The sequence below is a fragment of the Aedes aegypti genome, chromosome 2 (assembly GCF_002204515.2).
Source record: "Aedes aegypti strain LVP_AGWG chromosome 2, AaegL5.0 Primary Assembly, whole genome shotgun sequence".
NCBI classification, from domain to species: Eukaryota; Metazoa; Arthropoda; class Insecta; order Diptera; family Culicidae; genus Aedes; species Aedes aegypti.
In genome coordinates this window covers 314506542-315659974 of record NC_035108.1, presented here as the reverse complement: position 1 = coordinate 315659974, position 1153433 = coordinate 314506542, and the positions used below count along the sequence as shown (strand labels likewise).

The following is a 1153433-nucleotide window of genomic DNA, read 5'->3' as shown; positions in this document are numbered from 1 at the left end:
GCGACTCGCACGCTTTCTTTATGCAGTGGGGCTTAAATGTAAGTGTCTGATCCAGGGTAATGCCTAAGATTCTCAGACGATTGGTCCTCGGAACGGCTGTTCGATCGAAAGTTATCTCTTTTGCCGGTTCTCGACGCGCATTCGGACTGCAATAAAAGCAATTCGACCTTGTCGCAGATATACCGAAACCTACGCTCTTTGCCCACTTGTCAACCGCTTTCACAGCGGCCTGTAGTTTTCGGTGCAATTCTTCGGTTTTCGCTCCGCGTACAACGAGGAGAATGTCGTCAGCATACAAAAGAACTTCTACACCCACCGGTATGATTCGGAAAATGGGTTGCATCGCGACGAGGAACAGTGTTACGGATAACACGGAACCCTGTGGTACCCCATTCTCAAGCTGGTGTTGGGGGGACAAATGTCCTCCTACAGACACCTGAAACGTCCGCTCAGAGAGAAAACTTTTAAGGATGTTTATCATTCGACCACGTATTCGCCATGACTTTAAAGTGCGAACAATCCCGTGCCGCCAGGTCGTATCATACGCCTTCGACAGATCTAAGGAGGCTATGAGGCAGTGTTCGTCGATATTTGGAAGCGATCTCTCCAGCTCGGCAAAGTAGGTGTCGGTGCCACGTCCTGTATGAAAGGCGTGCTGGCGCTTGTCAAGTCGACCGCTCGACTCTAACTCTGTAATTAAACAACGATTGATTATACGCTCGAAAAGCTTCGCCATGCAGCTGGTGAGCGATATTGGCCGGAAGGCAGCCGGTCCGGAATCCTGGCAGTTAGGTTTCGGGATGGGAACGACGATAGCATTCCGCCAGCTGGCAAGGAACTCGCCACTTCGCCAGATTCCATTGAAGACCTCAAGAAGCGTCATCTTCACAGACAGAGGGAGACGTTGAAGAAGAGGGTACCCTATAGAATCATCCCCTGTTGAGGAGCCTCGCCCTTTGTCGAGAGCCCACAGAAGTTCGGCTAGGGTGATGTCGATGTTATACACATCGCCGGTGTTGGGCGAAAAATCCATGGACTCCCGTTCAGCTGCCGATTTCGCCATCTGGAACGATGGAGGATAGCTTGAAATCGCCGATCTCTCGCTGTAATACTTCGCCAGTTCTTCCGCTGCTTCTTCAGGATTGTCTGTAAATCCGTTCGACCTCTTAAGTACCACCGGTCGCTGTCGTCGGTTGCCACAATAGAAATATTAGTAGTAGAACGCTAATGGCACTGTTCTCACAAAACTGAATTAGTTTATTATCACCTTTAATTGTATCTTTTCATTGTTTGTTCGATGCCATGTTGTAGTGGATGATATTAAATTTATTTGACACTTTGAGGACCGGTACTCAAGCAGTCAGCGCGTGGCAAACTAGATGTTGATTACACGAACAGTAGCGACATTAGCATTCTAAGGTTAATGCTTCTACTGTTGCCACGCAATGTATTAACTGTATTCCACAGTTCGGTCGTCGTGCTGTTGGGTGATATTTTTGCCACGAAATCTCCCCACGATTGCTGCTTTGCTTGGGTAACCGCTTTTTTCGCCTCTGCTTTAGCTTCCTGGAAGCTCTCCAATGCTTCGGGCTGATTTGGATCGCGCTGTTGAAGGCGTCGAAGGGATCGCAAACATTTTCTCCGCTGGAGAATTGCCGCTTTTACCTCAGGGCACCAACAAGGTACCGCTTTCGGTCCAACACGGCCACTGGAACGAGGGATAGACTTTTTTGCTGCTGCAATTATCTTCTCAGTGAAGCTTTCTACGTCCCACTCGACATCTGGGCGAATGGTTTCCGCTATGAGGCGTTCGTATAACGGCAAATCAGCTTGGTCGTACAGCCACTTCTGTCGTGCTGTTCGACGATTGGACCATCCGGGGATGCACACCGTTATCGGAAAGTGGTCGCTGTTGTGTGTGTCGGACAAGGTCCGCCACGTGAACTTTCGCGCCAGACTCTCAGAACAGATGGACACGTCAATTGCTGAGGTTTTACCCGTTGCCGGGTCGATACGAGTGGAGGAGCCGTCATTCAGGATCACCAGTTGTTTGTCCAACGTTGTTTCGGCAACGAATCGGCCAAGCGCGTTTGACTGGTGAGAGCCCCACGCGAGATGGTGCGCGTTGAAATCCCCGAGAAGAAGAACCGGACCCTCTAGATACTCTAACAGATCTCCCAATGCGGTCTGACAATGGACTGCACTCGGTGGGATGTACACCGAGACCACGGTCATTTGGATAGGTGCGAAGATGCGTGCAGCGACGAGGTGCAAGGTGGTGTCGATTTGTAAACGCTCGAAAGGTATGCCTTCCCGGATAGCAAGGCCTACACCATGTTGCCAGTCGTTAGCATTCCTCGACTGTAACAGCAACGTATAGTTTCTACCGACGAAGTCTGGCGGAACAACAGTCTGGTTCACCTTGGTCTCCTGCAAAGCTACAACACACGGTTCGAGGTCGGAGATGAGAAGCTTTAGCTCGCTGATGTTGGCGCGTAGACCACGGATATTCCACTGGAGGGCGAAGCAGTACCCGGAACGGCTATCCGTGGTTGATCGTGTGGTGGATGACGAGGTTGATGTTCTTCGGATCGGTGGGTCTGTTGTGGGAGAAAGAGGGAGTGCGGTAACCTCTGACGACGAAAGAACCAAACTGTCACTTGCCTGTGGGACGCTTTGTCCCACAGTACCAGCTGCTGTCGAAACCATTACACTAGTTCTGCCAATACCGACAACAGCCGGCACTGGGGAAGCGCTTTGTATAATGTTTCTGCGATGAACACTCGAAGGGCCTTCTCCGGGAGATGGTGGTGATGCGGTGTACCCTGAAAGATAATCAGGCGCAGCAGCAACCGTTTGCGATGGGAATTTAGATAGACTGACCTGTGGGACGTCTTGCCCCACAGTGCAGCCATTGCCGAAACTACTACACGACTGCTTCCAGAAACACCGGCAATAGCCGGCACTGGGGAAATACTTTGTGTTGTGGTGTTCTCGTTGTTGGTTTCGATGCTGTTGCTTGATGTTGGTACAGAGTGAATGGTACCTCGGTGGTTCTGCAATATCGTGGTGTCGTGTGGGATTCCATCGGCTACGGAGGGAAACTCATCATCAACGGGTTGGGGTAAGACGTCCCGGATGACTCCTTCAGCCTGCCGTACTTGCGTCGGAAGAGGTACTACACTTTCCCTACTTCCGAACCGAAAAGTCTCGTTGTCCGTTTTTGCGCGAGGGTCGTCGTTGTATTCCGAGCGTTGTTCGAGAGTGGGGTTATCGAAGACGCTGGTTAGGGGGTGTCTCCGATACCTCAGACTTTTCGCCGGAATAATCCATCTGAGTTAGGTCATGAGTAGTGGGTGCGGTCTTCTTCGGAGGCGGGCTGGTGTCTGGCGAGGTGGCTGATTTGGGGTAGACGAATTTTGAAGCTCTTCCGCACTTGGCTCCTGAACGGCCGGGGAGTTGTTTCTTGACCGTGTCATTGGACCAGCCGTTGACTGGACCACTCGTTGCTCTCGGCTGTGGCGGGGCTTCTCAACGACGACGGTTTCACTCACGTGGTGGGTTCTCTCTTGGCTCGATTGTTGTTTGACTTGTTTGATGAAAGCCATCATCTGCTCGATCCTTTCATCCTTCCGTTTACCTTCCTCGTGCAGCTTCGCCATCTTCTTATCCTTCGCCAACATAGCCACTTCCAACTCCTTTAGCTTTTTTTCAAAGACGTTTTGTTGTGCAGCTACCTGGGCGTAACTACCTCCTTGCTGTTCCACGCGTTTTCTGGCCTCCGGGAAACTCAAGTTTTCGCTCACTTTTAGTTTGATCATTTCCACTTCTTTCTTATACACCGAACATTGACGACTTGTTGAACGATGGTCACCTTTGCAGTTTCGGCACGACGGAGCTTCACTGCATTCTTCCCCATGGAAGTTCTGCGAGCAATTCGCACAGCGTTGTGGGCCAGGACAACGAACGCGAGTGTGACCGTAGCTGAAGCAGCCGTAGCACAACATTGGGTTAGGACAATAGGGACGGGTGGGAACGCGTAGTAAGCCGACTTTCAGATATTCCGGATACGTTGTCTTACAGAAAGTAAGGATCAACGCCGGAGTATTCACCCTTTTGCCTCCTTCGTTACGGGTGATCCGTTGCACACGGATGACCTTCTCGCTAATCATTTCCTGTAGGATGTCCTTTTCCTCCATTTGGATCAAATCGATGCAGGAGATGACACACCTACTGACATTTAAATTCGGATGAGGGATAACTTCCACCTCGGTTCCGTCAATTAGCTTTGTTAGCTTAAGCAGCTTGGCGACTTGAGCTGGGTCTCGAACTCGCAGAGTGTATTTCGAACCCTGCGCTTCGGACTTCGCGCTCTCAATTGAACCACCTGCGCATGCCTCTACCGATTTTCCGGTAATGAACGGATTGTTCGGAAGTGGAATTCCGTTCTTTCCGGACAGCTGGAGGAACGCCAACTCACCAAATTGGTTCGTTGGGTCCATATATTCCGGAAGTCTGCGTTTAACGGACCCACCTGGGTCGCCGCTACTAGCGGCCGCCATGTTTCCTCACGTCGGAACTTACTCCCACTGACAACGGTCACCCGTTACCTACCCCAAATGAGCAAAAAAGATAAAAAGAGGAGAGATCCTACCTTCTTTACTCCTTCAACGTGGGAAAATAATTGGGCGTTCAGATAATTATGTGCCGCACTGTAAGCACACTCACACGATACGCACTGTAATTCGCTCAAGCTACCAATTAACCACTTTCAATAATTTCAAAAAACCCCCAAAACTTTTCCGCACTTTGTTTTATTTTTCGAAACGACTGCCTTCTGGCACACCGTGTTCCACGTCCCACACTACTAAGACGTTGAATGAAATCAGCCGGGGAGCCGGCTGACGGCGATTTGTTTTGCCGTTCGAGACACGTGGATTGCGGCCGTTTCACCACCGATTTCCACCAAACCTTCACTGCACAATTTGTCTTTATCACCGGAACAACCGATTCACACACGTTTTGTTCGCGGAAACCGCGGAAAACTTGGAAAATTCACCGAGTTAACTAGAGAGCGCACACGAAGAGATGCGGTCAACACGGTGTGTCCACGAACCTGTGTCATTCTGAATGCATATATAATTTTTCATATAATCGAAAGTCGGTTTTCTGTAAGGGTATGCGATATGGATTTTTCCATGTCGATACGAAACGAAACGATACGCGGAATATCTTGCGCTGATAATGACGAAACGAAACGAAATTAAAAAATGTTTCGTGTAACTCGATACGAAATCAAATATCTCACGGAATTTTTCGAAACGAAACGAAATTTTTGAATTTGTTTCGCGGAATACACGTTTAAGTTTTTTTTTCTTGTCAAAAGCTGGAAATTTGACAATCGGCATAAAAAATGTCTTTTTAAATCCTCTACCATATGGAAACCTTAGGGTTGCTCAGCGGAATCCTTACATGTTTTGGTAAGACTCTTTTATGTTTGTTTGAAATCTTCTTAATAACTTTATAAGGTTTCATTTCAACATATCTGACATTCACACAAGGCAATGAGTGGGTTTAATTTAAATGTTACAACTTAGAATCAGGTCGAAAAGCAGTTATATAAATTTAAAACAATCTCAAAAATATTGAGAGGAGCCCAAAATTAATTTGATTTTTAGAAATACCTTACAATTTTTTTAATCATGTGGATGTGATGTTATGCTAATACATACCATAAAACATGGAATAATGATATTCATTTTTTTTTTGCTGTACTTTATGCTTTGTGGCTTGAATGAATGTGATTGGGGACACAAGTCGATAAGTGATCATGAAAATACTAAACTGAGATGCAGACTCTGTCCCAATTGGAATATAACGCCAGAAAGAAGAAGAAAAATAAGTAGAACAGAGGAATCACTGGAATATTTGCTTTAGTATTTGCTGAAGTAATGAATTCAATTAAATTTGAAAGAATTCATCAACACATACCTAAGAAATCAATCAAGATAAATTTAAAAGAACTGCAAAAGTAATAAACTCCAAGAGATATTGCGGCAGCAACTTAACCAGGATTGTCTGTTATGGTTAATTTAGAAGATCCAAATAAATTTTCTGGAAAAACCTTGGATAAACTGTGAATCAATTCTTGGAGGGATCAAATCTGGACGAATGCAAACTTTTAGAGTAAACCTTGTAGAAAATACTGAAGGTTTTTCTATTATTTTGTAGAGCAAATACTGAAGAAATGACCCTATTCCAAAATCTGTGAAGGAATTTTTGGACGATTTCTGGAACAATTGTTGATATTATCTCATTTTCAGATTCTTTGTTTAAAACTGACTACAAAATCACATTTTCACTAAATTTTGAGCCTCGAGAGTATTTTAAAAAATATTTGAAAATTTCGAATAAAAAAAGTTTTGAACCTGGACTACATAGCATAGAGGAACCGAAAATTAGATTGACAAGTTCACCCATGTTCGTTTAGACAATGCGTCTTTCAATTCAATTTTTTCTTTCAATTGGTGGTCGTGAGGAAATTATGTCACGTTATGAGAGGAGAGTGGATTTGGTGGTGTACTACAGCGTGAATAAACCTAGATTCATTTTTTGATAGAAAATAATGTATGCATCTTCCTTGTTTAAGGTGAATATAAATCGAAGGAATACCTCAGAATTTCAAGAGCACAAATCTAACAAACCCGACAGCGGTTCAAGCTGAACACTTGATCGATTGGCCATCGAGTAACCAATCGATAGAGTTTTCAGCTTGAATGGACGTCTGGTTATTTAGATTTGTGCTCTTGAAGATTTGAGGTGTGGCTTTGGATCACCCAAATCAACGCGATTTTTCATGGCGACAGCGACAAACAATCGCTGCAATTTCGCTGCTACATGTAGATTTTTATGGCACAATAACAAAATCGCGGCGATTTTTCGTCGCCATCGCGGAAAAAATCGCGTTGATTCGGGAGAGCCTTTAGTCATTGATGTGGGCTATTAGTCTTCTCTTCTATTCTCCCGCCGTTATTATGCAGAGTTAAAAGTGACGTAATAGCGGGGAAGCAAGAGAGAGAACTAATGCGCGCATCAATAATCTGCACCACCTGAGCAAATCCAGAACATCAGGGACTCACGCTCCGCAGCTTTTTTTGACATTTGTGTAAAAACAATTTTTGCGATATATTAACGGATTTGCTCAAAAGGACACGCGATGTTCCCCGGAGGAAACCGTGGTTTTGCTCTCTTCATTCTTATGGAAGAATGAAGATAACATTGCGGTAGTTCATCAAACGCAGCTGTTCCTTTCCTGGGCTATTCGCAGCGAGGAATTTAGGGCAAATGGGCGTTTTTGGAAACTTTACAACGGCAGTGCAGTTTATCATATTATCCTGCGGACAAGTCCATACTACAGTCATCCAACAGTTATGTATAACACACGGATATGGATCAAAGTTGGATTAAACGGAGAATATCTCACCAAATAGAGTAGCAATAACGCAGAACCCATTTTACCTACGCGAATCATAAATCTATACAGCATCACAATCAACAAAAACATGCTTAAACACATTTGTTCCATTCGTAGGATATAAAATGTCATACATATGCCTAGAAGCGTTGATTCATATTTGTGGGGCATTGAAACCCATACTACAGTTATGAATCTAAGATAAGACGATTCCTAAAGAAACGCCAAAACGTATGCTTCCACTAGCACACCATTCGTTTGCCTCGCAGATAATTTGCTGTTATAGTGTTCTGATCCATGATATGAGTCGATTTGATCCATAATACGGATTCATTTTTGACTTAGTAGAAGCGAACGCTTTGCCTTTTTTTTTGTTCGAAATTAAACTCGAGTTTCGCGAAATTCCGTTTTATTCCGTTTGTTTTCTATTTTCCGTGGAAATATTTTAACAATTTGGCGAAACGAAACGAAATAGCAAAATACAAATTTCGCCTGTGCGAGTTCCGTGGAATTCCGCGGAATTTCGTTTCGAAGCGTATTTGACGGAATCATTCGGTATTTCGCATACCCTTAGTTTTCTGTTCTAGGGTAACTTTGATAATGGAGTATAAATCGAACACAATTGAATGAATTACATAACATTTACAGGACATTGCATACCTCTAGGCGTTTAACGTTATATGGAAATTTCTAATTTAGATTGCAAAAATGGTCCCAGTTTGTGAAAATGGTTTTCGCTAAGAGATATGCGACCATATTCAAGTTCTCTGATAACTAGGCTGTCAAAGGAAAGTGACCAACTATTCAAAACTACATCAAATAGTGGTCGTAGAACAGATTGGTTGTAAGCGTTTCGAAAATGCTAAAATCGTATCAATTTTTAATAGTCGGATATAAAGCCTCAAATGTTCTCGATTCAAATGAAAACAGATCTTAAATGAAGTGCCATACTAATATTCTTTAGTTTTGCATTCGGTTTGCTTAACCGCTTAACAGAAATTATGATATTTCGTTTAGTATGTGGTGGGTAACGCACTATCGAAGTTACCTGCATTATCAAAGATACTCCATTTTACGGTAATTGTTAAAAAAGATAAAATGTTTAATTTTTTTATCTCTATTTACTTTTGTTATTTTTGAAATACGCATTTAGAGTTTAACAAAGCTTAGATGAAATATGAGATAAAACACAAGAACGATTATTTTATTAATTTATTTTGTTATATTTGTTACTTTTACTCAATTTACAAGTCGCGGAAAACAATCCACCACTTGAAGTGGTATTCTACCACGCATAACATTATTAACAATTACAGTAGTTATTGAAAATTTACGTGCTACATAATGCTCACTATGCAATAATATAATAAAACGAACTGAATATTTGATAAAAATTTCTGCAAATCGGTAGATTTTTGACGTTGAAATAACTATTACGACATCCAAAATTGCTGCTCTTCCTGGTTAAGAACACGATGGGATGCGTGCTACTCGACTAATTAAAAGAACGACATAAACTCAACTTCACCATGTACCTATTATTTTTTTTTTTCTCTCATCATCATCGTGAATAAGTAAATTTTTAACGGCGATATGCTAGCTTGTGTACATGCTAGCATGAAGTTTATGTTAGTGATGAAGGTACTACTAACCGGCGCCCTTTGACTGCCAAAGTAAAAAAAGGGTTTGTTCATACTACATGACAAAATTGAATCAGTCTCACGCAATTACATGACGGAAAGTTGATGTTATAATAAAGTGCCGCAACGCAATGCTGCTTCGCTTTGCTTTAAACCATTCTAGCCCTTCATGTGACTTTGGTCCTGAAAGGCAGAAGCGAAACTACAAACTTGCTTTTTTCATAGTAATTACAGTAAGCATCCATTCACTGCAATAAGTTAACGTTGCCATTAACAAATGCACTTTGTTAATTAAAACGCATCTGCAGAGTCAAAGTTGCAGTGAAGTGGATTTGACGAAAAAGACGGAGAATTGCCTTTTAATTACAATATGTTGCAATTAGCAAATTTGCATTCAAAGAGTATAGCAATAAACGAAACTGCAATGAGCGCTTGTTCACTGCATATTTTGTTTACCCTATCAATGTTAGTTGTAGACTTAATTTAACTACACTTCGTTCCTGTATCCTGCAAGCCATCAAACACCTCAATCCGACTGTTGTTTCACTTCCTAGTTCTGCAAACTTGCAAACCATCGAAAGAGACGCCGTCGTCCTTGATCTATTCTTCCTCATTAGTGCAACCCACTTTGAGGGAGCTATCCATCACCGAACTTGGCTAATTTGTCATGTCTAAGCACCCCCACCAAGTCATCACTACTGTTCTAAGTATCGTTTTCGCTTGCATCCATCCAGCCGCACTTGTACACAAGGTAAAGTAGCGTTTCCGTGGTTCTGGAGCCGACGACTTAGAGGTAAGATGTTCAAAAAGAATTGTCGGGGTGAAATGGATAAAGTGGAAACAATTCATTTACAGATTTTTGTCTAATGTTTCTTCGATGTTTGTAGTATCTTATGTGGTAATCGCAAGAGCATTTAAATGTCCTTCTCCTCATGTTTTTAAGATGGATCAAGAGTTTGAAGCAAATTAACTTGCTGCATTGAAAAGACAAATAGGCAGCTATGAAAGTATATTTACCAAGCTGTGTTTCAACAGAAACACCCAAATTTTTAAAAACTATGTTTCAAATGACGAAAATAGATACAGGTTTCAAATAAGTTTCAGTAATAATGGCTATATGTTTGCTATTAGCTGTTACAAAAATAAACAGCTCGTCCTCTTAACCACGGTTCAAATCTAATCTGAGCTCATGGATTTATTTTTAAATTGCACACTTGTGGAAACGCATGGTTGTTCATTACTGTTCTTCACTGGGCGCATTGAATCACTCTCCCCTGCATTCGCCGTTCACCAGGAAGTTCGCCTGTTTCCCCTAAACCACGGTCATCTCTTATTCCATTTCCTGCTTATTTTTCCATTTTCATTTCTGATCCGGTACATGAAACAGCTGGCTTCCCTGCGGGAGGTATCCATTCTCCATTCCACATTCGTTGTTGCTACGATGCACGGTTTGATAATGAACCAATTAGGTGAAAAAGCTTCGTGCGCAAGGAGCCTGGAAGCAGCAGCAGAAGCGGCATAAAAATCTCTACAAGATGCTTTTAATTAAAAGCCGGTGTGTGTTACCGAGGAAGAACACAGACGCCTTTGGAACGGTGATGGCTGTGAGGCTTGTTAACTGGCGAACCATTGCGGGTTTACCTACCATCACACCGTCCGTAGCCTTTCTGCATGGAGAATCCCATGGAGGATTTCTAGGAGAACAAAGAAATTTTCACCAAAGGATTCTTCAATGTGTGCGGTTTGCATGATGGTGGCGTTGCTACGAAGGAATTTGACCGTCTACCGTAGTGGTGTCAGAAGTGATGAATTATTAATTGAGAGAACGAAGTGGTATCTCACTCTGGTCACCGGATTAATTAGTGGGATTATGCTTTGTTCAAAACGTTTCAAGCTTAGGAAAAGATTTTTCTGGGAGGATCAATTTTCGCTTAAAATGGTTCTGTAGCTTGTGGAAATATTTAAGCTTTTTGAATGGTCGAAAATACATTCAACACAAATCAGCTGTTAACAAGCGTCTAAAATTAGCGTTTGGTATCATTAAAGAGAATCTGCAGTGATAGCTTAGTCTACATCGGTTTACGATTCGGTTGGAAAACTAATTGTCGTGACCCTTGTTGTTTTAGTAATGTTATAGTTGAAAATTGTTTTATTCGTTTAACAAAAATAAAGATTCATTTACTATGTTTACCAAAGTTAATATTGGAAGTGCCCAAATAGTTCTTTATCCTTATCAAATTTATTATATTTGTTTCTACATATTTCGTCTATAAATATCTCTATAATCAATAACTCGATATTTTCTATAACTAGGTCAAATTTGTGATAAAATTTCATACAGATAAAAAAACTGATTGTCAAGAAGAAGAATTTGATTTTTCAAGTAAAAAAGTTTGAAAAAGCTCGCGAAAAACAAGAATAAAGTATTTCAGCAATTTTATTATATATTGTATGGGAACCAAAATATAAGCATTCCTCTATGAATTGAGTAATATTTAACACTTCAGTCGTCGCGCTGTTGTATTTTGTACGACACTGCTGGAAAATACCTCGCTTTTCGTTTACCACAGCAGCGCGGTGGTTCTACGGTGGCAAACCGAGCGACGACTAAAAGGTTAATGTACGACGGAAAAATCACGGAAAATTCCGTTGGAAAGCAAAGGAGCTGTATGTTGTTACACTGTAGCCTCTATTTACGAACTGTATCGGGGTTTCGTAAATTGAATGGTTCGTTAATTGAATCAGTGCGAAAAACGAGGGAGCTTAGTTCGTAAATAGTAGTTTACGGAACAAGTTGCAGAATGATTATTTTTACAGCACGAGTCGTAAATTTATCCTACGAGGCTTGCCGAGTAGGATAATTACGACGAGTGCTGTAAAAATCGAGTTCTGCAACGAGTTACGTACATTTTTTGCAATCTCGTAAAAGACCACTCGAGGGTATCAGAAATTATAGCGCAATGCATTCACAATTATTTTACAATTTCTGAGAAATTGTTGTGTTATGATTCATTACGCAACTCAAAACAGTTGCGTAATGAGAAAGCGTTGCGTAATGAATCATTACAGCACTGGTTTCAGTTAGGTAATGACTATTCCCGCACTGCATACTTCAGTGCAGGAAAGTAGGCCGTTTCATGACAGATTGGCATGATGTAAAACAGCCTATTACGATGAGAAATTGCAAAAACTAGGTTTTGCTTTTTGGAGTCTACTTGTAAGAAATTTTTTTTTATGTATATATTTTTATATCTTTTAGTATTTTTAGCATATTTTTGATATATTTGGTTCTTAATCAGGCTAGGAGGTGTGCAAGTTAAGGTCTTTCAAGAACTTTATAGAGTTTGGGCAAATGGTACTACATGAGTTAATGGAGATCAATTTATCATTTCTATGTAGAAGAATATCTCACAATAATGGACCTTAGAAGATTGTTATATTTTGAAGAATCGTTTGTATTGTCAGATCCGTGATTTGGTAACGAAGTGAGCATTGGAAATCAGGAGAGGATTCTAATGAGAAGCAGAAGACGATTCTGATAAGAATTAGGAAAAGATTTTTCTGAAAATCAGGAAAGGATTCTGATGAGAATAAGGATAGGATTCTGATTGAAATCAGGAGAGGATTCTTATAAGAATTATGAGATGATTGCGGTGACAATCAGGAGAAGATTCTGGTGAAAATCAGGAGAGGATTCCGATGAGAATCAAGAGAGGATCCTGATAAGAAACAAAAGAGGATTCTGGTGACAATTAGGATAGTATTCTGATGCGAAGAGGATTCCAAAGAGAATCAGGAGAGAGTTCTTATGAGAATCACAGGAGGATTTTGATGCGAATCAGGAGAGGATTCTCATGAGAATTAGGAGAAGATTTTGATGAAAATCAGGAAAGAATTCTGATGAGAATCCAGGAAGGATTCAGATTTGAATCAGGAGAGGATCCTGATAAGAACCATGATATGATCCTTATGTGAATCAGGAGAGGATTCAGATGAGAATCAGGAAAGAATTATGATGAGAATCAGGAGAGGATAAGGATTAAAATCACGAAAGGAATCTAATGGAAATCCTGAGAGGATTCTGATGAAAATTTGTATAGGGCTTTGATGAGAATCAGGAGAGGATTAGGAGAATTAGGAGAGGATTCTGATGAGGATCATGAGAAGACTTTGATGAGAATCATGGGAGTATTCTGATGCGAATCAGAAGAGGATTCCGATGAGAATCAGGAGAGGATTCTGATGAGAATCAGAGGAGGATTCTGATAAGAATCAGAGGAGGATTCTGATGAGAATCCAGGGAGCATACAGATTTAAATCAGGAGAGGATCCTGATAAGAATCAGGAGATGATTCTAATGAAAATCATGAGAAGATTCTGATGAGAATCAGGAGACGATAAGGAAGGAATCTGATGAGAATCCTGAGAGGATTCTGATGAGAATTTTGATAGGACTTTGATAAGAATCAGGAAAGAATTTTGATGAGAATAAGGAGACGATTCTGATGAAAATCAGGAAATGATTCTGATAAGGATTAGGAGATCCTCTTCTAATTATGAAATTCAGGAGAAGATTCCGATGAGAATCAGGAGAGGATTGTGTAGACAATCAGATAAGGATTCTGATGAAAGTCAGGAGAGGATTCCGATGAGAATCAGGAGAGGATCCTGATTAGAATAAAGAGGATCCTGATAAGAATAAAGAGGATTCTGGTGAGAAAATGGAGGATTCTGATGAGAATCCGGATAGGATTCTGATGCGAATCAGAAGAGGATTCTCAAGAGAATCAAGCTAAGATTCTGATGAGAATTAGGAGAAGATTTTGATGAAAATCAGAAAAGGATTCTGATGCGAATCCAGGGAGGATTCAGATTTGAATCAGAAGAGGATTCTATCAGGACAATCAGGAGATGATCCTAATGTGAATCAGGAGAGGATTCTGATGAGAATCAGGAGAGGATAAGGATGAACATCACGGAAGGAATCTAATGAGAATCCTGAGAGGATTCTGATGAGAATTTTGACAGGATTTTGATGAGAATAAAGAAAGTATTCTGATGCGAATGAGGAGAGTATTCCGATAGAAGTCAGGAAAGGATTCTGAAGAGAATCATGAGAGTTTTCTTATGCGAATCAAAGGAGGATAAAGATGTAAATCAAGAGAGGACACTGATAAAAATCAAGAGAAGATTCTGATGAGCATCAGGAGAGGATTCCGATGTGAATAAGGAAAGTAATCTGATAAGAAGTAGGAGAGTATCCTGATGAGAATCAGGAGAGGATTTCGATGAGAATTGGGAGAGGATTCTGATGCGAATCAGGAAAGGATTCTGATTTGAATTAAGAGAGGTTTCTGATGAAAATCAGGAGCGGATTCTAACAAGAATTAGGAGATGATCCTAATGTGAATCAGGAGAGGATTTTGATGAGAATCAGGAGAGGATTCGAATGTAAATCACGGGAGGAATCTGATGAGAATCAGTAGAGTTTTCTTAATCGAATCAGGAGAGTGTTTCGATTTAAATCATAGAGGATTTTGATAAGAATCAGAAGAGAATTCTGATGAGAATCAAAAGAGGATTCTGATGAGAATCGTTAGAGGATTCTGATAAAAATTCTGACAGGATTCTGAGGAGAATCAGGAGAGGATTCTGATGAAAATCAGAATAGGATTCCGATGAGAAGCACGAGAGGATTCTGATGAGAATCAGGCAAGGATTTCGTTGAGAATCAGGAGAGTATTCTGATAAGAATCAGGAGAGGATACTGATGTAAATTAAGGGATCGTGATGAGAAACAGGAGAGGATTCTGATGAGAATCAGGAAAGGTTTCTGATGAGTATCAAGGGAGAATTCTGATGAGAATCAGGAGAGGATTTTGATGATAATCAGTAGAGGATTCTGATGCAAATCAGGCAAGTATTCCAATGAGAATCAGGGAAGGGTTTTGATGAGAATTAGAAGAAGATTCTGATGAGAATCAGGAGAGGATTTCGATGAGAATCAGGAGAGGGTTCATATTCCAATGTAATTTAGGAGAGATTTTGATGAAAATCTTGAAAGGAATCTGATTAGAATCCTTAATAGTTTTTGAAGGAAATCTTCGAATTTTAAAGACAATTTCTAAAGAATTATAATAAAAAACTCGAGTAAGTCTGATGTGGATTTTAAGGGGATGTTTATGAAGTACTTTAGAGGATTTTAAGAGAATATTTAAATATTTCTGATAAAAATCCTTGAAGAATTCTGATGAGAATCCTCAAAGGATTCTGATGAGGATCCTAAGATGACCCTAATGCAAATCCCAAGAGGATTCTGATGTGATTTTTTACAGGATTCTGATTAGAATTCTGTGAGCAATATGGTGCAAATCCTGCAAAGAATCTTATGTGTATCCTGCGATGATTGTGATGAGTATACTGTGAGAATTCGTATTAGGCTCATGTATAGATTGTGATGAGAATCCTGAAAGGAATTTGATGGTAAACTTGCAATGAATCTTATTTGAATCCTGAGAGGAATTCAATGAGAATCCTGATAGGATACTGATGAGAGGATTCTGTGAGCATTCTGAAAGATCCCTGATCCTTCCTTTTTGAATGGAATCTAAATTTCGAAAATAAAGTTTTGGTTCTTTAATACTTTGTTACCTATGTATCAGAACAGTGATCAAATATATCCAAAATACTCAACTTTAGCTTAGTTTTACCTCAACGAAACAGTAGGATTTTATATTTCTCGTGATCAAAATTTCCTTCAAGTTTTATGTGCCACGAGATTTTTTTTTTTTCCTAAACATGTTTATTTAATCCTGGAACCAAATACAGGGGCCACGGGACAAAACCCAAAGTGGCCCCTATACGACTATAATGTCCCAACTTTACCTTTAAAAATTTCAATTTGCTAAAACTGCTGGACTCAAAATGGTTACCTGTATTTAAAATTACCAAAAAGGTTTCCAATAATCTAGTTTTTTATCGAGTAAACATGATATAGTATGCCACAGTATGAAAACCAACCCAGGTAACCAATAAGTATTTGAATAAGCTGTAAATCAGTCTTCTAATTGCATTCCATATGCTAACTGCCATAATACAGCAGACTGATTGCTTAGCTGCCTTAAAACAGCAAATGAACTACCATTCAAAAGTTGGTGACTGTTAATCAGCATTTCAAATGCACAACATGTTTCGATTTCCGAACATTTCAATAGGGCGATATTCAAAACTGAAAAGGCAATAGATGGGTCTTTTTCAGTGGTAGTAAAATCGAAATCCTGAAGCAAAGAAAGCACCGCGGAAGATGAACTAAACACAAAAAGTTATGTATTCACTTTACACTTGATTTCTAATCACTACTTTTTTGATCCAGTTTCCTAATTGCAAGTAATTTACGTTTTTCATTATTTTCCATACGTTTTGACAGTTCTCCGACTACCATTCTTCCATGCGCTTGTGTTGAAAGTTTGAGAAATTTGAGAATCCAGCGTAGCGCGATCAGTGGGTGGAATACAAACAACAGGGTCGTCGCTCGGCGGCCAGTGAAAGAAACTGAATGTTCGAAAGGTTGTTGTCTGTACTTTTTGTCGCTGGCGCCAACTGTTAGTGGATATGAACGAAATAAACAGTCTTTACCCTATATACAGCCATGAAACTGCTAAAAGAGGCGAATGCTTTCGTAAGCTACCAAACTGTCATCTCTCTCGTTGGCCAACAGGACAGCCTTTCCCATCTTTTTGGAGGAATCATGAAAACATAACTTTATGATTAATGATTAAATAACATTTGAATAGTTAAAAAGGATATTATTATCACTGGAATCACTTTCAAATCTAATACATGTGTTTGTGTAAACTATTAATCACGCATAGAGAATTGTTGAAACGATTTTAATTTCTTTGAAATAAAAGAAGGGAAAACCCCAGTATGCAGTGTATTTATGTGAGATTCATTGTAATTTATTCAAATTATTTTTCTACATTTGTTACATTTGTGTTCTTATTTCTGCAGCTTGTTTAAATTGTATACAAGATCAAGAAAATATGCGTAACTTTTTCTACGTTCATTTTTTAAATTTGTTATGGAATGAAAATGATATGGTTTATTTGAACATACTGCGAAAAAACCATAAAAATGCTATGTTTATTGGATATAGTTGAACATACAACATTGTTAAATACGGGGTGAAGTATGACAAAATGATAGTAAAATAAGATAATGCGAGCAGCTCTTTTCATTTTGGGTATTTTTTCGGTAGTTTATAGGACCTCCGTGGAATCGGTCCTAAATAGGCCAATAGTAGTTTTCTTCTAAACTGTCAAAATTTGGGTGCCAAACTATATAATTTTCAAAATAAAACTCAGATACAGTCTTGGGAATAAATTTGAAGGATATTGGCCACCTATATAACAGGTTCAGTGACTTAGTTGTGAACCTGTTTTTTTATCAAATGGAAAAAAATCCAGACTGGGGAATATTTTCAACTATCCTTCTATTTTTTGGTGGTAAATCCCCTCAAACATCGATCAGGTCTGAAATGCTTTTTCAGAATGCTAATGTTTCATACTCAAACTCGCTAGTCCAAAAAAAAAAAGGTCCATTTGGAGTCGGTTCCACAAAAGTCCCATAAATAACCGAAAAAATACTCAAAGAAAAGAGTTCCATCGTCTAATTTAATCATCAAATGACGTCCATAGTCGAAATTATAAAAAAATGTAAATGAATTTTTATCAATTAGTTGGGTTAAACTTGATTGAAAAGGAAGTTGGGGTCTTTTTTATCCAACTTGACCCAGTGACACATCGGAATACAGTCGGGTCTCCTATTAAACGCATTCCTATAACGTGCACTCCTATTACGCTCACTCCTATAAGACACACCAGGACGTTATAGGAGACCCAGGGCTTATGGGATTTCATCACTTTGGGGGTGTCGTTGAATATCTCGTATGCCAAAAGAGATAGTACAGTACTGTCTTCGGCGAAGTTTCAGTACTAAGTACGATCTACCTTTAGGAGTTGAGGATCATCCTTTTAGTTGAGAACTTGGCCGGTAGGGGCGCTTTTTCTGATTTGCACTATATGAACCATGAGGGATAAGAATGCAAAATTTTGTAACATATGATATCTCTGAATCCTGATGTTTTGGAAGGTTGGTGTCTTCGGAAGAGTTGTTCAGTAGCTCAAGGGCTGACATGTGGTGGCCATTCTAATACGGAATTACACCACCAGGCGGCGCTAGTGGGCAAACAATTTTTGTTTCGTGGATAGCTCAGTAGCCTGACCACTTAGAAAGATGGCGTCTTCGACAAAGTTGATCAGTATCACAAGAGCTAACATTATTTGAGCCGAAAGTTTCGAAATTTTGCCACTAGGCGGCGCTAGTGAGCAAAGAATTTTTGTTTTGCGCATAGCTCAGTAGCCTGACCACTTAGAAAGATGGCGTCTTCGGCAAAGTTGCTCAGTATCACAAGGGCTAACATTATTTGAGCGGAAAGTTTCGAAATTTTGCCACTAGGCGGCGCTAGTGAGCCAAGAATTTTTGTTTTGCGCATAGCTCAGTAGCCTGACCACTTAGAAAGATGGCGTCTTCGGCAAAGTTGCTCAGTATCACAAGCGCTAACATTATTTGAGCCAAAAGTTTCGAAATTTTGCCACTAGGCGCCGCTAGTGAGCAAACAATTTTTGTTTCGTGGATAGCTCAGTAGCCTGACCACTTAGAAAGATGGCGTCTTCGACAAAGTTGATCAGTATCACAAGAGCTAACATTATTTGAGCCGAAAGTTTCGAAATTTTGCCACTAGGCGGCGCTAGTGAGCCAAGAATTTTTGTTTTGCGCATAGCTCAGTAGCCTGACTACTTAGAACGATGGCGTCTTCGGCAAAGTTGCTCTGTATCACAAGATCGAACATTAATTGAGCCGAAAGTTTCGTAATTTTGCCACTAGGCGGCGCTAGTGAGCATGGAATTTTTGTTTTGCGGATAGCTCAGTAGTCTGACCACTTAGAAAGATGGCGTCTTCGACAAAGTTGATCAGTATCACAAGGGCTAACATTATTTGAGCCGAAAAATTCGAAATTTTGCCACTAGGCGGCGCTAGTGAGCAAGTAATTTTTGTTTTGAAAGATGGCGTCTTCGGCAAAGTTGCTCAGTATCACAAGGGCTAACATTATTTGAGCCGACAGTTTCGAAATTTTGCCACTAGGCGGCGCTAGTGAGCCAAGAATTTTTGTTTTGCGCATAGCTCAGTAGCCCGACCACTTAGAAAGATGGCGTCTTCGACAAAGTTGATCAGTATCACAAGGGCTAACATTATTTGAGCCGAAAGTTTCGAGATTTTATATATACGTAGAAATCGGGAGAAAAAGTTTTTTTTTATGAGATTGAATTATCGTTATGAAAAAGAAGGTTTATATTTTAAAAATAATCAAACAAGAGTGTCGTGTAACTAAAGAGATAAAGCCAGTCATAGTTATCTCATTAAGATTGTTAGCGAATGGAATTCCCAATTTATTAGTAATGACTGACATTCCAACCTAACTTCATTTCTTTTCAATCCATACCTTGGAAAATGTTCAAGAAATGAAGTTCATGCAATGACGAAATAAAAATAAACATACATATTTTTTTCGCTGATTCATATGAAAAGCTAACGATCACATATTTGAGTAGTTAACGGATCCTCACTCATTCTCATATCAAATAATTGATTAAAAATTCTCCCAATCCGTCGAAAATACTAGGATACTAGCCATACTTTTATCCGATTGTTAAAAGTAATGTATATATTTTTCTCCAGGCACTTTTACTTAAACGTGACAATGCGAGGATAATCGATAGCTTAGAGTCATATTGAACAACTTTGGTCAGGCTACTGAGCTATCCGCAAAACAAAAATTCTTCGCTCACTAGCGCCGCCTAGTGGCAAAATTTCGAAACTTTCGGCTCAAATAATGTTAGCCCTTGTGATACTGAGCAACTTTGCCGAAGACGCCATCTTTCTAAGTGGTCGGGCTACTGAGCTATCCACGAAATAAAAATTTCTTGCTCACTAGCGCCGCCTAGTGGCAAAATTTCGAATTTTTCGGCTCAAATAATGTTAGCCCTTGTGATACTGAGCAACTTTACCGAAGACGCCACCTTTCTAAGTGGTCGGGCTACTGAGCTATGCGCAAAACAAAAATTCTTTGCTCACTAGCGCCGCCTAGTGGCAAAATTTCGAAACTTTCTTCTCACATAATGTTAGCCCTTGAGATACTGAGCAACTTTGCCGAAGACGCCATCTTTCTAAGTGGTCGGGCAACTGAGCTATGCGCAAAACAAAAATTCCATGCCCACTAGCGCCGCCTGGTGGCGTAATTCCGTATCACAATGACCACCACATGTCAGCCCTTGAGCTACTTAACAACTCTTCCGAAGACACCAACCTTCCAAAACATCAGGATTCAGAGATATCATATGTTACAAAATTTTGCATTCTTATCCCTCATGGTTCATATAGTGCAAATCAGAAAAAGCGCCCCTACCGGCCAAGTTCTCAACTAAAAGGATGATCCTCAACTCCTAAAGGTAGATCGTACTTAGTACTGAAACTTCGCCGAAGACAGTACTGTACTATCTCTTTTGGCATACGAGATATTCAACGACACCCCCAAAGTGATGAAATCCCATAAGCCCTGGGTCTCCTATAACGTAGATTCCTATTACGCCCCCCAACCATGTGTCTAATAGGAGACCTGACTATAGCTCTAAACCGATGGATATTTCCAAAAATTCCAATGATGATCAAAAAACATAACAACCAGGTGATCCCATTCGAACTAAAACAAAGGTATTCCGTCAAATATTTCCAAAATGACGGTAATTGAGCTTTTCCCCTTTTTCTGGGCGAATACGGGTTAAAAATAGTTCTGCCGAAGTGATTCAAAAGTCTTCTAAAGATCATACAATTTGAAGGTAGAAAAATTCAGCCACATTTTTTGAACCTTTGACAACCTAATGACACTTTCGGCCAAACTTTAATTTTCTTTAATTGCCTTCGGGCTCACGGTTCTTTCTATAAAACCATATTTTCGGACTAATGACATTTATCCGTTTACGATTTCGCAACTCTCCTAATCTAACGACTATTTCAGCGTAATAATCCTATCGGTTAAACAGCCCTAACAGTAAAACGAAAAACAACCTAACTAATCTAGTCGGTTCAGTCTGGACTAATTGCCAGCTCTCAAATGAAACATGACGATTAAAACTCCCATGTTATGTCAATCACGGTAGATTGCACAACTCGTTACTTAACACTGCAATTATAAATACAGGTGGTAGGTCATTTGGCATAAAGTCGTTTGGCATAAAGCCGTTTGGCATAAAGTCGTTTGGCATAACGGTCGTTTGGCATAATGGTCGTTTGGCATAATGAGTCTAAAACCAAGAATTTCTCATTTTTTAGTTTTTACCTTTCTATTGAATCTTTCTGATGACATCAGGCTTGTTTTAGAGTCAATTGATACAAAATGACACTTTATTCAACAATCTTTCGCTCCTGAATAAATTTAAGCATATTAGGAAAGTTATTGACAATAGTATTTTATTATTTATTTTTTTCACGAGTTCGGCTGTGCGAATCTCAGTTTCCCGATTTTAACCGAGACTCAGCTAACAAATTGTCCGGTTGCATGATTTACTGAACTCGGCTCTTATTTGCTGAGATCCCAGGAAATTTGTTTGCCGATTACTCGGTTGTGCAGATCTCGGTTAAAATTAGACGAGATTCGGCATTTTAAACTATGTTTGTTCTTTTGAGTTTCGCTATTGGAACAAATTTTTGCACTGAAGATTTTTATATATTAAGCACAAATTTACCCATCTTTTTTTTCTAAATATGATGCAACTATAATTATAGGTATGAAAATTGTTGATTTTAAATTTCAATAAATTTCTCCTTCTTTTATGTATAGGCTGTTCTTTGGAGCTATATTTTTTTGTTCCAACTGACAGAAGGGCGGCAATCGATAATATTGATCTGCTCAAATTATCAGCGAAAAGAGAAATCGATTACTGCAATTACTTCGATGGGTTGTGCTACTTTTCCCCAAATGTCGATTCCCCGAATGCCAGTTCTCCTAATATCCCGTTTCCCCGACTAGCCCACTTCCCCGAAAAGTTTTTAGCTCTCATAAGTGTCGTAACATTATACATTTCATGGTGGTGAACGAACTGACCATCTAATATGCACCCTTCTTCATTTAATTGGCGCTTCTTTCGAGTTTTACCGTCCTCAGCATTTTTACCAACATGTGTATAACCGAGAATAACAGATTTTTTTTTTTTAAATTTCTTTATTCAAACATTACATTCATTTCTTATATCTAGGTGTTCTGTGTTATTTGACAACACTATCATCCTAATTTGGTAAAACAAATTTAAGATTTAATTAACAATTTGTTAACAACATATTACATTTCATTTGCCATAGCAGTTCAGTTTTTTTTTTTTACAGGTGAGTTGATTTCACCTGCTTATAAGAGAAAAAAAAACGTTTTTAATATACTTAACCTAACTTAACCTAAACATATAACGCATTAATCGTGGCAATAGAAGATTGTAACGATTTTTGCCTGAAATTATTAATGATTGTATTTGACATTTGTTCCAATGTTTCAACATTGGATATTCTATGTAACTCATTGGTACTATACAAGGGAGGAAGTCTCAGAATCATTTTCAAAATTTTATTTTGAATTCTCTGCAGAGCTTTCTTCCTGGTATTACAACAGCTAGTCCATATTGGTACAGCATATAACATGGCTGGCCTGAAAATTTGTTTGAATATCAAAAGCTTGTTCTTAAGACAAAGTTTTGATTTTCTATTAATAAGGGGATAGAGACATTTTACATATTTATTACATTTGGCTTGAATGCCCTCAATGTGATTTTTGAAAGTTAAATTCTTATCTAGCATGAGCCCTAGATACTTAACTTCATCTGACCAATTTATTGGAACCCCTCTCATCGTGACAACATGTCTACTTGAAGGTTTCAAATAAAGAGCTTTTGGTTTATGTGGGAATATTATAAGTTGAGTTTTGGAAGCATTAGGAGAAATCTTCCATTTTTGCAAGTATGAAGAAAAAATATCCAAACTTTTTTGCAATCGACTACAGATGACACGCAGGCTTCGTCCTTTGGCGGAAAAGCCTGTGTCATCCGCAAACAAAGATTTTTGACATCCCTGAGGTAACTCAGGTAAGTCAGATGTGAAAATATTGTATAATATTGGTCCCAAAATGCTGCCTTGAGGAACACCAGCTCTTACAGGAAGTCTTTCAGATCTGGAGTTCTGATAATTAACCTGAAGTGTACGATTTGACAGATAACTTTGAATTATTCTAACAATGTATGTTGGAAAATTAAAGTTTTTTAATTTTACAATCAAACCTTCATGCCAAACACTGTCGAATGCTTTTTCTATGTCTAGAAGAGCAAGACCAGTAGAATAGCCTTCAGATTTGTTGGAACGGATCAAATTTGTTACACGTAAAAGTTGATGAGTGGTCGAATGTCCATGGCGGAATCCGAACTGTTCATTGGCAAAAATTGAATTTTCGTTGATGTGGGCCATCATTCTGTTCAAAATAACCTTTTCAAAAAGTTTACTGATGGAGGAAAGCAAACTGATTGGACGATAGCTAGAAGCTTCTGCAGGATTTTTGTCTGGTTTTAAAATTGGAACAACCTTAGCATTTTTCCATTTGTCAGGAAAATATGCTAATTGAAAACATTTGTTAAATATATCAACTAAAAATGATAAGCTACTTTCTGGAAGTTTCTTGATGAGGATGTAGAAAATTCCATCATCGCCAGGAGCTTTCATGTTTTTGAATTTTTTAATAATAGTTCTCACCTCTTCCAAATCAGTCTCCCAGGCATTTTCGAAAACGTTCTCTTGACTGAGAATATTTTCGAACTCCTGAGTAACTTCATTTTCAATTGGACTAGTAAGTCCTAAATTAAAATTGTGCGCACTTTCAAACTGCATAGCAAGTTTTTGAGCTTTTTCGCAATTAGTTAGTAATAATTTGTTTTCCTCTTTCAATGCCGGTATTGGCTTCTGAGGTTTTTTCAAGATTTTCGATAATTTCCAAAAGGGCTTAGAGCCAGGGTCCAATTGAGAAATTTTATTTTCAAAATTTTTGTTTCTTAATTGAGCAAAACGTTTCTTGATTTCTTTCTGCAAATCCTGCCATATAATTTTCATAGCAGGATCGCGAGTGCGTTGAAATTGCCTTCTCCTCACGTTTTTAAGACGGATCAAGAGTTTAAGATCATCGTCTATAATCACGGATTCAAATTTTACTTCACATTTTGGAATTGCAATGCTCCGGGCTTCAACAATGGAATTTGTTAAGGTTTCAAGAGCATTGTCAATATCAAGTTTAGTTTCTAAAGAAATGTTAACATCAAGATTGGAGTCAACATACGTTTTATATATATTCCAGTCGGCTCGTAAATAATTGAAAGTGGAGCTGAGAGGATTGAGAATCGCTTCTTGGGATATTTGAAATGTAACAGGGACATGATCAGAATCAAAATCAGCATGAGTAATCAGTTGGCTACAAAGATGACTAGTGTCGGTTAAGACCAAATCAATCGTAGATGGATTTCTAGAAGAGGAAAAACATGTGGGGCTATCAGGGTATTGAATTGAGAAATATCCTGAAGAGCACTCATCAAATAAAATTCTGCCGTTGGAATTACTTTGAGAATTATTCCATGACCGATGTTTGGCATTAAAGTCACCAATGACAAAAAAATTTGACTTATTGCGAGTCAATTTACGCAAGTCAGTTTGGAGCAAATTAACTTGCTGCCCAGAGCATTGGAAAGGCAAATAGGCAGCTATGAAAGTATATTTACCAAACTGTGTTTCAACAGAAACACCTAAAGTTTCAAAAACTTTAGTTTCAAATGATGAAAACAGTTGATGTTTTATACGCCTATGAATGATGATTGCAACTCCCCCACATGCCCCATCAAGTCGATCATTACGATAAACAAAAAAGTTAGGATCTCTTTTGAGTTTAGATCCAGGTTTTAAATACGTTTCGGTAATAACTGCTATATGCACGTTATTAACCGTAAGAAAATTAAACAGCTCGTCCTCTTTACCATTCAGAGAACGAGCATTCCAATTTAAAATATTTAAATTATTATTTGGATCCATTAGAAAAACGTAATCCAATAACAATTTGATTTGTAAATTTTACACCTACTTGGACAGCTTCAGTCATAGTGGTGGCTTTGAACATTGCATCAATCATTAGATTCAATTGTTCAGTTAGAAAATTAAAATCAGAGGCAGACATGTCATGTGATTTCCCATTGGAATTTCCGGTAGACGAAGAAGCGGAATTACCTGTGGCGGTAGGGTTTTTCCATTTGATTTGAAACAAGTAGAATGGGTACCCATGGATCGAACAGGGGAGGAGTTCGAATTTCCTGCTACGATATCGGCAAAGGATTTACCGTGGGTAGATACATTCGAAATAGAAAGATTCGAACGGCTACCCGACGGATTAAAATTAGTTTGTGAATGAGCATGATTATGATCTTCCTGATGGGTATGATTCATGATCAAGCGATCGTTAACTGAAAAATGAGCATTGTTCAATACTCTACCAGGCAAATTCCGGAAACGACCGTTATCGTAACGGATATTATCTTTCATCTGCCTGGCACGAGCCTCAATGACCTTTTTGCGTGAAGGACAATTCCAAAAATTGGACTTATGGTTAGCCCCGCAATTACAACATATGAATTTGGTGGTATCTTCCTTCACTGGACAGACGTCTTTGGCGTGAGAAGAACCTCCGCAAATCATGCATTTAGCATCCATGCGACAATTTTTTGTACCATGACTCCACTTTTGGCACCGACGGCACTGAGTGGGGTTCTGGTAATTTCCTCCAGGTTTCTGGAAATGTTCCCATGTCACACGGACATCAAACAAAAGTTTTGCTTTTTCTAAAGCTTTAATATTATTTAGTTCTTTTTTGTTAAAGTGAACTAAATAAAATTCTTGAGAAAGCCTTTTCCGAACAATGCCAGATTGGGTTCTCTTTTTCATAATGATTACTTGGACTGGGGAAAATCCAAGTAAATCATTTATTCCATTTTTGATCTCTTCAGGTGATTTATAGTCACTTGAGAGACCTTTCAAGACAACTTTGAACAAACGTTCAGTTTTGTCGTCATAAGTAAAAAATTTGTGCTTCTTCTTTTCAAGATGTTTGAGAAGAAGCTCACGATCTTTAAGAGTTTCCGGCAAAACGCGACAGTCTCCTTTCTTTGCGATTTGGAAGGAAACCTTGATTCCCCTAATGGAGTTCAAGATCTCCTGCCTAAATCCCCCAAATTCGGAACAACTGACCACGATAGGCGGCACTCTTTGCTTCCTCACTTGAATCAAAGAGCCTGGGCTAGAGGCTGCTTCGATTTGGTGTTCGGAAAATTTGTCTAGAGCATCGAACTGATTGCTCATTTCGATACAATTATTAATTTCACCCTTGGAAGAAACTTCGCATTCCGGGGAAGCGTCCTTTCTTCCATTCTTGCCACGTGTAGTGACAGTTTTAAAACCCACTTTTTTTGGAAGGAAGTAGTGAATTCAGAGATTCACCCTTCCTTTTGTTTGTTGTTGATACCATGTTTAATTAATAAACGAAAGAAGACGTGACCTTCGAAAGGTTTTTTCCCAAGACGGTGTCCAAGAAGGATTACCACCGCTAGCTTTCGCCAACGGGTCCAACGAAAAATCGAAGGCACGGGTCCAAACAAGGATCGTAAAGGGATCAATAGTAGAAAAAATAGTACTGAAAAGTACTGTTTTAGTAGCACTGAAAAGTACCGTTTTAAATTTAAGCACTGAAAAGTACTGTTTTTGTAGCACTGAAAAGTACTGTTTTATTGCTTTAGGTAGTTTTTAAGAAAACTTCCAAGAGCAGAGAGAATTCGTGTACGCACAGCACGAAGGTACGATGCGCACTGAGAATAACAGAATACTTCCTTCTTTTGAATGTTTATCGTTCTTTCTTGTCACCACTTTTCGGGGAAACCTGTCGTTCGAGGAAATGGTATTCGGGGAAAAGTAGCACAACCACTTCGATGATTCTGTACGCACTTTTTTATGTCTTTTCGTTTTATTATGCCGAAATATTTTGTTTTGCGTCCATTCTTTTAATGGTTTATTATAAATTTTGCCTTCTTTAAAAAATAGGCTGTTCTTTATATTTATACTGTTTTAAATTTTATTATTTAGTAAACCTGAATGTTAACTATTTTATCAATTTTTGCCAGATGTGTTGTTAGAATGATTATTACTTTAGAACCTGCCAATTTTCGACACATTTTTTTTTTTGGGGCAAACGTGTTATCTCCTTCCGAGGTATGCCGGAAAAAATATTGTTTCAATCACGAATTTTCCCTCCTCTCGATAATAGACGGTGTTTTTGATGTACACTTTCAAAATTAGAATTTACAATGAACCGTTGAAAAGTTTCGCCACAAATATTTTCTTTTAAAGATGTGCTGTTCATTTGACCTATGCAGTGAACAAACTTTTTTTGCGTTGGAGCCTTAAACATTTTATACGAAAAATAATCTGCTCTCGTAGATATGCAATTTTTGCATCAAGTCGCATTGATAGATCTTTGGACTATAGCTTTAGATATTTTGCAAAGAAAATCCATTCTTTTATCAAGTAATTTCATCGAGTGTTACGTCCAAACTAGGACAGAGCTTGATCTGCAGCGAAATATTCTATGAACGTTCCCTTGATGAATAACTGCGAATTTTCATTGCCAATTTACTGTTTCAAATTTGTTTATCGCAACAAGCTCAAAGATACTCTATGTTCTGAGATGTAGAGACCCGTCACGAGTTTAATTTAGTAATGCTCTCTTATGTCACAATAATTTTTGAAATTCTTAGCTTGGAAAATCTCTGAATGAACACCACGCTTGTTTAGAACCTACCAACATTTTTTGCTATGGGCTCGGTGGTGTTGATCTTGGTAAGAGCTTAAACAATGCCGATATTTATTTTAAGTCAATCATTATGCCAAACGACCATTATGCCAAATGACCATTATGCCAAACGGCCATTATGCCAAACGACCATTATGCCAAACAACTTTATGCCAAACGGCTTTATGCCAAACGACCTTATGCCAAATGACTTTATGCCAAACGGGGTACAATCATAAATACAATAGGTTAACACGACTAGCTATTTGCTATAACTTTTCTCGCATTACCACTTTTTGTTTGGATAATGTCTCTATCATAAAACACGTGTGCATGTGCTTCTTGGAATCGGAGGTTTTATCTGAAAACCCATCAAAAGTCAAAAATGACCAGCAGAAATTTTATCCCAACCAGATCTCAAAGCTCCATCCAGAGCAAATTATTTCTACATTTCCTTCCGCACCAGAACATATTCACTTGGCCAATTCAATAAATACATTTTCAACCGGTTTCTTGCCTTTTCGTTCGCTCGATTAACCTGAACCAATATGATTTGAAATATAAGCCAGTGGGACTTTATCCCACTTCCAAAGAGCGTGTCTGTTTGACCCTTTTCCGAAAATCCTGTTATTCTGGAAATGTATGTTGGCTTGTTTTTGGTCAGTTGCCTCATTGTCAGATTATCGACTTTTGGATGGGCTCACGGAAGATCGGAAGGAATTTATCAAGGGTGAAGCGAGAACAATCTTTGAAGTATGGCGTGGTCAGGTCATTGGTACAAAATTCATTCTGAAAATCAATTGTGGTTCGTATTATAGCATCAATACGGATGGCAGTGATTGTTTAAAAAAACAGATTAGGAGTTACTCGAATTCAATCAAAACTCATTTCTAATGCAAAACTCTTTTCAAACTCAAAACAAATATCCCCAACGATTAGATTGCGATTGATCCCAAAAGTTTACTGACATTATCCTAAATTGCCATCGAACTTTTCCAGCTCGTTCCGAATCCATTACACCTCGAGACGTGAGATGACATCCCGTAATCCCTTGGTATTTACACATGTCGTTTTAAGCTTGCTTGACACTTTTCCTAAAAGCATCACCTCTCCTTTCCAACGCCCGAGAAGTGTCGGAATACCGATGTGCCGTTTTTCAACCTTTACTCTGGTATAATACTTCTCGCTTTGGCAAACTTTTCCAATAGCTAATAAATGGCTACTCGTAATCGGATTAAATTTTTAATAGCACAAAGCCGACAGCCTGCGTCGCCTTTTAACCTTTTGTTTTTATTTGCGACACCCTACCGATCCGGGTGAGTCGTAAGGGTATGTGATATGAAATGATTTCATGTCGATACGAAACGAAACAATATATGCAGTTCCATGCATTGGTTATGACGCAACAAAATCAAATATTAAAATGTTTCGTGAATCTCGATACAAAATCCAATGTTGTACGGGTTTATTTTTTTTTGGAACGCAACGAAATTTGGATTTTATGCCACGGAATATATTGCATGAACCGTATCAGAAACCTCTATTATTTCAAAGGATATTTAAACCTTATGTGGGCTTTCACAGTTTCTGACTGACGCCTATACCCGATATATTATTTTGAAATTTTGCGGGGTGGAAGCACCAGTTTTGTCCATACCACCAATTGTAGCCATAGTGGATTGTACACCATTTCATACAGCAAATTAACATGGAACATGTTATGTTGAGTAGAACACATTCACATGATAGATCTACATTCACTTATTCGTCTGAATTATCAGGTATCAGAAGATTGGCTTCAAAGGCGCATTCCCTAACAGTTGGGAGATTTGTGCCATTGCCATATTTGAGACTATTTCATCATCTGCACACTTAGATTAAATCACAGAATTCGGTAATCCATTTACCGAAATCTCAACAGCTGAACGGTCGGTAATCGGTTCGGTAAACGAATAAATTACGGACCTTTCGGTAATTCGCATTTTCGATCCCAGTTGTCAAAACAACCGATTGATCGGTAATCGTTTACCGAAAAACTGTAAACACGGTGAACCGATTTTCGTTCCTCGAAATCCAATTTTTAGACATAAAAATATATAAATATTGAGCAATATGTTCCTGGATCTAGCATAAGATGTGAGAAAAAATGACGTCGGATGTGATGTCATATTTTCAGTTTCCACATATAGTTCGATGCGCCGGGAACAACGAGAGAGCAGCGGATGCTAATGGCTGGACTGCAAATAATGATGTTAGATGATAGATAAAACATTCAGTTCATATTACTCACCTTAATTATAACCAAGTGTCCCTTAAATCTATCGGATGCTGAGAACAATCGTTTAGATACTTCACAGAGATTCGTTGCAACGGGGAAACAAAACTATACAAGATGAATTCATACTGTCATTCAGCCAAATTATAGAAATCGGTAACCTAATAGTCCGAGTCCGTTTACCGAAACTTCAGTAAAATGTTTTACAGTTTTCGGTAATATCAACGATTCACAGATCTTTCGGTAATTTTTTGACAGATCTTTAACAGTTCACCGTAGTTCGGTAATTTTGTTTTTGATACGCTGTCAAAAACTGATTGATTATCGAAACATGGGTAATATCGTGAATTACCGAATTGTTTCGGTGATTTTATTTACCAATCTCGCATACTCTGTTTAAGTGTGTACCCGTTTGAAAAGAAAAAAAAAAGAGAAAGATGGGAGGAAATAGGAGTGGGCAGTGTTGATAGACTCACACTCAAAATCTCAATCAATACGCTCTCCTGTGAGAGCAAACTCATTAGAGATTTGCTTCGTAAATCCCACGCTTGAGATTTTGATGCAAAATCAACTCAATCAACTCAAACCGTAAAAAATGATTCAGTCGCAAATCCCGGCAAGAACTCTTGAAATCCGAATCTTGTTGTTTACGTTAGAAAGGATTACTATAATTTTACTAGACTAACAAGAAATTATTGCCGTGTGTGAGTAAACTGTGTAAATATGAGAAAATGAGTCGAAAAGGTGAGCCAACTCATCCATGATTTTTTGACTACTGAGTTGCATGATTGACAACTCACGCATGAAAAATATCAAGCGTGAGTTGTGAGAAATTGAGTTTTTCACAACACTGGGAGTGGGGTCCCTTTTTTTGGGGAAATCTGCAAACAGATCCCCTGAGAAGGTAACTCAAGGAATGCGGGGATGACGCACCAACGACGACCCGCTAAAACGGCCCACTGTACTTGAGCAATTCTTTTTGAATCGTGAGTGATCAGATGCGATCCACATCTACCGCAGGTAGAGTTGTCTTGTTTTGCTGCACGCATATGGTCAGTCTGTCCCTCTTGTTCGCGTGTTGTTTCTGTGTTACAATGTTACACGGAGAGGCGAAACTACCTAAAATTAACTCTTTTGTACTCATCTTGACAGCTAAGTGGAATGAGTCAAAATTGAGTGTTTCACAAGGTATTCAATTTTGAATCATTCCACGAAGACGACGTTTTAAGTAAAAACTAACTATTTCGGGAAGAGTGAGGTTTGGGGTAAAACTATGGAACTATGGGGTATTCGCTATGGAAAAATTGGTCGAAATTTTGATCGTTTCCTTTAAATAATTAATGCTGCACAAAATAACTCAAATAACTTACAATATATTTTCCACTATTAACATCACATTTTATATTACATAATTATTAACACACATTCCTGTTGAAAATTCATAATATCCATATTCCGTGTTCCGGCGATGAATGTGTGGGGTGCGAGTATTCCTCCTGCTCCTGTAACGCAGCTGCAAGGTGAGGGTGTCCTGCTAACACGATACATGCTTAAGCCTTGTGTTTTTAATAGAGTATTAAACCAGTTCTTGTCGTGATTTGATGTTTTATGAATTAGGAATCCGTTCTAATTACGGAAAGCATTTTCGTGTCGTCTTTCTGGACTTTCAATCCATTTTCATGTAGCAGCTATATGAAAAATGAGAGTTCATAAAAAATGACTGCAATGTTATAAAAAAACATTTAAACTTTCCGAAATAATTCAATAAAATGTCTCACTTAACCTCGCACTAAACTAACTAATTGGCGCTGATCAAATTTTTCATCCGAAATTGAGTTTGGTTTCAACACTTAATTTTGGATACTTTCATAGAACAAGATGACAAACAAATTGAATCATCAAAAACAATAACTTTGAAATAAGTCATTCTCGTAGTACTCTGAGAATAAGTTGAAAGTACCTAAAACCGAGAATAGAAAAGTACTTATTTCAAAAGTGTTGACAGAGTTCTTAATTTTAGGTACTTTTTATCTCAGCTTTGAGTTGTTTCGCCTCGCTTCTCGATCGCCAGCCAGCCAGCAATCAGCTGGCAGTTGAAAATAAACCGTCGCGATGTATACATCACCGTTCGGCCGTATAAGACGGCAATAAATTACTGTTTAGTGTTCGCGTGAAATAAAGTGTAGTTCTGTTTTTCCGTCTAAATAAACTGTTTGTGTGTTTAAATGTTAAAGACGATTTTTAGTGCAGTGTCCGAAAGTCCGTTTAAATGCGCGCAAACACATCTACTTATAGGTATTCCACTTAAAAACTCAAAGATTTATTATTATTATAAAATTAAAGTTAAATTGTATTTCCTCCCAAAAGAAAAGGATTCGGTTGACTGTATTTATACTTATAAAACAGTTGGGTATTGTCAGAAAGAACTTTAATCGTTTCAACCTTGCTAACATATTATTTAGTAATTCATAAATAAATTAATTTATCAATTAAAGACTCTATTGTACACCATAGGTTTTGTAGTGCTTGAACTATCTCAAATATTAAATTATTTGTAATTTTTTATTCAGTCATTTATAAAACATTTTTTCTCACAATAGAGCGAAGCTACACAAAATTGAATATTATTCGCTCAAAATTGAATTCTTCTGGACCAACACATCATGTGTGCAAAATTAACATGTGTTGAAAAAGATACTACTGGGTTGATTTCTTCTTCTTTTTTGCCAAAGTACTGCCTACTTTTCCTGATTCGATATCTTATTAGAGAACCACAGACGAAATTCAATGTCAAATCGGTTTGTCACAGAACTCGATCATCTTCGATTTGCTGTAAGTTCTGCACATGTTTTCGATATGGTAAAATAATTGTTTTCCATAGATAAGTTGATAGTTTTGACTCAAAAATAACTTGTGAAAATGACCTATGTGTCTTTGCATGCAATTTATTTGAATAATTCTAACTCCGAAACTGTTGATTTAAGAGAAAAGTGTTCTACGAAACAGTTATAGTGAATCGTTTGGACAACAAGAAAAAAAAAATACTTTATTTATACAAAGCACATACACACACATACATTTATCTGGTAGCAGACTGATAAAACTTTTTTTTTCATGAAATTTTCTGAAATTTTCATGAACTATAAATGACACAAAACCTTATATTAAACATTTTTCAATTTTTCTCCATAGAATCTTGATAGGGAACAGATGTTTGAGATAATATTTCAAGATAGAGATATCCTGATTAAAATTGTTTTTCTTAGAACAAGTTTCGGTCGATATAATTTTTTTTGGTTTAAAATAATTTCAAGATATTTATTGTATCATCACAATGTATTTATTCTGATTTAAAACTAAACACTAAACGCTAACACCGCATTCATATATAACATCTACCACAGCGGTGGAGAAAAAGCTGAACACGGAGTCGGCTTCATAGTGATCGGGAAGCAGATGAAGCGCGTTATTAGGTGGAAGCCGATCAACGAAAGGGATGTGCGTGCTTTGCATTCGGGGCTAGTTCTTCAACTACAGCCTGATCAACGAACAACAAACCCGATGACGTGAAGGAAGTTTTTACGAATGTCTCGACAAGACCTATGCTCAAAATACGACGTGTAAATTGCCATCGGCGACACTAATACGCATGTCAGAAAAGAGGACTTGTTCCGCCCTATCATTGGTACGGAGAGCCTTCACTTCGTTACCAACGACAACGGCCTACGTTTGGTGAATTTTGCTGCCATCACGGGGATGGCCAAGCACACTTGGCGACCCTCAAATGGCGAACTTTGCAATCAAATCGACCAGGGACGAAAATACTCAATCTACCCTCGCCTAAATTGATACTTGCTGGATAGAATCTTCGTTGATTTTTATTTGTTTTTATCCTCACCTTGACAACACAACAAAAATTGGCAAAGCGCTTGCGCAAGATTGTCAGTTTCCTTTCAACCTGCTGCTACTCATTCTAAGCAGCTTGACTTTTTAACATTCCGCTTTGGGAAGTTGTAGTTTTTGCACGAGACACACTAAAGACGCGTCAATGTAATCCATTCCGTGCATTGGATGCTTCATTACCCGTTTAGCAGCATATTTTTTAATTAATTTGAACCTCATTGATAATCAATATGCTAAAACTGACACTCTTCTGCTTCTGATAATCAAAAACACCAACGACATACGGGCATCGTTGTTTGTTTTGCCCATCTACTTTTGTGCCATCTTCATTGGTACAATCATATTGGTGGTGGTGCGGTTACTTTGATGGTGGCATAAATTCAGTGAATTGAGTATAGTGAGCATGATTTTTTTCGTCCCTGAAATCGACCATGTTCTGGTAGACGGCCAAAGATTTTCCGATGTCTTCTTCTTCATGACATTAACGTCCTCACTAGGACAGAGCCTACTTCTCAGCTTAGTGTTCTTATGAGCACTTCCACAGTTATTACCTGAGAGCTTTCTTTGCCAAAGTTGCCATTTTCGCATACGTATATCGTGTGGCAGGTACGATGATACTTTATGTCCTGGGAAGTCAAGAAAATTTCCATTACGAGAAGATCATGGACCGAACGGGAATCGAACCCAGACACCTTCAGCATGGCTTTGCTTTGTAGCCGCGGACTCTAACCACTCGGCTAAGGAAAGCCCCAATTTTCCGATGTCATCGATGTTATAACATTCAGGGGTCTTAATATCGACTCAGACCACTATATCATTGTAAGCAAAATTCGAGAGCGGTTATCAACCATTTCTAACTCTAGAAATCGACAATCGGTGCATTTCAATATACAAAGCCTGTCAGCAGTTGGCGTAGCAGCGGACTACCATCAAAAGCTCGACGAGCGGATTAACGAAATCAACTAGAACATCAACCTCAGCGATCTGTGGTAGTCAGTCCCAGGAGCGGTGAGCACAGTAGCGCGAGAAGTGGTTGGTACTGCTCAACGAAGACCAAGGAATGATTGGTTCGACGAGGAGTGCCAGAGAATGACGAATGAGAAGAACGCGGCTAGAAGCCGGTTATTGGTATCTAGTACCCGTCAAAGCAGATAGCGGTACAAGGAAGCAAGGGCAGCCGAACAACGGATCCATCGCAGAAATAAATCGGAGCATGAAGAGGCCTAATTTCCCAGGCGCAAGAAGTTATGTAACAAAACGACATGCGACGGTTCTACGAACCTATGAGTGGTGTGCGGAGAAAACCGCACCGTCTCCTATCATGTGCATCGACCGCGAAGGAAACTTGATGACGGATAAAACAATGGTGACCGCCAAGTGGAAAGACTACTTCGAGTCATTGTTGAATGGAGGTAAAAGAAGTGGATCTGGTAGCAGAATTTAAATCGACAATGAAAGGCTGTGCAACCTCCAACGCTAGACGAGGTAAAGAAAGCTATTAAAGGGCTGAAGAACAACAAGGTTGCTGGGAACTACGAACTACCGGCCGAACTTCTCAAACACGGAAGTGAGAAGCTACACAAACTCCTTCACCGTATCATTTTGAGGATATGGGAGGAAGAACAATGCCTACTAGGGTAAATGTGCCAATAGTGGAGGTACCAAGCACGATTTAACTTCTTTTAACCGCCTAAATTCAAGATACGCAATTAATGTACATATTAATGTTGTAACGGGAAATAACTACCATTGACTTAATGAGAAAATTATTTCATCGCAAAAATGTTACCTACATGATTGGTACAATGTTTCTTTAGATGCGGTTTATTTTCAATTTGGGTTCAAATAGTTGCGGTATTCGTTGTCTTCTTATGGGATCCTCCACTATAGGAACACTTTACCGCATTTATTGGTACAAGTAAGAAAAGGCTTAGGGGGAGATCCCCCAGTACCGGACAGCACCCAATACCGGACAAAGTCGAAAAATTGAGATATCATGGTCCAATCAAGATGGTGTATTAGTAGAAAAGAAAGCTATTGTGGAGACTAATGTTTGCGTAGAATAACACATCCTTGAAATATGCATGCTTTTTTTAAAAAGTAGAAAAGTTTGGAAATCTTAAAAAAAATTGACGTATCTCCTTAGTTTTGAGCCTATTTAGTAATAATTTTTAATATGATAAAATACTTTGGATCACGCAAGCATGATCAAACATAATCCTCATTTGATAGTATGAATTTATTTTGTACCATAATTGAACTAAATAGGGACAAATTACAATTTTGGTTAAGCACCTCCTGTCCCCCAGTTTCGGACAGCTTGATTTGTTATATGATATCTTTGTAATTACTGCACCAGTGCACACTGTAGCCGTCGCTGAAAAAACGTGATCGAAATTGTTTTGACCTTGAAAACATGATTTTAGTACTATAGTGTCTTCGGGAAAGTTTTTCCATAAAATAATCGCTATTTTATGAAAGTGTCAGTTTGGTGATTAATCCACCTATAAGTGAGAACGAAATTTTATTTTTCGTATTTATGAATTTAAAAATAAACTTTATTCGGGAAAGTTGTAGGTAATATTAGAAGAAACAACTTTGCTGAAGACACCGTATGCATATTTTTTGATTTTCATGTACATTTGTGGAGTTTTTTGTGGAACACCCCTAAAAATCACTTTTTTCATCATAACTTGGTTGGATGATTTTGTACAATTTTCAATTGTTCTAGTGTTATTTGTTACTTGCAAAAACGCATAACTTTCTCCAGAAGAGCATATTTTTATCTCTCATACTTTTCGAGTTATTGAAGGTTTTATATAAAATTTTGCACCTTTTTGACACTAAAAATCATTTGGACGCGCACATTTCCGCAGTCTGAGACATGTTCATCCAATGGTTTGAAACTAATACTTTGAAATGCAGAGAAAGCCGCTTTTAGCCTGCTTTAGCCTGACGGTCAAAAGAAAGTTTGAAAAATTGTTTACTTACATGCAGATATAATTTACACTTATTCACTACACCCTATATTGGCTTAACTTGAATATCTGGCATCACTGTATCGAATTTTAGCGTTAGCGTTAGCGTTAGCGTAGTTACGGTATACTTCGTAGATTGGATACTAGCAACATTCATGTTTCTTTTTAATAATCTCATCCTGACTACTTTCAAGAACAAGGCAGGGGAGTATACCTTGTTCAAATCATAAACAAGAATACTAAAAGCATGAATATCGCTATTCCCGGCCACGCCCATCTTTACCGTAACTTGGGATAGGGGAAGGAAATGTTGATGTAGCACTTACTTAATGAGAGGCCACCGACTCAGCGACACCCTCATAAGTGCTACGGAGTTGGAGGTTGGGGAAGGTATATTGTCAGGATTCGCCTAGAAAGCTGGCGATAGACCATAAACATTTGTTGTTTAAGCGTTTTCAAATTAATCTTTTGAATGCCGGCAATCAAAAGAGAAAACAATAGCTTATTTATAGTATAAATAGTATTTCGCGAAATGCTTGTCGATTGTGCAGTAATATTTTTGCTCAATAACCAGTAAAAAGCAAAACCGATCCCTCCAGGGTTATCGGATTGTATAAAATACGCGTAAAAAAAAAAAAAAAAAAAACACGCCTATTGAAAAACTGTACTGTGCCCATTGAAAAACTGTACTGGGTGGTACTGTATTTTTAGATAATCGAAAAACGAAAGGAAGCGCGTTCAAACTAAACACCCTAGGATACCACAGTCGGTTTTTCTGCTCAAAATTATACGAAAAGCAGAATCGATCCCTCCAGGGTCATCGAACGGTTAAAAAGCATCCACAACCGATTGTTAGTTGCGTAACACCCGCCCGGACAGAATGCTCAATCTGAACATAATTATCAAACTCCGAAAATAACATTTTCCGTTCAAGAAACGATCAGAAGTTCCACGACGCGGACAAAAACGATCCGGAAGGCTCACAAAAGAAAAAGTATCATACTGGAACAAACTCACCGGATTGATTCTCTAAATTTATGTGCTGCCTGTCACCTCCGGATGGTTCGGTGAACTTAGGGCAGCCAAAAACCAACAGTACTGAGGGCACAAATCAAACAAATCACTTTTTCATTTTTCACTTTTCACTATACTCCACTGAACTGTGACGTCACGCATCAATTTTGACAGGTACTGGTCCTGTTGTTTACAGTTTGGACTTAGTACTTTTTTCGAATCATTCTTAATTTCGTGAAAGTTTGCTGCGAGGAGAGGTCAAATCCACTGCAGATACCCACGGATCGTATTATTCTATCTTCCTACCGTGGAAAATCGTCACCATCAGCATGCTGGTGACAGAAATGCGAAGATGAAAAAATGATGGAAAAAACGACTAAGTCCGAAACGTAAACAACAGGACCAGCAGCTGTCAAATAAGTGAGGTTAGGCTCGTCATATGCAGCGCTCTATTCCATTTCTGAATGTAAAAACTGTCCTGCTTGGGCTTCACGAAGCACTACCCAGCAAGACGCTCCAAAACAGAAAAAAAAAATGTCCAGCGACGAAAACACGCGCGAAACCGTGAGCTAAATCTATCGGACGACGCAAAACCGAACTGTCCTGCTTGGGCTTTACGAAGCACTACCCAGCAAGACGCTCCAAAACAGGAAACAAAAAATCTCCGTCGACGAAAACATGCGCGAAAACGTGAGCTAAATCTATCGGACGACGCAAAACCGAACTGTCCTGCTTGGGCTTCCAGCTTTCACTCCTGGCATCACTGTATCGAATTTTATGCAATAAAGTCAACAATATAATCAATCAACAAAAGGTCGGAATAATCTATTCAGACAAGTTTATCAAAGACAAACAGACAACATATCCAACACACTTATCGTCGTTCACTTTTCTAACGTTAGTTTCATTTATGAAGTAGGTGGTCAATTAGGGATTCCGGCTCCGACTACTTTTGCTGAATACCGATTCAACGGTACTACATCGATCAGAATCGGTAGGGTTCATGGACAAAAGGTCGAAAGGACAAAAGGTCGAAAGGACAAAAGGTCGAAAGGACAAAAGGTCGAAAGACAAAAAGTCGAAAGGACAAAAGGTCGAAAATGATTTGCTTGGTGAGAAATTTTTCCTTCTATGAAAAAAGATTTTCGACCTTTTGTCCCTTCTCTTTTGTTCTTCGACCTTTTGTCCTTTCGACCTTTTCTCCTTTCGACCTTTTGTCTTTCGACCTTTTGTCATAGATTCATCGGTAGTACTAGTAAAATACCGATAATGAAATTTTTTCCCACTTAACCAATAAAAAATGTTATAGTTTTCGTTTGTTCATAAGAAATCCCTATATTTTAGTTTTATTCACAATTATAACATTTATGCATTTTACAATAAATAGTTGATAATTTGTGGAGAATGAAAAAATATACATTTGTTGAAATATTTTAGAAAATTAGTAATAGTTATCGTGTCATGTGATTTGCCATCACCAGAACCGCTTGATTGATGATACGATTGGCGAAGGTTATTTATCAGCATCATACAAAATAAAACAGCGGAATTACTGAAATCTTAAGATGATCATATTAAAGATCATGTAACAAAATTTGTTCATACATTTTTCCATGATAACATTTTGTTGAATTTGTTCATTTGTGGTGATCGAACCCATGTATAAAAGGGACCATTAATAAATTACAACCTGCTTACACTGCTCATCTACACCTACTTGTCCCATTTTCTATGTAAACCTTATGAGCTGCGAGCCAAATATGCGTAGAACGGCAGTACACGAAGGCGATTGTGGATTGTTTCTTCATAATTGTGTAAATATGTTTTAATGCGAGAAAATCGGTAAGTATGCATTTCAAACTGTTTAATTGCTTCTTGGTTTATATGAGTGGCACCCAATATCAGCATCCGTACTAGCTATGGCTGAGTTTAAATTGATATTTCGAATATTTAAGTTGTCATTACGATTAATCGATATTTTGAATCGATGTTTGGAGCATCTAGAATCGAATGAATTGATTTTTTTAATTCGAGTTTTTGATTCGATTTATTTTGTAGAAATCGATAAATGTTTCTTAATGAATTGATGGGAGAGAAACCAAATTTTTAATTAGTGAATTTGTTGTATCGAATATGAAAACTGATTTTATTGAAAGATGTTGGTGTCGACTGCTAATTCATTTGATCCCATCCCAAACTTCATAAATTTCAATTCAAATATATAGATGCAAAGGATTCGATTAAATCGATAAATAGATTCGACAGTTCAAATGTGAATCGATTCAGTAACATCGATGCAATGGAGAAATTTGCTCAACGCTTTGTACACTGAATCCTTATACGAGGATGTGAGGTAATTGTTGTTGTTGTTGTTTGAGAGGGACTTTAACCCGAAGGTCATTCGTCCCTTTAATACTAGTGAGGTAATTTCTTTCTTGGTCTCTATTGGACAGTTGACCGAAGAGGCTCAAGAGGATGTAACAAGGATACTAAGAATTGCAGGGAGGATCTCCAGAATTGATACTGACTAAGAATTATTACACTGTTTGTTGGCGACATCAAATCCTGTGATTACATCTATTAGAGCATTCCCGAGAAAAAAGTGTTTCCTTTTCAGGATGGGAAAATCTTTTGGTTAAAAAAGATAACGAACAAACCAGTGATAGCGGAGCTAAATATAATGATCATAATCTTAAACATTAATATTTACTGATTTATGGATTGCATATGAATTTTAAAGGAAAAAATAAATGTTTTCTAGTTATATTATACATTTTAGTTTTTGCTGCGAGCTCCGAAAAATTCTCAAGAAAGGACTGAGATTTCCTGCAGAAAAAATAGCAATAAGTGTTTTTCTGCACAAAATAAACAGCTAACGTTGGAAAGGTGAACGACGATAAGTGTGTTGGATATGTTGTCTGTTTGTCTTTGATAAACTTGTCTGAATAGATTATTCCGACCTTTTGTTGATTGATTATATTGTTGACTTTATTGCATAAAATTCGATACAGTGATGCCAGATATTCAAGTTAAGCCAATATAGGGTGTAGTGAATAAGTGTAAATTATATCTGCATGTAAGTAAACAATTTTTCAAACTTTCTTTTGACCGTCAGGCTAAAGCAGGCTAAAAGCGGCTTTCTCTGCATTTCAAAGTATTAGTTTCAAACCATTGGATGAACATGTCTCAGACTGCGGAAATGTGCGCGTCCAAATGATTTTTAGTGTCAAAAAGGTGCAAAATTTTATATAAAACCTTCAATAACTCGAAAAGTATGAGAGATAAAAATATGCTCTTCTGGAGAAAGTTATGCGTTTTTGCAAGTAACAAATAACACTAGAACAATTGAAAATTGTACAAAATCATCCAACCAAGTTATGATGAAAAAAGTGATTTTTAGGGGTGTTCCACAAAAAACTCCACAAATGTACATGAAAATCAAAAAATATGCATACGGTGTCTTCAGCAAAGTTGTTTCTTCTAATATTACCTACAACTTTCCCGAATAAAGTTTATTTTTAAATTCATAAATACGAAAAATAAAATTTCGTTCTCACTTATAGGTGGATTAATCACCAAACTGACACTTTCATAAAATAGCGATTATTTTATGGAAAAACTTTCCCGAAGACACTATAGTACTAAAATCATGTTTTCAAGGTCAAAACAATTTCGATCACGTTTTTTCAGCGACGGCTACAGTGTGCAGTGTTTCAAAATACATTCATTTTTCATGGATTCCGTCGATCATGGTATCAAACATGCAATAAAATTAAGAAGAATGAACATTCAGAACAACATCGTAAAATGTGCTATTTTTCATCATATATGAATGAGGTTTTTGATGGACATCTTGCAAACTAAGAAAAACTCAAATTGTTCTTGTAAATGTTGCAAATGCTTTGAATTAGCAATTATATACTATTCCTATTGTAAAAACATTCAATGATGTTCAAATTTTTAGAATTCGAGGCATTTCCAGATTGTGTCCGGTATTGGGTGCCACCTTTCAAGATCGATCAATTTGGTACTAAAATACATCATCAAAATGCAATGTCAAAATTCATATTTATATATTCAAATTTATTTTTGTACACTATCAAAATGATAATATTTATCATAAATGAGTAACAGGAACACATAAAACCAATATTTTTCGAATTATGAATTTAATGGCTTAAGTGTCCGGTACTGGGGGATCTCCCCCTACCAATTAAAGTGATATTTTATCAGTTTCAAAGCAATTTGAACGCTGTTTTCAACTATTTCGTGTATCAACAATCCAATACGTCGAACAAACTCAACTAATGGATCATTTCCTTTGTACAAGGAAGGGAATGATGAGTCCTTTGTCGGCGAATAACAAGCTGGTTTTCCAGATGGTCGATCAACGACGGATCAAATGTTAACCCTGTGTCAACTTGCAGACTCATAATCTATTCGTGCACTTAACGTTCAGGACAGCCGAACCTAGTGGAAAAGATTCATTCATTCGGCGCAGATTCATCGTAGCGAATCGTAGCCCATCAAGTATAAGTAAGTTTTCTCCTTAGATAAACAGCCTAAGATTGCAAAAAATGTTTTGCATTTAGAAACTTCGTGAAATTCCGTTATTGGAAAATATTGGCGATTCATTTTCATTTTCATTTTTCTAAAATTTTCGTTCCGTAAGCTATTTGACGGAATCATTTGAAATATCGCATACCCTTAGTGAATCGAAGGTTATGGGGTGAAAACTCTGGCGTTGATAAAAATTTGCCCCACATTTTTGGCGATGGTTGTTCGCCATCGTTCGTTGCAGCAAAATGATGAGACGGTCTCCTCCAATACATGTAGGTATCACACTGCAGGTGCGGCAGTGCACTTGGAGGACCTGCTCACTCGACACGTGCAACTTACTTTCAAGAGGACCGCATCAAGAACCCAACCACCCAACCATCGAAACAGGCAAAGGCTCGTTAGTGGTCTACGGCAAGTTAAGTGTTGTTCTCGTACCTGTCTAAAAATCACACCGTTCGCTTTTATAGGCAAGATGGTGAGGACGACGACGATGACGAAGGTTCGTTTTACTCCAATGCAGAACAAGCACCACTTTGCACTTTGCATGGATGCTTCTTCAAAAGAGCTACAACTACTGCGGGTGAACAAGAAGACGACTACTAACGACTAAAACAAGGGTTGGTTACTGTATTTGTTAGTAAGGATCGTGAGGATGTTTTCTTTTAATCACACGAACCATTTGGGTCAGCTGTATTATTAGTCGCAGAAAGAGCATGTTTGTCTCCTGGTTCTGATGCTATCATAAGAAGATACACAGATAATATGGTGTCTGCATGTTGCGATATTTATGTCCTAAATACTAACTTTTTAATTTCAGTGCTACATCAGGCAAGATAGATATGTCTGTTTTTTTATACACAAATCTTATTAACTATGTCATCATCTTCTTCTTCTTCTTCTTCTTGGCATTACGTCCTCATTGGGGCAGAGTCTGCTTCTCAGCTTAGTGTTCTTATGTGCACTTCCACAGTTATTAACTGAGAGCAGTATAATTTATGAACAAATCTTTTGCAGTAGTTTTTTTTTGTGGAGATTTTTTTTTCTTTTTGTTTTGAAAACAGAGAAAATGGACTTCTCATGCTTGAATGCCATATTTCTAAATAATGTATGCGACCTAAGGACGAAAAAAACTTAATTAAATACATTAGACTTTTCATAAGTAGAAAAGATGCATTAGAATGTTTGTGAATAAGTGTTATGTTTGATAAACAAGCTCTTTTAGTAGAGGTCTCAGAAATTGCTACCATCATTCCGTTCAAATATCAGACGAACTCCTCCAGATCGTACTTGTTTCCTTCTAAAAATAATACTAACTCAAGAGCCTCGAATTCCCCCCTCCCCTTCTGTATGCTCTCAGCGAAAAGCATCACCGAAGCTCTCACTCAACATATTCTGCATCCACTCACTTGATGGACCTTCATCTCCAAGGCGATATGCTTGGCTCAATGATTGCCTTCCATCATGCTGGTTCCGAAACGACACGGGGTAGCCCAATCTCGTTCAAGATGCTTTTTACTTCATTTCATTCAAATAATTGGAAAAGGGGGAGGCACTCAAACCTAACTGGATTATACCTGACTTAATAAAGACACAAACACACACATTCGAATACCGCTCTCCGCCTCCATAAGATGGATGGGAACAACGAACGTGTTCTTGACTCTGGAAAAACATGACAATTTCCGGCAGCGATGATTACGACGACGACGACGACGACAACGATGATGGCTTTCCGAAAATGTTAAGACAAGAACAAGATGTGACGTTCTAAGATTTACGAGTACTGTGATTATGGGTAACACTGATCACTTTTTTGGGATACTTTTTAAATATTTCATTCGAAAATTCTAATGTCGCAAGTTTTTTATTTTAAAACAAATACTGGTACCCATCGCTAGTGACCATATAGTGCATGTTGAAAGATTGAGGCATGTTTGGATGTTTGAATTATGTTTGGATTTAGCTGATATGGGCTATTATTGATCACCCATGTTTACAACGTTCGGGATTATTGAAAATGTCGTTACTTGCTTAACGATCAACGCTCCGAGTGCTTCGTGAAGCCCAAGCAGGACAGTTCGGTTTTGCGTCGTCAGATAGGTTTTGCTCACGGTTTCGCGCGTGGTTTCGTCGCCGAAGATTTTTTTCTGTTTTGGAGCGTCTTGCTGGGTAGGTATTTGGAAAGGCACAAGCAAGACGGTCTGTTTTCGGGACGCCAAGAAGTTTTGCTGTCATTTTTGTGTTCAGTCGAGGATGGATTACCAACTGGAAAACTACCCCTACCAGCTGATGAGGACGTGTAAAATTTTCATTCCCGTCAAAATTGTCTTTTCTTAGTTTCTTCAACTAGCAAATAAATTTAGCTTTTGAACTCATTTAAGTGTATGTGATTAGTGGTGTAAAAGGAAAATGTGTGGCATTGTGCCTTCCGTGCTGTAATCAAAGATGAGTTTCGGCCGTTGGGATAAGGATGACGAGAAGATTGCGGATGTTGCAGGCAATTTGGTGAGTTTATTCCATTTTACCATGGCAAAAATTCCGCGGGCGGTTTTTTCGCGTTTTTTTTTATTACGGAATGCATTTGCATGGTCAGAATTCATTTTTATTCAGTGTTTCGGCCGGACGGTTGGAAAAAAATCGGCTGAGAGTCATTCGATTGTGTTACTTGCTCCTACGGGAAGGCAAGAGCTGGAATCGTGATCAATCGTGTTCGTTTTTTTTTGCGTTGTACGGATACGGAAAATTATCGCGTGGTGCGTAGTAGTGTTTGTCATTCGATTGTGTTGCTTGCTCCTACGGGGGCGAGAAACGTAATCAATGATGAATCACTCGCTTGTCCCCTTTTTTTTGATACCTGCTCGTTTCTTGTGATTTAGATACAATTTTTTTTTCGCATGTTTCCGATGACCCTGGAGGGATCGGTTCTGCTTTTTACCGAGCAGAATGTCACAACTGTCGAACGCGCGATCATTCCTTTTTTTTCACGGGAAAGAATATTGTGAATCCTGTAAATAAAGAATTGTTTCTCTCTTTTGATTGCCGGCATTTGAAAGATTAAATTTAAAACAATTAAACATCAAATACTCTGTGTCTATCGCCAACTTTTCAGGCGAATCCTGACCAAATACCTTTCCCAATCCTCAACTCCGTAGCACTTATGAGGGTGTCGCTGAGTCGGTGGCCTCTCATTAAGTAAGTGCTACATCAACATTTCCTCCCCCTATCCCAAGTTACGGTAAAGATGGGCGTGGCCAGGAATAGCAATATTCATGGTTTTGGTATTCTTCATTAAGATTGGATCAAGGAATACTCCCCTGCCTTGTTCTTGAAAGCAGTCTGAATGAGATTATCAAAAAGAAACATGAATGTTACTAGTATCCAATCTACGAAATATACCGTAACTACGCTAACGCTAACGCTAACTTGCTTAACGATCAACGCTCCGTCATCGTAACCATCGTCTTCATCGAAACTTGAAAAGCAGTTTTTCTGTTTAAAACTAAAAATTATTCGATGAAAATGTGTTCACTGTGTTTCGGTAGGGGAACAGAATACAGTGAACACATTTTCCTGTAAATTTTCTTGATTTTGAACGAAAAAACTGCTTTTGAAAATTCCGAAATCAATGACGGATCCTGCCCCCTTAAATCTCTGAAGCCAGATATGAAGGCCAAACTCTTACAAATCATTTACTTCTTGAATTATTTTTTAATTCAAAACACATACAAACACGGAGTACGCCTAAATGTAGGAAATTTCGTAAGGGAACTCTGAATGCCTTAGTTTAATTTGTTGATGTTGCCTAATGGAACATACTTATGAGTGTTCTAACAACGGATTCGTTTTCGTAACGAGAGCATTTCACTTGCTCATGCCGTTTGCAAGAGCCATGTGGGACATAATCTATGGTAGTGTCATCCATAATAATAGAAATCATTGTCTAGAACATTGAAAATATTCATAAATCGATAAATGTTGATTCGAACATCTCACTCGTAGAGACATTCCGATCAATGCTATCCCGCTGATCAATATCACCCCGTTTTACAGTAACTGACCTTATGTACATACATTATCTACATAAAATGCATGTTAACGAAAGTTAGGTGCAAAACGTTGTTTTCGTCTTTGAGCAGGAGCTGGGAAGTGTAGGAAGAGTGGCAATTTGCAGTAAATGGTCGTAGGATGATGTTATTTGGTACTTGGAGAAAATTTCCTTCATCGGAAGCATTAATCGATTGCAGTCACGAATAATAAAGTCAAGCTAACACAGTTGGAGTAGAGTATGAAACAAAATGCATAATAAATTGATACTATGTTAAATGTATGAAACATCCTGTTTACAACTGAGAACATATTTCCAATGAACTTTGTTATGAGAATTATTTATCTCCCTGTAGTCCATAAAAATGCAAAAGAGACAATTGCTGTGACCTTCCGTCAGCGCAAGTTATGCAATAATGATGCCATCGGAAACTGTGTGGAAATCGATACATCGCTTGCAAAGTTTATTCGCCATTCCAGTGAAAGTCCATCCCATGCAAATGTGAACTCCGCCGTTTGAATGTTGCTGTCAATTCTGATGAAGTGGTTGGTCATCAAGTCATAGCCGTGGCACAACAATGATGTCACTCATCTGGACTGGTAACAGGCAGGGGAGAATGGTCTAAGTCGAGTCTCCTAGGAGCTGCACCGTAATTCAAGATACAGAAATCTTCAGAAGTCTACGCAGCTCCCCAATTAAGTCTGAACTGAAATTATGTCAGCGGAAGTCTTAAAAAAAACCAGCTCGGAAGTCTTCGCAAAAGTATCCAAAGTGGTTATTTATGCTTAAATATCTTCACAGAGATTTACTCAAAAGTCTACACAATATTCCATCTACGCAAAAGTCTTCAAAAAGTCTCTGAAAAGACTATCAACAAAAAATCCTCAAAAGTTCCTTAAAGCATAGCGAAGAGGTCTCCCAAGTAGTCTCTGCAAAAATCTCCACCAACTTTACAATAGTGGAGTCCACAAAAGTCGGCTCCATGAACTGCAAAGTGTTCTTCACAGATGTTATTAAACAAGACCCTAAATAATGTTCACTGTGGTCCTGAAAAACTTCCCAATAAGACCCTGTAGAAGTCTGAGCAAAGTTCCATAAAAGCCTCAATTTAAGCATCTATTGGATTCTACGCTGTGGTCTTAAGGTGAAACAGTTCGGAACCAACTTCTAAGATTGCACTCAAACTTCAAAGGCACAAATCTCACAAAGAAAGCATCCAACAACAGTGCACTTTTTATTTTGGCTTTGTGCATTAGCAGAAAGCTTAAAATAAGAAGATCAGAAACGTTTACCAACTATTCCTCCAGTTTAGTGCCTTTGAAAAAGTGAGTAGGGACACAGGTCGGCCATTGTGGTGGCCATCTTTGGATTCCGAAATATTCACCTTGAGATTAAAGTATCCAAAAATATCCAAGGTGATGTACACAAAAGGCTCCCAAAAATTCTGCATGGAGGTAACCACAGAAATCTTTAATAAAATTTCATAGAAGTCTCCATAGTATTCTTCATATAAGTTTCTACAGAAATCTGCATTGAATGAGTTTTATTACAGAGTGTGAAAAGCAAAAGTACGTTTCAATTTGTGAAGATATACCAGTTTGTGTAATGATCTGTACTAATGGCTAGATTTAGCAAAGAGGTCATGGCGATATTCAAAATATTTTTAAGCACATCAATATTCTCTTATAAAGTGCTCTAGTCTGCTCTATTTTATCAGGCAAATACTTTCGTAAACTTCAAATTATATCAGGAATATTCCAAGAATTTCTCGAATAATTTATAAAAGAATTTAAAAGTATATTTCTGCTATTTTTACAGAATACTTCAAAAATTCCTCAAGAAATTTCTCCTGTTATACATTTAGAGATATTCTCTGGAATTCCTCAAAAATTTAGTTGTTTAATGTCAATTTGGATTTTTTCATTAATAACTCCAATGATTCTACAGTATGGTCCATAAAAATATGTTTGAACGTGAATTTAGCATTACCAAGCGTTATTCTCAGTGAGTGAATGTTATTTCTAATTACTGCAGTATATTCTGACATAACTTCGCTGTCCTGGACAATTTTTGTCATATTTTTCTTACTGTCCACAATAATATAATAAAGAAAAGAAGTTGAAAAGTTTTGTCCACTCAAAGTTAGAAACAGCGTCTGATTGTCGTATACTCTGGTGATACAGTTTCCATCTTCAAAAATCACACTTTATTGTTGAAAATATCAATTTGTTTGGTATCAGAAGATGGATGAGTTCTTAGAGAACGTGTTTTTCATGGTCACAGTAAAATATTTTGCCTTGGTCTTATTTTTGAGGGAATTTCCGTGTTAAAGTTTTGACATGCCTTTATTTTTTGTTCAAGTTACTAAAAACTGAACACAGAGGTCTATAACAGTTTTTTGAGGAATAAATTTATTCCTTCGTTTAGAGACAACTTATATCAATACTAGCCACGGCGTGTCTGGTAGAACAATATTATCACAAAAAAATAGGCATCGCTAAATCTTTCAGCATTCGAAAATATAGGTTTTTAGCTTACATTTGACGGGTTCCCCAAAAAAATCCACCGAGGGATTCCGAACATTTTTTTTATTTTAATTTTTGTTCCTTGATGTACAATATATTCAAATATAATCATGGTAAAGGACAGTTTTTTATTCTCTCAAGCTCGATGGTAGCCCAAATTTCAAATGAAAGTTGATATAACATAGATATATAAGATTACATATTGTAATAGACATAACTGACCTATGTGATCTTGGGGATACGACACTTACTTGTACAGTGGAGGACACACTCAGTTGATTTCAACTAATTTTCATTCTCTTACCAAGATCCGCACAGCTGAGCGGTAAGCAAATTAATTTTAACTGATATGTCAGCCTTACATCAAGTTTACTTAAAATAGCACTTTTGGGTGCCGTTACCAAACGTCACTTTTACTAAGATGTCAACAAACGACCTTTTACCGAGATTTGCACAGCTGAGATCGGCATTCGGGTGTGTATTTGATTCTAGTGTATAACTGTTTCTGTACATATTTAGAAAAGATTAATTTTATTTTTCTTCTTTCTGGAATTACACCCCTATCGAGACAAAGCCAAGTTCTCAAATAAGAGTTCTTCGGTTACTCATTAACTGAGAATTTGATTCGCCTATCATGATTGTTTCATTTTTTTTTATATTGTGTGTAAGAAAAATATACTCGACCGATGAGATCTAATCAACCATCCTGAAAATTCCACAAACTACGTGACGCTCTAGGGGGAGGAGGGGATAGCGTTTAATTTTTCCATACCAAAAACGTTACGGAGGGGGATGGGGTGAGGTGGTCAAAAATTTTGGTCAATATTGTCATGTTTTCCACTATTAATCTATATAAATAAAAATGGAGTGGTGTTTGTATGTCAGGAAATAATTTGAAAACGGATCAACGGATTGAGATAAGTTTTTCACTGTTGTACTCGACAAGGGATGCGACGTGTTCGTGCAAGGAAAAAGTTTGGGAAAGTCTCCGGAATAATCGGGAAAACGGGAGAAGACTCAGGTGTCATTTTGTATGAGGGATTACATGACGTTTTGCAACAGCCTACTTGATGGCAAGACGAAGTTTGCCGGGACCACTAGTATGATATAAAAAAAACAACATGCCAAAATAGTGACTCTTTGAATTGAAAATAGTTTTGCAGTTGTGTTAACTCATCTGTTAAATCCTAGAAAATATCGTGGTCAACAGGCACAATCTGGCTTCATAAATAAGCAAAAATGTAGGGGAAGGGGTGGTAAAATGAACACCTTAAGGAAATCATCTTGTTTCTGATAGAAAAACGAGGAATTTGTATAGTTCAACCGCACAACATCAAAAATAGGGATGTAATCTATAGTAGCAACATGGATTCAGACTAAAATAGCTAAATTTTCACATATTTTCATCGCTACCAAAAAGCGATGCAAATGTTCATTTTACCTGCACTATGTGGGTAAAATGAACAGCGGTTGGTGGTAAAATGAACACCATGCAAAAAACGTGATCAAAACAAATATTTCTGAAAATTTTCATTGCTCCACCAAAAATACACGCAATAATGATTGTAACCCATTCAAAAAGAATTCTAAAGGTATCAAATTTGACATCATATCATAACGATATTCACCTCACTGAAAAACCCCAAGTCTTCCGAGCTAAAAGTTACGTCAGTTCTAATTTTCAAACGTGGTTTTCTAAAATCTTAGTTTTTGTTGACATTTTCACTTCAATTTACCTCCGTATCAATTCGAACACTCAGATTTATGCTCTAAATCGTCCATGCGTGATAAAAATTCATCGTAATTTGTTTTTACTCGATAAAAGGCACGGTGTTCATATTACCACCCCTGTTCATTTTACCACCACTTCCCCTAATGTAAAAGGTAATGTAAAATACATGCTGTATGGAGCTCATTTTGCTACGACCAATAAATGCAGCCACTTGATAGATGTTGCTTTCATGAAACAGCCCAAAAAATTGCAAAAGTTTCACCCTGTATTCGCTGATGTCCGCACGAATGGGAAGGTATCTTTTCGAGATATTGAAACCCTTATAATAAAGTCATAAAAATCTATTGTAAATTGCAGTTACTCAACTCTACGGGGCAAGTGAGCACATGAAATTTAACTTTTTATTCTTCCTCATAACACTTACCGTTGCACACTGGGGCAGATCGCTGTTTTCGACGGCCAAAACCTCTAGTACTCTGGATATGCACCCTAGAGGTTTGGTGTCTTCGACAAAGTGTTTTGGAATAACTTGTACTATATTTTGACACATTCAGATTTGATCTAGATCAGTTTAATCTTTTGATAGGAGCGTCCTAGCAAAAAACTCTTCTGCAAAGTTGTTCAATGACACATTTTTGACATTTCTTCGGAAGACACTTACACTCTATCACTGACGTGGATTACGATATATGACAATTTAGTAAAAACAGTCAAAAAATCGATTTTGGCCTTATTTTCATACAAAAACAAAATGTTAAAAAATATTTTTTCATATCAAGTATTAGAAGCTTAACCATAACAAAGTAAATTTACATCATTTACTAGTAAAATTTTCGGATTTAATTATATTTTTGGTAGAAAAAGTAAAAAAATAGTGTTTTACAAAATCCAGGATTACTCATGAAGCGGCAGATGGCGGCAGCTAATTTTTTGTATACGACTAGTCAAGAACAAGCTGTCTTTTGCAATGATACTTTTAAAAATAATGTACTCTAAAGAACAAAAAATTTAAATAAAAAAAAAAAATGTTCGGGATCCCTCGGTGGCTTTTTTTGGGGAACACGTCAAATGAAAGCTAAAAACCTATATTTTCGAATGGTGAAAAATTTAGCGATGCCTATTTTTTTGTGATAAACCTTTCCCATATACACGCCGTGCTAGCTCACAGGTTTGGAGAAAAACAGAGCTGCTTATTACACCTACATGAAAGCTCAACCATGGCTCTTCATAATAAGCGGTTTATTCAAAAATATGTTGACGTCTTCAATCATCCAGGTATGGACCCATTCTATCATTTGATATGGGCGAATGCTGGAGACAACGCCTGTGAAGAACCTTATCGTGGATGTTTTAGAAGCTATCATCACAAAGATATTGAACTCGATGACTGCATGATAAAATTTGATGGTATACTTCCAATTCCTTTCTGTTAAGGTACGCAGCAGGATAGACCAAAGTGTGGCCAGTAAAGAAGAGAAATTGCACCACTGCTAGTACAAGCTGTGTTGATAAGATAATTATTTTTGCTAAGTCATGTACCCAAAATATCCCGACCTGACAGTTAAAGTTAAACAAAACATTAGACTACAAACGACAACAATATTTACCCCCTGAGGAAGACACAATTCCCGTGTCGAAACGTCGGACAAATAAAAAAGCCGTTGTACAAATTAAGACTGCGTAGCCGAAAAGCATAATTGATTACAACCATACAGTCGATTCCCCACCAGTAAAAATGAACCTTAAAGGTCGCCCTTAAACCACGTAATTATTTTTTCTGGCTTTTCACACCCTTATCCCTCGTGGCTCTGTGTGGTATTGGCCAATTACCCCCACAACCCTTCCATAGATGGAACAAAAATTGGAAACGGGTGTAGGTCGTTAGGCCGAGTGCCGTTAGGCCGAATGTCGTTAGGCCGAAAGGGTTGTCCTGTCGAAAGGGTCATTAGGCCGAAATAATATTTGATCATTTACCACTTTTCCAAATGGCTAACACATTTATCAGTGTTTTTACCTTTTCTAGTTAAAGGCTGTTCTTTCTAGTTACATATCACAGCGGATATTGTGGGCTTCTTGGTAATGCAAATTATCCTGATCTAACAAATGACTAAACATTCGACCTGAAAATTTATAACGTGGCTTCTACGAAATGCAAACTGTTCTGACCTATCCCTTTTAGTTACCCATTCGACATTACGGTTCATTAGAACTATCGGCCATTTTCGGCCTAATGGCCCTTTCGGCCTAACGGCATTCGGCCTAATGGCCTTCGGCCTAACGACATTCGGTCTAAAGGCATTTGACCTAACGGGATAGCACCACTTATTTAATGTATCTACACATTGGACTATTGAATTCTTTCAAAATTGTTAGCAAAATGGGATTTTTTATGAACATGTGAAAATTGTTATATCCTTCTTTCAATTAAAGAAATGCTAGTCAATATGGAAACAGAATAATTAGACTAAATAGAACAGTGTGAAAATAACTAGAATTGCACGGATTTAATAGAATATATGTATCAGGAAAAAAAAATTCTTTCTGATATGAAAAATCTTTGGAAAATTTGCATGCAGCAGCATAATTTTTTTGCCACAAAATAATATCACGGTGTCTCTGGTAGAACAACATTAATATAAAAAAATCAGTATCGCTAAAACATCCACCAAATGAAAGCTTAGGCTTTCCCCTTTCATTTGAGACCTGTTTGGAAATGTTCTATCGGGGGGTCCTGAACATTTTTTTCAAAACAGTACAATGCCGTTTTTTCTGTACTGTTTTCTAAATTATGGTTCACACAGGCATTTTCTTTCATGTTTATCTAGGTAGCCATGAGACATTTTACTACGAATAGTTAAACAATTAATTAAAAGGATTTAGCATTATACCATTCTATTTAAACCAATTACAAACACGACATATCGATAAAGTAAATACGGTTATTACGGCTTACAAATGCTCACTATTGTACATTACTACAGCTCAAAGAAGCTGTCGATCATATGCTTCGGAGTTCTCCGGAACCTTAACATGATTCCAAGTAACTTGAAGATCAAAATGCACGGTTTACAGGTTTGTTTCTCGTATTCGCTCAAACTGTTACCTCTAAAAACCCCTTAACTGATTAGTTAAGTCTAATGATTTTGAAAGCGATGTTTGGGGCGATTGCAACATCCAAACTCCTTAGACAGCTGCTCAACTGCAACGTTCATCTAGTGCTCAAATCACATTTTTTTGTTTTTAATCAAAAACAAGTAATCAGCGAACAAATGTTTTTTTTTTGTGTTGCACTTTGGGTGGTAAACCGTGTAGATTCGCCAACTAACCAATTCAATTGGCATTTACTTTTTGCATTACTGTGTCTACCACGTTTTCCCTTCAGTTTTGGTGAGATTGTTATTCTCATATCATTACATGCTTCGAGTGCTAGGTTTTAATTTGTATTTATATTTATACAGTGCTATATTCAAAAGTTTAAATTGGTAACTGAACGAATAAACGTGCAAGCTCGACATATTTTTGTAGGACAATACCAGACTTTAATCCTGATGTCGTAAAGAATGTGCTGTTCACTAATATCAACCACTATTGCTGATAACGGTTGCAGACACAAATTATTTAAACACAATACGCAAATCTTCGAACGATTGTCTTCGTGGCTTTTCAGTTTCAGGTTCCAGGTCTTCTGACAGAGTGTAGTGTACATATATATTTATTTATAGGTGTGAAATTGGGATATATTTATTGTAATTATTAACAGGCATACCTCTAATCAGCAAACCAAAATGTTGACCCAAAACAATGAATTTAATAGTAGTTTACGGAACAAGTTGCAGAATGATGATTTTTACAGCACGAGTCGTAAAATTATCCTACGAGGCTTGCCGAGTAGGATAATTACGACGAGTGCTGTAAAAATCGAGTTCTGCAACGAGTTACGTACAACATTTTTTGCAATTTCGTAGAAGACCACTTGAGGGTATCAGAAATTATATCGGAATGCATCCACCATTATTTTACAATTTCTGAGAAATGGTTGTGTTATGATTCATTATGCAACTGAAAACAGTTGCGTAATGAGAAAGCGTTGCGTAATGAATCATTACAGCACTGGTTTCAGTTAGGTAATGACTATTCCCGCACTGCATACTTCAGTGCAGGAAAGTAGGCCGTTTCATGACAGATTGGCGTGATGAAAAACAGCCTATTACGATGAGAAATTGCAAAAAAAACTTATTACGCGACCAAGCACGCGACCCAAGCACAAATTTTTCGCTATACCACCTTAAAAGGCGACAACTTAAGCAATGCAGCGTTATAACGCAGCGCCGATTTCCCTACCATTGATGCCAATTTAGTTGTTTGTGCAATCTGTGAAACCATTTGTAATGTAATGATCCATTAGTAAATGTTTTCTCAAACGCTTTGTTCATTACTAATCGTAAAAAGCAATATCTTATGAAAATATATTTGAATTTTAAGACAATAGCATACAACTAAATCTAAATAAGGATTATTTATTGAAAATCTTTTAAATCTCTAAACATTTTTTTTTTTTATTTAAAGTTCTTTCTTCTTTCATCTTGGCATTACGTCCTCACTGGGACAGAGCCTGCTTCTCAGCGTAGTGTTCTTATGAGCACTTCCACAGTTATTAAATGAGAGCTTTCATTGCCAAAGTTGCCATTTTTGCATTCGTATATCGTGTGGCAGGTACGATTATACTCTATGCCCAGGGAAGTTAAGGAAATTTCCTTTACGAAAAGATCCTAGACCGACCGGGTCCATACAACCGGGTTACCGGGACCGGGTTATTTATACAAAACTGGTTGGTTGTAAATAGTATTAATAACTTTATTTAAAGTTATTTATACTATTTACAACCAACCAGTTTGTATAAATAAATAAATTTTGATAAAAAAATATACAATTTTACTATTTACTGAATTTAAAATCAACTGAAAAGCAACACTGCCAAAACAAAAAGAAGCTTGTTCTATGGAATTCTGAACAAACATTTAAAAGGGCACATCGACATTGGTAAACAATGGCTTTGTAAGATGCTGTTGAGCCCAATTCAACTCGATCACGCTCACCAATACTACTATCAGGAAGAGCTAACACTAATCTTTCCGATAGTGGTGTTAGTTTGCATGGGCGAGCTAAAAAGGGCTGAACAGCAACGTTTCTGAAAAAAGGCTCAAGACCTCTCCAGCCCTTTTCAAATGTTTGTTCAGAAATATTTGTCATGGCCTTCTACGGTTCGATTGAGTTGTCATATGGTACAAGGGATTCATTGTATCATACTATTGGTGGAAGAAGATCACCTATGGTACGTGTCTCTTACTAAAATAAAAAAAAATGTTCAGGACCCCCCGATAGAACATTTTCAAACCGGTCTCAAATGAAAGGGGAAAGCCTAAGCTTTCATTTGGTGGGTGTTTCAGCGATACTGATTTTTTTTATATTAATGTTTTCTACCAGAGACACCGTGCAACCACGTGGTTTTATCGGGTTGAAGAGGGAGCTGATTTGGCACATACAGTCGCCTCTCCACATCTCGATATCGAAGGGACCATCGAGATAGGGAGAGATCGAGACAAAGAACACACTTCGAAAAAATCATGCGATTTTACGTCTTTTGGATGCACATAAAAAAAGCGAGCCAAATGACGTGAATTTGTGTCACATTTTAAATACGATGGTGTATGATTCGGGAAATGTCAATCATAGCGGCATCGTTTTCATGTCCTTCATCATGTAAAATTATATTTTTCTTTCAATACATCTTTCAGAACCCATTTTTGCTTCATTTTATCACTTACATCATGTGTCATTCAGTCATAATGTGAATTACGTCCGGAGTGATTTTCATTATTTTTAAGAGTGAACATTAATTTAATGAACACTAGATTGAAAATCTCTCCGTTACTAGGAAAATAATCAACAAACTGCATTTCGAGTTTTCAAATTGTTCTGAATCACTTAAATCTGGTCTAGATTCTTTTGATAATGTTCATATCGACATATGGAGAGAAAATTGGGAACAAACAATCAACAGGAGCACATCGAGATATGGAGATATCGAGAAAAAAAAGGATATCGAGATATGGAGAGAGAAATCGTATGCATAATGAAGGGACCGAAGCAATCATCGACATAAGGAGAGATATCGAGATGTAGAACATCGAGATGTGAAGAGTCGACTGTAATAGTGTTTTGGGTTATGTGTTTTTAAGTCGTGATTATCCCCCTGTCCATTTTATTCAAATATTCTTATCGAAATTCTAACCATAGATTCATAATTAAATTATAACTGATCTTAAAACTTCTCATATAACTCAACAATCCCATTTTTTATGTGAAAATTTATTGGCTTCTCTCGTTGAAAAACGAGCACAGCAGCTTAATTATCGTTCCGTATTTCGGCCTACTACTCTTCGGTTATCTTCAGACGTATCTAGTTGGCTCCTAAGCTTCTATAGTCATTTTTCATCAAGAAAAGCCAATAAGTTTTCACATTGTACCTACGTTGCACGGTGATCAACCCCCAATAATGGTAATCTTAATTTTGCCAGAAAAACTAAGCATTCACAAAAAATCATTGAAAATTTTCCTTATTATGCCAACTGTCTGGTTTCGATTATCATTATTTCCCTATAATCATCAGAACAATATTTGAATCATCAAATAATCCTCATAAAAGGAGAAATATAAAAGAACTTCTAGGTGGTGTGACTCCAACATTACATTAACATTTATCAGATAACTTCAAGAAAGATGTCTTTACAATTCTCTCTTAATATCTTGGTAATATGTTGGTCGCTAGCTGTAGAATAGAGTGAGTAAAGCTATATTTTTCTTTCGTTAAAACCTATGTATTTATCGCAATTCAGCGCAGTTCTCAGAGAACTTTTTGGAAAGAAGTGAGTAAACCTCGAAAAGACTCCAATGGTGGATATTAGTGGATAAATTATTGAAAAATTGTGGGGAAATGTAGGTTACTTTTTTCTAAAAAAAATCCCATTGGGAGAATGCATCATTCATCATTTGTTCTACTTTATATTTCTACTTTATATTTTCTACTTTATATTTCTTCTTTACTTCTACTTCTAATTCTAATTTCGATCATTGATCGTTTGGATCCGAACATATTCTAAAATTCTTCGAAATTCGGTAGTATTGCTGTCAAAAACTGCTCCATTACCGAAACATCAGTAATTTATCATTTTACAGTTCGAATTCGGTATTTTTATTTAAATCGGAATATAAAGAACATACTGTGTCCAAAAATTTAATACCTCAAATATATTTGAAGCACATCTGAAAAAAATTGCAGACCACGTTTGTTTTGAAATAAAATGTCGTTTAGATTTCCTGATGTAATTGAAAACAGAAAATGGACTTTTTCTGCTTGGAGTCGATTCCCGGTGGCCACTCCGGATTGATGTGGACCACTTTAGCATTAGCATTAAGCATTTTGCACAAATTCGTAGGTGGTACAATTCTAGACCATTGTATGAGGGTTGCCTCCTTTCCGTCCGTTACCAAAGTCAGAGATTTGGGATTACCCGACTAAGGGTACATAACAAAATTATATCAGCATATGTTATTATGTTATAAGTTTTTTTTTCGAACATAGGTTGTTAGAAACTTGATGCAGGATGTTGTTAAAATAACTAAAATTATAACAAAAAGTGCATGAATAGTAACATAAACATAACAAAATGTTTTTTAATTGTATCAAAAACATATCAAACCAAGTTATAATGTTTGATACAAAGTATCAAAATTATAATACTGTTCGATATACGATAATATTGTATATTATTGAAATGCATAACTATCTATTTATTTTGTTATAAAGTTGTTAAAAATGAACAAAAAAATATCTTGAAGGGAAATAAAACACATTATGTTATATTTCTGTTTTATTATGTTCTATGGATAACGGAGCCTAACAATATTATATCATAATATGATATGCATATCATATTCTGATAAAATTTTATAATAGTTTTGTTACAAGCCTCTAGTTGGGTAACCTCTAACTCTTAGACAAGATTGACGCATCCTCCAATAATCGAGAGCTGTCCTGGCCACGTCCTTGGGAAAGCTGGGGAATGGGAAAGGATGATTGATTGAACACCTACTTAAGAAAGATGCAGAGAACTCTACGACCTCTCATAGGTGTTACGGGATGTTGTGGAATGTTGATGGAAAGGGTAGTGCGTTTGGTAGACGTTGGCAGGCAAATATATTATTTACGCATTGCGATCATGCGCTGCTGATCAGAACAAACTCACCAAATTCCTTTTTCGAAAATCTGCGCAATCTGTCGCTCCTCTAATAATGAACAATAGTGTGAGCCGTAACATAGCACTCGAGCATTCACGAACCAATTTTTGACTCAACACGCACGAGAGATTAAAAAAAACATGTCACGCGAAACGAATTCAATTGATGGTGCCATTACAGAGCACTCTCGAGCAAAACGCAATAAATAAATATAATAAAAGTAAATAAACAAAACTTTACAAAGCAACTTCAGATATAATCTCCGATAAAAAAACATATCTATCACTTCGAAAAACATGTTTCCACCTCCGGATTGATGTGGACCACTTTGAACAAAAATCAAACTAGGTAAGTATAGCTTTCATTTACAACTGATTTCACGGAAATCAAAGAAGAATTGGATTTTTGATAAGCAAAACAAAACAGGTGTCACCTAGAGGTGACACTGGGCGTTGGGGGGTTAAAAACTAACACATTAGATACAAGTGGAAGTTAGAATGAAACTAAAGACAATGATTGATTGGGTCCTACCTGGTCTATCCTAGACCATTGGAGGGAATGGCGGAACCTTCGGTTGAAGGTGGCCTCGATGGGTGATAGCTCAACCTCGGAAGAATTATTCCAAACAACTCTTTGGTCTTGAAAAAGACCGTTTGGTTCGGCTGGAGAAGGAAAGTCACGAGTAAACTACTTAACTTCGATTTATTCGCGATGTTAACTATTCAAAATGTGGACTGTAACTAAAATTGCATTGGGAAACACATCGATATTTATAGCAAAATTGAATGATCTAGAATTTTCTATCTCTCCTGTGGTGGGGTACACTGCTTGTCGCGTCAACCGTCAGCTCGCTGCTGCAGCGACGATGATGATGATGACGATGATCGCTCCGACTCGGCGAGGATATTCTGGAAGCTTCGCTGTCGCAACACGCATCGCCGGTCGGTCGACTGGTAAGGATGATCGATGCGCACACACACCTTCACACTTGCACATGATTTTTACAATGTGATTACATACATAAGACGGGTGGGAAATGAGCGTCGGGAAACAGGGTTGAATTCACAGGCCCGGTTCATTTTCGCAGCTATAGTTGCGAACATTCACCCCCCGGGCAAAGCTCAGAAGTATGACTTGATTGTGGGATTTGGACTCAAATGGGAGTGGGCCAACTTGAATACTAAACAACAATACATACTGGCGGTCGATGGTACACTTACTACTTGCACAGTGGAATCAATAATTGTCATGGTCATGAATGGGAGTATCTCAGGTTAAACATCAGGCGGAAAATTGAAGATGGCTTCAACTCTGGCTATCTTCTAGATATTAACGCTTAGATTCGAGTTCGGCGGGGTTTCCGGTGTTCTTCATGCTATCGTTGATGAATACAGGTGGCTGATGATTCATTGGAAAGGTACCACTCATATTCAATGGTTTTTTATCCATCATGTGGATATCGGGATGTATCAGAACCTGTTCGGGTACCCTCAGGACTCTGGTTGATGTCGAACACTTGGTTTGCGTATTGGATGTCGGATTGATTGCGCATGGAATCAAGAATGATTCGGATACCGTTAGGGTTTCAGCTACATCAGGAGGCTTGTCCAGTACCGCATGAGAATCCATAGCAACTGGAAACTGCTTCAACATCGGATCCAACTCAGACTCGTGGAGCGACTGCTTCAATAGAAAATGAAATCTGTCCGCATACTGCTCATGAAACGGAGGTTCTTTCTTCTCACGTTGTAATCTCTTCGCCATGGTATGGGGTCCGGCGAAACAAGAGATATGCTTCGGTACCGGATGGCATCCAATCACATACGGAAATTGCTGTGGCACTGGGCGGAATCTAGTAAAACACGATGGTAACTTCGAGACCGGGTAAAATCCGGTCCTACAAGGGAAACGCTTCATGATCATCGCATTCTAGAATCGGTTATTCATCGTACGAAATTCACTTGAGAAATGCTGAGGCCTTGGACGATAGCTGGGAATAGTCTGGATTACCTGGGGCACCGGTTGAGCCTCGGATTTTATTAGGGTTGGATCAAACATTGGATGAGATTCGAGTGGTTTTGGGAACAACTTCAGCATCGGATCAACTCCGGTAGGAGTCGGCAACAGCATTGGACTAACTTCAACTTGATGGAATCGAGCTGGATACGTATTTGCGACTTGATCATCTACTTGACTCGACAAATTTTCGGGTGGTGTCAACTCAGTAGCGACAAACTCAACATTATCACGGATGGGAAATGGTTCACTTGGTTGTACATTGGACTTGCTGTCAACTAATTGGACTGGCTCTTCGTCAATAATTGCTGCAGAAGATTCAACAACTTCGAGACAAGCTTCTGAAGATTCAATACGCGGTTTCAGCGTAACAACGTTACAATGCTGCTGAGTGGAGAAGGGATCCACATCACCAACAGCACCGGCTATTATCCATCCTAAACGAGTTTCTTGAAGAACTGGATGTTCGTCGGAGATTCTCAGCCTACTAGGCAACAACAGCTCGAAGAAGAGTTTGATTTCAATCAAAAGATCTATTTTACCTGGAGTGTGGAACGTTGGATCGGCAAGCGGGAGGCCTGATGGTAGAAGCCATGACTGGGTATCAAATTTACGAGACGGTGTCATGCCTGTTATCTCATCAGTAACGAGACACTCCAACTGTGATTCGAAATCAGAATGCCTGGAACGGATTTGTACCTTGACCATTTCAGAGAGAATAGACTTCTTACCGTTGGCTCCAATGATTTCAACATTGGCGGGGGTACGAGGTAAACGCAATGAATCGACCAGTTCTCTGGACACCATATGAGCCTGGGACCCACAATCCAAGAAAGCACGACAAGGTTGGAATTTGCCACTGCTATCCAGAACATTTAGGGGGAGATCCCCCAGTGCCGGACAGCACCCAATACCGGACAAAGTCGAAACAATGAGAAATCATGGTCCAATCAAGATGATGTATTAGTAGAAAAGAAAGCTCTTATGTAGACCAATGTTTGTGTAGAATAACACATCCTTGAAATATGCATGCCTTTTATATAAAGTAGAAAAGTTTGAAAATCTTAAAAAAATTGACGTATTTTCTTAATTTTGAGCCTATTTAGTAATTATTTTGAATATGAAGAAATACTTTGTATCCCGCAAGCATGATCGAACATAATCCTAATTTGATAGTATGAATGTATTTTGTAGCATAATTGAAGTAAATATGGACAAATTACAATTTTGGTTTAGTACCTCCTGTTCCTCAGTTTCGGACAGCTTGATTTGTTATATGAAATCTTTGTAATTATTGCATCAGTGTCTCAAAATACTTTCATTTTTCATGGGTTCCGTCGATCATGGCATCAAACATGCAATAAAATTAAGAAGAATGAACATTCAGAACAACATCGTAAAATGTGCTATTTTTCATCATATATGAAAGAGGTTTTTGATAGGCATCTTGCAAACTAAGAAAAACTCACATTATTATTGTAAATGTTGCAAATGCATTGAATTGGTAATTATAAACTATTCCTATAGTGTTCACATTCAATGATGTTCAAATTTATAGAATTCGAGGCATTTCTAGATCGTGTCCGGTATTGGGTGCCACCTTTCAAGATCGATCAATTTGGTACTAAAATATATCATCAAAACGCAATGTCAAAATTCATATTTCTATTTTCAAATTTATTTTTGTACACTACAAAAATGATAATATTTATCATAAATGGGTAACACGAGCCCATAAAATCAATATTTTTCGAATTATGAATTTAGTGGCTTAAGTGTCCGGTACTGGGGGATCTCCCCCTACAACAGCGGTCATCAAGAGACTGTTATCAAGACGAGGAGCTTGGCTTACTGAGCAAGTCGTACTAATAGACGGAATAGGTTTGACTTCAGGGGGTGCAGTAACTTGTGGAGTTGAAGACATGGTTCTCGTAGGAGTTTCACAGGCTTGGATATTCGCATTTGATTGGGTTTCAATGTGCAAGAGTGTGTGGTGCTTACCTTGGCATTTCTGGCAGGTGCGCGGCGAACTGCAGGAACTGCTTGGATGGCCCTTTCGTAAGCAGTTGTAGCACAATTTCAGCTCTCGTACCTTCGCTTGGCGTTGAGAAACAGACATTGCACGGAAAGCTTCACACTTGAAGTTGGGATGAACACCAGAACACAGTTCACAGGCTGCTTCGGAACTCCCAGTGATAGCACACGTCTTGGGTTGTGCGCCTCTCACCAGGTTGTACGGGGTTTTTGCTGCAACACTCGGTTTTAGGTTGGATGGAGAGTTAGAAGCACCTTCACAGCGTTCGAGGATGGCACATCGCTTCTTCAAAAACGTAATCGTGTCGCTGTACGTTGGTATTTCCTTATGTGGGATTGAAGCTTCCCACTCTTTCCGGGTTTGCTTATCCAGGGAACCAGCAATAAGATTCACCACAAACCTTTCGGAGACTGTATCCAACTCGTCCTCGATCAGCGCCAATCCATCTACGTGTCGGGTCACTTCATCGATCAGCTCTCGCAGGTCCTTTGGATTTTCACGACTCATTTTCGGCAGATTAAGCAATCCTTGGATATGAGTATCCACGATTACACGCTTGTTCTCGAAACGGTCCTCAAGTATTTCCCAAGCGTGGGTGTAGTTGTTGTCGTTGAGAGTGCGGGCGTCGATAATGCCAACAGCTGCTCCTACTAGGGAACGCTCGAGGTGGTAAAGTTTGATGCAATCCGAGTCGGTGGAATGTTGCATCACATCCAAAAACATAGCCTTAAAGCGAGGCCAGTTTTCAGGCTTGCCATCGAATGAAGGGATGGGTGCCTTCAATGGCTGCTGCTGGACTACAATCCGGGGACACTCGTTGGTTGACACTTGTGGTTGCATCACGGGAATATTACGGTTTGCTTGAATCACTCGTTCCACTAGCACACACGTTTCGTTGTAGTGAGTTTCAAAATTCAAGTAGCCTTGATCCTGTTCCTCGATTCGTTCGGGAGGGCACACTGACATCACTTGATGATGGAGATTTAAATACTCCTGGAAATGATTTTCCAGATTTCGGGCAAACACTTTCAGCTGTGCGGCATCATACTGGGCACCAGCCGCGGCAGCTTCTTCAATCGCCTTCCGGATCCGTGTCACTTTCGCCTTTGCTTGGCCACGCAGGTGGATGATCGTCTTCAAGTCCTGCATCTTCACTTTTTCACTCACTTTCACTGGCGTGTGTTCAATTGGCATCAGGAAACAGTTCACTCACACGCATTAACTGGAGTTCTTCACACTCAAACGCGATGCACTATGGGCGGTTCAGTTTTTGCACTTTATTACCACTATTCTTTCTTCTAGGAACTTCACTTACAGGAACTCACTTCTTCACGGACACGGCTGTGTCGCTTTCACTTTTGTTCGACCGCGATACTTTACTTAAACGACGGACCGAATTCACACACGACTTCACGGGCACGCACTTACTTGGAAGGATACTTCTCGCGACGATTTCCTTTCTCCACAATTGCCGAGGAATATTTTTTCTAACAACTCGGCACAAGGTTGAGCTTGATCACGGCTTGAATTCCGACGATCGGGTGATCGTCCACCAAATGTTGCCGGGAGCAACAGTGGAAGGGTGCTCGGATGAGCGGAATTGGACCAATCGGCTGATTGTCCACCAAATTGTTGCCGGGAGCAACGAGGAAAGGACTCGGAACGGACCGATCGGTTGATCGTTCACCACGGGTGTGGTTTTCCTATCCGGTTCGACACGGACCAAAAAATGGTCTATCCTAGACCATTGGAGTGAATGGCGGAACCTTCGGTTGAAGGTGGCCTCGATGGGTGATAGCTCAACCTCGGAAGAATTATTCCAAACAACTCTTTGGTCTTGAAAAAGACCGTTTGGTTCGGCTGGAGAAGGAAAGTCACGAGTAAACTACTTAACTTCGATTTATTCGCGATGTTAACTATTCAAAATGTGGACTGTAACTAAAATTGCATTGGGAAACACATCGATATTTATAGCAAAATTGAATGATCTAGAATTTTCTATCTCTCCTGTGGTGGGGTACACTGCTTGTCGCGTCAACCGTCAGCTCGCTGCTGCAGCGACGATGATGATGATGACGATGATCGCTCCGACTCGGCGAGGATATTCTGGAAGCTTCGCTGTCGCAACGCGCATCGCCGGTCGGTCGACTGGTAAGGATGATCGATGCGCACACACACCTTCACACTTGCACATGATTTTTACACTGTGATTACATACATAAGACGGGTGGGAAATGAGCGTCGGGAAACAGGGTTGAATTCACAGGCCCGGTTCATTTTCGCAGCTATAGTTGCGAAAAGGGTAGTGTATATATAGTACAGAATGGAATACAATGTTCAGGTTCTTGGTACTGCATTTGGTTTCCACCGCTGGTCCGCTAATCAGTGTTTGGGTTTACTAACGAACTGCTGGCTTTCTGAAGGTTAACACAGATGTTATGATTCCAATTATGACTGCGCGCATGACTCGTTAATTAGCCATGACCAAGTGTCGGCTAGCATCTGACAGGTCTGATCGTAACTAACGGCACGGGAAATAATTGGCACTAGTCAACGACGAAGACGAAAAGACTGATTCAATGAAGAGTGCCTGAGAGTGACAGACATGAAGAATGCCGCTAGAAGCCGTAAGCTTGTGCCCGGTACACAACAGAACAGAGAGCAGTACAGGGCTGCGAGAGTCGAAGAAAAGCGAATCCATCACAGAAAGAAAAGGCAGCATGAAGAAAGTGTGGTAGCTGAAGCTCAGGATAGAATGAACCGGAACGATATGCGGAGATTTTATGCAACGGTCAATGGTGCGCGTACTAATGCCCGCCATGTGCAATGACCGAGAACGAAATTTGCAGACCTAGTGGTGGCTGCAAGGTGGAAGGAACACTTTTAGCAATTGTTGAACGGTGAAAATAGAAATGTAGCGAGAAACAGGATGAACATTGATAATGACGATCAAGCTTAACAGGTGAAAAGACCATCAGCGAGCGGAAGAACTTTAAGGCTGCTGGGAAGGATGAGCTCCCGGTCGAGTTTCTCAAACACGGAAGAAAGCAGCTTTATCAATCGATCCACCGAGTACTTCTGAAGGTATGGGAGGACGAAGAAATGCCCACGACTGGCTGGATGGCCTCATACGCTCAATTTACAAAAAGGGCACAGACTGGAGTGTGCCGAGTACAGAGGAAATACCCTGCTGGCGTATAAAATATCCTGTGTAACAAACTGAGGCCGCTCGAGGTGTCCTTCGTCGGTAAATAGGGGCGGTCCATTAATTACGTAAGGATTTATGGGGGGTGGGGGGGTCTGAGATTTCTTACGCGCCATATAAATTATTTTGAATTTTCATACAAAAAAAACTTACCATGGGGGGAGGGAGGGTTGAAAAACCGCGAAAAATGTTTTATGTAATAAATGGACAGCCCCATACCAAGCTGGTATCATATGTTTACCATGCGAATGGTCCCGGGAGTATAACTTGCAGACCCACCATCTGTTAATTGATTTGAAGCCAGCGTGCGTTTCAGTGAAAAGAAATGAGCTGTGGCAGATAATGGTTTTCTGGCGAAACTAATAAGGCTGATGTGTTATACAATGTATAGTTCAAAATCAAGTGCTTCGTTGCTAAGCAACCAGACAAATTGTTAGCTGAGTCTCGGTTAAAATCGGGAAACCGAGATTCGCACAGCCGAGCTCGTGAAAAAATTCTAAGTGTGTATATTGACCCTATTGGAATCGATCGCAGGTCAGTGGAGGAAGCCTTCGTGCTTCTAAAGAGCGAGACAGCAAGAATAGGCTAGACCAAAACGAAGTGTATGGTTGCAGATAGATTGCAGATATAGAGGCAGGTCTGGTGGAGTAGGTGCTGAGGTACTATTTGATGGGAATGTGTTTAAATTTGTTGAAGAATTTGTTTACCGTGGAGCACTTGCGAATAGGGCCTTTTACGGATTACGTAACCAGCTTAGGTCCCGCAACTTGCAAACCGAAAGAAAAATCGCCTTGTATGAAAAATTGATTCTTTCGGTGACTCTCTAGGGACTCGAAGCCTTCGGTGTTCTCGAGAATAAAGTGTTGCGGACAAAACTCGGTGGGAATCTCGTAAAAAGTGTTTGGCGCAGACGTATGAATGAGGAGTTGTATCAAGTGTATAAAGATGCGAATATTATTAAGCGAGTGAAATATGGCAGACTTCAAAAGGTTGGTTTTTTAGTGCGAATGTCGGAAGTAAGAATTGCGAAAAAAATATTCCGCAGAAAATCAGGCAGAGGATTTATGAACAAAAGGTTGAATGACAAAAGGTCGAAAATAATTTGCTTGATGGGAAATGTTTCTTTCTTTGAAAAAATGTATTCGACGTTGTGTCCCTTATTTTTTGTTTTTCGACCTTTTGTCTTTTCGACCGTTTGTTTGCAATGATAATATATTAAAAATTTTCACCTAGAGCCATTTTACCTCGTTGATTCATTTTGTTGCATTCTCCCCTACCGCTCCAGGAAAAAATATCCCACCAGCAAACGGGATGCATTGCGGCATTGTTCGGATCGTGGGCCAGGAAGGGGGATGATTTGAATGCCTTCGACTCGGTTTCGAAGTTATTCGAATGGAACGCAATGAAGTGCCAGCCAGCAGTGATGAGGTGTCGGTGGCAATCTGCAATGCAATTGGGGTAGTTGTGGTCCACAGGTGGTGACAGAGCGGTTTCAATGCTATTGAGGACTGTACGGAAAGTAATGAACCACATGGTGTCCATCATGTCCTTAAATCCCCACATGTTAAGTAACAAAACAAAATATTCAACCCCCGAGAAAACAAACCAACACATTTTCAATGTGTTTTCCGGAAGCCTCTGTTGGTGTTTTGAAATCTTTTTTTAGAGCTTTAATAAGTAAACCCTATTGATATTTTTCCATGTTTTTTTTTTGTATAAATTCTGTTTGATTGGATTGCTCAACAATGCTACAAAATTCACGTTTTGTGCAAATTTTAATCTTTTTCATCACAACGAATCATTTACATTTTAAATTTACATTTACATCATTTTACAAAAATTCTTGCGCTTCCTGAAATTATATATAATATTGAAGGTTTGCCAGAAAATTCAACACGAAAATATGTATTAGGTTTGTAGAATAAGCATAATGAATGTTCTCTTTTCGATACAGTCCTTCTAGGTGGGATACTATCGCTCACCGAATTAAATGAGTGGAAAAATATGATAATGGTAAATGCTTCAGATAACGATTGCGGTTGCAAAGGATGGTCAGGACTGATGGTGGAACTTGGTGAGATATGATGAGGTGGTCATTCGGTAGGCTTCCTATTCATTAGATTTTTATACAATTCCACTAATGGACCACCGGGAAAAGTCTATCTGACGCCTATGGAGCATGCTCCACAAGTCAATTGACAAGGCCAAAGAAAGTGGATTGCGAAAATTGCGGGGAAAAGCAAGGAAAATTCTTTTCCAAGTAGACTATAGGTGTCATTCCTCGAGTTCAGATGAATGTCGTTGAGTAATGATCCGAAAATAACTCTTTATCACTAGCGTTTGGCCTTAGCGTGTCTGTAGACTATGAACGATGACCTTTGAAAACATAAAAATGGTTTCTCTGAACAATTTAGCATTAACATTCGCATTAAACCAGTCTGAAGCGTTGGTTGGTTGTTGACCGTCCTACACAATTGTATGAAAGGTGCCTTTTCCTGGTCTTTTATCGAAATACAGCACAGCAGGGGCTAGTGTATGGATTGTAATAATAAGGGGTGAGGCTGGAATAGAACTCATGACCTTTCGTACAGCAGGCAGATGTGGTAACTTAAACCATCGCTCTCGTTCAATTTCAGTAAATTGTATATATGTACCTATTGGGCTTGGGAAAAATGTAATGTTTCCTTAAAAAAAGGATATCCACCATGAAAGATTTGAAACACATTCAATAAAAACTATAGAAACGACTGAGTTTCTCTGAATGTATAAAAGTATGAGTAACTCATTAATAATAAGTTTCCCGATTGAAGTCAACTTTGTCCATTCACTTGTGTTTTTCGTAATTCCTATATAAGTACGTTCCTTTCTTCCTCCTCATCCTTCAACAATCGCCCATGTACTCATAAAAATGAACTCATCAATAATTAATGGCACACCCACTAACATGCTCGGAATCAATCAACAGATGGAGTTATTTCTCCACATCGGAGTTGCACCGGAAAGTCAGCGGATTCTGAGTCTGGCTGGAAATGACAGTCATGATGTCGGGTAGAATGGAAAACTCATTATCCGGTGATTGCCGCCCCATAGCTGCCTGTTTTCCGGATGTACAAATAATAAATTAGTCTTGTTTGAACGCGAAAATAATTCATGGTGCCACTCGTTTTTAGTTGCTGTTCCTTTCATGGAGTTTGGTGCCGGATCAATTTTTGTTCCACGTCAAAAAGCTATCTAGTGACAAAAGAGCTATTTCGATAAATTGCAGCAATTATTCTACCCGATTCTCCAGCATCGTCAAAGAATGCATACTGCAAATCTGAATTTATTTTATTTCCCTCCAAATTTTGGAGGTAGTGGACCTTACATTCAATTTTGGAACATGTCTTGGATAATGAGTTAAACTAATCTGCAAATTATTTGTTTTATAGAGTTTAAGGCTTTAATTGATTGCGTTTCTCATCAACTACATAAGAATCAAGCGAAAAGCATCCCATCATTTAAAGTTTTCGACAGTTCACTGCTCTAATTGATTGCAAACGGAAGTTTTTCTGAGGAAGACAGAAGAGAGCGCCCACGGAAGCTATTTTTAATTAAACCGTTCGCAAATTCGATGGGCGCCGACGAACGACAAGAGTGGTAAATAATTTAGCTTGCTGCAGCATACCACAGCACGATAACGATTTGTTTAAAGGATCTTGAGATGGGACATTAGTTACTGTTTTGATGTAGAATTTTGATCAATTTGGCGCCTCAAATATTTAATCCGTATAGACCTGAGTGAAAGCAAAAAATCTAAAACCCCCACCGCTCATCAAATTCTTAATGGATAAAACAAATAATTCTTGTCGGTATACTGGCACACATATCTAGTTTCTAGAAGTGTACAGAGGAGCTTGGAAATATTCCCGTGGCTGGAGTTATTCCGGTGGATCACTGGGTCAGGTCGGGTGAGAAGGGTACTGTGCGTTTGTGCCCCTGAAGGTAGGCAAATTGCAAGTCACGGATAATTTCTGGAATCGGCTATAATGTGGCCACTACATGACGGAATTTTAAGAAAATTGCATCAGTGTTAACCTTTTGAGAAAAGATTGAGTTGGATAACTATGAGTTTTGCATTCGATTACTCCTACATATGACCATTTTCGGGTCCCGTGACGACTCAAACTTACAATAAAGTGGCCAATCTGTATCTGAATATCTGTGCCAAGCTCATGGGAACGCATTTTAGTGCACAATTATGTTTGATTTCTACTTGTCGAGAATTGAAACGGTTTAGTATCCAACAAATCTGCAGCCGGTTCATCCGGGCATTACGTCCGAAAGGCCACATCCAGTATATTTTAAACGGTGCAAAACTCTTCATTTATAATGTGGAATAACAGATATTAATGATTTATGCAAATTTAAATGATTGTCATTGCAAATAAATAAAGGTAACTTGGCATGTCCCAAAAAATAGCCCATTTTTACCCGACTTGACCCAGTGACCCACTGGAATAACTCCGGCCAAAGGAATATTTCCAAGTTCCTCTGGCCATTTCTATGTGGGCCAGTGAACTGGCAAAAAATCATTTGAATCCGTTATGAATTCGCTGAGTGGTGAGAGTTTCAGTACTTTGCCTATACGGGTTAAGAGCACATACATGTGCGGCCCAATGTTCGATTGATTGGTAATCACAAGCCAAAATCAACGTTAAAAATTTCAGCCTTCAATGTTGTTTGGTTCTTCAAGTACACCAATGGAAAAGCCATGCCCACACAGTTACGGATCACCCACAGTAACGGATCACTTTGGCGTTCAACATCGGATAACTCGCTCAAAACATAAACGTTGACGTAAAACATATTTTTCCCATGTTAAACTAATTGTCTTCAACCGCTAAATAACGGTGTATTTGACAAATATTTAGTTGGTACCACACAGCTATCACTATATGGTCGTTTTCCGTAAGAAGTGCCGTCAGCATTCATAAGCTCCCACAGGTGCTTAAATTTAAATATTATAGAAGAAAAAATGCTTGTTCGCTTAGATTTAGTATGAATTCATCTTTGGAAAACATTTTCCTTGATTGTTGATTGTAAATACCGAGTATTAGCAGTTCTAACTAGTGATCCATAATATGGGCCAGGAAATGATTGTTTACCACGGTTATGGGTCACTTCCAGAATGTAGATTTCTGCCATTTTAAACATTGGATTCGACATTTTCAGACAATAGCACTAAGGATAAAACTAATAAATTATCAAGCTTTGAAAATTTAATATTTTAGCAGACAAAAATGGGTGGAAAACTTGGCGTGGAGCGAAAACAGTACATGCCTCAGTTACTACAATGCAGTATCACAAAAAAATGGCATTTTACTCTTGTTTCCAGCTCTATCACTGCTATTTTTTGCAGTAATATGTGACACATTGTTAACTTTCGCTCTGATCTGTATTATGTCACAATTTGATCCATAATATGAAAAGTGATCCATAATATGGTTCTCAGAAACCGATACAATTTTTAATTTTTATGCAATCCTATGTAAATATTACACTGAAAACAGTTTACTAACCGAAGTTCCAATTTAAAACGATTTAATTCGTACTTTTAAATTACAATTTTACGTTGACCATGTCGTTTTATTGAGTTTTATAGGTTGGGCTCCACACTATTTGATCCATAACTGTGGGATCATGGTAAAAAATCAAAACTCTAGTGGTTTTCGAACGCCGAGTACTAAGGACGATCTTTGGTGGCGTGCATGAAAACGGTGTGTGGCGGCGAAGGATGAACCACGAGCTCGCTCAACTCTACGGCGAACCCAGTATCCTGTAGGTGGCTAAAGCTGGAAGGATACGCTGGCAGGGCATGTTTCAAGAATGCCGGACTACAGCCCTGTAAGATGGTGCTCGCCACGAATCCGGTCGGAACAAAAAGGCGTGTGTTGCAGCGAGCTAGGTGGATTAAGCAGGTGCACCAGGACTTGAAGAGCGTAAGACGAGGTCGAGGATGGGGAGAAGCGGCCATGAACCGATGTAATAAGCGAAATATTGTTGGTGTAGCATTGCAGTTAATTTTGAAATACGATGAAAGCAAGCGAAGAAAAATATCTTATCTGTATCTGCACATGGACGGCAAAGTTTCGCAAGTTGTAACAAGCTTGACAAATTACAGCAGCGAACGAGAGCCCCAAAGAGAGAGTGGTGATAAAACTCATTTTCTCACTTGTTTCTCATTAGGGGTAGGTGCTTTATTTTTCTGGCATGATAATCAATCCTCAAACATCTGATAGCAATAGTGCCTAACAAGTTTGGAACTTGTAAAGATAGTTGTTATCATACATTCTCATTCCTCCGATCTAACTGTAGCAGAAGATGATAAACAGGTTATCATGGTGTATTGTGCATCATGATTGTTACAGAGAGCGATAGGTGAGAGATACTTTCAACTTTCTTAGAATTCAACTCCTGGTCTCAGGATCCATATGTTTAAGCAGTAGTCTCATTTCATTACATTTATTTAGTTAACATCTAAACAGATGACACTGAATCAACAATTTCACGTCATAATACTCGGTTTGTTGCCGCATCTCTCTTTCCTCGGTTCTGCACCACGCTCGCCAAATCACTGTGAACTTGATTCGCCCACCTTGCTCGCTGCACTCCACGGCTTCTTGTTCCAACCGAATTTGCAGGATTGCTGTTCGGCATTCTTGCAACATGTCCTGCCCATCGTATCCTTCCAGCTTTGGCCACCTTCTGGGTACTGGTTTCGCTGTAGAGTTGGGCGTTCGAAGACCATGTGCTTGCAAGTACTTCTCGAGCATCGTCCACGTTTCATGCCTGTAGAGGACTACCGGACTTATGAGCGTTTTGTTCATGGTACATTTGGTGCGGGTGTGAATCTTTTTTGACCGCAACTTCTTGTGGAGGCCAAAGTAAGCCCGATTTGCACTGATGATGTGCCTCCGTATTTCACGGCTAACAATATTGTCAGCTTTCAGCAAAGATCCAAGGTAGTCGAACTCGTTGACCATCTTGAACGTATCCCCGTCTATCGTAACACTGCTACCTAGGCGAGCCCTATCGCGCTCGGCTCCACCAGCTAGCATGTACTTTGTGTTGGTTGTGAAATGTTGAAGCCTGAAGGCGGGTGTTAAAATATTCGGCCAAGAATGTCCATGTCATCCGCGAAGCAAACAAATTGACTGGATCTCGTTAAAATCGTACCCCGACAGTTTTGCTCGGCTCTCCGCATAACACCTACTAGCGCAATATTGAACAACATGCACAAAAGTCCATGACCTTGTCATTAGCGTAGCTAGGATTATTTTTTCTGGAGGGGACCTAGAAAATTCATGGTTTACAGAAGTTATTTCTGTCGCGGTAATCACGATTTTCAAAAATTGCGTAGTTTGCATAGACTTGTATTGATTATAATTGTAAATATCAATTTTCACTACGGAAAATATTCATTCTCTGTCTGATCCAGTAAAATCAAACCTTCAAGAGTTCTTCCAATGAACTCACGAGGAATATCTCTTGGTAATTCTTCCACAATTTTTTTAGATACCGGGGATTTCTTCATGAATTATATCCATACTTTACCAAGAGTTCTTTTACTAGTTTTCACTGAGTTCCTCCTGGGATTCCCACGAAAAATCATTTCCAATTAATCCTGGAAAAAATCTCTTGTAGAATTCCGAAATTCAATCATTTTCCATGAAGGCCAAGGATTGCTTAAATTCACAGCAAAAATTATCCAGGAATGATTCTTCCAGGTTACTCCAAGGATTTCTTCTAATATTTCACAAGATTGTTTAAACAATTAAATAAGAATTATTTGGGGAAATGTTCTTTAGGAATTCTAAGAGAACTTCTCCAAAAATCTTTTTGCATTTTTATCAAATGAAACTACCCGCATTCTTCAAAAATTCTCTTTCGAAAATAATATTTTTAGTTAATAAATCTTCAAGCTGTTTAGTAGAATACCTATAAGTAGATGAAACAACCGAATTTAATACTATACCATTTAATTCCACTAGAATTTGTATCCTTTGACAGATACGCGTATTTCGACCTCAACTGTAAGGCCGTCTTCAGTGTCGTGTACTAGGCTCGAATATTCTTAGATTTCTCCAAAAAAAGAACCCATTTTTTTTTTCAAATTCAGACATAGACAGAATAATTCCTGAACAATTTGCTAGAGAAATTTTTGAGTTTTTTCACGGAAGAGGTAATGAAAGAACACATTAACTCTTCCGCGAAAAAAACTCAATAATTTCCTCAACAATTTGTACAGGAACTATTCCGGAGAATTATATTATTGTTTCCCTGGAATGTCCTTGGATACTTCCGAAAAATCACCACAGCCTAGCATGTTCCAGATTTTTTTTTTACTTTAAGCAGTATTAGCAAATCTTCTGAAGATTTTTCAGAAATGCCGTCAAGTATCAAGGGATTCTTCCATGTATAATATTTAGAAATTTATCACTCTCCATATTTGGTTCGAAACCTACTCCAAGAATAATTCTTTTTTTTTTGGGATTTCATCACAAACTACTCTACGAATCACTTCAATCACTATTCGATTTATAGAGTGCTGGAGAAACTTTTTTTTCTTTATAATTTCAGCATAATTTTAATATGGAAATTGTACTCAATTCTTGTTGAAAAATTCAAGAGTCCGTAGAATTTCTGGAATTTTTTGACAAAATTCCTGACGTTGTAGCTTACAGAATAGCTTGGGAGTAGGATTCACCACAAAAAAAAAATCTTGTTTATATTTATTCGTATTTTATAATGGACAATTATTTACGTTAAAACGGATGGAATTTTTACTGAAAATTTTTGTGTCTTACATACTAGAAAATGTTTTACATGAACTCCGAAGTTTTATAATACGAAAAAAATAATGAAGAAAAAAGACAATGATTTCTATAAATATATATATATCATAAAATTCCCAACAAACTTTTTTGGAGGGACTATTTCCAACTATTGTGTCAGATCTACAAAAATTTATCGATAAAACTTTGGCAGTATTTGTCAAGAACATTGCCAAAGAGCGACACTTTTAAAGATAGGTGATTATTTATATTTTTTCCATAGAAATGGATACATGCAGGATAATTGAAACAACTCCAATTGAACTTCAAAATAAAAATAAATTTCTCAAGAAGCTCCACCAGAATCTTCTTTAAAATAATCCTTGAAATCTAACAGAATTTCTCCTTCGATTTCTGGATTCCCCAGAATTCTCCGTATTGAAATTGAACATGAATTCAATCCCAGAAAATTAAAAAAAAAATATGTTTTAAGGTGAAGATAAAACGAAGCCATACCTCAAATCTTCAAGTGTAGAAATCTAGTGAACCAGAAAACGCCTTGTAATAAAAACTTGATCGATTGTTCACCTTTTCATATCATTATTAACGAGATTTTTAACCCTGGGCTTGTTCATCTCGGGCCCAACAGCTTCACTTCCTTTCCGAAGGAAGTCATCACTGATTTTTTTTAGTGACTATATCGGGGATGGGATAAGATCGGTGAGTGAGGTGGCGTGAGAGACGTGTGTTCTATCCACCAACGAATAACCAACTGATCAAGTGTTCAGCTTGAACGGCTGTCTGGTTGTGGTCAGAATTGTGCTCTTAAAGATTTGAGGTGTGGCTTCGATTCATCGTCACCTTAATAAATTCCTTTCTAGTTATTTTGCTAAATGTTGCTCAGCAGGTCCCTCCACCACTATGCTTATTTTTGAAGCAAAAATATGCCTAGGGTTTTCCAACAAATTTTCTCAGCAGATTAGAAGGCAACATAAATACTTTCCGTAAATAATTCCTGTACAATGCGAGGATTTGAAATATTATTTACAGATAAAAAACATGGCAGAATTTAAGATGTATTTTGGAAATAATTATTAAGTTCTTTTAATAAACTTCACAAAAAATTGTAATATATTTTTTGGGGAACTCTATGAAAGAATTAAGGCCTTCCTTAGCCGAGTGGTTAGAGTCCGCGGCTGTAAAGCAAAGCCATGCTGAAGGTGTCTGGGTTCGATTCCCGGCCGGTCCAGGATCTTTTCGTAATGGAAATTCCCTTGATTTCTCTGGACATAGAGTATCATCGTATCTGCCTGGGCTGGATGGTTCTGGAGGGGGCCTGACCTCCCCTCCTCACCCCCTTGATCCTACGCCAATGCACGTTGTCGTAGTCCCCAGTGGGATCCAAACGAACTGGAATATTCGCCTGTAACCTTCACACAATTTTGCACACCTTCCATCGTCGCTCTTATCAGTCTCGTGAACTTCCCGGGATAGTTGTTGAGCTATATATGCGGTGGTCGTTGGGACCTGGTATTAACTACATTTTTGGAGGATTTGCCGTACAGTAAAGGTCAGGTCCATTGTTGATCGGCCGTCAACGAAACTGGCTTAATAATTTCCCACGAACTCGTTTACTACAGGTGACAGAGCACGGTAGATGACCTGGGATAACACTTTGTTGGTCGCGTTGAGAATGGTGATCGCTCGGAAGTTCTCACAATCTATCTTGTCACCTTTCTTGTAGATGGGGCGTAAAAGGCCTTCCATCAACTCCTCCGGTAGCTGTTCTGTTTCCCAGATTGTGCCAATCAGCCTGTGCTGACGGAAGGCCAGTCTCCGGGCCCATTTTTATGAGTTCAGCTCCGATACCATCCTTACCTGCAACTTTATTGTTCTTGAGCTGGTGAATGGCATCCTTAACCTCCCTCAAAGTGGGTTGATTTCCATCGCCCGCAGTACTGACGAAGGCATTTCCTCCGTGGCCTCGTCCTTCATTGGCTATGCTCTCAGTGCCATTCAGGTGTTCGTCGAAGTGCTGCTTCCACCTTTCAATCTCCTCACGTCACTCGTTCGTTAAAATGCTCCCATCCTTATTCCTGCACATCTCGGCTCGCGGCACGAAGCACGTGTTTCTTGAGACCGGAACAGCTGTTCCATCTCCTCGCTCTCCGTCTCCTCCAGGCAGCGTTTTTTCTCCCGAAAGAGGCGAGTCTGCTGTCGCCGTTTCCGTCTATAACTTTCCACGTTCTGTTGGGTCCCTTGCTGCAGCATGACCGCCCGCGCTGCGTTCTTATCCTCCAGAATCTGCCTACATTCCTCGTCGAACCATTCGTTCCGTCGACTCCGTCTTACGTACCCGACGTTGCTCTCAGCTGCATTGTTGATGGCTGCTTTTACTGTTCTCCAGCAGTCCTCAAGGGGGGCTTCATCCAGCTTACCCTCTTCCGGTAGTGCAGCCTAGAAGTGCTGGTCGTACGAAGTTACGACATCCGGTTGCTGAACCACATACCGGGGCGGACGTCGGTACCGTACGTTGTTAACAACGGAGAGTTTTGGGCGCAGTTTCACCATCACCAGGTAGTGGTCAGAGTCGATGTTAGAGCCACGATAGGTGCTGACGTCGATATTGTCGGAGAAGTGCTGTCCATAAATCAGAACGTGGTCTATTTTTTAATTCTGTCTGCTGTGGTGATATCCCGGTTTATTGGATCCCGTTGCTGGAAGTAGGTACTACCAATTACCGTATTCTTGGAGGCGCTCCGCATTCCTCCTCCTGGCAAACCTGAGCGTTTAGAACTCCAATGATGATTTTGCCGTCGTGAATTGGGCAACTGTTCGAGCTGCGCTTTAAAAGCGCCTTTATCATCATCAGTGCTTCCAGAGTGAGGGCTGTGCACGTTTATTATGCTGAAGTTGAAGAAACGGCCTTTGAGTCTTAACTTGCACATTCTCTCATTGATCGGCAACCACCCGATCACGTGCTTCTGCATATCACCCATCACTATGAAAGCTGTTCCCAGATCGTGGGTGTTGTCGCAGGTTGGCTCTAAACGTTCGCACTATTGATCCCTTCCAACACACCCTGCAGCGCTACCATATCGAAGTCACGGTTCTTCAGCATGTGAGCGTGATTTCCGGAGGACCATTCCTCCTAAATGTTCGGAGGACCATAGAGCGCAGATTAGCGTAGAGTCCTACTCTGGCACTTGGACGATGATCAGCTGCCCCTGACATGGGGAACATACGCTGTTGTGAGCCGTTCCTAACATGAAGTACAGACGCTCCAGGTTTGCAGAAGCACAAGCCAAAGCAAACCTCAATTAGATTTTTCAACACCAGAAATACTCCTTGATTTGATGAACAGCTTTGAGGAGAACAACAACATTCTAACTTATCTACTCTTGAGTTGCAGAAGAATAATGAAATTTCGTTACTAGCGTCACCTTCCGGCTGAACTTCCAATCATATTTTCCACCACCAAAGGGCCCTAGTGCGCTGAACAACTTTGCCGAAGGCACCAACCTTCTAGCGCATCGAGATCTTGAGATATCCGTTGAATGGATAATGAAGCTAATACTGGCCAGAACCACTTGGCCCATTTTGCCAAATTCTTAAAACCTTATCCTAGAAGAGTTTTCCGGGGAAGTAGAGTTTTTCGGGATGTTTCACCCTAGAATTGTAAGACCAACTAATCGCATTGATTTTCAAGTTTATCGCATATTAATTGGTCTTCAAATTGTTACCAACTGAATATTCGATGTTCGTCCCCGAGCCCTAAGGGATTAAAGAGTAACAGTTTCCTTCAACACCAGAAGAAGTGAATTTTAGGTCAAGGACATTTAATAGCTACACCTATTTAAACAGCAGTAAACAAACACCGACCAGCGACATCACAACGCTGCTTCGTTTCATATTTTCCCCGATAACGAAGCCTTCCATAACAAGGAAGAGTCCATCCCGAAGTCGTTAAATTCCCGATATAAAAATACTCATAAATTATGGGATTTAATGCTTTCTTAGCCTTGCCTACTCAGTGACTACATACTTCGGCTGGATGGGAAGCTCGGTCCTTCTTCAATGAAAGCGAACTCTACTGAGGATATGTATCACATCAGTCTGATTCCAGAATGTATACTTCTGGGAGATTGCCAATAGGGAGTCATAAATGTATACATTCACCATCCTTTTGGATCCTATTTATAGCTACAAATAGTGCGCTCCTGAAGATGAACACACTCAAACTGGAAGCGGCGTCTTTCGTTATGAGGTTGGTTGTCTTAGGCACGCTTGTTCCAACCAATCAAACCGAAAAAGAGAACGTTCTACGCACATCCTGACACATTTCACCGGAAGTAACGACCAACAAGGTCACCACCGTAACATGTTTGTCTTCGCTTTCCCGTTGTCCTCGGGAGGTTCCTTCCTAATTTTCTCCAGCAGAAACAGCCACCCCCTGTCATGAAGTCAGAACTAGGCCCAACCATGACAGCGCACAGTCCGTATCCTCTAAATAGCAATTATTGTTCGGTTTTCCTTCGCACCACCTCATCCAAGAAGAAGTCTCTATTAGGGTGACTCAGAACAAAAAAAATCAAAATCCCTAGAGTGAAATAAAAAATCTAATCCTAATGATATCCTATCAATATAAAAAAACGAGTGACCCTACTTAAACATAAAATTGCTTTAGGCAAATTATAAAATAAAAAATTATGGATGCTTACACGGATCAAAAGAGATGCTTGAATATCTTTCTGACAAAACACGTTACTCATTGAATTATAAATGTTTACATCCGTATACGTGACGAAATTTTGATAAGAAGAGAAATTGAAAAAATAGCAAATACCTCTGCCATTTAACAATATTTTTCTTCAACTTTTTTCCACAAAAATATTTGTTATAAATTAAGCTATTGGATTCAGGTTTCAGATTTGGAAATTTAGAAAAAAGGTGCATATATTTTGAATAATTCAGTGACCTTAAAAAGATTTTAAGTGGTTTTAAATCGATTTTAAGAAAATAAAACTGAATATAAATTGATCAAGTGGAATCTTTTAGCAGTTTTTGCCGAAAGTTGATTTGTTCTACAAAAATGTTTCAAAAAACTTATATTTCATTCTAGGTTTCAGCACCACATCGAATTCTGCGACACCCTATCTTCCATATTAATAAATATGAATGGAAGCAAATGGCATACGCGGTTGGGACAGTCGGAACAGTCACGTCGCCGTTTCCCGCCAATACAAGCTTAATCTTCTCGGGAGGAAACAACCATCATGGCGTTCCGTTCCGTTCCCTCCTCGACTGTTGTTGACTGTTGGCATTGTCCTTTATTCCAGTTATTACCGGCCCAGGTAACGATCCGGAATGAACGGGAGCATAAATTATGGTCCTGGCATTGAACTCGCCCAACAATATGGGGTTTGGTCGGCGTGACGACGACATTCCTGCACTGCTGGCATCCTAAGGACTGTCCTCGGAAAAAATGCTACACTTTCTTTTGTTCATAGGTTTTTATTACTTGAGTAAACATTTGGCTGAAACTTGTTTAGAGTGTATTGTTTACATGCGAATAATTTTGTTACAATCTGTCAAAGTGTTATAAAGATGGCTTTCAAGCAAGAAGTGCTTCGACAAAACATTTTTAACGCTTTCATGGAAAATCAAGATCGATCCCACAGGTAGAACCGACATTCCTATCCGTGTCCTGTGTGGTAAAATTGTTTAAGGAGACCTAGACGACCAAAAGGCGACCAGACGGCGAAAGAAAAGCAAAAACATAGGCAAGGAAGGCGAGAGATTACTTCTAGCGTAATCTAAACCTTTCGATTTGGGACGTAAGTAAGAAGGTTCGTCAAGCTGACAACAACGAGGGCTTCAGACTTCATCTCTTTAGGATAAGGAGGACTAACCGAATCAATGCACAGAAAACGGTGGCCAAATCACGCGCCGTAAAGTGGATGCTTTGCAGATCTCCGGCCTGGAGATTTCGCCGGCATGATCCTGAAAAAAAAAAGTTGACGGATTTGTCAAGAAGTACTGTGGAAAAGCTTGGCTCCCCGAGGTTGCTACTCAAGTATTGCCTGATCAACTGGACTTACACAAGGAACCAACCAGATGGCTGTTGGGACTAACAATCATCCTCAGTATATAAGTGCTGGTGATATTTTAATTTTAGGCAACAATGACCGCTGCAGACCAATGGAAGGAAGGGGAAGGAATTGGTTTTAAAATTTATAACTGGTCTACTATTAGACCACAAACTCCGTCATGTGGCAGGCGATCTGTGGGTGCGAATAATATTTTTCGAGTACAGTCCTCACTACTCCACGATAATTGGTTCGGACCCAACAGCTGCTGCTGCTGCCGGGGGCCGTTATCACATTATTGAGTTTATTGCTGCGGGAAATTGTCGATGGCCCTGAGTGGTATGCTAACAGTCCGAAATCGTATTAGTGGTGTGATTCAGTGAAAACGATGGTTGCGGTAAAAGCGGCATTTCCAACTAATTACCGAGAAGTACCGACTGCTGATCCGGTGGTTGAGCCGATGGTTGACTTCAATGCTCCTGGTGTGGGTCTGAAAGGCGGTGAACAAAATTTTATTTTCAATTTTTGCCAGGTACTTTCGATGAACGTGCCAAAGGAAAACCAGCTGAGGTTCTTCCTCTAATTCTCTGACGCTATGTCTCAACTGTGACAGAGCCTGCTTCTCAGCCTAATCAAGATTCTACGAGGCATGTGCGCTTGCAAGAATCTGTCAACCTAGAGTGTCTTTGAATAAAAGTGAAGTCAATGCCCAAATTACAACAGCTGTGAACTGTCAATTCCAATCCACGTTACATGAGTTTGTTAATCCAAACAAACAGGAGATCCGCTCTAGTGGGTTTTTCAGCCATCAGTTTTTTTCCGCTCTAATGGGTATTTCAACCATGAGTTCTGCTAGCACTTAAATATAAATAGCCTCGGAAAACTACTGCTTCTTGCCACCTTAAACTTAGATATTGTTGCAAGGAACCAGCCTCGACAGGGCTGTTCCACTATATCCGGCTGTTGGTCAGCGCAGTTCCAGCAAAATCTGAGTGACATCCATAGATACTGCATTTCAATACTTTGCATCTTTTGGATTATATTGTCCAGACGGATACGCGTCCCCTCCGTATTGAGCGATCTTCCACAAGCGCAGGCTATCGAATTCGGCACGCTACGCTGTTTCATTAAGATCAGCACAGGTATTTCTGCGTTAGGTAGAGTTCCACTACATTTTATTTTCATTGAACTCGTCTAACGCATTTGGTACGCGCAGATGGGTCCATCTGCCGTTAGTGGAGTTCTACCATCCCTGAAGAAGTTCTGACCAAGAGTTGGCTGCAGAGGATTAGCCCTTCCGAGGCTGGTCCCTTGTAGCATTGTTTAAGTCGGCTAGGAGATGCAGTTTGCCTAGGCTACTACTGCCACATGTGTTGTGCTATATGCACTGGCCCCTCCCCAAAGAAATACCGTAAGGTGGTTTCGGAGAGATACACGGAAAAAATCCGTTCTCGCATCCGTGAACAGCTGTCGAGAACAAACAAAAATACACCATGAACTAGATCATGTTTAGATGAATGTGTTGCCTGGTTCCGAGAACGTTCACGATAACGCTACGGTAGTTCACGGTGTATTTTTGAAAGTTCACGTTTTCTGGAATTCTTTTTCGAGCGTGTTAGAGTCTGAGACCAAGGGTCATGTCGATGCACTGTACACCACTTGACAGTGGCGCCACCAAGGGGGGGTTTTGGGGGTCAAAACCCCCCCCCCCAACCGAAAAAATATATGGCTTGCCAAGTACATTTTTTAAATGCAACACTACTTATCATACAACTACAGAGCAGTAACTTAGTTTGATTCGTATTAACACTGGGAATGTTAGTGGTTTTCACAGTTATATAATTCTATGTTGTGTTTATTTGAATTATTGAACTCTTCAGGAAGTTTTATAATAACAAAATCATCTGTGAATTATTACTACAATAAGCTGATAAATAACAAAATTCTCTAGCCTGTTTTGAAAACAAACGGATCAGAAGGTGGGTTCCAAAGGCACGTTCCCCACCATTCTTCCCAACCAATGCCTCAGCATTTTGCCAAATTTGGCGACCTTCAGAGCATACGGATTCTTTGATTTGAAGAAACATCTGTATTTAGCTGGCAGTTGAAGCATTTGGCACCTTTGAAAATTTCGACAATTATTAGATTTTGTTAGTGTGGATAATTAATATTTTTGTTTATTTTTTTAATAAATCGTGAAAATAGGATGTTAAAAACTTTTGGAACAATGTGACTCGGATTTGTCCATAAGAAATATGAATGCATTAGCGTCCTACTCAATATCAAATCAATCGGATTACAAAATCATCCAAAACAAAGTTTGTAAGATGTGGCAATTAGTTTTCCACCGCAGTTTTAGTTTTGCAATGTTGATCTACTTTCGACCTACTGCAACAATAATGTGAATGATTTCTATTGCAAATTACTGCGCTTAAAGATTGTTCTCGAAGTCATTATCATTGTTGCAAAACTCGAAAACATATAAAAAACAACAAAGTAGAGACATATAATGAACAGCACAGAAAAAGAGCGAATCAATAGCATCACGATAATTTACTAAAATAATTCTTAAATCATTTTACCATGCAAAAACATAAAACTTACTTAAATGCTTCAACTCGATTTTTTATATCAAAAATATCTTCTCAAAAAGTATTTTAGAATTTGCAAAACCCCCCCTGGAACCAAATCCTGGTTGCGCTACTGCCACTTGAGCAATTCTTTTCGACAGTGCATGGGCTGGTTTTAGCGGGTCGTCGTTGGTGCGTCATCCCCGCATTCCCTGAGTTACCTTCTTAGAGGATCTGTTTGCAGATTTCCCCTTTGTAAAAAAAATACCACTTCAATTAATTCACGGTAGTCATCGTGAATTGTGGGACCACTTAGTTTGAGTATCAAAACTAGACATGCCACTTAAAAGGGTAGCCATTTAAAAGGGAGACAATGTGAATTAGGCTCATTATAAATACCACGAAGACAAAGTACATGGTCGCCGGTAGACATCGTGGGCCCATAGGTGATGTTGGTAATAAGGTGGTGATAGGTGGTGATATTTTTAAAGTAGTTGAAGAATTTGTGTACCTTGGAACTTACGATAATGATGTTACCCGCGAGGTTAAAAGGCGTATTGCAGCTGCAAGTCGGGGTTTTTACGGACTTCGTAACCAGCCAAAGTCCCGCAGCTTACAGACGAAGACCAAACTCGCGTTGTACAAGACTCTAATTCTACCGGTAGCTCTGTACGGTCACGAATCTTGGACATTGAAAGAGGTCGACCGGAGAGCTTTTGGGGTCTTTGAACGTAAAGTGCTGCGAACAATACTCGGCGGTTAATTGGACAATGGCATCTGGCGGCGTCGCATGAATCCACGAGTTATACCAAGTCTATAATGAAATGGATATTGTTAAGCGTATAAAACACGGCAGGCTGCGGTGGGCTGGGCATGTAGCTCGCATGTCGGAGGAACGTCAAGCTAAACAAATATTCAGCAGGGAACCAGGGAGAGGCCGTCGCCTCCGGGGAAGACCACGCACCAGATGGCTTTTTGTAGTTGAGGAGGATTTAAGGTCGCTTAAAGTTCAGGGCGATTGGCCCAGGACCGGGTCCAATGGAGAAGGCTTCTTCATTCGGCGTAGATTCAACGCAATAGCAAGGAAATGTTACCCATCAAGTATCAAATAAGTACGTGGTTCACTGGGAATTTATTTCCAAAATTCAGTGAGAATATTAACCTATGATTCAGTGAAATTATGTATGAAAATTAAGCCTTTTGTCCATACGTTTTGTTCAGGCTGCATTTGTTTTAGTGTTGACGGAAGTCTGGTAGAAACATAGTCGAAACAACCAGAATTTGAGATTAAGAATTTGAATCATCAATAAACTTAAGTATCATAAAACTTTCAAAAAACAAGCAATTTAAATAATTACTAAGCTAAAATATTAGGCTGAAACTAAATTGAAAATTAAATAGACTTATTATGTTCTAAACTTGGATTGGTACAATAGTCAACGGGCCAAATACAGGGTGTCCGCAAATTATCCGTACAAATGTTAAAGGCATGGCTCTATGCAATTAAGCGGAATAATTTCAGTATTCGTGCATGGTATAATAATTTGACTTATTATTTTCTTTAGCAGTAAGTTTCACACATTTCCAATTTCACATATTTGTTATACCAAGACAAAAGTGTTGGAAGGTCGTAGTGAGAGCCGTTTTTCGAGCTTTTTGACGGAAGATAAAAGTCCATAGAACTCACAGGATTTGAACTGATTCATTTTATATCTCCAGCCGTACTTGAAGCCAAGAAACTGTAGATTACTTCCAACAGTAATAGAAAATTTGGAATAATCTATTTCAGATTTTAGGGAGAAAACATCTCTAAAATGACTAGCGGCCCTCAGGAATAACGTCTCCAAAAAATTAAAATTTGCCTATCTCAGAAAGAAGCAATTATTTCTAAATTATTTGAAATTCTATTTTGTGTCAACATATGGAAGTATTAAAAAAGGTACACGGTCATTGATTTTTTATCGTTTTAAATGTGAGATCATCTTTCCCATATTTTGTTGTTCGGATAATTTACGAACACCCTGTATGAGAAGAATTCTTGAACCCTCCGCGGGCCATACGTTGGGCAGTCTTGATTTAGAAGGATGGTGTTCGGCAAAGTTGTTGAGTGGATTAAGAACAATTATTGTTCGAGTCTGTTGATTCAAAATTTTGCCACCACGCGGCGCTAGTGAGAATGAAGTTCAGTAGCTCAAGGGCTATCATTATTTTTAACATTAAATCCGAAATTTTGCCAGCTAATATTTCAGGATCCTGAACTGTAGGGTTAAGGGTCATGTCATCTCTGGTTCAAGGGCTGTCATTATTTTAACTAATCTCGAACTTCAAAGATTATTCAAAGAAAGCAATTGAGCTACTGAACAACTTGGCCGAAACGCCATATTTCTAAGTGGTCACGCTCGGGAGATATCCGCAAAACAAAAGTTTCATGCTCACTAGTGCCGCCTAGTGGCAACATTTTGAATCAACTCACTTGAACAATGATAGTTCTTGAATTACTGAACAATTTTGCCGAAGACGCCATCTTTCCAAGTGGTTAGGCGCCTGGGATATTCGCAAAACTAAGGGTGTTGTACAAAATACAACACGCGAATATTCGCGTTACAAAAATTCTCGCGACAACCGAAAGGTTAAATTGTTATGGAAATGTAAATGTTATTTGGAATATTTATTATGCTATTTCATTTTCGTCTCTTTGCAGGTGAGCTGTTTGTAAACATCTATTTGAACTAATTGTTTGTAAGTATTTCATAGCAAACTATCTCGAATTACAAATAAAAATGATTTGAGAGCAACGAAATCCAATATTTCTAGCTTTTTCGAATTTAAGAAAAGTATAAACGTTCAGTAATGCGACTGGCAGCAAAGCACTGCGCAACAACTGCGCCATGTTTTCTCAGTTAATATATCGCAACCATTAGGCGTCTGAGTATCCATCTAATAATATTTAATTCCCCATCATGGAATGAAATCTCAAATCCACTTCCCCAGCATTTAATTACCCAAATGGCATAACAACTTCCATTATCAAAAACCTCCGAGGCATCTCTCACAACAGTACACTAATTCCGGAAACGTTATTATCCACGCTCGATCGATTAATTATGCCTCAGCCATAACGATATTAGGAAGAGAGAGAGGCGAAGCCTACCTCAGAGCACAGGTTCACATTCAACAGCTAGCTGAGACTACACCATGCCATCCCAATATAGCCAGTATAGGCGCTTTCCATGGACGATAAAATGGTAACTCCCTCTTTCAGGATCACATTTCCTTCACCTTGTAGACAACCAAACAACCAACGAACGAGATCCTTTCAAACGGCAGCGAAGGCTCGACTGATTATCATGCTTCCCTCGAGGGAATACATTTATATGTAAAGCCAAGTAGACGGTACTGCCGAAATAAACTCACGCTTTCCGCGTGCTTCCGTCAGTATCAGCTGTGGAAAATTTGTTTTTTTTTTTCTTTGAAAATGTGCCTTTAAAAGCTGATTGGAAGAGCATTTTGAGCAATGTCATTACAAGAAGTGCTAAAGTCAGAAAAGTAAAAAAAACTTGAATTGAGAAACACTGCAATAGAATACTTGGAGTTGGAATGGTCGCTCGTCATTACAGGTGAAAGTACGATTTCACCTCATCCGTGTGGCCTGAATGTTGAAACATGCTCAAGCCCACCCATGTGAGGTGCCTCAACTCAACCCACAAAACTGGCTGTTACGAGTACCCATGCCCATCTAGAACACAACGTTAACATCATCGTTCTAGCTCTACTAGCTATAACATCTCCAATTTCGGTACACGGACAGTAGACTGGCACAAATCTTTTCAAACCCTTCAATCCAAAAGGGTTTTTAGAAGAAAAAATAGGTAAGGCTATTTAGATATTTAATTCAAAAATACCCTGAAGAGCACTCATCAAATAAATAATAAATTATTCCATGAGCAATGTTTTACATTAAATGACAAAAAATTTAAGTCAATTTGATGCAAATTACTTGCTGCCCAGTTCATTGAAAAGGAAAATAGGCAGCTATGAAAGTATATACCGTCGGACGGGGCTACTTTTGATTCCAGGGGCTACTTTGGACACTCACCTTTTGTATTTATTAGCAGCGTAAATATTAATCTGAGCTATTTTGTGTCTTTAGCACTTTTATTAACCAATATATGCTCTCCCACTAGGCATGATTTTTTCTTGGAACAACATCAACAATAACAGGATAAACAAGAAAACATTTCAAAAAAGCCCGAATAAATATTCACAAGGTATAAAATACTGGCTATACAAACATTGTTTGAATTTTACCCATGTCTTGCAAACTTATTGGGAGCATCACAAAACTATCGAATCGTCATGTTTCATGAAAGTCTTGTGATTTGTTTTGCTTAAAATTGTTGTTTTATTTAAATACTTGATCGAAGGTCTTATTTTTGCGACTTTCATTTTATTATAATGTTTTGGTTTGTGTATTTTACAACTTAAAAAAAAAAAATAAAATAAATGTTTGTAAAAGTGAACAGCCATAAAACGCATATATTTCAATACGTACCAATGCCAAATTCACAACATAATCTCTAAAAAACATTTTTTTTGTCATAATTTACATGAATTTGTAGTACAGAACAGTTGCATCCTTCAAATGCCTAAATTAAACTACTCTTAAGCCAGCTCTAAACTGCTTAGAAGCTAAAAACATATTACAAAAGCAAACTTACTTCTTTACGATTATGCTAAACTTTACTTCATAGATTGCGTTTTTAATGAAAATTACTTACTGGTATTAAATTAGTTACCGGTTTCAATGTGATACTTCAACATATCGTTCATATAACAGTAAAAATAGAAAAAAAAGAGTTTTTGTACATAACTCGTTTATCATCGCAGTACCTAGTAGTTACGTCGTTTATGTCAACTTGAAAATCGAGCATTCGTAACTGATAGTTCCATTTAAGAGGAAGTTGAAAATTTAAGTTTCATACTGCAAACTGAGAATAGTGAATGGAATGTTTCGTTGAAATTTGTTGTATATGTGTAATTGATTCTAGCTTTGCAATTTTCTACATTAAGTTTATCAATGAAAAACGTTTCATAACATCACAGTGGACGACAATTTATTGAATCAGTTTTAAAGTTATAAAAAAAAATCATTTCATTAGCAAATTGTGAAAATGTCCAAAGTAGCCCCTTTTTTGTCTTGAAGGACACGTTTTTTTCGCTATTCAAGCATTTTTGTTATTTCTTGATGGATTTGCCTCATATTTTGCACATTTGTTACGTACATATACAACTTAAATATAGGCAAAAATTATCAACATCTATCCATAATTCTAAGAGTTACAAATCCTCAAAGTTAAAGAATGTGGAAATAATGTCAAAAGAAGCCCCGTTTGACGGTATACCAAACTGTGGTTCGACAGAAACACCAAAAGTTTAAAAAACTATGGTTTCAAATGAAAAAAGTTGATGTTTTATACGCCTATGAATGATGATGGCAACTTCATCACATGCTTCATCCAGTCGCTCATTACGATAAACAAAAAAAAAAATGATCCAGGTTTCAAAAATGTTTCATAAATTATTACAATATGTAGGGTAAGTGTACCAGTTATGGCCATAGTGGTTCCCTATTTCGCCATACGTGATAACTTGAATGTCTCCACATTTTGAAAAGTTTTGTGTGTTTTAGCAGTAAGATATAGGATATATCTTGATGTTAAAACATTCAAAATAATTGAAAATGTGAAAGTTATCGAAATAATGCATATGGCCAAATAGGGAACCACTATGGCTATAACTGGTACACTTTCCCTATATTATTAGCTGTTAGAAAATTACACAGTTCATCCTATTTAGCACTCATCAAACAGGCATTCCAATCAAAAATATAAAAAAATGGGTCCATTAGAAAAATGCATCCCGATAACAATTTGGTTATTAAATTTTACACCAATTTAGAATGCTTTAGCCATTATGGAGGTTTTAAACATCATATCAATCATTTGATTCAATTGTTCAGTTAAAAAAAATCAAAATCATAGGAAGACATTTCACTAGAAGTAAATGCATTTTCTGATGATTTTTGTTGGGATTATCCATTGATGAAGAGACGGAATAGGAGCTGCAGTTATCTGTAAGAAGACAATTTAAAGGGGAGGAGCTGAAACTGCCTACTACGATATCGGCATTGGAGTTTCCTTGGGTAAATCTATCCGAAATAAAAAGATTCGAACGGCTTCCCGACGGAAAAAATTGGCTTGTGCATGACCATAATTATAATTTCCCTCATGGGTATGATTTTTAACAAAATGATCGTTAACTGGAAAATGAGCATTGTTGGAGACTCTGCTTGGGATTTCGGCTACAAAAAAACGCTGCCTTGCATCTTCCTGGTACGAGCCTCAACTGTTCGTTTGTGAGAAGGGGAAATCCCAAAAGTTGGACTTATGGTTGCCCCCACAATTTGCTCATACAAACTTGTTGGTACCATCCTTCACAGGACAGGTGTTCTTAGCACCGGGGGATTTTTCAGCTTTCAGTCTAGTGAAAGCGATTAAAACGTAATGTTTTTTTCTACGCCCGACGTTTCAATGAACTATGCCATCTTTTTCAAGAGTTCTAAAGACTGAAAGCCGAAAAATCTCCCGGTGTTAAATATAATCAGTCGAAAGCATCAACATAGGGGTTCTTAGCGTGAGAAGAAACTCCGCAAATCATGCATTAAGCATGAACAAACAAAAGAATAAACCAAATTTACTTAGAATTTTTAAATATGCTCTTATTCAATTTCGGATACAATCCTTACTTTTGATTAGAGACGCTGTATTTGGACAGCATTTTGTAAATTTTAGAAAATTAAGTAATTCTACATCAAAATGTTTTTTTTTAAGACTAGTCTAACATAACGTGTGTACCACCTCTGCTGCGAGCTTTGAATCCTCTGGGAGTGAACATGCAGCCCACACCGCCAAGTAGCTCCACTCGTATCCACCTTCGCGCGTGCACACCCACATCTCACGATATGTATTGCCCACAACAACGTCGTTCTTAAAATAGTATTCCCACAGGGCGTTCCAAAAAATTACCATAATCAGAAATCATAACAAGAAGTGACGCTCGGACCCGAATACCTTTTTGGTGGACGAGAGAGAAAGAGAACGTGACCATCGGGGAAGAGAGCCATCAACGGAGAGCGTAGAGTTCGGCTGGAGTTCATCGGGTGTTTGTGTTTCTATGTTTACTGCCGCTGGAAGAGCTGGTTGCTGGTCTATACACAGCATACATTAATATGCCTTTTGTTTGTTAATTGCTTTTCAATTTTTTTCGAATTATAAAAATTGAAGCGCTACTCAACATTAGTCAGTTTATGGTAACGTTCTATGATCAAAATTAATAAATCAAAGGTTACTGCAGCTTTGTCGTTTGAATTTACTTGATTTTATGGAGAAGCATGGTTACTCAAGATCTCCCAATAAACGAAATCAAATCCTCCAAAATTTTCTCAAACGAAATTCCGCTGAAATCGATGAAAGATATATTGAACATTGATTTCAACCAATTGCTCTTTACAATCGTCGACAAATCTATACAATAAATTTGTATCTACTTGCCCCATATTCTCCAAGGACTGAAAAAAATAATCCAAATATATCACACCCCCATCGTTACTTCCCCACATTAACCACATGCAGCAGCTGACTGTGAAACGTGGATATCGACCGACCGACATAACCGAATGATTATCGAAATCGTGAGCGAAGAGCCAAAACACGACCACCAAATGCACTGTGTCCTGTTCGTTTCATCCTTCCGTCGTCGTTGTCGTCGATTCTGCTGTCTGTTCCAGTGGGAGGTTGTTTTCCCACCTTTTAGAAAGCGATTGTTTTCACTCTACATTACGATGCAGCAGCAGCTCTCACAACAACGTTGGCCTATTCCTACGAACAACAGTCAGTGTTATACGTTCCTAATGGACGTGAACACATTGGTTCGTTCTATCCACTAACTTTCGCTCACAAGCTCTGGTGGAGAGCGAACGAATTCTATGTTCAACGATATAGGTATCGGTCCTGAAGCACAGAGGTCTGTGTGCGACTGACAGTTAAACAAAAATTGTTAGACAAAATAATATCTGATTCGAAAATTGTGTAAATTAGATATCGATACCATTTGACGCAATTTGCATTGACATTTTATTTGTGTTTCACTTCACATTTAAACGAGTGAAGCTGAAAGTGGATTGTTGCTGCTCAAGGATGACGAATCAATTGGTGAGCTCGTTTCATGCTACTATTTCTAATCTATAAAATATGTATGACTGCCCCTTTAATCGTTACAACGGTGAGACGTAAATATGATTTTTCAACAAACTTTGAAAGGTTTGTCACCTCAAGTGTTTTTTTCTACATAGATATTGTTCATATCAAATGAAAATATTATATTTACATGTAAGTGTGTTTATATCTCACAAATAATTATTTATCATGGTCTAATCGCTTATCAAAGTGAATCCTGTGACCCAACGATCCTCCCCATTAACAAACATCCCTCCCAGTAACCTTTGTGGAGATGCAGAGGCAAACACGGTCTCCAAATAGCAAAGGTTACACACTAACATTCCTTCCCCCAATCCCACCTGACTGTAAGGACGTGGCCGGCGCCGTTATTGACCATTTATAAATAGAGGCACTGAATTATGCACACTGAAGCAGATTATGGCCAATCCCAGCCGAACTTCTAGTTGATTCTTTGTGCATTTTCACTGACTTCGGTCAATCACGGAATAGCAATCATTGATATGTGTAGTCAGTCTAAGCTAAGCTGAGTATTAGTAACCCACTTTATATTTTCTAGGGTGATTCAGGAACGACTTCACCGCACTGTATCTTTAAACATTCGTTTTTTGCAGGCATTGCAGGATTCGCTCTCATTTGAGTATGGAGCACGATCAAAGCAAGCAAAGAAAAACATCCCATCTGTTGCGAACCACGATCGTCATTGTATCGCAAGGTGTAACAAGTCTGATAAATGGAAGCAGCGAGCGAGAGCCCCAAAGAGAGAGCGATGATAAAATCCATTTTTTTTCGCTTGTTTACCGTTGGGGATAGGTGTTTTTCTTTACTTGCACGATAAAAAATCCACGAACTTCCAATAGCAATAGTGTCCCCCAGGCTTGAAGCATGTTTAGAGGAGTTTTATCATGCACTACTATCCCCCCAATCTGATCAAAATTGTAGCAGTATACGATAAACAGTCTCTCATAATGTGCAGCATATTATGAAAAGTAAAGAGAGCGATACGTGAGAGATTCTCTCAATTTTCTCAGGATTCAATCCCTGGTTTTTTGTCATGTGCTATCGAATTCATGAAAATTGAGATGTTACACGGTTTGTTTTGAGAGGCCTTCCTTAGCCGAGTTAGAGTCCGCGGCTACAAAGCAAAGCCATGCTGAAGGTGTCTGGGTTCGGTTCCCGGTTGGTCCAGGATCTTTTCGTAATGGAAATTTCCTAGACTTTCCTGGGCATAGAGTACCATCATACCTGCCACATGATATACGAATGCGAAAATGGCAGCTTAAGCAAAGAAAGCTATTCGTTAATAACTGTGAAAGTGCTCTGAATAGCCGGCTTTGTCCCAGTGGGAACGTTAATGCCAAGAATAAGAACAGTTTGTTTTGGACAAGAAACTGAAATTTCTCCCAGGAAGCTCTCGTGGAATCTGTGCCAGGAGCTGAGGAGTGGTAACAATTGTTCGTACCGAGTTTAGGGGAACACGGGGCAGTATGAACACCCTAAGGAATTTACCTATTTTGGCTGTAAAGACATGAATGTTATACTGTTTTTTATGTGCAGTATGCTTTTTAGAGTTCTTAAGCATTTGTTAAACATTGTTGCATAATTTGGAAAAAAGTATTTTGTTTCCAAAAAAAGGATTAAAAAAAGCTTACATTTGGTAGTCACTATCAAGCTAGCGGGGCAAAGTGGACACCCCTATGGGGCAGTATGTACACCTTAACTTTTATAGGAAAATTGTCCCGCGATCATTCCCAGAACCTCGAAAAATGAATTACATATCCAGGAAACCATAGTGGCAGGTCACTTTGTCATTGATAATATGAATTAAACCAATTTACGACATTTTTAGTAGAGATGCTTTCAATATTGACTCCAGGTCAGTTTTTATCCAGAAATGACGGTTTTCATCCAATTTGTGGTTCCGCATCATAATCATTGCATTAAATGCTAAATATTTTGGATAATTTTGTGTTTGAAGTTATATTACTCTCTCTTTAAAGTGTCAGCTTTACTTTGTCACCCGGTGTCCATAATTCATCCATATTTCATATAAGTTTTTTTATGTCTTAAAGTAGCAGAAAAAAATCTGCTTTATTTATGATTATAGCATAAATAATTCAATCAAGAGCTACATTATCGGTCAATTTGCAGTCACTTGCGTCTGAAACCTTATTTGGTGAGGAGTGAATGTTATAATTTTCGAACCCAATAAAATTATGCTCAATATTTCGGTTCAAAATCAATGTTTAAAACATTTTTTTCTGAAATTTCAGTGGATGATTCACTCTTCCGACAGGCAACTGAAATATTGTTTGCATCTAAAGTGTAAAATTATTTGCATATGCACAGATACAGGGGGTGTCCATTCTGCCCCGGGTGTTCATACTGCCACCGGTACCCCTATTCCTCATTTGTTAACAGATTCTATCAAATTCTGAAAGATTGAGACGTCGCAAGGTATGTTTTGGATATGAAACGGAAATGACCCCAAAGGGGGCCCTGGCGGAACCGGCAATGGTGTTCCGGAATGGACAACTAATTTAAATTATGTTTTAATGATGACAATCGATCATCATCAGATTTAATCATAAAAACTTTGATGTTGTTACTGCAATAAATAAAAAAAAATCATATTTTTCAAATTTGGCAACACGTGGCTCCAGGACATATAGAATAGAATATCTTTAGCGTGGGTTCGAATACACCATTGCACATTCATGACAAAAAACTGGTACTTTTTAAAAGTCAGCTGATGGTGGAAATTGACGATATGCCAGCTGTTTCAAAATGCCTTGTCGGGGGTTAGGGACGTAAAAATTAATCAACAGAAAGTTTTTTATTTTGCAATTGCATGAACTGGTATATTGTATGTCAAATATAGTGATATATTCCCAGTGAATAAAAAAAATACGATACCGAATATGGGTAAAGAGGCGGAGGTGACGTTCGTGACTTTAGGACACTTGGTTGAACGACATTTTGTCACGTTAGTGACGTTTGGTCCGATTTCGAAAGTACATTTAGCCGAAAGGAAGATTTGGTCGAATATCTGGGCCGATAATCTTCAGCATATTTCGTCGAAATTTTTTTTTTTCGAATAATGATTGGTAAAACAGATATTTGGTTATATTTTTTTTAAAGAAATCATTTAAAACATCATGTTAATACGTTAACATTTCAATCCATGTCCAACAGGAGCCATATAAAAACTAGTCTGAAATTTTGTTTTGTATTGAAAATTGGGGTGAGGAATACTTGAACACTTCGACCAGTACTCGCCATGTTTTTAATTTCTGTTCCTGCTTTTTTTCTTATGAATAGCCATCCCATCTACGTTGATTTTATATGGAGCATAGCGAATCAAAAACACAAAGGTGAAATAAGGTGCAAAGGAGCAAACTAGTTGAAGAAAATGATTTTTGTTTATTATTTTTCCTTCACAATGATGGAGACGAACCAGTCACAGGCTGAAAGTCTCGGTAATAAAGATAATAAGAATGAAGTATTATTTTTCAAAAAAAAAAATTGTAGACCGATTGTGTACCGTAAACCAGCAAAAAAAAATTTTAAGTTAATTACTCTTTCAGAATGTCATCGATCCTTATAATGAACTGCTAAACTTCATGTGATGAAAACATTTAGAAAGAGTGCTCAGCATTTTTTTTCCTGGTTTTGAAACTTATAGACGTGAAAAGATTTTGTAATGATTTTTTTTTTTTTTAACTGAGTTTTAACCATTATGGTCATTCGCCCAACAAAAGGAAATTTTATTTATTCTAAGGCTTTATGGTGACAATTTTAAATTTTCTTAATTAGTTCCGTTTTTTTAATAAATTTCAGTAGTTTCTTCTCTTCTTGTTCATTGTACCTTAAAATTTCCCCTATTGTATTTGCTAATTCACAGTCTCTTCTCTGATTTTCATATGCTCTACAATCTAGGAGTATATGTAAAACAGTTAACTGTTCACCACAAGTTTCACACATATTGCTACTTCTGCTAAAAGGATGTTCATGTGTAATGCGGGTATGTCCTATTCGGAGCCGACTAAGTGCCCTTCTTTCTGTTGGTGAGTATCGATCAGGCCAGGCTGATGTAGTTGGCTTCAAAATTCTCAGGAATGCAGAACTATTTCGCCATTGATTCTCCCATTGGTCTCTTAATATTTGTTTGCAGCAACGCACTGCATCATTACCGGGAACGTTACAGGATAACTCCTCAGTATTGGCCACTCCTTTGGCTAAACGGTCTGCTAGCTCGTTACCAACAATGCCCACATTTTGGAATGATGGAATCACACTTAAACGCCATGAAGGATTTGCTATTAGGAAACTCTTTATGGCAAAGTGTCTGCAACAGGACAAGTTTCTCTACTATTAGTCAATCTGTTACTTTCAGATTAACCTTCGGGCTGTGATTTAGATTCTACACCATTACCCCTTATGTCATTACCCCGAATTCCATAACCCCGAATTCTGTTTCCTCAAATGTACCTTGCATGTCATTACTCCGTGATTTCAGAATTCGAGGTAATGTCATTCGGGGTAATGGGTCGTTCGGAAATATGGAATTCGGGGTAGTGGCATTCGGGAAATGACATTATGATAGTATCGTGATTTATATACTATCATTTTACAACAAAGATTGACTTGATGTATTCCTCAAGAAGCTTGTTAAGAACTATACTTAATAGTTTTTGTTTACTGTCTGGCCCTTTACAATGCGATAAAACAACATATGTATGTAGCAGTCGCATAATATTTTAACACGTCGACAAAAAATTGTATCTCTCAGTCAAAATTCATAACAGAAAAACATCCTTATTTTATTTGGTTGGTTAATTCATATGTTTAAAGGAAAAAATGTTCGTTTATTATTTTTTTCCATTAAATTTTGCACAGTGGTTTAGTGGACCTTATTCGCCGCCGAACGCCAGTTTGACTTAAATTGCTTCTTGTTTACCATGAATTTATTTGTTTTTCTTTTTTTTTTTAATTCCATCTGACCATTCTAGGTTGTTGGGAGGGTCGTAGTCTTTGGGTACCAAAACCACGTTGTTCGCATCGTACCACTCGATTGGCTTTTTCTCATAGTGACAGCTCTCCAAGTCTGGCCAGAATAGCACAGGTCTGTTAGGTTGCTTCAGGAATGGTAGCAGCCGTTTTTCGAGGCACTCCTAGACGTAGATCTCTTCATTGGTGGTTTCCGTAGTGATTAAAATATCATTTTTCAAACCAAATGCGCATATGGCATGCCGGACGAGGTAGTTTGATGGTTTTGAAAACTTTGACCACCTTCCCTTTTCCTGATGTGGTATAACACTCGTGTTCTGGAAGCTGCTTGAAATCCGTCTTGACATAGGTTTCATGCGACAATGTCGGATTATCTTGCTGTGCGAGCAAAATTTTGACACACTGCTCTTTTTACTTGGACGACATTTTGAAAACTGGAGAGTGAAAAGTGAAAACTCATTATAAGGCTATCGCACCCGTCTTTTTCCAGCAACAAGATCAAATGGGATTTTTTGTTTGTTGTTTTCATACGGAAACGGTTATCTGTATGAGAACAATCCATAAGCGTGCGTGTCCAGGAAAGAGGAAGGTGATTAAACGTCAGATTGCCTCATAGCAACGATTGTATATACCGTTTTGATTCATATTACGGACACTTAAGGACTAAGGGAAATATAACCCAGTATAGAGCATACAAAATAAATCATTCTGTATGATTCCTTAGCGCTATCGAGCGTTGGAAGCCCTTTACTTTCGAACGGTGGGTGAAGAATACGCTTCTGCAACTTCAATAATTTTAAATAAATGAAAATGTGTGGCCTTTTCATGATTCTTATTCCGGACGCTTCCTCACTTTTGCCTCATATTCCGGACACTTTGAATCGAATTCCGGACAGCTCTTGATAATCGTTAATGGAACAGTCAAATCATCAATCGAAATTGTTAAACCACTAAAGAGACATCTAAGGTAGTTGGGCATTATAAATTTTCAAAGATATTTATGGAAAAAGTTTACTAAATCGAGCCTTGAAATCGAGAACTTTTGAACAGCAAAAATTGAAACATTTCGCGTGAAATGTTTCCCATACAAAGTAGAGTGTCCGGAATTTGAAGCTGTCCGTAATATGAATCAAAACGGTACACTCAAATTTCAAATGCAGCATTTTTGTTTTTTTTTTAAATGCATTTTCAATAGAAACACTTCAATTTTTGCGATTTCCAGTCTTTAGCATTCACTATATACGGTATATCGAGGGGCCTTTCTTAGCCGAGTGGTTAGAGTCCGCGGCTACAAAGCAAAGCCATGCTGAAGGTGTCTGGGTTCGATTCCCGCTTGGTGCAGGATCTCTCCGTAATATAAATTTCCTTGACTTCCCTGGGCATAGAGTATCATCGTACCTGCCACATGATATACGAATGTGGAAATGGCTACTTTGGCAAAGAAAGCTCTCAGTCAATAACTGTAAAAGTGATCACTGAACACAAAACTTAGAAGCAGGCTTTGTCCCAGTGAGGACGTAATGCCAGTGGCGACTCGTAACCTCACTTTCTACCTGTTCTACGACTCTAAAAATGACTATTTCGGCAAATTTAGATTATAAATCAAAAAGATAATTATTGAAATCGTCCTTTCTAACAAATCTCTATTCATTACATGCAAATTTGTTGCTGCAATTCAAGAATTTCTATTCGTGGAACAGGTAGATTTGAGGTTAAGGAATCGCCACTGGTAATGCCAATAAGAAGAATAAGCGGTTCTAGTAGACCACAGAATTGATGATTATCCGACATTTCCCCGAAAACCATTTCCCCGAATGCAATTTTCTCGAATGACGTTTTCCCTAATGAACTATTTCCCCGAAAACTATTTTCCCAAATACACCACTTCCCCGGAAAATTCGTAATGATCGTATTCATGACCCTGTTGCAAAAAAAAAAAATTACCGTGCTGATGAAAGTTTAGATGAAAATTGATTTGTTTGTTATAAAATCCATGTTTTTAAAGTAGCAGATGTTCAAATTAATAGGCCACGTGTATTTGGCTTTGTTTTTTTTCTAATACCCTGAGCATAGCATAGCATAGCATAGACTGACTGTACATGTCAATGGTTGCTACTCCGTGATTGATCGGAACTGGTAAGAATTGCACTAAGATCCAAATGAATAAGGGATGGGAGTGTCCGCTTATTCTCGAAAAAACTTCTCAGCGTCCCGAAAACGAACTGTCTTGTTTGGGCTCTCTGAAGCACTGCCGCTTTGTTTTTTTTTTGTGATACCCTGATGAGAAAAACGAGCACATGATAGGCAGTTTCATTGGATTGGCGGTATTTTTGGAGTATAGATATTTGGCTTATGGACATTTGGCCGAATGAACATTCGGGTTAGTTTTGCCTTCTTAGAATAATAGGCTGTTCTTCATAATTATATTGTTCCAATATTTGGTGACACTTGGCTGATTATACTTGAATTTGAATTTTCCCTTCTTTAATAATAGGCTGTTCCTTCACATTGTTTCGCATTATTACGCAGAGATACCCTATTCGGTCGAACATCCTCATACCATATGCCCAATAGGTTCAACGTAATTTCATTATAATTAATGACAGTTAGCTTTGTGACAGTCATTATACTTAGCTACAGCGAGTCCATTGATCCTTAGAATCTATTATATCTTGCACTAAATAATTAAACCTTGAGTCTTCTTTCTAGACAACATGCTTCTTTGTTGATTTTCGGACAATCAACTTTCGAGATGCAAAATCTTTTTTATGTCTTGAATAGAAATAATTTTGCCGAACGTAAATTTTACTGGTTCGTTAGTAAATCTAGTCGTAAACGTCAAATACAGTTAGAGTTCTATTATTGAATACTGAATATTCTAATAATCATTAATGAAATAGAAAAAAATGCTTGTTTAAAAATTAATCGTGATCAGAAGCATTGAAAATGTTGGATCAAAATATTAGAATCAGTAGTATTCGTTCTTACAATGACAAATAGTATATAATTACCAAAAAAAAATCTGATTAAAGTTTCAGTACCTCTTGTAATTGTTATTGATGTATTTATCTATATATCTTTATATCTTTATCATTTATTTATAAAGAACAGCCTTCAAATAACAAGGCAAATTTCTGATGAAACCAGTAGCAGCTGCAAGCAGCACAATATTACCACAGCAATGCTTCAAAGATTCCCAAATCCACTTGGTGACTCATTTATTCTATCTAAGTTTTCAGGCAGGAAAGATCTAATTTGGGTCACGTTTTAGAATCCTACAAACTGTTTTCAACCAGTCAAACTTTATTTTATAATTCTACTGGTGCCCGTTCAGCCAAATGTCATTAAGATGAATTATGTTCAGACAAACAACATTGTTCAACTCTTGAATATTTTTTCAAAACTTATATTCTACATTTTATGCATTTTTATTGCAATACATAGCGGAATATAATTTCAATAATTGTTTTAACATATTTTTGAAAACAGACCTGCCAGTAAAAACTGTCATTGATTTCCAATCCAAATATTCTTTCGCTTTTCGATTCAAATCATTCATAAGAGAATGAATCGTTTGAAGCGATTATCAAACTTGCTTACAAAAGTCTATTTCATCGATAATTAAAAAATAAATAAGAAATGTCTCTAAAAAAAGCTTTCGGGAAAACAGTATATTCGGGGAAACAGTTCATTCGGAGAAATGGTTTTCGGGAGAAAATCCGCACTAGTAAGCACTAGTTGCACTAGTAAGCATGAAACTTTAGGTTTGCAGATATCCCAGGAGCCTGACAACTCATGGCTTCTTCGAAAAAGGACTCTACGACACTACCTCGTATGCCACTACCCCGATTTGGTCACTACCTCAAACGCCATTACCCCGAATGCATAACATTTTGAGATTAATTTAGATTAGAAGGTGGGAAGATAATTGTAGGGTTTTTTTTTTTTTAAATTTAAATTTTTTTATTAGTATCATTCCAAACATTACATTCATTATTTCTTATATCTAGGTGTTCTGTGTTATTAGACAACACTATCATCCTAATTTGGTAAAACAAATCTAAATAATTGTAGGGTTCCTCATGAGCATCGAAGGGGAATAAATGTACATATGTTTATTTGGTAGTTTTTAGTGTCGTAGAACTTTTAAAGAACGGAAATGTCATAAATAGTCATTTTAATAAAGATGGAAGAAAAGTGAAAATTCCCCGTGTTAGTTTTTATATTCGCAAGAACCCTCTGATTACCCAGTAGCTAGCCGACCCTGGGATTGATTGAGAGAGATCTTGCGTCTTGAATTTCGAATTCATTGTATGTTGTACTTAAGTTGTATGTTACAGATGGTGATGTATCGCTGTAGGCATCAAGATATTATAATCAAAAATAAAAGAACGAAATGCGTATCGATACCCAGACATTTCAGCGCGTGTTGGACTGCATCTTATAGTTACAATCAAGTGAGAGACGCGATTTTGCCATAAATTTCTTTACCTTTCTGGTAGCTTTAGAGTTATTCACGACTAGAAACTTTTGTGATTACGTGAAGTGAACTGGTCAAAATCCTAAAATTTGGATGTGATGAGTTGATGTTTTTACCAAATATGCAACAATTTCGTCAAAAAGAAGTGTACAAAATTCGAAGCAAAAGTGTTCGGATTTCGAATCAACCTTATATTAGTGTCCAGATTTCAAAGCAAGACACATGTCTAGTTTTTGCATATTTAAACATTTTTCGCATAAATAATCGCCATTTTTATTACACTATGCCAAATAATAAAAATTTAACAACTTAAAAATTCACAGTACCTTATTAGAATAAAATGAATTATTATACAAATGATGTTTGAAGATAATCCGGTGCTCAAGCGTGTGGATTTCAAGTCAAAACGGTATGTCTATCAGTTTGTGTAATTGATTTTTCTTGGATTACCATTCAACATTTCATGAAACAAGCTCAAAACATTCAAAGCTAAAAATGACACATTGGGCGGTATGAATAAAAACGCTGAGCTTTACTGCATGTCGCATCTACATCAATTCATCCTGAAATTCTTCTGTGGAAGTTTAGTTGAATATTTTTCAGTTTTAATCGGGAATCTTTCAATGATCCGAAAAAATGACATATATGTGAATTTTGCGAAAAAGTTACACGTCTTCTCGGTCAGAATCGAACTCACGACTCCCTGTTCACTAGATAGGATGCGTTACCCCTACACCACGAGAGGACTCAAGGACACAAAAGTTAACCTGGATTAGATTTCAACTCAATAATTTCGCGAAGCACACCTCTTTCGGAATAATTAGATGCCTATCCAAGCACAAAGCTTCCTATTGTATATGCAATGCCAAGCCACTCGGCTAGTTAGCCATAAACCACGAATCATGATTAAAAAGTATTTCAATGATCCGTCCACTTTTCCTAAAATATATCCATAAAATTCCACATCTTCCTATAGTAGTTCATCCAACGATTTCTTTAAATACATATCTAACCTGGGATACTCTCAGATTATTTCAAGATTGTTCTTTTACGATTCCCTGAAATTCCCTCACTGTTTATAGAATTCTACAAGAAAAAGGAGAAATTGTTTAGGTTTTTCTAGTGGAAATCTAGGAAGACATATATGGATAAATGAATCGATCTATGGGTGAATATAAATATCTACAAAATAATCGTCAGGTATTCGAATCCTTAATGAAATCTCTGTGGTGATTCTTGCAGAAATCCCTGAAGCTGTTCAAAATTTGAACGAAAACCTGATGAGCAAATTTCTGGTCTCACACTTGAAAAAAAAAAAACTTAATTCTGGAAATCTCAAACTTTTTGAGTATGAATCAGAAACTTATTATGAATAATGCACATGTGGAGCAAAATATCTACATGCTCTAGTTGTTTCCCTATTTTTGGACCACTCTGTCCAAGTTTCAGCTGTTCTTTCCAGCCACAGAGAACTTCCATACTGCTGATTGCTACTCAAACATCCAGTCGCGCCGTCAGTCCACTGTCCACGTCCTATACGTTACACTCTCGGCTTGAAAGCTTGTCCGTTCTGTTGATGCTCGGGAAAACATCCCGAAGTGGAAACACAGCGTGGAAAACTCGACACGACGCCGCCGACTCGCCGAGGACGCTCAGTTTCGACTAAGCCGGCATCCAGACTGGATCGTTTCTTCGTGTGCTCTTCGGATTGCGTTTGGCGGAGTAAATTTTCCGAGTGTTGTTTCACGTGCTGCTGAAGCTCCTAGCTAGGAAGAGAGCAAGTGTGTATGTGTACGTGTATGTATGTGGTTTATTGGAGCTTTTTCCTATGGCAACGCGGGATCACCGGATGTTAATGATGGCGATGATGATAATAATAATGATGGCGAAAGTGTTTGTTTAGCTCAGCAGGAATTGTTGTCGTCGGATTCCGGGATCTAACTTTGGAGTCGGAGTATATTATGTGTTTTTTTTGTGAGAAAAGAATCAATGTGGAGAAGAAACTCAATTTGGTGACAGAAACCTAGAAACAACATTAAGAGAAATAAAAATCAGCAGTTCAACGATATTGTGTCGTGAGGATAAAATCGGCGCCGCCAGCTAAAGGTGAAATATATTCTCGAAAGTTGCGATTTTCCTTCCTGTTTTCGACGAGTCGTTGTTTTCCATTTGGGCTTCATTTCCTTCCGGTTTGGGACAAAAAATAGCAATGCAAGGCATATAACTGGAGACAACGAGGAATCAAAATGAAAACATTTGCCTTTTAGGTTGCTCCAGGCACAGGTAGCTCGGCCGCGTAATTATTCATTGAGTAGGAGAGCCTGGGGTTTTCATTCATCAAATTGTGAGAAGACACAAGGCAAGGCTTCTTTTCAAGGAGGAGAGGAAACCTGAAAAGATGTTTGAAGTATTTGACGCTAAAACTGTCATTATACTCCCTGGAAGGAGATCGCTTGTTTGATTTATATATGTTATCTTCACGAAAGGAAGCAGTCTTGGTTCAATTCATCCTGATTTATACGTTAGTTAAACACGTAAAAATTTTCATACAAATCCTTCAAGAATTATTTAAGTTAAGATCAACCCGCATGGATTTGAAGAATAACAGCAGATTCTCCTTAGGCTTCCTTAAAAAATTAAATGAAGTATTCTTTCAAGAAATCTAATAGCTAGGACTAGTGTGAAATGTATCTCGAAATTCAAATAGATTTCTGTAGTAAATGTTTTGGTTTCTCCGGATATTTGGGATAACTAAGGCATTTAACTTTGTCAGAAAAATTGGGTGCTCACCTCCAAACAGTTGCGAAGGAAATTACAATCAATGATTTTTTTAGAGAACTCTGAGAAACAACATGTAGAGGTAACCCCGTTGAGGTTTATGAAAAAGGTCCGATATTCGTAAGTAATAGCTAATAATATGTATAGGTCAGCAGAACTATCTGAAAAAAAAATAACTGTTTGTTTTGAACGAGAATTGTGGAAACTGATTTTTTGAATGTATGAGAACTATGCTTCTTTTAGCTTGAGTTTGAGCTTGATTGGTCGCCCGTGGTTGCTACTCCAGTATCGCCAGATCAGCTGCACTAACACAAAGAACCAGCTAGATGCCTGCTTGGGATTAACAGACACCCTCTGTGTATAAGTGCTGGTGAACTTCTATTTATAGGCAACAATGGCGCCTGCCACGTCAGAATGGGGACCAATGAGGGGAAGGGGAGGAATTGATGATGCATTAAACTGGATCCTACAGTAGACCGGATATACCTCTGCATCTACGCCAGTTCATGCGGGAAGGCCTAGGGGTGGTAAATTTATGTCAGAGAGACTTGTTGTTTGGTTAGCAGACTGCCTATGTATCAGGAGTGCTATATTGATGGAATAATGAAAACGTAGGGAAACGGTTATTTTTTGTCCGTTTCTAGTTCTAGCGAATGCTATGAACTGTGATAGTGATATATTAAGAGCAGAAAATAGATGCAAGTGAAACAACCAACTTCAAAGTACGAGGAAAGGGAAAGGGATGGGGCTAGGATTGAAGCCATGGCCTTCTGCTTATGAATCAGAAACGGTAGTCATTAGACCCTGTCCTGTATGGAAACTATGCTCCTTTAGTACATTGTTATATTATATTGTAAACGGTATCAAACTTAACGCTAATATTATCCATTACCTATGAAAATATGGGAATTTTTGCAGTGAAAAACTTTGCCGAAGACATCATAGCGCCCTGATTTTGTGCGTTTTAGCGTTGTTGGAGATTTACATGAGAAATGTGACTTTCATTGTATCATTAAAGCTTGATACAATTTACTTCTAGTGAGTGCAATGAGTAAGGGAAAAAAGATCCAAAATACTAAAATCTGTCCATCAAATAATAATCATCTGTCAAATATGATGATTTCAAACATGTTTTCATAAAATTTCATCGAGAGCTTCTGCTGTAAATTAATTAAAAAAAAACAAACTTCAATATTACGATTTAAACATTGAATAGTAAATTTGGTTAGGACATTGTGAAAAAAAAAGTTTTTTATGACATTTTTTCATGAAGAGTAATACAGTCAAACCTCGATACAACGTAACATTTTTCAAACGTTACTCGGTTTAACGCTATTTTTACCTCGATAATATGTAAGTCTTATTGTCCCCACTTTTTTTGCGGTTTATTTAAAACATCATTTTTTACCAAAAAAATGTTCCAAAACCAGGTTACAACAATACAAGCATTTACTATCTCTGAATGCAGTCATGAATCAATATTGAGCTATATACAGTTGTGTTCAGAATAATAGTAGTGAAAGCCGATTTTCATGCTGCAACTTTGTTTCCTTATGAGCAATCGGCATGATATTTTGGCAGTTAACTAAAAATATACTCAATTTTATTATCACAATATTTGAAAAATTTTCCATAACCCGCTTAAAAGGTAAAATCTCTCAAAATAATAGTAGTTTTTCTTTTGTAAATTTTTGTTTAGCGACAATTTTACAAAAAATTGGCTTGTTTATAAATTTATAGCTTGGGTGGAAATGGTTGAAATGATGAATAAAGAGAAATTCAAAAACTCAAAATACAGCAGATATTTAAGTTATTAAAACTACTATTATTTTGAGCGATTTCACCTGGTGCTTAACTTTTTAGCCGGTAGTGTGAAAATTTTCAAATCTTGTGATAATAAAATTGAGTATATTTGTAGTTCACTGCCAAAATTTCATGCCGATTGCTAAAATGAAAACAAAGTTACAGCATGCCAAAGTTGTATGGTAATATATGGTGAATTTTTCCTTCAAGCAACACAAATTCATTTCAATCATAAACTGTTCCGGCTACGCCGCTATTAAAACGCTACTTGCTATGTTTTATACTTATTTTTTGTCAATTTTTATTCAGCATAAAACATGCTCTGACAATAAAGTAGAACTTAAGATTCCCAAGTTGTTTAAGGCTCTTAGTTCCAGCAGTGTCGTCCATGAGCATATGAAACATGGTTTAGAACTTTGTTTTTTTTTTTTTCACAACAACATTTTTTCGTCTATTGTACAAAAATAATAAACTGTGTGGGAAAAAAGCAAAAAATAACAATAGGTACGAAAAATAGTACATTTTCAGGTAGCAGGTCTCTTAATGCATGTCTCTAAAAAGTATATTCATGATGCAAGGCCTCTAAAGTCTATTTAAATTTAAATAGTCTCTTAATCACTGATAATAAATCTTCGAGCTGTTTAGTAGAATACCTATAAGTAGATGAAAAAACCGAATTTAGTACTATACCATTTAATTCCACTAGAGTTTGTATCCTTTGACAGATACGCGTATTTCGACCTCAACTGTAAGGCCGTCTTCAGTGTCGTGTACTAGACTCGACTTAAGTCGAGTCTAGTACACGACACTGAAGACGGCCTTACAGTTGAGGTCGAAATACGCGTATCTGTCAAAGGATACAAACTCTAGTGGAATTAAATGGTATAGTACTAAATTCGGTTTTTTCATCTACTTACTCTTAATCACTTTTTGTCTTAATCTGCTTGCAGTGAATCCTGATGAAAAATTCTAAGAGCTTCCAGGATTATTCCACAATTTCTGAATTATATTCTTCCCAGATTTCGATGAATATTTTAAATATTCTAGTGATTTCTCCTGAGATTACTTCTGGAATACTTTCAGGTACTTCCTTAGGGATGCTACCTGCGATTTCTCAAGGTATGCTTAGAGGTACTTCTTCAGAATTGAAAGATTGTACTGAAGAAATCCTAACGATTATTCGAAGATTTCTTCCAGATGTTTTTATTTTTCGCTGGTTCTTTCAGCAATTTTCTAGTTGTTACTTCTAAGAGATTTCTAGAAGATTCTACATACGTTTTTCAATAAAAGTTTTTGATATAAAAAAACGATGCCAAATTTTTCTAAGAAACCCTACTACGCCTTTTTTCATTTATTCCAGAATTATTTAAAAAATAATCTACATCTACTCTTAGGATTTGCACCAGTAATTTCTTTAGGCAATTCCTTCGATGGAAACTATTATAAATTGTTCCAAAGGTTCCTCAATAAATTTGACCTGGTATTTCTTCAGCATAACATCAAACTACTATTGCTGCGGTACAAATTCTCCAATATTTTTTTCAACAAGATTGATAAATCTCCTTGGGTTCCTCACAACTTCATTCAAGTTTCCACACCAGTTAATATTACAGCAATTATTACATTTATGGTCGAAACCATTTACATATAAAATTTTTCAGGCATTTTGTCCGAATTTCTTCAACAGACTTCTTCAAAATCCATCAAGAATCCAGCAGTTGTATCTGAGATCATCGTAGGAATTCATTAATGCCTACTTGGAACTAAGACAAATTTTTCCATACATTACTCCTGAATTTTCTTTAGAAAATCCTTGCAGATTTATTCATAATTTTCTCCCAAAAATCTTAACAAATTCCTCGACATTTCCCTAGAGTCATCTCATGATAAATTAATAGAAAAAATCGTTGAAGACTTCAATGGCAAAAAAAATGGAGGATCTACTGAAGAAATTTTTAATTATCGAATATGCTCCAATCGAAAATGTTGCAGAAAGTCATAGGAAAATAAATGGAAGAATCGATGGATAAATTTTGGAGGACTTGGAACTTCCTTGTAAAAAGAAATGGAGGAATTCCCGATCCTAAGAAAAAAACAGATTGAATTCTTGAAAGCATCTAGAAAAAAATATTCTTGGAAGAATATATCAGAATGTTTGTTAACAATCATAAATCAAACACCTGAGGTTTGTTTGTTTGTTTGTTTTATTAACGACACTTTACACCAAACAGGTGCATTCGTGTCAAAATAATAATAATAAAAAAAAAATTTGCTTTACAATTCAATTTCAAACATTATTTACAATATTTAGCAATGAACTTATCTTGCCGTTCTGACCGCTTGTCAAATTTGATCTTCGGTGTTATATGTGAAAGAAATCATCAGCAAAACGAGCTGGTATATTTGTCGCAATGTTACGAGGAGTTCCAAAAAGGAAATATGTTTATAGAAATGGCTGTTTAAATGAAGAATCTTACTCTCATGACATGGTTGACTTGATGTTAGAAAGCACTTTCAGATCATTTGCTTAGCATTCTGGGTTTTCGTGGAAGTTAAAACAAAATCACCATTTTTTTCCTTAAGTTGTTTAGACATTGCGAACAAACAGATATTGTTTTTTTTTTAATTAAATGAAAAATACTTCGCAATTAGACCGAAATAATCGTTAGATTTTTTTGTTTAAAGTGTTTCGAAGTCAAGCTTCTATCTTTGAAAATAAATGTTAAGTCAACTCAAATGAAAAAAATCATTTGAAGGATTCCTTGAACCTGGAATTATTTTTAAAACCTGGAGGAACCTTGAAATATCAGAAAATTAAATTTCTATAAATGAGTAGACATCCAGAAAAACTTCCGAGAATTGCTTCAGAAATTTTTCCAGGCATTTCATCATTTTTTACAAGAGTTCATATAAACATTTAAACAGTATTGACCCAACAGTTTCCCGTCTTCAGGATTCCTTGAGCAATTCCATTAGAAAATTCTCTTGGAGTTTCACTAAGAAATTTCTCCGGGAGTTTAAACAATAAACAAAATGCGCAGAATATATTTTGAAAATATAATAAAAAATTTTGAATTCAAGGATTTTGAATTTCTCGAATAGTGCCTTAAAAGCCCCAAGAATATCATCATGTAATTTCTCCTCTTCAATCAATTCTGTCTACGATACTTTGAAATTGTTTCCGATGTTCCTGCAGGAACTCTTCCAAAGATTCCTCCACAAATAAAACAGCGGTCCTTTTTCTATTCCACGAATTTGTGCAGGTATTCGTTTAAAAACCTGAGAAACAATCTTCTCAATTGTATTATGTATTTCTTCAGGAGTTTATACAATAATCATGTACAAATTAACATACTACCACATACTTCCATACTTCTTAAGAAAGCTCTCAATGAGTTCTTCCAGTTTTTCAATAAATTATTAAAATGTTCGTCCAGAGATTCTTTCATGGGTTTTTCTAATACAAAAATTCATGCAGTTTAAATTTACCACTACAAATATTCATCGACTGCTCAACTTTAACTCATTTTAAGATTCCTGAAAAATCTCATCCTGGTACCGTAAAACGAGGTAACTTTGATAGTTTTTTCGAAGAAAACTTGAATATTTATGCATGCTGTTTCAAAGAATTATAATTTATATTTTTATAACAAGTACTGGCATCTTATCGATTGCAGTTGATTGATTGCCAAAAGATTTATTTTGAATTGATATATGATTTTGCATATAATCGAAAGTCAGTTTTCTGTTTTAAGGTTACTTTGATAATGAATTATAAATCGAACAAAATTGAATGAATTACGTAACATTTATTCCGCATTGCATAACTCTAGGCGTTAAACGTTATATGGAAATTTCTGACTTAGATTACAAAAATGATTCCATTTTGCGAAAATGCTTTTTGCTAAGAGATTTAGGCTGTCAAATGTAACTGACCAACTATTCAAAACAATATGGAATAGTGACTCTAGAATAGATTGTTTGTAAGCGCTTCGAAAATGTTAAAACTCTAAATATTCGTATATAAAGCCCCAAATATTCTCGATTCAAATGAAAATAGCTCTTACATGAAGTGTCGTACTAATGTACTTTAGTTTTGTATTCGTTTTGCTTAACCGATCAACAAAAATAATGATATATCGTTAAGTATGCGTTGGGCAACGCACTATCAAAGTTACCCGCATATTCAAAGATTTCCTGTTTCCTTGTTTTGTTTTCTCCGGATATTCCGCCCAGGATTTTTTCTCCGAAGAATTTTGATTAATTTCTTGTAGGACTACTTAGGAATCTCTAGCTTACTTAGAACAGAGCCCTAGAAGGGACGTTAACAATTCAAAAGATCAAACATTGAAAAACTAAACAGGGAAAATATGTCATAAAATACAAAATATGTTGTGAAGTTAACACGCACACGACGAACACGTGTCACATGTATAAATTGAAATAAAAATTAGAAGATAAACCACGTATTCCGGTGGGGATCGAACCCACGACTACCAATTCGTTAGATTGGCGCTCCAAAGTACAAACTACGGAGCCCCTTTAAGCTTTATAAATATATAAATAACTAGTCTGCCCTTCTACGCCTACTTTTCCCATGTTCTATGTAAACCTTATGGACTGCGGGACAAATATGCGTAGAACAGCAGTAGTGGTCCCGGCAAACTTCGTCTTGCCATCAAATAGGGTGTTGAAAAATGATATGCAATCTCCCATACCAAATGACACATTAGTTTTCTCCCTTTGTAATGACTATTCCGAAGACTTTCCATATTTTTTTCTACGCACGAACACGACGCATCCCTTGTTGTATGCGAGCGGTTCCACGCGAAATCGTCCATAAAATGCTGAAATCTGACATGTACCATTCCGATTTGGATGAAACTGCGCAGATATATTATGTATATTTTCACAAAATTCTCTCGACCACAAATACTACCACCATCTAGTGAGCTTATTGAACGAAATAACTTTTTGTGCCACATGTCCAACAGATGGCGGTAGTGTGAAATGTCAAACACGAAGGAAAGCGACGCGCGCGCCTCTGGTTGTGAACTTGACAACTGTTGTATTTTAAACTGATCGTTAAATTCGTGGGCGATGGAAATTTATCCAGTGTTACGTCTGTTTGTCTGTGGTAAAACTTATATTAATTCTCAACTATATTCCAACAATTATCCTGTATCTTTCGAACAGTTCATCCAACCGTCTAAATGTCAAAGAAAAAGTAGATGGGATATTAACGTGGGAAGAGATTAACGTAACATTGTTGATGGAGCATCTGGAATAATGCAAGTAACGGGCGTATTTTCTTAAGTTTTATGATATTAATATAATTCAATCCCAAATACCTTGAAGCGGTTACTTCTTGGAAGATCATTGGTATTAGAATTTTGAATTGTTTTTGGATAAAAAATCATATTGCAGCATCAAAACGTCTTTTCTATAACCAGAAATTGAATTTTCAGAAATACACCAAAAGTTGCCCTTAGAAAAAAAAATTATTTTAAATTGCACCATGTTGAAACTGCCCTTAAAACATGGGATATTAATGTGGAAAGAGATAAACGTAACATTGTTGGTGGAGCATCTGGAGTAACTTATGAAACGGGCGTATTTTCTTAAGTTGTATGATATTAATATAATTGAATCCTAAATATCTAGGAAGATCATTGTTATCAGCATTTTGAATTGTTTTTGGATGAAGAATCATATTACAGCATCAAACGTCTTTTCTACGGCCAGAAATTGAATTTTCAGAAATGCACCATTTTTATTTTAGATTGCACCATGTTGAAACTGTGCTTAAAACATCTGGTTTTACATTGAAATTTTACAGAAAAAATTTGAAAAAAAATCGAAGTTACCTATTTTTGAAATTTGTGTTTTAAGGTTTAATTTCGATTTTTTCATGAAAATAAAAGTTTTTTTCTCAGTGTATATTTTTTTTTACAAAGCCTATTTGATTGTCTACCATCCCTCCTCAGACACTTTTTCTCTATAACAAACGGTTGCCGAGGTACAATTTTTTTTAAATGGTGGTGCCAAAAATACTTACGCCCTTATCAGAAGCTACTCTTGATTTTAAATGGTCTCTCCACCAGTGGAAAGAACTTATTCTATTATATCTAAACTATGTGCAAAACTCCATTTGAATCCAAGGTAGTCGAGTTTCATCGTTTACCGATTTGGCATGGAACCGCTCATGCAACAATAAAAGAATTGTGAAAATCCGTTGACCCGTTCTCAAGTTATCTCGTGACATACAAACACCATTCCATTTTTATTTATATAGATAAACAACTGGCCGTGCATAGCAGCTTCATGCCCTTTAAATTCAGATTTTTTTTAAAACTTAAATGACTGTTCAATAAAAGTTTACTTTAGTTTCAGAATAACCAACTTACCCTGCAATACATTCTGAATTAAATAACATGTTCTTAGAAAACATGCAGAAGCCAATGAAAAAAAAAACATTTTACGTATATTAACATGGCTAAATTAAAAGACCACTTATTTTGATATGTTAGAAATATTACACAAATATGGCCTTTGATCAAGATTTTTACATGGAACTTTTTCCAGTTATAATTAATTAGGGGGCGAGAATCTTAAGAATTTCTCAGATCACTAAAATTTATTCAAACATTCATTCCAAAAAATCTTGGGAATTCAGATTTTTTGGAAACTTTTACAAACTACTTGGTCATTAGATGCATGACTTTAAGCATTCCTGAATTTAGATATTTAAGGGTAGTTTCTTAAAAAAATATAGGAGGCACTAATGCAGAGATTTGTCTATGAATTCTTAAAATAATATTGTAAACATGTTGGATCCATTCTGTTGTTGGATCGTACATGTTGTTTTTAATTCTGTAGCAATTAGATACACTTCTTCAAGGGGATCGAAAATTAGGAATCAGGAGAAGGGCTGGAAAGCGTCAATGTAAATAAAGAGTGTCGTGCGACTTTTACATAGATACTTGCCTCCCTTTCATCGGACAGCGAGACAATGACAGAGATTTTTTTTTCCAAATTCTCTTTCATTCTTCCGTCGCTAAGGGTTATGGTGGAATCGTTAACTTGATAATTTTTGGTTAATTATCTGGCATGATTGTTATTTATATTGCAGCAATCATGGAAGGATATCCATTTAACTTATCAAACACATTAACTTCCCAAAATTCTCTAAAATAAGATAGAAATTTTAGTAGCAAAACGTCTAGTGACAGTGAGAAGACTCGTTTTGACAGTGCCGTAAGTCGGTCATGATACTTTATAAATTTAATTTAATTTCGTTTCTTGAAGAAACGTTGTTGGTGAATAAACTACGTTGTTAGTGTTGTGCGCACTCATTTGTAAGGGTATTCAAATCCTAATTTCAATAAAAGCTGTACAAAATTGAAAGAAAATGGCTAAAATTTTGACGTTTACTACGTCTTGCGACAAAATACTGGGTGTTAATTGAAAATCTTAAATTTTGCGACCGCTACGAAATTATGTTAGATTTTAGACACTAATAACTCAGCCATGTATCGATAGATTTCCAATATTTTCCCGCCAATCGGTTGGAAATTTATACAACATTTCACTCAAAACTCAAAAAAAAAAAAAAACAATTGATTTTTGACGAAAAACTAATGAAAATTGGGTGTTACTCGAATCTAACAGTTACATTGGCCCTTTTCATGACAATACGGCTAATTGAAATTTACGGTGGCGATAACGATATCGATGACTGGGCGACTTCTCCGAACGAAGAGCACCCCACTGTTCTTAAATGCACAAACATTCTAAATTATAACTAAAGAAAGGTTGCAATTATGACAATTGACTAAAATTCAAATGTAGCAAATCACATGGCGTGATTAACGTCGTGCGGTCGTGTCTTGTACACAACCCTCTCTAATTTTTTTTGTTAAAATCGTTATAGAATATTTGAGTTGACTGTATTGTCCAAGCCATAACTAAATATAAAGTAGGTCAAGCATGACATAACAATAAATCCAACATAATCCAATAATTTCATGCCTTTACCGTGCAGGTAATAAGAACCATACATATTGAAAAGGGTGCATTCACCGTGTATTTGTATTTCGACTAAAATACAATAAGAAATTTTAATTTGCATAAAATCTTACGATTCATACGATTAAATACATTTAACAAGAAATATCAGCAAAAACTTGTTAAAATTATTAAAAAGTTGAAACTCTAATGCTAAAATGAAAAATGTGAATTTTGGGCGCTTCTACTAATAGTGTTAAAAAATCTCACTTCTTCTTCTTTCTGGCGTTACGTCCCAACTGGGACAAAGCCTGCTTCTCAGATTAGTGTTCTTATGAGCACTTCCACAGTTATTAACTGAGAGCTTTCTTTGCCGATTGACCATTTTTGCATGTGTATATCGTGTGGCAGGTACGAAGATACTCTATGCCCTGGGAATCGAGAAAATTTCCTTTACGAAAAGATCCTCGACCAGCGGGATTCGAACCCACGACCCTCAGCATGGTCATGCTGAATAGCTGCGCGTTTACCGCTACGGCTATCTGGGCCCTCACTATCTCACTATCAAGCAGAATTCACATGACTTTGACTTCATAAACATAGTTTTTTTCAAAATGCATTGTAACAAGAACTAATCCATTTCATCAGTTCAATATTATTTTGCTGACAAAACAATTTGTGAAAATTGTATGAATATTCTGCAACAAATATGACCTGATTTAAGTAGCTTTAAAATATGCGTTAAGCCTTATGATTCCTGTTGGGTAGAGAATAGACGAATTGTTGACCATATACCAAATAAGGGGCAACCAACGATGGCCAATATCAAGAGAATGTACCACTGAGAAAATACACTACGATGATACCGTTTTGATTCATATTACGGACAGCTTCTAATTCCGGACACTCTATATTGTATGGGAAACATTTCACACGAAATGTTTCAATTTTTGCCGTTCAAAAGTTCACTATTTTGTGGCTTGTTTTAATAAACTATTTTCATAAATATGTATGCAAATTCATAATGCCCAACTGCCTTGAACGTCTCTTTAGCGGTTTAACGATTTCAATTGATGATTTGACTTTTCTATTAATGATTTTCATGAGATGTCCGGAATCCGAATCAAAGTGTCCGGAATATGAGGCAAAAGTGAGGAAGCGTCCGGAATAAGAACCATCAAAAGGCCATACATTTCAATTTATTTAAAATTATTCAAGTTGCGGAAGCGTATTCTTTACCCATCACTCGAAAGTTAAGGATTTCCGGCGCTCGATAACGCTGAGCAATCCTACATAATGATTTATTTTGTATGCTCTACGCTGTGTTAAACTTCCCTGAGGCCTTAAGTGTCCGTAATACGAATCAAAACGGTATATACGTACAGAAACCAACTGGGTAGGATTGTGTCAAAATCAATCTAGCTATATTTTGATTCTCACTTCGAAATTCAAGTGTAAACAGTGTCAAAAAAATCAATCGCCATATCTTCTTCTATATATAAATAAAAATGGAATGGTGTTTGTATGTCACGAAATGGCTTGAAAACGGGCTATCGGATTTTGAAAATTCTTCCATAGTTATGTTCCTGAGGTGTTCCGACGTGTTTGTGGATATAAAAAGTAGAGGATATTTAACGGAAAAGTTGAAAAAACTAGAGTGAACAAAACTTCCATTTTGCACGGGACGTTTCATGGCGTTTTTCAACAGCCTACTTGATGGCAAGAAGAAGTTTGCCGGGACCACTTGTTACATAAATAAAAGTATTTCTCCAATCACGCCATAATTGATTAATTAGACACAACCTATCACTCGTCGACCAGTTTCTACTTTTTTTTCCAAATTGTTTTCTAATCTTTCAAAGTACCTGTCGATGGGAATTGCGAACGATCGAAGATGATGAAAAACCCCGTTCTCCATTAGTACCAGCAGCTAACTTGAGTAATGAAGGAGGAAACCACCACCCCTCTCATCTTGCCCGAGACACTTTCTACCTTTTCCTCGAAGGAAACGAGTTGGTGCGGTGCGTGGCGGCTTGTTGTGACGCCGCCCAGCAGTAGCGGTAGGGTTGGTTTTATAATTAGCTTAAATTCATTTCTATTTATCATTCATTTTGTGTTGTCTTTTGCTTTCCGCACTTGTGCATCGCTCAACCGGCTGCTAACTGGTGTGGTGGGCTGACCTACTGCGAATCACTTTTCCCGGCTCACAGAGGTTCAGTTTTCTTAAAAACCCCAATCATCAAACATGTTTTTGAGTTGCTACTTCGCAGTTGCTACTCCGTTATTGCAAAAATAGCTGTACTTACTCAGGGAACCAACAGACACTACTCAGGATCAGAAGAATCCTCAATGTGTAAATACTGGTGCTCTCATTATTATAAGATCCGAATGCAGGTCAATTTGGGAATGAGAAGGAAATGTTGACGTGTTACTTGCTTTATAGAAGCCGAGGAGTCCTCTGCACTTCCGCAAGAAACACTGGGAGTTTGGATATGGGAAAGGATTTGTTTTGATAAACGATAGAGATATAATTTGAAATGAATAAGTGAGCATAAGGGTGATTCAAAATTTAAAAATGTTTGAAAATTTAATTTTCCATATCTTCTATGCCATCCTTACTATAAAATTAGTATTCTGTGAAAAGTTTAGCTTTTCCGGTGGTGATTTAAAGGTGGCCCAAAGTTAAAGTAGGTTTATATGGAAATAACTATGGAGAAATTTTTAAAAATGTTCTAAGCACATTAGAATTGTAATATAAGTACAAACTTACCATCCCACAGTGAAAACTCTTACTTCAAACCTTAATGAAGGATGTTGCTGAAAATGTATAATTTTTTTCCATGATTATTTAAATCTGCACCACTGTTACGGCGGTGGAGTGATGGGGTACGGCGGCAACTGCAAAAAGGTATATAAATTATTGTTGTTTTAGCGCGAAAGTCACAGCGGAATGAAGCCGGGGCATGCGTCGGTGAGGAACGGTGTTATGTTTTGGTGCGGAATATTTGTCTGGATTTGTGAAACGCTCTCTGTTTGGAAGGGCTGAACTGCAGTAATGAGTGTTGATTTATGGACTACAGGGAGTCTTCAGGTTTATGATTAAACGACATTTCTCGCATAACTTATGATTTCGCCCCAAAAGCCATTATCGGACACCGAATTTGAAACTCGTTGTTTTCAAGCAAAGAAATGGATCAAAATAAAAACTATCACCACTAGGAGAGAGAGAATGATCTTCTTTTCATTGTGCAACTCCATTCGTTTGCTTAGTAGTAACAAGCTACACACTCGGTTACCAATACAATATCATAGATTAAGCTAGATTTGCATCAAATGAGAGATAAAAATTTTCAATTTTTTGGGTGTTTCCTAGTCAGACTCTGATTGATGATAGAGAGAATGATAAAAACGTGGTTTTTTGTCTGGTTTTGCGTCAATGTACGAACAAAGACTGCTTCTGAGAGAGTTTTAAAAAATTATGATCTTTATTTCTGTTCATCTGTACTTCTATTACGCTCTTGATGTCTTCCCGGCAGCTTTTTCGCAAGAAAGACGTTGAATCCACCACCATATTGTTCGCCAGATTCCTAAGGCTACTCTCATAGCCATGAGTCAGAACGTGCTGTTGAGCTTGTCCCGATTACCCTTGGTTTGCAGTGCTGCACCCAGGCCGGAATTCCGTATCTCAGTATCAACGATGATACGCTAGCTAAAAGACGCCTCCTACTGCTTCTCGGACCATGCGCGTTCGTCATGGTTCTTGTAAGTTCGTTGGTCGCCTCTGCCGCCTTCTCACATGCATAGCCGACGTGGCTGTTAAAGTTTAGCCGATCGTTTATCTTCACGCCCAGGTGTCTGAGCGACCGCTGTGAGCCTATGACATGTCCACCGACGGCAATCTCAGCGTGTTGAACCGCTTTGCGATTGCTGACTAGTGGCACCATCATTTTGTGGTGGGCTATCTTCAGCACTTCAGCACGACTCCATTCATCCAGTTCTCGACCGCGCCCATTGCCTCCGTGGCAAACACTTTTATTTTCTCCAGCCTTTCGCCTATTACTGTTAGGACGACGTCATCAGCATAGTCAACGATCTCGATGTCCATGGTTAACTCCAATAGTCAGGAACTCCCAACCCGAAACCCGCTATTGAACGCGTTCCTATCGTCTATCGTAACTACGGCGCAGTAACGATTTCATCTTCCTTTTTGCTACCCTGTCTTCTCGACCCTCTCCAGGACCGTCCGAATTGCATCTACCGTCGACCCTCCCTTCCGGAATGCGAACTGCCTTTCTGAAAATCCATTCTCGTTCTCCGTAGATTTAGCCACCCTGTTTAGGATGACTAAATCCAAGAGATTGCCCAGTGTATCCAGCAAGTATATGGGCCTGTATGATGGTGGATCACTAGGTGATTTTCCTGGCTTCGTTAGCAGCACCAGCTTCGGAATCTGATGATCAGGGAAGTGACCTTCTTCCAGTAATGTCTGCAACACTTTCCGGAACATATCCAACTACGCTAGGATCACTGCTTTAAGTGCCACATTGGGTATTCCATCCGGTCTGTGGTCGTTTTTCACCTTCAATACTTTCGCCGCTGATACAAACTCGTTATTGGAGACCTGACGATCTTCAGCGTTTGCTTTGTTCTCGATGACATACGATGTGGGTGTCCACAGTGTCAGATCATGCGTTGAAAAGAGACCCTCGACAATAACTCTCAGCTTTTCAGTACACGTTTCAACCGGCATTGATGGACCCTTGGTTTTCGCCATGACCACTCGATTAGTGTCCCCCCAGAAGGCTACTAGACACAGCTCCTTGTGGCACTCATACTTGCTTAGCAGCTCTGGCTGCTTGGAATACGACCTTTCGCTCTTCTTTGATTTCTACGTTCCTTGCACTCTGGTTACGCATACTGGCTTTAAGACAAGCAGCGGGGAAGGCGTTAAGTGTCTCGTTCAGGGTTGTTAACGTTAATCAACGATTAACGCCGTTTCGTTATTTCGTTGACGTTAACCTGTAACGTTTAACGAAGCTTGCGTTGATTGCGTTGAAAAACAATTTAACGATAACGTTAACGTACAGCGTTGATTCAACGTCAACGACTTCGTTATTTCTAACGTTAAAGATTTGATTCCAAAATCTAAAAAAAAATAATTACTGGCTGTCATATTCGATTGATTTATAAATAAGTAAGTGTAGAAACCCAGAAAATGATGCAGTTTAGATAATAATAAATAACGAGTGAACATTTTATTACTAACATAAGAACAAGATAATTGCGAATTGTGTGGACAGTTTCAACTTAGACACTGAAACATGCCATGTTCAGAAACAATTATTTAGCAGAAGAAAAGCTTGTTCTCATTGCAGGTTTTTTGGAATGTTAACTGATTTTCTCTTAGTTAGTAATGCCGTTTATATTAGAGCTCCACAATATCGGAAGTGGGAAAATCTGCTCTACGACCATTGCCACTTCCGATTGCAATGAGAACTTTTGTCTGCTATGGTATGTTAGGGTATTATGGCAACTTGTATTCGGAAATGAGAAGTCGGGTCATCCTGGGGGCCGGCAAGTCAGAAACATTTGATTGCTGGATGGGTAAAAAAAGGACGCCGTGTGCTGGCTGGAGGTAAAGGAAGCCGCTCTCAGCGGTTTGCGTTCAGCTAATTGTTGTGGGTTGCTGGAACGGCGAGAGGTCATAGGACGGATACAATATTGCTAGGAAAATCTATGCAATTTGAAAAAGTTCTTCCAACCAATCTCAAACTGACGTTCAAAGAGGCTGACTGTTGTGTGCCTACACTGTGAACTTTGATTTTTTTTAATCAATTTTCCATGGATACGGGGTATCAGCATAGAAACGAGCTGTTTATTGATTTTTCGAAACATTCTCTGAGAACCTTTTCGAGATATAAAATCAACGCTTGGGTTAGCGGTGATCGTTGACGTTGATTCAACGCAAACACGTTAACGTTGACGTTAATAGCCATGAAAATTAACGCAACGCCGTTGACGTTGATCCAGTGCACAATCAACGTTAAAGGCGTTTATCGTTGATTAACGTTAACAACCCTGGTCTCGTTCAACTAATACGCAGGACGTCGGTCGTTGCGGGGCTCCTATTTTTGCGGCATCGTTGTATCACATGCCCTTCCCATTGCTGTTGTCAGCCCTATCGCATTCAAGTGGTCGCACATTGTGGTCCTCTGCACTGTCGCAGTGTTCTGCTGGCCAATCCTGTAGCGTATCGTCTGCTGATCGCTATGGGTGTACACTTCACTAACCCTCCAGTTCATGTTGCTCGCCAGTGATGGGCTACAAAATGTTAGGTCGATGATCGACTCCCGTCCGTCTTTCCGAAATGTGCTAACGGTGCCTTTGTTGCATAATGAGCCTCCAGTAGGTTATAATCTCTCTTATTGGTTACCCTGCTACCCCACTCCACGGCCCATGCATTGAAGTCACTTCCAATCCGCACTGGTTTTCGATCAATTAGCTCGTCGTTCAACTCCTCCAGCATTCGACTAAATTTTTCGAACGTCCATATTGGAGGCACGTGGCAGCTGTAAATGTATATTCCGTTGATTTTAGCGATCACGAACCCCGCGATTGGGCTGGCAATCACTTTCTGGGTAGGAAACCTACCTGTCACTTGTCACGCTGCGCCTGTGCTATCCGCCACCCAATTGGCGCTATTGAGTAGTAGTTTCTGTTGTCGACTGCCACAAAGTTGCTTTATGGTGTCACCTGTCACGCTGCGCCTGTGCTATCCGCCACCCAATTGGCGCTATTGAGTAGTAGTTTCTGTTGTCGACTGCCACAAAGTTGCTTTATGGTGTCGCAGTGGTTCAGGTAGATCTGCGTTACCTCCGTTACTGTTGTGCTACGATCGCTTTTCGGTACGTATGGCATTTGAAGCTGCCTTTCGAATGGGTGCTTCCTTCCTCCGGTGAGCAGAGCAAGCCCCTTGGTCGATTATTGCAGTCTTTCCCAAAGTGACCTCTTTCTCCACATTTCCTGAACAGTTCGGGTTTGTCCGGACCTTTACAGCTAGCCGCCGGTTGTCCGAAGTCCATGCACTTGAAGCGATGCAATGGCCCGTCTGCTCGTGTGACGAGTCTCAGTGAGCACATCGAACAGCCAATTCTCATCTTGCCTATCTGTACCAGTTTGTTCGCCGCGTCAACTGATAGCCGAATCGTCACTGTCAGTGTGCCGTCGTACGACTTCCTCAGACGGATTTCTTTGGCTTCCTCTGTAAGGCAGCATTGCTTACGCAGCTCCTCACACACCTCGTCCACGATTGTTGTCTCGTTCAGATATCTGCGCTCAACAACTGCTTCCTGAGAGTTCGTGACTAGCTCCGGATAGGCCGAGCTCTTGATCGCTAGGTCGCTCTTCAGTTCAAACAGCATCTCTCCTTTCTGGGTGCGCCGCGTTCTAACCACGTTTTCTCCGAGGTTCTTCAGGTTCGGATCACCCTTTACTGTTCGAAGGATCGAATATCTATGTACGGCGTTTGGTCGTTTGCTTTATCAAGTATAGCATCCCCTTTCGACCACACACGTGAGTCGAGCGTCTCTTCGCTTTCTGCTTTCCGTCTTTTTTTCTACACCTTCTCCTTCTGTTTCTTTTTTTATCTTTGGCGTTGACGACGGTTTGCCATCCGTCATCATTTCCGTCCTTTTCCAGCACACATTCTCCGTACTCGTTGCGCTGCTTTTTTGGGACTTCATCTTCTCCTGGTGACTCTCTGTCTCGTTTCTTCGTCTTGGGTCTATCACCTCGTACCTTCGGAGTCAGCCGCTGCAATAAGGATAACAAAAAGGACAATCCTAAAATCCACTTTTTTCACTTCATGATTTTGAAGTCAAATGATTTTATATTGGAAATTTAGAATCTCCACTTCAAATATTCTTCTTCTTCTTGGAATTACGTCCTCACAAGGACAAAACCTGCTTCTCATCTTCTTCTGAGCAATTCCTCAGTTATTAACTGAGAACTTTCTTTGCAAAGTTGCCATTTTCGCATTCGTATATCTTATGGCAGGTACGATGAAACTTTATGCCCAGGGAAGTCAAGGAAATTTCCATTGCGAAAAGATCTTGGACCGACCGGGAATCGAACCCAGACACCTTCAGCTTTGCTTTGTAGCCGCGGACTCTAACCACTCGGCTTAGGAAGGCTCCATACTTCAAATATATGTGGATTGGATAATATCAGCTTGCCGACGAAAAAACTGATAGACAGTATTGAATTAAAACAAATACTCATTCGATGGACAACCTTTTTAAAGTTCTAGCATTGAAAATAAGTGTATTTGGCAACACTGTATTTTACTTCACTCTTGCTTAAAAATACTGAAAATAATGTTCTGTTTGTCTAATAATTTTAACACTATACATTTAACAGGATTTATGGTTAAATATACATAAAAGAAGGTTTTTATCAAACTTGCAATAATTGGCCCAATAAGCACAAAAAAAAATAGATTTTTTCTTCGTGTTTCAAGTAAATGAACATTTCATAAATATGTGGTAGAAATGCACATGCGTTTTTCTTAATAATGGTTGAACAAATCTTTTTTCCGGAACAATCCTTGAATGATTTTATTTAAAAACTCTAGGACAAACCTCTTATAAAAATTTAAAGGGAACCTCTGCACGAATACTTCTATTTTTTTTGTAAAATCTGTGGGTATAAACTTAAAAGCATTTTTTTTTGTTGCTATTCAGAATCATTGACGAAATTTCTTGACTCTCCGGAATATATTGATGATTTTTGTAAACATTCTCACAGATGCTTAATTCTCACAGATATTTTCATTAGGAACTCTAGGAATAACAAATTGATTGCTTTCTTAATGCACTACTGGAAGAATCGTCGAACTAATTAAAGAAAGGAAAATTCCCACAACAAGGAAAAATCCCAAATATAATTTAAAGTTGATTTTATTTTAAACAATGATAAGTAAACAACATGCCATGGATAATTTTCTGAAGCAATATTTGGGGGAAACTTTGAACGAACCACTGAAGGAAATCTTGCAGGAAACCTTGTACGTATTTGCGAAAAATTTTTATTGGGTATTGTCGAATTCCATCCAGGATGAGTCGAAGAAAATAAAAATCGTGCTTCATAATCTTCGATTCGGATAAAATTTTGCACATGTTTTGAGTATGGTAGAAAAAGTGTTTTCCGTAGAAAAATCGATAATTTTGACTCAAGAATAACTTTTGAAAATGACCTTTAAAATTTTACAAGCAACTTATTCAAAAAGTTCTTACTCCGAAACTGTTGATTTTAGCGAAAAATGATCTATGAAGAAGCTGTAGTAAATCGTTTGGACTATACGGAAAAAATATACACTGAAAAAAAATTTTTTTTTCATTAAAAAATCGAAAATAAAATGTAAATTCTAAATTATACACTTATAATTACAATTCAATAATTTCTAAATTTTCACTGAAGATTCTCGATACTAAACAGATGTTTGGGACAGAGTTTCATAATGGAAAATTTTTTTAGTAAAAAAGTTTTCTTAAGAACAAGTTTTGGTGGATTTTCGAAATTTTGTTTTTTGTCTAAATAAATACGTTCTGATGATACAATAAGAATCTTGAAATTATTCTGAATCATAAAGATTATCTTGATCACTTCTCTGGAAGTATTTATTTTCGAATTATCTAAAGTTTAGTGCAATAGTTTTTTGCAATAAGATAAAAAAATGAGTCATTTTAATTAGTTATTTGAGATTCTCCATCAAGAAAAATAAGTAAGTGGAAAGAAATATAGTCTTTACTCTCGTAAACGTTTTGTTATTGATGGAGAATCACGAATAACTAATAAAAATGGCCTATTTTGATATTGAAATAATATTTTTTGCATTAAACTTGATATAATTAAAAATAACTCCTTCTAGAGAAGTTGTCCAGATAATAATTATGGTTTAGAATCATTTCAAGATTCTCATTGTATCATCAAAACGCATTTATTAAAAAAAAATCAAAATCGACCAAAAGTTGTTCTTAGAAAAACTTTTTATTGAAAATTTCTCCATTTTCAAACTTTGTTCCAAACATCTGTTTACTGTCAAGATTGTATGGTGAAAATTCAAAAAAAAATTTATTAAAAATGAGGTACTTGTGTAATTTTATTTTTGTTTTTTTTTTACGAAAAAACATAAAATATTTTTTCAATGTATATATTTTTTTATAGCCCAAACGGTTCACTACAAATTTTTCATAGAATATTTTTCTCTAAATTCAACAGTTTCGTGATTTATAGGCCATTTTCAAAAGTTTTTCTCGAGTCAAAATGGTCGTTTTGTCTATGGAATTTACTTATTCTACCACACCAAAACCATGTGCAAAATTTACTGCAAATCTAAGATGGTCGAGTTCTGTGACTGAACGATTTGACATGGAATACGTCTATTGGATGAACCAGAAGAACTTTCTTTAAAATACGTTTGACGAATTGACGTATGTCAGCCTCTACCACAGACAGAACTTTATACCATAAGTAAAAAGTTTGTTCTATTTATGAAATTGACGAAAAAATCGTATTAATTTCGAAATTGCTCACATAAAGCCATCTGTCAACGTTAAGAATGATTAACATGTGAATTCAAAACTTATATTTCCATCATCAAAAGTGAAGCAAAATTCAGAAATGTCTTTCTCCTACCGGCGCCACGAGCTAATTCCTGATGAATTGCAACAATCAAGAAACTTTTCTCGTACTCTTGGCTTCCGAAATGAAACCATTCGCCACACAAATTAATCGTTCCCAATAAGTCACAAAACAGGCGAAGTCAGTCGCGGAACCATCAAAAGAGCTCACTAAATTTTAATTTTCCATCCACCCATCATGAAACGCTCGTGCGAAGCGCACGTTTCTCCGAAGAGACACACCCTGGCCTCGTCCTACGCAAACTTCTACACCCTTGGAACCGCTAGCACTGCGAGCAGGGCCGTTTTTACGGGGGCTTTGGCCACTCCAAAACCGAAGACGCCAACATTTGTTTGAATATCACAAAAAGATTTGAAAGTTTCAAGGTGATTCCAAAATTAAAAAAATCCTTAACAACAAAATTACATAAACAAACTTTAGAATTTCAAAATATAATTAAATTGTCATGGATGAAGGCAAAATAATAAGATTGTCAATTATTATTAAAATTGACTCCATGACGTTCAAAACAGATTTGGAAAGACTCAAGAATTATTTAAATAAAAAAAAAATAAAATGCAAAACAAGGCACTTAGAGAAATATTCACTTCTTCAAAAAGCCTAGTAATATTTTTGTGGACAAGAAAAATTTAAAATTGTAATATGCTGTACACCAAATGTGAATAAAAGCTAAATTTAGTTTTTATTTAGTATTGTCTAACACAGAACACCTAGATATAACATATAAATAAAATGTTTGCAATTATACTATTAAAGGAACTAAAAACAATGATTTGAATTAGTTAAAAAGTTGACCTTGGGTTATTCAAACCTTTCCCAGATGTATGGTCAAAATTTATCATAATAATCAGTTTTTAGTTCATTTCACAGAATTAATTCCTCTACAGGTAGCTTAATTTTTCACCCCAAAAAAATTCAAATCGCTTTAACTTTTTTGTTTCTTTGTATATTTGCACCAGTTTGCACAAGCTCTCAAAAAACTCTGCTAGTTTTAGAATATGTGTCGATCTTGATTATTGGTCATCTGGAACCAGAGTTATTCCAAAATTTCTTGGGGGACCGACGCGTAGCCATAACCCACGAGAATATCTAAGGCTACATAATTTTTATCGCAGTCGGATATTTACCCCTTGGAACAATACATTAATGAGAGTATGTTGTGAAAAAATGAAGCAATTTGGTGGAACCGTCTTTGAGTAATGAGCATTTATGTTTCTGGTACCACGCTGACCAAATAAAGGTCTGGAAAACTTAAACAAATCTCATACCGTAATTTTCGGATTTCTCCAAGAATACTGAAACGATTTGCATTGTTTTTTCAGAGTAGCTCCTTATTACTTTACAATGTATAGCCCACATTGAATTTTTTTGATAAATTCACCAAAAACAAAATGGCCGCCAAAGAAATTTTGTATGGAGAATGTCGGTCCCCAAGGAACATTGGAATATCTTCAAAACCAGATCACCAATGATTAATATCGATATGGATTTTTCAACAACAAGAGTTTTTTGAGAAAGTGTTAACAAATGGTGCAAAAATAGCAAGAAACAAAAAAGTTATCGCGATTTGAATATTTTGTTTGCAGTAAAAAATGGAGCTGTCGGTATAGGTGTTAAGAAACGTTTTATGAGGTCCCCGAGCTCCCAGATTTGTGAATCCAGCCCTGCACTGGAGACTACGAAGCGCGTAAGAATGTTTATATTTTCTCCATTTTACCGCCACAACCACCGACTGCTGTGCTGCTTTCTGCCACCACCAATCAGTCAACCAACCAGTCAGGGCCAGGGCGCCACACATAAATAGTAGCTGCTAAAGGAATGGCGCCTCTTACCTGATGCTGCCCACACCAATCCCTGAAGACGACCTACGCTGTTTCCGGACGGTTTTCAAAGTCGCTTGCAGATTCCCCCAAGAGTGTCACACTTTAACTACCGTTTGCATAGGTAGATGCAATTTTTCCTGATTGCGGTTCAACGAGCAGGAAGGAAGGAAAATGCTGTAAACTTTGCAAAGTGTCGCAATGTTCTAGCAGAGTTTTTACCATAGAGAACTCTGGGGAATATTTGGGCAGGAAAAAGTTGATATCTTGTGTATTTGACCGATTTGTTTTTTTTAATAACCGTTGGAGTTTCTTAGCCGAGTGCTTAGAGTCATCGGTTACAAAGCAAAACCATGCTGTAGGTATCTGGGTTCGATTCTCGATCAGTCCAGGATCTTTTCGTAATGGAAACTTCTTTGACTCCCCTGGGCATAAAGTAACATCGTACCTGCCATGAGATATACGAATGCGAAAATGACAACTTTGGCAAAGAAAGCTCTCAGTTAATAACTGTGAAAGTGCTCATAAGAACACTAAGCTGATAAAGCAGGCTCTGTCCCAGTGAGGACGTAATGCCAAGAAGAATAAGAAAATGTGTGCTTAAAAATGTGACTACTTGAAGCATTAACGTATAGTTTAAAGCATACTTACTATGTTCTCTCTCTGTCTCTCTTAGTTACATGACCATTATAATGCCACTTGATTCTTTCGTACCGTTCCAAAAAACTCCCCTGACCAACATTCAGACCAAAAGAAAACGGCGAAGGAAAATCCATCATTTTCCCACACACAAAAAGACACCCCACTAACCGATTCCCATTAGCACAGGTTTCCGTCGGATGGCAAGCAGCAGCTCGTTGATCGCGCAACACACATTCGGAAAATGATTTATTGACTTGAACGGCACAAGTCCACGAGAGTGGAGCACATCAACAGTCGTCGCCTCGCTGCTTCTTCATCACCGCCATACCCGTGGCACCGAATTTCGGGCGTCAGCTGATACAGTATGATTGGGAGAAGAGAAGATTGTATTTTAGTTTGGCGTGTTTCCGAATCAATCAAAAACTTTTTGGAAAATTGAATTGTTTGACGTGGGCAAACAATCAGCGACTCTCTGCAGTGAAGTGGATAATTTTGCGATATTGGTTGGAGGAACAAACAAGCGGTAGCAGCGATAAAGAACAGTGACATAAAGGTAAATATTTCGGAGTTTGATGCGAATTTTTTGCAGTCGCTGTCTTAGGGGCGCAATGAGAGTTATGATATTGAAAAATTGTCATTTCTTAGAAAAAAATGGAAGTATAATAATAATACCTACCACTCAACTCTACTACATTACCGTTTATCGAGGGCAAATTGCTTACATTTCATATTTTTTTGTTACATTTTCCTTAAGGATTAAAAGATGGTCATTTATTTATTTATTTGATTTCAATAATTAAAAATTGAAAATGACATCCGGGCGAAATTGATTACCATACAAAAGTGACAAAAGTTAGTAATCAAATGCTTTTTTATTTATTTAGAAGTATCATTCCAAACATTACATTTATTTCTTATATCCACGTGTTCTGTGTTAGACAACATAATCATTCTAATCTGGTAAAACAAAATTAAGCTTTAATTCACATTTAGTTAACAACATATTACATTCCATTTGCCGTAGCGGTGCATAACTTTTACAGATGAGTTGATTTCACCTGTTTATAGAAGAAGAAAAAAACATTTCATTTACCTAACCTAACATAAAATAAATATATAACGCATTAATCGTGGCAATAGAAGATTGCAACGAACTTTGTCTAAAATTATTAATTATTTAGTTGGACATTTGTTGCAATGCTTCAACATTGGATAATCAATGTTACATTGAATTGTTACATTACATAAATTGTCATTGATAATATACCAGGCAGGAAGCTTCAGAATCCTCTGCATAGCTTTCTTCTCGCTATTGCAACAGCTAGTCCATATTGGTAGAGCAGATAACATGGCTGACCTGAACTTTTTTTTTGAAGATCAAAAGCTTGTTCTTCAGACAAAGTTTTGATTTTCTATTAATAAGGGGATAGAGACATTTTACATATTTATTACATTTAGCTTGAATGCCCTCAATATGATTTTTAAAAGTTAAATTCTTATCTAGCATGAGCCCTAGATACTTAACTTCATCTGACCAATTTATTGGAACCCCTCTCATCGTGACAATATGTCTACCTAAAAGTTTCGAATAAAGAGCTTTCGGTTTATGTGGGAATATTATTAGTTGAGTTTTGGAAGCATTAGGAGAAATCTTCCATTTTTGCAAGTATGAAGAAAAAATATCCAAACTTTTTTGCAATCGACTACAGATGACACGCAGGCTTCGACCTTTGACGGAGAGGCCTGTGTCATCCGCAAACAAGTATTTTTGACATCCCTGAGGTAATTCAGCTAAGTCAGATGTGAAAATATTGTATAAAATTGGTCCCAAAATACTGCCTTGAGGAACACCAGCTTTTACAGGAAGTCTTTGAGACCTGGAGTTCTGATAATAAACCTGAAGTGTACGATATGACAGACAACTTTGGAATATCCTAACAATGTATGTTGGAAAATTGATTTTTTTTTTAATTTTACAATCAAGCCTTTATGCCAAACACTGTCGAATGCTTTTTCCATATCTAGAAGAGTAAGACCAGTACAATAGCCTTCAGATTTTTTTTGGAATAAATCAAATATGTTACTCGTAAAAGTTGATGAGTGGTCGAATGTCCATGGCGGAATCCGAACTGTTCATTGGCAAAAATTGAATTTTCGTTGATGTGGACCATCATTCTGTTCAAAATTACCTTTTCAAAAAGTTCACGGATGAAGTTGAAAGCAAACTGATTGGACGATAGCTAGGAGCTTCTGCAGGATTTTTTTTTTTGGTTTTAAAATTGGTGCAATCCTAGCGTTTTTCCATTTGTCAGGGAAATGTGCCAACTGAAAACATTTGCTGAATATGTCAACTTTCTGCTACTTTCAGGAAGTTTCTTGATGAGGATATAGAAAATTCCATCATTGCCATGGGCTTTCAAATTTTTTAATTATTTTCAATAATATATTCTTCCCAATCAGTCTCCCAGGAATTTTTGAAAACTTTCTGCTATACGATATACGAATGCGTACCTGCTATACGATATACGAATGCGAAAACGGCAACTTTGGCAAAGAACGCTCTCAGTTAATGACTGTGGAAGTGCTCATAAGAACACTAAGCTGAGAAGCCGGCTCTGTCCCAGTGGGGACGTTAATGCCAAGAAGAAGATGTAATGTTTAGCTTTCCGGTAGTTGTTAGTAATAATTTGTTTTCCTCTTTCAATGCCGGTATTGGCTTCTGAGGTTTCTTTCAAAACTTTTGATAATTTCCAAAAAGACTTAGAGCCAGGGTCCAATTGAGTAATTTGATTTTCAAAATTTTTGTTTCTGAATCGTGTAAACCGTTTTTTAATTTCTTTAAGCAGATCGTGCTTTAAAATTTTCATAGGAGGATCGCGAGTGTGTGGAAATTGCCTTCTCCTCATGTTTTTAAGACAAATCAAGATCATTTTTAATCACGTATATTATCGTCTATAATTCACATATTACTTCATATGTTGGTATTGCAATCAGAGCCTTAGCGTGACCGCATGGCACCTTTGGCGAATCTCGATATGAGTGCCCCTGCTATTATGAGAATTATCACCTAACCTTTCTAATGCATGAGGAAAATGTTACACATTATGTATTAAGGGTAAAAAATGCTCCATGATTTTGAAACGCTTTCAAAAATCCATTTTTGGACTGATTTTCGTACTCTTAGCTTTATATGAAAGATATGGAACTCTAGAATGGATTTTTTTGTGAGTATGGCCATTCTGGGCACAAAGGAACCTGGAACCTGTTTCAGAAGGAACTGGCGTTTATCATATTCAGCAGTTCACACACATGTATATAACGACAGTTCAAATTTCATGGTGTTGCATTCCGATTTACAAGAGCACCACGAGGACTAACATTTAGATTTGGCGAGATTTGGTGGGAGTGTTCCAGAACCGATTCCGCTAGGGTGTGATGTGGACAAATACACGGATTTTCATCCAGATGTAAATGGACACCATGCCAAACACCTGGCGTTACGTCCCTACTGGAACAAAACCTACTTTTCAGTTAAGTGATCTTATGAGCACCTCCACATTTATTAACTGACAGCTTTCTTTGCCAAAGTTGCCATTTTCGCATTCGTTCACTTCGTTGTCACATGTCACAAGTGTTCCAAGGTAAACAAATTCTTCAACAACTTTAAACACATTCCCATCAAACACTACCTCAGCACCTACACCACCAAGCCTGACTCTAACTCTACCTGTAATCATGTACTTCGTTTTGGTAGAATTAATGGTCAGGCTTATCCTTACTGTCTCCCTCTTCAGAGGTCCGCAAAGCCAAGGAGCATTTGCGACTTTGTGATAATAGTGCCATTTCTCTGCACGTGGCATCTCGGCAGCAGCCTTACATTTCTTCAGCTCGCTGATAGCCTTTCCTCTCCTATGGTCGGTGGGTCCACAGTTTGATCGTCATCATCTATGTCCATCCTGTTCCTCGCTACATTTCCATTTTTACCGTTCAACAATTGCTGGCAGTGCTCCTTCCACCTGGCAGCCCTCGCCGTTTTATCGGGCAGCAAATTCTCTTCTCGATCATTGCATATAGCGGGCACTGGTACGGTATTGTGCCGCGCACTATTGGCCGTTGCATAGAATCTCCGTATATCATTCCGGTTCATGCTTTCTCGAGCTTCAGCTACCACACTTTCTTCTTGCTGCCTTTTCTTTCTGCGGTGGATTCGCTTTTCTTCGGCTCTCGCTCGTTCTCTGTTCTGTCGGGTACCGGCCACAAGCGTACGGCTTCTGGCGACATTGTTCATGTCTGTCACTCTCTGGCACTCTTCATCGAACCAGTCGTTTCGTCTTCGTCGTTGACCCACAGGCTGTCGACGTCTCCAACAACGTTGATTCTTCACAACTGCTCGTCTAGTTGCTGACGGTAATGTGCAGCTACCCCATCAGTCGACAAGCGTTGTATATTAAAGCGCAGCGTTCTGTTTGTTGTGGAACACGTGACGGTGGATAATCGCGTACGAATTTTGGCTACAACGAGATAATGATCTGAGTAGATATTAGGGCCTCGGAAGGTCCTGGCATCCATGACATCTGAGAAATGTCGCCCATCAACCAGCACGTGGTCTATTCGGGAGCAGGCAGCGCTACTAGGGTGTCACCAGGTGTGTTTGCGGATATTCTTTCGTGCGAAGTAGGTACTGCTGATTGCCATTCCTCTAGCAACAGCGAAGGGTACTAGTCGCAGGCCATTATCATTGGTAACGGAATGATGGCTTTTCGTTCCAAAGACGTGTCGGAAGAAATCTTCTTTCCCGATCTGCGCATATACGTCGCCGATGACTATCTTGTTTTGGGCACTCTCCGTAGGCCTTATCCAGGCTCTCATAGAACTCATCCTTCATGTCATCGGGCTTATCGTTCGTTGGCGCATATATGCTGATCAGGCTGTAGTTGAAGAACTTGCCCTTAATTCTCAACATACAGATTCGGTCGCTTACCGGTTTCCAACGAATAAGTCACTTCTTTTTGTATTTGTATTTGTATTTTGACTATAGGCTATAAGCACGTTACCCTTACTTAAAATTAACAAACAAATTTAGTCTCTTAAAAATATTCTTAATCTACTACGAATTTCATCACTTGTCATATTAATAGAAATAACATCCTGTTGTCAGTCTGTTGAAGTCATTCATAAATCTAGCTGTAGACTCATGCTGGGTGTAGTTTCTCGACCTCAATGGGGGATCAAACACCCTTCTGCGGCGAAGTGAAACTGGACTGGTGTTAAAACTAAGCCGATCGTACAAAAGTGTACTCCTTATGCGTCCACTCAAAATATTGCAGAAAAATACAATGTCTGCGATCTGATGTCTGTGGCTTATGCTGTCGATATCTACAAGACGGCAAAGTTCATCGTAGTCAGGCATTTGCTCCCTAGTTCATCCTATGTTTCTCATCGCAAATTTCACGAACTTTCTCTGGATTACTTCAAGTCTTTGCACATGTATATCATATTGGGGACGCCACACAACGCTCGCAAAGCTTAGTCCTTACTAGGTTGGTGTAGATTGTTAAAATAGCATGAGGATCATCGAAATCTCGGCCAAAACGTCGAGTCAGCGCGATAGTTGAAGTGATTCCTTAACAACTGTGTTGATGTGGTCGTTAAACGTTAAGCACTGATCTATCGTCACACCTAGATCTCGAACAGTTTCTACGCGCCGCAAGATCGTGTGTCCCAAGCTGTAGTCAAACATAATTGGTTGAACTCTTCTTGCGTATGTTATTACAGAGCATTTGCTTGGATTAATGCTCAGCATATTCACGTCGACGAATCTTTCAAAGTTGCGAAGGTCATGCTGAAGCAAAAGACAATCATCGATGATCTTCACTGGCAGGAATATTTTTACATCGTCAGCATAGATCAGCACAATTGCCTTTGTCATGAACGAGGGTAGACCATTCATAACCATAACGAAAAGCAGTGGACCAAGATGGCTACCTTGTGGAACTCCAGAATGTACACAAAACGATTCAGACGTATTATTGAGCACTCTAACGAACTGTGTTCTGCCTTATAAGTATGTCCTTATCTATTCGAACAGCATTCCGCTGATCCCGAAGTTGGTCACAGCGCGCATAATACTGTCTATTCCCACGACGTCAAAAGCCTTGCTCATATCTGTATATACACAGTCAACTTGATATCCCTTGGAGACAAAGTCGGTGACCATGGAACTGAACTCACACAGGTTCGTCACAACTGACTTACCTTTGAGAAAGCCATGCTGTACAGCAGAAACACGTTTGAACAATTTTGGTGTCGCGGACTGAATTGCTATCCACCGGTAGTTCTCAGTGTCTGAACGCGAGCGCTTTTTATGAACCGGAGTTATGTGAGATATTTCCAGAGATGTGGAAAATAGCCAGATGAGAGCGATGAGTTGAACAGAATGGATAGTGGTTCACAAAGTTCGTCCTTGAATTCTTTGAGAATCTCTGCTGGCAATTTGTCTGGACCTGCTGTTTTGCTTGAATCAAGATCTGCCAAACCTTGATTCACTTCATCTTGAGATAATTGCATTACATCACCATGCGCGGTCATTGGAGGATTATAGTCGTTTGGAATATCGTCGCGATAAACACTCTTAAAGTATTCGGCGAAAAGTTGAGCTGTGTCTTATCCATTTGAAGAGGATCTGTTACCATACTTAATGACCTGTGGAACTCCTGTGTTCTTACGCCTACCATTTACGAATTTCCCGAATGATTTAGGATTTGCTTTGATCCCATTTTGAATCTTAGAGATGTAAACTTGATACTTCATCTGCTTCCCAATCACTATGAAGCCAACTCCACGTTCTGCTCTGTCCCCGAGCAGAAGAAAATAACTACTGAATACCAAATTGAGGTATTCCATACCAGATAATTTCCAATACTACATACCTGAATGAGGTATAAATTAGCCCTGCATAAGAGGTAAAATACCTCAAATAATATCTCAAGCATATTCTACGAACACCAAACTGATAACTAGATCAGGTATTGTAATACCTCAATAATACTTGATGGATTTTCATATAAAAATGAAATTTTTCAATTGTAGTTCAATACCTCCAGCAGACCTCAATAGCTGTTCAATACCTCAATGAAGTATTTTTAATTGTTTTAAAGATTTTTTTCAATACCATTATAATACCAAATTGAGGTATTGACAACTGAACAATACCTAATTTTGGTATGATACCAAAAAATGGTATGCATAAGTTATTGGGGAGTTATTTGTTCCTCCTCGGGTCGCCACCACTGTAGTAGATGTGGTACTTGATTGATGGGGTCCACCGCTCGGAATTCGCGTTCTTCGGTTCTTGGCCAGCGTATTTCCTGGATAGCTACTACGTTCACGCCGACATTCCGCAGTTCACGAGCCACGAGTCCAACATGCGCGTCAATCCGTTTGCTCTACTTTTGTCTTTCTTGGTTGGTGAAAAGTCTTCGATAGGCCACCTAGCCAGGGTTGCGCTACCTACATCATGCTAGAGGGGCTGCCTCCTCGGTACTGACATGATACAGCATTGTTCTTTACATGATGACCATGGTCATAGCCATCACACCTTTATCAGGGCTTTGGACCTGTAGCTCTGGTTCTCAATAGTTTCAAGTTCTTTCGGACATGCTACTATGGTGAGCCGTCATGCGCTAGCGGTGTTCCTCAGTAGTTACACTAGGACAATTTCTTCAAGGATTACTCATGATATTAATCTAGTGATTTCTTCAGAAGATTCCTCTACGGAAACATACAAAGGTATCTCCAAGTAGTCCTCTCAAGATTCTTCCAGGAATTATTTCGGAGATTTCCTCCGGGATTCCCCCACTGATTTTCAAAAAAAATATTTTTGTCAAAATTGATACGTTCTGATGATACAATAAGAATCTTGAAATGATTCTGAACCATAATGATTATATGGACAATTTCTCAAGAAGTAGTTATTTTCGAATTATATGGAGTTAAATGCAAAAAAAATAATATTTAAATATTAAAATAGGCCATTTTTATTAGTTATTCGTGATTCGATTCGAAAAGTATAAACTTCAATGTATCTCTTAAGATGTGTGGAATACTTTGTTGAAAGCCTTTTGCAGTTTTTAGAAGTTTCTATTATTATGACTACGAATTTCTTCGCCCTCATTTAAAATGTATTTTCCAATATTTTACCAAATGAGTCACGCATTTGGCGCCCTCTTAGGGCTGGTGCATTTGGCAAGGGCCGACCTGGCCAACTGCAGGCTACGGCGCTGATTGCAATGCCCCTGGATTCAACAATGGAAATTGTTAAAGCTTCACGAGCATTGTAAATATCAAGTTTTGCTAACAAAGAAATGTTAACATCAAGATTTATATCGATGTATGTTTCCTATTTATTCCAGTTGGCTCAAAAATAATTGAAAGTGGAGATGATAAGATTGACAATCGTTTCATGGAATATTTGAAATATAACAGCGACATGATCAGAATCAAAAAGTAGCATGAGTAACCAGTTAGCTACAAAGGTGATTAGAATCGGTTAATACCAAATCAATCGTAGATGGGTTTCTAGAAGAGGAGAAACATGTAGGACTATCAGGGTATTGAATTGAAAAATATCTTGAAGAGCACTTATCAAATAAAATTCTGCCATTGGAATTACTTTGTGAAATTCCATGAGCAATGTTTGGCATGAAAGTCACCAGAATTCGACTTCATTTTTTTCCTTGTCTCAAGATCTTTACTCCATATTGCACCTCGTAAGGGTGAACTACCTAATCTTAAGACCTTCAAATTCTACATAGAGTAAGGAGTCATTCAAAAATGACATCCATCATTTGTGGGATGGAGGGTGGTTTAGAAATCCTGAAAAACCGATTAACGTCATTTTGAATCTTCCCTAGTCTGTATTTGTTTTTTTTTGTTTCTAAAGAAATGATCATTTACTACATTTCACCATCTCATTTGACTCATTGCTCCCTCAAAAGACAGCATTGTCAAAAAGTTCGTTTTCCCACAGCAGAACAACTCAATCATCTAGGTGCCGTTTACATTTTGAACTCAATCTGTACGCCCGATCGTAAAACCGTTCCAGTTTGGAGGAGGAAAATTATCTGCAAACTGTTTGGCGTTTCAGTTCTGGGGGCGAAAATCAGTGCAAAGCAGCAAAACAGAACCGAAGAGAAGTTTCTTTTTAGTGTAAACATAAGATCCAGACTCTCCGCCTCGCGCGAAAGGAAGCATCCAGTGGGAGCAGTGAGTGGAGTGGAAAGTGCTCGTCAAGACGAGGAGCCAAGTCGCAGTGGCATAAAAATTACAAATTGAATCGTTCCCGCGTGCACTAGCATGTGAATTTGATTTGTGTATACATAACGGCGAGGTGCTGCGTGGGAGAAGCTAGGAAAACCCGTCACTGAGTGCGCACCCAGGTCTTGGTGAAACGAGCGAGAAGAAGTACTCTTCATTACTACGGCCCCGTCAGAAGCGCGGGAAAAGAATACATAGCATCGTAAGTTGAAGGATGTTAATTCTAGGGAAAAATATTAGCATGTCCAACGAAAAGGAAAACCTTTTCTAGTTTATGCAAAAACAGCCAGCAAAATAATTTGGAACAAGCAATAATTGGGTATAAATTGGCAAATTAAATTTCCAAAATAGCATTTATGAATAATTTTGCACAACAATTTAAGAAACATCTATCTATATAAATAAAAATGGAATGGTGTTTGTATGTCACGAAATGGCTTCCGAACGGGTTAGCGGATTCGGATGATTCTTTCTCCATTTTGTTCGTCAAGGGTTCCGACGTGTTTGTGTGTTTAAAAGTTCCAGGACTTTCACCGGGAAAGCCGGAAAAACGACAGTGAACGGAACTGTAATTTTGTATGGGACGATTTGTAGCGGTTTTCATCAGCCTACTTTATGGCAAGACGAAGTTTGCCGGGACCACTAGTTTCATATAAAAATTAAAAATAGCGCTTTAAGTCTTCTATATACCAATATTTGTATTGGCCCTTTTTTGATAATATATTTTTACATTCTCTTTTCCAATTTATCAATGCTTAGTTTTAATGTATCATTCGTTTTTTTGTAATTGTATAGTTTTATATTTTCATTTTTTAAACATTATTAGTTTTCTTATGTTAATTTCAGTTTATAATTACTTATTTACAGTTTTTTTTATACAAGAATAGCATTTGACTAAGTATTGCTATTTTTCAATTTATCATTGCTTGATTTGAACGACTATATTTCAAAGTGCTATCTTGAACTTTATTATTGCTAAAAGTGTTCAATCTATTGCTTGTGTCTAACTATTTTATTGACTAGTTTTTGATGAACCACAGAGTGCTCCCCTTCTCTAAAAGCTTGCTTCTTAAGCTGCCGTTACTGTACTGCGAGCGGTGCAAGTAGTGTCGAGAGGAAGCAGAATTCAGTGAACTGTGCTCGAATGGTGTTGGGAAGCCCCGTTGAATGATATTCTACAGTCTATGTGGGGAAACTATAAAAAAGAGGGCGTCAAAGGAAGGGAAAGCGCCAAGAAAGCGGTTTAAATAGAGATATCATTAGTGTAAGTTGTGATTTCAATGGCGTTTGCGTGTTCGCCGAGATGAAGCTGGGAAAGTCATGCTATGGTGCATTTGTGTGTCGTTTTTGCAGGACTTGCAGACTCGTCGAGGGATATTGATTGCCGGTTGGGAGAGGATTTCGACTGTTGAAATCGATATCGATTGACTGTTCAAGGTGAGTAATGTTTACAAAGGTTAAAATATATGCCATTATTATAGAATGTTCAATATCGACACTCACTTTTGTACATTTGATCAATGAAACATTTAGGTTATACTCATGAAGATTCTGAGCTATGGCTATAGCTGTGTCAACTAGAGAAGCTATTTTATAGTAAAGCAGATATTGATGGGTCTAAATATTTTTTTGTTTTTTTTTTTTTAATTCGAAAGCAAGAAAAACGACGAGCTGTTAAATTTTCAAACAGTTTATATCATCAATCAATAATAGCCCTATAAGCTCAAAAAGGCAAATTATCGGGTTTAAACCTGAATAGAGTCCTGAAATGTTGAACTCAAATGTTGAGTGTATTTTGTTTACCGTGCCCCATTCGAAATGTCAGATAGGAACAACCCCAGTGTTGAAACTAAAACCACTGTGGCGTTTTTGTTTATTTAGTGTACGACAAACATGATCAAAAGTGTCAAGATTCATATCTTCTTTCTGGCATTACGTCCCCACTGGGACAGAGCCTGCTTCTCAGCTTAGTGTTCTTATGAGCACTTCCACAGTTATTAACCTTTACGTTACCGGCCTCTGACAAGGCATTTTCAAATGGCTGCCATTTCGTCAATTCCCATTCGATTTTTTTGAAACCACTGTCAGTTTACTTTAAAAAGGTTTCAGTTATTTGTCATAAATGGAGAATGCTGAATTCGGAACCATGCCGGAGATATTCCGGATTGTACTGGGGTTACGAGGGTGCCAAATTCGGGAAATGTGATTATTTTTTTATTTATTTCAGCTACAACACTAAAGTTTTTATGTAAAACGTGAGATAATGGTAGATTGTCATCAATTCAACATAATTTGAATAAGTGGACCGTTCCAGAACATCGTAGCCGGTTCCGCCAGGGCCAGTTTGGGGACATTTCCGTTTCATGTCCAAAACATACCGTGCGACGTCTCAATCTTCATGAATTCGGGAGAACATGTCAATAAAGGAAGAAAAAACTAAATTTCAATAGATTTGGCCACTCCAGAGCACCTGACACAGGTTCCGCCAGGGCCTCTTTGAGGACATTTCCGTTTTTTTGTCGAAAACATACCGTGCGACGTATCAATCTTCGTGAATTCGAGAGAACATGTCAATAAAAGAAGAAAAACTCCGGAAAAAACAGATATGGCCACTCCAGATCCTGGCACAGGTTCCACGAGGGCCTATTTGGGGACATTTCCGTTTTATGTCCAAAACATACCGTGCGACATCTCAATCTTCTTGAATTCAAGAGAACATGTCAATAAAGGAAGAATAAACTAAATATCCATAGATTTGGCTACTCCAGAGCACCTGACACAGGTTCCGCCAGGGCCTCTTTGAGGACATTTCCGTTTTATGTCCAAAACATACCGTGCGACGTCTCAATCTTCTTGAATTCAAGAGAACATGTCAATAAAGGAAGAAAAAACTAAATTTCAATAGATTTGGCCACTCCAGAGCACCTGACACAGGTTCCGCCAGGGCCTCTTTGAGGACATTTCCGTTTTTTGTCGGAAACATACCGTGCGTCTCCCTGCTTCAATCCGTCTAACGTCACGAACGAGGTTGACACCTCGTCTGCGATCCGAACACTTGATTTCGAACCATCCAGCGTAGCACGTATCAGCCTAATTAGTTTCGCCGGAAAACCATTTTCAGACATTATCTGCCACAGCTCATTTCTTTTCACTGAGTCGTACGCCGCCTTGAAATCAATAAACAGATGGTGAGTCTGCAAGTTATACTCCCGGAATTTGTCTAGGATCATTCGCAAGCTAAACATCTGGTCCGTTGTCGAACGGCCCTCACGAAAACCAGCTTGGTATTCGCCGACGAAGGACTCCTCGAGCGGTCTCAGTCTGTTAAACAGGATGCGCGACAGAATTTTGTACGCCGAATTCAGCAGGGTAATTCCTCTGTAATTGGCACACTCCAGTCTGTGCCCTTTCTTGTAGATAGGGCGGATGAGGCCATCCAACCAGCCAGTGGGCAATTCTTCGTCCTCCCATACCTTCAGAAGTACTCGGTGGATCGACTGGTAAAGCTGCTTGCTTCCGTGCTTGAGAAGCTCAACCGGTATCTCGTCCTTTCCAGCAGCCTTACAGTTCTTCAGCTCGCTGATAGCCTTTTTAACCTCTCCTATGGTCGGTGGGTCCACAGCTTGATCGTCATCATCTATGTTCATCCTGTTCCTCGCTACATTTCCATTCTCACCGTTCAACAATTGTTGAAAGTGCTCCTTCCACCTGGCAGCCACCGCCGTTTTATCGGTCAGCAAATTCCCTTCTCGGTCATTGCACATGGCGGGCACTGGTACGGTATTGTGCCGCGCACCATTGACCGTTGCATAAAATCTCCGCATATCATTCCGGTTCATGCTTTCTTGTGCATCAGCTACCACACTTTCTTCGTGCTGCCTTTTCTTTCTGCGGTGGATTCGCTTTTCTTCGGCTCTCGCTGCCCTGTACCGCTCTCTGTTCTGTCGGGTACCGGCCACAAGCATACGGCTTCTGGCGACATTCTTCATGTCTGTCACCCTCTGGCACTCTTCATCGAACCAGTCGTTCCGTCTTCGTCGTTGACCAGTGCCGATCACTTCCCGCGCCGTTGTTGTCACAGCTTCGTGGATAGGGTCCCACAGGCTTCCGACGTCTCCAGCAACGTTGACTCTTCCCAACTTCTCGTCTAGTTGCTGACGGTACTGCGCAGCTACCCCATCAGTCGACAAGCGTTGTATATTGAAGCGTAGCGTTCTGTGTGTTGCGGAACTCGTGACACTGGATAACCGCGCCCGAATTTTAGCTACAACGAGATAATGATCCGAGTCGATATTAGGGCCTCGGAAGGTCCTGACATCAATGACATCTGAGAAATGTCGCCCATCAACCAGCACGTGGTCTATTTGGGAGCAGGCATCGCCACTCGGGTGTCGCCAGGTGTGTTTGCGGATATTCTTTCGCGCGAAGTATGTACTGCTGATTGCCATCCCTCTAGCAACAGCGAAGGTTACTAGCCGCAGGCCATTATCATTGGTAACGGAATGAAGGCTTTCCGTTCCAATGACGGGTCGTTCACTATTATGTTTTCCTAATTTACCACGAAACCTATATCTACTACAGGTTCTTCTACAAATTATTCAGGATTTCGTCATCTTATTCCATCAAAGATCAATCCAAAAAATTCCTTAAGGAATTCCTTCAGGTATTTTTTTGAGTTTCTTGGATGCAGCCTTGGAGTGCTGCATCCAAGAACTTCTACAGAGATTGCTATGACAAATTCTTGGAAGATTCCTCTAGAAGTTAGTTACAAGGATTCCATCACGCGTTACCCAGGAATAACATCACGAATTCTTTTAGATAAGCACTTTTCAAGGGATTCCTCAAGGAATTCATCCTCAGAAATTCTCCCAATAATTTCACCAGGACTTTTTTCAGGGCATCCTCCTAATATTTATTTCTCCTTAAATTCCACAATGAGTTGTTTAAGAACTTCTATCAGGAATTTCTCCAGCGATTTTTGCAATAATGTTCTTACATTTCTCCAAGCATCCACCAAGGAGTTCCTTCAGGGATTCCACCAAGAATTCCAACAAGGATTTCACTAGGAAGCCTTCATAGATTCTACGAGAAATATTAAAAAGAAGTTCATCAAAACTTCCTACACGAGATATCACCAGCAAATCCTTTAGAGATTCCGCTTGCAAATTCTTGAAAGTTTTAAAAAAGACACCGACACGTTAGTAAGACGACGATTTGTCCTTTGAAGGAAGCACCACACTAGACAACTGACTAGCAGTTTCCTTCAGGTTATCCTTCAGTATTTTTCTAGGGAATCTTTAATGAATTATTTTACAACTTCCATCAATGTTTCCTTCAAAAATGATTCCAAAAATCTCTGAAGGGACCCTATAAGGCATTCGTCCTAGCATTTTTGCAGGAATTACTTCAAAAACCTACCGAAAATTTGTCCGTGATTTCCTAAGCAAATTTATCCATAAATTTCCTTCAGAATTTCTTGAAGGATTTTTTTTTCAAGGAATCTACCAGAAATTAGACCTTAGATAATCCTTTAGAAACTTCTTCAGGAATCCCTGAAGAAACTGCTGTTTTGATTCCTAGGAGGAACTCCTTAGAGTGTCACTGAATGAAGCTGCTTGAAGAATTCCTGAAAACTCTCAAGAATCGCTGGAGTAATTCCGCGAGAAATTCTTTGAAAAAACTCGGATGAATCTTTTGACGATTTCCGGGGTTGATTTCCAAAGAAATTCCCGGAGGAATCCCTTGATGAATTTCGCAAAGAATCCTTCGAGAAATTTTGGAAGGAGTCTCATAAGTAATAAAATCCTTATAATAAATTTCTGGTTAAATCCTTGGAGGAATTCCTGATAACCCTAGATAATCCTTGGAGATATTCCGGGAGAAATTTTTTAAGCATTAATACCTTGAGAATTTTCGAGGCATCCCTTGATAAATTCCGGGAGAATGGCTTGAAGAATTTTTTAAGCATTAATACCTTGAGAATTTTCGGGCAGCCCTTGATAAATTCCGGGAGAATGGCTTGAAGTATCCTGTACAGTAACCCGTGGAAGAAAATTCTGGTAGAATTCCTTAATTAATTCTAGGCGAAATCCAAATAACTCAAGAGGAATTTCAGAAGGAATCTTTAGAAGAATTCCTGATAGAATCCCTGAAATCATAGAAGTATTTCTAATGGAATCCATGCAAGAACTACTGATGGAATCCTTGCAAAAACTCTCAGTGAAATGTGTTAAACAACTCCTGATGAAATCCCTATAGAAATTTCTGATGTAATCTCTGGAGGAACTTCCGATGCAAGCATTAGAGAAACTCTGGATAGATTTTCTGTAGGAATGCTAGGTAGAATCTCAGAAGGAACTCCTAATGGAAACCCTGGAGGAATTCGTGATAAAGTCACTAGAAGAACTTCTGATCGAATCCCTGGAATCTAATGGAATATTTAAAGGAACTCCTTATGGGATCCCTATAGGAACTCCTGATGAAATCCCTGGAGGGATTACTGATAATATGCCTGGTGAAACTCTGTAAAAATCCTGATGGGATTCCTTGAGGAATATCTGATGCAATATCTAGAGGCATTCTAGGTGCAATCTCCGAAGAAACTCCTGATGGAATCCCTAGAAAAACTTCTATTGTTATCCCAGTAGGCATTTCTAATTGAATCCCTTTGGAAATTCCTGATAAAATTCGAATAAGAACTCCTGTTGAAAAACTCAGGGGAACTCCTGATGGAATCCCTACAAAAACTTTTATTAGGATCCCCGGAGGAATTCCAGGTGGAACATCCAATGAAATCCCTGAAGGAAATCCAAATGTAATCCCTAAAAGAACTCCTGTAGTTATCCTCAGGATAACTTCTGACATAATCCCCTGAAGAACTTCTGGTGTAATCCCTGGAGTTCCAGGTGGCATCACTGAAGAAAAACTTCCGATTTAATATCTGGAGTAATTCATGATGGAATCTTTGCAGGAACTCCTATTGAAATTTCTGAAAAAATTACTGACAAGGTTCCTGATGACGCTCCTGATAGAATCTCCAGAGTAACTCCTTATAATATACCTTCACGAAATTCTGATGGAACTCCTCGAAGAACACCTGATATAATCTCTGGAGGAACTCCTGATAGAATCTCTGGAACAATTCCAGATAGAATCTCTGAAGAACCTCTTGATACAATTCCTGATGATATCCCCAGAAGAACTCAAAAGTTACTAGTGATAGAATCCCTATAGAAACTCCTGATGGAATCCCTGGAGGAAATCCTGGATTTCTTGGAGGAATTCCTAAAGATATTCTTGAGGGAATTATTGGGAAACTTCTGATAATATTCCTAGAAGAACTGATGGAATTGCTAGAGGTACTCCTGATGGAATCCATTGAGAAGTTTCAGGTGCAATCCCTGAAGGAACTCCTCATGGAATCCCTGGAGGAACTCCTGATGAAATCCTCAGAAGAACTTCTGTTATTATCCCAGTAGGAGTTTCCAATTGAATCGCTATAAGAGTTCCTAATGGAATACCTTGGAACTCCTGATGAAATCCCAATAAGAACTCCTGATGGAATCACTATCTTCAGAATAACTCCTGATGATATCCCTTGAACAAGTTCTGGTGTAATTCCTGGAAGAGTTCCAGGTAGAATCTCCGAAGAAAAACTTCTGATGTAATCTCTAAAGGAGCTCCTGATAGAATTTTAATAGTTATTTGTATTGAAATTTCTGAAGAAATTACTGACAAGATTCCTGATGGCACTCCTGATAGAATCTCTAGAGTAACTCCTTATGATATCCCTACAAGAAATCCCGATGGAATTCCTCGAGGAATTCCTGATATAATCTCTGGAAGATTTCCAGGAGGAATCTTCGAGAAAACTCATGATGCAATACCAGGAGTAACTCCTGATAAAATCCCCAAAATAACTCTGATGGAAGCTCTAAAAGATAAGATCCCTATAGGAACTCCTGAAGAACTGAAAGATTTTCTAGAGGTACTTCTGATGAAATCCCTTGAGGAGTTTCAGGTGCAATCCGTGAAGGAACTCCTGATAGAATCCCTGGATGAACTCCTGATGAAACCCCTGCTGCTGATAGAATCCCTATAGGAAGTCCTGATGGAATCCTTGGAGGAACAACTGATGTAATCTCTAGAAGAACTTCTGTTATTATCCTAGTAGGAGTTCCCAATTGAATCGCTATAGGAGTTCCTGATGGAATCCCTTGGGAACTCCTGATGAAATCCCAATAAGAACTGCTATTGAAACACTCAGGGGAACTCCTGATGGAATCAGTATCCTCAGAATAACTCATGATGACATCCCTTGTAGAACTTCTGGTGTAATTCCTGGAGGAGTTCCAGGTGGAATCTCTGAAATTTAACTACTCATGTAATCTCTAGGGGATCCTGATGAAATCTTTATAGGAACTCGTATTGAAATTACTGACAAGATTCTTGATGGCACTCCTGATGGAATCTCCAGAGAAACTCCTTATGATATCCCTACAAGAAATCCTAATGGAATTCCTCGAGAGACTCCTGATATAATCTCTGGAGAAACTCCTGATAGAATCACTGGAGGAATTCCAGGTGGAATCTCTGAGAAAACTCTTAATGCAATCCCTGGAGGAACTCCTGACGAAGTCCCCAGAAGAACTATGATGAAAGCCCTGAAGGTGCTGCTGATAGAATCCCTATAGGAACTCATGATGGCATCCCTGGAGGAACTCCTGCTGGAATCCTTGAAGAAATTCCTTAAGATATTCTTGAAAGAACTCTTGAGGGAATCATTGGAAGAACTCGTGATAATATCCCTAGAAGAACTTATGGAATTGCTTGAGGTACTCCTGATGGAATAACTTTGAGGGGTTCCAGGTACAATCCCTGAAGGAACTCCTAATGGAATTTATAGAGAAATTCCTAAAGATGTTCTTGAAGGAACTCCTGATGGAATCCCTGGAGGAACTGCTGATGGAATCCCCAGAAGAACTCTGATGGAAGCCCTAAAGGTACTCCTGATAGAATCCTTAAAGGAATTCCTTCCAATATCCCTTGAAGGAATCCCTATGGAATCCTCTAGGGGCTCCTGATACAATTTCTGGAGAAACTCCTGACAGAATCTCTAGAGGAATTCCAGGTGGAACCTCTGAAGAAACTCTTGAAGCAATCCCTGGAGGAACTCCTGATGAATTCCCCAGAAAAATTCTAAAGGTACTGCTGAAAGAATCCATATAGGAACTCCTGATGGAATCCTTGGAGGAATTCTCAAAGATATTCTTGAAGGAACTCTTGATGGAATCATTGGAAGAACTCCTGATAATATCCCTAGAAGAACTTATGGAATTGCTTGAGATACTCCTGATGGAATCTCTTTGAGGAGTTCCAGGTGCAATCCCTGAAGGAACTTCTGTTGGATTTTTTAGAGGTATTCTTAAAGATGTTCTTGAAGGAACTCCTGATGGAATCATTGGAGGAACTCCTGATGAAATTCCCGGAAGAACTCTGATGGAAGCCCCTAAAGGTATTTCTGATAGAATTCCTAGATAAACTCATAAACTCCTGATGGAACCCTTGTAAAAATTTCTAAAGACATTCTTGAAGGAACTCCAAATGAAATCAATGGAGGAACTTCTGACGAAATCCCTTGAAGAATTCATGATGGAATTCCTAAAATAGCTCCTGATGAAATCCTTGGAGCAATTCCTGATAAGACTCCTAATTTAACTCCTGGTAGAATCCCTATAGGAATTCCTTATAATATCCCTAGAAGGAATTCCAAGAGGAACTCCTGATGTAATCACGCTGTGTCAGAAATCGTTATTAACACAACAAAAAAGTCCAAGTATTAGGCACCTACCATTCGAAAGATGTAGTATTCAAGCATCTTCTCCGTGGATATGAAAAATATTTTATTCTCGGAGCTATTTTGGAAGTGATATTCAAATGCTTCAAAATATTCCCCGACGGTGCATCATTATTAATTTGTAAATCAACCAAGTAATTATCAGCTTTGCATTAAGCATTCAAAACCTTTGCATTAAGCATTCAAATTTGAAATTATTTCTTGGATAAAATCAGAGGTTAGAGTGATATATATATTTAACATTATTTATAAGAAGTTTAAACTAGAGCTTATCTATATGGTATTACTATATTCAGCCATTCCATGAAAAACCGATCTATTGGGTCACCAAATTCCGTGAAAATTTGCTATTTGGTTCCTTATCTGATATAAGGATACACGTGTTTTTGGATTGTTTTTATTAGGGTGACCATTTCTGAAATAAAGTGTCCAAAAAAATATCACGACTTTGCAAAATTTTCAGCTTTTAAATAATTATAACTTTTGAACCGCTTGACCGATTGTCAATTTTCCAGCTGAAGATTTTGACTTTTCAAGAAAAATATAAAAATTCACAAAAATTGTTTTTTTTTAACATGAAAAATAAATAAAAAAAACCGTTTTTTCGTGTTTTGAAGGCCTTGGGATCAAAGGGGCTATTGTCGTTGTATATATTTTTGAAAATAAAAAATCAGTCATATATGAGTAAATGTAGGTCTCAGCGCATTAGATTATTTATTTAAAAAAAAAATCATAACTTTTAAACAGCTCAACCGATTTCCAATCTTTTTTATGCATAGCTTAAGATTTCAACTTTACAAAAAAAAATATATATATATATATAAAACTCTGATTTTTTTTACATGAAGAAATATAAAAATTCCCTGAAAAACTAGAATTTTTTTTATATTTTTCCATGTGAATCATGTGCTCTCGAGAAGTTTCGGTGTAAATAAAGGGTCCTAAACATCACTATTCAATATCTTAGTGAATTTATGCTATAGATCTAGGGCACACTACATTATCCTTTAAAGAAGACAAAGCTCGACTGCATTTCCGCGAACATTCGTAACATTCTGGATTTATCGTAAGAGCACATTCACTATCAGCATGAGAATACAATATTCCCTGTCCGTGCATCGTCGTATCTACTGCAGCGAGACAAGGACTGAGCAAGTAAATGGTTCTGACAGCACCGAGCAGAATAAATAGAAATCGATGCTGATCTTGGCTCTGGAATCACATCAGCAGCCAGCACGAGACTCCTGCAGGGGTCCCAGAGCGACCCATGCTGAACATACTGAAGACGGTGGTGCCCTATTTATTTATGTGTAGTAATACATTTCTAACCTATTGATACAACTGTGCGCTGGGCATGCTGAGAAACACAGATATTTACCGACGGGGGAGCAAAGAAAAGGACAATATGTAGCCCGGCATGAAGGCGGTTTTCCACCGTGGAATTAATGGTGGGTGGTGACATGTGCAATTTTTTATCCCATCGATGCGACTATGTCGTGTGCACTGCACCGTTCGTTTCCCAGATTTTTACCCTGATAAAACGTATTATTGAAATACAATTTGCTTTATTGTAACAGCATTAGTATATTTTACAACATGTTTACCATTAAACGAAATCTCGCGTTCAGTATCATACAGGCGTATCTACAGTGATCGATTTCTCTTCGTCGACTTTCTCTTTTGATTAGCTCACAAAATCCAAACGATTTCCGAAATATTTTACGATGCAGGATGACGAAGGACGATGAGTACTTTCTACTGAATCGAAAATAACAGCTGGAAATGTTCACCAGGCCAAGTAATAAGCGGAAAAGAAAATCGATGAAGAGAAATCGATCACTGCAGTTAGGTCCTTATGATACTGAACGCGAGAAATGTATTTTTTTTAAATTGGTTTTAAATTTTGTATTTTGTTTCTCATCGTAATAGGCTGTTTTTCATCACGTCAATCTGTCATGAAACGGCCTACTTTCCTGCACTGAAGTATGCAGTGCGGGAATAGTCATTACCTAACTAAAACCAGTGCTGTGATGATTCATTACGCAACTTTTTCTCATTACGCAACTGTTTTCAGTTGCGTAATGAATCATAACACAAGCATTGCTCAGAAATTGTAAAATAAAGGTGGATGCATTCCGATATAATTTTTTGTTGTACGTAACTCGTTGCAGAACTCGATTTTTACAGCATGAGTCGTAAAACTATCCTACGAGGCTTGCCGAGAAAAAATCATCATTCTGCAACTTGTTCCGTAAACTACTATTAAACAATTTAATACGGGGGTCGTTAAGTATTTTTACAATTGAATTTTATAAAATTTTCTATACAAAACTCAACTTATTGAAACATTTAACAATAAATAAATTATAACCTTCATTGTACATCAAAGGTTTTATGGTGGTTGAATAGGTTAAACTATTAAATGAATTGTAAATTCTTATTCGGGCAGCCCGATTGGAACAGATTCGGTGTCGTCAGACACCATGAGAGCGTAACAACGGCGAATAGTCAAGCAGCTGACGAAGCAGCCAGCCGTGATTATCACTGCAAATGAGGTTGGATAAGAGGATCGGTTGCCGGTGCTGACTTTTAGATTTCATCGACGGTAAACAGTGAGCAAGGATGAGCTGGCGTTTTTTACTGTCGAGTATCGATGAATATTCAATATTGTCGTCGTATACTGTTCTAGTAGTTCTTCATAGAGGGGTACAGAAAATCCATTTCATGTACTTACCGTTTAGTAAGAATCTAAACAGTGTATAGTGTTTCATATAGGCGCATTCATACGATTTAAATAAAATCTATAAATTTTGTTCTAATTTTCGGACCAGTTATTGGACCGAAAATAATTGTATCGATATCGGAAAACTTAGGGTCACGTTCTTGCGTGTATTCTAACCAGTACACTAGGTCCGTTGGTTTTCACGAGTAAAAAACACGAAAAATATGTTTTTATAAACTCTACGCGAACATAAGGAAAGGAGAAGGGGATAGTATTTTTCAATTAATTTGAAAATTCTAGAAAATAAATATGGTGGAAGAGCAGCAAAATAACATATTTTGATATTCATGATTAACGAACGAGCCCCAAGAGAATCGGATTTTTATTTTTGCAGAAATTTTACGATTCCAATATCAAATTTTAGAAATGCTTATCCTTCCCCATACCAGCGTAACATAAATATTTTCATCGAATTCGTGATTGTTGTTTAATCAGACTAATAAAACATGAGCCTCGTCCTTGCCTTCGTGACCAGAAGCAGCGTTCGCTTCCTGCCGTCGTCATTGTCGTGCCTTTCTTTCGAACGAGTGTTCACAATTGGTATTGATTACAAACGCTTTTACCGGGGCTGCTTCCTTCCGCACGTTCAATCAAACCCACAACACCGTCTAAGCTTAGCTAGACTGGCTCGACATTCAACCGGGGGACGGTCAGCCAATCAACTTCGTATAGAAGATCGATACGGTGCTCCATCGGACTTGTAATCAAAAAGGGACCAAATAAAAATAAAGTCTCCCCAAATTTTACGATTCGAATAATGTACGATGGACGCCGGTTATAAAATAAACAGTTTAATGTGGTTTGGATGCACAAGTTAAACGGATGAATTGAAGAATACTTAAACGGTTATTTGTAAAGGTGAAGATTGGTGATTTTTTTTATAACTCTGTACATATGTGGTATTGTTTCTAAAAGCTTGCAATCAGACAGATCAGATTGATTTATGATCTCCTAATGCTTCCAAAACTCAACTAATAATATTCCCACATAAACCAAAAGCTCTTTATTTGAAACCTTCAAGTAGACATGTTGTCACGAAAATTGGTCAGATGAACTTAAGTATCTAGGGCTCAGGCTAGATAAGAATTTGACTTTCAAAAATCACATGCATTCAAGCCAAATGTAATAAATATGTAAAATGTCTCTATTCCCTTATTAACAGAAAATCAAAACTTAGTCTTAAGAACAAGCTTTTGATATTCAAACAAATTTTCAGGCCAGCCATGTTGTATGCTGTACTAATATGGACTAGCTGTTGTAATACCAGGAAAAAAGCTCTGCAGAGAATTCAAAATAATTTTTTTTTCAAATGATTCTGAAGCTTCCTCCCTAGTATAGTACCAATGAGTTACATAGAATGTCCAATGTTGAAAAATTGGAACAAATGTCAAATAAAAAACAAAAAACGATACAATCTTTTATTGCCACGATTTATGCGTTACATGTTTAGGTTAAGTTAGGTTAAGTAAATTAAAAACGTTATTTTTTTCTCTTATAAGCAGGTGAAATCAACTCACCCGTAAAAAATCTGAAATGCTACGGCAAATGAAATGTAATATGTTGTTAACAAAATGTTAATAATATCTTATTTTTTTTTAACCAAATTAGGATGATAGTGTTTCCTAATAACACGAAACACCTAGATATAAGAAATTAATGTATTGTTTGGAATGATACTAATAAAGAAATTAAAAAAAAAACAACAAAGGTATACCGTGCTGCGTCAATAATCGGACGCTTAAGCAGGGACCAATGTTCAAATTCTATTTTGAATAGATTGTTTCTAGAAATAGATAATGTTCTGTGCTGCTACACATTCATTTATATATTATATAAGTGACGATTATGAGTGTTTGATGGAAAATGAATATTTTTAAATAGCCAAATTAATTATGCTTGTCTTGTCCTCAAATCCGGACACTTGGAACAAGCCTTGTCTTGAAATCCGGACACTTCTGAATCGAAATCTGGACAGCAGAATAACATAATGAAATATTTGTGTAAAAAAGGTAATTTGCTTACCATAATCCAATCAAACTCCACATTGTTACGCTTTTGATGCACTCATTTACTCTACGTTGCGCAAAAAATGTTAAATGTATGTAAAATAGGGTTTTCAGAACCTCAATCGAAGTCATAGATATCCGGTTAGACGCTTGTGTCTTTGAACTGCGGAAATACATGAATCTCACATTTTATCTTCTATATAAATAAAAATGGAGTGGTGTTTGTATGTCACGAAATGGCTTGAAAACGGCCTAGCGGATTTTGAAAATTCTTCCATTGTTATGTTCCTTAAGTGTTCCGACGTGTTTGAGTAAATGGAAAGCCCAGGATATTGAACGCAAAAGTCGGAAAAACGAGAGTGAACGGAACTGTCATTTTGTACGGGACGTTTAATGGCGTTTTTCAACAGCCTACTTGATAGCAAGACGAAGTTTGCTGGGTCCACTAGTTTTAAATAAAAATGAAGCGAATGACCACATAACACTTTAATTAAATAAGCTTCAATTTTTCTCTTCATGTTACTTCAAAAATGTTCTTTAGCAAATGCAAATTGCGGAATATTTCATCTCGTCCGGATTTCGTACCTTGTTTGCACTTTTTTTATAAACTCCATTGAAATAATTGAAATTAATCACAATATTATCAATAAAAACTTGATGGAGCTGCCATTGACGCTTAAGCAAAAAGACTTGCACTGCGAAGAAAAAATGTCTGACTGGAACAACCTACTTCTTTACACACCAATAAATCAAATTTCCAACATATAAAACAACAATGTTGCCACAAAACTATCAAAATATATCTTCTTCGACATTTGTGGAAAAAAATTCTCAAGTTAGAAATATATTTCACAAACTTTTTGTTCAAACAAACATTGTTCGCGCGTTCGTCGATCGTTCAACTTAATTTGGAGTTGGACCGTTAGGAAACGACGTCCAGGATAAACGAATTGTTTGTTTTTATTTTCATTTATTATTTTACAGTGGCTACAAGATTAAAAATGAATGTAAAATTATGAACATTATCAATAAGAAAGCGTAAAAACTAAAATCACACATATAAGAACTTTATTTTAACTCTAATCAATCAATATAATCAGAGTGTCCGGATATCGGTACCGTCCGGATTTTTAACCCCCACGGTATAACTGGAGTGATATTATCAAAACATAGAATTGTATTTTTTCTGTTTCGCATCAGTTTTTTACCAAAATTCCGTAAAATTTTCGGTGTCGAGCTAAACATTCTTCTAGTATTGGAATCAAGGCTATCATTTCGTTAATTACTTTAAATTGCTGGGAGTTTTAAGTTCCCTCCTTTCAAGATTCAGATTTAATTACTTTTGCGTGTAGTATTCCTCACAAAGGCCTTCTTTAAGTTGTGCACGTTCGATTCCCGGTTGGTCCATGATTCGTTATTAAAATTTGATTCTTTAGTAGGCCTTTGCAAATATCGATATTATTGATAATACGGTATTATCGTATCAATTTTATCGATACAATATTTCGCCGATACCGATATTTGAACAATATGATATCGCCGATAATTTTCGTGGAAAAATAAAAAAAAACTAGACATTTTATATTTTTCATGTAATTTTTTTTCAGAGTTCCATCTTTTTCTTCTTATTTCTGGCGTTACGTCTCCACTGGCACAGAGCCTGCTTCTCAGCTTAGTGTTCTTATGAGCAATTCCACAGTTATTAACTGAGAGCTTACTATGCCAATGACCATTTTTGTATGTGTATATCGTGTGGCAGGTACAAAGATACTCTATGCCCTGGGAAGTCGAGAAAATTTCCAACCCGAAAAGATCCTCGACCGGTGGGATTCGAACCCACGACCCTCAGCTTGGTCATGCTGAATAGCTGCGCGTTTACCGCTACGGCTATCTGGGCCCCCATATTTTATCTGAAAAGTTGACATCTTAAGCTTTCATTCCTTAAAAAAGGATTAGAAATTGGTTGAGATGTTCAGAATTTATGTTTTTTTTAATAAAAAAATCTAATGCGCTGAGACCTACAGTGTGGGCCGATAAGAAATGACTGATTTTTTATTTTCAAAATATATGTATCTCAAAAGCTAAAAAACAAACATTGCTGAAAATTTTACGGTAAGCGTAAATTTTTTTGTACTTTCAAGAAAAAAATGAGAACAGCCATAGCCCATTATTTCCCAAGGCCTTCAAAACACGAAAAAATGTTTTTTTTGCATGTAAAAAACAAGTTTTGTGAAGTTTAATATTTCTCTTTGAAATTCAAAATTTTCAGCTCTCATTTCGTCCAAGAAAGTTGAAAATCGGTCAAGCGGTTCAAAAGTTGTAATTATTTAAAAAAAAATAAAAATTTTGCAAAATCGCGTTTATTTTTGGTTTTTTAATCTAGGAAATGGTCATCCTAAACAAAAAAAAATCCAAAAATACGTGTATCCTTGTTTCGGAAAAGGAACAAAATAGCAAATTTTCATGGAAATCAGTGACCCACTAGATTAGTTTTTCGTTGATTTTCTGTTGAATTTCTTGGTGTACTACATAACTGCCCATAACTGCATGTTTGTCACATTTATACCGTGGGGAGAGACCAAATGATAAACACTTTCGACCTACTTACTGAAATCTGTGAGATTGCTCTAGAAAACTCGGAAAAAAAAACCAAGTTGTTTTGACACATTGACAATTGTAACCGCATAACAGTAACATTGAGATTTTACATGAGTCTCGCAATGTACTCGCATTGAAATTTCTATCAGAATTACTTTCTGACTATTCATCCAACATGCAATATGTGCTATACAAAATTTCGGCCTCAAATAAGCACGTTTGAGTTCTTGGTAATTTTTCGAAATTGCTGTTTCTTTTCATACTGCCATGAAATGCATACTAGGTACTCCATTTACTTAATGCCTACTTTTGTCGAATGTTAAAAATATAAGAACGCCAGTTATGATGAACAAAACACAGATCACATAATAAACAATAAAATGATAGCATAAGGGGGAAATTGGGGATCAGCTTGAATCTATGAGAAGCATTTAGAGATAACAAAAAAAAACAGATATAAAAATTTTGAAATATTGATAGTAACCTGGATAATTGAAAAAGGCGAATGAACTGGCTAATTAACACTTGTTTTTAATTATAAATCGTGGTTTACGGCTAACCAGCCGAGTGGAAGTTTAACAACTACCGAAAAGCTAAACATGTTTAGCTTTTCGGTAGTTGTGGCTAATTAAGTTTAAAGTCTCACAAATAAAAAAGGATGGGTTTTTTGTAGGAAAAACCCTTGCGGATAATAGATGAAATCTCGAATGGATTCCAGATTACATGCTTGATGAATTCCTGGCTAGATTATTGTTTTATCTAAACAAATTGTATGGAAAATTTTAATTTGTTTCACTTGGAATTCCCCATTTGTAGGGGGATTTGGGGCAAAATGGACACCACTTTATTCTCTGAGAATATGCATATTTTATACACTGCATGAAATCTGTAATCGATATGAACGGAATAAACGGTTATAAAGTTTAAGGTTTGCTTTAGCTATCCTCTGAAATATGGTTTAATTTTTTTCCACAGCATCAAATTGATTTATAAGTAAGCCGGTGGAAGTTTCTAGTTTTTGAGCAACCTTGAGGAGTTTTTTCTTGCAAAATATTATAGAGGAGGATCATTTTTAGCTATGAGATCGTTTGACACCCATTATTAATACAGTTTTAACTAAATTCCACGAAAGTGTTCGTTTTGCACCGACACTTTTTTACCAGCTACTTTTCGATACAAATTTCTATCTTTTTTCTGACATTTTATATGATTTTCTCCCCATGAATAAATGCAGCATATCGTTCCGATAACGATCTAGGAAACCAGCCAAGAATAACTGAAAAATATTGCCATTTTATGATCATAGAACAAACATTTGCATGATGTGTCCATTATGCCCCTGATCCCTCTAAATAAATTGTACGATTGACGGAATGGACGTTTGGTCTAATTTCCTCTTTAAATGATTAAGATGTTGTTCTCATTATTTATTCTGTGTAAATAATTCTTGGAAATAAATATGCCAAAGGTCCGAATGCCAAAGAGACAATTTACATCGTCTTCAGCCAACGGACAACACGGAACACTCAGTAGCCCAGTGATGAATTTTTCGTTTGACGAAAAGTTTCCATCGACCGGAGCGGGAATCGAACCCACGCCCCGTGACACAATACGCCTCAACGAATGACGCTGCTAACCGCACGGCCACTCATAAGAGTGAGTTTTTATGGTGTATTAATAGGGAGCTCCATTAAGGATTCGTTTTAAGTTTTTTTTAACAAGTTTATTGAGAAACCCTGAGTGGTTGATAGAGAAATGTTTTGATGATATTAATAAATTCTTCGAAGTTCACAACAGATTCTTGGTAAAATGGAAAGGTTTTTGGCGTACTCCTGAAGGGGTATGGGACATTTCGCATGAAGAAGTTTCTCATACGGACGTTTGGCATAATTGTCATTTGGCATAATCAGAATTATATTCCTTCTTCAAAATGCCACCTGTTCGTGTATGAAACAGCTTTGTGCGAATCGTCCATCATGCCAAACTTCCGTATGCGAAACGTCTCTATGTGAAATGGGTCACCCCCTCATGAAGATGTGCATAAGAGATTTTCCAAAAATCGTGGAAACCATCTGTTCTTAGAGATCCTACCTTTTAGACTGCACCAGTTAAGAGAAGTGACATCAGTTTGTACGCTTTTCATCATAGTTTTATTTCGAATACTTTTCATAATTCATTATACTTAACCCGTGGCACATCATGTTATGTGCGTATAATGGAAAAGTTTCAATAGCATTTTTGGCGAAACCTGTTTCTTGTGCTCTGGAGTGGTCAGATCTGTGGATAGCGAGTTCATTCTTCATATATTGACATACCGTGCTGCATCAATACCCGGACGCTTAAGGGGGGAACAATGTTCGAATTCTATTTTAAATAGATTATTGCTAGAATTCTATGATGTTCTGTGCTGCTACACATAGATTCATATCTAATGTAGGTAATGATAATGAGTTTTTGATGAAAAATGAAAAATTTATCATTTTTATAGTCAAATCAATTATTCTTGTCTTGTCCTTAAATCCGGACACTTGGAGCAAGCCTTGTCTTGAAATCCGGACACATGTGCTTAAAAATCTGGACAGCTGAATTACATCATGAAACATTTGTGTAAAATAGGTAAAAAGATAACCTTAATCTTATAAAACTCCACATTGTTATTCTTTTGATGCTCTCATTTACTTTACGTTGGTAAAAAAAAGTGTGAAATGCAATTTAATTGGTGTTTCCACTACCTCAATTGAAGCCATAGATACCCGGTTGGACACTTGTGTCTTAAACTGCGGCAATACATGAATCGCACTTTTTATTTTGGAGAAAAACGTAGTAAGTAATCACATAACACTTTTATAAGATTATTTTCAAGTTTTCTCTTCATTTTTTTTCAATTTTTTGTTCACCTATGCCAAATTTAGGAGTATTTTATCTCGTCCGGATTTCGAGCCACTCGTCTTCAATCCCGGACAGTCTATTTCATCACTTATAAAATTTCGTTTTATCCATATTTATCATTTTTGTTGTCACTGTATTGTTAATTTTTAGTCCCGTACGCACTTATGTTGAAAACACTGTTGAAAATATTGAAATCGAACACAATACTATCGATCCGAACTTGATGGAGCTTCCATCGACGCTTAACCGAGAAGAACTTGCACTGCGATGAAAAATAATCTGACTGGAACAACTTTTCTGTTTTTATTGTTATCAATTGTTTATCAATGGTTACTAGATCACAAGTTTGAGTAAAATGATAAACGATATTATAGGTAAAAGTGATGCATAAAATTAAACATATTAACATATAATTTTTCCTTTATTTAATCAATATTATCAGAGTATCCGGATATTGGTACCGTCCGGATTTTGATTCATCACGGTATATTTCTCCTTTATACAACGGAAATGTCGCAACATAGGCCCTCTTGGAATCTGAGAGATGTGCTCAGGAATGGCAACATATATTTACACAGAGCCTATTCCTCATTTATGGTGGTCATGTTCTGTCGAATTTACGAAGATTGAGACGTTGCGCAATAGATTTTGGGCATGGAGCTGAAAGCTGAAAGCTCCCCTGAAAAGCCAAAGCGGAACCAGTACCAAGTGCCTAGGAGTGGCCTTATTGGTTGGCACCTAGTTCATTCTTCATTATTTGACATATTCTTTCGAATTCATGAAGATAGACCCGTCACACGGTATGTTTTGGACATAAAACAGAAATGTCCTCAAAGAAGCTCTCGTGAAACCTATGCCAAGAGCTCAGGAATGTCTATTAGGGTAGGACAAAATTTAGATTATCGCTCCAGTCCACTTTTCGGATTGCATTTGAGTAACATAGCAACTGTGCAAAATTTCAGCTCGATTGGTGAAACTATATTTTAGCGCCAGCCGTTCAAAGTTTGTATGGGATTTACTAAGGTACCGCGGGGCAAGTGAGAATACGGGGTAACTGGGGCGTTTCTTCATAGCTCAACTAGGAAAAGTTTTTCATGGGGGTATTCTTCTAGAAAGTTGAAGATACAATGACAAGGAATGTATTTAGTACTAAAAATATTGTTATTTTTATTACCATGTGGTTTATGTAACAGTTGTCAGTTCAGCGCCATTTTCAACTTGCATGACAAATTGTGACACGTTCCACGTCTTACATTGGCTCGCAAAAAATAAATGTGTTTTAAATCGAATTTCCATCAGTATGCTATAATTTTGAGTATTATTACAAGCTGCTAACAATAAACCAGTATTTTGTTTTCATTTCATATAAAATTTTCGATGGTCTATCTTACCCCAGAATATATTTGTACCTGGGGTAAGTGGGACCTATCAAAACAAAAACCAGAATCAAAACTTTTCGTACACGTTTCATGCATTCTCCTAGAGAGTAGCACTAAAACATTCAAACAAATGATTTTTATCAAAAGAGATCAACCTCAAATTACGTAATTGCATAGGAGGGAGAAGAAAAGTGTTATTATTCTTTATTTTTAAATTTATTTTTTATTTTTGAAATACGACTTCAAAATTGAACAAACACAGCTGAAATTTGAAATGTATCATGAGAACGATTACTTTTCTATTACTTTTCTATTTTATTTGAATTTGTTATTTCTCCCAAATTAAGTAGAGATGGAAAACAATTCCATCCCATAAGGTGGTTTTCTGCCATGCATATAAATAATAACAAAACATTTTTATAATTTCGTCAATTATTGATTGTTTATGTTAATTAAAAACAACTTATAAATGATAAATTTTGAACATGTTTAATTCCTCTTTACGCTTTTATTGAGGAATTTTCAGTTAATATTAAATGTGAGGTGACATACTATTAAATAAAGGGTTTCTTCCTAAAACGTAACGTATTTTATGGTTGATCCCTTATGTACATCAAATATGTACTTAAAATTAAAAATCTATGAATTATCAATCCTATTATTGTAATGGTTGACTTACTGATGTGGATTGACGCATGAAACTGGATGTGTCCCACTTGCCCCGTTTAGTGAAGTAACTGCGTCCAATGGCTCATTCTAAAACTTTCTTCCAAGGCTTTCACAATTTTGAAATTATTCGATTAGTTTCATGCACACACCAGCAAATATGTTGCCAAAACGTGATTGTGTTGTTGGACTTGAAAAATATTGACATTTGAAAATTTGATTGAACAATTTGTTTGAACTATCGTTTTTTTCGTTCCCACTTGCCCCGCGGTACCTTATGGGAAAACTAACTTTTGTAAAGAAAAATCACCAGAGGTCACCCATTGACCTCTATAAAAATTCTGAACACAGACCTCGATAGGTATTTTTACCATGAAGAATATTGCCCAAGACCGCGAAACAATCCGATGCTTGTGAAAAAAGTTATTCAATGAAAACCTATTGGCAAGGCGACGTTGATTAACACGTAAAAGAATAACAATAATAACAAAATCGGGCAAATTTTCCGAATAATCTATGCTTAATAACTTTTTTCACAAGCATCGGATTGGTTTGCAGTCTTCGACAATGTTGTTCATCGTAAAAATACCTATCGAGATACACGTTAGGAATTTTTATAGAATACAATGGGCGATCTCTGGTGATTTTTCTTTGCAAACGTAAGTTTTCCCACAGTAAATCCCTTACAAACCTAAATGCAATCCAAAAAGTGGACTGGAGCGAGAATCTAAATTTTTCATATAACCATGTCCCAGGCTAATGTCTATATCTGTTCGTACCGAGTTATTTTTCTTCTTTTACTGACATGTTCTCCCGAGTTCATGAAGATTGAGACTCTATACACTACATGCACAGTATGGTTTGGACATGAAACGGAAACGTCTCCAATGGAGCTCTGGTGGAGACGGCTATGGTGTTTCGGAACGGTCCACTAATTTAAATTATTTTTAAATGTTGACAATCGATCATTGTGTTTCATTTTTACCTTCAAACGCATGAAAAGGTCGTAACGAAGGTTATGGGATTCTTCTACAAAAAAGTAAAGTGTAAATTGTGAAAATTCCGTAATAAGTTGTAATAATGTGAAAATTTCGAATAAGAAGAGATATAACCTATATCATTAACCCTATAGAAATAAGCCATTTTTGCATTACATAATCAATGGAGTTCTTAATTATTCCATAATAGTAAATCGCATCCGATAAACATGAACACATATATTTAGATACTAATCCACAGGAGACTCAGATTGTCAATTAGTGAATATTTCCAACAATTTTGCTTAGGAGTGCCATAACAGTATTTTTGGCAATGAAAATAATAGATAGGCAGGAGACAAAGTTCATACACACCTGCAAACAACAGCTCTTATTGAACCTGTCAACGGCACTAGCACCGAAATATTGCGCTCACAGCGTGCAGAAGCAAATTGAATTATTTTCCCGGGAATTTTGCACGAAAACTGAACGCTCAGACAAAATCTGCCAATATTACGCATCGAATCCAAATGGAAAACACCTTCTCCTGGAAATGCCTCCACCCTTGGTCGACAGTCGACACCTTTTGCAGATGGCCCATCCCGGTGACGATGAGAATCATGCTGTTCGCTGGCAGGCAAACCAGGCACTACCCGATCAGTGGATTACAACTGAATTGTAACAGAGTTTGTTAATTAGGTAGCACGTTTTTTTTAACATAATATGTTTATAGTTTTGGCTGGTTAATAGTAAAAAAGTTTAAACAAAATTCCCTTCGTTAAACAAAAAATGTTATAATTTAAAGTAAAATATAACTCATTCAAATGTTTTATATATAAATTATGTTTCATAGCTGAATGTTAAATCAATGAAACAAAACTTATTATGTCTCAAATTGATGTTCTCAGATTCTTCATGACAAATTGTGTTATAATTATGTTTTTAATTGAAACAACTATCGTTATTATAACTGATTATGTCATGATTGTATTACAATATACTAAACCCATTAAAAGAGCTTCTAACAAAAATGGAACAACATTTATTGTTTGTAACGAATTCGGATAAAATTGTGATATAATTTTGTTGCAATAAACTGATCGGGTAGGCAGACAGGGCCAATCACCCGAACGGTTCAACGAAGCGCGTCAGCAAAGCGTCAGAGCCGAACTGATGTAAACAATGATGAAAACGATCCCCGCCTTGCCCTTCGATACCCTTCCATTTGTACGAGGGAGATATTTATGAGCAAACACCATCGATCGCCATGGAAAAAAAGTAGGTAGCTCCGCTTACATCCTGGCTGCTTCGATTCGGGGAGCAACCTCCATGCCAATGAGTTTTATTTCAGCACGGGAATAGCTTTACGGGAGCAAAGCGTGCCAAATGCGTCACTGTGGGGTCAGATGGCCTAATTAACTCGCATCTGCCGTCATTTGATTAACATTGATCGAAAGAACACCAAACCAGCATACATTATTGACATAAACCAGTTGGACTTTTTGCAGAATTTGAACGAATATTATGCTCCATACACATTAAGACGAATATGTTGCAGAACAAATAAGACGTTTAATTTGACACATTGAACTCCGAAAATTCAAATTAAGCAATAAAAGGATGATTTGCTCCCTTTTCCCTTACTTAAACGAAGCACAACGCTTAATCGAATCGAACGAAACATAAAATTTGAATAAACATAGGCTTAGAATTTCATCTACCTTCTACTTGTAAACATTGAATGAAACGCCTTTCGGCCCCACCAAAGTTCAACCTACCCCACTCCGGATCAAAATCAACGCAGAACGGGAGTTCCCTTCGAACGTCAGCGTCATCAATAGAATTACAAGCCAGAGAAAAAAATACACAACTGGCTGGTAGTGGGTGGATTTTGGGATGCCTGGCAGAGGGTAATCATTCTCCGAGTGTTACGCACCGGTTTTATTCGCTATTTATGGATATGCACTTAAAAATAGCACCGTTTTCCATCGCAGACGAATCCAGCGTAAATTCTTTCTCGTCAAAATTACGACCTTGAACCGAGTGGAACAACACTTGCGCTTCTGGAGTTGGCTGAACATCACCGAATCGATTGCGATTGAAGTCGAGTGAATTTTTGGGTTGCCGTTGAAAAATAATTCAGAATCAAAGTCTACGCCGGATATTGAACGACCTTTTATTCGATTTTTGTAATCGAATATATTTAATACTAACACAACAAGACGGGGTTGGTGGTCTAAAGGCTAGCGCTTCTGCTTCTTAAGCAGAAGATAATGGGTTCAATCTCTGGCCCATCCCTTTCTTCGCCCTTTGCAGTTATTTCTTTCACTTGCTTCTATATTACATTCTTAATTTATCACACTTAAATTATTCGTTCATAGCAATCGCTAGAACCAGAGACGGACAAGAAATCGTTTCCCTACGTTTCCATTCTTCCAACATAATAGCATGCTTTCCATTACGCCTGATACATAGGCAGTCTGCTTACCAAAAGCAGACCTCTCTGCTAAAAAAAAATATTTTACCCATATACCTTCCCGCATAAACTGGCGTAGATGCAGGGATATAGCCGGTCTACAGTAGGCCAGTTTCAAACGCAAAATCAATCCCTCCCCCTTCCCCTCATTGGTCTACATTTTGGTAGGCGCCAATATTGTCTAAAAAATGAAGATCATAAGCAAGTATACATTGAGGGTGCCTGTTAGTCCCAAGCAGTCATCAGGTTCGTTTCTGGAGTAAGTATAACTGATCTGGAAATATACTTGAGTAGCAACCACAGGCGGTCAATCAAGCTCAAACTCGAATATGTTTACTAACAGCAATAACAAGAGCCCAAAGAAGTTTGAAATAAAGAAAATACGTCAAATTGATTTGATTCCAAACTTGTTCCAAAACCTAGTTGTTGAACTATTTCAATGCTTAAAGACAAATTTCAAATCAGTAGAAATTACAGTTAAATAGACACATTGAAGTGAAATTTTCGAAAAAGTTTCACACCTTCTCGGTGAGAATCGAACTTACGACCCATAGTGAGTTGTACTAGACTCGACACTGAAGACGGCCTTACAGTTGAGGTCAAAATACGCATGTCTTTCAAAAAATACAAACTCTAGCGCAATTAAATAGTATGGTTTTCTAGGATTATACAGGAACTCCTCCAAAACTAGGTCTACAGATCAACGAACCTAACCAGTAAGCTTTTGACGATAAATCAACAAGGTTCACACTCATGTGTATGTGCCAATTATGTTAAACAAAGTTTAACGTTGTTTGGGTTATTATTCGAATTGACCTTACCTTATCAGTCAGGTATAAGGCCTGGGTGGCCTCTGCTGCAAGTAGGAGACGTCTCCATTCGACTCGGTCCATGGCTGCCCGTCGCCAGCCACGCATTCTGCGAAGGGTCCGCAGATCGTCCTCTACTTGATGGACTCATCTTGCTCGCTGCGCACCACGTCGTCTTGTGCCGGTCGAATTGTTTTCAAGAACCATTTTCACCGGGTTGTTATCCGACATTCTGATGACATGCCCTGCCCACCACAACCTCCCAATTTTTGCGAGGTCGACGATGGTTGGTTCTCCCAACAGCTGGTGCAATTCATGGTTCATTCGCCTTCTCCACGTTCCGCCTTCCATCTGCACTCCGCCGTAGATGGTCCGAAGCATCTTCTGTTCGAAAACACCAAGGGCGGGTTGATCTTATGCCCGGTCTGTAAGGTCCATGTTTCGTGCCCACAGAGGAGTACCGGTCTAATCATCGTCTTGTAGATGATTAACTTCGTGCGACGGCGAACTTTGCTCGATCGGAGCGTTATGCGGAGTCCAAAGTAGGCACGATTTCCAACAACGATGCGTCTCTGGATTTCTCTGCTGGTGTCGTTGTCGGCGGTCACCAGTGCACTATGGTCCAGGAATCAGTTTTACGCGGAAAGATGCATTTTGAGCTCTAGAATGAAACATTAGACAAAAACGGTCTTCTACAAAGTTGTTTGTATTAGTTGAGCCCTTTGTTTGGTGTTATTAAAAATTAGGGTGGACCACATTTTCATAGAAATTGTGTAACTAACTTTCTGATTTGTAGAAATTATATTATACATGCTTCAGCAAAGTTGTAGACCATTCAATTTCAAGCAACTTCGCCATAAAAAATTTTTTTGTATCTCTTAAACTGATCGATTTAGAGCTTTTTTCCTACGGTGACATAGGGTGGTCCGAACAAAACTGGTTTTCTGGCTCTAGAGTTTTCAATTCAAATTTCTCATCATAGTAGTCTATGAAACACTTTTAGAGCTTTAAAAAATGCGCAATTTGGTGAGTGAAGAAACTCGCTATCTCCTTCCGTTTAGGAGTTATTGTTGTTTTTCTCTCCAAAACATGCCTACTTTGATTATGTATTTCTCTGATTGGGGCAAACATAAAAAATATCTTTTGACGGTGTTCAAAAGACAAAATGAAATAGTATATTATATCAAAAAATTACAGATGTGTTATTTTTGTAACTCGTATAAAACGTCTTGAAATTCAAATATTTTTCGTCACAAAAACTTTAATAAATTTTGAATTAAAATAGATATCAACAATCTTTTTGCATGAAAATTTGGGTTTTGTTAAGTTCTGAAAGTTGTTTATAGACGACTTTGACGAGAAAATAATATTAAAAAAGCTAGAGTTGAAAAACTTATTTTTGTTGGACAACCCTGCTATGATAAGGAAAAAATGCTCTAGATTGGTCAAATTTTGAGCTACAGAAAAACTTTTTTGGCAAAATTGATCAAAATTTCAAGTTCTACCGCTTTGTCTAAGAGCATATACCAGTATTTTTGCAAATAAAAAAAAAATGATTACAGGTATGTTCCGTTTTTATCAACACGATCGGCCATTTTCAGTTGACAAAAACGGAACCGTGACAAAAACGGAATAATTTTCTTAGACAAAATATTTTACAAATTTGAAATGACAATAGCAATTTCGTCAGGATAACACATATTTTTATCATATATGTACAGTATTGATGTTAAGGAGCTATGAGGAGCATTTAGATTGTTCATTAGAATGCGGCTTATTTTTCGAAAGTTCTCAAAACCAAAAATTCGTGTGCTGTTCTGATTTCAAATCACATAAAAAGGAAAACCTCAAATTTCGAGCCAAAAATATTGAGATTTAGAGGTGGTGCAAGCGATTTGAGGGTGAATTTTCAAGGTATGAAATATGACCTTCAGTGAAGTCTTCATAACTTTGTTGTTTTCTTACCAATTTCAAAGCTTTTAGCATCGTTCTTTTCGAAATTAAATTTCTAAAAGTTTGTGGAACATTAAATTTGTCTAAAAACAAAACTAGTACTAGTTAAAAGTAAATTTCTCCAATTTTTTCCTCTTTTACTAGAAAATTATTGTTTTTTTTTTTTGACCAGAACTTCATTAATACTCATCCGATTCCAGATCTTTTGACATCCTTTTGAGCTAATTTAGTTGTTCTCAAACTGTGTATACAAACCAATTAATTAAAAAAAATTTTACCTTGTTAGTTCACAAAAACTACCCAAAAAATGATTTTTCAATAAGAAAACATATTTCTTCGAATTACTTTTTTTTTCGCCGAAAATTACACTTTTACTGTTTAATTGAAGCTTATAATGTATCTTGTTATAATTATGAGTTGAATAGTGTATACTTTGAAAAAAAAAACAAAAATATATTTATTAATACACAGGTTGGACTCGATTATCCGTAGACTCGATAATCAGGTGATTCGACTATCCGGAATTCGACTATCCGGAATTTTAGACTCGATTATTCGGAATATGTTTTTTAATATTCTTGTTTTTCAGTTTCCATGAATCAATTTGAGATAATTTAGTATTGCAATATACATTATGAATGGCTTAACAGTTTTGGAAGTAGGTAAGAAAAAGGGGAGTTTAAAAAAGGGGTTTTTGTGTTACCGGACATTTTTTTTTCTCGAGGCCCCTAATGTTTCTAGAAATAACTATTTTCAAACTATTTAAAAAAATGTGTTGTACCCACAGTTTGAAAACTACTAAAAATGCTTCAAAAGCATGTAAAAAGATTTGAAATCGATTAAGGATCCTTGAAGTTATGGTCAAACAATGATTCCGTTTTCAGTGAAAAGAGGGAACATTTGGAGAAAACTACTTTTAATTAAGACTAGTTTTGATTTTAGAGAAATTTGATGTTCTACAAACTTTTCATAAATTTAATTTTGAAGAGAATGATGCAATTGGTTAGGAAATAACAAAGTTATGAAGACTTCACTGAAGGTTGTGTTTATTTACTTGAAAATTCACCTTCAAGTCGCTTGTGCCACCTCTAAATCTTAATATTTTGGCTCAAAATTTAAGGTTTCCATTTTATGTGATTTGAATTCAAAGAGCACAGGTTTTGAGAACTGTGGAAAAAAAGCCTATTGTTCATTCGTATAGGTTCGTAATGAAAGTTGATTGCAGACTCTAATCAATCAATATGATTCTGTGATAAATCAATAATTGTTTTAGTTTTCTTGGACAAAATTTCAATAAATGGAATATGGAATATTCAAACGATACCACATATATTTGCTTTGTATCATGAGATGGGTCGTATTTGTAAAAATAGTTACAAGGAAGTGGATCAAGCTGATCATTGTTCTATTTTTCAAGAAACAACTTTATTTTCTTCGCTATATCCTTATCCTTCTGCTTCTTCTAACTATTTTTATGAGATTACACCCCAACTGAGAATGAGCCTTCTTCTCAGCTTAGTGGTCTTATAAACACTTCCGCTGATATCAACTGAGAGCTTTTCTGCCTAGTTACAATTTTTGCATTATTGGCCACACCCGATTGGCGATTAAATGTGGGTTTATGTTGCGAAAGTTTTGCAAACTCAAATGAATATTCACGGTTTCCTGTGCTTTGAATTGCTAAAACCAATCAGTAAAATGCTTGTGAGGATATCCCTTCTAATGTTATCACTATCATCTTCGACTGGGATTGCACAAAACGCCATTCTGGAACCTTCACCTTTTAACTTTGCGTTTTCGCCTGACGAGCCTATTCGCTACTAAAGTTCTAGTTTTTTTTTGTAAAATAACACTATTTAATATAAGTTCATCAATATCATATAAGTGTACAAACTCCACAACAAGCATCAATAAATTAAAACTTTTTGATAAGAAACTCTTGTTAAGTTTCATGAACAAGCGTATGGCAATTTGTAAAAGCCTCTGGTCTGCGTGGGGAGAAATAGGGACGTTCCGATATATCGAATCATTTTGACTAACCGACGAACTCTTTCTGCTGTTCGTGAACGTCCAATTCAATGTTTTTGCGTCATATAACACTTTTTACCAATAATTCATTATACAAGGTTTATCATAGAGATAAAATAATATCGTAAAACTTTGTTTCACCTATGGTTTTTGTATGACTTCCTTACAATATTTTTTGTTTCGATGTATCAAAAGAGTAAAATATCGAAAGGGTAACCAAAAATAAACTAAGTTCTTTATTGTTACGCTGGTGTTAATTATTTTGATATCTTTTAACGTCTATGATGATAATTATTTATCACTTGATCGAATAGAAATATAAGTTCAGGGTAACATTTCGATTTGAGAAGTCACGAGCAGAAATAAGGAACTTATTGATGAAAATGAGTATGTCCAAAATATCATGGGGTGGACAGTCTTGCCAAACATTCTTGAGTTAATTTCCAGGCGCATCCCTTATAACAAAGAACTTAACATATATGTCTATTACTTTCATATCGAAAATTCTATAATGCCATGTGATATAAGCAGAGGTCTATACAGTACGTCACAAATTCCAATTGTTGCTAGGATGTGGCGGATTAGCGGATAGGAGGGTGTCAAACCTTATTGAATCGTATATGACATGACACCTACCATGTACGGTTGGTGCTTAACACTATCAGAATGTCAAAAATTCAACCCTGAAGCTATTGAAAAACATTTGAATTGCTTCAAAATAAGTTTTATGTTTATAGTCTAAGCATTTAAAAAAAACATTTTTTGTGTGTTGATAAAAACGGAATAATTTGTTGACGAAATCGGAACGTGATAAAAACGGAACATACCTGTATATGATATGTGTGATATTGTGGACCACCCTAGTTTCAAATGACACAGTATGAAAGATTACATTTTGAGAAACCATTTTGTAGAAGATCATTATTGTCTAAAATTTCATTTTCAGGCTCAAAATGCAAAATAAAGAAATACATACTATGAAAATCTTCAAAATAGTTTTAGAGCCCTATCTTTCTTATTTCAGATTCCTCGTCAAAGCGTTCTATGAACAACTTTTAGAACTTAACAAAAACTTAGCAAATTTTCATGCAAAAATATTGATGATATCTATTTTAGTTCAAAAGTTATTAAAGTTTTTCTGCTTGAAATCCTTTGTTTTTCAAGGCATTTTATTAGAGTTACAAAAATAACACATCTTTAATTTTTTGATTTAATATACAATTTCATTTTGTCTTTTGAATGCCGTCAAAAGATATTTTTATGTTTGCCCCAATCAGAGATATTCACAATCAAAGTAGGCATGTTTTTGAGAGAAAAACAACAATAACTCCTAAACGGAAGGAGATAGCGAGTTTCTTCACTCACCAAATTACGCATTTTTTAAAGCTCTAAGAGTGTCTCATAGACCACTTTGATGAGAAATTTGAATTGAAAACTCTAGAGCCAGAAAACCAGTTTTGTTCGGACCACCCTATGTCACTGCTGGAAAAAAGCTCTAAATCGATCAATTCAAGAGATACAAAAAAACTTTTTAAGGCAAAGTTGCTTGAAATTGAATGGTTTACAACTTTGCTGAAGCATGTATAATATAATTCCTACAAATCAGAAAGTTAGTTACACAATTTCTATGAAAATGTGGTCCACCCTAATTTTTAATAACACCAAACAAAGGGCTTAACTTAAACAAACAACTTTGTAGAAGACCGTTTTTGTATAATGTTTCTAGAGCTCAAAATGCATCTTTCCACGTAAAACTGATTCCTGGACCACTGTGCAGTGAGCCCAAGTACACGAATTATTCGACAACCTCGATTTTATCACCGACAATATGCCCTCGAGGTGGAGGGCGTGCCGTGTCTTTTGTCAAAATTTCGTTATGTAGTAGCCACATTATAGCTGATTTCGGAAATCCCAACCTGACCCAGTGATCCACCGGAATAACTCCGGCCACATGAATATTTCCGCGTTCCTCTGACCACTTCTAGAAACTAGATATGTGTGCTAGTATACTGACAAAAAATCATTTGAATCCATTGAATCCATCCATACGGGTTAAAATAGACATATTATCACGATGAGAGGGGTCATATGTGCCTAACATATTGGAGCAAGTGATATTACGTACATTTTAGTTACTAATGGCGTAACTTTCTATCACATTGGACTTAGTATTGTTCGAATCCACATATACTTTTAGTCACATTGGACATATTTTTTCGAGAATGACGCATTTTCTATCGGCAAATTTTATCAAATTAACATTAAGTTTTTATATCGAGTATTTTGCGCAGTATGAATTTATGTCATGTGCAATATTATTATTTTTTCATATTGTGAATCTTGAACACATGCTAGACAAAAAAAAATTTCATAAATAACCAAGCCCACGCAAGGGTTCTCTCCATGTTAATATGGTTTATGCCTCATTTATTGTATTGACAAACATGATGTTAATAAAATTATGTTCGATTGTAACCTCAGTTGTGCGTTATGGGTTCAAAGCCAATCACTGAAAATGTTTGACTTGTCCAACTCATTCCTCCCTTCCGAATAAAAGTAGGTACATACCTGCGAGCAAACACGGGTTCGTTACGATACCCCAATCGAAGAGCAAACACCGGGTCCGCCAGACAGACGAATGAAATTTGACCCGACGCGGAACATGTTGTTGTTATTTCTTCGGCGATTTCACTTGTATCAATTGTCTGTTTATTTGCCAAACAGTTTCCCATTCTCATTTCGATCGTCATGAAACTCAAGCTGTGATTAAAACCAGAACACCGTTTTCACCGGCTTTGGAACGCACGAAAGGGTTAACAGCTGGCTGCAGTGGTGGTATTCGATACGATACATGACGTTGGTTGCGTTTGAAAATTGGAGACTTAAATAGATGAAGGAAATTGTTTTACTTTGATCTCGTAACAACTGACTGTATGTGACGTATAACGACGTTGGACATTAATTAGATGACTTGCATGATGAGTATCGCACCAAATTAGAAATACTACGGTCAGTATTGATCATACTCATACAGTTTAAGAGTAACGACGCTTCCATGAAACAGTTTAACAACATTTTCTACGAAAACAGCATGTTTCTGTCTTTAACACAAGTAGGTTACGAAAGGGAGCCAGCCAGTATTAGCTCTATTTCGAACGCACAACTGACTATTGAATAGAAAGCGGTACTACTAACTGTGCTGTGCTTTATCTTTCGTCACGAATTGCGCTTCATAATATTTTTACGATGTTTGCCATAATAATGTTCGATAATTGGCCAATTATACGATGTATACAAAGTGGTTGTTTACACGCTTCAGCATTCTACGTTTGGCAATGTGCGCTTCTTTATTCAGGTAGCTGGTATTATTTCAATATTTAGATAAGGATTCGTATTACAATGGTCAAATTTAATTACCTTCAAAAAATATTATATTCTTGCCGCATTTTTTTTCTCTAATTCCTGTATTAGTATCATTTCAGGGGGCCCAGATAGCCGTAGCGGTAAACGCGCAGCTATTCAGCAAGACCAAGCTGAGGGTCGTGGGTTCGATTCCCACCGGTCGAGGATCTTTTCGGGTTGGAAATTTTCTCGACTTCCCAGGGCATAGAGTATCTTCGTACCTGCCACACGATATACGCATGCAAAAATGGTCCATAGAAAAATTGATCATTTTGATTCAAGTGTAACTTTTGAAAATGGCCTATAAATTTTTGCATGCAACTTATTTGAAAAATTCTAACTACGAAACTGTTGTTTTTAGAGAGAAATGTTCTATGAAGAAGTTGTAGTAAACCGTTTGGACTATAAGAAAAAAACATGCACTGAAAAAATATTTGATTTATTTTCATAGAAAAATCAAAAATAAAACATGAATTTTAAATTACACAAAAACCTCATTTTTAATATTTTTCATATTTTCGCCATAGAATCTTGATAGTAAAATAATGTTTAGGATAAAGTTTCATGATGGAGAAATTTTTAATAGAAAAGTTTTTCAAAGAACAACTTTTTCTCGATTTTCAAAATTTTGATTTTTTGTCAAAATTAATACGTTCTGATGATACAGTAGGCATCTTGAAATGATTCTAAGCCATAATGACTATATGAATAATTTCTCTAGAAGTAGCCATTTTCGAATTTTATATAGTTTAATACAAACAATGTTGTTTAAATATTAAAATAGGCCCTTTTGCATTAGTTATTCGCGTTTCTCCATTAATAATAATACGTTTTCGAGAGTGAAGACCATATTTCTTTCCACTTTCTTATTTTCCTTGATGGAGAATCAATGATGAACTAATGAAAATTGCCTATTTTAATATTTAAACAATATATTTTGCATTAAACTCGATGGTAATGTGAAAATGGCTACTTCTAGAGAAATTATTCATATAATCATTATGGCTTAGAATCATTTGAGGATGCTTACTGTATCATCAGAACGTATTTATTTTGACAAAAAATAAAAAAAATTGAAAATCGACTCAAAGTTGTTCTTTGAAAAACTTTTTTATTAAAAATTTCTCCTTCATGAAACTTTGTCCCAAACATCTTTTTACTATTAAGATTCTATGGTGAAAATTTGAAAATTATTAAAAATGGGGTTTTGTGTAATTTAAAATTTAAATTTTATTTTTGATTTTTTTATGAAAATAAATAAAATATTTTTTCAGTGTATATTTTTTTCTTATAGTCTAAATGGTTCACTACAACTTCTTCATAGAACATTTTTCTCTAAAAACAACAGTATTAGACTTAGAATTTTTCAAATAAGTTGAATGCAAAAATTTATAGGCCATTTTCAAAAGTTACACTTGAGTCAAAAAGATCAATTTTTCTATGGAAAACACTTATTCTACCATACCAAAAACATGTGCAAAATTTAATCCAAATCGAAGACTTTCGAGCACGATTTCTATGTTTTTCGACTCACTCTGGATGGAATTCGTCTGCTGTAGCAGTTCAGAATTTTTACAGTTGGTTCCACCTGTCATAAGAGAGAGAAAAACGCATTAATCGTGGCAATAGAAGATTGCAACGTTTTTGGCCTGAAATTATTAATTTAATTATTTCATATGACATTTGTTCCAATGTTTCAACATTGGAAATTCTTTGTAACTCATTGGTACTATACCAGGGAGGAAGCTTCAGAATCATTTTCAAAATTTTATTATGAATCTTCTGCAGAGTTTTTTCCTGGTATTACAACAGCTAGTCCATATTGGAACAGCATGCAACATGGTTGGCCTTCAAAATTGTTTGAAGATCAAAAGTTTGTTCTTAAGACAAAGTTTTGATTTTCTGTTAATAATACAGACATTTTATAAAATAATAATGATTTTTGAAAGTTAAGTTTTAGTCTAGTATAAGTTTATAATGTTTATAAATATAAATTAAGCTTTGGAAACATTAGGAGAAATCTTCCAGTTTTGCAAAAATGAAGAAAAGATATCCAAACTTTTTTACAATCTATTGCAGATGACACACAGGCTTCGTCCTTTGGCGGAGAGGCCTGTGTCATCCGCAAACAAGGATTTTTGACATCCCTAAGGTAACTCAGGTAAGTCAGATGTGAAAATATTGTATAATATTGGTCCCAAAATGCTGCCACGAAGAACACCAGCTTTTACAGGAATTCTTTCAGACTTTGTGTTCTGATAATTAACCTGAAGTGTATGATTTGACAGAAAGCATTGAATTATTTTTACAATGTGTGTTGTATTTATTTTTAATTTTACAATCAGGCCTTCATGACTAAAATGCCCCCTAGGTTTAGAAGAGCAAGACTAGTAAAATAGCCTTCAGATTTGTCGGGACGAAACAGATTTGTTACAAGTAATAGTTAATGAGTGGTCGAATGTCGGAATCCGAGTGTCAAATGTTGCAACCCGAACTGTTCATTGGCAAATTAATCTTTTATTAATGTAGGCCATCATTCTGTTCAATATTACCTTTCCAAAAAGTTTACATATGCTGTTGTTTAAGATTGATTTCAAGTGTAGCACAATGCAAATATTTACTCTATAATCTCGAGTATAAGCCATGGTACCGAAGTCTGACACAACCAGAAGAAGCTTATTAAATTTCATTCGACAGCACGTAATCCCCTCAGCTCTGCATAAGCAATTCTTCATCAACATACTCCACATCTTCCTCCTACTGGTAGCGATGGTAACTTTTTGCCGGATATCGATTAAATCTTCTTTGATCTGCTCTGTTATGTTTATCTTCTGTTGGAAAATGATATCTTTTGCTTACACCTTCGATATGTCATCTGCAAGGTCGTCTCTCTAATGTATTCATATGGTAAAGCCTTAAGGAGTAGAAAGTGGCAGACGATTCGCATTATAAATAGTATATGAAATTTCTCTACAGGCGTCTCTAGAAAAATCGAAAACGGTTGTCCTTGACTTGATTCCAATTGCAATTGAAACTACAAGATCAGATACAGTGTATCAGATACTTCATTTCTTGATAAAAACTACAACAGAATCTTCAGGTATGCTTCCAGTTGCTAAATAGCTGATATAATCTTATGAAAGCTTCAAAGAAAACTTAACAAGAAAATACGTTTGTTAATAGTGTACTCTCAGATGCTTTTTGCTTCAAACAAAATTATAGCTCTGTTCCTCCCATACTACTTCCAAAGACCATTCTATCATAAGGACTGTTCATTTTATAAAGTGGACACCTTGTTTATGCTATATCTTTTTTATTTATTGATGAAATCGTAAACGGTTTTCTGTGTATCGTTCAACTATTATTCTACAATGTTATGAAAATACAGAAACTTACAAAATGCTTTCGGTTGAAGAACTAAATAGTTTTTGCAAAAACTCCTAAGAAAAACTGTTCGTCAAGTTTAAGCATTATTTCTCGCATGAAAAAAATCTTAAATTTAATGAACAAATTGTATGTTGGTATCCTTTACTATTCAACTTAAGGTAGAGCTTTTAAAAACATCAATAATATTCCATCAGTTCTTGACGCTGAGTCACTTTAGTGATCTCTTCCTTATGGTCAAATTTGCTGATACACCATCTTTTTACTACCAGCAAAAAAGTAAAGTAATAAGCGTGTTCAAAACTGGTTTAGATTACTAAAGAAACTATATATGTATAAAAAAAGCAAAATCTTGAGTTTTAACCGCATTCTTGGGTACCAAATTTACTCTTTATGGTCGTTTTATTGAAAAATCCCATACTTTTAAAATTATATACGCATGTTTATCGATCTAGAGCAAACTGTAAGCGTTTTTCTCAAAATATTTTGATAGGTAGTCTCAGAATAACACATTCTGAAAATAATACATGCAAAATAAATTTGATTTAATTCAAGCAGTGTTCCTAATCTTGATGATTGTCATTGTGCTTTGAGTGGTCTTCTGAAAATAAATTATTTGTTTTTCTATTGTGCATAAAATATGACGTGGGGACTAAATCAGCAACTCTATGAAGACGTAAGTTATTTTTATTATAAATACTATTTTATTACTTCCGTCTGGACGTACTTTAAACCTTAAAATTCTACTCATATCAGTTCCATTTAAATTTAAGATACTTTTCTTTAAAAAAAATTGATAAAAAACGATTTTATGATATCTGCAAAATTGCTTCTCCAAAAATAACTTGATATTTTTTAGCAAGCTTCTAATTGATGATGCTTTCTAAGTACAACCATTTTTTGAAAATAAAAAATATAAATTGTCGAATTTTCCTGCCGATTTTTAATAATCCTTGATTTTGATAACCTCCAAAAATCGACCGTTCTAAACGTTGTGCCTTACTAGTGTGAAATCATATTATTTTGGTAACTTTTTTATTACCACAGCATTGTACAATATTAGTCGAACGATGTACAGAAAACCGATTTCGATTTCATTGATAAATTAAAAAGATATTGCATGTCCAAAGTGTCCACTTTATAAAATGAACAGTCCTTATCTGAAATGGGACTTTTTTGGCGTGGTTTTCATCACATACTTTTTATGTCTATGTTCTGAATGGAACAACAATTTCACATTTTACAGCCTCGTCAGCAAAGCGAAAAAACACGGAAGTCTTGTCGTGCGTTCGTGTGGAAATCCTCCCGACTGCACATTGGGCCAGATCGTGAAATTAGAAGCAAAAAAACGTGTTGATTTTTACAGTTTTTGTACACCCCAACCTCTTTTTACGACCGTTATCGGGAGGTCGTAAATAGAATAGGTCGCAAAAAAAAATCAGGGTTATAATCATGTTCTTGAAAATGCATCGTCTAGATGTGGAATCACTGATTTGAAATATTTGGCAAAGTTGAAGCATGGGTTGAGAACTTTCCAAAATGGCCGTTCAAGTTTTCATATTGTGGTAACAGATGACAACACTGCTCGATTGTTACCAAAAGAGCCAATTATATGGGGGTGTGACATGCGAATACCAATAAATTTGAAAAAATAAACAATACCGAATGTTCACCAAATTGTAGGAAGTGTTGCGTGCCATATAGTTGGCCGTAGCACAAATGTTCATGTGGCTGGCAACTCTGTTTGAGAAGAATAAAGAAAAGATAAAAACCATATAACATGGGCAGAACAGAAAAATAAAATGCTTAGCACCATAGCAATACTCTTCAACAGTAATCCAGCTTTTCATGAAGGGTTCAAAATTTTGTCGTAGCTGGCAACACTGCTCAAGTCAAATTGCGCCACCCGGTAGTAATAGTGTGCATGAAACTTTTGTTTTGCGGATATCTCAGGATCCTGACCACTTAGAAAGATGGCGTCTTCGGTAAAGTTGTTGAGTAGCTCAAGAGCCATCATTATAAATGATATGAGATTCAAAATGTTGGTACCGTAATTCGGGGACAAATTGATCACAGTGGTGTATTTGATCAGGTCGGTATCTAAAAACATTTCCTCCCAAGGATATTGAATGTTTCGATTGCAGACTTTCCATGTTTTCTAGTTTATAGTCTGATGATGATATTGAACTATTTCATTTTTAACAGTTTTAGTTTTACATAGAAATATTCACACTTTTTGAAGGTAAGCAATACAGTTGGAAATGTCGGTGCAAAACAATCCATTGGTACTATGCCATGTTAACTTTGAGTGTTTAAAATGTTGTGTAAGCTTGAGTATGAACTATATAACTCATTTTTGATATCATACAGCATAGCAAGCATAGTTTTTGCTGTCAAAACACCAAGGCCTCGTTGGAGTGTTGCGCTGAGCGCTCAGATCATTCTTCCGCTGTAGACGATGGACGTGTCATCTGTGTACAGAGACAGCGCGCCGCTTCCTGAGAGTGCGGGCATATCGGAGGTGAACAGGTTGAATAGCATTGGCTCGAGGATACTGCCCTTGGGAACGCCTGCGATGATGTCGTGCGCATCGGAAATTGCTCCGTTTAGCGAGACCCGGAATGTCCTCGCTGACAGATAGTTACGCACTATTTTCAACAGGTAGCTGGGAAAATTTTACTGGTGAAGCTTGAACGCCAGGCCATCATGCCAGACATTGTCGAATGCTTTTTCAACATTCAACAGAGCCATGGCAGAGGTTTTGGATAAGGACTTGTTCCGTCTGAGGATGTCGGTGAATCTGAACAATTGGTGCACGGTTGATAGACCGCGTCGAAAACCAAACTGTTCCTCAAGCAAGATGTTGTTTTCCCAACAAAAAGTAAGAAGTCGGCGATAAACTGCCCTTTCAAAAAGCTTTGATAACGCTGAGAGAAGGCTGATGGGGCGATAGCTTTTAGGAGATGAAAGATCTTTACCAGGTTTCCTAATGGGGATGTCTTTAGCTGACTTCCAGGACGTTGGGAAGTAGCTAAGACGGAGACACTGGTTGAAGATCACCGCGAGGTGATCATAGAACTTGACACTCAAGTGCTTGAGTTCCAAGTTCATGATGTTATCGAAATCTGGGGCCTTCATGGTTTTGGAGAATTTTAAATAGGTTGAGAGTTTGTCAGCTGTGAACTCCTCCGAGAAGTCGTTGGGAAATTGATGGAGGTTGTTTGCATGCTCATTAACGGCAGCTTCATGCGGACTGATGTTGTTGCGTCCAAGATTATGTGAGCTGACGAAATGTCGACCTATTTCGGTTGCCTTCTCAGCAGGCGTTAAGATTTTTGTTGTCTTACAAAATGGCTGAGCAAAGTCTGAGCGTGGATCTTATTAGCTAAATTTTGGCGTGTGAGATCCAACATTCTGGCCTTGATAATTTTGTTTATCCGATTGACATTTAAGGGCAGGCAGCCCAGTTCACTGGTACTGCCTGTGAATGGTGTTACGAAGTTGGATCAAATATGGGAGATCGCCTCTTCAATGACCTGCAGCTGCCAATTGATGTTATCAGCTGTCTGGGTCACACCTCGTAGTCGACGTGGGTGTCGACACACTGCCGGAACTGGTCCCAGTTGACACGATGATAGTTGCGCCGAGTCGTGAGATGCCGGTTGACCGAGGACCCAACTTCAGCCACCACCGGATAGTGATCCGAGCTGAGCTCCTGGTAAACGACCCGTTGGGAGATGCTTACCATGTTGGTGATGAACAAGTCGATGATGGCATGGTCCCCGGATTTGTTCATCCGGGTGGGAGCATCCGGGTCCAAGATGTTGAATTTAACTTTCTCCAAGCCTTGCTGCAGGATGACTCCGTTTCGGTTTCTTCGGGGGTTCCCCCAGGCTTCGCGTTGAGGTCACCAGCGATGATGTACCGCCCACGCCGCCGAGTTAGCTTGGTGATGTCCTGCGCGTAGGGCCGTTGCCGACCCGTCGTTGTGGTTTGCTTGCGTTTGGTAGTGTGCAGCGAAGATGGTAATCAGGCCATCAGAAGCTTGCACTTCTACTCCTACGGCCTCGATGAATTTGAGCTGCAGGCGACAGCAGGGCGGTTGATCATAACATCAACCCTTCAGAGCTGGTCCGATCTAGCCGCACAAGTCGATGGTTGGGGATGGAGACGCTCAGCTCAGACGCGTCTACGTGATGATGGCGATGTCGATGCTTTTCTCTTCGAGAAAGTCGACGAACTCGATGGCTTTGTTCCGGAGGGAACAAGCGTTCCAGTTTGCGATCCTGGTGATGGCCTCACGAGCCATACATGGAGAGGAAAGCAAATTCCACCAAGTTGGCGGCGTCAATTTGTTCCGACTTGGAATGGCAGGCGCGCAGCCGTTGGAACAAGTCCCTGGTATATTCCAACATTTGCTCCGGTGTGTACAGGAAGCCGTCGTCGGAGAGAGGAGTGCCGGGGACACTGGGTGCAGGATTCCCCCATCCAGGAAGGGGGGCTCTCTGCACCGGTGGAGCAGCGGCGGCGGCCGCAAAGCGATGCTGAACGGAGGGGGCCGACTGATGGGATGCCTGCCGGTGGTTTGGTGGAAGCGGTGGCTGATTTGGCACCTGGTAGTGGGGAGTTGGCAAGTGCTCCTCAGTCAGCGGTTGGGGTGGCCAGTGCTGTCGTCCCTGCTTCTTGGCGGATGCTTGCTGGCGATCGTCAGGAACTCCGCTCGTTTGAGGCAATCACGGCTGCTGCCCTCGTGGTTGGAACCGCAGTTGGCACACTTCGATTCAAAGCCCTCCTCCATCGGCTGGCATGTCGTCGTTGCGTGCGCAAATGCGCCGGCCACAGCGGGGCTTCATGTGGCAGTTCTTCGTCCCTTGACCGAACGCGAGGCAGTTGCCGCACTGCGTCACGTCCTTCTTCTTCGGGCGGTAGCGCTCCCATTCAACCACGATGTTGAAGAGCGCTCTCACCTTCGTCAGACCCGCCATGGTGATGGAACCCTTCTCCAGGTGGGCTAGGTACAGGTTGTCTCGATGCCTTTCTCCTCGCACTCGATAGATGGGGAACACGATCATCGGCTTAAGTCTGGTCTTCGCCATCTCCTCAATGATTGCCTCCAGGATGTATTCCGGCAGCCCTCGGATGAGTACCTTCAACGGCTTGTTACCGGGGGCATCGTGGGTGTAAAATTCCAGCCCCTTTGCCTTCAGTAGCTTGCCGGCCTTCTCGTAGTCACTGCGGGAGTTGCACATGACCTTCATGCCGGCTTGATCTGGTGGGCCGCTACTTCCGACCGCAGTGCCGAGATGTCCGTCGGAGAACAGGGCGGCAACCTTCGCCTTCTGGGGGATTTGGTCCACTGGCCGGGAGGTAAATTGGTTATTTGCCAGCAACCTTTTGTTGTAAGCCGCCGGCTTGGCATCTTCGTTTTGTGCGCGCTTTGGTGCACTCGTTTGTCCGTTGTCGGCCAGTGGGGCAGAGTTCGAGGCGGGGTCCGCCTTCTGCTTTCGGTTGCGACCCATCGCCGTTTGCAGAGAAGCTTTTTGGCTAGCCACCACAAGGAGGTAAGTTAGCGCCGGGCTTGGCACAGTCGCGGGAACGCGAAATCGCGAAAAAACGGAAAGTGCACTTCGCACACGAGAAAAGAACTACGGAAAAAAAGAGCGATTTGAAAAAACGTCCGAATCACACGACAGTCCGATACAAAATGATGAGAGAAGAAGCAGGTACCGGTGCGCTTTTATAGTGCGAAGCGGAACCCAAAAATGTGCTTGTACGTGATTTGTTAGATAGGAAACGGGTTGACATTTTACGATTTTTCAATAGTTCGTTGCTAAAAATCAATAGTGTTCTCCATTTGAATCGACGCGTAGTTAAATTTCCGATCGATTGGTAAATATTGAAAATCTATCGATTAAGGGCTGAGCTATTAGCGGTTAAAACCTGACCATTTTTCATTACATGCCCATTTTTTCGTTTTTTGAATTGTACTCCCATATGTTGCCGTAGGACGTTATTCAACGTCAAAATCACATTGAGGACATTCATGCCAAATGTAACATATATATAAAATGTCTGTATTCACTTATTAACAGTCTTAAAATAAGTTATTGATCTTCAAACAAATTTTCAGACCAGCCAGGTTGTATGCATTACCATTATGGACAAGCTGTTTTAATACCAAGAAGAAAGCTTTGCAGAAGGGATAAAAAACGTGCAAGTTTGGCATTCCATTCCACAGAATCAAGAAAAATTCTGTAGCTAACATGGATAAAGTGCTTGTCTAGCGTATACGGCATCATTAGTCTTACTAGAACATGCATTTTCCCGCAAATTCATGTTTCAACTGATTGAATAATTATATACAATGTGCCTTTTGATTGCAAGTTTCAAAGTAGGGGAAGGGGTGGTAAAATGAACATCTTGAGGATATCATCTTGTTTCTGATAGAAAAACGAGAAATTTGTATAGCTCTATTGCACAACATCAAAAATAGCAGCGACACGAATGCAGATTAAAATAGCTAAATTTTCACATATTCTTATCGCTAGCAAAACACGATGCAAATGTTCATTTTACCTGCACTTCTTTCTTCATTCTGGCGTTACGTCCCCACTGGGACAGAGCCCCCTTCTCGGCTTAGTGTTCTTATGAGCACTTCCACAGTTACTATGCCAATGACCATTTTTACATGTGTATATCGTGTGGCAGGTACGAAGATACTCTATGCCCTGGGAAGTCGAGAAAATTTTCAACTCGAAAAGATCCTCGACCGGTGAGATTCGAACAGACGACCCTCAGTTTGGTCATGCTGAATAGCTGCGCGTTTACCGCTACGGCTATCTGTGCCACATACCTGCACTATGTGGGTAAAATGAACCGCTGTTGGTGGAAAAATGAACATCATGCAAAAACGTGAACAAAACAAATATTTCTGAATTTTTTTATTGCATAACCGAAAATATATCCATTAATGATTGCAACTCATTCAAAAATAATTATCATAGAATCAGATTTTACATCATATCATAACGATATTCATCTCACTGAAAAACCTCAACACTTCCTAGCTAAAAGTTACGTCAGTTCTAACTTTCGAACGTGATTTTATAAAATCTTTATTTTCGTTGATATTTTCACTTGAAATGACTTCCGTATGAACCCGAACACTCCGATTTATGGTCTAAATCGTCCATGCGTAATAAAAATTCATCAACATTTGTTTTTTCTTGATAAAAGGCACGGTGTTCCAAAATGTTTTCCTCCTAATTTAGTGATCTGACCCAATGTGGTCTGTGGCAAGTTCGTCACACAAGTGGATAACCTACATTTCGTGCAGGTAAAACAAAACTCGCTTGAAGCGATGGGATGGCAAGTGCGCTTCAACGAATACGGATTGACATTCCAGACTTGAAACATATGTGTAGCACTTTTTACAAGGGACTACAAAGAACCGAGAGCCGGCACAGTACACAGTAACATAACATCAGTTTGACCCGATTTCGTAACACCTTCGGGTGATTCACGCGATAGACAATGGGAAGTGAGGCAAAATTGATGTTTCCGGAACTACCTACTAGATTTTGAAAAGATACGTTTTCGATTGCATTCTCCAGTCGTAGCTGAAAGGACGAACCTGGAAAAAATCCGTCGAAACTTTTTCCACGGAATTGAGACAAGAAAACCAATCAAAGTGGACATGATTCGCTCTGATCCAACCAACTAGAGTACGGTTTCGTTTTCCAAAGAGAGTAAAAAAGCATAAAAGAAACAAGATATAACAGTCAATTCTTTAGATCTCTACCCCAGGACATCTCCTTCATCTCATCGCAACATTTAGCTAACTAGAAACATTAGTAATAAGGTTTTTATGTGCAAACATCACTAATATAATTCAGATCTATAGAGAACTTACTGTCTATCCTCTACAATAAGTACTTCAAGTTGGTATGTGTCTAAGCCAAGTAACAACGACCGGTGACCTAAGAATGGGAGCTGGAAGAAGCACCGCTCGGGTAATACTTTTGCTGCGTTTCCTACGACCGGCAGTGGGAAATGTAGGTACGTTGTAGCGAAGTTGAACAGCAGTTTTGATGCGACGTGCCTTTCGGATACCGGGAAATGGATGGAAAAACATGAAAAAATAAAACCGGCACCTGTTGATTCTGGCGCATGGATTGAGGGAGGCATCGATTTTTTGCCCGAGAAAAACTTCCATGGTCCTGCGGAATCTACGGACAAAGCGAAGAAAAAGAAAATTACGGAACCGTAATTGAACGGCGGTGTTCTGGATTGTGTTATTTTGTTGTTGTGTGGTTTCCCTGGCGGTTCGGGCATGGGCAACAGTGCTGGGATTTATAATCAACTTCACGTGGATCTTTTTTGGACTTAGATATTGCTGGAGAATTTCGAGTTTTAAAGACATTCTTGTTAGAATTATTATCAATTTTTCTTATTGTTTTGATAATTTTCATTAAGGTGATTATAGAACGAAGCCACACCTCAAATTTTCAAGAGCACAAGACATGAGAACCAAACAGCGCTCCGCGTTGATAATCTATCCCAGTGGTCACCATCAGCAAGCAAGCATTTTGATTGGTTTTCACCGCGAACTGTTTACAGATTCTCCAGTCTTGTGCACCAGAAAATTCAAAGTTTGGCTTCGTTTTATAATCACCTTAAGCCTTAATTTTCAGAATCGAAAAAGATAGCATCATCAAACGTGCCTAAAGAACACATTTTTGAATGTTTCAAAAAAGAAAGCGTATAACAGCCATTCACAGGAGGGGTCCGTGGCCGTGAGGTTACGCATTTCGCTGCATAAGCGGAAGGTTATGGGTTCGATTCCCAGCTCCTCCGCAAAAAACCCGTCCAGCCACCAGAAGACGCCGCACGGAGGGTCGTGCTTTGGGGAGCACATCCATCCTCCGTCAGTATCAGATGGTGACTGAGCCAAACTGACCCTCTTCAAAGGCGGCTAGCCTCAAACGACTCAGGAACACGGCAAAATGAACCACCGCAAGATCAATGGACTATGGATTATATGGAAATTGATTGGACCAACAGCAGAGCACTCTCCTACCTGCTCGGTGTGAGAGTAAAAGAGTAGAAAAGAGTGATGTAAATATAGAATAGTTAAAAATAGAATCTATATCGATAAAGAAGAGCTACACAGTGGCGGCCATGAGCACAGAGTGCCTTTCATATATACATAAGGAATATAAACAGCCATTCACAATCATGTCAGGTTTTGTTTCGACGTGAAACTGCTTTGATAATCTCTAGTGTCCATTAAAATTCCAGACTTTAAAAAAAATCCACTTGAATTATTTTACAGGCATTATTAGAAATCGGCCAAAAATTCTTATGGGAATCCTCTGAAAATACCTCAAATATCTTTCCAGTTTTCCATCACGAAATTTACCAGCTAGATTACTAATAACATTATACAGCAATCACAGTTATAACTGTCAAGAGTTTATCCAGAACTTTTCATATATTTTCAAGAATGCATACGCAGATTTTTTCAGCTACCTCCACTTCACAGATACTCTTCTGAGAATTCTTCCAGGGATGGTATCCCAAGTAACAATTTCACTGCAACTTGGCTTTTGTGTGGATTTATTAATGTTTTATGATAGTTACTTCTTCTTGGCTTACTTCCTCACTGGGACAGAGCCTGCTTCTCAGCTTAGTGTTCTTATGAGCACTTCCACAGTTATTAACTGAGAGCTTCTTTGCCAAAGTTGCCATTTTTTGCATTCGTATATCGTGTGGCAGGTACGGTGATACTTTATGCCCAGGGAAGTCAAGGAAATTTCTATAAGGAAAAGATCCTGGATTGACCGGGAATCGAACCCAGACACTTTCAGCATGGCTTTGCTTTGTAGCCGCGGACTCTAACCACTCGGCTAAGGAAGGCCCATGATAGTTACATGATTGCTATAATACTTAGAGGCGACATTTAACGTTGCCAAAAGCTGATGTTTTGTAATTCGGTTCTAGGCTGTTTTCAAAACCTTTTAGAGCCAAAACATAAAGTCAAAATTTTGTGGCTACAAAACCAGCTTCATTGCAGCAAACAATACCTTATTTCAACTGCTTGCCGTGGCTGAATTACTCTTATTTGTTACGGCTATGATAAAAGACTCATATAATACAGCTGTTGTCATAATAGCTTTTTATAAGCTACATGACTTTCACTTGGTTTCAGATGACTTACCTTATTTATACCTCCCAAATCAATATGTGGGCTCATAAGATGCGAAAACACCATTAACATTGCAAATTTAACACATATTCGTTTTCATTTATTGCGTATTTTCTTCAAAACAGCACGACCGAACTGTCAAGCTTTGTTAAATGCTACTTAGTTACCATAAAAAGCGAAAAAAAGCTGAATCATCTTCAATCAGCATTTATTATGGCATTTTTACATCCACAAATGCCGAATAATAACAGTGTGCACGGTGCCCGGACAGACCGTTATTATGCAAAAAAATGTCCATCAAATCTGAGCATAGGGCTCGATTCCTGGGGTCATTCTCTACCTCTGGGCCAATTTTTAAAGAAATCTCTAGGAGGAATCTCGAGAAATCCCGATTTGAAGTTTTTGACTAAAATTTTCAATATTATCCATATTACAATTTTGCAATAGCACTGAAAAGGCCTACAAAAACGCTCAAATAGTTGGACAAACTGTTCTCAACTAGTATAACATTGTTAACGTTGTTATAATTAAAGATATTTTCAGCTTTTCCGGTATTCGCACTAAATGACCAGCTCACTGAAGTTTGCCTATTTCATTCGCTCAATAGTTTTCGCTCCTATTCTTAAATAAATGTGCTTAGAAAGCCAAGAATAAGCATTTTATACAGGGAAAATTGACAATGTTGTCATTTAAGCAAGCTTGCAATAATTGTTGCTCTCTCTGCATTATTATTAAAAAACTGCTTCACTTTTCGAAACACTTTTCAGTTTTGCACGATAAAGGATCGCGAGGTGTTTTGGCGAAGTTGTTGACGAAATAATGAATCTTTGAAGTCAGATAAGCCAAGCAACAGTGTAGAAATGTCGTCTCCATTTGCAAGTTGTGGGTCCCTAAGCTGGTTACGCAATCCATAAAAGGAGATATTCGCAGCTTGAACACGTGTTTCTACTACACGGGAAACATTATTATCATACGTCACACGTATATGGCTCTTCAATAACTTTAATTACATCTTCATCAAGAACTGCCTCAGCACCAACATATATTTTTTTCTCTATATACGACCATATACGTTTGGGTAGAGTAAATGGCATCACAAGCTTATCTTAGTTGTCCATCTTTAAAATGGTGAAACCCTGCTTTACTGCACTGCGATCGATTCCAATAAAGTTATCGTCTGCAAAATCAAGGAGTAATAAGCAGGGCAGACAATCATCAGATTCGTCACCGACGAAATAAAAAAACATCGTCATCCAGTATAATAGCTCTGACAGGTCGTCGTCTCGTCATCGACGAATGAATGCACGCTAACTTCAACCCAAAATCGTCAACGAGCAAATGTTTCTTCATTCCGCTTGCTACCCTTACTTACATACATTAAGAAAGCTTTTACTGTATATTCGATTGCTACGCACCAAACAACGAATGCCATCACATAATTGCTTGTATTGGCAAGTGAACCCGTTCTTCTCATGATTCTACAATAGTTCTGTTGGTGAGCGCGTGGAGTTGACGATTGCGATATCGTTTGTTCGATTCCAGATGCGTTTTGTTGGTTTGTTTTATTTTTGCAAAAAATACTCATAATCTTTCGAAGACACGATTGATATTTTTAGTCGGTTTGGTGCTCCCGAAAGAAGATTGGCCCATAACGAAGGAATCGTATTTGATCGGCATGACGCCGAGCCTATGTGACTGGATCTCGGCGGCAAATCGTCATCCAACGCTGGTTGAGTGACGATGACAACGCTTCTTTTAGTTTCGTCGCCGACTTTTTCCATTTGACGGCGACGATTGTCTACCCTGAGTATAAGCGACAAAACGCAATATTGAACAGTAAATTCGGAAACACATCTCTTTTCACTCAATGTAATTTTACAAAAAAAGGCTCCTAGTCTACAATCCTTACAGTTGATTGTATTTGTCAGCTTAATCAGCTTTAAGTCTTTGACATTACCTGCAACAGCTATATTTTTGTTACTGAGCCGAACGCGACCTAGAAATCAATAAACAGGTTGACGATAAATTACGAAAAAAAAAAATAAAACGAAGTTAATGGTTGCAGGTATATAGAGTGGAAGTTCTAGTGAAGTTGATACTTAAGTAGTACTTAATGGGGATTTTTTTAAAGTTGTTAATGACTTTGTTAATCTTCGAACACTTGTGATATATGACAATAGGGTCCTAAAGCCCTGTCCCAATTTTAGTGCTAAATGCTTAAGTTTAGGCCAAAACACATGTTTACTCAATTTTTTAATGTTCTCCGTTGGTTTAAGCCAGAAAACCGTTTTTCATGTTTCTTTAGATTTTGTCACACCCCTTGGCTTAAACTCAAATTTTTGGGTATATTTTGTTTTCCGTGTCCCTGCCGAAATGTCAGATAGGAACAACCCCAGTGTTAAAACTAAAAGCCCTGTGGTGTTTTTGACGACTAAGCGAACGTCAAACATGATCAAAAGTGTCAAGGTTCATTCATGGACCAAATGTTTATATAAAAGTTTAAACATTATAAAGTCCTTATTTGAGCGGGAAAAATTGCTAAAGGAGTTGCAGTAATATGCTCTTCCGTGTTATTAAATAAAAGCAAGATTTCATCAAAAAATTTAGGACCCAATTATGTTTCCCGTGTAGTTATTATCCTGTTGAGGCTGAGAATGTTGTTTTTTACGTCAGCACGGCAATACTCAGTGGAAAACTAGACGTAAACATCAAGAGTAGTACCAGATGAACAAACAAGAAAATTTGATTAGGCAAAATAAATACGGCAGACTTTGGTGGGCTGGTCACATAGTGTGAAGGTTGAAAAATAAGCTGTTAATTAATAATATTCAGCATTGAATATTTCACGTTTATCGAACGTTACATCAATAGTATATTGAAATTTACTTCTTTGATTTTATTGTGTTAAACTAAGCTTTCTGGTTTACGCCATGTAAAAACATACTTATGCCACTCTGGTAAGTTAAGTCAGTTGTAAATATTTGTAATTATAACAACGGTAACAGTTATATAGTAGTTGAGAACAGTTTGGTTTTTGTGCGTTTATGTAGGTTTTTTTCAATGCTATTGAATATTTTTAATATGGATTATATTGAATTTTCAAGTCAAAAACTTCAAATCGAGATTTCTTGAGATTCCTCCTGAGGATTTTTTTTTTAAATTGGCCCAGAGGTTCAGAATGATCTTAGGAATCGAGCCCTGTGCTCAGATGTGATGGACAATTTTTTTGCATAATAACGGTCAGTCGGGGCACCGTGGTGTGCCCTTATTTATGTATTTATGATAACAAAACAGCATTTGTCGATCACAATCATTCAATTATGGTTCCGCCATATTAATTTTACTCCGGTTGCCACAATTTCACAATTTTCAAATCAAATTGTCTCCATGAAATCGCTCATAAGATGCTAAATGCTAAATAACTTGAAATATACCACTTTCAGAGGAGGGACACGCAATTCAACTTCTTTTTCATCACATTTCACAGTAAATCTCACTCGGCACTAAAGATTTGAACACTATATCAAAATAAATCACTTCAGCACTACGAAACAAACTGTCATAGACGTGTTTTCATTTTATTTTATTTTGTATACGTTGGAATAAATCCGGTAAAATCGACGTTATTAAATGACAAATCATTTACAAGATGAAGCGACATTTATCCAGAACAGGTGGCCTCAAAATAGCTACCGTAATCCGGGGTAACATTGATCAGCGGGGTAACATTGATCGGGAAGACTCATCTTGTTAAACGTTCAAATATAGATTTATTGATGAAGCATTTTCGAACCATGAATAGTGCCTCTCTTTCGTATATTCATAAGCTAATGATAATTAAGGTTTTTGCCAAAATTGCGTTTAGTTCATGCGCAAATTTGTCAACTTTTTGAAACAATGATTTCTATCATTTTCACTGACACTACCGAAAATTCATGTCTCACATGAGTTCTGCAGACGATGTGATCAAGGAAAATGCGGGTGTTACTAAAAATGGCATCGCCGAAAACGATTCCGTTGTCAAATCTTTCATATGTGTATTCATTTAGGCAACATTAACTAAATACTATTACGAATGTAGAATTTCCTGAGGAAATTGCCTACTTTTAGGCGTACTACGCGGTTCAAGGTGTTTTTAATTTAGAAATAACTCAAAAAGTAAATGACTTGTAAGAGTTTGGTCTTCATATTCGGCTTCAGGGGCCCTGATTTTAGTAAGTAACGACATTTCCAATATTAGCGAACTTTGTTTACTTGGGTGATCAATGTTACCCCATATCAGCTTAATCAAAAAATCACTTAAAACATTTATTTAAACATGTTTAAATCTTTCGAAAAACAAAATAAAGTACATAGCTAGGAGCGGTGGGTGCCAGTACTTGTTTTAAAAATATGAAACTTGTAACATTTGTATTGTGAAATGAAAATTTTAAGAAAAACTAAAAAAAATGATCAATGTTACCCCGCATTACGGTACCATAAATAAGGGTATGCGATATGGATTTTTTCCATGTCGATACGAAACGAAACGATACGCGGAATATCTTGCGCTGATAATGACTAAACGAAACGAAATTTAAAAATGTTTCGTGCAACTCGATACGAAATCAAATATCTCACGGAATTTTTCGAAACGAAATGAAATTTTTTTCGCGGAATACACGTTTAATTTTTTATTTCTTATCAAAAGCTGGAAATTTGACCATAGGCATAAAACGTATTTTTAAATCCTCTACCATACGGAAACCTTAGTGTTGCTCAGCGGAATCCTTACATGTTTTGATAAGACTCTTTTCTGTTTGTTTGAAATTTTCTTAATAACTCTATAAGGTTCCATTTCAACATATCTGACATTCACACAAGGCAATGAGTGGGTTTAATTTAAATGTTACAACTAAGAAGTGGGTCGAAAAGCAGTTACATTTAAAACAATCTCAAAAATATTTAGAGGAGCCCAAAATTAATTTGATTTTTAGAAATGCCTTACAATTTTTTAATCATGTGGGTGTGATGTTATGCTAATATATGCCATAAAACATGGAATAATGATATTCATTTTTTTACTGTACTGTATGCTTTGTGACATGAATGAATGAGATAGGGGACACAAGTCGATAAGTGATGATGAAAACACTAAACTGAAAAGCAGACTCTATCCCAGTTGGAACATAACGCCAGAAAGAAGAAGAAAAATAAGTAGAACAGAGGAATCACTGGAATATTTGCTGTAGTATTTGCTGGAGTATTGAATTAAATTAAATTTTAAAGAATCCATCAACACATACCTAAGAAATCAATCAAGATAAGTTTAAAAGAACTGCAAAAGTAATAAACACTAAGAGATATTGCGGCAGCAACTTAACCAGAATTGCCTGTTGGTGTTAATTTAGAAGTTCCTAATAAATTTTCTGTAAAAGCCTTGAATAAACTGTGAATTAATTCTTGGAGGGATCAAATTTGGACGAAAGCAAACTTTTAGAGTAAACCATGTAGAAAATACTGAAAGTATTTCTATTATTTTGAAGAGCAAATACTGGAGAAATGATCCTATCCCAAAATCTGTGAAGGAATTTCTGGACGATTTCTGGAAGAATTAAGGATTGTTGATATTATCTCATTTTCAGATTTTTTGTTTAAAACTGACTACCAAATCACATTTTCACTAAATTTTGAGTCTCTAGGCTAAAAAATATTTGAAAATTTCGAAAAAAAAAAGTTTTGAACCAGGACTACATAGCATAGAGGAACCGCAAATAAGGCTGACAAGTTCACCCATGTTCGTTCAGACAATCCGTCTTTCAATGAGCTAAATTTAATGTTTGGCTCATTTTTTTCTCGGGATTTAGATGTGCGAAAATCGAAAAAAAAATGTTGCGCTTTTCCATTGTGAATTACGCTAGGTACCCCACCAAACTTGAATCTATATCCGGAACCAATTTTGATAATGCATGCAATGCATGAATCAAATTTATAATTGATTTGGCGAAACTAGAGAATTTTGAAACTTGATGTCGGTATTGAAAAGGTTAAGACTTTTGCCTTGCGGCATTTGGCTTCTGATACTTGTAATGATATATTATCAATATTCGCATTTTTTTTTTAATTGGGGGCCGTGAGGAAATTATGTCACGTTATAAGAGAAGAGAGGAGTTGGTGGTGTGGTACAGCGTGAATAAACCTAGATTCACTTTTCGATAAAAAATACTGTATGCATCTTCCTTGTTTAAGGTGAATATAAATCGAAGGCATACCTCAGAATTTCAAGAGCACAAATCTAACGAACTCGACAGCGGTTCAAGCTGAACACTTGATCGATTGGCCATCGAGTAACCAAACGATAGAGTTTTCAGCTTGTATGGACGTCTGGTTCTTTAGATTTGTGCTCTTGAAGATTTGAGGTGTGGCTTTGGATCATCCGCGATGGCGACAAAAAATCGCCGCGATTTCGTTGTTGTGTCATAAAACTCTACATATAGCAGCGAAATCGCAGCGATTGTTTGTCGCTGTTGCCGTAAAAAATCGCGTTGATTTGGGAGAGCTGTTCTTATGCTGTGTTAAAAGTGACGTCATAGCGGGAAAGCAAGAGAGAGAACTAATGCGCGCGCATCAATAATCTGCACCACCTGAGCAAATCCAGAACATCAGGGACTCACGCTCCGCAGCTTTTTTTACATTTCTGTACAAACAGTTTTTGCGGTATATTAACGGATTTGCTCAACAGTACACGCGATGTTTCCCGGAGGAAACCGTGGTTTTGCTTTCTTCATTCTTATGGAAGATAACATTGCGGTAGTTCATCAAACGCAGTTGTTCCTTTCCTGGGCTATTCGCCGCGAGGAATTTAGGGCAAATGGGAGTTTTTGGAAACTTCACAACGGCAGTGCAGTTTATCATATCCTGCGGACCAGTCAATACTACTGTCATCCAACAGTTATGGATAGCACACAGATATGGATCAGAGTTGGATTAAACTGAGAATATCTCATCAAATAGAGAAGCAATTATGCAGAACCTATTTTACCTACGCGAACCATAAATCTATACAGCATCGCAATCAACAATAACATGCTTAAACACTTTTGTTCCATTCGTAGGATATAAAATTGCATACATATGCCTAGAAGCGTCGATTCATATTTGTGGGGCATTGAAACCCATACCACAGTTGGTCGGTGTTCAGACAGACCGGACTAGATGATATTTTGGCGTTCTAAAGATACGTTAAGGACTCAATCAAATGTGCTTTTTCTTATGCTATTTTTATACAGATGTATTATCAAATAGATAAGTTCCATTATTACAGCAAATAACACAAATATTTGGATATTTAGCATGCCTGGGAAACGTTTTTCTGGAACCATGAAAAAACACTTGGTTCAGTCTGTCTGAACACCGACCAGTTATGAATCTAAAATACGACGATTCCTAAAGAAACGCCAAAACGTATGCTTTCACTAGCACACCATTCGTTTGCCTCGCAGATAATTTGCTGTTATAATGTTCTGATCCATGATATGAGTCGATTTGATCCGTAATACGGACCCATTTTTGACTGTACAGTGAGAGGCAAAATAAAGTGCCCACCTTACCAGTTTTCGAATTTCTCTCATTGATTTGGTTCAAATTAAAGTTAACACACCTAAATCTTTTGTGATATTTTATTTTTGATGTTCTTTTAAAGTTGCACTTACGAAATTTTGATAAAAAAAAGAATTTTACTTAAAGAAAAAGAAAATCAATTTGTATTGAAAAAAAAGTAGTGACAAAAATAAGTGCCCACTTCCTTCTTGGCCCCAGAAAAGATGATTTAAGAAAAATAAAAAGCAATTTAATAGTTAATGTGTCCTCCTTTGGCCTTAAGGACTTGCTGGAGGCTCTTCGGCATGCTTTTCACCAGGTTTTGTAGGTGTTGTGGATCTAGTTCTTCCCAGGCGCGCTCCAAGGCTTCAAAATAATTATTTTTGTTGGTAACACCAGTTTTTTCAACCCTGGCATCGAGAATCGCCCACAAATTCTCGATGGGGTTGAGGTCTGGGCTTTGTGGAGGCCATTCCAGCGGTTTAATCCGACAAGACCGGAAAAAAGACTTGGTCTTCTTTCCAGTATGCTTCGGGTCGTTGTTCTAGAGAAATATGAATTTCTCTTCAAGGCCCGTCTGGATCAGCGAAACCTCCAGATTTTCCAGCAAGATGTTAATGTAGGAATCTGCCATCATTATTCCGTCGATTTTCACGAGGTTTTCTACTCCACTCCATGAAAAACACCCCCAGACCATCACATTTCCTCCTCCATGCTTCACCGTTCCTTGGATGTGGTGCTCTGCATCACACACGAGCCCGCCGCTCTCGGTTAGACAGCTCGAGCTTCAGGAGCGCCACATCCAAGGAACGGTGACGCATGGAAGTGTGATGTGATGAAATGTGATGGTCTGGGGGTGTTTTTCATGGAGTGGAGTAGGAAGCGTCGTGAAAATCGACGGAATAATGACGGCAGATTCCTACATTAACATCTTGCTGGAAAATCTGGAGGTTTCGCTGATCCAGACGGGCCTTGAAGAGAAATTCATATTTCTCTAGAACAACGACCCGAAGCATACTGGAAAGAAGACCAAGTCTTTCTTCCGGTCTTGTCGGATTAAACCGCTGGAATGGCCTCCACAAAGCCCAGACCTCAACCCCATCGAGAATTTGTGGGCGATTCTCGATGCTAGGGTTGAAAAAACTGGTGTTACCAACAAAAATAATTATTTTGAAGCCTTGGAGCGCGCCTGGGAAGAACTAGATCCACAACACCTACAAAACCTGGTGAAAAGCATGCCGAAGAGCCTCCAGCAAGTCCTTAAGGCCAAAGGAGGACACATTAACTATTAAATTGCTTTTTATTTTTCTTAAATCATCTTTTCTGGGGCCAAGAAGGAAGTGGGCACTTATTTTTGTCACTACTTTTTTTTCAATACAAATTGATTTTCTTTTTCTTTAAGTAAAATTCTTTTTTTAATCAAAATTTCGTAAGTGCAACTTTAAAAGAACATCAAAAATAAAATATCACAAAAGATTTAGGTGTGTTAACTTTAATTTGAACCAAATCAATGAGAGAAATTCGAAAACTGGTAAGGTGGGCACTTTATTTTGCCTCTCACTGTAGCTAGGAGTAGAAGCGAACGCTTTGCCTTTTTTTTGTTTGAAATTAAACTAGAATTTCGCGAAATTCCGTTTTATTCCGTTTGTTTTCAATTTTCCGTGGAAATATTTTAACAATTTGGCGAAACGAAACGAAATAGCAAAATACAAATTTCGCCTGCGCGAGTTCCGTGGAATTCCGCGGAATTTCGTTTCGAAGCGTATTTGACGGAATCATTCGGTATTTCGCATACCCTTAACCATAAATGCTATTTTGCTTTATTCGTGTGACATAATTATACACTTCATAGCCAGTGTTGCCACATTTTTTTCCGAATCTCATCTGTGTTTTCGGCTGAAAAAATCTTTTTTATCTTAAGTCAACCTCCAAAAATCTTGGTAAAAATCTGTGTCGCAAAAAATCCAAACTTTTAATATTTTAGACAGAGTGTCGTCTTTCTCATGTATACCTAAATGAGCTAGTGTGCCATGCGATATCCCATATCGCAGCTCACAGATTATGTGAGACACGAGATGCAGATACGTACAAAATATATCTTAGTGAGCGAGTCTCATGAGACATCTCGTGAGGCTCGTCGCATGCGCTTTCTTGGAGTACTTTTTTGCAGTTATGTTTGCCTAGTACAACAGCTCCACGGAAGCATACGGCTTCGGTCTATGCCTATGCTTCTTTGGTGGCCAGCACAAGTTTTTCAATTCAAATGCTAGAATCTTAACCGCGTTGAACCGCGTCAGTGCTTACAGGCAGTTTAATACATGATTTGAACCTTTTCCCTTGCTTTTGGAACCTTTGGCAGCGAGTCTCAAATGCACTGTCACATTGAGATTTTCTCGTGAGACGGCACATGAGCCAGTGCAGATGTGATCGTTTGAGCTAGTACATTGCTACATGAGATCTAAAAAAATGTGTCTCACCATAGCACGTGCTCAAGCGCGCGATTATTTTTGTGCGCTCATGGCAAGCTGATCTCAAGCTCTTGATGTGAAGCGCGTATACATGATGTCTGATTTTAGATCAAAAAGAACCTTTGCAAACATATTTTTGCTGTTCTTGGCATGTCAAAGATTTTTAATTTTAACTTATTGTACAAAAAGTAAATTGAAGATACTTAATTGTTTCTAAATAAATCGAAATACTTGAGAAACTAAACAGAATAATGGCATTTCTGATTTGTATCTTCCAAAACCTAAGGACATGGTTAAAATTTTCTAAAATCTTAAAAAACTTTTTTTTATCTCAAAAATCTGTGGCATTACGGAGCCAATTTCATCATGTAACCAAATTAGTTTTTACACAACATGGATTGTTTGGTAAAGTAAAGATCTCACGATTCAGATTGTTTAACATGCACTTCTTGTTGCATATCGAAGCGCGAATTGATGCAAAGAATACTTTCGGAATTGAGTTTTCGGTTATGAGAAGCAGGGTATGGAATAAAAAGAAATTAACGATGTAGAAGGCAACGATACAAAACGGAAAAAAATAATGCAAAGTATGGAACATCCGTTATTACTGCGTTTAATAGAATCTAAAATCGTAGTACTTACAGAACATAATTTTAGATGTTTGTCTTTGACACCCATGAAAGGTTTGTTAAGAGAAGTATGGTTTATTTTCGTTTGCCTTCACTAATTATAGCTGCGGGTGAGACTTTACTTCACATGCACAGTTTGCGATTCAAGGTAAATTTAAATTCGGGACAATAGCATTCAGCATAATGGTGGTGACTCTCGGCTTAATCTTTTCAAGAGGTGGAATTTTTTTAAGGGAGGTTTGATTTGAGTATTGATTTTACGGAAGACACGTGAAACTAGGATCTGCAAGTGTAATGATTTTAAAATCAATAAATCCAAACAATACCGAATATTTCTTAGTTTTCTTTCACGTTTTTCAAGTATTGATGCTTACTTTTCATGAGTTGTCTTGAGAACAGGTTGATTGATATATACATTTCTATCACTATTGTATTCATCCAGGACTTTTAAGTGTTTGTGAGATCGAAAAGACCGGGTATTTATAGATCTGTGAGAAATCTAATTATTGTAATATATGCTACAAATGATCACAAAAGTTTTGATAGTCATCTTGAGTGCCACAGTTTGGCCAATGGTGTATTACTCAGCTATTGAGGTTTAGTTCTGGGGCACTACAAAGTTAGCCAGAAAAGCCGGGGTACCTAGTTGGGTTAACAATAACAATAAATAACAATATTTTATGTCTAATAATAACAATATAAAATTGGCTCCGCAAGCGATATAATCCTATGAAAAATTAGTCCATAGTGAAAGACTTGACGGCATGTAAGTGCGATGTGTCATTGAAATCAATAGAACATGCTTACCGGTATTAGAATACCTAATTAATATATTTAAAATTGGTGATGTTAAGTATCTTCGGAAAAGTTTTTTGTAACAACGAGAAGCATCTACATAAACGGAATGTTTGAAAAAAATCGTCATAACTTTTTTACTGTGTCCCTCTAAAAACTTGGCACGTGTGGTAAAACAAAAAATTCTCTCGAATACGTCAAAATTCTACAGCCTACTGTTTTCGTGTTGTAAAATAAAATTTTGGAGCAAAGTAAAATCAAATATTCGAAAAAACGAGTTTGACAGTGTCTTAACCCGTATAGGCCAGAGTGAAAGCAAAAATGCTAAAACCCTCACCACTCAGCGAAAACTTAAAGGATTCAAATGATTTTTTGTCAGTATACTGGCCCATATATCTTGTCTCTAGAAGTGGCTGAAGGAATTCGGGAATACTTCTGTATCCGGAGTTATTGCGATGGGTCACTGGGTCAAGTCGGGTAGAAAAAGGCGATTTTTTGGGACATGCCAAGTTATCTTTATTTATTCCCAATGGTATTCATTTTATTTTGCATAAATCATGAAGATCTAATATTCATCATTATAAATGAATAGTTTTGCACCGTTTAGAGTGTACCAGATGCGGCCACTCGGACTTAATGCCCTGAAGAACCGACTCTAAATTTGTTGGGAACTAAACCGTTTCAAATCTCTAAAAGTATAGATCGAACGTGATAGTTCACTAAAATGCATTCCCTTAAGCTTGACACAAAAGCGAAGATACAAATTGTGCACTTTATCATAAATTTGAGGCATCCGGGGACCCAAAAATGGTCATTTGTAGGATCAATCAAAAGCAGTTGACATAATTATTCAATTTAATCAGTTATCAGAAGGTTTACGCTGATGCATTTTTCTTAAAACTCCTTGATAAAGTAGCCGCAATAACTTCGGCCACAGGAACATTCCCAAGATTCTTCGACCACTTTCAGAAACTAGATATATGTACGAGTATACTGACAAAAAATAATTGAAATCCGTTAAGTATTCGCTGAGTGGTGAAAGTTTTAATAATTTTTCTTTCACTCAGGCCTATACGGGTTAAGCATCATGCCATTTTTTTTTTGATAAAAAATAACAAAAAGTAAATTCAATGGAGAAATTTTAACAATATAACGCGTGACCTTCAGAATTTAGGTAATATAGAACATTGGTACAGACAGTGTTGACCAGACTCATTTCCCCGAAATTCGAATTGTGAAGCCATGAACTGTTATAACTGTGCGTTGTATTCCTGAGATGGAGGGGGAGGTGGTTGGGCTTGAGTGTTGCACATGGGATCCGACAGTTTCGATCTCGGTTGGCCGCAATTCAAGTTTCGGTGAAATGATTCGCACTCATTCACCCACTCATTTCATTTCACCGAAACTTGAATTGTGGCTCTCTGGGATCAAAATTGATCGATCTTGTGAGCAGTACTCAAGCTTAACCATCTGCTTTTCTATCTTAGGAGGATAGAGCATGGTTGTAGTAGTTCGTGGCTTCGTAGTTCGGAAAATGTTATTTTCGGGGAAATGAGTCTGAACAACACTGGGTACAGATGGCACGGATGTCAAAATTTCAGAAAGGTATATTTGATTATATTATAGCAATGCAGCTAAATTTGCTTCAGAAGGCACCGTCGACTTGTTTAAATAACAAGTCATTGAACAGAAACTTAGAAAAAATAAACTGTTTAGAAGAGCCATCATAGAAACCATTTTGAGGCGTGCAACTAGGTTATGCTTGGATGAGGACTAATAGCTCCACTTAAGTGGGAACTATATAATTCTTGTCTTACAAAAAAGGCTGTTGTGATTGATGCAGAAAAAATCGATTTACTTTCTTATACTTAACTGCTATATTATCTCGTGTGGACTGTATACTGATTGGAATAATACTGATGTTAACGGATTGATGATTCAAAGAAAACTGATAAATTGGATGCGTTTGCTTATTGCCTAAATAATAGATAATTTGATTTTCTGTATCAGAATATAACACCCATAAATTAAATTACTCACCTTCGGATGGAATGTGACGAGCATCTTTGCTGAATCGAAACAAAATACTCGCGAGTATCTGAGTGCTGATTTTGTGCTTTTAAGTCAACGTAGCAAAAATGATTCGTGAACATGTTTGGTAAAAAATAAGCTATTTCCGCTCAAAGGTTTTTTGGTTTTCGGGAGTTTTTATCTATGAACTGGTAGTTTTTTGTCGATTTTTGATGGATGTACTATGGATTTGTCTGTCAAAACCATAATGAATCACATTTCTTTCGGTCACTCGCGAGTAAATGTTCACGAATTTTTTGCTTTTTCTTTTGGTATGTTGTCCCAAGCAGGTGGGCTCTTACTTACTCAAATCAAGCCTGTTCGTGAGTCTGTCATGTTTGCTTCATGATGCGAACCTTTTCACCACTACTAACCTTGAACCTTGATAAAGAAATCTGAATATCTGCAAAAGGAATAGCTGGAAGGATCTTTGGAGATTTTTTTTAGGTCTAAAGAGAGGAATTCCTGTAAAACCATTACAAGAATGTTAAACAACATCCCCAAAGAAGTTCAAGACGAACCTGGAAAAAACTTCAACAGAAATATATACAAACAACTCTTAAAGCCTTCCTGGAAATATCATCAGCCCAACATAAATCTCAGAGGTATCCCAGAAAAGAAAACAACAGAAGAAAATCATAGTAAAACTTTTGTTAACATTATTGTGATTATTACCGGATGAGATCCAAGATAACTGCTTAGAGCATACCTTGTTGCGGATTCCTTGGGGATTTTTTTGGAAGAATCCCTGAATCAACGCAAAGAGCAATTCTTGGAAAAACCTGATTCCAATGATTCATGATTCATGAAATTCCTAAATATCCTCGGAAATTTCGTTAAGGAATCATCAGAAAAGTGGACTCTGTTAGATTTTTTGGACAAACATTTATAAAGAAGACTTTTTGCGAAATTTTTACAAGAATAAATGTAATGTAAAATTCTTTAAAATATTCAAAAAAGAGTGCCTGAAGGAATTATCGGAGTAACTAAAATCAAGGAGAAACTCCTAAAGAAATCCTTAAAAAATCTAGAACAATCCTTAAAACCTCTATCGACAGCTTCATTTTTTACCGCAAAAACATTCAAATCGTGATAACTTTTTTGTTTCGCACCATTTTTTCACAAGTCCTACAAAAACCCTTCTTGTTTATTAACCCGAGTCGGTATTAATAATTGGTGATCTTATTTTTCAAGATATTCGGATGTTCCTTGAGGGATTGTCATCCTCCATATGAAATGTCTTTGCCGGACATTTTGTTTTCGGTCAATTTCTAAAAAAATAAAATGCGGGCTATACAATGCTTGGTAATAAAAAGCTACTCTACCCAGACAACTAGAATGTACGTATAATGAAATCACCTTTTGCGTTATGCGATGCTTATATGCGCAAAGTTTCACCTATAAGATGTTGCGAAAAGGCCTTATACGTACAAAAGTGGAGGCGATATACGTGTATATTTTATAAGATGAAAAATAACATATAATGCGAATATGTAAATTTTATTGCGAACTAGTCTGTACTCTTATGCGACTTAATGTATGATAACAAAGTTGATTTGACAGCTGCTACGGATTGATCCGACTTCCTTTGTACGAGTATACGGAACGAAACGGAAAATACGTATGAACTCATAAAATAGCGTTTTATGCGAGGAAACTCATCGATCAAACGATATTAACCACCATGTAGTGCGGGTGTGATGAAATTTGTGTAAATAAACGACTTTGTTCGTAAACTGTTATGCGACTTCTGGTTGTCTGGGTAAAAAATCACACGAAACGGTGAAGTATTCTTGAGGATACATGAAAATTATGATATAATGTTTTTTGAAGTTTTCAAGATCTTTATTTTACCCATGTGGTAAAATTTACGTGGATTGGAGGAATTTTGGAATATCTCGAACTCCAAATGACCAATGATCAAATCCGATAAAGATGGTAGTAGAAGAGGTAGGTAGAAGAGTTTTTTGAAAATTTCAGAAAAATGGGCGCATATGTTGAGAAACAAAAAAGTTATCTTGTTTTTAATATACCGCCGTGCGGAGTGACCTTGGTCATAAGAGGTGAATTTGACCGCCCTTTTCGATGCATCTCTTGACTAGCACGGAAGGCAAAAAAAACTAATCCATGACCATCCAGTGGCTATTTATAAGACCTACATGCAAACTCTTGGCAAAATCACAAGCAAGGTTTCTAGACAACTCTCAGATAGGTTTTCTAAAGATTCCCTAGAATAAGTTTCGGATGAGTACATTAAAAAACGTATGGAACTCATATATGTTCACATATATTTTAGGATTTTTGAAGAACACTCGTAGTAGGAATTATTGAAGAAATTTATTAAGAAAGACTTATATCAAGAATGTTTTCTGATGGAAACTTTTTTTTTGCCCGCCGCTTACCCCCACACCAAAAAGCTCTGTTAATGAGTCCCCTGGTAGTGGACTCATCTAGACTTAAATTCTAAAAAAATAACATGAAACCATTGGATGAATATTCAAAAAATCTTTGGAAAATACTGCAGAAATTCTTCGAAGAAATTTCTGTGCTTATGAAGACATCACTGGAGGAAAAAAACATGGCGGAGAAATCCTAAGAGATAACTCCTTGACAAAAGTTGTTGAACAGTTTTCATTTTCTTGATATTGCGTCCTCACTGTGAGAGATTATTTTCTTCAGCTAAGTGTTCTACGAGAACTTCTAACCATGTTAACTGAAAGCTTTCTGCGTCAAATTTGGATTTTTTTGAATTTATGTATTATGTGGCAGGCAACATTATATCTCATACCAATTATTATCAGAGAGTGGATACGAGTAACTGACACTGAAGAAGACTGCAAGTGGTAGTCGAAATACGCGTATCTGTCAAAGATAAGCATTTAGGAGCGGAATTAAAAGGTACACGGTACTCCATCTACTTTAAAGTTTCTCTATTTGAGATTCTGCTCAGAGGATTCGAACATTCATTAAAGAATTATTATCAGCTCATACATTTTTTTTTATTAATTTTCACATTGAATTTAAGCTATGGTTTATGAATCTTTTAAATGATCTTATCCATCAATCATGCAGAAATGGATTTAAACTTTTATGTGAGATGGCAACATACAACACTTTCTATACCCTCAATAAATAAATTCTGAACATCGGTATTGGGTGATCATTAGTATCGTTTTAACGGAATAGTGCCGTTTCCAAGATCTTAATAGACTAAAAATTTCCAACTAGTCCCGTATTTTCGGTACCGTAATTTCGGGTGAAATTGATCACTTTTCACGGTTTTCCATGTCTGTTTTCTATGATGTTGGCAATTCCAAACAACTTAATGCAGGAAAACAAGTACGACGTTGAGCCTCATTGGTTTATATACTCAAATTTTCATGCAGTTGTGATTTTAGTGCTGAAAATCGTCTCTAAAATAAAAAATCAAGGAATTCCATTTTGGGGTGAAATTGATCAACCTGTCAAAACAATTACTGTTAGTTTTGAAAACAACTTTACTTATTTAATTCGGGCCTCCTGAATCCAAATATGCTTGCCAAATTCTAAACAATGCAAAATTTGTGGAAGTAATAAACAATTAATTTTCAACAATACCGCAGAAAACGCCTAAATGTAGGCAATTTCCGAAGGAATCTTCTGATGTCTATATAAAAATCAATTATTACAACAAAATGGTACAAAATTTGAAAATAAAATTCATTTAGGGGATATATTTTGAACATCCTTACAAATTTTCAGGTTGACACCATGTCCAAATCCTTGTTTAAAACTATAAGTTAATTGATGTCTGCCAATACCACACAGAACACGATAATGGAATTTTCTATTATTTTCATAGAAATAAACTTTCTTTAACACAAAAAGCTTCACAACATGCAATTCGACAATAGTTTAGACAAACAACGTTCATTTACATAGGTTGCATTGATTTCTGTGCTCTATTAGAGGGAAATAAAATCGTGTGACACAGTGATCAATTTCACCCTACTGATCAATTTCACCCGAATTCACTGTACCCATGAGATATCATGGACTTTTTAATAATAGGGTTTGACGAAATCTGTTCCTCAAAAATCTGCTTTGTGTAAGTTTTCCAAATTGTGACGATAATTTTAAAATGAAAATACTCTAAAAGCTGTTCAGAAAATGAGTTTTTAAATTTGTATAGGTATATTTCATAAATATCTTTTATTTTCTCAGATAGATTAAATTATTTGTGGGCTTCGTGGCCTTGCGGTTAGCGGCGTCAGTCGTCTAGGCGTATTGTGCCTCGGGGTGTGGGTTCGATTCCCGCTCCAGTCGGTGAAAACTTTTCGTCAAACGAAAAATTCATCGCTGGGCTACTGGGTGTTTCGTGTTGTCCGTTGCCTAATGTAAGTGATCGTTCAGTCTGTGCAGCCTATGTGCTGAAAACGGTGTAAATTGTTTTTTTTTTTAATTTCAATAAAATTTATAATAAGAAAGACAAGTTCGTAAGGGACCTAGAAGCCAAACACAAAGACACTTGGGTCACAGTTGGTAAACAAAATTGCACTCATTTTGTAATTTTTTAAAGATGGCAGTGGTTTACATAAAAGCACTGATTTGGAAAAAAAAAAATCTTGCAATCAAGATTATCGAATTACTTGTTCGTTGAGATTTTTCAGGAATCTGTTAAATGATAGAAAACAGTTTGAATTTTTAAGGACATTGTTCACACCTTTTCCTAATTAAAATTCCTAATTAATTTTCAAACTTTACGTATATTATAAAGAAATAAACAAAAAATCATGTTTATTTGTAAATCATTTATTTAAAACTTTAATTTGTTTTCACTGACTTACAGAATCGATTCGTACAGGTCACTGAAGATGGCCTTACAGTTGAGGTCGAAATACGCGTGTCTTTAAAAAGACACAAGTTCGAATTGGAGTTATTCCACTATACACGGCTAAGGACGCCTTTTTCAAGATGGTCTCAAAAATATATTGATCTAACATCTCAGAATCACAAGGTAATATTCGTTTCAGTTGATGCTTTTCAAGGTGGAGGTTGATGGGTTGTGTATATAAAAGGAGTTACAAAGTTTGTCCAGAGTGGGGTCTATAAAACTTTAGTCTCGCAATGGCATAGAGGACCGATGACTCTATTTAATAATAATGCTTTTCGGCCACTCATATGACGCATCAGAATTGTTGTTCACCAATAAACCAAATGGCCTTTGGTATAGTTGTTAAAGTGATTGGGCGTTCAGCGTGGGCCGTTGCTGGTAGGTGACGGTGATCTACAGGTGACGGAATAAGCCCAGAAGCCAGAAGTCACGTAACACCGCGTCCAGCACACGCCATCATCGGATAAATTTCCACATTCGTACCTCTCTCTCGGCTACACACTTCTGGATGGAAAACAATTTACTGCCCACATTTCCATGTGGCATGCGGCGTATTCATATATTTTGGTAATGTGCGTGTGGAGCATACCGACACCGCACAACGGATATAAGCGGACTTTTGGGGCCGTGTTCTGTACGGCGGTATCCATGGAGAGTACTTTGGCTTCCACAGAGAGGCCACAGAGCAGGCAATCGGTAGGTGTGACTAACGGTAGGCCACATTTGTTGGCATGTCGAGAAAATATGACCGCATCTTTCCAATTTATTGCAATTAGCCATATCCCCTCGGGGGTGACAGAGTTGAAACGTGAACACTATTGGCTTTTGATGGATTCAATGGAATTGATTTTCCTCTTAGAGCATTGCTGATCAGTTCAATTATTATAAACAATATAGTTTTACACTTAAATGTTTTAATACACATCTGAATAACTGAATTTAGTATGTAATGGTTTATATGAGATACAGTCATTATTGTCAAATGTGTTACATGTATAAGATTTTTCCATTTATTAAAAAAAAAAAAAGACACGGACACCTTCTTCAGTCATTTAGCTGCACACACTGTAACTTAACACTAGACAACGGACAAGCATGCTCCAGTGGCACAGCCACAAAACATTCTTGACGACAAGTTTCAATGGCTGAAGCGGGAATCGAACCCATACCCCATGGCACGATGCGCTTAAATGCCTGACGACACTAACCGCACGGCCACGAGGCCCACATTATTACATTATTTATTATTTGAAAGCCGTTCAAAGTCTTTCCCCATATAAAATATTTAACGATATTGTTTAGTTCTGCGTTGATCAGTTACCCTTTTGTGATAAAATTCTAATAATTAATTTATTTATTATCTTCTTTCTGTTACAGGTGAGCACCAGTTTAGACTGTAGAATACATATCGTTATAGTTATGGTAAGCTATGAATCTCTTCACTCTAAACATGTAATGTTGAATCGCTGTTTTGGACAATTACTGTGTAATTCCATTCATCCTTGTTCATAACGTCAGTATAGGCCCTTTTAATTTAAGGACCAAGCCGAATGAACTGCCTTAGACAGTATCATCTTCTCGATGATTATTTTTGTTCAGGTAATTTTAAAAAAGTGATCATTTCACTTCAATTTGTGGTAAGACTTTAAAATTGATAATAAAGGCTAGGTTCATTCGTTTCGGTAGCCATTTTGGTTTGGCAACACGTATTTCAAAACAATAAAACATAGACGCCATAGTTTGTATTGATTCAGAAAAGTATCACTATATTCACTTACATGGAGAAAGAATGCTGATACTTTTTCAGCCGTACCAATGCAAAACCAATTGATTTTCTTTGATTTGAAAACGTGAGATGAATTAGCAACAATCATCAACAGCGCGTACAACTTTCAATGGCGGCCTACTTCGCCTTAATAGTGAACAGTAAGGTAAAATTTTATTTTTTGAAAGTACTGAAAACCAAAAGTTTGTGTGCTCTTCTGAATTCAAATGGCATGATAAGGAAATTCTCATAGTTTGAGCCAAATATTATAAAATGCAGAGTGAGGTGAGGCTGAAGCTTGACATTAGTGAAATAATCATGGGCGTAAATAGCCATCAGACTTGAGGGGGGCCACGGCGCCTTCTCATGAGAGATAAAATAATTTAGATAACTTTACAATGCTTATTTCGATAATATTTGTGAACCGATTATAATGGCGCACTTTCGTAAAGAGGTAGATCAAAACCTAAAAATCGTCCAAAATCGATTGATCAACTTTCTCAGATTCTCAATTGCGCCCAATTGAGTTTAAGCGATGGTGGCAACTTGCTGACCAGCTATTGGAGCAACGTAACGTTGTACAAGTACTCCTACAATACACACGCGTCTATGGTGGCACAGAAGTTTTGAACGTGTACAGCGAATTCAACCAGAGAGTCCAGTTTGTTTTCCCCAATGACTTGTAGAGAGCTGACTTTCCGATCAGCGACTGTACGATGACCTCAGGTTGCCTTAAAGCATTCTCAGTGTGGAAATGCTTCCGTCTGATATGCTTCCGGGGAATTTCAGATGACTTTCAACTGATTCATAGGCCTTGTCTCTGAGGCTTTTCTGCAGCCCGCACAACGTAGTCGTACGATTGACCATCGACAGAAATATAGGCCACTCTTCTGGATTTCCGGAAAATGTTGGCAAAATGGACTACTTGTCTTGCAGCCAGCTGTGACCGGGAAAGCTGGGATTCATCCTGGGACCCCACTCAAAACGATCCTTGGGATGCACAGATACCACTTTGAAGATTCGTTCGGTAGAACAGGCCTGAGGAGCTAGGACTTGTCCATCAAAGGCAGTGGCATGGAGGCCTATTCAATGATGCGAATGGATTGCTGACGGGATTTGTTAGCAGTACTCTCTGACGGAAGTGATTGGACAAACCGGTCTGCGATGATTGTCCTGTAGCTGCGATCGTTGCTGCTGCTGAGTAAAACGATTGTTTGAATCGTTGACTATTTTCTGCATAACTGCGAAGACCAATTTGGGCTCTTGGTTCGAAGCGAATTCGTTGCAGTCCAAGCCGACTAGTGTTGTGGCTAGGCTCCGTGCCACCTACGGGGAATTCTGGATTATCATTGCGAAGCACATCCACTTCTGGTTTGATCTGCTGCTCCTGACTGGCCCTGTGCGATCATTCGCTCATTCGGCTTGACACATCAGTGCGGCTCTTTGATTCTCTTGCACTCCTTCGTGATCCTTTTTCGCTCAACGCCTCTTCAATCAACCGGTACTTCTCCTCCAGATACTTTCGATGCTCTTCCATCACATTATCTTTGTTAGTTTTTACGCTCATCTTGCTGCTGCTGGAAATCCCGGTCTTCCTGTAGTCGCATCAGCCGTAACTTTGCGCGGCGATCAGTTGACTTCTGCGACGGAAAAAAATAAATCTCTAATAAGCTTTCGCGACAACTACAACCGAATGATCAGCAATTTGATTGTCCCTGCCCTACTTCCTCTGCTGTTTCTGCTATCATCCTTGATTTCACCGGTCGCTGCTTTTCTTGAGGGGTTTCTGCGCACTGTTGACGGGGTTTTGAGTCAGGGAGTTTGGTGAACTTCTGAAGGAATCACCAGATTGGCGCGCGAACTCATTGCGATGCTCCCGATTGGCTGACTTATAGTTGACTTGCGATCTAAGTTGTCGTCCCGTTTTGTGTCGTTTTCCAAAGCTGCTTTAGTTCGCTGGACCCATGCCACATTGAACCATATCCTTGGTGTCCGATCTTCTGCATGTCTTGCACGAATGTCCTTCCAATGTTTCATGATAATTAACACCTCTTGAATTTGACCAGTATCAGCACTTTGTTTCTATCCTTCATTCAAAAATGACGTTCATCATCTGGAACAGTTTTACAAATTTTCATAAACTCAATCATAAACTAAGGATCTAAATGATTTATAATTAGTTGCAAACTACCAAATGTAAATTATTGTTCAACCCATTATCACCTCTTCATCCATCTATCGACGGTGCTCTCAAAATATTTCTAATTTAATATATGATTGGTTCTCTATAAGGCCATGGCAATATGATTTTTATAACTATAAAATAGTTCAAACTATAGAATTGTTGCTCGCAATTCCAATTATTTCAATTAATTCCAATAAAGTTGTCATATGGAAATAAGTTGTTTAAATTTACTCACCCATCATCTGCAATCGATATCCCATAAAAGAAAAAGAAAGGACCTACACCACAATGATTCCTACCTTTTCCCAACATCACACTGATCTCATTAGTGGTGGACCATTAATGGAGGCATTTTCCCCATCCAAACTCCGTCCACCTCTAGCTCTGGTACTTGCTTTCCATTCCACAAAACAATCACCGTTACCTGCCTATTTCGTCGATAAATTCAAGGACGCCAATGACATCGAAGCTTGATTACCATTTGCTCCTGTTCGTGGCCCGAGTGGTGGTTGTGGTTCGAAACAGGTCGATGCTGTTGATTGACACCTTCCACGGTGCCGCACAGTGGTCCGGGCTTTTAAAATTATGGCAAAAATTCCGCCTACTCAATATTTTACTATTTTCAGCTTGGAAGCACGATTTTGTTCTGAAGACCCAGTTTTGGGCAGAGTTACATTTATTTTGTAGAACAATTTTCTAAATTTCGATATTTCATGTTTTATGAGCATCTCAACTTTTTCTAAATTAAAATTCTAAATTAAAGCGGGATTTCATTAAGATCAAATAGTTGAGTTTTGATGCCTAAATTAAGTTTTTATTTTTCTTTCCAAAATTTCTTCTATGTTCTTAACTATTTAATATATATTGTGTACAAATATTGTAACTTTTTTTTGCCAGCTTTTCGGAAGACTGAACCTCTGTGCACCGGTTGTAACGGCACGTACGTCATATACTTTGCAGAGTAACTCCCAGCTGAGGAAACTATTCCGGACGACCAACACTTTGGTATTTTCTGGCAAACGCTCGTTCAATTGTGCTTGTGGGGGTATGGCCAGTGAGAAAGAATAGCGATGACTTACTTCGACAAATGGCCAACGGTCATGAATAATGATATCGGAAAAGTTTTCCCATTCCAGGAACACCAATCTTCGTTCGGTGGTTCGACACATTAATGATGAATTAATGTTAATTCCGCAGTCGGTTTACGTGTTTAGGCTTCGATGTAATCCATATTCCGTGGTAGGCAGTGTTTGATTGAGTCTAGCAAAGAATTACTGTTCAATACTTCCTGGATTATGAGACTTACCAAGATTAATATGAAATAAATTGATACCGAAAGCACTGGTCTACAAAGCGAGGTCATGTTGCAACAGCTTAACTGTAGAATTTCAAGGCCTGAACCTATCTGTAGACTCCGGATAACATTCCTAAATGGAAGCATAATCTTGGATTGAATTTCAAATATATTTATATTTTGATTTGGATTGGATTTGGGATTGGATTTGGATTGGATTTGGATTGGATTTGGATTGGATTTGGATTGGATTTGGATTGGATTTGGATTGGATTTGGATTGGATTTGGATTGGATTTGGATTGGATTTGGATTGGATTTGGATTGGATTTGGATTGGATTTGGATTGGATTTGGATTGGATTTGGATTGATTGGATTGGATTTGGATTGGATTTGGATTGGATTTGGATTGGATTTGGATTGGATTTGGATTGGATTTGGATTGGATTTGGATTGGATTTGGATTGGATTTGGATTGGATTTGGATTGGATTTGGATTGGATTTGGATTGGATTTTGGATTGGATTTGGATTGGATTTGGATTGGATTTGGATTGGATTTGGATTGGATTTGGATTGGATTTGGATTGGATTTGGATTGGATTTGGATTGGATTTGGATTGGATTTGGATTGGATTTGGATTGGATTTGGATTGGATTTGGATTGGATTTGGATTGGATTTGGATTGGATTTGGATTGGATTTGGATTGGATTTGGATTGGATTTGGATTGGATTTGGATTGGATTTGGATTGGATTGGATTGGATTTGGATTGGATTTGGATTGGATTTGGATTGGATTTGGATTGGATTTGGATTGGATTTGGATTGGATTTGGATTGGATTTGGATTGGATTTTGGATTGGATTTGGATTGGATTTGGATTGGATTTGGATTGGATTTGGATTGGATTTGGATTGGATTTGGATTGGATTTGGATTGGATTTGGATTGGATTTGGATTGGATTTGGATTGGATTTGGATTGGATTTGGATTGGATTTGGATTGGATTTGGATTGGATTTGGATTGGATTTGGATTGGATTTGGATTGGATTTGGATTGGATTGGATTGGATTTGGATTGGATTTGGATTGGATTTGGATTGGATTTGGATTGGATTTGGATTGGATTTGGATTGGATTTGGATTGGATTTGGATTGGATTTGGATTGGATTTGGATTGATTTGGATTGGATTTGGATTGGATTTGGATTGGATTTGGATTGGATTGGATTGGATTGGATTGGATTTGGATTGGATTTGGATTGGATTTGGATTGGATTTGGATTGGATTTGGATTGGATTTGGATTGGATTTGGATTGGATTTGGATTGGATTTGGATTGGATTTGGATTGGATTTGGATTGGATTTGGATTGGATTTGGATTGGATTTGGATTGGATTTGGATTGGATTTGGATTGGATTTGGATTGGATTTGGATTGGATTGGATTTGGATTGGATTTGGATTGGATTTGGATTGGATTTGGATTGGATTTGGATTGGATTTGGATTGGATTTGGATTGGATTTGGATTGGATTTGGATTGGATTGGATTTGGATTGGATTTGGATTGGATTTGGATTGGATTTGGATTGGATTTGGATTGGATTTGGATTGGATTTGGATTGGATTTGGATTGGATTTGGATTGGATTTGGATTGGATTTGGATTGGATTTGGATTGGATTGGATTTGGATTGGATTTGGATTGGATTTGGATTGGATTGGATTTGGATTGGATTTGGATTGGATTTGGATTGGATTTGGATTGGATTTGGATTGGATTTGGATTGGATTTGGATTGGATTTGGATTGGATTTGGATTGGATTTGGATTGGATTTGGATTGGATTTGGATTGGATTTGGATTGGATTTGGATTGGATTTGGATTGGATTTGGATTGGATTTGGATTGGATTTGGATTGGATTTGGATTGGATTTGGATTGGATTTGGATTGGATTTGGATTGGATTTGGATTGGATTTGGATTGGATTTGGATTGGATTTGGATTGGATTTGGATTGGATTTGGATTGGATTTGGATTGGATTTGGATTGGATTTGGATTGGATTTGGATTGGATTTGGATTGGATTTGGATTGGATTTGGATTGGATTTGGATTGGATTTGGATTGGATTTGGATTGGATTTGGATTGGATTTGGATTGGATTTGGATTGGATTTGGATTGGATTTGGATTGGATTTGGATTGGATTTGGATTGGATTTGGATTGGATTTGGATTGGATTTGGATTGGATTTGGATTGGATTTGGATTGGATTTGGATTGGATTTGGATTGGATTTGGATTGGATTTGGATTGGATTTGGATTGGATTTGGATTGGATTTGGATTGGATTTGGATTGGATTTGGATTGGATTTGGATTGGATTTGGATTGGATTTGGATTGGATTTGGATTGGATTTGGATTGGATTTGGATTGGATTTGGATTGGATTTGGATTGGATTTGGATTGGATTTGGATTGGATTTGGATTGGATTTGGATTGGATTTGGATTGGATTTGGATTGGATTTGGATTGGATTTGGATTGGATTTGGATTGGATTTGGATTGGATTTGGATTGGATTTGGATTGGATTTGGATTGGATTTGGATTGGATTTGGATTGGATTTGGATTGGATTTGGATTGGATTTGGATTGGATTTGGATTGGATTTGGATTGGATTTGGATTGGATTTGGATTGGATTTGGATTGGATTTGGATTGGATTTGGATTGGATTTGGATTGGATTTGGATTGGATTTGGATTGGATTTGGATTGGATTTGGATTGGATTTGGATTGGATTTGGATTGGATTTGGATTGGATTTGGATTGGATTTGGATTGGATTTGGATTGGATTTGGATTGGATTTGGATTGGATTTGGATTGGATTTGGATTGGATTTGGATTGGATTTGGATTGGATTTGGATTGGATTTGGATTGGATTTGGATTGGATTTGGATTGGATTTGGATTGGATTTGGATTGGATTTGGATTGGATTTGGATTGGATTTGGATTGATTGGATTTGGATTGGATTTGGATTGGATTTGGATTGGATTTGGATTGGATTTGGATTGGATTTGGATTGGATTTGGATTGGATTTGGATTGGATTTGGATTGGATTTGGATTGGATTTGGATTGGATTTGGATTGGATTTGGATTGGTGTTTATTTTAAATTTCAAAAAATTGTGAGATTTATGCATAATCCAAAAAATTATGCTTTGCAAATTTTTTCAAATTCGTTTTACTAATATATATTGACTCTGGAAATATTGTAAATGTTTTAATTATTGTAAATTAACAAATTGAAATATTAAAATTTCTAAAGTTTAGTATTGTATTTTTTTTTTCAAATCTATGAGCATTGAAAGTTTTAAATACTTTGTTTATTAGTTTGAAATTTTAAACACAGACTGTCTGTGTTTTCAATGTTGTTACTTATCGATTTCATCAACCGAAACCAATGAATAGAGTTGATATTTCTCTTTTTTATAATAAATCAGTTGTCTCAAAAGACTTCTTTTAACCAACGGATTTTTTTTTGGTTTCATGCATTTGATTTCTAAAATATCGTCATTTATTGCGATTTTCTGACTTACTCGCTATTCAGCAAATGGTCTGACTCAGTGTTCGGACTTTCAATTTCTTCACAGTACCGTTCTGATGGCTGATAATATGATCCGTCAGGTGATCCTTCCTGTCGAATGGCTTCCCACAAATTGGACATTTGTGTAGGCACTCCCGATGATGCAGATTAACGTGTCGCGCCAGGTCCGAGTATCGTATGAACTGTTTCGGACACTCTTCGCACTTGTAAGGCTTATCTTTCATCAGATGCCGTTGGGTGTGTTGCTGCATGGTGTCAAAATCACGAAATCGCTTTCCGCAGATGCGACAGCCATGCGGTGTTGGTCCGGAATGGCGCTGTTGGTTATGCTGGGATAGTCCACCTTTTGACTTGAACGATTTTCCACATGGTTCGCAGTTCCATTCGCTGCTGTACTTCTCCAAACAACTTTTTCTTTTGCGAGTTTTCTTCTTCGGTGCTGGTAATGGCTTGAGGACCTCCGTGTTCACATATCCCGTTATCTCGAATGTTATAGGGAAGGTGACTTCTGCAGGAGCTGGGGCTTGTTCTTGTGGTTCCGATTGAGTTTGAGGCTCCGCAGAACAAGCCGCCGGTTGAACAGGATAGTCTTCAACAGTGTAGTAAGGAACTTCTGTCATGACTGGCTCATTTTGAACTGGATAGCTGTCTGACGACGCTGTGTCAACAGAATAGTCTTCAACAGGGTAGTAAGGCACTTCTGTCAAGACTGATTCATTTTGAACTAGATAACAGTCTGCCAACGCTGCGTCAATCTCCGATGTGGTCAAGTCTATATAGTTGTTCGTCGTTGAAAACTCCTCGTAGGCTTCCAGCGAAGAGTAAATGGGCATTCCATACTCACTAAATGTGTATGATTGTGGTATTGACACTGCGTCACATTGATTCGATTCGAAGAAGCTCAAATGAGTCTGATCATCTTCTAGCACAGGAGTAGGAGTGTGTTCCGCTTTGGCAGTGTCTTGTTGATTGTCAAAGAAAGGCGGGAATTCAAATACATCTTGCCATGCGAAATCCATAGTACAAGTTGATATTTAATCACGGATTGGTGAGTACAACAGGCAGCAATTTTCTAAAATAAAAATTGAAGAAAATAAAAAAAACTAATATTTGCTATTTAATAATATATAGTGCAAAAACTTGCAGAATGTTCTGATTAGGTAATGGTACAGTCATCTCTCCCTTACTAGATATTGAAGGGACCATCGAGTTAGGGAGGTATCGAGTTACAGAACACAAAAGCAGTGCAACTGCGTTCCAAGGGACCATCGAGTTAGTCATGAAAATCAACTTTTACTATGGTTCTTTAACTCGATATCGAGATACGGAATATCGAGTAAGGGAGAGTTAACTGTATTTAAAAAAAATTTAAGAACCTCTTATTTAGCGGGGGATTTCAGAATGTTCGGCTTTCAAAGCACTTTATAATTTAAGTTGGTAATTCTTCTAGAAATCCTTCTACGATTGATTTGGTCTTACCCGACTCTAGTCATCTTTGTAGTTAATTAGTTACTCATGCTGATTTTGATTCTGATTATGTCCCTGTTACATTTCAAATATCCTGTGAAGAAATTCTCAATCCTATCAGCTCCACTTTCAATTATTTTCGAGCTGACTGGAATACTTATGAAACATTTTATTGATATTAATCTTGATGTTAACACTTCTTACATACAAAACTTGATATTGACAATGCTCTTGAAATTGAGGAGGAGGCAATTTCAACGCACTTGCGATCCAGCTTTGAAAATTATATGGCAGGATCTGCATAAAGAAATTAAAAAAACGAATTTCACAATTAAGATGTACAAATTTTGCAAATAAAATTTCTCAATTGGACCCTGGCTCTAAGCGCTTTTGGAAATTATCTAAAATTTCAAAGACCGTTTTCCAAAAATTCCTGGGAGACTGATTTGGACGAAGTGAAAACTATTATTAAAAATTAAAAACAAATGAAAGCCTCGGGCGATGATGAAATTTTCTACATCCTCATCAAGAAACTTCCAGAAAGTAGCTTATTATTCTGAGTTGATATATTTAACAAATGTTTTCAGCTGCAATTTTTTCCTAACAAAGAGAAAAATGCTAAAGTTATAACAAATTTAAAACCAGACAAAAATCCTGCAGAAGCTTCTAGCTATCGTCCAATCAGTTTGCTTTGTTCCATCAGTAAAGTATTTGAAAAGGTCACTTTGAACAGAATGATGGTCCACATCAATGAAAATTCAATTTTTGCCAATGAACAGTTCGGGTTCCGCCATGGACATTCGACCACTCATAATGTTTTACGTTTAACAAATTTGATTCCTTCCAACAAATTTGAAGGCTATTCTACTGCTCTTGCTCTTCTTGACATAGAAAATGCATTCGACAGTGTTTGGCATAAAGGTTTGATCGAAAATTTGAAAAACTTTATTTTTCCAACATACATTGTTAGAATGATTAGACTTCCTGTAAGAGCTGGTGTTCCCCAAGGCAGCATTTTGAGATCAATATTATACTATATTCTCACATCTGACTTACCTGGGTCACCTCAGGGATGTCAAAAATCTTTGTTTGCTGATGACACAGGCCTCTTTGCCAAAGGATGAAGCCTGCGTGTCATCTGTAGGCGATTGCAAAGAAGTTTGGATATTTTTTCTTCATACTTGCAAAAATGGATTATTTTGCCTAATGCTTCCAAAACACAACTAATAATATTCCCACATAAACCAAAAGCTCTTTGTTTGAAACCTTCAAGTAGACATGTTGTCACGATGAGAGGGGTTCCAATAAATTGGTCAGATGAAGTTAAGTATCTAGGGCTCATGCTAGATAAGAATTTAACTTTCAAAAATCACATTGAGGGCATTCAAGCCAAATGTAATAAATATGTAAAATGTCTCTATCCCCTTATTAACAGAAAATCAAAACATTGTCTAAAGAACAAGCTTTTGATCTTCAAATAAATTTTCAGGCCAACCATGTTGTATGCTGTACCAATATGGACTAGCTGTTGTAATACCAGGAAGAGAGCTCTGCAGAGGACGAGTTACATAGAATATCCAATGTTGAAACATTGGAACAAATGTCAAATAAAATAATAAATAATTTTTGATGGAACTCGTTGCAATCTTCTATTTATTTATTTCGTCAATCAATTGTAGACTTTATATGTTTGCTTAATACTATGTTGTATTATATCTCAGGGAATTAAAATATTGCCTAAGCTTCGTTCGCGACATGGTCAAATCAATTTCTGTGTAATGCTGGTTATAAAGAGACATCATTTGATTTATTGGGCCGAACTTGGCATAATTAGTTCGATGATTGTTTGATGTGAACAAATTCCGATTTCTCAACTGTCTGGCGGGCGTGTAGAAATTCAAACTAGATAAGAGATTGGTGGAATCAATACGATGCGATACTATATCATTGACAAATGAAATCATGGCTAATTCGCGACGCTCCCTTAAAGTCTGGATGTCAATAAGCATGCATCGAGCCTCGTATGATGGCAGTGGAAACGTTGTCCAGCCTAATTTGCGTAAGGCATATAAAAGAAATTGCTTCTGTACTGATTCGATTCTATCCTCATGTGTTTTCATATGTGGGGACCACACAATACTACAATATTCTAAAACTGATCTTACATAAGCAATGTACAAGGTTTTAATCGTATATGGGTCCCGAAAATTGGAGCTAAAACGCTTAATAAAGCTTAGCATATTGGTTGCTTTATGGACAATAGTATTATAATGGTCAGTAAATGTAAGTTTAGAATCTAATATAACACCTAAATCTCTAATCTTATCGCACCTTTGAACATCTTGATTTTCTAAAGAGACAGTAATCTGTGGTGTATTACGTTTTCTGCTATATGTGATTAGATTACATTTTTTGACGTTTAATTTAAGTAAACTTTTACTACACCATTTATCAAATATACTTATTTCATTCAGATAAATGTCGCTCTCTTTTTTGCTATTGATTTCCATAAAAAGTTTCATATCGTCAGCATAAATAAGAATTTTAACATGTTTTATCACATATGAAATATCATTAACAAACAATATGAATAACAATGGGCCTAAATGTGAACCTTGGGGAACTCTTGATGTAACATGAACAGTTTTAGATAGTTTTCCCTCAAATCTTACTATTTGTTGGCGATCTGTTAAATACGATTCAATCCAGTTGAGGAGTCTCATTGCAATTCCCATTTTATTTAGCTTGAAAATCAACATAGGAATATCTAATCTGTCAAATGCTTTACTAAAGTCGGTGTAAAGTGATTCGACGTGGTTACCTCTATCCATTGCATTTAAAGTGTAATTTACAAATTCCAAAAGGTTTGTTGTAGTAGAACGACCTTTAAAGAAACCATGTTGAACATTAGTTATTCTATGTTTTATTTGGCTAAATACTTTTTTATTAATGATTGATTCAAATAGTTTTGGAATGGATGAAATAATAGTAATTCCACGATAATTTCGAATATCAGATTTTTTACCAGACTTGTAAATGGGTATAAGAAATGACCTTTTCCATTCTTTTGGAAATCTGCCCTTTTCAAGTGACATGTTGAACAGCCAGAATAATGGTGCTGTAAATTCATTGGCTAAGTTTTTCAGTAAAGCAGGTGGGATTCCGTCAGGCCCTGATCCTTTGGAGGAATCTAAATTCTTCAGTCCTGTTAAAATGTCTTGTACCTGTATTTGACTAACGCCTACATCGGTTGTAAAATCAGGAAAACTAGAAAAGTGCTCAAAATCACGGTCATTATCCGAGAAGTTTGTATAAGTCTCTTGGAAAAAATCAGCAAAGAGATTGCAAATGTCATCTTTATTATCTGCTACTTTATCATCCAATGTCATTTTAGATGGAAAGTTGTTAGACTTCATCTTAGTTTTAACATAATTGAAGAAATTCCTATTTTAAATCATTTTAAATTTTTGTGTTGTACTCTTCAAGTGCAGTGGATATGGCTTGATTAAGTTGGTTGACAATATACAAATAATTTTCTAAACTTTCTTGAGTTTTTTGTTGTCTGTAAATTTTATGAGCCTTTTGCTTACGATTTTTCAAATTTTTTATTTGCTTATTGATACAAACAGGATTTTTTGACCCATTCCTACGACGTCTCCGCAAGAGTGGAACTTCCATCTGAATAATTTCCGACAAAATTGAATAAAAACCCGTCACTGCATACTCCAAATCTTCCTGATTTTTCAAAACGGATTGCCAATCTATTCTATTCAATTTCTGTTTGATGCCGTTATAATTGGCGTTTTTATAATCAAAGAAATTCTCAAAGTCATAGTAGTCGGAATTATGATAATTATGAACAAAGATTGAGTACTCGATAGCGATTTCCACGATTATGCGTTATACAGAGGCATCTCCACGTTCGAAACCATGGGTATGACAAACGTTAGCAAATATTTTGTGCACAGGGAAGCTAAGAACCTTATGGATTACTAAACTTGAAATTAAAGGTTACCATATTTAAGGGCCTCAAACGCAAAAAGTACAAGTCGTTACAACAAGACAAAGATAGCTTTCCATCTTAAGAAGGCTGATAGCAACTATGTACCTTAGAAATAGGATATTAAAGACCTGTTGTCTGAAAAAAAGAGATTTTTTCGGAAATAAAAAAAAAATTGTCCATAAATTTTGTGAGAAATTTTTCAAGAGAGTTCTTATTCCTCCGAGATTTTATCCAGTAATTCATCCATAGACTTTCCTGGAACATACTCCAAGTTTCCTGGTTAAAACGTCCTCTAAAATTTAATCAATAACTTCTCCTAAAATGCCTCCAGGAATTTCCAGGGATTTCCCTTTAAATTGTCTTTCAGGATTTATCTAAGATTTTAACTAGAAATTTATCTGAATATACCTTCAGCAATCGCTCCAGAGATTCCTTCTCAGATTCATACAAAAATTCCTACACTAATTCTACGAGATTTTCTAAAGTAAGCCTCGAAAGATTTTTTTTTTGCAAAATCTTCCAGGAATGTCTCAAAGGAACGGCCAAGAGAATTTTGCCGAAAAATATATCCGTGAGGTTTTTCAGAAAAAAAAAATCTCTGAGAGACTTTCGAGGAAGTTTTGGTACATTTCATAGATAATTATTTCATAGATAATTTGATGAGATAATCGAGAATAAAAATCAATCATATCTCTGGACAATACTTTGCAGAATTTTGTACAGGAAATTCTAGAAAAACTTAAATAGACATTTTAAGATTTCATGGGAATGTTTTGAAAAACATATTAAAAAATATTCGGAAAATTTGCAGCGGTAATATTTGTATTGAACGCTGAAGAAATTTCTAGAAAAAAATGGGTTCGATTAACCTCTCAAGAAATTCCTGGGTTCCAAGGAGGAAACGTTTATGAATTCTTGAAGAAATCCACATGAACAGGCGGAGGAATTCTCGCAGGGTTTTTCGAACAACCTCTAAAGCTATTTATTCAAAAACTCTGAAATTTTTTGGGAGAAATTCTGTGGAAAGCTTTAGAAGATCTCCTACAGTAACAACTGGAGAATTCGGTTGAAAGATTAGTGAAATTCTGGGAAATTGGCAGAGAAATCTCTAAAGGATTTTAGGAGAATTCCTTCTCACAGACCCTGAAAGAATTCTTAAAAAAATCACCATGATAATTTCTGAAGCTTTTCCTCGGGGAGACGAAATTCTTGAAGATAAGTGCAAGCAAAATAGGGAAAAAATCTTTAGAGACCATTTTGGTTAAAACAGTGACTTTAGATACCTTCCAATAAAGTAGAAACTTCTTAGAGACTTGAATTGAGGCGAAGTAGGCCTTCATTGAAATGTATATGCGCCATGATTGCTGCTCATTCATCTCAAGGTTTCGAATTATTGAAAAGCAGTTGGTTTTACATTCACATAGCTGACAAGTATCAGCATACTTTCGAGCTGTAGGGTAGATGTACCAATAGTGGAGGTACTAAGCATGATTGGACCTCATTTAATCACCTAAATTCAAGAAGCGCAATTAATGTACATGTTAATGTTGTAACGGGAAGTAACAACCATTGACTTAATTAGAAAAATTAATACATCGCAGTAATCCAAAAGTAAGTTATTTAATGAAAAATAATACCTCCACTATTGGTACACTGTTCCTTTAGTTGTGGTATATTTTTAATTTGTGTTCCTATAGTTGCGGTATTCGTTGTTTTCTTATGGGATCCTCCACAATAGGAACACTTTACCGCATTTATTGGTACAAGGAAGAAAACTTTTAGCAATTTTAGTGATATTTCATCAGTTTTGAAGTAATTTGAACGCTCTTTCCAACTTTTCCGTGTATCAACAAGCCAATACGTCGATTGGCAGTGTCGGTTCGGTAGCTAATATGATAAAATCAGTGAAAACAGCACTACCGCAACTATAGGAACACCCACAACTAAGGGAACACTTGCACTATGTATATTTAATGATACTTTGTCGAATCGAAATGAACTATGAGGACTAAGATTTATTACTTTGAAATTGGGAACTACAATTCCACATCATGGCTCTTAAAACGAACGACCAGCTACAGTTAAGTCACCAGTCACCGTGCGGCCTCCATTCACCGTGCACATATACAAATTCCTACAGAATATTCATTCAATTTTCACAAACTATTCTTTTGTCAGCAAAATAAGATAAAACTGATGAAATAAAGTAGTTTATGTCACAAAGCATTTTGAAAAGCCTAGTTTATGTAGTCAAAATCTTGTGAATTCTGTTTGATAATGAGATTTTCCAACACTGTTAGTAGAAACGCCAAAAATTCACTTTTTTCATTTTAAGTTAGAATACGAAATTTTTCAAAATTTCAACTAGTTTTTGCTGTGGATACTATTAGTAAGATGTATTTCATCGTATGAGCAATGAGATTTTATGCAAATTAGAATTTTTTATTGTGTTTCAATCGAAACCCAAATGCACGGTGAATGGACCCTCTTCAATATATATGGTTCCTATTACCGTGCATTAGTGAAAAAGGCATGAAATTATTCGGTAATACTAGATTTATTGTTATATCGTGATTAAATTATTTTATATTTAGTTTTTTAGTGAATATGGAATGGCTTTGACAATACAGTCAAACCTCCTTTAACGATTTTGGTGAAAAAATAATTATTTAGCCATTTTTTAAACTTCTTAAGGTTTTTAATGTAGATGTAGATTTGAATACTCTTAAAAATGAGTGCGCACACTACTAGCAACAAAGTTGCTCCATCAACAACGTTTTTTCAAGATATGAAATAAAATCACGACGAAAACTATACGCACGGTAAATGGTGACAGAACGGTACGAGGTGACCTTAGCATGACATTTTCAAACATAATTTTTGAGTAATTTTTTGTTATGCATCACTAGTTTTAGATTTTTTCCTGAATTATGATATAATTGCATGCTACGTAGTGGTATTCTAGTACGCTCCAAATTATTTGGAAAAGTTGTATAATTTTTTGAAGTACATTTTTTTCTTAAATGCACGGTGAATGGTAGCTTGACGGTACTTAAGCCAAGTATGCTGTTCAGCTCAAGAAAAGCAAAAATTTCTGCGGAAAAAATGGTCATGAAATTTTCTACAGTGAGCTCCATTTTTTTGAGTGGTCTTAGAAAGAGCAATTTTTCGAGCTTTATGGCGGGAGAGAAATATCCATAGAATTCACTGGATTTGAATCATATAATTTTCTTTTACCAGCCTAACATGAAGCCAATGACCTGTTGGTTACTTCAAATAATAATGGGCATTTGGATTCATCTATTTTTAATTTTAGGGATAAAATATCGCAAATATGACTCGCGACCCTCAAGAAAAACGTCTCCGAAATGTTTAAATTTGCCAATCTCAATAAGAAACGATTATTTCGAAATGATTCTGAATTCTATTTTGTGTTAACATTTAGATGTATTAAAAAAGGCACACGGACATTGATTTTTCTATTGTTTTTAATAAGAGTTCATCTCTCGCATATTTTGCTGTTATGATAATTTACGGACGCCCTGTATGGAGACTGCAAGCATGTTGGAAAAATCGATTTATTCTAAATTTAATCGTGTTATTTCAACCCAAATAAATTTGAAATGAAAGTTAAAGTCATATATTGCATGCTTGGTGGATTACATTACAAAACACTTTGGTAAATCATACTTTCATGTAAACATCAAAGAAAACAGTGTTTTATACAACTTTAGCGACCAGTAGCTAAAAATTGTGATCTTCTGAGACATTTCTGAAAACGGGATCAGATACAACAACCCCAAATCTACTAGAGACCCATAATTTGATCCTTGAGACAAGCAAAAATATCATTTTTGTTACGCTGTGTAATAAAACCAGAAACATCATAGTTTCATACTGGAATGTTAATGGTATTCAGGGCAAATCACATGACCGATTTCTCATCAACAATTCGATTGATGTTGTTCTTATCTGCGAACCCTTTCTCAAACCAACTATCATACTTGTTCATTCCAATTTTAAAATTTGCCGCTTGTACAGATCTGGCCATCATAATGGCGGAGTTGCAAACATCGATCATTTTAATGTTGCGCATACTTTACTGCCTTCTTTCACCCTTGAAATTGTCGAGGCAATAGGTATTGAGATTGTTACATCTACGGGTCCAATTTTGTTAGTTTCAGCTACACTACTGGCGCAAACAGATATAATCACCTTTTTGTGCAAGATATTCATAAGCTCACTACAATTCGAAATAGTTTCTTCATTTGTGAAGATCTAAACGACCACTACCGTCTGTGGAACTATATTCGCGCTACCACTGCTGGCAATTTGCTTTTCAATGAGCTTCAATATGATACTTTTGTTATAAAACATCCTCCATTATCTATGTATATTCCTACTGATCCAAACCTGCTCTTCTCTTGATTTAGTGCTTACAAATGGTTTGCGCTCAATTTTAAACATACGAACAGTTCATGATCTAACATCTGACCATTTACCAGTGCTATTTGAAATTGATTCCACTACGGCAAACTAAGCTCATATTAGATCTGCTCCAGATTTTTCCCATGCCAACTGGATAGGATTAAAATCTTTTCTCAATTATAACTTTGATCTACAACAACTTTATTTGAATACAATTCACGAAACCTATCAAATTGATAACCATATTGAATATTTTACCACTTTAAATTTATTTCGCTATTTGTTCCAGATAGATACAAGCTTATTTCACCTGATGATATTCTTAGTTTGATTAGGTTAAGAAATAGTCGCCGGAGACAATGACAACGAAATCGGGAAGACCACTCTGACCCACGAAACTACCGTCCAATAGGACCGCGAAATCAAGAAGTCTATTGGACTGTTTTAGGCAATGAAAATGCATTCAATCCGGTTTGGCACAAAGGTTTAATTTTCAAAACGATCAATTTGAATTTTCCTACTTATCTGGTAAAATTTATTCACTCCTACATATCAGATCGTTACTTTGTAGTAACGATAGGTTCTGAAACCTCTCAGTTTTATCTCCCGTGTTGTATATCGTCTATACACAGAATATTACAGATTTGAAGGATGTGTACGATATCAATCTGCTGATTATGTAGCCATTAGCCTGGGACACGGTTATATGAAAAATTTAGATTCTCGCTCCAGTCCACTTTTTGGATTGCATTTAGGTCCCATAACAACTGTGCAAAATTTCAGCTCGATCGGTGAAACTATATTTTTGCGCCAGCCGTTCAAAGTTTGTATGGGAATTACTATGGGAAAACTTACTTTCGCAAAGAAAAATCGCCATAGGTCGCCCATCGACCTCTATAAAAATTCTGAATACAGACCTCTATAGGTATTTCTACAATGAACAACATTGCCGGAGACCGCAAAGCAATCCGATGCTTGTGAAAAAAGTTATTAAGCATAAACTATTCGGAAATTTTGCCCGATTTTGTTATTATTGTTATTCTTTCACGTGTTAATCAACGTCGCCTTGCCAATAAGTTTTCATTGAATAACTTTTTTCACAAGTGTCAGTTTGTTCCGCGGTCTTCGGCAATATTCTTTATCGTAAAAATACCTATCGAGGTCTGTGTTCAGAATTTTTATAGAGGTCAATAGGCGACCTCTGGTAATTTTTCTTTGCGAAAGTAAGTTTTCCCATAGTAATTCCCATACAAACTTTGAACGGCTGGCGCTAAAATATAGTTTCTCCGATCAAGCTGAAATTTTGCACAGTTGTTATGGAACCTAAATGCAATCCAAAAAGTGGACTGGAGTGAGAATCTAAATTTTGTCACACACTAGTAGCCATAGCATCGTTATCTAGCATTCCCGTTGAGGTGATTATCAGTCTCAATGCGAGTCTAATTCAGCATTCCAATTATTGCAAGAAATGGAAAATTAACGTCAATGAAAAAAAAAACTGAGGCTGTTTTTGTCTTTACAAGATTCAGAAGTCCAAGACAACTTCCTAACAGATGTCTGAATTTGAATGGATTTGATATGCCGTAGAAAGATTGAGCGTTAATCAAGTAGGTTTAATTTTAGATAAAAAAAACTGACATTGTAAAACATTCTCAGGGTATGCTTGAGAGATGTGAGATATTGATTAGAGTTATGGATCGTTTTATTACAACTCTAGCCTACGCTTCGCCTGTATGGTCTGAGTGTGCCATGTCTCGTAGAAAAAATCTACAAGTTTTTCAAAACAAATGTTTAAAAATGGTTCATAGTTTACCTTCTTGGTTCAGCACCAGAGAACTACATGGAATTAGTCATATATGAACCTAGTTTTAAAGTTTTTAATTGTTTCAAGATAGAAGTTTGTTATTTGAAAAGATTGTTTTTCTTTAAAACAAATTCAATATTATCACTTTATTGTAAAGATACTTAAAAAATCAGTTTTATTTGTAGAATAAGGAATTAATTATACAATACTCTTTTATGATGAATAAACCGCCGATTGATTGTGGAAGAGAAAATTTTTTGGATAATTTCGAACACATATGCTGCAAATATAAATTAATTTAAAATATTGTTTTGAAAAAAAAAATATTGCAGAATTTTTCTAGATATTGCAGGATTTTCCAAAGAAATACTTGAACAAGTTCCCTGCAAAATATAATAGAGCTCTGGTACCTCTGGTATCTTACGACAATTTTGTTGTTTCTAGATTATCCTTTTTTTTTTGAGAAATTAATCGATATGTCATCAGAACATAACTTTAATGACATCTGAGAAAAATCCTTGGAAAATCCTTTTGGTTATCCAGAAAAAATACCAAAATAGTTTGATTCCTTATTGGATTTCTAAAGAAAAATTTAAGTACTTGGGAGAAATATAACAAACAATTACTTCAGATGCTTCTTAAAAATATGTTTGAAGCGAGCCTCAAAGAAACTGGTTTTTAATTATTCATACAAATGCAATCACTTTTCATGCAAAATTTTTAACGGTTTCTGAAGAACTTCAGGAGAAAATTACTGAATACAATTTAGTAGTTTTTGGAGAAATTTCAGAAGGCAGCCAAAATAAAATGCTCAAATTCAATAAAGGATTTAAAACGAATTTCAGGAGGCGTCCTGTGAAAAATTACTGATAGATTTATCTCAGGACATTTTTAATATACCTTTTTGATGTACCCTTGATAAAAAGTTGCTGACAATTTAACTCTATATAGTTTACTCACAAGGGAAGGTCACGATGGTGTTACACGGGGTTTTCAACCGGACTATTTTTGTTAGATTCTACATGTCAAAATATGAAAAACCCCAAAGCCTTTCGGGTGATGGACCAGTGGTGTAGCCAGGAGGGGCTTTGAAAGGGGCAATTTTGTACGTATATTATATTATTAAGCTAATTGGCAATTTGACAAAAATATTTTTTTAGTATCTATTGTGATGGCAGAGAACAGAATTGACATTAATGTATGTTTAAAATGTATTTTCCATGCCATTGGCGTAACTAACATGGACTATGGACACCAAAACAAATTTGGTTTTATTAGAATAGTATACAAATACTAAACCCATCCCGATTGCGCCTATGGCATGGGAAATACATTTCAAACATACATTAATGTCAATTCTGTTCTCTGCCATCACAATAGATACTAAAAAAATATTTTTGTCAAATTTCCAATTAGCTTAATAATACAATATACGTACAAAATTGCCCCTTTCAGAGCCCCTGGCTACACCACTGGTCCATCACCCGAAAGGCTTTGGGGTTTTTCTTATTTCGGCATGTAGAATCTAACAAAAATGGTCCGGTTGGAAACCCCGTGTAACACCATCGTGACCTTCCCTTGTCAGTTTATCAGGAGAGTTTCTTGATGATTTCAATAGTACCGTTTTGTTTCGAATTCCGAACACTCGGTTTTTGTATGGCGATTTGGTTGAAAACATATGTAATCAAACTGCCTGAAAATTGCAGTCGATTGCAATTCAATTTTACGTCTTCCTATTAATTTTATACCTCGGAAGGTGTGTTGATTCTCTAGTTCGAGATAAGTGAAACTAGCTCAGATTAAATTGTTTGCGAAATTATCCATTTTAGTACGATTTATTCATGGTGTTCGGAATTCGAATCAAGGTGTTCGGAATATGAGACAGAATGAACACTGTGTTCGGCATTTGAATCAAAATATTGTTCCAAACTTTTGCGTAAAAACTATACTAAACATGTTCAAATGAACAGTCTTCTCGGCACACCTGAAGCCAACAATTATATTTTTCGGAGAAATATAAATGATCAAAAATATCAGCCTATCAGATGCATTTGAAGTCACTTTTGGCCTTAAGGCTATGTAGCCCGTCATTCGTGTTGGCAACAATGATGACTTTTCAGCTTGCATTTCAAAGTGATAAAACTCAGTCTTGATAATTTATATTGACTTGAAAAAGTATCACTGTACGCGTTAACATGCATAAAGTATGCTGATACTTTTACAGGTGTGTCAGTGCAAAACCAACTGATTTTCTTTGATTCGAAATCGTGAGATGAATTAGCAACAATCATCAACGACGCGTACAAATTTCAATGACGGCCTACTTCGCCTTAAGTGTTCGGAATATGAGTCAAAACGGTATCTATATCCCTTTGGATTGTCACGCGAGATTTAGTAGATTTTGATTGAATTTTTCAGCACAGTACAAAAAGGACGATAAAAACTTTATAAATTCAACAGGACAGAATATTCACCTGGCCAAATTATTAGCAAACTAGAAAATCTACGAAGAGGTATGGATCACTATCGGATTAGTCGTTATGATTCCTTATACGAGAAATGCAAAATTGTTCAAATGGTAATGGAAGCTTTCAGTTAGGATAAATGTTATTGGAAACCTTATCTCAAAACGTTAGAAGTAAATTCTTAGAGAACCAGAAAACCACTCAACCATTCACTAGCTGTGAGCAGGTTCTGTCCCGTAATGAATGTAATGGCCGACATAAGAAATATATGACGGTTTCCCAATGATGTTGTTTTTTTCTACACAGTACAGACTAGTATCCAACATATTATATTTTTCTCCTAGATAATGCACATTCGACTATAAATAGAATAAAGATTTAGGTACTTTAACACTTACTCTTTTGTTTATAAAATTGGTGACTATTCGACGATGCAGAACAGATTTTTTTTTCTTTTTAATACTGTTTTCATTCACAACTTTTACATCACGACAAATTAAAATCTCACTGCGCGGAATTACACTAAGTTAACATGGACACTATAGAAACTTGAATATCTTCTGAAATTGAAGATTTATTGGTACAAATAAACACACTTCTTCGAGTGCAGCTATTATCATTCGGACTTCAAATCAAGCGTGTGCTAGAATAAGGGCGTAAGTCGCATGATCGATTTCGCTTCATCGATCCTCTCTTCTTTGAATAAAGGTGACAAGATGCGGATTTGTCAGCATTTTGTCACCTTTATTCAAAGAAAAGAGGATCGAAGAAGAGAAATCAATCATGCGACTAACGCCCTTATTCTAGCACACGCTTGAAATGACGGTATTGTGCCACTTGATTAGTATTTATTTACGCTTGAGACCTTTTCTGTCAAGGCGATCCGATGAATAGCGAACCTATACTGGCAAGCGAATAACCCTCTCCGGTCGCTTTAAATAAAGAGTAGAGCCACGAAAATTTAAAATGGGAATGAACAAGTATGAGGGTGGTTCAAAAAATCTGAAAGCTGAGACTTCACAAGCCGTTCAAAGTTTGTATGGACATTACTATGGAAAAAGCAAGCAATCGGTCATAGTGTTTGTCCATGTGCTCTTGAGGATTAGAACCATGCTCTAAATGTTAGATACATTCGTTAGCTACAACTTTGCCGAAGACCGTTTTCAAATAGGACCGATCAGAAAATATTTATTGATTTTTGTATTATCTGAATATCTTTGGCTATACCTGAGAGCTGTTCTATGATTGGATATAAATCGATAACTAATTAATGAGGCGTGGTCTTAAAGTATCTAAGTGGCAGCACCTGTGAAGAAAGTGTGTTCGTTTTGACAATTATTGTTCGTCATTATTTCATACCATGATGAATTTTATTGCCTGTACTAATCGGTTTGTGTATTGAAATTTAATGCTAACCTTAATTCCCTTTCATTTCAAATTGAGTAAAGTTATAATAAATCTTCGAGTTTTTAGTGGAATTCCCATAAATAAATGAAAACCCGAATTCAGTTCAGTACCATTTATTTAATGAGTCGAGTCTAGTACACGACACTGAATACGGCCTTACAGTTGAGGTCGAAATACGCGTAACTGTCAAAGAAGGCAAACTTTAGTGGAATGGTACAGTACCAAATTCACTTTTGCATTTATTTATGAGTAAAATTACTATGATGCATTCCCTTCTTTTAGTTTTTTTCCTGTTTCACTTTCGCAAGGATTTCATTTTGTCTCCATTGATAATTGCAAAATCATCATCCAATAACTTCAAATGGCATCTACACTAAGAACATTAGGCTCTCTGAAAGAATCATTTGGTCCTCTATCAAATTGAAACTGTTCGGATGACACTGACTGTCTACAGAAAAAGAGTATATGTATGGTATGTGTATCGAAGAATCGATTGACCACAGTTTTCTGGTGGTGCTCTAACATATCCGTTGGCGTCTGGCCAAGTTCTGCTGCTGTTGCTTCCTGGCGATGATTTGCGATAGTGTCAAAGAGGCAGTCCAAACTTCTTTTCCTCTGTATAGCCAGCAGCAGCTTGCTCTCTTGCCCCGACAAACAACACATCCGAGCACACAAACACATAATTGCAGTTTTGTCGTTGACACAACAATGGCAAGATGTACGATCGTACGGAAACCTCTATCGAGCGTTTCTTGTTTCAGTCGAGAGAGCTTGTACTCTGCTAGGGGAATGTGGTACAAGATGATCCCAACGGAAACTCATAGAATTTTGAAAAGTAAACGTAATGAGCACTTCTCGGATAGTAATACAGTAAGATGGGGCGAAAACTAACACTTAATGGAATAATCAATATTTCTAAAAACAAAAATAACCGCTGAAATTATAGACACCGCATAGTTAACCTTCAACATATTAGCTTCAGTTTTGATGAACAAACTTGGGACAAAAATGATGCTCATTATAAGTAATTGCAATTTTAGAATTTATTGTCTTAAACGAAATTTTGCCCCACCCGGCAACAGTTCTTAAATTGTGTGGTGCTAAAGTTTGCTAACTGTAATAAATATATAATACTGATACTTTCTACCAGCCATAAACTATTGTTTGCATCAAAACACTCACTAAATTGTTATCATAAATTTGGCCACATAAAATTCGATCACAGTTCCATCGTTTTCGTGATCTTTAACATATGAAATTACATTTTGTGTCCAATACATCTACAAGGATACGTTTTTGTGTCGTTGCGTCACTTACATTTTATGTCATTCAGTCATAACCAGAATTTTTTTCACAGTAATTTTCATTATTTTTAAGAGTTTATAAGTGTATTTTTGAAAAAAATGGTTGTTACTACATATGTATTTAAAATGGTTTGGCACATTAAGCATCTACGAATTGTACGGTCATCTATGCTCATGCTCATCGGTCATCATTGCCCACCGTTTTTATGGCTGAAACAGTGAAAAGTATTGTGTTCAAAGTAAACTGTTATTAAAAACCTTAATCGGTGGAGCAGTTTTTTCCAAAGTTGCTGATAAATCTAAGCAGTAGATTAATTATTTCTAATGTCTGCTACGCTTGCTGGCATGAAATTTCACTCAAACGGCTATTTATGATTCGATGTGATGCAAACTCAATCATTTTTTGCTGAGAGCTTCATGTGAGGGTTTGAACGGCTTGCGCATAATTGGTATAAACACAAAGTGGAATAAGAAACAACTCAGCAATCACAGAAAAAGAAGACCGTCTTCGCGAGTCTCGTCTCAGGTATAAACATCATCAATAGATCGCCTCTGACCAAAAGTTCGAAGCGTCATTTGAAAGTAAAAAAATAGCCCTTTCAGAATCACAAATTGCTATGTGCGTCAATCTGCGTCAAAACTAATGCTATTAGTCCGAAGAAGCCCCATAAAAATCGACAATTTGAAAATAAATATTTTACCATAAGAGATAGCAAGTTGAAATGTTCAGCAATAAATTGTAGTTAGGGTAGTCAAACAACTTTGTGGAAGACACAGAAAATGTCATAAATGGTAGAAAAAAGTTATACTAAACTTTTTATTGTTAAGGGTCATTTTAAAATAAAATTGCATATCTTGTACCGTTTTGACTCATATTCCGATCGCTTAAGGCCAACAGTGACTTCAAATGCATATGATAACCATAAAATAGTTGACATTTGTGGAAATTTTAATTTCTTCACAAAGTCTAACTGTTAGCTATTGGGTTTGCTGATAAAATTGTTTATTAGAACTTGTTTAGTATTGTTTTTACCTAAAAGTAAAGAACAACATTTTGATTCAAATGCCGAACACTGTGTTCATTCTGTCTCATATTCCGAACACCTTGATTCAAATTCCGAACAGTACAAATAAATCATATTCAAATGAATAATTTAGCAAATAAATTAATCTATAAACAAATTATAGAAACATCACTACTCCCGAGGTAAAAAATAGATTGGAAGACGTTTGAATTGAATTGTAATTGACTGCCATTTCCTGGTAATTTGATGATATATTTCAGCGAAACATTTCAACCAAATCGTCATACAAAAACCGAGTGTTCGGAATTTAAGACAAAACGGTAATGAACAGATAGAAATTTGATGACTTATACAAAGTGTCTTGAAGTAACATGTGCTTCAACTTTGCTGGTGTCTTTGACCGTCTATCTCAAACAGGTGAAAACAATATTTTTTATCTCACTTTTAGGTGATTTAATCACCTGGCTGCTAGTGTCAAAAGAAACGTTTTTACAAATCAAGAAACTTTTCTCTGAACAAACTTTCTCAATAAAACCAACGGTATAGACGCTATTCTATTTCGATCACAAAATCGACAAAAAAAAACCACTGTGCACTGCTGTTATTAGGTCAAACTTATTTTCTGAACATTATTTTCATAATTTGTTATTCTGTGATTACCAATCTAAGTATTTAGAGAACAACGTACACAAATTGCTGTAGATTGGTAAATATCTGTACATGTTTTTAAAATTAGGAGGTTTGTAAATAAAATTACCATGAAGAGTAAAATTCATACTTTGGTATGCAGTTAAAACTCACGATTTGACTTTCTGTTGTACAATTATTGTTTCATTAGTTATCTAAACCAATTTTGTAAACCGTTTCTACTTTACTTATTTTTGCTGGGAATACAAGAATGGTATAACAGCCATATTGGCCATAAATGAATAAATCACTTGAGTGACCTAGTGTCAGAGTTAGGTGGAATATTATTGACAGTTTTTAAACCTTACCTTCAGTAAAATAGTAACGGGTACCAACATTCCACATGTTCATATAAATATGGGTTTTAGTTCTTCAAGCGAAGTATGCACTTCAACAGAAAAGTAATCGCCTTTCTCGATGCGTGGGAAATTTCTTGCAAGAAATGCTCATTTTTCTTTGATCGCAGTACGCAGTTGAAAAGAAATGTAAATTCAAATGGAGCTTACTGTACGAAATTTCTTGACCATTTCTTGAGCAGAAATTTTTAATTTTCTTGAGGGGAACAGCAAACTTAGCTTTGAACAGAAGCATTTTGTTAGTTATATTCTGGGAGGGTGCGAAATGGATATCAACAAGCAGCCAGGCTGCTGTCAAGCTAAATTTTTCATGAAAATGATCCGAGTATGCCTTGGAGTGTGCGTTCATTACTTAGTCACGCTGAAATATGTTATGCATTTGCATTTTTGACACAAAAACTTCCAACTTTTGGAAAATCGTTATACTTGGACTAATTTATGCATAAGTTTATCAAAAGTCTGGTAAAATATATTTCTTATTAGGGTACGGTCAGGAACTATGTAGATTTATTGGACTTATTACCAGCATCAATCTGCAGTAGTTTTATGTGAAGCATGCTATGTGTGTATCTTGAAAATAGGAAACCATAATAGGCGAGACAAGCAAACAAGCAACGGTTAGCACTGGTGGAAAAAATTTTGTTAAAATTGAAAGGCCAACTATGTACTCAAACATTCGCACTCCTTAGGTTATAATATTTTTCTAACATCGTAGAATTGTGGGTGAACAATGCGCAGAATACCGATTACGATTTCATTAATACATAAAAATATAGCATAAACCCTGTGTCCAATTCATAAAATAAACAGTTCTTAAGGTGAATTCCAAGTCATAGCTAAAATGTTCATGATCTCAAATCTTTAAAAATAAACATAGTTCTCCTTCGAAAATTCAATCGATAAGTTACCGTTTTGCATCGAATTGCCAGACGCTTCGAAAGCCAGATACCTTGAAAGTTTCATGATTTATGCAATGTTTAAGTAATCATTAATGTTATACTAATTAACAGATCGATACCAACAAGTTCATTGTAAATGTTAATGCATCGTAGTAGGCTATTAAAAACTCAAAACAAAAATAAAAATTAAGTGCGTGTCTAATTGTCTGTTGATTAAAATCTCTAGTAATCAAATTATTAGGATTAATGACTGGTCGGTATACCATTAGATTTAATATCCAAAATGTGTTTCTCTTCTATTGAACGCAATAAACAGCATAATAAAAGTGTATTCGCGTCGGCAGTCAGTGAAATTCACCGAATTATGTGATGAAATAATGTTTAATACGGTTAAATGTTTGCGTCTGGAATACGAATCAAGATTCTCAGCTGCTTCAAAAGTCGGACATCGTTGGATAAGGAGTAAAATGTGCCTTTCAAAACATTCAAAAATGTTTGGAAACAGCTTTTCATTGTGGTTTCAGAAATTTTCATGAAAGTCGCAGCTGAAAACATTGTGTGTGTGTGTTTTTTTTGTTCTGGTTAAATAATTTTCTAAAAATGTGACGAGTTAAATTCTAGATGATGCATATTGCTGAACCAAAGGCGGCAATAGGAAAAAGTTTTTCAAGTTATTCTTAACTTTCACCTCATTTTTGAATGATTATTAACAAATGTAAATGGAGCTTGTACGGAAAATTGGTGAATATACCTATAGTGCACAAAATTAATTATTTCAATTTGATTTGAATGAAGTAATTCAAAAACCTTCGAATAAACTAGATAAATAAAAATGTCCGGAGTTCGAGACAAATGTATCCGGAATTTGAATCAGCTCTTGCTGTCCGGATTTCGAAGCAAGAGTCACCATTGAATTATTAAAAATTTATAAAAAATATTTTAGTGGTTTTTGCTTTATATATTGTATTTTTTTGTTCATTATTATAATAGCAAATAAGAATCTACAAACGTTTGGAAAATACATTATGGCTCGAGTATATTTCAATTTGCTACATATATTCAAGTTTCAAAATACACTTATTCTTAGGTGTCCGGATTTTGAAGCAAAACGGTATAAAAAAAACTCATAGTGGCGCATTTTTTGTATTCCTTTAGTTACAGGAGCACAAGTTACGTATGAATTATAAAGATAAATTTCAATTAGCAAAAACATCGAAAATTGCATTTTGAACCACCATCCCCTACATTGGACATCAACAGTCAACCGAAGCGAAAGTTAGTTGATCAAACCAAAATAACGTTCGACCATTTGCTGGTTCGCAGTTTACATTTGTGCCCTAGTTCATGAATTTCTTCTAAATCTGTCAGTATCAACATCAACCTGCTAGCAACATGTCGCTCTGTGTTCAATTCTGACCTAACCTCGTTTCCCGCTTCATTCGGCTCTATTATTGGATAATCTATATTTTGGACAGTCGAATGGCACTTTCCCCCCGGAGGAAACGAAGGCAAACCGAGATAGTTTAGTATTTTTTGTTCGGTAGTGCTTTCTAGTCGGGCAAGAGTCAGAGAGTGTTGGTGGTTAGGTTGCTGTCGTCATACGATTCTTTTTTTCTTTGCAGTGCATTATAGGTCGCTTTAATCGTTTGGCTGCAAGGATGTGGCAAGGGAGCAAAAATTTCAATGAAAATTCCTGTTGCTCAATAAATAGTTCACATGAAGCTAAAGGATCCCTTTAGATGCACAAAGAAACGTGGAGTTAAGAGTAGACTGGTATGAACGAGTGGAATTCAGTTTGATGATCCATTTCAGTTATGCTTTTGAAGCACATATATTGGAAGGAAGCTTATATCCCCCTGTAAAGCTTTAATGAGAAATGCAATCCCTTTACTACATCACTACACTCGACCTTTTTTTAGTTCCTTTGCTAGTATGATCGCAAACACATTTATACTTATATCCAGGTATTATGTTCTAAGCAACACTAAGAAACTATTTTATTCCTTATGGCATGTTCAACACACAGCGAGCATTTTGACCGTTCAACAATTGGCGATTTGCCCTACAGAAAAGTAAATGTAATAACACAGACAAACAGACGTCACACTCTCATCGATGTCCATCGACCACCTTTTTAACCGTCGATTTAAATATATGGTAGGTGGCCAACCCACCGCCCACATCGCTGGCATCGTTTTTGTTCGTATTTGACGTTTACACACTACCGCCACCTGTTGGCTCATCGGCCAAACACAGCCATTTTAGCATTGGGCGTATATGTTCTCACGACTATGATTTTAATCGCGATTTGTTCTAAGTGTTACGTCTGTTTGTCTTTGCTAATAAGCTTGTAATTGTTTGATTTAGTTTTACAAATGAAACAATTACAAGCTTATTACATTTAAATTTCTGTAGGGCAAATCGCCAATTGTTGAACGGTCAAAATGCTCACTATGTGTTGAACATGCCATAACCCTTTCGGGACGGACCATATTTGAGTGATTATTTCAAAATTTACCTTATAAACTCATTATCTCGTAGAACAAAACATTCTTTATTTTGGCTATTCTATCACTACATGAACTTTTTAGGGTCAAATTCAGACCAGCACAATTGTGCTGGTCCGTCCCCAAGGCGGTCGATGTTCGAAAAAAAAAAATTTATATTTAATTTTTTTTTTTAGAAAATTGTTCAAGTTATGCCTTTTTTTAAAATTTTGGACCCGTATATTTTTATTTCGTCATTAGGGTGCTCTTTCGTGAGATAGGGTGACCCAAAAATTCAGAAATAATTATGTTTTTTTAAATGTACATTGAAATTAAAAGAAAAATATTATACTTCAATTTATATGTTTTTTTTATAAAGGAAACGAAAACAATGTACGAGAGATAAAAATACTTCATATTCTCTCTAAGATTCAAAGCATCACGTAACGATGACGTTTATCGAGATTATTCAAGAACTAGTCTACGTCGTATAAAAATGGGTAAACATACATGTGTGAATAACTTGAAAACTAATTGTCTCAATCAAAACGTCTTGGTTTTGCTATGTTTGTTTATATCCTCCTAAATTATGTGGGATTTTTCCTCAAAAATAATTATACAATAAAAATTAAAATTGAAAATAATAATAAACCTTCGAATTGTTTAGTGGAATACCAATAAATAAATGAAAACCGAATTGAGAACTATATCATTTTAATCCACTACAGTTTCTATCCTTTGACAGTTACGCATAATTCGACCTCCACTATAAGGCCGTTGTCAGAGTCGTGTACTAAACTCGATAATTAAATTATTTTTTTAGAAACTCCCTCCACTCTCTTTCACTCACTTTACCTAACATATACACTATCACTTTTGAAATCATATAGCCCTCCTTCAAATGATGCTTGAACGATGTTTTTGTTAAGGATGATAACATGGAACTAATTTATTTTAAATAACTGGAATCATTCATTTTATTCCTAGAGCTAAAATGAAAACGTCAAAATATTCAGTCTGCGTAAGCAGCTTCCCTAAAAACTCATGTAAATTTACGTCATATGTGAGCGACAGCTTGGACGTTAATGAACAAGAATGGCGCATTTTTAAGTGCAAATAATTACCAAAAAAATTCTTCTTCTTCTTTATGACGCTAAAGAAGCCTGCTTCTCAACTTCTCATGAGCACTTCCACAGATATTAACTAACAGTTCTCTTTGTCAATCGACCAATGTTGCATGTGTATATCGAGTGGCAGGTACGATCATACTCTACGCTCAGGGAAGTTGAGAAAATTCCCTTTACAAAAAGATGCTCGACCGGCTGGACTCTAACCTACGACCCTCAGCATGATCTTGCTTAGTATCTGCGCGTTTACCGTTATGACTATCTGGCTCCCAATATCAAATTAACTTTATTTTATTTTTTACATCGAGTCTATTTGCTTAAAATGGAATTTAAGTCATTGTAATACAGTAGAGACCCGATTGTGTCAGCCACCGATGAATTTTAGGTTGACAAAATGGGGAACCTGACAAAATCGGGACATATTTTTTGTTTCTGTTTTTCAAATTTAAACGTGTTAATATTTGCTTATGAACTACGTTTACGACCTACATAGCCTTTAAAGGGGGCGAGGAACATGGGCGAAGTCAGGTGTTTTTTGTTTATCAGGGGAAGAAAAGCGGCCCTCACAATTTCATTCTCAAATTTCGCGCCAAAGGATCCCTTTGATCGGCAATTTTGCTCTGGCCTGTAAGACAACCGGCATCAATCTGAATCTTAGTTCTATCTAACCGTTGAATTATCTAAGAATTTTTCTTACGACACCGGAATTCCTAAGAAAAAACAAACGAAATTTTTTTTAGTTTTTTTTCCAGAATTTCTTTTAAAATGGCATCAGTAATTGCCTCGAAGCTCGTCTTGCAATTCCTTTAAGTATAATTCATAGAATATTTCAACTGGAGATTTCTACGCAAATTTTAAAATATTTTTGAATTCATCCAGAACAGTTTTTAAGATTTTTATAGAATTGTTTTAAAAATTTCGCAGGAATTTCATCAAGAATTTGACCTGGAATTGTTGTAAAAAAATTGTTTCCAGTATGAAAATTAAAAAAATAATATCTTTAGAAACTTTCTTTAGTTTGCGATTTTTTTTGTGTTCAGAGGTATTCATAAATGATATTCGATAAAGTCGTGAATAAATATCTGAAATTATTTTTATACCTATGGGATGATTAAATGCTTGAAAAAGATCATCGTGAAATTCTTGGTCGAATTATTGAAATGTACATTTTTAGCTGGCAGTCCTACCGTGGAAAGTTTTCTAGAAAGCATTATGTACGATTATGGCCTTTAAAGGGAGCATCACACGAATCAACGGACTAGCATGCAACGCCAAATGGCACAATTGTAATACGTATCTGACGAAAAAAATACTGCAGCGGGAATTGAACCTAAACTTCTTTGATCGATACTGCTAGTTACTTTGCAACATTATACGCACGGCAAAAAAGTACAGTTTTTTATTTTTAATATATCAGCTTATCTAAGTCTCAAAATTAAAGATTTGGACAATATAATTTTAAACGTAAAAGAAATGAAACGATATTTTTTATATAAGCGGATAATCTAGACTCCATAACTTCATTCATTGTTTAATAGTTAAGTAGAGTATTTCAAACGCATTTCAAACATCATAAACAACATATTTGCGAGTAATACCAGCAGGGGCCTTCCTTAGCCGAGTGGTTAGAGTCCACGACTGAAATGCAAAGCCATGCTGAAGGTGTCTGGGTTCGATCCCCGGTCAGTCCAGGATCTTTTCGTAATGGAAATTTCTTTGACTTCCCTGGGCATAGAGTTTCATCGTACTTGCCACAATATGTACGAATGTGAAAACGGCAACTTTGGCAATGCAAGCTCTTAGGTAATAACTATGGAAGTTTTCATTGAACAATAAGCTGAGAAGCAGGCTCTGTCCCAGTGAGGATGTAATGCCAAAAAGACTAGCATGGGCTGCATACATCAATAGTATGCCATTTAAAGGACTCTGTGGTTCGGAAGCAAATTGTAAGTAAAGGTTGTCAGGTGTAAAGGTTTCAGTTGTCAAATTTCATAAATATTATGGCAGATATTGAACCGGCATACATTGTAGAACACCAAAATTGATTATCGCGTCAACATGGTATTGATCGATTATTAAAGCAAGGGGAAATTCAAAAATTACGTCCATTGTTTTTAAGTCAATCTAAATCCTCCTCATGTCCACTATCACGCTTTTTCCCACATGCACTGTCGCACTTTCATACACCTCCACTCCCCCTGATTGACGTAATTTTTGAACGTTCCCCTAAATTTTTACTTTGTCTTAAACTTTTCTATAGGAGATTTAAAACATTAAATGTGATTCCCAATCTTTTTCAAATATGGACGTGAAAAAAATTAAGTTTTTAAACCAAAGCTATGAGTTTCTGTTACATAGTTTTCGAACGGTACATCATCCTTATGATTCGTATGAAATCACTCATTCATGTTTTAATGCAATATTATGCACTATTGTGGACATTAGAACCAGATTCAGCCACTTAATTCGATCAAAATACTGAAAATGAAAATTTGTAGTCCACAACGAACATCGACCGGGTAAGTGCCGGCACCAGCACAATTGTGCTGGTCCCACTTTGTCCCTCCAGAAATCTTTGCTGGTTGAATCAATTTTCATTTGGTCTTCACCATTTCAAAGAATAACTCTTTCACTCTCGATTCGTATCTTTGCATACCTAGAAAAAACGAATAGTTGAAAAGTTGCGACAGATAAAACTTTTTCAATTCTTACGGTGTTTGTTTACTTTTTGTTTACCCTGAGCTGGTGTTTTCTAAACACGATGTAAACAAAAGCTGTTGTGCTTGATTACAAGTATCAATGATAATTCAATAATCGAAATCGAAAAAGTTTAGTAAAACAATGATTTAATGGCTGAAATAATCATTCAATGTCAAGGGTGCCGAATAGCACAATTGTGCTGGTTCGTCCCGAAAGGGATAAGGAATACTTGGAATGTTTAACAATAGGCACGGTTTTTATCCGTTCAACATTGGGCGAATTGCCCCATCAGTTCAAAATGCTTGCGGATTCATAAACTTAGATTTTTTATAACCCTAAATAATCCTGAACTTAAAAAGTACTTCCTCTTCTTGGCATTAACGCCCTCACTGGGACAGAGCCTACTTCTCAGCTATTCATCGCACTGATTTTAAAATCAGTTTATCACCCTCTAGATCCCTCATCATTGAACCTCATTCGGGCAATGCATCGTATAAGGTGCACCGTTTCTAACCGGAAAGAATGCAATGAAGCCGAATAGTTGGATGAATAAAGAGCACTTTTTTCACAGCTCTGAAGGACACAGTACGGCACAATGAAGATGAAGAGATTCTTCGGTTCCCATCGTCGTTGGTCGCTATTCGTTGATCTAGCTAGTGCCGTTTTTTTTAACGTCACAGGACTGAATATTGTAATCTTCATTCTCTACAAATTCACCGGGCTCTGGCCATGTCCATAGTGAAAGCATTAATCGATAGTCATATGGAAGGATAGTCCATCTGGCCGTCCGTAGTCGGTCTCCTGTGTACTGTGTTCTACCTCTATGCTCCGAACCAGTGCACATAGGAGTTAAAGGGCAAATTTCATGGCCAAAATAATTAAAAAATGTTTGTATTTCACAAATGGAGATTGACGACCTTATTCCATACGTGTCAATCCATAGCAAATTCAACCAAATTTTAGTCGAATGTTCATTCACTTGAAACATGTAAAAAGCCAGATGTCTATGCCACCCTCGGTCTATGGGACCACCCCTGTGATTTCACATTAGACAAAAAAACATGTTTTTGCTTACATTATTCATTTTATTTCATCAAAACTATTAGACATAGAAAGAATACCTTATTTTTCAGAAAACAGTGTTTTGAAATGAGCTCATTTTCATTTATGAGCCTTTTTTTTATTTCAAAAACTTTGATTTCATTGTTTTTATCAGAAATTTTCCAGTCGATAACACTTAACTTCCCGATGTGTTTTTCGCTAATCCTGAAACATAGCGTTTTTTAAGTCCAAATATTTCAAATAAAATTCCAATCAGTCATTGTTTTCTGTTAAAAAATCATTGCTAATGCAAATTTTAGATATTATTGGCTGTTTAAATACTTACCGAACTTAAGGAGTTTTAAAAAAGTTCACGACAGTGTTGCCAGTTCATCAATTTAAAAAAAAGTTTTACAATTTAATCATTATACAGTTAACTCTCCCTTACTCGATATTCTGTATCTCGATATTTCCCTAACTCGATCGAATGTGCGGTCCCTTCAATCTAGCAATGAAATTTAGAGAGGTATCGACTTACAGAGGTATCAAAGCATGCTAGATTGGGGCGGTTCAAAATTTAAAAATGTTCGAGAATCTAATCTCCCATTTTTTCCTTACCATCTTTACCATAAAAATAGTGGTCTGTGAAATTTTCAGCTTTCTAAGTGGTGATTTAAAAGTGGCCCAAAGACAATGTAGGTTTATATGGAAATGACCATGGTGAAATTTTGAGATATGTTACAAACACGCTAGTACTGTAATGCAAGTACAAACTTATTATCCCATAGTACAAACTCATTCTTAAAACCAAAAGAAGAAATTTACTGAAGAGAGAAATTCAATCCGACGGATAGCAGAAGAGATATTCATGAGTTAGTTTGCTATTATTTAGCTTAATATGGTATTATAGCCCAGCAAACATGTACAAAAATCCCAAACAAAATTAGCTCAAAAGGGATTTGATTCTTCAGCAACATCCTTCATTAAGGTTTGATGAATGAGTTTTCAATATGGGATGATAAGTTTCTACTTAAATTACAGTACTAGTGTGTTAGGAACATTTCTCAAAATTTCTCCATAGTAATTTCCATATAAACCTACATTGTCTTTGGGCCACCTTCAAATCATCACCTAGAAAGCCGAAAATTTCACAGACCACTATTTTTATGGTAAGGGTGGTAAAGAGCATTTGGGAGATTGGATTTTCAAACATTTTTAAAATTTGAGTCGCCCTAATCTAGCATGCTTTGATACCTCTGTAAGTCGATACCTCTCTAAATTTCATGCATTTGAATACAATGATTGAATTGATAGAAAAAATAAGATTAACTGTCCATTTCTGGATGATAAAAATTTTAATTTTTGCGGATTGGTGTAAAAATGTCACATAGGTAAATGTGGTAAAATTGTATTATTTTTTACGTTAAAAATACTATTTTGAATGAGCGAAAGTTCAAATCACTGTATTATTTTTGGGACCTTCTTATAACCGGCCCAGGATAGGTCGATTTTATTTTTCCTCTAAACTATCAAATTTAAGTGTTAAACTTCATAATTTTATTAGCTTATTCAGACATGGTCGTAGACAATAATTTGAAGGGTATTAGCCTTCTTGATGACAAGTCCAGTGACCTAATTGTGAACCAGTTTTTTTTAATGAGGAATTTTCAAACTTATATATTGTCCAATATTGTCCAATATATTTTAATTTCTTGGTGATCAATACCCTTTCAATAATCTCGTTCGATTACGTCTAAGCTGGTTTTCGAAAATGATGATGTTTAATACCAAAACTTACCAGTTTAGTAAAATAAATGAATTTGACCTATTTGGGGACAGCGAGCACATAAATGACCGAAAAAATATCCAAAACCAGAGCTGGTCCCATTACACTGCGAAACACTGCTTTTTCTCTAGCACCAAAATACTGTTAAATACTTAGTTTAGGGTTGCTGTATCCATTGCCTTTTTCTTAAATAGCAAGTCTAGTTTATGAGATATTGGCTGTTTGAAATGAAGGATTTGACGATGTCAGTCAACTTGCATGCAAGTTTTATAGCTTGTATAGCAAATGAATTTGTATTCGGCACAGAAATAAAATTCAAATGTCAAATAACATTTAACAACAAAGTTCATTATAATTTCGATGCTCAAAAGTTATTTTTTAAAGGTTCAGAATAGTATTGTATTTTGCCATTTAAGAGAAACGAAGAATTTTGTATGGACATTGCAAGCTGGTTGAAAATATGGGTTTGATCCTAATATAATCGTGTGATTTTAACAAAATTACACTCAAAACGAAAGTTGAAGTCCTATTATGTATGCTTGGTGGATCAGATCTCTAAAAAGTTTGATATATTTTACTTTAAATTATATGTAAACATAAATGAAATTGGTGATTTATACAACTTTGGCGACCACTGCATCATTATCGGCGACCCCAAATCTACTAGAGACACACAATTTGATCCTTGAGACACGCAAAAATGTCATTTTTGTTACGTAGTGTTATCTAATTAGTTCTTACATAATGTCCGTATTTGAAACCATGAAAACTAGTTCATTTGGAGTAAAATTTATACCAATTAATTGTCTATTATTAGAAGAGAAGATTGTGGGATCAGTTTTACCCGATCTGACCCAGTGGCCCACCAAATCGATGGAAATTTGAAAACATTCCGAAAATTTTCCGATTCTCGAAAAACTACTTAGGTAACAAAGGTAAGTGATTAGCTACCAATATTACTTGGTTAGACATCCTGACGGTTTCATTCGAGCTAAAACGAGGGCAATTTGTCAAAATCTACTTATAAAATGGTAGCAATCTGAACTATTTTCCATTTGCTGGGTGGATACGGGTTAATAGACAAAAGATCTGCTTTAACCAATCATGCTGTGGAGCAGTGTTGCCAGATTGCTTATTTTGAAAATAATAGAAAAAAATAGAGTTATATTTCATGTACCAAATTATCTCGCCCACAAAGCCATTAGTAATCGAGTGTGTAGCTTGTTGATATTAGGCAAAAAATGGACCAAGATAAAAACATTCACCACTGGGATAGATAAATAAAGTTCATCTCTTCATTGTAGCATTGTTGTAACAACACACTAGGATTTTAGGGTAAGATCATAAGTAATGTGAGATATATTCAAATTTCGGTTGAACTTCGATTTTCGAAACATGTTTATTAAGCTAGATGCATTCTAATATATTATGAAATTATAAGAGATATCAATTTACTCCATGCTTATTTGGTTTGATATTATTTTCAACGATTCATATGAAACAAGGTTATCTGGCAGCACTGTTGTTGGTTATTCTATTGCTTATTGTATGTTAAATTTCCAGTGAGTCCACAATACCTTAATTGTTGTCGAGCAATAAAATTTTCGTTAAAATTCAAGATTGTTTGAGACTTTACATGGAAAATTCGGACTTTTCAACTTAAACTGGCAATTTCTTAAAATTTGATCGAAACGACTGATAAATGTTCAACATATCAAATGATCAAATAAAAAAAAACATAGAAACATGCACACAACGAAGAGTCAATTAAGTTCAAAAGTTGAATATACAGTATTGGACAATACATTTCACACTCGTATGAATCGACAATTTAGTACGAAAAAGGTATTTTTTTCTTTTACGGCTTCAGAGAAGTTATTCATAAATGAATAATTTATTATTATTTACTTTTTTTGTTTTTGGGGAGGCTCTGCAAACTTTTAGAAACCGCTACGAAGTTGATAATTTGTCGAAGACACTTTAGATCTCAGTCTTCATTTGGGCTAAGTGATTCTGGAAGTTTTTTTTTCTTAGGGTTCACCTGATAAATCACTTTTTTTTGCCTTACTATTTTGTTTGCAATGTTGCGTATATATGGTCTTCAGAAGAGCTGTACAAAAAGTAATTATTCACATAACTGCTAAACGTCGCAAGTTTGCAATTATTGTGATTTTCAAGTTATAAACATATTTAGGTTCAAAACCATGATTTTTTTTTTGTCGCCCATAACTCATGAAGTTGGTTCGAAATTTGTTTTTTATTGCGGCATTCTAAATGTCATTCAATAGACAACTTTGGATGCAAAAACTGTGAGAACGTCATTTTTGTTAATTGAGAAAATTCACTTCAAAACAGCACTTTAAACACTTGGAATTCCTGTTACTTGCAAGAATTAAAAGTCAACGACATGCTGCCTCTAACAGAAGTTGTAGTTTTGAACTAGATTACATTTTTTTTTATATGAAACTTTATGGGGAAATGTGAAACAAAAAATATTGAATTGATACGAATCAGATAAAAACCACCTTGTATTTATTACTTTGAACAAAAGGTTTTAAAGTAATTCATTATCCGCAGCACGCTAATTAATTTCAAATCTTTTAAGCTACAGGCTAATTTCGAGTTTTTTTTTTTTAAATTCATGTTTGTCTTATGGTTTTAACAGCAAAAAATGCCTAATGCATGGACTTCCAAATGACGCAAAAAAAAAAATTATAATCTTCTTTTTCCAAACGGTTAGGCAAACTCAAATGCGGATAACCTGGAGCACAATGGTGACTCGGCTTTTTGGTTTTCGGGATTTTTGCATTGTTGCTCGGTAAATCATCATAAAATTGAACTTTTTATATGTGTATTGCAACGGAATAATTGTACTTATGCTGTTTGCGCTAATAGATTTACATTAATTACACAGCAAAAAATCTTAAAATTACATGGCACGTAAACTTCTATGGTAATCATGTTGAACGAGTTATAACTGAATATTCAACGATAAATAACATTAGGTGTCTCATTGCATTCGAAAATGCTTGCAATGTTGAGTAAAACTGAAACATTTCATGATCTTACATCTAACATCCGCCAATATTGCATACTTTCTTGCATCTTGAAAGGGAAATTGCGAACAACAATGCTCGGTTCACGTGATTCTACGTTGAATATTCTGCCAAAAATAATGCTCATGGATGGATCGACGGCTTGTCATTCCATGTGCATTATTCATGATTGAATTTTCAGCGGGAAAATCATGTAAACCGAGTCGTTTTGCATGCAATATTCTTTGAGAGAAGACGTTTCGTGTTCAATATTAAGGAATTTGGTAACAATGCTGGATATAATAGATGTGTTTATAGGTTTTATCATTGAATAATACATGAGAAATGGTTTTGCATGATTGAAACTAAAATAACGTTACGTGTAAATCTAAGATTTTTTTGGTGTGTAGAAACACAAGCGATTGAATTCGTTTAGATTCTTTCTATATGCTTCTTCTCAGGATGGTTACCCGATTTCGCCATTTCGTCGATCATTGTGGAGAAAAACAAATCAAGAAGTTCGTGAACCGTGGGCAGTGTAGCCATCACTGCTGTCACTGCATTGAGTTTTGATTGACTGTTAGAATCGATCAGCAGTGGTAGAATGGTAGAATGTGTTAACAGTTATCATACCTACGTGCTGTGAACACTTGGTATGGAATAACTCATATATTCATTCAAACGTCTCTTACCCCTCTTTAAAAATATTTTGAAATTAATTTTCATTTTGTGACATTATCTTTATGTTATTCTAATCAAATATTGTTTCTGATAGAATAAAAGAAAAAACGTGTTGAGACCACCAACAAACTGCTGGGGTGTTTTCATCAATCACAACGCGCCGGCAGACGAACATGCCTCATGCTGGGGCCTCAAAACGCATATACCGTATCCGCACTTTTCCAAACCACACTGTACTTACCTTCAACATCATGTCCACATACCGTAAATACCGCTGATGAACACAAATCCATACAATTCGGGACTACGAAGCTGCTGATGTTTTCTTCGGTTTTCTGTGAGAAAAACAAGGAGAGATATATTTTTTGCTTTTTTTTTTCACGCACACGATGACAGTTCCTTACGAGGTTTTCCATAAGTGCGAGTGTTTTGTAAATCTCTTTTTGTTTCGTAGTCGCGAAGTGGTTGAACTTCTTTGACCCTCTCTCTCTCGCATCAATATTGTTATGTATTCAATATTATTATTTACACAGTCTATTATTGACATTTCTAGAAAATCGGTCATTGGCATACAATAGATCGCTTCAACAATATTGCATACAATAAGTAGCGAGCAAGAACATAATTTGTTATCATGAATAGGATAGAGGAGTATAAAAAGGGCACAGTGAAATGTTTCATATTAGTTAGGAAAAAAAGTGAAGTAAAACGTACCTCTCTCGTGTTAATTATTACCTACCGTTTCGTATCCGTGGGAACACAACGTTTCAAACCTTTTTTTCACTCTTAATTATCTCTGAGTATTGTGGCTGGAAAACCTGCTTTCATTACATTTGATAAGGAAAGCCGTTTATTTGAAATTCATTAGGCTGATACAAATATTAAATTTCTTTTATGTCCGAGACCACTTGGAAGGTACGAGGGGGGGGATAAAAATAAATAAGGAACAAAAAATAAAAATGAAAAAAAAGTTATTTTTTCGAAATTTTATTTTTGACGACAATTGTTAAACTTTTTTCAAACGTTTTCTGGATCATTATTTTACTTGTTTTTACTTTAAAAATTGAAAAAACCTAACTGATGTCAAAAAAATGATGATTTTTTTTTTCTCCCCTTTTAAATTTTCGGATTTTCGAAGGGGGGGGTGACATAAAAGAAAATTAATATTTGTATCAGCCTTATCAAAATAAATTCTTCAGCATTATCGAGGTATGTAATATATTGTTTTCTTTTATTCATATTCATTAACCAGAATGTGGAATGTTGCATAATGACCGAACTTTTTCACACGTATTATATCCGGTGAGAAATACTGTATTACAAGGTGGTTATTTTTTATAATTTGTTTCGTCTTCCTTGTAATTCATGATTCAGCAAATGCAATAATATGTGAAAAAAACAGTCCGTTTAAATTGTATTCATAATATCGAAGGTAGCATAGTTTCAAGTATCTCAAAGAAATGAAAGGCATGTATAAATCTAAAAAAAAATAAATCGACTTTTAGCCAGCAATTCGATTCAGTTACTCCCATGTGCAGCGCACCGGTGTGGTGGAACATTGGACACATTCGCCCATGTAGTGGCATACGGGTGGGTCCTCCGGAAATAGGTTTTTGTGAGCCTATATTTATACGGTTTATTTTAGCCTTTTACAACGCTGTTGTCGCTGAACGGGATAAGCTTTGTGTCTCCACCGTTGCTGTTGTAGAACGGACCCAGCCGTAGCTGGGAGCCAGGCTTGATGAGCTTTATGCGAGATGAATTAGGGCACGGTTGAATGGTTCTTCAGAGATTGGACCGGCTCATCGGTGGGAGGAGAATTGTACGTTCAAAAGGCTTTAATTGCTAGATGGAGCGGCAGAGATTATTCGAGCTAGCCCCTTTGATGATGTAGTTCTCGTTTTTATTGCTTTGGATTAAATAGCAATTTGAAACTATCAGATATATGACATATGGGAAGTTGTACAAGAAGCTTAAATTATTTCTCATTGTCATTTGCTGTGCTTTCCTTTGAATTTCAACCAACGGCATTCTCCACCATAACGTTTTCGAAAATTCCTGGGAGACTTATTTTTTAAGGAGTGGGAACAATTTAAAAAAATAAAAAAATATTAAAGTCCCTGGTGATGATGGAACACATGCCTTTCCGACGAAGGACGAAGCCTGCTTATCATCTAGTAAATTTCATAAATCTTGTGTATAGATTTTGATACTTACAACTATGAGAGATTTCTTTAATGACACATATTTTTATAATCCTACATTAACCAAATGTTTTTTTTATTTTTAACTCATGTCATTATAGAGTTCTGAAATCTTGAACAAATCAAGATGACGATGCTTCAGAGCCATTCCTCAAATTTTCATGAGTACAAATCTCGCAAAGCAGGTGACGGTTTAAGCCTGATCAATTGATCACCACCAGCGAGTGACAAATCGATCTCATTTTAAGCTTTAACGCCTTTCTGGTTCTCCAAATTTAAGCTCTTGAAAATTTCTGGTTCCAATATTGGAATATCTCATGATTATCAATAAAGCTCAATCAAAAATCATTTTTAATGGTAATTTCCGACAACACCGGAAGTAAGTTTTCATCACAGTTGTATTTTAGTAGTTGGCACCAACCACAGAGTGCAACCAACCGTTCAATATCAAATGTGGGTTTCTCGCAATCTATGTAACCGATGTCAGAGTGCAAGTGTTAGCAATGACAGCTTGTGGGTGGTGTAAAAAATGTCCAGACTTTTATGTCACGCCCGACAAAAGATGCAAATTAATTCTTTGTAGCAGTTACAGCTCATAAAACTGGCTGTGGTCATCATGTTGTTTCCGATGTTTTTCATTTCTCCTGCTTTCTCGGGGTTTTGTCGTCCATAGTTCTTGGACTTTGTATCGGACAGTGTTGGGTTTATTGTTGAAATTGTTTTATGGGTCGTGTTGAAAATTTTAGCACCGAAAAGCCATGAAATGAATGTGTGGATGTTGCTGCAGGAAGGAAGCCATTCTTGGCTCTGGTATTCATACAATATTTTATAGAGAATGCTTACTTTCTACTGTGTATGTTTTTTATTCGCAAAATGGCAATACGTGTATGAAAAAAACTGTTCATAGTAATTTTTAGAAGGTGTTGATGAGAAGTTATACAGCATGGCCCATAAAAAAGTAAAATGGATATGAAAATTGTTTGAACGTGTAATAAGCATACTTAAGCGTTGTTTTCAATGTTTTCGTGAATGAATGTATTTTTTATTAGTGTATTATATTTTGACATAACTTTGCTGTATTGAAAAACTTGTGGATTCTTTTTTACTTACCTAAACAATGTATTTAAGCAAATAGCTTTAATACTTAAAAAGCTCAAGTCTAAAGGTCAGAAAAAGCGTATGATCGTCAAATACTCTGATAATAAATTTTCCACCTTCAAAAACCGAAAATTAGTGCTAGGTCGAAAATTGGTGCTTTTCCCCTAGTGGTTAATTTGATGAATAAAAGCAACAGCAGTGCGCATCGTACCTTCGTGCTGTGCGTACACGAATTCTCTCTGCTCTTGGAAGTTTTCCTAAAAACTACCTAAAGCAATAAAACAGTACTTTTCAGTGCTACAAAAACAGTACTTTTCAGTGCTAAAATTAAAAACGGTACTTTTCAGTGCTACTAAAACAGTACTTTTCAGTACTAATTTCTACTATTGATCCCTTTACGATCCTTGTTTGGACCCGTGCCTTCGATTTTTCGTTGGACCCGTTGGCGAAAGCTAGCGGTGGTAATCCTTCTTGGACACCGTCTAGGGAAAAAACCTCTCGAAGGTCACGTCTTTCTCGTTTATTAATTAAACATGGTATCAACAACTAACAAAAGGAAGGGTGAATCTCTGAATTCACTACTTCCTTCCAAAAAAGTGGGTTTTAAAACTGTCACTACACGTGGCAAGAATGGAAGAAAGGACGCTTCCCCGGAATGCGAAGTTTCTTCCAAGGGTGAAATGAATAATTGTATCGAAATGAGCAATCAGTTCGATGCTCTAGACAAATTTTCCGAACACCAAATCGAAGCAGCCTCTAGCCCAGGCTCTTTGATTCAAGTGAGGAAGCAAAGAGTGCCGCCTATCGTGGTCAGTTGTTCCGAATTTGGGGGATTTAGGCAGGAGATCTTGAACTCCATTAAGGGTATCAAGGTCTCCTTCCAAATCGCCACGAAAGGAGACTGTCGTGTTTTGCCGGAAACTCTTAAAGATCGTGAGCTTCTTCTCAAACATCTTGAAGAGAAGAAGCACAAATTTTTTACTTATGACGACAAAACTGAACGTTTGTTCAAAGTTGTCTTGAAAGGTCTCTCAAGTGACTATAAATCACCTGAAGAGATCAAAAATGGAATAAATGATTTACTTGGATTTTCCCCAGTCCAAGTAATCATTATGAAAAAGAGAACCCAATCTGGCATTGTTCGGAAAGGGCTTTCTCAAGAATTTTATTTAGTTCACTTTAACAAAAAAGAACTAAATAATATTAAAGCTTTAGAAAAAGCAAAACTTTTGTTTGATGTCCGTGTGACGTGGGAACATTTCCAGAAACCTGGAGGAAATTACCAGAACCCCACTCAGTGCCGTCGGTGCCAAAAGTGAGGTCATGGTACAAAAAATTGTCGCATGGATGCTAAATGCATGATTTGCGGAGGTTCTTCTCACGCCAAAGACGTCTGTCCAGTGAAGGAAGATACCACCAAATTCATATGCTGTAATTGCGGGGCTAACCATAAGTCCAATTTTTGGAATTGTCCTTCACGCAAAAGGGTCATTGAGGCTCGTGCCAGGCAGATGAAAGATAATATCCGTTTCGATAACGGTCGTTTCCGGAATTTGCCTGGTAGAGTATCGAACAATGCTCATTTTTCAGTTAACAATCGCTTGATTAGGAATCCTACCCACCAGGAAGATCATAATCATGCTCATTCACAAACAAATTTTAATCCGTCGGGTAGCCGTTCGAATCTTTCAATTTCGAATGTATCTACCCACGGTAAATCCTTTGCCGATATCGTAGCAGGAAATTCGAACTCCTCCCCTGTTCGATCCATGGGTACCCATTCTACTTGTTTCAAATCAAATGGAAAAAAACTCTACCGCCACAGGTAACTCCGCTTCTTCGTCCACCGGAAATTCCAATGGGAAATCACATGACATGTCTGCCTCTGATTTTAATTTTCTAACTGAACAATTGAATCTAATGATTGATGCAATGTTCAAAGCCACCACTATGACTGAAGCAGTCCAAGTAGGTGTAAAATTTACAAATCAAATTGTTATTGGATTACGTTTTTCTAATGGATCCAAATAATAATTTAAATATTTTAAATTGGAATGCTCGTTCTCTGAATGGTAAAGAGGACGAGCTGTTTAATTTTCTTACGGTTAATAACGTGCATATAGCAGTTATTACCGAAACGTATTTAAAACCTGGATCTAAACTCAAAAGAGATCCTAACTTTTTTGTTTATCGTAATGATCGACTTGATGGGGCATGTGGGGGAGTTGCAATCATCATTCATGGGCGTATAAAACATCAACTGTTTTCATCATTTGAAACTAAAGTTTTTGAAACTTTAGGTGTTTCTGTTGAAACACAGTTTGGTAAATATACTTTCATAGCTGCCTATTTGCCTTTTCAATGCTCTGGACAGCAAGTTAATTTGCTCCAAACTGACTTGCGAAAATTGACTCGCAATAAGTCACATTTTTTTGTCATTGGTGACTTTAATGCCAAACATCGGTCATGGAATAATTCTCAAAGTAATTCCAACGGCAGAATTTTATTTGATGAGTGCTCTTCAGGATATTTCTCAATTCAATACCCTGATAGCCCCACATGTTTTTCCTCTTCTAGAAATCCATCTACGATTGATTTGGTCTTAACCGACTCTAGTCATGTTTGTAGCCAACTGATTACTCATGCTGATTTTGATTCTGATCATGTCCCTGTTACATTTCAAATATCCCAAGAAGCGATTCTCAATCCTATCATGTCCACTTTCAATTATTTACGAGCTGACTGGAATATATATACAACGTATGTTGACTCTAATCTTGATGTTAACATTTCTTTAGAAACTAAACTTGATATTGACAATGCTCTTGAAACTTTAACAAATTCCATTGTTGAAGCCCGGAGCATTGCAATTCCAAAATGTGAAGTAAAATTTGAATCCGTGATTATAGACGATGATCTTAAACTTTTGATCCGTCTTAAAAACGTGAGGAGAAGGCAATTTCAACGCACTCGCGATCCTACTATGAAAATTATATGGCAGGATTTGCAGAAAGAAATCAAGAAACGTTTTGCTCAATTAAGAAACAAAAATTTTGAAAATAAAATTTCTCAATTGGACCCTGGCTCTAAGCCCTTTTGGAAATTATCTAAAATCTTGAAAAAACCTCAGAAGCCAATACCGGCATTGAAAGAGGAAAACAAATTATTACTAACTAATTGCGAAAAAGCTCAAAAACTTGCTATGCAGTTTGAAAGTGCGCACAATTTTAATTTAGGACTTACTAGTCCAATTGAAAATGAAGTTACTCAGGAGTTCGAAAATATTCTCAATCAAGAGAACGTTTTCGAAAATGCCTGGGAGACTGATTTGGAAGAAGTGAGAACTATTATTAAAAAATTCAAAAACATGAAATCTCCTGGCGATGATGGAATTTTCTACATCCTCATCAAGAAACTTCCAGAAAGTAGCTTATCATTTTAAGTTGATATATTTAACAAATGTTTTCAATTAGCATATTTTCCTGACAAATGGAAAAATGCTAAGGTTGTTCCAATTTTAAAACCAGACAAAAATCCTGCAGAAGCTTCTAGCTATCGTCCAATCAGTTTGCTTTCCTCCATCAGTAAACTTTTTGAAAAGGTTGTTTTGAACAGAATGATGGCCCACATCAACGAAAATTCAATTTTTGCCAATGAACAGTTCGGATTCCGCCATGGACATTCGACCACTCATCAACTTTTACGTGTAACAAATTTGATCCGTTCCAACAAATCTGAAGGCTATTCTACTGGTCTTGCTCTTCTAGACATAGAAAAAGCATTCGACAGTGTTTGGCATGAAGGTTTGATTGTAAAATTAAAAAACTTTAATTTTCCAACATACATTGTTAGAATAATTCAAAGTTATCTGTCAAATCGTACACTTCAGGTTAATTATCAGAACTCCAGATCTGAAAGACTTCCTGTAAGAGCTGGTGTTCCTCAAGGCAGCATTTTGGGACCAATATTATACAATATTTTCACATGTGACTAACCTGAGTTACCTCAAGGATGTCAAAAATCTTTGTTTGCGGATGACACAGGCCTCTCCGCCAAAGGTCGAAGCCTGCGTGTCATCTGTAGTCGATTGCAAAAAAGTTTGGATATTTTTTCTTCATACTTGCAAAAATGGAAGATTTCTCCTAATGCTTCCAAAATTCAACTAATAATATTCCCACATAAACCAAAAGCTCTTTATTTGAAACCTTCAAGTAGACATGTTGTCACGATGAGAGGGGTTCCAATCAATTGGTCAGATGAAGTTAAGTATCTAGGGCTCATGCTAGATAAGAATTTAACTTTCAAAAATCACATTGAGGGCATTCAAGCCAAATGTAATAAATATGTAAAATGTCTCTATCCCCTTATTAATAGAAAATCAAAACTTTGTCTTAAGAACAAGCTTTTGATATTCAAACAAATTTTCAGGCCAGCCATGTTGTATGGTGTACCAATATGGACTAGCTGTTGTAATACCAGGAAGAAAGCTCTGCAGAGAATTCAAAATAAAATTTTGAAAATGATTCTGAGGCTTCCTCCCTGGTATAGTACCAATGAGTTACATAGAATATCCAATGTTGAAACATTGGAACAAATGTCAAATAAAATAATAAATAATTTTAGATGGAACTCGTTGCAATCTTCTATTTCCACGATTATGCGTTATACAGAGGCATCTCTACGTTCGAAACCATGGGTACGACAAACGTTAGCAAATATTTTGTGCACAGTGAAGCTAAGAACCCTATGGATTACTAAACTTGAAATTAAAGGTTATCATATTTAAGGGCCTCAAACGCAAAAAGTACAAGTCGTTACAACAAGACAAAGATAGCTTTCCATCTTAACAAGGCTGATAGCAACCATGTACCTTAGAAATAGGATATTAAAGACCTGTTGTCTGAAAAAAAGATTTTTTTTCGGAAATAAAAAAAAAAATTGTCCAAAAATTTTGTGAGAAATTTTTCAAGAGAGTTCTTATTCCTCCAAGATTTTATCCAGTAATTCATCCATAGACTTTCCTGGAACATACTCCAAGTTTCCTGGTTAAAACGTCTTTTAAAATTTAATCAATAACTTCTCCTAAAATGCCTGCAGGAATTTCCAGGGATTTCCTTTCAAATTGTCTTTCAGGATTTATCTAAGATTTTAACTAGAAATTAATCTGAATATACCTTCAGCAATCGCTCCAGAGGGCCCAGATAGCCGTAGCGGTAAACGCGCAGCTATTCAGCAAGACCATGCTGAGGGTCGTGGGTTCGAATCCCACCGGTCGAGGATCTTTTCGGGCTGGAAATTTTCTCGGCTTCCAAGGGCATAGAGTACACTGCGGAACACGTTTTTGTCTCCAGCACCAAAATACCGCTATTGACTTAATAAAGGGTTGCTGAATCCATTTCCGTTTTCAAAAATATCATAGCACGTCTAGTTTTTGAGATATCGACTGTTGAAAATGCAAAAAATGACTATTTCAGCCAACTTGCATGCAAGTTTGCCAGCTTGTAAGGTAATATATTGGCTTAATTTGCCACAGAATTCAAACTTTATGTGTATAACAATACTTATCATTAAAGTTTGTAATAATTTCGATACGGAAAAGTTATTTTTTGATGGTTTAGAGAATTGTTGTATTTTGCCATATAGAAGAAACTAAGAATTTTGTATGGAGACTGCAAGCATGTAAAAAAAATCGATTTAATCGAAATTTAATCGCGCAATTCAATCAAATTATGTCTGAAATGAAAGTTCAAGTTCTATTTTGCATGTTTGGTGGATTAGATTACAAAAAAGTTTGATAAATTGTACTTTAAATTTCATGTAAAAATTAATAAAACCAGTGTTTTATACAACTTTGTCGACCTGTAGCTAAAAATTGTGACGTGCTGGAACAGTGACAACAGTGTGTTTGCGTCGTCTCGGCCCGATCGTTGCTCACCGATCAATCAGTCATCGTGGAGTGGCTTACAAAGAAAGACGTGTTTTCCCTTCCTAAGCGGGTGTCTGCGTGATGGGTGAATTCCCAGTTACAGTTTGATGTTACACAGATTGAATTTTGAATAAGGTCTCAAACGGTTTTTTCAATTCCCTAAAGACAGCTTAGCCAACACTTGGTACACTTGTAACATAATTTCTAATTTAATTTTGATAACTGTCAAAATACAACTTAATAACCTAAAATTGTATTTTTGTAAATTTTTACATCTTGTTGAGATTTTACTTCGATTTCCTGCTATTTTATCTCTTTCTATCCATTTTAACTTGCACCGGTGTGCCTCACACTCATTCTGGTCAAACATGCCTACGGCTGTCGTCCGCCAATCCTTCAAAAGGCATGAAAATTAAATATGACACAATGAATGTGAATAAGTTGCATGACTGATAATAAAAGTTGATTTTGACAGCTTTCTCGGCAAAATTTGAGAGTGATTAGTATCACGAATTCTGTACGCATCACGATTGAAACTTATTCAAAATTCACTATAAAAAATATACATTAAAAATGTATTACAGGTCGGACTCGATTATCCGGAGACTCGATTATCCGGGGACTCGATTATCCGGGATTCGATTATCCGGAATTTTGGACTCGATTATTCGGAATTTGTTTTTTGATGCTCTTGTTTTTCAATTTTTATGCATAGATCTGAGATAATTTGGTATTGCAATATACAATATGAATGGTTTTGCAGTTTTGAACGTATTTAAGAAAAGGGGGGTTTGAAAAAGTGATTTTTTGTGTATGCTGGCCAAAATTGTTTTTTCTTGTAAAGGCTCCTACTGTTCCTAGAAATAATTTCTGGCTACACCACCGCATCATATAAATAAAACAACAAAAAAAAAAGATAATATTTAAGTTCTTTTATCGAAGATTTCAATTTTTTCTTAGTGATTCGATTATCCGGAGGATTCGATTATCCGGAGTGAAAAAAAAAAATCGATACTCTGGATAATCGAGTCCGACCTGTATAACACAAATATACACTATAAAAAATATACATTATTGATATTGATCATTGTAATTTAAATTCAACTTTACTTTAGAAAGCAGGCTCGGTTCTGCTCTATGAACTAAACTTAGCTTTAAAATCTGCTCTGGGCACTGTATACTCGTTTTAGCAAATTTAGATCACGTGATTGAATTTAATTTTGAATTGAAACACGGGATTGAAAAATAAAATCCCGAATCATAGGAAACAAGACTCTCTTTGGCAGTACATCCCTTTTGAATAATATCTTGATTTCAACTTGTTTTCTATTCTTAAAATTATGAGCCCAAAGGAGTTATTCGAGACACACACAAAGCTGAAAGTGATAATTCTTGCTTGAACACTAGGGGTGTTCAAATTTTTCTTGCTTGAACACTAGGGTGTTCAAATAGTATACTTGACGTATACTACATATAATACTATAATTTATTATGTTGTTTGATCTTTTCGGAAATTCTTGGATGACTAAGAACTTGTGGTGTGTTCTTGTAGAATCGGACTAAACTTTTGGATTACCCAGATTTTTAACAATTTGTTTTTCCTATGCACACTATTTTGATTACACAACTTAGTTCAGTTTGTTTCACACTACAGAGCACTTACCGTATCATTATTCATCACTATATCACTTATCAGGTATCTAAATTTAGATACTTATATTGCAGAAAGTTCTTGGATGGCTCAGATGCATATTGTTGCCAAAAATGAGCTTAGAAGCTTACGAAAAACCCCACTGCCAAAGAGAATCAAAAGTTTCAAGAATAGGATCCTCCCATCCAGAATAACAAAATATTGGGATTTTTGCCGTTATTTTGGAGCTTATCTATTTGATAGAACATCTGTACCAGAATTGATTAGCAATAAATTCTGATCATTGAAATCATTGACAATGTTAATGATAAACAAAACAATACTAATCAAATTTTTGCATATGAGTCACTTCTACGATTAACAATATGTTGGCCATTTATGTGCATGGCAGAAACAAAAATTCTCGATAACATTTTCAAATCAACGTAAGCAATTTTCGTACGGTATTGAGAAAATTATTAAGGAAGAATAAAAACCTTTCTTCTGGAACTGTCCAAAATAAAGGATTTCTCTTATTTTCCCACAGAAATTTGATACACCGTTTAATTCATCTATTTACGATGGTTTTGTGACAGAGTCAGATCGACTCAAGTAGTGTATTGTTCTGATTCGTGTCTACATCGTTTTGTGTTTTCATATAACAGAGCGGTGAAAGCAACGGTTAGGTTGCGAAAGTAAAAAATCTTACTTACGTCGTTTTGTAAATCAGGACAATAAACATTCTAAAAGTGGAACCCAAGTAAGTTCAGAGTGGAATGTATAAAATCTTGTCAATGGAATACGATGAATCGATAATTCGTTACTATTCGTAGGTAATGCTTGAATATTTTTGAGGTAATGGTTTAAATACTTTATCGATAATTCAAAAAAAAAAGTTCAGAATGTTCGCAACATTTTGTGCTACTCGTCGTTTTTGATGGTTCTTATAGGCTTATGTTATTTCTCAAGTAAATGAAATTGTTCGAATTGGTGTAGCTAGGGGTAATGGGTCTTTCGGGGCAATTGAATTCAGAGTAATGGGTCATTTGGGGTAATGTCATTCATTCGAGGTAATGGAATTCGAAATACTGTCCTAAAGCTTCAAACAGGTTTCAAGAACTTACATTCTCTGAAATTTTAGGGCAACGTGTATTATTTCCCAAACATCTCTGAACTACCAAAACGTGATAATCGTTTAAAATGTAACTTGTTTGGTTTCTCAAACAAATGATTCAAGTGTTGTCTAAGGGTGAAACTTTATTATCCAAAATGCAGTGGCTTTGTTCATTGTCATTATTGAACACAAATATCATACAGACATATGCAATGTATACAGCTACATTATATTGCTGTTTGCAAATTTAAGCACCCTTATGAAAATGTTCTAACGATCGTAGTGTCAGTCGAACATTCAAAACTCATTATCTATGTATCTGCTCCCTCCCAAACTCCCACCATATCTGGAGCAATTTTCCACCAGAACAACTTTCCCAGGTCTGCCAACCAAAGTCCATCGTACTCGTAGTCGACGCCGTCATCATCATCATCTTGAGATCTACTCTTTCAGCCATCAGCCACCCACCTTGTGGCAATATAATCGATCTTTGCCAAAGATAATCTCGGTGAGAACAGACGCAACAGTTTCGCTCACATCCATCCAATCAAGAAGACAAGTGCGCCCGAGTGTGAACGAAATCCCATAGACACCAACCCACATCGTCCCGCAGAGAGGTCCAGTTTCTTAAAAAGATGGCAAAAACGCAATTTCCAAACATCTTTTCAAAGTTAAAATGATTTTTATCGAATTTTTATAATTTTATCCGACATTTGTTTCAATCTTTCAACATTGGATATTCTATGTAACTCATTAGTACTATACCAGGGAGGAAGCTTTGAAACATTTTTAAAATTTTATGCAGATTCCTCTGCTGAGCTTTCTTCCTGGTATTACAACAGCTGGTCCATATTGGTACAGCACACAGCATGGCTGGCATGAAAATTTATTGAAAGATTAAAAGTTTGTACTCAAAACAAAGTTTTAATTTTATTTAATTCGTGGATAAAAACAATTGACTTCTGAGGGTTTTTTTTTTCAAAATTTTAAAAAATTTCCAAAAGTAATTGAGAAAAACGTTTTTTAATTTATCTTTGCAGATCCTGCCGTATAGCTTTCAAAGCAGGATCAGAGATGCGTTCGAATTACCTTCTCCTTGCGTTTTTATATCGGATCAAGAGTTTAAGATCATTGTTTATAGCCACGGATTGTAATTTTACTTCACATTTTGGAATTGCATTGCCCTTTGGTTCCACATTGGAATTTGTTTAAGTTTCGAAAACATTTCCAATATGTATCAAATTTTCCCATTAAAACATAATTCATCAAAACATAATTCATCTACTCCAGAAACCGTACAAATTCAATTTTCGTCATCAAAAATACACAATTTTTGCCATGATTTATTGAATCTGGCCCACTGTGCCCGTGCCGTTCAGGACCAGCTTCGTCGGGCAAACTTCTTCGGCAGCCAATTTGGACTTGTTGTATCAATATTATAGGCGGTGGTAAGCCGTTATGGAACTTTGTCTTTCGCAGAATGGCTGGATTGGAAAGTTTCCGATGGCTGCTCCGGACAACCGACAGAAGGCCGGGAAAGTGTCCGAAGAAGTTAATCTTTCAACTACGCAACACACTAAGTCTTTACCTAAATGGGATGCTTAAGCTAGTGTCGTTTGCAGATGAGCTAAAGTTCCACAGTCCAAAAGACCAAACGAAATATAACTCTTCGTGGCTTGTGCTGGCAAGGCAGATGAAAGAGCATTCCGAGTTGGGAAGTTAAAATTTTAATTAAAGCTTTTGCGGAAATATGCAGGTGATATTGCCATTTAAGTTTTTTTGGACCATCAAAGGGGTTGCAGTTCTCTCAACGGGTTTCTTTTCCTTTGATGTTAAGCTTATTTTTTGCCCAGCAGAGGAAAACGCAGTTGGTCAAAATCTGAAAATAAGATTTTGATCCAATTTCGCAACCGGAATGCTTCGAATCCCAGATGTAACAATAATTCGATTTCGACCGAGAGTTTAACATGCACAATCGAACTCTTTTTTCCACAATTCAACCAGAAATAAAACCCGAAAATCGTCTTCAACTTGGTTTGGAATGACCAACACAACACAAGCATCACGTTTCATTGAATGGATCGGAGAAATAAGTCCGAAAATCCGCTTGGCAGCCGAGACAATCTCGTAAAATTGATGGTATTTGTGAAAAAAATGTTGTTTCGAAAAAAAATCGTAACTTCAATGATGAAAAATAAAAATTCTCCACAAATAATAAGACTTCTCCTAGACACCATAACGATCCTAATGATTTTGCAATTTTTTTTTTTTTGAAATCATAAATAGGAATACTGTTTTGCATGTTTTTGTGAGAGATTGTTATGAATTGTAAAAAAAAAAACCCAAGAATATGTGGGATTGAACTATGAATAAATCACAACGTCTGGCATAGGTATCTGGATTGGCAATCCAACAAGGATAAGTGCACTCGCGACAGGTAAAAACTTTCAAATGCTACATCCAATTTTACACTGGAGTGAACGTTCTCCGTTCGTTGCAGATGCTGCAATGTCATGTGTTGTGTTTCTACTTGTCTCTGCTTGAATAGGGATGAGGTTGGGATTTTTTCGGTTCAATATTGCAAATCCCACCAACAAGTTTGGGCGAACAATCGTGCACTTGCAGCATGATGTACATGTAGACAGAAGCGAAATTGAAAAACAAAGAAGTTTTGATGTTTACACGGGAAACAAGTTTGCTATTTTTAGGCCGTCTTAATACAGAATGGAAACAATTATAAAATTAAGATCCATCTATCTGTTACAGTATTTATCAAAATTTCACTTTTGCTTGTAGTTTTAATACAAATCGAACCGGCTTCCCATGCAGTTGTTGCTCAAGTAAACCGAGGTGTAGCCTGGACTAACGACAAGAGAGCAACATATAGGCCGTCAATATTATTGTTTCGATATAAATAAACGAATTGTCTGTATTAAATCAAACACAATATTGAGTTTAGTTGGAAAATCAAAAAACATATTCAAACATAATCTTGTTTAGGTAGTTTGAAGGCCCCAAAATTTTACAATTCCAGTTTTGAGTCATTTTATACGTTGATTAATATTATTGTCGTCGGAGGTCAGAATGGGTCAAAAGCGCTTATGTCGAACTTGATTCTCAGTTAACTATTGTATTTGCCTTGATTTTTTTTTTCAAGCATGGTATTATTAGTTTTATGTTGAGGATCGCAGCAAGCCATGCGCGCGGGCGGCTGCGTTTTGAATTTTGTGTCTCGTTTACCTCGTTCGCGTTTTTGTTTTTTTTTTTCTCAATTCGGCAGGTGAAAATTAGATTCGGTGGATGGTGCTATGCCACGTGCAAATGTTCTGTGGAAACATGTTTTCAAAGTGATAAAAGTGTTTTTTTTTTTCGGAGATCATATCTGAAGATGGCTTGTGGAGTAGGTGTTCAATGAATTATCCTTTTCCATTCCTCAGCTTTCGCAAGGACGTGGCCAGGACAGCTCTCGACTATTGAAGGATGCGTCAATCTTGTTAGAGTTAGAGGTTATTCCAAAATTTCTGACTTTGGTAACGGACGGGAGGGAGGCATCCCTCATACAATGGTCTAGGACTGTACCACCTACGAATTTGTGCGAAATGCTTAATGCTAATGCTAATGGTGTTATTAGTTTTATGTTTTTTGAATGGGGTAGTATGTTTTATTCATTCATAAATGCAAGGCCTCACAGTGGTACTGGCCACAGGCCAAAAATCGAAAAACAAGTTATTTTGTTTTTCGTTTCCCTGCCTTTGGGGTCGTTTGTATGCCACGTGGTCACTTCTTGCGGACTTTTCAAACCAAAAACCCCCCTCTGCCTTCGTAATTTTGCGTATTTTTTTAATATGAAAATTGTTTGATATGCGAAATCTACGAACAATTTCTTGATGGTTGGAACTGTTTGAAAGTTTTTTTTTACCCATAAAAAATCGAGTTTTTTTCCGAACAAATCTCGAGTAACTAAAGCTACTAAAGCTTTTGAAAAGTGTTTCACTATAGATCGAAATACAGTGTCTTAGGCTAGTGCTTCATACATAAAAACGTAATAGCAGATGTGAACTTGGATGGAATAACCCTTCACACGATACACGCACAACTTACCCAGGCAAGCGCCAGTTCACTAATGGGGCAGCATGAATGCAAGTGTACAGGTGATAGTTGCTCTTTACTCAGAAAACCGATTACTGTGATCAATCCTGTTGCCATACTTCAGTGCAGTGGATTATATTGCTGTGTGCATTTGAAATGCAAATATCAAATGCGGGAACACCAAACGCGGTAAGATTTTTTACAAGAAATGCGATGTCAAAAATCGATTTATCTTGCTAGGGCGGCGGTGATTTATTTAATCGTTGCTAGGTGTCCTTTGATTATTTTGTGTTACCGCATTTGGAGGACGTTTAGTCAAGATTTGCTCCTCAAATGCAAACAGCAATATATCTCAGCTATTGATTGAAGAGAAAGTAAACAAAGAGAGCCTCTCAACTTTTGAAAAGTATCGCGATAAATTATAAATGATGGTGTTCGATCTCGCACCACAGTAGGCTTCTCCCAAAGCAATACAGTAGCGTCACCTGGAATCCCGTCGGGCTAAAATCACAATGCAGGGCTCGTATCAATTTTTCCAGAGGGTTTTTTTTTCAGAACAACCTATGTTAACAAAATGTTTATAAATGCTTAATTTCGTTTTATTGAATTAGGATTATTAGTCGACTCTCCACATCTCGATGTTCTTTATCTTGATATCTCTCTCTATGTCGATGTTTGCTTCGGTTCTTTTATTCTGCATACGATTTCACTCTCCATATCTCGATATCCTCCTTATCTCGATATCTCCATACCTCGATATGTTCTTGTTGATTTTCTGTTACCAATTTTCATATGAGAATGTCGATATCACCAATATTGAAGGTTACTGGACCAGATTTAAATGATTCAGGACAATTTGGAAACTCGAAATAAAGTTTGTTTGTGTACTATTTTCCTAGTCACTGAGTGATTTTCAGTCTAGTGCTCATTAAATTAATGTTCTTTGTCTCCATCTCTCTCTCTCTCTCGAAAGTCCCTTCGATATCGATATGAGAGGCGACTGTAGTGTTTTCTAACATGTGTAAGTTTATAAGAAATAAGTGTAATGTTTGGAATGATACTATTAAAGGACAAAAAAATGGCGCCTGCCAAGTCAAAATGCAGACCAATAAAAGAAGGGGAGGAACTGATGATGCATTTAAAAATGACTCCCACATTAGACCGCATATACCTCTGCATCTATACCAGTTCATGCGGGAAGTTATAGGGTGGTCATTTTATGGCAAAGAGGTTTGCTCGTTGGTTGGAACAAATAGATCAACTGTGCTTGATCAAGAGTGAAAGATAAATGCAAGTAAAAGATACAACTAATAAGTACGAAGAAAGGGACGGGGATTGAATCCATGACTGAACCATAGGGAACCACTATGTCCATAACTGGTACACTTACCCTATATTAAGTCTCAAATGTTCTCGATTCAAATGAGAATAGCTCTGACATGAAGTGTCATACTAATAGTCTTTACTTTTGCATTCGTTTTGCAATCTCATTTAATTTTGTATGTGGTGGGTCCGCACTATCAAAATTACCCTGTTTTACGGTATCATTTTAGTTGTAATGGTCGACTGGTACTTGGTGTTACTAGTTTATTCGGCTATCTCAGCCTTAATTTTATACACGATTTCATTTAATTCTGCCCGACGTTTCGGCCACGAATTTTGGCCCTTTTCAAGGGTGAAATATCATATACGAAATACAATTAGTATATAGCTTAGTTAATATAGTCTAGTTTGTCTTACATTGTCTATCGTTTTGTCCTGGTTGAAATCGTCATTTCTTCTGTCATTTTTTTTTGTAGTCATTGCTACTGTAGAATATTCGTAAAATGGGAAGGTTCATTTTCTGGCATGCACTATTTTAAATCTTATTTTTGCATTATTTGTCTGAAAAGCAACTTCATTAGTTTTATGGTCACAGTAAAGCGTGACATGGTATGTGCATGACCCTCTAATGACATTTCTGAAAAAATCAACGGATTGTTTCTTAAAAATATCTACGGTCAACAACGTATATGTGCTGGAAAATTTCTGGAAGTAATTATTGAGAAGTTTCTGGAACATCCATTGAGAATTATCAGGAAATTATTGAAGAACCTTAAGATGAAGTAATGGATTATTCTAATGCCAGTTGAACCGTTTTACACACAGCACGTGTGTGATGGTGCTAGCGATTTCCAAACGGGCGATAACTCTTGATATAGTCTATCACAGCATTGCTGAATGTCTTGACGATTTTCAGCGCAATTCCTATAGAACTTTCATAACATATACTCTAGAAGTTCTTGGCTGGTTCAGAATTGCCACAGAAATTTCTGGAAGAAGTTCTTAGTTAATTCCTGAAAAATGACTTGATCAAATTCCTACTGATATTTTGTGGCATAATTCATGAAAATTTTTAAAGCAGATTATGTCTATTTTTTTAAAAAAATGTTGAAGAAATTCTTGCGAATTATTTGATAAAGTTTCCACGTTAGATCGCGTTTTTTCAAGCATCTAAAGTTTCTTATGAAAACTTTTGCGGGGTCACAACGGTGCAAAAAAAAGTGCCAGCAGTTTGATCTATTTTGTCAAATTTGTTAAAAAGTATTGATTCACAGACACTACTCGGGATCAGTAGCATCCTAAATGTGTAAGTACTGGTGCTCTTATTATTATAATCGGATTCACGATATTACTCGATAAACGCATTGAACGCTGAATAAATGTTCGTCGCTCGCCCCACAGGATCACGCGATAGGATCAAACGATCAAACACTACTAACGCGATCCGCGATACTATTCAACCGTGCTACGCGAACGACGCGTGACATGTTCGAACCTGCCCTGATCGCCCGCCTCCGCAGGAGCAAGGATGAAGGTCGATCATATGATTCAATATTATTGACAACAAAAGTAGATCCAATGAATGATCATAAAGATAGGACTTTCTATTTAGAGACTTGGTCTCTATTTTAATGGAAGTCCCTTAAAAGTCTATATTTTTCATGAAGGTTTCTAAAGTATCTATTTTAACAAACATGGTTTCTACAGTCCCTTTTTTCTTGTACTGCTTGCATTATTTCTGATATACAGGCTCAAAATAAAAAAACTTTTAGAGACTATCACGGGTCCAACAGGCTCCTCAAGAAGCTTCAAGAATTATCGTAGTGATCTTACATATAATACTTTTGAGACCTACAGTGATCTCTCTAGAAATTCTTCTTGAGATTTATCTACCAATTCTCCCAGTAATTCTTTCAGTGATTTTTCAAAAGATGTTTAAAAGAATTTCTCCACAATTTGCTTCAGAAAATCCTGAACAACTAATACCTCATGTTATTTCCTCAGATATTACTTTGATTTTCTTTTCTGAACTATCCTAGAATATCCATCAGCTATTGAGAGTGTATTTCGGTGGCTTCGTTCGTTTGCCCAGTCCTTTGTGAAGACCCAAGCAGTCCGATTCATTTTTCGCGCGCTCGGAGTGTGTTTTCGGTGGCTTCGTTCGTTTGACCGATGCTTTACAGAGGCCAGTGCGTGGTCTTTTGATTTGGTTGCGTGTTCCGATGGAACGCACGACGGAATCAAAACAAAGCGTGTTCGGTTCGCGTAATTCGAGTGCGGACAAAAAAAACGACAATAGTGCGTGGTCTTTTGATTCGGTTGCATGTTCCGGTGGGACGCGCAACGGAGTCAAGACCAATCGTGTTCGGTTCGTGTTGATCAAGTGCGAAAAGCTTCGTGTTCAGCCGAGGACGAAGTACTGGTGAGATCGTTTCATGCTTATGAGAATTTATTTTTATCGTTGCTATAAGTAGCTTTTATTTTATTTTTCAAACAAGCTATGAATGGTTCGTCATTACAAGTGCCGACTTTTTCGGGTTTCATTCAAACTTAATATACCATTATGTTTTCGTCATTGATCAAAATAACCTTTGAATAGTTCGACATTATGAATGTCGACGTAAGACATTTTTTTGTTGCAACGTAAATTTTTTTTTAATTTTATTTTAATTTTCAAACATACTTTGAATGGTTCGTCATTACATATGTCGACAATATCCTTATTTCTGTTACATACACATACAATCTTTTTGTCTTCGTCATTACTAAAAATAACCTCTGAATAGTTCGATATTATGAATGTCGACTTTTTTATAATTTCTCTCAATATATTTTTACTGCGATACAAAAATGCAACACTAGTTTTAAGTTTCGTATATTCCCTCCTAATCCATGAATCGCATCACCGACCAAAGGTGACTCCCAGATCTTTTTCCTTCCTCACTAATCAACCTGTCCCGTGATGATTGTGGAGATGCAGAGGTATTCTCGGTCCTTAGGAGCAACGAACATTACACAATAACGTTCCTTAGCCTTCCCAACTGACTGTAAGGACTTGGCCGGCGCCGTTATTGATCAACAATATGAGAGCTGCTAAAATTGCACTTCGAGAATATGCGGAAAATCCCATCCCTTATTCATTTGGATCGAAGTGCAATTCTTACCGGTTCGGATCAATCACGGAGTAGCAACCATTGACATGTACAGTCAGTCTATGCTATGCTTTGCTATGCTATGCTATCCTAGAATATCCATCAGTTATTTTTTCATTATTCCTTTAACCGATTTCTGCTTGAAATAAATAGTTTGAGTGTTTTTGTTTTTTAAGAAACACTGCAAGAATATCTCTAACTGTTCATGTCATGTTCAAGTCGTCCCTTATTTTTGAAAAAAAAAAAATGTGAAATGTTATAAGCTCGTCATTGTAAAATGTTCGTTTTGGTACGAAAACAATCAGGTAAAAATGTGAAGTCCGTACGTGGACGTTAAGTGATTCCCCAACGGCTTTGAAAGTATCAGGTGTAGATGATCCTGTGCGCAAAATCGAGCTCGCTGCTCTAGTGAAGAAAACAAACTTCTATGCTGAATACCAAGGAAATCTTCTAAAACTTCATTACGGGTGACTTAAAAACCTACTTAAGGTTTATCAGAGGTTACCCTAGGATTATTCTTAGAAATATCTCACGGATTTATTTTTCCGAAAAATATCCTTGACATTTCCGTAGAGATATTCCTGAACGACATACTTAAGAAAATCTAAAAAAAATATACTGGAGGAATTTCTACAGAAATCTTAGAAGGAACCTCTGGAGCAATTGCAGAAGGTATTTTTAGATTCCCTAGTTGAAATTTTATGTAAATAATTAGAGGCCTTTTTTATGGAAATCCCCAGAAATTGCTGTAGAAGTTATTGATTGAATTTTATTTCTGTGGTTGTCCTTGGGAAAATCAAGGTTGAGATCCTGAAGTATCCTAAATATTTTTTTTTTGGAAAATTTCTTGGGAAATAACCACTCAATGGACTCCTTTAGAAATTTACGGAGTAAAGTTGGAAATACCAAAATAATTTAAAAAAAAATCTACTCTGAAGTTTTCTCAGCAAGCTGTCATTCTATACAAATTATTTGGGAGTCAAACAAAACAAGCCAGTCTTTTAAGAATTATGTTATTTTTTCTGTTGAGCGGAAAAAATACTTCAATATGTCGTTAGATCGCTTGGAAACAAATTTTCTCAACTCAACTCAAATAAAAAACTATAGAAATGTCATCAATACCCCTTTGCGTTTGAGCCAATAAAATATAGTAACTTTCAATTTCCAATCAAGGGTTAAATAACTTAGCTTCACTGTGCCAACGTTTACCCTACCCATGGTTTCGAACGTTGACGCTCCACTGGATATTATCACAATTTTTAAATGTAGAGAACTTGAATCATAGAAGAATTGTTCATCCTGTAATGAAATTTGAGTGGTTTTCTCGAAATATCGTTAGGAAAAGTTGTATTTTTGGAATTTGAGGCAAAACGGTATAAACGTCATTAATTCCTCGTTGAACTTTATATTGCCAACCCGACAACAGACTAAGGTGACGAATGTTTGATTGGAATTATTATACCTTCACGAAAACCCCAAAAAAATGTTTTCTGTATTCGGCCCATTAGCCGGTCGCAGTCTTTTAATTTAATATTAACCACTTAACAGAGTCTAGTAGATAGTTAAAAGAAACTTGGAGCCCAGTCAAGACAAACTTGACACAAAAGATAAAAATGGGTTGAGGATTTCTAAATTGATGGTATTCTGATCATGGCTTAGTATCTGTACTAATGCTTGTTTCTTCTAGAATTTAATCAATTATGATTGTTAAGGGACACGCTTTCGTTGAGAAGTAATGAAGTAAGAGGGAGCAAAACATAAATCTTCTCACTACCACAATCTTAGATTTTATGGCGGGGCAAAGTGGTGGTTTAAATTGGTCTCTTATCTCTACAATAATATTCATCTTCTGAAAACTGCAATAGTGTTGCACATATTGGATTTGTAGCTTGAAAGAAAGCAGATAGTAACATGGTATTTCGCTTATCGATTTTTTACTGCACAAAAGTATCTTCAACATAGTGCCTTGAAAATCGATGAAACAAAGTGAAGTTAAATAAGTGGATAGCTCGACTTGAAGCTATATATATATTGGAAGATTTTTTTTTTGTTCATTTTCTAAAAGAGGCCAATTTCCATAACGACTCTCGTTGTTAAAACTTTGTGTGCCTCACTCTGTCGAAGGATAAGCGAGAAGTTTTCAACGGCGCTTAAAGCGGAAAAAAAGTTTGAACAATGCTTCGAAGAAATTGCGTCCATGTGAACAATTTACATCGTCTAGAAACGTAAAGACTCATCCAAAATTGATGAAGTCGAGGAATCGCGTTAAACATCACTTCTGGCAAGTTTCAAGCCGAAACAAAAGCTCATTTGTGTGGATTATTTATTCACATGCTCGAACGAGTCATTCAAATGCTTAAGTTATAAACGAGTATGAAGGAGCGAATTTTCAACTGAAGATTATTGTAGCACAGTGGCGCATAGTCCAGCAAAATTTCGAATATTGAAGATCTCATGATATGAACAGGTTAAATTCTTATCCGCAATCAAAGATTTTTGACATTCCTGAGGTAACTCAGATGAGTCAGATGTCAATATTGATCCCAGAATACTACTTTGAGAAAACCAGCTCTTACAGGAAGTCTTTTAGATTTGGAGTTCTGATAATTTCAGAAGTGTACGATTTGACAGATAACTTTGAATTATTCTAACAATATATGTTGGAAAATTAAAGTTTTTTAATTTTACGATCAAACCCTCATGCCAAACACTGTCGAATGCTTTTTCGATGTCTAGAAGAGCAAGACCAGTAGAATAGCCTTCAGATTTGTTGAAACGGATCAAATTTGTTACACATGAAAGTTGATGAGTGGTCGAAACCCCATGGCGGAATCCGAACTGCACATTGGCAAAAATTGAATTTTCGTTGATGTGGACCATCATTCTGTTCAAAATGATCTTTTCAAAAAGTTTACTGATGGAGGAAAGCAAACTGATTGGACGAGAGCTAGAAGTTTCTGCAGGATTTTTGTCTGGTTTCAATTGGTACAACCTTAGCATTTTTCCATTTGTCAGGAAAATATGCTAAATGGAAACATTTGTTAAATATATCAACTAGGAATGATAAGCTACTTTTCGAATTTTTTTTGATGAGGATGTAGAAAATTCCATCATCGCCAGGAGCTTTCATATTTTTGAATTTTTTATATAATAGTTCTCACTTTTTCCAAATCAGTCTCCCATGAATTTTCGAAAACGTTCGTTGATTGAGAATATTTTCGAAGTCCTAAGTGACTGGATTTTCAATTGGACTAGATAGTCCAAAATTGAAATTGTGCGCGCTTTCAAACTGCATAGCAAGTTTTTGAGCTTTTTCGCAATAAGTTAGTAATAATTTGTTTTCCTCTGTTAAAAGGCGGTATTGGTTTCTAAGGTTTTTTTTCAAGATTTTAGATAATTTCCAAAATGGCTTAGAGCCAGGGTCCAATTCAGACATTTAATTTTCATTTTGTTTTTATTTTTTAACGTTTCTTGATTTCTTTCTGCAAATCCTGCCATATAATTTTCAAAGCAGGACCACGAGTGCGTTGAAATTGCCTTCTCCTCACGTTTTTAAGACGGATCAAGAGTTTAAGATCATCGTCTATAATCACGGATTCAAATTTTACTTCACATTTTGGAATTGCAATGCTCCTGGCTTCAACAATGGAACTTGTTAAAGTTTCAAGAGCATTGTCAAGTTTCTAAAGAAATGTTAACATCAAGATTAGAGTCAATATATGTTTCATATATATTCCAGTCGGAAATAACTGAAAGTGGAGCTGAGAGGATTGAGAATCGTTTCATGGGATATTTGAAATGTAACAGGGACATGATCAGAATCAAAATCAGCATGAGTAACTAATTGGCTACAAAGATGACTAGAATCGATTAAGACCAAGTCAATCGTAGATGGATTTCTAGAAAAGGAAAAACATGTAGGGCTATCAGGGTATTGAACTGAGAAATATCCTGAAGAGCACTCATCAAATAAAATTCTGCCGTTGGAATTTCTTTGACAATTATTCCATGACCGATGTTTGGCATTAACGTCACCAATGACAAAAAAAATTGACTTATTGCGAGTCAATTTTCATAAGTCAGTTTGGAGCAATTTAACTTGTTGTCCAGATCATTTAAAAGGAAATAGGCAGCTATGAAAGTATATTTATCAAGCTGTGTTTCAACAAAAACACCTAAAGTTTCAAAAACTTTAGTTTCAAATGACGAAAACAGTTGATGTTTTATACGCTTATGTATGATGATTGCAACTCCCCCACATGCCCCATCAAGTTGATCATAACGATAAACAAAAAAGTTAGGATTTCTTATTAATTTGGATTCAGTTTTTAAATAGGTTTTAGTAGCTACTGCTTTATGCACGTTATTAGCTGTAAGAAGATTAAACAGCTCGTCCTTTTTACCACTCAGATATCGAGCATTCCAATTTAAAATTTTTAAATTATTATTTCTTGCACCAATTAGAAAAACATAATCCAATAACAATTTGATTAGTAAATTTTACACCGACTTGGATTGCTTCAGTCATAGTGGTGACTTTGAACATTGCATCAATCATTAGATTCAATTGTTCAGTTAGAAAATTACAATCAGAGGCAGACATATCACTTGAAGTGGGTGCATTATCTGATGATTTTCCGTTAGAATTTTCGGTAGACGAAGAGACGGAGTAGAAGTTTTCTGTGACGGCATGTTTTTTTTTTATTTGATTTGAAACAATTAGAAAGGGGACTCATAGTATGAATAGGAGAGGAGTTCAAATTACCGGCTAAGTACGATATCGGCAAAGGATTTGCCTTGGGTAGGTACATTCGAAATTAAAAGATTCGAACGACTACCCGACGGATTAAAATGAGTTTGTGTATTAGAAAGATTATAATCTTCCTGATGGTTATGATTCCCAAGCAAGCGATCGTTAACTGAAAAATGAGCATTGTTCGAAACTCTACCAGGACAATTCCGGGAACGACCATTATCGTAACAGATATTATCTTCCATTTGCCTGGCACGAGCCTCGGCAATTCCCCTACGCGAAAGGCAGGCCCAAAAATTGACTTATGATTGCCCTCACAATTGGCGCATATGAACTTATCGGTGTCTTCCCTCACTGGACATACGTTCTTAGCGTGGGAAGAACCTCCGCAAATCATGCATTTAGCATCCATACGGCAATTTTTTTTGCACCATGACCCCACTTTTGCCACCGACGGCACTGAGTGTGGTTCTGCTAATTTTCTTCAGGTTTCTGGAAATGTTCCCATGTCACACGGACATCGAACATAAGTCTTGCTTTTTCTAAAGCTTTAATATTATTAAGTTGTTGTTTGTTAAAGTGAACTAAATAATATTTTTGAGAAAAACCTTTCCGAACAATGTCAGATTGGGTTCTCTTTTTCAAAATTATTGTTTGGACTGGGGAAAAATCCAAGTAAATCATTTATTCCATTATTGATCTCTTCAGGTGACTTATTTATTTATTTATTTCGTCTCCGAATGAATCGTACAGACTACCAAAAAAAACTTATAATCTAGGATACTACAAAATTTCATACATACAGCAAAAAGGGAACATATACAGCAATCATAAAACAATCAATTAATAGGTAACAATTACAAATCAGACTGAATTGTTCGTTGTCCGATACGAAGGTCTCCACACGGGATTGGAGTAGTCTCGAAACTCGCGGCATTTTACACCAATCGGCCAATTACATGTTGTGAAGACGGAATTTCGATATTTTGCATCAAGTACGACTTTGAACGACACATAATCGTACGTGGAAAGATCTTTCCACGATGAAACCAAGCATTTCACGTTCAAAACTTGATCGGCTCCAATCGTTTCGCAAACCATTTGCTCGACTTCATCCACCGTGACGTCATTCGCTATGTTGGAGATAAACAGTTGTAGATTCGAATTGATCGTTGCATCAGGAGTGTGGTCGATGATTTTTGTTGAAGTAAGCGGTGATTTCGATGTAGGCGAAGAACTAGAAGCTAGGTCAAACTTGAAATCGTTCGGTGCTGTGGTATGTGTAGAAATCGACGGCAGATCAGAGATCACCTTGCTGATACGTTCTACCTCCAATTTCAAACACTGGACGTCTTCCTTCGTTGCATAGTTGCTTTCTTCATTCCTAGTTGTCGAACTTTTGTAGCGACCGTTCTCTATCGAATGCTTACAGCAATCACACATCCAAAAAATGTTGCTATGTAGACATGCACAACCTTCGTCATACGTTAATCCTACACATTTTGCGTGGAAAGAGTGCCGATTTTCGCAAAATGCTTCACAGGAAACGACAATATCTTCGACACGGAATTCCATTTTGCAAGAGTAGCAGTGATCCATTCTTGCGGTATTGTAAATCCTATCCTGTTGTCGACTGTTGTTGCTTCTCAAAAACAGATGGCACGGTAGGTCCGATTACGATTGATGTCACACCAAACAAATGAAGACGGTTAAGCTGGATCGATTGTTGTTTTACGTTCGATGAAATTGTTTTCGGTCGCGAAAAAACAGTTATTGGTAATACTTTGAGCTTCGGTTTTCTATTGCATTAAAATCAAAAACACAGTGTGCATCAGAAAACAACTGGAATGGCGCCGTATAAGTAGAAAAAAAGGCCCAGATAGCCGTAGCGGTAAACGCGCAGCTATTCAGCAAGACCATGCTGAGGGTCGTGGGTTCGAATCCCGCTGGTCGAGGATCTTTTCGTAAAGGAAATTTTCTCGATTCCCAGGGCATAGAGTATCTTCGTACCTGCCACACGATATATACATGCAAAAATGGTCAATCGGCAAAGAAAGCTCTCAGTTAATAACTGTGGAAGTGCTCATAAGAACACTAATCTGAGAAGCAGGCTCTGTCCCAGTGGGGACGTAACGCCAGAAAGAAGAAGAAGAAGAAGTAGAAAAACAACGTAAATTATCGATTAAGAAACTGCACAAATCTTCAACGAAACGCACGGTAGGAGCACAACAACAACAACAATAGTCACTTGAGAGACCTTTCAAGACGACTTTAAACAAACGTTCAGTTTTGTCGTCATAAGTAAAAAATGTGTGCTTCTTCTCTTCAAGATGTTTGAGAAGAAGTTCGCGATCTTTAAGAGTATCCGGCAAAACACGACAGTCTCCTTTCTTGGCGATTTGGAAGGAGACCTTGATACCCTTAATGGAGTTCAAGATCTCCTGCCTAAATCCCCCAAATTCGGAACAACTGGCCACGATAGGCGGCACTCTTTGCTTCCTCATTTAAATCAAAGAGCTGCTTTGATATGGTGTTCGAAAAATTTGTCTAGAGCATCGAACTGATTGCTCATTTCGATGCAATTATCAACATTATCCATTTCACCCTTGGATGAAAGTTCGCATTCCGGGGAATCGTCCTTTCTTCCATTCTTGCCGAGTTTAGTGACTATTTGAAATCCCACTTTTTGGAACTTGTGAATTCAGAGATTCACCCTTCGTTTTATTTGTAGTTGCAACCGTGTTAAGTGAATAAACGAAAGAAGACGTGACCTCCTAAGAGGTTTTTTTTTTCCAAGACGGTGTCCAAGAGGGATTACCACCGCTAGCTTTCGCCAACGGGTCCAACGAAAAATCGAAGGGTCCAAACAAGGATCGTAAAGGGATCAATAGTAGAAAAAATAGAACTGAAAAGTACTGTTTTAGTAGCACTGAAAAGTATCGGTTTTAATTTTAGCACTGAAAAGTACTGTTTTTGTAGCACTGGAAAGTACTGTTTTATTGCTTTAGGTAGTTTTTAAAAAAATACTTCCAAGAGCAAAGAGAATTCGTGTACGCACAGCACGAAGGTACGATGCGCTCCGACTTATTGCTAGTTAATTTCCGCAAGTCAGTTCGAAGCAAATTACTCTTGTTGAAAGTATATAAACCAACCTGTGCTTCAACAGAAACACCCAAAGTTTCAAAAACTTTGACTTCAAATGACGAAAAAAAATTGATATACTTTTGAGGTTTTGTCCTATTTTTGCACGGAAGTATGCTACTGCGCGCAATTTCAAATGTCTTGTCAGCATTACTATTCTGGAGGATTTCTGTTAGTCAAATTATTAATAATTAAGCTTTGTTTGCCAGTAAAACCTCTGTCGAATGTCTATTACTATGTTGTATTTGCATCACTATTCTCAGGTTTAACGCTACTGTTGATTGCTGTTTGAGCGATTTATTGCAACGGACGCACAATACCTTCTCCATTGGGTTCATTCAGTATTACGATGTTGATTGCGTTATACACATTTGACTGCCGCTTGTCGGTTTGCACCGTTGTTGGGCAAACGATTGTGATTTACGAGATAAATGTAAATATTGATTTGATGATGGTGGGTCGTAAATTGTGCGGGGATCGAAATCGTGTGCTTGTTTTGCTGGGAATAGTCCATGCAGCTTTGAGCAGTCATTCATTTGGGGTGTCGTTTTGAGCTCTATGCACGATTGATCATTATGGGTGGAATTCACTTCCTGTTTGGGCAAGGCGGTGTATCAATATCGTCTTAGGGGCCCAGATAGCCGTAGCGGTAAACGCGCAGCTATTCAGCAAGACCAAGCTGAGGGTCGTGGGTTCGAATCCCACCGGTCGAGGATCTTTTCGGGTTGGAAATTTTCTCGACTTCCCAGGGCATAGAGTATCTTCGTACCTGCCACACGATATACGCATGCAAAAATGGTCATTGGCACGGTAAGCTCTCAGTTAATAACTGTGGAAGTGCTCATAAGAACACTAAGCTGAGAAGCAGGCTCTGTCCCAGTGGGGACGTAATGCCAGAAGAAGAAGAAGAAGTGTATCAATAGCGATGGGAAATTCATGGGCAGATATTGCATTTAATAGTAGATTGTTTAGATTGTTTGGCATCTGGGCTGGGCATTGACGTAGGACAACCTAATCTTGTTTGCAGTTTTGTGAAGAAAATTTATGATACGTAATGCTGGGGCCTTCCTTATCCGAGTGGTTAGCTTCCACGGCTACAAAGCAAAGCCATGCTGAAGGTGTCTGGGTTCGATTCCCGGGGGTCCAGGATCTTTTCGTAATGGAAATTTCCTTGACTTCCCTTGACATAGAGTATCTTCGTACCTGCCACACGATATACGAATGCGAAAATGGCAACTTTGGCAAAGAAAGCTCTCAGTTAATATCCGTGGAAGTGCTCATAAGAACACTAAGCTGAGATGCAGGCTTTGTCCTAGTGAGGACGTGATGCCAAGAAGAAGAAGAAGAAGTTCATGGCTCAAAACAGAGACAGTTTAAAGTTGTGAATTGGTTAATAATTTATTTTAATTTGTGTAATACATAAAATTCTTATGTGGCTGTTCAAAGATATCACTGATTAACAGCTATACAGATAATATGTTTTTTGAAGATATAAACCTTGTCGAAATGTGACGAAAATGGCTGGTTGCATTTGGAATTACTTATTGATACAAATATCACACCTCCAAAATCGTATAAAAATGGCCATCATTCAATAATGCCCAAAGCACTCGTCATTGTTCACCTCACTTTCATTAGCAATCCCATTTGCGGTTTTCGATTATATTATGACCGCTGTCATCTCGTGTGTCGTTAGTTAATATAACTGATGACCAGTAAAACGATTTCCTCACCTGGCTCCCGAGAGAGCCACCATCCAATAGGGCTGTTCAGTTGCAATGTCGTGGTCATGCCGATGAATATCCTTTATGAGTGATTTGTAGCTATAAATCACCCAGCCACTCCGTTTAAGCCGTAATTGTTGGCTTGCGTGTCGGGAATTACACGACAAATATCTGCGTAGACCAGAAAGTGCTTACCGGCAGTCTAAATTGAAAACAATACCGTTGCGTAGTAAAATTCCACTTATATTCTGTCAAACTTTAAATTTGGGTCACCCCAAATTAAGCTGTCACTCCTGCATAATTAATAGCGGTGCGTTTCCTTTTCGTGTGCATGCCGCCGGACGGCAAACATTGACGCAAGTATACGACGGTCAGGAAGTGGTGGAATCCGTTTTAATGGAAATTAATTTAGCTTCGTCCCTCGCGTGCCTGTCCCGTTCGGTTTGTACAGCTATCAAATTGTCGTCGCGATTGCTTAATGGGAAACTTCTCTTCTTGAGCTCTTCTTGAGCTGGAAAGAAACTATTGATAGATACTGTCAGTTACAAATACGACATGGCTGCTTCTGTATAGTTTCATACAGACAGTGGATGTAGATAGAGTTTACATCAGGGATATTTCTTTCAACATTACTCCTGGTAGCTTTTCTGGGACTCGAAAATAAAGTTTCCATGAATTCTATCAAGATTTAAGAAGAAGAAATGTTTGTGGAGTCCTTAAGAGTTCTTTCAGATATATCTTCTTATTAACATTATTTCAAAATTAACGCCAACGAAATTCTGCAAAATGGGCACTACATACTTGAAATTCTGTGCAGCAGAAATTTAAAAAATCCTAGAAATTCAACATTCTTTTTTTTTATAAATTCATTAAAAATTAATTCAGATATATGTTTTATACGGGTCAGGGATAAAATGTCGAACGACAAATTGTAGAATTCCGAAACTCCGAATCCTGAAACGTCCTAAACTCCAGAACATTCAGAAACTCTTCTAAGCATGTGCCATAACTTCTCACTAAAAATATTTTTTTTTTGTAAAATTTTGTGAAAATCAAAATATATTATTTTGAGAATTCTTTTTTATTTGGATTCATAGAAATCTGAAATAAGCAATAGGTAAAAGTATTGAAATCATTTATTATGGGGCCTTGGAAGAATTCCTGTTTGAACATCTTGAGAAATTATTGAAGACTAGTGGTCCCGGCAAACTTCGTCTTGCCATCAAGTAGGCTGTTGAAAAACGCTATGGATCGTCTCATACAAAATGACAGTTCCGTTCAAGCTTGTTTTTTTCGACTTTCCCGGTGATTATCCTGGGATTTTTATACACACAAACACGTCGGAACACTTGACGAACAAAACGGAAAAATAATCATTCAAATCGGTTGACCCGTTCAGAAGTCATTTCGTGACATACAAACACCACTCCATTTTTATTTATATAGATAGATAGATAGTGTTCAATGCAACGGTAGCAACAATCAGTGAGTCTACCCTAACAACAGTCACGAGCGTCGAGATATATAATCGTACACCGCAGTAACGAACGCAAGAGTATCGACCGTCATCAGCATCATCGCCGTCATCGTATTCGTGTTTCGAACACCCGTCGGCAGTCATCGAGCGTCGGATGTGATCGAGCTAGCTAGCGTTATATGTATACGAAGACGAAACCGGTTAAAAGTAAATACTTATGTACTTTGTCTCTCATACTTGACACAAGCAATGCTTTGTGAATCCCCATGTATAAATTTGTGCGCACAAAACCAAATACATGATCAGTTTAGTATAGTTCGTCGTGGAATCAACTGCGTTTTATTTTCCGTCCGAGTCGAAAGAAGTTTCTTGTCGGTCGCTGAGTGAATTCTAGTTTCGAGAACAGTGAAGTGCCCAATTGGCCTAATTTTCCTAGTTTTGGAGAAATTGTGTATCGAACTTTGGACATTGTGACGAACTTTAGTGCGATTAGAAACTCCCGTGAGCACGATCGAGTGCTCTGGAGATTTCTGGAAGAAATTAGTGTCGAAACAAAAGAACAAGGACTGTGACGAATCAGTACGAAAGTTTAGTAAAGTGAATTGCCTACTTGGCCAGTGTGAATCAGTGCAAATAGGCCCCACCAATTTCGAGGAGCCGGACAGTGACGACGTCTTGTACATTAAAAAGGTCCTTCGAACCGGATCTGGCTGAGGCGGCATCCGTCGGAAAAGGAGAGCTAAGGTAGGTGGATCGTTTTGAGCCAGAGCAAGCGCGTTGAATATATCATCCGAATAGAATCGTGTGCCATTTTGTGCTACTGACCTTGAATGCGATAGCGTCGTTTCTTTTGTCTTTAATACACAACCAATTGCTATTTCAAAATGGCTGCTGAGCGAAAAGCTTCCATTTTGTCGTTCCAAAGAACGCTTCAAGCACTGAAACAACGTGCTAACAAAATTTTGACCTTTGTTGCCTCCTTCAAGGACGGTGACGACCCACTGCAACTTGAAATTCGCAGAACTGGTTTAGAAGACATGCGTGAATCCTTTTTCGAAACCGAGACCAAATTGTACGGTTTAATTAAAGATGATGAAGTTTCGGCAGTTGAATTAGCTGCAGAAGAATATTATGACCTCTTGGGGGAAATCACGTATCAGATCGCTGCAAAATTGAAACCTCTCTCGAACCCCTCAGAAGCAAAGCCTCATCTCGATACAAGCGTTTCCCAAAAGCCCTTCCCTGATTCGTCCATCAAACTACCGGATATTACGTTGCCACGTTTCAGTGGCCATTATGAAGAGTGGATTTATTTCCGAAGCCAGTTTAACCTCTTGATCCGCCGAAATGAATCCCTCAACGATCAACAACGATTGCACTATCTGCGGTCTTGTCTCACCGGTGAAGCTGCGGGAATCGAAACTCCGGAAGAATCGTTTTCGTCTCTATGGAAGGCGTTGGAAACAAGGTACGAGAATCGCCGCTGGTTGGTAGACCGCCATCTTGCCGAAATCTTTCAATTAAAGTCCATCCCATGTGAATCTTCTACCGCTCTGCGTGATCTGGTGAACGTCGTACAGAAAAATCTTCGAGCCTTGTCCTCCTTGAAACTGAATCTCGACACGCTTTCGGAATCAATGGTAGTCCACATCGTCGCTTCCAAACTCGACAAGCAGACCCACAAAGACTTCCAATCTCAAATTGTCGGTACCAATCTTGTCAAATGGCAAGAAATGGTTGAGTTTCTGCAAAATCGGTGCCGCATATTAGAAAATCTGGAACAGGACAATAAATTAGCTTCTCGTGTGGTCAGTAAATCTGTGGGCACCAAACAGTTTCCGAAGGTTTTTGTCAGCTCAAAGGAGGATGATTCGAAAAGGAGGTTTGCTTGTTTCCATTGTTCTGGTGGCCATTACATCAACGAGTGTCGTTCTTTCCTTGCAAAGTCTCCATCGCAACGTTTCCAACGAGTAAAAGAGCTTCGATTGTGTGTCAATTGTTTTAGCAACCGCCATGTTGTTGCTGATTGCAAGAGTAGCTCGTGTAAGGATTGCGGTCAACGACACAATACCCTTCTCCATTTTGAACCGAAAGCGTCGTCCAACCTGAGCGGCAGACCAAAGATCAACCAGAATACGAGATCCGATAACGGAGGTAATGAATCGGCGCCAGAACCTGGACCAAGCCGTGTCGAACTGTGTGCGGTAACGGAAGTCGTCGATGTGATCGAGTCCACCAATATGGTCGAAACAATTGTGCCTGAGCCAGATGCGTTTCGTACCCCAAGCAGCTTGAGTTCGACTAGGGCGACGAAAAGAGTTCAATTAATTACCGCTACTGATCAAGCGCTTCTGCATACAGCGATCGTGAATGTTCGTGGTGAGGATGGTGAATTGCAAGAGTGCAGGGCTGTGCTGGATTCCTGTGCGATGTCTACGTTCATGACAAGTGCTTGTGTTCAAAAACTACGTCTCAAGGCTTTTCCATCTGATGTTTCTGTGGTTGGTTTTGGAGGTGCAGGTCGGAAAATTGCTGAGGCTGTCGTCGCACATGTGAGTTCGAAATGCTCCTACTTCGATTCCATCTCGGAGTTCCTAGTAACACCAAACATTACGACCAAGCTGCCATTGAGACCTTTCAAATACTCGCATTGGAATATTCCGGAGTGGATCGATCTCGCAGATCCAAACTTCAACCAACCTGCTCGTGTGGAAATTCTCTTCGGGATTCTGGATTGGGACAAAATGATGCTAAGTCGAAGCTATAAATTGGCAGACAGTCTGCCCACCCTTCGACAAACAGTTTTTGGTTGGGTAGCTGGAGGCCCAGTCATGGAAAGAAGTTCCTACCCCATCGTGCAAGCGCTCCCGATAACGAATGAACAGCTGGACGATCAACTTTCCAAGTTTTGGGAGCTAGAAGCCTACGGACAAGAGCGAATCTACTGTAGCGATGAACAGAAGGCTGAAGAACATTTCTCCTCGACTCATTATCGAGACGAATCTGGTCGTTACGTCCTCGCTTTGCCGTTCAAGGACACTGATGTTAAACTTGGCGATTCCAAGCACATGGCTCATCGAAGGTTTCTTCTTCTCGAAAAAAGACTGGAAAAAGACGAGCACTTATACTCCGAGTACCGCAAATTTATGCAGGAGTATCTCGACATGGAACACATGGAGAAGGTGGGAACGTTTAGTCCCGTCGAACAATCCACCGAAGAATGCTATTTCATCCCCCACCATGCGATACAACGGCCAGATAGTAGTACTACAAAGGTTCGTGTAGTTTTTGACGCGTCCGCAAAGAGCAGCAATGGAGTGTCTTTGAACGATCTGCTGCTAGTGGGACCGACACTACAGCCGCATCTGGTCAACATTTTGCTCGCTTTCCGTGTACACAAGGTTGTCGCAACCACTGACGTTTCGAAAATGTTTCGACAAATCAGTATTCGAGAAGAAGATCGTCGTTTTTTGCACATTTTGTGGAGGTCCAGTCCCGAGGAAGAAATCAGCGTCTATCGACTCACCACTGTGACGTATGGTACAGCTTGCGCTCCTTTTCAAGCCACCCGCACGCTGCTCCAAATTTGCGATGACGAAGCCGAAAAATTCCCTCTGGCGGCACAGTTTGGGAAGAAATCCGTCTACGTAGATGATGCATTGTTCGGTGCAGAAACGGTCGAAGAAGTCCAGAAAATGCGGAAACAATTCGAAGCCATGTTGGCTACAGCTGGCCTTGAACTGCACAAATGGTGTTCGAATCGAGAAGAAGTTTTGGCGGATCTACCTACCGAAAAACTGGAGCAGAAAGTTTTGTTCAGCGAAGAAGGTCGTACGAAAACCCTTGGGTTAACTTGGCAACCCACTCAAGACATCTTTAGCTTCCAAATTCCATCGGCAGCGTTTAGTGAAGGAGTCCCCTCAAAGCGGAAGGTATTATCGGACATATCCAAGTTGTTCGACCCGCTAGGCTTCGCCGGACCGGTAGTGATGACAGGGAAGTTGCTGATGCAAGAGTTATGGAAGCAGAAACAATCTTGGGATGGAGCACTAGACGCTAAGCAAGAAAAACTGTGGTACGAGTATCGACGTCAACTACAAGAAATGGAAACCATCAAGATCAGTCGTTGTGTGTTACCTCTGTCGAATACGATAAGTGTCGATCTTTTGGGCTTCAGTGATGCATCCGAAAAGGGCTATGGGGCTTGCTTGTATCTAAGGTCACGAAATATTCAAGGTCAAATTTCAATTCGGTTGTTGTGTTCAAAATCGCATGTAGCACCTCTCAAGGCAAACCGTGCCACGATTCCGCGCTTAGAACTTTGCGGAGCCGTATTGCTCGCTCAATTAGTCGACCAAGTTATACGATCCCTACCAGTTGACATCGATCAAATCAAACTTTGGAGCGATTCAACAATTGCTCTCAGCTGGATTAACACCTGTCCCAGCAAACTTGACGTTTTTGTTGCCAATCGGGTCACCAAAATATTGCGGATCACAAAGCCAACAAACTGGTATCACGTCAGTGGTCACGAAAATCCCGCCGACTTAGTATCACGCGGAATCATGCCAAACGAACTCGAATCCGCAAGGCTCTGGTGGCGAGGTCCTCTGTTCCTGAAAGATCCCGAAACAACCTGGTGCAAGAACGTGAATTTGATCACCGAAGACGAACTTCCCGAGCTTACTACGATCACTACAAGGCCTGTGGTGACAGAAAGGTTCCAGTTGTTTGACAACAGCAGCAAATACAACACCATGGTTCGAGTTGTTGCTCGGATCAAGCGCCTGTTCCAGAATCGTAAGAGAGGTCCTGATCACCAGTTTCGAGGGGAGTACACCATGCAGGAGCTTCGGCTAGCCAAGCTGACACTAGTGCGTCTCGTCCAGAAGGAAGCTTACCCGGAAGTATTCGACCAATTGCAGAATCAGGTAACGACAAGGAACAATTCGCTCATCCCGCTCTCCCCCTTCGTAGACAACCATGGCATCCTCAGGGTCGGTGGACGCCTATCGAAGTCATCCTGCTCCTATGACCAAAAACACCAGATGATCCTTCCTTCAAGTCACCCTTTCACCGAGGCAGTCATCCGTTCAGTGCATACGTCCAACATGCACGTGGGCGCCCAAACAACTCTGAACGCCATTCGAAGGGAGTACTGGATTGTCCGTGGAAAAAGCGCCGTGAAAAGGGTCATCCGAGGATGCGTCCGATGCTTCAAAACCAGCGCTCGCCCGATTCATCAATACATGGGAGATTTGCCATCTTGCCGTCTCGAAGCAGAATATCCGTTCTATCGGGTTGGCATCGATTTGTGTGGACCAATTCCCATCAAACAACGAAACAAACGATCGACCGTGGAGTACAAGGGCTGGATCGTACTCTTTGTCTGTCTAGAAACCAAAGCGATCCACCTCGAAATCGTCAGCGAGCTATCAACCGGCGCATTCATGGCAGCATTTGACCGATTCATCAGTCGGCGAGGCAAACCAGCGACTGTGTGGACCGATAACGGTACCAACTTTGTCGGTACATCGAACGTTCTGAAGGAATGGAAGGAGTTCTTCGAGAGCAGCGAAACTCAGGAAGGCATCCAACAAGCAAGTGACTCCGAAATCGAGTGGTGTTTCAACCCTCCAGAGGCACCACATTTCGGAGGAATCTGGGAGGCGAACATTCGACAGACCAAGTCCCTGCTAATCAAGTACACTGCTGGAGCAACTCTGTGTTTCGAGGAATTATCGACAGTATTGGCTCGTATCGAAGCCGTGCTAAACTCAAGACCCATAACTTCGCTGTCAGACGATCCAGAAGATTTCGAGCCATTGACACCGGGTCACTTTTTGATCTTTAGACCTCTAACCGCAATTCCCCGACCGGAGGTCAGTCTTGGTTCCAAACATCCAAGGTCACGTTTCGAGCATATCAACCACATCGTCAAACACTTTTGGGACCGATGGAGCTCGGAATATTTATCGTCGCTGCAGCAAAGATACAAGTGGCACAAGAAGGTCGAAGTAAAGCAAGGACAACTGGTGCTTATCAAGAAGGACAACTTGCCAATTCAAAAATGGTTGCTTGGTCGCATTGTTGAACTGTTCCCAGGTACCGATGGAGTAACAAGAGTGGTCAACGTGAAAACGAAAAATGGTTTATTGCGACGATCTGTTTCGAAGTTATGCTTCCTCCAGTCGACCCCGAGCAAACAGTTGGAAGAGACGTCTTCCAACGGGGGGAGGATGTTCAATGCAACGGTAGCAACAATCAGTGAGTCTACCCTAACAACAGTCACGAGCGTCGAGATATATAATCGTACACCGCAGTAACGAACGCAAGAGTATCGACCGTCATCAGCATCATCGCCGTCATCGTATTCGTGTTTCGAACACCCGTCGGCAGTCATCGAGCGTCGGATGTGATCGAGCTAGCTAGCGTTATATGTATACGAAGACGAAACCGGTTAAAAGTAAATACTTATGTACTTTGTCTCTCATACTTGACACAAGCAATGCTTTGTGAATCCCCATGTATAAATTTGTGCGCACAAAACCAAATACATGATCAGTTTAGTATAGTTCGTCGTGGAATCAACTGCGTTTTATTTTCCGTCCGAGTCGAAAGAAGTTTCTTGTCGGTCGCTGAGTGAATTCTAGTTTCGAGAACAGTGAAGTGCCCCAATTGGCCTAATTTTCCTAGTTTTGGAGAAATTGTGTATCGAACTTTGGACATTGTGACGAACTTTAGTGCGATTAGAAACTCCCGTGAGCACGATCGAGTGCTCTGGAGATTTCTGGAAGAAATTAGTGTCGAAACAAAAGAACAAGGACTGTGACGAATCAGTACGAAAGTTTAGTAAAGTGAATTGCCTACTTGGCCAGTGTGAATCAGTGCAAATAGGCCCCACCAATTTCGAGGAGCCGGACAGTGACGACGTCTTGTACAGATAGATATCTGAAGAAAAAAAAACTTGATGAATTTCACAAGGCATTGAAAAAACAATCTGTTAAAAATATTCAACTGTTAAATGCATGAATAAATTTCTTCAAACGTATGCAAAGGATTCCTGAAGATGTCATTTCATTCGAATACTTGGAGGAAGTTCTATACATTTTCCAGTACCGTAAAACGGAGTAAATTGAAAAGTTTTTGAAAAAAAATGATTGTTTCTGTTTTTTTGTTTCAAAGGTTTTTATTTTATATTTTTAAAGCAAGTACTAATACATTGGTTCTCGATTGCAGTTGAAAGATTGCATAACGATTTATTTTGAATGCTGGTAGAATTTTTCCTATATTCAAAATTTGATTTTTTGTTTTGATGTAACTTTGATAATGGGTATGTCAACATATGGAAATCCACAACCAAACTTCTGTTTGGCATTATTGGAAATAAATTCAAGAAAGTGAGTAGAGAGCGTAGGCTAAATTGTACACATAAGAAAACAGAGTTTGAAGAAGAAATACATAAAAGTGTTCAGTTTCAAAAACACATGATCAAGACCATTCTAAGTCTGTAAGAATGTGTATAAAATTACATTTCTAATAAATCGAACGAATAACGACAAGTTTATTTCTTCTTGCATACGTTTTGGCGTTTCACGGTATATGGAAAGTCCTAAATTACAAAAATGGCTCTAATTTGTTAAAAATTTAACCGTGTAAACGAAGTCAAAATTATCAAGTATATTCAGCAAAGTTGTTGAAAATAAATAGAACTAAAACTTTTTTTTTTTTATTACTCGGGATGGTAATTCATAACAATGTCCCAAAGACGTTTATTGATTGCAATGTGAGCATATAAAGGTCAAACATTTATTTAAAATCGAAATTCCAAGCTCGACAAAAAATGGTTGAAATCAATGTGCCCTGCGAGACCCGATCAATCTATTGCCATGGGGCTTTAACTAATATAATAAGGCATCAAAGTATACTAAATATGGCTGCCGAAAAATACCGATTCAAGAGAAACTTGCCTAGAAAAATGATTGAAAATTATAAAAAAATTGACATAAATTCAATATATTTTTCGATGTGGCGATTTTACGGTTTTGGTATATATGGCAAATTTGTGTATTTTTATAATATATAAAATTTTGTTGAACATGTCATGTTCATAAATTGCACATTGAGCATAGAAATGGTCAAAAATTGGTATTTACACACTAAGCTCATACGGTGAATTTCACCGTAATCTCAGCAGTAATTCCGTCGAAATTTTACGGATTCCGGTGATTTTCACGGAATACTGTAAAAGTTTACCGTACTCCGTTAATTTATTTCACCGAACTGTTCAGCTGTTGAGATTTTACAGGAATCCGTAAAATAATTTAAGTGTGTATGGTAAAATAGGTTAAATTTAAAAATTTAACCGTGAAAACGAGGTCAAAAATATCAAGTATGTTCAGCAAAGTTGTTGAAAATAAATAGATCTAAAACTTTGCTGATGTGATGATCGCACAAAATTTTTTTTTCGGGTGCTCTATTGAGTATATTTTAAAAATTATTTTTTATTATTACTCGGGATGCTAATTCAAAAGAATGTCCCGAAGACACCTATGGCCTAAAACGCCTCTAAGATTGAGGTCGAAATACGCGTATCTGTCAAAAGGATACAAACTCTAGTGGAATTAAATGGTATAGTACTAAATTCGTTTTTTTGAATCTACTAAGCTTCATGTTTTTTTTTCCTTGTAAAACTGTTTTTGAACAAACATTCTTGATTTGCGACATGTTATTTTGACTTTTATTATGTAGCACAAAAGAAATCCTTATATGCAGTGAAACTATTCCACTATTGTGCTCCGTTGACGGCTCTTCAAGATTCCCTGAACAAAAGATGTAGCTCTTCAGCAGAACCTTCCGACATTACCACAAGCAAACAATTTCAATAAACCGAACAAGCATTCCAATTCCAGACTCATCATTCGCACAAATGAAGTGCTCTTTTGTGGGTAATCATGATGACTCTTTTTATCGGCGTTGGCATAAAAGAAATTGCTATTCAACCCACATTGCAGCGCAAATCGACCATTGGCTGGTTGGCTGGCTGGCTCTAGTGTCAGAAGTCATTCACTCAATAAACGACAGTCGAGAACACTTGAGTCACCATCCCGATCGAACCGTTTATCAAATGAGTGCAAGACGAGTGGAAATGAACGAAGGATATCTTGGAAGAAACTGAACGCGATGGTATCTGTTGAACAAGCGAGGAAGACAACAGAGTAACGATGAAAGTGAAAATGCTGGGAGAGCGGAAAAGTTTTATCGGTTGCTTGGACGAATGGCTCCGATAGCCAAAATGTGGGCACTTTCTCAATCTCTCGCTCTGTGTTCTATTTTGCTGAAGAAGGGGGAGGGAAAGTTAGTTTAATCAGCTGGTGAAGCTTTCTCCGTAGGTTTGATTCCACTAGTGGTCGATAGATGGTGCAGAAGATTTTGAAATATCCTATAGAAAATGTATATAAATATAGTATGATCCAGATGTTTCATTTATTCAGATGCGCAAACGAGTTGGAGTTTGCAACTGGTATATGAAATGTTGAATTAATGAACCAAATAATTTAACATTGCATTTAGATTTTAAATGTTTTTTTTTTGTATTGGATTGGATTTGGATTGGAAAAACATGTATATTAAAATAAATGAATTGTATTTATTTTTAATTTCCATTTTACTTCTTGTTTTTCAGGTATGGATATTATCATCAAATAAGGCGTCTAAGGTATAACATAGCAAATGTGAAATAAATCCGAAAACCTAATGAATGAACTAACTCAATGGAAACATTAACTTAATGCTCGATATGGCCTCAGCCTATCCCTTCCATTTAATCCTCGAAACATATTTTCTGAGAGCGAGGAAACTGACAAATAATATACACTTGTTCTCAATATACTATGTAGTTCAAATCTATAATAATCAGTCCTAAAAATAGGGTCGAAAAAATAAAAGACAAACATGAAATTACGGTTAAAACAATAGTAAAATTGTTGTGTAACTAAAAGTCCAAACTCCAACTGAACAGAGAGAATATTTCCGTTCAAACATTTTTTTTTGCAATAGATTATAATTGTAGTTCCTGTATAAGAAAAATAGTTCAGCAAAGTAAAATTTTTCGACTTCACAGTTCAATCACGATTTGAATGCACTCCACGCGAATGACCACCGAATGCCAAATCGGAAGTCAAATAAGCGCCTAAAGAGAAATCGAATCATGCAATCAAGTGGAACTTTCCCGGTACGCAAAAAAACTGTCCACCTGATTCCAGTCGCATTCAGTTCTATTTGTGTCTCTATTAAATTTCCATATCAATGTCGATTCGTCACCGATTTCATTATCACCACCAACCAACAGGAGGAGGAAGAGGAGGAAGAGGAGGAAGAGGAGGAGGAGGAGGGCCACCTTTGCGTTGTAACGTTCGAATGGAAAGAGCATCGTTTTCCAACCGTTGACTGATAAGAAAATAATGGAAGTAAGGGTATGCGATATGGATTTTTTCCATGTCGATACGAAACGAAACGATACGCGGAATATCTTGCGCTGATAATGACGAAACGAAACGAAATTTAAAAATGTTTCGTGTAACCCGATACGAAATCAAATATCTCACGGAATTTTTCGAAACGAAACGAAATTTTTGAATTTATTTCGCGGAATACACGTTAAAGTTTTTTTTTTCTTATCGAAAGCTGGAAATTTGACAATAGGCCTATTATGCGTTGCAAAAAAAAAAAATGATTCCTGGAAAATCGAACGACTTCGAATGGTAAATTTTCCAGGCTTCTGATCAAAGTCACCTCTGTGCGTCGTTAGGTGCAATAGCTTGTTTGGAATGATTTGACGTCTCCCCTTGTGCTCAATATCACTGATGTTTTTATATCTTCTTATTTGATTCATAGTTCTTTTGCTACAAAAACGTACTATTCTGGATGAAAATAATTACAAACTTCATGTCGGTCCAACTACAGCAGGCCTGCCCAACCTTTTTGAACCGCGAGCCACATTGCAGGAATAATTTTGTGCCGGGGGCCACATTTTTAAACGTACAAATATTCCCATGAAGTTTGACGAAAGTCAGTAAATGAAGTTCATAAAATCTGACGAAAATCAGTGAATCGAGTAAATTTTATTTGAAGAAATGGATAAGAAGATAATTGCTGCTAAGCATTCTGCTGGACATTGTGAGAGTCCCTTTCAAAATTATATAATGTACTAGTCCAGAATATTTTGAAAAATTTACTTCAGAAATTGTGAATCCTGTAAGAATAAAATCAAACATTTTTTTTAGAATCGTACTCGAAATTCTGTCAGAATCCGACCTAATGTTATTAGCATAATCTAGAATGTGCTAGAATCCTGTTCAAGCTTTTGCGAAAATTTTAGTCAGTATGTCCAAGATTTTACAACTTTCGTGCCTACACGCAAAAAAAATGTGCGGTAAAAACTACTATTTTAGGGGGTTAACTTAAGCGCTCGCACCGGCAATTTTCAGCAGACCAGAAATGCGCTTGATTTTACCATGTATGTACACTGAGAACAGCGTTGCGGTTGAAAATACTATATCAGAGGGTTAAATTAAATACACAACGCCACTTGATTTGTGCAGACTAAATTCGCATTTATTTAGAATATTTTGTGCATTCAATTTTACCATGGCACCATTTGTATAGTAAAAATTACTATATCATGGTTAAAAACGCAGCAGACTAGAATCGAACCGAGGATCTGGCGATTGTCAAGCGCGAACGCTAGCCGCTCGGCTATCGATGCGGTTGGATTGAGAGTGAACAAAACGCAAATAAAAAGCGTTCATGATAGCTCAATCGTGGTTGGAATAGTAAATTTAAAAACACGTTCATGGTTCTCATTACTGCAACGCTTGTTTCAGTGTAGTCGAAATCAGATTGTTGTAAATTATTTCTGTCAAATGTACCAGTAATGTGGTGGGATGTACCGTAAACATAGTAAATTGGTCTGAAATTGTATGGTAGTTTCAAGAATGGGCGTAGTCAGCTATAATAGTAATTTTTGCCACAGAATTTTTTCCCGTGTAGGATTCCTTAGGAATCTCAATAATCATTTTGAAATGCCATTTAGAAATATTGAAAAATGCTTATTTTTTCGAAAACAAACCTGCTCATAATTTTATTATATATTCGTTTAGTTTTCTGTCATATGTTACATAACGTAATGTTGTAATCTTGTCCCGGATTTTACAAAATTATGAATTGAATTCGTTGAAAATTTTGGCTATGGAATCCTGGTAAAAATTCTGTGAGAATCCAGTCAATGTTATTCGCTAAAATCGTGCACGGGAAAAAAATCTGGGGTAAAAACTACTATTATAGTTGACTACGCCCATTCTTGAAACTACCATGCAATTTCAGGCCAATTTACTATGTTTACGATACATCCCACCACATTACTGGTACATTTGACAGAAATAATTTACAATCTGATTTCGACTACATACACGCTAAGAAAATAAGATACTAGATTGCTTAAATATCATTCTAAAACCATATTCGGTCTATTCACTCATTGCGCTGCATGTTAATGTATTAAGCTTTGGCTAGTATAAACGTATTTTATATCTGAGAATGATTTTTTTGAAAATTATGCATTTAAGGCATAAAATTCTAAAATCCTATATGATGAATAAAATAAGCCATTTTCTTTAGTAACAGTAAACAAAGGCAGGAAAAAAGGAAAAAATGGGAAAAGCGCATGTATTTCTTTGTATTTGAATCATATCTTGGTGTATCTTCCAATCTTTTTAACTTTGGTCACAATCAATTTCCCACACTTGTCGCAGCTGTTGCCGACTTGCTCGCGAAGGTCGGAATGGAGCTCTCCCATAAAATAATCTGGAAAATGTTTAACAGAATGATCACAAAATGTCGATACGGATACGGTAATAAAACTTACCATCATATTCGTAATTATCGGTTTCTCATTTTACTCTCAAATGCTGAGCTTTTAATGGCTTTCTGTGGCAACTTTCCAAATGTCTCTGATGATAGCTGAACACGACACAATGGCGAAACTGGATGCAGACTGGTAGTGCTGGTAATAAACGGCTAGGCATCTACTTCAAGCATTTTGCCCACGTATCCGTTTTCCTTTCCGAGATTCATTCGAGAAACAGCATGAAAAAGCACTCGTATTGAAAAATAACTAAAACGCGTATTATTTGTAAGAATGCTGGAAAACGCGATGTTGTGTTGATACCGTACCGAACAAATGAAATTATATATTGAACAAGTCCCAAGATTAGCAAAATTCACTTCATAAGCACAACAAAAAATAAATCGTGGATAAGCATGGTAAAGTATTAAATTTAATCATTCAGTGAATAATTTCCAATCTTCTCAATGATTAAAAGAGCTTTATATTGAAAAAATAATATATCGTACACTAACTAGTATTTTCGTTTTTCTCCGTGCAGGCTTTTTACAATTTCCAGATTATTTTATGGGAGAGCTCCATTCCGACCTTCGCGAGCAAGTCGGCAACAGCTGCGACAAGTGTGGGAAATTGATTGTGACCAAAGTTAAAAAGATTGGAAGATACACCAAGATATGATTCAAATACAAAGAAATACATGCGCTTTTCCCATTTTTCCTTTTTTCCTGCCTTTGTTTACTGTTACTAAAGAAAATGGCTTATTTTTATTCATCATATAGGATTTTAGAATTTTATGCCTTAAATGCATAATTTTCAAAAAATCATTCTCAGATATAAAATACGTTTATACTAGCCAAAGCTTAATACATTAACATGCAGCGCAATGAGTGAATAGACCGAATATGGTTTTAGAATGATATTTAAGCAATCTAGTATCTTATTTTCTTAGCGTGTGCCTTTCTCATAATCCTGTCAAAGATGAATGTCGGAAAAAGTCATGGTAGAAACATTGTTGAAACATCCATAATTTGAAATTGAGAATTTGAATGAATTAAGTATCTAGGTTTACAACAAAGATGGTTAGATGGAAAAAGATAACCGACTCTGGTCTTTTCCAGGCGACATGAACAGCTCTGGTGAGTCAAAAGCCAACTAAAACGTAACGTTCTCCTAGTCCAGATGTCGAAATGTTCGTTTATGACATTTACACTTAAAAAAAGATACACAGCTCACACGGGGTTGTTCGATATTCCCAATTATCTCTGAATGCCATAAAAAGTAAGAAAAAAAAGAAACCAGCACAGGAGTGATTTTTTAGCATTACACAAATTTTGTGTTGGTTTAGAAGAGCCAGATTTTGTGTGGGTCGCACTCATTTCTGTGTATCTTTCTTTTAAGCGTGTTTGTTTTGATTTCATCCTCTTGCTCATCGTTTTTCAATTGCACAATGATTTGCATTAAGCCGAAAATAAAGTTTACGCGCTTTTCACTCAACAGATGGCATTAGTGTTACTTGAATAGTGTGTCGTCAGCAAAATGTATGGAAAAATAAAGAGTCGGTCATCTTATTCCCTTTAACCATCTTTGTTAACAACCAAACAATTCAAATAATTACTTTGCTAAAATTTCAGATTTAAAATAAATTGAAAATTAAATAGGCTTAGTATGTTCTAGAATGGTAGAATATTCAACGGGCCAAATATGAGAAGAGTCTTCGAACCCTCCGCGGGCCGCAGAAAATGAAGTCGCGGGCCGGATGCGGCCCGCGGGCCGTACGTTGGGCAGCCCTGAACTACAGCGTCCCGATGAACAATACAATTGGTAGAAGACTAGCTGCGAAAGTTGGCAATTGGGCACGGTTGTATAACTGCTATTAAAGATCTCTGCCTATAGCAATACCGTTTTGCTTCGAATTGCCGGACGCTTCGAAAGCCGGACACTATGACTGTTTTTACATTTTTAATAATATAAATTCAAATTTTTCTATGTTCATTATGTACAAAACTGTTCTTCAACTTTAATTGTATGTTATAGTTGTTAATATATCGCAGTAGGCTGCAATATATTAAAAATGGAAATAAAAAACAAAATGCGTATCGATACTCCACACATTTCAGTCCTTGCTAGATTGCATCTTACAATTGCCGTTGAAGGAAGATTCGATATAAATTGAATTGAAAACAGTGTTATTGTGCAAAATCGCGTTTTGAGTGAAGAGCTAACTATTGTGCCTTATTGCTGTGAAGTGGAAATGAACAAAAATGCTCGGATTAATAGTTTCATGTGAAAAATTCTCAGTGTCCGGATTAAGCAGCATATTATTTGACTGCTTCGAAAGCCGGACGCACACGAATATTTGAAGAAAACTAAGTTTAATTCAGTTCATTGGGAGCTGTTGTGTCTAGTTAACCAACGAACATTAATTTTTGAACATTACAAAGAAGAAATTGTGTTACTTTTGTATCTGATGCATTAAATCAAGAGTGTGACCATGAATCAAACTATAGGTGGAGTAATGCATTGTGAATACAGGCGCTAGCATAAGGAGAGTGAAGTAATTTTTGCCAAAACTTTGTGTACCTTTCTGGCAGCTTCTGCGTTTTTCCGACTCGAGACTTTTGTGATTACATATAATAAACTGTTCAAAATTATGGAACATAGAGTTGGTGTATTGAATTTTATACAAAATATACAAAAATTTAGTCAAAAAGAGGTGTCCGGGATTCGAAGCAAAAGTGTCCGGATTTCGAAGCAACCAATTATTAGTGTCCGGATTTCGAATCAAGACACATCTCATGTTTTAGCATATTTATACGTTTTTTGTGCAACAAATCACTATTTTTATTACATCATGCAATAGAATAAACATTTAACTTCATGATAAACCACAGAAAATAAAGGAAATATAAATTATGAATTATAAAAATGGTGCATGAAGTTAACCCGGTGCTTAAGTGTCCGGATTTCGAGTCAAAACGGTACAATGCCTTCAGATTTAAATTTTGAATCACCGTTAAGAAAGGAAGCTTTCAATGTTGTGTTTAAATTAATAACTCGAAATCCCATAAATTACTAGTCTCTATGTGCCGTCTCGGATCCTTTTTTACGGAACCATTTTGGTTCCCAGCTGAATAGGATTGGAAAACTTTTCTCCAAAAACATGATCAGTCTTAGGCGTGACATGAAGATGTGTAGTGGAGGAATGACGATGTTTTAATGAAACTGGATTCAACGCACACTGCGTGACTTTTGTTCTGTGCGGAGATAGCTCGTTGCGCGTTATTTCCGCGAGCCTGTCCAAATTTTTAAATATACCCGCAATAATAACGTCTTTTTAAATCCTCTACCATATGGAAACCTTAGCGTTGCTCAGCGGAATCCTTACATGTTTTGGTAAAACTCTTTTCTGTTTGTTTGAAATCTTCTTAATAACTTTATAAGGTTTCATTTCAACATAGCTGACACTCACACAATGTCAATGAGTGGGTTTAATTTAAATGTAGCAACTAAGAAGTGGGTCGAAAAGCAGTTACAGTGGATCCACAATTAAGAATCGTCCGCAATTTATGAATCAGATGACTTTAAATGACAAAATAACAACAAAATCAACACAAAACATCACGTAAACAATTTTACTCAAAATAAATTAAGGTACCCCGGGGCAAGTGGGACATAAAAAAACGATAGTTCAAACAAATTGTTCAATAACATTTTGAAAATCCATATTTCTCAAATCCAACAACACCATCACTTTTTGGCAACACATTTGCTGGTGTGTGCATGAATTTGGTCAAATAAGTTCGAAATTGTGAAAACTTTTGAAGAAAGTTTTAGAATGAGCCATTGGACGCAGTTACCTCGCCAAACGGGGCAAGTGGGACACATCCAGTTTCATGCGTCAATCCACATCAGTAAGACAACCATTACAATAATAGGATTGTTAAATCATAGATATATAATTTTGAGTAAATTTTTGATGTACATAAGGGATCAATCATAAAATACGTAACGCTTTAGGAAGAAAACGTGTGTTTAATAGTATGTCCCGTCACACTTAATATTAACTGAAAAATCCTAAATAAAAGTGTTAAAAGGAATAAAACTCGTTCAAAATATATCATTTATAAGTTATTAATTAAAAGTAGCGCATAAACTTTCAATAATTTACGAAATTGTAATATGTTCTGTTATTATTTATATACATGGCAGAAAACCACTTAATGGGGAGGAATTGTTTTCCGTTACTACTAAATTTGGTAGAAATAACTAATAAAGTTCAATTAAAACAAAAAAGTAATCGTTCTCATGATGCATTTCAAATTTCATCCCAGTCTTTGTTCAATTTCGAATTCGTATTTCAAAAATTTAAAAATAAATAAAACATATATATGTAGAAGAATTACACATTTCTTCTCCCTCTTACGCAATTACGTAAGTTGAGATTGATCTTTTTTGATAAAAATCATTTGTTTGAATGTTTTAATGCTACTCTATGAGAAAATGTTTGAAACATGTAGGAAAAGTTTTGATTATGGTGCTAGTTTTGATAGGTCCCACTTATCCCAGGTATGAACATATTTTAGGGTAAGTTAGACCATCAAACATTTCATATGAAATGAAAACAAAATACCGGTTTATCGTTAGCAGCTTGTAAAAATACTTAAAATTGTAGCTTACTGATGGATATTCGATTTATAACACATTTATTTTTTGCGAGCCAATGCAAAACGTAAAACGTGTCACAATTTATCAAGCAAGTTGAAAATGGCGCTGAATTGACAACTGTTACATGAAAGACATGGTAATAAAAATAAGATTTTTTTTTTGTACTTAATACATACCTTGTCATTGTATCTTCAACTTTCTAGACGAATACCCCCATGAAAAACTTTTCCTAAGTGAGCTATGACGGAACGTCCCACTTACCCCGGATTCTCACTTGCCCCGCGGTACCTTATAAGCGAAAATGTTTCCGTGATGTTTTGTGCTATTTTTTACTGTTATTTTGTCCTTTAAAGGCATCTGATTCATAAATTGTGGGTGATTTTTAATTATGGATTCACTGTACTAACATTTAAAACAATCTCAAAAATATTGAGAGGAGTCCAAAATTAATTTGATTTTTAGAAACGCCTTACACATTTTTTAATCATGTGGATATGCTAATATATACCATAAAACACGGAATAATGATATTAATTTTTTTTTGCTGTACTTTATGCTTTGTGGCTTGAATGAATGTGATTGGGGACACAAGTCGATAAGTGATCATGAAAACACTAAACTGAGAAGCAGACTCTTTCCCAGTTGGAACACAACGCAAGAAAAAAGAAGAAAATTAAGTATAACAGAGGAATCACTGGAATATTTGCTTTAGTATTTGCTGGAGTGTTGAATTAAATTAAATTTTAAAAAATCCATCAACACATACCTAAGAAATCAATCAAGAAAAATTCAAAAGAACTGCAAAAGTAATAAACTCCAAGAGATATTGCGACAGCAACTTAACCAGGATTGCCTGTTGGGGTAATTTAGAAGTTCCTAATAAATTTTCTGGAAAAGCCTTGCATAAACTGTGAATTAATTCTTGGAGGGATCAAATCTGGATGAATGCAAACTTTTAGAGTAAAAATTGTAGAAAATACTGAAAGTATTTCTATTATTTAGTAGAGCAAATACTGGAGAAATGAACCTATTCCAAAATCTGTGAAGGAATTTCTGGACGATTTCTGGAAGAAATAAAGATTGTTGATATTATCTCATTTTCAGATTCTTTGTTTAAAACTGACTACAAATTTTTTTTCACTGAATTTTGAGCCTCGTGAGTATTTTAAAAAATATTTTAAAAATTCGAAAAAAAAAGTTTTGAACCTGGACTGCATAGCATAGAGGAAACGCAAATAAGATTGACAAGTTCACCCATGTTCGTTCAGACAATCCGTCTTTCAATGAGCTAAATTTAATGTTTGGCTTATTTTTTTTTCTCGAGATCTAGATGTGCGAAAATTGAAAAATAAAAATTGTTGCGCTTTTCTATTGTGAAATACCCTAGATACCCCACCAAACTTAAATCTAGATCCGGAACCAATTTTGATGGTGCTTGCAATGCATGAATCAAATTAATAACTGATTTGTGATTTTTACTAAAACAAATCATCAAAATCGATCGAAAGATGGCAAAACTGGAGGGTTTTGAAACTTGATGTCGGTATTGAAAAGGTTAAGACCTTTGCCTTGCGTCATTTGGTTTCCAATACTTGTAATGATATATTATCAATATTCGTATTTTTTTTAATAGGGGGTCGTGAGGAAATTATGTAACGTTATAAGAGGAGAGAGTAGTTGGTGGTGTGGTACAGCGTGAATAAACCTAGATTTATTTTTCTATATAAAATAATGTATGTATCTTCCTTGTTTAAGGTGAATATAAATCGAAGGCATACCTCAGAATTTCAAGAGCACAAATCTAACGAACCCTACAGCGATTCAAGCTGAACACTTGATCGATTGGCCATCGAGTAACCAATCAATAGATTTTTCAGCTTGAATGGACGTCTGGTTCTTTAGATTTGTGCTCTTGAAGATTTGAGGTGTGGCTTTGGATCACCCAATTCATCGCGATTTTTTACGGTGACAGCGACAAACAATCTCTGCGATTTCACTGCTACATGTAGAGTTTTATGAGACAACAACGAAATCGCGGAGAGCCTTAACTCATTGATGCGTGCTAGTAGTTTTCTCTTCTATTCTCCCGCTGTTCTTATGCAGAGTTAAAAGTGACGTCATAGCGGGAAAGCAAGAGAGAGAACTAATGCGCGCATCAATAATCTGCACCACCTGAGCAAAAACCAGAACATCAGAGACTCACGCTTCGCAGCTTTTTTTGACATTTGTGTACAAACAATTTTTGCGATATTTTAACGGATTTGCTCAAAAGGACACGCGATGTTCCCCGGAGGAAACCGTGGTTGCGGTTGTTCATCAAACGCAGTTGTTCCTTTCCCGGGCTATTCGCCGCGTGGAATTTCGGGCAAATGGGCGTGTTTGGAAACTTCACAACGGCAGTGCAGTTTATCATATCCTGCGGACCAGTCAATACTACAGTCATCCCACAGTTATGGATAGCACACAGATATGGATCAAAGTTGGATTAAACGGAGAATACCTCATCAAATAGAGTACACAGCTAAAAATATGTTGTAAATTTAAGTTTATTTTCATGCACATATTTGGAGCATCAAAATCAACCTAAATTTCAACGACCAATCAATTATTTTTTAATCGAATTTACTTTAAATTTACACGATCATGTAATATTCAACCATTTCTAGTTGAAAATTGAATGTATATTCATTTAAATTTACATTATGCTGTAACAACACACGAATTTGATTTATTTTTACAGTAGGCTTCAGTTTACATTACATTTAAAATTAAATATGTTTTTCTGTGTAGCAATTACGCAGAACCCATTTTACCTACGCGAACCATAAATATATACAGCATCGCAATCAACAATAACATGCTTAAACACATTTGTTCCATTCGTAGGAAATAAAATGTCATACATATGCCTAGAAGCGTCGATTCATATTTGTGGGGCATTGAAACCCATACCACAGTTATGAATCTAAGATAAGACGATTCCTAAAGAAACGCTAAAACGTATGCTTCCACTAGCACACCATTCGTTTGCCTCGCAGATAATTTGCTGTTATAGTTTTCTGATCCATGATGTGAGTCGATTTGATCCATACTACGGACCCATTTTTGACTGGTAGCTGCTAGGAGTAGAAGCGAACGCTTTGCTTTTTTTTGTTAGAAATTAAACTCGAATTTCGCGAAATTCCGTTTTATTCCGTTTGTTTTCAATTTTCCGTGGAAATATTTTAACAATTTGGCGAAACGAAACGAAATAGCAAAATACTAATTTCGCCAGTGCGAGTTCCGTGGAATTCCGCGGAATTTCGTTTCGAAGCGTATTTGACGGAATCATTCGGTATTTCGCATACCCTTAAATGGAAGGATATTCTTGTCACGTTCAGTTGGTGGATGGTCTCCTCACTACTGGTTGCACACGTGCGAGACATCATGTGGGTCTGCGATAGGTTGTATGCCGATTAGGGTGTCCCAAATTTGTTTATTTATCAGAAAACGTGAAGGTTCAACCACAGAACGATAGCAAAAGATGTTACAAACAATCTCTAGTAAAGGAGGAACACTGTAATAGAAGTTTACGGAACAAATTGCTGAATGATGATTTTTACAGCACGAGTCATTAATTACGACGAGTGCTGTAAAAATCGAGTTTTCCAACAAGTTACGTACAACGGATTGGCGTGATGAAAAACAGCCTATTACGATAAGAAATCGCAAAAAAAAAATATATTCAGAGATTGGCCAGTTTAAGTTTGTTTATAAAAAGTCCAATTTTGTGACAATTTTGTTGGTCTCTCGCTGCATGCTGTTTTGAGGAACACCTCTTACAGGAAGTCTTTCAGACTGGGAGTTCTAATAATTAGCCTGAAGTGTACGATTTGACAGATAACTTTGGATCATTCTAGCAATGTATGTTGGAAAATTAAAGTTTTTTAATTTTACAATCAAGCCTTCATGCCAAGCACTGTCGAATGCTTTTTCTATGTCTAGAAGAGCAAGACCAGTAGAGTAGCCTTCAGATTTGTTGAAACGGATCAAATTTGTTACACGTAAAAGTTGATGAGTGGTCGAATGTCTATGGTGGAATCCGAATTGTTCATTGGCAAAAATTGAATTTTCGTTGATGTGGACCATCATTCTGTTCAAAATGATCTTTTCAAAAAGTTAACTGATGGAGGAAAGCAAACTGATTGGACGATAGCTAGAAGCTTCTGCAGGATTTTTGTCTGGTTTTAAAATTGGAACAACCTTAGCATTTTTCCATTTGTCAGGAAAATATGCTAATTGAAAACATTTGTTGAATATATCAACTAAAAATGATAAGCTACTTTCTGGAAGTTTCTTGATAAGGATGTAGAAAATTGCATCATCGCCAGGAGCTTTCATGTTTTTGAATTTTTAAATAATAGTTCTCTCTTCTTCCAAATCAGTCTCTCAGGAATTCTCGAAAACATTCTCTTGATTGAGAATATTTTCGAAGTCCTGAGTAACTTGATTTTTAATTGGACTAGTTAGTCCTAAATTAAAATTGTGCGCGCTTTCAAACTGCACAGCAAGTTTTTGAGCTTTTTCGCAATTTGTTAGTAATAATTTGTTTTCCTCTTTAAATGCCGGTGTTAGCTTCTGAGGATTTTTCAAGATTTTAGATAATTTCCAAAAGAATTTAGAGCCAGGGCCCAATTGAGAAATTTAATTTTCAAAATTTTTGTTTCTTAAATGTGAGAAACGTTTCTTGATTTCTTTCTGCAAATCCTGCCATATAATTTTCATAGCAGGACCACGAGTGCGTTGAAATTGCCTTCTCCTCACGTTTTTAAGACGGATCAAGAGTTTAAGATCATCGTCTATAATCACGGATTCAAATTTTATCCAATCACATTTTGGAATTGCAATGCTCCTGACTTCAACAATGGGATTTGTTAAAGTTTCAAGAGCATTTTTTTCAACTTTAGTTTCTAAAGAAATGTTAACATCAAGATTAGAGTCAACATACGTTTCATATATATTCCAGTCGGCTTGTAAATAATTGAAAGTGGAGCTGATAGGATTGAGAATCGCTTCATGCGATATTTGAAATGTAACAGGGGCATGATCATAATCAAAATCAGCATGAGTAACTAATTGGCTACAAAGATGACTAGAGTCGGTAGAGACCAAATCAATCGTAGAAGGATTTCTAGAAGAGGAAAAACATGTAGGGCTATCACGGTATTGAATTGAGAAATATCCTGAAGAACACTTATCAAATAAAATTCCGCCGTTGGAATTACTTTGAGAATTATTCCATGACCGATGTTTGGCATTAAAGTCACCAATGACAAAAAATGTTGACTTATTACGAGTCAATTTTCGCAAGTCAGTTTGGAGCAAATTAACTTGCTGTCCAGTGCATTGAAAAGGCAAATAGGTAGTTATGAAAGCATATTTACCAAGCTGTGTTTCAATAGAAACACCTAAAGTTTCAAAAACTTTAGTTTCAAATGACGCAAACAGTTGATGTTTTACACGCCTATGAATGATGATTGCAACTCCCCCACAAGCCCCATCAAGTCGATTATTACGATAAACAAAAAAGTTAGGATCTCTTTTGAGTTTTGATCCAGGTTTTAAATACGTTTCGGTAATAACTGCTATATGCACGTTATTAGCTGTAAGAAAATTAAACAGCTCGTCCTCTTTACCATTCAGAGAACGAGCGTTCCAATTTAAAATATTTAAATTATTATTTGGATCCATTAGAAAAACGTAATACAATAACAATTTGATTTGTAAATTTAACACCTACTTGGACTGCTTTAGTCATAGTGGTGGCATTGAATATTGCATCAATCATTAGATTCAATTCTTCAGTTAGAAACTTAAAATCAGAGGCAACATATCACTTGAAGTGGGTACATTATCTGATGATTTCCCATTAGAATTTTCGGTAGACGAAGAAGCCGAGTAGGAGTTACCTGTGGCGGTAGGGTTTTTTCCATTTGATTTGAAACAAGTAGAATGGGTACTCATAGAACGAATAGGGGAGGACTTCAAATAACCTGCTACGATATCGGCAAAGGATTTACCGTGGGTACATACATTCGAAATTGAAAGATTCGATCGGTTACCCGTCGGATCAAAATTATGTTGTGAATGAGCATGTTTATGATCTTCCTGATTGGTATGACTCCGAATCAAGCGATCGTTAACTAAAAAATGAGTATTGCTACTGATTGCTCATTTCGATACAATTATTCATTTCACCCTTGGAAGAAAGTTCGCATTCCAAGAAAGCGTATTTTCTTCCATTCTTGCCACGTTTAGTGACAGTTTTAAAACTAACTTTTTTAGAAGGAAGTTGTGAATTCAGAGATTCATCCTTCCTTTTGTTTGTAGTTGCAACCATGTTTAGTGACTAAACGAAAGAAGAAGTGACCTGAGAGTTTTTTTTTCAGGACGGTGTCCAAGAAGGATAACCACCGCTACCTTTCACCAACGGGTCCAACGAAAAATCGAAGGCACGGGTTCAAACAAGGATTGTAAAGGGATTAATAGTAGAAAAAATAGTACTGAAAAGTATTGTTTTTGTAGCACTGAAAAGTACTGTTTTATTGCTTTAGATAGTTTTAAGTTAATTATCAGAACTCCAGATCTGAAAGACTTTCTGTAAGAGCTGCTGTTCCCCAAGGCAGCATTTTGGGACCAATATTATACAATATTTTCACATCTGACTTACCTAAGGTACCTCAGGGATGTCAAAAATCCTTATTTGCTGATGACACTGGTCTCTCCGCCAAAGGACGAAGCCTGCGTTTCATCTAAAGTCGATTACAAAATAGTTTGGATATTTGTGCTTCTTATTTGCAAAAATGGAAGATTTCTCCTAATGCTTCCAAAACTCAACTAATAATATTCCCACATAAACCAAAAGCTATTTATTTGGAAGCTTTGAGTAGACATGTTGTCACGATGATAGGGGTTCCAATAAATTGGTCAGATGAAGTTAAGTATCTAGGGCTCATGCTAGATAAGAATTTAACTTTCAAAAAATCACATTAAGGGCATTCAAGCCAAATGTAATAAATATGTAAAATGTCTCTATCCCCTTATTAATAGAAAATCAAAACTTTGTCTTAAGAACAAGCTTTTGATATTCAAACAAATTTTCAGGCCAGCCATGTTGTATGTTGTACCAATATGGACTAGCTGTTGTAATACCAGGAAGAAAGCTCTGCAGAGAATTCAAAATAAAATTTTGAAAATGATTCTGAGGCTTCCTCCCTGGTATAGTACCAATGAGTTACATAGAATATCCAATGTTGAAACATTGGAACAAATGTCAAATAAAATCAATAATAAATTCAGGCAAAAATCGCTACAATCTTCTATTGCCACGATCAATGCGTTATATGTTTAGGTTAAGTTATGTTGAGTAAATTGAAAACGTTATTTTTTTTTCTCTTTTAAGCAGTTTTAATCAACTCACCTGTTAAAAATCTGAACTGCTACGGCAAATGAAATGTAATATGTTGTTTACAAAATGTTATTAAAATCTTAAATTTGTTTTACCAAATTAGGATGACAGTGTTTTTTAATAACACAGAACACCTAGATATAAGAAGAGAATGTAATGTTTAAAATGATACTAATAAAGAAATTAAAAAAAAAAGATTTTGATAGCTTTAGACTTCAAAATATTCTAAGGCTTTTTTGCGGATGATATTGCATTGTTTTACCCGCAGGCCAAAGTTCAACTAATTGTCAATAATATCGGAAAATATCTTGAGAATCTCATAGAATACTTCAACGGCAACCGTCTTTCGTTAAATCTGGCAAAGACAAAGTATATGGTTTTTCATTCTTCCCGTAAATCCATACCGCAACATCCTGATCCATGGGTCAGAAATGTTCATCTTGAAAAAGTTTCATCTTTCAAATATTTAGGTTTGCATTTGGATCCTTGCCTTTCGAGGAATTGCCACATAAGAAATGTGTCAGGTAAAGTGGCGTCGTTATGTGGACTAGTGAAAAGAGTTCGTTCTTTTGAACACAAAGATGTACTAATGCAACTTTATTATTCTTGTATCCATTTAATTCTTCAGTATCTCTGGGGTCACATTTGTTTTCCATTTAGAGTAAATATCCATAATACAAGACATGCATTTGAGCTTTCGAGAAGCTGAACATACACGAATCTGGGGCTAGAACGCATCACCAATTACGGGCCTTTAAAATTTAATTCATTTCCAGATGATCGAAGAAACATGATTAACAACATTCATTTCAAAAGCAAGCTCAAGCAACATTTACTGAGGAATGTAAATGATTACTTACTGTAACTTTTCTGGCTCATGCTAGTTTTTATCTGCATAATTTTCTTACTCGTAGTTATTCACTATTGCTATATTTAGCCCCAATCGTTATCACTATAGTCTGTAATATGTTTATCAATCTGTTATATAACCCTTATGTCTGTGAATCCCTTTAAAGGAACAATGTTCCACTGAGAATCACACTGTTGTCATTCAAACCTCCGCGTATTAGATAAAAATATGTTTTATCTAAGTAAGTGTCCACTATCAGAGGGCTCTCTGTGTGAGTTCTTTATATTCAAAAAACACCCAAGCAGCATTGCGAATGTTTTCTCGATATCGTATACAACTTTGTGTAAAAGAGTCACAGTGGCATGTTGATTCACATGAAGCGGCATGTTTGCCCAATAAACATCACAGATGAACAGATGAACAGATCGATAATGCATTTCAGACAAGATAGAACTGTGCTATCTTTTACCGCATAAGAGATATTCAACAACACCTCTAAATTGATGAACTCCACTAAGCCCTGGGTCTCATATAATGCAGACTCCTTTAACGCCCCTCAGCCATTTGTCTAGTAGGCGACCTGACTGTACTGTTTTATCAGTATTGCCAGCATAAAAAATATTATGTTTCGTTTTTCCGAACGCAATGTGTAACATAACATGCATACTTTAATTTTGCTCAAGGTTCGTCTTAAGTAGTGTGTAGAAAATATGATATATAACGTATTATTGATTTTACTTGAGCAGTGTTGCCAGGTACGACATAATGTTGAGCCTTTCATGAAAAACTGGATTAAGTACAGTTGAAGAGTATTCCCATCTTGTCGAGCATTCTATTTTTACTATTCTATTCAAATTGAATTATTTTGAACTTTGTTTAATTATCCCTAAACAGTGTTGCCAACCACATCAACATTTGTGCTTCTGCCGACTTATGGTATGAAACACTTCCTTCAACTTTGGTGAACATTCGGTATCGCTATCTATCTATCATATAACACCTGGCTCTTTTGATAACAAACACTCCTATTATCCATTATCAGAATATAAATGTTCAATGGCCATTTTGGAAAGTTCTCAGTTCATGCTTCATCTTTGCCGAATATTTCGGATCAGTATTCCCACATCTAGGGGAACTGGGGGTAAAATGAACACCCTAAGCAATTTTCATGTTTTCTTGCTTTTGAAGCTGTCAGATTCTTTTTCAATAGCTTAGAATTGAAGAAAGATGTTTATGCAATGTAACAAGTTGAAATATTGTGATGGAAATAGAATTTTATCAACATTATTTTAATTTTGAAAATTTCTTTCCATAGAGTCAATGTTCCAAACATGTGGGTAAAATGTACATGCAACGGGGGGTAATATGAACATACACTTGGGGGTAAAATGAACATACAATGGGGGTAATATGAACATATACTAGAGGTAATATGAACACATGCTGGGGGTAAAATGAACATGCAGTGGGGGTAAAATGAACACCATTCAAATTGAACGGGTTCGCCATGATTCTCGGCATCTGGTACATAATCAATGCATATCTCACAGGCATTCTGGAATCTATGGAACGTTTAGCTGCAACCATTTGGATGATTGTCGGTTTCTGTCTTTGTATTTTCTTCGGAAAACTCTCGGCATCTGAAAAAAATTCAGTAGTATTCGCCCTACCATGGTGTTCATATTACCCCCATCTAGAGTGGTTCATTTTACCCCAAAGAATCAAAATAATCAAATCGTTTGTTCTAAGAATTTATAAGATAAAAATACTTTCAATTTCCGTCTACTTATCATAAATACCTTAAAGATATGATGTGCTTCGCAGTTCAATAGATTTTTGATGATTTTAGTAATAAAAACCTTAAATTCCACGAGTGAAAATTTACATCATATGAGAAAACGGAGAGGCGTACTTTGGTTTTGTTTATTTTTCCAGGTTTTGACAGTTCTAGATCGCGCTAGAGTTGTCCAAATAGTTTCTTAGTCTGAGATTTAAGGATGGTGCTATGTTTTGCATAGATTTATAGCATAATTACCGTAAAACACAAACCTGTTCATTTTACCCCCCTGTTCATTTTACCCACAGTTCCCCTACACATAAATCTAACCCTGATTTTTGTTGACCCCCGATAACGGTCGTAAAAAGAGGTTGGGGTGTATTTAAATAATTACTTGGATCCGTACGAGAAATGTAATCCGATAACAATTTAATAAGTAAATTTTTCAACTTGGACTGCTTCAGTCATTGTGGTGATTTTTAACATTGCATAATCATTTGATTCAACTGTTAAGTTACAAAATTACAATAAGAGGGAGACATTTTACTTGAATTAGGTGCGTTTTTTGATGATTTATTTGATGGGATTATCCATTGATGAAGAGACGGAAAAGGAGTTGCCTGCAGCGGCAGGAGTTTTTCATATGATTCGAAACAAATAGAGCGGTTATCCGCCCGAATGACATTTTGAAGGGGATGAACTCAAACTGCTTGCAGAAATATTGGCATATGAGATTCCTTGGGTAAATCCATTCGAAATTAAAAGTTTTGAACGGCTACCCGGCGGAAGAAAATGAGCATGATAGCAATTTACCTAATGGGTACGATTCTTGAGCAAGCGATCGTTAACTGAAAATGAGCATTGCTGGAGATTCTGCCTGGGGAATTCTGGGAACGAAAAACGTTACCGTTCATCAGCCCGCTACGATCCTTGACTACTCGTTTACGTAAAAGGCAATCTATAAAGTAGGATTTATGGTTGCGCATACAAACTTTTTAGTATCTTCCTTCACAGGAAAGACGTCCTTTGCGTGAGACGGACCTTCACAAATCATGCATTTTGCATGCAATGTTTTGTACCTTGACCCCATTTTTGGCACTGAGGGCACTGAGTTGGGTTCTGGAAATGTCCTTCACATTCCTGGAAATGTTCCCATGTCACACGGACATCGATTATGTGTCTTGCTTTTTCTAAAGCTTTAATATTATTAAGATCTTTTTTGTCAAAGTGAACTTAATAATATTCTTGAGAAAGCTCTTTCCCAAAAATTCCAGAATGAATTCTTTTTTCATAATGATTACTTGTACTGGGGAAAAACCAAGTAAATAATTTATTCCATTGTTGATCTCTTCAGGTGACTTAAAAAAGTAAAAAATGTGTACTTCTTCTCTTCAAGATGTTTGAGAAGAAGTTCGCGATCTTTAAGAGTTTCCGAAAAAACGCGACAGTCTCATTTCTTTGCGATTTGTAAGGAAACCTTGAATCCCCTAATGGAGTTCAAGATCTCCTGCCTAAATCCCCCAAATTTGGAACTACTGACTACGATAGGCGGCACTCTTTGCTTCCTCACTTGAATCAAAGGCCTGGGCTAGAGATTGCTTCGATCTGGTGTTCGAGAAATTTGTCTAGAGCATCGAACTGATCGCTCATTTCGATGCAATTATCATAATGTTTTCACCCTTTAAAGGAAGCGCGCATTCCAGTTTTAAAAATTACTGTTTTGGAACGAAGTTGTGAATTTGGATATTCACCCTTCCTTTTGTTCGTGTTTGCAAGCATTTTCAGTGAATAATCGAGATAAGACGTGACCTTCAAAGAGGTTTCCTTTCTAAGACGGTGCTTTCGCTTGCGGGTCCACAAAAAAATCAAAGGCACAAGTCCAAACAAGGATCGAAAAGAGATAAAAAAAAAACAAAACACAATCAGTACTGAAAAATATTGCTTTTGTAACACAAACTGTCACTACAACTTCTACAAAGAATAATTTTCTCTAAAATCAACAATTTCAAAACTATGATTATTCTAATAAATTGCATGCAAAACCCCTAGGCTATTCTTAAAAGTTATTCTTGAGTCAAAATGATCGATTTATCTATGAATACACTTATTCTGCCATGCCGGAGACATCCCAGACAACCAGAAGTCGCATAAAACTTCACGTAATAACTAGTAAAATTATACAAATTACATCAAACCCGCAAACCATGGTGGATAAAATCATCAGATTGATGAGTTTCCTCGCATAATGCGCTTTTCTGAGTTCATTTGTACATTTTGTTTCGTCCCGTACACTCGTACATAGTAAGTCGAATCAATCCGTAACAGCTGTCAAATCAACATTTGTTATCATAAGATAAGTCGCACAAGATCACAGGTTAGTTCGGTAGAAAATTCATACACTCGCAAACTATGCTATTTTTCATCACATTATATATGCACGTATATCGACTCCACTTTTGTACGTAGAAGGCTTCTTGTAAGTTCCTTACTGCAAACGATGATGGTCGAGTTTTGTGTACAAATATTCTCGTTAGTATACAAATATTCGAAAAACTTTGGAATTTTGGGACACCCTAACCTTGATGCTGGTGCTATCAAACGTACGGTAAAATTCAGCGAAACCGTACAGAGAGCCGTTGGACATGATGCCATGTGTGCGAATCTCTACCTAAGTGTGTGTAGGTGTGCGAGCGTTACAGGAGATAACAAAGTTTGGTAAATTGAATATTTACGACCGTGATTGGGGATTTGCGATGGTACTGAATTTCAATCGATATTTAAATCAATTCCGAATTTCCGGGAATGCTTCGAAAGAGTTGAATTGAAAAGCTAGATTTATTGTTGGAACAACACGCTCAGCTGGGCAGTAGTGTATTTAAATTCTCATCGCCTCCACCAATCCCGCATATTCGGCTCAATTGGCCCCATTCTAATAATAGCTTTTTCCATTTGATCCGACGGGAGTCATCAAATCGCTGTAAGAACGAACTGGCCCATTACTCCCGGCCGGCCAGAAAATCCATCAATTTTCGTCCAAATGGGCCTCCGAGGCAATTCTATATCGCCAATCACCATCACTGGACATGGTCGGTAATTGCCCTGACAGTCCTTTGGTCGGTACACTGTCACACGTTTCCATATACTCGGGTATCACGTTCAAATAATCCTACCGCCAAAGAGGCCGAGTAATAGTGGCGAGAAGCATGATTGGAGTGTCAAGCGTCAAACGAATTTCGGTGACCCTTCCGGGGGATTGACTTCAGTAGATGACAAACGAACGGACGGAGGATTTTGTTGATATTGGCTTGATTGTATGCGGGGTATATCGAGAGATGTCGGAAGATCATCAAACCGATTTTCTGTACGAGAAATTCATTTATCACCAAAAATTCCAATATTCCATTTCTGCTTGAGGCTAAGCAAGCATACAGAATGGCAAGATTGCCTGATACAAGCCCTCCATGATTGATAACTCGTTGACAGTTTACATAATCTCTCTTATAGAAGGTCTGTAGACTTCGTTTGTTGGCTTGAATTTTTGATTTTTTTTTCCTAATGCTAGTTTTATTTTGTCAAAATTTGACTCATATAGAAAACTGTCATGCGAAGGCTCAGAGTAAATGACTTATAAACTCTCATAAAATAATAATCGTCCCATATGGAAGAAGCAGGCATTTCTTCTTCTTGGTAATACATCCTGGAACAGAGCCTGCTTCTCAGCTTAGTGTTCAAAGAGCACTTCCACAGTTATTAACTGAGAGGTTTCTCTGCCAATTTTGCAATTTTCACATTCGTATATCGTGTGATATGATGATACTCTATGCTCAGGGGAGACAAGGAAATTTTAATAACAAGATGATTTTGGACCGGCCGGGAATCGAACCCTGACAACTTCAGCATGGCTTTGGTTTGTAACCGAGGACTCTAACCACTCGGCTAAGGAAGACCCTCGGCAAGCAGGCATAACAAATATAATAAATTTAAAATGGGGGTTTAAGGACCATATAGCGTGTGATTTGCATTTATTTATCAATATGGGCCTGCACTAACATCAGATTTAAAAAAAGGCAGTTTTACGCTTTGAATGAAATATTAGACGAAAATGATCTTTCACAAAGTTTTTAGGCATTTTGTTTGGTGTTTTTGAAAATTGGGGTGGTCCATATTTTCATAGAAATGGTGTAACTTTTTGTTTTTGAAGAAATTATAGCATACATGCTTCAACAAAGTTGTGAGCAAATTCAAGCAACTTTGCCAAAAAAATGCTTTTTTGTATCTCTTAAATTGACCGATATAGAGTTTTTTTTCTAGGGTAACATAGGGTGGTCCAAACAAAACTGGTTTTCTAGCTCTAGCGTTTCCAATTCAAGTATCTCATCAAAGTATGTAGTCTGCGAAACACTTTTACAACATAATTCAGTGAGTGAAGAAACTGGCTATCTTCTTCCGTTTAGGAGTAAATGTTGTTTTTCTCACAAAAACATGCCTACTTTGATTGGTAATATCTCTGATTGGGGCAATAATACAAAAATATCCTTTGACGACATTCAAAAGATAAAATGAAATTGTACATTATATCAAAAATTACAGATGCGTTAATTTTGTAACTGCAATAAAATTACTTGAAGAACAATGGATTTTTATCACAAAAACATTAATAACTTTGGAATCAAAATAGATATAAATAATCTCGTTGCATGAAAATTGGCGTTTTCTTAAGTTTTAAAAGACTATTTTGGCGAGAAATCTGAAAAAAGAAAGATAAAGCAATAAAACTATTTTGAAGATATTCATCGCATGTTTTTTTTTATTATTATTTTGCGTTTTGAGCAAAATTAAATTTTAGACAAAAATGGTCTTCTGTAAATTTGTTGTTTGAAATGTAAGATTTTATTCGATGTAATCAAAAACTAGGGTGGTCCAAAATATCACATAAATAATTTAAACAACTTTCTTTTTGTGAAGAATATGGGATATACTCTTAGAAAAAGTCGTAAAACTTCAAATTTTGATCAACTTTGCCAAAAAAGTTTTTCAGTAGCTCAAAATTTTACCAATCTAGAGCATTTTTCCACAATCATCGTAGGGTGTTTCAAGAAAAATAAGTTTTTCAATTTTAGTGGTCCCAGTTTGTGAAAATGGTTTTCGCTAAGAGATTTGAGACCGAATTCATGTTCTACTACAACTAGGCTGTCAAGAATAAGTGACGAATTCATTATGACTTCATCAAATAGTGATCGTAGAACAGATTGTTTGTGAGCGTTTCAAAAATGCTAAAATCTTATAATTTTTTATATTTGCATGTAAATCCTCAAATGTACCTGATTCCAACGTTAATTGCTTTGACATGAAGTGTCATACTAATACTCTTAACTTTTGCATTCGTTTTGCTTACCTGATTAACAGAAACTTTGTTATTTCGTTTAGTATGTTGTGTGTCTCGCACTATCAAAGTTACCCCGTTATACGGTATAAAATTTCTTGCGAACAAATCTGTAATCTTATGCGATTTCTTTTTTGATGACAAATGTTGATTTGACAGCTGCTGCGGTATGATTTACCTTACATTGTACGATTATACGGGATGAAACCGAAATGATAAACGAGTTCTAAAAGTATCATTTTATGCTAGGAAACTCATCAATCGGACGATTTCATCGGCCGTGTAGTGCGTATGTGATGAAATTTGTATGAATAAACGAGTTCTTTAGTAAACTGTAATGCGACTTCTGGTTGTCTGCGTTATATCCTAATAGACTAATTGTTCTCTTAATTATTGAATTTGCAGCTTATACGTTAATCAAGAGTCAAACTTTCGGCCAAACGGCCTTTCGGCCAAACGATATTCGGCCAAATGATCCGGAACCTAGTTGGGGTTGTTAGGAAATTAAACATCGGTAAAAATCATTCATTTTTCTTCAATATATCCACCTTTAATCTTGTTCTTACAAATGCTACTTTAACTCTCGGGCTGTCGCACTGTTGTACTTTTTACAACAGTTGTGATTTATATGCTATCATTTTGCAACAAAGATATCTATCGACACCAAACCAAAATGTATTCCTCAAAAATTTACAGTACGACCCTTTATAATACAGTAAAATCAACAAATGTACATGGAAGTCGCATAATAATGAACGCACTATATACGGTTCGAGTAAACCACAGTTTGAAATCGATATATCTAAAAATCCAGATAATATAGTAACTTGGGGTCTTTAGTAAAGTTTTTCTGGGGGTTAAGCGCTATCTGATGGTACCTCATTTAATTCGGAATATAACCACTAGGTGGCACTAGTGGGCTTGAAAGTTATGCTTTTGTTCTGCAGATATTTCAAGATCCTGATTATTTGGAAGTATGGCGTTTTCGGCAAAGTTGTTTAGTAAGTGAAGGACTATCATTGTTCGAGCTAGTTGTTTCAAAATTATGCCACTAGGCGGCGCTAGTGAGCATGAATCTTTTGTTTGCAGATATTACTGGAGCCTGACCACTTAGAAAGACAGTTTTTCGGCAAAGTAGTTCAGTAGCTCAAGGGCTATCATTATTTGAGCAGAGAAATAGGATATTTTACCACCAGCGGCGCTAGTGAGCACGAAATTTCTGTTTTGCGGATACTGCAGGATCTTGACTTTTTAGACAGGCACCATCGACAAAGCTTCTGAACCCATAGATCATTATTTTATACTATTATTTACATCATTATTTTACAAAATCTCAAACTTTAAGGTTTAAACAAAGACATAATTTGAGCTACTGAACAACTCTGTCGAGGGGCCCAGATAGCCGTAGCGGTAAACGCGCAGCTATTCAGCATGACTATGCTGAGGGTCGTGGGTTCGAATCCCACTGGTCGAGGATCTTTTCGTAAAGGAAATTTTCTCGATTCCCAGGGCATAGAGTATCTTCGTACTTGCCACACGATATACACATGCAAAAATGGTCAATCGGCAAAGAAAGCTCTCAGTTAATAACTGTGTAAATGCTCATAAGAACACTAATCTGAGAAGCAGGCTTTGTCCCAGTTGGGACGTAACGCCAGAAAGAAGAAGAAGAACAACTCTGTCGAAGACGCCATATTTCTAAGTGGTCAGGCTGTTGAGATATTTGCGAAACAAATGTTTTATGCTCACTAGCGCCGCCCAGTGACAAAATTTTGAATCAAATAGCTCGAACAATGATAGTCCTTGAGTTACCGAACAACTTTGCCGAATACGTTATCTTTCTGAGTGGTCAGGATCCTGTGATCTGCGAAACAAAAGTTCCACACTCACTAGCGCCGCCTAGTGGCAAAACTCCGAATTTCTTGCAAAAACAATGGTAGCCCTTGAGCTACTGAACAATTTTGCCGAAGACTTCATCTTTCTCAAACTCCTGGGATATTCGCAAAAACAAGGGTGTTGTACAAAAAACAACGCGCGACTACTCGCGTTACTAAAATTCGCGCGACGAACGAAAGGTTAAGCAGAATATTTAAAAATTTTCAAGAACGCATTTCCACGTTTAAAGTTTACTAGTGCCAAAGTTCTACAAGTGCAAACAAATTGTTTCAGAATATTCAGAAATCCATGCCAAAGCTGAAAGCAACATTATGCGTCTTTTTTGTGACATGAAATTTTCTAGTATATTATAACTATTGATAACTAGTTTGGAAGTTTATAAACTTAATTGGTATGAGAAAGAATCTGTTCAAACGAGACAATTAACAACAAGATTTGTCTTAAGAAATGTGTTCCTAAGAAAATAATCTGGAATATTTCAAATTTATGAAAATATAGAATGAATAAGTAATGAAGAACAGTCGACTCCCCACATCTCGATATCCAAGGAACCATCGAGATAGGGAGAGATCAAGACAAGGATTTTTTTCATGATAGCAGATTGAAAATCACTCCGTTATCAAGAAAATAATGAACAAACGGACGTCATTTCATGTTCGCAAATTGACCACTTAAATCTATTCTAGTAACAATTGATAATAGGCATATCGACAAACGGGGAGAAAATCGGAAATAAAAATCACATCGAGGTAGGAAATATCGAGATAACAAGTATATTGAGATATGAAGTGTGAATATGTATGCAGAATGAAGAGACCGAAGAAATCATAGACAAAGGGAGAGATGTTGAACATCGAGATGTGAAGAGTCGACTGTATCTCCAATTTCTGCTCCAAATCTCAATAAGTGCAAATTTAGGTATTCCGGAAAACTTAAAAGCTGAAAAATATTGTTTTACCAGTGCAAATTGAAATCTGATAAGTTGCAATAGGGTTTTAAATGTTTGATAAAACCTTGGTTTTGATCAATACCACGATATGGCGTGTTCTTGCTACTACTTTGGCTATTTTTCCGCTCAAATAACGGCTTTATCATATTTAAATTTTCATTTAAAAATGGATCCAAATTTAATCCACGACATTTAAGATCAAGACGTTTAGTAAGTCTACAAAAATGCAACAGTGGTTTTACTTTTTGAAATTCCTATCTGACATTTCGCAAAGGACACGGAAGACCAAATGCATCCAAAACATGATTTCAAGCCAAGGAGTGTGACAGAATCTTAAAACTCTGATACTTATTGTTGACTATTTTGCTGGCCACAAAAAAAAAAAACAGAAAATTGAGCCATCGCATGCATGCTAAACATTTAATTTAGCAATTTTCAAAAAAAAAAAATTCTAGAAATTTTCGCTGGATTTTTTGGTTAAATGCTTACGGAATATTAGGAAACTGATTTGGATGTACCTGAAGAAATTTTAATAAGCATTTTTGAAGAAAAAATTGGTAGACCAATTCATAGTAAATCTAATTTTCAAAGAAATCAGAAAAAGATTTCTGCTGGATGTCTAGACTGTTCCAATAGAAATCTCTTATTGAATTTCAAAAGAAATTTTCTGGGATACTTCAGAGAACTCTTGATAGAGGAGATTTCAATACGAATCTCGGGGAAGCTTTCCCATGAGAATTGTTTGATCAGTACCTCCTGGTGGACTCCTTAGAAAAATTAGTATAGGAAAAATGAATTCAGAAATTCTGCAGTATGGGCTTTTTGGAAGATAATTCAAAACATTTCGTAGCCAAATATCTTAAGATAGGTCTAGAGCCTAGGTTCACAATACACGCTTTACTTCGGTTGCGCATTACACATGTAAGTAGCGCATTATACACAAAAAAGTATTTGTCTTTGTCTTTCTACGCAATTTTGGGTTAGGGTAGTGAGTAGTGTGTGGCCTTTTGATTCTGTTGCATGCTCATTCGGGCGGGCAAAAGAATCAAGTTCAACCGTGTCCGGGGGTGCGTAGAGATATCCGTGTTCGGTCGAGAATGCGTTACTAATTGGTGAGCTGATTTCATGCTAATGATAATACAGGCAACATTGCGTTTATGTAATTTTAAAACAAACAATAGATGATTCGTCACTTCAAGTGTCGGTTGAAGCCTTATTCCTGTTTTATGTAGTTTAGCTTACACATATTTTCCTTTTCTTTGCCTGTACTAAGAATAACCTTTGCATAGTACGTCATCATGAAAGTCGATGTACTTTTTAAATATCCTACAAGATTTTGTTTCTCCCTCACTAATGAACATTATTCTTGTTGTGGTTATGGAGATGCAGGAGTATTCTCGGTCTCTAGAGCAACAATCACACACTAACATTCTTTGCCTTGATCAGTAATATGAGAACTGCTGAGATGTGCACTTCGAACGTAAGCGGAAAGTCCCATCCCTTATTAATTTGAATCTAAGTGCAATTATTACCAGTTCCAATGAATCACGGAGTAGCAAGTAGTCAATCTATGTTATGCTACGCTATGTTTACGCAATGTTGTGTTAGGGTTGATCTACTAAGCAAAATTCTGTAATAAGATAAAAGAATTTTTGGGCATCGTAAGAGACATACACATCTAATGCTTAACCGGAGTTAAGCGTGTGGCACAATTCAGTTACAAACAATCGCTCTGATGTGCTGTTATAGTTTTCTTGAACTATATGGAACTATTAAATTCTCCCAAAGTGGCATTTTTTAGTACAACATAAACGCATCCTTGTTCTATTTACCATGATTTTATGTCAACAAGCTGTAATACGATACAGGCCTCTTAAAATATAAATCCTTTAGTAACTAATAGAACTCACACAGTCACTCCCTGTAAAATGCCGGTTTACTTCCTCGTAGTCCTCTGTTAGTAACTCTCGAAAGCTTTCTCTTCCATCCTACACAAAGATCTTACATTTCGCAGAAACAAAGTCAACATCACTACACTGTAAAAATATTTTAAACATTGAATGTGGAAGCTTCGCATAGCAGTCGGTATTTCTTACGTGTTTTCGTATATTTCGAGAACAAAAATGTAGATTTCCAGAAAAACATAAGAATTTTTGAATCCCTCAAAATTTATACACACCCTCTGTGTAAATTATTCCACGCGTGCACCCAACTCGTGGATATGGTGGAGAGCTTTTGGCGAGCTCTCACGGTCGTCATGGTGAGTGCCGAGAATAATCGAAACGATGGTATTTTCCCTTTCAATTTCCTTCTTCCCCCTTTGGCACCCGCACAATTCCGCAATCGGGAGGCTCGTTATGATGATGGCACTGGGAAAACGAGGGGAGGGGAAACGTTTGTGTTTCATCGTTCGTTTTTACGACCACCACAATCAATGCTTTTACTGTTGCAAAAATGTGCGCCAACCAATGTTTCGAATCGAACGTTGAGCTTTAACGGAAGAGGTTGGTGTTTGTGCCACAATGACGAAGCCGGTTGATTGGGGGTTGCTCAATGGTGTGGGAGTATTTGGAGTAGTTCCCAAAGATTACATAGACGCGTTTCTTTGAGTGACAATTCTTGTGAACTACAATAAAAATACATTTTTATGGTGCACACTAGCGATCCCAATATCTTTTTCTAAAAGTTCCACAAATAATGAAGTATTAAATTTAAGTAGTAGTTTTCATTCTTCTCAACGTAAATTTATTTTAAAAACGATCTAGCTCCATTTTTCTATAACTATATCCATTAAAAAAAATCTACAGAATTGTTTATAAAAATCCTTAATAAGTTTATTCAGAACTTTATCATCTTTTTAAGGCTCAGAAAAGATTTCTCAGGGTTAATGATGGATTGGACACTAATGAAGACTACAAGTGGTAGTCCAAATATGCGTTTCTGTTAAAAGATAAGTAATTAGAGCGAAATCAAAACGTACAATATTCTAAATAATCTAATTTGTTGATTCTCTTCCATAAGAACCTGCTTAGGATTGCCAGAATTATTTAAGGATTCTCACCAGAATCTTATCAGGATCCTAATCAGTATCCTTTTAAGATTCACAACGAGTCAGGATTCTCAACGAATTCCTCTCATCATTTTAAAAAGAATCAAGCATGGAAAATTTACAGAAACGGCAACCTCGCTCTTGACTGTGTGTGGAAGTGAGTGAGGGATACGTAAAAATCTGGTGAGTGTTTCCCATGCTTGATTAGAATCCTCTCATTTTTTTGCATCAGAATCCTCCCAACATTCTCATCACAATCCACACATAATTCTCATCAGAATCTTCTCAGGATTCTCATTAGACTCCTCTGAAGTTTATCATCGGACTTATCTCAAAGTTCTCTTCAGAATCCTCTCATTAGTAGTCAGGATTCTCATCAGGATCTCTGAGGATTCTAATCAGATTTATTTAAGGACTCTTATCAGACTCATCACTCTCCTTCCAGAATTTTCATCAGGATGGCCTTACCTGGATTCTCTTTGGATTCTCATTATAATCTTTCATCAAAACTTTTATTATAATACGCTCAGGATTCCTATTTAAATCTTTTATGAAAACTCACCAAAACACTCAAGATTCTCGTCAGACTTCTTGCAGGATTCTAATGGAAGTTGTGATGAGATTCCTGGTAGGGTGAACAGCAGGCACGAAAGTCCATCACCTTGTCGTAGTCCCCGGCGGGATCCAAACGAACTGCAGTGTTCGCCTGAAACCTTCACACAATTTTGCACATCTTCCTTTGTCGCTCTTATCAGTCTCGTGAGCTTTCCGGGAAAGCTTTTCTCGTCCATAATTGTCCATAGCTCTACGCGGTTGATACTATCGTATGCCACGACATTTTTGGAGGATTTGCCGTACAGTAAAGATCTGGTCCGTTGTCAATCAGCCGTCAACGAAGCCGGCTTGTACTGACGAATCGATCAACTCACGAAGGTACGTCAAAATGCTCCCATCCTTATCCCTGCACATCTCGGCTCGCGGCACGAAGCCGTTGCGGGATGCGTTGAACTTCTGACAGAACCTGCGTGTTTCTTGAGACCGGCACAGCTGTTCCTCTCCTTGCACATCGTTGCTCAGCGGAATCCTTATATGTTTTGGTAAAACTCTTTTCTGTTCGTTTGAAATCTTCTTAATAACTTTATAAGGTTTCATTTCAACATAACTGACACTCACACAAGGCAATGAGTGGGTTTAATTTAAATGTAACAATTAAGAAGTGGGTCGAAAAGCAGTTATAAACATTTAAAACAATCTCAAAAATATTGAGAGGAGTCCAAAATTAATTTGATTTTTAGAAACGCCTTACAATTTGTTTAATCATGTGGATGTGATGTTATGTTAATATATACCATGAAACATGGAATAATGATATTCATTTTTTTTGCTGTACTTTATGCTTTGTGGCTTGAATGAATGTGATTGGGGACATAAGTCGATAAGTGATCATGAAAACACTAAACTGAGAAGCAGACTCTGTCCCAGTTTGAACACAACACAAGAAAGAAGCAGAAACATAAGTAAAACAGAGGAATCACTGGAATATTTGCTATAGTATTTGCTGGATTATAGAATTAAATTAAATTTTAAAAAATCAATCAAAACATACCTAAGAAATCAATCAAGATAAATTCAAAAGAACTGCAATAGTAATAAACTCTAAGAGATATTGCGACAGCAACTTAATCAGGATTGCCTGTTGGGATTAATTTAGAAGTTCCTAATAAATTTTTTGGAAAAGCCTTGCATAAACTGTGAATTAATTTTCGGAGGGATCAAATCTGGATGGATGCAAACTTTTAGAGTAAACCTTGTAGAAAATACTGAAGGTATTTCAATTATTTTGTAAAGCAAATACTGGAGAAATGATCCTATTACAAAATCTGTGAAGGAATTTCTGGACGATTTCTGGAAGATTTAAGGATTGTTGATATTATCTCATTTTCAGATTCTTTGTTAAAAACTGACTACAAAATCACATTTGCACTGAATTTTGAACCTCGAGAGTATTTTAAAAAATATTTGAAAATTTCGAAAAAAAAGTTTTGAACCTGGACTACATAGCATGGAGGAACCGCAAATAAGATTGACAAGTTCACCCATGTTCGTTCAGACAATCCGTCTTTCAATGAGCTAAATTTAATGTTTGGCTTATTTTTTTTTCTCGAGATCTAGATGTGCGAAAATCGAAAAAAAAAACTTGTTGCGCTTTTCTATTGTGAAATACCCTAGGTACCCCACCAAACTTGAATCTAAATCCGGAACCAATTTTGATGGTGCTTGCAATGCATGAATCAAATTTATAACTGATTTGTGATTTTTACTAAAATATATCATCAAAATCGATCGAAAGATGGCGAAACTAGAGAATTTTGAAACATGATTTCGGTATTGAAAAGGTTAAGACCTTTGCCTTGCGGCATTTGGTTTCCAATACTTGTAATGATATACTATCAATATTCGCATTTTTTTTTAATTGGGGGTCGTATGGAAATTCTGTCACGTTATAAGAGGAGAGAGGAGTTGGTGGTGTGGTACAGCGTGAATAAACCTAGATTCATTTTTCGATATAAAATAATGTATGCATCTTCCTTGTTTAACCCGTATAAGCCTGAGTGAAAGCAAAAATTCTAAAACCCTCACCGCTCAGCGAATTCTTAATGGATTCAAATGATTTTTTGTCAGTATACTGGCACACATATCTAGTTTCTAGAAATGGACCTTCCAGAATAACTCTGGCCACAGAAATATTTCCGAGTTCCTCTGGCCACTTCCAGATACTAGATATGTGGGCCAGTGAACTGACAAAAAATCATTTGAATCCGTTAAGAATTCGCTGAGCGGTGAGGGTTTCAGTTATTTTTTCATTCACTCAGGCCTATACGGGTTAAGGTGAATATAAATCGAAGGCATACCTCAGAATTTCAAGAGCACAAATCTAACGAACCCGACAGTGGTTCAAGCTGAACACTTGATCGATTGGCCATCGAGTAACCAATCGATAGAGTTTTCAGCTTGAATGGACGTCAGGTTCATTAGATTTGTGCTCTTGAAGATTTGAGGTGTAGCTTTGGATCATCCAAATCAAAGCGATTTTTTACGGCGACAGCGACAAACAATCGCTGCGATTTCGCTGCTACATGTAGAGTTTTATGACACAACAACGAAATCGCGGAGAACCTGAACTCATTGATGCGTGCTAGGGTCAGGCGGGGCAAGATGAGCACCCTAAGGATAAGCGCGATTTAAGCCTACTTAAACGTTATTATTTTGGTAAAATTGGTAACCATCCTTATCTTTTACATTATTACTTTGACCTCCAACCATTAAAAGTTTTAAAAAGTGATAAATAGTTTTCCAAATAACGCTTTAAAAATAGCTTTTTTATCATCGGTCAAAAAAACTGCGGGGCAAGATGGGCACCCCCATAAAAACATGCAATTTACTAAAGAAAACTATTATTTTTCAATGCTTGCAATATCCCAAGATATCATCTTTAATATCTGATAATATTTATCTTCAACTAGCTTAGTTTTCGAAACTTTTATCAGAAAATAAATAACTTTTCATAAATTGCTAAGATTGTACTTAAAAATGATTAAATTTGTTGTTTTTTTGTATATTTTTTAGATAAATTGTTTTGTGCAAAGAAGATACCGTAAGTCAAGCTCACAGCTAAATGTGGTTCTATAATTTCACACTTTTACTTAATTTAGAACACGGTGCTCATCTTGCCCCAAGGGTGTCAATTTATTAACCCGTATAGGCCTGAGTGAAAGCAAAAATACAAAAACCCTTACCACTCAGCGAATACTTAATGGTTTCAAATATTTATTTGTCTGCATACTGGCCCACATATCTAGTTTCTAGAAGTGGCCAGAGGAACTCGGGAATACTCCTGTAGCCGGAGTTATTGCGGTGGGTTGCTGGGTCAAGTCGGGTAGAAAAAGGCGATTTTTTGGGACATGCCAAGTTATCTTTATTTAATTCCAATGGCAATCATTCTAATTTGCATAAATCATTAAGATCTGATATTCAACATTATAAATTAATAGTTTTGCACCGTTTAGAGTGTACCAGATGCTGCCACTCGGATTTAATGCCCTGAAGAACCGGCTCTAGATTTGTTAGGTACTAAACCGTTTCAAATCTCTAAAAGTATAGATTGAACATAATAGTTCACTAAAATACATTCCTCTAAGCTTGACACAGATGTTAAGATAAAAATTGTGCACTTTATCATAACTTTGAGGCTTTCTGGGGACCCGAAAATGATCATTTGTAGGATAAATCAAATGCAGTTGATATAATTATTCAATTTAATCGATTATCAGAAGGCTTACGCTGATGCTTTTTTCTTAAAACTCCTTAATATAGTGGCCACATTATAGCCGATTCTGGAAATTATCTGTGACTTGAAATTTGCCTACCTCCAGGGGCCCAGAAGCACAGAACCCTTGTCACCCGACCTGACCCAGTGATCCACCGCAATAACTCCGGCCACGTGAACATTCCCGAGATCCTTTAACCACTTTTAGAAACTAGATATGTGTACGAGTATACTGACAAAAATTATTGAAATCCGTTAAGTATTCGCTAAGCGGTGAGAGTTTTAGTATTTTTTCTTTCACTCAGGGCCTATACGGGTTAATATAATCAAAACAATTGAAATGTTTTTTTTTTAATTTGATAAAAGTTTTGCTCCTGATTATCTACAGAAGATTAATTTATAGCTATACGGCAAAAACGTATGAATTAATTTGTTAACGCAACAAAAATATCACTTTTAAATAACAAATCTTATATGAAAAGGTAAATTTTTGGACTTCTATGTATTTTGGACAATATTTACGTTGTGCTGTTGATTTTTAGCTGAAATTTATGGCCATCATATCAATTTAATGATATTCATCAGAACCCCAAATAATGTACCGTTTTGACTCGAAATCCGGACACTTAAGCACCGGGTTAACTTCAAGCACCATTTTATAATTCATAATTTATATTTCCTTTATTTTTGTGGTTCATCATGAAGTTAAAATGTTTATTCTATTGCATGATGTAATAAAAATAGTGATTTTTTACGCAAAAAAACGTTTAAATATGCGAAAACATGAGATGTGTCTTGATTCGAAATCCGGACACTAATAATAGGTTGCTTCAAAATCCGGACCTTGCTTCGAATCCCGGACACCTCTTTTTGACTAAATATTCGCATATTTTGTATAAAATTCAATACACCAACTCTAATTTCCATTATTTCGAACAGTTTACTATATGTAATCACAAAAGTCTCGAGTCCGAAAAACGCTGAAGCTGCCAGAAAGGTACACATAGTTTTGGCAAAAATTACTTCACTCATTTTATGCTAACGCCTGGATTCACAATGCATTACCCCACCTATAGTTTGATTCATGGTAACAATCTTGATTGAATGCATCAGATACAAAAGTAATACAATTTCTTCTTTGTAATGTTCAAAAGTTAATGTTCGTTGGTTAACTAGATACAACAGCTCCCAATGAACTGGATTAAAATTATTTTTCTTCAAATATTCGTGTGCGTCCGGCTTTCGAAGCAGTCAAATAATATGCTTCTTAATCCGGACACTGAGAATTTTTCACATAAAACCATCAATCCGAGTATTTTTGGTCATTTCCACTTCACAGCAATAAGACACAATAGTTAGCTTTTCATTTAAAACTTGATTTCGCACAATAACACTGTTTTCAATTCAATTTATATCGAATCTTCCTTCAACGGCAACCGTAAGATACAATCTAGCAAGGACTGAAATGTGTGGAGTATCGATACGCATTTTGTTTTTTATTTTTGTTTTTATATATTGCAGCCTACTGCGATATATTAACAACTATGACATACAATTAAAGTTGAAGAAGAGTTTTGTACATAATGAACATAGATAAATTTGAATTTATATTAATCAAAAAGTAAAAACAGTCATAGTGTCCGGCTTTCGATGCGTCCGGCAATTCGAAGCAAAACGGTATTGAAAAAAAATCGGTAGGAACGACACAAACTAGGGGTGCCCATCTTGCCCCGGGTGCTCATCTTGCCCCACATTCCCCTATTATTTTTCTCTTCTATTCTCCCGCTGTTCTTATGCAGAGATAAAAGTGACGTCATAGCGGGAAAGCACGAGAGAGAACTAATGCGCGCATCAATAATCTGTACCACCTGAGCAAATCCAGCACATCAGGGACTCACGCTCCGCAGCTTTTTTGACATTTGTGTACAAACAATGTTTGCGATATATTAACGGATTTCCTCAAAAGGACACGCGATGTTCCCCGATGGAAACTGTGGTTTTGCTCTCTTCATTCTTATGGAAGATAACATTGCGGTAGTTCATCAAACGCAGTTGTTTCTTTCCTGGGCTATTCGCCGCGAGGAATTTAGGGCAAATGGGCGTTTTTGGAAACTTTACAACGGCAGTGCAGTTTATCATATTATCCTGCGGACAAGTCAATACTACAGTCATCCCACAGTTATGGATAGCACACAGATATGGTTCAAAGTTGGATTAAACGGAGAATATCTCATCAAATAGAGTAGCAATTACGCAGAACTCATTTTACCTACGCTAACCATAAATCTATACAGCATCGCAATCAACAATAACATGCTTAAACACATTTGTTCCATTCGTAGGAAATAAAATGTCATACATATGCCTAGAAGCGTTGATTCATATTTGTGGGGCATTGAAACCCATACCACAGTTATGAATCTAAGATAAGACGATTCCTCAAGAAACGCCAAAACGTATGCTTTCACTAGCACACCATTCATTTGCCTCGCTGATAATTTGATGTTATAGTATTCTGAGTCGATTTGATCCATAATACGGACCCATGTTTGACTGTAGCTGCTAGGAGTAGAAGCGAACGCTTTGCTTTTTTTTTTTCGAAAAAAAAACTCGAATTTCGCGAAACTCCGTTTTATTTCGTTTGTTTTCAATTTTCCTTGGAAATATTTTAACAATTTGGCGAAACGAAACGAAATAGCAAAATACAAATTTTGCCTATGCGAGTTCCGTGGAATTCCGCGGAATTTCGTTTCGAAGCGTATTTGACGGAATCATTCGGTATTTCGCATACCCTTACTACATTCCTCGTTGAACCAATCGTTCCGTCGACTCCGTCCCACGTATCCAACGTTGCTCTCAGCTGCTTTGTTGATGGCTGCTTCCACTGTTCTCCAACAGTTTTCAAGGTGGGCTTCATCCAGCTCACCCTCTTCCGGTAATGCAGCCTCGAGGTGCTGCGCGTATGCAGCTGCGACATCTGGATGCTTAAGCCGCTCTAGGTATACCGGAGCGGCCGTCGGTACCGTACGTTGTTAACGACGGAGAGTTTTGGGCGCAGTTTAACCATCACCAGATAGTGGTCAGAGCCGATTTTACCGCCACGATAGGTCCTGACGTCGATAATGTCGGAGAAGTGCCGTCCATCAACCATAACGTGGTCGATTTGTGATTCTGTCTGCTGTGGTGATCTCCGATGTGTGTATCGGTATCGAAGGCTGTGCTGGAAGTAGGTGCTAGAAAGACCATATTCTTGGTGTCGGCGAAATTAATTAGTCGTAGGCCGTTTTCGTTCGTCAGCCGGTGAGTGCTGAACTTTCCAATAGTCGAGCTGTAATCCTCCACCTGACCAACCTGAGCGTTTCGATCTTCTATGATAATTTTGACGTCGTGGCTTGAGCCTCAACTTGCTTATTCTCTCATTGATCAGCCATCACCCGATTACGCACTTCTGCATATCACCCATTACTATAAAAGCTGTTACCAGCTCGTGTGTGTTTTTGCAGCTCTGGTAGATGGTATGGTTACCTCTAAACGTTCGCACCATTGGACCCTTCCAACACACTTCCGAATCCGCGGTCCTTCAGCACATCGGCGAGTATACGTGCGCTCCCTATGAAGTTGAGGAATTTACAATTCCACTACTTCCAATCGCTGGTCCCTTTACGTCACTGTGGTCTTCGCCGATTGTCCCGGTTCGTATTCTCTTGTTGTTTATTCGTTGCTTGATTTTTTTACGACTGGCTTGCAGGGCCTGACACCAGTCACCTAGATTTCCGGAGGGCCATAGTGCACAGTTTGGCTTAGAGTCCTTCTCTGGCACTCGGGCGATGATCAGCCGCAGATGGGAACAGATGCTGTTGTGAGCCGCTCCTAACATGAAGTACAGACGCTTCAGGTTTGCAGCAGCAAACCCCCCCTTCCCTGCCCAGCTTTTTACCGTACCAAATTTGAGTGATTTTCTTACATAATCGCAGATAGCTTGTTACATCATCAACTTGCAAGTGATTTCTTTTGCGCTTTTTCTATGAAACTACCAGGAACATCTATCTTACATTCTGAACGGTAAAATTATTGGTACGGAATTTTAAAATTTCACAATTTGACGATATTGGGGTTTCCACGTAATTGTTCAAAATTCTCTTGCGCCTTTCGCATTCCAGTTTCGATAACTATTGCAAATATTTATAAATATTCATGATTTTTTACATTGTGAACCTTGTCTATTATAGACACTCGGAGGACCTTCACTGATCTTTTTGTAAATCCTCCATTAAAAATATGTAGCAATGTTACAATCTGTAGTTTTTCTTGATAAGTATATTTTTGTGAGGGACACGTCAATTATTTCCACATTTCTAAGCCCAGACGCTCGATCGTAGAGCTTGTTACTTGCTTAAAATGTTGTCCACTCGAATAACTATATCCAACAATTTGAGAAACACTGTCCCTTGACGCACCGGTTTCACCGTCCATCCTGAGCACGCTCCTGTCGAAAGCGTCCGTCAGCTGCTGCAGTGGTTGTAAGTTACAGCACAGTGGCAACAACGGCAGCCCGATTGCAGTCGGTGAGGGAGGCAATCACAGCCTTTCATCCATCCATCCGTCCGTCCGGCTTCTTTCGGGTGGTGGAGGTTTGTTGTGGCACTTTTCGAGAGCGAAGGTTGGCCGACTAGTCCAGGCACTTGCAAAGTTTAGTCCTGCTCGAGAAAACACGTGCTCCAGATGGGATTTTCCGAGGGCGAGCCTTCACTGCGTCCACTTACGGTTACGGTTGCTCGTCGGTTGATTAGAAACGCTCCGTGGTGTAGAGCTGAGCGAATCGTTGCACTAATAGAAGCATAGTGTGAAGCGTACCTATACGCTGTTCGTGCAGTTTTGTGTGGTTTGTGGTGTGAAATACTTGGGGTTCGCTCGAAGCGGTACAGATTTATACCGCAAGACGTGAGGAAGCAGCTCAAGTGCAGCATAGTTAACGACTTCAGGTGTGCCAAGGCGAAGTGCACTGTGAAACAGATGTTTCCTTTTTTCCAATCAGTCTAGTGATTTCAATCCAATCTCGGGCGGCGGAGAATAGATAAGTGATACCTGCATTCATTAGTGGCGTCTACGGATGGGTGGCCGTTGGTCCTTAATGAAAGAAGCGCACTTCTGATCGGGTTGGCCGTTGTCCCGCCCCAATATCCGGCAATCGCTGGAGCGCATACATATGTTATCGAGTGCGCCGATGAAAAGTCGCACCTGTACTCTCGGTGGTGGGAGAGATTGCGTCTACGTGGGTTGCTTTACTTTCCCGATTGGAAGCGGGAACTTTTTGGATGGTGGGAGTGTACACGTGGTCGATAGTGTGTAAAAATAGATTTGGGCCTAGATCGGTTTGTGTTAGATAGTGTGTGCACAGCAGCGTATTGGAAACATGCAAGCTAACCGGGAGCTTGATGGCTGAACCGGATGGCACATTGAAACGCAGTGTTATTATTTTTTCCAGGTCTGTGTTCGGAGAAAATCGGGAAGTGGAAAAACCGGGGAGAAACAGGTGAAAAGCGATATAAAGGATATTTAATTAATTGTGAGTTGATTCCCGGATGAACCACTGTTGGGACGGTTGAAAAGGATATTCATCAGTATTTGTGGTGGCAGTGCTTCAAAATATAATCAGAAGACAGAGGACGACACAGCTGGGATCGTGGTTTGTTGAAGGTATCTATCTTAATACGAAAAATATAACGAAATGCTCTTCGGTGATGGTTTTCATGAATATATCAATCTACTGAAATATTTTCCAATATGATTGTGGGTATGTTTTTCGCTACAATTTGAGCAGGACGTTCTCTTCATCCTAAAAGTTCTATAAAATCTGAAACATAGCTCTCTCAAAATAAAAAAAATGCAGCTTAATGCGGAATTCTGAGATATCTTACGCGCCATATATTTTATTTTATAATTTCATAAAAAAATCATATCATTGGGGAGGGGGGTTGCAACAATTCAAAGAATTTTCTTATGAATTAATGGACAGCCCCATTAGGGGTCTTCGTTCGTGATAATTCTGGACAGCCGTCGATATGGGAATGGCTATGGAAATTTCTCCAAACATTCTGTCTTATAAGTGATTTCCTCTAGTTGTTATTCTCTGGAGTTTTTCTAGGGATCCATAGGTTAAACCAGGTATTTCCACCAGAAATTCTTCTTGGGATTCCACCAAGAATTTTATCAATTTTTCTCTAGAATTTTATCCACAGATTTATTCAGGATACATTCGGATACATTTTTCCAAGCATACCTTCAGGAATTCAAAGGCATATTTTCTGAGATTTCCTCAAATTTATTCAGGATTTCCTCCCCTGATTCCTTCAAAGATCAATGAAACAAAAAAATCCTCAAGTAATTTCTTCAATATTTTTCAGGTCTTACTTAAAGAATTGCTCCATACATTTCTATATCAATTTCTTAAAATATTATTTTAGAAATACCTTTAAGTGTTCCAAGGATTATATCACGAATTACTTTAGTAATTTAGTAAAATTCCACAAATACTTATAGGATTTTTTTTCAGCGATTCTTTCTAATAAGTTTTCTACCGATTCCTCCGATAGTTAAGTCTTCACAAAGGTTATTCATTCTTCAATTACTACTTTCAAAAATTGCACAATCAGAGATAATTTAAGAATTCCTATAGTGAAACTTCAAAAATTCCTAAAAAAAATTCTTTCAGGATTCTTTTCCAGCGATTTCACCAGGAAATCCTCTAGAAATTCCAAAAAAGTTTGCTCAAGGAATTCCTTCCAAGAAATTACTTTAGGGATTCCATAGAAAATTTCACCAGGAAATCCATCCTGTCGAAATTTTCCCACTGATTCTTCTAGCAATTCCCTTAGGAATTCCTCCACGGATTGCTCCAGAATTTTTTTCAGTGCTTAATCCTTGCTTCAGAAATTCCTATACGGTTTTGTCAAGAAATTCCTAAAGAAATACCCGTAGAGATTTACTCCAGGAATTCTTACAGAGATTCTACCCAGAATTTCTCCAAGGATTCCAGGAATTCCTTCAGGGATTCCATCAAGATTTCCTCCAAGGATTTTTCTAGAAAGCCTTCAGGGATTCCTCAAGAAATACTACAAAAGAATTCACCAAAACTTCCTCAACATTATTCCACCAGTAATTCCTCTAGAGATTCCAATTGCAATTTTTTTTAAAGATTCCTCCAGGAAATTCTCCGGAGACTGTTCTAGGGAATTTTCATTATGTTATAATCTCTTCCAGTGTTGCCTTCAAAGATTCCTCCTGGTATCCCTAAGGACTACAGGACAATCTTCCTAGTATTCTTCGGGAATTACTTCAAAAATATACCAGAAATACCTTTAGAATTTATCCATCAATTATTTCAGGAATTCCTTTCAGTATTTTTTGCAGGAATTTTTCCAAGTAATCCATTAAGAATTACCTTAGAGAATTCTCTAGGAACTCCTTCAGGGAATGTTTTAAAAGCTTTTCAAGAGATATATTTCGGAGTTTCTCCAGAAAAATCTCTGGGAACGTCTCCAGCAAATTCTTTGGTGATTCCTCCAAGGATTTCTTAGGAAATTAATCCGTGGATTTTTTTTCAGAAATTATCCCAAAAATTCTTTCCAGAATCATTCCAAAAGGTGTTGCAGGCAGACATATAGAGAAATGCTTTACTCAAACCTCTGAGTATATATCAGTGAAATCTCTGGAGAAAATTTTGGAATTTTATAAAAGCTTTCTGATGCAATAATTTGAGTAGGAAAAGAAAGACTTTCCAATTGGAACCTTCGTGAAATTCCTGGTAGATTCTCTCGCGGAACTATTGGTGTTTTTTTTTCTAACAAAACATCTTGCGGATATATTGGATTTCTTTTGTGAATTCCCTGAATAAATTCTAAGAAGGGAAATCCTGATTAAACCTTCGAAGGTGGAACTTCTGGCTCAACCCCCAGTGTTAATTCTAGAAGAAATCCTGGTAAAATATCCTCTAAAAACTGGCCCCTGAAAAATTCCTGGTAAAATTATTTGCAAAAATACTGATAAAGTCTCGGCTCTAATCATCATAGGAAATTTTCTATGAAAATCAACCCATTGGCCGGATCCAGTGGATTTTTTTTTATTGAAAAGACTCTGTTCTGCTACAGATTTTATTTCAACTGTTATGTTTTTCTGGTTTTGTTTTGATTCTTAGTGTATAATGTATATCGATAACATATGAGTGTGCTTGACTTGTATAACTCCCTCCTGTGCTACCCTCTATGTTCAATGTGAATACAATTTTAGCTCGGTTCCGACTAGCTGTTATACTGAGAAATCAAAATTCAACTATTTAAATTTTTCTTAATCTAGAAGCGACTAAACATACCGGCCGTCTGAATTTTGACCTAATTATACTAAATAAATAAACTAAAACTGCCTAATTCAACTTGATTTGTGTAATGAAATCTTGTTATTTCTTCCTCTAATGCTTTCCAATCAAATTTCTTCTACTCTCTGAATGACCCTTACATGAATGTTTTTGCTCCTTACAGTTCATTTATCTATTTTTCTGTTTTGTTTGTCCCTCGTTACCTTTTGCCCAATCACTTGTCTTCTTCGTTGTTTGACTCTCCACTTATTCGTTAACGAAGCACTTATTGGTATCTACAAAGCACTTTAAAGTGTGTTTTACCCAAAAGAACGTTTAGCTCTTTTCAATGCTTTGTTAAATCTGTTAAGAATGAATGCATCTCTAATAAAACCTCCATAAATAACATCTAAGATCAAAAAGCACTGAAATTGTTACTTGGGTTGTCTCTTCCTCGTTGCTTGTATTGTCATTCATTGATGTGTTATTGCTAACGCTGGCCGCAGTGTAACACATAGGACTCAGTAGTACTTGTATAGTTGACTGTGGACAGTAAAACCATTCCATATCCTTGAAGAAAACTGGACATATCACTGTATTTCGGCAGTTGCTAATCCCCATCTCTGACGAATGGATACCGTAATCTTTTGTATCAATCGCATTACAGTGACGATCCTATTCCATCTTAGTGTTGAAATGCAACCGAATATACCAATTATAACCAGACTGGAACTCCATTGTTCAACTGGTTCGCCGAGCTTCCTTAAGCCAGAATCATAAAGACTCTTCAAATGACTCAACATTAACCGCCGTTTGCTTTCATACCGCTGACACAACACCTTCCATGCTCTTGCAAATCCTTCGTTGCTTAGCTAAATATGACCGACCAACCTTGCCGCATCTCCGACCATCAATCATCCCTTGAGATTTTGTAGTTTATCAATTTTCTCGATTTCTTGTCGATTGATAACCGCTACAGTGAAGCTTTCACTAAATCAACTCAATCTTCTTCAACGACCACTTAAACCTCACTAATGGCTCCGGATAGCGGATGTGAGAGCTAGAGAGCGATGATGCTGAAGGTTGTGGCGCACCGGTAGAAACAACAGATTCAGCACTTGGGCACATCTTAAGCAGTACAGTCTACACAGTATAATACCGATTCTCAAAGCAATGTCAGTCCCTTTTCATTGGAATGGGAGCAGCTTCAGTGGAAGGTTTCAGTTCATGGCGAACTCTTCTAGAAGAGTCAATGACTCCATGAAATTAACAACGTGATGCTGCAACTTCGCGATCAACAGCTCCCGATCTTGAGAAATTTCGTGAGGAATATTTTGAGCAATTCCAAGTTCAATTCCTTAAGGAATTAATCAAGGGATGCCTTGATTAATTCCGGAAGGAATCTTTTGAGAAATTTTGGAAGGACTTCCTGGCAAAAAATCCCCAGAGAAATTTTTGGAGGAACCCCTGGAATACAATTCGAGTAGCATTCTGTAATAAATTCCAGGAGGTGTCCATAGTAAATAATCTGAACGAAACCTAGAGGCATTCCCGAAGGAATCTTTAGAAGCATTTGTCATAGAATCCCAGACAGAACTTCTGATGGAATTCCAGAAGATACTCCCAGGAGGATTTCCTGAGAAATCTTAGAATTATTCCTAATAGAATGCATGGAAGAACTTCTAATGAAATCCCTAGAGAAACTCCTGGTGGAATCCCCAGGAAAGAAACTCTTGATAGAATTCCAAGCAGAGTCTCTGAAGGAACTCCTAATGAAATCCCTAACACAAATTCTAATGGAATTCCTATAGGAATGCTTGCTGTAATCCGTAGAACATGTAATCTCTGGAGGAACTCTTAAAATAATCTCTGAAGGAACTCCTGACGGGATCCCTAGAGAAACTCATATTGAAATTACTCGAAGTGCAGTCTCTGAAGGAACTCCTGATAGAGTCCCTGATTGAATTTCTGAAAGAGCCCCTGTTGGAATTCCAGGTGGATTTTCGAAGGAACTCTTTATGTAATCCCTGGAGGAACACCTTATGGAATCTCTGGAGGAATTCCTAATTGAATCCCTGGATTCCCGATAGAATCTCTAGAGGAACTATTATGTAATCCCTAGAAGAACACCTATTGAAGACTAAGAGGAACTCCTCATGGGATTCCATCAAGAAAAATCCCTGGAGAAATTCCAAGTGGAGCAACGCCTAATGGAATCCCTGGAAGAACCTCGGTTGAAATCCCCAGAAGAACTCCTAATGTAATCCCTGAAGAACTTCCGATGTAATTCCCTGGAGGGATTCCTGATAACACGTCTAGAAGATCTCCTTATAAAATTCCTAGAAGAAACCCTGATGGAATTCCTTGAGTAACTCCTGATATTATATCTAGAGGAATTCCTAGTGCAATCTCTGAAGGAACACCTGATGGAATCCCTTGAGGAATATCTGAAAGAGCCCTTGTTGGATTCTCTGAAAAAACTCCTGATATAATGCCTGAAGGAACTCCTGTGTAACCCCTGGAATGGTTTCTTGTGTAATCCTTGGAGGAACACATAATGGAATACTTGGAGAAACTCCTGATGGAATTCCTGGAGAAACGATTGATATAATCCCTATAAGAACTCCTGTTGAAGACTAATGGAATACCTAAAGAAACTCTTGATGGAAATTTCCAAGTGGAATATCTCTAAGCGAATCCTAATTTAATCCCTGAAGAACTTCCGATGCAATCCCTGGAGGAGTTCCTGGTGTAATCTCTGAAAGAACTCTTAACGATCAACGCTCCGTCATCGTAATTATCGTCATCATCGAAACTTGAAAAGCAGTTTTTCTGTTTGAAACTAAAAACTATTCGATGAAAATGTGTTCACTGTGTTTCTGTAGGGGAACAGAATACAGTGAACACATTTTCCTGTAAATTTTCTTGATGTTGAACGGAAAAACTGCTTTTGAAAAATCCGAAATCAATGACGGATCCAGCCCCCTTAATGGAATGGAATCCTAGGAAGAACTCCTCACGCAGCGAACTGGACTATCGAATTTCATACATTTTGCCTTATGAAAGGTGGAACGATTATTACAATACGAACGTCTTATGTATCGTTTCAGCATCATTCCACATCAAGGCGTCGATAGGCGCGTAGTGTACGCTCAGGCCTAGCGATTGCAAGGTTCTTGGTTCGATTCCAGGTTTCCGCGAAAAAGTTTTTTGTTTTCAAATTCTGGTTTCATAAGACAAATTTATGAATTTCAATCCGATTTCTTGTGGCGAATTTTCATATTCTATGTTTATCGATAGTCCGTTTGCCTATGTACTGATGAAAATCGTAGAAGAACTTTTGATGTAATAGATGGAGAAGTTCCAGGTAGAATCTTTGAAGGAACTTCAGATGAAATCTCTAGACTCTAGTTTTCTGCTGGCAGAAAACTAGAATAGAGTCTAAATGAACTTTCGATGGAATTCCTAAAGAAACTCTTAATGACATCCTTGGAGGAATGGAAAAGACGTTTTTTTTATTCCAGACTAGTGATCCCGGCAAACTTCGTCTTGCCATCAAGTAGGCTGTTGAAAAACGCTTTTGATCGTCTCATATAAAATGACAGTTTCGTTCGCGCTCGTTTTTTCAACTTTCCCGGTGAATATTCTGGCATTTTTATACCCACAAACACGTCGGAACCCTTGACGAACAAAACTGAGAAATAATCATTCAAATCCGTTGACCTGTTCGTAAGCCATTTCGTGACATACAAACACCATCCTATTTTTATTTATATATAGAAGAAGATAAGTTATGATAATTTTTTTCCAGAAACTCATCCGTAAATTTCAACAGCTTTCCTCCAGCCATTCTTTCAATGGTCTCTCTAGGAATTCTACATAAATTGGTTTAACTATTACACACATTTTCCGTACTTTTTCAATTAGAGATTTTCCCAGAAATTTTCCATTATATTGACGGTTCTATTGGCGGTCTATCAAACTCCATGTATTTGCAATTCATGTATACTTGAGTCTAAAGAAGAATAGTTCAAGAGGTTTTGGATACATACTGGGTTATTCCGTAGAACTGGTTCCCCGGTGCAAGTGGCGAAGCTAAAACTTAGTATGTGACGTATCATCATAATTTTGCAAATTAAGTCCTAAGAAAGATCCGATCGTGCGAAGAATCGTGGGACGGAGTCGACGGAACGATTGGTTCGACGAGGAATGTAGGCAGATTCTGGAGGAGAAGAATGCAGCGCGGGCGGTCATGCTGCAGCAAGGGACCTGGCAGAACGTGGAACGTTATAGATGGAAACTTCAACATCTATAGGCCCGCATCTTTCGGGAGAAAAAAAAGGTCTCCTGGAAGAGACAGAGCGCGAAGAGATGGAACAGCTGTGCCGGTTTCAGAAGCTATCAGAAGTTCAACGCATCCCGCAACGGTTTCGTGCCACGAGCTGAGATGTGCAGGGATACGGATGGGAGCATTTTGACGGACGAGAGGGAGGTGATCGAAAGATTGAAGCAGCACTTCGACGAACACCTGAATGGCGCTGAGAGCACAGGCAATGAAAGTCGAGACAACGGACGAAATGCCTTCACCAGTACTGCGGACGATGGAAACCAACCAGCACCCACTTTGATGGAGATTAAGGATGCCATTCATCAGCTGAAGAACAATAAAGCTGCTGGTAAGGATTATATCGGTGCTGAACGCATAAAGATGGGCCGGGAAAAGCGGGCCATTTGTCTGCATTGATTGATAGGCACAATCTGGGAAACAGAACAGCTACCGGAGGAGTGGAATGAAGGGGTAATATGCCCCATCTACAAGAAAGGCGACAAGTTAGATTGTGAGAACTTTCAAGCCACCATTCTAAAGTATTATCCCAGGTCATCTTCCGTCGTCTGTTACTTATAGTATCCAATCCGGCTTCGTTGACGGCCGATCGACAACGGACCAGATCTTTAATGTACGGCAAATCCTCCAAAAATTTCGTGAATGCCAGGTGCCAACACATCACCTTTTCATCAATTTCAAGGCGGCATACGACTATCATAAGTCTGATAAAGCAATGACGGAAGGAGTGCAAAATTGAGTGAAGGTTTCAGACGAACATTCCAGTTCGTTTGGATCCTGCTGGGGACTACGACAAGATGATGAACTTTCATGCCTGTTGTTGAATATTGCGCTAAAAGATGTTATGCGGAGATCCAGGCTTAACAGCCCGGGTGCGATTTTTACGAGTCAATTTGTTTGCTTTGTAGATGAGATGGACATTATCGGCCGAACATTTGAAAAGGTGGCAGTCTTGTACACCCGCCTGAGGCAGCAAAAATTGGACTGGTGGTGAATGCGTCTAGGACAAAGTACATGCTAGCTGGTGGAGCCGAACGCGACAGGACTTGCCTAGTTGCAGTGTTACGATAGATGGGAATACGTCCGAGGTGGCCAACGAGTTCGTCTACCTTGGATCCTTGCTGACGGCTGCCAATAACTTTAGCCGTGAAATACGGAGGCGCATCATCAGTGGAAGTTGGGCCTACTATGGCCTCCACAAAAAGCTGCGGTCTAAAAAGATTCACACTCGCACAAAACGCTCATAAGGCCGGCAGTCCTCTAAGGGCATAAAACGTGGAGGATACTCGAGGAGGACTTGCAAGCACTTGTAGTCTTCGAACGGGTGCTTAGGACGATCTTTGGCGGTGTACAGAAAAAACGGTGTGTGGCAGCGAAGAATGAACCACGAACTCGTGCAACTCTGCGGCGATCCCAGTGTCCATGAGGTGACCAAAGCTGGAAGGATATGATGGGCAGGACATGTTGCAAGAATCCTGGACAGCATACCAGCAAAGATGGTGTTCGCTTTAAATCCGGTTGGTACAAGAAGGTGTGGAGTGCAGCGAGCTAGATGAGTGGATCAAGTGCGTATCGATTTGGCGAGTGTGGGGCAGAACCGAGGGTGGAGAGATGCGGCCACGAACCGAGTATTGTGTCGTGAAATTGTTGATTCAGTGTTATCTGTTTAGATGTTAACCTTAATAGATAGCAACCTTAATTGGTGAGGAGGCAGGTTTAGGCTCATATGCTTGAGAGTAAGTTCTGCTTGGGTAGGAGGAACACAAATTTAATAATAAACATAAACATTTATGGCTAAGAACCGCTCACCCATTGTCTGTACTAACCACAGACATTACTATTTTAAAATCTATTCATCCTCGGCGAAATCACCGAATCAAAAGTTCTGCCCGGAACACTGCGATTTAGTGCCCTGCAACTTTTTTCCAATCCATTAACTCATTTACGCAAATATAATGAAATGCTGGCAGCGACTCAAATTGCGGTTCACCCGGAAAAGCTTTCGTCACCAAACAGTTTTGATTCACGGTTCAACTTTTTTTTCTTTCGCAACCAGCACAAATCAAAAACTGAAACTACACCCCCGTGGTGGCGTGGTATGAAAATTGAATGCATATCATCGTTCAAGGCTATTTTCTCCAGCAGCGGTTCCGAGGCAAATGTCTATGGCACTTGAAAACTTTGCCTCCCAGTTAAGCGCACACAAAAAAAAGCTCTGCACGTTAGCGAATTTCACTTTTGGCATATTTGCGTGCAGTCCCGCAATCTGTGCCATCGGGGAACAGAATCGACAAAAAAGCGCCTCGAATCCTCCTGAAAGATTCAACAGCTGCACCATGTCTCGGATTGCGGCAGCGCAGTCAAGCGTCCCTGAAGGGGGCGCTGTTGGTGGGTCGGATAAAACCATGGAAGAACTTTTTCTTCGGGGCAGTCAGAATCCCTTGCAGCGGCGATGGTCCCAAAGTGCAGTTTGAGCAAGTTTTCCGCTTAAATGACGATAATTGGATCGGGCAGAGTCTTCCTCCTTGGAGTGGTGGTGAGGAGGGCAAGCGGAAATAGATGAGGAAGTTCTCTTCCGTTTCGTGGAGTGTCGGAGAAGTTGTGTGGTTAGAGATAAGCTATTGTTTTTTAGGGGTTTTGTAGTTACTTGAAAGAAAACTGCATAGTGGTAAAACAGCTGGGCGGATGTCATTTTAATAGCGATGAAACTCTGTCGAACTTTCTTGCGTTGTAGATGAGACGAACAATCGATTTTATATTACAAATTTGCGCAACTGTGAGATAGGAAACTAGAGCAAATTAGGGCAAAAACAGTAGTGAAGTGTGAACGACTAACAAGCTGTTGAGTAATAAAAAAGTTCGTCAACACCTTAAAAATCTTTTATTGGATAACCGAAATGTAGTGACGATACAAAATTATTGCTTGGTAAGAGATAATAAGGACTGTTCATTTTATAAAGTGGACACTTTGTACATGCTGTATCTTTCTTATTTATTGATGAAATCGTAATCGGTTTTCTGTACATCGTTGAACTATTATTCTACAATGTTATGAAAACATAAAATCTTACAAAATGCTTTTGGTTGAAGAATTAAATAGTTTTTCTAAAAACTCCTAAGAAAAACTGTTCGTCAAAGTTACGCATTATTTTTCGCATGATAAAAATCCTCATTTTTATGACCAATTTGTATGTTGCTATCCTTTACTGTTCTACTTAAGGTAGAGCTTTAAAATAGTCAATAATATTCCACCATTTTTTGACAGTAGGTCACTCTAGTGATTTATCCTTTAGAGCAAAATTTGCTTAAACACCGTCTTTTTACTCCTAGCAAAAAAGTAAAATTAAATTCGTATTAAAATCTGGTTTGGATTACTAAAGAAACCCTATTTGTATAAGAGAGAGCGAAATCTTGAACATATAACGCATTCTTAGGTTTATTTTTTTCTCTTTATGGTCGTTTTATTAAAAAATCTCATACTTTAAAAATCTTGTACGCATATTTATCGATCTACAGCAAATTATAAGCATTTTTCTGCGAATTTGTTTTATAGCTAATATCAGAACAACATATTATGAACATAATACATGGAAAATAAATTCGATTTCATTACAGCAGTGTTCCCAACTTTGATAATTGTCATTGTGGCTCCATCCCATTACCCCGAACGTCATTACCCCGAATGCCACTACCCCGAATGGGTCACTACCCCGGAAGCCATTACCCCAATGGGTCGTTACACCGAACGCCACTACCCCGAATGAGTCATTATTCCGAATAGTATGAGATACAGTACAGTATCTTGTTTTGCGTGCAAAAATGCGTCTCCAATGAAGGCTGGTAATTAATGGCACATAAAATTCGTCGGTAAAATGTTCATCATATATTTATTCTTTCGAAATATCTTGATGGCAACTATATTCTTCTCATTCTTTCTGAGACAGTGCCTGTTTATCAGCTCAGTAGGCACCTTCGCAATTCAAGGGTTCATTCACGAATTTTATTTCGCTAACAATTGCCATTTTTAACACCTACCCACCCCCTCGTACTTTTTTTGTATGGAAATTCTACATATTGTGAATGGGCTGTAACATTTTGAGGACAACCACCCACAAACTTTTTTGCTCCCTTCAGCGTTACGAAATTTGTGAATGGGCTTTAATAAAATAAGCCTTTTATTGGCTGAAAGGAATTCGAATCCATAACCCTCAATATGGTGTTGCTTAACAGATGCGTAATCACCGGTATTTGGACTTGTTGGTGGTGTTCATATTTCAATTTTGTTTTTGAATAAATATTTTTCTTTCTTATGAATATAGGTTGTGTCATAGCATCACGTTGTTACAGTGATCATTCACGTCATAGCTGCAAACATTTCACCAGAAATTTGCCCTTCTTTTTTAAATAGGCTGTTCTTTCACGTTTTTGTTGGATAAGCTAGTCACTAATATTTCCATATAGAACAGCTTTTTATAAAGGAATATATCTTAAAGGCATTCACTAAAGTGATTCCTGCTATAATTCGGAAATTTTCCCTTTCTTTTATCTTCTTTTATTAAAACAGACAAGCCTCTTATGGATTTACTCACCACTTTTCTGCCATCATCATTTCTTCATTATCTTGAATCAAAAAAATATTTTTTTGTGGTTATCTCACAGAAATTCAAATTAATGATCCCACAAGTCAACAAAAGTTCTTAATGTAGTGTCAATCAGAGGCCGCTGATTTTTCTAACATGTACAAGTGTACAAATGCGATAACGGAACGGTCGTCTATTAGGTTGGTTTTTAGGCGGGTTCCATAGAACAACTTTTGCAGCGACTATCTCAGGGTGAAGTTCCATTACCATCGTTTACGAAACAAAATCTTTAAGAAGATCTTAATCTTAATGCCCGACACCTATAAAATGAGTAAAGGAAGTGGCTACCGACGTCCAATAAGAGACTTTACTACATCCTAATTTTGTACATATTATAGCTATCCTTCTCATAATAAATTCACCCTTCTTTTCGAAACAGGCTGTTCTTCAGAGCATTGCAATGTGGCTGTGCGAATCTTCCCAAAATTAGAGGACAAAACTTAGTGTGTAAAAATTATTTGCTGAACAACTAGCTGCTTTTTTATCTTCTAATGTTTGAAAAATACATTTGTTCGCGCCAACGCGAAGTTTCTTATGAGTTTGCCTATGAGTCCTTCCCACCCCTGTCCCTACTAATCTCGACGCGCCGCGAGTATATCGGCCTCCAATACCAAGCTAACAACCACCCCAATTTGCCCACACACACCACTTCGATAGTCTTGCTTGTTTCCCATTCCGATCCTTCCGAGCGACATGATTGAGCGTGTACGCAATCCAGCCGACCCGCCACCCAGTTATGTACAACGTGAACTTCGGCCATGAAGTTTAATCCTGTGTGTGGGCCAGCCCTGGTCCGTCCCGAGGGTGATCTCGCCGAGGTCACCAAGTGCAAGTCGGCAGCCCTGCCGATTGTACCGCCTTCTGATGTTCCAACACCACAGAAGTTCCCCTGTGAAGAGAGAGTGCCAATCCAACGAGAAGAAGTGCCTACCAATAATGTGCAATCCGCCCATTGTGAAGAAGATTCCACCCACCGTGGAAAAGTGCCAATGAGGTGTGAAAAGGTGACAACCGTTGCCTACCAAGACGAGTCGAGCCCTCCGTGCAAGCAGAGAGAGCATTCTGCTAATCCAACAGAGACGAACCCAAAGGAATTCCACGTCGGCAATGACTCAACCCAATTTGTCGACAGCCTAAGCAACATTCCATCCTGTGAAGCGACGAACCCGATTCCAGTTCCAATCAACCTGGTTGGAATCCATCCGAAGTCGACGCCGTTCCAGAGAGCTACCGGATGTGGTGCGTTACCGAAGTCATTCCTAATGCCACCCGGTTTCCATCCACCGCCCAGGTTGGCATCGAAGCCAATTGACGGGCCCAAGATACTCCAGAATCCAGCAGCAAGTTCCCAGTCGTTCCAGTGCGCAACCGGTTGCCGTCCGGTGCTCCAGCGGTTCCCTTGTGTGGCTGGATTCCGCACAATTCCCATCAAGTTCCCGAGTGCGATCGGATTGTGTCTGGTCGCGAAACGATTACCTTGTTGGACCAGATTCCGTCCAGCGATTCCATCCCGGTTGGTCGGATTCCATCCATCGCCGCAGCGATTCCCGTGTGTGGCCGGATCCATTCCGGCATTGACGCATTCCTCCAACTTGACCGAATCCAATTCGGTAGTGAAGCCTTTCCAGCGTGTGGCAAGATTCCGTCCAGCTTCGAAGCAGCTATCCCGTTTGACCGGATTCCGTCGAACGCCCCAGCGATTCCCGTGTATGGCCGGATCCATTTCGGCATTGAAGTATTCCTCCAGCTTGACCGGATCCTATTCGGTAGAGAAGTCTTTCCAACTTGTGTTCCCGGATGTGGCCGGATTCCTTTCGGTAATGAAGCAGCCGTCCAGTGTGATAGGATACCAGCCGGTGTCCCAGAGATTTCCATCTGCAAGCGTGTTCCATTTGGTGGCCAAGAAGTTTCAGTGTGTGGCCAGAATCCATCCGATTCGTGAGCAGCAATCTTGTGCGACCGGACCTCGTTCGGTTATGAAAAGATTCCCGCCTAGTGTCGGATCCCATCCGGCACCAAAAAAGCCTCCAGATGTTACCGGTATCCCTCCTCCGGTTCCAAAACCACCAGATGTGCCCGGTATTCCTTCTCCGGTTCCTAATTCGTTTCGGTTGCCAATCGAGATGAATCCAGTGCTGATTTTCCTGCTGCCGACAGGTATTCAAGCTAGCCCTGCCGTCTACCGAAATGTCTGCGAGATTCAAGCCGATTCGGATGTCAGCTGGCATACCGCCGATCAGCAAGCCTATCCTGAAGATGTACGAGATGTGTCCAGAGAAGCCGTGTCCAGTGTCAACCGGAAGCCATCCGGTATCCAAGTTGTTGCGGTGTTCAAGCACGATTCCCCCGATAGCGATGTCAATTCTAACGACAGCCGGAATCCATCCGATGAGAGAGCCAACCGTGATGCCCACCGGATTTCGTCCGGTATTCAGAGAAGCCCCGAACCAGAGATTGACGAAGAAGATGATGCCGCCGGTCAACCCGACTGGTGATTTCAAGCAACCCAATACAAAGTCCAGGCTGAAGAAACTACCAGATGGAGCCCCCATGCGACGTCGAGCCAGCGAAGCCATCCCGGAGTGCGTGTCCCGTACGCATCCGCCCGAAGATGTTCATCAAGTGGTAAGCAAGCTTTCGATTTGTGGTGTGTGCCTAATCCCTATCCTGGCTCAAAGTTGTTTCCCCAGTCCACCATTGAAGAGTCCCACTCGAAACGATATTGCTTTTGATGAGTTTTCCGTCCTTCCTGTCGTCAATGTTTTCCTTATCGCCAATTTCCTTTTCTCTGAGATTTGAATCCATATGAGTTTACCACCGATTGAATCCCATAATACAGTCCGCCATTGATGAGTCCTACAAGAAATGATAATTCCATCAAACGATCTTTCAAGTTTTGTGCCTTACCGAGTTTGTTTCCCTAATGTTGATTCCTTATCCTAATGTGAGAACATAGTATTGCAACTAGTAGCATACGAATCTCTGTGAAATGTTTGCCCATTAATTCCAAATTCCAAGTTTGATATGATATTGTTGTGATCCGTGAGTCCATGTGAATTTTCCTCCCATTGAGTTTTTGATTGTTGAATCCTTCCCTACCAAGTTGTATGATGTATGATACCGTGCCCACTAAGAGAGTGTAGCCGATTCCCTCAAGTTACTAGTGTTCCATTTCGTGACAGTTAGATAGCGTTGTAACCAACCTTTTATCCAACCTTGAATTTTTCATCTGAAAGTTGTGTCCTCCTTATTTTGCCTCGATTCCTTATCCATTGTTTGTTTCGCCCTTTCTCCGAGTCAAGATAGTTCGTCAATCCTTATTGCAGCTTATGTGCCCACAATGCCTAATAGTATCCAGTTATCCAAATACAGTCCACAAGTATTGATACATCCGTGTAAATCCCAATATTTGAGTTAGTATTGCAGTCTACCATAAACTGCCCAGCAATGTTTTCTGTAACACCTGTGCCCTTTGTGTAATGAAATTCAAAGTTCCTTGCAGTGCCTTAAGTAGAACTCCCTTTTATATCGATTATTTCCCTTTGTGACATACAGCCACCAAAGTTGACCTATTCCAGAAGTGTGTAATAAGTTTCTTCTGCCTCAATTGTGTCGCCAGTTGATGATTCCGTTTTGTAATTTCCTGTGAAACAAGCAGTTCCCTCCGCAAGTCAGTCCGAAGTTCCTTCCATCCCTTTGAGATTATCCATAGCCATAGTAAGTTAATGTTTCCACTCTACCAGTCCTAGAGTTGACTTGCTGAGTTCCGCCTCTCCGAGCATGTTTGTCGTAATAAGCCAGTCTTGAATTCACCAACCTTTTCCTTTCCGGCCAGAGTCCATAAGTTTTTAAGAAATGGAAGCCTTTGTGAATAATCGTTGAGTCATAGATTATTCTGCCTTTGAAATGTTATCTTTCCACCCTGACAGTCCTTATGAGTCGAGTCCCTGAGTTTCCCATCAACGTGAATTTTTGTAGTCATACCAAGTCCTCCATTGAATCCATCCCTTTACCTCTTTTGGCCGGGGAGTATGTTCGCGCCAACGCGAAGTTTCTTATGAGTTTGCCTTTGAGTCCTTCCCACCCCTGTCCCTACTAATCTCGAGCCGCCGCGAGTATATCGGCCTCCAATACCAAGCTAACAACCACCCCAATTTGCCCACACACACCACTTCGATAGTCTTGCTTGATCGAGCGTGTACACAATCCAGCCGACCCGCCACCCAGTTATGTACAACGTGAACGAGAAAGCTAGGAAGAACGCACTACCACCGCTTCGTCCAGCATCGGGGTTTGTTCCAGCATCATCGAGCGATACATAGTAGCCAATGGAAGTTTCCATCGCAACCCCACCGCTGCGCATGCAATGTTTTTGACTACCTGTCGCCTATAAAAGAAGCTTGAATGCGCAAGAATGTCATTCAGTTTTCATTCAACCTTTGTAAAGTTAAGACAATATAGAAGTTTAGTTCAGTTACCAAACCGCCTTTCCCTCCACCAGTGAAAACCAAACAGCCTTTTCCAAGGCTAGAGTTGCTAAGTCCCCCCTCCAGTCGAGCTATCGGTCCTGTGCCCTGTTGCTCCCGACAACAGGTTGGCGGACGATTAACCGATCGTGCCGTTCCCGCTCACCCGAGCAAAAGTCACAGTTGCACGCCGCAACAACATTTTTGAGCCAAACTCGTGAAATACTCAAAAGGAATCGTACAATTATCTCCCCACTCTCTAACTAGAATATGTCTCAAAATGTTATCCATTCGGGGTAATGGCGTTCGGGGTAGTGACCCATTCGGGGTAGTTCGGGGTAGTGGCATTCGGGGTAGTGGCGTTCGGGGTAGTGTCATAGAATCGTCATTGTGCTTGGGGAGGTCGTCTGGAAATAAATCATTTGTTTTTCTATTGTGCTTTAAATGTGTCGTGGGGACTGAATTAGCAACTTTATGGAGGCGTAGGTTATTTTTCATATGAAAACTATATTAGTACTTCCGCCAAGACGTACTTTAAACCTAAGAATTCTACTCATATCAGTTCCATTGTAGTTAAAAATATTTTTCTCTAAAAAAATCTATTAAAAATGATTTCCTGATAGGATTTCCTATCTGGAAAACTGCTGCTCCAAAATGATCTTTATATTTTTCGGCAGGTGTCTGATTGATGATGCTATCGAGGAACAAGCCTTATTTGAAAATAAAAAATATAGGTTGTCGATTTTTCCAGTTAATGTCTAAAAATCATTGTATTTGATAACCTCCAAAAATCGTTTGTTAAAAACGTTCTGCATTATTAGAGTGGAATTCAATTATTTTGGTGGCTTTTTTATTATCACAATGTTGTATAATATTAGTCGAACGATGTACAGAAAACCGATTGCGATTTGATTAATAAATTAAAAAGATATTGCTTAGCTTAGCTTAGCTTAGCTTAGACTGACTACACATATCAATGGTTGCTATTCCGTGATTGACCGAAGTCAGTGAAAATGCACAAAGAATCAACTAGAAGTTCAGCTGGGATTGGCCATAATCTTCTTCAGTGTGCATAATTCAGTGCCTCTATTTATACAAGGTCAATAACGGCGCCGGCCACGTCCTTGCAGTCAGGTGGGATTGAGGGAAGGAATGTTAGTGTGTAACCTTTGCTATTTGGAGATCGTGTTTGCCTCTGCATCTCCACAAAGGTTACTAGGAGGGATGTTTGTTAATGGGGAGGATCGTTGGGTCAAAGGATTCACTTTGATAAGCGATTAGACCATGATAAACAATGATTTGTGAGATATATACATGCTTATACGTAAATATAATTGTTCATATAATTTCTATGTAGAGGAAAATTATGCCGACACTTGAGGTGACGAACCATTCAAAGTTTGTTGAACAAATACCTAAATGTAACATTCCTACAGCTGTCAGTACGAAAGCATGTGTTATTATATTTTACTCATTTGAAAAGAAACAAAAGACTCAATTGGTTGGGACATCATAGAACACTCTTATTCTTATGCCGACACTTACAGTGGCGAACCATCCAAAGTTTGTTGAATAAAGTGAACCTTTCGCAAGTCTACACTTGTAGTGTCGAACCATTCAAAGTTTTTTTAATTACAAAAATAAAGGTATATAAGGGGTGTTCTGAAAAAAAAAAATGTTAAACATAAATAAATCATGAATCAGAGTTTGTGTCGACACTCACAGTGACGAACCATCCATAGTTTGTTGAAACATCTTATTTACATCCTACCATTGCACACTGGTCCAGGAAGCTAATTTAGGCGGACATGAGGTTTTCGTCAAGATTTATTGATTTTAGAGCCATAGTTTCTTCTGAGAATATGTTCAGAATTTTTAGTACAACAAAATGTACGGATCAAATTTTTTTTACGGTGATCGCAAGAGTGACGTATACGCCAACTTTTTTATTTTAACGAATCGTAAGTTGGTATGTTCAGCAAAGTTGTAGCAAATGACCATAGAAACAACTTTGCCGATCAAACTTTTTCTCGATTTCGCTTCAGAGCCGAGATAATTAAGTATTTTTAATAAAAAATCGTTTTTTGCTCTTAAGTGTTTTATTTTAAAGTTTTATTGGCCTACTATGTTCTACAAAGTTTTTATACTTATCATTTGTAACAACTTTGCTGAACTTCAAAAAAATATATCTTCCCACCAAATGATATTGCATACATAGTAATATAAAATACATCGTTTTTCAGTTGTTTTCGATTAACTTGGAAGCTTCTGCAAGAAATTCATCGTCTTTTCCTCTACCAGTATTAAATCTATTCCTAAGCAAGATCACTGGGTTGGAAATCAACTTAAGCCGTGTAAAATACATATACAAAATTTACAGTCCGATTGACTTCTGAGGCATGATTTTCCCAGAATCTTCTGATGGATTCCACGTTTCATGTTTTTCTTTGGTAATGCGGCATGCCAGACAACACCACTGCCGTGCAATAGTTGTAGACGTACAGCGGAGATTCGCTGGTTGGAACACGATTGCCTTCCATCTAACGAATCCGACTCGATTGACAGCTGTTGAAAATGCTCCAGACTAACGCATCTGGAGAGCAAATCGTCACGAAACGCACATACATACACATACACATTTGTTCTATATATGGAGACTTCAATGTGACGGTAGTTAGACGTCAAAGTCAGATTGACATCCTCTCCTGACATTCGTGCGCTTTTAGTTGGCATTTTTTTTTTTTCAACCATCGAACATCCAACCATCGAGTCATTCCATGTAGCGGACCCCCAACGAGCGAATCCCCACTGTATCAGTAAGTGTAACAGCATTCTAAAGGATCGCCACGAAAAGCCCTCAAAGGAAGGTTGGTTGGTTTGACTTTATTAACGAGATTTTTAGCCCTGGGCTAGTTCATCTCGGGACCAACGGCTTTACTTCCTTTCCGAAGGAAGTCGTCACTATAACTTTTTACGTCATAAGTGACTATGTCGGGGATAGGATTCGATCCCAGGTCCTCGGCGTGAGAGGCGAGTGTTCTAACCACTACACCAGGTCCGTCCCCCTCAAAGGAAGGTTGAAACTGAGACTGTACGAACCTGTTCCAGCTGGTAGGAACTCAAATGGTCGTAAAACGGCACGCCGCTTTTTACGGGAAGTAGATATTGTGTATTTCTTTCACTACTGGACTGCGAAGTGCGGCCTCATAAGTGCGAAAGTGTGAATAAAAGTGAGGGATTTTTTGAATCCTGTTGGTGTCTTCAGAGCACTTATTCTTCGATTTACGAAGACACCTACCCGATTTAATTCAATTGCGCACTTCTGTTAGCGTTTCCGCACTTGTAATAACTTCTTTTTACGGATCTCAATCATTTTAAAAGTAGTCAACTTTAATCGGAAGACTAACGAGGAGGCATTTGAACAGTTTTTGTCAGAAACGTACTGTTAGTATCGCCAATTCTACGATTGGTACGAGCTCTCTCCACCGATGCAAAAAATACTTTCGCATTGAGTGATGTTGTCCGGCATGCCGCCGAAGAAGCATAAAAAATGCGGAATAAATCCATCAGAAGATTCTGGGAAAATCATGCCAGAGAATTCAATCGGACTGTAAATTTTGTATATGTATTTAATACGGCTTATGTTGACTTCCAACCCGGTGATCTTGCTTAGGAATAGATTTAATACTGGTAGAGGAAAAGACGATGAATTTCTTGCAGAAGTTTCCTAGTTAAGGCCGGTTTACTACTGACAAGAAAAGGAATCGCCTATCTCGATGCGTGGAAAATTTCTCCCAAGAAATGGTCAAGAAAATCACTTTTTTCTGATCGCAGTACGCAGTTGAGAAGAAATGTCACTTCAAAGGGGGCTCTCTGTAGGAAATTTCTTGACCCTTTCAGTCAAGGAATTTCTTTACTTTTCTTAAGCGAAACAGCATACTTAGCTTCAATCGAAACAACTGAAAAACGATGTACTTTATATTCCTATATAAATACACGTGTTACTTTTGGTGCGATATGCTTAGGTAGCCATGACTTTTGTGAGTTGAACATGTATGAATATTCAATAAATATGGATTTATCTCATATCGTCTATTAGCAAAATCGATTTTAAACGAGATAGAAAAATATCATCTTCTCCAAATTTTGCACACAGGTACTTGAAAGACTGCAAAATCATTTGGTGAAAATATATATTTTTTGAGGTGCTCATAGTTAAGATACAAGGCATACAAAATGGCTAATTTTAAGATGGAAAACTCAAATAACATGACAACCATAAGAAATACATCTTTGGTATAGTCAGCAAAGTTGTAGCAAATGATAAGTATAAAAACTTTGTAGAACATAGTAGGCCAATAAAACTAAAAAATAAAACACTTAAGAACAAAAAACGATTTTTTATTAAAAATACTTAATTATCTCGGCTCTGAAGTAAAATCAAGAAAAAGTTTGTTCGGCAAAGTTGTTTCTATGATCATTTGCTACAACTTTGCTGAACATACCAACTTCCGATTCTTTAAAATAAAAAAAGTTGGCGTATACGTCACTCTTGCGATCACCGTAAAATTTTTTTTTGATCCGTACATTTTGTAGTACTGAAAATTCTAAACATATTCTCAGAAGAAACTATGGCTCTAAAATCAATAAATCTTGACGAAAACCTCATGTCCGCCTAAATTAGCTTCCTGGACCAGTGTGCATTGTAACGATTAAATGTGCAGTCATACATATTTTATAGATTAGAAATAGTAGCATGAAACGAGCTCACCAATTGATCCGTTATCCTTGACTGAGCAGCAACAATCCACTTTCAGCTTCACTCGTTTGCTCGGCTAGCACTCAGAAAAAAAAAAAATAGGCGCGCGACCCAAAAAAAACACGGACGACAGCTCGGGCTTTCTTGACGCACTGCCCAGGAGCAAGCGTCAAGGACGTCGAAAGATAAAAAAAAACGAACCGATCGCGGCACTTTTTAACTTACTCCAACCGAACTCCCCGATCACGCCACTTTTTCACTAACGAGATCGACGCGCGACATGTTTGATCCTGCCCTCGTCGCTCGCTCCGGCAAAAGCAAGCGTCAAGGTCGAAAGATCAAACAGAACTCTTAATAAATTAAAAAGATATTGCGTGCACAAAGTGTCCACTTTATTAAATGAACAGTCCTTAAGCGTTCTAGGAATATTTGCATTTATGTGCTTCCACGCTTTTTTGATTTTGTATTTTTTATTTCACATGATTTATGTTGGAAGTGTTCTTCAAGTGCAGTGCTATAACTGAACTGTGTTCGAAAAGAAGAAGTATACTAATCTTACATTATCCTCGAAGGGTCACAATTCGTTACGTTGAATCTACGTCGAATCCATTCTAGGAAATGTTTTGAACCAATCGATTTCAGTCACCCTGAACCTAGGCTTACCAGAAAAATATTTCAGAAAGGAGGACATTTTGCTTTACTGGTTTTAAAAAAGGAGGACATTTCAAAGTTTTGCCATGCCCAAAAAAAATCAAGGTTTATCAAGTAAACAAGATTTTTTTAAATACTGAAGCCTGATTCGCTGCCTGATCATAACGGCTTGCAATATTCGACTTTTCTTTATCGTTCCACTCTTTGCATTATTATAGAAAACCGATTCACTTTCCAAAGCATAGTCATCAAATCTTGTTCCATAAGCCAAAAAACACATTGTGGACTCAATTATTTTGTTGAAGTTTATTCAAACTAGACGATTGATGAAGAGAAATCGATCATTTCAGATTAGCCTATGGAACGAAATAGTGTCGATTTGTTAAAAACTATATAAATCAATGAGGAAAGTTTAGGGGAAGCAACATAAATGCTTAATAGTGAAGAACGAAAAGCCACATTAATAAAGATAATAATAACAATTAAAAAAACGTAATTTTCGACACAGGTTAAAAGCATCCAAAGATGCTTCAGGATATTTTCGTATTAACTGGTTCGTATTGAACTGTTTTGTTCATAGAAGTGCAAAGAATTTCGATCTACGGTATCTTGAACGAACGAAAAAAAATAATCAAACAAATTATTTTTTTATCTATATCTACCTTCTTGAAAGAAAGTAAAATTGATTCAACAAGTTTTTTTCTAAGAATTCTATATTTGTCTATAGTTTTCTCATCTTGATGAATAAATAGACTCATGTCTTTTAGAAAAATATTCTCAATTATATTGAACGTTTGAATATTTTCTCAAGTTAAATTGAAGAGTGTAAGTTTGGTTGATAAATTTGTTTTAATTTAGACCCAAAACTACAGTCGTAATATATGATTTGTGCGATAACAATAATAATTGATAAACCCAAAAGCAATTCAACCCATAAATGGTCCCAGACAGCATGCAAAAGGTCGTTGACGTTGCATGGTGACGAAACCGAGGCCATGAAGGTATCCTCTATCTTATTTTGGGCCAATCGAACATTATCTAGAAAATAAACCAATTATACTGTTCAATATTGATTCAAAAGTTTAAACAAATATGCAAACCGAATGTCTGAAAATTTCAAAACTGAAAACTCACAAACATGTATTAAAAATGTATAACACTTGCTAAAACTAACGTTAGTTTGTAGCAAAACTACTTCATCATCACATTTCAATCACACGCCGTAAAAGTTCTGTAATTCACGAAATTTTATGAAATTTCCTCAATTTTTTTTTTTTTTTTTTTATTAAGGCACTCTGTGCTCGTGGCCACTACTGTGCCGAAATCAGTTGATCTGTAGCTTCTTTATCGATACAGATCTATTTTTAACTTATCTATGTTTACATCAACTTTCACTCTCTCATACTCTTTCACTCTCACACCGAGCAGGTAGGAGAGAGCTCTGCTGTTAGTGAGGCTAGCTGCCTGCGAAGAGGGTCAGTTTGTCTCAGTCACCATCTGATACTGACGGAGGATGAATGTGCTCCCCAAAGCACGCTCCTCCGTGCGGTGTCTTCTGGTGGCTGGACGGGTTTTTTTTGTGGAGGGGCTGGGAATTGAATCCATGACCTTCCGCTTATGAAGCGAAAGCGTAACCTCAAAGCTACGGACCCCCCTAAAATTTCCACAATGATCGCGAAAAAAATGAGAATGTAAACAAAGTTTAATCCGTCGTACTGAAAAAAAAAGCATGTGCGCATCAATGTGTGTGCGTGCGATGCTCGGCGTAAAAATACGGTACCTTTGATTGTGTTGTTTGCGCTGCGCTGTGAGCAAATGCCATAATTGGTCGGTCAAAAGGAATTGTGCTTATATGTTTGGGCTTAATTTGAATAACGAACAATGAATTTTAAAGGAAATTAGTATATTCCATCATGCTGAAGAAATGGAGGGAGATGCCCGTAGATCTATATATTCTAATGAACTATTTTATTATAGCGGTGATATGTTGTGTTTTGACCACTCACTATATCACAGTGAGCCGTAAGTTGTGAGACGAATCTGGAAACTGTTGCGACAAAATGAAAACAATACGACGGATTAAGAATACGGCAAGATGCATTTTTTTGCATTATTTCCAAAAATAGATCAAGATTCATCAAAATCTAATTTAACAATGATAAAGCCGTTTTGAGGAAGGAATGTTTGTCATTGGTTTGTACAGTCGCCTCTCCACATCTCGATATCGAAGGGATCATCGAGATAGGGAAAGATCGAGACAAAGAACAAATTTTTGATGAATACTAGATTGAAAAACACTCCGTTGCCAAGAAAGTAATACACAAACAGACGTCATATTGCGCTCCTAATTTATTTTGAATCCCAAAACTTTGGTCTAGTAACCTTCGATATTGGTCATATCGACATACGGAGAGCAAATTGAGAACAAACAATCAACAGAAACACATCGAGATATGGAGATATCGAGATAAGGAGGATATCGAGATATGAAGAGTAAAAATGTATGCAGACTGAAGGGACTCATGAAATCATCGACATAGGGAGAGATATCGAGATGTAGAACATCGAGATGTGGAGAGTCGACTGTATCAGCAGCATTCACTGCAATACTGGGAAAATTGCAGTTCTCACTAATCATGCTTAATACGATGGATACTAGCACATCACTCTAATCATACAATCGTCAAACTTATTCTTCCCAGGATACAGGCCAGCTTGTAAGCCATTTTCTTCAGTTATATAGAAACTCGCCGAAGTACTTAGGAATCAGTCGTTGTATCATATGTATATATACATATTTTTCAGCAGATTACCCGAAAAATTACTAACTGTTGTTCATTCGTCTTTGCTGAATACAAAAACGAAGAAAAACTCCAGTCCCGTCTCTCGGACGGCACACAATGTCGAGCAGCTTTTGGTAGAACAAACAAACAAACTATCCACGGGAGAGCTCGTTTACATTACGAAACACAACCAAACGACAACGCAGCCAAACCATCGCTCGTTGCTGAGGCAAATGTTGTCATAGTGGCTGCTCCCCCTCGAGGGCCATTATGCGATTCTCCGTCGGAAGGATAATAAAAAGGGCACAAATTGCCCTTTTCGCCGAACTGTGTGCGCTAATTATAGCAACTAAATCCGATTCCCGTACCACGTTGAGTGTGCGTTGTTTAGACAAGGCTAAAAGCTCTTCCACTCTCAGCTCAACCAATTTGGAGGATTCCCGTAAGCGGAATAAGCATCCCGAATCATGGTCTTCCAGTTGTGAGCTCGGGAAATTTTCTCTTTTCTGCGAAAAGATTAAAAAAGACTCCTTCAAAGAAGGTTTGCTCAATTTTTACGTTTTGTTTAGGCATTTTGTAAATTACTCTATTTCATGGAACAAATTTCACGCTCCAAAAAAAAAAGGGAAATTTACACATTTGAAAATGGTGTAAATTGATTGGTTATTAGCGGCAAAAAACATTTCAAACAATGCATTATTACATGCATATAGAGTTTGAGAAATTTCAACTATTATTACAGGATATTAACCACTGCAAAGAGTATACATATCAAAAAAAAAATTGAAGCAATCATAAAAAATAATGAAATTTAAAAGCATTACAAACACAGTGATAACAACAATTTTTTCAGAGTGGTGAGTTTCAGGCCATACATTGTAAACTTTCTTAACATCACCTTCGTGTCGTTAAGAATGCTGAGGTTGTTGCACAAGTAATCCATGTTGCAGCATTACTCCATTCCATTGCGGCACAGCAGCGCACAAAGTGTGGAACAAGAGTCCTGAATAGAACCGAAGGTAGCAAAACACAAGCATGTGAATAATTTATTACGTGATCATGTGCTGTTTCGTTTTTTGCCACCGGCATTTGCGAAGTGAATCGGCACCAGTTTCCGCAGAGTTTGGCCGCATGGTTCAAATCCAAGTCCCCAAAAGCACTCTGTCTCTCGGGAGGGATAAAAACAACAAACTTTTCACGACAAATACCTATATGAGCTGCCTTTTGTCGGTGCCATGTTACTTTCGCCAGCTGGTGTTGTCTGTTGTTGCGGTGGAATATGTGGTTTCAAGTGGTTGTACCGAAGTTGGTTTGTTCTTGAAGTAGGTATATATGTTTTCAATTTGGCGATTGTTCAAATTGAAAAGATTTTGGAAGAAAAGGAATGAGAAACTTTTTTTCAAAAGAACAGTACTTTGAACTGAAATCATTCGGTAATTGTGAAACCAACAAATTCACTTTATTTTTCTATCTTTATTAACGAAATTTTTAGCCCTGAGCTAGTTTATCTCGGGAGCAACGGCTTTACTTTTTCTTTCGAAGGAAGTCGTCGCTGTAATCTTTTTTTTTTGTCATAAGTGACTATCTCGGGGATCTCGACCCCAGCTCCTCGGATTGAGAAGCGCATTTTATAACTACAACTACCTGGTCCCATCAACAAATTCTCGTTGAGAAATCATTTCCAATGATTTTTTTTAAATTTATTTCATCCATAAATATGAATCCCTTTAAGTTTTTCTTTCGATGTAAAAATAACATCATCCAGATATTTGAGGATTCTTCAAACATTTATCTGAAATACAAAGGGAAATTAAAAATTTATTCGGAATTTGTTTATGCTTTCGTCTGAAAATATCTCCAAGAATTCCCTCTAAAGCTCCTTTAGGCATTCTGCCAAGGATTGTTCCAGAACACCAGCAACTAAAGCATTGCCCACATAGAGCACTCATGGATTACGTTTTTTTTAGTGCGACGCGCTCAATGACTGCTGCAACTTTTTAAGGCTAGTTGATAAAGATGTACGTTCTCAGTTACTTGAATTTTCTCCTATAAAGGAAATACCGCAATCCGGGGTAACATTGATCATTTTTTTGAATATTTCTTAAATATTTCGTATGAAAATGCAAATGTTGCAAATTTTATATTTTTAAAGCAAGTACTGCCAACCATAGCTCGTGACTATATACTGCATTTTCTTCTTTGAAAGATTTAAGCATGTTTAAAAAAATGTTTTAAGTGATTTTTTGATTTAGCTGATATGGGGTAACATTGATCACCTATGTAAACAACGTTTGTGGTATAACAATACCATTCAGTTAATCTCATTTCAAAACATAACACTTACACAGCACAGCAAAGCCTCACTTTGCAACATCCATAAATTATCAACTTCCTTATGACACCCTTCTGATAGTTAAACATCACCCAAATTCTTTAACATGCTGACAGAGTTATTTGATACCCAACATTCAAGTGTGACAAGGCCTTCTGCCTTGCCTTTTCCATTTCCCTGTTTAATGTTATTCACACATGCATTCCAGATGTTTTGTAAGCAATGTAAAACCAGAACTGACTTTGAAACTGAAATGAATAAAGTAAGACATTGGATAACCAACCACCAATCGTGTAACAACTGATTCCTATTCGAAGTCCGGTACACCTCACGTTCGGTAATAATGAAAATATCGTTACTTACTTAAGTCATGGCCCCTGAAGCCGAATATGAAGGCCAAACGCTTACAAGTCATTTACTTATTGAGTTATTTTAAAATTAAAAACACCTCGAACCACGGAATACGCCTAAAGGTAGGCAATTTCCTAAGGGAAATTTACATTCTTAACAGTAATTCGGTAATGTTGCCTAATTGAACATACTTATGGAAGTTTTGACAACGGAAACGTTTTCGGCGATGTCGTTTTTAGTAAGAATCGCATTTTCTTTGCTCATATCGTTTACAGAACTTATGTGAGACATGAATGTTTGGTAGTGTCATCCTTAACCATTAACATTGTTGTTTCGAAAAGTTGAAAAATTTACGCATAAGGTACAAGCAATTTTCGCAAAAATCTTCACTTTTATTAGCTTATGAATATAAGATAGAGAAGCACCATTCATGATTTGGAATTGTTCCATCAATAAATGACAATGGGAACTTTTCACGAGATGAGTCATTCCGATCAATGTTACCCCGCTGATCAATGATACCCCGGATTACGGTACTATGATGAATCGAAAGTCTTTAGTTTAACAACACAAAAATTATACACAGAGAAACTAAATTCAATCGTTCAGCCGAATAGAACATGAAGTGTAATTCAATTTTGGAACCACAGAAAAATAAACATGTACAGCTTTTCGTCAAAATCCATTATTTTAAAATGATGATTCGACTCTCAAAATTTGAAGGAACTCGGAGTTCCTTTAAAATATAACCTATTTCTGTGGAGCTATCCGTTCCGCCCCGACAAGAATCGAATATTAGTTTCCGTAGATATAACTTATGTGTTTTTTAATAAAAAAAAAGGTTACCGGTTTGTTGCAGTCTCATCTCTATTGATAGCAGAATCAAGCCACTATGAATAGATTTTCATCGACGACAGTGCACACTGTTGTTGTTTTCACATTTGAATTGTCACAAAGTTCACAATGAATTTTGAGGCATGTTGTTCCACATCATCTATAGAATCGTTTTATAAACATTCAGATCTGTTTGTATGCAAGTAGCGTTCAAATAATTGATAACAACCTACCTTGTACCTAGTACCTTGATGGCTACAGCGTTGCGTCACGCCATTGCAGAGCTCCATCTTTGTCGGTCTTGGACGATACTTCTTCAGTTGCCCCGAACGTTTAGGGTCGCCAGGTCTTCGTCCAATTTATACAATCAGCTCATTCGTGGTCTTCTACGAAGTCGATCACCTCTACCTAGTTCCCACTTTTCCTAATTCTTTCTTTCGACATTCGCGATATGCGGCTAGCCCACTGAAGTTAATGATATTTTATACACTTAATAATATTCACATCTCTATACTTCTGATAAAACTCTTGATTCATGCGTCTGCACGACGCACAATTTTCTATTTTCCCACCGAGTATTGTTCACAGAATTTAACGCTAGAAAAAAACCGCGAAGAATTTTACGCTCGAAAAAAAAAAACTGTTCACTTCGTGGGAAAAGTCGTTATAACATGCCACAAGGGTACCAAGGTTAACAAATTCAAACAAATCGCCATCAAATTCTACCTCAGCACTTACACCATCAAGCCTACCTCTATCTCTACCTGCAATCATGTACATTGTTTTGGTAAAACTAATGCTCAGGCCTATCCTCACTTTCTCCCTCTTCAGAAAAGCATGAAGACCTTCACCACTAACCTGCGATCGGTGCCAATAAGGTCCATATCGTCCGCAAAGCCAAGGAGCATGTTCGGCCGTTTCTCTGCACCAAATCTCCTAATAACACTCTCAAGTGCAATGTTGAACATTAAATTCGAAAAGGCGTCTCCCTGCTTCAATATGTCCAACGTCACAAACAAATTTGGTACCGTCGTTGGGGGTGAGAATGGGTCAAAAAGGGATATGTACGATTTATTTATTGAATAACTATCGCAATTTAACGCCAATAAACTTCAAATTTGGTGTATATGTACTTTGATGGTGCATTAACAACTGTCCAAAAAATAAAAGAAACATATTTATTCACAGCGGCACCACAAATGAATGAAAAATGACCCAATCTCACCCCATAGAGGGGGTGACATTGGGTCACTGTAATTGAAATAACTTGTTTTTGAGAATATGATTGCAAAACCATTCACAGCTGAAAAATATTGATAAAATACGATGCAAACATGACGAAAAGATATCTAAGATGTTTCACAGCTATGCTAAACCCACTTAAAAGAACGATTATACCAAAAAAAAATGAAGAGCTATGAGAAAAATATGTAAATCCAACATTCATCGTCAAGTTTACATAAATTTTCTGGTTTTTCCCTCAAATTGTTTTCGAAGTCTCATCCTCATTGCCATAAAGCCTATTCAGTTTCCCCAAAGGTGTACTGAAACAGTGATTATTTTAAACCTTCGCAAATAGTTAAATTTCGGTGCGATATTCCACGATCAATACATTTCAGGCAGATGTTGACGTCATAATCCCAGTATTTCAGCGATCCAACTCATTTGTACTTCCGTGAGATGTTTCTATAATATGAAAACACTGATAATAATTTAATTAAAAAAAATCCATCTGCTAAAATTTTACGATGTTGCTGCGCACGAAACACAGTTGCTGGTTTTTATGAAGTTGTCAAAATGCGTTGCATTGTTATTCAATGCACGGAATACTCAAGTAGACTTGTTTGATGTTTCAGAGATGCTGTATTTAGAAAGAATAAACACATCTTAATGAAAAAAGAGAACACCCGGAACCGTAAAATGCCAAAAAAGTGAACTTACAATTTCATTTACTATCGTTCTTGCTTGACCCAATCTCACCCCCATATTTGATGTTTTAGACACCGTACCGCAAAAAAAATAAATTTTTGTGGAAAAATAAAATAGATTTCGGAAAATACGTGTAAAGTGTAATGAAAAGACTTTAAACCTTCTACTAATATAACGATGGAGGTTAAGGTAAATGCGTGATACTTTGCACAGGAGAAATTCAATGTTGTAAATTTTATCTAGTTTTAACATACAAGTTTATTGATATAGCAAACAAAAACTACTATTTCTTAAAATGTATATTATGATGAATTACGTGGAATAATATGTTCCCTAACATATGAAATATTAATTTTAGTAATATCAGCGTTATTAGCTGAAATATTTCATAAATCATATTTTTCCCTTTTGACCCAATCTCACCCCCTAGACCCATTGTCACCCCCATCGACGGTACCTCATATGCAATCCGATCACTTGATTACGAACCATCCTGCGTAGCACGTATCAGCCTAATTAGTTACGTCGGAAAACCATGTACAGACATTACGGCACGGCTCATTTCTTTTCACTGAATCTTACGCCACCTTAAAATCAATAAACAGATGGTGAGTCTGCAGGTACGGCAAATGGCCAGGCATGGCGTACCATTGGTGCCTCCCGTATCTGCAGGAGCAAAAAAGACCCTTTTATGTGGTCATTAGCCTCTTACCCAGCAACTTCTATCCCTACCCCCTCGTGGTACTGGCCGGAGTACGAGTAACCTTAGGGAAGATCGGGTAACCAACCCTGGTGGGAACTCTGGGCGTATTCTGACAGGGAAGGGGGGGTTTTCTTCTGCAAACCAGGAGCGTCTGTACTCCATGTTATGAGCGGCTCACTACAGCGTCTGTTCCCCATGTCAGGGGCGGCTGATCATCGTCCGAGAGCCAAAGGAGGACTCTAAGATAAGCTGTGCACTATGGCCCTCCAAACATTTAGGGGTAATTGTTCTCCGGAATCCTAGGGAATTAGTGTCAGGCCCTGCAAGCCAGCCGTAAAAAAATCAAGCAACGAATAATCAACGTGATAATACGGACCGGAATAATCGACAAAGACCACAGCGACGTAAAGGGACTAGCGATTGGAAGCTCATTACGTGGATCTGTAAATCTCTCAACTTCATCGTGAGTACACGCATACTCGCCGACGTGGTGAAGGACCGCGGATTCGGCATCGTAGCAGAAAGTGTGTTGGGAGGGATCAATGGTTCGAACGTTTAGAGGTAAGCATACCATCTACCAGAGCTGCGGCAACACACACACGAACAGTTTTTATTGTGATGGGTGATATGTAGAGGCACGTGATCGGGTGGTGGCCAATCAATGAGAGAATGTGCAAGTTGAGGCTCAAAGGCCGGTTCTTCAACTTCAGCAAAATAATAGAGACGCTTTTTACGAGCAGTTTGAAAGCCACGACGACAGCTGCCCAAGCCACGACGTCAAAATCGTCAAAAGACACCGTCGTCAGACCGACTATTGGAAAGTTCAGCGCCCACCGGCTGACAAACGAAAACGACTAATTGATTTCACCGCCTTCAAGAATATGGCCATTCTTAGCACCAACACAGCCTTGCATACCGATACACCTGGAGATCACGGCAGCAGACAGACTCACAAATCGACCACGTGCTGTTTGATGGACGGCACTTCTCTGACATTATAGACGTCAGGACCTATCGTGGCGCTAACATCGACTCTGACCACTATCTGGTGATGGCTTAACTGCGCCCAAAACTAACTGTCGTTAAAAACGTACGGTACCGACGGCCGCTCTGGTATGACCTAGAGCGACTTAAGTAACCGGATGTCGCAACTGCATACGCGCAGCACCGCGAGGCTGCATTACCGGAAGAGAGTGAGTTGGATGAAGCCCCTCCTGAGAACTGCTGAAGAACAGTAAAATCGGCCATCAACAAAGCAGCTGAGAGCAACTTCCGAGGATGGAGAGATGCGGCCACGAATCAAGTATTGTGGCGTGAAATTGTTGATTCAGTGTTATCTGTTTAGATGTTAACTAAATAAATAAATAGTGCAGTAGTTAGTCAACAAGCTGCCGTCAAGCTACAAGCTGGATTAGTTCCGGTACAAGCGGGGCAGAGTGGACAGTCCGCTGAGGATGATCACAAACTTCACGACCGACATAGTTTCCGACGTCTCCGAAGTGGTGGAATTCACCACACTGTCGATGAAAGACTGGATGCGGCCTGGAAAGGAGAACAATCAGAAGAAGGAGTTCGTACATGTTCACAAGTGTGAGCCAAAGCGAGTGAAGCTACTCGTAGCGAGGTGGCCAGCCGGCCTTGCTGGATTTGCAAGTGGGTCGATCATCTGATCCGGAACTGCAAGGAATTCAGGCGAATGAACATCGCAGAGCGGCTACGAGAAGTCGAGAGGAAGAAACTCTGTGGAGTCTGCCTCAACAAGCACAATGGAAATGGCTGCCCTTCCAAAATTCGGTGTTTGATGCGAAATTGTCAGGGAGCTCATCATCCTCTGCTGCACCGGGTAGAAGAATCAGTGCAGCTGCAGAGAGCGAAATCGGACTGCACGATACCGTCGCATTCCGTGACAAAGGATCGTCGGCGACTTTGGTGGATGATGTGGTTGCAAAACGGCTGAAGGCAGAAGGTACACTCGAGCCATTGGTCGACTCGTGGAACGGAAACATCATCCGGTTGGAGAACGAGTCTCGGAGTGTCGAAATTAGATGTCGGTGAAGGATTCGAGGGGGAAATTTTCACTGTTTAACACGCGCAGAAGTGGTGCAGTGATACAAGCATCTCACAGGGGAGATTGTTGAAGCATCTGTCGACTTTCCATCTGGTGTGCCAACGATTCTCATAGGGTTTGACAATCTTCATTTGTTCGTGCCGTTGGATTCACGTGTCGGGAAACCGAACAAACCAATCGCCGCGCGATCAAAGGTGGGCTGCACGATCTATGGTTCCGAGAAGCGAAAGCCCACGGTGCAGACGTATTTGAATCTGTACACCTAGAGAGATCCTTGAAACGACGACAAAGCGGGTAGGCAATCGTTTCAATGCGGGATTGCTGTGGCGCCAGGGTGAGAGAGGATTTACCGACAGCTACGCAATGGCCGTTCGACGGATGAAAGCCCTCTTACGATTGAGGAACACAGGAACACAGTCCAGCGCTGAAGGAGAACATGTATCGGCAAATAGAAGAATACCAGATGAAGGGGTACACACACAAAGCAACCGACGCCGAGTTAACCGAGACACTACAAGCAGCTGTGTGGTATCTACCGCTGAATGTATAGGTTGATCCACGAAAACCGTACAAGGCACGCCTGGTCTGGGACGCTGCAGCGTCGATGAATGTGATCTCCCTGAATTAGGAGTTGCTGGATATCCTGCCGCGGTTAATATGCCATTTCCGTGAGCGTCCATCGCTTTCGGTTTGGTCATACAGGAAATGTACTATCAAATCCGCAGAGGATGTGCAGGCGCATCGGTAAATTTTCCGGGTGATGAGGCTCCGCAGGTTTACGTTACGGACGTAGCGACTTTCGGTTCTACGAGTCCGCCCAGTTCAACGCAGTTCGTAAAGAACCTGAACGCCGAGCAGTTTTCGGATCAGTACCCGGAGGCCTTCCTTAGCCGAGTGGTTAGAGTCCGCGGCTACAAAGCAAAGCCATGCTGAAGGTGTCTGGGTTCAAATTTCATAAGTAGCGCATAAATAAGAAAAAGACAATGTTCATTTTTTCTACAAACATCTTGAGTCCAAAAGTTAAAAGTTCCTGGAACATTGATTGTAACGCTACCCTACATCAATGCCATTTTACCTTAAGCATTTCATTTGGCAAATACAATTATTTCTCGAAATACACCCGAACCGTACATTCTTCGTTACATTGCGCCAGTCGGCACCACTCACTCAGCCAAACTGCATATGAAACAGTGCATTTTTAACAACTTCCTGTCCTACTTTTCACGATATGACAGCCCACTTTACTGGTAACCGAGCTGTTGAAAGTTCATTTTTCACGCGTGAAAAATTAATACCCACTGGCACACCAACATGATTCAATTCCAGGGCACTCGTCGTCCGCGGCTCTTACCTCCTGACCTGGTTCATCCCTTCTAGGAGAGGACTTGCTGCCGCACATTCAGGCAACTCTTTTTTTCCGGTCGTTGCACACGCTCAACTTTTTTCCCAACCCTGCTGTAGGCAGACGGCCGTTGTCATGCGTCGAGAGGGGGTGTAGGGGAAGATGGTTCAAAGTGCCAACTGAGGCTGAACAGCATTTGAAAGATATATTAGCATATTTTTTCTAAAAACTTGTAACGGAACATACTAGTGTACAAATCATGTTTGCTAATTTAATATTTAACAAGAAAAACAAATTATTTGAATAAAATATTGATTGTTAAGAAGCATTAAAAAACAGTATTTGTTAAAAAATGCTAAATGAACACGATATAATGTTCCCAAACATTGGGAGAAGATGCACCAAAGCAATAAGGTAGTATTTAAAAACAGTTAAAAACATTTCGATTCGATTGGTTTTGATAGAACAAAAAAAAGATGTATCCTATTATCATACGACAAAAACATCATAGAACACAATTAACGTTTGAAACGTGAGTTAAATGATTTTGCATGTCTTTACTGGAAACTGGTATGACTCTCACTGAAGAATTTTTCAAACTGACCTGAACATCTGTTTTAGTCCTCCTAAAAACCCCCTGGACATGAGGAGTCGTGAGCAGATTTGTGAGAATATATCAAATATTATTTTAATGAACTGTGAACTGGATGATTTTACCCCATGAGTGCATTTTGTACCACTTTGCCCTAGTCCCTTTTACGGTGCTTAATAATCTCGCTTCTAATGTGCCATCCAGGACCAAGACCAGGACGGTCCGAAAAGGGAAGAGTCTGTAACTGTCAAAGCTCCTCTTCTGCTCTGTGTACACACACTCGGTTGACTTGGCTTCAAAAGACACTCGCCTTGGAGCAACGCGCGATGAATGGCATTTTTCAATCAAATAAATTTTCCATCTCATTCTGCTAAAGCGGATGGGAAAATGTGTGATTGTGTGCCGTTGTCGTCGTCGTCATCGCCGCCTGAGAGGAAGGATTCAGCTGATCCACGGTCCACGCTAGGGATGCACGATTTACCATTATTAAAAAGATTTAATCGCCGAGTATGGTGTCTGTCCCGAAGCACCACCATTTGGACTAGCTGCTGTGAGCAGGGCTGGTAGCGGGTAACTTTTTAGTGACTTGGTGACTATTTTCGACCTGGTTATTTAAAAATCACTTCGTCACTTTTTTTTTCCAGAAAATTGGTTTCTAAAGACACTTTTTTTGTTATTTGATGATAAAGCATTTATAGCTTCTGAAACTCAAACAGCAAAGCAACAGTGTTTTAAATATAGATTTTTTGCATATAATGCTGCCTGGCGGGTACCAGCTCTGCTGTGAAGGATAGCTCTTCCAGCTCTTCGGGTAGGCGTTGAAGCTATGGCCACATTCCATGCGAACGGGTAAAGCATTTCATCATAGTCACGTAATCACATCGTGCGGGAAGCAAACAGCTCAGCTCTCAACTTGGACGGTGGTTTCTTCATCGTCCGACCTTATTGGGGGTAAAAAAAATTAGACGGATAGTCGAGGATGAAAATAACTGCCTATATCTATGCTAGCCAGCTTAGTTGGAAGGGGTTGCACCGGAGGATGAAAACTTTAACGATTCGACCGACAGCCCAGAGAGGCTGAGTTGCTATCGACGACGCTGCACTGAGCCATGCCGAAGAGTGATAGAGTGCTTTACTGTGGGAATATGTACAAGACCAACCGAGAGAAGCTTGTTGAATAATAAATATTCGAAGTCATCGTTAGTGGCATGACAAGGAATCTTTGAGGATGCGAAAAATGTTGTGACAAACAGCTGCTGCAGAAATATAATTATTAAACTATAATTTAAGAAAGATGTAAATCATGCTTGAATCATGCAATGACCAAAAAGTTTTTCCTTTACAATTAAATCAGGAAGAAGACTCCAGGAACTCTGTTTGGAGAAGACAAATTCAACCCAAATTGTTGAATATCCTAAATTACAATTAATGTGTTTCCACATTAAAAGCTTAACACAGTGTTTTCTGTTCTTTTCCACCTTTGGAACTTTTTAAATGATATGGATCTGGTTTATTCACTGCTGCTCTTTGTCGTGATGTGATTGCATATAAGTATCATCCTTCCATGATTGGGTAATCGCTACAGCTGGTAGATTTGAAATCGATCCTCAGCATATTAAACGGCAATAATTAATCTTCGAAAACTCATGCAAAAAAGTAGGGTAAATTTGGTACATTTGTTCCCCGGGGAGATTTTATCCCTCCTTATTTCCTCGGAATTTAAAATAGGTACTTTATTGGTGTGGACATCTTGTATATGCTATATTTTTTTAATTTATCAATGAAATTGCAATTGTACATCGCTCGAATAATATTGTACAATGTTGTGATATTAAAAAAAAAACACCAAAACATTATTATATTTCACGCGAAAAAAGAACAGTGATTAGAAAGTTTGATTTTTTGAGGTTATCAATACCGTAATTTCGGGTGAAATTGATCATTTTTCATGGTTTTCCTTTCCTGTTTTCTATAATGTTGCCAATGCCAAACAACTAAGTGCAGGGAAACAAGTACGACGGTGAGCCTCATAGACTCATGAACCGAAATTTTCTAACAAATGTGATTTTAGTGTTCAAAATCATATCCAAAATAAAAAATCTGGGGATTCCATTTCGGGCTGAAATTGATCACTTGTCAATGCAATCATTGTTAGCTCTTAAAACAATTCTACATACTGAATTAGAGGTCCCTGAATCCGAATATGCTTGCCAAATTCTTAACAATATAATATTCATAGAAATAATGAATAATTAAATTTAAAGAATTACGCGGAAAACGCCTAAATGTAGGCAATTTTCTAAGGAATTTCCTGATATCAAAAAGAAATTCAATTATTTCAGCCGAATGAGCAAATTTTTACAAGCTTTGATGATGAAATCTGGTTTGGGGATATATTTTAAGCATCCTTACAAACTTTCAGGTTTATACCATGTTCCAATCTTTGCTTAGAACAAGAAGTTTATGGATGTTAATCGATACTGCACCGAACATGATTTTGATATTTTACATTATTTTCATAGATATAAACATTATTTGGCGCAAAAAACTTCACAACACACAATTCGACAATTGTTACGACTAACAACGTTCATTCACTGAAGGTTACATTGATATTTGTGCACCATTGGGAAGAAATAAAATCGTGTGACACTGTGATCAATTTCACCCTACTGATCAATTTCACCCGAATTTACGGTATAAATGGTTGTTAGAAATGGGGTGGAATTTCAGAAATTTATATTTTTTATTTCCGAAAAGGGATTGTTTCTCAAAAGCATCATCAATCAAAAGCCTGCTGAAACATATCAAGTCATTTTAGGAGCAACAATTTTTCGGATATCATAAAATCATTTCTCACCTATTTTTTTAAATTTAATTATTTTAAATTTAGAGGGAACTGATATGAATAAAATTTTAAGGTTTATAGTACGCCCTTAAGGAAATACTAATAAAGTATTAATACGAAAAATATCCTACACCTTCATAGAATTGCTTATTTAGTCCCCACGTCAAATTCGAAGCACAATAGAGAAACAAATGCTTCATTTTCAGAAGACCTCCCAAAGCATAATGACAATCATCAACATTGGCAACACTGCGGAAAATAAATCGATTTTATTTTCCATGTAGGGAGACTTAAGGCTTCGGCACCATTCGACTATTATCGGCAACCAAATTTCAAACGCCAAGTACACAGAATTTTTCTTTAAAAACACATCAATGAATACATTCAAAAGATTCTTTGTTCTGTCCGCTTCCCGTTGACGAGATTTCCGAGATTGTACAAACAATATCGCCAGAGATGTTTAGTTAGTATTTAATTCTTCAACCAAAAGCATTTTGTAAGATCTTATATTTTCATAATATTGCAGAGTAATAGTTGAACGATGCACAGACAACCGATTATGATTTTATCAATAAATAAGAAGTATACAATATAAAGAAAGTGTCCACTTTATCGAATGAACAGTCCTAAAATTGTTACCATACTACAATGTCACCAAATGCATCTACACGATAAACATTTCAAATGAGCAGAGGAGAGGTTTATAACGTAATACCTTCTCTGTTCATTCTGTATACATGAACTGCTCCGAAATTTATTAGGGTAGAAGCACCGGTTTTGGCCATACGCCAGTTGTAGCCATAGGGGATTATACACCGTTTTACATAGCCAATCAGCATGAAACCTCTAGTGTTCAGTAGATCACATTCACATGATAGAGCCACATTCATTTACTCGTCCAAATTGATTCAAAACGTGAGAAAAACAATTCATTTTTCTTTTAATTTTAACTCCCATACACCTAATTTGGCCACTCTCATGAGAAATCAATGCGATTGGCCAATTTAAGAACCGAAGTTAAATCTCTGGCCGAAACTGATTCCGTTGGCCTATATTGATCAACGGGATTTTCAAAGCGAAAAAATAATGATTGCTCAGTTTTGATATTTTACGCACATAATATGGATTGAAAGCAAGCATTTGACATATTTGTAGTATGAATACGGTTTCCCATTTAATTTTTATTGACATTTTCTCTCGGACTTTCTAAAACCGGTGCTTTTACCCTACCACAAATGCTACTAACCCGAATTTACAATTACCTTGAATTTCATTATCCCGAATGCTGTGTCCACGATATTAGCCCGTGTTTTTGTATTTTAGGGTTTGTTTTTGTAACTTCTTTGGAGGCGTCATTTTGATCAAATGCACCATTGAGCTTGAAACTTTTAAATCTTAAAAATCCTACACTTGATAGGCCCTTTTGAAAACGAAACAAACAAATATAATACATTAGATACAAGCATATATTGGATAGCTTTTAATAAATGAGATAAGTTTTATTTGCACTAGAAATAGTCGTCTCAATTGCCATTTTTATTTGAGTTTCAAACTGGAAATGCTCTATAGCCAGGTTACCAGTAAGAACTAGAAAAAGCATTTATTAAGCAGTATATGTGATATTACTGCAGGTCATTGAATGCAAGCAAGCCGTATATGCGCCGTAAATGCAGGTTTTGGCCCGTTATACAGCAGCTTGGACGCAAGCCCTACAGAAATTTCGTATCCGGCTGTCAAAAATAATAACATCTGGAACGTAACGTGGTGTAAAACAATTGTTTTCCCTTTCTTTTTCTATCTCTTCGTCTTTCGTACCTTCTCTCTTATCCTTAATTTTTTTTGTCTTCAACTCACATCCTATTTTAACATGTTTTGTTGATACTCGTCTTGTTGACAATCTACTGCGATTCGAACAAAGGATGCTTGTTAAGTGGTGATTGGCGGTGTGCCACGCTACAGAATGATTTATTAGATGAAGTGATAATATGCAAAGATTTTACGCAACACTTAAACTTTGCTTCTACATGACCCATTTCTGCTTTGCAAGCATTTGCGGTTGGGGCAAACGAATGAATTTGGTATTGAAAAAGAAATTCACTTAAGGTAAAGACGAATCAAAGCTTTATCTCAATATTTCAAGAGCGAAAGTGTAGAAAAATATCTAGCGGTTTGAGCTGAATGAAAACTTTATCGTAAAACTTACTTAGAATTGAACTCTTCGACATCTCGGTCAATTTTGATATCGAAACGAATAACACATGGGGGGTAAAATCAAGCAAAATGGTAATTGAAATTTTTTTTGGAAAGTAAGAATATTTGGAAGATTGTATTTGCAAAAATTAAATACATAAACACACGCATGAAAACGTTTGGTCTTAACGATGATTTTCAGTATATTAGAGGAATGAAACAGCATGCTTTGAATGTGTGAGTTTTGCTGCTCGGAACACGTATTTTATACTTATTTAAAACACCATTTAAACTTGACACAACACATTTGTTGTCTATTCCTAACACAGCACCGATCAGAAAAAAAATAAATGTTATATTTCCCCAGCAGGAGAATGTTTTTATCAATGCAAATACCGTAATCCGGGGTAACATTGATCATTTTTTTTAAATATTTCTAAAATATTTCGTGTGAAAAAAACAAATGTTGCAAATTTTATATTTTTTAAACAAGTACTGCATCCCATAGCTCGTGACTATATACTGTATTTTGTTTTTTGAAAGATTTAAGAATGTGTTAACAAATGTTTTAGGCAATTTTTTGATTTAGCTGATATGGGGTAACATTGATCACCTATGTAAACAACGTTCGGTAATATTGAAAATATCGTTACTTACTTAAATCGTGGCCTCTGAAGCCGAATATGAAGACCAAATGCTTACAAGTAAGGGTATGCGATATGGATTTTTTCCATGTCGATACGAAACGAAACGATACGCGGAATATCTTGCGCTGATAATGACGAAACGAAACGAAATTTAAAAATGTTTCGTGTAACTCGATACGAAATCAAATATCTCACGGAATTTTTCGAAACGAAACGAAATTTTTGAATTTGTTTCGCGGAATACACGTTTAAGTTTTTTTTCTTGTCAAAAGCTGGAAATTTGACCATAGGCATAAAAAACGTATTTTTAAATCCTCTACCATATGGAAACCTTAGTGTTGCTCAGCGGAATCCTTACATGTTTTGGTAAGACTCTTTTCTGTTTGTTTGAAATTTTCTTAATAACTTTATAGGGTTTCATTTCAACATATCTGACATTAATTTAAGGCGAAGTAGGCCGTCATTGAAATTTGTACGCGTCGTTGATGATTGTTGCTGATTCATCACACGATTTCGAATCAAAGAAAACCAGTTGGTTTTGAACTGACACAGCTGAAAAAGTATCAGAATACTTTATAAATGTTAGCGCGTACAGTGATAGTTTTTCAAGTCGATATAAACTATCAAGACTTAGTTATATCACTTTAAAAGGCAAGCTGAAAAGGCATCATTGTTGCCAAAACGAATGACGGGCAACTAAGAAGTGGGTCGAAAAGCAGTTACAAACATTTAAAACAATCTCAAAAATATTGAGAGGAGCCCAAAGTTAATTTGATTTTTAGAAATGCCTTACAATTTTTTTAATCATGTGGATGTGATGTTATGCTAATATATACCATAAAACATGGAATAATGGTTTTCCTTTTTTTTCCTGTACTTTATGCTTTGTGGCATGAATGAATGAGATTGGGGACACAAGTCGGTAAGTGATCATGAAAACACTAAACTGAGAAGCAGACTCTGTCCCAGTTAGAACATAACGCCAGAAAGAAGAAGAAAAATAAGTAGAAAAGAGGCATAACTGGAATATTTGCTTTAGTATTTGCTGGAGTATTGAATTTAATTAAATTTTAAAGCATCCATCAACACATACCTAAGAAATCAATCAAGATAAATTTAAAAGAACTGCAAAAGTAATAAACTCCAAGAGATATTGCGGCTGCAACTTAACCAGGATTGCCTGTTGGGGTTAATTTAGAAGTTCCTAATAAATTTTCCGGAAAAGCCTTGCATAAACTGTGAATTAATTCTTAGAGGGATCAAATCTGGACGAAAGCAAACTTTTAGAGTGAACCTTGTAGAAAATACTGAAGGTATTTCTATTATTTTGAAGAGCAAATACTGGAGAAATGATCCTATTCCAAAATCTGTGAAGGAATTTCTGGACGATTTCTGGAAGAATTAAGGATTGTTGATATTGTCTCATTTTCAGATTCTTTGTTTAAAACTGACTACAAAATCACATTTTCACTAAATTTTGAGCCTCGAGAGTATTTTAAAAATATTTGAAAATTTCGAAAAAAAAGTTTTGAACCTGGACTTCATAGCACAGAGGAACCGCAAATAAGACTGACAAGTTCACCCATGTTCGTTCAGACAATACGTCTTTCAATGAGCTAAATTTAATGTTTGGCTCATTTTTTTTTCTCGGGATTTAGATGTCGAAAATCGAAAAAGAAGTTGCGCTTTTCCATTGTGAAATACCCTAGGTACCCCACCAAACTTGAATCTATATCCGGAACCAATTTTGATGCAATGCATGAATCAAATTTATAACTGATTTGTGATTTTTCCCGGAATAAATCATCAAAATCGATCGACAGATGGCGAAACTAGAAAATTTTGAAACTTGATGTCGGTATTGAAAAGGTTAACAATTTTGCTTTGCGGCATTTGGCTTCTAATACTTGTAATGATATATTATCAATATTCGCATTTTTTTTAATTGGGGGTCGTGAGGAAATTATGTCACGTTATAAGTGGAGAGAGGAGTTGGTGGTGTGGTACAGCGTGAATAAACCTAGATTCACTTATCGATAAAAAATAATGTATGCATCTTCCTTGTTTAAGGTGAATATAAATCGAAGGCATACCGTAAAATCGGGTGTAATTGATCAGAAGGGTGAAATTGATCATCGTATCACACGATTTTATTTATTCGTAATGGAGCACAAATATCAATGTAAGCTGCAGTAAATGAACGTTGTTTGTCGTAACTATTGTCGAATTGTGTGTTGTGAAGTTTTTTGCGTTAAAGAATGTTTATTACCGTAATCCGGGGTATCATTGATCAGCGGGGTAACATTGATCGGAATGACTCATCTCGTAAAAAGTCCGTATCATCATTTATTGAGGAAACATTTCCAAATCACGAACGGTGCTTCTCTTTCTTATATACATAAACTTATGTAAGGGAGGATTTTTGCGAAAATTGCGTTTACATTATGCGTAAATTTGACAAGTTTTCGAAACAATGATTTCAATGGGTAAGGATGATACTACCGAAGATTCATGTCTCACATAAGTTCTGCAAACGATATGAGCAAGGAAAATGCGGTTCTTACTAAAAAGGCATCGCCGAAAACGATTCCGTTGTCAAAACTTTCATAAGTATGCTCAATTAGGCAACATTAACGAATTACTGTAAAGAATATAGAATTCCCTTAGGAAATTGCCTACCTTTAGGCTTATTCCGTGGTTCGAGGTGTTTTAAATTTTAAGATAACTCAAAAAATAAATGACTTGTAAGCGTTTGGCCTTCATATTCGGCTTCGGGGGCCATGATTTAAGTAAGTAATGACATTTTCAATATTACCAAACATTGTTTACACAGGTGATCAATGTTACCCCATATCAGCTAAATAAAAAAATCACTTAAAACATTTTTTAAACATGCTTAAATCTTTCAAAAAACAAAATGCAGTATATAGTCACGAGCTATGGGTGGCAGTACTTGTTTAAAAAATATAAAATTTGCAACATTTTCATTTTCAAACGAAATATTTAAGAAATATTCAAAAATATGATCAATGTTACCCCGGATTACGGTACTATGAAAATAATGTAAAATTTTAAAATCGTGCACGGTGCAGTATTAACAAACACCTCAGAACTTCTATTTCTAAGCAAGGATTTGAACATGGTATAAACCTGAAAGTTTGTGAGGATGCTTGAGATATATCCCCAAACCAGATTTCATCTTCTAAACTCGTACCAATTAGCTCATATGGTTGAAATAATTGAATTTCTGTTAGATATCATTGAATTCCTTAGGAAATTGCATACATTTAGGCGTTTTCCGCGTAATTCTTGGAATTTATATATTCGTTATTTATATAAATATTGCATTGTTAAGAATTTGTCAAGCATATTCGGATTCAGGGAGCTCAAATTTATCATGTAGATTTGTTTTGAAAACTAACAATGATGGCATTCACAAGTGATCAATTTCACCCCGAAATGAGATCCCCTGATTTTTTATTTTAGAGATATTTGTTAACTCTAAAATGACATTTGTTAGAAAATTTCGGTACATAAGTCGATGAGGCTCACCTTCGTACTTGTTTTCCTGCATTTAGTTGTTTGGCTTTGTTAACATTATAGAAAACAGACTAGAAAAAACGTGAAAAATGATCAATTTCACCCGAAATTACGGTACCTCAGAATTTCAAGAGCACAAATCTAACGAACCCGACAGCGGTTCAAGCTGAACACTTCTCGCATAACTTCTGTTCTCGCCCTAAAAGCCATTGGTAACCATGTGTGTAGCTCGTTGTTTCTGAGCATTTGAATGGATTTTATTGCTATTTAACAACGATATGGGGAAGAAAGGATCATTATCTACCTGCCCGTGATGTTGGTTTGGATCACCCAAATCAACGCGATTTTTTACGGCGACAGCGACAAACAATCGCTGTCATTTCGCTGCTACATGTAGAGTTTTATGACACAACAACGAAATCATGGCGATTTTTTGTAGCCATCGCGGAAAAAATCGCGTTGATTTGGGAGAGCTGCTCTTATGCTGTGTTAAAAGTGACGTCATAGCGGGAAAGCAAGAGAGAGAACTAATGCGCGCATCAATAATCTGCACCAACTGAGCAAATCCAGAACATCAGGGACTCACGCTCCGCAGCTTTTTTACATTTTTGTACAAACAGTTTTTGCGATATATTAACGGATTTGCTCAACAGGACACGCGATGTTTCCCGGAGGAAACCATGGTTTTGCTTTCTTCATTCTTATGGAAGATAACATTGCGGTAGTTCATCAAATGCAGTTGTTCCTTTCCTGGGCTATTCGCCGCGAGGAATTTAGGGCAAATGGGCGTTTTTGGAAACTTTACAACGGCAGTGCAGTTTATCACATCCTGCGGACCAGTCAATACTACAGTCATCCAACAGTTATGGATAGCACACAGATATGGATCAAAGTTGGATTAAACGGGGAATATCTCATCAAATAGAGTAGCAATTACGCAGAACCTGATTTACCTACGCGAACCATAAATCTATACAGCATCGCAATCAATAATAACATGCTTAAACACTTTTGTTCCATTCGTAGGATATAAAATGTCATACATATGCCTAGAAGCGTTCATTCATATTTGTGGGGCATTGAAACCCATACTAAAGTTGGTCGGTGTTCAGACAGACCGGACTAGATGATATTTTGGCGTTCTAAAGATACGTTAAGGACTCAATCAAATGTGATTTTTCCTATGCTATTTTTATACAGATGTATCATCAAATAGATAAGTTCCATTATTACAGCAAATAACACAAATATTTGGATATTTCGCATGCCTGGGGAACGTTTTTCTGGAACCATGAAAAAACACTTGGTTCAGTCTGTCTGAACACCGACCAGTTATGAATCTAAGATAAGACGATTCCTAAAGAAACGCCAAAACTTATGCATTCACTAGCACACCATTCGTTTGCCTCGCAGATAATTTGCTGTAATAGTGTTTTGATCCATGATATGAGTCGATTTGATCCGTAATACCAGGCTATCGACATGATGGAGACACCATCTTCTATGGTGACAGAGGGCTCGATTGGCTTGTCAGATAGATCGGGCCCGGGACATCCTGTCTACTGCAAATCGCTGCAGTTGATATAGGGCATGTCCATTGCCTGCGTAATACGGACCCATTTTTGACAGTAGCAGGAGTAGAAGCGAACGCTTTGCCTTTTTTTCGTTCGAAATTAAACTCGAATTTCGCGAAATTCCGTTTTATTCCGTTGGTTTTCAATTTTCCGTGGAAATATTTTAACAATTTGACGAAACGAAACGAAATAGCAAAATACAAATTTCGCCTGTGCGAGTTCCGTGGAATTCCGCGGAATTTCGTTTCGAAGCGTATTTGGCGGAATCATTCGGTATTTCGCATACCCTTACTTACAAGTCATTAATTTTTTGAGTTATTTTAAAATTAAAAACACCTCGAACCACGGAATACGCCTAAAGGTAGGCAATTACCAAACGGAATTCAACATTTTAAACAGTAATTCGTTAATGTTGCCTATTTGAGCATACTTATTAAAATTTTGACAACTTAATCGTTTCCGGCGATGCCATTTTTAGTAAGAACCGCATTTTTCTTGCTCATATCGTTTGCAGAATTTATGTGAGACATGAATCTTTGGTAGTGTCATCCTTAACCATTAAAATCATTATTTCGAAAAGTTCACAAATTTATGCGTGAGGTAAACGCAATTTTCGTAAAAATCTTCACTTTTCTTAGTTTATGAATATAAGAAAGAGAAGGACCATTCGTGGTTTGGAAATGCTCCATCAATAAATGACGATACGATTTTTTTACGAGCTGAGTCATTCCGATCAATGTTACCCCCCGGATTACGGTACTTACAATTTACAGCAAGCCATGTGCGACCTAATGATCAGGTTTGATCATGGGTTTGATGTTCGTATTTTGTTTTGTGTACCGAATTCATCTAAACTTAAAATACTAATCAATTGTATCGCCACAGATATAAAATAACTATTTCAAACACTTTTAATTCGCACTGCACCGTATTGGTTGCATTCGCCATGCTTCATGTTTGATCGTTCAGACGAAATTCTGATTCAAATTACATCGATTCTATTAGAACACGGGTTAAAGTCACGCAACATAAATTATCACTAAAAACAACTATCAGTTTCACCATACATCCCACTCGGCACAAACAATCACACGAACTCGATAAACAAAAGTCGCTGTATATTTTCTAATTAAAAAGATAATGGAAAATTGAGTTTGCTGCACGGTATTTATTTTTTGAGGAATGTACTTTCAATTCAATGATACAATTGTTTTCATTTTGCTTTTATGAGCTGTCAAAATATCTCAACAAAACACAATGTGTGTTGGTTTTTTCACATGCAAATTTACGTCTTGACAACTTGATTATATCTTACTAGTATCAACGATGTATGGTATACTTTAATATAACCAATCGGACAGTTTTGAGTTGCATTAAATAAGTATTGAAAAACATCCGATACGCCTCTGAAGATGTTTTAAATGCCTTCAGTTTCTGCGCTGTTTTGGTTATAAAAGTGTGTGAAATTAAGTCTTGTCCATTCGAGCCAAAACAGCGGCGATGTACGAAAGGTGCACTTTCAATTCAGTTATGACAAGACTCCTGCCAGAATCCACGTACGCAAGTCATGTTTCTCAAATGGAAGATGGTTCCAAAATACTATGACCTGAACAAATACTGTATACATACCTATAATGAGACGTGCAGAACCGTGGAAGGGGAAAATTGCGATTACGACTGTTCCGAAACGGGCATAGCTTGATGTGCAAATACTTAGGAGATCTTTCAATATTTAGTTTTAATTAATAACCTAAAATATGTGGTTCACAGAAAAAAAAATATGTGTAATATAACGATGTTCAGCTAATCAGCCCCGTCGCAAAGATGGTGTACAATGACATCAATTAAACCGTACAATACCAGCCGGTTCCCACTGAAAATCGAGGTCAGCAATCGAAAGAAGCGGTTTTAGAAATAACAAAGAAAGATTTTAAAATTTGCTCGGGATTCGAACTCTGATCGTAAGATTCAAAGTTACGCACGATACCTCAAGGATATCTCACCATGCTGGAGGAAGCGAGTTCAACTTGCTACAAGTTTTGTGTTGCTGCTCATCCATCCCACTTACAACTGATTACTCAGACAATGCCAAGTATTACGTCGACCGACATTAATTAATATTTTGCTGTGTTGTAAATGGGAAACTCTTGAGAATCTGGAAAGATTAAAACATTAAAAAGCATCTGGACAGATTAAACGCATGAGTTTAAAACTCTACGTAAACGATCCATACCCATGGCAGAAGCGTTCATCAGAAGAACATCTCAATAGATGAAGTGTGGCAAAATCAATGATGTAAAAGTAGTTTACGCAACGTAAACTAAATTTATAATTTCGACGGGTACTGTAAACATCGAGTTCTGCATCGAGTTGCGTATAACATTTTTTGCAATTCCGTAGAAGATCTCTTGAGAGCATCAGAAATCATATTGGTATGCATTAACCATTATTTTAATATTTCTGAAAAATGCATCATTGAAGGTAGTTTTTGTCAGTGCTCACCGTATCAAAACAAAGGCGCCACTTTATATGGAATTTAACATTGTAACAGCATTGCTGTTCTGTCAAACACACAAGGCTACGGTGGCGCTATCTATGATTCCCATAGCGGCCGTTTTGGTTATTTTAATAATCCGTTGTTGTGTTGAGAAAGCGTTTTTTGCAATTTCTCATCGTAATAGGCTGTTTTTCATCATGCCAATCTGTCATGAAATGGCCTACTTTCCTGCACGAAATCATGCAATGCGGTCCATGGATCAATGCACGTACGCAAATGAAACCCCAGGACGGATTCTGCTCAAAATTTCACGGGTTCAAATGAATACAATTGGGAGTGTAACTCTATTTTTTTGTAGTTTGATCATTATTGTCTCATAATGATCAAACCACAAAAAATGATTAGATATTAAGGAAAAAACAGAAAAGAACATCCGTTTATTCTGTAAGATACGATTGTTCCACCATCCTGAACTTCACTTCTTCCTGTCGGAAGAAAGCAATTTGCTGCTTTTTCCTTTGCTTACATTGTTTCTTTGAACTACATTTCGCTTCCAATAAGGATAAGGCCATCAAAGTTCTCCGCGCTCTTTATCAATCAAATCGCTCAGCATCACGATATTTATAAAACAAAAAAAAAATCAATAACGATAATTTCACTTCGATGCTTTTAAGGATACGGCTCACTGCTACCACTGAGCCGTTAATAATCCCTTATTATTCCAGAAACCAGACAATTCATAACTTATAAAATAATAATTCATTCCTGCCCGTCGTTTCAAACGCCGAAAGATGAAGACTGGAACTCGATATGACTGTGGTGATAAAATCCGTTTATCCACCTACTCTCAAGACAAGTCGACTGATCTGGGCGCTCCGAACAACAGCCATAAATTATCGTCGTCGTCGTTCCCACCAGTAGTAAAGGGCCCTTTATACTCAACACCACAACCGATCGTCCTTCCGCCCTCCTCTTTTGCAAGAGAAGATGAATAGATTCCAATAATTTTCCGATTTTCCATCCTGTTCACATCTTCGGTCTGCCGGTTGGTCTTGATTATTTCCAGATAGGAGCGTTTCCAGTTTGAAACGCAAATAGAAATGACATTTTTATAGTGACTTTTTTCAATGCGAACGACAAGCTAGCCAAAATTCCTTTATCAATCAAAATTTTAATAATTTTCTTGACAAAAAGGCTTATAGAAATGGTAACAATAAAGAAAACGAGGTTTGTAATTTGAAGTTCAATAACATAAACACTTTGCACTTAAGCAAAATGATGTCTTCAAAGAAGTTTCAGCAAATAAATGGGATTATAAAAAAAATCTGTTCCAAGTCAAATACTAAAAAATAGTTTATTTTACTATTTTCTAATGTTCGACGATTTTTGAAACAAGTTGAAACAGCTTTCCTTTTCTTTAAGAGGCCCTTTTCAAAACGAAGTCCAGGAAAGCTTTCAAGATTTCGATGGAAAACGTGGATACCCAATTCGATAAAGATAGCATCTTCTCGATTTGCGTTTCGACCTGGAAATGGTAATAGATGCCATCGTCTTGCGGTGGCGCTTACATTTTTTCTCTATTTCAATTTTGTCGGCCAAGGTTTCCTTCGTCGCCGCCGTTCCGGATATTGAAGATGGCCTCGCTATTCATCTAGCACGTCTTTCCCATTGTGTCTATCAAAATGCTGCACACCCCGTTCTGATTTTTCGAGATGAATTCGAAGCGACCCAGAATTTGTTTCTTCGCCTTCCATTTTACGAGGAAAAGATGAGATTCGATAAAGTGTGAGAGATATTGAATAATTTTGAACGCGACGACGGCTAACAAATACGTGTCTTATCAAGTTTTCGTTTGAGTAACGAGGCATGACAATATGGACGAATCGTCCATTGGCTTTTTGTTGGCTTCTCAACAATTTTTTTTCTCGTGGGAAAAGTAGACCGCCAACCATCTTCTCTTGTCTGAAAGTCATTTATTAAAACAGCTGAATAGATTATCATGAGTGGAGGTTCTGTAATTCTCATATGGCATAGACTTAGTTCAAAATGTTCCTATGCATCTTCAGTACCAAGATGGCTTTGCTGCTATCCTCCGGTCTTGACTCTTCCTATCGTTCAGTAGTAGATATTCCAACAGCATGTAAGGAGAGTAGCCACAAATTGCTACCTTCCGCTTTGCAATTAAACATCAGTCCACCGGTCTCCGTGGCTCCGGATCCATTTATAGTTGCTGCTGGACATGAACTTCTCGTTATTGTGAAAGCTCTTATGTTTTCGTAATGGGTTCCACAATTGTTGTTCCGCACTGGGATGCTTACTCATCTGATCAACGAACCACGTCACCAGAAGAGTGACTGGCGCTTCCATTTCAGCATCAACAAGCTTCATCGTAGGGACCTATATCTGTCTAGGCTCGTTTCATTTCGCTGGATGCTTGCCAAGAAGGGGGTGGGCTATGCGACGCCGAGGACGAAGCCTACTCACTCACTGAGGGAGTCATATTCCGGTTTTCTGAAAAAATTGAAATATCAAACCTATTAGTCTGGCAGCGCCAGGAAGCCTTGCTTGTGGCAGAAGCAACATATAGCGTTTTAGCAATGTTAGACAATAGGGCATTCTTTAGGTGGAACGAATGCGATACAAGACTCTGTTTGGGATTTTTGCTCGGAATAGTTTCAGAAATACCTAAGGACTGTTCATTTTATAAAGTGCACACTCTGTTTATGCTATATCTTTTTTATTTATTGATAAAATCGAAATCGGTTTTCTGTGCATCGTTCAACTATTATTCTACAATGCTATGAAAATATAAGATCTTAGAAAATTCTTTTGGTTGAAAAGCTAAAAAGTTTTTCCAAAAACTCCTAAGAAAAGCTGTTTGTCGAAGTTCAACATTATTTTTCGTAAAACAAAAACCCTTATTTTTAAGGACAAATTGTATGTTTGTATTCTTTACTATTCTACTAAAGGTATAGCTTTGAAAAAATCTATTATATTCCACCATTCTCTGACATGAGGTAACTTTAGTGATTTACCCATTTATGGCCAAATTTGCTGATACACCATTTTTTCACTCCCAGCAAAAGAAAAAAGTAAAAAGCGTGTTCAAAACTAGTTTGGTTTACTAAAGAAACTATATTTGTATAAACGAGAGCTAAATCGTGCGTTAAAACCATAGACTTAAGTACATATTTTACTGTTTATGGTAGTTTTACTAAAAAGTCTCATACTTTTGAAATCTTCTACGCATATTTATCGATCTACAGCAAATTGTAAATGGTTTTCTCCGAATATTTCAATTGGTAATCTCAAAATAGCATATTATGAAACTAATATGTGAAAAATTAAATCCATTTTATTACAGCAGTGTTGCCAATTTTGATGATTGTCAATGTACTTTGAAAGGTCTTCTAAGAATAAAGCAGTTGTGTTTCTATTATGCTTTAAATGTGACTTAGGGACTTAATAACTAACTCTATGAAGGCGTTAGTTATTTTTCATTATAAAACTATATTAGGACTTCCGTCAGGACATACTTTTAACCAAAAAAATCTACTCATATCAGTTCCCTTCAAATTTAAAATAGTTTTGTCTAAAAAATATAGGGGAAAAACGATATTATTATATCTGTAAAATTTTTGTTACAAAAATAACTTGATTTTTTCCATCAGGCTTCTGATTGATTATGCTTTCGAAGAACAAGCCTTTTTTTGAAAATAAAAGTATAAATTGTCGAATTTTCCAGCCAATTTCTAAGAATCATTGATTTTGATAACCTCCAAAAATCGACCGTTCTAATCGTTGTTCCATATTCGTGTGAAATTTAATTATTTTGGAGATTTTTTATTATCACAACAATGTACAATACTAGTCGAACGATGTGCAGAAAACAGATTGAAATTTCATTAATGAATAAAAAAGATACAGCATGCACAAAGTGTCCACTTTATAAAATGAACAGTCCTTAGTTGAATATGTTGATGACAGCTTTGTAAGCACTAGATGATCCAATCGGTCGAGAGTCTGTTACAGCTACACTCCCGTGCAAAAGTTTGGGTTCACCCCCTTAAAAAACATACAAAAATGTTCTGTCCGTATCGCTTAAACGTACAATTGAAACTCTTTAAGCCCCACTCGAAAGGCAAAGCGTTATTCTTACATCGTATGTATTTTTCCAAAAACAATTTTTTGAATTTTATATACTAAATTTCAACTTAAAGTTGTGGAGTTGTCTTTGATCCTTCTACCTTCACGCTTGCTCCTGCGGGGGCGGGTGATGAACACTTGTTCGGCGTAAAATGCGATAATCAAATTATTTCGTGATACCGATTAGGCGTGCATGTATCATGGATCACATCACCAACCATTGGTGACTCCCATATCTTTACCTTATCCCACTAACCAAATATCCTTTCCATGACAACTGTCGAGATGCAGAGGTATACTCGGTCTCTAGAAACAACGGTTGTCTAACTAATATTCCCCTCCTTCCCCGATGACCGTAAGGACGTGGCCGGCGCCGTTATTGACTTTTAATGATTGAGCTCTCGATTTGTACACATTGAAGAATGGTTAGCTAGTCCCAAACCCCATTCATTAATTCCCTGTGCAACTTCCATTGTGCTGGTTAATCACGGAGTAGCAACTACGAATTGTACGGTCATCTATGCTCATGCTCATGCTCATAAATTTTAAATTAAAGTTGTAACATTTTTCAAAAAACACACTGAAAAATCATATCTAACTTCCTCAGCATAGGATCAACCAAAATTTTAAATCAAAGTGTCATTAGAATCGTAATCTTATATTCTTTGAAGAGACCCCACGAAATAATGGCGGAAAAATCTGAAAAGCATTCAAAACCAGTGGAACAGTCATTCAAGTCATCGTGCAAAAGTTTGGGTTCACCCCTCAGTATGATGCAAATTGTGCAAAAGTTTGGGATCACCTGAGCCACACGCAAATCATTTTTGTCAATATCTCTGCCATTTTTCAACCAATTTGATAAATCATAGCTTTTTCCAACGCAAATAATGTCGCGTACATGATTGGTTTAAGATTTCTTAGAATTTTCCTTTTTCAAGTAAGTTCAGGTAAGCACGATACCGATACAAATTTTGCACGATGACTTGAATGATTGTTGCATTGATTTTGAATAGTTTTCAAATTTTTCCGCAAAAAATTCATGAGTGCTCTTCAAAGAATATAAGATTACGATTCTTGTTAGAGATGGTCGGTTCTCGGGTTTTCAAACCCGAAACCCGAACCGAAACCGAACCCGACGGGTTCGGGTCGGGTTCGGGTTTGAAAATTTAAAATTCGGGTTCGGGTTCGGGTCGGGTTTAAAGGCTACAAAATTGTCGGGTACGGGTCGGGTTCGGGCTTGAAAAAAAGTCGGGTTTAGTCGGGTTTGGGTCGGGTTTGGTGAGAATGGTGAACAGAGTAACAACCTAAAAGCTTCCCCATGCATCAGAAACGATGACTTTGCCATCTTTTCAAACTCGGTTTCTATTCGGGTTTTTCTTAGAAATTTTTTTCGGGTTTCGGGTCGGGTTCGGGTTTGAACAACGAAAATTATTCGGGTTCGGGTCGGGTACGGGTCGGGTTCGGGTTTGTATGGGATTTACTATGGGAAAACTTACTCTTGCAAAGAAAAATCGACAGAGGTCGCCCATTGACCTCTATAAAAATTCTGAACATAGAGCTCGATAGGTATTTCTACGATGAAAAATAATGCCAAAGACCGCGAAACAATCCGACACTTGTTAAATAGTAGTTTATTGTTCCGTAAACTCCATTGCAGCATGATAAGCAGCACGAGTCGTAAAATTATCGTACGAGGCTTGCCGAGTAGGATAATCACGACGTGTTCTGTAAAAATCGAGCTCTGCAATGAGTAACGTACAACAATTTTTGCAATTTTTTAGAAGACCACTTGAGGGTATCAGAAATTATATCGGAAAGCATTCACCATTATTTTACAATTTCTGAAAAATTGTTGTGTTATGATTCATTACGCAACTGAAAACAGTTGCGTAATGAGAAAGCACTGTGTTCAGAATTTTTATAGAGGTCGATGGGCGGCCTCTGGCGATTTTTCTTTGCAAAAGTAAGTTTTCCCATAGTAAATCCCACACAAACTTTGAACGGCTGGCGTTGTTCTATATAACCGTGTCCCGAGCTAATGGCTATACACTACATGTTTGTTTAGTTCAGTTCTTAGGCTACTTGGGCACGTCAGGAGTTAATCATCAATATTAACCTCCTTTTCCCGAGCAGCCTAGATAGCCGCGTAGTGTCGGTAGCGGTTGTTTCAACTGGCTAAGAATTAACACTACGGACTGCCTGTTCCGGTGGTAAAAGTCCACCTCACAGGTGACCCCTAATTTATGGTGTGATGCGTACCGTGCCTAAGAATGAATGGTTAGGGGGGTCTAAATAAAACCTAACCGCTAACGGAGCCTGTGGGGTACCAGGGCGCCCTCCACAGTATTGAGTCCTTCCTGTGCTACCCGGAGCAATGGTGCAGGTGACCTTGTGTTTCTCCGAGATAATCGGCTGCCCTTCTTCAGTCTCTATCCTGAGGCTTAATAAGGGTGGGATTATGAATATGTTGACATTTTATTTAAATTATCACCTATATGGATTCGCAATATGCGTTTTACACAGTGTATTCTGTGCTCTTTCGCCTTTGGCGACTTTAAATAGATACCGATCTGGTTTTTTCGTTGCTGGTCTTTTTCGTGCTGAGATTGCAAAAAGCTTAATCCTGCCTAGTTTGGGTAGTGGCTACGGTTAGGTTAGCTCAGATCAATCTTCAGCATAAAAGAACAGCAACGATCAATCTTTGCAGACTCATGCAAAATGGTGCAGCCCAAGTGGCGCTAGTTCAAGAACCCTACTTTCGTAGAGGGAACTTCTATCTAGGTAACCTTGTGGACCCAGTTTTTGCTACTTTTAGCAAGCTTGAAATGGCAAACTCGCACTCCATGCCCCGCGCATGCGTGCTCGTTAATAAAGCAATCGTTGCTACACTCATTTCTGAGTTAACTACCAGAGATGTATGTGCTGTCACAATCGATGTTTCTGTTGGTGACCTCAACAGGAAGTACGTCTATTGTTCGGTATATTTACCACATGATGAACCATCCCCAACGGATGACTTCAAACGAGTTGTCGTACACTGCGTAACAAAAGGCCTTCCGCTGATTGTGGGCAGTGATGCCAATGCTCATCACATCATCTGGGGCAGCTCGGATATCAATTTGAGAGGCTCCAGTCTGATGGAATACTTAAGTAGTACAGACCTTGGATTACTTAACATAGGCAATCGCCCAACCTTCATGGTTTCTAATAGAGAAGAAGTGTTAGACATAACGCTCTGCTCGAATAGAATCAGTCACGAGTTGACGAATTGGCATGTATCAGATGAGGAATCATTATCTGATCATCGCTACATTTTCTTTGAACATTCAAATGTAACTGCGCAGACTTTGCGTTTTAGGAATCCCCGGTCAACAAACTGGGAACTCTACATTGAATTGGTTGCGACCAAATTTCATGGATATTCTCCGTCCATTGAAAATCCAAGTGATCTGGATGATGCCGTTGATACTACAACATCCTACATTATGGAAGCTTTTGAAGAAGCATGTCCTCTGCGGTCTGTAAAGACTATAAGAGGGACCCCATGGTGGAATTCCGATCTGACTAGACTCAGGAAACAATGTAGAAGGAGTTGGAACAGACGCCGTTCAGCTGGATCAGAGTCGTTCAAGTCAGCTCGCAAGGCTTACAAGAAGGCTCTTCGTTCTGCTGAACGATCCGGCTGGAAAAACCTTTGTACAAATGTTTCCAGTTTGAGTGAAGTCAGTCGGTTGAACAAAATTCTTGCAAAATCTAAGGATTTCCAAGTGAACGAAATTCGCTTACCTAATGGTGACTTTACTTCTTCCGATGAAGAAGTTTTAGAATGTTTATTCAATACACACTTCCCCGGATGTGTGGACATAGCATCTACGGATGAACCAAATGTCTTTTCATGTAGTTACGAGTCTCTGGCCTCGGCTCGCAGTATCGTAACTACTGAATCGATTCAATGGGCACTTAATAGTTTTGCCCCTTTCAAATCTCCAGGAGCGGATGGGATTTATCCTGTTCTGCTCCAAAAGGGATTTGAGTCTATCAAACATGTTTTGAAAAAGCTACTTGTAAGCAGTTTTGCTACCGGGTACATTCCCAAATCCTGGCGTGATATTACTGTAAAGTTTATCCCAAAAGGAGGACGTGCGTCGTATGAGGAAGCGAAGAGTTTTAGACCAATCAGTCTGACCTCTTTTCTTCTGAAATGTCTGGAACGCATTATCGATCATCACATCCGTGATGTTTATTTGGCAAACATGCCTCTTCATGTGAATCAACATGCTTACCAATCTGAAAAGTCCACTGTGACTCTTTTACACAAAGTTGTATACGATATCGAGAAAGCATTCGCTCAGAAGCAATCGTGCTTGGGTGTTTTCTTGGATATTGAGGGTGCCTTTGATAACGTGTCTTTCGATGCCATATTGGAAGCCGCACGAAACCATGGGCTACCTACAATGATTACCAATTGGATTCATCAAATGCTCAAAAACCGACATCCCTTCTCGACATTGCGTCAAGCAGCGATTCGAAAATTGAGTGTTTGCGGATGCCCCCAAGGGGGAGTCTTGTCACCACTTTTGTGGAATCTCGTAGCAGATACGCTATTGAGGCAACTCAATAATTGCGGTTTTCCAACTTATGGATTTGCCGACGACTATCTAGCTCTGATAGTTGGTATGTGCATAAGCACCCTATTCGACCTGATGCAAAGTGCTCTTCAGGTAGTCGAGAGTTGGTGTCGCCAATATGGCCTTTCGGTTAACCCGAATAAAACATCTATTGTTCTTTTTACGGAAAGACGAAACCGCGATGGAATTCGACCTTTACGTCTTTTTGGCACTGAGATTAATGTGACTGATCAAGTAAAGTATGTCGGAGTCATTCTAGATTCCAAACTTTTATGGACAGCTCACATTGATTTCAGAGTCAAAAAAGCTTGTATGGCCTTCGGTCAATGCCGGCGAACCTTTGGTAAAACTTGGAGCCTCAAACCCAAATATATCAAATGGATTTACACAACAGTTGTTCGACCAATATTGGCATATGGATGTCTTGTGTGGTGGCAAAAGGGCGAAGTGAGAACAATCCAATCAAAATTGGGCCATCTCCAAAGGATGTGCTTGATGGCGATGTCTGGTGCGTTCTCTACAACTCCCACAGCAGCGCTTGAGGCCCTTTTCGACGTTGCGCCACTACACATATATCTTAAACAAGAAGCACTTTCTTGCTCTTACCGTTTATGGGTACTGGATCTACTGGAGAAAAATCCAGTGAATCGTAGATCTACACACACTTCGTTGTTTCCACTTTTGGTGAATTGGGACAAAATTGTCCTTGCTCCAAGTGATCTCACAATTGCTTGTCACTTTCCTTACAGGACATTTACCACACAATTCCCTTCACGGGAAGAGTGGACGTCTGGCTATTTGGAAAGAAGTATATCAAACAATATAGTATGTTACACTGATGGCTCCCTTCTTGAAGGTAGAGCTGGTGCAGGAGTATATTCTCGTGAGCTAAGGCTGAATCAGTTTTACTCACTTGGTAGAAAATGCACCGTTTTTCAGGCGGAAATATTTGCTCTTATGTGTGGAGTGCAATCAGCACTTCAACAGCGCGTAATGGGTAAAGTCATATACTTCTGTTCAGATAGTCAGGCTGCTATAAAAGCTCTCGCTTCGGCCAACTCAAGGTCGAAGCTTGTTATCGCATGTCGAACTCAAATTGAGGAACTGAATTCAGTCAACTCTGTAAACCTTGTATGGGTACCTGGCCATTCTTCCATCGCTGGAAATGAATTGGCTGATGAGCTAGCTCGCGATGGAGCATCGCATGACTTCATTGGCCCTGAGCCGGCTATTCCAATTTCGAAGTGCTGGGTGAAGCTTCAGATAAACTCTTGGGCGGCAACTCAGCACAAGCAATATTGGAATAGTTTGGAGTCGTGTCGTCAAACAAAATTGTATATTACTGAGCCATCTCCAAAGGTGGCGAAGTATTTAACAAATCTGTCAAAGCAGAATTGCAGTCTCTTGGTCAGAGCGTTGACAGGCCACTGCCGACTCAACTATCACATGGCAAATATTCAGCGTGCTGACTCATTTGTGTGTGATAGTTGTGACTCCGATTATGGAACTTCGTATCACCTGATATGTAACTGTCCAGTTTTTGCGCAAATGCGATTCCAATTACTTGGTAAACACTTATTAAGTGAAACTGAATACAGAAGCCTGAATCTTCAGGACATTCTGTTATTCTTAACCCGCTGTGGTAATGAGCTATAGGCTCTTTTTACGCTCATGCGTTTTGCAGTGCCCTTTTTAGGGCGCTGTTCGAACCCATAGTGGTATGGAGCTACATGCTCTCATTTCGCTTATGCGATCTTCCCTCTTCAAGGGACCCCACTCCTATTTCCTCCCATCTTTCCCTTCCCTTTCCTCTCCCATCGGGTAGATGATGAAATAGGCTCAAATATGGCGATGGCACAAATCTCCCAACTGGTGGGGAACGTGCCTTTGGAGCCGGCCTTCTGATACCTGATACCCGAGCTAATGGCTATACACTACATGTTTGTTTAGTTCAACATTTTATAACTAGGAGCCGCTGTTTGTTAGCTGCAAAGGTTTCAAACTCACATATCTCACAATGTAGAACAGCTAGAAAGTCAGCACTTTCCTCAAAGTTGTTTGTTAGGCTTAGGACTATGTGCCTCACGCTTGGTTGGTTCGAAATTCTATAACTAGGAGAAGGGTTGGGAAAAAATCTGAAATTCACTCTACAGTAGCCAAGCAAAGCCAATCACAGTCAGCGAAGCCAGTGAAACTCACGCCGATTACTACTGTAGGCAAAAAAATTGAAAATTGCAAAACACCCGTTGCTAAGGGCAACCCAAAATTACTGTAGAAAAATGTTCTATTTCCCGCTGCATTTCCCGCATTTAAAGCCTTCAATGACACTAACGATTTAGAAAATTCATTCACCCAACATAGGCTACTTGATGAGATTCACGTTTTTGAACTACTGTACAATGGTCGGAAAAAAACGAAGTTTGGCCAAAACTAGTTTTATCGCCTTGAAATATGTAATCTGAATATGTTATTTGGCGTTTTTATTGTTTCAGAAGGGGTTATTCACATATTACGTAACTTTTTTTTAAAAAGTTTTTTTTATTAGAAATGCAATCAAATTTGGCTGAAAGCACAAATTTTGTTTGTATTTTAACGAGTTTGATCAAAATATGTATGAAGAGTGATCAAATATAAATTATATCAACTTTGTATGAAAAATATCGTCAAAATGTATGAAAATATTGAATTATTCAAAAAACTCTAACTTGCAAATCAGCAAATTTCTGCAAAAAATTTAAACGTTTTTTGAAAGATCTAAGGATGCATTTTAATGTGCAATATTCGAAATGGCGGCGACATGACGCGACAAGAGTTGTTTTCCATGTTCAAAATCATCAAAATTACTAAAGTGTAATATTGAACAGTATTATAGCTTCAACCAAATGTTTTTTTTCCATCCTCATGCTCAATAAAAGTGTTGAACCATAAGCTTTCAGATAGTGCGTAACTTTGGGAAAATATTGCATTCCTTAAAAATGAATTTTGTGCTTTATTTTATTGTTACATTTTTCAATGTTTCGACTTTGGTCAGTTTGACGTCATAAAAGTCAAAGAAATTTAAATTTTAGTTCAATTTCAATTAAGAATCATAATAATTTATTACATGAGGTATATTTTAAAATGATAAAAACCATAAAAATCTCAAAAAAGTGTTTTAGTAGTTTTGGCCGCTCCTTTATATGGAGCCTGACCATTGTGTACTGTAATGGGAAGAGCCACGTGATTTTCGCGAAATTCAAGCCTACTACTATTACCATTCCCAGCACTGACTAGGAGGCACTAGTGAGCATTGGAAATTTAAAATTGAATATTGGCTAATGTAGCTTCGATGGACGGCTATTGTTTTCGGTTTACCGCTTGGAGGTGCTAGTGAGCATCAATTTTTTTCAGCCCATATCTCACAATTCAAAACAGCTTTTAAGCTAATCTTTTCAGCAAAATTGTTTGTTAGGTTCAGGACTATGTGTTATAACGATATTCTGTCTCATAGTTTTGAACTTAACATGGTTGTGGTGAAAGTGAGCTTTGAAATTTTTAAACGTTTATATCTGCCGATGCAGATCAGTAAGATGGTTGATGTTTTCGGTAAAGTTGTTTGATAAGTTGCCCTGGCGGTAACTGTCTGATTAGTTCGATTTTTGTCAACTGAGGGGAACTAGTGAGCTGAATATTTCAAAACTTTGTGCATAGAAACAGTGCCGTAGCGTGCGGTTGGCCAGGTTGGCACTCGCCAAGGGCGCCAGCCTATAGGGGGCGCCAAACTGCCTGACATACTTGGTAATGTTTCGAAAGATGCATATTAGATATGGGCGCTTCTAAAAAAAATAAACTAAAAGTTTAAACCCACCGGTCGGCTTTTCGATTTACCTCTAAATTGTTTATAACAAAATATATTGGAAGGATTTTAGAAGATGCTGATAAATTAGTTAGGTGCTTTAAATCTCCTGTCAGAAATCAATACTTACTTTTCAAAAGTAACTTACTAAACAATATGAATAATTAAAACTGTCTAATGCTAGAACTGATTTGTAGTTTAATTTCCATAAAAATCATTATCTAGAAAACACAAAGGATAGGGATCACCATTTCGAATTTGAGGTGGAGCAGCTTAGAATATAAATTAAATATTGGATCAAAACTTTGAAAGTACAAATCTTCAATGATATGCTACAAACAATAGTGAAATTTAAATTTTAGCGCTTTATGCACTATTTCCACTATTTCGTCCGTTAAATTCGTTTTAAATGGTGATTTATAGATTTCGTCCATTTATTCTTCGATTCCCGGGCGGTCCAGAATCTTTTCGCAATTGAAACTTCCTTGGCTTCCCTGAGCATAAAGTATGCCACTCGATACACGAATGCGAAAATGGCAACTTTGGCAAAGAAAGCTTTCAGTTAATAACTGCGGAAGTTTTCATAAGAACACTTAGCTGAGAAGCAGGGTCTGTCCCAGTGATGACGTTAATACCAAGAAGAAGAAGATGATTTTCATTAAAAGAGCAGAATTCTACTAAGTTACAAATATTATTCTCACATAAACCGGGGATTTATTTCTACTAGAAAATCTTGGTTAAAATTTCCACATAGTTATACCAGATAATTTTAAAGAGGATTCTTTGTCAATTCTGAACCGTTTATCAAGTAGCTTTGGACGATGTCTTCACTTGGAGAATTTTCATTGAATCTTATAAAAGATTCTGATATACCGTTTTGACTCATATTCCGAACACTTAAGGTCAACAGTGACTTCAAATGCATCTGATAGGCATAAATTGACTGATATTAGTGAAAATTTCAATTTCGTCGCTAAGTCTAACTGTTAGCTGTTGGCTGTTTTGATTCAAATGCCGAACACTGTGTTCCTTCTGTCTCAAATTCCGAACACCTTGATTCAAATTCCGAACAGCACGAATAAATCGTATTCGGATGAATAATTTCGCAAACAAATTTACCTGAGCTAGTTCTACTGGTCTCAAACTAGAGAATCATCACTACTCCAGAGGTAAAAAATAGATTGGACAGCGTTAAAATTGAATTGAATTGAATTGACTGCCATTTCCTTGTAATTTGATGACATATTTCAACGAAACATTTCAACCACATCGCCATACAAAAACCGAATGTTCGGAATATGAGTCTGTTCGGAATTTGAGACAAAACGGTAATCAATTGAACAATTCTCACAAAATTCATTGTTACGTTATTGTAGCCTATTGTTATTGTTTAACATTGCCACATATTCTTCACATTGTTATAAGAGAAACATCTAATAACAAAGGCGAAAGTATTTTGAAAAATTTAAGTTTTTTTTAAGGAATTGTGATGGTATTAATTAAAATTATCTTCAGTTGTGTTCGCATTTTTGATCAAGATATGGTTATTGATTGAATTTATTTGAAAATCTAAACAATTGTCTAGCATTTCCTTAAAAATATGTACTACACTGATATATCAAACACAAAAATTTGATAGCTCTCAGTACCTTCTGCAGATTGATCTCTGGTCATATAAACAAGAAATGTTTTAGAAAATTTAGTGACCTCCATGCTATCAGACAGTCCTCCCAGAATAAAATTTGATATGAGTATCACTGTATGTATCACTTTTTACAGAAATTTATCCTTAAATTCAATGTTCCTATCAAAGTTTCAATAAATTGCGTTATCATGATCCTTGAAGATTTTCAACAATTTTCACAGGAATTTTGCAATAATCAATAATTTCGATAATAATAATTCATATAATGTATCCTTACCATAATAAACAATAACATTAAGCTATAGAGGGGCGCTCAAATGTCGGTTCGCCAAGGGCGCCATGAGGCCACGCTACGGCTCTGCATAGAAATGCTGATAACCTAGTAGTAGATATTGTCAACAAAAATATTCGTTGCTACTATTTTGGGAACCATTGAATTTTGTGTTTCTGGTTTTAGGAACCTTTGGTATTCGTTTGCTTTACCATATTTTCTTAATTCCAGACTATGGAGAAACCACAAATCAACTCGATTTAATTCAATAACGGCGAATGAAAGTACACATTTTTCGAGAGCACCACTTTTCAAGATTGAAGTAAGAAATTGGAGGCATATGGGATTGAAATATTTCATGCTCGTAAATGCCACCTAGTGACCCTGTTCCATACTAATCAGGTATGCTAATCATTGCTCTTGGCTTAACTAGCAACTTTACCATGTTTTTTCAGTGTATTTTTTGGAAAATTCTCGAATTTAAGTTAAAATTAAGAGAACAAAATTCGGAAAACACTTCTTCTGAGTTACCTTTCGAATGCGCCATAGAGAGATTCAATTAGATGTGTAATCAGAGAGATATGGACAACACACTTTTGTATGTTTTTAGGGGATGACCACAAATGGGTATGTACCATGAAAAACGTAAATTCGGAACAAACTTGAACAAAGACTTCATATTGTCGAAAACTGGTAGTTATGTGGAAACGGTTCCAGGTTAAATTCTGCTGGGAATTGAGCCAAGACAAACACTAAGCTAGAAACCAGTTAGTAAACAAACTTATCAATTTATATCTTTATTTATTTCCCTGCATGCGAACCATGAAAAATGAGCAATTTTAATATAACAGCAAAATGTCCCGTGACACTTATTTTACTTCCCATTATGCCGCCCTACTTGACGCCCCACAAGAGCTTTCCATGTCGGTTAATCATCCTCCACCGACCGTAGGATCTCAAGTATCTGCCCGAAAATTAACTGTCCTTATGAATTTGTAAATTCATCGCTCCGTCGTCAGACTTGTTTTCCGCTAATTAAATTAGACCGTTTCGGGTGCACTCTACTTACAGTCCCCGCGACAGACACATATAACGCTGTGTGTAGGGCAAAGTAGTTCAAAATTATTCCATGGGGTAAAATGACCCAGTTTACATTTTAATCTTCTTCTTCTTCGCATTTCGTCCTCACTGGGACAAAGCATGTTCCTCAGCTTAGTGTTCAATGAGCACTTTTACAGTTATTAACTGAGAGAGTTTTGCCCATGTTGCCATTTTCGTATTAGTGTATCGTGTGGCAGATACGATGATACTCTATGCCCAGGGAAGTCAAGAAAATTTCAATTACGGAAAGATGCTGGACCAACCGGGAATCGAATCCAGACACCTTCAGCATTGCTTTGCTTTGTAGCCGCGGACTTTAACCACTTGGCTAATTACCCTTTTTTTTTTGGAAAATATTGGATTCGGCTATATAAAATGTTGTAAACTATTTTAATAGGTTACAAGTTTCTTGGAAAACTTTGATATATTATAGTAAAATGCGATTGAGCTTAGATGCTGGCATTTTGAACCATATCCCCCTAAACCTACTACTATTGCTACCGGCAAGTGGCCGTCTCCTTCCCCGTTCCCACCAACCACGAGATATGGAAACGAGCGAAAAATAAAAATAAATTACGACAATAGCTGGTGGAAGCTGCTGCTGGCAATTCGCAAGAAAAGCAAAAGAATGAAAAGGAAAAATCTGCCTGGCAAAGAGCGCAGAAATAAATTCAAATTACGTGGGTTCGCTGATGGAAAACCACTCAGCGGCGTGCTCTCTCTATCATTCTCTGTCGCTTATTTATTCTGGAATTAAGTCACCGCCACTCTCGAGCTGCCTTGTCTGGCACCGACGACGAAACACAAACCTGTACTGTGATGAGTGGGGACGCTCCTCTCAGAAGCGCACAGTTCCGTTTCGGAGATGGAACTCCGGATGGAATGGCGTGAAACAGCGCACCCGGGAAGTGTTGTCATCAGCCATCTCCTACAAGCAATTTGGTAACAATGGCGACGTCGCCCATTGTTTTAAGGCTGAGGGCTCGTCTAATGAGAGCTACCTACTCGCAAATGGCTTGATAAAGACAGAAATTTGAAAATTTTCCATTCAATATACAATAACAGAAATGTGGGTGAAGAAAATTCATTTCAGATTGATTATTTTGGTAGACATTTAGCAGGAATCAAACCATAACAGTTTTCTTACGAAATAAAGCTATGGATCGATGCACGAGTTCATTATCTGACGTTTGAGCGGTGCCGTGTTATTTACGTGACCATTGCAATGAGTGAATTCGGCACCGATCAAACGTCAAATTAGATAACCCGTGCATAGGTCCATAAGCAGACTGACACGTTTGGACACGTGCCTTCGATTTTTCATTGGACCCGTTGGCAAAAGCTAGCGGTGGTAATCCTTCTTGGACACCATCTTGGGAGAAAAACCTCTCGAAGTCCACGTCTTCTTCCGTTTATTCACTAAATATGGTTGCAACTACGAACAAGAGGAAGGATTTATCTCTGAATTCATAACTTTCTTCCAAAAAAATGGGATTTAAAACTGTCACTAAACGTAGCAAGAATGGAAGAAAGGAAGTTTCTTCGGAATGCAAACATTCTTCCAAGGAACCAAAGAGTTCCGCCTATTGTGGTCAGTTGTTTCGAATTCGGGGGATTGAGACAGAAGATTTTGTACTCCATTAGAGGAATCTAGGTCTCCTTCCAAATCGCAAAGTAAGGAGACTGTCACGTTTTGCTGAAAACTCTTAAAGATCGCGAACTTCTTCTCAAACATCTTAAAGAAAGGAAGCACAATTTTTCTACTTATGACAACAAAATTGAACGTTTGCTCAAAGTTGTCTTGAAAGGTCTCTCAGTGACTAAAAGTCACCTGAAGAGATCAAAAATAGAATAAATTATTTACTTGGTTTTCCCCCGTCCAAGTAATCATTATGAAGAAGAGAACCAAATCTGGCATTTTTCGGAAAGAGCTTTCTCAAGAACATTATTTTGTTCACTTAACAAAAATAGATCTAAATGATATTGAAGCTTAAGTAAAAGCAAGACTTATGTTCGAAGTCCGTGTGAATTAGGAACATTTCCAGAAACCTGGAGGAAATTACCAGAACCTCACTCAGTGCCGTCGGTGCCAAAAGGGGGGTCATGGTACAAAACATTGTCGCATGGATGCTAAATGCATGATTTGCGGAGGTTCTTCTCACGCTAAGAACGTCTGTCCAGTGAAGGAAGATAGGATGAGTTCATATGCACAAACTGCGGGGGCAATCATTAGTCAAAATTTTGGGCTTGCCCTTCACGTAGGCGAGTCGTTGAGGCTCGTACCAGGCAAATGAAAGATAATGTCCGTTACCATAACGGTCGTTTCCGGAATTTCCCTGATAGAGTATCGAACAATACTCATTTTTCGGTTAACGATCGCTTGATTAGGAATCATACCCATCAGGAAGATTACAATCCTGCTCATTCACAAACTAATTTTAATCCGTCGGGTAGGCCACAGGTAACATCTACTCCGCCTCTTCATCTACCGAAAATTCTAACGAAAAATCATCAAATGTACCCTCTTCAAGTGATATGTCTGCCTCTGATTTTAATTTTCTAACTGAACAATTGAATCAAATGATTGATGCAATGTTCAAAGCTACCACTATGACTGAATCAGTCCAAGTAGGTGTGAAATTTACTAATCAAATTGTTGTTGGATTACTTTTTTCTAATGAATCCAAATAATAATTTAAATATTTTAAATTGGAATGCTCGTTCTCTGAATGGTAAAGAGGACGAGCTGTTTAATTTTCTTGCAGCTAATAACGTGCATATAACAGTTATAACTGAAAAGTATTTGAAACCTGGATCTTACTTAAAAGAGATCCAAACCTTTTTGTTTATCGTAATGATCGACTTGATGGGGCATGTGGGGGTGTTGCAATCATCATTCATAGGCGTATCAACTGTTTTCGTCATTTGAAACTAAAGTTTTTGAAACTTTAGGTGTTTCTATTGAAACACAGCTTGGTAAATATACTTTCATAGCTGCCTATTTGCCTTTTCAATGTTCTGGACAGCAAGTTAATTTGCTCCAAACTGACTTGCGAAAATTGACTCGCAATCAGTATTTTTTTTTATCATTGGTGAGTGTAATGCCAAACATAGATCATGGAATAATTTTCAAAGTTATTCCAACGGCAGAATTTTATTTGATGAGTGCTCTTCAGGATATTTCTCAATTCAATACCCTGATAGCCCCACATGTTTTTCCTCTTCTAGAAATCCATCTACGATTGATTTGGTCTTAATCGACTCTAGTCATCTTTGTAGCCAACTGATTACTCATGCTGATTTTGATTCTGATCATGTCCCTGTTACATTTCAAATATCCCATGAAGCGATTCTGAATCCTATCAGCTCCTCTTTGAATTATTTTCGAGCTGACTGGAATATATATGAAACATATATTGACTCTAATCTTGATGTTAACATTTCTTTACAAACAAAAGTTAGATATTTACCTCTAGAGAAAAGATTATTAATAATAACTTATCTTTAGTTGTTCCATTATCCATCTGTTGTTTCTACCTCCTTCATCATTTTATTATTTCTCTTTCGTTTACATGACGCTTTCTTGAGCAACTTTGCACATTTTTTTTCATGCTCCAACTTTATTTATATTCATATTTACAGTCGACTCTCCACATCTTGATGTTCTACATCTCGATATCTCACCCTATGTCGATGATTTTATAAGTCCCTTCAGTCTGCATACATTTTCACTCTCCATATCTCGATATCCTCCTTATCTCGATATCTCCCTATCTCGATGTGATTTTCGTTCCCAATTTTCTTAGAGATTCAAAACAATTTGCGAAAACAAAATTACATCTGTTTGTTTTTGATTTTCCTGGCAACGGAGTGATTTTCAATCTAGTATTCGTTAAAAATTTGTTCTATGTCTCGATCTCTCCCTATCTCGATGGCCCCTTCGATATCGAGATGTGGAGAGGCGACTGTATATCAATATTTCTGGGAATCTAATCCGATAGACCGTTTTCAAGCCATTTCGTGTCATACAAACACTATTCCATTTTTATTTAGATAGATTATAAAAGAGGAATGAAAAAAAAAAACAAGATTTTTGTAGTAAATCCTTCAAAAACCACTTTAATTTTTCTGAGAGGTTATTGTTAGGCATTTTGTCAAAAAGTGTCAGAAATTCCACCGTCATTTTTTTTAAATTTTCGACAAGAATTTAGTAAATGTTTCCAAATTGAATGTAAGCTGAAATTATAAAATTTATTTAGAAGTTTTTTCCAAAACTCTATAAATTTGATACAAAACGGATATTGATAAGGAGTGGTTCATAGAGTAGTTTGTAAAGAAATACTTTAAAAAATGTTAAGGTATTTCTTGAGTAGTTTTCGAACGATATATGAAATGTGGATAGGTTTATAGGTATTATTTATAGAAAAATCCCGAAATTGATATTTTGAAAAGGAAATATTGAGTAGTTTTTTGAACCTTAAAGAATACTTTAATGGTATTTCTGAACATTTTGTTATCGAGAAACTTTAAAGTAGATGGAGTACCGTGTACCTTTTAATTCCGCTCCTAAATGCTTATCTTTGACAGATACGCGTATTTCGACTACCACTTGCAGTCTTCTTCAGTGTCAGTTACTCGTATCCACTGAAGAAATCGTCGCATCTCTCTACCTTAAATACTAACACCAGATAAGTACCTACACAATCAAACTACCTAGGAAAAAATTTCGACAGGAGTATACCTGTCATGTCTTGGTCAAAAATTGAAAAGGGGATAATAATAATTATACAAATCCCTAACTATCTACCTATGTATTCAAGTTCGTTTATATTTCTTAGGTACAAACTTAAATAGCCTTGATTGTCCGTTTCCTTGATCCCTATTAAGAAGTAGTGAAGGCTTTTGTTTGTAAATTTCTAAACTTTCAGCGACGTCTAGTTTCCAAGATGAAGATACGCTTCGTACGATGTCTATGTTATCGCTTGTCATTTGATGTCCATCCTGGAAAACATGTTCAGCCACTTTTGATTTAAAATCATACGCTAATCCCTTTTCTAATTCCTTGTCCGCTTTTTTTACCTCAGCAATATGTTCTTTGAATCTTATTTCTAGAGTTCGTTTTGTTTGTCCTATATAGATTTTATTACAATGGGGGCATGAAATTTTATATACTCCTGCTCTATTCAGTTTATTAATTTTATCCTTTGTTGATCCTAATCTAGATTTAAGCTGACTACTCCTACTGCTGAAAACCAAATCTACTCCATATTTTCGAAATTTCTTAGCCAAAGGCTGTGTAATCTTGGTATCAAAATTCACCGCTACTCTTTTTAAATCCTCTTTTTCGGCAGTAAGTGTTGTCATACTTTTCCTATATTTATCCCTTGCCCTCTTATCTACTACTGCTTGTATTGTACTATTCCTATATCCGTTAAGCCTAGCCGTCTCAAAAATATAATCCAGTTCATTTGATTTTCCAGTTTCACTTAAAGGAAGGGTTTGCATTCTATGTATCATATGATGAAAAGCCGCCATTTTATGCTGATAAGTGTGGTTGGAAGTACTCGGAATAACTCGCATAGTATTAGTTGGTTTCCGGTAAATTTCAAATTCAAAGTGAGACGATTCCCTCGTAATTAGCAAATCCAAAAAAGGTAGTTTATTATCCTTTTCCTCTTCATGAGTAAATTTAATATCTTTGTGGATACTGTTAATTGCTTCTAAAATTTTTGGCAAATAATCCTTTTTGATAATGCTAAACACATCATATACATATCTCCACCATCGCTGTGGTAACAAATCTTTCTTTTTCAAAATGCTTTCAAAATTGGCCATAAACAACTCGCTCAAAAACGGAGACAATGGATTACCCATAGGTGCACCTTTTGTCTGTTTATAAAAATTACCACGGAAGCTAAAATAGTTCTCTTCCATACAAAGTCGGGTTAATTTGATGTAATACTGAACTTTGTTTTTCCAATTTGACTCATTGTGTTGGTTAAGTAGCCATTCTTCCAAAAGGTTTATGGCTTCTTTAACTGGCACACTAGGAAATAATGCTTTAACATCAAAAGAAACCATAATTTCATCGTCTTGAATATACCCAGAAGCCTGAAGTTGGCTTGCAAACTCCTGAGTATTGTTAACCGAACGGCTTTCAAAAGGTTTGGGCATGGATTGGAATTCCTTAACCAGCCACTTTGCAAGTTTGTGTGTAGGAGACCCTTCTGCTGATATAATTTCTCTCATTTCATTGCCAGGTTTGTGAATTTTTGGCAATCCTTTAATTCTTGGTAGAACTGGATTAGAAGCTTTGAGGCGGCTAGTGTTATCTCCAAGAAGTGGCTTACATTCTTTTAAAGTTTTTTCTACATGTCTCACCATTGTGGGAAGTGGATCGACTCTAAAATGCCTATAGGGACCAGTGGTTATTTTTTCGTTCATTTGATTATCATAATCATCTTTATCCAAAATAACCACTGCATTGCCCTTGTCCGCTTTTACATAGTATACCGACTTATCCCGAAGTTCACTCAAAACTTTATCCTCGTCACTATTTTGACCTCTTAATTGAAATTTGTTACCTTTTAATGACTCTTCAGTGTCATTTATTTTTATTTTATTTCAGTGTCATTTATTTTGTCAATCTTAACTATCTTATTTTTAAAAGTAGATGGAGTACAGTGTACCGTTAAACTCCGCTCCTAAATGCTTATCTTTGACAGACACGCGTATTTTGACCTCCACTGGATACGAGTAACTGACACTGAAGAAGACTGCAAGTGGTAGTCGAGATACGCGTATCTGTCAAAGATAAGCATTTAGGAGCGGAATTAAAAGGTACACGGTACTCCATCTACTTTAAAGTTTCTCTATTTGAGATTCTGCTCAGAGGATTCGAACATTCATTATAGAATTTTGTTATCGATAATTTTGAGAATGAATAACAAAATCCTTTAATAGGTGTGTTGATTTTTGTTTAAATCCTCAGGAGAATCGCTAATGATATTTAATGTTATATATCTTTGGAAAATACTAGGGTGGAAACCTTGTGAATTTATCGGAAAAATCCTAGGACGACATCTCAGGGAAAACAGTAATATAATTCTCCGAAGAAATCCATAAACAATTAGCTGTGGAAATTTTTAATTGCTTTCGTAGAAGAGTTTATGGAATCACAGTTGAACATATTCTGCAAAAAACTTTATAGAAATGTCTGTTTTTTTTTTAATTTTCTCTGGTTGTCTGGTGGTTTGAGAGAGTTTTGAAGGAATGTTATAATACCTAATTGATTTTCAGATAAATTTAAAGCATTTTATGTATAAAAAGGCAGTTTATTCTGTGGAGAACTTCTCTAAAGATTCGCTATGAAAATTTTCCTTATTAAATCTTGTTCAGTTGTTTATGGTAATTCTGTGGAATATTAGGGCGAATATGGAGTAACTGGAGTAAGATTCGCTATGAAAATTTTCCTTATTAAATCTTGTTCAGTTGTTTATGGTAATTCTGTGGAATATTAGGGCGAATCTGGAGTAACATTGAAGATCATTCAATGTTTTTTTTTTTGCAGGAAGTTTTATAAGATAGGAAGATAATTTTTACTGTGAATTTTTCAAGCAATCGAAAATTTTTTGAAGGACTTGTTGAAGGAATCTGAAGGAAAACTTTAGGAAGAGTCTCAAGAGCAAAGTGGGAAAAACTATTCGTGCACTCTCTGAAGAATTTATGGAAAGAATCCTTGCTTGATGACCTTGAAGAAGATTTTTATGATTATTAAGGTGATTATAAAACGAAGCCACACATCAAATTTTCAAGAGCACAAGACTTGAGAACCAAACAGCGCTCCGCGTTGAAAATCTATCCCATTTGTCACCACCGCAAGCAAGCAATTTGATTGGTTTTCAACGCGAACTGTTGTCAGATTCTCTCGTCTTGTGCACTTGAAAATTAAAAGTTTGGCTTCGTTTTATAATCACCTTAAATCATCAATCAATAATAGGATAATATTTCAAACTAACGTTTACATTTGGTCGAACGGAATTTTCGTTGAATGTACATTTGGTCGTAAAGGTTTAGTTGCAACAGAAAGCATATGATATTTGGCCGAACCGACATTTCGTAGAAAGGATAGTGGATGAATCTAAATAGTATGAAAACAAAATTTTACGTTTAGTCTGACTAGGTATCGTCGAGAGTAGCATTCTGTCGCTAATACAAGAGTGATTGAATAATTGAAAAATACTCAGCCATTTTACTAACAATCTATGCGCGACTACTGAAGTTTTGTTATTCAATTTGATGGACGCTCTCCCAACATATTGATCAACCTCTTGCGTTTCTGACGTTTCATGATGCTTTTCCATTCAGGCATGTTCTGCGAGTCGAGATAAGCTAATCTTAAATGAAAGCAACTTTTGTCGCCTCAGCAAATCGTCTTCCCTTTCCCGATACATAGATTTAGCACAATTTGCACTTTTAATAATTCAATGCAAACTCTGTTATTCACCCGAGGTCATCAACACTGTCAGCAAAGCCATTTATTTGGTTGAGCAATGTTATTAAGCTGAAGGCACAATAAGCCAATTGGTTATAAGTAGACACCTAACATTCACTTCGCCATAAAGGTTTTCCTGCTTTTTAAATTCTGATTTCCGCATTTAAAAATCTTACAAACGTCCGTAAGCTGCAAGACCCGAAATTCAAAGAAATATCCCGACCACATTCTCCGAATGCTTCCAACGGATGAAGATCAGCAGCTCACTACGAAGAACGATGACATTTCAAAACAATATTAAATAATAAAAACATTATGTTCACATCGTTGAGTATTAAAATGACTTGTTGAGCAGTTTTTCAAAGAATGATAATATTTTCAAAGAATAAAATATCTTAGAATATCTTACGAACTTTAAAAAACACAAAATGATCTTTCAATGAACCATTTAAAAATAAACTTACAACCAAATTTCCGTTCAACTAAACGTAATTCTAACAAAATAAATGTTCCATCGCAATTCGACCAAATGTCCTTTCGACCAAATGTCATTCGACTAAACGTCAGTGCTTATTACCATAACAGTGAAAATGATCAACGCGCTGAGGAATGCGAGGAAATGAAAGACCTTTAACGGATTTGTCAGATTTTTCGACATCAAATGATTCTCCTACTCATCCATCAATAGAAATTTATAAATATTACTTAATTCGATGCATTTTATTTTGATTTTTGACCATGTTTCATATAATGATGGGTGGTCAGAAATTGTAACAATTTCTGTGCAGACAGAGCGGACCAAGTGTCAAAAAGCAATGAACTGATTGATTATTGCATATTTTGAGTCTATTTCAGGGTCCTATAAAAGTTTATGATCGTTCTATGGTGTATGTATGAAATGTCCTAGAACCCGCTTATAGGACCAGTATATTTTGGTCGGTACTCCAGTCTTTCACTTGGTCCACTCTGACCGAACGCATATTTCTGGTCTTCAATGCCCTGGCTCTGCAAAACCTTAATTTTCAAGCTATCGTAATGCCACTGATTTCGGGAATGAAGACATGGATTACTGAAGAATTTACGATACTGATGTCAAAGGGTCTTGATAATCTGCTTATCTTAGAGATATGCACGTAGTTCGGTTGTTATTTTCCTAGAAATTGTTCAGTCAGAGTGAACCAACTCACTGAACGGTGGTTTTCAGTTAAGTCAGAGTGGCCAAGTGCATATAGTCCATCAAAAAATCGTTCTATTATAGGTTTGCATTATGATGTAATGTTTGGAATTATACTAAAAAAGAATTGAAAAAATCAGTGGGGGTTGTGTACCAGACACGACCGCATGACGTTAACTACGCCATTTAATTTGCTGCATTTGTATTATAGTCAAATGTCATAATTGCAACCTTCCTTTAGTTATAATCCAGAATGTAATGGTTTGTAAATTTAGAAAAGATATATGTTTAAAATAAAATTTTGCGTAATATTTGAATCATTCCTTAACAATAGAAAATATATTGCATCCCAACGGCACAGCAGCAGCGTCCTCGGAAACATCCTCAAATTGCCGTATTGTCAATAAATCGTAATAAATCAATTGTTGTATGCTGCTATGAGATGAATTAAGAAATTATAGCAAGTATGTGGTAAACACATTAGGGAATATTACACAATTAACTCTTTAAAATACATTTGTTGGCTCTGGAAAGTGCCGATTGAATTGTTGAATTTGCGTAACACGGACACATTTTGACGGCGCACTGGTTGCAATCTTCCTCGCCCGGTGAGATTTTCGGTGCTGATGACGATGCGTGCTTCAACAAGCGGCTTTGGTAGATTTTCTTCAGCCATCTCGTACAAACAGCTTGCCTCTGGTAGCGAGGAGCTGAGCAGGTTTGGAGGAGCTCTTACCAGCTCGAAAGCGAAAACAGAATGAAACCGAATTCAATGAAGAAGGGATGCTTTATACCCTTAGAATAGCAGGTGATGCTCCTCCTTTCAAATTCTTCGTTTTCTTATCTGGGAAATAGGCTATATGAAACTGATGTCTGGGTAAGGGAATTACAAGATTAGCATTATGCTGTTATTGCATCCCAACGGCACTGCAGCAGCGTCTTCGGAAACATCCTCAAATTGCCGTATTGTCAATTATTCGTAATAAATCAATTATTGTATGCTGCTATGAGATGAATTAAGAAATTATAGCAAGTATGTGGTAAACACATTAGGGGATATTATACAATTAACTCTTTAAAACACATTTGTTGGCTCTGAAAAGTGCCGATTGAATTGTTGAATTTGCGTAACACGGACACATTTTGACGGCGCACTGGTTGCAATCTTCCTCGCCCGGTGAGATTTTCGGTGCTGATGACGATGCGTGCTTCAACAAGCGGCTTTGGTAGATTTTCTTCAGCCATCTCGAACAAATTAAGGAATATTACACAATCAACTCTTTAAAACACATTTGTTGGCTCTGAAAAGGGCCGATTGAGTTGTTGAATTTGCGTAACACGGACACACTTTGACGGCGCACTGGTTGCAATCCTCCTCGCCCGATGAGATTTGCAGTGCGGATGACGATGTGCGCTTCAACAAGCGGCTTTGGTCGATTTTCTTCAGCCATCTCGAACAAATTAAGGAATATTACACAATCAACTCTTTAAAACACATTTGTTGGCTCTGGAAAGGGCCGATTGAAATGTTGAATTTGCGTAACACGGACACATTTTGACGGCGCACTGGTTGCAATCTTCCTCGCCCGGTGAGATTTTCGGTGCTGATGACGATGCGTGCTTCAACAAGCGGCTTTGGTAGATTTTCTTCAGCCATCTCGTACAAACAGCTTGCCTCTGGTAGCGAGGAGCTGAGCAGGTTTGGAGGAGCTCTTACCAGCTCGAAAGCGAAAACAGAATGAAACCGAATTCATTTGATTTAAATTCATATTTATTTCTGATTATTTTTACATTTTTGTATGGTTTACATTTCAAGTGATACTGTTTACAACATTTCAGCTTTGACCTTTTTGTTTTTGATTTGTTTCATTTTGAGTTAAACATTTGTTTTGTTGCTCTTAGCAAATAATTCATTTAAAATTACCTTAAATCTACTTATAAACTAATTTTCCTACCTATATCTAATTTTGCTCAAAGAGCGTTCTTATTAGTACAAACTCGGATTGTACCGCTTTCTCTTTGAATTTTTGAAATATTTGTTCTATCTTTTGATCTATAGTTTGCACTCCTGCCATCTCATGTACTTCTGTAGTTCTAGTATTGAACGGTACATTCATAATCATTCTCAATGTTTTACTCTGTAATCTTTGGAGTGATTTCCTGTGTGACATAGCAGTGGTTTGCCAAACTGGCATAGCATACTGTATCACAGGTGCTATTATTTGATTGTATACTGCTAATTTGTTCTTTAAACACAATCTAGACCTACGATTTATTAGCGGATACAGAGCACGCACAACTTTGTTACATTTTGTTTTGGTTTTCTCAACATGAGATTTGAACAGTAGTTTCTGGTCTAAAGTCAGCCCCAGGTACACCACTTCAACCGACCAATCGAGTGGTGTTCCATCCATAACAATTCTTTGGTCTTCTGAAGGAATCAGTCTAGCAGAACGATTGTAGGGAAAGATGATAACTTGCGTTTTTGCTGAATTGATTTTGATCTTCCAAGTTCCAGCGTATAGCTGGAATGAATCCAAGCATTCTTGGAGCTTGCGGATCCCGGTGGACGTGTTTCGAGCCTTGACCATGATACCAGTGTCATCAGCGAATAGCGACAAATAGCAACCATCTGGGAGTTGAGGAACATCCGACGTGTATATGCTGTAGAGTATGGGGCCGAGCAAACTCCCTTGTGGGACGCCGGCTGGGATTTGCTGGCTGTCTGAGATAGCGCCGCTTAGGGATACCTTGAACTGCCTATCTTGAAGGTAGTTTTGAATAATTTTGATGACGTAGTTCGGAAAGTTATACCGGTACAGTTTATGTATCAATCCATCATGCCACACATTGTCAAAGGCCTTCTCAACGTCGAGAAGGCCCATGAATGTGGACTTGGCAACGGATTTATTTCGGTTGATTATTTCCCTTACTCGGTACAACTGGTGGGTCGTCGAGTGACCCTTGCGGAACCCGAATTGCTCTTGAAGCAGTATGTTGTTGTTCAGAACATGGTCCTGAACGCGATCAAGTACCAACTTCTCGAAAAGTTTGCTTAGGGCGGAAAGCAAGCTAATCGGTCTGTAGCTTTTCGGGCTAGTTGGATCTTTCCCGGGCTTCAAAATGGGCACTATTTTCGCCAATTTCCAAGAGGAAGGGAAATAGTGCAAATCGAGACACTTGTTGCAAATGTTGGCTATGTGGGACAATGCAGTCATGCTTAGCTTTTTGAGGACCAGGTTGAATATGCAGTCAAAGCCTGGGGCTTTCATACTCTTGGAGCCTTTGAGTGCCGTAGCCACTTGTTCAGCAGTTATACGCTTGTTCGCTGGGACATAGCAGGGAGTGTTGCGCAAGGTAGACAGGGTATCTGCGACCGTTTGTTCTACGGGGCTGACCAAAGCTCTCCCTAATAGATGCGATTCTGCAAACTGAGAAGCGATGGCATTTGCTTTCTCCAATGGTGACACAAGAAGGTTGTTGTTACACTTTAGAGGAGGAATTTGCTGAGGTTTCGACTTGAGCACTTTAGCTACTTTCCAGAAGGGCCTATCATATGGATTCATCTTACTAATATCTTGGCTGAACCTATCATTTTTCAATGCTTGGACTCGAGAAGCGATCACTTTTGTTAGGTATCTAGCTTTGTTCTTTTTGTCTTCGTCACCTGTGCGTTGGAACTGGCGCCGAAAGACATTCCTAGCTCGAATGACACTCTTTGTGAATGGATCTAGTTGGTGTTGTGTACTTACAAGCGAAATTTGAGGGACGCAAGCACTCTCCGCTGAAGTGATGGCCGATTGCAGATGGGCCACTGCGCGATCGACGTCCTCCTTGGTCTGTATCTCTGTTTCGGTGTCGATCTCGGCATCCACTCTGCGCTGAAACTCGACCCAGTTCACTCGTTGGTAGTCCTTTCGCGTTCGTCGCTGCCGCCTCTCCGCTGTACCACCGACCCGAATGGTAACGGGCAAGTGGTCCGAGCTCAGATCGTTGATTGATGATGGGGGCGACACATCCGTGTTGGTGAGGAAAATATCGATGTAGGCCGGTGCACCCGCCGGCGATGTGTACGTTGGTTCACAGGGAGCTTGAACGGAGAAGTACCCAAGCTGCGATTCTCCGAACAGGAGCTTACCATTCTGGTTCCGACGATGATTACCCCAGGACTCATGCTTGGCGTTGAGGTCACATGCCACGATGAACTTCCTGTTGTCAAGGTCGTTCTTGAACTGCTTAGCTTTCCCTTGGCGTTCGAAGCACTGCTGGGGGCAGTACGCGGCGATCACAAGGAGTGGACCATTGGACGTGGCCAGCTCAACACCGATGGCCTCTATTATCGTTGTTTTGCAGTGAGGAAGCACTGGGCCCAGATAGCCGTAGCGGTAAACGCGCAGCTATTCAGCTTGACCATGCTGAGGGTCGTGGGTTCGAATCCCGCTGGTCGAGGATCTTTTCGTAAAGGAAATTTTCTCGATTCCCAGGGCATAGAGTATCTTCGTACCTGCCACACGATATACACATGCAAAAATGGTCAATCGGCAAAGAAAGCTCTCAGTTAATAACTGTGGAAGTGCTCATAAGAACACTAATCTGAGAAGCAGGCTTTGTCCCAGTTGGGACGTGACGCCAGAAAGAAGAAGAAGAAGCACTGTAAACTTGATTGGTTGCTTGATAGCGATGGCGACTCCTCCTCCTCGGGCTGATGTTCGATCCATTCTTACCGTAGTGTATCCGGACAGGCTAAAGTTGACTCCCGGTTTCAAGTGTGTTTCCGTGATGACGATAACCTCGACGTCTTCTCTTGTTGCTAGGTCCAAAAGCTCGACGCCCTTCGCTTTGACGGCGTGGGCATTCCATTGCAGGATTTTCAGACTGTTAGTAGCCATGTCTGATGATGAATTCCCCCAAGCAGAGGATTTGGTCCGCACGGGTGCGACACTGTTGCATTTGTTGCCACATATCGTGGAAGATGGGCAGTAATTGCTCAGGCGTAAGCAATGGAGCCGAGTTGTCGTGCGGCGCGGCATTGCTCTGCTGAGGCTGGAAGCCAGATGTTCCACGCTGGCAGAGTCGATCCCGATAGGACCAACCCGGTGGTGGGGCGCTTGCTTGGCGGTCGGATGGCTTGACTCCGGCTTGCGATGGCATTTGAGGAAAATTCTCCACGTTGAACTGCGGTGCCTCCTTCATCCGGCGTCTAGGCTGGTATTGGCTTGCTGCTTGAGTTCGAATCCGCTTGTATTCCGCTCGTTTTTCACAGGTGCGATCGGTCGCTCGATGGTTGCCGCCACAATTGGCACATTTGTAGTCGACTACCTCTTCGATGGGGCAGTCCCTGGTCTCGTGTTGCTGAGTGCAGACACCGCACCTCGGTTTCACATTGCAATTTCTTGCTCCGTGACCGAAATGCAGGCATCGCATACACTGGGTAACATCTCGGTTTGCTCCACGGTATGCCTCCCAAGTGATGATGACGTCGTTGATTGCTCTAGCTGCCTTCAGAGCTCCAAGAGTCACGGTTCCTTTCCTAAAATGCACGAGGTACAGGGCGTCTCGGTACACTTTATTCTTGTCGTGACGGTTCATTGGAAACACCGCTAATGGCTTGAGTTTGTAGCGATTTTCCAATTCCATCTTGATGGCCTCTGGTTCCATGTTATCGAGGCCACGGATGACAGCCTTGAATGGCTTTTCCGACGGCATGTCGAAACTGTAGAACTCGGCTTTGCTCCTGACCAGGTAGGCCTTGGCCTTTTGGTAGTCTTCCTTGCAGTTGAGGATCACTTTGACTCCAATGCGACATAGCTTGTACATCGCGCTGATGTTGAGCGCCTTCATGGTGGCTTGCAGTTTGCTGAGGCCGACGGACTTTACCATCAGCGGAGGGATTTTTCCAGGCGGATCGCGCTGCTGTTGTTGTTGCTGCTGCTCATCCGGCACGTCGCCAAAGTCGCCAAGGTCGCTATCGTTGACAGCCGTTCCGCCAGTGCTGTACCGATTTCGCGACAGGATTGTCTCCTGAAGAGAGATTTCGTCAACTTGACGCTTCTTCTTCATGTTGGACTGCTCCGGTGTGCTGGCCGTGATGTCGGCCGGCTTTCCGTTCCGAACCTTTCGCTTGCGTCCCATACTGGGTTGCAAGCCGCGAACTAACTACGATATTAAACCGCGCTCTCGAAAAACGTCCGATACCCTCAAGGGGTGAAAGTAAACTGAATGAAACCGAATTCAATGAAGAAGGGATGCTTTATACCCTTAGAATAGCAGGTGATGCTCCTCCTTTCAAATTCTTCGTTTTCTTATCTGGGAAATAGGCTATATGAAACTGATGTCTGGGTAAGGGAATTACAAGATTAGCATTATGCTGTTATTGCATCCCAACGGCACTGCAGCAGCGTCTTCGGAAACATCCTCAAATTGCCGTATTGTCAATTATTCGTAATAAATCAATTATTGTATGCTGCTATGAGATGAATTAAGAAATTATAGCAAGTATGTGGTAAACACATTAGGGGATATTACACAATTAACTCTTTAAAACACATTTGTTGGCTCTGAAAAGTGCCGATTGAATTGTTGAATTTGCGTAACACGGACACATTTTGACGGCGCACTGGTTGCAATCTTCCTCGCCCGGTGAGATTTTCGGTGCTGATGACGATGCGTGCTTCAACAAGCGGCTTTGGTAGATTTTCTTCAGCCATCTCGAACAAATTAAGGAATATTACACAATTAACTCTTTAAAACACATTTGTTGGCTCTGAAAAGTGCCGATTGAATTGTTGAATTTGCGTAACACGGACACATTTTGACGGCGCACTGGTTGCAATCTTCCTCGCCCGGTGAGATTTTCGGTGCTGATGACGATGTGCGCTTCAACAAGCGGCTTTGGTCGATTTTCTTCAGCCATCTCGAACAAATTAAGGAATATTACACAATCAACTCTTTAAAACACATTTGTTGGCTCTGGAAAGTGCCGATTGAATTGTTGAATTTGCGTAACACGGACACATTTTGACGGCGCACTGGTTGCAATCTTCCTCGCCCGGTGAGATTTTCGGTGCTGATGACGATGCGTGCTTCAACAAGCGGCTTTGGTAGATTTTCTTCAGCCATCTCGTACAAACAGCTTGCCTCTGGTAGCGAGGAGCTGAGCAGGTTTGGAGGAGCTCTTACCAGCTCGAAAGCGAAAACAGAATGAAACCGAATTCAATGAAGAAGGGATGCTTTATACCCTTAGAATAGCAGGTGATGCTCCTCCTTTCAAATTCTTCGTTTTCTTATCTGGGAAATAGGCTATATGAAACTGATGTCTGGGTAAGGGAATTACAAGATTAGCATTATGCTGTTATTGCATCCCAACGGCACTGCAGCAGCGTCTTCGGAAACATCCTCAAATTGCCGTATTGTCAATTATTCGTAATAAATCAATTATTGTATGCTGCTATGAGATGAATTAAGAAATTATAGCAAGTATGTGGTAAACACATTAGGGGATATTACACAATTAACTCTTTAAAACACATTTGTTGGCTCTGAAAAGTGCCGATTGAATTGTTGAATTTGCGTAACACGGACACATTTTGACGGCGCACTGGTTGCAATCTTCCTCGCCCGGTGAGATTTTCGGTGCTGATGACGATGCGTGCTTCAACAAGCGGCTTTGGTAGATTTTCTTCAGCCATCTCGAACAAATTAAGGAATATTACACAATTAACTCTTTAAAACACATTTGTTGGCTCTGAAAAGTGCCGATTGAATTGTTGAATTTGCGTAACACGGACACATTTTGACGGCGCACTGGTTGCAATCTTCCTCGCCCGGTGAGATTTTCGGTGCTGATGACGATGTGCGCTTCAACAAGCGGCTTTGGTCGATTTTCTTCAGCCATCTCGAACAAATTAAGGAATATTACACAATCAACTCTTTAAAACACATTTGTTGGCTCTGGAAAGTGCCGATTGAATTGTTGAATTTGCGTAACACGGACACATTTTGACGGCGCACTGGTTGCAATCTTCCTCGCCCGGTGAGATTTTCGGTGCTGATGACGATGCGTGCTTCAACAAGCGGCTTTGGTAGATTTTCTTCAGCCATCTCGAACAAATTAAGGAATATTACACAATTAACTCTTTAAAACACATTTGTTGGCTCTGAAAAGTGCCGATTGAATTGTTGAATTTGCGTAACACGGACACATTTTGACGGCGCACTGGTTGCAATCTTCCTCGCCCGGTGAGATTTTCGGTGCTGATGACGATGCGTGCTTCAACAAGCGGCTTTGGTAGATTTTCTTCAGCCATCTCGAACAAATTAAGGAATATTACACAATTAACTCTTTAAAACACATTTGTTGGCTCTGAAAAGTGCCGATTGAATTGTTGAATTTGCGTAACACGGACACATTTTGACGGCGCACTGGTTGCAATCTTCCTCGCCCGGTGAGATTTTCGGTGCTGATGACGATGTGCGCTTCAACAAGCGGCTTTGGTAGATTTTCTTCAGCCATCTCGTACAAACAGCTTGCCTCTGGTAGCGAGGAGCTGAGCAGGTTTGGAGGAGCTCTTACCAGCTCGAAAGCGAAAACAGAATGAAACCGAATTCAATGAAGAAGGGATGCTTTATACCCTTAGAATAGCAGGTGATGCTCCTCCTTTCAAATTCTTCGTTTTCTTATCTGGGAAATAGGCTATATGAAACTGATGTCTGGGTAAGGGAATTACAAGATTAGCATTATGCTGTTATTGCATCCCAACGGCACTGCAGCAGCGTCTTCGGAAACATCCTCAAATTGCCGTATTGTCAATTATTCGTAATAAATCAATTATTGTATGCTGCTATGAGATGAATTAAGAAATTATAGCAAGTATGTGGTAAACACATTAGGGGATATTACACAATTAACTCTTTAAAACACATTTGTTGGCTCTGAAAAGTGCCGATTGAATTGTTGAATTTGCGTAACACGGACACATTTTGACGGCGCACTGGTTGCAATCTTCCTCGCCCGGTGAGATTTTCGGTGCTGATGACGATGCGTGCTTCAACAAGCGGCTTTGGTAGATTTTCTTCAGCCATCTCGAACAAATTAAGGAATATTACACAATCAACTCTTTAAAACACATTTGTTGGCTCTGAAAAGGGCCGATTGAGTTGTTGAATTTGCGTAACACGGACACACTTTGACGGCGCACTGGTTGCAATCCTCCTCGCCCGATGAGATTTGCAGTGCGGATGACGATGTGCGCTTCAACAAGCGGCTTTGGTCGATTTTCTTCAGCCATCTCGAACAAATTAAGGAATATTACACAATCAACTCTTTAAAACACATTTGTTGGCTCTGGAAAGGGCCGATTGAAATGTTGAATTTGCGTAACACGGACACATTTTGACGGCGCACTGGTTGCAATCTTCCTCGCCCGGTGAGATTTTCGGTGCTGATGACGATGCGTGCTTCAACAAGCGGCTTTGGTAGATTTTCTTCAGCCATCTCGAACAAATTAAGGAATATTACACAATTAACTCTTTAAAACACATTTGTTGGCTCTGAAAAGTGCCGATTGAATTGTTGAATTTGCGTAACACGGACACATTTTGACGGCGCACTGGTTGCAATCTTCCTCGCCCGGTGAGATTTTCGGTGCTGATGACGATGTGCGCTTCAACAAGCGGCTTTGGTCGATTTTCTTCAGCCATCTCGAACAAATTAAGGAATATTACACAATCAACTCTTTAAAACACATTTGTTGGCTCTGGAAAGTGCCGATTGAATTGTTGAATTTGCGTAACACGGACACATTTTGACGGCGCACTGGTTGCAATCTTCCTCGCCCGGTGAGATTTTCGGTGCTGATGACGATGTGCGCTTCAACAAGCGGCTTTGGTCGATTTTCTTCAGCCATCTCGAACAAATTAAGGAATATTACACAATCAACTCTTTAAAACACATTTGTTGGCTCTGGAAAGGGCCGATTGAAATGTTGAATTTGCGTAACACGGACACATTTTGACGGCGCACTGGTAGAAATCCTCCTCGCCCGATGAGGTTTGCGGTGGCGATGACGATGGGCGCTTCAACAAGCGGCTTTGGTAGATTTTCTTCAGCCATCTCGTACAAACAGCTTGCCTCTGGTAGCGAGGAGCTGAGCAGGTTTGGAGGAGCTCTTACCAGCTCGAAAGCGAAAACAGAATGAAACCGAATTCAATGAAGAAGGGATGCTTTATACCCTTAGAATAGCAGGTGATGCTCCTCCTTTCAAATTCTTCGTTTTCTTATCTGGGAAATAGGCTATATGAAACTGATGTCTGGGTAAGGGAATTACAAGATTAGCATTATGCTGTTATTGCATCCCAACGGCACTGCAGCAGCGTCTTCGGAAACATCCTCAAATTGCCGTATTGTCAATTATTCGTAATAAATCAATTATTGTATGCTGCTATGAGATGAATTAAGAAATTATAGCAAGTATGTGGTAAACACATTAGGGGATATTACACAATTAACTCTTTAAAACACATTTGTTGGCTCTGAAAAGTGCCGATTGAATTGTTGAATTTGCGTAACACGGACACATTTTGACGGCGCACTGGTTGCAATCTTCCTCGCCCGGTGAGATTTTCGGTGCTGATGACGATGTGCGCTTCAACAAGCGGCTTTGGTCGATTTTCTTCAGCCATCTCGAACAAATTAAGGAATATTACACAATCAACTCTTTAAAACACATTTGTTGGCTCTGGAAAGGGCCGATTGAAATGTTGAATTTGCGTAACACGGACACATTTTGACGGCGCACTGGTAGAAATCCTCCTCGCCCGATGAGGTTTGCGGTGGCGATGACGATGGGCGCTTCAACAAGCGGCTTCAGTCGTGGCGGCGTGTTGTTGTTCCATTCGCGTTCCATTGAAAACTGAGCTGAGAATGCGCAAGGCACTCGAGACTTGCTCGCCGACCATGTTCACAGTCTGACGGCAAAAAGAAGAATGAGCGAAGAAGCAGGAATCGGTCTGCTTTTATAGTGCGAAGCGGAACGCAAAAGAAGCGTGGAAAACTGCTTGCACGTGATTGGTTGCGTAAGAAAGGGGTCGACATTTTCCCAATTTTCAATAGTTTATTGTCGATATTCAATAGTTTTCTTCATTCGAGAAAATTGCTGTATACATTTCCGACCGATTGGTGGGAAAATTTTTAAAATCTATAGATAAATGACTGAATTATTAGCGTTCAAAATCTTTCATAATTTCGTGACGGTCGCAAAATTTTAGATTTTCAATTGACACCCAGTATATTGGCGTAAGACGTAGTTAACGTCAAAAAAAGATTGATGTTATTAAGGCGAATGAACATGTTTATTACACATTCTCCAGAAATGTTCTCTAAGGATCATCATAGTAGTGCTGTATGATTCCTTTGTTTGTTATCGATTGACTTTATCCGTATCGTGAATCCATCACCGAGAAACATCTACCCCGACTCTAATATTTTATAAACAAACAGAACGGTTAACCTCTTTTCAGATTCATCACGCAGCATGTAACCTGTTCGGAACGAAAAAGTAACACAAGATTGTGAAATCAGTGAAAAAAGGTTAATAAAATGGAGAAGTAATGTAATCCTGTAGAACGTGGGATTAAGTGAGTAAGATAAGTGTTTCAAATCGAAAGTTTCATCCATAACCGTAATAATCGGGCACCGAAAATCGATTCGCATGGCTTCAGTTCTATCGGTTACAACCATATGGGCTCCTCGAAAAGATAAGTAAGCTCAGGGTGCGTTCGGTTCAGCGCTAAGTGGAAAAAGTTTAGAAGCAAATATTTGCAGGAATACTTTATCCTTTCCCTGTCCCGTCACAGCTTCGCAAGGAAATTACTTTGCACAGTAAAGAGTATCGAGTTGGATCGGCAAAAAAAAGAAAATGGCAAACCAAACCAATCAATCATTGAAAAGTAATAACCCACCATCGACAACGTCAGCAGCATCGTCGTTAATCCCCGACAGTGTCAGTGGCAACATCAGCACACCGGCCTCCTCTACCTCACTGGAAGGCAGTAGTTACAGTGCTGCTATAGTGGCTAACCATATCGGTTTGGGGGGAGGTGGTGGAGGTCCCAAGCCAACGGTTGCGGCGAGACCTTCAACACTGCCAACGGGAAAACCGCCTCCATTGGGACGCACCTCCAGAAGTGCCACTCGTGCAGCCTCCGGAACGTCCGGTGGAGCGGGATTTTCCTCGCAGCTAGCTGGGATGAGAGTGTTCAAGAAGTGCAAAAGCGCAACGTTCCAGATCGATGGCCATACGTACACAATAGGTGAGTTGATACGGGGATTTGTATTTTTTTATTAGCAGACAAATGTTTGTACCGACTCAGAAGTGATGGAAAAACGAAAAGTCGTATCTTGAAATAAACTAGATTGTGGTCGAACTTCAGAATTGAAAATTCAAATTGTGTTGGTTTAATATGGTAACGGATTCGGCAAGTCGTAGAGGGTACTCAAAAAGCTAGAAATTTGTAAAAAATGATTTCATAAATTAGTTTTATAAACAGTTTAGATTCATATTTCACTAAAATCTAGAAAACTGCTCTTACGCCCGAAAATTCTCATTTTTTCACAGGGTGTTATTTTGAGACCGATGATCATTTTCTACTTTGTAAATTTCAACTACAAAAGATTTTGGGAAAACAGCCTCATTCTAATCCTGGAAGCCAGTGTGGATTCTGGGATTCCAGTGTAAATTTTGCGATTCCTGAGGGAATCCTAGGATTTCAGGATGGATTCAGAATTCCAGTGCGAATCTTAGGATTGTAGTGCAGATCACGGGATTCCAGTGTAGATCTTGGGATTCTAGTGTGAATCCTAGAATTTCAGTGAAGATCCTTGGTCTCTAATGTGGGTCCTTGGATTCCAGAGTGTGGATCCTAGGATTGTAGTGTGGATCGTAGCATTTAAGTGTGAATCCTGGTATTTATGTGTGATATTTTGACTAAGATGTGGGTGGTATGGATCGTAGAATTTCAGTGAAGATCCAGAAATTGTAGTGATTCGCAGGATTTTAATGTGAATCTTGGGGTACTAGAGTGGATCCCCGTACTCCAGCATTCTGTTATTAAAGTGACAACATGTTCCAGCGTTTCCACTCTCTCACTACACACCTGACCTGACCTGACAGAAATTGTGTCAGGCGGAAGTCACTTCGCCATGCTCCCTGTTTACCCAGATCGACACATTCGGGATGAGTCTGTTGGTCTACCTACCTTTCTTAGAGGCATTCCATTCTAGCTGCCACTTAACCAGTTAGTTGATCCCTGTCCATTTCCTCACTTGCTCAGTGCCTCTCCTCTGATAGCACTCAATGTATTCTCCAAGAGTGATGCAAATTTGAATCATCCCGGTGATCACACATACTGCCTCCTACGATACTGTACGCGCTTGCTACTCTCATGGCCTTGAGCAGGAACTTGCTGTTGAGCATATCCGAGTACGTGAGGATTACCGCTTTAAGTACCACATTCGGTATTCCATCAAGTCCGGGGGCCTTTTACACCTTCAATGCTTTCGTCACTGCTACTAGCTCGTCATTGAAGACTTGATGATCATCGGCGTTTGGTTATTCCTCGTCGACATTCGGTGTGGGTGGTCACGGTGTCAGATCACATGCGCTGGGAAGAGACCCCTCAGGTTTTCAGCACACGTTTCAACCAGCATTGATGGGCCATTGAATTTCACCATGACCATTCGATAAGCGGCCAGAGGTTGGCGTCGGCTGCTCGGCACAGCTCCTTGTGGCTCTGCAGCTCTGGCTGCTCGTAATACGACCTTTCGTTCCTCTTTGACTTCTACGTTCCTAGCTCTCTGGTAACGGATCCTGGCGTTAAAGTAAGACGCGCGGAGGGCGTTGAGTGCCTCGTTCCACCAGTCGATCGTTACGGGGCTTCCGTTTTTGTGGCATCGTTGTTGTCAGCCCTACTGCATCCAAGTTCAGGGCATCGCTGTTGGTACGAAGTGCCTCAACGAAGAGAACTTTGAGCGGTTCCACGCCGTTTCGCAAACCCGATTATTTTTGTATTTTTTGAATCGCCTGAAAATTTGCATACAGATTCTTTATGACCAAAAATGCCATTATGCACTTTCAGACCGCCATTTGAGATCTTCTACAAAGTTGTAGGTATTGCTTAGGACTATATGGAGAAAAATATGCACGGTAAAAAAAGTTACAGATTATTTTTTATTTCATAAACAAAATTTTAAAATCGATTTTCTCCAGAAACGCAGTTTCGATTTTTTTTTGGATATGTTTTAGGGGAGAACTTTTGTTATTTATTGCACAATGTTTCAAAATGGAAGAATTATGGACAAAAAAGTTATGATATTTTAAAATATTACAGGTTTTGAGAAAAAATCGAAATAGAGGAAAACAATATTTTTTTATGTGATTATTTGAAAGTACAGAAAAATTGCAATCGAAAACTACTGAAGTAAATTTTTTCTAGGTTGCATCAATTTCGAGATATACTCATATTTATATAAAATTTTCAAATAAAAAAAGAAAAATAGGCCCTTTTCAAGCATATTTTGTGATTCCATTTCATAAAAAAATATTTTGATTGAGCGAATCGTAGCTAAATCGTTTATCGTTTGATCAAAACATTTATGCTTAAGTATTGAAAAACGAGTGCACGGTAAAATATATAAACGATATTTTCAAATGAAAATTTGAAGCTAATAGTTCTTAAAAACCGCAACATTGATGTTTTAATTTTTGGATATATTTTGGGGTTGTTTTAGGAATTGTTTAGAACTATTTGGAAAAAAATATGCACGGTAAAAAATAATGACAGATTTTTTTAATAAAAAAAATTACAATCGATTTTCTATGAAAATGCATCTGTGATTTTTATTATTTTTAGACATGTTTTAGGGGACAACTTATGTGATTTATTGGACAATGTTTCATAATGGAAGAGTTATGGACAAAAAAGTTATAATTTTAAAAAATATTTAATCGTTTAAAACTGTCTAATTGAACTCAACTATCTAGTAGCGATAACTCATCGATTAGTGATGAACATGTAACTTCTGATACTGAAATGAATGTTCAAAGTCAGGAGTCTTTGGTAACTGTACCGTCAATGACCTCGGTCAATACGACTGATTCTGAAATAGGTGAATGTTCACAAAGAGTAAATATTTAAATTTTTTTACAAATCAATTTCCAGTATTTTAACATCTCCAATTGATCGTAAAAAAATTAATTCAATAAATTATGTAAAGCGAAAATATGAAGAAGTTAATAAAAAACTAAGAAGAGAAATATTCAAGTTAAATACAATTGATGAAATTGACAGAGATAAGGTTAACGAGTTTGATGAAATGATTGCACAAATTAAAGATAAATTTTCTAAAGACGGTATCACCAGGAACGAAAAACTCCAACTACTTTCAATATTGCCGAGGTCATGGACGGTTCAGAAAATAATGGATACATTTAATACATCCAGGTATTTGGCAACACAAGCTAAACAGTCATTAGAAGGAACAAGTAAATCTCGTACATATTAGGCTAAGTAATGTAGCAAATGAAATTGTAGTAAACTTTTACGAAGATGATGAAACTAGCCGAGTGATGCCTGGCCAATGTGATTATGTTTCTGTAATGAGAGACGGAAAGCGGCTGACAATTCAAAAAAGGTTAATGATGACTACATTAAGAAAGTCGTTTAATCGATTTACTGAATTACATAGTGGTGTTCAAATAGGATTCTCATCTTTTGCAAAATTGAGACCGAAGAATTTTAAATTGTTAACTAGCTCTGGAAACATAATGTGTGCGTATGTACTATTCACGAAAATGTTAATTTGATAATCCATAGTTTAAAGAAATATAATTTACTGCATGATTTAAATTTTTTTACTGAAAGTTTATTATGTGAAACAAAATCAGTGGATTGCACCTTAAGTTGTTGTAAAAAATGCTCAGATTCTACTACCTTTGAAGAGAATGGCATTGACGAATTACAATTTGAACAGTGGGTCACAACTGACAGGTGTGATATTGAAACTTTTTTAAAGCAATCATTAATTAATTTGCATCATATTTTACTCGTAAATTGGAGAAACTAATACCTCATGATTTCATCAAAAAAGAGCAAGCTACATTTTTAAATAACACAAAAAACAATTTGATAGAAGGTGAACCTGTGGTAATTTGTAATTTTTCGGAAAACTACACATTTATTCTTCAAGATGAAGTTCAAAGCCATCATTGGAATGCTCAGCAAGCTACTTTGCATCCGTTTGTAATATATTATCGTCAAGATGGCAAAGTCAATCATTTAAGTTTTGTTGTAATTTCAGAAGATTTGCGCCACGATTCTGTATCTGTCAACTTATTCATATCTAAAATGATAGATTTTTTGCGATTGGATCACAAAATAACTGTCAACAAGATATATTTTATGTCTGACGGAGCTGCATCACAGTATAAAAATAGGAAGAACTTTTGAACTCTTTGGCAATTTAAAATCAAATATGATATAGAAGTTGAATGGCATTTTTTTGCAACATCACATGGAAAAGGGCCATGCGATGCCATAGGAGGGACACTTAAACGTATGGCTACCAGAGCCAGTCTTGCCAAAAAAGGTGAACATCCGATAAAAAATGCTAAGGAACTATATGATTGGGCTCAAAATCGGAAAGAAGAGCAGCTTACACAAATCTACTGAGGAATATGATATCATTGCACAACAAATTGAAGTTAGACAATTTTCGAGTTGTGACGATAACAAGAAAGTAGTTGGTATAATTAATATATATATATATATATATATATATATATATATATATATATATATATATATATATATATATATATATATATATATATATATATATATATATATATATATATATATATATATATATATATATATATATATATATATATATATATATATATATATATATATATATATATATATATACATATATATATATATATATATATATATATATATATATATATATATATATATATATATATATATATATATATATATAAAAACAAACTCCTTCTCCATGGTTGTACGATCTTGCCGCGATGAGAGGGCTTTACCCATTAGCCGGGCTTAGCCCTGAGGACCAAAGGTATACCGTTGTAATAGAATCACATTTTTAATGCCACGTTTAGATTTACCGTGTAAATCTCGGAAGTGATGCATCTCAGCTAAATTTTACTTGAGTATTTTTCGATAGAAATTTTTCATATTTCAAAATATATAGTTTTTTTTCTGTACTCGAAAAAACGCACCAAAAATATCGTTTTACGTAAATTCGTTTTATTTATTTTTTTAAATAATTTATTTTTTATCCAAAAATTTTCCGTTTTGAGGAATTGTGTAAGAAATTATAAACAATATGCTGCAGAACATATCCAAAAATTAAAAACATCAATTTTGCGGTTTTTAAGAACAATGAACTTCAAATTTTCATATGAAAATTTCGTTTACATTTTTTTTACCGTGTATACTTTTTTAAATACTTTAGTATATAGGTTTCGATCAAACAATAAACAATTCAGCTACGATTAATTCAATCAAAATAAAATATTTCTGGAATGGAAAAACACGAAATATGTTTGAAAAGGGCCTATTTTACTTTTTTTATTTGAAAATTTTATATAAACATGAGTATATCTCGAAATTGATGCAACCTAGAAAAAATTTACCTAAGTACTTTTCGATTGCAATTCTTCTATACTTTCAAATAATCACATAAAAAATTATTGTTTTCCTCTATTTAGATATTTTTTCAAAATCTGTAATTTAAAAAAAATCATAACTTTTTTGTCCATAATTCTTCCATATTGAAACATTGTGCAATAAATCACATAAGTTGTCCCCTAAAACATATCCAAAAATAATAAAATCAAAACTGCGTTTCTGGCGAAAATCGATTTTAAAATTTTGTTTTTGAAATAAAAAATAATCTGTAACTTTTTTTTACCGTGCATATTTTTCTCCATATAGTCCTAAGCAATACCTACAACTTTGTAGAAGATCTCAAATCGATCGGACAAACCGTTTTCGAGTTACAGTTTTTTAAAGATTTGCTATGCATTTTCCGATATGCCCTTCTCAAAAATAAGGTGAGGTTCAAAATGGCGGTCTGAAGGTGCAAAATGGCATTTTTTATCATAAAGAATCTGTATGCAAATTTTCAGGCGATTCAAAATATACAAAAATTAAATTTAAAAAAAAAGTCGTCATGTTCGGTGGAATTGCTCCTTTGTCAAAAGCCTTCGTTTTCCACTGCCGGTCGCCAATTGTGCTCCTTTGCACTGCCGCAGTGTTTCCACTGGCCAATCCTGTAGCGTATCACCTGGTGAACCCTATAGATATTCACTTCGCTTACCGTCTGTGATGGGCTACGAAGTGTTAGGTCGATGATCGACTCCCGTCAGTCTTTCCGAAATGTGCTAACGGTGCCTTCGTTGCACAATCGTATATCTAGCATTCTTAGAACTTCCAGTAAGTTGTAACCCCTGGCATTGGTTACCCTGCTACCCCACTCCACGGCCCATGGATTGAAGTTACCTCCAATCAGCACTGGTTTTCGACTAACTAGCTCGTCGGTCAACTCCTCCAACATCCGACTAAATTCTTCGATCGTCCATCTTGGGTGCGCATAGCAGCTGCAAAAGTAGAGTCCGTTGATTTTGGCGATAACGAACTCCGCGTTTGTGCTGGCAACCTTTTCCTGTTGCTATCTGTTCGTGTGACGAGTCTCAGTGGGCATATCGACCAGCCATTTCCGATCTTACCTTTCTCCACCAGTTTGTTCGCCGTGTCAACTGGTGTTGTTGTTTGAGGGGGATTTCAACCGAAAGTTCATCCGTCCCTGGTAGCCTGAATCGTCGCTGACAGTGTGCCGTCGTACGACTTCCTCAGACGGATTGCTATGGCCTCCTCTCCAAGCCTGCATTTCTTACGCAGCTCCTCACTCACCTCGTCCACGGTTGTTATCTTGTCCAGATATCTGCACTCTACGACTGCTTCCTGAGTAATGCTTTTCAGTTCCACCTCATTCGCCAAATATTTTGCGACTAGTTGCTGACAGGCCGAACTTTTGATCGCTGGGTCGCTTTTCTCCCAGGTCCTGCAGGTTCGGATCGTCCTTAACTTTTCGAAGGATATCTGCGTACGTTGTTTGGTCACGTTGCCTTAACAAGTTTGGCATTCCCTCTCGACTGCTCACGCTGCGGGCGTCTCTTCGCTTTTTTCTTCCCGTCCTTTTTCTTCTTCACTTTATGCCATCCGTCTTCGTTCCCGTCCTTTTCCTGCACACCTTTTCCTTGCTCGTTGCGTTGCTTTTTGGGACTTCCGTTTCTCCTGATGGCTCTCTGTCTCGCTTCTTCGAAGGTTTGTCACCTCGTACCTTCGGGGACCTAAGCTTGTCCGCCGCTGTTCCGTTATTTTTTCGGTGCCTTTTCGACAAGCTTTGCTCTCATCTTCAGCGCATTCTGCTCGTTCATGACAGCGTTGACAGAGAATTTGATGCTCGTCAACTTGCTCTCGACCGTGGTATGCGCATTGTGCTGGTCCTCGACAAACTGGTTAAGTTTATAGATCTTATTCTTCACCTCTGTCAACCTCGAGTTTTTAGGTTGCTTCCCTTCTTGAGCAGCGTTATTGCTCGATTTCGGTGTGTACACTGGACTTTAAATAGCTAATCCTCCTTGATGTCTTTGTGTCTCACATTGCTTCGAGCTACTGCTATACGTTGGTAGATTCTGCGTGATATGCACCGGCGATCGTGGCACATTACCGCTTTTCTGGCAAGCGCTCGCGTCCTCGACTGCTGCTGTGTTGAACTCCATTGTATTGGCATTGTTTTAGAAACTCTCCATTTTAGTGGGTCCCCACCTCCTAGCCACTATCCTCACCCGTCGTAAGTAGTCGCCTACGTGATCCCATGGTGATGTATGCAAACAGTGACGTCATGCTAGGGTACACCCGACCCCTATGGGGTGCCAAGTTCAGCAGCTAAGGTAGCAAACGTACTTGGAGGCCTAACAAGATTTTAACGGCACGAAGGTAACCATACCATTAACCCACCCACCGTTTGAGGAAGGTGTCATCCATCCTTACTAAGGGAGTAGAATAGCACTGCTGTCAGCTCTGTAGTGTGGTTCCTATGAATAGCTAAAGTACTTTGAAAGCAGTACAGGTCGCTTGTACGGAGATTGGCTTGTGGACCTATGCTCCCACCGCTTAAATCCTTTGACATTGGGATTGGGACTGTGAAGTAAATCGTAGAGTGACAGTGTGAAACTTAATATTCCAGTGTCGATCTTGGCATGCCAGTGTGGATCCTAGAATTCTAGTGAAACCCGACTAGAGGCTTGTAACAAAAATATAATAAAATTTTATCAGAATATGATATGCATATCATATTATGATACAATTTTGTTAGGCTCCGTTATCCATAGAACATAATAAAACAGAAATATAACATAATGTGTTTCATTTCCCTTTAAGATATTTTTTTGTTCATTTTTAACAACTTTATAACAAAATAAATAGATAGTTATGCATTTCAATTATATAGAATATTATCGTATATCGAACAGTATTATAATTTTGATACTTTGTATCAAACATTATAACTTGTTTTGATATGTTTTTGATAGAATTGAAACACATTTTGTTATGTTTATGTTACTAGTCATACAATTTTTGTTATAATTTTAGTTATTTTAACAACATCCTGCATCAAGTTTGTAACAACCTATGTTCGAAAAAACCTTATAACATAATAACATATGCTGATATAATTTTGTTATATACCCTTAGTCGGGAAGTCCTAGAATTCCAGTGTGGATCTTTGGGGTAAAGTGTGGATCCAGAGATTTCAGTCTGGATTCTGGTATTCCAGTGTAGATCCTGTGGTAAATGACTGGACAATGCGTACCATTGATACTTCGCGTACCTGCAGGTATAAAAAAGACCCCATTTGTGGTCCTAAGCCTCTTGTTCAGTAACTTCTATCCCTACCTCCCCGTGGTGCAGCCTGGGGTGTGAGTAACCGTAGGGAAGATCTGGTAACCAACCCTGGTGGGACCTTGGTCGTATGCTGACAGGGAAGGGAAGCTCCTCTTTTTTGAGGGTGTAGCTTATCAGAGCGTCTGTTCTCCATGTTAGGAGCGGCTCAAAACAGCGTCTGTTCTCCATGTTAGGAGCGGCTGATCATCGTCCTAGTGCCAGCGTGGGACTCTAAACAGTGCTGTGCACGATGATCCTCCGGCGAGACAGGGGGTTGGTGCAGGCCTTACAAGCCAGCCGTAAAAATCATCAGTATAGGAAGCATACAATGTAAATTTGCACCGGAACAATTGGCATAGACCCAGGCATCGAAAACGGACTAACGATTGGAAACTCGGATCATGGAACTGTAAGTCTCTCAAACTCTTGGGAAGAACCCGCATTCTTTCCGAATTATTGAGGGTCCGCAAGTTCGACATCGTAGCGCTGCAGGAGGTTTGAGATGGTTATACCATCTACCAGAGCTGCGGCAACAGACATGAGCTGGGCACAGCTTTTATCGTGATAGGCGAAATGCAGAGGCGCGTAATTGTGATGGGCGAAATGCAGAGGCGCGCAATCGACAACAGAATGTTCAAGTTGAGGATCAAAGGCCGTTTCTTCAATATCAGCATAATCAACGTGCACAGCCCTCAGCAAGTGACGATAACGATAAGGACGCTTTCTACGCGCAGCTGGAACGTGAATACGATGGCTGCCCAAGCCATGATGTCAAAATCGTTATCGGAGATCTTAACGCTCAGGTTGGCCAGGAGGAGGAATTAAGATCGATTATAGGGAAGTTCAGCGCTCACCAGCTTACGAACTAAAACGGCCTTAGACTGATTGATTTCGCCGCCACCAAAAACATGGCCATACGTAGTACCTACTTCCAGCACAGCCTCCCGTATCGGTACACCTGGAGATTACCCCAATAGACTGAATCGCAAATCGAACACGTTTTCATTGATGGAAGGTACTTCTCGGACATTATCGACGTCACCTATCACGACGCAAACATCGATTCGGACCACTACCTTGTGACGATTAAAGTGCGCCAACGACTCTCCGTTGTGAACAACATTTGGTACCGACGCCCGCCCCGGTACAATCTGGAACGACTCAAGCAACTCGAAGTCGCAACTGAATACGCGCAAAGCCTTGAGGCAGCGTTGCCGGAAGAGGGAGAGCTCACTAAAGCCCCTCTTGATGACTGCTGGAGTAGTCTCAAAGCAGCCATTAACAACGCAGCGGAAGGTGCCATTGGGTTCGTGGAAGGAAATCGACGGAACGGTTGGTTCGACGAGGAGTGTCAGACGGTTTTGGACGAGAAGAATGCAGTGCGGGCGATTGTGCTGCAGTAAGGCACCCGTCAAAACGTGGAACGATACAAACAGAAGCAAAGACAGCAAACCCATCTATTCCGGGATAAAAAGCGCCACCTTCAAGAGTTGGAGTGCGAAGAGATAGAGCAGCCGTATATTCTCAAGAAACATGTAAGTTCTTTGTGCCACAAGCCGAAATGTGCCGGGATAAGGATGGAGGCATCTTGACAGACGAACGTGAGGTGATCGAAAGGTGGAAGCAGCACTACGATGAACACCTAAACGGCGCAGAGGAGGAAGATCAGGACAGCAGGAGGAATGGCTTCATCAGTACGGCGGATGAGGGAGACGTGCCAACTCCCACAATAGGTGAAGGATGCTATCAAACAGCTCAAGAACAACAAAGCAGCTGGAAAGGATGGTATTGGAGCGGAACTTATTAAAATGGGCCCAGACAGGTTTGCCATTTGTCTGCACCGATTGATAGCCAGGATCTGGGATACAGAACAGCTACCGGAGGAGTGGAAGGAGGGAATAATATACCCAATGTGAGAATGTGTTTTGTGGACGGGCGATCGACGACAGACCAAATCTTTATGTTGCGGCAGATCCTCTAAAAGTGTCGCGAATATCAAGTCCCTACGCACCTCCTATTCAACGATTTCAAAGCGGCCTATGATACCATCGACCGCGAAGAGCTATGGAAGATTATGGACGAGAACGGTTTTCCCGGGAAACTGACTAGACTGCTCAAAGCAACGATGGATAGTGTACACCCAAGTAACCAATTAGCATTTTAAATCGCCCTCCGTGCCAATGTAGCGCTATTATACAGCTGACATGCCCTATATTAGCCGTATAATGTCCCTATAAGGCCAAAAAGGCGAATTAGCGGGCTAGTGGTTACTTGAGCAGTGCTGTGTGAAGATATCGGGTGCATTATCGGACCCGTTTGAAACACACAAAGGACTTCGACAAGATGATGGTCTTTCCTGCCTCCTGTTCAATATTGCGCTAGAAGGTGTTATGAAACGGGCGGGCTTCAACATGCGGGGCACGATCTTCAATAAATTCAGCCAGTTCATCTGCTTTGCTGACTACGTGGACATTGTCGGACGAACGTTCCAGGTGGTTTCTGCACAGTATATCAGGCTGAAACGTGAAGCAGATCGGGTTGGATTGAAAGTAAATACGTTGAAGACGAAATATCTGCTGGCTGGAGGAACCGAGCGCGATAGAGCTCGCATTGGCAGACGCGCGATGATCGACGGGGAGGAGTTCGAGGTGGTGGACGAATTTGTCTACCTCTGATCATTGATAACGTTGGATAACAACTGCAGCAGAGAAATTCGAAGACGTATCATCGCCGGAAGTCGTGCTTACTACGGACTCCACAAGACCTTGCGGTCTGGTAAACTTCACTTCCGTACTAAGTGTACCATGTACAAGACGCTGATAAGACCGGTAGTCCTCAACGGTCATGAGACGTGGACAATGCTCGAAGAGGACCTGCAAGCGCTAGGGGTTTTTGAACAACGTGTGTTTAGGACGATCTTCGGTGGAGTATGTGAGAACGGCGTATGGAGGAGAAGAATTAACCACAAGCTTGCGCAACTCTACGGTGAACCCAGTATCCTGAAAGTCGTTAAAGCTGGAAGGGTACGATGGGCGGGACACGTTGTGAGAATGCCGGACAACAATCCCGCAAAAATGGTGTTCACCTCAAATCCGGCCGGTACAAGACGAAGGGGAGCGCAACGAGCTAGGTGGTTTGACCAAATGGAGCAGGATCTTGGAAGTGTGGGGTGATCGAGAAATTGGAGGATAGTAGCCATAGACCGAGTTAGTTGGCGTAACATTGTGGCGCAGGTCATGTCTTGAAGGACGTAGAGCCAGCAAAAGTAAAGTTAAGTATCCTGTGGTAACATTGGAAAGGTAAGGATTGAATTGTTGATCTCAGAATTTCAGTGTGGATCTTGGTATTACAGCGTGAAGCCTGGATTTCCAGTGTGCATCCTGGGATTCCAGTGTACATCCAGGACAGGAATATTAGATTTCCAGTGTGGATCCTCAGATTCCCATGTGTACCCTAGTAATCAGGTGTGGATTTTGAGATTCCAGTGGAAATTCTCGTGTTCCAATGTAAAACCTGGTTTTCCAGTATGAACCATGAGATTTCAGTATAGGACAAAGTCTGCTTCTCAGCTTAGTGTTCTCATGATCACTTCCGCAGTTATTAGCTAAAATATTTTTTGCCAAAGATTCATTTTTCGCATTCGTACTAATATCGTGTGGAAGTTTCGATGATACTCTATGCCCACTGAAGTCAAGTAAATTTCTATTACGAAAAGATCCTTGACCATCCGGGAATCGAACCCAGACACCTTCAGCATGGCTTTTCTTTGTAGCCGCGGACTCTAACCACTCGGCTAAGGAAGGCCTCGATATTCTAGTCTGGATTCTGGTATTTCAGTGTGGATGCTTTGGTAACATTATAAATGTTAAGATTAAAATCTTGGAATTTCAGTGTGGATCTTGGTATTACAGTGTGAAGCCTAGATTTTCAGTGTGCATTGTGGGATTCCTAAGTGAATTTAGAGAATATAATGTGAAACAATTAATTTCGGCAGGAATTCTAGCTTTCCAGTGTGGATTCTTAGATTCCCATGTGTACACTAGTATTCCAGTGTGGATCCGGAGATTTCAGTGGGAATCCCCGTGTTCCAGCGTAAAACTTTGGTTTCCAATGTGGATCACGAGATTTCAGTATGGAACCTTGGAATCCAGTGTGGATGTTGGGAATCCAGTGGAGATCCTTCGATTTCAGTTTGTATACTGATGTTCGAGTGTGGGTCCTAGAAAATCCAGTGTGGATTCCGAGATTCCTGTGTGGATGCTGGAACTCCAGTGTGGATCCTGTGTTTCCAGTGTAGGTTTTGGTATTCCAGTATGGATCCTGGGCTTCCAGTGTGGACCTTGGCGTTACAGTACGGATCCTGGTATTTCTATATGGATTCACAGATTGTAGCGTTGATCGTAGAATTCCAGTGTGGATCCCGGGATTTCAGTGTGGGTCCTAGAATTCCAGTATTGATTTTGGTATTCTATAGCGGATTCTGGGATTTCAGTGTGGACCCTTGTGTTTTAGTGTGAATCCTGGTATCCTAGTGTGGATCTTAGGACTTCAGTATTGAGCCTGGCATTTCAGTGTGAATCCTAGGATTTCAGTGAGGATTCTGATATTCCAGTGTATATCCTAGGTTTTCATAGTGATCACAGGGATTCCAGTGTAGATACTGGGATTTCTTTGTGGATCTTAGAATTTCAGTAAGGATCCTAGGAATCCATTGTGGATTCTGGGATTTCATTTTGGATTCTGGGTTTCCAGTGCGGAATTTAAGATTGTAGTATAGATCATAGGATTCCATTATAGATACTATAATTCTTGTATGAATTCGGGGTATCCATTGTGCATCCTGGGACTCCAGTGTGGATTCTAAGACGCCAGAGGGATTTCTGGAAATCCAGTTTGGTCCTGGAACTCCAGTGTGAATCCTAGGACTCCAGTGAATAACATGAGATTCCAGTGTAAATCCTGGGATTCCCGTGAAGATCCTTGGATTCCATTGTGGATTCTGGTATTGCAGCGTGCATTTTGGTCCAATGTGAATGTTAAGATTCTAGTGTTAATCTTGGGATTCCAGCGTGAATCCTGGGCTTCCAGTGTGAATCGGGAATTTCCAGTGTGAATACTTGGCTTCCAGCCCGGATCCCGGGATTTCAGTATATATCTTGGTTATGTTAGATTCGATTCTGAGAATCCGGTGTCGATACTGGAAATTCAGTGTGGCCATAGGATTGCAATATGGATCCTGGTGTTTCAGTCTAGATCCTAGAGTTTCAGTATGGATCCTAAGCTTCTAGTGTGGACTGTGTTACTTTATTGTGGTTCCTTATCTGCTAAATTGGTTATTAGGATTCCAATATATTTAGTTGTATTTCAGTGTAGATCCTGGGATAACATGGGTCGGGGAATTTTTGAATATGTCAATTATTGAAATATTTCATTCAAATCGGTCCATAAATAACTCAGGTCTAACGCTTAAAAACTGGATTACAACCAAACCTCTTTTTATGCTCAGTTTTTTGTGTCCTCTCTTTTTACGCTCCAAATTCCAACTTACGCTACCTCTTTTTACGCTTCAAAAATTCAAACTTACGCTCCTGCTTGATGACGACCTACGAAAACCTGTGTAATAATATTGTAATAACACATTGTAATATGGGTATTTCTGGAACGGGACCGATGAGTAGATGACGGAAACCATAGTCTGACGCCATTTTGGAATCCAAGTCTTCATCTTCAGGAACGGGACCAATGAATGCATGATGGAAATCGATGTCTGACAACACAGTAAAATCCAAGATGGCGATTTCCAGTTTGTGAAAATTCCAAAAAAATATCCATATTGCTTGGGTTTCAAGTGATTTTTACAAATTGAAAGTCGCCATCTTGAATTCCAAAATGGCGTCAGGCATAGACTTTCGCCTTCTACTCATCAATCCCGTTCGAAAAATATACATATTGCATGATTTTCAAGTGATTTCCATAAACCGGAAGTCGTCATCATGGATTCCAAAATGTCGTTAGACAATGGTTTCCGTCATCCATATTGATACTCTTGAGAAGAACCGTCCACTTTCGCAAAACTCCTTGCGAACAGACGAAAAGCATTTTCTCGCTTCTAATTCTTTATACGCTCCAAATTCCGAATCTATGACAAAAGGTCGCAAGGGCAGAAGGTCGAAAGATAAAAGGTCGAAGAACAAAAACGAAGGAACAAAAGGCCGAAAACCTTTTTTCAAAGAAGGAAAAATTTTCCACCCAGCAAATCACTTTCAACTTTTTGTCTTTCGACCTTTTGTCCTTTCGACGTTTTGTCCTTCGAACTTTTGCCCATAAACCCAAAATTCCAACTAACTTATGCTCCCTCTTTCAACGCACCAATTCTTTTTACGCTCCCTCAGCTAGGGGCGTAAAAATATGTTTGGCTGTATCGGTATTCGGTATCAAAAATCGAAAAAAGTTGTAAAGGATTTTCATTTTCTTTTGACTTAATATTCGGTCGATAGAGCATTCAATTTCTTTGCTTGAGCTTCTCAAATACTAGGAAAGCTTTAGAGGTCGTGTCAACTCCTTTTCTCTTATTCTCTCTGGCATTACGTCCCAACTTGGAGAGAGCTTACATCCCAGTTGAGTGTTTTTAAGAGCACTTCCTTACTGAAGTGTATAGTTTCAAGGGTTTCTCACAAGAAGGAATAATAAAGGAATTTTAAAGCTTCCAAAGTTTTTTTATGGGCTTAGTGGTCGTGCGGTGAGTGTCGTCAGGCAGTTAAGCGTATCGTGTCAGGGGGTATGGGTTCGATTCTCGCTGCAGTAATTAAAACTTTTCATCAGGAATGTTTCTCGGCTGTACCATTGGAGCATACTTGTCTAGTGTTAAGTAACAGTCTCTGCAGCCATTTACTGAAGACGGTGTTTGTGTATTTTAAGTTTCCAAGAAGTATGAGAGATTTCTAAAAAATTCTCAAAGCTTTCCAAGTGACTTCCAAGTTGCCCGAACAGGACCAAAATGGGATTTCAGAAATTTGCACATGGGTTCAGAGGTTTCTCAATCTCACCCAAACATTTTAAGGTTTTCCTTGAGATTTTCAAAAAAGGTCACAGAAATGACTGTTACAAAAATCTAAGAGATTTCCAAGGGTTTCCAAGTAGTTCATTAACACGTCACAAGTGTTTTCAGAATGCACATAAAGAGCACGAACATAACCCGAGTAACACACATGTTATAATTGATGCATATTAATTCTTATATGACAAAATCTAGTCATATAAGAGTTAATATGCATCAATTACAACATGTGTGTTCCTTGGGAAGCGTTGATGAATGGAGCTTGGAGTCTGTGTAAGCAGAATAAGGTAAGAATCTGGAATACATGTTTGGTTGGTGATGAGATGCACGATCTGTTCACAAAGAATCAAACACTACTGACACAATCCGCGTAACTTTTCCACCAACACAAATCCTTGGTTGATCCTTATTCAGTGCTTGCCCCCGTAGGAGCAAGCAACATGATCGAAGGATCGAACTCTACAAAACAGAGGAACCTAGGAAAATGATTCTTAGGAGTTTATACAGAAGGTCTTAAGCATTTCCAAATGGGTTCCAGGGAGTCTCTATAGATGATCCCGAAGGTTTTACAAGAGTTACCAAATATATTTAAGATCCATAATAATTCATAAGGATTTTTGAGTATGGCAGAAGTTCTTAAGGATACCAAATCCTTTTTAATTCCATTGGAAATCACTTAAATCTCCATTAGAAACCTCTGGGAATCATATGTATTCCCTGGGGCCCAGATAGCCGTAGCGGTAAACGCGCAGCTATTCAGCAAGACCAAGCTGAGGGTCGTGAGTTCAAATCCCACCGGTCAAGGATCTTTTCACCCCTCACGGAGTGATGGGAACAGGGGGTTGCGACCTTTGAGAGGTCCTCCATCACCACAGGTCAGGGCGGAGCAGGGGGGGGACGCCCCCTGGACAACCGTAGTGAGGAAGAAGAAGAAGAAGAAACAGGAGAATCAGGAGCGCAGGGATACCAGACCTAAGAAAGGTAGGAGGGTAGGTGCCAAGCGCGAAAAGGGTGATGCGATCATCATCAAGACGGAAGAGTCCAAGTACTCGGAAGTCCTGAAGGCGATGCGCAGTGACGCGAAGCTTGCGGATCTAGGAGCCGACGTACGCAGTGTAAGACGCACTCGTACAGGTGAAATGATCCTCGAGCTCAAGCGCGACAAGGAGCGCAAGGGCGCCGCCTACAAAAGTTTGGCGGAAGAGGTCCTTGGCGCTGGTGTTGAAGTGAGGGCTCTGACGCAGTCAGTGACTCTGAAGGTGATGAACCTTGACGAGATCACTAACGCAGAAGAGCTCGTCACGGCACTGCGGCAACAGTGCGAAGTGCAGGTGCCCACCACCGCCGTTCAGCTACGGAAAGGTCCGGCAGGTACTCAGGTGGCCTTAGTACACCTACCTGTGGCAGACGCAAATAAGTCCGCTAAGGTAGGTAAGATCAAGGTTGGTTGGTCAGCATGTTCACTGAACATACATGAGCAACCAGTGATCTGCTTTAGGTGCAGGGAACCTGGACACAAGTCCTGGGGCTGTAAAGGCCCTGATAGGACTAAGTTGTGCAGGCGTTGTGGTGAGGAAGGTCATAAGGCACTAGGCTGCAAGAACCCTCCCAAGTGCTTGATTTGTTCCGGCAAGTCCGTGAACAACAATCACCCAACGGGAGGCTCAAGGTGCCCGACCTTCAAACGAGCCATCAACGAAAAATCACAGTGCAGGTAACGCAGCTGAACCTGAACCACTGTGACGCAGCTCAGCAACTGCTGTACCAGTCAGTTGCTGAGTGGGGGACGGACATCGCCATCATATCGGACCCATACCGAGTACCCGCCGGCAACGGCAACTGGGTCGTGGATGGATCCGGAAAAATGGCGGCGATATGGACAACGGGTAAATACCCTGTCCAGCAGTTGGTGTCTACTACCTACGAGGGCTTCGTGATCGCCAAAGTAAACGGGGTCCTCTTCTGTAGCTGCTATGCGCCTCCGAGTTGGTCGACCGAGCGGTTCACGCAGATGCTGGACTGCATGACGACCGCGCTGACAGGGCGAAGGCCAGTTGTAATAGCGGGCGACTTCAATGCCTGGGCCGTGGAATGGGGAAGCCGTAACACGAATCAGCGAGGTCAAATCCTGCTAGAGGCACTGGCCGTGCTAGATGTCGATCTGGCTAATGTTGGTGCCAAAAGTACCTTCAGCCGTAACGGAGCGGAGTCGATTATCGACGTTACTTTTTGTAGTCCTGGCCTAACGAGTAGTTCGAACTGGAGGGTAGACGATGGCTACACTCACAGCGACCACCTGGCGGTTCGCTACAGTATCGACTACAACAACAGCAGGCAGCGGGTTGAGGAAGCGGCTAGGTCAAGGCCAAGCCCTCGTAGGTGGAAGACATCGTACTTCAATGATGAAGTACTTAGGGAGGCGCTCCGCCGTGAGCGTAACCTACTCGGCCTAAGCGGGGACGAACTGGTAGCGGTGCTTACGCGTGCATGCGATGCGACCATGCCTAGAAAAGTCCACCCTAGGAATGGGAGACCACCGACATACTGGTGGACTCAAGCTATTGCGAACCTGCGCCGTGCCTGCCTACGGGCCAGGAGACGGATGCAGCGAGCACGTACCGAGCAGGAGCGTGAAGAACGACGGGCGGTGTTCACCGCTGCCAAAGTCGCGCTGAAGTCTGAGATAAGGGCAAGCAAAAAGGCCTGCTTCGAGGGACTCTGACAGAGTGCCAACGCGAACCCGTGGGGTGATGCCTACAGGATCGTAATGGCGAAGACAAGAGGTGCAATTGCTCCTACGGAGCAGTCTCCACAGATGCTGGAGGGGATCATCGAGGGGCTCTTCCCGCGCCACAACCCTAGCCCATGGCCTCCTTTTGTAGGACAGCCGGGGATTGGGGCTGGTGATGAGGATAGAGTAACTGATGAGGAACTTGTAGGGATTGCAAAATCCCTAAGCATGGGGAAGGCACCAGGCCCGGACGGAGTTCCAAACCTGGCCCTCAAAGTCGCAATCTTGGAGGCTCCCGGTATGTTCAGATCTGCTATGCAGATATGCCTGGACGAGGGAGTATTTCCAGATGCGTGGAAGAGGCAGAGCCTGGTACTATTGCCAAAGGCGGGGAAACCACCCGGTGACCCGTCGGCGTATAGACCAATTTGCTTGATTGACACGGTGGGGAAAGTGCTCGAGAAGATCATCCTCAACAGACTGTCGAGGTACACCGAGGGTGTAAATGGTCTCTCAGGCAACCAGTTCGGCTTCCGGAAAGGGAGGTCCACTGTAGACGCTATTCTGGCGGTTAAGAAAACCGCTGAGATAGCACTCCAGCGTAAGAGGAGGGGTATTCGCTACTGCGCAGTAGTGACTCTGGATGTAAGGAATGCATTTAATAGTGCCAGTTGGGCGGCTATTGCTGATGCGCTCCTGCGTCTGGGGATACCCGAGTACCTGTACAAGATTCTCGGAAGTTACTTCCAGAATCGGGTATTAGTCTATGACACAGAGGTGGGTCGGAAGTGCTTTCACATAACCTCAGGAGTCCCGCAAGGTTCCATCCTGGGTCCGGTGTTATGGAATGTCATGTACGACGAGGTGTTGAGATTGAAATTCCCGGCGGGTGTGGTCATCGTTGGCTTTGCCGACGATATTACGCTGGAGGTCTACGGTGAATCGATCGAAGAAGTGGAATTGACTGCAGCCCACTCGATCGCAATTGTGGAGGAGTGGATGAGCTCCAGGAAACTGGAATTGGCTCACCACAAAACGGAGGCTGTTGTTGTCAACAACCGAAAGTCGGCGCAGCAAGCGGTGATCAGTGTAGGCGACTGCACAATCACTTCGAAGCGCTCCGTCAAACACTTGGGGGTGATGATCGACGACAAGCTTACCTTCGGTAGCCATGTCGATTATGCCTGCAAGAGAACCTCCACAGCTATTGTGGCACTGTCCCGGATGATGTCCAATAGCTCTGCGGTGTACGCCAGCAAGCGTAAGCTTCTGGCCAGTGTCGCCTCGTCCATACTGAGGTATGGTGGCCCGGCTTGGGGCACGGCTTTGAGTACCGATAGCTACCGTAGCAAGCTAGAGAGTACTTATAGGCTAATGTGCCTGAGGGTTGCGAGCGCGTACCGTACCGTGTCACACGATGCACTTTGTGTCATCACCGGTATGATGCCTATTGGTATCCTTATCATGGAAGACATAGAGTGCTTCGAAATGCGCGGCACAAGAGGCATACGCAGGACTGCCAGACTGGCCTCCATGGTCAAATGGCAGCGTGCGTGGGACAGTTCCACCAAGGGAGTGTGGACTCACAGGTTGATTCCGAGGTTAGATATCTGGGTCAATAGGCGCCATGGGGAACTAACATTCCACCTAACACAGGTCCTTTCGGGTCATGGATGCTTTAGACAATATCTACACCGTTTCGGTCATGCGGGTTCTCCCGAATGTCCAGTTTGTGCAGGTTTAGAGGAAACGGCGGAACACGTTTTGTTCGTGTGCCCGCGTTTCCGCACAATGCGTGACCGCATGTTTGCCACATGCGGTCGGGACACGACTCCGGACAATTTGGTCCAGAGGATGTGTGCAGACGAGTTTGGCTGGAATGCCGTTTCATCGGCTATCACCCACATCGTCTCGGAACTCCAAAGGAGGTGGCGTGTGGACTCGAGGAGTGACTAGTGCAGACGCTAATCAACAGGTGGTCCAAGGGTTCGCAGTCGGCTACGTAGGTCATACCGGTGCCCTACGGTCGAAATCGACCCTTACAGCGATTAAGTGGCCGCGGGGAGAACATCCTGGTAGCGCTGCTGTCGTGGCGCCGGCCTACTGGGTGGATACGAGCCTCTGGTTGTTCGGGGCAGGTGGAGGCCCCTTCGTCAGCAATCCCAGCTCGTGCTAGCTGATAGGGCCTGAGCCTTCAGTAGGTCAAATTGCGAAGCCCGCAGTATCAGTTCTTGATACCTGCGGTGCAGCTGGGCGCGGGCTTAGTGGTCGACCCTGCCCGCCTTCAGCGGACAACGGGAGGTGAGGACCACCCGGGAAGCTGGCAATGCGCCAGCATGCTACCTTGGTGGACCCCCATAAGCGTGTCATCGATGTTCGTTGCTGCATGGCTACGCAGCTAACCTGGAGGATGCGATGTGCAATAGCCCCTCTCCGAAGCAATGCCTTCTTGGTGGTCCCGGAGAGACGAAGGGTTTGGCGGCAATGGAAATGGTTTAGTGGGTCGGGGGTGTAGTCCTGTTTACTGCTTGTACGTAGTAAATGGTCCCCAACCCCACACTCCCGGACCTCGGTCCGGAGTCTGTTGAGCAGATTATCCCCCCATTGCTTAGAAGGAAAAAAAAAAAAAAAAAAAAAAAAGGATCTTTTCAGGTTGGAAATTTTCTCGACTTCCCAGGGCATAGTGTATCATCGTACCTGCCACACGATATACGCATGCAAAAATGGTCATTGGCATAGTAACCTCTCAGTTAATAACTGTGGAAGTGCTCATAAGAACACCAAGCTGAGAAGCAGGCTCTGTCCCAGTGGAGACGTAACGTCAGAAAGAAGAAGACCGTCCTGTATTCCCTTGAGAACCACTGAAAGCCTGAAAACCTACTGGAAACAACCGTTGATCCCTTCTTGAGAATTCCTGAAAGGTTGTATGCTGTTCAAATATGGAATAGCTATTGTGATCCCAAGAATAAGGAAATCTCCCCATAAATGATTTGATGTAAAATGTATAGTCAGAAATAATCAGTTGTGTTCCTATTTCTGTTACTGCCAGCGATAATGTACCCTTCTCATTGCCACAGTAAGTCGCAGTTGATGTATATTTTCACTTAACACCTGAGGCACCTACCGACACATTTTTATTCAATTCCCGGTGGCCTTGCTTGTTCTGCTCTCTCTCCAGAGGACGTGCTTTGCATACCCATACATCATCGCATCCTTCCACCGGCGCGCGCGTTGTTGGTGATGTAATCATTATGCTACACGTTCAACTCTGCTGTTGCATACCCAAGTATTATCTCAGAAGTCCGGGATGCTTCCGAGGAAAAACTGTTGCGTGAACTTGAGTCTGGTTCCATATCAGCGCAGAATGTTTAATGCATATGAGCAAAGATTTTCAAAGCGTCAAACATCAAACCACAAAACATCCACAAGAGGGTGGTTCTAGATTGAGAAGATTCCGCAGACGAAGCAAAAGTTCCCAAGAAAGCGGTGCAAATTATGCTCAAATTAGCGAATATTTAATAAGATTGCGTTCGGGTGGATATTTGAGCAAGATTACGAGTTTCGTGTCGTGCCCTTTTTCAAGAGGGTGGCATTGAAGCGACCGAGAAGGGATGGATATTTGCATAATTGGACACATCTGTTGCCGCAAGTGCCAGACTTTGACATTCGAAAGAACCAAGAGAAGAACTGTTTGATGGAATTTGTGTCACGTGATGACAGCTAAATTGATTTAACTTACCACATACAACGAATGTTGGAAATCAGAGTCAACGAATTTTACATTGAGTATTTATTATTTCAACATTTTTAAGACGCACGTCAGATTTTCCTGCGCTATGTAAAGCGGAGTAAACCGCTGTAACTTATAATGAAGTTTGTCAAAGTTCGTTAGCTTTACAAGACGACGATTGAAGCATGAGATGGAGTTTAGAAAGGGCTTGTTTCTCTGCTTTGGGATTCCCAAAGGCTCGTTGTCTTGTTGGCGGGTGTACTGTGATGGATGGGAGCATGTATTTTTGGGGTCGCATTTCAACGATGGAAGAAAAAAGTGGTCGAAAGATATGCTTCTCAAGTACAACGAGAACGAGAAGAGTCAAAAATCAACGTTGTGCGATTGACATGGCAGGACAGATGTCACAACAGCAAGCTTGTCTAATCTTGATTAATGATGTTGCCAAAAGCATCACTTCGGCAGAAATATTGGCTGTAAAATTTGACCTGGTAAGCAGAATGAACAATTTTAGGATGAGAGTCAACCAGAACTGGGCTATTTCGAACCATCTTGCATTCCTAGCAAGCAAGCTAGGAATCCATATTCTTTGTTTACGTGTTTGGAAAAGTCAATTTGGTGAGTTCGTTTCATATTATTTTGTTTGTTTTGACAAATTCTATCTATATCTATAATTCCTATTATCAGTAATCGTTCCCGAAAACCGTCTAAATGGATTTTTTTTGTTCTGTTTCTGTTCGGGATGAACCACTGTGACCAGTTTTCTTTGATCTTTTGTGGTATACCCGTGTCCTTTGTTTAGTGCATGTCGTTCTACTCCATTACTATTGAGAAATAATGAAGTAGTCGTTTTTTATACAATTATCATTCTTTACCATTTTGCATAGAGCCTCTTTAGAAATAGATACCGCTATTTATACCTTTCGGAGAAAACAGTTTGTCATCATTAAACTCTCAAAAGCACCCCTTAATCAGGTACGGCCTCTAAGCTGGTTGAATGATACTGATTTTGACCATGCATCGGTACTCTAGCGTATCAAATTATTGCTTCTACTTGTAAGCTTCAAAGTCGTTTTTTGAAACTGTGAACAGGTTCCATCGCATGAGACATTTAGATTCCTTGAAACAAAAAGCTTATTTTAGAAGTTAAGAGGTCTGCTACTTCACTGATCCGGAATCGTTTCCCTCCTAGATATCGAAAAATAAACTCTTAAACTTGGAAAGAAATTGTTTCATGCGTTGAATCGACCTCCTCATCATCTAGGACAAATAGATGGGTCTTAGTGACTTGTTACTCTCTTATACTCTTCCGACCGTAACTTATAACAATTCACAAGAACAGATACAGCAAGAGTACAATTTGGTAGATCTTACCCCGTAACGCACCTCGAAAAGGTGATCTACCCGCGTTACGGGTAAAATACGGGTAAAATATGGATTTAATTTCACTCATGTTTTCGGTGTGATTAAATTATTGTTTTCCATATGTAAAGCAGCCATTCAAGTAATTTCCGAAAAAGCCTATGAGTTTTGGCAAACTTTTTGTTTGAATAATTCTTGTTAAATTATTAGTTTTAGAGAAAAACTTTCCATCGTGTATTTTCTACAAAACGATGTTTAAATAAAATCTGTCCCACTAAGAATTCGGCCGCACTTAATATGTAATTTCTCAATGAGGGAAAACTCACAAAAAACAAATCACATCATTTTTATTCAGCTTCAAGGAAAAATACATAAATGAATATTTCTAATTATTTCAGTTGAGTTTTCAAACTTTTTTCTACATTCACCCCATCAGTTCTTGTACAGCACCATTGTCTACTTTATCTTTCATTTTCTTAAGGAAATGTCTAAACCAGGTGGTGTTTCCATTAAATTGACTTAGTTCTAAGATTTATGCTTGGTTATTGCTCATAATGTTTCGATCTGTTGGATGGTGGATTCAATTATTGGGAAAAATCTATTCTAAAGACAGTTTTCTTTGCAAACATATCCATTTTTTTGTTCCAGTGATAATAACCAATGGTGTTTTCTTACATAACCCAGATCCTGGCTATCAATCGATACAGACAAGTGGCCAACCTGACCGGGCCCATTTTAATAAGTTCCGCTCCAATACCATCCTTTCCAGCTGCTTTGTTGTTCTTGAGCTGTTTGATAGCATCCTTAACTTCACAAAATGATCTCGGATCGACCAGGAATCGAACCCAGAACCCTTCAGCATGGCTTTATCTTGTAGCCGTGGACTCTAACCACTCGGCTCAGGAATGCCCCATATCTCACGTATGATGCGTGGGTTAACCATTGTCAACCACGCAACTCACCAGTCAAGAAACCCTGGATGACTCATCTGTTTGATTCAATGTCTCGTATTTCCACAGTTTTATCGCACAAAGCAATAATATCGTGTATGTCTGGTAGAATTATAATAATTCAGGCCAGACCTGGACAACAACATTCAGTTTTCAAAAGTTTTCGACGGGTTTTATGACTTAATCACACGGCTTAAGTGTGATTGAGATATTTTGCTTAAAAATCTCAAGCGTAAGATATGCGATGAGTCTGCTCTCGAGGGAGAGCTCATTGATTGAGATTTAAATTCGAGTCTTTCAACACTGCAGTTGATATAATCGTTATATCATATTACAGTCGACTCTCCACACCTCGACATCAAAGGGACCATCGAGATAGGGAGAGATCGAGACACATTTTTGATGAATACTTGATGAAAATCACTCCGTTACCAGGAAAATCAAAAACAAACAGACGTCATTTCGTTTTTGCAAATTGTTTTAAATCCCTGAAATCTAGTCTAGTAACCTCTGATAATGGGCACATCAACATACGGAGAGGAAATTGAGAATGAAAATCACATCGAGATAAGGAGGATATCAAGGTATGGAGAGTGAAAATGTCTGCAGAATGAAAGGAACGAAAAAATCATCGACATAGAGAGAGATGTAGAGAGTCGACTGTATATTATTATCATTATATTTGAATGTGTAATAAAATCTAGTTTGATATACGGACAAGTGTTGTCCGTCTGAGCTAAACTCATCTCATTTCATCATATCAAAATTATCCCATTTTGTTTCATGTGATAGAATTCTAACGAAGTTTCCATTTTATCTATTTACAGGTAAGCGATTGCAACGAGTTCTGATGGAAGATTTGGTATTGTGACGCAAGGATAAGTACAACATTTTAAGTTTTGGGATCCATGGTAATAGTTTTGGTTTGGTTTTAAGAATCAATTTCGGGTTTTGTCTTAAACTTTGACAAAACGTAAAGTGGATTGGGATTAATCAAGCGAGTTCGTTCTTCGTTTCGTTTCGGAATAAGATGACGTGCATTCAAGCGTTTTTCTGGGCAGTGAATTGTAAGTGGACTTTTGATTCTGTTGCATGCTCTTGTGAAGCGAAAGACGGAATCAAGATTAATCCTGTCTGGTTCGTGTTCTGCGAGAGTGAAAGGATATTCGTGTTCAGTCGGGGATGGATTACCAACTGGTGAGCTCGTTTCATGCTTATGATAACACTTTTTTTTATCGTGGCAGCGTTACGTTTATGTAATTTTCAAACAAACTATGGCTGAAACGTCATAACAGGTGTCGACATAATATTACTGTTTTATTGAATTTGAATGTACACAAACCTTTGTTCCATTAATAAAAACAACCTTTGAAAAGTTTGGTATTATGAATGTTGACGTACTTTAATTTTCTACCAATATCTACTATTTAAAAAAATTACCAAAATCTTACCGCTAGAAGAATCGAAACTAGTATTCAGTAAGAGCCGTATTTTTCTTCCATATCCATGAATCGTTTCACCGACTAAAGGTGACTCCCAGATGTTTTTCTTCCCTCACCAATAAATACTGAAGCAAATATGGCCATCTATCAACCAATCAGGGCCCTTCCAACTATATTTCAGTTAAATCCCCTAGTAATTGGGGAGTTCATGGGGGTATTCTTCTAGAATGTTAAAGATACAATGACAAGGAATGTATTTAGTACTAAACATATTGTTATTTTTATTACCATATGGTTCATGTAACAGTTGTCAGTTCAGCACCATTTTCAACTTGCATTACAAATTGTGACACGTTTACGTCTTGCATTGACTCGCAAAAAATAAATGTGTTTTCAATCGAATTTCCATCAGTAAGCTACAATATTTAGTATTATTACAAGCTGCTAACGATAAACCAGTATTTTGTTTTCATTTCATATGAAATTTTCGATGGTCTATCTTACCTCAAAATATATTTGTACCTGGGGTAAGTGGGACCTATCAAAACAAAAACCAGAATCAAAACTTTTCGTACACGTTTCATACATTTTGCTAGAGAGAAGCACTAAAACATTCAAACAAATGATTTTTGTCAAAAAAGATCAACCTCAAATTACGTAATTGCATAAGAGGGAGAAGAAAAATGTTATTATTCTTTATTTTTTAATTATTTTTTTTTTATTTTTGAAATACGACTTCATAATTGAACAAGCACACAGCTGAAATTTGAAATGCATCATGAGAACGATTACTTTTCTATGTTATTTGAACTTTATTTGTTATTTCTACCAAATTAAGTAGTGATGGAAAACAATTCCATCCCATAAGGTGGTTTTATGCCATGCATATAAATAATAACAAAACATATTTATAATTTCGTCAATTATTGATTGTTTATGTGCTACATTTTAATTAACAACTTATAAATGATATATTTTGAACATGTTTAATTCCTCTTTACGCTTTTATTGAGGAATTTTCAGTTAATATTAAATGTGAGGTGACATACTATTAAATAAAGGGTTTATTCCTAAAACGTAACGTATTTTATGGTTGATCCCTTATATACATCAAACATCTACTTAAAATTTAAAATCTATTACTTATCAATCCTATTATTGTAATGGTTGACCTACTGATGTGGATTGACGCATGAAACTGGATGTGTCCCACTTGCCCCGCTTAGCAAGGTAACTGCGTCCATTGGCTCATTCTAAAACTTTCTTCCAAGGTTTCCACAATTTCGAAATTATTCGATTAGTTTCATGCACACACCAGCAAATATGTTGCCAAAACGTGATTGTGTTGTTGGATTTGAAAAATATTGACATTTGAAAATTTTATTGAACAATTTGTTTGAACTATCGTATTTTTTTCGTTCCCACTTGCCCCGCGGTACCTTATGCAACTTTGGCGACCTGTAGCTCTGAATTGTGACGTGCTGGAAAACTTCTTAGAACGAAATTAGATTCAGCAATCCTAAATCTACTAGAGACACATAATTTGATCCTTGAGATACGCAAAAATATCATTTTTGTTACGCTGTGTTTCACACTAACATTCCTTTCCCATTCCAACTGACTGTGAATACTTGGCCGGCACATTAATGGATCAATGATATGTGTTCTGCTGAAATGTTCACTTCGAGGAAATAAATAAATAAAGGAAAACCCCATACTTATTTATTCATTTGGATCGAAGTAGAACTGTACAGTCAGTCTATGCTATGATGACAAAACGTTAAGTGTTACTTGACATGGCACTGACTTTTAATTATTGATGCAAGCTAACAAAATAATGTATTGTTTTTTTTTATGTTTCGGTCCTTCCTGAAACATCTCTATGTGAATAATCTTTCAGTAAAATGGCCCAAGATCTGAATATACAGCACAAATATCAATTAAACGTTTGGGCAAATATTTTGCTGAATCAATCTATTTACTTTGCATAAATCAATACTGTTTGAGTTTTGCTATAATGTAGGCAAAAGTTACAAATGTTTCTCAATAAACACAATCGATGATAAAGACATCTCAACCAAGTGTAAGTAATGTGAGGTATGATTAAGGGTATGCGAAATACCGAATGATTCCGTCAAATACGCTTCGAAACGAAATTCCGCGGAATTCCACGGAACTCGCACTGGCGAAATTAGTATTTTGCTATTTCGTTTCGTTTCGCCAAATTGTTAAAATATTTCCACGGAAAATTGAAAACAAACGGAATAAAACGGAATTTCGCGAAATTCGAGTTTAATTTCTAACAAAAAAAAGCAAAGCGTTCGCTTCTACTCCTAGCAGCTACCAGTCAAAAATGGGTCCGTAGTATGGATCAAATCGACTCACATCATGGATCAGAAAACTATAACAGCAAATTATCTGCGAGGCAAACGAATGGTGTGCTAGTGGAAGCATACGTTTTAGCGTTTCTTTAGGAATCGTCTTATCTTAGATTCATAACTGTGGTATGGGTTTCAATGCCCCACAAATATGAATCGACGCTTCTAGGCATATGTATGACATTTTATTTCCTACGAATGGAACAAATGTGTTTAAGCATGTTATTGTTGATTGCGATGCTGTATAGATTTATGGTTCGCGTAGGTAAAATGGGTTCTGCGTAATTGCTACACAGAAAAACATATTTAATTTTAAATGTAATGTAAACTGAAGCCTACTGTAAAAATAAATCAAATTCGTGTGTTGTTACAGCATAATGTAAATTTAAATGAATATACATTCAATTTTCAACTAGAAATGGTTGAATATTACATGATCGTGTAAATTTAAAGTAAATTCGATTAAAAAATAATTGATTGGTCGTTGAAATTTAGGTTGATTTTGATGCTCCAAATATGTGCATGAAAATAAACTTAAATTTACAACATATTTTTAGCTGTGTACTCTATTTGATGAGGTATTCTCCGTTTAATCCAACTTTGATCCATATCTGTGTGCTATCCATAACTGTGGGATGACTGTAGTATTGACTGGTCCGCAGGATATGATAAACTGCACTGCCGTTGTGAAGTTTCCAAACACGCCCATTTGCCCGAAATTCCACGCGGCGAATAGCCCGGGAAAGGAACAACTGCGTTTGATGAACAACCGCAACCACGGTTTCCTCCGGGGAACATCGCGTGTCCTTTTGAGCAAATCCGTTAAAATATCGCAAAAATTGTTTGTACACAAATGTCAAAAAAAGCTGCGAAGCGTGAGTCTCTGATGTTCTGGTTTTTGCTCAGGTGGTGCAGATTATTGATGCGCGCATTAGTTCTCTCTCTTGCTTTCCCGCTATGACGTCACTTTTAACTCTGCATAAGAACAGCGGGAGAATAGAAGAGAAAACTACTAGCACGCATCAATGAGTTAAGGCTCTCCGCGATTTCGTTGTTGTCTCATAAAACTCTACATGTAGCAGTGAAATCGCAGAGATTGTTTGTCGCTGTCACCGTAAAAAATCGCGATGAATTGGGTGATCCAAAGCCACACCTCAAATCTTCAAGAGCACAAATCTAAAGAACCAGACGTCCATTCAAGCTGAAAAATCTATTGATTGGTTACTCGATGGCCAATCGATCAAGTGTTCAGCTTGAATCGCTGTAGGGTTCGTTAGATTTGTGCTCTTGAAATTCTGAGGTATGCCTTCGATTTATATTCACCTTAAACAAGGAAGATACATACATTATTTTATATAGAAAAATAAATCTAGGTTTATTCACGCTGTACCACACCACCAACTACTCTCTCCTCTTATAACGTTACATAATTTCCTCACGACCCCCTATTAAAAAAAATACGAATATTGATAATATATCATTACAAGTATTGGAAACCAAATGACGCAAGGCAAAGGTCTTAACCTTTTCAATACCGACATCAAGTTTCAAAACCCTCCAGTTTTGCCATCTTTCGATCGATTTTGATGATTTGTTTTAGTAAAAATCACAAATCAGTTATTAATTTGATTCATGCATTGCAAGCACCATCAAAATTGGTTCCGGATCTAGATTTAAGTTTGGTGGGGTATCTAGGGTATTTCACAATAGAAAAGCGCAACAATTTTTATTTTTCAATTTTCGCACATCTAGATCTCGAGAAAAAAAAATAAGCCAAACATTAAATTTAGCTCATTGAAAGACGGATTGTCTGAACGAACATGGGTGAACTTGTCAATCTTATTTGCGTTTCCTCTATGCTATGCAGTCCAGGTTCAAAACTTTTTTTTTCGAATTTTTAAAATATTTTTTAAAATACTCACGAGGCTCAAAATTCAGTGAAAAAAAATTTGTAGTCAGTTTTAAACAAAGAATCTGAAAATGAGATAATATCAACAATCTTTATTTCTTCCAGAAATCGTCCAGAAATTCCTTCACAGATTTTGGAATAGGTTCATTTCTCCAGTATTTGCTCTACTAAATAATAGAAATACTTTCAGTATTTTCTACAATTTTTACTCTAAAAGTTTGCATTCATCCAGATTTGATCCCTCCAAGAATTAATTCACAGTTTATGCAAGGCTTTTCCAGAAAATTTATTAGGAACTTCTAAATTACCCCAACAGGCAATCCTGGTTAAGTTGCTGTCGCAATATCTCTTGGAGTTTATTACTTTTGCAGTTCTTTTGAATTTTTCTTGATTGATTTCTTAGGTATGTGTTGATGGATTTTTTAAAATTTAATTTAATTCAACACTCCAGCAAATACTAAAGCAAATATTCCAGTGATTCCTCTGTTATACTTAATTTTCTTCTTTTTTCTTGCGTTGTGTTCCAACTGGGAAAGAGTCTGCTTCTCAGTTTAGTGTTTTCATGATCACTTATCGACTTGTGTCCCCAATCACATTCATTCAAGCCACAAAGCATAAAGTACAGCAAAAAAAAATTAATATCATTATTCCGTGTTTTATGGTATATATTAGCATATCCACATGATTAAAAAATGTGTAAGGCGTTTCTAAAAATCAAATTAATTTTGGACTCCTCTCAATATTTTTGAGATTGTTTTAAATGTTAGTACAGTGAATCCATAATTAAAAATCACCCACAATTTATGAATCAGATGCCTTTAAAGGACAAAATAACAGTAAAAAATAGCACAAAACATCACGGAAACATTTTCGCTTATAAGGTACCGCGGGGCAAGTGAGAATCCGGGGTAAGTGGGACGTTCCGTCATAGCTCACTTAGGAAAAGTTTTTCATGGGGGTATTCGTCTAGAAAGTTGAAGATACAATGACAAGGTATGTATTAAGTACAAAAAAAAAATCTTATTTTTATTACCATGTCTTTCATGTAACAGTTGTCAATTCAGCGCCATTTTCAACTTGCTTGATAAATTGTGACACGTTTTACGTTTTGCATTGGCTCGCAAAAAATAAATGTGTTATAAATCGAATATCCATCAGTAAGCTACAATTTTAAGTATTTTTACAAGCTGCTAACGATAAACCGGTATTTTGTTTTCATTTCATATGAAATGTTTGATGGTCTAACTTACCCTAAAATATGTTCATACCTGGGATAAGTGGGACCTATCAAAACTAGCACCATAATCAAAACTTTTCCTACATGTTTCAAACATTTTCTCATAGAGTAGCATTAAAACATTCAAACAAATGATTTTTATCAAAAAAGATCAATCTCAACTTACGTAATTGCGTAAGAGGGAGAAGAAATGTGTAATTCTTCTACATATATATGTTTTATTTATTTTTAAATTTTTGAAATACGAATTCGAAATTGAACAAAGACTGGGATGAAATTTGAAATGCATCATGAGAACGATTACTTTTTTGTTTTAATTGAACTTTATTAGTTATTTCTACCAAATTTAGTAGTAACGGAAAACAATTCCTCCCCATTAAGTGGTTTTCTGCCATGTATATAAATAATAACAGAACATATTACAATTTCGTAAATTATTGAAAGTTTATGCGCTACTTTTAATTAATAACTTATAAATGATATATTTTGAACGAGTTTTATTCCTTTTAACACTTTTATTTAGGATTTTTCAGTTAATATTAAGTGTGACGGGACATACTATTAAACACACGTTTTCTTCCTAAAGCGTTACGTATTTTATGATTGATCCCTTATGTACATCAAAAATTTACTCAAAATTATATATCTATGATTTAACAATCCTATTATTGTAATGGTTGTCTTACTGATGTGGATTGACGCATGAAACTGGATGTGTCCCACTTGCCCCGTTTGGCGAGGTAACTGCGTCCAATGGCTCATTCTAAAACTTTCTTCAAAAGTTTTCACAATTTCGAACTTATTTGACCAAATTCATGCACACACCAGCAAATGTGTTGCCAAAAAGTGATGGTGTTGTTGGATTTGAGAAATATGGATTTTCAAAATGTTATTGAACAATTTGTTTGAACTATCGTTTTTTTATGTCCCACTTGCCCCGGGGTACCTTAATTTATTTTGAGTAAAATTGTTTACGTGATGTTTTGTGTTGATTTTTGTTGTTATTTTGTCATTTAAAGTCATCTGATTCATAAATTGCGGACGATTCTTAATTGTGGATCCACTGTAACTGCTTTTCGACCCACTTCTTAGTTGCTACATTTAAATTAAACCCACTCATTGACATTGTGTGAGTGTCAGCTATGTTGAAATGAAACCTTATAAAGTTATTAAGAAGATTTCAAACAAACAGAAAAGAGTTTTACCAAAACATGTAAGGATTCCGCTGAGCAACGCTAAGGTTTCCATATGGTAGAGGATTTAAAAAGACGTTATTATTGCGGGTATATTTAAAAATTTGGACAGGCTCGCGGAAATAACGCGCAACGAGCTATCTCCGCACAGAACAAAAGTCACGCAGTGTGCGTTGAATCCAGTTTCATTAAAACATCGTCATTCCTCCACTACACATCTTCATGTCACGCCTAAGACTGATCATGTTTTTGGAGAAAAGTTTTCCAATCCTATTCAGCTGGGAACCAAAATGGTTCCGTAAAAAAGGATCCGAGACGGCACATAGAGACTAGTAATTTATGGGATTTCGAGTTATTAATTTAAACACAACATTGAAAGCTTCCTTTCTTAACGGTGATTCAAAATTTAAATCTGAAGGCATTGTACCGTTTTGACTCGAAATCCGGACACTTAAGCACCGGGTTAACTTCATGCACCATTTTTATAATTCATAATTTATATTTCCTTTATTTTCTGTGGTTTATCATGAAGTTAAATGTTTATTCTATTGCATGATGTAATAAAAATAGTGATTTGTTGCACAAAAAACGTATAAATATGCTAAAACATGAGATGTGTCTTGATTCGAAATCCGGACACTAATAATTGGTTGCTTCGAAATCCGGACACTTTTGCTTCGAATCCCGGACACCTCTTTTTGACTAAATTTTTGTATATTTTGTATAAAATTCAATACACCAACTCTATGTTCCATAATTTTGAACAGTTTATTATATGTAATCACAAAAGTCTCGAGTCGGAAAAACGCAGAAGCTGCCAGAAAGGTACACAAAGTTTTGGCAAAAATTACTTCACTCTCCTTATGCTAGCGCCTGTATTCACAATGCATTACTCCACCTATAGTTTGATTCATGGTCACACTCTTGATTTAATGCATCAGATACAAAAGTAACACAATTTCTTCTTTGTAATGTTCAAAAATTAATGTTCGTTGGTTAACTAGACACAACAGCTCCCAATGAACTGAATTAAACTTAGTTTTCTTCAAATATTCGTGTGCGTCCGGCTTTCGAAGCAGTCAAATAATATGCTGCTTAATCCGGACACTGAGAATTTTTCACATGAAACTATTAATCCGAGCATTTTTGTTCATTTCCACTTCACAGCAATAAGGCACAATAGTTAGCTCTTCACTCAAAACGCGATTTTGCACAATAACACTGTTTTCAATTCAATTTATATCGAATCTTCCTTCAACGGCAATTGTAAGATGCAATCTAGCAAGGACTGAAATGTGTGGAGTATCGATACGCATTTTGTTTTTTATTTCCATTTTTAATATATTGCAGCCTACTGCGATATATTAACAACTATAACATACAATTAAAGTTGAAGAACAGTTTTGTACATAATGAACATAGAAAAATTTGAATTTATATTATTAAAAATGTAAAAACAGTCATAGTGTCCGGCTTTCGAAGCGTCCGGCAATTCGAAGCAAAACGGTATTGCTATAGGCAGAGATCTTTAATAGCAGTTATACAACCGTGCCCAATTGCCAACTTTCGCAGCTAGTCTTCTACCAATTGTATTGTTCATCGGGACGCTGTAGTTCAGGGCTGCCCAACGTACGGCCCGCGGGCCGCATCCGGCCCGCGACTTCATTTTCTGCGGCCCGCGGAGGGTTCGAAGACTCTTCTCATATTTGGCCCGTTGAATATTCTACCATTCTAGAACATACTAAGCCTATTTAATTTTCAATTTATTTTAAATCTGAAATTTTAGCAAAGTAATTATTTGAATTGTTTGGTTGTTAACAAAGATGGTTAAAGGGAATAAGATGACCGACTCTTTATTTTTCCATACATTTTGCTGACGACACACTATTCAAGTAACACTAATGCCATCTGTTGAGTGAAAAGCGCGTAAACTTTATTTTCGGCTTAATGCAAATCATTGTGCAATTGAAAAACGATGAGCAAGAGGATGAAATCAAAACAAACACGCTTAAAAGAAAGATACACAGAAATGAGTGCGACCCACACAAAATCTGGCTCTTCTAAACCAACACAAAATTTGTGTAATGCTAAAAAATCACTCCTGTGCTGGTTTCTTTTTTTTCTTACTTTTTATGGCATTCAGAGATAATTGGGAATATCGAACAACCCCGTGTGAGCTGTGTATCTTTTTTTAAGTGTAAATGTCATAAACGAACATTTCGACATCTGGACTAGGAGAACGTTACGTTTTAGTTGGCTTTTGACTCACCAGAGCTGTTCATGTCGCCTGGAAAAGACCAGAGTCGGTTATCTTTTTCCATCTAACCATCTTTGTTGTAAACCTAGATACTTAATTCATTCAAATTCTCAATTTCAAATTATGGATGTTTCAACAATGTTTCTACCATGACTTTTTCCGACATTCATCTTTGACAGGATTATGAGAAAGGCACACGCTAAGAAAATAAGATACTAGATTGCTTAAATATCATTCTAAAACCATATTCGGTCTATTCACTCATTGCGCTGCATGTTAATGTATTAAGCTTTGGCTAGTATAAACGTATTTTATATCTGAGAATGATTTTTTGAAAATTATGCATTTAAGGCATAAAATTCTAAAATCCTATATGATGAATAAAAATAAGCCATTTTCTTTAGTAACAGTAAACAAAGGCAGGAAAAAAGGAAAAATGGGAAAAGCGCATGTATTTCTTTGTATTTGAATCATATCTTGGTGTATCTTCCAATCTTTTTAACTTTGGTCACAATCAATTTCCCACACTTGTCGCAGCTGTTGCCGACTTGCTCGCGAAGGTCGGAATGGAGCTCTCCCATAAAATAATCTGGAAATTGTAAAAAGCCTGCACGGAGAAAAACGAAAATACTAGTTAGTGTACGATATATTATTTTTTCAATATAAAGCTCTTTTAATCATTGAGAAGATTGGAAATTATTCACTGAATGATTAAATTTAATACTTTACCATGCTTATCCACGATTTATTTTTTGTTGTGCTTATGAAGTGAATTTTGCTAATCTTGGGACTTGTTCAATATATAATTTCATTTGTTCGGTACGGTATCAACACAACATCGCGTTTTCCAGCATTCTTACAAATAATACGCGTTTTAGTTATTTTTCAATACGAGTGCTTTTTCATGCTGTTTCTCGAATGAATCTCGGAAAGGAAAACGGATACGTGGGCAAAATGCTTGAAGTAGATGCCTAGCCGTTTATTACCAGCACTACCAGTCTGCATCCAGTTTCGCCATTGTGTCGTGTTCAGCTATCATCAGAGACATTTGGAAAGTTGCCACAGAAAGCCATTAAAAGCTCAGCATTTGAGAGTAAAATGAGAAACCGATAATTACGAATATGATGGTAAGTTTTATTACCGTATCCGTATCGACATTTTGTGATCATTCTGTTAAACATTTTCCAGATTATTTTATGGGAGAGCTCCATTCCGACCTTCGCGAGCAAGTCGGCAACAGCTGCGACAAGTGTGGGAAATTGATTGTGACCAAAGTTAAAAAGATTGGAAGATACACCAAGATATGATTCAAATACAAAGAAATACATGCGCTTTTCCCATTTTTTCCTTTTTTCCTGCCTTTGTTTACTGTTACTAAAGAAAATGGCTTATTTTTATTCATCATATAGGATTTTAGAATTTTATGCCTTAAATGCATAATTTTCAAAAAATCATTCTCAGATATAAAATACGTTTATACTAGCCAAAGCTTAATACATTAACATGCAGCGCAATGAGTGAATAGACCGAATATGGTTTTAGAATGATATTTAAGCAATCTAGTATCTTATTTTCTTAGCGTGTATGTAGTCGAAATCAGATTGTAAATTATTTCTGTCAAATGTACCAGTAATGTGGTGGGATGTATCGTAAACATAGTAAATTGGCCTGAAATTGCATGGTAGTTTCAAGAATGGGCGTAGTCAACTATAATAGTAGTTTTTACCCCAGATTTTTTTCCCGTGCACGATTTTAGCGAATAACATTGACTGGATTCTCACAGAATTTTTACCAGGATTCCATAGCCAAAATTTTCAACGAATTCAATTCATAATTTTGTAAAATCCGGGACAAGATTACAACATTACGTTATGTAACATATGACAGAAAACTAAACGAATATATAATAAAATTATGAGCAGGTTTGTTTCGAAAAAATAAGCATTTTTCAATATTTCTAAATGGCATTTCAAAATGATTATTGAGATTCCTAAGGAATCCTACACGGGAAAAAATTCTGTGGCAAAAATTACTATTATAGCTGACTACGCCCATTCTTGAAACTACCATACAATTTCAGACCAATTTACTATGTTTACGGTACATCCCACCACATTACTGGTACATTTGACAGAAATAATTTACAACAATCTGATTTCGACTACACTGAAACAAGCGTTGCAGTAATGAGAACCATGAACGTGTTTTTAAATTTACTATTCCAACCACGATTGAGCTATCATGAACGCTTTTTATTTGCGTTTTGTTCACTCTCAATCCAACCGCATCGATAGCCGAGCGGCTAGCGTTCGCGCTTGACAATCGCCAGATCCTCGGTTCGATTCTAGTCTGCTGCGTTTTTAACCATGATATAGTAATTTTTACTATACAAATGGTGCCATGGTAAAATTGAATGCACAAAATATTCTAAATAAATGCGAATTTAGTCTGCACAAATCAAGTGGCGTTGTGTATTTAATTTAACCCTCTGATATAGTATTTTCAACCGCAACGCTGTTCTCAGTGTACATACATGGTAAAATCAAGCGCATTTCTGGTCTGCTGAAAATTGCCGGTGCGAGCGCTTAAGTTAACCCCCTAAAATAGTAGTTTTTACCGCACATTTTTTTTGCGTGTAGGCACGAAAGTTGTAAAATCTTGGACATACTGACTAAAATTTTCGCAAAAGCTTGAACAGGATTCTAGCACATTCTAGATTATGCTAATAACATTAGGTCGGATTCTGACAGAATTTCGAGTACGATTCTAAAAAAAATGTTTGATTTTATTCTTACAGGATTCACAATTTCTGAAGTAAATTTTTCAAAATATTCTGGACTAGTACATTATATAATTTTGAAAGGGACTCTCACAATGTCCAGCAGAATGCTTAGCAGCAATTATCTTCTTATCCATTTCTTCAAATAAAATTTACTCGATTCACTGATTTTCGTCAGATTTTATGAACTTCATTTACTGACTTTCGTCAAACTTCATGGGAATATTTGTACGTTTAAAAATGTGGCCCCCGGCACAAAATTATTCCTGCAATGTGGCTCGCGGTTCAAAAAGGTTGGGCAGGCCTGCTGTAGTTGGACCGACATGAAGTTTGTAATTATTTTCATCCAGAATAGTACGTTTTTGTAGCAAAAGAACTATGAATCAAATAAGAAGATATAAAAACATCAGTGATATTGAGCACAAGGGGAGACGTCAAATCATTCCAAACAAGCTATTGCACCTAACGACGCACAGAGGTGACTTTGATCAGAAGCCTGGAAAATTTACCATTCGAAGTCGTTCGATTTTCCAGGAATCATTTTTTTTTTTGCAACGCATAATAGGCCTATTGTCAAATTTCCAGCTTTCGATAAGAAAAAAAAAACTTTAACGTGTATTCCGCGAAATAAATTCAAAAATTTCGTTTCGTTTCGAAAAATTCCGTGAGATATTTGATTTCGTATCGGGTTACACGAAACATTTTTAAATTTCGTTTCGTTTCGTCATTATCAGCGCAAGATATTCCGCGTATCGTTTCGTTTCGTATCGACATGGAAAAAATCCATATCGCATACCCTTAGGTATGATACACTTTTCGGATTGAAATTTAATTGCATCTTTTCTTAAAAAGTCCTATTCTGTCAATTTACATAAACTAACTTCTGTTGATCTCGTAGATTATCTCACTTCTTGTACGAATCTCGATGAAACGATGACTCCCTAACAAAGGAAGTCAAGCAAATTTAGAGAGCTAATTGACTCGTCACAGTGTTTCCCACGCAAACGGCACACCAAAACGAGTAAACATTATTAAGTTCATCATGCTCACAGCAGGAAAATTCAATAACCAGAGACGATGCCGTGAAAATTGGATGTGTAGTTTGCTTTTCATGGCTCTCAAGACGACATGTTGATACAAAATGGGGCAAAAAGCGAAGAAGAAGCCGGTGCTTGCTTGATACATACACAGATTGAGCGCTTGCTGCCTTAGTTTACCTTCTAATTGAATGTGGAAAATTACCAACTCTGGAGAATCCATCTCAGTGCCATTGATTCATACGGAGGGGTGTGTTGTTGGAAGGCGTGGTATCAATGTTTAAGTTGGTTGCACTGAGCATGATTTACTGTACTTTTCTAGTTGCTATTACACTATTGGCTTAAATCAACTTTATTTCATTTTAATCTGAGTGAAATTGCAATCGAGAAAACTTTTTTGTCGTTGTGGAATGTGGATAATTGAACACAGTTTCTATTTTCTGTTAATAAGTGGATACAGACATTATAAATGTTTGTTGCATTTGGCTTGAAAGCCCTCAATGTGATTTTTGAAAGTTAAATTTTTATCTTGCATATTGCGATTTTTTTCACCACTTAGACTTTAGTGATCTAAATTTCGTCTTTCTCGGATTTCGCCATCGATTTCGCTGCCCCTTTTCGATCACCGCCGCCCATGCAATTAACCTGATGTTCATGACAGTTTTTTCCGACCGGCTCGATGTTTACCATTTTTTCTTTGTTCTCGATTCACCAGCTGGTCTTGTGTACACAACAACACCAGCTGGTCCTTCGATGTTTACAGTCATCGTCATTGTTCTCATGTTCCAGCTGATCGTGTTTTCGTGTCAAAACCAGCTGGTAGTGACTAAAATCAAGGATGAAAGGTCGATGGTGTTTGAAAATGTACCATGAGTACATTATTGGCAGCTTCTCAAATTCGTCATGAAAGTCTAATCATTCGTGAAAATTACAATAATCCCAAAATACTTAACTTCATCTGACCAATTTAAAAAAAACTCTTATCATGACAACATGTCTAATAAAGAGCTTTTTGGTACATGTGCAAAAATTAAAAGTTGAACGTTTTTAGCTGTGGTCTCCGGCAAGGTATGATTATGCTATTTCCGCGAATATGCTGTCATTCGATTTGCATAACCTTTCCATTCCCCACTCGATTTTCTAACTGCTCAATTGACAAAACACCCCTGTGTGAGTCCCCTCGTAAAACCATAGGTACTTAGTATAAATATGAGAGCATCACGAACGAAGATTATATGGTGATGATGCCTGTGGGAAATGGAGTTACTGGCTGCCTGGTTGGTTGATGGTATAGCACTGAATTTTCCCGATGGTGTGAAAGCTCCCATTGACGATGGCCGTTGGCTGCGTCCGATGTGAACTAATATCATTAGAAAGTGGTAATTTAATTCCTGCTTGCTTGAGGCAATCATGTAAGTGTTATCACTCCCGGATGGGGTATAATTTTAACGGTTTAAAAGCACTGATTAGAGATGTTTTATGTCTGTACTGAAGTTGAATCTGAGTTTTATTACTCCTATTTACCTCACTTTACATAAATCAGGTAAACTTATGTACTTCTATTCGATATGGTACACGATTTTGCGTTAAAAAGGCCTTAGAATCATCCTGAAGCTCCACCATTTGCGCTTTAACGCCCCCGAGCAGTTCCACTTCGGTTCCTAAATCGATTTCTCTCCTAATGAACATGGCTACTTTGTACTAAGTGCCTCCGACCCCTTTGTTACACCCCCTCCATAAAAGTCCTAACGAACCGGAGATTAAAGTTCCAAATCATCAGACCATTTCCATGGCCGACCGGTAGCATACATGATCACAAACACAGTCCACACCCACACAGTCAACGCTGATGATGTGCTAGAGAGAATGCTTTTCCTTCCCCAATGACGACAACGTCGTTCCAAAGCTTGCCAACAATTGGTCGACCGGGTATTTGGTAATCAGATATCGAGAAAAAAGAGGACCAAATAGCCATAGTGGTTAACTCGCAGCAAGACCAAGCTGAGGGTCATAGGTTCGAATCCTACTAGTCAGAGAACTTTTCGTAAAGAATTTAGAATGTCTTCGTGCTTGCCACACGATCCATGAATGCAAAAATGGTCAATTGCCAAAGAAAGCACTCAGTTAGTAACTGTGGAAGTGCTCATAAGAACACCTAGCTGAGAAGCAGGCTCTGTCCCAGTTGGATCGTAACGCCAGATAGAACAAGAAGATGAAGATATCGAGAAAATGAAACCCAAGAGAATCGCACCGAACTGGTTAGTGGCTGATTCGTTTCAATTTGGATGTTCGCCTGATTTGAAGAGCACCCAAATGTTGATGTCATTGTTAATAGGTTCATGGAGCAATGTCTTCCATTTCCAGCACGAGTTTCTTCGAAGAATGAACTCGATACTGTGGAGTGCCCTTTCGGGATGGTTGTCGTTTGCAACGGATACGAATATTTATTTATTTCCTTGATTGAAAAAAGCATGATTTTTCTTGCTAGCGGAAAAATTGCAGTGCTGAACAAAATAAAACAATTGCTCCATCACATAGACCTTTATTTTTACTTTTCGTCTATGGACTTCGACTTAAATATGCTTGCAATATGGATTAATTAAACCTCTAATACCCAAATTTTTATTTTCGATCTAAATATCATTTTTCGTTATCTAAAATCGTTCTAAACACTTTGGGCAATAATTTATTTTTATTCGCAAATTTGTGAATGTTGGTTTTTGATTTTTATAATTTTTATTTTTGAACATCCCTGTTCTTTTTCATTTTTTCTTGGAGCCTCTTCTGGTTACTGATTTTTGGCAATAATAAAAATTCAAGTTTTCACGGTACTTTTAAAAATATTAAATTTTATTTTTTTTTCTGGAATTATTTTTATTTTCCGTGTAATTAACGGAAATACAGGTTTGAAATTATTTTAATTCCACCAAGCCCTTCTTCTGTGATAGGTTGATCGTAGAAAAATATAAAAGCTTCGATTTTTCATATTACACATTATATGAACCCCAGGCCTTTGTAGGTTAGATAGGAATACAATTTTTCAAACAATTTTCAAAAATACAAAAATGTTTCAAAAGTCATAAAAAAACCTTTCTTATATGCATGTTATAAGTCAAGGTTAAATCCAAAAATAAAATCATTTTGATTTCCGAGCTACGAAAAAATACACAAAATTCCAAAGTGTATCCCGTCTAAAGGCGGGGTTGGGTATTAGAGGGTTAACAGAATCGCAAAAAAATATAATGTTTTAGAATTAATCCACACCAAGATGTTAACTGTATTATCCACGATATAAGGAAAAGTTGAAGAATGGTTTCAAAACTCTCTAAAATAGACATTTTGGCTTTTAAGTTTTATTTTTTGATGACAACACTGTTCGGTTATCATGAAATGAGCCAATCATATTAGTGTAAAGATAACGATATCGAATGTTCACTAGGGCGGTTCAAGATTAAAAAAGTTTGAAAATCTAGCCTACCATATCTTCCAAATCATCCTAACTATCGAAATAGTGTTCTGCGAAATCTTGAGCTTTTTCGGTGGTGATTTAAAGGTGGCCCACAGACAAATTAGATGTATGTGGAGATTACTATATAGAAATTAAAAAAAATTTACCGAACACATAACACTATTTTTATAGTAAGAATGGTAGGGAGATATGAGAGACTGGATTTTTAGTATTTTTTAAATTTTGTGTCGCTCTAATGTTCAACCAAGTTGAAGTAAGTATTGCATGTAATACAGTCTACCGAGACATAAATAACGTAGCTGACAAAGCTGCTTAAAAAGAATGAAGTAAAGCTTTCCTTTTTTTATTGTTGATAGCACAATAGATAGGATGGTAACACTGGCCACTGAACAATGCGTACCATTGGTACTTCGCATACCTGCAGGATTCATTTGTGGTACTTAGCCTCTTGTCCAGTAGCTCCTATGCCTACCTCCTCGTGGTGCCGCCTGGGATACGTTAACCTTAGGGAAGACCGCTTTACCAACCCCGGTGGCACCTTTGTCGTATGCTGACAGGGAAGGGGGGCTCCTCTCTTCTGAGGATGTAGCTTATCAGAGCGTCTGTTCTCCATATTAGGAGCGGCTCAGAACTGCGTCTGTTCTCCATGTTAGGAGCGGCTGATCATCGTCCTAGTGCCAGCGTGGGACTCTAAACAGTGCTGTGCACGATGGTCCTCCGGCGAAACAGGGGGTTGGTGAAGGACCTAAAAGCCAATAGTAACAATCATCAGTACAGGAAGCATACAATGTAAATTCGCACCGGAACAATCGACACTTTAAACTAATTTGAAGCGCTGCAGGAGATTTGCTGGAAAGCGTCAACCCTTTCCATTCGTACATACGTATAGGGATGGTTATACCATCCACCAGAGCTGCAGCAACAGACATGAGCTGGGCACAGCTTTTATCGTGATGGGCGAAATGCAGAGGCGCGTGATTGAGTGGTGGCCAATCAACAACAGAATGTGCAAGTTGAGGATTAAAGGCCGTTTCTTCAATATCATCATAATCAACGTGCACAGCCCTTACCTGGCAAGTGACGATGGCAATAAGGGCGCTTTCTACACGCAGCTGGAACGTGAATATGACAGCTGACCAAGCCATGTTGTCGAAATTGTTATCGGAGATCTCAACGCTCAGGTTGGCCAGGAGGAGGTATTCAGACCGATTATAGGGAAGTTCAGCTTTCACCAGCTTAAGAACTAAAACGGCTTTAGACTGATAGATTTCGCCGCCTCCAAGAACATGGCCATACGTAGTACCTACTTTCAGTGCAGCCTCCCGTATCGGTACACCTGGAGATCACCCCAATAGACTGAATCGCAAATCGACCACGTTTAGAATGATGGAAGATACTTCTCGGACATTATCGACGTCAGAACCTATCACGACGCAAACATCGATTTGGACCACTGTGAACAACATTCGGTACCTACGGCCTCCGCGGTACAATCTGGAGCGACTCAAGCTACCCGAAGTCGCAACTGACTACGCGGAGAGCTCATCGAAGCCCCTTTTGAGGACTGCTGGAGTTGTGTCAAAGCAGCCATTGAAAACGCAGTGGAAGGTGCCATTGGGTTCGTGGAAGGAAATCGACGGAACGGTTGGTTCGACGAGGAGTGTCAGACCATTTTGCAGCGCGGGCGATTATGATGCAGCAAGGCACCCGTTATAAAAAGCGCTGCCTGGAAGAGTTGGAGTGCGAAGAGATGGAGCAGCTGTATCGTTCTCAAGAAACGCGTAAGTTCTACAAGAAACTCAATGCGTCCCGCAAAGGCTTTGTGCCGCGAGCCGAATTGTGCCGGGAGAAAAATGAAGGTATCTTGACGGACAAACTTGAGGTGATTGAAAGGTGGAAGCAGCACTACGATGAACATATTAATGGTGCAGAGGAGGAAGACCAAGGCAGCAGGAGGAATGGCTTCATCAGTACGGCGGATGAGGGAGATGTGCCAACTCCCACTATAGGTGAAGTTAAGGATGCTATCAAACAGCTCAAGGACAACAAAGCAGCTGGAAAAGATGGTATTGGAGTGTAACTTATTAAAATGGACTCGGACTGGTTGGGCACTTGTCTGCACCGATTAATAGCCAGGATCTGGGTATAGAACAGCTACCGGAGGAGTGGAAGGAGGGAAATATATACCCAATATACAAAAAGGGTGACAAGTTAGAATGTGAGAACTATCGAGCGATCACCATTCTTAACGCATCCTATAAAGTATTTTCCCAGATCATCTTCCGCCGTCTATTTCCACTGATAAGCAGATTCGTGGAAAGTTATCGAACCGGTTTTGTGGACGAGCGATAAACTACAGAACAAATCTTTATGTTGCGACAGATCCTTCAAAAGTGTCGCGAATATCAAGTCCCTACGCACCACCTATTCATCGATTTCAAAGCAGCCTATGATACCATTGACCGCGAAGAGCTATGGAAGATTATGGACGAGAATGGTTTTCCCGGGAAACTTATTTGACTGACAAATGGCAACGATGGATAGTGTACAGTGCTGTGTGAAGATATCGGGTGCATTATCGGACCCATTTGAAACACGCAAAGGACTTCGACAAGGCGATGGTCTTTCCTGCCTCCTGTTCAATATTGCGCTAGAAGGTGTTATGAAACGGGCGGGCTTCAGCATGTTGGGCACGATCTTCAATAAATTCATCCATTTCATCTGTTTCTCTGACGACGTCCGAAGAACGTTCCAGGTAATTTCTAAATAGTATACCAGGCAGAAACGTGAGGCAGACCAGGTTGGATTAAAGGTAAATACGTCGAAGACGAAATATCTGCTGGCTGGAGGAACCGAGCGGGATAGAGCTCGCATTGGCAGACGCGTGATGATCGACGGGGATGAGTTCGAGGTGGTGGACGAATTTGTCTACCTCGGATCATTGATAACGTCGGATAACAACTGCAGCAGAGAGATTCGAAGACGTATCATTGCCGGAAGTCGTGCATACTAAGGGACTCCACAAGATCTTGCGGTCTGGTAAACTTCAATTCGGTACTAAGTGTACCATGTACAAGACGCTGATAAGACCGGTAGTCCTCAACGGTCATGAGACGTGGACAATGCTCGAAGAGTACCTGCAAGTGCTAGGAGTTTTTGAGTGACGTGTGCTTAGGACGATATTATGTGGAGTATGTGAGAACGGCGTATGGAGGAGAAAAATGAACCCCAATTTTGCGCAACTCTACGGTGAACCCAGTATCCAGAGAGTCGCCAAAGCTGGAAGGGTACGATGGGCGGGGCACGTTGTGAGAATGCCGGACAACAATCCCGCAAAAATAATGTTCACCTCAAATCCGGCCGGTTTGACCAAGTGGAGCAGGATCTTGGAAAAGTGGGGCGATCGAGAAACTGGAGGTTAGCAGCCATGGTTTGAGTATGTTGGCGTAACATTGTGGCGCAGGTCATGTCTTGAAGGACGTTAAGCCAGCAAAAGTAAAGTAAAGTATTGTACCCGGACTCGCTCACACAGGAGCAAGCGACGCGATCAATGGATCAAAGACTACAAACAATCTGCAGCGCTTTTTCATTTCACTACGCGCGACATGTTTGATCCTGCCATGATCGCCGCCTCCGTAGGAACAAGCGTCAAGGTCGAAGGATCAAAAGTGTAAATGCTCAACAATCACAAATTGGGAGACTGTCAGCCATCTTATAACACAGTGGAAGAATCACCCGGAATGGGACTTACTTCACCGGAGATCTAACACTGACTGACTTGAGGCCTGTATTGTCACATTTTTTCCGACTCTCATCTCTGTTTTCAGCTGAAAAAATCTTTTTTATCTTTGTTCATCCTCCAAAAATCTTGGTAAAAATCTGTGTCGCAAAAATACCCAAAATTTTTATTTTTTTGATCAAACGAATATTTACAAACGTATGATGATTAATTTTGGCATGTCAAAAACTTTTAATTTGAACTTATTCTTCTAAAAGCAAGTTAAGGGTACATAATAGTTTCTAAATTATTATAATTATTATTGTTGTCTTTACTAACGAGGCTTCAGCCCGTGGCTGGTTCACCTCGACTTCTAAAATACTTATGTTTCTGAGAAAAATTAAACAGAGTAAAGGCATTTCTGATGAATATCTTCAAAAACCATGTCCTAAACTTGTGAAATATCCTTAAATCTTAAAAATCTGTTTATCTGTTTTTTTATCTAAAATAAATCTGTTATCTGGGATCACAGATATCTGTAGGCAAAAATAGGAATAAATCTGTGTAATTACAGATAAATCTGTGTATATGGCATCACTGCTTAAGGCGAATGGAAGACTGACGACCACATCACGCACACACTAATATTGCGGTCATAGCATACGCATGCATTACCGTCTCAGCTGTCGGCCAGTACGGGTAAAAGTATTAAACCTACGTATGTAAAGGGAAAGGTATTAAACATACACACCCCACAAAAAGCTTCTTGTAATTTGTGGAGATATTGATTATCTTTAAAATCGCTTGTTAATTTGAATTTCAGTCGTAGAAAAGTGCTCGTAAAACGAATCCTCGTTAAAAGAATGGTATTAAAAAAAGTCGGAGTGTTTACCTACATAAATGTTTGTGAGGCTGTCTTACTACACAAATATCAACATCTTACGAACTGAGCCAAGTCAAACCCCCGTTTTTGAATTATGTTATTTAATTAAATCTCAAGTAACCCTAAACCTCATTACCAGCACCCAGATCACCCAGTTCATAATCCTCAATTAAATCTCCCAATTAGACGAAGCACACCGAATCTTACACCCGCTCTGATTATGGCTCAAAACGTTTCCTAATTACACCGCTTATCTCACCTGTGGCCAATCTCATTTTGCTTCTTCTGAAGCCAAGGATTACTTGACGAAAAATCCGTAAAATGCAAAAAAGCGACAATTAACATTCAATCCTGACAGGCTTCTGGTAGGCTGTGGGAATTATAATTATTGCCTTTGAAATATTAGATGATTCAATTTCGTAGAAAAGCTCAACCATTTTACCATTCTCGTTCTGCACCAGTAAAATACACGCTACAAAGTGCAACGTAAAAGATGGCTCTCCACTTTAAAGCTTTTCATTAACTATGAATGAGCTTTAATCCTATTACGCTGTTGGAAAGAATTATTTTCATCCTTTTTGTACGTTGGCAGACCGAGAACTGTCACTGTCAGTATCTGATATCGTTTTAGTTGGTTGCCGTACACACTGTTGAGTCGCATTATTTGCCAAGGTTATTATTATACGGTAGAACTTAACCCTTTCCTCTTGCCATCGTCATGATGATCATCATCATCATTATTATCATTATTGTCCTCTTCTCACGAATGAGACAACTTTTTCCAGTACTATTTTAGAGTTTGGTGGCAGGGATGAGCACATAAGCAGCGCTGTATCACTCCGTTAGTTGGATTTTGTGGTCTGAAGACACTCCACACAATTTGGTGGGAAAATTTATGCGATTGGATTGATGGAGAGGATTTCTGAGTTTAATCAAATTTAAGATAATAAGCTTGTAACATAAGTTAAAATACTACACTTCCTTAAAAGAGCAACTATGCTCACTGGAATGTGTATTACAATGTATAACACATAATAATGAAAAGATGAGGAGGTTTTATGCCTGTTGGAGGAAGATTCTTGAAAGAAGATCTCCTCCAATGGGATTTTCCCTGCTCCATAAGAGAAGAAAAAAAAAGATGATGATTGAAACTCGCGTACGTTATGTTTGAGATTGAATTCTTATCCTTTTTCTAAGCTTTTATCGATTCTACCCCATTACCCCGAATGCCATTTCCCCGAATGTCATCACCCCGAATGTACCATTACCCCGAATTTACAATTATCTTGGCAAGATGATATAATTGTTGAATAGGTATTCACGTGGACTGTGAATAGAGATTCTCAATTCACTTAATTATTCATACCCGGTTCCGGAAACCCGGAACATCCGAAAAGTAAGATTCCATCGCAGTTCTGTATATGTAATTCACATCGGTACTATTCGTTTGATGGATATTCGCATGGAGGAGGCTTTCATGCCTAGTAAGAATCTGAATACCTCCAAGAAGTCTTTCAGGAATACCTTGAGACTTCATAAAGAATTATTCTATGGATTTTTCACAGGAATTCCTCAAGAAAATTAATAAGTAACTCTTTCAGATTTCTTATGAATTCTTGCAAAAGATACTCCAGAGATATCCATAGAAATAACTCCAAAGATTCCTTCAGAGATTTCTCCCAAAACTTCATTTATTATTCTCTTAGGAATTGAATAATAATAATTTAATAACTCCAAAGATTCTTACAGAAATTTATTCAAGGTATACCTTTATTTAGGAATACCTCGTTCAGCTTTATTTTCGAAGATTTTTCAAGGAGTATTTCAAGAGGTCCCTCTAGTAATACATCAAAGTATATTTCTTTAAAAGTTTCTCCATAAGTACCACCTAGACTATCTCCAATGATTCCTCCAAGGATGCTTCAAGAAATACACAAGGAATAACTTTATTAATTCTGCTAAGAATATTTTCAGAGATTTTTATAAATAATTTCATGGTTTTTTCCACGAACGCTTTCTTGAAATATTCCAGGCATTCCTAAAGGAATACCCTTAAGGATTTGTCCATGAATTCCTGCTTAGATTCCTCTTGGAATAGCTCCTAAGATTTCTCCTAGAATTCCTCCAAGGATTCTTACTGGATAACCAACAGGGTTCCTTTTAGTTATTTCCCCAAGGAGAACATGAGTTCTCCAAGAATAACTCCAGTAAATTTTTCTGTGATTTCTTCAAAAATTTCTGAAGGAATTCACCCATCATTATAGGAACTAGTAGATAAATTTCTTAAAGAATTCCCGGCAAAATATCTTTAGGTAATACTATAAAATAATTGAGTGATCCTGAAAAAAAAACATTTTTTTAAGAGCTCCTGGAGTAATTCCAGAGGAAATTGATAGAAGAGCTTCCGGGTAAACCCTTAGTGAATTTTTGAAGGAATTTTGGGAGGTATTTCTGAAAGATTCCTTGAAGATATTCGTGGAGGTACTGCTGGAAGACACCTTGGAGTAATTCATGGAGGGATTAGTGTAGCAATCATCATAAGAATTCTAGAATAAATTTATGAAAGAAATTCCTTGAAGAAATCCTGCAAGCATTTTTGGTGGAAATCCTGAGGAAATTTTAGGAAAATTTACAAGGGAATTTCTGGGTGTATTCTTTAAAACAGGAGGAAACCTTGGACCTGGAGGAGCCCCGGCAGGAATCTTTGTGGGGATTCTCAGAAAAATTGTTGGGTGATCCTAGCGGGATTACTGGAAGAACTCCTGTAAAACTTCTTAGAGATATGTATGAAGGATGTATATTTGTGATATTTGGCTTGAATGCCCTTAAAATGATTTTTGAGAGTTGATTTTTTTTTTCTATAATGTCCCCCAGATACTTAACTTCTCTGACCAATTTATTGGAAACCCTTTCATCTTGATGGCATGTCAACTTATGTGGGAATACCATAAGTTGAGTTTCGGAAGCATTAGAAGAAAGCTTCCATTTTCGGAAGTATGACAAAAAAATATATGAAATTCTTACCGTTGGAATATCTCACAGAATTGTTCCACTATTGTTCTGATTTTTTATATTTGTCTCCAATGACAAAATAAAATTGGGCTTATTCTCAGTCAATTTCCACAAGTAAGCTTAGAGCAGATGAACTTTCTGTCCAGTCCAGCAAAAGTAAACTTCGTAAGCCGTGTTTCAACAGAAACCAAAATAAAAATAAAAAAAAATCATATTGCGAGAAAAGTTTGGTGCCTTTGGCATCGAGTTGAGGGTAGTTTATTGTATTATTTTTAATTATCTATTTCGCGAAGAATTATAAGAAATTTCTCCGAAGAAATAAACTTAGTGGGCACCTCTTATTGACGGAGCATTAATAAAAATTATTGTGTTAGCTTTGCAACAGAAGATCTTATTTAAAACTTGCAAGAATTTCCATTTTTACGGCTGATAGACCATCACGGCTCTTAGAGGTACGAATATCACCTGTTGGGAAACACTGACCTAAGCCAAAGTGAGATAGCTTGAATTCGTTGAATCTATGGCAGGGTTCTCATAAAAATAAGGTTAAAATTTCATAGAATCTTGATGCAAAATTTACCTTCACTTAAGGACTGTTCCTTTTAAAAAGCGAACACTTTGTGCAGGCTGTATCTTTTTAAATTATCAATGAAATCACAATCGGTTTTCTGTACATCGTGAGATTAATATTGTAAGCGTTGTGATAATTAAAAGGGTTTTAAATAATTAAATTTCCAACAATTAAGGAACAACGTTTAGAACGATCGGTTTTTGGAAGTTAACAGAAACAACGATTGTAAAAAATCGGCAAGAAAATTCGAGATCGTATTTTTTTTTATTTTCAAAAGAGGTTTTTTCTTCGAAAGCATAATCAATCCGAAGCCTTCTGAAAAATATCAAATTATTTTTAGAAAACCAATTGTCCAGATCTCATAAAATCCTTTTTACCGATTGTTTTTGGAAAAAAATAATTTAAATTTATAGGGAACTGATATAAGTAAAATTTTGTGTTTTGAGGTACATCCTGACGAAATTACTAATATACACACTTAAAAAAATTACGGATTACAGTGAAATTTCACCGTAATCTCAACAGCTGAAGGTACGGTGAAAAATCACCGAACAATCTGTATAATGACTGAACAAAATCATAAAGAAAAACAAGAAAATGGTTCGACTGGGAATCAAACTCCCGACCTTCCGATCAGGAAGCAGGCTTGCTACCACTAAGCTAGCTTTCACTGCTTGATAATAGTGTGCAAAAACTGTAGTTTATTTCACTGATTTTCTCCGGTAAAATAGTCGATTTCACGGTTTTTTTTTTCGGTAAAATAATAGATTTCACAGGAAAATCTGTATTTTTGTTGTTTACAGTTCGAATTCGGTGATTTATTTCACAGAATACTGCGATTTGTTTTAAGTGTGTAATAAACGAATAATCGACGCTTTCATAGAGTTGCTTATTTAGTCCCTACATCATATTCAAAGCACAGTATAAAAACAAATGCTTTATTTATAGAAGACTTTTCAAATCACAATGACAATCATCAAAATTGTCCACACTGCTGTTATGAATTTGATTTTATTTTTCACTTATTATTTTCATAATATGTTATTCTGAAATTACCAATTAGAATATTTAGAGAAAATCGTTTACATTTCGCTGTAGATCGATAAATATGCGTACATGATTTTACAAGTATGAGCAAATTTTAGAGTCATGAAGAGTCAAATATATACTTAGGAATACGATTTAGCTCTCGTTTATATAGATTTAGTTTCTTCAGTAATCTAAACTAGTTTTCAACGCGCTTTTTACTTTTATTTTTTGTTGGGAGTTGGGTGAGCGCAATCCCGACGATTCGCAAACGATTGAGATAATAAAGACTCACAGAGCGGAGAGAGAAACAATCCGCTCTTAACTGGGAGACCCGATAGAACGCATTCACCATTCAATTACCGAATGCTTTTGGCTGAATTTGCGGATTGCGCGCTCACGGAATCTTTCCGAAGGATATATTTCCAGTCAGCTCATCAGCACTCAAACACGAATGCTACTCGAGCGGATGCTTTCGGCATACGGAGTCGGTAGTGTATCATTTTGTTGTTGTTTTTGACTAAATTATCGCTCTGCGAAAAAGTACAAAGTGCATTGGAAATAGTACCACTCAGTTTGGGTGGAGAAACGGTACTACTTCGCTACTGACTGCGTGTGGAAGCGAGCGAGAGGAACGCAATTATCGAGTGAGTGTTTCCTTTGCTTGGATGGTGTATCAGCAAATTTGGCCATGAATCGATAAATCGCTTAAGTGACTTAGGGCCGATTTCTTTACCTTCGCTTAAGCCGTGAACCACGTTTACCCATATGATAAAACTAGGTTTAAGGCATAAATAGGGCTAAAGAAACTGACCCTTAGTGTCAGAGAATGAAGGAATATTATTGATTTTTAAAAGCTCTACATTTGGTGAACTAGTAAAGGATATCAACATAAAATTTGGTTCAGAAAAATTAGGATTTTTGTTATGTTAATAATAATGTTAAACTCTAACAAACAGCTTTTCTTAGGAATTTTGGAAATACTATTTAGTTCTTCAACCTTAACAATTTTGTACGATCTGCTATTTTTGTTACATTGTAGAGTAATAGTTGAATGAAGCACAGAAAATCGATTACGATTTAATCAATAAATAAAAAAGATAGCATAACCAAAGTGCCCACTTCAAAAAATGATTAGTCCATAATTACGCATTACAGGTTATTCTTATTGTTTATGCATCACTACAAAACTAAGAGCATCCTCAAAAATTTAAAAATATTTGAGATTCCAATCTACCGTACGTTCCTTACCTTCCTTACCATAAAAATAGTGTTCTGTGAAATTTTCATCTTTCCAGGTGATGATTGAAAGTTGACCCAAAGAAAATGTAGGTTTATATGGAAATAACTATGGAGAAATTTTGAGAAATGATCCAAACACGCTAGCACTGAAATGAAAGTACAAACTAGTTATTCCATAGTAAAAACTCATTCTTCAATCCATAATAAAGAAATTTGCTGAAGTAAGAAATTCAATCCGACGGATAGCAGAAGAGATATTCATGAGAAAGTTAGATATTATTAAGCTTAATATGGGATTATAGCCCTGCAAACATGTAAAAAAATCTCAAACAAAATAAGCTCGAAAGGGTTTTGTTTCTTCACCAACATCCTTCATTTAGGTTTGAAGAATCAGTTTTCAATATGGGATTATAAGTTTCTACTTACAATACAGAACTAGCATGTTTGGAACATTTCTCAAAATTTCTCCATAGAAATTTCCATATAAACCTACATTGTTTTTAGGCCACCTTCAAATCACCACCTAGAAAACTGAAAATTTCACAGAACACTATTTTCATGGAAAGGAGAATCTCTTTCACCTAACTGCTTGACATCCATGTGGGCATCATTGATTTCTGATCCTTCGTTAAATAGGTGTCATCATCGTTTCCCTTCAATGGCTTTTTATGTCTTATTCCGATAGGATATTTGTTCTAATCCAATTAGTTTTCCATAAGTAATTGGAATAAGAATGATAAAATAAACAACATAACAACATCCACTATACATTCTATAAAATAGTCCATTACTACAACATGCCACAAATGATGCTGTTCAAACCTTAAAACGAATCACCGTGCGCTTGAAGTTCATAGAATCATGCATAAAACTAGACCCAAATCAGAGCACCAAAATACAGTTGGTAATGTTTACGAAATCACTCAAGATTACTTCACTGATTGGACACGTTTTTCATTCCACTTACTTACATTGCTGCAATGATTTTTATTGCCAACCTCGGAACTGTAACATCCTTTTTCACCTCCATCTTGCGTTCGTTCGTTTACTTTCCCCGAGGTTCAAAGATTCCACCTCGGTTAATCAAACCAATTCAAGCACCCGGAGGAAAACTCAAGTTCGCATGAAATGGAATTGATGTTCCCTGACAAGCATAGACCGGTTGGCTCCAGAAAGATCCCGAACAAGTTTAGCAGCATTCAGGGAGAAAAAATAAAATAAATACAAAGTAGTAAATAGCGCAACAGAACTGAGTCAGATGGTCCATGGGAAAAAGCTGATGTAGCTTCTATTCCATTGGTCGTCACTGACTGGACTTGCCCGTGGGAGAATGAAATCAGCTTTAGACCAGTAACTACACTAGTACTGGAGGTACCACAAATCTACAAACTGACTTTCGCAAGAGTCGCCTTTCGGATAAAAAAGCGAAAACATCATGGACGTAATCAGGATTTCCATCAGAGCGTTTCGTCAAAATGTCCCCAATGAGCGTAAGGACGTGGCTGGCGCCGTTGTTGCCTTTATTACATTGAATTCTCCAAATTAGCTCCGTGTGTTCGTTCTATATGAAATTTCGATTATTCTGGTCAATCACGGAGTAGATCCTACATATTGTTCGGTTGTCGATGCTCATGTAAGATCTCTGGCAGAAATCTTTTTTCTGCATGTCCCAAGAAATTGTTATTAAGTTGTTATTTTATAAAGTACACTCTGTTGATTTCTTCGAGAAAAAAATCGAGCATATGGTGAGTTTTTTTAGCAATACAGTTGATTTCGATTTTCTTCCATTGGTCAAGGAGGGCACCCTTCACTTCTGGCTACGCGCATAGAAAACGTTTGTCGAGCACTGTGATAAATGGCATGCGTGGGAAGAGAGAAGGGGTCGTGAGAAAAGAACATGAAACGTGATAGCATCCATTGCTGCAAGGAGCAACACAAACCGGCGGCATGTATGCAAGGACACGATAGGAGATGCTGCAGTCAGGAAGATGGTTGGAATTTCTGAATTTAATTTCACTTCACGACGGGATGGACTTTACGAGAAGACGACAACGATGGGATGGAATGGACGGTACAGAAGCGTTTATCTTTTATTCGTTCCTTTTCACTAAACGAGTTTTCTCGTGTCATCAAAATGCTAAGCATGGAATGTTCAATATTGAAAGGATGTAAATTAGAGCAGGTCATCGCCAGCGCACTAGTGAGTTAAGTGGTGGAAGTGGGATTGGAGGAGGTATCAAATGCTTGTTACATACCAAAGCAATAACGGTTATTATATTTTTATGATTTCGAAACAAGTTACTATAAGCTGACAATCATCTTGTTTTGATGTTGTTGAAGACGGGTTTACGAGAAATATAATTATTCGCTTCTAATTACAGGGTGAAGAAGGATCGAAGCAACTTTCTTATAAGATAATGGGTTTCAAAACTGTCACTAAACGTAGTAAAAATGAAAGAAATGGCATTTCTGAAATGGATAATGTTGGTAATTGCATGGAAAAGAGAAATCAGTTCGATGCTCAAGACCAATTTTCCGAACACTAAATCGAAGCAGTCTCTAGCCCAGGCTCTTCAAGTGAGGAAACAAAGATTGTCGCGTTTTGCCGAAACTCTTAAAGATCGCGGACTTATTTCAAATATCTTGAAGAGAAGAATCACAGTATTTTCACTTATGACGACATAACTGAACGTTTGTCCAAAGTCGTCTTGAAAGGTCTCTCAAATGACTATAAGTCCAGAAACCTAGAGGAAATTTCCAGAACCCCACTTAGTACCGTCGGTGCCAAAAGTGGGGTCATGGTACAAAACATTTCCGTATGGATGCTAAATGCATGATATGCGGAGGTTCTTCTCACGATAAGGACATCTGTCCTGTGAAGAAAAATACCAAAAAAGTTTGTATGCGCAAATTGCGGAGGTACAGATAAGTCTGGGATTGCCCTTCGCGTAAACGAATCGTCAAGGCTCGTACCAGACATATGAACGGTAACGTTTTTCGTTCCCTGAATTCCCTAGACAGAATCTCCAACAATTCTCATTTCTTAGTTAACGATCGCTTGCTTAAAAATCGGACACACCAGGTAAATTATAATCATTCTCATTCACAAGCTAATTTCCTTTCGTCGGGTAAGAATCTTTTAATTTTAAATGGATTTACCTAAGAAAACTCCTATGCCGAAATTGTAGCAGGCAGTGTCAGCTCCCCCCACCCCTCAAATAGTTTTCCTACGAATAACTGTATAAACGCTGAAGGCAACTCATTTTCCGTCTCTTCATTAACGGATAATCCCAACAAGAAGTCATCAGAAAATGCACCTATTGAAATGTCTCCCTTCGATTTAGATTTTTTAATTGAAAAAATAAAATCAAATGATTAATGCAATGTTCAAAACTACCACAATGGCTGAAGCAGTCCAAGTTATGTAAAACTTACTAACAAAATTGTTTTTTTTTCGGAACGAAATCGGTTTTTTTCTTAATATTTTAAATTAGAATGCTCGTTCTTTGAATTTTCTAACAGCTAATAACATACATATAGCAGTTATTTCTGAAAATTATTTGAACCTGGATCCAATCTCAAAAGAGATCCTAACTTTTTTGTTTGTCGTAATGAACGACTTGATGGGGCATGTGAGGGAGTCATTTGAAACCAAAATTTTTGAAACATCTGTTGAAACATTGTTTGGAAAATATACTTTCATAGCTGCCTATTTGCCATTTCAATGCACTGGAGAGCAAGTGAATTTGCTTCAAACTGACTTACGGGAATTGATTCGCAATAAGTCAAACTTTTTGTAATTTAGGACTTTAATGCAAAAAGTTGCTCACTACTTTAATGCTAACGTTCTCACTATCCACAATAAAGCAATTCCAGCAGCAGAATTTTATTTGATGAGTGCTTTTCAGGGTTGTAGGACATTTCCCAGAAAGTCAATTTCCTAAAAAGCCATTTCCCCGAATGAACATGAAAGAAAGATAAGCAATCAAAAGAAGGCGATACTTGATCATTTTAGACTAAACACATATTGCCAAAAATGCTGAGGATGATAAAACTCGGAAGAACCTCCATTCAGATAAAAAAGAGTGTATATTCGATGACCGGTTCGTTCTCCACCTTCAAATGTAAAAAAATATGACAATGACGAAGGCTAAAAAACTTCTCGGGGAACTGGGCTATTCGGGGAAATGGGGTATTCGGGCAACTGGCTTTGGGGAAACTACATTCGGGGAAAATTAGCACCACCCCCAGACTAACGTTCCCCAGAAATACATTCCCAAGAATAGGATATTCCCCAGAATCGTTTTATACATATTTTAAGAGCGGGAAAAAATTTGTTCGGTTTTATTTAGTTTTTTTTGTCGTTAAAATTGTATCTATCCAATTAATTCGAATTTCCAGAAACTTCGTATCCCGGACACCGACGTTGTTCTTATTCGGACCACCCTAGCGCAAACTAAATTCTCAGAGCAGTGCTTAGTTTTTCAAAGTGCAACAGTTTGAAAATTAATAGTTTTCCACAGAGAAATTATTTTCCATTTCAGCTATGGTGGTTTGACCTACGGTGATTTCCTTATTGTATTTCGAGTATTTTCAACTCCGTTCTCATTATCCACAATGAAGTAAATCACACTTAAAACCTGTCTTGAATTCTTTAAATTGCAAATTATGCTCACTACAAGGCAACTAGGTTGCATCACATTAATGTTATTGTTTCCACTATCTACCATCATCTACAGTTGTGTTCAGAATAATAGTAGTGAAAGCCGATTTTCATCCAAAATACTCAACTTTGGCATGCTGTAACTTTATCATCATATTAGCAATCGGCATGAAAATTTGGCAGTGTACTACAAACATACTCAATTTCATTATCACAAGGTTTGAAAATTTTCACACTACCGGCTAAAAAGTTAAGCACTAGATGAAATCGCTCAAAATAATAGTAGTTTTAATAATTTAAATATCTGCTGTATTTATCATCGTTTCAACCATTTCCACCCAAGCTATAAATGTATAAACAAGCCATTTTTTTTATAAAATTGTTGCTGAACAAAAATTTACAAAAGAAAAACTACTATTATTTTGAGCGATTTCACCTGATGCTTATCTTTTTAGCCGGTAGTGTGAAATTTTCCAAGTTTTATGATAATGAAATTGAGTATATTTGTAGTTCACTGCCAAAATTTCATACTTACTGACAGCTATGCTACCTATGTTTCGTACAGGGTTAGTGGATGTGTGGTTGTCGTACCTCTTCGTGGAACGTATGTTGAAACCGTACCTACCGCGGGGTGGTACGCAGCTGTGCCAACATACCCCCTCCCCGTAACTCTGGTGAAGGTTTCTCAGCGGCTCCGGATTTACTCTTCTGCTTACTCTTCGTCACCGGCCTCCTAAACTCACCCTTTGTGGTCTTGACTACCGCCTGCCAAATTCGGCCGTCCGCTACCGGGTAGACCTCAGTCACGATACCACCGATCCAGCTCTTCCGCACGGCTTCGTCAACGGCGGCGACTCAGAGTGCCATTTCGCTCGCTGTTTGATCGACGGCAGATACTCGGATATCCACCGAGCCAACAATCTATCTGCCTATCGCTGTGACCGTTTGTACCGGTCCCGCAGTGCTTCCGCCTCGCTAGACGATGGCACGGAATGTTCCGTGCTCATCGTACCGACGCTGCGAACAAAATGGTTTCTCCGCTCCTGGTTCATGGCCAACGTATACGTTAGTGGCCGGGAATTGATGAGGTCTTCTGCTTCCGCTATCGTCGTCAAGAGCACTTCGTCGGTCAAGGACCTCCCATCATTCAGCACGGTTAGCGCTGCTTTCACAGAGCGAACCAATCGCTCCCAAACCCCCACCCATGTGAGGTACGCTAGGTGGGTTTGAAATTCCTCCTGGTTCTTGAATCGGTGAATTCATCCTCGCATTCGTTACCGGTCTGCTGGACAATCGCCTTGCTTGCTGCTCAAGGTTCTGGAGCGTTTCTACATCGAATCTCGATCACGGCAGTTTCCGCGTTTCCGTGTGCTACTTGATGATGATAAAAATCAAGCAGCTTATCTGTCACCGGGTGATTCTTCGGCAAACTGGTCAGGAATCGCAACTCAAACGGCAGTGACAATCCTTGTGCGACTCTTCCTTCCATACGCAGTACACCATCAGCATCCAGGAAGGGACTTAAGGTGTAGAGGCTGCTGGACTGGTACTGCTGCCGGCACGGTTGCTGCTGGTTTTTCATTATCGGCCAGATCTCATCCCCAAAACAATCGGCTTGAGCCGACCTCCAGAGTTACGCCTCCGCTCTCTGGTACTTTTCACGCTTCAATGACGCGGTGATGAACCGCACGTTCTTCTTCACTACCTTCCTTACACGCCGGAACGGCCTCGATCTCCAACCCATCTCACTTTCTTCTGCAGTTTGAAATTAACCTGTAGACGCACGCTACTGTCCCAACCAGCACCTTCCACTTCGAAAACCGCAGCGGGTCTATTATAGTCTCGGTCACCGAAACATCGTAGAATTGCAGGCACGCTCGGATTTCCTCGGAAGTATTCGGTGTTACGCTCTCCTATTTTGGCCAACAGTCCTCCGGCTGGTAGAGGAACTCTGGGACACGGAACCATGGCTCTTCGGAGCGCAGGCTATGCGCTTTATCCCACTTCGTCAACGCGTCGGCCACGTTGAACTTCGTCGGCACCCAACGCCACTCGGAAAGCCTCGTCAGGCTATGGATTTCGTCAATCCGGAACGCCACGAACTGTTTGTACCGACGATGGTCGGAGTGGATCCACGACAGTACTGTCCTCGAATCAGACCACATAAAGTGCTGCTTTACTTCTAGCGAAAGGATCTCCATTACGGAGTTCGCTAGTCTCGCTCCCAATACTGCCGCCTGCAGCTCTAAACGAGGTGTTTGAGTGGTGCAACCTTCGATCTCGACATCACGAGCGAACACAACGGTCGGTCAGCAGTCTCGATGCGAATACTTATACGTGGCCGCGCCATATGCGTCCTCACTTGCGTCCACAAAAACGTGCAGCTGCAAGTTGATGTAAGCTAGACGGGGGTGGGACATTTCGCATAAAGACGTTTGGCATAATGGACATTTGGCATAATGGGAATTTATCCCTTCTTTAAAATGCTACCTGTTCTTGTATGAAACTGCATTTGCGAAACGTCCATTATGCTAAACGTCCGTATGCGGATTGTCCTTATGCGAAACGTCTTTATGCGAAATGGGTCACCCCCAAGCTAGACATTGTCCGCCACGGAAGTAAAAGCGAGGGATCTGAACCTTTTCGACCTCCGGTAATGTCCGGATCCAGTGGTTCCACACTTCTCTGCACACTCTTCGTCGATTGGCTGGTCGCAGCTGCAACCGCTACGCCACAATTCCTGAAGTAGGAGCTTCCCGTAGAAAGTGAATGTTGACTACAATCTTAGCGGGTCGAAGAAGCTCATCACGCAACTCATCACTATTCTCTTCGTCGGCAACTTCGCGCTGGACAGGAACGGCTCCAAATCTTCTCTAAGCTTGGTCGAAAACAAAAACTCATCGCTGGACGGGTTCCAGGCGATTCCCAATACTCGTTCAGAACCAGACTCCTTATCTTCGCTGAACCTTACGCATTGATCTTCCTTTCGTTCTCCGAGGACCACCAGGAACTTCTCGGAGCTAGATTCCCAGTTGCGCAACTCAAGTCCGCCCTTGGAGTGGACGTATCGCACCGGCGAAAGACCGATCAACTGCTTCTTCGACCGTGTCCACACTGTCGAAATAATCGTCGACGTAATGGTTTTCGATGATAGCCACCGCCGCTGCAGGAAACTGTCCAGCGAATTCCTTCGCGTTTTGGTTCTTTACGTATTGCGCGGAGCACGGCGAACTCGTAGAACAAAACGTCGCCACGTCCATCACGTACACCGTCGGCTTCTCCGACGGATCGTTACGGAACAGGAACCTCTGCGCTCGCTTAGCTTCTTCTCGGATTCGCAGCTGATGGTACATCTCCTTTATGTCGCTTTACCTCACTCTCAAAACTCAAAACATATCACCGTCGGCAGGGCAGGGCAGTCAGCATGTCCGGACCCTTTGGCAATTTCGAGTTCAGTGAATCTTCTTTAACTTCTGCTATGGCGTCACACACCACACGAAACTTCTTGTTCCTCGGGTTGAATACGATGTTCAGCGGCACATACCAAACCTTATTGCAGTCGAATGCCATCAGCTCCGACGATGTCGCTTTGTGTGCGTACCCTTTCACCAGATAGTCAGCTACCATGGTTATATATGCTGAATATCTTTGCCGAAGACACCAAACTTCCAGTTCATTTGGATGTAGAGATATCGGTTTGAGTCCAAATTTGGTCCCCTTGTGTCCACGCTTTTTCCGTTACTTGGAAAAGGGGGAGGGGTCATGTACTTTAAAATTTGTTTGCATGTAGAATAATGAAACAAAATTACACTAGAAAATTTTCCTTGTTTTTAATAACCTTAAAACTACAAAAGATCGTAGTCTGTGAAAATTTGAGCTGAATCCATCAACTCTAAAGAGTGGCTAAACGAGCTTGAAGCTTGTAAGAAGAAAATCATCTAAACGGTTGTTGGTGGCGGTCATAGGTGGCCCTGTTTTTGTTGAATTCTGTAAATTTTTTATTTAAAGATCCTCCAATCAATAAATAAAAGACCAACCCGACTAGAGGTACATAACAAAACTACAATAAAATTTTATCAGAATATGATATGCATATCTTCTTATGATACAATTTTGTTAGCCACCGTTATCCACAGAGAATATTGAAACAAAAATATACCATATTGTGTTATATTTATTTTGATTTCATTTGTCTGTTAATTTTTAACAATTTAATAATAAATTTTAATGCACATCTGCATTTTAATCAACTTGAGTTTTTGAATCAAGCGAAATATATATTTTTTATTTGAGAAGAATGAAAGAAAAATCTCTTGGGTTTGTAAAACCAGCCAAGCGGTAACAAAATGTTATAAGCTTAATTTAATTGTTGACTAATAGCAAGTGATTAAAAAGTAACTTGTTGCGACTTTAAATTGCTTATTTAACATCAAACATACATTTTTCTGTCGATTGCACCAAATATGAAGTTTTATTAGAATTTTTATACTTCATTTTATACTTCAATTACATAAAAAAAAACTAACTATAACCATATATGTTTCTGTCTATTGCACGGAATATCATGTTTAGTTAGAATTTTCGAATAATTGATCAAAAAACTCGTTACTCGTTTATTATATACTATTATTATGTTGATACTTTGTATCAAAAATTATAACTGTACTTTATATGTTTTTGATAGATTCAAAACACATTTTGTTATATTTATGTTATATTTCATAGAACTTTTTGTTATAAATTTAGTTATTTTAACAACATCCTGCATGAAAATTGTAACAACCTATGTTCGATAAAATCTTCATATCATAATAACATATGCTGATATAATTTTGTTATGTACCCATAGTTGGGAGCACAAACCAGAATTCCTGTCTTAAAAAAAAAATACAAATGTTCCACCAATGAAAACCTAAATTTGGTTTTCCCCGGATTTTCAAGTTAAATGGGCTCACTCTTTACTATTTCCCATTTACGTTGATTTTAACAGCCAAAAACTTCTTATTATTTTTTTTTTCTGTGGAATTATTTTCTGGGAATGGCTTTCTTGGAAATGTCGTACAATATTTTTCAGCATACCACTCAATTCAATACCCTCATAAAACTAGTGTTTCCTCTTTTAGAAGTCGTTCTAAGATTGATTTGGTCTTTACTCACTCTAATCACCTTTGAAGCCAACTAGTTACTCACGCTGATTTTGATTCTAATCGTGTTTTTGTTACATTTTAAATATCCCACGTAGCGATTCTCAATCCTATCAGTTCCACCATAAACTATTTACGAGCCGACTGGAATTCACATTTCGATGTTCAAATTTCTTCGCAAACAAAACTTTATGTTGACTATGCTCTCGAAACTAATTCAATTGTTTAAACAACAGGTACATTTTGGAACAGCAAACAACACGGTTGGCCTCTAAATTTATTTGAATTTCAAACATTTGTTCTTAAAACAAAGTTTCGATTTTATGTTAATAAATGAATACTGACGTTTTGCATATTTGGTACATTTGTCTTGAACGCCTTCAATCTGATTTTGAAAGTTATATTCTTATCTAGCACGAGCCCTAGATACTTAACTTCATCTGACCAATTTATTGGAACCCCTCTCATCGTAACAACATGTCTACTTTAAGTAGACTTTCAAATAAAGAGCTTTTGGTTTATGTGGGAATATTATTATTTGAGTTTTGTAAGCATTAGTAGAAATCTTCCATTTTTGCAAGTAGGAAGAAAAGTATCCAAACTACTACAGATGACACTCGCAAACTTCGTCCTTTGGCGGAGAGGCCTTGGGTCATCCGCAAACAAAGATTTTTGACATCCCTGTGGTAACTCAGGTAAGTCAGATGTGAAAATATAGTATAATATTGGTCCCAAAATGCTGCCTTGAGGAACACCAGCTCTTACAGAAGTCTTTCAAACCTGGAGTTCTGATAATTTATCTGAGATGTACGATTTGACAGATAACTTTGAATTATTCTAACAATGTATGTACAGGGTGTCCGCAAATTATCCGTACAAATGTTAAAGGCATGGCTCTATGCAATTAAGCGGAATAATTTCAGTATTCGTGCATGGTATAATAATTTGACTTATTATTTTCTTTAGCAGTAAGTTTCACACATTTCCAATTTCACATATTTGTTATACCAAGACAAAAGTGTTGGAAGGTCGTAGTGAGAGCCGTTTTTCGAGCTTTTTGACGGAAGATAAAAGTCATAGAACTCACAGGATTTGAACTGATTCATTTTATATCTCCAGCCGTACTTGAAGCCAAGAAACTGTAGATTACTTCCAACAGTAATAGAAAATTTGGAATAATCTATTTCAGATTTTAGGGAGAAAACATCTCTAAAATGACTAGCGGCCCTCAGGAATAACGTCTCCAAAAAATTAAAATTTGCCTATCTCAGAAAGAAGCAATTATTTCTAAATTATTTGAAATTCTATTTTGTGTCAACATATGGAAGTATTAAAAAAGGTACACGGTCATTGATTTTTTATCGTTTTAAATGTGAGATCATCTTTCCCATATTTTGTTGTTCGGATAATTTACGAACACCCTGTAGGAAAATTAAAGTTTTTTAATTTTACGATCGAGCCGTCATGTCAAACACTGTCGAATGCTTTTACTATGTCTAGAATAGCAAGACCAGTAGAGAAACCTTCAGATTTGTTGGAACGGATCAAAGTTGTTACACGTAAAAGTTAATGAGTGGTCGAATGTCCTTGCCGGAATCCGAACAGTTCGCATTGGCAAAAATTGAATTTTCGTTGATGTGAACTATCATTCGGTTAAAAATGACCTTTTAATAAGTTTACTGATGGAGGAAAGCAAACTGATTGGACGATAGCTAGAAGCTTCGGCAGGATTTTGTCTGGTTTTAAAATCAGTACAACCTTAGCATTTTTCCATTAACAGGAAAATATGCCAACTTATCTGTTTCTGTCTCTTATACTAGGTAACTCAACCGGATGTTACGGCGTGAAAATAGGAAAACGATAAAACAGAAGTTATCAACATTTTTTTCATTTCTGTTAACCTTATCCCTGGTGAAGGGTACGGTGAAGATACATTTGCTAGATTTCGGGTGAGAGTACGACTATTCATCATTCAAGGGATGGATTACATAAATGCTACCAAAAGAAGAACCGGTAATCTCAGGTAACGGATTTAGGAGCTGCAATCGAATATGTCAATCTGAACCGACCGCTCGAAAACAGCTGGGTGAAGTTGTGTTGCGACCTAACCCTTATCAGTCTCAGATCAGATTTGATTTCGCATTGCATCATCGTGCCTATTACTGTGCCTGATCCGAATTGACAATGTGAAGTGGAATAACCTAAGCTCACCGGGTTTGCTAGAGTGGGTTACACATTATGCGAATATAACTGAAAAGGGTTCAGAAATTGATTTCATTTCAGTGGTACGAAATTGATATCAATTGGTTGACGAAGTTTTTCGATGTGATAAGGGTGTTGTTTGCAATATAATTTCGAAACTTTGAGAGAAGAGAATTGCAAATTTCAAAAATCGAGAATTAAATTTACCGTTTTGATTCATATTACGGACACTTAAGGCCTCAGTGAAGAATAACACAGAATAGAGCATACAAAATAAATCATTCTGTATGATTATATACCGTTATCAAGCGCCGAAAGCCCTTAACTTTCGAATGGTTTGTAAAGCATATGCTTCCACAACTTGAATAATTTTAAATAAATCAAAATGTGTGGCCTTTTAATGATTCTTATTCCGGATGCTTCCTCACTTTTGCCTCATATTCCGGACACTTTGATTTGAATTCCGGACAGCTCATGATAATCATTAATGGAACAGTCAAATCAATAATTGAAATCGTCAAACCCTAAAGAGACACCTAAAGTAGTTGGGCATTATAAATTTTCAAAGATATTTTTGGAAAAAGCTTACCAAAACAAGCCTTGAAATTGAGAACTTTTGAACGGCAAAAATTGAAACATTTCGTGTGAAATGTTTTCCGTACAGAGTAGAGTGTCCGGAATTTGAAGCTGTCTGTAATATGAATCAATACGGTACTCAACTTGGGTTTGTATTAAAATTGTGTTCCAAAATTATGTTTGTATATAAATGATCCAAATTTATTTCGCCAACATTCTTTCAAAAGTATTTGCTCAGTAACCACACCAGAAACAACGATAATTCAACTGTTACAACAATCTGCAGCTGAAAATTATTTCCCTACCACTAACTGTCGTAAAATCTGTTCATATCAGAGCCATGTCCAGCTCATATCCACATACAAATAATACCAAACGGCACCCATGTTTCTCGTTCATTTCACGTATTCTCCATTCCAGAGTCCATTTCCGTCGCAAACCTATGCGTATCACGGTTTAGAATAAAACCTCAACATCACTGATGGTTTGACCACTCCTTGCCATTTGCAGAAGAGTAGGGAACAAAATGGCCAATGTTAAACTTTATCCGCATATACTTTAGTTACAAAAAGTATTGTATTGACAATATATCTGTGAGCTGTTTAGTGAAATATCAATTAGTAAATAAGAAATCGAAATTTGTACCATACCATCTAAATCCAACTAGAATTGGTATCCTTTGAAGTAACGCGTTATACGTATACGTTATACGAAGAGGATTTTTGTTGTATCGTCTATTATTTAATTTAGACGGAAATACTCTACTCCCTGGGAAGTCGAGAAATTTTTATTACGAAAAGATCCTCAAGATATGATTTGAACTTACCATCATCTGTGTGATTTTACAGAAAAGCGACCATTTCGGCCGTATTAATGATAAATTTAAGGCATAAATGTGGTCTGGTAAACTGCATTAATTGAAACATGGTGGTTACGATCTCTGAACGAATACTGCAAGAAAACTTAAATATGTCACACTGAGCCACCCTCCCTCTATGGTCCACTTTTCTGACACTCCCGTCGCGCATGTATGCACGGTTTTCCCTTCTCGGTGGCATCGGTTACTTTTTTATTAAATGTATGTTTTATGCAAATATGTACTCTGCCATTTAGAATGTGCAGTTTTTCCGGTCCTGCTGCAGGTTATTCATACTACTTCTTGGAGAGAGGAAACGAATAAACGAACTGACGTACAATGCTGCTGAATGAGTTTTAGGGTGGATCAGAAAACTGTTTGCAGATTTACTCATTCGAGTAAGTTCTTCTTCTTCTTGGCATTAACGTCCTCACTGGAACAGAGCCTGCTTCTCAGCTTAGTGTTCTTATGAGCACTTCCACAGTTATTAACTGAGAGCTATCTTTGCCAAAGTTGCCATTTACGTATAAAGTGTGGCAGGTACGATGATACTCAATGCCCTGGGAAGTCAGGGATATTTCCATTAGGAAATGATCCTGGATCGACTGGGAATCTAACCCAGACACCTTCAGCATGGCTTTGCTTTGTAGCCGCGGACTCCAACCACTCGGCTAAGGAAGGCCTCATTCGAGTAAATTATTGAAAGTATAATTGGGGTGTTCTATAAGCCCAATTGTCAGTAATTCTGATCCTTCGAGGAGCACCCCTCACTAGTTCAATTGTAAATCAAGTTACTCAGCATTTCATAAGCATTCCCAAGTAACATTAGTAGCTGAACAACAGTTTATTCAGTTGGAATCTACTTGAGAGTAGTTTGTTCAACTCTTATTAAACCAAAAGTTTGATGGGTTCTCAATCAAGAGAACATTTTCGAAAATTTCTGGGACACCGATATGGAAGAAGTGAGAACTATTATTAAACAAATCAAACATATGAAAGCCCCTATCAATGATAGATTTTTAACATCATCATCAATAAGCATGCAGAGAGTAGCTTATCATTTTAGGTTGATATATTCAACAAATGTTTTCAGTTGGCATATTTTCATGACAAATACAGAAATGCCAAGGTTGTACCAGTTTTAAAAACGAGCAACTATCCTGCTGAAACTTCTAGTTATTGTTCGGGAGTGGGACATTTCGCATAAGGACGTTTGGCATAATCAGAATTACATGCTTTCTTTAAAATGCTACATTTTCTCGTTTGAAACTGCTTTAGGCCAAACGTCCTTATGCGAAATGTGTCAACTCCCTGTTTCTCAATAAGCTTGTTTTCCTCTATCAGTAAACTTAAAAAAAGTCGTTTTGACTAGAAAGATGGTCAACATCAATAATTTAATTTTTGCCAATGAACAGTTAAGATTTTGACATGGCAATTCGACCATTCATCAACTTTTACTTGTAATAAATCTGATTCATTCCTACAAATCTGAAGGTTTTTCTACGGTTATTGCTCTTCTAGACATAAAAATACAAATAAAATTAATAAAAAAAAACTTTAATTTTTCAACATACATTGTAAGAATAACCCAAAGTTATCTGTCAAATCGTAGAAATCAGATTAATTTTCAGAAATCCAAGTCTGAAAGAAAGGAATTTAGGATTTTGGATATTCAAAGAATAGTTTGACACAGTCCTTAGCATTTACTAGCGAGAATATAATAAATCCAACTATACTACTTAGTAATTATAGTTCCGACACGCTATGATAGTATAAGAAATATACAGTAATAGTTGACAATGAAAAATTCTTATAGTATCCAGTTATTTTTTGGATGCCTTCCTGCTCGGCACATTTCCTTGATTTTAATTTCCTTCAGTAGTCCTAGTAGAGTAACAACGATTCTTTGAACCACCCTAACAACTCTGCATATCCTTGCCAGTCGGCAAGGCTTTCGCGTTGGCTCAACACTAAACGGGTTGACAATTTATGGAGCAAGCGGTTTAGTGCCAGCCAATCGACATCGTCGGTCGGTTGCCGGGACGGAAAAGTGCTACGATCAGTCAGATTTAGTCGCTGAATTGAGCTGAAACGGGTACACACATGCATATAAGCATTCATGCCAACTGCTGCACTGCTGCTCTCCTCCATCCATTCTGACCGATTGTAATAGTTGAGCAGTTGCTAGAAGTGGGGGAGTTCCTTTTCAGGATATCGGTTTTCCATTCTCCGGTTTGCGTCAGCAGAGTAGCCAAGTTCACTGGAACTCAGAAGTTCAATTGAACGCAGCGGAGACACATTCCAGCTGAAACTTATTTTACTGTACAACCACCGGTACCGTGCAATCGATACCGAGCGTGTGAGTTGGTCGTGTTGATTGACATTTAGAACTTTGTAGTTACTGGATGTGCGGATGCAGTTTTAATGTCCTTCATGTCGATTTTGTAGACAATGTAACCTATTTTTTCGTTATTGCTGATGGGGTTTTTAACATTCCGATAGAATTTACGTGTGTTCTGGTTTTTTATATTCATTCATTTCTTTATTTAACATCTGAACAGATAACACTAAATCAACAATTTCACGCCACAATACTCGGTTCATGACCGCGTCTCTCCATCCTCGGTTCTGCCTCACGCTCGTCGAATCAATAAGCACTGGATCCGGCCCACCTAACTCGCTGCGCTCCACGCCTTCTTGCACCAACCGGATCCGAAGAGAACACCATTTTTGCAGGGTTGCTGTCCGTCATTCTTGCAACATGTCCTACCCATCGTATCCTTCCAGCTTTGGCCATCTTCTGGATATTGGGTTCGTTGTAAATCTGGACGAGCACGTGAATCATCTATCGCCGCAACACACCGTTTTTCTGCAAACCGCCAAATATTTCCTTAAGCACCCGACGTTCGAAGACGCCAAGTGCTTGTAAGTCCTCCTCGAGAACCTTCCATGTTTAATGCCCGTAGAGGACTACCGGCCTCATGAGCTTTTTGTACATAGTACATTTGGTGCGGGTTTGAATCTTTTTTGACCGTAACTTCTTCTGGAGGCCATAGTAGGCCCGACTTCCACTGATGATACGCCTCCGCATTTCACGGCTAACGATATTGTCAGCCATCAGCAAGGATCCAATCTAGACGAACTCGTCGACCATCTCGAACGTATCTTCGTCTATCGTAACACTGCTACCTAGGCGAGCCCTGTCGCGCCAGCTAGCATGTACTTTGTCTTGGCCGTATTCACCACCAGTCCAACCTTTGCTGCCTCGCGATTCAGGCGGGTGTACAGGTCTGCCACCTTTTCAAAATGTTCGGCCGACAATGTCCATATCATCCGCAAAGCAAACGAATTGATTGGATCTCTTTAAAATCGTACCCCGGCTGTTAAGCCCGGCTCACCGCAATATTGAACAACAGGCACGAGAGTCCATCACCTTGTCGTAGTCCTCGGCGGGATCCAAACGAACTGGAATGTTCGCCTTAAACCTTCACACAATTTCGCACACCTTTCATCGTTGCTCTTATCAGTCTCGTGAGCTTCCCGGGAAAGCTGCTTACGTCCATGATTCTCCATAGCTCTACGCGATCTATACTACAGTATGCCGCCTTAAAATCGATTAAAAAGTGATGCGTTAGGACCTGGTATTCATGACATTTTTGGAGGATCAGGATGCCGTACAGTGAAGATCTGGTACATTGTCGATCGGCCGTCAACGAAGCCGGGTTGATACCTTCTCACGAACTCGTCTGGTCTGGGATAATACTTTGTAGACCACATTTAAAATTGTAATCGTTTGAAAGTTCTCTAAATCTAAACTGTCGCCTTTCTTGTAGCTGGGGCATATTACCCCTTTCTTGATGATCAGCCGCCCTTGATATGGGGACCAGACGCTGTTGTAAGCCGCTCCTCAAAATATCTTTCGAAATATCAAAGCCGACTTTATTTTTCCATAATTTTTACTCACATTTCAATTTTTCCTTTCACTTCAACAATCTCAAAGCATGAGTAGCAACCTCTGAAGCTAACTATCAGTAGCTTTGTAGTAAATGCTACTTTTATTCATACAAACGCGTTGCTAGTAGTATGTTCGGAAAATGTCACAAACATGTTCCACTCGTTTTCCACATGTAGAATTTACCACCGAGAATGTAGTAAACTCGACTTTCCATGCAAAATTACCAACTTTAAAAGGCTAGATCTCAGTTATTTATGGACCAATTCGAATGAAATTTTCTCAGAACCTCAGACATATATATTGCAATCATTTTTCCAAACACGAAATTAAAACTTCAATGTGTTTAGTAATGTCTATTGTAAAAATACGCAAAAAATCACTTCGATCAAATCACTACTGCTTCTGAGCTCGTGATTGGAAACATCATTTAAAAATAAATGTTCAAGTTATTTCTGCAAAACTGTGAAAATTTCATTCAATTCGATCCATAAATGACTCAGATATAATAATCTGAAGTTGGCCATTTTATATGAAAAATTGGAAAATTGCACATGTTTTGTCCAATACTGTATAGCGAACAACATGACGTCCCGCCTCATCATAAAGATCAACAAAATAATTAGCTAAACACTTGTTAATCCTACACATCAGCGTTGAAAAATATTGACTTTTTTTGTTCGTAATTCGCCCAAACGGCAGTTGGCCAAACGACCCGTTCGGCCAAATAGCGTTCCACCAATTCGGCCAAATGTCCGGACACAAATTTACATACATGTTATCTGAAGTGAATCTACGATACGTTTTCCGATTGTACTATCGTTTTTCTCGCAATATGTTTGAATAAACTTAGTAAGATTCCTGAAGGCATTTAAGCATATTTTGATTTTCAATCAAAATCTGCATAGAGAATTTATCTGACAGTAAAAACGCAAAACAAAAGAGGTAGTAATCATGTGTGAAAATAAGAAAGAATTTCAAAATAAACGAGAGGGTATGTTCTCAATGGCTTGGTGACAAAACTTCGAAAGACAAAATGTCAAAGGGTCTAACTTTGAAAGGACAAAACGTCGAATGAAGAAAACTACAAGGAACGGAAATTTATTTATATTTGTGCCAAACGGGAGAATCATGTGAAAAAAAAATTGAGACAATTCCAAATCGCTGTTGAAAATTAACTGCTTGCCACGTTTTGTCCTTTCGACGTTTTGTCCCTAAACCAAGGACCTATGACAAAAGGTTGTAAGACAAAAAGTCGACAAAATGTTAGAAAGAATTCCAAGGAGATCCTATGAGGAAACTGTTGCGGCTATTTTGGACGAGTTTCTGAAAAACTCGCCGTTAAATGGACGCGTAACTCTGCCAAAAAAGTTGCACCAAGACGCGTTTTGGACTCCGTTTTTCACACTGTGAAAGAAAAAGGAGGGTGGATGCTTATCATGGTTTAACGATTCATTCAAATAGGGTGCCCCCTAGTCTCAATATCCCAGATCCCAGATGCAGTATCTCGGGATATTTAATATCTACAAAGTTGTGATCTCAAGCAAAGTTGTTCAGCAGCCTTATGGCCTTCGCTAAGTGAAAATTTTATTGCGCAATTTCGCAGCTACGTGGCGCTAGTGTACACAGAATTTGGTTATTCTATATCAATCTCAAAGTATTCAGCAACAACTTCAGAAGCTTGTAAGCAATTTGAGACAGCACTGTTTAGTTAGCAATTTTGCCGCTACATAGCGCTAGCGTACGTGAACATGGTCACCTAGAGGGTTCGTGTCTCCGGCAAAGTTTTTCTGAAGCTTGAAAGCATTTAGATACAGTACTTTTCAATTAGAAATTTTGCCACTACGAGGCGCTAGGTACATGTAAATTCAATCATATCCTGGACGGCTCTAGCTCAAGATCCTGGCCATCTTAAATGTAAGTGTCTTCAACAAAGTTGTTCAAAAGCTCGAAAGCAATTTGAGGCAGTATTGTTTGATTAGTAATTTTACCGCTCGTGTGCATATAAATTGGTCATATTCCAATATGATAATAAATCTTCGAGCTGTTTAGTATAAGTAGAAGAAAAACCGAATTTACTACTATACCATTTATTTCTACCAAAGTTGGTATCCTTAGGTATTTCACGCCACAATACTCGGTTCATGACCGCGTCTCTCCATCCTCGGTTCTGCCTCACGCTCGTCGAATCAATAAGCACTGGATCCGGCCCACCTAACTCGCTGCGCTCCACGCCTTCTTGCACCAACCGGATCCGAAGAGAACACCATTTTTGCAGGGTTGCTGTCCGTCATTCTTGCAACATGTCCTACCCATCGTATCCTTCCAGCTTTGGCCATCTTCTGGATATTGGGTTCGTTGTAAATCTGGACGAGCACGTGAATCATCTATCGCCGCAACACACCGTTTTTCTGCAAACCGCCAAATATTTCCTTAAGCACCCGACGTTCGAAGACGCCAAGTGCTTGTAAGTCCTCCTCGAGAACCTTCCATGTTTAATGCCCGTAGAGGACTACCGGCCTCATGAGCTTTTTGTACATAGTACATTTGGTGCGGGTTTGAATCTTTTTTGACCGTAACTTCTTCTGGAGGCCATAGTAGGCCCGACTTCCACTGATGATACGCCTCCGCATTTCACGGCTAACGATATTGTCAGCCATCAGCAAGGATCCAATCTAGACGAACTCGTCGACCATCTCGAACGTATCTTCGTCTATCGTAACACTGCTACCTAGGCGAGCCCTGTCGCGCCAGCTAGCATGTACTTTGTCTTGGCCGTATTCACCACCAGTCCAACCTTTGCTGCCTCGCGATTCAGGCGGGTGTACAGGTCTGCCACCTTTTCAAATGTTCGGCCGACAATGTCCATATCATCCGCAAAGCAAACGAATTGATTGGATCTCTTTAAAATCGTACCCCGGCTGTTAAGCCCGGCTCACCGCAATATTGAACAACAGGCACGAGAGTCCATCACCTTGTCGTAGTCCTCGGCGGGATCCAAACGAACTGGAATGTTCGCCTTAAACCTTCACACAATTTCGCACACCTTTCATCGTTGCTCTTATCAGTCTCGTGAGCTTCCCGGGAAAGCTGCTTACGTCCATGATTCTCCATAGCTCTACGCGATCTATACTACAGTATGCCGCCTTAAAATCGATTAAAAAGTGATGCGTTAGGACCTGGTATTCATGACATTTTTGGAGGATCAGGATGCCGTACAGTGAAGATCTGGTACATTGTCGATCGGCCGTCAACGAAGCCGGGTTGATACCTTCTCACGAACTCGTCTGGTCTGGGATAATACTTTGTAGACCACATTTAAAATTGTAATCGTTTGAAAGTTCTCTAAATCTAAACTGTCGCCTTTCTTGTAGCTGGGGCATATTACCCCTTTCTTGATGATCAGCCGCCCTTGATATGGGGACCAGACGCTGTTGTAAGCCGCTCCTCAAAATATCTTTCGAAAATATCAAAGCCGACTTTATTTTTCCATAATTTTTACTCACATTTCAATTTTTCCTTTCACTTCAACAATCTCAAAGCATGAGTAGCAACCTCTGAAGCTAACTATCAGTAGCTTTGTAGTAAATGCTACTTTTATTCATACAAACGCGTTGCTAGTAGTATGTTCGGAAAATGTCACAAACATGTTCCACTCGTTTTCCACATGTAGAATTTACCACCGAGAATGTAGTAAACTCGACTTTCCATGCAAAATTACCAACTTTAAAAGGCTAGATCTCAGTTATTTATGGACCAATTCGAATGAAATTTTCTCAGAACCTCAGACATATATATTGCAATCATTTTTCCAAACACGAAATTAAAACTTCAATGTGTTTAGTAATGTCTATTGTAAAAATACGCAAAAAATCACTTCGATCAAATCACTACTGCTTCTGAGCTCGTGATTGGAAACATCATTTAAAAATAAATGTTCAAGTTATTTCTGCAAAACTGTGAAAATTTCATTCAATTCGATCCATAAATGACTCAGATATAATAATCTGAAGTTGGCCATTTTATATGAAAAATTGGAAAATTGCACATGTTTTGTCCAATACTGTATAGCGAACAACATGACGTCCCGCCTCATCATAAAGATCAACAAATAATTAGCTAAACACTTGTTAATCCTACACATCAGCGTTGAAAAATATTGACTTTTTTTGTTCGTAATTCGCCCAAACGGCAGTTGGCCAAACGACCCGTTCGGCCAAATAGCGTTCCACCAATTCGGCCAAATGTCCGGACACAAATTTACATACATGTTATCTGAAGTGAATCTACGATACGTTTTCCGATTGTACTATCGTTTTTCTCGCAATATGTTTGAATAAACTTAGTAAGATTCCTGAAGGCATTTAAGCATATTTTGATTTTCAATCAAAATCTGCATAGAGAATTTATCTGACAGTAAAAACGCAAAACAAAAGAGGTAGTAATCATGTGTGAAAATAAGAAAGAATTTCAAAATAAACGAGAGGGTATGTTCTCAATGGCTTGGTGACAAAACTTCGAAAGACAAAATGTCAAAGGGTCTAACTTTGAAAGGACAAAACGTCGAATGAAGAAAACTACAAGGAACGGAAATTTATTTATATTTGTGCCAAACGGGAGAATCATGTGAAAAAAAAATTGAGACAATTCCAAATCGCTGTTGAAAATTAACTGCTTGCCACGTTTTGTCCTTTCGACGTTTTGTCCCTAAACCAAGGACCTATGACAAAAGGTTGTAAGACAAAAAGTCGACAAAATGTTAGAAAGAATTCCAAGGAGATCCTATGAGGAAACTGTTGCGGCTATTTTGGACGAGTTTCTGAAAAACTCGCCGTTAAATGGACGCGTAACTCTGCCAAAAAAGTTGCACCAAGACGCGTTTTGGACTCCGTTTTTCACACTGTGAAAGAAAAAGGAGGGTGGATGCTTATCATGGTTTAACGATTCATTCAAATAGGGTGCCCCCTAGTCTCAATATCCCAGATCCCAGATGCAGTATCTCGGGATATTTAATATCTACAAAGTTGTGATCTCAAGCAAAGTTGTTCAGCAGCCTTATGGCCTTCGCTAAGTGAAAATTTTATTGCGCAATTTCGCAGCTACGTGGCGCTAGTGTACACAGAATTTGGTTATTCTATATCAATCTCAAAGTATTCAGCAACAACTTCAGAAGCTTGTAAGCAATTTGAGACAGCACTGTTTAGTTAGCAATTTTGCCGCTACATAGCGCTAGCGTACGTGAACATGGTCACCTAGAGGGTTCGTGTCTCCGGCAAAGTTTTTCTGAAGCTTGAAAGCATTTAGATACAGTACTTTTCAATTAGAAATTTTGCCACTACGAGGCGCTAGGTACATGTAAATTCAATCATATCCTGGACGGCTCTAGCTCAAGATCCTGGCCATCTTAAATGTAAGTGTCTTCAACAAAGTTGTTCAAAAGCTCGAAAAGCAATTTGAGGCAGTATTGTTTGATTAGTAATTTTACCGCTCGTGTGCATATAAATTGGTCATATTCCAATATGATAATAAATCTTCGAGCTGTTTAGTATAAGTAGAAGAAAAACCGAATTTACTACTATACCATTTATTTCTACCAAAGTTGGTATCCTTAGGCAGATACGTGTATTTCGACTTCAACTGGAAGGCCGTATTCAGTGTCGTATACTAGACTCGACTGTGTACAAGTCTAGTACGCGACACTGAAGACAGCCTTATAGTTGAGTTCAAAATACGCGTATCTGTCTAAGGATACATAGAGCTTCTGAACAATTTTAATCCAGACTCGAACTTTTCAGGTAGATAGGATTTCTGGAATTTAACTAAATGGCATGCACACTAGCGCCTCGTAGTGGCAAAACTGCTGCTTCAAATTGCTATCAATCTTTTAAACCATTTCGCTGAGACACGATTTTTCTAGGGAACCAGGATCATGAGCTAGAATCTACTGGAATATGATCAAATTACATGCACACTAGCGTCACGTCGCACAGTGCGTTGCTCCATAGACAAAACTCAAATTTCAAGTTATTTTATTCTGCGATAATAAGTATCCACAAGTGTTTATAGATAGCATCCGCTATTGAATCAAGTATTTATAAGACATACAAAGCACTAAAACTACTACAACAAGCTTCGAAAGCATCCATTGTCGGAGTAGCAGAAAAACTAATGTTTTCAGCATTCCTTTCAACTAGTACGGAGAGTTTTGAAACCAATGTATTTAATCAAAATCCAAAAGAGAACATGGCTGGAGGTTGGTAAAGTATATTTGATGGGATAATAACACCAATTTTAACTTTGAATATGAGAAATCGACACGTCGAGTTGGCTATGAAATCAAAACTTATGAAATACTAACATGCAACTTTGATAATCGATTCAAAAAAAGTTCCACCGAGTTCCACCCTAAATCACTCACAGACATGTTTTTTAGAGTGTCATGTAAAAGGTCTGAAAGATACAGCTGCAACTTCCTGCAACTCTTCGAGACTTTTGACTATTTTTTTTTTTATTTTTTTTCCTTAAACAGCACAAGTATGAAAATGAGTTGTTTGTGATGGAAAATCCGAAAATCTTGCAACACTATGTGGTCTCGGCTCAACCAGACATTACACCAGAGCAAGTTTATGCTTAAAATAATATATTTGAAATGTAGTTTCCAAGATTTTAATCAAATTTCATATAAAAAACTGAAATTTAAAAAAAAATGCGATTTTTTGCATAAAGGCGTATAAGCCACTTTTGCTGCTACGAGTGATAAGAGACATATTTGCAAATAACTTCTTACATCATTGTGAGCAATAAAAGTTCAAATGGCATGGTTTTTCTTGGAAAAAATATGAATTAGCGCTTGGGACAGTTTTGCGATTATGCGTATATTATATGTCATTTATGCAAATTGTAGCTCTTTTGACCAGAAACAACTTTCCCTTCCATACCAAGGTGCTCAAATGGCTTAATCTTCTAGTTTCGATTTTTGTCCCGCAGCTCCATACATTCAACGCACTGTGCGTCACGGCAAAAATTGCACAAAAAAAAAATCACTTAGTGAACGCCATAAGACTGCTGAACAACTTTACTGAAGATCGCAACTTTGTAGAAAGCAAGAATTCCGAGATATTACATCATAAATATTATAGTTTTTAGGTGATGCTAAACTTTTTGGGGGGTGCTGCATTATTCAACTGGGGTGTTGCAATACTAGGTGATGCGATTCCATACTTATGGTTGGAAATGTCCATATAACGAAGTCTACTTTTGCATTATGCGATGCTTATATGAGCAAAGGTGCCGTACAAGATGTTATGAAAAGGCCTTATGCGTGCAAAAGTGGAGGCGATATATGTGCATATATTATGTGATAAAAACTTACATACAATATGAATGCAACGATTTTATTGCGAATTGATTTGTAATCTTATGCGACTTAATTGATGATTACAGATTTGATTTGACAGCTGCTACGGATTGATTTGACTTTTTTGTACGTGTATACGGAATGAATCAAATTGCACTGATAATCACAGAAAATAGCGTGTTATGCGAAAAAACTCGTCAATTAAACGATAGCCCAAAAAAAAACAATCGATGTTAAATAAAATGAATCTTTTATTATGAAACCAACATCAAAGATCAGATTTGGTAGAAGGAAAAACCTAAGATAAAACTCGACAGTGATACTGAAAATGAGGCAACCATTTTGATTGCATTTGATACCAGGGTTGTCCTATTTTCATCATTGCATGGCTTACAGGGTATAATGAGTATACAATGAACATCTTATACCTTTACAACTCTTATGCATTCGAATAATATCCGTATGAAAAATTAGCCAAAAATGGCATTAGGACGGTTAAACTTCAATCCGTCTTTTACCCATTAGCCCTTCTATTCATTCGTTATTTGTTCATTCGACCTTTTATCCTACAACCTCAGCAGATACCAAGCTTGAGCGGCAATTTTTGTCAAGTTACTGCGATTTCTGGATTGATATAGTTGATAATCTTCTCAATATCGATATTAAAATCATTAATATTTTAATACTGGACCTAGTTTCCTGCCCCATGCTATCAAGATTTTATGGTGAAAATTTAAAAAATATGAAAAATGGGGTTTTTGTGTAATTTAAAATTTAAGTTTTATTTTTGATATTTTCATGAAAATAAATGAAATATGTTTTCAGTGTTTTTTTTCTTATAGTCCAAATGATTCCTTGCAACTTCTTCATAGAATTTTTTTTCTCTAAAACAACAGTTTCGGAGTGAAAATTTTTCAAATGAGTTGCATGCAAAAATTTATAGGCCATTTTCAAAAGTTACACTTGAGTCAAAATGATCAATTTTTCTATGGAAAACACTTTATCTACCATACCAAAAACATGTGCAAAATTTAATCCAAATCGAAGACTATCGAGTACGGTTTTAATTTTTTTCGACTCATTCTGGGTGGAATTCGTCATGAGCAAAAATATTATTGTTTCAAAATTATTTAAAAATTTTCGACAAGTCCTTAACAAATGGTTTAACAAATGAGGAGAACCAGTTTCAGCTTTAAAAATATTGTTTGACTGAAAAAAAAAATAAATAAATAGAAATTGCGTTTTTCTTTAGAAAATCATGGTTTTGGTCAGTTTTTGTTGAATAACTTGATCAAAACATTTTTTTAGTGAAATGTGGCGTATGAAAACAGCTTCTTAACCATGCAAAAAGATTTGGAATAAGTTGAGTATTCATGAAGTTATGGTCGAATAAAGATATTATTTTAGTAAAATGAGGAAACATTTGGAGTAAACTACTTTTTATAGTAACTAGTTTTGATTTTACACAAATTAGATATTCTACAAAGTTTTCATAAATTTAGTTTTTATGATGATGGTGGTGAAAGTTTCAAAATTGGTTAGAAATTACCGAAGTATGGTGACTTCACTGAAGGCCATGTTTAATAACTTGAAAATTTACCTTTAGAACGCTTGCGGCCCCTCTAAATCTTAATATTTTTGGCTCAATCTTTGAGGTTTCTCTTCTAATATGATTCGAATTCATGAGAGTACATGAATTTTTGGTTTTGAAAGCTTTTGAAAAATAAGCCGCACCCTAATAAACAGTAGTGTGAGTAGCGAATAGAGGCATGTATGTAATCCATTCAAACGCAACTCTTAAATTCAAGTAATCGTGTTCCGTGGATTTTTCTTGCAGAGCACAATATTATGAATCAATTAACCATGACGTCACGCTGCAACTTCTAGGCTTGATTCGCACTTGCTTCAAGTTTATAATAATGACATAGCAATTTTTACAGCCGAAATGCTGCCAGAGTGAGATTGAATACAAAAAATATTCGTTAAAATAAATGAAAACGAAATAAGGCAGCGTCCATTTATGACATAACGTTAAAATGTACAATTTTCGACCATTCCCCCCTCCGCAACGGTCTTTGTTTGAAAAAAAAAATGTGTTTGAGCCGCAACGTTTGAGCCTACTCTCCCTCTCCCTAGAGCGTTACGTAATTTGTGGACGGCGCCTAAGTCTGCATAAATTTAGTGGCGTTGTGTTTTCAATTTGACTTTCTGCTATTCTATTTATAACTGCAATTCTGTTCTCAGTGTAGTCTGTATTTTTCTGCATTGGTCCTTTCAACGAGTAGAACATAATGAGTGACGTTTAATTTCAGGATTTGTCAACAAATACGAAAGGTTACCAATGCATAAACTAGTTTTTGCGCAGTTTTGGATTGCCGAAGTGAACATTTTTATTGCCGACAATAGTAATTGCATTGCCGATAAAAGAACAAGTGCCTCGTGACTTTAGTAAGGTAAAATAGAAGATTAAGAGAATAAAATAGTGTTTTGTGTATAATAATTTATAAATGAAGAGTGCTCAAGTGTAGTTAAGGTGTCTCCTGCTCAGTGTTGTGTTCTATTGTTGCGTAAAATTGCCCTCTTAAAAGTTCAGCTGCTTAGGCTGCCGACAATACGTAAGTTCCCCTACGATCTGTGAGTTTATACTAGTTGACGTGATAATGGTTAAATTTGAGAGATACCTGAGAAGAGCTTCCTTTCGGTCGAGTAGCGTAACAGATCGGAAAAATGTATCCGTAAATTTCCATACAAAGTCTAAATTAAACCTTTTCATTTGTTGATTTTGAAATGTCATGTGCCTTTTTCATTAATTTCCCACCCATAAAAGCAAACTTAAATGAAAATCATCGCAACAATGAGACAACATAAAACAATCATGGAAGGCCCGAATGGATGTTTTGTTGCTGCTGACAAGCGGTTCCATTCTCAATGTTGGGTGCTTTATTCTGAATCTCAAATCGAGGCGAGATCCCATTTCCATTTCAAAGGCCTTACTGCCGTGCACAGCAAACAATTAATTGTTATGTCGGGCCGTCTTCGCTGCAATTCGCTCTATTTCTTCAATATTTCGTAAACTTACTTTCATATTATTGAAACAACATGTACAAAACGACACGATGGTTTGCTTTATTCGTTTTACATGTTTATTGCAGTTCTTCGATTGTAATTTTGATAAGTGAGTGATGTGCAACTAACCCAGCATGATATTTTTTTTTTGCTGTGAGGATCAACGGCGATGCAATGCCATTCAGAGAGTTATCGCGGCCCATTTCATTGTGCTTCTTTTGGGAAGTGAACACATCCCATCTTGACAACTGTTTGTGCACAACACCGGCACAGACAGTGAACGTATGTTGAACCTACAAACCATTATTGTGATGAGGGTTGTGGATGGACGGATAATTTCTCTTTTATTTCTGTACAAACAAACATCATCGTGGTTGGGCGGAAGCGTAACTCTTGCGTTCTGATTTTCCCGGATGTTTTTGCGAGTATACGAAATGCGACCACTTTATACGGAACCTCCTCCGGGGTTAAATCTGTAAACGACCAAAGGCAGTACAACACAAGTGCTGACACTGTAATGACCTTAAATCAGAGGATTTGTCGGTGGCTCTAAATTGATGGTATTGTATCGGGGCTCGGCAAATCCCTTTTGTATCGTACAGATTACCGTAGTACGTAGGTAGTAGCTGGGACTGAACATCTCGCCGAAGTGGAATCTCTGTCTTCTGGGATAGATCTGTGCGTTTTCGAATGCCATTAGGTTGAAAGGAAATGGCACAGCTAAACGGAGCTGGAATGGAATGGGTTCGTTGAGTAACCCAGTCAAAGTGATTGGATCGCAATGGAAGAATGCTGGGTTATGGAGTAAGTACAGCATGTTTTGTTTACTGTGGTTGATAGAAAATCGTATTGGTTCATGTAGGAAGGATGAACAAGTGGCTCTTAGGTTAAAAAAAAATCAGTTCATTGCTTCGATAATTTTGGAAAAAATAAGATACTCTTATTAATGTTTGAATCCTCTGAGCAGAATCTCAATAGAGAAACTTAAAAGTAGATGGAGTACAGTGTACCTTTTAATTCCGCTCCTAAATGCTTATCTTTGACAGATACGCGTATTTCGACCACCACTTGCAGTCTTCTTCAGTGTCAGTTACTCGTATCCAGTGGAGGTCAAAATACGCGTATCTGTCAAAGATAAGCATTTAGGAGCGTAATTCGAAGGTACATCTACTTTAAAAAAAAAAGATAGTTAAGATTGACAAAATAAAAATTGAACAAAGTAATTTCTTTCTCCAAAATAATTTTGCATTCATAGCTGATTCAAATTGAACATACTTAAAAAAAAAAGTGGCGTTTACTTCAACTGTACAGATTTGGATTTATTACTATTCCAGATTCTTCGTTTACGAATCCCAATATTGGTTAGTTGAAAAAGTTTTCAATGCAGTGCAAAAAAAAAAAACAAAATACTGAACCATCACTTTTTATTCGAAATCTTATGGAAATTACGCATAGAGCCGATTCAATTGATTATTATTCATGAACACGCTCGACTAATTTTTATACGTTCATCTTTAAATATTGCTTCCACAATCGTCTGCTACAATATGCTAAACATGGATAACATGGAACCAACTCGACGTGAGGGATGAAAAACTAAATGAAAACGGACACGACATTTTCAGCTGAATTTTTCGCTCCACTATTTGTGGATGTGAATAATGAATTTGTCATATGTTAGCTGTATGAGCTTTTTTCTCATCCGACTGATGGAACTATCCATCTTTCCGGCAGGATGGACGGTATGCCAACGACAATCAACAATTTAGGATGGCGCTTCAGGTGTGTGCAACTTTTCCGAGTGCTGAATTCTCGATTGTTCTTATATGTCATCTAAATACCCTTCCGGTGGACTCGATGGAGATGAACAAAAACATACAATAAATGTGTGAATAAGTGTTATGGGGCTTTGGGAGCATTTTTTATAAATATATGAGTATGTAAGGAGAATTCCTTAGCCAATTCATTCTGTAAATGGCACCTTATCTCCGTGCCAAGCTTTTGTTGGGGGGTGGGATCAATCAATTTGTCAACCTATAAGCTGCCGCCAGTCAGTACATTCCAATGGCAGTTGCCGGGATTATCTGCCCGAAGTCAACCCACATAAAGGGTTATTCCTGGGTAGGGCTTTGAGAGGATAAGAAACCGATGATGGTAATGCGGATCCGATGGCAGTTGACTGCATTTGCATAATACATGCAATTACTGCTGCTGGAAACCGATGCTGGTGCAGTGTGGTTTTCTGCTGTGGACAGCGGTAGAATGTGAGGTGTGCCTATGGTAGCCGATTGATGAGCTAGTTAATTGCGGATTACGTAATGAGATTCGAGATATAGTTGGCAATATATGTACATTGACTTCGTTTGAAATTCACAAAAGAATCGGTGTCGTAATGGGATCAGGGTTGTTGATGAAATTGATTGATCTCAATTTAAATTTAATTAATCCGAAAATAACTCTTAGTGGTTTTGTGAGATTCGTGTGAATTACATAAGAATGTGTGATATTGAAAGGAAAAAACTATACATTATTCAACCGCGAAATAATGGTGTCTTACAAAGCTACCACAATATCGTCGTTTTCTGTAAATAGTATCATCAGCTTTCGAAATTCGAAATTCGGAATATCATCAATTACAACTTGTGATCCATATTATTAACCAGGAACTGTTTGTCACAATTATAGATCACTTCCAAAGAAAATTGATTCCTGCCATTTTAAACATTCCTTTTCTTCTTCGTATTTCATCGTCACTGGGACAGAACCTGCTTCTCAGCTCAGTGTTCAATGATTAACTTCTACAGTTATTAAATGAGAGCTTTCTTTGCCAAAGTTGCCATTTTTGCATTCGTTTATCGTGTGGCAGGTACGATGATACTCTATTCCCGATGATACTCTATACATCCCTGGACCGACCGGGATTCGAACCCAGACACCTTCAGCATGGCTTTGCTTTGTAGTCGCGGACTTTCACCACTCATCTAAGCAAGGCCCCGAAAAATATAACTTTTTTATTTGAAAAATAAAACACACATTTTAATATTACAAGACACGTGTTCATTGTGATGGCCATAAGCGAAGAGGGAAAGCGAAAAAGTATTTATTTCCTCATGGATAGAAATCCAGGACGTTATCGATTGAAGGCACGTCCGCCTTCCCAATGGCACAGAAACGCCATTCGTTTGTTGTAAGTTGTTCGAAAAAAGTTGGTCTTCTCATAAATAAATAAATTTCAAACTTTCCCCTTGTTATTACACCTTGGGTTTTTTTCGTAGAGAGTAAACCACGAACAGGTCACACATACATATCTGTACAGTTTGTTACAGAACCGATCGACTGAGTCCGAGAATCCTCTGTGGGAACTGACACAGAACGCAATAAAGCGGAGTTTTCACACACAATACAGAATACAATGATTTTGGTTGGCATTTACGGGGGGCGGGAGAGGCTCCTCTGATGTGCGTGTTGTTGGATCAGGAAGCTTGTTGCCGACATAATTTTACACTCCTGTCGACACTCATGTTTCACATTTCTGTCGTGCTGCAGGCTTCCCAGAGAAACGCATCGTCTACGGAATGCGGAGTTTTCCGACCTGTTGGAGACCATTTCCGTGAACGGGTTGGGAAAAATTTTCCGCGGTGGGGAAAACGTATTTAGAACCGAGAGTTGTTTTTGCGGTATAAACTTCACGGTGAATTTGTAGGGCTGCTTTTGTATTTTTTTATGACGAATTGAAATGGTTCTATGAATTTTAGAAACAACATGAGCATGGAATCCCGTTTCGTAGTTTAACTCCTTGATTGACCAGAATAATTAAAGTTGCACAGAGATTTTATGAATGGAGTTTGAGATTAGCTAATAATTCTCAAAGTGCACTAATCGAGAGTTCAAAGTTTTAAAGTCAATAACGACACCGGCCTCGCTCAATCGAATGAAAAGGGGAAAGAAGGAATGGTAGATAACCATTAGTACTAGAGACCCAATATACCTCTTCATCTCCACAGTTGTAGTTGAAAGGATATTTGGTTAGTGGGATAATGTAGTGATAATTGTGATACGATTCATAATATAATCATGTCCAACGAAATTCCTGATATTACTTTATTACGTCTTCTTCTTCTTGGCATTACGTTCGCACTGGGACAGAGCCTGCTTATCAGCTTAGTGTTCTTATGAGCACTTTCAAAGTTATTAACTGGCAGCTTTCTTTGCCAAAGTTGCCATTTCTGCATTCGTATATCGTGTGGCAGGCACGATGATACTATATGCCCAGGGAAGACAAGGAAATTTCCTTTACGAAAAGATTCAGGACCGACCTGGAATCGAACCCAAACACCTTCAGCATGGCTTTACTTTGTAGTCGCGGACTGTAACACAAATCCACTTCTATGAATTTAAGAAATAACGTTTAAAAAAATTGAACATTTGAAAACAGTAATGAAAATAAGATTAAATTCACTGAATAAGGTCGAGGATGTTTTATCGAGTTTGAAGCTTTTTTTTCTATCTTTTTAAGCCCTGGGCTAGTTCATCTCGGGACCAACGGCTTTGCTTCCCTTCCGAAGGAAGTCATCACTACTGAAATTTTTAGTGACTATCTCGGGGATGGGATTCGATCCCAGGTCCTCGGCGTGAGAGGCGTGGGTTCTAACCACTACACTAGGTCCAGCCCCTGAGTTGGAAGCTTTCACGACAGCAAATAAGTTATAATGACACGTCATTTTACTTTTCGAAAACATGTTGTCAAAATAATTCAATCTTTTGAACAGTATCAAACTGTTTGGAATCTATCAATTGTCCAGTCATGATGATTTCCCTTATAAGTTGCCCAACATCTATATAAATAAAAATGGAAAGATGTTTGTATGTCACGAAATGACGTGAGAACAGGTGATTGGCTTTACATGATTCTTACACTGTTGAATTCGTCCAGAACTCCGACGTGTTTGTGCGAAAAAAGTCTTCGGAATAGTGGGGAAAACTGGAGAAAACTAATCTGCAAGGATGGAAAAAAATCAGCTCTAACCACAAACAACACGGAATTTGAATGGTCCAAGAGGGCCGTCGCTCATGCAGCAACATGATTTCACTACCTCGCCACGCGCGCTAGTCATAGATATATCGAGCATCCGATGAACTGTTTGTCGTAGGACAAAGAGTTTGTCGGATATTGTAACATGTAGCGATTAATGCGAATCAATTTAAAATTCGCGGATAAACTTTCTCACATACCATGCACGATTGACTTTCATATTAAAAACGACAAGCTAGGAGACAAATCGTGGAGTGCAATCAGAAAAATCCTTCAAAATAATGACTTTGATTGGCGAACAATTGATCGTCAGCTCACAGGCCGAGCGATTCACGACTAAGGGTTTATCGTTGTTGCTATGATCGCATGATAAAGAACAACCACGATGCATCATTTGTTTTATCATGATCACTAGATTTCCATCCTTGCTAATCTGACATTTTCTACACGGGACTTGCATAGCGTTTTTCAACAGCCTACTTGATGGCAAGACGAAGTTTGCCGGGACCACTAGTAATAAATGAAAATATAATAATAATTACCAAAGAAATTTCTTAAGAAATAGATAGCGAGGGTTGTCGACATATAGGTGTAGTGTCCGGAAGGAGGAACCGGCAAATTCAAAACTAATGGCCTCAATCAGCCGAACTGCAACAGGAGCAATTCTATCGCAACTTCGTCGCTCGGAACACTTTACAAGACTGACGTGCCATTCGCCTTTTCCCGTTTGCTTAGGTTTTCATTGTTACTGTAACTATATGCCCTTCTGCTTTTTTGATATCTTCTATAGTACCCCTATCAATCTCTACATTCTCCTCCTATCTACTCTTATAATTGTAAGACTGTTTCACCTATTATCTTTCAATGAAAAAATAAATTCATATTATCTTTCACTCATTTCATGTTGTCCTTGAGTTCTTTCATATTAAAGTTAACATACATATATTCCAAAAAATGTGATGAAATTTTATATCTACAACTTCATTATCATCATTCCTCATTCCTCATTCCTCACTCTTCATTTCTTACTCATCACTCTTTATTCTTCACTCCTCACTCTGCATTCCTAATTCCTCACTCCTACCTCCTTAGTCCTCATTTTTCTCTCCTCACTTCTCATTTCTCACTCCTCATTCCTTAATCTTCGCTCCTCACTCCTCATTCTTCACTCCTCATGTCTTACTCCTTAATCCTCATTCATAATTTCTTACTACTAAGGAGTGACATTTTTCACACTTCATTCATTCGTCACTTCTCACCCCTCATATCTCAATTCTTATTCTTCATTCCTTACTCCTCAATTCTTATTCCTCATTTCTCATTCCTCAATCCTTACTTTTCACTTCTCAATCCTCACTCATCATTCCTCACTTCTCGCGTCTCATTCCTTTGCTTCACTCCTCATTCCTTATTCCTCACTCTTCATTTCACACTTCTCACTCCTTATGCCTCATTTCTCATTCCTCACTCTTCACTCCTAATTCCTCATCCCTCAACCCTCAATTTTCATTCTTCACTTCTCATTTCTCATTCCTTACCCATCATTCCTTATTATTAACTCCTCACTTCTTACACCTCATTCGTTATCGTTCATTCCTCACTTCTCACTCTTCACATCTGAGTCCTTATTCTTCATTCCTCACTCCTCTTTTCTTATTCCTTACAAATCATTCATTATTCCTCATCCGTTCCTCTTCACTTAGCACTTCTGATTCCTCATTCCTCACTCTTCACTTCTCATTCCTCACTCCACATCCCTCAATCCTCATTCTTTACTCCTCACTCCTCATTCCTCACTCCTCATTTCTCGTTCCTCACTCCTCACTTCTCATAACTCATTCCTTACCCATCATTCCTTATTGATAATTCCTCACTCCTTACACCTCATTCGTGATCCCTCATACGTCACATCTCACTCTTCACATATGATTCCTAATTCTTCATTCCTCACATCACATTACTCACTCCTCATTTCTCACATCTCACTCTTCAAACCTCATTCCTCAATCCTCATTCCGCATTCCTCAATCCTCACTCCTCATTCCTCATTTGTTACTCCTCATTCTTCATCTCTCATTTCTCAATCCTCATTTGTTACTCCTCATTCTTCATCTCTCATTCCTCATTCCTCATACTTCACTTCTTATTGTTCACTTCTTACTCCTCATTCCTCATGTCTCATTCTTTACTCCTCACTCCTAATTTCTCATTCCTCACGTTTCACTGCTCATTCCTCATTTCTCATTCCTCGTCTCAAACTCCTCATTATGTATTCCTCATTCCTCAATCCACACTCCTCATTTCTCATTCCTCACTTGTCACTCTTCATTCCTCATTCCTCGTTCTTCGCTCCTTACTCCTCATTCCTTATTCTTTAATCCTTATTTATCATTCCTCACTCCCAACTCTTAATACCTCACTCCTCGTTCCTCATTCCTCACGTCTCATTCGTTATTCCTTATTCCTCACTCGTCACTGTTCACACCTCACTCCTCATTCTTCATTACTCACACCTCATATCTCATTCCTCACTTCTCACTCCTCATGCTTTACTACTCATTCCTCGCTCTTCATTCCTCCTCATTCTTCGTTTCTCACTCTTAACACTCATTCCTCAATCCTCATTCTGCACTGCTTATTCCTCATTCCTCACTCTTCACAATTCACTCCTCATGCTTTACAACTCATTCCTCACTCCTCATTCCGCATTTCTCATTCCTCACTTCTCATTCCTAACTTCTCACTCTCATTCCTTATTCATCACTTCTCAATCCTTATTCTTCATCCTCGGCTTATTTCTCACTCTTAAAAACTCACTTCTCATTCCTTATTCCTCATTTCTAATTCCTTATTCCTCACTCATTTCTTATTCCTCATTCATCACGCCTCACTCCTCATTCCTCACTTTTTACTCCTTATTGCTCATTCCTCACTCTTTATTCCTAACCCTCATTCATTACACTTCATTCCTCTCGGAGAATTGATTTACCCTTTCAGGGGAATTCATTCAACCTCTCAGGGGAATTACTTTACCCTCTCGGGAGAATTGATTTACCCTCTCAGAGGAATCACTTTACCCACTCGGGGGAATTACTTTACCCTCTCGGGCGAATTACTTTACCCTCTCGAGGGAATTACTTCACCCTTTCGGGGGAATTGCTTCACCCTCTCGGGGGATTTGCTTTACCCTCTCGGGGGAATTACTTTACCCTCTCAGGGGAAAAGCTTTATCCTCTCGGGGGAATTGCTTTACCCTCTCGGGGGAATTACTTTATCCTCTCGGGGGAATTTCTTTACCCTCTCAGGGGAATTGATTTACCCTTTTAGGTGAGTTTATGCATTGCCTTGATGTATTTGACCTTACATTACACTGAATAATACCGGGTCATTCATAAATATAAAATAACATTTTTTTTCTTATCCAACATTTAAATTCACTACAAGCTTAAATTCACTACAAGCAACAAGAAAAACAAATCCTAAATTTTGTTGCTGAAGTATTCGAAAATATGACGTCACTATTGTGCTTATTCTGCTTGCAATGCCAACACAAATGATTCCAATTTAAACCTCTACGGAATAATTCATCGTCTTGGTTTACTTCAAACGGAAATGCCAAACAAAACTGAAAACATTCAAAGTTTTTACCACTTTTGTACCAGTAAATGTCTTCCGGTTCAGGCCGAGACTTTGAATGTTAGGGAGCGCACAATATACTTACCAACTATGCCATTGTAGTGTCCGGAAGGAGGAACCGGCACATTCAAAACTAGTGGCCTCAATCAGCCGAACTGCAACAGGAGAGATTCCATCGCAACTTCGTTGCTCGGAACATAATATAAAAAAAAACTAATTCATAGCGGATATTCTCAAGATATTTCAATCAGATGAATTGCAGAAATTAAACCTGATGTGGAAAAGTCCAACAAAATCGATCATAGTGTTAAACAACAATAAATTCTGACAATGATTTTGAAACAAAATAAATTTGTATTAGGTAATTCTGTATGAATAAATTTATCTTAAGTACAGTTCTCGAAGATAATTAATCATGTTTTCAATTCTTTATAAGCACCATTTGATATTCCTTGACGAATTTTAGTGAAATTATATTCCTCGAAGAATATCTAAAGGTGGCTTAAGAACTTTTGCTACAGATCGTTTGGAAATTAGTCAAATAATATTATAAGATTTGTTCATACTTTCATCGTGAATTGCTCCATGCGGACAACTATTTCTTCTTTGTCTACGTTTTATCCACAAATGGATTCCAGAATATTTTACCATATTCAACTAAACAATTTCAAGTTTTCTCTGGCAATTCCTCTAAAAATCAACGGTCAAATCATATAATGAGACATTTTACTGAGATTTTAACTTGAAACTCTTCTGTAAATTTCCCAAAGATTTTGTTACAAATTCTTTTATGAAATCATTAAAAGTTATTCACAAATTTATCCAAAATAAAACGCAAATTGCGCCAGAAATTCTTCTATGTTTTCTTTTTCTGGAAATTCTGCTTGAAATCTCCGGATTATACCAGAATTGTCAACGAAAAAATATTTTGAAATGTCTTTAACCTCATGCATACTTGGTCGGCGTTAAGTCAGAGTGGACCAAGTGACATTTTTATTTTTTTGAGAAAAATGGGTTTAAAGTCTAACGCTCTGTAATTTTTATACTCGTTTAAATTTTAGTTAAATATTTCTACACATCTTTGTGTTACTTTCAAACAACATAATGTAAAGTGAGAATCACGAAAAATCATAATCCAAATCTCTGATAGAACGTTTTTTTTTTTTTGATGGACTATGTGTACTAGGTCCACTCTGACTGTACTAAAGACCACCGTTCAGTGAGTTGGTTCACTCTGACTGAACAATTTCTTGGAAAATAACGATCATTTGATACTTGCATGGTCAAACTGGGTACATATCTCTAATATAAACAGATTATCAAGACCCTTCGACACCAGTATCGTAATTTCTTCAATAATCCATATCGTCAATCCTGAAAATAGTGACATTACAATAACTTGAAAATTAAGGTTTTGCAGGGTAAAAGACCAGAAATATTCAAATATGCGTTCAATAAGAGTGGACCAAGTGAAAATCTTAAGTGCCGTCCAAAATATACTGGTCCAATAAGCGGGTTCTAGGACATTTGTGGGCCTCGTGGCCGTGCGGTTAGTGTCGTCAGGCATTTAATCGCATCGTGTCATGGGGTGCGGGTTCGATTCCCGCTTCAGCCTTTGAAACTTTTCGCCAGGAATGTTTCACGGTTGTGCCACTGGAGCATGCTTGTCCGTTGTCTATTGTTAAGTTACAGTCTGTGCAGCTAAATGGCTGAAGACGGTGTCCGTGTTTTTTTTTTTTTATTACATACATACACCATAGAACTACCATAAGCTTCTATCGGACTCTGAAATTGGCTCAAGAATGCAATAATCAATCAAATTATTGCTTTTCAACACTTGGTCCGCTCTGTCTGAACAGAAATAGTTGCAATTACTGACTAACCATCGAAATATGGTAAATGGTCAAAACCAAAATCAGATGCATTAAAATGAGTAAAATTTATGAATTCCTATTGATAGATAAATAGAAGAATCATTCGATGTCGAAAAATCTAACAAATCTCTTGAAATGTATTTCGTTTTCTCGCATTCCTCAGCGCGCTGATCATTTTCGCTGTTATGGAAATATGCACTTGGTCTACTCTGACTGCATACTTTTATCTAGTTTTAATGATTATCCAAAGTGAATTTTTTATATATCTTTCGCAGTTTACAGCATTTATCAAATCTTATCAAAATGAAATGGAGTTAAAATAATTTCGCATCTAATGGAGAATAATCCAATTTTCCCAAGTTTTGTACTTGGTCCCCTATGTCTTAAAGCCGACCACTTTACCTTCCAAAATTAGCATTTAGCGGTAAAGGAATCTGTGAAAAAACATTTTTATTCCCAAAATAACTGGGAGGCGGAAGGGTATTTATTAAGATATTGTTGAAAAAGCTTGTAAGAGAAGATCCCAACATTTAAGAAATAGTGTCAATCAATTATTGGAAATAAACCTTATTCTGGGATTGAATTCTTGTACAGTTCCAGGGCACAATTTCTAGAGACTTTCTAACATAATTCTAGGGAATTCAGAAGTCAAGAAAGAAATTCTGCTATATTTCAAGACTTATTTATAAATAAAAAAAATATGGAACTTCTTGAGAAATTTGCATTTTTTAATTCATTAGAGAGGCTTTGATTATGTTGTAATAATTCTCTCTAGATAAAAGATCATTGATAGTTATAATATTATCTTCCGTTGATATGTTGTCCATTTTTTGTTTCTACCTGCTTCAAATTTTTTTTCGTTCTCGTCATGCGAATTTCTTGAGAAACATCGTACAAAAACCTTTTGAAACATCTTAAAGAATCTTATAAAAAGAGGTAAACTCTATGAGTTTTGAAAAATTCAGATAGTTATACGAATGGTTCCTGATTTCTGGAAGTCCATCAGGAATTGCTTAACAAGTTTCAAAGTAATGCATAACTTCCTTCAAGATTCAAATTTATTAAAATCTTCTTCTTCGAATACTTCTTCTTCTTGGCATTAACGTCCTCGCTGGGACAGAGCCTGCTTCTCAGCTTAGTGTTCTCATGATTATTTCCACAGTCATTAACTGAGACTTTCTTTGCCAAAGTTGCCATTTTTGCATTCGTATATCGTTTGACAGGTACGATGGTAATCTATGCCCAGGGAAGCCAAGGAAATTTCCATTATAAAAAGATCCTGGACCAACCGGGAATCGAACTCAGATACCTTCAGCATGGCTTTGCTTTGTAGCCGCGGACTCTAACCACTCAGCTAAGGAAGGTCCCTACATTGTGAATTTTAACGTAACATCTCTGGCAAGGTTCTTAAAAATGCTACCAATATTTTCACGTTAAACTTTTTCAGCTCTATCACAATAATCAAATATAATTCCTTCAAAATTTTTTTTTCGGAAACAAACACAACAGAAAAAAACAACATTAGCACATTATCGATCAACATCCATAAAACAAATTTTTTTATGTGTTTAAAATAACTGATTAACAGAGAGTTGAAAAGGTTGCAACAATGTTGCGCCCTGTGATTGTCATGACAATTTTGCTTTTGATTGTATCCCTATCCACAAAAGTTGGGACACACGGTTGTGAGCGAGCTTGCTTTGTTGTTTGTTTTTCGTCTGTTTTGATGACAATTTGATTCACTGATCGTGGGTGCAAGTCGAAATAAGCTTCAAAAAGTGCAGAAAAATTTGCAATCATAGAGCTTGTGTTATGAATTGATCTGGCACTGCAGGTATTCATATGTTGAAGCAATTTTATAAAATGTACGTTAATGAGACAAAGTGCTGAAGATGTGTGAAGCAAGAGTAGAGATTTCACATAAGGATCACTGTAACAGTTTATTAACTACTCTGAGCCTTGAATCAAGCCAAACTTAGTAATGGTCGTGACACCTGCAATGCATTTTGAATAAAATGCAATAAATGGCATCCGCTGCCTAGTACACTTTGTTGCTTATCATCATCAAAGCACATATACTGTCAGTAAACATTTGCACTTTTACGAGATTTTTGCTTTAATTTATGTGCCACCTGCAGCTCCGGTTGATGCTGTGATGTATCCTGGAAATGTGGTTTATTGCTGTTATTATTGACTCTCCCATCGCCCGTAATATGCTCAGGAGAGAGCTTTCTTCCATGGTAAATTTTGAGTGCCGAGAGGCGGCACTGAGAAAGAGATGTATTTTGAGCTTTTTAGCTGCAGCGAGAAAGTTTCTTCATGGGGAAGCTTCACATTTTATCAATGGAAGGCTTACAGCGCTTGAGCAAAAGCTTCTACGGATAGCAAAATATTCAATCATGAAACCAGAGCTTTTGATAAAGAAAAGCAATGTTTTAGCTATTGTCCGCATGGTGCGCAATTATCAATACCTTAGATAGAGATAATAAAAAAATTGTGGGTTTAAACGAAACTAATTTGTTTTAATTTTTGTTTCTTTACAGGTAAGCCCATAAGCGGAAAATAAAGGCTATTTGAAACTTCTACTGGAAAATTGGTAAGGATAGCTCCATTGCATTAGGGAAACCATATCCAAATTTTAAAATAGAGGTCAAATTGAATCGATAGTACCAATAGAACAGCATCCTAATCCATATGAGGACACATTTTTTGGCTAAAATTATTAATAATTTTATTCAACATTTGTTTCAATGTTTCAACTTTGGATATTCTTAACTTATGTGTACTATACCAGGGAGAGAACTTCAGAATCATTTTCAAAATTTTATTTTGAAACCTCTGCAGAGATTTCTTCCTGGTATTACAACAGCTAGTGCATATTGGTACAGCATGGCCGGCCTGAAAATTTGTTTGGAGATCAAAATCTTATTCTTAAGACAGAGTCTTGTTTTGCTATTAATAAGTGGATAAATGCATTTTATATATTTTAGCCTTCGGTTTGAATGCTCTCAATGTGATTTTTGAAAATTAAATGTTTATCCAGCATGAGTCCTAGATACTAAAATTCATCAGACCAAATCAGTGGAACTCCTCTCATCATGACAACTTATCTACTTTGAGGTTTTCAATAAAGCGCTTTTGGTTTATGTAGGAATATTTTAAGTTGAGTTTTGGAAGCATTAGGAGATATCTTTTATTATTGCAAGCATGAAGAAAAAATATCCAAACTTTTTTTGCAATCGACTACAGATGACACGCAGACTTCGCGGCGGAGAGGTCTGTGTCAACCGCAAACAATGATTTTTGACATCCATGAGATAATTCAGGTAAGTCAGAAGTGAAAATATTGTATTACATTTATCCCAAAATGCTGCCTTGAGGAACACCAGCTTTTACAGGAAGTCTTCTGATAATTTACCTAAAATGTTCAATTTGACAGTTAACTTTGGATTATTCCAACAATTTATGGTGGAAAATTAAGTTTTTGTATTTTAACAATCAAACATTAATGCCAAACGCTGTCGAATGCTTATTCTTTGTTTAGAAGAGCATTACTAGTAAAATAGCCATGAGATCTGTTGGAACAAATGAAATTTATTACACGTAAGAGTGGTCGGATGTCCATGTCGGAATCTGAACTGTTCATTGGCAACAAATGAATTCTAGTTGATGTGGATCATCATTCTGTTTAAAATAACCTTTTGAAAATGTTAATCGATAGAGGAAAGCAAGCTGATTGGACGATAGCTAGAAGCTTCTGTAGGATTTTTGTCTGGTTTCAAAATTGACGCAACCTTGTCAGGAAAATATGCCAAAAATTAAGCGTATGTTTTACCAAACGTCCCAATCATTAGTAAACATGTGTTAATTTGTTTCTACAACATTCTCACGTTTAAATTGAGTATAATTAAACGACTTTTCCTTTCAAAAGCTTCAAGTTAATATGCCTCGACGACCTCCTTCAGATAATAATCATTTACATATGTCATACGCCACTTGTAGCATTAAAACGCAAATTCGATTTATCTCATCGCATGCATAAAAGCGCGTAATTGAAAAGCACGCAATGGGCAACATCTCTTCATACAACCGGCAACTACCGATAAGCCAGTACAGAGAGCCCAGAGGGACCAAGCGTTGACATGAATCGAAAAGGAAACACTGAATTAACTGAGCTCCCATGTAGCTAGCTGTGGCTGATGAGGCGCTGCAAGAGGCTTAACAAACCGGTAGCAGTTTGCCAATTGCGTTTCATCTCGTCGAAAAATGTAAACGGCACTCGATACGGGTAGGTACCGTAGCTATGGGTAAAACTGGTTGATTTTAACATTTTCTCAAATCTGGTTTCATGTTTCAAACTAAATGTAAGGATTAAAAACAGTCATGGGCGAAACCAGGATTTCCATCAGGGAAGGTCAAGCTACCTCAAAAGTTCAATCACAAATTTCACTCAAAACCATTGCTATACACAGCTTCTGCATTTTTTTGTATGAAACATTGAAATATGATGGACATCAAAAGTGGGCAAGGTGAAGTCCTAATCAAATAGTTCAGATTGAAGGAAGTCAAAACTTTCAATCGGGGTTTTTTTTAAAATATATTCCACCAACATTTTTTCCAGGAATAACTCCCAAATTTTTATAGGTATCTAGAAATTTGTAATTTTATGGCTTTCTCGCAACAACGCCAGTCGCAACATCATTACTCCGAGCTCTTTTAGAATCAATCTCTACAATTCATTATATCATATTTATGGATACACAATGCACGAGTTATCACTTGCTTCACTTCGGAAATTACTTAAAAAATATCCTATTTTTCTATAGATTCCACTAAATATTTCTACATATATATTTTTAATCTTTCAAAACAGCAATAAATTCCGCAGGATCTTGGATTGTTTAAACTGTTTTGTTTTGACAATTCTATCAAAACATTTCTACACAAATTTTTGTCAAGGATTCTTCAAAAATTAATTTGGGCGTTGGTAAGAAATTGCTTTTAGTATTAGGTACATATTCTTCACTCTTCTCTACTACATAATTCTTCACTCTTCTCTACTTTTACAGCCTTATGAGCTAGAAGGTAGGTGTCTTCGGTTAAGTTATTCATAAGATTGACGTTATGTGTCAATTAAAGAAAATTTGCTACTAACGTCACCTAGTGGATAAATTTTCATTCAGGCTCCCTACTACCAGATAGCCATCAATCTGGTGAATAAATTTGCCGAAGACACCAACTTTCTAGCAGATAAGGCTTTTGAGGTGAAGAAGATTGAAGATTTGTTTTCACTAGCGCCATCAAGCGGATGAATTTCCAATCAGACCCTTCACTGCCAGATAGCTCTTGAACTGCTAAAAAGCTTTGCCGAATACACCAACCTTCTAGCTGATAAGGACCTTGAGCTACAAATGATTGAATAAAATTTGTCACTACCTAGCGGATGAATTCTCAATCAGAGCTTTTATCGCCAGATAGTCCTGGATCTGCTGAATAACTTTGCCGAAGACACCAACCTTCTAGCTCATTTGGATGTTGAGATATCCATTTGAAATCAATTTTGCACCCCTCCTGTCCACGCTTTTTCCGTTACCAAGACAAGGGGGAGGGTCAGGAAGGATGTCTCAACCAAAGATTGAAAGACCTACCTGCATTTACTTCAAAATTTATTTCAAATTGATTGATCTACTAGTCTCTGAATTGTGGTCATTTAAAAATTCAAGGTTCGTCTCGGGCTTTTAAGGTTTAAGAAACGAAAAAAGAAATTGGATAACCATGTTTCCTGCATTTGATCGGTCCTACAAATGACCGTTTTCGGGTCCCATGAACGGCTCAAATTTACTATAAAGTGGGCAAATTAAAATCAGCGTTAAGGGAACTTAAATACTATCTTATTAAGTTGTTTTTAAACATATGTTCTCGGTTCGAGATATGCTGAAAAATATGATTCCAATCACAAATTACCCTTCTTTCTTTTGATTTACACATCAAAAAATAAAATTATTATTGAATAGTTCAAAAATTTTCCAACAAATTTTTTGTAACTATTTTGTTAGTTCAAGTTATACTGTAAGAAGTTTTTTTTGCCTTGAATATTTTTAACAAAAAATAATCTACTCTCGCCTAAAGGCTATTTTTCCATTATGCTGCAATCATAGATCTTTGGTTAATGCTTCCAATATTTTGTAAATAAATGTTTCCTTCCTTTACCAAGTAATTTTCATCACGTGTTACGTCCCAACTGGGACACAGCTTGATTTGCAACGAAATATTCTATAATTATTAATTGTGAACTTTCTTTGACAATTTAATATTTTAAAATGTATAGCAAAATAATCTCAAAGATGCCTTATGTTCTGAGATGCGAAGAAAATTATTATTCCGAAAAGATCTTCCACCAGGGCCGTCACGAGTTTAAATAAGTTATGCTGTCTAATGTAACAACTATTTTTGACATTCAAAGCTTGGCAAATATTTGAACGAACACCACAACAAACACCACCAAGCATATTTGCTATGAGCTCGTTGGTGCTGAACTCGGTAAAAAGATCCAAAATTAGCATTAGCATTAGCATTAAGCATTTCGCACAAATTCGTAGGTGGTATAGTCCTACACCATTGTACGAGGGTTGCCTCCTCCCCGTCCGCTCCCAAAGTCAAAATTTGGGACTAACCTCTAACTCTTGGACATGATTGACGCATCCTCTAATAGTCGAGAGCTGTCCTGGCCACATCCTTGCGAAAGCAGGGAAATGGGAAAGTAAGACTGATTCAACACCTACTTAAGAAAGATGCAGAGAACTCATAGGTATTACGGGATGTTGTGGAATGTTGATGGAAAGGGTATTGCCATAGGATACGTTCGGTAGACGTTCTGCCTAATCCATGCCGAACCAAGCACATTCGAATTTTCTATAAACAATGAAATAAAAAAACGAGTCTCGGAAAAATATCCAATATATGCCGATATTCAAAGAAAAAAGTTTGTATATTTTTAAAGGTGTAGTATATTGATTTTTAATCTGCTCATTCTTAATAACTCATTATGCCAAACGGCCATTATTCCAAATGACTTCATGCCAAACAGGGTATAATCGAACAATAGAGGTCTTGGGAAGACAAAAAAAAAACTCACCGGCATACACAAAACTCCTTTTCTTACCTACGTCCAAAACAGCTAAACCATTTATATTGCATATTGCAATACCAAATTATCTCATATTTATGCATAAAAACAAGAATATAAAAAAAACATACTCCGGAAAATCGAGTCTAAAATTTCAGATAATCGAATCCCGAATAATCGAGTCCAATGTATTACGTTTGATTTCATTTTTTTGAGAATTGAATTGGTTTAGTATCTATCAAATCTATGGCCAGTTCTTCGGGTGCACATGCACATCCGGTGCAAACTAAATGATTCAAATCACTTCATTTATACTGTTGAATATCAGATCAGAAATCAGATGATTTCAGAGTGTTTTCAGCTTATGAAAATACACCATGTTATGGACTCAAGATATCATGAGTCTAATTGTTGTAACGTAATACACGCGTTATATTTTTTTTTTTTGCGGATTGCTCGGAATCATGAATCACATGCCTTACATCATGAGTCGCGCATCCGTTAATGATCGACAATTTAAAAAAAAAGCTAGAGCGAGATTTGAACCAAGAACCTTCTTAATGACGGGACTCCCATACCACATCACTTTTTTAACATGTTGAAATGAAGGTGATCGAAACGAATGAGATTATAAAATGCATCCCGTTTAATGTTGTCAGTCTGGATGTTATGCTCAAGGTATCTAGAAGAAGTTTCGCTTATGAGGAATCATGATTATGACTCCAGGAACCATGATTTGTGATCCTGATAGCACGACCTAACTAAATTATGAATTTTATGACTTGTTAATCATGATGTGGAAATCAGTTTTTTTTCGTGAGGAATAAATTTCCGGTTCCTCTTTGTACGAGTATACTGACAAAAAAATATTTGAATCCATTAGGTATTCACTGAATGGGGCCTTTCTTAGCCGAGTGGTTTGAGTCCGCGGCTACAAAGCAAAGTCATGCTAAAGGTGTCTGAGTTCGATTCCCGGTCGGTGCAGGATCTTTTCGTAATGTAAATTTCCTTGACTTCCCTGTGCATAGAGTATAACGTACCTATACGATATACGAATGCAAAAATGGCAAGTTTGGCTAAGAAAGCTCTCAGTTAATAATTATGGATGTGCTCATTGAACACTAAGCTAAGAGGCAGGCTCTGTCCTAGTGAGGCCGTAATGTCAAGAAGAAGAAAGAGATAAAAATCTTAAGGATAAATTTCAGAAAGAATCAAACTCTCTTAAAGAAAAACAATATCAAAGTTACCCCGTTTTACGGTATCTTGAATTAAGACAAATTGGATTGTGAATGGATTTTTAAAATCGAACTCCGCAAAACCAGTTGCGGTACTGCTTGCGGGGATTCATCCGTTTAATCTTGTAATCGAAAGCGTAATTGTGCATTGCGTGTGATGCCTCCATTCTGCTTCTCATTATGCTTATTCGAGACAGAGTCGGATTGATCTGCGAAACGAGAAACTCGTTTTTGGCGAATCGCTATCAATATGGCAAGCACGAGTAACAAGTGAAATGTGGATCTGACCCTGTTTGACGGAGTTGCTCTTTTCACTCCCTTTAGCATATCCATTTCAGTCGAAGGCGTCTCTACTGAAAACGAGTCCCACCTGTGCCGTAATAATCATGCAAACAATCTTGGCGCCGGTCCAACAAGGTTCCAGCTAATCGCCAGATAGCTGTCAAAATATTACTCGGCCCCCAGACAAACTGATGCAGGCAATTGCCGAGACGTAAACCATTAATCACGTTGCACCCAAAAACGTACTCTATCTGGGCTAATTTATCTCACCACTTCTGTTTGGCTGTCCTATGACATCGTCATATCCAAGTGGGACCAATTTGGCAAACTGCCAAACGCTTGTTAACACGTGGAAAAATGCGTACCCAAGTTGGGATCGTTTGCAACGGAAGATCATTCCGGGAGATAGCCTTCTACGCACCGGGTTCGTGTAAATTCAAACTGGCATATCTAATCGCCATCTTCAAAGTAACCGAATGTCACACACTTGGTTGTCAGCAGAGAGAGAAGGTAGAGAAGGCAGCAAGATCAATGGAACTGTGGTGGAGCTACTTCAAGTTACCAAACGAGGGTGTGTGCACATTTGTAGATATGACAACTCCAACATGCATAATGATGACGAGCCTAAAGAAAATCAACAGGGTTGAATCCCTGAGAACCAAATGTTAATCAGAGTATCTAATTGAATTATTCATGTATTTCTTCGGATTCATTCTTTTCTCACAGTCTCATGTGATTGTACAAATAAATACTAACAATAGTAATGATTTGGCTTGTTTTCTATTGACATTAACGTCTGTAAAAGCTGACTATTGTACTTCTGCGCTGTGTAATGTATCGTACAATTTCATAGACTATCCACTAGGAGATGAAATATTGTTCCAAATGCTTATCGAAAACGGTTTAAGAAGAGACAGGTATGATAACAACTACGCCAATTTTTGCCGGTACGATAACAGGAAAGGATAATGATGATGCGATACCTGCTGATACGAGGTGATACTGGTAATACTTTCTACCGCAAAGTAAAAATTTAATCCACACAGAAAAAAATCTTCAAATTTGTTCAAATTGTTTTACTGAAGTAATGTAGATCGTACTGGACACGATTTTAATTAATTTCGTGGTTTGCATAATATCGATTATTATTTGTTTTTGATTTTATCTCATATAGCTGCACATCAGTGATATTTGAAAATTTCAATTTTCACTACGGAGAATATGCATTCTTTGTCTAATCCGTAAACAACTCCTTTAAAAATGCCAAGGAATGCACGAGGAATATCCCTTGCTATACTTCCACGAACTTTTCAGGTTTTCAACCATGTGATTTTGAAAGATTCCTCTCAGAATTCCCAAGGGGAGTTCTTCGTGAATTATATCCTTACTTTTTCAGTGCTTTCACCAAGAAATCCTTTACTAGTTTTCACTGAATTGTTTCTGGAATTTCCACAGAAAATCAATCCTGAAATTAGTTGTTCAACAGATTTTCATTAAATTCTGGCTGTTCCAATCTGAAATTATTACAAAAATTTTCCTTCCTACGTATTACATAATTTCAATTGAAAGATTACAAAATCATTAGTTCAGAATTTTCCAAGAAGTATTACAAGAGCTTGTAGAAGTATCACTGATATTCAAAATAACCAAGCAAGAACTCTTTATGCACTTTTTTCAGAGAGTTTACCAACAGTTTCTCCAACAAATCTTTCAGAAACCCACTCAGAAATTCTCCAAGGATTGATTAAAAACACGCAGCAAAAATTAACGAGGATTTCCTGCGAAAAAAAAAAATTCTTCCAGGCGTTAATTCTACTTCTACTTCCTCAAGATTTTCATTTTTCATGCGCTTCGGTCGTCGACGACGGTATCCGGGATAAATGTTGATCATGCAGCATTCATATCCATCCAACCAGAATCTGATATCTGACCCACAATATGATCAATATGTACCAGGGGAACAGCAAACTAATCCGTAGCCTGGGTTCCACCACTCTGAGATATATCCTAACCCACTCATCGGTACGCAATCGTTTCAATACGATCAATCCTAAGTTGTATGAGCCAGTTCCAGCAGCAGCTGGCGTCTAGACAAGTGGTCCCGATAGAGCTTCCAGTGTTCACTGGGAACCCTGAGCACTGGTCACTAGTTGTAAGTAGCTATCGGAACTAACAGCGATGTGTGATTACCTACTCAGATGCTGAAAATCTCAGCTGCCTCAAAGGCAGTGCATTATGAGCTGTAATTTGATGTAGCCTTCGTTGGTTCCTTAAGTAACGGAAACATTAGAGACGCTTTTTGGGAGTCCTGACCGACTGCTGCAGACCATGTTGAATGCGGAATGTCCCAGCACCGAAGGCAGAACGGCTGGAAACATTGGTCAACTTCGGCATCACCGTGCAAAATCTTGTAGGACACCTGAATGGAGCAAACCAGCAGGCCTATCTGCTGAATCCGTCACTGCTGAGCAAATCGACCACGTTTTGATCGATGAACGGCACTTCTCCGACATAACCGATGTCAGAACCTATCGTGGCGCTAACATTGACTCCGACCACTGTCTGGTGATGGTGAAACTGCACCCAAAACTATCCGTCATCAACGATGTACGGTACCGACGCCCGCCTCGGTCGGTACCGTACATCGCGACTGAAACAACCGGATGTCGCCAAAGCGTACACGCAGCATCTTGAGGAGCGTTGCCGGATGATGGCGAGCTCGATAGGGCCCCCTTTGAGGCCTGCTGGAGGACAGTCAAAGCAGCTATTAACGACGCTGCCAAAAGCATTGTCGGATATGTGGAACGGAGCTCAAGAAACGATTGGTTCGACGAGGAGTGCCAGGAGGTTTTAGAGGAGAAGAATGCAGCGCGGGCTGCAATGCTGCAGCATGGTAGGCGGCAAAACGTGGAACGGTACAGACTGAAGCGGAAACAGCAAACCCGCCTATTCTGGGACAAAAAGCGCCGCCTGGAAGAGATGGAATGCCACGAGATGTAGTTACTGTACCGTTCTCAAGAAACACATCCCGCAAAGGCTTCGTGCCGCGAGCAGAAATGTGTCGGGAAAAGGATGGGAGCATCTTGACGGACGGACGCGAGGTGATCGAAAGATGGAAGCAGCACTGCGATGAACACCTGAATGGCGCAGAGAACACAGGCACAGAAGGTCAGGACAGCGAAAGCGATGGCTACGTCGGACTCAACAGTCGAGGCACGTTTGCTTCGCCGACGACATGGATAGTATTGGGAGAAAATTTGAAACGGTGGCAGATTTGTTCACCCGCCTGAAACGCTAAGCAACAAGAGTCGGACTGATAGTAAAAGCGTCGACAACAAAGTACATGCTGGTAGGCATAACTGAGCGCGACAGGGCCCGCCTAAGAAGCAGTGTCACGATAGACGGGGATACCTTCGAGGTGGTGGACGAGTTCGTCTACCTCGGATCCTTGTTGACGGCTGACAACAATGTTAGTCGGGAAATACGAAGGCACATCATCAGTGGAAGTCGTGCCTACTATGGGCTCCAAAAGAAACTGCGATCAAGAAAGATTCTCCCCCGCACCAAATGCACGATGTACAAAAACGCTCATAAGACCGGTAGTTCACTACGGACATGAGACGTGGACTATTAGACTGGCCCTTAAACAAAAAAGTTGTAAAACTTAACGGGGCACCCCCTAGATATGAGCCTTAGGGTAAGAAAAACGGTCTCTCAAAATTTCAACTCAATTGGTTGCTCCACCAGCTGGCGCAATCGATATGAAATTTGTATGGGATATTCGTCTCAAATATATTGAAAATTGATCCTATGTCACTGTTTCGTTCCGTATACTAATTGTTCGCGTTCAAATAAGAATGACAAATACACTAGTTGATACCCTAATGAACATAATTGCAGAAGGTTGTATCTGGATTTAATCTCATTTTCATTAATTTTTCAATTGTTGAAAGTTAGGCTTAGATCAGCATTCCCGTACAGTCACTTATATGCATGCGACATGTGCCTCAGCAGTAGAAGCATTAACCTAAGAATGCTAATGTCGCTGCTGTTCGTGTTACCAACATCTAGTTTGCCACGAACTGACAGCGTGAGTACCGGGCCTCAAAGTGTCAGATTATTTTTAGGAACCAAAACAACGTTATGGTATTCAACAAACAATAAAAAAACATAATTTTCAAGAAATAAAAATTGAAATCAGTTTTGTGACAACTACGCCACTAGCGTTCTACTACTAATATTTCCACGGTGTGCCAGAAACCGTTATTAACAGAAAAAAATGTCCAAGAATTTGGCACCCACCATTCGAAAGATATATCACTCTAGCATCTTCTCTGTGAATTTGAAAATATTTTAACGAGGGAATCGAAAGTTATCGTGATTTGAAAGTTTTGAGCTATTTTGGAAGGGAATTTCACATGCTTATAAACATTCCTCAACGGTGCATCATAATTAACTTGTAAACCAGCCAAGTTATCACCAGCTTTGCATTAAGCAATCAAAACATGTGATATCCAAGCAACTTCTCTGCAAATTTGAAATCATTTGGTCGAGAAAATCAGAAGTTACAGTGATTTGTATATTTACCATTATTTCTAATTAGAGCCTTTTTATAGCTTTGTTATATTAATGCACAGATTTTATAAATAAAAATGTCCATACGACTGACACTCGGCATTCAAAAGATGTATTATTCAATCATCTTCGCAGCTAATTCGAGAATACTTTATCTAGAGACAACATAACTAAAGTACTTTGAAGTTTTGGAAGTATATTTTGATTATTAAATTACCATGTTCAATGCTTTTACCACTACTAATTGCAACAAATTTTATCGATATGTTGATCAATGTGATTTAATAGCGTGATTGACCACCTACTGTTGCCTCTCCGTTATTACAAAAGCAATACATGCACAAAGAACCAACGGATGCTACTTAGGATTAACCGCAGCACTCTTAGTGTGTAAGTAATGGAGTTCTCATTTCTTGTACTAAGCAATACCGCGTCCTGCTGCGTCCGAATACAGGTCAATTGGGGTTATGGAATAAATATTTACGTGTTACTATCTTTGAGGAAGTCGTTGGATTCCTCTGCACTTCCACGAGAAGTCAATGGGAGTTTGGAAAATTGGAAGGGGTTATATTACAGATTCGTCTTGGTAAGCAAAACGCTTAATTACAGTATAGTCCTAGGGATCATCACATCATTTTCACTGGTTATACCTTGTTATACCTCCCTCAAAACAAGATGAAGTCATCAACATAATGAATAAAATAAAATAAAAAGTTGGGAGGCGAATGAATTGTATTTTAAAGCCTCTTCAATATATATTTATATGCACAAAACATGACTGAAGAACCAATACAACGATACCTTTGATGACGAACCATTCAAATATTTTGCATGATGCAAATCATGCAGCATCAATCCAAAAAAGTAATCTTTCAGTATCTAAAGGAAAAGTCGACACTCATAGTATCGAATAATTCAAGGAACCAAACAAAATATAAGGCTTGTTACATTCACATATTTTGCAAAACGTGAAACAATGTTAATTTATACAATAAAATCCTACTAACTATTAATTACACATATATAAACGTATATAAACGTATCCCCTTCGCTGTCATGAATAATATCGTCCCCTTGATGCTACAACTAGATAACTCGAAATTTGAAATTTTTGACTTCAATATTTCAAAACATTTTTCTTAATTAGATCTGCAAAATATCCACAGGTATTAAGCGTGTGATTCAAAATATACAAGTTAAAGATTATTTTTCAATCATAATCTCTGCGATTAACCATCACGTTGTTAAACGGTCATACTTTCAAAGTTGCACATCTCCAAATTTTGATTTTCGAGTTATCTAGTTGTAGCATTAAGGGGACGATATGTGAACCATCATATTTAGCTTATTTAAAATACTAGCCTATAACGATCTCACCAGTTGATAATCCAAACTCGACTGAGCAACAAGGTGCCACTTTCAAATTATTCAGTTTCACCAATATGCTTATTTGGGCCATAACAAAACAATGCAAAACGCTGAAAAAGAAACAAAATTTACAAAAACGAATCCATTTGCTTGTGATTTAACAAAGCACTGGATTCCTTCAATGAAAGATACAAGTTGATTGCAAATCTGTTAAGTTAATTTGTGTCGCAATTATTAAATGCGTGTTGCAAACACTATTTTAGACGATTGAAGAAAAAAATCTTAATGACTCAAAACTTCAAAGTACTCTAGTTATGTTGTATTTTTATAAAATATTCTCAAACAAACTGCCGAGATAATTGACTACTGCATCTTTTGAATGCTGAGGGTCAGTCGTATAGACATTTTTATTTGTAAATTATGTACACTTTCATAACAAAGGCATATAAATAAGCTCTAATTTAAGGTGAAGATGAATCGAAGCCAAACCTCAAAATTTCAAGAGCACAAATCACAGATATCCGTTTAAGCTGAAAACTTAATCGATTGGTCACTAGCTGGTAGTGACCTATCGATTAAGTTTTCAGCTGCACGGTTTTCCAGATTAGTGGTCTCGAAAATTTTAAGTTTGGCTTCGATTCATATTCACCTTAAACTTCATATAAATAATCATAAAAATACAAATCACTGTAACTTCAGATTTTCTCCACCAAATGATTTCAAATTTGCAGAGAAGGTGCTTGGATATCACATGTTTTGATTGCTTAACGCAAAGCTGGTGATAACTTGGCTGGTTTACAAGTTAATTATGATGCACCGTTGGGGAATGTTTATGAGCATCTGAAATTCCCTTCCATAATAGCTCAAAACTTTCAAATCACGATAACTTTCGATTCCCTCGTTAAAATATTTTCAAATTCACAGAGAAGATGCTTGAGTGATATATCTTTCGAATGGTGGGTGCCAAATTCTTGGACATTTTTTTCTGTTAATAACGGTTTCTGGCACACCGTGTTTCTATTGCCTCAGCTCGCCCAGCGTCATAGGTGGCTATGATGCGCTTAGTGTTTACCTTCAAGCTATGTTGAAAAAATACAAGCAGTATTGCATGATATACTTCAGATGGTTAAAACACCAACTTTATTAATTTTGATCATGGTACAATCTTCTACAATATTCTTCGCTAATATATCAAGTTGTGTTTTTGACATTCTGGGTCCAATTGAACGCGATCATCAATTTTCCTGAACCAAACAGTAGATGATGTGCTGTTGCTCATATGTTTGAGCTGAAAATCCCATATTAACTTCAATTCAAATGCGCCAGCTCATGGAACGACCAAATGAGCTGAATTTTTCAGAAAGGCTTCCTCTAACCCCAAGAAATAATCCTGGGGGGTGCCCCGTGGAATCATACAACTTTATTTTCCTCCCATACTGAGCTGGGCCAGTCTAATGGACTATGCTCGAGGAGGACTTGCAAGCTCTTGGGGTTTTCGAACGCCGAGTGCTAAGGACGATCTTCGGCGGCGTGCAGGAGAACGGCGTGTGGCGGCGAAGGATGAACAACGAGTTCGCTCAACTCTACGGCGAACCCAGTATCGTGAAGGTAGCCAACCCTGTAAAGATGGTGTTCGCTACGAATCCGGTCGAAACAAGAAGGCGAGCTAGGTGGATTGACCAGGTGCACCAGGACCTGGAGAGCGTGGGTCTCAGTCGAGGATGGAGAGATGCGGCTATGAACCGAGTGAATTGGCGAAATGTTGTTGGCGAGGTGTTATCAAAATAATTGATGTAAAACCAAATAAATAAATAATAAGCTCAATGTGATTCTTTCTTTAGCATTAAAGTTTCTACTTACATTACATTACTAGCATGTTTGGAACATTTCTCAAAATTTATCCATAGTAATTTCCATATAAACCTACATTGTCTTTGGGTCACCTTTTAATCACCATCTAGATAGCTGAAAATTTCACAGAACACTACTTTTATGGTAAGGATAGTTAAAAAGGCCCTAATGTTCAAGTTATTTTTAAGTAAATCCATGAATTTTTAATAAATCCATTTCCATTCGCTTTTCATGATTACTTCAAAATCCTGCTGGACATACAGACCTTTCCCTTTTATTTTAAAGACAAAGCATATATAAACACCCTCACAATTCAACCCTGATCTACAAATCAATCAAACATATACGTTTGAAATATTGAATCATTAGTCGCAGCAGCCAACGCCAAGCTTGTTGGAGACTCCAAGATGCTCCCAGCCGCACCCGTTCCTAGACTTCGTAAGGTAAAGTGGTCCAAAATACCACTTTCAGGATTTGTATCGTTTTCTCGTAATAAGATCAACATTATAAGCCCATTTAAAGTGGTACCAGTTACTATACAATATTTGCCAGTTCTACTTCTAAATTTGAACTTTTTTCACGATTATTCTAGGAGTATTATTCTAGAAATAATTCAATGAACCGGGCCATATTGCCCCATCAGTGCGTATTGGGCCATGCTCCCCTATAATCATCAAACACTCAAACGACGACGACAACGATGACGTTAGAAATCCTCAGAAATGCCAAATCAACGTCCCTCGTATCGCGAAAGAACATTGAAGTGCGTGTCGTTTGTGCTGTGATATGTTGGTACACTGCCAGCCTTTTCGGTGTTCGCCTCTTGCACCCCCAATGGGACCACAACTCCACTGGTCCCTTCATTTACGACCTCTCCAAGCACATTGCGCTTCTCATCTTAACGATTTGCACCATTTTGCGGGGCGACCCACGAGGGAGGTTTTTTTATGGTTCGTACCTTCGTATCGTTGCACTTCATCTTGACACCACAGCATCGTCCACTCGCTCGGAGACAGACACAACGAACGGCGATGAAGCGGTTAATGCACGCAACTGCGACCGGTTACGGAGTGCCCTGGCTCTGGTCTGGCCCACTGAACTAGTGAACGGAGAAAAAGGGTATGCGATAGTTCGAATGATTCTGTAAAACAGTGTACGAAATGCAATGACATTTTTCTCATCACCCTACTCCACCATCCAAAAAATATGTTTCTCAAGAAAACAAATCAAAACAATTAATGATAGAAAAAATAAGTTCTGCGAAAACAATTCTGTCTCGACTTTCACGAAATAATATTTAGTTTCGTTTAGTCATAAACATTGCCATAAATTTTGTGTATTGTTTCGTTACGTATCGACATGCAAAAATGCATATCACATACCCCCAGCAGAGCAGTTAGTCGTTGTCCCGCGTCCGTTGGTTGTGTTGGTACATATAGGTCTTATAACCTGCACCAGCGAGACGAATCGAATAAGATCACGCACCTTTGCGATTAGTTCTGTTTGATCTTCGGGGTCGCTCGTCGAAGTTTACGAACATGTCGGGTGATTGGGACCTACTGGGGGTAGGTCATTTAGAAGCGTTATTAGTTTGTGTTTCATCAGTTTTGGGGTTTCTTCTAAAATAATGTTCAAATATCATAAAACTTTAAAACTTTCTTAAATTAATCTAGTTTGCTAAGTTTCATACATTTCTGCAGAGACCTCAAGTCGTTGCAACATTGTATGATCAGTCATTTACACATTTAACGCTGGGCACGTCCCACCAAACCACCAAGCAACATTCAAACCCTCACCTCACTGCACCTAAGCATTTTTATCACTATTCGTTCGCACATAAATCACACGTCTACCAAACTGCAGACTCTATGCTGCTCGCACGCACCCAATTATAATGATTGTCCACGAGGCAACTCGTTTAATAACCATAAAAACTCATTTCCATCGTCGCCATTCGCTCACTCGAGTTGCCCGCCCGACTTTGGTCACATGTTCTGCACACATTTTTGCTTACAGCACCAAAGCACGTTGCTAGTAGGATAAACGAATGTTAGATACCAAATGGTTCTTAACGTAGATGCACTGCTGCAGTCAGTACATAAAAAATCATAGTAGTACAATTCTGCTGCTCAACCGTACCGTGAATTGCCGACGCGTTGATTGAGAGCCGTTGCGTTGGGGGCAGCATCCGAAGGGGTGTTTCTAGGACGACAGGTTAAATGATTCGCAGAAAGGAGAAAAATTTGTAATTATAGGATACAAACATCTCCTCAACCGTTTATTCTAAAACTACATCTTCACCGATATTGGGCTATAACTCTCCATCTGCCATGAACGTTTAGGATGTACACCCAACCTATTCGTGACCTTCCACGAAGTCGCCGGCATCTTTTTGGTTTCATGCTGAATAATTCCTTCACATTTGCGCTAAACAATCAGCCCACTAAAGTCTTCCGTATTTTAAACGTATTACAATATTCGCTTGATACAATTTGTATTTCATGGACCCCTGCACTTCCACAAGCAAACACTGGGAGTTAGGACATGGGAAAGAGTTTGGTAAAGGATTCGTCTTGGTAAACGATAAATTTATAGTTTATTTGTTTACAGTTTTACGGTCTGCTTCTTTCTTTTTCCCACGCTTCGTACTCGTAGAGAGCCGTCAGAAGTCTTCTTCTTCTTGGAATTAACGTCCTCACTGGACAGAACTTGCTGCTAAGTTTAGTATTCTTATGAGCACTTTCACAGCTATTAACTGAGAGCTTTCTTTTGACAAAGTTGCAATTTGCGCATTAGGGAAGTCAAAGAAATTTCCATTACGAAAAGATCCTGGACCGACCGGGAATCGAACCCAGACACCTTCAGCATGGCTTTGCTTTGTAGCCGCGGACTCGAACCACTCGGCTAAGGAAGGCCCCGTCAGAAGTATCATACTTTGAAAATGGCAAATTTGGTTTCCTTTCGCAAGCTGTGGGACCTGCGCTAATAGACCTTATATTCAGGAGCATTTGATGATACATAGTGCCATTTCTCTACACGTCAGAATTGCAATCACATATCCACACTGCCTAGTGCCTAAAGACTGGAACGCGCAAAAATTGGTCGACAAAACAATCGTATATTTTAGTCGAAATTCATAATACAAAAACCTTCCTCTTTTCTTTCGGTAATCACCGCATATTGTTCCCGTTCATGCTGTCTTGCGTATCAGCTATCACATTTTCTTCGTGCTGTCTTTTCTTTCTGCAGAGGATTCGCATTTTTCATCTTTCGTTACATTGTACCGTTCTTTTCAGCGGGACATCGGCCATTAGTATATATGGCTCTAGGTGCATTTCTTCAAGTCTGTCATTCTCAATAAAATTTTGAAAATGATTCTGAGGCTTCCTCCCTGGTATAGTACCAATGAGTTACATATAATATCCAATGTTGAAACATTGGAACAAATGTCAAACAAAATAATTAATAATTTCAGGAAAAAAATCGTTACAATCTTCTATTGCCACGATTAATGCGTTATATACTTAGGTTAAGTCAGGTTAAGTAAATTTAAAACGTGTATTTTTTTTTCTTATAAGCAGGTGAAATCAACTCACCTGTAAAAAATCTGAACGTCTACGGCAAATGAAATGTAATTTGTTGTTAACAAAATGTTTAAAAATCTATAAGGATGATAGTGTTGTCAAACACAGATTATCTAGATATAAGAAATGAATTTTATGTTTTGAATGATACTAATAAAAAAAATAAAAAAAAATTAGAAAAAATTAAAAAAATTAAAAAAAAAACGTCTGTCATCCTCAAGCACTCTTTATCGAACCATTCGCTTCGCTCTCGTCGTTGATTAAGCCCAAGTAACAATCCCACAGCAATTTGGCATTCGTGTGGATTTATCAATGTTTTTTTGTAGTTTGCAAGTCAGCTCTTAGTTGTTTTCAAAACCTTTTGAAGACAAAACAAAGCTTCATTGTAACATATAAAACCTCATTTAAACTGCTCCTAGTGGCAGAATGATACTTATTTGTTACAGCTATTATAAATGATTGATATAATACACTTTCATGTCATAAAAGCTGCTTCTTTTGCTGGTTGACTTGCACTTGAAGCTCGATAACTTACCTTATTTATACGTCATAATGCAGTATTGCCATTAGCATTGCGAATTTATTACCAACCCCACTTGCATTAATACTCAAAAACACTTAATTTCTAATAGAAAAACTCTAAACTAATGTCCGTTTTCATTTTTTTGCGTATATTCTTCATAACAGCACACCCTAACTGTCAAACGTTGTTGCTGCTTGGCTACTATAAGAAGTGAAATAAGTAGAATCATCTTCAATCAGCATCTATTGAGGCAATTTTACATGTAAAAATGACGAATCTTAACATCGTGCTCTTATTTGTGTATTTATGATTACAAAACATCATTTGACGATGACAATTAATCAATTATGGTTTGGATGAAGCTTATTCTTTTTTAATTTTAATCTTAAAATGATAATGAGCAAACCGTTCTAACCTTATAAAAATATGAAATACTCAAAAATGTATGTTGAAATTCAAATTTTAACTGACGTGGTGTACCAAATTCATTCAAATATGTCCTTTAACCATCAACAGTTAACCGTTTTATAGGAAATTCGTTACATTTGCAAGTATATTGTGTTATATTGTAAAATCGCTCAAAATGAATAAATTATAGACTAAATAGAAATGTTATGACCTTCATAAATTTGAATTTAAAAACAGAGTTGCTCTCTGTCAATTTCAACGCTTAAAATTTGCTGATTCGTACAGGCTGCCCAAGTAACCAGTAAGCACGATAATGCGGCACGGTAACAGCATTATATGCGCATATAGGGTAATCATTTGATGCATGTCAGTTTTATATACGCATATAATGCCAGAAAAAGGCGAAATAGCGTGCCATTATAGTGCCAAGATATAACCGTGCTTCTCTGCACCACTAATGCTGATATAAGACCACGTGAGAAACGTCAGTTGTTTTCACCAGGTTTTTAGGGCGAATATTTTGTGCTTTAGCGTACGCAGCCAGAGAGCTTTCGCGTATGCGGCCAATAGTATGCAAAAAATGCAATAAAATGGTACAGATAGTACTTCTCCGTATCAGACAAATTCGTTTTGGTAGTTTTCATCCTTTTGAGGACTTGCAATTGCCACATTTTGATCCTCGTTTTATGATGATGAAATTCCTCATTTTGCGTCTCGAATCTGCGACACCCGTATTGTTGAGTTGTTGTCCTGTTCCTTTGCTCCTACGGCCACATAAGATGAATAGTATTGGAAAAAAAGTGACCAATTTAAACCATCACTTTTCCCCGTCATAAAACCTGCAATTGTAGTAGTGAGAAGATTTATGTTTGACTCCCTCTTACAACTATATGCAAACACAAAGCACGTGGTATATCTGTCAAAACACTGGATGGCATTTAAACATGCCCTGTATTCGAATATAAAGCCAATATAGTGCTTATTTAATGCCTGTATGCATCAAGCTTACAAGCATCAATGATGCTGTAATAGGGTTTCTATGCAGCGGAAGTGCTGTTATACGGTGTGTAAGCATTTGTGGTGCTATTATAATGCATGTACGCATCTATGATGCTGATTAAGGGCTTATTATTAGTGCATATGGTTACTTGGGTGACTGCGATACAATTCGGATCATTCTATATCACATCAGCATCATGCTGTTTACTCCATCACTTGTGTATTGATGGCGGTAGACTATGGATATCACTGATGGGTTAAGTTTAGCCCCAAAATAAGCCAATAAAATGGCAATTTAGCAGTACGTTGTTTTTGACAGTTGATTTATTTATTTTTTATTTGTGTAGTCATCAATTATATTGATAAAACCTCGCCAACAATATTTCACCAATTTACTCGGTTCGTGGCCGCTTCTCTCCATCCTCGACTGCGACCCACGCTCTCCAGGTGCTTCCGATGAAGTTGAGAGATCTGCAGTTCTACGTACTGAGTTTCCAACCGCTAGTCCATTTCCGTCGCTGTGGTCTTAGCCGATAGTTACGGTCCGTATTCTCTCGTTGACGTTTCTGTGCTGATGTGTTTTTACGGTTGGCTTGCAGGGCCTGACACCAAACCTTTAGATTCTTGGAACCTTTTGATTCACTATTCTTGGAACTTTTGATTCACTTCGGCAGTGGGATTTTGTGAAAGCTATTGAGCTCATATTTGGCTACAATGTATGTTGATTTAGAATGATTCTTATTGCAAAGTTTTAGACAATTCAGCCGAGAAAAAACCCCCATACTAAAGTGAATCATGGAAGTGCTCAAGTAGCTCTGTACCTTACCTCTCCTCCGCGCCGTCTGAATAGTTTCCACGACCGTTTAAATAGCATCAACGGTGGATCTACCTTTCCGAAAGCCGACATGCACAAGCCATTTTCTCCCACTGTGTATTTCCTAAGCCTGTTAAGGATTACTCGTTCCTGTACTTTTCCAACTGTGTCCAGCAGCAATATCGGTCTATATGCTGAATGATCTCCAGGAGGCTTTCCTGATTTGGGCAGCAGCACCAGCTTGTCGGGGAAGTTACCCCCATCGATACATTTTTGCAGCACGATCCTGAACATAACCGGGTTTTTTTTGGATTGCTATTTTTAGAGCTATGTTGGGGACACCGTTTGGTCCTGGAGCCTTCCTGGTTTTAGAGGCCTTCGTCGCCACGATCAGCTCGTCGTTCGTTATCTGGGCTTCTTTTTCTTCGGTATCCTGCCACCGTACGGAGTGGTGTACGGCCAACTCGTCGGTTCATGCCACGGAAATAGCGCTTCAATGCAAGTCTTCATCTTCTCCGAACACCTATCGGGTGGTACAGCTGGGCCTCTCAACTGCGCCATTGCAACTCTGTAGGTGTCACCCCACGGGTTAGAATTGGTGTTGCAAAAGAGCTCCTCCAGACAGGCTTACTTGCTCATGGATTTCCTTAGAGAATTTTTGTTTGGAAATTTTGAGAAAATCCCAGGAGAGAATGTTCGATTGGAAATTTCGAGAAAACTTTGGGAAAACTTAATTTCGATTAAAACTTCTCCAGAACATCAATGGCAAATACTCATAAAAAAGCATAAAAAATAACGCGAATACACATCTCTATTTTTAGATTTTTTTACAGATTTTGCTAATCTGGGATGATTTTGAATATAATGAGAGAATTAAATGAATAAACTAATTACGCGTGGTAGAGATGGATAAATTATGCGTGAAATTATGAGAAAAAGTCCACGTGCTCGGCTGGTAGTCGAATCCATGACTTTTGAATGCTAGACGATCACTTTACCAACCAAGCTACCGAGCCATTTGGTGGCCCGATAACCTAGATCAGCGTTTCCCAATTTTTTTGACTTTCGCCCCCTTGAGACCAATATAATTAAGAATCGCCCCCTGATACGTAGTTCATATATTTAAATTAAACGATATACTGGGTTGAAGTTTTGATCCGTATCTTATCATTATTGGACCGAACATTGGTCAAATTTTCAAGTTTTTTGGTTCTCAAATTTTATTTCAAGAAGCCAAGTATCACTATATCAGTGGATCGTGCTTCGTAACCGGGTATTTTGTTAGTTAAATCTCAATGAAAACAAAAAAAAAAAAAAGGAATCTAAAATCCCAGCTTGTGCAAAATCTATAGGTGATGATTCACTTCTTCGGCAGTAAGTGGTTTAATAGTTACCACCAGATTTTTGTTGATCCAATAATCAAGTATATAAAACGGTTTGTGCTATAAGAACTCATTACAATTGCTATAAAAAAATAAAGAAAAATTAGATCATTATTTCGATAAATAAAGTGAAAGAGCAGATGCATGCACATTAGCTGCAGCATAATCCCTTAGTTAGTTTTTCGAATTTCTAAATAAATTTCAAATTTTTATTGCACTACATTTTGTTACGCTCGATTCAAGAGCGGTTTTCTTTTTGATTATATCACGCCATGATTTTTTTCCATTTTATATCAAACAATAATCCTAACTACCAATACTTTCCCAATTGAAAAATAATTATATGTGCTTTTCATTTGATTCACTCGATTTCTACAATGATTTAGTCTGATTTTAATAAAAAATTGAGTACCATAAAACACTTTTTCATTATATACGACACCAACATTTTGTAGATTTGAGAAAATCGAAAATTCGATTACTTCGAAAATGCTTTGAATTAATTTAATTATATTTAATTGAGAACACCATTATTTGTCAGCTAAATTATAACTTGCAGATTCCTGTTTTATATGTGGAAAAAATAATGCATCATACTAATATTTTGTGATCGACTATCAAGTCAAGTATGTAATGAATTTCCAATTTCGCCAACACTAAAATTTCGCCCCCTTTCTGGCGTTTTCGCCCCCCAAATCCAGTTTTACAAATTATCGCCCCCCTGGACCAGAAAATCGCCCCCAGGGGGGCGAATTCGCCCACTTTGGGAATCACTGACCTAGATGAATACAACCTTCCAATTCAAATCCCAACATATCACGCAGTCCCTTTTCATAATTCGTATCTATCCATCTCATGTATGCTACACACGCACGCAGAGTAAGTGCGGTTTTATTTAGTGTCGAAACTGTTTGCCGGTAGCTTAGTTGGTAAAACGCTCGTCTAGCAAACAAAAGTCCTGGATTCGAATCCCAGCCGAGAACGTGTTATTTTTTTTTGTTTTTTCATAATATCACTAACAGCTCAATATAAGCGTCAATGAGAGAATTGTTTATGACAAGAAGGGAATATGTTTTTTAGATTTTTGTTTATTTGTTTCCAAGAAAAATGTTATTCCTTTCAAACAAAAAAATAAAATATAAAAAACTTGTTTCAAAAATTGGAACGATTTAAAAAAATATATGAATACAGATTTGTCCAAAAACAAAACTCCAGAAAAATTAACAAAGAATGTCCCATGAGAATTCTGGATTTTTTTTTTGTTTTCAAGAAAAAAAAGTATGAACTTGTCAAGAATATTCTGGAAGAATTTTTTAATTAAAACATAGACGAAATTTTCAAGAAAATAAAGGAATAAACTTTTAAGAAAATTTTGGGAAGATTTTTCAATGAGGTTTAGGAAGCATTTACTAAAAAAAACTCGAACAACTTACCAAAACAACTCTAAATCAAATTTTGACTTTTTTACAATTGAGCATTTTGAGAATATTTTTTCCAAAAATTATTTATTTTAACACTACTAGCGAGTCACTAATGAATTAAGTTTGGGCTCCTAAAAATTTTATTTGAAACTTCGATATCTCTACCTTAAATATAATAAGCTCTTTGGCAGGATCCTAGGAAGATTTAAAAAAGATTTATGATTTTTTGCAAAATCGTTGCCTGATTCTAGACGAAACGATAATTCAATTGGATATAGTTTCTTTTTTAAATGTTAGACTAAAGCCTGAATTTTAACGAAGTGTGAGGCTTTTTTCATGATAATCCTTCTAGCAGCTGATTGTTTCACCACTTAAAATATGTTGTATCAAATTGTTTCATTCTTTCACAACAATCTCCTATCAAGGTATTTTTTCAAAAAGCAACTAATCGAACATGAAAAAAATGTATAGTCTGAGATATTTACATAAGTTATGGCAAGGCGTCAGTCCCCCAAAGAATTTCGGCATATCTTTAGATTTATATGATCAATGATTAAATTCGACACAGATTCTAAGAGGAGAAGAGTACTTTGAGATGTAGTGAAAAATTTGGTGCAGAAACATCGAAAAACAAAAAAGTTATCGTGATTAAAATAATGTGTTGCTGTGAAAAAAATAAGCTGCAAGGGGTTCAACTAGAAACTTGAAACAATATTGAAGAAACAATGAATATAACATTGATCTTCAGAACAAAGTATCCAAATGTTTAGACAGATTGCGTAGGTGTCATATCAAAAACTACGTCCAAGGTATTTTGAAGGTGGGTACTTTGATCTAAGCAGTCAGTGGGTGCGGGGTGAAGTTCACAGCAGGGGAGGTAGAAGTGTCAGCGGGCGAGCTGTCTAGTTGTGGGTTGATATACAATGGGTATCATTCTACCGTTTCTATGAGATTGTTAGGGGTTGCTTACTGCTAGAACCAGCTGTTTAGGGAAAAAAAAAATTCTCGCGCGGCCGTGAGTATTTTTATCGCTACTTGATCTCGTCATAATGCACATACCGTAGGGTGCAGAACTCCTTGGGCAATTCCATGATTCACTTTGGCATGGAGGGTTTTCTCGGCCGAAATGTCTGAAACTTTGCAAGAAGAAGCACTTCGATACGACGCATATTGTGACCAAATATTAACTCAGTAGCTTTTAAAAAACTCCACTACCGAAGTGATTCAAAAGTGCCAATAATAGGATCCACTCCCTATGATTATAAAAGATGAATTTTTAATACAAATAACGCCCTAGCAAACGTGAATCATAAGCAAATTCTTGAAATTATAAGAAAATAGTGAACCTATTTGATTGCCAGCTGAACTCTGCTTAAATACTTCTGGAACGATGTACCGGGTACCCCCGTTGGTTTGACCACATTTAAAATGAACACTTTTTAATTTGTACCCCGCTAATTTGCACATCGTTCAGATTAAAAATGGTTCAAACGTCATTTAGCTCATGGAACGGAGCAAAGTGAAATAGAACGCTGTGGAACGGAACGCAAAATCAAAACAGAGGTGACCAGAAACACGATTCTAGGGTGACTAGATGTTCAAATTAAAAATGAACCCCGGTTGTTTGCATGAGGTACCGTTCAAATTAACGGGGGTACACGGTATTTGTATTCCATAAATTATCACCTGATTTGATCCTGTAATATTTTTTTTATCTACTACACTGATTTTTATTTGAAGATTATCAAAATTGTTCGTATGTTCACAGAAAAAGCTACTGAAATGGATATGGGCGTACTACTGTCAAACATTTGTGTGTAATCTGCTGTGATCATTCTCTTGAAACAACAGTTTTCAACGCATGTCACTGAGAGTAATAATTGCATTACATATTGAGGTCTTTAATAGCATCACCGTCGAGAGTCAACTTCTCCTAAAAAAAAGTATGATCAGCATTGAATAATTTTAAGAATTGATTTGAAAAACAGAATGTTTAAACAGCGGTTGATTGTCAGGATACAAAACAAAGCAATTTGAGGGAAAACATGTTGCTAGAATATCAAGGCTTACTGACCCGATGAAGCATAACAAGGCTGCTAGCTGTCAGATTATTTTCTAATAAGGTGGAATGCCCTATTTGACATATTGAACTACCTTCCTTTGAATTACTTTGGCTATGCCTAGGTATGAAACCATTATTTACCAACAAACTAAGATAGGAGATCATTTCTATACAGAGAAATAAATCACATATGATTATGATGTAGACTAACATTCACGCAATTTTAAGAAAAGGTAAGCAAAAATAATTAGATTTGCAACCCATAGTGCCCTTAAAGTATTAATTAATCAAAAATTACAAACCAAAAACAGTCAAATTACAAAATATTATACTCGTACGTAACCTTGTAACATTGATTTTTAGTAAGATGTCAAGCTTTTACACGTATTATTGTTGAACAAATTCGATGTGTTTTTTTTTTTTGAACTACTAATTTCATTGACAAGTCTCCAACAAACAATACATTTCTGCAAAACTTTATGCACAGTTTACTTTCCTCGCCCATACAATCGAGAGAACCCTCCGAGCCAATCCGTTTGTTGGCCCGCACGAGAACATGATTATACGACGCTTTTTTTTTCTTTCTTCAGTTTCGATCTTTACCTCGCCGTGCTCGACCGTTGGCGCTGAGCTGCGTTGCGTTGGCCCACAATTCGCGCGCGATCGCCCACATTTATATCGCGGAACGTTTGTGCCTCTAATCGCGCTGCCGCCATTCAACACGCTGAACTTTAAACCGAAAGGGCCTCGGGTCCAAAAGCGGGTCCCAGACTGCAGCCAAGACCTATAATTGGTACCTTTGTTTGATTGATTGTTTTTCGGTGCGTGAATTTTACTGTGTCGTTTGATTTGTCTACGTGTTCCACGCGACGTTTTTTTCGGTTTAAATTGCACTTGACTCATGTTGTTGGTTAGAAACTAGTTTTGACGGTTGAATAAAAATTGAATTAAGTACCCTCAACCGTGAAAAGGGCAATAAAAGTGTCATCGAAATCAGCAGCATAGCTGAGGCGGAGTAGTCACCCGAAATTATCGTACGTGGAGTGTTTATGAAACCGTACTTAATTGCACACTGGTGCAGTTCGTAATTATATGTCAACATCGAAAACAGCCCACCATCGGCCGTTTATGAGGTGTCCCGAAGCCCTTGTATCAACATTAGGGTGCCCCAGAGAAACAAAAAATTGAAAAACAAATGATTTAAAACTCAACGTTTGATAAAAGCCTGTTTGTAGAATAATCCACTTTTCAAAAAGTTATTAGAAACCTCTGTTTTTCAAAGTCTGTTTTTTTTATAATATTTTTTAAATATTTCTGTGACCATTTTCTCTAAATTATCGATATAAGTCTTAAATAATCTTCTATTTTCATAAACATGTTCCTTTTTTATGTCAAAAACTGATATATCTAATGTACAACATTTTTAAACACGAACAGTTTCGTGGTAAAAGATCTATAAAATATTTTTAGTAGACTGCGATACTGCCGTTTGATTATATGAGAAACATTTTTTCCAATTTCTTCACTTCATAATGGTCAAGCCCTATAGTCTATACAAAGGAGCGACCAAAATTACCAAAAAATATTTTGCGAGTTATTTTATTTGTATTGTTTTATACCATAATTAATTTATCATATTCTCATGATCCTCAAATAAAATTGTTATAAAATATCGATTTCTTCGGATGAAAGTCGTCAAATGGACTTGAGTCAAAAAATGGCAAAATGTGGTATTAACATAAAGTGCAAAACTCATTGACTATAAATGAAATATTTCCCTATGTGATATACCATCTTGAAAAATTAAAAATATATTACATAAATAAAGAAAAAAAAAGTCTTTTAAACATTTTGTCAAAATCAAATTTTTATAATTTTTCATTTATCGATTTGTAGAAAGCTACAAACTTTTTTTTGTGTAAAATTATTTTATTCTACAAAAATACTTTAAATAAGCATTTTTCATTCTATAGATGAGCACCATTACTGTTTCTGGGACACCCTTATCAACATATATGTAAATGTTGAGTTGTGCGTTGCTGGGAAGCCAGACTTCCAAGCATAAGTGTTTTCAACACCCCTCAGAAGAAGTGTTACAGTGCGTGAGCTGCGGGCAAGAAGAATTCATAAAATATCGCAAAAAATGTGCTTCGCTGATAGAAGGCCTCGGTACAAGTGTCGTGTCTCGTGACTCCGCCATACAGGGAGAGAGAGAAGAAAAAAAACGCGGGGCCTAACCCAGAATCGCTGAAAGCCTAGATCCGACTATCGATGCAGACTACGTTGCGAGTACGTTACCGTCGAGGCGTAGGAGGGGCTTCGGTGACCCACCCGGTGAAATATTGAATCATAAATTATCGGAAAATACCAAACGGCGCGAACGATCGGATGCTGATCTTGGCCCCCGGGGGACAGTGCGGCAAGAATAAATATGAAAGATTTTAAGTAGAAAATGTGCACTGCTTTGAGCGCCTGGGCTGGCCGACGAAACGGCTGAGAAGAATCGATGTGCCAAGTTGAGTGATTTGTGTTTGAGTTGTGTATATTGCTTGTGCCCGATGCATCATCAACTGCTTGCTTGATGCTGCAATTAATGCACACCGAAAGTAGGTCGGTGGGTGTTTAGATGGTTCTCGCGATACCCACCTGTATGAGGGTTCTAAAGCTTGTGTTCGCTACTGGGATTCATATTGTGCTTCGCATATATGACCTTTATTGATTTGAGTACTTCTGTTGTTTTTGACATACAGTCTTTTATTTTTAGCATTGAACCATACAACATGTTCAATGCTTTTAAACGTACTTGGACAAACGTGATAATGGATAACGGTCGACATTAAATGCATGCAAAATTATGATATCATCATTGACACAGCACTGCAGTATTGTTGATCAATTCAACATCTGATTTTCTTGTAAATGTTCAGAGGTAACCCGAGCAGAAGAAAATAACTACTGAATACCAAATTGAGGTATTCCATACCAGAAAATTTCCAATACTTACAACCTGAATGAGGTATGAATGAGCCCTGCATAAGAGGTAAAATACCTCAAATAATACCTTCTGCATATTCTACAAATACCAAACTAATAACTAGATCAGGTATTGTAATACCTAAATAATACTTGATGGATTTTCATATAAAAGTGAAACTTTTCAATAGTAGTTCAATACCTCCAGCCGCCCTCAATAGCTATCGAATACCAAAATGAAGTATTTTAAACATTATTTTTAAATACCATAATAATACCAAAATGAGGTATTGACAACTGGACAATACCTAATTATGGTATGATACCAAAATATGGTATGCATAAGTTATTGCGAGTTATCCTTTCCTCTTCGGGAACCAATGCTGAAGACCAGAAAGAGGGTTTTTGACATTTGCAATCAATATATTAATTGAAATTATGAGTAAATCATCATAAAAATAACTACGCACTTTTTTTTAATTTCTTTATTAGCATCATACCAAACATTACACTCATTTCTTATATCTAGGTGTTCTGTGTTATTATACAACACTATCATCCTAATTTGGAAAAAAAAATTAAGATTTTATTAACATTTTGTTAACAACATAGGTAATATGTTGTTATTTGCCGTAGCAGTTCAGATTTTTTACAGGTGAGTTGATTTTACCTGCTTATAAGAGAACAAAAAATAACGTTTTTAATTTACTTAACCTTACTTAACCTAAACATTAATCGTGGCAATAGAAGATTGCAACGTTTCTTGCCTGAAATTATTAATTATTTTATTTGACACTTGTTCCAATGTTTCAACATTGGCTATTCTTCTTCTTATCTTCTTTCTGGCGTTACGTCCCCACTGCACATTGGTCCACGGAACGAAATTAAGTGGAATAAATTAATAACTTGAAAAATATAAGAGATAGAGTTTTGGTGTCTTCTGAACATTTGTTTGTCTGGTCATGGCGCGTTATACGCAAAAGTGTCCTAAGCGCCAAATTTCATAGCATTCGAAATTCGCTCTCAAACTTTTTTATTTCAAAAGATAGCGTGAAAAAATGTTCTACAATATTGAAGATTATAGAAAATATGAAAACTTTGTAGAACATCATTTGTTTCTATATCTGATAGTTTTAGAGATATAGGTCACTTTAGAACTTTATGGTCAAAAATCGGGTTTTTCCTCAATACTAACGTAAATATCAATTTTTCAGGCCTACTATGTTCTGAAGAGTTTTAGATATGAGCAAAATACACATTTTCTCTGAAAACGTCATATCTCTAAAATTTTCATATGAAAAGATATAAGCGTTTTTGTAGTTTTTTCACCCACTTTTCCAAGCGTAACATTTCAAAATGGCGCAAGTGAAATCAAAAACTTTTCCCGTTACTTGAATAAGCATATCTTAAAGTGCATTTTAAGAAAATTTGGTGATAGTATATTTTGATTTTCTCTAATAAATGTGTTTTGAATTATCCCTTAATTTTACTTAGAAAACAGATTTTTTCAACTTCTTGAGATTCTTATTCAATTACAGTCGAACATTTTTTAATACATAAATAAATACTGAATTATTCTTGGGATGAACAAGTAGTTTAGTATTGGTATTTTTATTCAAATCGTTAATAATTACAGAAATATTCGTTCTTTGCTATAAAATACCGTCAATGGAAGAAAAACTCGACGAATTTAAACAAATTTAAAAGAAGTCCTGCCAATATAAGCTGAATCTTTCACTAGATTGGACAATGCAAATGCAGTTGCATTCCCCTTTTTTAAGTTTGTATAAGTGTTTTCTGAACTAGACAATACTTAACTATGTCAATTATATGCACTAGGCCTCCGTATGAATAGAACATTGGAACATAAAACTTTGATCAAAATCTCAAAAATATTAAAAACTACTTATTTTCGATACCTTTTCAAGTTTATATATAACCTTTACTAATCCCACATTTAAGGTGATTGTAGAACGAAGTTACACCTCAAATTTTCAAGAGCACAAGACTTGAGAGCCAAACAGCACTCCACGTTGAAAACTTATCCCATTGCTGGTCACCACCAGCAAGGAAGTAATTTGATTGATTTTCAACGCGAACTGTTGTCAGATTCTCCTGTCTTGTGCACTTGAAAATTCGAAGTTTGGCTTCTAATAAGTAGCATTTAATTCCACTAGAGTTTGTATCCTTTGACAGATACGCGTATTTCGATCTCAACTGCCGTCTTCAGTATCGTGTACTAGACTAGTCTAATTAAATGGAATACTACTAAGTTCGGTTTTTTATCTATTTAACTAAACAGCTCGAAGATTTACTATCATTTTAATATTAACTTTTGAATATGACTGATACAAGCAAATAATGATAGATTTTGAATATTTTAGAGCTTATATGATTAAAAAGTGAAATAAAAATTTTAAAACTCACATTTTATTTACTTTACCAATAAATAATTTATAAAACGTGACATCATAAGTGTGGTTTAAGTGCATGTTTGCAAATTTAAGTGTGGGATAATGACGTTTAGTGTATAAACTGTATTTATCCAACATGAAAAGAAACAGTTTTATTTATGGTTCCATTCATATGAATTAGAGAAGTGGGAGAGGATCAAAATAGCAATTTATATTCTAATATATACAACTTTACACCATTCAGCCAAAAAAGTTTAAGACTGACGATGTTGATTGAAATCACGATAATTCAAGTAAAATATTTTTTAACTTGAAATTTATAGGCAGCGGCACGATACTTACAAATCAGTAATTTATTAATAAATATTCGTGATTGTACAAATTATTGCGTACTTCCCCGTCGTACGGTGGACGGTCACACAATTTGCAGGGTGTAGAAAAGTGTGACATAATTACACGTCCGCAACAGATCATTCCGATTCATTCGCTGCACTTGTTACATTGCATTACAAGGAATAAGTGCACCGAATACACCATAAGGATTAGATGACACACATGGTATGGGACGATTCAAATATGACGTCCATCGTTTTTCGGGATTTCCGGACCCCCCTCCGTCCGCTGTCACGCTTTTTTCAATACCTTATGCATGCACTGTTACACTTTCATAGATCCCCTCCATCCCCCCAATTGATGGACGCCATTTTTGGATGACCCTTATGCTATCACACTTTGAAGGAGCGTGCATATGCAATATGCATAATTTGGACCGCATTTGTGGCGTTACCATGAAAAATAGTGTAAACAGAATTCTATAATGAAAAGTCAAGGTAATTGAAAGGCCGAACTTTTCTGTAAAGTTAAATTATTACCGATATTTATAAAAAACTGGCATGATAAACATCTACAATATTCTTGTTTGCGCCTAAAATAATTCATTTTTTATGAATATATTATAAAATATTCTACTGTAATTGCATAAGTATCACCAGACGTCAGAAAAAATAGTGTTTTCTAAGTAAAATTGAGGAATAATTCAAAACGCATTTATTAGAGAAAATCAAAATATACTATCACCGAAGTTTCTTAAAATACACTTGAAGATATGCTTATTCAAGTAACGGGAAAAGTTTTTGCTTCCACTTGCGCCATTTTGAAATGTTACGCTTGGAAAAGTGGGTGAAAAAACTGCAAAAACGCTTATATCTTTTCATATGAAAATTTTAGAGGTATGACGTCTTCAGAGAAAATGTGTATTTTGCTCATATCTAAAACTCTTCAGAACATAGTAGGCTTGAAAAATTGATATTTTCGTTAGTATTGAGGAAAAACCGATTTTTGACCAAAAAGTTCTAAAGTGACCTATATCTCTAAAACTATCAGATATGGAAAAAAATGATGTTCTACGAAGTTTTCATAATTTCTATAATCTTCAATATTGTAGAACATTTTGTTGCGCTATCTTTTGAAATAAAAAAGTTTGAGAGCGAATTTTGAAAGCTATGAAATTTGGCGCTTAGGACACTTTTGCATATAACGCGCCATGACCAGACAAACAAATGTTCAGAAGACACCAAAACTCTATCTCTTATATTTTTCAAGTTATTAATTTATTCCACTTAATTTCGTTCCGTGGACCAATGTGCACTGGGACAAAGCCTGCTTCTCAGCTTAGTGTTATTATGAGCACTTCCATAGTTATTAACTGAGAGCTTACTATGCCAATGACCATTTTTGCATGCGTATATCGTGTGGCAGGTACGAAGATACTGGGAAGTCGAGAAAATTTCCAACCCGAAAAGATCCTCGACCGGTGGGATTCGAACCCACGACCCTCAGCTTGGTCTTGCTGAATAGCTGCGCGTTTACCGCTACGGCTATCTGGGCCCCCTACATAGGATATTCTATGTAACTCATTAGTACTATACCAGGGAGGAAGCCTCAGAATCATTTTCAAAATTTTATTTTGAATTCTCTGCAGAGCTTTTTTCCTGGTATCACAACAGCTAGTCCAAATCGGTACAGCATACAACATGGCTTGCCTGAAAATTTGTTTGAATATCAAAAGCTTGTTCTTAAGACAAAGTTTTGATTTTCTATTAATAAGGGGATAGAGGCATTTCACATATTTATTACATTCGGCTTCAATGCCCTCAATGTGATTTTTGAAAGATAAATTCTTATCTAGCATGAGCCCTAGATACTTAACTTCATCTGCCCAATTTATTGGAACCCCTCTCATCGTGACAACATGTCTACTTGAAAGTTTCAAATAAAGAGCTTTTGGTTTATGTGGGAATATTATTAGTTGAGTTTTGGAAGCATTAGGAGAAATCTTCCATTTTTGCAAGTATGAAGAAAAAATATCCAAACTTTTTTGCAATCGACTACAGATGACACGCAGGCTTCGACCTTTGGCGGAGAGGCCTGTGTCATCCGCAAACAAAGATTTTTGACATCCCTGAGGTAACTCAGGTAAGTCAGATGTGAAAATATTGTATAATATTGGTCCCAAAATGCTGCCTTGAGGAACACCAGCTCTTACAGGAAGTCTTTCAGATCTGGAGTTCTGATAATTAACCTGAAGTGTACGATTTGTCAGATAACTTTGAATTATTCTAACAATGTATATTGAAAAATTAAAGTTTTTAATATTACGATCAAACCTTCATGCCAAACACTGTCGAATGCTTTTTTTGTCTAGAACAGTAAGACCAGTAGAATAGCCTTCAGATTTGTAGGAACGGATCAAATTTGTTACGCGTAAAAGTTGATGAGTGGTCGAATGTCCATGGCGGAATCCGAACTGTTCATTGGCAAAAAATTGAATTTTCGTTGATGTGGGCAGTGTTATAAGCAATCATGGTAGTCGACACGTTTTCGCTGATATTCGACAGCGCTTCGCTTAAACATTCACAACACGAACGATCAAACGAATGTTAAAAAGAAAAATGTCAATTGAATGCCACTGATCACGATAGCTAGGTTAGGGAGCGTTATGATGTGGTTTGTTTCTGTTCTGCTTTCACTGTATGTGTGTCACATTCGACATTACAGAGAAGATCAAATTATCCATGTTGTTTATGATCCGATGTAGCAAATTCTATGCAAAACTTATGATTTATGCAAATTTTCTCATATCAGACGACATTCGATTGACACTTTTTTGTGTTTGTCGACGTTCATTCTACCGCTCTTGCTGTGACTGCTGACCATGGCAACGAAACGAACGTCGCTCGAAGTGTCGAATCCCAGTAAACACACCATCGTTTATAATATGATATAAGAGTACAAATGTGGAGGCGATATACGTACATATTGCATGCAGCCTTATGGCGCATGTACGTATATCGCCTCCACATTTGTACTCTTATGCGCTATCGTATACGAGTTTGTGTTTACTGGGATGTTTACAGCACTGGATGTGGGCCATCATTCTGTTCAAAATAACCTTTTCGAAAAGCTTACTTATAGAATAAAGCAAACTGATTGGACGATAGCTAGAAACTTCTGCAGGATTTTTGTCTGGTTTTAAAATTGGAACAAACTTAGCATTTTTCCATTTGTCAGGAAAATAAGCTAATTGAAAACATTTGTTAAATATATCAACTAAAAATGATAAGCTACTTTCTGGAAGTTTCTTGATGTAGAAAATTCCATCATCGCTAGAAGCTTTCATATTTTTGATTTTTATAACTATAGTTCTCACTTCTTCAAAATCTGTCTCCCAGGCATTTTCAAAAACGTTCTCTTGATTGAGAATATTTTCAAAGTCCTGAGTAACTTGATTTTCAATTGGACTAGAAAGTCCTAAATTAAAATTGTGCGCACTTTCAAACTGCATGACAAGCTTTTGAGCTTTTTCGCAATTAGTTAGTAATAATTTGTTTTTCACTTTCAATGCCGGTATTGGCTTCTGAGGTTTTTTTTTCAAGATTTTAGATAATTTCCAAAAGGGCTTAGAGCCAGGGTTCAATTGAGAAAACTGATTTTCAAAATTTTTGTTTCTTAATTGTGTAACACGTTTCTTGATTTCTTTCTGCAAATCCTGCCATATAATTTTCATAGCAGGATCGCGAGTGCGTTGAAATTGCCTTCTCCTCATGTTTTTAAGACGGATCAAGAGTTTAAGATCATCGTCTTAAATCACAGATTCAAATTTTGGAATTGCAATGTTCCTGGCTTCAACAATGAATTTGTTAAAGTTTCAAGAGCTTTGTCGATCAAGTTTTGTTTGTAAAGAAAAATTAACATCAAGATTAGAGTGAATAAACATAATAACATTTAACATTCAAATAACATTTGAAGATTGTGTACGCTATTGGGGGTCACCTTCCAACATTGATACATTTGGTACTAAAATACAGGATACAGCGTGTTATCGTTAGAAGTATAGTCGGTGCCCCTAGATTTTTAACATCCCAAGATTAAATGTGAATCAAATTTCTTTTTATTAGTAACGAACATTTATAGTACTTGTAAATTATGTAAGTTTCTCAAATATTTGTAATTTTAAAATTAGGACATTGCAAGATATGCCACCTATAAAAAACATGTAATATTAAGTGATGTTCAATGTGTCTATGTATCTAAAATTATGTATTCGATTTTAGTCCTTCTTTCTAACCATTATAATTGTTAACCTAAGAAAGCCATAAAATTGCTATAATGCTATAATTCATAATTTCATAATCTTATTGTACTTTCATTTCATACGCATTCTGCGAAGCTCTTTCCGTGTTTGTTCAAATGTGAACGCCTAACCAAAATTTTTTTGTCAAAAATACTTACAAATGAATTATTAGTATTTTGATTTATAAAATTATGGAATATGCGAAGCTTTTTAAAACCTCTCAGTGATGGAATATCGAACTTATCAGACTATACCGCATAGTCCTTGAACTCTCAAAGACTAAATCGAAAACATAATAATAAAACATAAATGAAAGTTAAAAATTTATAAATAAATAAAGCAATAGCAGCAAAACAATATTGCCTTTGCGTCCCACCGAAGCATAAATAGCCTTTTGAGTGAAATTTCATGCCCGCAAACGTAGCAGACATTAGAAATGACTAGTCTTGTGTTCAAACTTATCAGCCTCTTCGGAAACACTGCTCAGCTGACTTAGGTTATTAATGATAAATAAAAATGGAATGGTGTTTGTATGTCACGAAATGGCTTACGAACGGGTGAACGGAAATGAACGATTTTTCCTCCGTTTTGTTCGTTAAGGCTTCCGACGTGTTTGTGCGTATAAAAATTCCAGGATATTCACCGGGAAAGTTGAAACAAACGAGCGTGAACGGGACTGTCATTTTTATGAGACGATCAGTAGTGTTTTTTCAATAGCCTACTTGATGGCAAGACGAAGTTTGCCGGGACCACTAATTAATAATAGTTTATTTCGAACACAATACTTTTCACTTTTTAGCCATAAAAATGACTCGCTGCATTTGAGGTTTCGTGACAGTGGAGTCTGGGCTGCATATGGTGTTGATATTTTTGCTCTTCGCGAGTCTCTATCAGGTCCTCTGGGGCAGACCCTGCTTCTCAGCTTAATTAGAAAAATGCAATTTTTAATCTGGGTGTTCGATTTTAGCACGGTTCGTTAAATTCGTATAGGACTGAGTGAAAGTAAAGAAAAACTCTTATAGTCCAGGGAATACTTAATGGATCCGGATAATTTTTGTCAGTATTCTCGTACACATATCTAGTTTCTAAAAGTGGTCAGAGGTACGCAGGATATTTTCTTTAACCGGAGTGTTACACCGGTGAGTCACTGGGTCAAGTCCGGTAAAAAAAATGCTACTGTTTGGTACAGGCCAAATTTTCTTCATTTATTTTATCTTTCTTATTTACACAAAGAATTTAGATCCAATACTCAACATTATTAATTGAGAGTATTGGACCATTAAGCATGTGGCCACCCTTACTCAATATCCGGAAGAAGCAGCTACAACGTTGATGGCCATTTGTAGGATAAATTGATTGATGACCATCTCTAGTAATTTCTTCAAAGATTTACACAGATGCGTTTTACCAATAGTTTTTTTTTTTGGTAAAGTAATTATGGGCGATTCTAGCATGTTTTAACCCACCGTCGGTCGCCCTAGTGTACTGAGTACACGCACTTTGCGAAAACTCGAAAAACACGTTGAAAACCCCTTCAAATTGATCCGGGTGTTGGTCCTATTCCAAGATCTAATCTTCTTCTTGCTTGTAGGGAAGAAATTTTTCGAAAAAATCAACGAAAAGTATTCGAAAACTTCGTGTTTCTAACCTTAGTTTTTATGCGTGTACTCCGTACACCAGTGCGACCGCTCGTGTAACTTTTTTTTACCGGTCCCGTCACACGAGTGGTCGCATCGTGTACTGAGTACACGCGGAGCATTTTGGTTATAAATCTAAAGCTAGGCAAGATAGAGTATTGATGTCTTCGGCAAATTTCTTCAGTTCAGCGGTACCAATCGGACAGTGGACAAATGAAACTTTGAAAACATCCTCACCCTTCAGTGGCCATCGGAATGTGTTCCGGGGGAACCGATGAAGTGGACATTTCGCAATGCAACATCTCGAACACAAATATCTCAGGATCTAGATTTTTTAGCAAGATGGTGTCTTCGGCAAAGTTGTTCAGTAGATCAAGGACTAACATGTGATAGGCTGCTTGTTTCGGAATTCTGTCACCAGTTGGCGCTAGTGAGCATGTAATTTTTCAAACACGGATATCTCTGGATCCTGATTACCTAGAAAGATGCGGTCTTCGACAAAGTTGTTTAGTAGGCCAAGGACTATTATATTATAGGCCATCTAACTTGAAATTCTGCCATCAGATGTCGCTAGTGAGCATGCAATATTTCAATCACGAATATCTAAGGATCCCGATTTTTTAGAAACATGGTGTTTTTGGCACAGTTGTTCGATAGTTCAAGGACTAATATGTGATGATCTATTTAATTCGGAATTCTTTCACCAGATGACGCTAGTGAGTATTACATTTTTTGTAAACAGATATCTCAGGATCCCGATTACCTAGAAAGTTGACGTCTTCGGCAGAAGTATTGAGTACGTCAAGGTCTAGCATGTGATAGACCACCCAACTAGAAATGCTACCACCAGATGGCGCTAGTGAGCATGTTGTATTTTGATCGCGGCTGTCTTAGGATAGCAGTGCCATACCGAAATACCGTAAGGTGGGTCCGGGGAGATAAGGGTCTGAGGCCAAGGGTAATGTCGATGCACTGTACACCACTTGAGCAAGTCAACAAGAATTGCTCAAGTACAGTGCATCGGCTGGTTTTAGTGGGTCGTCGTTGGTGCGGCATCCCCACACTGCCTGAAATACCTTCTCAGGCGTCTGCTTGCAGATTTTCCCCTAGTAAAAAAAATCTCAGGATAGCGAGACGGGGTTGGTGGTGTAATGGCTACCGCTTCTGCTTCATAAGCAGAATGTCATGGGTTCAATCCCAGGCCCGTCCATTTCCTAGTACTTCGAAGTTGTATCTTGCACTTGCTCCTATCTACCACTCTTAATGAGCAATTCTCGCTGAAACCAGGCCGCCATCGGCACCCAGCTTAGTGTTCTTATGAGCACTTCCGCAGTTATTAACTGAGAGCTTTCTTTGCCAATGTTGCCATTTTCGCATTCGTATAACGTGTGGCAGGTACGATTATACTCTATGCCCAGGGAAGTCAAAGAAATTTCCATTTTAAGGTTGATTCGAAACTATGCTACCAAATGGCGCTATTCAGCACGAAAATTCCATAAGTAAATACTTCAGAATCAAATTTCTAGTCGATATTTAATGTCATTGAGTCATGGAGCAGATATTCTTTGGAAAGCTGATTGAAGGGTGCATCATAGTAACCATGATTCTTGTTTCTGTTTCAAGAATGGTTTCATGAGTCGATATTGAGTTATGGAACATCGATTCATGGAGGTTTGACAGTATTTAGAATTATGGCGTTTTCTGTTCGCTTTACAAACTGTGTTGGATTTTTATTGAAACAAATATTATTCAACTGCTTCCGGGCTTCTATTATTGCTGTTTGCGTTTGACGTGCAAATCCAGTCAAAGTGAGCTTCAAATGCGGTAACACAAAGTAATCAAAGAATACTTAGCAACTATGATCCATATCACCACCAATCCAGCAAAGAAAATCAAATTTTGACTTCGCCTTCCTTGTTAAAAATCTTACCGCGTTTGGTGTTCCAGCATTTGATATTTACATTTCAAACGCACACAGCAATATAAAAACCATAAGAAATCTTGGATAAACAGGTTAGGAAACACAGTTAGGAATTATATATATTTTTCTTTCTTTATCAGCTGCACCGGTATAAACAATTTATATAAAATTCGTCCTCCTATTCACTTTTGACATAGTTTTTTTTTATAGAATCTCTTTCCGAGTTGAGTCTTCGTCGAGTCTAGTACACGATACTGAAGACGGGCTTACAATGGAGATGAAAATACGCGTATCTGTCAAAGGATACACACTCTAGTGGAATTAAATGGTATAGTACTAAATTCGGATAGAAACAAATGGAAACACGGACCTGTCTCATGAAAAGGCCTGTCTAATGGGAGACAGAAAGCTGTTACACAAAAACAATTGGGTGTATGTTAGTGCAAAGCGATATGAAAGTGACGTCACGGGTTAGTTCGATCTATTATGGCAACTCACAGGATGACACGCGCACTACAACATTGCTCGAATCACCTCGAATGTAATAGAAGAATGCATGGTGACGTCACGAATAATTCCCCTTCTCTGTACCTCTCTCATCACGCTCAATTGACTGTCCTGCTCTTTGACATTCACTGCTAGAATTGTTTCGATTTTTTTTTATATGGAATTGACATTCACTGCTGGAATTTTTGACATATTTTTATAAGGAGTTTTGAGGTTATGTCAGGCGTGCAACGATCTATAGTTATTGCCTGTCTTGTTTATAAATAAATTCAAAATGCTCTCAGCGCTTCTCTAGTATAATCATATTCTCTGGGTTTATCATTATACACTGAAATGAATTTTATTGTAGAAACTACTGAATCCAAGGTAAAATTAAGAACTGCACCAACGATTTTCAACCGACTACATTAACTCTACCATAACACAGTCAACAAGAAAATATATTCTGTTTGTTTAACCAGAGTTGTAGTATTTATGACTAGAAACATTCTAGATTTGACAAGTTTGGCATTGTACTTTTCACCGTACTGTGTTGCACGGTGGGTGTCACGGATTGAAATACAATGCTTTGTAGTCGAGGCTACTATGGACATAGTCACATATACTACACTGCTCAGTGATTTTTACCAGATTATAGTAAACTTAACAGATTTTTGTAGTCGGTTGAAAATCGTTGGTGCAGTTCTTAATTCTACCATGGATTCGGTAGATTATACAACAAAATTTGTTTGCGTGTAGTCAACGCTCCATGATTGCTCTGATAATTGACGCGATGATCGACTCATGGTAATATCCCGTTATGTACAGTAATACCTTGGAAAGCTGTTGTTGGGGATAATTACAGTAAACATGAAATTTGAATTTAAGTATGGATCCATGAGTCGATATCGACTAGCGAAAATTTGACTCATGGAGGTTTCACAATATACCAGTGCAGAGAAAGTTCAATGTTATTAATGGTGCTATAAACCACCTGTATATCGCGTAGATATAGTGGGTCTTATGTGAGGAGAACTGCTTTGCGTTTACGAAGTCTTTTCACGCAAACATAATCAATGTATTCATCAGAAGTTCGATGATTAGGCTTAATATAAAAATAAGATTGATCAATTTGAATCTAGAGTTTGAACGATAATGAACCTTATATCCCTCTTTTTTTGTGCTTGCCTATCAATTCACTAGTAGTGAAATATTTTAACATTTGACAAAACGTGCACTGATAGCCCAAATGATCAGAATCATAAGATGTTCAGAAAATAAAATGCTCACTTTCGCCGGGTTATATAATTAAAATTATGATTACCCATAACATGTCAGTACTTTGCTTACTGAAACACTTTGAAGAAGAGTTTCAAAACACTCGGTCGGGAACTCGCGATTCTGCATTAGAAAAAATTGAATTAAGACCTCTAGCGTAGTCTGATGGAAGTACATGCATCTAGCATCCCACTGCATTTTAAATTGAATGTGGAAGAATTTTGAGTACATTCTACCCCTTACACGTTGGCCCGTGATATACAGAATAACTTGATCAAAGAGGCGATCTTTTTAATCTAATTTTATTTTCAAAATTCAAAATATAAATATGTTTGAAAATCCAATCTTCCGCATCTTCCTTATCATCCTTACCATAATAATAGTATTCTGTGAAATTTTTAGCTATTTCGTTGGTGATTTAAAGGTGGCCCAAAGACAATGTAGGTTTATATGAAAATTAGTATGGAAAAATTTTGAGAAATGTTCCAGACACGTTAGTTCTGTAATATAAGTACAAATTTATCATCCCATAGTGAAAACTCATTCTTCAAACCTTAATGAAGGATGTTGCTGAAGAAACAACTCCCTTTTGAGCTCAATTGTTTGAGATTTTCTTTTTTATGTTTGCAGGGCTATAATCCCGTATGAAGCTAAATTAAAGCAAACAAACTCATGAATATCTCTTCTCTTATCCGTTGGAATGAATTTATCTCTTCAACAAATTACTTTATTATACACAGAAAGAAAAATCCATGTTAATTTCAGCGTAAAATCATGCATATAAGGGAATGCCAGATTTGTCGCAAATTTACATGACGCATCGTGTAAAATGACATCAACATCATGTGAATTTATGCGAATTGTCGCGTAATCGGTTAGAGTCCATGATAGATTACACGATATATAGCGGAAACTTACATGATGTTATAGTAATTTTTCATGATGTGACGTGTAAAATGGTGACAAATCTGCCATTCCCTTCATGTGCATGATTTTACGCTGAACTTTACACGGATTTTTCTTTCTGTGTAGTTTGAAGAATGAGTTTTTACTATGTGATGATAAGTTTGTACTTATAATCTAGTACTAACGTGTTTGGAACATTTTTTAAAATTTCTCCATAGTAATTTGCATATAAACCTACATCGCCCTTGGGCCTCCTTTTAAAAACCTAGAAAACAGAACATTTCACAGAACATTATTTTTATGGTAATTATGGTAACGAACATATGCGAGATTGGATTTTCAAACTTTTTTAAATTATGAACCGCTCTAATAATCACTAACACCGTGTTGTGGAAGAATTGCGAATCAAACGGCACTTCACATATTTAGTCCTTGATCTACTTTACAGCTTGCCCCGATCAAAATACAGCATGCTCACAAGCGCCATCTGGTAGTCGAATTTCAAGTTGGGTGGCCTATCACATGGCATATCACCTACTCAACACTTTTGTTGAAGACGTCAACTTTCTAGGTAATCGGGATCCTGAGATATCTGTTTACAAAAAATGTAATACTCACTAGCGTCATCTGGTGAAAGAATTCCGAATTAAATAGATCATCACATATTAGTCCTTGAACTATCGAACAACTTTGCCAAAACCACCATGTTTCTAAAAAATCGGGATCCTGAGATATTCGTGATTAAAATATTGCATGCTCACTAGCGCCATCTGATGGCAGAATTTCAAGTTAGATGGCCTATAATATGATAGTCCTTGGCCTACTAAACAACTTTGTCGAAGACCGCATCTTTCTAGGTAATCAGGATCCAGAGATATCCGTGTTTGAAAAATTACATGCTCACTAGCGCCAACTGGTGACAGAATTCCGAAACAAGCAGCCTATCACATGTTAGTCCTTGATCTACTGAACAACTTTGCCGAAGACACCATCTTGCTAAAAAATCTAGATCCTGAGATATTTGTGTTCGAGATGTTGCATTGCGAAATGTCCACTTCATCGGTTCCCCCGGGACACATTCCGATGGCCACTGAAGGGTGAGGATGTTTTCAAAGTTTCATTTGTCCACTGTCCGATTGGTACCGCTGAACTGAAGAAATTTGCCGAAGACATCAATACTCTATCTTGCCTAGCTTTAGATTGACAATTAAATTTGCTCCGCGTGTACTCAGTACACGATGCGACCGCTGGTGTAACTTTTTTTTGAGCGACTGACGGAAGGTTAAGGTAAGATCTTCTTATTTTGTATTAGAAACTAGCAAACAATAGTACAGTTCAGTTCTCGAGTCTATTTGAGTTGACTAATTGATTTTTTTGTGTAAAAAATTGGAAAATTATAAAAAATGTTTTTGAGACCTGTATAATCAATGATTAGCACAAAGGTGATGAATTTCAGTAGAAGATTTGCTCAGTAATGAGTTCAATCAGAAATAACATTATAATGTATTATCAATAAGTTGAAAATTTCAATATTCTGAGAACTTACCTCCTAGCTCTGGTTAATAATGATACATGTAAACGGTCACCCGAGCTTAAGCTTGATTGGCCGCCCGTGGTTACTACTCCAGTATCGCCAGATCAGTTGCATATACACAAGGAACCAACCAGATGACTACTTGGGATTAACAGACACCATTCAGTGTATAAACGCTGGTGATCTTTTATTTTTAGGTAATCAGAATGCAGACCAGTGAGGGGAAAGGGGAGGAATTGGTGAAGCATTAAACTGTCTCCCACAACAGACCACTGCGTCTACGCCAGTTCATGCGGGAAGGGTGCAGAGGGGCGGTAATTTTTATGGCAGAGAGGCTTGCTGTTTGGTTAGCCGACTGCCTATGTATCATGCGTAAAGAAAGTCGTGCTATAATGATGGAAGAATGGAAGCGTAGGGAAACGGTTTGTTTTTGTCCGTCTCGGGTTCTAGCAAATGCTATAAACTGAGATAGATTAAGATAGAAGCAAGTGGAAGATACAACTACAAAGTACGAGGTAAAGGACAGGCCTAGGATTGAACCCATGACCTTTTGCTTATGAAGCAGAAGCGGTAGCTATTGGACCACCAACCCCGTCACACATGTACACGGCCACCCGAGCAGGTGAAAAATGCTTAGTAATAGCAAAATTTAATATGGATAACTGAAAGTGAAATTGGCTTGATGTATATGAGATATAATAGTTCTGGAAGCGATATCTGAAATTAACTGCTGGAATATCATAAGCACATTACATTTAGCTTTTGTAAGTTTTAACCAATAGCAGCGAGCTATTCGTCAGATCTGTGAACATCTCATTTTGATTGACAGTGCTTCGCATCTGCTCGGGCAGCATCAACAGCAGCTTGTACTATAAACCTCTCCCGTGCTTTTGACCTTCATCCAGAATCAATATCACTGATTATATTTTTCGAACCATACACTAAAGCAAAGTTCAAAACTTTATCCCAACTTCAAGTGAACGTACGAACTCGCTCACCCAGTTTTCGACCGGTAAAGTGAAGAAATTTAATAGTTATGACCTTAAGAGCCCGCTCAAACGCCCACATACTCGCCGATATGCTGATTACGTTGTGTCATTAATGCATACAATATTGGCTGTTCCAGCTGCTGTATGATCGTTTTTATGATTATTGTTCCGCTGTATAGTGTATTTATGTCACCCTGTACTGCAGTGGGAAAGCCTTGATGGCGTTTTGATAAATATAAGGCCCACTAGCATGTTATATTATGTATTTGTTTTGTGTTCAATCAAAACAAATCAATGAGGTCAATCAAGAAAATAATTAAGTCAAATATGGATGAAAAATTGGAAGCTTGAAATACAATTTCTGTCAGATATTTATATTTTGCAATGTGCAATAAGTTCCGGAAATTTTTCAGGTTTTTTTCAATGCATCCAGATGTCTTTATGTGATTTTTAAGTGAATTTTTCATGCAATTTTCAACTGAATTACTTCAAAAATGTTTTTAAGGAATTCTTGCTATATACCTTCAAAAAGTACTTTCCGGTATTTCTTCTTAAATATTTATTTCAGGGAGTTTTATATTAATTCATCCAGAAGTATGTTTTTTTATATTTTTTTATTTTTCCAAGAGTGTTGTATGGAATATCTCTTGGGTGTCCGGCCATTTGGCCGAACGCCGTTTGGCCGAATGTCGTTTGGCCGAACGCCATTTGGTCGAATGCCATTTGGCCGAACGGGTCATTTGGCCGAATGCCGTTTGGCCGAATAACGAAAAAAAAATTATCAAATTACTGCAACACTTATGTGTTAGATTCTTAGGTGTTACCCAATAATTGATCAGCTAATTAATTTACGGGACGTCATGTTTGTCACTATATAAGTGCTCCAAGAAAATGATAAAATTTACTTGCTCATTTAGGACTAAGTTGTGAACTCCACTCATTGCATCAAGACTCAAAGCTCATGGTTGTTTCATCTGGGTGGGGCTACCAACGGTATGATAGGGTTCCAGTTTTTTAATGATTTCATTACAAGTTTTTCCTTCTTTTAAGCATAGGCTATTCTTTCGAGTTATACTGGTTTCTTTACTATTGGCAATAATACAGTTTATATTTTAATTGGGAATTTTACCTTCTTTAAATTATTGGCAGTTCTTTGTAGTTATACTAATATAAAAATTGTTTGCATCGCACTTGCTTAAATTTTCATAAGAGATTTTTCCTTCTTTTGATCATAGGCTGATCTCTCTGTTTCTCCTCCAATATTAGGATTATAACGTGTGAACAGAGCTCTGCACCGTTGCTTGCGTATAGCAGTAAACCGATTGACTCGGTGAACAATTACGTGGAAAAAGCTCACAGTTTCTCCGTTGTGAAAAGAAGAAGCCAAAATTTGCGGTTACTAGAATTATATACTTAATACGATTCGAGGGATCAAAGCAATCCAGTCCTGCAGCAGGACTAATAAGTCGTGAACCGTTTTAGTTACTGTCAAAAGTCGACTACAAACACAATGCAAAAACTTCTGCTGGCAGCTATTACCGCTAACAGAAAAGTGAATATTTGCTTACATTTAGGATGTTCTTCTTTCAGCACTGACTGTTTGTTGAACTAACATCAAAGATGTGAATATCAATGATCATTAACCTTCTTTAAAAATAAGTTGAATAAGTTCTTTTAAATTCAGCTTCGAACTCACTACAATAACATGCTAACTGTAATTCACTATTATTTCCTATTTCGGCCAAACGGCATTCGGCCAAATGACATTCGGCCAAATGACCCTTTCGGCCAAATGGCGTTCGGCCAAACGGCATTCGGCCAAATGGCATTCGGCCAAATGACCCGGAACCCAGATGGCGTCATTGATGATTGTCCCTTAAACATTCATCACACTATTTACAATTGATTGATTGTACTGACATTGCTGAAAAAGTAAAGCATGCTTTCAGCATTTAATCGCATAGGGTGATAGATTTTTGAATAAATATAAACTATGAGGACTGAGTTTTATTACTTCGCGATTGGAAGCATGATGACATTGGCTGCCAAAACGAATGATGGGTTACAGAGATCAAAAGTTGTAGACGACAAAATGTCTCATAAGTACCTTAACATGATCGGAAGCAGATCTTAATTAAAAAAAAGATTGGAATAAAGTCTTAATATCTATATATTAAAATAAAAATAGAATGATGTTTGTATATCACGAGTTGGCTTGCGAATAAATCATCGGATTTGAATGATTATTCCTCCGTTAGGGTTTTCAAGGATACCAACGTGTTCGTGTTCACAATAGCTCGAGAAACCAGAAAAATGTTCTTCAAAAATTTTAACTGTCGTTTTTTCATCTAATGTCCTCAAAGATGTATAGTTTAAAATGTGAGAAATATCTAACTCTAAACCAGTTAATTTATTGAATGTTTATTTAACCAACAAACAGTAACTATTGATTGGCACTTAACCAACCGAATAGCTGTTGCTTGTAGAACATGCATTTGTCATTCGATCCGTGCCACGTGCCAACCAGCCTTTTAGGAAAGTACAAACCCCACATCGCCATCGCACTGCACTAATGAGTGCACCGCCGTTGCAATTTTCATGTTATATGTTGTTTCCTTTTCGGTAGCAACGAACCACTTAATTATTTAGTTTCATTTGGTCCCCCTTCAGAGCTGCAACCAAAGTACAAATATTGAGTCCCAAAGCTGGGCCCTATTTGGCTAGACTGGCTGCGTACAATGGTCGAGCTTCATACCAAAACTATCAAACACGATTTATGAGATGTTTATATGTTTTATTATTTTAAAACGTTCTTATTCTAGGTCGAAATTGATACTAAACTTGAAATTTAAAAAAAATATTGTCGTGAAAATGGTCAAAGGCAAACAAATTAAAAACATGATGTTAATGTAATTACAAAGTTCATACATAAAGAATTAAATATTTCACAAATGTCATGTACAATCTGAAATCTTATGGCTTAACACTTTCAAAACACATCGGGATAAAAAAACTCTGCTGAATTTTTTTTTAGTAAAATCCAATATTAGTCCTGAGTATTTTTGATTATTTTTCACTTAAAAACGCTCCATGTCACCGCGGTTTTGTACAGTTTGCAATTAAAACCATCCTTATATCTAAAAAAAACTTTGTTTTTGCAAAATTTGTCAACATTAGAGATGTATTAAAAAAATAATATTTTAAATTTATTTTGACAAAATTTTGTATAAGAAAATATATTCAAAAAATTGAATCCTTTCATGACATACATTTTGAACGAATTCGCTGAATTTCAAACAAAATTTATATTCACAATAAATATTTGATTGAATATTTTAATGAAATCATGTACTGGTGAAAAAGTTGCCTTGTATGTGAATAATCCATTTTGAAACCATGAAACAACAAATAGCATATTAGAATGACTCACTCAGCGCCGATTAAATCGATAGCACAAGTTTTGGTCATTTGTTTTTATTTTTTCGAACATTGTGCAGCGTTGGTGCCTTTACAGATTCTGGTCCAGTAATGATGCTGAAGCACTCCGTTTTGGTCGGGCATAATCAGCGAAAATGTCCATCGCGCGATGAAATAAGAAGGGGACTGTCGCTTCGTTTGAATTAACAAAGTGACATTGTGCCCTGGCAACAAAATCGTTCTTTCTCTCTCTCTCTCTGTGAATAGTGTTGAGAAAGCTCTGTTTTATAATTGGGGGCGAAAGGATTTAAATCGTAAAAAGCGTATCACCGAATTAGCAGTTTTCACTTTGATGTTCACAGCTACTATTGCAGCATTTGCACGGGATAAGAAGTTCACATTCAAAGTTCAGCTACTATTCCATTTCATTCTACTCTCGCTTTTTTCATGAAAACAATACAAAAACTCATTATATCACATTGCTCAATGCTTTTGCGTTTCCAGTGAACATTTAACTTGAATTTCAGGAGGTTTTCGGTAGCAGTCTCTCGTTTGCTTACCATTGCTACCATTAACTGTGTAATTACTTTCAGTGATTTATGAGGTAACAAAAAAAGATAATTCACTTAGCGGTAATGTGTATTTTTTTGATAGCAGTATTACTCATGTTGTTCTCCGACATGAGTGTTTTTTTTTTGTTTTTCTGCCGTGGCCTTCTAATTAATTAATTTAACCTAAACAAACGTTTCAGAATTTAAACCCAAAAAATTTAAAAGTTTATGCAGTATTTTTGAGTGAAACATTTACTACAATATTAAACTCCCATATACAGTGAGTCACAGTGAAATTCGTTCACCTTGAACATTACCAGAAGAGTAATTCGTACTATTCATGTATAGAACAAGAATTCAAAACAAATGGCTCGTTACGTTAGTTCGGCAAGGGTCTTGATAATTGTAAGCAAGACTGAATATTAAAAGAATAAATTAACCTTTAAATTTGTAAAAATAATCAATAATAAGGTCACAGTGAAAATCGTCCACCTTGCCGTTATGCATGATTTTTGGGGTAATATTATAAAGTTTTCATTCATATCATTTCTTTAACTCGCGTACACACATACATTCAAGCACGATCTGCTATGCAAGAATAAAAAAGGTTTAGTTTTTTAGAGTATTTCCATTAAAATGGGACGAAATAAACAGATATCGTCGGATATAAGATAACTTGTGATAAAACTACACAAAAATAGCAAAATCAACTGAAAACCACCAAATTCGTTGGAAAAGGGTGTACTACCGTATAGAGTGTAATAAATCGCTACAAAATTAAGCATTGAAGTAAAATCAAACCCAAAACATCGTTGAAGAAAATTATCAATGGAGCGGTTGAGCGCTAGCTTCTTCGCCAGGTTGATGCTGACCCCAAGATAAGTACACCGAAACTCGCAATTGAAGCGATAAAGTATCTCAGGCAGGGATTGGGTGCGACTCAAATCTCTTTCGGTGCTACACGCGCTGCTGCGAGATAGCACCCAAAATTCGAAAGAGACGTGCAGGAGTATTTTTCTCTGGACTGCACCCTGGCTGTGCTGACTCGCAATGTGCTTTGGGATGCATAGTATCGAGTTGTCTCATTTTCACTCTTTGCGTTTCGTACACGCGTAAACAAATTCACTTGAATTCTTTTCATTAATATGTGACTGTCAAAACTCTTAAACACGTTGAACATAATTCGTCACCACCTTATGTTTCTGACTTTACCAAATATGTCAAGATCCACAGCAATAAAATTTTGCAAAGCACTTATTAAGCTTGTCCGCTTTCAAAGCATACTTTGTTGAAAATATTCTAGAGTGGATTTTGTGCTTTCACGAAAGAGACTGAAAGAGTAGAGATTGTGCTTTGCTTTATCTCGCACAAAAACAAATTGTCTCCTGCGCCTTGCTTTGAGTTTGCTCGCAAAGAATGGGAGGCGCACAATCAATTTCTGAGTGGCACGCATGTTTTTGGCACTGCACTGAGTTTTCAGACATTCCCTGATCTCAGGACGCAGGTTTCTCAGAAAAAGTATCTCATAAAGCCAGAAACTTTGCGTAGAGTGATTCGAAAACATAACGTTTAATGGCCGAGTTGCAAGTCGGAAGACGTTTGTAACACCGAAGTACGTGAAATGTCGTATGGAGTTTACAGAAACACACGTTGGAAAGGATTTCAACTTCTGGAAGCACATTCTATTCACTGATGAGAGCAAGTTTAATATTTTCGGATCTGACGGCAGGGTTATAGTTTACCGGAAACCGAATGAAGACCTGAAAATTAAAAATCTTTGTGAAACTGCTAAGCATGGTAGTAGTTCAGTGATAGTTTGAGGCTTCATGCCAGCATCTGATGTTATTATCTGGCACTTTATCGACGGGATCATGGCTCAATACGTCTATCTTGATTCATTGAAGAAGAATCGAAAGCCTAGTGTAAAAAATGGCTTTTAATTTACCTATCAAACTGGGCTTCGTAGCCGTGCGGTTAGCGGCGTCAGTCGTTTAGGCGTATTGTGCTACAGAGTGTGGGTTCGATTCCCGTCCCAGTAGGAGAAAACTTTTCATCAAACGAAAAATTCTTCATTGGTCCACTGGTCGTTCCGTGTGTCCGTTGTCTAATGTAAATTATGTTCAGTCTGTGCAGCCTATGGCTGAAGACGGTGTAAATTGTCTTTTTTTTTATCTCAAAAAAATGGGCATTACATCTACCAGGATAAACATCTGCAACATACAGCGGCAAAACCGAAAGCTTGGTTAAAAAATGCCCTTCAATCATCAATTTGCCGAGATAATCTACAAATCTCGACATTATCGAGAACTTGTGGCATCTGTTGGATGTTTAAATCAGGAAACATCAAATAACGAGCAGACATACTTTGAAAAGTGCGCTTACTATTGAGTGGATTAAGATCGCTAAAACTTAAACTGAGAAACTTGTGTGATCTACGCCAAATCGTCTCATGAAAGTTTTAAAGAGCAAAGGCTTACCTACCCGATACTAGTTTATGGGTGGACACCTGAAAAAATGACAATTCTTTTAGAGCAACTATAAATTGATATCGGTGGACGATTTTCACTGTGACTTATGTTTGAGGTTTAAATTTACTTTATTATTTTTCGATTCCATTTTGTTTTTAATATTTATAAAAACAGTGCCACAATGAAGTAATGGAAATATGCAAATAATTGTTTAAATTAGAAAACCACAGCTTTTTTCATACATAATAATATCAGAAAGGAAAATATGAGGGTGGACGATTTTCACTGTGACTCACTGTATATGAATCGAATTTTCTGTAAATAACTTCAACGAATCTGCGTCACAGTCTGACTGGATATAGTAATTACCCTGTATAGTGTTTGGAGCGTTTGGAGTTCTCGAAAGTGTACTTTGAAGATGCAAAGAAACTTGCAAGCCACATCTGTTGGTTCCTTGTTAAACTTCAATTATTCTGGTCAATCACGAAGTAGCAACTACAAATTGTACGTTCATATTCATGCTCACGCTCAATTTGAAGCATTGAGAATCTATGATTTACCATCAATCATGAAAATATATCAAATTTCAAAATTTCATGGAAAAAAAACTACTATCAAATAAACGACCAATTTAAATGTCAGCTTACGAGTTGAATTAATAGTAATCTAAGCTCGGATTCTGAATATGGCCGTAAAAATACTAGTCCTTAAAAGAACGGTTGTAAAAATAGGTTGAACACAATGAATTCCCACAAATGTAAATATTTTACTGATTCCATTCACACTACGAAAAAATTATGCGATGTTACGTCTTTTGGATGCACATAAAAGAAGCGAGCCAAATGACGGGAATTTGTGTCACAATTTAAATACGATGATGTCTGATTCGGGAAATGTCAATCGTCTTCATGTCTTTCATCATGTAAAATTACGTTTTTCTTCCAATACATCTTTCAGAACCTATTTTTACGTCATGTCATCACTTACATCATGTGTCATTCAGTCATAATGTGAATTACGTCTGAAGTGATTTTCATTATTTTTAAGAGTGTTTATATCAGCCTTCTATTAACTGAGGTCCTTTTTGTGGGGAAACAATAACATTTCGTACAACTTGATTGCATGAGAAAGACAACAAACATACAGACACATCTGAGGGTAAATATGCGAATCAATTTGAATTCCAGTACAGCGACCATACGTTTTATGATTGAAAATTGCCCGGCAATAAAATGGAACCTTTTTTTCACCGGACAACACATGTGCTCCATACAGCGAAACCAGTGTCCGGTCATTGTGTGTAGAACAATAAAAGAATAACCGACACAACAAGGAGTGAAGGGAAAGCCCTCTGTTGTTACAATTCCAACAAATATTATTATAAACTCATAAAAATGGATAAAAAACCGAAGCGAAGCAGTACCAGTCGCGGGGCTGGAAGCGAAAGTGGACGAGGACGTGGCGTTGGTGCCGACAACGGAAATGCACGAAATGTCGCTGGACCAGGACGGCGTGGTCGTAAAAATGGTCCTCTGGGCAACCAAACTGGCACTCAACATCGAGCAAATGTGCCACCGTCATCATCAACTGGCGAGACGGGTCCGGCTAGTAATCCCGATAGCAGTGTGGCCACGGTGGCAAATGCGCCGGTTGTGAAGGCCGTGGTGGTCGCCAGGAAACAGCATGTTGTTCGACAGCGGTCGCAAAAAATTGTACTTGCTCCGAGCAGCAGCGATGACCCCATCTATCACATTTACGGTGAGTTGGCCTCTGTTTGTAATTATGATTTTTTTTATGAGTTCCGCGTGCGGATGGTAACATTGTAACATGACCTGGATGGAAATTCGAATGCGAATGTAATGTTTGACGATTTCCTTTTGGTTAATTTCGATCAGTATTCGAAAGTTTGTACGGTTCTACACAATAGATATAGCAACCCCTCCATGGGAGGCGCTACCACCCACTGGCTACTCACTTCAGGTTTCATTTTTTTAAAGACAATTATGTAAATGCTTCCAGTGGACGATTTGCCCTTTGAAGGAAGCACCAAACTAGACAACGGACTAGCATGCAACGCCCAGTGGCACAATCGGAAAACGTTCCTGACGAAACAAATTCTGGACTGAAGTGGGAATCGAACCCACACTACTTGACATTTTGTGGCTAAATACTTGGTAACACTAACCACATGGCCATGAAGCCCACAATACAATACAATACAATACATTGCCTCCCAATCACGTGTCCCGCTAGAAAAATTAGTTCATATGATTAGAAACAAGTTGGTGGCTGTTTCCTATATGGAGATAAAGCTGTAGATTATCATCCAAAACTGTTCGATTTTAGGAATGGATTTCTAGAGGTCTAAGAAAATCGTTTTGCATATTCCAAAGAATCCGATCCGATTTTCAATTTAATATCAAATCACATTTGTGACCATCGGTACTGGTAATCGCTTCCTGTCGGCCCGTTAAGTGACCTTAAGTCTTTCACAACTACAAATAGCCATCGTGTGCGTGGCCTACCACAAACTCAGCGGCCTCAGCCGGGTTCTCTGTTGTATTGCTGTTTGCGTTTGAGGTGCAATGTCCTTCAATGTCCATGATTCATGGCCATATATGGCAACCGGAAGGATCAGCGTCTTGTATAATACGAGTTTTGATTTCGTTAGCAGGCTACGGGACTTCAGCTGGTTACGGAGCCCGTAGAACGCTCAAATCGCAACTGCAATACCAGAAAACGGGGTAACTTTGATAGTTTTTTCGAAGAAAACTTGAAAATTTATGAAGGCTGTTTCAAAAAATTATAGTTCATATTTTTAAAACAAGTAGTTGTATCCTAACTATCGATTGCAGTTGAAAGATTTCCAAAAGGTTTATTCTGAATGGATATATAATTTTGTATATAATCGAATGATAGTCGAAAAAAATTGAATGAATCACGGAACATTTATAGGGCTTGGCAAACTTCTAGGTGTTAAACGCTAAATGGAAATTTCTGACTTCGATTACAAAAATGGTCCCAGTTTGTAAAAATGGTATTCGCTAAGAGATTTAAGACCGAATTCATGTTCTACTACAACTGTAAAGGATAAGTGATGAACTCATTATGGCTTCATCAAATTGTGATCGTAGAACAGATTGTTTGTAAGCTTTTAAAAAATGCTAAAATCTTATAAATTTTTAACATTTGCATATAATTCCTCGAAAGTACCTGATTCCAACGAAAATAGCTTTGACGTGAAGTGTCATACTAATACTTTTTACTTTTCCATTCGTTATGCTTAACTGATTAACAGAGTTAGATTTAATATGTTGTGTGTCTCGCTCTATCAAAGTTACCCGTTTTACGATACGTATTTTTGCTGCTATACGTCATTGTCGCACGTCACTACTATTCCAAGATACCGTAATCCGGGGTAACATTGATCAGTTTTTAGGATATTTCTTAAATATTTAATTCAAAAAATGCAAATGTTCTGAGTTTTCTATTTTTAAAGTACTAATTTTAACTAATTTTAATTTTAAGTACTGCCACCATAGCTCGTGACTATATACTGTATTTTGTTTTTTGAAAGATTTAAGTATGTTTACAAAAATGTTTTATGTGATTTTTTCATTTAGCTGATAAGGGGTAACATTGATCATCAACGTAAACAACGTTCGGTAATATTGAAAATGTCGTTACTTACTTAAATCATGACCCCTGAAGCCGAATATGATGTCCAAACGCTAACATTTCATTTATTTTGTGAGTTATTTTAAAATTAAAAACACCTCGATCAGCGGTATACGCCTAAAGGTAGGCAATTTCCTAAGGGAATTCTACATTTTTAACAGTAATTCGTTAATATTGCCTAATTGAACATACTTATAAATGTTTTGACAGCGGAATCGTTTTCGGCGATGCCATTTTTAGTGGGAACCGCATTTTCTGCGCTCATATCGACTGTAGAACCTATGTGAGACATGAATCTTCGGTAGTGTCATCCTTAACCATTGAAATCGTTGTTTCGCAAACTTGACAAATTTACGCATAAAGTTAACGCAATTTTTGCAAAAATCATAATTTTTAATAGCTCATAAATATTAAAAAGAGAAGCAACATTCATGCTTTGGAAATGTTTCATCAATAAATGATGATACCAACTTATTACGAGATGAGTCATTCCGATCAATGTTACCCCGCTGATCAATGATACCCCAGATTACGGTACACAAATTCTTCCATCACTTCAAGCTCTTCACCACCTAGCACCATTGTGCTACCAATAAGATGTCCGGACCCACGTTGACCACCAGCTATTATGTACTTCGTTTTTGTGGTGTTGATCGTGAGTCCAATCCTCGTTGTCTCCCTCTTAAAAGGCACGAACGCCTCTGCCACTGCCCAACGGTCAATCCCGATGATGTCGATATCCTCCGCAATGCCAAGGAGGAGAACGTGTGATGAACGCTTCTCTGCACACCGGCACTCCTGATAGCACCTTCGAGCGCTATGTTAAACAGCAAGTTAGAAAGAGCGTCACCCTGTTTCAATCCATCAAAGGTTACGAACGATGACGAATTCTTGTCCACAACCCGCACACATGATTTCGATCCATTAAGAGTTGCACGAATCAGACTAATCAGCTTCGCTGATAAGCCATGTTCGGCCATTATTAGCCACAATTCGTTTCTGTTCAATGAATCGTACGCTGCTTTCAAATCTACAAACAGATGATAAGTCTGCAAGTTGAATGGAAGAAATTTATCTTTGACTTCACGCAGGGTAAACATTTAATTCGTCATTGATCGGCCCTCTCGAAAATCGGCTTGGTATTCACCTACGAAGGGCTCCTTTTCTTCTTCTTTTTCTTTTTCTTAACAATGCGATCTCATTGGAACAGAGCCTGCTTTTCAGCTTAGTGTTCAATGAGCACTTATTAACTGAGAGCTGTCTTTGCAAAAGTTGTCATTTTCGCATTTGTACGATGACACTCTATGCTCTCAGGGAAGTCAAGGAAATTGTCATTACGAAAAGATCCTGGACCGACCGAGAATCGAACCCAGACACCTTCAGCATGGCTTTGCTTTGTAGCCGCGGACTCTAATCACTCGGCTAAGGAAACACTCCTCGTGCGGTCTTCATCTGTTGAGTAGTTGTTCCTGACATGATTTTGTACGTCGAATTAAGGAGTATTATACCGCAATAAATGGCGCATTCCAGTCGATCCTTTTCTTGTAAAAAGGGCAATAATACCATCCAACCATACAGTAGGCATTTGTTCTTCCTCCCATATCCATCAAATGATATGGTGAAGGAGTTCGTGCAGCTGCTCACTTCCGTGTTTGAGAAATTCTTCAGTCCATCAATAGCTTTCCATACCTCATCTAGCGTTGGAGTTTCCACATTCTGTCCATCGTCATCGATTTGTATTCTGCTACCAAATCTACTTTCGTTATCTGTGTTCAACAATGACTCAAAGTATTCTTTCCACCTGGCAGCCACCGTTGTTTTATTCGTCAGCAAGTTTCCTTCGCGGTCGTTGCACATGGCGGTAGACTGCGCTGTTTTTCTCCGCATACCATTGACATTTCGTAGAACCGTCGCATGTCGTTCTGTTCCATAGCTTCTTTTGCCTGAGCTATTTCTGACTCTTCATGCTCCTTTTTCTTTCTGCGATGGATCCGTTTTTCGGCTGCCTTGCTTCCTTGTACCGCTCTCTGCTCTGACGGGTACCAGTCACCAACATCCGGCTTCTATCCACGTTCTTCTCGTTAGTCATTCTCGTCGAACCAACCGTTCATTGATCTTCGTTGAGCAGTACTTAACACTTCTTGTGCTTCTGTGCTCACCACTCCCACAAATCGTTGAGGTTGATGCTCTCGTTGATTTCACAAATCCGCTCGTCGAGCATTCAATGGTAGTTCGCTGCTACACCGTCTGCTGACAGGCGTTGGAGATTAAAACGCAACGGTTGATAACCGCGCTCTAAATTTTCTTACAACGAGATAGTCGTCTGAGTCGATATTAGGACCCCTAAAAGCTCTAGCATCGATGACATCGGAAAAATGTCGGCCGTCTACCGCAACATGATCGATTTGGTTGTAAAGTTCACAATTTGGATATCGCCAGGTGTGCTTACGGATATCCTTGCGTGCAAAGTAGGTGCTACTGATAGTCCTCTACACTTGTTATTTGATGGCCAGACCGCTCGACTTAAACCACGATGAACTAGTTCCGTCCTTGTTGTCCAACAGCTTTTTCAGCGCTTTCTTCTTCTTATTCGTCTTTTTTTTCGCCAAACGGCCGCTATCGGCCTTCCGATACACACTCAGGCATGTCAGGATTAGATAAACTGTACTCACGGGCACATTTTCGTCTTGAAAGTGGTCTACCATAAACTTTTTTTTCACTATAACCATGCGTTTCGAACAACTGTACAACACGTTCGCGGAGTGCTTGCTGTTTCGACGCAATCTTCGAATGAACTGTCAGTACCCGAGCTAAAAGAAACATGGCACCCTTTTTTTAGGGAGTTCAGAGACCATTCAAGAAAATATGTTATTTACTTTAATTACAGTAAGGTATTGAAATCACTCTCTATTTCTACTGGATACTTGTTAGATTCTGAGTGTGTCCATTGTTTTATGTTATTTTTGTTCAATCTGTGCAGCCTTTATCTGAAGTCTGTTTAACTTTTCTTGTTTTAACAGCATTTTAGCTTTTGTTTGGATTTATCGGAGTTTTTTTTAAGAATAACGAGAATGCTATTATATCATTAGTTACCGCAGTGCGGGGTGACTTTGGGCCACTATTTTTACAGCTTACTTATATTAGAATAATGAAAACAATGTGGTATTCATGAATACTTTATAGATAGGCGCTAGATGGCTATAGATTAAGTTTTTGGCGTTCATACTAGCCATGATGGGCAATGAAAATAGCGGTCAAAGTTACCCCTAGGTCTGATGGCACCCCGCATGGCGGTACAGAAGGAACTTAAAGCTGCTAAAAGATTTTATTATGTAAATCTGCTCTTTGCTGCTCTATAATTAAATGATTAAATCAAATTTTTGTGACTTAAAACCAATTTAATTCCAGAAATCATATCAATATCAATCATTATCAAAAATCGTCAGATTGTACGAAGTATAAAATCATACAGAATCTCTACTAAAAAGGGAACCTAGCTCTAAATAAATAACGCATACAGTTAACATACACTATCCACCGAAAACATGGAATTGTTTCAGTAGCGTAGCTATGGCGGTACGGTGGATGCGGCCCGCACCGGGCCCCAAGCTCCTAGAGGCCCCTAAATATAAGTGCAAATTTATCATAGCATGTAAGGTTTGAAATGGCTTGTAGGAAACCGACAATTAGTAGGACCCCATGTTTTAGAGGAGACTTAGACCAGCGATGTACAGGGGCCCCTTTGGAGCTTTTATTAAAAAAGGGCCCAGGGAGACCGTGGCTTTGAGCTCTACATTTTAAGGGCCTTCATAAGTATTTGTTTGTTTAGCTATTCTACTTGTTGTTGCTCAATCGATTTCACGCTTGAGAGAACTGTGCTTTTTTATAGATAAACTATTTTGAGGATCTTTAGTCTAATTACGGCTTTGAATTCATGAATATTTATTTCATGAAATCTGATTTCCAATCAAATTTACCCAAGCTTGAAGGTTTCCAAAAATCTAGAGCATTGGTAGCTTTAAGCTAATGATCTGAACCTTCGACATTCATTTAAGAAATGATACAGAGAACCTCTCAATAATGTAAACATTAGTAAAAGGCTAATGGTACATATTTTAAGATTTCAATGTTTGAGATTTATTCAATATTATTGAATTTGTTAATTAAGTTAGCCAAAGATCACAACGTTTTATTCACTATTGAAGCTAATGCAAACCATAATTTGAATTTTAATACAAAAAAAGTTTTTTACATTTTTTTTTTTTTGGTTCTTTTGAACATGAACATGAAGAGTGTATGTTTTAGGTTATCCTCGAAGTCGTTATTTCATGGAGTTGTTTGACAGTAAAAACTTAAATGTTCTGATAGGGCTAAATAGAACAACAAATCTTCCTTTTCACCCCTTCTAAATTTTATTTGTATCGGCCTTATCTCAAAATTATTTCTTTATTTTAATGCAATTCAAAATTTCTTAGCTATTATTTTTAAAATCCATCAGAAATACGTTCCAAAATCATTCTTATTTATTCTCGGTTGGCTTTAAAAATTGCATCAAGACATTTTCTTAAAACAAACCCCTGAATATTTATATTAAAAAATGCCATGTATTATACCAAATTAAACGTATCCATAGATTCCTTCATGATAACGTTGAAAAAGCGAGAAAATTCGTGCATTAATTTGTGTAGAAATTCTTTCACGAATTATAACTGGATTTCTCAAGCATCAACATTGGGAAAAAAAACCATGGAACTTTTTCCTGCGGCTTCTTCCAGAAGTTCAGCCGAATTTTCTGAGCAATGCCACTAGGATTTTTTCTAATAATTCCTGTAAGAATTATTGCGAGCATAAAATCACTATAATATATCTATTTAGCGTTCCTATTTAGATGTCAATTCCTAAGGATTTTCTAAAGAAATTGCCAAAAGATTCAGATAATTCTCTTCCGGATTTATTTTTTAATAATTCTTCAAGAATTCCTACAGATATAATGCTAGGGATTTTTCATTGTTTCAACATCTGAGCATTAACCCCTGAAAACCATTGAAGGGCGTGCGCTTGGTCAAGAAAATTCGTAGTTTTCCCAAGTATTACTCTACCTATAGCTCAAGGGATGCTTCCACAAATTATTTTGCTTATTTCAAATGCACTCCTTGAGATTTATCTGAGGATATATTGTGGTATTCATCTTGGAAGTTTTGCGAGAATTTCTCAGATAATTGGAAATCTTTCGTCCTTCATTTCTTCTAGAGGAATCTATGACAAAAGGTCGAAAGGACAGAAGGTCGAAAGACAAAAGGTCGAGAAGATAAAAGGTCGAAGAACAAAAAAGAAGGGACAAAAGGTCGAATTTTTTTTTTTTTTTTAAAGAAAGAAATATTTCCCACCAAGCAAATCATTTTCGACTTTTTGTCCTTTCGACGTTTTATCTTTCGACCTTCTGTCCATAAACCCTTCCAGAGACCCCTTCTTGTATTTGTTTATTCAAAAGCTGGTATTTCTCCGGAAGCTTCTCAGCAATCCTCAGTTTTTTTTTTCAACTCAAAAAAAATGACGATTATTCACATTATTTAGTCATAATTCATTAATATGGCATATTTTATATTGTTTTCCACAAACTATGCTCCTAACCAACACAAGCAACTTTGCTGAACATGTTGATAACCTACAAACGATCTTTCTTCTTATTTTAGTCATTTTAACACTCAAAAACCAGGTAAAAAAATGGAAAGGGAGTGACTTCAAATTTCGAATCAATCTTCAAAAACTCTAAATGGAGTTATCCAGTATGGGTGTGTTCTTTTAGGATCTGAAGACATAATTTTGTTCACAATCAATTACTTCGAAAACTTGAATTGTATATTTTTGATTTCCGGAAATAAGTAACAATTTTCATTATTGTTTTCGGGACCATTCGGACTTCGCATTCGAAGGAAGTCCTGTATATAACTTTTAAAGTTATAAGTTACTATCTCAGGAATGGATTTCGATTCCAGATCCTCCGCGTGAAGGCGAATACGGAACAACGACTCAGTCAAAAATTGTATGCATTTATGCATTGCATAGTATCATACGGTGAAGATGTTATATCAGAGAGCTTTGGTTTCAAATTGAATTGATGAAATATGATTCGTCGCAATAGATATATAGGGGAATTTACGTATTCTCGGCAATCTAAGCCGATGTCGCGCTTCTTCTGTAATTGTCTACGACATCAGCAGACAAATCCCGTGATTGTTTACATATATGCGTTGCTCAATTCTCTATCGATTCACACCGACAGACTTGTCAAAATGCTTCTGGAAACGTTTTTACAACGCTGCGAACGTCTCTTGTCAGTGTGACTATTGTCGGCAGCCTCATTCTCTTCGGCAACTTTCCCATAAGAGCTGCTGGTGAATCTCTTCAGCAGCTCCGAATCAGTCGCATTTTGAGGCGTGTTTATTTGAATTGACGACATCTCTGGCGATATTTTGTTTGTTCAGTCTCGGAAATCTCGCCAGTGGGAAGCGGCCAGAACAAAGAATCATCTGAATGTTTTCATTGATGTGCTTTGACAGAAAAAAAACTGTGTATTCGGCGTTTGAAATTTGGTTGCCGATAATAGCCGAATGGTGCCGAAGCTGTAAGTCTCCCTATCTCAAAAACAACCGTCTGAAAGCTGCCACGACAACGGGAAACTTAATCTTCGGAGCACATCGGTATGAGTCGTCGAAAAACAGCCAAATTGTCGAATTTCAGACGAAGTTCACGTTAATCTGATAGATTTGAGGTAAAATTTCGGTATGGTAAGGTAAGCATCTATAAAACTAGGACCATTATGTCCAATTTCAATGCAAACAAGCTAGATTGAAATACATTTTCTGATTAAATCGGTGCACGTCACCGCGGTGGCTCAACTCCGACACATATACAATAGCAGTTAAATGTTTTACTTTTGCCTTTTTAATATCACAAGTCGCTAACTCACAATGTATGAATCGAAAGTTCCAAAAACCATTGTTTCAAATGTTGGCTTCAATCCAAGGCGAACACCGGAAAAACATGATATGATTTACAACCCCCCAATATTAACGTTTTTCCGTTTTGCATTCCGTGACAGCGAGTATCGTCCAATAAATCCGACAAAAAGTTATTCCTACTTCCAATCCCATCGTTCGTAACCTCGGATGCGTGCGGTGATGACCGTTTCCGATATGACATAGGTCCTGTAAAGTGGGTCATTGCAAGCTGATCCCTGTCTACAGTTGTAACGGAGCTTAAAAATGTATTTCAAGCTGATTCTACTATACGTGAAGGCCACCAAACTTGCTCGGTTCTGAGGATGCAATGCGCTGGCCAAAAAAGCATAACTGTCTCAAGTGAATTTTCGAACGAACAGCTTTTTTCATCGCTTGTTTTAGTGCATATGTAAATTTACACACATGAATATTTTGTAGAAAAATATGAGTTTAGTGCAGTCTCATATTGAAAAATAAAGGCATAACAATCTCTACATGAACATTCAACCCAAATAGCAACCGTAAAATAGAGGCAAACATGCTCGAATGTGTGAAATTAACATGGCAAGCAGAAAAGTATTAGAAAATTATGAACATTCGTATGATAAGAAAACCTTCACATTTGAGCGCTATTTTCTCTATGCCTACTTTTACCATATACGACTGTTGTGCTTTTATGGGCAGACTAATAGTCACACAAAACGTACCGGGGGCAAAAAGTCAAACCCCAGAGTGGAACAAATTTCGCGAATGAGTAATTCGTAGCACTACCGGGCGTCATTCTGGCAAATGTCCCAAACTTGTTCGGCTTTCGTTGTAGGTACTTGGTATTGCTTGTTCGCGAATTTTGGCTGTCATATTTTTTTCGGAAGGTACAACAATCGGTTTTCCAGGCAGGAAAAAAATTCCACAATTGCGTTTTATTTCTATAGAATCTGGACTCGGAGTTCTCCAATTTAGGATAATTGTTTTTCACTAATGGTTCACTGATGGATGATTTTTTTCACTGTTTCATTTCAGGTGAGTTTTTCGTACAACATTTTGCGAAGGTTGCGGTGAGTACCATCTACCAAATATGCATTAAAAGGAAACTAGGTTAAGGTGATTATAAAACGAAGACAAACTTTGAATTTTCAAGTACATAAGACTGGAGAATCTGACAACAGTTCGCGTTGAAAATGAATCAAATTCCTTACATGCTGGTGGTGATCAATGGGATAAATTTTCAAGGCGGAGCGCTGCTTGATTCTCAAGTTTTGTGCTCTTGAAAATTTGAGGTTTGGCTTCGTTCTATAATCACCTTAATGTCAAAATGTTTGTTTTTACCAATGTAAAAAATTGCACAGTTAAAAATAATGAAGATTACACGTCATGTAAACTTCATTTATGCGATGTAAACATGACGTCATGTAAATTTCAGTTAGAAATCATGTAAAAATGTGTTACCGTAATCCGGGGTAACATTGATCAGTTTTTGGGATATTTCTCAAATTTTTCATTTAAAAATGCAAATGTCGCAGGTTTTATATTTTTAAAACAAGTACTGGCACCTACCGCTAGTGACTGTATACTGTACTTTGGTTTTAAACAGATATAAGTATGTTTAAATAAATGTTTTAAGTGATTTTTTTATTAAGCTGATATGGGGTAACATTGATCACCCTTGTAAAAAAAGGTTCGGTAATATTGAAAATGTCGTTGCTTACTTAAATCATGGCCCCTGAAGCCGAATATAAAGACCAAATTCTTACAAGTCATTTACTTTTTGAGTTATTTTAAAAATAAAATCGCGTTGAACCGTGGAATACGCCTAAAGGTAGGCAATTTTCTAAGGAAATTCTGCATTCTTAATAGTAGTTCGTTATTGTTCTTTAATTGAATAAACTTATGAAAAATTTGACAACGGAATCGTTTTCAGCGATGCCATTTTTAGTTACCATCGCATTTCCCTTGCTCATACCATTTGCAGAACTTATGTGAGACATGAATCTTCGGCAGTGTCATCCATAATGATAAAAATCATTGATTCAAAAAGTTGACAAATTCACGCATGAACGAAAATCAGTTTTTGCAAAAACCTCAACTTTCGTTAGCTTATGAATGTAAGAAAGAGAGGCACCATTCATACTTTGAAAATATTTGTTCAATAAATGATGATTCGAACTTTTTACGAGAAGTATCATACCGATCAATCTTACCCCGCTGATCAATGTTACCCCGGATTACGGTATGTATCACGTAATCACTCAGGATCCTGCTAGATTACATGGCATATAATTGAAGTTTACATGACATATCATGTAAATATCCATGATATTCCACGCTCCAATTATGTGCATTATATGTCTCTGAAATTTACACGTTTCGTTCCAACTGTGTGGGTGTTTGGCCTCCATTCATTGAATTCAGCTAAAAAAATAATACTATTCGATCCAAAAATTGAAATTTTACAGTGCAACTAAAATGCGAGAATTACTCGGTAGAATTTGAAGTTTTGGTATTAGACTTTTTGACAGGCAACCGGTTGTTTGAGTTTGCGTAATTATTGATTGTAATAACTAAGCTTTCGGAGATCGCAAGTATATAATTTTAATCTATGACAAAAGGACGAAAGACAAAAGTTTGAAAGGACAGATGATCGCAAGACAAAACGGCGAAAATAGTGTTTCTAGAAAGGAAAAAATTATCACTAGTCAAACCATTTTCGACCCTTTGTCCTTACGACGTCTTGTCCGTATATTACAGTGGTGTAAATACTGCTGCTACCTATGGTGAAAACCAGTGCTTCAATTTTACTTCATTAGCCATCGATGAGCACGAAGACATAATTTTTATTCCATCATCCATTGTAATGAACTTTCAAATTGATGTCCGAACGTGCTGTCAAAACCATCTATTTGATGAATGTACTGTAAACTAACTTCAAACTTCACCTCACAACTCAGAAATCGACGGTCCTCCTTCGCTTGAATAAACTAAAAGCTGACAGAGAAAGAGTACCGACCCAATAGCTTTCGCAGTGAACTTGTTTTTGAAAAGTTGCATCCTGTGCAAACAAAATGCAAAGCCCAGTAAACCCAAGTAAATGCATTCAACTATAGGTCGCACCTCCAGAGAGCGGTGCCGACCTTTATCGGTGCGCATCGAGTGGAATAAGTTTTTTCTTCCCAACAGCTGTCCGGCTCGTTCCAGTAGCATCCTTAGTTGGAAAAAGTTCGAAACGCCAGTTCCTACCTATACGAAGAGACACTACGTAGACGTAGACTGAGAGTCCATCGCAGTTGTGTCGTACTGTGCTACTGTGCGGACACAGCTTGAGTTTGGATGCTGTGATATCGATTTTTGATCCTTGCGTCTCCTCTCCGCATTCATCATGCATCGCCCTTAACCCTGAAGCACGCAAAATGAGAGATTTTTGTATGGAACGAAGCAGATAGGTCCCTCGAGGATAGGTCGTGGCAAATTTGTTTCACTTTGTAAAGGAAACATGATTAAGCCATTCATTGGGGCTGCTGCAAGAGGCAGCCAGTCCGAGCTTCCCCTCGGAAGAGATTTGAGCAAAATTCACTTGGCGGGTGAGGAATTTCGCAGCAATAACCGACTGAGATGGAAGGGTATGCGATATACTTTTCTTTCATATCGATGTGAAACGATACCATAAACGGAAGGTCTGATGCTGATAATAATCGTGTAGCTCAAAACAAAATCCGATATGACATTGACTTGAAATATTTGTTGAAACAAAATTGTTCGTACTATTCGTTGTAATTTGCAATTTTTCGCGGATAGTTTTTAAATACGTTTCTTCTTATTATTTGATTACTGTATAGTTCGCGAAATTGATGGAATCAGCCTTACGGTAAAACATGGACCATATCGAAAATCTAACCCACACATCTTCTATTAGTTTTTGTCTTAATGTCTGTTCATAAACCACGTAAGCTTAGAAAAAAATAGAGTGAGTGATCTGGTCAAAAATTTGCCGTTATAAAAGTTTTCCTGACACACAAACATCATTCGATTTTTAATTTATTATTGATTAGATAAATTTTCTTTTTTTTTTTAAACTTTGATGTTTTTTTAAAGACAATTACAAATACATATTGTTTTGCCTTTTTGTCCTACAGATCATTAGAAGAGCATTCAAATTTGAAAAGTATTGACACTCATCGGATCAGTACAAAAACAGGAAACCTTCAGATTTTTTTTGAATAATTTTCGAACTGCTGTCTTGAATTTCCAAAATATAGATGAAAGTCAGCCCTGCACACAAAAAAATGTAATATAACGTCGGTTTTGCTATACATCAATATCGCCTTTAATGTTGTGTTAAATTACACCTAACTTCTGTAACATAAAAGATGCAATGACGTAAACGACCGACGGAATAATCAGGATATGAGTTATGTGCAGTAAAAACCACATGAAACTATTCTTTTTTTGCTGAGTGGACTAGTTAATTAAGACTTAAGAAAGATTGTAGAAGCCTTGTAAACTTGCTGAATATACGGAACTCATAACGATGTTTTTATTTTGTTTTCAAGAACAACCCCTGAGCAGGCACATATATATTAAACCAACCTTTTAAGTTTTAAAGGCAACGGAAACTTTTCGCATACCCTTACTGGGATGACCATTATTTTCAATCTCAAAGTGATGCGATCTGAGAGCGTGGATGAACATTGCGAGACCCTCGGTAGACCAAATCTCCCATCACGATTCGCGCACCGCATGTGCGTGCAAATGAACAACAACGTGTTGCTTCACTGCTGTACTGCTCGACTGATGCCTGCTCCTGTTATCAGCTCACCAAAGGTTCATCGACATACGTACGTGAAGTGCGATCGATTCATTCGAATTCGTTCAATGTATTTATATATATACGTTGCAATCGAAGGCAGGTTGGTGGGTTTGTTTGTCTAATCAGGGTGATTGTTTACTAACCTGCCTATCTCTCGATGTGTGTGGCTGCAGTTGTGGTATGAAAAGTGGAACGAAAATAGATTCGTTTGATGGGGCTCTCTTACACAGGTCGTGGTTATGTTGCCCTTGATGGGGATAATAAAATGTATACCTTTCATTGAGATAGATAATGATTGTTGATTGAATTTACTTTGAAGATAATATTTTGTTTGGTAGCTACAACAGTAAATTTACAAATTGAATGCAAAATTTTGAATTTTTCCAGTTTATCTTGAAATTTGCTTTCCTTTCTCCTTCTCATCTTTCCTGGCATTAAATCTTCACTGATACAGAGCCTGCTTCTCAGCTTAGTGTATTAAGAGCGCTTTCATAATAATTAACTAAGAGCTTTTTTTGCAAAAGTTGCCATTTTCGCAATCATATGTCATGTGTACGTTGATACTTATTGTTCAAGGAATTCAAGAAAACTTTCATTTTGAAGAGATCCTAGACTGACTGGGAATCAAACCTACACACCCGTAGACGTTACCCTTCGGTTAAGTAAGACAAATCGGTTTTCAAACGAATGTAAGTGCTAAGTGTAAAAAATAATGGAAAATGCACTTTATTTAAGAGTTATTTTGAATGCATTATAATCTGTACATGACGGACTGTTATAGCGTTTTTATCGACTTTTTACTCTGTTAACAAGGAAAATCATTAATTCCTAGCAAAATTTTTTGAATGTCCAGATTTCATTGGACAAAGGCTACATTATAACATGCAAATTAAAACAATGTAACTTAAACTTAGGCTTTCTTTAGTCGAGTGGTTAGAGTCCGCGGCTACAAAGCAAAGCCATGCTGAAGGTGTCTGGGTTCAATTCCCGGTCGGTTCAGGATCTTTTCGTAATGGAAATTTCCTTGACTTCCCTGGGCATAGAGTATCATCGTACCTGCCACACGATATACGAATGCGAACATGGCAACTTTGGCAAAGAAAGCTCTCAGTTCATAACTGTGGAAGTGCTTATATGAAAACTACGCTGCGAAACAGGCTCTGTCCTAGTGAGGACGTTAATGCCAAGAAGAAGAAGAACTTAAACTTAGGTAAAGACATAACTAATCAAAAAAAAAGTCACCACTCAAGACATAACTTAAACAAGAGAACAAAACTTACTATAATAACATTTGAAGTACTCATAAAACATTACGCTGCGAAGTCAAAGTTGGATAGTAAATCAAGGGAAAAAAACCTCAATTAATTGTCGAACTAAATTGATTGCAAATCGCTACCCTTCGTTATCTTCGATGTCATCTTGCTAGTTTATCCAAAGATCAGCCAGTAGCCCAATGAACATAACCTGTTTCACGATTACACGTCCAACCAACCAACCAACCTTCCCACGACAAAAGGCCTGCGCAGTGAGAGCACACGAACGGAAATTGCTCCACATGTGCTTCCCCTCTTTGAAATATTGCGCTCTCCAAAACGACGACGACGGTCGGTTTGTGGTTCATCAGCACATGGTGGCGCTCAAAACAACCAGCTGGTTTACTGTACTGAAAATAGCGTTCAGTTCAGTAGCTCTGCACTAGGTATAGCGAAAACGCGTGGAAAAGCATGGGAAAAATAAACAACTTTTCCTCGCTTCTTTGCCAGGTGCCCACTGCACCGATGCCGTTGTCGGGTGGTGAGATGTCCCTTTCTCTTTCTCTCTGGACTGGTTCACTCAGCTGAGATTTTTGCACCGACCGCCAAGAACAGAGGTTCTCTACCAACATCTGTTAACAAAGTCAATCTAAGGATATATAAATGGTTGTCCTTTGCCCACCAAAAAGAAAAAAGGAAGTTTTCTATCTTTTGTCTAAATTAAATGATTTTGATTCCTTTATATGTACTTGTAGAAAGTTGTCACTCAATTATAAATGAGCAACCAAATTTCAATTATTTTATCAGCGATTATTTTCTTACAATGCAAAGCACCCATGTGTGCCACATCGTCTTCTACTTCTTCTTCTTGGTTTACGTCCAACCCAGACACCTTCAGCATGGCTTAACTTTGTAGCCGCGTGCTCTGCCACAGATTTTCCGCAGACTAGCAAACACATTTGTGGGAAATCATCAAGCCGGTTTCGTGGACGAACGATCGAAAACGGACCAAATCGTTGCGCCAGATTTTCCAAAAGTGTCGCGATTATCAAGTTTTCTACGCATCACCTATTCATCGATTCCGAAACGACCCCTTGGGAAGAGCTGTGGAGAATTATGTCCTCTATAGGCATGAGACGTGGACTATGCTCGAAGTGAACCAACAAGCGCTAGAAGTTTTTGACGACGATCTTTGGAGGAGTATGAGAGAACAACGTATGGAGGAGAAAAATAAACCACGAGCTTGCGCAACTCTACGGTAAACCCAGTATTCAGAAAGTCGCCAAAGCTGGCAGGGTACGGTAGGCGGGGACGTGTCGGACAACAATTTCGCAAAAATGGTGTCCATCTGGAATTCGGCCGCTACAAGACGAAGAGGGGTGCATCGAGCTAGATGGTTTGACCAAGTGGAACAGGATCTATGATACCATCAAGAAACTGGAGGCAAGCAGCTATTGTTGGCATAACATTCTGGCGCAGGTCATGTCTTAAAGGACATAGCGCCTTCCAACGTAAAGTAAAATAAATACGCTGGAATCAGTTAAGATTTTAAAAATAATTACTTGGTTGTACATACAATCTACCAGATTTTATAGAGAAGAAACACTCAAAAGTGTTCTTACCTTTCCAATCGTTCACTGTCTGTGAAACTTGGAAATGCTCAGTCGTGGAGCTTTTACAGTACCTCTGGAGTTCCACAGAAAAGCAACGTTGGACCGCTTCTTTTGAGGTGAATATTATGAACCTTTTATACAAACAAATACGTCGTAACACTTCACGAACACTTTAGAGAAAGAATTGTCAAGATCTGGTGACCCGTTCGCAAGCAATTTCGTGACATACAAACACCACTCCATTTTTATTTATATAGAAGATAGATAGATAGATATCAGAAATTGAAAATGACACACTGGGGCGAAATTGATCACTTTATAATATAGCTTTTTTAAGAATAAACAATTTCCTCTTCAACTAAATTCTGATCTTCTGAATCTTAAAATGATGTCAAAATTCTTACAACTCAAGTATATTATCATTTTATTGTAAAATTAAACATTCTAAAGCTGCATAGTATGCCTAAATGTATGCAATTTCTCTTGAAATAAGCATATTATTCAACAATAAACGGTTTTATGAGCAAAAAACTTCTCTTGTAATGCCGTACGATTTCAAAAATGAATTCATTAGTTCACGTTCAAGTTTACACAACATTTTTAATACTCATAGTTTGCATGAAGGGTTAGCACCAGCGGATTGTTAAGTGCAGAAATTTTCAACAGTATTGCTGACACTGTCAAAAACTGTGTATATTTATATGCAAAACTGACCTTAATAAAAATGAAATACAGTTAACTCTCTCTTACTCGATATTGAAGGGACCATCGAGTAAGGGAGATATCGAGTTACAGAACACAAATCTAGTGCAACTGCGATCCAAGGGACCATCGAGTTAGCCTTGAAAACCAACTTTTACTATGGTTCTCTAACTCGATATCGAGATACGAAATATCGAGTAAGGGAGAGTTAACTGTAGTTCAAAATCATTACTTGACATCTCTAAACAATAAAACATGGAATGTCTGTGATGCCAACGAAGTATTAATAAGTATAATACGATCTTGCTTACGAATAGATAAAATACTGGTAGATGAAAAGACGCAGAAGCTTCCAAGTTAATCGAAAACAACTGAAAAAAAACTATGTACTTTATCTTTCAGTATATTTATGTACTTTATCAGTAGTATATTTCAGTATTTCTATATAAATACACGTGTTACCTTTGGTTTGATGTGCTTAGGTAGCCATGACTTTCGTAAGTTGAACATGTATGAATATTCAATAAACAAGGTGTTGCGGGAGGCGTTACGACCGTTGACGCTACATCGAAAACAACCAACAGGGATACTGCCGATCTGGCAGATCGATTGTCACCCGCAAGCTCCAATGATGTAGGTAGAAATGTCAAACAAAATCGGGACAAAAGTGAAATGTGACTGGTGACTGAGTATGAGATGAAAGAATTTCTTTAGATGTTAATGCATTATTGAATTATTATTGAAATCAAAACTAAATTAATATTAAACTATTGGGTTTACGTAGAGGTATAATTTGAGTGAGTTTACATGAAAAAGAATTATTGTGATGAAGATTTTTCTCTAAAAACTATTACATTAAAATTATAGGTTAGCGTTGTGCTACTGAACTGCTTATAACTATCTTTGGTTAGCGACTATATTAGAGTCTCAAACTATTTCCTATAAACACGATCTGTGAGTAAAACTTAAACTCTAAACTGAAACTTATGACTAAGATGTTGAACTTGACTCGACATAGGTGAATTGACTGAATAGGAGGTACATAGGACGGTTGAGGTGGACATAGAAGACGTAGACCGAAGACTAGAGTCACAGAATTGTGAGTATTTGTGGGACATCATTACGTAAGACCTTATCACTGTTACCGACTATGTATTTTAGCTTAAAAGCCCTTCCCTGCCGACGAAATATATTGGAATTGCTACAAGAACTGTGTCTTGGATTTCTGCGTCTTGCACCGTGTCAACAATCTTTTAAGAATTCTACTCACTACCACTGAGTAAGTACCGATAGGTTCCTTGAGGTCACATAAACGACGAATACATGATGCCCACGACTACAAGAGCCGCGGCGAAGGCCAGTGCTGGGGGGCCTCAGCGCATTTGCGAAAAATGCAAAACTCCAAATCACGCAGCAGAAATGGTAGCTTGCGATCGATGTCGTCGTTGGTACCATCGTGCATGTGAGGAGATGGCTGGGGGTTTCAATGGAGTGTGGACGTGCAAGGATTGCGTCTTGATAGTGACCATTAGCGAAGCCTCGATATCGGGAAAAACAAGTAGCACTTCTCGTTCGACAAGAGTTCAACTGCAGCTCATGCGACTAGAGGAGGAGAAGAAGGCTCAAGAAAAGTTGATTCTTGAGCAACAAGAACAAGATCGTGTTCGTCAGGAAATGGCACTAGCAGCAAAGGCTGCGCTTGATAAAAAATACCTCGACGAGAAATATGCGTTGCTTATGGCTGAGGCTGAAGACGATGAAGCTAGTAGTCGTAGAAGCCGACGAAGCCGTTTGAGCCGGAATAGCCAGGTTCAGGAATGGATTAAGGATGTCGACGAGGCTGCCGGAGGAGTCCAAGTAGTTGAAAACGTTGACGATATCTTCCCGCCAATTTCGATTGGCTCTGTGGTTGATGTGCCAGGTGGAGGGATGCTCGCAAAATACACCGGAGCAGTTCCCAAAATTCCATCAAACCCATTGATCACTGGAACGAGCGAGGCAGAGAAACATCCTTTACCCAGACGAACGATCGACTGGCTCGCAGATAACGTTGCGACTGAGGCTATGTGCTCCGCAGCCGTTATGAGAAACCCGATCACAGCATCTACTCCAATTCGATCTGTGGGCATAGTGTCTCAGCCAACAGCTCAAAATTCGTTAAATACGCAATCTGCGTATATACAACCGGTGTTCACGCAACCAGTGTATACACATTCGGTGCTCACACAACCTATGCAGCATGTACCCATACGGCCGAAGCTTGTTCCACGGCCACCTCTACCAACATTCTTGTTTTCGGAACCAATATCAAGGCCATCAGCTGAGCAACCACCAGTTTCACTTCCACCAGTGAGTGAATCATCGTTATCACCATCAGGCGTCGGGCAGCGTGCAGAGGGGCCTCTATCGAATTCAACATCACAACAACCGCCACCTCTCCGAACATTGTTATCACAGCCGTCGCAACCACTACCAGTAACGCAATCGTCGATCGATCCATCACTTCAATTAACTGAGCAAATATCGAGTATGCAATTACCACCAACGAAGCAAGCGTCGCTCTCTCAGCAGTTGTCTTGGCAGTCGCACACACTCGCTCAACAGCAATCGGCGATGTGTGATCAAGTAGAAGAACAGTCACAACCTCCTTCTGTATTTCGAGAATCAATATCGCACACACCACCAGGTAGATTCGCACCGCAGAGCTTGATACATCAACCGTTGCCGTCGCAAATATCGCTACAGCAACAAGCAGAGCCATATGTTAGTCAAATGCAACAGATGCAAAATCAGCAGACAATGTGGGGACAATTCCAACAACAGATGTCCGCCAGGCAGGTGGTGCCTAAGGACCTTCCAGTTTTCACTGGTAGTCCTGAAGAATGGCCACTATTTGTTAGCAGTTTTTGCAACTCCACTAATATGTGTGGTTATTCTCATGCTGAGAATTTAATGAGATTGCAGAAGTGCCTGAAAGGCAAAGCTCTAGAGGCGGTACGCAGTAACCTTTTGCTGCCTTCGTCGGTTCCGAAGATCATGGAAACGCTGGAGACATTGTTCGGAAGTCCAGAACGACTAGTTCAGTCGTTGCTCAACAAAGTGCGCAGCGTGCCTACTCCGAAAGCTGAAAGGCTCGAAACATTGGTGAACTTTGGTCTAGTTGTCCAAAATCTTGTGGGCCATCTCAAGGCTGCGAATCAGCAAGCGCATCTCACCAATCCAACTCTACTGCAGGAGCTGGTGGATAAGTTGCCACCACACATTCGATTGGATTGGGCCTTGTACAAAAAGAACGTCGGACGTATCGACTTGGGAACGTTCTGTGACTACATGAGTGCCATTACGTCGGCCGCGAGTGATGTAGCACACTTCACCGATTTCGATGGACCTCGCGTAGGTGGGCATGACAAGCAAAGGAAAGAGAAGGTGTTCGTTAACGCTCATGTTTCCTCCGAACCGAGAAAATTCGATCAACAGAGGAAGAAGGCTGAAAACCAGGAGAGACCATGCTATGTCTGCCAGAGCATAAAGCATCGAATTAAGGATTGTCACAAATTCAAGTCCTCATCTATTGGAGATCGTTTGAAGGTTGTGGAAACTCACCAGCTTTGTTTGATTTGCCTGGTGCCGCATGGAAAATGGGCTTGTAAATCGACACGGACGTGTGGAACCGGAGATTGTGGCAAGAGACATCATCCGTTGTTACATCCAAGTCAACAAACTGCCTCCGACGGTCCTGTAACGCGGCCGAAATCCGACGCCGTTGTGAATGTTCATCGTCGAATCGACAACGCAACAATATTCCGTATAGTTCCGGTGATATTGTACGGGAATAAATCTAAGTTGTCTACCTTTGCCTTCCTCGACGAAGGCTCATCTTCGACATTGATCGACAAAGAGATAGCGGACCTGCTGAACCTCGACGGCGAGCTGCAACCACTGTGTTTAACCTGGACTTCGAAGATTTCCCGTCATGAAGCTGATTCAAGGAAGGTTACCTTGAGAATTTCCGAGAAAGACAGCAGCGAATGTTTTACTTTGGTGGATGTTAGCACCGTACGCCAGTTAGAACTTCCAGTGCAATCTTTTCAATACGATGAATTGTCTCGTCGATATCCTCATTTGGCTGGACTACCCGTGAAAAGCTATAAGGACGCCACTCCAAGAATCTTGATAGGTTTAGACAACATAAAACTGTCGTTGCCTCTTAAGATACGCGAAGGACAACAAAATGGACCGGTGGCGGCAAAAACTAGGTTGGGATGGACTGTATTTGGAAACACTGATGGCTCTAAAACAGATTCTTGGTCCCCAGTTTTGCATATCTGCAAGAGCTCAGAAGAAGGTGACCTGCACAACCTAGTGAAAGGTTACTTTGCAATTGAGAACCTTGGAGTCGCCGTGGACTGTGGGCCAGAAACAAAAGACGATCGACGAGCAAAGGAGATTTTACGACGAACGACCATCAAATGTACCGACGGCCACTATGAAACCGGTTTGTTGTGGCGGTACGATGTGGTAGAACTACCACCCAGCTACTGCATGGCTGAACGTCGATTACTCTGCCTGGAGCGAAAGTTGCAGTCTCATCCGGGACTGCGGGAAGCTTTGGAAAAGCAGATTTCCGAATACCAGGCCAAAGGCTATGCTCACAAAGCAACGCCTCAGGAGATGGCAGAAAGTGAGCCGCATCGTACATGGTACCTCCCACTTGGCGTGGTAACAAACCCTCGTAAGCCAGGGAAGGTACGCATCGTTTGGGACGCAGCCGCAAAATCAAATGGTGTGTCTCTAAACGACGTATTGCTGAAGGGCCCAGACCTGCTTACAGCGTTGCCGGCGGTTTTATGTCGTTTTAGACAGCGAGAGGTAGCTATTGCGGGAGACATACGCGAAATGTACCACCAGCTGAAAATAAGGAAAGAGGACCGCCAGGTACAGAGATTTCTATACCGAAGTGATCCATCACAGAAGCCGAACGTTTTCGTTATGGACGTGGCGATTTTTGGAGCGACTTGTTCGCCCTGTAGCGCAAATTTCGTGAAGAATACGAACGCAACGGAGTGGAAAAATGAATTTCCCGAAGCAGCGACAGCAGTGATAGAAAACCACTATGTGGACGATTATTTGGATAGTCGTGACACGGAAGAGGATATGGCAAAACTAGCGTCAGATGTGCGGAAGGTACAAGCAGAGGCCGGATTCGAATTACGGAATTGGCGTTCGAACTCGAAAATGGTGTTGCAGTCACTCGGAGAAGATGCAGCGATATCGAGGAAGGACTTCACCATCGACAAGGAAAGTCAGATAGAACGTGTCCTTGGAATGGCATGGTTACCGGATGAAGATGTTTTCGTGTACTTCGTTAAATTACCAAGTGATGCCGAGCGTTCAGGGTCAACAGGGGTAGTCACGAAGCGCAGTATCCTGAGATTTGTTATGAGCGTCTTCGATCCGCTCGGATTGATTTCAAATCTTCTCGTTCATGGGAAGGTGATAATACAAGATCTTTGGAGAGCTCAAGTTGGCTGGGATGATACTATTCCATTGGATATACTAGAGAATTGGAACCGGTGGATCGAACAACTCACCAAATTGGATCGCCTTAGGATTCCACGGTGCTATTTTTCCGGATATAATCCGGATAGCTATCAGACGCTGCAGCTACATATATTTGTGGACGCAAGTGAATCCGCTTTTGCTTGTGTCGCATATTTTCGCATAATCGACTACGGACAACCACGCTGCGCTTTGGTAGCCTCAAAAGCCAAGGTGGCTCCATTGAAGCCACTGTCAATTCCTAGGTTGGAGCTGCAAGCTGCGGTTATTGGCAGTCGGTTGGCCAAATCCGTCGCTGAGTATCATAAACTTCCCGTGAGTCGTAGAGTATTCTGGAGCGACTCTAAAACCGTACTTTCTTGGATCAGTTCGGATGCTCGCAGATATCGCCAGTACGTAGCAGTGCGCATAGGCGAAATCTTAGATGAATCGAAGCCTGAAGAGTGGCGCTGGGTTCCCACAAAACTAAACGTTGCGGATGAGGCCACTAAGTGGGGAAAAGGCCCAGAATTGCATACGGATAGTCGCTGGATCACTGGACCGGACTTTCTTCTCCAACCGGAGAATGAGTGGCCCCAACAACAAGTGCAGTTAGCCAACACGGAAGAAGAATTACGTATCGTACACGTGCATCGTGCAGAAGTGATCATACCGCTCATCGAGTATGACCGGTTCTCCAAATGGGAACGAATACTTCGAACCACAGCGTATGTGTATTCATTCATGGACCGTTATTTGAAGTTCGGCAAGCAAGGCGATTTGCGAGTCGAACGTGGACTGAAACAAGAAGATTTTCAACGAGCTGAACGGGCTCTGTGGCGGCTTGCTCAAGGAGAATCATATGCCGAGGAAATAGCGGTTCTACAGAGAAAAAATGATCCAGATGAAAATTGCCCATTGAAACTCAGCAAAGCTAGTGCAATTCGTCAGCTATCACCCTTTTTGGACGACTTCAAAGTACTTCGTATGGCAAGTCGTATAGAAGCTTCGCCATTAGCTACATATGATGCGAAATTTCCAATAATTCTACCTAAGGAGCATCACCTTACCGAACTCCTTATAGATTGGTACCATCGACGATTCGGCCACCATAATAGCGAGACCGTGGTCAATGAAATCCGTCAACGGTACCACATTTCTTGTCTACGAACGCTGGTACGTAAAGTAGTTAAGAAATGTCAAAGGTGTAAAGTGTATAAAGCGAGTCCAGTGGTGCCAAGGATGGCACCTTTACCAGAAGTACGTGTAACTCCGTATGTTCGTCCGTTTTCGCTAGTCGGCATAGACTATTTTGGTCCATACTTGATCAAGATCGGCCGAAGTCAAGTTAAGCGTTGGGTAGCACTCTTCACGTGCTTGGTTGTTAGAGCTGTTCACTTGGAAGTGACAACGTCGCTTTCTACAGAAGCCTGCAAGTTGGCCTTACGGCGATTCATCGCAAGACGAGGTGCGCCGACCCAAATATATACCGACCATGGAACGAATTTTGTTGGTGCCAGTCGGGAATTAGCTAACCAGTTAGCGGAAATGAACAAAGAGTTATCGGAGACCTTTACGGATGCTAACACTCGCTGGTTTTTCATCCCACCATCCTCCCCGCACATGGGTGGTGCGTGGGAAAGGATGGTAAGAGCAGTTAAAGCAGCAATGGAATCGGTCAACCACTCTCGGGCGCCATCTGAGGAAGTATTCCAGACAATATTGTGTGACGCCGAAGCAATGGTCAACTCCAGACCGTTGACATACGTACCACTAGAAACATCGGACCAAGAAGCATTGACTCCGAATCACTTCATTCTTCTAAGCTCGCATGGAGTCAAACAGCCGGAGAAAGCTCCTGCTACAGAAGGAGAAGCACTACGAAACGGGTGGAATCTGTGTCGCTACATCCTGGATCAGTTTTGGGCAAGGTGGATCCGGGAATACCTTCCCGATTTGACGCGGCGCACAAAATGGTACAAGGAGGTGAAACCTATTCAGGAAGGAGATATAGTGTTCATCGTAGGAGAAAAACCTCGGAATCAATGGCCTCGGGGTAAGGTCGTCAAGGTAATCCCAGGAAAAGACGGCCGCATCAGACAAGTAGACGTTCGGACGGCTGCAGGAGTTCTACGCCGTCCCGTGGCAAAGCTCGCTGTACTCAACGTTCTACCGTCAGGTAATCCTGCTAGATCGGAGCAGTATTACGAGGAGGGGAATGTTGCGGGAGGCGTTACGACCGTTGACGCTACATCGAAAACAACCAACAGGGATACTGCCGATCTGGCAGATCGATTGTCACCCGCAAGCTCCAATGATGTAGGTAGAAATGTCAAACAAAATCGGGACAAAAGTGAAATGTGACTGGTGACTGAGTATGAGATGAAAGAATTTCTTTAGATGTTAATGCATTATTGAATTATTATTGAAATCAAAACAGTGATGGAAAAGTTTGCATCACGAAGCAGCTCACGAGTGTATACCAACGCATAACAAACATCACAGACTCGCGAACTGGCTAGGTGTGAGTAAGTCCGCACCCGTCTGCTCGGGAGAACATGTCAAAAGAAGAAGCAAGAAGCTCAGGAATGTTTACTCGCGAGTAACTGAGCAAGGTGTGATTTATTATGGTTTTGACAGACAAATTTATCATATAACCATCAAATCGACAGTAAACTACTAGTTTATAGTCGAAAACCCTTGGATACCATAGAACTCGGAGGGAAAGCAGCTTTTTCCCAAAAGCACAATATGACTCTGAACAGCTCCGAACACGTTCGCGAATTACTTTTAGCTTCGGTTACTCGGGAACACGACAGATGCGAGTTAACCAGCACTCTGACACTCGGGAGCCTTTGGTTTTGTTTTTGTTCCAGTTCGGCAGAAATATTCACCACTTTCCATCACTGAATCAAAACTAAATTAATATTAAACTATTGGGTTTACGTAGAGGTATAATTTGAGTGAGTTTACATGAAAAAGAATTATTGTGATGAAGATTTTTCTCTAAAAACTATTACATTAAAATTATAGGTTAGCGTTGTGCTACTGAACTGCTTATAACTATCTTTGGTTAGCGACTATATTAGAGTCTCAAACTATTTCCTATAAACACGATCTGTGAGTAAAACTTAAACTCTAAACTGAAACTTATGACTAAGATGTTGAACTTGACTCGACATAGGTGAATTGACTGAATAGGAGGTACACAGGACGGTTGAGGTGGACATAGAAGACGTAGACCGAAGACTAGAGTCACAGAATTGTGAGTATTTGTGGGACATCATTACGTAAGACCTTATCACTGTTACCGACTATGTATTTTAGCTTAAAAGCCCTTCCCTGCCGACGAAATATATTGGAATTGCTACAAGAACTGTGTCTTGGATTTCTGCGTCTTGCACCGTGTCAACACAAGGATTGATCTCATATCGTCTATAAGTGAAAACGAACTTAAACGAGATAGAAAAATATCATCTGCTCCAAATTTTGCTCCTATGAACTCGAAAGACTGCAAAATCAATTGGGTGGAAAAATATATTTTTTTAAGGTGCTCATAGTTGAGAAACAAGGCATAAAAAATAGTAAATTTTAAGATGAATTATCAAGAAAAAAACACCATGAACACCTTGAATGCGAGTTTGTTGACATAATTGCTCTACACCTCTGCACAATGCACAGTATTTCGATCGGCCGAAATCGTGAACTTAATTCTATAGCACCTTTAAACGTGATGTTTTCGGAATGGTGTCTTCGGGCGATTTTTTTTTTCAAATATAGCCACAGGCGGCGCTGCGAAATTATTTTTTTATATGACGATTTTTAAATATCATGCAAAAATCAATCATTTTTGGGGTCCATATATTTATTCGGGTGGTTGGTGGTGGCAGATTTGGGGTCCATATATTTATTCGGGTGGCTAGTGGTGGCAGATGCAACCTAGTAGGATTCATAATACTTACATCATTAGTAGTTGTAAATGTCGATAGTGTAATTAGTATACCTTTTTCTTAGAGGAAGTTTCACCAATGACTCTAATTACCTTATTACTTAGTTTTATGATGGGTAGAGGGCTTTGTGACTACAAACTTCTTCTTTTTCTTCTGCTTGACATATTCTTCATCATTACGCACACCCAATAGGTTCCAAATACTTTTTTTGAGAAAGCTCTCAACGAGTCTTTACAAAATGACTCGCTATACAACTAGTTTTCACTCGTAGTCTTAGCTATTTTTCGTACATGGACACTATAGCAATTGCAAGCGCTATACAAATTGAATGAAATAATCTGTTGAGAAAAGACCAAATTATTGAATCATTATTATGTGAATTTAATCAGTGTTTAAATTTTAAAGCAGTTCTTATGGTTGCAACACGCAGATACAAAATGATCCGCTCTTGCCTGATTTTTGGATTTGAATTTGAGTGCTATTATACGACCAATATAGAACGTGTCAGCTGTATAATAGCACCATGTTAGAACGCAGAGTAAATCAAAGTGCTATTTGGTTACTTGGGATGTACGAAAAATCGCTATTTTTCACTTGAAAAATAGTTGTAATGCGAGTCATTTTGTAAAGCGTTATTTCTCGAGATTGAGAACTGTCTTCAAAAATCTATTCGGAAGCTGTATTGTGCGTAATGATGAAGCACGTATCAAGATGAAGAAAAAAAAAGAAGTATGGAGCCACATAGCCCTCTACCCATTAAATAACTAAGTACTACAGGGTAAAAAGAGTCATTGATGAAACTTCCTCTAAGTGAAAGGGATACTTGTGGAAATGCGGCTTGATACACACCAAGTGACTCTAGCAAAGTTGTTTGTATTTGAATTATCTACAACTTTGCCGAAAGCATCATATTCAACTAACTTTTTTATTTTCAGTTTTTTCATAAATGTGAGCTTCAGAAAAGTTGTAGAGGAAGTAACGATACACATTTTTGCTGAACATGATGATCTACATCTGAATCATAACATCATTTCAATATTTTATTTCCATTATAATAATTTATAATTTTGATACCAAGATTACACAGCCTTTGGCTAAGAAATTTCGAAAATATGGAGTAGATTTGGTTTTCAGCAGTAGGAGTAGTCAGCTTAAATCTAGATTAGGATCAACAAAGGATAAAATTAATAAACTGAATAGAGCAGGAGTATATAAAATTTCATGCCCCCATTGTAATAAAATCTATATAGGACAAACAAAACGAACTCTAGAAATAAGATTCAAAGAACATATTGCTGAGGTAAAAAAAGCGGGCAAGGAATTAGAAAAGGGATTAGCGTATGATTTTAAATCAAAAGTGGCTGAACATTTTTTCCAGGATGGACATCAAATGACAAGCGATAACAAAGACATCGTACGAAGCGTATCTTCATCTTGGAAACTAGACGTCGCTGAAAGTTTAGAAATTTACAAACAAAAGCCTTCACTACTTCTTAATAGGGATCAAGGAAACGGACAGTCAAGGCTGTTTAAGTTTGTACCTAAGAAATATAAACGAGCTTGAATACATAGGTAGATAGTTAGGGATTTGTATAGTTATTATTATCCCCTTTTCAATTTTTGACCAAAACATGACAGGTATACTCCTGTCGAAAAAAAAAATCCTGGGTAGATTGATTGTGTAGGTACTTATCTGGTGTTAGTATTTAAGGTAGAAGATGCGACGATTTCTTCAGTGGATACGAGTAACTGACACTGAAGAAGACTGCACGTGGTAGTCGAAATACGCGTATCTGTCAAAGATAAGCATTTAGGAGCGGAATGAAAAGGTACACGGTACTCCATCTACTTTTAAGTTTGAGATTCTGCTCAGAGGATTCGAACATTCATTAAAGAGTTACTATTTTTGAAGTGAATTTTCTAAATTTGGCGCCAAAAATTGCCTAATGCCTTTCGAATGCCGCTAAAAGAAATTTTTTATCGGACCAACTCCATGAGTTATGGGCATGAGTCTATGCATTCATAATTTTTCACTTAAATTAGCTTATAACTCACGAGAATTTTAAACATGCATTGTTCAGCAAACATTTGTATCATTACTCTACAACTCTTCTGAGGACCACATTCACGATAAACTGAAAACAAAAAAGTTAGACCAAAATAACTGAATTTTTGGGTCCAACCTAAGTTAAAACTTTCAGAAACTATAGCTTAAATGAAGAGTTAGAACAAAATTGTTTTCGACAAAGCTATTCAAAAGAACTTTCTTTAAAAGTTTGCAGAAGAGCGCAGCCAAAAATTTCATCGAACAAAAAAGTTCGAGTCAAAATTTTAACTCAAATAAGGATCACCCTACTAAAATATCTCTTAGAAAAAAAGCAAAACTCAATTATGAATAGCTTCTCTGAAGACATCGAACGTCTAAAACCAACGAGAACAGAAAACACTTTTTACTACTAAATTGTGGATTCAGACCATTGTTCTCTGGAGCCAATATAAAACGAAAAATCGTTAGACCAATTATTGAGTTACACCCTTTCGAATTTGTTTTTACTACAATAATGTTGTATTTCCGTACAATCATCTCTGATTGTTTTCAACTACATATGGTAAATAAGCCCCATTGAATCTTATCATAATGAATTATTTGTTTGCTCAAGCGCTCTGGAGCATTACAGAGCCGATTCCATTGTACAGTTATGTTATAAATCATTTTTCAATATAAATATCCTAAGAGTTAATATAATAAGTTCAAATATTCGGAATCATAACTCTTACATGCACTAAATGAGTTGCATGTTGCATTACAAGTAGTACGATCACTTCGAAGAACGTTAACAGGTCTTTAGCTTCTTATTTCCTCGGATTTTGAATTTTTGTTGAGTCCAACACTTAACTTAGTTTAGCCTAGCTTGGACTGACTACACATATCAATGGTTGCTATTCCGTGATTGACCGAAATCAGTGAAAATGCACAAAGGATCGACTAGAAGTTTGGCTGGGATTGGCCATATGCTTCTTCAGTGTGCATAATTCTATTTATACAGGGTCAATAACGGCGCCGGCCACGTCCTTGCAGTCAGGTGGGATTGGGGGAAGGAATGTTAGTGTGTAACCTTTGCTATTTGGAGACCGTGTTTGCCTCTGCATCTCCACAAAGGTTACTGGGAGGGATGATTGTTAATGGGGAGGATCGTTGGGTCACAGGATTAACTTTGATAAGTGGTTAGACCATGATAAACAATTATTTGTGAGATATACACATGCTTGTACCGTGGGGGAAGTGTAGCAGTGGGGTAAGTGGATCATTCGTCCGTAATAAGAATAAATACTTTAATATTCCGAATGTTTTCACACCTTTGCTTCATTTTAGGTTATATTCTCACATACACACTGAAACTACTGCAAAACTGATACTACACATGCACTAACACAAGCAAACTTGTCGACTGTAAAAATCAATTCATTTTAAAGTTGTTTTCTGTCGATAAGAAATCCATTGTATCTCTGGCTAAAATCGAATACTATTAGTTTTTTCAACACATGGTGAATATTTCAGTTCTAATTGTATGAATCACAATGAAAAAAAATGTAATTTTTGTAAATAAATACAGATATATTGGTCATGGTACACTTACCCGCACTTTTTAATGGGATGGGGTAAGTGCATCAACTATTGTTATCAAATATTGGCAGACTACTTACGCGGATTTGAATAAGCTTTAGTGTCATCAAGTGTTGTTTTCCTTTTACATTTTTCATTCCTAGCTTGAATTTGCCGAAATGACCTGAGAAAATTTCTATTAATCCACCTAAAGTAATTAATATTCTAGTAACAATGTTTGTTTTTGTTCGAATAAGTGTAAACTAATGTACAAATATTTTTCATAATATTTTGATAAAATAAATATATTTTTTATTTTAAAGCTATCAAAATATATAACATAGCACTTATAACAAGAATGACAGTAATATTATTCATACTATACATGATAACATCACATTTGTTTTGAGAATTTGAGTTTTTTTTTATAGGTGATCCACTTACCCCACCATGGTGGGGCAAGTGGATCATTTGGCGCAAATTTTCAAGTCCCTCATGCTCAATAGATAACAATCAGAATAATCAAAATAATTGACGACTTGAAGTATAATAGTCCCTCATTTGTCATGCACAGGAAAAAGTTTGAATTACATTATTAACGTTAGCTGTACATAACAATGAAGTTGACTATTGATTTTTCTGTAACCACTTATCCCACGGTACCTTATATATACTATTTTCAATTGATATGACAAATTCCAAGTCAAAGAAAAAAATGTCGACACTTAAAGTGACGAACAATTCAAACTTTGTTGAACAAATACATAAACGCAACATTCCTACAGTCAGGGCATTTGCTATTAGAGTGGTTCAAAAAATCGTTTTTTCTCCACACCGCTCATTCGATCCTAAATCAAATTCTAAGTGTGCTTCCAAAATTTGAGCTCATTCAGATGAAAACTGAGACTACACAAACCCTTCAAAGTTTATTTGAGAATTATTCTAGGGAAAAGCAATCAATTCATAGTATTTGCCCATGTGCTCTTGGGGATTAAATCTGTGTTGATACTCTGAGATTAGGGTTACCATATTTACTCTCAAATTAAAATTAAGATTTTCATGGAGACACTATTCTCAACTTTTCATCGAAGATTTTACAAATTTCAACTCTTATATTTCCCAGCCATTCAGGAAAATGCTTTATTATTATATATTGAACATTGACTCTCAGTGAACCGATTTTTTCAAACAATATATTTTTTAATTACATTTACTTTACCGAAAGTCGTTCGAATTTTTGTAAAAATATTGTCTTTCAAATAAGGTTTTTTGAAAAAATTGTTTCCTTAATATTTAGAAAGAATAGACTTAAGATAATGTAGAACCATATGAATTTATGCGGAAACCAGAAGAACTGAGAAGATTGGAACATAGATCTAAAAATAACATCAAGCATTGTCTTTGAGATAAGTTTTATTAATGACTTATTGAAACATTTTGAAATTTAGAAACATGATTGATTTAACAATTTAATTTTGTGATTTCCATACTATACTTCGAAACCTTTCCATTTCCACAGCATGGTTCATAAAAAAATGCATCGCCAAAACAACGTTTTAAGAAAGTGTTTGATAAAAAAAAGTTGCTTCAATAAGATTGAATTGTTCAAAACAAAGTGATTTTGAATGTTAACTGACTTTTTTTTATATAAAATTAAAAGCTAGTTGTTTGTATATCAGTAGTTTTATCATTTACGGTGTTGAGTGAGGTGACGAGCGTAATTTTTTTTTTTAATTTTAGCTGCTCGAGCCAATTTGATTAAGCAAGTTTTTGTCGAAATTCGGTGAATTATCTGTGTTATCCTGGGAAAAAGGTTGATCTAGGTTCTTCAACAGGTAATTTGTCGATTATCATCAGTAATAATTGAAAAAGAGTACACCTTAGCAAAAAAGAATAGTACACGATTTTTCAAGGCAAAAAAGAGTACTTGTGCTCTAAAAAGAGTACTCTGGTAACCCTATGTGAGATACTTTCATCAGCTACAATTTTGCCGAATACAGTTTTCAAATCGGACATCCCAGTAATTAGCTTCTCAAGGTTGATAAAGTTTCAGGAATGATAATTTGTTAGTCTGAGGTTCTCTATCCACGTGAAGGAGTGATCATCAGATGAATAGCTTTAGAAAAAAAGCATTTCATAATCATTCACAGGATACCAGAACAGCGTCGACGCTGTTTGAGGTGCACCTCTTTGATATATTAACTCGCGAGACGCACCTTCTCACTTAAGCTAAAGTCAGAAGAGCAACGGTTCCAAGGCTTCACTACTAGCTAAGAACACAATCCCTAATTGGAAGTCTTTGTTGAACGGGAAAAATGAACGCTAATTGTTGAACACGTTATTAGGAGCATGAACTGTTCAACAATAGGCGAGATTTAGCCGTTCAACAATAGGAGAATTATTCTAATCGATTGACCCACACAACCATGAGATTGAGACTTGTGAAGACCAGAGCTTTATTTGACGCCCCTTGCAGATTCTCGACTCATCAAGTCCCTGCATGTTGTTTCACCATATTTTCCCTGCGCGATAAGCGCATCCAATAGTGTAATTTGAAATCAGCTGAATCCAATATAACGAAGAATAGGCAATGAGAAATTTCATGATGGAGCCAACTGATACTAGTTGAAGAAATATTCAATATATGTATTGATAATATTTCAGATATGTTTTTTTAAGCGTACCGCAAGCTTCTGTACGTTGCCAACCACTGTCACCGGAAAGACCGACCCACCGACCGACTAATGCCGACGTCGATGCTACCGGCACAAGCTGACTCTATTGCGAAAATGCCGACTCTGCAAAACTCACAGCCTCTCGGAGCCAGAGCTTGGCGCGGATGGTGGGTGCTTTGAACTGGTTCACTACTGGCTCGTAGTCAATCTGGCTGAAGTTGAATCTGACAGCCCCAGAGAGACGACAGAACGCCCGAAAGGACCGGGCAGACAGGGCCCGAACCGCTGCCACCAGCCGGACCGAATTCGATAATTCATTTCAATCGGCAACAACACAAAAATCGCAGTCTCAGTCTGTCGTCGTTGTCGTCGTCGTCGGAGGTCTACTGGTAACATTCTGTCTGGGTGGTTGCCAGTTTGCTCATAGAGGGCACTGAGTTCGCGCGCGCCTCAGTTATTGAACCTAGATATCGGACGTGAGGTCCCAGGTTGTTTCCGGTTGCAAAAGGGAATGTGACAGGCTGAATTTATTTTTGGCGGGAGCTGGAAATTTGATCCATGTGAATACGTACGGAAAATTGTGAGGAAGTTGAAGTTCGGAGTATGTGAATCGATAACGCACAATCTGGTGAAAGTCAAACCCATCAATCCTGTACCAGATCTTATCGTGTGATTTGTGGTGTGTTTGATCTGGTCCGGAAAAACAAGATAAGGCCATCGTCCGTGTCGTCCGCCGCGATATCAACGTCACCGCCGCGTATATTGATGACGAAGGCCTGTGTTTTATCGACTCCTCGGTGGGACGGGGGAACCGTAATTATGTGAACCAGTCCACCACGTAAAGGGAAATTAAAGGGCGGGCGTCCGCAATATGCTCCCGAAGCAGTAAACAACCTATCGAAAGTGTTTGCAAACAGAGCAGAGAAGTGTCCAAACGACGTGGACTTTGAACAAGTGACTCGTCAGTGATTAGATCTCAGCCGCAGCCTCGAGTAACACTCCCATCTGTAAGTGGATCGATTTTGGGGAGGAGGGCGCAGAAATCCGCCCGAAGCCAATGAAAAAGCAATTTCGAAAAATTAGCTCCCATTAATTTAAAGTGATGCCGAGAGGTTCCCCACCGCAAGTCCCGTAGAGTGTCTACCGTCCAAGCGCGTATCGTGTGCTATCGGTAACAACTATCGACGGTCCATTGATCATTCTGGCAGAAGTGTGACTGGTGTCGCGCGCTTAAAGTGTTCGACGTGATCGCAGTCTCCCGAGGCGTGAAGTGCTCTGAATAAAAAAAAAGCCAGCGTATCCATATCAAGTCCCGAAAACGACCCCTCCCTCAGCCGGCCCTCCCGGGGTCACGGGAAAGAATCATTCGCGTATCGTGGAGTGCAGAAATCGATCGTCGTCCGTGAGAGTGCGTCGTCTGCTAACAGATCCCATATAATCAAATTATAAAACGAAAATCGCGTAAATATTGATGAAGGTGAGCGGACGAACGGCGTCTTAGTCATCGCCTGAAGCGTGAGACGTTGGTTCACTGTTGAAGTTATTAGTGCCGTTTTTTTTTCGTTGGTTTGCCTTCTTGTTTTAAAAGAGAGTGGGTCCAATCAATGGAGCGAGAAAATGGAGTGATCTTTAAGAGTCATGAGGTTTTGATGGTGTAGCATAAAATTTAAACGAAATGCAGCGGAGATCGATCTGTCGCGAAGGAGTCAATAAGGCGGATGGCGTGCGAGGAGGAGACCATTGAAGAAGGATGGTGGGCAGACGCAGGACGTGTGTTTGTATACAGAGTGTGCCATGGGCTTGAGGGTCTGCGATATTTCAGATGATTCCGTCAAACGACGTTCAAAACAAAATACCGTAGAATTCCGTGCAGTAGCGAGTTGCTTCGCTGGCTTAAGTCACTGATATCAAAGTGTCATAAAACGGAATAACCTGAATAGTTTTTGAGAGGAAAATCTGAATATTAGTAAGCTTGATTTAAGGTTTTGTTTTATATAGAGTGCTTTTCCATGTAATCCATGGTATTTTCTCAAAAATTATATAAAATTTGCACATATCTCTGAAGCACCTAAAGAAAAGTTAAGCTTCTAAAGCATCGAAAGAAAAGTTAAGCTTTGATTTGGTGCCAGTAATTAAATTTTATTGTAGAGTAAATTGAAGATTGCTTCAAAGCCAGATTCATATTTTGTTGCAACATCATGTGGATTGAAATTAGTATGCGTTTCTTCAACTTATTCAACTTGGTGTGATTGAATTTTTAATGAAGTTGTAAAATTAAGGTAAATTTGACTTAAATATTTGCTTTTTATATGTGCATGAAAATACATTTAAATAAATAATATTGTTTAGCTGTGCACTTCAACAAATGAAAAAGTCGGTGATCAATTTAATAGAAGGTTATTGTTATTTTATTGAGGCAAGTAATAGAAAAGTAAATAATGGATATAGGTAATCATCACTTTTTCTCCAGAAATATAAATATTGATCTGCTCGAAAAAAAAACTTATATATAACCTCCAGTAAATCTTAAACAGCTCTCTTAAATGTGATATTTTATCCATATTTTTCTTACTTGATTCCATAGTTTATTAACTTTTCAGCTTTCGTTGTATTGTAAAGGGATTTTCGTGACGAACTGTAAGAGACATTCAAAAATTATATTCATCTACATTTCGGTCCTTTGCTTTTAAACCTTTTTTGAGAGCACAAACTTAAAACGTTTGATATAATTCTGCTCAACATATAATTATTTAAAATCGGTGAATATGCGTACACAAAAAAAATGCGAGATTTTCCAATAAAATGACCACGACGCATGAATTTTATAATTTTACATGTGCTTCAAACTCACGATTTTGCTTTCCATTTTTCATATATAGCATATGTACTGCTCATGTTTCCAAGAATGACGTAAGCGCCACTGACGTTTTTGCCATATTTTAGTTATTTGAAGGACAAATAACAAGTGTTTCAAGATGTTTTTCCAAGCAGGTATCTATATAAGCGTGTGACGAATTGCCCTATAGATATCATAATGTTATTTGAAATCATACGCTGAATAATGTAGTTGAAATGCTGCAGTTGACAATGGCGCAAAGGATACCAGTACACAATTTGTTAGAAAAAAAGTGGATTTTTGCTATGCGGAAAGTAATGTTAAACTATGTCCAGAAAACCGATCAAGATTCAATTTATAAATTTAACAGATGTAAAATAAACAAGTTATACACGATCAATCCTCAAATGGTTTAATTTTGGAGACAGATGACAGATAAGATATTTACAATATTATTATACAATATTATTTTGCAAACACATTGTTAAACTCAGCAAAAAGCTTGAGAAGTCAACTGTAAAGCTGACGAATATGTAACCTTACATTTCTCCTTCAAAGCGTGAAATAATACTACAAAAATGCGCTAAAAACTTTTGAACGTTTTTCATCTCGTGAAATTACTAATTTTAGATGACTAATATCTAAGCGGAACAAATTTTATAATAAAATAGATTTTTGTATCAAAAATCATCTGGAGATCCGAACAGTACAGTCTCATAGTGAGTCTTATAAGAATTGCAAAAGAAGCTTCAATTAAATACCGATTGAAGTCCTCAGATGGTTTTGATCTGTATCATGAGATAAGTATGCAGCCATTCCATGAAAAAACGATCTAGTGGGTCACCGGATTCCGTGAAAATTTGCTATTTTGTTCCTTATCCGAAATGAGGATACACGTGTTTTTGGATTTTTTTATTAGGGTGACTATTTCCGAATTAGGGTGACCAGAAAAACCGCAATTTTGCAAAAATTTTAATACTAAAAAATACATAACTTTCGAACCGTATGACCGATTTTCAATCTTTTTGGACGAAATAAAAGCTAAAGATTTTGACTTTTCAGAAAAAATGTAAGTTTTCACAAAAAAATGTTTTTTTTTTTAAATGGAAAAAATCAATAATTTCCGTTTTTTTTTGTGTTTTGAAGGCCTCGGGACCAAAGGGGCTATTTCTGTTCTCATTTTTTCTTGAGAGTTCAGAAAATTTTACGCGTACTACCAAATTTTCAGCGATGTATGTTTTTTTTTTGTTTTTGAGATATATTTCTTGAAAATAAAAAATCAGTCATTTTTTATCGGCACACACTGTAGATCTCAGCGCATTAGAATTTTTATTTAAAAAATATCATAACTTTCGAACAGGTCAACCGATTTCCAATCTTTTTTCATGGGAATCAAGCTTAAGATTTCAACTTTTCAGAAAAAAATATAAAACTTTGAAAAAATATTTATTTTACATTAAAATAAATGTTAATTTCTAAAAAATAACTAGAATTTTCTATATAAATTCATGTGGTATAATATTTTTTGTATATTTTTTTCAGATTTTTAAAATTTGTTTGAAGAGTTGAAATCTTGAGTTTTTATTCCATTAAAAATATTGGAAATCGGTTGAACTGTTCAAAAGTTATGATATTTTTATAAATATAAAATCTAATGCGCTGAGACCTACAGTGTGTGCCGATGAAAAATGACTGATTTTTTATTTTCAAAAAAAAAAATATCTCAAAAACTAAAAAAAAAACATACATCGCTGAAAATTTGACACTACACGCAAAATTTTCTGATTTTTCAAGAAAAAATGAGAACAGCAATAGCCCCTTTGGTCCCGAGGCTTTCAAATCACGAAAAACGGAAATCATTGATTTTTTTTTCATGTAAAAAAACACTTTTTGTGAAATTTTATCTTTTTACTGTAAAGTCAAAGTCTTTGGCTTTCATTTTGTCCCAAAAGATTGGAAATCGGTCGAACGGTTCAAAAGTTATTACAGTAATACCTCGATATAACGTAACCTCGATATAACGTAGCCTCTTAATAACGTAATTTTTACCTCGATATAACGTAACTTTTTTTTTGACCCCATTAATTTTTACAATTTTTATCAAAAACATGGTTTATGAACTGATATAAACATTTTTCAAGATTCAAAATGCTTTTCATGAATTCTTCCAGCCGCCTTTTTAAAGAACAATCCAGTTATGATTCTTGGAATGCTTTACAAATTATTTAAAAAACCGTACAGATATTCGTCCAAAAACCTAAAGAACAATTTTCTTGGCATTTCTCCACCAATTCAATTATGATTTTCTGCAGAATTTTTTACAAATATTTATGCAGAAACCATTCTATATACTACTTTAGGTTCTTCAAGGATTCTATGTGAAATGAAATCTTTCATTGATTCCAACACGAATTTCTAAAGAAAGATTCCAATGATTTCATTGGGTTCTTCAAGTAATTCTTGAAGACGATAAGTCTAGAAATTTTTCTATGGATTTTTTTTTATTACAAAAATATATTCAGGGATTCCAAAAACTGAGCATCCTCCTCCGGAGATCCTCCAGAAATCTCTCCTAAAATACTACCGAAAATTCACAACGTATTCGTTCATAAACTTTCGCATGAAAAATTACCCGAAGATAGTTCTTGTTTTTGACAGTTTTCTAGTGATTTCTTCATTATTTCTTAAAAAAAACATTTTTCAATGAATTCTTGGGACATTCATTTTAAAATTCTGTCCAGAAATTACAAAAAGATTTGCTTTAAGAGTTTTACCACGAGTTCCTCATAACAAAATTCTTGAAATTCCATAACTGCTTGCTAGAAATGTTCATGGATTGCTCAACATTAACATTTTTAAACATTTCTGAAAGATCTCATTTATGAATTTATTGTATAGTTTCTCCGAGTGTTCAAGGATTCCTCCAAAGTTTTATCCTGAATACATTTCATTAGGGAATACTGAAATAAAAAGATAAAAGTAAAAATTAAACAAAAAGAAAAATGTAAGAAAATTTCATACGGAAAAATATTTTTAAAAAATATGTGAGATGAACTGAAAATGCCTGCTAGTTCAATAATATCAATGTAAGACCCATTTCCTCACCAAACAATACATGATGAACGAAATTCAGAAAAAAAAATGCTTCGATATAACGTAACCTCGATATAACGTAACGAAAATAAAAATCGAGTTACGTTATATCGAGGTATTACAGTTTTTGTTTTTATTTTTTTTTTTGCTAAATTGCGATTTTTCTGGTCACCTTATTTTGGAAATGGTCACCCTAATCAAAAAATTCAAAAACACGTGTATCCTTATTTCGGATAAGGAACAAAATAGCAAGTTTTCATGGAGTTCGGTGACCCACTCAATCGGTTTTTCATGGAATGGCTGTATGTGTATAGCCCTTATAATAACCTGGATGGAATCGTGTTAAGCCAGAACCATATGAAGATTCCAAATACAACTCAAAAACGATGTTTGCTAGAATTATAATGTCAGTAAAATTTTGTAAATGTTGTTTGTTGTTCCCGTCTCGTTTGTACATTTTATTACTTTCAGGCAACATTACAATGGGGGCCTGATTTTTCGCTTCAAGTTACCTTATAAGTCTTAAAATAATATTATGTTATCAAGAACACCGTCCTTTCGACCTTTTGTCATAGATTCGTTCTGGAGTCTAATCATTTTTTATGTTGAAGGTGTATGGGTTTAAACATGAGAAGTGTATTTTTTTCATTTAAAATATATCATGTTTTTGGGTAGTTTCTATATAAAAACTAAGTCAAAATATTTTTCAATAAAGACACAGTTTGGAAATAACTGAATTGGCATCAAAATAAAAAAAAACAAGGTTTTTTAATACCTTATGTTTATTTGAAAGGCACTCTGTGCACTTGGCCGCCACTGTGCCGGAATCATAGTTCTTCTTTACCGATACAATTTATATTTTCAACTAATCTATATTTATCATCACTCTTTTCAACTCTTTTAGTCTCATACCGAGCAGGTAGGAGAGTGCTTTGCTGTTAGTCCAATCAATTTCCATATAAGTCATAGTCCATTGCTCTAGCGGTGGTTCATTTTGCCATTTTCATGAGTCGTTTAAGGCTAGCTGCCTTCGAAGAGGGTCAGTTTGTCTCAGTCACCATCTGATACTAACGGAGGATGGATGTGCTCCCCAAAGCACGGTCCTCCATGCGGCGTCTTCTGGTAGCTGGACGGGTTTTTTTTTGTGGAGGAGCTGAGAATCGAACCCATGATCATCCGCTTATGAAGCGAATGCATAACCTCAAGGCTACGGACCCGATTTGGTTATGCACGAATAAATAATCTTTGGAATTGATGTAGCTAAGAATGTTTATGTGCACTCCATTGTTGTTTGTGATCCATTTCCTGGAATGGGGCACAGGTATTTCTCCCGTTTGACCTGGCTCTAGAGCCTAGGTTTAAGCGCCATTACTCGCTGAAACGAAAAAAAAAAGCTGATTCCATCCAATTATGCCTTAATTTGCTATAAGTATATGTATTAATGTACATATTAATCAAATTTCGAGGTTATCAACGCTCCTCCCCTCTCCACAAAGAAAGATTTTTTGTAAAAAAGGACTGCTTTCTATAATCATAAAAATATCAACTGCGTTGTTTTAAAATGTGTGTAAACGGAAAACGGAACACAATTTATTTCAATTATCTGTTATTAAAAACATTGATATCAGATAAATTCTTCTACAGTATGCTATAATATGATCATCAACAGTGCAAAGTTGACAAGTATTTTGAATTTTAAGTGAATAACTCATGAGCTTTTATTGACGGTTTTGAAATTTGAAATCTGCTTAAACCAACACAACCAGATCACCATTACCAAGCGTCACCAGTACACAAGTTGTATGCTCCTATTTCTGCCATAAAACCATTCATGTAGCTAGAATTTTTGTCTGGTCAAAAATTTCGTAGTTTGCATAGATTTTAATTGATTTCATTTGTTAGTGATTTTATCTCAGATGTGCAGCCATCAGTGTTATTTGTAAATTAAAATTTTCGCTACAGAAAATATTCATTCTTTGTCTAATGTTTTGAAGAATTTACGAGGAATATCCTTTGTAATTCTTTCACGAACTTTTCAAGTATTCAGCCATGTGCTTTTAAGAGATTTCTCTGAGAATTTGAACGGGGATTTCTGCATGAATTATTTATGTACTTATTCAGTGCTTTCTCCAAGAACTCCTTTAACAGTTTTTACTGAGTTCTTCCCGGGACTCCAACAGAAAATCATTCCCAGGATTATAAGTTGAATTATAGTATGAAGTTTCTTCAGGCTATTCTATTTTGAAATTTTTTTAAACATTTCTCCAGGAAGGTTCTCTACGTACTTATGACATATAAATTCTAATTGTTAGTTCAAAATCCAGTTGCCGATTAGTAATTTGTTTAGGATTATTTGTAATAACTAAGGATTGCTTCAAGAAATTCTAGCAGCTTCACCGAAATTCAAGATCATCAGGCAAGTATGCTTCCACAAAATTTTCAGAGAGCTCACCCACAATTTTTCCAACTTTACCTTTAAGGTTCTTCCTAAATTTTCTCTGCAGTTTTCTTCAAAGAAATTCTTTCAGGAAACCTCTCGGAAATTCTTCACGGATTGCTTACATAATCGCAGCGAAATTTATCAAGGATTTCCTTTAAAAAATATTAAATGATTCTTCCAGGTGTAACTCTAACAATTCCACCTATTATACTATCAAATTTTCATAATCGAACAGGAGTCAATTGAGAAAATGTTTTAGCGTTTTTTGAGAGAAGTTCTCTGCCAATCCTGTCCTTAATTTCTCTCAAAATGTATTTGATGTTGTTCCCCTCATTCCTTGAAAACTCTTTCGAAAATAATACACTAAAATTTCTACACAAGCCTACCTAAGAAAAACAAAAAAAAATCAAACATTTCTATAAAGTTTATTGCAGAATACTTTCAACTGTTCTTTTGAAAAATCTTCCGCAGAAATTCTCAAAAATTTCACTTGCAAATTGCTCGAAAAATTCCTCCATAGAATTAGTTACTTAGTAATGGTATTTGAAGAACATTTCCAAAGATGTCTTATGGTAAAATTCGTAACGTAAGTTTTCACTGGACTCAATTCTTGGAGAAATTTTTGCATTACTTTGAAAATTTGACTGGTGGATTTTCAGAAATTAGTTGCCATACGTATAAGAATTCTGCAGCTTTTTAAAACTCCTACAATTTTTATATATTTTTTTTTTAGGATCTGTTGTTTTTGCTTTTTGGAGCATAAAGCACTTTTTGTGAGAAGTTCGAAAGCAAAAGTATTTTTGACGAGTTTCAGCAAATTTCTTCTGAATATTCGAAGGCAAGAGATGTGTTAAAACTCTTCTTGCAATTTCTTTAAAAGATTTGTTATGAATTAAGCCTTGTTTTCGCAAAAAACTCTCACTCAATATTGTCTAAGGAATCCCTTTAGTTATTTTACCTATTTTTCAAATTAATTTAGAACTATCAGACGGGGTTGGTGGTTCAATGGCTACTGCTTCTGCTTTATAAGCAAAAGGTCAAAGATTTCCCAGGCTCGTCCATTTCCTCGTATTTTGTAGTTGTATCTCTCACTCAATTCTATTTTCCATTCTTAATCTATCACACTCAAACTATTCGTTCATAGCAAACACTATAAGCAGAGACGGGCAAGAAACCGTTTCTCTCTAACTACTTCCATTCTTCCATCATTAAAGCACGTCTTTCCTTACAGCCTTTCCCCCAATCCATACACTCCCGCAGATGCAGTCGGACTCCGCGGTCTACAGTGGGCCAGTATAAGTGCAATATCAATTCCTTCCCCTTGTACACATTGATCTGCATTCTGACGGGCAGGCGCCATTGTTGCCTAAAATAGAAGATCATCAGCACTTATACACTGAGGGTGTCTGTTAGTCCCAAGCAGTCATCTGGTTGTTCCTTGTGTAAGTGCAGCTGATCTGGCAATACTGGTGTAGCATCCACAGGCCAATCAAAGCTCAAAGCTCTTTTCTATAATTAATTCTTATCATGGAGCAGAGGATTCCTCCTACAACATTGGAAATCATAATGCAGTGAATATAACCTAAACTTACACATTGAAAACATCATGGTTTGCATTACTACGAATTTTAGGAATCGAGTTTCCAGAATATTGACGCTTTTTTGTACAAAGGTTTTTTTTTTGTAACGAAGATGTTAAAAAAAAATCGATCGTCAGCCACGATTGAACAAAATAATCGATTGTTACTACTGAAGAGTTGTTTCGTCAATTATAATTGATTAATTATTAAATTAATAAATTGTTTCATAAGATTTTGCTTCACGGTAGAATAATGTAATTGTATTTCTTTTTATTTTTTAGTTATTGTCATCGAAAATTCTGGGGGAAGGGGGGCTTCTATGACTTTGTGGTGGGGGAGGGGACTGGCCCCCCTTTTCTTATGCCAATTACTTAGAATGGTGGAGTGATCATGAGAATAACCGTGCGGTTAGCGGCGTCAGTTGTTTAGGCGTATTGTGTCACGGGGTGTGGGTTCGATTCCCGCTCCGGTCGGTGGAAACTTTTCGTCAAACGAAAAATCCATCACTGGGCTACTGGATGTTCCGTGTTGTCCGTTGTCTAATATTAGTGTTCGTTCAGTCTGTGCAGCCTTTGGCTGATGACGGTTTAATTTTTTTTTTTTTTTTAAATTGGTTATCGATTGTGCGGTTTACGCTTTTGAGTCTTGGGCGTAACTAGAGACTTTAGAACGTAACCTTTACCCGATCACAAATGGCCCACAAGCATTCACAAAGCATGCCGATTTCAATTAAAACGAACTCGCCTGATCGAACTTTCAGTTGAAACATCTCATCGTCTAGGAACCGTTCAAGAGGGATAACGAGGGTGCCGACAATCCAAAGTGCACTGTCAATTCTTGGTGGCGGCATAATGGCTAATATTTTACAAACCTAGATGTGCACTAATAAATTTGAATAATTGCGAATTAGTACATGACCTGTTCTTCACGTTTCTACACTGCAGTGGAGTCGCAAGTCAGTCCCATCTGTAAAAAGTGGGCACTGGGAAAATGAACTATAAAGTTAACAAACTTATTAAATTAATTAACTCATTACGCGTGATAAAGATGAACAAATTATGAAAAAAAAAATCCACGTGCTCGGCTGGGATTTGAACCCAGGACTCTTGCTGAGCACGTGAATTTTTTTTTTCATAATTTCACCCACAATTTGTCCATCTTTACCGCGCGTAATGAATCAATTAATTTTATAACCATGCGGATTGGATTACCGAACAGCTCAAAATAAGCGTCAATTTTACAAACTTGTTTTCCATACGAATATTAAAAAAATCTCAGCAGGTGGAAATATGATTAAATTTGGACAAAAATTTTAACAGTTTTCGTTTGACTCCGATAACTTCCCGTGAAAAATATAAAAATGACCATCGCACATGTATATTTAGTGTTACGAGTGTTTGTTATGGAAATCGGTAGTGGGAATGATATGCGATTACTTGGAACAATGAAAATTGGCGCTAAATTTGGATTTCGACATGAAATTTAGGACATGCTGCAAAATTAGTTAAATTTGGAGAGTTTATACGAAAATCACAATGCATTTGAATGTTTTTGCTAATGAAGATTGTATATTCATCTTCAAGTTGAGGTTCCATAGAAAAAAATACCCGTTCAGTTTAAATTTGGACGTCTTACTTTCGTTTCAAATTTTACATAACCATTCTGATATTAATCTTATAATTTTAATTTGTTCAATTATTAACTATATCTAATGAAATTCCATAAATTGTCCACATTTGAAGGTTATTTTTACTGGAAATGTGTTTTTGGGTAAAATATGGGCAGAAGGGCATAGCCGCGAAATTTTGAGTTCATCGCCAAGGTAACTCGTGTAATTTCAAAAAAAATGCCGCAAATTTCCATTGTCCCTAGTGACGGGAATGGTGGTCTAATGTCTACCGCTTCTGCTCCATAGGAAGAAGATCATAGGTTCAATCCCTTCCATCATTATAGCACGCTTTTCCTTACGCCTGATACATAGGCAGCCTGCTAATCAAACAGAAAGCCTCTCTGCCATAAAGTTCCACCAGTCTTAACCCTTCCCGTATGAACTGACGTGGACTACTGTGGGCCAGTTTTAAATGCATCATCAATTCCTCCCCCTTCGCCTCCTTGGTCTGCATTGTGGGAGTTTGCTAGTCCCAAACGTCAAGTCATCTGGTTGGTTCCTTGTGTAAGTGCAGCTGATCTGGTGATACTGGAGTAGAAACCATGGGCGGCCAATCAAGCACAAGCTCAAGCGAATTTCCATTGTCTCTAGCGATTACTTTTCAGTATGGGACAATCTGACTTGATCCTTTTTTGTGATTCACGGCAGTACACAAAATAAAAAAAAATTCAGAAAATAGACGGAAAAAAAAATAATGTTGGTTCCATTTTTTATCACCGCACTCGGTTTTTGTATGACGATTTATTGAAATGCTTCGCTGAAATATGTCATCAAATAACCTGAAAATGGAAGTCAATTGCAACTCAAATTAAACATTTTCCAATCTATTTTATATCTCGGGAGTAGTGATGATTATCTAGTTTGAGACCAGTAGAACTAGCTCAGATTAATTTATTTGTGAAATTATTCATTTGAATATGATTTATTTGTGCTGTTCGGAATTTGATTCAAGGTGTTCGGAATATGAGACAGAATGAACACAGTGTTCGGCATTTGAATCAAAATGTTGTTCTATACTTCTACATACAAACAGTACAAAACAAGTTTAAATAAACAATGGTATCAGCAAACAATCACAACAATCAGAACTTGTGAAGAAATAAAAAAAATCACCGATATCAGCTAATTTATGCCTATCAGATGCATTTAAAGTCACTGTTGGTCAGTGATGCATTTTAGACTGAACGCTGCAACACTGCTGTTGGTCTTAAGTGTTCGGAATATGAGTCAAAACGGTACTTAGATCCTGAAAGAGTATTCCATGAACAAAATAAAAAAATCGTTTCGTTTCGAATTGACTAAACGAAACGAAATATAAAAAAAATGTTTCCTGATATTCGATACGAAATCCAATACGATACAGATTTTGTATCGAATATCACGAAACTTGTTTTACATTTCGTTTCGTCATTAGCCGCGAAATTCCGCGTATGTTATATACAGTTAAACCTCCATGAGTCGATGTTCCATTACTCGATATCGACTCATGGAACCATACTAAAAATAAAATTTCATGGTTACTATGATGGTCCCCTCGAACAGCTTCCCATAGCATTGCTGTTCTATGACTCGATATTTCCATGAGTCGATGGTCCCTTCAATATCGACTCATGGAGGGTTGACTGTACATGCAAACAAATCCATATCGCATACCCTCACCTTAGACAGTGCGCGGCAGTAAATCCGAAGCATAAACATTGAGCCGACCACGCCGCCGCGTGGTAAAACGAGATTTTGTATGGATCTCTGTTGTTGGTGCCTGCTGTTGTCGTCAAGTTTTCAGGGGTCGTGTATCGACAGCATCAACAGCGGCGCGGCTCAGTAAAGCAGTAGTGCCAGACGAATCGGTCAACTTTTTTTTTTATGTCAAGTGTAACCTTCGAATGCATGTTGTCTTTTACGTGCTCTGATGAATTACTCTGGGCGGCGGCGTTCGGATCCGTTCGGTATTGATTGGGAGGTTTTTTTTTAGAGAGAGAAACCTAAATTTGCCTGCAAACTAATTGGCGGTATTTTTCTGTTTTGTCATTCCTAATGAGCACCGAGTTTCTCATGCTCGATAATTCAATGACAACAGGGGTTCCTGCCGAGCTTTAATTACCAGTAATGGTTTCTGCTTCGTTGGTATTCAAATATTAATATTCATAATTTTTTTTCTGTTTTGTTTTTTTTTCAATTTTGATTAGGATCATTCCAAACATTACATTCATTTCTTATATCTAGGTGTTTTGGCGAAACTAGATTAAACATTTATTAACATTTTGTTAAAAACATATTACATTTCATTTGCCATAGCAGCTCCGAATTTTTACTGGTGAGTTGATTTAACCAGCTAACAATAGAAAAAATAAACGCTTTCAATTTAATTTACTTAACTTTGCCTAAATATAAAACTCATCAATCAAGGCAATGGAAGATTGCAACGATTTATGTCTAAATTTATTAATAACTTTATTCGATATTTTTTTCAATGTTTCAACATTGGATATTCTATGTAACTCATTGTTACAGGTGATACCAGGGAGGAAGCTTCAGAATTATTTTCAAAATTGTATTTTAAATTCTCTGCAGAGCTTTTTCCCTGGTATTAGAACATATTAGTACTGCATAGACCAGCCTGAAAATTTGTTTGAAGATCAAAAACTTGTTTTTAAGACGAAGTTTCGATTTCGATTCTTGAAAGCTAGATTTTTATCTTGCATGAGCCTAACTTCATCTGATCAATTTATTGGAACCCCTCTCAGATCTGTGGTTTATATAAGCTGAGTTTTGGGAGTATTAGGAGAACTTTTCCATTTTTGAAGGTATGAAGAAAGAATATCCAAACTTTTAGTAATGTAATTCAGATGACACGCAGGCTTCGTCCATTGGCGCATAGGATCGTAGCATCCGCAAACAAAGAGTTTTGATAACCCTGAGGTAACTCATGTAAGTTAGTGGTATATTGCATAACATTGGTCTCGAAATGCTGCCTTGAGGAACACCATTTCTTGCAGGAAGCCTTTCAGACGTGGAGTTCTGATACTTACCCTTTTGTGTACCATTTTACAGATAAATTTGGATTTCCTAACAATGTATGTTGGAAAATTGAAGTTTTTTTTTTAATTTTACAATCAAGCCTACATGCCAAACACGTTAACCAAAATCGAAAAACAACTCTCGATTCAATTTCGATCATCCCCAACAAAGTATTTTACTTTCTAAAAAATCACGTTATCCTCACAGTCACAAGTCGCATTCGACATCAATTAACATCAGTCCCTCTTGTTCCAAGGCGTCGAAATTGAATTCGGATGCCCGAATTATAAATTCAATTCACTTTCCGCCTCTGATATCACCGACCACCCCCTCCCTCCTGCCATTGACCAATTTGCAACAATTTAAACTCAAACGTCAGTTGACAGTCGTCAGCTCAGCTAATTACCGCGCTCCCAATATAGGATGCGATAGCGCCGATGTCAGCGTCTCACGTGAGCACTCGTTTTCCAACTGCTCCTATACAGCTTTCCTAGGGCAGTCACGCTAGTTTGGTAGCAGCGTCAGCGAGAAGGAAAACCGACGGCGGTCGTCGTAGTCGCCTCAATGGGGATGTTGTCACGATGTTTGCTCACCAACACCGCACATTATGAAAATGTAATGTAAAAGGTGGACAAAATTGATAATTTAAAACTCCACTGCACGTTGGCCTAATGTAAGTTTTAAAGCTCATAAAAAATGATGCAGGAATCGATTACACTGCAGAACACGTTTTTGTCTTAAGCAGTAAAATACCACTATTTATTTAATTAAGAGTTGCTGGATCCATTCCTGTTTTCAAAAATATTATCGCACGACTAGTTATTGAGATATTGACTGTTGAAAATGCAAAATTTGATTATTTCAGCCAACTTGTAGGCAAGTTTGTCAGCAAATATAGAAAATTATTTTTTTATAACGCTGTGATGGTGATGGTTTTGTGTAAGGTACACCGGGGTTAGTTGAAACAAGTGGAACAAGAAGAAATGCAAAGTATTGGATATGACGCCAACGAATTTCAACAGATTTGTCTTCCCTAAATGTTTATTTCATCTGTTAACTCTTCGTTATTGTTTCGGTAATTACATTTCTCCCTACTATTTGATTTCGCTATGAAACTTTGATATTTCGACTTACCCCAGCCGTTTCAACTTGCCCCGGTGTACCTTATAAGGATCAGTTCTAGCATGAGATATGCGGCCGGTTTGTTTTTTTGTTTTTTTTGAGTGAACTTTGTTTCATTGGGATAAATATTTTATGTGGATTCCACTAATACAATTTTAACGTGTTCTTTGTGAAAATGTGACGAACTAAACGTCCTGTTGAACTAAAATTCCTGTATCTTTTTGAATGTATTTGTTTTATTCCTTCCAAATGATATTTTAGATTTAGAATATGCTTAAGCATTATTGTATCAAGAGTAAAAGTTATTCCCACTTACTACAGCATTTTTGATTGAATATCGTACACGAGGTTCGCTACATGATTTTCCAACCTGCAACAAATGTCTAAATAAATGTACAAAACTTTTGCTAGTTCTTCGATGGATTCCCTTTGCCTTAACTTTGCCAAAGTGCAAAAAATGTAGTGCAAAAAAGACATTCATTCTATACTTCGTCGCAAGCGCTGATATTCGCCGTAACAAATTTTCAATGTTCATCTAGGGCGGATATTAGGATAAACCATGGTTGATTCATTTGTAAGTGTAATTTTTTTAAAGCTGTAATGGTTCGTCCATTCATACTCCAAAACCACAATAAAACTACTATATTTCGATAAATAACTTTAGTTCAATTATCCTTTTTGTACTTTTTCAACGAAGACGTACCAAGTGAAATCTGAATAACGACTGAGCCACCCCACATTACGATTCATATTTTTTGCCTCCGCTCTGTGTGATTTACTTCACCGGATAATTATTTTCACTATGGAAACATTCGCACATATTCATTGATGGATTTCATACACAATGCACTGTTAGTTGTGATACGAATCAAAACTAATTGCGACCGAAATGAAAATGGACTCGACGAATATAGGTAATGGAGAGTGATAATTTCATAATTCATATTTCAAAAGAACGATCGATATTTATCAACACTTTGTTTTACATTGCAAAAACCGTCTTGGTGGGCATTGGTGTATACCAGCATCATTCACTGCAAAACAAGGAAAATTGCAAGTTCTCATTGATCGAATCATAATGCGATGAAAACTAGCACATCACCCTGTATGTCATATAATTCCAGAAATTCAACTGACAACCTAATCGTGACATCTGTTTCATAAAACCTACCATTTAGTGTGCTTTCGAATAAATAATAACTGTCCATTTAGCGAAATATTTCTTTTTTCACGTTTTATTGATCTATTGTCACCAGTGAAACAAATTGTCATCAAACAAGACGTAAAACAAACAACAAAGCAAGCTCGCTCACAACCGTGTGTCCCTACTTTTGCAGATAGGGATACAATCAAAAGCAAAATTGTCGTGACAATCACAAGGCGCAACATTGTTGCAACCTTTTCGACTCTCGATCAATCAGTTATTTTAAACACAAAACCAAATTTGTTTTATGGATCTTGTTCGATGATGTGCCAATTCTTACCAATCGATCATTATCATATTCTGTTCAAGTGATGATAAACTGGTGTTGCGGAATAAAATTATTGCAACAAGAAGAGGAGATGACAATGTCATTGTTGTTGCGTGTTGGGTGACAATTGATTCACTGATTGTCACAGATGATCCAAGCTAAAAAGAGCTTTTCAAATCATATTTTTACGTAGTACATTGTTGCTTAACCCGTTAACGCCCAAGGTATGCCACAAGTATGCTTAAGCCCCGGAATTGTTATTAATAGTTAAATTCCCAAAAAAAAAAAAAATCAGCAGAAAATTAATGCCTATGGTGAGGACCAAAAAAAATCTTAAAAGCGTGTCGTCGATATCTGATAGCTCTATAGACAAATATCATGCAAGTGGATCCTTTAGCAACAGTATGTGTTGTAAACAATATTTTCGGCTGGAAAAAATCAACTCTTTCATTACCAAGGGCAAGATCACTTACGCTTAGTCCAGAAAATTTTCAATGTTCAAATTTGATACTGTCGTTCTGTAATAAATTCTCACAATTTTTGCAGCAATGGAATCAGACACTGTTTAAGATCAATATCCCCTTGAAAGTTATTAAAAAAGAAAGTTTGCCCAAATGTTCTTTCAACAAAAAGTATTTCCTAGTTTTATCTGGTGAGGATAAGGGCAATTCAAGTTTTAAAAATGATTGAACATCCAATCTCCCATATGCTCCTTACCACCCTTACCATAAAAATAGTGTTCTGTGAAATTTTCAGCTTTCTAGGTGGTGATTTAAAGGTGGCCCAAAGACAATGTAGGTTTATATGGAAAATAATATGGAGAAATTTTGAGAAATGTTCCAAACAAGTTAGTATTGTAATGTAAGTAGAAACTTATCATCCCATATTAAAAACTCATTCTTCAAACATTAATGAAGGATGTTGCTGAAGAAACAATTTTTTTTCGAGCTAATTTTGTTTGGGATTTTTGTTGATGTTTGCAGGGCTATAATCCCATATTAAGCTAAATAATAGCAAACAAACTCATGAATATCTCTCCTACTATCTGTCGGATTGAATTTCTCTCTTCAGCAAATTTATTTATTATGGTTTGATGAATGAGTTTTCACTATGGGATAATATGTTTGTACTTACATTACAGTACTAGCGTGTTTGGAACATATCTCAAAATTTCTTCATAGTAATTTCCATATAAACCTACATTCTCTTTGGGCCACCTTTAAATAACCACCCAGAAAGCTGAAAACTTCACAGAACACTATTTTTATGGTAAGGATGGCAAGGAACATATGGGAGATTGGATTCTCAAACATTTTAAATTTTTGAACCACCCTAGAGGATGTGTGTCAGAAATTAAACAATATAACAATGCTTAAGGGGATAAATTTTGATTTTCTTTGTAAAAAAACAAGTTCTAGAACCTAAATTTACATATTTGGGTTGAAAGATCAATATATAATTACACTCAAAATTTGTTATACTCAAGAAACCTCAAAAACCTATAGTTTTGAATCTTTTCTCCTATAAATCAAAATTCGACCCGGTGATAATTAGTTTTTTTCTACAATTGTAGAAGCTTAGCAAACATATTTGGGCTGAAATAGAAATTTTTGGTTACACTCAAAATATTTTTTAATTTAAATCCACGAAAATTTCTTTTTATACACAATTTGCCTATAGCGCAAAAATCAATTAATAACTGGTGGTTTTTCTTGTCTGAAATATGTCTGAACAACTGAATTCTATGGAATATGTTTGTTCAGAAATATCAATTTTAATTGCACTCTAAATTGATTTCAATTCAATTCAAAATTACTAAAACATGGAGTGAATCTGTAATGATGTCCTCAAATATGAAGTAAATCAGCCCTGAATTTCTAGAAAATGCATTCAATCGTACCAGTAACACTTGAATATAAAGTAAATCAGGCATAATTCACTTGAAAATGAAGTGAATCAGCCCTAAACTGCTTGAACATGAAGTGAACCATACCCGATCAACTGGAAAATGCGGTAAAACAATACTAAATGACCTAAATCTTAGGTAAATCAGACCTGAACTATTTGAATATCAAGTACCGTCAAACGGGGTATCTTGCAACAGGGTGAAACTTGCAACACTGCAACTGAATTGACGTTTATTTTAGCATTGAGTTAAATTATCATAATTTATTCCGCCGTTTATTGACCTAAGATATACAACAGAAGATTTTGGCGAGGGTTTAGGTATAGTTTCTTTTTTGGTTGGTTTGCTAAAGGTGAAAATAATATTACACATTGGATTGTATGAAATTAATGCTGAAAAACGTTCCTCGCACCACACAAACGGTAGAATTATGTCATTCGAGGCATCTGCTATCAGTTACAGTACTTAGTAGTGTACAAATTAATAATATAAAAGTTTTGATAATTTGATGTTTAAACACTTTGAAAATTCGAAAACGTTTTTGACTACCCTAGTGGGGTAACTTGCAACAGCAATTTTGATTTCAATTGTTTGATATTCCTTGTCGTTTGTCTTCGAAAAACCATGAATAGGCAAAATTAAACATATATTTGTTCAGTAACATTCAATTTTTGTATCACATTCAATTCAATACACGTCTGGTACTGAATATTGGAAAATTTACATGAACTGCATTATTATTACATTAAAATTTATTTTTTTCATGAAAATAATGAAAAAGTTTGAAAAGTTGTATAAGAATTAACTGGGCCCAGATAGCCGTAGCGGTAAACGCGCAGCTATTCAGCATGACCAAGCTGAGGGTCGTGGGTTCGAATCCCACCAGTCGAGGATCTTTTCGGGTTGGAAATTTTCTCGACTTCCCAGGGCATAGAGTATCTTCGTACCTGCCACACGATATACGCATGCAAAAATGGTCATTGGCATAGTAAGCTCTCAGTTAATAACTGTGGAAGTGCTCATAAGAACACTAAGCTGAGAAGCAGGCTCTGTCCCAGTGGGGACGTAACGCCAGAAAAGAAGAAGAAGAAGAATTAACTTGCAGATCTGTCATTGGGAACTTTTTGTATAAAATATGACGAAAGTTATGTCAAAAAACCAACAGTGACCATTTTCAGGCATACATCTCAATATGTGATACGTCGCTTTGAGTTAAATATGTTTAAAAAAATAAGTTATGTGAAGTAAAACCCAAAATACCATTGTATTTGTAGAAAAGTTGCATTAAAACGTTCTAATGGCTTTCCAATAACTGTCAAGACTTATGATATGCTAGAATTTCTTCGTATGGACATCCTGTGCAATGCCAATGGAGTTTCCAATTGAATTGGTTTAATACTCACAATTCAATCAATACTCATTAGTTTTCTAAGAGTAGAGTGACCTGTTTCTGATTTTTGTCATGCTTTTACAGCAGAAATTTACTAAATGATCATAATAACACGATATAGGATATATTTTTAATAGTGTACTTTAGGTAACACTGTGTGTTGCATGTAACCCCACATCAGGGGTAGCATTAAAAATGCATATTTTTCGTCTCTCCTGATCCCAGAAAACAAAATATCGATAAAATTGATACCACGTGGTATTCTTTACATGGCGATTAGGCTACCAGATTGTTTTTGTTTCACCTGAATCCTCAAATTTTTCATCCATATAGCCTTGAAGTTGAAAATTGTTGCAAGTTACCCCGTTTGACGGTATTTCATACTTGAAACAGGTTACTTGAATAGCAAGTGAATCAAATCTGAACGATTTGGATATGCAGTGAATCCGACATGAATCACTGAAATATGAAATGACTCAATCTTAATTCACTAGAATATGGAGTGAATCAATCCTGAATCATTTGAATATGAAGTGAATCAGGTACACTTGAAATTGAGATGGAACAGACATTGACCACTTGAAATCAATTGAACATTAAGTGAATTAAACCTGAAACAGTTAAATATGAAGGAATCAGATATGAATCACTTGAATACGGAGCGAATTGAATAACTTGGAAATGAATCATTTGAATATTAAGTGAATCTGACGTGATTCACTTAGATATGATATGGTTCTGATCTTGATCATTTCCACTTTTAAATGCCAAAGGCTATCTGAACAACATTATGGACATTATATCTTATTAAATCATGAGATTCAATAAAAGTCAACCCTCAATAACTTGATGTTCCATATCTCGTCAAAATATTGAAGAACCATCATTGGCAACCTCGGAACTCAGTAACGTCAGTGACGTCCGGATTTATTTGGTTGTCTGAACAGCTTTGTCGAAGACTCGAACTTGCTATTGCATTAGAATCACAATACAGAACTAGCTTGAAATTCTTCATTCAACATGTTCACTACCGGCACCTAGTGATTAAATTACGAGCTAAACTGTTTGCTTTTCGGATTACATTGACCTTCTAACAACTTTGCCGAAACTTGAACTTTCTTTCTTATCAAAATTACTTCATCATAATTAATTCATACAAGATAGAACTTGTATGAAGTTAAAAATATATAAATCAATCTGTTTTCCGGATGCCCTTGACTTTCTTACTTTGCCGAAGACTTGAGCTTTCAATATCATCTGGTTCCCACGATAAAATTTGTTTGATTAACCCCTTTACCGGCAGCTTCATTTTTTACCGTTAAAAAAATTCAAATCGCGATAACTTTTTTGTTTATCGATGTATTTGGACCATTTTTTCACAAGCTCTCAAAAAATTCTTCTTGTTTAAGAATTCATGTCGATATTGATAATTAGTTATTTGGATCCGGAGATATCCCATATCACACGTAAATATCTCAGGCTACAGAATTTATATCGTATTTGGATATTCACTCCTTGAAATGATACGTTATTGCGAGGATGTTGTGAAGAAATGAAGCAATTTGGTGCAGCCGTCTTTAAGTTATGAGCAATTATGTTTCTGGTACCATGCTGGGCAAATAAAAATCTTGAAATCTCTCAAAAACCTCATATCGTTATTTTCAGATTTGTCCAAGAATACTGAACCGATTTGTATGATTTTTTCAGAGTAGCTCCGTATTACAAGGCATTGTACAGTCAACTTTTTTTTTGTGAATTGATCAAAAACAAAAAGGCCGCCAAAGACATTTTATATGGAGAATGTCGGTCCTCCAAGGAACATAGGAATATCTTAATAACTAGGGCACCAATGATTAATATCGACACGGATTCTTAAACTAGAAGAGTTTTTTGAGCGGTAAAAATTAAGCTGCCGGTAGAGGGGTTAAATATGCTTACTAGTGCTACCTAACGACAAAATTAAAAACCGAACGGATTGTTTTTTGGATGTCCATGACTTTCTGAACAAATTTTCCGAAGACTCGATATTTCCATCTTATTCGGATCAAAAGATAAAACTAGTTAAGAATGCTCAATTTCACATGCTCACTAGCGCCGCATAGCAGCAAAATTTCGAACAAAACTGTTTGTAATTCGGATGTCCTTGAACTTATAATCAACTTTGTCGAAGACTCGAACTTTCTATCTTATCTGGATGATGAGATAGATGCTTATTTTTATTTGCACACTAGCGCTACCTATCGGCTGAATATTGTATCAAATTTTCCGGATGTCCTTGACATTCTAAAAATTTTACGAAAGACTTGAACTTTCTATCTCATGTAGATCATAAGATAGAACATATTTTAAATGTTCAATTTTACATGCTTACTAGCGCATGTGATTTAATATTCAGTTGAGTGTTGCAATACTTTTTCTACTGAATCCGTATGTATGACGGGTAGTGTATTTAAATTTACATAAAAATCAATTAAAAAAAAAATTTGAGTGTAATCAATAATTTATATTTCAAAATCTTCACTGGAGTACTGCCGTCAAATTGATGTCATTAAAATTTCATATAATCGCTTTGAATTTTGTTTATAAGTAAATAGTTTAAAATAGAGAGTATAATTTATCATTTTTTCAGTGAAATAAATTTTGAGTGTAATCAAAAAACTCAATTTCTGTTAAAACATTTTCACTGCGATTCTACAATAATTCTAGGAAGTGCCTATTGCTAAATAACTTTGGGTGGACGCATTTAGAGCCAATTGAAATGGACATTGATCTTGAATGATGCTTGGTTCCATTCCTGAAAGAGTTTTCGAAATCGCTTCTAAGCGAACAGAGATATGCATTGTAAAAATTGGATTTCCGACTTTTTCAAAGGGTTGGATGTGCAGGCACAGACAAACATACGAAACACTCTAACTATTTTCATCGCATAGCAGAATAGAATTGGCCGACGGTCCACTTGTGGCGCTCGGATCACTTTTGTTCGAGTTTGACGTTTGCGCACTACCGCCATCTAGTTCGCGGTTGGCCGAATGAAGTATTTTTAGCATTGGGCGTAAAAGTTTACGTAACTAGGTTTTAAATTGCTTGCTGTTACGTCTGTTTGTCTGCGGTGCAGGTGTAAGGTACATTTTATTATGCTGTGTTGCATCCTTGTGAGTCAATTCTTAAATATAATGTCCACTGAATGGAATATATCAGCTCTATGAACTAGTTCTCCAAACATAATATCATTGTATGTATTTTGTTTTGTTTTCAAGTTATTTGCGCAAATAACTGACTTCAAATAAGACGCTGAGCGTTACGGGTTGAGCAGATAATGTAGTTGCAAATTTCGTATATTTCCTCTCTCTATCTCTGATAAGAGAATGTGGGACAAGATGAGTACCCGGGGAAAGATGAATTGTTTGTGTCGTTCTTACCGAAGTTTTTCAATAAAATATCTGGGGTTCTACAAAAAGGAAATATCATTAAATTGCAACAAAAAAATCGACAACACAACGTAAATATTGTCAAAAATACATAGAAGCCCAAAAATATATCGCATATAAGAGTTGATCGTTTAAAAGTGATATTTTTGTTGCGTAAACAAATTCATTCATACGTTTTTGGCCGTTTAGCTATAGAACAATTCTCTGTAGATAATCTGGAGCAACACTTTTATCGAATTTAAAAAAATTTTCAATTGTTTGATTATATTAGTAAGTTTATACCCTTGGGCCAAGATGCGCACCATGTTCAAAGTTAAGAAAACGTAACTCAGAACCACATTTAGCTGTGGGCTTGACATAAAAAATCCGCTTTATACAAAACTATTTTTTTAAACATATATTAACGAACAAAAAAAATAATCGTCTTTTTAAGTAAAATCTTAGAAATTTATAAAAATAGAAATTTATTTTTGATACAAGCGTAAAAAATTTAGCTAGTTGAAGATGGATAACGTCAGAAATTAAAGATAATATTTTCAGATATTATAACCATTGAAAAATAATAGTTTCCTTTAGTAAATTTCATATTTTAATGGGGTGCCCATCTTGCCCGGAATATTTTTGGCCGGTGATAAAAAAGCTATTTTTCCATGTGTTATTTGGAAAACTATTGATCAATTAAAACTTTTACTGGCTGGAGGGCTTAGTAAAAATGTAACAGATAAGGATGGTTAGCAATTTCACCAAAATAAAAACGTTAAAGTAGGCTTAAATCGCACTTATCCTTAAGGTGCTCATCTTGCCCCGTCTTACTCTACTCTTTTTGTACGCAAGATACGTAACGTGCAAAAATTTTCAGCTATTTATGTAAAAATTAATTTTGACGAAAACAATGTATAGAAACTTGTTTTTACACGTCCATGCAAAAAAAAAGAATCGAGGATATTCAAATATATTGTTTTAGATTAAACGTCTTTCCATTACATGAAACAAGCTTCAAACCTTCCACACAAAATATCCATCCAATTGAGCTATGATTTTTTCCTTACATTTGCGTCGCGTGAAAACTGTGATGTTTGCCCACCTTTGGAATTGATTTTCCCCAATGTGCACCATCACCGCGAGTGCGCATAGAGCTTCTGTGCTCTGTTTGTTCAGTTTGATTTATCTGTCCCCTCGATTGTCGGCCATCCTCGATTCTCGACTGGATGTAGTGAAAAGTCACTGCGAATGTTGTCTTTCCCGCCGCCAAGGAGCGTCATATCACCACCAGGTGGATTAATCAGAGGTTTTTCTTTTTATGTTTGCCGTTAGCATAGGATACGTTGTCGTCGAATTCGTGAAAATTGGCCTCGTCCCAAGACGACAATCGTTAAGCAGTAGCAGCATTCTTGGTGCTAACCTATCACTACTATATTATATTGCTGAAGCGATTGTTCGGTTCTTGGTGGAACCGAGCAACTAACCTGAGTAGAATGTGATTTCAAAATCTTTTCAAAATTAGATCAAATTTTGTTTTTTTTTTGCACTTGATGTGATGTCTCAGCTTAGTGTTCTTATGTGCACTTCCAGAGTCAACTGAGAGCTTTCTATGCCAAAGTTGCCATTTTCGCATTCGTATGATACTCTACGCCCACGGAAGTCAAGGAAATTTCTATTACGAAAAGATCCTGGACCAACCGGGAATCGAACCCAGACGCCTTCAGCATGGCATTGGTTTGTAGTCGAGGACTCTAACCATTTGGCTAAGGAATATCTGTATACATTTATTACATTGATTTGGAGCTTTTCATTAGTGCTTTATGATTACTAGATATAGTGCTAGGCAGCGCCCATTTATTACGTAACGCTAAAATTGGAAATTTTTGACCCCCCTTCGCCCTCCGTAACGCTTTTTGTATGAAAATTTTCAAATTTTTGTATGAGCCTTAACGCCTACCCCTAGAGCGTTACGTAATTTGTGGATGCCGCACTATTAAAATTTGTTATTATTCTGTTTTCCTTCATACAAATTTTGATACCATATTTTGTACGATTGTATTAACCCAATCAGAATATTATCAAATTAAGTTATCATATTGTACAATGATATCACAACATCGAAATTAGTTTTCTTTTAGTTCCCATTCCCTGCTCGGTAACCTTTTTTCAATGGCAACTTTCGTGCTCTCCTGATTCGCCGGAATGAATGGGATGGGTAGGATCGATTGGCAGACGGTTGACGCCGCGGCTGAGAATCGCACACTGACTGAATGTTTATAGGCAGCTGTTGGGTCATTCGGTTCGACCGAGTTCATCGCGTAAATTGATCGAAATTCGTAGATTCGAAACGGTGCTACCTAAAGACGGGGTTGGGGCGGCATGATGTGGAGTGACGTTAGTGCAGGTCGTGTCGGTCGGAACCTATGCTTGTGTCACGAACCATTTCGAATCGATTCGTTGAATGGGGCTTGATTAATTTTTAATTCCAGGTGGTCCGTGAGGTATTAACAGATAACTGTGGCGGAAGGTTGCAATTTTCTTGATTAGTGTGTTGCAATGAATGAAGGTACATGTGCATTAATGTTGCTTTTTTGAACTGGACATAGCAGTTCATTATTTCTCATCATTAATCAAAATGAGCTATTTTCAGTTACCTATTTCTTTCATGTGGAATAAATTTTTGTTTTCAAGCTTAAGAATATGTAATTTTGAATTTATCATTAGCACTTAGTAATTCAGGTAATCCTCATTCCCATACAAAATGGTCAACTTCAAAGTGCAATATCTCCACCGCTTTTCAACCGATTCTTCCCAGCATAAAAAATGAGCGTAAGAATAGGTTTGACTGTATGTGTATATGTGTATGCCTATAGATATTCAGAAAAGAGTAAGTTACACATGTGTCACTACAAGTTCAAATAAAATATAACAGCAAATTGAATATATCATGAAGTGAAAAAATATTAAAATAGGTAGGGGAAGAGCACTCATTTTCGACCCACAAGAATTCTATCCCACTTTTCGGATTTCCATACAAAGTAAGCCATAATTTTATGAATAAGTCGAAAATTGGAGCTGGAAGCAATGCCAAAAGTATCATTTAGTAGAATGAAGAATCATACAGTAACATTAAGTATTGGTAAATTCTTCTGCAAGGCCACAATTATGATCCCAGGATTCATCCCAGGAAATGCAATTTCAATCAGTTGGACCCCCTGTTTTCCCAAACCAAAAAGAATGTACCACCTGGCCCATACATTTCGCACGACATGGGGGGTTGCCACGGGTGGTGCTCTTCATTCCGGAAACAATTAATTAGTACCGACAAGCAGCAGCACTTGTGCCGCGGAATGCACTGCACCCAAAAACGCCAACCCATTTATTGGAACAGCTCCGAGTGCCACGCGAACTGTGGAGTTTAAAATTTCCTTTTCCCTGCACCCGTTGCGATGCAATGCTTGCCGCACATCCGCCACAAGGTGTTAAATTAAACCGGGTCCGGTTTCTTCGTAATTTCAGTATCGCGTGTGCTCGTCATGTTTCATTAAATCAAAATTTCACCGGCGACCAGCACCAACCCACCATGGCGAGGACGGTCATGCAATTTAACCCTCAGAATGTGACGAAACAATTTTCTGCAAGGAGATGGCGTCAGGGGGGTTCTCTAGCAAACTTTGTAACATTTTAAAACTTCAATCAGCGTACTTTACTCGTGCTATTAAAAATTAGCTCAGTTCACCATAATTAATGGACGTGACGCAGAAGGAAAGTTCTAATCGTGCAAAATCAAAGATAGCCCTTCTAATTGCCTTTCGCTCTGGATGATGATCAAAATAGAACTGCTTGCTGCTTACATCTCAACGCAAAAGACATCATCATTTTGCTAATTGCCACTTCGAAGGCATAATTGTCCTCGTTCGGAAGGATGAGCATAGGTAGCTTTATACAGTACTGGAAAAAACATTTGAAACTTTTTCGATTTTTATACAAGCTGGTCAACTTTGGAGGGTTTGATCTGAGTATTTACAGGCAAATTTGAATAAAATGTTCACAGAACCTCAAACATAATTTGAATTTTGACATATATTTTTTTCACTTTTTTACTTTCACGAGTTCAAAAGCAAAAAGCAAAAGTAAATCAACTGAAGTGGTTTTTATGACGAGCTCTATCAATTACCATAACTTAAAAAATTGAAGAAATAGCTCGATAGTATCTTTAGCAAAGTTGTTAATACTCACTCTCTAGGCCCAGGGAAGTCAAGGAAATTTTCATTACGAAAAGATCCTGGACCGACCTGGAATCGAATCCAGGCACCTTCAGCATGGCTTTGCTTTGTAGCCGCGGACTCTAACAACTCGGCTAAAAAAGGCCCTCAAAATTAGTCTAATTATTATTACTTTTAAATTTGTACTTGAAAAACAACTCAAAACCATATGATATGTTGAAATTTAACTGAAATACAGCATGATGTGGAAATTTCATTGCAATCAGTCAATGAATAGCTGAGATCAAATTTATAAAAGTTGGCCATTTTGTTAGGAAAATCGAGAAAGCTGCAAATGTTTTATCCAATACTGTAAGTATGGTCTCGTTTTTGCGCCTTCCCGGATCGGATTCGGCGTACGAACGGCAGGGACGGACGGATGGATGATGAAAGGCCGTTTTCCACCCAAGGGGACCGGACTAGTTTCAATTGGCTGTCTTTCGAAACTGATTGATGTGCTCCGACCTGCTGGGAGCAAGTCGATGGCGGCGCTAAACGGTGTCATGACGTGAAGCTGCCAACGTACGTGAGATGAAAACAAGATAATTACACTCAATTGGAGATATGCTTGCAGTTTGTGTTTTTTGCACCTTGCTGCAAGTTGGACTTGCTTGGGACTAGATACAATTCTTTGTCGATAGAAATGTGCATTTTTTTTCTTCTTAATGATGATAAAGTTATTCGAAAGGGGCTTTCTATTCAAGGTTTGTGGGGCCTTCCTTAGCCGCGTGGTTACAGTCCGCGGCTCAAAGCAGAGCCATGCTGAAGGTGTCTGGGACCGATTCCCGGTCGGTCCAGGATTTTTTCGTAATGTAAATGACTTCCTTGGGCATAGAATATTATCGTACCTGCCACACGATACACGAATGCGAAAATGACAAAATTGGCAAAGAAAACTCTCAGTTAATAACTGCAGAACTGCTCATAACAACACTGCTGAGAAGGAGGCTCTGTTCCATTGAGGACGTTAATGCCTAGAATAAAAATAACTCTCTGCGCTAATAAAAATATTGTTTATTATGACAAGAATAATAGTAGTGAAGAAACTCATGTTCACGTTACAAGATTCGTTGAAGACATCAATCGTTTTAAACTGTTCGTAGTCAAAACCTCGGTTTCCAGAAATTATAACTAGTCAAGGCACAAATTATTTCTGCTGGTGAAGGTATCGATGCTTTAGATAAATTTGTCGTACATCAAACCGAAGCAGTCTCTTGACCAGGCTGTTTGATTCAAGTGAAGAAAAAAAAAGGATGCCAATAATTGTGGTAAGTTATTCCGAATTTGGAGAATTCAGGTAGGAGATTTTGGATTTCTTTATGAGAATCAAGGTTTTCTTCAAAATTGCATAGAATGGAGTCTACCACGTTTCGCCGAAAACTCTTAAAGATCACAAACTTTTTTTCAAACATCTTGAAGAAAAAAAAAGCAAGAATTGTTTACATACGACGACAATACTGAACGTTTGTTCAAAGTCGTCCTGAAAGGTCTCTCAAGTCACTGTCGGGGATCCAACGTACCTTGTAGAGATGTGAACTGTATTATTCGAACCTTTCATGCTCATCCGACGAAATCTATAAATAATCTGCTATTGGTAAAGTAGCATACTGCCAGGGTTGCCAGGATCGCTGCTTTCCGACATTCTCACCCACCCAGAGATGTCCAATATCTGAAAATATACAAATCCTCTTCGACAAGGAAAGGGAAGTGGGGAGGTAGGGGTGATTTGAGCTAGTCGTAGTCTACTATTCTGCGCTTGTTGTTTCATCACCATCTATGTATGGCAAAAGACAAAGTTTTTCAACAGATCTTTTCAGCACACCGTTTAAGTTTTCAATGTCACCACCCTTACAACTCCATCGGTTCCTGGATGTAGGTCGCAAATTCGTCCCATCTTCCAATGTGACGGTGGTTGCTTTTCATCTTGGATAACAACTAGCTGACCGATTCGAAATTGAATTGGTGGTTTCCATCGCTTAGTGCGAGCCTGTAAAGTATGCAGATATTCTCTGCGCCAGCTCGTCCAAAATAACTGCATCTTTTGCTGCATCTGTTGCATTTTGTTAAGACGATTCGAAGGTAAATCCTGAAAGTTAATATCTGGGACTGTCTGAAGCGATGACCCGATCAAAAAATTAACCGGTGTCAATGGTTCCATGTCATTAGGATCGTCTGATAACGCAGTTAGAGGTCGCGAGTTTAAACATGCCTCGACTTGCGTCAGTAATGTGGCTAGGTCTTCTGGAGATTCAGGATTTTCGCCAAGTAGCTTTAGCAGATGGTGCTTAGCTGAGCGCACGGCTGACTCCCAGATGCCACCAAAGTGTGGTGATCCGGGGGGATGAAGCTCCATTGTATGCCTTCAGTACAGCAGAATTTGGCAACCGCTTTCTTATGGTCATCTTCAGATAATAACTTGAATAGTTCCTGTAGCTTTTTTCGGGCACCGACAAAGTTTGTCCCATTGTTGAAATATAGTACAGCACATCTACCGCGTCGGGCAACAAAGCGGCGAAGTGCCTGAAGAAACCGATCAGTACTAAAGTCTGTCACGAGTTCCATGTGAACCGCTTTTGTGTACAGACAAATGAAAACAGCTACGTAAACTTCAATAAATGGCTTCAATAAATGGCTTCACATTTGGCGATCCTGCCAGGAGTTTTAAATAATATTTCGTGTTCCTGGAGTGCCTGGATTCGTTAACAAGCGGGAGTGTTCACTAGCAAATGTGTTTGTGTCGAGTGCTTCTTAAACCGCGTGTGAAAATATGAGAGTGATTGTGGAGTGAAGTTTGATTCTGATAAAAAAGGCATATATCTGTAAGTAAACAGCAATGTGGTATTTTTCTATGAACAAGAGAAAACTGATTGAAGAGGAAATATGACATGAATATGTATTAGCCGCTTCACTACTCGTTGAAGCAGCAATGTTTCTCTCTGTGCTTGTTGTTGTTCTTATTGAACACCAGCATCACCTCAACTATTTGAGTTGCGCGATGCAGGCTTTGAAGTGAATATTTTGTTTTGCTTTTGAATTCAAAAAGATAACTTCGATGAAAATATTTGAATGTAAAAAAAAATGGAGAAAGTGTTTCATCTGTTTTATCAGATTCAAAGATTATGTTATTTCGAGCTGATTCATCTAAGTTATGAAGTGCGCATTCTGCTTTTATCAAGGACCTATTTTCTGCATAAGTTGAACGGAAGAAGAATAACATTAGGAACTGAACTATTTTTTTGCAGAAGTCAGTTGAACATATCCGTGCAAAATGTATAATAATATGTATAATAAGTATAATTTGTATAATAATGCAAAAGAGAAGTGAAGTGTTAAAGTTCTAGCAGTGGTTTTCTTGAATGTTAATCAATTTGTATAACTTATCATTTAGTTATATCAATCGTACAAAAAAACCGCCCGTAACATTTATCAACTTTGCAAATTTCTATATAAACAATAATAAATTTCGCTTTGTTTGTATGTGATCATTTTATCGTTTCTTCTATGATAATCCGCACATTTCTATATTTTATCTCTCCTGCTTTCAAATGAACATAAAATAGTTTTAATCAAGTAAGATAGAGTGAAAAATGAATGATAGTGTGTGCAAATTTTCCTAGCCATGGGCGATTTTGAATTGATGTTCCAAAAGTAGATTTTTCGTTCCAATTAATTGATTTTTTTATGTTGGCACTACATGAAATCCTAATTCAAGGGATTTGGTCTTAATTTGAGCCGTTGTTCTTGTAAATTTGCTTACGATTGGAAAAATCGAATCGATTTAAAAAAAAATGGATACAAAGGATTCGACTGAATAAACGAAACGATTCGACGTATCAAATTTGAATCGATTCAGTGTTATCGATGTTTTGGTCAATAGTGCACATGATTGTTTTCTTTCCTATTTGCTTCAGTACATTGTGTATCCAGTAATGTTTACGAGTTAAATGTGAAGCATACTGAATCGGTAATTTTTTGTGAGTTTTGTGTCGATAATCGGTGAGATCCAAACTATTCAAATTTGCTCAATTAATTATTATTTCTAAATAAATGCCATGTTAAAAACATGTATGAATGCAAAAAAAATGTCCTTAACGCGACTGGTAGTTGCAATGGAAAAAATGTCCTTAACACAACTGGTGTTTGCAATGCAAAAAACAAAATGTCCTTAACGTGACAGGTGGTTGCAATAAAAATAAATATTCTTGCCGCGATTGGAATTTGCAATAAAAAAAATGTCCCTAAAAGCGACTGGTGGTTGCAATATAAAAGTCATGTCTAACGCGACAGGAATATGTCCTTAACGCGACTGTTGGTCGCAAACTTGTTCCTATCAATCAATGTTATTGATATTGCTAGCGCGACTGGTGGTCGCATATTTGTTCTAAGCAATATGGTGGTGTACACTTGCCTCCGCGACTGGTGGTAGCATGGTTGTTTCTATGAAGTGCTATTGATGTTGTTAACTCGACTGGTGGTCGCATACTTGTTCCATTGTGGTGTACACTTGCTACCGCGACTGGTGGTCGCGTATTTGTTCTTAATAACTGCTATTGATGTTGTTAACTCGACTGGTGGTCGTATACTTGTTCCTAGCAATAGTGGTGTGTACTTGCTACCGCGACTGGTGGTCGTATACTTGTTCCTAGCAATTATTATAATTGATGTTGTTAGCTCGACTAGTGGTCGTATATTTGTTCTAAGCAATGGTGGTGTACACTTGCTACCGCGACTAGTGGTCACAAATTGGTTCCTAATAAAAGTGATGCTCACATGCATGCGCGACTGGCGGTCGAAAATGTATCTATAGAATAATATAAGTAAGCCCAATGATGTCTGATAACTTAGTAGATCAAGGTATGTTATATCAAAACAAATAACAACAGCCAAGCAAGTCTTCGAGTGAGTATTTCCGTGAAAGTACGGTGGTTTGAATGTACCACAAGATGAGAGTCAAATGCTGATGCTACTCTGTTCAACATGTATATGTCACTTTATTAATAGCAATATTTTGTCCAAAATTAGCTCGTCTTAGAGATGTCATTGCATAGAATTAGCTTGCCGTTTCTAATGAATGGAACGACATTCAACCGATCAATAAGTTCAACACCGTATCCTACAGTGAAAAAAATGTTTCCAAGTCGCATGTACAAGTGAACAGTTGAGATATGAGACAGTATACATCGGGGAAGTTCTTAGCGATGTGAAAGATATATCCTGAATTCCTAAAAGCTTTCATGATGACGAAAACGATGCGAAAACTCATCACTTAAAACTTTTATTTTTCCTGAGAAGAGGGAGGATGTGTGGTACTGAATGAACATTGTCATAGATCTTGTCTTCCAACCCTGTTATGATGGCTGACAATCAAAAGCTTGTTGAAAGATATCCGAGAATGTAGCAGCGGATTGAACATAAAACGATCTAGTAGGCATGGCACAACTTTGACGCCTCACTCCTATAGTAACGTCAGAATGGAATGAAAGGTTTTTCGTGGGGCTCCCGCTTGCCAACATCTATTCTGAGCTTCACAGGCCCCATCTCATTCTCCGCTAACCAGGATATTCATCGCAAATGCGGCCTTTTCTCAAAAAGGCCTCATTTCTATATCTGAGGGAAACCGAGTTGAGGCCTGTTAAACAAACATCAAAATTGCAATGTAGATTGCGAAAAACGTTCCAAATTCACTAAGTAAATGCAGGTTATACTACGGAGCGACTGCTCCTTGTATTATTTTATACAGTGGTTGTCTAAACGGCGAACATTATCTGGTTCCTGTAGACTGATGTATTTTGTATCATACTACCTAATAATACCTGTGTCACCCTGTCTGTACTTCACGAATTATCAACAAAAACACGATTTGGTTTCAATTGCATGAAAAATAACGTTCAATTGCAATATTATTTCAATTGACCCAATATTTCCATACATTTTCTCGACGACAAACAAACGCGTAGCACATACATAATGTTCATGGATGACGAAGGGTTCAATCAATCACATATTTAATCGACCGCACGATTCTTTTCTTGCTGTAGGGATCTCCATGTACTTTACTTCGCAACTTAACACTCTTCTACACTTCAAATTTCTTATTTCATTATCAATTTTGAATGATTTTCAAAAGGCCACATCAGAAGATGATGAAAAAACAAACCACAACTAGAAGGCCTCAACTCATTTTAGAGTAAACAAAGGCGTCAACTCACAGGCCTCATCAGCGTCGGCCGGCCTCTATGGCCACAAATGAAAAGGGCTGCACAGCTTTTGGTGAGATAAAAGCCTCATTTCCTTTGACTCGTTTTTTAGCAGGATTTTTTGCTAAAATGATAGTAATGAATATTCATAGCAATAAATCAGTTTATCCATCGACTTTCTGGACGATAAAATAACATACAATGCCTCAATTCATATTGTAAATTTGATTTATTGTATGAAAAAAACAAGATTGCATTTTTCTCATTGTTTACTTTTTGGAGATGAGGCCTTTTGAATTGTTAGTCTTGATTTATGAACTAGCTCTCTAGCTAGATTTCTACCCCCTAGAGGCCAGAAGCGAAGTCTTACTACTCCCAATAATAACTGGAGCCCTGCATGTAGTAATCGCACGTTCTTCTTCTTTCTGGCGTTACGTCCCTATTGGGACAGAGCCTGCTTCTCAGCTTAGTGTTCTTATGAGCACTTTCACAGTTATTAACTGAGAGCTTATTATGCCAATAACCATTTTTGCATGCGTATATCGTGTGGCAGGTACGAAGATACTGGGAAGTCGAGAAAATTTCCAACTCGAAAAGATCCTCGACCGGTGGGATTTGAACCCACGACCCTCAGCTTGGTCTTGCTGAATAGCTGCGCGTTTACCGCTACGGCTATCTGGGCCCCTAATCGCACGTGATGATACTGAAGAAGCGTCCTAGTGAATATATGTCTAGCTGGTAGGACAGCTGGGTGCTTAACTTCTTCCGGTTCCTCAGACTTACCGAGTCTTCCTCCAACTCTAATGACAATATTAGCTCCGATACATGGATTAAACCAACACAGACATGATTTCTGGGAAACTGGATATCCGTGGACAAAAGCGTTCCATTCATCAGCGAATGTTTCTTGTTGTACAAGACGAACCAACAAATATTCAGACTCCCTTAGTTCCTCAGTCGTCAGGTAGCCCTTGGTAGTATGTCGAATAAGTTTGCTCTATGACGAATACTTTCCAATGTAGAACTCGTTGAAACCTTCTGTCGCCGCTGTAGCAGCAACTGCAGTACGTCTCTTTTCCATTTGTTCCGTATTTGTTGCTGAATTTTCAGGTGATGGTGGCCAGTTCGATGAGTCCTCCTTCAGCCATTCTGGGCCATGTCACCATAATTGATTTTGAACTACTTTTGTTGGTGAGATCCCCCTTGAAATCAAATCAGCAGGGTTAAAGATTCCTGGTACGTGTCTCCATTGGCTTTCATCCGTAATTATTTGTATTTTTGCTACCCTGTTGGCAACAAATGTAACCCAAGTCAATGGGGGAGACTGAATCCATCGGAGTACACAAGAGGAATGGGGCCCAGATAGCCGTAGCGGTAAACGCGCAGCTATTAAGCATGACCATGCTGAGGGTCGTGGGTTCAAATCCCGCTGGTCGAGGATCTTTTCGTAAAGGGAATTTTCTCGATTCCCAGGGCATAGAGTATCTTCGTACCTGCCACACGATATACACATGCAAAAATGGTCATTGGCATAGTAAGCTCTCAGTTAATAACTGTGGAAGTGCTCATTAGAACACTAATCTGAGAAGCAGGCTTTGTCCCAGTTGGAACGTAACGCCAAAAAAAAGTGGAATATGTCCAGAAGTATGCTTGAAATTCCATTTTTATTGAGTCTCGAACCTTTTGGAATAGCTGGCTATTCTAATGGATCAAATAACATAGCAACGACCGATAAGATTTGCCGTTTTGTAAGTTCTGCAGTTGCATTTATAACAGAAAACTTGAACTCAAATCTAAAGACATCCGTTTTTGGCATCCACGAGAGCCCCAAAATTTAAACCGAAGGATCCGGGTCTAAACTAACGCTGTCCGTGTCTTGAACTGCCATATTTTCCTCCGATGTTCCCTCTAATACTTCAAAAATGCCCATTTTCGAAGTCTTAATCCTCCACATTCTGTCAGTTTTTCTAGTTGACATCCTTGGCTTCCTTGATGTTATCAGGGCCTGTCAAAACATCGTCGACGTACACTCAGAAACACGTGTAGTTACAGAATTACTAAATTTTAGTAATTTATGACTACTTTCTGTCAGCATCGCTAAGCTTCAACCCAGGTGAATTGACGTTTAGTGTAGAAATTCACAGCAGAATGAACGAGAGGCAGAAAGTAGTTATTAATGCATAAGCTTTAGTAATTCTGTAATTATTTTTATTTCTGAGTGTAGGTGTCCTCGTAGATAACCTCCGCTGCTAGCGGAAAGCAATGTTCCTCATCCAAAGCGCGTCCTCGTGGCTAAGAATGGCGCTGATTTAGTCCCGTAAGTGACAGTACATAGTTCGTGACCTAGACGCTGATATCCGCTGCTGTTGATGATCGCCACAGGATAGTCTGCAAAGGTCGATCCTCCTGTCGTAGAAGAATTTGTCGGAACATCTTTTCAACGTCGACCACCAACATTATTTGTTTTGTACGACACCGTAGAATGATCGAGCGAAAATCCTCTTGAACTGTTGGTCCGCATAGTAAGCAATCGTTGAGAGAAAACCCAGTAGAGGTCTTACAAGAAGCGTCGAATACTTGTACTCGCTTCCTTGACGACAGGATGGTGCGGAAGGTAGCAGCGATTGATAGAATCTTCGTTTGATACCTTCTGCATATGGCCCAACAGAAGGTATTCCTCCATAAATCTGGAATATTGCTCGGCTAGACTGGTATTTCTCGCGAGTCTGCATTCTGTAGCTAGGATCCGCCGTAATGCTATATCCCTCGATTCACCGATCCGTGTTACTGTGTCATTTTTCGGTAGTGCTACCCGTCCTTTGAACTTTCAACCGTCTTTTGATATATATCCTCGCATTTTTTCCTCTTTCGAGTACGCATTTGTTGATTCCAACTCCTCACATTTCAAAAATCTTTCGAGCCATTCTTCCAAGTTGTTGAAAGACGAGTAGTTACAGCTGACCCGTAAAGAATGCTGAGAATTTGAAATTCCTCCGCCTATTACCCAGCCGAATACAGTTTCACTTAATGTAGGTAAGCGTGCTCCTAGCGAAAATCTCCGGCTGGTGTGGAATAAATCAAAAAAGCATTCAATTCATAAGACTACATCTACCATGTTAGTTTGAAAGAATGAAGGAACTGCCAACATAAATCCACTTGGGATGGACCACTCTGCTGTGTTGACTGTAGTTGTTGGCAGATTTACAGTTAGCCTAGGCAAGACCAAGAACTCCATCTGTCGGGAAAACTCAGTATTTCTGGACAGGACTGTTGCAGTGACAGAATGCTTGACTTTTGAAGCGGATTGGCCAATACCCAGCACAGAGACATCTACGGTGCTTCTTTGTACACGCATACGCTGGCACAACGATTGCGTTATAAAGTTACTCTCTGATCCAGAGTCCAAGAGAGCTCTTGCTGGAAACCGATTTCCTTCGTCATCCTCCAGAAGAATTAGTGCCGTCGCCAGAAGGACTTGTGATGAAATCTGATGAGCTACATCAGATACCACGGTCTCAGAGACAACCGAACTTGCCACTTTAGAAGTACTTGCATTGCTTGATGATCCATGAGGTTCCTTAGGGTTTGGAAGATTGTTGACCTTAGAAGGTGGAACATCTTTCGCATCGTTATTCGACCTGAAGCATACAAGGGTGTGGTGCCTCCCTTTACATTTCCGACAAGAGTACCTTGATTGGGAATCCTTTGCCTGATGGCCAATCTTGAAACAATAACGACATAAACCATTAGCTTTTAGTATTGAATCCCGTTCCATAACGGACATTTGAAGAAATCCAGAACACTGATACAGTAAGTGGCTATCCTTGCAAACCGCGCACCGTACTGTGGAGTTCTGTACCACATTATAACTAGTTTTAACTATCGAGGATTTAGATTTCAAAAGGGCTTGTTGTTGAGCAATATTCCTTTCCATTGGTTTCGACGGCATGGATTCCAATATCCTTATCCGTCTGTGTAGGAATTCCGTGTGGTCCTTATAATTTCGAGGTTGAACAACTTGATCGAGAGTTTGTATTATCCTTTCAAATCCTTCAAGAAGGCAATGCAATTCGGCCACGGATTCCTTCTGGAGTGCGGGCAGCTTAAAAAGCGACTGAATCTGACGTTTCCTTAGCACCTTACTATGGATCAATGCACGGGTTCACTAATTTGACGTTTGAGCGGTGCCGAATTCACTTGTTGCCATGGTCACGTAAATAACACGGCACCGCTCAAAAGTCAAATAGTGAACTCGTGCATCGGTCCATGGACCGATGCACGAGTTCACTAATTTGACGTTTGAGCGGTGCCGAATTCACTAGTTACCATGGTCACATAAATAACATGGCACCACCAAAACGTCAAAAAATTAACCCGTGCATAGGTTCATTATCATACCTTTTCAAGGTAAATTCCAAGCCACTTGGATCGATTATGTACTTTGGTTCCCCTTGTAGACATCCTTTGACGTAGTGAAACTTGTCAACCTCAGGAAGTTCCGCCTTTGTGTGGATGAGAGATGTAAAAAGATCCCTGAAAATTAATCAGTCGTCTACAGAGCCATTGAAAGTTTGCAGTTTAATTTGAGGAAGCCGAACGTGAACGGCGATTGAACCAAAGACATCATAAAACCAACTATTGCAAAATAATATTAGAAAAAAATGGTTCCGATTATGGCACGGTTCAGTTTTGGCAACTGAAAATTTCGATCATGTTGCCAAAAACGGGATCCCACTGTAACATGCCTTCCTCTGGTCTGGATATTTTAAATGAACAATTGAATCGAATGATTGATGCAATGTTCAAAACCACCACTAGTTCTGAAGCAGTCCAAATTTGTGTGAAACTAATTAAATTTGTTATTTGATTACGCTTCTCTGATGGATCTAAATAAATTTTTGAGTATTTTGAATTGAAACGCTCGTTCTTTAAATGGTAAAGAGGACGAGCTATTTAATTTTCTTACAGTTAATAACATACATATAGCAGTTATTAGAGTCCGCGGCTACAAAGCAAAGTCATGCTGAAGGTGTCTGGGTTCGATTCCCGGTTGGTCCAGGATCTGTTCGTAATGGAAATTTCCTTGACCTCCCTGGGCATAGAGTATACCTGCCACACGATATACGAATACGAAAAATGGCATTTTTGGCAAAGAAAGCTCTCAGTTAATAACTGTGGATGTGCTCATAAGAACACTAAGCTGAGAAGCAGCCTCTGTTCCAGTGAGGACGTTAATGCCAAGAAGAAGAAGAAGAAGAAGAAGAAGAAGAAGAAGAAGAAGAAGAAGAAGATAGCAGTTATAACTGATACTTATTTAAATCTGGATTCAAACTCAAAAGAGATCCAAACATTTTTTTTTTTAAACACTACACGTTAATGCTTCCAGTGGGCTATTTGCCCTTTGAAGGGAGCACCACACTAGACAACGGACTAGCGGGCGTTGCATGCTGGCACAGTCGGAAAACATTCCTGTCGAAAAGTTTTTCGGCCTGAGGCGAGAACCGAACCCACACTCCTTAGCACGATGCGGCTAAATGCCTTGGTGACACTAACCGCACGGCTACGAAGCCCACAAAAGTTTATCCTAATAATCGACTTAATGTGGCCTGTGGTGGAGGTACAATCACCATGCATAGGCGTATAAAATATCAACTTTTTTGTCATTTGAAACTAAAGTGTTTGAAGCTTTAGGTGTTTCTGTTGAAACAAAGCTTGGTAAATTTACTTTCATATCTGCTTATATGCATTTTCAATGCTCCGGGCATCAAGTTAATTTGCTCCAAACTGACTTGGAAAAGTTGACTCGCAATAAGTCAATTTTTTTGTCATTGGTGACTTTAATGCCAAACATCGCTCATGGAATAACTCGCAAATTAATTCCAGCGGCAGAATTTTATCTGATGAGTGCTCTTCAAGAACTTCCCAATTCAAAACCCCGATAGCCCTACATGTTTTCCTCTTCTAGAAACCCTTCTACGATTGATTTCGTCTTAACCGACTCTAGTGACCTTTGTAACCAACTGGTCACTCATGCTGATTTTCATTCTGATCATGTCCCTATTACATTTCAAATATTTCATGAAGCGATTCTCAATCCTATCAGCTCCACTTTCAACAAATTTCAATCTTTTGATCTTCAAACAAATTTTCAGGGCAGCCATGTTGTATGCTGTACTAATATGAACTACCTGTTGTAATAGCAGGAAGAATGCTCTGCAGAGAATTCAAAATAAAATTTTGAAAATGATTCTGAAGCTTCATCCCTGGTATAATATTAATGAGTTTCATAGATTATCCAATTTTGCAATATTAGAACAAATGTCGAATAGAATAATTCATAATTTCAGACAAAAAACGTTGCAATCTTCAATCGCAACGATAAATGGGTTATATAGGGTAACCAATATATTTTGGACCCCTATGAGCAATTCTCGCTGAAACCAGGCCGCCATCGGCACCCATCGTTAGAATTCCAATTTTATGTCACTGATCGCTAGATTTCGATAAAACTTAAGGGTGGTCCTTTTTGTTTTCTCAAATTGGTGGACCCCTCGTACGCCAGCTAGCTAAACAGTTTGCAAAAAAGCCCATTTTTTGATAAATCTTGGGTATTTCTTCACGTGATATGTCTCATATTTCCCTTGGAACACATACCAAACTTAATGGCATCGTATAGAGAAAGGATATAGCTTTCATTTGAAGTTAAAAAAAATCCGGCGGCCATTTTGAATTTGACCGCCATCTTGAATTTTGTTAGAAAAATCGTTTTTTCACCATTAGCGCACCGCTCGTTTTGAATTCTGAGATCACCATCAGAAAGCTGAGGAAAAATTGCGTAAGATAGGCTACAGAAACTAGGTGTGCAATGGTATTTACCCTATGAAATGAACGATTTTCTAAAACATGTTCCACGATTTTGACGTATATGGCGAGTGCAATCAATGCAAACATCATTTTTTGTACAACAAAGATACAAGTTTTCAATAGTTGGTGTATTTTTCGAGTCAGATGAAGAATAGGAGTATTATTTTGAGTGATAAAATCTGGCGGCCATCTTGGATTTTGACGCCATCTTGATTTTGACTAGTAGAATGAATTTTTCACCTTGATAGCACTCAGCATGTCGAATTTAGAGGTTACCAATAAAAACAAGGTTACGTATACTCTTCTTCTTATTATTCTTCATTTTCCTGACGTTACGTCCCTAGTGGAACCGAGCCTGATACTCAGCTTTATTAGTTATAAATACAGGGTATTAAATAGGAATTTTCTTTTATAATACGATTTTTAATAACAGAATATTTCTTCGACATATCTTTGAATTCAGTTATTATGAATAAATAAATTTAATGAATAAAAACCGTCCAAAAACATTGATTGAAATAAAAAAATTTTTTTTTACCATATGCTTTTTTGTCATCGAATGAAGTTTATAAATTGTGCGTTGGGACATTAGTAAGTTTTGTGGTAATATCTGTAGTTTTAACGTAAAACATTTCCAAAAGTGCATTAATTTAGAATGGAAATCTTAAATTTTTAAGCAAAAAAAATCCTTGATTTTCTGAATCATAAAGTATTGTTTTTACTAACACCCAACATGCATGTGAAAAATAGCGAAATTGAAAGGTGAGAAGCAGGCTTTGTTCTAATGTGGACGTAATGCCGAAACTCAGGTGAATCATTTTGAGTTTGGAAAATCTGGTGGCCATCTTGGATTTCGACGCCATCTCAGTTTTTAGCAGTAGAATGATTTTTTACCATCTCAGCGCTCTTCATGTTTAATTAATTAAAGATCTCCGTTAAAAAACAAACAGATTCTTTATTTCTTATCTTATTTTAGCTGTTCAACAGATTGTTCATTTCTATCAATGGTTTTAGACCAAATAAATGAAAGAATTAATGCTATTTTTCAACTCGCAGATATGCAGAACAATCATTCAGGTGGCAAATATGCGTTAAAAAATTCTACTTGTTAATTTATTTTTGAAGCTTAGGGGCTGGCTCTATTCCAGTAGGGACGTAACGTCAGGAAAAAGAAGAACAAGAAGAATAGTAAGTGTAACGGTGGCATTAAAATTCAACATGTTGAGTGTTATCAAGGTGAAAACTCATTCTACTACTTAAAAACAAGATGGCGTCAAAATCCAAGATGGCCGCCAGATTTTTTCACTCAAAATAATACTCCTATTCTTCATCTGACTCGAAAAATACACTAACTTTTGAAAACTTGTATCTTTGTTGTACAAAAAATGATGTTTGCATTGATTGCACTCGCCATATACGTCAAAATCGTGGAACATGTTTTAGAAAATCGTTCATTTCATAGGGTAAATACCATTGCACACCTAGTTTCTGTAGCCTATCTTACGCAATTTTTCCTCAGCTTTCTGATGGTGATCTCAGAATTCAAAACGAGCGGTGCGCTAATGGTGAAAAAACGATTTTTTTAACAAAATTCAAGATGGCGACCAAATTCAAAATGGCCGCCGGATTTTTTTTAACTTCAAATGAAAGCTATATCCTTTCTCTATACGATGCCATTAAGTTTGGTATGTGTTCCAAGGGAAATATGAGACATATCACGTGAAGAAATACCCAAGATTTATCAAAAAATGGGCTTTTTTGCAAACTGTTTAGCTAGCTGGCGTACGAGGGGTCCAGCAATTTGAGAAAACAAAAAGGACCACCCTTAAGTTTTATCGAAAGCTAGCGATCAGAGACATAAAATTGGAATTCTAACGATGGGTGCCGATGGCGGCCTGGTTTCAGCGAGAATTGCTCTATATATTTTGGACCCCCTGGACCATTTTTCTGCAAATTTCCCAGTTTAAATCGAAAGACCAACTCAATTCGCATGCCATTTGGAAAGATAGGACTATTTCGCACTTGCATCAACCGTTTGTACATAGAAAATGTGTTTATTTTATCTGAAATTAATTTCATTTAATCGGTTCATCCATGCAACCGTTACAACGCGTTACACACAGAAGTTGAAGCCGTCAGAAATTTTTCAAATGTAAACAAAAACGTTTTTCAAATTTCTGCACTAAAAGCATAGAATTTCTTCGGTTTTCCATTGTCAATCGATTGATTAGACTATGGGCAAGCATATTATACAACCAGTGTCGTGGACTTTGTCGCCAAACGATAAAAAATGCCGGGGATCCAAAATATATACTTTGAGGGTCCAAAATGTATTGGTGTGTCCAAAATAATAAAAAACAGTGTTTCACAATTCAATTATTTTCGACATTTTTTGGATCCTACATGATCGTAGGGGCATTTTTATTTCGTAGGGAAAGTTTTTCTCTACATTTTGGCATGTTCTTTGACTTGGTTACGCTGTGCAATTAATTCATTGGGACAAAAAACTAAAATCACTTCCTTAGGGGGTCCAAAATACGACTGTTACCTTATTTAGGTTAAGTTATTTAAAGTTAATTGAAAGCGTTTTTTTCTCTTATAAGCAGATGAAATCAACTCACCTGTAAAAATTCTGAACTGCTACGGCAAATGAAATGTAAGTTGTTGTTAACAAACTGTAATAAATGCTTCATTTAGTTTTACCAAATTAGGATGATAGAGTTGCTTAATACAGAACAGCTAGATATAATAAATTAATGCAATGTTTGAAATGATACTAATGAAGACGTGACAAAGTAACAATAAACCGGTATCGCTGCATTTCATTGTACGCAATTTTTGCACCATGTACGACCATTCCCATTTTTGGTCCGCTGGAAGCTCGGTGATCTGATCAATCAATTTCGTAAATGTAGTTATTAACACTCGTTACGGTTCATTTTGGCCCGAAATTGTATGCCCTCAAGGATAATTTGTGGTGCCTCCTTTCGATCACCGGTGAAGGTGATGTAACACCAGTCAAGACAGAACCAACAATGAACGGGAGATTTCCGATGACATGATCGATGGATCAAGATAATGACAGAGAGCTCGGGCTCCGACAGGTTCGATCTGTTGTCAACACCAGGTTAGACGAAGGAAAAAAAAAGATCCTTGACATAAAGTATCACAAACACGTCGATTGTTACAGGGCAATTAAAATTTTTGGGGCTGGTAGCTCGGACAGATAAATGAAAACATAACTCAAAAGAATCACGCCGCCTTTCGTTTAGCTGAATCCAGATTTGGCAGGTTCACTTGTAACGAGCACGCACCAAAGTGTGGCAGGCTTGCTTACCTAGCTGGACATGCTACTGACACTAATTTGTTTGCGTTTTATTATTCTCCGAAGACATTTTTCAGCGTCATGTTTTTATTTTTTTATTTCGTTCATGTTATCCGCAGATAGATTTTGATCATCTGAAGCTGATCCCGCGTTGTCGACTGATCCAGTGGTTGTAAAATGGTGACGCGAATGAATGAGCGAATCAGAAGCGAAAGTGAATGAAGGTAGTTACACTGAGTTATATCAGTTCTTATTTTACTGCGATTTGGAAAGCTTCCAGTAGTAGAAGTTGTCATATTTTTAGTTTATTTTACTCTCTATTTTATGTTTGGAAGAGGATTGAAAGTTTCAACTCATTGAATTGTTCAATGAACTTGGGCTTTTGATTTGAACAGAAAGGGTAACAGAAATTCATCCCAGGTTTCTACATAAAGGATTCATAAAATTCTTTCCGATTACTGCTCTTGTGAAAATTTCCCCAGAAAATCCACCTTTGCAATCGTACGCCTTGCATTCGGTTTCCAGCGCTTTCTGACTTTTGTGTCAAGCCCACACGAAACCCGGAAAAACCCATCCCGAAGTCTCGAGCGGCCGCTCTGTCCGCAACAGTCATTTCCGGACTGGTGTTAAAAATTGTTTCATCCTAAATGGTGGTGATGAGAGAGCGACTCGTCGTTGTCTGATCTGTGTTTACACTGCTGTGTAAAAGTTAGGTTTACCCTCTAGAAATATACATAAGTGTTTTAATCACAAATTTGTAATTACACGTCTAATTGGAACTCTCTATGGCTCATTCAAAAGACAATGAGCTATTCTTAATTCGTATGAATTTTGACAAAAACATTTTCAAATTTAGAAAAAAAGCCATTTTGTTTCTTCAGAGTAATTTTTGAAAAATTTCACAACTTCAAGTTTTTACTATATTCAATAGAAGAATTACAGAAAATGTTCTACAGTCAACTCTTTCTTTCTCGATATTCCGTATCTCGATATCGAGTTAGAGAACATTGTAAAATTTGGTTTTCATGGCTAACTTGATGGTCCCTTGGATCGCAGTTGCGCTGATTTTGTGGTCGATACTTCCTTAACTCGATGGTTCCATCAATATCGAGTTATGGAGTGTTGACTGTATTGAAAAACCAACGATGTAAGATTAATCCATTGCCTTTCGAATGAGCCTCAGAGAGTTCTATTCAGACATGTAAACGCTGCGATATGGACAACACACTTTTGAGGAGGTGACCCCAAACTTTTACACCGGGCTGTATGTGTGTCTAACAGCATTCACCACAACGCAGTCGGTAGCGCCTCCTGATGACCCATGACCACAGAAACACATTAAATGGTTTGCGGTTGACTCTTCAGCATCAGGTGCAGTGCTTTGACCGTTCGAACACATTTCGTATTTCTATTATACAAGAGGCGTGGAAGTACTCTGGGGTTGAAAGATTTGTTCCATTTGTCCGGAGGATTTCCGGCTGTTGAAACCTTGACTTCATCAGTGAATGAGGTCAGGCTTTGGAATGAAATCTTAAGTGAATACAGTAATACTGCAATATAACGTAAGTTGATTTTTATTTTCGTTACGTAGTATTGAAGCAGATTTTTTCTTGACTTGATTTATAAATGTGATTTATGTACTGATATAGTAGCTTAACTCGTTGAAGAACTCAATTTTTACAGTAACCGTCGTAATTATTCAACTCGGCTAGCCTAGTTAGATAATTGTACGACTCGTGCTGAAAAAATCATCATTCTGCAACTTATTGCGTAAATCATATTAATAATTTGAACAACATGGGGGTCGAAACGTAATATATTGGAGTGAAAAATACGTTTAATTGAGTTACTTTTGTAAAAGGTTACGTTTTATCAAGGATACGTTACATTGAGGTGTGGCCTTATGATAGAAAGTCATGAGGTCAAACAATTGTACGACACTTTCTTCCTACAGTTATCTTAGTCATCGTTAGACTCTAATCCAGAAAAAAATTGGGGTGGGTAATGTCTTTTACATTACCGCGGGGTTGACGTAGAACTACGATGATTAATAATTTGATTTGTCATGTGTATGAATTTGTAAGTGTACTAGTTTTGTGTTGTTATTGATCGGATGAAGTTTTCAGAAGTTAACTCTTTTTGGACTCATTTTGGTAGTCCTGAAAAGAACCATTTGTCGTTCTGTGGTTCCGAAAACCAGTGTTTGGTGTTCCAGGAATAATGCCAGATGATTGAATTTGTTTGTTTGGTCGTTGCTTCCTTGGGTTAGGTGATCGGTTTCTGGCTCCAGCTGTAGTTCGCCAAACTCCTCCAGTAGATTAGATGTTTGATAGCTCGGGTGCTTCGATTGTTAGAATCGGTTCAGTGCTTTGGTTTGTAGCAATATCCATTGCATGAGCATTTAGGCTCTGTACATTGATACTCATCAATATGCAGGCTTGGCCGCTATGATCCAGTATTTCACGCAGTTCGTCTCAAAGCGTCACTAATCGATGATTGCCTAAGCGCTGCAGCTCATTCCTCAAGTCAACCTTCTTGGGAGAATTGCTGCCTTTGGCATGATGGAACTTAAAAATATTGGAAGAGTTTGTCAAAAATAGTCCTTGCGGTGAAGTAACCCGCGACAAACAAACATATACCAATTGCTGATCCTGGCTTTTGTCATAGTCGTACACGACCTCGGGGAAAGTTCCACCTTGCGACTTATGAACAGTAAAAGCACAGGCACTAACCATCGGGAACTGAATGCGTTTGCAGTTGATTATGCCGCACAGTTTGAAAGTAAAATAAAAATTCTCTATACAGGAGTGAATTTGGAATTTCAAAACCAAGAGCCTTACGTTGGCATGAAATATTTTGAACTCTTATAACTGTTTGCTGGTTTAACGAAATTCCTTGAATGGCACCGCAATTGAAAGACAAGACATCAAAGGGTCATGTCGTCTACTTACTGAATCCCACATACCGGTCCAAAAAGTTTAATTACTGTTTTAAAATAAAACGTTGATTTCAAGCAAATTTATAAATAGGGGTGCTAGAGAAAATTTGACGTCATTTGCTTTCCATTCTCCGCTTGGATCACATCTCAGCAGGCGACAGATCGGCTTGCTCTGACCGGGCGTGCTTCTCAGGCACAGACATCGATAGCGAAGGACCTCCCCGTTTGTCTTGCTTCGCTCAAATCAAACTGTCGAGCGAGCGAGAGAAGATGCCGGCGGAACCAAAGTCATCACCGCTGCCGTCGCCAAGAAGAAGAAGAAGAGCAAGCAGTCCACAGGAAAATTTGCGGTCGAACTGTGAACACGGTCGGGCAAGTCATTCTCGCTTTGTGCTTCACCGCTTGTTTGCGTTCACCCAGCCATCGTCATCGCCGCCATCATCAGATTTCGACTTAAGCCCGGTGATCCACTACCTGTTGTGCGCCATCCACGCCATGAAACTTTAGGTTCGTCGTATAAGCAAATAACTTGCCCAAATTTATTCATTTGAGTTGAGGATTCCCCGTTTGACCATGGCAATCAACTGATAACATCCCGCAGTGTTATTTATCTGTAAGACCATCAAAACTAACAAAGCCATCGGCCCTTTTCAGGGCCATCAAATTAGTGGAAAAGAGTTAAAAGAGAAATATTTCCGACTTTATATATGACTTCTTATATTCCTAAATCAATTTCACAGCTACATACAAAATTTCATTTGTCATGAATAATTGATGACTCAACCATTTGAGATTGTACTCGCGAACGCTGCTGCGGTGCCGTCGGGGTGAGTGCTCAACATTCCACAACGATTGCAAAATAGAGTGCCATTTCCAACAGCGTCTTTGATGTTCCATATTTTATGGGAACACTTTGATTATCAAAATTATCACATGTAACAAAATTGCGACATATTAAGAATGCTTTTGAAAAGACATTCTCATTGAACAATTGTAATAATTTTGGCACCCATGGATCACAAATTTGCCGCATAATAAAGAAAACGATTGATTATCAATAGCTCGTATAGAATATTTAGTTAATATCAACCCTTCCAGCAATTCATGTTCGACCAATTTCTCACGCAGTAGCATTCTCCGCAATTTTCAAGTAATTCCAAGCCCAACACATTATTGGCACATACCCATTTCCCAGATTGGTCGATCAGAAAGCGAAGAGCACAAAAGGGAGGAGCATTATCTGCTATTCTGAGGTTATAAAACATGCTTCCTTCGTCGGATCCAGTTTCATTCCAATTCCGCTTTTGAGCTGGTAAGAGCTCCTCCGAACTTGCTCAGCGAGAAGTACCTCGATGCTAGAAATCTGCTGAGCTTCAAGCTGCCAATCCAGTATCAGGTTTGTGAAATCGCTCAAGATTTCTAGGTTGACCGATCCGCGCTTCTAGATTTCGACTCGTGGTCACAGCATCCAAGCTCAATCGGCCCTTTTCAGGGCCAACATACGTTCATAAAAGGGTTTATTGGATGATATTTACTGATTTATCTATAATGATCTAAATATCGCGGTATACTACAATTTGGTTCACATAATTTACCCCACATAATTACATGAGTTTGAGAATTTACCGCTGCAGCGCCGTCGGACCGTAATAACATCATACTACTTAGCATTGTATGGTATTTCTAACAGCATCGTTGATTTTCCATATAATGGGGGAACACTTCCTAAATTCTCGAGTATGGATATTGGAAAATGTATTGAAATTGCGACAGATTTTAAATACTGTTCAACAAACTGTTTCCTGACCCATTGTAATGAGCAATGATGATCTGAAATTTTTCTACATGTTAGTCTATTGCAAATGTCATAGTATATAAATCAGAACACATTGAACATTGATCAGAAATATTTAAAATTTGCACGAAACCAAAACATGCGTGATTTTAATTAATTGTAAGCTATTAAAATAATGTTGATATTTTTACTGTCCATACGAACGCGCATGTGAATTTTCCAAGGTATGTAAATCCCTAACCAAGACATCAACTTCATGTATCTTATCCAAGATTGGTCAATCAGAAGAAGGCAAAGAATACGAAAGGGAGGAGCATCTTCTGCAATTCAAATTATGTAAAACATACTATCTTCGACAGATTCGGTTCATTTAAGGGACGAATGACCTTCGGATTAAGGCCCAAGTAAAAATGATGCAAAAGTCAGAACTGAAAAGGCAGTTTTCTCTTATTGAATAGACAAATCAAAGAAAATAAAAACATCAGGCTCTTTTATTTGCCAAATAAAAAGGCTGTGTGTTTTTATTTTTATCAATTTGTTGTTTTAAAAGGAAAAACTGCTTTTTCAGTTCTGACTTTTTTGCCATTTTCTCTTGCACCTTAAAATCCCTCTGTAACAACAACTGGATTCGGTTCATTTTATTTACACTTTCGAGCTAGTAAGAACTTCTCGTGATAAACACAGTATAGCTAGTAATATTTCTCAATGGGCTTACCACATACTTGCTATAATCTCTTAATTCATCTCGTAGCATCATACAATATCTGATTTATCACGAATAATCGACAATACGGCAATTTGAGGATGGTCCGAGAACGCTGCTGCAGTGCCGTCGGGATGCAATAACAGCATAATGCTCATCTTATACGTCCCTTGCCAAGACATCAATTTCATATAACTTATTTCTCAGATTAACGCAATAGACAACATGTAGAAAAATCAATTCAGATCAATGGATCATTGAATGTAGTTTTTGTCAGTGCTCACCGCATCAAAACAAAGGCGCCACTGTATATGGGATTTAACATTGTGACAGCATTGCTGTTCTGTCAAACACACAAGGCTACGGTGGCGCTATCTATGCTTTCCATAGCGGCCGTTTTCGTTATTTTAATGATCCATAGTTGCTCATTACAATTGATCAAGAAACAGTTTATTGAATAGTATTTAAAATTTGTCGCAATTTTAATACATTTTCCAATTTCCGTACTCGAGATTTTTGGAAGCGGGGGCCATGACTGGTCGTGGCTGGAAATATTCGTGGGGAAAACCTCGACCCTTTGCTGCAGGAATTTCATTAACAACTCTTTGGTAAAGCAGAAATTTTCCGAGGAAAAGTCTGCTAAAAGTGAACTTTTTCAAAACAACTCTTATTGATTGGAATATTTATCAACAACTCTTTGTTAAGTAAAACCATCCTAAATAACTCTTTGCTCCATTGCCAAACCAAACCATTTCATTGAATTCATCAAGTACAAGAATATGAATGGTAAGGAGAGGAAGATGGTGTATATTTCGCTGGCGTTACTTTCCAACAGGTCGCCGGTTGGCGCTGACTACTAATCCGTCCACTGAATGATTTTCAGTTGTAGCTTTCGCTTCGTTGCTCTCTGGTTCCGTTCGTTACTCGCACACTGCTGTGGCTTTCACGCGCTCTTCTTTGCTGCTCCGCTGCTTGATCCGTTCGTTATGCCGTTCGATTTGTGAATGAGCTGGGAGCAGTGTTGCCACATTTCTATCTGTACCAAGGGCTCAAAAATCTTTTCTATCTATACCAGAGATTCTAAAAATCTGTACCCAAAATCTGTACAATACCCAATATATTTTTTTGAAAGAATTCATTAAAATTCTTAATAATTTGGAAATTTAACTTATTTTTCATTCAAATAATTGCACTTTTCAAATAATTATTATAAAATTCTATGTAAAAAATGTCATCCAATAATAGTTTTGAGGAAATTAGTTTCGAGTTTCACGCATCTTGTTACAAAAAAATGTCAATTCCAAAAATCTGTACCAATCTGTACTTTTTCGTGGAAATCTGTAATATGTACCGTACAGAATCTGTACCAAAAACTATCAGGAAATCTGTACCTTTCCAGATAAATCTGTACTTGTGGCAACACTGGCTGGGAGCAGAACAACCAGTGGTTTTATTTGCTCGAGCTTCTTTCACCGATGGCGAATGGTGGGGTTCTCGCTTAGTTGTTTCGTCACTCCGTTCGCTACTCGCACGCTATTGGTTATTGCTTTCGCGCTATTTTCGTTGATGATTCTTCGCTGAGAAAAAAAAAACTCTTTTGATTTTTCATGCAAAATAACCAACTTTGATAAACCATATCTCAGTTATTTATGAACCGATTTGAATGAAATTTTCACAGAATATCAGAAATAACTTAAATTTTAACATATATTTTTGAGTGATTTTTCCAATCACACGTTGAAAAGCAGTAACGGTTTGACTAAAGTTAATTTTTTGACGATTTTTTATAGTTGACATAACTAAACAGCAAAGTTGTAGATTTTAACGAGATGAATAAGTTTGCTGAAGACAGTTTTTGTGTAAGGCTATCAGAATTTAAGATAAAAAGTTTTGAATTTTTCGTCGAAAATTACAGTTTAGTCAAACCGTTATTACTTAAAAACTTGTAATTGGAAAAATTATTCAAAAATATATGTTAAAACTCAAGTTACATCTGATATTCTGTGAATGTTTCATTCGACAATTTTTCCATAAATAACTGAGATCTAACTTACCAAAGTTGGTCATTTTGTATGGAAAACAGAAAAAGTTGCAAATGCATGTGAATAAGTTGGGGCCTTCCTTAGCCGAGTGGTTTGGTTAGAGTCCGCAGCTACAAAGCAAAGCCATGCTGAAGATGTCTAGATTCGATTCCCGGTCGGTCCAGGATCTTTTCGTAATGGAATTTTTCTTGAATTCCCTGGGCATAGAGTATAATCGTACCTGCCACACGATATACGATTGCAAAAATGGAAACTTTGGCAAAGAAAGCTCTCAGTTAATAACTGTGGAAGTATCATAAGAACACTAAGCTGAGAAGCTGGCTCTGTCCCAGTGAGGACGTTAATGCCAGGAATAAGAAGAAAAAGAATAAGAAGATGTGAATAAGTTCTCAGTTTATTCGACAAACCAGCTAAATATTTCATGGGTGCACAACAGCAACAGGGTAGCGGATCACAGGGATTTAGTTGAAATCTGGAAACGTAGCTCAATAGTGAGAAAGTTCGGAGGAGCTCTTACCAGCTCGAAAGCGGAAATGGAATGAAACTGAATCCAACGAAGGCAGCATGTTTTATAACCTTGGAATAGCAGATGATGCTCCTCCCTTTTGTGCTCTTCGCTTTCTGATCGACCAATCTGGGAAATGGGTATGTGCTAATAATGTGTTGGGCTTGGAATTACTTGAAAATTGTGGAGAATACTAATACGGGAGAAATTGGTCGAACATGAATTGTTGGAATGATTGACATTCCCTAAATATTCATTACGAGCTATTGATAATCAATAGTTTTCTTTATTATGACGGTAAATTTCTGATTCATGGGTGCCAAAATTATTACAATTGTTCAATGAGAATGTCTTTTCAAAAGCATTCTAAACATGTCGCAATTTTGTTACATGTGATAATTTTGATAATCAAAGTGTTCCCATAAAATATGGAACATAAAAGGCGCTGTTGGAAAAGCCACTCTATTTAACAATCGTTATGAAACGTTGAGCACTCACCCCGACGGCACTGCAGCAGCGTCGGCGAGTACAATCTCAAATGGTTGAGTCATAAATTATTCATGACAAATGAAATTTTGTATGAAGCCGTGTGAAATTGATTCAGGAATATTAGAAGTTATAAATAAAGTCGGAAATATTTCTCTTTTAACTCTTTTCCACAAATTTGATGGCTCTGAAAAGAACCGATGGCTTTGTAAGCTTCGATGTTGTTACGGATAAATAACACTGCTCGGACCAGCAAAACTCAGGGGGCTTCTGGTATTTGCCCCTAACGGGTAATGGGATTGCTTCTTGACCACCAATGATGATTTCATCACGAGTCGAAATTTTGAAGCGCGGGTCAACAGCTCCTCGGCCGATGAAATTTGCGGCGGCGATGACGATGGCTGGGTGAACGCAAACAAGCGGTGAAGCACAAAGCGAGAATGACTCGCCCGACCGTGTTCACAGTTCGACCGCAAATTCACCTGAGGACTGCTTCCTCTTCTTCTAGGCGACGGCAGCGGTGATGGCTTTAGCTTCGGACGGCATCTTCTCTCGCTCGCTCGACAGTTTGATTTGAGCGAAGCAAGACAAACGGGGGCGTCCTTCGCTATCGATGTCTGTGCCTGAGAAGCACGCCCGGTCAGAGCAAGCCGATCTGTCGCCTGCTGAGATGCGAGCCAATCGGAGAGTGAAAAGCAAATGACGTCAAATTTTCTCTAGCCACCCCTTTTTATAGATTTGCTTGAAAACAATGTTCTATTTTAAAACAGTTATTAAACTATTTGGACAGGTATGTGGGATTCAGTAAGTAAACGACATGAAGCTTTGATGTCTTATCTTTCGATTGAGGTGCTAATCAAGAAATTTCGTTAAGCCAGCGAAAAGTTATAAACGTTTAAAATATTTCATGCCAGCGTAACGCTCTCGGTTTTGAAATTCCAATTTCACTCCTGTATAGAGAAGAAAGACGTACTTCTACGTCAAAAAATTTCCACACATTCCCGGGGTCGCTTTCCCAGAGTACTATTTTTATCCAGCTGGCTATTAAATTTTTGGCGGATCAATAAACATTACTCTATCACGCCTCCATGTGGACAGAAGCAACCGCAGCAGTAGCAGCAGCGGTATTGATTGTTCAGATTGTTGCTCCCATTAGATTTGGGGGTGGAACGAAATCGAAAGTTTGCTGTTTCCTCGCACCCCCTCGGTTTGACGTAGGACCGGAAAAAAAGTAACCTCCAGGTTGTCGATTCGTGAAAGTGAAGAAGTGTTTATTTACCTGACCAGTCAGAAGAAATGGATGCTACACTAAAATAAAGTTACACAAAAGCAAGCTTTTCTGGACCAAATCATCATGTATGTAATTTTCATAAATATTGAAAAATCAATTTGTGCTGATTGTTCAACTTTCTCGAACTTTGCGACGCACAAAGATGCTTAGTATTGCGTAACTTCTTTGTGTGTCATATACTTTTCAAAAAAGATGAAAAAATCATCCCAGAAGCGGGTTTTTTGCATGTTACGCACCTGATGTGTTGGTCCAGTAGAGCTCGGTTTCGTGTTACTCCATTTAAGCGTGGCAGTTTGTTGGCGTTGAAATGTGGTTTTTCACACTTGTGCCCATATGGCGTCGTGCGAGTGGCAATTCGGCGTTGCGGATTAGCAGAACAATTTAAATTGCCCGCTTCGGAGAAGACCACGAGTGATATGCGACAATCGCTGCCAAATGTACAGTTTAGCAGAAGTACGATAATTTGCGAGCAAAAAGTTGTATGACTAGAAGTTGACGTCAGCTTTGAACTATTATTACGCTTCTGATATTATGGCGAGAAAGCAAAACGTTCGGTAGTGTTACAAACAGTGTTGACCAGACTCATTTCCCCGAAATTCGAATTGTGAAGCCTGAACTGTTATAACTGTGCGTTGTATTCCGATTGTGTGTTGTATTCGATTTTGTGTGCAGTACTCAAGCTTAACCATCTGCTTTTCTATCTTAGGAGGATAGAGCATGGTTGTAGTAGTTCGTGGCTTCGTAGTTCGGAAAATGTTATTTTCGTGGAAATCAGTCTGAACAACACTGGTTACAAAACATTTTTTTAGCAGAAATTTGTCATGAACAGCAATGAAATAACTGGAAAATTTAAAAAAAATCAAAATTTTACCAGTATATTATGAGATAATATGAAGGAATTCCCAAGTACTGGACAGAATCCAATGCCGCAAGTCTTTGGAAAGTAAGGAAATCCTAATCCAATAAATATATTGTTTAAAACGTAAAGAAATCTTCATTTCTCAAAACTTACACATTTTTCGACACATAGCCTTACATTTGAACTTAACTTAAATCAATGCATTACATTCTCCCAAAAAAAGTATGAAATATTTTTGGACATGGTGGAATGTTAATCCACTCATAAATCACAACAACTCGAAATACTTCTGAAAATATCAGTCAAAGCTCAATCCAATCCGTCAAACGATCAATTACCCAATCAAAGTATTGAAGTTTTCCACATCACGTCTCCGCCATTAGCACTATATTTCACATCCTTCGGAACAACTACTTAATCCAGTTTTGCTTTGCTCCAGCTCACCACCAGTACCGGAACCCACCTCGAAGTTTTCTTCTCAATTCGACGAAAACATCTCTCGATTGGAGAGAGTACTCCGAAACGAATAAACGAGGCAAAATGGTCATGAAATTGTTCATTTTTGCTCCCCATAAGGGGTTGAAACGGTGCTTACTAGAATGATATCCAGCAGAAATTGAACAAAAAACCAGTTGTGACGTTCATCGAACAAAATCTAGAACGAAACACCCGATAAGTACGTTTTGGAGCATTCTCCCCTCTGAGTGCGAAAAACCACCGGAGGCAAGAACTTTTTGCCTTTCGCTTTCTAGGAAAAATATTGTGCGAAGCGGCTTATCTTTCCTTTGGGGTACATTTTTTGCCATCGATGACAGCAAAAGTCCTGATCAATTGGTTTGCCAAATTTAGTTATTATCGTTATCGATGTGTTCCTAGCTTCGGCTATGAAATGGTATTCCATTTCATCGGTGTTTATTTCTTACACCCCAATTGGAACAGAGCCTTTTCTATGTCTCATAGGCATGAACGTGTCAAGAAAGATGGTAATATGATTTTGTTGATCTGGAGACAGAGATGTTACTATTTGTCACAACTGTGTCCCAAGCTACATAAATTGAATTTCTCCATGCGAAATCAAATCAAATTTATTCAACTCGAATGCTGATCTGTGTTGTGACATTTATGCTGAATAAAAAAAAGCAAAAAATGGAACTTTTTTTTCATCTTTTGATGGTTCTCCACGTGTCTACTGCCGACAACCTAAGCTCTATAATCAGTTTCGTTTTGCTGGTTCCGGTTGGTTGGTTGGCAGACGCACAAATAGGCGATGCAGACAGGGTGGCCAGGCCTACAGATTGTTGTCCTTCCTATCGACTCGCAGGCCTGAGGCAATAATCTAAAGATTTTCCAAATTCAGAAGATTCTGCACCAAAATATAATAATAATTTGAACTGCCATAATCAGATGTAAATACTCTTAAAAATAAAAAAAAATCGAAGATCTAGAACGAAGTGGGGCAAAACGGGTTCTTCCAGTTATTTAAACTAAGTTTTGTGTGTTCGATCTCATTTACCACATTATTTTACACCAGGAAAAGTTCACTCTGTTATCCAAAATCAATGCTTACTGCTCTTGATTCCATAAAATAAAATAACACTTTTAGGGGAAAATGAGACTAAGCTAAGACAAGCAAGGATACTAGCAGCACTGGCTTTTGTACCAGTGACGGGGATCGATTTAAATTTTGTACATTGTATTCTTCAGATTGTTTTACGTCAGAAAATTATTAGGGGTATTCACTTAATGGCGTAAATTCCTGCGTATACGACGATAAACTGATTATTCCAAATATGTCACAAAACAGCTAAGAAAATATTTCAAGTTGTTGAGATTCAACAGTTAACCTATCCAAGAATGCGTTGATCATCATAGCAACTGCCATGAAATAGGTTCGTTACAAACAACATTTCGAAAACCAGTATGACAAATCAAGAAAAGCAATTGGAAAACGTTGATGCGAGTAGAATTATCCATAGATTTGGGAGATTTTTTAGAAATTGCTGGGCAAAACTGCCTTAACATGTGAGCATGGACGTAGAACATATACTTTTGAAAGAAAAAGGTACAGTATTGCCGGATATTGTTCGTTTAGTTGAATGAGCACAGTGAGAAACAAAAATTACCATTTGGTGACAGAAAGCTATGTCTAAGTCCAAGCATTCTTATGTCGGATTGAATTCAATTCCAATTGTTTATCATCTAATTTGGTTCTAGTCGGTAGCTGGGGGTGCGAATTGGATATCCACAAGCAGACAGGCTGCTGTCAAGCTCGAATTTTCTTCAAAATGATCCGAAGACGCCTAGAAGTGCGCTGTCGTTATTTCGTCACTCTAAAAATGTTATGCATTTTATGTGACACAGAAACAATCAACTGTTGAAGAAACGTTTTTCTTGGTCTAATTGATGCGTAATATTTTCAGAACTTTTGTGAAATATATTTATACTACCATGCGGCTTGAACCTGCTCAGAAAACGATAGACAAGGGGATGACATACGATTTCAAATCTAAGGTGGCAGAACATATCTTTTCAGAAGGACATACAATTACGACGGGCGATATCAGCTTTCAGCTTTTAAAGTTTCAACAAAAGAGGGATGAAGTGTACCTAAAAGCTCATAAATTTTAAGTTTATAAAAAATGGGTGAGGAATTACGTTTATACCTAGTTTTAATATATAATGGGTGCATACGATGGTTTTCTTCAAGTCGAGTCTAGTACATGACACTGAAGACGGCCTTACAGTTGAGGTCGAAATACGCGTATCTGTCAAAGAATACAAACTCTAGTGGAATTAAATGGTATAGTACTAAATTCGGGTTTAAAAAACTTATATTTTTATTAACATGAACCTTTGATCAGACCCCCCCTAAAATGAACACGCATTCTATGGACGGTTTCATAGTACCAAGGGGTTGTTCATTAAACACGATAGGGGTACTCCGTTTAAAGGCGGGGTTGGGTAATAGAAGCTTAAGCATCTTCACGCTTCTTCCTGGATAAAATCACTGTTCTCAAAATTATTTATTATGTACAAAACTATTTGTGTTTCAGTTTGTGTCATAAATTCTGCACGCATACGTTGAAGTTTATTTAAAACTTTGAATTTTATAACCATCAGCTCTGAAAATTCCAAAAATGAGAAAGCTTTCTGGTTAAATTTAAAAAGAGACGTATTTATTTTAGCTTAAAAGACGGAAGCTCTATTATTATTACTGATATTTGTGAATTGGAAAATGTGTCGCAGTTTTCCAATATTAAAGATTTTTTTTTCAAAAACTTTATGTTTCAATACAATAAACAGTTCAATTTACGAAGCTTTAAGGCCAAGTGCACTTCAGACGTGATTACCCAGCCAACGAATGTGTACACATAACTGATATTCAGCTCAGGAAAGTGAACGCTTATTCGGAAATAAAAGATTGTTTTGTTTTTTTTTTCTTTTTTACAATTTCTTTATTAGTATGATTCCAAATATTACATCCATTTCTTATATCTAGGTGTTCTGTGTTATTAGACAACACTATCATCCTTATTTGGTAAAACAAATTTAAGATTTTATTAACATTTTGTTAATAACAACTTACATTTCATTTGCCGTAGCAGTTCAGATTTTTACAGGTGAGTTGATTTCACCTGCTTAAAAGAGGAAAAAACGCTTTGAATATACTTAACCTAAACTTATAACGCATTAATCGTGGCGATAGAAGATTGTAACGATTTTTGCCTGAAATTATTAATTATTTTATTTGGCATTTGTTCCAATGTTTCAACATTGGATATTCTATGTAACTGATTAGTACTATACCATGGAGGAAGCTTCAGAATCATTTTCAAAATTTTATTTTGAATTCTCTGCAGAGCTTTCTTCCTAGTGACGGATTCCATGTCAAATCGGTCAGTCACAGAACTCGACCATCTTCGATTTGGATTTTACGCCTGTTCACGCCTTTATTTGTGGTTTTACGTAAAAATGATGATCTACTAGGTTGTTTCTATTTCAAAAACTTTTTTTGGTCTGAACGGAAAAAAAAGATAATCATCAGTTTTTTAATTTGGAGAATAATTGGTTTACCTAGTTGAAGATCAGAAACCTTTAAGTTGATTTGATATAAAGAAAATGATCATTTTAGAGCATTTTTCGCTAATTGATGTATGGTGGCCCATCAAAAATAGGTTTCTGTGTGTGATTTTTTATATTTAAAGTTCCACAGCGCTTCAGATACGCTATATCTCCTACGGTGCACAAATTACATGCTCATCGATTTGCGGTAATTGAGTATTTGTTACTTCCAATCAGAATGTTTTCCGAAAGGACTGGCGAACCCCCAAACCAAAAGAGTTCTGAAATTTAGGGAGAGCCATACCAGAAAACTCAACCGTGAGGAATATTTAGAAGATGTTTTAAAAATACTGTTTTCATTATTTTTATTGGTGAACTCATTTGACTAAATTTAAAAGTACTTATGAAAGAATACGAAACAAAATACGTTTTATTTACATTTGAAGCCGAAAGAAAATTATTGTCATGCAAAAATCGTTTTGATTGCCCCAACTATATCGATAATTTAAAAAAACACAAAAGAAAAATGTTTATAATAAAAATTGTATTAATTTACAGGCCTCAAAATATGCGTTTTAATTAGCTCTAAAGGTGATAGGAAGACAACTTTACTGAGAAATCGATATATAAGAATAAAACACAAATACCTCAAAAATGGTCAATTCAGGAGCAAGAAAGAAAAACCGTTTTTGTCAGATCAAATTAAAATGTTCAGATCTCAAACTTTGTTAAATAAACTATACCAATATTCCTTTGAAAAAAAAAGTTTTAACGATTATCTTTTTTTAACAAAGGGTAACGCTAATTTCAGTTCCGACCAAAAAATTGTTTTTGAAATATGAACAACTTTGTAGAATTTTTTTTTATATAAAATCACAAATGAAGGCATAAGTTCCATTTTTCCACCTAAACACCAATCCGTCCCACTGCGCACTATTTACGCTTATATGCTGATACCTATATTTGATGAAGTCTTTGGAAGACCAAGAACATCTGCACAAATCAATCAACACTCTGTTTAGCCATATAAATGGTTAAGAGCCTATGCCATTTTTGAAGAATACATCAATATACAACTACTTAAGCTTATCGGACCTAAATTAATACTTAAACATACAAATGGTGAACAAATCTGCGTCATATCAAAAATTAACAGAAATTTACTTATAACACCAGTGGATTGAAGGTATTTATTCCAGGAAGTTTTGGTTGAACTAGAATACCTGTTGTACCCACTTAGTTAACAAAACGGGGATCTTGACGAAACAAAATATAGCAGTCTGCAAAGGTCGAGAGTTGTGAGGTATTCTTCTACAAAGAAATGATTAATAGATCTCCATTCATTGTTCTAGACCCATATCCCCGAAATCTAAGAAAAGGTTTGAAGTCATGACGGGCACATATTTTGACCTAATTGAGCATAAAGCCCCCTATCTAGTTCGTAAATTGAGGTTACAGTGTACTTGTAAATTAATATAGGTCAGATTATTATCTACGACATCAAAATTATAGATTTCTATGAACCTGTAAAAGATAGGTTTTTTCTTTAGTTTTCTTTTCGGATATGTTCAACATGAGAACCAATTTCAAACCTATTGAATTTGGTTCAATAACTTTCAGTGTAACAATTGTAACTTCTTTAGGCAAACCTATCGATATTGGAAAAATCAACCTGGCCACCCTGGATGCAAAGTAGCTGATCCAGCACAAAGCCCAATGATTCCATCCGGAGGATGATGATTACGCGACGATACTTCTCCGGGTCAAGGAAAATCCATTCGGATTTCCTTCGCATTGCCGTAAGATTTGTCCGAACGGACAAATTGATATAAGCCCTGAGAGAGTGAGCTGGATCCTGGTGAAAATTTATACAAATGTGCTAGTGGAGATTCTGTGTCATCATCTTTTGACCGTCGACGACGAGTGCCCAGGACCGGTTGATTGTTTGTGTCAATTTAGAGCAATTCGGCAGACAACATCCCCCTCCCGTAGGTAGCCTACTTTCCGAAATAATCTCCTGACAAATGGTTTCCACTTGTTATTTCCTTGTGCCGTATTTGTCAATTCCTTTCGCACGGCTGTAATCTGTATCGCGGACGGAACATGTCATCAATTTTCCGCTCCAACGCATTGCGAAGCGCCATGCCGTACACGCTGAAATTAAGTTACGCAAAATTGATAACGATTCGCACAAAAAAGAGCTCTTCTAGTGCGTATGATTTTTTCCTCTTTTATGCAAAGCATATGAAACATTAGGAAGGTCCGCAATACTAATCATCCCTGTGCTATGTGAAGAACCCAATTTATTATAACTCTGTTTGAAAGTGTAAAGTTTATCTCTCGTCCCCACCCCCTTGCCAGGTGGTTCATTTACCGTTCCGGAGCCGATGTACAGGTGTGAAATGGATGAAAAATAGGCTTTCGACAGCTACGCGACGTGTTTCACTATTTCGAATTTCAATATGTCAGCTAGCTTTCAGCTCGAATACGACCGGCAACAATGTTAGCGTCGCCGAAAGAAAAGAGCCGTTTTGCGTTGCAGAAATTGGCCTTGGAAGGTTGGTTACTATTGTATCGAGATGGGAAACATCTTAAAGTCTATTCATATTATATACATTATAAATCGCCTATGTTTTGGAATAGGGTGGCTATTTTTGGACCGTTTTGCTTGTCCCGGGATTTGGAACAACCATTAAAGCTTATTTCGGGAATTTCCTGGATTTCTCAAATTTTCAAATAAAATGGTATTTTTGTAGAAATAGAAGTGAAAGTTCAACAATATCATGTTTTTAAAATTGAGGCGCTCAAGCGGAGGGGGCCTTCCTTACCGAGTGCTTAGAGTCCGCGGCTACAAAGCAAAACCATGCTGAAGAAGTCTGGGTTCGATTCCCGCTCAGTCGGTTCTTTTCGTTATGGAAATTTCCTTAACTTCCTTGAGCATAGAATATCATCGTACCTGCCACATGATATACCAATGCGAAAATGGCAACTTTGGCAAAGAAAGCTCTCAGTTAATAACTGTGGAAGAGCTCGGAAGAACACTAAGCTAAAAAGCTTAGTCCAAGCCTCTGTCCAAGTGAGGACGTTATGCCAAGAAAATGAAATAAAGCCCAAACGGAAAAGTATGTAGGTGACATTGTGGTCAGTTTTGAGTAAAGTATACTGAAAAATACTTAGGTTTGGTTGGTTGGTTTGACTTTATTAACGAGATTTTTAGCCCTGGGCTAGTTCATCTCGGGACCAACGGCTTTACTTCCCTTCCGAAGGAAGTCGTCACTATAACTTTTTACGTCATAAGTGACTATATCGGGGATGGGATTCGATCCCAGGTCCTCGGTACTTAGGTTTCCAAGCTTTCCAAAGGTATTTTTCAGTTGAACAGGAAAATAACTTAACATAACATGGATGCCATATATTTTTTAAAAAACGAAAAATAAGTGGAAAAAGTTAAAAGCTAATTTTCTTAAAACTAAGTATATGCCGTTTACATCCCTTTTTACAATCCCCTTATTCTCTGCAATATCCAAAACTTGAAAACAGATAAATGCATTTTGACCATTGAAGGTACCGTAATCCAGGGTAACATTGATCAGTTTTTGGGATATTTCTTAATTTTTTCATTCGAAAATGCAAATGTCTCTAGTTTTATATTTTTAAAACAAATTCTGGCACTCACCGTACGTGACTTTATACTGTATTTTGGTTTAAAAAAGATTTAAGAATGTTTAAATAAATGTTTTTAGTGGTTTTTTGATTTAGCTGATATGGGATAACATTGATCACCCACGGAAACAACGTTCGGTAATATTGAAAATATCGTTGGCTACTTGAATGATGACCCCTGAAGCCGAATCTGAAGACCAAACTCTTACAAGTCATTTATTTTTTGAATTATTTCAAAAATGAAATCACTTTGAACCGCGCAATACGCCTAAAGGTAGGCAATTTCCTATTCTGCATTCTTAGTAGTACTTCGTTAATATTGCTTAATTGAATAAACTTATGAAACATTTAACAACGGAATCGTTTTCGGCGATGCCATTTTAACTAACAATCGCATTTTCCTTGCCTCTACCATTTGCAGAACTTGTGTGAGACAAGAATCTTATGATAAAAATCATTGATTTCAAAAGTTGACAAATTTACACATGAACGAAACGCAATTTTCACAAAAAAACTCAATTTTCATTAGCTCATGAATGTATGAAAGTGAGGCACCATTCATGCTTTGAATACATTTCATAAATTAAAGATGATTCGAACTTTTTACGAGAAGGATCATACCGATCAATGTTACCCCGCTGATCAATGTTGCTCCGGATTACGGTACTCTAATGTTTCAACTTGGGCGCTTCTAGTTGTATTCATAATGGGTCAAAATGTTAAAATCGCGTATATTTTATTCTAAAAATCATTATAATCAAATTGAAAGAAATATTTTCTTAGAATCTGGTTTATATATTGTGTATCGAGAATATGATTTATGAACCTTTCTTTTTCAGATTTCAGTTTTCTCAATAAATGGTATATAGAAAATCGACTTCATATGTAATATAACGTAAATTTACCATGTTGTTCACTGTCAGTGTATTTTTTTTTCTAGTAGCCTTTGCCACAATGCACAGTGATTAATTTCATCGATTTCACGATCAGAATAACTTCAAAACTGTAGGTTCTAGATGTTTGGTGTCTTCGATGAAGCCATTTACACATGTACAAAGTTTCATTTCAAATCCAAATATTTGTTTCAGCCCTTACCACCAAGTTTTAAGGGTCATCTCCTTAACAATAAATATCAATAGACTAAACCTTGTTTCTTAATAATTTTGTTTACCTTTTACATCTTGTCATACTTTTACGATGTTTTCGAAGATCTAAACTCGGGGCTTTACACTGTATATTCTCAAAATGAATGTAAAAGTGAAACGTTATAAACAATGAGGAATTACAAATATGTTTGTCAAAAATTCGTTTTCTCTTCTGAATTATAATCACACAAAAAGGGAAACCTTAAAGCTTAATCCAAAAATATTAAGATTAAGTGATGGCGCAAGTGACTTGAAGGTGAATTTCCTCCAATAAAGTCTTCTTAACTTTGTTATCATCTAACCAAACTTAAAATTTTAATATTTTTCTCTTTGATTTTAAATTTTGTAACACTTCAGAGTTGTTTTTAAACAAAACTAGAAGTTAGAAGTGTTTTTCGTCAATTTGTTTTTCTCATTTTACTAAAAAAATATCAACTTTGTTTTAACACAACTTCATTGAAACTCAACCGATTCCAAATATTTAACATGATTTTGTACTACACTTTTTATATTGAATTTAGGGGAGGGATTATTAGAGTATGTTAAAGTTCAATGATTTTGTAGCTGATTTAGATGGTTTTAAACTTCACATACATTTTATTTAAAAATTGCGTTGACTAATTTATTAAGCAAAAACTGCCCAAAACCATGTTTTTTTCACGAAAAACACCAAAGTTTTGTAATATTTGTAAGTGAAACGATAATACTTAAGCTGAAATAGGTTTCTCTCATCTCTTAAACCTTTTTCATATTCTTAGCAACAATTTTTAATGGAAACTATTACAAAAATATTTTTGCGTTCTTAAAAATATGTGCACTTTTCAACTCGTAGTTATACCAAGAAGGTTTATAAGCTTTGGCTTAAAAGTAAAAACGTTATTTCCGGTAAAAAATAGAAAAATCCGAAAAAAAATGTTTCTATGAAAAAAACCATGCTGTTATGTAGTGTAAAACTATATCTGAATGAAAGGTGTTGTACACACAGCTTCAAAACAGCTTCGAAATCATGTTTTTGGCTTCGAAATAATGTAGAAATATTTCGAATCGGTTGAGTATTTTTGATGTTCTGATCAAACAAATACGATTTTTTTTGATAAAATGGAAAAAGGATGGAGAAAACTACTTTTGTTTACAACATGTTTTGATTTGAGACAAGTTAGACGTTCTACAAACATTTTGAAAAAAAAAAATGAAAAAATAATGCTAAAAGCTATAAAATTGATTAGAAAAGTTATAAAAGTCTAAAGATCATGTTTTATAACATGGAAACTCGCCTTCAAGTCGCTTGCGCCACCTCTAAATGTTAACATTTTTGGCATACATTTTAAGGTTTATATATTATGCGTTTCTAATTCAGGTTTTGAGAAATTTTAAAAATTAAGGCGCATTCTAATGGACATCCTACTTTGAAAGTTTAGCAGGCAGTTTACGCACGGTAATGAGTTTTTTTCTGTTCATCCGTATTATTATCAGAAAAATAATTAAACTTCGGTAACTTCAGAGTTAATCTCTCTGATGCACTTGGATTCTCCCTAAAAGAAAAAGTTATATATGACGGGCTCAAGCGCAAAGGGGTGTATGTGACATTTTCTTCGCTTTTTAAGTTGAGTATACAAAAAGATCTACTGTTTCATAGCTTTTTAATAGTATTTTAAGGTGTTTTTTGCCGTTCAATTGAAAAAAATTCAATAACTCATAGAAAAGTGCCTTGTTTTGCGGATCTCATACTATTTACTTGGAATGAGAAATTGCTGAAGAAACTTCAAAGTCGAATTTCTCAAAACAAGTTTTTTGTCACCTTTTGCTTGTGACCCCCTAATTAAATTGAACCTTCAGAATTCATTGAGAAAAAGTAACAGATTGTGATTTCAGGGTGACAAGCAATGACTTTTCTCGATTAAACAAATGGTTAGGTTAGTAATTCTGGTCGTTATGGATACCTGTTTAAAAAATGGTTCACATCATGTCCAGAGCTTCATATGGTTGAACAGTATAGCGGCTCAAACTTTGCAATTCCACGAGTAATTCCTCCGAAAATTCCATCATAAAAACCTCTTAGAAATTCTCCAAGAAATCCGCCAAAAATTCCACCAAGAGCTCCTCCAGGAATCAAAGATTTCATGAAAGATTTCACCTGGAATTATTCCAGAAAATCCAACAAAAGTTCTTTCAAAAATTATTTCTGGGCTTCCACAATCCCGGAATTGAAGTGTTACTCCAGGAATTGCTTCGAGGATTTCTCTAGGAATTCCTGCAACGATTCCTCCAAGACATTCTCCTAGAGTCTATCACCATGGGACTCCGGGATGCTTGACGGGCTTTTCTCCAAATTATCTTCTCCTTGAAAAATTCCTCCATGCAGTTCTCAAAAACATCTTTCTCCAGGCAATCATCTAAGCATTCTTCCAGAATGTTCTCCGAAAATTTACTATAATTTTCTCCAGGAATTCGTTCTGGGATATGCCTTCAGGTATTCTTCCATAAAATCCTACAGAGTTCCGTCGGGGGTTCGTCTAAGGATTTCACCTGGGATCCCCAAAAACATTGCGCCACAAATAATGATAACGTTCCCTCCTGCAATCGTTCCAGAAATGCTTGCATCAATTCTCAAAAAGATTTCTCCAAGTAAATCTTGCAGATAAGTATCTCTAGATATTCATCCTATAATTTATCCAGAAAAATCTCGAACGATTACCCCAAACTAAGCTCTATGTATTCTACCAGAGACACCTCCAGGCGTTCCATCAGAATTTTTTCCAATGATTCTGTTTTCTAACATTTCTATGTTACGAACTATTTCTGTCAAGATCCTCCCGAGTTTGTTCAAGAATTTCTTTTCCTAGTATGCCTCCAAAAACTCCTTCCAAAAATTCAACCAGGTTTTCGATTAGGTTCTAAGGTTTTCTCACGGGATCCCTCATTAAGGCGAAGTAGCCCGTCATTCGTTTTGGCAGCAATGATGACTTTGCAGCGTGCAATTTCAAAGTGGGAAAACTCATTCTTGATAGTTTATATTGACTTTAAAAAGTATCACTGTACGCGCCAACATACATAAAGTATGCTGATACTTTTACAGCTGTGTCAGTGCAAAACCAACTGATTTTCTTTGATTTGAAATCGTGAGATGAATGAGCAACAATCATCAACGGCGCGTACAAAATTAAATGACGGCGTACTTCGCCTTAACTTCCTCCAGTTTCCGCTGAAAGTATATTGCTTTTCCAAGAATTCCTCCAAAAAATTGTCCAGGGATTCCTCAAGCGATTCTGCAACGAATTGCTCCAAAAAAATTGTCAAATTTTCCTTCAAGAATTTCTCCAAAAATTTCTCCAGAAACTCCTATGTCCAGGAAATATAAAGGGAATCTCGCGTTACTTTTCAAAAGGTCCTATTTGAAATTGAGAGATTCACACCTCTCTCATTCTCTGTCGATTATAGCCATGAAATGCTAAAGCTTTTGGGAAAATTTTCACTATGGATCCAAAGACAATATCCTTGGCTAGCGTTTCATACTAAAACGTAACATAAGAAGTTAATATGGTTCCATGCTTTTTTTCTGGCTTGATTTTCTACAAGCATTTTTGGCATACTCTAAAGGTAAAAGGAAAGGAGATCACATAAAAGCAACAAATGGTATGGCGTCAGAAATATTAAAAATCACCTCTGGAGGATCCTGCAAAAAAAAATGTGGTAGGGTCCTAAAATTTTTGATAAAGTCTTGTTTTAATTGAATAACACGACAGAGCGTGTTCTTGCTACTACTTAGGCAAATTTTCCCACTTCAATAACGGCCACATCATATTTAAACATTAATTTAAAAAAGGTCTTTATTTGAACCTTGACGCTTTTGATCATGTTTGACGTTCACTTTGTCGACAAAAACGCCACAATGGCTCAACTTTTGAACACTGGGGCTGTTCCTATCTGGCATTTCGGAGCGGACACGGAAAACAAAATACATCCAAAATTTTAGTTTAAGCCAACATACCAACAAAATCCCAAAAATCAAACGTAAAAATTGTGACAGTAAACAAACGAAAAACATGCGTTTGAGCATGAGCATGAGCATGATTGACCGCCCGCAGATGTTACTCCGTTATTGCAAGAACAGCTGTACTTACACAGGGAACCAACAGACACTATTCGGGATCAGTAGCATCCTCAATGTGTAAGTACTGGTGCTCTCATCATTATAACAAACAATAACGGCGCCGGCTGCGTCCGAATGCAGGTCAATTTAGGGATGGGAGGGAAATGTTGACGTGTTACTTGCTTTACGGAAGCAGAGGAGTCCTCTGCCCTTCCACAAGAAGACACTGGGAGTTTGGATACGGGAAAGGTTTGGGTATAGGATTCGTTTTGGTAAACGATAAATATGTAATTTGAAATCAATGCGCCTAACCGGATTCGCGATATTACTCGATAAAAGCATTGAACGCCGAACAAGTGTTCGTCGCTCGCCCCACAGGAGCAAGCGACAAGATCAAAGGATCAAACACTACTAACGCGATCAGCGATACTATTCCACCGTGGTTCGCGAACGACGCGCGACATGTTTGATCCTGCCCTTGTCGCTCGCTCCCATAGGAGCAAGCAACCAGGTCGAAGGATTAAACAATACTCTAAACAAACGAAAAACATGCGTTTGGTACTAAAATTGGGACAGGGCTTTAAAATAAAGACAATTTACACCGTCTTCAGCACATAGGCTGCACAGACTGAACGATCACTAACATTAGGCAACGGACAACACGAAACACCCAGCAGTCCAGTGATGAATTTTTCGTTCGACGAAAAGTTTTCACCGACTGGAGCGGGAATCGAACCCACACTTCGTGGCACCATACGCTCAGACGACTGACGCCGCTAACCGCAAGGCCACGAAGCCCACAGGCTTTAGGACATTATTGTTTGAACATTTGAAACTTTTTATACAATTCCTTATTGAATCTCTTGATAAATTCGATATTATTTCCTTGATGAACTTCTGGAAAATTCCGCACAAAAACTTCTGAAATACAACGAAATGAACTCATGGTTAAACATAATAACGTAAGGTGAATTGATCGCCTTGTATCACAAAAACCTCCATCGTGAAAAATCTCGCAGCTCATCTTTCATAGTACCTTCTGACGCACACCATTCTAGTCGTACAGACAGCTGCAGGCCCTCGCTTTTTTCCATTCACTAGACAAAATCGGTATCCATATGAAACCCTTTGACGAGAAAAAATCCCCGGCAAGCAGGCGTTTCGTCATAAATATCTAAGCGAGCAAGAAAAAAAAAAGAAACGCAAGAAGCTTTTCTGGGTGACATTCCATGGGAACTACGATGGGATACCATGATGGAAATTTGTAGCGGCAAATGTAAAGATTCCACCCGTCAGTGACCCACATCTAATACGATTGAGCTTCCCTCCGCCGAAGGTATGTTTTTCGATGATGTCAACCGAGTCCTAGAGACTGAAGGGTAAGAAATCTCAATGAATATTTCATGGCCGAGCACGACGCGAACGTGTGTACATCTTTATGCTAATGGGGGTCTGTGTGGCTTCATCGGGATGGATTCGATGCGTGCGATGTTGTGAATAAATCCTCATGATTGATCGGGGTCCACACTGTGATCGACATGTGTCGTCTGGTAAAGAGCCGTTAAAGCGAAAGGGCGATGGGCATGAGGATAAATATGATTAATGATTCAACCCGGGGTAGACGGAGGTTAGTTGAAAGGAAGCTCATTTTTTATCGATTGGATTCTGTCGTTTAAGGAAATTGATCCCATTGCTTTGGACGAGATTTTTTTTGGTACATATGGAATGAAGAATGATGTCGTACATTTGTCAACCGCTATTGGAAGGCAACAGTTAATCGATTTATTTCAATTGATCGATAACATTGGCTGTCATGTTGCATCAGCAATCAAAACGTAACTCGAATTAAGATACGCGCTATCTTTTCCTACACTAAGAAATACTTGACGATAAGAGCAATCACAACCGATAGCGAAAGCTGAATTGCAGCTGCCGATGAAGCTCTCAACACAATGGAATCGTAAGGTCCCAACGTCACTTTGCTGATTTCAACCACGTCTCTGCAATGTCAAATTAGAAAAATGAATACTCTCTTCAATTTGTAGTCATCTGTAACTCACCCGGCTTTCAGGGTCGAGTTCGACTGTGCTACTTGAACGGTCATCTTCTCCGGTAGATTCACGAAATCGCCCAGATCGACATCGTACTGCTTATCCGCCATGTTGAGCACCGTCAAGAACGAGTCCCTGCCCTGAAGTTCCCTCAGCAAAGCGTAGACATGGGTCCCAACAGTTCGGTGCAAGAAGTCACCATTCTGCATGGTTTCATGTCGTCGCAAACTGGTCAAAGCTCTGAAGTGGTGGAAGTTGCTCTTCTCAGCGTTTTGTTGCAAATCCACGTTCAAGCTGGCGTAATTCGGATGGACCTTCAACCATGTGGTAGCGTTGGTACTGAATCCTGCGCTAGTTGTTCCATCCCACTGCATGGGGGTACGGTTTGGATCACGGCCGTCGTAGGTTTGGGCTTCCTTGTAGTCCAGCATACCGATTTCCTCGCCCTGTAAAAGCATAATTATGAGATTTCGTTTTGAGTTCCAGGTCATTTGGCTGAATGCCGTTTGGTCAAAATAGAAAATAATAGTGAACTACAGTTAGCATGCATTTGTAATGAATTTAAATAATGACGAACAATGCTTTTCTCTTGAACGATCAGACTATGATCAAAAGAAGGGAAAATTTCTTATGAACATTCAAGCAAGTACAATGCAAATAATCGTTATATCAGTAAAACTACAAATACATGCCGAAGGTTAAATTCTCAATTGATGAGCAAGCTATATTTCTGCCGATAGTAATTAAACCCGTCTAACGCGAAATAATGATTAAAAGAAGGAAACATTTATGATGAGGAAGGATTGCCGTTGATAGCCCAGAGATGAATTAACCATCAGCTTAGAGTCTAGACGCGATATGTGGAGTTCATAGTCCTGGTCGATTTGGAGCACTTATTTAGGGACAAACCTGACGTCCTATCACATAATAAAAATCAACAAAATTGTAAAATCATTAGCAGATCAGTTACTGGGCTACACTTATAAATCCTTCATATCAGCGTTGGAGCATTTTGATTTTTTTGTTCGTAATTCGGCCAAACGACCCGTTCGGTCAGATGGCATTTGGCCAAACGGTATTCGGTCAAATGGCTGGATACCTCGTTTAGTGCGTGTTGCACTCTTAGAAAAAAGAATTTGTAAAACAGAAAAAAGAATGAGTATTCATGTTTATTGGACCCCTTAGGATATTAAACAGTGATAATCTTGACGTGATTTTTTTATATGAATCGTTAACAAATTGCAGCCAATATGTGCAATGAGCTTCGACTCCGTTATCATGTAGCCCACAGACGCTCAGACGGTTTGACCAACATTAACTCCGCTCTCAGGTTGATGCATATATTGGTGCCATGTTTGACGGTGCGTAATGCTACTTTACGAACCAATTGGACAGTTTGTGAAACCGATTTGACGGTTGGTGAATCGGTCGGCCAAAATCAAACGAGTTTGATTTTCTTCAAATTACCGGTGGGCGGAGCCAAATATTTGACGAACTGATCGTACTGTCTGTAGGTAGGTTGCACCAACATCGACGTCAATATGTCATATTGAAGCTTCGACGTCCCATGAACTGCCGATTCACATGGGTTTCAAGTCAAAGTTAAATGTATGCTCTTGAGTTGTTTCTTTATAATCTACTGACGTTTTATCACAAACTTCAATCTATGTCTGTTACAAATACACCAGCAGTTCTATCAGTGATTCCATCAATAGTTCAATACGGAATTCCTCCAGGGATTGTACACGGGTAGAAATCAGAATCCAAAAACAAGATTATGACTCATGATATCATGATTCCAGCGTGTTTTCGTCTTATGAAAATACACCATGATTTGGACTCATGATATCATGAGTCAGATTGCCGTAACGCAACACACGCGTTAGGTTTATGTAGCTGATTGCTCGGAATCATGATTCAAATGGCAAAAATGCTGAGTCGCGCATCCGTTTATGATCGACAAAATAAAAAAAAGTTGAAAATAGCGTACATTGAGATTCGAGCCAAGAACCTTCCGATTTTGAGCCACGTATTCTACCACTCAACCACTTCGTCATCTTGAATTAAGTGTGATCGATACGAATGAGATGAAGCAAAGTGCGGCGCTTAGTGTTTTCACACTGGATGATTCGCTTATGAGGAATCATGATTATGACTCCAGGATCCATGATTTGTGATCCTGATATTATGACCTAACCAATTTATGAATTTCATGATTTGTAAATCATGGTGTGGGGATCAGATTTTTATCCGTGTACCAGGAGTTTTTTCAAGAAATCAATCATAAATTTCATCAATTCATCCAGGGAGGCATTCCTTTAAAAAAAAAACTTCCAGGGATGTATGTGAGTTTCTATCAGAAGTTATTGTATGGAAAAAGAAATTCCATCAGAGATTCCACCACGAACTACATCGAACAGGCTTGGGAACTGTGACCACTATTTACCACAGTTCATCGATTCTGGCAGTCAACCAAAACACAAAGCAGCAGCAGCATCAATACCATCAGGCGTTGCGCTGCCAACGGTTCACACACTGCTTTTTTATCTCTCCACTATGACCGTTTTCGGGCAGCCATCTCGAGGTGAATGATTGAAAAAAAAATGTTAAATAAATCAGTCGCCAATATTTCGCTTGTGTTTTCAACTAATTGAAATCTATTAGCGCTAATCGCAAGAGCACAATAATTCCGTTGCGATACATATAAACAAGTTCAATTTCATGCTGCTTTAATCGAGCAAAAATGCAAAACCCCGAAAACCGGAAAAATCGTGTTACCACTGTGCTCGAGTCATTTCGCATTCGGGTTTAAAAAAAAATGTTGGGAAGAAGAAGATTACAGTTTTGAAGAGCCGTGACCAAGATTATTATAATGAAATTCGTCAGCTGTCACTTGGCATTTCAAAATGGCGGAATGGGAAATCTGACACATTGGGCTACCTCCCTTCTAGATACCTTGGCCGTGACATTTTTTTTTTCAACGGTCATGGTTTGCTTTGGATTTTGATGGTCGTGTAGAAATTTCGAGGTTGCTATGTATATTGCTACAGTACATTTCCCATCCATGACATCGAAATTTCCTTCAGGAATTCCACCGGAAATTGCTGTATGGATTCCATCGCAAGTTAACCGAGGGATTCCATCAAAAGTTCCTTTATGGATTCCATCGAAAGTTTATATAGGGATTCCATCATGAGTTCCTCTGGAGACTGCATCACATTTTCTTCTAGGGATACTATCAGGAGTTCCTTCAAGGACTCCTGGAACTCCTCTAGGAATTCCATCATGAGTTCCTCTAGTAATTCTATGAGAAGTTTCTCAAGGGATTCCACCAGGAGTTCCTTTGAAGATTCCACCTGGAATTCCTCCATGGATTCTAGCAGGAGTTCCTCTAGGGATTCCATCAAGAGTTCTTATAGGGATTCTATCAGGCGTATCTTTAGAACTCCTATAATTGACCTTGTGGGGAATTCATCTAGAGTTCCTTGAATTCCTCAAAAGATTCTATAAGGAGTTCCTCTTGAGATTATATCAGGATTTCCTCGAGGAATTCTATCAGGATTTCTTCTAGGCATATCATAAGGAATTCCTCTAGGGATTCCATCAGGAATCTTTTCAGGAATTCTTCTAGGGATATCATCAGTAGTTCCTCCAGAGATTCCATCAAGTGTTCCATGGTATTCGACAATATTTTTTATCACGATCGAACTGATGCACTGTCGTCTCCAAAAGTCGAATAAAGAATGAGCGAACTCAGCTTGCTGCTTTAAACACGAGATCGTCAACGCGAAGCTTTCAACCAAATTTTCGTTACTCAATCAATTTGTTTAATTTGCTTATTTAATTACATATATTTATTATATTGTTCATACTGCTTCTTCCCCATTACTACAAGTTCCTTCAGAGATTTCATCTGGCATTCCTCCAGAGATTATATCAGGAATTCCCTCGAAGATTACAGCAGGAGTACCTCGAAGAATTCCATCAGAATCATTTCTAGAGGCATCATAAGAAGTTGCTCTAAAGATTCTATCAGGAATTCTCCCAGCGATTTCATCAGAAGTTCCTAAAAGGATTGCATCAGGAACTCTTGTAGGAAACTCATCAGAAGTTCCTCCAATGATTTCACCAGGAGTTTTTTCAAGAATATCTTTAAGAATTCCCCCAAGGATTCCATCTGGAGTTCCTATAAGGATTCTATCAGGAGTAGCGGAATTTGGGGCAAGTGTGCCACCTTAAGCAAATTGTTCTCTAACTTTGCCTAAAGCTTATGAAATCCACAAATTTAGCTTGATGATGTTAGTTTCACATCTTTTAATAACCACTGTGCCATTTAAAAAGAAAATAATTTCAAAAAGTATTAGTTTTGGAGCTTCTCAAATATCATCCAAAATAACCTATTTTTCGACACTATGGGGCAAGTGTGCCACCCATATGGGGCAAGACGGCCACCTAATGAACATCGCATGTAATTCTACGTGTAATGAAATTTTCTTTATTTCCTAATAATATTACTCACAAAGCAGACGCTAATCGATAGTTAAAAAAATGATTTTAAGTTTACCGTAATAAGGGGATGCTTTATATCAAGGTTCAAAACATGCGTAACTCCCTATTACTCAATTCGAATAACTAAAATGGTTATTTTTGTCCCCATTCAATACAATATATGTATTACCCTTATATTACGGCGAAGATGTATAATATTAAACTAGATCAGCACTAAAAAAACGGTAAAATAATGATGTAGTTAATAAAAACGGTACTTGATAAGCCGGAAAACATGTTATTATTGAATATTTTGAGAAAAAATAACTTTGGGGGGCAAAAATGTCAGTTATTTCCCTACTATACTCCAGAAACTACTACTGGTGCTTCATTTTGATTCATTATTATGATTTGGATGATGATATTTAAAATTTATAAATTTTACTCCAACAATTTTTGTTTACCAAATAGGTGGCACACTTGCCCCAATAAGTATACATTTCAACTAAACTGGATTTCGTATGTTAAACTAAATACTTGTTTCGTTCAAATGCCACAATTACTTACAAATTTGAATAGTTTCACGATGTACAGTACGTTAGAAAAATCGATTAATAATTTACCTTTCACCATGCTATTTAGAAACAACGAAATCTTATAAAAATCCACTCAAATTTGTTTGCCTTTGCACAAGTCGATGTAAATACGTGAAAAATAGAGCAATTTTCATCATATTTTGATCATTGTATTGTGAACTATAAGGGAACATATTGTTAAGCTCAAAGAGAAAATATATATTGTAGTTTTTACAAAAAGCAGGGGTGGCACACTTGCCCCTATGGCACACTTGCCCCAAAGTCCGCTACCTCTGGAGTTCTTTTCAGGATTTTCCTTCCTCCTTCCAAAAAAAATTGCTTCAGAGATTTCACCTGTACTTCCTCTAGAGGTTCCGTCAGGAGATCCTTCAGAGATTATATCAGGAGTTCCTCGAGCAATACTATCAAGTTTTCTTCCAGGCATATCATAAGGAATTCCTCCAGGGATTTCATCAGCGATTCCTATGAGGATCCTTCCAGGGATTGAGGCAGGAGTCCTTCTAGGGATTTTATAAGTAGCTCATCCAATGATTTCATCAGGAGTTCCTTCAAGAATATCAAAAGTTCCTGTAGAATTTTTTTAAGAAGATCCTTCAGAGATTCTACCTGAAATTTTTACAAGAATTCTGTCAAGAGTTTCTTCAGAGATTCCACCGAAAATTCCTCCAGAGATTACATAAAGAGTTCCTCCAAGGATTACAATAGATTGCATTAGCAGATAATACAGGAATTCCATCAGAAGTCTTTCCATGGATTCCTTTAGAAATACTTGTTAGATTTTATTATAACACCTTCTGTGATTCTCTCAGATGCTCTTTCATTCTATCAGGAATTCTTCTGAAAAATCCTTCAGTTATTCCTCTAGGTTTATTCTGGGTTCCACCAGGATATGATTCCTCCCGAAATTAATTAAGGGATACTACCAGAACTTTCTTCTAGAGATTTTTCTAGGGAATTTTTCAAAGGAATTCTCCCGGTTTCAATCAATGCCTTCCGAAACTCTTCAAGGAATTAATATATTATCAGGAATTCCTCCTGGCATTTTACCAGAAATTTCTTACAATGATTTTATTATCTGAATTAGTCAAGACATTCGTTCAGAAATTTCTATAGGAATTTTGTTGTGAAATATCTCCAGGAATTTTTGGGAATTTTCAGGAATTCTTCCAGCATTTTTTCCAAAAAAAATATTTAATAATAATATCACGGGTAATTTGGGAATCCACCAGTATTCCTACAGTGCCTCCTTGGATTCAAAAAACGAATTCCTTCAGGGATTCCTCTGAGAATTTCTTCAGTAATTCCACCAGGAATCTCTCCACCAATATTTCCTCGATATAAATGACCAGAAATTACGCGAAGGTTTGAAATGTAAATTTTTCCCATCTCTCTCTAGGGTATTCCATGAGGAAGGCATCTACAAAATCCTAAAAGATTATTTTTCCAGGAACTCCCACTGATATTTACTCTGGGCCGATTTCTTTAACTTCGCTTAAGCCGTAAACCACGTTTACCCAATGAGTAATACCCATATGATTAAACTAGGTTTAAGGCCTAAGCGGTGGTGAAGAAATTGACCCTCAGAGGGTTAAACAAAGCATTTCTCTGAATGTATCCTGGTTGAACCCCCCCTAAGTATTTTTTGGACATTTCATGCAACAATTTATTGTGAAATCTTTGGAGGAATCATCGAAGAAGTCAGTGAAGAAATTCCCAGAGCATTCCCTGTAGAAATTTCTTAATATATCTCTTGAAAAACTTTTCAAGCAATCTATGAAGTAGTTCATTGGAAAAAATCTTTCAATATATACTGGAAGAAATTGATGGATACATTCCTTTAGGAATCCTTAGAGAAATTTCTGGTAGATTTTAAAGTTTTTTTTTTTCAAAAATTCCTGCTCGAATTCCTTGTAGGGCCCCTTCAGGGATACAAAGAATTTTTAAAGGAAACACTGGAAGAATTTATAAAATAATTTATAGAAGATTCCCTAGAAGAACCTCCTGAGAACAACCAGGGGAACCTCTCAGAAATTGCATGTGAAATCTCTAAAGGAATTCCTGGTGGAAACTCGTTTAGCAAGTTTTTTTTAATTCTTTTGCAGTATTTCTTCCTGCCTTCCTGGAGGAATTCCTTGATGAATCCTAGGAGAAATTCTGGGTAGAATCACTCTAAGAGTAGCTGGACTAATTCTCTACATGTATTTCTGTAGAAAGAATCGTGCTAAAATCGTGTAGGGATCACTGCAAAAATGTTTGGATTGATCGCTGATGGTTTTTTTTGGAGGTATTCCTAGGGAAATCACTAGAAGAATCAGTAGGAGATTTTTGATAGGAGCAATACCTAGTGGAATTTCTGATAAAATTCCTGTAAATATTAATTTTTGGGAGGGATTCGTTGAGCAATCTCTTAATAGATTGTAGAATTTATAGAGGAATTCCTGTTGTCGAAGAAAAAGGATCCGAATAGAATCTTTTTAAAATTTTCTGAAATTTTCCTCAATAAATCTTTGAAGGGATTTTTTAGTGAAATTCTTGAAACAAGCAATAGATGAATTACTGACGGAATCACTTGGGATGTTTTTGGCTAAATTTCTGGCGGACTCGGTAGAAAATTTACAAGAAACGATCGCTAAAGAAATTCCTTTTGGAAATTCTGAAGCAACTCCTGATGGAATTTAGGGAGGAAATCTAGGAGTAAGCCCTGAAAAAAGTCTTGGTGAATTCTTTGGGGAATTTCTGGTCATGAATTTCTTGAGAAGTATCAGAAAGAATTCGTGATGTGATTTCTGAATAATGATAGAATCGTCGGAACTAATTCCTGAAGGAATCTTTGAATAAATTGTTATAGCAATCTCTTGAGGAATTCTTGAAGGCAGCCTTGGAGTAAGCTCTGACAAATTACTGAAGTTATTACTTGAGGATTTTTTTTGGATCGACCTTTGAGGAACCAGTGGGAGAAATCCTGAATAATTTTTAGAGGAACCTTTGAAGGAATCTCTGGAAGAATGCTACCTGAAGGTATGTCTGGAGGATTTTCCTAGGAGGAATTTCTGGTTGAATCTGTGGATAAACTTCTAGAGGAAATGGACTTTTTGCCGCAAAGAACATAGACAGTCAGTAAAAATGTTGCATGAACATAAATCGGTTTGACTAACTTGGGGAGCGGAGTCAATGTTGGTCAAACCGTCTGAGCGTCCGTGGGCTGCATTACACATGACTATCTTGAACTCTTGTTTCCATCTAAATAATTACTGATACGGTCGATTTGAGGACGGTCTTCGAAAGAGTTGTAGCAGATATATGTATCAAACAATATCAGCGTAGTACTAATTCTCGAGGACGCATGGAAAACACTATGCCGGATTGGATAAAATGCTTGCGTATCCCATAGAAATTCTTGTGTAAACTATGTAGGGCTTAAGTAGTTCCAGTTTTATTCAAATAAGTTCGAATTTTGGCACTCAGAATCAAATAAGCAATGTGGAGCAAAAACGTTATTTTGAACCACCCTACTGACCATTTTGCATGCTGTTCCAATATGGCTAGCTGTCGTAGTATCAAAAATAGGGCTCTTAAAAGGATTCTAAATAACACTTAGATGATGATTCGGAAGCTGCCCCCCTGGTATGGAACTAATAAATTACGTATAATAGTCAATTGAATATGAATATGTTCAATACAAATGCATTTCAAAAGCTACTCACATAGTAAGTGATGCTAGTCCCTGGCAAAGTATGCAACAACGTCATCATTTGCTCCACCCGGTTCTCGCCAACCCTGGAAGCGAACCGTTCATGGTCATGAGAACCACTGACCCAGCTCGGTGTGTGTCTCGCAGGCATATGGTTCATCCACCAATCAATCGATTGCTTCAATCCAACTGCATTCTGAATATCCTTGAAGTCGTAAATCAGCTGGAAGTTGAACGGCATATGCGCTCCTTGCCGGGTACGATTCGCATTCTCGTAATACAGCATCGTACCTTCGATGCTGGAATACGCTTCCGTCATCAGAATGATGGTTCGCCCATTTTCCTTCGAGTAAGCATCCATCAAGTCACGCCAATCGTACACAACCTTATACACGTCCTCGACATCTTTTGTGTAGATGTGATCCAGAGAATCGTACTTTCCGGGATCACTCCAGCCTGATGGAGGTTCATCCCGAAGTTCTGGATCTTCGAACATGTGGTTGATAGCATCCAGCCGGAATCCGTCAACGCCTCGATCCAACCAGAAGAATAACATCTTTGTCATCTCTTCCAGAACCGCTGGATTACGATAGTTCAAATCCGGTTGCTTATCCGTAAACTGATGCAAATAGAACTCCTGGCGTCCTTCATGATACGTCCACGCCGGTCCACCAAAAACCGATATCCAATTGTTTGGAGGATCGAGTTTACCCGTTTCAGCATTTTGTCTACCGGGATGCCAAACGTAGAAATCCTTGTACGTTTCGTTTCTTTCCGCTGATTTCACGAACCAATCGTGCTCGTCACTCGAATGATTCGGAATGAAATCCAACATCAGCTTGATTCCATTTTTATGCGCTTCCTGCACCAGCTCATCGAAGCTCTCCAACGTTCCGTACTCGGGTTGAATGTCGTAAAAATCGGACACGTCATAACCAAAATCCCTCAGTGGCGATTTGAACGGTGGACTCAACCAGGTAGCATCGATTCCAATATCGGCCAAGTAACTCATTTTCGAGGTGATTCCCGCAAGATCACCAATCCCGTCGCCATCACTGTCCTTGAAGGAGCGTGGATAGATCTGATAGAAGGTTGCATGTTGATACCAATCCTTTCTGCTCCGGTTCCCGTATGTCGAAACTGCTTGCAAAGACCGCTAGGGTCACCAAGAGCCCGGCACTACACAGCCGCATCTCGTCAGCCGAACTGTTCGGAGACAACTGATCAGTGTGTGGGATTCTCTAGGTATTTGTCGAAGTTATCTCGCGGTATGAATTACTGTCGATAAGACACGATTCGACTCATTAGTGGAACGAGGATTGGGATGAGGCAGTGTCAAGTGATGGCCATAAATATACCATTTCGATAACCAATTGCTGTCAATCAATTACGCAGTATAAGATTAGAATAATTGCGAATTACATAGCGTCACAAATATAGCATTTTTGCGTGTCTCAAGAATAAAATGAATGCATGTTGCATGAAACAGTGGTTTTATTGATGTTTACATGAGATATTAAATATGATTTATCAATATTTTAAATTATTTTTATTATTATATTTATTAAAGAGACTTTCAGCTCAGATCGTGGCTGGTTCGTCTCAAATATTTTAAATGATCTAGTACATCGAACATGCAAAATAGAATATAAAAAAAATAAAATCAAAACGAGCGGTGCGCTAATGGTAAAAACGGTTTTTCTAACAAAATTCAAGATGGCGGCCAAATTCAAAATGGCCACCAAATTTAATTCAGCTTTAAATGTAAGCTATATCCTTTCTCTATACGCTGCCAAGGGAAGTATAAGACATATCACGTAAAAAAAAACCTAAGATTTTTCAAAAATGGGCTTTTTCGCAAACTGTTCAGGTAGTTGGCGTATGAGGGGTCCACCAATTTGAGAAAACCAAAACGACCACCCTTTAGTTTTAGCGAACCTTGGTTTAATCCTTCTAGTCGTCTCGCGGTTTGCCACCGTCAGAGCCACCACGCTGCTATTGTGAACAAAGAGCGAGGTTTTTTCAATAGTGTTGTACTAAATACAACAGCGCAACGACTGAACTGCCCATAACTGCATATTTGTAACATTCGACAAAAGTAGGCATTGAGTAAAATGAATACAAAGTGTGCATTTTATAGCAGTATGGAAGGAAACTAAAATTTCTAAAAATTACCTGGAACTCAAAAGTGCTTATTTGAGGCTGATATTTTGCACAAGTCATATCGCATACTTGGTGGATAGTCAGAAAATAATTCTGATAGAAATTTCATTGCTATTACATTACGAGACTCATTTATAATCTCAATGTGACAGTTATGCGGTTATAATTACCAATGTGATAAACAACTTGGTATTTTTTTAGAATTTTCTAGAACAATCTCACTGAAGTGGATCGAAAGTATTTATCATTGATGACTCTCCACGGTATTAACTCGAAATCGACACAAATGTCGAATGTGACTGTTATGCAGTTATGAGCAGTGAAGTGTTATGCGAGAATTGCTCTTATACAATTTTTATAGATTTATAGTAGTATTTTGTGGATGATTTTTTTAATGCTGTACTTTAATGTATAAAGATTGCAGTCGGCAGCGCGCGCGAACGGATGTGTTGAAAATTGATCTGCCGCGTTTTTATCGTCCCTGGTTGGTGAAATGGCTGGACCAGTTTTTGAAAGTGTCTATGGTAATAAAACGGTTTGTTTTGAACGCGTTCTGCTGGGCAGTGCTTCGTTAAAGCCCAAGCAAAAGGATAAGATGCTAAAAAACATTCACCAATCCAGTTCCAGCTGCAATGATGTCAAACAGTAGCATAATTATGGAATCCCATTACTACCCTTATTCTCTCTTGATACGTTTTCAGCACTCGTAAAATGACTCAAAAAATCATATCTCCGTTGTTTCTAAAGTGATTTTTAAAATTTTACCACTAATGGAACCAGTCACGTCTCTAGTTTTCATATGTCATACAGAATATGATATTGGCCACATGGTTCAGGAGTTATTCTGGGGTGCAGTGGGGTAGTTTTTTTCCTGAATGATGAGCCAATTACAAAATGCTTCAGAAACTTGGACTTCAACAAGCCATTATTCATGATTTATCAAAAAGAGGTCACTTTAAACCAATTCGGACATTTCTGGCCATTTTGGCTGCATTTCGGTAGTCTTCGGGGCACCTGGTTACCTCAGGAAAGTGGCATATATGGCGACAAATCAAGGAAGGTGGCCATATATGTACCGGTTATGAAGCAAGGCTTGTGACATATCAATCTGCAAGATAAGTTAAATAAAGTATGGCTGATTTAATCGTATTTGCCTTGTTGGTCATACGCCGAAAGCCTTCTTAGCACCTGGTTCCCTCGGGATAGTAACCATAAACTTACATGTTATTGAACAGGCCTTAAGGCATGTCAGTCTTATGAATCAGATGTTATGAATCAAGTATGTTGGTAACTATTTCAAGCATTTCTCATAATATTGGCCACATTTCGTATGTCTTCCAGTCTCCTGGGACCCTCGGGAAAATGATCATGAACGGATTAACTTTCAAACAAGGCTCGTGACCCATCAATTTCCAAGATTTTATGGATTTAATATGTTGATGACTGTTTCAAACACTACCCAGATTCCGGATGTTTTTAGGTAACTGGTTTTCCTAGAAAAAGTAGTCACAAATGGAACATAATGAAATAGAATTTTATGATTAAATTATCTTGGAAGTCATTTCAAGCATTTTTGGTCATATTTGTTACTAAAGATCTAAAACTCCCCTGGGCTCCTTGGGATGACGATGAACGGATCAGCGAAACATCAATCTTCAAAATTTTATGAATCAAGTATGCGAGACATTTTTGGTCATATGAACCATATTCCGAAGGTTTTCAAACTAATTGATTTTCATTGAAATATTGCAATGGAAACAGGAATATTCTTGCGACATATAAATCTTCTTGATAGCTGAACCACGTATGTTGAAGACCATTTCAAGCATTTTTGGCCACATTGGATGTATTCCGGAAGTCTTCCGGATACTTGGTTCTTCTGAAAAAGTGGCCATGAACGGAACAGTTATGACACAAGGTTTGGAACATATCAATCTTCAAGATTATGTGTATCACATATTCAGAAGACATTTACAAGCACTTTCGGTCACATTGGCATTTTCTGTTTCTTCCTGATTCGCTCGGGATCATCCATAATCGGATGATTACCCAAAAAACTGAAAATCGACTTATGGTCATATGAAAAATCAAGCGTGTGCTAGCACAAGGGCGTAAGTCACATGATCGATTTCTCTTCATCGATCCTCTCTTCTGTGAATAAAGGTGACAAAATGCAAATTTGTCAACATTTTTCCACCATAGAACGCAAAATTGCATCGCTGCCAAGCGGTCTGAAGGGAAAAATGCTAACAAGCTACGATCATGCGACTTACGCCCTTATTTTTGCACACGCTTGATATATGCATGCAAAATTAATTGTTATGCGATCTCTCAACTGCAATCAATAATTAAGATAATAGTAGTTGTTTTAAAAATATAAAATAAAAATCTTTCAGACATATTGCAGAAATAATGCGATTTGATTTGCTGGTCTATCGGAAGAAAAACTCTTTAGAAATTTTGACAAATACCTACTCTATTCTAACAAGAGCCTTCAGGTGAAAAATACAAGCTTAAATTTGGCATAAATTTGTCATTGTATATTCCTTATTTTTGAAAAAAAGGCTGTTCTCTGTAGAAATATATTTAACGTCATATATTGTGAGCTAAAACAGGTAACCTTGACCAAACTCCTAGCAATTCCTTCGGCCTAAAAATTAATTAAGCCTTACGACCCATGAGAACTAGCAACGATTTTCGCTCTAAGGTTCATTTTGGCCTAACAACCTTAATTGGTTTAACGACATTCGGCCTAACGGCATTCGGCATAAGGAGATAAAAACTTCATACTAAGGGTAGACTGAAAGCCGTTAGGCCGTATGCTGTTAGACCGAATGCCGTTAGGCCAAAAGAGCCGTTTGGCCGAAAAGGCATTGATCATTCAAGGTGTTACCTGGGAGGCAGACAATAATACTACAGACAAAATATGAAACAAACGTCAAGAAATTTCAGCTCACCAACGACAATCAAGGCAGGCTAGATGAAAATCACTGGTTTTGTTCTGTTCTGTTATTTAAATCTTTTTGGACAAACTTTGAAGAGGGCCATATTTCTCTATGGATTTAATTTCAATTATTATCATACAAGCGCAACAAGATGCGCCTTTCACTACTGTTTTTTTTTTTAATTTAAATCAAAGATGTTATTGTGACAATGCATTTGGATGTGTAGAAACTGAAACTATGCTTCAATCAATTACGTGCTTCAATCATGTTAGTCCATTGTTTTAGAGCGTGGCTCACATTGACAATTCGGCTCACCTTGACGTACACAAATTTCGTATTGGTTCTTCCTGCATCAGCCTTACGACAGTGTTTTTTTTCCTTCTTTTTGAAAAAGGCTGTTCTTTCAAATTAAATTCACAGCGGATGTTGTGAGCATCAAGCCAAGCCTTATTAACGCCAATGGATTCATTGTACAACTCAAATCAGTTGCGTTATGTAAAAGCGTTGCATATTATTAATTACACAACTGGTTTTAGTTGCGTTCTAGTAGTTTACGGTACAAGCTGCGGAATGATGATTTTTACAGCACGAGTCGTAGGCTTGCCGAGCAGGATAATCACGACGAGTGCTGTAAAAATCGAGTTCCGCAACGAGTTACGTACAAATTTTTTTTGCAATTTTTTAGAAGACCGCTTGAGGGTATCAGAAAATATCGGAATGCATTCACCATCATTTTACATTTTCTGATGAATGTTGTGTAATGATTCATTACGCAACTCAAAATAGTTGCATAATGAATCATTACAGCACTGGTTTCAGTGCATACTTCAGTGCAGGAAAGTAGGTCGTTTCATGACAGATTGGCGTGATGAAAAACAGCCTTTTACGATGAGAAATTGCAAAAAGTATATTACGGTACTACGTAATGCAGTACAGGAAAGTAGGTCGTTTAATAATAGATAACCGAGATTAAAAACAGCCTATTACGGTGAGAAGTTCCAGAAAGATAGTTTGAAATCATCATTAGACATCCAAAAACTAGAAAACATTCAATGTCAATGATGCAAACGAAATGTTAGCGATGAAAAAGCTACAGGTTTTCGTAGCTTGATCGAAAGAGCTCATTATTCTAAGCATAACACATTTTTATTGCGCTTCAATGTTTTAATTTTGACTTTATAAATAATGAATAAAAGTTTTAATTCTTAAACCCAATTACATTTTAATTTACATAATGACTTCTCGTCCCGTAGAGGAATTTACCGATGGGTGATTTAAAAGCAAATTCCATACTTACTTAAAACGTGTTTAAAAATACATGGAAACATGGAAAATTATAAAACTTAGTGTTCTGGATCGATTTTTAACGCTGAATCAGACTACGTTATAAACTGTATATCCCTAAACAAGCCAATCCAGTTCCGAACTGGCCGTATTCGCGCTAATGATCCATTTTCCCCTGCATTAAGGTACTAAAAATGTCATTTTTAATTAATTTTAATTACAATTGCTATTTTTAATTACAATTTCCCCATATCAAATTTGGTTGGACTTTACCAATCAATGTGATTTATGAAGCCAAAAAATGAAAACTTTCAATAAATAAATTCGTTAATATCTACAAAATACAAACAACGTTGCTATTTATTAATTCGTTTTGACAAGAATGGCATGCAAAAAGCATTCAACCGTTTGCTACTCTTATTGCCTCCGTAAAGTCGTTATCTGCCCAAAACTCATAACCATCGCTCAAACAACCCCGTTAATTATCTAATTCAAAAGTTTAAATTAGAAAACATATCCTAGGAAACAACTCCGGCTACCGGGATTTTTCTTTTCAAAGCACCTCCATAAACACCCACTTACCTTCTTACCTTTTTTGTTGGCTGGCCGATGATAAGAGTAAAAAAGCGGTGCCCCAAAATCAAATCACCGCAAATCGGATCACTTTTCGAGAGCGGATCGAGGTATTCGATTAAATGAACCCATCACCCCGTCCGGTTTCCGGGCTACCACTAACTGTCGCGAGACTGTTTCTGAGACTGAAAATTGAGTTTCCAGCATAGGTTTCCGTTTTTATCCGGGACCACCGACCGGAGATTGTCGGATAGTGTTTTTCCTTTGTGGAAAGGGTTTTTTCTGGTCAGATGGGCAACATTTCTTCTTTCTTCCTGGTATCGCACACGAACTTGAAACGAACATGTTTTTTCAGATGAGATTTGCATGAATTAGTTTTTATTACAATTCACTTAACATGATCCACAACAATATCTACAATGATTTTAAAACATTCCTTTGGCCTTCAAAGTTTTGATGAATTTTCGATTGTAAAATTTGGTAAAATTTGCAGTTGTGAAAAAATGTATATTTCAAAGGAGGAACCTGAATGTTTTGTTAAGAACATAATTATCTTGCAAATTTTACGTTTTGTTCAAAATTTTAGGGTAGGAATGATCTTAACGGTTTTACCTTGTGTAATTTATGACTATGTAATGAACATTAACTCGTGCCTGTGATATAAAATTGCATCACATTATTCATGAGGTGGTTGTCCCATACCTCACAGCACTTTACCGTTCATAAAATTGCAGTAATATCGAACCATGAAAAACTTCAGACGTATAGACCACTCAGCCAACCACTTAGTATCCCGAAAACCAAATCACGCCAAACGACGAAAAATGTCGCATATGTCAACTGCCGTCGTGCGTTACCGTGTGTCACAGCCATCCTGCAGCTATTTTTCCTACCGACCGACGCCTTCCGGTAATTGTGTGTCTCTATTTATTGCACTCAGTCACGATTATCCGTGGATGGGCCTTTTATTGGATCTGTGATTGGATTTTCCGGTCGCTCTTGGGGGTTTCCTTCGCGAGCGCTTCTTCGATGGGACGTTAATTTTGGTGGTTACGATGTGGGACCTTTTTAAGCTTAGTGGTAATGTCCACCAATATGAGGCAAAACCTTGCTGAAGGTGTCTGGGTTCGATCTCTGATCAGGTTTTTATCCTGGAAATTTCCTTGACTTCTCTGGACAAAGAGTATCATCAAACCAGTCACACGATATATGAAGGCCAAAATGGCAACTTTGGCAAAAAAAGCTCCTCAGTTGATAACTGCGGAAGTGCTCATAGAGCACTAAGCTCAGGAGCAGACTCTGTCCCAGTGGGAATGTAAATGTGAAGTAGAAAAATACGATAGCCTATTTTTTTGGGGAGGCGCAAATGGATACTCGATCTTAATTGGGTTATTCGGAAGACGGAGGAAAATTGCATCAGTTAAGGGTCTCGTCTCACGAAGTAGCAATATTGCTCCTCGAGGGTGACTCTTTTATTAGAGCCTGGGGAAAGATGGAAGCTTTGAGGATATCTTGTGGATGATTATTGTTGATCCGTTTCAGGCTGGGGGAATTCGAACATTGCGCCACTTCGTTAATTATCAACGGTTTAGTCAGATTATGGTTAATTGAATGTGATTATTTGATAGGCTTTATGGGAAGCCACACAGACAGTTATCGTTTTACTAACTTGAATTTCAAAGTTTCCCTTTATTTGCATCACGCTTCACTGGTGTTAAAACATATTTCAATCAAACTGTGATCCATGGTTATGCATCCATCCATCCATGGTTGATATTTTAAGACACGGACACCGTCTTCAGCCATTTTAGCTGCACAGACTGTAACTTAACACTAGACAACGGACAAGCATGCTCCAGTGGTACAGCCGATAAACATTCCTGACGAAAAGTTTCAAGGGCTGAAGCGGGAATCGACCCCACACCCCATGACACGATGTGATTAAATGCCTGACAACATTAACCGCACGGCCACGAGGCCCGTAATTGACCGAATACAGTGAAAATGCACAAAGAATCAACTAGAAATGTTGGCTGGAATTGGCCATAAACTTCTTCAGTTTGCATAATTCAGTGTCTCTATTTATACAGAGTCCATAATCGCGCTGGCCACGTCCTTGCAATCAGGTGGGATTGGGGTAAGGAATATTAGTGCGTTACCGTTGCTATTTGGAGACCTTGTTCACCTTTGCATCTCTGCATGGATGTTTGTTAATGGGGAGGATCGTTGAGTCACAGGATTTACTTTGATAAGCGATTAGACCATGATAAACAATCATTTGTGAGATATAAACATGCTTATAAGTATAATGTTTTCAACTGATATAAAAAAAATTCATGTAGAATAATGTTGACACTTGAAGTAACGAGCCATTCAAAGTTTGTTGAACAAATAGCTAAACGCAACATTCCTACAGGTATCAGGACGAAAGCATATGTACTCCCATATTTTACTCATACGAAAAGAAAAAAAAAACGATCGTCTGAACCATCATAGAACACTCTTAAGCTGACTTTTACAGTGGCGTACCATTCAAAGTTCGATGATTAAAGTGAACCTTTTGTAAGTCTACACATATAGTATCGAACAATTCAAAGTTGTTTTTTTTAATTACAAAACAAAAGGTTAAAGAAGGAGTTTAGAAAATAAAATGTAAAACATAGATAATTCTGGACAAACATTTGAAAAGGGCCCAAGAGGTCTTGAGTCTTTTTTTAGAAACGCTGCTGTTGAGTCCTTTTTGGCCCGCCCACGCAAACCAACACCACTATCAGAAAGATTGGTGTTAGCTCTTCCTGATAGTGGCATTGGTGAGCGTGATTGAGTTGAATTGAGCTGAACAGCGTCTTGCGAAGCCAATGTTTACCAATTTCGATGTGCCCTTTTCAAATGTATTTCTAGAATTTATGAATAAGAGTTTCTGCTGACACTCACAGTTACGAACCATTTATAGTTTGATGAAAAATCACATTTACGTCCCATCATTTTAACGATTTACGAAAAAATATTTGACAGATAGGAAACAAAACATGAAACGAGCTCACCAAACACTGATAAAGAAATCACCTTGGAGAAGCAAGAAAAATATTTTTTTGCTTTTCATACAAAAAGTCGTTCTAACAACACAAAAAAATCACGTGTTCTTGGGCTTCCACGAAGCAAAATGAGTGCAAACCAAAAAAATAACAACCCAGCGACACAACGGAAAAAATAACGCTTGCTCGGGCTTACAAACCACACTCCATGTATTAAAAACTAAAGGCTATAGTGAACATGAACATGAACCTATATCATCTATTGTTACAGCATCTCGTTCAATTTTCCACAAAATATTCTTGTATGTAACATTATCCTGTAAATCTAAAGTGTATTCAAATTCAAAATAAGAGATTAATCGTTGACATTTAAGTTTATTTGAATGCTCCAAATATGTGCATGACAATTAATTTGAAATTGCAGCATTTATTTTTGAAGTGTACAAAAAAAATCGAGTATTTGAATAACTTCTCAAGTAACATTTTCAAGTTCTTCACCTACTAAGCTACTGTTAGCACCATGTCATTAAAACTTATTTTAGGACCCATAAATCTTAAGAGCTTTATTAAATCTTTGATGAAACTTCGTGAAACCCGAAAACGCTAATTCAACAGGTGTTTGTTAAGACTATTCCTAAAACCGTTTCTAAATTTCATAATTTAAAAGCAAAAAAATATATCTACCGTGGTAGTATACTACGAAAATATACTTATTTAAGAGCTATTATATAGTCTTATTGAGCTTAACAAGCGGTAATCAGCATTGCAGAATTCGTTCTCATTGGATTTTGAAGCACGATCCAAGCAAGCGAAGAAAAACATCTCATCTGCAGTGGTCCATGATCGGCAATGTATCGCAAGTTGTAACAAGTGTAGTATACCAAGTAGAGTAATAAATACTGTTTAGCATCAATAAATACTGATTAGTTTTAGCAAGCACTAATTACCTCGTTTAGGTCAGTAATTTCCAAGCCATCAGCAACAAACCATTTTTTTGCAAACTACCAAAAACCCCGACCGCCATAAACCGCTTGTTTATGACAGCCTCAAGAAAAAACCCAAACCATCCATCCAATGCCAAGAGCTACCCGCTCTTGAGCACCGTTATTTATAAACACAAACAATACACAATAAACAGTTACCTGAACAAATGTAATCTAGTATTTAAGACCTTAGGTAAATAAACGAAGACACAGTCTAGTGACCTGAACCCTTGGAGTGTGGACACGCTGTCCAACGTATTTAAATACGAGTATCACAATCCTCGACAATCAGAAAAATCAATTGTGTACCAAATGGCGACCTGTGACTTGAGCCTCTTCTCAACACAGCTCGAGGAATAGTGAAGTGAAGTGAAAATCACGACTTTGAACAATTATCGTCGCAACAATAAACTCCCAACTCCAGTGATTTGTGTGCAAAGAAAGTCAAACACAATGGGATGGTTCACGTCGGATAATTTCATTTCGAACACCGTCGAAATACCGACAACAGAAATCCGAATTATGGTCGGTGTTGCCATTACCATCAGTGTCGTGCTTGTTGGATACCTGATCCTACGTCTATACAACAAATATCAGAAGAAATCGTTACAAAACACTATGCAACAAGAAATCCGCATGAACAATATGGAAACGAAGTGGCAGGCTAAAGTTTAAAGTGACCAAACCCGTAAAATACGCAAATGTTCGAAATAGTGTGTGGAATGAGTGGCTGCTGGCCAATTTCTGCAACGACGACAACGACGACAACGACGATACCAACAACATCGTGGAGCAGCACCTCGATCGAAACGACCACAGTGCACGAAATTGAATCGAACATTAACAGTGAGCTTGTGCTAACGGTAATAATAGTGATAGCACTAGCTTGTTTAGCAATTGCGCTAGTATACTATGACAGACAAAGAAGAAAGAAGCAAAGTGCGAACAGGAAATTAATGCAGATCATCATCGCGACAGCGCATCGATCGATTATCGTAGATGTCACAAACGAGCAGCAAAATGAGCAATAAGCAAACCAGACGAGACAAACAGAAACAGGCATGTTTTAACCAGCTAGCAGAGGAATGAGCAATGAGCAACCCGGATGAGACTGGCAGAAAACGGTATGTTTTATTAAACGGATTGAATAACTATTAGTATTATAACAAAAAAAAAAAAAAAACGACAATAATAATTATTGCAAACTAGCCTAACGAGAAACTCAGTAAATTAAAAGCCTCTTGAATGAATAGGTTAAGAGATATTGAAGAAGAAACAAAGAGGGAACACCAAAACCTAAAGAAAAGTATTAACAGGGCTAGAACTCTCCAAGGAATCTTACAAAAATCCGAAAAATTAAAAGATTTTCGTAACGAGTACAAAACCATTTTAAAGTCATACGAATATAGACTAACACCAAAAGTTTGGGACCTCGAAGTAACAAACTACGAGAAACTAAAGTTAATATTTGAGGAATGTCACACAATTCTAGATAGATCCAAAATACTACCAACATTTAAGGCAATAGCCAAAGCAGCAATTATTTGCAATCGATTGAGCCTCAAAAATCAAGAAGTTAACGTAACGGTTACTACCACCACCATGCCTCTCGATATCAAATTGGCTACCGCCATTGTACAGCCGTATGATGGTTCGCCCAATGGACTAGATACATTCATAGACTCGGCCAATCTATTAAAAGAATCGGTCGACGGAACAAATTTACAAACAGCAATAAAATTTTTACGTACCAGACTAACTGGCAAGGCAAGACTAGGTCTGCCTGACAATCTTACAACCATCGATGCTTTAATTGACAACGTAAAGTCAAGGTGCGAAGAAATAGTAACACCTGAAAGTGTTTTGGCAAAACTAAAAACAATAAAACAAAAAGGGGATATCGACAGTCTTTGTAATGATGTCGATTTCCTCTGCAGTCAACTCCGTGCGACTTACATAGCAAGCGGAGTTCCCGACAACGTAGCAAAGAAAATGGCTACAAAAGCAGGCGTAGATGCACTCGCAACCGGAGTAACCAACCACGAGACCAGAATTATTTTAAAAGCCGGAAATTTCACAGACGTGAAACAGGCAATACAGAAAGTTGCTGAAAATGCAAACAGCAACACTAACAACTCCCAAATATTAAACTTTCATACCAATCGGCAGTTCAATAGGAACCGGAGTGTCACTAATCGGAGCCGAGGTAATTACAATTCTAACGGCAATTACAATTATAATGATAATTACAATTCTAACTACAACAATAATTACAACAATAACAGACGTGAATTTCGTAATAACGATTTTAGACGCCAACAACCTCAAGAAAGGGAAAATTTTGGCAGAAATTATCAAAGAGGTAATGGATCCTCACATCACACACAAAACGTACAATCCAATCGCAATTATCACGGCAGAGGCGGACATAACTGCTTCCGTCGGATATATGCCACAAACATAGAAACAGATCAAAATCAACCACAAATGCAACAACAATTTACAAATTCTGCACAAATCCCGCAATCTCAACCTGTAACAAACAACAACTCTTTTTTAGGGAATTTGGCATCCCAAGCCAATCTGGGACAATATATGCACTAAATCTAAGTGCAGCAAACTTCGTAAACGTATTTGTTGGCATGACCAATTCAATATGCTCATTTATAATCGATAGTGGAGCCGACATATCAATTATAAAAGTCAATAAGCTCCTACCACACCAAATAGTTGACAGAAGCAAAAATTACCGAATAAGCGGTATAACGGATGGTGTAAAGGAGACATTAGCCGAAGCAATTACCCCACTAATATTCAATAACGGTTTAGTAGTTAATCACAATTTCCAATTAGTTGAACCGAATTTCCCCATTCCAACTGACGGAATACTTGGACGTGACTTTTTAACCACCTTCAAGTGTACCATCGACTATGAGCACTGGTTATTAAATTTCAAATTTCAGAACACAGAAATCTCAGTACCCATTGAGGACAATTATAATGGTAATATACTAATACCAGCAAGATGCGAAGTAGTCCGAAAAATTCATAACCTGAAAGTTCAAGAGGATACCTTAGTGCATTCACAAGAGATACTTCCCGGTGTTTTTTGTGGAAACACTTTAGTCTCCCAAAATTCACCATGTGTAAAATTCATTAACACTACTGAGAAAGAAGTACTAATACAAAATTTTAAACCAAAAATTGAACCGTTAAATCATTATGTGACCATTAAACACAATCATTTGAGTAAAACGCAGAACTCAGATAGAGTACAGGAAGTTATCTCACAAATAAATTTCGATAAAGTACCACAATTTGCAAGGAAAAATCTCCAAGCGCTCATCACAGAATTCCAAGATATATTCAGTCTACCCGATGAAAAACTACCCACGAACAATTTTTACAGCCAAAGTATACATGTTAACGATAAAATCCCTGTGTATATCCCCAACTACAAAAATATACACTCACAAAATGGCGAAATGGAAGCCCAAATTCAGAAAATGTTGAATGATGAAATAATAGAACCATCTATTTCATCATACAACTCACCAATTTTATTAGTTCCGAAGAAATCGGACAATGATACAAAAAAGTGGAGACTTGTTGTCGATTTCCGACAGTTAAACAAAAAAGTCTTAGCAGATAAATTTCCACTTCCACGTATTGACACAATACTTGACCAATTGGGAAGAGCCAAGTATTTCAGTACATTAGATTTGATGGCGGGTTTTCATCAAATAACACTAGATGAAGACTCTCGCAAATATACAGCCTTTTCATCAGCATCCGGACATTTCCAATTTACAAGGTTACCGTTTGGACTGAATATTAGTCCAAATAGTTTCCAACGGATGATGAACATAGCAATGGCAGGCTTAACGCCAGAATGCGCATTTGTATACATTGACGACATTGTTGTCGTAGGATGTTCTGTCAATCACCATTTTGACAATTTGAGAAAAATATTCGAACGACTGAGATATTACAACCTCAAGTTGAACCCGAACAAATGCAATTTTTTCCGAACGGAAGTGACTTATCTCGGTCACAAAATAACAAGCAATGGAATTCTTCCAGATGATTCCAAATTCAAAGCCGTGGAAAACTTTCCCACGCCTACGAATGCAGACGAAGTTCGTCGATTTGTAGCTTTCTGCAATTATTACCGCAAATTCGTCCCGAATTTTGCAAACATAGCAAAACCACTGAATGATCTGTTACGAAAAGACACAAAATTTGAATGGAATTCAGTACACCACGAAGCGTTCAATAAACTAAAAATGTATTTAATGTCACCCCAAATATTACGATACCCGGATTTCACTAAAGAATTCATAGTGACTACCGATGCTTCAGACGTGGCGTGCGGAGCAATCCTCTCGCAACGCTACGAAGAAGGAGACTTACCCATAGCATACGCCAGTAAAAGTTTTACAAAAGGCGAAAGAAATAAACCAATTATAGAAAAAGAATTAACCGCCATTCATTGGGCAATCGATTACTTTAGACCTTATTTATATGGACGAAGATTTAAGGTCCGTACAGACCATCGTCCATTAGTTTATTTATTTAATATGAAAAAACCTACATCTAAGCTGACTAGAATACGATTAGATTTGGAGGAATTTGAATTCGATATAGAATTCGTTCCTGGAAAAGCAAACGTGGGTGCAGATGCACTTTCACGAATTGTCCTAAACTCCGAAGAACTTAAGCAACTATCCATTTTATTTGTAAATACTAGATCCATGGTTAAGAAAAAAAATTTAGGGCAAGATAAAGTGACACCTCAAAAATTAGTGGAACCACATTTACAGACTGATCACCTGGTTGTGCGTGAAACTGAAAATCCTTCTGAGGTCCAGAAACTTTTAAAACTTGATTGTGTAGTGCACCATAATCAATTAACGATAATATTATTAAATCATAACAGCAGAAAGATACTCAAGCAATTTACAACAAAATTTACGCGCGATAATGGAAGTCAAGCCTTAGAGTTTGCTCTTCTAGAATTAATGAAATATATGAAATTTTACAAAAGAGACAAGTTTGCATTGTCAATGGAAAACGAAATCTTCAAATTCATCTCTTTACATACACTAAAGGAAATCGCAAACAATGCCATTTCCACGTATGAGATAATTCTTTATAAACCTCCGACGTTTATAGAGAACGAAGAAGAAATTATTAAAATCTTATCACAGTATCACATGACACCTACGGGAGGTCATGTAGGCCAACACAGACTTTATTTAAAACTAAGAGAAATTTACAAATTTAAAAACATGAAAAATTTAATATCCAATTTCGTCAGAAATTGTGAAAAATGCAAAATCAACAAAGTAATAAGACACACCAAGGAACCAGAAGTTGTCACTACAACTCCATCTAAACCATTTGAAGTACTTTCAGTGGACACTGCAGGACCACTGACAAGAACAAATAATGGTAACCGATATATTTTAACAATACAATGCAATCTAACTAAGTACATCGTGCTAATTCCGGTACCAACCAAAGAAGCAGCAGTATTAGCTAGAGCATTGGTATACAATTTTATTTTGATTTATGGGACATTCTTGGAGCTCAGAACCGATCAAGGATCAGAATATAACAACGAGATTCTTGAACGGATTTGTAAACTCCTAGAAATAAAACAAAATTTTTCCACCGCATATCACCCACAGTCTATTGGAACATTAGAAAGAAATCACTGATGTTTAAACGAATATCTGAGATGCTTTACTAATGCTCATCAAACAGACTGGGATGATTGGGTCAAATTCTATGAATTTTCATTTAATACAACACCTCACACAGAACATGGTTATACTCCTTATGAATTAATTTTTGGAAGAAAGGCAAGATTACCGCAAGAGTCTAAAAACTTAAGTTTAGAAGTCGAACCAATGTATAACTTCGAACAATATGATGCAGAACTAAAATTTAGACTTCAAAATTCAAACAAAATAGCAAGAAACAATTTAATTAAAAATAAACACAAAAGGCAAAATACAGCAAATACAAATGTAAACCCCATCACATTAAATGCAGGAGATAAAGTATACATCACAAACGAAAACAGGAAGAAACTAGATCCCTTTTATATAGGTCCATACAAAATTGTAAAATTAGAAGAGCCAAATTGCTTCATCAAACATACTGTAACGAATAAAGTCACCAAAGTCCATAAAAATAGATTAATAAAAGCTTAAAAGCTAGTTAAATACTTTTACCGATACATTAAGACTTATATTTTCTTTTTTCCGAATGGTTACACCATTCTCCTAAAGGGGGGGAGGTGTAGTATACCAAGTAGAGTAATAAATACTGTTTAGCATCAATAAATACTGATTAGTTTTAGCAAGCACTAATTACCTCGTTTAGGTCAGTAATTTCCAAGCCATCAGCAACAAACCATTTTTTTGCAAACTACCAAAAACCCCGACCGCCATAAACCGCTTGTTTATGACAGCCTCAAGAAAAAACCCAAACCATCCATCCAATGCCAAGAGCTACCCGCTCTTGAGCACCGTTATTTATAAACACAAACAATACACAATAAACAGTTACCTGAACAAATGTAATCTAGTATTTAAGACCTTAGGTAAATAAACGAAGACACAGTCTAGTGACCTGAACCCTTGGAGTGTGGACACGCTGTCCAACGTATTTAAATACGAGTATCACAATCCTCGACAATCAGAAAAATCAATTGTGTACCAAACAAGTTTGATAAATAAAAGCAGCGAATGAGAGCCCCAAAGAGTGAGTGATGATATAATCAATTTTTCACGCTTGCTTATCATTGAGTAAGGTGTTTTTTTTACTGGTACGATAATCAATAAAGTGATGCAAATTTTGAAATGTTTGCTCCCCTATGCTTAAACAATTTTAATTATGGCATATAGCATCCTCCCAAAGTTTGAAGTCATTCGAAACAAATTTGACTGTGCACACGCCATTCGAAGTTTATATGGAGATTACTACGGAAAACGCCAATATTTTGTGTTCATCCCTCTATCTCTTCGTCATAATATTTTATGGAAAAGTGAACAAATTCTTCTAATGTGCAATTCTCCCAGCTTCAACTTTGCCTAAGCACACTTTTTGATTGGGCCTCAGGATTAATTGTTATTCATCATCATAAAGTTAGTTTGCATGTACCGTTTTGATTCAAATCCCAGACAGCTTCAAATTCCGGACACTCTACTTTATATGGGAAAGATTTTACTCGAAATGTTTTAAAATGCGTCGTCAAAAAGTTCCCAATTTGAATGATGATTTTTAAAAACATTTTACATAGCAATCCATGAAAATTTACAATGTTTAACTAGTTTTGACGTCTTTCTTACGGATTAGTGCGTTTAATTAATGATTCGATTATTCTGATCGTGTTTTTCAAGAGCTGTCCGGAATTCGAAACAAAGTGTCCGGAATATGAAGCGAAAGTGTAGTTGTGTCCGGAATAAAAATCATGAAGAGACCGAACATTTTTATAGATTAAAATGAATTAAAGATGTGGAATCCGAATTTTCACCCACCAATCGAAATTTAAGTTTTTGCAAGGCCTGATACAATAAAGTTTTGTACAGAACGATTCAATTTATATGTGTAGTGATTAGTTGTATTTTAATGAAGCCTTAAGTTTCCGTAATATGAATCAAAACGGTAGCATGCTTCACCAACTATTCGGCAGGCAACAGTGGTGCTCCTGGCGGGAAGAATAGATCAAAGTAATCCAGGCTACAATGTTCTACAGCAAAAAAGCAGTATTGCTCTGAAAGTAATTGAATGATCATCTCAGCATGATTTAGACTTTGTTATCAAATTATCCTTACGTTCCATCGAAATGTGGTTTTCGGCAAAGTTGTAGCTGGGAAGTTTTCACATGATATGAGTGTGTTCACTTTTCCATAGATTATTATGACGAGCAGTTAGAGGACTGAACACAAAAGGATTGCCCTTTCCATAGTAATTTCCATATAAACTTCAAATGGCGTGTGCACAACCAAATTTCTTCCGAATCACTTCAAATTTAGGGAGGATCATAAAAATATAAATTGTAATACAAGCATAATGCATGCACTTTGGCAAAGAGAGATTATTCCGTTTGAATTCTTGGGATTCTACCTCAAATCTCTATGGAAAACTTCTGGAAAACGATTGTACCCCGTTTGGCATAAAGTCGTTTGGCATAAGGTCGTTTGGCATAAAGCCGTTTGGCATAAAGTCGTTTGGCATAATGGTCGTTTGGCATAATGGCCGTTTGGCATAATGGTCATTTGGCATAATGGCCGTTTGGCATAATGATTGACTTTATTTCAAGTCGGCATCGGCATTTTTTAAGCTTTTACCGAGATCAACACTACCGAGCCCACAGCAAAAAAAAAAAAATTGGTAGGTTCTAAACAAGCGTGGTGTTCGTTCAGAGATTATCCTAGCTAAGAATTTCTAAAATTGTTGTGACATTATAGAGCATTAATAAATAAAACTCGTGACGGGTCTCTACATCTCAGAACATAGAGTACCCTTGAGCTTGTTGCGATATACATATTTGAAAACAGTAAATTGGCAAGGGAAGTTCGCAGTTATTCATCAAGGGAACGCTCATAGAATATTTCGCTGCATATCAAGCTCTGTCCCAGTTTAGACGTAACACTCGCTGAAAATTACTTGATAAAAGAATGTTTTTTTTTTTGCAAAATATCAAAAGCTCAATTAATGCGACCTAATGCAAAAATAGCCTTTATACGAGAGCAGATTATTTTTCGTTTAAAATGTTTCAGACTCTAACGCAAAAAAAAATCTTTTCACAGCACAGCTCAAATGAACAACACATCTTTAAAAGAAAATATTTGTGGCAAAATTTTTCAACGGTTCAATATAAATTCTAATTTTGGAAGTGTACATCAAAAACACCGTCTATTATCGAGAAAAGGGAAAATTTGTGATTGAAATAATATATTTTCCAGCATATCTCGTAAGGAGATCACGCGTTTGCCCCAAAAAAAGTATATACCGTAAATTCGGGTGTAATTGATCAGTAGGGTGAAATTGATCACCGTGACACGCGATTTTATTTCTTACTAATAGTGCACCAATTTCAGTGCAACCTATAGTAAATGAACGTTGTTTGTCTTAAACAATGTCTAATTGTGTATAGTGAAGTTTTTTGTATCACAGAATGTTTATTTCTATGAAAATAATGTAAAATTCCAGAATCAAGTTTGGTGTGAATTTGATAGACATCCATAAACTTCTAGTTCTAAACAAGGATTTGGACATAGTGTAAATCTAAAAGTTTGTGAGGATGCTAAAAATATATCTCTAAAACAGATTCTATTATCCAAACTCTTAAGAATTTGCTCGTTTTGTTGAAAAATTTGATTTTCTGCTACACAGTAGGGAAATTCTTTATAAATTGCCTACATTTAGGCGTTTTTCGCGGTATTCTTGAAATTTAATTATTGATTATTTCCATAAATATTGTCTCGTTAAGAATTTGGCAAGCATATTTGGGTTCAGGAGGCCCAAATTGAGTTTGATAAGTTAATTTCAAAACTAACAACAATCACATTAACAAGTGATCAATTTCACCCCGAAATGGGATTCCCCGATTTTTAATTTTAGAGCTGATTTTTGGCACTAACAGCTCATTTGTTAGAAAATTTCGGTGCATGAGCCAATGAGGTTCACCGTCGTACTTGTTTTCTTGCATTAAGTTGTATGGTATTGATAACATTTTAGAAAGTTTACCAAGAAAACAGTGAAAAATGATCAATTTCACCCGAAATTACGGTATTGAATATTGGCAGGTTCTGAAATAATTATAATTCTTTCAACACATCTGGCAAGAATTGATAATAAAAATGGTTCACAATTAGCTTTACTAAATAATAAAATTTATAACAGTATAAACATAGAGAACAGCCTATTTTTAAAAGAAGGCAAAATTTACAATTAAACCAATACAAGAATTGACGCCAAAAATTATTGCGGCAATGACTGGTTCCCCCGAAAAGTGGTGACGAGAAAGAACAATAAACAGTCAATAGAAGGAAGTATTCTGTCATTCTCGGCTATACACATGTTGGCAAAAATGCTGAAGACGGTAAAACTCTAAAGAACCGCCAATTAAATAAAGAAGGGTGCATATTAGATGGTCAGTTCGTTCACCCCCTGAAATGTATATAGTTACGACAATTATGGGTGCTAAAAATTTTCCGGGGGAGTGGGCTAGTCGAGGAAACGGGATATTCGGGAAATGGCATTCGGGGAAACGACTTTCGGGGAAAAGTAGCACAACCCATTAAAGTAACTGCAGTAATCGATTTCTCTTTCGCTGATAATTTGAGCAGATCAATGTTATCGATTGCCGTCCTTTTGCCAGTTGTATACAAAAATACTTAAAAAATATAGCCTATGCATAAAATAATGAGAAATTTATTGAAATTTAAAATCAACAGTTTTCATATCTATAATAATGGTTACATCATATTTAGGAAAAAATAGAACAATTAATAGAAGGGTAAATATGTGCTAAATATATAGAAATCTTCAGTGCAAAAATTTGTTCCAATAGCGAAACTCAAAAGAAGAATTAATATATGAAAGAAGGGTAATTTCTGGATAAAAAATAAAATACTATTGGCAATAACTTTCCTAATATGCTTAAATTTATTCAAGAGTGAATGATTGTTGAATAGAGTGTCATTTTGTGTCAATTGACTTCAAAACAAGCCTTGTGTCATCAGAAAGATTCAATAGAAACGTAAAAACGAAAATTGAGAAATTCTTGATTTCAGACTCATTATGCCAAACGACTATTATGCCAAACGACCATTATGCCAAACAACCATTATGCCAAACGACTTTATGCCAAATGACCATTATGCCAAACGACTTTATGCCAAACGGCTTTATGCCAAACGACTTTATGCCAAATGACCTACCACCCTGGAAAACCTGTGGAAATTCTTCCAGATATCACTCGGAGATTTATTTTATAGTATTTTTATGGAAATCCATACTCTTCCGAGAACTCATCAGAAATTGTTTGGAAATCCTCCTGATCCTTTTCTAGAAATCCTACTCCAATTGTAACGGAAACCCTGCTTAAGTTTTTTCAGAAATCCTTCTGGGTAAATTCCGAATATCCGTTTGGAATTCTGCTATTCTGATACAATCTCTTTGTGATTCTTTGGAATTTTTTTTTTGTGATTTATCAGGCATTTTCCTTGGAAATTTTCTAAAATTCTTAATAAAATCTTCTGAAAATCCCTCTTGAATTAAAAATGAAATTCCTAAAGAAAACTTCCAGACAGCCCTCTAGGACTCTTAACAATACATCTGAGATTCTTACGAAAAATTTTATAATCTATTTATCCATCTAGGGTAGGTGTACCAGTTATGGCCATAGTGGTTCCCTATTTCGCCATACATGATAATTTGATTGCTTCTTCATTTCGAAAGATTTTGTGCGTTTAGGCAGTAAGATACAGGTTATATCTTGATATTAAAACATTCAAAAAGATTAAAAATGTGAAGGTTATCTAAATTTGATATGTGTCCAAATAGGGAACCACTATTAAAAATAGAGCGGTGTTTGTATGTCACGAAATGGCTTGAGAACGGATGAACGGATGGAAGAAAGAATTTCACAGTTCCACTCGACAAGGAATAGTGCGTGGAAAAAGTTTGGGAAAGTCACCGGAATAAGCGGTAAAACGGGAGTAGACTAATGTATTTTTTTGTATTGTGAATTGTTTGACGTTCTACAATAGCCTACTTGATGGCAAGACGAAGTTTGCAGGGACCACTAGTACTCTGATGAAAGTTACTCTGAAATAGTTCCGGAAATTTCGTTTGAAATTCTTCCGTAAATCTTTCTGAAGCTCTTTTGAACATCGCTATGGAATAAATACGGAAAATATTCAGGAATCCGGATGTCTCCGTGAATTCTTCCAAAAACCCTGAGAATTTCTTGAAAATCTTACAGAGATTTTCCGCAATAGTTTCTGGCATTATTCTGGATGCCACTATAAAATACATCCAAAAATCCGTTTATAATTTTTCCATAAATCCTCATTAGACTCTCTCAGAGTTTTGCGGAAATCCTTGAATCCAGAAATTCCAGAAATCTCCCCAAAATGTATTTAGAAATCTCTCAGCAGGATTTTTAGATTATCCGATTTCCCAGCAGGATTTCCAAACGAATTCCATTAAGGTATTCGAAAGAGTCCTGGAATAATTGTCTGAAGAAGCCTAATAGTATAGCATCCTTATACGATATCTGGATGATTTGGTATTTCCGGATGAATCGCAGAAAGTTTTACGGAAGAGCAGGAATGATTCCAGAAAAAACCGGAAGAATGTTTGAAAGATATTATGTAGCCTTCCTGCAGGATTTCCGGAAGAAATCCAGGAGTGTTCCAGAAGAATTTCCGAAAGAATCATAGCGAGATACTCGAATGAAAAATCACTCGGAGATTTCTTGAAAAATCCAGGAGGAATGCCCAGAAGCATGCTGGCAGTAATTCAGGAAGAAATTATGAAATAATCTTCGCACTATAAGCATTCGATGGAAATCAAAATGAACCTTTTTAGATATGCCAATCAATATGAAAATAGAATAATACCTAGTAACATTGCAAGTGTTAATGGCAATGGGTATTTCATAAAGTATGATAATAATAATAATAACAACTTAAACTTATTTCGACATTTTGATCAACTCGATATATTTTGAGGTTATTTTGGCAGAATCGATTATTTCGACAAAGTTGAAATTGTTGAAACATATTATATTACGATGTACAGATGTTTCGGAGAAAAGTTAGACAAAATGGACAGTAGTAGCATCGCAACTTCGGATAAGTAATTTAAAAAATAGGATTTTGTGCCAAACCACAATTTTCTGAAAAAAAGCATAAAATCCTGTGATCGATCTTGGACCAGAAAAGATAGCTGCCATGGTTTTTTTTTTGGCCGTTTAGCCTAACTCCCCTAGCCCCCAAGATGACCACGTGATTTATGGATGACTCTTGGCACTCAATAAGACAAGTGTTTGGAAAGCAGAGCATTCCTGTATTTGTTTCATCATATTTTTCAATGCGGTCAAGAAGGGATTCTCATGGCTCAAATGGCAGCCCCGAATCGTTACATTAATTTACCGCAAATTCTCCTTTTTGAAGCGTGTACATGACAAGTGGTGATAGCCGCAATCGAAACAGCCTATTCCGCATTTCATCTGCCTGTTTGTCAAACTGCGGGTCGGAGGCTCTGGCTTTATTATACCCAGCGGGAGAAACCGAATCGAGCCACTTTAATACTGTATCCGGTTGTTATGTCGTCTATGTCACGGGGCACATATAAAAGTTGCCTGAAACGGACGCCATCGGAGCTCGTGTTCTGCTCGACCCTTTATCAAAAACAAATAGACGTAACACTCGAATTGGTTTCATCATACAGTAGCAAAGTGCTCAATTTTAATGTTTGGTTGTTGGTCAACTGTTTACTCGTGGCACTCGCAGCTCTTTTGTTCTAGTTTGACGTTTGCACTGGACGTCAATATCTGTGATACTACGTTTCCGATTCATGATTTTCAAGTTGTTTATATCTTATGACAAATTTTTGAGCTGCTTAGTGGAATAGCTATAAATAAGCGAAAAACCGAATTTAGTACTCTACCATTTGATTCTACTCGAGTTTGTATCCTTGACTGATACGTGACTGTCGACCTCAACTGTCAGGCCGTCTTCAGTGTCGTGTACTAGACTCGACTCTTATACACGACACTGAAGACGGCCTTACAGTTTAGGTCGAAATACGCGTATCTGTCAAAGGATACAAACTCTATCGGAATTAAATGGTAAAGCACTATATGTGGTTTTTCGTTTATTTATTTGTTATATCTGTTTGTCTGTGCCTCTACGGTCCGAGCTGTAGGTGTCCCACTTGTAATGATGGTTACATACCCACAGGCGATACCAGCCATCACTGTTGTTAGTCGTCATGCTCGGTCTGTCCCACTGCACTGATACCGTAATGAAACACGTACGGCAAATCGATTGTAGCGAGCTGACATCATGTGAGCGTTTTACGAAACAAAAAATGAAAATTCAGAACACACATATGTAGGGTCGATGTACCAGTAGCCGATCAGCTAAGAGCAAGTATGTGTATAAAATCGAATAATGAAGCCAGCGTTATTATTTACACATTAATTGAATGCTGAGACCAAGATTTTTTTTAAGAAAAAATAAAAAAATACGTTTTTTTTTCTTTATTTATTACTAGTGGTCCCGGAAAACTTCATCTTGCCATCAAGTAGGCTGTTGATAAACGCTGTGGATCGTCCCATACAAAATGACAGTTCCATTCACGCTCGTTTTTTTTCCACTTTCCCGGTGAATATCTAAGGATTTTTATACACACAAACACGTCGGAACACTTGATAAACAACGGAGGAAGAACCATTCAAATCTGTTGACCCGTTCGCTTGCCATTTCGTGACATACAAACACCACTCCATTTTTGTTTATATAGATTACATGAGTCAGTCAGGCTTGAATTTCGCGCAAAACACGTGGCTCTTTCCAGTACAGTAGTTCAAAAACGTGAATCTCATCAAGTAGCCTATGTTGGGTGAATGAATTTTCTAAATTGTTAGTGTCATTAAAGGCTCTAAATGCGGGAAATGCAGCGGGAAATCGAAAAATGTTCTACAGTAATTTTGGGTTGCCCTTAGCAACGGGTGTTTTGCAATTTTTTAAGGCTTTTACTAACAGCAGCGATGGGCGTGAGTTTTACTGGCTTCGCTGACTGTGATTGGCTTTGTTTGGCTACTGTAGAATGAATTTCAGATTTTTCCCAACCCTGATTAGAACACATGTGCCCAGGAGTTGAATTATGAGAAAAGTGGGAATATATCTCACATGTTGCTCTGTAATAATCATGATCCGCTACACATCATGAGAGTCTGTTTATCGTCTACTTCTACAGCTCTGATTATGTCGGGGTGTTAAAAGTGCATGATAAAACCAATCGAAACAAACTCCAAACCTAGGGGACACTATTGCTATCAAAAGTTCGAGGATTTCTTATGATGCCAATAGAGCAAAATAACGATAGATAAGCGCGAAAAAATAGTTTTACCATCGCTCTCTCTTCACAGAAAAAAATCCATTCACGTATCCGTGAACAGCAGGCGTGAACTCGTCAACAAGCAAAAATACACCGTGAACTAGATCATGTATACGAGACCATTCATGGTAGTTCACGGTGTATTTTTGACAGTTCACGTTTTCCAGAACGCTTTTTTGAGCGTGTTTGGGATTCTCCTTCGCTACTGCTATTTATCAAATTTCTTACAACTTGCGAAACATTTCCAATCACGGACCGATACAGATGCGATTTTTTTTTTCGCTTGCTTTGATCATGCTTAGAAATCAATTGAGAACGTGTTCTGAATTGCCTGCATGTGCCTAAAGAAGCGCTTTTTTTTATTTCTATTCCTATAGTGGCACAACTTTACGGCGCAGGAAAAACTTGAATCAAAGTCATATTTTTATAAAACTTTTATATTTTTTCCAGTGGAGAACAGATCAAAATGCATCAAATTTTGTAAAAAAGGATCCTAATTCAAGCGTGTGCTAGAATAAGGGCGTAAGTCGCATGATCGATTTCTCTTCATCGATCCTCTTCTCTTTGAATAAGAGTGACAAGATACAGGTTTCTTAGCATTTTTGCACTTCAGGGCGCTAGGTAGCGATGCACTCTTGCGTCCTGAGGTGAAAAAGTACTGTCAAACTTGCGTCTTGTCACCTTTATTCACAGAAGAGAGGACCGATGAAGAGAAATCGATCATGCGACTTACGCCCTTATTCTAGAACATGCTTGAATTCTCTTTTGATGTGTTTCTTCGTAATGCCACCATAGGTAAAATAGAGAGAGCAATATATTTTTAAACACAATTAACTTGTGGTGGTACTATGACAAAAAGCTTTTGAGCTTCATGACAAAAAATATGTGTCTACGATTTACAGAAAAATGGTCATAAAAAGCTACTAGTGCGACTATTGGAGACTGTCTACTAAGACTACACCCACTCTACGATGATACTTTCATGCGTTTCCTCCATTGACTGAAACTTCATGGCTAAGTTTTTTCGCACTGTTTGGCATTGCGCGATGGTACAAAAGATTGTACTTCCGCTCCGTTTTTCCTATCTCCGGAGAAAAATTTGTACATGGTAGTATAAGGCGAAATGGATGATAGCAGCCGGATTTGCAGCAATGTATTCGAGAGTTACCATGACTTTTTTATCAAGTTTTCTATTTTCTTCTTACACTTAAGGTATTGTAGCAGATGTATGAAGTAGTAAGGAATGTATCGAAGAGTATCGGTATATCTCAGAGAAAAGTTGATTTTTTGAACTTTTTTTTTTTCAAGCAACCATCTACCAAATAGTGTTGAAATATCTAAAAATATATATTGAAAAATATGGAATCTTAATATAAATTCAACAAGGTTTATGAAGCATTAAAAAATTCTGGAAATTTGATAATGCGTTGCGAGCAAATTTTATATTTCATATCAAACTAAATAAGACGACAAGGTTATTCAATCGGAAAGTAGGTTCACTTCATACACCACACAGTAAATCTAATTTAAAAAATAGTTATTACTCCAAAAATACAGAATTACTGGAATAATGCTGGTGTTGAAAAGCCATTTTTGATGATAATTTTGATTCTTGAATTTACTCTCAAATACTGGGTAATAGAGGTGGGCAAAACGGCCCTTTTTAGAGAACGGATCCGATCCGAATCACTCATTTTAGTTTACCGGATTTTTTGAGCATTTCAGTGGCTCAGCGGCTCGCAAAAGAAAAGCGAACTGAACTGAGCGAACGAAAAAAAAGAGTTGTTTACTCCCTGTTGCGCGTCAAGCGTCGTAAAGAGATTTACAAAACACTCGCACTTTTGGGAAACCTCGTAAGGAACTGTCATCGAGTGCGTGAAAAAAAAACAAAAATTATATCTCTCCTTGTTTTCCTCACAGAAAACCGAAGAAAACATCAGCAGCTTCGTAGTCGCGAATTCTTCCCCAGTAACTCACGGTCATGATTTATGTAGGACTTGGCCGATTTTTCTCTCTAACTTTCATTTGCCTATAGGCAAGTGAGCGGGGCAAATGGGTTATTTGGCTGTGTATGCAGCGAGGGCGGAGCTGCAGCAAACTGTGTTTGCATGTGTGCCGTGGCGCGCAAAGCAATATTCTTTGCCATCTGTTAGAAATTTGAAAAATTATCATACAAAATGTGATTATCATAATACTTCACCTCGTTATAATTTTTAAATACATTGTAATGTGTGTCTTATTATAAAAATGTTCGCTGGTTTAACTCAATATGTTTGAGATCGTTTTAAATATTTGCGACTACTTTTCGATACACTTCTTATTAGTTCTAACATTTTTACAAAAGATAATCCAGTGAAGCCATTTGTTAAAGATATTCTCAGGAGAATGATAAAAGTTGCTTTAAAAATCCTCCCAGATGAATTCATGAATATCTCGTCAAGGATCTTCCCGGTGATAATATTGGTATTCACATACTGATGAGCTTCTAAGAGGCCACATAAAGTCCATTGGAAGAATTAATTAAATGAGTTTCCAGGAGCTCTTGCATACCTTGTAAGGAAGGATTACTATTACAGATATCAGTCAAAAATATCTTTAAAAACCCTGCTAATTGATCCGCGAAGATTACGACATTGGGCATCGGAGATGTCAAAATCGATTGAATGAAACACGTCTCCCCGCCAAAGGACGAAGCCTGCATGCCATCTGTAGCAGATTGCAAAAAGTTTGGATAGTTTTCTTTCTTTATTCCAAGAAAGGAAATTTTCTTCTGATGCTTCTTAAATTGAACTTTATATATGCACACATAAATGAGAAGCTCTTTATAAAAAATCTTCAAGTTAACATGTTATCTCAATAAAAAGAGTTCCCATGAACTGGCCAGATAATGTTAGGTATCAAAGCTCATGCTAGATAAAAAGTAATCTTTCAACAATCTAGTTAGGAACACTCGAACCAATAATTACAATTATAAATTTTGTCTGTATCCTTTTGTTAACATAAAATCAAAACTTTGTCTCACGAACATGTTTTTGATCTCCAGATAAATCGACTCTCAAAAAAAAAAAATGATGATGAAGCAATCAAATTCAAATAGTTTTTATAATACCATAAGAAAGGCTTTATAGAGGAAACAAAATCAAATTTTGAAACTGATTCTGAAGCTGCCTTATCAATAATATCCGACAAAAATCGTTGCAATTCAATGCGATAGGCATATGTTGACATCGACAAAACTCCTAGAATTCCGATAATAGCATTATACTTAGGATCTCATGAGAAGAAAATATAATGTAGAAAAATTCAAGAAAAAAATTTCCAAATCATCTTCAACTTCCACGAATTACGAGACCTGCAAAACGCCCCTTCCCCCGTCCCCACCGAAACGCATTATACCCGAATGAAAGAACAACTTTTTGCTTTCTGCTGTCATTAGGGATTCATTGCGCAGTGCTGTGCTGCAAAATGGTCAAGGGAAAAGTGGAAGAAAGAAAAAAATGTCAAATCGTTTTCCATTATGCTCGCCTTATTGGTTCCATGTCGGATGCTGTTTCGTCGTCGGTTTTGTGTCACTCGCCACCACATCAAACCCCAATTTGGAAAGTCTATAGATGGCGAATCGGTTGGGTGCCACCCGGTGGTTGGCAGATGAAGTTTGGTGTTTCTTGGAAATTCTCATCTTGTCAGAAACGTACTTTTTGAAAGGTATGACAATAGTTGGTTTTGAGTTGAATGGACTGGTGGTTGTGGTGAATCTGTTCAAAATGAGGTAGAAAATGAAAAAAAAAGATAATAAAGACATAAATTTATATTTGGCTTTTTTCAGTTGCTTATTTCTATACAGATATGATACTCTAAGACGAAATATGCGTAACAAATTGATTAATAGCACTCAAGTCAATAATCAATGTATACCAAGCACTGTACAATATTTTTTCCATGCATATAAGAATAGGATTAGTCGAACTTGAGGGCTGTTTATTGGATTGTATCAAATTAGTTACACGTGAAAGTTGTTGAGTAATCAAATGTTACTATTGGGATCTCAACTGTCCATTAGAAAAATTGAATATTCTTTGATGTGAGCGATCATTCTGTTCAACAATACTTCCACAAGGAGACGATAGCTAAAGGTTCAAAGGTGGGTAGTAGACCTGTCCACTTTTTAAGGTACCCTTGCCACATCAAATTCCAAACCTATTTAAAAAAAAAAAGAGCCAATTTGATAAAGTTTAAGAAGTGCATACATTAGATTTTATGATTTTTTAGATAGCATGCCGATGTAAGCTTTCCTCAATCTCCACGACAACATTGCACGCTCAAAAAAGAATTCTGGAAAACGTGAACTGTCAAAAATACACCATGAACTACCACAAATGGTCACATAAACATGATCTAGTTCACGGTGTATTTTTGTTGTTGACGAGTTCACGTCTGCTGTTCACGGATACGAGAACGAATTTTTTTCTGTGTGGGAATGATTCGAAAATACTACCAGCCTTTTGCCAATACAGCATAATAAAAATAACATTTTAGTGTGTCTCAAGGATCAAATTATGTGTCTCTAGTGGCTCCATCCCATTACCCCGAACGCAACAACCTCGAACGCCACTACCCCGAATGAATCATTACCCCGAATAGTATGAGATACAGTGCAGTATCTTGTTTTTCGAGCAAAAATGTGTCTCTAATGAAAACTGCCCCCTCTAGCGTTATGAAATTTGTGAATGAGCTTTTAATAAAATAAGCCTTTTATTGACTGAGAGCTTTCCTTGTCAATTTACCATTATTGTACATGTGCCTTTATAAGTTTGCCTTCTTTCTTGTATGATTTTTTCAGAGTAGCTTCTTATAACATGGAATTGCATAGCCCACATTTTATTTTTTCTATAAGTTGACGTAAAACAAAATGGACGTCTAAGACATTTTGCATGAAAAACTTCGGTCCCCCAAGTCTTCAAAACCAGATCACCAATCATCAATATCGACACGGATTCTTAAACTAGAAAAGTTTTTTTTAAACTTGTAAAAAAATGGAGCAGAAATACTTGGAAACAAAAAACTAATCGCGATTTGATTTTTTTCTTGCGGTAAAAAATAAAGCTGCCGGTAGAGGGGTTAGATTAAATCGATTGTTTAAACATGCAATCCATACAAAATTCTTCGTTGCTTTTATATGGCAAAAAAACAATTCTTTCCTTAACCAGCAAAAAAAATACTTTTAAGCATCAAAAGTATTATGAACTTTGTTGATAAGCATTAATATACACATGAAGCATAAGTTCTGAGGCAAATTTAGCAAATAAATAAAATATAAGCAGACAAACTTAGCATGTTCAACAGCCAATATCTCAAAAACTAAACGTGCCAACAATCAGATTACCAATGATGACGTAGATTCTAAAAATTGAAGAGTTATTTGAAAACTTGTGAAAAATGTAATGAAACAAAAAAGTTATAGCGATTTTAATAATGTTTTAATCAATCAATAGTTTGGTTGTTTGTATTCAAATAGTTATCCGAAACTCGAAACTTTCGATTGTCTGACAAACTTAGAGTATATTCAAAATTGACCGATATACAATCAATCAACTAAAATCAAAAACTAAAATTCCTGTACTTGTTTTAAAAACATCAAATAAAAAATAAATATAACAGCGAGCAGAAGCAATCAGATTTTTTTTCCAAAGAACTATCAAAGTTATCCCGTTTTGCGGTACTCTATACTTACCAGTACTGCATATTATATCCAATTATTATCTCTTAATCTCAACGTATTCTTTGTAACCAGAAAGTTGCTAAATAAAGTAAAACAATCTGAGAGAAATAAAGGGATATATTCATTAATGCGTGTGCTGTATTGCAGTTCCATTTCCAGGTACTGTATTTTAGTTCCAGCTCAGTAAACATCCACAAAATCCATAAATATAATCAGCATAAAATGAATCTGTTTATTCGCAACATCATTCTTAGGAGTTTCAGTAGCGATATGAGTTTTATTCACATTAACTTACATATAAACTCTTTCCATATCGGCAACAAGTCGGTCGACAGACTTACATAAACTCAAACAAATTCACTAGTGTTGTTTTACGTGTAATGTATTGCATATTAGTTATTTTTTCCTATACAATACAATTGAGTTTAAATTTTTTTTCTAAGTAGCAATACTAATGCTAAATTAATTGTTCCAATTCTTACTCACGTTCATTGCCAACGGTAACTTACCGATGTTTGTTTGACATCATTTGGATTTGGGTTAACGTCAGTCCAACAAGGAAGTGAATTTTCGGCAACAATGCTGTTTATGTTTCACAGCAAACAAGAGAGCAATGTGGCGTCAGTCCTCACAGCAAACGAAGAAAATTTTGTCAACATTGCACTACTACACAGGCAATTTGATTGGTCTACTGACCATTTATCGTGCAAGGGGTGTGGAAGGCTGAGTTTCTTACATGCCATTCAAACTAATTATAGTTTTTTTCAATCTTACCATAACGGAAATGGGTTCACACAAAAAAATAAAAAATAAATAACTAACATTAAATAGCAACCCCTTGGCAAGCATTCATGAAACCATGGATAATGTATAATTTAAAACCGTATTAGGTTTAGATATTTCAAAGTGAATATAATTGATTATTTACTATAAGTACTTTACGTATAGGCATTTTATTGTTGAACATATAATAGGGTCAACATATCTTTCAGTTGATTATTTTAACGTTATCTTACAGTCAAGAACTTGTTCTTTCATATGCGCATAATATGATCTGTATCTTTCTGCCTCCTGTTTAGTTCCAAAAATGTGAAATATGGCCTAATACTACGTAAACTGCAATAGCATGTTTGTTCCAAACATTCGAAAAAATACTTTTAAGGAATTATTATTAAAAAATATATAGTATATCCTGAAAAGTATTGAAGTTGCGAACTCGGTGCTTTCAACAAGGTTCTTCAAAACAGCATTTTCTACAACTTTTGTGAAGACACCAGCCTTGTAAATTGCAAAGTTCGGAAAACGAATTTTCTATCTCACTTATACACTATAACCTCAATTTACGTACTAGATCGGGGGTGAGTAAATTGAGTTGGTGCGTAAATTGAATCAGTGCGTAAAACGAGGGAGCTCAGTTCGTAAAACGAGGTTTTGCAGTTTGGAGTCTACTTGTATGAAATTAGTTTATATTATTTAGAAAAAATATGCTCTTTTAGCACCATTAACATATCATTAATACATTGGGTTCTAAATCAGGCTAGAATGTGTGCAAGTTAAGGTCTTCCAAGAACTCTTTGAAGTTTTGGCATATGATTCTACATGAGTTAACGGAGATCAATTTATCATTTCAAGGTAGAAGAATGTCTCACAATACTGGAACCTAGAAGATTGTTATATTTTTTTGAAGTGTTTGTATTGCCAGATCCAAGTTTTGGTAATAAAGTGAGTACAACAGGCGTTCTAGTTCATCCAAAAACTTCCAGGAATATATACCTGCAATGTACTGGCATATATAGCGAACTTTAGTGTTTTTTTTTATATGGCTCAGGCCCTTATCTTTTCATAGTAGTAAAATGAGTATTTTTATAATTTGTGCCGATGTCCTAGGTTCTCCAAGGACTCCATTGAATATAGGCCTTGGGATCTACGACCGTCATAAGAGATTTGATATTAGTTTTCGAATACTCCACAGGCCCCTTACCATTCATGAGAGTAAACGGTGTATTGTAATAATTTGTGAGGATGTCCTAGGGCCCCCAAGGACTTCATTGAATATAGGCCTTGGGATCTACGACCATAATAAGAGATTAAAGATACATGAGTTTCCAAAGATTTTTTTCAAACCAGGGGTCGCCATCTTGGATTCCAAAATTACGTCGGAGATCGATATTCGTCATCTCCTCGCCTTGCCCGTTCCGAAAATACCCATAATGCATGGGTTTCCAACGATTTTCCCAAACCAGAGGCCGCCATCTTGGATTTCAAAATGGCGTCGTACATCGATTTTTGTCATCCCCTCGCCGTTCCCGTTCTAAAAATACCCTTATTGCATGGTTTTCCAACGATTTTCCCAAACCAGAGGTCGCCATCTTGGATTCCAAAATGGCGTCGAACATCGATTTTCGTCATCCCCTCGCGCTTCCCGTTCCAAAAATACCCATAATGTATGGGTTTCCAACGATTTTCCTAAACCAGAGGTCGCCATCTTGGATTCCAAAATGGCGTCGGACATCGATTTTCGTCATCTCCTCGCCGTGCCCGTTCCGAAAATACTTATATTTTATGGGTTTCCAACGGTTTTCCCCAACCGGAGGTCAATATCCCACAGAATTGTCAGAACTCAATTAACGCACTGTGTAAAAAAAGTGACGTAAATTGAGTTTACTTCGTAAAAAAGTGACTTAAATTGGGGTAGCGTAAAAAAAGACTTCGTAAATTGAGGTTTTAGTGCATTGCTCATAAATGCGAATTTGTAACATTTGATAAAAGTAGACATTGAGTAAATAGACTAGCAAGTGTGCATTTCATGGCAGTATGGGAAGAATCCATTTTTTTTTTTTAAATTACTAGGAACTCAAAAGTGTTTATTTAAGGCTGAAATTTTGTACATCTGATTTGTATCAGCAACCCAATACGACTCCTCCAGAAAACAGTCTCTCATCGCAACAAACACCAAACGAAACAATCCAGGACCACATTGAAGAACCGATTCATAGTATCAGCAATCCAGAGCATCATTCTGAAAGCACATCGTCCGAAAGAAACGAGATTGACAACACAACTAACATCCAGCAGATAATTCCTTCAGAGCAGAAGATGTACCGTTCCATCCCGTATGTTCCATCGCTATCAGAACGCATCACCAAAATCTTGAGCAAAGATTATCCTAATATAGCAATAGCCCCCAGACAGATCCGTACCATTAAAGCAATCCACAGCAAAGTCAAATTTCCTATAAGTAAAGAAGAACAAAGTAACATCATCTACAAAATTCCTTGCAACAACTGTGAAGGTTGTTACATAGGAATGACCAAAAATAATCTACGTAAACGCCTAGCAGGACAAAAATCAAACATCAACAAACTAGACAGATTGTTAAATTCACACCACACAGACACAGCAGTAACAGCTTTAGCAGAAACCACAGCAGCTTTAATAACACATAGTGTAGAAAGATGTCACACATTCAATCTAGACCACACAAAGATCATAGACCATAGTTATAAAACCAATACAATGCCTTTCTTGGAAATGTGCCACATATCTAACACAGACAACACAGTCAACAAACGTACAGATGTAGAAGGATTGAACACTACATATGCAGCCCTACTTCATAGTATTAAGAAACCCACTGCGAAATTATACGAGATTGATAAGAGGAAATAATTCATACAGAGAAATGTTTCATGCAAGAGAAAACCGTTGCAACAAATAACAGTGAAGGTCCAACTTAGAATTCTACATATAAAGCGCGCAAATTGTTTCGAAAAATAGCTTGAAATATGCTGAAGTTCATTTCAATTGAGTGTAAGCTTATTTGAAAGTTCATCAGTGGTTCTCAAACGAAAAATAACGATCTTTCGCCAAATTTACAGCATGTACCAAAAATTATTACACTTGACAGTTAAAGTTAGCCATAACCCTAGACACAAAACGAACGTATTGTAAGTAATTGTCTCAATTTAACATTTAAGCCTTAAGTAAACAATAAAATAATTACAGTTTCCCCTGAAGAAGACGCCATGCCAGCGTCAAAACGTCGGGTTTAATAATAAAACTCGTTTTCAACAAAAAAGACTGCGTTGTCGATATTTCATCAATCATTAAAAATACAGTCAAACTCTCAGCAGAAAAGCTGATATTGCATATTGACTGAAAAGTCAGAAAATAAATTGGTATTTTTTCGAATTTTCTAGAACAAATCTCATAGATTTCAGAAAGTTGATCGAAAGTATTCATCATTCATAGACTCTCCCCAGCATTAACATGAAATTGTCAAAACGTCAAATGTGATAAATATGCAGTTATGGGCAGTAAAGGGGGACACTTAAAAATTCTAAATATATCAAAAGAAGCACATTTACTTACTGAGATGCTATCTAGAAGACACAATAACGCTAGGAAGCATAATTTAGGTGCTATTTATCAAGAGCGCTTAAATGACGAAATCTCCCACAGTACAGAGTGTTAAACTTTGAACAGGTTTTTCTCAAAATATTAAAAATGATACTTGATTTAATCTGACTTGACACCGGCCATATGGGAATTGGAGTTATCAAACTTGTTTGTTGTTGGAACTAGAATACTGATCACTGGAGTGAAATTCAATCGATGCTCCTTTATTGGTTTGGTCTCCTCCAATTAATTATGTTGTTCTCTGGGTCATGAACTGAACACCTCATATCTCGCACGCCAGTCACGTCTGCTACACGATACACCAAAAGCAAAAAAGAAACCAAAAATTCCAATATCTCGCTCCATTGAAACACTAATTACAACCAATTAAGTTTCTTAATTTTGTAAGTGCAGTGAAATGTGAGCGCAAATTATCGTCCTTCGAATTGTTCGACAAAGTGTGGATACCTGTCCAGTTCGGTCAACGTCATCAGGTGTATCGACCATCATCATCGGCCAAGTCAACCAACTGTTCAACTGTTCAACGAAACCGTTGTTTCCCCCCACTTAAAGTGCGAAACCGAAATCCCGCGCCTTCGCGTCGTCGCGTCCAACGTCCAATTTTCGAGTAATCGTTCGTAATTAACCCGTCCAGTAGTCGAAAACTTGTTTGCTGCTATTAATCACGGAATGCCGTAGCTTGACAAAATTCCACCACACCCGCCGGTAGCAGCCGTTGTCGTTTCTGGGAAAATGACAGTGGCATCCCACAACATGTAGTCCCCATCGTCCCCATCATCATCGTCCTCGTCCTCGTCGTACTGCTGAAGGAGCGTGAAGTGAGATTTCAATTAAGCTGCTAATTTATTTACCATAATTATATTGGATGTTTAAATTTCCAACTCGTTTCTCGGGGCCTCTTTGGGCTTCTGGATCTCGGGCATCCAACCGTGTGCACAAGAGTAGAGCCATAGCATTGGTCACACCCACTCCCGACGTATGCTGACAACTGCCGCCACCCACTTCTCCAATGAAGCATGGAAAAACAAGTGGCCATATAATCAAGAGCAGTGAAACGGTTTCCAGAGGAAAACAACAACAGCCTGAAGGTGTGCAATTTGCTGGCCCGTGAACGATATGGGTCCCCGGCCCAGAGGAAGAAAATGCAGCCCAGTGAAATTGCATTAAGAATAACGTCCATCGGTAGCTAGTAGAGAAGAAACGTGACTCCCACACGTTACGTTTTCCATGCGGTGTTTGTGATACAAAAGTAGTTCCGAGGAAAGTCAATTAAAATAAAAGTTGATCTTATTTATTAGTCAAGTTCTGGTGCGACTCTGGTGCAAAATGGAATTACAGCTCTAAAGCCGTTCGAAGTTATATTCAAAGCCATTGAAGAGGCAGCTTTTACGATGCCGAGAGTATGTGACGAAAATGTGTGACTGTGCGTTTTATGCTGAAGAAGCGAAACGGGAAAATATTTTACGAGGATAAATACAACGTGCCGATAAGCGATTCCAAGTGTGTAAATACTAACAAAAAACGAAATAACAACCGCGCGAATTGGTGTCGATCGATAAAATTCGTCAAAGATTTCGGTAGTAACTCCCATTTCGTCGTAAAAAAAATGGCGGAATCAAGCAGCAGTAGTGGAAGCAGTGATGAAGAGCTGGCTCAAGCTGCTGCAACGGCTTCGAACGTGTCTTCGTCGATTCCTGGATCGCTGGCCATGAAGATGGCCCAACCGGTTCGGGAACGTGGCCCAGCGCGATGTCACGAGTGCTATGGTGACTGCATTGACTGTAGTGTCGTATGCTGCAAGGATACGGTGCACAAGTGCCACTCGGATCCGTTGAGTGGACGGATTGTAACGGGCAAGAACTTGCTGACACGCTCGTTGCGGTATGCACCTGGTCCCGCTACAAGAAAGTGTGTCCTCACCCTGGATGGGTATTCTTACGTTATCGGTGAGTATTAGCATGCTTTCTATAATGACAATTTTATAACCTTAACAATAACGAGGAGACAATCACTTTTGAAACAAATTCTCAAATGACACAGTACTCATGTATAATTTACTATCTTATATAATTGTTACTCATCAACATTTGACTGATTTTTTAAACTCTTCATGAGTATCGTTCTAACACAATTATCCTAATATTTTGTTAACAATATAACATTTCATTTGCCGTAACTGTTCAGAATTTTTACAGATGAGTTGATTTAACCTGTTTATAAGGAAAAAAAGGCTTTTAGTTAACTTACCGTAACTTAACCTAAACATATAACGCATTAATCGTGATAATAGAAGGTTGCAACGATTTTTAGATATTAATAATTATATTCGACATTTGTTCCAAAGTTTCAACATTGGATATTCTATGTAACTCATTAGTACTATACCAGAGAGGAAGCTTCAGAATCATTTTCAATATTTTATGTTGTATCCTCTGCAGAGCTTTCTTCCTGGTATTACAACAACTGATCCATACAGCATACAACATGGCTGGCCTGAAAATTTGTTTGAAGATCAAAAGCTTATTCTTAAGACAAAGTATCGATTTTCTATAAATTAGTGGATAAAGACATTTTATATATTCGTTACGGTGGTAGGTCATTTGGCAAAAAGTCGTTTGGCATAAAGCCGTCTGGCATAATAGTCGTTTGGTATAATGAGTTGGAAACCAAACATTTCTTAAGATGACATTCGTTTATACGTTTCTATTGAATCTTTCTGATCACATTAGGCTTGTTTAGAAGTCAATTGATACAAAATGACACTTTATTCAACAATCATATGCTTTTGAATAAACTGAAGCATATAAGGAAAGTAAATGCCAATAGTATTTCATTATTTATCCAGATATTACCGTTCTTCAGAATATTAATTCTTTTTTTGAGTTTCGTTATTGGAATTATTTTTTGCACTGAAGATTTTGTTACATTTTTTTTTCTTTTTTTGGACATTTTATATTTTTTTTCCTAAATATGATGTAACCATAATTATAGGTATCAAAACTGTTGATTTGAAATTTAAATAGATTTCACCTTCTTTTATACATAGACTGTTCTTTGGAGCTATATTTTTTAGATATTTTTTTTTATTTCCGACTGACAAAAGGGCGGCAATCAATAACATTAATCTGCTCAAGTTATCAGTGAAAAAATATCTCGATTTCTGCAGTTACTTCGACGGTTGGGGTTACTTTTCTTCGAATGTCGGTTTCCCGAATGTCGTTTCACCGAACACCAGTTCCCTGAGTGCAAGTTCCCAGAATATTCCGTTTCCCCGAATAGCCCACTTCCCCGAAAAAATATTGGTACTCATGGCACGAACTGGCCATTTAATATGCACCCTTCTTTATTTAATTGGCGATTCTTTCGAGTTTTACCGACCTCAGCATTTTTGCCAACATGTGTACAGCAGAGAATGCCAGAATACCTTTCTTTTTTCGATTGTTTTATCAATTCTTGCAAGACGTGCTGTTTTTTTTTCTCTCTGTTCGGATGCGCCACTGCGACCAGTATTTAGATCTATTGTGACATTACCCGTATCCTTAGTGTATAGTGCATGTCGCATTACTCCATTTCCATTGATAGGTAATGAAGCATCGATTTCTGTACAGTTCTTGTTTTGATTCCTCAGATATTGATACAAATCGACTATGATGAAAAGATCCCGCTATTTACACCCTTCATAGAAATTTACATCTCAGCGAAGGCGCGCCCCTTAGCAAACATAATCGATAAAATTTCTGAGAAACCAAATCGGTACTACTGATATTTGACCATGCAACGGAACTCTAGTCCCATCCTTGTTTCGCTTTTAGTTTAGTCCCAGAAAAATACTAGAAAAAAAGGGGCTTTATGCTAGCAGCAAAACCATATCAAGCTAGAAAATTTGTTTAGTAATCAGAATTCACGTGAGTCCTTGAATTACCAGCACTTACAGTCCTTGTTGAGTTAATACTCATGATTGTTATCCTGGCTTCAAGTGTAGTCTCGGGACTGACCAACTCCGAGTCTTTAACCATCTGCTAGGTAAAATAGATTAATTTTCAGAAACTGTTGCCAGTAACAAGGACTTTGTACCGCGAATCCTTGAATTACCAGAACATATTACCCTAGCCCGACAAACAAGATGAGACTAGGGTTCAAATGGTAGATCTTACCCCGTAACGCACCACGAAAAGGTGATCTACCCGCGTTACGGGTAAAGACGTGCTGTTAGTATGATAATTATTTTAGAACCTGCCAATATTTTTGCAAACACATAATCTTCTTTCGTGATATGCTGGAAAAAATATTATTTCAATCACAAATTTTCCCTCCTTTCGATAATAGACGGTGTTTTGGATGTTCACTTCCAAAAATAAAATTTATGTTGAATTCTTCAAAAGTATTGCCACAAATATTTTCTTTTGAAAATGTGTTGTTTCTTTGAGTTGAGCTGTAAGAAGATTTTTTTGGGCGTTAGAGCCTTGAACATTTTAAACGAAAAATAATCTGCTCTCGTATACAGTCAATTTTATATAGATCTTTGGATAAGAGATTTAAATATTTTGCAAATAAATTTTCACTTCTTTTACCAAGTAATTTTCATCAAGTGTTACGTCCAAAATAAGACAGCGCTTGATCTACAGCGAAATATTCTATGCGCGTTCCCTTTATTAACACTTGTCCGCCTAAGATATTCGTCACTTACACGGACGACGAAGCCTCAAAATCAGTTGGAACGCTAAATTCAACCCACTATATCTCGGCTGTTCTAAGCCCGATTTACAAAATTTTGGCACCTACAGAAATGTATGGGCTTCTAGATTCATGTCAGATTTTTGAAATATTTTTGTGAACTACTGTTTGATTTGTAGTACTTAAAACACCGGAGCAAGTCCTAAAAAAATTTCTAACCAGGCGGTAATTGGTAGATAACTTAGAATTTATCGCGATAACCTATAGATTTTTTTATTGTATGATGATCATATTAGTGTAATCTAACAATTGGCATTGAATTTTCGATTGTTAGCCGTTTAAAGAACTACAATATATTCACAAAACTGCGTAGAATACAGAAAAAATACATTTTCAATTATAACTTGAAATTCATCGCGATGACCCAAACATTTTATGATCTTAATATATACTCATATTTAAGGCCACCAAATTTGCAGAACACTGATAATATATTTCTGTTGGAAAAACTACAATATTTTCACAAAATAGTGAAAAATACAGGAAAATACAGGTTTTCTACAGTAATTTCATATATATCGCAATGAGTCATCAGTTTTATAATTTTAATCTCATTGTTTGTTCATGAGAAACAAATTTTCTGACCATTTTTGATCGCTGTTTGTTCAAAGATCTACAATATATTCACAAAACTGCGTAGAATACAGAAAAATATACATTTTCAACTATAACTTGGAATTTATCGCGATGACCCAAACATTTTATGATCTTAAAATATACTGATATTTAAGGCCATCACATTCGCAGAACACTGATAATGTATTTCTGTTGGGTAAGCTACAATATTTTCACAAAATAGTGAAAAATACAGGAAAATACAGGTTTTCTACAGTAATTTCATGTTTATCGCAATGACTCATCAGTTTTATAATTTTAATCTCATTGTGTGTTCATGAGAAACAAATTTCCTGAAAATCGTTGATCACTGTTTGTTCAAAGAACTACAATATATTCACAAAACTGCGTAGAATACAGAAAAAAATACATTTTCAATTATAACTTGAAATTCATCGCGATGACCCAAACGTTTTATGATCTTAAAATATTCTCATATTTAAGGCCATCATATTTGCAGAACACTGATAATAAATTTCTGTTGGAAAAACTACAATATTTTCACAAAATAGTGAAAAATACAGGAAAATACAGGTTTTCTATAGTAATTTCATACATATCGCAATGAGTCATCAGTTTTATAATTTTAATCTCATTGTTTGTTCATGAGAATCAAATTTTCTGAACATTTTTGATCGCTGTTTGTTCAAAGAACTACAATATATTCACAAAACTGCGTAGAATACAGAAAAATATACATTTTCAACTATAACTTGAAATTTATCGCGATGACCCAAACATTTTATGATCTTAAAATATACTGATATTTAAGGCCATCACATTCGCAGAACACTGATAATGAATTTCTGTTGGGTAAGCAACAATATTTTCACAAAATAGTGAAAAATACAGGAAAATACAGGTTTTCTACAGTAATTTCATGTTTATCGCAATGACTCATCAGTTTTATAATTTTAAACTCTTTGTGTGTTCATGAGAAACAAATTTCCTGAAAATCGTTGATCGCTGTTTGTTCAAAGAACTACAATATATTCACAAAACTGCGTAGAATACAGAAAAATATACATTTTCAACTATAACTTGAAATTTATCGCGATGACCCAAACATTTTATGATCTAAGAATATACTCATACTTAAGGCCATCACATTCGCAGAACACTGATAATGAATTTCTGTTGGGTGAGCTACAATATTTTCACAAAATAGTGAAAAATACAGGAAAATACAGGTTTTCTACAGTAATTTCATACATATCGCAATGAGTCATCAGTTTTATAATTTTAATCTCATTGTTTGTTCATGAGAATCAAATTTTCTGAACATTTTTGATCGCTGTTTGTTCAAAGAACTACAATATATTCACAAAACTGCGTAGAATACAGAAAAAAATACATTTTCAACTATAACTTGAAATTTATCGCGATGACCCAAACATTTTATGATCTTAAAATATACTGATATTTAAGGCCATCACATTCGCAGAACACTGACAATGAATTTCTGTTGGGTAAGCTACAATATTTTCACAAAATAGTGAAAAATACAGGAAAATACAGGTTTTCTGCAGTAATTTCATATATATCGCAATGAATCATCAGTTTTATAATTTTAAACTCTTTGTTTGTTCATGAGAAACAAGTTTACTGAGCATCGTTGATCGCTGTTTGTTCAAAGAACTACAATATATTCACAAAACTGAGTAGAATACAGGAAAAAAATACGTTTTCAACTATAACTTGAAATTAATCGCTATGACCCAAATGTTTTATGATCTTAAAATATAATCATATTTAAGGCCATCAAATTTGCAGAACACTGATAATGAATTTCTGTTGGAAAATGCAGAAAAATGCAGGTTTTCTACAATAATTTCATATTTATCGCAATGACACATCAGTTTTATAATTTTGATCTCTTTGTATGTTCATGAGAAACAAATTTTCTGAACATCGTTGATAGCTGTTTGTTCGAAGAACTACAATGCTTTCAAAAAATCTTGTATTGTAATTTTCTGTATTAAATTCTGAAATTTCTTCTACAATTTATTGGTTGTCTCTAAACCTTATCAATTTAAAGACAATGCTTCAATGGTGAGATATAAAAATAAACATATTTTAAAACGTTTTTGATGTTTTTCAAAGAACGACAACTTTTTCGCAAAACTGTGAATAATGCAGGAAAAATACGATCTTAACAACAGTTTGATTTTTTTGCAATGATCCATGGGTGTTTTGATTTTAAAATATTCTCATATTTAGGGTTGTCAAGTTTGCACAAAATAATAGATGAAATTTTATTGAAAGAACTACAATATTTTCACAAATTACCGTATAATACAAAAATATTCTGTTGCTACCGAAGTTTGAACATTTTATCATCTGTATAATTTTCTAAATTGTTGTAAATTTTCAAGAAAAATAAATGTGCTCGAAAACCATGTATAATACAGAAACATTCAAAATTTCTCCTGTAATTTCAAAATTGCTGCATTTTCTTATAATCTCCACGGTTTAGAATTTTTCAGATTCATATATAAATTGATAGAACACAACAACAAACGTTGAATGTCAAAACGTCGAAAGGAATAACACATCGAAAAGAAAAAAAATATCGAATTATTTATTCTTTCGGAAGAGAATAATTCTTCCAAGATCATTTCGTTCTCTTCCAATTCCCACCTTTCGACGTTTTGTCAGGCAAATGCAAATAACTGATTGCCTCCAGACCATATAATTTTAAGAGTTTGGAGCATAATTATATATAAAAGTAAATATATCTACAGAACATTTTTAGTGATTTCTGAAGAACTAAAACATTTACACAAAACTGTGGAAAATACCAGAAAAGTTAGATCGTAATAAAAACCTGAAATTGACCACAATGTTCCATGGATTTTATGATTTGTTAATGTTAAATAAAATGTTTTCGTTTAGAGTTGGTAAGCTTGTATAAATTAACCGATGAAATTTCGTTAGAAAATTTCAATATTTTCATAAAATACCATGTAATACAAGAATATACTATTGCTTTTCTTGTTTCATATTATTCAAGATGACTAATTGATTTTATTATTCGAAACCGTTATTAAGTTTTGAAAAAAAAAAACAAACTTTCTCAACAATTATAATGGCTATTTGCTCTAAGAACTATCAATATTTTCACAAAATCACGAATAATACAGAACAGTTTCTGACTATGGTTGCGTTTTCATAATAGTTGTGTTTACGATTTGAAATATTCTCAACGTAATAAATATAAAAAATAGAGCAGTTATTATTTCTGTTTTCAAAGCACGACAAACAGTTTACAAAATTGGTAATATAACAATTTCTATTTATTGATAATATTTGCACAATATTGTATTATTATTTATTATAACAGAAATGGGGCCCAAATAGCTGTAGCGGTAAACGCGCAGCTATTCAGCAAGACCAAGCTGAGGGTCGTGGGTTCGAATCCCACCGGTCGAGGATCTTTTCGGGTTGGAAATTTTCTCGACATCCCAGGGCATAGAGTATCTTCGTACCTGCCACATGATATCCACATGCAAAAATGGTCAATTGGCATTAGTTAATAACTTTGGAAGTGCTCATAAGAACACTAAGCTGAGAAGCAGGCTTTTTCCCAGTTGGGATGTAACGCCAGAAAGAAGAATAAGAAGAAGAACAGCAGTATATCAGATTTCCGTTGCAATATAATAATTGTGGCAAGGAGTTATCATTTTAATGATTTTATTATATTTTTTCATATTATAAACCATAAATTAACAGAGCAAATTTTATAGTTTCTCCAAAGCATTAAACCATTCTCAAAAAAATGTAAATAATACAGAAAAATACCTTCAACAATCTTACTTCATATTCACCGCAACGACCCATAGATTTTGTGGTTTTAAACTATTCTCATATTTGAGACTTACAACTACAAATTGTAGCTAATCTATTATTGTCGCAATGACATCATTTTTTAATTTACTTATAATAACGCAATTAATGATATTTTACTTACATGGATGACGGTGTTAAAAAAAAGTTGATCGCTTCAACCCTAGTTTGTCCTTATTTGTAGATTCATGTGCGGTTATAGAAATGTGCTTGGAATCTATTGTTTGATTTGTAGTACTACAAACACTGGAGCTAGTCTATAAAAATTTAGCGTTTGTTTGTACCAAACATTTTTCATTGTAATTTGTACATTTAACGAATTACAACATATATATTAAACTGCGTAGCATATGGCAGAAAAAAAAAGTTTCAGCAATAGTTTAAAATAATCGCTATTACCCATGAATTTTACAATTTATAAATTTTCTCATATCTAGTGTAGTTTGATATTCATTGCGATGAAGCATTGATTTTATTAATTCAAACCATTTTCATGTTCACGAGAAAAGAATATAAATGAAAATTGATACGTGTTAGTTCAAAGAACTAACATATTTTCATTAAATAATTTATTCAAAACTAAGGACTCTTTTGTAATTTAATAATTTCACGCAATGACCTATATTTTATGGTTCAAAACTTTCTCATAAAAAACAAGAACATATTTGATGCCATCTATCTAATAACCTATAATAAGAATTAAGAATAAAAATATAAAGGTAAGTATTTCAAATATGCAGTTACCCTAATCACTGTCTCAGCTAGGGCTTAATTGAAAACCCATTTTCATGTCACTTTTTCAGATCCATTTTTATTTTGTACTAATAGCATATACTTTTAACTACCATGTAGTAAGTTAAATAGTAAGAATCGATTCAACCAGCTTTACTCTAATAATATTTGAACATGACACATCTTAAAAAATCTGCTTCAAAATACTATCATTTTATTCTTAAAAGAACTACAATCACAATAGAATGTTGAACGCAATAAAATACTTTCGTTTACCTATTGCTATGGAAAACTTACAGATATTTTAATGTTTAACCACATCGTACTGTTTACTATCACCGTAGTTTATCTATTTCGCAGGGAAAAGAAATAGAGTGTCATCTGTGCACCATATTCCCCTCATTTAAGGGAAGTAAGGTGTTCAAAGGTTAATTTTAAAATAACTATTGAGTCGATCAATACTTTTTTTATGTTACAATGTAGCTCCAAGTATAGATGATCAGCGTTAATATAGAAATTATTTTAAAAACATTCATAAAACATATTTAATTGAAACTGTTACTGCATCTAAGTGTTCCTATTCCGCTCACGGTAAACAGATTTCGTGACGAACATACTGGATAAAAAGCATTACATAATTAGAATTTCGTTATTTATCCTGCTATTTTGTATGGTCAAATTATACCTACTTCAGCAAAAAGAATTAGTATACATGATAATTTTTGAATGAGCGATTATTGAAACATAAAAAATACCTACTGATCCAATAGCCGCTCAAGGTGTCTTGTGTTTTTAATATATAGAATAATTTTACCACATAAAAATAAAGTCAGACGACTTCATTTGAAAGTTGTCAATATTGCTAGAATATATCACGCTATGTCTAAATCAGCAGATTATGCAAATCGAATGTACCTCGGATTTATTTCCGCTACAATTCAGTAATTGGGTAATGTTTTCATAATTAGAAAGTTTTACAATATTCCAAAGGAACAAACAAACAAACAGCTTCTAATAATTTTGAGCACATTTATTTTTATTGAAAATACACAACGATTTAGAAAAATATATAGATGATCAAATTTTCAAACTTTGGTAGCAACAGAATATTTTTGTATTATATGGTAATTTGTGAAAACTTGATAACCCTAAATATGACAATATTTTAAAATCACAAAATACATGTATCATTGCAATGAATTTCAAACTGTTGTTAGGATCGTAATTTCCCTATATTATTCATAGTTTTGTGAAATTGTTGTAGTTCTTTAAAAAACATCAAAAATGTTCTGTAAATATATTTATTTTCATAACTAAAAAAACTTCAAATCTTTTAATTGCTCTAGAGGCAATCAATATATTGCAGCAGAAATTTAAGATTTTTCTGTATTATACAAGATTTTGTGAATATATTGTAGTTCTTTGAACAAACAGCGATCAACGATGTTTAGGAAATTTGTTTCTCATGAACACACAAAGAGTTTAAAATTATAAAACTGGTGAGTCATTGCGATATATATGAAATTACTGTAGAAAACCTGTATTTTCCTGTATTTTTCACTATTTTGTGAAAATATTGTAGTTTTTCCAACAGAACTTTATTATCAGTGTTCTACAAATTTGATGGCCTTAAATATGAGGATATTCTAAGATCATAAAACGTTTGAGTCATCGCGATAAATTTCAAGTTCTAGTTGAAAATGTATATTTTTCTGTATTCTACGCAGATTTGTGAATATATTGTAGTTCTTTGAACAAACAGCGATCAACGTTGTTCAGAAAATTTGTTTCTCATGAACAAACAAAGAGATTAAAATTATAAAACTGATGATTCATTGCGATACATATGAAATTACCGTAGAAAACCTGTATTTTCCTGTATTTTTTACTATTTTGTGAAAATATTGTAGTTTTTCCAACAGAAATTTATTATCAGTGTTCTGCAAATTTGATGGCCTTCAATATGAGTGCATATTTAGGTTATAAAACGTTTGGGTCATCGCGATAAATTTCAAGTTATAGTTGAAAATGTATATTTTTCTGTATTCTACGCAGTTTTGTGAATGTATTGTAGTTCTTTGAACAAACAGCAATCAACGGTTTTCAGGAAATTTGTTTCTCATGAATGAACAAAGAGATTAAAATTATAAAACTGATGATTCATCGCGATAAATATGAAATTATTGTAGAAAACCTGTATTTTCCTGTATTTTTCACTATTTTGTGAAAATATTGTAGTTTTCACAACAGAAATTTATTATCAGTGTTCTGCAAATTTGATGGCCTTACATATGAGTATATTTTAAGATCATAAAATGTTTGGGTCATCGCGATGAATTTCAAGTTATAATTGAAAATGTATTTTTTCTGTATTCTACGCAGTTTTGTGAATATATTGTAGTTCTTTGAACGGCTAACAATCAAAAATTCAATGCCAATTGTTAGATTACACTAAAACGATCATTATACTATAAAAAAATCTATAGGCTATCGCGATAAATTCTAAGTTATCTACAAATTTCCGCCGGTTAGAAATTTTTTTAGGACTTGCTCCGGTGTTTTAAGTACTATAAATCAAACAGTAGTTCCCAAAAATATTTCAAAAATCTGACATGAATCTAGAAGCCCATACATTTCTGTAGGTGCCAAAATTTTGTAAATCGGGCTTAGGACAGCCGAGATATAGTGGGTTGAATTTAGCGTTCCAACTGATTTTGAGGCTTCGTCCTCGGTGTGTTAATAACTGCGAACTTTCTTGGAAAATTTACTTTTTTTAAATATGTATATCTCAACAAGCTCAAAGATACGCTATGTTCTGGGATGTTTTACGAGTTTTATTTAGTTATGCTCTCTTATGTAACAACAATTTTGACATTCATAGCTTGAAAAATCTCTGAACGAACACCACGCTTGTTAAAAACCTACCAAAAAAATTTGCTATGGGCTCGGTGGTGTTGATCTCGGTAAAAGCTTCGAAAATGCCGATATTCATTCCAAGTCAATCATTATGCCAAACGACCATTATCGTTGGTAGTTGGACTGTAGTTCCTTGTTGATGTTAGATTGGCTTTTCAGTCTTGACAAAATTAAAAACTGTTAAAATAACAGTTTGTTAATTTTGTCAAGACTGAAAGGCAAATCTAAAACGGTAATTATGCCAAAAGGCCATTATGCCATTAAGCAAAACGGCTTTATGCCAAACGACCTTATGCCAAAAGACTTTATGCCAAACGGGGTACAATCATTTGTTACATTTGGCTTGAATGCCCTCAATGGGATTTCTGAAAGCGAAATTCTTATCTAGCATACGTTCTAGATACTTCATCTGAAAATTTTATTGGAACCCCTCTAATCGTGAGGACATGTCTAATTGAAGGTTTCAAAAAAAAAACATTTGGTTTATGTGGGAATATTATAAGTTGAGTTTTGCAAGCATCAGGAGAAATTATAATTTCGAAAGTATGAAGCAAAAATATCCAAACCCTTATGCAATCTACTACAGATGACACTCAGGCTGCGTCCTTTGGCGGAGCGGCCTGTGTCATCCGGAAACAGAGATTTTTGACAACCCTGTGGTTACTCAGGTAAGTCAGATGTGAAAATATTATATAAGATTAGACACAAACTGCAGCCTTGAGGAACACCAGCTCTTACAGTAAGTTATTCAGACTTGGAGTTCTGATAATTAACCTGAAGTGTACGATTTGACTTTGGATTATGATAGCAATGTCTTTTAATTTAACAATCAAGCCTTCATGCTTAACTCTGTCAGATTCTTTTTATATGTCTAGAAGAGCAAGACCATTAGAATAGCCTTAAGATTTGTTGGCACGAATCAAACTTGTCACACGTAAAAGTTGGTGAGTGGTCGAATGTTTGAACAATTGAATATCCGTTAATGTGGACCATCATTCTGTTTAAAATGACCTTTTTAATAAGTTTACTGAATGAGAATAGCATGCTTAGACAATATATAGAAGCAGGATTTTTGTTTGGTTTTGAAATTGTAAAAATCCAATTTAATTTGTCAGAAAATCATGCTAATTGAAAACATTTGTTAAAAATATCAACTAAAAATGAAAAGCTACTCTTTTGCAGTTTACTAACGAAGATATTAAATAATCATCATCGCCAAAGGATTTCATATTTTTGATATTTAAAATCATAGATCTCACTTTCCCCAGGAAATTATATAGGGTAGAAGCTCCGGTTGTGGCCATACGCCAGTAGTAGCCGTAATAAAATAAACACCGTTTCACATAGTCAATCAGTATGAAACCTTTTGAGTTCAATAGATCACATTCGCATGATAAAGATCATTTACTCGTCCGAATTGATTCAAAACATAATAAATGTTCCTTATAATTTTAGCTCCTATACACCTTATCTGGCCAGGATACTCCTAATTTGGGCATTCTCATGAGAAATCAATGTGATTGGCCTATTTAGAAACCGAAGTTAAATCTCTGGCCGAAACTGGTTATAGTGGACTATATTGACCAACGATATTTTCAAAGCAAAAAAAGAAAAAGGTTTTTGCTCAGTCCGATATTTTACACACATAGTATGGATTGAAAACTTGAATTTGACGTATTTGTTGTATAAATAAGGCTTTCCATTAGTACCATCGTTAGTTAGTCTTTCAATATCAAAATTGACTCCTGATCGTTATCAAAATCTAAGATAATTTCCTAAATGCTTTAGAGTCAGAATCTAATTGAGCAATTTAGTTTTCTAAATTTTTGGTTCTTAATCGTTAAAAAAAAAAAAAATTAATTTCTTTTTTGCAGATCCTGCCATTTAATGTTTATAACTGGATCGCGATTGCGTTGAAATTTCCTTCTTCTCACTTTTCTAAGACGGGTTAAATGTTAAGGATCATCGTCCATAATCACGTATTGGAATTATACTTCACATTTCTATATTGCAATGCCACTTGCTTCAACAATGTTATTTGTTAAACTTATGAGAGCATTCATGTTTTGTTTGCAAAGAAATGTTAACATCAAATAATTGAATAATTGAAAGTAGAGTTGATAGGATTGAGTATCACTTCATGGGATATTTTATATGTAACGGAAACATTATCAGAATCAAAATCAGTGTGAGTAACCAGTTAACTACAAAGGTAGTTGAAGTCAGTTAACGCCAAATTTCTCGTAAAAGGGTTTCTAGAAGAGGAAAAACAAGTAGGTCTGTCAGGGTTTTTACTTTAGTAATATCCCGAAGAGCTCTTATCTGCCGTTGAAATTACTTTGCGTATTATTTCATGAGCGATGTTTGGCAATAAAGTCAACAATGACAAAAAAAATAATTTATTGCGAGTCAATTTTTGCAAGTCAGTTTGCAAATTAACTTGCTGAACAGAGCATTGAAAAAGTAAATAAGCACCAAACCAGTGGATTACAACAGAGTTGTAACAGATTTTGCCACTCAGTTACCCCATTTTTATAACAGAATTTGTTATAATTTTGGCTGGTTAGTAGTTAAAATAACAAAAATTATTCCACAATTTCATCTACACTATAGGGTTAAAAATTATACGAACGCCATTACCCCGAACGCCATTACCCCGAATTCTAAATCCCCGAACGACCCATCACGCCGAATTTCAATATCATGGGGAAATCATCAGTATCATTATGACAAGATAATTGTAAATTAGGAGAAATAGAATTCGGGATGATGGCATTCGGGGAGATGACATTCGGGGTAATGGGGTAAAATCATAATTTTTACATTTAGAGATAGAACTTTTCCGCCTTCGACAAAGTTTCCTGAAATAATATTGCCTACAATGTTTTCTTGGACAGTTTCGAATTTTGACAATAAATAAAAAAAAGTTTTTTTTTCGCAGTGCATACTACTTGAAGTGAAATTTTTTTCAGTGTCCAAATGAGAAAATCAAAAAATAATGAAACTTTGTTTAACATGTCGAAACGCTAACCCCAATATTTTCAGCACAAACACACATGCCCCATTTTTTTAATTTAGTTCAACTGTAAAAGTCCTGTGAAATTCTAAAAATCGCGAAAATTGTCTTACGTAATTAATTGACATCCTCTAATGGATGTATTGAAACCAATCTTGCTTTTAAATGTCATCAAGAATCATGCTACAACATTCAAATATAACATCTTTTTCAACAGAATTTCAGTTACCAATCTTTTATTTGTTCCAAGTAAGGTAAACTATTTTATGAAAACTTTTTATAATATTTTGGAAAAAATTGGGATGGTAGAAGAATGTTCCATACAAATTATGCTCAATGTTCTAGACCACGCCAGGCAAAAAAAAATCATAACTGTTATATTTATAATAAGGGTTCCTATATAACTGTTATATAGGAAATAACAAGGTTTAATAAAAATACTCTGATAGAAAAACCTATCTGACATTTTGGAAGGGACTCCAAAAACAGAATACAACCAAAATTTGAGTTTAAACCAAGGGAAAAATGTTTTCTAGACTTAAACAAACGGAAAACATTGAAAAATTGAGTAAAATGTGTTTCTGGTCTAAAATTAAGTGTTTGGTATTTAAATTGGGGCAGGGCTTTAGGACCCTATTGCTTAGAATAACGAAAATCTAAATTAATTAACTCATTACGCGTGGTAAAGATGGACAAATTATGGGTGAAATTATGAAAAAAATCCACGTGCTCGGCTGGGATTTGAACCCAGGACTCTTGTATGCTAGACGAGCGCTTTACCAACTAAGCTACCGAGCCACTTGGTGACCCAATAACTGAGTTGGTTACAAGTTTAGAATTCAAATCCCTACAGACCACGCGGACCCCTTTCATAACCAATATCCATCCATCTCTTGTTCCTACACACGCGGAGCGAGCGAGTGCGATTTATTTAGTGTTGAAACTGTTTGCCTATCGTACCTACATCGCTTCCACAACAACTGTATTGTGGAAGAGTAAAGATGTGGGAAGGCTATCAACGTGTCGTTCTCACTCAAGTGACGACATGACTACTACAGAGAGGCAGTACACTCTAATATAAACTTACACTTATATTGAGCTGTTCGGTAATCCAATCCGCATGGTTATTAAATTAATTAACTCATTACGCGTGGTAAAGATGGACAAATTATGGGTGAAATTATGAAAAAAATCCACGTGCTCGGCTGGGATTTGAACCCAGGACTCTTGTATGCTAGACGAGCGCTTTACCAACTAAGCTACCGAGCCACTTGGTGACCCAATAACTGAGTTGGTTACAAGTTTAGAATTCAAATCCCTACAGACCACGCGGACCCCTTTCATAATATTATTGGGTCATATTATTGGGTCACCAAGTGGCTCGGTAGCTTAGTTGGTAAAGCGCTCGTCTAGCATACAAGAGTCCTGGGTTCAAATCCCAGCCGAGCACGTGGATTTTTTTCATAATTTCACCCATAATTTGTCCATCTTTACCACGCGTAATGAGTTAATTAATTTAATAACCATGCGGATTGGATTACCGAACAGCTCAATATAAGTGTAAGTTTATATTAGAGTGTACTGCCTCTCTGTAGTAGTCATGTCGTCACTTGAGTGAGAACGACACGTTGATAGCCTTCCCACATCTTTACTCTTCCACAATACAGTTGTTGTGGAAGCGATGTAGGTACGATAGGCAAACAGTTTCAACACTAAATAAATCGCACTCGCTCGCTCCGCGTGTGTAGGAACAAGAGATGGATGGATATTGGTTATGAAAGGGGTCCGCGTGGTCTGTAGGGATTTGAATTCTAAACTTGTAACCAACTCAGTTATTGGGTCACCAAGTGGCTCGGTAGCTTAGTTGGTAAAGCGCTCGTCTAGCATACAAGAGTCCTGGGTTCAAATCCCAGCCGAGCACGTGGATTTTTTTCATAATTTCACCCATAATTTGTCCATCTTTACCACGCGTAATGAGTTAATTAATTTAATAACCATGCGGATTGGATTACCGAACAGCTCAATATAAGTGTAAGTTTACGAAAATCTACATTTTTTTATGAAATGCAAGACAGGTCGAAATAGCCCACGCAACACATGATTTGTTTGAAATTTAACGCCCCTTCGTCAGTTGTATGAAATAGTTTTATACGTTTGAAATATATAATTGTATATCATGTTTCCAACAAGCATGATATGCATGTAGAGTTTCGTGAGATTCCAATCATTGTTTTATATCACAAACTTCTGAATGCACATCATGCTCGTCGAAAATATGTTCTACAATTACATCTTTGAAACATCGATACCTCGGCGGCTGAAAATCGGTCTATCAATCGATTGACTAATCAACTAAGGGTGGATCAACTAAGCGGATTTGAACAACGATCTAGTGGAGTGATTAGGAGTCACTATCATTATCTCTCTTTCATTTCTCCGCTCTAATGGAAGAGTGTTCAAATTAGAACAAGTTTTTGTTGCTAGCCTAAGGTGGAAAATAACGACACTGCATTATTGATCTAGTAGTGCTGTGGAATAGAGAAAGCGTATTGTTCGCGTACTGCACTGAAATTATGTGTTCTTCTATATTTACCTAACTTAAACTTTGTTTTCAGTAATGGTTTTAGATATATCAGATAAACTCAAAATTAATATATGCTTATAATTATTTGTTACCAAAAAAAGCTCTAGATTGTCAAATTGATCTCATCCAGTTATACACCCTACCCAACTAACACAATCTCCCTATCCCGTGAAGTCTATGAAGATAGTTTGGGTTTCCTGTATTTTCTTAAGTAGATGTTGAGCTAACATTCCTTCCCTTCCCCAGCGATTGTAAGGACGTGGTCAGGTGTACAATGTAATGTTTGTTTTGTTTATTTGTATTATGTAGAGAATGACGTTCATCCCAGACGTTTTTTTTTTTTGCGACGCTACATATTGATTTCTCAAAACCAATGGAGCTGAGCATTGTACAGCCACTAACGATTTGATATGCTATTAATCAATGCTGCTTTAGGCATACTTCTAGGCCATTATTGACTACATAACGTTATTATGCAACATGATAACAACCAGGTTGAATTAGTACATTGATTGATTAGAGTTTCAAGTTGACTTGTACATCCCATAGTATTTAATATATTAGAAACAAAACAAGTCACCTAACCTGAACTCCCTGATTTTTAAAGATCCAAAAAAAACCATATACACTGTAACCTCAATTTACGAACTAGATCGGGGGTGCGCAAATTGAGTTGGTGCGTAAATTGAATCAGTGCGTAAAACGAGGGAGCTCAGTTCGTAAAACGAGGTTTTGCCAATTTACAATTTCTATGTAGAAGAATGTCTCTCAATACTGGACCCTAGAAGATTGTTATATTTTTAAGAAGCGTTTGTATTGTCAGATCCAAGTTTTGGTAATTAAGTGTGTACAACATGTGTACTAGTTCATCCAAAAACTCCCTGGAATATATACCTGCAATGTACTGGCATATTTAGCGATCCTTTGATGTTTTTTTTTTTTTGATATGGCACAGGCCCTTATCAATTCATAGTAGCAAAATAAGTATTTTTATAATTTGTGCGGATGTCCTAGGTCCTCCAAGGACTCCATTGAATATAGGCCTTGGGATCTACGACCGTAATAAGAGATTAGAGGTTACTTTTCAATTACTCCACAGGCCCCTAATCATTCATGTGAGTAAACGGTGTATTGTAATAATTTGTGCGGATGTCCTAGGTCCTCCAAGGACTCCATTGAATATAGGCCTTGGGATCCACGACCGTAATAAGAGATTAGAGGTTACTTTTCATTTACTCCACAGGCCCCTAACTATTCTTGTGAGTAAACGGTGTATTGTAATAATTTATGCGGATGTCCTAGGTCCTACAAGGACTCCATTGAATATAGGCCTTGGGATCCACGACCGTAATAAGAGATTAGAGGTTACTTTTCATTTACTCCACAAGACCCTGGATGTCTTAGGTCCTCCTAGATCTATATCGAATATAGGTCTTAGGATCTACAAGCGTAACCAATTATTAATAGATGCCTTTTAGATATGGCACAGGCCCTTATCTATATGTAGCAGTAAAATGAGTATTGTTATCATTTGTACCGATATCCTAGGCCCACCAAAGACTTCATTGAATATAGGCCTTTGAATCTACAAACGTGATCAATGGTCTATGGGTAAGTTTTTAATATGGCACAGCCTCTTAACTATTCATTTAAGTCAACGGAATATTTTATTGATTTATACGGATGTTTTTGGTGCTCCAAGGACTCAATTGAATTAAATCCTTTGGATCTACGGCCATAATATGTGTTTAGAAGATAGTTTTCAAATACTCCAAAGGCCCCTTACCATTTTTGTGGGTAAACGGTGTATTGCATGAATTTGTGAGGATGTCCTTGGTCCTCTAAAATCTCTATCGAATATGGGCATTAGGATATTCAAGCGTAACCAATCATCAATGGATAGTTCTTCAATATTGCAAAGGCCTCTTACTGTTCATATTTGCAAACGAAGTGTTGTATTGAGTTGTGTCGATGTTTTTGTACTTCCGTGGACTCCACGATATATAGATCTGAGTATCTACAAACTTAAGTAGTAGTACATTGATGATACTTATTTATAGCATAAAATATAAACTCTTAAGGCTAAGTAGCCCGTCATTCGGTTTGGTAGCCTTGTTGATTTTCCAGATTGCAATTTCAAAGTGATAAAACTCAGTCATCTTAAGTAATATTGATTCATAAGAGTATCACTTACATATAGAAAATATGTTGATACATGTTCAGCAATGTCAGTGCAAAACCTAGTGAATTTCTTTAGTTCGCAATAGTGAGACGGTTTGGCCACAATCATCGATGCCCACTACAAATTTCAATGACGGCCTACTTCGCCTTAATATAAGCAAATGGATCAATGTACTGATCTGTACTGATGTTCATGAATTTACTTCGTTAAACAAGTGACGTCTATTGAATTTGCGTAAAAACAGACTTCGTTGATTGAGGTTTAGGTGAATTTAATTTAAAAATGGCGTCAGACATCGATTTTCGTCAACAATATTCTCCAAACGTAGGTCGCCATCTTGGATTCCAAAATTGCGTCAGACATCGATTTTCATCATCCCCTCGTCGTGCCCGTTCTGGAAATACCCATATTGTATGGGTTTTCAACGGTTTTCCCAAACCGGAGGTCAATGATTTACCACAGAATTGTCAAAACTCAATTTACGCACTGCGTAAAAAAAGTGACTTAAATTGAGGTAGCGTAAAAAAAGACTTCGTAAATTGAGGTTTTAGTGTACATATGAATTAAGTAAATAAGTTATGACGCAGATATGCCTATAAAACATGATTGGATGTTTAGTTATTGTACATAGTGAATGAATATGATATGTATACAAATTCAAGAGATTACTTCAAGACCGAAATTTTTCCAAATATTTTGTATAGGTGGTCTTTTACGGTATAGTAAAACCTGTTTGTTTGTTTTTATATAGATAACAACTTCAGCAAGGTTCAACTTAGTCGAAGAAAGCGTGTGCCTATCTTTTTTTATTGCCAAATATGAAAGCTATAGCAATATGACCCATTCGTTCAGGGAGGGTTAATGGATATGAAGCGTTCATGCCACTATAATCATAACATTTTGAACATTTGTTTTTCTTTTTCATTTCATTGCAGGTAAGACGAGTTCAATACAGAGGAGTCGATTGTTAAAGTAAAAACGAATACCGTATGTATAACTTATCGATAAGATAAAATCTACCAGCTGCTCTTACTCTTTCAAAAGATTCAGAAGAGTCTATACAACGAATTTCTCTCATCATAGCTGGATCGGATGTTTTTCCACAAATACATCAAACCAAGTAATCCTTCTTTCAAAATTAAGTGCTCCGATATTAAGCCTTCTCATAACTGATGCGACGTTTCACCACGACTTTGCCACGTAAGACGGTACGATTTCAAACCACTTGATCTTAAGGCACACATGCACCCGGGACGACGCATATAATCGCAACGGATAGAGCGCACCTTTATTTCATCCCCAACGCCGTGCGACATCGAGCAATCCCACCGATCAAAAATCAATTTAACATCCAATAGAAAATCCCGCTAGATAATCCCCATCGCACACGGGTAGCTTTCCAGGAAATCCAGTTTCTCCCCTTCAAAGCGTTGCCAATTTGTAAATATGATTGATAGTACGGGGCGTCGTTCGGAGCACAGAGCGAGCGCGCCATTATCGAACGGGTTCACTTCATCCATCGTAAATACATTAGCGTAGCTAGAATTCTATTCTGAAGGGGGCCTAGTAATATCTCTAAGTAGATGAAAAAAACGAATTTATTACTATACCATTTAATTCCACTAGAGTTTGTATCCTTTGACAGATACGCGTATTTCGACCTCAACTGTAAGGCCGTCCTCAGTGTCGTGTACTAGACTCGACTCCTACTTATAGGTATTCTACTAAACAGCTCGAAGATTTATTATCATGCCTTTCAAGTTTTCCATTAATCCAACGCATCTTCTCTGCTTTTTTGGGATTTTTGGTATTACTCTAAGAATTATTGATAAGAATTTTCAGAAATCAGTGATTTTTTTCTGAATTATTCTCACAAACATCTCTACGGATGTTTCGATCAAGTCTTATGCAGATTCCTCCAAAAAATTACAAGCTTCGCGAAATTAATAGAAACAGATCCAAAAGATCATCCTTGCACTTTAGCAAACTTTCATCCTGAATTTATTTCCCTTCAATTTGTTCAGCGTTTCCTTTGAAGTTCTTTTTGAAGTTCTTATTGAGATATCTTACATTAATTTATAATATTCTTCAATGACTCTTCGAAATATTCTTTGAATAATTGATACAGCGGATATTTCAGGAGATATGCAGTTAAGGGGTTAAAGTGACATACACTTAGTTTTGGAAAGTTCGACTTTGAATTTTTTAAAATGCTGTCGGAAAGCTTAAAAATTGTAGATTTTTCTATTGTACCTGACTTAAAATCAACTAAAATATCAGTTTGCGTTTGGGCCCCAGAATTCACGAATTTTTCTATAGAATTTGACAGTAGTTTAAGAAACTACTCTAGTATTCCCTGATACTTTTAAAAGCATTCCTTATAAGAAATCTTACAGTATTTATGTCAACAATGTTTCAAGGGATTTCTTAGGTTTGTTTTGTGAGAAACTTCTCAAGTTGTTTCTAACAATTTGACCTGAAAATTCATCACATATTCACCATATAATTTCGTTTTAAGATTCTTCTATAACTTCCACTAGAAATCGTGCCAGACTTTTCTGATGGATTTTTTAAATATTTTTTAGAATTTGGGATTTTTTCGGGAGAATTCATTCTTAGAAAATCATTCATTCATGACATTGCTCCATTGCTTTTTATTGGGAAGCCATCAGGAAGTGAATCTTTTTCAAATTGAGAAATCATTCCAGTAGCTTCTTTAGGAAGTACTTCAAAGATTAAATAATTACTTGAGGGATTTCCTCTATAAGTCTCTCGGAGTCATTCTTGAACTTTTTTTTATATCTTTAGCGGTTTATCAGTATATTGCTGAAGTACACTTATAGGATTTGCCATCGGGAAAATGGTAAAAAATAATACACTATTGGTACTGGTTGTACGTAATGATAATGACTATCACGCCTACCAAAGCCATGCTTTACTGGACCAGCACAAAATTTGTGTTTTTTACTCATGCTAAAAAAAACGTTTCTGTACAAGTTTATTCTTCTATTTCATACATTTCATGGCATTCAGAGATGATTGACAATATCAAACAACCTCGTGTGAGCTGTGTAACATTTTTTAAGCGTGAATGTCATACACAAACACAATCACATCTGATGACCACTACGAGAACGTTATGTATTATTTGACTTTTGACAGTAGAAGCATTAGCCTTAGATTGCAAATGTCACGACTGTTCGTGTGACCAACACGTATGCCACGCTCTGACAGCTTGAGTACCGGGTCAATAAGTATCAAATAAATTTTTTTAACATTCTCCACAACATTGCACTAAAATGTACATCGATAGGTTCAATTAAAAGTACTAATAAAATAAATCATTTTTGCGACAACAGCGCAACTAGCTTTTTACTACTTATATGTCTATTTTTTTGACTCACCAGAGCGGCGATGTTCATGTCGCCTTGAAAAAACGAGAGCCGTTTATCCTTTTCCTTCTAACCAACTTTGATGTTACGAAGAATTTTTCAACATTTCAATGGAACATTTGGAGTTTTTTTATATATCAACATACTTCAGGGCATTCCGTACTTGTTCCTAGCAAATACTTGAAAAAAAAATACAACAGACATCCCAAAGTTAATGGATTACCTGCTTTGCTCTTATCCACAGTTGATCAGCAGAAGTTTTCTCGTTTCATTATGTATGGGGAAATGCAACTAACTTCAAATTTCTCGTAAATGAAAGCATTAATCGAAAAAAAAAAATTTGGTAGGCGTGATAGCCATTATCATCACGTACAACAGGCACCAAATATTTTTTCGAAAAATGTACCCAATTTTGAGAAGTAATTCGTTAGATGCTTTTCGCCATACACATATTTTTCGCGTTACTTTTTAGCGATTTTTCGTGCATAGACACTAGCGCATGTGCGTTACTATTTGGTGAGTAGCGAATCTGGCCATGGCTGTAGCCCAATCCAGATGGTATAATGGAATCAATATGTGAAAAATCTGCTAAAAAATAAAAGATTCTTATCTTTAATGCTAAATATTTAAAAACTGTCTATCCTTCAAAAGTTGTACCGAAATCATTTTCAATAGGGTAATGACTATTTACATGGTTCTTAAACGCTAACAGTTGGCGTCAGCTGCCAAAAGTACAGACAACAACCTTTTCCGCCGAGCAGCGATACTAATGTTTGTATTCCACTCACTGATCGCGATACGCTGGATTCTTAAATTTCTCAAACTTCCAACACATGTGCATGGAAGAATGGTAGACGACAACTGTCAAAACGTATGGAAAATAATGAAAAACGTAAAATATTTGTAATTAGGAAACCGGATCAAAAAAGTAGTGATTAGAAATCAAGCGCAATGTGAATACATAACTGTTTGTGTTTAGTTCATCTTCCGTGGAGCTTTCTGAGTAGTGTTTGATTCTAAGACCTTGACGCTTGCGCCTGCGAGGGCGGGTGATGAGGACAGGATCAAACATGTCACGCGTCGGACGAGTAAAGTGAAAAAGTGCCGTGATCGATTAGTTCTTTTTGATCCTTCGACCTTGACTCTTGCTCCTGGGCAGTGCGTCAAGAAAGCCCGAGCAGTCGTCAGTTGTTTTCCCTCTCGGGTCGCGCGTTTATTTACTCTGAGTGCTTTTATATAGCCGAGCAAACGAGTAAAGCTGAAAGTGGATTGTTGCTGCTCAGTCAAGGATGACGGATCAATTGGTGAGCTCGTTTCATGCTACTATTTCTAATCTATAAAATATGTATGACTGCACAATTAGTCGTTACAACGGTGGGACGTAAATATGATTTTTCAACAAACTATAAATGGTTCATCACTGTGAGTGTCGACATAAACTCTGATTCCTGAATTATTTATGTTCCACATTTTTTTTTTCAAAACACCCCTTTCTTTTTACCTTTATTTTTGTAATTAAAAAAAACACTACAAGTGTAGACTTGTGAAAGGTTCACTTTATTCAACAAACTTTGGATGGTTCGCCACTGTATGTGTCGGCATTAGGTTAAGAGTGTTCTATGATGTTCCAACCAATCATGTTTATTGTTTCTTTCCAAATAAGTAAAATATAATAACACACGCTTTCGTCCTGACAGCTGTAGGAATGTTACATTTAGGTATTTGTTGAACAAACTTTGAATGGTTTGCCACCTCAATTGTCGGCATAATTTTCCTCTACATAGAAATTGTTCATATCAAATGATAATATTATATTTACATATCTTCTTCTTTCTGGGGTTTCGTCCCAACTGGGACAAAGCCTGCTGCTCAGATTAGTGTTCTTATGAGCACTTCCACAGTTATTAACTGAGAGCTTTGGTTGCCGATTGACCATTTTTGCATGTGTATATCGTGTGGCAGGTACGAAGATACTCTATGCTCTGGGAACCGAGAAAATTTCCTTTACGAAAAGATCCTCGACCAGCGGGATTCAAACCCACAACCCTCAGCATGGTCATGCTGAATAGCTGCGCGTTTACCGTTACGGATATCTGGGCCCCCATATAAGCATGTTAATATCTCACAAATAATTATTTATCATGGTCTAATCGCTTATCAGAGTGAATCCTGTAACCCAACGATCATCCCCATTAACAAACATCCCTCCTAGTAACCTTTGTGGAGATGCAGAGGCAAACACGGTCTCCAAATGGTAAAGGTTACACACAAACATTCCTTTCCCGCATTCCAACCTGACTGCGAGGATGTGGCCGGTGCCGTTATTGACCCTGTATAAATAGAGGCACTGAATTATGCACACTGAAGAAGATTATGGCCAATCCCAGCCGAACTTCTAGTTGATTCTTTATGCATTTTCACTGACTTCAGTCAATCACGGAATAGCAACCATTGATATGTGTAGTCAGTCTAAGCTAAGCTAAGCTAAGCTAAGCTTAGTTCATCTTCCGTGGAGCTTTCTTTGCTTAAGGATTTCATTTTTACTATCACTGAAAAAGAACCATTTATTGCCTTTTCAATTTTAAATATATCGTCCTATTCTATTTTTTATATAATTAATTGAATTAATTACTTTATTATTACTTTATTTGCAAATTTTAGTAAGAATTTGATGAATCTTTGAGTTGTAAGGTAAAATACATGTAAGTAAATGAAACCCAAATACTCAAACACTGCTATAACATCAGTGTATTTGTTTTGTGATTATTTTGCAACATTTTCCTCCGGAGATTCCTAAACTATTAATGATACACATGAAAATAGTTTTAACAAAGAGAATAAGTTTATTCTTTCATGAATTTCTACAAAGATTTCCTAGATAAATTGTAATTCGAATATTCCTTTTAGATCAGGGTTTCTCAGCCGGTGGTCCGCGGACCCTTAGGGGGGCGTCACGAGCTCTCAGGGGGTCCGTGAAGCTATTGAGAATAAGTGTCGTTTCTCTTGATATGAGGAATCTGCTCCTAAGATATTAGGCACCGTTCACAAATAACATAACTCTCTAGGGGAGAGGAGGAGTAGGCTCAAGCGTTATGGCTCAAACAAAAATAAATAAATTTTCCATGAAAAAAGCGTTACGGACGAGGGTCATAAATTTCTTATTTTAGCATAACGTAATCAATGGACGCTGTCTGATTACACAGTTGCAAATTTTGCGTCTTTCACAACGTTTTAAGCTGTAATCTTTTTTTGTTTCTTTCAATTGTGATAATACTGGGAAATTATCCTTGCAGCAAGCCAGACATGATTACTTAACACTTCAGTCGTCGTGCTATTGTATTTTGTACAACAGTGGTGAAAAAATCTCGCCTATCGTACACAGCATTAGCGTGGTGGTTCTGACGGTGGTAAACCGCGTGACGACTGAAAGGTTAGTGTGATCTTGAAAATAGTTTAACTCTTGGCAGATTTTGGCAGCTTTTGGCAGCTTCCTGGCAAGATCCTCCAATTATTTCTCAGAACTGTGTTGGTTATTGGAAGTATTCACTAGGCGGCGTCCATTTATTACGTAACGCTAAAATTGGAAATTTTTGGCCACCTCCCCCCCCCCCTTCGTAACGCTTTTTGTATGACAATTTTTAAATTTTTGTATGAGCCGTAACGCTTGAGCCTACCCCCCCCCCCCTCCCCCTAGAGCGTTACGTAATTTGTGGATGCCGCCCTACTAGTTTTTGACAGCTTTTACAAAACCATTCGCGGAGGTTTTGTGAATCTCTCATTTCATTCAGTTTTCAAGTGAAATTTTCAATCGATTTTTGTCAGCAGAATATAGCAGAACATAAAAGCCCATTAGCATCTTAAAATGTTCAATGCAGAGCATCCAGAGCTGACGATTTCTTATGAAATCTTCAATTGGGTCCTAAAATTTTTGATAAAAACCTATTCTTATTAAATAACACGGAAGGACGTGTTCTTGTTACTATTTTGACCAGTGTTAATAGATCTCAAATCTCAATCAATACGCTCTCCCGTGAGATCAAAATCATTAGATATCTATTTGGCAAATCTCACGCTTGAGATTATGATGCAAAATCACTTAATCAACTCAAACCGTAAAAATGATTCTGTTGCAAAAACCGTCAAAAACTCGTGAAACCCGAATGTTGTTGTTTACGTTAGAAAGGATTACTATAATTTTACCAGACTAACAAGAAATTATTGCCATGTGTAAGTTGAAATACTGTTGAAATACGAGACAATAAGTCAAAAAGGTGAGCCAACTCATCCACGCTTTTTTGACTGCTGGGTTGCGTGAATGACAACTCACGCATGAAAAATCTCAAACGTGAGTTATAAGAAATTGAGTTTTTCACAACACTGATTTTGGCATTTTTTCCTCCGCAAATAACAGCTACATCATATTTGAACTTTAATTTAAAAAATGGGTTCAAATTTGAGCCTTGACACTTTTGATCATGTTTGACGTTCACTTAGTCGACAAAAACGCCACAGGGGCTCAAGTTTTAACACTGGATTTGTTCCTATCTGACATTTCAGATGGGACAGGGAAAATAAAATACACCCGAAATTTGAGTTTAAACCAAGGGGTATATCAGGAAAAATTTTTTTTTTACCGTAAACCAGCGAAATGCCATTAAATGTATGAGTAAATATGTGTTTCTGGCCTAAACTCAAGCGTTTGGTATTAAAATTGGGACAGGGCTTTACTCTATTGACACCTGGGAATATATTTGTTGAGTGGGATTTGGAATGTTGAAGAGTGTATATTATTCTTTGCGCTTTTGTTTCACATTGGCAGGATATTTTGAATGCTACTGAGCTCAAAATGCGTTGTTTTGAAGATACGTTTTAATAACAACGTTTCGGCAGAGAAAAATTCACCATCTTAAAGTAAATCGTTGTTGTCCCAAGTTTTCTTCACTCTATTCTAAAACCTCACCTAAATGCGATTTACTGCATAGTTTCAGAGCTACGGATGAAGAATCCACAATGATATATGAAGATGCACAAAGGATTTACCCTACTTGCCCTGCATAATTTTTGCCAAGTTTCTGGTTAGATTGTTCACGAAATATCCGGAAGAAATCCTCGATTTATGTCTGACCGATCTCTTTTGGATTTTCAGCGAAAAGAAAAAATCCAAACAATCACATGTACCTAAATCATTCAGATGAAATTTTACTAATTGTAGACATTTTGAAATAATTAGAATCAGCTTTTGAAGTCAAATATCTGAAAAAAAAAATTAGAGAGATTTGACGGCATTCTTGGTAATTAGTGTACGGAAAATCACTGATTTTCGACCTACAAGAATTATTTGCCAATATTCGGATTTTCATACAAAGTAGGCCAAAATCGTATGGATGGGTCGAAAATTTCCGGCAACAGATATGAAGGAAGCATTTCCCATACACCATTGATAGACGTTTAAATGGAATTTGCGAAAGAATTTCTAGTGGAATTTATGGAAAGCATTCAAAGGAACACAAAAAATGCCAAATGATTTGTGAAACACTGTGAAGATAAGTTGGTTGAACTCCTAGAAAAAACATGCATTTTTAACAGATAGAATATCTGGGGGAATTTCTTTGTATACTTAGTAGACATACGTTTTTTTGGTTGTGTATTATTAATTGGTGGTATCTAACTAAGAACATTCGTTTTATACAATATTTCGTTTAATATGCTATTGAATAAAATGCCAATTTCAAGTAGAAACACAAGACATGTAGAAAATTGAAGCTTTTCTTAGCGTGGTAAGATGGCCGAGGGGTGTCGGATGCGATTCTCACTTGCTAATTCAAAGCTCATATCTATACCTCGATTTTCAGCAGTCATTGACTGAATAAACAACAAGGAGTTTTTGGATAATGAGTTATTCTTGAAATATGCATGAAAACTGTGAGTCCGTCGGCTAAATTATTATTTTTGTAGCATAATGAACCATATCTTTGCCTGAATATATTGAATAATTTCCCCTATTATTTATTGTTTATTTCAAATTCAATACATATCATAATATTTTTTGGGGTGAACTGACCTTCCTACCTCACCTGTTCCTACGCCAATGCGGAAAAGCCTGAAGGTAAGGAAGGAAGATCAATATTTGCACCACATCAGCGTTAACGCCCCCGCGCACCATACCACACCGTAAGCCCAATCTCAAACGACACTTCGGTTCCGTTAGCTTAAGGCAAAGCACTTGGCATCTTCTTTCGATCCGGGTTTTGTGTGGATTGCTACGTTTGCTTGCCTTGCACATTCATCCGTGAGAAGCATCAGGGCGAAAAGAGTTGCCAGAAGGCCATCCTTGCCTAGCTGCCGTTATGATTCGAATTCTGGATAGCATCAAATTCCGGGTAATCTACTTTGTATTGGAATTTCACATGGAATGTATCAATGTTTAACAATTTGTCGTAAAAAGGTTCAATTTCGGACAATCTTTTCCGTAAATAGTTTCTGTAGATATTTATGAAAAATTGAAATTCCTAACTTTTTAAAGAACTCCTTGATGAGTGTAATTAATGATTTGGCTTTTTTAAAACATGCTCTTCATGAGATATCCGGCATTCGTGTCGGGAATATAGGGCAAAAGTAAGGAAAAGTTCCAAATAAGAATAATGATAAGCTTTTCGAGATTGTTTTGGTGAAATCAAAATCCTTACTCACTTTTTGAAAGTTAAGCGTTTTCAAAAATTTATGGCACTGCTATATTATACAGAATAATTTATTTTCAATACTACTTGAAGAGTCCACTGAGACCTTAAGTATCCTTATTATGAATCAATACGGTATGGCTCATGGATGGGAGGTAGCGGTGTCTGGCTGGAAGTTGCACTCGGGCGAGGTCATCCAAGATAAGGGCAAAACAATAAACCGTATCTTTCCATGGTGGCAATACGCTTGGCTGACTGAATGGTTATCATCTGTTTCATCGCATCACTGACTGATGATGGTTTTGTGTTCGTCAAATCAATGTATGTTTGTCGATATTGATTTTTCTCTCTTTTTCCGAGCTCTCTAAAGGCATTGGATCCTAAATGGGCTACATATGAATGTAAGGGATCGTGGTACAAAATATACTTTTTAAAATTCAGAGAATGTTTGTTTAAACATTCGATATTCTATGTGACTCATTAGTACTATTCCAGGAAGGGAGCATCAGAATCTTTTTTCAAAAAGTTATTTCGAATCCTCTGTAGAGCTTTCCTCCTAGCTACCCAATATTGTTACAACATACACCATGGCTGGCCTAACAATTAGTCTAAAGATTAAATGCTTGTTCTGTTGTTTTCTGTTTATTAGTCGATTTTGTATATTTATTACATTTGGCTTAAATGCCCGCAATGTGATTTTTGAAAGTTGATTTCTATCTATCATGAGCCCAAGATGCTTAACTTCATCTGACCAACTTATTGGAACCTCTCTCACCGTGACAACATGTCCACTTGAAGGTTTCAAATAAAGAACTTTTTGTTTATGTGCGAATATTATTAGTTGAGTTTTGAAAGCTTTAGAAGAAATCTTCCATTTTTGCAAGTATGAAGAAATCGTTGACGAATCGGTGACGAAAAATACCAATAAAGTGGAAACGATTAAGAGAACGGTGATCAAAACCACAGCAAGAAGTATGAAGAAAAAATATCCAAACTCTTTTGCAATCTACTACATATGACACGAAGGTTTCGTCCTTTGGCGGAGAGGCCTGTGTCATCCGCAAACAAAGATGTTGGCACTCTTGAGATAACTCAGATAAGTCATATGTGAAAATATTGTATAATATTGGCCCCAAAATACTGCCTTGAGGAACACCAGCTCTTATTTTCCAAAACCGTCTTCTGTAGTAATTCGATCATTTAGGATGCGTTTCGTGCCATCCTTCCCTGTAATTGAGTTTACCCTTTTCACAGTGGAACAAATACACACGCACATACTTACAGGAAGACGACGACACATTTCGTACAGCCAGCGTTCTCGTTCTGCGGAAGTGGATAGAGTAATAAATCAATCAGTAATCAGTATCAACCATCAATGTCGTTTGCCCGTTGGGTCCCGTTGTGTCGTTGTCGTCATTGCCTTCCTATTTATTAGTACTGTGGAACCGCTGTTGGTCTTGTGCAAAAGAGGGTACCGGAATGTGACGTCATTAGGGATGTAAATTCATTAACGATAAGAAGTTATGCCAGGGAGCGGGGGTTTATCGATGGATCTGGTGGGTGCTAGATGACATTTGGCATTGACTACTGAATTATAGTCAACATTTGGGGCCGAAAAAGCAGAAGCGTTGAACGTTCAGATATTCAGTAAGTACATGATGAGGGTAAACAATTCGTGTACCATTTCGGGCTAGATACATTGCTTTTCGAGAAGCGAATGTAGGCTGTTTTGGAGAAAATTCAGGGGAATCGGCATTCGAAAGCTCTATTGTATTCTCATGTCTGACTTCACGATTATTGTTGCTTCTCCATACGACATACTGAATATCCGAAAAAGCCTCGCGGCAAAACTAGGTAGGAGCGTTAAAACAAAACTTAAAGAATATAAGGCGAAACATGAACGAATAAGCTTCTCAGGAGTGAAATGCGCCTCGTACCCTTGTGCTGAACGTACACAATTTTTTTCTGCTCTCGGAAGTTTTTAAAACTACCTAAAGCAATAAAACAACATTTCTCAGTGTTACAAAAACAGTACTTTTCAGTCATAATAAATTTTCGAGCTGTTTAGAGGAATACCTATAGGTAGATGAAAATAACCGAATTCAGTACTATACCATTTAATTCCACTAGAGCTTGTATCCTTTGACAGATACGCGCATTTCGACCTCAACCGTAAGGCCGTCTTCAGTGTCGTGTACTAGATTCAACTCGGCCTTTTTCAGTCCAGTTCGATTTTTCGTTGGACCCGTTAGTGAAAGCTAGCGGTGGTAGTCCTTCTTGAACACCACCTTGGGAAAAAAAACTCTTAGAAGGTTTCTTCTTCTTTCGTTTATACACAAAACATGGTCGCAACTCAGCTGGACGTTCTCCAGGAGGCACTGCTGCTTCGGGTTGAACAACAACGGAACGCGACAATGAAGCCCAAGTTCTCTAACCTTATCTACAAGTCTGGCCATATGGTTCTTATTTGTAAGGATCAGGAGACTGCGGAATGAGTAAAGGAGATAACACCTGCATTAAATCCCCTGGAAGGCGTTGAGTTGCTTGCAATGGATGAGGATAAGATTCAACGTCCAGAACTGATTCGAGCCTTCTTCCCTCAAAGCGCACAATACACCGATGATCGTATCAAAGCTCTCATCGAGAGTCAGAACGATCTGATAACCAACAACTGGCGTGTCATGCAACGGCTCACTCCTAACAACAAGCATGTGGTGTGGGTCTTTAATGTAGATGGACCGTCCATGGAAAAACTCATTCAATCCAAGTTCATCCTCAACTACCGCTTTGGAGAAATACAGTTGAGGAAAGTAAAGAGCACAACCCCAAACTCCAATGACAATCCAACTGGACAGCCGACCCAAGAGAAATCTGAGGAGGCCTCTAGTAGCATCCCACAACCAACTCCCACCATACAGGCTAGCTTGTCTTCCTCTGATGGAAAAGTTGCATATTTGACCTCACTTCCTGGCCCAAGCGGTGTCACCTCAATGGCTCCCAATAAGGGCAGTGGAAATGTCAAAAGTGTAAAATTGACCACAGGGGATAAGCCAGCAGGCCTAGGTAAGGGAAAGGACAAAAACCAAAATCTAAGACATCCCCTAAAATCAAAAGTTGATGATCCGCAACATCCAAAGAAGGACGGCAAACGTCCGGAAAATGCGGAACGCCTCAGCAATGATTAAAATCCTCCAAGTGAATCTCCATCATGCTCAGTGCGCAACAGATGTGCTTTGCAGGAGATTCACAAAAGAACACCTTTCCGTGGCACTGATTCAAGAGCCATGGGTCAACAAAACTCGAATACAAGGTATTCAACTAAACTCGTGTAGGTTGGTATATGATGACAGCCAGCTCTTTCCCAGAGCAGCTATTCTAATACGCAATGATACTAAATGTTTTCCAATTACAGAATTCATCAAAAGGGACATCGTGGCGGTCAGGATGGAGGTTTCTACTGCTAGGGGCAGTACTGAGATCATTATGGTTTCGGCGTATTTCCCTGGCGACGCAGAAGACATTCCTCCTCCAGAGATGGCTGCTCTTGTCTCTTACAGTCAAAAACACAACATCCCCTTCGTCATCGGTTGTGACGCCAATGCTCATCACCTTGTATGGGGAAGTACAAACACAAATATCAGAGGTGAGCATCTTTTGCAGTTTCTTTCCTCCAAAAATATTGACATATGCAATGTCGGTGATAAGCCTACATTTGAAAACATCTTACGACAAGAAGTCCTTGATCTGACTTTATGCAGTCAATCCATCTCGGATAAAATAAAAAACTGGCATGTTTTTAATGAAATATCTATGTCAGACCATAAACATATAGTCTTCGAGTGGGAAGGGGGTCTAATGATTCAAAAGTCGTTTAAAGATCCCAAGAAAACTGATTGGGAAACCTACTCAGCTATTCTCCGTTCTGAAGACTATATAATAGAGCCGAATATTCAGACTATTATACAGTTAGAAGCAGCTTCGGATTCTATTAAAAACAAAATTCTAAATGCTTATCAAGAGAGCTGTCCGATCAAAACAGTTAGTTCGAACAGAGATGTTCCATGGTGGAACTTCAACCTTGATAAACTCAGAAAAACTGCTCGGAAGGAATTCAACCGAGCCAAACGCACTTCTGATTGGAGTCTATACCGAAAGGCTCTGACAGAGTATAACAAAGAAATGAGACGAGCAAAACGGAAATCATGGGTTCTCATGTGTGAAAGCATTGAGAAAACTCCCGTAGCTGCTCGACTTCATAAAACTCTTTCGAAGGATCACTCCAATGGTTTGGGAGGTCTTCAAAGGACTGACGGTTCACTCACTGTGGAACCTCGTGAAACACTGAGTGAAATGCTAAGAGTTCACTTTCCTGATTCAATCCCACAAACGAGTCTAAATGCTGAAGGTGCCAGACTTGACGTCTCAGTTCCACACGGGTTCCTATCAGGGGACTCAGGAGCAAAAAGGGACGCAATAAAGGTTGCCAAAGAAGCTTTTACTCGCGATAGGGTTGTTAGGGCAGTGAGATCTTTCGAGCCATTCAAATCTGCTGGCATGGATGGAATCTTCCCAGCGCTTATCCAAAAAGAGGAAGAGACACTGATTCCACACATGGTAGAGATTTTTAAGGCAAGTTTAGTTCTGGGACACATTCCAAATGATTGGCGTCAAGTTCGAGTTGTCTTTATTCCAAAAGCAGGAAAAAAGGACAAAACCAACCCTAAAGCATTCCGACCGATAAGCCTATCCTCGGTAATGCTTAAAATCATGGAGAAGGTATTATGCGAGTATATAGATTCTAAATTTATGAAAACTATGCCTCTTTCTAAATCCCAATTTGCTTATCAAAGCGGAAAATCAACGGTCTCAGCACTGCACACGCTAGTGAACAAGATCGAGAAAACCTTTAATGCAAAAGAAATCGCTCTTATAGCATTTTTTGATATTGAGGGCGCGTTCGATAACGCTTCTTATTCGTCTATAGGTTCGGCAATGTTGAGGAGAAACTTCGACCCATGCATTGTAACCTGGGTACATGCTATGCTAGCAAATCGACAGATCTCATCTGAGCTGAGTGATTCGCGCATTACTGTAATGGCTACAAGGGGATGCCCTCAAGGGGGAGTACTATCTCCCTTATTGTGGTCATTAGTGGTGGACGAACTGCTAGATAGCTTAGAAAGAAGGGGTTTTGAAGTTGTTGGATACGCAGATGACGTAGTCATTATTGTACGAGGCAAATTTGACAGCGTTATTTCATCAAGGATGCAAATTGCTCTCAATCACACACTCTCCTGGTGTCAAAAAGAGAAACTAGGAATAAACCCTTCAAAAACAACAATTGTACCGTTCACAAAAAGACGAAAGGTACAACTCCACCCTCTTCTCTTGAACCAAATACAATTAGTTTACTCAAATGAGGTCAAGTATCTTGGCATCACACTTGACGCAAAACTAAATTGGAACACCCATCTTCAAACAATCATAAATAAAGGTCTCAATTCACTCTGGGTTTGCTCAAAGACCTGTGGTAAAACATGGGGTCTAAAACCCAGTATGATCATGTGGATCTATAAAACAATCGTTCGGCCTAGAATAACCTATGCGTCCCTTGTTTGGTGGCCTAAGACAAAGGAAGCTACGGCTAGAGCTAAGCTGAACAAAATTCAACGTACTGCATGTATTGCCATAACCGGTGCAGTTCGTAGTACCCCCTCGTTTGCCCTAGATGCTATACTCAATCTGCCCCGGCTGGATCAATTCATAAAGCTGGATGCTGAGAAAAGTGCTCTTCGGCTAAAACGATCAACAGTCTTACTGTCAGGGGACTTAACAGGTCACCTCAGTATATTAAACGAATTTTCGATAAATCCTATTGTTGAAAAATGTAGTGACTGGATGGAAAAAGTGGTAAACTATGACTCGCCATTCACGGTGGTCTTTCCTTCTCGTGAGGAATGGGAAGGAGGTGGACCCACCATTTCACCGGGATCTATTAAATTCTACACAGATGGTTCAAAAATGAATAATTTGACAGGGTCTGGAGTATACGGACCGAAAACCAAAATCTCTGTCTCTCTTGGACAGTGGCCTACAGTTTTTCAAGCAGAAGTCTATGCAATCAAGGAATGTGCGCAGCTGTGTCTGAAAAAGAAATTACAGACATGCCACCATCTGTATTTTCTCTGATAGTCAAGCAGCGCTTCAATCTTTGAAGGCTTTCACTTGCAACTCAAAACTTGTGTGGGAATGCATTCTTGCACTGAAATCCCTAGCTGAACGCAATCGAGTTAAACTATATTGGATCCCAGGACATACGGGTCTAGAGGGTAACGAAATTGCCGATCAGCTAGCAAGGAATGGATCAACCAATATGTTCATTGGTCCAGAGCCACTCCTTGGCATTTCAAACTCTGCACTAAACACGGAATTGAACAACTGGTTGTTCGGTCAAATTCAATCAAATTGGAATACAGTTTCCAATGCGAATTAGTCCAAAAGGTTCGTAACAATAAACACGACACAAACACAAAAAACTTATAGGTCTCAACAAAAGGGATCTCAGAACATACATCGGTCTAATAACTGGTCACTGCCCAAGCAGATACCACTTATACAAGATCGGTGTCGTCCAAAACACAAATTGCCGTTTCTGTGACGAGACGGACGAAACCTCACAACACCTTCTCTGCTCTTGCAGTGCACACATCCATCGTAGGTTCAAAATATTTGGCAAGCACTACTTACAGCCAGCTGATATTTGGAACGCATCCCCCAGGGAGGTGGTTAGCTTTATTAGGCTGATCACGCCAGATTGGGGGAACTACAACACTGCAACCTAGGACTTCTGCCCATCAATGGCAGATGGTTCAAAGTTCAGTCAAATGCGCAAAGTATTCCGGAGGCACATTTGCTACTGGAAAACATTGTGTACATAGAGTAATAGGGTATATCACAATAGTCCTAAAAAATGGACGCAGTGATCCCACACCCGACAGAAGAAGAAGATGGTTGCAACCATGAACGAAAGGAAGGGTAATTTCTGAATTCACAACTTCCTTCCAAAAAACAGGTTTTAAACTTATCACTAAACGTGGCAAATATGGAAAAAGGACCTTTCTCCGGAATGCGCGCTTTCTACCAAGGGTTATATTGATAATTGCATCGAAATGTGCAATCAGTTCCATACTTTAGACAAATTTTCCGAACACCACATCGAAGCAGTCTCTAGTCTAGGCTCTTTGATTCAAGTGAGGAAGCAAATAGTGCCAAGTTGTTCCGAATTTGGGGGATTTAGAAAGCAGATCTTGAACTCCATTAAGGGAATCAAGGTCTCCTTCCAAATCGCAAAGAAAGGAGACTGTCTCGCTTTGCCGGAAACTCTTAAAGATCGCGAACATCTTGAAGAGAAGAAGCACAATGTTTCTACTTATTAGCATTAGCATTAGCATTAAGCATTTCGCACAAATTCGTAGGTGGTACAGTCCTAGACCATTGTACAGTCGCCTCTTCACATCTCGATATCGAAGGGACCATCGAGATAGGGAGAGATCGAAACAAAGAACATTAATTTAATGAACACTAGATTGAAAATCACTCCGTTACTAGGAAAACAATAAACAAACAAACTTCATTTCAAGATTCCAAATTGTTCTGAATCACTTAAATCTGGTCTAGTAACCTTTGATAATATGTATATCGACATATGGAGAGAAAATTGGGAACGAAAAATCAACAGGAACGCATCGAGATATAGAGATATAGAGATAAGGAGGATATCGAGAAATGGAGATCTAGAACATCGAGATGTGGAAAGTCGACTGTATTTGTCAAGAAATCCCTAGAAGAAATTTTGAGGTTTTCATGAAGTAGGTTTTGAACCATCGATGGATGTTATATATGGAAAAATACCAGAATTAATATCAATAAAAATTAAAAATATATTCCTTAACTTAAAACAGTAAGTTGCTGAAGAAATTTCTGGCTAAATTGTTCGAGAAGTTCAAGCATGAATACCAAAATCCTTTAGTACAACTGTTGAAAAACTCCTGGAAAAATCCCCATAATGAACGCCAGTGCTGTTTAAAGAAAAAACATCTCGGGATTATTATTTATTTGGTTTTCCATCAATTAGCTTGATAAAACCTCACCAAAAACATTTCGCCAATTCAATCGGTTCATGGCCGCTTCCAGTAGCGTAGCTAGGGGGGTGCGGTGGGTGCGGTCCGCACCGGGCCCCGAGATCCTAGGGGCCTCAAAATATCAGTGACGATTTCTCATGGCATTAGAAATTCTAAATAGCTTGTAGGAAACTGATAGTTTCTCAGATCCAATTAAGGAAATAAGTGTGCAAGTATAAGTTTTGGTGAGTCAACGATGTACTGGGGCCCCCTGATTATCCCTTGTTTTAATACTTTAGAGCTAGGTATGGAGTGGGCCGAGGGCCCCTGGGACCGTGGCTTTGGGCCCCCATATTTGAAGGGCCTTCACAATGATTTATTTAGTAAGTTATTTTCCTTGTCATTGTTCAATCGATTGCACGCACGAGAGAACTAAGTTTTCTAAAAGCCAAACGTGACCTTGTTGTAGATATTTAAGTAGGCTCAGATACCAGTTTAGAATATGATGAGTCTAATAATGGCTTTGAATTCATAAATATTTATATCATAAATTCTGATTTCTAATCAAATATACCAGGCCTCTAAAAATCAAATTTACTAGGCCTTCAAAAGTCTGGAGCGTTGGTGATCTTTCAACTTGTACACATTTTCTTAGGATCTGAACAATTTTTATTGTCATTCATTTTAAAAATGATACAGAGCTATTCTCAAAAGTAAATATACATGCCTTTAAGGCTAAAGAGATACGTTTTAAAGATTTCAACTAAAAATACCTCAATTTTGAAAATTATGAATTTTGTAGAATGACTAACCTAAAGATTTCAATTTTTATTTACTATTTAGGTTGATTCACTTGAGAAGCTCATGGCTGGGAAAAATATTTAGGGTACAAACTTGGTTTCAAACAAAAAAAAATACCATAATGTTATTTTACAAATTTCATGTCTTTATTTTGAACAGTGGCTTTAAATCGTTATTCCTCCTGGTTTATTTTTACGTATAGTTTTAGACAACACTTACCAAAAATTAACTTTGTTCGGAAACTCAATAAAAAGTACGCTAAGTCAATTTGTCCCATTGTTGAATTTCCACGCATAACTGTCCCACTACTGTATTTCTACGCATAACTGTCACACTATACAATTCGCTGCGCTGATCTCGAACAAAATATTCAGTAGGCAGTTTTTGAATTAGCTGGTATTTGGGAAAATCGTTTTGAACATCTTCTTTCGTTGGATTTGCACCCCACGTGGAACACAACCTGTTTTATGTGTTTGTATTATGGGGATGCATTCATCATGCATGAGAGCTTGACGTCAAATTTGATTGAAATTTTCAATATCAAAATATTAATTCCCATCCGTTTTCCAATGAATTTCATTTGAATTTTCAGGATTGATCACAAAATTCTTCTAGTTTTTGGAACCACGGTCATCGATTATAAATTTACCGTAATTTTGGATTCATCACGGGGAGTACTGAAATAATCCCACTTGAAGGTAATCACTTTAGTTTTGAGTCCATGGCTTGCGACAAATCAACTTCATGATTTAGCAAACCAAGTCTAAATAAAAATAGTTCGCCCGTATTTGGACGACTTGGCCACATGTTGGGTTGTTCCGAATATTGGTTCACTGGTGTAAGTGGTAATTATATTGGCGAATCTGAAACCTGGCACATCAATTTTCATGAAATTGCAAATCAAGCCTAAAGGTGGTTCAAATGGATTTGAATTACTTGACTACATTTCGGATTGTTCCGAATTCCCGGTTTCCTGAAGGAAATGGCCTCTAAACTGTCGGTTCTGAAACCTAGCTGGCAACATAAAACTTCATAAATTCCCAAATCAAGGCTAAAGAAGGGTAATTCAAAAGTTCTTGGATGACTTGATAACATGCCAGGTTCCTTTGGATACCCTGTTTCCCAGAGGAAGTTGCCATTATATTGGCGGTTCTGAGTCCTATCTTGCGACATATCAAACTTGATGAAGTCAAGATGAAGTCAAAGTCAAGTCAAAGAAGAATAGTTCATGAGGTTTTGGATGACCTGGCCACATAAGTACTGGGTTATTCCGGATAATTAGTTCTTCGGTTCAAGTGGCATATATGTTGGTGGTTCTAAAACTTAATTTGCGATTTATCAAATATCGTGATTTTGCAAATCAAGTCCAAAAAAGTGTCAAATCGTGTGAAGATTTGTGTCGTGATTTTTGAGTTAAATATATACTCCGCAGAATAACCTTGAATCCGAAGACGAGTTTCTGTCAAGACTGTAGCTGGAAGAGTCGATATAAGAATTTATTACATATAATCTATCTAACTTACTCATTCACTCTTTATTTCACTAACTCATACATTTTCTGATTATCACACATACAGAAAGCTTTGGTTTCCATCTCAAACTATAAAATCGTATTTCTTCACTTCCCCACACGTGGCTCCGTTTGGCACATGTCACTTGAGCCCTCATTAGTTGCCTTTACATACTCTTGAGAATATACGTCCTCTACATTAGGTACAATCTATACGGAAAAACGGTCATCTACAACAATATGCTTAGCACATAATTTGTCACTACACCCAGTGGGACTGTTATGCGTAGAAATTCACCAAAATTCCCGTGTTTCTAGGCTTCACAGTCCCACTTTGAATTTCGTAGCTAAATTTACTTTATTCCCATAATACAAACTCTTGACTCTAATGAACACGCTATTCTTTATACTATCGTGAAGATTGTACTTTAATTAACCACACTTCTGGTCAATACGAGACCTAAATGTGTTGAAAGCTTTAAACGCGTTTTTCTCGATTGCATATTTTGGAACGTGGGACAATTATGCGTATAACGGCAGTAAACGCCTTGGTCGTTTTATGATTGTTTTTTTTTCTGTATGGTGGATTTTTGGAGATTCTTATTCATGATTACGGCTTGGTTAAGTATTCTTGGGTAGATGGATTGCTTCAAAGATGCTGTTATGGATTTATGTCATTTTTTAATAAGCTTCATAAACGAACAACGATTTACTGTTGCTCAATTGATATGAGCGAATTTGAATTGAATTGAATTACTTTTTATTGAAAGGATTTTCTGCCGTAGGCAGGTTCATCCCCAATTGATATGAGCTCTTTCTCGTCATCGATTCTCTTTTTCGTTAATAACTTCGCCAAAATAAATCTTAAATATTTCTTGTTCATGAAACTAGATAAAGTTATTATTTCTTCTACAGCACAAAAACATGTTACAAAAAGTAAATCAATTTTCTGCAATAATGCAAAGATGCAGGATGAAGGAAGAAAAATCGATGAATGCAGATAAGCCCTTATGAAAAATCTATGTCGAAATGTTCTTTGGCGAGATATCGTTTCAGCTACTTCCTTCCTAGATTATGATTTTTTTTTCTAGGGTTATGGGCCATGTATAACGTATAATTTGTAGAAAAGATTGAATTGGCTATTGAACTTTTCTCTTTTGTAGAACTATAGTCAACATTTAGATATTCTCCGTAGTTTTGAGCACCCGACTGAAAATAAATACTGGAAGGTTATTTTTACAATGCCAAATACTGTTTTTCACCGGATCCGAAACTTTTATGTTATTATTTACCAAGAATTTGAATTGATTTATCTAAAAAAAAATCGACGACCTAGTCTAAAAATAATTTAGGCCATAGTTCTTAGTTCTTAATTGCTGAAAATATCTTTAGTGTTGATCTATTGGATTTTCCAATAGATCTTTACCACACGTCTGTCCGAAAATCTTTCAGAATTCAAACCAATAATCTTAGGCGTGGATTCCATTAAAATAATTCATAAATAACTTAGAACAAGCCCTCCGAATTTGAACGAAGCTCTCTAGTGATTAGATTTCAATACCTATTGAATCCTAAACTCTATTTAATCTTATATGTAACTGTCAATACCATTGCAATATTTTCCAATATTCGAAAATCTATATGTAAAAAATGAAATGATGTTTAATTAAGATTTTTAACGGCGAAAAAACCTTTTAATTTGAAAACGAATATTTTGAATTTCAAATCGAATATCAGCTCTTACTGACAAAGGTAAAAATTGGTGGAAAATTTCAAGTTGAAGGATCTTGATGTAGCCCGGTTTAAGAAATTTAGGATTTGGGAAAAATCCGGGAATTGGAAAACTGATTTTGAATGGACACCCTGTTTCATATAGAAACCGTACAAAATATTCTAAGCATCGCAGCCAGGATTATTTCTTTTGATTTTAGAAAAAAAAATGCTTTCTGCGTAAAACCTTTTCAATACATTTGGCGTTCGTATATAGATGTCAATTCATTAAAAAAAACCTTTTAAAGAAATTGTCACGGAGATTCCAAAAGTTTCTACCCTTATTATTTCAAGGATTCTTCAAGAATTTCTACAGGAATTATTCCAAGAATTTATCAAGGTTTCAACAAAGAATTCCACTGAGGAGAACTCTGTGCATTTTTCTCTGATAACCACTGAAGGGAATTCTTAGCGTACCATTGGTTAAGAAATTAATTTTCTCCAGTTTTATTTCACCAATAACTTCAGGGATTCTTCCCTGAATCAGTTTACTTATTCCAAACAAACTCCTTGAGATTTATCTATGGATTTTTTTTATGTTGTTCATCTAAGAAGTTTGAATCCTTCGAATTTTTTTTTTTTTCTTTCTTTATTATTGAGACTTTCAGCCCTAGGCTGGTTCATCTCATTCTTCGAATTTTTCTAAGTATACTTCTATGAGTTTTGTGGGAATTTCTCATATAATAATATCCATAATAAAATCAAACATTTTATCTTGATTGCCTCCTAGAACTGCATTAAAGACCACAAGATAATCAGTGATTAGCGCAATACTAGAATATCAGAATTTTTTTCATCGATTTCACCAGATATTTTCTATGAATTGTTTCAAGACTTTTTCACGAGTCTTCAAAACGTTCAACTAGGAATAACCTTATGCATACTACCTAATATCGTACAACATAAAGAAAATTATCCAAGAATAAGAATCCAAAAACTTGTGAAGCAATTGCTTCATATATATTTTTTGATTCCATAAGACATAGCACTACTTCCTGGCGGAAATCCTGGCTACGCCCTCATATGGGCAAATTTTTACTGGCAGAATATTTTTTGAGCTTTTAACCACAAATCTTTCTTCCAAGTGCTAGAAGTTTACAAAAATGTTCAAAGTACGTGTGAGTTTGATAATAAAAGGCATATATTGTAAACCTCCATTTGAGGGGCCCCCAAATCTACCTCCGCACCAGGCCTCCAAAACTCTAGCTACGCCACTGGCCGCTTCTCTCCATCCTCGACTGCGACCTACGCTCTCCCAAGATCGTCCTTAGCACTCAGCGTTCGAAAACCCCAAGAGCTTGCAAGTCCTCCTCGAGCATAGTCCACGTCTCAAGCCCATAAAGGACTACCGGTCTTATGAGCGTTTTGTACATCATGCATTTGGTGCGGTGGAGAATCTTTCTTGACCGCAGTTTCTTCTGAAGCCCATAGTAGGCACGACTTCCACTGATGATGTGCCTTCGTATTTAACGACTAACATTGTTGCCAGCCGTCAGCATGGATCCGAGGTAGACGAACTCGTCCACCACCTCGAAGGTATCCCCGTCTATCGTGACACTGCTTCCTAGGTGGGCCTTGTTGCCTACCAGCATGTACTTACTTTGTTTTCAACGCGTTCACCATTATCCCGACTCTTGTTGCTTCGCGTTTCAGGAGTGTGAACAAATCTGCCACCGATTCAAATTTTCTCCGAATGATATCCATGTCATCCGCCAAGCAAACAAATTGTCCGGATCTCGTGAAAATCGTTCCTCGACTGTCAATGATGATCATGACACCTTCTAGCACAATATTGAACAACAGGCACGAAAGTCCATTGCCCTGTCGTAGTCCCCGCTGAGATTTGAACGAACTGGAGTGTTCGCCCGAGATCTTCACGCAGTTTTGCACACCGTCCATCGTTGCTCTAATCAATCTTGTGAGCTTTCCGGGAAAGCTGTTCTCGTCCATGATCTTCCATAGCTCTTCACGGCCAATACTGTCGTATGCCGCCTTGAAATCGATGAACAAATTGTGCGGGACCGATACCACCCTTACCAGCGGCCTTGTTGTTCTTGAGCTGTTGAATGGCATCGTTAATTACCCCATAGTGGGAGCTGGTTGGTTTCCACTGTCCGCTAAGCTGACGTAGCCATCATTTTCGCTGTCCTGACCTTCTGTGCCTGTGTTCTCTGTGTCATTCATGTGTTCATCGTAGTGCTGCTTCCAGCTGTCGATCACCTCGCGTCCGTCCATCAAGATGCTCCCATCCTCTTCCCGGCACATTTCAGCTCGCGGCACGAAGCCTTTGCGGGATGTGTTGAGCTTCTGATAGAACTTCCGCGTTTCTAGAAAACGGTTCAGCAACTCCATCTCTTGACGTCCACCTCTTCGAGGCGACGCTTTTTGTCCCGGAATAGGCGAGTTTGCTGTTTCCGCCTCAATCTGTATCGTTCCATGTTTTGCCGCGTACCATGCTGCAGCATTGCAGCCCGCCCGGCATTTTTCTCCTGTAAAACCTCCTGGCACTCCTCATCGAACCAATCGTTTCTTATACTCCGTTCTACATATCCGACAATGCTTTCGGCAGCGTTGTTAATGGCTGCTTTGACTGTCCTCCAGCAGTCCTCAAGAGGAACCCTATCGAGCTCGCCCTCATCCAGCAACGCTGCCTCAAGATGCTGCACGTAAGCATTGGTGACATCCGGTTGTTTCAGCCGCTCGAGATTGTACTGAGGCGACCGTCAGTACCGTACATCGTTGATGACGGATAGACGGAGTCATTGTTAGCGCCATGGTAGGTTCTGACATTGGTTATGTCGGAGAAGTGCCGTTCATCGATCAAAACGTGGTCGATTTGCGATTCTGTATGCTGAGGTGATCTCCAGGTGTACCGATACGAGAGGCTGTGCTGGAAATAGGTGCTACGAATGGCCATATTCTTGGAGGCGGCAAAACCTATCAGTCGTAGGCCGTTCTCGTTTGTCAGCCGGTGGGCGCTGAACTTCCCAATCGTCGGTCTGAACTCCTCCTCCTGGCCAACCTCAGCGTTCAAATCTCCTATGACGATTTTAATGTCGTGGCTTGGGCAGCTGTCGTACTCGCGTTTGAGCTGCGCGTAAAATGCGTCCTTGTCATCATCAGTGCTTCCGGAATGTGGGCTGTGCACGTTGATTATGCTAAAGTTAAAGAATCGGCCTTTCACGCCCTTTGCATATCACCCATCACTATGAAAGCTGTTCCCAGCTCACGTGTGTTGCCGCAGCTCTGGTAGATGGTATGATTACCTCTAAACGTTCGCACCATTGATCCCTTCCAACACACTTCCTGCAACGCTGTGATGCCGAATCCACGGTCCTTCAGCACATCGGCGAGTATGCGTGTGCTTCCGATGAAGTTGAGAGATTTGCAGTTCCACGTACCGAGTTTCCAATCGCTAGTCCATTTCCGTCGCTGTGGTCTTCGCCGATTGTCCCGGTTCGTATTCTCTCGTTGACGTTCATGTGCTGATATGTTTTTATGGTTGGCTTGCAGGGCCTGACACCAACCCCCTAGATTTTCGAAGGACTATTCTTAGAGTCCTTCTCTGGCACTCGGACGATGATCAGCCGCCCCTGAAATGGGGAACAGACGCTGTTGTGAGCCACTCCTAACATGGAGTACAGACGCTCCAGGTTTGCAGAAGGAAAAGCAAACACCCTATTCCCTGTCAGCATACGACCAGGGTTCTCACCGAGACCCCACAAAGGGATCTATTTTATTTCTGCAGGTACGTGAGGTACCGATGGTACGCCATGCCCAGCCATTTACCGTTCTACATAACACTTAGAATTTTTCGGAAGAATCCTAGGGGATACATCCCAGGAAAAACAATTATCTAATTCTCTGAAGAAATACCTGAATAAATATCTTGGGGAATTAGTGAGTGTTTAAGTGGTATTTTTTCAAACAGTTGAACGTTTTCCGCTAGAATCTTTATAGGAATTTTGTTTTTTTTTTTTTTAATTTTGAAGGGAGGCACTTTTAAAGAATTTTTAAAATAACATTTTCGATTGAGTTTTGACTTATAGAGAAATCTCAGCACTTGAAATTTTTTACGAAAAAAAAATGCGGATAGATCTGTAGAGAACTTTTCTGTGAAATCGGTAAGAACATTTTCCTAAATAAATCCTTTTTAATTGCTTGTTCAAATCTTGTGTGATATTAGGAGAAATTTTTTGAATAATACCTGGAGGAATCTCAGAGAATTTCCGAGAGATTTTCTGAAAAATTTGTTGAAGGAATCTGAAGTAAAACTTTAGGAAGAACGAGGCAATATGATTTCGACAGCATCAGGGTTTAGAGGTTCCATGCAAGTGTTTAACCTACCGTATTCTGCCGTTCATCGCGATTAGGGGCCTTTTGGACTTTGTACGTAGTCCTTCACGTTTTTTTCGCATCTTGCACGAAAGTTTTTAATAGATTCTGTTTCTCCGCCACATCTCGAACTAAATTGTTGGGATTCCTCTTGAAAGCTTGAGCTACCCGTTTGTGATCCTTAACACTATACGGAGATCCTTTTTTGCCATTTTTTCTTTTCGATCGATGGTCAAACGTTCGTGGTACCGATTGAAATCACGAGACACCGTAGAATGTACCATTCCCAGTTTTCTGCTGATGACATGGTGAGATAGATCCAGATTTTCGAGTTACGTGCGCAAAATTTCTGCTGCTGTTCTTCCGTCTCCATCTTTACAACGATTGCACATCTGCTCGTGATACTTACACAGCGTAAGCAAATACACATTGAACAAATTTCACCCAAAATTTCAATAGAAAATACCCAACAAGTAACAAGTTACAGCCATGTGAAAGTGGTGCAATTTGATTCCGTACACCATTTTATTGGATAGAAATCATTTGAGAAATTTTCTGGTAAGATCAGATAGTCTAGATAAGTTTCAGGAAAAACAGTGTTAAATAGTTACTACTTATCTAGGAAATGATTTTCAGTGTGAATCCAAGAAGGACCTGACATTGGTAAAGAAGTTTTTGTAGGAAGCAATGAAATAGTAGGGAAATAATTCATGAAGAAAACCTCGTGTGAATTCTCAGGGGACTTGAAAGCACATAGATGCAATACTGAAAATTTCGTTGAAGAATCACAACGTATATTCATCGTGAGTTCTTGGGAAAAGTTCTCGACAGTTTTTTTTTTACTATTTTATTTTTCCCATATTGAAAACTGAAATTTAAAAATATCACTGATTAGCAGCGATATGAGGCAAAATCATAAACACAAAATAAAAATCGTTACAAGTCTATGAAAATCATGATTATTGCGACTGAAATTATTTCTGTGAAACACTAGCCAACCATAAGCTCTTCCAGAATAAAATTCCTAGCTACACCAATGCAGTCAAGAGAAGTGAATTGTGACAGATAATATCCAGAAATGGGTGTCAGGCCAAACTAATTAGGCTAATGCTTAGTCCTAGGTAGAAAAGTTACATCACGCCCGTGTGAAGAAATGCAGATTGGATGAAAAACTTCAAACTGTATTGTGCTTTTACTTTCATGTTCAATTATACTTAACGGTTCCAAACGTGATTCATTCTAATCTAATCAGTTAGGCTTGTTTGTCCAGTTTAAATTGATTACAGTAATTCAAACGATCAAGTGTCACATGTGATTAGGAACCAACAGATAAGCCCCTGAAATTGGCAAAATTTTTGGTTGCTTCGAGGAAACCAAATTCCGCACCTATACATAACAAGCTTACCTCGTTTTTCTTTGAGAGAGTTTGTCCGAAATTCCAACAATCGCTCAAATTCAGATAATGAAAGATTTTCCTATAAATAAACAATGCCTCCTAGCATATCTCAGAGATGCAGAATGCCACTATCTACGAAACACAAACGACAGCATCCTACAGATCTACTTGTGCCGTCGTATCTGACCAACACCAACCTGTGCATATCTCATCGATTGCCTCAACTGTAGAGCGCATCAATTGTCTATAAATAGAGCTGACAGCAGCGTATCAATACGACAGTTCACGATGATAAGTCTTAGGGTACCCTTGTTGCTGCTAGTGGCGACGGCCGTCCTTCTCGCGACGGCACAAGATTCCGACCAGAAGGAATGGTGGGAAACGACCGTTTTCTATCAGATCTACCCGAGGTCGTTCTTCGATTCAAATGACGATGGCACCGGTGACATAAAAGGAATCACAGCCAAGCTGCAGCATCTTAAGGATACCGGCTTCGAGGCAACGTGGCTCAGTCCGATTTTCCAGTCGCCCCAGGAAGACTTTGGATACGATGTGAGTGACTTCGTTTCGGTGGATCCACTATTTGGCTCTAACAGTGATCTGGAGGAGCTGTTTGCCGAAGCCGAAAAGCTCGGAATCAAGATAATTCTGGATTTCGTGCCCAACCATTCGAGTAATGAGCATGAATGGTTCGTGAAGTCTGAAAATAGGGTAGACCCCTATACCGATTACTACATGTGGCACAACGGAAAACCGAATCCGCAAGGTGGAAGACCTTTGCCGCCTAATAATTGGGTAAGTAGTTAAATGACATGCATTGGAAACCTTTTGAACACGTGTTCATCCAACAGCAATCGGTATTCTACGGATCCGCATGGGAGTGGAGTGAAAAGCGTCAGCAGTATTACTTGCATCAGTTTGCTGTTGGTCAACCGGATTTGAACTACCGCAATGAGGCTGTGATCAAGGAGTTTGATGAAATTTTGCGCTACTGGATGAAGAAAGGAGCATCGGGCTTCCGCATTGATGCCATCAACCATATGTTCGAGGTGGAGGATTTACGGGATGAACCGATTAACGATCCGTCGGACCCCAACAGCTACGGTTATACGCATCACATCTACACGAAAGATCTTCCGGATACGTACGAGGTAATTGCCCGCTGGCGTAAGGTCATCGACGACTACGTAAAGGAAAGTGATTCCGATACTATGTAAGTTGAGTGCTTGAAATATCTTTGGGTGGAATTGATACATATAAAACTTTTATTGTAGCATCATGATGACTGAAGCGTACGCCAATTTGACTATGACCATGAAGTTCTACGAGTCCGATGATGGTACGCAACCAAGGGCTCATTTCCCGTTCAACTTTGCAATGATTGAGGACTTGAACGACGGCTCAAAAGCATCGAATTTTAAGTACATTATTGACCGCTGGCTGGACAACATGCCTCGAGGAAAGATCACCAACTGGGTGTTGGGAAACCACGATAAGCCCCGCATGGCCAGTCGCTACGGGCGGGACCGTATCGATGGAATGGCTTTGATTCTGATGACTCTTCCAGGGGTGGCAGTTGTGTACAATGGAGAGGAAATCGGTATGGAAGACTATCGTGACATGTCTTATGAAGATAGCAAAGATCCCCAAGGATGTAACCTGGGCCCGGATAACTACAAATGGGCATCGAGAGACCCTCAGCGAACTCCGTTCCAATGGGACGACAGCTTTAACGCAGGATTCTCAAAGGCCGCTAAAACATGGCTTCCGATGCATCCGCTGTACAGACAAACGAACTTGCTGAAGCAAACGGAAGCTGATTACAGCACCTATCACTTCTACGTGGACTGCATGAAGCTTCGAAAGGAACGCATTTTGACTCATGGAGAATTCCGCTCCCGAGCGTTCAACGACGACGTGTTTGCCTTCGTGCGATTCCTGCGGGAAAATGAAGATCGTGAACTGGACCCATACTACGTAACGCTGGTCAACTTCCATGGGGAAACCTACACCGTGGATGTGACCGAGTTGTACCGATTCGCTGGAAAAACCGCAACCGTCAGACTGGTTGGTACCGATTCACGTCACAAAGTTGGTCAAACCGTCAACACTACGGAGCTGACTCTGGGTCCGTACGAAGCCATTGTAATCGGTGCTAGTTCAGCAGTTAGCGTTCATCTGTCGATGGCATTACTTGTGACAGCTATAATTAAATATTTGTTCCTATGAACATATTGAATAAATCGAATTTGTGGGTTATGTTAATTTGTTTTAAAATTCGCGGCGTCATTATCACGCGTCGTACGAGGGATAACGGTTAATTTGTTATCTTCAACATCAGTACCTACAATAAATCAATGTCATAAATACTTATGTCACATACACTCTCATGTGATCAAGAGGTAAATTTGATTGCGATTAATTCGGGAAATCACCTACCACAGCGAAGAGAACGGGTGCGGGACAAGGTTCGGAACTGAGAGACAAATAAAAAATTCATTGATTAGGCATTAATCTTATCGTTTGACACGGCGAACGAGCTATAAGATGATAACTTTGTTCGATTATGTATGCTTTTATCATACCAAGACGGTGGAGTTTATCACATGTTTAAAGACATATGGGGCAGAGAGTGAGAGATTTATGACCCAGGTAACATGTTTTTTATTCACTATAAGGTTAATTAGTTATCATCCTACAATTGAAATTATGTACAAAATCTCATATGCGTTATAATGATAACTATGGCAAAAAATGAACATTGTCATGCAAGGGAACAATGATGCAGCATTTTTGAAAGATTTTTCAATCCTCATCGGAATTTTTTTTTTTTCATTTCGGATAGGAAAGTTGAAAAGTCTCTAGGTTATCTAGAGTATTAGGAAATTCAGAAAGGCTCCCATAAACCTAGGGAAGTTCCTTGGAGTTTATAAGAATTTTCAGGTATCTCCAGGGTGTCTCCTTGGATGGGCAGAAGTGGCATTGGTGTACCAGAAGATTTAATAATTTCCAAGGGGTTTCAAACAGTACCCAATAGGTGCCAAGTAGGTGGTATCGTAGGTATTTTAATGATTTCCAAGGGTTACACAATTTCTTTTTTTTTCCTCAGAAAAATACTACAGGTATACTGCCCATGACTGCATAACAGTCACATTCGACATTTTTGACAATTTTGAGTTAATACCGGGGAGTGTCATCAAATGACAAATACTTTCGATCCACTTACTAAAATCTGTGAGATTGTTCTAGAAAATTCGAAAAAAATACCAAGTTGTTTTGTCACATCGGCAATTGTAACCGCATAACAGTCACATTGAGATTATACATGAGCCTCATAATGCAGTGGCAACGAAATTTCTATCAGAATTTATTTCTGACTATTCACCCAATAAGCGATATGAGTTGTACAAAATTTCAGCCTCAAATAAGCACTTTTGAATTCTTAGTGATTTTTTGAAATATCAGTTCCCTCCCATACTGCAATAAAATGCAAACTTGGTACCCCATTTACTCAGTGCCTACTTTTGTCGAATGTTACAAATATGCAGTTATGGGCAGTATAGATGCTATAGATACATACGTATATCTTCGAAAAGGTCAAAAAATAAAGTTCATTATAAAATACGTCACTGATTTTGAATGGTCAGTGGAGTAGGGTTGCTACTCTGGCATCTGTGCTGCTAAGTGTGGGATATCTGATATTGTCTGTTGCATTCACAACCAAATGCGCTGCCAACTTTCGAACAGACTGAAAAAATCGTCGCCAGCCAACCAATCAATGGAGGTGATTTGCATTTGTGTTGGCAAGACTGGTGAAACGTCAAATTCACAGCGGTTGCTTGGCTGGCGACGATTTTGACGATTACAAATTGTCGCGTCCGATAGGGTGCAAAATTTATAATAGAATACACTGCGTTGAAAAGTGGCAAGAGGATTGATCACAGCAATCGGTTTCAGACGTCTGTCATCTGTCATATGGACCGGTGCACGAGTTCACTGATTTGACGTTTGAGCTGTGCCGTGTTATTTACGTGACCATGGCAACGAGTGAATTCGGCACCGCTCAAACGTCAAATTAGTGACTCGTGCATTGGTCCATTGTCAATGGATCAATGCACGAGTTCATTATTTGACGTTTGAGCGGTGCCGTGTTATTCATGTCGCCATGGTAACCATATGGACCAATGCACGAGTTCATTAATTTGACGTTTGAGCGGTGCCGAATTCACTGGTTGCTATGATGCCATAAATAACATGGTACCGCTAAAACGTCAAATAATGAACCCGTGAATAGGTCCATTCGTTTTACAGACTTACACGCTGTCACTTGCACTCTAGGTGCATTCATACTCTGTCTCACTTGCTAACGGACAATTGACTGGGTAAGTTGTATGAGCATCGCTTTCCCGTGGATAATCAGAAATCCACAGTAAAGATCCGTCGATGCAGGGCTGCATATATGAGGTGGCCGAGGGGGCCATGGCATTCGGGCCTTTACATTTCAAGGGCCCACACAAATCTTGACAAACATACTTATGGGTAAACTTTTATCAGTAATTAGAATCAATGCAATGGTACACACTTTTGAAATTGCACCATTTGACCTGAGAGATAAAGGTTGTTCCAGAAATACGGAATAATGGGCGAAATGTATGCAAATAAACTCAAATAAAATTACTAAACAACATATTAGAACATTCAGAATGGGAACAAGAAGATTAAGAATGATTCAAATACGATTTGGATAAACAAGTAGAGCGATATTCTCTTGCTTAAATTCCTTTCGTTTTTCTAACGTGGGTTTTCCAACTATAATGAAAGATTTCTGAAAGAAGTTTAATACTAGGTTATAATGCAATTTACTCATTATACATTATATTTATACGGCAGTATTGCTGCTTGTATTATTGTAAGTTTTTTTTCATGATTCTCTCTAGGAATTTCATAAAAATATCAAGTATTTTTTAAATGATTCAGAGATAATTCCGAAGACATCTCCAGGATTTCATTAGGTATTATTGCAAGTAGAATTCCTCCAAAAAACTTTGTTCAGATATCTCAAGAATATAACCTGAATTTTTCCAAGGATAACTATGAAAAATGCCTTAGAGATTCCATCAGGAATTTCTTCAAAGATTCTTTTATTTATTTTTCAAATCTAATCAACCAGGATTTTATCCAGGGATTCATCCATCGATTTTCTAAGTTTATCCTACAAGAGATGTGACATCTCATAGAGTAACAACTGGATAATTCGGTTGAAGGATTGGTGAAAAGATATCTGACGGAACCCCTAGTACAGAACTTGTAAAAAAAAATCGATGTAATCCCTGATGAAACAAATGGAGTTAGTATCTTTGGAGTGCTCAATGATTTCCTGGAGAAAAATCCTTTGAAAAATAGCTGGAAGAGTTTCTGAGAGAACTGGTAGTGGAACATCTACACAAAATTTTGGAGAGATCCATGTAGGAGTTCCTGAAAGTATTCCACATAAAATCTCTGGACAAGATTTCTTGATGTTTTTCATCGACGAATATGAGACAAAAGTCTCGAAGAACCTACTGAAAAGCCGAGTATAACGCGTTTTTCTCTGGATCCTGTAGAATTTTGTATCATGATTGATTGCAATCCGAATAATGAAAAGAAAATACTTAGGAGAGCATTTTGGTTGAAATTGAGACTTTAGAGACCTTCCATTAAAAATAGGAACATAAAAAATCAAAATAGAGACCAAGTCTCTAGAAAGAGACCTGCTTCCAACCCCACATCAATTTCTTCTACTCAAAACTGATAAGTCAATCTGTGTTTTAAACAACTTGAATATTAAAACATGAAATGAATAAGCTAAATTTGAATTATGGTACCAATAAGAAGGTAATCGACAAATTGTTTTTGTTGTTGACGAAAAAGCTCCAAAAACATTTATTTTGACCTAGTAATATGGGTCCCCACATTCGTAAATCCGGCCCTGCGTCTATGTGATATATCCCCTCCCTTATTCAATTGGCGGTACTCTGGTAATATGTGTTTGCCGAGAATGAAGAAATATTCCCTCCTTACGATTGATTATCGTTCATTTTAGTTAACCATTCCGTCACTGAAGACAGTTCTTGAACCATTTTGAACAATTCTTGGACTTTTTTGAACATCGAATGGAACTTTGAATAGAAACTGTATTCTACAAAGTTTTTTAGTATAAGTTTGACTTTCTGTATTGGTGGAACACAATTGTTATAAGAATGATATAGCCAACTTTCTTATTTGTAGAAATGCTGGTACACATGCAGTTGTGCGTAATTAAATTTTACTTCAACTTTGGTTAAAAAGTTTTTCTGTATGTAGCTCTTGAATTGACCAATTTTGAGCTTTTTCCCTATGTAGGCATAGGATAATCCATTATAAAACTAGTTTTCTGCCACCATCGTTTTAATTCGAATTTCCGAATAATCTCTATCATTCCTCTTTCCCTGGGTCTAATCGAGGTCATGGATCGCAATAGGGAGTACCTTTCGAAAATGCAAGTAGCTTTTGAGCAACTCGATGTTATCATCGAGTTTGTTCAGAGCAAAAACAATATTATTTGTTGAACACTTTGCATCTATGTTTGAAACGTGTGAAGCTACCCGAGCAGAAGAAAATAACTACTGAATACCAAATTGAGGTATTCCATACCAGATAATTTCCAATACTTACAACCTGCATAGGAGGTAAAATACCCCAAATAATACTTTCTGCAAATTCTACATATACCAAGCTGATAATTAGATCAGGTATTGTAATACCTAAATAATACTTGATGGATTTTCATATAAAAGTGAAATTTTTCAATACTAGTTCAATACCTCCAGCAGTCCTCAATAGCTGTCAAATACCAAAATGAAGTATTTTTAATTGTTTTAAACATTTTTTTTTCAAATACCATTATAATACCAAAATGAGGTATTCATAACTGAACAATACCTAATTGTGGTATGATACCAAAATATGGTATGCATAAGTTATTGGCGAGTTATTCTTTCTCCTCGGGTAGCGATATTGAAATGGAGTCTGCCGCTTGCGATCTTCCGTCAGATGTGTTAAACTTGTCTACGTTTGTTGTAACAGAAGAAATGATTATAACGGCGTCCATAAAATTGAAAAATTCTTTCTCTCCCGGTCCGGATGGTATTCCTGTCGTGATTTTCCGGCGTTGCTCTGTTGTCTTAGCCAAACCTCTCGCTGCTATCTTCTCTCGATCTTTTGGTCTGGGCATTTTTCCAGCCTTGTAGAAGCAATCATTCATGTTCCCGGTGTTCAAGTCAGGCGATCATCAAGAAGTGAAATATTATCGAGGAATCACGAATTTATCTGCTGCATCGAAGTTTTTCGAGATCATTCAGAGCGAAGGTGTATTGAACGCCTCTTAAAGTTATGTCTCCACAGACCAGCATGGTTTCATTCCTGGTAGATCGGTGGTAACAAAATTGCTGGAGTTCACAAGTACATGCATCACGGCAATGGAACAGAACACCCAGGTCGATGCAAGGCAACAGCAACTCTTGGATAGTCTATAAGCAACTGACACAAGAAGTACTTGGTGACGAGGTTGATGTAAGATCTCTGACTGCAGAAGCGACTCTCCAGTGTAACAATCTGGATGAGGTCACCGATGCAGCGGAGGTCTCGGCTGCACTCAAAGAGCAGTGTGACATCGGCGTAGCCTATAAGGCCATCCACCTTCAAAAAAGCCCGCCGGGTACCCAGATGGCGGCGATCAGGCTGCCGTTAGCAGAGGTGAACTAAGTGAAGAACTTGGGCATACTCAAGGTAGGCTGATCGGTTTACCGGCTGAACATACAACAGTCTCCTGAAGTTCGTTTCAAGTGTTTCGTGAAGGGCCGTGGAATTGCAATGGTCCCGACAGAAGTACAGAAAATGCGAAACCGAAGGCCGTAAGGCAAGCGATTATAAGCAAATAGCTAAGTACCTAATAACCTAATAATTAAACCACTACTAGGATGCTACCGAAGCCCTGAGGCGCGGAAGGAACAGAGAGGCAAAGTTAGCTCTAAGAAAGGAAATCAGTCGAGTCGAAAACGGGCATGTTTTGATAGTCTATGCCAGAGTGCCAATTCGAGTCCATGGGGTGACGTCTACAGAGTAGCAATTGCTAAGACCAAAGCTGCCAGAGCGCCTCAAGAGAAGTCGCCCGAGTTGCTGCGATCGATAATAGAGGTACTCTTCCCGTATCATTCCACATGCCCCCAGCGCCGTATGCGGCAGATGAAGGAGAAGAAGTGGCGAATTTGACGAACGAATAGCTGGCAGGAGTCGTGAAATCATTTACGTCATTAAAGGCTCCGGACCCGATGGTGTCCCGAAAGTTGCCTTAAAAGCGGCAGTGATTACGGATCCGGATGTGTTCAGAACCACGATGCAACACTGCATAGATCAAGGAATCTTCCTGGATGTATGGAAGCCACAGAAATTGGTGCTACTGCCAAAGGCGGAAAAACCACCAGGTGCCTCATCGGCGTATAAACCTATCAGCCTGCTAGATACGACGAGCAGGTTGTCGGAGAGGTTGCTCCTAAACAAGCTAGTACAGTGTACGGAAGATACGATCTGTCCAAAAACCAGTTTGGATTAAGGAACGGTAAATTTATTCTAGACGCTATCCAGTTCCAGGTCGTTCATACAGCTGAGGTGACAATCGAGTATAAAATGAGCGGAACCCGTTACTGCTCGGTTGTCACTCTGGATTTAAAGAATGCGTTCAACAGCGCCTGCAAGCGATAGCCTACGCACTTAACCGTCTCAAGGTATCGGTGCAGTTGTGTTAGCTTCTAGAAAGCTATTTTGATGGCAGGATTCTACCAGAAAAGGGACAGAAAAGCGATTGAATTACCACGGGAATACCTCAAAGTTGAATCCTGGGCCCGATGTTATGGAATGCGATGTACGATGACGTACTGAGGCTGCCCCTTCCGACGGGTGTTAAGATTGTTGGCTTTGCCGGCGACATTACCCTAGTGGTCTACGACGATTCGATGTAGAAAGTAGAGTTGACAGCAGCACAGTCTATTTCCATAGTTGAGGAATGGATGAAGTCTAGGAAACTAGGACTGGCCCGTCACAAGACTGAGGTGGTGGTGGTCAACAACCGCAAATCCCAGCAACGAACGTTTATCTCGGTACGTGATTGTACCATAGAGTCCAAGTCATCCCCTAGGCATCTTGGGGTAATGATCGATGACAAGGTCAGCTTCGCTAGTCACGTTGAATATGTCTGTAAAAAGAGCATATACGGCTGATTGCTAGCCGCTCTGCTGTAAATGCCAGCAAACGGAAGCTCATGGTAGGCGTGGCGCTATCCATACTGAGGTACGGCCCAAGTAGCACAGTCACATAAAAATTACATTCAAGATACAGAGACATTTGTTAAATTTTGTTTCGTTACAAAACAGTTACTTGTGTGGTTATGATCAAAACTTGGTAAATGTGAGTGATAGAGCCGTCTCAAAAAGATCATTTTGTAACATTGCAGGAATGCAGTGATATCTTTTGTTGCTGTGTGGATAATACTGTTTCAAGAAAATTAATCATTGCAGAGTAGTTGTATCGTGACCTATATTAAGAATGGGTAAAAACATTTTGTGCCATTTAGTATGTGTTTAACCAACTTTTTGGCAAAACTATTACTTCATAGCACTACAGAATAAATGTGTGATGCAGATCTGTTAAATCTTTCTAAAAACAGAATAGCATCCTAGTTATTACATACCTTTCAATCTGCGAGTAACAAGATTCTATCACAAATTAAACTGAAAATTTTTTTCAACACTAAATTTCCAAATCAATATTTATCATATAGTATCGTTAAAACCTAAAAACGTTACTGTTTATAATAATATAAAACAATAACAAACTGTTTATCACTTTGAATTCATTTCATTAAAAGATGCTTTGCGAATTGTTTTTATGAGAAATTCAAATATTCCGATCGAAACTATGATGTGGTCAACACAGATCGTATTGGCAGAAATTATTCTTCACACGTCTTCAAATCATTTTAAAGCACTTCATCTAATTAGGCACACTCTCCCGCTCATTTTACATTTCAGGAAGCACATTTTACAATTCAGGAAACTCATTTCACCAGTGTTTCACATCAATGTAATCAAACACGATAAGCTGAACGATTTTGACCCACCTAACAATCAATTGAGAAAGTTGCAGCTCAGTTACAGCAATCCTTTTAACAGACTATCAAGGTTGCCTTGCAGTCAGTGTGACATAACTGCAACAATAATGTAATACTCATGTTATTGTATTGCACAACGGGCTAATGTTAGGACAAAATACATTTTTGAGCTTAATTAATAAATTACTAATCAATTGCTTAAATTTCAAGAATCATTGAACTGATCTTCTTTCATGATTCAGGGTAAAGGAGCGATTATAAATAATTTCACGTCCTGAAAAAGGGAAAATATGCTTCTTGAAACGTAACGCACAGAACAAAAAATGGCTCCTATATAAAAATGTAACAATGAGAGAGGTGGTCGAAGTTGATCAATTTGAGCGTGACGTAATTTACGGATAATTCCTAATGTTTAAATTTTTTTATAAGTTTCGTTAGAGTTTTTTAAAAACAGAATGTTTAGGGAATCCAAAAAATATATTTATACTATATTTTAATCAATGTATTACAGCGTTAATTCAGCAACCCAATAAGTGTTGATAAATTTTGAAATTAAAAAAATCAAAGCACGAATAAAAGATTAGTAATGATTTGGGACATTATTTAAATTTTATCCCACTGTGCATGACGACGGTTTGATACTACTCTCTTGTAGAAAAATAGTTATCTTGTGGTTGCATTGTATCCTCTTTGTTTATATGTCACAAGTATCACTGTGGAATATATTAAGAAAAAACATCATAATTGCTTCCAATGAATTTTAGTAAGCGTCAAACATTAACTGTCGGTTACGAGTGACTGATGAAACAGGTCAGAAACTTGATTGATGTTTTCACACTGCTGACAATGAATTTCTCCATACCATATTTTCATTGCACTTAAATTTGTGATTAGGTTTAATGTACAGTTTTCAATCCCATTTTCTGACGATGAACATTTATGTACATTTGTAATAAACAAAAAATAATAGAAACTGATTTTGAAATTTGAAATTCGAATAGTATTGAGACATTTTTTACCTACGTTATTTTTTAGATTGTTGTGTATCTGAGATAGTGGTTGACTTTCCGCCACAAAACAATGTTTGGACATTTCTTAAAAGTTTGCAAATTCATACACTGCCGTATGTTTAAATTAAAGTAAAGTTATCTTGTTTATTTTATTACGCCAATGGAGCCTGAACGAATAAGTTATAATAAATTCAATATATCGCATATTTTGAAATTAATTCGGACAATCTCGTGTATATACATTGCATTAATATTTTGAAAATGATGCATAAAATGATTCGTTTATATGAAGCGCGTTAATTTTCCAAAAGTATCATATGAATGTTCACGGTAGAATTTGATTTGCATTGTAATTTGCGGTAGTACATTAGTAAAAAAACAGAGTATTAATTACATAAATTCGTTAATTTTGCTCCCTACAATTTCCATTTTCCTTCTTAGTTTCGATTTGCTTCGCAACTATTCTGTAATCAAAACAAATAATAGGTACTTATGAACGGCATGTATTTTGGCAATATTTTGATCGACATTCTACAACTTAACTTGTGCTCGTTCTGTTACACAGTAGTACAAGTTTGGGCCATAAGGACTCAATTGCGACTTAAAACAATTAGCTTCACATGTTGCATATTGACTCCACCTCCTGCGCTTTATTCGTTACATAGCTGGTAAATATTTCGTTACATTAGCTTGTCATTTTTCTTAACATTTGTTTCGAGGATGAACCAGCCTCGGGCTGAATTTCCCCTTAATAAAGAGTCAATCAATCAACATTTTTTTACATAAAAATTGCTGTGAGTTTGTAGTGACAAGGTGTGCTGCTTGGGGAAGGACCAATCTGGTGGAAAGCGCTTCGAACGAGCAGAAATTTAAACCGGTTGGAAAGTACGTTCAGGATCGAGTGCATCCCGTATAAGGCTTATTCAGATAGGGCATGTCAACCTTTCAGCATCAATTGTGTAATGATACTCCATCAATCTTCTGCCAACTCAATAAAATTCACGTTCATCGAAATACATCGAACAAAATACTTTAATCTCCATACCGATAACGACAGATAACCGATGTAAACTTAAAATTATATAACACATATCTCTGAGATCCACCTAGAACAAAAACCTCAGCACCGCTACCAGCAGCAACGTCAACGATCCAGTTAAGGCAGCACTGCCGCTCATCTCGAACACTACTGCGTCGTATTTGTCCAAAGTCAGGTACTCGACGTTGCTTATCACATCATCGACAGCATACTTGGACTCGGGTGCACTCAGAACCACCTTCAACTTCTCGATACCTTCGTCCAAATGCTTCAGGTTGAGTTGGGCTTCCATTGAGTTCATGTTGACCACAACAGCGTACGACTTGTGGTCATCCAGCTTTCTGGTGAAACCGAACACGTTGTTGACCAGAGCCTTAGATTCGAAGCTACCGTACTTGAAAGTGTGATCTTTGCGGAGTTGGATCAAGTTTTTATACAGAGTGAAAAGACTCTTCGGGTCCTCTTTCTGGGCAGCCAGATTCAATTCCTTGTAGTTGGGATGAACAGGCAACCATGTCTTTTCGGCAGCACTTCCTGTGAAGCCCGCATATGTCGTATTGTCCCACTGGAAAGGAGTTCTCACCGGGTCACGAGTATACAACTGATAAATTTCCTTGTTGGTGTTGGCAGCTTGAGGGTCCTGTGTATCTTCGAAGCTGATGTCACGGTAGTCCTCCATGCCGATTTCCTCCCCATAGTAGACGACGGCAATGCCTGGCAAAGTCATTTCCATAATGGCAAAGCTAGCAGCACGATCCCGACCAAATCGCGAAGCAATACGTGGACGATCGTGATTTCCCAGCACCCAGTTAGCGTTACCTCCTTCCGGCATGTTATCCAACCACTCGTCAATGACTTCCTTAAAGTCGGCAGCATTGGAGCTGCTCTCAATCCGGTTGATCATGGCAAAGTTGAATGGGAAGTGCGATCCGTTACGTTTGCCATCACCGTACCAGCGCATGGTTTGCTCCATATTGGCATACGCTTCCGTCATCATCAGCTTGGTTTGGTTCGACTTTTCCGACCACTCATCGAAAACCACGCGCCAATCGTAGATCAGCTCATACGATTCATTCTGCGGGGAGAATAAAACGAATCAATTATGCACATGCAAAAAAATACAGGAAAATTACGCACCTGGTTCATCGTGTAGATGTGTTCCATGTTTTCGTAGAACAGTCCCTTGTTTTCATCAATGATCGGTTCGTCCAAGAAACCTGCGTCCTCATAAGCGTGGTTGATGGCATCGATGCGGAAACCATCCACGCCCAATTCAAACCAGAAATGGAGCATCTCCTCCATCTCTGCCTTGACCTTCGGGTTTTCGTAGTTCAAATCCGGTTGGCCCTTGTCGAACTGGTGCAGATAGTACTTGGACTTACCGGCCGGTTTGGTCCACGCATCAGTGTGGAACACGGATTGCTGTGGATGGAAACGTATAGAAATTTTTCATCAGTGCTATTGGTGGTATGGAATATAATGGATTTTCTGAGTAAGTTTCTAGTTAAAGCTTGGAGTAATCAGTGGCTAAATGTACCGTCGTTGTATTGGGCCTATGAGATAATAGTGAGCCAAATTATAACTGGAATATTCAAGTTATAATTTGAATTCAAGTTAGGATCTTGAATATTTTTAAATAATAATTAGGTATTCCTTGCATTTTCTCAACAGTTACCATCAAACAACTAGATCTCAGAAGCTAGTAATTTAATTCATATAAAAATTTGAAAAATCCTACAATGAACGCTTTTTTAAACTGCCACATAGAGTTTCATAAAAAAAAATCTTACTGGACATTATTATTTAAAAATTCAACATTCATGGCCATCATATGAACTGTTATTGAAAAACTGTAGAAAACTAGATAAATAGAAATAATAGTATATTTTTTAAGGAATCTCCGAAAAATTTTAAAAGGTGTTTGTTGAAGATTTTGCCTAATTTTTTTTAATAGTATAAAAAGTAATGAATACAAATAAAATTACAAGAAAAATGAATATCACAATTTTTAGCCAGATTTCAAGATATTCATAAATTTTACCATGTATTCAACCATATTTTTTTTCAAGAACCAAATCAAATATGGAACTTGAAAACTTGATCTACATAGAATTGTATACAAATACCATCAGAAATATCGATAAAAAATTTCCGGTGGTAATCTAGCAAAACCATTCAGAGGAATCGTGAAAAGACAAGACGTCAAAAGTACAAAAGGCCTAAAATCTCTAGTTTAATTTTATCTTCAATTTTTTTTTCATTCGAGCTTTTATCATAGATTCGTTGAAGCTAGCGTGTTCGAATTTCGTTTCGATTTAGGTTGGAAATGTTATCGACCTTCTAGGGTATAGAGTGTTTTCATAATTGCCGTACGATATACCAATGTAAGAATGGTCAAATGCTGAAATAGATAACATAAATTTGAAATATATATATAGTTCATCTGAAGACTCTTTGAAGAAAATAATTGTGAAAGCAAACTCTGGTCACAACTGGACGAAAACTTGCTTCTCAGCACAATTTTCTGTGAAGGAGGAAGGAAAGGAAACATATTTTCTATGAATAAATTAAAACACCATTCCCTACTGTCTGTACTTTAAACGAAAGCTTTCAATCCTGTATCCAGACATTTGGTCAAATGCCGTTTGGCCAAAAGCCATTAGGCCAAATGCTATTTGGCTGAAAGGGTCGTTTGGCCGAATGTCGTTTGCTCAAATAGAGTACTACAAATTAATCAGTATCAGCTGTAGCAAGCTGCATGTTTGTCAGTATACAGAGCACTAAGAGAAAATAAAATTGACTTGTTAACGTAGAACAAAGTTTTTTTTTTGAATACTGCACACCGTGTCGTGACTCTTGGCTGAAGGCTGGTTCGTTTTAGGTTACCAAACCACAGAGGTCCAATTTTCTAATAAGCTGGCAAAAACACAATTTCCAAACATGTTTTAGTTGAGAAACAAATTCAAACATTCATGTACAATATCAAACAGTTAAGAACATACACAAACTTTATAAGAGAATTTAATGTGCACATGTCCAAAAACCTTAATTTGTGCTTTGATGCTCAAGTTTTACATCTTCATCAAACCTCGCGTAATTTAATTTATCAGCATATTCTTTTTTCTGGCCTATAACTCATTTTTACCTGGACTTAACTTTCCCGACTTAACTGTAGGTACGTAAATAAAAAGGCAGATTCTTCAAATCATGCAAATCGCTCTTCGCCACTCCTCGCAGAGATGTCTTGCCTAAATTCTCCTAGGAATCCATTGGAGAAGGATGCTCTTGCCTAAGCATTCTTTTTGTGAAAAGTTGAGAGCCTCAAAATGTACGGAAAACCTCAAACATTTGAAATGTTTAAATTTTGTTCTATGGAAACCAACAAATGGCGAATATACTTATGGGTTTTATCCCTAAAACGTGTTCCACAACACTTGTCAGATAATGAGAATGCTTTTTTTTCATGAATTTTTGAATCTGAACCACTGTGCTTAAATTGATTTTTAATACTTGTTTTTAATTATGAATCGTGATTTACGGCTAACCAGCCGAGTGGAAGTTTAACAACTACCGGAAAGCTAAACATTACATATAATTTGCAATTGGATTAGATGGACAAATTGATGTAAAGATTTGCGAAAAAGTTACACGTCTCAAAATCCAAACACTGATTGTACCCCGTTTGGCATATAATCGTTTGGCATAAAGAAGTTTAGCATAAGGTCATTTGGCATAATGGTCCTTTGGCGGGACCTTCCTTAGCCGAGTGGTTAGAGTCCACGGCTACAAAGCAAAGCCATGCTGAAGGTGTCTGGGTTCGAATCCCGGTCGGTCCAGGATCTTTTCGTAATGGAAATTTCCATAACTTGAAGACAACTTGGTAGAAGAAGGGAAAATTTATATGCAAAATATTTAAAGCTCTTATCCAAAGACCTATTATTGCAGCATTTTCAAAAATATCCTTTACACTCCCGTGCATAAGCGTGTTTTTTTTTTAAATGTCACAATTTTCAAGTAAAAATTTTGTATACAAAATTCAAGAAATGTTTTTGGAAAATACATACAAAGTAAGAATAATTCTTTGCCTATCGAGTGCGGCTTAAAGAGTTTCAATTGGATCAATCCCACAGATATGAACTGAACACTTTAATATGTTTTTAGGGGGTGAACCCAAACTTTTGCACGGGAGTGTATTATTTTATGTGTATATTTTTATTTTAAATATTTAAAGCTTCAATGCCAAATAATTTTCACATAGCTTAATTTAAACGAAATTTTCTATACAAATTTGTAGGAAAATTTTTGAACGATCATATATTAATTTAAATTTTGGAAATTCTAGTTTAAAGAACCGCCTTTCATTTGAAAGAAGGAAAAATTTAAAATTTAAATATGCAACAATGTTTCAAGCATATTTCAAAACAAGATTCAGTGTTGGTAAAAAAAAAAATTGTGTGTTGAAATATTAGAAGAATCCAAGCAATGATTATGAGTAACTGCAGCAATCGATTTTTTTTTATTGATTTTTTTACTGCTTTTATCTTGAGCAGATTAATGTATTTGTTCGTCATTCTTACTTCAGTAGGAACACGTTTTCATCCCAAGCACCAAAATACCGCTTTTTACTGAATAAAGGGTTGCTAAATCCATTGCTGTTTTTAAATTTACCATAGCGCATCTAGTTTTTGGGATATTGGTTGTTGAAAATGCAATATTTGATTATTTTAGCCAACTTGTATGCAAGTTTGCCAGCTTAGAAGGCATTTTTTCGTTTGATTTGGCATAGAATTCAAACTTCTTGTGTATAGAAATTATTAGAAACAAAGTGCATGATTCTTTCGATGCTAAAAAGTTATTTTATGATGGTTTTGAAAAGTATTGTATTTTGCCAAATAAGGACTGTTCATTTTATAAAGTGGACACTTTGTTTATGCTATATCTTTTCTATTTGTTGATAAAATCGTAATCGGTTTTCTGTGCATCATTCAACTATTATTCTACAATGCTATGAAAATATAGGATCTTAGAAAATGCTTTTGGTTGAAGAGCTAAATAGTTTTTCCAAAAACTCTTAAGAAAAGCTGATTGTAAAAGTTTAACACTATTTTTCGCAAAACAAAAATCCTCATTTTTATGAACAAATTGTATGTTTGTATCCTTTACTATTCTACTAAAGGCGTAGCTTAAAAAAAATGAATCACATTCCACCATTCACTGACATTAGGTAACATTAGTGATTTATCTATATATGTTCAAATTTGTTGATACAACATCCTTTCACTCCCAGCAAAAGAGAAAAGTAAAAAGCGTGTTCAAAACTAGTTTGGATTACTAAAGAAACTATATTTGTATAAACGAGAGCTAAATCGTGAGTTTAAACCACAGTCTTAAGTATAAATTTTACATTTTATGATCGTTTTACTAAAAAGTCTCATACTTTTAAAATCATGTACGCATATTTATCGATCTACAGCAAATTGTAAACGTTTTTCTCCGAATATTTCAATTGGTAATCTCAGAATAGCATATTATGAAAATAATATGTGCAAAATAAAATCGATTTTATTACAGCAGTGTGGCCAATTTCAATGATTGTCATTGTGCTTTGAAAGGTCTTCTAAAAATGAAGCAATTGTTTTTCTATTGTGATTTAAATGTAACGTGGAGACTAATTAAGTGACTCTATGAAGGCGTAAATTATTTTGAATATTAATTCTATATTAGCATTTCCGTCAGGACGTGCTTTAAACCAAAAAAATCTACTCATATTAGTTCCCTTCAAATTTAAAATATTTTTCTCCAAAAATATAGGAGAAAAATGATTTTATTATATCAGTAAAATTGTTGCTCCAAAAATAACTTGATATTTTCCATCAGGCTTCTGATTGATGTTGCTTTCGCAGAACAAGCCTTTTTTGAAAATAAAAAAAATATTGATTTTGATAACCTCAAAAAATCGACCGTTCTAAACGTTGTTCTATATTCGTTTGCAATTAAATTATTTTAGAGGATATTTTATTATTACAACATTGTACAATACTAGTCGAACGATGTACAGAAAACCGATTGAAATTCGATTGATAAATTAAAAAGATGCAGCATGCACAAAGTGTCCACTTTATAAAATGAACAGTACTTAAGATAAACTAAGAATTTTATATGGAGACTATTTTCAACTTAATTTTGCGATTTGATCCAAATTACATCTGAAATGAAAGTTAAACTCATATATTGCATCCTTGGTGGATTAGATTATAAAAAAGTTTGTTAAATCATATTTTAAATTTCATGTCAACATGGATCAAAAAAGTGTTTTATACAATTTTGGCGTCCTGATAACAATTTTGGCGTGCTGGAACATTTCTGAGAACGGCAACAGTTTCAGCAACCCTAAATCTACTAGAGACACATAATGCGTTCCTTGAAACACGCAAAAATGTCAATTTTGTTACGCTGTGTAATTATCGGAACAAAATTTTATTCAAATTTCCATTCATATTTTTAATAACTATAATTTTTGTTACATCATATCTCGAAAGAATATGTAATATTTGAAGAAAGGGTAGATTTGCGATAAATATATCAAAAAATTCAGTGCTATTTTTTCCGGAAGCACAACTTAGAAGAATTTTTTTTTTATTTTAAGGAAGGTCAATCTCTGGGTAAATAATAATAAAATACTTGCAATATTTTGTCCATTGTCGCAAATTAATGAGTTTATTCAAGAGCACGAGATTGAGAATAAAGCATCATTATGTTTTCTACCAATCAATTCCAAAATAATGTATATTCGAAGATTGTTGATATTTTTCAGCCATCGTCAGATAAATCGATCGTTCGCCACCAGTGTGATTTTATCTAAAGAAATAAAACGGTGTGGTGTTTGTATGTCACGAAATGGCTTGAGAACGGATCAACGGATTGCTGTGAGTTTTGCACTATTACACTCGACAAGGGTTCAAGCGAGATAAATGTTTGGGAAAGTCTCCGGAATTATTATGAAAACGGAAGAAGCTATAGAATTATTAAACCTGATGATTCAAAAGAAACTTAAAACGAGCGTCTCCTTAAGAAATCCTTGGTTTCAGACTCATTGTGCCAAACGACTACTATGCCTAACGATCAATATACCAAACGACCGTTATGTCAAATGACTTTATGCCAAACATAAAGGTGAAGATGAACCGAAGCCACAGCTCAAAATTTTCAAGAGCACAAATCTGGAGAACCAAACAATGCTCGATGCTGAAAAGTTGATCGATTGGTTACTCGCTGGTGGTAAACTATCGATCACATTTTCAGGGCCGAGCATGGTTTGGTTCTCTAAATTTTTGCTCTAGTAAATTTAAACCATAATTTCGATGCATTTCCACCTTATATTAACAAAAAAAAAATTTCGAACATTTGTTGGGCACCATGTTCAAAATTTTGAGTTACATCTTAATCCACATTGAAAGTAGAACTGATAAGTTTGAGAACAATCTTAAGCGAAATTTGAAAAGTTACGGGAAAGAGATCAAATTTAAGTGAACGTGAGCTACAAATTCACTGCAAAACTGAATAGAGTTGGTAGAAACCAAAGAAAGGTTTCCTAAAGAGAAAAAACAAGTATGGCTATCATTGAATTGAGATATATTGTGAAGAGCTTTCGTCAAATTTTATCGTGACGCTACATTAAGCTTACCAATGACAAAAAACATTAGAAGTAGACTAGCTTGTTGGATTTTTTTCCAAACTATGTTTGAACACAAGCACTCAAATTTTAAAAATGTTGATTTTGAATGACGAAAAAAAGATAACGATTTTACGCAACTCAATCACGTGCTCTATCTGACAAAGCAAACATTCCGATAAAAAAAATTAATTATGATTATCATGGAGATATTAAGGCTGCACAGGTTTAGAAAATACCAAGAATTCTATTGTATAACCTTTTAAAGTTTAATGGCTTAATAGTGCATTCTAATCCTTCGAACCCATTTTTGAATTATAGATGATGCGTGTTTGAAATTTCAACTGAACTGAATTTTGTCAAAGAATCGATATCCTAACTACTGATCGTCATCTTTTTTTTCTGGCGTTCTTCTCAATTGCCATAGTTCACTTAGTAGTCTTTTGAGCACTTGGGCACTAGTACGCTCTTGACCGCTTATGCATCAGTAAATCATTTAGCAAGCACAAGATACACATGTCGAAAATATAGTCTAATATTCAGGTAATACATGAAACCGTACATATGAATTCTCCAGATTTTTTTTCTTGATTAGTCTTTTCGATACGCACTTTATCTTCGGTTTTCCAAGTTTTCAATTCTATCACTTATTTGTCATTTCAACAGAGTTATAACACCAACATCCCTCGCCATTCTCCCACACTTACCCAATTATTCGGTGGACCTCCTTCGGCATTTCCATCCTTCCACACATAGTAATCAATATAATCCGGATCATCAGCCAGTGCCTTCTTGAACCACTCGTGTTCGTCGCTAGTATGATTCGGAACAAAGTCCAAGATCACCTTGATACCCAACTCCTTGGCCTTCTTGATCAAAGCTTTCAGATCCTCCAACGTACCGAACGTCGGGTCGACATCCTTAAAGTCGGAAATATCGTACCCGAAATCCTTCATCGGTGACTTGAACAGCGGACTGAACCACACTCCCGTCACTCCCAGATCCACCAAATGGTCCAGCTTCTCCATGATTCCGGCAATATCCCCTACGCCGTCGTTGTTGGTATCCTTGAACGACCGCGGATAGATCTGGTAGAACACTCCACCCTCCCACCAATCCAACTCCGGCATATCGTGATCGTGACCATCTTGTTTCACGGCGGATTTTGCACCTGCCAGAGCCAACAGGCCCAGCAAGCACACGACTGCGCACTTCTTCATACGGGACAACTACGACCAACGAACGACACTGACTTGACGGGGATTCGGATTAACACCTAGTTACGCGGGACAAATGTATCTGGATCGACCACGCCTTGTGCTTTTTATAGTGACCCTCGTTCCCGATTGCCTTATCTCGGTGACAGAGAACAGGCTATGCAGATAACTGTCAGATAAGTTGTGCGAGCAATTCAAACCATTTTCGGCTATTCGGTTTCCGATTGCTCTTGAAAATCGATAATGTTTTGGTGTGATTCGTTCCGTGACGTGGTATCAACCTCACAAATAGTTGGCAACTCGATTACGCGAGAAATAGCAAATGATTATCATCGGAGCATGAAAGTTCCTCAATCCTACAAAGTACCCAAATTTAACTGAATTGAATTTAAAAAAAAAAACATCATGTAATGTGTGCATACTTGTATTGATCGAGATTCATCATATTTATTCAATCATATTGAGGGCATTCAAGCCAAATGTAACAAATTTATAAAATGTTTGTAGTATTAGGTGGGCCAAAGTTCGGCCTAAGTGGTATAATCAAAGTTTCTCTAAAAACAAAAGTAATTAAAACAAAATAAAAACCATACACAAAAACAAAAATTGTGTCAAAATATTTACCAATTATAAGTTATAAAAGTTTCAAAATTGATTGTCTTAAACGAACTTTTGCCCCATCGGTGCAAGAGTTCGAATCTAGTGTGGGGCAAAAGTTCGCTGGCTAAAACACAAAATATCGATAATTTTAAAATAAACATACTTCAAATCAGCCGTAAACGTTTGCCAAAATATACACACTAAATTTTCATCAAAAAATTGCCCAAAACAAGGTTAATTTCAGTATACCCAAAAATAGCCGTTTGTCGGAAAACTAAGTGAAAATGTAAAATTTTGGTGACATTTTTCGCACGATCAGGCAAATTTTGCTAAATTTGAAGATAATATGTGGATTTTAGGTAATTTTCATTTTTTTCCGGTGAGTTTACACATGGGTCGAACTTTTGCCCCGCTGATCCAAACTTTTGCCCCACTATGGACCAAAAATTGTTTCCAAGCATTTATGGAAAAACTAATACACCTCAAAGCATCCTTATGATAAGCCTAGAAACGCCATTACATAAAATATTGAATAAGATTTTATCATGCAGCAAAAGTTTGACCAAAAATCGAATAACAACAAAAAGCCATAACTTTTCCAAATCTCAATAGATGTTTTATGATATTTGGAGGGAAAGTCTCTTACTTGAATAGAATTCGAACCACCATGAAATTTATAAGTTTTATTTTCAATTGAGCTTGAAATCCTAAAAAGAAACTTTTACCCCGCTCGAAATTTCGCCTAACTTTACTTCACCCACTTATTAACAAAAAATCGAAACATTGCCTTAAGAATAAGCTTTCACACTTAGATTAAATTACTGGGGTCGGTAAAATTTGACTGGGTTTTGGAACTACCAAAAAAGTCAGTAAAATTAAAACTGTCGCCACGCGTAATTAAAAGCAAATTTCACCATGTTTTATTTTTTATCGATATATGATATAAAAAGAAAGCTCTCTGCAAAATTTCAGTGAAAAATCTCTGTTTTTCGATTTTTGGCATTTTTTTTAGTTTACTGACTTTTTCGGTAGTTCCAAAACCCAGTTATTTTTACCGAACAGATTGAGAGAGTTCTATCTTCAAACAAAATTTCAGACCGGCCATGTTGTATGCTGTACGAATATGAACTAGCTATTGTAATACCAGGCCTGAAGAGGACTAAACATTAAATTTTGAAAATGAATCTGAAGCTCCCTTCCTTGTATAGTACAACCTAGATATAAGTAATGAACGTAATGTTTTAAATGAAACGAATGAAGATATTCAAAAAAAAAAATCTTTTTATAAGACTGGGGAGATATGATTCTCTCTCTTCAATGCGGCTGTAACTTTCCAGGGTAATCATAATTTATCTAAATTTCTGCACAGGCTCTCAAAAAACATGTTTTGAAATATCATGCATAACGAAAAGGTTCTGAACCGCATTAAAGTCCTCAAAATGTCCTTTTTCCAATGTCATGTCTTATGAAGCTTTTTAATAGTTGGATGACACTTGATCCCTTCTTGGAAACATGTAAGTACTAATGTAAGGGTAAATAATATCAGGAAAATTCAATAACCTTTTGTTTTAAAACCATTGAGGCTTCAAATAAAAGAAATAATGAAACTAAGGTAAAAGTGGCGCCAAACACGCGAAGTTCTGCAAAAATGGGATTTTTGTTTGTTGTTTTCACACGGAAACGGTTTCCGCATGATAACAATCCATTAGCGCATGTGTGCATGAAAGAGAAAGACGATTAAACGTCAAATTGCCGGTTTGCATAATGTGCTCCGCGGAGCACAAAATCTTGATAACACTGCGGAACACGTTTTTGTCTCCAGCACCTAAATACCCCTATTCACTTAAGTAAGCGTTACTGAATCCATTGCCGTTTTCAGAATTATCATAGCACGTCTGGCTGTTGAAAATGCAAAAAATGACTATTTCAGCCAACTTGCATGCAAGTTTGTCAGCTTATAAGACAATTTATTTGCTTAATTTGCCACAGAATTCAAACTTTATGCATGTAACAATACTTATCAACAAAGTTTATAATACTTTCGATGCGGAAAAGTTATTTTCTGATGGTTTAGAGAATTATTGTATTTTGCCATATAGAAGAAACGAAGAATTTTGTATGGAGACTGCAAGCATGTTGAAAAAATCGGTTTAACCGAAATTTAATCGTGCAATTTCAACCAAATTATTTCTGAAATGAGAGTTCAAGTTCTATTTTGTATGCTTGGTGGATTAGATCACAAAAAAGTTTGATAAATTGTACTTTAAATGTCTTGACAACGTGTTACAAAATTATATTTTTTTGACGAGTTTCATCAATATTATGAATAACTTCGAGAATTCTTTGAACCTGTTCAGACACATTTTTGAAATTTAAAAATTAAATATTTCGCTACCGAAACTGACTCAGTTTATCGAACTAACCACAAAAGTCGGGAAATTTCCTGACAAAAGCAATTCTGCCATTGGAAAGCTACGATATTTGAAACATTTGACAAAAAAACACATACAGTTACATTTAGATGCATTATTGCTTGCATAATTGGCATATTTAAATCTGGAAATAAAAAAAACAGCAAATAAATTTTATAAAAGATTTAATTGAAAATAATAAAATTAGAGAAATATTGACAAATAGAAATTCACGATTTTCGTAGGCGTTATCGATTTAATGGTGATCAAAATCCAGATTTCAAATAGGGGAATGATTAAGGACTGCTCCGCGCAACCATTTTATTTAAAAAAAGCTCCGCAAGCCAAAAAGGTTGAAAACCCCTGCTTTATAGGAAACTTTCATTGAAGAATGCATCAAGGAATTCGGTGACGAAACATTTTTTTCGGCTTTGTGAATTATAGATGGGCAAAACGGCTCAATTTAGTGATCCGAATCACACATATTAGTGAACCGGATCTTTTGAACGACGAATGATGGTTTTGAACTATTTCATTTTTTGAGGTAAGTTTTTCACAGAAATATTCACAGTTTTTGAAGCTGTAAGAACAATTGTTGAAAATGTCGGTGCTGAACAATTCGCTGGTGCTAAGCTACATCCTAGCTTCAAGTGGAAAAGTTGTGTAAGCTTACTCATTTTTGTAATCATACAGCATTACAAGCATAATTTTTTGCTCATAAAATCATTTGTTCTCGATTAACGTGCTTACTTCAAGGCAAAATGACTACATTTAGGCGTAGGGAGCCGCATCATATGCTTGGCACTGTTGAATCAGTTCGGCAGTGTTTTTTTAAAGAAACTGAGCTCATATTTGGCAACCATATGCGTCGTATTGAAATGCATCTTATTGCAAAGATTCAGACGATTCGGCCGAGAAATGTCATAGTTAATCATGGAAGTGCTCAACTAGCTCAGCACCCAATTGCAAATTTACAAAATAAAATTTTGCTATAGAATAACCAAATACACGAGCTGTAAAAATTTGGACACCATTTTTGGATTCAAGGCACTCAAATTTAGTAGATAGGGATGTTTTTTATTACTCAACCTGCTTTATAATATGGTTATCAATTTCGCCTCAGCGTGTCATTTTCTATCTCGATATTAATTTTATAAAATGTTAAATTTCATACCATAACAAATCGATTACATTAACTGATCGTAACCTATGAAGTACTGATTTTGTCAAAATTAATTTGACAATATCATAATTCCAAAGGAGAAATTGTAAAAAATTGTAAAATAGTCCCCAGATTACGGTACCAAAGCAGGCAAAACATGTACGCTGACTTACGCTGCCTATGCTGTGGGCATGTTAACGAAAACATGTAAAACAATTGATTCCTTGAAAAAGGCACAATCAATGTGTTCGAAACGACAGACTCAAATGAAATCTTAAAATCTGTATTTGAGCAAAACAGACGGACAGCCATTTAGTCTATAACCAAGAACAAGATATTCTTAAAGAAATTTGTCCTGAAAATGCTCTCAAAATTTTGCCTTTAGTGACTCCATAAAGTTCTTCAAAAATCTATTCAAAATCATGTTTGTTAAATTTTTTTCTGGTACTTAAAAAGTTTGTTCAGAGAAACCTCTGAGAACTCCTCTTTCAAAATCAATTCACTTTCTGGATTTAATACAGGATTTACATGTTCATGAATTTTGCTGAGAACATTTCAAAGTATCGCCTTAGCAGAAATACTCCAAGGATTTTTTTTTTTCATTTTTTTGTCTTCATTGTAAAATTGTAAGAGGTTCAAGAATTTATCCCGAAAGTATCTGAATTGTTACACATATTTTGATTTCTTTCAGGTATTCTTTAAAACATTGCTTTCTTCAGGAATTATTCCTGTGACTTCCCTAGCATATTGAAACAGGAATAAGGAGGAATCAGGAATATAAGAGAACAGTTCAAAGATTTTTTAAGCATTTCATCCAATGCTTTCGTCGGGTTTTATTTTTATAATCATAATTTATTCATGAACATGTCTACACACAAAGCGCTGTTTGTTGAATTCTGCCGAGCTGATGTTTACAGAAAACAGAATTGCTTCTGACTTCAGAGTAGAACGCTGTAATATAAGCTGGTTTCTACTGAAACTCAGCAATTTGATGTGCTGAAAATATCAGTTCGGCAAAATATTGTAACTTGGTGCAAAAATTGGTTGTCTAAGAATACTACCAAAAATCAACCTGCAGAATCCAACTTAAATTTCTCAAGATATTACTTCATATATTAAATGGATTTCTGCAAAGGATATTTTTATGTGGAAAAAAATGTTGGCATAAATTTTTATAAAATTTGCTGAAACAATTTCCGAAGTATTTTTAAAAGATATTCCTGGATTGTTGAGATTCTTGTGCAAAATTATGTACAAATCTCTGAATAAAATTCTGCTTAAAATAATTGTGTCAGTTTTTCTTAAATATTTTTAGGATAAATTCTTAAATGCATTTTATTCTTATTCTATACTAGTGGTCCCTGCAAACTTCGTCTTGCCATCAAGTAGGCTGTTGAAAAACGTTTTGGATCGTCCCATACAAAATGACAGTTCCGTTCACGCTCGTTTTTCCGACTTTCCCGGTGAATATGCTGGGATTTTTATACATACAAACACGTCGGAACACTTGACGAACAAAACGGAAAAATAATCATTCAAACCGGTTGACCCGGTCGGAAGCCATTTCGTGACATACAAACACCACTCCATTTTTATTTATATAGATATTATAAATATTTTTTCCGGTTTTTTAGAGATTTTTTGGACAGATCCTTACACTTTAAAACAGATTCAAACACTATAAAAAAAATCGTCCAATAAAATCGATGGACGAATCTTTGATAGAATTTTGAACCATGTATGGCAGAGACCCAAATAATATACTGAGAAAAATGTTCTGATGGTTCCTTGGATCGCAGTTGCACTGGTTTTGTGTTCTGTAACTCTATGGTCCCTTAAATATTGAGTTATGGAGAGTTGACTGTAAACTAAATCTAAGTCTCTGAGAAATCTTTCCAGAGATCCAGAGACTTTGTCTGGAGAAATTTCTGACGAATGCCTTAGAGGAATACTCAGAAAAACTATTTTAGAGATGCCTGTAGAATTTCGGGAGTTATATTTGGAGTTTGTGAGGTTTGTCTTAGGAATCTTGAAAGCGACTGTTTTAACTTGTAATATTCCGTATCAATAACTGGCCAGGGTAAAATTTGAGATCATTAAGATCTCCACCAATCAAATTTATGAGCTTTTTGCAATCTGGGGTTTTCTAAGCCGTTAATGTAACACAGAAAAAAAATAAACCAGACATGTTTTGAACTCCACTTTGCTTATAGCGAATGAAAAAGGAAGATGATGTATTTCATAGATCAAAGTTTCATGCAAGGTTGTGAATAATGATCGTTTTTGCGTAAAATTCGAGAATATACTTTTAAGGTCGCTCGCGGCAACCTATCACCTAAAGGGGGAAATCCTGGCTACGGCCATAGCCACAAATATTATATCTGTTTACTAGTTGATGGATTAAGTTTCCCAGCCTAAATCTTCAAACCAAATAGTTTTGAACAGAAACGTAAACAATATATTTTGCGTTTGCATTAATTTCATTAAATCTTTTAGTATAATATACCCAAAATTATTAGGATTCGAATTAGTCATTCAAAAGATCTCCTTGATCTTCATTGACTTCTCTGGGCATGAAGTATCATCGTACCGGCCACACTATATACGAAATGCGAAAATGGCAACTTTGGCAAATAAAGCTCTCGGTTCATAACTGTGGAAGTGCTAAGATGAGGAGCAGGATATTTAACAGTGAGGACGTAATGCCAAGAAGAGGGAAAAAATGCGAATAATAAAAAAAACATCGAATTTGCTTTATTTTCATGTTTTTGAGAATTTCCCGGGAAATGACAATTTGATTTATCGTTTCCTGCGGAGTCGATCCCAGAAAAATTGGAAACTCTATTATTCTTTATACCGTTTGAAGGATTTCTGTTTTGACATTGTCTATCGCATAGAGGAAGTATTGCATAACATTACGTGGTATAAAACTGTTTTAGATTCCGAGAAAATAGGGAGGGATCAAGTCTTCCTGTGAATCAAGTATATCCAGTCTCCCCTATGTGTTACAAAATAGTTTTACAAAATTCAGGGTGACCAGCGCACCGGGAAATAGGGAAAACCGGGAATAAGCCGGGAATTTCGAATCACCGGGAGAAAACCGGGAAATATACGGGAATTTCAATAAGTACCGGGAAAATTTTGCATATCAAGTAATGTTTTAACCAGCACGATCTATACCATCTTCATCTTCTTCTTTCTGGCGTTACGTCCCCACTGGGACAAAGCCTGCTTCTCAGCTTAGTGATCTTATGAGCACTTCCACAGTTATTAACTGAGAGCTTACTATGCCAATGACCATTTTTGCATGCGTATATCGTGTGGCAGGTACGAAGATACTCTATGCCCTGGGAAGTCGAGAAAATTTCCAACCCGAAAAGATCCTCGACTGGTGGGATTCGAACCCACAACCCTCAGCTTGGTCTTGCTGAATAGCTGCGCGTTTACCGCTACGACTATCTGGGCCCCCAATCTATACCAGTGCTTCCCAAACTTTTTCAACTTTCGCCCCCTTGAGGCCCCCTAATATGTGATTCACATATTTTAATTAAGCGCTGTACGCCAGATTGGACTGTAATTTATAATATCGATTTTAACAATATCTTGCGTGCATTACAGGCTACTGAATCAGTCATTCCATCATCTGCCGTTTCTAAAATTACTGCAATAATTTTCAGAAATTGTAAATAATAAATGTTTGATGTTTCTGGGAACGCATTTTTATCCAATCCAAATACCCTGAAACATATATGAAAATCCAGAATGTTTTTCAACAAGAAAACTCGATTTTTTTCGGAAGTTTTTTTTCTATCTTTATTAACGAGATTTTTAACCCTGGGCTAGTTCATCTCGGGACCAACGGCTTTACTTCCCTTTCGAAGGAAGACGTCACTGAAATTTTTAGTGACTATCTCGGGGATGGGATTCGATCCCAGGTCCTCGGCGTGAGAGGCGTGTGTTATAACCACTACACCAGGTCCGTCCCCTGGATGTTCTGAAAGTTCAAATCTGACGCATCTCTGAAAATTCATCAAATGTATTTTTAAAACACTTTTTAAAAATACATATGAAGAAATTACGTCTTTAAAATCGTTGGAACCCGATTTTTGTTTGCTAAATTTTTCAAAATTTGTTTCTAAAATGATTTGTACCATAATAACTAATGAAAAAGAGTGCAACCGAACCATGGGCACATTAAATTTTTTTGTCCGTTTTAAAAACTCATGATATTAAAAAACCTGAATGCATCACACAATCATTAAGTGTTGTCTATCATAATTTGAAAATGATCATGATTAGAGTTATAACGGTTTAAGGTAAAATAGTCCTGGAAATAGTTAAGTTTGGAATTGATTAACCATCAGATATGTGTTCTCCAAAGGTTATGAGTAATTAGCTTTTTATCCCCCTTTCTAGATTTTTCGCCCCCCAAATTCTGTTTTACAAATTTTCGCCCAATTGAGCCTGAAAATAGCCCCAGTGGGGTGGATTCGCCCACTTTGGGAATCACTGATATATACTTTAGTGGATTTTTACTGAAGTTTTTGAATTCGAATCCCAAGTTAATCAATAAAGCCAAGAACATTTTCTTTATTTTCTATCAGAAATAATTGCCCTGAGAAAATGTTCTAGATTTGTGGGGATGAAATATAAAAAAAAATTTATGCTGATGACCATGGAACGAAATGTTGAACAATTGATATATTCATTTTTATGTCTACCAAACCTGTGACCGTTTATAATTTAAACTATGATTCATTCAAAGATTGACTCGATCCCATAATATAAACAAGAATCAACCTTTTTTTAGCACTGAACTTGTTCATAACAAATTTTACGATTACCTAAACTGACCGTCGTAAAATATCGTTTCATAGATCAAATTGAAATTTAGCAGAATCAGTATAAGCCCAGCAAATTTGAATGCGCAGCAAAATATCTGATTTCCGTCTACCCCTAATAGGAATGCTTTGGTTTAAACAAAAAACTCGTACTTAAAAGTCGTTTGAAATAGTAAAAAAATTCGCAATAATGTTTCTTAGCATATCATTAAACCGGGAATATTTTTGAAATATCGGGAAAAAACCGGGAGAAAACCGGGAATTTGAAATTGAATTTTCACTGGCCACCCTGAAAATTGACAACTGAATCACATTACTCTGTTGTTACTGCACAAATAATCAAAATCCAAGTTATCCAGTATCGTCCAGCATTTATATTAAAATTTTGAAGTATTTTAACCCTCCTACACGCTCAAAAAAGAATTCTGAAAAACGTGAACTGTCAAAAATACACCATGAACTACCACAAATGATCACATAAACATGATCTAGTTCACGGTGTATTTTTGTTGTTGACGAGTTCACGTCTGCTGTTCACGGATACGAGAACGGATTTTTTTCTGTGTACCGTACACCCCGTTAATTTGAACGATACCTCATGCGAACATCTAGTCACCCTAGAAACGTGTCACCTCTTTCATTGTTTTGTTTTGATTCTGCGTTCCGTTCCACAGCGTTCCATTCCACTTTACTCCGTTCCATGAGCTAAATGACGTTTGAACCATTTTTAATCTGAACGATGTGCAAATTAACGGGGTACAAATTAAAAAGTGTTCAGATTAAATGTGGTCAAACCAACGGGGGTACCAGGTAGTACATTGGGGGTTGTTTATGACTAATTTTACGCCTATGCTATCTGCCTGATAGTTCCAGGCGATATTTTCCTAATGCATTGGGAAAGTTAAACTGACATGATGCAAGTCAATTTGTACTGCTGATAATCTGGAATCCCGTTTATATCAGAATACGACCATAATTGCTAAAATGTTATTTCATAATCAATAGCTGAGTAACGGAAAGTACGTGAGGCTGTCCATTCACTTCGGTAGAAAAAGATTTCAAAATCTCACAAGAAAACAACCATTATTTTGGGCAATCAAGCTCGCGCTAATCTTATCATTAGCGCGCGCAGAGCACAATGCACCACATCTGATAGGTTTCAGAGTACCGATTATTTGGGACGTTATCTGGACGAGCACGAGTATTCTTTCAATGTAGATTCAACCACTTGCCAAGAGTCATGGATGGACCATGATTGGAACAGATGTATTTTGTTTTCTAAATAAAGAATCGATCAAAATATGAGTAATGTTTACGAAAGTGATGATTGCTAATTGAAACAAGCTTCAATAGGTCCTATTGCCTGACAATCTGAATCATACCCAATATCAATGACGCTGCTGTGATAAGCTTGCTATAATTATCGCTGATGGCAATAATTATGAATATTGTACAAGAGCCATATGATACATTTCAAGCTCAATTATGCAAAAGATGCACTAGACCATCCTCTATTACTATATTCGAAGCATTGCAAATGTAGATGCAACCCATAATTCCAATGAATCAATCGAAAGAATTTTCTCAGCAAGTTATGGATTTTGCGAAGGTTTCCACATAATTTCAAAGTAATTTATTCAGCACTGACCAATTTAACCAAATCCAATCCAAATTCAATCCATATCAAAATCCAACGCAAACCTAGTTTTAATCAAAATCCATTCGAAATCGCATCCAACTCCCCTCTTTGAATGATAATAGGATGCAGTTTGTTGATTGAGATTAATATGATAATAATATAAAAGACTTATGTAATGGACGCTATTAACCTTTATTGCTAGAAATATAGTTTTACTTCGCATTTATGTTAAAATTCAACTCCCCAATGCACTAGGCTTACAATAAGCTTCATACATCATTATTATGCAACAATCCGCCCCTTTCCGGTGAACTCATTAAACTTAGATATTTTTTTCCATTGAACCACACAATTCAAGATAATCTACAACTATGCCGGGAGCTCTCGGGTTACATTTTTTTTTTCTCGCTGCCATTGTATTCGTCGTCGCAACCGCTGTTGTAACACCAACCGAGGAGTGCCTGTCGGCTCCAAACGGCAACACCAATACCGCCACGACGATAAAACTGGTACAAACAGGAGCCCAGTGCAATTAATACTGACGCAATTACGGCGATGTCCTTTGCCGCACTTGCCAACGTAACCGGAAGCGGGTTCCGGAGGATCAATCGTTGTCGGGTGCGGCTGCTGCTACTGCTGTTTGCGACATGGAAATGGGAAAAACAGATGCAGAAAAATGACATGAAAAATCACTTCCTTGTGTTCTGGAGGGGGTTAGTGGGTGGTTTTGGTTGTCGAAAGAAGTGCGATTGCTGTTGCGGTGAATGCTTCGAGGAGCAGAAGAGAGAAATTATTATGACTGAAATGGTAGTTTACGGTATCGATATTTTGTATCAAATAGGTGACAACATGTTTTATATCTTACAGGAAAGGGGTCATGCACAAATCATGTCACGTTCCAAAGAGGAGAGGGGGTCAGATCAAGAGTGACAAGCTATACACAATTTTCAGAGCACCCATACAAAAAAGCGTGCCAAAGGGAGGGGGAGGGATCAGAATAAGTTGAAATTTAGCGTGATATAATTTGTGTGTCATCCTAAACATTACTTTTATATTGATATTTTTTGGGAAAGCTTTAACTGTTGCAGCAAAGATAGATTTATTTTACAAAGATAACAGTTACGGCTACCATTACATCATTATAAAATAGTTGTTAGGCTCATTCATAAATGAAAAATTACTAATTTTCTAAACTCTCTTTCTTTCTTTTCAGGTAAGTGTTATCGAGCAAGCATGTGTTATTATTATAACAGTACCACACTATTACTTGCCTGATGCTTATTTTAAGTACAATACGTGAGTAAACGTTTCGACATTTTATATGACGTGTATTCATACTCCCTTAACAATATTGAAGAATATCAGCAAATAAATATTGATTCTTTGGAAAGATTTCTCCAGATGATTTAAATATAACAATCAATTATTGTAATCCTCTCTTGATTATGATACAGAAATTCATAACTTGAGTACCTAGTTTAGAAAAGCTATTTTAACTGTACATATTTCAAAACTTACTCTTCCTGTAATACCAGTGCATCATAGGGCCCGATCAACAGCTCGTCGCGTCGAACTAAATCCCTGTAAATAGGTTGAAGAAAAAAAAACATTTCAATTGTCAGGTTTCCAAAAAAACGCCACATAAAACCATTTTTACTGTTGATCATTAATTCATAGATACAGTTCTACTGAGCGGTGGTTGAATAGCATTTTTATCAGTTTTATATATGAAAATATGTATACAAGACATCTACCACTAAAAATACCGTTTTCCGCCTCCAGACCACCCTTTTGTATTGAATTCATGCTCAGAATTTTATTGAACTGTTAACATCAATTATATGTTAATAATATGAATTCAATTGCTCACAGTACTTTAGACGTAGCTTCATATATTTTCAAGTTTTATACATCTTTTCGTTTTTTTAAGTAATAACGGTAGAACCAGACAAAACTTTATCATTTACATTTTTTATAATGTTGAAAACAAAAATCTTATGGTACCTTCAGCATGTTTGTTGATTTTAAAGAGTAAACAATGCTTTCAAAATTCACTGTTTGTGTAGATCTTTCAGAATGGAAGACAATTATTTTATTATTTATTTATATATTTGTCATCATCTTGAATCATAAAAACAATTCCCCAGACTGTAGTTTATTCTATGTTCCTTATCCTATTGTCAACTCCCAAAACAGAACTGAAAAGTACTACTTTTCAGCACTGGTATGAAACAGAACTGAAAAGTTCCACTTTTCGGTACTGTTTTTGCTAAGGAGAGAAGTAATAATCCCTACCTCCTCGTGGTACTGGCCGGGGTACGAGTAACCTTGGGGAAGATCGGGTAACCAACCCCCGGTGGGAACTTTGGTCGTATGCTGACAGGGAAGGGGGGGTTTGCTTTTGCAAACCTGGAGCGTCTGTACTCCACGTTAGGAGCGGCTCACAACAGCGTCTGTTCCCATGTCAGGGGCGGCTGATCATCGTCCGAGTGCCAGAGAAGGACTCTAAGCTAAACTGCGCACTATGGCCCTCCGAACATTTAGGGGGAATGGTCCTCCGGAAATCTAGGGGGTTGGTGTCAGGCCCTGCAAGCCAACCGTAAAAACACATCAGCACAGGAACGTCAACGAGAGAATACGGACCGGAACAATCGGCAAAGACCACAGCGACGAAAATGGACTAGCGATTGGAAACTCGGTACGTGGAACTGCAAATCTCTCAACTTCATTGGAAGTACTCGCATACTCTCCGATGTACTGAAGACCCGCGGTTTCGACATCGTAGCGCTGCAGGAGGTGTGCTGGACAGGAGCATTGGTGCGAACGTTTAGAGGTAATCATACCATCTACCAGAGCTGCGGCAACACACGTGAGCTGGGAACAGCTTTCATAGTGATGGGTGATATGCAAAGGCGCGTGATCGGGTGGTGGCCGATCAATGAACGAATGTGCAAGTTAAGAATCAAAGGCCGATTCTTTAACTTCAGCATAATCAACGTGCATAGCCCACACTCCGGAAGCACTGATGATGACAAGGACGCATTTTACGCGCAGCTCGAACGCGAGTACGACCGCTGCCCAAGCCACGACGTCAAGATCATCATAGGAGATTTGAACGCTCAGGTTGGCCAGGAGGAGGAGTTCAGACCGACGATTGGAAAGTTCAGCGCCCACCGGCTGACGAACGAGAACGGCCTACGACTGATAGATTTTGCCGCCTCCAAGAACATGGCCATTCGTAGCACCTATTTCCAGCACAGCCTCCCGTATCGGTACACCTGGAGATCACCTCAGCAGACAGAATCGCAAATCGACCACGTTTTGATCGATGGACGGCACTTCTCCGACATAACCGACGTCAGAACCTATCGTGGCGCCAACATTGACTCCGACCACTACCTGGTGATGGTGAAACTGCGCCCAAAACTATCCGTCATCAACAATGTACGGTACCGACGCCCGCCCCGGTACAATCTCGAGCGGCTGAAACAACCGGATGTCGCCAATGCGTACGCGCAGCATCTTGAGGCAGCGTTGCCGGATGAGGGCGAGCTCGATAGGGCCCCTCTTGAGGACTGCTGGAGGACAGTCAAAGCAGCCATTAACGACGCTGCCGAAAGCGTTGTCGGATATGTGGAACGGAGCTCAAGAAACGATTGGTTCGACGAGGAGTGCCAGGAGGTTTTAGAGGAGAAGAATGCAGCGCGGGCTGCAATGCTGCAGCATGGTACGCGGCAAAACGTGGAACGATACAGACAGAAGCGGAAACAGCAAACCCGCCTATTCCGGGACAAAAAGCGCCGCCTGGAAGAGGTGGAATGCCAAGAGATGGAGTTGCTGTACCGTTCTCAAGAAACGCGGAAGTTCTATCAGAAGCTCAACACATCCCGCAAAGGCTTCGTGCCGCGAGCTGAGATGTGCCGGGATAAGGATGGGAGCATCTTGACGGACGGACGCGAGGTGATCGAAAGGTGGAAGCAGCACTACGATGAACACCTGAATGGCGCAGAGAACACAGGCACAGAAGGTCAGGACAGCGAAGGCGATGGCTACGTCAGCACAGCGGACAGCGGAAATCAACCAGCTCCCACGATGGGGGAAGTTAAGGATGCCATTCAACAGCTCAAGAACAACAAAGCCGCTGGCAAGGATGGTATCGGAGCCGAACTCATCAAGATGGGCCCGGACAGGTTGGCCGCTTGTCTGCATCGGCTGATAGTCAGAATCTGGGAAACGGAACAGCTACCGGAGGAGTGGAAGCAAGGCGTTATATGCCCTATCTACAAAAAGGGCGACAAACTGGAGTGTGAAAATTATCGTGCAATCACCATCCTAAACGCCGCCTATAAAGTGCTATCCCAGATTCTCTACCGTCGTCTATCACCTATAGCAAACGAGTTCGTGGGAAGTTATCAAGCAGGTTTCATCGACGGCCGCTCGACAACGGACCAGATCTTTTCCGTGCGGCAAATCCTCCAGAAATGCCGTGAGTACCAGGTCCCTACGCACCGCACTATGGGCGGTTTCCATACAGACTGGCGGCCAAAAATATTTTTTTCCATTTCATGTCGTATTTATGAGTTTTATGATACAAATTTGATGTTTTATTTTCAAACACAAGTTTTCGAGACTAACTTTTGAATAGGGCCTATAGCGAAATATTAAACTTTGTTACTTATAATGCATATATGCCATTTATGCGATTAACGTTGTGCAAATCATTATAAATGTTAAAACATACATAGAAATGATGATTTGAATGATTTAGCGTCATTAAGTTATTTTCTGAATTAGTTTTTAGCTGTTTTCAATAGAAAATGGTTAAAAATATTGAAAAAATTCAAAAAGCCTTAAATTAAAAAAGTGCAAATTTGTGCAGCTAAACTCTTCACGATCCTTTAGTTTACATCTCAAAGAACCCTTGGAACTGAATTTAAGCCTGGGACAACTTGGGACAAAAAAGTACTCGATGTGTTAACTATAAGCTTATTCGATTTTTTTAACTGCTTTATAAAAAAACATCATAAAAGCCACTATTTTGAAGCTTTTTGTTATTTTTTTATTGTTTCTGGGAAGCTTTTTTTGTAAGCTTTCAAATGGTGTAAAAACATTTTACGTAAGTATTATAGAAAAAAAGTTATATTTTATTTGAGTAAACCATAGTTTTTGTTAATAAAAACAAGTTTTTCTTCATAGGCTCAACTTTGGCATCTCATATCTGAGTGTGCAATGCAAATCATGCCCTAATATTTTGGGGATTTCTTAGCAGACATGTTTACAATGAAATGGCGAACAAGAATTGAAATTTGGGGCACATCACTTTTTTGATTATTGGCCACCTGATAAGCCATAGTGGCACCATTTGTTCATCGATTTCAAGGCGGCATACGATAGTATCGACCGCATAGAGCTATGGAAAATCATGGACGAGAACAGCTTTCCCGGGAAGCTCACAAGATTGATCAGAGCAACGATGGACGGTGTGCAAAACTGCGTGAAGATCTCGGGCGAACACTCCAGTTCTTTCGAGTCTCGGCGGGGACTACGACAGGGCGACGGACTTTCGTGCCTGTTGTTCAATATTGCGCTTGAAGGTGTCATGCGGAGAGCCGGACTTAACAGTCGAGGCACGATTTTTACGAGATCCGGACAATTTGTTTGCTTCGCGGACGACATGGATATTATTGGGAGAAAATTTGAAACGGTGGCAGATTTGTTCACCCGCCTGAAACGCGAAGCAACAAGAGTCGGGCTAATGGTGAATGCGTCGAAAACAAAGTACATGCTGGTTGGCGGAACTGAGCGCGACAGGGCCCGCCTAGGAAGCAGTGTTACGATAGACGGGGATACCTTCGAGGTGGTGGACGAGTTCGTCTACCTTGGATCCTTGCTGACGGCTGACAACAATGTTAGTCGGGAAATACGAAGGCGCATCATCAGCGGAAGTCGTGCCTACTATGGGCTCCAGAAGAAACTGCGGTCAAGAAAGATTCACCCCCGCACCAAATGCACGATGTACAAAACGCTCATAAGACCGGTAGTCCTCTATGGGCATGAGGCGTGGACTATGCTCGAGGAGGACTTGCAAGCTCTTGGGGTTTTCGAACGCCGAGTGCTAAGGACGATCTTCGGCGGCGTGCAGGAGAACGGCGTGTGGCGGCGAAGGATGAACCACGAGCTCGCTCAACTCTACGGCGAACCCAGTATCGTGAAGGTAGCTAAAGCTGGAAGGATACGCTGGGCAGGGCATGTTGCAAGAATGCCGGACAACAACCCTGTAAAGATGGTGTTCGCCACGAATCCGGTCGGAACAAGAAGGCGTGGGGCGCAGCGAGCTAGGTGGATTGACCAGGTACACCAGGACCTGGAGAGCGTGGGTCACAGTCGAGGATGGAGAGAAGCGGCCATGAACCGAGGGAATTGGCGAAATATTGTTGGCGAGGCTTTATCAAGATAATTGATGTAAAGCCAAATAAGTAAGTAAGTAAGTAAGTAGAAGTAATAACGGCCTGTTTATTCTTTGATGAAAAATAGGTTGATATGCAACGGAATAGCAAAGAAAATAATTTCAGTATTGATTGGCATATCAAATAGGACAGAAATTCCGGAGATTCATAGGCATATCATATATTCATTATGTTCCTCGGCGCGAAATATGTTCCAGTTGAAAATAAAAAAAAAAGTTCAAGTTCAATTGCGAACAGAGCCGTAGCATTGCCTCAAGGCGCCCTGTGTGACTCTAGAAAAAGACAAAGCTTGTTTCTGTTTTTGATTTTATTGAAAAAGTTTATCTTAAACAAATAAAAAAAACAAAAACGTTTTTGATATTCTATGGCTATCTTAATAAGAATTCGTCACCCAAATGATAAAGCTTAAGAATTATCTAAAAATTAGAATCCATTAAAAAATTGGTGAAGTATTTTGTTGGGAATTGTCATGCTAACTATCAATTCCTTTGGGTTGTAGCATCGCTAAGCTTGAACCCAGTCAAATTGACAGTTAGCGTAAATATTCACATAAGAAATGGAAAAGAGGCAGATAAAAAAAATAGCCATTGATGCATGAACTTGAGTGATTTGATGATTATTTTTAATTTCTGAGTGAACCCTGATCTGTATGGACCACGAGATGCACAAGTTCACTAATATGGCGTTTGAGCGGTACCGAATTTACTCGTTGCAATGGTCACTTAAATACCACGGCACCGTTCAACCGTCATATAGTGAACTCGTGCGTCGGTCCATATGATCAGGGTTCATTATGTTAGAATTGTATCACGATTTCATAGAGTTTAAGTTTAATTTTTGAACATTCTGTGCAGGAATGTCAACCACAATTTTCAAAGAATCATGCTCAGAATTATTTCTGTCACAATGACATCGAAGATCATGTGAAAACCCTTTCCAAGATATTTTTTGTATCCCGGATTACTTGAGAATCCTGTCTGCAATTCTATGTAATCCTGTGAAAAATCCTGTTCAAGATTTGGTGAGAATCCTATTTTTAGTTGCGATGCAGTTGAGTATTGAGCAGTTATTAACTACTATGCAACGTCCATTTATTACGTAACGCTAAAATTGGAAAATTTTGAACCCCTCCCTCACCTCGTAACGCTTTTTGCATGCAAAATTTCAAATTTTTGAATGAGCCGTAACGCTGGAGCCTACACTCCCTCCATCCCTAGAGCATTACGTAATATCTGGATGCTACCTATATGCAATTCATTGTGAGATCCCTTCCTTCATTTTTATTTGACTGTTTTCCAAGAAAGTATGAGTTGATATTCAATATTATCTGAAGACATCTATTGGAATTTAGTTGGAACGCATCCCAAAACTAAATTTAGATGTGTGACGAATCTGGCTGTTAGGCAGGAATTTTTCTTCAAGCTCAATAGACAAACAGTTTGGGCTGTTTTTTGGCACGGGAACAGAAGCTATTTTAAATAATAATAAACTTAATAAATTTTTATTCCCTTGATTTTCCTCAACAAATCGATTATTTCAAATTAGGTTTATGTGTAGAACAGTTTTAACGGCTTACTTTAAAGAAGTTTTCATAGAGCCTAACGCTTAACGAATTGGTTTCAAATTCATAACAACAATATCATCTAAGTTTATAGAAGATTTAAAAGCACTAAATTGAAATTTCATCATAAATTTAAAGTAAACCAAAAAACTTAAAATGCAATAAACCACAAGTTTGTTGTTTTTTTTCAAGTTAGTAATATATTCACATGGAGAAAAAAGTTCACCGCAGCTGTATTAACTTATTTACTTACCGATACTATTAACAATTACACAAGAAAATGTTATACAGTGGGATTCCGTTTTTGGCATGCTCCATTTTTGGCATGTTCTATTATAAGTGTCAACATGTAATCCATGAAAAGAGTGCTTTTTTACTACATTTTAAAAATCATAGACTAAGCTCGTAAGGAAAAATTTCAATTATGTTGAGACCCGTATCCTTGAGTAAAAACAAGGATACGAGTCTCAACATAATAAAAATTTTTCCTTACGAGCTGAGTCTATGAGTTTTCCAACTGTACCTTGGAGGTTCTTAGGGGATTCATGGTTCTTAGGGGACTTCTCAGAAATTTTAGCGGATTGTTGCAGATTACCAGCGAACACTGAGTGTTTCTAGCAGGATCTTGAAAATGTATAATTAGTTTTTGGAGATTATGTCCAAAATCTGGTGATTCCTAATAAGCTCTTAAGATTTTTGAGGCGTCCTGTAAATTCCTAGCATGATAATGTGGATTTTTAGTGGTATTTAAGGTATTTCCAGTAAAATCTTGGGGATTTTTAAAGGGTTTCTTGAAGAATATGAGAACTGCTAGTGGTAGCCTTAGAAAAGCAAACTTTTGAAAACGTTCAACAGAGTCTTTAGAATTATCAGCAATATCGTAGTGGAATCCCAAGATGTTAATTTCTAGCAAAATCCTTTGCGAGATCTAGATAATTCTAGGGAGATCCTACGGATTCCTAGCAAGATGCTTCAGAGCCATAGCGTTTTCATGTAGATTCCTTACAAGCACATGAAGATTCCTGTAGGGCTCTTGAGGTTTCATAGCAGGGTCCTGTAAATTACCGTTGATTCCATAAGGTAGTTGTAAAACATATATCAAGCTCAATTAAAACAGATTTCAAGTATGTAGAAATTATAGGAAGGTTGTATGTGTATTCTACTAAATAACGAACCACATTTATGGATTATGAGATGTAGTTTTTTACATTTGAACTTCTGACTGCAATTAATCATTCATTATGAAATGCTTTACTTTATCAGAAACATAAATCAAAGGAGCAATTCTAAACTTACCGAGTTTGGTCAAATTTTACGCTGAAGTCTAAAAGTTAAACTGATTTTTAAATAAACATTTAAAAAAAAGCTCATGTCGTTTTGCAATATCTAGCAATTTTGTTTAATAAACACGTCTTTGTAGGAATGCAGTAATACATTTTAATTTTCGTATTCTTACTAAGTTTTAGGGAAACGTCCAGTTCGTGAATAAAGGTCACTTATGCGATTATTGATTTAACACGGTCCACTCGTACGAATAATGTATATAAAACTTCCAAAAAATCATTAAAGACATTGAGGCGTATAAAAGTATGTATAACGTTTGCCACAATTAACATTACGAAGACATAGATTCATAGCAGAGTTCTACAACCCTACGGAAAAGTGATTCGAAGTGAACCGTTCCCAAGTCTCGATGCCATATGATTCCATAAGGATGATGTAACAACATTTTAATAACGTTTTAAAAACAAATAGTGGAAAAATAAAATTAAAAATGTGGGTTCCGATCTCCTTTTTTTGATTGCTTATTATTCGTCCTAGTTCAGCGCTCTGTCAAAAAAAGACGTTTCGGGGAAACGGGTCATTCAGGGAACTGGCATTCGGGACATTTAGGGAAAAGTAGCACAATCTTATTTTTATTTTTTTATACATTAACATCGTTGAGACATAGCATATTAAAAATTTGCATGATTCTAATGGGTCACCTAAGGAATGAACCCATGTATGCTGGTAAATTTTGATCAAATTGATGTTTTTTTTACATCTACACGAACTATTCCAAATAGTGATAATGTAAGCTTTTGATTGTGGTCGTCATATATCATAAAAAAAACATTGTTCTATGGGATAATCATAGAAATCGAAATATTAATTTTAGTTCCCAAACCGTTCCAATTATATGTGTTATCAAAGAGACTTTCTCTAGAAATAAAACATTTGGCAATGCTTTGGAAACACGCTAAAAACTAGAGGGACCCATCTTACTCCGTGTAGATTTACACGTAACTAAATTAAATGTATCACATATAGAAAACAGCTTGATTGCCTAATTATTTTTTTACAATAAGAAATTTTAAAAATTATAGAAATCACATCTGACAAATGCTTATGTCATCAAAAATGACTTCAAAAATGTCACTGACCATCTTGGGTTACCTTACGTATTCCACGAAGAACGACATTAAATCTCCTAAATCATTCAAACATTAGCTAACGCCAGAACAAGCTATATCAGACAAACAACATTTATTCCATCTCGCCACTCCTAAACAATTCCCGACAGTTTTATTGGACAGGTGAAGACCTGAATTAGAGAAATTTCCCGATGGCATCGGACCATCGAGCGAACAACACGCTACTCACCCTGTCGTGAAGCTAGAACTAGAGGATGCCACCACCACCGTCAACTGTTCGGACAGATGAGCGAAAATTGATAAATCAACAGGTTGCTCCCGTGGGCTCAAGTTCAACACTATGGAGAAGCTGTCGCGGTCCGGTAGTTCTCTGTAATGCGATGAAATGTACGTTTGATTGGATTTAAAAAGGGCAATTAGTTGATTAAAAAATACCTTACAAACGTGACCACCTCCTCGTTGTATGGAATGAGTTGAATTGTGCCTCTCTGGAGCGTTTCATGCTGTCTAAGCTTGACTAATTGCTGGTATGTCTTGTAGTGGCTTTTTTCCGCTTGCTTTTGATTTTTCAAATTCAGCTGTAAGTAGTTTGGATTTATTGGAAGCCAGGTTTTGACTGCCGTAGAAAACCCGGCGTTTGTGCTGTCGTCCCACTGGAAGGGTGTTCTTTCTGGGTCACGAGAGAAGTCCATGTAGACCTGGTTGTTTGTATTCCTCGCCGTAGGATCTTTTGTATCTTCCCATGGAATATCCTTATAGTCAACCATACCTATCTCTTCTCCGTAGTAGGTAACTGCTATTCCTGGAAGCGTCATCAACAGCACGCTAATTAAGTCAATTCGTTCCTTTCCAAAGCGAGACCCGACCCGGTGTTGATCATGGTTCCCAACAACCCAGTTTGCATTCTGGTCGCGGGGCATATAGGTCAACCATTTGTTGATAGTGAACACGAAATCTGGAGCACTGGAAGCTTGGTTCAAATCGGTAATGAGCAGAAAATTGAACGGCATGTGCGATCCGGCCCGGATGCCATCCGCCGAGCGGTAGTATTTCATTGTGAATGATATGTTGGCGTATGCCTCGGTCATCATAATGCGCATCGGCCCACCGTGTTCCTGGGTCCATTGGTCCAGAAGCGAACGCCAATGATATACCATTTCATAGGCTTCTGGCTGGAATTAGAAGTTCGGAAATTGTAAACGTGATACTACATAGCCAACAACAGATCACAAAAAAATACTTTGACCCACGCAACTCATCTTACCAAGTCCTTCGTATAATAGTGGTGCGTGTACCCGTAAGATAATGGATCCAAATCGGTGCCAGTCAGTGGTTCATCCAGAAAGTCCTCAACCTCGAACAGATGGTTCACCGCATCGATTCGAAACCCGGCTACGCCTTTCCCCAACCAAAACCGCATAACATCGTCCATCTGTTGAACGACCGCCGGGTTTCGGAAATTCAAATCCGGTTGCTCCTTCGTAAACTGATGCAGGTAGAACTGACCGCGCTGGGGGTGGAACGTCCAAGCTGAACCGTAGAAAACCGATTGCTGAAATTGAAAATCTGGATGCAGTCACCGCCAAAATAAAGTTCCCACTTGCTCCGAATCACGCAAATCGGGTGTCGGAATGGGAAATGCTACCGTCCAAATGTTTTTACCTTATATTTAACTCATTTTTTGTGATAAACTTAACCAGAAATCATTCAAAAATTTAATCAATATTTCGTAATATTTTTTAAGTTATCCTAATGCAAATTCAAGAATTCGTCATAGAATTTGGTATGAAATAGATAAGGAATTCCATACAGCCACTTTAGGGATTATTCCAGAAAGTGTTCGTATGAAAATGCATATTTATATATAAGTATTATTATGTTGAGGGAAAAATTTCCAGTTTTGACACATGATTTTCGTCAATTTGCATGATTAAGAGCAAGTGGGCACTTTATTTTGTCTGTGACTGTAATTCTTTGTCATAGTAAAGGAATAGAATTCGCTCCATTATCCAACCCATCCACGATGAAAGAAAAACGTACCCAATTATTGGGTGGCAACGGATCGCCCCCGTCCGGATTTACGAGCCCATCGTGCCACACAAAAAAGTCATCATATCCGACCTCTCGTGCAACGCTTCGCTGGAACCACTCGCACTGATCACTGCTGTGGTTCGGCACAAAATCCAACACTATCCTAATCCCCAATCGATTCGCTTCCAGCATCATTCCGTCAAAGTCTTCCATCGTTCCGTACTCTGGCTGGATGGCCGTATAGTCTGCAATGTCGTACCCAAAGTCAACCATCGGTGAACGGAAAATGGGTGACAGCCAGGTAGCACCGATTCCCGCATCAGCCAAGTGCTGCAGCTTTGAAGTTATGCCCCGAAGGTCCCCCACCCCATCACCGTCACTGTCCATGAACGACCGTGGGTAGATCTGATAGAATACCGTATTCTGCCACCAGTCCCGGGTATCGCTGCCTCCGGTGGTGCAGTGAACCGTTGCTGATATTGCTAACAGCAGGATTATTCGATATAATCCCGGCTGCTGCCGGTGCAGCAACAGGTGATTATTCATTCTGTCGTTTCAATTGATTACGGTGGAGCTGCTGATTCTGGCTGCACGCGGCGTCTCTGATTTGAATAGATCCAAAAATGCTTCGGGGCTTGTGCCAGAGCACACAGGTGCAAGAGAAGGCGGTGTCTTTCGTTTCGGAACGAAATGGTTCAGTGCACTCGGAATGGAGATCTGTGAATAGAGCAGACGAACGTGACAAATTATCTGACGCTTTGTGGATCGGTTTTATTCTATTGCGAAAATCTCTACACAATATTAAAGAAATACATTATGAGAAAAGTAAACGAACGTTAGGATAACGCAATAACAATGATCCCAATCAATTTTGATCCGGCCGTGCACTTCAAATGTAATCGGTATGAAGCAAAGCAAATTCATGATAATTTTTAATAAATGTTGTAGAGTAGAAGACAGTTTCATTACTTTTTAGCTCGATGAAAGCTTCAATTTTAAATGAATGTAAAAATATATTAGGTCTATTTTTGGAAATGATAATGCTGTCCTATATAATTTTCAAGATATTACACTAATTCGAGTTTATATGCCGCAGTAGATGATCCTTCCGGTTGTCCTTTATGGCCATTAATCATGGACATTGAAGGAATTCGACCGGAGAGCTTTCGGGGTGTTTGAACGTTAAGTGCTGCGAACAATACTCGGCGGTAAACTAGAAAACGGCATCTGGCGGCGTCGCATGAATCACGAGTTATACCAAGTGTATAAAGAGGTGGATATTGTCAACCGCATAAAACACGGCAGGCTGTGTTGGGCTGGTCACGTTGCCCGTATGCCGGAAGAACGACAAGCAAAGATAATACTCAACAGAGAACCCAGACGAGGCCACCGACTTCGTGGTAGGCCGCGCACACAATGGCTTTTTGCGGATGAGGAGGACTTAAGAGGAAAATAACCATCATCGTTTTACAAATTTTCAAAATCAGTTTTTCGCTCAAAATTGAAGCATTGCGCAAGAAAATCTATCCTTGCATTGCACTTGCTATCTGAAATACGATGATAGATTTTCATAAGGATTGATTGAAATTTGAACAAAAAACTGGTTTTTAACTTCTGATGATTGCTGATGATTGAATGATGGATTCTTGAGCCTTAAGGGCACTTAACGTTCAGGGCGACTGGAAGCGATTGGCCCAGGACCGAGCCCAGTGGAGAATGAGTCTTCTCCATTGGGCACAGATTCATTGTAGCGAATTGTAGCCCATTAAGTATCAAGTAAGTATGCTGCAGTAGAACTGTGCGCCGCCACGCCATGCCGCCGCCGCCGATTCATTTTACGTCATGCCGACGCCGAATAAGGTATCGGCGGCGCGTCATACGCCAATCAACACTACGCCGCCGATTTAATATTTTTACACCGATAAATATTTTGGCTCTTAAAATTTGATACTGTTATTTGAAAAAAAAAAACATTGCAAAATAAGTCAATGTTGCTTAAGCAATTTCTATAGGGTAATCCATTTCTTACAGTAATTCATTGAAGAATTTATTGAATAATTCCTGTTTGTATTACTCTGGGGTCTTCAGGAATTTATCTATCAACTCTATCTTGCAACCTTCCAGATATTTTTCAGGGATTCATCCTAAAATACCTACATGGATTTCTTCTTGAACTCTTTCAGAGTATTCTGTAAGAATTCCTTAAGATATTACTTCAGAATGTCTTTTAGATCAGCAATTACTCTAAGAATGCTAATAAAGAGCCCTTCAGTAAACACTCCACGGATCGATAATAATCAATTGGAATTCCTCCAGGAGTTCCTCGAGAACACTATCAAAGCAGGCGCTCTATCATATATTCAAAGAATTGTAGCAAGATTTTTTCATGTATAATTTCACAAATATTTCAAAGATTCCTCTAGCATTATTTAAGGAATTTATTTGAATTTTTTTTTCCATTCCATTTCGAATATTTTAAATTTTTTTCTGGAAATAAGTGGGAATTCTTCAAAATATTTTCTCAAAAAGTACTAAAAGATTCTCTTTGTAATCTCTTCCGAAAACAATCGTGTTTACACGACAATCCTGGGATTTCTTCAAAAAAAATCCTGCATGAATTCTTCTGTGAGCTAAAAAAAACCCTATTTCATTTTTTTCATATGTTTTTGTACTAATTCCCCCAATAATGTATCTTAGAAACGATTCAACAATGCCTCCAGTAATTACTCCGAACGTTGTTATAGGGATTCATCGACAAATAAGAGCAAGGATTTCTTCAAGAATGTTACCAGATTTTTTCTGGAATTAGTCAAAGGATTACAAGGATATAGGATATCTTCATTCATTCAATGAATTTGTGAGTAGGTAATCCGCTAAGGATTACACTTGAAATTTATTCAGAACATTCTCGATCAAATCTCCTACATTGCAAAAATGGTTATAATTTTCTATAAGTGTGTCGACACCTTAATATAAGAATCCATCTCACACATCGAATTAATTTAAATGATACTTAATAAACCTTGTCATTGTGAATCAAAAATATGTGTAAATCCACATAGCAAAAATCGGTTTATGGACAAAAGGTCAAAAGACAAAAGGTCGAAAGGACAAAAGGTCGAAAATGATTTGCATGGTGGGAAATTTTTCCTTCTTTGAAAAAAGATATTCGACCTTTTGTCCCCCTTATTTTGTTCTTCGACCTTTTGTCCTTTCGACCTTTTGTCTTTCGACCTTTTGTCCTTTCGACCTTTTGTCTTTCGACCTTTTGTCATAGATTCGCAAAAATCTATGTAGTTTCACACATAACGCTTATAAAACGAATGATCTCATGAACCAATAACCATGGATCTTAGTGCGTATCGTACCTTCGTGCTGTGCGTACACGAATTCTCTCTGCTCTTGTAAGTTTTTTTTTCAAATACCTAAAGCAATAAAACAGTACTTTTCAGTGCTAAAATTGAAAACGGTACTTTTCAGTGCTACTAAAACAGTACTTTTCAGTACTATTTTTTCTACTATTGATCCCTTTAAATTTCCTTGTTTGGAACCGTGCCTTCGATTATTCGTTGGACCCGTTGACGTGGCAAGAATGGAAGAAAGGACGTTTCTCCGGAATGCGAACTTTCTTGCAAGGGTGAAAAAGATAATGTTGGTAATTACATCGAAATGAGCAATCAGTTCGATGCTCTAGACAAATTTTCCGAACACCAACCGAAGCAGTCTCTGACCCAGGCTCTTTGATTCAAGTGAGGAAGCAAATAGTGCCGCCCTGGGAGGGAGAAACCAATACGAAATTTATGTACGTCAAGGTGAGCCGAGATTCTGCTGTCACGAACTGTCACTGTGAGCCCAGATCTAAAACAATGGACAAACATGATAAAAGCGCGTAATTGATTAAAACTATTTTTTGCATTTTTCAAATGTGACAAAAAATCGATTGAAAAGCTATTCATGCTTATTCAAAAGTAATGTCACAATAGCACCTTTTATCCTGATTGAATATTAAAGTGTTCAAATACGCATTATTTTACTTTTTCCAATAAAAACGAAAATTAAATGCACAGAAAACTATGGCCCTTTTTCCATGTTTGTCCAGAACGATCGAAGGAACACAACAAAAGAAATTTAGCGATTTTCATCAAGTCTGCCTTGATTGTCGTTGGCAAGCTGGAGTTTTCTTGCAATTCAAAATAACTTTGTGTCATATTTCGTGTGTAATATCGGTGCCTTCCTCCCAGGTGCCGCCTATCGTGGTCAGTTGTTCCCAATTTGGTGGAATTAGGCAGGGGATTTTGAACTTCATTAAGGGAATCAAGGTGTCCTTCCAAATCGCAAGGAAAGGAGACTGTTGCGTTTTGCCGGAAACTCTTAAAGATCGCGCACTTCTTTTCAAACATCTTGAAGAGAAGAAGCGATTTTTTCACTTATGACGACAAAACTGAACGTTTGTTCAAAGTCGCCTTGAAAGGCCTGTCAAGTGACTGTAAGTCACCTGAAGAGATCAAAAATGGAATAAATGATTTACTTGGATTTTCCCCAGTCCAAGTAATCATTATGAAAAAGAGAACCCAATCTGGCATTGTTGGGAAAGGGCTTTCTCAAGAATATTATTTAATTCACTTTAACAAAAAAGTTCTGAATAATATTAAAGCTTAAGAAAAAGCTAAACTTATGTTCGATGTCCGTGTGACATGGGAGCATTTCCAGAAATCTGGATGAAATTTGCAGAATCCCACTGTCGGTTTCCATTGCTGTCGATGCCAAAAAAAATTGCCGCATGGATGCATGATGCATGATTTGCGGAGGTTTTTCTCACGCTAAGGACTTCTGTCCTGTGAAGGAAGATACCGATAATTTCATATGCGCAAATTGCGGTGGTAATCATAAGTCAAACTTGTGGGCTTGTTCTTCACGTAGACGAGTTGTCGAGGCTCGTGCCAAGCAGATGAACAGTAATGTCCGTTACGATAATGGTCGTTTCCGGAATTCCCCTGGTAAAGCATCGAATAATGCTCATTTTTTAGCTAACGTTCGTTTCAATAAGAATCATACCCATTAGGTGGATTATAATCATGCTCATTCACAAACCAATGATACTACTTCGAGAAGCCTTTCGAATATTTCAATTTCGAATGGATCTACCCAAGGAAAATACTTTTCCGTTATCGTAGCTGGTAATTTGAACTCCTCCCCTTTGCATACTATGAGTACCCGTTCTACTTGTTTCAAATCAAATGAAAAAAAAACCCTGCCGCCACAGGAAATTTCTACTCCGCCTCTTCGTTTACCGAAAATTCTAACGGAACACCATCAAATGTACCCACTTCAAGTGATATGTCTCCCTCTGATTATATTTTTCTAACTGAACAATTGAATCAAATGATTGATGCATTGTTCAAAGCCACCACTATGACTGAAGCAGTCCAAGTTGGTGTAAAATTTTCTAATCAAATTGTTATTGGATTACGTTTTTCTAATGGATCCAAATAATAATCTATATATTTTAAATTGAAATGCTCGTTCTTTAAATAATAAAGAGGACGAGCTGTTCAATGTTGTAACAGTTAATAACATACATATAGCATTTATAACTGAAACATATTTAAAACATGGATCCAAACTCAAAAGAGATCCTAACTTTTTTGTTTATCGTAATGATCGACTTGATGGGGCATGTGGGGTAGTTGAAATCATCATTTATAGGCGTATAAAAGATCAACTGTTTTCGTCATTTGAAACTAAAATCTTTGGTGTTTCAGTTGAAACTCAGTTTGGTAAACATACTTTCATAGCTGCCTATTTGCCTTTTCAATGCTCTGGACAGCAAGTTAGTTTGCTCCAAACTAACTTGCGAAAATTGACTCGCAATAAGTCAAAAAATTTTTTCATTGGTGACTTTAATGCCAAACATCGGTCATGGAATAATTCTCAAAGTAATTCCAACGGCAGAATTTTATTTGATGAGTGCTCTTCAGGATATTTCTCAATTCAATACCCTGATAGCCCTACATGATTTTCTTCTTCTAGAAACCCATATACGATTGATTTGGTCTTAACCGACTGTAGTCATCTTTGTAGCCAACTGATTACTCATGCTGGTTTTGATTATGATCATGTCCCTGTTACATTTCAAATATCCCATGAAGCGATTCTCAATCCTATCAGCTCCACTTTCAATTATTTTCGAGCCGACTGGAATATATATGAAACATATATTGACTCTAATCTTGATGTTAACATTTCTTTGCAAACAAAAATTGATATTGACAATGCTCTTGAAACTTTAACAAATTTCATTGTTGAAGTCAGGAGCATTGCAATTCCAAAATGGAAGTAAAATTTGAATCCGTGATTATAGACGATGATCTTAAACTCTTGATCCACCTTAAAAACGCGAGGAAAAGGTGATTTCAACAAACTCGCAATCCTGCTATGAAAATTATATGGCAGGATTTGCAGAAATAAATTGAGAAAAGTTTTGCACAATAAAGAAAAACAAATTTTGAAAATAAGATTTCTGAATTGGACCCTGGCTCTAAGGCCTTTTGGAAATTATCTAAAATTTTGAAAAAAAAAACTTCAGAAGCCAATACCGGCATTGAAAGAGGAAAACAAATTATTACTAACCAATTGCGAAAAAGCTCAAAAACTTGCTATGCAGTCTGAAAGCGCGCACAATTTAAATTAAGGACTTACTAGTCCAATTGAAAATCAAGTTACTCAGGACTTCGAAAATATTCTCAATCAAGAGAACGTTTTCGAAAATTCCTGGGAGACTGATTTGGAAGAAGTGAGATCTATTATTAAAAAAATCAAAAATATGAAATCTTCTGGCGATGATGGAATTTTCTACATCCTTATCAAGAAACTTCCAGAAAGAGCTTATCATTCTTAGTTGATATATTTAACAATTTTTTTCAATTAGAATATATTCCTGACAAATGGAAAAATGCTAAGGTCGTTCCAATTTTAAAACCAGACAAAAATCCTGCAGAAGTTTCTTGCTATCTTCCAATCAGCTTGCTTTCCTCCATCAGTGAACTTTTTAATAAGGTTATTTTGAACAGAATGATGGCCCACATCAACGAAAATTCAATTTTTGCCAATGAACAGTTCGGATTCCGCCATGGACATTCGTCCACTTATCAACTTTTACGTGTAACAAATTTGATCCGTTCCAAAAAATCTGAAGGCTATTCTACTGGTCTTGCTCTTTTAGATATAGAAAAAGCATTCGACAGTGTTTGGCATGAAGGTTTGATTGTAAAATTAAAAAACTTTAATTTTCCAACATACATTGTTAGAATAATTCAAAGTTATCTGTCAAATCATTAATTATCAGAACTCCAAATCTGAAAGACTTCCTGTAAAAGCTAATGTTCCCCAAGGCAGCATTTTGGGACCAATAATATACAATATTTTCACATCTGACTTACCTGAGTTACCTCAGGGATGTCAAAAATCCTTGTTTGCGGGTGACATAGGCCTCTTCGCCAAAGGACGAAGTCTGCGTGTCATCTGTAGTCGATTGCATAAAAGTTTGGATATTTTTTCTTCATGCTTTCAAAAATGGAAGATTTCTCCTAATGCTTCCAAAACTCAACTAATAATATTCCCACATAAACCAAAAGCTCTTTATTTGAAACCTTCAAGTAGACATGTTGTCACGATAAGAGGGATTCCAATAAATTAGTCAGATGAAGTTAAGTATCTAGGGCTCATGCTAGATAAGAATTTTATTTTCAAAAATCACATTGAGGGCATTCAAGCCAAATGTAACAAATATGTGAAATGTCTCTATCCCCATTTTAAATAGAAAATCAAAACTTTGTCTCAAGAACAAGCTTTTGATATTCAAACAAATTTTCAGGCCAGCCATGTTTTATGCTGTACCAATATGGACTAGCTGTTGTAATACCAGAAAGAAAGCTCTGCAGAGAATTCGAAAAAAATAATTTGAAAATGATTCTGAAGCTTCCTCCTTGGTATAGTACCAATGAGTTACATAGAATATCCAATGTTGATACATTGGAACAAATGTCAAATAAAATAATCAATAATTTCAGGCAAATATCGTTACAATCTTCTATTGCCACGATTTATGCGTTATATGTTTAGGTTAAGTTAAGTTAAGTAAATTGAAAACGTGTTTTTTTTCTCTTATAAGCAGCTGAAATCAACTCACCTGTAAAAAATCTGAACTGCTACGGCGAATGAAATGTAATATTATGTTGTTAACAAAATGTTAATAAAATCTTAGATTTGTGTTACTAAATTAGGATGATAGTGTTGTATAATAACACAGAATACCCAGATATAAGAAATGAATGTAATGTTTGAAATGTTACTAATAAAGAAATAAAAAAAATGATTATTTTGACGGCTCCTAAACATCGATAACTTAATTATCGGTAAATAACTTAACTTATCGGTTTCAAGACCGTTTGATTCCTTAGCTTGTTGTTTCTTCACCGAACTCGAGAAAAGTTTTATCCAATTGGTTTGTTTGTGGTAAGGCAATTGCATTAATGTTACCAACCATATAAATAAAAATCAAAATCAACAGATCAAAACTAATTCATTTTCCTGCAACAGAAGCAGTCAAATCAAAACCTTTTTGCAGCTGACTCAATTTTACCGAAGCTTCTCAAAAGGCTATATCACTTCGTCTAAAGGGAGTGCACGTAAACACAGAACAAGAACAAGTTCCCGGACAACGGAATTAAATTTAATCGTTTTTGCCTCTCGTTGTACAAACAGACGCCAACCAACTCGGTCGACTATGTAGAGCCCTCGAGGCAGAGAAAAAAAAAACTTGGGAGGAAAATTAGCTTAACTCTTGTGCGGTTCAAAGTCATGCTAATGAATATTTTCTTTGCTACCGGGCTGGAAGCTCAACCGAGCTACCGAGTGAAGTGTGGAGATTTCTGTGAAGTACCTGCTGCGACTGACGTATAGGAAACTTTGTTGGAAATCTAAATCAAATACAGAGCACTGGTCTACGCTTTGTTCTTGGATTTTATAATTTAACCTTTACACTAGCAACAGTATCTTTTTTGCTGAACTATAACGTTCAGAGCAAACATGGTAACTATGATTCGTTTGATGTAGGCAGTGCCGTTACAAAAGAGTTATATGGATAAGGATCATACTCATATAGATTCAAACAAACATAATCCATCAAGCTTTGAGCCCAACGTCTGACGAAAGTTATCGAAGAGCTTCGTTGAGTACAGGGCTTCGTATTAACCGTAACCAGTATTCACTTGAAGATAATCAGAAAAAGTTTACACTCATGTGGTTTATTAAATATATCTTGGACCAAGTTTTTGTTACGATTATGCGAATATATTATCATTGAACTCCTTTGAGTGAATACCTTTCAATCTACAATCTACTATGTATGAGTATATTTTGAACGAGTAATATATAACTAAAGCATCCTATTTATGAATTTCAAAACATGTTATTGTGAGTAGATGAAAAACCGAATTTAGTACTATACCATTTAATTCCACTAGAGTTTGTATCCTTTGACAGATACGCGTATTTCGACCTCAACTGTAAGGCCGTCTTCAGTGTCGTGTACTAGACTCGAGTCTAGTACACGACACTGAAGACGGCCTTACAGTTGAGGTACGAAAAAGTTACACGTCTTCTCAGTGAGTTCGATTCTCAAACAACTAGAGATCGGGGAGTCGTGAGTTCGATTCTCACTGAGAAGACGTGTAACTTTTTCGCAAATCTTCACATCAATTTGTCCATCTAATCCAATTGCAAATTATATGTTATGTTTAGCTTTTCTGTAGTTGTTAAACTTCCACTCGGCTGGTTAGCCGTAAACCACGATTCATAATTAAAAACAAGTACCTCCAGTAAGTTTATAGAATTTCCGCCAGATATTTTTTTTCCACTAAGCCTTCAACCGCATTTTCCAGTTGTTACTCTAGGAAACTTTCCAAAGATTTCCACAGAATTTCTTCCGAGGAAATCTACAAAGGATTATTTCAAAATGTTTGAAAAAAAATAGCTAAAAGTTTTAGTTTTCAACAAACTTTGTAAGAATTCCCCAGCCTGTTCATTTGGATTCCTTCAAAAATACATCAACATTTCCTCTCAGACGTCCATAATTCCTCGAGGGGTTTTTTTACCACATCTATTTTTTCCAGGAATGCATCCAGTATTTACGGTATTTTTACCAAGTTTTACTTCTGCAGTTCAAATAAAAGATTTCCTTTAAAGTTTCTCAAAAAAATCTTATTCAATTTTCAAAAGTTTATTTTAGTTTCCATACCAGATCATAGTACAGTATTTTTTCCAATAATTGCTGCGATCATTACTATACAAATTTCTGTAGATGCTGTACAATGTTTCTTGAGAAATTTCTTCAGAAAGTTCTGAGGAATATGATTGGAAATCATCTAAAACTGGTCTAGAGCCCAGGAGCTATTTCAGAGATCCATGGTCATTAAAGGTGACTTTAAAACTTACACAAGTGTTATCAGAGGTTGGGATTTGATTTAGAAATACCTCACACGGATTTATTTAAAAAAATATTTGGCTGACATGAGAAAACTTACATGAGAAAATCTCAAAGAATTACTGGAGGAATTTCTGTGAAAATCTTTGAAAGAACCTCTGAAGCAATTGCTGTAGGTATCTTGAGAGAAATTCCTAGATGAAATCTTATGTAAATCCTGAACAGTTTTAAAGGCAATCTATTAAAATTTCTGGTGAAGTTATTGATTGAATTTTTAAAGACATTTGACCAGAAAGAACCCATCGCAAGAAAATGGATGGGGATGAATTGATTGTAGAAAATCTTGGAGGAATTAGGATTTTCTTGAAACATTTCTCAGTTTTTTTTTTCATTCCTTTGGCTTTTCTTGGGAAACCCCAGGTTGGATTCTAAACAAAATTCTTGGTAAAATTGCCTATGAAAATTCAAGGAGAAATTCTCAGGCAAATAATCACTGAATGACCTCTTTTAGAAATTTCCGGAGTACTATTTGAACATTTGGCCAATATCTGAATAAATTTATAGAGAAAATCATGAATAAAAACATATACAGTAATAATTGTTATAATGTCACGAGGAATTCTGATGCTATGAACAACCAAATTCTTAATTTTAGGCTCCTATTAGATTTCGTTTTAAATATCATTAGAACGCTTAGAAACAAAAGTTTTTTTTTTCAATTCATAACCGACCAAAATGTCACTTATACCGCTTTGCATTTGAGCCCTTCAAATATAGTGGCTTTCAATTTCTAGACCAGGGTTAAAATTTTGCTTAGCTTCACTGTGCACAAAATATTTGCCAACGTATGTCCTACCCATGGTTTCGAATGTGGACGCGTATTTGAGAAAGTTGGCTTATTTTTTGCTCCCACACAATTTCTATGTAATTGAAAATTTCTGAAAAAACTTTAAAATCGATACTTGTTTTTAATTATGAATCGTGGTTTTACGGCTAACCAGCCGAGTGGAAGTTTAACAACTACCAAAAGCTAAACATTACATATATTTTGCAATTGGATTAAATGGACAAATTGATGTGAAGTTTTGCGAAAAAGTTGCAAAATATATGTAATGTTTAGCTTTCGGTAGTTGTTAATCTTCAAAATCAATTTTCTTAGAACTTGCTTTTTGTTACTTACACCCCTCTGATTCAAGCCCCATCGCTTATAATATTATACATACATATACCAAGCAACCAAGAGTTCGGATAAAATAGCTTAATTAAGAGATAATGAACTGCATGCTATTCAGCTTACCTTTTAAGTAATTAATCAAACTTCAGTTCTTCACAAGTTTGTGTTGCTTATTAGAACGCTATTAAGCTGTTCAAGGAATTTGAAAGTTTCGGATCAATGACCCCTTCGGTGACACTGTAACCTTAATTTACGAACTAGATCGGGGGTGCTCAAATTGAATCAGTGCGTAAAACGAGGGAGCTCAGTTCGTAAAACGAGGTTTTGCGTTTTGGGGTCTACTTGTTTGAAATTAATTTATACATTAGCTATTACTTATACATAGCATAAAATCTTAACTTTTCATATAAACAAATGGTTCAATGTACTAATATGTACTGATATTCTTGAGTTTACTTCGTAAGGAAGTGACGTCATATAAATTTGCATTAAAACATACTTCGTTAATTGAGGTTTTAGTGAATTGGATTTAAAAATTACGTCAGACATCGATTTTCGTCAATCGCTTGTCGTGCCCGTTCAGAAAATACCCATATTGCATTGGTTTCCAACGATTTTCCCCTACCGGAGGTCAATCCATTACATAATTTCCCACATAATTATCCAAACTCAATTTACGCACTGCGTAAAAAAGTGACGTAAATTGAGTTAGCGTTAGCGTAGTTACGGTATACTTCGTAGATTGGATACTAACAATATTCATGTGTCATTTAATAATCTCATCCAGACTGCTTTCAGGAACAAGGCTGGGGAGTTAGCCTTGGCCCAATCTTGAACAATATTACTAAAAGCATGAGTACTGATATTCCTGGCCATGCCCATCTTTACCGTAACTTGGGATAGGGGAAGGAAATGTTGATGCAGAACTTTCTTAATGAGAGGCCACCGACTCAGCGACGCCCTCATAAGTGCAACGGAGGTAGGGGTTGGGAGGGGTATTAGGTCACGTCAGGATTCGCCTGAAAAGCTGGCGATGGACCCCGAGCATTTGTGGTTAAGTGGTAATTATTTAGTCTTTTGAATGCCGGCATTCAAAGAAGGAAACGAATTTTATAAATTACAGTTTAGTTGATTTCAGTTCCGGTAGTGATTTTCTGCTCAGAAAATAGTAAAAAGCAGAATCGATCCCTCCAGGGTCATCGTATTGGGACGAAAAAAAATGCCGCTGTTGAATGCAAGTCATTTTCACGTAAGTAACAATCAATCCGCAAACGACCCAAAAAAAAACCCTGACAAATTTTACGCAGGCCGCAAATGCGGCAGGCCCAAACGCGTTAATTCAACAATATACTGTACTTCGAATAAAAAAAAATCTAATTGCAACGCAAAACCAGCTTCGTAACTACGTAACTACCGACAGTTATTAAAGCATACACGAAATCCTATAAAACCGATAAATAATACCGGAATCCGAATCCGAAAACTTTCCGTTCTTAACCACGTATGTAATCCCGTTCATAAAGGAACAAACTCACCAAATGCTCCTGGAAGATAACGCCGTGTGGAACTAATTGGGCTGTACGTATCACCACGGGAAGCTAATTTATAAAGTAGTACGCCGTTCTAGAGCCATCATCACATACTTCTCCGACAATCATCACTTCGCACTTTTTCTTCAATCTAATTAATGCACAGTGCTTTTTGACACCAAAAGTCAATCTCCCGGAATCGCACTAAAAAGATGTTCCGATCAAACAAATAGTTCGTAAATCACAAAACAAAATCTTCCGGAAAAAAATGTGCTGTCACAATATGGAAACACGTCCACTCGCGAGCCAAAAAAGTGACGTAAATTGAGTTCACTTCGTAAAAAAAGTGACTTAAATTGAGGTTGCGTTGAAAAAACTTCGTAAATTGAGGTTTTAGTGTAATAACCCTTTGGTCCCAACAAATAAACGGACACCATTCTTTAATACAGTGGAAACTGTGTGAAGTGCACCAAATTAACTGTCAACAAAATTGTTTGAAGATAACGTCTTTAGAGCTGTATTTACTTCTTCAAAGTTCTGAAAAAGTTCATATAAGGTACGGTTAACACTTGATCTGAACTTACTGTTAGAAGTTCGCAACAAGATCAACTTCTTTTTCTTCTTCTTCTTCTTGGCATTACGTCCTCACTGGGACAGAGCCTGCTTTTCAGCTTAGTGTTCTTATGAGCACTTCCACAGTTATTTACTGAAAGCTTTCTTTGCTAAAGTTGCCATTTTTCGCATTCGTATATCGTGTGGCAGGTACGATGATTCTCTATGCCCAGCGAAGTTAAGGAAATTTCTATTAAGAATTGAACCTGGTTCGACCGTGAATCCAGACACCTTCAGCATGGCTTTGCTTTACAGACGCGGACTTCAACCACTCGGCTAAGCAAGGCCCAAGATCAGCTAAAATGCTCAAAACGAGTTAATCACAAGGTAAAAAATCGAAAAAACTGAATCTGAACTTCTGAGTTCAAAGATGAAGTGTAATCAGAACTTTTCATTGCATGGGAAGTGCAATATAGGAGTGATTCTCTGATTAAACGAGTTTATTACAAACTATTCAATCAGCAAAAAAAAATTAAAAACTAACCTGATTTGAAATTCTTAGCGCACCAATGAACAGAATTTTTGATTGCTCGGGAAGCTTTCCTTGTGATATACATGTGGTTTCAATTTGTGATTGCTTCTACGAAATGTTTCAAAATTGTATTGGTAATATAAAATTTTATGTATGAAATATTGGAATGAAGGTCTGATAAACATACCATATAACTTTGAAAGAGAGGTTTCGAACTGAAAATTAACAATGTTTTTTTTTAATTGAATAATGCCGGGACCATATCTCTGTCTTGCCATCAAGTAAGCTGATGTAAATCGCCATGAAACGTCCACTCCAATTTTTTTGACTATTCCGTTCATTATATTGTGCTTTTTAGATACACAAACAAGTCCGAACAGTTTAGGAACATAGCTAAGGAAGTATTTCCAAAAACTGATAGCATGTTCCCAAGTGATTTCGTGACATACAAACACCAATCAATTTTTATATATATAAAAGGATATATAGATATTTGATTCGAAGACGGTTTTCTTACATTAATCTCTTTTTTACAAATGCAAATTCCCCTTTTAACTAAGATATTTAAGTTCTAAGCCCCTAATATCTTGAGTATAAATTATAAATTCGGCTGATGGGTGAAAAACACAGCGTAACAAATTTTACATTTTTGCTTGTCTCAAGAATCAAAGTATGTGCTTATAGTAGATTTTGGGATGCTGAATATGATGCCGTTCTCAGAAATCTTCCAGCACATCACAATTTAGAGCCAGCCACAAGTCGTCAAAGTTGTATAATATATTGGTTTCATTGATGTTTATATGAAATTTAAAGAATGAAGATTCTAGCTTTTCAGTGATCTAATCCACTAAGCATGCAAAATATGTCTTTAACTGTCATTTAAGGTATATTGGTTTAAATTGCACGATTAATTTTAGATTAAATCGACTTTTTCAACATTCATGCATTCTCAATACAAAATAAAATAATTTTCTAAAACATCCAAAAATAACTTTTGCGCATCGAAAGTATAATGAGCATTATCAAATATCTATTATCGCTCCCTGCATCTATTTTAGATTTTACTTCAAACTCAAAGCATTCTAATCAAATTCCCTCTTTTTTAGCTGAGAAGAAAATTTCTATGTGACAGGAATTAAGTTGAGTTTTTATTGCACCTATCTACAATACTATCCATAGCTCTTTATCCTACCCTCCTGAAGCTTTCAACCTAGAGCTAAATGAATTAATTTCCAAGTAAGGAAGGTTTAAGCCTGCAAGCTTTCCTTCTTCGTATTACGTACCTGGAAAACATAAACTCAACCGTAACGTTCCCAAAACTCCCTCCCACAACAACCAGTTTCTCATCACCGTAAACGCGATAGATTCAAAAGATGCAGCTCTCGTTGTACACAGCTGATGCTACTGCTGATATTTTGAGCAACAATTCATTTCACTTCACCGTCATTTCTTCGCTCTGGCTTGTAATCTACGGTCATCACTCACCCAGGGATTAAAGACTCTATCGAGCACCGGATTGCGTCTTCTTCACCATTATCCACGACTCGCAAAGATAATGCTGATAAAATAAAGTCTGGGCTCTGGAAATGATTTACGATCCCTTATAACGTCTGGGAAGGACGAACCATTACTTCGAGTACTCAGGTGTAAGAAAATTACTCGCAACAATCTGATGCAGTGCAAGACGACGTAAACAACTGACCTAATCTCGTACTTCGTGTGCTTGTGTGGCTGTTCATCCGATGGACGACTTTTTCGACATTCAGCCGATCAGCATACAGCACATTGCATGTGGGCCCAATAAAATGCTGTCGGTTGAATGCAGATTGGAAGCGCGCATGAGCGGTGAATTCGAACTTCGACTGTTGGATTCATCCGAAGAGAAATTCATCGTAAAATGCCTTTAGCAAAATGGGATAAATGAATAACGACACAAATTTCAACCATGTAGACAAGTTAGGCACTCTGCTGTAATCTAATTGGTCGAATTATGAAAAATGTTCCATACAAGAATTGCAGTAATTGACGTTATAAACCAAATTATTCATAAAAGCTTTTAAACGTTATTTCATTCACATCCAGCGCCAATCATGCTGAAGAGAGTGCATATAGAAGTAGGCAGCATGCCATCAGGGTGGTCAGTGGGAGAATCTCTGGAGGAATGTATTATTATTTAAAAAAAAAAATAAGAATGGTAACAATATTTCTGGTCATCTAGCGAACTATTAGCGATTGGTCGGTAGCTTGCTTAACGACATATGTGACAACGAGTCAAAAGTTCTTTTGGCTCAATTCAAAAGTCAAATTGGTACGCCTGACCACCCAACTCCTCCTGATGTTCCGTCGATTACCAAAAGGGAAAATATTTACTTAGAGTTTAAATGAAAAGTGCCTATTGCTATTTTGATGTCGTCGATGTAGAAACGCTCAACCAAGCAAATATTTACCGTACATCGAGAGAGAGAGAGAGAGAGAGAGAGAGAGAGAGAGAGAGAGAGAGAGAGAGAGAGAGAGAGAGAGAGAGAGAGAGAGAGAGAGAGAGAGAAGTTCAGCGTAAAAATTGCAACTTTGTAGATTTCGAAAAAAGCGATGTGATGCGTTTGCATGGTAGAAGCTGGAGAAAATCACGTTTTCTTGTTATCGGAAGCCATCCGATCGACAATCTCGTTGTAAACATGACCAGAGCTTCACATCTTCCGTCAGCATTACTCCAATATGCAAAGCATGTGTGTAATTTGATGTTCCAGACAGCTGGAAAGACTACATGGTACACTGACGGCAGCAGCAGATCCAATTTGCCACATCAGACAGCAGCCGCCGTCGAACGAGAGATGGCGCAGATTGTAAGCTTCTTATCGAGAATAAAAATGAGGCCGGCGAATAAAATTACATCCCATAGCTTTGCTGCAACCAGTCGGTGGAAGGCGGATTTATCCAGCTTTGGAATATGCAATTTGGCGGCCGACATTACTGATATCCGTTCGAACTTCAAACGTATGACAAATATACAAGAGACTCGACCTTGTGACAATGCGTTTTTGGCAATAATCCGTAGAAATGTTCGTGACATTGATCAACATCTTTTGCAGTATTGTGACAGTTGAAGCGAATTGATAAAATTTCAAGACTTCTACAAACAATGGTGAAGCCAGAAGTTCCAAAAAAGGGAGGAAGGTGAACAACATCTCAATAATATTATTAACAAATTTCACGGTAATTTATACTACAGTGTTTTGTTTATCAAATTCAAGAATCATGCAAACATTTTTTCCTGGAGTTTTTCGATAAAATTTTGTACAGGTCTACATGCGAAAGATTCTCAAGAAAGTTCGGTAGAGATTCTTCCGAAAAGTTTTGTAAGGTCATTGTAAACCACTTCAGAACGATTGGCCGATCCTTAGTAACTCGTGAAAAAACACTGGGATTGACCGATCCTTAAGAAAACTTGGAAAAATTCCTATGGAAATAACTGTTAGCATAAGAAATCTTTATTCCCATCCTATATTTTGATTGGCATAGTTTTAATTATACAGTGGGATTCCGTTATTGCAACAAAGTCGAAAGTTTCAGTCCCAAAAAAGGAACCGTGCCAAAAACGGAACCCATTTTTTCAATCTCAAAAATACTATAAGGATGTTATAAAATTATTCTTATGGGACCAAATGAAGGCCTGACTTCAGAACAGTCCTCTTCGAAGCAGATTTCTGTAGAACGAAACAAAAAACTCTTTTTAGCTATGAAAAAGTCATATCTGTGTTACAATATTATTCTCGACGCCGAGCAAACTCAGCACTGCTCTGCCCATAACTGCATAACAGTCACATTCGACATTTTTGACAAATTGGAGTTAATACCGGGGAGAGTCATCAAATGATAAATACTTTCGATCAACTTACTGAAATCTGTGAGATTGTTCTAGAAAATTCGAAAAAATATCAAGTTATTTTGTCACATTGGTAATAATAACCGCATAACAGTCATATTGAGATTAGAAATGAGGCTCGTAATGTAATAGCAATTGAATTTCTATCAGAATCATTTTCCGACTATTTACCTAGTATTATTGTACCCCGTTTGGCATAAAGTCGTTTGGCATAAGGTCATTTGGCATAAAGCCGTTTGGCATAAAGTCGATTGGCATAATGGTTGTTAACACTACCGCTTGGTACCACCCTAGTGGACGAACCCAACAGATCGACAAACACTGCTGTCTGACGTACAAATGTCATGGATACTTTGGCGAACGCTGTCACTGTCAGCGTAGTTTAGCGAAGATTATAAATGCGAAAAAAAGAAGAATTACGTTTCGTTAGACAAAATCACGTTTGAGTCAATCCCAGTTGAATTCGTTCATCCTAATTATATTTCGGTTAAATTGTTGAATTTGATTAATATTGTGTAGCACACGTGAGTAAACGTATTCTGAACATTAAATGCGAGGGTTACAGTGCTAGAAAATTATTCTTATAATTACAGGCCGGAATACATTAAGAATTCGTATGAAATTGTTCACCCGAATTGAAGTAATTGAAAACCATTGATGTAAGACACCATGTAATTAAAACTTGAAATTATTCTGATAAAACATACTTGCAGTTTTGAGCTGTACGACAAACTCGTCTGCTGCAAAAGGATTTCTAAATTTCGGTGTGAACAATGGTCGATTGGCATAATGGCCGTTTGGCATAATGGTCATTTGGCATAATGGCCGTTTGGCATAATGATTGACTTAAAATAAATATCGGTGTTTTCAAGCTTTTACCGAGATGAACGCCATTGAGCCAATAGCAAAAAAAAATGGGTAGGTTCTAAACACGCGCGGTGTTCGTTCAGAAATTTTCCAAGCTAAGAATTTCAAAAATTGTTGTGACATTAGAGAGCATTACTAAATAAAACTCGTGACGTGTCTTTACATCTCAAAACATAGAATATCTTTGAGCTTGTTGCGATATAAATATGTAAAAAAAGTAAATTGGTAAAGAAAGTTCGCAGTTATTCATCAAAGGAATGCTCATAGAATATTTCGCTGCAGATTAAGCTCTGTCCCAGTTTGAACGTAACACTCGATGAAAATAACTTGATAAAAGAATGTACTTTTTTTTGCAAAATATCAAAAGCTCTAATCCAAAGATCTATCAATGCGACTTAATGCAAAAATAGCCTATATACGAGAGCAGATTATTTTTCGATTAAAATGTTTAAGGCTCTAACGAAAAAAATTTCACAGCATAGCTCAAATAAACAACATATCTTTAAAAGAAAATATTAGTGGCAAAACTTTTCAACGGTTCAACATAAATTCTAATTTTGGAAGCGTACATCAAAAACATCGTGTATTATCGAGATAAGGGAAAATTTGTGATTAAAATAATATTTATTCCAGCATATCTCGGAAGGAGATCACGCGTTTGTCCCAAAAAAAGTATATGTTGAATATTGGCAGGTTCTAAAGTAATTATCTTTCTAACAACACATCTGGCAAGAATTGATAAAACAGCAAAATATAAAAATGGTTAACATTTAGCTTCACTAAACAATAAATTTAAACAGTATAAATATAAAGAACAGCTTATTTTTAAAAGAAGGCAAAATTTATAATTGAACCAATAGAAGAATGGACGCCAAAATTTATTGCGGCAAAATAAAACGAAAAGACAGAATCATCGAAGTGATTGTGCTACTTTTCCCAGAATGCCATTTTCCCAAATGACTGGTTTCCCCGAAAAGTGGTGACGAGAAATAACGATAAACAGTCAAAATAAAGAAGTATTCTGTCATTCTCGGCTATACCCAAGTAACAATGAAAGCTGAACAGCAAGAGTATTTGCTGAATATTGGCTGATCAATGGTGTACAAGGCTGAACACCGTGACAGCTGAACAATAATTTGAAGAAAAGCTTATTAAACACTCTTATTCAGCAGTATACTCAAAGCTGAATATTTGAGTTGAACAAACTATTTTTCATCTACAGTTTTAACTTTTGTTCAGCCAACCTGAATGATATTGATTAAAGGTTATTTAAAGCTTTAATCTAGCCATTGTCGAAAAATTGTTCACCTGTATGTTGATAAAAATATACATACCGAAATATATACCTACATTGGGTCGAACACTAAATTAATTATTATAAAACCGTTTCATCGAACAACAAAATTTTCACATCCCGAAGCAGACATGCTGTAAACGCACACGGGCCTATCATTTGTCGAAAAAAATCGATGACCTTGTGTAACAACAAGATAGAACCAAGGATATAACACTACACTCGATGACACAGATTTCTTCGTAACATTTTTAATTAACTGAACGAAATCGAAATCATTACCAACTTGCGTTGACAACAATTGAATAGCAGAAATAAAAAATTACCGAGGATTCTATTTTGAAACAAAAATCACAACACACTTTGACAGCTAACTCAAGTGTTTTTGCAAAGCGCTGTTATCACTTCTTCAGCCTCAATGCAGCCTTTAAAATAGCCCTTATTCAGACAAAACAATATGTTAGTCCCTTGCTGTTGATGATGTTCACACAGTCTCATGTGGAGCAGATGTCAAGGTAAGTGGTTATAAATCAGCGAATCCCAGTTCAAATCTCAATGGCACATATTTACTAATCTTCATCTTTAAATTCCAGCAATTTTCTACACTATGTGTTTGAAATTGTTAGTTGCGTTGATAAAACCCAAAACTATAAACCTGTAAATACTTTTTAATTTTTTTTGGTTAATTGTTGAATAATGGATGAATAAGCGATCGTTAAGCCATCTGAAGGTTGCCATCTGTTCTAAAAATAGAATTATCGTTATTGAAAGAGGCCTGAATAAGCGCATGCTAGACCTTTATTCAGCCTTCTATATAGCTTCAATTAAGCTTAAGGCTGAATAAAATCGCCAGAATTAGATGTTTAACAGCTGAACAACAGTGAATGCAGGCTATGAACAGCTTTTGTTCAAACAAAGGCTGAATTGAATTAGCTATAAAAGCGTTTGAGCAGCTTCAAATTGTTACCTGGGTACACATGTTGGCAAAAATGCTGAGGACGGTAAAACTCGAAAGAACTGCCATTTACATAAAGAAGGGTGCATATTAGATAGTCAGTTCGTTAACCACCATGAAATGTATAAAGCTACGACAGTGCTAAAAACTTTTCGGGGAAGTGGGCTAGTCGGAGAAACGGGATATTCGGGGAACTGGCGCTCGGGAAAACGACATTCACGGAACCGACATTCGGGGAAAAATAGCTTAACCCATCGAAGTAACTACAGTAATCGATTTCTCTTTTCGCTGATAATTTGAGCAGATCAATGTTATCGATTGCCACCCTTTTGTCAGTTGGGAACAAAAAAAAATACTTAAAAATATAGCTCCAAAGAACAGCCTATGCATAAAAGAAAGAGAAATTTATTGACATTTTAAATCAACAGTTTTCATACATATAATTATGGTTACATCATATTTAGAAAAAAATAGAACAATTGTAAAAAGGGTAAATTTGTGCTAAATATATAAAAATCTTCAGTGCAAAAATTTGTTCCAATAGCGAAACTCAAAAGAGGAATTAGTATTTGAAAGAAGGGTAATTTCTGGATAAATAATAAAATACTATTGGCAATAATTTCCTAATATGCTTAAATTTATTCAAGAGCGAATGATTGTTGAATAAAGTGTCATTTTGAATCAATTGACTCCAAAACAAGCCTGATGTCATCAGAAAGATTCAATAGAAACTTAAAAACGAAAAATTGAGACATTCTTGGTTTCAGACTCATTATGCCAAACGACTATTATGCCAAACGACTATTATGCCAAACGACCATTATGCCAAACGGCCATTATGCCAAATGACCATTATGCCAAACGGGTTATGCCAAATGACCTACCACCACCTAGTATGCGATATGAGTTGTACAAAATATCAGCCTCAAATAAGCACTTTTGAGTTCCTGGTAATTTTTAAAAATTATAGTTTCCTCCCATACTGCCATAAAATGCACACTTGGTATTCCATTTACTCAATGCCTACTTTTGTCGAATGTTACAAATATGCAGTTATGGGCAGTGCTGGTCTGTTGCCAAATCATTCCATTTTACTTCCGCTTATCTCTCATATAAAGGATCACTACTATTTATCGCCTAAATGTCTTCAACAATTAAGCATTTTGTATGCAATTTGTTTGCATGAGCCATAAGTGACCTTCATTCGAGTACTGTAAAATTCCCTGAAACTGTGTAAGAATACAATACATTTGATTAGAAACATATATAAATAAAAGTTCTAGGTGAATGATTTTTGTTATTTAATGAACCTAAAATATCAGTTTACCTTTGAAACCTTAGCGGTTATTTTGAAATGACTCTTTAACTTTATGTTACTTGCGTAGCAAGGTATCTCATATCAAAAGATTGTCTGCAGTCTAAAGGGCGCACTAAAACAGCTGAAATCAATTGATTTTACCAAAAAAAATCACAAAAATTCACAGAAATATTGATTAAGAATATTCAACAGGATTTTCATATAGAAATGATTACAAAATCATGTTTTGGCTAAAAATACGGCCCTCATGCCGCATGAGGCCTTTATGATTCATAACTGTGGTTTGTATGTTATAAATCAACCATATGAAATCAACTGAAATTTTCAAAATCTCGCTATGAAACCCTAGGTACTAAGAAGAAGAAGAAATTTGGGTGGCCGTTAAGACTCCACAGAAACCTGCTAGGACTCTGAAGCAAAGATTCTGCTGCGACATTGCTGATAATTCTCAAGTCTTCGATGGAAATTCTCTAAAGTCTATTAGGACTAGAGTGTCCATTTCCCGACCAGTTTGCTCGAGATTCGGGACAAAAATATAAACTTGTCCCGGGAAAGCCCGGGATCTCGGGATTTCTCAAATTTTCAATAAAACTGGTATCTTGTTGAAATGGAAGTACAAATTCAACAATACAATAATTTCTTCAATGAAATAAAGAGATATTGTAACTTTTCACGGTAATATGTTAATTATAACAAATCACATTTCATATATGACTTTTTTATTCTGATAAAGTAACTTAGAAAAAAAAAACTTGGCATGACTGGTTTGCTAGGGATTTTTTCAATTTTTTTTAGTATTTTCCCATTATAATATGCTGTTTTTCATCACGCCAATCTGTCATGAAACTTAAACATGATACTACTTTCCTGTACTGAAGTATGTAGTGCGGGAATAGTCATTACGCAACTGAAATCAGTGCTGTAATGAATCATTACGCAACGCATTCTCATTACGCAACTGTTTTGAGTTGCGTAATGAATCATTACACAATTTATCAGAAATTGTAAAATAATGTTGAATGCATTCCGATATAATTTTTGATGCCCTCAAGTGGTCTTCAACAAAATTGCAAAAAATGTTTTACGTAACTCGTTGCAGAACTCGATTTTTACAGCACTCGTCGTAACTATCCTACTAGGCAAGCCTCGTAGGATAAATTTACCACTCGTGCTGTAAAAATCATCATTCTGCAGCTTGTTCCGTAAACTAGTATTATAATAGTAGTTTACGGAACAAATTGCATAATGATGATTTTTACAGCACGAGTGAATGTAAGTATGATAAGAAATTAAGTCATAATATTGCAGCAATTTGCTTCAGACATTTAAAAAGTCACCAAAACTTTAGAACAAAAGAAACGATTAAAGATCATCGAAGGGCTTGTAGAATATCATACTCAAAGTTAATTACTGAAAATTATTGACTGATGACTAGGTGTATTTTCAAATTTGCTTTCTTATCCTAGGCATCCAAAAACGATAATAAATCTTCGAGCTGTTAAGTGGAATACCTATAAGTAGATAAAAAACGAATTTAGTACTATACCCTTTAATTCCACTAGGGTTATAGTGGAATAAAATGGTATAGTACTAAACTCGGCTTTTTCATCTACTTTTCCAAAAACGACATATTTAGAAAAGAAATGCTTTGCAACAAGACAAATAGAAATATATGTTTCTTACTTGGTAAATTTGTCTTTTAATGAAAATAATTACTAGTTTATGCTCTTTTTCATGATAATTTTCTATTTTATCACATTAGGCTTGATAGTGAGGAAAAATGTCATTGTTTTTCATTGAAATTTAATTGTTTTCATTAAATTCTACGTACATTTTGGGAATCCCGGGATTCCCTGGATGTCATAAGTTATACCCCGGGAAACGGGAAATCCCGAAATTTGTCAAATCTGACACTCTATGGATGGACACTCTAATTAGGACTTTCCAGACCAACTGCTAGCAATCCCAAAATTCCTCTGGAAACTTATTCAGAATACACAGAATAACAGAAATTCTCAAAAAACCACTAGAATTCCACAGGATTCCACTAGAAATTTACAAGATGCCTTTGAAATGTTAGCAGCATTCTACGAATCTCCAGATTTCGCGCAGCATCCCCTTAAGCTAATTATATATTCACAGGATCCCGCAAAAAACCTCTGTCCGATCATGAATATCAAGATTCCGCTTGGTATCCTCAAGAATTTGCTCTGACACTGTTAGAACATAGTGATTTCCCATAAGGAATCTCCTTAATTCAGTTAGAAAACTCCTTTACCTAGCTATGGATCATCAGGATTCAATAAGGAACATTTTAATCATTTCATGCGTCCAACATACTTAAATAAAAGTATTGATTTGGAATGCAGTACACTCCAGTCTGAGGACTCCTGGTATACAATGTTCAATCATTTGTTTAAAACTTCCGTTTTACCTAGGGGAAAATCCGAATTTTAATTTCCCTAGCTATAACTTTTGTTTTTGTTTCTATACGGAAAGACTTCCGGTTCGTTGTAGTCTCCTTTAAATACAAACTTGGATACCACTCAAATTTTAACAGTAGCACTCCTACAACAGACAAACAGCTAAAACACTCTCAATCATGTTAATCCTCTCTTTCCCCTTCAAAGCTCCATTGGTTTTCGACGAATTTGAGATAAACCGAACCATATGAATACTATGCAATATTTACTAGATTATGATTCAATACCCATCAGATCAATCCAAAAATCGGCTAGCTGTTTCACAAGTAAAACTATTGATAAACAATCAATATACTATCTAAAACAATATTTTTTAAACTGATTTCGAAAAAATAGACCATACACGCTTTTTTCGTAAAGAAATAGTTGGTAAAAGTCGTGGGAAAGAGAGGGTTAAGACCTTAGCTTTTGTCATAGTGATGCTACTGAACGGTGTTTAGAAGAAGCTGATGTGTTTCTATTATTGCGTTTTGGTTCATCACAAGCAATGTATGTAAGCCTGACGAAATTTATGACTAAAACTCTGTATGAGTTATATAATTTTTATTGCTCTTGTGTGGTTCGTTCATACGAGTTGCTTCAAATCTGAAGAGAAATGGTTTTATTAACTGGATCACCTACCGGATGACTCAAATAGGCTGGTCACCAAAAGAGTATGCCTGAGAAAAGATTTTGGAACTCTAGTTGAGCTACTTGTACAGATTAATGCCCTCATGAAACGTTACGACCGTATAACTATCTCAAATTAAACGAGCGCGCACGCCCTAGCAATTGGTGCGATTTGGAGAAATATCGACGAAAATGTAGCTCTCGAATGCGGTAGGCGTAAAGCTGAATTGCTTAACAAATTACTTAAACAAAAGACAGGTTTTTTTTTCAAAAACTTGCAAATTTGAATGACATTCAAAAATGCTGCCAAAAACGGATCCAAATTGCCAAAATCGTTGGTTGCCAAAAACGGAATCCCACTGTACATCATTATATATGAATCAATTCACTCGTATAGGATGCACGGAAAAGCTATATACATACAGTATTGGACAAAACATTTTTGCAACTTTTTCGATTTTCCATACAAAATGACCAACTTTGGTAAGCTAGATCTCAATTATTTATGGACCGATTCGAATGCAATTTTCACAGAACATCAGACATAACTTGAATTTTGACATATATTTTAAACAATTTTTCCAACTACGAGTTGAAATGTAATAACGATTTAACTAATGTGACATTTTTGACGAAAAATTCAAAACTACTTATCTCAAAATCTGATAGCCCTACACAAAAACTGTCTTCAGCAAACTTGTTTATCTCGTCAAAATCTACAACTTTGCTGAAGATACCCTGAAGCAATTCCTTCAATGTGCTTAGTTATGTGGATTATAAAAAATCGTCAAAATATTGACTTTAGTCAAACCGTTACAGCTTTTATACTCGTGTTCAGAAAAATCACTCAAAAATAAATGTCAAAATTAAAGTTATGTTCTGTGAAAATTTCATTCAAATCGGTCCATAAATAACTGAGATTTAGCTTACCAAAGTTGGTCATTTTGTATGGAAGGTCGAAAAAGTTGCATATGTTTTGTCCATTACTGTATCTATCAAAGTGGAGGCTATATACGTACTTGGAACGACATTTTTTTTAGTGCGATCAGGAATGCGATGCTATAAAATAAATATAATGATAAAAATAAGAATAAAATATTTCACCCAGTCTCGAACACGGCATCGTTGGATTTGGAACCAGGCACCTTAACACTGCACCATCAGTGATATATTTATGGGTGAGGCATGATTATTTGCCAATATTAATGCAAGCTTCATATACAGCGACATTCGCTTTGCTGTTCTTCGAGACCCATCTTCAGCGAATACCAAATTTGGGTGTGATTTAATTTGGTTCTATTCTGGATGGATACATCATTTGTCAGTTTATACACACAGATTGTCGTTATTGAGTCGTAATGAAAAATTATATACAAGTTGTGTTGACATTAATTGCGATCAATTCAGCATATTGTACAACTCTGATTTTTTACGTTCGAATATGTGATTTGGAATCACATTCCAATGCAATACGTGGCTCACTGGGTTTGTCCTTGGAGACATACCGATGAAATACCTTGATATTACCATATTTTTTCAAGTCTATGGTATAAGCTGCCACAGCTAGATTTTCGTTACCGAGTCGAACGTGACCTAGAAATCAATAAACAAATTGACGATGAGTTCTATTAAAACGAAGCATTTTTACGGCTTCGGTACCATTCGACTATTATCGGCAAACAAATTTCAAACGTCAAATACACAATGTTTTTCTATCAAAACACACCAATGAGAACATTTAGACGATTTTTTGTTCTGCCAGCTTCCCACTGATGAGATTTCCGAGACTGAACAAGAATATCGTGAGAGATGTCATCAATTCAACATCTCACAATGCGGTTGATGTAGAGCTGCCGAACAGATTCGCTTGCAGTTCTTATGGGAAAGCTACCGAAGAGATTGAGGCTACCAACAATAGTCACACTGACAAGAAATCTGTGTTGTTTTTTCATTATTCGATTTCTCTTCATCGTTACGTTATTGCAGAAAACTGATTCTCTTTTCGTAACATTACTGTATCTTGCTTCATTAACAAGAAATATTACAGATTTATCTAATTAACCTTCTAATACCCAACCCCGCCTTTAGACGGGGTACACTTTGGAATTGTGTGTATTTTTTCGTAGCTCGGAAATCAAAATGATTTTATTTTTGGCTTAAGCCTTGACTCATAACACGCATATAAGAAAAGATTTTTATGACTTTTGAAACTTTTTTGTATTTTTAAAAATTGTTTTTAAAATTGTATTCATATATAACCTTCAAATGCCTGGGTTTAAGTTAACGTGTAATATAAAAATTCTAACCTTTTATATTTTTCTACCATCAACCTATCACAGAAGAACAGCTTGGTGGTATTAAAATAATTTCAAACCTGTTTTTCCGTTATTTACACGAAAAATAAAAATATCTCCAGAAAAATATTTAAAATTTAATATTTTTTAAAGTACCGTGAAAACTTGAATTTTTATTATTGCCAAAAATGAGCAACTCGAAGAGGCTTCAATAAAAATGAAAAAGGATAGGGATGTTCAAAAATAAAAATTATAAAAAATCAAAAACCAAAATTCTTAGATTTACGAATAAAAATAAATTATTGCCCAAAACGTGTTTAGAACGATTTTAGATAACTAAAAATGATATTTAGATCGAAAATAAAAATTTGGGTATTAGAGGGTTAAGCGAAGTTATTAGCGAAAGAGAGGATCGATGAAGAGAAATCGTTCATGTCAGTTGAAGTAACAGCACAGAAATGTTCAAAGCGTTGTAAAAACGTTTCCTTGAAGCTTTTAACAAATCTGTCGAAGTCAATCGATAGAAGATTGAGCAGTGCATAAAACAAACACGTAATTTGCCTGCATGTCCGAGAAAATTGCAAAAGAAGCGCGGCATTGGCTTAGACTGATGAGAATGCGTAAATTCCCCTAAATGGTTGCAGGTATAGAGAATGGATGTCCTAGTGATGTTGATGGTTAAGTAATACGTATTGGGGATTTGTTTGAAGTTGTTAAATACTTTGTTAATCTTCTAACACTTGTGACATATGACAATCATGTTTTCCGTCTAGTTAAAATCCTGGTGTGGCTGAGAATGCAGAACAGGATGTATGAAAAAAAGATATAAATAAATAATATTCAGTATTGACTGATTCACGTTTTTTGACCATACCCAGACAACCAGAAATCGCATGAAAGTTCATGTTAAAACTCGTTTATTCATACTAATTACATCAAACTCGCAAAACACCGTTGATAAACTCGTCAGATTGATGAGCTTCCTCGCATACTTTACAACACTTCTTTTCTGAGTTCATTTGTACGTTTTGTTTCGTTCCGTACACTCGTACAAAGTAAGTCGGATCAATCCGTAGCAGCTGTCAAATCGACATTTGTTATCATAGGTTAAGTCGCATAAGATCACAGGTTATTTCGGTGGAATATTTATACACTCGCATAGTATGTTATTATTCATCACATAATATATGTAAAAAAAAATAAATAAATAAATAAAAATATAAAAAAAGGCCTTCTACGTACAATAGTGGAGGCAATATGCGTGCATATTAGAGTGGTTCAAAAAATCGTTTTTGCTCCACACCACTCATTCGATTCTAGATCAAATTCTGAGTATCCTCCCAAAGTTTGAGCTTATTTGGATGAAAATTGAGACTGCACAAGCCCTTTAAAGTTTATATGGGAATTACTATGGGAAACGAAAGAGATTCATACTATCGGTCATAGTGTTTGCCCATGTGCTCTTGGGGATTAGAACTACGTTGATACTGTGAGATGCAATAAGCAGCTACAACTTTGCCGAAGACCGTTTTTAAATCGGACGCCCCAGTAATTAGTTATTGATTTTTGAATGAGTTGTAAAACTTTGGCTGAAATTATTGGGCTGTTCTGCAGGCATCACTGGATGTATGCAGTAAAACATAGTAGCCATGATTTGTGCGTGCTATATTTCGCGCCAGGTGCAGCAATTTTGCCTGTTCAGAAGTTAAATGAGCACTGCTGAAGAATATGTGACTGGATATAAATCAATAACTAATTACTAAGGCGTTCGATTTGGAAACGGTCTTCGGCAATGTTGTGAATGAATTGGTTGCTTTTCTCATACTAATTCCCATATAAACTTTGAAGGGCTTGTGCAGTCTCAGTTTTCACCCAAATGGCCTCATATTTTGAGAGGATACTCAGAATTTGATCTAGAATCGAATGTGCGGTGTGGAGCAAAAACGATATTTTGAACCACTCTAATCTGCACGCATATTGCCACCACTTTTGTACGTAGAAGGCCTTTTCGCGACATCTTATAAGTGAAATGTTGCACATACAAAGCCTCCAGGTGATTTCGTTATACGTACATTTTGGTTGTCTGGGTAACATCAATATCATATTAAAATTTATTTCTTAGATTTTATTCTATAAAACTAATCTTACTGGTTTAAGCCTTATAAAAACACTCTGGTAAGTTATGTCAATTGTAAATATTTCTTATTATAACAACGGTAACAATTACATACAAGTTGAGAACAGTTAGACCAACTTTTTTGAGAGTTTTGCAGGTTTTTTCAGTGCTTTTTTGTAATTTCAATATGGATTATATTGAATTTTTAAGCCAATAACTTCAAAACAAGATTTTTCAAGATTCCTCCTAGGGATTTTCTTTTTTAAATTTGACCTCAGAAACCGAGCCCTGTACTCAGGGACAATATGTTTACATAATAACGGGCTGTCGAGGCACCGTGTTGTGCGTCTTTAGCCAAAGGCTGCACAGACTGAACTTTACTTACATTAAACAACGTACACACGGAAAAACCAAGCAGTGGAGCAGTGAAGATTTTTTCGTGTAGCGAAAAGTTTCCTCTGCCTGGGGCTGGAATTGAACCCACACTCTGTAGCACAATACGCCTGAACGACTGACACCGCTAACCGCACGGCTACGAAGCCTGTGTCTTGTTGGTAATGATGTGCCTATTTTTCAACATTCGACGGTTTCTACCAAGTCCCGCCAATTTTTTTGGTTCTCTGTGAAAATATATATAATCCCTCGAATGTTTTAAAGTTTTTTGTTTTTTTTTTTTATTTATTAGTCAACAGGTAAAACATTACCCCAATGACCCTTGTTTCTTAAACAAAATACAAACACTAAAATATTCAAACCAAGATTACAAAAATTAGCACAAAACTCGACGGTAACTAGACTTATTAGTTTCACGCGACACATTAAAATCAAAAACATGATAACAAATATTGAATACTCGGGACATGCTACGCATTGGTTCCTGTAAACCGTAGTTTGTTCTGGCAGAAGGTATGTTGATGAACGAATGAGTTCGAAGATTGCGGCGTCGTACGTTGATGTCCAAGCAGCTGAGCAGTGTGGAGCAGTCGATGTAGCCTTGCAGGAGATCTCCAACAAAGCAGGCTTTGGCTACGTTGCGTCTCGACAACAGTGACTCCAATTTGATTAGCTGACATCGGCTACTATAGCTGGACAGGTTAAGCTCATCTCTCCATCTGAGGTGGCGTAGAGCAAAGCGGACGAATTTGCGTTGAACAGCCTCAACACGTTTGATTCCATTCTGATAGTACGGAGACCAGATGATTGACGAATATTCCAGAGTAGGGCGCACTATCGAACAGTATAAAGCCTTTAGGCAGTACACATCCCGAAACTTTTTGGCATACCGGAACAGGAATCCCAGTTGAGATGAAGCTTTGGACACAGCATATGCAACGTGGTCTTTGAATGTCATTTTTGAGTCCAGGAGAATGCCCAAGTCTTTGACTGTTGATACGCGCTCAAGTTGCGTGCCTGCTAGAAAATATCCGAAATGGAAAGGTGCATGTTTGCGGCTGAATGATATAACGGAACATTTTGACACGTTCAACGACATTCGATTTATTTGACACCATTCAGCGAAGGCTTCCAACTCATGTTGTAGAAAAACTGCGTCTTCCGGTTGCTTTATCGTCCAATATAGCTTCAAGTCATCGGCGTATGAAAGCTTCAGGCACTTAAGCTTGAAATTAACATCGTTCATGTATAACAGGAAAAGAAACGGACCGAGGTGACTACCCTGAGGAACTCCGGACCAGACTTTAAAGGGTGACGAAACGTGATCTCCAATTTTGACGGACATATTCCGACCGGTTAGGTACGATTGGAGCCATAGAAGCATGCTATTTCCCATACCAAGCTTATCAAACTTGGCCACTGCGATTTTAAGGTTCATCTTGTCAAATGCAGCGGAGAGATCCGTGTAAATGACATCGACTTGTTGACCAGCCTCCATTAGGCGTAAAATGAACGAAGTGAAGCAAGCCAGGTTAGTTGTCGTCGAACGTTTGGGCATGAATCCGTGTTGATCAGGCGATATGTTATGTGCATAGCTTTGGACCAATTTTTGCAGAATAATGACCTCGAACAGCTTCGAAGTAGCGCTCAGCGCAGCTATTCCACGATAGTTGGAGACTAACTGTTTGCTACCTTTTTTGAAAACTGGAAAAACGTACGACTGTTTCCAGCAATTCGGAAACACACCAGAAGCCAGGGATAGGTTAAAAACCCTTGCTAGCGGGGCTGCAATTGTTTCTGCACAACGTTTGAGAACAAGAGAAGGAATACCATCCGGACGTGGATAGCCGGGGAACATCTTCAATTGCATCATTAACAATGTCTGGATCGACGTGTTCATTGGTGAAGACGTTACTAAATTGCGTGCGGAACATATCAGCAATGTCTTCTTTGGAATCGGCCTCACGTAAGCCGTCGGACATCGTAGGGGGCAATCCAGATTCTTTCCGTTGTTCATTAACGTGTTTCCAGAAGCTTCTAGGGTTTGCTTTGAGGATGCTTTGCAAATGGTCCTGATGAGCGTTGTACAGACAATCATTCAGCTGCTTATATTCAGTATTCGCTTGCATGTACAGTGCTCTCGTAGAATCTGTACGAAACTTACTATGACGTCTGAGAGCTGCTTTCTTCACCCTCTTGGATTTTTCAGTTCGGAATTAGACCAGGCTGGTTTTGAAGGTTCACGTTTGACCTTGACGGGAACGTACTGATCTATGCCGTACAACAAGATAGCAGAGATTGTCGAGGCAGCCAGATTTGCATCAGAATCTCGAAAAACGTCGTCCCACTCAACATTTTCGAAGAAATTGTTCATTCCGTTGAAGTCAGCGTTAAAGTTAGAGAAATATGTACTGTACACCCTCCTGAAGTGACAAACAATAAAAGCAGCACTGGTGGTAAGTGTAAAAAAGAGTATCCATTTCCCGACCATTTTGCTCGTCCTGGGATTCGGGACAAAAATCTTAGCTTGTCCCGGGTAATCTCAGAATTTTGGGATTGATGAAATTTTCAATAAAACTAGTCTTTTGATTGAAATGAAAATACAAATTTAACAATACAATGTTTGTTTTTTCAATGAAATAAACTGATAATACTACAAATTGAACTTTAAAACTAATATGTGTTGCTTATCTTGACAGATAGGCCTATTTTGTCTGCGACTTACAGACTTCTTCAGTGTCGAGTGCTCGACTGCACTGATAATGTAACTTTCTAAGATAATATATTAATTCTAGCAAATCACATTTCAGATAAGACATTTATATTCTAATGACATAACCTAACAAAAATCAAAACTTAGCTTGACTAATTACGGGTTTGCTGCGCTTTTTTTTCAAATTCACTATTACACTTGTGAATTTGAGAGTGGTAAAAACTTAAGTCATAATTTAAAAGCAATTTGCTTCAAACATTTAAAAAATCATTAAAACTTTAGAACAAAAGAAACTATTAAAGAGCATTAAAGGTATTGTAGATCATACTAAAAGTTAATTACCGAAAATTATTGACTGTAGCTTAGGTGTACTTTCAAATTTGCTATCTCAGCAATAAAACAACTAATGTTGAAAAGAAAACCATTAAAACTTTGCATCTAGACAAATAAAAATGCTTATCTATTTTGAATGAAGCTAAACTAAAACTCAAACAGTTTTGGTATGTTCTTACTTCGGATTAGTAGAAAATATGTCCAAATATGAGAAGAATCTTCGAGCCTTCCGCGAGCCGCACAAAATGAGTTGGGCAGCTCAGCTCTAGTGCAAAGACGTCTCTGATGAATGTGCTGAAAACAAACTTTGTGTGGAACCAAAAACGATAGGGTTCGCCTATAGTCCATTTTACGAGCCGTTTTGGATCAGCTGATTGCTCATTTTATTGATGAAAATTTGACGATACGCAACCATCGTGTAAAAGTAAAAGAAATATCATCAGACTTTCTTAACCAGTTCTTCTTCTTCTTGGCATTACTTCATCACTTAGACAAAGCCTGCTTCTCAGCTTAGTGTTCATTGATCACTTCCACAGTTTTTCAACTGAGAGCTTTCTTTACCAAAGTTGTCATTTTCGGACTCGTATATCGTGTGGCAGGCAGATACGATGATACTTTATGCCCAGGGAAATCAAGGAAAATTCCATTACGAAAAAATCCTGTACCGACCAGAAATCGACCACAGACACCTTCGGCATGGCTTTGCTTTGTAGTCACGGACTCTAACCACTCGACTAAGGAAGGCTAATGCTACAGTTGAAAGTTCACCCTTGAGCTTGCTTGACACAACAAAATCCCCAATCTCCCATCGTTTCCAAATGTTTCTTAGAAAATGTCTCAAATTTGATTATCTCATCTTCAAAACATAACATTGAAATGTTTTCAATTTTAAAGACATCTCCCGCCATCCCCACCCCATTTCGCAGAAAAACTTTCTACCAGACCAATATCCCGGCGGTGACGTTGAGAACCGCATTACACACAGCTCCCATGTTTACTTAGGATCTTCTTTTGATTAAGCCAAAGTTGGGTGGAATCTCAAGATCGGAACTGCTCACGAGCATCGAAGTGGACTGACTGTTTTGGTGGGAAGTGGGATCCATACAAAGTCGCCCGATGTGGTTTACAAACAGGCAGCCTTTGGCAGCCAGAAGAATGACGCGACGACGACGACGACGACGACGCAACGGTTGAAGTGCAGGAAAACTCGTTTACAAGTCGTTATGGCATCTGTCCCGCATTTTCATCCCGTTAACGGTCGCAGGGGAGGATGTGGCAAAACGAACCAATGATGCAAATAGTGCACAGAGAGATATCTTGATCTAGATAAAAGAGGTATCCCGGAAGTAATTTCTGGGCGATATGTGGAACTATCTCTTATTAAATTCCCTGGCAGAAGTTTGATTGTTTGGTAGCCACTAAATATTTTTCAAAAAAAATATTTTGCGCTACATTTTTATAGGTATTCTAGACTAACATTGGAAAAACAAGAATAGTTTTTGCGACGAAAAATTTTACATTGAACAAGACAGAGCAACGCCGAAATCTCAGACCTCACCCTTACTTTACTTCATAATAGCTCAATGGAAACGCATGGTGGTTTATTGTTTCCTTATAAAGCGTTTTATTGACGAACATCGGAAAATTCATTGAGCCAAATTTTCTAGTGCACCTAACAATTATTTAAAAGCATGAATTTGCTTGAAAGTTTAGATCATGCGTATTGATCCATTCTCCCCTTCTACTAAGAAACGAACGGAGCAAACTTTACGGCAGTTACTGAAGGAAACTAGCCTTCTTCGGGTCTAAAGTCTGAAGGAAGGAAGAAAGGAACACTGTCAATGGAGCGCATGGAAAGCAACATCGTTGGGTATCCGGTGTATTATTCATTTTCCCTAGAGGAAACGAGCACCAGCACCGGCGACGACGAACGTAAAATTTGATCCGGGCAAAGATGGATTTTATAGTTTTACGCGGTTCGACGTGATTTTAATGGGATTTTTGGGGTTTAACGCGTGCCTCGGCGGTGTCTGTGCTGCTTTCCTGATGAGAGAAAATGGATGAGTAAACTCAAAATAGATTTGTTGAAAAGGTTTCCATTTTGGGGTAAACTGATATTAGTGCTTGGCTGTTTTTGCGGTATGATGGAAAATAAACAGATAAAACTACGTAAGGTGTATTGTTGTAGATTTATGAAACGGAAACATTGAGCTATGATTTGTGCTGCCTAATGAAGTTATCAAATTCGGATGTTATTTCTGGTCAGCTTTGGCATCTAATAAAACCAAGTAATATTTGAAGCTGATAACAAGAAAATATTGCTGTTAGTGATATGTAAAAGGTATCATGCTTGGAAAAACAGTTTTGATTTAGCTTGGGTTTCTTCACAACGGTATCCCAATATGTTTCTACCATATGACATTTTACGGCCAACGATTCCATATTTACACAGTACGAAGTTCTGTCTGTTTATTCATATCCAAAATGGACATGTGCTGCAGCTCGGATATGTTGCTTAACTAAACAACGAAACCCAGCAAACGACAAACGCAATTTTTGAAGTGGATGGAAAATATTTGTCCACAATCTACCATCATTCAAAATTATCACTGTCGTGCGAGGTGACATTGGGTCATTTTAAAAGTATACATATTTCAGTAGGCAACCGATCAGCAATGGGATGCCTCCAAAAGAATGATCAATGTCACCCCGAACTCGAATTCACCCACCATGACAGTACTTCCGAAAATAAAATTAATTATACTTATGAACAAATATTAAAAGGAAATCATTTCACGCATAATTCAGATGAATAACCGGATTTACGATTATAAATCGAAATAATTGATTCCACCAAGCATGCAAAAGCTCAGCAATATTTGCCTGCATGTTCATCGTTCGATGCCTGAGCACAAACTGCACCGACATTAAATTACATAAATGGAAGGTTGTAAGTGGAAACTGAACACCACAACCGGAACAGGAGCTGAATTTGATGAGAGTGGCTAACCTCTAGCAAAAAGCCACACGTGTTTGCTCAAAATGGGAGGCTAACAATATGCTAGAGCAAAGATAATCTTTGTATTGTAGCTGTATTTGATGTTGCTCGGATTGTGATTCTTCAATTTCAACTAATTAATCTCCATGTGGGTGCCTGCCTGTAGGCCATGATTCGAGATAGTAATCAATGGCATTCGAGACAATTAATTATGTTTTAATTATAATTATCGACCGTGATTCGACTCTTGTCCTTGTTGACAACTGACAACATCTTGCTTCTTTCTGGCCTTACATCCCGACGAAGACAGAGCTTGCTTCGCAGCTTTGTGTTCTTATGAACACATTCATAGTTATTTAAACAAAGCTTTATTTGCCCATTAACCATTTGGCATGTGTGTATCGTGTGGCAAACAAGAAGATACTCTCTGCCATGGGCACCCGAGAAGATCCTTAGCCGGCGGGATTCGAATCCTCCACCCAAAATGAAATCCTATGACGTTATCTCCCAGTTTGCTTGAACATTTGCAATGTTGCATCATGAAAATATCGTCCCTCTGATCCAGAATTTAATTTTTTTTTTCACCCACCTCCCCCCATTTGATTGTAATGATCTAACAAGTCATTGTAATCTTATCAAAATTACGCCCATAAATAATGAAAAATTACCATCTTATGGTATTTGCGCCTTTTATTTTTCAACAATGCATTTTTTCATTGACCACTCGAAAATATGTTTCTGTCATCTAAATTTCGCTTCAATTCTACATACATTCTCCAACCTCTTCTTCTAGAGTACTAGCATGCAAATTGAAATTTCGTCTCTATCGTTCATAAATTATGAGATTTGTTCGTCCATCTCCACTCAATATGTTAAATTGTCTTATTTAAATTGCGGGATTCAGGTATAATAAATTTCCTCCACTCATTTCCCTTTAAAATTGAAATCATATAATGGTTATCGCATCCTTATGATTATGGAAATTAGTTTTTATTTCTATCCATTACTCAACATTTCTCGCCTACCTCCTCAATGAAAAATGACATGTAATGAAAGTTATGATCCTACTGTTCAGAGATTTATCATTTTTTCAATTACGTGTTCTATCGGCCAATAAAAGCTGCGCTCCTATGATTCCATCCACTACATAACTAATCACTGTTATCTTATAGAAATTGCGCCTCTTTGATTCAAATATCGTGTATTTTATTAAGCTCACCCACCATAATTGAATGTTATAGAATAATGAATTTTATGATTTTTAAATCATGCTGGAGGTTCGATAAATCAATGAAAATAACGCCCTCATGGTCCAGGAATTATAACAGTCTTTTAGCTCAGTTTTTAATTCTAAAAAATCATGGAAGAAAAAATGCGCCCCTAGCTTCAAGGAATTCTAACGATTTATTTCACTCACTTCTAAAAACGGATATTCTCTTTTAATTAAAACTTGCTCCATCCACTGCACAACAGAATACTGTTGTCAAAAGAGAACTGCGCCCCTATAATTCAGGAATTACGGCTTTTTTTTTTTAAACTCATGTAACATAATGGGCATTGCGCTCTTAAAATTCTGTATTTATAATTTGTCTAATCCAGTGTACAAAATGGCGCTCATATGGTCTACTTTTCGTCGACATGTTTAATAAGTTCATGTTATTAAACAAGTGCCCAGAAAATTCAAGAAAATTTGTATTTTTCCGATCATTTGCTTATTTACATTTACATTGCATAATACTACTATTATGCCATGTAAATTGCGTTTCTATGGTTCAGAAATTATGTCAAATTTTCAGGTTATTTCTCCTTATTAAGTTCTATCATGCAATGAATATGACGTCCCTGTGTTTCAAGTAATATAACCATTTTTTCGCCCACCTGATGAAGTAATATTATATCGAAAAATGTTCGCCCCTTTGATTCAGAGACAAGAAAAAACTTTAGCATCTACTACTGCAATATATTCTATTTTTTAATTGCCCCTAAGATCCACCAATAATGACTTTTTTTTTGACCGCCTCCCGTAATGAATTATATCATGTAATGCAGCGTCCATAAATGACGTAGATTTTTTTGGCCAATTTTTTACCCCCTTCCCCTCATCGTAGCTTATTTTCCCATACTAATAAAGTAGATCATCACAAAATCGTAAACTTTCCCTTCTCCCTGAAATGCTACGTCATTTATAGCACCCCTTTGGTTGAGTAATTTATTTTCATTAATCCCACTACCAGCAGCTTCATTTTTAGCGCAAAACAATATCCAAATCGCAATAGCAACATTTTTGCACAATTTTATGACAAGTTCTCAAAAAAAAAACTCTTCTAGTTTAAGAATCCGTGTCGATATTAATGATTGATGATCTGGTTTTGAAGATATTCCGATATTTCTTGGGCGATCGACATTCTCAAGATAAAATATCTTTGGCGGTCATTTTGGTTTTGGTTGATTTATCAAAAAAATGAAATGAGGGCTACACAATGCCAGGTAATAAGGAGCTGCTCTGATAAAAACATACAAATCGGTTAAGTATTCATGGAGATATCTGAAAATCACGAATGATGTTTTTTTATGTCTTCAAGATCTTTATTTGGCCGGCGTGGTACCAGAAACCTAAATGCTCATTACTCAAAGACTGCTGCAACAAATTGCTTCATTTTTTCACAACATACTCTCATTAATATATTGAAAAGTCAGAAAAAATGGTCATGTGGTTTATGGACGGCTCCTAAGGTGTACTTAGTGAGTTGTGATCTTGTATAAAATTCAATGAAAGGTGAGTGAGCGGACTAGAAACTTGTGCGGCAAAACAATTTCAAACGCAGTATGTTATCATATGCTCTATCAACCCAACAAAAAGAAATATTTGCTTAGTAGATGCTGCCTCATATCAATAAACCTGCTTAGTAGTTGACTTTGGTAGATAATTAGACAGTTGAATAAACAAAAATTACGTCATGAGTGTTACAGTCCTTTTGGTCGCGATAAGTATCATAGAAAATAATCAACATTTCATCCATTGCTGAAGTAGATCTCTAAAACAATCATTTATTCGTGCTATCGGCTTTTTTACTGGTAAGATTTGTAATATACTCACTAGGGTAGATTTTCGCTCTGTTCGCCTAGAATATCATGCATGAACACTGAGTTTTACAGACAGCCTTGCTCTACTCGGTAAAAAAAATATCATAAAACAAGAATCAAATCCTTTTTAAGTATTCAATTTAGCAATTCCGTGCAATAAAATAGATGATGACTTACGACAATCTGGGTGAGCTAAGCACTCGGAGAAAACAGTCGATCACCGATGAAACCTGGAGGACAGTGAATCAATTGTCACCCAACACGTAGTAACAAAGACATTTTTATCTCCTATTCTTGTTCTATTCTTGTTGCAGCAATTTTATTCTGCAACAGCAGTTTATCACCACTTAAGTAGAAAAGACAATGATTTATCATAACGTGCGCAACGACTTTCTGGGCTTCGCATTGCAATTTTCGAGAACTTTCTCTGTGTTGATAAACATTGGCACATTATCGAACAGCATCCATAAATCAAATTTGGTTTTGTGTTTAAAATAACTGATTAATCGCGTGTTGAAAAGGTTGCATCAAAGTTGCGTCCCGTGATTGTCATGTCAGTTTTGCTTTTGAAAGTATCCTAATCCGTAAAAGTTGGGATAAACGGTTGCGAGCGAGCTCGCTTTGTTGTTTGTCTCCTGTGATGAAAATTTGATTCACTACTGGAGGAAAATAGAGGAGCGAGAGAAGCCAAAGTCGCGATAGAGCGGGCAAAACCCATACGATCCAAGGCACCTTCCCGTTAACGATACTCGGCTCTAGAAAGGGAAGTTAAGATCTCATGTAGACAGGACAAACGAGCGTGAGCGGACTCTCTTGCTGACGAAGGTGAGAAAGCCAGCGAGGCAAAGATGAATACAACGATGCCCGTGAAAGACACGACTGGGCAGCTGTAAACCGACTCCACTGACCAGCTAAAACGCTGGTTTGAGCACTTCGAACAACTTTTTCAAGTACCAGCCCAGCCACAAACATCTCAGCATGATCCACCTAGGGTTCGGCGTATTAGTCGCGTCAACACTGAAGCTCCATTACTGCAGGAGATAGAAACAGCCATCCAAAGCATGAAATCTAACAAAGCCCCTGGGGTCGATCGCATATCAGCCGAGATGCCCAAAGCAGACCCTGGAATATCCGCTCAACGGTTGCATCAACTATTCTGCAATATCTGGGACACCACGACTTTTCCGGCCGACAGGATGCAAGGCGTGTTAGTGAAGGTATCCAAAAAGGGTAATCTCACTGTATGCGACAATTGGCGGGCATCATGTTGCTATGTATTGTTCTCAAAGTTCTATGCAAAGTGACCCTAAACCGGATCCACACAGTTAAAAATAATGAAGATTACACGTCATGTAAACTTCGTTTGTGCGATGTAAACTTGACATCATGTAAATTTAAGTCTGAAATCATGTAAAAATGTATTATATGTCATGTAACCACTCAGGATCCTGCTGAATTACATGATATATAATTGAAGTTTACATGACATATCATGTAAATATCCATGGTATTCCACGCTCCAATTATGTGCATTATATATCTCAGAAATTTACACGTTTCATTCGAACTGTGCAGGAGAAGATTGATGCGACTCTTCGTCGGCAGCAAGCGAGATTCCGTGCCGGACGATCCTGTGTGGACCATATTGTCACGCTCTGTATCATCCTAGAGCAAGTCAATGAATTCCAAGAGTATATGGTATTCATAGACTACGAAAAAGCTCAATCACGAAAATATGTGGGGTGCCCTGAAACGCGTGCTGCTTAATATTCACAAATTTTTGCTGTGCATACGTGTGTCTGTATGCAGATAATTCAAGTATTCTGTTAAGATTATTCGGAATCCAGTTAGAATTTTGCCAAACATATTTCCAAGAATCAAATTCTTAAAAATATTGGGCATCTTCTTCAAAGAGGTAGTAGAAAAGCTTCCAACTAAAACTACCATCAGCACCAGAGCAATTCTTTGAAAATATTTCCTACGATGATATGTAATTACTTCGAGAACCATCCTAGAGGATTTTCTCAATATTTGAAAGATTTCTTCGGAGATCCACAATTGTTCAGCAGAATCCACGAAGATTTCGTCAAATAATATTTAAAAGATAGGTTATCCTTCATGCATCATCTCTGTAAGCTGTTTGAAATATTTGAAGTAACTTGCTTATTGCCTTCACGAGAGCCAGTTACTGGCCGTCGGGTAAATCCTTAAAAAAATTTGCCTGCGCCGCAGAAATCTTTCAACTTTCAGTAGTAGAAAATTAAGAATTTTGATTTTCTTAAATAATTCGCCAAGAAACTTTCAGTAAAAATTCAGTAAATTTTTACTGATACAGCTACAGTACAGAATGCATCATAGACAAACACCAAATGATGCATTATTTTTATTTTGATAACAACGAAAAGAAACTGTGTTACACTATCACTGCCCATAACAGCATATTTGTAACATTCGACAAGTGTGCATTTCATGGCAGTATGAGAGAAAACTAAAATTTCTAAAAATTTCCGAGCACTAAAATTGTGTACAAGTCATATCGCACATTAAATAAATGGTCAGAAAATAATTTTGATAGAAATTTAATTGCTAATACAAAACGAGGCTCATGTAAAATCTCAATGTGGCTGTTATGCGGTTATAATTACATATGTGACAAAACAACTTGTTTTTTTTTTAATTTTCTAGAACAATCTCAACGATTTCAGTAAGTTGATCGAAATTATGTATGATATTGTCAAAAATGTCGAATGTTCATAATCAGATTTTTTGTGATTTGTTTGCTACATTCTTTGAAAGAACGTCCGTGGATTCCAGAAATCATTCGGAAATACAACAAAGGAACAAGATTTTTTTCCCAAAAACTTGCTGTTAATCTGGGTAATAGTCTTTCAATCTATTAGTGTAGTCGGTGAAGGTCAAGCGAAATTGTTGCCTCGCTCTTAACTAAAATTACTTCCTTCTATAAATAAAACTCAATATTGTCCTCAGTACAATCCATTAAACTTAATCGCCATCAAGCGCCACCTTCTTGTCTCAGACGAGTAAAAACAGAAAATGAACCGTTTTTCTCATCCAGCGACCACATCATTCGAATCATCCCCAACCCCGCACCCCAAAAGTGTCACGCATCGTTGCATTGTTTTCATCGTTTGTTTTTCCTTATTTCTATTTTTCCGCTTTTCTTGCAGTGGCAAGTTCGCCCGAGAACAAATTTACCAAAGATGATCTAGCTGCGGTAGCTCCCCGCGAACAGTCGCCCTGCTACGACGCCACGTGTCAAGGTTCCGCCTCAAATTACGGTGCTTGCTCGTCCTCAGCCGGGCCACAATCTCAACAGCAACAACAACAGCAGCTAGGGGAGCAATCTCCACTACAGCAGCAACTACAGCAACTGCAACAACAGCCGAGGCCTCCATCAGCTTCGTCCTCAGCGGCGTCGTCCAGTTGTCTACCGCACCATCATCATCATCACCATCACCACCATCATCACTGTCATCAGACTCCGCCACCACCGGTTCCGGGAGCATCCTTCGCAGACTGCAGCTCACGTAATGGACAACTTGCAAGTAAGTGTAACCTAGTTTAGTTGCTGAACTGCACTTCGGGAAGTTCAAAAGTAGATGCTATTTGCGAAATGGCCTGGCATGCGGTCGATTTAGTTTATCTATTTAGGCAAGAGTAGGCAACTTTCAAAATGCTTTTAGATCGGACGTTTGGTAGAAAATTGCATCCAGTTGCGCTATTTGGCATAGTTTCGGCAGCACTAATTGAACAATTAGAGAAACCACATAGGGCAAAGAACTATTTGGACACGTCCATGATTCACTTTGGTTTTTAAACGCCGAATGATCAGAAACTTTAATACGACACATATTGTGGCCAAATGTAAGCTCTGTAGCTTTAATGAAATCCCCCTGAATCAAAGATGCCAAGAATATGTCCGGCTCTCCAAGCCATTGCGCCATAAAATACATGAATTGTGCTCAAACATACCGTTTTCATACACACCCTTTGGAATTTGAGCCGCTTAAACTGGAATATGAGAACACTCATATTTTGTATGGCAATTTGGTTCAAATATTATCCTGAAATATGTCATCAAATTTTCAGGAAATGGCAGTCAATTTCAATTCAATTTGAATGTCTTATAACCTATTTTATGCTTTGGGAGTTATCATGATTTTTTTTATTTTGAGATCAGTAATACTGATTCAATATACAAATAGTAATTTTCTTTTCGGTCAGTCCCGACCCCCATCCGCTTAGCTTAGTTTAGACTGACTACTCATATCAATGGTTGCTACTCCGTGATTGACCGAAGTCAGCGAAGATGCACAAAGAATCAACAAGAAATTCGGCAGGTATTGGCCATAATCTTCTTCAGTATGCAGTGCCTCTATCATTCTAATGCCACAAAGGTTGTTGGGAGGGGTGTTTGTCAAATTAATTTTGATAAGCGATTAGACCATAGTAACCCATTTTTTGTAAGATATAAACATGCTTTTAAATATAATGTGTTCAATTGATATGAAAAATGTTCAAGTAGAAGAAAATAATATCGACACTTGAACTAACGAATCGTTCAAAGTTTGTTGAACAAATAGCTAAACTTAACATTCCTACACATATTAGGACAAAAGCATCTGTTATCATATTTTACTTATATGAAAAGAAAAAAACTCGATTGACTGGACCAATACAGCACACACTTATGCCTACACTTACAATGTCAAAACATTCAAAGTTTCTTTTTACTTACAAAAATAAAGGTAAGGGGAAAGGGATGTGTCGAAAAAATAACTTCAATAATTCACTAACGGGAACAAACCATTCATAGTTTGTTGAAAAATCATATTCATGTCCCCCCGTTGTAACGATTAAATGTGTAGTCATACATATTCTACCCATAGGAAATATTCCGAGCTCACCAATTGATCCGTCTTCCTTGACTGAGCAGCCGCAATCCACTTTCAGCTTCTCTTAACGCATACAGACTAACTGAGAAATAAATCACTCTGGAGACGCGAGAAAAATGTCACTTTTGCTTTCATGAAAAAAAACGCTCTGATGACAAAAAAACAAAAGCATGAATGCGTAGGCTTCAACACTGCCCAGAAAAACGCGCACAAATCGATAGAAGTAAAAAACAACAATATCCTGTCATTCAAAAATTTCCAAGAGGAGAATAAAAAGATCTATTGATTTCATGACCTCTGTTAGGTTTTTAAAGCTCTTAAAAACTGTTTCAATCCTTTCAGATGAATTTGAAGTCACTGTAAGCCTAAAGTGTTCTGAATACGAGTCAAAATGGTACAAAGTGGCCCAAAGATCTCAGCAATATCATGCTGAGTAGACTGATCCGAACGCAGTGGAATAAAAGCGGAACAAAAGTACCGTTTTGATTCATATTACGGACTTTTAAGTTCCTAGAGCATTCAAAATTAATCATTTTGTATGATCCCTACGCGTTATCAAGCGTTAAAAACACTTATTTTTCAAATGACAAGTGAAAATTTAGTGATTGATGAAAAATGGAAGACGCAAATGTGATCTTTGGAGCTGACAAGAAGAATTTAGTAAGTATTTCATACGATAATGAAGATTATAATTAGTGTTATATGAATATATATGCGTCATACAGTCAATTATCCTAGTGCGCATGAGGCGATCGTCTATCTAATTTATCTCATTATCATCATTCATCAGAGTTTAAAATTTCGATCGGAAAGGAACTGGCAATGTACACCAATATAGAAAAATCCGCTCTGATCTATTACTCGTATTGGATGCTTATCTGAGATAAACGAAAGCTTTGAACATTTATTCAATCGAACAGACTCCACTTTTACTTTTTCTTCATCACGACCAGTGGTTTCGGACACAATCCATTTCAAAGGAAGTCCTGGATATAAAAAATCTCAACACGACGAGTGATGGAAAAGATTTTTTTTTATCGTGGATGGTTTTCAATGAAAAATAATCAAAAGGTTCGCTTCGAAAATCATAGACAGCACCACTATAGTTTTGTGTGTTTGTTATCACAAGTTTGATTTCAGAGCTGACAGGAAAAGCACTCAAGGAAAAAAATCTGCTTTTTTATAAGTAATTCTGATAGCTGATCTCCTAGGAGCAAAATCTCACTTTTACTTGCGGAATAATTGAACAAAATTCTGTAATGTTTACACAACTTTATGTTCTGCTCTGAAAAGCAATGGCGTAGAAACTGGGGGGCATAGAATTTTATATAATGATAAATATAAAAGTAAAAAAAATTACATGACTCTAAGGTAAAGAAAATACTTCTGAATAAATTTACATTACTCTTATCTTCAAGTAATATCGTAAGGTGACTTCAGACTTTTTGTTTCAAATCTCTTGGAAATCAGTCAAATAATAATGTGAATCCGTGAAATTTGTTCATACATTCAACGTGATATCCTAATGAAGAATAACCAATATTTCGCTGAAATTTCTACTTGAAATTACTTCAAATATTTTCCCAAAAAAATATCACAGATGCTTTCGCAAAGTTCATCAAAAGTCCTTCAAACATTATTTTCAAAAAAAAAGTTACAGATAGCGTGTTTTTTTTCTGTAAAAACTGCTTCGAAGCCCCTGATTATATGAGAATTATCTACGAAAGTAATATTGAAATGTCTCTTGCCTTCGAATCTACCATGAAAATTTATTGAAAAAAAAACTGGAGAATTTTTGCTTTCAAAATAAGCATAGCGGTGAAGAAATCTATGGAGAAACATTTAATAGAATAACTAAGAAATGGTAAAGGGGTTCATTGTTGGCTTCGTGACCGTGCGGTTAGCGGCGTTAGTCGTTTAGGCGTTTTGTGCCACGTAGCGTGGGTTCGATTCCCGCTCCAGTCGGTGGAAACTTTTCGTCAACGAAAAATTCATCACTGGGTGTTCTGTGTTGTCCGTTGTCTAATGTTCGTGATTGTTCAGTCTGTGCAGCCTTTGGCTGAAGGCGGTGTAAATTGTCTTTATTAGTATATTCATAATGAAATTTGTAAGGAAGTTTCTTAAAATATACCTTTAGAAAATATATTATTAATTATTGGTAGAATGCATCCAGGGATTGATTTTTTGTGCAATTTTAAGGCGGAATTCATAGAGGCTTTCTGGCAGAAGTCATGGAAGAAATTCTACTAGATTTCTATTATTATTTTTAAAGATGGAACGTACGTTTTTTAATTTATCGGAGAGTTTATAGTTACTTACACACCGTAACAAAAATGACATTATTCCTTGTCTCAAGGATTAAATTATGTGTTTCTAAAAGTTTCTGGGTCGCTGAATCTGATGCCGTTCTCAGAAATGTCACTGCACATCACAATTTTTGGCTACAGGTCGCCAAAGTTGTATAAAACACTGGTTAAATTGATGTTTACATGAAATTAAAAGTATGATGTATCAAACTTCTTTGTGTTCTAATCATGCAGAATAGAACTTAAACTTTCATTTCAGATAGAAATTGGTTGAAATTGCTTGATAAAATTCAGATTAAATCGATTTTTTCCACATACTTGCAGTCTCTATACAAAATTCTTCGTTTCTTCTATATGGCAAAATACACCAAAATATAATTTTTGAGCATCGAAATAATTATGAAGTTTGTTAATAATTATTAACAAATTTAATGTAATAATTATTAAACTTTATGTGTATAGAAGTTTGAATTCTGTGGCAAATAAGGCAAATTAATTGCCATACAAGCTGGCAACTTGCATGCAAATTGGCTGAAATAGTAAAATTTTGCATTTTCAACTGCTAATATCTCTAAAACTAAACGTGCTATGATATTTTTGAAAACAACAATGAATTCAGCAACCCTAACCCTGGTAAATAGCGGTATTTTGATACTATAGACAAAAACGTGTTCCGCAGTTTTATCTTTTGTCATCCCGTTGTCCATCTCTTGTTTTTACCTGATCCAACATTTTGTTGTTTCATTTACCTTTGCATGGCACTTGCTTGAACTTGCTTCGCTTCAAAGAGCAACACTTTAAAAAACTAAAAGGAAAGGAGTAGGGAAACGCTAGCAGTTTGGATGAATTGCAGAATTCTCATACGCAGAGTTCTTGAAAGTTCATCAGGAGTTCTATAATAAATTTTCAAAGTAATGAAAAAATTTTCCCCAAGATGCATTTTCAGTGAAATGTTATTTACGAATTTTACTAGAAGACATCTTTGGCAATGTTCTTAAAAAAACACCAAAAAAAAAAATGACGTGAAACTTCCACAGTTCTACCACAATAATTAAAACATGTCCCTAAAAAAGAGTTTGTTGGAAATTCTGCAATCAGGAGAAATATTGTCTACGTCAATCTGTTCGTCATAGTATCATGAAGCTTCGGAATACATGCAAAACATTTTAAGGAATGTGAGATAAAATACCTTCAGTAAAAATTCCATCCGTTTCAACGCCAATCAGTCGTCCATTATAAAAGAGGAAGAAAAAAACAAGGTTCTTTGTAGTAACTCCTTAAGTGATTGAATTTCTTATGTTTTTCTGTGAAATATATCGTCAAAAACTTCGTTGACAAGTTTTGAAAATTTTACTCTAGAAATCTGATATAAATTGGATAAGGAGTGATTCGTAGAGTAATTTTTAAAATAATCCTTAAAACACATTGAGGTTCTCCTGGAGTAGCTTTTGCATAAAAAATGAAGAGTGGATAGATGTTCAGATATTATTTTTGTGGAAGAATTTATGGATTTCTAGAACCTGAAAGATACCTGGTGGAATTTCTGGAGAATGTTTTTGGAAAATTCAAGAATGAATTGCAAATGTTTTAAGAAAAACAAAATCTCCGTAATATAATTGATGATGCTCTGGTGAATTTCTTGGAAGACTCCTAGGACGACATCCCACGGACAACAATAATATGATTCTCTAAAAAAATCAATCAGATATTTTTTTAGTATTTTTTTAAAAGAAATTTTGGAAGAACAGTTGAACGTGTTCTGCCAGTAACTTGATAGGAATTATTATTATTATGAGCACTTCTCAGCAAAAATTGCTAGAAACTTTCACCTACCCCGGGCAGTCATTTGTCGGTTTTACTTATCCTCCACGTCTAGATGTCATCTTCGTGTAATATGTACTGCCGATAGTTTTTCGTCGCAATTACCCGGTCCTGGATGGCTACCATGAAACCTTCTGTTTCTGAGAAAAGATCACCCGCTCCAGCCGTGTTTGACGCCACCTTATCGATGTGTTCGAGCTCCAGTTGATGCGGGTGCGTTCTATGCAACTCCTTCTGTTTCCAGTTGCGATCATCTCATCGACGGTTTTGATGTCGCAGTTCGGCTGGTAATCCTGTTGCGCCAGATCAGCTTCGCATACAGTGCGGTAAATTTCGTGGCGGTTCTGGCTTTTTACGAAATATGACCGCAGCTGCTGGATCTGATGGAGACACATAGTGCTTGGATATCGGTGACACCTCTTCCTCATGCTGCACGTGGCAGGGTGACTCTCTTAATTGGCGATTTTAGGTGACGCATTCCGTGCTTAGTGAACGCCACTCGTACTGCTCGTTCTATCGCCTCCAAGTCAGCCTTGGTCCAATTTACCATCCCGAAACTATACGTCAACAGGGGCACAGCAAACGTGTTGACCGTCTTCACCTTGTTGCCGGCAGACAGAAAGCTCTTCAAAACACAGTTGACACGAGCTCCTACAGCTCCTTTTTGATCATCGTGTGGCAAATAGCTCTAAGTTGCAGGAATCCGAGGTATTTATACGTTTCGCCTTCAACCATATTCCGAATCTCCTCCTGCTCGTTGACACGGAAACAGTTGGCTTCCATAACTTGACCCCGACGTAGATGAATTGACAGGTATTTGTCAATTTAGGTATCACCCTGGATGCTAAACTCAGCTTCAATCAACATATTTCCAGCATGATCTCAAAAGCATCTCATCAAATTGGCTTTGTCACGAAAGTTTCCCGTGAGTTCACTGACCCGCACTGCCTCAAAACTCTCAACTGTGCAGTAGTACGTCCAATACTCGAAAATGCTTCGATTATATGGATTCCCTATCATCTGTCATGGAATATCAGAATCGAGCGTATTCAGCGCTGATTCATTCGTATTGCGCTACGAAGTCTGCCTTGGCGAGACCCACAAAACCTACCACCGTATAATGCGCGATGCCGGCTTCTAGGACTTGATTCACTGCAGCGACGGCGAAGTATCCAGCAATCTATTTTCGTTGCTAAACTGCTGAATGGAGAGATTGATGCACCTGCGCTTCTAACTCGTGTCAACTTCCGTACAATGGGCAGGTAATTGAGGTCTTCAACTATGTTGACAACAAGATTTTTCACCGCACTTCTTATGGCTGTTACGAACCACTGACCGCATGTTTGCGAACCTTTTCTTTAGTTGAAGAGCTATTTGACTTTGGGGAGACTTCTGGATGCTTTAAAAGGAGGGTGACTAACTCAAGGATGCTACAATAACTATTAAGTATATTCATGTAGACAACTGTCAGATGAATTAATCAAATAAATATATAAACACCAAACTTCATCCAGATGTTGTTACTGAATGTCGTAGCTAGCTGTAACAGCTGATGCAGCCTCTGCACTGATTCCACCAATAGCTTCAGGTCGTCCATATAGAAGGTGTGGGTAACTTTTGTGCTCCTTTTCCCACTTCTCAGTTGGTACCATAGTTGCATTGTTTGAGTGCTTTGCTGAGGAGGTTCATGGCCAGGCAAAACCACAGCGGACTAAAGGTATAGCCTTGAAAAATCCCCCTCCTGATGCTGAGAGTCCTGAATCGTAACAGAGCTGTACCGTCGGATATGTGTAGGGATGTGCGCCACATCCCCATCGCGTGTTGCATCAACCTGATGACGTTCCCGTCTACATTATACAACTGCAGTACCTTTTTTTTTTTTTTTTTTTTTTTTTTTTTTTTTTTTTTCTTTTCCATACCAATGGGGGGATAATCTGCTCAACAGACGCCGTGTGGGGTTAGGGACCATTTACTACATGCAAGCAGTAAACAGGACTACACCCCCGACCCACTAAACCATTTCCATTGCCGCCAAACCCTTCGTCTCTCCGGGACCACCAAGAAGGCATTGCTTCGGAGAGGGGCTATTGCACATCGCATCCTCCAGGTTAGCTGCGTAGCCATGCAGCAACGAACATCGATGACACGCTTATGGGGGTCCACCAAGGTAGCATGCTGGCGCTTTGCCAGCTTCCCAAGTGGTCCTCACCTCCCGTTGTCCGCTGAAAGCGGGCAGGGTCGACCACTACGCCCGCGCCCAGCTGCACCGCAGGTATCAAGAACTGATACTGCGGGCTTCGCAATTTGACCTACTGAAGGCTCAGGCCCTATCAGCTAGCACCAGCTGGGATTGCTGACGAAGGGGCCTCCACCTGCCCCGAACAACCAGAGGCTCGTATCCACCCAGTAGGCCGGCGCCACGACAGCAGCGCTACCAGGATGTTCTCCCCGCGGCCACTTAATCGCTGTAAGGGTCGATTTCGACCGTAGGGCACCGGTATGACCTACGTGGCCGACTGCGAACCCTTGGACCACCTGTTGTTTAGCGTCTGCACTAGCCACTCCTCGAGTCCACTCGCCACCTCCTTTGCAGTTCCGAGACGATGTGGGTGATAGCCGATGAAACGGCATTCCAGCCAAACTCGTCTTCACACATCCTCTGGACCAAATTGTCCGGAGTCGTGTCCCGACCGCATGTGGCTAACATGCGGTCACGCATTGTGCGGAAACGCGGGCACACGAACAAAACGTGTTCCGCCGTTTCCTCTAAACCTGCACAAACTGGACATTCGGGAGAACCCGCATGACCGAAACGGTGTAGATACTGTCTAAAGCAACCATGGCCCGAAAGGACGTGTGTCAGGTGGAATGTTAGTTCCCCATGGCGCCTATTGACCCAGATATCTAACCTCGGAATCAACCTGTGAGTCCACACTCCCTTGGTGGAACTGTCCCACGCACGCTGCCATTTGACCATGGAGGCCAGTCTGGCAGTCCTGCGTATGCCTCTTGTGCCGCGCATTTCGAAGCACTCTATGTCTTCCATGATAAGGATACCAATAGGCACCATACCGGTGATGACGCAGAGTGCATCGTGTGACACGGTACGGTACGCGCTCGCAACCCTCAGGCACATTAGCCTATAAGTACTCTCTAGCTTGCTACGGTAGCTCTTGGTACTTAAGGCCGTGCCCCAAGCCGGGCCACCATACCTCAGTATGGACGAGGCGACACTGGCCAGAAGCTTTCGCTTGCTGGCGTACACCGCAGAGCTATTGGACATCATCCGGGACAGTGCCACAATAGCTGTGGAGGCTCTCTTGCAGGCATAATCGACGTGGCTACCGAAGGTAAGCTTATCGTCGATCATCACCCCCAAGTGTTTGACGGAGCGCTTCGAAGTGATCGTGCAGTCGCCTACACTGATCACCGCTTGCTGCACCGACTTTCGGTTGTTGACAACAACCGCCTCAGTTTTGTGGTGAGCCAATTCCAGTTTCCTGGAGCTCATCCACTCCTCCACAATTGCGATCGAGTGGGCTGCAGTCAATTCCACTTCTTCGATCGATTCACCGTAGACCTCCAGCGTAATATCGTCGGCAAAGCCAACGATGACCACACCCGCCGGGAATTTTAATCTCAACACCTCGTCGTACATGACATTCCATAACACCGGGCCCAGGATGGAACCTTGCGGGACTCCTGAGGTTATGTGAAAGCACTTCCGACCCACCTCTGTGTCATAGACTAATACCCGATTCTGGAAGTAACTTCCGAGAATCTTGTACAGGTACTCGGGTATCCCCAGACGCAGGAGCGCATCGGCAATAGCCGCCCAACTGGCACTATTAAATGCGTTCCTTACATCCAGAGTCACTACTGCGCAGTAGCGAATCCCCCTCCTCTTACGCTGGAGTGCTATCTCAGCGGTTTTCTTAACCGTCAGAATAGCGTCTACGGTGGACTTCCCTTTCCGGAAGCCGAACTGGTTGCTTGAGAGACCATTTACACTCTCAGTGTACCTCAACAGTCTGTTGAGGATGATCTTCTCGAGCACCTTCCCCGCCGTGTCAATCAAGCATATTGGTCTATACGCCGACGGGTCACCAGGTGGTTTCCCCGCCTTTGGCAATAGTACCAGGCTCTGCCTCTTCCACGCATCTGGAAATACTCCCTCGTCCAGGCATATCTGCATAGCAGATCTGAACATACCGGGAGCCTCCAAGATTGCGACTTTGAGGGCCAGGTTTGGAACTCCGTCCGGACCTGGTGCCTTCCCCATGCTTAGGGATTTTGCAATCCCTACAAGTTCCTCATCGGTTACTCTATCCTCATCGCCAGCCCCAATCCCCGGCTGTCCTACAAAAGGAGGCCATGGGCTAGGGTTGTGGCGCGGAAAGAGCCCCTCGATGATCCCCTCCAGCATCTGTGGAGATTGCTCCGTAGGAGCAATTGCACCTCTTGTCTTCGCCATAACGATCCTGTAGGCATCACCCCACGGGTTCACGTTGGCACTCTGACAGAGTCTCTCAAAGCAGGCCTTTTTGCTTGCCCTTATCTCGGACTTCAGCGCGACTTTGGCAGCGGTGAACACCGCCCGTCGTTCTTCACGCTCCTGCTCGGTACGTGCTCGCTGCATCCGCCTCCTGGCCCGTAGGCAGGCACGGCGCAGGTTCGCAATTGCTTGAGTCCACCAGTACGTCGGTGGTCTCCCATTTCTAGGGTGGACTTTCCTAGGCATGGTCGCATCGCACGCACGCGAAAGCACCGCTACCAGTTCGTCCCCGCTTAGGCCGAGTAGGTTACGCTCACGACGGAGCGCCTCCCTAAGTACTTCGTCATTGAAGTACGATGTCTTCCACCTACGAGGGCTTGGCCGTGACCTAGCCGCTTCCTCTACGCGCTGCCTGCTGTTGTTGTAGTCGATACTGTAGCGAACCGCCAGGTGGTCGCTGTGAGTGTAGGCATTGTCTACCCTCCAGTTCGAACTACTCGTTAGGCCAGGACTACAAAAAGTAACGTCGATAATCGACTCCGCTCCGTTTCGGCTGAAGGTACTTTTGGTACCAGTCGAGCTGCTGTGCAGCCACTTCCATCGCAGAGAGCCCATCTCTACTTTTATTGATGGCCCTCATCAACCACGCTCCATCCATAACCTCACCCGATGCGTTAGCCGGGGATGAAATATGGTTTCCAGCACTGGCACTACGTGCACTGCTGCCTCCTCCTGCTTCCGCTCTCCTCAACGGAGACCTAGCTAACCCACTTCTTGCGAAGGGGTTCGCTTCCCTACTACTGCTACTACCTGCACTACTACTATTATTTTGATTTTGGTTTAAGTTTGTATTCATGATTGGATCCCACGAGTAGCACGGGAAAAGAGGTCCACCACGCCAGAGCCCTGCATTAACGCGGTAAGGGACAAAATACTGTGAGGGGTGCCCAGGTGCCCCACAGGCTCCGTTAACGGCCGAACATCTTTTTCACCCCTTCGACCATTCATTCCTCAGCACGGTTTTTCGCATCACACCTTGAATTGGGGTTACCCCGTTTGGTGGACTCTTACCACCGGAACAGGTCGTCCGTAGTTCTATTCTATACGCCGGAACTACACGGCTGCAGTACCTTGAGAAGGTACGAGTGTGGTACTGAGTCGTATGCCATTTTGTAATCGATGTACGATGTATCGATCACACTCAGATTCCTTTGCTTTTGGGCAGCTTGCCCTATGATGACCTGATCTTTGCAGCCTTGCGCGTTTCTGCGACACCCTCTCTGTTACTCGGACGTCACGTTGTTGGCGTCGCAATGAGCTTGCACGCTCCTCGCTATTACCGACGATAGCACTTTATACAGACTTGAAAGGCACGTTTTTGGTCTGTACTTCGCTGGGTCACTGTGTTTTGGTCCTTTGGCAGAAGAAATGTCACACCCCGGAATTCCGGTAGCTGCGTGGGATCTCCTAGTACCGTATTAAAGCATTCCGCCATCCGCCCATGGATTGTTTTGAGTTTTTTATACCAAAAATTGTGCACAAAATCAGGTCCTGGTGCAGCCCAATTCCTAGGTAGCCTCATGTATATCCTGAGTGGTTACCACGACCACGGCCATATCTCCAATTCCATTACACTACCTCTCTTCTTCTGCTAACCACATCCCATCGCCATTGTGTTCAGTGGGTTTCTCCTATAAATTGGCCCAAAATTGTGTAACGTCGCCAATCTCTGGAAGTCCCTCACCAAGATTGACCTTGCCATTTCGGATGCGGTTGTAGAACTCCCTCTCGTTTAGGTTGAACATCCAGTTTTGATCCTTCCGCTTCGAACATTCTCCATAACGTCGCAATCGTTTCGCAAGAGCACTCAACCGCTGTACAATTTCAGCAACATGACGAACTAGCCTCGTTGATTGATTCCCCTGCTTATACTGTATTCAGACCGACGATTGGAAAGTTCAGCGCCCATCGGCTGACGAACGAGAACGGCTTACTACTGATAGATTTTGCCGCCTCTGAGAATATAGCCATTCGTAGCACCTATTTCCAGCACAGCCTCCCGTATCGGTACACCTGGAGATCACCACTGCAAACAGAATCGCAAATCGACCACTTTTTGATCGATGGACGGCACTTCTCCGACATAACCGATGTCAGAACCTATCGTGGCGCTAACATTGACTCCGACCACTACCTGGTGATGGTGAAACTTCGCCCAAAACTATCCGTCATCAACAATGTACGCCCACCTCGGTACAATCTAGCGCGACTGAAACAACCGGATGTCGCCAATGCGTACGCGCAGCATCCTGAGGCAGCGTTGCTGGATGAGGGCGAGCTCGATAGGGCCCCCCTTGAGGACTGCTGGAGGACAGTCAAAGCAGCCATTAACAACGCTGCCGAAAGTAATTTCGGATATGTGGAACGAAGCTCAAGAAACGATTGGTTCGACGAAGAGTGCCAGGAGGTTTTAGAGGAGAATAATGCAGCGCGGGTTGCAATGCTGCAGCATGGTACGCGACAAAACGTGGAACGATACAGACTGAAGTGGAAACAGCAGACCCGCCTATTCCGGAACAAAAAGCGCCGCCTAGAAGAGGTGGAATGCCAACAGATGGAGTTGCTTTACCGTACTCAAGAAACGCATAAGCTCTATCGGAAGCTCAACACATCCCGCAAAGGCTTCGTGCCGCGAGCTGAAATGTGCAGGGATAAGGATGGGAGCATCTTGACGGACGGACGCGAGGTGATCAAAAGGTGGAAGCAGCACTACGAACACCTGAATGGCGCAGAGAGCACAGGCAGAATGTCAGGACAGTGAAGGCGATGGCTACATCAGCACAGCAGACAGTGGAAAACAACCAGCTCCCACGATGGGGGAAGTTAAGGATGCCATTCAACAGCTCAAGAACAACAAGGCCGCTGACAAGGATGGTATCGGAGCCAAACTCATCAAGATGGGCCCGGACAGTATGGTCGCTTGTCTGCATCGGCTGATAGTCAGAATCTGGGAAACGGAACAGCTACCGGAGGAGTGGAACCAAGGCGTTATATGCCCTTTCTACAAAAAAGGCGACAAACTGGAGCGTGAGAATTATCTTGCAATCACCATCCTAAACGCCGCCTACAAAGTGCTATCCCAGATTCTCTTCCGTCGTCTATCACCTAGTTTGCGGGAAGTTATCAAGCAGGTTTCATCGACAACGAACCAGATCTTTTCCGTGCGGCAAATCCTCCAGAAATGCCGTGAGTACCAAGTCCCTACGCACTATTTGTTCATCGATTTCAAGGCGGCATACGATAGTATCGACCGCGTAGAGCTATGGAAAATCAAGGACGAGAACAGCTTTCCCGGGAAGCTCCCAAGATTGATCAGAGCAACGATGGACGGTGTGCAAAACTGCGTGAAGATCTCGGACGAACACTCCAGTTCGTTCGAGTCTCGGCGAGGACTACGACAGGGTGACAGACTTTCGTGGCTGTTGTTCAATATTGCGCTTGAAGGTGTCATGCGGAGAGCCGGACTTAACAGTCGAGGCACGATTTTCACGAGATCCGGACAATTTGTTTGCTTCGCGGACGACATGGATATTATTGGGAGAAAATTTGAAACGGTAGCAGATTCGTTTACCCGCCTAAAACGCGAAGCAATAAAAGTCGGGCTAATGGTGAATGCGTCGAAAATGAAGTACATGCTGGTTGGCGGAACTGAGCGCGACAGGGCCCGCCTAAGAAGCAGTGTTACGATAGACGGGGATACCTTCGAGGTGGTGGACAAGTTCGACTACCTCGGATCCTTGTTGACGGCTGACAACAATGTTAGTCAAGAAATACGGAGAAATACAATGGAAGTCGGGCCTACTATGGCCTCCACAAGAAGCTGCGGTCAAAAAAGATTCACACCCGCACCAAATGTATCATGTACAAAACGCTCATAAGGCCGGTAGTCCTCTACGGGCATGGAACGTGGACACTGCTCGAGGAGGACTTGTAAGCACTTGGAGTCTTCGAACATCGGGTGCTTCGGACGATCTTTGGATGTGTGCAGGAAAACGGTATGTGGCGGCGATAGTTGAACCACGAGTTCGCTCAACTCAACTGCGAACCCAGTATCCAGAAGGTGGCTAAAGCTGGAAGGATACGATGGGCAGGGCATGTTGCAAGAATGCCAGACAGCAACCCTGCAAAGATGGTGTTCGCGTCGGATCCGGTTGGTACACGAAGGCGTGGAGCGCATCGAGCTAGGTGGGCGGATCAAGTGCGCATCGATTTGGCGAGCGTGGGGCAGAACCGAGGATGGACAGATGCGGCCACGAACCGAGTATTGTGGCGTGAAATTGTTGATTCAGTGTTATCTGTTTAGATGTTAACTAAACAAATTAAATGAATGGAGCCAAGATCTATTACGAGGTCCTTTATTCTGAGAACATCGTAATCATTGATTATCGGTTCTTCAGAACGATGAAAGTTCATCACATGACGTTTGGCGATGCTGATGATAGGTTTATTCTTGTTTGCCTTTGCGTTGATGTCCTTAGAGATACAGTGTATATTGTACACAATAATCCTATAAAGGAACGCAAACGTTTGACACCCAACGGAAGAAGAAGAATTGATCGCTACCATGAAGAACCTAGATAACCCAGCGCCAACATATAGCTACAATTGAGTGATGGTGATTTCGAATAGATTTCAATGTCTAAACAGCTATCCCTATAGCTTTCATCTTTAGCTGGGTCGGGTAGTTTCAACAGTGTTAACCATTGTCATATTGAAATCGGCACAGAGTACATAACTATTGTTCGTATATCTACTCTACTTGGTTTCGTGCAGGTAACTCTGAATATTTTCAACTTGCAGCAGAGACTATATTGTGCTCAAAAACATGCATATTGCCCAACTGCAGGTGAAGAATGTGATTTTTGAAAATTTGTTAGATATGGAAAGGATTTAATTGATCTACATGTTACACGATTTTATTTTCCTATAAAGGTTTCCTAATTTCATATAAGCGTATATTTTTCTTAATCGCCCAATGCTCTTACATCCGATTCCACCTGGAATTCAGTTGCATAATTAACACATAAAAACTGAACGGCAGGCAACCCTTGTTGCTCATAGCTCCAATTACAACCGTTCACATCACCGTTCTACCTATCCTATAACAAACAATCACCTCAACGATTCATTACCATAATCACCTTGTACGCCATCCACAATCCGGTCGGCCACATCCACTGCTTGCACATCGTTCGGTAGCCATCAGAATCGTACATTAATCAAATTAGTTCCGTCCATTACCCAAAATCACATTACAACCGCATCGGATGTAGTAAAGTGTATCCGGACTATTGGCTAACCGGAAATATCTATCCTTTGCAACACTGACCCAAATACCTTTCATCCCAACGATTCGCTTATAGCTGATGTATCCGGAGATATCTACTGGACCACAAATCCTTATGGCATCTCATCTCCGATGGGGTGGTGCCAGGTGAACCAACCGCATGCGTGCCCAATGGATCGAATCCAACCCCTCGATCACATGTTTGAGAGGCATAAATATTGCTTCATTAGGAATGTTCTTAATTAAAGGCATCCATCAATCTACTCGCCGCATTACCGCACACTCCACTACCCACTTGTTGCTCGCAGATGGGAATGTTTGTGCGATTTATTCGAGTTAAGGCATTTATTGGCATGCAAGGAAGGAATCATTTGGATCCAGTGCAGATAACTATGATAGGGATTATTGGAAGGTTATCAAACCAAAGATTCTTCCGTGGAAAATTTTCCGACAAGCTGAAATTTCATAAATGATACGGAGTTTAGAATGCATATAGCTCTTCTCTAGTTTTGAGGTAAAATATTTTCATAATAGAAATTTTCATCCAACTATGAAAAAGACCAAATTATCTACCAAAACGATTACCCAGGAGAAAGAGCATACTTTCTTGAGGTTTTGCAACAATGCACCCACTAGAGAAAATTATTCGTTTTTTATTCAGTAAGAAACCTTACCGAGGCACGCAGCACAGGGAAAACCAAGCACATTCAGCTCATAATTAGAAAAAGGGTGAACAAAACCAAGTGCTTTGAGTGATGCTGGCAAACACAGCTGCCGGCTTACTAACTAGAAGGGGGCGAGAGCTTTTTGCAGAGTCAACGCAGAGTAGCACTCGTTGGTTCCAAGACTACACCGTCATAAACAAGCAATTTTGTGATGTTGAAGGAGAAAAGTGGTCCCGCGAGATTATGCTGTTGGTTGAACTTCGGTTTCTTCTACTCCCATAGTATGCAGATTAACAAGATGGTAAGTTAAGGCCCAAGTAAAAATGGTGCAAAAGTCAAAAATGAAAAAGCAGTTTTTTCTTTTTGAATAGATAAATCAAAGAAAATGAAATCACACAGTTCTTTTATTTTCCAAATAAAAAGGCTGTGTGTTTTTATTTTCTTAAAATTGTTGTTTTAAAAGGAGAAAACTGCTTTTTTCAGTTTTGACTTTTGTGCCATTTTGTCTTGCGCCTTAAATGATAGAGTTTGACAGTGTGTGGAAAATGGATATAAATGAGCCGTGGATTTGAATTGAAGTACCACTTCTTAGTTAGTTAGAGGCTCTAACGAGCTTATGGAATGATAATGGACCAAAGGATGAAAATCACTTTCAGGTGTATGAATACTATTTTAAAATCTCACTTTCATGCTCATAATATGGTTGCGACAAAACTAAAACCACAACGATTGTAAACATCCGATAATTAATGCTATCATATACAATTAAATTGCAACTGTTTATTCAATTGAAGGATGAACACGATGTAATCAGACGATAAGCCATCTGTCACAATAATTCTCATTTCCACTAAATCCTCCCCGTTTTACCAGTTGCAATTCTTGGAGTTGGATAATGCTTTCTGCGCTACCGTTAAAAACAGCACTTCGGCGGTGAAATTAGTGTAACTACACGTGAAACGGTAATGCAACTGGATTTTCGAAACTAATCCTACGACAGCCTTCATTTATCCGCTTGAAAAATAATCCCCATCATTCCAAATGGGGGCCAGCACACAGGATCAAAAAGCCATTATATGCGTTCAATTCCGGAAAAGTGGAAAACTAGAAATGTCATTTACATTCTCTCTCCATCACCCACATCTAACAACGCCATAACCATTATAGAAGCCTGCGGAAACCGACTGCACCCGGGGAAGCAAAACTGCGCCACATCTGGGGGAATAAAACTTTATCACCAATTAATTAGCGAAATGTCCTCCAGGACGACTTGGTGCACGGTAGGCTCCAGCATGCAAGTAAACTGGGGCGCCTATCATTAGGGCGGTTCAAAGCTCAAAATGGTTTGAAAATCAGATCTCCTACATCTTCCATATTATTCTTACGATAAACATAGTGTTCTGTGAAGCTAGACATTTCGGTGGTGATTTAAAGGTGGCCCAAAAATATGTAGGTGTATATGGCGAAATTTTGAAAAATGCAAAACACAATCTTATCATATCATAGGGAAAACTCATTCTTCAAACCGAAATCAAGAAAGTCGCTGAAGACAGAAATTCTTTTTTACTCAGGGCTTTGATTTCATATGGAGCTAAACAATAGCAAACAAAATCATTAATATATCCTCTTCCATCTGTCGGACAGAATGGCTGTTTTCAGCAACTTTCTTCATGGTTTGATGAATGATTATTCATTATGACATGATAAATTTTGTTTTAACATTTCAGTACGAACATATTTGGAACATATTTCAAACTCTTATTAATGTATTCGAATCCTCTGAATCTCAATAGAGAAACTAAAAGTAGATGGAGTACCTTGTACCCTGTATCTGTCAAGATAAGCATTTAGGGGCGGAATCAAAAGGTACAAGGTACTACATCTACTTTTAAGTTTCTCCATATTTCAAAATTTCTCCATACAAATTTCTATATAAACCTACATATGTCTTTGGTCACCTTTAAATTACCACAAAAAGGTAAGGATAGTAAGAAACATATGAGAGATTGGATTTTCAAACTTTTTTGTATTTTGAACCTCCCTAACATAATACATAATAGTATCTACTAGGTGGGTATCGAGCCGACCAATTCGCGTGGTCGAGCTGCAAACAAGCCATCCCCGGTTTGTGCCACCCCATCTCTCATGGCCATAATTGATCGTTAACCTTCAGTTGATGAACTCCCGCTGCGTGGTTTTTCTCGCCGCGCTCACTTTGTGCGCAACGGTGGGATGGCGCCCGGTCAGTGTTCAAGCAACTATTGTTGCCACTCATGTTTCCCAATCGTTAAAAATCAGGTTCAATAACGGACTTCTAAATTGTGTTAGAAAATTAACCTTTTGTCAGCCAACCTACTTCACAGATCTGCTACTATTTGAAACTCTACACGATATGCACACTTCAATTCAACGCTTAAGCAGAGGTCAATTTTCAATATGTCTTTAATGCAAGTTGTTTGCAAATTAGAATGAAATTAACTTTGGCAATACAAAGTTTTATACTTAAATTTGACGAGAATAACAAATTTTAACTATCCACTCAGTGGATACCAATAACTGACACTGAATAAGACTGCAAGTGGTAGTCGAAATACGCGTATTTGACAAAGATAAGTATTTGGGGGCGGAATTAAAAGGTACAAGGTACTCCATCTACTTTTAAGTTTCTCTATTGAGATTCTGCTCAGCGGATTCGAATACATTTACAAGAGTTAAATTTCATTATAATATTGTGAAAATCATCGAAACAATCATGCTTGTCTTGCCTTTAGATACGGACAATGGTAACATTTCTTGTCTATATTCCCGGACACTATTAAATCAAAATCCAGACAGCACTATTATGAAACAAACTATTTGAATAAAATCATTTTTTTTAATAAATAGTTTGTCACATTTATAAACCGTAGATTCAAGCATTTGCTTTATTACACTTAATAGAATAAAATATTTGCAAACTGGTGGTTCAGTTCCCTGAATTACTTAAATTGCAGTTTTCAGAAAGTGTTTGAAAAAGAATAGTGATACCAATATAAGTAATAAGTGTTCTGAATAGGGGACGGACCTGGTGTAGTGGTTAGAACACACGCCTCTCACGCCGAGGACCTGGGATCGAATCCCATCCCCAAGATAGTCACTAAAAATTTTAGTGACGACTTCCTTCGGAAGGGAAGTAATGCCGTTGGTCCCGAGATGAACTAGCCCGGGGCTAAAAATCTCGTTAATAAAGATAGAAGGAAAAAAAAGTGTTCTGAAGCGCCATCGCCGTTAATAATCATTTAAATATGTGTCAAACGGACTGAAAGATATTGTCCGGGATTACGAACAAGTGGCTTTAAATCCAGACATCATTTCAAAGCACTTTGTTTGCTTATGTGAGTGAATATTTGAGAGAAAAAATAAGGAAAGACTGGAAAATACTATAGTTAAAGTGTTGTGAGTGATTTGAAGGTAGTTTTATGTTAAGAAAAACTATATGAGTAAATTATTGTTCAAGTGCAAAAACCAAGTGCTAAATCGCATATGTTTGGATTCGATTGATGTAATTAAACCACTCTTTTCCAATTTTTCATTCTCTTAATTGTAATAAAGCAAAAGCCTGCATCAACGTTTTATAAATATGATGAACGATTTAATTCAAACAAACTATTTATAGATTTTATAGCAATATTTCATTTTATAATTGCGCTGTCTGTATTTTGATTCAATACAAACAATGTAACTAGTGCCCGGATTTAAAGACAAGACAAGCTTGTTTGTTTCGATAATTTTCACAATGTTATAATAAAATTTAGGTGGAAATTAGTCGATATCATTAAAAGATTCATTCATTCTTTCAACTTGAATTCCCCTGGAGAGTAACCATTCCATCTATGTCTTACTTTCATCTACAAATTGATGTTGGAATATGTCCACGGATAGAGCTGGAAAAACATAATCTTTCAAAAGTTCAAAATTTTTCCTCACAATTTCTCCAAAAAAAACAATGATTCTGTAACTGAAATGTTTCGTTGAAAGTTATACTAAACTTTCCTTTGTGAATTCGTTCAAATAGTTATCAAAAAATTTAGTTACAAACTCTTTTGAGAAGTTCATCAAAAGTCTCCTACGGAAATGGTTCCTAAATATATCACATACTGCGTCAGAAATTCGTTAATGTTTTTTTCTGGAAATTCTAGTTCAGACCCCCAAATTGTACGAGAATTATCTATTAAAAGTATTTTGAAATGTTTATTGCCTTCGAATTTCCAAAAGAAATTTGTTGAAAACCCGAAATAATGCTTTTGATGCCGAAATTAGCATAGTGGTATACTGCCCATTACTGCATAACAGTCACATTCGACATTTTTGACAAATTGGAGTTAATACCAGGGAGAGTCATCAAACGATAAATACTTTCGATCAATTTACTAAAATCTGTGAGATTGTTCTAGAAAATTCGAAAAAAATACCAAGTTGTTTTGTCACATTGGCAATTGTAATCGCATAACAGTCACATTGAGATTATACATGAGCCTCATAATGCATTAGAATCGAAATTTCTATCTGAATTATTATCTGACAATTCATCCAATATGCGATATGAGTTGTACAAAATTTCAGCCTCAAATAAGCACTTTTGAATTCTCAGCGATTTTTTGAAATTTTAGTTTCATTCCATACTGCAATAAAATGCAAACTTGGTATCCCATTTACTCAATGCCTATTTTTGTCGAATGCTACAAAAATGCAGTTATGGGCAGTTTAGGAATATGTGGAAAATATTGAGCTAGATATTAGAGATTTTTTCAAAAATATTCATGAATAAATATATAAGGATCTTCATTAAAAAATCTTTATACAGTACTGGCCCGATTTTGTCAGCCCTCGATTTTGTCTACCCCCGATTTTGTGTACCCCCGATTTTGTCAGCTTTTGGATCCAATTTTGTCAGCCTCTTTTAAATTTGTCAAAAAATTGTTATCGCGCCATGTTTTACCACGTTTTTATTAAAATTGATGATGATGTTTCATGTTATGAACGCATGGGCGTAGCCAGAGAGCGCAAAGGCAATGCCTTTTTATCAAGTATTAAAAATCGATATTACCAATATAAGGGAGGGGGAACCCCTGATAAAAAAAACTGGCTACGCCCATGTCTATCGCCCTCTTAAAAGTCCATGTAACCATGTGACACGTCAAAATTTGAAAAACAGGAACAAAATAAAATGACCCGATTTTGTCAGGTTCCCCATTTTGTCAGCCTAAAATTCATCGAGGGGCTGACAAAATCGGGTCCTTACTGTATTGCTGTTTGCGTTTGAGTTGCAAATCATGACTACACCCCTTCAAATGTGATATAACAAAATAATCAAAGGGCACCTAGCAACGATTATCCAGATCACGGCCGACCTAGCAAGAAAAATCTTTGTTTGACACCGCATTTTTTGTGGAAAATTTTACTGGATTTGGTGTTCCCGCATTTGATATTTGCGTTTCAAATACAAACAGCAATAAATTGTTTTATTGCTTATGGTCAGAATCCTTATTCTGGGACTGAATTATTGTTCAAAAAAAGGCCAGAGTTTAAGCAGCTTTCTGGCAGAATTTGGGAGGATCCGGAAGCCCAGGAAAGAATTCAGCAATATTTCCCAAACAATCTCACAATCTGAATTTTAGCATAAGACTTTTTTGGCAATCTTCTTGAAAAATACCGCCAATATTTTTGCGTTAGACTTCTACAATTTTACCAGTTAGAAATAGTTACAAATAGTTCCTAAAAAAATTGTTTGGAATTTCTGCAAGAAGGAATAAACTGAATTAATTAAATTAATTAACTCATTACGCGTGGTAAAGATGGACAAATTATGGGTGAAATTATGAAAAAAATCCACGTGCTCGGCTGGGATTTGAACCCAGGACTCTTGTATGCTAGACGAGCGCTTTACCAACTAAGCTACCGAGCCACTTGGTGACCCAACAACTGAGTTGGTTACAAGTTTAGAATTCAAATCCCTACAGACCACGCGGACCCCTTTCATAACCAATATCCATCCATCTCATGTTCCACACGCGGAGCGAGCGAGTGCGATTTATTTAGTGTTGAAACTGTTTGCCTATCGTACCTACATCGCTTCCACAACAACTGTTTTGTGGAAGAGTTAAGATGTGGGAAGGCTATCAACGTGTCGTTCTCACTCAAGTGACGACATGACTACTACAGAGAGGCAGTATACTCTAATATAAACTGACACTTATATTGAGCTGTTCGGTAATCCAACCCGCATGGTTATTCAATTAATTAACTCATTACGCGTGGTAAAGATGGACAAATTATGGGTGAAATTATGAAAAAAAATCCACGTGCTCGGCTGGGATCCCAGCCGAGCACGTGGATTTTTTTTATAGTGGTTATCACTCCCAATGGTATGAGTTCCTTAGTGTAGATGTAGTTGTGAACCTTAGAGGAAAACAATATGCACTCTGTCTCGAAAAACACCCAAAATCCGGGTGTAAATTTTTCAAATTGGGTAATATTTCCATATGCATTTTGATGAGTCTGGAAAGCGTGTGCAAGTTTCTTTGAGGAAAACAAAAACAAACTGTGTATGACGAGCGTATGCTAGTCTACGTGTGTTCAAATGTCACTAAGCTCTATAATTTCACCCATAATGTGTCCATCTTTACCACGCGTAATGAGTTAATTAATTTAATAACCATGCGGATTGGATTACCGAACAGCTCAATATAAGCGTCAATTTATAGGAATAAACTGGTTTCTACATCAATTTGTTCGCCATAGTATCTTGGAGTTCCTGCAAAATATTTTTTGAGTTGTAAGATACAAATACCTTCATTAGGAGTTATACCCGTTTTTACGTCTCTTATTGTCCATTACAAAAGACGAATGAAAAAAAAAAACAAGATTTTTATGGTAAATCCTAGTAAAACAACTTAAGTTTCTCTGTGAGGTATATCACTAGAAATTTCGCCAGAAAGGTTCAGATATTCTTAAATGAGTTCCTGAATTTTCAAAAAGGAATTTAGTATTGTTTTCCAATTTCTGATTAAACTAAAATTATTCAACAAATTTCTTAAAAAAAGTGTCTCCCCAAACTTTTTTTGTATGTGTAACTCTTAAAATCTGATGTAAATTTGATATGGAAAGATTCGTAAGGTAATTTATGATTTCCTTATAATATTGAGGTGTTTCTGGGGAGGTTTTCGAACTAAAATGGATAGCGGATTGATTTCTAAATGATATTTATGGATTGATCCCGGGAATATCATTCGGAAAAATACGTTGTAATTTCTAGAACCTAAAATAATTGAATTTCTGGTAACATTGTTTAAGTAACTCAAGAATAAATGGCACAATTTGTTAGCAAATCTGTTGATTTTTTTAAAACCCCTCAATAATCGCTAGTGTTGTTCAATAAAATCCCTATAAAATACTTGAATGAATCTCTGGTGAATTTTTCGAATGAATCCTTGGACGACATCTCGAAGGAAACAATAATATAATTCTTTGAAGAAATTCCTACATAAATTGTTCGGGAAACGATTGAGTATTTTTGCGGAAGGGTTTTTGAAAGAGCGGTGGAACGTATTCCACTAAAAACTTTATTGGAATGTTTGAATGTTTTCAAATTTTCTTAGGTAGGTATTTTTGGAGACATTTTAATTACTTTCGATAAAGTTTTGAAGCAATGCGGGGAGAAAACGAGAAATGTCAAAATGATATTTAGGTAAACTGAAGAAACACTACAAGTAATATCTGTGCAAAAATAAATGAAGGAAAATAGATCTGCGGAGAACATTTTTGCGAAATCGCTGAGAACATTTTCCCATTTGAGTACTGTCTAATTGATTATGAAAATCTTGTGGGATATTAAGAGAAATCCTTAGAACAATTATTGATTTTTTTTTGCAGGAAGTCCTGGATTTTTTTTGCTGTAAAATTTTCAAGCAATCCTTGAAGAATTTTCAAGAGATTTTCTTAGAGATTTATTGAAGGAAGCTGACGAGAATCTTTAGGAAAAATCTCAAAGGCGAAGTTGGAAATACCGTTTTGATTCAAATTCCGGACAGCTTCTAATTCCGGACACTCTACTTTGTATGGAAAAGGCTTCAATTGAAATGTTTCAAAATTTCCCGCTCGAGAGTTCCCAACTTTCAGGCGCGTTTTAATAATAATTCTAAATAGCAATCCATGAAAATTTATAATGTGCAACTAGTTTTGACGTTACTTTAACGAATGCGGGAGTTGAATTTATAATTAAAATATTTAACTTTTGATTTTCGTGAGCTGTCCGGAGTTCGAAACAAGCTGTCCGTGAAATGAAGCAAAAGTGAGGTTGCGTCCGGAATAAGAATCATGGAAAAATCATTAATTTCTATTTATTTTATGTAATTCAAGCTGTAGAATCCGATTTTTCGCCCAACGTTAGGAAGTTAAATGTTATAAAAGCTTGGTAAAGCACAGGTATCATATATTTTGTTTCAATTTATATACTTTTAAATCGGTTATACCTCACTGAGGCCTTAAGTGCCCGTAATATGAATCAAAACGGTACTATTGGTGAATTATCTGAAGAATTTGTGGGAAGCTTCCTCGCTTGGTGATCTTGAAGACAATATTTATTATAATCCTAGAATTTTGTGTACTATTCCTTTAAGAAACCATCACTTATTCCGGAAAATCCTGAACTAAAAATGATTAATGAACAACTGGACGATACTTTAAACTAATAATAACAACTAACCCCAAAAATGGGTATCCCAGAAGGAGATCGGTGAAAACTGGTGAAGAAGTTCTTGGAAAAAGCCCTAAAAAGGTTCGGGAATAATTTATGAATTCTCAGATGAATCTCATTAAAGCACATGGTTGAATATCTGAATATTTCGTGGAAGAATCATTAGAAATATTCCTCTTGAGCTCTTTGGAAGAATTCTTAGAGAATTTTTTATTGTATTAAACAGAGAATGAATTTTTCGTAGTGTAAGTTGAAATTTACAAATATCACTGATGTGTAGCGATATGAGAGAAATCACAAACAAATAAAACCAACAAAAATCTATGCCAACTACGAAATTTATGAAAAATTGTGATTATTGCGACCGATATTAACTCTGTTAAACAAGAATCTGCTAGGCCCCCCATAGCTCCCCTCCAGAAAAAATCCTAGCTACCCCAATGGCAAACAGAATTGGGCAATGCAGAAATCCCATTGCGTTTAGGTTATGTATAAAAGAGAAGAAGAAACTAACGTTTCACACAATTCCAGTTGAAAATTGTTGTTGATATCGAGTAAATGAACATGGACTTATGGAGTTTTGACTCATAACTCAAACAAATGTCGCGTTTACTATCATACAAGCGTATTTGCAGTGATCGGTTTCTCTTCGTCGATTTTCTCTTTGGATTAGTACACGAAGTTCAATCGATTTTGGTAATATTTTACGATGTACCATGACAAAGGACGATGAGTTCTTCCTACTGAATCGAAAAGAGCAGTCAAGAACAGTCGTCCAGCCAAGTAATTAAGTAAGGAAAAATTCGATGAAGATATATCGATCATTGCAGATACGCCCTTATGATACGCCCTTATGAACGCGAAAAATGAATCAATAACCAATCAGGCATTTATTTCTACTCACTTTCACTTATTTTCAACATTATCAGAACACAAACATTCAAGCTTAACATCGAATATAACACTTACATTCAAATTAAATACAACAAGCATAGTTTTTTTTTTTGCGAAGCAATGTAAATTATGCTTATTGTATCGTGTTAAATCAACTTGCTAACTATTATCACCACTAAAAATAACTCAAACGACGATAACTGTTTTCACCTCATTTTTCCACAAGTTCTAAAACAAACCACTATTTTATGTATGTATGTATCGATATGTATAATATTTATCGATTTTATTCATTGGTCATATGGTTCCGGTCTGTGCAGGAGAAACCGATACAAAATTTATGTACCGTTTTGATTCATATTAGGACTCAGGGAAATATAACCCAGCATAGAGCATACAAAATAAATCATTCTGTATGACTCCTTAACGCTATCAAGCATCGGAAGCCCTTTGCTTTCGAACGGTGGGTGAAGAATACGCTTCCGCAACTTCAATAATTTTAAATAAATCAAAATGTGTGGCCTTTTCATGATTCTTATTCCGGACGCTTCCTCACTTTTGCCTCATATTCCGGACACTTTGAATCGAATTCCGGACAGCTCATGATAATCATTAATGGAACAGTCAAATCATCAATCGAAATCGTTAAACCACCAAAGAAACATCTAAGGTAGTTGGGCATTATGAATTTTCAAAGATATTTATGGAAAAATTTTACTAAAACGAGCCTTGAAATTGAGAACTTTTGAACAGCAAAAATTGAAACATTTCGCGTGAAATGTTTTCCATACAAAGTAGAGTGTCCGGAATTTGAAGCTGTCCATAATATGAATCAAAACGGTATCTTACAATTTCGAAAAGTTTTGTTTTATATTTCGTGTGTAGTATCTGTGCCTCCCTCCCAGGTTTCGGTGATATTCCGAATTTCCTTGAGGAATCTACTCATAGCCAAGATCCACGAAAACATGACAGGCTGTCGTGTTCGGCTATTTGATTTTCAAAGCAATCCTTTGTTGAGAGTCAATTGTTAAAAAAAAATAAAGCAAATTTGTTAATTTGCTGCTAATTACTCAAAAGTGGTTATGGTTTTGGTACTACGGCAGTTCAATATACAAAACAATTGTAAATCCAATCCCCATATCTTTCTTACCATGGTCATGATACCATTTTTGGTATTCTATGTAAATTTAAGCATTTTCGATTGAGATTTAAAGGTGGCCCAAAGACGATAAAGGTTTATATAGAAATTACTTTCAAGACATATTGGAAAGTGTTCTAAACAAGTTAGTACTGTAATGTAAGTACAGGCGTGTCATTCCGTAGAAAAAATTGTCCAAACCATAATAAAGGAAGCTGCTGAAGAGCACAATTCAATTCGACGGATGGCAGGAGAGATACTGCTAGTATTTATTAATTTGAATATGGGATTGTAGTCCGGCAAACTTCTGCACAAATTTTTAACAAAACTAATACGAAAAGTGTTTGTTTCGTCAGCAATTTGCTTCATTATGGTATGAAGAATGAGTTTTCTATATGGAATGATAAGTCTGTAAATTAGCCTGGGACACGGTTATATGAAAAAATAGATTCTCGCTCCATTTTCCTTTTTGGGTTGCATTTAGCTCCCATAACAACTGTGCAAAATTTCAGCTCGATCGGTGAAACTATATTTTAGCGCCAGCCCTTCAAAGTTTGAATGGGATTTACTATGGGAAGTGTCGGATTGTTTCGCGGTCTTCGGCATTCTTCATCGTAAAAATACATATCGAGGTCGGCGTTCAAAATTTTTATAGAGGTCAATGGGCGACCTTTGGCCATTTTTCTTTGCAAAAGTAAGTTTTCCCATAGTAAATCCCATACAAACTTTGAAGAGCTGGCGCTAAAATATAGTTTTACCGATCGAGCTGAAATTTTGCACAGTTGTTATGGGATCTAAATGCAATCCAAATAGTGGACTGGAACGAGAATCTAAATTTTACATATAACCGTGTCTCATACCACTCTGGCCGAAGATCTGTATAACTTCAAAAATTAGACAGCTCAACTGATTTAAATTTTTTTTAAATGCCTCTTATACATGACATTGTACATCCGATACGATCCGATGTTTTTGAGTATTGGCTTCTAAAAAGGTGGTCGAAAGAGTGTGCAATACACATGGATGAATCTTAATTGAAATAAGCTCAGAATTCTGGGGCCTTCCTTAGACGAGTGGTTAGAGCCCACGCTGAAAGTGCCTGGGTTCGATTCCCGGTCGGTCCGGGATCTTTTCGTAATGAAAATTTCCTTGACTCCCCTGGGCATAGAGTATCATCGTACCTGCCACACGATACACGAATGCAAAAATGGCAACTTTGGCAAAGAAAGAAGAATTCTGAATTTCTAGATTTGAGTTTTTACATCGTTCAACACAATTTCGGCTACCAGCGATTTCTCAACCAAACGTTGAGAACGTCTGCCAATGCTATTATGTAGTTGAGATGCATCCCACGATGCAAACGAGAGTTCATGGTTAGGTTTTCAATAGATTCTCTAATGGCCACGTGGGATGAAGCGTAATAAAAGCAGAAAGCGATGATACCAGTAAGGAGTGTATCGAAAAGTAGTCGCAAACATTCAAAACGGTATATCTCAAAGAATATTTCATCTTTTTAAAAGCTTTTTTCGCGCAAATTTTCATCATGTCATAAAATATTAAAGCAGTTATAAAAATATTGAATAATATGCAGTCATAATATAAATACAACAAGGTTTATAAAGCATGGAAAATAAAATCTTGCACAAAAATACATTTTTGAAGTGTCTTCTGAAGATTCGATGATTTGTATTGAACAAAATGTATATCAAACAAAATAGGATGAAAAGCTTATTCTATCAGAAAATATGTTAACTTCACCCAGCACGTGAAAAGAAATCCAAAAAAAAAAATTATTGCTCTAAAAAAGCTCAATCATTGGAACAAGGTCGATTTTAGAAAGTCACTTTTGTTTAATCAACTTTTGAAGCTCTGTCATATACAGCGGCAATTATATAGAACAACATTTTTCGCTTACATTACTTCAGAAATATGCAAAGAAACTTTTTCAATGAAAAAACAACTTTTTATTCATTACAATCGTTCGATATTACCATTAACGTGTAGAAAGAAAAAATCAAAAAACAAGGTGCTTCAAAATCGACTTTTTTCGATTTTTGTATTTGCTCTCATATGCTTGTTAATGAATTTTTCAAAATATTTTTTACACTATGTCATGAGAGTTGTGGCACAGAATATATTAGCATAAACAAAAATCATTTTTTCTAAAAATTTTACACATTTATTAACATATCAATTTTTTCAGAGGTGTGCAAGATTTTCATCGACATCTGTTAGTAATTTGCAAAATTATCATGCAAAATGCCACTTTATTGAAACAATATCACCACATCATCATTTTTAAATACATTGTAAAGCATTTCTGATCAAAAAATTGTTTGTAGGTTCAACCCATTATTTTTGAGACTGTTTTGAAAGTTTGCGACTACTTTTCGATACACTCCTTAGTGTCTATCGATTCAGCTTCCCGCTATTGTTCCCATGACCTGGAAGGAGCAGGGGCTGAAGTTGGTTTATAAATGGCACAATTTCACGGGACACACCACCAGCCGCACCTGCCTATCAAATGACCTGCACATAAGCCAAACAATGTGAAGCTGTTGTAATTTTATGTTTATTATTTTGAATATTACGCAGCCCTGCAACGGATCCGGCACCAACATTGTAAATATCCGGAGGGCGAGCTCATTGTTGCATCAAAACCAGACTCCAGGCTAATGAAGCTCCAGCAATGTCAAAACCGGGAGCGGTGCAAAAATCAATACAACCTGCAATATCCGCTGATGAAACGCGAAAGGGTGATTTATGCGGAAGTCTACCAACTGTTATCCTAGCTTGTGCAAGGTTTAAATCCATCGGGGGCGTGGAAATACCACCAACCAGGCCCATTTGCTGTCATTTACTAGCGACCACAATTTGCATCTACATAATTTCCGTTGCTTGCTTGCCATCAACAATGCTGACTGGTGGCAATAGTTCAATCAAAGCTACAACAGATGGTTTTGTAGGTGTACTTCAATAGAGCTGGTGGTCAGGATACACTATAAATTGCGTACCTATAGATCGTATGTGGGATATCGGCATAATGGAATATCTTTCTATGATACATCCGAAACTTGTTGCATTCGTTTGATTTGGTTCTTCCAAATTGTCGTATGTTCTTCGATTCCCCAACCTATCATGAATATTGAATAATTACGACAATGTAGAAAATAAGTTAAATGTTGAGAGCAAAAAAGATTTCAGCTCCGTTATGCTCTCCAGAGCCTGAGCTTACGAAATGATGAGATATGAACGAACAAGCATTGCAGAAGTCTTATTTGATTTTGAAGCACGATCAAAGCAAGCGAAGAAAAACATTCCAACTGTAGCGATCCATGATCGACAATGTATCCCAAGTTGTAACAAATTTGATAAATAATAGCAGCGAACTTGTGCCACATAGAGAGAGCGTTGATGAAATCCATTTTTCTCGCTTGTTTACCATTGGGCTTTATTTAACTGGTACGATAAACAATCCCCAAACATCCGATAGCACTAGTTTCCCTTAGGTTTGGAGCTTCTTTAGAAGGGTTTTATCATGCACTGTTATCCCCCGAACAAATCAGAGCTGTAGCAGTAAACGATATACATGCTTTTATAATGTGCTGCAAATCATGATTGTTACAGAGAGCGATAAGTAAGATATTTTCTAAATTTTCTCAGGAATATTACTAAGCAATTTGCACTTTTCTGTTCAATTGCATTATGTATGGTATTTATTTTTCTTCAGATATCATAATTTTTCTGATCAGAAATTTCACTAAGGTCGAGCTTTTGTCCCATCTTACTTCACATTAATGTATTACAAAAAAAAAACTTTTGGATGTCGAATAACTTGACTTCAACAAAGCGTTGCGTTCTTTTCCATCATTGATTCCATGCATATAGTTTTCATCATCTTCGCCCTAGTTGCAGTGCAACCGAAGCATCGTACATTCTCATCATGGCTCTCGTTTTTCACTTTAAACATGACAGGAGCCGGAAAAGTTTTAGCACATCAGTGCTGCTACGGTGGGCTGGCTGTTTGCCTACTAAGGAGTGAGAAAGTTCAACAGTGATATCAAACAAAATGGCACTCGCTACTTTATCCAGTTAAAAATGGACACTAGAACAATAGTTTCATTGAAACGCAGAGAAAATTGGTTCAAATAACAAACATAGAGTTAATGAATTTAAAAACGAATTGACTAAATTTTCGATGAACCTCCTGTTTAAGTACAGCTCAATATGTAAATTCAAGTATTAACAAAATGTTCTTCGATCTGGACTAATTTGGCAGCAAAGAAGTTCATTTTAGTCACAGTATTGGTCTTGAAATTGAAGATCAATCACCTAGAAGCCTTCTTCAAAGATGGAATTCAAGATTGTTTTTCACTTAGATCATATTTTTTTATTCATTCATTCTTCAGAAAATGTTGATGCACGGTTTCAAACTATATCGCTCTTCCGAGAACATTTTTCCCACCCGAGATTTGTGCAGTGCTCCCGACGTCAACCGAGAGCTTCGTTTCTCCGTGACAGAATGGATATATGAGAAAATTAAAGGATGCATAACGAATGAGTGCACTAAAGCCACCCAACCACCAATGCAAGTTTCTGCTACCCAAGCTTATTGCCACAAATTGAGTCAACAAGAAGACTCGCTCTTTCCACTGGCATTTTGTGTTCTAACCATATGTGCTTCGAAGGAGTGAGTTGAATCTGGAGGCATTCAGTTTGTTCCAATGGGAATTCAACCGGAACTAAAAAAAATATTATTAAACAACAACTATTTTAATCCAATAACGACTATACCAATTTATTTAAATTCACGTTTAGTACAAGATTTATTTAAAATCACGGTTTTCAACTCACCAAAATCATAGCAATGTTGGAAAAGTCATATGTTGTAGAATAAATTCTATCATTTAAAAAAACGCTTGGAATAAGTTTTAACACTATCGGATTTGTTATTCTTCAGTTACTGACAATATGACCTGCTTAATTATTATTGTCTACTGGATGAAAATAGACAATTTTCCAGACAGTCTTGAACCACACTGAATGTGCCCTCAACTCCATTCAGATGTTCACTGTAGCGATGTACTCACCATCTTCATTCACGTCTCCTCCACCGACAAAATGCTCCTATTCGTACGCTTGAACATTTCATCTAGCGGCACAAAACATTTAAGGGGTGTATTAAGCTTTTCCGTGTGGGTTGCGTGCCTATCATTTTACTTTCTCCAAACATCACACACGTTTTTCTGAAGTAGAAGAGTTGTTTACTTCCAATTTTTACTGTAATGTTCCTTGTTTTACGGAGTACTTTGCGTCATCAATATCCTCAATTCAGACCTAGGCTCAGACTCAGTTCATGCTCCTAACAAAGTTCTCCATTGCGTAGTAGATAACTGCTTCAATCTTTGCAAGATTCATCAACGCAATCATCTGCATAATCTTGGCAGCATCCAACTGCTTTAGTTGCTCAAGGTTATACCGAGGCAGATGTCAATACCGTATGCTGTTCATGACACAGAAATTTGTTGGTCCAGATTCAAGATTACATAAAATTCATGAAAATCGTTGATTTTCTATAGTCATCTTTTTATAGCTCGATCCCTCAGCGGTTTTCATATCGTGCTCCGCGGAGCACTTGGTGCTTCCCAAAGCCATGGCAAATGCTCCGCAACAGTTACAAAAATTTGAACCAAAGGTTTGAAATATTCCAACTTTTTTCTTGCAAAAAATGCTTCTAATTATACGAATTGATAGCCTAAATATAAAATATTTTATATTAAAATATAAAACTACAAATTGATCGCACTGAAAATTTGATCAATTAGTAACTCGTTGGTTGCGACCCATCGATCGAATTTTCATTTATGACAAATCTCGAGATTTGTGCTCTTGGAAATTAAGAGGTGATTTTAGTTCAGATTAACCTTTTAGTGTTGTCGACGTTGTGGTGGAGGGTGAAACATAGTTTTTACGAGTCTCATACACACGGAATCAGAATCTCGATCATTTTTGAACTTCCTTGTACCTAGGATATTCTTAAAAAAGAAGTTCAACATTGCAGCTAATATTTAGTACTTGAAAATTTAAGAACATTCTTTTGCATCTTTGGCTGTCGGAAAAAAGCATTTTTACTGGGACAGTTTAAGCTGCAAAATTGGGTTATCAAGTTTTTAAAACGGAAAATAATTCTTAAAGTTGAAGGCATACAATTTTCATCGAACAAGTATTTTGAATCTTTTCGGGTGTAAAAGCTTTGTTGGTATACTTATCCTCGTCGAAAATAATCAGTGGAACACACAACTAAAATAAAAAACCAAATTTTATACTGTGATACAAAATTTAGAATATTTCAAGAGTTTTATGACGAGACAGAAGAAGAATTTTCGCTACAAAAACTCGCTCCGCTGTAAGAACTAAAAACAAAACATTTCCTTACCAAGTCATTTGCCGTTCTTCCCAATTTTGAAATATTTGACTAAAACCCAAATATAGTTTCATTTAGATGCCGAATTGTCACATGTCAAGTGAGAATTAAAAAGCTTGCTCAACTTAATAAAACAAATCATTTTAGATTAGAATCAAAATTTAAAAATAAAATCAAAATTAATCTCTCTCCTAGCAGCATAATTTTTCTCCAAAAAAAATTCAAATCGCACTAACATTTTTGTTTTCAGATATTTTTACATCATTTTTCACAAGTTCTCAAAAAAATCTTCTTATTTTAAATCTGTAGGATATTGAGTATTGGTCATCTGGATTCGGTAAAATTCAGATATTGCTTATATGGGGAATGTCAGTCCCCCAAGGATTATTTGAATACCATCAAAAACAGACGATCAATTGTCTATATTGATACAGATTCTAAATATAGGAAAGTTTTTTATAGTTCGTGAAAAAAGTTCGCGAACATTTAATCGCAAGTAAACGAACAAGGTTTGATTTATTATGGTTTTGACCTGGGAGGGAGGCACCGATATTACACACGAAATATGACACAAAGTTGAAGTCGAATTGCAAGAAAACTCCAGCTTGCCAACGAAAATCAAGGCAGACTTGATGAAAATCGCTATTTTTCTTTTGTTGTGTTCCTTCTATCGTTCTGGACAAACATGGAAAAAGGGCCAAAGTTTTCTGTGCATTTAATTTTTTTTTTGTTGGAAAAAGTAAAATAACGCGTATTTGAACACTTTATAATCAATCAGGATAAAAGGTGCTATTGTGACATTACTTTTGAATAAGCATGAATAGCTTTTCAATCGATTTTTTGTCACATTTGAAAAATGCAAAAATACGTTTCAATCAATTACGCACTTTTATCATGTTTGTCCATTGTTTTAGAACTGGGCTCACAGTGACAGTTCGTGACAGCAGAATCTCGGCTCACCTTGACGTACATAAATTTCGTATTGGTTTCTCCCTCCCAGGTTTTGACATTGAGTAGAGATACTAAGGTACTTGCATAAATCACTTTGGTATGGGACGTTTTTCTCGGCCAAATTGCCTGAAACTTTGCAATAAGAAGCATTTCAGTAGAACGCATATTGTGGCCAAATATGAGCTCAGTTGCTTTCAAAAGCCCTCACTGCCAATATGAATTAATAGTGCCAAGAATAGGATCCGGCTCCCTATGTCCATCAAATCGAAAGTAACCTACCAATTTGTAGTCAGAAACCCTTTAAAAAAGAAATCTCGGTAGCGAAAAGCTTTTTCCCAACAGCACAATTGGCTTTGATTTAAATAGTAGAGATGGTCGGGTTTCACAGTTTTCAAACCCGAACCCGACCCGTACCTGACTTATTTTATTTTGCCAAACCCGGACCCGACCCGAACCCGAGACATTAATTCTATAACAAACCCGGACCCAACCCGAACACGAAAAAAAATCGAACCCGACCCGATACCCGAATTTTTTTTTAAAAGAGACCCGACTCAACTCCGGGTTTTGAAAAGTGATAAATTCATCGGTTCTGATGAATAAGGAAGCTATTAGGATGTTGTTCTGTTCACTATGCTCACTAAAGCCGACCCAAACCGGACAAAACCCGACTTTTTTCAAGCCCGAACCCGACCCGTACCTGATAGTTTTGTAGCCTTTCAACCCGACCCAAACCCAAACCCGAAAAGTTTCAAACTTCCAAACCCGAACCCGACTCGTACCCATGGGGTTCGGGTTCGGGTCGGGTTTCGGGTTTGAAAAGCCGTTCCGTAAAGCCGAAAAATCTTTGGGACAAATGCTGACTTTCCTAAAGGCTGCGCGTTACAAAGTAATTTTCATAGGGATTGCTTGCCAGTGAAAAAAAACCCATAGATTCTCTCCAGACTTATTCCAGAAATCCTTCTTTTAGTTTCCTCAAAAAACTATTCAGCTGATACACTGCCATGAATCGCAAGTCAGTCCCATCTGAAAAAGTTCGTCGATGATTTAATCACAGCGATCCCACTGGACCAACTCCAACACGTTCTTGACACCTTCAACAGCTATGACAACCACATCAAATTTACTCACGAGTTGGAAGTGGATAACAAATTACCCTTTCTCGACATGCTTCTAATAAGACACAGCAATCAGAAAGTTACAACACAATGGTATCAAAAACCGATCGCCAGTGGCAGATTTGTCAATTACCACTCATTCCATCCCCTAAACCAAAAATTGAGTGTGGCTAGAAACTTTGCCAGAAGGGTCAACATACTCTCTACTGACGTTGATGACAACAGTAAAAGCAGAATCATTGACGAACAACTTAAGCTGAATGGATACCCTCAAGCACTACGACACGGAATAGCCAATCGCATGAATGAAAACTCAAGCAATCCAACAGCTCAACTTCCCTCTGATGACCTGGAATATACTTACCGTAGCATACCTAACATACCTCACCTGTCTAACATGGTAGACAGGGTATTCAAACATGATTATCATCGCGTAAAGCTAGCCAAATACAACATGAAGACAGTAAACAGCATGTTCTCCAAAGTAAAAGACCCAATACCTTTGGAGAGTCAGTCAAACGTCGTCTATCAAATCCCATGCATAAACTGCGAAGCTTGCTACATCGGAATAACAACCAATCGACTCCGTACCCGAATAAGTGGACATCAAACCCACTATAACACCATGCAACGACTTCTAGTGCAAGGAATCACCGAAACAGATCCACGAATAACCATCATCGGAGAACGGACAGCATTAATGAAGCATAGTATCGACAACAACCACCGTTTTGACCTAAAAAAGGTTAAAAATATTAGACAGGGTAAAATCAACACACAACTTACAGTTCCTAGAAATGTGCAGTATAAACAGAAGGACAGATATAGATGGGCTACATGTAATATATGCAGGTATACTACATGAAATAGGGAAGGAAAACAAAATAGAAAATACAAACTCAAATACTGAACATGTAAACTACACAACAACAATTTCGAACACCGATACAAATTCGCAATAGTAACATTCTACCCACACAAATGTATCATATCATCTAATACTCCACACACACAAACAAGATTCACATCAGTACAAACCACCATAATTCAGAAAAGCGTAGGTGAAGAAACAGCTAAAACTATAAAAGTTCAAGTACAAACTAAGCTTATACACAAAAGCTCAACAGAACAGGTTACAGTGTACTCCCAAAATATTGATACAAGCACAGTGAGTAGGCGACAAAATCCAAATAAGGAGATAAAAAGTGAATGTGATTTTTTCCCACTTCTAGCCACAGTGGGTCGCCATTAGATGAGGACCGTATGTAGAACACCCCTTACCCACCCTTTCCTTAACAAGGAAACGCGTCTTTGTAAGTAATGGTAGGGTAGAGTTAAATACCGATAAGAAACTATTCGATCTTTTTAAAATCCTTGATAAAGGTTGAATGAAACAACCGAAACCGTCGGATGTAAAGGCAAACTTGTTTTCGCCGTTATTCAAGACTGCTAAGGCCGAAAAATATCCTCAGATATGTAAAAAGTAGGCATTGAGAAAATGGGCTATGAAGTTTTCAAACTCGTTTTCCATACGAATATTCAATAAATTCCAAGGGATTGGAAAATGTTAAAATCTCAATGAAACTTTCACAATTTGCCTTTTACTACGATATCTTCCTGAGAAAAATATAAAGATGATCAAAACACGGATCATTTTTGTGTTACACGGTGCGGAAACCTGTAGTGGGACTGATATGCGGTTACTTTTCATTATGGGACAATTTGACTTGCTATTTTTCCCATTTTTTTCCGAACAAATCCTATTAACTCATTAGTGCAGCTGAAAGAACAATGGATGATTTGCTAAAAATTGAACTCAACTCAATTTTGACGAAAAATTAAGATGGAATTGACTTGCGATTCACGGCAGTACAGGGGATAAGCAAACTGATTGATACAGGCAAAATTTTGCCTAAATTCAAATTCTCATAATTTTATGAAAAGAAAATGGATGAAATTTGATGCATCTTGAAGCAGTCGACGGCAAATTTTGTTTAGTTTTAAGAACTTACTTGGCCATGCATATTGGTCACCGGAAACCGGAGCTGCTCCGGATTTTCCAAGGTCATGTCAAAATGGCATTTTTTCTGTCGCTTGTATTTTGTGATGTTGTATAGATGTTTACAAATTTCCTAGAAACTAGAACTAATAGGAATTAAAATTTTAGTGGACGCATTCGTTGGAAATCTTCAGAAATATGACCATTTCCGTAAAACTGGTTCCGAAGAACATGGTCAGTCATGTTTTATTTCCAATCAAGTAAATATTATCCGGAGCTATATGAAAGTGGGCATCATACTTCAAAATGATGCTTCCAGCAGCATATTCAGAACCATTACATGCACTGACCACTTTATAGTAAATTCCTGGTGCCCTGGTTGATTTGGCATCTATTAGAAACATATCTGGAACCATATCCATATGGAGATCAAACTTCAAGATTTTGAAAGGTGTTGCTTCCCGAAGCATTCTCAGCATCACCGGCTGCCATGACCACTCTATAATACATTTCAGGTGCCCTGGTGGATGTGGCCAATTCAAAACATGTCCGGTACCAAATATCAAGATTTTAGAAGGAGATGCTTCTGATAGCACCTCCAGAACCACCGGCTGCCATGACCACTGTATAGTAGATTCGAAATACCCCGATGATGGTGGCCAATTTTACACATGTATGGAATCATGCCAATACGGATAACAATCTTCAATATTTAATATTTAATTTAATTTTTAATATCAATATTTCAATAATGCTTTCGGAAGCAGTGTTATCACCTTCTACCATGAACAGTAGGTTCCATGTGCCTTGGAGGATGTGGAACATTTTCAAAGTTCTAGAGAAGTGACTAATTCGGTATATGACTACATCCTAGAGTGGTTCAAAAAATCGTTTTTGCTCCTTACCACTCATTCGATTCTAGATCAAATTCTGAGTGTCCTCCCAAAGTTTTAGCTCATTTGGATGAAAACTGAGACTGCACAAGCCCTTTAAAGTTTGTATAGAAATTACTATGGGAAAAGCAACCAATTCATTCAATCGGTCATAGTATTTGCCCATGTGATCTTGGAGATTAGAACTACGTTGATACTGTGAGATACATTCATCAGCTACAACTTTGCCGAAGGTCGTTTTTACATCGGACGCCTCAGTAATTAGTACCGTCGATGGGGGGACAATGGGCCTAGGGGTGAGATTGGGTCAAAACGGAAAAATAGGATTTATGAAATATTTCAGCTAATATCGCTGATATTACTAAACTTAATAATACATGTGTTAGGGAACATATTATAACAGGTAATTCATCACAATGTACATTTAAAAAAATATTAGTTTTTGTTTACTATATCAATAAACTTGCATGTTGAAACTAGATAAAATTAGATCTCCAAGAGCACATGGGCAAATACTATGACCGATTGAATGAATTGATTGCTTTTTCCATAATAATTCCCATATAAACTTTAAAAGGCTTGTGCAGTCTCATTTTTCATCCAAATGAGCTTAAATTTTGGGGGGACACTCAGAATTTAATCTAGAATCGAATTAGCGGTGTGGAGCAAGAACAATATTTTGAACCACTCTACAACATCCCCTGGGACACTTGGAACCTGCTATAATGTGGTTCTGGAAATGCTCCCGGTAGCATAACTTCGAAAATCTTGAAGTTTGACAATTATATTGATATGGTTCCAGACATGTTCATAATTGGCCACTTTCCTCAGGGCACCTGAAACCTATAATATAGTGGTCAAAGAATAAGTTGCTCTGTAAATGCATCCAGAAGCATTACTTTGAAAAAATCTGATGTTTTATACCCATATTGAGGTGTTTCCGGACTTGTTTTGTATTGGCCACATCCCCCGGGGCACCTGAAACCTACTATAGACCGTTCATGGCAGCCGGTAGTGCTAAAAATGCCTCGAAAACCTTTAAAATCTTAAAGTTTGATGCCCATATTGATATGGTTCCAGATATGTTTCTAATAGATGTCAAATCAACCAGGGCACCAGGAACCTACTATAGAGTGGTCAGTGCAGCTAATGGTTCTGAATATTCTGCCGAAAGCATCTTTTTGAAGTTTCATGCCCACTTGGATAAAGCTCCGGATAATATTTACATGATTGGAAATAAAACATGACTGACCATATTTTCCGGAACCAGTTTTACGGAAATGGTGTAAAGATTTCTAACGAATCTTAATGCGTTCGCCGGAATTAAACTTCCTATTAGTTTCTAGAAAAACTGTAAACAGCTATACAACATCACAAAATACCAGCGACAGAAAAAATGTCATTTTGACATGACCTCGAGGAATCCGAAACTGCTCCGGTTCCGGTGACCAATATGCATGGTCATGTAAGTTCCTAGAACAAGACCAAATTTGCCGTCAACTGCTTCAAGATGCATCATTTTTTTATAAAGTTGTAATCATTTGAAATTAGGCAAAATTTTGCCTATCTCAATCATTTTGCCTATTTCCTGTACATCTCTCGATTCCTCCAGTAATTTATACAAGATTCTTGTAACAAGAATTCAACCAGGAAAACCCAAAAAGATTAATTTCATGGTATTGAAAAAAATTAGTTCATAGTAGTTTACAGTGGTCTCAACAAGAATTCCACCCGAAGCACCAACTTCAATCTTTCACAAGGATTGATTTGAAAAATTATCAACAGCGATTCTTTTGAAAAAAATCGTTTCCATAGTGATTCTATTGAAAAATTCTCCACGGTGTAATTAGTTCAGAAATTATAATTTTACATTGATTTTTAAGTAGTTACTCCAACGGGTCTCCTTCAAGAAATCGTCGAGATAATCATACAGGAATTCCTCCATGGTTTCTCAATAAATTTGTTGGAAATTTCTCACTAGGTTATCCCCATGGTTTCTTATTAACTTCTGTAGTACTTTTTCCATTTATTCTTGAATAATTTCCTAAAGAGTTCACAAGAAAACTCTACAGCTATATTCTAATAATAACGTCAATAAGCCATTTTACAAGACGTTCGAATGACGTTGCCTGGTGGGCCGCTCATTGTTATTGTTCAAAAAACTAGCTTGATATATGAATGGCGCTGATCACATTTTTGTTAGTGATGACGTTCACGTCTCGTTCTGGGCATGTTTCAACTCGGTTTCCAGAGTTGATGTTACCAGTAGGTACAATAAAGTCTTCCCCACCTGCAGATTCAATTTTACATGGGAAGATTAAAAACATTTTTCATCAGCGCCATTGTTGAATAAACTTCTTCCAAATGTGGCGCTTGCAAAAACGTAAATAAATGGTCCCGATAGGAAGTTTCAAAGTTGTTAAACAAACAGAAAACATATGATCCGAAACGAATTTACACTAATTACACTTGGTCTTTCAAAATATTTAAATTAATGCTCATTCGAAAGCCCATGTAAGTAATTCTCGCTGAAACCAGGCGGCACTGTTCGTTAGAATTCCAATTTTATGTTCACCCTCTAGTTTTAGCATATACTTGCGATCAGTGACACAAAATTGGAATTCTAGCTATAAGTGCCGATGGCGGCCTGGTTTCTGCGAGAATTGCTCTTGACGAGTAAGTAAAGAAACTTCTAGAACATACACTTAATATTTAAACTTTAACATTATGAATAATTCCTGTTCCACAGCTATGTATTACAAACGCTCCGGCTTTGATTTTGTCTTATCTCTTAGCCATGCCACTTAAACGATAATAATGGCGAAGGCACTAATTGAATGCAACTACGCATGAATAATTCCAATTAACGTGCAAATCCACTTCATTTCGCTCAAGTATCAAATGATAGATATTCCCCCGGGAAGGTTCCGGGCAGTTCAGCACCAAAGCCGAAGAGTAAACAAGGACTTGTCTGCTTTAGCGCTAACTGCCTCGAGAGCTCCATGAGTAGTTAGGTACCTAGGTACTACAAACGACACCAGCTTTCAGCCATCGGAGCGAGCCGATCGTAATGTAGGCCATAAGTGAAATGAAAAGTTTGCACTGTGAGATGGCGAGAACAAGCAGGAAAGCTCCCCATGGATGTAAGCACGTAGGGTTACCATCCACTCCTTCTAAAAGCTAAGGTTGGACAAAATCTCGATCTTAGTGGAATAATCAGTACCGTGCACTCCCGCTAATTTGAACGGTAAATCATGCAAACCATCGGGGTTAATTTTTATTTTGACCATTTAGTCACCCTAGAATCGTGTTTCTGGTAACCTCTTTCACTGTTTTGTTTTGATTTTGCGTTCCGTTCCACAGCGTTCCATTTCACTTTACTCCGTTCCATGAGTTAAATGACGTTTGAACCATTTTTAATCTGAACGATGTACAAATTAGCAGGCTGCAAATTAAAATGTTCAGATTAAATGTGGTCAAACCAAAGGGGGTACCCGGTATTTCCAGAAAAACTACAATAGTTGAAAAAAAACATAACTACGCAGTGGAATCTTTAACACGTTGCATGTGTTACATGCAGTGAAAGTTCGACCGAAAATAACAATTTTTACGTCTAAAAACAACAAACAGCTATAAACTTTTCAAATGTAACTCGATTTCTATAATATTGGGAGTGGAAGTGCTTTACCTGAATAACCTTCGAACCACCATTGATAAAAATTTGTGTTGAATTTAGCTGGAAATCTTATGATCGTCTATGACGTTCACTAGAAAAGCTTACGTTGTGTTTTATACTCTTTTGAATAATTAAAAACATATTCTTTTCAGCTCAAGCAAATATGGTAACCCTATGAGCACGTCACTCTTCAAGAGGTCGGAAAATGTGATAGCTCTAACGTTATCATGTTTCCTTGAACTGAGTTCTACTATCAGCATCTAGCTTTCCATCACTGTCGAGCTGCCTTTCTTAGCATTCCACTTCTATGAAGTCTCCTTCTCAAACAATTTTCCATTTTCTCCCACTTTCCAGAACAAGGCAGTCTGACGATCGTGAGACGCACCAACAGTCGAAAAAACACGCACATTTTGCAGCAGCAGCAACTTCAGCATCAGCAAGAGCTACTTGAGTCTGACCCAGACCAAGAGGGGGACTATTCCCAGCAACAGCAGCAGCAGACTCTATCGGAAAGTGAACTCGCGTTCGTCAACAGTCAGCTCAGCCGGGAGCTCGAAAGTATGCAACCAACAGCCGGGTCCGGGTCCGGGTCTCCGCCGTCCAGCGCCGTCGTGCAACGGTCCGATACGCTCACCGGGGATGAGCTGGAAAATGTTGACTTGGCCACAGACAATCTGCCAGCGGTCGATACACCAGATGCATGTGATAAAGCCGCACTAAGGTAGGTGAATTGCATTGGGAAAGGATAATGGGTCAGTACGGGGTGTTTATTTGAAAATTGTGTGAGTAGAACTCTGTTTTCTATGTCACAAACTGACATATTGTCAAGGCAGTTGAAAACGCAAAATTGAAGGTTCAATCACACTTTAGCCGGGTGCTCTCGTAATACTAATCTAATTGAACTGGGCTATGAGATCACAAGCATACTATTTTTTGTATATTACCTCGATAGACTCTGTACAGGCTTTGCACCACACTGGTCATTCGATTGTAGATCAAATTCTGAGTGTCTTCCCATAATTTGAGCTTATTTGGATAAAAACTGAGTCTGCAAAAGTTTTTCAAAGTTTGTATGGGAATTGCCATGAGAAAAGTACAATCGGTCATAGTGTTTGCCCGTGTGCTCTTGAGGATTAGAGCTAATCCGATACTGTTAGATACATTCATCAGCTTAGGGTGTCCATACAGACCCATGTTTTCCTAGTTCAATATGACTGAACAAAACATTAAATAGTTTTGTAAATGAGAAAAATCACCGGTGATGGGAAACCATACATTTAAAATTCCATTTAGAGTTCATATCATTAAAATATATCCTTCTTTCTTTCTTTTCCAGACTTCGCTGTCTTTTGCGGCAACTGCAGCGCGGAGAAATATCCGCCGAGCTGCTGCAGAAAAACCTTCATTACGCTGCACGCGTACTTGAAGCGGTTTTCATCGACGAGACAAAGTAAGTATTGCTCCAGTAGGTTCCCATCCGAACCTACAACCTCACCGTGTCGAAAGTTGGGCTTCCCTAGAGCTGCCCAAAGAGACTCTAGGAAGTCTGTCAGTCGTCATCGAGCATTCGTTCCTATGCTGCTTACTGTTTTTTGCGCCATTCACATATAAATTCGGTCAATATTCCAGTGTCGTCGGTAGCGTAGGATAAAAAGTGGAAAAATATGACTAGATCCTGCTGACTGTTGACGCTGCAGGAGCAATCACATTACCGCAAGTCATCTTCATTTTTCATTCCGATAGATCTCCCGTTGCTGGCCCCTCCCCCCATTAAATCAACGACGACGATAACGACAGCAGGCATCCGTCGTGATGATGCACTGTGGGGCAGAAACGTACATTGATTGGTCAAAACCTCGAGTGGTCTGAGGATGCTTCCTAGAGGTTTGAGTGGTATGTTGGTTGGTTTTGAGTTGACTATAATAGAAACTGTGTACTACAATTTTCGAACTTACTTATCCCAATTTTATGTGTATTTTTCCTGTCCAACAAGAAAAATAACAGAATTCATAGAAGATTGGTTTGTTTTCTTGCTCCCATACAATTTATATGGAAAATTTGACGGAAAAACTTCAAATTAAATTCTCTCAAAACTAGATTTTAACCACTTACGCCCCTTTGCTTCTAGCCTTCTTAATTATTGTTGAATATTATTACTTAAAAATGTGAAAAACTTTTTTGAGAAAATTATTCAAATGTCAAAACATTCACGTTGATTATGAAGCGTAGGTGTCTTAGGAACATTTGTCATAAACATTTCGACAAATCACTTTGCTGTTGGAAGTTTTTTGCTACTACGCTGCTATCAAAAGACTATCTTAACAAATTGAAAATTATCTAGAATAAATTCAATACCGTTAATATAAAGCTCTGATTCTCACTAGATAATTTTCCGAATCAAACGTCAAACTTCTAAGAAACATCCCCAAAGCACTAGAGGTTTTGGCCAACCATAGTAGTTATCTGTCCCTTAGTGCATCCGTCGTGACGATAATGGGGCGAGTGCCAAGCAGCGCATCAAGGAAGGAAAATCGATGAACTGGATTCTCATTCATCAGTATCTGTCGCTCATTTCATCCTCATCCGCATCCACGTCACCTCCCACAAGTGACATCATTTTTCAATGGGTCAATATGGAAATCGTTCCGTTGCGTGTTCATATTTTTTTCTTGCTCGTTGTTCCAAGCCAACCACTCTCATCCATTCTCTACCAATGAAGAAAACCAACAATGAATCATTCGCTCCAGTTACGGACACTGGGGTATACTACTTACGGTAGGATTAAGGTGATTATAGAACGAAGCCACATCTCAAATTTTCAAGAGCACAAGACTTGAGATCCAAATAGTGCTTCGCGTTGAAAATCTATCCCATTGGTCACCACCAGCTAGCAAGCAATTTGATTTGGTTTTCAACGCGAACTGTTGTCAGATTCTCTCGTCTTGTGCACTTGAAAATTCAAAGTTTGGCTTCGTTTTATAATCACCTTAAGGGGCGAGAACATTGGAAATTGGTATCATTTTAGTAAACTGAGGAAAAAGATCTATTTCATGTCGATTTCAAGCACTTCATAATGCTCATTAGAATATTACCAATCATTATTGCAATTCAATTTCCCAGAAAATAGTTCAAAATAATTCCAAAAGCAATATTGGATTGCTTTGGCTCAGTTTAACATAACGTGACCCCTATTATCATAAAATTCACGCACGCCAATGTTAAAAACGAACAAGCGCTTCGGTCTGTCGGAATCGACTTATCAAAACAAAGCGGATAAAAATTTATTCGATTTTTTCGTACACACAATGAAAGTATTTATACAGAGGACTTGGTTTGTTTCCGTGGGATTGTACGCAGCCCGTATGGCGTGTGGATGAAACAGCGTAAAAACGTGTCTTTACGATTCGATAAATTAATACAAACGCGATTGGTTGTTTACAGGAATAGTCGAAAGCAATTTTCGCAGTACAATTTGCGTGCCGCGTGGGGGAAGAAAACAGTGTCGAATGCACTTTCTAACTTTTCACCGATGTCTGTGATGGATATGTTCGTACAACGAAGCACTTCAAGAGTTTAAACCAACGCAAAATTACCATGACAGACTCGCGAACAGGCTAGGCGTTCAGGCTAGGATGTTCGCACCTGAGCGGTTCCATTTGAATTCGAATGTCGGTTTACTTTTGTATATTTTGATTTGGATGAAATTTTGCACATGCTTTCTTTATGCCCAAAAATGCCTTTTTGCATCATCGGCTCGCCATTTTGACTCTAGCCTTACTTTTGAGAAGGGCCTAAGAAAAAAACCCTTAATAATTTTCAAAAAATATAACTTAGAAACGGTTTGTCCGATCAGTTTGGTGCCTTCCGCAAAGTTTTAGGTTATTGTTGGGACTATCTGGAAAAAAATATACACTGTAAAAAAAATGTTGTAATTTTTTATATACAGGTCGGACTCGATTATCCGGAGACTCGATTATCCGGGATTCGATTATCCGGAATTTTAGACTCGATTATCCGGAATTTGTTTTTTGATGTTCTTGCTTTTCATTTTTTATGCATAAATCTGAGATAATTTGGTATTGCAATATACAATATGAATGGTTTTGCAATTTTGAACGTATTTAAGAAAAGAGGGGTTTAAAAAAGTGGTTTTTTGTGTATGCTGGTCGAAATTTTATTTTTTCTTGTAGAGAGCCCTACTGTTCCTAGAAATAATTTCTGGCTACGCCACCGGATCATATAAATCAAACAACAAAAAAGATAATATTTAAGTTCTTTTATCGAAGATTTAAATTTTTTTCTTAGTGATTCGATTATCGGAGGTTTCGATTATCCGGAGTGAAAAAAAAATCGATACTCCGGATAATCGAGTCCGACCTGTATTAAAAATCAATTTTCTCAAAAATCGTATTTTTGATTTTTTTTTTATTTTTTTATATGTTAAAGTAGACAAAAAATGAAGTCTTTTGCACCCACTGTGCAGAAATCATGGACAAAAAAGTTATGATTTTTTGAAAATAGGTGAATTTTTGAAAATGGTCATAATAAACTTTTTAAATATTTTTCAACTCGATTTTATGAAAGTACGCAAAATTTACAATAAAAAAGGTTTACAGAAAAATCAGGCTAACTTTTACCGTTTTAAAGATACAGCGATTTTAATACAAAATTATGATAAAATTTTCAATTTTCGGTCATTATAATGTAACTTAGAAACGGTTTGCCCGATCAGTTTGGTGTCTTCCGCAAAGTTTTAGGTTATTGTTGGGACTATCTGGAAAAAAATATACACTGTAAAAATATGTTGTAATTTTTTTATATATCGAAAATAAAGCTTAAAAATCAATTTTCTCAAAAATCGTATTTTTGATTTTTTTATTTTTTATATGTTGAAGTAGGCAAAAAATGAAGTCTTTTGCACAGTGGGTCAAGATGGAGAAATCATGGACAAAAAAGTTATGATTTTAAAAACAAGGTGAATTTGTTGAAAATGGTCATAATAAACTTTTCAAATGTTTCGGTAGCAATTAGCAAAATTTTCTCATATACCTTTTTGTTGAAAATTTTGCGTACTTTCATAAAATCGGGTCGAAAAGCATTCAAAAAGTTTATTTAGACCATATTGAAACAACAACCTTTCTTTAAAAAATCATAACTTTTTTGTCCATGACTTCTCCATCTTGACCCACTGTGCAAAAGACTTCATTTTTTGTCTACTTTAACATATAAAAAATAAAAAAAATCAAAATACGATTTTTGAGAAAATTGATTTTTAAGCTTTATTTTCGATATATAAAAATTCCAATTTTTTTTTTTACAGTGTATATTTTTTCCAGATAGTCCCAACAATAACCTAAAACTTTGCGGAAGACTCCAAACTGATCGGACAAACCGTTTCTAAGTTATGTTATAATGACCGAAAATTGAAAATTATATCATAATATTGTATTAAAATCGCTGTATCTTTAAACTGGTAAAAGTTAGCCTGATTTTTCCGTATACCTTTTTTATTGTAAATTTTGCGTACTTTCATAAAATCGAGTTGAAAAATATTTAAAAAGTTTATTATGACCATTTTCAAAAATTCACCTATTTTCAAAAAATCATAACTTTTTTGTCCATGATTTCTCCATCTTGACCCACTGTGCAAAAGACTTCCTTTTTGTCTACTCTAACATATAAAAAAAAAAAAAAATCATAAATACGATTTTTGAGAAAATTGATTTTTAAGCTTTATTTTCGATATATAAGAAAATACAAAAAAAAATTTACAGTGTATATTTTTTTCCAGATAGTTCCAACAATAACCTAAAACTTTGCGGAAGGCACCAAACTGATCGGACAAACCGTTTCTAAGTTATAATTTTTTGAAAATTATTAAGGATTTTTTTCTTAGGCCCTTCTCAAAAGTAAAGCTAGAGTCAAAATGACGAGCCGATGATGCAAAAAGGCATTTTTGGGCATAAAGAAAGCATGTGCAAAATTTCATCCAAATCAAAAAATATAAAAATGAAATTTGGGAAAAAAAAGTCGTCATTTTCTGTGGAACCGCTCACCTGCCTGCCCATGAGACCATTCCAAAAGAAACAGCAAAATGTTCGCGAACATTTACTCGCGAGTAACCGCACAAGATGTGGTTTATTGTAGTTTTGACTGATAAACCAATAGTATATCCATCAAATCGACAGTAAACTATCAGTTTGTAGTCAGAAACCCTTGAAACAGCTTTTTTCCAAAAGCGCAAATGACTCTGAACAGCTTCAAATAAGTTCACGAATCGCTTTAGCTTCGTTTACTCACGAGCACGATATATGCGAGTAAATCAGCACTCTGATGCTCACGAGCAATTCGCCTAGTTTTTGTACCAGTTCAGCAGACATGTTCGCCTTTTTCCATCACTGAACTAGACATTAAATAATAAAGGCTTATCCTGAATTGGTCGAAGCATGAATTTTGAAAGCTTATTAATTATCTGAGCAGAAAAATATTACCTCGCTCGCGAAGAGTACTTCCTCATTTTATTTGCCAAATGCATACCATATAATGAATATGTTTTAAACTAAGCTCAAAGAATAGATTCTAGAATCACTGCCGTTATACGCATAATTGTCCCATGTTACTTTTTGTGAATTTTGACTTTTTGTCATTAAACAGTTTATTTTTACGTTTAGTTTTAGAAAACACACACCAAAAATTTACTTTGTTCGGAAACTCAATGAAAAGCAAGCCAAGTCAATTTGTCCCATTGTTGAATTTCTACGCATAACTGTCCCACTATTGTATTTCTACGCATAACTGTCACACTATATAATTCGCTGCGCTGATCTCGAACAAAATAGTCAGTAGGCAGTTTTGAATTAGCTGGTGTTTGGAAAAATCGTTTCTTACGTTGGCTTTACATCCCATGTGGAACACAACCTGTTTTATTTTTTTATTTTCGAGTCCATGGCTTGCGACAAATTAACTTCATGATTTAGCGAACCAAGTCTAAATAAAAAAGGTTCGAATATTTTTGGATGACTTGGCCACATGCTGGGTTGTTCCGAATATCGGTTCATTGGTGGAAGTGGCCATATTTTATTGGCGAATCTGAAACCTGGCTTGCGACATATCAATTTTCATGAATTTGCAAATCATGTCTAAAGGTGGTTTAAATGTATTTAAATAACTTGACCACATGTCGGATTGTTCCGAATTCCCGGTTGCCTGGGGGAAATGGCCTTTAAACCATCGGTTCTGAAACCTAGCTGGCAACATCAAACTACATAAATTCCCAAATCAAGGCTAAATAAGGGTAATTCAAAGGTTCTTGGATAACTTGATGACATGCCAGGTTGTTTAGGGTACCCTGTTCACCAGAAGAGGTGGTTATTATATTGGCGATTCTGAGACCTATCTTGCGACACATCAAACTTGATGAAGTCAAGAAGAAGTCAAAGTCATGTCAAAAGAAGAATAGTTCAAGAGGTTTTGGGTGACCTGGCCACATACTGGGTTATTCTGGGTAATTGGTTCTTCGATGCAAGTGGCAAATATGTTGATGGTTCTGAAGCTTTATTTGCGATGTACCAAAAATCATGATTTTGCAAACCAAGTCCAAAGAAATGTCAAATCGTGTGAAGATTTGTGTCGTGAATTTTGAGTTAAATATTTACTCGGCAGAATAACCATGAATTCGCAGATGAGTTTCTGTCAAGCCTGCAGCTGGAAGAGTCGATTTAGGAATTAATTACATCTTATAAACTCTCTTACTTACTCATCCACTCTTTCTTTCACTAACTCATACATTTTCTCACTATCACACAAATAGAAAACTTTGCTTTCCAAACTATAAAATCGTTTTTTTTTCTCTTCCCCACACGTGGCTCCGTTTGGCACATGTCACTTGAGCCTTCATTAGGTGCCTTAAAATAGTCTAGAGGATATACGTCCTCTACATTCGGTACAATCTATAGGTAAGAACGGTCATCCACAGCAGTATGCTTAGCACATAAATGGTTACTGCTCTCAGTGGGACTGTTATGCGTAGAAATTTACCAAAAACTCCGTATTTCTAGGCATAACAGTCCCACTTTGAATTTCGTAGCTAAATTTACTTTATTCCCATAATAAAAACTCTTGACTCTAATGAACACGCTATTCTTTATACTGTTGTAAAGATTTTAATTTAATTCACCACACACCTGGTCAATACGAGGCCTAAATGTGTTAAAATCTTTAAAAGCGTTTTTCTCGATTGCATATTTTGGAACATGGGACGATTATGCGTAGAACGGCAGATCAGCCCCTATCATGTACATCGTTGTCAACAACAGATTAGCATCGCGCCATTGCATTAGTACAAGTCTTACTTGATACTTCTCAAGTTACAATCAGGTCTCCGTTTAGACGCTGCCACCATCTTTACACTCACCAAAAAATCCCTGCTATCGTCTAATCATATCGAGTGAAATCTCGAAAACTTATTCAAATAGTCTCAAGTCAGAGAAGTAATCAAACTTTCTTTATCGATCCTATGTGTTCCGCTGACTAAATTCCACACGCTCCGCTCTTACCCAACTAGATTTTTCACTTTAAGAATGTTTAACCCCGGATTTACGAAACGGCGTAAGTAAGAACTTTAACTTTCGCATTCAAATCGCTACTTTCACCGCTTCGTTGTATGGAGAGACAAAGTGACTTAACCACGAATCAAAACAAAACACTACTTGAGCCGATTTTACACTGGTGCAAAAACGTCGAAAGTAATTGAATGAGCGACTTATCATTTTATTATATTTTTTGTGAGCAATAATAGGAACTAGGGAAAGTGTACCAGTTATGGATAAAGTGGTTCCCTATTTGGACATATGTAAAATCTAGATAACCTTCACATTTTGAATCTTCTTGAATGTTTTAACATCAAGATATAACCTGTATCTTACTGCCAAAACGCACAAAATCTTTCGAAGTATAGAAACAATCAAATTATCACGTATGGCGAAATAGGGAACCACTACGGGCATAACTGGTACACCTACCCTACCTAGTTTTTGAACGCGAGCTGATTGTATGCACAAAAAATGTTGTAAAGGTTATTCATTATAAAACAGTTTTAAATGACAGGTTGTGATCCTTCTTAATACATTTTCTCAAAACCGTATGAAAGTTACTTATGTCGATCTGAAAAAATAATCGAGAAATATTTGTTCATCCGATAGAAAACCGCAATGGTGGGAGAAAAGTGAGTGTCGGTATCTTATATGAGACCTGCCTGTACACCGTCCAAATATATGAATCTCATAATTTATTAAAGTTATTGTATAACAAAAATGACATTTTTGCGTGTCTCAACAATCAAAATATGTGTCTCGAGTAAACTTGGGGTTGCTGAATCTAATGCCATTTTCAGAAATGTTCCAGCACGTCACAATTTTTAGCTACAGGTCGCCAAAGTTGTATAAAACATTGATTTTATTGATGTTTACATGAAATTTAAAGTATAATTTATCATATTTTTAGTGGTCTTATCCACTAAGCATGCTCTTTTGCACTTAAACTTTCATTTTGGATTAAATTTTGTTGAAATTGCGCGATTAAATTTAAATTAAACCGATTTTTTCGACATGTTTGCTGTCTCCATACAGAATTCTTCGTTTCTCTTATATGGGAAAATACAATACTTTTTAAATCCATCAAAAAATAAGTTTTCCGCATATAAAGTATTTTAAACTTTGCTGATAAGTATTGTTATACACATATAGTTTGAATTCTGTGGCAAATTAAGTAAATAAATTGCCTTACAAGCTGTCAAACTTGCATGCAAGTTAGCTGAAATAGTCAAATTTTGCATTTTCAACAGCTAATATCTCAAAAACTAGACGTGCTATGATATTTTTGAAAACGGCAATGGATTCAGCAACCCTTGATTGAGTGAATAGCGGTATTTTGGTGCTTGAGACAAAAACGTGTTTCGCAGTGTAACCCATTTCCCTGTGGTCCAATACCATAAAAAATATAGGCCTTTTTAAGATTTCCCCAGGATTTCCCTAAGCGATTTTCAGGGATTCTTCAGATGTAACGAGTACCCTTCAAGTACCCTAGACGTTTTCATAAAATGCCCAAGCGGGTCTCCAGGGGTTCCCAAAGCGTTTCCTGGAGAATGACAAATTCAAAAATTGTTCTATGTTGCATGACGCAACTTATATCTCCACCTACGCTACAGTGCCGTCCTAAATTGGATCACTGCCATATTCACCGCACTCTGACTATCCACGTCGTTACGCAACCAATTGATGGCCAACTCTCACATAACTAGTGATCTCGCCCTAAAAGCCAATGGTAACCGAGTGTGTAGCATAACCATCACATACACCCATACTTTATCAGGGTTATAGATCTGTAATTTTGATTCTCAATAATCTCATATTCTTTTGGGTGGTATGCTACCGGAGTGAGCCGTCATGCGTCTATCGATGTTGAATATTCAAATGAGTCTGACAGACAATGAAGCTCCACTGTAATATCGCTCATTGAAAATATAAGCCTCGTAATGGTACTTCAATGCATCCACAAATGTTGTTATGAGTTACACCGCCATGTTGGAAAGAGAAAAGCCGTTACGATACGTGCATTTTAAACCGTCTTCTCCAACACATATCCATATCGGCGTACGAATGTGCCAAAAGCCGTATAGCGTTGGAGCTTAGTTCATTAAAATTTCAAAACATCGATATTTTACAGTGCATGATAGGTGCACCCGCGTTGCTACCGGTTGGTTCATTTATATTACCACCACAACACAAGTCCAATGGCACTGCATTTGAAAATCAAACGAATTGGCCAAGTATGGGCACAGGAGAAGAGTCCTAAAAAGCCACAATTCCGTGCAAGCTTTTCCATGTTACGTTTCCATGGTCAAGTCCACATCGTTGACTGCTGAAATGGTGCAAATGGAATTGGAAATGGACTTAGAGCGTGTGTGTGTGGCAGCCCACTCGAACCTATTTTCATTTAGTGATGGTATTAAAACAAGTTAATAGCAGTTGTTGGTGACTGTTTTGGAGAATGTGGTCGGTACTATCATTATCGAGTGGTTTGTATATATGGGTATTATGTTTTGCTAAATTATTGTTTTGGGAAGGTAGCAATAATATTTAGTTTTAAGTTTACTGTGGAGATTGGTTTGCTGAGTTTGGAATCAAAAAAGCTTTTCAAAAAATGGAACACTAAACGGAACGATTTTCATACTCATTCATCAATCATTTCCGCACATCACCCACTCACCCATTACAAGTGTAAGCTCATATAGAATGTAATGCGCCTTAAACCCATATAGCTACATGAAAACTTTTTCTTTTCTTTTCGTTCAACTCTGACCAAAATTTGGTGTAATGAATCTTGTGCGTCCATTGCAATCGAAATCCCCTCCCAAAAAACGAACATTCAATCGAACGCACTAACCCGTGCGCTGTTATGCTGCTAATTGCAATTTTTAATCTCGCTGCCATGATGCGATGACAAATGGTTCCATTTTAAAAATTGCAACCTAATTCCACCACACAGTCAGGAGGACGGAAGTGGCAATGGCGGCGTTAACAGCGGCAGTGGTTGTGGTGCAGGAAGTGGTGGTGGTGGTGCTAAAACTAACAACGTCGGTACCGTAGGAGACAGTAGCAACGTCAGCAATGCCACCAGTAAGGAGCCTCGGAGGGGCGTTACGACTTCGGCCCCGCCCACCCACAGTGGTCCCACGGGTCCACCGATCGGAAAAACCGTCATTCAGAGGCGAAAACTACGTGCACCGGTTTGGGCCAGGTCTCTGTTGTTACTCTCTCAATACCAGGGGAAAAATTGCTCATCATTGAAGTGATTTGCCCAGTTTTTTGTTTCTTTTATCCCCTTTTTAACTCACTCCTAAATATTACTTACACCGAATGACTTTTTGACTGATCCTTTACTAAACAACCTTCCATATTTTGCTTCATTTTCCTATCATCGCCACCAGCAGGTGAATAACAGCACCCAACTTTGTCAATTTTCCACACTGAAATTATCCTCCATAATTACACATTTTCAGCGTTTCTTGTCCTCCCACCGTTCGTTTTTTATTGTGAATGACCTAGCGCAATAGAACCACCATAAAGAAAACCACGTTTTTAAACACGTTTGCAAAGAAAAAGTTGACTCTCTGTTTAGCATAAGATAACCGAAATAATTAACAAAGTTTCCCCAACAGCATTAAATACCTCTAATTATCATATCCATTCAGGAAAGATAACTGCGACGTAAGACAAACAAACTTCGACCAGGAGAGCTTACTCCACAGCTCTACTTTTGCTCTCAACTTCAGTTTTTGAGTTATTTGGTAGATATATAGGATTTTAAGTAAGTACATCTTTAATTCTCTGTCCTGAGAAGCTACAGTTAATTGTCAATTATGGCAAGTGCTTTTGAACTCATAGTGTCAAACTTCACGGAATTTATTTTCTAATAAGATTATTATGGTAAACAGTAGAAAAATATATTCTTATTTTCGTGTAAAATACGGTAAGTAGTCGGAAGCTCCAACGTTCTAGGACTTCAAATAACAAAGTTATGGTAAAAAATGCGAAAATTACTAAAATTTTACGTTTTTGTACTATTACCGTCAAAATCGTAAAATGTTTCATTATAAACACCATGCGTCAATCAAATTAGAAAACTTGTCGTATTTTTACACGATCTGAAGCTTTGCCGAAGACGCGAAAGCTCTAGGGTGTGAAACAAAAAAGTTTGCATGGCAGTGCCACCTATGCGACGAAATTTCCAACTAAGTTTTATCATCATATTGAAGAACAAATAGTTCCAAGATAAGTCTCCGAAGTCCTCATCCACCGTACCGATGAAGCCATTCCTTCTGCTGCCTGTGTCTTCCGCCTCTGCGCCCTTCAGGTGTTTATCGTAGTGCTTTTTCCACCTTTCAAGCACCTCGCGTTTGTCTATCACGATACCTCCATCCTTACCACGGCACAGTTCAGCACAAAGCCTTTGCGGGATGTGTTGAGCTTCTAATAAAATTTCCGCGTTTCTTGTGACCGGCCCTGCTGTTTCATCTCCTCGCACTCCGTCTCCTCCAGGCCTCGCTTTTTATCCCGGTTCCTTCTGCTGCTTTGTTAATGGCTGCCTTGTCACTACTCCTCAAGAGGAGCTTCGGTGAGCTCTCCCTCATAGGACAACGCTGCTTCAAAGCTTGCCGCGTAAGCAGTTGTGACTTCGGGCAGTTTGAGTCGTTCCAGATTGTAGTGGTCCGAATAGATGCTTGCGCTGCGAATGGTCCTGACGTCGATTATATCCGAAAAGTGTCTTCCATTCATCCAAACGTGGTCGTTTTGTGATTCAGTCTGATGAAGTGATCTCAACTCTCCGTACTGTACTGGAAGTTGGTGCTACTTATGGTCATATTCTTGGAGGCGGCGAAGTCAATGAGTATAATGCCGTTTTCGTTCGTAAGCTGGTGAGTGCTGAGCTTTCCGATAATTGGTCTGAATTCATCCTCCCGATGATTTTTACGGCTGGCTTGACACCAACCCCGTGTCTCGCCGGAGGACCATCGTGCACAGCACTGTTTAGAGGTTTACTCTAGCACTAGGACCATGATCAGCCGCTCCTAGTATGGCGAACAGACGCTAATTTTAGCAGCGCTAACATGTAGAACAGACGCTCTAATGAGTTACACCCTCAGAAAAGAGGAGTCCCCCTTCCTAGTCAGCATACGACCAAGGTCCGTACCAGGGTTTGGTTACTCGATATCTAAATCAAATATTTAAATTTGGGTATTAGAGGGTTAAAAACATATTTACGCTAAATTGAAGATGAACATGAATTCCATCAGGAATTTCATCAGGGATTCCTCCAGCTAATGCTACTCCTGTAGCATTTCTTTAGGAATTCTACCAAAATTCCTTCAGAGCTTTCATCGGTAATTCCTTCATGATTCCAACAGGTGTTCCTCCAGAAAGATAATCAGCATTTTATTCAGTGATTTGATAAGGGATTCCTGCATGGATTTCTTTAGAAATTCCTTCTGAAAGTTCATCTGGAAATCCTCACGAGATTCCATCAGGAGTTGCTCACGGGATTCCATCAGGAGTACCTCTAGGTGTTCGTTTAAAAGTTCATTAGGAGAACTTCAAAAGTTTCCATCAGAAGTTATTGTAACGATTCCACCAGGTACTCTATCAAAATTTCCTCCAGGGATTCCACCAGTAGTTCCTCTAGGCAACAAGAGATAGTTTTGGGATTAAAACACAAGTTCGTCCATGAATTTCATCAGGAATACTTGCAAAGATCATTAATTCCACGAAGGATTCCATCAGGAGTTCCTTCAGAGTTTCCATCAGGAGTCCCTCTAGGGATTCCATCAGAAGTTTCTTTAGAGATTCCATCAAAAAATCTTCTGGTGATACATCAGAAGTTCTTCTAGGGAAGAGTTTCTTCACGGATTTCATCTGGAATTTCTCCAAAGATCCCATGAGGAGTTTCTTCAAGGATTCCAGTTGGAACTCCTCTAGGGATTCCATCAGGAATACCTCTATCAATTCCATCAGAAGTTTCTCCAGGGATTCTATCAGAAGTTCTTCTAAGGATTCCATCAAGAGTTCTTCTGGGGTTTCCTCAGGAGTTCCTCCAATGATACTATCATGCGATCCTTCAAGAATATCTTTAGGAATTCCTACAAGGATTCCATAAGGAGTTCCTCTGGGGATTCTATCAGGAATACCTTTGGGGCTTCCATCAGATTTCTTCTGGGGATTTCATCAGGCGTTCCTTCAGAGATTACACCTGGAATTTTTCTAGAGTTTATATCAAAGGTTCCACAAGGTATTCCATCAGGATTTATTCTTGGGATTTTATAAGGAGTTCCTCCAGGCATATTATCTGGAATCCCTCCAGGGTTTTCATTAGGAGTTCTTATAGGAATCCCGCCAGGAGTTTCTACAGAGATTCTTCTTTTTCATCTTTCTGGCGTTACGTCCCCACTGGGACAGAGCCTGCTTCTCAGCTTAGTGTTCTTATGAGCACTTCCACAGTTATTCACTGAGAGCTTACTATGCCAATGACCATTTTTGCATGTGTATACCGTGTGGCAGGTACGAAGATACTCTATGCCCTGGGATGTCGAGAAAATTTCCAACCCGAAAAGATCCTCGACCGGTGGGAATCGAACCCACGACCCTCAGCTTGGTCATGCTGAATAGCTGCGCGTTTACCGCTACGGCTATCTGGGCCCCTCTATAAAGAGTTCAACCAGGGATTTATCAGAAGTTCTTCTTGGGATTCCATTAAAAGTTCTTCTAGGAATTTTATTAGGAGTTCCTACCGGGTTTCCATTATGAGTTCCTTCGGAAATTCTACCTGGAATTCCTACAGGGGGATTTTCTGTATTTTCTTCAGAGACTTCACCAGTATCTTTTTTTTTGGGAGAGAGAGAGAGAAGTTTTCTAAGGAATGTTACCATGAGTTTCACCAAAAAACCTAGCAGAGTTCCGCCAGAAGATCTAGTAAATATACTTCAATGGTTCACTAGGATTTGCTTTCTTAAAATTTTTCAGGGTTATTACAAATTACTCCGTGGAATTAACCAAAAAAAATCCAACGATTCCACAAGATTTTTTTTTTTTTCAGAAAAACCGACAATGTTTCCGCGAGGGAATCTGCCAAAAATTCCGTCAAAGATTGAACGAGAACTTTTTTTTCTCTACTCAAGGTATTCAATTAGGAAGCTTCTACAAGACTCCAAAAGATTATTCCTCCATTCATACAATTTTCCTAAAAAATTGAAAATTTTTTTGGAAAATTTCTAAAACAAATCCATGGAGAAATTTCTTAAGACTTTCCTGGAGGAATCACCAGATAAATCACTGGAGAAAATATCAGAGAATTCCCTGTAAAAAATACTTAAAATATCTCCGAAAGAACTTTTAAAGCAATCCCTGAAGGAGTTCTCAAAGATTTATCTAAGGTAATTCCTTAACACTTCAGTCGTCGCGCTGTTGTATTTTGTACAACACTGTCGAAAAAACCTCGCTTTTTGTTCACAACAGCAGCGTGGTGGTTGTGACGGTGGCAAACCGCGCGACGACTGGAAGATTAAGTGGATTCTTTGCAAAACAAGAACAAGAACTCTTTTTCTCTACTCAAGTATTCATTCAGGAAGCTTCAACAAGATTCCAAAAGATTATTCCTTCAGGGTTGATATTGATTCAAAGCATAAAAACAAGTATTTCCCTAAATACCTCCAGGTCGAAAAATCGTTTGGAAAATTTCTAAAAAAAAAATCCATGGAGAAATTTTTTGAGAATTCCCTGGATAAATCACTGGAAAAATTCCCAAATCATTCCCTGTAGAATTTCCTTAAAATATCTCCGGAAGAACTTTTAAAGCAATCCCTGAAGGAGTTCCCAAAGGTTTCTCTATGGTAATTCCTTAAGTGGATTCCTTGGAAAAAAATCCTGCCAGAAATACTGAAAGGAAATGATGAATAAATTCCTCTAGGAATTCTCGGAGGAATTTCTGGTAGATCTTGAAATAATTTCTGAAGAAATCCCAGGACGAATGCCTCATATGGTCCTTTCAGGACTACCAGGAAGAATTTTTGAAAGAAACACTGGACGAATGTATAAAATAATGTATTGAAGATTCACCGGAAGAATCACCGGAGGGCAACCTAAGGGATACTCTCAAAAAATTCCTGGTCGAATCTCGTGTAGAAAATTTTGGTGAATTCTTTTCAGTATTTCTGTGGAATTCCTGAAGGCTTCGTGGGGGGAATCCTGGGTGGAATCCCTGGAGGAATTAATTGATAAATTCTTGGAGAAATTCTGGGTAGAATCACTGTAAGAGTTCCTGGAGTAAATCTCTTTAGGAATTAGAGATCCTTGTGGAATTTCAAGAAAAGAATCATGAAAAAATATGTTTAGGAACTCCTGAAGTTTCACTGAAGAAATCCCTTGGGGAGTTTATAGATAAATCCCCGGAGAAATGTGTAGAAATAATAAGTAGATGAAAAAACCGAATTTAGTACTATACCATTTAATTCCACTAGAGTTTGTATCCTTTGACAGATACGTGTATTTCGACCTCAACTGTAAGGCCTAACCGAATTTAGTACTATACCATTTAATTCCACTAGAGTTTGTATCCTTTGACAGATACGTGTATTTCGACCTCAACTGTAAGGCCTTACAGTTGAGGTCGAAATACGCGTATCTGTCAAAGGATACAAACTCTAGTGGAATTAAATGGTATAGTACTAAATTCGGTTTTTTCATCTACTTATCGGTATTCTACTAAACAGTTCGAAGATTTATTATCATGTAGAAATAATATTTATTATGGAACTCTTGGTGGAATTTAAGGAGGAATCCTAGAAGGAAGCCCAAAAAAAGTCCTGGTAAAAACCCTGGGGTAATTTGCGGTGATGAATTTCTTGAGGAATCCCTTGAAAAGTTTCTAAAGGATGTGATTCCTGAATAATGCATGATGGAATCCTTGGAATTAACTTCTGAAGCTTTAAAGAAATTAGTATAAAAATCTATTGAGGAATGCCTGGAGGTAACCTTGGTGCAAGCCCTGAAGAATTATTGAAGAAATCACTTAAAGATTTTTTAATAATTTGTAGAAGAACCTTCAAAGGAATCTCTGGAAGAATGCCACTTGAAGATGTATCTGTAGGATTTTCTTTAGAGAAATATCTGGTTTACTTTGTGGATAAATTTCTAGAGGAATTATTGATAAAACTCTTGGTAGAATCTCATTAAGAATTTCTGGTGAAGGCCCTGGTAAAGCCCATGGATACCTGAAAAACCCCCATAGTAGAAACCAGAGGAAACCACAAAAGGATTCTGGATAGAATGGTTGTGTAAATTTTTATAGCCATTCCCATATCGATGATTGTTTAGAAAAATCCCCGATAGAGATCCCTCAAAATTTTATATTTTTTGTCGGAATACTTCGTGCGAATTATAACTGGAAATCCTCATAAATACCCATTTCTTCCGTCACTTAAATTTGGAAAGTTGTGTTCTTCCTTACTAGATTATTGCCCAAAAATCGTAGAAATATTCCCCCGACAGCCAAAGAATTCGAAAAAATGACAACCACATGTCCACTAGACTTTCTGAGATTATTCAAATCATGCGATAAAATATAGTGTTGCTGCAACGAACTTTGACAGTTGGTCAAACGGTTGCATAAACATAAATCAGTGTGACTAACTTGGGGGCGGAGTAAATGTTTGTCAAACCGTCTGGACGTCTGTGGGCTGCATAACACTGTCAGTAAAAGCACCAAAGATATTGCCAAAATTCGATTATCCATCAAGTGTGAAGGATCTGTTGTCATTATCCTCAATAACAATAACACAAATCACGACGGCATTGATCCGTCACTTCCACGTAATGAATTTATCCCCGCATTATTAGTCATCATCCAGGTGAAATCCTAACCACCTTAACCGATTACCACACTTTTCGGGTTGATGAAGAAGCGTCTTTCCGCAGCAAAGAATAAACTTGATTATCGCTGAGCTCTCCTCTTCGACAGTTTCTTTCGTCCCTTTGTCTCGCCGGGTTTGGCTAAACAGCAGTGTCAAGCTCGAGTAGCTAAGAAATCATCTCTTCTCGAAATAACTCGAGGACAATCAAATTATAGCCAAAGATGATTGCGTTTCATCGTTTCCAGGAAACTTTTCGAACCATCCACTGACAAACTCGGAGTTCGCATGCATACCTACATGTATAGCTCTATTTAGGATTATCTTTGGTGAACTTACCGAACTTCAACTTGTTCCTACTGGTGACTTAAAATTCGATTTTGTCTTGATAAAATGGACAAAACCTAAGGTGCACTATGAAACACTTAATTTGAAAGTTTGATGGCAAGATTAGGAAGTTAAAATTCAAAGATCAACAATATGTCACAAACTTTGTACCCCATTCCAACTAATTTAAGTTCATTAGACTCATTAGGTATAGTGCTTGAATCATACCTCTCAAACCAGTCGAGAAGATAAGACTTTAATCGCTGACTTTGGAGAAGGTACGTTTCGAATGCCACACATTGTAACCTGACGCAAACCAAAAAAAATATCCTTTTGGCCTTTTCAAAACCACTTCTCCGGAGAGTTTGTTGGAAATTCGTTGGCTTTCCTGGAAAAAACGACGCTCTGTCGGCAGTCGATGTAGAGCGGGGCAGATTAGACGAAACCCGAGAAGGCACGCTTCAGCGCACAGAAGGTAACGTTGTTATCCGAGATTAATTAAAAGTTGTCCGAGTGAACAATTTCGAGATTGAAATGGGAGTATGATGCGGGGAAGTGGGTAGACAACGCAGCAGTGCCCCTATAGGTAGGTCTGTGGCATGCGAAATTATTGAGGGAAACAGGAATTTCAAGCTATGCAGGGCTTAGTTCATGACGAGAGATGAATTTGCATTGTTTTCAGAGAACTATTTAGTTCAAGTACAAATGCAAACCTCTGGAAAACAGGAGTCTTGTGATACAAGCCTGATTCATATGATAATATTGTGCCTCAAGAGAAATTAAAGTATGAGTTTTGAACCATCAATAGTAATGTACTCGTTTTGACCAAGAAGACCGGGGGGCAAAAGTTCGACCCTAGTGGAATAATCAATATTTCAAGAAAAACCGTTAATGTTTTAGACCTGAATCACTTGAAAATGTAGTACATCGATCTGAATCACTTTAATTCGAGGTGATTCAGACCTGAATCTTTAAATGTGAAGGGAATTTAACCTGAATCACTTGAGTATGAAGTGAATCATACCTGAATTGCTTGAATTTGAAGTGAATCGGACCTGGATCTATTTAATATGAAGTGGATTGGACCTGAATCACTTGAAAGTGTTGTAAATCAGACATGTATCACTTGAATTTGAAGTGATTCAGACTTTAATCACTTCAATGTGGCATAAGTCAGAGCTGTTCTGTGTTGAATAGGTAGTAAGTTAGGCTGATGCAAATTTGATTTTGACATTTTTTTAACTTTTTCTCCGGAACCAATCGAACGTCAAGGAAAGCCGTCATCAACAACACCAACTATGATTTATGTAATAAGTCATGAACTCACTACGCCGTCTACCGCTTTTCAGTTCATCAATAACGAACCACACTCCTCTAATCTGCTCAATGCGCACTTATCAAACCAAATACCATCAGCAAACGCTGTCATCGTCGCGAATGTCGTTGGCGAAATCAATCAAATTGGTTCAACAAACTGCTAAATGCAATAAAAATCAATTCCATTATCCCCAATCACGAAACCCATCAGTTTGGCGACTGGAATTATCCTCCCGTCGATTTCGGTTCCGTTGCGTTCTTATTTACAGAGATTTACTTTTTTCTTCCCTTACTTTTCTTTTCTTATCTTCATCTTTTTCTAGCCCGATTCATCGTCCCAAGTACGATGCGATTCCGTTTGCACAAGACCTGAAACCACCAACATCGCACGTTGTGCATACGTCCGTCTCTAGGTCTGTGTCCGGATTGTCCTTAAAATGCTTTCATTGTGGTAGTATCGAATCTGCACCGAATCGCCTCGGCTGGGTATCGATGATGCCAAAGTGCCAGCTAGAACCTTTAGAGCTGTTATAGTTGCCAACTGGATGTTGTCGAGTAGTAGTGCTAAACTAGAGTTGCTAGAGGGCAACGCACCGAACGAAAAGCTTATTTCGAAGGGCTTTAGTTGGATTTTCTGCTGATGCGAGTCATAGCTTGATGGAGTAAGATGGAGTAGCTTCATGCAATCCTTAGCTAAAATTGTCGTAACGTACTTGTTTGTAGAAAATTCTTATGAAACCACAGTCGATTTATTTAACACCTAAATAATGTAACAAACGATTATATTATAGAAAATTGGACTAGATCCAGCTGTCTTGAAAAAAAATCAAATCCCTTTTTTTGACTCAGCACGACTTTCACTGTTGATACGCCTGCGGATTTCAGAACTAAAATTATTGTCAGATGACAGCAAACGTCCAATGTGAACGAACTCATTCATCTATGAAACCCGAAAAGCAAACGAATTGACTGGATCTTACAACTTCGAGCGTAATATTAAACAATCGACAAGAAATTCCACCACTTTGTCTTAGTCCCGACAAAATTCCCATGAACTGGAAAGTAAAATACTAGATAGTAGCATCATTCATGTCGCTTTTCAGCATTCTTGCAACATGCCCTGCCCACCGTAGCCTTTCCAGCTTTCGTCACCTTTTGAATACTTTTGAATAGTTTGGTGATTTCGTGGTTCATTCTTTGCCGCCACAAATCGTTCACCTGAAAACCATAAAAAATTATACCAAGCACATGACGTTCACGTCCTCCTCGAATATATAGTCTTTTTGAGCCCGTGCTTATAGGACTAACGGATTGATAAGCTTTTTGTATATAATACATTTGGTTGGTGTTCAAACAAACCGGACTAAATTATATTTTGTCCTTGTATGCTATTTTGATACAAATGATTTAACAAAACAGCAAATATTGCGAATATATCTTTGTTTCGAATGATACCTGAATATTTTCTGGAAAGCACCAAAACCACTTGGTCTCAACTGACTGAAGCCCGTTGTAGGCCCAACATCCAGAAACAAAGTGCCTCCGCATGTAACGATTAATGCGTTATAATAATCAGTCATCATCAAGGATTCGGGGTTAACAAATTCAACCACACCGAACGCATCCCAACGTCTGCCGTAAACTTGCCACAGTCGGCTCTGGATACTAGCATGTAGCGCGCTATGTCTAAGCCAACAGATTATGAAGATCGATTGTACCTCGGATTTCACTGCGGAACACGATTTTGTCTCAAGCATCAAAATACCGCTATTCACTTAATTACGGGTTGCTGAATTCGTTGCCATTTACAGAAATATCATAGCACGTCTAGTTTTTGAGATATTGGCTGATGAAAATGCTAAATTTGGCTATTTCAGCCAACTTGCATGCAATTTTGCCCGCTTGTATGGCAATTTATATGCTTAATTTGCCTCAGAACTCAAACTTCATGTATATAACAATACTTATCAACAAAATCCATAATACTTCCGATGCTGGAAAGCTAATTTTTGTTGGTTTAGAAAAGTATTGTATTTTGCCATATAAGAGAAACGAAGAATTTTGTATGGAGACTGCGAGCAGGAAAAAATCGATTTAACCTCAATTTAATCGTAAAATTTCAATCAAATTATATCTAAAATGAAAGTTGAAGTCCTATTTTGCAAACTTGGTAGATAAGATCGTAATATTTTTTGATAAATAATTGTTCAAATTTTATGTAAACATCAATGAAATCACTGTTTTATGCAACTTTGTCGACCTGTAGCTAAAAATTGTGACGTGCTGGAACATTTCTGAGAACGTCATCAGATTTAGCAACCCCAAATTTACTAGAGACACATAATTTGATTCTTGAGACACGCAAAAATGTCATTTTTGTTACGCTGTGTTTTTTACCGCTAGAGATCAGCATCTGGTTTATAAAATCATAATCGAAAAATTTTGAAATATTCTATCGGTGAATTTTTTCCATACATTTTGTATGGGCCGAGATTCGTAAGAAAACGTGATTTTCATAGGCTGTATATGAAAAAATAGCTAAAAAGCGGAAAAAATCAAAATTTCACCGATGGAATAATTCAAAACCTTCCTTTTATGAAAATTCAACCCAAATACTGAACTCTAGCGGAAAAAAAACTGAGGTATATTAAATTTTCATAATCTGCTGGTTTGGACATAGCGTGTGTACTTTGTATATAACACATTTACCACCAGTGCACTAAATAATGTTTTAGATGGGTGTACTATAAGGACTCACGCCTTCTCAAATGCGCAGCAGCCAATGTCCATATCATCTGCGAAACAACCGAATTGACTGGATTTGTTGAATATCAATCATTGGCAGATATACCTAGCTCTTCGCATAACACCTTCTCCCAAGTATAACGCGAAACATTTTTCAAAGAAATGCTTCCCAAAAATGGATTCAGAGATGTATCTGTAACTTACCTAGTTCTAGTTCCGTTGCATATTCATATCAAAACCTCATAAAGTTTCACGTTCGTCCCAATGAACTTGCATTTCACCCCCGTTTTTGACGTTCAACATTATTGAAACGATGAAATTTGCTGCAAATGTTCTCTGCAAGCAGTCACTTTAAAAACTAACTCTTACAACTTTTCCCAAAATGCCGATTGAATTTTCATTTTCATTCATAGCATCCATTACACAACTTCATTATATGCAAGCTGCGTTTGAATACCCACAATTCATGAAAGATTTATTCCAGTTGCGCGGAAGTTGCATAAAACTACGTGTTCGACAGCTGAAAGTTTGTTTGTTGCAATCAAGTTGCTGTATAGTTGTGTTGCACCTCACGTTCCATTTAACAACGAAAACATGTTCTATCGATAGTTTGTTTGTTTACATCTGATCTTCCCTGAAAATCTGCTCTCAAAGATTTTCCATAGCTTTATTCTCTTAAACTAACATATGTTGCCTTGAAATCTATGAGATGACGACCTGGTATTCACGGCATTTTTGAAGGCTTTGCCGTACAATAAAGATCTGCTCCGATGTCGATAGACAACTTTTTCCAAGCACTTTCTCTACAGACGATGGAAATTTTTTTTGAAGGAGTTTCTGAAGGAGTTTTTGCAAAAATACCTCTAGTGATTCCTCCAGTAAAATTTTCAGGAATTCTAGGAAATTTTCCAAGGATCCTCAGAGAACTTTTCCAGGTATTATTGCAGAGATTACATCATCAAGGACTCCTCCAAAGAATCATTTAAAAATCTTCAAACGACATTTCCTGATGTCGCTCCGAAAATTCTTCCAGAAACTCCTCTAAGGATTCCTCCAATTCCTATAAGATTTTTCAAGAGTTTCCTTCAGGAATTCTCTTAGGGATACCTCCAAAAAAATTGCTGCGTATGTTCTAAGATTTTTTCTAGGGACCCCCCTTGTAATTCCTTCAGAGATTCGTTTCCCGGCCTCCAAAGATTCCTTCAAAAATTCCTCTAGAAATTCCAACGGAGTTTCATCCATGATACCTCCAGGGATTTCATCAGGAAGAATATGAATTCCTCCAGAAACTCCTTTCCTGAAGAAGTTTTTAGAGAAATCCCTGGAAAAGATCCTGGAGCAATCCCTCGAAAAAACTGTAGAAAAACAATCTAAAGTCATCCTTAGAGGAATCCCTTGTTAAACTCCTGGAAGAATCCCTGGAATAATTCTTGCTGGAGCCTATGGAAAATCTCTCAAGGAATTTCTGAAGATATCCCTGGAAGATCAAATATGCTTTTCCACTACGCTTTATTTTTTCAACTGTGATTTTTTATAATAAAGACTACGTAGACGAAAAGCATGTTTCATTAAAGTATACAGCCGATTCTCTTCTAGCTCATCCCAGAAACAATTTCTAGAAGAAACCTTGTAGATTTTTTTCAGGAGCAATTCTTGGATAAACTCCTGAAATATAAACTGAAAACATCTCTGCAGAAATTTCCAGAATATTTTTCTAGAGAAATTCTGAAGGAGTCTCTGGGCAAACTCCTGTAGCAATATCTATAGGATTATCTAAGTTAAATAGTGAATCACTCCTGGAGGCATTTCTAAAGGATTCCCTGGAGAATACTTGGAGGTATCCCAGGAAGAATAACTGCAGAGATTTTTCTGGGATTCAAGAGAATTTCCTAGAAAAACTCCTGAAGAAATTTTTAGAAGAATCTATTTACATTTTTTTGGAGAAATCCCAGGAGAAATCAATAGAGTAGTCCATGAAGAGATTTTCAAAAAAAAAAATATTTATGTAGAGACGTTATTTTGTAGAAAATTTAGTAATAATCCCTGGAGAATTTATTAGGATAAGCTCTGATAAAATTCCTACAGGAACTCTGGAGAAATTCATGTAGCGATTTTTAAGTATGTCATGTAGCGATTTTTCTTGGGGTAACTCTGGGAGAATTCCTGGAGAAAATTCTTGAGGAGTTAAGAAATTTGAGAGTTGTATAACACCTGGAGGAATTTCTGATGGAATCCATCCAGGTAGTATCCCGGGAGTAGTAGAATCCCGGAAGAAATCCCCGGAATAATTCGTGGACGAATCTCGGAATGACTACTTATGAATATCTTTGTATGTATCCGTGGAGAAATCTTCAATGGAAATTCTGGATAAATCGCTAGAGAGTCTTGAGTAACCTCTTCAAGGGTTGTCCTAGTGTAACTCCTGGGGGAATTTCTGGTGAAAGCTAGGAAGATATCTCTGCAAGCGTGCTTGTAGAGACTTTCCTGAAGGAAGTCTCTGGAAGACTTTTTAGAGGAATCTTTAAGAATACCAAAAGAAATCGCCTGAATACTCCCAGTAAAATTCCGGTGTGTTCTTGAAAGAACTCCTTAAACAGATCCTGGAGGAATCCCTGGAGAAATTTTTGGAAGAATCCTCGTGAAGACTTTACTGCTGGAATCCATGAAGAAATCAAAGTAGACATTCCTGCAGAAACTCCTTGCAAAATCTCTAAAGGAATCCCTGCAGTTATTTGTGCAGGAATCCTTGGATGAATCTCTTGTTGAATCTTTGCAGGAAATCCTGGAGGAATTGTTGAAAATATTCCTGGAGCCCTATCAGAATTGGTCTAAAATGTCTCATGGCGAACAAAAGTTATGCCTGGAGGAATATCAAGCAAAAGCCCTAGTGAAATCCCTGGATATATTTAGAAAGAATATTTTGAAGGAATCATTGGATGTTTTTCCTGAAGGAACTCCATGAATATCATTTAAACTGGTCCTAAAATTGCGATTGCTCTCAAGAATAATAATAAATCAGCGATAAAATGTCGTTTTACTCATAGGAAAAAACATGAATTATGATTTGTCGAATGATGTCGATTCCTTATTTTATAATTTTGACTAATTAAGCCGTTACGGAAATGGGATTCCAGAATGATAATGTTATGTTTTGTAGGCCCATATAGCCGTAGCAGTGAACAAGCAGTTTTTCAGCAAGGTCGAGGATCTTTTTGGATAGGAAATGTTCTCGATTTACCAGAACATAGAATTTCTTCGTACCTGTCACACTATATGCACATGCATAAATGGTCAATCAGCTACGGAAGCTCACAATACATAACTGTAAAAGTTCCCATAAAAACACTAAGCATAGAAACAGGCTCTATCCCGACGTAACGCCATAAACAAAAACAAGAATTTTATGTTTGATTTTTTCGCATCGTGTCTATTTAGATCTGGATGAAAAATCATGACTTTTGAGCTGTCGCATGATGGTCTGAAAGGTTCCGGGTCATTTGGCCGAATGCCATTTGACCGAAAGAGTCATTTGGCCGAATGCCGTTTGGCCGGAAGAGAAAACATAATGTACTACAGTTAGCATGCATTTATAATAAATTTCAAAGAACACTTTATTTTTAAAGAAGGATAAATCATCATTGACATACAAATAATTAGCTCTTAGCCAGAAACAGTCAGTGTTGAATGAAGAACAACCTAAATGTAAATAATTATTCACTTCTTTGCTAGTGGTAATAGCTGCCAGCACAGGTTTTCGCATTGCGTTTGTCAGCTTTTGACAGTCACTAAAATTGCTTACGACTTATTCGTCCTGCACCAATCCTGCATTGCTTCGATCCCTCAAATCTTACTGAGTAAATTGTTTCATAGTTCTAGCAATCACAAGTTTTGGCTTTTTCTTTTCACAATGTTGAAACAGTGAGTTTTTTTTGACGTAAATGTTCACCGACTTCGGTTTATTGCTAGAAGCAAGCAACGGAGTTCAATTCACACATTTCAATCTCAATCTTGGAAGAAAATTACATCTCTTCTGAGTAAATCATTATGCTAAAACAATATGTGTGGAATAAGACGCTTAACGAATGTATTATAAGCCTTAATTCCTATAACTATGAAAAATATTATTCTTTTGAAAATTTCTGACGAAATCATTAAAAACATTTTTAACCATAGCCATCCTCTGCTAACTCAGAAACTAACCACCAACCATCAGCTTTAAGTCTTTATGCGTTGCGTGGAGATCGCAATTTCATAAATAATAGATTTAATCGTTCTATTGGAGCACTTACATTGCGCTAAATGAAATAAAAATAATTCGCTGATCAGTTTTTGGGCCACACTTATGAATCCTACACATCAACGATGAAGCAATTCGATATTCTTTTTATTCTTAATTCGGCCAAACGGCATCGAGCAAACGGCATTCGGCCAAATGACCGGACACCGGTCTGAGTCACTCCCTTCCGGAACTGGTTCCAGCCGGTCGAAAATCTTTCCATAAAGCTAATTTTCTCGACTTCTCTGGACATAGAGTATCTTCGTACCTGCCACACGATATACACATGCAAAAATGGTCAATTGGCACAGAAAGCTCTCAGTCAATAACTATGGAAGTGCTCATAAAATTCATAACGCTGAGAAGCAGGCTCTGTCCCAGTAGGATGTAACGCCAGAAAGAAGAAAACATCTGTTCACTTTTATAACAATTCGATTTTATTTATGTGGCTCGCAGCCAAGCTTAAACATCTTGATTTGGCCTACAATATTCTTCAACTTAGCCACCATTGGCCTAACCAGTAATACCGGAAAACCATATTTGGACATTATTTGTCACAGTTTATTTCTCTCTTAACTGAAGAGTACGCTTGCAACCAATAAGCGAGTTATGAATTAGTTAATTGATCAAAAGCAATATATTCCTAACGTTAGTTTTTTACTTAAGATTTGCTTCTGTAACTGAAAGAAAACAAAATATGTTCTACCAAATAATGAACACATTTAAAGAAGGTCAATCAAATTGTATAATCATTTGTCGCGAAAAACTCCACGTGTAACAAAAAAAGCTATGAATACACAGGTCTCTGGATGTGCAATATTAGCAATAGCAGTCACAACTAAATGTTTTCACCTCCGTTGCACAGGTCACATAAATTTCACCAGCCTGAATGACAGATAAAAATGCGCAAGCATTTTAGCAGTTGTGCTGCAAGCAACTCCAAGTGCAGTTTTGTCTACTACATTGCCATTTCTTTGTCGACCCACACGAATGCACCATTCACCTCGGTCCTCAGCTACTGTAATTGAAAAATAATAGAGCAGTCTACCATGAAAGCCCCGCTCCCGATCAAAAATTATATTTACGGTCCCATATATTTTAGTTCAATTTCTCACCCATAGTACCTGTGTAGTGTGTACAGATGGGTAGTGCAGCACAATTTTCTCTAGAGGGCTACAAAATAAATTTAACTTTCAAGCAGGAAACCGTATACACGACGCGCCGCCGTCCATGGACGATGACAAGAAACCAGCCATGTCAAGAAGGACGGAAACCAAAAGGTAGGACCAAGCAAAAAGAACTTCTGTTTGCATTGCGTTGACTGTTGGCCGGCCCGGCGAAAGGGAGCGGAAAATATCTTTCTCCCAAGGTGAAAAGCTTCCCAAATGTGCTCCGAGAAATGGAAAAACACTCTACATAGTAGCGAACGATCGTTGCATCTGTACTGTTTATAATAACATATGTGTCCCATATGATCCTTTATTTTTTGTAATATGAACTGTACTGAAGAATTGGTCAATGAATAATGTTAGACAACAATTATGATTTTTAATATCCTTTCCCTTACAAGTAACATATGAAGTCTCTAAAATTTTAACATCAGATTTCTTTGAAGTTTTTTTTAAAGTGCCTAATGAAAACTTTTTAAACTATTTTTTTAATATGAAACAGTTGAAAAATAGCAAAATGGCATATAAACTTTCGAACTTAAATTGTAATCTGAGAATTTTATATTATAATTGCACACTGAACAAAGTGAAGCTTCTATTTGTGAGACATTTATGCTTTTATAGCGAAAACGGAGGAAGCGACAAAACTGCTGCCACTGCTGGAAAATATGCTTGCAACAAATGCCATCTATTGTTTCGGGGTGTTGAAAAGTGGAACAAGGTCTGCCTGCATGGGACAATTTGATTGGAATTACGACCGGAACAATAACCTGGATTATTGTGCAATCTTGACGTTTCTGTTAGGGAGTTGCGGGTATACCTGCAAGGGTTTCTTGCTACCTACGTCGTCAATGGATGCAGACGACATTTGATAGAGCATTACGCATCTAGGTCCTGGAAGAGTTTCAATGTGATTTCAGAGGATATTTTCCTTAGATGGAATGCATTTTGAAACAGACTACAACAATTTTTTGTATACCATTCAGTAATGCATCGCTTTGTAATCTACTCCCTAAGAGAAGAGAGCCTCGATTAATCATTTGAATAAACCACTACGTTGTCTTTGAGAATGTGTGCAACAACATTTATAGTTTCATTCGAATAAGTTCATTCTGTGGCGTAGAAATAATTGAAGATGTAAATGATGAACTTAAAGTGGCAGGATCTGTCATCAGTTTGAGAATTTTCAAGAGCAGTTTTTCGTTCAAAATCATGAGAGTTTACATGAATTGTATTATATTTTCCAATCGAAAAACAGTGAACACATTTTCGTCGAAAAAATATCAGTTTTTAACAGAAGAACTGATGTTGAAGCTTCTATGATAACGATGATGGATCCTTGAACGTTGACGTTTCTGTCCCCTTAACCCGTGTCTGATCGGGTTTTTTTTTGAAATTGTTATTGTGAACACTACATGCAATCCTGAGGCTTCTAGTTTTGTATGGTGGCACAAGTGAACCAATTTATTCACGACGGTCAGAGTTAGTCCTGTGTCCTCCTGGGTCAGGTCGGGTAAAAAATCGATCAACTTCTTTTCTGGACAGTTTAACCATAGTAGATGGTGTTTGAAACCCTTAAATCTAAAGGAAACGGTAATTAGGTATTCTCGGGTAATATTCGGATACCGTGAAGCAACGGATTGCGATCAAGGTCACTTTATGGCCTTTCGAAAGATCCAGAACATCCGTTAAAGTCAACATATCCTGAGGGCAAGCGTGGGAAACACTCACTCAGTTATTGCGTTTCCCTCACTCGCTTTCACGTTCAGTCGAGAGCTAGACTGCCGTTTCTTTAACCAAGCCGAACGTTTCATTTTCCAGTGCCCACTCTGCTTCTTCGGTGAGCACTAAGCGAAACAAAAAACGGCAACTGATTGAGTCGCTACCGATTTTGAAAGCAGAAAGCAGCCGAATGCAATACCGAATTATTGTTTACATTCTGATTCCGTTCAAGTGGCATTCGGGTTTGATTGCTGATGAGCGTTCACCAGGGATTGAATTCTGAGAAAATTGAGAGAATCGCTCACGTATCGCTCTCTGTAACTATCATAACATGCTGCACATTATGAGAGACTGTTTATCGTATACTGCTACAACTTTGATCAGATTGGGGGGATAGTAGTGTATGATAAAACCCCTCTAAACATGCTCCAAGCCTGGGGGACACTATTGCTATTGGAAGTTCGTGGATTGTATATCGTGCCAGTAAAGAAAAACACCTATCCCCAACGGTAAACAAGCGAGTAAAATGGGTTTTATCATCGCTCTCTCTTTGGGGCTCTCGCTCACTGCTTCCATTTATCAGACTTGTTACACCTTGCGATACAATGACGATCGTGGACCGCAACAGATGGGATGTTTTCTTTGCTTGCTTTGATCGTGCTTCATACTCAAATGAGAGCGAATTCTGCAAAGCCTGGCGTTCACTGAATAGCAATCCACACCACGGAATGATTCAGTGAGTGGAAATCCGCGCAATAAGTTCAATGCATTCGACGAGTGGATGCTAAATGCGTTTACTCGTGCCTCGCAGATACAAGTGTATTGGTATTCACTTCTCTTCATGTTCCTCCCGATTCTCGCTTTTACACAATCGGTTTCGTTACTTTCATGCTCCACCCAGTACGGTTCAGCTATCACTGAATGTTCGGTGGCAGCAGATTTTTTGCTATTTTTTATCGGTAGCTTTCGGCTGAGTGAGTGAATTTTCCCATGCTTGCCTGAAAGTTGATTTGAGAGCTGTGATTATTTTTTAAAGGACTTGCAGTGACTTTTAAAAAATAAAATAGTCGAATTTTCCTGACTATTTCTACGATAATTTATTTAGATATTCATGTGAAATTTAAGACTGAAAACATCTTTATTATAACAACATCGTATAATATTAGTCAAACAATGAACAGAAAACTGATTGCAATTTCATTAAATTAAAATTAAAAATATATAGCATGCACAAGGTGTCGGCTTTATACAATTATACAGTTTTTATTAAATCGCTCGATGTCAAATCGATTTAATGTTTTGCGTTCAACTAAATCAATCTGTTAGCACTATGAGTATCAAAAACCATTATTTCTTCTAGCAAATATATGCAAATAACGTTATCGATTCATTCTGGATGAAATTCATCTAAGGCTGCTCCTTAGATGAATTTCATCCAGAATGAATCGATAAAAAAAATAAAAATCGTGTTCTACAATCCTCGTTTTGCATTCAATTTTACATATGTTTTCGGTATGGTAGAATAAGCATTTTTCATAGAATAATCGATAATTTTATTCAAAAATAACTTTTGAAAATGGTCCATGAGTTTATGCATGCACTTTATTTGAAAAAATGTAGTTCTGAGGCTGTAAATTTAAGGAAAATGAAGTTCTATGCAAGAAGTTGTAGTGAACGGTTTGGAAAGCAAGAAAAAAAAATTGAAAAAACATTTAGGGGAACTGGGGGTAATATGCCCATAGGGGGCAAAACGCGCCACCCTCGATTTGGACGAACGGTGTGGTTTAGAATACTTTTTTTCACCCTAGGTTATAGCAAATGGATAAAAATGCTTCTTTAGATAAATTTTTATGTGTTTTTCTCAAGAAAATCGATAAAAACGTATAAAAACGTTTTTCGCTGTTTTCGTTGCAATTTTGTGCGATTTTCAAGGTCATTTTTTAGGTCGATAAATAACCAAATTTTAAAAACTATCGTCGAGAGCCAACTTGTGCACTGACATAGTTTGTATTACATGCAAAAATATGTTAAATTTGTCCTAAAAAAGCTTATCGAAGGACCTAAACTTTAATCAACTCTGGGGGCAAAACGCCCACCCCTATTTCATAACACCAAAACAGCCGTTTGAATTCAAATTCTACCAAATGTAATGCCATATTGAAGTTACACGCAATTTGAAACCTTACAAATGTACATTTTTCGCATCAGCATGTATACTATAAGCCATTTTACGAAGCCTGGTCAAATGACAGGAGACCTGGGATTTTTCAATCATCGGCGTCAGTTTTCGCGATGATGATGGTTGATGACTGTGCGCATTTCTAGCGTAGCTTTTCATCCAGGCGAAAACTTAAATGAAGAAAAATTATTAAAATATTTCTGATCACAAAAGTGTTTTTTATGTGCAATATGGGTAACAAAGAGGTAGCTGATACAATAACTAGGTGTAATGTTGCAGTAACGAACATTTTTGGATCTCATTTTTGTCATTTTCTCCATGTCCTCGTTTGGTAAGATGAGGCGTTATTGAAAATCACGCTGGATTTAATCCCAGGTCTCCTGTCAATTGACGCCGTTGCGGCGATCAGCTGTTCCGAAACGTCTCGTAAAATGGTTCATTATTGAACAATAACATCTGAACAAACGCCCGGATGTATGCAACCTATAAACAAGCATGATTGTGTGCGTACGTTTACAGCATGGCTAACACCGAACTGAAGCGGGGCGTTTCACCCCGCAAAACAATACATATGCAGTTAAGCAAGCATTTTTTTTAAATTAGTTTATAAACCCCAAAAAAGCTAAAATGGATAGTTGTTTCTACTATTTGAAAGAAAACATGTTTGTTTATCCGACCATAATTTGAAAAGAGCACAAAATAATGTTTTTCACATCTAAAATCGCTGTTTTCCTTAACGTGGGCAAATTACCCCCAGTCCCCCTAATTTTTTTTTATAAAAAATTCAAATATAAAATCTAAATGTCATTTAACACAAAAAAACCTTTTTTAGTTTTTTTTTTTTCAAATTTACACCATACAATCTTGATTGAAAACAGAGGTTTATGACAAAGTTTCATGATGGAGAAATTTTTAATAAAAAAAAGTTCCTAGCAGATTTTTAAAAGTTTGATTTTTTGTGAAAACAAACACAAATCGATGATAAAAAAGAATATCAAAATTATTCTAAACCAAAATGATTATCATGATCACTTCTCTAGAGATAACCATTTTCGAGTTATTTCAATTCTAATACAAAAAAAAAACAACTCTATAATAAAATATGTTATTTCCATTAGTTATTCCCGATTCTCCATTATGAAAAACAAGTCAGTAGAGGGAAGTATGGCCTATACTCTCAAAAATCTGTTGTTTTTGGGGGAGAATCCGAATAACTGATAAAAATTGCCTATTTTCTTAATATTTCAATTTTTTTTTGCATTAAACTTGTTATTATTCAAAAATGGCTACTTCTAGAGAGCTGATCATGATAATCATTATGGTTTAGAATAATTTTTAAAATTCTTGAACCTCTGTTTACTATAGAGATTATATGGTAAAAATTTCAAAAAATATTACAATAGGGGTTTCTGTATAAATTAAAATTAAAGTTTTATTTTCGTTTTATTTTCGAAAACACAAAATATTTTTTCAGGGTTTATTTTTTCTTGCAGTCGAAACGGTGCGCTGCAACTTCTCCATAGAACCTTTTTCTCTAAAATCTACAATTCCGGAACTAGACTTAAAAAAATGCATGGAAAACTCATAGGCCAAATGTTATTCTTGAGTGAAAATGATTGATTTATCTATGGAAATCATTCATTCTACCATACCAATAACATATGCAACATTTAGGGGTCTATTTTGTAAATCGAGGAGATTCATGTGAGTCGTCTAAAGTCACTGTCGATCAAAGTAGGCATGCATATTTCAGATGTCACCCGTCGACTGCCATAGTAATTCAGTCACATGAAGTGACAACTGTCGAAAAACTCAAGTGACAGAGCAGTGTCGAGCAAAATCATAGATCAATTAAGATAAATTCCAATACAATACAAAGATTATAAAAAATACGTTTTGTAAAACTATATTTCTGAAAATTCTAACGCATATTGCATGGCAGGTAGCAACTAAGCAAATATGAACTTTAGAGACCTCATGCTTGAAAAAAGGCCAGACAGGAACTAAAAAAAGATCTAAAAGAAACCAGGAACGCATAAGCCATGTCCCAAGAATTTTTATAAGATTTCCAAAATATATCCGACTAGTCATTTCTCAAATGATAGTTATCGAAAATTATTTGCAACAAAAACTACTGCATCATTCAAAATATCTGTTTTAGACATCTTCGATAGCATTCGATAGGTATTTTCTCCAGAGATGTACCCAGAGTTTTTTTTGCAAATTTCTTCCAAAATTGTCTCTAAACATTAACAAATTTTAGGATTTCCTAATCAATTCCTACCATATATTTGTCTAGGGACATCTTCAGCAATCATTTTTAGAGAAATATCCTAAGGAAGTCTCTGATGAATGTATTCAGGATCTTGTCTTAGAGCGCCTCAAAGGATAAACTCTAAGATTTTTTCTGGAGTTTTGGGAGAATTTTCATATGATTTCCACAAGTAATCCGACCATACATTTCTCCAAAGATATTTCTTACAGTTTTTGGGAATTATTTGCAACAAGAATTATTGCTCGTATTATAGAATGCTTTTTTCATGATATTGTCGAAGAATTCCATCGGGAATTTATTCAGCTATATGTACAAAGTTGCCCTCAGATATATTATAATGATTATTTTATCGACTTTCGACTAATATTTCTATCAAAACATCTGTCAAAGACATCCTTTTGAATTTGACCGGTGTTTTCTTCAAAAATGTATCCAGAGAGTTTTTAAATCCTCAAAAATTTCCGTTCACAATTTTCAACTAATTTCTACTATAAATTTATCTAAAGAAATTTCCCTTTTGAGTGAAATTTGGCAAGGAATTCTCTAATTAATTTATCCAAGAGTTTACCTTAGGACGCCTCCAAAGACAGACTAAAATAATCATTTCAAAAATTTTTGGAGGACTAAAAAAATTCTAGATGTATTTTTTTCAAATCTCTGTCGAAAATTCTGTAAAAGTTCCTGATGTACTCCTGCAAGGATCTCTGAAAGAACTTCTGATCGCTTGAGAATATTTTGGAATTATATTGGAGTACAGATAATTATGTAAAAAATAATCAATCGAATCAATGCAGAATATCCTGCAAGATATTCTGAGGCAATTCCTTGAAAACTATGGGACGGAATCTATCAAATAACTTGAGTATAGATGATCGTAGTTTCCTATAATGATTGCAAAAGTATTTACTGTTTTAGAACCTTCAACTGCTTTTTGAAGATTCCATGGAGTTTTAAATGAGAAATTACTCAAGAAATATTTGCAGAAATGGAAGTACTGCAAGAATAATCCCTACAAGAAATACTGGATAAACTGCACCTCTATGCCAATTTTTCAGAAAACATTCATAGAGAAATCTCAAGAAATCTAAATTTCATATTTTTTGCTAGAAAAAAATCTGGTGAAGCTAAAAAAGGAATGCCTGTACGAATTCATGGAAGAATTTCTAGGAGTCTTACTTATGTGAGTCTATGATATAATTGGTGATCAAATAACCGAAACATTCGGTATAGGAACATCTGGAGGAATCTTGTAGTGTTTTGTAGAAACAAAATCGTTCAAACCCTGAAATGAACCTATGTAGATTTCATTAAAAGAACACCTATAGAAATTAACCTATAACAATTTTCAGAAGTAAATCTCGGGAAAATTTCCCCTGTGGAAATTACAGATTATAATAGCGTTGGAGTGCTCAAGGATCTCCTGGAGCAAATTTCTACGAAATTTATTCAAGTATCCCTTGAAAAATCGTTAAAGGTATTTTTGGGCGAATTCATGTAAGAATGAACAGGGGGAGGGAATTTCAGGAGGGAACCCTGGAAGAGTCCTTCAAGCTCCAGAAAAAAAAAATCTGAAGCGGACACTAAGAGAAGAATTCCAGCAGCTTTTCTTCGAGAAATATGAGAAGTATTTTCTGAAAAACGTGTTGAATAATCTGTCTCTAGATTTTGCACCACAATACACTACAGACAATGAAAACGAAAATCACATAAAATACCATTTTAGTTAACAAAAATACCGTAATTTCGGGTTAAATTGATCATATTTCACGGTTTTTCTGGTCTACTTTCTAAAATGCTATCAAAACATTACAACTATATGGATTAAAACAACTACGACGATGAACTTCATTGGCTTATGTACTCAAATTTTCTAACAAACGTGATGTTAGAACAAAAAATAATCTTTAAAATAAAAAATCAGCGGATCCCATTTCGGGGTTAAATTGATCACTTGTCAATATGATTATGTTTAGTTTCGAAATCAGCTCTACATACTGAATTTGGGCCTCCTGAATCCGAATATGTTTGCCAAATTCTTAACAAGACAATATTTATGGAAATAACCATAAATCAAATTTCAAGAATGCCACGGAAAATGCCTAAATGTAGGCAATTTCCAAAGAATTTTTCTAACATTCAGCAGAAATTCAATTTTTTCAACAAATCGAGCAAATTGGTACGAATTTTGATGATTAAATCTGTTTTGGGGATATGTTTTAAGCATCCTCACAAATTTTTAGGCTGACACCTTGTCCAAATCCTTGTTTAGAACTAGAAGTTTGTGAATGTCTATCATTATCACATCAAACATAATTCTGGAATTTTACATTATTTTCGTAGAAATAGACATTCTTTGACAAAAAAAAACCTTCACTACACTCAATTCGACAACATTTAAGACAAACAACGTTTATTTACAATAGGTTGAATTGATTTTGGTGCACTATTATTAAGATTGAAAATCGTATGACATGGTGATCAATTTCACCCTACTGATCAATTACACCCGAATTTACGGTATACCTTAGAGACTTTCCATTACTAAAATAGGCATTTTAGGAACTTGCTTGAAAATTGAGACCAAGTCTCAAAAAAGAGACCTGCTATTTGCTGGAAATACTCAAAAGTGGGATATGCTATCGCAGTTACGTCTACTTAGAATTGTTTGACCAACATTGTTTTAGGGACGCCTCATTAGTTAACGATTTTGAGCCTCTCTTGTTCTGTTTGCTAAGTCAATATGAGCTTGAGCATAGATGACCATACAATTCGTAGTTGCAACTTCATGATTGACCAGACCAATCGAAACTGCACAGTGATTCAATAATCAAAGTCTCATGGATTAGCTAACCATTCTTAATGTGCACAAATCGAGAGCTCAAATTCATCGGGAAAGGGAAGGAAGGTTAGTTAGGCAACCACAAACCGAGTATACCTCTGCATTTCTACAGTCATCATGGAAAGGATATTAGTTTAGTGGGATAAGGTAAGGATCTGAAGATCTTCTTTAGCTGGTGATCCATGATATATGCAAACCTGATCGAATTTGCGATATTTTTCGATAATTCGCATCGTACTTCGAACCTCGCCACCTCAAGTGCGTGCGACAAGATCAAAGGATCAAACACGATCAGAGTTTCTGTTCAATATGTACAAAATATTATATTTAGCAAAAATCATATTTCTATGAACAATTACTATGAGCAATAGCTGAGGAATTCACCTTAATTTCAAATAAAATTTTAAGACCAAAATATATTTGACTCGAGATACGATTTAGATATTCCCATCTGCCCATCGTTGTCGATATCGTAAATCCCATCGCATTCGATGTTTATCAAGTTAAGAATAATCGTAGCGATAATAAACAACACACAATTAATTTGTCCTTACTCTTGGTACCATATCCAATCTACAACATAATAGATACCGTGCCGTCGTTAATTCTTCCAACTATCGTTTAATCACGCTTGCAAGCTTTTGAGACTAACGAACCTCACCGCACACCATGAAAACGGCACGCTAGATAGCTGGCATTGCGAAGCTGCTCTATTTCTAGACAAATTGCACAATGGTCGGGTTCCGTAAAAAGAGGCGACCAAAACTGCCAAAAACATCATAGTGTCCAAAGTCAAAAGTTTATTAGAATCATTTCAAACATTACATTCATTCCTTATATCTAGGTGTTCTGTGTTAGACAACACTATCATCCTTATTTGGTAGAACTAAACCTTTATTAAAGTTTAGTTAACAGCACTTGATTTGCCGTAGCAGAAAAGAATTTTTACAGAAGAGTTGATTCCACCTGCTTATAAGAGAGAACAAAAACGCTTTCTGTTAACTGAACCTAACTTAACCTTCCAGTCGTCGCGTGGTTGACCATCGTCAGAACCACCACGCTGCTGTTGTGATCGAAAAGCGAGGTTTTTTCACCAGTGTTGTACAAAATACAACAGCGCGACGACTGAAGTGTTAACCTTGATGTATAACACATTAGTCGTAGCTTCATAAAATTGCCACAATTTTTGCCGAAAGTTATTAACATTAGTTCCAACAATGGATATTGTAAATATGTAACTCTTTATTACTGTACCAGGGAGACAGCTTAAGAATCATTCTCAAAATTTTATTTTGAATTTTCGCTCCCTTGTATTAAAAAGCTTGTCCATACTGGGACAGCATACCATATAACCGGCCTGAAAATTTGTAGGCAGCTCAAAAGCTGTTTCCTAAGAGAAAGTTTCTGTTTATAAGTGGATACAGATTTTGTACATTTATTACATTTGCTGATTTTTTAAGTTAAGTTTTTATTTGCTTGAGCCCCTCTCATCGTGACAACATTATGTGGGAATATTATAGTTTGAGTTTTGGAAGCATTAGGAGACATCTTCCATAAGAATGAAGAAAAAATATCCAAACTTTTTTTTTTGCAATCTACTACAGATGGCACGCAGGCTTCATCCTTGAGCGGAGAGGCCTGTGTCATCCACAAGCAAAGATTATTGACATTCCTGAGGTAACTCAGGAGAGTCAGATGTCAGATTCATAATTCTGATAATTAACCTGAAATGTACGATTTCAACATATTTCACTAACGTCGGAAAGCTTATGGAGTGGAGAGCGAAAAAATATTAGTTTAAAGTTTGAATACTACTCAATATCAGTCTTTTATAATTTTGATTGTTTTTAACTTAAAAATACAACGCTTGCCCATTAAGTTTTCATAGACATTTTGAATAAATTATATGAATTTTAAATCAAATTTGATTACATTTCTATTTCTATTTAGGCTGAAACATCTCTTTTTTAACCCATTGTGCAATCGTCCGTTGTGGCGTCACAAGTGTCGTCGCTCGGATAGTGGTCTTCAACCCGGAGCAGTACATTCTCTGATAGCATCTTGGGACTGAATAAGTACGACGACGGCACCATCCGTGAAAAGAAGCAGTTTATCGAGATCGAGCCAGAGAAAATGTTTAGTAGAATTGGATTTCCTTTCGTGTGACATTTATAGCCTCTGTCAGCGGCGCTCGTGTCGGGAAACAGCAAACGGCTTACGTCCCAGGAGGAAAATCGATACATCGAAGTGGTATTTTCCGCGACAGCCACTGCAATGGTGCGCGGAAGTTGTAAAGTCTCGGGAAACGGTTTGCTCGTAAAGTAGAAGGAAGTTTGTTGGATAACTAGAGGAATCCCTGAATGAGTGAAGTTATTCCCGGGCATAAAAGTTGTTGCAATAAATCAATTAGTCTTTGCTCGATTTTGGTCCGTCATTCATTGCTCGCTGCCAAGTTTTTAAGCGTGTATATGAATAATTTGGGGTGTAATAATTCATTCGGAGGAGGTTTAAATTCTCAAACGAAAAGCCATTGAGGATGTGTGTTCGCTCCGAGTGTATACATTAGACTGATGCAAATTTTGACGTTTTTGCTCCCCTATGCTTAAACGATGTCAATTATGAAGAAAATGTTCCTTCCAAAATTTGAAGTGATCCGAAAGAAATTTGGTTGTGCACAGTCAAATTTCTTCCGAATCATTTCAAACTTTGGGAGGATGCTATTTACCAAAATATAAATCGTTTAAGCATAGGGGAGCCAACATTTCAAAATTTGCATTACTCTGGTATTAATTAAACCGCATTGAATTAGTTTTGATAAATGGTCGTTTTCAGTCAAATATTCCAACTGAAAACATTGCTAAATGTGTATTTATTTTAAGTTTATTTAAGTGTGTAATTTTTAAGTGAGACTTTCGTTTCGTTTAATTTATATGCAGTCCTGCCATATAATTTTCCTAGCAGGATCGCGAGTGCATTGAAATTATCATATCCTCATGTTTAAAGGAGGATCTAGAGTTTGAGAGCATCGTCTATAATCACTGATTCGTTTTTCACTTTACATTTTGGAATTGCAATACCCCTTGCATCAACAATGGAATTTGTTAAAGTTTCAAGAGCATTGTCAATATCATGTTTTGTTTGCAAAGAAATGTTAACATCAAAATTACTACAGTTATATGTTTCATATATATTCCAGTCAGCTCGAAAATAATTGAAAGTGGAGCTGATAGGACTGAGAATCGCTTCATGGGATATTTGAAATGTAACAGGGACATGCTCAGAATCAAAATCAACTCATGCTGACCTACAAAGTTGGCTACAAAGGTGACTAGAGTCGGTTAAGACCAAATCAATCGTAGAAGAGTTTCAAGAAGAGGACAAACATGTAGGGCTGTCAGGGTTTTGAATTTTGAAATATCCTGAAGAGCACTCATCAAATAAAATTCTGTCGTTGAAATTACTTTGGCAATTATTCCATTCGTGATGTTTGGCATTAAATTCACCAATGGCAAAACATTTTAACTTATTGCGAGTAAATTTCAAGTCAGTTTTGAGCAAATTAATTTGTTGCCCAGAGCATTGAAAAGGCAAATAGGCAGCTATGAAAGTATATTTACCAAGCTGTGTTTCAATAGAAACACATAAAGTTTCAAAAACTTTGGTTTCATATGACGAAAAAAGTTGTTGTTTTATACTTTGTGACCAGTCGATTTACTCCGTTCACTGCTTGTTTGACATTAGGTCCATAAAGGGTAAATTATACGGAATAACTTTAAGAGGTAAAACCACAAATATATAAAATAGCTAGTAGGGAAGATATAAAATACTATGCAAACCAATTCTACAAATAAATAAATAAAAACTAAGTTGAAGCTAGAACTTATCAAAAGCTAGATAGATGGATGGCATAACGTTTAAATTGAATAAACACCTAGGCATTATATACAGTAGGTAACACTATACATAATGTCAGCACTGGTTGACAGTGTGAACGAGGCTGAACAGTGTTGGCCAAATTTCTCCGTTTGGGAGGTTCCGGGTGGATTACACCTATACAGTCTCAAAGGAACGCCTTCGAATGGGCGGTCGAAGGTCCCAGAGCCAGGAATTGTAAACCACTCGGTCACTTAGTTCGAGAACGCGAAGCCAATCAGATGTGTCCGAAAAGGATTATAGAAAACCCAATTTCTGTGTAGAGTGACCACAAATCTCAACCGTAGAACCGGTTGTAGAAGTGTTGTATTCCCGGTATTCTGTCACCATTCCGGATTACCACTTCAAGGCCGGACACCTTGTGTACCGAGAAGGCGCCACACGACACCACGAAGACGGTTGTGTAAGCCGAAGCAAGAAGCCTGCTGTACCGAATACGGGCTAGTTCAACCCAAGGCCGACGACGTGTGCAAGCCCGTTTTGGGAGAGGGTTCCGAGCCGGAAGCCTGAGACCGACCCCTGGTTCCGAGATATCCCTGAAGCGATCCAGAATCCGAAGAAACGTACCATCCAAGGTCGCACGAGGGAGGACAGAAGTCCGGACTGACCGACGATCCGCCAACCGGAGTGCAGCGTACGGGCCCCAACGAGACTACACCCACACACACACACCCACACCACGTGAGTACTCTGTACCTGGTAGGTTATAGCTAGGGAATTAGGTGGTTAGGGCCGATAGGGCAATTACCGCAATAAACGTGCCATCACATTATTTCCTGTGGTTTTCCTTCTTATCCGCGTCTCTTCAACGGCAAGGAATTGAGCCGACCCTGAGTGTTCCTTAAGGTTCATGCGAGCTAGCGGGCCGTGTAAAAAGGCAGTTACAACTTCTATGAATGTTGATTGCAACTCCCCCACATGCCCGATCTAGTCGATCATTGCGATTAACAAAATAAGTTAAGATCTCTTTTGAGTTTGGATCCAGGTTTTAAAAAAGTTTCAATAATAACTGCTATATCAATGTTATTAGCTGCAAGATAATTAAACAGCTCGTCCTTTTTACCATTCAGAGAACGAGCATTCCAATTTAAAAATATTAAATTATTTTTTAGATCCATTACAAAAACGTAATCCAATTTGATTAGTAAATTTTACACCAACTTGGACTGCTTCACTCACAGTGGTGGTTTGGGATGGTACACAAATTATGTCACGCTAAATTTCAACTTTTTTGACCTCCACCCCCCCCCCTTTATCACGTTTTTTGTATGAGTCCTCCGAAATTTTGAAATTTTTGTAAGGCTTGTCACGCTTGGCTTGACCCCCTCCCCCCCTCGGAGCGTGACGTAATTTGTGCATGACCCCTTTTGAACATTGCATCATTGCATCAATCAATAGATTCAATTGTTCAGTTAGAAAATTAAAATCAGAAGCGACATATCACTTGAAGTGGGTACATTATCTTATGATTTTCCGTTAGAATTTTTGGTAGACGAAGAGGCGAAGTAGAAGTTACCTGTGGCGGCAGGGGGTTTCCATTTGATTTGAAACAAATAGAATGGGTACTCATAGTATGAATAGGGGAGGAGTTCAAATTACCTGCTACGATATCGGCAAAGGAATTTCCTTGGGTAAATACATTCGAAATTAAAAGATTCGAACGGCTACCTGACGGATTAAAATTATTTGGTGAATGACCATGATTATGGTCTACCTGATGGATATGATTCCTAATCAAGCGATCGTTAACTGGAAAATGAGCAGTGTTCGATACTCTACTAGGGAAACTCCGGACACGACCGTTATCGTAACGGATATTACTGTTCATCTGCCTGTCACTAGCCTCGACGACACGCCTGCGCGATGGGTAATACCAAAAGTTTGACTTATGATGGCCCCCGCAATTCGCGCATACGAACTTGGTTGTATCATCCTTCACATGACAGACTTCCGTAGCGTGAGAAGAACCTCCGTAAATCATTCATTTAGCATCCATGCGGCAATGTCCCATGGCACCGACGGCACTGAGTGGGATTCTGAAAATTTCATCCAGGTTTCTTGAAATGTGCCCATGTCACACAGACATCGAACATAAGTCTTGCTTTTTCTAAAGCTTCAATAATGTTTAGATAACTTTTCAGAATTCAAGTAAACGTAAGTAAAATTTCTAGTTGTTTTTCGATGATTTCAAATCTTAAGAAGTTGAATACCTAAATATAGTTGTGTGTTGGCAAATTGATATTGATTTATATTCATATTCATATCCTTTTCATAGTGTACAACAAGAAGTGAATATGATTTTGACCAAAATGAGTTCATTTCACCGTTGTGCACATCCCAAGAATTAAAGAAATAAGTCAAAAACAGGCAAGAAAAACAAGCCAAATGTCAGTGAGCTGTCTCCTCTCTCTCAGCTTGGACTGAGAGAAATCCAAGTAAATGGATGGATTTATTCCATTTTTGATCTCTTCAGGTGACTTATAGTCACTTGAGAGACTTTTCAAGACGACTTTGAACAAACGTTCAGTTTTGTCGTCATAAGTAAACAAAATTGTGCTTCTTCTCTTCAAGATGTTTGCATCTCTAAGAGTTTCCGCCAAAACATGGCAGTCTTCTTTCTTTGCGATTTGGGAGGAGACTTGATTCCCCTAATGGAGTTTAAGATCTCCAGCCTAAATCCCGCAAATTCGGAACAACTGACCACGATAGGCGAAACTCTTTGTTTCCTCACTTGAATCAAGGAGCCTGGGCTAGAGACTGCTTCGATTCATGATCTACTTTGTACATTTTTTACTTTTCGGACGCTCCTGTAGCGTTGCATAAGTTAGAAGCACAACTTAAAAGATGAAGTTTTCCAGAGAAACGCTTTGTGATTAACATTCTCCGCTTCGAAGCACATTTCTAACCCACCGCCATCTATCATCATCTCTAAAGCAAGAAAAATCTTTATTTTGTTGAGATTTAGATGAATGTGGAAATCTTACTTTGGCGCGCCCGACGCAAGCGAACCGTTTGGGGAAATAAAAAGAAAATGAATAAATTTCGTTCCATCGGAGACGCGGCACCAGTTAGTTAGTTAAACATATAGCTGACTTACTTCCACTGCTAATGCTACTTTCCATCAGTATGCTGCAGTCTGTCCGGATCCCAATCCTTGGAATTCGAATCCACGGAAAATACACATAGTTCTCCGGCTGTTTTTTTTTGGTCGCCGTTCAAGTATGACTGCTACAAATTTCTTCGCATCGCTGAGAAGACTCCAAAAAATGACTGCTCCACGGGGGGTATTTCTTGGACCAGGATCGGAAGTCTCAAGAAGTAGGCACTGCGTAGGGCAGGCAGGGGACCAACGTTGAAAGCATAAAATATACATTTTTCATTCGTAATGTAAGCAAAACACAACTCCAGGGATGGAACGCTCTAGCTCCACCATGACTCGGCGGGTTCGAAGACTACGCTCTGCCAAAACGAGGCGAAAGGTGGAAAGGAAGGCTCTTGCTGGGGAAGAACACCGGCGCCCATGGGTGTCAACAGGGTTTCCTTTAGGGAGGAGAATTAGCGATCACGATTTTCTCACAAAAAAAAACCTCACAACCTCTGCCCTTATTTTGCTTGAAACGTTCAACGTTGGAGGGATATCCATCCATTTTTATTAAACACAGAAACGCAAATGCTTCCAGAGGATAATTTGTCCTTTGAAGGAAGCACCATGCTAGAGGCAATGTACTACCATGTAACGCCCAGTTACACAGTCGAAATAAGTTCCTGACGAAAAGTTTTTCGGACGGAAGCGGGAATCGAACCCACACTCCGTGACTCGATGCGGCTAAATGCTTGGTAACACTAACCACACGGCCACGAAGCCATGTTTGCAAGTAGTTATTTGCTACGTGCTACTGCAGTGCGCTGTTTGCAACTCAATCAACAAATTCTCAAAATGAGTGTTTTTGAGAAATATGATTACGCCTTCACTATTGTTAGATCGCAATTTTGTGTGGTTTTTTACCTTTAAGAAGCGACATGTCGGGGTACCCGACCAGACGGAAGAAACAAGATTATAACAGAATGTGTTCCCCTGATATGATTTTTTTTATATCACCAGTTGTTACTAGAGTTACATGTTTCTCAGGAGCACAGAAATGTACTAACGAGCCTCCAACCAAACCGTCTCTCAGCTCAACGGAATCCTAGTGTGCTGCGCTAGACGGAGGCTCACGAAAATTCTAAAAGCGCGCGCTAGGTGATGTGCTCTCGGGGAGACTCGTCTCATGCGCTGCTCGGCGCGACGGCTCGCCATCGGTATCCAAGTTGTGAAACAACTGCTTAGTAACGAAGAGCCTCTACAACTATTTTCGCCTCATTATGCAGGTGTCTAGATGGTGTACATGATACGATCGAAGACTCGCGATCCAAGAGTTACGATTTCGGCCCTCGTTGAAAACTTTTGTAATCACTTCAATTATTGCGCTGAATTTTAAACAGCACATGTGACGGAGCGCATGAGACCGCAGTGAGACACATCTCAAGAAAAATGAGGCGCATCAAAAAAGGTCTCACAATGTATAGCGCACCCGTGCGCTTACAAGAAATGAGGCTCCTGCACCTAAGGCTACAGCACGTGCACAGTAACTCTAGTTGTTACAAAACATGTACCGTGGTGAATCAAAATCCGGACGGTACCAATATCCGGACACTTTAATTATATTAATTAATTACAGTTAAAATTAAGTGATTATATGTCTGGTTTTCATTCATCCCCTTTTAAATAAACAATGCTGATCATTTTACATTTATTTCTGATCTAGTAACCATTGCTAAATAATTAATAAAAATAAAAACAAATTATTTGTTCATGTTGGACGTCATTTCGTCGCGATTTAACTTCAACTCGAGTTGAACGATCGATGCACGCGCGAACAACGTTTGTTTGAAGTAAAAGTTTGTAAAATATATCTTTATAGAATTTTTATCCAAAACTCTTCAAAAGAAGATATTTTGGAAGTTCGGTGACTCCATTATCATTAAATAAATTGGAAATATACATTTATCGGTGTGCAAAAAGACTGTCCGGGATTATGAGCCAGTGTTTTCAGATCCGGACATCGTGTAATGGACCACCGTTTTACTAGTGTAAGTGAGATTCCCGAAAGAAGAAATAAGTGAAAATTTGAAAAACAACTGTGGATAGTGTAGTGAGTATTCGGAGTGCAATTGATTATTGGATATATTGTATTTATCTTCAATAATAGCTGTTCGAGCCGCGTCGAATGCAATTCAAGCTACGCGTGCTTCAGCTCAGGTAATCAAACCAGTTTAATTACAAACGTGTTATTTGTTTTGCCATTATGGGACTATCGTGGACATCAAGTTTATTAAAGATTGTTATTTGATTGCGTGTTGACATTATTTTCATTGAAATTTAACGGATATTGCATGCTATAACACCTTTGTCCGGATTTCGATCCAAAAGTGTCCGGAAATAAAGACATCATTTGTCTAAGGTGTCCGGATTTAAAGACAAGACATGCTTCAATATTTGATTGATTTTTGTGTTAAAATCATGATTTTTATCAAAAATTTCATCACTTTCATGAAGATCTGGCTTGAAACAATCTATCAAGTAATATTACATCGAGGATTTTCTAAAACAACACGCTCATATTGAAGTAAGAACATTTGTGGTACCTTAAGCGTCCGGGTATTGATGCACCACGGTACCGTTAGTAGTTAAAATAATAAAATTTCTAACAAAATTTGCACCAAATTAAACTTAAATATAACAAACCCTGTTACAATCATTCCACGAGTACCTCCCTTGAGTGAGATGCCAATGACTCTTGCTTGCTCATTTGTTGAAAACCAAAAGGACCTAGCCTTGGGTCAAGGCACGCAAAATTCAAGTTGGCCTATAAAATAAGCTAATGTCTGGTTGAAAATAAGATATGGGCCAAGCATTTAAAACTCATCATTTTTTCCGCAATGTTGGCAGTTTTTCAGAAAAAAAATCGGTTATTACAGGTCGGACTCGATTATCCGGAGACTCGATTATCCGGGGACTCGATTATTCGGGATTTGATTATCCGGAATTTAAGACTCGATTATCCGGAATTTGTTTTTTAATGTTCTTGTTTTCCAATTTTTATGCATTAATCTGAGATAATTTGGTATTGCAATATACAATATGAATGGTTTTGCAGTTTTGAAGGTATTTCAGAAAAGGTGGGTTTGAAAATGTGATTTTTTGTGTATGCTGGTAAATTTTTTTTCTTGTAGGGACCCCTACTGTTCCTATAAATAAATTCTGGATACGCCACCGCATCAGATAAATAGAACAATAAAAATAGATAATATTTATGTTCTTCTATCGAAGATTTCAATTTTTTCTTAGTGATTCGATTATCCGGAGGTGAGAAGTGAAAAAAAATCGATACTCAGGGTAATCGAGTCCGACCTGTATCGTGTAATAATAGTAAATCATAGGGGGGTCCGTAGCCTTGAGGTTACGCTTTCGCTTCATAAGCGGAAGGTCATGGATTCAATTCCCAGCCCTTCCAAAAAATAACCCGTCCAGCCACCAGAAGACGCTGCACGGAGGACCGTGCCTAGGAGGGGAGCACATCCATCCTCCGTCAGTTTCAGATGGTGACTGAGACAAACTGACCCACTTCGCAGGCAGCTAGCCTCAAACGACTCAGGAACACGGCAAAACGAACCACCGCGAGAGCAATGGACTATGGCTTATGGAAATCGATTGGACCAACAGCAGAGCACTCTCCTACCTGCTCGGTGTGAGAGCAAAATAGCAGAAGAGAGTGAAAAGCAGATGTAAAAATATAGATTAGGGTAGGTGTACCAATTATGGATGCAATATGTCAACAGTACGGATAAAAATCAAGTTTTAACCGCGTTCCTAAAACGTAAGCATGACTTGTTGGTGTTAATTACTAGTTTGACGCCTTGCGAGGCAGTTGAATTAAACAGTTTTAGTACTAAATTGACTTTAAGCTTCTAAAAAATGGTTTTAAAAAGCGTTGTCTTTGTACCAATTATGGCAATAGAGTTCCTAGCATTCGACATAAAGTGTCCCAATTATGGACTATCGAATATTTGCACGAAATGAACTCAAACGTCATCCAGAGCGAATGATAATACAACGTTAATATGTAATGAAGTGATTGCTCATAAAATTTTCCAAAGGTTTTGTGTTAAATACATGTTAAATCAATTTATTGCAATGGGTTCATGGGAGCAAATTAATTTTCGAAAAGGAGTCGAAATGTAGTGAAAACGCAATTTATGATGCAAAACAGCATTAATAAACTCAAATTACCTTTTCAGCGCCTAATGTTAAGGAAAAAAGGGGGAAAATTAAAAAATCGAGTGTCACTGAAAACCCCCCTCTACCATGAAATTAGCATCTTCCGCTAGCAAACATTTTCGAACGTGTGATTGAAAAATCTTAGCAATTGAGTATAAAACATGAAGATAATGCCTTACCGAACCTTCCCGTCGTGGAAGTCACCAGTAAAACAGCTTTACTTCTTTTATTTCACAGATCAAAAAATGTAAACAAACTGCCTCCAGAGTATCGCCATAATTGGGCTCTCATACACTCCTTGTACCAGTTATCGACATAGTGGAAATAACACGATTTCCAGCTTAATACAGTAGATATGATAGCTCACCAGCTAAATTTATTCATTTGTTCTCACAATGCAACATACATTATTCGGTTGAAACAGTTTTTCCGGATGAAAACATACAGTTCGTAAGTGGTGTCCTTTAGCAAACTGCTAAGAAGGTGACATATGTGTGAGGCAAAATTTTCAAATGTTCATTTTTCGAAGCTTATTGCACGAATGTTCTTATCAAGGTTTAGTTACCATCAAAAACAAATAGGTTTATCATTCCTATGAACATAAACCGTTGTATTCTAGTGAAACAATAAGAAAAATCTCTTTTTGTTCCCACTATTGCCATAATTGGTGCTATAGCCATAATTGGTACTTCTACCCTAGCTAAAAATAGAACTGTATCGATAAGGAAGATACAGATAAACTGATTCCGGCCAGTAGTGGCCACAAGCACGGAGTGCCTTAAAAAAAAAAAAAATAAAAAAAAAAATAAAAAAAAAAATAATAATAATAATAGTAAATCGTCACTCAACGAGCAAGAAATCACATTGATTGATTTGAATACTGAGAAATAGGATTGGAAAATGTGGTGAACAATATTCACACCGAATTCTCTCAGAGTCAACGATTTAGGGATCGGCCCTTTTGAATTGTTACACGAGATCACTAGCTGGTGGTGACCAATCGATTAGGTTTTCAGCTCAAACGGATGTTTGGTTCTCCAGATCCGTGCTCTTGAAAATTTGAACTTTGGCTTCGATTCACCTTCACCTTAAGGGGACAGTAGTTTTGTCACCGAAGAGGTTGATTCGGATGCGAACACTAAGGTTAACACTTCAGTCGTCGCACTGTTGTTTTTGTACAACACTGCTGATACCTCGCTTTTCGTTCACTACAGCAGAGCGGTGGCTTTGGCAAACCGCGCGACGACTGAAAGGTTAATAACAGTTCACGATTTTTCTTCGACTCTTCTTGTAGTATAAGAAATTCACCGGGAAAGTATGAACAAACCGAGTCAAAATAAAACTGTCACTTTCTATGAACGTTTACATACATAGTATCAATAACAAATTTGACCAAAACATCGATATTACTGAATCGATTTATCGATTTAATCACAAATCCTTTCTGAATCAATTCGTTTTTCAATATCGTTTGATGAACGCTTCGAGGCTGATTCAAAATTTGATTTATTTCTTACCATTTATTCAAAAAATACTTATTGATTTCATAACATTGATCGTTACAGAAAATCAAATGAAGGAAATCGATTCATTGAACTTAAACCATTCCCAACGATAAATCGATTAAACATGAATTTTAAGAACATCGATTCAAAATCACCCATTGCTACTTCATAGCATCGTAAAATGACGTACTGGGTCGCAAAACAAAGTTTGCCGGCTAGGCTATAATTAAATTTAAAGCAGCTGTAACGCAAATAATTACCATATCTGTACCTATATCTTGAAATAACTGATTGTGACTCCAGGAAAGCAAAATTTTGAATAAAAAATATTGGAAGTATGTAGCACGAAATAAATTAAAACCGATTTTAGTACTATACATACTAGTCAAGTCTAGTACATGCCACTGAGGACGGCCAGACATGACAGTTGAGGTCGAAAAACGCGTAGCTGTCAAAGGATACAAACTGTTGGGATTAAATGGTTAAGTACAAAATTCGATTTCCATTGACTATAGGTATTTCACTGAGCTCTAAGATTTATTATTGAAATAACTGCTTTGCGTTGCAAGAGTAGAAAATCTTTGGTTTTTTGGTAGCAAATGGATTTCTTCCAAATGACCGGATATCTTTGCAGAGTTATCTCTGAACTAACTTTCAGATTCGTCGATGGTTGTCAAGAATCTCCAGAGAAAATGCTAAGATAATGAATTTGTGCAAGAATCTTTGAAGGACTTTGTGGAGAGGACAATGTTTGCAAAGATAAAGAGAATTCTAAAAATATTTAAATAGAAGAATTTCTAGAGGTGCCATCTCAGACGTATACTTGGAGGAATCCCTAGAAAAATCGTCAAGCAACAATTAGTGCTTGGGAGAAATTTCTGTCAGGATTTAACAGATTTACTCCACGAAGAAGAGAAATTGTTAGTGTAATTTTTGCTTGAGATATTGCTGAGGACTTTTTGGAAAAAAATGATGTACTTCCAGGAATGATTTTTTAAACCCTGGAGTGATTATTGAAGAAACTTCTTAAGGAATCTAAACCTAGCAACAAAATAAACCCAATAACGAATCACTGGACTATGTGAAACCATTTTTTAGCGAATTCTTCGAAGAATACATGAATGAACTCATTTTCAAACAACTTAACAGATGCTTGACATGAACTTTTGACTTCCAGAAATGATTTTTGGTGGATACTTCGCAAGATTTATTGCGGATTGTTTATAAGACCTTTAAATGATTTCTGATAAGATCTTTGGAATAAGTCTGATTCTTAGTTGGACAATAATTATCATCCAAAAAGTTTATTGGAACGCAAATTTATATATGAATGCTGGAGACTGTCTTCAAAAATTCTAACAAAATATTGACCTTTATAGCAAATCCCTGACAACACCCATGCGGCACCGCTCTAACATCGTCTTCTATCGTGTTCGCCACCCGTTGGAATCTACTCCAGCGGAAAGCACATGTTAATGTACTGTGACACATGCCGCAGCAGGAGGGAGGGAAAATCAGCACAAAAGCAATGGAGCAGAAGCGGAAGCCGATGAAAAGCCACACAACCGACTGAGCCGTACCACTCAGTGGTGGTATTTAAATAATGGGAATAAATGGGACCGGTGGTGTTGGATATCACCATTATATGCCAAGTTTGAGTTGGTATCTACATTTGATTCGGAACGGAAATGTAAATCTTGGATTTTGACTTTTTCAAAAGAGAATGTGGCGGGCGGGCTCACAGGCAAGCTCACAACTGTATAAAGTCTTCACCGCAAAAATGTCGAAAGGAAAGAATTATGTGTTCAGCTAATTTATAACGCACATTTTTAGATTCTACAATTCCTAATCTGAATACATTTTATCAATTCAACTTCTTGAATTTCTTGTTTTACGATCTTGGTTCCTTTGGCTCTGTCGATGAACGAAATAGAGCTAGGACATAATGAAGGCTTCAACGGTGACCGCATCTTTTCGGGTTGGAAATTTCCTCACATCATACACATAACATCATCGTGCCTGCCCTACCCTTGTACAAACGCAAGAAAGCATATTAAACTAACAGAGGAATCTCTTATTTAATAAATGTGAAAAATAAAACATTGAAAAATAAGCTCGGTTTCAATTGGTTGAAAATATGAACCTTGATTTCGGAAGCGTACTAATTGTGTCTTCTAGCCTTTCTTAGCCTAGTGATAACGTCCGTAGTTACAAAGCATGCTGAAGGTGTCTGGGTTCGATTCCCGTCGGTCCACGATCTTTTCGTAATGAAAATTTCATTGGTTTCATTGGCAATAGAGTATTATCGGACCTGCCACACGATATGCGAATGCGAAAATACCAACTTGGGTAAAGAAAGCTCTCAGTTAATAACTGAGGAAGTGGAAAAACCATCAAGCTGAGAGGCAGGATTTTTCCCGATGGGGACGCAATGTCAAGCAGAAGAAAAAAATCTTATTATGTCAGTTAAAAAACGTAGGAAATATACCGTTGCTATACATTATTTGCCATATCTTCAATCTCTGTTAACCTTTACGTCCCCGACCATCAATGAAGGGTTTTCAAACATCTGCCGCTTATTTTTTTCATTCGGTTTTTTTTAAACCACGCTCAATTGAATTTGAATGGATTCCAATCATAAGCTTTACATGGACAATGTAGAATTCGGTACTATGACAATGGAAATATCTGAAGCGTTATTATTTTCTCATTCACTGCAATTACAAAACCGTTATTTTTATTTAAAATGTGTGAAAGGGATTTTCTGAACCTAATTCTTATTAATTGTCCGTTCTGGAACACCATTGCCGGTCTATCCAGAAATTCTTTGGAGACATGTCCGTTTCTTGTTCAAAACATATCGTGCGACGTCTTATGCTTCGTGAGGTCGTGTCCGCTCCAGAGCACCTGTCACAGTTTCCACCAGGGCCTCTTTGGAGGAATTTCCAGCAAAATATGTCGTTCAATGTCTCAATTAGTCTGGGGGTGGTTTAATAAAAAAAAACGTATGGAAATTGATAAAATTACAAATGTTTAATTTTAGGTATAGTTATCGAATGTTGGGACCGTTAAGGTTAATAGAGAAAATAGAAACGAACTTGTCTCTGTTAATGGATAACAGGAAGGAGAAAAAACTTTCCTCATGTTGATGAATCCTGCTACGAGTGATCATTTTAGACATGACAAAATTCAGCCACTGGCTACCGTTATCTAAACATATAGCTCCAATCGATTAGACTTTGATACTTCCCATGAAAAAATATAATTCAATTAGCTTCATTTCCTATCTAAACCAGTAGAAGCGAACGTCAAATTGTACAGCTTTTTTGTGTAGAATATCGCCAATGAGGACGGTCTTCTGAGCTATAATTACATTTAATCATGCCCTTTGGCGCTCTTCTGAGAGGGTAGAAGACTTAAATGAAAATCTAATTATACTGTCGCCGTTAGAGGCACACTACCCTTGCTTTGTCAATTCTCGCCAGTATCTACAGTGCTTCGCAATGTAGGCTGTTCGTTCAAATATCAAAGATGTTATTTTCTAGGACGGCTTGAAGCAAACTGTCATTCCCGGACGAACGAAGATCTCTCCATATACTCAGGGTGTTTTACATGTAAGTTAGCCATAACCTGTCATTATCAAGTGTTACAGAATTTATGCAACGAAGAGAAGTAGAAAAAGTAGAATTATGCAGTGAAATGAGTTGTTCATTTATTAAGCTAACATCTAAACAGATAACACTGAATCAATAATTTCACGCCACAATACTCGGTTCGTGGCCGCATCTCTCCGTCCTCGATTCTGCCCCACGCTCGCCGAATCAATGCGCACTTGATCCGCCCTCCTAGCTCGCTGCGCTCCACGCCTTCGTACAGGATTGCTGTCCGGCATTCTTGCAACATGCTCTGCCCATCGTATCCTGACAGCTTTGACCACATTACGGATACTGGGTTCGCCGAAGATTTGGGTGACCTCGTGGTTCATCCTTTGCCGCTACACACCGTTTTCCTGCACACCACCGAAGATCGTCCTAAACACCCGACGTTCGAAGACTCCAAGAGTTTGGAAGTCTTCCTCGAGCATCGTCCACGTTTCATGTCCATAGGCCACCAGTCTTATTAGCGTTTTGTACATGGTACATTTGGTGCGGGGGTTCTTCTGGAGCCCATAGTAGGCACGACTTCTACTAATGATGTGTCTCCTTATTTCAGACAAACGTTGTTATCATCCGTTAACTAGGATCCGAGATAGACGAACTCATCATCCACCCCAAACGTATCCCCGTCTATCGTAACACTGCTTCCTAGACGGGCTCTGTCGCGCTCGGTTCCGCATATCAGCATGTACTTTGTTTTTAACGCATTCACCACCAGGCTGACTTTTGTCGCTTCACGTTCAGGCGGCTGTACAGGTCTGCCACCGTTCCAAATGTTCTGCTGGCAATATCTATATCACCCGCGAAGCAAACAAATTAGCTGATTCTTGTGAAAATCGTACCTCAGTTATTGAACCCGGCTCTCCACATGACACCTTCTAGCGCGATGTTTAACAGCGGGCACGAAAGTCCATCACCCTGTCAAAGTCCCCGGCAGGATTCGAATGAACTGGAATGTTCACCCGAAATCTTCACGCTATTCTGCACACCGTCATAGTTGCTCTTATTAGTCTTGTGAGCTTCCCGGGAAAGCTGTACACGTCCATGGTTTTCCACAGCTCTTCGCAGTCGATGCTATCATAAGCCGCTTTATAACAGGTTGGGATTTGGTATTCACGGCATTTCTGGAGGATTTGCCGTACAGTAAAGATTTGGTCCGTCGTCGAGCGGCCGTTGATGAAACCAGCTTGATAACTTCCCACAAATTTATTTGCTATTAGACAATGGAAGATAATCTGGGATGGCACTTTGTAGGCGGCATTCAGGATAGTGATCGCACGATAGTTTTCACATTCCAGTTTGTCGCCCTTCTTGTAGATGGGGCATATGACCCCTTCCTTCCACTCTTCCGGCAGCTGTTCCGTTTCCTAGATTCTGACAATCAGTCGGTGCAGACAGGCGGCCAACCTCTCCGGGCCCATTTTGATGAATTCAGCTCCAATACCATCCTTACCAGCGACCTTGTTGTTCTTGAACTGGTTGATGGCATCCTTAACGTCCCTCAATGTGGGGACAGGATGGTTCCCTTCATACGCCGTGCTGACGTAGTCACTTTATTCGTTGTCGTGACCCTCTGCACCTGTGTTCTCCATGCCATTCAGGTGTTCATCGTAGTGCTGCTTCCAACTTTCAATCACCTCACGTCCGTCCGTCAAGATGCATCCGTCGTTATCCCTACACATTTCGGTTCGCGGCACGAAGCCTTTTCGGGATGCGTTAAGCTTCTCGTAGAACTTTCGCGTTTCTTGTGAACGATGCAGCTGCTCCTTTCCTTCACATTCCGTTTCGTCGCCCGCATTGCATCCTTCTCCTCCAAAACCTGCCTGCATTCTTCGTCGAACCAATCGTTACATGTCCTCCTTTCCACGTACCCGACAATGCTCTCGGATGCGTTGTTAATGGCTGCTTTCATGTTGCTCCAGCAGTCGTCAATTTGTGATTCCGTTTGCTGCGGTGATCGCCAGGTGTACCGATACCACTATGGGCGGTTCCCATACAAACTGGCGGCCAAAAATATTTTTTCCATCTCATGTCGTATTTATGAGTTTTATGATACAAATTTGATGTTTTGTTTTCAAAAACAAGTTTTTGAGACTAACTTTTGAATAGGGCCTATAGCGAAGTATTAAACTTTGTTACTTATAATGTATTTAAGCCATTTATGCGATTAACGTTATGCAAACCATTATAAATATTAAAACTTACATAGAAATGATGGTATGAATGATTTAACGAAATTCAGTTATTTTCTAAATTAGTTTTTAGCTGTTTTCAATAGAAAATGTTTAAAAATATTGAAAAAATTCAAAAAGCCTTAAAATAAAAAAGTGCAAATTTGTGCAGCTAAATTCTTCACGATCCTTTAGTATATATCTCAAAGTACCCTTGGAACTGAATTTAAGCCTGGGACAACTTGGGACAAAAAAGTACTCGATGTGTTAACTATAAGCTTATTCGATTTTTTAACCGCTTCATAAAAAAACATCATAAAAGCCACTATTTTGAAGCTTTTTTTTTAATTTTTTATTGTTTCTAGGAAGCCTTTTTTGTAAGCTTTCAAATGGTGTAAAAACATTTTACGTAAGTGAAATAGAAAAAAAGTTATATTCATTTGAGTAAACCATAGTTTTTGTTAATAAAAACAAGTTTTTCTCCATAGGCTCAACTTTGGCACCTGATATCTGAGTGTGCAATGCAAATCATGCTCTAATATTTTGGGGATTTCTTAGCAGACATGTTTACAATGAAATGGCGAACAAGAATTGAAATTTAGGGCACATCACTTTTTTGATTATTGGCCACCTGATAAGCCATAGTGGATACGGGAGGCTGTACTGAAAGTAGTGCTACGAATGGCCATGTTCTTGGAGGCGGCAAAATCTATCAGTCGTAGGCCGTTCTCGTTTGTCAGCCAGTGGACGCTGAACCTTCCAATCGTCGGTCTGAACTCCTCCTCCTGGCTAATCTGAGGTTGCAAATCACCTTGGCTTGGGTGCTTGGGTGCATGCAGATATTTCTGGGAATTTCGAGCAATATCTTCCGGTTTCACTCTCTCCATTAGTGGTAACAACATTTTGGGATGGTCCAGCAATACAAGTTTGCTTAGGATTATACAGCTCCATGTAGCAAGTTTTACATATGTAAGAAGTTTTGTCATTGAGCTTATTTTTTTAATTACGGCATGGTATTGTAAGCTATGATTTACAGCCCTTACAAAGTCCCGTTTGAACCACAATTCACATTTGCCACACTTATATTTCATTATGTAGAATGATCAACTTAACACTTTTGCTTTAAAAATACAAATTGGACTTTAACACTTCACTTTTGCAAAAAAAAAAATTACTAAAATCACTAGTAAGGCGAGCAAATACCTTTAAACTCTAATATGTGTTGCTTAAATGATATTTCCTTCAACAACTTCAAAACTATATGTTATCTTAAACCATAACCATATCATGTATCGCAACGTACCTATTACAAGGTATAGTGTCATATATATATATATATATATATATATATATATATATATATATATATATATATATATATATATATATATATATATCTAATCCATTAAATTCTTAAATGATTGAACTAAAAATATGAAAAGAAAGCTGCATGAGGTACCAGGTATTGAGGAAAAAACCCTTAATGTTGAGTGTCTGATTGCAGGATACCTAATTTTTAAATTTCAAAAAATATATGTCAAAAACTAGAGAACATATATCGCTGAAAATTTGAGGGTATACGTAAATTTTTTTGAAGTTTCTAGAAAAAATGAGAACAGTAATACCCTCTTTGGTCCCAGAACCGAAATACTCCAAAAAACTAAAAAAGGCCTTTTTTCAGAGTTTTATATTTTTTCTGAAAAGTTGAAATTCTAAGCTATCATTCCATAAAAAAAGATTGGAAATCGGCTGAGCTGTTCAAAAGTTATGATTTTTTTAATAAAAAATCTGTGTGCCGATAAAAAATGACTGATTTTTTATTTTCAAAAAAAATATCTCAAAAACGTAAAAACTGAACATTTGACAGTACACGCAAAATTTTCTGAACTTTCAAGAAAAAATAAGTACAGCAATAACCCCTTTGGTCCCGGGGCCTTCAAAAGACGAGAAAACGGGAATTTTTGAATTTTTCATGTAAAAAATAAACATTTTTTGTGAAATTTCATATTTTTCTTGAAAAGTTAAAATTAAAAATCGGTCCAGCGGTTCAAAAGTTACAATTTTTTTTAATAAAAATTTTGCGAAGTCGCGATTTTTCTGGTCACCCTATTTGGGGAATGGTCACCCTAATCAAAAAATCCAAAAACACGTGTATCCTTATTTCGGCTAGGGAACAAAATAGCACATTTTCACAGAATTCGGTGACCCACTAGATCGGTTTTTCATGGAATGGCTGTATAAGAACATAATTTTTCAAACAATTTTCAAAAATACAAAAAAAGTTTCAAAAGTCATATGCGTGTTTTGAGTCAAGGTTTAGGCCAAAAAAAATCATTTTGATTCCCAAGCTACGAAAATAAACACAAAATTCCAAAGTGTACGGTGTCGGCATTTGGGGCAGTGTCATAGAGTCAAATGTATTCGCTGTACCTCGAAAATTGATGAGCTGATCCACAAAAGATATCCTGATTTTAGCCAGCGTATTTCGAGTAGAAGTAAATGAAAAATATTATTTCCTGAAACAGCATTTGTCTACTCTGTTCAGAAAAAAAAGTAGTACAAAAAATTTCGAATGCTTTTGAATCCAATTCCCACATTCAGATTTCCAAGCTTGAAAATTGATAAAGATGATCCAAGAACTAGATTCCTCAGCTGGCGATTATAGAAGCAGGTGACAAGAAAATTAACAAGTGTCTTTTATTTTACTGGTCACTGAACCGGTCGTCATCAACGCTCGTTCCTCATGATCAATGATGAGGCAGCAACTAACAGTGAACTCCGGAGTGCCGACAGAGTAAATAATAATCATTCATGTCGTCAGAGCGCCCGTTTTCTATCGTGGAAAACCCTTCCAGTCTACGTTCTTTCCTTCCTTCCTCTGCAAATACCTACTATAATGCCGGGGCCCCGCTCTAGATAAATTTCACTGGTTCGATACCTACATTGCCGTGCAAAAGTTTGGAGTCACATCTTAATACGAAAGTATTTTGTTCATATCTCTTTGATTACACGTCTGATTAAAACTCTCAGTAGCTCATTCAAAAGGCAATGAGTTAATTTTACTTCGTATGTATTTTGACAAAAACTTTTCTCTTGAATTGTGTTTTCTATTTTTTTACTTAACTTTCGACATTTTTCAAAAGTTACACTTAGAAACATTACTAATTTTCTCAGCATTGACCCGACTAAAATTTAAAGTACTGCGGCCATAGAATCATAATCTTGGAAGAGCACTTGCAAAATTTGGAGGAAAATTTGAAAACTATTCACTATCGATAAAACAATCATACAAGTCATTTGTTAATATCTTTGCCATTTTCGCAACCAATTTCAATAGTATATTTTAACATAAATAATGAGGTGTACATAATTGGTATGAGATTTCCCAGTGTTTTCGTGTTATAAGTAAGTTCTAACGAACCCAAACTTTTGCACTATGACTTGAATCACTATTTTAGTAATTCAAGATAGTTTAAAAATTATTCCAACAAAATTTTACATGTGTCCTTTAAGGAATACAAGATTACTATTTTAATGCTACATTGATTTAAAATTTGGTCGATTCAATGCTGAGATGCATGAGCCATGTTTGTTTCTTAAATTTGAGCAACATTGATCAAACAAAATTCAAGAAATACTTACGAAGTATGATTGTCTCATTATTTCAAATAAGTCATAGAGTGTTAATTAGACATGTAATCACAGAGGACAAATACTTTTGTATATTTTTCAGGGGATTACCCAAAACTTATGCACGGGAGTGTACCTACCGGTGCGAGTGAGAGTACTTCTACGCAAGGACCTGTATCGGAAAATGTTGGATGATGAGTGACCGCCCCGTCGTACTTCACAACCAATCCCATTCGCCGTAGACGGTCTCTGTCCAGTTCAATAATTGATGATACAACAATGTCTGAAGAAAAAAAAATATACTGAACCGTTTAGCTTCTGCTAAAGGGTTAGTAGGTAATCGTAATCGTAATCATCGGAAGGAAGGAAGCTCGATTGAGGGTTTAATTTAGGGACGAAACAACGGTGAAACACTTTTCTGTCGGGGGAAGTTCATGGTCAAACGGTTCAGATCCAGAACAGTCGTGAAGTATTCCCCGGGCGCGATGGATCGTTTCTACTGAGATCCCACGAGTTTGCGACAGTGAAGTGTGGGAATTTCCAGTGAAGTTGAAAGTTTCTAGTTTTGTTCTTCCATTGTCGGTACGGGTTTCATCATGCACAAGCGAATCTGTGGTTGCGGAACCAAGAGTGGTGGTAAAAAGGATAAAAAAGACAGGAAAGAATCGAACCGGCAACGACAATCACAGCAAAAGGGTACGATCATGGAAACCTATTGCCACGAGCATTGCCGATCGGTTGCGATCGATTTGGTGAATTTCATGATCCGGTACCAGTATGAGAACAGGTATGAGAGATTCACTACTGTTGGTACGATTCAGTATTTTATCTAGTAAAAGCCTTTCATTTCAACGCATAACAGATAGGTGTTGGCCTAAACAGTTGCTCATGAAAATAATATTGGAAAACCACTGTGAAACCACCAGAATGTGCGGTCATAATGGCGGTTTTTTTTGGTGATTTTAAGTTACATATAATGTTTCTATTATGTGCTTGGCACGTATTATGAGCATATGTATCGAAATTTACTCTAAATAGTATTCTTCAATAAAAAAAATCCTATTTGTAGTCTTTGTTATCCTCTACATAACATGTCTACTGCATGTTCAATTGATCAAATTTGCAGCTTTAATGTATATTTGGTAATCCAGATTTCTGCTCTTGAAAAATTGAGGCTAGCCTCCGATACATCTTCACCTTTTTGCTAAAATATCAATCGGTTGATACCAAACACGTGCGAGATTTTCAAAGTTTCATTTGGCTTTTGTTTCGGAATTGCTTCGAAATTTACACATGAGCCTTGTTATTTTATCTTTCTTATGAATTTAAAAATTTAGAAAATACCAATGGTAAAACCGTCAACGAAATAAGATAGGAGAAAATAATAAGAATTTTATATTGTTATCTATGCTGGAAAACCATGCCATTGCCCAAAACAACTACCAAGCACTGCTATCATCCTGCAGAAAAAAAAAGAAAAGAAAAACGCAAGTTGCGCGTTACGCGTTACGCAACTTAAGAATTGATCGTGGTACCTAGTACGACAATTGAGTAATACATGCTTGTACTAATAAGAAACCTTATCTTGGCTATAGTCATCGTTGTCAAATGGGTGGTATTTATCTATTTTTTTTTTTTGGTTGGTAGTACTACTATAGAGCTGTGTTTTGAATACTAATTTTCTATAGCAAACATTGAAAGATTAAACTCATAGGAACTATAAGTGGAAGAAACAGGTCAAATTCTAATGGGCCACATAGAAATCAAAGAGAATAAAAAAGATTTGAAGACTAATAGAGAATAAAAAAGATTTCCTCCTTCGAAGGAAGCACCACACTAGATAACGGACTAGCATGCAACGCCCAGTGGCACAGTTGGATAACATTCCTTGCGAAAAGTTTTCCGGCCTGAAGCGAGAATCGAACCCACACTGTGGTCGCATCGAGTGCGGGTTCGATACCCGCTTCATTCCGGAAAACTTTTCGTTGGCAAACCGTATTTTGACTGTGCCACTGGGTTGCATGCTAGTCCGTTGTCTATTGTGATGCTTCCTTTAAAGAGTAAATCGTCCACGTAAAGCATTAACGTGTCGGTGTCTTAAATAAAGAGCTGTATCAACAAACTTAATTTCGAGAACAATATCTCAATTTTAGCAGGTACACATGTGAGGCGTACCGGAATAACTCCTAGAGGCAATATCACAACTTCATTCAACTTGTATGTAAGAAATTGGAAAAAATAGACAGCTTCCATAAACTGTATCAGTGAAAAGCCAAATGATAATATCCATCCATATCGACATGATTTCTTTGTAATGAATGACATTTAACAATGAAACGTCGATACATTTATAAGGTTCCAAAGGCATCTCACTAACGAATAACTAGATACAAACAGTTAGAGAGACTTTGCAAGAAGTTCTCAGATTTTTTATGAACTGTTTCAACGAACTCACGTATGATAATATTTCCAGAGTAATTTTATATTTTTAGTGAACGCAAATGTGAGGTTTATCGGTATAGCTCCTAGAGGCAATATCACAACGATATCCGCTTAAACTGTAAATATAATCAACTATTAACAATCGCTGGTGTTGAAAAACGATCAACTTTCCAAATTGAACAGCTGCCTTGTTCAGATTCGATTCATCTTCACCCAATTACAATATGTAACCGTTGTGTAGAAGTAAAACTTTTCTAAAATGAATATGGAGAAATTGATTCTGACAAAAATAGAATAAAAAGCGACACAAGTTTATGTTTAAGTTTGTGGGCTTCATGGCCTTGCGGCTAGCGGCGTCAGTTGTCTAGGCGTATTGTGCCACGAGGTGTGGGTTCGATTCCCGCTCCAGTCGGTGAAAACTTTTCGTCAAACGAAAAATTCATCGCTGGGCTACTGGGTGCTTCGTGTTGTCCGTTGTCTAATGTTAGTGATCGTTCAGTCTGTGCAGCCTATGTGCTGAAGACGGTGAAAATTGTCTTTTTCTCTTTTTTAAGTTTAAGGTGAAATTAGGTTCTTTCGGTATTTTCGAGCATAAAGCCACTGTTGTCGAGCTGGTGAAGTGCTGCTTTTATTCCACATATAAAAGCAAATATTGCCGCCTTAAAAACAATGCAGGGTCTACCAAGTGTGTAAAACTGATGCAGCATTAGTTCACGAAAATATACATCTTTAAAATAAAACACTAATTCTACCCTCAAAAAGAAAGCCATCAGTGTAATATGCAATTAACTTCTTTCCCTACCCTATAACCAGATGTCCATCCTTCCCGTGAAGGGAATTGTGTGGAAAATATTAGCAGTTATTATTTAGCTTGGAGCTAGGACAGTTCTGTCCCGATTTACCAAAAGTGCAATATGTGTTTAGATCTACGATATTCCTCCACAGGCTAGAGCAGTATTTTTTGTTGTTTAAAATGCCCATACAGTAGAAGAAAATCTCGTGCGCAGTCGTGCTTTACTAGAAATTTCTGATTCAATATCTTGACTGAGCAACAAGTTCATTTATTAGCTTGAATGGTTTCAGATTGGAAAAAAATCTGGAGATTCGATTGACATACGATTTCTCTTGATTTCTTTCTCGCATTATCTTCGGAATCCTTCTATTACCCATGATTGTTTTTTTCAGTACTATTTTTTTTTTCAAGAACCCTGATGAATTTTATTATATTTTTAAGATATTCTCAAGATAATCCGGTACACATTACTTTAGGTAATTCTTCTGAGATTCAACCATAAAATGAATTCCATCAAGATTTCTTTCCTGGATCTCATATTTAAGGATTTTTTCAGAAGATTACTAATCCTTGAGTACAGTGTTGTGAAAAATTCAGATTTTCCATGCGTGAGTTGTCAACCACGCAACGCAATGGATGAGTTGACTCATCTGTTTGATTCATTGCCTCGTATTTCCATAGATTCCTCGCACAAAGCCATGATTTCTTATTAGTCTGAAATAAGTATAATAATACTTTCTAACATGTACAACAACATTCAGTTTTCTCGAGTTTTCGATGGGCTTTATGACTCAAGCGTGAGATATGTCAATCAGATCTGTAATGAGTTTGCTCTCGCGGGTGAGCTCATTGAATAAGATTGTGTACCAACACTGATTCAAAGCGATCTTTGAGAACAACTCTAAGAATTCTATTTAGATTTCCATTCATTCTGAGATTCCAGTTATAAAGGTATTCTGCAAATTTCCTGAAGCAATTTCAAAAAACACTCATGGTGAAATTTCTAGGTAAGTACCAAAGACGGCTTAAGGAAAATTATTGAAAGAATCTCAAAAGCAATTTGCTTGACAAATATCGTAAAAAACGACTATATAAAGAAGAAATATGAAGAAAATAAGCATTCATACTCTTAACAAACAACTAAAGCACATGAAAATTTTTGAAGTAATTCTTCAAATCCTCCTGGATGAGCTCAAAAATTTCTAAGAACATGTAGGATAATTCCTAAATACACCCGATTCTGTTTTTGCACGGATTTTTTTTACACGGCCGTGCAAAAAAAGTTTCCATACATTTTTTTTTCCACCAAAACTTTATTTTTGCATGAAACGTCGAGAAATGGTGTTACTTTTTTGCACGGTTTTTGAAATTTTGAACTGAAAACTTTTTTGCGCGGTACGCGTCCCCCGTGCAAAAACAGAATCGGGTGTACATGTTCATGAATGATTAGAATTCCCAGACAAATATTTAGAAGAATCCCTTCAAATTACCATTATGTTCTATCTAATATCATCTCGAACAATTCATGGTGCAATCTCTTGAGTTACTGAAGACAGTTTCTTCAGGATTTCCCAGATAATTTTAAGAGCAATCGTTGTCGAAGTTTGCTGGGCAATTTTTGGAGAACATTAGGATAATTCTGAGTGGTACCTTCAAATAAGCTTAGGATCAATGGAGAAAACCTAAATACTTCTAAAGAACAATTTCTTGTAGAATCCCTGGAATAATTCTTGATGTAATTTTTGGAACAATCTCTGGAAAAAATATCAGGGGGAAATCCTTAGTCAACAAGTAAGTTTTCTATCAAAATCTGAAATCTTTCAAGCCTGAACCTTCTGATTTCCTTGAAAGATCTTTTGCGGATTATTGATAATTATTTCAAGTAAGACATTTGGCACATTTATCAGAAAAAATCTACAGGAAATTTATGATGATGTATTTTTATACAAATATTTAAAAAAAAATATTTAAACATGAGAATACATATTCTATTACACTGGAGCTTCTCAAATCATTATGGTATTCATGCTGCTACAATTGACGGAAGAATTCTTGAAAGGCAGTATGTTAACACTTTTCCGAAATCATCATATGGTAAATATCCTAAACCCAACTTTACATGTTCACCTTTCCAACAATAATATTAAATGGGATTGTACATACACTCCCGTGCATAAGTTTGGGTTCACCCCCTAAAAAACATGCAAAAGTGTTCTGTCCATATCTCTGTGATTACACGTCCAATTGAAACTCTCTAAGCCATATTCGAAAGGCAAAGAGTTATTCTTACTTCGTATGTATTTTTCCAAAAACATTTTTTGAACTTTGTATACTAAATTTTTACTTAAAGTTGTGACATTTTTCAAAAAACAAGCTGAAAAATCATATCTAATTTCCTCAGCATTGGATCGACCAAAATTTTAAAACAAGGTGACATTAGAATCGTAATCTTATATTCTTTGAAGAGCACTCGTGAAATTTTTGCGAAAAAATCTGAAAAGTATTCAAAATTAATGAAACAGTTAGTCAAGTCATCGTGCAAAAGTTTGGGTTCACCTGAACTTACTTAAATCTGTGAAATCTCAAACCAACCATGTACGCGTCATTATTTGCGCTCAGAAAAGCTTTAAACTATTAAAATCGGTTGAAAAATGGCGAAGATATTGACAAAAATGATGCGCGTGCGGCTCAGGTGAACCCAAACTTTTGCACGATTTGCATCATACTGAGGGGTGAACCCAAACTTTTGCACGATTACTTGACTGACTGTTCCATTGATTTTGAATACTTTCCAGATTTTTCCACCAAAATTTCGTGGGGTCTCTTCAAAGAATAGAAGTTTACGATTCTAATGACACTTTGATTTAAAATTTTGGTCGACCCATTGCTAAGGAAATTAGATATGATTTTTCAGTGTGTTTTTTGAAAAATGTAACAACTTTAAGTAAAAATTTAGTACACAAAATTCAAAAAATGCTTTTGGAAAAATACATACGAAGTAAACATAACTCTTTGGCTCTCGAATGCGGCTTAAAGAGTTTCAATTGGACGTGTAATCACAGAGATATGGACAGAACACTTTTGCATGTTTTTGAGGGGGTGAACCCAAACTTATGCACGGGAGTGTATATCTCTGATAGATACGATAATAACAAAGCATGTATGTACGAGATACAAACAAACCATTTAAAGTTTAATAGACGCGATGTTATCTTAATAGAAACTTCCTTTACATAAGTAAGATTTTTGGACTAGTGTAACTTGAGCTGTACCATTTGGCAGACTAATTGAGAAGAACTATTCTGATGTTTTTGTTTTAACAATCGCAAAAAAAAAGAAACAGCGGTGAAAATCCCTGATTAGTATCGGCTCAGAGACCCCAAAGGAAAAGAAACGCATAATACACTGTGTAGAACTCATAATGCGAAGCTTCTTCTTCTTCTTTCTGGCGTTACGTCCCAACTGAGTCAATGCCTGCTTCTCATCTTAGTGTTCTTATGAGCACTTCCACAGTTAGTAATTGAGAACTTTCTTTGCCAATTGATTATTTTTGCATTTGTATATTGTGTGGCAGGTACGATGATACTCCTCTATGCCCTGGGAGTCGAGAAAATTTCCAACCCGAAAAGATTCTCGACAGGTGGGATTCGAACCCACGACCCTCAGCTTGGTCTTGCTGAACAGCTGCGCGTTTACCACTACGGCTATCTGGGCCCCTGCGAAGCTGTAGTTCAAATGTGAAATAAATACATTTCCAATTTTTTTCACATTTACCATTAGATTTGAGACAGAAGAAGGTCAGCTACTTATCTTAAAAAGCACAAAAGATTAACAAAGAAAAGACACAATATTCAAAAAGGGTGCTCAGACGCTTCAAAGGCTCCGTATAATTAGTGTCAAGAAGCATATCACAATTGATTGATGATTAGTTGAACATACTTGCGGGCTTATTAAAATGTGTTACACTTATTTGATGTGGAAAAAGGCAACAATCATTAAGTATTTTCCCACATAATGAACTGAACATTCGTCTCTGATGATTCCTCTACATTTTACTTTTCTTGTTTATTCATGTACAAGGACCCTTTATTACACGACTTCCCCACAGGATACCGACAATGCTTTGTTAAATTCAAAGTGATGACGGATTCTCCATGTGAAATAATGTATTCAATAAGCATTTCCCTCGGAAGCCGGTATTAGCAATGAATTACTTTCCGTACTTGTTCACCATACAAAGTCAAAAGCTTTTCCCCCACGGGTGAGTTAGGCCAAGAGATGAGCACGATATCCCATCATCATCAACAGCAACAACATGTGCTTGCTACATCCTTTATCCCGTGTCAGTTTTCCGCCACACAACCACTAGCACAATTGATGTTCTTCCCGGCGAACAGTGGGATATTTTGTGATTTTGGTGTTTTCAATGAACAGCGCCTCAATTATGCTTCCAAGCGTTGTGGTGTTTTCTAGAGAAAAAAAAATCAGTGAGATAGATTCATTTTTTGAGCTTTTAAATAAGCAAGGTTGTTGTCTTTTTTTTTTTTTTTTTATTTTTAAGGTAAAATTCAGTTTATTTACAGTCAGTTCAGCGGTTTACAAAACAGTTATTTACATATCTAGGAAAAACAGTTATTTACAAATCAAGATGAAAATTTAGTGCTCTAACATCGATGCCATCGTTACACTCGTTAACAAAAGTGATGTATTTTACTAACATTTTCAAAGCAAAAACACGTCTACGTCTATTTACTCTTTCCAAGGCAGGTCTCGCCAGGTCCTCGAACGTCAGTCTTCTCCATCCATTCATTTCGACTGCCAGCCTCTGCTGTAGGACCGTCCAAGCCGGGCCGATACGAGCGCAGTCGCAAAACTTATGGTGGAGCGTTTCCACTGTTCGTCCGTTGCAGTGTGTGCAAAACTCGTTGTCTGCTCTCCGCATCACGGACAGCAGTTTGCGGTGCTCCCACTTCTCATTCACAAGCAGGTAGAGCTTCGACCGTTCCGCCGAAGAGAGTAGCTTATCGCCAATGTTTCGCCATGCACGTGGCCAGTCGATCGTCGGATGACTTCGTTCCACCTTGGGCAAGTCCGTCTGCGAAACGAAATGGCGGTGGATGAGATCGGCGGAAGGGTTTTCTTGGATAAGGGGTGGAATGTGGGAATAGTTTGATAGGATTATTTTTAGGTCGGGATGATCTATTGAGATTGTTGGGCGGGGATGGTCGTGAAAAAGAAGGGATTTATAAAAGGGGAGGGAATCGATCTCCTTAAGATGACGGTTGATGGTGAGTGATTTTGCCTTCAACGCTGGAAGATGAAGGTTTAATCCCCCATGCTCTTTGCTGCGCGCCAGCTGCATCATCGGGACGCGGGCGGGAATTCCTCTCCATAGGAACGCGCCCATCGTGGAGGTGATTTTTGCCGTGTGTATCCCTAACGGTGGTAACACGGACGAAACGTACCACAGCTTGCTGGTGCCGAACGTGTTCAGCATGATGATTTTCTGGTGCAGGGTCAGCATGCGCAGTGAGTGCAGCCACATTTGTTGTGCAAACTTCCCCACCAGCGCATTCCAGTTCAACGTTGTCATCAGCCGTATGGAGTTTGCGAATGTGATACCCAGAATTTTAACTACATCGGCTGTCTGTAGCCACTGGGTATTTATCGCATTGCCCTCATAAAATCCAAGGTTGATTGACACCGTTTTACGCAAATTTAATCGCGCGCCGGCAACAGCCTCAAAACGAGTGAATAACCCATTCATCAACTCGATCTGCCCGGCTGACGTCACGATGACGCTGATATCGTCGGCATATGCGACCAGCAAATCGTTGCCACATGCTTGCTCGAGTCTACAAACCAGGGGGTGGAGGTAGAGCACGAACAGATGCATGGACAACGGGTCACCCTGCCGGACCGAACGTTGAATCTCGAACGGACGTGAGAGACGCCCGTTGATGAGCAGCCGAGAGGTGGATCGACTGGCAATGCGCGAGAGAAGAGCGATGAGATCCCGATTAAAGCCGAGCGAGCACATGGTGTCGAAGAGGAAAGAGTGCCGGACCCGATCGAATGCGTTCTCCAAATCAAAGCTAATTAGCTTGCCGGCGCGCCGGTGGTGACGGAGACTCGCAATCCGATCTTTCAGAGCAAGAGTGGCCTGAAAAATGTTACGCTCCGAATTGGAGCATTTCTGCCCGTCGCTCAGCACGTGGTGGGCTCGCATGACGCACTCCAGCCTGGATTTCAGAATGCGCGAGAGAAGCTTGTAATCGCTGTTGAGCAGCGAGATGGGTCGATACGATCGGGCTGTGTTGTCGCCTCCCTTCTTCTTCACCAGCACGATGATGCCCTCCACAAAAGCAGGGGGAAGGTTGCCTGCTAGTGCATCATTGAGCAGGAGATTGAGCTCCCGATGGATCACATCGAACATGCGGAGATAGAATTCTCTTGGGATGCCGTCATTGCCGGGGGAACGCCGCGGGGCACTCGATCGGATGGCAGAGAGGATTTCTGCTGTGGTGATCTCGTCCGTGCAGGCTTGATTGAGGGGATCATCGGGTGGGATCACACGCTCGCATGTAAACCCGTCATCGTTGTTGTTTTCTGCTGTTGCTTCCTCCGTGTAGAGACGCGAGAAGAAGTTTTGCAGATTCGTTTCGATCGCTGCTGGTTCGGCAACGGTCTCATTCTCCTCCGTTCTTAACTGGGTGATGACGGTCCTTCTCCTTCGTCTCTCCACCAACTGAAATATCGAAACGGGTTCTCCCGCCACGTGCGTTTCGTTCATTCGCATAAACATATGCGAAAAGTTGCGCTGAAGCGCTAACATTTCGCCTTTTAGACGGTTGATGGTGGATAACATTTCGGGATGCTGGTAGTACCCGTCGTACGCCAGCCGCAGCTCCGCGTATAGACGCTGGTGCGCGTCGTGGAATTCGTCAAAGACGATCCGCGATTTACGTTTGAAAAACGTTTTTATTCTGGGCTTAGCATACGATATCCACCACTCGATACACGAGCCGTAGTTTCTACGTTGCCGGGTCCAAAATTGCCACTGTGTTTGGAACTCGGCAACGTTTTCGTCGGTGAGCAGATGCGGTCGAAGGGACCAGAAACCACGGCCCGGCTCATGTCCTAGCTGGGGGAGGCAAAGACGAAGTGTTAATGCTTTGTGATCCGTGAACGAGCAGACATGCGTATGCGCGGTACGCAAATGCTCCCGCAAACCGCTGCTTACATAGATGCGGTCGAGGCGCGATTGTGCGTTCCGGCAAACGTACGTGAAACCGGCATCACGGGGGCGCAACTTTTCCCACACATCGTGGAGCTGCAGCTGCTGCACAGCGGTTTTGACGGCCGGGCTGGTATTGGGGCTGGACGAATCGCATGCTCGAAGCACGCAATTAAAATCGCCAGCGAGAATGACGTGCTGAATGTGATGGCGGAGATAATAGGCGAGAGTGCCGTTGAAAAAATCCTCACGTGCGGCACGCTGTGCAGAACCGGAGGGAGCGTAGAGGTTGCAAATGGTCGTGTCTTGCACTCGCAAAGCAATCAAGCGGCCATCCAGGCTTTTCTCAACGTGAGATACCTGAATGTACTCCTTCAGAGCAACAGCTGTTCCTCTTCTCGTGTGGTCTACATTCGTGTATACGACGAAGCCAGGCAAGGAGAGCTGGTCGTTTTCCACTTCTTGCAGACACACAATATCGAGGCTTTGGCTGTTGATGAAGGTGCGCAGCGCTGCTAGTTTCGTTGGGTTGGTGATAGTGCCGATATTGACGGACGCGATATTGTAGGATGTGAGAGCCATTACGCTTGGTGATCCTCATCCTGCTCGTCGTCATCGTCTTCTCGGCGGGGCTTTTTACCGGGTGGTCGGCCTCTGCTTCGCCTGCTACTCGTGGATGCCGATGATTCATCGGTTTCGTTGCCGTTCGCATTTTTGCTGTGCGATCGCAGCGCGTGAACCGGCTTTTTAAACAAGTCAACCAAAGGAACAGTGGGTTGGGTAGCTTCGGTGGCTTGTTGAGTCGATCGGTGAGACGACGACGAACCCTGCGTACGATGCTGTTGCGGGCTGGGGGACGCCAATAAATCAATCTTGTCGGATTGACTGTTGCTTTTCGTCGCCGCGGCAGACTGTTCGGTCCGACTCGAAGGTTTCGGCAACTCGGGGAAAGCAGCCGACGATGCGAGTGAAGGCGTGGTAGGAGCTACCGTTTTCGTGCTCGGTGGTTTCACACCGGACGATTTTTTCGGTGGCGGACGATTGCCACTCTGTTTTGCTACGTTGGCGTAGCTCTTCTGCACTAGAAGTTTTTTGTTCTGGACACATGATATGCCAGAGTGTGCAGTGCTTGCACGAAACCACCTGCCCCTTGTATACCACATACGCTTGCAGCCCATCGATGGTGACCCACGAGTCAATGTTGCGATGGAGTAGCATTCGTACCGACCATATGCCGAGTGGCACGCCGGCGAAGTCGTAGCTCTCTCCCCACGTTAGCTCGTGAATCGAGACCACTTCACCAAACGCGCGCAGAAAATCCACGATCTTCTCTTTCGTCACATCTTCGGGGAGGTCATGCACCTTCACTTCGACACTTCCATCCTCGATGGTTATGCGAAGCTTGTGCTTCTTCCCATCTATCTCCACTTCGTGGCGTCCGTCATGTTCTTCCACTATTTTCTGTGCGAGCGCCAGGTCGCCGACCTTGACGAATGCACATTGTTCACCTCTACTGCACTGGAGTCTTTTCACATCGTCCTTGTTCAGGCCGAGAACTGTACGGCAAAAGCCGTGCACCTTCTCGAAAGTCGGCTTCACGGGGAAGTTCGAGTAGTCGATTCGGAAGGTGTTTTCTCGCCTCATCGCGTAATCACCACACACGCGACGCGGCACAAGAAAACAATCGAAAAGCGATCAGAAAAAAATGCTTGACTAATGAGGAGCGCAATCGTGAACACGTCTATGCGTCTCAGAAGCTGAGCGATAACTGTCCAAATGTTGTAGAAAATTCTGTTTTGAACAACTTTGTCAATGACTGTCAAACTGCATTACTTTGAAGAGATATTAAAGGAAATGAAATTTTTGTGTGTAGGAATTCAATTTTATAGAGGTAACTAGTGCTCACCGGGAGGTTTTTCATTGCAATTCATGCTCAGGTGAAATCAAACAACAAAGATCTTTAGCTAATGTTATCCGAGCCCTATCTAAGGTTTGGATATAAAACTTCCATTCTACACGCCTAATCAGTTATCTTTCTGACTTTAATGAATAAGGTTTAAACTCAAACAGGCTAAAAAAAATATGTTCTATCAAGTTTTGAAATCAAACAATCGTTTAAAGTTATCCAAAAACGTCTTTGAGTAAAGGTCTTCGTACCTACAGACGTAACCAGAGATCTATCTATCAAAATGACGAAATTTCCCACTGTGTCTAGAACAGCTCTGCAAGCCGGGTCCGGAATGAACGGATCCTGATTCCGATTCAGTACCGTCCCCCAATCCACTCACGTATATGTATCTCTGATGATTAATGATGACTTACCCAAGTAAACGGTAATCCTCCGGCTTGGGAGATGTCTTGAGCTTCAAGTCATCGTCCCCGTCTCATCTCGCCTCCTCCGTGTAGGTGAAGGAGTGGAACGGCGCGGGAACAACACAGGTGATTCGATCCAATACCTGCTGGCTGACAACAACTGATAAAGGCCCGATATCGGGACACAAAAGCCATAAAGCTCCTCCTCGAAGTGTGGGAAGAGGAGAAAACTTGTTACTCGTGGGAATTGGGTGGAAATTGGGATGATTGAGCAAGTTGAGAACAAGATGATCGGCGCATTATCCGGTGTCAAGTATTTAATAAAACACGCTCGAGTGGGCCCAGAAATACTTTCTCGTGACAACGAAGATGATTGGCTATTGTTGTTGGTGGTGATGAGAAAATCTATGTCGTACAACATCTGGTTTGTAAATATGCTGGAATTTTCTCGGGAAGATGGGATGCCAAACAGAAAAGTACATTTCTACGAAAACCTCTCGAAACAAGTTACAGGACAAAGATAATTTTCAAAAAGATAAGTACTGAAAAATTAGGGCAAAAAACCATACTTAGCCAACATTGAAGAGTAACAATTATATACAAGCAGGGAACAATTTGCCCAACTTTATGTAAGTTATTTTTTCGGTGGTTTTTCGTAATTTTAAAACGAATTATATTGACATTTAAGTCAAAAGCTTCAAATCAAGATTTCTTGAGATGCCTCCTAGATTTTAAAATTGGCCCAGGGTGCAAAATGTTATTAGGAATCGAGCCCTGTACTCAATTTGGATGTCCAATTTTTACATAATAATGGTCTGTCGGTGAACCGTGATAAACATATAAATGAATTGACAATTACTTGATTACCGTAAAATGGGGTGAAGTTGATCACTTTTGAGCGATTTTGTTCTATAATTCCATTTAGGATGCATATAAGGACTGTTCATTTTATAAAGTGGACACTTTGTTTATGCTATATCTTTTTTATTTATTGATAAAATCGTAATAAGTTTTCTGTGCATCGTTCAACTATTATTCTACAATACTATTAAAATATAAGATCTTAGAAAATGCTTTTGGTTAAAGAGCCAAATAATTTTTCCAAAAACTCCAAAGAAAAGCTGTTTGTCAAAGTTTAACATTATTTTTCGCAAAACAAAAATCCTAATTTTTATGAACATATTGTATGTTTGTATCCTTTACTATTCTACAAAAGGTATAGCTTTAAAAAAATCAACTATATTCCACCATTCTCTGACATTAGGTAACTTTAGTGATGCACCCATTTATGGTCAAATTTGCTGATACACCATTCTTTCACTCCCAGCAAAAGAGGAAAGTAAAAAGCGTGTTCAAAACTGGTCTGGTTTACTAAATAAACTATATTTGTGCAAACGAGAGCCAAATCGTGCGTTTAAACCACAGTCCTAAGCACAAGTTTTACTGTTTATGGTAGTTTTACTAAAAAGTCTCATACTTTTAAAATCGTGTACGCATATTTATCGATCTGCAGCAAATTGTAAATGGTTTTCTCCGAAAATTTCAATTGGTAATCTCAGAATAACATATTACAAAAATAATAGGTGCAAAATGAAGTCGATTTTATAACAGCAATGTTGCCAATTTTGATGATTGTCAATGTACTTTGAAAGGTCTTCTAAGAATAAAGCAATTGTGTATCTATTGTGCTTTAAGTGTCACCTGGGGACTTAATAAGTAACTCTATGAAGGCGTAAGTCATTTTTCATATTAATACTATATTAGGACTTCCGTCAGGACGTACTTTTAACCAAAAAAATTCTACTCATACCGATCCCCTTGAATTTTAAAATGGTTTTCTCTAAAAATATAGGGGGTAAATGATGTTATTATATCTGTAAAATTGTTGTTCCAAAAATAACTTGATTTTTTCCATCAGGCTTCTAGTTGATGATACTTTCGAAGAACAAGCCCTTTTTGAAAATAAAAAATATAAATTGTCGAATTTTCCAGCCAATTTCTAATAATCATTGATTTTGATAACCTCCAAAAACCGACCGTTCTAATCGTTGTTCCATATTCGTGTGAAATTTAATTAATTTTGGAGAATTTTTATTATCACAACATTGTACAATACTAGTCAAACGATGTGCAGAAAACCGATTGAAATTTCGTTGATAAATTAAAAAGATACAGCATGCACAAGGTGTCCACTTTATAAAATGAACAGTCCTTATTATCATCCAGATATTTTTAAACGTGTACTGGTTGGATGTTTATCGAATTATACAAACGTGATTTTGATAAAATGTTATCATAATAACAAAAGCTTTTTTTAGAATTCAAAAAGTGGAGTTTTTGATTTAGGGGTGAAGTTGATCAGTTACTGCGATAGGTTTCATAAAGTAAAGATATATGCTATTCACTACATTTGGGGTCACTGAATCTGAATCAGGTCTCAATTATGAATTTTAGAATACATCACATTAAACGCCTAAAGGTATGCAATTTCCTTTGAAATTAGCAACTCGCTCACAACAACAAAATGTTCTATCTCTGAAAATGAACTTTTATCCTCAATACAAATTCAAATCTGGGTTCACAGAACTTATCTGGAATGTATGAAACAATTAATTTAAATGGTATTTTTATATACCCTTGGCAATAGTCGATTGTTTGGAGAAGAACCCTTCATCAGTTCATCAAGCATTTCCTAAAATATATGTTTTTCCATGGTATAATTATCTTGTCAAACCGAATTTAGGAACATCAAGAGCAGTTATCAGGTAATGCGATATCACATAAATTGTAATAATTAAAATCGGATCAAAGCTCTCTTGACAGTTTTATACATGAGGGTACGGGAACTTATCCCCACTGATCAACTACACCCCGAATTACGGTGCTTCTTCTGGAGATTTCTCCCAATTTTTTTTTTTTTCGGTGTGCGTTGATATATGTAGATTAACTGAGATTCCTTCCAAATTTTTGAATGCGATCACTCCACGAATTCCACCAGAAAACTCAAATAATAATCTAGGAATTGTTCCATACACTCTTTCAGCGTTAACACCAGGAATTCTTGCAGAGATTCCTCGAGAAATTCTTCCATGCACGTTTTCAAGGATTCTGCAAGAGATTCTTGAAAGGAATAATTTCAAGGAATTTCAAAAAATATTTCACCTGAAACTTCTCCAGAAATTCTTCCAAATTCACCTGGAGATATCTGTATTTTTATTTCCAAGGAAACTTCGCCAGAGTTTCTTAGTAAAAACAAACAAATTCGTCCAAGAATACTTTAATTCAGAATTCTCTTTCGGAAATTACTTCAAGGATTCATGGAACATTTCCTCGAAGAATCAGTGAAATTATTTGAGATATATTTGAAAAAAAAACCTGTTCAACGCAACACCTGTTTGAGGAAATCACGCAGAACTACCTTCTGCTCTTGGATTAATCACTGATGTAATTCATAGAAATTAATATATAACTCATACAGTAAAATCAAAAGTGGGGTATTAAAGGTGGGGCAAAAGCTTAAACTTAGTTGTATATTAAATATTTTCCGAAAAACTATGATAGTTAAAAATTAATTAATACCTTACAGTGGACCTTCAACATGTTGGCTACAGTGTTGCTGAACAAACTTGTGCCAAAATATTTACAGTTTAAAAATGGATTGACTTAAACGAAGTTCTGCCACACTGAACTTTTGTCGCTGACTGAAACACAAAATATCAATAATTATCATTTGCGATACTTTAAAAATGGGGAGGGTACAAAAAAGGGGGGAGGGCTCCCTGCAAATCTTATTACAACTCTTCATATTGTATTTAAAGTTGAAAACATTATATGGCACATGAATTTCCCTGTCCTGAATATAAAACACTGTGTCGGTTTAATGATTAGCTTAGATTTTTAAATAAAAAATGCAAAAAGTTCAAGTATATTTTAAAAATGACCTGGGGCAGACACGAACATTCTGAAAACGCCATTATTTTTGTTTTTTTTTTTATACTTTCAAGCCCGGGGTGTCCGGTCTCTGTGCATTCATATCGGCTTTTTTTGTCGAACAGTGTAATTGTGTACCTAGAATGTCTTCTACTCACCGTAAAATAATGTTTGCAAAAAAAAAAACTCTGAATTTGGATCAGAAATTGGCCCAAATTTTTCACACGATTAGGTACATTTTACTAAAATGAAGGGTATACTTTGTGGGTTTTACGCGATTTACAAGTTTCGATTCGAACTTTTTCCCCATTAAGGGCCATGTTGGTTTTCAAACATTTCACAATGGTCGGAACAAAATGAAGTTTGGCCAAAACTAGTTTTATTGCCTTAATCGATAAAATGTGTAACCCTAATATGTTATTTGGCGTTTTTATTGTTTCAGAAGGGGTTATTCACATATTACGTAACTTTTTTGAAAAAAAAGTTTTTTCATTAAAAATGTTATCAAACTGGGCTGAAAGCACATTTTTTGTTTGTAATTGACCAAGTTTGATCAAAATGTGTACGAACAGTGGTAAAATATATTTTAAATAAACTTTGTATGAAAAATATCTTCAAAATATATGAAAATATTGAAATATTCAAATAGCTCTAACTTGGAAATCAGCAAATTTCTGCAAAAAATTTAAACGTTTTTTGTAAGATCTAAGGATGCATTTTAATGTGCAATATTCGAAATGGCGGCGACATGACGCGACAAGAGTTGTTTTTCATGTTCAAAATCATCAAAATTACTAAAGTGTAATATTGAATAGTATTAAAACTTCAACCAAATATTTTTTTCCATCCTCATGCTCGATTAAAGTGTTGAACCACTAGCTTTCAGATAGTGCGTAACTTTGGGGAAATATTGCATTCCTAAATTATAAATTTTGTACTTTATTTTATTGTAACATTTTTCAATTTTTTGACTTCAGCCAGTTTGCCGTCATAAAAAGTCATAGAAATTTAAATTTTAGTTCAATTAAGGATCATAATAAAATAATACATGAGGTATATTTTAAAATGGTAAAAAACATAAAAATCTAAAAAAAAAGTGTTTGGTAGTTTTGGCCGCCCCTTTATATGGAGCCCGACCATTGTGCATTTATGCAAATACTTCTCAAAGCATTCTTATGATAGACCTAGCTATCCCTGACATAAAAAATCTAATAATGTGTTGTTTTCATTATGGTACAAAATAAATAATGAATAATGAAAGTTCGACTGAAAATTACAATTTCGCTAGAAATCTTGAAAAAAAAAAATCTTTTGTCCCGCTTTACTCTACTCTCTTAAGATTTTTCAAGTGCACAAGTCTGGAGAATCTTACAACCGTTTCGTGTTGGAAATCGATCAAATTGCTTGCTTACTGGTGTTGACCAATAGAATAAATTTTCTACGCGAACCGCTGTTTAGTTCCCAAGACTTGTGCTCATGAAAATTTGAGGAGTGGCTTCGATCTATAATCATCTTAAATCAAATTTAGTGTTTATTCAATAGCGCATGCTGGCTGGTACCAAAAATCTGGCTAGAAAAAATCAACTCCACCATAGACTTTGCAAGAATTCGTCATGAATTGTTATAAGAGGTCGTACACATATTATGTCACGCTCCAAGGGGGGGATCAGGCATAGCGTGACAAGCCTTACAAAATGTTTAAAGGATTCGTACAAAAAGCGTGACAAGGGGGGGGGGGGGGTTCAAAATGTCGAAATGATGCATGACATAATTTGTGTACTATCCCTAAGTTTCTGCCAGGCATTTGCCAGAAAAAAACGACAACATGGCACAAAACAAATCTATCCAGTATTTGTTCCGTAGCTTCCAAGAATTCTCCAAGAAGTAATTTTAGAAATTACGCTGTGGACTCACAGTGAGTTCTCTCTTCTTTTTCTTTTCTTTGGTTTAGGAAAATGATAACAATAAATTAAGGAGAATATTTTTTTTAACACATTTCCAAAAAATCTACCTAACTATTTATTATTATTGGATTTTTTTTTCTAGAATTCCTCCTAATTTGTATTCGAGAATTCCAAATTTTTGATAACTTCTCGAGTATTTCTTCAAGGGACGGACCTGGTGTAGTGGTCAATGCATTAAAGATTTTTCAGAAAACTCAGCATTACCAGGCTACTTCTATGTGATTTGGCTATTATTTTGATTGCTCAATGCAAAAATCTTAAAGTTTGTGTTCACTATTTTGAAAAAAATAAATATAATAACAATCTGCTCACTACGAAGGCTCAAAACAAAAAAAATAAAACCATATTTCCTAGGGGAACTTACGTATTGTCGGCAGTCTAAGCAGCTGAACTTTTAAGAAGGCAATTTTACGCAACAATGGAGCACCACAATTAGCAGGAGACACCTGAACTACACTTGAGCACTCTTCGTTTATTGATTGTTCTACATAAAACACTATTTTGTTCTCTTAATCTTCTATTTTTCCTCACCAAAGTCACGAGGCACTTGTTCTTTTATCGGCAATGCAATTACTATTGTCGGCAACAAAAATGTTCACTTCGGCAATCCGAAACTGCGCAAAAACTAGTTTATGTATTGGTAACATTTCGTATTTGTTGACAATTCTTGAAATTAAACGTCACTCATTATGTTCTACTCGTTGAAAGGGCCAATGCAGAAAAATACAGACTACACTGAGAAAAAAATTGCAGTTAGAAATAAAATAGCGGAGATTCTAATTGAATACACAACGCCACTAAATTTATGCAGACTAAGGCGCCGTCCACATATTACGTAACGCTATAGGGGGAGGGGGGGTAGGCTCAAACGTTGCGGCTCAAACACATTTTTTTTCATGCAAAGACCGTTGCGGAGGGGGAATGGTCGAAAATTGTACATTTTAACGTTATGTCATAAATGGACACTGCCTAATTTCATTTTCATTTATTTTATCGAATAAATTTTGTATTCAATCTCACTATGGCAGCATTTCGGCTTTAAAAAATTGCCATGTCATGGTAATAAACTTCCAGCAGGTGCGAATCCAACCCAAAAGTTGCAGCGTGACGTCATGGTTAATTGATTCATAATATTGTGCTCTGCAAGAAAAATCCACGGAACGCGATTATCGGATTACTTGAATTTCAGAGTTGCGTTTGAATGAGTTACATGCATGCTCCTATTTGCTACTCGCACATGCGCTAACAGTCTATTTAGGGTGCGGCTTATTTTTCAAAAGTTCTCAAAACCAAAAATTCGTGTACTCTTCTGAATTTGAATCATATTAGTAGAGAAACCTCGAAGTTTGAGCCAAAAATATTAAAATTTAGAGGTGCAAGCGTCTTCGAGGTGAATTTTCAAGTTATAAAAAATGGCCTCCAGTGAAGTCATCATAACTTCGGTAATTTCAGCACCATTACCTTAAAAATTATTTTTTTTGAAAACTTTGTAGAACATCAAATTTGTGTAAAATCAAAACTAGTTTCAATAAAAAGTAGTTTACTCCATTTTTTATTTTACTGAAAAAATATCTTTGTTTGACCATAACTTCATGCATACTTAACCGATTCCAAATCGTTTTGTATGGTTTTGAAGCTTATTTAATTGTGTTCAAACTTTGCATACACCGCATTTTACTGTTTTGACCAAGATATTCAACATTTTAATTTTTATCAGTTAAACAATATTCTTAAAACTGAAACTGGTTTTCCTTATTTGTTAAACCTTTGAAAAGGACTTGTCAATATTTTTAAAATAAATTTGAAACAATGATATATTTGCACATGTTAAAAAAATACACTATTCAACTTGTGATTCAAACAAAATGCTTTAGAAACATAAGTTTTATATGAAACATGTAATATTCGGCAAAAAACTTAAATAATCCAAAGAAATTCGATTCTTTAAAAAAAAATCATGTTTTTGGGTAGTTTTTGTTACAAAACTAAGCAAGGTCCTTGGTTCGATTCCAGGTTGCCGCGAAAACTATTTTTGTTTTTAAATTTCGGTTCCATGACGTAAATTTATGAATTTTAATCTAATTTCTTGTGGCGAATTTTCTTGTGGGGTTCCTATGTTTATCGATAGTTCGTTTTCCTGAGTGTAGTTTGTTTGGCCCAATGTCACCTTCTCGAAGGGGTGAGTTTGGGCCAATTTTCAAATGATTCCTATTTAAAGGAAAATAATCAGATTTCAATTATTTGTTCAGCATTTGCAACGTATTTTCATATTTAACCGAACATATCGAGTCAAATTGCGAAAGTTATTTAAAAATAAATGAGAACTTACGCATTTTTGGCCCCCATCTCACCCCCAACGATGGTACTTGCATAGTTGTTTTCATTTTTTTAATGTCAAGAATTTCACCGTGAATTGAACTATTCACTGACAATCTGAATGGCTCGATATGGTTTTGGTCTGTAAAGTTTGCTGCTCTTGAACGCTCTATCACCAAGTTATTACCGAGAGAATGAATGGTTTTACAGTCCAATCTCTTTTTACGACAGTTTTTTACCGACGGTTCGTTTTACGACCACTTTTTAACGACCGAAATTCAGATTAACGACCGTTTTTATAAATGACCAATATCTTACATAGTATTCAAAATAGAGGATCATGATGTTCAGCAAAATTGTTCAGTAGTTCAAGGGCTAGCACCACCACTACTGAATTGCGGAATTCTACCACTAGGTGATGCTATGACATTCAAAATTTTGCTACCAGGTGGCACAAGTTAGCATGAAACTTTTGTTTTGCGGATATATCAGGATCATGACTACCTTTAAAGATGGCGTCTTCGATAAACTTGCTGAGAAGCTCAACTTTGCCCAAGACGCCATGTCTATGCAGTCAGGATCCCGCAAAACAAAAGTTCCATGCTCACTAGCGCCGCCAGGAGGCAAAATTTTGAATCGCATAGCTTTTATAATGATAGCGCTTGAGCTTCTGAATAACTTTGCCGAAGGCGCCATCTTTCTAAGTGGCCAGGATCCTGAGACATCCGCAAAACAAAAAATATCGTGCTTACTAGCGCTGCCTGGTGGGAAAAACCTTATATCTTTTGACAAAAATAATGATAGCCCTTGGCAAAGTTTTGAATCGCATAGCTTTTATAATGATAGCGCTCGAGCTGCTGAACAACTTCGCCGAAGGCGTTATTTTTCTAAGTGGTCAGTATCCAGAGATATCCGCAAAACAAAAATTCTACGCTCACTAGCGCCGCCTGGTGGCCAAATCTCGAATCTCTTGGCCAGAATAATGATAGTCCTTGAGTTACTGAATAACTTTGCCGAAGACGCCATCTTTCTAAGTGGTCAGGATCCTGAAATATCCGCAAATCAAAAATTCTACGCTCACTAGCCAAATCTCGAATCTCTTGGCCAGAATAATGCTAGTCCTTGAGCTTCTGAATAACTTTGCCGAAGACGCTATCTTTCTAAGTGGTCAGGATCCTGAGATATCCGCAAAACAAAAATTCTACCACAGACAAACAGACGTCACACTCTCACCGATGTCCATCGACCACCTTTTTAACGGCCGATTCAAATATATGGTAGGTGGCCAATCCACCACCCGCAGCGCTCGCATCGTTTTTGTTCGCGTTTGACGTTTACACACTACCGCCATCTGTTGGTCCATCGGCCAAACACACCGATTTTAGCATTGGGCGTACATGTCATCATGACTATGATTTTGATCGGGATTTGTTCTAAGTGTTACGTCTGTTTCTCTGTGATTCTACGCTCACTAGCGCCGCTTGGTGGCAAAATTTTGAATCTCATAGCTTTAATAATGATAGCGCTTGAGCTAATGAACAACTTTGCCAAAGACGCCATCTTTCTAAGTGGTCAGGATCCTGAGATATCCGCAAAACAAAAGTTGCATGCACACTTGTACTGCCGGTGACGCAATTTCACTTAAGCAGTGTTGCCAGCTACGACAAAATTTTGAACCCTTCATGAAAAACTGGATTACAGTTGAAGAGTATTGCTATGTTGCTAAGCATTCTATTTTTCTGTTCCGCTCAAGTTTTATGGTTTTGACCTTTTCTTTATTTTTCTTGAACAGTGCTGCCAGCCACATGAACTTTTGTGATTCGGCCGACTGTATAGCATGCAACACTTCCTTCAACTTTGGTCAACATTCGGTACCGTCATCTTTGAAATTTTTTGGTATTTGCATATCACACCCCCATAAAATTGGCTCTTTTGATAACAATCGAGCAGTGTTGCCATCTATTACTCAAATATGAAAACTTGAACGGCCATTTTGGAAAGTTCTCAACCCAGGCTTCAACTTTGCCGAGTATCCCGATTCAGTATTTCCGCATATAGACGTTGCATTTTTCAAAAACATAATTATTACCCAGATTTTTTTTACGACCCCCCGATAACGGTCGTAAAAAGAGGTTGGGGTGTATTGAAAAAAAAAACGATTGCGATGTCCCAGGATTTATTTTTTTTTTTGTTTTTGAATATCACTCTCCGAATATGGTTCGATCAGCTAATTCGGATCAAAATCCAAACCTTGCCAGTAATTTTTAAGGTTCATATTCTTCTCAGTGTATGAGAAAATCAGAATAGACCCTTTTCAAATCTACTCACTTTTGATTTGACACAATTACATCATCCACTGATTGCCTGTAGAACAACAGGAGTGTTGCCAAAAAAGTTAACCTATTAAAAGACGTATATTTTATATGTTTCTCAGTATATTGAAGTTTATGCACTACAATCTTCAAATAAGGAAGGCATTTAAAGACTTAATTATTAACCATGCATGGTTTGTTGCATAATTCCAATAAATTAATTAGTTGTGTTCGATCTTTTCTGTGAATTTAAATCGTGAACAATAATTACACCGCAATTGAATATGGTTTTCTGGCAACCTGGTGCAGTAATAAAAAGTGATTGCCGAGGAAAACAAAGTTCATTAATTTTTACTTGTGATTTGAAGCATAAAAATTAAGTATTTTCGAGAGCTTTATAGACCAATCAAAAGTTTAATTGTGCATAAGTGATCAGTGCGTAGATTTTGTGAAAAAATTGGCATTGGAGCGAAGAATTGGACCTTTCGAAGTGGTGAGTTTTTCCTAAGCTGTTTATGTGTTGTTCTGTTCGGCAGCTCACGAATGACGATGATTTCGTAAGCATTTATTTCATTTAATAATAAAACCCATATTATATAATATTTTCGTCAAGAATGTGATTTATATGGAAGATTATAGTTTAAGGAACATGTTGAGTACATTGAAGGTAACCCTTGTTCCGTAGATAAATTCTAACAAGGACGACAAGTTAGTGTTGCCGAAAATACCCTCAGGGTGCCGAAGCCATCATTTACCCTATATCTTTCTTACCGTTCTTACAATGAAAATAGTGTTCCGTGAATTTTTCAGCTTTTTCTGTAGTGATTTATAGGTAGTGTATTCATAAGACGATGTACGTTTTTTTATGAAAATTACCATAGTAAAATGTTCCAAACACGTTTGTTTAGAAATGTATTACCTCATAGTGAAACAAATCCTTTTTGAATACATTTTGTTTGAGATTGCTGCAGAAGTTTACTGAAAAATCAACCCATTGTAGCTGAATGTTAACAAGTAAATTTATGAATATATCTTCTCCCATCCCTCGGAATCAATTGCTCTCTTCAGCAACATACTTTATTATGATTTGAATAACGAGTTTTCTCTACGAGATGATATGTTTTTGCTTACATTACAGTACTAACGTATTTGATAAATTTTCAAGATTTGTCCATAGTAATTTCCATATAAACCTACATCTTCTTTGGGTCACCTTTAAATCACCTCCGAAATAGCTGAAAATTTCACAAAAATCTATTTTTATCAAATAAAAGGTATGAAAAATTGAATTTTCAAACTTTTTTAATTGTGAACCGCCTTACTGCTCACTAATACCTCTATGTTTCCATTAGGTATCAGTTATTTATGTATGTATTGTCGTCATGTAGACCGTTTAGCTTCAATATCTGAATATTTTAATGTACTTCCTTCCGAAAAAAAATCACTTATTGTAATCTGCAAAATATCATTTCATTAGGTAGAGAAAATTATGAAACAAAAAATGACACATGGTTCCCCATCCGCGACATATTTTAAATCGCCAATACAGATGAATCATGGATGATTTACTATCTACCGCAAAATGGAATGAAAAGTTATTCCGAACATTTTGTCGGATCGTATATCCGGTATTACTATCATCACAAAAAACGAGTTATGGAATGACCCACTCTACCTGAGATGTGCCGCCTGTCTGCAGGGTTTACTGCAAAGAACACTTCATTGGGGAATAGGATGTTACATTATTACATATTTCATTGCAATAAAGATACAGAGATCGTATCCTACACGCATGGTTAACAATGTCCGCTCGTACAGTACTTAAGAGCATGTCTACCATTTTTATGTTCGTTTACCCTCATAAATTTCAAAGTGAATCAAAATTATGCCGGTAGAGTCTAGGCAACAACGAAAAAAATATTCTGAGTCAGCCTTCTGGCAGTTCCCAAGCGGAGCAATGATTATAGCTGAATCAACGATTAGATTATGTTTTGACACCAAACTTTGTAGGCACTATATACGCATAGGTTGAATGTAATTTTAAATACGTAATCTTTCATTGACAGGAATCCCACAGACAAGGCTCAACAAAACTACGAACTTTCCTCATCGACCATTGCTCAACTTCGCTCAGCTGCTGCTCCGCCAGTAAAACAGTAAGACTTTGAAAAAAGCACCTTCACAAGTGAGAAACGCACTCTATTCCCAAGTAACAATATTGGTTTGGTTTAATTACGGATGTAAAGACCAATTATGAGACCTTTTTCTGTTATAAAACCATAACAGAACCTGGAATGTTACTTGGGTGGTTCGTTCGCACCACACCACCAGCAGCAAGAGTTATTAGCATTAGGGTAATTAGTAAAAATCGGTCGATTTACATTGAGCTTAAACATAATTTGTAGATGCAATCAGGTCTCATATAAAACGCTGCCGTCATTTCCCTCCCAACGCAATTTTTAGCAGTTTTTTATGGCATGAAACATTTTTTTGTTCATGGCTGAGGCATAATATGAACTTATTGCCAACCGAAGGTCATTCAAATCGATTGGACAACCGCTGATATATTAAGAAGAGCGTAAAGTTGGTGACACTGTCTGATTTTTGATTTTTGATTTCCGAAAACATACACAATTGAGGGAAATCTAGAGAATCTTACAGAACGATTGCATCATGTCAATGTGAGCACAATTTTATATAATATCCTCACATGTATGTAATGCAAATTCGGTCTTGAAAGCATGATGCACAAAAACCGAAAATTTCTAGCACGCGATTCAAATTCCATGAAAGTAAAGCATTAAAATAACGAAGAAGCATTCAAATGCATCGCCACGTAGCGCATTCATTTATGTTTCTGTATATGCAGAAGCTTTTCCAGTTCAGTGCTTAAGAAAAACTGTAAGCACTCCACCGTATTTTCGTTATAGATACAAAATACAGTTTTCCTTCAATCACACGATGATACACAATGTAATCAGTTCTCATCAAGTCAAGTAGTTATAAAAAATGAATAGATAAAGTACATTAGAGCAACATATAGTGTCTAATTTTTAGTATTTAATTCTAAGAAAAACATTTTTCTATTACAAAAATCGTATGAATTGCAACATTCGAGTAAATCCTGTAGAATTCAAAATGGAAACGGCAATCGGGTAGTGACGCCGTGTTTGTTTCGTGAGAAAATCCGATTGTGGTTTGATAGTCTCCCTGCTTCCCCTACCAATTCGGCGAAGACGAGGTGAACCATGGTGTGAAAGCTTTTTTCATGCAGCTCTGCAGCCATACAGCAAGTTAGTGTCTTTTCATCCAGAAATGGTTTCCTATTGTTATGCACATCACGACAACACGGGGTGAAGGGTTGTATATGTACAACACATGATTGTGATGTGCTGTATACACGCGCATCGGAGGCGCCTTGGGTGACCTTTTACCTAGTCTGAAGAGCGCTGGATACTAAATGTTAAAAATCTTCAATGGGAAATGGACGTGCTTCAATTTTTCCATGGTGTCGTCATCGCCTTAGGCGAATTTTGTTTTCATTTACATTCTGTGTAGCTATGTGTGTAAACGATTAAATAGATCTGGTCTGGAGCGCAAAAATCTGTGACGCCTTCCCAAACATGCCTTTTCTAACGTGCAGTATGACGCGCCTCCATCACAAAAGATTGAATGAATTCAAAACGTTAAACGAAAAAGCTTCGTAACTTGACTTACATTTTTTTTAATTCCTTTATTAGTATAATTTCAAACATTATATTAATTTAATTCATTATTCGTATCTAGATATTCTGTGTAGGGCATAACTATCATCCTAATTTGGTTAACATTTTGTTAACAACATATTACATTTCATTTGCCGTAGCAGTTCATATGTTTTACAGGTGAGTTGATTCCACCTGCTTACAAGAGAAAAAAAAGCTTTCAATTAACTTAACCTGTCTAGTGTTAAGTTACAGTCTGTGCAGCTAAATGGCTGAAGACGGTGTTCGTGTATTTATTTATACAATGCCTTAATTGTGACAATAGAAGATTGAAACAATTTCTGTCTATAATTAATAATATATTTCAACATTGGTTATTTTATGTAACTAATTAGTACTATACCAGGAAGAGAGCTCCAGAACATTTTCTAAATTTTATTTTGAATCTTCTGCATGGTATTAAAACAGCTGGTCCATATTGGTATAGCATACAACATAGCTGGCCTTAAAATTTGTTGGGAGATCAAAAGAATTTCTGTCAATGTCTCGAGCAAAGTCGCTGTTATCATTTTGAAAATTTGTATCAGTGATAATCAAATCATAAGAAAATTTGTTAGAATTGTATCTGTAACCAACATCTTTGATAACAGGTTAATTACAAAATATGTTATTACACATATTTCTCAGTTATAAAATGATGATAACCAGGTAAGAAGATTTCTTATCATTTTGTCCTCAATTTCTTCTGGAGGTGTGGGTAAAGACATTTTATTTATTTTTTACATTTGGCTTTAATGCCCTCAATGTAATTTTTGAAAGTTAAATTTGTATCTAGCTTGGGCTAAATAAAAATTTAACTTTAACTATGTAGATACTTAACTGCTTCTGATCAATTTATTGGAACTCCTGTCATCGCGACATCATGTCTACTTGAAGGTTTCAGATAAAGTGCATTTGGTTTATATGGAAATATTAAAAGTTGAGTTTTGGAAGCATTACTAGATATATATTATTGCAGCATATATAAAGAAAAAATATCCAAACTGTTTTGCAATCTACTACAGACGACACGAAGTCTTCGTTCTTTGGAGGAAAGGCCTGTAACATCCTTGAGGTAAATCAGATAAGTCAGATGTAAAAATAATTTTTGCAATTTCTCATCGTAATAGGCTGTTTTTCATCACGTCAATTTGTCATGAAACGGCCTACTTTCCTGCACTGAAGTATGCAGTGCGGCAATAATCATTACGCAACTAAAACCAGTGCTGTAATGATTCATTACGCAACGCTTTCTCATTACGCAACTGTTTTGAGTTGTGTAATGAATCATTACACAACATTTTTTCAGAAATTGTAAAATGATGGGGAATGCAATCCGATATAACTTCTGTTACCTTCTAGTGGCCTTCTACGAAATTGCAAAAAATGTTGTACGTAACTCGTTGCAGAACTCGATTTTTACAGCACTCGTCGTAATTATCCTACTCGGCAAGCCTCGTAGGATAAATTTACGACTCGTGCTGTAAAAATCATCATTCTGCAACTTGTTCCGTAAACTACTAGTTTAATATTGGTCCTCAAGGCAGCATTTGAGGAACACCAGCTCTCACAGGAAGTCTTTCAGACTTGTAGTTCAGATAATAAAGCTGAAGTTTACGATTTGACAGATAGTTTTGCATCATTCCAATAATGTATGTTGTAAAATTAAAGTTTTTTTAATTTTACAATCGAACCTTCATGCCAAGCACTGTCGAATGCTATTTCTATGCCTAGAAGAGCAAAACAAGTAGAAAAGCCTTCAGGATTGTTGGAACGAATCAAATTTGTTACACGTAAAACTTGATGAGTAATCAAATATCCATGCCGGAGTCCAAACTGTTCACTGATAATAATTGAATTTTCGTTGATGTTGACCATCATTCTGTTCAAAATTACCTTTGCAAAAAGTTTACTGATGCAAGCTGATTGGCCGATAGCTAGAAGCTTCTTCAGGATTGTTTTGGCATTTTGTTAGGAAAATATGCCAATTGAAAACATTTGAAAAATATATCAAACAAGAACGATAAGCTACTTTGTGCAATTTCTCATCGTAACAGGCTGATTTTCATCACTCGAAACTGTCATGAAACGGCCTACTTTCCTGCAATAGTCATTACGCAACTGAAACCAGTGCTGTAATTGTTCATTATGCAACGCGTTCTTATTACTCAACTGTTTTGGGTTGCGTAATGAATCGTTACACAACAATTTTTCAGAAATTGTGAAATGATGGTGAATGCATTCCGATATGATTTCTGAAACCCTCCCCTTCTACGAAATTGCAAAAATGTTGTACGTAACACGTTGCAGAACTCGATTTTTACAGCACTCGTCGTAATTATCGTACTCGGCAAGCCTCGTAGCATAAATTTACGACTCGTGCTGTAAAAATCATCATTCTGCAACTTGTTACGTAAACTACTATTCTGAAAGTTTCTTGATGAGGATGAAGAAAATACCATCATCGCCAGCTTTCACATTTTTGATTTTTTTTATTAATAGTTCTAACTTCTTCCAAATCAAAAGTCTCAAAAGTTTTCAAAAACGTTCTCTTGATTCAGAATGCTCTCGAAACCCTGAGTAACTGTCAATTCAGTTACTTAGAGTCCTAAATTTAAATTATGCGTGCTTTAAATGGTGCAAAACAATTTTTTGAGATTTTTCGCAATTACTTAGTAATAATTTGTTTTTCTCTCCCAATCCCGGGTTTGGCTTCTGAGGTTTTTTCAAAATCATAGATGATTTCCAAAAGGGCTTAGAGCCCAAGGGGGTGGGATGAGCTAATATTTACCAACCCAACATCAATTCAGCATGGCGTCCAGTGTTCTTTATCTGACATTTTTTGGAGGGACAAAACATATTTTTTATGGGTAGGAGACATCAATGATACCTTGCTGATGTGTAAAACATTGAACAAAATGATGAACAAATGAAAAGCGTCATCCAATACGATGATTCAATGCGATATGTTTAATTGCCAGAATCCGGCACTAGCAGCGTATGAGCCATATACTCGAAAATCAAAAGCAAGGTTAGGGCAAACCGACCAGAAAGTGGGTACCAAAACGCGAAGTACCAAAACGATGTGCGGAAGAGCCGAAATGCATGCAGGACAGCCGTGTCAGTCCCCTGTTAGAGCCAGAGTCCAATTGAGAAATTTTTGCTTCTCAATTGAGAAAACCGTTTTTAAATTTCTTTTTGCAGCTCCTGCCATATATTTTTTATAGCAGCATCGCGAGTGTGTTGAAACTGCTTTCTCCTCACGTTTTAAAGACAGATCAAGAGTTTAAGATCATCGTCTATAATCATGGATTCAAATTCCATTTCACATTTAGGTATTGCAATGCTCCTTGCTTCAACAAAGGTATAAGTTTCGAGAGCATGGTCAATATTAAGTTTTGTTTGTAAAAAAATGTTGCTCTGTCCGAGCAGGATTCCGGGTTCAACGGATCGGAAACTTTTCCCTGGCAGCTTCTTGAGATGGGCAAACCTTGCTCTGTGTAGTCTGTAGTCTGCCTTGGTAAACCAAGATTGTCTACAGTGTACAACTTGCAGCGCTTGTTTCCTCCGGCTTCGGATATTTCCATCGCTACGACTTCGGCACCTGCAATTGTCTTGTTGATACCGCCGGTTTATTCAATATGTAACGTTTCTATCTCTCCGTTGACTCCAAGAGCTTCCGCGATCGATTATTCGACGAGTGTCACTGACGATCCGTCGTCGAGGAACGCGAACGTGTCCACCTCCCCGTTTGTCCCGAACAACGTGACTGGCAGAATGCGGAAAAGCGTTGACGAAGACAATTGACGATGTACCGTTACCACTGCACTGGTAGTCTTGGCCACCGCTGGTGGCTCAAAGTGGAGCAAACGATGATGTCGCTTCGGGCAGTCATTGATCCCGCAAACTTCGCCTTTGCAAGGCCAACGGACGTGGGAAGTGGGGCATCGAGCACTAAGTATATTCGCCTTCACTGCCTTCCACCTGCCATCCAAATCCAGGCTTTTGAAAGATGTGCAATGCTCAAACTGGTGGATCCCAGCGTTGCACATCGAGCACGATTTGACATTGATATTGCCAGCATCTCTTTCGTTCTGTTTTCCGTTGTTTGTTACGGGTTTATTGATCTCTTTTCTTCGATTCGCTTTTGGTTGATTCATTGAGACGTGTGTGTTCACAAACGATCGCTCTTTCTGCCGACTTCGCTCATCTTTTGTAGCTTTTTGCGGGATGCTCGCTAAGTAACACGGTAAAAAGAAGCAAGGTACCGGGTACCCCCGTTGGTTTGACCACATTTAATCTGAACACTTTTTAATTTGTACCCCGCTAATTTGCACATCGTTCAGATTAAAAATGGTTCAAACGTCATTTGGCTCATGGAACGGAGTAAAGTGAAATGGAACGCTGTGGAACGGAACGCAGAATCAAAACAATACAGTGAAAGAGGTGACCAGAAACACGTTTCTAGGGTGACTAGATGTTCAAATGAAAAATGAACCCCGATGGTTTGCATGAGGTATCGTTCAAATTAACGGGGTGTACGGTATTATACTCCGAAAAATGACATTTGGTAGTGACGTCATTCCTATTGCAAACTCGAACGAGTGCAAAAGAAAGCAAGGCCTGCTCTCCTTCACTATCCTCAAGGTCTAATGCTTGACGATAGGAATGTCGACACATGTTTTGATGGAAAATCGTTGTTTACACGCGGCAATAGCCTACCTTGTTGTGTCTACCGTGGCTAAGTAATGCCATTAGCCGCTGAGGATATCTTCGCCATGTATTCGCTAAACACATTTAAGGGTTCATTCAAATATTACGTAACGCAATATTTGGGGCCCAGATAGCCGTAGCGGTAAACGCGCAGCTATTCAGCATGACCATGCTGAGGGTCGTGGGTTCGAATCCCGCTGGTCGAGGATCTTTTCGTAAAGGAAATTTTCTCGATTCCCAGGGCATAGAGTATCTTCGTACATGCCTCACGATATACACATGCAAAAATGGTCAATCGGCAAAGAAAGCTCTCAGTTAATAACTGTGGAAGTGCTCATAAGAACACTAATCTGAGAAGCAGGCTTTGTCCCAGTTGGGACGTGACGCCAGGAAGAAGAAGAAGTAACGCAATATTTGTCAATTCTAGACCCCCTCCCACCCCCACGTAACATCTTTTGTATGGACAATTTTGAATTTTTGTATGGGCCGTAACACTACGTAAGACCCCCTCCCTCCCCCTGTGGCGTTACGTAATATTTGAACGGTCCCTAACTCCACCACTGGGACTTGTTCCTGGTAGAGTGTCCAGCTGAATTTTACTGTAGCCGGCAGCTTATCGACCAACTATTGTAGGAGAATCGGGTTTGGAAGATGTCGATCTACACAGAAAAAAAACGTTCTCGTATCCGTGAACAGCAGACGTGAACTCGTCAACAAGCTAAAATACACCGTGAACTAGATCATGTTTATGTGAACGCGTTGCCTAGTTCATGGTGTATTTTTGACAGTTCACGTTTTCCAGAACTCTTTTTTGAGCGATTAGGCCAACCGCTTTCAAATGCCCACAAAGGTTTTGGACCACCAAGCCGAAACTAATAAGCGTCTCCGAACGGTCAGGCTTCGGTGGTGGTGTCGTACAAACCTTAGCAATCATATTGTTAACGATCTGTTCCGGTCGTCCTTACAATGTTTGTAGGATGGACAAAACTTGCGGTACCGTTGACGGATGGAATAAGAAGCTACTGACTGAATCTTTCGCACTACCCCTCAAACTGCGCTGTAGCAGCAGAAGATTTTCCAAATTAGTGTACCCACATGTATCCGTTAAGTGCTGATAACTGCTAATAAACAGCGGCCAATCAATTGGATACCCGGAAAAGACCGGAAGCTCTTTGGTGACCACTTGTCTAGTGTCAATTTGTTGAGGCGATGGGCCATACTCATTGCTTACATATGGGGGCACTAGATGCAGGGTTGATAGTTGCGGGTGAACCTCGGGATGAACGGTGGTGGAAGCGAATGGAATTGGAGCAGGAATATTGATTCTTTCACCAGAGCCTCCAACATTTGCGGTGATTTCTCGTCGATCGTAAGGTAAACCATCATCAACACAACTTGGAGGAGGAGGAGGATGAGGAAAAGAAGAAGTATCTGTATTAGACGCGTTCATGGATTCAAACCACGACACCGAAGGGGGTGGTAACGGAGGAGAACAAACGCCGCTTGTTGAATGATCTTTGTTTGGATTGATGATCTGTTGTACCTCGTCGTGCAGGTCCCAGTATTCTTTCTCTGCTACACGCCGCAGACACTGCGGCACATCACACAGGCACTGGATTTCTCTCTCCAGTTCTGCCACCTGAAGCCGAATTATCGCTTGCTTTCCATGAGCTGATCGTGTACATCGTTTTCCGAATTGCACATTCGCTCCTTTTCTTCAACAAGCCACTTTTCGAGAATTTGAATTTGGTTCTTCAAATCTATTCTTTTACTGCCTCGCTGGTTCAGCTGAATACGTAATTCTTCCTCCGAATTCCGAACTAGCTTCAACTCGGCGTTATGTTGCAACTGCAAACTTTTGATCCGATGCGCCAGATTGACTTCTCTTTGTCGTCTTTCGTCGATGTCAATCTAATGTTTCACTACAAGTTCCTGCATTGCCCGGTGTTCCGTTTCCGTGTGCTGTTGCTGTTGTAACACAATCTGACTTCGGAGCTCACCAGTTTGAACGCTCCAACGCTTGTAGCAATGAGAGCCGAAACGATTAATCCTCGGATCTACGCCGGCTGGCGGTAATTCCTCAACTTTCAATTAATCAGTGTAGGGTTGCAGACCAACAAAAAGCAAATTGGACGGTCATGTATTGTCTTCATTGTCCGCGTCTCCTCCGACTGCGCCTTCCAGAGACACTTCTCATTCATCTTCAATCGTAATACTTCCGAGCGTGCGTGCGATCAATTTTGCCTCTGATCCTGCATCCCGTATAGCGTTACCAGTGAGTGGAGGAACTGTAGATGTGCTAGCCTTCAGTGGTGTTGAGAAATGTTATGCAATCTGCGGATTTTCTGATCGTGCGTCGTCCAGTAGGTCAGAAATTGTAGCGATTGACGTAATTTTTTCTACGACATTCCGGCCGGAATTCTCGGCCGCTCTACCAACTGACTGCCTGACCCAATCTTCAGTGCGTTTGGAACTACTCCGACTACTACGCATACTACGTACGCTACCCTCTTCACCATCTTGCTGGCTTAACAACTCATACTTTCGTGCGATGAATTGTCTTTCTAGGTCCAATTTCTCCTAGAGCTCGCTCCATCTCGATCCTTTCACGACTCAAATCATCCATATAAGCTTCTTTTCATCGTCAAGACGTTTCAGCTCACGATCGATTCTGACCCTGTGTGCACTAAATGAACTGGAAATTCCACTTGCTACGATCACCGTTCTCGCCGGTACAGCGGATCACCGCTTGGGGTATATTTCTCACACACGAAACTAGTCATACGTGCAGTAGCCGTGCTAACATTCGCACAGGAGAAATGGTACCATAGAGTACACTTCTGACATTGTACTATGTATTTTTCTGCGTTGTTCGGCCGATCACAACCGACACAACACCGTAACTCACCCCCATCGTTATCTACCATGGATGGAACGAACGAAACATCAGACGACGCATTCGACACCTTATCGTCTTCACCCGGCGGTGTAGGGTAGGCATTGTCCTGCTGGAAAGCCCTCGTTCTCGACCGAGTCTGCCGCACGTTACTCTGGAGGTTAATTATGGTCCGGATAAAATCTTTGAGAACACCTTAGAACACCGCTGATAACTCAGAGATAAATCAACCATTAGCTTAGAGTCTTGCACGATGTGTGAAGTCCACAACTTCGTCCTGAATAAACGATTCAATTCTATCATTATCGTCTCGCCACATCATACAAATCAACAATTTAAGCGTTGTATCAATTTTTTTTTTGTAATTCGGCCAAACGGCATTCAACCAATCAACCCGTTCGGCCAAATGGCCGGACACCGGTACGATGATACTCTATGCCCAGGGAAGTCAAGGAAATTTCCATTACGAAAAGATCCTGGACCGACCGGGAATCGAACCCAGACACCTTCAGCATGGCTTTGCTTTGTAGCCGATGACTCTAACAACTCGGCTAAGGAAGGCCTTATACAACTCGATGTTCTATAACTCAATTTCTTTCCCTATGTCGATAATTTCTTAGGTCCCTTCATTCTGCATACAATTTCTCTCTCCACATCTCGATATCCTCCTTATCTCGATATCTCCGTATCTCGATGAGTTTCTGTTAATTTTTCGTTCCCAACTTTCTCTCTATAAGTCAATGGATCAATGCACGAGTTCACTAATTTGACGTTTCAGCGGTGCCGAATTCACTCGTTGCCATGGTCACGTAAATAACACGGCACCGCTAAAACGTCAAAAAGTGAACCCGTGCATAGGTTCATATGACCAATATCAACGGTTGCTAGACCCAATTTTTAGCGTTCAAAACAAATTAGGATCGTGCAATGAAGTCTGATTGTTTATTATTTTTATGGCAACGGAATATTTTTCAATCTAGTATTCTTTAAAAATTTGTTCTTTGTCTCGATCTCTCCCTATCTCGATATCGAGATGTGGAGAGGCGACTGTAGAACCTTTTCAAGGGCTAATGGTAAAAAATATAAGGCCTTTTGATAGATTTTGCCGTGCGACTGAGATTAATTTAATTTCTCGCCAGGGGACGGGCCTGGTGTAGGGGTTAGGGCACACGCCTCTCACACCGAGGACTTATGATGGAATCCCATCCCCGAAATAGTCACTTATAACGCAAAAAGTTATAAGTTATAGTTAAAAGTTGGTCCCGAGATGAACTAACCCAGGGTTACAAATCTCGTTAACTAAGATAAAAAAGGGGTCCAGATAGCCGTAGCGGTAAACGCGCAGCTATTCAGCATGACCATGCTGAGGGTCGTGGGTTCGAATCCCGCTGGTCGAGGATCTTTTCGTAATGGAAATTTTCTCTATTCCCAGGGCATAGAGTATCTTCGTACCTGTCACACGATATACACATGCAAAAATGGTCAATCGTTAAAGAAAGCTCTCAGTTAATAACTGTGGAAGTGCTCATAAGAACACTAATCTGAGAAGCAGGCTTTGTCCCAGTTGGGACGCCAATGCCACTTAAGAAGAAGAAGATAAAAAAAAATCGCCAAATGCTGTATTCCTTATGGGTTGTTCAACAATTGGCGAGAAATTATACCGCTCAACATTCGCGACTTTCCTTTGAGGCTGCACATCTTTTTAAAATGTATTTATTAACATTTATTTGTATCTGTGTTGGTTGTTTATTTTCTAATGTACTCGAAACATCGATAAATGAGGTGCAGCTAAAGTGAAGAACAGAATGTGTAGAGCAAAGCTGTTTATTGGAAATGTACATTCCGTTATTGACGGTGAAACAGCATTCAGGAAACTGTCGAACATACTCACAACATATTTAGCGTATTTAGTCCATCCTGGGATTGTGTTGTGGCGGAAACATTGCTTGCTTGCTCCGATACATAAACGAGTGTGTATTTGAATACCCGCTTGTAGGCCTTCGAAAGCGAAAGATCCCGAGCAGAAACAAATAACTCACACCTATCCGTGGATACCATCTTTTGGCATTATACCATAATTAGGTGTATAAAACCAGACAAAAATCCTGCAGAAGCTTCTATCTATTGTCCAATCAGTTTGCTTTCTTCCATCAGTAAACCTTTTGAACAGGTCTTCTTCTTCTTCTTCTTCTTCTTCTTCTTCTTCTTCTTCTTCTTCTTCTTCTTCTTCTTCTTCTTGGCATTAACGTCCTCACTGGGGCAAAGCCTGCTCCTCAGCTTAGTGTTCTTAAGAGCACTTCCACAGTTATTAACTGAGAGCTTTCTTTGCCAAAGTTGCCATTTTTCGCATTCGTATATCGTGTGGCAAGTACGATGATACTCTATGCCCAGGAAAGTCAAGAAAATTTCCATTAAGAAAAGATCCTGGACCGACCGGGAATCGAATCCAGACACCTTCAGCATGGCTTTGCTTTGTAGCCGCGGACTCTTACCGCTCGGCTAAGGAAGGCCCCAGGTCATTTTGAACAGAATGATAGCCCACATCAATGATAATTCATTTTTTGAAAATGAACAGTTTGGATTCCGACATGGAAATTCGACCACTCACCCACTTTTACGTGTAACAAATTTGATACGTTCCAACAAATCTGAAGGCTATTCTACCGATTTTGCTCTTCTAGACATAGAAAAAGCATTCAACAGTGTTTGGCATGAATTCTTGATTGTAAAATTAAAAACTTTAATTTTCCAACATACATTGTTAGAATAATTCAAAGTTGTCTGTCTAATTGTACACTTCAGGTTAATTATCGAAACTCCAGGTCTAAAAGACTTCCTGTAAGAGCTGGTGTTTCTCTAGGCAGAATTTTGAGACCAATATTATACAATATTTTCACATCTGATTTACCTGAGTTACCTCATGGATGTCAAAATTTTTTGTTTGTGGATAACACAGGCCTCTCCGCCAAAGAACGAAGCCTGCGTGTCATCTGTAGTAGATTGCAAAAAAAGTTTGGATTGTTTTCTTCATACTTGCAAAAATGGAAGATTGCTCCTAATGCTTCCAAAACTCAACTTATAATATTCCCACATAAACCAAAAGCTCTTTATTTGAAACCTTCACCTTTAGCTTGGTATTCTGCAGTAATTTTCTACTGCTCGGGATGACCGTCAGTAAAAGCTGATTCCATCGTTGCATACTTTGGTCATGTTCAGTGTCATGTTCCACGAACGTTACATGTGAACAGGGGATGTGCTAAATACCGTTAGGGACGACATTAGGCAGCCCGAAGTTGAACTTTGATGCTGGCATTTAAAATTGATGTTTAGGGGGATCCGGCCAAACGCGTGAAGGAATTCAGTCTCAACCGGAATGCTGGCCAAGTTCGTTAAATGGAATGGCGCACAACGTCAGTTTTATGTTATTTTTGCGGATGGAAGCTTCCTTCGTTCCCCCTAGGGAGGTCGATGTCTGGGCCACAATGAATATGTTTGAATCACTTCATTTTCGGAGGGGGCTCGTATATCTTGCTGATGATGAGATACTATTGGATACCATTTGAAATTTAAATGAGCACAACTCAGAAAGAAGCTCTCGAATCGGATGACACTCGACGAATATATTAGCGGAGGGAAATTAACTGTACGCCTGCCGGGTAGTTTGCAAAAATAAAAGATAATGAAATGCAAATCGAGTTATCCTTAACCTTGACACGTTTTGTTAATGTGGCGGTATCATATTCTTGGGATTTTTTTGGAATTTTAGGTGGAACTGAGAGAGGGAATGTTTTCAACTTATTAGTCGCAGTGCTGATAGCGACTTAATGTTCTTGACATAGGAACTTTAGAGACCTCTTGTCTGAAAAATATCAAAGAAGCTCAAACATGAACTAAAAAAACAAAAAGTCCGAACAGGAGTCGAGATGGGACCAAACTGGAACCAAGAAAAAAAGAAATAAAACGAAATCAGAGGATAAGATGCTCTTTGAGGATTTATCAAGGAATCCAAAAATACATTTAACTAAGGATAGGATTAATTCCTAGTGAGATCACGACAAGTTTTACTGCTCGCATTACTGTGTATATTTTTTCCATTATTTTTTTTTCAGGAGTTCTTCAAAATTTACTTCAGATGTTTGCCCGAATCTTCTTAAAATACCTTGTCGCAGATTTATTCAAGAGTTCATTTTGTTACTCTTGTACAAACATTCTAAGGGAGGACTCCAAGAACCTGATTTTTTTTTCTAAGGATAATTCCTGATGTTATTCCAGAAATTCCACCAGGAATTCCTCCAAAGATGTTTTCAAAAATTTCTCAAGGACGTCGTAAGTCCTTCAGATATTCTTTCAGTAATTCTTCCATCGATTTTCATAGCATTTCGTTCAAGATTGACTTGGGCATTTTCAAGAATTCAACCAGTAATTTAGCTAAAGCTGTCTCCAGGGATACCTCTGGCGATTTCTTAGCATTTCTTCCGAAATTGTACTTCTAGATTTCAACCAGGTACCGTAATCCGGGGGCAAATTGATCACTGGGGCGAATTTGATCAGGTCGGTACCAAAAAACATTTCATTCCAAGGATGCTGAAAATTTCGTTGGCACCACAGACATTCAATGTTTTCTAGTTTATAGATGTCTAATGGTGATTTTGAATCATTTCATTTTTAGTAGGGTCAGTTTTGCATAGATATATTCATGCTTTTTGAAAGTGCAAACAATACAGTTGGAAATGATGGTGCCCAACAATCCACTGGTGCTATGCCTACATGTCAATTTTGAGTGTTTAAAATGTTGTGTAAACTCAAGTATGAACTACTGAACTGATTTTTTATATCATTGCTCATAAAACCGTTTATTCTCAAATAATGTGCTTTTTTCAAGCGAAATTGCCTTCATTTAGGCGTATTAGGCAGATTTTCAAAGTTTAATTTTGCAATGAAATGATCAAATATTCAAGTTGTAAGAATTTTGACATAATTTTCAGTTTCAGGAGACCCAAATTTAGTAGATAGGGAAATTTTTAATTTTAAACCTGCTTTGCTATATGGTGATCAATTTCGCTCCAATGTGTCATTTTAATTTTTTGATGTTAAAACTATTTTTATGATATGTTAAATATTATTTGATGAAAAGTCGATTACGTGAACTGGTAAAGATCAATGGAGTACTGATTTTGTCGAAATTTATTTGTTAATTTATTAATTGTAAAATAGTGATCAATTTGCCCCCGGATTACGGTATTCCTTCTAAGAATCCTTTAGGATTTTTTACACAAATTCTTATGATTTTTTTTTTTTCAATAAATGTCTTGGAGAATTTATCCAGTAATTATTTAAGAGATGTTCACTCGGAGCCGCAATAGAATTCAAAATTACGTCGACCTTTTTCAATTATTGATACAATAATATGCATGTAAAGACAGAGTACATAGTGTAGAATGAAAATAAAATGTGTGCTCCTGTGAAACAAGCCAAAACAACAATTCGAATAAAAAATTTCCTGGAATAACCCCTGGTATAACTTCTGGGAGAAACGGTGAACAAATTTCTTGAAGGAATCCGTATAAAAATTGGATTACCGTAATCCGGGGTACCATTGATCATTTTTCTGAATGTTTCTTTAATATTTCGTTTGAAAATTAATATGTTGCAAATTATATATTTTAAAACAAGTACTGCCACTCATACCTTGTGACTATATACTGTATTTTGTTTATTGAAAGATTTAAGCATGTTGAAAAAAAAAGATTTAAGTGGTTTTTTGATTTAGCTGATATGGGGTAACATTGATCACCTATGTAAAAAAAAATCGGTAATACTGAAAATGTCGTTACTTACTTAAATCATGGCCTCTGAAGCCGAATATGAAGTTCAAACGCTTACAAGACATTTACTTTTTGAGTTATTTCAAAATGAAAAACACCTCTAACCAAGGAATACGCCTAAAGGTAGGCAATTTCCAAAGAAATTTTACATTCTTATCATATATTCGGTAATGTTGCCTGATTGAGCATGCTTATCAAAGTTTTGACAACGGAATCGTTTTCGGCGATGTGGTTTTTAGTAAGAATCAAATTTTCCTTGCTTACATCGCTTTCAGAACTTATGTGAGACATGTATCGGTAGTGTCAACCTTAACAATTAAAATCATTATTTCGAAAAGTTGACAAATTTACGCATAAGTTGAACGCAATTTTCGCAAAAATATTAATTTTTATTAGCTAATGAATATAAGAAAGAGAAACACCATTCATGATTTGGAAATGTTTCATCAATAAATGGTACCGTAATCCGGGGTATCATTGATCAGCGGGGTAACATTGATCGGAATGACTCATCTGGTAATAAGTTGGTATTATCATTTATTGATGAAATATTTCCAAAGCATGAATGTTGCTTCTCTTTCTTATATTTATGAGCTATTAAAAATTAAGATTTTTGCAAAAATTGCGTTAATTTTATGCGTAAATTTGTCAAGTTTTCGAAACAATGATTTCAATGGTTAAGGATGATACTACCGAAGAATCATGTCTCACATAGGTTCTGCAAGCGATATGAGCAAGGAAAATGCGGTTCTCACTAAAAATGGCATCGCCAAAAACGATTCCGCTGTCAAAACTTTTGTAAGTATGTTCAATTAGGCAACATTAACGAATTACTGTTAAGAATGTAGAATTCCCTTAGGAAATTGCCTACCATTAGGCGTATTCCGCTGTTCAAGGTGTTTTTAATTTTAAAATAACTCAAAAAGTAAATGAGATGTAAGCGTTTGGTCATGATATTCGGCTTCAGGGGCCATGATTTAAGTAAGTAACGACATTTTCAATATTACCGGAGGTTGTTTACATGGATGATCAATGTTACCCCATATCAGCTAAATGAAAAAATCGCATAAAACATTTTTGTAAACATGCTTAAATCTTTCAAAAAACAACACACAGTATATAGTCACGAACTATGGGTAGCAGTACTTGTTTTAAAAATATAAAACTCAGAACTTTTGCATTTTTCAATTAAATATTAAAGAAATATCCTAAAAACTGATCAATGTTACCCCGGATTACGGTAACTTTGATAATGGAGTATGCATCGAACAAAATTGAATGAATTACGAACATTTGTAGGGCATTGCATACCTATAGGCGTTTAACGTTATATGGAAATTTCAGACTTAGATTACAAAAATGGTCCCAGTTTGTGAAAATGCTTTTCGCTAAGAGATTTGAGACCGTATTCAAGTTCTATGATAACTAGGCTATCAAAGATAAGTGGACAACTATTCAAAACTACATCAAATAGTGATCGTAGAACAGATTGTTTTTAAGCGTTTCGAAAATGCTAAAATTGTGTCAATTTTTACTATTTGTATAAAAATCCTCAAATGTTTATGATTCAAATGAAAACCACTCATACATGAAGTGCCATACTAATATTCTTTAGTTTTGCATTCGTTTTGCTTAACCGATAAACAGAAATTATTATATTTCGTTTAGTATGAGGTGGGTTACGCACTATCAAAGTTACCCGCATTATCAAAGATACCCCGTTTCACGGTACATCATAGTCGCAGCTGGACAACAGCAAACGTAACCGGGAAATTTTCGTGCGTAGCCCCCTGACATTTTGGTAGTACACCGAAAGTGTACGACTTGAAATACCTGTCAATCTGGTGCCAACATTAGGTGTTAAGTTGCTTGATGAAGGCGCAGTGGACCCAGTGCGAGGACGATCGTTAATTTCGATCACATCATCAATTGATCGGAAATCATCTGGAGTTTGGTAATTAGAAGCGATGGAAATTACAGGAAGAGCAGTATTCCTAACATTTGCAAACTTGCCTGCATTAACTGGTTGGAAGACCCCTTCTTCGTTCTCAAACACAGGACCGGGATGACTGCAGAGCGCTGGCGGGAAGGGCTCGACTGTGTTGAGGGAATTAGGGGCTTCCATGATACTTGCAGGCGTGCATTCCGGGGCAGGAACGATTCTCGCTGAGCCAGACAAACAGGAGTACAATGACCGACTGGAAGCGCCAGAATAATCAGGTACATAATTATTCAAACTGTATGCGTACTTGCCTGTAGTGGTTGTTTGGAAGACCTCTTCTCCGCACTCAAACTCAGGACAGGGATGACTGATGAACGATGGCGTGACTGACTCGACTGAAATGAGGGGATAAGAGGCTTCCATGAGGCTAACAGGCATGCATCCCTCTTCAGCAACGATAGATCCAGATGATGAATGGTGGAATTGAAGTAGTTGACTAGAATCGACGAGCGCATCAGGTACAATATTATCGATATTGAATGAATACTTGTCTATGGCAACGGACTGGAAGACCCCCTCTCCAGACCAGAACACAGGGTCAGGACGACTGCTGAGCGCTGGCAGGGATGACACGACTGTGCTGGGCGGTTCAGGGGCTTCCAAAGTGCTTAACGTAGTGCGTCCTGGGTTGATGCTGCTTAACTCAGGTCCATTACAGGTGTGATGGGAGAAGAAACTGACAGTGACGGTGTCATTGGTTTCCTGTGCTTCAGAGGTACCCGAAATTTTTGGGCTCCATAGTCTCCAAACTCACGGAATAATAAGCCCTCAGGCCATGTTTCTGGATCAAGAGCCTTTGGTTTCATTGACGGGTTGCGACCGATTTTGAAAGACACAAATGTGAGAGTACTAATGTCTTTCTCTTTCGGAATCAATTTAACCACAGTAGGGTCATCATCAACATTGAGATTTGCTTTGACCATAGCCTGCACAGCTTTTGTGGTCACATCCGATCGGATTCGGGAGATGTACAACCAGAATTGGTTGTCTTCCTTCTGGCAAACAGGTACTGTCACGACATTATCCTGCGGCTACTTATTACCAACACGACAATTTTCCGAAGCTGTTTCATCGGTTTCCTCTGAGTCTGAATGGATATACTCTATTTGATCACACGGTGTCATTTCGGTGATTCCTTTCTTCTTCCTGGGGGGTGATTGTATGGTATTTTCTTGGCTCCTCGTATATTTAGGGACTCCCTTATAACCGTAAAGTTTCAGCATTTGCTCCAGTTTGATGCAGTTCTCCTTAAGTTTTTCAACTTCTTTTTCAGCCTGCTTTCTTCGGTGTTTTTCTTCTTTGTACGAAGTTGCGAGGTGTTCGCATCTTTTCTGTAGTGCTAGCATATTTTCCTCCATTTGTTCCATTTTCTTAACTTTTTCTTGAATGGAGTTATTCAGCTCCTCTTTATATTGGTTCAGTTTTGCGTCAAATTGTAGTTCCAGTTCATTTTTCAGGGTCTCAGCGTATGTCTTTTTTTCTTCGTTTAACTCATCGATTTTTGCACTTTGAGCACTGTTTTCTTCTGTAAGCCTTTTCACTTCTTCGTCGATCGAAGCTTTGACGGTGTTTGAGTACTTGGTTTTGAGTCCTTCTTCAACAATATTCCTGGCTTCCCAAAAGGTAATGTTCCTGTCGATTTTTAGCTTTGTGATTTGTTTTTCCGTAGCAAGCACTGGACACTCCTTGGCGAAAGCGCCATGCTCATTTTTACAGTTCACACATTTGGCTTCGTTGTTGCATTCATCGTGGAATGCTTCACCACACTTGCTACATTTTTTTTTCACTATTGCAGTCCTTGATAGTGTGTCCGAACTTGAGGCACTTGAAGCACCTTAGCGGGTTCGGGTACCATGGCCGGGTCTCCAGTAACAGATATCCTAGTTTTATTTCCTTGGGAGGACAGATTCCCTTCACGGTCAATATGAATATGCCGGTGGGAGTTTTGTTGTCCTCCGGGCCCTTCATAATTTGTTTTACTTCCGTTATTCCTTGTTCTTTTACGATTGTTAAAATAGCGGCGTCTGTATCATTTTTCACATCACGGCAAAAGACGACGACTTTGCACGAGTTCAGTGATTTGTGCTCGTATACCTTGACCGTTATTCCATCAGCTAGTTTGCTTACTTTAGCCAAGTTTTTGGCTTGGCTCTCGTTCCGCACTGTTACGAAGATTTTTCCATCCTTGGTCTTCTTTGCAGCAATGACTGTTCCACAATAACTTTGGATGGTCTTCTCCACTAGCACTGGAGACACGCCATGAAGATTTTTGCCTTCCTCATGTCTTTCAATCACCATAATTTTTTCTCTGGAACCTCCGCCAGAGGTTTCCCCCAAACGGGGGAAACTAAGGTTGTTCATCTGGCTCGGTTATCGCCAGCTGATTTTAATTTAATTTGCACTCGCATATGCTATTCACTAAGGTTGTTCACTTTGTCCGTTTGCCTAGTAATCGTTTTCGCCTGTAGGCCGGGAGCGTAATATGACACCTTTTTAAATAATAACCGCGAGCACCGATTGCGCCGATGCGACTTAACACGACCGGGGTTGCACTCGAACTGAGCAATATTGTTACTGTCGTATGACCCCTCGCCAATCCCGCAACCCACAACAATGAGCTGAAATTGTTACCAGAGAGTGGCTTCTTTTGCCTCCAGCCAGCACACGGCGTCTTTTTTTCTACCCTTCCAACAACCAAGATGTTTCAGAGTCATTCCGATCAATGTTACCCCGCTGATCAATGATACCCCGGATTGCGGTACTGAATAACTGGGAAAATCGACGTACGATAAACTCTTGTAGGGGTTTCTAAAGAACTGGGAAAATCAAAGTTACCTAGACGTTTGCAAAATTTGTTCTCAATTGATTTTGAAGCATAATCTAAGCAAGCGAAGAAAATCTAAGAAAGCGAAGACATCCCATCTGTAGTGGTCCATGGTTGGTAATGTATCGCAAGTTGCAGCAAGTTCAATAAATGAGAGCAGCGAACGAGCAGCGAACGAGAGCCCCAAAGAGAGAGCGATAATAAAATCCATTTTTCTCGCTTGTATCATTGGGAGTAAGTGTTTCATTTAATACCTTGGACAGACATCTGATACATATACCATGGTACAAGTTGTCAAGAAAATTATTCCAAGGCTATCTTGAATGAAGACAATTATCAGTATGGAACCCATTTCAAGATAATTGTACCATGGTACGTATACCACAAGTGTGTCATAAGTATAACTGGCACGATAAACAAACTCCGAATTGCAATAGGTTTGGAGCTTGTATAGAGGGGGTTTGTCATGCACTCTATCCCCCGATCTAATCAGAGCTGTAGCAGTATACGATAAAGAGACTCTCACGATATGTTGCACATCATGATTGTTACAGAGAGCGATAAGAGAGAGATTCTCTCAATTTTCTCAGGATTCATTTCATGGAGTTAGTTGTGGGGCCTTCCTTGTTCGAATGGTTAGAGTCCGCGGATACAAAGCAAAGCCATGCTGAATGTGTCTGGGTGCGATTCTCGGTCGGTCCAGGATCTTTTCATAATGGAAATTTCCTTAACTTCCCTGGACATAGAGTATCGTACCTGCAACACGATATATGAATGCGAAAATGGCAGCTTTGGTAAAGAAAGCTCTTATTTAATACCTGTGGACGTGCTCATTGAACAGAGAACAGCCAAGAAGAAGAAGAAGCGTTGAAAAAGTCAAAAATTTCCAGTAACAAATTTTGGAGAAATTCCTCTAAGAATTCCTGGATGAATTCTTCAGGGGACAGGCTAATTTCTCGGATGATCCCTGGAAGGGTTTTAGAAAGTGTACACACTTAAAATATTTTACAGGAATCCGTGAATTTCACCGTAATCTCAACAGCTAAAAATTTCGGTGTAATAAACTAACGGAGTACGGTATTGCTGTGTGCGTTTGAAATGCAAATATCAAATGCGGGAACACCAAACGCGGTAAGATTTTTCATAAGAAATGCGATGTCAAAAATAGATTTTTCTTGCTAGGCGGCGGTGATTTATGTAATCGTTGCTAGGTGTCCTTTGATTATTTTGTGTTACCGCATTTGGAGGACGTTTGCTCAACATTTGCATCTCAAATGCAAACAGCAATAAATTTTTACAGTTTTCGGTAAAATTTCACCGGAATCCATTGAATTTCGACGGAATTATGGTGTAATATTTTCAGGGTTGGGAAAAAATCTGAAATTCATTCTATAGTAGCCAAACAAAGCCAATCGCAGTCAGAGAAGCCACGCCTATCGCTGCTGTAGGCAAAGAGCCTTGAAAATTGCAAAACACCCGTTGCTAAGGGCAACCCAAAATTACTGTAGAAAAATGTTCTATTTCCCGCATTTGGAGCCTTCAATGACGCTAACGATTTAGGAAATTCATGCACCCAACATAGGCTACTTGATGAGATTCACGTTTTTGAACTACTGTACTGGGAAAGCCACGTGATTTTCGCGAAATTCAAGCCTACTACTATTACCATTCCCAGCACTGATTATTTTACTAAACTGTTCAGATGTTGAGATTACGGTGAAATTAACGGATTACGGTAGAATAATTAAAGTGTGTACTAGAAGTATCTCAAGAGAAACCACTCAAAGAATTCCTGAAGCTTTTCCTCCACAAATTTGAGAGAAATTCTAGAATGTTATGAACGACTTCCTTATAGGCGAATCTTCACGAGTGATGATGGTGGAACAATCTGCTCATGGATGTACTGAGTAATGACAAAAGAACTCTTTTCTGAATCTGTCGGTAGTCACTGCTAATTTGGAAGGACTTGAAGTTTTTATGCGGAAATAGTAGAATCGTTTTGCATTAGAAATTATACCTCTCTTATACCAACCTTAGTAAGCATGTACCCCGAAAATCTGGAACAAGGCTCAGTTTAGCGCTTTTGCATATAAAAAAAGCCAACCGTCTCCCCCGTTTCCCTTGCAAGGCACTTAACGGAGTACGCGAAAATAGGCAGGAAGACAAAAGGACGTCAGATTGCACGAATGTCACCGATTAATTCCACCTCATGCAAATTTGACTGCAACGCCCGGAAACGAAACCATCCACATCCAGTGTCGAATGGGAAACAGCGAATGCCAAAAATTACGCTGGCATTGTCTGAAATGGCAAAATGCAGACCCACTTTTCCGCACCGCCATTTCACTTCTTTCTTATTTCAACAACTTTGGACTCATGAAGCACTTGATGGTGTAACGTGACGAAAGCTTCAAGAAATCTGAGCTATACGTGAGAAGCCCGTGAAAACACATTTTGTTAAATCAATAGAAAGATAAACCTTTAAAGTTGGATTAACATATAAGAATAGAATAGGTGGATTCCTCTCATTAAATATCTGCTAACGAAATAAATGGAAATAGATGAGGAAAGCTGCCTTATTCTCAGCTGGCATAATGCTCTAATGAAGAAGCCCATATTCACGCTCTTTCAACTCCATCTAAAATTGCTGCCAACCGCTCACAAAAAGAAGTAACACATTATATACGCGATAAATCGCTGGAATATAATTATGAGAATCTTCCCACGACGTGGCGCAACTGATAAAACAGCTCGAGGAACAAACTGATGGTTGACATACCTAGGCACCTACAGTTTGGTGGTGGTGTGGTTTCTCGCTGTTCGCTGGGTGTGGGTCCCTTGGCGTTTTATGCGTCAAAAGAACAACGTGACACATAAAACGGCGAAATTGCACGCTGGAGTAATTTCATTTTCCACGTGGTGGGAGGCAACCGCTAAGAAAATATTATTCTTGCCAGCAAAACTGTTCGTTGTTCCGTGGGATGAATTTTAAGCTGAAGCTTCGTCCTTCGACGATGTAACCATAGCTAAACTAAATATCCTTTTTAATAGACTTTAATTAGGGAAAGTGTACCAGTTATGGCCATAGTGGTTCCCTATTTGGCCATATGCAAAATTTGGAGAACTTTTATATTTTAAATCTTTTTGAATGTTTTAACATCAAGATTTATTCTTTAATTTACTGCTAAAACACAAAAGATTTTTCAAAATGTAAAGGCATTCAAAATATCACGTATGGCGAAATAGGGAACCACTATGGCCATAACTGGTACACCTACCCAACTAGGGAAGTGCATTTTGCAATAGCACACTGCGATACATAAAATATAATCAAAATTCTCACTTCGATTTCTCAACATTTCTATCAAAATTAGCAAAACCTTTTTAGGGTTATTGCAATACAGTTCCAATTTTAAGTTAAGACTTCTTCAAGCAAATGCTTGATTGTAGCCCTTCTAAGCTATGTGGAGTTGTACATTAGTGGTATACCTTGTAAGATATGAGAGGTTTCTCGAAATAATCATCATACATATTTTTTATTAATTTGGCTAACATCTAAACAGATGACACTGAATCAACAATTTCACGTCACAATGCTCGATTCGTGACCGCACTCTATCCTCGGTTCTAACCCTCGCTCTCCAAATCACTTCACACTTGATCTACCCACCTGGCTCGCTACGCTCCACGCCTTCTTGTACCAAACGAATTTGGAGCGAATATCATCTTTACAGGATTGCTGTCCGGCATTCTTGTAACATGCTCTGCCCATCGTATCCTGCCAGCTTTTGCCACCTTCTGGATTCTGAGTTCACCATAGAGTTAGCGAGCTCGTGGTTCATCATTCTCCACCACACACCGTTTTCCTGCACACCGCCAAAGATCGTCCTAAGCACCCGAAGGTTCGGAGATCCCAAGTGCTTGCAGGTCCTCCTTGAGTATCGTCCACGATTCGTAACCCGTAGAGAACTACCGGTCTTATGAGCGTTTTGTAAATATTACATTTGGTGCGGGGCCGAATCTATTTTGACCGCAGCTTTTAAATGAGCTAGTGTGCCATGCGATATTTCATATCGCAGCTCACAGATTATGTGAGACACGAGATGCAGATACGTACCGTTTTGATTCATATTACGGACAGCTTCAAATTCCGGACACTCTCGTTTGTATGGGAAACATTTCACACGAAATGTTTCAATTTTCGCCGTCCAAAAGTTCTCATTTTCGAGGCTCGTTTTATTAGGTTTTTCCATAAATATCATTGAAAATTTATAATGCCAACTAACTTAGACGTCTCTTAAGTGGTTGAACGATTTCAATTGATGATTTGGCTGTTCCATTAATGATTATCATGAGCTGTCCGTAATTCGAATCAAAGCGTCCGGAATATAAGGCAAAAGTGAGGGAGCGTCCGGAATAAGAATCATGAAAAGGCCCAACTTTTTGATTTATTTAAAATTATTCAAGTTGCGGACGCGTATTCTTTACCCACCATCCGAAAGTTAAGGGCTTCCGACGCTCGATAACGCTAAAAAATCATACAGAATGATTTATTTTGTATGGTCCATGCTGGGTTATACTTCACTGAGGCCTTAAATGTCCGTAATATGAATCAAAACGGTACAAAATATATCTTAGTGAGCGAGTCTCATGAGACTTCTCGAGAGGCTCGTCACATGCGCTTACTAGGAATACATTTATGCAGTTATGTTTGCCTAGTATAATAACCCCATGGAAGCATACGGCTTCGGTCTATGTCTGTGTTTCTTCGGTGGCCAGCACGACTTTTCCAATTCAAATGCTAGAATCTCAACCACTTTGAACCACGTCAGTCCTTCCAAACTGCCTACGAGAAGTTCAATCCATGGTTTGACCCCTTTTCCTTGCTTCCGAAACTTTCGCCTGCGAGTCTCAAATGAACTGTCACATTGAGATTTTCTCATGAGACGACGCATGAGCCAGTGCAGATGTGATCGTTTGAGCTAGTACATTGCTACATGAGATCTAAAAAAAAAATGTGTCTCATCATAGCACGTGCTCAAGCGCGCGATTACTTTTGTGTGCTCATGGCAAGCCGATCTCAAATACTTGATATGAAGCACGTATACATGATGCCATGTACACTGTACAGATCTGCCTCCTTTCCAAATGTTCGGCCGACAATATCCATATCATCCGCGAAGCAAACAAATTGATGGATCTCGTGAAAATCGTACCCCGGTTTTTAAGCCAAGGTATCCGCATAACACACAATCTAACTTGACGCCATTCTTGTAAATGGGACAAATAACTTCCTCCGGTAGTTGTTCTGTTTCCCAGATTGTGCCTATCACCGGTGCAAACAAATGGCCATGCTCTCCGGGGACTGCTTTATGAGTACAGTTCCGATACCATCCTTACTAGCAGCTTTGTTGTTCTTGAGCTGGTGAATAGCATCCTTAACTTCCCTCAAAGTGAGGGCTGGTTGGTTTCCATCTTCCGCATTACTGACGAAGACATTTCCTACGTTGTCTAGACCTGCATTGCCTGTGCTCTCAGTGCCATTCACGTCTTCGTCGAAGTGCTGCTTTCAGCTTTCACTCACCTCAGCATCTTGAGCTCTAATTCTTATCCCTGCGCATATCGGCTCGCGGCACGAAGCCTCTGCGGGATGTGTTGAGCTTCTAATAGAACTTCCATGTTTCTTGAGACCGGCATAGCTGTTCCATTGCAGGTAACATTGGTAGCTGAATAATAGCTTATTCAGCTGAGAAGAGGCTGTATGAACGGCATTTTAACTGAATAAGCTGTCATTCAGCTACCAATGTTACTTGGGCAACACACTTCCTGCAACGTTACGATGCCGAATCTGCGGTCCTTCATCACATCGGCGAATATGCGTGTGCTCCCGATGAAGTTGAGAGATTTTCAATTCAAGGGCAGGGCCTGACACCAACCCCCTAGATATTCGGACGATCATTCCCCCTAAATATTCGGAGGGCCATAGCGCACAGTTTAGCTTATAGTCCTTCTCTGGCACTCGGACAATGATCAGCCGCCCCTGACACTCCAGGTTTGCAGAAGTAGACCCCCATTCCCTATCCGCATACTACCAAAGTTCCCACCGGGGTTGATTACCCGATCTTCCCTACCGTACCCCGTTCGGAACCACGAGGAAGTAGGGATAGAAGTTGCTGGGAATAAGGCTAAGGACCACAAAAAACAAGTCTATTTTATTCCAACCATTTATGTAGTATTAAGTATAACAACATATTGTAATTGATCTAAAGGGGGGAATTAGATTTGTCAAAACTTCAGAAGAGGTGCTCGGAGTGAAAAAAATTATAAGCCAGTAATGTAGCCGCTCTAGGTCATACCGAGGCGGCAACCGATATCGAACATTGTAGATGAAGGATAGTTTTTGGGTGCAATTCAACCATTACGAGATAACTGGAAGACCTTGTTACACAATTAACTATACTACAATAATCCAACTGATGCGATATAACTTATTACTATATTATAACTATTTTGATCCCATTCTTTACAAACTTAGGTTCAAAGGTTTTCAACATTTTGTGTATATATTAAAATGAATATTGGCTCCGTAATGCTTAATATGTAATTGAGCCTGAAATCGAAGAAATATAATCGATTTTTTAAAGATAAGTTACACTTTAAGCTCATTTTACCGAAAATCGTGAATTTCAGTGTGATCTCAACAGCTGAACAGTTACCGTTTTGATTCATATTACGGACACTTAAGGCCTCGGTGAAGTATAACCCAGCTTGGACCATACAAAATAAATCATTCTGTATGATTTTTTAGCGTTATCGAGCGTCGGAAAGCCTTAACTTTCGGATGGTGGGTAAAGAATACGCGTCCGCAACTTGAATAATTTTAAATAAATCAAAACGTGTGGCCTTTTCATGATTCTTATTCCGGACGCTCCCTCACATTTGCCTCATATTCCGGACGTTTTGATTCGAATTACGGACAGCTCATGATAATCATTACTGGAACAGTCAAATCATCAATTGAAATCGTTCAACCACTTAAGAGACGTCTAAGGTAGTTGGGCATTATAAATTTGCAATGATATTTATGGAAAAAACCTAATAAAACGAGCCTCGAAAATGAGAACTTTTGGACGGCGAAAATTGGAACATTTCGTGTGAAATGTTTCCCATATAAACGAGAGTGTCCGGAATTTGAAGCTGTCCGTAATATGAATCAAAACGGTATTTGTAATAAAACCGTAAAAAAAAAAAAACCTTATTAGGTCAAAGTACTACAGATTCCGGTGAATTTTCATCAAAAACTGTAAAAAATTCACCATACTTCGTTTATTTATTTAACTTCGGTATAACTCTTCAGTTGATGAGATTTCACCGGAGTTCGAAAAAAAAGTTTAAGTGTGTAAGAAGGAACGAACTTTATGAAGAAAATTATCCAGCAACTATCATTAAAAAATGAATCATCAAAACTATTTATTTTTAGTTTTCTTTTTTTTAGTGTTTTTAATCTTGTAGGAAGCTAAAGTCCTATGATAGTTGAATGGTGCCTTAAAAATTATTAATTCAATACAAACTTGAACATTGTTAAGAACGCGAAATCAAAATGTCCAATACTAATGAAAATGTCAAGGAGTTGGTAATTGGAAGAGTAATGGTCTAGGATTCACTATAAGCGATTGAATTTAGTGTATGTGTAATTTTTGGATGTTTATCTATGTATGAAAATACCTTCAAGAATTCAATCTGGAGTTTTTCTTAGGATCACCACACTAATTGCTTCGAAGATTCCATCCAAAGACCGTTTCAGACATTTTTCAAGGAAGTCCCAAATTTTCCAGAAAATTATCAACTCTTATTTGAATTTTAAATAATGCGAACAAAAATTTAAAATTAAAAAAAAGTTTGGGATCCCTCGGTGGATTTTTTTGAGGAACACGTCAAATGAAAGCTAAAACTCTATATTTTCGGATGGTGAAAGATTTAGCGACGCCTTTTTTGTGATAATATTGTTCTACCAGACACACCGTGTAAGTAATTAGATTTTTTTTGGAGAAAATTTGGAAAAAAATATCTAATTTCTAAATAAATCCTTGTGTGAGTTTTAAGTAGGCTTTGATGAATTTCTACGAGGATCTTTGAGAGATTTCGTGGATTCTTGAAGATAGAATTTTCTTGATAAATCTCTACGATAGCTGAAAACAAAACACTCTAATCTCTGAATAATGTCGTACAAGACTTTATGAAGAATTTGTGACAGAATATTTGAAATAATTTCTGTAGTATTAATTGGTGTGGAACCTTCAACGAAGTTTTAAAGAATCCATAGAGGAAATATTATTTGGAAAAAAAAATAGAGAAATGCTTGAACGTCAGAAATAATATTTTGAAAAAAATCTGCAAATTCCAAGAGAAATTACTGGAGGAACTTGATAAGGAATCCCAGTTCAAATTTATTGAGAAATTCTTGGGAAAGTTTACATTAAATTTACTCTAATAATGGCTGAAGAAATTTTTAGGACAATTTCTAAGAGTAATCGTGGATCAATTTTGAAAAGAACCCTCATGAAATATAAAAAATTGACATTGTGAATTCTGGAATAAACCTTTATGATAGAACTCCTATAGGATCTGTGATACATTTCTTAGAAGTAACAACTGGAAAAATCGGCGTAAGAAACAGTAGAAAAACATCTGGAGGAAATCCTGGAACAATCACTTAAAAAAATGTCAGTGTGTTCAAAATTACTGTAGGTAGTAACGATGCAGTGCTCAATAATTTTCTTGAAACTCATTTAAGAATGTATTTAAGAAGGAATCTCTGGATAAATTCCTAAAGCATTCCTTGGGCTCTGAGAAAAATATCAATAAGAACCTGTGGAATTGTCACGTAAAAGTCTCTGAAGGTTTCTCTGGAAAAAAAATTTCATCAGGATTTACTGGAAGAAGATTAATCTAGTTTTTGTTTTTCAAGTTGAATAAAATTCACTGATAATTCCAGGTTTTTTTTTAGGTAGTACTTTAAATTCAAAATATAAAAAAAAAATACAAACAAACAACTTTGCACAATTTTTTTACCATTCGTTCAAAATCTAAATTATCGGTAAAAGGACAACTAAAGTAAGGTATAACAGTAGATACAAGGCTGCTCCATGTATTGTTGCTATAAGAATGCCACTGAAACAATCAACGCCATCGCAAGAGCTATCCTGGAAGTGTGAACTTTTATAAATACTATTATATTACCTTTACGCTTCTACACAACTACCGAACGTTCAAAAATACGTGCAGCCTCTGCCTTGTTCCAGGACCAGAAGCAACACGTATTTATGAACATTTGGTGTTTTTTTATTTGTTCACAAGATTGTTAAACAAGATATTCACATATTCGAGAATATTTTTCTGTTCGCCAGTATTTGTTTTGAGAATATAAACCAAAAAAAAAAATAAAGGAGAATTGTTAAACTTTCCCCATAATAACTATGTTATAACAATAAATGAAGTCTCGTGAGTGCATTCGCTCTAATTTTATAGTATCATAAGATTAAACAAAATGGAACAATTCCTCTAGTTATGTGCATTCTTTTAATTCTTGGCCCCGCTCTATTCACAACACCAGAATCAAGTATAGCCCAAGGAAATGTGTAACCAATGATAACTCACCATGCTACTATCCCTATGGCCTTCGGCCATGACCTGTCCAACACAAACCTGATATACGTATTCGAATTCCCAGTACTCTACTCCGGAGCTGATGAACTTGAGCACATTTGTTCCGCTCTGCATGTTCTCGAAATCCCTACACGCTTTTCTCTGTTGCGTTTGCTCAACACAAACGAACGGAACCGTAGGACGAAAATGCCATCCTTCGTTAGCACTACTTTATTGTTTCAATTTACTGCAAACCATGCTGAGGGGAGGCGAAATAAATGCCCAACAGTAACAACGACTTTCGACATCGGTACTTTCAGCCACTTCTACTGGAAACAGCTCTCCGGGGGAAGTTGACAGAATAATCGAAACAATTGGTTTTTGTTATTTCTGCAATGTTGAATTTAGTGTTCCCTATCCGAGCGTAGAAGATGTCGTCGCATATCTCCTTGTTTCAACAATGATTCAAGCCAATAAAAATACGTAAAAATATGTTCACCACCGACTAGCATTTGGTAGACGACAAGTCTTACAGCAGCTTATTAAATGCACCAATAAAAAATGAAATCAAAATTAAAAATTGCTCCAAAATAAAACTAGTTATTCACCATTATTATTTGACATGGATAGCCGTAGCGGTAAACACGCTGATATTCAGCAAGACCAAGCAAGTGGTTCAAATTTCACCGGTCGAGGATTTTTTAGGGTTGGAAATTTTCTCGACTTTCCTGAGCATAGTGTATCTTCGTACATGCCACATGATAAACACATGCAACAATTGTCAAGTGGATAAGAAAAGCTCTCAGTTAATAACTGTGGAAGTGCTCACAAGTACACTAAGGTACAGGCTCTAACCCAGTTGAGACATAACGCCAAAAAAAGAAGGTACTGGTAAAACAACAGATTTTTGTACATAAATATTTTCCACTTAACTGGAACAATTTTAGAAAATTTGTGGTTTTACCGGTGCCATTGATGTTATTTATGGAACAGTTGTGTTTGTTGATGGAACATGATAGAAATTCTAATGGTAAGAATAGTGTCATTTATGATGAAGCAGTTTCTGATTTTCAATGGAGCATTTTCATTTTCCTATAGTCGCGAAAACCTTTTGCCAAGTCTTACTGGTCCCCCGCTGCACGTTCACAGCAAATAACCTAGCTAAGACAAGCACATATGTACACATGTAGTGAACAGAACAGCATTCCCTTCTTTGAATCCAATTTACCGTGTTCGTTACGGAATCTAAGGCACCTCAGTGGAAAATCAACCAACCAAGCGATTCGCATCCGACTCGACTCGACCCCCAAAAGTGGTCCGCTTACTAACCGGTTGGCATTTTGCCGGTCAGCCACCCAAGGAACGATAATGACGTCACTGGTGTTCAAGCTCCAATACGCAATATAAATAACGTACGGCAACGAACGAGTCGTTATTGAAATACCAAGCGTCTCCATAGTGTTTCTCTACGGTTGCGGAATACATAGTCATATCTTAGAGGAACATGAGGCGCACTAAAGGCTGCAATATTGTATCGTCAATGATGCGTGTCCAAGTTGTTTCCTCCTACTGCAAATGACGAAGATTATGAAATGTGGTCCCATAAAAACGCACACGCGCAACATTAACACGTTATGATGGGGCCTATATTGAAAACCGTGAGTTATGATCGTTTTCTCTGTAAGAGAAAAACCCTTGGTTATTAACACTTTTACAGCGAAGTTGAGGGTGGATTAGGTAAGAAAAATATCGACTTATTTGTCGCCATTTTTTTATTCATTGTTACAAGCAAATTCTCTAGTATTTTTTTTTTCAGAAAGTACGGTTTTTTTATGAATTTTCTTCCAAATTCTTCAGTTATTCGTTTAGAGATTTTCTCGGGGTGATCTCAAGAATTCTTTCTAGGGCTAATCCATGAAATTCTTTATATTTTTCTCAATTGTACCCTTTGAATTTCACAAACAATTTCTTTTCTATGAAACAGCTAGAGATTCCTTAAGGTGAAGGTGCATCGAAGCCAAAGTTAAAATTTTCAAGAGCACGGATCTGGAGAACAAAACATCCGTTTGAGCTGAAAACCTAATCGATTGGATACCACCAGCTAGTGACCAATCGATTAAGTTTTCAACTTAAACGGATGTTTGGTTTTCCAGATCCGTGCTCTTGAAAATTTGAAGTTTGGCTTCGATTCATCTACACCTTAAAAACGCAAAGAATTTCTATAAGAATCCTTTCATGAATTCTTGCAGAGATTCTTTCGGATTTTTCTTTGACACTTTACACCTTTAAGTGCATTCGTGTCGTAGGGGAAAATATTGTTTCTCAATGTTTATCCAATAATTCCAATTTCTTCTCAATGTTTATCCAATAATTCCACCAGCTATTCTATATGGATTCCTCCGAGTATTTATTCAAGAGTTTATCTCATAATACCTCTAGAAATTTCGATAACCATCTGTCGTGAATTTATTTTAAAATTTCTCTCTAGATCTATAGGACGTACATCAGATGTTTTCCAGTGAAAGACATTGTTAAGCGTTCCTTCCAAAATTCATAAAATATATTTCTAGGGATAGTTTTGAAGAAATTCCAAAAACATCTTTAAGAATTTTTAACTTTTGGAACATACGATATCTCCAGATCCTGATGATTTTAAAGGATGGTGTCTTAGAAAGAGTTGTTCAATAACTAAAGGGCTGAGATGCGGTGGTCATTGAGGTACAGAATTCCACCAAAAATCAGTGCTAGTGAGCTTGAAACTTTTATTTTGCGAATATCTCAGTATCCTGACTTCTAAGAAATATGGCGTCTTGGGCAAACATGTTCAGTACCGTCGTTGGGGGTGAGAATGGGTCAAAAAAGGATATGTATTGAATTATTTTTTTGAATAACTATCCCATTTTAACTCCAATAAACTTCAAATTTGGTGTGTATGTTTTTTGATTGTATATTGACAACTGTTCAAAAATTTTAGGAAAATATTACTTCACCACAGCACCACAAGCGAATAAAAAATGACCCAATCTCACACCATAGAGGGGGTGACATTGGGCCATGGTAATTGAAATAACTTGTATTTGAAAATATGATTGCAAAACTATGCACAGATGAAAAATATTGATGAAATACGATACAAACAAGATGAAAAGACCTAAATTGGCTCACAAGTATGATAAACCCACTTAAAAGTACGATTATACCAAAAAATTGAAGAGCTATGTGCCAAAAGTACGTAAAACCAGCATTTATCGTCTAGCTCACACAAATTTTCTTGTTTTTTCCTTCAAATAGTCTTATCCTCATTGCCATAAAGCCTATTCACTTTCCCCAAAGATGTACTGAATTAGTGATTATGTTGAACCTTCGTAAATAGTTAAATTTCGGTGCGACTTTTCGCGATCAATAGCTTTCTGGCAGTATGACAAGTTGTTAACGTCATAATCTCGGTATTTCCGACTTTCTTGTACTTCCACGAGATGTTTCTATAATAGAAAAATACTAATAAATAATTGAATTTGAAGAAAAAAAATCCATTTGGAAATTTAACGATGTTGCTGCACACGAAAATTAGTTGCTGGTTTGAGATAAAGATAAATTCGTAGTTGCCACTCTATGATTGGCTGTAATAATCATGGCACAGAGAACCAACAGAAGTAGCTTGAGAGTAGCATACCATCTTCAATGTACAATTTCAAGGATTCCAAATTTCGTATGTCAATATCGGCGCCAGCCACGTCCTTACGGTCATCGGGGAAGGGAAGGAATGTTAGTGTGACGTTCATTGCTACTAGAGACCGAGATCACCTTTGCATCTCCATGGTTTTACAGGAAGAAGTTTGGTTACTGAGAGGGTTCAAACGCTAAATGATCAGGATTCACCTTGGTAAGTGATGCGATGGATGTAGCCTCAAATTAAGTTATCTATCAGTGCGCCGACATAGTACACTGGATTACTTTGAATAATAATGTTGAACTACTCAAAAATGCGACAAATGAAAGAATAGGTACGTGTACCTCAATCAAATTGGAATATGGCTTATAGGGCTCTGCACAAAAATCTTTCTCTCTCTTTTATTCTTACATAGAATTTGTAAACAACAAGGCCAGTAAACGTCAAAATCCCAAACAAAATCAAAACAGTGCAGAGGCCTATGGCGCATAGTTTATTAACGATTAAATTACAAACGATTAATAAATTAAATCCATATATACTCAACGATTAAGCTCTCCAACTGGAACAAACTCACCAGCTACAGCATTTTACATTCATTTCAGCTGTTCAAATAACATCTTCTGATTCCGTCTTCGGGGCTCTTGATGAATTCTCAAGCTTGGCTGCCCTATTGAAGTATTCCGCTTATATGTCCTCTTCTCTTAAACAGTAAATACACTAAAACGAACGCGATGTAAACTTTTACCGTCGCAGAACATAGTTTTGACAAAACAAATATAAGTAGTAGAACGCTAGTGGCGCTGTTATCACAAAATAGAATTATTTTATTATTACTTACTGTTGAGGTTTTTGTCTGCTTGTTTAGTGTCATGTTGTAGAGAATGTTTTATTTTGGTCGAAAAAATTGATTTGACACTTATAGATCCGATACTCAAGCTGTCAGAGCGTGGCAAACTAGATGTTGGTCACACGAACAGTCGCGACATTAGCCTTCTACGGCTAATGCTTCTACTGACAAAACATAACTTTGGTACACCAGATACAATTAAAAGCTTTGGCTGCCATCAGCCAAAATTGATTAAAAACCCTGTATGGCAGTACAAGCGAAAAAATACGGGACAGAAAATTTTTGACACCCGCCTTCGCGCGCGGCACACTACGATCCATCTAAGTTATCAGGATCCTGAGATATACGAAAAAAACAAAAATTCTATGCTCACTAGCGCTGCTTGGTGTCTATATTTCAAATCTCATGGCTTTTATAATGATAGCGCTTGAGCTTCTGAGTAGTCAGGATCCTGAGATATCAGAAAAACAAGATTTCGATACCCACTAGCGCCATCTGGTGGCAAAATTCCGCATTTAAATGATCACCTCATGTTCTTAATTTACTGAACAATTTAGCCGAACATCATGTAGAGGGTCATTTGATTACATTTTAAGATATTGATCATTTATAAAAACGATCATTAATCTGAATTTTGCTCGTAAAAAGAACCGTCGAAAAAAGAGGTCGGAGTGTATTACTGGATAGCTGGTATTACAGTTAAGGTAGACAAAATCATATCTCGAATAGAACAGATAACCTTTAAGAGCAACCAGTAAATCCAAATAGCGAAGAAAACTATGCTCTCATTTCCTTCCTCTTCCAGGTATGAGACATAGCCAAATGATTACCATCTGTGTGTATGAACTTCTGAATGACGAGAGTTTGATTCAGGTTGCCGGGCTCTTGTGGTTTTCCCACCCGAACAAGACAGTCCCCGGGAAATTGTGATTGCTACTCTGGTGTGTTTTGTGCTGCATCTTACTCGCTCAATTTTCGTTGCCTCTCTGCTTAGCATTTTTTCGTTCCCTCGCAAAGAGGCAATGGCAACACGCTGCTCTAGAGTATGTCACCGAATTATGATGATGTTGAGGAGAATTATCAAGCCTAGGCAGGATACTGCGGCAGATTCTCCCTTTACAACCGTTCGTAATCTTTTGACTAATCGTTTTGACGTTCTAAGTAAAATTGAGCGGCGATTGCGCTGCAGAATCGTTACCCGTTCTGTGGCGAAGTTGGTTAACGCGCCCAGTCTAGCGTATTGGGAGTCGTGGGATCGAAGCCCACCAGAACGATTCTATTATTTTTCACAATCTCACATCTCAATTTGTCCAAATTGACTTTTGTGTCCACGACCTTCAGGTTTTTTCAAAAACACCGTCCGCTGGTTAAGCCGTAATAGATATGACAACCCTAGTTGGGTTCTTTCAAGTTTTCGTTGGACAAACTAGTCACTAATATTTCCATATTGAACAGATTTTTTTAAAGGTATATATCCTGAAGGCATTTACTAAAGTGAATGCTGCCATAATTCTAATCAGAAATTTTCCCTTTCTTTTATCTTTTTGTATTAAAACAAACAGGTCTCTTATGGATTTGCTCACCACTTTTCTGCCATCATCATTTTTTCATTGTCTTGAATCAATAAACAAAAATTGTGATTAATTCATCGAAATTCAAATTGATGATCCCACAAACCAACGAATGCTTAAACTGTAGCGCAAATCAAAGGCCACCGTTTTTCTAACATGTACAAGTGTATTAACGTTTCCTTGCTATAGCGGAACGGTTATCAATCTGGTGGATCTTTAAGCGGGTTTCATAGCACAACTCTTGCAGCGACCATATCAGGGTGATCTTCCATTACCATCGTTTACGAAACAAAATCTTTAAGAAGATCTTGATGCTAGTAGCCCGACACCTACAAAAATGAGTAAAGGAAGTGGGTACCGACGTTTAATAAGAGACTTTACTACATCCTAATTTTATGCATATTATAGCTATCCATTTCATAACAAATTACCCTTTTTTTCGAAATAGGCTGTTCTTCAGAGCATTGCAATGTGGCTGTGTGAATCTCACCAAAATTAGAGAACAAATCCAAACAAAACTAAGTATGTGAAAAATATTTGCTGAAAAACTAGCTACTTTTTTATCTTCTTATATTTGAAAAATACATTGTTGAGCCAAACTCGTTAAATACTCATAAAGAATCGTACAATTATTTCCCCACTCTCTAACTAGAATATGTCTCAAAATGTTATGCATTCGGGGTAATGGCGTTCGGGGTAGTGACCCATTCAGGGTAGTGGCGTTCGGAGTAACGACCCATTCGGGGTAATGGCTTTCGGGGTAATGGCGTTCGGGGTAGTGCCATAGAGTCATCTTGTTAGAATACTTACTCTACCACGAATAAATCAGGATATCCATCTAACGTTATCAAGTTAACAACAGCATTTCATCGGATATTACTCAAGAAATTCTAAGAACAATAATGAAATTCCTCTATTTATTAACAAATTCTCATGATTTTATTTAAGGATGCAAGCAGGAATTCCTCCAGTGATCTATCCAGATTTCCCGGTATTTCTATATTCTCCTAAAAGACTGTATTGAGAGTAGTTTTTGGTCCTTTGGTCACGACGCACAGTGCTTCGTCCCTTGGACAAAAGTCAAAAAATTAACTTTCATATTCGACCGAATCAAGTAGGCCATGATGTTAACATATGTTTTGAGCGTGTAGTACAGATATTAGAAATTTCGTGCAGTTTTCAAAACAAACCAAAACACCACGTGTTGACAAGTTGTTTCATTGTTCTATATTATTCATTGTTTTCGTGTCAATCCAGTCCCTCTACAATTCGCTTCATTCTCATCCTAATTATATTTTCAAAATGAAAATCGTTATGGACCGTATTGAAATAAGTAAGTAGGAGTCATTCCATTCAATTTTCTGTGATATATTTTAACAATTGTTGAAAAAGATGCTTCTGAGCTACATGCTTTTTAATACAGAAGAAAATTAAAACACTTATCTTCTTTTTGCCCATAATAAAAAGTACCTCAAAGTACCTTTCTGAAATCCACTTAAAAATAAAATTTGATTTTTTTTTAAATTCTGGAAGTGATTCCAGCTGCATATGTTTGCCAATTGTATGTCATCTTATGATTTTTAGGATATGCTGCCACAACCATCAATAAAGATTGTTTCGAGCAGTAGTTTTCTGCCGTTCCAAATAATCGGAAAAATCATGTTCTGAATTTCATATACAGTTGTCATGGCACTGATTGTTTCTCCAATATATTTGAGAACGAGCTAAAGACGTTTTGCAAATTTTATTGTTGCAAAATAAACCAAAAGTGGGCTAAATGTGGAAAATCATACAAAATTTTCGTGAAACAAAACTCCGACTGGTTAGCAAAACCAGTTCAGCTCCCGCGCAATCAGGAAACTGACGATGCAGATATTTCCAGCTCGGCTGCAAAGGCTGGCATGGGGCCTCACAAACCGTTCAATGAATGTTCAAGAAAAAACTAAAAATGGACGTGTTGCAGATCTTATCAACGAAGAGCTCGCATTCGCTGACAATTTATCAAATTCTTCGAGTGGGGATCAGGTCATGACTGCAGCACAGGCATTAGCTTTGAACATTGATTTAGATCTGTCGGAACGAAAGTACAATTTGCTTCGAACCACTTTGAACGAATTACATCCGAACTTGCTTCCTAGCCTTTATGCGCTAAAGCAAGAGAAACAAAAAATAATTCCGAAACCGATTTCTGCATCGAAACAGCTGCTACAGTCGCTCTACACCAGCTCATGAATTGTACTGCATCCAGTATCATGAAGGATACCTCATTGGAAGCTGGGCCCCTGCTGTAAAATTGGTTTGCAAGTGGGGCTTCGATGGAAGTTCAGGACACAGCATGTACAAACAAACATTTTCGGAAGCAGGAAAGTCGGATGAAAGTTGCTGATCGGAACCATTGCGACGTTCCGTCGAAAATGATCGAAATAAAAGAAAATAAAACCCTCTGGTCGAACAACATTTCAATTTTCTTTTGAAGCAATAATTCAGTTCTCGGATGATTAATAGCTCGTAAATTAATTGTGTTGCTAACAGAAAGAAACTTTATTCAACCTTTTTTATTGGATTTCATTTTATTCATTGGAATAATCCATACTTCAATATTTTTATAAAAAGTTGGTTATTGAGACACTTTTATGGTTACGCATGTCACATACATCGTTCATGCAAACGACTCAAGTACTTTTTCATGCATTTTTATTTTGAACATTTCTTCCAAGCGAGCACTGTTTTATGGTGTCAAATGTAAAATTTGACATATAAGCCACTCATGCCATTACTGATGTAATACATGTCATTTATGCCAATGATGAGTTTTTTTTTTTGTGTATAACGATATCCTCCTCAACATTGTAGGGCAAAACCGCATAAAACATCCCGTTATGACTTTTGTCCCCAAGTGCCATACGTTCGAAGCACTGTGCGACGCTCGCTCCTGCGGGGACAGGTAATGTAAGCAGGATCAATCGTGTTGCGCGTCGCTCGCGTAACACGGTGAAATCGTCTCTCGGATTACGAATTGCGTTAGTAGTGTTTGAACTCTTGATCGTATTGCTTGTTCTTGCGGGGGCGAGCGATGAACACTTGTTCGGCGTGAGTTTATCGAAAAATATCGAAAATCCGGTAAGGCGTCAATATGTCATGGATCGCATCACCAACAATAGGTGACTCCTAGATCCTTATCTTATCCCACTAACCCAATATCCTTCCCGTGACAACTGTGGAGATGCGGAGGGGGGGTGGCCCGTTTCGCATAAAGACGTTTCGCATAAGGACGTTTGGCATAATGGACATTTGGCATAACGAGAATTATATGCCTTCTTTGAAATGCTACCTGTTCTTGTATGCTACCTGTTCTTTGAAATGCTACCTGTTCTTGTAATGGTTATCTAACTAACATTCCTTTCCTTCCCCGATGACCGCATTGGGAGTGGCCGGCGCCATTATTGACTTTTAAACTTGAAACCCTCGATTTGTGCACAATGAGAATGGTTAGCTAATCCCAAGCCACATTTATTAAATCTCTGTGCAACTTCGATTGTTCTCAATTCAATCACGGAGTGCAACTACGAAACGGTCATCCATGCTCATTTTCTTAAAAGACTGTATTAATTCTTCGTTAAATTGCTCTAAGTACTCCTCCAAGTATTCTCTCTCGATTTCTTCCTTGAATTTCTTCAACATGTTATGCATTATACTATAGGCTAAACGTACAGCCGTACATACCGCATTGAACGGGACACTACCGTTCTTGAGACCCTAACCCACTATTCGATCTTTTTACTGAAAATGTTCAATTTGTCCCATATATGTATTCGGAAACGATGGGTATCGACAATTCTAGACCATTTTAACTGTTTTATTAAGTTTGTACTCAGCTGTGTGTCAGCTTTTATTTTTATCTTTTCTAGAATCAAGCGTTTTATGTAGACTTCCATGTTCTTCTCAATATAACTGTAATCGACCTTAGTAATTATACACCCGATATAACAACAACAAAGCATGTCTATAAATACTAATACTGAAGAGTTAATATTTCCACCGATCTTTTTTTTCGGCGGGTTCTTGCACTCCTGGCATGAGATTAACTTACTTTAATTTTGTTCCAAATGCAAGCAAAATAGCTTGCATAAAAATTGCCCATATCAAAGGTGCAAACAATCTTTCACCAGATTCATTATTATTTCCATTTGTTTAATTTCAACCAACCAAACAAATATGAATTACCCACTCAATTGAACAGTATTTCCGGTTGTGATTGTTACAAATAACGACCAGCATCGAATCTGCGTCAAACCGGAAATTATTTTGCGGTTCGATTGGTAGCAAACTGTTCGATTTCATGCATCTACATTTTCCCCCAATCATGAGGCGTGAAGCTTGTTTTCCATTTCAATGCTTCTGTGTTTTCACACCATGAGGGTTGCTATTTTCACGCTAGATAACGCGTAGCTTTTTTTGTCAATTTGGGACTCTTATCTACGGTGTCGAATTGGGAGTTTGACAATGTCATAACCTGGGGTACAAAGCATTTTTATTTGCTAAAAGTTTCAGTAACGAGTAAAGCAACACAAACTTTATCCGGTTGGAAGCATATGTAAGTCGTGCGGCAGCGTTATTTGATTGCAGTAATTACATACGTCGTGAATGTACGACGCTATCACCATTAAAACAAACATCAAACAGCTATAAACTGTAGAAAACTTCCAGTCAGGGGTGTGACCGTGCGATAGACTTGATGACAAAGTCCATACAATTAGTCCCGATTACATTCACTTGGTGGTTAGCCAGTTTCAGCTATGTTTGAGTCTTGATGACAAAAAGTTTCGATAGTTGTGGCAAGTTGGTACGATACGTAAAATGGGATACTAGATAGAGTAAACGACTTCAAAGGTCAGGAAGTAGATCCGATGATAAAGAAAGACGATGGTATCAAGTTTGCTTGATGCTAATCATTACTATACTACACAATTCTGAAACAAGATGGTTGCAACATTGCAGAGTAATTACTAATCGAAAATTCTACAAAATGCCAACAGCAATAACTAGTTGACCAGGCCAGCCTTTTCGATCCTTTACTAGTGTTACATATATTACATTCGAAAAAAAACCTCGTCGTAGATACTCATTCGAACCACAACGCAGCTATCAAACCACGATAAGTACCATCACAGACTGTAGAAGAGAGCAAACGTAGAGCTTGTAATTTGTAGAACGACAAACACATCCCACTGGTGCTTCTGTAGAGTTCAAATCAAACAAATTGCACTTTGGCACGCTAGGCAATATAGAATCCTTAACATTGTCACATTTATCTACTCTTTTTATTGCTCGTTACAATCGCTATGTTTTAAACCATTCTTTCACTACCCACCAATTTCCCAACCTTTTACTCAGATAACACCCTTCCACTTTTTTTACGATATCACTTAGTGAATTAACCGCAAACGATAAATAAAAACGCTTTTCCTTAGATTAAGTGCTCTATACTGAAACTTCTTCCGTGTCAGTTCGCAGTGAATCTAATTTATCGGACTGTGCAATAACTAAAACTTTGTGCATTGCTGAATAGACTGACATAAGCGCGAAAAGTTGTTTACCTCTGCGTGCTGCGAGTAGCGAGTAGTATGAATGCAATTTTAATTTCACCTTTGGAAAATCTCAATTAAAACAACACGTTTCTTCCGAAGGAGTTATCAACCTCACTCTAACTTTTGTTTTGTACACCAAGTTATTACCACGACCGTTCCAATTAATTTCAGTTTGAATCCTTGTTCCTGCATCCCTTCGTAGTCGCCACATGGCACCGCGCCCACGTTTACTAATTCAAACTTTTTCTCGTCTCTTCTCTTTCCCCTCCATCTGAACGATAATCACTTCCGGTGCAACCCATCGTCATCATTGTGAACAGGCGTCTTGCTGACGAGGATGATGAACTATCGGAGGTGCAACCGGATGCCGTACCACCGGAGGTGCGGGAATGGTTGGCGTCCACATTCACCCGCCAGCTCGGAACCACCCGGAAACGGTCGGACGAGAAACCCAAGTTCCGCTCGGTAGCCCACGCCATCCGGGCGGGCATCTTCGTCGATCGGATCTACCGGCGCATCTCCAGTACGGCGCTGATGCAGTTTCCGCCCGAGGTGGTCAAGGTGCTAAAGGTAAGTAGAGTTTGAACATTTCATGCTTTGGTAAAATGCAACGTAAAGATCATCTGATTTTACGATTTCCTATGTTCTTCAACCTTCACCAATACCTGTATGTATACGGCTAGTATATTATGGATTTTCTACTCACAAACAGTCTTATAGCGACCAGCCCAGAGAAGTCTACCGCGTTCTATACGCTCTTTTTGTGTCACTTCCAAAGTCGCATCTCGCGTGCTCAAGCCATTACCTGGCGTATTGTTGAACTCCAAATTCAACGTTTTATAAGACAAACTTCGTGTCGTTCGCAAGGTGTATCATCCATGTCCATCATTGTCACATGTCACAAGTATTACAAGGTAAACGAATTCTTCAACAACATTGAATATACACTCCCGTGCATAAGTTTGGGTTCACCCCCTTAAAAACATGCAAAAGTGTTCAGTCCATATCTCTGTGATTACACGTCCAATTGAAACTCTTTAAGCCGCATTCGAAAGGCAAAGAGTTATTCTTACTTCGTATGTATTTTTCCAAAAACATTTTTTGAATTTTGTATACTAAATTTTTACTTGAAGTTGTGACATTTTTCAAAAAACACAATGAAAAATCATATCTAATTTCCTCAGCATTGGATCGACCAAAATTTTAAATCAAAGTTTTATTAGAATCGTAATCTTATATTCTTTGAAGAGACCCCACGAAATTTTGGCGGAAAAATCCGGAAAGTATTCAAAATCAATGAAACAGTCAGTCAAGTCATCGTGCAAAAGTTTGGGTTCACCTGAACTTACAAATCTGTGAAATCTCAAACCAATCATGTAGGGTAGATGTACCAATAGTGGAGGTACTAAGCACGATTGAACTTCGTTTAATCGCCTTAATTCAATAAGCGCAATTAATGTACATGTTAATGTTGCAACGGGAAGTAACGACCTTTGACTTAATGAGAAAAATGATTTCATCGCAGTAATCCACGGCATGTCAGTGAAAAATACCTCCACTATTGGTACACTGTTCCTTTAGTTGCGGTATTTCTTTAATTTGTGTTCCTATAGTTGCGGTATCCGTGGGTTTCTTATAGGATCCTCCACTATAGGAACACTTTACCGCAACTATTGGTACAAGCAAGAAAAGTTTTAGCAATTTTAGTGATATTTCATCAGTTTTGAAGCAATTTGAACGCTCTTTTCAACTATCCGTGTATCAACAAGCCAAAACGTCGATTGGCAGTGTCGGTTCTGTGGCTAATGCAATAAAACCAGTGAAAACGGCACTACCGCAACTATAGGAACACCCACAACTAAGGGAACACTTACCCTACGCGCCATTATTTGCGCCCAAAAAAGCTTTAAACTATTAAAATCGGTTGAAAAATGGCAGAGATATTGACAAAAATGATGTGCGTGTGGCTCAGGTGAACCCAAACTTTTGCACGATTTGCATCATACTGAGGAGTGAACCCAAACTTTTGCACAATGACTTGACTGACTGTTTGATTGATTTTGAATACTTTCCAGATGTTTCCGCCAAAATTTAGTGGGGTCTCTTCAAAGAATATAAGATTATGATTCTAATGACATTTTGATTTAAAATTTTGGTCGATCCAATACTGAGGAAAATAGATTAAATTTTTCAATGTGTTTTTTGAAAAATGTAACAACTTTAAGTAAAAATTAAGTATACAAAATTCAAAAAATGTTTTTGGAAAAATACATACGAAGTAAGAATAACTCTTTGCCTTTCGAATGCGGCTTAAAGAGTTTCAATTGGACGTGTAATCACAGAGATATGGACAGAATACTTTTGTATGTTTTTCAGGGGGTGAACCCAAACTTTTGCACGGGAGTGTATCTCCGTCGAACACTATGTCAGCACCAAATTCCTCTGTTTCCACCTGAAACCATCCGCAGTCGATATCGTCCTCTAAACTAGGGTGAATATGCCACTGTGTGATGATAGTTAGAAGGTTAAGTCAATTTTTCCAGCATAGCAAGATTGCAAGCTCCTTACAATTATTTTTCGCTTGACGAACAAAAGTTCTCAGTTTCTCATGTTATATTTTTTGAGTTTTGTGATACAAATTTGATGTTTTATTTTCATAAATAAGTTTTCGAGACCAACTTTTGAATAGGGCCTATAGCGAAATAATGAATTTTGTTCCTAATGATGCATATAGGTCACTTATGCGGCTAGCGTTACGAAATCTATTAAAAACATTAGAATATACATGGTAATGATTATATCAATGATGGCCGTAAGGACGAGGACGACGCCGTTATTGACTTCTTTATATTCTGAGCTCTCGAATTGTGCACATTGAAAATGGTTAGCTAATCTCAACCCCCGTTCATTGGTTCTCTGTGTAATTTGGATAGTCAATCAGCAACTACGAATTGTACGGCCATCTATGCTTATGCTATCCGGCGTTCATACAAGAACTTATAGTTTTTGAATATAGTATATACACATTATGGATATATTGTTCTTTCAATGTTTTATCGTTTTACTTCATTTAGACTCGATTGCTACACTAAAAACAAAAGTGGAATGTTAAAATTTTAATAGATGGTATTACCGGCATTGCGCCATGAACTGATAAAAATGTAACATCATTGTTCTAGAAATTTACATCTAGGTACACTCTTTCAAAAAAAAAAAAATAACAAGAACCAAATCTATGTGAAAATTTACCAAAAATCACTGGAATATGCCATTTAGAACCAGGGAAGTGGAAAGCGCCGAAAAAAAATCCCTCAAAATGCACCTGGGATAAATTTTAAAATAATATTTAGAAATAGTGAGAAGGAGGAATTTTCAATAGAATTTCTGGAGAAAACTATGTCAAAATTCCAGAATGCATCCCTAGCAATTTACTCTAATGGTATTGGTGTAAGAATACCTAAAGATTTTCGAAAAAAAAAATACATTGAATAATTTTCAACTCAATGAATTTTCAACCATATTCACTCAAAAACTAAGTATGAAGTATTTTAATGACGGCATAACAATAAATCTAATATTACTGAATAATTTCATGCCTTTTACACTAATGCACGGTAATAGGAACCATATTAATTTGAAATGGATCCATTCACTGTGGATTTGATTTTCGACTGAAACAAAATGAAAAATTCTAATTTGCATAAAATCTCATTGCTCATACGATGAAATATAGTTTACTTATAGTATCTACAGTGAGACATTGTTGAAATTTTGAAAACTTTCATACTTTATCGCTAAAATGAAAAATGTGAATTTTTGGCGTTTCTACTAAGAATGTAGAAAAATCTCATCATCAAACAGAATTCTCAAGATTTTGACTACATAAACTAGGTTTTTCAAAATGCTTTGTGACAAAAACTACTTCATTCATCAGTTTTTTATTATTTTGCTGACAAAAGAATAATTTTGTGAAAATTGTATGAATATGCTGTAGGAATTTGTATATGTGCACGGTGAATGGAGGCCGCACGGTGACTGGTGACTTAACGGTACTAGGAAAAAAATCATTGAAAACGCGCAAAAGAAAATTTTAAAAATAATCGATGAAGAATGATAATTGCAGGACTTTCGGATATTGATCAAGAAAATATTTACAAGATTAACTTTTGATTTTGGACTATATTTTGCATGCATCTGCATGTTGTAATTTTGATTAATTTTTGCAGGACTTTCGGATATTGATCAAGAAAATATTTACAAGATTAACTTTTGATTTTGGACTATATTTTGCATGCATCTGCATGTTCAGTGTAATTTTGATAATTTTGTCTGCACAATTTGTTACATCCACGTTAAGTTAATTTTTCGTTTACCTTCTCCAATTCCTAGTATATCCAATTTCGATTCGATTCCTAAAGTTTAGAGTAATGTTTTACGAAAGAGGTAATATCTGTATCCAATTCGGAATCTTATATTATCTTCTATGACGCGCTGTATAGCGATTGCTCAACCCTCAACGATCTCGTTCGACGACTCTGTCAACAAATACTTTCCATTTCAAAAATGTGTCAATAAAACTGAATCACTTTTATAACTTAATACAGTTAAATAGCACTTTCTTCACACAATGCGTCTCCGGTGTGTGCACAGAAGCGAAGAAAACGTAAAACGAAAATCTATCTCAGAACAAAGAGCTGGCAGTTCTAGCACTGCCACGTTAGGTGCCCTACCTATACCTACTTTCTCGAAAGTTCGGTTGTCCTTTTTTGCTGTTTTCCATTGCCCTAAAGGGCTCTTCCACTTCTAGTCAAGTCTTTCAGCTTTAAGAGTGCAATATACGGTGCTGCATTGCAAGTTTTCCCTTTCTTATTTTTTGCTTCCGTCGTGTGATGGCGTACAGCTACTCCAGTTACCTACTACTACCTTGTGCTTGCCTTTTGCTGTACACCACTGACTGTCGGTTCTGCCCGGTGTGAATGATGTTATGTTTACTTAGCTAGTGGTGCCCTCCCAGAGGGAAACACCGCAGGACCAAGTCACAGTGCTGACGAAGACCTTTTCGAAGATCCTGTGCTGGCTGAGTGGTCTGCAGTAGATGGTGATATTTTTTTTTCAGTTTGCGTAATCATGGATTGGAAAGAAGGGAATATTTTTCAAATGGACGGAATCTTAGAAGGAGCGCGAAACACAGAGAAACGAAAATATGCAGCTATGCGTATTGGGTCAGGATGGTCCCTTACTTTAGGATCAGTCACTGAATTTCTCGTAAAAATAATTTTCATAAAAATTTATATTATATTATCACTTTGTTTGTCAAATACTCATCTTTGTACGGGGGACCAACCTTCGCCGGTAAAAAGCAGTAATGCGTTGTGAATAATGATAGACATGGCCATAATGGAGTGTGCTTTCCCGTACCCACACTTGACGCAAGTGGATTTATGTGCAGCGATGATGATGAAATGATGATGTCCTAGCCCTTTTCATGCTCCGCCACAGAGACAGCACTGTTGACACAACACACAATTAGTAACTGCCGCTATCAAACTCACCTTTCGAATCCATCAGACGTTGTCGCTTGGCTTCCGGGGTGCCACCGTACAAACTAGCGAAACCGGGCGACGAGCTCCTATCGCCGAAACCGGTGCTATTTTCTTGCTCCTCCAGGAACCGGTCCATGTGGTCCGTCAACCCTGGATGGAGGTTGTACTTCTTCTTCTCGAGTCGTGCTTTGTTGGCGAATAGGTCGTGCCGTTCGGTTTTCTTCCACAGGTAGTAGAATTGCACCAATTCGCCTACGGACCGGGTGCGAACCTGAAATGGAGGTGTTCAAATCAGTTAGGCTCTCCATGGGAACGCATGGTGTTTTGTAAAACTGATTCAACGATTGCAGTTGATATCTGAAGCTTGTAGTAACTGAAATCCTAAAGTTCCTTACTGATACTTATCCCAAAGATACCCATCGGAAGTTCCCAAAGGTTATCAGAATATTCAAGATTCGCATCCGAATTTACAGATATCTCAACCAAAATTTGTGAACGAATCTCAAAGATTCAAACCAGAGGCTTAAAGATTCCCACAAGACTCAAGAAGATAAGTTCCGGTAGTAATCGTTATAATACATTGAATGCTCTCTCTGTATTCTTAGGATAACCACTGGAATCTTAGAGTGCCTTACCGATATCCCAAAGATTTCTGAAAGATTCCTAAGGGTATACAAATGGGTAATACCAGTATCTCAGATCCCCTACGTAATCCTAAATATTATCAACGAAATCTCAATGGTTTTACTAAATTTCCAAAGAAAACCAATATGTGTAACATAATTTACATGAAGCTCACCAAAATCTAAAAAAAATCATTAATGAATTATTCCAGACTTATTCCAGAATCTTACAGATTTCTACAAAATTCCAAAAGATAAGAACCGGTAGTAATTGTTAGAATTCAGGGAATACTCTCACTGAATTCTGAGGATAACCACTGAATTTTAAAGTTCCTTGCCGATATCCCAAGGATTTCCATTGGAATCTGGAAGATTCCTAAAGGTATTTAAAAGTTTCACACCATAATTTCAGATTCCTTCCTAAAGATCCTAAAGATGATATCAACAAAATTCAAATGATTTTCACAAAAATAGAATCGAAAAAATACTATCAGAATTTCTAAGATTTACATCAGAATTTACACAAATCTCACAAAAATCTCAAAAATTACCTAAACAAATCCTCGAGACTCAAATCAAAGTCTCAAAGATTCCAAAAGGATTGCAAAACATAAACTCCGGTAGTTATTGTAGGCAGTGATTACTCAGTGATAGCCTTAGATTCCCTTCGTAATCTTCCCCTCGAAATCTTTGAATCATTTGTGATTTTTACAAGATATCAAAAAATACTCTCAGAATTATCATTATTAATATCAGAATTTCCATAGTTTCCTTAAAGAATCTCTAACACTTTAATACAAGTCTCAAAGATATCCATAGGATTCAAAAAAAAAAAAAAATCACCAAAAGTTCATAGATTCCCACCCGCAACAAAAATTTTACATGGGAATCCCAGATTTTCTACCGGATTTCCGAAATTCCCGGAACTGGAACCAAAGAATTCTTACGGATATTAAAAGACACGGACACCGTCTTCAGCCATTTAGCTGCACAGACTGTAACTTTACACTAGACAACAGAAAAGCATGCTCCAGTGGCACTGCCGAGAAACATTCCTTACGAAAAGTTTCGATGGCTGTAGCGGGAATCGAATCCACACCCCATGACATGATGTGCTTAAATCCCTGACGACACTAACCACACGGCCATGCGACCCACATTACTATCGGCGTCCCAAAATTTCTACAGCGATTCCGGTATTCCTATGTTAAAATACCTAAATAAAAGTCCAGTAAAATAATAATGAAATAAATTCCATGGGAATTTAAGAATTTTGCATGGAAACCCCAAATCTCCACCGAAATCTAAGTAGGAGCCGGATGCTATTCTTGACACTTTTGATTCGTTTCGGCAGTGGGGTTTTTTGAAAGCTATGAAGTTCATATTTGGCCACAATATGCATCGTACTGAAGCGCTACTTGTTGCAAATTTGCAGTCGATTCGGCCGAGAAAAACCCCCCATGCCAAAGTGAATCATGAAAGTGGGCAAGTAGTTCTGCACCCAAGAATTGCAGTTCAGTTAAGACGTGTTTAATTTATGAAATATCAATACATATTATAGGTAATGCACGCCTTAAACTTCAGGGTACTCTGGAATATAATCTTCAGGCCTACAAGCGTGGTCTGTCAAGCTTTGAGGATCGTTGCGTATACAAGAAGTTCAGAGGAATATGTTGCTTTTTTGATGCATAGTAGTGTCGTGTTGAGAGATGTTCTAAGCTATACAAGAACTTTATGGAATATAGGTGGTAAGATCTACATATCTAATAGGTGACATAGTGACGAATATTGATACAGTACGTGCTCTTGGTAATTCAGCGAATAAACTGAACTAACTATCAAAAAACTGAAAAACTATCCAAACATTGCCTATTACACCACTAGCACCGCCTGGTGGCAAAACCTCGAAACTTTTGGCTTATATAATATTAGTCCTTGTGCTACTGAGCAACTTTCACGTAGACTCCATCTTTCTAAGTAGTCAGGCTACTAAACTATTCCCAAAAAAAAAATCTCGAAACTTTTGGCTCAAATAATGTTAGCCCTTGTGCTACAGAACAGAGCATGGTGACGTCACAAAAAAAGTCTCCTTCTCTGCCTTTCTTCCATCACGCTCAATTAACTGTCCTGCTCTGTGACCTTCACTGCTTGAGTTGTTTAGATTTTTTTAAATGGAGTTGACATTCACTGCTGGAATTGTTGACATTTTTATAGGGAGTTTCGAGGTTATGTCAGGCGTGCAACGATCTACTGAACAACTTTGCCGAAACCGCCATCTTTCTAAGTGGTCAGACTGCTGAGCTATCCGCAGAACAAAAATTCCATGCTCACTAGCGCCGCCTGATGGAATAATTCCGTATCAGAATGGCCACCGCATGTCAGCCCTTGAACTACTGAACAGCTCTTCCGAAGATATTAACCTTCTAAAATATCAGGAGCTAGAGATACCATATGTTACAAATTTTTGCAGTCCTATCTCTTATGGTTCATACAGTGCAAGTCTGAAAAAGCGCTCTTACCGGCCAAGTTCTCAACTAAAAAGTATGACCCTCAACTCCTAAAGGTAGATCTGAGTGCTGAAACTTCCTTAAGCCCTGCGTCTGCTATAACGCTCTAGTGTGTCTTATAGGAATGCGCGTTATAGGAATGCGTTTATTATGAGACTCGACTGTAATTTCTAAATGTGTTGTAAAGTATACATATATTAAAACAATAGTTTTGCTAATTAAAGCAAGTGTTTTGGGATGAAGACATTTTGATTCGGAAATACATATGGGACAGTTATGCTTTTATGGGAAATATGTTCCATTCTTCATATGTAGCTTTTACTACCGAGAATTCGATTCAGTGTCGTAAAAATTCAGTCGAATGATACCCGATCAGTGCGAAAACTAACAAAAACAAACTCCGCTAGCAAGAAGTCAATCTGACTTCGGGTGCGAATGCGACGAGGAAGAGAGTGGGTGCAACACACGCACGCATTCAGTTTCACCCACTGTTGGTGTCATTTCAAAATTCAATTTCACCTAGAGGCACTGAAATTGAAAATTGAATATAAAAAATTACAAATGAATTAATTGTTACTGGTGTAAGAAAACTGCAATGTGATGCCTCCAGTTGATGAGTCATGATTGTTTTCTAATAAAAAAAATACAACTTTTGCAATTTGCGGATGTTTCTGTGGGGTTTCTGACGGAAATGATTTTTTTCACTAGCGAAATTGAATTTGCTGTCAGTAGGTGGATGAGAATCAGTGTAGAAAAAGTAATTGAAAAACTGAATGCACGTCCTACCAGATTCGTGCATGTATTGTCAAACAAACATTCACACAAAGAAGAATTCAACGATGACGGATCCCACTGAGGATCGGCGTTGTTGACTGTATATTGAAATATGCAGACACTGATTCGATTATTCTAATTTTCTTCTTTACATTCATACCACCCAAAGAGTTTCAAATCAGTATATGGAGACGCATGGTGCCTTGTAAAGAACACATCGCACAATTTCGTAATTCTAACCATTCAACAATCCCCCACTCACCTTCGATTGTTGTATCATGTGGAAGTCTTTCCCGTGTATCCGGAGACCGTTTTCGAAATTCCTACACTCCTCCTCGGACCATATGCTCATCTGCTGCTCGGCAACCGGAACCGCGTTTATCCGTTTCCGCCGCAGAGCTTCGTCAACGTTGTGGCCACACTGCTGCAACAGGTACAGTCCCTGTTCGTCGTCCCGCAGGTGCTTACCCAGCGGTATTGAGAACACACTGTTCGTGTGCGGGGTCCCTGTATTACTGCTCGCCGCAGCGGCAATTTTTTTCAAATACTCTTCGATGAGATCCTCGCCGAGCACCGTCGGATTCCACAGCAGTTTGTCTTCGTTCTCGTAAGGCAACGCGTCGTCGTACCGGCAGAGGCCCTCCGGTATCACCGCTTGGAAGTCGCTCCCCACCATGATGGTCTTTTTGACTTCCTCGTCCGGAATGTAGTCCCCATCTTCTTCGTCTTCGCTCTGCGCTTGTGTGTCCGCTGAAGAGATGATCGTATTTAGGTTGGGTTGTAGAATGGGTAGAAGATTGATAGATAACGTACGGATTGGCGCGAAAAGCTGCCTCAGACCGGGTTGTTCCTCTCCTTCGTCTTCCTCTTCTTCTTCATCCTCCTCGTAGAAACCACCCCCAGCTGATGCAACCTGTGTGCTAGAATAGCTACGAGCTCCATCCGTGGGATCACCTCCGGTTGCCTCGTCATCATCCTCGTCGTCATCTTCCTCTTCCTCGTCTGGCGGTGCCCTCGCCAGTATCGCTTGATCCGCTTGATTCGCCTGAGGTTGCTGCTGTTGAGATTGCTGTTGTTGCTGTTGTACTTCTTCACTAGGCATCGTTGTTAACAATGAGGTTCTGAAAATAGAAAAAAAAAAACGTATTTTAAGATATTACTTTACTTACATTGTTTTTTTTTTTTTTTAACTTTCAGTGTTTGGACGACTGGTCGTTCGACGTGTTTGCCTTGGCCGACGCAGGCAACTGCCAACCGGTCAAGTACTTGGGGTACGACCTGCTCAACCGCTACGGTAGCATCCATAAGTTCAAGATTCCGCCGGCCACGCTGGAAACGTTCCTATCGCGCATCGAGGAGGGCTACTGTCGCTTCCGCAATCCGTACCACAACAACCTGCATGCCGCCGATGTCGCACAAACCGTACACCATATCCTCTGCCAAACGGGGATGATGCACTGGCTGACCGATCTCGAGATCTTCGCCACGTTGCTAGCGGCCTTAATTCACGACTACGAGCACACGGGGACGACCAACAATTTCCACGTGATGTCCGGATCGGATACAGCGATGCTGTACAACGATCGTGCCGTGTTAGAGAACCATCACATCAGTGCAGCGTTTCGGGTGCTGAAAGAGGACGACTGCAATGTGCTGCAGAATCTCTCGAAGGAGGAGTACCGCGAGCTGCGGTCACTGATAATTGACATGGTACTTGCGACCGATATGTCGTTCCACTTTCAGCAACTGAAGAACATGCGCAACCTGCTAACGCTGGCCGAGCCGCAGGTGGACAAGTCCAAGGCGCTCTCGCTGGTGCTGGCATTGTTGTGATATTTCTCATCCGGCCAAACGCTGGGACATCCATCACAAGTGGACAATGCTACTGCTCGAGGAGTTCTTCCGGCAGGGCGATCTCGAGCAGGAACTCGGGCTCCCCTTTAGTCCGCTGTGCGATCGGAACAATACGCTTGTGGCGGAGTCTCAGATCGGTTTTATCGAATTTATTGTCGAGCCCAGTATGGCTGTGTGTGCCGATATGTTAGAGATAGTTTTAGCACCGATAGCACCAATCGCAATGAATAGTAGTAATAGCAAGAATAACAATAACAATAATACTAGCATTAAAGGAAACAATACTCTAAGTGTACCGAACAACAACAACAACAGTAGCAGCCACAATAATACAAGTAATGAAGCAATAACCAATAATGGAGGCACTGGAGGAGGAGGAGGCGGCAGCGGGGGTGGTAGCGGAGAAGCAGGTACCGGCGATAAACCGAAACCGAAGCCGGACGTTAAGAATGGCGCCAAACCGGATCGGTTCGAGATCAAGAAACCGTGGATCACCTGCCTGGCGGAGAACAAGAAGATATGGAAGGAACAGGCGCAGAGAGGTGAGTTGCAAAACCATTTGATTGCCTTTATTGAAAGGACTTTTCAAGTGACCACTAGCCCACTAATACGCTACTTGTAGGGCTATTATACGGCTGATATAAGGTATGTCTCCAATATATTAGCTCGTGTGGCGTATTAGAGTTCTATTTAGTTACTTGGGTTGTGTTACAAACCGAACCGTCGAAAAATGTTAAAAAAGAAAATTGATTTTTACATTTTAGGAATTTTATTTTGGAAAGCATTGCCAACTACAGTATCGAACATCAGAATGATAAGGTCAGGCTCACCATTTTTTCTTTTGTGGGCGATGAAATTCACAACTTTCAATTGTCATTTGAAATGAAATTCACTGACATTCGAAGACCCTGAAAGGCATTAAGAAATTCACGAATTTATACAATCTAGTCGAGTTGTTTTCATATTTCCGTTCGAATTTGTTACGTACATATAGGTATATACCTGAACAGACAATTAAGTATATTGTGCTCTCGACATCGTTTGGTTCATAATAGCTTCAGTTCAGTGCATTTATTGAGAGATCTTAGTTATTTTTGTTTCGGAATTTTTAAATCCGCTTGAAATTGTGAATGCAGTTTCATAAGAGAATGAATTATTCCTAAACTGCCCATAAACTCATAACTTTGCCATGTGAATAGGAATCCAAGCAAACATGAGACTGACATGTGTTTATGGACAGTGAAGGTCTTAAAAGTGATTTATATTTAGCTTATTCCACTATTTGAAGGTTAAAGCATCTGATCTACTCAATAAATCAGTTATGCTTAAGCTTTTAAAGTGTTAGATTTCTGGAATTGGGATAACAAATCTATGGACCCATAAAAGTATTCCAAATTTTCCAGAAAATTTGGATATGTTTGTATCTAGAATGTAACTCACATCCCAGACAACCAAAAGTCGCATTTCATTGTTCATACAAATTACATCAAACCCGCAAAACACGGTGGATAAAATCGTAAGATTGATGAGTTCCCTTGCATAAAACGCCTTTTTTCTGAGTTCATTTTGTTTCGTCTCGTACACTCGTACAAAGTAAGTCGAATCAATCCGTAGCAGCTGTCAAATCAACATTTGTTATCATAAGTTAAGTCGCATAAGTTCACAGATTAGTTCGGTAGAAGATTTATACACTCGCATTGTATGCTATAATTCATCACATAATATATGCACGTATATCGCCTCCACTTTTGTACGTAGAAGGTCTATTCGCGGGCCTTATAAGTGAAATTTTGCACATAAGCCTCCAGGTAATTTTGTTATACGTACATTTTAATTGTCTGGGATATGAGAAATTCTATCTGAAACCGAGCCAATGTTTATAATATCTCATTAAATACATCGTAGAGCTAACCTCTTACAATTCGAATACAACACAGCGAGCGTAAATCGCAATAGCACCATTATTTGACAGCAAATTGCACCAGCGCGAAAAAAAATGTTTTACAAAACCATACATAACTTTTGATAAAAAAAAACACATCTCTGATTTCTTCATATTTTGTGTAAAACCATCTAAGCTTTCCAATGATGCAAAAAAACGGTGATTGCGAACACCATGAAAACTCAGTTTTTCCGATAAAATCTAGTATGGCGGCCAAATTCAATATGGCCGCCAAATATTTTTATTTTGCAAATGAATTTCCTATGTTTTCTCTTTCCAAAACCATGTGAAGGGATTGTTGAAGAAATTTCTGAGTTGTGGCAGTTTGAATGAGCCAAGAATCGTTAAAAAATCGAGGGTTCCTGAAGAACTGCTTTAACCCCTCTACCGGCAGCTTCATTTTTTACCGCAAGAAAAATAAATCAAATCACGATAACTTTTTTGTTTCTCGGTATTTTTGCACCATTTTTTCACAAGATCTAAAAAAAACTCTTCTTGTTCAAGAATCCGTGTCGATATTGTTGAATGGTGATCTTGTTTTAAAGATTTTCCAATGTTCCGACATTCCAATGGACCGGCATTTTCCATACAAAATGTCTTAGGCGGCCATTTTATTTTACGTCAATTTATCGAAAAAATAAATTGTGGGCTATACAATGTCATGTAATAAGGAGCTACTCTGAAAAAAAACATACAAATTGGTTAAGTATTCTTAGAGATATCTGAAAATTACGATATGAGGTTTTTTAAGTTTTCAAGATCTGCTCATTACTCAAAGACGGCTGCACCAAATTGCTTCATTTTTTTCACAATATACTTTCATTAATGTATTGTTCCGAAGGGTGAATATCCGAATACGATAAAAAATCTGTGGCCTGAGATATATACGTGGGTTACGGTTACGCGTCGGTCCCCCAAGGATTTCCGGAATACTCTGGATCCATATGACCAATGATCAATGTTGACACAGATTCTAAAACTAGAAGTTTTTTTTGAGAAATTGTGAAAAAATTGTGCAAAAATGCTAAGAAACAAAAAAGTGTATGTGTCAAATATACATCTCATATATCCGAACGAAGTTTAGACTGCGAAATGATGATCCCGGTGTCCGGCCATTTGGCCGAACGCCATTTAGCCGAACGGGTCATTTGGCCGAATGCCGTTTGGCCGAATCAAGAAAAAAAAATTGCTCCAACGCAGATAAGTAGGGGTCATAAGTATAGCCCAATAACTAATCAGGTAATTCATTTGTTGATTTTGATAATGTGGCCGAACGTCATATTTGTCGCTATATTAGTGCTCCAAGAGAATAATTGAAACGATCCGTTAATTCAGGACGAAGTTTTCAACTCTCGTCAAGACTCTAAGTTGTTTCTGGATTACCAACGGTGTGCCAGGTTTACTCCTGATTGATTTTCATCAGAATTTTTTTCTACTTTTAAACTTAGGCTATCATTTCGATTTGTACTGGTTCCATAACTATTGGCAATAATAAATCTTATATTTTTTTGGGAATTTTACCTTCTTTAAATTATCGGCAGTTCTTTGTAGTTATACTGATATAATTTTTTGCATTACACTTGCTTTAATTTTTATAAGAGATTTTACCTTCTTTTGATCGTAGGCTGTTCTTTCATATTTGAATATTTTTCATAGTTTATTGGAATAATGGCTTATAATACGCTCATAAAGAAACTTATTAAAACAAATTTTATAGCACAAGGGTTAACTTAGGTAAGATTTTATTCTCCTCCAAGATTAACTCTGCACCGTTGCTTTCGTATATCAATAAATCGAACGATCCAGTGAACGTCAAATAGGCTCACTAGAGTGGTTCGTTTTTGCTCCACATCGCTCATTCGATTCTGAGTGTCCTCCCAAAATTTGAGCTCATTTGGATGAAAACTGAGACTGCACAACCCGACCAGAAGGAAGAAACAAGATTATAACAGAATGTGTTCCCGTGATATGATTTTTTTATATCACCAGTTGTTATAAAACATGTAGTTAAAATAACAAAAAATCTAACAAAATTTGCACCATATTAAACAAAAATATAACAAACCCTGTTATGATAATAACAAAATTATTACAGAATGTGTTGCAAGGATGTTACAAAATAACAAAATTATTGCAAACTTTGTTACTGTTTATGACATCGGATGTTATTTGCAACAAACTTATAAATTCGATGTCAAATATATAACAAATGTTGTTATAAATGTGTTACAGAAAATGTAACAAGATGAGAGCAAAGCCAAATTGATAACAAAACTATATCAATTTCTGTTATTTTTAACTGCTGCTGATAGGAATGTGTTAAAATCTTGTTACGTGCTTCTGGTCGGGAAGCCCTTTCAAGTTTATATGGGAATTACTATGGGAAAAGCAAGCAATTCATTCAATCGGTCATAGTGTTTACCTATGTGCTCTTGGGAATAAGAACTATGTTGATACTGTGAGATACAATAATAAGCTACAACTTTGCCGAAGACCGTTTTTAAATCGGACGCCCCGGTAGTTAGTTATTGATTTTTGAATGAGTTGTAAAACTTTGGCTATAATTGTTGGGCTGTTCTGCAGGCATCACTGGATATATGCAGTAAAACATAGTAGCCATGATTTGTGTGTGCTATCTTTCACGTCAGGTGCAGCAATGTTGCCTGTTCAGAAGTTAAATGAGCACTGCTGAAGAATTTGTGACTAGATATAAATCAATAACTAATTACTGAGGTGTCCGATTGGAAAACGGTCTTCGGTAAAGTTGTAGCTGATGAATGTATCTCACAGTATCAACGTAGCTCTAACCCCCAAAAGCACATGGGCAAACACTATGACTGATTGAATGAATTGTTTACTTTTCTAATAGTAAATAGTAAACTTTAAAGGGCTTGTTGCAGTCTCAGTTTTCATCCAAATGAGCTCAAATTTTGGGAGGACACTCAGAATTTGATCCAGTATCGGATGAGCGGTGTGAAGCGAAAACGATTTTTGAACCACTCTAAGGCTCACTGTTTCTCCGTCGAGAACAGTAGAAGCCAAAACTCGTGTTTGCTAGAACTATGAATAAAATCGCTTAATACGATTGGAAGCATTGAAGCGAACCGATGCTACAGAAGGACGAATAAATCTTAAACTGTATTTAAGTTACTGTCAAAAGCTGACTACAAACGCGGCTAATATTACCGCCAACAGAGAAGTTAATAATTGCTTTCATTTAGGATGTTCTTCTTTCAACATTGACTATTTCTTCAACTAATACTAAAGAGCTGTACATACATGATGATTTATCCTTCTTTAAGAATAAATTGTTCTTTGAAATTCAGCTTTGAAATACATTAAAAATTCTTGCTAGCTATTATCTATCATCTATTATTTTCAATTTAGGCCAAACGGCATTCGTCCAAATGGCGTTCGGCCAAATTTCCTTACTCGACAGAAGCTTTCGAATCAGCATAAATTTGATCATTTTAAAGACCAAGTGTAAATAGTTGGCCGGTCTCAGCGAGAATTACTCATATCTAATGTGTAAAAGTTTTAAGTATAATGCTCAATAATGATCAATACAGTAATTCGGTTACATTTTTCATCAATATATCCACAAAGAACTGAGAGCAGTTAAGGATGACCTATATTTAAGGCTATATGAAGGCAGATCAATTTAATGTTCTAGATCTGTCCAGAGGGGACTGATAATTTAAATGAAAATACATATATCCGACACTAATAAAAGTTTGAATGACCTTTCAGTGTTCTATAAACGACTAATATGACTTCCCTGTACATTTTCGGTCTTCGTGCAAACAGATAAGTACAGTTCGGACGATCTGTATGGTTCGCAAAACTTCTCGAAGCATTATCATGAGTAAATATCTAGTGAATCTAGTGAAATGCAGAAGCATACACCAGTAACAATAGTTCCCTAACTAATACTTTTTCCTTCTCAAATGATCATTATTAGGACTCATTAATTGTGCACATCAGGGGTCGAGTTCCGATGAAATTGAGAATATCTCTCATTAAGTACTAACTTTAACAATCATGATCCGTAACACATCATGGAAGAGTCTGTTCATCATCGTCTGCTACAGCTCTGATTTGATCGGGGGATAACTGTTTTGCAATGCCTGGTGCACACATATGAACATTGGATCTCTGTGCATTATATGTAGATTGTTTGGTCATAGAATCGTTGAAAAAAGTATCCCATAAAAATTGTACCGCTGAAAGTCGTCTCTTTCTTCTTGACTTTACGTCCTCTTTGGGACAGAGTCTGCTTTTTAGCTTAGTATTCCATGAATACTTCTAAAGTTATTAACTGAGAGCTTTATTTTCCAAACTACTCATTTTGCCAAACGATATAGTTTGATAGACAATACTTTATTTCCAGGGAAATTTGCAGAACTTTATCCTTGCTCGTAACTGGAACTGAAGCCAAATACTTTCTTCATTTCTTTGTTCTATAAGCGCGGATGATATTACTAAGCTAAGGTCCCAAAAAATGCTTCAAAAACTCACAAAATTTTTCAAGTGAGAGCTAAATATTAAAAATCAATTCAAATTTGCATAGATATGAGCATTAAAAGACTAGCTAATTAAACTATGTAATTTTCTCCCTTCCCCAGATGCCGAAGCCCGTGCGGCTGCTGCTGCTGCAGCGGAAGCCGCGGCAAACGCCGAAGAACAGCAACCGACTACCGAGGACGCCCCGGAGGCTGACGATCAGGAGTCGCAAGAAGCCGGCAAGGAATAAACTGTTTTGCTACAGCATCCTAAGTCACGATACGAGAGCAACTACATCTAACTACTGTAACATCTACTACTATAGCAACTACTAGCGTTAGTACTGAACACACAAATCCACATAGCCTGGGACACTTTTCTACTACAAAAAAGTCCTGGATCAAGCAAACCGCAGATAGATCAGTGAATCCAAACCACCCTCACGAACAAGAAGTAGTAGTCTTTTGATGGTATTTTTGTGCGCGTATGAAAATCAAGCCAACGGTAACGTCCACACCACGGGGCCGCCGTTGTCGAACTCTTTCACAAGGAAACCAGTAGTCTAAAAACCAGCTAATAGTAGGCAAAAAACTTATTACAAAAAAAGAAAAAAAGAAATACTAGAAAGAATCACACTCATATTTCGATAAATGTTATTAGGAGAGAACAATCTAAACAAAGAGTCTAATAGCATAATACAAAAGAATAGAGCAAAGATGAAAGAAATGACAAAGTATTTACAATCTCTATCCATACAGCTTACACTCGATAACACTAACACAAGCCCACAAACACTCACACGTCATACACATATTCATATAAATTATAGGAAATACAAAGAAGTGGCCACTTAGAAAGTGCATGCCATCTATTTTCAATCTTACAACCAGCAAATTTTATGTACGTCAAACATTAGAATCGTTTTACTCCGTGCACTGAAAACCCTGTTTGAAAAACCTCTCTCCCTTCAATTCTCAAAGAAAAAAAAACAAAATGCATGACCGGATAATATAAATTATGTTCCAACAGTTTTCCGAGGCAGGGGAAAAAATAAATCCCACTTAACAATATACATAAAGAATGATAAAAGATAAGCAGATTAGTTGAATAAAAGCAAACTACAAGCCGCACACATGTACTACTGCAAAATGGAATTCTACTCAATGGCTCACAATTGTGTTTCTTTTTATTATCCTTCCGTCCATCACAACACGCTTTTCCCTGGCCTCTGCAGCATCAAATGGTGTCATTCGAAAAAAAAGGATGATTGAATGAATTTTCTGTATGCAAAACACTTTCTCGGAAGGTACCTTGGTCAGCTCTGAATCTAAGTCGCTTTCAATTTATGTTTGTATTTTATTTTTATCTATGTATCGTGTAGAGTTTCTGTCGACAGCATTTTCCGATTTTTTTTTCAATGAATTGCTAAATTCAAAGCTTACAGAAGATGTACAATTTACAGTCTTGTTCCTAGACTATCAAAAAGGGAACAGACTCAACCAAGCACTGATGACGAACATTGGCGTTGCATCCAGTAGGACAAATTTACTTTTAAATCAAACAATCCACAAAAAATCAGGATTTTTATTGAGGTTCGCTATGACGGTACCGATATGCCAAACATTATTGATAACAGGATTATGTGCTCATTTTGCCTTCAGAGGAGAATTTTAAAAAAAGAAAAATATATTCAAAGAAGTTGTAAGCTTCTCTTGCATATATCTACATTTCATTTAAATTGAAAATTTCAAACCAGTCAGTGGATTGAGTTAGAATTCGGAAAATGAAAATCAACCAGCCATTGGGCTCTTCATCGTAAGCAAACTTGTGATTGGTACAGTTCTTTCTTTCTTCTTGACATTACCGTCCTCACTGGGACAGAGCCTGCTTCTCAGCTTAGTATTCTTATGAGCACTTCCACCGTTATTAACCGAGAGCTTTCCTTGCCAAAGGTGCCATTCTCGCATTTGTATATCGTGTGACAGGTACGATTATACTCTATGCCCAGAGAAGTCAAGGAAATTTCCATTACGAAAAGATCTTGGACCGACCGGGAATCGAACCCAGACATCTTCAGCATGGCTTTGCTTTGTAGCCACGAACTCTAACGACTCGACTTAGGAAGGTTGGCACCGTATGTTTTTGCTTAACAGATTCTTTAATGCCTCAACTTGCATTCAATGCGCAGTTGGTACTCCGAGCATTGATTTGACATGGATTTTTGAAATAATTTTCTTCAAGGCAAGATATTTGAATTCTTCCAAATATTCATATAGAAGTTACACTAATGGCACCTTCAGGCAATGCTTTACAAATTCATCAAAATAATCATCAAGATAATTGTCCATGTTTTTTTCTAAATCACTTCGAGAGATTATTCAATAAATTCTAAAAAAAATCACTCATTTTAAGCAACGTTCAATAATTCCTAAAGCTACCATTTTTTGATTGCTCCTGATAATTCTTCTGAGGTTTTGTCTTGAGCGACTCTATGAATCCCATGTTAACATGTTCTGACAAATTTCTTCGATAAATTATTATTAGGTGAATGCAACTTGTTATTCATCGGAAAGATAGAATGATACCTCTCAAAAACCCTCCAAGAAGTCTCTAACAGATTCCTCCAAAATTTCATATAAGGAAATCGGTCAGAGTTTTTTGAGTAATTTTACCATTAATTTTCAGGATTCCGAAAGAAATTCAGGAAGATCACCACACAAAAAAGTTTTAAAAGTAGTCGTTTTAGAAGAAATTAATTAATAATGCTTTTGAGGTTGCAAATATTTCGATATTCCATGTGGTAAGTATATCACAAGTAACATTTTCAGCTGTATAACAGTTTATTCAGCTAGAGTACACTCATTTTAGCTGACTAAGCTGCTACTCAGCTACTAATGTTACTTGGAACGTTCCTTCCCATTCTGCTTATAATGGGTGACTATTGTCCCCTTCCTGTGGGACCCCCAAAGGACATCGACATATCTCCAACATCAGATTTGCTAGGTAAAAATTTCAAAACAGGAAAGTTCTTCGATAACTTAGCATAAGCAGTGAAAAAACATTGGTAAAAATGCTGACGTTGGATGGCTTAACATTACAGTCTACTCTTCCTAACTCGATATTGGCCGGACCATCGAACTAGGGAGGTAGCGAAATACAGAGCAAATGTTTTCAATTTTTGAAATTTTCTTTGATTTAACAAAATATACCGTCTAGGGGGTGAGATTGGGTCAAAACGGAAAATTGTGATTTATGAAACATTTCAGCTAATAACGCTGATATTACTAAAATTAATAATTCATATGATAGGCAACATATTATTACACGTACTTCACCACAATATACATTTTTAGAAATAGTAGTTTTTGTTTACTATATCATATAAAACTTGTATTGAAACTAGATAAAATTTATAACATTAAATTTCTCCTGTGCAAAGTATCACGCATGTACTTTAACCTCTATCGTTATATTAGTAGAAGGTTGCAAGTCTTTTCATTACACTTCACACATATTTTCCGGAATCTTTTTGATTTTTCCACAAAAATTTCATTTCATATAGAAACATCTCACGGAAGTACAAATGTGTTGGATCGCTGAAATATTGGGATTATGACGTCAACATCTACCTGAAATGTATTAATCGTGGTACATACATAAAAACAGTTATTTCCACGTGAGAATAAGAAAAAAATTAACACATTAACCTACTTTACACTTTGTCAGTCACACACAGTCTTAAAATAGTCAAAATGTTATTACCCTGAAAAAAGTTATAAACCTTTATTTTACTATTAGTATAACCATAATTCTCAAATTTATGGAACTCAATCAGGGTATCTACTCATTTACAAAAATTGAATTTCTTCATATTTTCAGGTTTTTTTCATTCTATGATATCTATAAATGATCGGAGCAATTACTGTAATAACTGATGTGGAACCTTGAATAAAGTTTTGAAGAACACATATAGATTTGGACATCTTAAATGTCATCCAAAAATGACGTCCATCATCGCAGCCAAAAATCTTTCGACCGACTCAATAACGAAAATATGTGGGATGATCCATCAGCTACGAAAGTGTGACAGTGTATGTATAAGGTATTGGAAAAAGCGTGACAGAGGAGGGTTTAGAAATCACTAAAAACGATGGACGTCATATTTGAATCATCCCTTAATTTTTTAGAGAAATGTGAACCGCAACAATAATATTTTGATAAAATGCTGGGGAAATGGCGTGAGAAAGTTCTTAAGGAACCTAATGAGGAATCGCGGTCAAATTTATCGAGAAATTCTTGGAAAACTTTATAATAGATTTCATCGAACAATGCCTGAAGGACTGAGAGCAATCGTGGATGAATATTGAACAAGAATCGAAATGAAAATGCCTAGAATAAATGGAAAAAAAAATCCGTAGGATTTATTGTAAGGTTTCTTGGAAAAACATTTGTGGACGAGCTATTATAGGATTTGTGGTAAATCTTCTGGAAGTACCAACTGGAGAAATCAGTGAAAAAAATCAGTGCAAAAACATCTGGAGGGAAATCCTGGGATGATCGCTAGGCTTATTTTTCAGGCTAATCTCTGTGAAAATTACTGCAGTTTTTTTAATCTCTGAAATAAACCTTTGTGGAAGCGTTAGAGCGCTCTAAGATTTTCTGGATCAAATTCTTTGAAGCATCCATTGAAAAATCGCGTGAGAGATATACAACTACAAAGTACGAGGAAAGGGACGGGCCTGGGATTGAACCCAGCACCTTCTGCTTATGAAGCAGAAGCGGTAGCCATCGGACCACCAACCCCAGCTTCTCTTGAGTCTAGAATTTTGCAGAAAGATTCATTACAAGTAGTTAATTTAACCTTCCAGTCGTCGCAATGATGGCACAAATCTCCCAACTAAGGACTGTTCATTTAAGAAAGTGGACACGTATTTTTTAAAGCAAACTGTTTATTTTCGAACAAATTCATGAGTTGTTTTGAAATATATGGAAATCAAAGTAATCTCGACCAAATTCACATAAGTTTGAACATTTATTGAGCATTCCTGGATAATGATCTGACTTTTCTCTTGATGCCTCCCATCGAATTCTGCACAACTTTCTTCGTAACTTTTCTTTGTGTTGCTTACCACATTTTCTTGAAAAAATCCATGGAACTTGCTTATCTTCCATCTTTCTTAAGATGTTGTTTGATTATTGCCCAATATTTCCAAATGGGGCATAGTTATGGGCAATTCGGTAGAATCTGCCATGTTTTAACAAATTCTACTTTTTCCTTCTTGAACATCTCCAAAGTAGCTGAAGCATAGTGAGCCGATGCCAGCCCTGGCCAAAACAATGGAGGCTTGTTATACTTTCGGTAGATGGGCAGAAGACGTTTTTAAATGCATTCAGTTCTGTAATTTTCGCCGTTGATTGAACCCGTTGTGAAAAATGTAGTACTTTTCATACCGCAGGAGCAAATTGCTTGCCATAAAAAAAAACTTTTTTCCCATTTTTTTCTGTTTGGTTGTATTGCACGTCTTTATAAGCATCTGTTTTCGATACAGTGCTGAAAAATTGGAATTTGGACACTTCGCGATTTAAGCCAAACCTCGGAACGACAGCTTTTCTGAACACCATTTGTGCAGAATAAGTCTGTGTGTCGCCATGTTAAACCGACCTATCGCTTGGAATTTACAACTGTTCGATGTCAACTTTCTTCTGCTGTCAAAATAAACACTTGAGTACACACTGAAACAAAATTTGATTTTTTCTTTGGAATTTTCACACCAAAATGTTAACAATCAGGTGTCCACTTTCTTTAATGAACAGTCCTTAGTGGGGAACGTGCCTTTGGAGCCGGCCTCCTGATACCCAACTGGAACTGTACAGGCCTTTACCAACATGGCAATCTTAAGTTTTGCTTCATAGTCTAAATATGTTTTATACTCAATCTTATAAAAAATTTCTTATAAAAATCAAATTAATTAACTCATTACGCGTGGTAAAGATGGAAAAATTATGGGTGAAATTATGAAAAAAAAATCCACGTACTCGGCTGAGATTTGAATTCAGGACTCTTGTATGCTAGACGAGCGCTTTACCAACTAAGCTACCGAGCCACTTGGTAACCCAATAACTGAGTTGGTTACAAGTTTTAGAATTCAAATCCCTACAGACCACGCGGACCCCTTTCATAACCCATATCCATCCATCTCATGTTAACTACACACGCGAGAAGAGCGAGGGCGATTTATTTAGTGTTGAAACTGTTTGCCTATCGTACCTACATCGCTTCAACAACAACTGTATTGTAGAAGAGTAAAGATGTGGGAAGGCTATCAACGTGTCGTTCTCACTCAAGTGACGACATGACTACTACAGAGAGGCAGTAACACTCTAATATAAATTGACGCTTATATTGAGCTGATCGGTAATCCAATCCGCATGGTTATTAAATTAATTAACTCATTACGCGTGGTAAAGATGGACAAATTATGGGTGAAATTATGAAAAAAAAAATCCACGTGCTCGGCTGGGATTTGAACCCAGGGCTCTTGTATGCTAGACGAGCGCTTTATGGGATGAGCTGGCATTGCAGAATTCGCTCTCATTTGAGTATGAAGCACGATCAAAGCAAGCAAAGAAAAACATCCCATCTGTTGCGCTCCACGATCGTCATTGTATCGCAAGGTGTAACAAGTCCGATAAATGGAAGCAGCGAGCAAGAGCCCCAAAGAGAGAGCGATGATAAAATCCATTTTTCTCGCTTGTTTATCGTTGGGGGTACGTGTTTTTCTTTACTGGCACGATAAACAATCCACGAACTTCCTATAGCAATAGTGTCCCCCAGGTTTGGAGCATGTTTAGAGGGGTTTTATCATGCACTACTATCCCCCCAATCTGATCAAAGTTGTAGCAGTATACGATAAACAGTCTCTCATAATGTGCAGCATGTTATGATAGTTACAGAGAGCGATACGTGAGAGATTCTCTAAATTTTCTCAGGATTCAATCCCTGGGGATGAGATGGATGGATATGGGTTATGAAGTGGGTCCGCGTGGTCTGTAGGGATTTGAATTCTAAAACTTGTAACCAGTTCAGTTATTGGGTCACCAAGTGGCTCGGTAGCTTAGTTGGTAAAGCGCTCGTCTAGCATACAAGAGTCCTGGGTCTAATTTATTACTTCATTGCAAGATGAAAACCTACAGTACAACTGAAGGGTTCCGGGTCATTTGGCCGAATGCCGTTTGGTCGAGCGGGTCGAAAGGGTCATTTTGGTGAATGACATTTGGCCGAAATTGAAAACCAATAGTGAAATACAGCTAGCAAATTTCCATGCTGAATTTCAAAAAACTTATTCAGCTTATTCTGTACGGGTAGAAATCAGAATCCGAAATCATGATTATGCACCCGGATATCATGATTCCAGTGTGTTTTCATCTTATGAAAATACACCATGATTTGGACTCACGATATCATGAGTCAGATTGTCAGTTGCAGCTGAGTGCTCGAAATCATGCATCGAATGCTCGAAAATCTGGTTCGCGCATCCATTTCGGATCTATTTATATTTCTGTCAGTCAACCCGATAAAATGAAAACAAAAAAGAAACAAAATTTGGAAGAACAAAATTCGAACCAAGAACCTTCTGATTCAGAGCCACGTACTTTACCACAGTACCAATCTATCGTGATTTATGATGGGTGATCAATGCGAATGACTTGAAGCAAAGTGCACCGCTTTGTGTTGTCGCTCTGGATGTTGCGTTTATGAAGAATCATGATTATAACTCCAGGAACCATGATTTGTCGTCCTGATATCATGGCCTAACCAATTTATGAATTTCATGATTTGTAAATCATGGTGTGGAAATCAGATGTTTATCCGTGTGAAAGAAGGCTAAATCATCATTGATATACATATCTCATATAAAAATTTGTAAAAGTGTAATGCAAATAATCATTATATCGGTGTAATTAAAAAGAACTGCCGATGATTTAGAGAAGGTAAAATTCCCAATTAAAATATAAGCTTAACCCTCTAATACCCAAATTTTTATTTTCAATCTAAATATCATTTTTCGTTAACTAAAATCGTTCTAAACACGTTTTGGGCAATGATTTGTTGTTATTTGCAAATTTATGAATTTCTATTTTTGATTTTTATAATTTTTATTTTTGAACATCCCTAACCTCTTTAATTTTTTCTTGAAACTTCACCTGAATTCTGATTTTTGGCAATAATAAAAAATCACATTTTTATGGTACTTTTGAAAATACTTATTTTTGATTTGTTTTTCTGGAGCATATTTTTTTTCCGTGTAGCTAACAGAAAAACAGATTTAAAATTATTTCAATACCATCAAGCTCTTCATCTGTGATAGGTGGGGCCCAGATAGCCGTAGCGGTAAACGCGCAGCTATTCAGCAAGATCAAGCTGAGGGTCGTGGGTTCGAATCCCACCGGTCGAGGATCTTTTCGGGTTGGAAATTTTCTCGACTTCCCAGGGCATAGAGTATCTTCGTACCTGCCACACGATATACACATGTAAAAATGGTCATTGGCACAGTAAGCTCTCAGTTAATAACTGTGGAAGTGCTCATAAGAACACTAAGCTGAGGAGCAGGCTCTGTCCCAGTGGGGACGTAATGCCAGAAAGAAGAAGAAGAAGGTTGATTGTAGAAAAATATTAGAGATACGATTTTTTATATTACACGTTGACATTTCTAGGTTATATAAGAATACAATTTTCAAGCATTTTTCAAACATACAAAAAAGTTTCAAAAGTCATATAAAACGTCCCTTATATGCGTGTTATGAGCCGAGGTTTAAGCCAAAAATAAAATCAGTTTGATTTCCGAGCTACGAAAAAATACACAAAATTACAAAAGCGGGGTTGGGTATTAGAGGGTTAATTATTACCAACAGTTATGAAACCATGAGATGACTCGAAAGAATAGTCTATGTTTAAAAAAGGAAAAAAAATGATGAAATCATTAATGACATTTGACACTCTAGCACACCGTTGGTAACCTAGTGACGAATCAACCATCAGCTTAGTATCGTGGCGCAATATGTGGAGTTCACAATTTCTTCCTAATTTGATTTTATTATTCTCCTAAAACACTTATATAGCGACAACCATGACGTCCCGTCACATCATAAAAATAAACAAAATAATTAGCTGATCAGTTCTTGGGCCACACTTATGAATCATACACATCAGTGTTGTAGCAATTTGAATTTTTGTTGTTCGTCATTCGACCAAACGGCATTCCGCCAAACTACCCATTCGGCTAGATTGCATTCTTTCAAACGGCATTCGGTCCGAACACCAAGTGAAGAAATCTGGGTAGCAACAATGATTGGGATTGATTTCCAACTCACTTAAACCGTCACACTAATATGGGTCTCCTTGTCACGATTATTAGTCAATTTATTTTACACGTAATTCAAATATTATTAGCAGCTACAAAGGGATTTAAAACTTATATATCACGGGTATCAAGGGCATTTTTGCGGATATCCAAAAACCTTTCACCATGTGATCTTCGATCGATAGGAAATACCGTTTTGTTGAAGACCAGTCTTTAGCCTTTGAGAAACTTTGATTTCTTATGAATAACGGATAGGGCCTTCCTAGCAAGGTATGATTGCATACAAACAATTCATTAATAAGTCATTCAACCTGAAGATTATTTTGTTAATTTAAGACCCACTTTTCACTGGAAAGAAAATGCCCAAAGGAATTGATTGCATTTAAATTACAAATTTGGTAAAGAGACGTGCAAGATACGAAACAAGGGAAGTTTAATTCGATTCTCAGATGAAGGAACATCATCTAAAACCCAATTGATAATGAAAAGAATGTTTCATTTCTTCACATTTTAACCATATACATTCATTTACATTGTCAGTAAAAAAAACACACACAATCTACAACACCTACTACATAAACTTCCAAGGCCTTCATCATATGAATTTAGTCTCAACTCGAAGATGATAAATCCAGCCACTATTCTAGATATTGTTACAAAGTCTCGTTTCCCAAAAGAAAATCTTATCTACATTCTAAACTTACTCTAATCGAACTGTTATCTTTCTCTTGAAATATCCAATAGTTGCATTAGGAACGTGACCGGATTCTATCGGCCAGGTTTTAAGATTGAGTGTATTTTAACAGATTTGAAAGATCACAATTTGAAACCACCATCATTAACCGGAATGATACCAGCACAAAACATGAAAGAAAAATAAGTAGGCAATGCACTGCTGAGAAAGGCAAGAATAAGTAGTAGAGCAGGTACACCCGAATTGAAAAACGAACTTATCTGAAGTTGAGTTTTTGTTGTATAGAGACCTATCATATGAATCGTTGTTTCAATAAGAATGCTATTGGACTATATAAGATAAATAAAAACAATCTATTGACAAAAACGATGTGTTTCACGATTGATTGGGTAAGTATGGACGTAAACTGTCTCTTTCAGCGGACTTCTAGAAGTGAAATTTGTGACCAAATATGAATATGTTGATTGTTTATATTATCATTTCAAACATTACACTCATTTCTTATACATGGGTGCTCTGCGCTAAGCACAACTATCATCCTAATTTGGTAAAACTGAATTGAGCTTTTTGTTAATAACATATTACATTTTATTTACCGAAGCAGTTCAGAATTTTTACAGGTGAGTTGAATTCACCTGCTTGTAAGAAAAAAGGCATTCAATTAACTTAACCTAAAAATGTGGTGCATTAGTAGCGTCAATAGAAGTTTGCAACGATTTTTGCTCAAAATTATTAATATTTTTTTTCGACATTTGTTCCAATGCTTCAACATTGGATATGATATGTAACTCATTAGTGCTATACCGGGGAGGAAGCTTCAAAATCATTTTCAAAATTTTATTTGCAGAGTTTTTTTCCTGGTATTGCAACAGCTGGTCCATATTGGTATAGCATAACATGGCCGGCCTGAAGATTTGATTTAACATCAAAAACTTGTCCTTAAGACAAAGTTTCGATTTTCTGTGAATAAGTGGATACAGACATTTTACATATTTATTACATTTGGCTTGACAGCCCTCAATGTGATTTTTGAAAGTTAAATTTTTATCTAATATGAGTCATAGAAACTTAACTTCACCTGACCAATTTATTGGAACCCCTCTTATCGTGACAACATGTTTACTTGAAGGCTTAAAATGAAGCGCTTTGGTTTATGTGGGAATATCATAAATTGAGTGATGAAGACATTAGGAGAAATCTATGAAGCAAGTATGAAAAAATATATACAAAAAAGTTTGTTGCAATCAACTGCAGATGACACGCAGGCCTCGTCCGTTGGTGGAAAGGCCTGTGTCGTAAGCAAACAAAGATTTTTGACATCCCTGGGGTAAATCAGGTAAGTCAGATGTGAAAATTGTGTATAATATTGACCCCAAAATGCTGCCTTGAGGAAAACCTGCTCTTAAAGGAAGTCTTTCAAACTTCTGATAATTAACTTGAAGTGTACGATTTGACAGAACTTTGGATTATTCTAACAATGTATGTTGGAAAATTAAAGTTTTTAATTTTACAATCAAGCCTTCATGCCAAATACTGTTGAATGCTATTTCTATGTCTATAAAAGCAAGACCAGTAGAATAGCCGTCAGATTTTGTGGAACGAAAAACATGTAAAAGTTAATGAGTGGTCGGATGTCGCTGTCGGAATCCGAACTGTTCATTGGCAAAAAAAATGTTCGTTGGTGTGGACCATCATTCTGTTCAAAATGCTCTTTGTAAAAAATTGACTGATGGAGAAAAGCAAACTGATTGGACGATAGCTAGAAGCTTCTGCAGAATTTTTGTCTGGTTTTAAAATTGGTATAATCTTAGCATTTTTTCCATTTGTCAGGAAAATATGCCAACTGAAAATATATTGTTGTTAAATATATCAACTAAGAATGTTTAGCTACTTTGATTTTGATGAGGATGTAGAAATTTTTTTATGAGGATGTAGAAAATTTCATCATCGCCAGGAGCTTTCATATTTTTGTTTTTTTATTTTTTTTTAATTGTTCTCACTTCTTCCAAATCACTTTTCCTGGATTTACGAAAACGTTATCTTGATTGAAAATGTTTTCGAAGTCCTTAGTTACTATTGGACTGGTAAGTCCTAAATTAAAATTGTGCGCACTTTCAAACTGCATAGCAAGTTTTTGATTGATTGATTGATTTTTCTTTATTTGAGAGACTTTCAGCCCTTGGCTGGTTCGTCTCTACAAGTTTTTGAGCTTTTTCGCAATTAGTTGGTAATAATTTGTTTTCTTCTTTCAATGTCCGTATTGGCTTCTGAGGTTTTTTCAAAATTTTTGATAATTTCCAAAGAGCTCAGAGCCAGGTTCCAATTGAGAAATTTTATTTTTATTTTTATTTTTATGTTTGTTTCTTAATTGTGAAAATCGTATTTTAATTTCTTTCTGCAGATTCTGATTTTCATAGCAGGGCCGCCAGTGCGTTAAAATTTCCTTCTCCTCACGTTTTCAAGACGAATCAAGAGTTTAAGATCATCGTATAAAATCACGGATTAAAATTTTATTTCACATTTTGGAATTGCATCGATCGTTCTTCTTCTTCTTTCTGGCGTTACGTCCCCACTGGGACAGAGTCTGCTTCTCAGCTTAGTGTTCTTATGAGCACTTCCACAGTTATTCACTGAGAGCTTACTATGCCAATGACCATTTTTGCATGTGTATATCGTGTGGCAGGTACGAAGATACTCTATGCCCTGGGAAGTCGAGAAAATTTCCAACCTGAAAAGATCCTCGACCAGTGGCATTCGAACCCACGACTCTCAGCTTGGTCTTGCTGAATAGCTGCGATCATTACGGTAAACAAAATAGTTTGGATCTCTTTTGAGTTTGGATCCAGGTTCCAAATAAGTTTTAGTAATAACTGCTATATGTTTTTTATTAGCTGTTAGAAAATTAAACAGCTCGTCCTCTTTACCATTCAAGGAACAAGCATTCTAATTTAAAATATTTAAATTATTTTTTGGATTCATTAGAAAAACGTAATCCAATAACAATTTGATTAGTAAATTTTACACCAACTTGGACTGCTTCAGTCATAGTGGTGGTTTCGAACATTGCATTAATCATTTGATTCAATTGATCAGTTCAGAGGGAGACATATTACTTGTAGTGGGTACATTATCTGATGATTTTACGTCAGGATTTTCGGTAGACGAAGAGGCGGAATAGAAGTTTCCTGTGGCGGCAGGGTTTTTCCATTTGATTTGAAATAATTAGAATGGTTACAATACTCGTAGTATGAAAAGGGGAGAAGTTTAAATTACCTGCTACGATATCGGCATAGGATTTTCCTTGGGTAGATCCATTCGAAATTAAAAGATTGGAACGGCTAGTCGACGGAATAAAATCAATTTGTGAATGAGCATGATTAAATATAATTTTGCTAATGGGCATGTTTCTTAATCAAGCGATTTTTAACAGAAAAATGAGCATTGTTCGATACTCTACTAGGGGAATTCCGGAAACGACCGATACCATTACTGTAATGGACATTACCGTTCATCTGCCTGGCACGAGCCTCGATGACTCGCCAACGCGAAAGGCAATCCCAAAAAATAGATTTATGAGGGCCCCCGTAATTTGCGCATATGAACTTATCAGTATTTTCCTTCACAGGACAAACGTCATTAGCGTGAGAAGAACCTCCGCAAATCATGCATTTAGCATCCATGCGGCAATGTTTTGTACCATGACCCCAAATTTGGCACCAACGGCATTGAGTGGGGTTCTGGAAATTTAGTCCAGGTTCCTGGAAATGTTCCCATGTCACACGGACATCGGACATAAGTCTTGCTTTTTATAAAGCTTCAATATTATTTAGATCTTTTTTGTTAAAGTGAACTAAATATTATTCTTGAGAAAGCCCTTTCCGAACAATGTCAGATTGGATTCTCTTTTTCATAATGATTACTTGGACTGGGGAAAATCCAAGTAACTCATTTATTCCATTTTTGATCTCTTTAGGTGACTTATAGTCACTTGAGAGACCTTACAAGACGACTTTGAACAAACGTTCAGTTTTGTCGTTATAAGTAAAACAATTATGCTTCTTCTCTTCAAGATGTTTGAGAAGAAGTTCGCGAGTTTCCGGCAACACGCAACAGTCTCCTTTCTTTGCGATTTGGAAGGAAAGCTTGATTCCCCAAATGGAGTTCAAGATCCCCCTAATTCGGAACAACTGGCCACGATAGGCGGCACTTGCATCAAAAAGCCTGGGCTAGAGACTGCTTCGATTTGGTGTTCGGAAAAATTGTCTGGAGCATCGAACTGATTGCTCATTTTGATGCAATTATCAACATTATCCATTTCACTTTTGGAATAAAGCACGCATTCCTGAGAAACATCCTTTCCTCCATTTTGGCCACGTTTAGTGACAGTTTTGAAGCCCACTGTTTTGGAAGAATTATAAATTCAGAGATTCCCTCTTCATTCCCTTCCTTTTGTTGGTGGTTGCAACCATATTCAGTGAATGAACGAAAGAAGAAGTGACCTTTTAAGAGGTTTTTCCCAAGACGGTGTTCAAGAAGGATTACCACCGCTAGCTTTTACTAACGTGTCCTACGAAAAATCGAAGGCACGGGTCCACACAAGGATCGAAAACGGGATCAATAAGTAGAAAAAATAGCACTGAAGACTACGGTTTGTTAAGCACTGAAAAGCAGTATTTTTAGCAATAAAAAGTACTGTTTTATTGCTTTATGTAGTTTTGAAAACTTACGTACGATGTGCACCTATTGCGAACTTTGTTATACACAATATGATATGAAAACAAGTCGAAGGATGTTTTACTCAAACCTTTTTTGTAAAACTTGCACGTAACAAATCACATACAGGTTTCGTAGAAACTTTTAAAAGATTCAGCATTGTCTGGAACTGTATATTAAGAAGCGATTTACCTATATAAACTCTGCTTTGATTTGAATTTTCGAAATAATTTTTTGTATCTAAAGGATTAAAATTAAATATGCCTTTATCAGTTAGAGAATGTTACAACAAATTTTGTAACAGTACTAAGCCCAATCAATCGAGATACCAGCGATTAGGAACGCAAATTATAGGTACATGAAAAATGAATCCAAGATTCTTGATACGAGTGTGTCTGATCCTAAATGTGTCTAACACTTGTTCTTATGTTGTTAACGTGTTGCCTTCATTTTCCTTACATAACCTATATAAAATGTAATCATCGTTATAGTTCGTCACAAAGCCTTCACCACCCTGGGAGTTTAGTGAATTACAATTTTAAGTCGACTTCTAAAAGAACTTCAATTGATATTGTTTTGTGAATGGTTTTGTGGCGATTATCGATTGAATTAAAATCACCCCTCTACCGCCATTTTTCAAACATGTCTGATTAAGGGACCAGTCTTTTAAGTTTCACCATTGCTCAAACCAACCCGAGATGTACCCATGAAAAGCGAATTATAGAACACAATTTTCCGCCTCACCCATAAGCAAAATGGATAATTTTCAACTAGTAAAACAACTATCTGGATGAATCGAGCAATGGTGGCGTAGCTTAGCAGTAAGGTGCCATTATCAGCTGAATTTGGGATCATAGCTTTATGAAGATAGGTTTAATGAACAATACCACTAAAATAGAATAAGGGTAGGCGCATCACTACCGGGAACATCCGGAAATTGCGCAAGAAATTAAACAAATTTAGGAAACTACCTACAAATATTAATAACAGTATAAGCCATAAAATAACAATAGATCGTGACCGTTTTTAGCTTTGGATAATCCTACAATAGTCTCGGAATTATGCGGCAGCTCCGATAAAAGATGAGCTGTCGTGCAAAAAGTAGTGATCAAACGATGTCTGTAGATTGTGTACAAAATACTAGATAATAATGTCGATAAAATACAGTTGCACCCTCTGGAAGGGATGAACATGTCTAAACATATTAAAAAATTTAAAGAAATTGAGAAACAAATACCGAAGTTGAGTAGAGAAAGTCAGTAGGACTATTACGAGATTGAAGCAAGCAGTACACCAAATTGATGCACCGGATTGAAAATTTAGATTGGAAAGCACAAGATTTTCTGTTCTAAATATAACAAATTGAATATGGACGTATGAATTGAGGCAAAACAGAAAATTGAACTAAAGTCAAATAAAAGACTCACCTTAAATGTAAAACTGTAGCAGAACTGTATGTGCACGGGCCAAAGGGTATATCCTTCCTACAGTGACCCTACTGCCATTCCTTTGTGCTGAAAGTGAAGAAACATAAAACCTTTTCATCATCCAAGCTCACTCTCTGATCATCGCACCATGCAGCTAAAAGTAATCATAACTAGTTTTATACATCCGCAAGCAGTAACGAGAAAGGAGAGAAACTAAAGCGAACTGTGCAAACAATTGAATCATCAGGCAAATAAAAAAGATTTGTACAACTCTTCAGAATAAATAATAAATCATAAAAAAGTGAAAACAAAGCGGAAAAAACCCAAGTGAGAAGCAGTAGCAAATAAGACTAATGTTCGTTATGGCATCGTAATCTACAACTCTTTCATCATTATATATTTTTGCAACTCTATTTACGCCGTTTCGTCAACTGCAATGAAAACTCACTCTGTACATTCGATAGAGGAAAGATGATGAATAAAACTTCTATTTCAATCAGATTGCAACGTTTCAATTATATCAAAGAACGCCCTGGAAATCAATTGAATAGAATCTGGTTGATATCTACACTTTTTTTGGTTGATATGTTAGCTAAACTTCCTGACTTTCTGAGATTACATCTTAGACGTACAACGTCTTCGGAAAATTATCTTAGATGAATTAGAACTTTACTTCTGCAGTGTTTAACTTAATAGTTCTAGATTGCAAGGGTCCCAAATAGCCATGGTGTGTCTAAAACCATTATTATCAAAAGAAATGACCATCAATTCTGCAGCCACCACTTGAAAGATATGGTATTCAAAAATCCTCTCCGTAAATTTGAAACATTCATCAAGAAAAATGAATGTTATTGTAATTTGAAAGATTTGCACTATTTTTGAGGGATATTACGTTGCAAGCAAAAAATTCCATTACGCTATTATTAATACCATTATTTTATAAAAAACATTTGATAAATTACGTTGAAAACTTATAAGTTACACCAGTTTGTAAAATTAACCCTCTAATACCCAAATTTTTGTTTTCGATCTAAATATTATTTTTCGTTATCTAAAATCATTCTAAACACGGTTTGGGCAATGATTTATTTTTCTTCGCAAATTTATGAATTCTGATTTTTGATTTTTGATTAACATACTATGAGCTAACGAGTTTTCGGTTCACTTCAATATTTAAATTGATTTTATAAGAAAAAAAGACTGGCATGGAAAACAGAGATAGTTTTGAGTTTCAAAAAAGTAAAAGAGATATGTAAGTGCTTTGGTCACACTTTTGAAGAGCTTTGGCAAGATTTAACAGGTCAACATGAGTAGATAATTAAGCAAAAACCTTTGGAAATTAGGTTGATCCTGCTGTAATCCATCTTTTCAAATAAATGTTTTTAGATTCACAAATGAAATGTTTGAACACTAAATATTCCTCGTTTTACGAGTTTGTGAACACCCTGTTCAAAATCAGTTTTCCAATTCCCAGATTAAATTAAACTTTCCAGTAACATGACGTTTTTTTCATACAAAATGGTCAAATTTGGAGAATTTGATTTAATTTATTTATAAATTGTTTTTGATTAAATTTATAAAATACTATGAGCTCAAAACGATTTGAATTTCGAAAATGTTTTGGACAAAAATATACAAACTATTTGTTGAAATGTCTAAAAAAATCTTGGAATAATATGAATAACTTTTTGCTCTGTGTTTCCAAATTTACAATAGGGGGAGATCTCTCAGTACCGGACACCTAAGCCGCTAAATTCTTAATTCAAAGCTGTTCATTTTATACGGTCTTAGTGCCTATTTATGATAAATATTATTGTTTTTGTAGCGTATGGAATTCTCAATAAATTTGCCCAAAATTTCAATAAATCTCCCAAGAATATCGACAGATTTTCGCCAACCGCTACGAATTTACTTAGAATTTAAAAAACATCTACCTAAGTATCTGACATTTTTAGAATCCACTGAAAACCTTTTTAGTGATCTCTTAGAAAACTTTCAAGAAACTGGCCAATTATTGCCTTGATTCCTGTGGAGATTCCTGCAAAGATCTTATTTAATATTAGTGGTCCCGGCAAACTTCGTCTTGCCATCAATTAGGCTGTTGAAAATCGCTAAGAATCGTCCCATACAAAATGACAGTTCCGTTCACTCTCGTTTTTTTTTCGACTTTCCCGGTGAATATCCGGGGCTTTCTATACACACAAACACGTCGGAACCCTTGAAGAACAAAACGGAGAATGAATCATTCAAATCCGTTGACCCGTTCTTAAGTCATTTCGTGTATGTCACCATTCCATTTTTATTTATATAGATTTGCCATGAATCTAAATGGCAACCTATCAACTATCTCACCAAGAATATTGCCAGGATTCCTTAAGTACCCTTCTAAGAATGTTGATCTCCTTTGAATTTGTTCAATATCTTCCCGCAATAAATCTACAAACCATTTCACAAGAAATCCGTAACAATTGTTAGAATAATCTACCAAACAATTATCTAGGAAACCAGTTACAGCATTTTGATAAAACAAGCAATAAGTTACGAGTTGACATGCAGTTTTCTAGTTTTGCCCATAGACTTAAAATTGAAACACACCGGTATTATTATGTTTGAAATTACGCCTCCTTTTCTAAAGTTATCGAACACTGAATTTCATATCTACTGTTGCGTTAGAATCATTCGAATGGGGATGAAGGTGTTTTTACTTCAACCTACGTTCAAACAATGAATCTATTTAGGGTTTCAATGCTAGTGATGGACCCCTTAGTAGCTGAAATTCAGGAGATAGAGGGCTGAACACAAAAGGATGGTGTTTTTCATAGTAATCTCCATATAAACTTCAAATTACCTGTGCACAGTCAAATTTCTCCCGATTCATTTCAAACTTTAGGAAGATGCTATTTATTATTTTATTTTTTATTTTTTTTTTTTTTGTATGGTATTCAGCTGGAGCTGCCTGACAGCACAGAACAGATAGCCATCCTAGAACAATAAGTAATTTTCGCCTAGAGTACAAGAAAATGTGAAGATGAGTAAGCGAATAAAACATTGTTCAACCTATGGAAATTAACAGTGCAAGATATTGACGTTAGTCTCGTCTAAAATGATCTGTTTTGCTCGTATAATGTGTTTGACGTTATGTCAACACCATTGATTCGCCAGCACAGTAAGCCTTGCAGCCTTGGAGTGCACCTTAATAAAAAAAATGCCAACAAAAGCCGACACGTTTTGAATTGCGAATAATTGATCCTTTTGGGTTCAAATTATCTTTTGTGATGTATAAGAAAAATGGTGTGGTAACTGGTAACATCCTTTACGTTCGACTGGAGTTTTCAACCTGCAACAAAAATTATCAACCTTTCCATCCCCCTTGCCTTGAATTTGCCATTAAACTTATATAGGGACGAATGACCTTCGGGTTAAAGTCCCTCACAAACAACAACAAGAACATTAAACTTATATTGAAAATAAAGCTGATTTTAATCATGTGCACATTTTACTCCATCGTTTAAGAGAATAAATAGATCACAGAAGTTTTTCTACATGATGAGGGACACAGTTTTTGCTTGACTAGTATGATTTTTTCCAACAAAAACGCATGCACGCAACGGCTCGTCCAACACGATCGCAGTACAGCTTTCATGAAGGATGCGGTTGAAATTATTCAATGTTCAATTCCACTGTATCGAGTTTTGTTTATTGTTTTCCAACAAAGGATTGCTATGATGTAATTGAAGCAGGAAAACAGCTGTCAGTCCGATGGGCAAACTTTTAGACGAGTGCAAGGTTGATTAATTTGTCGCGGTGTTATGTTATCTGATTTCATTGAATTAAATTAATACAATTATAATTTGCTCCGGCACCATAAAAAGATTTGTCTCCGAATCCTCAGACAACATGGAACGTTGCAAAGCGCATCAGATCCGCTATCCAGCCAGAGAACAATTGCTGACGTTTGATTCATAGCCAGGGAGGAGAAACTGAATTCCGGTATTCCGTCAGAAAAAAATGTGTGCATTTCTTAGTTGTTCTTGTTGTTCGTTTATTCAATGGAATTTATACTAATCATTATTTATCTCCACGATTTTGAGGCAAAGGACTTAATCAAGGTTTTAACTGAAATATGATATTTAATTGTATCATGATGGTTGCAAACTGTGAGACCATCTCCTTTTAATTTGTTTTTTTTTTTATTTTCATCATAAACAGAATAATTCTTATTTCATGGTATCAACATTAAAAAAAAATCACCGCCTAAAGTAACTGCAATTACCTAGCTCTGAAAACGATCATGCTGCAGGCTACGCAAACGTCAAAATGTTTCCGAAGCTAAACAACTTTCGAATCAAGAAATAACATGATAGAAGTTTAAGAATATAGTTTTTGTAAATTTAGGTACACTTGTACAAGTAACTACACTACACTACAAATAACCAAATAGCCATCCGAATTATTCGTCCTGCATGCTAATGTAATTCTGTCATGCCTTATTTTACCGTATGACAGCTGCTGTAACTAAAAAAAAATTGTAAAATATTGTGAATTTTCCGCTAAGTAAAATTCAAGCTATGTCTGAACTGCGATGAAAATTTCATATTAATTCTAGCACTAGAAGCCGAGGTTCAGACCTCCAAACTAGACCATTTTACGAACATTTATCTTATTTATATTTAAATTCATTCAAATACACTATTGTAGGAACTGATCTATGAAATGGGGAGAAAATGCAAAACCATTTTTCGTTCACCTTAAATTCAATATGAATATTCCACCCTTTTTGAAGATTACCTCTTTTGCAACAACCTTGGAGTACAAATCTGGCAAAAGATTTCGACGGGTTTACTTGTCTAATTCTGTACATTTTTCGAAAAATTTACAGTGTAAAAAGCTTGCCCGCCGCCACCAGGTGCGCTAGTGTTCGCGTTAATTTTGGCAGCTGTTTTTGTTGTTCTCTTTCCTATCTGTTCTGTGCTGACAGCTTAACTTGTCAAGGCTGAACCCTCGGTCTGGCTTAAAAATACCCATATTCCCTTGCTTCTGAGAAAATAAAGCATTGTGAAAATCAGTAGCTCCATCAGAATGTGTTTTAATTTGTCATTTAAGTGCTATTCTGATTACTCCTGTCCTGAGAGAGACTCGCGAAGAGGAAAAATATCAACGTCATATGCAGCCAAGATTCCCCTCTCACGAAACGTCAAATGCAGCCCACCGTTTTTATGGCTGAAAAAGTGAAAAGTATTGTGTTCAAAGTAAACTGTTGTTAAAAACCTCAGTCGGCGGAACAGTTTTTTTTTCCAAAGTTGCTGATAAATCTTAGCAGAAGATCAATTATTTCTAATGTCTGCTACGTTTGCTGGCATGAAATTTCACACAAACGGTTATTTATGATTCGATGTGATGCAAACTCAATCATTTTTTGCTGAGAGATTCATGTGTGGATTTGAACAGCATGCGCATAATTAGTATAAACACAAAGTGGAATAAGAAAAAAACTCAGCAATCACAGAAAAAGAAGACCGTCTTCGCGAGTCTCGTCTCAGCTCCTGTCTTTTACGTAAGATTAGAGTCTTAAATGTCAATTGTCGTCAAGTCTTAATAAAATTAGGCTGTTTAGTAGTAGTTCTAGTTAATTTCGTTTTTTATTGTTAACAAGTATTTATTGGTCATTACGTTCATATATCCTTAAAGAAAAAAAGTTACTTTCCTTGTCTGTTCAACAACTTCTCGAAACTAGCAAATGTATCCTAATGATCGATCTCAGCGTCATACTTTCCATAGTCGTTATTATAGTGAATATTTAAGAGTAAAGTTACCTTAGGCTTCTATTACAGTCTCCTACAAGATTCACTTTTCGGTGACAAATGCAATGCTTCACAACGCCTACTTTCTACTTGTAAATTTTGCGAAAATAAAGCTGGAATTAGATTATTTATACCATTGTTACAAAAGAGGTATTTCTTATTATGGCAATGTAAAAACCATATTAAAATAAGATTGTCGCCACTTATTTCTACTCGGTGAATCTACTAGTCATTTTCCTTTTCCTTTTCCAATATTCCCTACGTTGTATATGCTAACGATGTGTCTAGCTAGCTAATAGTAAGAGTAGCTACGGATTATTCTGGTTAGCAAAAGGCAAACTGATCGTCGCCAATAGTATTAATGTCCACTTCGAATAGAATAATTATTTGAAATGGGCATCAATTCTATCAATGACGCAGAATGTCCGTTGGATCACATCCGAGATATTATTGCGTCTATGCCATATGAATTATGACGCGTCTTTAAGTAAAAAGTGCCAAAATATGATACCACCACTACAGGTTACGCCTTTGGTTTCCATCATATGGGCTAATGGATTATGCCCTCCCATCGCGGCAAGGTCGCATAACCAAGGGGAGGGGGGATGCTATTTACCATAATATAAGTCGTTTAAGCATAGGGGAGCCAAAATTTCGAAATTTGCATCACTCTAATGGACAAACATGCAAAAAGTGCCTAATTGATCAAAACATATTTTTGAATTTCATCAAATTTGACGAAAAGTCGATTGAGAATCTATACATGCTTCTTGAAAAGTAATGCCACGAAAGTCCCTTTTATTCTGATTGAATATAAATTGAATACGCATCATTTTACTTTTTTCAACAAAAACGAAAATTAAATGCAGAGAAAACTTTAGCACTTTCTCAATGTTTGTCCGAAAAGACCGTAGGTACACAACAAAAGAAAACTAGCGATTTTCATCAAGTCTGCCTTGATTGTCGTTGCCAAGCTGGAGTTTTCTTGCAGTTAGGAAAAAGTTTGTATCATATTTCGTGTGTAGTATCTGTGCCTCCCTCCCATAGAGGACATGTCTCTTATTTTAAAGAAAGAATCGTCATATTTTGTGTAAACTAATAATCACCCATTTCACGGCGTGTCTGGTTCACCATTCGAAAATATAGGTTTTTAGCTTTCATTTGACGTGTTCCCCGAAAAAAATCCACCGAGGGATCCTGAACATTTTTTTTATTTTAAATTTTTGTTCCTTAGAGTACATTTTTTTCAAATCTAATCATGGTAAAAGGCAGATTTTTTTTCTCTTAAGCTCCATGGTAGCCTAAATTTCACGATGAAAGTTAATAAAACCAAGATATATAAGGTTACATTTTGTAATGGACAAAACTGTCCTATGTGATCTTGTGGATTTAATAAGCCATAGGACACTTATTCGTACAGTAGAAATACACAGCCAGTTGAGTTCATCTAATTTTAATTCTTTTACCGAGATCCGCACAGCCGAGCGGCCAGCAAATGGATTTTAACTGATATGCCAGCAAAAAAATCAAGTCTATTCAAAGCAGCATTTTTGGGTGCCGCTGACATCAAACGTCACTTTTACTAAGATGTCAGCAAACGTCCTTTAATCGAGATTAGCACAGCTGAGATCGGCATTCTGATTAAAATGTTTATATGATTATAGCGTATAACTGTATCTTTTCATGGTTAGAATACATGAACTTTCTTCTTTTTCTGTCTGGAATTACAGCCATATTAGGACAAAGCCAGCTTGTCAGCTTAGAGGTCTTGCGAAAGCTGGGGAATGGGAAAGGATGATTGATTGAACACCTACTTGAGAAAGATGCAGAGAACTCTACGACCTCTCATAGGTGTTACGGGATGTTGTGGAATATTTATGGAAAGGGTAGTGCCATAGGATACGTCCGGTAGACGTTCTGGCCGACAAATGGTTATTATTTACGCATAGTGATCATGCGCTGCTGATCAGAACAAACTCACCAAATTCCTTTTTCTAAATTCCTCCGCAATCCGTCGCTCCTCTAATAATGAAAATCCATCCCGAACCGAGCATCCACGAACCACATTCAATTTTTACCACGTTTAACACACACAGGAGATAAAACGAGTCGTGCGAAACGAATTCAATTGCTGGAGTCATCACAAAGCACTTTAGAGCAAAACTCGGAAGATGACGATATAATCTTTGAAAAAGGCACTACAATCACTTCAAAAAACATTCCACAGAACATTTGCACGTGGAATAGCATCATCCGTCGAATCTAATTTTCCGTCAGCTTAGAGTTCTTCGGATACTCATTAATTGAGAATTTGCTTCGCCAATTTTTCAATAATGTGTTTGTATATTGTATGTAAGAAAAATATTCTCCACCGGTGAGATCGAACCAAAGTACCTGAAAAAATACGTAATTCATAACTATTACATATTTCTGTGAAGATGAAACGAAGCCACACCTCAAATCTTCAAGAGCACAAATCTAGAGAACCAGAAACCCGTTCAAGCCGAAAATTTGATCGGTTGGTCACTCGCTGGTGGTGACCAATCGATTATGTTTTCACAGTGAACGATCTTAAACTTCGTGCAAATTCAAGCTGGAAATGACTGATATGAAACAAAGCTCTTTTAAACCATTTTACACACATTTAAATCAGAATGCCGTTTTGAGCTGTGCAAATCTCGGTTAAAATTGTTTGCTAACATCTCAGTAAAAATGACGTTTGATGTCAGCTGCACCCAAAGGTGCTGCTGTGAACCACCCTGATTTTTAACTGACTTTAACTGCGGATCTCGGTAAAAGAATGGAAATTAGCCGAGCTCAACTAAAGGAACACATCAATAAAACTTGCTGCTGTGTTGAAATTTTCATCATTGTAACAATTAATATGATGCTTGATTTACCAATTTGTTAGTGAGAAAATAAGTGAGAGCAGATAAACCCTTCAGTCTGATGAAAACAATGTTCAAAATTTTTGTATAATGATTAATGTGCTAGTAGATGATAGCATATTTGCTGAAGTGCGCACGAGTGGGAAGGTATCTTTTCAAGATATTGGAACCCTTAAAAGAAAGTTTTAAAAATCTATTATAAGTTGCAGTGAGTCTACTCTGTGGGCAACCCGAACAAAGCTTGAGATCATATTGAAAACTCATTTTGATGTTGTGATGTCGCGGAATTTGATAACTCAGTTTGTTGTCATTATGGTCGTTTAAACGGTTAAAATATCAAAACAGAGAGCAGAAAAATGCTCCCATGAAATCAAAATGCAAACTATTTGTGCTGTCAGTGAAAGCAAATTGAAAACTGTTTCTGCTATCATTAAGAGCAAATTGAGAACTCACTGAGATATACAATATTGAGTTTGATAACAAAACAAGCCTGTAACAAGATAAATGGTTTATATAGTATATTATCTAGTAATTACATATACTTTATACATGTAGTTTCCAATAATTTTTTAATTATATAAAATTAAAACATAACAGCATTTTAAAATGATTCCAGAAAGAAAACTTAATATGATATCACATATAATAATGAAATATTGATATCAAATTATGAGGTCAACTTGATGCTGTAAACAATATATGTTTTCAAATCGCTTTCGTTTTGATATTGGACTTTGCTCGGGAAGTGAGACACATGAAATTTAACTTGTTAATCTACCTCATAATACTTACCGTTGCCAGTAATTACATAATTACCAATATTTCATGTTGAATACATACATTATTTGAATATGTCATCAATATAAAAGGAGTATGAATTGGTAAAACTTTCTTGTTTTAAGCTGCTTACATATTTTAATTACTGCAGTTATTGTGAAAATTGTGTTATTGTTGTTATGCTTATCAGAAAAAACACTTTCACAGTGGAATTATTTTAAACAAAATTATGAACAAGAAATATCTTTCATATTTTTGTTAAATTTAGAATTTCTAAATGTTAACTATGTATACATCAAAATGATTTCAATACTATTAAAAAAGTATTTGGATTGTCACTTACTCCGGGGTGCCTCAATAATATGTTTATGTTATGTTTTTCATTGTATGTGTTTGTTATGAAGCAGTTGGACGCGGTTGTATCTCTCTGCCAAGACTTACTCGTTTTTCTGCGTGTTTCAAAAGGTTGTACCTAAAAAACGATATTCGATGAGGTGATTGATGTTTTACAGAACCGTTGTCTGCTAAAAGAATATCCGATAACTATTTAATTGTGCTAGAAAAGTTGAATCAAACTGTGTTTTCACCATCGTATTCCTAATCGAGACAATTTCTGTATTTGTGTTCTGTTGAGAGAATCGTACACGCCATCGACATTTGAAAAACAGAAGATCGCATTAAATAGGGTGCGACAAAATGGATCAAGTTTGTTGTTACAAATGCAAAAACAATTGCTGCACTGAAGAAATTTTAGTGGTATGTGAAGGATTTTGTGAACAAATCCGAAGATTCCATGCGAATTGCGTAGGACTCTCCGATGAAGCAGCCGGAGCTTGCCTGCATAGGAATGTAATGTTCATGTGTGATGACTGTCGGGACTTGATAGAAAACGTGCGTTTTCGTTCTACCGTTAATGCAGTGAAAGTGTTCGATGTTAAAGACGAGGTTGACTGTATTAAAAACGAAATAGCAAAGATGAATGAAATGATGAATCATCTAGATGCGACGATTGGTTCTTTAATCAATTCGTCTCCAACATCAATGACTGTTCCACTTGCCTTGGCAACGGATAATGTTCCACTCCTATCATCAACAAAAATTGTGAATGAAGTGTCAACTGCGAAGGCTGTAGTCAATTCTAATACCACAAATACTTTCAAGCTGTACGTCTCCAATATTGCAAATGATGTCACCGAAGAAGATGTTAAATCGATGATTAGCGCCGCTATACCAGTGGACCACATTTATGGCCTCGATTGTCTTAAACCTGCGTGGAGAGACGCGTCAACACTGGATTTCGTGTCGTATAAAGTGGAAATCGATAAAAGGTACCGAAATGAAGCTTTGAATTCCTCAAACTGGCCAAAGGGAGTGAGATATCGTGAATTCAAGGATCGTGCTGTAACAACATGGCGACCAGATCATTCTTGCCGATCACCTTAATTGTAACCAGTTTAACGTGTTCACTTTCTTTGTAATAAGTTGTATGCTGTAATAAGTTAATGTGTTCATGAGTACTGAATTTGAATTGTTTGTGAAATGGTTTGTTTAGTTTGTTTAATATGGTATTGTATTCAATGTTAAAATGTTTGTGATGATTCAAAATTTTGAAGCTCTCTTGTTTTTCGATAAAGGTCTTTGTTCGATAGCATTTAGTATTTAAGAACAGTCTGTACAGTATTTTTACTGAAGACATAGATACAATAAATTAAATTAAATTAATGAGGATTTTTAAAGCTTTTTGCCTTAAACGCCTTATTGAGCATATTTCATTTCCTATTGCAGACTGATGTAATGCTGATCGATTCTACTTTTAATTAACCTCATAATAAACCAATACGGACAGTAATTAATAGAATTAAGGTTGATTGGCAAAGATAACTTTCAATATATAAAAAAAATGCTCAACGAACTCAAAGCTGAGAAGCAGGCTATGTCCCAGCAGAGGTGTAATGCCAGACGAAGGAGGAAAATTTAATGTATTCTAACCATAGAAGCAAACAGTGCTCGGATCGATATACTTCCATAGTACGAATAAGTGCCTAACAGTCGAATTCCAAAATATCTTATCGAATAAGTGTCCTATGGCTCATTAAATCTTCAAAATCACATAGGACTGTTTCGTTTTTTACAAAATGAAACCTTATATTTATGTATATATACAGTCGACTCTCCACATCTCGATGTTCTACATCTCGATATCTCTCCATATGTCGATGATTTCATAAGTCCCTTCAGTCTGCATACATTTTCACTCTCCATATCTCGATATCCTACTTATCTCGATATCTCCATATCTCGATATCTCCATATCTCAATGTGATTCTGTTGATTATTCGTGCTCAATTCCTCCGTATGTCAATATGACCAATATCGAAGGTTACTAGACCAAAGTTTTGGGATTCAAAACAAATTAGGAGCGCAAACTGACGTTTGTTTGTGTATTACTTTCTTGGCAACGGAGTGTTTTTCAAGCTAGTATTCTTTAAAAATTTGTTCTTTGTCTCGATCTCTCCCTACTCGATGGTCCCTTCGATATCGAGATGTGGAGAGGCGACTGCATTTCGTTTGTAAACTTTTGTTTGAAATTCGAACTTTTATCGAGCTAAAGACAATGAAACTGCCTTTCACAATGATTACATTTAAAAATAATGTACTCTAAAGAACAAAAATAAAAAATAAATTTGGGATCCCTCGGTGGATTTTATTTGGGGAACACATTAAATGAAAGCTAAAGACCTATATTTTCGAATGGTGAAAGATTTAGCGATGCCTATTTTTTGTGATAAACCTTTCCCATATACACGCCGTGATTTGGTATTGAGCATTTTGCACCTTATTAGACTACTGTGCAGAAAATGTTTGCACAGTGAACATTTGCACACCTCACACATACACTCGCATTAGCGCTTGACAACGTGCTTGGATACTAACTTTTCTATTTTTGTTGCGCGAACGGTTAGCATTTTATAATTGACTTGCCCACCGATTATCTAAATTCACTCGATCCAGAAATATAACCCGAACATTGCCAGAAACGCCATCGGAAGAATGCTCTAGTGCTAAATTATACATAACGATGAAGGTTTTAGTTCGTCACTCAACGTGGAGTACTTGGGTGACCCGATAGACAGTGACTAAGGTCAAGTTGATGCAAGGGTTTATTCTCAAATTTCAAGACGCCGAAATTGGCCATTTTTGACACCCACCCACCTCCACTTTATGTTATTTTTGTAGTAACTGTAACATTTGGGGACACTTGCCCACCCCCTTTAACGTTATGAAATTTGTAAATGGGCTCGAAGATCTTTCGTTAGGAGGAATACCAAACCGCTAATTGATTACGCCCTGAACCTGCGGGAAACGGATCTGATTCCGAAGACGATTTTGATGGTGATCATTCTGGATCCAGCAAACAATAGCTTCTCAAAGGAAAAACTTCCCGGCTGGCTATTGGTTATCGTTCACGATTTCAAGGAGAATTCGACAGGAAAAGAAGTCTTAGCGGGATGTAGCTGGCAATACGGTGGATATTTTTTACTTAAATGTTGGTCGCTTTCAAATAAACATAACAATAAAGTAGTTATGATGCAATCTGTTTGACTGCTTTGAATTATTTTGAAACGTCATAAACAGCTTTCAAAGCATACGCCTGCTGATGTTAGTGGGTGTGCAAATTGTATCTTACCCTTGAACAGTTTCATTAGAATCTAAAAATTCGTGCAACGGTCAATATTGTGTTGAAATTTTAAAATTACACTTGGTCCCTTAAGAAGGTCGAGTGTCCGGCCATACAGGTTACTAGTTTCTTGTATACAGTACCGTTATTCTGGAACTGATGTATTTAGTGAACCAAAAACAATCAATAGAAAGTTATGGAGAAGCTACGCTTAAAAAACTAACAAATAAAAAAATAATGGCAATAACATCCTATGCCAACTACATTGGATTTCGACAAGCCATTTATCACTAACCTGACTCCTGGCAATCGGTTCGTGTAAAATCGATACTCCTTCCGGACGCCTCCCTAAAATTAAAAGTTTTGTTGAGCACTTTGCTACCTACTAGCAGCTCTAAATACTAAAGTTAAACCTACAGTTACCGGCATCTACGGCGTCCTCGGATTGTTGCAATTTGTGTTGATTTTTTGTTTCTTCGCCGAATGAGATTTGTTTGCTTTTAGCTTTTGCACTCACTTTTTTTTACTGCGTACAGCGAAAATCACGTACGCCACTTTTATTGCCCCGCAAACTGACCTAACAAAAGGATCCGAAACGCCGATTGATTCCCGAAAATCGTTTCGCCGAGTACACTAGCTTGTACCTTGATATTAAGTTACGCAAAATATTGCTAACACTTTAGAAAGCTTTGATATTTTCACGTATTATTTTCAAAATTTATCACTGGAAAAGATTCTAACAAAATCGCGAGACGAAACATAAACACTACTGCGAGCCCTGCAGGAAAGCGTAAAGTTGCATTTCGCGTTGTTCGCAAAATGTCAAAATTTTGACGGGGGGTGGATCAACGCATTTGAAGGCTTTGAAATGTATTTATCTGAAAATGTCGAAATACCGTCGATGTTATAATAAAAATCATCAAATCAATACAGAGTCAGAATTAGGGCGAATGTGAACATTAATACATTGTCAGTAACATCGGTTTGAAGTTCAGCGGATATAATTTCAATTCTATATTATGTTTCCGATCGATTTAATCGCATGATGCATTTTTGTATGATCCATTACAATATTACTTTTGTAACAAACCATTTGATTTATTTTCATATTATGAACAACATGTTAAAATAAATAAAAAAGCATCATGCGCCATTCATCAAAATTGAGGATTGTTGCGCCCCTCGGTTTTTTGTCTCCTTCAGTTTGACAGCAGCGATTGCGCCTTTCTACCTCATCCTTCTGGTTTGACTATCATCAGCTTCGCCGTTTTGCTACGCTGTTTCACACGAACCTTCTTCACTATCGACCTTCTGCACACTCAGTTTTAAATGCGCCCTGCTGCCACACTCAATCGCAAATGCGCCCGGTTACCGCAGAGGGGGAAGGTGGGCGAAATTGACATCAGAGTTCGTATCGAAAGAGAATATCAAATGCGCCTTTATGTTTTTCTCACTTATTTCGTGAAAAACGTTATTTTTAAGAAACAGTTGTGCAGTATATGATTGTAGTTTATCAAATAAACTGTTAGGTGAATAAAACTCAATTTGTTTACATTTGTCAGTTAGGCCGTTGTTCTGGTACTGTATTGAAATGCTTCATATCTAGCAAATTTAGAACATTCGCGTTCTTAAAGATCGATTAAATGCAAACTTCCTTGAATTTTGACGTTGCGCGCATATTATCTGCGCGTTAACGCCGCCGCTGTATGTAGATTTAAAATGTACGCCGCCGTACACTGAGCCAGAAATTGCGTACGAATTTCATAAGAGAACGCTTGTGAATTGATTTCTTGACTGGTTTTCTCTCTTTCATAAGATTCTTATGAAACACAAAACGTCCGATATTCACAAGAAATTCTTGTCGTCATCATTAGAGATTAGAATTAGATTAGAATATTTTTATTTTCCTAAATTCAAAGAGCGATTCTCTAAATACATAATGGTCCTAAAGAATTCCATAATTGATATCTATGATCCTTCATAAGAGTATCTTATGATATTATACCTATTTGTATTATGAACGCAATGATCGATGGAAGTTCACAAGTTTTTCTTATGAATCTCATTAGATGCTTCTTATGTCTTTATTCCAAAAGAATTTCGTATGAAATTCTTTCGTGGTTTTTGATAGAAAGTCGACTGTTTTTCACAAGTGTTACTAATCATTGTCATACGCGCGCTTATGAATCTCAATCGTGAATATTTTGTTATTAGCATCTCTCCACGTAATTCATAAGATTTTCGTATGAAATTGTTAAGAAAATCGTACTCCATTAGATTGTCTTATGAATGTCAATGATCAATGCGTTTGATATCCAAAAAGAGTTTCTTATGGAATTATATCTGTCTATGTAATGAGTGTTATTTCATAAGTCTGTTGTGGAATGTTATAAGATTCTCGAATGAAGAACAAAATACTTCTTATGTCGTTAATCCATAAGAAATTCTTATGTACCTCATACGTTCCGTTTCCTCATACAGTCAACTTTCGTTCGTTGCACCAAACCTGTAGCCCACTTAGTGAAATACTTTCACTAATCGGGCTGAGTTTCGAGCTGTCAAATAGCATAGAACAAAAGAAAAACAGAGCTACCAACATTGATAAATTGCGTCTTATGACAGAAAGTGACGTTTGCCTTCGTTTTAGGTGGGCTACAGCCCAACTAACGGGAGCCCAATTAAAACGTAGCCCACTTAAAGATAGTGCAACGAACGAAATTCGACTGTATATTTTAACTTTTTATTAAACGAACCCAACTCTATTGTAATCGCCTGTAATCACACCCCGCGAGAGAAAGACCTGAAAGACGCGTCAAAAGTTTCTTTGACAGCTCACTCACACACACGCGCCGAAATCTTTTTTCTCTTCCGCTCCTTTTGGCTCGCCAGCATCGTCGAAGATCGCAGTGTAAAATAAGCAGCAGCAGCAGTGTTTGACGAGCAAAATGTCTTGCGTTTGGAATAACAAAGCATCATCATCGGCCGCTGCACACTGTTTGTGACGTTTGTGACGGGAAAAATATAGATTCTGTACATTTTCGCTGCTCTTGTCGTCCGGTTGTCGCGATTGATAATAATAGTGAAATCATTTCTATCCTAGTGCAATAAATCGAGCATCAGTGGAATAATATTGTGCATGCAATTTCTGCTCGCAGTGAACCATTTGTGGATTTAGTTGAAGGTGAAAAATTCGGATTGGATTGGCAGTGATTTTTTTTTGCCTGAGGCAATGGGAAACAGAAGAAACTGGAAATTTGCGAGATCCGAATGGTTCTGTCGACCGTGCATGGATTGTTAATGGTGACATCAGGTGCTGCAAATAATGCGTAACTAAAAAACCGGCTCTTGTGTCCCTGCCGCTGATTTATTCATTCAATCTCAAACCAGGGGTGATTTTTTTATGGTTTTTCATATCTCCATAATCTCTATGTTACTTTTTTTGCTGTGTGCCGTTGTAGTAGACTGGTGAGGCTGTTCTCCCCACCTCCCCCATTTGTGGTCCCATGGATAGTGGACTCTGAAGGATTTTCCCCTGCTGTGTGATGCAGTTTTTATTTATGCACCTGTAATAAAGTAAGTAACCTTCAAGGGTATTAGGTACCTACTTAGCTTGCATTTTTTGTTGGATTGCAATTTAGGTTTTTGGGGTCGAATTACTTTACGTCGATATCTATATTCAAGTATAGTTATGTATTTATTCTTCAATTATAACAAGATTAATCAAAAGTGATGGAATTATAAGAGGAATAAGGGCAAAATGGACACCTCTTTATTTATTTTATCTGCGATGCAATTTCGTTGCATATCAGCCTACTTTTAATCGAAAGAATTAATAGGTAAGCCATTACTTACCATTCCTGAAAAGTGCTACTTTTTAGTACTACTTTTATGACATCCTTTTTGAAATTGTCTCTAAATGTTTTCAATTATCTACATTAAATAAATAAGAGGCCTTCCTTAGCCGAGTGGTCAGAGTCCGCGGCTATAAAGCAAAGCCATGCTGAAGTCTGGGTTCGATTCACGGTCGGTAGGATCTTTTCGTAATGGTAATTTACTTGACTTCCCTGGGCATAGAGTAACATCGTACCTGACACACGATATACGGATGCGAAAATGGCAACTTTGGCAAAGAAATCTCTCAGTTATTAACTGTGGAAGTGCTCAGAAGAACACTTAGCTGAGAAACAGGCTCTGTCCCCGTGATGACGTACAGGTATGTTCCGTTTTTATCACGCTCCGATGTTGTCAGGTTCCGATTTCGTCAACAAATTATTCCGTTTTTATCAACACATTTTTTTTTTTTATTTTTAAAAATGCTTAGAATATGAGCTAAGAACTTATTTTGAAGCAATTCAAATGTTTTTCAATGGTCTCAGGGCTGAATTTTCGACATGAGGTTAAAGTTGAGCACCCTACATGGTAGGTGTCAAGTCATATACGATTCAATAAGGTTTGACTTCTTGCTGTCCGCTAATCAATTAGAGTTTGAGTTCCCAAACTTAGTATGGCTATTAGACAAGATTGATGAATCTTTCAACAGTCGAGAGTTGCTCTGGCCACTTGGAGCTTGGGCACGTCAGGAGTTAATCATCAATATTAACCTCCTTTTCAAAATAGCCGCGTAGTGTCGGTTGTTTCACTACGGACTGCCTGTTCACTGGCACTACGGACTGCCTCTTTTACTAGCACTACGGACTGCCTGTTCCGGTGGTAAAAGTCCACCTCACAGGTGACCTCTAATTTATGGTGTAATGCGTACCGTGCCTAGGAATGAATGATTAGGGGGGTCTAAACAAAACCTAACTGCTAACGGCCTTCTGTGCCTTCCTGTGCTACCCGGAGCAATGGTGCAGGTGACCTCCGAGATAATCGGCTGCTCTTCTTCAGTCTCTAGCCTGAGGCTAAATAAGGGTGGGATTATGAATATGTTGCTATTTAATTTAAATTATTACCTATATGGTTTCGCATTATGCGTTTTACACAGTGTATTCTGTGCTCTTTCGCCTTTGGCGACTTTAAATAGATACCGATCTGGTTTTTTCGTTGCTGGTCTTTTTCGTGCTGAGATTGCAAAAAGCTTATTCCTGCCTAGTTTGGGTAGTGGCTACGGTTAGGTTAGCTCAGATCAATCTTCAGCATAAAAGAACAGCAACGATCAATCTTTGCAGACTCATGCAAAATGGTGCAGCCCAAGTGGCGCTTTCGTAGAGGGGACCCAGGCTTTGCTACTTTCAGCAAACTTGCAATGGCAAACTCGCGCTCCATGCCCCACGCATTAGGGCGATTCAGAATTTACAAATGATTGAAAATCCAATCTCCCATATGTTTCTTACCATCCTTACCATAAAAATAGTGTTCTGTGAAATTTTCAGCTTTTTCGGTGATGATTTAAAGGTGGCCCAAAGACAAAGTAGGTTTATATGGAAATTACTATGGGGAAATTTTGAGAAATGTTCCAAACACGCTAGTACTGAAATGTAAGTAGAACGTATTATCCCATATTGAAAACTCATTCTTCAAGTCTTAATGAAGGATGTTTATAAAGAAACAAATCCCTTTTGAGGAAATTTTGTATGGGATTTTTGTACATGTTTGCAGGGCTATAATCCCATATTTAGCCAAATGATAGCAAACAAACTCATGAATATCTCTTCTGCTATCTGTCGGATTGAATTTATCTCTTCGGCAAATTTCTTTATTATGGCTTGAAGAATGAGTTTTTACTATGGACTAATAAGTTTGTACTTACATTACAGTACTAGCGTTCTTATTCTTTCTTCTTGGAGTTATGTCCGAAATGGGACAAAGCCAGCTTCTCAGATTAGTGTGCTTATGAGCACTTCCACAGTTATGAGAGCTTTCTTTGCCGATTGACCATTTTTGCATGTGTATATCATGTGGCAGGTACGAAGATACTCTATGCCCTGGGAATCGAGAAAATTTCCTTTACGAAAAGATCCTCGACCAGCGGGATTCGAACCCACGACCCTCAGCATGGTCATGCTGAATAGCTGCGCGTTTACCGCTACTGCTATCTGGGCCCCGCTAGCGTGTTTGGAACATATCTCAGAATTTCTCCATAGTAATTTCCATACAAACCTACATTGTCTTTGGGCCACCTTTAAATCACCACCGAAAAAAGCTGAAAATTTCACAGAACACTATTTTTATGGTAAGGATGGAAAGGAACATATGGGAGATTGGATTCTCAAACATTTTTAAATTTTGAATCGCCCTACCCACGCATGCGTGCTCGTTAATAAAGCAATCGTTGCTACACTCATTTCTGAGTTAACTACCAGAGATGTATGTGCTGTCACAATCGATGTTTCTGTTGGTGACCTCAACAGGAAATACGTCTATTGTTCGGTATATTTACCACATGATGAACCATCTCCAACGGATGACTTCAAACTAGTTGTCGTACACTGCGTAACAAAAAGCATTCCGCTGATTGTGGGCAGTGATGCCAATGCTCATCACATCATCTGGGGCAGCTCAGATATCAATTTGAGAGGCTCCAGTCTGATGGATTACTTAACATAGGCAATCGCCCAACCTTCATGGTTTCTAATAGAGAAGAAGTGTTAGACATAACGCTCTGCTCGAATAGAATCAATCACGAGTTGACGAATTGGCATGTATCAGACAAGGAATCATTATCTGATCATCACTACATCTTCTTTGAACATTCAAATGTAACTGCGCAGACTTTGCGTTTTAGAAATCCCCGCTCAACAAACTGGGAACTCTATATTGAATTGATTGCGACCTAATTTCATGGATATTCTCCGTCCATTGAAAATCCAAGTGATCTGGATGATGCCGTTGATACTACAACATCCTACATTATGGAAGCTTTTGAAGAAGCATGTCCTCTGCGGTCTGTTAAGACTACAAAAGGGACCCCATGGTGGAATTTCGATCTGACTAGACTCAGGAAACAATGTAGAAGAAGTTAGAACAGACGTCGTTCAGCTGGATCAGAGTCGTTCAAGTTGGCTCGCAAGGCTTACAAAAAGGCTGTTCGTTCTGCTGAACGATCCCGGCTGGAAAAACCTTTGTACAAATGTTACCAGTTTGAGTGAAGTCAGTCGGCTGAACAAAATCCTTGCAAAATCTAAGGATTTCCAAGTGAACGAAATTCGCTTACCTAATGGTGACTTTACTTCTTCCGATGAAGAAGTTTTAGAATGTTTGTTCAATACACACTTCCCCGGATGTGTGGACATAGCATCTACGGATGAACCAAATGTCTTTTCATGTAGTTACGAGTCTCTGGCCTCGGCTCGCAGTATCGTAACTACTGAATCGATTCAATGGGCACTTAACAGTTTTGCTCCTTTCAAAGCTCCAGGAGCGGATGGGATTTATCCTGTTCTGCTCCAAAAGGGATTTGAGTTTATCAAACATGTTTTGAAAAAGCTACTTGTAAGCAGTTTTGCTACCGGGTACATTCTCAGATCCTGGCGTGATATTACTGTAAAGTTTATCCCGATATAAGGGCGTGTTTTAGACCAATCAGTATGACATCTTTTCTGGCAGTGTCTGGAACGCATTATCGATCATCACATCCGTGATGTTTATTTGGCAAATATGCCTCTTCATGTGAATCAACATGCCTACCAATCTGGAAAGTCCACTGTGACTCTTTTACACAAAGTTGTAGACGATATCGAGATAGCATTCACTCAGAAGCAATCCTGCTTGGGTATTTTCTTGGATATTGAGGGTGCCTCTGATAACGTGTCTTTCGATGCCATATTGGAAGCCGCACGAAACCATGGGCTACCTACAATGATTACCAATTGGATTCATCAAATGCTCAAAAACCGACATCTCTTCTCGACATTGCGTCAAGCAGCGATTCGAAAATTGAGTGTTGGCGGATGCCCCCAAGGGGGAATCTTGTCACCACTTTTGTGGAATCTCGTAGCAGATACCCTATTGAGGCAACTCAATTATTGCGGTTTTCCAATTTATGGATTTGCCGACGACTATGTAGCTCTGATAGTTGGTATGTGCATAAGCATCCTATTCGACCTAATGCAAAGTGCTCTTCAAGTAGTCGAGAGTTGGTGTCGCCAATATGGCCTTTCGGTTAACCCGAATAAAACATCTATTGTTCTTATTACGGAAAGACGAAACCGCGATGGAATTCGACCTTTACGTCATTTTGGCACTGAGATTAATGTGACTGATCAAGTAAAGTAGGTCGGAGTCATTCTAGATTCCAAACTTTCATGGACAGCTCACATTGATTTCAGAGTCAACAAAGCTTGCATGGCCTTCGCTCAATGCCGGCGAACCTTTGGTAAAACTTGGGGCCTAAAACCCAAATATATCAAATGGATTTACACAACAGTTGTTCGACCAATATTGGCATGTAGATGTCTTGTGTTGTGGCAAAAGGGCGAAGTGAGAATCCAATCAAAATTGGGCCATCTCCAAAGAGAAATTGGTGCAAAAATATTGAGGAACAAAAAAGTTATCGTAATTTGAATATTTTTAGTGGTAAAAAATGAAGCTGCCGGTAGAGGGGTTAAGTAAATGGTCGGTACTGCCCGTTACTACAACAATATGTACATTAATTGCGCTATTTGAATTTTGAGCGGTTAAATGAAGTTAAATCGTGCTTAGTATTTCTACTATTGAAACATTTACCCTAGAGCATCATTGTGCTTACCACACGATATACGTCAAATTTGATTGAAATTTCCAATTTATCTCATGTGTCTTTCAACGAATTTTGAAGGCCGATAGCAAAATTCTTCTGGTTTTTAAAACCGTGGTCAGTGATTCGAAAACACCAAAACACCAGTTTCGAATTTGTCTCTGAGAGTACTGGGGTAACCCCACTAGGACTTGAAAATTCAGTAACCACATTAGCACATCATATTGAGCTATTCAAAGAATGAACCAATAGCAGCTAGTTATTCTTTAGATCTGCAAACATTAAATTTTGATATGATTCAGAAGTTCTAGACATACAATTTCGATAAGGTACAGTGGGGGAAGTGTATCAGTGGGGTAAGTGGATCATTTGTCAATATTAAGCATAAATACTTGAATATGTTGAATGTTTTCGCACCATTGCTTCGTTTTAGGTTAAATTCTTACGTCCACACTGATACTATTGCAAAACTGGTACTACACGCACACTAACACAAGCAAACTTGTTAGTTGCAAAAATTGATTAATTTGAAAATTGTTTTCCATAATTCAAAAATCCATTGTATCTCTGTCTAAAATCGAATTCTATTAGTTTTTTCGACACAAGGTGAACATTTCAGTTCTATTTGAATGAATCACAATGAAAAATATGTGATTTTTATAAATAAATACAGATATATTGTAAACGGTACACTTACCCCTATTTTTTAATGGGGTGGGGTAAGTGGATCAAGTATTATTATCATTTATTGGCAGAATGCATACGAGAATTATAATAAGTTTTAATAGTCGCAAATGTTGTTTTCCTTTACTTTTTTCATTCACAGCTTAACTTTGTCAAATTGACCATAGAGAATTTGAATTAATTCACCTAAAAGTTTTTTTAACCTTTCTAGTATAAAAAAATTAATAAAAAAATAATAATTTCAAAACTCACACAAAACTTTTCGTGGTTTATCTATGCTGAGTTGCAAAAGTGCTAAATATACTAATTCTCCAATTGAAAGCATATTGCCGTACCTTATCTGACCATATAAATTATTCTAGACAGATGATACAAACGTATTCATAAATAGAATAAAAAGATTTCAGTTTGTTATTCAAAAATAAATGCAACTAATATTTTCAAACTACGAGTGTTCATCAAAAACATCGTTAGGAATAATCCTACAATGCTTCTGTATAACTTATGTGTATAAATGGATGAATTTTCTCCAAATTATTCTAGTTACAATGTTTTTTTGTTGTGCGAATTAGTGTAAACTAATGTATACATATTTTTTAATATATTTTGATCAAATAAAGATACTTTTTAATTTTAAAGTATTGAAATGTATCATTACTAGCACTAATAATAAAAACGAGAGTAATATCATTCTTACTATACATAATTACATTACATTTGTTTTGAGAACAGATTTTTTTCTTTTGGTGATCCACTTACCCCACCATGGTGGGGCAAGTGGATCATTTGGCGCAAATTTTTAAGTCCCTCATACTCAATACATAACAATCAGAAAACCCGAAATAATCAATGATTTGAAGTATATTAGTCCCTCATTTGTTATCCACAGAAAAAAGTTTGAATTACATTATTCACGTTAGCTGTACATAACAATGAAATTGACTATTGATTTTTCTGTATCCACTTACCCCACGGTACCTTATTATTTTTAGATATTTTATGTCTTATGCCAATATCACGTATTGATTGCCAGTTCTTCGCTTCTGCTGGTGTTTAAACTTAATAAATTTTCAAATTTAAATCGTGTTTAAACAAATTAAATCTAAAGAAGGGCGGTTTAAGGGTTATTGGATGATTTGGCCACTGGTCAGAATGTTCTGAATACCCAGCCCCCTGGGGAAGTCGCCATTATCTTGGCGGATCTAAAAGCTAGTTTTCGATGTATGAAACATTATGATTTCGCCAACCAAGTTTAAAGAAAGACAATTCAAGGGTATTTCGTGTAGAAATTATGAGATTTCAAATGTTATTTGATCAATTTTCTACTACCATCAGTGCACCAGTATCCGCTCATGTTCCAGTAGCCCGCTCACGCGTTTTAAAAGTGAGGTAATTTGCGTAAATACGCAAAAGATTGTCCTCAGTATAATTCAATTTGTCGATTTGAATCGTCTAGTGGCTATAGTTTTCATATTTATTTTGTTTAAACTTATCTCTTTTCGGTGTGAGCGGGCTACTGGTACATGAGCGGATACTGGTGCACTGATGGTATATACAGTTTTGTATTTTATGGAGATAGCGTCGCTAGTATGACAATTTAAAATGTTTTATTTTATTTTGTCACACGTGAGCCAAGTTAATTAATTCGACGTTCAAACAACGCCGATTATGAGTAAAACAGAACCAGCAATGGACAATTATACGTATAACGACAGTATAATACACTATGGCTACAATTGGGATTTTCCTTAGCCGAGTGGTTAGAGTCCGCGGCTACAAAGCAAAGCCATGCTGAGGGTGTCTAGGTTCGATTCACGGTCGGTCCAGGATCTTTTCGTAATGGAAATTTTCTAGTTTTCCCTGGGCATAAAGTATCATCGTACCTGCCACACGATATACGAATGCAAAAATGGCAACATTGGCAAAAAAGCTCTCAGTTAATAACTGTGAAGTGCTCAAAGGAACACTAAGCTGAGAAGCAGGTTCTGTCCCAGTGAGGACGTTAATGCCAAGAAGAAGAAGGCTACAATTTGGCGCCATGACCAAAACAGGTGTTTCTACCTTTATTAAACATTTCCAAACAGAACATAATTTCATATTTCAACTATGAAAAAAAACCATTTAATAAAAAACGCATCTTTTGAACTGGATCCATTCCACATGTAATGCACACCTGATAGGTCCACCCAAATTCCAGTTTCTTCTGTGCGCCACATGCAACTGCCCACCAAACTTCGTGGTGCCCATCTATCGTTCGCTCGGCAACCTAAATGCAGTCGCCAACAATTCATCTTCTCTGTAACACCTCATAGGAGGACCAGCCGTCGTCGTCGTCGTCGTCCGTCATCGTTGCAGAAAGTGTGCTGCGGTGCACTGCTCAGATTAGGTTTGCGAGCAATTAATCCAGGTTAAATGGTGGATAAGTTTGAGGAATCAGTCGGCGAGAGGAGTGTGCTAGTGAGCAATCTGGTGAAATAGTTCCAACCAAACAAGCAAAGAAAGTCTCAGATAGCCGACACGTCTACTGAGCAGTGAGTTGAGTGTTGGTTAGCTAGCTATAAGTGAAAATGATCATGATGCTGGAATGACGAGAAGTACCTATGATGGAAAATAAGATTGCTTTTGCAAGTGCGACGAATTAGTGACAGTGTTGGGCGTGGAAGATAGGGAATAACAAAGATAGCCCGTTCGAAGCGAATTGCCACAGCTGTGCTTGCTGTGGCTGTGTTTCCATCGAGAAGATTTTGAGGATTTCCTCAGACGAAACACTGGAAACTTTGAAGGATCAATCAGCAATATAACTGTCTATCGGTAAGTAACCTGCGATGATAATGATTATTCTATAGTTTCATATTTATTACCATGTAGTCCATATTTGAGTTATTTAGAAAACCAAGGTTATCTCGAATGTTTAGCCTAGCTTTTCTCTGTATACTTAGCTTTAAACAGCACAAACTTATTACAAATCTCATAACAAGACTTCAGAAAGTTCCTCAATTTGTAATTAATATTACTAACAGAGCAAAACATGTTCCTCTTCAAATGCACCCGTCTATCTTATCTGTAAAACCCAGAGTCGATTGAACTATCGACGCACTGCGAATGAATTTATTGCTCGACTCACCTTCACCGTGATACCGATCAATGATTTCGTTAGCAATAATCGTGTGACGTGCGTGCAAGTATACCTACAAAAGCGATGGTTCATTAAATTGTCGTCGTTCGTCGTTACCGTAGGTATGAATCAATTTCTGATACCACAATCTATGTACGAGTTATTATTAATCAGGCATGATTCAACAGCTACTTAATAATTTATTGGAAATATTACGTAGGAGGGTTATTAAAGACTAATTCTGAATTATTTGTAATTATTTGACATCATAAATAATAAGTAAGAGGTAAACATTTGAACATACCTGACTAGAATAGCATTCTCTGAAAATCTTGCAGTTTTTTTTTCAAGGTTTAGATTTATTATTTTTCTCAATAATTCTCAGAATTTTATTAAGGAAATCCTTCAGGAGTTCTTTCAGAGACCCTTGTAGGAGTACATCAGGAATTTCTACAGAAGTTTCATCATAGATTATTCTTCTTCTTGGCGTTACGTCCTCATTGGGATAGAGCCTGCTTCTCAGCTTAGTGTTCAGTGAGCAATTCCACAATGATTAACTGAGGGCTTTCTTTGCCAATGTTGTCATTTTCGCATTCGTATATCGTGTAGCAAGTACGATGAAACTCTATGCCCAGGGAAGTCAGACACCTCCAGCATGGCTTTGCTTTGTAGCCACTCGGCTAAGAAAGGCATTAATTCATGATTTTCTTTAGATAGATATTTTTTTAGAATTTTACTCCAACATCTCTATAAAGTTCTCTTGATAATTCCCTGAAGACATCCCTAAACCTTTCGTAAGAGTCTGGGTTCGATTCCCGGTTGGTCCAGCATCTCTCGATATACGAATGCAAAAATGACAACTTTGGCTAAGATAGCTCTGAGTTAATAACTGTGGAAGTGCTCATAGACCACTAAGCTGAGAAGCAGGCATTGTCTGTAGCGACTTAATGACATGAAGAAGAAAAATAAACGTTGAAACTCAATGTATGAATATTTCGTAAAAACATGGGTGCTTCAGTGTATTTGACGAAATTTGTTCGTGTATTTCGCAAGAGATACGCTAGGCTGGGATGAAATACAAGATAACAATACAAATACAACGAATGTTTTAGATAAGCAAACGGTTAATTTGGTAATACTAAATGATTGTTATTCAGTACAAGTAGCATTAGTGGAAACGCATAAAAATACGATAACGCTCATCTACGAAATAATAAATGTATATTTTACGAATGTTTCTTGGAACTGCTGAATTTCCAGATTATACCAAGTACAAATTATGCGTATGACATACTAAAAGCAGTTCTCATTGTACAAAAGTTATATCAGAAATTAATTCAGAATTTTCTTCAGAAATACTTATTTATCCTCCTAGAGAAAATCATAAGAAACCCCTGGAGATATCTCTGGAGAACATACTGGTTGATTTCTTGACAATGTAATAAACGAAAATCTTGGAGGAAATCATTGGGAAATCGAAATAAGTATCACTGGATAAATTTCTGCCTGGAGGACTTCGAACTTCCTTAAGTTATTTCTTTAAAAATCTTTGAATGAATTTCTGTTGGAAGTAAAATCCAGGTTTATTTTGTTTATTTTTTCGGAGTAGGGAAAAACCCGTTTGAGTTGAGCTGTCAACTAATGCTCTCTCTCAAATAGGCACAAAACCTACCCTTCTTTTCGTATCAACAGATTACAATTCTCAATGATACATAAATAAAACTTAACTTAACTTTTCCTTATCTACATATTAAACACCTAACATTTGGACAAACCGATGCTTCAAAACAGGACGGGAAAGATGAAAATCGAAAACATTACAATATTGGTTGAACAGTCGGCACATGCTAATCACAGGTTCATGATAACCATAATTGGTCCGATTTGTGGGTAATCGGAAAAAGAGATGAGACCGAAGAGTTCGAATATGAATATCAAAATTCAATTTTTCTAAAAGATTTGAACAATCAATTCTACATTGAATCAAATCCGATACAAAAAGAAGTTTGCAAACGTCTCGACGTGTGGATAGCAGGTTCAAATGTATTAATTGACATCTGTCAATGTAGCTAGGAAGATGCAAAGGATCTCTCCAATGCAAATTCCGCAGCGCAAACCGCAAAAACTTGCGTTGAATGGATTCAATGCGTTGAATGCTATTCTGGTAGAAAGGAGCCCACACAATTGCTGCATACTCTAAAACGGAGCGTACTAAAGAGCAGTAAAGCGATTTGAGGCAGTGAATATCAGAGAAGTGTTTGGCAACGCGGAATATAAAACCTAGACTCTTAGATGCCTTCGAAACAATATATGAAATATGATCATTAAATGTCAATTTATAATCTACCATAACTCCTAAATCTTTTATCGACTTCACGTGGTTCAGAGTAACTTCTCCTATGTGATAATTGAATTCTGTGATGGTATGCTTACGGCTAAAAGAAATGCTTGAGCATTTAGACGCGTTCAAAATCATTTTGTTGTTCTTGCACCAAACTACGAAGACATCTAGTTGTTTTTGTAGTAATGCGGTATCGTTGTCGCATTTTATAACATTATACAGCTTAAAATCATCTTCATAAGACAGTTTAAAACACTCGAGGGACAAATTAACATCATTAATGTAGAGAAGAAAGATGAAAGGTCCTAAGTGGCTACCTTGAGGAACGCCAGATGACACAAAGAAAGGTGATGAGATGCAGTCACCAATCTTAACGGACATTGTACGACCAACGAGATAAGACCGAAGCCATGAGAGGAAAGCGCCACTGAATCCCAGCTTCTCGAGTTTAGCGACCGCTATTTTATGGTTGATTTTGTCGAAAGCAGCGGAGAGATCAATATAGATTGCATCTACTTGAAGTCGATCCTGGATGCAGCGAGTAACAAATGATATGTATGACAACAGATTAGTTGTAGTGGACCTCTTCGGCATGAATCCGTGTTGGGTCTCAGAGATTTATGTGTAATGAACTCCAAAACTATCAGTTCAAACAATTTTGAGACCGCACACAGGGCAGCAATTCCGCGATAATTAGAAACGTCACGTTTACAACCTTTTTTGTAAATGGGAAATACGAATGAATCTTTCCAGTGACTGGGAAACGTTCCACATTTTAACGACAAATTAAAAATGGATGATAGTGGGGCAGACAGACTTGATGAGCACCTTTTTAGGATGATGGATGGGATTGCATCTGGGCCGGGGTTCGGAGATGATTTGAGCTTGCATAATGCTGTTTCCACCATTTGAGTTGTGACTGTAGGGTGCTGACCGCATGATGAGTGGTGAGGTACATTATTAGCAGCTCTCAAAACTTCATCATCGTTTAGTAGCTCGTCAATAAACACACTTGAGAAGTGTTCACGGAAAAGATTACAAATTCTAGCGATTGATGATGTTTCGACATTTCCGAGTTTCATAGAAGATGGCAGACCGCTTTCTTTGCGCTGGTCGTTGATATAACTCCAGAACTTTTTAGGATTGTTTTTCAGATCGAGTTGCATGCGTTGCTGATAATCGGAGAAAAGTTGATCGTTCAAGTCTTTGTACATCCTATTTGATGCATTGTACTGTAACTTGAAGAAATCAGTCTGGTGCTTGGAGTACTTTTTAAGATGGCATCTTTTGATAGATTTCAACCGTTTTAGATGAGGATTGGACCATGGAGGATAAGACTTCGACCGTTTTTGTCTTTTTGGTGTAAGACGATCGATAGCATACAACAAAACGTTGGAAAAAGTTTTCACTACTGAACTGATCTCACTATCTGCCAGAATTGATTCCCAGTCGATTCCAAGAAGAAAGCTGTTCATAGACATAAAGTTTGTTTTGTTGAAATCGTAGTACATGGAATCCGCGATGTCGATGTACTTGAGTTGAATTCATGAATGTATCTTCAACCCCTCTACCGCCAGTTTTATTTTTTACCACAATAAAAATATACAAACCTTGATAACTTTTTTATATCTCCATATTTTTGAATCTTTTTTTCACAAGTTCTCAAAAAAACTCTTCTAGTTTGAGAATCTGTGTCGACATAAAAAAGGTGTTAAAGGTGATCTGGTTTTAAAGATATTCCAATGTTCTTTAGGGGACCGACATTCTTTGGCGGCCATTTTGTTTAACGTCATTTTACCAAAAAATAAAATGTCGGCTACGCAAAGCAAGCTAATAAGGAGCTACTCGGAAAAAATCATACAAATCGGTTAAGTATTCTTGGAGATATCTGAAAATTACTATATGATGTTTTTTTAAGTTTTTAAGATCTTAAATATGTAGCCTGAGATATTTACGTGGGCTATAGCTACGCGTCGATCCCCCAAGGAATTTTGGAATATCTTAGGATCTAGTTGACCAATGAACAATATTGTCACCTATTCTAAAACAAGAAGAGTTTTTTTAAACTTGTGGAATAATGGTGCAAAAATATCGAGAAACAAAAAAGTTATCGAGGTTTGAATATTTTTATTGCGGTAAAATATGAAGCTGCCGAGGTTAATTTTTGAAGCAATACTTTGGAAGGCCATAAGAAGAATTACCAATTGAATTCCTCGAAAATTCGTTGGAATAATATCTGAATGAAGCCACCTGACACCTGAATTGGTCATTGATAGAATTCTCGGAGACAATCATGAAAAACTGCAATAAGTAATAAGAGCAGTAATATGTGTCGTAGTTTCTTAGAGAATACAAAAAAAAAATAAATAGGGTGTTGGTACCAATGATTGATTACACTGCGGAACACGTTTTTGTCTCCAGCACCAAAATACCGCTATTCACTTAATTAAGGGTTGCTGAATCCATTGCCGTTTTCAGAAATATCATAGCACGTCCAGTTTTTGAGATATTGACTGTTGAAAATGCAAAAAATGACTATTTCAGCCAACTTGCATGCAAGTTTCCCAGCTTGTAAGGTAATATATTGGCTTAATTTGCCACTGAATTCAAACTTTATGTGTATAACAATACTTATCATCAATGTTTGTATTATTTTCGATACGGAAAAGTTAAAAATTATGTCTGAAATGAAAGTTCAAGTTCTATTTTGCATGTTTGGTGGATTAGATTACAAAAAAGTATGATAGATTGTACTTTAAATTTCATGTAAACATTAATAAAAGCAGTGTTTTGTACAACTTTGGCGACCTGTAGCTAAAAATTGTGACGTGCTGGAACATTTCTGAGAACGGCATCAGATTCAGCAGCCCCAAATCTACTAGAGACACATAATTTGGTTCTTGAGACACGCAAACATGTCATTTTTGTTACGCTGTGTTACCTTAGCACAAAAATTCATAACATAATAACAAAAAGTCCTATGAATGATTTTTTTGAATTCGGTGTCAACAAATTTGGCGCAAATTGAAAGATTCCGAACTCTGATATAAGTGAAAAATATAAAAAGAGTGATAAAAATAGTTTTTGTGCATAAAATTGAGCCGTTGTAGTAGTCGTTAGAGAATGATAGGGATTTCCAACAAAATAGTTTATTTTAAAGTTTACATTATTTCCTCGGATATCACATCCATTATTAGTTGTCACACTACATTAGTTTTCATTTTGATCGACTTGACTTATAAAATAGACCCCTTATTTAAACATATGGTGTCTTCGGCAAAGTTGTAGGATTGTCAATTTGAAATAACGTTGTCGATGACACGATGTTTCTATCTTTTTATAGTTTTTGAGACATATGTCGTTGTATGTGATATATTTTGAAGTAACTAAGTTATTTATGAATTACTTTTTCCCAAGGGATAGTTTAGACCTCTATAACTGCCTTCGGCGCAAAATGGCGCAGACAACTCTTACAAATCATGAAAGTACTATATCTTCCCTTTCGGCAGTTGATAAAAACTTTTATCTAGAAGCGTCTTTTCATAGGTTCTTGCTATCAAACAAATAAGCCTGATTAAAACGAATTCTACCGATAATTCGTTTACTTTAAAACACGCAAAAACAAAGCAAAAACACGCGTTTTAAGATATCTAACAATTTTGTAAAAGACATGAAAAATGTAAAAAAAATCTTGTAAAAGACTACGATTTTTTTTAATAGAATGTACACGAAATAGTATTACGAAGATTTTTAACATTTGTCATGTCTTCTACAAAGTTGTTATATTCTCGTCGTGTCTCCCACAAACCGTTTCTGTTTAGTTTCATTACAGATCTGGACATCATGTCCCTTCAAGCTTCATCAGCTTAGTAGTCTAAGTAACGCGGGTAGATCACCTTTTCGTGGTGCGTTATGGGGTAAAGATCTACCAATGAAACCTAGTCCTGACTGCTTCAAACGAAGAGAACAGGATGCTATAGTAATCAAAGGAACAATATTAGTCCTTGTTACATTTCAAACCTTGTTAAAAGTGACAAGTCTCGGTTTTCCAGTAGCCGAGAATGACCTTAAGACAAGGATAAAAATGAGTCGAAATCAACAAGTTGTTTTCTAATCTTTTATTTATTGTTCTCTAGTTTGAAGAAGTAAGGACTAGGATTCTGATGCATGGACAATATCGGTGTCACTTCCCGACTTTATCAAGGGATCCGATTTTGACTGATAAAGGGGCGCGCCTGCGGAGAGTGTACCCACCACACCCTTCGAAGGGTTTAAAAAGCGGAACCTTTCAATTAGAATCCTTTCCTGTGATCAAGTTAGGAATGACAACTGTAAAAAAACGAATACTTTATCACTTCTCGATAGTGACAAAGTAACACGACATGCACTATACAAAGGACACGGGATATACTACAATAGATCAAATATTGGTCGCAGTGGTTTATGTTCCGAACAGAAAAAAAAAAATAGTCTAAGTAGCTTAAGAAATTCCGAAAAATCCTTTCCTTCCCTGTTACAAATGTATTCACTAACCTTAAAACTTCCGCACACTGACATAGTTTTTAAAATAAGTTCATATTTCAAAATGTAAATAATGTAAAAAAAAGAAAAGATTTCGGCTTATTTGTTTGATAGCAAAAACCTTAGACGCTCCGAGTAACCAAAAATATGAACGAAAAACATTATACTTTTCAATATTTTCTCTTTAGGCATACATTTCTAGCGGTGAAGTCTCCGTTTGAATATTCGAGTAGATTTTTTTCTTTTCCTCATATCTGAATTTTACAGTATAGGTTGACCAATTAGGGTAGGTGTACCAGTTATGGCCACAGTGGTTCCCTATTTCGCCATACGTGATATCTTGAATGCCTTTACATTTTGAAAAATCTTTTGCGTTCCAGCAGTAAAATAAAGCATAAATCTTGATGTTAAAATATTGAAAATGATTAAAAATGTAAGTTATCCAAATTTTGTATATGGCCAAATAGGAAACCTTCTTATTCTTCTTTCTGGCGTTACGCCCCCACTGGGACAAAGCCTGCTTCTCAGCTTAGTGTTCTTATGAGCACTTCCACAGTTATTAACTGAGAGCTTACTATGCCAATGACCATTTTTGCATGCGTATATCGTGTGGCAGGTACGAAGATACTCTATGCCCTGGGAAGTCGAGAAAATTTCCAACCCGAAAAGATCCTCGACCGGTGGGATTCGAACCCACGACCCTCAGCTTGGTCGTGCTGAATAGCTGCGCGTTTACCGCTACGGCTATCTGGGCCCCAGGGGGAACCACTATGGCCATAACTGGTACACTTTCCCTAATATCCTTTAATGTTTTACAAAAAGTCATGAATTTCAAGCCAAAAGCTTTTAATTCTTCTCGAACTAGTTTCTAAAAAGTATGGGAATTAAAAAAAACTGCTAAATCTGTGGTGTACTGCTAAATTCAAAGAGTTTATTGGTTTCCTATCAGAACTCTAAAATTTAAACATATTTGCAATGCTATCCAAGTAATATTAGTAGCCGAGTAACAGCTTAGTCAGCTAAAATGAGTATATTTTAGTCGAATAAACTGTTACTCAGCTAAAATGCTACTTAGGTTAAAGTGTAAGGGAAATTGTTTTATGACAAGGTAGTCAGTTTGTTTCTATATTGTATGCCGAAGTTGATAAAGTTTTTTTTGAATTCAGTAAAGGATTGGAGTTAACTTTGAATATATTCCATAGAATTTAAATACTAGTGCGGCAACTAGAAAAAAATAAAACTTCTAATAAAGGGTCATTCACAAATTTCATACAAAATGTGTTACAAAGAGGTGGCGGAGTTTAAAAAATGGTAATTTTTAGCGTAATGAAATTTATTATAAACCCTAAATAGAATCAATAGATTACACCGAGGAACACTTTTTTGTCTCAATCACCAAATTACCGCTATTTACTTAATTAAAGATTGCTTCCGTTGTCGTTTTAAAAATATCAAAGCACGTCTAGTTTTTGAGTTCCTGACTGTTGAAAATGCAATATTTGACTATATCAGCCAACTTGCATGCCAGTTTACCAGCTTATATGGCATTCATTTGCAACAGAATTCAAACTTTGTGTATAACAATGCTTATCAAAAAATCATAATACTTTCGATGTTCAAAAGCTATTTTTTGGTGGTTCAGAAAAGTATTATATTTTGACATATAAGAGAAACGAAGAATCTTGTGTGGAGACTGTAAGCATGTTGAAAACATTGATATTAATCTTAATTTTATTTTGCAATACAACTAAATTCTATCTAGATAGACAATTTAAGCCTTATTTTGCATGCTTGGTGAATTAGATCACAAAAAAAGTTTGATAAATCATACTTTGAATTTCATGTCATTATCAATAAAAACATCAATAAAACCAGGATATTTCACAACTTTGGCTGTAGCTAAAAATCTTAATTTCAAAACCTAGAAAAAAGAGAGAAATTTGATCAATTGGAACGAAAAAATGATGCCAATAAAGCCGAATAACTTGTAAAAACTCGCTATCAAAGAAAATTAAAGCAAAAGTGGCCTTACTCTGTCTAAGGCAAAATTGTAATTATTGATAGAACTTTTGCTCTCGTTATTTATAATTGGAATGAAAATAGGATCATTCCATATTAAATTTAAGAAAACCGTGTTTGTCATTATATCAACTAGTGGCTTGGTTCTTTTTGACTGAATTAAAACAATTAAGGGCGTTAGAAACAATGGTGTACGTGACAAAATTCGGGTTTTGAGATAAACGAGTTTGAAGTTATTCCTCCAGTTTTACATTTCATACAAAATGTATGGTAGCTACGAATTTCCGTAATCCGGGGTAACATTGATCATTTTTGTGGGTGGATATTTCTTTAAAAAAATCTTTTGAAGATGTATATGTTGCAACTTTCATATTTATAAAACAAGAACTGACACTCATTGCTCGTGTCTCTATGCTGTATTTTGTTTTCTGAAAGTTAAAAGCATGTTTAAAAAATGTTTCAAGTGATTCTTTTATTTAGCTGATATGGATTAACATTGATCACCCATGAAAACAACGTTGGGTAAAATTAAATTATCATTATTTACTAAAACCATGGTCCCTAAAGCCGAATATGAAGGCCAAATTCTTACAAGTCATTTACTCTTTGAGTTATTTTAAAATTAAAAATACCTTGGCTTGTATATTTCTTAAGGAATTTCTGCATTATTTATAATAATTTGTTAATTATGCTTAACTGAACATATTTATGAAAGTTTTGACAACAGAATCGTCTTTGGCGATGCTATTTTTAGTAACAACCACATTTTTCTTGCTCATATCGTTTTCAGAACTCATATGAGACATGATTCTTTGATCGTGTTATCCATAATCCTAAAAAACATTGTTTCCAAAAGTTGAAAAATTTGCGCATGAACGCAACTTAATTTCCGCAAAAACCTCATTGTTAATTAGCTCATGACCAGAACCAAGAGAATCACCATTCATGCTTTGAAAATATTTCGTCGATAAATGGTTATTCGAGATTTTCACGAGGAGGGTCATTGCGATGTCATTGCAGTGTTACCCCACTGATCAATGTTACCCCGGATTACGGATTACAAAATACAGTTGGAAAGCTTGAACACAGTAAATTTTCAGCATACATAACTCAAACTCGATCAAAAGTGTCGGTTACACTCATTTGCGTTTAGGCCACTTAAATAGAAAAGTGAAAAGATGAAATTTTCTATATGATCGGGTTGAATGCTTTGAAGGAAAAAAACGGCTTTGAAGTTTTATTGTCGTTTTTCCCTCTATATAAACTATAATGAACACAAAAAAACGAGTTAATCTTCTACGAATTATAATATTCTTCCCATTGGACAGAAAAATCACCTAATAATGCGATTTGAAAGCTTAAAAACAGTCGAGTTTTTCAATATATACCCGAGCAGAAGAAAATAACTACTGAATACCAAACTGAGATATTCCATACCTGATAATTTACAATACCTACAACTTGAATGAGGTATGAATGAGCCCTGCATAAGAGGTAAAATACCTCAAATAATACCTTCTGCATGTTCTACAAATACCAAGCTGATAATTAGATCAGATATTGTAATACTAAAATAATACGTGATGGATTTTCATATAAAAGTGAAATTTTTCAATAATAGTTCAATACCTCAAGCAGTCCTCAATAGCTGTCAAATACCTCAATGAAGTATTATTGATTATTTTTTAAACAGTTTTCCCAATACCATTATAATACCAAATTGTGGTATTGACAACTGAACAATACCTAATTATGGTATGATACCAAATAATGGTATTAGTATGTTATTGCGAGTTATTTTTTCCTCCTCGGGTATGCATTCCCACCTTATCGGGAGCCGGTTTTGTAGCTTTGATGCTGCGCCAGCTGGTTTAAATGTTCGACCTTATCCGGCTGTTTATGCGCTACTTTTTAGCCGCACCATCCGAATGGGCTCAAATAAGCTCGCCGATTGTAAATAAAATGCAGATACCCTACTTAAGCAAGTTCAATACATCGAACTGATAGTAGTGGGATGGCGCCCATTCGAAGGGAATGTTTCTACATACACAAGCCGCGGCGATTGTTGTTCAAGCGAATCGGTGACGCGTGCCAATTCCACAGTGCCGATGCCCCAGCATCATCGCATCTAGATGTATACCACACGAGCGCCAAAAAAGCACTTAATATTGAACACGAGCATATGATGGAGTGCCCATCATCGGATAATGATGGGAGAAAAACGCGATGTTAGTGAAAATTGATACCGTGGGTGGCTTATGAATGAAAACCTTATTATTTATGTTTGTAGGGGAAGGTAAAGAACAATAAGACAGTTTGTGGTCATCCATTATTCATGTTTTCGATAACGGGTGCCTAGCTATAAAAAAGATAGGAAAATAGAATTTCGTAATACTTTCCTGGAAGTCACTGTCGCCATCCCCAAATTTAGATCTCCCATCTCCATCTTTTCGCTGTTTAAACTTAAGAAATATCAACTCCAAAGTGCGCTGTCTTGGTGCATTTATAAATGTTAATATTTAATTACTCCACATAGCTCGTAGCACTGCCGCTTACAATTTCTATAGCTACAAAGTGCTCCTGCACAGGGTGCGCCGGTAGGGTGCGGCTTATTTTTCGATTTCGATTTTTTCGGTCCCTTCATTCTGCACGCATTTTCACTCTCCATATCTCGATATCCTCCTTTTCTCGATATCTCCCTATGTTTATGTGATTTTCATTCCAGATTTTCTCTTCTCATGTCGATATGCCCATTATCAAAGGTTACTAGACTAGAAATTCAACACAATTTGCAAAGACGAAATTACGTTTATTTGTTTTCAATTTTCCTGGTAACGGAATGATTTTCAATCTAGCATTCTCCCTATCTCGATGGTCCTTTCGATATCGAGATGTGGAGAGTTGACTGTACATACTGACACATGTATCGACAGTGTCTACATCTACATCTACAACCCGGACAATTGGGTTTCATTTCTTTTGTAGAATGGGACCTAAAAAAATTTGTAAATCATTTTACGACAGAGATTGATGCTAATTCTTCTCTCCTTCTTTAAATGCCTCGTGTGAATGTTATAACATAAGAAGCAATGTGCATAATGGTTCGATTTCAACACTCGCCACTGCATGGAAGGTTGTTTATCAAATCATCTGAATTTAAACTCTCCGTCCAACTCCAGCAAGCCTGATTTGACGCCGTATTTTGGTTCAAAATAAATAGCTCCCAAAGCGGACACCGCACGAATCACGATAGATGGTACCAACAAGTGAAATCCGTAAACAACTTTATCAACTAGCGTTCGTTCCATCTGAACGATTTCGAAAGCCAGCTCCGGTCGGCCTTTCTTAGCGTAGTTAGTTTTTAGTAGCCCCATATCACGCAACATCCAATCATCAATCCCTCGAATCGTTTTGTGGTGGATTCTGTTGCAAACTGCCTGCCACAAAGGCATGGAACTAGCATGACTCAAAAAGCTACCAGTTGTACCAAGATCTAATTTCGAACCAGAAGTTCCTATGAATGCTGATATAGACGATGACGGAGACAACGTGTATAAATGAGCAAATCGTGACCGAGCAGAATAATTCTGACCACCGTGGAGTGGCACTCCTCGTAGTTACTATCAATCAATTGTCTTTCTTCCGCGATGGTGTTGTGGAAAAAATAATGAGAATTTTTTAAAAGATCTGTGGATTGTAATATAAGCAAATTTCGACTAAGAGAACAAGAGTGCAATTCGACTTTGTTGAGTTAATTGAATCCATATTCCAATTTCAGTAACTGTGTCAGACTCTGGTGGGATAAAATGGACAAGTAACCTAGAACAAGCTAAACGACAAAGCACCAGACGAACGAACTTTGAAATTGAATAAATCACTGCCAAATGTTCGTCTAATGGAGGATAAATTATGGAAAAACGGCGCCTCGTCTCACGTTCCGCTCATTATATGCATGAGATGTAGCGAGCAATGAGCGCCAGAAGCGGAAGGAGAAACTCTGATCTCAATATTTTTTTTAGTATTTAAATTGGGAATACCATTCTCCCGACTTATACACATAAGGTGAACTGACAGTAACACATGTGAATAATGTTTGATAATCTTCATGCCTACGGAAGCTAAACACCTTATTTTGAGTGTTTTATAGCCGAAGTATCGGGGTCTCCCTTAGCCGAGTGGTTAGAGTCCGCGGCTACAAAGCAAAGCCATGCTGGAGGTGTGTCTGGTTTCGATTTCCGGTCGGTCCAGGTTCTTTTCGTAATGGAAATTTCCCTGACTTCCCTGGCCATAGAGTATAATCGTACCTGCTACACAATATACGAATGTGAAAATGGCAACTTCGGCAAAGAAAGCTGCTCATTGGACATTTAACTGAGAAGCAGGCTTTGTCCCTTAAGGTCGTAAAATCAAATAGAAAAAGAAGATACTGGACTCTATACCTACTGGAGGAATCCAATTGAGTCACATACATTAAAACGACTCTAGTTGAAGTAATATCCCGCCAAAAGTTTAATCAGTATTGATTGTACTTTTATCATGGCATGACATTCCAACAAAGTGCTTGATCGAGATGTTGTAACACTTGGATTGCATTCCGTGTGCAAAAATAACGTTGCCCCACACAAATCAGGTCGACGGCCTGGTGACTGACTACACGATAACTTTATCGCCAAACCACGTGAGATAGCGACGAAACAAGATATCACTCTGTGACCACCTTTGTCTCCAGCAGTGTTATCGAAGATTCACCTGCGCTGTACAATCCAATCGATAGATATATATCGTCGCAATGACTGTGGTTAGTAATACAAATGGTGTAAAGCAAGCACCGAACAAACATTCCATTTGTTGTCTTCCAGTTGCCGGTAGTCGTATTGGAGTGCCTTATACCTTCTTTCTATCGGGTCCCATTGTGGAGAGAGATAGGTACATTGAACATGGGTAATAAAATCGCAAATTTATGTTATCGCATGGCAGCTTCTCCCACGACATTACCAGTTTGTAAGTCGTGTTTCGGTAGCAAATGATACTTGTAGTAGTTCGACTTCAAGAGGGTTAAAATGCAAGATTCCTTGTTTACTTTGTAATGTAATTTCAAACCACATCACAAGGCAATGCAGAGAAGTGAAATAAATGATTTACGAGTACATATTAACTGATACTGACCGTAAATAGTAAAGTTAAGACCTTCAATAACTCAAGTTATACAGTATCGGACATATGAAATGCACCAAAGTCGTTTTCCCATACAAAATGGTCAACTACAAATTACCTCAATTTTTGATAACTATTGAAAAAGTTGTTTGAAAACTATTGGTTTCAAAGTTACAGATAGGTTGAATTTTGACATAAAAACTGCACCAAGATGAAAAGTCATGTATTTGACAAACTATGCGTCGTATCCTTTCGATGTCTTCAGTGCATTTGGTCCTTATCACTTAATGAACAAATGGGCTGAAGATGCTACGGCGCGTAGTTTTTCTGCTACACCACTTTGTGTCTTGGTGCATTTTTATGTCAAAATTCAACCTATCTGTAACTTTTGAATCAATAGATTTAACATAACTTTTACAATTGTTTTCAAAAATTGAGGAATTGTGTAGTCCATCACAGAAAAATGAAAAGAATTGGTTGAGAAACGTTGGAGATATAGCTATCTGAAGTTGACCATTTTGTATTGGAAAACGGCTTTGGTGCATTTTGTATGTCCGATACTGTACATAGTCTTTATCCTCCCCGAAAAGCTTTACTATTTGTATGACTGGAAAACTGTAGCGTGAAATTGAGTAAAGTGGATTACTTCTGAAAAGTTCTGTTTAATAAAATCTAGTAGGGGAAGGTGGTCTAATTCGGACCATCAAACATTTCTCAATACAGGCGCTATTGTAAAGATCGTGTGTATCGTTTTTCTACCCACCGTCTGGCTAGGATCTAACACAAAACATTTGACGCCTTCCAGTTCATTCGTTTGATTTTTATGTTAGTTTGTTGTTTTGAAGTGCTCTAGTGTGCTATCGATTAGCATTATTTCGAAGCCTCTGGAATTGACAATAATTCTCCAATCTTTCTGTGTTATTTCATAATCGAATCCCCCAAGCCTAAGCTTTCATCTGACCATATGGTTTTGAAATGTCTATGCACTGTTTGTGCTCAACTAGTTTGAACATTTCAAAATGTGTATTGGTCCAATCCGGACCTTTTGATGTGGTTCAATACGGACCTCTTGCTTTTTCAACGAACGAAGTCTATTTCAAAAGCTCCAATCCGTGAAAGTCTTCTCGACTTGCCAGAAAATCACAGAAGTTTTTATATTGATGGGTGGTGCCTTTGTTCCTGTTGCGGTAAGGGATTGTTCAAATATTACGTAACGCAATAGGGAGAGGGAGGGGGTCTGACATAGTGTTACGGTTCACACAAAAATTTAAAAATTTCCATACAAAAGCTGTTACGTGGGGGAGGGAGGGGGTCCAAAATTGGCATATTTTGCGTTACGTAATATTTGCATCAACCCTAAAGTAAAAGTCTTCGAAAAATCTATGAAATACGGTAGTCCACGAAAAAAAGAAATCAATAAATCAGCTACTTGAAAAGAATCTCTATTAATACCACTGCCTTTTTTGGATACTGCGTTCCAAATTTGTATGGCAATACGAAACATAAAACAAAACGTTTACGAGTGCTAAGAACAATACAATCAACTTTGCCTTACCCGATATAATGCTTTTTTAACATGAAAATAATCACTTTAATATAGCGTACTTTGACCCTAAAATGTAAGTATGTCGATACTTCTCCAACTCGATGTCCCAAGATTCGATGCTGTCTCCTTCAGTTTCCCGAACAAGTTAACCTTTTCAACTCGATATTTTCATGTCATGACACTCTTTCTCTGTCTTTATTAACGAGATTTTAAGCCATGAGCTAGTCCATCTCGGTACCAACGGCTTTACTTATCTTCCGAAGGAAGTCGTCACAATAACTTTTTACATCATACGTGACTACCCTTGGGGATGGGATTCAATCCCAGGTACTCGGCGTGAGAGACGTGTTTTCCAACCACGTCACTGATATGATTCTAAATTTGTTGAAATTTAACTAGCATTTAAACAAAAATGGCTTTTTATAATGTTTTTTGTCAAAATAACAAAAAGCTCCATAATTGAAAAAAAAAATTTCTACATCTCGATATATCCAATACACAATGTACAGTTTAAAATCGAATTAGGGAAAGCTCTCTGTACTAAATTTTCAATTATTTTCAGATTTCACCCACGTTTTTTAATGAAATTCACATTTTACTTGAGCTGGTTCTGACTCGAACTAAATAGGAATTTTTCACGCATTGAAGTAATTTGTTTTGCTTGCGCTCATAGAAGAAGTTCAACAAGCTCTGATATCGAACAAATCGGTGTTTTATTTAATAACTACCATAGCAAAAAAACGATAAAATATAAGGTTGTCCGAATTAGAACATGGGGGGTCCGAATTGGAACAGGGTTGGTCCAATTCGGACCTTTTGCAGAACTTCGTTCAAACATGTCTAGCCATGTCCTGGTAGGAGATATCACAAAACTCTCTGAGAGAATAGTCCGCGCGATAAATCAGGGTTTCAAGAAAACATAAAACTTTTCATGCCGTACATAATGCTGAAAAGATATGGTCAAAAACTGTTACTAGGTCCGAATTGGACCATGTTCCCCTAGTATCCACTAACTCAATATTTTTGAACCTGTACTGCTAGGATATTCATCCATCCGTTCAAACGTCATTTTGACAATAATTTGTAATAGCGATGAATTTTTTGAATGACGGATTTCACGCCAACTCGACAAAGGGATTGGCAGCACCCCTTCAGAATTCAATGAAACTTTCTGGGTGTGAAGACTATGTGAAACTAAGATACTTTGCATACTTTGTTTTTTTCAAAATAGATCTAGACTAACATTTGGAAAGGGTCAAAGTTTTTTTTACTTTTTTTATAAACCCGTATAACTCGAAAACGTTAAGACCTACAAAAAAGTGTTGTATGAGGGACTGTCGTGAAATTTCCTGACGTTTTAGTAAAAAATATTAAAAAAATAAAAACACATTTTCTACACTGAAAAAAAAATATTCAAAACTTTAAAGTTGATTTAAAAAAAAAACGGCCACTTCTGATTGTGATCATCCTTAAGCAAAAAGTTTCGTAATTAAATTTACTAAAAGTCGTCCATACATTGCAAATTGGGCATATTTTAGAGAAAAAAGTTTTTCTAACATCGAATTTTTTAAGTCCCAAAGTTTTTTTTTCTACTTATTTTTATTAACTCGTATAACTCGAAAATGGCAAGACCTACAGAACGTATTTTTCTTATTTGGTCAAAGCCAATCTTAACAGGTGTCTGGAAAGGGTCAATATTATGCTTATGAAAAAAGTCGTGGTTTGTTTTTATTTTTATTATTGCTATATATCCTAAAACGTAGTATCTGCACATGAATATTTACATTATTTTTGGGCTTTACTGAATAAATTGAATATTTTTGGTTCATCCTCTGAATTGGTATACCGTTTGGCTGCAATTTGTGTATCACTAGTAGGCATAAAACAATGATATTTTTGGATACCAGGGACAGTTTTAACCTTATCAAACAATTCCACCAATTCCTCTGACATTTTAACATATTGTTCATTAGATATATAACAGAAATTTAATTTGGTGATACATGTATCAGTTTGTTTCACTGCCCAGTCGAATAGTTCTCGCGGAGTTGCGATTGTGTTTCCATAGTATTTTGCAAGACTTGCTCTTTTTGCCATTCGCTTGAGAGTGCCACCAATAGCGTCACAGGGGCCTTTGCTGTGGGATGTGGCAAAAAAGTGCCACTCTGCTTCCAATCCATGTATTTTCTTGAAATTACATAAGCTGGCAATTTTTTTTCTATTTTTATAATGAGCTGCAGCTCCATCCGACTTAAAAATAACTTTTGATTTGTTTAACAAAATTTATCAATTTTGAAATAAATAGCTGAACTGCTACTGTGTCATGGGTCTGATATTATAATAAAACTAACATTTTCCAATTTATTATCTTTTTATGATAAATTTAGAATTGGGAATTATTCCAGTGATATCCTTGAGCAGCGTTATAATTTTCAGAAAAGTCGCTAATTACCAGTATTTAACCTTGTTTTAAGGAGTCTTTTTTGTTTTGTTAAAAAGAAGACTGTTATTTGCAAATAAAATCATGAGTTATGAGCTTATCAACTTTTTTTAGGTAGATAACAATACAAACATATTCATTATTTCTTATTCATCTGGCGTTTAACACAGGTACGTTTAGTAAGTTATTTTTCTCAAAACTTTTTCTAGAAGAGAATTTAATGGGATATGGATAAGGTTGTAACTTTTCAATGTTTGCAATACTGTTGTGATACCTTTAGAACCATAAAAATCCGTCGGATTGTTAGACGGAGTTGATTTCCTCATAGGCAGAGGCGAAGTCCATTGATTGCCTTCATTTAAAAAACATAATCACTGTATAATTCCGTTCTTTAACTATTCTCAATAAAAAATACAATCTATTTTCTGATTCAAACTCATTTATCACTTGAAAACACGATCATATTTGACGGTTTAAAACAAAATCTTTGAAAAAAAAATTTCAGTTTTGGACTTAAAAAATTTGAAGTTAGAAAAACTTTTTTCCCTAAAATTTGCCCAATTTGCAATGTATGGACGACTTTTAGTATATTTATTTACGAAACTTTTTGCTTAAGGATAATCAAAATCTGAAATGGCAGTTTATTTTAAATCGACTTTAAAGTTTTGAATTTTTTTTTTTCAGTGTAGAAAATGTGTTTTTATTTTTTCATTATTTTTTTCTCAAACTTCAGGAAATTTCACGACAATCCCCCATACAACACTTTTTTGTAGGTCTTGCCATTTTCGAGTTATACGAGTTTATAAAAAAAAGTAAAAAAAAACTTTGGGACTTAAAAAATTCGATGTTAGAAAAACTTTTTTCTCTAAAATATGCCCAATTTGCAATGTATGGGCGACTTTTAGTAAATTTAATTACGAAACTTTTTGCTTAAGGATGATCAAAATCTGAAGTGGCCGTTTTTTTTTAAATCGACTTTAAAGTTTTGAATAATTTTTTTTTCAGTGTAGAAAATGTGTTTTTATTTTTTTTTAAATTTTTCTCTAAAACGTCAGGAAATTTTACGACAGTCCCCCATACAACACTTTTTTGTAGGTCTTACCGTTTTTGAGTTAAACGGGTTTAAAAAAAGTAAAACAAACTTTGACCCTTTCCAAATGTTAGTCTAGATCGATTTTGAAAAAACAAAGTATGCAAAGTATCTTAGTTTCACATACTTTTGACATCCAGAAAGTTTCATTGAATTCTGAAGGGGTGCTGCCAATCGCGTGTCGAGTTGGCGTGAAATCCGTCAATAATGAAAAAAAGTCATTGAATCCGTTGACTTGAATTCGATCGTTAACTGCGGTTGTTTTGCGAAGAACAAGAAATAAGCTTTTCAAAACTAGAAAAAATGCAACATTGTGATAGAAAGTGTGTTTCTTTTTTACATAAATTTGTCAAATTTAAATAAACAATGGTCATTTTCTCTGGATTTGTGCGTTTTTGAAAGGACTCGCCAATGGTTATGGACAATTGGAGGGTATTTTATCAACAGTTGATGAAACATTTTCAAAATCTTAGCCAGATGGAGTTGGTGGTCTAATGGATACCAGTTTTGCTTACTAAGCAAGCAGCCCCTTTCGGGACGGACGACCTTTACTCCTTCGATTTTTCGCAAATTTCTCATTATTTTTGAATGCTAATTTCAAAAAATCTTAGGTAAAATAATAAACTAAAGCTCGCTAACAAAATTATGACCGGCAAACCCATCTCTGATTGCAGTTTTGTCATCACTGGCTGGTCCAAATAAGTACGAAACACGTATATAGAATTTCTAAGGCTTCTTTTCGCTATGTATTTTCAATGTGTCATGCACAAATCCACACAAGTGTTTGCTAATCTTTACATCCGTTTGACTTCACACCTGATGCTTATTCATACACTTAAGGCTAACATTTCACCCCAAGTAGTACAGAATGTACTTGCGTCCACACCTGTTGATGAGTAACGAACAAGATTAAGGTCCAAGTATAAATGGAGCAAATATCAAAACTGAAAAAGCAGTTTTCTCCTTTAAAACCAACAAATTGAAAAAAATAAAAACACAGCTTCTTCATTTAAAAATAAAAGAGCTGTGTGTTTTTTTATTTGTCTGTTTAAAAAGAGAAAACTGATTTTTCAGCTTTGACATTTGTACTATTTAGGCCTTAAGTGCAATTTTTAGATAAGCGTAATTTCTAGCACAGCTGATCTGGTGATAGCAATACTATAGTAGTAATCATGCGTGGTCAATCAAGCCCAAGCTCAACTTTGATAATGAATACAAAACTACTGAAAATAGACAGGTATAGATGTATTTTGAACACAATAACGAGTATATAGCATCATGAAATAATATGCTTAAACTTGAAATACTAAATGGGATTCATATCGTAACACTGCTATTGAATGCCGAATTCAGATTCTATCATTACAAATGTATCAAAATTACTACCTGATACTTGATAGGCAACAATTCCTTGCTATTGCGTTGAATCTACACCGAATGAAGAAGCCTTCTCCATTGGACCCGGTCCTGGGCCATTCGCTTCCAGTTGCCCTGAACGTTGAGCGACCTTAAATCCTCCTCAACTGCAAAAAGCCATCTGGTGCGCGGCCTTCCACGGAGGCGACGGCCTCTCCCTGGTTCTCTGCTGAATATTAGTTTAGCTTGACATTCCTCCGACATGCGCCAGATGCCATTGTCCAATTTACGGACGGGTATTGTTCGCAGCACTTTACTTTCATAGACCCCAAAAGCTCTCCGGTCGACCTCTTGCAACGTCCAAGATTCGTGGCCGTACAGGACTACCGGAAGAATTAGAGTCTTGTACAACGCGAGTTTAGTCTTCGTCTGTAAGCTGTGGGACTTTAGTTGGTTACTAAGTCCGTAAAAAGCCCGCCTCGCAGCTGCAATACGCCTTTTTACCTCGCGGATAACATCATTATCTCAAGACGCTAGACTTCCAAGATGCACACATTCTTCAACTACTTCAAAAATATCATCATCCGCAACCCGTATACTTGATTTCGATCCTTCCAACGTTGCACGAATCAGTCTAATCAGCTTCGTCGGAAAACCAGCTTGATATTCGCCGACGGAGGACTCTTCAAGCGGTCTCAATCTGTTGAACAGAATACGTGACATTATTTTGTACGCCAAATTGAGGAGCGTTATTCCTCGGTAATTGGTGCTTTCCAATCTATCCCTTTTTTGAAAAGAGGGCAAATGAGGCCATCCATCCAGCTAGCAGGCAGTACTCCTTCCTCCTATGTTTTTAGTAGTAGTTGGTGAATTATTCTATGCAGCTGCTCACTACCGTGCTTGAGAAGTTCGGCCGGGAGCTCATCCTTCCCAGCAGCCTGCAGCTCTTTAATCGCCTTTTTAACCTCATCTACTGATGGAGGCTGCACAGCTTGACCATCGTTGTCGATGTTCATTCTGTTCCCCGATGCTCTATCGTTCCCTTCATTCAGTAACGTTTCGAAGTGCTCTTTCCACCTGGCAGCCACCATCGTTTTATCTGTCAGCGGCGCTGACTTTCTCCTCACGCCATTGACAGTTTCATAGAATCGTCGCATATCGTACTGTTCCATACAGTTTTGCGCCTCGGCTATCACATTCTCATCGTACTATTTTTTTCTTCCTGTGTTGGATTTGCTTTTTGACTGATCTTGCTTCCCTGTACCGCTCTCTGTTCAGCCTGGTACCAGACACTAACATCCGATGCCTGGCCACGTTCTTCTCATCCGTCACCCTCTGGCGCTACTCGTCGAACCATCCGCTTCTGCGGCGTCTTCGAGCAGTACCTATCACTTCTCGCGCTGTTTCACTCACCACTCCATGGATTGCATCCCATAGATTGTTGAGGTTTTCGCTCACATTGACCTAACTTATCCGCTCGTCCAGCTTTTTGTGGTATTCAGCTGTAACACCGTCTGCTGAGAAGCGCTGGATATTGAATCGCATTGTTCGCTGTGGTCTTGTATTCGCTACAGTTGATAACCGCGCTCGAATTTTACTGACAACGAAGTAGTGATCCGAGTCAATGGACCTCTGAAACTCCTAACATCGATGACATCTGAGAAATGTCGGCCAACTACCAGAATATTGTCTATCTGGTTGCAAATATCGTCATTTGGATGCCTCCAGGTGTGCTTCCGAATATCCTTGCGTGCAAAGTAGGTGCTGCTGATAGCCATCCCCCTGGCAGCAGCGAAAGTCACTAGGTCGTTGTCATTGGTAACGGCGTGAAGTAAGGAGAGTCACTGATGATCCGACGGAAAAGTCCTCTCTTCCGACCTGCGCGTTCGCATCTCCGATGACGATTTTCACGTCGTTTTTTGGGCACTCTCCATATCAAGGCCTTCAAAGAACGCGTCCTCCACGTCATCAGGTTTGTCGTTCGTCGGTGCAGAGATGTTGATCAGGCTGTAGTTGACGGTTTCCACGTCCTAACGTTATATTTGAACATAGTATTGGCGATGGGATCAACCGCCCGAAATTCACATTCTCCAGATCTAGGCCACCGCTCTTCTTGAATGGCGGCCGCGCCTAATCGATTTTTTTCGGGTTTCGTGTTTTGCTGGACAGCTGCAATCGAGACTAGGGCGAGCGACGGATTCAAAATCAATCGTGTCCATAACTACCCTGTAAACGATGGATTATCGATTGGTGTGCTCGTTTTATGCTTCTATTCCATATAAGCTTTGTAAACATAAATCTCTTTTGCAATATGGGTTTCAATGTTATGTTTACAGTCGAAACTTTTTATAACGACATCGCAAGGGACCGTCGTAATAGAGAAAAGTCGTTATAGAGAATAGTTATAACATTAAAATATTTCCCAAGGGACCGAAAAATATCGCTATAGAGAGCTTTTGTCACTATAAAAGTTGTCGTTATAACGAGCTTCGACTATATGTAGTTATTTAAAAAAAAAAAAACAATGTTCTACGTCACTACTAGTTTCGGCATATTCTTTTTGCATAACACATTGAAATAAACATAGGGGTAGTCGGGGCGGTTTGGCCAATGGGGTGGAATGAGCAACCCTTGAAAACTGTATAAATTCTTGAAATTTCATCTGAAATGGCATGCAACCCCAAAGCTAACAAGGAAATGTAGCAATAGACATGATACAAGTCACTGTTCCAAACTCAAAGAAAAAGAAATAAATGAAGTTCGAAAAAACTGCCCATATTGCCCCGAATGGCTCTTTCAAATTTCATCATTTTAGAATGATGAAATTTGACTGTTACAATGATTTTTAAAATTCGTAAAACACGGAGTGTTTATAAATACAGTACTGACCCGATTTTGTCAGCCCCCGATTTTGTCTGCCCCTGATTTTGTCTACCCCCGATTTTGTCAGCTTTTTGACCCGATTTTGTCAGCCTATTTTAAATTGGGCTAAAAATTGTTATCGTCATGTTTTACCACGTTTACATTAAAATTGATGATGATGATTGATGTCTCGCACGCATGGGCGTAGTCAGAGGGGGCAATGGCAATGCCTTTTATCAAGGTGAAGATTAATCGAAGCCAATCCTCAAATTTTCAAGAGCACAAATCTGGAGAACCAAGCATCCGTTTTAGCTGAAAACTCAATCGATTGATCACTAGCTGGGGGTGACCAATCGATTAAATTTTCAGTTCCAACGGGTGTACGGTTCTCCAGATTTGTGCTCTTGAAAATTTGAAGTTTGGCTTCGATTCATCTTCACCTTAAGTGTTAAAAATCGATATTACCAATATAAGGGAGGGGGAGCCCCTGATAAAAAAAACCGGCTACGCCCATGTCCATCGCCCTCTTAAAAGTCCATGTAACCATGTAACACGTCAAAATTTGAAAAACAGGAACAAAATAAAATGGCCCGATTTTGTCAGCCTAAAATTCATCGAGGGACTGACAAAATCGGGTCCTTACTGTACTAATAACTTTCAAGTGTAGTGAAAAAAATAGTTGGTTATTTAGATTATATGAGATAATTTTACAACCAAAAATAGGGTATCACCCCATCGGTAAAAAATCGACTCAAAAAATTACAAATTTTGAAAAATCTCATTCATTTGGGAATTTTATAAAACAACGTAAATCATACAGATCTAGTGTATTGATCTAAGAATTGTTGAAAATCACGCAAAAACCCAAAGTTTCCATAATATTTTCAGCACTTTTATCGACTTTTTCATAACCAAACTGCCAAACTGCCCCAATTTCCCCTACCTATACTTTTGTTTTTCTAATTATAAAAAAAAACTTTGATAGGTTCAATACCATGAGTGTCGATGTTTTCTTCAAATACTGGTAAATAGCAATAGCAATTTATTTAACCTTAATGATGTAACTTGTGAATCTTCCATACTAAAGAAGCCTCCTCCTGTGATAATCATAGAGATGCAGATGTATACTCGGTTTCTAATATTAATAGATATTACAAACATTCCTTTCTTTACACAACGACCTTTGCATGAAAACACAACACGCATGTCTTTTTTTGTATAGGGTGAGCTTGAGCTTGAGCTTGAGCTTGATTGGCCGCCCGTGGATGCTACTCCAGTATCGCCAGATCAGCTGCACTTACACAAGGAACCAACCGAATGACTGCTTGGGACTAACAGGCATCCTCAGTGTATAAGTGCTGGTGATCTTCTATTTTTAGGCAACAATGGCACCTGCCACGTCAGAATGCAGACCAATGAGGGGAAGGGGGAGGAATTGATGATGCATTGAACTGGCTCCCACGTAGACCGTATATTCCACTGCATCTACGCCAGTTCATGCGGGAGTGTATGGATTGGGGGAAAGGCATGGCAGAGAGGTTTGCTTTTGTGGTTAGCAGACTGCCTATGTATCAGGCGTAAGAAAGGCGTGCGCGTGGAAGTAGGAAGCGTTAGGGAAACGGTTTCTTGTCCGTCTCTGGTTCTAGCGTTTGCTATGAACGAATAGTTTGAGTGTGATATATTTAGAATGGAAGATAGAAGCAAGTGAGAGATATACAACTACAAAGTACGAGGAAAGGGACGGGCCTGGGATTGAACCCATGACCTTCTGCATATGAAGCAGAAGCGGTAGCCATCAGACCACCAACCCCGTCAACAACACGCATGTCTTTTTTTGTATAGGGTGTCCCAGAAAGTATGGGCACGACTTCGATAACGAGAATCACAATATTTCTCCAAATAAATAAATATTTTTGCAGTTTTCCCTGGGGCATTTTAAATCCTGCCTGTGAAAATTTTGTTTGATAAAATAACCTTTTACATTGAAATTTTTGATTTTTAAAAGTCAATTGTCATCTAACCAGCACAGACCCTACTTTTGTGTTTTGCTAACTAATAGTAATAATATCCTTAGATGTGGTGAGTTCATTGTATCTAAGATGTTTCACAAAGTTTTTTGTTTAAAATTTTATTTGGCTTTGCTAGGAAACGTTTGACAAAATGGTGAAATTCTAAAAAATCGCTGGTTTTTCTCTCCATATAAGATATCTTCACGAAATCATAGCGTTTCAGGTATTTTCAATATAAATAAAAATAATTTCAAATTAACTTATGTCAAATACCTGTTCTCTTCGGAGACGAACCAGCCAGAGGCTGAAAGTCTCGATAATAAAGATAATAAAAAAAAATATCTGTTCTTTTGGATAAACAACATAAATTTTAGATTTTTACATGTTTAAACGGATATAAAAGGACTTGGTTTCGACCCTCTTAGAAATCGACCACAGCTAAAACCGGATTTTTAGTTTCTTTCATATACTTAAGTTTATAATTTCCAATAAAATAGGTGATAGTCTGACCATTTATCGCATCGCTATGATGATTTTTTTCAGATAATTATTGTACGTACTTTATGATCTATCACAAATTTCGTACAACAAAGTAGCTCAGATTTAACACGATTTGTTCAAAACTGATAAGAGAAGCTTCCAGAAATGTAACATCATCAACAAACAAGTAGCGAAAAAATCGCTCAAAATTCACAATCTTCTCTTGATAAGTGAAAGAATGAAATACGTGATAATCTGATTTTTATCTGCATTGGTCTTTAAATGGCAGTAAAGTCGTGCACATACTTTCTGGGACATCCTATATTTCGAAATTATTGAATAGTTTGTCACCATAGATGTTGACCTATTTTATATTTAGGCTCCATCTACCGTTTTGTCTCAAATTCCGAACAGACTCATATTCCGAACACTCGGTTTTTGTATGGCGATGTGGTTGAAATGCTTCGCTGAAATATGTCATCAAATTACTAGGAAATGGCAGTCAATTACAATTCAATTTAATCATCTTCAAATCTACTTTATACCTCGGGAGTAGTGATGATTCTCTAGTTCGAGGCCAGTATAACTAGCTTAGATAAATTCATTTGCGAAATTATTCATTCGAATGCGATTTATTCGTGCTGTTCGGAATTTGAATCAAGGTGTTCGGAATATGAGACAGAATGAACACAGTGTTCGGCATTTGAATCATAATGATGTTCTATACTTTAACCATAAATCAATACTAAACAATTTTAAATAAACATTTTTATTGGCTCATCCAACACCTAACAGTTGGACTTTGTGAAGAAATTAAAATTTTCACAAATACGAGCAAATTTATGCGCACCAGATACATTTGAAGTCACTGTTGGCCTTAAGTGTTCGGAATATGAGTCAAAACGGTATATCAAAAGATGATTTTTTCAATTGAGTTTACATGAATCGCATCCATTATCAAGGTGAATCTAGATTATGTAGCTTCTGAATCTTTTCTACTAACAAAAACTCCTTCCCGTGACAACCATGAAGATGCTCGGTCTGAATGTCACACTAACATTCCTTTACTTCCCCGATGACCGTAAGGACGTAGCCGGTGCCGCTATTGACTTTGTTTGGAATTCTCAAAATTGTACACTGGAGATGATAAGCTACTCCCAAGCTATCCCGTCTATCAAAGTTACCCGCCTTTTCATAGCCACCCCGTTTCACGGAACGCAATACTCCCAATTTTCTCATCTATTTTTTTTTCAAATCTGAATTGCACCTGACAATTGCGCATTTTTCTTCTCACATAACGAACTACTCTTCACAGACAAAGTACGAAGTACACATACGATTAAATAAAAGGGCCATAAAAAGTGTAAATGTTAAAAAGTGCAAATGTGAGCACAAAGCAATTATGTTTCTCCATTACTACCGCAAATACTGATTTGTAATTAAAGCCACTTTGTTTGCCGAAGCTAAATGCGCATCGGAGATAAAAAGGAAACACGTAGAAAACTTATTTGCTGATAGATATGACATACAGAGATATGGATATCGATAAATACCAACAGCTGCATTGGACGACACAATTTTCCCATCTTAGCTCTTAATAGACTGATATGTCAGTGATCATACAAGTGCTGCTGGTTTGAAATAATTTAGGTTTTTTATACGAAACTATCTAACATATTAATGCTAGATGAAATTCAATTTGGTGTTGATGGAAATTTATTGTATCTGCAAAGTTGTTTTGTTAGACATTTATTGTAAGACTATCGAAATTGAGCTAAATTAAATAAATTTGAATTGAATTGATTTCCGCAATAATTTCATTCACTGCATATTTTTCTTTAAGAAATATGTCTTCTTGCACAATTTTCCAATTCAGCGTGACGAGCACGCTTGTAGAACATGCTTTAATGAAATTAATTGTTTTCGTTGTAGAGTAAGTGATTTAACAGTTGTGGGTGTTCGTAAAGTGAATGAAATGCTACCTAACAGCTTAAAGTCTCGCTTGTACTAATATTTGCGGTATAATGGAATTCTTTTTCATAATAAAACCACGAATACCGCAACTATTAAAATACGACTTAAAAAAACGCGGATACAGAAACAGTGTACCGTAAAACGAGGAAATTTTGATAGTCTTGTTTTTCGGAAAAAAAAAACTCGAATGTTTATGCATTCTGTTTTGAAGAATTATAATTTATATTTTTAAAACAAGTACTGGCATCCTAGCTTAAGATTGCAGTTGATAGATTGCCAAAAAGATTTATTTTAAATGGATATATAATTTTTCATATAATCTAAAGTCGGTTTTCTGTTTTAAGTTTATTTTGATAATTGAGTATGAATCGAACAAAATTTAACATTTATAGGTCATTGCTTACCTCTAGGCGTTTAACGTTATATGAAAATTTCTGACTTACACAGTTCGAACGAAACGTGTAAATTTCTGAGACATATACTGCCCTTCTACGCATATTTGTCCCATGTTCTATGTAAACCTTATGGACCGCGGGACAAATATGCGTAGAACGGCAGTATAATGCACATAATTGAAGCGTGGTATATAATGGATATTTACATGATATGTCATGTAAATTTCAATTATATCTCATGTAATCCAGCAGAACCCTGTGTGATTACGTGAAATATAACACACTGTTACATGATTCCAGACTTAAATTTACATGACGCCATGTTTACATCGCATAAATGAAGTTTACATGACGTGTAATCTGTGTAGATTACAAAAATGGTCCCAGTTTGTGAAAATGCTTTGTGTCAAAGATAAGTGATCAACTTTTCAAAACTACATCAAATAGAAATCCTAGAACACATTGTTTGTAATCGTTTCGAAAATAAAAAGCCTCAAATGTTCTCGATTCAAATGAAACAGCTCTTACATGAAGTGTCATACTAATATTCTTTAATATGTGGTGCGTAACGCACTATCAAAGTTATTCGCATTGTCAAAGATATCCCGTTTTACGGTACCAACAGTTAGAAGTATTTCTCCCGTTAAGAAAATTGCCATGACTACTTAATTATAAGCATTTTATTGAAGTAGCATCCTAATGACTACCTCCAGTATACGAACATCTAACCCTTTCTACCGAAATATGGAATAAATCCAAAAAGCCTCTATGAAAAACCGCAACAGATATGAATGAATTAAATACCCCTATACCTCATGACGTCAACCATCAGATGCAGATGGTGCAAAATTGCTGACATTTGTGACAACCCATTGCATCCGTCAGTTACGATGTGCTTATATTGCCGGGTTGCCACTGCAGCTTCATCCGCATCAGAAGAAAGGATCCGCATAAAATGCGCAGCGGCTTGCTGCATGGGGTATCCACTTCGAAGTACAATCAACAATCAATATATGCAAACTAATGTAGTGGACGAAGATAGAGATCCGACAATAGTTCTTATCTGTCTTTTTCTTTCGAATTTTATGCATACATGCCAGGCGTTTAGATCACAGATCTGTTTTCAGCTAATGCTGTGAAGGGGCTGTCCATAAACCATGAAAAATATATACAGTAATACCAGCAGTAATACTTATCGTAATGTCACGATGAATTCCCAAAAATAAGTCTTCGAAGTATTCTTCAAAAAATTCAGATTCTATGAGGAATAAAACTCTTTATTCCTGTTAGTCAAATTCATACTATGTCAACTGTGTAAGCAACAGAAGTCGTGTTGTTAATTATACCGAAAATATATTTTTTGTTATTATTATAATACAATATTTGCAGAACACATTTCATAAGAATATCAGAATAAAAAAAAATTAACACAAACAATAACAGTTATCATTATTTGTTTATGCTTTTCTGATCGGGGATATGTAAGCATTCAATATTGTAAATACTTTAAACATCTTCGTACCATTCTTGAAATTTGTTTTACTTTTCAAGGTTTATCCCAATCGGATAAGACATGGTTATGAGATATATCCAACATTTTTTGAACTATTAACAACTTATTTCCTATATAGTTCTCAAATTTCTTTCCAGATCTCATTCAGCTCTTAAAATTCCATTTTCTAAAAAATCCAAAGTGACTTTCTTTATGAACGATACCTTCTATATTTCATTATCTCTATGTCTCTTGTTTCTTCTATGTCGCAAATAGGAAGTGATTCTCCTGATGATTATGAATCACACTGATGTATGTCATTTCCTTAGTCAGGTTCGTCATTTCATACACAAGGATTTACTTTTAATTATTAATGCATTGAGTATCGTTTGTAATTGGGCTGTAACTCTTGTATTGTATTATTTCGGCAGACAGCTAATACCTGAAGCAATTGAAGCATTCGTATGTACAATAGCCTGGGACACAGTTATATGAAAAAATCAGATTCTCGCTGCAGTCCACTTTTTGGATTGCATTTAGGTCCCATAACAACTGTGCAAAATTTCAGCTTCAGAGAAGCTATATTTTAGCGCCAGCCGTTCAAAGTTTGTATGGGATTTACTATGGGAAAACTTACTTTTGCAAAGAAAAATCGCCAGAGGTCGCCCATTGACCTCTATAAAAATTCTGAACACAGATCTCGATAGGTATTTCTACGATGAACAACATTGCCGAAGTCGGCAAAGCAATCCGATGCTTGTGAAAAAAGTTATTAAGCTTAGACTATTCTGAAAATTTGCCCGGTTTTGTTATTGTTATTCCTTTACGTGTTAATCAATGTCGCATTGCCAATAGGTTTTCATTGAATAACTTTTTTTTACAAGTGTCGGATTGTTTTGCGATCTTCGGCAATATTCTTTATCGTAAAAATACCTATCGAGGTCTGTGTTCAGAATATTTATAGAGGTCAATGGGCGACCTCTGGCAATTTTTCTTTGCAAAAGTAAGTTTTCCCATAGTAAATCCCATACAAACTTTATACGGCTGGCGCAAAAATATAGTTTCTCCGATCGAGCTGAAATTTTGCACAGTTGTTATGGGACCTAAATGCAATCCAAAAAGAGGACTGGAGCGAGAATCTAAATTTTGGCCCACACTAATGTACAATGCTGAAACAGCTATAAACAATCAAACAAGCAGGTTCGAGCACTGAAAATGCTAGAAATCAAGCATGATTTTTCAAATCGGCGTATCTAACACTCGGATGGTTTCGATAAAAATGCGATGCAAAATATTGTAAAGCATTTTAAATCCTGTTTAAAATGTTTTGCATTTTTTCTATTGCGATGTCTACTATAAGTTGAAAAAAAGAACACTGTTTCTAACCACTATTAAACAAATCCGATTTGTTTTGAATTTAATTGAAAAACAGGTAAAATTAGAGAATAAACCCTTTTGCTTTGTGCTGCTCACATACACCATGGATGATTCGTCGATACCATACCTTGATTGATACATACACCTTGCTTGATGCGTCGGTTTGACAGTTCGTTTTGCACATCCGTCACGTCATATACACCAGTATTGTTTTGAAGTTGCACATACACCGGTTTGCAAATTCCCATAAAACTTATTAAACTTAGTCAATTCGTCAGTTTCAACTTTCAACGACAACGAATATTAGTTTCCGAATGTTTCCAATTTCAACTCGACTAAGAGGAGCACCGGACGGAGCCGTAAATAACAAAAGCAGGAGGAGAACAGTTCTTGTGCGAAATTTGGTGAGAAATATTGTCTTGAACCGAATACTGATGATGTTCCACATCAGTTTGCCGACCCGTCAGCTCGCTCAACTGTGGAAATCCAATTCTCTCGATTTCCAACATGTTTAGTGATTTGGAAACAGTATGACGTATCTGGTGTTCGAAATTTTATGTTTTGATTCTACATATAGGTCGCTTTACTATGAGCATATGTACGGTGTATGTGCTAGCATGAAAAATGTTGACAGTTGAGTCGCTTTGCAAACGAAGGGTGTATGTAGCCAAATTAAAAACACTGAGTAAAGTGCACATAGGGCATAATTTTAATTTATTTCTAAAAATCAAAAAATGGATGTAGGAATACTTTTATAGACACAATAGGTAGATTATGCGTTTGTCAAGCCCATGCAAAGCAAATCTCGATTTGTTTATTTTTGCAGATACGTCGGATTGAAAAGTTTGGCTTGAAATGGTTCGCTTTTTCAATTGTTCTCCTGCTACTTCATATCCCTGTGTCCTCCTTTTTTTATTGGTATTCTGGAACGATGATGCCAAAGTTAAGCATTATGCAACTCTCGTGCCAAGTAGGTCGAGACGACATTTTGAGTACTGTTGCTGTAAAGTATACATTACGGCGAAAGCAAATAGGGCAGCAATGCTAGCCCCACCTTACCCTCCGTATGGTCTCGTCAGTAACCGAAGGCGGCGCCAAAGAGCGTGACTCGTGAATAGCAAAATTATCACTTTACTGCCGAGTTGTTTTACCGCTGTAGCCACTCGAAGCGGGCTGAAGGATTATACCAATGATTTGGGAGGACGAGTCAGACCCACTGTCACAACAACAGAGGATTTACCGGATTATAGTGTATTATTTCACTTGATTCCGTGACAAGAATCACTTAGTTGCGTCGCGTACTCATCTCAAGCAAACATGTACAGGTGGCGCCTACATGCAGGGCTGGCGCCTACATTTGTAGCTTTTGAAATTGAAGCATTTGAATCAAAAACTACAGATATATCATTGAGTAAACAACAAGCAACTGTTTCACATATAACTAACCGAAACCTTTTTTCAATAATTTTATCAGTTTCATTTCAAACATTAGAATTCTTAGGCTCCATTCACATATTTCATAACGCTGAAAAGGGTGGGTGAGTGTTTTCCAGATGTTACTGGCCAAACACAATTCGAAAATATTCTTTCAAAATGCGTTATGAGGGGGTGGGTCTTAAAAATAACCATTTTTGTCGTTATGAAATTTGTGAATAATCCCTTATGTCTAGGTGTTCTGTGTTAGGTAATTCTATCATCCTAACTTAGGGATGGTACACAAATTATGTCACGCTAAATTTCAACTTTTTTGACCCCCCCCCCCACCTTTGTCACGTTTTTTGTATGAGCCCTCCGAAATTTTTGTAAGGCTTGTCACGTTTGGCTTGACCCCTTCCGCCCTCCGAAGCGTGACGTAATTTGTACATGACCCCTTAGCAAAACTAAGATAACCCGTATAGGCCTAAGTGAAAGAAAAAAAAACTAAAACTTCCACCGTTCAACGTATACTTAATGGATTTCAATATTTTTTTGTCTTGTATACTTGTACGTATATCTAGCTTCTAAAAGTAGTTACCAAGGATGGAAATCTAGTGATCATGATAAAACAAATGATACATCGTGGTTGTTCTTTATCATGCGATCATAGCAACAAAGATAAACCCTTAGTCGTCAAGCCATCATAACAAACTTCGCTCCGCGAAAAATGAATCGCTCGGCATGTGTGCTAACGATCAATTGTTTGCAAACCGAATTCATAAATTTTGGAAGATTTTCACGCTTTCACTCTGCAATATGACTTCTAGCATACCATTTTTGATCCTAAAGTCAATCGTGCATGGAATGTGAGAAAGTTTATCCGTGAATTTTAAATTGATTCGCATTAATCGCAACTTGTTACAATATCCGACAAACCCTTTGTCCTACGACAAACAGTTTATCGGATGCTCGATATATCTATGATTAGCGCGCGTGGTAAGGTGTTGAAATCATGTTGCTGCAAAAAAAAAATATTGCTGCAAGAGCGATGGCTTTATTGGACCGTTCAAATACCGTGTTGTTTGTCGTTAGAGCTGATTTTTTTCCATCCTTGGTAGTTACAGAATCTCTATGTCTATTCCTGTGGCTGGAATTATTCCGGTGGGTCACTGGGTCAGGTCGTGTGAAAAGGGTTCTGTGCTTTTGTGTCCCTGTAGGTAGGCAAATTTCAAGTCACAGATGATTTTCCGGATCGGCTATAATCTTCGTCTTGGCATTAACGTCCTCACTGGGACAGAGCCTGCTTCTCAACTTAGTGTTCTTATGAGCACTTCCACAGTCCACAGTTATTAACTGAGAGGTTTCTTTTCCAAAGTTGCCATTTTCGCATTCGTATATCGTGTGGCAGGTACGATTATAAAATAGCGCTTTTTGCCCGACCTGACCCAGTTACTCACCGGAATAAATTCGGCCATAGTAACATTCTCGAGTTCTTCTGGCCACTTTTAGAAACTAGATATGTGTACGAGTATTCCGATAGCATATTTTTGAGAATCCGTTAAGTATTCACTGAGCGGTGAGAACTTTAATATTTTTGATTTCACTCTGTCCTATACGGGATAAACTATCATTGACAGCAGGGCTATATCACATGACTTTGACAAATTAATATTGCTAATATCATCGTTCCCCGTTGAAAAAGTCATCGGAAAAAGGTTTCCCTGGTGACTTTTTCCGGGTTACTATCGGATGGCAATATATGCCGATGCGATATTTCGCCTGCTAGGTTGCTTTATAGCATTATAATTTTTCCAAAATTTTGACATTTCACAGCACTGATTGACTTCAAGAATCAATATTAAAAAAAACCTCAAGAATTTCTCAAGAGGTTCCATCATCTTATGATTTCTGAAAATATTGCTCCTCCATGGATTTCTTGCGGAATTTCTTCAGAATTTAAAAAAAAAATAAAAAAAAGAGTAATAAAAAAAAATTTTTTTTGAGAAATTCTTGAAGAGATCATATGAGAAGTTATGGACGAATGCCTGGAAGGATACATGTAGGAATTTTGGTAGAAATATCAGGATGAATTTTTGATAGAATTTTCGACATATCCCAGGAGAAACTTCATGCACGAATCCCTTGAAGGATAAGTATAAGTATCCTTCTTAGAATTCCAAGGGTAAGTTCTGGAAGAATCCCTGTTATGATAATTAAGAAACCTATGGAAAAATATCTCGTTATTTAACTTCAAAAATCATCAGAACTCCTATAAAAATCATAGAAATAAATTCTGGAACTCCTGGAGAAAACCCGGGAAGAAATTGTGGATAATGATAAAAAGAATTGCTGGCAGAATTCCTGATAACACATCTTGTGGAATTTCTGACAGAAATCCTAGTGTAACATTCAGAAGAATCCCTGGAGATTTTTTGAAGGAATATCAAAAGGAATTCCTGTATAAATTGCTGAAAGAATTCTAGAATTTCTAATACAACTGGATGAAACGTAGGAGGAATTTCTGGAAGACTTACTGAAGGAATCTCTTGAGAAACACCTGGAAGGATTCATGTAGGATTTTCTAGACAAGTTGCTGGAGCAATCCTTCGAGGAAACTTTTGAAGAAATCTCAGAAGGAATGTTTGAAGAAATTAATAGAAGTACTCCTTGCAGCATTCCTGAAACAATCTCTGGATGTACGCTGTCAAAATCTCGATTATTATCGGAATTTCATGTATCTCTGATATTTTTTTACGGGAACGTTCAGCATTTGTGCAAAAAAATTGTAACTGGTTAAACAATATTTTGTAGTTTTAGCTGCAAAATTGGCTTTTCTTGAATTTAGTATAGAAAATAGCTGTTAAAGTTGATGATATCCATTTTTTACCGACAGAATATTTCCAAATTCTCACAATGCGAACGTTTTGTCGGGATAGTTATGTATGTCAAAAAACATTAGACGAACATGCAACTTCGATAATAATCAAAATACTGTGTAAATTTCACGAAACTTTTTATGGAGTATCCCCGAAGGGCGGTCTGGAAGAATCTGAAGCATAATACTTATGTGACGAATTTTAAGAGAAAGCCATTGAAGTATTTTTCAATGAATTCATAAAAAAATGCCAGGAGAATTTCTTGGAATCCCTGCAAGAGCTTCTGTTTTATTTGTTTTTACTTTTTTAATTTTTGAAGGTGTTTTGCATTCCTAAAAGAAATTCAAGGAAAATTTTCTGGAAGACCAGAGAAGAAACAGCAATAACAGGGTGTCTACCACCTGAAAAAAACTGGAATTATCAGTGAATTTTATTCAACCTGAGAAAAAAAACTGGAATTCTGAACCACTAATACAATGTACAATATGTCGTAACTTTCCAAACAAATAAAATTTCGGCTGCGCCGCTATCAAGACGTTACTTGAGATGTTCAATACTTACATTTTTAATGGGCTCCATCCCATTACCCCGAACGCCATTACCCTGAACGCCACTACCCCGAACGCCACTACCCCGAATGGGTCACTACCCCGAAAGCCATTACCCCGAATGGGTCATTACCCCGAACGCCACTACCCCGAATGAGCCATTACCCCGAATAGTATGAGATTTAGTACAGTATCTTGTTTTGCGTGCAAAAATGCGTCTCTAATGAAGGCTGGTAATTAATGGCACGTGAAATTCGTCGGTAAAATGTTCATAATATATTTTCCCTTCTTTTATATACCAGCTATTCTTTCGAAATATCTTGATGGCAACTATATTCTTCTCATTCTTTCTGTGACAGTGCCTGTTTATCAGCTCAGTGGGCAACTTCGCAATTCAAGGGTTCATTCACAAATTTAATTTCGCCAAAAATTGCCATTTTCAACACCTTCAATAAAATAAGCCTTTTACAGGGTGTTCGCAAATTATCCGTACAAACTTTGAAGACATGGCTCTATACAATCAAGCATAATAAATTCAATATTCTTGCATGGTTTCAAACATTGGCTTATTTTATTCTTAAGAAGTAAGTTTTACACATTTCCGATTTCAAATAATTGCACAACCAACCCAAATGTATAGAGGTTTCTTAAAGGGAGCTGTTTTCCGAGCTTTATGACGGAAGAGAAATGTCCATACAACTCACTGGATTTGCACCGTACAATTTTCTATTTCCAGTCTTACTTGAAGCCACTTACCTGTAGATAACTTCAAATAATAATAGGACATTTGGATTCATCTCTTTTAGGATTTAGGGATAACACATCTCCAGTATGACTAGCGGCCCTCAGGAAAAACGTTTCCGAAAAATTTAAATTTGCCTATCTCAGTAACAAGCAATTATTTCGAATTTTTTTAAAGTTGTATTTTGTGTTAACATATAGATATATTATAAAAGCAACATGGACATTGATTTTTCATTGTTTTCAATGCGAGGTCATCTTTCTAATATTTTGCTGTTCGGATAATTTGCGGACACCCTGTATTAACTGAAAGGAATTCGAATCCATAACCCTCAATATGGTGTTGCTTAACAGATGCGTAATCACTGGTATTTGGACTTGTTGGTGGTGTTCATATTTCAATTTTGTTTTTGAACAAATATTTTTCTTTCATATGAATATAGGTTGTGTCATAGCATCACGTTGTTACAGTGATCATTCACGTCATAGCTGCAAACATTTCACCAGAAATTTGCCCTTCTTTTTTAAATAGGCTGTTCTTTCACGATTTTGTTGGATAAGCTAATCACTAATATTTCCATATAGAACAGCTTTTTATAAAGAAATATATCTTGAAGGCATTCACTAAAGTGATTCCTGCTATAATTCTTATCGGAAATTTTCCTTTTCTTTTATCTTCTTGTATTAAAACAGAAAGGTCTCTTATGGATTTACTCACCACTTTTCTGCCATCATCATTTCTTCATTATTTTGAATCAAAAAATATTTTTTTGTGGTTATCTCACAGAAATTCAAATCAATGATCCCACAAATCAACAAAAGTTCTTACTGTAGTATCAATCAGAGGTCGCCGATTTTTATAACATGTACAAGTGTACAAGTGCGATAGCGGAACGGTCGTCTATTAGGTTGGTTTTTAGGCGGGTTGCATAGAACAACACTTGCAGCGACTATCTCAGGGTGAACTTCCATTACCATCGTTTTCGAAACAAAATCTTTAAGAAGATCTTAATCTTAATGCCCGACACCTATAAAAATGAGTAAAGAAAGTGGCTACCGACGTCCAATAAGAGACTTTACTACATCCTAATTTTGTGTGTATTATAGCTATCCTTCTCATAATAAATTCACCTTTCTTTTCGAAATAGGCTGTACTTCAGATGTGGCTGTGTGTTCAGATTGCAATGTGGCTGTGTGAATCTTCCCAAAATTAGAGGACAAAACTTAGTGTGTAAAAAATATTTGCTGAACAACTAGCTGCTTTTTTATCTTCTAATATTTGAAAAAAAAAACATTTTTGACCCAAACTCGTGAAATACTCAAAAGGAATCGTACCATTATCTCCCCACTCTCTAACTAGAATATGTCTCAAAATGTTATCCATTCGGGGTAATGGCGTTCGGGGTAGTGACCCATTCGGGGTAGTGGCGTTCGGGGTAATGACCCATTCGGGGTAATGGCTTTCGGGGTAATGGCGTTCGGGGTAGTGGCATTCGGGGTAGTGGCGTTCGGGGTAGTGTCATAGAATCTTTTAATGATTTTCAATTATTCAACTTAAAACATGTTTAGACAAGGATGCAAAACTTAAAATTGGCAAGTAAAGATAAGTACAGTTCCCAGTTACAGTTAGGTGTCGTTCGTGAGCATATGAAATTTGGTTCCAGGCATGCTACCAGCAATTTTTCAATAGATGCTTAAATGCATTCCTTCACAAGTGATGAACATCTCGTCAGCTCGCTTTTCATAGTACAAACGAAGCGAGGCGCTGACAGGCTGGAGGGTAGCGAAACCCATGTTTGGGAAACGATGCTCTAGAGGATTACCTTGAATATTGCTTGGGAAAATCTCTTGAATAATGAAAGCAGGCATTTATGAAGGGATTTCAAATGGGATCCCTGAATGTATTGCTGAAGGAACCTCAGGAGAAATTTGTAGAAAAATCAATACAAAAAATCACTGGGGGAATTTCGTGTGCAATTCCTAAAAAAGTCGCCGCTGGAATTCCTGGTGGAATCCCTTGTGAAATAATTCCATGCTAATATTCTTGGAGCTACCTCTAATGGAATGCCTGGGAGAATCTGTGGAGTATTCACTGATAAAATTCTTGTTGTAATCGCTGGCGGAATCTCTTGTAAGGTCTATAAAAAATCTCTGATAAAATTCCTTAAGGAATCGTTGGTGATATTTTTAAAGAAACATTTGTTATTCAGATACCGTTTGCCTACTCCCTTGATTTTTTTTTACCAAAAAAGTTGTCTCTTGATTAATATTCCTTTTTTTATTTCATTTTTTCAGGCTTGCTTCCAGATTATAATCGTCCACAAAAATCGCAAAATACGCATGGACAACGGACAAAACCAATCAAAGGAGATTTAACTACATCATTACTACAGCTGTAAATCCTGATAACGAGCAAAACGGATCAAAACACTGTTCCTGCATTCTTTCTCTCTGTCGCTGGCTCGGTTCGCACAAGTGCATTCTGGCGAGCACAGTAATATACTCACGTCTACTAGCAAAACAAAAAAAAAAAAAGAAGAAGTAAATCCGCTGTCTAGGCCATAACGGTTCCAGTGCCAAATTTTATCTTTTAAGATTAAAACTGATAATATACAAAAAAAATTGAAATTAGCGAGCAAATTCTAGGATCAGTAAGTTACATTATCAAGGTACTAGTCATATAAATTCTTAGGAAAAAGCAATCTCGGCGTATAAATTTAATATATTTTGATATTAGTCACGACGACGGCCAGTGCAACGCAAATTTTTGGTAATTTCTGTCGACATTTGCCACAGGGCACAGATAAACCAAGAGCTAAAGGCAAAGATAAGCTTCTGTTCAGGCAACTTTGTTTGTATGAATCAGTAGTGCGATAACGCTCAGTAGGGTATGCTGTTGGGGTGATTATCTCTCCGAATCATGTTGCAGTCCCATTCCGACTGAGGTGATAAGTGTGCGTGAACTGAAACGTGCCGTATAGATCAAAATGGGTAACAAAAATTCGTGCTGCTCGTACTCGAGTCCTCCGCCAACTCGTAAAACTAAGGATGTACCGGTGTTCGAGGAACATCTCCCGGAAGGCGAACTTTCGACAAACAACCTGCAGCACATCTCCGAGCGGGAAGGTGACGATGGAGAACATGATCCATCAGTGGACCCCTCGGCAGGCACAATGTTCCTTGAGCGCTCGAAACAAAGTCTAGAAAATGGGATGACGAGGAAAAAATCCCAGCATCAAATAGCGCCCCAAGGTGGAGCGGTACTAAAGAAGAGCAGCTCATGCTCGACCATTTATCTGGACGATTCGACTGTATCTCAACCAAACCTCAAAAATACAGTCAAATGTGTCTCGCTAGCAATCTATTACCACATCAAAACTCGCACCAGTGAACGAAGGATAGATATCTTCGACGAGAAGCAGCATCCACTGACGCGAGATCCAGTGCCAGATGATTACGATCTGCACAATCCCGAGCATCGACAGATCTACAAATTTGTCCGGACGCTGTTCAACGCCGCTCAGCTGACAGCGGAATGTGCCATTATCACCTTAATATACCTGGAACGGTTACTAACGTATGCCGAGCTGGACATCGGCCCATACAACTGGAAAAGGATAGTACTGGGTGCAATATTGCTTGCTTCTAAAGTGTGGGATGACCAAGCGGTTTGGAACGTAGACTACTGCCAGATCCTGAAGGATATCACCGTCGAAGATATGAACGAACTCGAAAGGCAATTCCTCGAACTGCTTCAATTCAACATCAACGTGCCGTCGTCCGTTTACGCCAAGTATTACTTCGATCTACGAACGCTTGCCGAAGCCAACGATCTATCATTCCCCACGGAACCGCTGTCGAAGGAGCGGGCGCAGAAACTGGAGGCCATGTCTCGGGTGATGCAGGATAAGGCAACGGCCGAGGCGCTCAAGAATGGCATGAAAAAATGGTCCTCCATCGACAACATCCACCAGCAGGGCAACGTGAGGCGAAGTGTTGCCATTCTGTCGTGATTCCACTGGGAGCTGATGACAACGGTGGTGCTTGCGCGTTTGGTGTAATGTTCACTAGCTCTACATATGTTTGGCCAACCTCAGATAGTGGTAGGATTGAACCAATTGGTGTTCGAGGAACGGAAATTCCGTTATTCGCATGAGTGTTACTTTGTGTGTGTGGAATTTGTTGATTGTTCTGGAGAGCAATGGCGAGAAAATTGTTTCATATTCGAAGTAAAGAACATTGGAGATGTAATCTTGATTGTAGTTTATACGTGTCTGAATGAACTCATGTGCAGCTCCCTGAACCGTTTTATATGAAAACACTTTTCAAAGGATTATTTTTGAGACGTTACCAAAAAGATTAGGAGGTGGTTTCTCTTCAATAGGGGTAATGTTTGATTTAAACGTCTGAATGTATGAAAGATTTAAATTTTGAAAATACCAACCCGTTCAAAATAATTTCGGCCGCTGTTCGTTCTATCTAGAAACACGTGCATCAAATGATATTGTTTGTCACTCTGAAGACTCATCTTTCATAGATAAAACTTATGCTGGTGTATATTTATGTGATTTTAGGCCGCATCGATTTTATTTATCCGGTAGACAATGCATCGGTTTTTAAGGCTTGAATGCGAGCGACACATTGATAGCCTTCCCCATCTAAACACTTCTATACAATTGTTGTGGGTATGATAGGCAAACAGTTTCAACTCAAAATAAATCGCACTCAATCTGCGCGTGTGTATACACACATAAGATGGATAGATATGGGTTATGAGAAGGGGCAAGGTGATATGCTGGGATTTGAATGACCTTCTGAATTATAGGATCATTAAGTGGCTCGGTAGCTTAGTTAGTGAAGCACTCGTCTAGCATACAAGAGGCGTGGGTTTGAATCTCATCTGAGAACGTATATATTTTTTTAAATAATTTATCCACGCGATACGAGTGAATTAATGTGTTATTCATGCAGATTGGATTACCTAACAACTCTATGTCAGTATAACTGAATTCAGTCAACTCTGGAAAACTTGTGTGGGTACCTGGCCTGGGTACCGCTCGAGGTAGGTAGACATTACAGTAAGTACAATTTTATCATCTCATAGTGAAAACTTGTTCTTCAAACCTTAATAAAAGAAGTTGACGAAGAAACAAATCCTATTTGAGCTAATTTTGTTTAGGATTTTCGCAGAAGTTTACAGGGCAATAGTCCGATATGGAGCGAAATTACAGCAAAAAAAAATCATAAATATCCTTTCTCCTATCCGTTAGATTGAATTGCTCTTTTCAGCAACTTCTTTTATTAGGGTTTAAAGAATGAGTTTTCACTATGAGATGATAAGTGTGAACTGGCATAACGTTTTTGGAAGATATTACGAAATTTCTCCATAATAAATTCCATTTCACGTACATCGTCTTTGGACCATATTTAAATTACCATCGAAACACAGAACACTATTTATACCGTGAGGAAGATCTGAGAGATTGGATTTTCAAGCTCTTTCAAATTTTGAACCAATCTTATCCGACAAAGCACAATTTGTTCCCATTCTTGGGACCTTTGATAAATTTCTGCATTGTTGTTTTTAATGCTATTGAACTCATGTTTGATCAAAATTGTGTCGTATTGAAATGCTTCTCAATGCAAAGTTTGAGACAATTCGGCGGAAAAAAATTCTCATGTCAACATGAACTGTGTAAATCGCCTAAGTAGCCCTATTAAGGGCTCGTTCAAAGACGAAATAAAGACCTTCATGTTCTTTGCAGTCTAGAATGTCGTGAAAAGGGTTCTGCAAACTGTCATACTTGGTTACATTTTGCAGTACCAAGGGACCAAATGCAGTACTAGAAGTGGTACCCATTTTGAACCCTACTATGAATAGAAATATAAATAGTAGAACGCTAGTGGTGCTGTTATCACTAAACAGAATTATTTTATTAATACTTACTATTGAGGTTATAGTTGTTTGTTTAGTGCCATGTTGTAGTGAATGTTTTATTTTGGTTAACAAAATTGATTTGACACTTATAGACCCGGTAGTCAAACTGTCAGAGCGTGGCAAACTAGATGTTGGTCACACAAACAGGCGCGACATTAGCATTCTAAGGCTAATGCATGTACTCTACTATGTCTCTATTCGTATCTGGTTCGTTGGTTTCTTCTTCTTCTTCTACTGCTCTGGGAAGCGAGACTTCGTTAGTTTTCACGTAGACATTCTTCTTTGAAAGTTTTGACATATACTACTTGTGCTATCTGCATAATTCAGATGTTTATCAAAGTGCTGCTTCCAGCTTTTGATAATCACTCGTTCGTCTGGCAAAATGTTTCCTTGCTAATCTCCGCTCGCGGCACGAAGCCTTTTTTTTCAAATACACATCCAAAACTTTTTCAATTCGGCTTAGTTTATTCACCTTGAAAACATTCTAAACTGTTGAATAAATCCTAAATGGAGATAATTAACGCCCTGTTTTTATTATATATTTCAAAAATACAATGAAATTCATTGTTAATAACGATTCAATTGTTGAAATGTAATCTGGAAAGTGTTAAAAAAATGATTCAGACTTTGTATCAAACATTACCCCTAGAGACGCCCCTCGAGCTTTTAAACAAACCACGAGGAGAGCAAAACACCCGAAAACCATGTGTCAATTCGTATTAGACGAAGTATTAGGTAAAATGTGAAATCAAAATAAGATCTGGAACAGCGATATGAGCTGCTTTTTCAGTTGCAGCCAAAATCCTAAGAGAATTATTTGCTTTAATTTCTGCGCTCTATGTTTCTGTTTCGTAGGAATACCATAGGCTTCCATTAATGTAGTCACTTTTAATTAGAACCCATCTAGTACTTATCCCCAGCAATATTCGTTACCCCATTTTGGCCCCGCTCATATCGTAACCAGTATTCCCTCTCTGTAAATGTCCCCATCAAGCGTTTTAAAAGAAAATCGTCGTACGTTAGGCCGAAATTAAGAAACTACTAATTACACAAAGAAAATTGCACTATTTGATAGAATTCGAAAGCTGCGCCCAGCACCAGCAAACCGAAAGTAATTACAATGCCGTCACTAGCTAATTTTAGCACCGTAACGAAACTTTTGATCCGTTCAAACGGTATCTAACGTAGAAAGCAGATAAAGATTAAATTGATCATATTAAAGACTCACATAGTGGAAGGCATCGCAGAAAACTCATTATTAGAAATACAACACAAAAAAAGCATCTAGACATGTTAAGGAATCGCATCGCCGTATCGATAGATGATAACAGGATAAAAGTCGTGTAAAGTACTAACCTAGTAGGAAAAATAAGCCTATAATTAGAATCCAGAAAACCAAGTCATGTGTATTTTCATTATTTTTTATTAGAATTTAGAATCCGCAAATTGTAAGTCTGCTTTGTGTAACATTTCCGTTTATTTTACTAACATTTGACATACATCGTTTCTAAAACACGAAATTGAAAGGATCCTAAAAAAACATAAAAGAAGCATAAACTCTAATCAATAGGTCGTAGGAGGATAGGAAAGAAAAGAAAAAGTCATGAGTAATTTTCATCTTTTATGTCCTTTAGTCGAAGCAACCATTCTTGGAAATAAATATTAGTAAAAAAAATAAAAATGAGGGAAAGGTAAAATGAAAAACAAGAAAAAGTCAATCGAATAAGATCAAGCGCATGAGAAACAAAAAATCGAACTGTAGGTATATGCTATAATGTAGAGATGGAATTAGGTGTGCAACAAGCAAAAGAGCTGAAAACAGGATTTAAGGACTATGTACTGCGAGATGAATGGAATATCGTACCAATTTATATGTAACTTAAGCTATTGCGAGAAAGAAAAGTATAAGAGAATAAATTGAAACAATGAAAAATCAATGCATGTCCGTTGGAGGCCTCTTCAGTTATTGCTATCCGAAATCCCAGCAGATTCGTCGATAACTGTCTCAAAAGGGTGTTCAGCATCGATAATTATCAATTGATTTTTTTGGTATGATATCGTTTACTAGGAGCACTGATATCCGCAGCCGTAAACGCGCAGATATTCAGAAAGACCTCATGCGACCTCTGACAAGAATGAAACGGGGGCAATCGAACACGACATGCTCCGCTGTTTCCTCCACGCCAGCACAATTGAGGTCCTAAAATGTGTAATGGAATCTTGTTTTTATTTGATAACACGAAAGAGCATGTTACTGCAACTACTTTAGCAATTTTTCCCGCTCAAACAACGGCTACGGCTAAATCATATTTAAACTTTAATTTAAATATTGATTCATAAATGAACCTTGACACTTTTGATCATAGCTGTGTTCAATGACTTTGATCGAACTTGCTCGTGGTTGGTTGTACTAGCTCGTATTTTTTGTCAACAAATAACTGTCAAAGCTACTTCGAGCAACTCCAAGCTGCTTTCTCAATGAACGCTCTTTTTACTCTTTTTACTAATTTACCGGAATTCCACGTGAAAAAAAAATTCGCGCACTTAACAATCCGTATCGCTTCGGAATTTTGCTTTTTTTCTCAATGTTTACGTTTTAAACGTCAAAAACACGAGCTACTGCGAGCTGGTTGAACTAGCTCGGACTCTAGCTTCCAACCTGTTTCGAGCGACTCGGAGTTGGTTGGACTCGGCTCAATGAACACAAACCCGAGCGACTCGAAGTAGGTTGGAGTGGCTCAATGAACACCAAAAGCTGACTCGCAAGTGGTTGCAACCAAGTTCGAGCAGCTCGTTGAACACAGCTCATGTTTAACGTTCGCTTAGTCGACAAAAACACCACAGGGCTTTTAGTTTTTACACTGGGGTTGTTCCTAACTGACCAAGGGTGGAGGGTGGCTGTCAAATGGGAGTAAAATTGAAAAGCCGCCAACCTAAGTCCAGAACCAATTTTAAGGTTTAACGCGGAATAGTGAAAAAAAATATTCGCTAGATCACAGGTTATCAATGCTCTTGAAAGATATTGTTTGCAAGCAATTATTTGCTACATGCTACTGCAGTGCGCTGTTGACAATTTAATCAGTAAATTCTACTGAATTCCCAAAATGGATGTTTTCGAGAAAATTTATTACGCCTTCACCATTGTTTGGTCGTAATTTTGTATGGTTGTTTACATTTTAGAACCAGCGACACGTTGGGGTAGCAGTAAAGAGCCGCCAGTACCTCCATTGTAACTGACATTTTGGAAGGGACACGTAAAACTAAATACACCCAAAATTTGAGTTTAGACCAAGGGGTGTAACAAAATCTTAAAAAAAATTGGACTTAAACAAACGAAAAACATTAAAAAAATTGAGTAAACATGTGTTTTTGGCCTAAGTTCAAGCGTTTGGCGCTAAAATTGGGACAGGGCATTATGACCCTATTGGGGCACGCAGGATATTTTGAGTGCCCGAACCTATGCAGGTACTGTCTATAGCAACCATGTCCTGACAGATATTGCGTCAGGTGGAAGTTCACTTCCCCACAGGCCTATTCACATGACGTCTCAAATCAGCTGATCGGGAAGCACTTTGACAGTTCTTCTATGAAAATGACAGGTCCGTGTTAGCACCGGTCCTCCACCGATGTAAACAAATGCATAGACGGATCTGTCACATGAAAAGGCCTATGGTTTCCTTCATACCAATCTGACACATTTGGTATTAGCCGATGAGTCCATCTACCCTTAGAGGAGTCATCCCATTCCTGTTGCCAACTTCTGAGCGTTGCCTCTTTACACGTGTCGCGAACTTTTCTGGTACCTCTTTGGTTGAAGCATTGAACATCTTCCTTGATGATGAGCCCGATGGTCGTCATCCCTATGAGGCACACGGCTTCTTTAGATACCGTCCGGTATGCACTTGCTACTCTTAAGCACATTATCCTGTACGTGCTTTCCAACCGCTTTAGGTTTCTGCTCGTTCTAAGCGCTTTTGACCAGATTGGTCCTTCATACCTTAGTATGCATAGCGCCACGCTTGCCAGTAGCTTGCGTTTGTTGGCAATTACAGCAGAGCTGTTAGACATCATCCTCGAAAGCGCCGCTATAGCCGTAGATGTCCTTTTACAGGCATATTCAACGTGGCTAGCGAAGCTAAGCTTGTCATCGATCATTACCCCCAAGATGCCTAAGGGATCGCTTGGACTCTATGGTGCAATCACCTACCGAGATAAGCGCCCGTTGCTCGGACTTGCGGTTGTTGACCTGTGACGGGCCAGTCCTAGTTTCCTAGACTTCATCCATTCCTCAACTAGGAAATAGAGTGCGCTGCTGTCAACTCTACTTCCTCCATCGATTCACCATAGACCACTAGAGTGATATCGTCGGCGAAGCCAACAATCTTAACACCCGTCGGAAGGGACAGCCTCAGTACGTCATCGTACTCACTCGCACTCTCCGTATACGGTACTAGCCTGTTGAGAATCAACCTCTCCAATAACTTGCCCGTCGTATCTAGTTTTATATCCTGCAAATAAATAATAAAATAATATGTTAATCAGTCCACAGTCCGGGAAGTCTCTCCATCTGAGCTAACGGCAGCCAGTATTTACAGCTCTGAAATCACGTAGGTACGAACAATTAAAAAGTACCAGGGTCATAAGGAATATCTAAAGAAACTATAGGCAAAGAAGCGAAATGTTCCAATTGGAATTCCAAGTTTACTGTCAATGTCATTCCAATCGAGCATGAGACTTTTTCACACAAGCTGAAAACGACTCACACAAAAATGTTACCGCCCACGAAAATTTTGCTTCTTCTGAAGTAGCATATTTTCTGAATACTTGAGTGTCGGTTGCAATTTTCATGCTTTGCATAAAGAATGCTCTACTCATTACATTGGTTTTCCACACATTCAGTCAATTTTTCATTCGTTACCCAAACCTGTGAAAACTCAACACATAAAACCTGTGACTCACTTTTAGCGTGGGATTCAACATTGGCAGAGCTGCGTAATAGATTTGGCATAGTTGCTAGCTGATTTATTTTGAATATGATCAGATTTCGTCTCTTTAGGAATATCACTTGAGATAGGTAGACATGTCAGTCCTTTCCCCTTTAGAAACTTCCTAATAACTCTTTAAAAAGCCACCTTCACGTTATAACAAATCATACAATGAACAATCGAAAATATACCTAAAAATTCACCATTGTATGAACATAGTACTTATTAAATGACTACATGCTGCAGCAAAACATTCAAATCATTGGATTCATATTGCTCAACATTACATTTGACAACTTCGTTAAAACTAAAGAACAATTTCGTTCATCTCAATATAATAGGGGAACTTACGTATTCTCGGCAGTCTAAGCCGATGCCGCGCTTCTTTTGTAATTTTCTCGGACATCAGCAGACAAATTCCGTATTTGTCTGTTTACATTTATACGTTGCCCAATCCTCTATTGATTCACACCGACAGACTTGTCAAAATGCTTTTGGGTACGTTTTTACAGCGCTTCAAACATCTCTTGCCAGTGTGACTATTGTCGGCAGCCTCATTCTCTTCGGCAACTTTCCCATAAGAACTGCTGGTGAATCTCTTCGGCAGCTCCAAACCAGTCGCATTTTGAGGCGTGTTCATTTGAATTGATGACATCTCCGGTGATATTGGTTGTTCAGTCTCGGAAATCTCATCAGCGGGAAGCGAGCAAAACAAAGATTCATCTGAATGTTTTCGTTGATGTGTTTTGATAGAAAAATACTGTGTATTTCGCGTTTGAAATTCGGTTGCCGATAATAGTCGAATGGTGCCGAAGCCGTAAGTCTCCCTATCTCGCTTCACAAAAGAACAACTATGTTCACAATATACGACAATTTCGTCAGCTCTAAAGTAGACCTGTGCGCCGCCGCGCCACGCCGCCGCCGCCGACCCATTTCCGATCAACGTCTCGCCGCCGATTTTGCGTTTTCACGCCGATAAACACATTAACTCAAATAATTTATAATAATTAAAAAATAACCCAGGTTATTTAGGTATCGTCTAAGGATAAAAAAATCGATGTTTCAAGGGATTTTTTTTTAAAGTTGTCCCGAAAATCGCCCAGTGGATCCTTCAGAATTTTTTCTACGGATCCCATGGAGAATCTTTTCAAAGTTTCTTTTAAGAATACCTTCTGGAAGTGAATAATTCTTGAGATTCCACCAGGATTTTATTTTTTAAGATTAAGTCTTTCGTGATTATTAAATTATTCTAATGATTTTACCAAGATTTTCTTCGGCGTTTCCTTCAAAAAATTGTTCTCCAAAAATTCCTTACTTTCCAAGAGATCATGTATACATCGATAGATTTCCACCTCAGTTTTTATCATGAATTCACCCTTATTCATGTAAACTAGTAATCCTTTATGAGAGAGATTCGCGGAAGCTGACATTTTTGAAAGTGTGAGCCTATCGAGCAGCGAGAGCTGTCAAAGCGTGAGCCAAACGAACATGCGTTATGTTTGTTTCGAACTTTTCTTGAGGAGTAATGTAATCCGCTTGAAATTATTTCGGTAAAAGTTGTTTTACATGAAGCAAAAAATATGAAATATTTCCCTCTTTTAAATTTTTGTCAATGCGATTTTTAGTTGTTGATTTTTTCTGCTGTTTATTAGTTTGGAAAAGTAGCTCAAAGATCTATAAAGAAACAAAATACACTTTTTAGCAATGAGAAAGTCATGTCCGTGTTACAATATTATTCTCGACGCCAAGCAAAATCAGCACTGCTTGTATGTTGCCAAAACATTCCATTTTACTTCCGCTTATCTCTCTATAAAGGATCACTAATGTAAACTCGTTCAAGGATTGTTCAGAATTTTTGAATGGATTTCTCTATTATTGTTTTCGAAAAGAGTCGCTGAGACACCTAGTTCTTGAAATTCTCATAGTAATTTCTTTAGGCTTTTTTTAAAGTAATTTCTTCTGGAGTTTTTCTAAGAATTGCAAAATTAATTATTGTAGGAGTTGTTTCTAGCACTTCTTCAAAACTGTTCTAACGATGCGGCATAAATTTATTCAAAAATCTCAATCACCTCACCAGTGTGTGAGAAGAATATCGTTTTAAAAAAACTACAATGAACTAGGAGAATAAATAACTTACGGCACATTTATTCTGTTAAAAAGTCCTGTGAGATTTCCTCTTGAAATTTCTTTAAAATTTGTTCAACTATTCCTCCAAGTTGTTTTTTTAAGGAATCCTACCATTGATTATTTTTGGAGTTTTTCTAATAAATCGAACAATAGTCACTTCAAGAATTCCAACAGTAATTGCACTTTGCATTTTCTCAGGAATTATTCAATAGGTTTCTTTATTATTCCTGGAGTTTCTTCTGGGATTTCTCCGATGAATAGGGTCCTTAAATGTTTAATTAAATCTTGTTTTTTTTTTCAATAACACGAAATAGCATGTTACTGCAACTTCTTTAGCAAATTTTTCGAGCTCAAATAACGGCTATATCATATTTAAATTTTAATTTAAAAATTAGCATGAGCAAACATCCCTCTATGTTGAAAACTTGATCGATGATAAGTCTTGCCCTCGATTCATCTCCACTTTAAATATAGCTGTAGGCCTTGTTACGATGGAACAAACTCACCAATTTATTTCATTGACACCGGTTGCTTCCTGCAACCTCCGGAAACATTTTGGACCATGATCTCAGCTGAATTCCAGGCCGAGACTCAACTTCGTTCACAGCACGAAAAACACAAAAATAAAATCACCCGGAATTCGTTTCAATTTTCATTAACACTATCACCATATCATGTTTAAACTTTTATTTAAAAATTAGGTCCATAAATGAACCTTGACATTTTTGATCATGTTTGACGTTCGCTTATTCGATAAAAACACCACAGGGGCTGTAGTTTTAACACTGGGGTTGTTTCTATCTGACATTTCGGAATGGACACGGAAAACAAAATACACCCAAAATTTGAGTTTAAGCCAAGAGGTGTGACAAAATCTAAAAAAAAAACATAACCAATGTTTTTTGGAGTTAAGCAAATGAAAAGCATTTAAAAATTGAGCAAACATTTGTTTTTAGCCTAAACTTAAGCGCTTGGCACTAGAATTGGGAAGGCTTTAGGATCCTATTCTCCAAAAGTTCTTACACGGTAATCTTGAGATGTTTTCTTCATAAGTTTCGTGCAAAAAATTTTCTAGATTATGCTTGAATTACTTCAGTGGTTCAGTCAGAATTTTGTTGAATATTCTTACACGAATTCCTGCAGAGCTTCATGCACTTATTTCACAAAATTTCGTTCTGAAAATTCTTTTAATCCAGCTTTTTACGAGCGCTCATGGCTGCCACAAATAGGCTCGCTTTCTGGTAGGGATCAGTCGATATGACGTTTGGCTTGGGTCCGTTCAATATAAAACGACCCAAGCCAAACGTCAAATCGACTTATCCCTACCAGAAAGCGAGGCCATTTGCGGCAGCCATTAGCGCTTTTAAAAAGCTGGATATATCCTCACAATTTTTTTCAATAAATGCTCCACGAATGCTTGAAAAGATTTTTTTATATAATCCTTGAATTAGAGTCTTTTAAGCAACTATTTCTTGAGCATGTTCAGAGGTTTATTTTTTTATTTATACTTCATCTTCGACTAAAGGCCCAAACGCAATGATAGCGGAACGGCAACGGAATGCGGAACCGGTTCACCAGCATGAACTATAATCAGCTTGTCGACTCAGTGTTGATCCAATTTCATTCGTTGTCAGCTCAGTCGAGATGTTGTGATTCATGCTGGCGAACCGGTTCCGCATTCCGTTGCCGTTCCGCTATCATTGCGTTTGGGCCTTAAGTCGTACAGATTGCTAGTAGTGTGACATAAAGGCCCAAACGCAATGATAGCGGAACGGCGACGGAAAGCGGAACCGGTTCGCCAGCACGAACCACAACAAGCTTGTCGACTCAGTGTTAGTTCAATTTCATTCGTTGTCAGCTCAGTCGAGATGGTGTGATTCATCCTGGCGAACCGGTACCGCATTCCGTTGCCGTTCCGCTATCATTGCGTTTGGGCCTTAATTCTTAACTAAAATACATTACATATCAGCGAAGTTACATATAAAGAGATGCAAATTTAAAAGAACGGTTTAGGTAAATCAAATAAAGGTAAATAAAGAAAGTTTGCAAGAATTCCTCTAATAAAATTTGTAGATATTCCACCAGGGGATCTCGTAAGAAATTCAGTGTTTCTTGATCTTTGAAGAATATTTCCATAAGACAGTGAGTTGCTCTTCTCTCTTTAAAAAGGTGTTATGCCATCAATATTCATGAAAACTCCTCTAAGAAAATATTTTACTATTAATTCTCAAAAATACTTTTCAGGGTTTGCTATAGTACCGTTAAGTCACCAGTCACCGTGCACATATGCAAATTCCTACAGAATATTTATACAATATTCGCAAATTATTCTTTTGGCAGCAAAATAAGATAAAACTTATGAAATAAGGGAGTTCTTGTCACAAAACATTTTGAAAAACCTAGTGTATGCAGTCAAAATCATGTGAATTCCGTTCAATAATGCGATTTTTCAATACTCTTAGTAGAAACGCCAAAAATTAACATTTTTCATTTCAACGTTAGAGTATCACATTTTTCATTATTTCAACAAGTTTTCGCTGCAGATACTTCTAGTAAGATGTATTTCATCGTATGAGGTGAGCCATGAGGTTTTATGCAAATCAGATTTTTTTCTTGCGATTCAGTCGAAACACAAATGCACGGTGAATGGACCATTTTCAATATTTATGATTCCTTTTACCGTGCCTTAGTATACAAGGCTTAAAATTATTGGGTAATATTGAATTTATTGTTATATCGCGATTTAACTACTTTATATTTAGTTTTTGAGCAAATATGAAATGGTTTGAACAAAACAGTCAAACCTCCTATAACGATTTTGATAAAAAAATTAGTAATTTAGTTATTTTTTCCAACTTTTTATGATTTTTATTTTAATATAAGATTTGAATACCTTAAAAAAGAGTGCGCATACTACTAGCAACATATTTTCTCCACCAACAACGTTTCTTCAAGGTACAAAATTAAATCATGTCGAAAACTATACGCACGGTGAATGGTGATAAAGAATGGTGCGAGTCGACCTTTACTCTCTAATACCCAAATTTTTATTTTCAATCTAAATATCATTTTTCGTTATCTTAAATCGTTCTTAACACGTTTTGGGCAATGATTTATTTTTATTTGCAAATTTATGAATTTCTATTTTTGATTTTTATAATTTTTATTTTTGAACATCCCTATCCTTTTTCATTTGTTCTTGAAACCTCTCCTGATTACTGATTTTTGGCAATAATAAAAAATCACATTTTTACGGTACTTTTGTAAATATATTTTTTTTTAATTTTTTCTTGGAGAATATTTTATTTTCCGTGTAACTAACGGAAAAACAGGTTTGAAATTATTTCAATACCACCAGGCTCTTCTTCCATGATAGGTTGATTGTAGAAAAATATTAGAGATACGATTTTTTATATTACACATTAAATTAACCCCAGGCATTTGTAGGTTATATAAGAATACAATTTTTCAAACATTTTTTCAAAAAAAAAAAAAAATTTCAAAAGTTATAAAAAACTTCCCTTATATGCGTGTTATGAGCCGAGGTTTAAGCCAAAAATAAAATCATTTTGATTTCCGAGCTATTAAAAAATACACAAAATTGCAAAGTGTACCCCGTCTAAAGGCGGGGTTGGGTATTAGAGGGTTAACATGATATTTGTAAACATAATGTTTGAGTATTTTTTTGTTATGCATCACTGATTTTTTATTTTTCCCTGAATTATGGTATAATTGCACGCTTCATAGTGGTATTCTAGTTGGCTTATAATGATTTGTTAAAAAATATAATTTATTGAAATGCATATATTTTTTTTAATGCACGGTGAATTGTAGCTTGACGGTAATTTATTCTGTTATTCTCATTGGTAACCTTGAAAAAATAAATGGACGGACATGGATTTTTCTTCGAATAAGTATCTTTGGTATCTTCCGTTAGTATGACAGGAACAAATACGGGATAACAATTTCAGACTCTTGAGTACGGTCGTCCCGCCGCTTTGGATCAACGTTTGATGAAGTACAGAATTATTCATCATATAATTTTGGAATACAGTACTAACCCGATTTTGTTAGTCCCTTTTTCAGAAATCTTGTTGTTCTCACTGTTTGATTAATAAATTTCAACCAATTTTTTTTAAAGCTACTATTAATATTCATAACAAGGCAAATATATAATATTGATCAATTGTTTACATTTTGAAGGAGAGCTTCACAAAGTTTTGAAAAAGAGGCTGTCAAAATGTTTACCAGAATAAACATTAGTTATATTGGAAACTAATGTTGATACTGTGATGCCGCAGATTTTGATTACTCAGCTTCTTATCATTTTGATCATTTTAACAGTTAAAATATCAAAACTGAAAGCAGAAACCTGTTCCTAAGAAATCAAATTAAAAATGATTTTTGCCATAAGTGACAGTGATGTTAAATGTCATGAACATCACGTGACTCTGACAATTGGGTTGTTTAGCGATGAAAAAGTTACAGATTTTCATAGCTTGATCGAAAGAGTACATTTTCCTAAGTGTAGCACAATTTTATTGCGCTTCAATATCTCAATTTTCACATTATAAATGATAAATAAAGATTTCAATCTGAGGACTCCATGACATTTCAATCCACATAATGACAGCTTGCCTTGTAGTAAAATTTTCCGAGGGGTGATTCAAAATGGATTTCCATACTAACTTCAAACGTGTTTTTAAAATACTTCCAGAGCACGGAAAATTATGAAACTTTGGATTCTTGCTCAATTTTTAACGTAGAATCATAATATGTAAAAAGCTGGATACCCCTTAACAAGCCAATTGAATAATGCGAATATCTTCCATCCCCGCGGAAAAAGTCATTGGAAAATGTTTTTCTCTTGTGATCATATCTGAACTACTTGCAGTTGGCCATATATTGGCTTAGAAAAACGCTATACGCACTTCAATGTTTCCGAAATTTCGACATTTAACAGCTCTCAGTGAAAGCAGTTTAAAAATTTGAAAACTTTTTCCGCATTAAGGACATTGAGAACTCATTGAGGTTACACATATTTTTGACTGGCATTGAAATGAAGTCATCAAAATAAAGACTTAAATTTTTATTAGTATGTAGCACTTTTGAGTTATAGTTATATGGTAGATATCATCTAACTGCTGAAAACAAGATATGTTTTCAACATGCTTTCTTCATGATGATGAACTTTTCTCGAGTAATCTAAACAGCACGCAAGAAACTATGATAGAAATTTGTACATTTTTTCTGTTCCGAGAAAATAAAATACCGACAATATCCAAAGCTGTGATTATTTATTGTGGAATATTAGGAACGATTCTATAGATATGGATATCAGATAAGTTAATTCAAAATGTAACGCGAAAAATCCAGTAAACTTCTACAAAAATACAAACCAAATTTTGCACAAAATTAAATTACTTTTCTTCAATTTTCTTAAATAAAAAGTTCGAATAATCAGGTCAGATAATATATCTTTGTAGCAACAACGGGGATATAATATATTATATGATAGTTTTACTAGTGTTGAAACTAGGATTTTTTATAAAAACTTCCAAACTTTGAATTCTTACCAAAATGACTGAAAGTATTCCTGCACTCTATTTCAATCATAAGATTGTAAGACAGATATGGGAAATGGAATTTCAAGTTCGGTTTCGATTGCATTTGTACGCATACGGTTTCATAAGTTATATGTTCGATATTTTTTAACGTTCAATTTTTGTCCACGCCGATGTACGCCGCCGCCGCCGCCGCCGAAAATAGACAACGGCGTGACGCCGATGACGCCGCCGCCGCCGGTACAAAAATGCTCTGACGCCGCCGCCGACCAAAAATGTTTCGGCGCACAGGTCTACTCTAAAGAACAATTTAGTTCAACTCAAATCGGCAATTTCACCATACTCAAACAAATAAAATTGGCCATTTTACGAGACGTTCGAATGACGTTTTCTGGCGGGCCGCTCATTGTTATTGTTCAAAAAACTAGCATGATATCTGAATGGCGCTGGAGACATTTTGGTTGCCGATGACTTTCCCGTCTCTTTCAGCGCATGTTTCTACCCGGTTTACATGTATTACAGGTAACGTAGATGAAAAATATCTTCCCCGCCTACTGATTTAAATTTTACATGCGAACATTAAAAACTTTGTTGCATTGCCACCAGCGCCATTGTTGAATATGCTCCTTCCAAATGTGGCGCTAGAAGAAACGTAAATAAATCGGCCCGCCAGAAACTTTCAAAGCTGGTAAACAAACGGAAACCATATGATTCGAAACGTCTCATAAAACGGCGAAGCTGAGCTTGTCATCGATCATTACCCCCAAGATGCCTAAGGGATCGCTTGGACTCTATGGTGCAATCACCTACCGAGATAAGCGCCCGTTGCTCGGACTTGCGGTTGTTGACCTGTGACGGGCCAGTCCTAGTTTCCTAGACTTCATCCATTCCTCAACTAGGAAATAGAGTGCGCTGCTGTCAACTCTACTTCCTCCATCGATTCACCATAGACCACTAGAGTGATATCGTCGGCGAAGCCAACAATCTTAACACCCGTCGGAAGGGACAGCCTCAGTACGTCATCGTACTCACTCGCACTCTCCGTATACGGTACTAGCCTGTTGAGAATCAACCTCTCCAATAACTTGCCCGTCGTATCTAGTTTTATATCCTGCAAATAAATAATAAAATAATATGTTAATCAGTCCACAGTCCGGGAAGTCTCTCCATCTGAGCTAACGGCAGCCAGTATTTACAGCTCTGAAATCACGTAGGTACGAACAATTAAAAAGTACCAGGGTCATAAGGAATATCTAAAGAAACTATAGGCAAAGAAGCGAAATGTTCCAATTGGAATTCCAAGTTTACTGTCAATGTCATTCCAATCGAGCATGAGACTTTTTCACACAAGCTGAAAACGACTCACACAAAAATGTTACCGCCCACGAAAATTTTGCTTCTTCTGAAGTAGCATATTTTCTGAATACTTGAGTGTCGGTTGCAATTTTCATGCTTTGCATAAAGAATGCTCTACTCATTACATTGGTTTTCCACACATTCAGTCAATTTTTCATTCGTTACCCAAACCTGTGAAAACTCAACACATAAAACCTGTGACTCACTTTTAGCGTGGGATTCAACATTGGCAGAGCTGCGTAATAGATTTGGCATAGTTGCTAGCTGATTTATTTTGAATATGATCAGATTTCGTCTCTTTAGGAATATCACTTGAGATAGGTACCCGCATAAACAAGTACTATATTCGTACTGTATACGGTACTGTGCACTACTATTATCAACAATACATCAATAATTTCGTAAACCATCCAAAATAACAATAAATCGACACTACCGCAAATGATTTTTACAATTTGGTGAACAGTAACCGGGAAAAAAACAATATGGGAAATAGGCGGTTAAGTTATGTCACCATTTGAAAATGACGATTTTCTCGAACAAAAATTTTCGTTTACAGTTTGTCAAGTTGTAGACATACTATCCATTTTTTCACTCAGTCCACTGTAAAGAAAACAGTTTTAAAATAGTTGAACTATAAAGTCGAAGCTGAAATAAATAACGTATGTGTAATGATTGTTTTACGGTGCTACATAGTATTTTCACCCTCTCCAGTATTGTTTTTATTCTTTCTTATTCTACTAATAAAACAAATGAAACAACATGGAAATGTAAATAATAGTTACATTTTTATCAGTACTCATTATAGTAAAGCACAAGAGCTACGAATGACTTGAAGTTAATCAATTTCCAGAAAGGTTTCCGTTGATCGCGACTCCACCACGTCGGGGGAACTAAAGGTTAACACCACTTCAAGCAGCTCCGCGGATTCCGATGGCAAGAGTTGCTGAACGTTGACCGAGCCTTTTCTTTCTACCAAAGATTGCAGATCCTATAGAAATAAAAACAACAAAACAGTCAATATTTTCAAGAATATTCAACAAAATAGCAAACTCTTACCTGATTGTTCCGCAGTCACACGTGTTGATTTTGGCCTGGTCCTTCTATGGCGTAGGATTATGGAAAAAGTAGTCCGTTGAATGATTGCTGTGAGTAATCTGATTTTCGCTTGCTGGTGACCGAGTAGCGATGAATCTCACAGGGACGAATCATCGCGACAAGCATCAGATTTGATCCAAGCAGGCCCGAACAGTAATTAGGCATGGTTGTGAGCATGCTTGAATATCGCAGACTTCAATTTTACACTTGGTGCCAGGGCTGTTATTCTCGAGAAGCCGCAGACCATTGCCGGTGCACTTTATTTTAAAACCTCTCACTCGTTCTGTTCTATTTCACTTTTTTCGCACCGAAATTTTTTTTCGCTTTTTCTGTCGGAAGCAAAACAAACACGCTTAAAACATTCCACACTAATTGTTAAACTTTTAATCACAAAAATTGATATAAAAGACCGAACAGAAAATGGGAAATTATATAATTTATTCATCATTTAATTTTGTTTGTACCTTCGGTTATACATTTTTGAATGTACCGCATAGTTGAGATATGTGAAAGTCAAGTGAAACAAAAAAATTCTGTTTTGTAAAACTTAATCAACGGTTCTTTGACTTTTTTTAACCGTGTGAAGCAAAGCGGTAAAATGTTTATTCCCTACACACACAAGTGCGTGGTACTGTTTGCCAAACTGTTCAAAATAAGTTACATACACTGAAGTGTACTTGTGGTAGTATGTTGCGCAAATTTAAATAAAAAACATTTGCCAGAATGTGTGGATACATTATTACCATATCTTAGAAACCTCCATCTCTATACAATTTACCTGTATCACGACACTCTAACATATTGTCACTGTATGGCATGGATTACTTAAACTGTTCTTTATAACCTAAAACTTGGGGTCCCGTATTGTTCAACATAAAATTCACTGTTTGTGATACATTAACCTTATCAGTAATAAGTAATATACTGTTGCGAATGTATTGCAAAATGTACTTTTCTATGCGGGTAGACATGTCAGTCCTTTCCCCTTTAGAAACTTCCTAATAACTCTTTAAAAAGCCACCTTCACGTCACAAATCATACAATGAACAATCGAAAATATACCTAAAAATTCACCATTGTATGAACATAGTACTTATTAAATGACTACAGCAAAACATTCAAATCATTGGATTCATATTGCTCAACATTACATTTGACAACTTCGTTAAAACTAAAGAACAATTTCGTTCATCTCAATATAATATCTCGCTTCACAAAAGAACAACTATGTTCACAATATACGACAATTTCGTCAGCTCTAAAGAACAATTTAGTTCAACTCAAATCGGCAATTTCACCATACTCAAACAAATAAAATTGGCAATTTCACTATACTCAAATTGGCAAACTCGCCACCTCAAAGAAACACGATAATCGCCAACACACGTTTCCATGTTAATCAGTCCACAGTCCGGGAAGTTGGTTGGTTTGACTTTATTAACGAGATTTTTAGCCCTAGGCTAGTCCGGGAAGTCTCTCCATCTGAGCTAACGGCAGCCAGTATTTATAGCTCAGAAATCACGTAGGTACGAACAATTAAAAAGTACCAGAGTCATAAGGAATATCACTTGAGCTAGGTAGACATGACATCTAGTAGACAGAGAGGTCTATACGCTGACGGGTCACCTGGTGGTTTCCCCGTCTTTGGTAGTAGCACCAATTTCTGTCGCTTCCATACATCCGGGAAGATTCCTTGATCAATGCAGCGTTGCATCGTGGTTCTGAACAAGTCCGGATCCGCGTTCATTGCCGGTGCCTTGTTTGACGCGAATGATTTCACGACTTCTGCCAACTCGTCTCTCTCGCCACTTCTTCTCCTTCATCTGCCTTATACGGCGCTGGGGGCCATGGGCTTATGGGATGGTGCGGGAAGAGTACATCGATCATCGGTCGCAGGATTGAGTTTCTGCGTTATGACACATTTTTCAAGCATCTTCAGTTTCTACTGAAAAGTTTTGCTATTATCCTAAAATACACAAATTCACAGAATGTATGCTGTTCATCTATATGTCACCTAAAAACAGATGAAGAAATAAGAACAACCTCACTGGTTGTAATGGCATAAGCGGAGTTTTTCCAGCAGTGTTGTACAAAATACAACAGCGCGACGATTGAAGTGTTTACCAAAATGGTCTCTGAAGTCTTTTTTTCCTTATTATACTTGCATTGAATCCTAATATAAATTTTACAGGCTCAAAAAACGGGTTCAAGAGCTTCTTCAAGAAAATCGTCTAACATTCCTCGAGTAAAAGCTTCAGGTATTATCATAAAAAACTACATTAAATACATAAAAATGATATAAAATACTTCCTCCTAGAGGAATCTCTCCGGAAATTCTCTACTAATTCTCCCAAGAAACTCTTCCAGCGATTTTTCAAAGGATGCTTAGAAAAATTTCTCCCGTATTTGCTCCAAAAACCTTTGAAAACTCCAAAGCTATTATCTCTAGTAATTTCCTCAGGTATTTCTTTCCAAAACTATCCTAGAATTTCCTCCAGATATTTTTCACCAATCCTTCAACCAAATTCTCCAGATGTAGCTCTTTTAGATCTCCAAACGACTTTTACAGATTTTTTTTTCGAGAAAAACCACAAAGGTTTATTCTAGAGTGTTTGTAAAAAATAGCTTAAGAAAGAAGAAATTTTTCTAGCGTTTCATCCAAGTATGACTCCTGCAGCAGTGATGAGAAAAGTACTGGAGCAAACATTTACCGCCTCTACATTTACATCTTTCTACATGACCATCAAAATCCAAAGCAAACCATGACCGTTCAAAACCAAAAAATGTCACGGCTCTTCAAAACTGTAATTTTTTTCTTCCTAACGTTTTTCAACCCCGAATGCGAAATGACTCAAGCACAGTGATGACACGATTTTTGCGGTTTTCGGGGTTTTGCATTTTTGATCGATAAAGGTAGCATAAAATTGAACTTGTTTATATGTATCGCAACGGAATGATTGTGCTCTTTCTGTTAGAGCTAATAGATTTCAATTAGTTGACAACACTAGCGAAATATTAGCGATTGAATGATTTAACACTTTTTTCAATCATTCACCTTGGAATGGCTGCCCGAAAACGGTCATAGTGGAGAGACAAAAACAGTCAAGCAGTGTGTGAACCGTTGGCAGCGCAACGCCTGATGGTATTGATGCTGCTGCTGCTTTGTGTTTTGGTTGAATGGCAGAATCGATGAACTGTGGTGAATTGTGGTCACAGTTCCCAAGACTGTCCTGCAGTTTTACCGACCATTTCTTAAAAAAGTGTGTGAAAAAATACTCATGCAATCTTCAAAAGATTATTTAAGTTTATACTACAGATGTTTTTTCCAATAATTCCTCCGATCATACCTATACCAAAATTTCTATAGAGATTCTGTTCAATGTTTTTCGAAATGTTTCTTAAGAAAATGTTGCCTAATACTATCCCGAGATTCGATTGTTTTAGTTATTATCTTAGCAAATTATCTAGAAACTCTTCTTAAACATCCACAAGACGATGAGTTTAAAGGTTACCCAAGTTTTATTAAAGGTAACTCTAGGATTTTCTTTAGAAACACCTAATAGATATATTTTTAGGAAAATTTTTCTTGACATTTCCCTGAAGACATTCCTGGAAGAATTCCGAAAAAAAAAAAACTTATTAAGGTACCGTGGGGCAAGTGGGTAATGGAATTCGCATAGTTGAGATTCTTCCAATTCTAGAGACTTTAAATTGAAACAAATGAGGTTGTGTATATTTTTTAGCTTGACTCCCACCATATATAAGCAGCATGCTGAAATTGATTTTTATGAAAAATTGAAGAAAAAAATACAGAAATTTTTTTGAAAAATGTCTCCTTACTTTTCACTTGCCCCAAAAGTGCAAAAGTTTACCGTTTTGAACAATAAATTCAAAAACAAACAGTTATATTCACGATTTCTATTAGCTTTAACACTTGTTAAGGCTTCCCAATGAACAATAACATAAGTAACATGTAAACAAAGGAAATGTTATTCTTTTCACTTCAATTTTCTTCTGTTTAGTTATGTTAGTTGAAATGATTCGACAACATTATAACTGCAACATTTCCAATGTTAGTTCTTACATTATAGGGCAGCAATTGCATTTCTGCTCTGTAGAATTTCCACCGCTCGTTATTTGTTTTTGAGAAAGTCGGATAACTCTTCGGGAGAAATCAAACGGAATCCTTCAATAACGTATTTAGGGTCTTTTTTATGTGGATAGACCTATACCCCATTTTTATGTTTTGAACTAGCTTTACATAGACATTCCACGAGATTTCCGTGTGTTCTCTAATATTGCAACTTTTCAGTCAGCGTCTTCCTTTTAATTGGCTGCCCGAAGTGGACATATTGATATTGTAATGTTTGCCAACATCTTTTAGAGAATTTCCATGATTTCTAATAGCTTTTAACGCTTGAGTATAGTGTTTCTTGAATTATCAGCACGTTATGTTTTTCTATGATAATTGCGAACCATGTTTACTTATGGCTACTTAAAGAGAAAACACAAATTCAATCTCTGATAATAAACTTTTCACTTGCCCCACCTGATAAGAAAATTGAAGGTGTTTAAATTTATTTATTTTTAGGTCTACGTCGAATTAATTCTAAAAAACTTTTTATTGCAGTTTGAAACTGTCACAAAGGACAACTAAAAAGTGGTACAGGAAACTTTTTTCCACTGAAAATATTAAAATAAGATTGTACGCCGCCAACTTGTTACGGAGTAACAGTTGACAGGTTAATAATTTTTCACTCTATTATGCAATAATGGCTGAAAAATCTCAGAAATCTCTTACCTATCGTAATGTTCTCAATGACCTCAAAGGTTTACGCATGAGTTTAAAACGTTTATTCACATATTCAGTAAAATATATCAATTGTTTTCACTTACCTCATTTACCCACTTGCCCCGCGGTACCTTACTTAAGACTTACTTGATAAAATCTTAAAGAACTACTGGAGAAGTTTCTGTAGGAATCTCTGGATCAATTGCTAAAGGTAGAAAAATCCCTAGCCAAAAAAAAAACAAATTTTAAAGGAAACCTTTAGAATATTCTGGAAAAGTTATTGATTGAATTATAGTGGACGTTTTGGCCTGGAGTCTTGGAGAATGTTCCAGAAAAGTCGATGGTTGAACCACTGGAGGAGATAGGACCTTCTATAAAAAAATCTCAAAGAACTTTTTAAGATATTCAGCTGGATTCAGAAACAATCGTTGAAAAAAATCTATTTCTGCAGTTTTTTTTTCAAGAAAATCCTGATTGAACTCTCAATTAGGCGAATTCCGGCGCGTATTTTCTTCGAAGGAAAGAAAATTTTCTTGCTGGTGGGTTATGGAAGAAAATTTCTTCTCTTCGAAGAAAATGTGCGCCGGAATTCACCTGAATGTATCCTATATAAATTCTTGAAGAAATTCCTTAGAAAAATAACTACTAAATGAACTCGCTTAGAAATTTCTGATGAAACTCCTAGAAAAAATCATGAAAAACAGTAAAACGTTTCGTAATGGCACGAGGAATTCTCAAAAAAACGTGTTAGATCTTCGAGAAATGCTCTGATGCTATGAAGAATCAATCTCTTATCTCCTGGCTTTTATCGTTTTTTTTAAACCGATAAAAATAGCACGGAGTGTACGTGTAGTTTCTCAAATATAGTAACTTTTAATTTCCCGACCATGGTCTAGGGTTAAAATTGCTTAACGATCAACGCTCCGTCATCGTAATCATCGTCATCATCGAAACTTGAAAAGCAGTTTTCCTGTTCAAAACTAAAAATTATTCGATGAAAATGTGTTCACAGTGTTTCGGGAGGGGAACAGAATACAGTGAACACATTTTCGTGTAAATTTTCTTGATTTTGAACGAAAAAACTGCTTTTGAAAATTCCGAAATCAATGACGGATCCTGCCCCCTTAATTGTGCACAATATATTTGCCAAGGTTTGTCCTACGCATGGTTTTGAACGTGGCCGCGCCTCTGGGAAAACCCGAGCTCGAAAAGATGGTAAATTCATCGTTTCTGATGCATAGGGAAGCTTTCAGTTTTCTACTCTGTTCACAATTCTTACCAAACCCGACTCAACCCGACTTTTTTCAAGCCCGAACCCGACAATTTTGTAGCTTTCAAACCCGAACTCGAAAAACCCGGGTTCGGGTCAGGTTTCGGTTTTGAAAATCCGAGACCCGACCATCTCTACTGTGGAGCTATCATGGGAAAAAAAGTATTAAAAATAATTCAAACTTTGCGTGAGATGCGCGTGGCTATTTGGAAACCACTACAATATTGCTGTATGTCAAGACAAAACATGCACGGAGCTCTGAACTAATGTTTCATAATGTTGATGGTTCTCATTCGGATACTTTCAAGTCAGAACATAATTTATGATAATTTGACTGTACGTGTTTAATTGTAGCAATATCGAACATTAATGGGTGAACCATTTGCATGATCGCAATCTAAATAGTTTCATTAACGAAAGGGCAATCCTTAAAACCTCCTGCACCTAGAGCATTCCTTATCACGACTTTTCGCTGTTATCATTTGCTTCGCCATCCCCATCGTCGTCGTCGTCGTCTTCGTCATCGCTCAGCTCGTCGTCGATTCCTTCTAGGTCTTCATCGAGGAAAAGGTTCTCATTGATAGGTGCTGCGTCCGAGGAAGTGGCAGCTGTCGCTGCGGCACCCTCGGCTTCTCCATTCTCGGCTGGTAGGTTTGCTTTCATTTTCTGCCATCGGTCCTCCTCGGCCACGGTACCAGTATTATCCACCTATGAAAAAAATATATATTACAAATCAATAACTACTTGTAACTAAGATCATTGAAAGTTACCTCCTTAATCGACAGCGATAGCATGTTCAAATCCAATTCCTTATACTCAGTAGCATCGTCATCATCCTCGTTCCTGCCATAGGACTCGATAGCTTCCTCGCCATCATCCATACCGAAGTCGACCATGTCTGGGTTAAAGCTAAACATTTCCCTACCGGAAAGGCCATTCTGGCGACCAGCCTTAAAGTCCTTGCGCTTACGATCCTCTTCCTCTTGCTCGCGCTTTTTCTTTTCCTGTATTTTACGTTTCTTCCATGCAAGGAAAGTCTCCAGCGTGACTCGGGTTTGACTCGATCCCAATGCGGCTCGCTCTCGTTCAATCAAATCAACCAGAGAGATTTCCTCTTTCTGTGCTTCCATTTTCTTCTTGTCCTTCTTCAGCACATATCCCGGCGGAAGGGCATGCCGATAGATACATTTTTCTCCGTTCGGACACTCCCAGAACCAACCGTAGAGAGATTTTTCAACAGCATCCAGGAAGTATTTGCAGATCTGGGGGTATAATAATGGTTAATAAAATCCATCGAAAAAATAAGCTTTAGGGCTGGTAGTGGTAGTACAGGGTGTCTACTCGTTTACAGAAATAAAATTCCCTGATATTTCCAGGTTTTTTCCAGGTCTTGAAAAATAATTCCAGTTTTTTAAAAATCTCCTAAATACATAAATGATTTACGAATAGTTATATTAAGATGACTAAAAAATGTATATTTAAAGATTTATATCTTGAATAAGAAAGAATCAAACGATATTTCGCAGTGTTTTTCCCTTATAAAACTATCTGTTTTGTTCTAAACATGTAATCCACCATAGGAAAAAACCATATTGGGGATTTGTACTTAATTTCCACGAAAAAACAAGAATGTTTATCAAATGACCTGGAAATGTCTTTAACCCCTCTACCGGCACCTTCTTTTTTCACTGCAAAATAAATATTCAAATCTTTATAACTTTTTTGGTTTCAATATTTTTGCAGCATTTTTTTACAAGTTCTCAAAACACTCTTCTAATTTTAGAATCTGTGTTAATAATCGTATTCGGATATTCGCTCTTCGGAACAATACATTAATGAGAGTATGTTGTGGAGAAAATGAAGCAATTATGAGCAGCCGTCTTTGAATACCGTAAAATCGGGTGTAATTGATCAGTAGGGTGAAATTGATCATCGTATCACACGATTTTATTTATTCGTAATGGAGCACAAATATCCATGTAAGTTGCAGTAAATGAACGTTGTTTGTCGTAATTATTGTCGAATTGAGTGTTGTGAAGTTTTTTGCCTTAAAGAATGTTTATTACTATGAAAATAACGTAAAATTTCAAAATCATGCACGGTGCAATATTGACAAACACCTATGAACTTCTATTTATAAGCAAGGATTTAAACATGGTATAAACCTGAAAGTTTGTGAGGATGCTTGAGATATATCCCCAAACCAGATTTCATCACCAAAACTCGTACCAATTTGCTCATATGGTTCAAATAATTAAATTTCTGCTAGATATCATTGAATACCTTAGGAAATTTAGGCGATTTTCGCGTTATTCTTGAAAATAAACTATTCGTTATTTATATAAATATTGCATTGTTAAGAATTATACAAGCATATTCGAATTCAGAGAGCTCAAATTTATCATATAGAGTTGTTTTGGAAACTAACAATAATGGTATTGACAAGTGATCAATTTCACCCCGAAATGAGTTCCTCTGATTTTTTATTTAAGAGGTATTTGTTAACACTAAAATGACATTTGTTAGAAAATTTCGGTACATAAGTCGATGAGGCTCACCTTCGTACTTATTTTCCTGCATTTAGTTGTTTGGCATTGTAAACATTATAGAAAACAGACTAGAAGAACCGTGAAAAATGATCAATTTCACCCGAAATTACGGTAATGAGCATGTATGTTTCTAGTACCACGCTGACCAAATGAAGATATTAAAAACTTCAAAAAACATCATATCGTAATTTTCAGATATCTCCAAGAGTTCTAAATTGATTTGCATGATTTTTTCAGTGTAGCTCCTTATTACCTGGCTTTATATAGTCCACATTTTATTTTATTTTTTAATAAATTTACCAAAAACAAAATGGGCGCCAAATACATTTCATATAGAGAATGTCATTCACTCAAGGAACATCGGAATATCTTTAAAACCAGATCACCAATGATCAATATCGACACGGATTTTCAAACTAGAAGAGTTTTTTGAGAATTTGTGAAAAAATGGTGCAAAAATATAGAAAAACAAAAAAGTTAAAACGATTTGAATATTTATTTTGTGGTAAAAAATAAAGCTGCCGATAGAGGGGTTAATTATCAAAGTCAAATATAAAGAAACAGTCTATTCGATCTTAAGGAAAAATAACCTTTCTTTTAAAATGAAATTAAGATACTTGCGTCACTTGCGATCGGGATATACAAATGCGAGCGTGTTGGGGGTTTGGCATCTAAGTCCGAAAGAGACATGGATTTGCGAAAAGAGATGTGTTCATAGTTAGTACTCGGATTCAGTTTGGCTTTCTATTCCGCAGAATCATAAGGTGTTCTTAAGCTTAGCTGGTTAAAGCGCCGGTCTAGCGTACACGGAGTCGTGAGTTCGAGTCTCACTAGAATGCGTTTTTTTTTCGCAAATTCATGTCTCAATTCGGCAAACAAACACACTGTGTCTTCTGATCACAAGTTCCCAAACCTATACCTTGTTCTCTTTGTTTTAAAAATCATATTTATGCTTTTCAGGACACTAATAACCTATTATGCTGCCGTTTTATGCATATTAATCTCACAGTCGCTAAGCTTTGCAAAGAACAAGTGGGCGTAGAAGGGCAATATATTTCACAGTGCCAATTTTCTTCAATTTTATTCAAATGATATGGAATATATTTTACTAAGAGAATTCAACATACATGTTAAATCGAATACAAATCATATAAATTTGAATTCAAGTTGCATATAAGTGCAATATTTTCGCAGTGTTCTTGAAATTGTAAATTGCTAGAGCACAATTTAAATGTTGTTTTTGTTAAATTTTATCCATTTTAGTATTTTCTCTCACAAAAAAAAAACAAGATGACGGTTCAAAAACCTAAGGCATTGTTTGAAGAAAAATCACATTATGAAAAATGTTATGCGATCAATGTTATGAAGAATAGAAAAATAACGTAATTATTGCTCAACACATATTGACTTAACGGTTCTATTCATTGTATTGCAGCATATGAGAATAAAAAATGATAAATGAACCTGAATTTCATTTTATTATTTATTGTCCCCCCCCTCGCCACATTTTGATGGAAGGTGACAAAAGAAGATTTTAAGATTTGTTCCGGCCATGCACCAAAACAAGGACTTACATGAATTACACTGCGGAACACGTTTTTGTCTCAAGCACCAATATACCTCTATTCACTCAATTAAGGGTTGCTGAATCCATTGCCGTTTTCAAAAATATCATAGCACGTCTAGTTTTTGAGATATTGGCTGTTGAAAATGCAAAAAATGACTAGTTTAGCCAGCTTGCATGCAAGTTTGCCAGCTTGTATGGCAATTTATTTGCTTAATTTGCCACAGAATTCAAACTTTATGTGTATAACTATACTTATCAGCAAAGTTTATAATACTTTCGATGCGGAAAAGTTATTTTTTGATTGTTTAAAAAAGATTTGTATTTTCCCATATAAGAGAAACGAAGAATTTTGTATGGAGACAGCAAACATGTCGAAAAAATCGGTTTAATTTGAATTCAATCGCGCAATTTCAACCAAATTTAATCCAAAATGAAAGTTTAAGATTTTGCACTTAAACTTGGCATGCTTAGTGGATTAGATCACAAAAAAAATGATAAATTATACCTTATACCTATAGCTAAAAATTGTGACGTGCTGGAACATTTCTGAAAATGACATCAGATTCAGCAACCCCAAATCTACTCGGAGGGGACGGACCTGGTGTATTGGTTAGAACACACGCCTCTTACGCCGAGGACCTGGGATCGAATCCCATCCCCGAGATAGTCACTAAAAATTTCAGTGACGACTTCCTTCGGAAGGGAAGTAAAGCCGTTGGTCCCGAGATGAACTAGCCCAGGGCTAAAAATCTCGTTAATAAAGATAGAAAAAAAAAATCTACTCGAGACACATATTTTGATCCTTGAGACACGCAAAAATGTCATTTTTGTTGCGCTGTGTTATGTATACAAAAAGTAGCCTAACAGGAATCACGACATGGAAGTTAGATTCATAAGTTGAACAGTCATTTTCATAAAACTATATCTAAAACTCTTTTGGGATTACTCGTGATATTACAAGTATTACTGTTCGATTTACTGTAAATTTTCTTCTCATATTATTCCGAAGATCTCTTCAGGAGCCTATTTTAAGATTTTTCACGAACTTTCTAAGTAATTCTTCCAAAAAAATCGTGAAATTTTTCACAGAAATTACTTTGGAGATTACATGAAGAATCCATACAAAGATCATTTCAGACATTTTTCAATGAAGCATCAAATTATCCAAAAAATATTTTATTGATTTCCCTAGGACTTCCTCCAACATTCCCGATTGAAGCACCTTCGAAAATTCAAATTTCCTCCAGAAATTCCTCCTTTTTTCTGGAAATTACTCAAGGAAGTCTTTTAACATTCATACAGGAATGTTTCCAGAGAAATGTCAAGAAAATTTTTCAGATTGTTTTGGAGAAAACTGCTAAAAATGTTCACGAGAAATTTAGAAAAAAAAAAAACATTCTAAGGAAACCTCTGTTGAAACTTGTGTGAGTTCTAAGTAGGCCTTGATGAATTTCTACAAGGATCTCGGAAAGACCTTCTATATTGATGATAAAATTATTCTTAGAATTTTTCTGATAAATTGCTAAGATACCTGGAAACAATTTCAATCTCTGAATAATGTCCTACAAGACGTTTTCTAGAAATTCTTTGATGCAATTCGGACTGTATCCCTGAAAAACTATCTATGAATATTCGGAGCACTAACTGTAATAATTGCAGTAGTATTACTTATGTAGGATATTGAATAAAGTTTTGAAAAACCCATGGAGATTTGGAAATTTTAATTGATTTTTTTTTTTTTGTTTTGAGAAATCTTTGAACCGCAGCAATGATATGTTGATGAAATCCTGGAGAAATGCCGTTAGAAAGTTCTGGAGGAACTTAATGAGGAATCCCAGGTCAAATTTGTCGAAGAATGCTTGGATAATTTCATAATACATTTCATCGATTCCTGAGAGTAATCGTTGATGAATTTAAAAAAAAAGAATCCAAATTAAAATTAAGGGTTTTTTGGAAAAATGTCGAAACGATTTTTTACAAAAACTCTCGAATAAAAAGAGTTGTCTCTGTGAATATTACTTCAGTTTATTAATGCTGGAATAAACGTTTGTGGAAGCGATGGAGTGCTCTAGGATTTTCTGAACCATATTCTGAAGAAATTCTTTTAAGCATTCATTGACAAATCGCTGGAAGTATTCCAGAAGAATTTGGAATGTTTACACCTATGTTTCATATGCTCATGAACGACAACCAACTCGAACTTAACTTGCTTTCACCAACATGGCAATCATAAGTTCTGATACCTTGTCTAAACATGTTTTAAGCTAAATAAATAAAAATCGTTGAAAGGATTCAACATGTCAACTAACGTTTTGAATTGATTGATTTTTTGATTGAAAAGATTTTGTGCCACAAAAACGACATTTTCTACCATATTCTACCATATACTACTGCTTTAAAATAATTTCCCTGATTGTTGCCATAATTCCCTGAGAATTCCAGGTTTTTTTACAGGTTGAATAAAATTCCCTGATAATTCCAGGTTTTCCAGGTTTTTCCAGGTAGTAGACACCATGTAGTAGAGAGTTTAGTGAACAAAATAATCAAAATAGCGACCAAATAGTTTCATTTATGAAAGACAATACTTCCAGTAGGTATTTACTGTAATGCCTCTACAAACGAATTGATCCGTTACTTCTCATCAAACTTCTCTTCTAATAGCCATCCTTATCATATCTTCAATTCAAATGACTTCGTCTTTTGTGAAATCAACGATTTTGAAATCATAAATGGTGCATTTGATAAAGTCTAATGCTATAGGGCTGAATGATAGTGGCATTTGGCAATTGTTCGTTTTACAGAATTATATTGACCACCAAGTATTCCACTACATGGAGTGAGAATTTCTTTAAGTGATTCTTTAAAATGTCCCTAAAAGTATTCCAGTAGAAATTTCTCGAAAAATCACTAGAACAATTCCTGAAACTGTTTCTTGAGAAATCTGAGAAGAAATTTCTGAAGAATCTGTGGACTTACGCATCTAGTAAGCCTCTGAAGGTAACCAGGACTGACTGCGGAAAAGCGATTCAAGAGACCATTTTGGTTTAATTAGATACTTTATAGACCGTACACTAATAATTCAGACTTGTATTAAAATAGTGACCAAGTCTCTTAAAAGGCCTGAGATTATCGTGTTATGATCAGATCCTGAAAATAGCGTCATATTTGTGAAAATAGTGACTTTTTAGTAACCAGATCTAAAATAGTGTACTAGCCACTAAAAAGTGTATCGCTACCAGCCCCCGAAGCTTGTTGTATTTGAGACTCACAATCGTAGTGGTGGGCATCGTTTTCTCCTTGCCGTGCTTCTTCGCGACGACTTCGGCCAGCTTCTCCTCGGTCCAGTTTTCGATCGTGTCGTTCTCAGCATCTCGCATATCCACATGAATGGACCGTTTCTCCGCTTTCCGCTCAATGGCCAAGTCATGGGAAAACTTACACTTGTCACCCTTGGTACAGGTTCCTTGCTTGAAGAATGCACACAGGATCGACTTGGGGTCGGCGCCTTTTTCGATTTTTTGCGTTGGAACCGGCTTGAACAGCTGAGCCAGTTCCTTCTGCTCCTTCAGCTTCTTTTCCTTCTCCTCCTTCTTGGCATTCGGATTATTCAGCAGGTTATGTTGGCCTCCGCTTTTCACTTGCTTCTCAACTTGGGTGATAAACTTTTGTTGTTTAGCTCCTTTCTTGTTCTTCAAACCGAATGTTTTATCCTGTTTGCAACAAATAACATTAGCAAAAGATATTTTTTACTTTATTTACCATTAAAGGACGAAGAGCATAAAAATGATCACCGAAATTGAAGGGCATACAAACCTCAATGATTTTCTCCTTTTTCTTCGTCTCGGCCTTTTTCGAGGCTCCTCCGGCAGGCGCTTTTTTCGGCGGCATGGTGAACGGGCAAAGTCGGATTGCCTTTTTTCAGAAACTATGCAATGAATTTGACGATAATTTTACCAGTTTAACAGCGATAACATTGAAAAAATGCGGAGGCTTCCACGCACGGCACTTTTTCTACGCGATGATGGTGATGAGCGAGCGGCTGCTACGGTGTTGATTGCATGTTGACGTTTTGTCTCGCTGCGTGACGTGAATTTTTGACAACAAAAAGACGTCAAATTTGCGTCATTTGAATCGGTTATTTGAGGGATAGGAAACTGTTCCTATGGACATGCGGAGTATAGTTAAGGTGATACGGGAGGCTCTGATCGATGTGGGGTTCGCTCCCAAGACCTCAATTCGACCACTGGGGTGTGCTGCTGTCGTCATGATGATGGTTTCCGAAGGCACTGTCATACCCATTCACGATTTCAAAACACTTGAACAACCAGCCGGATCTCAATTTAAATGGAAGTAGTAGAATAATATGAAAAACAGAAAAAGTAGAACATAGAGTATGGATATTTCTACCATTTCCATTTAACCGTTTCACTGTTGACCGTCTTTTATCAAGAAAATAAAACATTTTCCCCCACAGAGGCATGGTTTGAATGCGTGAAAAATCAAATCTCTCATCCACTGACTAGTTGCGCTACCAAAGTATAGATGGCTGACACTATGTTGCGTTTTGTGATTGGAGGCGCATTAGAAGCATCAAATAAAGGTTCATACTAAAGGCCCAAACGCAATGATAGCGGAACGGCAACGGAATGCGGAACCGGTTCGCCAGCATGAACTTTAATCAGTTTGTCGACTCAGTGTTGATCCAATTTCATTCGTTGTCAGTTCAGTCGAGATGTTGTGATTCATGCTGGCGAATCGGTTCCGCATTCCGTTGCCGTTCCGCTATCATTGCGTTTGGGCCTTAAGGGATGAATCGCTTGGAACAGTGTGCCAGGAACATTATTAACACCCGAGGGGGGCGACACATCCAGATATTTTAGATTACTAGGATATCTTTGACCAATCTTTGAGATGACCATTAATCTTCTCGTAGCATATTATCTTCACAGCAAAAAAAGTTGTTGAATATTACATCGAAACTGCTGCAACCAAGTCGTTCCCTCGGTTGTGTAATATTACACAGCCCGACGTACTCGCGGGCTATTGGTGTAATGAAAGCGACCGATGTAATTTTTCCGATGTAATATATTCAACGTACAAAATACGATGTAATCGATGCGATGTAATATAAAATCTATGTAATCATATAGCGATCGCAAATCCCCCGTACGAAAAAAAAGCGATCCCAAATTCTTCTCAATGGTTGATTAAATTGCTTTTTAATCTTTTTTCGCTTTTAAATAATGGTTATGATGTTAAATTGGGTTTTACCCACAGACTAAGTTATTGAGTCTTATAATTTTTGGAATCGATTTAAGCAATTTAATCAACCATTAAAGGGAATTTTATGGTGGTAAGATAAGATATGTTTCAAACAAAATACAATAAGTTTACATTATTTATTCCATTTTTATTGCTTCAAAAACTTTAAAATAATGCAGCATAACGACTGGAGCACTTCATGTGATAGTCCGAGAACCCGCAGTGGACAGAGATTAAAATCAAGCCTGCAGGCACTTCAGGTAGTGATTAGTTTCTTCCAGCCAAGAGTGAAATGAATCGTAAAGCTCGTTCAAGTTTTTCGTGCCGATCTAAAAAAATAACAAAAGAATATATTATTGAATTATACATAAATATATATAATTTAAGTATACTACAACGGATCGATATATAATGAACATTTGAGGTAGTATTTTAAACGGAATTTCTATTCAAATATTTAACGGAAATATGAGTTTTCATTGTTTTTGCTTTGGGGAAATCTTAGATGCAAAGATTCAACAAACCCGCTTCAGGAAACCCTCTGGTAAATTTAAAAATTCTCCTGGTGTACTGAAAATCCTAGAAACAGATTCCTTGTTTAGAAATACTTGCAGATAATTCGCAAGGGATTTATCTTCTGGACATTTGGTTGAAATCTATTTTAGGTTAATTTTCTCTTAAAAAGCGCTTCGGGAATTCTACTACATTCATCTTCAAGTTCTGCGAAGATTGCTTCTTCTGAAATTCATGTAGCTTAAGGAATTCCTTAATGCTTTTATTTTTAATGGTAGCACAATTATAGTTATAATTTTATGTCTAACAACATTGACGGTAGAACCATTGACAAATCAATCAAATAATTATATTCGAAACAATATTAAATTATATTAAAACAGCAAAACAAAATAGAGAAAAAATAAAGAACTATGCAATTTTTATTTTTTTTTAGTTTTCTTGATAATTTAAAAATAATTTTAATATTTTTAAAAACTGTCAAAAATTCCTAGAAATCTTCAGTTTTTACCACAAATTTCTAACAACTTCCAATGTTTTAAGAAGACGCAAACGTTACTCCAGAAATACTCAGTCTTCTCGCATGGATCATAAAAGCTTTGAAATTCGTGTATGGTTTTCTACGACAGTTTTGTAAATCTTCAGTCTTCACTAACTATTTTAAATGTTCTAAAATCATTTGAAAGTGTGAAGATACTGGTGTTATTATGGCCCATAAACATATGCCCCTATGCATAAACGCAATATAATAAACCACCTCAGTTTTTTTAATGGTATTACTTAAAGAGTTGCTTTTATCATAAAGATCATCATAAAGGAATACCTTATAGCTTTTTTTGGGAGATTATTGTATTTTTTTCCATGAGTTTCTTATAAAACTACATGAGGATATTTTCCTGACATTATAGAATTTCTGCAATATTTTCCACAAGACTTGCTTTTGACTTTTTCCCGCAATTCCTTTAGAAACGTCTCTAGATGTTCCATGAGTTTCTCATGTATTTTTAGCGTACTTTTATCAAATTGAATTTATATGAATATTAATTTATGAAACATTTCTGTTATTCATCCAGTGTTTTTTTCTGGATTTAATTATGTAATTCGAACCTATAGTTACTATAGTTCCATTAAATTACCAGTTTTTGGTAAATCCAGCAAAAGTTTCTTCTAGAATTTATCTAAAAGTTCTTCATGGAATTGTTCCGCATAGAATGAATTGAGCATTTAGAATTTCTTTATTAATTGCTTTTGAGTTTTCTCCATAATATAATAGAGGAGTTATGTTTTAATCCTGTCAAGCGATTCTTTTGGAATCCATCCATACGTTTTTTTTTCTTTTCAGTTTGTTTAGCAATTAAAAAATCACAGATTTTCGTAGCTAGATCGAAAAAGCACATTTTTCGAAGTACATATAACACAATTTTATTACTATTCAATATCTTAATTAACACATAATATAGATTAATGATTAATGAAAATTATAATCTTTATACTCAATGACATTTCAATTTTCATGACAGCTCATTCCGTAGAAAAATCGCTGAGGGATGATGCAAACGCAATTTCCATATTAACTTCAAACGTGTTTAAAAAATATTTTCAGAACACTGACAATTATGAAACATTAAGTTTCGGCTCAAATTTTAACATAGGGTCTATTCACAAATTTCATTACGCCAAAAATAGTCGTTTTTGACACCCACCCATCCCCTCGTAACGCTTTTTGTATGAACAGTTTTCGAATTTTGTATGTACTGTAACATTTTGAGGATACCCACCCACCCCCTTCAGCTATATGAAATTTGTGAATGGGCCCTTATAATATGTAAAAAATTAGGTACTCCTAAACAAGCCAATTCTCTGGCTGGTATTTCCAAGCAAAGGAGTTGTTTTAATTCTTCCAGAAGGAACTCTTTGAAGTTTTATCTTTTTTTCCCAAGAGTTTTATATAATTTCTCAAAACTTATTTATGAATTTCCTCCAATATTTCTTTATGATTATTGTAATATGTACTTTATAAAAACGCCTTTGAATAAAATCATAAGAAGATCTGGATATCCTGCAAATGTTTTTTAACAGAAAAAAAAAAACATAAAATTTCTTGTAAAACTTTTTCATGAAATTCCTCTAAGATTTCCTTCTGATTGTAATGTCTTATGAAATTGCTTAACCTTCAGACCTTTAGAATTCTTTTTTTTTCATATCTTTATTAACGAGATTTTTAGCCCTGGGCTAGTTCATCTCGGGACCAACGACTTTACTTCCCTTCCGAAGGAAAACGTCACTGAAATTTTTAGTGACTATTTTGGGGATGGGATTCAATCCCAGGTCCTCGGCGTGAGAGGAGTGTGTTCTAACCACTACAGCAGGTCCGTCCCCCCTTTTTAGAATTCTTAAGAAGTACTTGTACAATGTTCGTTCTCATGCAAATGCTTTTTTTTTTTCATAATATTTCTTTGAAACCAATTTAGGAATTTCATTTTGAGGAATTTTTGTAATACGAATGAAATCGCTCAACTTTTGTATAAATTCATAAGAAGATATTGTACAAATCCTGAGAAAATTGAGTTGTTTATAGTGATTAAAAAATTCTAGATTTTTGTAGCTTGCTCTAAAGATCTTACTATTCTGAATAAGACACAATTTTATTACGCAACAATATTATATAAGTTTGACATTTGAACGATTAAAATAAATTAAATCTGTACACATAATAACATTTAGATTCACATGATTACAGCCATTACATCTCATCACGAAGTGAAATTTGACGAGGTGTGATTCAAAAATGACTTCCACATCAACGCTTTTCAAAATAGTTTCAGGGCATCAATAATATTTAAATGTTCCAGCAATTGGTTTGAAAATTTCTTTTTAGTAGTAAACTCTCTAGCAACCCTTTATAATAAAAGTTATAATTAAATAAGATTTTCCAAATAATTAATATAGCAGATTCTACTGGATTTTTTCTTTGAAATTAGTCTAGAAAATTATTTTGATAGTAGTTTCTCTTGAAATTTCTCTGGCAGTTTTCATGAACTCCATAGACACAAATTTTCACCATACTTGAAGGGGGCACGTTGTTAGAGTCAAAAATTTTACAAGGTAATCATCAAATTGAAAGATTGAACCTTTTAAATAAATCTATCGACCTCAAATGTGTACTGTACTAACGGTTTGAAATAAGCAAGATGGACGGTATTTTGTTCATAGATTATCCAAATTTGATGGCTTGTTCATTTTTAGACTTTTAAAAAATGGAAAAAAGAAATTCGGTTGGTCTTAAATAACAAATAATACACTGAGTAATACACATTTACTGAAAATTACATGAACTCATTATTGAAAAACCACCAGTTTTTTTTATCAGGAGACTGGCATAGATGAAAGTGAAGAACATCTAACTAACGGCTGTTTCATTGGACTTTGTAAAATAAAGAATCTGAGTCAAGAGATATTTCAGAGTATTTTATTATCATACATGCATAAATTTCTAATATAAATGTGACTTGCAGAAACCCCATTGTAGTTAGTCTTTCAAGATTTTTTCAAACTTGCATTAAACTACAGATTAGAGACAAATATAAGGGTTGTCTCCCAAACTTGTGGTATTCAAAATATGTTTCAAAATGATATATTATGTATTTGTTTATACATTTTTCTTACAAGTAACGCCATGTCTTTAAATTACAAACATTGTACATATTTTGATTCTGATCATGTCCCTGTTACATTTCAACCCAGACAACCAGATATCGCATGAAAGTTCACGTTACATCTCGTGTATTCTTACTAATTACATCAAACCCGCAAAACACCGTGGATAAACTAATCAGATTGATAGGTTTCCTCGCATAAAACATTTTTTTCTGAGCTCATTTGAACATTTTGTTTCGTCCCGTACACTTGTACGAAGTAAGCCGAATCAATCCGTAGCAGCTGTCAAATATACATTTGTTATCATAAGTTAATTCGCATAGGATCACAAGATAGTTCGGACATGATCTAATTTATTTATGAATTAATTTTAATACAATTCAAAAAAACGGTTTACATTTTAAAAGGGTTATGGACAAAAAGATTTAAAATATTTCTGCACATCTTCATCGATCCTCTCTTCCGCTAATAACTTTGCTAAAATATTTCTTATTAATGAAGAAGATATAGTGATTCTTCATCCTACGACAACAGAATCAGTTTTCTGTAATAACGCAAAGGAAACAACGATGAAGAGAAATCGATGAATGCAGATAGGCCCTTATGAAAAAACAATGCTGATTTGCTGAAATATCTAAAACACCGTTACCCCCTGGAACTCGTAGGAAGTTCAGAGAAATTATGGAATAATATACTTGTGCATCTAAACTTTCACTAAAGGGCAAAGTTCAATAGCCAACCTATTACCTTCTAAGAATGCCTTAAGAATTATGCGTTAGACATGGCTTATGCCTGATTTATGGAGAAATGATGGATCTGTGATGATTCTCATGTTGGATCCAAGAAAAGATATTTTAACAGAAACAATATTTCCAAATACATGTTATTTTTCTCCTATGCAGCTGGCTAAAACTTATCACATGAATCCAAGATTGCATCTTCCAAGTAATCTTCAAAAGATTCAATGAACATATTAATAATCTAGTCAAATACTTTACAAGAATACCTAAAGGACCTCTTTATTTATTAATTCATCAAAGAACTAGCCATGACATTTGTTTTGGATTATTGAAAGAATTCGCTGTCAATCTGCAGAAATCTATACAAAATCTCGTCAGAGGCCTTATAAGAACCGTCTAGGCCAGTAGTTCCCAATCTTTTTGGAGCTGTGGCCCCTTTCAAGTTCTACAAATATCCGCGGACCCCTGCAAACAAAAATTGTAGAAATCATTTTTTGTTAAACAAATAAAAACGATTTGATTGGTTTTTAGTATAAGGTGACTTAAATGCAGATCAGAAAAAGGATCATATTCAATTAACTACAATTACAAAAACATATTCTTTTTCGTTTTTCCCAGCATATCTAAATAGATCTCACAAAGGATTAGTCTACTCGCGAGTGCTGTAATCTGTCGATGATAAATCTTTTCGTGTACGTATTCGGAGCTGTTCGAAGTCAATTGGGCTTTTGGTAGAAAAGGCCTCTGAGTTTTCTAGACTTCAAGGGACTTTTATTACAAACTTGTAGTTTACTGTCGATTTGATGGATGTACACTTGATTTGTCTGTCAAAACCATAATAAATCTCACCTTGTTTAGTTGCACGCGAGTAAATGTTCACGAACATTTTAATATATGTCCTGGTATGTTCTCCCGTGCAGGCGGGTGCATACCTACTCTCATCAAATTTGTTTGCGAGTCTGGCTTGTTTGTTTTGCGTTGGTTTACACGCGTAAGATGCTTCGTGATTTCCACCTTGGCAAGGAACCTAATTAGCGGTTTAGGAAAATCCTTCGAAAAATTTTACATTTATCAATAGATATCCTTGATAGGGTCTCACACATATCACGTCTGCGTTCCATATAATATCTTCTATGATCTTCTGTATGGATCTACCCGTGAAGATATTTTTGCCAGGCAATTTTTGGAAGATATTGTAAGGAATATAGCAAGCAATTTTGGCGGCTTCTGTGAATATTTCAAGACACTTTCCAATGGGTTCCATAGCCCATTGTATACCGTGGGATGAATTTCACCTGGAACTATCAGAAAAGCTAGTCAGATAACCTTCAAAAATCTTCCCAAGAAGTACTGCTGCAGGAATATGTTAAAATCTCACAAGGGATCAAATAGAAATCCAGTTAACTGTATGCGAGTTGCGCCAAGTTGCCCAAGGATTTGGGTACAATAAGTAAAAATCCACCGAGGAAAATCAAAAATATGTCAGTAATTTTCTGCGCATTCCTCAAGAAAATATCTCAGTGTAAATTTTCAATAAAACAATTTTAAATCATATAAATTCGTCTGTTTTTTTTTTCTTAAATTCACAATTAATTAATATGATTTTTCTCAGGAAACTGCTATTTAAAAAATATGTATCAGCATTTATGCTGTTTGAATGAACATTTACTATGTGGTTTGTGATTGAAATTTTAAGTAAAATGAGCTCCTGTGAGAAAAACATTGAACGGATAATATTAAAAAATATATTTTTATCCAAATGTCAGAGGGACATTAACTTCTAAGAATTTAAAACAAAATTAGCCAAGGACCTTTTATAATCTACTGAAAATCTTATTAGCAATCTACTAATAACCATTTCAGTGATCTCTCAGAAAGAAATTTTAAATACTGGTCGAATATCGGTTCGATTTTCGTTAGGATTCCCGCAAAGATTTCATATGCCATGATTTCAAATGGAAATCGAACAAGCATCTCGCCAAGAACATTTTCAGAAATCCTTAAGTACCCCTTTAAAATTTTTTCAAGGATCCTAATCGTTAAGTATCTCTCTATCACCTCACCAAAAAATAATCATAATGCGAAGTTCGAAATACAGACGGTGGTGCACCCCTTGTTAAAAATTCTAGTTTTACCCCATAGTACTTAAAATTTGAATAAACCGGTAGTCTTATGTTTTGTTTTCCCGGTCCCGGGTTTTCCTGGATTTCCCGGATGGATGGACACCCTGTCAATCCTATCAGTTCCACTTTCAATTATTTTCGAGCCGACTGGAATATATATGAAACGTATATTGACTCTAATCTTGATGTTAACATTTCTTTACAAACTAAACTTGATATTGACAATGCTCTTGAAACTTTAACATATTCCATTGTTGAAGCCAGGAGCATTTCAATTCCAAAATGTGAAGTAAAATTTGAATCCATGATTATAGACGATGATCTTAAACTCTTGACCTTAAAAACGTAAGGAGAAGACAATTTCAACGCATTCGCGATCCTGCTATGAGAATTATATGACAGGATATGCAAGAAACGTTTTGCACAATTAAGAAACAAAAATTTTGAAAATAAGATTTCTGAATTGGACTTTGGCTCTAAGCCCTTTTGGAAATTATCTAAAATTTTGAAAAAACCTCAGAAGCCAATACCGGCATTGAAAGAGGAAAACAAATTATTACTAACTAATTGTGAAAAAGCTTAAAAACATGCTATGCAGTTTGAAAGCGCGCACAATTTTAATTTAGGACTTATTAGTCCAATTGAAAACCAAGCTACTACTATTCTCAATCAAGAGAACATTTTCGAAAATTCTTGGGAGACTGATTTGGAAGAAGTGAGAACTATTATTAAAAAATCAAAAATATGAAAGCTCCTGGCGATGATGGAATTTTCTACATCATCATCAAGAAACTACCAGAAAGCTTATCATTTTTAGTTTATATATTTAACAAATATTTTCAATTAGCATATTTTCCTGACAAATGGAAAAATGCTAAGGTTGTTCCAATTTTAAAACCAGACAAAAATCCTGCAGAAGCTTCTAGCTATCGTCCAATCAGTTTGCTTTCCTCTATCAGTAAACTTTTTGAAAAGGTCATTTTGAACAGAATGTTGGCCCACATCAATTAAAAATTCAATTTTTGTCAATGAACAGTTCGGATTCCGCCATGGACATACGACCACTCATCAACTTTTACGTGTAACAAATTTGATCATTTCCAACAAATCTGAAGGCTGTTCTACTGGTCTTGCTCTTCTAGACATAGAAAAAGCATTCGACAACTTTAACTTTAATTTTCCAGCATACATTGCTAGAGTAATTCAAAATTATCTGTCAAATCGTACACTTCAGGTTAATTATCAGAACTCCAGGTCTGAAAGACTCCCTGTAAGAGCTGGTGTTCTTCAAGGCAGCATTTTAGGACCAATATTATACAATATTTTCTCATCTGACTTACCTGACTTACCTCAGGGATGTCAAAAATCTTTGTTTGCGGATGACACAGGCCTCTCCGCCAAAGGACAAAGTCTGCGTGTCATCTGTAGTAGATTGCAAAAAAGTTTGGATAGTTTTTCTTCATACTTGCAAAAATGGAAGATTTCTCCTAATGCTTCCAAAACTCAACTAATAATATTCCCACATAACCCACAGAAACCTTCAAGTAGACATGTTGTCACAATGCGAGGGGTTCCAATAAATTGGTCAGATGAAGTTAAGTGTCTAGGGCTCATGCTAGATAAGAATTTAACTTTCAAAAATCACATTGAGGGCATTCAAGCCAAATGTAATAAATATGTAAAATGTCTCTATCCCCTTATTAATAGAAAATCAAAACTTTGTCTTAAGAACAAGCTTTTGATATTAAAACAAATTTTCAGGCCAGCCATGTTGTATGCTGTACCAATATGGACTAGCTGTTGTAATACCAGGAAGAAAGCTCTGCAGAGGATTCAAAATAAAATTTTGAAAATGATTCTGAAGCTTCCTCCCTGGTATAGTACAAATGAGTTAAATAGAATATCCAACGTTGAAACATTTGAACAAATGTCAAATAAAATTATTAATAATTTCAGGCAAAAATCGTTACAATCTTCTGTTGCCACGATTAATGCGTTATATGTTTAGGTGAAGTTAGGTTAAGTAAATTGAAAACGTGTTTTTCTCTCATAAGCAGGTGAAATCAACTCACCTGTAAAAAATCTGAACTGCTACGGCAAATGAAATGTAATATGTTGTTAACAATATGTTAATACAATCTTAAATTTGTTTTACCAAATTACGATGATAGTGCTGTCTTATAACACAGAACACCTAGATATAAGAAATTAATGTAATGTTTAGAATGATACTAAAAAAAAAAGAAATAAAAACATTGAAGTCATACAAAATTCGCTCTTTGCATTCCCTTGATAACAATCCCTGAAACTGATTATAAACCACAAGAAATTTATCCGAAAAAGCGAAAATTATACATTGTAGGACTATCCAACTTTATTGCATGTGAGAAGTTCTTGGTGATATTCTCACAACGGCCATTTAGAATGGTTCGACGGATGTAGGTAAAAGATCATTATGATAAAATTAACGCGGCGGCATGTTAGTAAGCTCAGATCAACTATTGTATTTGCAACTGTTAATTAAATAGTTAAGCTCAGGCACGATTATTGTATTGAATTTTTACAGAAGTAAAAGTAAAGCGTGAACGTGAGGTAAAGCCTGTCCACGATAAATTTCGGACACGGATGGCGGGTGTACCACAGAAAGTTCGAGAATTTTACAGAAAGAAGGATTAACATCCTTGTCAACTGTTTATTTTGTAGATATAACTCTTTTATTCTGAAATAAACAATTGTTTTTGTTGAATTATGAGTAACTTTTTTTTGCTGCCATTATTTGGGTGTCCGAAATTTAACGTGGACAGGCTTTAATGACCTTCTATCCCATCTTCAAGTGCTCACCACAAGCACAACACTTCATTCTGGCACTTTAGAACGTCCATGTTGAAACTTGTTCACACAAGAAATCTGCCACGACCGAATTGGCAGAACGCGCCTATACCCCTTCCTGAATCGAAGGACAGGGGAGAGGATCAACATTGTTATATATGAAACTAAAAACCTTTCATGTTTTCCTGCCAAACAACGTGTTGTTATGATGATACGGGGGCGTCATGGATAAGTTGATGTTAATGAAAGAAAAATGCATTTGATGTAGCTTGATGCACATTAAATGTACACTGGAATAGTGATCCACCCCTTGTTTTTGGCTCTAAATTACTGTAGATATTTCTTCTGTGAAATCTAAAAGAGTATGTCTCTGAGGACATTTTAAATTTTTTTCGGAGATCCCATGCGATATTACGCCAATTATTACACTATATATTATTTTTTTTAGAAACTAACTCAAGCATCTGCTTACAGTTTCCTTTAGGTTTATCCCGAAGATTTCTCCAGGAATCAATTCAATAGTTCCTTCACGGATTTCTCTTTTTTCAAGATTTTCGTTGAGGATACCTTCAAGAATTTAGCCGGGAATTTTCATAAAGGTATTTCCGTAATTGCTCCAAAAATTCTTCATTGTTCAAGCATTTTTCAAGTCATTACCCATACAATTTTCCAGTGATTCTTCCATGAATTTTCCTAAGATATTTTTTTCCAGATTTTCGTTTCTTCGAAAATTTTTCCAATAATTCTTATTTTCCCAAATAAATATTCATCCAAAATTTTGTTAGGGTTTTTTCATCATTGGAGAATATTTGCAAAAAAAAAACATTTCAAAGTTACGGGAAAAAAAACTAGAGAATTCTGAGATTTTTTTTGAACAATTTAGATATACAAAAAGTTATGAGAGAATATTAAAGTCAAACGGGATTGTTTGAAGATTCCGAAAAAACTTGAGATTAATTTTGATTTATTTATGAATATAAAGGCGGTATTGAAGAATATTTGTGTGGAATCTAACTGATGAAAGGTTACGGAAAATTCCAAGATAATTTCAGAATAATTGATGAATACATAAAAGTTATGACATAATATTTCAGTTCAATGGGATTGATTTAAGATTCTGATTGTTTTAAGAAATCTGAATAATTTGTGAATACAAAAGAGTGGTTGGAGAATATTTGTGACGAATCTCAAAGTGTGAAGAGTACCGTAAGGACGCCGTTCATCGCTCATGCTCCATTCACTGCTCTTAGATTTATTTTGAAAAATCTGAACGAATTTTCGCAATAAAAGTTATCAGCATGTATTAGTATACCAAAATGGTATGTATCAGAATGAAATTCATATGATTTTATATTATACATTATTTATAAAAAATAATTCTAGACTGTTCAAGGCGGTAAATATGAGTTTAACAATGATTTTATTATGGTAGATTGAAAAATGCTTCTTAACTGCCTCGGTTCAATATGTTGTCATATTATAGTACAAAGACAACAACCAGCTAATGAAAGGAATTGATTTCTTACTAGTGCTGTATATGGGATTTCTTCTTTTTCTTTTGCGGCCGTTATTGGGCTCCCTTGTGGTGAGGGCCAGTTGCAATGACTAATATAGGACTTCATACTTAGGATGAGCGGTGAATGGAACCCTAAACCTTTATCATTAACATACATGTTATTCGGTACCAATATACATTTTTCACATTCCAACACAAATGTTTTATCTTGCGTCTAGCGCAAAAAGTTGTAAAAATATCGAATAACCGATTTTAGACAGGATTTGGCATATTGAAATAACTAACAAGCAATTTTTCATGGGAATCTAACCCAGTCAGACTTCTTCAAGAATCCGTATAATTTCCTCCAGGAATTCAACAATTCTTAATGTCTTAAGAATTTCATTGGGAAAAAAGCTCAAGTTTTCACCAATCATTAAAAATTTGCTTAAAACTTCGCCAAAACTACTTTTCTTTAGAATCCACTTAAAGTCAAACTTGAAATGCACTTTTTTTTTAGTGATTTCCTAAGAACTTCCAAGTAGCTGGTCAATAATCATAGCGATTCCTGAAGCATTTCATAAAAAAATCTTGCTACCGTTATCTATCTCTCTAGCAACTCAGTCGTGCATCCCTTGGCGAAATTTTTAAATGCTTTTTCCCGGTGTGTTCTACAATTTTCCGATTTTTTTTAGTTTTTCCTGTATGGATCAACACCCTGCGTATGGAAGACACGAAGATACTCTGTGACCTGGAAATTGAAGAAAATTTCCAACTCGAAATAACTCTCTACCAACGAGATTCGAACCCATCAACCTCAGCATGATCTTGCTGATTAGCTGCGAGTGTATCGCTACGGCCAATCTATCTATCAATCAATCTTCTATAAACTCACAATGTATTTTTGAATTATTGGTCGTTGATCATCATCTGGTCTTTCTGGTCTTTGATAAAAAAAAAAACGTGTGAGATATGAGCCCACACATGCTGGCTAATTTAAAAAGGTAAACTTAGGGG

At 37.5% G+C, this 1153433-nt stretch overlaps 8 protein-coding genes, 5 long non-coding RNA genes and 1 pseudogene across 29 annotated transcripts in view; 5 read left to right on the top strand and 9 right to left on the bottom strand.

The window, feature by feature from the left end:
* The first annotated feature begins 103524 nt into the window (after positions 1-103524).
* Positions 103525-138481, top strand: LOC110676731. 6 transcript variants are annotated; one of them, XR_002500671.1, is made up of 5 exons: positions 103525-104083; positions 127910-128281; positions 136757-137245; positions 138067-138307; positions 138397-138480. It is a non-coding gene; the product is annotated as an uncharacterized LOC110676731 (long non-coding RNA). The 6 variants fall into 6 exon arrangements; XR_002500668.1 differs by having other exon boundaries at positions 103527-104083; positions 127915-128281; positions 138084-138307; XR_002500666.1 differs by having other exon boundaries at positions 103527-104083; positions 127915-128281.
* A 73158-nt stretch (positions 138482-211639) lies between these two features.
* LOC5578648 (zinc finger protein 14) lies at positions 211640-226532 on the bottom strand. Its single transcript, XM_021845736.1, has 2 exons — positions 226295-226532; positions 211640-212801 (listed from the first exon to the last, which is right to left on the bottom strand). Exon 2 carries the CDS (start codon positions 212746-212748, stop codon positions 211729-211731), a length of 1020 nt encoding a protein of 339 aa, XP_021701428.1. The 5' UTR covers positions 212749-212801; positions 226295-226532; the 3' UTR covers positions 211640-211728.
* A 62248-nt stretch (positions 226533-288780) lies between these two features.
* On the bottom strand, positions 288781-289496 carry LOC110675756. Its single transcript, XR_002499765.1, has 2 exons — positions 288987-289496; positions 288781-288925 (listed from the first exon to the last, which is right to left on the bottom strand). It is a non-coding gene; the product is annotated as an uncharacterized LOC110675756 (long non-coding RNA).
* A 156452-nt stretch (positions 289497-445948) lies between these two features.
* LOC110676729 lies at positions 445949-446664 on the top strand. The gene is made up of 2 exons (XR_002500664.1): positions 445949-446458; positions 446520-446664. It is a non-coding gene; the product is annotated as an uncharacterized LOC110676729 (long non-coding RNA).
* Positions 446665-589419: 142755 nt separating this feature from the next.
* On the top strand, positions 589420-1027251 carry LOC5573499 (calcium/calmodulin-dependent 3',5'-cyclic nucleotide phosphodiesterase 1). Its single transcript, XM_001660854.2, is given in 10 exon segments — positions 589420-590555; positions 704738-706290; positions 840016-840393; positions 882559-882925; positions 883541-883654; positions 893749-894000; positions 1008675-1008924; positions 1018999-1019622; positions 1019624-1020197; positions 1026223-1027251. Coding segments are annotated over 9 exon segments (3201 nt in total). The 5' UTR covers positions 589420-590555; positions 704738-705776; the 3' UTR covers positions 1026351-1027251.
* LOC5573501 lies at positions 659013-669310 on the bottom strand (annotated as a pseudogene). Its single transcript, XR_002500663.1, has 3 exons — positions 668084-669310; positions 659305-659741; positions 659013-659244 (listed from the first exon to the last, which is right to left on the bottom strand). The product of XR_002500663.1 is annotated as a maltase 1 (transcript).
* LOC5573490 (maltase 1) lies at positions 753104-755339 on the top strand. The gene is made up of 3 exons (XM_001660858.2): positions 753104-753765; positions 753822-754183; positions 754245-755339. Exons 1-3 carry the CDS (start codon positions 753259-753261, stop codon positions 755197-755199), a joined length of 1824 nt encoding a protein of 607 aa, XP_001660908.1. The 5' UTR covers positions 753104-753258; the 3' UTR covers positions 755200-755339.
* On the bottom strand, positions 765162-774184 carry LOC5573497 (maltase 2). Its single transcript, XM_001660857.2, has 3 exons — positions 773582-774184; positions 766340-766624; positions 765162-766277 (listed from the first exon to the last, which is right to left on the bottom strand). The coding sequence occupies exons 1-3, from the start codon at positions 774092-774094 to the stop codon at positions 765270-765272; spliced, it is 1806 nt and encodes a 601-aa protein (XP_001660907.2). The 5' UTR covers positions 774095-774184; the 3' UTR covers positions 765162-765269.
* Positions 784918-813226, bottom strand: LOC5573491 (maltase 2). Of its 3 annotated transcripts, none has more exons than XM_021845729.1 (7): positions 812973-813226; positions 797227-797934; positions 796451-796738; positions 795622-796358; positions 795416-795556; positions 786263-786325; positions 784918-785377 (listed from the first exon to the last, which is right to left on the bottom strand). In XM_021845729.1, exons 2-7 carry the CDS (start codon positions 797761-797763, stop codon positions 785134-785136), a joined length of 2010 nt encoding a protein of 669 aa, XP_021701421.1. In that variant the 5' UTR covers positions 797764-797934; positions 812973-813226; the 3' UTR covers positions 784918-785133. The 3 variants fall into 3 exon arrangements, with proteins under 3 accessions (XP_021701421.1, XP_021701419.1, XP_001660906.2); XM_021845727.1 differs by having other exon boundaries at positions 784918-785380; positions 812771-813225; XM_001660856.2 differs by having other exon boundaries at positions 784918-785380; positions 812973-813225.
* On the bottom strand, positions 1012617-1056235 carry LOC5573500 (mesoderm induction early response protein 1). 5 transcript variants are annotated; one of them, XM_021845733.1, is made up of 6 exons: positions 1055859-1056234; positions 1055737-1055789; positions 1042297-1042383; positions 1018064-1018922; positions 1013907-1014168; positions 1012617-1013440 (listed from the first exon to the last, which is right to left on the bottom strand). In XM_021845733.1, exons 4-6 carry the CDS (start codon positions 1018901-1018903, stop codon positions 1013391-1013393), a joined length of 1152 nt encoding a protein of 383 aa, XP_021701425.1. In that variant the 5' UTR covers positions 1018904-1018922; positions 1042297-1042383; positions 1055737-1055789; positions 1055859-1056234; the 3' UTR covers positions 1012617-1013390. The 5 variants fall into 5 exon arrangements, with proteins under 5 accessions (XP_021701425.1, XP_021701424.1, XP_021701427.1 ...); XM_021845732.1 differs by lacking the exon at positions 1042297-1042383 and having other exon boundaries at positions 1018064-1018551; positions 1018615-1018922; XM_021845735.1 differs by having other exon boundaries at positions 1055865-1056234.
* A 2080-nt stretch (positions 1056236-1058315) lies between these two features.
* Positions 1058316-1108981, top strand: LOC5573495 (cyclin-Y-like protein 1). 3 transcript variants are annotated; one of them, XM_021845725.1, is made up of 4 exons: positions 1058316-1058435; positions 1058542-1058622; positions 1067112-1067610; positions 1106847-1108981. In XM_021845725.1, exon 4 carries the CDS (start codon positions 1107539-1107541, stop codon positions 1108562-1108564), a length of 1026 nt encoding a protein of 341 aa, XP_021701417.1. In that variant the 5' UTR covers positions 1058316-1058435; positions 1058542-1058622; positions 1067112-1067610; positions 1106847-1107538; the 3' UTR covers positions 1108565-1108981. The 3 variants fall into 3 exon arrangements, with proteins under 3 accessions (XP_021701417.1, XP_021701418.1, XP_001660900.1); XM_021845726.1 differs by having other exon boundaries at positions 1058316-1058471; XM_001660850.2 differs by lacking the exons at positions 1058316-1058435; positions 1058542-1058622; positions 1067112-1067610 and adding an exon at positions 1058646-1059014.
* Positions 1108982-1125286: 16305 nt separating this feature from the next.
* Positions 1125287-1126485, bottom strand: LOC110676728. The gene is made up of 2 exons (XR_002500662.1): positions 1125581-1126485; positions 1125287-1125512 (listed from the first exon to the last, which is right to left on the bottom strand). It is a non-coding gene; the product is annotated as an uncharacterized LOC110676728 (long non-coding RNA).
* Positions 1126486-1132000: 5515 nt separating this feature from the next.
* LOC5573494 (zinc finger CCCH domain-containing protein 15 homolog) lies at positions 1132001-1139874 on the bottom strand. Its single transcript, XM_021845724.1, has 4 exons — positions 1139611-1139874; positions 1139067-1139507; positions 1132452-1132943; positions 1132001-1132389 (listed from the first exon to the last, which is right to left on the bottom strand). Exons 1-4 carry the CDS (start codon positions 1139683-1139685, stop codon positions 1132141-1132143), a joined length of 1257 nt encoding a protein of 418 aa, XP_021701416.1. The 5' UTR covers positions 1139686-1139874; the 3' UTR covers positions 1132001-1132140.
* A 1318-nt stretch (positions 1139875-1141192) lies between these two features.
* LOC5564112 overlaps positions 1141193-1153433 on the bottom strand; it is a 13009-nt gene continuing 768 nt past the window's right edge. For all 3 annotated transcript variants that reach the window (XR_002500661.1, XR_002500660.1, XR_002500659.1), the window contains one exon: positions 1141193-1141388. This is a non-coding gene — a long non-coding RNA (uncharacterized LOC5564112). The remainder of the gene's footprint in view (positions 1141389-1153433) is intronic.

Excerpts from the sequence above, each read along its gene's own strand:
- LOC5573495 (XM_021845725.1), top strand. The coding sequence starts at position 1,107,539 with ATGGGTAACAAAAATTCGTGCTGCTCGTACTCGAGTCCTCCGCCAACT.
- LOC5578648 (XM_021845736.1), bottom strand. The coding sequence starts at position 212,748 with ATGGATTTCGCATGGCAAGATGTATTTGAATTCCCGCCTTTCTTTGAC.
- LOC5573491 (XM_021845727.1), bottom strand. The coding sequence starts at position 797,763 with ATGAATAATCACCTGTTGCTGCACCGGCAGCAGCCGGGATTATATCGA. Across the intron at positions 796,739-797,226 it reads CGTTGCCACCCAATAATTGG|CAATCGGTTTTCTACGGTTC; the intron begins GTACGTTTTTCT and ends TTTCAATTTCAG. Across the intron at positions 795,557-795,621 it reads GAGGTGGTCACGTTTGTAAG|AGAACTACCGGACCGCGACA; the intron begins GTATTTTTTAAT and ends ATCGCATTACAG.
- LOC5573494 (XM_021845724.1), bottom strand. The coding sequence starts at position 1,139,685 with ATGCCGCCGAAAAAAGCGCCTGCCGGAGGAGCCTCGAAAAAGGCCGAG. Across the intron at positions 1,139,508-1,139,610 it reads AAAAGGAGAAAATCATTGAG|GATAAAACATTCGGTTTGAA; the intron begins GTTTGTATGCCC and ends TGTTGCAAACAG. Across the intron at positions 1,132,390-1,132,451 it reads TATCGCTGTCGATTAAGGAG|GTGGATAATACTGGTACCGT; the intron begins GTAACTTTCAAT and ends TTTTTTTCATAG.
- LOC5573490 (XM_001660858.2), top strand. The coding sequence starts at position 753,259 with ATGATAAGTCTTAGGGTACCCTTGTTGCTGCTAGTGGCGACGGCCGTC. Across the intron at positions 753,766-753,821 it reads CTTTGCCGCCTAATAATTGG|CAATCGGTATTCTACGGATC; the intron begins GTAAGTAGTTAA and ends TTCATCCAACAG. Across the intron at positions 754,184-754,244 it reads GAAAGTGATTCCGATACTAT|CATCATGATGACTGAAGCGT; the intron begins GTAAGTTGAGTG and ends CTTTTATTGTAG.
- LOC5573500 (XM_021845730.1), bottom strand. Across the intron at positions 1,018,923-1,055,736 it reads AACCGATTGCCAGGAGTCAG|AACCTCATTGTTAACAACGA; the intron begins GTTAGTGATAAA and ends TTCTATTTTCAG. Across the intron at positions 1,013,441-1,013,906 it reads ACGTCTGATGGATTCGAAAG|ACCACTCAGCCAGCACAGGA; the intron begins GTGAGTTTGATA and ends CATCTACTGCAG.
- LOC5573497 (XM_001660857.2), bottom strand. The coding sequence starts at position 774,094 with ATGAAGAAGTGCGCAGTCGTGTGCTTGCTGGGCCTGTTGGCTCTGGCA. Across the intron at positions 766,625-773,581 it reads GAGGTCCACCGAATAATTGG|CAATCCGTGTTCCACACTGA; the intron begins GTAAGTGTGGGA and ends TTCCATCCACAG. Across the intron at positions 766,278-766,339 it reads ACATCTACACGATGAACCAG|AATGAATCGTATGAGCTGAT; the intron begins GTGCGTAATTTT and ends TTCTCCCCGCAG.